Source organism: Pan paniscus, chromosome 1 (genome assembly GCF_029289425.2).
Source record: "Pan paniscus chromosome 1, NHGRI_mPanPan1-v2.0_pri, whole genome shotgun sequence".
NCBI classification, from domain to species: Eukaryota; Metazoa; Chordata; class Mammalia; order Primates; family Hominidae; genus Pan; species Pan paniscus.
In genome coordinates, this window is record NC_073249.2 from 3430948 (window position 1) to 4447437 (window position 1016490).

Below are 1016490 nucleotides of genomic sequence, written 5' to 3' on the forward strand. Positions count from 1 at the left end.
TTCTGGAGGTGAGGCCTGGACAAGGGCCCAAATTCTAGGAAAAGGGGCCCCTGAGGAGGGTTTGCCCTGCATGGAGGGGAGCACGTTTGCGTGTTTGTAGCAGTGTTTCTGTGTGCCGGCCCGGCTCGCCAACCTCACTGAGTTCTGGGAGCCTGGAACCTGTTTCATTCACTGCAGCCAGCACGGTGTCTGGGACGGTGCGAGTGCTGCTCAGTGAGGGTTTGCTCAACGATTGTTTTCTACATGTTGAGAAGGAATCCACGAGCTTGAACACGACTCTTTTTCATCTCTTAGAAACATGCTTTAGGAGGCCTGAAAGCCAAGGCTGCTCCGTGGCTGTGGAGATCAAGGCTGTGTGCCTAAGAAGCCCAGGGCGTGGGTCTGGCCTTGTGTGGGCCTGGTGCTCCTTCTCCACTGGGAATTAGGGATTAATCCCAGTAGGGGTTTGCAAATGCAGACCTTTGGTCCACTTGTCACGGGAGTCTGAAATGCTGCAGGCCCCTGCCCAGGTTTTTGTTGTTGCCTCTTCCCCCAAAGTTGATTAATTGATCGATTCATTCACTCAGCTAATATTGGTTGAGCACCCACTATGTTCCATGTTCTGTTCTAGCCACTGGAGTTACAGAACAAGAGATATCCATGGGTGTTAGGAGCACTGCAGCCACTGGCAGGTCAATGCATTTACACTCCAAGTGCTCTGTAGATTTATAAGGGTTTTCTAGAAACAGCACCTTCAGCTAGAAAAACAAGTGGAAGCATCAGACACTGCAACAGGTCCTGCATAGATGCGGAGGCGTTTTCTCCATCCAGGTGCAGGCATAGCCTGATCTGCCATTGCTGGACAATGACATCACCTTGCTTTGTTTTCTATGACCTTCTAGTCCCAGGGGCGTCTGGCCAAATGCAGCATGGTGCCAAGGTAGGCAGAATGGCCACTGTCCTCCCTGAGACAAAGAGACAGGATCAAAAAGGATGGAAAGAATAAAAGTAAGAACAGTTTGGATAGTTTAATGGTTTGAGGGACAGATCCACCTAAGATTGTATATTTGGATAGTTTTTTCCCCTAATGAAAAGTTACTTCTGATGACCACACAATACATATCCTTCCCAGAGATGAGAGGTGCTGATGTGAATTGGGACAAGATGTATTATAGGCTACGACAGGCCAGCAGAGCACTGAGAAGGTCTTTAATTGGGAGGAGTGAGGGCATTAGAAACAATTCTATGATAGAGGCTGCCTTTCCATCGTCTCCTCCCCAAGGGAATGATCAGTTTGGCACCACCTCCACCTTCTCTTCTAGTTGAAGGCATTATGTTTAGAAAACCCTTACGGCTTCTGCTCGGTTTACCCAAAGGGAGCCCAAGAAGGTCTTGGCTAGGATCTGGGGAGAAGAAAAGCAGGGAGCCTTGGAGGTGTGCATGTCCAGGCAAGCGTGGCGCAGTAGGAGACAGGGACTCAGAGAGGGATCTTGCCAGGAGTGAAGAATATGTATTTGCTTTGAGTGGCCATCCTGCCCTATCTCTTGGGGCTGTGGAGCACTCAGCTGATTGGATGAATGTGGCACCAGCATCTAGGAAAGTCCCTCATTACTGTTCAGAGGGAAATGTCTGCAGTGGAGGGAGACTGTCCTCAAGGGAAGGGGCTACCCTGAGAGACCTTTTTCTAGTTCTGATCTGTTTTTGCCTTCTTGCCTGAATGTGCCCAGTTATAACTGAGACCAAGCACCAGTGTAACAGAGGCCCATGCATCCAGGCCCAAGCAATCTACAGTGACTGCAAATTCCCTTATTTTGTGTGAGCCCCAGAAACACTGGACTGAGGGAGGGCAACAGAACATATCCCATTATCAACACAAGCTTCTCCACACTTTCCCCAGCGTCTGGCTCTCAGGCGTGCAGAACAAGTCCAGGGACTCTGGGACTTAGCTGACACCTCTACTCACTCCTGGCTGAGCTGCTGAACTTGTTGGGGGCCAGCTCCACAGGGCGACTAGACAGGCCTCATCCCATGAGGTCCTGAGAGGCCTGGGGGCTAGACTTGGGCCAAGGTGTTGCTGCAGTGAGAAGCACCCACCCCTAGCTCTTGAACTGCTTTCCCCCAAGGCACAGAAGGAGAAGCTGGATAGAGGAATTCACAACTCTGGGTAGAATAAAAGTGAACATTTAATGCCACCATAGTTTGATTTTTTTTTTTAAACACCAGATTCTTTTTTGACAACATTTTACACCTCATATGCCACAAAAAGTCAGAGATCGTAGCCAGCAAACAATGTCTTTACACTGGAAAATGCCACACAGCTTAATGGATTCATGTCACCAGTTTGTGAGAACTATAACTCTTTTTTTCTGGACTGTTCTCCAGGGAGCCTGCTCATATTTATCATAATCAAGCCGACACCTAACGTTTATATAGCTTGCAAAGGCCCATGCACAAAACTAGCCTGCCAAGGGGCTGCTGGGACCTGCCCAAGTACAGAAGAGTTGAATTTCTGACTTTAACAAATGAGTTTTATTGAAGCATTTTAACAGCAAACACTTGTGAACTAACAATGTTTTAAGTGGCCCCAGAGTCTTCCATCTGGTTAAACAGTGGATTTCGACAATAACATTAAGCACTACCATTGAATTGTAAAACAAGATTTTATGAACTTATTTAGGAATTCGCTGTTTCTGGCACAATAAATGCACTTGGGCAGGCCTTGTCTCCACTTTTCAAATGGGCCCATTTCTACAGATAAGCATATTTACATACACATACATACATTACTAATCATGGAATTAGAGATCCAGAGCTTGAAGGAACCACAAAGATCATCTAGCACAATGTCTTCATTTTATAGGTTAGAAAACTGAGTTCTGGAGGAGTTAGGTAATATATCACGGACGGGACGACTGGCAAAGCCGGAATTAGAACTCAGGTTTTCTGTTCTGTGGAATATATCACGGACGGGACGACTGGCAAAGCTGGAATTAGAACTCAGGTTTTCTGTCCTATGGCCTTTCACCATGTCAGGTACCTCCTGTACACACACATCCGTGTATGTACACACACCTTAGAGGAATGATATGTGTTCATGTCTACACATACCTGGTGCAATATGATCTAATGGGAAGAATCCAATAAGCTGGACTCAAGTCCCTGTTTTGCTATAAAACCACTCTGTGAACTCGGGCCAGTCAATGACTAGACTTCAGTTTCTTCATCTGTAAGTGATTACCCCCAGCTCCTAGACAGACCTTTAATTTCTTCAAAGCACTTTCCATCACTTATACCACTTTCTCTTGATGCTCTCCCAGAAGGGCAGCTGTTCTGACCCCCAGTCTTCCACTCGGGAACCTGAGGCCCAGCAAAGCGAAGAGGCTCGCCCAAGGTTGCACAGCTAGTAACAACCAGGCCTGGCGGCCCAGCGTCCTTGCTCCTAGCTCAAGGCCTAGCCCCTCCCTGCCTCTCAGGACCCAGTGAGGGGACAAAATGCCTTAAGGTTGTAAGACTCACTAAAGTACTTTGGTTTTTCCAGAGAAAAAAAACAGGTACTATATATCCAAGCTAAGGAACTCCAGTTGCTTTCCCAAACCCTCTTCAGTAGCACTAGGGGTTGGATGGGAGTCTTAGGGAAATGGAGGGAACTAATACTATCAGCACTTTCCTCAGGAATTTAATGTTGAACCATTAGGAAGAGGCTGGATCCTCTTCCATGCAAGCCGGTGGGCGTGGATTTCCAAGCCCATTCTCATCAAATTCAAAACGAAGGGATCTTTCCCATTTGGCTGCTTACTACAGAAACAGCTTAGATTTTGAACTAAGCCCTGTGCATTGAGGACTGGACCCTAATCCCTATTCTCTTGATTTATCTGTCCTCTCCCCATCTCCCAGCCCATGTTTCCACTAACAGACTTTGCTTGAGTGAGAAAAACATGGAAAAAAATAGCCACAGACAGATCCAGCAAATCTTCACCTCGACGCACGGCACGTGGATAGCATTTCCAACCGTGATGCATAATAAGTAAATGAGAGAACACGAGCAATGCTGTAAAGCAACATCCTGAGTTCACAAATAAATTAGAACTTCTTCATAAAGCAAATATGACAATGTGGGCTGTTAGCAGGATAGGGAATGAAAGAAGGAACCTTTTTTAGTGTTGAAGGTAATTTCTAGGTACGCATGGAATACATGTGTGAGTGTGGTATTTCAGTACTCGCCTCCACACGTGTGGACCTTGGGAACAACTATGCTTAGAGAATAAGGTTTGTATGCAATGAAGGCTTGATACTGCCCCAAGCCGCACTGTGTCCAGTGTTATGACATTGCTGCAGGTTCTGGGTAGGGCCACCCAAAAGCAGAATGTGTTTGTTTAGGGAGGGATAAATTAGTTTCCAGGAATTTTCAGAAAAAATTTTTTCGAGAAGATGAGCTTAAATGACAGTATCTTCTCCTGGATTAGAATTACGCTTGCATTATGATGGAAATAATGAACAGGTTGTAATTTTAAAATGTGTCATTTTGTCAGGAAGATTGCTAAGTGATGCACTTTATAAGCTGTTACCCACCAATGTTGACAGATACTTGCTGGAGGTGGAAAAAGAGGTATCAGAATCCAAAGAAACACTAAGTGTACCACCTGCCCCCACCAAAATTTGAGACCCATTTACTTGCATCAGTGACACTGAACACCCAGCTTTGTTTCATTTGGTGCAGAGAAAAGTGGGCTGTGTGCCTTTCCTCCCTGCCCAGACTCCCGTGTGGTGGCATTGAAGAGTGTCCTTCATGGGGGGACAGCTGGGCCACACACCCCGGTGGCAGCATGGAGGCCCCAGGGACAGTGGCAGCAGACGGCTTAGCCTCAACTAATAGCAAACAGGACTTCCAACCTCTTTCTCGCTGGCAAGTTTTCAGGGTTTAAGACGTATTGTCTTTAGAAGCGAGGGACTCTGTGTGTGCTCCAAGAATGGGTTACTAGTCCAGCAGGAAAGAACGATGAATACAGGCAGGACTCCTTCCGTTTTTAGTTTGGAAATTAACTCATCTTTAGCCATTTTACAGTCTAAAATCCTTTTTGGAATAAGAAACCTAGAAATCCTAAAAACACTCAATATAATCAGCAGTGGCCAATGATATAGACGGCTGTGTTTGCATTGAACAAATCTGCCGATTTGTCAGCCTTGCCTTCTATCCAAAGAAGGTGGCTGGTTTACAAGGACATGAGATACACACCCAAGTGGGCACAACTGCATTTTTGGTCAATACAAACAGAACTCTGAGATTTTATCAGAAAGTCTGAGCAGCAAGCCTGAGACTTGTAGGTGCGTATAAGACTTTTTGAACCTCCACCCTGGATGGTAGATGCGGCTGGACTGAAGTCACTACCGCCTTATAAGAACATAATAGACTTCAAGTTGAAGGCTAATTTATGACAAACCAGGCCAGATTCCTGCCTGTCTAATTCCCCACGCTGTGATGCCTGGCTGTTTACCCCAGCTTCTCATGCGAGGAGCCCCTTCTCCGGCTCCGGGATTCCCACCTTTGTCAAGACGGGACACATCTCTGCATTTGCATCTTAATGCTCCCCCATGTTAAGAATGGCAACTGGCGAATAAACAACAGGCAGAGTGTTCTGATTTCAAATCCGGAAGAGATGAAAGAGACAGCTTCCTCATGATGTAGAGGGGAATTCAAGGACAACAAGATCAAAGTTTGCAGCTCGCAGGTGGGAACTGAAAGCCCATGATAAAGCAAACTCTCGCTCCTCAGCACCACCATGCAATGCGATGTGGAGTGACTCCCAGCGACACAATAGCACCATCGCCCGTTCTTAGGTCTTAGTTTTGCTCCACTGCTAGTGCTTCCACCTCATATATTTGGAGCAGGGGGTGAGGAGGACAGGTTCACACAAGGAATTAAGACCTATGCATCTAAATGTTAATTTCAAATATTTTTTTCTAGTCCTTTCGCTTGTGGGTAATGAAATAGAAATGGGTTCTTTGACATTCCCCTTGCCTCCTTGGGTTCTCTATTATCAAAACCAAGGGGAGACCTGGAACTATCATGTCCGGCCACTGGGTAAGGCATCCTCCCGTGACTGGGACTGCTTCAGAATGGTCAGCCGGAACTCCTTCCTTCATCATCAATACAGTCAATTTATAGGCAGAGACAGGAACAAGCACATCATAACGTAAAATGCCTGATTTCTTCATGTGGTTTATCAATATTGGTAAATTAACATGTTTGCAGCTTATTTAGGTCAAAAAAAAGCAAAGAGAAGAGAGAGAGAATGGACAACATCAACATAAAGCATTCTCCTTCACTGTGGCCTGCGAGGTCCTGCGAGGTGTTCTGTGATTGGCATCTTGGGAAGGAGTCTGACTTGCTAAGAGAACTCCTGGTTTCATTCAACCTTTTGTTATAGCATAAAGTTGCTACAAATGGATAAAAGCAGATTTAGGCAGGAGGCAAGCCGAATGCCACTCCCCTCGGAAGGATTCCATCGGTTTCAGTCCAGGAAGGGCACCAGGCTCTGTCACTGGCTAAAGGAAGGCAGTGCAGCATGGAAGGAACCTCAGGGGAGGATGTGGCAGGGGCAAAAGCCAAACTCACCGATGACTCATCAGATGAGTTTCTTTCCAACAAAAACAGAATATTCACCTTTGAAAATCTCCAATTAAAGACTTTTCATGAACTATATGTTTGAAACCAGCAACCAGCAGCCCAACGGCAAACTCGAAGGATTGGCTTCCCTTTGGGTCCAGAAGCTTCCAAGGATATTACTGTTAAGCAAGCCCACTTACACAAGTGCTTTGAGGCCAGAGGCGAGCCCAGAGCACGCGACTGTCCTGCAGAATGGGGTCAAGGTTAAGGAGCTCAGGGAGGTCCTGCTTCCCAGGGCAACACACTTGTCAGACTTGGGAGATGCATAGAAGGAAGAACGAGCCATGCCAGAGCAGCCTCTCACTGTAGTTTAGCCTGTTCAGCCAGCAGATTTGGGCATGTCTCCTGTTTGCACCTTTGCATAGAAGCAGACTTTTATGGAAAGTGCAAAGCCAGACTCGTGACCCAGGGAGCTGGCTTCCAAAGCACATGAGCCAACAGGGCCACTTGAACCCTGTTCTGATAACAAAGGATCAGGTCATGTGAAGCTCACAAGACTTCGGTTCCCATTTACCGAGTTCAGCCAGCTGTGTGGGCTGCAGTGTCCAGAGCTACACTGACAAGAAATGTAGTGTTTTTTCCCCCCTTGGGGAGTGGCTGGGGCTGAGTTGTTGGTTAATAAAGACAGCCTAGCTTGGAAATAAATAGGCTCATGAAGATATGCTGCATTTGAGGGCAAAAGGGAAGCGTGCTCTGCACACGCCTAAGTACCATCCTCGATGCGAAGGCTGCAGGGACTCTTAGATTCTGGGCTGCACTATCATCAGCACCACAGCTTTTATCAGGGAAATCCCTTGACCACTCTGTACCCCAGGTTTCTATCAATCACTAAAATGGGTATCATAATTCCTAAGGGAATTGTTATAAGGAGGAACATCTGAATTTGAGGTCCTGAGTTGTTGGGAGCCAAGACCTGGACATCCATAGTCTTCAGCTATGTTCTGCCTATCCAGGGTTGTGTGAGTTATGGAGGGGAAGCTCTCTCTGCCTTTGGGCAGGAGCAAAGACTGAGAGGACAAGCCTGTCCCTTCTTGGCATAGAGGCTTTGGGACATAGGAGAGCTGAAATCCTTGTACTCTGGACAACAGACAAGATGTACAGTCTCAAGAATCCTTGTTCTAATCCAATACAGTTGAAGTCTCTGAACAAGCCTGAGAAGGTCTCTCAGCTGGGGAAAAACCCACTTTAATCAATCTACAACACAACACTAGAAAATACTAAAGAAATATGGCTCTGGTGAATTGGTTCCAGCTTTCCTTCAAGACTTTTTGGAATAAAAATGAATATGAATTTTGAGGGCCATGCAAACTGTGGATTTGTGGGTCAAGGAACCACACATGTGGAGGACTTGAGGGGGGCAAACTGTCTACAGAACATACAGCCCACCTCCCAGGAGCAGGGAGGGCCCAGGTCGCAAAGGACTCCTCCTCCCCTGTGCTGCAGGGTCCATCTCCTCACCTGGTCTCTAAAGCACCTGCCCCACAATCAACCTTCTGGGTCTACCCTGACCGCACTGCTTGTTGGGATGTGGCATCGAGGTCACCTGCTGCTCCAAACCTACTTTGGAAACACACACACTGGCTCGTGCCGAGGAAGTCTCTCTGTTTGAGTGGCCTCACCAGAATAACCATAAAAGACAGGTAACATTTATTCATAAGCAATACTGATTAGGAAATAGCTCTACAAACACAACTTACTTAGAAACAGCAAGTCAGAAATAGGATAAAACACCAAGAGAAAACGAGCTGTGAATACATTTCCAAAATGTTTTTCTTGTTTGTTTTGTTGTTTTCATCTTGACTAGCACCATCTGTACACAAGAAAGTATGAACATAAATGTTTGGATAATAATAAAGATTTGCAAGGCACTTAATCAGTCATTCTGGGTCTTTTTGTTGTTGTTCTGTGTTCGCTTTCCACAGCAATCCTACATCCGCCCCCCTCCTTTCTCACGAAAGCAAGAGAAGAGTGAGGTCTCTTTTGCTAGCAGTTCTTATGTACAAACAAGGTCTTTAAGGTTCCTCAAAGTGCTTTTTCAGTCTCACAGGGCTTGGACACCCCTCGGGCTTCCCATCCTTTTCTCCTTCCACGGTGTTTGACGTTTGCACCTTTCCTACAGAAAACAAAAGAAAACTCGCCTTCCACTCAACGCTCGCTCCAGACTTGCCACCAACCTTCATCCTCATTCATTGTCTTTGATGCCCCAGCACAGAGGGCCTAGGGGCGTGCAACATCTCTGAAGTCCTGGGGAGCGGGGGACCACTAGGACAAGGGTCTGGCGCATCTACCGGCGCCTGGAGGTGATGTCGAAGCAGGTGATCATCATGAGATGGGCCTTGCAGAAGTTGACACGGCTCTCCAGGCGCTCCGTCACACACTCCAGTGCCTCCAGGTACTCCAGGGAATCCAGCTCCCAAACCTGCTCCAAGTCAACTGCAAGAGAGGAAGAGCCTGATGGAGATGCAGAGCAAACAGGGTGAGAAGCAACTCCCGACGGCTCAGCCTGGAGCTGCCACCCCCACATCTACCCCTTGGCCTAAAGGTCTAATTCGCTTGCCTTAGGCCACCGCAGAGCTCCCTCCTGCCTGACTCTCGGCCTCTTTTGGGTTGAATGGAACACTCTTTACCAGTGTTTAGATCCTTAAGGTGTTTTTTGAGAGTCTACTGACCAATAAGGTGACATTCTAGCTCCCCCTACCTCCAGCCATGGAGGATCCAGGATGGATCCCGGGATTTGAGAGATGCTACCACACTATTCACTATCAAGTAAATAGTTCAAGCTGAGGTGGGGAGAGTCCCTCCCTTTTGGGGGTCTCAGTTGAGTGACATTTATACCTCTGCCTCCTTATATGAAAGGACGTTTCTGGATTATAACCCAGATGCCTTTCCTGATGTTCAGGCCTGCACAGAGTAAAGTCTGTATCCTTCCAGGCCTGAAGAGCAGGTATCTGGGATCAACCCCTCTGGCATCAAGTCCCCTGCTTTGTCCAGAGGTGGCCGGGCAGAGGGATGGGCTCCCTGGCCCAGGTCCAGGGGTCCAGCAGGCTCCCGGTACGAGGAGGAGAGGCATGGACAGCAGCCCAAGGTGGTGGGATGGCCCTGGAACCCCAGGCACGAGACAAGCTCTGAAGAGACAAGCTCTGGGACCTCCACCTCTGCTGACAGTGTCTTTAAAGGCATGTGAGAATAGTAACTCCTACGCTGCCTGCCCTGCCTGCCTTGAGTTGCTGTGAAGAATAAAATGTGATAATGAACACGAACTTGATTTGAAAACGATGCCGTGCTATGGAAACAGTGGGGGATTAGAGTGGACGCTGTCTGCAGAGTGTCTTCTTTCTGCAGATGAGGTCCCTGAGAGCTGGACAGTGACGTGACTCACTGAGGCTGACACAGTTAACCAGGACTAGAGCTGGAAGGAGACCGAAGGCCCTGAATACCAGTTTAATATTTAAAAACCAAAACAAAAAAGCAAAAGGAGCCATCATTCTATGACCACCTCAGACTACATTACTGGACAACCTTAAAAGTGGCATCAGAACGAAGAAATAGAACTAAAAATGGATCTTTCCATGCCAGTCCCCTGCCTCATGCCCACAGGGAATAGTCAGCAGGCAGCTCATTGATCCTTTTTTTCATTACTGTTTTCAATTCATCTTCAAGAAACAATCTGTAGTTCCCCTTTCATGTAGCTTTCTGTTCATTTTCTTTCTCAGCATCAAAAACACGTGATTTTTGACATGTACAAAGACTAGAAGGAAGCAATTGTTTCCTAGAAGCATCTAAACACATATGTATTGATGTTTCAGCTTGTTCCCATCCTGGGAAAAATATGACTTTGTAAGATGAAGATAATTTTCAAGTCGGCCTTGGGCATAAACAGTTCTTGAAAATAAAATGTTAATGAAAATAGCAAAAATGAAGGAGAACTGACTGAAAGGAGGCCCCTGGGATCTTGAAGTGGCCAGGGATTCCTGAAACAAGGAAAAGGGTATCTGCAGCGGGGAGGGATAAGCACAGCGCCCCGTGCGCATGTCACGCGCAGACAGTAACCAACGCCCTCGCCCGTCTGCCCTCCCCATTAGCGCCTTCGATGAAAGGCCCTCGCAGGACTAGTTCATGTCTTTGCTCAAATTTCTAACAGAAGATCCAGCTCCTCAGTGCATCATGCAAGCAGACACGAAGGAAGTGCCTCCTGTTTTTTATTTTTATTTTTGAGACAGGGTCTGGCGCAATCTCCGGCTCACTGCAACCTCAGCCTCCTGAGTAGCTGAGATTACAGGTGCCCGCCACCACGCCCGGCTAAGTTTTGTATTTTTGGTAGAGACGGGGTTTCACAGCATGTTGTCAAGGCTGGTCTTGAACTCCTGGGCTCAAGTGATCTGCCCACCTTGGCCTCCCAAGGTGCTGGGATTACAGGCATGAGCCACCATGCCCGGCCAGGAAATGTCTCCTGTTGTTGAACTTTGGGATAATAGTAATAATTACTACCAGATCCTGAGCTCTCATCCTGGGCCAAGCAGTGTAATAAGCACCAAGAGGACCAACGGGAACTGATTTATACCTCACAACTGCCCTATGGTGTAGTCACCATTATTTTCCCCATTTTACAGCTAAGGAAGTCAAGGCTCAGAGTGAAGTGTCTTACCTGAGGTCCCACAGCTAGTATGTGAGAAAGCCAGCAGCCAAAGCAGGTCTGTATGCCTGTGGCCACAGTGGCAAGTGCTGCAACTTAATATTATAGAATGCTCCACAGACTGTCCCAAGAATCCAATGAGAACTTAGGGAAATGTTATCACCTTATCCCTGTGGAGAGGCAGCTGCTGCGAGACTGCAGTTACATGTGGAAGGCACAGCTGGGAGGCTGACAAGTCCTGCCACTTTCTTCCGCACCTTCACCCAGGACCATTTCACACCAATATTTTTTCAACCAGCTGCTTTGGAACATAAACCTAAGCTTCCAGCCTCCACCTGCAGGCCCTCCGCACTGGCCGGGGAAGACTGGAAGAGGGTTGGGGCAGTGCAGGGGAGGGGCTGTACAAAGGAGGCCTGCCGGAGGCTGAGGGCTGGATGGGAAGGGGAGGCAGAGGGAACTTGAATGGCAGGAATGTATTTCACCCCACAGACTGAGTGTTCCAGCATTAGCTCCTATATCCGTGTAATAGCTGGGACCAGACTGAAGTTTTATTTTGTGCTAAATGGAATGGTCAGGAACTAATAAGACAATTGAATCCACCTTTCAAAGAGAGCAAAATTGTCCTGAATTGTTATTAGATGGTTATGGTCATCCTGGGCTTTCTATTAAATGGAAATAACACTGTGGCTGTTTTTTTTTTTTTTTCCCACTCAAAAATGTTTTCCTTGCTTTCTGGGTTCTCTGCGTGGCTTTTCGAGGACTGTACACTCTACCCTATTAAGGGCTCTATAAATTCTTGTCTATTTCAGGCTAGATATGCAGTGTGATTTTGTGGCCTAGGAGATTTGTAATACAGCCTTCATGTCTGGGTGATCTTCTGCCACATGCAGGGGGAAAAATCTCATTTTCAGGTGCTTTGGACTGAGACACGTAGAAATAATCTTGCAAGAGCAATATTCACCACCCCTCTGCTGTCCCTGCCCCTCCCACCCATCCCCAAGGGAGTAGGGCTGCTCGCTCGGTGCGACTTCCTCCATTTGATGGGCATCCTGTGACTGAGGACGAGGACACAGCCTGTGTCACTGTCACCCTGGGCTACACGCCAGCCCGGTTGAGCAGGTGAACCCATTAGTCACAAGGGTGGGAAGGCACCCCGGCCTTACATTCACTGAGCCACTTGTTGGGATCCAGCATCAGATACTGTTTGGTCGCCTCCAGCTCCTTCATCAGCCACTCGTACTTCGCGCGGACCTCGGCGATCCTCTGCTGGCGGTGTTCCAGAATCTTCAGCTTTGCATTGAAGCACATGGCCTCCTAGCACACAGACAGAGAGGAGAAAGGGCCCTTCCGCTCACACCCAGCCCACACCACAGGAGCACCTGTGAGTATCGTTGATGGAAAGCAGGCTGGGCTTGGAGACGTGTGGGAGGGACATGGGTCATCTCTGCCAAATTCTCCCTTGACAGACCTCAATTCAGACACCTCACAAGGTAGGACTATGACAGAACATTCTTGGACTATGACAGACCATTTTTGGACTATGACAGGCCATTCTTAAGTTGAGAAAGCAGGTGGTGGGTGTTCAAGTTGGACAAAGGCTGGTTAAGACGGGGAGCCTCAAGGAGCCAGAAAAGCCCCCAAGATCACCAGCCCCCCACCCCTGGCTTTGAAGCCTTTAAAACATTTCAGGAAGAGAAACATGGGGCTCTCTCCAAGGCCTCTGTCCAAAGGCCCTTTGCTAGGACAGAAGCCCCCTTCCCACCACCCATGCCAGAAGCCCGCTGGGAAGCCCGGGTCTGAGTTGTCTTCCCCAGGGCCCTGCCTGGCGCCTGCTCAGGCTTGGTGGGGAGCTGCCACCACGTGGGCAGGGGGTGGGAAGGAGGCTGCCTCACCTTGCTGGTGCCCCCTCGTCGCCGCTGCAGGCGCTCCACGTCATCGATTTCATAGACTTTAATCTCAAAGGGTTCCCCAAGGCCCCTCGGGCTGCTCCGCAAGGGGCCATCCACCCAGCGGACGCCTGTGCTGTTGGTGGGTTTTCTCACAGGGGAAGAGGTGTCCAGGGATAGTGCTGGGATAAGCCTCCGTCTCTGAGAACCTGAGGAGGGGGATAAGCCCAGAGAGTTAGTCTTTCTGAATTTCAATTTTTTTTTTTTGTTTTTTTGAGACAGGGTCTTGCTCTGTTGCCCAGGCTGGAGTGCAGTGGTGCGATCCATAGCTCACTGCAGCCTTGAATTCCTGGGCTCAAGCAATTCTCTTGTCTCAGCCTCCTAAGTAGTTGGGACAACAGGTGCACACCACCACACCCAGCTAATTAAATTTTTTTTTGAGAGACGACATCTTGCTATATTGCCCAGGCTGGTCTCAAACTCCGGGCCTCAAGTGATCCTCCCACCTTAATCTCCCGAAGTGCTGAGATTACAAGTGTGAGCCACTATACCCTGAAATTCAGTTGAAGCCTGAATTTCAATCTTTTAAATATTTTGTGGATGTAACAGAGGAGGTCATGACAAGCACCCCAGGATCTGAGGTAGGGCTAAACACTCCCACTTCCCACCACCCACCTCCACCTTTACTCCCCTAAACCAACACTTGGGCTTTAGCTCAGCAAACTCCCTGAGGAATCTTTAGAACTGCCTCCTAGTTTCCACCTGTAAAACATGCAGCCTAGGGGGCATCCTCAGCATGGATAGGTCAAAAGGTCCTAGCGTTTGATGTCATTACAGGAGTTCCAGAAAACACTGTTTATTTGCTTATAACAGCAGCAGTAGCACTCACATGCACTGGTTACGTGCCTGGTACTATTTCACACGCTTCACACATTGTGACGAGGACTGCTAGTTCTCTCCCAGTATCTATCCTCTTTCTTTCGCAGCAGAAGAGACCCTGGGTATTTATTAGTGAAGCACATGGCTCCCAGAATGGAGACTAAACTCTTGCATGGTACAGGGGACTGAAGTTTTGATGAACAGATGTCAGTTGAAGCATGTCTCCTCCAGGAGACAACAAGGAACACTCACTGCTGTGTTAATTTTCTCTATGAAGTGAACTCTGGGCTCCGAGCTCCTTTTGCTTCATATTAAACCTCACTTTTTTTGAGGGGGAGTCTCACTCTGTCGCCCAGGCTGGAGTGCAGTGGTGTGATCTCAGGTAACTGCAGCCTCTGCCTGCTGGGTTCAATCAATTCTCCTGCCCCAGCCTCCCTAGTAGCTGGGACTACAGGTGCCCGCTACCACGCACGGCTAATTTTTTGTATTTTTAGTAGAGACAGGGTTTCACGATGTTGGCTAGACTGGTCTCAAACTCCTGATCTCAAGTGATCCGCTTGCCTCAGCCTCCCAAAGTGTTGGGATTATAGGCATGAGCCACTGTGCCCGGCCAAAACCTCACTTTCTAGAGCCCAGATTTGATCTTGTGTATACACATACACAATCGCATTTAGTTTCCAACAAAGTGCAGGCCCCAACTAACGAAACTAACATCAACCACGGGAATAAAGCAAATGTCTGTCTCCTTAGCGTGAGACACCTACCCTGGGGAGTGACCAGATCAGAGGGGTTTTTTTCTTTTAAATCAGTCTGATCAAGCTAGCTGACTGTTGGCAAACTGTTTAGCTTCTGTGTGCCTCAACTCTAGCTTCCAAATGGCTGCTGTGTAACAAATAAACCCCAAACCCAGCGGCTAAAACAGCAAACATTTATCTCACATATCCCTGTGGGTTGGGAATCTGGGAGCAATTTTTGCCAGGTGGTTCTGGCTCAGAGCCTCTTGGAGTCACAGGCAAGCTGTCAGCTAGGGCTGCACTCATCTGAAGGCTTGACTGAGGCTGAAGCTTCCATTTCTAAGCTCACTCATGTCATCATGGCAGGAGGCTTTAGTTCATTGCCATGCAGGCCTCTCCTACACAGGACTATTGATGACATGGCAGCTGGCATCCCCCAGAGGGAATGACCCAAGAAAGCAAGAGGGGCACCCAGCACAGAAGCTGCAGTGTCTTTTATAACCTACTTTTGAAAGTGACATACCATCACTCTGCCTTATCTCACTCGACAGAGACCAACTCTGGTAAATACGGGAGGGGACTACACAAGGGTGTGAATACCAGGAGGCAGAGACCATGGGGGCCATCTTGGAGCCTGGCTACCACGGATGGGATATGATCGGATGGGAAAATGTCTTGGATAAGAGCCACCCTCCATCTCCTGCCAATACCCGTGCCAGGGCACCATGTGAGATGGAAGTAGAGAAAATAAAAACACCTGGAGAGTCCTGCCAATACCCGTGCCAGGGCACCGTGTGAGCTGGGAGTAGAGAAAAACACCTGGAGAGTCCTGCCAATACCCATGCCAGCGCGCCATGTGAGCTGGGAGTAGAGAAGATAAAAACACCTGGAGAGTGACATTTCACTGGGCTACAACAGCTTCACAGAAATATCCTGGCGGGTATCTACTTCCCATTGCCTCCTTTCCATGCCATCTAGCAACCTTGAACTTCCTCACCACGTCGATCCCTCCCAAGGTGAAGTGAGTGCCCACTGTCAGGTTAGGTGTGGTTTGGGGGCTAGGAATACCTTTTTCCTGCACACGAATGAATAAGTGTCTTGGATTTTTGTAAAATTCTGAATTTGGGTACCAGAACATCAATCCCGTGAATGGACTGATACTCAGTTCCTGCACCTCCAACTGAGGCTCCCTCTCCCCGCGCCTGTCTCCCTCCAGAGGTGCATGTGAGCTTCACTGAGGTGATGATGAGGGAAGCCAAGTACTGGGGCAGGGGTAATGTGGGCAGGCTGAGGAAATGGAGTGAAGTGGCCTGAAGGGAGTTCAGGGGCAGAGATGGTGCCCTCACATTACTGGAAAGGGCACAGGAAGTGATGGTACTGCTATGCCATCCCTGGGCAAAGACTGACCCGAGGGTCTTGGTCTGGGGCCCCATATAAATAAGGGTTCTTAGATTTTCTGCATGCTCCAGCATTTCCACCTCTCAAGCAGATGCCCAGTTTTCTGCCAAGCCCGGTCTCTGCCAGGGATCCCCTCCTTCCAGGCTGCGAGTGGGGTCAGGGGACCATCAGCTCTAAGAAAGGTACAGGGGAAGCCCCACCCTGGCGGGAGTCGTGTGGTGCCCCATTGGACGCCGCCTGTCTGATCGGGGAGCCACAGCCAGGGCCAGCCTCCTGCTGATGCCGGTGGCTTGGGCTCCCTTCTGCTTTTCAACCCCTCCCTGCTCATCAGCCTGGCATTTGGTCCAGGCATGTACAAGTGCAGCATGTTCAAAACACTTGGGCTGATACCTGCCAACATGGATTTACCGCATGAAATGGCCCAGATTTGACCTGAGAAAGTCAACACTGATACTTCAGTGAAACTTCCAACCAGGACCTCTCCCACTAACAGAGGCTGAGCCCACCCCCTCGCCCCTCCTGTTCCAGGCCTGGCCGACAGCTGCGTGCAGTCAGAGGGGTCGCTGACCCATCACAGTCCGTCTTCCGGTATCATCTGCGGTGCTGACAGCGCACGTGAGAAGCTGGCGTTGGGCCTTCTACTCTTAGCATCCCTGAGTCCAGACAGAAGTCCTCACACGAGTCTGCAGATGCTGCCGCTGAGGCCAAGTGTTGGGAAACGTGGGTGTTCTGAAGCTCCCCCTGGGGAATATGCTTCTGCCCATTCCCAAACTCCTGCTCCTGAGAGCCCTCCGGCATGGCTCTCGCTCCATCGCCCACTGTCTGCATTCTGACTCAAAGAGTAGGCACTAGGAAGACAGTCAAAAAAGCACAAAGCACTAATGTTGAAAGGAACTGTAGATGATATCAGAGCAGAGAGGGAAAGAGAATGTGAATCAATCCATGCGATTTTGTTGACCAGGAAGGGGCCAGCTCCATGATGAAGAACGATGCTGGCTGTATGGCCTGCTGTCATGTTTTAGCTGAAAAGGCAAGTGCTCCCGTGCTGGGGATGAGAAAGAGGCAGGTTCTCCAGGGCCACAAAGCTCTCCTCGATGCCAAGCCTGGGCTTCCTCCCATGTTCTCCGTGATTCCGAACCCTGCTCCTAGGACCACAGTGCCACCTCACAGCATCAGCGCCACCCACTGTCTTTGGGGTTCTATTCTAAGGAGCTTCCTTGGTGTCTGAGAGAATCAATGACTTTCCTCCTTTTTCCCCAACTGTGTATTCAAAAAGGCTCTCATTCTGAACCTATTCTCACCTGGCTCTAGGTTGGTTCGCTTAGAAACATTCTGGAAATCTGAAGTCTGACAGCAAGCGGCTTGCCTTCCTCTGGTTTTCATTAAGCCAGTGACCACTGTGCTGCTTGAATTTATTAAAACAAAACCAGGATGTGCCTGAGAACCAAATGAATAGGAGAGGTTGGCAGAGCAAACCATGGTGCCCTCGGTGAGGAGCAATTAGTCACAAGTTTTTGTGCAGCGCCCTGGGAACTGAACCTGGTAGCCTGGGAGCTCAATTCACTACAGGTGCAAGTCACAACTCACAAGACAGGCCCATCAGTCAGTAATGTTGACTCAGCACCAAGAGAACGGCACAGGGTCTGATGCTTAGAATGACAAAGTAGCAGACTAGACTCAACACTTAAAGCACTTAGCACCAGCAGGAAAAGATATGAGAAATACACAGAAAATAAACATGAGTAAACTTTTAGGACTGTGCCGCCAACCAAGCAACCAGCCCATCAATGAATCAACCAATAATATCCAACAGTAACCTGCACCAGCCCAGTGCTGGGCACCAAGCAGGCTGGGTCGAGCGCAGAACAGGCCTTGCTCATGTCCAGGCGGGCCAAGGCCTGGAGCATTCCAGAACCTCCATGCTTCCCTGAGGGGCTTCTCTTCAGGCAGACCCTCCCTCACTCCAGGGCTTTTCTGGTGCTGAGCCTCCCTGTGGTGGGAATGAATTTAATTCAGATCAAGGTGCTCATCTAACTGTCAGACTTCCCCATCCAGTCCAAGAAAAGGAAAGCAAGGGAAAGAATCCAAGGAAGTAACACACCAGGATGAGGGTGAAATGTTAAGAGACTGGAGGAAGAAAATAGAATTGACATAACATATAATGGATGATAGGGGACGGGGGAGCGCGAGGACTGGGGGCTCAGGGTAGGGGCTCAGCTGGTGTAATTATGGCATCAACTGTGTATCACGGATTGACATCCTCAGCTGCTGATATGTGCACTGGCCAGGACAGACATTCCCTTCCCTCCTGGGCTCATTCTTGGCTCTGGGCTATACACAATTTCATCTTGCTGACCATAGAGGGGCTGGCAAGGAGCTGTGGATGAAGCAATGAAAATCCATCAATAAAAGCAACATCATTTCTCTCACTTTATCACGTTGTTGGTCAAGAGCCTGTAATGACTCCCCATTGCCAACTACAATAATATATTGATATTCTTTTAGAACTACGTAGAATATAGAATAATGTGTACTGTTCTTGTAGCTCCCAGATGTTCCAGGTGTGACTGTGGCTTGCGTTTGTTCCGGGTGTGACTGTGGCTTGCGTTTGCTAGCGTCTTGCTCTGCTTGCTGGGACGGTCCCTCCTTGAGTTAATCTCGCTGTGTCGCCCACAGGCCAGGCTCTTGCCGCTGGGAGCTTGCGGCCCCATTCCTGCCTCAGCCTCGATGCCCTGCGCCCTCTCTGCCTGTCCCGATGTAAGCACCCTCCTGGACCAAGCTCAATCCCGACGTTTCTCTGCAGCCTTTGCCTTGCAGGATCCTGCTTTGTCTAAATGCGCTCTCCACTTGGGCCTTCACTACCCCACTCAGCATCTGGGAATGCACTCAGTTCACTGTTCTCTATTCCACGCTTTTCACCCTTTCTCTCTGATTAGATTACAAACTTCTTACAGTGGCCTTGTCCCCTGTGCCGGCTGCCTCCACCTCCACCCACACACCAGAAACTATCACCAAGCTCTAAGAGCACAGAAGACACCTGGTCAATGTTGAACAACTGAAAATAAACCCCACTGACTACAGATTGCTCTAAGGAAAAGACATCACATGACCATAACATTATTTAAATTATCTGCATAGTCTCATATGATGTGGGCAGCAGAGAGACCATGGCTATTACCTATCAATCTTCTCGTTTTACTTGCATATGAGAAAATTGAAGCTCAAAGAGGACAGTTATTCCCCAAAGGTCACACAGCTCAAGATTCTAAGCCTCCTCCTGCTTTCTAACTTAATTCACTGCACCCTGCTATGGCCGGTGGAACAAGCCCAATGCTGCGCACTCCTCAGCGACATGGACCTCCAAGAATGAGAAGACAAGAAGGAACCACGGTGATATTTGGTCGTTTCTGCTGTTACATGTACTACCAAGGAATCAGAGAGGTCAAGGTTATTTTCCCAATAATTCTAGTTCATTTTTGCTAAGGAAATAAGCATTAAAATTTTCCAAATTCAAAAGCCATCTCAGACAAAAGATGTCTCCTCTCTGGTTCCAAACACCTCTCATAATTGTAAACTCTAGCCATCTAGTTAGGAATTTCCTTGGAGGAGTTTTATAGCTTCTCTTAAAGAAGTTGCTTTTGATTTATGCTGATCATGTCTGACAGCCACCGTTTCTTTTAATAATCATAAATAAGCAAGACAAGGTCACCTAACCTGAAACCAGCACATCTCCACTGCCACATCCATCATGGAGCCTGGATCTACAGCAGCTCATCACAAAGGTCTTCTGCTCTTGACATTCCACATGAAATCCATTTCTAGCACCTGCCCTGGCATTTTAATTTTACACGTTTTCCTCCAATAGCCTTACCTAACCAGAGGCTCCTAGAGGACAGCATTTACGAAAGCACTTAGCCCAGAGCAAGGGTGTATGCAGAGCCTGCTGCCTGCTCGCCAAGCAGTCACTTCACACGTTTGTTTTTTCATCATTGTTCTTCCTCTTTACTCCAGTGTAACCGCCAAACCAAAAAATAAAAGTCTTGGGAAAAAAAACAAAAACCTGTGAAAGCCACAGAAATAATGAAATGGACTGGTTGACGCAAAGCACTAAATTTGAGTCCATGAAAGCACTGTGGGACACTGAAACACACGTGGCCACGCGGCCGATGCCACACAGTCATCTGGACTTTGAAGACCGAGGCTGCGTGGATTAGAATAACAAGAGTTCATTAACCAGGTACTGGGAAGGCCGGCAGATGCTTTCCTGCTTGTTATTTTTACTCTCATCAATACGTTTCAATGCCCTTGGCCCTAGCCATAAGACACAGCAGCTGCTATGTTACACGGAATGGCTCTTCCTTTTCAACTTGTCTTAAATGGGGTTCTGCTCCAAGTGCTGTCACCGAGATTGAGGGGTGAAGTAAAGCAGAGTCAAAGCGTATCAAAGACTGAAGCATACCCCCCCGGCAAATAAAGATGTCAAGGTACTGACAGCCACGATGATTCCTACCATGCTTAGAGCCTAACATCCCCATGGCCAAGTTCTGTGATCTGTGATGAGGTGAGCGGATGGGGCTGTCTATATCATAAAACTACATCTGCATAACTACACCATCCCTTAAGGTGGATTTCTTTGATTCTAGGAAGAGGAATGGTTTATAATGTTCACTGACCACAGCCCTTACATTTGGAACATTCCAGAGTTTGTGCTCGCCTGTGGTGGGAGAACAGGAAGAAGCCACCCCATGACAGAGAACAAGCCTGTGGGGCAGTTGCTGGAGCAGTAGGAAAGGGGAAGCCCTACGTCTGTGCCTCACCCCATCTTTTACTTCCAGATATGCTGCGGGCACGGATCCCTGCAGGGACCTGGCCTCTGAGAGCATGTGAAGAGCCTAGTGTTGCACAGAAGGGCAGCGGGAGGGGAGAGACAGGCCAGGAGGGCAGGAACCCGGCCGCCCTGGCTTCAACCAAGCCACAGAATTGCACGTGGGGTTCTGCGTAAATTTCATTTATTTTTTTTAAGCCCTTAAAGAATGAGCAGGGGTAATTTCTTTGGAAGCCACTTAAGAGCAGAGATGATTCCAGGCAAAATTCTCAAGTAGCTTCAGTTGTTCTTGGGAACTTTTGCCTCTGTCTGTCTTTTTCTCTCCTTACCATCCTTTCATTTCACCTACCCCAAGACCTCCAGGGCCACCAGCTCTGACCTGGGTCCTCTTCTCCTTGCCCATCATAACTTACTGTCATGTGCCACCCAAGACTCCAATTAACAAGTCTGTGGGCTTTATATATTAATTATTCTGGAGTACGTGCCTTTTGATAGGAGATTCTTAAAAATGGCAAAGACTGACTGGGCGTGGTGGCTCACGCCTGTAATCCCAGCACTTTGCGAGGCTGAGACGGGCGGATCACTTGAGGTCAGGAGTTCGAGACCAGCCTGGTCAACATGGTAAAACCTTGTCTCTACCAAAGATAGAAAAATTAGCCAGGCATGGTGGTGCACGCTTGTAATCCCAGCTACTCAGGAGGCTGAAGCAGGAGAATCATTTGAACATAGGAAGCAGAGGTTGCAGTTTGGCAAGATCACGCCATTGCACTCCAGCCTGGGCGATAGAGTAAGACTGTCTCAAAAAAAGGAAAAAAAGAAATGGCAAAGACTTTCTCCAAAATCATGCATTTCAGGCATCATGGTGTGTGTGGTGGGGGGGCACTGCAGGCCCTGTGGCAGGTGTGCAAACATGACTGTCCACAAATATGTTTGGGGTGGAGGTGGAGGAAGGGCCTCGCCATTCCACTTTCAATGGGACAATCTGTGCGTTATCCCACATCCCTGAGAGAGGTTGCCAGAGTCTTGCAGGCCACCAACCTCACAGGAGGGGCTTCTGAAGCCACCAGGTCATGAGGGTAGGTACCCTCACCTGATCCCTCAACAGGCTGTAAACCGTCCACAGGATCCTTGGTTGTTGAGCAGAGGGGCAGGGGTGAGGGAATGGATGGCGAAGAGCCAGGCTTCCCCCAGAGCGAGCAGGTGTGGGTCATGCTGCCATCTGCATCCGGGCCCTCGCCTTTCCACCCTGCTGAGCACCAAGGGATTCACAGCCCTAAGCCTGATGAGGGCACACAGTAGGGCAGTTTCTCACAGTGGCGGAGCCCTGCGGGGTGCCGGGCCGTGGGAAAGGAGAGGCCAGGCCTGGACGCCCCCTCCCCACGGGCACGGGACACCCTGGCAGTGGGGTTTGGGCACTTCGCCCACCTGCCGCCCTCCTCACCCGCGTCCCTGCGCCCAGCCGCCTACCTGGATTGGAGCGTTTCTTCGGGGTCTTGAGGCTCCGGCACCTGCCGCCCACGGAGCTGCTGTTCTCGCTCGTGGAGTCCTGCGCTGAGGACGCGCTGCCGGTGGCCTCGCTGTCCCGCATCATGCTCTCGTAGCCGCTGCTGCCGCCGCTGTGGTAGAACAGGGCCGTCTTCCCCATGGCCGGCGGGAGCTCCCCGCTCAGCACGCTGCTGTTGTCGCTGCCGTGGCCGCTGCTGCAGCGGTGGGGCCTCCGCGGGGGCGTGACCTTGCTGTAGGGCGACGGGAGCAGGTGCGCGGCCGCGGGCTTGTCCTCGGCCAGGGCCCCCCCGCGCTCCTCCGCCTCGGGCCCGGCCCGCAGCTGCAAGCCCCGGGCGCCCGCGCTACCCTGCAGCAGCTCTGAGATGCGCCCATTGACGGCCCGCAGGGGAAGCTTGGAGGCCAGGCCCGAGCTCCTGTTCCTGCTGAGGGACTGCGTGGACCAGGACATGTGCTTCCCACCGGGGGGCAAGCTGGAGCTCTGGCCCACCGCCTGCGGCAGGGACTTGGTGGAGAAGCTGAGGGTTTTGGTGGTGGAGGTGGACAGGCTGCGCGCTTTGGGGCTGGTCAGGAGGAGTTTGCTCACGGCGGAGATCTTGGACTGGCTGGCCCTGGGCGAGGCCCCGGAGCTGGGGGGCGAGGTCCCGGCGCTGCGGCCCAGGCTCCTCCCCGCGCGGGGCATGGTGCTGTCTTTGCCTGCGTGCAGCCGGGAGCTCACGGAGGACAGGCTCTCGGCCCGCTCCAGGGAGAGGCATTCGTAGTGGCTGACCGTCGCCCTGCCCAGGGAGTTGGTTCTGCTGGCCAGCTGCTCCAGCTTGGCACTGAAGAGCTTGCTGCTGCTGCTGGCGTCCTTCGTCTTGCCGCTAGGCTCGTCTGGGAGGCCCGCCAGGAAGGCGGCTGGTTGGTTCAGGGGGCTGCTGGTGCCGCTGCTGCTGGCACTGTGCTGAGGGCTGGCCCGGTTCTTCTGGTCCAGGCTGGACTTTCGGACAGGGGGCAGAGGGGGAGTCCCTTTGGGCCGAGCCAGAACACAGTGCTTGGGGGAAGCCACCTTCCTCTCCGGGGTAGCCTTGGAGGGCTGGGTGCCCGAGGCTGCACCCACCCCGTTGGTCTCAGCAGCGCAGTAATAGAAGAGGCTGTCCGGCTCCTCCTGCCGGCTGGCCTTCTGAAAGGCCCTGGGAAGGCTGCTGGACTTGACGCTTTTGTTGGGATGCACGGGGCTCTGGGTGGCCAAACCAGGCAGGGCCATCTCACACCCATCCACGACCCTCCTGAAGTTGTCAGTGACCGGGGAGGCCGACACCTCTCCGCTGCTGCTGCTGAGCCTGTCTCCCGGGCTGGGCTTTCCGTCCTGCTCCTGCTCTGCTCTGGTCTCAGCATTCGAGGGGCCCGTGGCAGTCACACACCTCATCGTCCCTTCTTCATTGGGATGAGCAGTCTCTTTTTTCACTTCCTCTTCTCGTTTCAGCCAGGGGTCCTCAAATTTCATCTCTTTCTTTGCACTGTTTTCCTTACTCTCCCGGGACTGGGCTAATGTGGGGCCTGCTTTGGGGGTGGCAGTGGGGGCCTCGGACTCTTGGATGTTCCGGGGGCTCATGGCAATGCAGGGGTAAACTGTGATATTGGTCTTCATGGGGATGTACCCCTCGCAGCTGCTCAGATTGGCCGTGTTGGAGATGGTGACCATGGCCTTGCTCACTGTGGATATTTTGCAGCCTTTGATGGGGGCTGCTTTGTTGAAAGAGTCATCTCCCATCTCAGACAGGATGAGCAAGTTGTCGGGGCTGGCCTTGGGCTTCTCTCTGCACACCACAGTGGTGTTCTGGAGGCTGCTGACAAACTCCGAGGCCACAGGTTCTGCCATTGCCTCCCCGTGCCCAAAACACGTCTGGGCTATGAAACTGTGGCACGACTGCTCACCCTCACTGCCCACGCTCATCTCGCTCAGCCAGGAGCTGATGGAAGAGCGTCTGCTCCCTGCGTCCTGGGCCTTCTCATCCAGGCTCATCTTCGGGAGGGGCAAGAACTGTGTGATGCTGACCTCGGAGACGGGGGCCATGCTGGAGTAGCACTCCAGGTCCTCGCTGATGCTGCTGATGATGCTGACGGGCCGCGAGCCCGAGGCCAGGGCCTGCACAGAGCAGTCGCTGTTGAAGCTGATGATGCTGGTGGGGCGGCCGCTGTCCAGGACCCCGCTGATGGTCAGCTCCTCCACCAGCGTGAACACCAGCTCGTCCTCACCGTTCAGCTCCAGTGGCTGCTGCACCGTCACCATCGTGGTGCTCAGGATCTCCTTCTTGGACTCTGAAGGAGTAGCTGCCTGCTGCTCATCATCGACAGGAGTTTCCGGGAACCCTTCGCTCCCAGCAGACATGGATTTTTTCAAAACCTGGGGGCTCATTCCAACCGGGGGCGTACGCACCTCGGGCTGCAGCAAGGACTCACTAGACGCCACACCGGAATCCTTGCTCGAGGGAGGCAGTGGGGCGGGAGACGGCAGGACCCCCTTCTGGGTGTAGACTTTGCATCTCTGGGAAGGAGAGCTGGGTGGCTTGTACTCCGAGGTCTTGGACAGGCTGGCGATGCCCAGCCGGGGGGAGCCCATGGGCCTGGGCTTCCCTTCCACGAAGCCGCAGGAGTTGAGGCTCTCCCGGCTGCTCTGGAGGCTGGGGCTCTGCACGAGTGGGGAGGCGCTGTGCTGGCTACTGCTGCCCGGGACGCTCCTGGGTGAGGCTGGGCTGGGGCTATGGGCGGGTGCCGCGGCGGGCACAGGTGAGTGACTCCTCTGCATCTTGGAGGCTGGGAGTTCAGGGCCTTCTCTGTTGGTCAGCTGACCTTCGGACCCATTATCTTCCTTATCAGACTCAGAGAGTGGGCTTGCCCCCGCTGCTTGGCTTAACCGGGGGCCTCTGCTTGCCTGCTCTGGCCCGAACTGAGCAGGCAGTTCTTCGAAAGGAAAGCTGCTGGGCTCCTCGCTGCCGTCGATGCAGTCCAGCCTCTCCTGCAGCTCGGCAAACGTGTTGCACTTCAGGCAGTCCCTTTCTGACTTGCTGGCTGCAGCCTCTCCTGCCTCTGTGGGCCGGCTGTCGCCCCGGGTCTTCTGCAGGGCCGGCACGATAGGGACAAAGTCTGGGGGGCCCTCGTTGTCGGTGAGCTCCTTGTCAGAGAGGGCCGTGCCGTTGGGCCCGATGTAGATGACGGTGTCGCAGGACTGCTCGCTGCTGGAGGAGTAGTCGGGGTCGCTGGACAGGTGAGCGATGGGGAAGTCAGGGTCCACCGTGGTCCTGGTGTGGAAGGGTCTCAGCTGGGTGGGCCTGCGCATGCGGCCTTCTTCGCAGGAGCTCTCCCCGCCGGACGAGCTGGATGTGTACTGTGAGTGAGACAGCAGTTAACGTGGTGGCCTTTCCGTGGCAGTTTCCCCGGGAGCCCAGCTGTGCGCGGCAAGTGGTGAAGGCCCCTGACGACACAGGCTACTGACAGCCACCCCCGTTGGCCTCCCGCACGTGGGCCACTCGGGGTGCCATGCCCGCATGCCCGGTGTCACATCACCACTGCATTTGTGAAGGGGAAGCCCCGTGTGGCACGCTGGGGAAACAGCTGCTCAGGAAAGGAGGTGACCATCCAGGCCCTGCCTGACCAGCTAAGGGCTGCTGGCTCACCAATGTTTGGCACCCTGTGCCGCCGAACACTGGCTAAGAAATGCTATTTAAAGATAAAAAAGGTACAAAACAGAGAAGGGGGGAAAAAAGGCCCCCACCTCAGCAGCTGCCCCTGCCACTGAGTGGCCACGATCATGATGGTTTTCTCAAATACTTGCCACCCTGCCACCATCCTGGCTTGGCCTCTGCCTGAGAAAATGAGCCCAGCGATGTCCAGCAGACTCAGTATCATCCAGAAACCACTGAATTGCCAGGACAAAAGCCGCAGCCAGGGAGTGACTCCTGGACATGCAGCAGTGGAGGGGCCCTGAGAGCAGGGAGTTGAGAACCTCTTTGGCGCCAAGCCCCCGAAGGACACAGTCTCCACCTACACAGGACCAAGGCCATGCATGAGAAAAACAATATTTTCCATCCCTCCAACGTTTTTCCTCTTGAGGTAGCAATCCATTTATACTCTCTAAAGCGGACCAAGTGCTTCCGGTCAGGGGTCCAGGCTGGGTGACCAGGGCCAGCACCAGGTGTGGGGAGGTGACATGACTTTGTATCAGCCCCAAGGTTTCCCTGCCCCAAAGTGGACCCTGAGCCACGTGTTGTCAGCTCCAAGTTACATCTCCTGATGCTGGGGGATTGGCAATGTTGATTTAGCTTTTTCTGACTCTGTTCCAGGGCACGGCTCCAAAGGCTCCCTCATCCACCACCCCCCCACCCCGCGAGCTCCTTACCTTCGTCTTCTTTTTCTTCATCCTCAAGACTCTCGATGCAATCTGGATGGTGGACAGGGTCTCCGCGTAGCTCCCGGCCGCGGCCGAGATGTGCGCGATCATGGTGGTACGGCAGTTCATGTTCCCCAGAGACTCCCGCAGCAACATGGCGAGCTTGCTCTCTCTGCCAAACAAAGTGAATTAGGCTGCATTAGCGGCCATGCTTCCCTGTGGCCCTCAGGGCAGGGCTTCAGGCCTGCACACGGCCATTTTGTTGTGGGTGGTGATCCCCCCCCCTTTTTAATGGCATACTAATTAGCATCATTTTCCAGCATGGGGCTATTTGTAGTTGGCAAGCACCGAGCAAGTGCTTCTAACTCCAAGATGGAATTTGTGCAAAGCACCTCCCTTGGCGCTTCTGTCCTGGCTGTGATGGGATGTTCCTGGGCGTGTGTGTCTATGACATTACACATAATGAGGCCTGGGAATAGAAACAAGAGGAGGGGATCAGGAGAAAGGGCTTTGTGACTGGTGACTCGGCATGCTAACTGCATGTGTGGCCTTTCTCTGGGGTTTCCACACACAGACAATCTTGCAACAAAAAGGAGTCCCCCTGCCACGAACCTGGATTGAAGATCTGTGGGTTTTTAATACCTGCACAGTTCCTTTAGCCAGGAAACTGCGGCTACTTTATTGGCATTGTCCCTTAACTCGCGTATTTGCACCTAGTAGCACTGAAGGAAAAGGCATTCATATTCCTGAAGACTAGGGGAAAAACACAGAGAGAGGCCCAGCCAGCCACTCTATCCACAACAGAAAGCAGCACTTCCTATAGAGAGGCCTCCTCTGGCAACTGTGCAGGTGCTGTGCGGGGCCACTGCCCTGAGTGGTGATAATGAGGCCCTGGGGTTTGCAGGGAGCATTGCTAAGTCTTTGAATGGACCTGGAGAAATGGCTGTTTTTCTGTTCCTGTACTCGTCCCAACATTTTTCCTGCCTTGCTTTTAAAGGCCTCTGTTTATTTCATCAACAGCACTCATACTCTCAACTGCTGCCAAATGTCATTGCATCTCTGGCATGTTCCCTGATCCTGAAGGCTGAGGAAGCCTATTTCCCATGCCGCATGCTCATATCTCCATGCTGTGTCTGCGATTCCAGATGAGACGGATTCGTCCCCATGTCCATGTGTCATCATCCATCCCCTGCAAAGCTCCCTGGAGAGGGACTATCCAGCTCAGCAGACACTGTGGGAGACTCAGGCCACTGTCAGCAGAGAGCAGACCATTTTACACGTGACCTGCTTCTGGCCTCAGGGAGGGAAGACTGTGGGGTAAGAGCAATAGTTTTTCCTTCTCATCTGGGACCAATTAAGGTGTAAGTTTGGCGACGCTGGGCTAAGGCTCACTTCCAGAGCAATGTAAGAATATACCAGGGCTTCCCTTCCAGCAAAATGACCAGTGATGAAAGTGGCGAGGTAAGGGATATAGAGGAGGAGGAACAGGAGCTGTGAAAGTTTAACTCCTTCCAAATGCTATCTGTCTAGCAGAAATCCATGGACAGCCGCACTGTCCCATTCCTGGCACACATTCTTAGCAGAGACACTGCACCTGGATGCGTCTTGGGCTCTGTCTTCAATATGGGCAGTAGAGGGTGAGTTCTGCTCAGTTAGGTTGTGATCATATACAGTCAGCTCTTGTTATTCATGGTAGCTGTGTTCTATAAAATATTTGTGAACACTGAATTTGTAAATACTGGGCCATTGTTCTTAGGGGAAATACAGTTTGGTGCAAAAGTAATTACGGTTTCTGTCATTTTTTTGATTACTTTTTTTTTCTTTCTTTTTTTCCTAAGACAGACTCTTGCTCTGTTGCCCAGGCTGGAGTGCAACGGCACGATCTCGGCTCACTGCAATCTCCGCCTCCCAGGTTCAGGGGATTCTCCCGCCTCAGCCTCCGGAGTAGCTGGGACTACAGGCACGCGCCACCACACCCAGCTAATTTTTTGTATTTTTAGTAGAGACGGGGTTTCACCCATGTTGGCCAGGCTAGTTTCGAACTCCTGACCTCAGGCGATCCGCCCGCCTCGGCCTCCCAAAGTGCTGGGATTACAAGTGTGAGCCACTGCATCTGGCCCATTTCAATTACTTTTGCACCAACCTAACATATGGTTTAGGTTTCTGTGAACCTCTGATGACAAAAGTTTCTTCAATTGGTCAATACATAACCTTGTTAATAAGATGCTTTATTTAATATGTTTCTTCAAAATAATGAACTATATTTGGTATTTCTTTAAAATAAAACACTAGCCAAGAAGGGTTTAATACTTTCCTTCCCTTGGGTAACATGATTGTAAATTTCTTTGGTGTCTAGCCTCACACCAATGCTATCTATCACATTAAATGTTCTCATCATCTGATGAATCCACACATTCAGCCACTTTTCATCTCTTCCATGGCTTCCTCATGTACTACAGCTGTTACCTTAGCACTTTCCAGAGTGGCCCCACATACAGATGGGCCGAAGGCGCATCCTTCTGTATCTCCACATGACCCTGTGTAAGTCCCCAAGAAAACATACCAAAGACCGGCCGGGCGCGGTGGCTCATGCCTGTAATCCCAGCACTTTGGGAGGCCGAGGTGGGTGGATCATGAGGTCAGGAGATCGAGACCATCCTGGCTAACACGGTGAAACCCCGTCTCTACCAAAAATACAAAAAATTAGCTGGGCGTGGTGGCGGGCACCTGTAGTCCCAGCTACTCAGGAGGCTGAGGCAGGAGAATGGCGTGAACCCGGGGGGGTGGAGCTTGCAGTGAGCCGAGATCGCGCCGCTGCACTCCAGCCTGGGCGACAGAGCGAGACTCTGTCTCAAAAAAAAAAAAAAAAGAAAAGAAAACTTACCAAAGACCGGATAAAAGGATGTAACATGGTGACATCAAGCTGGCTGCCCTGTGCACTTCCTCTTCCTTTTCCTGGGTGTGTGTATTCCTGATTCATTAACACTAGGCCCCCATGAGCGCTGTAGCTCCTACCTGAAAGAAGTGTATCTAACACACGGATTTTCTCCGTAAGGCACATCACAGCCTTCCTGTGCTTAGGGACCCTAAATAGGACATCAGCACCATTCTTGGGGGCCGTTTACAGCAAAAAAACCATCAGAAAGCACAAAAATATGAAAAACACAGTGCTAAGGAGACTGCAAAAAGGACACATGTGCACGATATGAGAGCCAAACGTGAAGGCAGAGCTTTGCACGCTCCACCTCGGCGGGGAACGTGTGCATCTGGCGACTCAGAATCTTTACCCCTCTGCCCGTGTCGGAGAATGACTGTGAAACCGCTGTATTGATTTTGGGGTTACACATGCATTTCAGAGAGTAGGTGAATGTGCAAATACAGAATCTGCAAAAGATGAGGACTGCCTGCACTCTGAAGTTCCCCGTCGTCTTGTTAACCCACTGCACACAGCTGATGGCAGATCCCCTGGGTCTCCACGTGACATTACCCATGAAGACAGACCAAAGACAGAATTGAGAGAGAACATTGTGATAGCGAACTGCCTGCCCTGTGTATTTCCGTGACTCCCCACCCATGACTCAATCATATGGTAAAATGTTTACTGCGACTCCCCACACCTGACTCAATCATATGGTAAAATGTTTACAGTGATTTTTTTAAGTCTACATTGTGGAAAGAAGCAGCGGCATGTATGCTGCTTAGCAACTGGCATTTTAGCTCTCCTTGTGGAAAGCAAACCGGTACAGCTGCTGGTGAGCCCTTCATGTGGGCCTCTACGGACTCTAAAAGATGTCCTTTGGGGAGTAAAACATGGTGCATAGAAAGCTGCGGCTTTCCCAACCTCATGATGATCATTTAACTTGGAATAAAGACAACCAAGTAAGGGAGGGCAGGGGAGGGAAGGGGCAGGGTACTGAAGGCTGCAAACTGTAGGAGGAACTCGGAATCTTTGGAGGGAAAGAGAAAGGTTCAAAAGAGTTTCCAGGGCAACAGTCAGCACAGACTTAGCCCACTCTTTCCATCAAGTCTGAAGAGAGAGGAAGAGAAAAGAGGAAGAAGCGTGCAGGGCCGCTGGCCACCCCCTCCCCAGAGCCAGGCGGGAGGGATGGAGGGAGGTGGTGCCTGGAGGGGTTTTGGTTGGGGGGCCCTGGCTATGGAGGACAGGTTGGGCAGGCACAGGAAGGGACTGGGGACGGAGCAGAGCTGACGGGAGCCTGAGGAAGGACCGCACCGCTCTTTCAAGTAGCTGTGTTTACACATACATGTTTCGCTCCCTGCCTACACTGACCACACTTGCCTTTGAAAATAAATTTATGCTGGGCACCGTGGCTCACGCCTGTAATCCCCACACTTTGAGAGGCTGAGGCGGGCAGATCACCTGAGATCGGGAGTTTGAGACCAGCCTGGCCAACATGGTGAAACCCCATCTCTACTAAAAATACAAAAATTATCTGGGCATGGTGGCACATGCCTATAATCCCAGCTTCTCAGGAGGCTGAGGCAGGAGAATCACCTGAACCCAGGAGGCAGAGGTTGCAGTGAGCCGAGATTGCACCACTGCACTCCAGCCTGGGTGACAGAGCAAGACCTTGTGTCAAAAAAAACACACACACACACACAAAAAACAAAAAAACCCCCAGATTTTTAGAAAAATGTCTTTTTAAAATCAGTGAACACTTATTAAACAAGAAAAAGGACAAAAAGAACAGGATAATGAACACACTTTAATAATCATTTTTAAAGGCATGAAAGAGCATGTTATCACTCAGGCACAGGGCTGACCAACCAGGGCCCTGCAGGCCCAAGCTGGCACACTGCCTGCTTTTGTAAATAAAGTTTTATTAAAACACAGCCACATCTATTTGTTTACATAGTGTCTGTGGCTACTTTTGTGCTACAATAAGAGTTGAGTGGTTGTAACAAAGCCTGTGTCGCCCACAAAGCCAAAGATGCTCGCTACCTGCTCCTTTGCATAAGAAGTTTGTTGACCTCTGCTCTAGAGTAACTGGGAAACAGTATCATCCCAGACACTGAACCACCAAGCAGAGAATGCAGGTCCTGACTACACACCAATCCATGGCTTTGAGCAGCAAAAATGGAAACAGGCACATGAACTGTAGGCACACAGCCAGCCATACGCACAGGCATGCTCTTTTCTAGAAAAGGGAGAGAGTTTTTGTCTTGCTTTTTTTTTTTTCTTTTCTGAGACGAAGTCTTGCTCTGTCACCCAGGCTGGAGTGCAGTGGTGTGATCTCAGCTCACGGCAACCTCCGCCTCCTGGGTTCAAGCGATTCCCCTGCCTCAGCCTCCTGAGTAGCTGGAACTACAGGCATGCACCACCACGCCCAGCAATTTTTTGTATTTTTTAGTGGAGACAGGATTTCACCATGTTGGCCACGATGGTCTCAATCTCCTGACCTTGTGATCCGCCCTCCTTGGCCTCCCAGAGTGCTGGGATTACAGGCGTGAGCCACCGCGCCAGGCCTGTCTTGCTTTTTTTACAGTAATACCTTGGTTGAATTTAAGGATGGAAACTACACACACAGAATTCTTACACGCATGAGATAGCCAAGATAACAACAACTAATATTTAAATGCCGAGAACACTGACTGGTACCACTCGCACTCTTAAGGACAGCAGCCTGGAACTGCATCGATTCCAGTAACCATCCCATGCTCTACCCACTTCACCTGCAACGTGCCAGAACGCGTCGTAGACAGATGGAGATGCTCGATGAGGATTGCCAGGTATCAAGCCAGCTCCAAGAGTTCTGGTCTCCCAGCCCTAGGCCCCAAACCCCAGGGCCCTGCATTCACCCTCTGACCACCAAGAGGCGGCTGCAGAGTGAAGAGGAGAAGGAAGCAACACCAGAGGGGGACAGAACCACGGCTTTGAAATACATGCTGACTATTCAAATATCCTCCTCGCCACTGACCCTGCCTCCTTCCTATTTACAGCCAACTATCTGTGAAGATCCTTTTCTTTTGTCCCCTGAAAGCTCACCAGTGACCCCTGGAGACCAGCCTGAGATACCAGGGACCAGGTCCCAAGCCATCATCCCTGGCCCAATGCTCCTGGCCAAGGTGAGCAGTATCTCCGCAGTTCCTTATCCCTCATGGGAAAGGCTGTTCTCAAGGGAAACCATCACCAGCTCTGCTGAGGGCAATTCTGCCCCAAAGGGTCTCCTAGGTCTCAAGTAAGTGTCTTTATTTTTTCTGACAGTGTTGAGTTGCGCCAGACCGAAACACATACCTCCAAAAGGGAAAATCACTTTATTTTTATTTTATTTGAGTTTACTTATTCCTAAGGGACTTGATGATCTCGCTGTCCATGACCGCTTCCTGAACATCCCTACGTTTGAGGCAAGACTTTACACGCCTCCCCTCTGGGGAAGGTATCTGCTCTGCAGAAGTGGCCTTGTCTTGGCAACATTCCCTTCAAGGATGCTAATGCCTTAGGGCATGAATTACTTGCTTTGGGGTACTAGAGAAGTACCAGAAGCTTGGTATGGGCTGAGCTATCCTGATGGCATTTTCAGAAGGAGAGGTACGTGAAGTTAAAGCACTTGCTGCTCAATTTCAGATAGATAGTACTTTGTTTGTACTGCAAATGGCATAAGCAGGTCTGTCCTGCAGGATGCTGGGAAGATGACTGCATAACATTCGTGGGATAGAGAAGCCAAGTTCTCAAGTCTTCCGATGAAGGTGACTCTGGCTTGTGTAATAAAGTGTTGGCAGAGATCGCCGAGGCCAGCATGCATGCTAGAGGTTCTGCAAACACTGTCATTCAGCAGTGTACACGATGATTAGTTGTCTCATCAGGGAGAGCTCAGAAGAGGTCCCTGCAGAGAACCACCCACTCTGGCTGAAGGACCAGCCTTTGTGATCCAACCAGCACACCTCCTATTATGAGGTCATATCTTGCTTATCCTAAGACCGCTGGTTGGCAGAGGTCTTGAACCATTAAGAGTACATGAAGTTAATCTATTTATTTGCTCATCGATCTCTTTTATGAAACACTGTAGAACCCTGAGGTGCAAGCAGCATCATTTGAGATGCCTCTGAGGCAGGATAATGCACGGGAGAGACGTGTTCTTCTCCACACCATCCTGGTCATTTGGGGCTGGCACCATGATGGCTCTGGAACGTTGGTGGCTGTGCCCAGTGACAGGCAGGAGAGAAGCGATGGTTCCCCGTGGGGCCTGCGATTCTTGGTGAAGCAGCAGTTGTTTCCAGGAGGAGACGTGTGATGAGCATTCATGAGAGCCCTCAGGGACATCAGAAAATACTGGATGGAAAGAGTTTGCACCGAGTGGAGGTTTTACGTTGCAAGGATGGGCTGGAGCCAACAAGTCTCTGTTATGATTTTAATAGTTGCCACTGTACACAGAGGAAGATGAAGTCTGGATGAAATTTGGGCCACATGAATCTATTGGATCCTAGATACCAGCATTCTATTTATCTGAATAAGATAAAATTCATGGCAATTCAACCTACTTCTGGAGAAAGACCAGCTGTAGACAGCAAACAGTCTCAATAGAATCTTTTAGGAGAAATATATAACTCCAATTTATAAATAACAGAAGGTTTCAAGTCAAAATCCTAACCAATCTGCTTTGATCTCATTGAACAAGACTCGCTTGCAATGACTGAAGTGGATATAAAACATGAGTTCACTTATATGTGTCCCATGAAACTTTTATTACCCATTTATCCTTCTTACCTAGAACAATGAACATCATCGCAGTGACAACCATGCAGAATTAGCAGAATCTGAATTACTCCAGATATTCTCATTCTTAAGTTCTGCTCAGGAAGTGTATATTCATGCCAAGGCCATGGCACTCAGGTACGATATCAGAAATTTTCAAGGTAATTCACATAATGACTTATGAAAGAAATAGTCCACTAATTCCAGAATACAATTCTGTCAAGATTGAAAACTCTTTTTAGAGCCACAGAGTATTAGACTTGAAAGAATTTGGGAGATTATTGCATTTCCTAATAAAAGCACTGCCATGGTAACAGGTGATCTGCTTTCTGCTTGAATATTTTTAACTTGGGAGAACTTACCATCTCCCAGTACAGCCTGTGTAATATTCTGAATAGCCTCAATTATTAGAAAGCTCTTTCTTCTATTAAACTTAAATCTTCTTTTTAATAACTTCTAACCCATGGCCACTAGCTTTGTTCTCTAGGATTATATGGGGTAAAAATAATCCCTGTTGCTCACACGGGCCCCTCACACTTTAAAGACAGTTATCATGTGCTTCTATCATGTTACCAAGACAAGGCCACTTCTGCATGGCAGTGCTCTTATTAAGAAATGCAATAATCTCCCAAATTCTTTCAACTCCAATACTCTATGGTCCTAAAAATGTTCTGTTGTTTAAGAACATTCCATGTTCCTTCCATTGCTCTTCAGATACTTAGTTCATCCAAGCTCACACTAGCCCCTTTCCACCCTCACAATTTAGCACTTCTCAGGTCAGGCTTGGGTAGTAAAAAATTTGACCTTGCCCAAAGATAGATGTGGCCTTTTCCATGAGCTTCTGGGAGGTAAACGACATCATACTCACTGGGAGTGCCTTTGTTATGGTGAGGGTTGGCCACATAAGATCTTAGGGTAGGATGGGCCATACCTGATAGTCATATGGTCCAAGCTGGTTGCAAGAGAAAGATCAACCATGGGATGTAGGGCAGGGGCTTTGGGGTCACACAGTACCAGTCCACCTGAAGACTGAGTTAGACCACATGGGAAATCAATCAATCAATCATGCCAGTGTAATGAAACCACAGTAACAACTCTGGATACAAGGCTCAGATGAGCATCCTGGGTTGGCAGTGCTCCACATGTACCATCACACACGGATGCCGGGAAGGTAATGTAATGTGTCCTGACGACAATGGAAGCGTCCCTTTTGAAACCTTCCTAGATTCTGCCCCATGTGTCTCTTCCTTTGGCTGATTTTAATCTGTCTCCTTTCCAACATAATAAATTGTAGCCATGAGTATTTTCCGTGAATTCTGTGAGTCCCTCTAGAGAATTACGAGCCTGAGGGTGGTTTTGGGAACCCTCCAAACATGCAGTTGTCACACGTGACAGTGGTCTTGGGTGGGCTCTTTCTGCTAACTTTGTAGTTGGACCCTAATTGCTTGCAGTTGGTGTCAGTAGTCTTGGGCAGACTTGGCAGACTGGGGGCCGTGCTCTCCAAGTTTGAAGTTTGGCTGATTCTGAGGAGCTCATCTCAATAAGATCCTAAGAACCTTGACTATAAGAGCTGTGTTTTCATTTTGCCCTTTCTTTGCAGTAACTCAGCCAATATGTACGACTTATTAGCTCTAGGTCAGAAAGGAGAAAATCCTACATTTATTTTTATTCAATGTAGCATAATCAGGAGCTAGGAATGTCATCACTTTGATGAAAACCCAAAACAACAACTTAGAAGGTAAATTAGTGGACTTTATAGACAAATAGAAAATAATAGATCCATAGATTTCTCCTGAATCAATAGACTGCCAAAACTTACATATTCTAATGAAGTTAAAGATGAAACGAAGATGTGCTGAAAGATTCGGTAATAAGACCCTGTGCACTTACTGAGCGTGCAGACTGTTCTTTAATAGATGCGTGCTTATTTGATCCACCTGCAGGATCAGATTAGGAATAATGATGTTTATATCATTACTGCAATTTAGAATGCAAACACGACTCTGACATGTTTCACATTGTCTGAAGTTTCACTTCCTTTTAAATTTTTTTTTGGCCTGAACCATTATCCTGAGTTATCAGTGCTTTGCAGTAGACATTTCCATAGACCTGTCATTTTTTACAGAGCCTTTGCAACAGTCTGTGACCGGCTTTACTGGTGGGGGGGATAAGGAAACATCTCAGTTATGTTGCATTATAACCATTACACATCTTTTGAGTCAAGATGAGCTCACTGTACTATTTAGAAACTTTGATCTCCTTCCACTTTAAATCATCCTCAGGTTTAGGAGCATGTGCTAATCATAATGCCAGAGATCTCTGCAGCAATGCAAAAGGGGCTTAGGCACTGCTGGGTGAGAGAGAAGGGGTCAAGAGTCATGTTGTCATAGTAACCCAGAGGCTCTTCCTTGATTTTTTCTTACTCTTGTCCTTCCCCAGGGACTTTTAAATAATTCTCAGGAAGAAAGAAACTGCAGAGCCCAAGTGGAATTCTGGATATAATGAAATCCTGCCCCAGCCTGGTGGCTTCTCTCAGATCTTTCCTCCCGGCTTGCCGCTTCATGATCTCTGAACCTCCTGTGTCTCCTTCGTGATAAACTTGCATTTTTAGAACATTCCTGTGCTTTTCCATGAGTGTGAGTGTTTGTTTCAGGTAAGAAACATACGTGAAGTTTATATTTGATGTGGCATTTTGACAGCACCCCTTTCTGTAATTCAATCTATGATCTCCCTTCAAGGTTGACATTAGAAGTGTGTAGAATCTGGGCTTTGAAAAATCTGCAGGTGTATTCAGAGTTCTTTCAAAAAGATGTGTTTACTAAATAAGGCCAGGAAATATCTGAAAGGGTTTCATTTACAATTTTCTATCTGCCCCCTAAGCAAAACCCTAAGATGACAGCGCGCAGCGCGGACTGGGCCTAAGATGGCAGCGCCCAGCGGGGACGGGGCCTAAGATGACAGCGCCCAGCGGGGACTGGGCCTAAGGTGGCAGCGCCCAGCGGGGACTGGGCCTAAGGTGGCAGCGCCCAGCGGGGACTGGGCCTAAGGTGGCAGCGCGCAGCGGGGACTGGGCCTAAGGTGGCAGCGCGCAGCGGGGACTGGGCCTAAGGTGGCAGCGCGCAGCGGGGACTGGGCCTAAGGTGGCAGCGCCCAGCGGGGACGGGGCCTAAGGTGGCAGCGCCCAGCGGGGACTGGGCCTAAGGTGGCAGCGCCCAGCGGGGACTGGGCCTCAGGTGGCAGCGCGCAGCGGGGACTGGGCCTCAGGTGGCAGCGCGCAGCGGGGACGGGGCCTAAGGTGGCAGCGCCCAGCGGGGACTGGGCCTAAGGTGGCAGCGCCCAGCGGGGACTGGGCCTCAGGTGGCAGCGCGCAGCGGGGACTGGGCCTAAGGTGGCAGCGCCCAGCGGGGACTGGGCCTAAGGTGGCAGCGCCCAGCGGGGACTGGGCCTCAGGTGGCAGCGCGCAGCGGGGACTGGGCCTCAGGTGGCAGCGCCCAGCGGGGACTGGGCCTAAGGTGGCAGCGCCCAGCGGGGACTGGGCCTCAGGTGGCAGCGCCCAGCGGGGACGGGGCCTAAGGTGGCAGCGCGCAGCGGGGACTGGGCCTAAGGTGGCAGCGCCCAGCGGGGACTGGGCCTAAGGTGGCAGCGCCCAGCGGGGACGGGGCCTAAGGTGGCAGCGCCCAGCGGGGACTGGGCCTAAGATGGCAGCGCCCAGCGGGGACGGGGCCTAAGGTGGCAGCGCCCAGCGGGGACTGGGCCTAAGATGGCAGCGCCCAGCGGGGACTGGGCCTAAGGTGGCAGCGCCCAGCGGGGACTGGGCCTAAGGTGGCAGCGCGCAGCGGGGACTGGGCCTAAGATGACAGCGTGCAGTGGGGACTGGGTACATTATGGGGCTTTTGTTTTCCAGCTCTGGAAACCCAGGTGAGTCCCTCTAATGTTCTCCAAAGCGGTACAAGATGGTGCTTTGGGGAAGAAAATATTGGAATTTATATTTATATTTATTGATCTCATTCTTTAAAAAAAAACAATGGATTTGAGAGATACAATACAGTATTACCAACCAACTTATTCAGTGACTCTCTTATCCCTCCACATTCCTTGGAAAGGTGAAAGGGAGGTTAAATAGGACTAGGTGAAAGGTCTAGGCTTGGTAATTATACTAGATTACAATTATGATTACTTCCAGCCTCCAGACTTTGGTAGAGCCAATTTTATGCTCTCTATCCAAATAAAATAGACTATGCAAGTTTGAGCCCCAAGCAGCTGTTGCATTTGTATTCACTTGACTGTGTTCTGATCTTGTGCACACAAAAGGCAGACAGGTGTAACCTTGCTCCATCAGGCTGCATGTCAGTGGGCACGCCTTGTGTTACAGGGTAACCTTCCAGGAGGGATGACAGAAACCAGCTCATTAGGCCAGGCCAGTTGCGTGGTAACATCACCTTGTCGGGAGGGATTCAGACTGGTTTGGGAGGATGCATTTGTTCGTGAAATGTCTTTCTTCCTGTGATTTCATGCGCACGTCTGTCCCTGTGCCGTGGCCTTTCTGTTTAGTCAGCAGCGTGAAGCTTAAAACAGGATTCTCATTGTCAAGGTCAGGACGAGCCATCTCCTTCCACCCCTGCTCCCTGCTCCTGACCAGTGGTCTTTCCAGCACTCAGTTGGGGATCCCGAATATGGTTCCAGGAGGCCTGGTGAAGCGCCGATGCCACCAAGACAGTTATTCCCCGAGATGGGGTCCTCGGGACTTGCCCAGTGCCACCAAGACTGTTATTCCCCTCAGGGCTCGCCCGATGGGCTCAGACTGGCATGACCGTGGCTGTGTGTGTTACTTCATTGACTGGCAGTCTGGAAGGACTCCCCCTTATCATGTGATGGTGACAAGAAAGATGATATGGTGGCTTTGGACCTGGAGCTGGGCGGCTGAGTGAGGAGGATGAAGGTGCCTTCCTACACAACCCTGCCCGCTCTGCAGGCTCGGGGCACGCACCCCTCTATTCACTACGCCCTGAACACGCCGTGAGCTTTCGTGCCTCTCCTGCATCGGTGCTCATCCCAGGTTTCAAGTCAGAAATGCCCTTTCATCTCTGTCTATGGAAATTCTTTCATGTCCTGCTCAAATCCATGAATCCATTCATTCTTATCCACTACTAATCCTTGTCATTCAGAAAAACAAGGGGAAAAGTCTGACAGAACTAGCAACCCCAAGGGACTTGTGTCCTTAGAAATCACCTGCCTTTTCCTATTTTTATTGTGGTGAAATATACATAAAATGTCCTATTGTAACCTTGCAACTAAGTGCACAGTTTAGTGGCATTGCGCCCGTTCACACTGTTGTGCAACCATCACATCCTTTATCTCCAGAACCTTCCCAAACAAACAAACTCTACCCATTAAGTAACAACTCCCCACTCCCTACTCCCCCGGCAACCACCATTCTACTTTGTGTCTCTATGAATTTGCCTGTGCCAGGTACCTTGTATAAGTGGAATCATACAATATTTGTCCTTTGGGGTGTGGCTTATGTTACTCAACATGCTTGCAAGGTACATCCATGTTATATTAACAGCATGTATCAGAATTTCACACTTTTTATGAGTGAATAATATATTCCATTAGATTTGGAAGCAACCTAAATGTCCATCAACAGGTGAATGGATAAAGAAAATGTGGTACATATACACAATGGAGTACTATTCAGCCATGGAAAAGAATGAGATCCTGTTGTTTGCAACATCATGGATGGAAATGGAGATCATTTTGTGAAATAAGCCAGGCACAGAAAGACAAACATCACATGTTCTCACTTGTTTGTGAGACCTAAAAATCAAAGCAATTGAACTCATGGGCATAGAAAGTAGAAGGATGGTTACCAGAGGCTGAGAAAGGTATTGGGAGAGTATGGGGGATGTGGGGATGGTTAATAGGTTCAACCAATTTTTGAAAGAATAAGATCTCGTATTTGAAAGTACAACAGGGTGACTATAACAACTTAATTGTACGTTTTTAAGTAACTAAAAGAGTGTAATTGAATTGTTTGTAACTCAAAGGATAAATGCTTGAGGGGATGGATACCCCATTCTCCATGACGTGCTTATTTCACATTGCATGTCTGTATCCCAACATCTCATGGATCCCATAAATATATTCACCTACTATGTACCCACAAAAATTAAAAATTGAAAGATACATTCTTTTCAATGAAATATATATTCCATTATATTTACATACCACATTTTCTCTCCTCATTTGTGGATGAACAATTGGGTTGTTCCTACCTCTTGGCTATTATACTTAATGCTACTATGAGCACTGGTGTACAAGTATCTGTTTCATTTCCTGCTTTCAATTCTTTTTTTTTCAAATGAGACATTTATTTCACTACAATACAAAAAAAAAAAAAAACGATAACTAGGACAGGTGACAGGTGTGTCACCTAACTTGTGTTAATAATTTCACAATATATATCAAATCATCACATACTACACTCTGAACTTACATAGCTTTATTTCTCAACTATCTCTCAAAAAGTCTGGTGGAAATATGAGACGTTTAATATTGAAGGAAAGGAAACTAAGTTGGTAACACTAGACATATACATTGTGTGTGTGTGTGCATATATATATATGGATATACACACGCATACGATGGAATATTATTCAGCCTTTTTTCTTCATGCCCAAGTTTATTAAAATGTGTTCTTCTAAAGATAATGTTACTGAATGTTTATATTTATTTATTTTATTTAGTAGCTTTAGGGGTCCAAGTGGTTTTTGGTTACGTGGATGAACCGTATAGTGGTGAGGTCTGAGATTGTGGTGCACCTGTCACCGAAGTAGTATATATTGTACCCAAAATGTAGCGTTTTAATCCTCCATCTCCTTTCCCCTTCGGAGTCTCCAATGTCCATTCCTCTACTCTGCCTTTGTGGACCCTCAGCTTAGCTCCCACTTATACCTGAGAACATAGGAATGTGGCTTTCCCTTCCTGAGTTACTTCACTTAGCATAATGGCCTCCAGCTCCCCTGCTTTCCATTCTTTTGGGTAACCTAGGAATGGAATTGCTGGACCATGTGACAATTCTGTATGCGACTCTTGGAGGAACTGCTACACTCCTTTCCACAATGACTATGCCATTTTACATTCCCACCAGCAACGCACACGGACTGCAATTCCTCCACACCCTTGCCAACACTGATTTTCTGTTGTTTTAATAGCTACATCCTGCTGGCTAGGAAGTGGTACCTTCTTGGGGTTTGCTTTGCATTTCTCTAGCAACTAATGATGCTGAGTATCTTTTTACGTGCTCCTTGGCTGTGCATATATCTCCGCTGGAGAAATGTCCATAAGATTCCTCTGCCCATTTGTGAACTGGGTGTGGTGATGTTTGTTGACTTACAGGAGTTCTTTATATATTCTGGATATTAATCATAGACATATGATTTACAAATATTTTCTCCCATTCTATAGGTTGTTTTTCAACCTCCTGATAGTGTCCTTTGTCATATAAGATTGCCTTTTCATTTGTAGGGAATACTTCATCAGTCTTAAATTTAACTAATTTTTCTTTAGCATCTGTGGTTCAGAAGCCTTCTAACATAGGCTATACCTGTGAAGAGAGCCTAACAATGAGAGTGGCCCAGGATTCCCTGTGCTGTTTTGTGTTAAAGATACTTGTCCAATGTGATACTTATTAGACTGCTAACCAGTCATTGGCTGGGGAAAACTTGAGGGGCTATTGTTAAGTGCATTTTCTGTGTTGTCCAGGGACAAATTTCTTTTGAAATCAAGCATAACCTATGATAAGGAAGATGATGAAGCCAACTCTATTATGATGCCTTCTGGGTATCATGTGTGGTTTAAAGAAACATGATCCTGGCCAGGCACAGTGGCTCATGCCTGTAATCCCAGCACTTTGGGTGATCTGAGGCAGGCGGATCACCTGAGGTCGGGAGTTCGCAACCAGCCTGGCCAACATAGCGAAACCCCATCTCTACTAAAACTACAAAAAATTAGCCAGGCATGGTGGTGCGTGCCTGTAATCCCAGCTACTTGGGAGGCTGAGGCAGAAGAATCACTTGAACCTGGGAGGCAGAGGTTGCGGTAAGCCAAGATTGTGCCACTGCACTCCAGCCTGGTGACAGAGCAAGACGCTGTCTCAAAAAGAAAAGATAAGAAAAGAAACATGATCTCCATGATCCTACAGTTTTCACAAAATGCACCAACTGGATAACTGGACTGGCACTTGGCACAAAGAACAGTGCATAGTAATTGGAAGGAATTAAAAGGAAATTAAGCTGAAGAATGCTTTCCATTACCAATACAAGTCTGAGAAAAGACGTTACACAGAAGCCACAACTCATACATTAAGTAACTTAAGGGAGAATCTACCAAATTTTAAAGGAGAATGATGTGGAGGAATTATCCATTTCTTGAAAAAGAATTAAGATTAGAGTTTTTTAGTGATGTTTATTTTGTTTGAAAAGAAGGTAGCTATTGTTGCACAATTCTTGCATCTTTTAAGTTGGTACGTTTGATAAGCTATTCATTTCTGACATGGGATAAATGTAGTTTGTGTTCAGGCTCTAATCACTGTTATCCCTGCAAGACCCTAACGGAGCCGTTTCTCAAAGTCCTGCTGCTGAAAAGAAGATAAGGAAATAGAGGGCCGGGCTTGGTGGCTCACATCTGTAAACCCAGCACTTTGGGAGGCCGAGGCGGGCTGATCACTTGAGGTCAGGAGTTTAAGACCAGCCTGACCAACATGGTGAAACCCCGTCTCTACTAAAAATACAAAAATTAGCCAAGCGTGGTGGCGTGTGCCTGTAATCCCAGTTACCTGGGAGGCTGAGGCAGGAGAATCGCTTGAACCTGGGAGGTGGAAGTTGCAGTGAGCTGAGATTGCACCACTGCACTGCACTCCAGCCTGGGTGACAAAGTGAGACTCCATCTCAAAAACACAAAACAAAACAAACAAAAAGAAGCAGCTAAGGAATTAGGAATTAATCACATCTGACTCATGCTACTCATGCCACCTCTTTGGTCCCTTTTGTTTGTCTGTTTTAGCTTCAAAACGTCTCAGAGCTTTTCAGGAGTGCTGCGAAGGGACTTGGTGAGTTGCCTGGATGGCCCAAATGCCACTCCTGCCACCTCCTTCCTGGAGAACTGCATAGGATGGGCAGATGCCACTTCTCTTCTTCCTGTATAGCCAGGACCTAACACAGTGTCCGGCATAAAGTTGTCTTTCTATAAGTATTTAAATAAGTATCTACTGGGTGTACCTCTCCATCAGAAGAAGTCTCCAGCTTCCCAACCCTACAGCTTCCAAAGCATCATCTTTTCTTTTTCTTCCTAGGAGCCACAGTCAGAATAAAACCAAAGCAGGCCAGGCACGGTGGCTCACGCCTGTAATCCCAGCACTTTGGGAGGCCGAGGCGGGCAGATTGTCTGAATCCAGGAGTTTGAGACCAGCCTGGGCCACATGGTGAAACCCCATCTCTATTAAAAATATAAAAAAAAGTAGCCGGGCATGGTGGCACACGCCTGTTGTCCCAGCTACTTGGGAGGCTGAGTCAGGAGGATAGCTTGAGCCCAGGAGGTTAAGGCTGCAGTGAGCCGAGATCGTGCCACTGCACTCCAGCCTGGGCAGAGTGTTTCAAAAAAAGAAAGAAAGAAAACCAAAGCAGACGATGCTGCCTTGGGCTGGAAGGAGTGCCTAGCATAAGGCTCACGGTCCCTCCTATGTCACAGCAGAGAGATGCTTTCAGCCTCCCATCACATCCTAGAAGACAAGCCATGACCTGCTTCGTTCTGCACAGCTCACAGTCTTCAAGGGTGGATTACAGCAGAGACATTTTACACCAACGTTACCGTCAGGCCCCTCCTGATGTACAACGTTCCCCGAAGAGGAACAGTCAGAACCACTGCTGTGCCCTCAATTTGAGGCCAAGACTCTGGCCAAGGCACTCAGGCCCCGCTGTTAGCTGTGTCTGGGTTACTACCCCCAGGCTATCCTTATACTGATGCTCCACAGGTACAAAGGTCTCCAGAGCAAAAATGTTTGATCCCAACGGGATATTTGAGTTAAAAGGGCTGATAAAGCCATTTGGTACGGTCAAGTTAAATACCTCTGGCATGTAAAAAAGGTGTTTCAAAAAGGGCCACAAGCGTCATCTCTGCTTGCACAGGAAGCAGCCGCCTGTGTGTTAGCCTTTGGGAGGTCTTGTTACGAAGCCTAAACCTGTCCCATCCTCATTCCTTTGCATTAACACACAGAAAGCCTTATTCAAACAAATAAGCTACCTCCGATTGTTCATTCAACAAGCGTGTATTAAGAACCTAGGGTACAGGAACCCCTCCAAGGGCTTTAATTCGGCTGACCAGATGCTCACTTGCCTAGAAGTCTCAGTGTATGCCTATTACCCTGCATCCTGTCTGGTTTATTTTGTCCTGGATTTTTCATTTCTTTATTCAAAATACAAGTAGTTATTACTAAGACTTATTAAAATGAGATGGAAGAATTGGATAGACTTTCACTTTCTATTTCAGTGGTCTCATCTAGGAACATATGAGGTATGTGCAGTGAACAGAGTTAGCACTTTAAGACATAATGTCAGGAGTTCAAGACCAGCCTGGCCAATATGGTGAAACCCCATCTATACTAAAAACAAAAAAAATTAGCCAAGTGTGGTGGCACCTGCCTGTAATCCCAGCCACTTGGGAGGCTGAGGGAGGAGAATTGCTTAAACCCAGGAGGCAGAGGTGCAGTGAGCTGAGATTGCACCATTGCACTCCAGCCTGGGCAACAGAGAGAGACTCCATCTCAAAAAAAAAAAAAAAAGGACATAATGTTCCAGCCAGGAGCAGTGGCTCATGCCTGTAATGCCAGGACTTTGGGAGGCTGACCGTGGGTGGATCACTGGAGGTCAGGAGTTTGAGACCAGCCTGGGCAACATGGTGAAACCCCAGCTCTACCAAAAATACAAAAATTAGCTGGGCGTGGTGGTGCGTGCCTGTAGTCCCAGCTACTTGGGAGGCTGAGGCAGGAGGATCACTTGAACTTGGGAAGCGGAGGTTGCAGTCCTGGGTGATGGAGAAAGACTCAGTCTCAAAAAAATAAAAAATAAAAAAAGATATAATGTTCCAAGCTGAGAAACTTATTATGCTGAAATGTACCTGTAATTGATGTACCTATGTAATTCATAACTGAGCTCAAACACAGTTCTAATTCTACCCAGAGAAGCACAAGCTATAGTTGTTGAAATGTGTAAAATTTACATAAACTGAGAGTAACTGAACTACAAAAATTTTTTATGAAGTTTAAATTGGATTAAAAACATTTCATCAGTAGAGTGTGCGGTTCTCTCTTTGCTGCCTGTCAACAGTTGGATTTGAGAAATATTTGACACTTGAAATAATGAAATGATAGGAAATTGCTGACATTAGGCAGCTTTTAACTTTAAAACATACTTCATGAGTCAATCCAAATGCTCTACAAAAAAAGTACTCGAGTTTTGGAAACAAGTCATCTAAATTTTGATGGCATGTGGTTCAAAATAAGTTGTAATCCATAATCAAGTGTTCAACCAATGAAACACAAAAAGCTCAGCCTCTGAAGCCTGTAATGAATTGCAATGATTAAAAACAAAATTTGCAAACAGGGGACCCTGAAATATAGATGACAAGAGCTCAAACTGTATAGAAGATTAAAATGTGAAATTCTACAACTATGCTCTGGAAATTGACTTGTGGGAAGATCCTTTGAAACTTTAACACACAATATTCTCACTGAATTGAGAAATGTATTTCACTGAAATAAACTTGTAATTGGTGGTGGTACGAATAAATTCACACTTATTTTTAACCAAACTGTGATATTCTATCAAGAGAAACAGAAGCCACAGTTATCAAAAACAGATGGTTTGATGTGTTAATGCACATAAACATATATGTAAACATATAGGTAAGGCAGTTGGATTATGTGAAGGAGAAAAACGCCCTGACATTAACAATAGAAAAAATAGTGTTAAGAAAAATACTACTGAAGTGGTATTAGAAGAAGATAGTGAAGACAATGATTAAAATACACAAAAGTATATTAAGTGATTATTCTGCTTATTTTTTAATGTCCAGATAAACAATATAAAGCAGTTTTAACCTTTTTCTACTTTGATGTATGTATTTTCTTTTATTAAGAAAGCATTTTATGTTTGAAAGTAATTTTTGAATAGAACTGTTTTATAGGTTCACCAATATAGACGGCTGTGTCAGAAAATATTTCGAAACATGAAATAATAATAATTAAGTGTCCCTTTTCACTCTGAAAAGTGGCTTCGATAATAAGTTATATGATCTCCTTACTTATTTAAAAGAAGGAGAGGTGTGTAACAGGAAAAAAAAGCAAAGGAGCAATATGACAGGCTGGGTTCCTAGGAAAACCTTCTTACCAAGTACAGTTAAATGTTGTGGATTTTTTTTTTTTTTTTTTTGAGATGGAGTTTCACTCTTGTTGCCAAGGCTGGAGTGCAATGGCGTGATCTCGGCTCACTGCAACCTCCACCTCCCGGGTTCAAGCGATTCTCCTGCCTCAGTTGCTGGGATTACAGGTGCCTGCCACCATGCCCGGCTAATTTTGTATTTTTACTCGAGACAGGGTTTCTCCATGTTGGTCAGGCTGGTCTCGAACTCCCGACCTCAGGTGATCTGCCTGCCTCGGCCTCCTAAAATGCTGGGATTACAGGCATAAGCCACCATGCCCGGCCGTGGATATTATTTTTAAGTCTTAGTAAATGCATTCTTGAACCTGCAAAAAGGTAAAGAATCCTCAGGCCAAAAAAAATCAAGTGAAGTTGGGAACTCAAGATAAATAAGCAGAACAGGCAAGCTTTCTTTCACCCCAAAGACATCTGCCCAGCCAGGTAACACCCTGCTGAGTTTTATGTGGCAGCAGTTAAAGCTGGAGGCCTGCTCCACATGTGAATTTTCATAGGAAAATCAACCCCCAACAATTGTCCCTTTTAGGTACTCAAGACATGGCTGTCTTGAAATAAGCACTGAGCAGAGGGGAAAGAAACTGTCCTGAGAATTGTGAACCCTGGTCTGAATTACATGCAGGTTTGCAGGCTTAGTTCTCCATATCTGGGTGGTCAAAAATATTTCAAGCTGAGAATGTAATTTAGACTATCCTCAACTGGCACCTGGTAGAAGTTAACACAAATGCTGTCTGGAGTAAACTATCTTTATCCCAGAGCTTGCAGAATTCTCACAAATAAAATGCCAGTGAAAATGAGTAGCCCCCAGACACAAATAAACAAAGAAACACGGCACCATGAGAAAGAGCCAGCAGAAACCACAGATGGAAGAATGAGATGTTCAAACCTAGATCACAAATAAACAACAAAAAGTTGATTAACATGTTAGAGACAATTAAACTGTTTAAAGAAATAAACAAAAAAAAAATGATCACAAATGATGAAATTTCTGCTTCTGGCCATGTTTGAAAAATAGAAACTGGATTTACCCTCCAACCTTAAGCAACTAGAAAACCAAACAAACTATAAGAAAAAAAAATGGGTTTCTGATACTGGGTAACAAGTAGCGGAGGAAAGTCATGTCTGAGAGAAGGGAAAAAGATGAGCTGAGCCTTGTAAGTGCCCCAGCTTACTGCCAGGAGAGAGGTTCCAGGCCCCCAAACACGACAGGGGACCCAAGCAGAGCCAGGCAGCCACATCCTTCTGAACAAGGAAAAGTCCACACTTTGGGGAGGCCAGGGCAGCTAAAATTTGTAGGACAAAATAGCAGAAGGGAAGAATGGAGAGAGATGCAAAGAAAGAATTGGAGAGATAGAAGAGGGGAGAGAGAATAAGAGAGAGAGAAAAAAAAGACAGAGATGACCTGAGAGCAAGCAAGAGCTCTCTGGAGCCCTCTGGTTGAGCTCTAATCCGCATGTGTACAAAAAAACAAGCAAGGCCACAGAAAGGAGAGTTGGAATAATCCTTGAAGCCAAGAAGGGATTGGAAGTCTGTGTTCAAGCAGACAGAGTGAGGAGATCTGTTTATACCCAGGGCATGCGTGTGTGTATGTATATGTATATCACTGGGGTATATATATATTGGGTGTGTGTGTGTGTGTGTGTATATCATTGGGTGTATATGTATATTGGGAGTGTGTGTATATGTATCATTGGATTTATATATTATATATGTATCATTGGGTATATGTATGTATTGGATGTGTGTGTGTATATATCACTGGGTGTGTATATATATTGGGTGTCTGTGTATATATCATTGGGTGTATATAATATAGGGTGTGTGTGTATATATATTGGGGTGTGTGTGTATATCATTGTGTGTACATATATATATTGGGTGTGTGTGTATATATATGTATCATGGGGTGTATATATATATCAGGTGTGTGTATGTATATATCACTGGGTGTATGTGTGTGTATATATATATGGTGTGTGTGTGTATATATCACTGGGTGTATATATATATAGGGTTTGTGTGTGTATATATCATTAGGTGTGTAAATATATAGGGTGTGTGTATATATATCATTGGGTGTATATATATTGGGTGTGTGTGTATAGATATATCATTGGGTGTATCTATATAGTGTGTGTATATTATATATATCATTGGGTATATATATATTGGGTGTGTGTATTACTTATGTCATTGGGTATATATATATGGGGTGTGTGTATGTATATATCATTGGGTGTATATATATATTGAGTGTGTGTGTGTATGTATATCATTGGGTGTATATATATGGGGGTATGTGTGTATGTATATCATAGGGTGTGTATATATATATATGGTGTGTGTAATATATATCATTGGGTGTATATATATTGGGTGTGTGTATTATTTATGTCATTGAGTATATATATATGGGGTGTGTGTATGTATACATCATTGGGTGTATATATATATTGAGTGTGTGTGTATGTATATCATTGGGTGTATATATATGGGGGTATGTGTGTATGTATATCATAGGGTGTATATATATATGGTGTGTGTAATATATATATCATTGGGTGTATATATATTGAGTGTGTATGTGTATATATATCATTGGGTGTATACATATAGGGTGTGTGTATATATAACATTGGGTGTATATATATTGGCGGTGTGTGTGTGTATATATATAACATTAGGTGTATATATATATAGAGAGAGAGTGTGTGTCTATATATAACATTGGGTGTATATATATTGGGTGTGTGTGTATATATATATCATTGGGTGTATATATATATTGGGGGTGTGTGTATATATATATAACATTGGGTGTATATACATATTGGGTATGTGTGTATATTGTATATATCATTGGGTATATATATATATATGGTGTATATAATGGGTGTACATATATATGTGAGTGTATGTAAATCATTCCTCAGAGTCCTCAGAAGTGTACTGCCTAACAGTGGGATCAAAGCAGCCCTAGGCTCTGCTGCACCTGCCTTTGCAAGGCTTAAAAAGCTCAAAAGGAACAAATTCCAAGTAACTTAACTGTGGTGATTAGTAAATACATTTCTAAATAACCCACAGATCACAAAATAATTAAAATGGGCCAGGCGCAGTGGCTCACACCTGTAATTCCAGCACTTTGGGACGCTGAGGCAGGGAGTGGATCACTGGAGGCCAGGAGTTTGAGACCAGCCTGGCAACATGCAAAACCCCATCTCTACTAAAAATACAAAAATTAGCTGGGCATGGTGGCAGGCGCCAATAATCCTGGCTACTCGGGGAGCTGAGGCAGGAGAATCACTTGAACCCAGAAGACAGAGGTTGCAGTGAGCCAAGATCATGCCACTGCACTCCAGCCCGGACAACAGAGTGAGACTCTGTCTCCAGAAAAAAAAAAAAAAAAAAAAGAAAAGCCAGGGATGGTGGCACATGCCTGTAGTCCCAGCTACAGGAGGTTGAGGCAGGTGGATTGCTTGAGCCCAGCAGGTCAAGGCTGCAGTGAGCCAAGATCGCACCACTACACTCCAGCTTCAGTGACAGAATGAGACCCTGTCTCAAAAAATGATAATTACAATGAGAAATGGAAAATATTTCGAGTGAATGATAGTGAAAATACCTGTCATTACCAGAACTTGAGGATACAGACAAAGCAGTACTTAGAGAGCAACGTAGGTGCTTACAGAACAAGAAGGGGAAACTGCTAAGCTAAGTAGCCACCTTAAGATGAGAAATAAAGAATGGCAAAGTAGGGCTGGGTGCGGTGGTTCATGCTTGTAATCCCAGCACTTTGGGAGGCCAAGATGGGAGGATCACTTGAGCTCAGGAATTCAAGACCAGCCTGGGCAACACAGTGAGACCCTGGCTCTAGAAAAAATTTTTTAAAAATTAACCAGGCATGGTGGTGCACACCTGTAGTCCCAGCTACTCAGGATGCTGAGGTGGGAGGATCGCTATTGAGCCCGGGAGATCAAGGCTGCAGTGAGCTATGACCACATCACTGCACTCCAGCCTGGGTGACAAGACCTTTGTCTCTCCTACCCGCCCCCCCCCAAAAATAGCAAAGAACAGAAATTAATAAATGGCAAATGAACATGCCGTAAAGAAAATTAGCAAAGGGCAATGTTATTAAGACTGTGGTAATGGCGCAGGGCTGGAGAACCCAGAGACAACTCCACACAGAGTCACTTAAATGACTGAAAGATCGATCCTGGTCAGTGGGGTCTCAATGAGTGGTGCCTGCAGAAGGTATCCAGAGTTTACAAAGAATTCCTACGAATCAATTAACAAAAAGCTAAGCAACTGTACAGAAAAGCAGGCAAAAGACATGAACAAGAACTGTACAGAGAATAATAAACATGAAAAGATACTCAACCTTAGCAGTCATCAGGAAAATTGCAAATTAAAATTACAATGACATACCATTAAATATTCACCTAATGGCCAAAAACTTTAAAAATCAAACAATACAAATATTGACAAGGTTGGGAATAGTGGGAACTCTCATATATCTTTAGACTCTTATCAGATACTGGAGTTTTGATTTGACCGAAGACAGCACATGACCTTACCACAGGGCTTCATGGGAAGGAGCACCTGCAGGAAAGATGCCTTTTGGGGTAGGTATAGAGTCAACTGAGGCCCAGGGCGTTGGGGATTTGCAACAAGGTACAGGCAGGAGGATGGGGGTGGAAAGTGGCAGCACGGGGCATTCTTGGAGAGCACAAAGGTACCGGGTACCTGTGGGGTGGGGACACAGCACTGAGTGGGGAGGTGGTGAGGAGGCCCAGAAATCTAACTTTGCTCATTTACAAGTTTGTCCCTTACCAGTTCCACTATCAGTGATGAGTCAGGAGTGGCTGCCGGTATTTCTGTTACGTGCTTCTGCATGCTCCAGGCTGCTGTGACAAAGGAGATTTCGAGGAAACCTCCTTAGACACATTTGTAGTGCTGGTCCCATGAGACTGCCATGAACATGCGATGACTGAGTATATATAAAGAACTGAGTCTAGAGCTTGGCGCTAGCAGGCACTGCACTGCACTACCAAAGTCTGAGTGACGGTGATGATGATGATGATCATGATGATACAGTCAGTGATTTCCTGGCACAGTTTGGCACAGAGAAGTAATGAGGCTGGGACGTACCAAGAGAAAAAAGAATAACCCTCATAACAAATGACACCACCACAAAAAATATCCTCAAAGCATGCGAGTCTGACTTCCAGGCCCCAAGTTAAAGCCATCATCAAGGTGGCTTAGTTGTCACAAGAGGCTCATCTCGTGGCCCTGCGCACCTGGGTGCCCAGGAAACGGGAACAAATCATATCAGCCCAGCGGTGGGTGCTCTACGTTGTCGCCCAGTGAGTACAATCTCAAAAACGATAGAGCCCAATATGGTTTGAATGTTCGTACCCTCCAAAGCTCAGGTTGAAATGTGATTCCCAGTGTTGGAGGTGGGGCCTGGCGGGAGGTGGCTGGATCCTGGGGGAAGATCCCTCCTGAGTGGCTTAGAGCCATCCCCTGTTGATGAGTGAGTTCTCGCTCTATTAGTTCACACGAGATCCGGCTGTTTCAAAGAGTCTGGGACCTCCCCCTTCTCTCTCTTGGACCCTCTGTTGCCATGTAACACACCTGCTCCCCCTTCACCTTCCATCTTGATTAGAAGCTTCCTGAGGCCTCACCAGAAGCAGATGCCGGCACCACGCTTCCCATACAGCCTGTGGAACTGTGAGCCAAAAATAAACCTTTCTCCTTAGAAATTACCCAGCCTCGGGTATTTCTTTACGGCAAGACGAGAACAGCCTACTGCATTCCTTTGGAGCACTGCTTGCGACTGGACTGCCCCAGCCTCAACATGACAGCAGGAGTTTATGCTCTGGATCTCAGGCTTTGGAGCTTCTGGCTCATGTCATTTTCTACTCAAATGTATATAGCAAGAAGGCTTGGTAGGATGGGATTTTGCCATATACACTCACGACTTTAGAGATAGTTTGAAATGCATCAGCAACCCCTTTCCTATTGTGGATCCTGGGCCTGGACACGTGGCTGGCACAGCTGTCCTCCGGATTCCGCAGGGAAACACCGGCCCCCCCATCTGGCCCCGTGCAGTGATGCACTGAGGTTTGTTTCACCTGAATCTCTGATGGCCTATAGGCATTCACGTCCCTTTCCTCATGGAGGAACAAGACGGAGGATAGTGGGTTGAATGTGAGGTTGGCCTGAGACAAAAGCTCAGCTGCCCCTGGACACACAGAGTGTATTTTCAGTGTATCAGAGGATGCTGGCTAGGGTCAAACTTGACAATCAAGAAAGCAATGGGAAGTTCTGGTTTACAAACTTGGGTTCGCTGGTACCATATGCTAAGCAACTTAGCTGTGAGGCTGGTCATATCCTAAGTGTGAACACCCATGTGCCAGGGTCTGTATTACACTACGAAAGGCACACAAAAAGTCCTGGAAGAGACTTGCACTACATTTTCATCATTCTCAGAGCTCTTCAGTATACCAAATACCTTCATCTGCAGGATCTCATTCACTCCTCGTGACGAGCTGTCTGCCACCCCCTCTGCATTTCACAGATGGAGCCTCGGGGCTCTCAGGTCACACAGGCAGCCCGCGAGGAGCTGGGGCTGGAACTCAGGTCCCCCCAGTCTGATCTGTGTGCTTTTCCCCACACCTCAGCCAGAGGCTAATGTGGGGACTGAAAGGGAAGGTGCTGGAGCCCCACTGTGTTTGAATCCTAGCTTGCCAGTATCGTGCATGGGACGTGGGCTCCTTTCATCTGTTTCTTCATCTATAAAATAGGAGTAATCACAGCATCTATCCCTGGATACCTGAAGAAGCTATCCAGAGTTTACACCCAGCCCTATTTTGCTATTCTTTATCTCCCATCTTGACGTGAGGTTGACGTGAGGGTGAAAAGAGAATCTTTGTCCTATGGAGAGCCTGGGCTCACACTGCAAATGCTCACATGCTGGTAAGAGAATCTTCGTCCTGTAGAGAGCCTGGGCTCACACTAGCAAATGCTCACACTCTGGTGAGAGAATCTTCGTCCTGTGGAGAGCCTGGGCTCACACTAGCAAATGCTCACACGCTGGTGAGAGAATCTTCGTCCTGTGGAGAGCCTGGGCTCACACTGCAAATGTTCACATGCTGGTAAGAGAATCTTCGTCCTGTAGAGAGCCTGGGCTCATACTGCAAATGCTCACACTCTGGTGAGAGAATCTTCGTCCTGTGGAGAGCCTGGGCTCACACAGCAAACGCTCACACACTGGTAGCTCTGCTAGGCCTGTTGCTTTTGTACAACACCCATGGCTCCAAGAGCACACGGGAGAGGTCCCTGGAAAGAGAACTCAGTGCTCAAAGGGTGACTCTGACTCCAACCAAAAGGCTTTTAGAGGCATCATCGCTTCTTTCCATTCACAGATTATAGGCTCAAATGAAGGACTTCGGTGAAGAAAAACCCGTGGCTTTTGGAAAGGTCCAACTGAATGGTGTTTCAAGGTGGCTATTACCTTTTTCCCAAAGGCAATTGTCAAGCAGGGGCCGAGCTGGGTTTCATTATTCCAGCAAGAAATCAAGCCAAGAGGTTTGCTTTTTCAGAATGTGACTGTCAAACAGGCCACCATGGGAGAGCTCTGGGCTGTGGATTCCTCCGGTTCCCTAGAGTGGGTCAAGGCTGAATGACTCAGGAGAGGGACACACCAGCAGGCAGGGCCCTGGGCTTGAAAACAGAGAAACTCCCATCTCACTCACAATGGTCTTTTGCAAAACGTTCATGAGAACAGCTGATGAAGCTCCATCCACACATAGTCTAAGTGTCCTTCTTGGCACCAGGCACGTGGTCTTCTAGATGTAGCTCAAAATTAGGGAGCTCGGTATGATACCAAATGGTAGGCTACCAACCCAAACCTGGGGACATTAACCAGCAAAGGCCTCTCCTTAGAGCACTAATGCATGCCCAGAACTTCCCTGTACTTAGATCCTCAGGACACCAGCGCCAAATCCATGTGATAAATGACTATTACTAACAGGCAGTTTCAGTAATTCAAGCTTTGGGGTAAATTCTAAGACCTATTTGCTTCCACCAAATTCTAGACATGTGGAGAGTTGTAGTCATAAATAGGAATCTATACCTGCATCTTGTATTTATTATTATTGCCATAGAAAAAATATTCACAGCTGACTTGCTGGATCTTTTTTTTTCTGAGATGGAGTCTCGCTCTGTTGCCCAGACTGGAGTGCAATGGCGTGATCTCGGCTCACTGCAACCTCCACCTCCCGGGGTTCAAGCGATTCACCTGCCTCAGCCTCCCAAGTAGCTGAGATTACAGGCATGTTCCACACGCCTGGCTTTTTTTTTTTTTCCTTGTATTTTTAGTAGATACTGGGTTTTGCCATGTCGGTCAGTCTGGTCTTAAACTCCTCACCTCAAATGATCTGCCTTCCTTGGGCTCTCAAAGTGCTGGGATTACAGGCGTGAGCCACCGTGCCCGGCCTACTTGCTGGAACTGCTTACCTCTTTCCTTGAATGTACTTGATAATGTGACTTTTAACTGCTTTATGCCTTGTACTCTAATTTGTGTACATTTTTTCCTCTGTCCTACTGGTGCAAAAGCTCTCTGCATTAGCCCTAATGCTTAGACTAGTACTGTATACTTTGAAGATGCTTGATAAATTTGTCAAAATAACCCGGTAGAGCAAATATATGTTTGCTATTTTATCTGGCTCAGAAAATAGGGTTATAGCTTCAGTGCCTCTTCTCATCCTAAACAGGTGACAATACCACAAAACATATACTTTATCCTAGTTTAGATTGGGGATCCGATGGCCACAGGAAGCCTGCGGGCACAAAGGTGTCCTCTGGGAAGCTAGGCAGGCTACCACAAAGTTGAAGGTGGGTGTCAGACTCATATCTATCACTAAAGATGCAGGGTTTAGATCAGGCTGGTTTCATTCAGATTAGTGCAAAATCGTAAGGAAGCTGAAGAACAAGATTCCATCATTATTATTTTTTTGAGACAGGGTCTTGCTCTGTTGCCCAGGCTGGGGTGTAGTGGCATGATCATAGCTGACTGCAGCCTCAACCTCCCAGGCTCACGCAATCCTCCCACCTCAGCCTGCCGGGTAGCTGGGACTACAGGCACGTGCCACTATGCATGGCTACTATACTTTTAAATTTTTTTTTTGTACAGATAGAGTCTCACTATGTTGCCCAGGCTGGTCTTGAACTTGGGCCCAAGTGATCCTCCTGCCTTGGCTTCCTGAAGTGCTGGGATTACAAGTGTGAGCCACTGCATGTGCCCTCTATCATTATCTAGATGAGCTCATATGATAGGAGAGGTATATGTAAACAAATATTTAAAATATAAGTGCCTACATTCAAATACCATTTTAATGCTATTGAGTTGGAAGATGGAAACAACTTTCCTGGAGCAAAGAATTAGGAGGGGGGAAAGGAGATCAGAGAAGGCTTGAGAGGGGAGATGATATTTGAGATAAGCCTCAAAGAATAAGTAGGAAGGAATCCAAGAATTTTTAGCATTATTAATGGAAAACTGATTGGCCGGGTACAGTGGCTCCCACCTGTAATCCCAGCACTTTGGGAGGCCAAGGCAGGAGGATTGCTTGAGCTCAGGATTTCAAAGCCAGCCTGGGCAACATGGTAAAACCCTGTCTCTACAAAATATATAAACTATTAGCCAGGCATGGTGGTGCACACCTGTAGTCCCAGCTACATGGGAGGCTGAGGTGGGAGGATCACTTGAGCCTGGGAGTGCAGCGAGCCTTGTTTGTGTCACTGCGCTCCAGTCTGGGTGACGGAGTGACACCCTGTCTCAAAAAGAAAAGAAAACTCACAATGTAATTGACCATATGAAATGATTAATGGAGGAACCAAGTGAGCATCTCATTAGAGCAGAAATAGGTTGGATTAACTTCAACAATCAGTTTTTAAAAACTTGTTAGAAATCCAGCCACAGAAGAATATTTTGCAATATCCATCTACAATGGAAAAATCGTACAGCAATGAAGATTAAGAACCTGTAGCTGTGCGCATCAAGATGGATCTCAAAAATGAAATACTGATCAAAAGAAGGTATGGAAGGGCATAGAATAGAGTATGATTTCATTTACGTAACGTTCAACAGCAGACAAAACTAAACAGTATGTTTTGGGGGGACACATACTTAGGTGGTAAAACCTATAAGACAAGCAAGGGGATCAAAACCAGAAAATTCAGCACTGTGGTCACCGCTGGAACAGGCAGGAGGGTGACGGAAGGCAGACGATCACACAAGGGCACCTGAGCTAGTGGAATGTTCTATTTCCTAACCTGGGTGGTGGGCACACAGATTTTTTGTCATTCTATAGACTGAGCAGGTGTGTTTCTACATCTGCATATGCAACACATCTTACAATCAAAACATGTCAAAGACATAAGAAGAATCTCACAAATGGGGGAGGAGCTCCAGTACCATACTGGAGTAGGGTATGTTCTTGGTAACTATTGATTGAATGAATGAATGAATGAGTGAGTGAATGAACAGCCACTGGAAGCAGAAGAAACGGCATCGGCAAAGCATGTGACTGTGGGGGTGGGGTGGGGTGTCCAGTCATCTCTATGTAGTTTCTATGGTCAGAAAGGTAGGTGTGGCCCAAATTCGGAAGAGCTCCATAGGCCACAAAAGGGTTTCAACTATCCTGTAGCCAACAGGAAGCCACTGAAGGTTTTAAAGACTGAGAGACATCAGATTTGAATTTTAAAGGGGCCTTCTGGCAGCTATGTGGAATGTAAAGAAAACAAAAATCCCGTCTTCACCAAAAGAGTTCTCGGAAGGAAACAGTGGATATGGCAGGTGCCCTTAACGAAGGGAGCAGTGAACTTTGTTGAGGAAACAATATAAAAATACCTTCAGTGTATGCAGCTACTGCAATTAGTTCTGAGCGCGCGATTTCAGGCTCAGGGATGACAAGGTCTCATGGGAGAAACAACCCTTGATAAGTGGTTTGAAAGACACCAACGTGGTGTTTTAAAGACAGACACATTTGACCCTCAGAAAAATGGGCATGTCAGGGCACAAAACTAAAAAAATGTATGCTTATAAAAGGGAGGCTGCCAAATCTAGAAATGCCCCCAAATTTTCATTGATCTCATCGGTAGGGAGTGAAAAGAAAGAAAAGTGAGGATAAAAACAAACAGCAACTGTGGTCATTGCCCTAAAGAACAGAGTATCATAAAGTCTCTTAAAAGCCGACTATTCCTCAAACCACCTCTACTTCTGTGGTTCTCCTTTTGTTATATCAAAATGAAATTCAGCTCTGTTTTAGTTACAAAATTACTAGGTACATTAGATAATTTGATACAACTTAACTACTCCACAAATGTAACTATTCAAAAATTGTTCAATTACACACGAAATGAATGAAATGAATGAATTACACACAAAACCTCATTTGCATGAACAAAAAAAAAAAATCTGTTAATGCTCAATTGGGCCTGAACCAGTTGTGAAACAGGTGAGAATTTATGGTTGAACACTCTGACTGAAGCTCTATTAAAGCTCAAGACAGATTTTTAATGAGTTAATCCCCAACACATTTGTATGCTCCATCCTGTCCAATGCCTAATTGTGCCTAAATCAAGCCATCCTTGAATAATCACAGCCTCCTGTGGGTGCCCAAGGGCATCTTGTGCTCTCCGCACTGTCCCCAGACCAACCTAAAGCCCTCCTTCTTTGGCTGTTTTCTTTCTGGTGACGACACAACTTGTGATATGAGGATTAGTCGTCATTAAAGATCACACTCAGCTGTGGATTCAGAGTCTTGCATTTGGCTTAGTGGTTTGTCATGATTTGTGTTGGATCATCTCTGTATCAAAGCAGGGAATGACAGAACAGGTGTGAATGACTCAGGCGTTTAGAGGACGGACTGTGGCAAACTTTGGAAGACACAGATGAGCGTGAGTAGAGAATGAGTGGGACTCGAGGAGGAGAGAGCTTGAGAATCACCGCTCTGTGATATTCCTCAGCCCCACCCGACCCCTTCTTCCCTTAGTGCCGATTCAGCGCTCATGTGCGTATATTATCAGTTACTCGGTGCTCAGTGTCTGTATTCCTGCTACACTGTAAGTTGCCCAAGAATGCAGATCATCTATTATATTCCTGGTATTTATTGTAGGGTATTTTTGAGTAAATGAATAAATGGAAAACTTAGATTTCTGCTATACATTTCTCAAATTGTTTTCTCTGTATGTTTGGTGACCTCAGTTAGGCTTAGAACCAGTTCCTTAAATTCCTCCACCAGTTCTTTTGGGCCAGAATCTACCTTGCTGATCAGAACAGCACCGAGTTCTATGGATGACAGAGTTAAATGTTATGAGTCACGAGGGGTGTAAAATGTAAAGTGAAATTTATATCAAAGTTGGCCTTGACAATCTCTGAACGAAAACCATTCTCTCACTAAGTCCAACACAGACAAGTTTTACTCCAGCATTAAAAACATACCACCTCTCCGGCTGTGCAGCAGAAGTACTCGGCTTGCATGTAAAGGCCGCATGAAAAAGGAGTATCTTTAAATATTCAAATCACGCCCCAGTCACTGGGATACACACATACAACTGGGGGTGCAGCAGCATCAGACCCCCACCCCAGGCTCATTCTCAGGCCCACTGGACTGTTTGAGGGCAGAGTCCTTTGCCTCCTTACATCATGACTTCACTTTCGTGCAGAGCCTGTAGAATTCTCTTAAACCAAGTATCTGTATCAGGCAGCCATGCTGTGTGTTAGGCACACAAACTCTCATTGAATAAATGCATGAGGGTTCATTTCGATAGACGGTAATTATCTACTTGGTCAAAAGAAAAGATGCGTACTTTCAAAGTCAAGGAATGCACAGAAGACAGGATGGTGGCAGAACCACATGGGTTACACGATTCTGAAAGATGATAAAACAGTGACCTTTCTGCCTTTGAAGCACGTCTCTTTGTCTACCGCAGACATCGTCTCCATGGAACCTACAATATGTTTCTGAGGTGGACGAGGAGTAAGAATGATTGAGATTTTGCTGATGGAGAAATGAAAAGCTCAGGGAGAGCATCTGAGTGTGTGAGGTTAGCCATGGCAGGGGCGCTAGAATCCATCTCGCCGGGCCTCAGCTCAGCACTAGCTCAACGGCGCAGGTTGCAATCCATCTCTTTAGAAAGCACAGCGATTCCACCACACATGCTTCTCTGGGAGCTCGGTCTGAAGAAACTTCACAAATTCCAGCTGAGAGGCTGATCACCTTAATCTGCCCATTGTGGAATTTCCCAAAGCTTCTATTCTTAGCCAGATGTTTGAGGAAAAGCTCGTGATCTCACTTGCCAGCCCTGCCGTCATTCTCACCTCTCGCTTATCTCTTCCTTACCTTTCTTGTACTCAGCAAAGCTTCAAGGCACAGCCTGGGTGATAACCTCTCCTGCTCTGACCTGAACCTATTCACTCAGGAATGCCTCTGCATACCCAGGAGGGGCGGGAGATGGAAGCTGTCTTATCAAGTGGGCTGTGCCCAGTGTCTGGTTCTCCACTGTGGGAAACGGTCACCCTTCTTATGCAGGAGCTGCCCCAGATAAATCAGGAGGCCTTCATGGGGATCCTGGAGCCAGAGAAAGCCTGGTGGAGTCCTGCAGTTTCTCCCATCAGTGCGGCGTGGGAAGTGGCTCCATGAACTTTCAGGCTCTTTCATGAGAAAGATTATAGACATATTTTATTAAAGGCTCATGAAATAGGGTGAAGCTTTCTGAGAGGATACCCTCCATTGGTGGTGCCCAGAACGTGGGACCCAGACTGTCAGGCCCCACTGACAGCCATTTACTGAGGTTAGGATGCCTTCTAATCTACCTGGAGCCCTGCACACAGGTTCAAAGTCAGGAGCGTCTCATTGCTTGTTACATTCTTTTTAATTTTATTTTTTGCCCCCCCTCCCCACCCCTCATCATTACATTCTTACTTGGTATTTTTTATTTAGCCCTGATAAGTAGCTTGGGTCCTGAAAGGAAGATTTATTTCCCTTTTTTACCTTTCGTATTTCACATTCTTCATTGCCATGGGTATCTAGCCATCAGCCTGGCTTAGCAATCACAGAAACAGGTGAGACCAGGAGACTGACCTGAATGTATGAACTGGCTACCATCAGCCCTGCCCCTCGGGTCTGTGCCTTCATTCATTCACTCACTTAGAGGCAGGGTCTTGCTCTGTTGTCCAGGCTGGAGTGCAGTGATACGATCATAGCTTACTGCAGCCTCAACCTCCTGGGTTCAAGCGATCCTTCCACCTCAGCCTCCCAAGTAGCTTGGACTACAGGTATGAGCCACCATGCCCAGCTAGTGTTTTAATTTTTTTTTGTGGAGACGAGGTCTCCTTATGTTGTTCAGACTGGTCTCAAACTCCTGGGCTCAAGTGATCCTCCTGCTTAGGCCTTCCAAAGTGCTGAGATTATAGGTGTGAGCCACTGTGCCCAGCCTGTGCTTTTACTTATAATCAACTACACATATGCAAGCTTTGCTGGTATGTTTGATCCTCTGTTGTACACCACTTGTTATTGCAACAAATGTTGACCGAGCACAATATTCCAGAAACTGTACTCGGTGGGGGGTGATAAACTGGGAGGCAGTGAGGCCCTGTTGCCTATTAGCTGTGTGAACTTGGACAAGATACTCAACCTTTCTGTGTCTCAGTTTCCCCATCTGTGATACCAGTATGATTACAGTACCTATGTCACAGGTTGTCAGAATGAAATATCCATAAGGCATTTAGCAGAGCTTGTGAGGCACAGTGAGAACAATGCCCGGCTGCGGTGCTCACGATGGGAAATACTCTCACCGGGGGCTCATTTATGCACCGTGCTAAGTACCTTCCATGTAGCTGAAATGCCAGGAAATAAGTACTAGAAATCATTTTCTCCTCCTCCCTGTGGTCCAGCAAGTCCACGAATTAGGAACTTCTACCCCTTTAGCAAGATCAAGACAGAGTTCCCGCTCTCGGTTCTGCTCTTCTATTCACTTCCTCCAAGGGAGGAAGGAAGAAGGTCTGACTGCTGAGGCTGGTGAACGTGAGCCTGGGTGACAGCTGGCACTGTCTGCCTGTCCCTCCCCTGCAGGCCACACCATTCTCTCCTCCACTGAGGCCGTGGGGTTGGGGAAGGGGCTGTCTACCCTTTCCTACTCTGCTAGGATTAGCAGGCTTTTCATTCCCAATCATTCTCTTGTATCTATCTGATCGTTGGTTCAGAATTCAGAAAGCGTTTAATAGTAACACCAGACATTAGACATAAAGGAAGATAAACTTGAAAGGCCAAAAGGGAAAGGAAGATGCCTTCCAATTTCTGCCCAGCCCCGAGACCATTATGTGCCATTACGCCACAGCGGCTGCTGCAGTGGACAGACAAAAACATGAGCCGTGGCTTTGCTGCCAAGAGATGATGACAGAGCTGGGGCCTGATATTCTGTTCCCAATTCAGTGAAGCTCTGAGAGGGGCCAGAATGTGGTCCTCTTGAGAATGAAAAGGACGAGGTGCAGAGATCATGTGTCAAACAAGCGGCAGAACAACCAAAGCTTGAACCCAGTGTTTGCGACCCCGGCCGATCCCCAGACGGTGTCATTTCTCCCTGAGTGACTGGCGTGGTTCTATAATGAGCCTGGCAGAATTAATGTAGTGGCAGCTTCTGCCTCAACTCTTAAGAAAATAATAACAATCTCTCGAGATTTCTATAGCTAAATATGAAGATACCGCTAGCCAAGGAAGCAAACAGAGCTAAGGGGGAAAAAATAAAAGCAAGTGAGAATGCTAAAAATCTCATAGAAAAGGGACTTCGATGTCCCAGCGACATTCTGAACTCACATTCTCTGCATCCTAACCATCATTAAAATGTATAAAAATGAGTATTTCTAAAGCAGCAATACTAAGAATTATCATTGCTGCAGTTGCCTGGCAACCTGAGACTTTGGTTATTTTATTTCTAAATAGGGAACGCTCTAAACTGGTATCTGGAGTTTGTGCAAATAGTTCTAAATTGATATTCTCCCTGTAAATCAGGGGGAGAAAATACAGCATTAATGTACATTTAAAGGAGGTTAAATATGCATATGTCTCTCTCTCCCTCACACACACACACACACACACACACACACACACACACACACACACACAGATTCTTACATGAACCTCTCCGTTTCATGCTATCTTAAATCTGGAGAACTGATACTCCTTTGCATTTTTCCTGGCAAATATCTACTTAATTTCATGGTAGGTCTAAGTAATATACATCCAAGTCCCGAGGAAGAGCCTTTCCTCTCCTGTGTGAGATGGGAATCCAACGCCGTGGCTCCACAGTCCCAAACCTTTTTACCTTTTTGGCACCAGGGACAGGTTTTGTGGAAGGCAATTTCTCCCTATGGAAGACAAACCACTCCATAGGGAATGGTTTGGGGATGAAACTGCTCCACCTCAGATCATCAGGCATTCGATTCTCATAAGGAGCGCACAGGCTAGATCCCTCGCACGCACAGTTCACAATAGCATGAGGTTCCTATGAGAATCCAGTGCCACCGCTGATCAGCCAGCCAACGGCCCTCAGGTGGTCATGCTCCCCCACTGCTCACCTCCTGCTGTGCAGGCCGGTTCCTAACAAGCCAGGGACCTGTACCAATCTGTGGCCTGGGGGTTTGGAACCCCGCTCTAGCTAACAGCAATCTTGAGCCCCTTTCCCCAGCTTCCCAGACCTTGAGTACTGGGTTTCCAGTTCTGAGAAAGGAGAGGCTAACCCCAAATCTCCATGGGCTCTAGGAGGAAACACTTCTCCAGGCAAGGAAGGGAATGTCCGCATCCTTCAGAGAGGCTCGTCCTGAAGTTCCTGCCAATGCTGGGCCTGCTGCCACAAGTGTGACCCGCAGGTGCCAGCACCCCACCCTCTCTTGGACGAGAAGGTGCTTGCGTTTTGAAAAAGCTGCCTCTACTTATGAAGTGTCATTTCCTTTCAAGTCACTGATTTGAACTTGAGCTTCTAGTGCTGCCTGCTGCTTTGAATGAACTGGTGTGTCCCAATGCTACAAGCTTAAAGATGACCTTGGTTCCTGACTCCTCACTAGGGCCTTAGGAGGAAAAGAGTTCCCATTATAGCCCCTGAGCATGGGTGTCCTCATCGCTTTTGTGGAACACAGCCTTCTGGAAGTGGATGCTGCCTGCGGTGTTTGCTCGTGGCCTGCAGCTTGGATCACAGATTGCCTCAGGCTCTACCAGAGAGAGGAGGAGGCGAGCTCAGCACAGCTGCTGAGACCCAAAGTGTCTCAGTGACTGATCTCAACAAACAAGGATTAGGTCTGGGTCTGAACCACAGACCAAACCCGTGAGAGGGAGGTACCGGGCATCATTTCCACGACGGGATCGTTATGTAGCACCATTTTTCAAGATGACTGGGAGAAGCATCTCAGACAGGCATGACATGAGAGGGCCACAGAAGGACTTTCCATGAACTCTTGTTAAAGGGCAGCCAAGACATTAGCAACTAGCTGTTGTTTAGAAACAGTGTTTAGAAACACCGTGTTGGCAAATAAGCAAACAGGTCGTATGACCCATTAAGGAAATTCTTTCTCCATATGGAGCAGCAGTCATCAATGACGGTAAATGCTTCAGGGCTTGAAGGATGCCTGCATGACAGGTGTGTGCTTCCTAAGGGCCTGTGCCCTTTGCAAAGCAACATCTAAGAGAACCAGAAATTCTATTTTGAGATAATCGGGTCGTGGTTAGAATCTGAGTCTCGAAAGGCTGTGGTCCTTCAGATGAGCTGGGACATAACACCCGTTAGCCGAAGCTCAGTTCACCCTGACAGATCCTTGTGGCCGTTCTCCTGGGGCCAACTCCTGTGGGATGGTGCAACACTGGGTTTTGGCCTGAGAAGTCATTTCAACGCTTCTGCCTATTTTTTCTTATCCATTAAATGGGAAGATTCCTAGCACCTTGGTGCCCAAGAGCAGTAAGGAACAGCAAATGAATGTACCGGATAAAGAAAATTTGCAAATGCACTGTCAAAATGATCGAACGAGGGCAGGGTTCCCTGGAGGTGGAGGCTCTCAAAAATTAGAGAGTAATTTGTGCAGCCTGTCAGTGCAGAACTGACGAGGGGTTGGAGCCCTTGGTGGTCTCCCTGCCTTCCCTGCATGCTTTTCTGAATGGTGCCACCGTTTAGAACTGATTTATGGCGCCTGGACTGGCCGGCAAGCCCGTGCCATGTAATGTGCCTGTGCCGTGTAATGGCTGAGATCGGAAACCTGCTCCACGCCTCCTGCATCTTCAAGGGCAATATCATTTGCAAAGTCAGAAGCATTCAGCGTACATGGAGGGTGCCTGTGGGAATGCCTGGGATGGGTAATGAATCCAAACTCACTTTCCAGCTTGCTCACATGACAAATAGCCTGGTAAGATGATGAAGAGGAATGAAGACAGGCTACAGCCCCTCTGTGCACTTTCCAGAGAATTTCCCAGGAGCAAGCACAAGTAACGCGGGTTCCAAGTACAGAGTTGTCTGGGGAGACAAATGAAGAGGTAGTGGGGTGTCTGTGTTTTTTGGGGGGGTGGGGGAAGGAAAGAGAATATGGAATTTGGTTTTCTATTTTTGTTCCCCCCGCCACCCTCCGTAAGTGAGCAGGAGGAGTAAGAGGAAACCTCAAGGTCAGGAAACTTCCCCTTCTCTAAGGAACCCACTGCAAAGACAAGGCTTGACACCCTGAAGGTGTTTAGTATGCTAACAAAATGCTGCATAATGTGGCTTCAGAGCACTGACGGAACTGATCAAAGAAATCGAGGCTTTCCTGCTGCGCTGGGCTCCCCTGCCGTGCGTGCGCAGTGAAGGCAGCTCCGACGTTTCGGGAGCTTGATGAGAAGTAGGCTGGGCCTGCAGCCGAGGGCTGGGAACCGTCGAGGCCTCTGAAGCTGTGAGGAGCGAGGCAGTTTGATCCTGCCACCCACTGGCTGGGTGATTTGAGTAAAGCTTTGCCTTATCCTCCTGTACCTCAAAAGAGGAGTTTCTAGTTGGTGAATCACTTTGTAAATGTACATTTGCAGATGCCAAATATTGCATCTAGGCCGTGGTCCAGACTCGGAGAAAACATTTCGGCAAGGGTCTTTTTAAGATCACATACAATGAAGGGCATTAGGACACTGAGGGGTGACAGAACAAACGCACTGGCCAATGGATGTTTCGGGAAGGACAGCGCCGGCTGGATGGCCAGGGCCACCGTGTTTCCAGCACCAGGCAACCCAGCAAGGTCTCCATGAGGTGTGTTAGGCAGGGCAGGGCAAGGGCAGCTGGTGAGTCTGTACCCACACCATCCACAGCTCAACCAGGCCACGGGACAGCTCCAGGATTGGGTCTTGTGCTGACACTGCATGGAAGCTAGTCTGCTTACTTGAGACACAGAAACACTTTAATGATCACTCTCTTGGTGCCAGAATAGAAGGGGACTCCTGGAATGAAGGCAGGCAGCTGTCTGCAGGGACTGGTGAGTGGAGATGTCTCCCAGGAGGGCAGGTGGCCAGTTGGTAGGGCCAGCATGTTAAAAATATGCTTAATTAACACGAAGCTTGAACGATTAATACAAACTTTCATTTATTTATTTATTTATTTTTGAGACAGGGTCTCACTCTGTTGCCCAGGCTGGTGCAGTAGCACAATCTCAACTCACTGCAGCCTCTGCCTCCTGGACTCAAGCCACCCTTCCACCTCAGTCTCCCAAGTAGCTGGGACTACAACCACACAACACCATGCCTGGCTAATTTTTGTATTTTTTGTAGAGACAGGTTTTTGCCATGCTGCCCAGGCTGGTCTCAAGCAATCCTCCCACCTCAGCCTCCCAAAGTACCAGGAATATAGGTGTGAGCCACCACGCTGGGCCATAAAAACAATTTTTAATGTTTCCCTACTCATTTATAAAAAACCCAACTCTAACTAAAAGGAAGTTACTTTAAATTAAAAATAATTTCATGTTTACATGCATCTATCTTCCCGCCATCAATTCAACAACTATTTATAGAAATCATAAAAGCACGTCGCCCTGCAGAAACAGTGTAAAAGCTATAAGTAAAATATGTAATCAATGACCTCCTAATAAGGTGCAATTTGGAGTTTTATCTATATCATGATCTATGAAGTTATGACATTAACAGACATGATTCTCATTTTATGGAAACCAGTGAGTGCTATAGTAACTCTTCCCTTCATCTCCAACTCCAACGGTTTCCCTCCCCCGCCCTTTCTCCCCACAAGCTGAATTTACTCAACTACAGAAATGACATCGAATGAAACTCTATAATTCTTCAACTCAAAATATTTTCCCATAGAAAAGGGTTGTTACAAGAGCCGGGAAAACCATTTCTGGGTTTATCCAACTAGGATTCCAAATTTCTAGAAATGAGATGGACAGGATTATAATCACCATTTAAGCTCCTAAAGTCAGTCCAGTAATGGTTCTCCTGGTAGGAAATAAACTCACAATGTATTTGGTGGGGGGTCTGGCATCAAATAGGGCTGAGGGGAAGAAAAACTCCAGCGCTCATCGTGAATCTCAGTAATTATAGAATACACTGCCCGGCTTTTTCCTCCTACACAATAGCAACGTAGGTTTTGTAGGGTTTTTACAGATAAAACCATGAATCCACATATATTTAGCTAATCTTCACCTCATGGCAACTCTATAAGGTCGGTGTTTTTTCCCTTTAAATAGGTGAGGATAGGCTTGACTAGATAGGTGTAACCAGACTTTCATCATTGGTTATTGGCCATAGTGTCCTAAATTCTACAATAAATTTTCTTTTTTTTTTTTTTGACAAGGAGTCTCACTCTGTTGCCCAGGCTGGAGTGCAGTGGCGCGATCTCGGCTCACTGCAAGCTCCGCCTCCTGGTTTCATGCCATTCTCCTGCCTCAGCCTCCTGAGTAGCTAGGACTACAGGTGCCCACCACAATGCCCAGCTAATTTTTTGTATTTTTAGTAGAGATGGGGTTTCACCGTGTTAGCCAGGATGGTCTCAATCTCCTGACCTTGTGATCCACCCGCCTTGGCCTCCCAAAGTGCCAGGATTACAGGCATGAGCCACTGCACCCAGCCTACAATAAACTTTTATACATGTTTTATCATTTTGAGCCTTATATTTCTGTGATGTAACATGTATAGCTTTAACCCTCATTTTAGGAAGAATGAAGGTTCATGCAGCTAGTAAGAGGCTCAGCTAGGCCTTGGCAGAAGCCTGGACAGCCAGTCAATGGCCTGCCACCACACGGTCCAATGAGAACGCTTAGTTGGGGTGATGGTGGTGGAGTGGCTTTGTCTCTGCCAGACATAGGAGCGGCTGTAATTTAATTGTCTTGGAGCAGTAGTAAAGAGACGGGAAGGATCCTGGAAGTGACTAAACATTTGCATGGGAAGGCAGGTGCTAACTCCCCTAGCTTTCTGAACTCCTGAGATTGGGTTGCCAGATAAAATACATGTCACCAGGAGTGTCCCATGCAATGTTGGGGTGCATACTTATAATACAACCTTATTTGTTGGTTATCTGAGATTTGAATTTGCCTGGATATCCTATATTTTTTTGGTTAAGTCTGGTGGCCCTACCCCTAAGGATAAGCCAGTCTTCCACCCCTCACTCTCATCACTATGAAACAGGCGCATCTTTATTATGGTGACAATGACCCACCACCTTCATTTGCGAGTGGAGACCTCAACTGAGATAATTTCCTATTTCCTCTAATTTGAGCAGCCTAAAGTTAGAACTGGAATAGATTTAAGTATTTCCAAAAGTTTTGAATTTGGGAGATCATGCATTACACAACTGTTAGCTAAGGCTGGTCTCTGGCACTGAACTTATAATGGGGTCCAGGCTGTCCCTCTGTGGCACACCTCTCCACAGATGGCACTGAACAAAGCGTCCCACACCATGCTTACCCCACCACATTCTTTGAGTAGAAGAGTCACTTACTTGTATGGAATGTGTTTGCTGCCATTGACGAGAGCCAGGATGACATTGCCCAGAGCAGACAGCGAGAGACACAGCCCTGAGCCTCCTTCTCGATTTTTGCTAAGAGCTTTCACACAGCTGCCGAGATCAATGAGATGCAGGCGGCTGCGACCTCCAGACACTACCACAGGGGAGAAGATAAAAGAGAAATGGTTAAGTTCTGACAAACACTCATCTGTTCTTCATGTAGCTCCTTGGGAAATCTGAGGCAAAATGAGAAGGGGAAGTAAAAGGTTGACGTTCATGACCTACTAGGAAACCCTAGAAAAATCACGCTGGGGTTGCAAATAGCATTGGTCCTCTTAAATTCTTTCCACCACGCACCACTGACCTTCTAAAGCCTACGACATTCACACTACAAATAAGTGAATTCAAATAATTCTTGCAGGTTGAACTGAATGAGATTTTGGAGAAAATAAATGTCAAATTAAAGGAGGATATGTTTCTACCTAAATGCCATTTGAATAGCAGAATTCTGAAACTCATCAAGTTAAAATCTGAATGGCTCATGAGTGATTACCTGCTTTGGTTGATCGTTATACAGAAACCAACCTAAAGCTCAGCCAGGAATCAGGTTGCAAACCCAAGACAAAAATCAGGAAGAAATAACGACCAGGTGCAGAGACAGGGAAGACCCAAATATTTGCTGAGTATCTGCCAAGTGCCAGGTGCTGTACAAACATCAGTTTCGTTCAGTTCCCACGATAAAATCATAAGCCAAATACTATTATCCTTTCTGTATTGATGAGAAAATAACTGTTCACAAAACTTAAGTAACTTGCTCATGAATACCTCTGCTGCTGAAGTACAGGGAGACCAAGGTGGCAACAATTTACAAGACAGAGTACTGCAGAGGAGAGAACTCTAGAGATTTGCAGAAGGTCCCTCAAGGGTTCAGCTGAGTACTGATCAGCACACCTGATGTAGTTTGGATGTTTGTGTCCTCCAAATCTCATGTTGAAATGTGATCCTCAATGTTGGAGATGTGTCATCCACCCCCATGACCCAAACACCTCCCAGCAGGTTCCAACACTGAGAATCACAGGCGTCGTGTTGAAGTGTGATCTTCAGTGTTGGAGATGGGGCCTGGTGGGAGGTGTTTGGGTCTTGGGGGTGGATCCCTCATGAACAGCTTAGTGCCCTTCCCATGGTAATGAGTGAGTTCTTGCTCTTTAACTTCATGCAAAAGCTAGTTGTTTAAAAGAGGCTGGCACCTTCCCCCTTCTCTCTCCTGCTCTCTCTTGCCATGTGACACGCCTACTCTCCTTTCACCTTCCGCCATCATCATAAGCTTCCCGAGGCCTCACCAGAAGCAGATGCTGGGTGCCATGCTTCTTGTATAGCTTGCAGAACTATGAGCAGAATAAATCACCCGGCCTCTTTATAAATCACCCAGCCTCAGGTATCTTTTACAGCAATGCAAAAGGGAGGTAACACAACATTCATGTGAGAAAACTATTCAAGGCTCAGAAATTAACTACCTAAAAAGATTGGAGATAATGGTGCACAGCACTCACACAAAGCCAGGAATAGTGCCACTTCCTAACAGCCAGCCTGGAAAACTTCACGATTCACAGGGCATTGGGTTGAATACCCAGAAGTCTTTCCCATACTTAGCCACAGACTGAACACTGACCTGATCCCACCTAACACATATTAAAAGCAAAACAAAAAAATGATCAAACTGTTTCCAAGTAATGCAACTGCATTCTAAAACAAAGCTTAAGAATATTTACAAAGTAAAGACTCGGGAAAATGAAACCCATAATGAAGAGATAACTGAAACCAACCTAGAACTAGCATAGATGTTAGAATTGACAGAAGCAGCTATTTATTAAAACAGTTATTTCAACTGTATTTCAGATGTTCAAAAAGTTAAGTAGAAACATGGTATATTTAAAAAGACACAAAACTGAACCTCTAGAGATAAAAACTACAATATGTGAGATTAAAAAAAGATATACTAGATGAGATGAATGGCAGATTAGATATTGCAGAATGAAAAATCAGCAAATTTGAAGATCTAGCAAAAAAACTATTCAGAATAAAATATATAGTGAAAAAAACAACAAATAAAACACAGAAGAAAAAGAGCTGTAGGACAACTTCAAGTGTCTGCTATGTGTAATTGGAGTCCCTAAAGGAGAAGACACAGAGTGTGGTACAAATAAAATATTTGAGAAAAATAATGGCTAAAACTTCCCCACATGTAATGAAAGTCATAAACCCATGTATCCAAGAAGCTAAGTGAGCCCCAAGCACAAAGGAAGAAACTATATCAAGGCATATCATAACACAACGGCAGATTTCTCATTGGAAATACAGGTGAGAAGACAGTGGAGCAATGTTTTAAAAGTACTAAAAACTGTCAAGTTAGAAATATACACCCAGCAAAAGTATCATTCCAAAACAAAAGGGAAATAAAGATATTTTTTGACTTAAAAATCCTAAAAGAATTCACCATAAGCAAAAACACAAGGAATATAGACAAGGGAATGAAGAGCTTTGGAAATGATAACCACATGGGTAAATATGTAATTTTTATTACTTTAAATCTCTTTAAAAGATTATTATTAAAACAAAAATCATAATGTAACGTGTGAATGATGACATATGTAAAATTAAAATGTTTGATAGCAATAACACAAAAGTCAGAGGGGAGAAATGGAAGTATACTATTGTAAGGTTTTTATTCCTTATATAAGTGGTATAATATCACTTTAAATTAGATTGTGGTAACTTAAACATATATATTACAAACACTAAAGCAATAATTAAACAATAAAAGTAATAGCTAATAAACCCACAGAAGACAGAAATTGGAACCATTTAAATGTTTCATAAATCCAAAAGAAAGCAAAAAAAAAAAAGAGAGAGAACAAAGATCAGATGGGACAAATAGAAAACAGAAAATAATATTTTGAACCAAACCATATCAATAATCATATGAAATTGAAATAGTCTAAAATACCCTTATTAAAAGGCAAAAATCATCAGATTGGATAAAAAAGTGAGGCTCTACTATGTGCTTGAGAAATACATTTCAAATAGAAGTGTATTTCTCCTATGAGAAATACACTTCAAATAGAAATAAACAATCATTTAAACGTGTAAGTGTGGATAAGGCAAACAGTAACCATAAGAGCTGGAGTGGATCTACCAATATTAGACAAAAGAGACTGAAGACAGTCAAAGACCTATCCCATCTGTGCTAAGACCCGCAGAGAGGCATGTACAGCACCTCCTGCTGCAGTCGTGGAACTATCCTATTGATGCAGTGTCCTCCTGGGAAAGACATGCCTTCTGATACAAGACTGGGCTCTCCAGCTTCTATTCCACAGCAGATCCCAAGAGGGCCCAGTCACAGCTCCAGACCCTCTCTCTGTAGTCAGATAACTATTCTATCTCTACAGGAACTTGCTGGGTGACACACACCCCTCTGAGCTGAGACTGACCCCTTCAGTATCTGTCTCACAGCAGATCTTATGAGGGCCCAGATTCTGCTCCAGCTCCTCCTGCTGATAGTTGGGGAACTATCCTGTCTATGCAGGGACTTACTAGAAGATGCATGCCCATTTGAGCCAATGTGGCAGGTATGCCAGCCTCCATCTTTTTTTTTTTTTTTTTTTTTTTTTTTCTGAGACAGAGTCTCGCTCTGTCCCCCAGGCTGGAGTGCAGTGTTGCAATCACGGCTCACTGAAAACTCCGCCTCCCGGGTTCACGCCATTCTCCTGCCTCAGCCTCCCGAGTAGCTAGGACTACAGGCACCCGGCCAGCCTCCATCTTATAGCAGACCCTGAGGAGGCCCAGTCTTGGCTTTAGCTCCTCCTGTTATGGGCAAGAAACTACTCCACTTGTGCAGAGACTTGCTGAGTAACACATGCCTGTCTCAGCCAATGAGAAAGGCCCATCAGCCTCCTTCCCACAGCAGATTCTGAAGGGGTCCAGTCTCAACTTCTGCCCCTCTTGCTATAGTTGGGGACACAACCTACCTGTGCAGAGACCTGCTGGGAAGTATACTTGTCTGGGAAACTAGGACAGTCTTCAGGACTCAGGTCCCTGGTGGCCAGTGTTCCCACATAACACAAGTACCGTCATTGGGTCTTCCCCAGGTCCGTTTGGGCCAGAAAGCCATTGTGAGACTCACAGCAAGCCTGGGAATAGAGTATCCTCTAATGCTGAGATTACTGTGGTGATCACAGGGAACACAATAGTCAGTTGGCTTAGAATCTCTGGAAGACCCTCTGAAGAAGTACAGGCACAAACAAAGCCAGACTAGGAAGACTAAAATATTTAATCTCTCAATGTGTAGATATCATCATACTTCAAGCGTCAAGAACATTCAGGGAAATATGATGTCAAAGGGACAAAGTAAGGCACCAAGACTGGCCCTAAAGTGATGAAAATATGTGATCTCTCAGACAAATAATTCAAAATAGCAGTTTTAAGGAAGCTCAGTGAACTTCAAGAAAGCTCACAGAAATCTCTGAGAGAAAGTTCACAGAAAAGATTTAAAAAATAAAATTAAACAGAAATCCTGGAGGTAAAAAATTCAATAAATGAAATGAAAAATGCAATAGAGCATATCAGAGGAATTGATCAAAAAGAAGAAAGGATCAGTGAGCTCAAAGACAAGACTATTTGAAAACAGACAGTCAGAAGAGAAAAAAAAGAATAAGAAGGAATGAACAAAGCTTATGGGACCTATGGACCAACATCAAAAGAGCAAATATTTGGGTTAGTGGAATTAAAGAGAGAACTGAGAAAGACAAGACGTTGCAAGCTTATTCAAAGAAATAACACAGAACTTTCCAAACCTGGAGAAAAAGATAAATATCCAGGTACACAAAGGTCAAAAGTCACCGATCAGATTCAACCCAAGTGAGAAGACCCCAAGACATATTATAATTAAACTCACAAAGGTCAAAGGCAAAGAGGGTCCTAAAAACAGTGAGCGAGCAAGAAAAAAGCAAATAACACACAACGGACATCAAATACACCTGGCAGCAGACTTCTCAGCAGAAATTTTACAGGTCAGGAGGGAGTGAGATGATATTATTCAAAGTGCTGAAGGAAAAAAAAATGTTCCCCAAGGATACTGCACCAAGCAGTTATTCCTCAGAAATGAAGGAGAGATGAGTTTTCCAGAGAAAACTTATCACTACCAGACCTAGCCTACGATAAATGCTAAAGAAGTTTTTAAAAGCATAGGAAAAATAATGCTAATGTGATTGTTATATTGTAATCATGGCATCTAAACCATTTAAATTTTTATTAAGAAGATTAAAAGACAAAACTATTAAAAATAACAACTATAAAATTTTTGAGGTAGGCAAATTTTGATCTTGTGACATCAAAAATTTTAAATGTAGGAACAGAAGGGAATTAAAATGCATGTGTTTTTTTCTTTTTGATTTGTTTCTTTTCTTCTGCTACAATGAAAAGTTAAATTGGTATCACTTTTAAATAACTTGTTATAATTACAGGATGTTTTTGTAAGCTTCATGGTAACCTAAAGCAAAAATCTATAATTGATAAACAAAAAATAAAAGCAGCAAATTAAAAACATGCTATCAAAGAAAATCACTTAACCACAAAAATAAGAAAGGAAGTAAGGAGGTACACTATATAACAACTAGAAAATAAGTAATAAAATGGCAGTAGGAAGGCCTTACCTATCAATAATAACATGGAATGTATATGGACTAAATTCTCCAAATAAAAGACATGGAGTGGCTGAATGGATTAATAAGTAAGACCCAAGTATATGTTGCCTACAATAAACTAACTTCACCTATAGAGACACACATAGACTAACAGTGAAGGGATGGGAAAAGCATTCCATGCAAATGGAAACCAAAAGCATTCCATACAAATGGAAACCAAAAATGATCAAGACTAGCTATACTTCGATCAGATAAAATAGACTTTAAGTGAAAAACTATATAAAGAAACAAAGGAAATTGTTATATAATAATTCAGCAAGGAGTCAATTCTGAAAGAGGATATAACAATTATGAATATATATAACCAAATAGCAGGGTATATATATATATATATATATATATAGAGAGAGAGAGAGAGAGAGAGAGAGAGAGAGCAAATATTAGTAGATCTAAACAGGAGAGATAGACTACAATACAATAACAGTAAGGGACTTCAACACCTCACTTTTGGCAATGGGTGGATCATTCAGGCAGAAAAATCAACAAAGAAACCTCAGAATTAAACTATACTCTAGACCAAAGGGACCTAACAGATATTCACAGAACATTTTATCCAACTGCTACAAAATACACATTCTTCTCATCAGTACATGGAACATTCTCCAGGACAGACCATATCATAGGCCACAAAACATGTCTCAACAAGTTTTAAAAAGTCAAAATCATATCAAGTATCTTTTCTAACCACAACAGAATAAAACTATAAATTAATAACAAGAAATATTGGAAACTATTCAAATATATGGAAATTGAATAACATGCTCCTGGATGATCAATGGGTCAATGAAGAAATTAAGAATGAAGTTTAAAAAGTTCTTGAAACAAATGAAAATGGAAATACAATATGCCAGAACCCACAGGATACAGAAAAAGTAGCACTAATAGAAAGGTCTATAGCAATAAATACCTACATTAAAAATATAGACTCCAAATATAAACAACCTAATGTTGCACCTCAATGAACTAGAAAAGGAAAAACAAACCAAACCTAAAATTAGTAGGAAAAAAATGAGTAAAGATGGAGCAGAAATAAATGAAATTGAGACTAAAATAACAATACAAAAAACCCCAACAAAATAAAAAGTTTGTTTTTTTGAAAAGCAACAAAATTTTAAAACCTTCAGTTAGACTAAGAAAAAACAGAAGACCCAACTAAATAAAATCAGAGATGAAAAAGATGACATTACAACTGATACTACAGATACACAAAGGATCATTAGCAACCATTATGAATAACTATATGCCAATAAATTGGAAAATCTAGGAAAAAATGGAAAAATTCCTGGAAACATATAACCTACCAAAACTCAACTGTGAAGAAATAAAAACCTGAATAGGCCAATAACAAGTAATAGATTGGAACAGTAATAAAAAGTCTCCCATCAAAGAGAAGCCAGGGAACTGATGGATTTACTGCTGAAATCTACGAAAACATTTAAAGAATAACTAATACCAATTCTACTCAAACTATTTTTAACAATTGAAGAGGAGGAAATACTTCCAAACTCATTCTACAAGGCCACCCTGACCTTATTTCCAAAGCCAAAGATAACAAAAGAAAACTACAGGACAATATTTCTGATAAAAAGAGGGAAAAATCCTCAACAAAATACCAATAAACAGAAGACAGCAATATATTAAAAAGACCATTCACCATAATCAAGTAGGATTCATCCCAGTGATGCAAGGATAGTTCAACATACGTAAGTCAAATAAGTTTAATACATCACACATCAACAGAATCAAGGAAAAAATATGAATTACTTCCATAGATGCTGGAAAGGTAGTCAGTAAAATTCAATATCCCTTCGTGATGAAAATCCTCAACAAATTTATAGAAGGAACATACCTCAACAAGATAAGTGTCATATATTACACACTCACAGCTTATGTCATACTGAATAGGTTAAAATAGAAAACCTTTCACTAGGATCTGGAATAAGAAAAGGATGCTCAGTGGTGAACTATAAACTGTAATTATTCAGTATAGTACTAGAATTCCTAGCCAGCACAATAGGGCAAGAGAAAGAAATAAAGGGCATCCAAATTAGAAAGGAAGAAGTCAAATTATTCTTGTTTGTAGATGACATGATCTTATATTTAGAAAAATCTAAAGATTCCACCAAAAAACTTTTAGAACTGATAAATGAGTTTAATAAAGTTGCAGGATATAAAATAAACATGCAAAATGTGTAACATTTCTATATGCTATCTGTGATCAATCTGAAAGGAAATCAAGAAAGCAATCACAACAGCTACAAAAACATACCTAGTAAAAATTCAACCAAAGAAGTGAAAGATCTCTACAAGAAAAATTATAAAACACCAATGAAAGATATTGAAGAGCACACAAATGGAAAAATATCCCATGCTCAAAGAAGAATATTATTAAAATGTCTATACTACCCAAAGCAATCTACAGATTCAATGCAATCCCTATCAAAATACTCATGACATTCTTCACAGAAATAGAAAAAAGAAATCTTAAAATTCTTATAGAATCACAAAAAACCCGTAGTAGATAAATCAATACTGACCAAAAATAACCAGGCTGGAAACATCATACTATCTGATTTCAAATTATACTACAAGCTATAGTAAGCAAAGAGTATACCACTGGCATAAAAACAGACACATAGAAGACCAATGGAATACAATAGAAAACCCAGAAATAAATCTATGCACTTACAGCCAACTCATTTTTGACAAAGGCGCCAATAACATACATTGGGGAAAAGACAAACTCTTTAATAAATGGTGCTGGGAAAACTGGATATTCATATGCAGAAGAATGAAACTAGAGCTTCATTTTTTATCACATTATGAAAATCAACTCAAAATGGACTTAAATTTAAACCTGAAACTATGAAACTGCTGGGAGAAAACACTGGGGAGATACTACAGGACATTGGCGAATATTTCTGGGGTAAGACCTCAAAAACATAGGCAATAAAAGCAAAAATAGACAAGTGGGATTACATCAAGCTAAAAAGCTTCTACACAGAGCAGGAAACAACAAAGTGAAAAGATAACCTACATATGGAATGGGAGAAAATATTTGCAAATTATTTGACAAGGGATTAATAACCAGAATATATGAGGAATTCGAACAACTCAATGGGCCAAAACCCCCCAGATAATCCAATTTAAAATGAGCAAAAGACCTGAATAGACATTTTTCAGAAGAAGACATACAAGTGGCCAAGAGGTATGTGAAAAAATGTTCAACATCACTAATCATCAGGAAAGTGCAAATCAAAACCATAACGAGCCATCATCTCACCTCAGTTACAATGGCTATTATCAAAAAGACAAAAAACAAATGCTGGAGAGGATGCAGGAAATGGTGAATGCGCATACACAAAAAACAAATGCTGGAGAGGATGCAGGAAATGGTGAATGCTCATACACTTGGTGGGAATGTAAATTAGTACAGCCATCATGGAAAACATTCTGGAGGTTTCTCAAAAAACTTAAAAGTAGAACTACTGTATGATCCAGCAATCCCACTGCTGAGTATATATCCAAAGTAAAAGAAATCAGTATATCAAAGAGGTATCTGTACTACCATGTTTATTGTAGCACTATTCACAATAGCCAAAATATAGAATCAGTCTAAGTGTCCATCAATGGGTAAATTAATAAAGAAAATGTGAGATAGATACACACACACACACACACACACACACACAAATGGAATATTATTCAGCCATAAAAATAATGAAATCCTGTCATTTTAAGCAACATGGATGAAGCTGGAAGTCATTATGTTAAGTGAAATAAGTGAGGTATGGAATGACAAATATCCCATGTTGTCACTCATATGTGGGAGCTACAACAGTGGATCTCATGGAGATGGAGAGTAGAAGAGTGGCTACCAGAGGCTGGGAAGGGAAGGGCAGAGGGTAGGATAGAGAAATTGGTTAGTAGGTACAAACATACAGTTAGATAAAAGGAATGAGTTTTAGTATTCAATAGTACAGTAGAAGAACTATAGTTAATAATAAACATTCCCAACACAAAGCAAAGATAAATGTTTGAGGTGATGCATATCCCAATTTTCCTAATTTGATCACCACACATTGTATACATGCATCAAAATATCATGTGTACTCCAAAAATATGTACAACTATGACACACAATTTAAAAATGCCAAAAAAGACTGAAGATGAAAAATGTTGTTAGAGTCAAAAAAGAACGTTCTATAATGAGAAATGAGATAATTCATCAAGAGGTCATAATAAAAAAATTTATGTGGCTCATGTTCTAATCCATGAAGAACAATCTGATAGAACTGCATGAAGAAACAGACAAGTCTTTAATTATAGTTGGCAATTTCAAATACCCCCATCTCAAAACTGATATGACAAGTAGACAGAAAACCATAAGGATATAAATTTGAACAATACTATCAAATATCTACTTGACACAGAACATTCAACCCAACAATAGCAGAATACACATTCTTTTGAAGTGCACACAAAGCATTTACCAAGATACACAGTATTCTGGTCCACAGAACAAGTCTAAATAAATGTTAAGGATTCATGTCACTCAAAGCATGTTGCCTGATACAATGGAATTAAATTAGAAGTCAATGTAGAACAATATCTGAAAAACCTCCAAATATTCTGAAACTCCACAACTTGGCCCCAAACAGCCTATGGTCAAGGAAAAATTCAAAATGAAAATTTTAAAGTGTTTTTAAGTGAATAGAAATGAAAATGCAACCCATCCAAATTGGTGAATAACCCTGAAGATGTACTTAAAACAAATGTATAGCATTAAATGCCTATATCAGAAAGCAACCATGGCTTCAAATCAATGACCTCAGCTTACACCTTAAGAAATTAGAAAAAAGATGAGCAAATTATAGACAAAATAATAGCAGAAAGGGAAAAAAAAAACAATAGCAGAAAGGAAAAAAAATAGCAGAAATCAACGAAACAGAAAACCAAAAACAATGGAGAAAAGTCGATGAATCGAAAGTTGGTTCTTTGAGAAGATCAACAAAATGTGTAAATCCCTAGCACAAATGATCTGGAAAAAGAAAGACACAAATGATCAATATCAGGAATGAGATGGCCTCATCTAAAGTTCCTACAGATATCAACAAGATAATAAAGAAACATTATGCCAGTAAATTAAACAATGTGTAAGAATGGAAAAATGTCTTGAAAGATGCAAAATTCCAAAGCTCTTTCAAGAAGTAATAGATAATAAAAATGGCCCTAGATTCATTAAAGAAATAGAATCTGTAGTTCACAACCTTTCCACAGGTAAAACTCTAGGACCAGATGGAGGCCCTGGTGAATTCTACCCACCATTTAAGGAAGAAATAATAACAGTTCTACTCAAAGTCTTCCTGAAAATAGGAAGAAATACTTCCCAAGCTATACTATACTAATCTGATACCAAAAGCAAACAAGTATGTTGTTTGAAAAAAAAAAACACAAAAACCTGCAGAACAATATCCCTCATGAACATTGCCAAAAAAATTCTAAATAAAATATTAAAGAGCCATATTAGAAAATTGTATCTAGGGCTAGGCATGGTGGCTTACTCCTACAGTCTCAGTATTATGGGAGGCTGAGGTGCTTCAGGCCCGAAGTTCAAGACCAGCCAGGGCAACATAGCAAGACCTCATCACTACAAAAAAAGTATAAAAAATTAGCTGGGCACAGTGGTGCACACTGTAATCCTAGCTAGTTGGGAGGCTGAGATGGAAGGAAGGATTGCTGGAGCACAGGAGTTTAAAATTGCAGTGAGCTGTGATCACGCCACTACACTCCAGCCTGGGTGACACAGTGAGACCCCAACTCAAAAAAAATTGTATCTAGCAACAAATACAAAGGGTTTTATACCATGAGCAAGTGAGGTTTATTTCAGGAATGCAAGGTTGGTTAACAAAAAAACCTAATCAATATAATTTACCATATTAACAAACTGAAAGGAAAACTATATGATTGTTTCAGTAGATGCAGAAAAAGCATTTACCAAAATTCAGTCATTCCTGATAAAAAATCCTCAGCAATATATAAGTCGAAGGCAATATCCTCAATTTAATAAAAGGTATCTACTAAAAACTAAAGCTAACATCATACTTAATGGTAAAAGACTAAATGCCTTCCCTCTAAGATTAGGAGCAAGACAAGCATGTCCACTCTCACCATTTCCATTTAACATTATACTGGAAGTCCTAGCCAGTACAATAAGGCAAGTACAATAAATGAACGATATCCAGATTGGAAAGAAGGTCAAATGATCTTCATTGGTGATATAGTCACCTATAGAAAAATCTAATGGATGAAATCCACAAAAAAGTTACTAGAACTAATAGGTGAGTTTAGGAAGGTTGCAGGATATGAGGTCAATGGACAAAAATCAATGCATTTCTTTATCATAGTAACAAACAATTAGAAATTAAAACATAAGGCTGGGTGTGGTGCCTCACACCGGTAATTCCAGCATTTTGGGAGGCCAAGGCAGAAGGATCACGTAAGGCCAGGAGTTCAAGACCAGCCTGGTCAACATAGTGAGACCCCATCTCTACAGAAAAATGATACAAAAAGAAATTAGCTGGGTATGATGTCATGTGCCTATAATCCTAGCTACTCAGGAGGCTGAGGTGGCAGGATCACTACAAATTTGAGGCTGCAGTGAGCTATGACTGTGCCTCTACAATCCAGCCTGGGTGTCACTCTGTCACCCCAACTCAAAAAAAATTAAAAATACCATTTACAACAACATCAAACACATGATTTAGAGATATGATTAAAATGTGTACATAAAAACTATAAAATATTGCTGAAAGCTATCCTTAAAAAAAGGTGAAATATTGCTGAAACCTATCCTTAAAAAAATGAATGAAAAATAAAGTCTTTCCCAAACAAGAAAAAATGGAGGGAATTCACCACCACTAGACAGGCCCTGTGAGAAATGCTTAAGGGAGTTCTACATCTGGAAGCAAAAGGACAATAACTACCACCGTGAGAATACGCAAGACTAAAAAACTCACTGGGAGAGCAGATACACGAATGAGAAAGAGAAAGGAGTCAAACATCACTACAATAAACTACCAAATCATCAAGGTAAGCCATACAAGAGGAAGAAAGGAACAAAAGATATACAAAACCATCATAAAACAGTTTACAAAATCACAGAAGTAAGTCCTTACCTATCAATGACATCCTTGAATGTAAACAGTTTAAATTCCTTAAGTTAAAGATATAGATAAGATGAATGGATTTATTTTTTAAAAAAAAAGACCCAACTGTATGCTGTCTCCAACAAATGCATTTCTTTTGTAAAGATGCACATAGAATGAAAATGAAGGGATGGAAAAAATTATTCCATGAAAATAGAAACCAAAAGTGTGCCAGAGTAGCTATACTTACATCAGACAAAATACAATGTTAGCCAAAAAACATAAAAAGTGACAAATAAGGTCATTATATTAATATAATGATAAAGGGATCAATTCAGCAGGAGACTATAACAATTGTAAATATATATGCAGTCAACACTGGAGTACCCAGATATATTATATAAAACAATTATCATTAGAGCTAAAGAGATTGACCCCAATGCAGTAACAGTTGAGGCCTCCACCACTCCATTTTATTATTTATTATTTTTTGGTATGGGGTCTCACTCTGTCACCCAGGCTGGAGAGCAGTGGTGTGATCTTGGCTCACTGCAGCCTCAATCTCCCAGGCTCAAACGATCCTTCCACCTTGGCCTCCGGAGTAGCTGGCACTACAGGTGCATGCCACCACACCCAGCTAGTTTTTGTATTTTTTCTAGAGACAGAGTTTCACCATGTTGCCCAGGCTGGTCTCAAACTCCCGAGCTCAAGTGATTGGCCCGCCTTGGCCTTCCAAAGTGCTGGGATTACAGGTGTGAGCCAGTGTGCCTGGTCCTGGTCCACCACTCCACTTTAGCACTGGACAGATCAACTAGACAGAAAATCAATAAAGAAACATTGAACTTAATCCGCACTACAGACCAAATGGATCTAACAGATATTTAGAGAGCATTTCATTCAAGTGCTGCAAAATACACAACCTTATTATCAGTACATGGAATATTCTCCATGATAGACCATGTGTTAGACCACAAAATAACTCTCAACACATTTTTAAAAGTTGAAATCATATCAAGCATCTTAGATCACAATTCAGTAAAACGAAATCAATAACAAGAACTTTAGAAACTGTACAAATAAATGAAAATTTAAAACCTTGCTCCTACATGAAAACATGCTCCTAAATGAATGAAATAAAATCTTTTTTCTTAAAACAAATGAAAATGGAAAAACACCATTCCTAAACCTACGGGATACAACAAAAGCAGTAGTAAGAGGGGTTTAGAGTAATAAATGTTTTCCTCAAAAAAGGAGAAAGATTTCAAATAGACAACCGAATGATGCATCTCAAGGAACTAAAAAAGCCAAAGCAAACTGAGCCAAAAATCAGAAGAAAGAATAAAGATCAGAGACAAAATAAACACTAAAAAAAAAAAATTACAAAGGATCAAGAAAATAAAAGCTTGATTTTTGAAAGGAACCAAAATTGATTAAACTGTTAGACTAACCAAGAAAAAAGATCCAAATTTTAAAAAATGAGAAATGAAAAAAATACCACAGAAATACAAATGATTAGAGTCTTATGAAGAACTACACACTAACAAATTGGAAAGCTCAGGTGAAATGGATAAACTCTTGGACACATACAGCCTTACAAGATTAAATCAGGAAGAATAAAAAAATCTGAACAAATAATGAGTAACAAGAATTAATCAGTAATAAAAAGTTCCCCAACAAAGAAAAGCCCAGGACTTTAAAAGTTCAGTAGAATTAAGCAGTAAAGTAAAACCAATTCTTCTCAAACTATTCCAAAAAATTGAAGAGGCGAGAAGTCTTCCTAATTCACGCAACCAGGCCAGCATTATCCTAATACCAAAATGAGATACCAATATCCCTGATGAACATAGATGCAAAAATCATCTAAAAAATACTAGCGAACCAAATCCAACAACACACCAATAACATAATACACCATAATCAAGTGGGATTTATCCTAGGGATGCAATGATGGTTCGACGTATGCAAATCAATAAACGTGCACATCACATCAACATATGAGAGACTAAAACAACAAGATCATCTCAATAGACACAGGAAAAATATTTGATAAAATCTAACATCCTTCATGATAAAAACTCTCAATAAGTTAGGCATAGAAAAAACATGCCTCAGCATAGCAAAGGTCATATATGACAAACCCACAGCTAACATCATAATAAGTGGGGAAAAGCTAAAAGCCTTTTTTTTCTAAGAACTGGAACAAGACAAGGATGCCCACTTCCACCACTGTTATTCAACATAGTACTGGAAGTCCTAGCTAGAGCAATTAGGCAAGAGAAAGAAATAAAAGGCATCCAAACTGGAAAAGAGAAAGTCAAATTGTTCCTCTCTGCAGATGGCGTATAATAATTAGAACAACCTAAAGATTCCACCAAAAACTCTGAGAACTGATAAATTTGGTAATGTGGCTGGATACAAAAATCAGTAGTGTTTCTACACACCAGCAACAAATAGTTGAAAAAGAAACCAAGAAAGCTACCCCATCTACTGTAGCTACTAAAAAATACCTAGGAATAAATGTAAGGAGGTGAAATACCTCTATAACAAAAACTTCAAAATACTGATAAAAAAATTGAAGAACATAGAAAAAAATGAAAAGACATCCCATGCTCATGGATCAGAAGAGTTAATATTATTTATTTATTTTTTTACTTTAAGTTCTGGGATACATGTGCAGAACCTGCAGTTTTGTTATATAGTTATACATGTACTATGGTGGTTTGCTGTACCCATCAACCTGTCATCTAGGTTTTAAGCCCCACATGCATTAGGTATTTGTCCTAATGCTCTCACTCCCCTTTCCCTCAACCCCCTGACAGGCCCTGGTGTGTGTTGTTCCCCTCCTTGTGTCCATGTGTTCTCATTGTTCAACTCCCGCTTATGAGTGACAACGTGTGGTGTTTGGTATTCTGTTCCTGTGTTAGTTTGCTGAGGATGACGGCTTCCAGCTTCATCCATGTCCCTGCAAAGGACATGATCTCATTCTTTTTTATGGCTGCATAGTATTCCATGGTGCATATGTATTACATTTTCTTTATGCAGTCTATCATTGATGGACATTTGGGTTGGTTCCATGTCTCTGCTATTGTAAATAGTGCTGCAATAAATATATGTGTGCATGTGTCTTTATAGTAGAATGATTTATATTCCTTTGGGTATATACCCAGTAATGGGATTGCTGGGTCAAATGGCATTTCTGGTTCTAGATCCTTGAAGAATCACCACACTGTCTTCCACAAAAGTTGAACTAATTTACACTCCCACCAACAATGTGAAAGCGTTTCTATTTCTCCACAGCCTTGCCACCATCTATTGTTTCTTGACTTTTTAATAATCACCATTCTGACTGGCATGAGATGGTATCACATTGTCATTTTGATTTGCATTTCTCTAATGATCAGTGATGTTGAGCTTTCTTTCATGTTTATTGGCCACATAAATGTCTTCTTTTGAGAAGTGTCTCTCCATATCCTTTGCCCACTTTTTGATGTTTGTTTTTTTTCTTGTAAATTTAGGTTCCTTGTAGATTCTGGATATTAGACCTTTGTCAGATGGATAGACTGCAAAAACTTTCTCCCGTTTTGTAGGTTGTCTGTTCACTCTGATGCTAGTTTCTTTTGCTGTGCAGGAGCTCTTTAACTTAATTAGATCCCATTTGTCAATTGTGGCTTTTGTTGGCAATTGCTTTTGGTGTTTTCTTCATGAAGTCTTTGCCTCTGCCTATGTCCTGGCTGGTAGTGCCTAGGTTTTCTTCTAGGGTTTTTATGGTTTTGGGTTTTACATTCAAGTCTTTAATCCATCTTGAGTTAATTTTTTATAAGGTGTAAGGAAGGGGTCCAGTTTTAGTTTTCTGCATATGGCTAGCTTTTCCCAGTACCATTTATTAAACAGGGAGTTCTTTCTCCATTGCTTGTTTTTGTCAGGTTTGTCGAAGATCAGATTGTTGTAGATGTGTAGTGTTATTTCTGAGGTCTCTGTTCTGTTCCATTGGTCTATATGTCTGTTTTGGTACCAGTACCATGTTGTTTTGGTTACTGTAGCCTTGTAGTATAGTTTGAAGTCAGGTAGCGTGATGCCTCCAGCTTTGTTCTTTTTGATTAGGATTGTCTTTGCTATATGGGCTCTTTTTTGGTTTCATATGAAATTTAAAGTAGCTTTTTCTAATTCTGTGAAGACTGTCAGTGTAGTTTGATGGGAATAGCACTGGATCTATAAGTTATTTTGGCAGTATGGCCATTTTCACGATATTGATTCTTCCTATCCATGAGGATGAGATGTTTTTCCATTTGTTTGTGTCCTCTCTTATTTCCTTGAGCAGTTGTTTGTAGTTCTCCTTGAAGAGGTCCTTCGCATTCCTTGTAAGGTATTCCTGGGTATTTTATTCTCTTTGTAGCGATGGTGAATGGGAGTTCATTCATGATTTGGCTCTCTGTTTGTCTGTTGTTGGTGTATAGGAATGCTTGTGATTTTTGCATTGATTTTGTATCCTGAGAATTTGCTGAAGTTGCTTATCAGTTCAAGAAGTTTTTGGGCTCCAATGATGTAGTTTTCTAAATATAGAATCAGGTCAACTGCAAACAGAGACAATTTGACTTCCTCTCTTCCTATTTGAATACGCTTTATTTCTTCCTCTTGTCTTATTGCCCTGGCCAGAACTTCTAACACTATGTTGAATAGGAGTGCCGAGAGAGGTCATCCTTGTCTTGTGCTGGTTTTCAAAGGGAATGCTTCCAGCTTTTGCCCATTATGATATTGGCTATGGGTTTGTCATAAATACCTCTTATTATTTTGAGAAACGTTCCATCAATACCTAGTTTATTGAGGCATGAAGGGTGTTGAATTTTATTGAAGGCCTTTTCTGCATCTATTGAGATAATCATGTGGTTTTTGTCATTGGTTCTGTTTATGTGATGGATTATGTTTATTGATTTGCATGTTGAACCAGGGATGAAGCTGACTTCATCTTGGCTAACTGCAATCTCTGCCTCCCAGGTTCAAGTGATTCTCCTGCCTCAGCCTCCCGATTAGCTGGGATTACAGGCACCCGCCACCATGCCCATCTATTTTTGTAATTTTAGTAGAGACAGGGTTTTGCCATGTTGGCAGGCTGGTCTCGAACTCCTGACCTCAAGTGATCCACCTGCCTTGGCTTCCCTAAGTGCTGGGGTTATGGGCATGAGCCACTGTGAGCCACCGTGCCGGGCCGAGTTTCCTTTTTCTTGTTGTGTCTCTGCCAGGTTTTGGTATCAGGATGATGCTGGCCTCATAAAATGAGTTAGGGAGGATTCCCTCTTTTTCTATTGTTTGGAATAGTTTCAGAAGGAATGGTACCAGCTCCTCGTTGTACCTCTGGTAGAATGCGGCTGTGAATCCATCTGGTCCTGGACTTTTTTTGGTTGGTAGGCTATTAATTACTGCCTCAATTTCAGAACTTGTTATTGGTCTATTCAGGGATTTGACTTCTTCCTGGTTTAGTCTTGGGAGGGTGTATGTGTCCAGGAATTTATCCATTTCTTCTAGATTTTCTAGTTATTTTGCACAGAGGTGTTTATAGTATTCTCTGATGGTAGTTTGTATTTCTGTGGGATCAGGGGTGATATCCCCTTTATCATTTTCTATTGTGTCTGTTTGATTCTTCTCCTTTTCTTCTTTATTAGTCTAGTGAAGTGGTCTATTTTCTTAATTTTTTTTTCAAAAAACTGGCTCCTGGATTCATTGATATTTTGAAGGGTTTTTCGCATCTCCAACTCCTTCAGTTCTGCTCTGATCTTATTTATTGTCTTCTGCTAGCTTTTGGATTTGTTTGCTCTTGCTTCTCTAGTTCTTTTAATTGTGATGTTAAGGTGTCGATCTGAGATCTTTCCAGCTCTCTGATGTGGGCATTTAGTGCTATAAATTTCCCTCTAACACTGCTTTAGTGGTGTCCCAGAGCTTCTGGTACATCGTCTTTTTGTTCTTATTGATTTCTCCCTTAATTTTGTTATTTACCCAGGACTCATTCAGGAGCAGGTTGTTCAATTTCCATGTAGTTGTGTGGTTTTGAGTGAGTTTCTGAATCCTGAGTTCAAGTTAACATTGTTAAAATGACCATCCTACTCAAAGCAATGTACAGACTCAATGCAGTCTCTATCGAAATATCCATGACATTCTTCATGGAATTTAAACACACACAGAAAAACCTTGCACACAAAGCAATACTGGAAAACAAAGAAACAAGCTGGAGGCATCACACTAGCTGACTTCAAAATACACTACTAGGAAGCTACTGTAACATAAAACAGGCTGGTATTGACATAAAAAGACACATAGACCAATGGGACACAATAGAGAACCTACAGATAAATCTATCTATTTACAGCCAACTCATTTTTGACAAAGGCACCAAGAACATGCATTGGGGAAAGGACATCCCCTTTAATAAATGGTGCTGGGAAAACTAGATATCCATAAGCAGAAGGATGAAACTAGACCGCTATCTCTTACCATATATAAAAATCCACTCAAAATTGATTAAAGGCTTAAATATTAAGACCAAAAACAATAACTCTACCAGATGAAAACACAGGGGAAATGCTTTGGGACATTGGTCCAGGCAAAGATTTTATGGCTAAGACTTTGAAAGCACAAGTAAGAAAACCAAAATTAGAAAGATTGGAGTATGTTAAACTAAAAACGTTCTGCACAGCTAAGGAAACAATCAACAGAGCGAAGAGACAACCTGCAGAATGGAAAAAAAATATTTGCAAGCTGTTCATTCAACAAGGAATTAATATCCAGGGAACTCAAAACAGCAAAAAACCCAAACAATCCCATTAAAAATTGGGCAAAGGATCTGAATAGACATTTCTCAAAAGAAGTCATACACATGGCAACCAGGTATGTGAAAAAATGTTCAATGTCCCTAATCATCAGGGATGTGCAAATCAAAACCACAATGAGATATAATTTCACCCCATTCAGAATGGCTATTATTAGAAAGACAGAAAAAAAAAACCACCATGAAATCTAGTGAAGATGCATAGTAAAGGGAACTCTTATACACTGTTGGTGGGAATGTAAATTAGTACAGCCAGTATAGAAAACAGTATAGATGCTCCTCAAAAAAAAACTAAAAAGAGAACTACCATATGATCTAGCAATCCCACTACTGGGTGTTTGTCCAAAGGAAAAGAAATCAGTATATCAAAGGGATACCTGTACCCCTATATTTATTACAGCTCTATTCGCAATAGCCAAGATACAGAATCAACCTAAGTGTCCAACAATGGATGGATGAATGGAACGGGACCAAGAAAATGTGCTCTGTATACACAATGGAATACTAGCAGTTATACAAAAACTCAAACCCTATCATTTGTAGCAAAATGTGCTCTATATACACAATGGAATACTAGCAGTTATACAAAAACTCAAATCCTGTCATTTGTAGCAAAATGTGCTCTATATACACAATGGAATACTAGTAGTTATACAAAAACTCAAATCCTGTCATTTGTAGCAAAATGGATGGAACTGGATGTCATTATGTTAAGTCAAATAAGCCACGCACAAAAAGACAAATATTGCATGTTCTCACTCATATGTGGGAGCTTAAAAAGTTGATCTCATGCAGGTAGAGAGTAGAATGGTAGATACCAGAGGCTGGGAAGAATGTGTGTGTGTGGGAAGGGGCGGGGCGTGGGGTGCCGGGGGGAGGGGGATAAAACAGGTGGGTTAACAGTTACAAATACACAGTTACATAAAAGGAGGAAGCGGTAGTGTTTGACAGCACAGTAGGAGACTATAGTTAACAATAATTTATTGTATATTTTCAAATAGCTAGAAGAAAATAATGAAATGTTCCCAACACAAAGAAGTGATAACTGAGGTGATGAATCTCCTAAATTCCCTGATTGATCATCACACATTGTATGCGTGCATCAAAATATCACCCATAAATATGTGTAATTATATATCAATATAAAAGAAATACATTTTTAAATAATAGCTCTTTCCTACTTTAAAAAATTACTGAAGGGAACTAATAAAAACCTAAACTAGAGAGAGATACTGTGCTCCTGGGTCAGAACACTCAATACTGTGAAGAGGTCAATCATCTCCAAGTTGCTATAGCTTCAGTGCAATCCCAATCAGAATCCCGGTAGACTTCTTTGATAGAAATTTTTTCTACGTAATCCATTTAGAAAGCGACTCTAAAATTTGTATGGAAATGCCAAATACACTGAATAGCCAAAACAACTTTAAAAAATAAGAACAAAGTTGGAAGGTTAACATTACCTAATTTCAAGACCTATTATACATCCACCATAATCAAAACAGTGTGGTATTGGTGTAAAGATAGACAAATAGATCAATGGAACAGAACAGAGTCTAGAAATAGTTGCACATAAATATGGCCAACTAATCCTTGACAAAGGTAATTTAGTAGAGAAATAATAGCTTTTTACAACAAATGATACTGGAAATTTTGGATACTATATTCATACACACACACAAAAAAACATCTAACCTCCCTCCCCCTGAAAAAAACTACTTGAGTCCATACATTGCAAAATATACAAAAATTAACTAAAAATTGATCGAAGACCTAAATTTGAAGCCTAAAATTACAAAACTTCTAGAGGAGGCATAAGAAGAAACCTTTTTGGCCTTGGGTTAGGCAAAGATTTCTTAGATGTGACAGCAAAAACATGATTCATAAAAGAACATATAAATTGGACTTCATAAAAAAACAAGTATTTGTTTTTCAAAAGATGCGGTTGAGAATGAAGACAGAAGCCACAGACTGAGAGAAAATATTTGCAAATACTATATCTTATAAAGGATTTGCATCCAGAATATATTAAAAACTTTCAAAACAGTTTTTAAAAGGACAGAAGATTTGAAGGGACATTTCACCAAAGAAGAGGTATGGATGCCGAATGGGCGTGTGGAAGGATGCTTGGCATCATTGGTCATTAGCGAAGTGCAAACTAAAACCACAAGACACTATTACAAACCTACTACGTAAACAGGCAAAACTTAAAAGACTGACCACACCAAATGCTGGTAGGGGTATGGAGGAACGGGAACTCCCCATATAAAATAGTACAAGCACTTTGGGAAACAGCTGAGAAATTTCTTAAAAAGTTAAACATCTACTATATGGTACAGCCATTCCAGTTTTTTTTTTTTTCAAATATTCCCAGACATTGATAAGATTCCAGTTCTATTATAGGTATTTACCCCAAAGTAAAGAAAATATATGTCCATATATATATTAGACTGTTTTCATACTGCTATAAATAACTACCTGAGACTGGGTAATTTATGAGGAAAATATGTTTCATTGACTCACAGTGAAGGAAGACACATCTTCCCATGGCAGAGCAGGAGAGACAGCGAGTGAGCAGGGGGGAGAGTACCACACACTCTTAAACCATCGGATCTCATAACTCACCATGATGAGAACAGCATGGGGGACATCCATCCTCATGATGTAATCACCTCCCACCAGGTCCCTCCCCCAACACTGGGAATTACAATTCAACATGAAATTTGGGCGAGGACAGAGCCAAACCATACAACCATACAAAGACTTGTGCATGTATGCTCACACAAGCTGAATATCCCTTATCTGAAATGCTTGGAACCAGAGATTTTGGAGTATTTGCATATATCTAATGACATATCTTGGAAATAGGACCCAATGTAAACATTAAATTCATTTATGTTTCATATATCTTATATACACAGCTTGAAGATAATCTTAGACAATATTTTTGATAATTTTGTACACAAAAAAGTTTTTCCTGTGACCTGTCACATGCGGTCAGATGTGGAATTTTCTACTTGTGATGTCATTTGGCGCTCACAAAGTTTCAGATTTGGAGCATCTCGGATTTTGAATTTTCAGATTAGGGATGCTCAACCTTTAGTACTTTTATTTGTAATGTCCCCAAACTGGAAACAACACAAATGTCCATCAAGAGATGAATGGATCGGCCAACTGTGGTATATCTGGGCAGTGGACCATTATGCAGAAACATAAATATATGAACTATTGATACAGGCAATGAAATGATTACATCTCAAAATCATTATGCTAAGTGAAAGAAGCCACACACGAGAGTACCGTCTGCAAGATATGTTTCCTTTTATATAAAATTCTAGGAAATCCACACTAATGTCTAGAAACTGAAAGTAGTTCAGTGGTTCCTGGGTCTGGAGACAGGAAGGAAGAGAAGCTGGAGGCAGGGATTGCAAGGCTCCCGAGGAAACTTTTGGGGGTGAAGAATATATTCATTATCTTGATTGAGGATGGTTTCATGGGCATATACATATGATAAAACATCAAGTTATATGATTTAATATGTACAGTTTATTGTAGCTCAGGTATATCTCATTAAAGTTGTTAAAAAACAACAACAAAAACAAAACAAAAAAAACTTGCTCACGATCCTGCAGCCAGTAGTAGAGCTAGGATTCAAACCACAGACTGACTGCAAGACCTGAGCTCTCAACTACATCCTGCAGCCTCCATCAGCTCCACGAGGCAGCCGGAGAAGGCCGCCTTTTTGCCCCAGGCCCCACTCTTCCAGAGAGGCGTGTCTCTGGGTACATCACCCACTCCTTGGCTGTCTCCCTTCCCCCCGCCTCAATCCCAGGCAGCAGCGGAATGCTGCTCCTCCAGGCCTCTGGATCCCTATCTTTCCAGGTGGCCCAGCTTACAGCCTCATACCTGGCCTGCCTCCTGTTACTGCCAGGACAGCAACTCTTCCCTCTGCCTTTCCCTACTCTGCACAGAAGGAAAATGGCAAAGGCAGAGATGGAAACTTCCCAAAGCTGTTGTGGAGGCCAAGTAATTTGGGGCAAGATTGAAAGGTGTTGGTACAAAAAGCGAGCAGAGCGTGTGGGACCCGCGTGTGTCTGGACCGTTGCAGGTGGCACTCGGGGTGCGTGGGAGGGATCTAGGCGTCCACGCGTCTGCAGAAGAGCCCGAAGGACAGGGCTGACGCAGCACTGCTCATGCTGTAGGATGAAAATATTCGGCAACCGCTGTCCTAAGGCTAATCTGCCTCCACCCCTTCCTATCCTCAAATTCCATATCTAGTACTGAGAAAAAAAGGTGAGAAATACTTACAGAAAGCATTGCAATGCCAGCTCTCCAGCTACTGGCACGTCTATGGCAAAGAACTTTTTACATTAAGGATGTTATATTTTCTCTTCAACTATTCCCAGTAAAACCCCTTTAAGGGGAAGATATAATGTGTCACTTCTGTTTTATGCTATTTTGTACCCTGCAAGCTTGGGTCGCAGCAGCGTGCTATGGAAATAGTTATTTTTAAAGCAAAATATCATCTGTTTTGCAGCCTAATTATATAGACAGGAGAAGCTCAGATATTCCACATGCACCACAGATTAAAGGGCAAAGACAGAGACCAATTCTGACTCTAATAGTCCATTTGATGTAATGGAATAAAATGTATAATGTACATGTAGTAAAACAGAACACGAGAACAAAAGGCACAGTTTAGACTGTGCTGAGGATGATAATATAAAATACCTATAATTATACCTGCGTGACTCAAAGTAAGAGTCACATTTAGACAATGGAAAATCTACTCTCTGCTCTGTGCCCATTGGAGTTGCCATAGGCACAGAATTGTGAATTTCACACATGGTGCTTAACTTGAAATAGTACAACGTGAGTCAGCACAGGCCACTTGCTATTATCAAGAATTTCCATCACTTCCAGCGGCTGGGGAGAAAGTGTAGTTACACAGCAAATGAACACAATAGGTGATAATTAACAGCAGGTAAGAAGCAGGTTCCTCACTGACTTTCCAGATTTTGAGGTCAAGACTGCAGGGTTAAAGGAACACAACTCAGTCTGCCTTGAGTAATCCTTTAGTTATATTCTAATACACAATATTTTAAGTCTAGACTTTGACCAAACCAAATTACCCACATGCCTTATTCTACCCACAGGAAACAATATAATAACGTCTCCTACGCCTGAGCCACACTTTATTAAGCACCTGGAAGGTAGCAGGAAATCCTAAATTCTCCTAATATCACTTAATTCCTATAATATCCCACAATGAAGAAATTAGCCCCATTTTACATATAAGGAAACTGAGGCTCATAGAAGTTAAATAAATCACCCAAGATCTCATAGAAAATTAATGCTAAATCTAAGATGAAAATCCGAAGCTAACCAGAAAGCATGCAGAAGCTCTTTCAACTCGCCTTCCCGCACCGTCGTAGTTCCTCCCAAACTTTGCTGCCCGTTGGAATCACCCTGGAATCTTTCAAGAAATATTGACGTCTGGTTCCCACTCCCAGCCTTTCTAATTTAATTGGGCTGGAGGGCAGCACGCACTCTGGGATGCTTTTAAAAGCCCTCCAGGTGAGTCTAATGTGTAGCTAAGTTTGGGAGCCACTGCCTTACCACCTGGCCAGGTTCAGCAATGCTCTAGGTCACCTGCATAAGAAGTTCTGCCTGACGCCCACAGCACGCTGAGGGCTCGTGGTTAGTGGAGGCTGTGGTCTAGTTTGTGCACTTTTGCTCCAAAAAGAATCAGCTGCATAGTTCTTAATAGGTCAGCTGTGTTTCCTCCTAAATCGGTTTCTGCCACTTGTTATTTTAAATAAAAACATAAAATACTGTATAAGCCAATGAAATGATTTTGTAAAGAGAGTTAATGTTTTTATAAAAACTCAACTCAATGCTTTGAAAAGATGTGATAAAAAATGAGGATTTTTTGGGCGGGTACCATGGCTCACACCTGTAATCCCAGCACTTTGGGAGGCCAAGGCAGGTGGATCGCCTGAGCTCAGGAGTTTGAGAGCAGCCTGGGCAAAATGGTGAAACCCCATCTCTACAAAAAAATATAAACTATTAGCCAGGCATGGTCGTGCGCACCTGTTGCCCCAGTTACGTGGGAGGCTGAAGTGGGAGGATCACTTGAGCCTGGGAGGCAGAGGTTGCAGTGAGCCAAGATAGCGCCACTGCACTTCAGCCTGGGTGACAGAGTGAGACCCTGTCTCAAAAACAAAAATTTTTTTTAACCATGTTGAATTTTGTGTGAATGAGGAATTATAGAGTGGAAAATACTGTAAGAATCTAGAAAAAGTCTATACCCAGTTGGTTGTAAAGTGTTTTTTTAAGCTCTTAAATCTCTTTGAAGAAATTCAAAGCAAAAACTGAACTGTTAATACAAATGTGGTTCATGGAAGTCAAATTTTGAATTGAAAACTCAAAGAGAGAGCCTTGGCCCTTTGTGGTTCGTAAGATCAATGAATAAAAATACATTTGTATTATTTAATTTCAGATAACACCTTTATGAATACATCATTTTCTATAATTCCCTAACATACTTGCCCAGTCAGCTGACTGCCTCCTGACTCTGTTGCGTTATGAGGCTTCTCTGACCTAATACCATCTGCTTACGTGAAAGGTAATTGGGTGGTCTTACTCTTCCTGAATCACAGCTCTACTAGATAACACAGAGATTAATTTTTATTTTTCATTTTTTGTTTTTGAGATGGAGTCTTGCCCTGTCACCCAGGCTGGAGTGCAGTGGCGTGATCTCAGCTCACTGCAAGCTCCGCCTCCCAGGTTCAAGTGATTCTCCTGCCTCAGCCTCCCGAGTAGCTGGGACTACAGGCGCCCGCCACCATGCCTGGCTAATTTTTGTATTTTTAGTAGAGACGAGGTTTCACTACGTTGGCCACGCTGGTCTTGAACTCCTGACCTCAAGTGATCCGCCGGCCTCAGCCTCCCAAAGTGCTGGGATTACAGTGTGAGCCACCACGCCCAGCCCAGAGATTCTTTTTTTTTTTTTTTTTTTTGAAACAGAGTTTCCCTCTATTGCCCAGGCTGGAGTGCAGTGGCGCCATCTCGGCTCACTGCAACCCTGTAACCTCTGACTCCTGAGTTCAAGCAATTCTCCTGCCTCAGCCTCCCAAGTAGCTGGGATTACAGGCACCTGCCACCACACCTGACTAATTTTTGTAATTTTAGTAGAGAGGGGGTTTCACCATGTTGGGCAGGCTGGCCGAGGTGGGTGGATCACCTGAGGTCAGGAGTTCGAGAGCAGAGATTCATTTTTAAAACCACAGCACACATTTCATTTGGACAAAGGAGACCTGAGCACTGACGCAGCGGACACAGCCCCAGCACTGTGGCACTCTGTCTCAAGGAACCTATAGTCTAATAGGGCTTGGACAAGCTCACCAACAGCACGCAGCAGACACAGCCCCAGCACTGTGGCACTCTGTCTCAAGGAACCTATAGTCTAATAGGGCTTGGATACTGACGCAGCAGACACAGCCCCAGCACTGTGGCACTCTGTCTCAAGGAACCTATAGTCCAATAGGGCTTGGACTAGCTCACAAACAGCCAAAATATAAGGCAGAGTAAGGCAAAAGCATAACATCCCCCACACTGCTGAAATTCAAAGAAGACATTACAAAGAGGGGAATCTGACGTCTTTGTTGAGGAGGCGATCGGAGAGGAGCGTGGCAGAGGCAAAGTGCCGTTGTGGTTCCTTTCCTTTCCTTTTCCCTCCCTCCCTGCCTCCTTCTCTTCCTTCTGTAACCCTGACTTTGGTGGGAGGAAAGGCTGAAAACATAAGCATGAAAAGACCACTGACGGGGTCCCAATTGGTGAGGTCCCAGAAGAGGCAGAAGGGGCAGGAGGAAGAACGCCAGGAGACGGGAGCAGCAGGCCTGTGGGAAGGAGCAGGGGGGAAACTGAGGTAAAGGGACCAGGAGACTATGAAACCAAAAGAAGAGAAGTTGAGGAATGCACCAGGTCAGCTCTGTCTTCTCATTGACTAAGATGCTAGTTACCTGCTGAGAGTGGCCAGGAGGCTTGAGAAGATTAGAAACAGATGTGGTGATCGGAATTCCAGGCTGCACTCTTCAGAATAGTGTCTCCTGGCCAAGATTTAAAAACATATAGATTACAAAAACCTAAAAAGATGAAACTGCTACTTCATTATTGACCAAGCGGGAGATGAGAGCCCTGTAGTGTGTGGACATCCTTGCTGCACAGGGCTTCGCTGCTGGGGACAGCAGGGGACTGGCTGTGGCTCCATTAGAAGCAAGGTTCTTTCCTAAGCCTCTTTTCCCACATCTGCCACCCAAAGAATGGATCTCCAGAGTCATATCCACCACACAGCCCTAAATACAGCATTAGTTGATTTAAGCCATTCCATGACATGTAAAGAAAACATTTGCATTGTCAAAAGAAAGCAGATTAGGCTAGGTATGGTAATCCCAGCACTTTGGGGAGGCTGAGGTGGGTGGATAACTTGAGGTCAGGAGTTCGAGACCAGCGTGGCCAACATGGTGAAACCCAGTCTCTACTAAAAACACAAAAATTAGCCAGGTGTTGTGGTGGACGCCTGTCATCTCAGCTACTCAGGAGGCTGAGGCAGGAGAATCGCGGGGAACCCAGGAGGTGGAGGTTGAAGTGAGCTGAGATTGCGCCACTGCACTCCAGCCTGGGTGACAGTGCGAGACTCAGTGTTAAAAACAAACAAACAAACAAACAAACAAAAACAGATTAAAGAGTCTGATGAGATGTGTAGACAGATGAGTGTAGCACAGATGTGTGCCCATGTGCACATACATTTGTTTGTGTGCGCACACAGCAGCCCAGCCTACAAAGCCCTCTAATCCTCCCCACAGAGGCAATAAAGTGAATGAACAAATCAGAGACCCGGTGTCATTCTGGACCTTGAGCAACAGTTGCTTGCATGCTTAGATTACACATAAAAGTGGGGCTTTTGAAATTATGTTTGTCAACAGGACAGGTGCGATCTCCGTATCATTAGCGCATTACCCTGAAGTATCACTAGTCCACGCTGAGCATCCCTAACCCAAAAAATCTGAAATCCAAAATACTCCAAGAATCTCAAACTTTTTGAAGGCCGATATGATGCCACAAGGGGAAAATTCCACACCTGACCTCGTGAGGGGTTGCAGTCAAAATGCAGTAAAAACTTTGTTTCATGCACAAAATTATTGAAGATATTGTATAAAGTTACCTTCAGGCTATGTCTATAAGGCATATATGAAACATACATGAAATCTGTATTTAGATTTGGGTCCCATTCCCAAGGGATCATTACATATGCAAATATTCCAAAATCTGAAAACAATCTGAAATCTGAAACACTTCTGGTCCCAAGCACCACCTTGTTTTAGGTGCCCAGTACACGCGTCGTTACGAGAAGCAGCTCTCTGATCAGTAGGGCTTCAGGGTCTGTTTCCCAGTGCTGGGATTCCCGAGGAGGCTCTCAAGCTATTACAGATTTAGCTTCGCAAAGCAGAGGAAGGCCTCCATGAGGCTGAAGGATCAGTCCCACTAATTCCAATGAGCTTTTAAACAGGGAGATATTTTAAGCTTAACCTAGTGCTATCTGCAAAACAGGGATACATCAACAAAGACTTTTCTATTTTGACTGGAAATGTTTAAAACATTTTTCTGTCTGTCTACTTATATGTGTAAAACGCATTTGTGTGTAAAATTATAAATGTAAGATGTATTTGTGTGTAAAATGTATCAAATGCATGTGTGCATATGAGATTCAGAGGCGCACACACAGTCTATTTAGTTCTTGTGGCAGAGATCTCTTTTAATGGCTTCCCTGCAGGGTGACTAATTAATAAACTTTCCCCTAATTGAGTTCTGGCTGCCAGGTCCGCAGGGATTATTACTTATATGTAAGTAAACAAAATTTCCATTTTAAACAACCCTCCAAATCTCCTCATTATATTTTAAACAGTTATAAATTCACTGAAGTCAAGTGAGTCCCAGGCGGGGAGGCCGTGTGCATTCTGGCCGGGATCCTTTCCCCTCGGGAGGAAAGAGATGTCCCCCAGGTCTGCCGATCGCACGACCCCTGGACTCCTTCCCCTTCTTTGTTCTCATCTACTGAAACATTAGGAAGGACCTAACAGAGGTTTTGGAAACCATTCGTGGTATTTGCCCTTTCTTTTAACCTGAATGCATTATTTAAAAGCAATTCTCTTTCACAACTTAAAAATAGGAAGAAGATGAGCTGGTTATTAAATATTTAATAAGGGTGCAGGATTCCTTAGGTACTGATTTGGGGTGGATCACTGGGTTTAGGGAATGTCTTGGCCTAAACTTTTGTGGAATCTGAATTTCAAGTTCTTATATTTGAAGTCATTTAATGAACTGTTTCCTTGTTTTCAAGATTTCTCCCTACTTTCAGATTCCAAATCGAAAGCAGAACTGCAAAAAAGAAAAAAAGTACAAAACCGAAAACAGAGTTGTCCTCAGTTTGGTTTGAAACCTGGAAGGAGGAGAGATAATCCCATCTCCCAAGTTTTTCTGATCAGTGCCATTTGGGAGTCATTTGGCTCAAGGGTTAGATGTTTTGCAAGTCACTCTTTGCTGAAAGTACAAGAAAGTCCTGCAGGCTCTGATGATGATGATTACTGACAGCTGCTTAAAAGAATAAACTAAACATTTGTCAGACTCTTACATTGACAGGGTGAAGACACTACCCAGGAGAAAACGGTGAGGGCAGGGTTCAAGGCCAACTCCCACACAGTCAGGAGAAATGTGGATACAATTGTGCTGTCGATTTTAAAGGTCTGGATCTCCTCATCCCTATCCGAATCCCTGTTTCCTTCTTTAAGAACGTGATTCTAAACGGAAGCGCTCTACATGGTGTGAGCCTGTTACCAAGAATACATCTCCCGAGAGATTCCCGTTCACTATCCTCGGCTCCTCTCCAGTGAGACTTTGCTCACCATCATGAGCTGTCGAGAGAGCTGCCCTCAAGCTAATGGGCCACTTCCCTGGGGCGCCTCGCCCGCTGTAAGTGAGGACCAGAACCTCTGGGTTCTTCACAGCAGCCACTGGAGGCAGCTCAGGGCTGATTTTCAGAGCCATAAAAAGCAGCCCCAGTTAGAGAAACTCCAGCCCCAGCTGTGGATATTTTCATTCTGTCCTGGTGGTAGGGTAGGAACCAAGCCTCCAGGCCCAGTCAAAACTGAAGGAGAGGCCAGGTGCGGTGGCTCACGCCTGTAATCCCAACACTTTGGGAGGCTGAGGCGGGTGGATCACGAGGTCAGGAGTTCAAGACCATCCTGGCCAATATGGTGAAACTCCGTCTCTACTTAACGTACAAAAATTAGCCAGACATGGTGGTGGGCACCTGTATTCCCAGCTACTCAGGAGGCTGAGGCAGGAGAATCGCTTGAACCCGGGAGGCGGAGGTTGCAGTGAGCCGAGATCACGCCACTGTACTCCAGCCTGGGCAACAGAGTGAGTGAGACTTCATCTCAAACAAACAAAAAAACTAAAGGAGCAGGCAGAGCAGGCAGCAGGAACCAGAAGAAACAAGAGACGCGTGCTGCAGCATGGGGGAGTCTCAAATGCATTAGGACACTACGTGAAAGAAGCCAGACACAAAAGGCCACATCTGGGCCACACGAGTCCATTCCCACGATATCCTGGATAAACGCAAAACCAGGACAACAGTCAGATCCGTGGTTGCCAGGGGCTAGAGGTCAGGGGAAGGGACAAACGGCAAGAGGGCACTTTAGCCTTATGCTCTATTTTGATAATGGTGGTGGCTACATGACTGTATAGATTGGCCAAAACTCATCTAAAGACACATCAAAGTGATGTTTTGGTGAATGTACCTTATACTGCAATAAACCTGGATTTTAACAACAGTAACTAAAGAGTAGGAAGAGAGGCACTGAGGTGGGGGAAGGGAGGCGCTTTTGCCTGGGGACAGCAGAAGCCCTCAAGAGCTCTCTCCCCAGGAGTACTGTTGTCCAGGTCTTTTGAGCCACGAGGAGGCTTAGGGGGAAATCAGGGGGAGCCTGTCCATAGATCCCAGCTGGAAGTCTTTTTATTTTTATTTTCTGAGACAGAGCCTTGCTCTGTCACCCAGGCTGGAGTGCAGTGGCACGATCTGGGCTCACTGCAACCTCCGCCTCCTGGGTTCAAGCAATTCTCCTGCCTCAGACCCCCAACTAGCTGGGAGGTGTGTGCCACCACGCCCAGCTAATTTTTTTATTTTTAGTAGAGACGGGGTTTCTCCATGTTGGCCAGGCTGGTCTCAAACTGCTGACCTCAAGTGATCTACCCACCTTGGCCTTCCAAAGTGCTGGGATTACAGGTGTGAGCCACCACGCCTGGTCCTACTTGGATGTCTTAATTCTAGGCTTCATCTACAACAGCTTTGCGGACCGTCTCTGCTTTAGTCAATGAGCTTTACAATTTCCAGTCCAGGGTTAGACTCTTAACTCAGTTTTCTGATTGTTTTTCTGGCATCCAGTGTCTTTGAGACAATCATGCAGAAAGCGCTGGGAGCCAGTTGCCTGTGTATTGAAAGCCCGGCAGAGCGGGACATGGAGGAACCACGGAAGCCACTGCCCGGCCAGCCCAGCAGCCCCGTTACCCACAACCTGCCTTAGGAACCCAGTGAAATCAACAGACCACTTTGCCCCTGGTCCAAGATCCCTGCTGGAGACATTCAGCTGATCTGGTGCTCAACTCTTTTGGGCATAGAGTAAACACTACTTCACAGAAGGCAGAGAATTGCACCCCAGCCCGGGCTGACTTTGGAAACACAGCCAAGAGGTGTCTGTAGGGGCACAGTGTTGGGTTCCTGGCAGGGCAGCTCACTCGAAGAGCAGGCACCGCACCTGGGTTTTGACAGTAAACCTTCACTGACGATTTGAGGGAGGCAGCCGGGGTCTGGGTAGTTATTCAAAAGCCTGATTTCTATGCTATTTTAAAAAACATGGTCCATACAGTGGCCTCGAGCTAATGATAATAACACACTGCCGGAGTGCTTTGGTGGATAAATGTTGGTCTTTCTTGAGGAGCATTTTTGGGGTCTGTGAACAAAAAGATACTGTCAGGCAGTTGTTTTCTTTTTGTAACTTTGACCTCTCACATTCTCATGGCAATGACATTTGTAAATTACCTTTACCAAAGCAAACTCCTTTCCCTGGACAGTTCAAAAGTGAACTTCAGCCCAGATACTATAATTATCTTGAATTACGAATCACTGAACTGCATATTGTAGTCTATTAAGAAAAGTTTGGCTAGGCATGGTGGCTCATACCTTTCATCCCAACACTTTGGGAGACCAAGGCAAGAGGATCTCAAGACCGGGAGTTCTAGACCAGCCTGGGCAACATAGCAAGGTCCCATCTCTACAAAGATAAACAAATAAATAGCTAGGTGTGGTGGCATGAGCCTGTAGTCCCAAGCTACTTGGGAGACTGAGGCAGGAGGATCACTTGAGCCCAGGAGTTTGAGGCTGCAGTGAGCTGTGATCGTGCCACTGCACTGCAGCCTGGGTGACAGAGCAAGACCCTGTCTCACACACACACACACACACACACACACACACAAAGGTCATGGTTGCCCAAGGGGTTTCTGGCTGGGGCCAGAGCCGCTAAGGAGGCAGGAGGGTGGAGTGGCCGACTTACTTCCCCCTTTCCCGCTCTTCTCCATCCGGTACTGGTAGATGTGCAGTGTGAAGAACACGTGTGAGTTGCGGTGGCCGTCCTCATCACAGTCCTGTTGGTGGCTCCTGCGGGAGGCAATGGCGGCATCCAGGAAAAAGGCAGCCTTCTCTGCGGTGGGGGCCCGCAGCTCGCTCTGGTTCTGCAGCTGGAAGACAGAAGCCAAGAGATGAGGCTGCAGGCTGAGGAGGGCTTGCTGTCACTCATGCCTGGGTGTCCCCAGCACCATTCAGCTGGCTGTGTGTTCTGTATAGTAAAGCCACGTGCCCCTCTAAGGCCGAAAACCCTTCTGAAACAAGGTGCTATGCTCATGTGCAATTCTCAGCTTAATTAATTCATTTCTGAAAATTAATATTGAGCATACTTATTGGATGAAACCTATTTTTACCTACTTTACAATCTAAATAGAATCTGGAACTAGTGGGTGTGAAAAGCTGGGAGCAGATGGCTCATCCTTATCTCTGCAGAGGGCGGCAAACCAACACCCCTGGCTATCCATTTACCTAAGAAAACAGGAGCGATGTGACTGCATCTTGAGTCCAAAGATTAGATTGTTTGGAGACAGGTAGGTTGCAAAATGTGATTTGAGGCCTCATAGCAGTGGTGTCCCAAAGATGTAAAAAAACTTGGTTAGCTTTCATTTGACTCCTAGTTTTGCAGTTATTTAATTAAAGCCAATTTTAGGCCATATTTACTAGGATAGTTATAAATAAGAAACCAGTGTAAAGGGCACCCTCAAACACTCACGATACTTGAATGTCTCATCTAAATTTAGGAGATACCTATTTACCTTTAGTTCCTGAATCCATGCTCCCGGCATACTCATTAATTGATGAAAGAAAGCACACGGGGTAATGTGTCTGAATCTTATGAAAACACTTGGCAATTATTTTAAACCTGAATCACAACGATCACATTAACAGAACTGAACCAGCACTCCTCTTTTTGGGGAGAAAAGGCAACTCACGTTTCTGATTTGTTCAAAGAACTAATTTGCAGTACATGTCTTAAGGTTGGTACAAATTCTGACAATTTTCTACTCTAACTATACAAATAATTTTGAACTGTAAGAGCCAATATTTAGAACCTGAGGCCATCAAAATCCTCAGACTTCAAAGAGAGATTCTTTTGTGTTCACAATTTTGTCTCGCTATGGAAAAATAAACCAAAGAATTTAAAAGATTTTTCAACAAGAATTAAAGGGAATATTGGTCTTTTCTTCTTTTTCTTAGCCTTCATTTAACCAGATTTTTCACCCCTTAGTGGAACTTCATCAATGAAGTTCTAAAAACGAATGGGGGTGAAAGCATATTTGAATGTCTAGAAAATGCCTGGAACAGGAGCAGTGGGTCGGGTCCTACTGATTGCATCACAGACACTGTGTAGATACTGTCTCTGCACATTTGATGCCTCAGAACAGTGATTTCCAACTGTGATCCCTGGACCGGCAGCATGATCATCTCATGGGAACTTGTTGGAAATGCACATTTTGGAGCTCTACTCTAGACCTACTGAAGTGGAAACTCTGGGGGGGTGCCCAGCGATCAGTGTTTAAACAAGTCCTCGAGGTGACAGATGCAGACGAAAGAGGACTCAGGGAAATGGAGGGATCTGAGGTGCTTTAAGCAGGGGAAGAGCATGGTCAGGTTTGAGTAATGAGTATAACAGGCCACGGGAGGTATCCTCACCTGTGCAAACAATCCCAGTTGGGAAGAGGCAGGTACTTATCAAACGGAACACCTATCTACAAAAGGAGGCATCTGACAACACGGGAAAATAAAGCCTACTGTTAGAGACTGGAAGGATTGATTATTCTGGATATGAATGAATTGCAGCTCCCGGGTCATTCCTACATCTGTTGTCAAACAGCAAAGGAGAGACCCTCCCAACAGGCTTAGCATCCTGAAACGGTGAACTGGAGCTTCTCTTGGCTTCCATAGTTCTAGCAATTATATCACGGTTCTAATTAGAAAGTGGTTATTAGTTTTTCCTGCAGTACTGCTAATCCGGCTGTAAACCGGTGCCAGAAACACAGTTTATAGAGTCATCAACAGCCCCGTAATGGCTCTAGCTATTTGTGCAGAGCAGTAAATATTCCGGTTTGTTGTCAAACAAAAGAAAGATTGTTACTTTTTTTTTTTTTGAAAGGGGCATAAAGAAAGTGAATTCCATTTCTCCCCCAAATGCTGTAATTGTGGTCCCTGCTCATTGTCAATTAGAGTCAAGGTACAAATATTTAGACTGGGCAAGCCGATGGCCCCACAGCTGCAGGCCATAAAGTTCCAGTGCACTTTAAAGTAAACACCCGTAAGCCTCTGAGTTTACAGGTTCAGTGATTCACGGGTGGAGCTGCCCCAGCCTCTGAGGTGGGGAGGGAGCCACCTTGGGGCGAGCCAGGCTTCAGAAGCAATCACCTGCGTGCCGCAGATGGGGTCCTCACAGAGGTACACGCCCGGGGACTGGCCGTCCTGCAGGCTGCCCGTGGCCACCTCCGACAGCAGATCCCGCAGATTCTCCTCCTTCCCCCACACTTCCACGGCGGAAACCCGGACTGAGAAACGGGCGCCGGTCTTTTCCTTGCGTTCGTTTATGAGCTTGAAGAGCCAAGAGATGGCACAGGGAATGATGCCCAGGTTCTGCATGGAATCATCCTTTCCGATCATGGTGTAGGATTTTCCTGGGAGAACCAGGGAAGGAAGAAAAGCAGGTTCAGTGTCCAGGCATCATTCCACCGAGTCTCCAAAATAGATGCCAAGGATATAGAAGAAGGGCACAGGGAAGGGGGGAAAAGGGAAGAGAAGGGACAAAAAGATGAGAGAAATAGTATTTGACAACAACAGAAGGCATTTTCTGGTATTACTAACTAAATGGCTATAATAAAGAATGCTGGTTGGGCTCAGTGGCTCATGCCTGTAATCTCAGCACTTTGTGGGGGCCAAGACGGGAGGACTGCTTGAGGCCAGGAGTTCCAGGCCAGTCTGGGCAACATACGGAGACCCTGCCTCTATGAAAAATTTTTAAAAATTATCTGGGTGTGGTGGGGCATGCCTGTGGCCCCAGCTACTTGGGAAGCTGAGGCGAGAGGATCACTTGAGCCCAGGAATTGGAGGTTACAGTAATCTATGAGCATGCCACTGTACTCCAGCCCAGGCAACTGAGAGCCATCTCTTAAAAAAAAAAGAAACAAAGCAAGTGCCCAGACACGTGACAAGATTAAATCACCATGTACCTTGAGGAGGACCCCAAATATCACATGCTATCCAGTTCCTGCACTGCTTTACACACAGTGGGAAGGCTGGGCTTTTTCATCATCATTATGGTTCTTTTTATAGTCACCCCCCAGATTAAGTCCACATATTCACACTTTATATCCTGTCTCAAGTTAAATGCTGTGTATATTTTTATGGCATGAGCAAATTCTATTAAAACCCAGATGACTGCTTACATCAAGATCGAGAGGAAGGGCTGGGGAGGACGGAAGTGCAGAGAGAGGCAATGGCTTCCTGTCCTGGCTGAGAACCGGCCTCTGTGAGCTCCAGCAAGGCCTCTGTTGGAATCTCTGCCAAGGGACAGTTTTTGAAGCTCCTCAATTCACTAAACATATCAAGCGTGTAAGGGCAAGGCCTGGGGAGCAGATGACCACAGGTCAGAAGTAAGATGGGACTGTGGGGGGATTTATGAACCCCTTGTTGGGGGGCTCTGCTGCCTCCTTTCCCAGATGCTTCAGCGCTGGAGTGTTCCCGACGGTGTGCACTGCTTTCTCCAGACGCGTCCTGGGCTCTGGGCTTTGCTTGGAGGTTGCTCCTCTGGCTTTTACAGGGGTCCAACCACCAACCCACATCCTCCTGGGTGGGGTGGTGCAAGGGGCCCTATCTGCTTCCCAAACAGCGGCTGCTCAGGAAATGAATATTTTCCTGCCTGCCTGCTGGGCTTGACTCTGACCTGGACCAAGTGGGAACAACTCTGCTACTTCTCTTTCCATCTATTTGGACTTGAAGGCTTTCCTACATGAATGGGTGTCCACCTACAATGAACAACATAGGTTTTCGTCGTATAACTTGTTATTGGTTATTCAGCTCAACACCTAAGAGAAACGCAGCCCTTCCTGTCATCAGAGAACTCTGGGAGGGAGACAGAGGAATGCATGGGATGACAGGCAGCTCAATGAGCCGCATGAGAAAGTGAAACTCTCACGAACCCAGTTTGGCGTGGCCGAAACAGAACACGCAGCCATCTGCTCCGTTGACCACAGACTGGATCACCTCTGCCACGGTGCCTGCACACACTTCAGCCTGTCAGACACAAGAGGAGACACGAGCCGTGAATGGACCTCGCAGCGGAGACACCACTAACAACGAAAGTGAGCCCACCTTCCTGGGGCTTCGGGTCCCAGTGTCACTGTGTTCCCAGGTGGGTTGGCCTCTGTCGTGAAGTTTTGGAGATGCTCAGAACCCCTGGCGACCTTCCGCCCTTTGCAAGCCTGAGCATTATGCACGTGAACTGCAAACCACCCTTCTGCTAATCCGTGGTACGTTTCAGCGAATGCGTCTGTAGAGCAGGCAGGAGCAGGCTGGAATGGGGGCACAGTGTGCTCATGAACCTCATTCCCTTCCCTCATCTGCCATTCTGGGCTCCCGGATAAGGCCTTTAAACTCTCCACTCACCCTCTGCTGAAACACGTATACATAGAGTTTATTAAACAGGCCAGGCTTATGAGAGGGAAAAAGGTGACCCACCATTTCACAAGTGAGACCTTGAGAAACACCGTAGTTCTCACGTAAGCAAGAGGTTTGTGATATATATCTGCTTTCTCTCCTGATCTCTTTCCTCATTTTCAATTCACACCTTCCTCATTTTTTTTTTTTTTTTTTTTGAGACGGAGTTTCAGTCTCGTTGCCCAGGCTGGAGTGCAATGGCGCGATCTCAACTCACTGCAACCGCCGCCTCCTGGGCTCAAGTGATTCTCTTGCCTCAGCCTCCCGAGTAGCTGGGATTACAGGCATGTGCCACCATGCCTGGCTAATTTTTTGCATTTTTTTAGTAGAGAGAGAGTTTCACCATGTTGGTCAGGCTGGTCTCAAACTCCTGACCTCAGGTGATCCACCTGCCTCGGCCTCCCAAAGTGCTGGGATTACAGGCGTGAGCCACTGCGCCCGGCCCATGCTCCTCTTTTCAAAACCTGCCTTTTCTTCCTTTTGCTACAGATACATTCAACATACAGAGTATCAGTCACCACATGGTATGTTATTAGGTGTTCTTTGGCCGGGTGTGTGTGTCTGGTCTCCAATTTGATTATTAAATCCTAGACAGGGACCAGGCTCTCGATGATGTTTTGTATTTCCCCTGAACACCCGCTAATACAGAGCTCTGCGAGCCATCAGAGCTGTCGGTTTTGTGGACTAACTTGGAGATCTGGGAAATGTCCTTCTCTTTGTTTAGCACCTGAGACTTGTCACAGAAGCAGAAAGATAGCATTATTCGCTGTGCCCTGTTGCTTTCATTTCTGTCTCGGGGCCGGAGTCAGGGCTCGTAGGAGCTCCAGGAGGCAGTGCTGACATGGGGCTTTGCAGCCCTCGGGGCAGCGTGCCTCCCGGTGGGCACCCGGGCCGTGAATGTTGTTATTCAGCAGCACAGTGAACCCAAGTATTTGGAAATCAGTTTTCTCTCCTAAACTAAAATTGAAAAACCACACTTCCAACAGCTGTCACTTGTTCCAGGGTGGTCCCCAGCAACTCTGCGGGGGGCGGGGGGCTCCTCCTGGGCCAGAGGGGGTGGCAGGACAGGGCTGCTGTGGGGCACACAGGATCTTTCAACCCCCCCAGGACTTAGGCAAGGAGAGCCCAGTGCTAACCCTGGGACAGAAGCAGTAGCGTCTTGATGGAATTTGCCAGAGGCGTGTCTGCAGAGCAGGCAGAAGGCTGCCCAATGGACTAAGCCTTCTTTGGACATAAAGTGGGATGGGAGGCAGGAGGCTGAGAAATCACCTTGAGCTATACATAAAATAAGCTGTATTTGATTCTTGAGCCACCTGGGAGAATGTTGGCTGTGTGTGGACCACACTGAGTCACCCGTGCAGAGGCCGGGGGCGAGAGGAGACCTGCTGTGCAGAGTTGGGGCGGCATCCCCTGGCACAGTTCCCACCCGGCTCTCCACTGAGAAGAGCGTGGTCAGCGGGCTGTCCATCTGGTGTGTGTTAAGAGCTGGCAGGGGCCCCGGAGGCCCCTTGCTGCTTCCCCTGGGACCTGGAGAGGCATGCAGCCTTCTTGAGCACAGCCCCCATGGGAAGGGCCAGGTCTGCAGGAAGGCTCTGCCTGCCCACAAGTCCAGGTTCTCCAGCAGGGGTGTGTCCCAGCAGAGACGTGTCCCAACAGGGGCAGCCAGCGACTGCCGAAGCCACTGAAGGGTCATATGGCTCTCAAAGGCAACCATGAAACAGGACTGTTCTAATCACTGTTTAGCTTCAGGAAGCTGATTTCCTTAGAAACGAAGAGAAAGCACAATTTCTAACTGCCCGGGTCACCATGGTGGCTGCGGCTTCACAGGCTGAAAATGAGGACTGGAGAGCACAGGCCCACTCCGCACACTCCCTCCTTTCAGGCTTGGGGGCTCCAGGGGTGCCCACCCTGTGGGGCTGAGTTTGCCCTGGCCAGCAGCATGCTGCTAATATTGACAGCGATAACAGTAAAAATACCACAACATTTGTTGAGCACTTGCTGTGTTCCTGGCTCTGCTGTGAGCACTTCCTGTGTGTCAACTGGAGGAATCACATGGCCTGATGAGGAACATTGTGGTCATGTCCTCACCTGACAGATGAGGAAGGACACTGAGGTCCAGAGAGGCTGAGTGACTCGCCTGAGGCCACACTGCTAGGAAATATTAGATAAAATGGCGGGGGGTCAAAGATACACCACCGTACCGGGCAGGATACAGAGGGGTTAATGGGGGAATCCAGGAAGGACGTCTGCTCGGGAAAGGGACTTTGAACAAGTGACTTCATCTTTGAGTCTCGGTTTCCTTGTGTGTCACATGAAAACATCAGTGCCTCTCTTCCTACCCCACTGAATTCCAGGAAGAGTCAAATGTGTTAATGTCTGCGAAATGTCTTGAAAACTGCAAATTTACACAGACATGTAATTTATTATAACATTGGAAATTTGAATGAAAGTAAGGCATTCTGAAATGAGCGAAACTCCAGTATTGAGCATACTGAGCTCTGCAGCCGAGTGTGAAATGTAAACAAAGACTAGCAATTAAAATGGACCCTTTTTCTGGAATAAATCTAAAACGCGTTCATAGTCCATGCTTGATTTAGGGTTTGCTTTGGAATTCTTACAACTTGTGGAGATTTGCTTCTGAAAAGTTTTAACTGTGTTAATGAAATTATTTGTAGGCCATTTGTTAGACCGAATGTCAGGTTTAAATTACTGAGCCCATTGGGTGGTATGCCACACAAAAAATGTAATAAGGAGAGAAACCATAGAACTTATTCATAAAGTACTTTGTCTTCTTGGGTAAAACTCTTTGGGGAAACCACATGCTCAACTTCTTAATGAATGGAGCCTGTAACATGTGCTGTGTGCCCACGGTGTAATATAGGAGCCCGTGAGAACATCGCCACCTCCTCTACTCAGATGCAGCCTGGAGGAAATTCACAGAGGCTGCAAATGGTAACTATTCGCACTGTTATCGTCAGGTTCTGCTATAGGTTATTAGTTATTATCCTATACACTGTTTAATGTAAATCTTGATAAGCACTAGAAACTTACCAGAAAGATGCAAACTCCAGGCAAAGTAGGCTATATTCTATAACCTGAGTTATTCATTTCTGCAATCAGTTCTACACGTATGTCCCTGCTCCCTCCCCTGAAGGAACAGGTGCTGTTTCGTGCCACTTAGAGGCCCATCTTCACCAAAGCTCCAGGGTGAATCCAAAGGAGAACAGATATCTACTAGCAGCTTTAGTTGCAGCATCTGGTGAGGTCTGCAGTTCACTGGCTGCCCATGGCTCAGTAATCTTGGTACCCTGGGCCCCCAAGTAGCCTCCCAATTATGCTCATAGTAGATTAATAAAAATGGCCCCAATTCTCCACCCCAGCCTGGGTGCAACTCCCTTGCAATGTGACTTGGAGCTCGTCCAATCATTAGAAGCAGTCTCTTCTCCATCTCATGAAGCTGGGCCAGTAGAATCCAGCAGAAGTGATATTGGGTCAATTCTGAGCTTAGGCCTCCAGAGACCTGCATGCATGGGTCCTGGATACTGCCTTGAGAACTAGCCCAAGCTAGCCTGCTGGATGATGACAGACAATGTGGAAGAGAGACCAGCTGACCTGGTCAAGGCTATTCTAGACCAGTGTAAAGCCAGCCAACCCCCAAAGACATGTGCCTATGGTGTGATATAGGATGATTTTATTTTGCCTGGCTAATATCCAGCCAAGATCCACAGAGCTGCCTGCCCAACCCACAGCTGATCATAGACATAAAAATGAGCTGAGCTAGGACCAGAAGAGCTGCTCAGCTGACCGATGAGCAATGATAAATGCTTACTGTATTAAGCACTGAATTTTAGGGTGATTTGTAAGGCAGCAATTCAGCGAATACAACACCTGTCCCTGAGCCTCTCTTCTTCCCCTTCACTCCACTGAGCCAGGCCACAGGATGCATGTCAGCCTCGGTTTCCCTGCCTTGCACTCTGGTTCCTTACTAGGGCTACAGGCTTGCCCTCAACCCCAGTGTGCTTATACAGGGCCTAGGAGATGGCCTAATTCTAATCAGCTCCCTGAAACACTTTTTTTTTCCCTTCGTACAATGCCCAGGCAGGAGTAGGGTCCTACTAGATCTGTCACCAGCACCTTGACGCATTGTCCTTGTCCCTTTCTGTTATCTTCCTGCTTCTGTGTGTGATCCACTGACTGGCTCACACTTCCTTCTCCCCAAGGACAGATTTTATTGAAATCCGTGCACACTGATCCTGCCCAAGGTCTGACACCAGTAATTCAAAAGCACTGGACCATTCGATGGAGCTCAGATTGACTCCTGAAGGAACTGGTCCATCAGAATGCTCCAGAAGACACCCTCCCAGCTCAAGGGCCCTTGTGAATGAGTAAACGTTGCCCTTTCATCAACGTTGCCTGAGCCTGAGAGGGGGCCGATACCCACCTGAGAAGCGTCTTGTGGAAAAACTGCATCGAAGGCAAACATCTTTGGAGGAACCTGGTTGCCTCTCTTTTGGAAGGCATTTTGACCTCCACAAGTCAGGGGATCGTACAAGGTGATCTGCTTCTTCCGTGGGTCCACCTTTAAGAAAGAGCTGGATTCTGAAGTATCTCGAGCCAAGGTGGAACAGATGCGAAGCATGACTTTCACCTGTTAAGAAAAGATGGGTGACAGCATGGATGAAGACAGCTGGGTGTTTTACGATGGAGCACCCTTGTATACTCTGCGATATACATGCACATGGCAGCACTGAACTTTCTCAGGATAAATTATGATGAAATGCACAGTGAATTAGCAACATCATCTTTGCTGGGTCACGGGAAAACTGATTTATTTATAATTACCAGGTAGAATATTTTGATATGCCCATTACTTCAATATGGAGCTGGCACATCATGTTCTTTGTCTTCCTATTAATATAAATTGAATATTAACTGCGCCCTCGTGGCCCAATTACACAGATGAAAAGGTAGTCTGGACTGCCAAACTATAGGGGCTGGTGCAGTTTCCTTGAAGCTCACAGATCAATAAACCATGCACATAAAAGTTAGCTCCGTAATTTACTCCTTGGCTCAGCTCATCAGGACTCTGGGAGACAAAAATCCACAGTTATTAGTGTCATCATTAAAGAACCGTGAAATGGCCTGCTTTTAATGGCCAGCATTCGAAATGTGTTCCAAGGGGCAACAGTGATAAAAGACTGGTCTGCGACGTGTTATTTGGGATCCCATTAAGCGAGTGCAGAGAAGTTGTCGTTTCAGAGAATGGAAGTGCATCTCTGGAGGGAGCAGGAGGCGCTGCCCTTTAGCCCACTTTCCGCGTGATTGAACACTGAGCACCTCTGGTGGCCTCCACCAACCCAGCCCCGTCCTGCAGGCGAGCGAGGTGCTTATGGAAATGCACAATCAGCCTTGGGGTCCTAAGGTGAACAGAAATCAGGCTGAGGCCTCACACGGGTCTGGAAGCTACAGTCCTGGGAAAAGGGACAGCATTTGCTCTAACTGACTCTTTGTTACTGTGTTGTGAGTTCAGTCCAACAAATGATGGGCACTTTTTTTGAGCACCTACTATGTGTCGGGCACTGTGCTAGGCATGGGGGATGCAAAGATACGTAATGCATAGAGTAGCAGGATAGACACAGATACAGGTAATTTTAGTAATATGTGGCAACTTCGGAAGGTATGCACAAGGATTATTTCTAAATTCCTCTCTGTGTCTTGTTCTCTTTGTCTCATCAGTTGTCAGGTTTGGTGAAATCTCTGTCATGCAATTTTGAGGAGGAGGGGTGGTTGTAATTTTTAAATAAAATATTTTCAACATATAGAAATGCTCAGAGAATCATAATGTTGTGCAAGACGGAGATCCTCCTGCCAATCTCGACTCTCTCTGCTGAGCCATGAGGACTAATCTGCAGTGAGCAAAGCTGAAGGTAAAGAATTCCAAGGGCACTGGGTCCGCAGGTGTCCTGCACCGTGTCCCCGCTGTGCTTGCCTTCTAACTTAAGAACAGTTCTCCGTGGAGATCCGGAAGCCAGTGTCCCAGTAGAAGGAGCCCGAGTGTGGGACGCGCTCCACCTCTGAGGGTTTAGATCTTGCTTCTCACACTGAGGTCATAGAAAGATCCCTGCCATTTTCTCTCATATGCCAGGACTATGCTGTTATCTAGAAGGAGCCCGAGTGTGGGGCGCGCTCCACCTCTGAGGGTTTAGATCTTGCTTCTCACACTGAGGTCATAGAAAGATCCCTGCCATTTTCTCTCATATGCCAGGACTATGCTGTTATCTAGAAGGAGCCCGAGTGTGGGGCGCGCTCCACCTCTGAGGGTTTAGATCTTGCTTCTCACACTGAGGTCATAGAAAGATCCCTGCCATTTTCTCTCATATGCCAGGACTATGCTGTTATCTAGAAGGAGCCCGAGTGTGGGGCGCGCTCCACCTCTGAGGGTTTAGATCTTGCTTCTCACACTGAGGCCATAGAAAGATCCCTGCCATTTTCTCTCATATGCCAGGACTATGCTGTTATCTACACGATCTCATTTACTCCTCCCAATGCTCCAGGGTGTAGGTGTGCCTGTCCAGATTTTACAGATGAGAAAACTGTGTTATACAACTTGCCCCACATCACTGAACCTGTGGGTGGAAGACTGGACTTGGATCCCACCTCCAATGCCTACACTTTTTCCATCATGCCAGCTGCTGCCCCCCACAAACAGTCACACTTCTCAGAGCCCCCATTTCCTCACCTGTACAGTAGGAATAACAATGCCCGTCATATGGGCGGCTGTGCAAACTCAGTGAATGGGCATGTAAAGTGCTGAACATGGCCCAGGCTTGTCTTGAACTCCCACCTCTGCCTCCCAAAGCACTGGGTTTACAGGCATGGGTGCCACGCCCAGCCTCAAGCCTTACCATTAACGCTGTGATTGGAAAATGATAAGATATCATGATCCGGGAGGAGGCAAGTCAAGAGAGGAGGGAGGAAGAGATCTAGGAATTGAATGCCCAGCATGTGGGCAGAGGTGGGAGTTCAAGACAAGCCTGGGCAACATGGTGAGAGCCCATCTCTACAAAAAGTTAATTAAAAAAAAATAGCCAGGTGTGATGGTGCACACCTACAGGTGCCAGCTACTTGGGAGGTTGAGGTAGCAGGGTCACTTGAGCTCAGGAGTTCAAGGTTACAGTGAGCTATGATCATGCCACTGCACTCCAGCCTGGGTGACAGAGCGAGACCTTGTCTCTCAAAAACAAAACGGCCAGGCGTGGTGGCTCACGCCTGTAATCCCAGAACTTTGGGAGGCCAAGGCGGGCAGATCACAAGGTCAGGAGATAGAAAATATCCTGGCTAACAAGGTGAAACCCTGTCTCTACTAACAATACAAAAAATTAGCCGGGCGTGGTGGCGGGCGCCTGTAGTCCCAGCTACTCAGGAGGCTGAGGCAGAAGAATGGTGTGAACCTGGGAGGCGGAGCTTGCAGTGAGCTGAGATCGCGCCACGGCACTCCAGCCTGGGCGACAGAGTGAGACTCTGTCTCAAAAAAAAAAAAAAAAAAAAAGCCTATAATCCTAGCACTTTGGGAGGCCGAGGCGGGCGATCACCTGAGGTCCGGAGGTCGAGACCAGCCTGATCAACATGGAGAAACCCCTCTATACTAAAAATACAAAATTAGCCAGGCATGGTGGCGCATGCCTGTAATCCCAGCTACTCAGGAGGCTGAGGCAGGAGAATCGGTTGAACCCGGGAAGCGGAGGTTGTGGTGAGCCGAGATCACGCCATTACACTCCAGCCTGGGCAACAAGAGTGAAACTCTGTATCAAAACAAAGCAAAACATGATAAGGTTTTAGAACTCCTTGCCCTGGACTCTGGATAGCATGAATCACAAGCAGGATACCGTGGGGGATTCCTGACAGACAGAGCTAGTTATGAAGCACTGGGCCCAACAAGGCTCCTATTAGTAAAACACAGTCAAATCCCACACAGCTGCTCCATACAGGACAGTAACCAGTAGGTATATCTGCATTCCATTCTGGCAATTTTCTTATTAACTGTGACTTTCTAAGGTCTGATTTCAGTTCCACTCATTCCTACAGATCTGCCCCAGTTACACAGCATGTGTGCTAAGAGCATGCATTCAAATCGCAACTTTGGGAAGGTCCCTGGGACCTTCAGGCTCTCTGTAAGCAAATCTCCTAGCCCAGCCTCTGAGCATTGCAAGTCAAGGATGATGCAACGCCAGGCAGAGCTGATGGAGCCCATGGCCCACTGCTTTTCTATTTCACAATTTTGCATGCAATTTCTGGGTAACTAGAGGTGCTGAATGTAAAATATGAGCTCAGCCAGGCGAGGGCTGACAAGGAGAAGCGGGAAAGAAGGGGCTGAATGAGTGAGTCATTGGTCCAGAAGGAATGCTCCTGCATCTTAACGAAATCCCGAGCCTGCAGCTCATTTTCTGCAGAGAGGCTGAAGATCCCAGTCGCTGGTCTGGCCAAAGAGATACACACAGTTCTTTAAAAACCCACTGAGCTCCGAGCTGGGGGAAAGGCCACACTCCATTCTTTTCTTTGCAATGCGTCTAAATAAATGGACTTTTTTTGTCCCTTAAAGGAAGGAAATTAAGTTTTTCTGCTTCACCTCCTTTGTATCATTATTCCTTTAGTCCAGCACTCCACTTCCTGCTTAATCTGCTATAATTAAAGTGCTTAGGAGATACCACTTGTGATCAAGAAAGTCCCTCGGACTTGTTGCCAGGAGTTCTTGCTTTTGTCACTAACGCCCTTAGGTTCTTGGCAACATCTCCTCCAACCCCGCCTCTCCCTGCTGCTCTCCAGAGAGGGTCCAGGCAGCTGTTAACAGGCACCGCCTTCTCCCCAGCTCTCAGGCTCAAAGGGACGGTCACTATTTCACTCCCAAGGGTAGACCTGCAGGGAATGGGATCCAGAAAGCTAAAGGAACAGCCTGAGTGGTGGCCAGGAAGGCCCCCTGACACCCTGATTCAAGCAAGAAGAGACTGGCATTTCCTGCACCCAAGTCCCCACTGGTCGGGACCTCGCTCTGCCCTGTTTGTTTATTCCACGGATGGATTGGGACAGCTGTTGCTCTGGGCAGCAGTTGTCTTTATGTCCTGCTCATTAATCAGTTCAGCACCTTGTTCTGGACGGCATCATGGGACTGAGGGAGAAAGGAACTGTGAGACACTCACCGAGAGAGGCAGAGCCTCGCTCCCAAACTGCACAGACGCTCCATCAACATGGAGGCGATCGCTGCCACACAGCCTGACTGGAGGCTGAGGAGGAGCAGCCCCGTCATCACTCACCGTGACCACTACACGTGATCACAGCAGACAGATATTCCTGTTTTTCCCTCGTCACGGAGCGCAGCCACATGGTGCACATATAGGAGGCTCTTCATGGCCTGTTTCTCTACCCAGAAGCTGTCCAGCTAGAGGTTTTCTGCAGACTCAAGCGTTCAGGAGGGCTATGGGCAAATGTGACCACTGGAAGGATCCCTCAGCAATAAGAAAAAGACTACAGATGATGAGAAGGTGGCAGGAGCAAGGGAGAACTCCATCAGCGCTTCTCATGCATGAGCTTTGTTTCAACTCACTTTGTGGATACCCACAATGAAGGCCCTCTACGGACACACAGGAACCCGAGTCTTGGCCACAATAAATGCCCAGTAAGAGTGTGTAGGAGATGATAAATAGTTTTTACCCCTACAAGGTTCTAGGCTACAGAGTTAAATTCACCACTGGCCTCTTCTGATCCCTTATCATCTCTCTATCTGAACTAAAGGAGCATGCTCTAACCCAATACAAGGAAGCTAAGAACCTTGAAAAAAGGTTAGAGGAATTGCTAACTAGAATAGCCAGTTTAGAGAAGAACACAAATGACCTGATGGAGTTGAAAAACACAGCATGAGAACTTCATGAAGCACACACAGTATCAATAGCTGAATCGATCAAGTGGAAGAAAGGATAAGAGAGAGTGAAGATCAACTTAGTGAAATAAAGCGTGAAGACAAGATTAGAGAAAAAAGAATGAAAAGGAATGAACAAAGCCTCCAAGAAATATGGAACTATGTGAAAAGACCAAACCTATGTTTGATTGGTGTACCTGAAAGTGATGGGGAGAATGGAACCGAGTTGCAAACCACTCTTCAGGATATTCTCCAGGAGAATTTCCTCAAACTAGCAGGACAGGCCAACATTTAAATTCAGAATATATAAAGAACACCAAAAAGATACTCCTCGAGAAGAGCAACCCCAAGACACAAAATCGTCAGATTCACCAAGGTTGAAATGATGGGAAAATGTTATGGGCACTAGAGAGAAAGGTCAGGTTACCCACAAAGGGAAGCCCATCTTCCCTAGACAAACAGCAGATCTCTCTGCAGAAACCCTACAAGCCAGAAGAGGGTGGGGGCCAATGGTCAACACTCTTAAAGAATTTTCAACCCAGAATTTCATATCCAGCCAAACTAAGCTTCATAAGCAAAGGAGAAATAAAATCCCTTACAGACAGGCAAATGCTGAGAGATTTTGTCACCACCAGGCCTGCCTTACAAGAGCTCCTGAAGGAAGCACTAAACATGGAAAGGATCAACTGGTACCAGCCACTGCACAAAGATACCAAATTGTAAAGACCATTCATGCTATGAAAAAACTGCATCGACTAATGGGAAAAATAACCAGCTAGCATCATAATGACAGGATCAAATTCACACATAACAATATTAACCTTAAATGTAAATGGGCTAAATGCCCCAATTAAAAGATATAGACTGGCAAATTGGATAAAGAGTCAAGACCCATCAGGGTGCTGTATTCAGGAGACCCATCTGAGTCACATATAGGCTCAAAATACAGGGATGGAGGAAGATTTACCAAGCAAATGGAAAACAAACAAAAAAAGCAAGGGTTGCGGTCGTAGTGTCTGATAAAACAGCCTTTAAACCAACAAAGATTAAAAAAAGACAATTAAGGCGTTACATAATGGTAAAGGGGTCAATGCAACAAGCAGAGCTAATGATCCTAAATATATATGCACCCAATACAGGAGCACCCAGATTCGCAAAGCAAATTCTTAGAGACCTACAAAGAGATTTAGACTCCCACACAATAATAGTGGGAGACTTTAACATCCCACTGTCAATATTAGAGCAACGAGACAGAAAATTAATAAGGATATTCAGGGCTTGAACTCAGCTCAGGACTGAGTGAACCTAAAAGACATCTACAGAACTCTCCAACCCAAATCAACAGAATATACATTCTTCTCAGCACCACATATTCTGAAATCGACCACATAATTGGAAGTAAATGCAAAAAAATGAAAATCATAACAAACAGTCTCTCAGACCACACTGCAATCAAATTAGAACTCGGGGTTAAGAAACTCACTCAAAACTGCACAACTACATGGAAACTGAACAACCTGCTTCTGAATGACTATTGGGTAAATAATGAAATGAAGGCAGAAATAAATAATTTCTTTGAAACCAATGAGCACAAAGACACAACATACCAGAATCTCTGGGACACATTTAAAGCAATGTTTAGAGGGAAATTTATTGCACTCAATGTCCACAGGAGAAAGCAGGAAAGATCTAAAATCGACACCCTAACATCACAATTAAAAGAACTAGAGAAGCAAGAGCAAACAGATTCAAAAGCTAGCAGAAGGCAAGAAATAACTAAGATCAGAGCAGAACTGAAGGAAATAGAGACACAAAAAATCCTTCAAAAAATCAATGAATCCAGGAGCTGGTTTTTTGAAAAGATTATCAAAATAGACCGCTAGCCAGACTAACAAAGAAGAGAGAAGAATCAAATAGACACAATAAAAAATGATAAAGGGGATATCACCACTGATCCCACAGAAATACAAACTACCGTCAGAGAATACTATGAACACCTCTATGCAAATAAACTACAAAAACTAGAAGAAATGGATAAATTCCTGGACACATACACCCTCCCAAGCCTAAACCAAGAAGAAGTCGAATCCCTGAATAGACCAATATCTAGTTCTGAAATTGAGGCAGTAATTTCGCAGCCTACCAACCAAAAAAAGCCCAGGACCAGACAGATTCACAGCTGAATTCTACCAGAGGTGCAAAGAAGAGCTGATACCATTCCTTCTGAAACTATTCCAAACTATAGAAAAAGAGGGACTCCTCCCTAACCCATTTTATGAGGCCAGAATCATCCTGATACCAAAACCTGGCAGAGACACAACAAAAAAAGAAAATTTCAGGCCAATATCCCTGATGAACATCGATGCGAAAATCCTCAATAAAATACTGGCAAACTGAATCCAGCAGCACATCAAAAAGCTTATCCACCACGATCAGGTCGGCTTCATCTTTGGGATGCAAGGCTGGTTCAACATACGCAAATCAATAAATGTAAGCCATCACATAAACAGAACGAATGACAAAAACCACATGATTATCTCAATAGATGCAGAAAAGGCCTTCAACAAAATTCAACACCCCTTCATGCTAAAAACTCTCAGTAAATTAGGTATCGATGGAACGTTTCTCAAAATAATAAGAGATATTTATGACAAACCCACAGCCAATATCATACTGAATAGGCAAAAGCTGGAAGCATTCCCTTTGAAAACCGGCACAATACAAGAATGCCCTCTGTCACCACTCCTATTCAATATAGTATTGGAAGTTCTGGCCAGGGCGATCAGGCAAGAGAAAGAAATAAAGGGTATCCAAATAGGAAGAGAGTATGTCAAATTGCCTGTTTGCAGATAACATGATTCTATATTTAGAAAACCCCGTCATCTCAGCCCAAAATCTCCTTAAGCTGATAAGCAAATTCAGGAAAGTCACAGGATACAAAATCATTGTGCAAAAATCACAAGCCTTCCTATACACCAGTAATAGAGAGCCAAATCATGAGTGAACTCCCATTCACAATTGTACAAAGAGAATAAAATACCTAGGAATACAACTTACAAGGGATGGGAAGGACCTCTCCAAGGGGAAATACAAACCACTGCTCAAGAAAATAAGAGAGGACACAAACAAATGGAAAAGCATTCTATGCTTATGGATAGGAAGAATCAATATCGTGAATATGGCCACACTGCCCAAAATAAATTATAGATTCAATGCTATTCCCACCAAGCTACCATTGACTTTCTTCATAGAATTAGAAAAAATTACTTTAAATTTCATTTGGAACCAAAAAAGAGCCCATATAGCCAAGACAATCCTAAGCAAAAAGAACAAAGCTGGAGGCATCACGCTACCTGACCTCAAATTATACTACAAGGCTACACTAACCAAAACAGCATGGTACTGGTACCAAAACAGAGATATAGACAAATGTAACAGAACAGAGGCCTCAGAAATAACACCACACATCTACAACAATCTGATCTTTGACAAACCTGACAAAACAAGCAATGGGGAAAGGATTCCCTATTTAATAAATGGTGTTGGGAAAACTGGCTAGCCATATGCAGAAAACTGAAACTGGACCCCTTCCTTATACCTTATACAAAAAGTAACTCAAGTTGGATTAAAGACTTAAATGTAAGACCTAAAACCATAAAACACCCTAGACAAAAATCTAGGCAATACCATTCAGGACATAGGCAAGGGCAAAGACTTCATGACTAAAACACCAAAAGCAATGGCAACAAAAGCCAAAATTGACAAATGGGATCTAATTAAACTAAGAGCTTCTGCACAGCAAAAGAAACTATCATCAGAGTGAACAGGCAACCTACAGAATGGAAGAAAATTTTTGCAATCTATTCATCTGACATAAGGCTAATATCCAGAATCTACAAAGAACTTAAACAAATTTACAAGGAAAAAACAAACCCATCAAAAAGCGGGAGAAGGATATGAACAGACACTTCTCAAAAGAAAACATTTATGTGGCCAAAAACATATGAAAAAAAGCTCATCATCACTGGTCATTAGGGAAATGCAAAGCAACACCACAATGAGATACCATCTCACACCAGTTAGAATAGTGATCACTAAAAAGTGAGGAAACAACAGATGCTGGAGAGGATGTGGAGAAATAGCAATGCTTTTACACTTTTGGTGGGAGTGTAAATTAGTTCAACCATTGTGGAAGACAGTGTGGTGATTCCTCAAGGATCTAGAACCAGAAATACCATTTGACCCAGTGATCCCATTACTGGGTATATACCCAAAGGATTATAAATCATTCTACTATAAAGACACATGCACACGTATGTTTATTGTGGCACTGTTCACAATAGCAAAGACTTGGAACCAACCCAAATGCCCATCAATGATAGACAGAATAAAGAAAATGTGGCACATATACACCATGGAATACTATGCAGCCATAAAAAAGGATGAGTTCATGTCCTTTGCAGGGACATGGATGAAGCTGGAAACCATCATTCTCAGCAAACTAATACAGGAATAGAAAACCAAACACTGCATGTTCTCACTCATAAGTGGGAGTTGAACAATGAGAATACATGGACACAGGGAGGGGAACATCATACACCGGGGCCTGTTGGGGGCTGGGGAGCTAGGGGAGGGATAGCATTAGGAGAAATACCTAATGTAGATGATGGGTTGATGGGTGCAGCAAACCACCATGGCATGTGTATACCTATGTAACAAACCTGCACATTCTATACATGTATCCCAGAACTGAAAGTATAATTAAAAAACAAAAAACAAACCCAGGTTTTATAAAAGGAAAAGATTTGAATACTTTTCTGGTAAAATTTCCATCAGTGATCTAAAATTGCTTCTTCCAAAGGAAGATCTTTTTGATTCCATATGACTGAAAGACTCCAGAAGTTTTTTGGGGGACCAAAGAGTCATATTCCAGATGGCAATGATCATGGAGGTCTTACATAACTCCAATGCCAGGAAATCCAGGGGACAACTAAGGAGGCCGTGATCCCTCAATTCAGAGGGAGCTTTTAAACATATTTTACAAAGCCATTGCTCCATCAACCCACAGTTACCATTACAGAACCACAGACCCATGCCTGAAAGGACCCCAGAGATTCTGAGCACAGTTCAGTTATGAGTTACAGAACAAAAGTAAATTGGCTTAAATTTCTTTGCCCAAACAAAACACACAATAATAATCCTGCATGACATGTTCAAAGATCAGGGGGCTTTATCCACCTGGAGAAAGTCCAAAGCCATATGATTCCATGCTGAGTTTGGGGGTGGGAGGGCAGATGAGGGGGCTGGGGTGCCCTCCAGGCCTACTTTGGGGCAGCGACTGCTCCGTGTTGACCAAATCAATCAATCATCCATCAGCAACACCACCACAACTTCTTTACAAGTTTTACAAATCTTACAGTTTATACAGACTTTTCTCATATCTTACTTCCATTTGGTTGCCCCATAACTGCTTTGTTAAGGGGATATTATTATAATAATTATTACCATCTTTCCTATTTTGAGGCTGCAGAGATTGACTTGCTCAAAGGCACCTGCCTGGCAAAGGTGGAAGGGCCCTGGCCCTGGACTGCTCTTCCCTCCATGAGCATCTTGGGTCATAGCCAGAGCGGAGCCATCTCTCAGGAGACTGGGGCGGGCAGCGGGGCCTGCGCCTGCACCCTGGGCGGCTGGCTTCTCCGAGGTGCCGCTGGGTGAGCTCCCGTGGTGCCAGACAGCAAATAATGAGCAGCGATGCCATCAGAGAGGGAAGATTTACATTATTAAAAACGGGGCCGGGAAAGGTGACAAGTGGTGGCACAATAAAGCTAAGTGTGAGGGAGCATGTGCAGGACGGGAGAATGGAGCCCGGTAACGAGATGTAGTCCAAGAAGCGCTTCGGGGAGCGGAGGGGGAAGGAAATTCCCTAAAGGTCTTCATCAACACGCGTCTGTCACCAGGCAAGCCTGGCAAGGGACTGCGCGCTGGAGGGAGGGAGTTGAAACCAAGGAAGAAAGCCCTTCCCCGTGAGGCACTGCTAATGGCCGGCAGGCTTGGGGGGCCAGGTCCCCCCACCAATTAGCAGGTGTGGGACAGGGCTGGCCAGGCTGCAAGGATGGAGACAGACACATATCAGGGGCTGGTCTGTCAGAAAGGATTGGGACTCTGACAGTGGCCTAGTTAGAAGAGGCCTCATCCTCAGCTTGTTGTATTAGGGAACTTATTTTAAATGGATGAGCTGGTGTAAAGATGCATCCAGAGACAGGCGTTCTCAGGTGTGAATGAAGTGGGGAACGGGATTCTGAGGCATGCCTGATGACCCACTCCGATCTCAGTGACACACGCTGTCAGAGCGTCCCATCTGCGACTTACAGGGCACATGGCCTAGAGCTTGGGGGCACAGGCTCTGGAGACAGGCGGCCTGGGTTTGAATGCTGGCTGTACGTTGATCAGTATGTGTCCATGCACGAGCGTTTAACCTCCTCTGTCCACATCTATAAATCGGCCATAATAACAGTACTGGCCCAGCAGAGTTACTGTGATCATTAAAAGAGCAAATGCCCATAACATCCCTTTCCACAATGTCAGTGACATAGTGAGTGCTCAGTAAATATTAGCTATTATTACTTTTTACTGAGGCTACTGGAAAGACCATGAACTTTGAAGGCAGACAGATCCTGACTCTCGGTCGCTGTGTGACCAGGAATCTATTATTTTAACATAGTTTCCTCATTAGTAAAATGGCGATAATAATGCCTATCTTGAAGGACTTACGTGACTATTAAGCAAATAATTATCCCAAGCACTTAAAACAAAGTACGTCCTCAATAAATAATAATTGTCATCATATTGAACCCACGTCCATGACAGTGTTGTAAGAGCCCATTCCTCACTGCTTCCCTGGATCTCCCGTTAACCACGTTTGACCTAGGAGTTCACGAGACCTAATCATTAGATTCTGAATCATCCTACACTCACAGAGCTGAGACAGACACCACACTTGCCCAACGTCATCCAATTTTTTTTTTTTTTTTTTGAGACAGGATCTCACTGTCACCCAGGCTGGAGTGCACTGGTGTGAGCTCTGCTCACTGCAACCACTGCCTCCCAGGCTCAAGTGATACTCCCACTTCAGCCTCCCAAGTAGCTGGGATGACGCACACATACAACCACACCCAGCTAATTTTTAAATTTCTTGTACAGACAGGGTTTCTCCATGTTGTCCAGGCTGGTCTTGAACTCCTGGACTCAAGTGATCCTCCTGCCTTGGACTCCCAACGTGCTGGGAATACAGGCGTGAGCCACCGTGCCTGGCCTGGACGCCCAGTTTTTATAGACGCGGGTTACACTAAGGTCTTCCACCTTCCACCACGCTCTTCTGCCTGATTTTTGGTAAACACTGGGTAAGTGACAACTGGAGGTTTTTCTGAATACTTGGTAGAAAAACTACTGTGAGTAGAAATGGTAAATATCCATTTGAAAGAGAAAATATTTAATAGCACAGAAGGAATTTTTGAGAAAGCAGCAGTGGACGCTCCTTTATTAGAATTTTTTTAGATGTGTTCAGTTTGGATTTTGGCACTTATTGTGAATAAAGGGCCTATTTCCGCGTTGGCCGTCCCCTCCCGCGGGGCCCAGCCACCCCGGGGGCACAAACCCGGGACCCCAGGGACCCCGGGACCCTGAGCATGCGCCGCACGGTGCGGCCAGGGGCCCCGACCCCTGCTCTGACTCGCCGGGTGGTTTGTGCTTCCACCGGCGCCTCGGCCTCCCCTTGCAGGCCTCCCTGCCACGTTGGGCACCCCCACCCCCCGACCCCGCGGGGCCCAGCCGCCACGGAGGCGGCTTATTGTTAACAAAAGGCCCACATGAGTAAAGCTCACTCATGTGTTACGACTGTCGTTAAATAGTAAACAGTCAAGAGATGCTGCGTCTGCAGACGCAGACTCGTCTGTCAGCACAGAGATGCTATTTGGCTTGGAGAACAACAGGACCCAGGGAAAGCTGTTTTTCTTCTCTGCAGCTCACTGCATGATCAATATGAAAACTTGAGCTTGCTAACATGGCACCCGATTTAGTGTCTTCTGTACCTCCTTGCCACAGTCTCTCCACTTCTGAGAATTTCAATATCCCACTGCTTCTGGCCTTTCACCTAGATCAGTAACGTCCAGAACTCTGAAAAGAAGTAACTCAGTCTGGTGTCTGCCCAGAAATACCAGCTACCAGATCCACCGTGGAGTTTGGCAAAGCACCGTAATCAACAACCTAGTTATCTAAGACAAAGAGGCAATGACCACACTCGCCTAATAATTAGGTATACTGGATGTCTTTCTGGCGTTGTTCCCCAAAGTCCATTTTCTTTATAAAACTGTCTTTGAGGAAAACGGTCTGTGCTGGCTCCCAAGTTCCATTAAATGTGTGCAGCTCCCATGAGATGATAATTTTGTTCCTGGCAGTGGCACGTACGGAGGAGACCTGCAGAAGGAGCTAGGGGTGACAGCATCAGCCACCTTCTCAGTGCCGCCTGGGGACAGATGGCAGGCACGTAAATACAGACCGCATTCAGTTCATCATTAAGGCCTTGCCAGCCTGCGAGATCACAGCCCGGTGGTGAAAAGAAGCGTCCTTCTCCAGGCCCACAGCGGAAGGTGGGAAGCCCTTTCTAAAATACCCCTGGGCAGTGGGCTATTTCTCCAGCCTGGGACTCTGCAGCCTTAGTTCCAGGAAGGAGAGGAAGGAAGAATCCAAGAAACTAAGGGAATTGCCCTAGTAAGGAAAACCACCGAAGGGATCTTTTGGGGTCAAGAGGTGGAAATCTGGAACAGTCTTATCTAAAATGTAGGATGTTAGGTAAATTTAACTTTCATAGGAGCCCGACGTATACTCAATGGATCACTGCACCAAACGCTACGTTCTCGTAACTTCCCCACACTAAAAGAGGGGAGAAGAGGGAGTCAGAAGGAGGAACAGAGAAATTATGCCAGTATCCCTGGGACTTGGTACATCTTAGATACTTTCATTCTCATTCAACCAATAAATAGGAGCAAGAACGTCCAGTAACTGCCCACAGTTACCCCAATTCTTTCCCCATCAGTTCTTCCAAAAGGCCCCCTTTCCCAGGACTGCATCTGTTCAATTCCACTCAGCATGTGTTGAACACACAGTATGTACAATGCCCTGAGCCAGCGAGGGGCAGGAAGGAGACCCAGAGGATGGGGAACCAGTTGGGTTTATGCATAAAACAAAAGGGAGATGGTGGCATTTCCATGTAAGAGTTCCTTCATTTTCAAGTTTTAGGTTTGGAACAAAAGCAACTTTAATTCTCTGCTTAGCTCCAATGAGTCCCAGTCATCCTGCTGCCATCTTGTTGGAAGGACTGGAGGGGGTCTGAGTGCAGGGGACAGCCTGGGTGAAGTGAAGGACGGGTTGATAAGAAGAGGGGCCCAGTGAAGCCCAGCTGGAGGAAAGGAGCAAACGCTAATGAGACGCTCCGCCACCTCCCGCCAGAGGCAAGCCACTGACTGCCCCTTTAATTCCCTTCACCGCCCCTCCGCCTGGCAGAGAAGTGCTTGCTGGCAGTGGGAGACTCAAAGCAGCAGGAGTTCAAAGCAGAATGGTAAGTTCTAATACGGAGGATCATTAGGAGGATGTGTCTTCTCTTTATTTTCTTCTTAAGATGTGTATATGGAGGATCAGATGGGGGTTAGGGAGGGAAGTACCAACTCAATGTGAAAATTACCTAATCCCAGTCTGTTCCAGTGTGCATATCATAAGCATTAAACAAAAAGCCTCACCAAATTAAAGTATATGCCGTATTCCAACAATGATAATCCCCTCTGCATGAAAGGCTGGGGCTGTGGAGGAGGCTGAGGGGAGCGTTCCCTCTGTAGCCGAGGGGCTTGGAAACCTTTAATGAAAGGCACCTGATCAATAAGGCAGACTCCTGCATTTGAGAACTTAAAAGCCTTCCTAGCACACTGTGTCTGAAGGAAATGTCAGAAGCATTTATCATGTGCTGGGACGGATGCTTTGCAGCTGCTGCTTGCCAAACTATAGATGTTAACTTTGCTTCAGCCCTGCAAATACTCTCACCAGGCCCTTTCTCTTCATATGGAATCAGCTTTCCTCCAAGACCAGAATGCAGTTGGAGGTTTGATCACAGCTCTGTAGAACAGTCCCCACTACCAGGCACTGAGACTGCAAAGTGGTCCCAGCCTGAAGCTTTGTTTCAGAGCTCTGGCTTACATAGAGCTGTCTGATCTTGCCTTCAAGGTGAACCTACAAACTACACTTCTGTATTTCCAAAGCACTCAAGCTGCTGTTCCCTAATTGAGGCACTGTGCACAGTTCATCTTGTTTGGACTTAGAAACCTCAGTCTAGAAGAAACTAGCCCAAGGGATACAGACGGGACGGAACAATGGCCGGCAGCTCTCCCGGACTCCTGGCCACTCCCCAAATGAGTCTAGAAGATAAGCAACCAGGTGAGAAATCCATTCCTTCCTTCATTAAGCATCTGTTAAGCACCCCTTAGTCTGGTCCAGGTACCGTGCAAGGCTCTGGGGCTATAAAGAGCTTAAAAACCAGTTGCTGTCTTCAAGGGGCTTACGGTTTATCAGGTGAGACAATAAAAAAACACCCCAGCATAATAGAGTAGTACAAAAGAGTTGTGTACTGGGGTTCAGTGAGGACCCAAATGAGGGGGCATTTCCACTTGGGGCCAGGAAAGATTTCATAAATATGTTCATGGATGAGGTTCAGAAGAGGACTCAGTGTCAGCTGTGCACTCTAGGTGAGTGGGCAGCATGGCCAAGGTGCAGGGGGGCAGGCTGACCGGTGTCTTGGAACCTGCAAGTAGCCATGGGGCTTGGGGCAAGGTACTTCTATGAGCCTCAGTTTCCTCACCCGGATGATGGGATGGCAATAATGCCTCCACCTGAGAGAAGTTGTGATGAGGATTCAATGAGATAATGCATGAGAAGTTCTCGGCAAATAGCCCGGCACGTGGGAAGGGCTCAGTGAGTATTGTTTGATGTTTGACTGTAGTTTAGGGTGGAGGAGAAGTAAGAAATTTGGCTGGAAGAATAGAGGAATGACAAATTGTGGAGGGACTCCTTTCCTCAAACTAAAAAGTCTGTACTTAACCCAGACAACAGAGGGCCACTGGAGGGACAGAGAAGGAAAATAACTGGGTGATTACCACTGCTCTGTAATCACAAAACTCCAGGTGTTAATTTCTCCATCTGTAAAATAATGCTAATAACACCACCAACTTTCTTCCAATTTGGAGTGTTATGAAGTTAAAGATGGGCCAGGTGGCTCATGCCTGTAATCCTAGCACTTTGGGAGGCCAGGGTAGGATAATTGCTTTAGGCCAGGAGTTTGAAATCAGCAACATAGCAAGACCCCGTCTCTATTAAAACACACACACACACACACACACACACACACACGCTGGTCATGGTGGTGTGTGCTTATAGTGCCAGCTATTTGGGAGGCTGAGGCAGGAGAAGCACTTGAACCTAGAAGTTTGAGGTTATAGTGAGCTATGATCACACAGCACTGCATTCCAGCCTGGGTCACAGCGGCAGACCCTGTCTCTAAAAACATTAAAAAACTAAAAAAATTTATTCTAAGTGAAGCTAAAGATGAAAATGTTTGTGCAACTTGCACTTCCACGGCACAGCATTTTTAAATGTGTCAACTACGTGTTCAATGAGTTTTCTGCAGGGATTGTGTAGATGACACAACTGTGTAGTTAAGAATCGGCTGTATGCATGCTAGTAGCAGCCATGTGATTGGCATGAAGGATAATGAATCAGTCAACCAACAAATGAATATTTATTAAATGCTGATGAGTAATGCAGTCTCCTTTACCTAGGAAACCTAAGGATGACAATGTATTTGAATTCATGGAAAGAATCAGAGACAGATCTGCTTCGGAACTCTCGAGAAGAGAAAGCTTGTTTTACAGTAATATACATAAATCCACAGGATGTAGGCTGCACTCCTCTAGCCATGGAATAGAACATACTGGAGGTAGCTAGGGAGCTGCCTGACAGAGAAACATCTTTTTTTTTTTTCCCTAGTGGAGAAGGAACGGCAGCCCTGGCTCCTCCATCCTCAGGATCACGTATTAATTAGCTCACCGACTAGACAGACATTTCTCTGTCCCGCCTCTGACTCATACTCCAAGTTAGTGATTGGGTTTCTGTCTCCTAACGGAAACAGCACAGACTCTTTACTTTGTAAACTTTTATAAGGCAATTGGCCACCTAATTTGAACTCCCTAGACACGTTTTTGTTTAAAGGACTGTGGGTTGCAGGGAATTGGTTTCACATACGCACACAAAGGAAAACTCTTATTTTCTTACCAAGAACGGTGCATAGTTTAAGTTCTCAGACTTCATGTTGAAACACAAATTGTTGGTTTCCCCTCCCAGAGTTTCTGATTCAGTGGGTCTGGGGTAGGGCCTGACAATTTGCGTTTCTAACAGTTTCCAGCTGATGGGGATCATGCTGGTCTGGGGACCACACTTGAGACCCACTGCTCAGGAGGCATGTTGGCCAAATCCTTGTGGAATCTTTCCCTCAAAATCTATTGCAAATTAAAAACACAGTGGAGGTGAATGTTACATCCTGGGAAAATGCCAATCTTATCAATTTAAAAGATTCTAGTAACTAAAGAAAGAATGTTTCTATGGTGTCAAAATCGAAGTGGCTTCTGACTCTATTCCTCAGTTGTACTTGAAAAAAATTCTTGAGTTCTAAACTGAAATAAAATAAATGTTTGCCTTAGGAAGGATCAATAGGCTAAAGAATTTTTCTTTTAAAAGTTGTACAACTCCTGGATCTATATTTATTTGGTTCTGTAGCTTTTTTCTCTCATTGCTTTTATTACTATTGTAGAAGCATTAACTGCCCGCAATAGAATCCAAACCAACTCTTCCTATAGGTTCTTTTCTTTTTCTCTGTCCTCAAATAAACAATTCATTGGAATTGTACCAAAATGATACTCATTAGGAAGCCAAAATTAAAGGAAACCAGTAATTGCTCTGGGACCATCTTTCCTCCTAGAGGACACTGTTCTGGCACTGAAACTGTGTGTACATGAGTATGGTGGGTGGGTGTGTGCACATGAGTGTGTTTGAGGATAATCTTTAGCACTTCCATTCAACAAGTGCTAGAGTCAAGAAGCATGTATAGTTGGATAAGATGGTCAATGTTTATTTCATGTGGAAAACAGTTATTGTATTAGGCCGTTCTTGCATTGCTATAAAGAAATACCCAAGTCTGGGTATTTATAAAGAAAAGAGGTTTAATTGGCTCATGGTTCTGCAGGCTGTGTACACATGACACTGGCATCTGCTCAGCCTCTAGGGAAGACTCAGGGGGCTCTGACTCAAGTTGGAAGGTGAAGTGGGAGCAGGCACATCACGTGATGAGAATGGGAGCATGAGACGGGGCAGGAAACACACACTTTTAAATGACCGGATCTTGGGAGAACTCACTATCATGAGGATGGCACCGAGTCACGAGGGATCCATGATGCAGTCACCTCCCGCCAGGCCCCACCTCCAGCACTGGGGATTAACAGTGAACATGAGATTTGGGCGGGGACAAATACTTGAACTATATCAGTTATTAAAATCAGAAGACTTAGGATAATTTCCCCAGGGAAAGATCCTCTGCTTCTACAGAGGGTCCTTTTGTGAACTGTGAATGGTGAACTGCTCCACAGTTCATCCAGAATGATGTTTGGATTTGGTGGAAGCATTCCAGAATATGCCAGTCCTTCAAAACAGGGAGCCCTCACTGGGCAGGGTAGAGGAGATGCAAAGTCATGCTTCGTTGGGTGAGCGAACACTGGCCACCTTCCAGCTGTTTTTTCCAGCTTTGACACACTGAAAGTGAGGTGGTGATGTAACCCAGGCCTGCCCTGAAGCCCATTCGGGTACCACGGATCTTATTATGATACCACCCACCTACAATACAGCCCAGACGGCAACAGGTCCTCCGGCAGCATTGGAGAGGGCTCTAGTGAACTCCACCTAGAACCAGCTGATTTAACGAACTCTCATTCATGATAAGAAACATTCATCTATAAAATGGAGTAAACGAGAATATAATGAATTTCCCCCAGCAGGTCAAGGTCAGGCTTGGGTATCTGGGTGGGGAACTGATGGTGGCAGGCAGCTCATGCAGAGAGAGAGAATCTCAGCCAGGCTTGGCCCCGGAGATGGTTTCAAATCTGGAAGTTTCAGGCTCCAGTGAAAAACTCATTTTCAAATGTGTAAGGCTGTGAGTGCCTTGAAAGCAAGCCTGTGTGTTACTCATCTCCACAAGCCCAGCATCGCTCACGTGCCTTTCACACCACTGGAGCTCAGCTCTGCAGGACCAGTAGATCTTTAAGTCCGGGTAGGAAACTGGAGACACGAGTATTCAGCAACGGGATCTTCCCTGGGAATGCTCCGGATATGAAAGGAGATACGAAGGAAGAGAAAGAAAGCTCTACAAATAATAATGACAAATTAGATCGAAGGTTGGAAATGTTTTAAAAGCAATCTGCCCAGACTCTCAATCCTTTCTTCTTCTATTTTCAGGGGGTGGGTAGGGGGTGGTTACGCTGGCTGGGTTGTGTGTGTCTGAATTATGGCCGCTGCCACCTCTGAGAGAGAGTGGGGGGTGGAGTTGTTTTGCGGGGTGCAGGGAGAGAGGAAGGATGCTGGCCACTCTCATGCTCCGTGTCACTCATGCATTGGTTTAAATTCAGCACGCATCTGCTGATGGCTCACCTCTGCCTTGCTCTGTGGCAATCCTGACAGCTGCCCTCTAAGGTGGGCATATTATCGCTAAGTAGGAGACAGCTTCAAAGGAGCAAAAGGCTTCCCTAGGGTCTCATAAAAAGCAGGTGGCAGAAATGGGATTGAAACCCAGCCCTGACTCTAGGTCCTGTGCATTTTCTTTTCTACCACAATTGTCTACCTGGGGAGACAAGGCAAGACGATAAGCACAAATCCTCTCGATCAAGCCCAGCCTATTGCATATAAATTGTGCACAAAACAGACCCCACACTGTATATATTTATGGTTGCTTTGCAAGTTTTATGGAACGAGTTAAAGTCGTTTTTTCCTTGTGCTGCTGTGGTTCAGTAATGCTGAAACATATTTCAGCACTTTAAAAAAAAAAAAGCACAGGCCATGATTAAGTATATTAAGAGACTTTTAAAACTTAGATTAACGGCCTGGTAAGTTGTAAAACAACTCAAAATTGTGCAAATTTGTATTCAGGGATTTTCTAAAATTATAAGTTATTGACTTGATACATTGTAACAAGTCCTTTGAAACTGTTCTGCTCCTATTATCCAAATCTTTACTGTGTGGTTTATTGACAGAGTGAGGAACACAATGACCCCCTTGACGGGCACATGGTAAATTCACAGCTCGTGTAGCTCTCGCTGAAGAGGACCTGCTCATCATTCAGCAAACACAGACATGAAGTTCAGCATCGGGCTCCCTGGTGTGTCTGACGGATGGGACTTCCAAAGGCTGTAAAGGTCCTTGCTCAAGTCTCAGCAGTTGCCTGGATGTAGCAGTTACACCAAGTACTTAAGTACTAGTAAAATGGCAGTTACTCCACACTGTTCACTTGGAGAATAACTGCCACTTCATGCTTATTGCTTATTGCCTGCCTGCCTTCCTGCCTGCCTGCCTTCCTTCCTTCCTTCCTTCCTTCCTTCCTTCCTTCCTTCCTTCCTGACTCTTTCTCTCTTTGACAGGGTCTCTCTCTGTTGCAGAGGCTGGAGTGCAGTGGCCCAATCTCAGCTCACTGTGGCCTCGGCCTTCTGGGCTCAAGCAATCCTCCCACCTCAGCCTCCCAAAGTGCTGGGATTACAGGCATGAGCTACCACAGCCTGCCTTGTTGGGTTTCTAGACAAGGTCCCTGAGACCCAGAAAGGTAAAGTGATACACAAAGTTCAATAATTACATGTGGTGAAGCCAGCGTAGCATCCACACCTCCTCCCTCCCCATTTCATGTCTTTTCACCAGAGAGCATGTGTTAATGAGGCTGTGGTTGTAGACTCTTATAGGAACTGAAGACCTGTAAGACCCATATCCCAGTTAGCCATCTTACAAGCAGAAGCATTCACTGAATATATGTCCAGGCGAGAGAATAGGTGGCTGTAAGAAAACTGACCCCATTCTTTGAAACAAACACACGCAAGCTTCTTTCTCTATCTATCTACCTATCTTCTATTTCTCTATTATCTATCTATCTATCTATCTATCTATCTTTCTTTCTTTCTTCATCACTATAATGCTCAAGAATATATTTGCAGCAAAACCCAATGCTATTCTGATCAAGAGCAAAGCCATCAATAGCTCTTGGTTGGAACTTGGGAAAAAACTGGGCATACAGAGCCTGGTGAATACTTATCCAGGTGATACCAACTGTTGTAGGTCTCTTGAGTGTGGACCATGTATCTGAAGAAACAATTGTTTAAATGTTACTCAAAGGACGAAAAGGATGGATGTCCAAAGGGTGAGCATTTGATTTCTCCTCATGTGTGGAACTTGCCTTTTAGTGACCTGGCTGATGAGTGGCCAACGCTCTTCCTGTGCCATTGTGTCCCACACAGCCAGAATTTAATCATGCAGGAGCTGCTGGAAAGATGCTCTATGCAGAGAGAAATTAATGGAATGAACTCAGGACAAAACCCTTGTCTCGGGTCTGCGTCATTCTAATAGCAGAACAAACTTCATGCTGTCAGCAGCAAAAGAGATAACTGGAAATCACCTTTAGCTTTTCCATCCATTATGACAGCATGGGCAGAACGAGGAAGGAGGGCAGCAAACAGGATGAGAAACCACAGATGAGGTGGCAGGCAGGAGGCATGCGCTGTATCCATCCAAGGACAAAGAGAGGTGGCAGGAGCTAAGGGTAAGTAAGGAGGGCTTTTAAGCTCCAGGAAGCGAAAGACTGTTCTAATCCATGCTGAGCCAATTTTCCTCCGTGCCCTCCAGACTCAGTCTCCACCCTTTTCCACTCTCCTGGTGTCCAGGGAGTGGGCCTGCCTGGACTGCATCAGCAGAACCCCCTTGCCCTCTGGAGGGAGGAGGCGAGTCCGGAGGCTCCGCCACACCTTCCTTTCCTCTGTCCCCCAACATGGTTCCCTCCTTTTGACCCTTCGGACCTAGGCCATCCTGGCGCTCTGCTATGACTAGCCCTGGCCTATCTAATTAGCCCTTTTCATTTTCTACACCCCATCCATACTTTTCTCAATAGTCCCGATCTAAGTGTGGTGTCTTTCTCCTGTCAGACCCCAACGGAAACACCTGCTCACTCAGGTAGTATCTTTTTCTCTGTTTGCATTTGCAAGCAAGGACTGTTCTTGGGGAAGGAGAGGGAGGACAGAGGAGAGTCTCATTCTGATGTCCCACTGGCAAAGGGAAGATCATGCCTGTGGAGTGCAGAAGGGGCAAATGAATAGGAAATATTGGGTGGGCACATTGGGGATTTTAGCCTGTTAGGACGCAGCATTGTTTTGCAAAGGCAGAGTTCTTTCCCAGCTGTTACAGCAGTTGTGCTCAGAGCATTATGGTAATGACAGCTGACACAGTGATTATCGGCACGGTACAGCTGGAAAAACATGGCAGAGGGGAGTGGGCAGAGGTATCCAAACCTCAGGTACCTCAGGGGCAGACCCTAGAGGAAACCCGTGTCTCATGGAATGCTCACGTCTCCTTGACTGAGAGGGCCAGCCCGCCACCACTGTTCCTCCAAGGGGGAAACCTTCAGAAATAGACTGGTATTCATGAAAATCAAAGCTCCTTTTTTTTTTTTCTTTGAGATGAAGTTTCACTCTTGTTGCCCAGGCTGGAGTGCAATGGCGCAATCTCGGCTCACCGCAACCTCCACCTTCCAGGTTCAAGTGATTCTCCTGCCTCAGCCTCCCAAGTAGCTGGAATTACAGGCATGTGCCACCACACCGGGCTAATTTGGTTTGTTTGTTTGTTTGTTTGTTTGTTTTTTGTATTTTTAGTAGAGATGGGGTTTCTCCATGTTGGTTAGGCTGGTCTGGAACTCCCGACCTCAGGTGATCCACCCGCCTCAGCCTCCCAAAGTGCTGGGATTACAGGCGTTGAGCCACCGCACCCAGCCAAGCCTCCTTTTTAAATTTTCTTTTTTTAGAGACAGAGTCTAGCTCTGTCGCTCAGGCTGGAGTGCAGTGGTACAATCATAGCTCACTGCAGCCTTGAACTCCTGGGCTGCAGTGGTCCTCCCACCTCAGCCTCCTGAGTAGCTGGGACTACAGTTGCACCCTACTGCACCTGGCTCTCCTTTTTCAAAACTTAATTTGTTGCTATTTTTTTTTCCTAGAAAATTTCAACTGTAGGGATAAACACTAATTTTTCTTTGTGCAAAGTTTCCAGAATGTTCTTCGTTTAACTGGTGGAAAATAAAGCATTGTGATCCACACACCAATAGCAATGAAATATAGCTCACAGAATCCATCTAATTTGTTTTTCCCTCTGGATTATGACCAGGTGGCTAGGAAGAAAATAACTCAAAGACAGAGAATACCCTACTGTTCATTCATTCAAAATATGAAAAGGAAACAGGACAGGAAAAGTTTAGAAAGGACTTTTTTTTCCTAAAGCAATGATTTATGAGGATAAAAACCACAGTTTCTAGTAGCATAACCAGAAACTATTTTCTCTCAGTTCATTAACTCTGTTCTTAGAGCCTGTTTTTCCAACCCAAAAGTCATTTCATGTAATAGTTCAGTTTCTATTTTGTTATTTCTGGCATCACTAAGACAAAGACCCAGAGAGTTGAATGAAGTTGCTGCTTTGCATGTAGGCACAGCCACTAAATGAAATCCTGTGTCTAGAGGAAAGGCACCTTGGACCAGCCTGGTGGACCTTACGAGCTATAGATGGAGCTCAAAAAACAAATGTTAAAATCGGCTCCATCCACAGCCCCAGTAACAGAATTCTTTTACCTTTATACAAGGGAAACACAGGTTCATACCTGGCTCCAGAATTAGGCCCAGCAGGAAAGCTTCTAATCTCTCAGCTATGAAATCCCTGAAAATTACATTTGTCCTTATCTGTCAGAAAGTGGCAATACCCTGGGGGCATTCATTACTTGCCACACTCCTCATGTTTCCTGCTGTGTGTGTCCTCTACAGCTGTGACCAGGAGAGAAATGTGAGCCGACTTAAAGGGAAAGACAGAAGGGAGCCCTGTGCAGACTGGCTGTTTGTTACAGCTTAAGCAAAAGTGCCAAAGAAACTCTGTGAATCAGGACTTGCACACAAGGATGGGGGTCAGACCCAAGCTGATGTCTACCTGGCTGAGAACGAGTCCCATTCACTGTATGAGGCTCATGGAGTCTTTGCCAAGGGGCTAGTCCCAGGTTCTGGGTATGTGGAGGGTCAGCATTCATGGGGAGACATTCCTCCGCCTCTTCTGTTCTTTCCCCTAAACCTGTTAACTCCTGACACACATCTTATGAATTTCTAAACCATATCGTCTAGTAGAAGATCACAGAAGTTGGGTCAGTGACTCACTGGGCCAAGTTCTATTCGTAGACAGGGAGACTGGGGAGAGGGGACTCATTGCCGCAGTTCCACAAAGCTCTTCCGGTTAGGGGATGCATTGCCTGGAGTTCCACTCTTCCGGTTAGGGGATGCATTGCCCAGAGTTCCACAAAGCTCTTCCGGTGAGGGGATGCATTGCCCAGAGTTCCACAAAGCTCTTCCGGTGAGGGGATGCACTGCCAGGAGTTCCACAAAGCTCTTCCGGTGAGGGGATGCATTGCCGAGTTCCAGAAAGCTCTTCCTTGTAGGGGAAGCATCACCCGGAGTTCCACAAAGCTCTTCCGGTGAGGGGATGCATCGCCCGGAGTTCCACAAAGCTCTTCCGGTGAGGAGATGCATCGCCAGGAGTTCCACAAAGCTCTTCCGGTGAGGGGATGCACTGCCAGGAGTTCCACAAAGCTCTTCCGGTGAGGGGATGCATTGCTGAGTTCCACAAAGCTCTTCCGGTGAGGGGATGCATTGCCGAGTTCCAGAAAGCTCTTCCGTATAGGCGAAGCATCGCCTGGAGTTCCACAAAGCTCTTCCATGTAGGGGATGCAGCGCCCAGAGTTCCACAAAGCTCTTCCATGCTGTTGGCTCCTTTGTCTCCTAAACCCTCTTCTCTCCCTGGAGATTGTGGAAGTGCTCTTGACTAATTCTCTGAGCTCTGTGTGGGTTGAGAGCTTAATTCTGTTGCCCAACCTGGAAAGGGCAGATGGGGGAGTCGGGACACCCGTGTCTTATGCCTGACTCTGTCATGACTTGGCTGTGTGACAGGGGACATTTTTGTTGGTCACAACTTGGAGGGTGCTACTGGCATCCAGAGGATAGAAGCCTGAGATCCCAGGAAATACCCTACAGTGCACCAGGCATCCCCCTACGACACAAACATCTGGTCCATGACATCACTCGTGCCCCTGTGGAAAAACTCTGCCCTAGATTTGTTTTCTCACCTGTAAACTGAGAGGTTTGGATTAGATCATTTTAAAAATCATTTTCAAAGACAAACTTTGAAAAGTCGATGGTGAAGCATAAAATTTTACCTTAAATTTAGATATGAATCATAACATAAATGATGCTGAGAAGCAAAAATGAATCTCCCAAAGTATATAAGTGAAATGACAGTAGCTCTTATCAGTAATAAGGGACTGTGCCTTGTGGCTAAGGTAGCCCCGTAAGCTATAAAGATGTGAGAAATGGCATTTTATCAACAAGGTATCCAACAAGGCATTCATTTAGAGAGAAGGAAAAAAATCCCAATTTCCAAATCCCAGGCTTCCACTTAGGAGAGGCTGGAGGGAAGGGATACACACAAACCCCTCCTGTCTAAACAATGTGCCAGACAGAAAAAGGCCAGAGGTGATTCGTGTGGAAATGGGTTTTTACAGGAGCTGCAATAAAGAACCCCCTTTCCCAAGCCCTACTGAAATGAAATGCTAGCTATATAATCAATGTCATGAAGCAGAAAAGGCCTGGGGAACACCAGGGAAACCTATCTACTGGCCAGGCACACGGAGTGCAGGTCCAGAGCTCGTGAGCAGGCTCTCTCACCAGGACGTGTGACAATCATCTCCTGCTGTGTAGCTTGGGGCCCCCTCCCACTGGGCTGTCACGCTGACAGAGGCTGACCTCACAGGTCTTCTTGGAGGGTCTCAGCATTGGTATTCATCCCTGAAAAATTCACTACACCTCCACAAACACAACTGATGGCAAATATGATTACAGGGAGTTCTGGGGGAGCTGAGGAGACAGGAGATGTGTTATGAAAGGGAAAATAAAACTCCCAAACCACCAACAATGACACTTCACGTATAGATGGCTGCCCAGTGGAATGGGAACGCTGCGTCCCGGTAACTCTGGAGTCTATGTTCAAGGAAGATCTAGATAATTTAGAAATATCAGTCTGGGCTCATGAGGATCACCTGCGCTTGTGATCCTCTGAGGCTTAATTGTTATATTTCATTCTTACAATTTTCAGATTGGGAGAAAATGGGGCACTCAAGAGCCATTTGGACTTTTCAAAGGTCAGGGTCCAAAGAGCCTGATGCTTAGACACTGATAGGGACCCTGACTCTAAAAACCTTTGCAGGAGTGGAGGTGCAGGCATGGTGGGTGGGAGGTGTGATCTCTGGCTTAGACACCAGCATGAAACACCCCCGGGAAGCATCAGGAAATGTCTTAAGTAAATGCCAGGAAGGGGAGGAGGCAAATGAGAGAGTTCAGGCCACAGTTGCCTCATTTTCATAGTTCAAGAAGTCATTCATGAAGAATGTCACACACACACACAAAACAGATAGAAAAGGTAGCCTCTGCCAAGGTCTCCTTTCCTCGTATGGACATTTATGATATTATGATATTGACAGCACTAATAATATTGTGGATTTTAAATCTTCATTTCCCCAACATTCTCACCCACATGGTAATTTGGGTGATTTGGACAAGCCACTCTCTGAGGGGAAAGTTGGAGAATGCAGAAGTTAGTGCAGTCAGCAACTCCAGCAACCTGACATATCTAAGAGTTGGAATATCGAAGGAAAATCTAAAAACAGGTCAGTGAGTGAAATCTGACCTCTACCTAGCCATGAATAGATGATTGTTTTTATTTTTCTACATTTTTTTTTTGAGATGGAGTCCCACACTGTTGCCCAGGCTGGAGTATAGTGGCACGATCTCAGCTTACTGCAACCTCTGCCTCCCGGGTTCAAACAATTCTCCTGCCTCAGCCTCCCGAGTAGCTGAGACTACAGGTGTGCACCACTATGCCTGGCTAATTTTTGTATTTTTAGTAGAGATGAGGTTTCACCATGTTGACCAGGCTGGTCTCGAACTCCTGACATCAGATGATCCACTCGCCTCTGCCTCCCAAAGTGCTGGGATTACAGGTGTGAGCCACCGCCCCCAGCCTACCTTTTTCTTTGAAAAAGATATAAAAGGCCAGGCGCGGTGGCTTGAGCCTGTAATCCCAGTACTTTGGGAGGCCGAGGCGGGCGGATCACGAGGTCAGGAGATGGAGACCATCTTGGCTAACATGGTGAAACCCCGTCTCTACTAAAAATACAAAAAAATTAGCCAGGCATGGTGGCGGGCGCCTGTAGTCCCAGCTACTCAGGAGGCTGAGGCAGGAGAATGGCGTGAACCCGGGAAGTGGAGCTTGCAGTGAGCCGAGATGGCGCCACTGCTCTCCAGCCTGGGCGACAGAGCGAGACTCCGTCTCAAAAAAAAAAAAAAAGAAAAAGATGTAAAAAAGACAATCTTCCCTAAAGAGCACAATTCCTGTTTTCACCATTCTTTGAAAAGGAAGATGGTGATGTGCAGGGCATACTTGGGGCAACAGAGAAGCCACCCTGACTCCCCGTCACACCCACGATGTTAGTCACAACGTTAGGCAGTGCCTTGCCTGGCCTTTGCAACCAGGAGACTCAGGCAAGAGCAGCAGTCAACGGCCCTGCCATGGACTTGAGGGGCAGAAGGTGGCCTCCAACACAGCCTGAACTCCAGAACCTTCCAGGGGAGACACCGGCCCTGGAGCAACCAGCCTGTTCATGGCTCAGCCAGCCTGGCCACACCTTCCTGCTCTCAGATCATCTTGCCTGGCTCAGTCCTTTGCTTCTTGGGCACTTATTCAAATTAAATGGTCTCGGTCAGGCATGGTGGCTCACACCTGTAATCCCAGCACTTTGGGAGGTCGAGGCGGGCAGACCACCTGAGGTCAGGAGTTCGAGACCAGTCTGGCCAACAAGGTGAAACCCCATCTCTACCAAAAATACAAAAATTAGCCTGGCATGGTGGCACATGCCTGTAATCCCAGCTACTCGGAAGGCTGAGGCTCGAGAATCGCTTGAACCCGGGAGGTGGAGTTTGCAGTGAGCCGAGATCACGCCACTCACTCCAGCCTGGACAACAGAGCGAGACTCCATCTCAAAAACAAATTAAATGGTCTCTAGGAACTACTGAGGTTGGAGCTGAAACCACCAGCCAAACCAAAACATGTCAATCCTCATTCTCAGATCTTAAAGCAGTCTTCCCTTACCCACGGTTTTGTTTTCCAAGTTTTGAGTTACCCACAGTCAACCTTAGTCTGAAAATATTAAGTGGAAAATTCCAGAAATAAATAATTCATAAGTTGTAAACTGCACACCATTCTGAGTAGTGTGATGAAATTTCACCCCATCTCATTTCGTCCTGCCTGGGATGTGAGTCTTCCTTTTGCCCAGCACCTCCTGCTGTCTACACTGCCTGCCTGTTAACCACTCAGTAGCCGCCCTGGTTACCAGATCAGAAAAACAGCATATACAGGGCTCGGTACTTTCTGAGGTCTCAGGCATTCACTGGGAGTCTTGGAAGGCTATCTGAGGATAAGGGGGAACTACTCTATAGAGGAAATTGTTCTTTTTTTTTCCTTGGCCAGTTTTCAATGAGCAAAAGCAAATTTCTGCCTCGGGAGGGGTCAGTGAGATATCAAATAAGTTAAAAAATAAGCAATAAGATGATCCACAAGGAACTGACTTCAGAGGAAGCTAATCTTCACTCATTATTATTATTCTTTTTTAATTTTTTTGTGAGACAAAGTCTAGCTCTGTCACCCAGGCTGGATTGCAGTGGCTCGATCTCGGCTCACTGCAGCCTCCACCTCCTGGGTTCAAGCGATTCTTCTGCCTCAGCCTCCTGAGTAGCTGGGACTATAGGCACCCACCACCACGCCCGGCTAATTTTTTGTATTTTTAGTAGAGACGGGGTTTCATCATGTTGGGCAAGCTGGTCTCAAACTCCTGACCTCGTGATCCGCCCGCGTTGGCCTCCGAAAGTGCTGGGATTACAGGCGTGAGCCGCTGCTCCCAGCCTCATTAATTTTTAAAAGCACTGTGACCTCAGTAAACTTTGGGCCTGTAATGTGAAAAATCAGCATTTTAATTTAGATAAAATTTGCCCTGTGAGTCTCATGTGTAACCCTCTTGGGGACAATGACGGAGCATAACCCTTTGTTTCTGGTCTGTTTTCTTGGGATTTCTCTTTTGCTTTTGCTTGTTATTCCGTGTGTGTTTTAGTTGGACAAGAAAGGTTTTATTCTTCCTCAGGTTCTGGGCAAAATGTCAAGAACTCCATTGATATGTGTATGTATAAAGAATTTTACGCTACAGAATCTGTTCAGAGCAGGTGGCAGGAGGAGGTGAGGACGTGTTTCTCCATTTCTGCATGGAACAGGTGCCCTTGCCAACAGAGGACGCCTGACCATTTCCCTGCAAAGACACATCTGAGCCACAAAAGGCCTTATCAGTTGATCTGCTTTTGGTCACACAGGCATTTCATAGGGTCATGCTAAATGAAGCGAACATACACTATACGTAGGTAATACATTATGAAGTAAATGTGGGCATTAGAATGGGATGAATGTAAGAAGTAAGGAATAGTATCATCAGGATGATTCCTTCTAGGAAAGGCAACTGAATATTTCATTTTTAAAATTTCATTTTTAATTTTAATCGTGAGATAAAATTCACATAACATAAAATTTCCCACTGCAGCGAGTAGGAATTTTAACTGAGTGTTCAGGGGAGGGTCCTCTGTGAGGTCAGTGATGGCTACAGTGCTAGCAGCGCAGGACACCATGCCTGAAAATGGGCTGGAGAACAAGAGAAGTGTGTCCTGCCACCTTTCCCGGGGCCACACCCTCAAACCAGCCACCCTACTCCAGTGGCACTTCTGCTCCCAATAAGAGTTGGGAGCTAAGTGATGAATCCCCCAGAACCTCAATGTCCTCAGTGTCGGAAACACAAAAGCACGTCTACCTCCTTCTGTCTCCAAAAGGGATCACAACCCTGACCAGGCATGAAAGGGTGCTCTGAAACATTCCAGGCCAAACGACATTAGGTAAATAAGTCCTGAGCAAGGGCAAACCATTCCTACGGCCACGTAGTAAGAGTCAGCCTGTCTCCGTTGGGGCAGGTACACAGGCCCTTGGTCTTGTAGCCTTTGCAAAGCGAGGTCGTGAGATCTGGACTCTGTGCACAGTTGCCACACTTGTCATACTTAGCAGATAAAAGCTATTCCCTGAGGATATTGTTCTAACAGAATCCCCCATTGCTAAGGCCAGCAGCACGCTCATCTTGTCTCAATCAAGGCAGAGTAAAGAGGGAAGCCAGCCATGCGTGTCTGTCACTCGGACGATTAGCCCCTTTGATGGTAGATACCTCTTTGAAAGGCTGGCTCTTACAAGCGCCTGATTTCTCCAGGAAATAAATTTCCTACGTCTCCCAAGGACAGAGAAGGATGAATGTCCTTACAGGGCGTGAACTAGAGGCTCACAAAGGAATCTGTGTAAATATAGCGAAGGTTCCCTGGTAACCTCTGACCAAACCCAAACCTTTGAGAAACAAAAGCCACAATACAGAATCCACTGTCTACACAGACAGCTTGTCAGGATGACTCCCCTCCTGAGCTACCACTTAGTTTTCTAAAATCGTGAGGAAGGCTTAATTGATTCTGTTACTTAAAGTGTTTAGAGAGCCTGACAAAAGGAAGGCAAAAGCTAACGGACAGGCACCTCTCAAGAAAAGCCAATCAGGCAGGAATTACAGAGCAGTTTATACAACATCAGTTCTGATCACTTTCTCATCAGTGAAGGAATAGTGGAGATGGAATGACAAAGAGGCAGGCTCTATCTTTCTGGAAATCTGCCCCTTGATCTAGGGACCAAATAACTCTTCAGAGCTGGGTAGGTGTCTTTCTATCAACAGCGTTGATTTGGAAGTTGCATGGTATTGTGATTAAAAACATAGGTGGGGCTTGGGAGGGGAGCCCCGGTCAGTCCTAACACCACCCTTAGGTACATCACTAACATCAAGCAACGCAACTCCCATAGGACCAAAGGCAAGTACAGGGCTTTCCACACAAGGGGTACTTACTAGGTGTTTTGCTGAATCACTAAATGTGTGAACGAATCCAGGTCTTTGTCATGGAGGGACTTAGGATCTAACTGGAGAAGAGGACATGATAGAAACAAGACAGGATATGATGCAGCTTTGTTATTTCACATGATGAACACGTGGATTAGAAAGCAGATGCTATTATCATTCTTGCTGATATATTTTCACTCATTATGTTAGATTTTAACATGTTAGATTTGACGATATCTGGAAGGCAATGTGAACACAGAATCAGAAGAAAGAATATGTGGCTCTAACACATAGCACAATAAGACCAATATATCCTCACTCTGGGAAACAAAATAACATAAAACAAAATACAACAGTTTCAGTTTGAGCATCAGCTGACTTTTGTGACCTTATGTTTAATGATGTTTAACACTGAAGGGCTCGTGGACTCACACAAATTGTCTACCATCCACAGAGGTCCACAGTCCAAGAGCAAACACCAAGAGCTGGTGTGAATTAGAATAAGGTGTAAGGGACACAGGTATGCTCAGAAATCTCTGAAAAGCCTTTCCTGGCCCATGCCTCTCAGAGCCTCCCTGCCTCTGTGCCCACAACCCATGGGGGTGCCAAACGAAGGGAACAGACATGAATTCATATTCCCAAGATCCAAAATACTTACGGGAGGCATCAAGGAGGTAAGACCAGCATGTGGAAGGTAATGGAAAAATCCAGTATAATCATCCAGAAAGCCCCAGTTGGTATCAGTGGATGTGATGAGAAAAAGACAGATGCCAGTAACATCACGAGGAAAAGTTTAACAGAATTTGGTGATGTACCGAATGTGGGATGTGCAGAAGAAACACAAAAATGATGCTGAAGTTTCAAGCCTGAGTGGCATCATTAACCTGAATTTCAATTCTCTCATCTATAAAGTGGAAATCAAAAATATTTTTCTCAGGCCAGGCATGGTGGCTCACACCTGTAATCCCAGCACTTTGGGAGGCCAAGACGGGTGGATCACGAGGTCAGGAGATCAAGACCATCCTGGCTAACACGATGAAACCCCGTCTCTACTAAAAATACAAAAAAATTAGCCGGGTGTGGTGGTGGGCGCCTGTAGTCCCAGCTACTCCGGAGGCTGAGGCAGGAGAATGGCGTGAACCCAGGAGGCGGAGCTTGCAGTGAGCTGAGATCGCGCCACTGCACTCCAGCCTGGGCGACAGAGCAAGACTCCGTCTCAAAAAAAAAAAAAAAAAAAAATCTCTATTTACAACGTAGGTTTCCCTCAAGGGAAAGATAAGTGATAATTAAAAAAAAAAAAAAAGAAGGCCCAAAGAACAACAAAAGAACTATATTGGATCATCAATCAAGGTGTTTGTTTGTTTGTTTGTTTGTTTTGTTTGAGACAGGATCTCACTCTGTCACCCAGGCTGTAGTGCAGTGGTGCAATCATGGCTCACTGAAACCTCCACCTCCTGGACTCAAGTGGTCTTCCCACCTCAGCCTCCCGAGTAGCTGGAACTACAGGCATGCACCACCACATCCAGCTAATTTTTGTTTTTTGTTTGTTTGTTTATTTGTTTCTTTGAGATGGAGTCTCGCTGTGTCGCCCAGGCTGGAGTGCAGTGACAGGATCTTGGCTCACTGCAACCTCTGCCTCCCAGGTTCAAGCAATTCTCCTGCCTCAGCCTTCCGAGTAGCTGGGATTACAGGTGCCCGCCACGATGCCCGGCTAATTTTTTTGTACTTTTTGTAGAGACAAGTTTCTGCCATGTTGCCCAGGCTTGTCTTGAACTCCTAAACTTAAATAATCCTCCCATCTCAGCCTCCCAAAGTGCTGGGATTACACGTCCATCCAATCAAAGGCTTCTTGACTAATCAAAAAGCCCCTAGCTGAATCCTCCAGTTCTGTTATCTTTAAGGGGAACTTTTTCTTAAGGCTCGGTGGGATACTTTGGGAGACAGTCAATGTACAATGGAGTAAACAAAGAGAAAGAAAGAGAACAAAGTGGTTACTTGCTTACTTCTCTGGCTTCAAATTCAAACAATTTCCAGCAAAGGGCTCTAGATCCTCCTCTAATGACCTATCACAACATTTATTCATTGACGACAAGGAATATTCTTCTTCACAACCAACCAAACCCTGGATGCACCTTAAAGCTATTTCTCATCTGAGCCCAGTGAGCACGGGGCAAAACCAATCATGTTCATCATCTTAAACCTGGAAATAGTTGTAATCTCCTCCTGCTGAGAGTAGGAAATTCACAGGATTTAATCTCTAGTTTTAGAATCATTTGAACTGTATTCATCTTGTATCCGTTCTGGTTCTGCCCAATTCAAAAGCATAGCTTAGATGAAGCTTTAAGATTCTCAAAGATCATGAAACTCTTGGGATTGTTTATGATTTCCCATATCCTTGACCCTTGCTGTGACACTAAATGAAGAGTCAGAACATGCAAGACACAAAATCAGCTACTTCTCTGTGTTCTGAGTTTCATTTAAGAATCCTCTTAAGGTACCCCCATGAGACCCTGTGACGCCCAGGGCCAGCTGTGACGTTGCTGGTTTGGACCAGCAATAAACCGCTAGCTCCCTGTTCATTTTTATGCCTTTGCATATAGCAAAGGAAATACCTCAAACTATGTAATGTCTCACATGCCTTTCAAGCCATTTTCTTTTTCCTTTTTGAGACAAGGTCTCACTCTGTTGCCCAGGCTGAAGGGCAGGGATATGATCATAGCTCACTGCAGCCTCAACCTCCTAGGCTCAAGCGATCCTCCTGACTTGGCCACCCACCAGGACTACAGGCGTGCACCACCACACCTGGCTAATTTTTAAAAAACATTTTTTGTGGAGATAGAGTCTCACTCTGTTGCCCAGGCTGAACTCCTGAGCTCAAGTGATCCTGCTGCCTTGGCTTCCCAAAGTGTTGGGATTACATGTATGAGCCACGGTGCCTGGCTCAGGCCCTTTGAGAGCTTCTTTTTTTTTTTTTTTTTTTTTTTTGAGACGGAGTTTCACTCTGTTGCCCAGGCTGGAGTGCAGGGACATGATCTCGGCTCACTGCAACCTCACTGCAACCTCCACTGAACCTCCCAAGTTCAAGCAATTCTCCTGCCTCAGCCTCCTGAGTAGCTGGGATTAACCCCGGCTATTTTTTTTTTTTATTTTTAGTAGATACAGGGTTTTGCCATGCTGGCCAGGCTGGTCCTGAACTCCAGACCGCAGGTGATCTGCCTGCCTCCACCTTCCAAAGTGCTGGGATTACAGGCGTGAGCCACCGTGCCCGGCCCCTTTAAGAACTTTTCATTTCCCTTGAATTCAAACCCAAAACTCTTAACTCAGATGAAAATTAGTGGACCAGGAATGAAGACAATGGGATGCTCCACCACGACCCTATTCTACTTGCACTGTTAGTACTGAAAAGAAAGAGTTTTGTCCTGGGATGCAGCTGTACAACACTCTGAAATTTTGCAAAGGCCTGCTCATGGGAGTCATTTGGCAAATAAGTTGGTTTTCCAGAGGTTTTCATGGTGGGCCACTGGGGGAGCAGCATGGTTTGGTGGGAGTGAACCTCTCTGTAAGGCCTGTATTCCTGCCATGGGTCATCCCCCCATGCCTTTGGAGGCCAGAGTAAAATGCCAACATTTGATGGGGTGGGATGGGTCTTCCTTCAAGCTGTCATTTCTCTCCCATGGGACCTACTCAGCGACTCCTGGGGATGGGAGGGGTGAAGGGTGCTCGGAAGGGGACAGGAGGCTGGAGAAAGCAAGTTGCCCACTGTTTGGGAAGGTGGGACTCTAGGGCACAGCTTCGTCCATCACTGGACGCTGAAAGGGTGTCTGAATAAGAAGGCTCGAAACATTTCCTGAAAAATCCAAAGAGTCATTTCTGTGGAAGCTCTTCCACACAATGGAATAAATCAGGAGCAGGAAGAGTGCTGGCATGTCACAGTCCACCCAGCAGCATCTGGAATCTCTCCGGGGAAATATTAATTGCTGGCTTTTGTGGGTCTGCTTATTTCTACAGTCTGGCCTGCAGAGACAATAAACGCTGACTGTCCTAAGACAGGAGCCACTTGATTAATCACCAGTTGCTACTTCTGACCCTTGGCCGCGGCTGGGGTGCAGGGCTCTCCACTCTGGGAACCTGGGATTTGTGAGTGCACACACAGCACTCTGCAGTTTAAGCCCGTGCTTTTGGCTCACATGTGGCTACAGAAAGGAATTTTATTTTTTATTTATTCATGTATTTATTAATTTATTTTAGTTGGAGTCTCACTCTGTCACCCAGGCTGGAGTGCAATGGTGCAATCTCGGCTCTCTGCAACCTCCATCTCCTGGATTCAAGTGATTCTTCTCTCTCAGCCTCCTGAGTAGCTGGGATTAGAGGCACACACCACCATGCCTGGATAATTTTTGTATTTTAGTAGAGATGGGGTTTCACCATGTTGGCCAGGCTGGTCTCGAACTCCTGATCTTCTGATCCGCCTGCCTTGGCCTCCCAAAGTGCTGGGATTACAAGTGTGAGCCACCGCGCCCAGCCCAGAAAGGAATTTTAAAAATCAACATGTTGCGCTTGAAAGCTTTTGTTTGGAGGAAGAAAAGTGATAGCAATGCTGTCCTTAATTTCTTTGTTTTTCTCTTTCTTCTTTAAAACAAAATCTCAGCACAAGCAACTGTATTTGTTTGGCATTTGTGCATTTTTTCATTCATATTTTACCTTATTCCAGAAAGTATTTTATACAGTGAGCACAATTATCATTGAATTTGCCAGTAACTGGCAGGACCCTGAAGGAATGCAAAATCCGTGATGAGCCTGTGATTCTTTTGGGTGAAAGGTAGCACCTGGCAGCAAGCCAAAGGGCATAAAGTGTGAACTGAAAAGAAAAGAGGCATCACAACCAAGAGGAACTCATCTGGCCTCTCTGTCGGGGCTGGCCATGACTGAGAAAAAGGCTCACTGACATCCTGTGGGAAACGCAAAAATCATCTGGCATGCACTAACTATGGTGATATGGCTCAGAGGTTTGCCCCTCCAAATCTCATGTTGAAATGTAATCCCCAGTGCTGGAGGTGGGGCCTGCTGGGAGGTGACTGGATCATGGCCGCAGATCCCTTATGAATGGCTTAGCACCATCCTTTGGTGATCAGTGAGCTCTCGCTCAGTTAGTTCATGTGAGAAATGGTTGTTTTAAAGAGTCTGGGGCCTCCCCCTTCTCTCTCTTGCTCCCACTCTTGCCATGTGACATGCCTGCTCCCTCTGCACCTTCTGCCATGATCGGAAGCTTCCTGAGGCCTCACTAGAAGCCAGGGAGATGCTAGCACCATGCTTCCTGTACAGCTGCAGAACCATGAGCCAATTAAACCTCTTTATAAATTACCCAGCCTTAGGTATTTTTTATAGTAATGCAAAATGGACTAACATATGAATATCTTCAAAGTAAGGCCACATAAGTAAATGAAATTATCTCCTTTGTCCCATGTGCATATATTTCAGAGGTTGAATAATGGTTAGTACTAATGTCACACCCTTAATCCCTGACCTGAAGAACTCACATGCAAGCAACACTGTACAAATGACCGGCAAGAATGCATCAGAGGCTCGGCGCAGTGGCTCATGCCTGTAATCCCAGCACTTTGGGAGGCCCAGGAGGGCAACTTGCTTGAGGCCAGAAGTTTGAGAGCAGCCTGGCCAACGTAGTGAGACCCCGTCTCTACTAAAAATAGGAAAAATTAGCTGGGCGTGGTGGTGCACGCCTGTAGTCCCAGCTACTCAGGAGGCTGAGGCAGGAGAATTGCTTGAACCCGGGAGGTGGAGGTTGCAGTGAGCTGAGATGGTGCCACTGCACTCCAGCCTGGGCAACAGAGTGAGACTCTGTCTCAAAAAAAAACAAACAAACAAAAAAAACAAAAAAAACAACAGAATACATCAGAGCCCTCGAATTCACTGTGCTCTGAGGGCCCACCAATAGCTAGAGCATTCCTGACAGCGCTATAAAATATCACCATAGTAAATTCCCAAAAACGATACAAATTTTACTCTTTAAAAAAAATTTTTATAGAGAGGGTCTCGCTCAGCCAGGCTGAAAAGCAGTGGCACAATCATAGCTCATTGCAGCCTCGAACTCCTGGGCTCAAGTGATCCCTACGTAACAAATTTTGTTCTCTGTAACAGAGCGGGGCTCCCTAACCCCCAGGCCACGGACCAGTGCTAGTCGGTGTCCTGTTAAGAAGCAGGCCACACAGCAGAAGGTAAGCGTTACCACTTGAACTCTGCCTCCCGTCAGATCAGCAGCAGCATTAGATTCTCATGGAAGCACAAACCCTATTGTGAGCTGTGCATGTGGGGGTCTAGGTTGCACGCTCCTTGAGAGAATCTAACGATAAATGGAATGCACTGGAATCTTCCTGAAATCATCGTCCCCCACCACCACCCTTGGTCCGTGGGAAAACTGTCTTCCGTGAAACCAGTCCCTGGTGCCTACAGGCTGGGGGCTGCTGCTTTATAATGTTGTTCCGGAAGGAAAACATTCCCTCGAGTCTGTGCCATTTGCTGTGCTGGGAGGTGACATGTATACACCTTGAGTTTGGATTTCAGTGAAAAAGCCTTTGTTGATGCTTCGTCTAAAGATTCACAGTGAAAGGAGTCCTTCTTATCCCTTTGAATTACTGCAGACAGTGTTTAACCCAAAACTTTCAATGAGGCGATGCTGTCCCTCCCCACCAGTCAGCAACACTTGAACGGGGAGAACAAACCACAGTGGCATCATCCTGGGTTCAGAAAATGCAAACATGGCCGTGGCCCTGTTCCTGCTCCGGGAAAGGTCTCCGTGTCGTAGAAGAGAGTCCAGAACATATAGATCCCGGCAGAGATAGGAACAAACTGAAGAGCATTATACCCAGGTCGAATCTGTTCACAGGGAAAGTGACAGTGTGTATCGCAGAAAATGGGGGGAAGCTCATTCTAAGTGGAGTGAACCCAGGGGCAGAGACTCAGAGTCACAAGAGGGTCTGGAATGTTTAGGGGACACTGAGGCTTCAGTGTGGCTGCAACACAGGGGAGGTGACATTTTGGGATAGGAAGGGACGGTGGGAGCCTGACTGGTATTTGGGATTGGACTGTGTTGAGCTTAGCGTGACCTGCTTAGCTGTTTAAGAGCAATCTAGCTGTGAAATGAAATGATCACATTTGGTGTGGAGGAACCTAATTCTGGTGATTCAGAGGACACACCGAAGAGAGTGCAGAAACAGATGGATGCACGGACAGGGAGAGAAAAAGGAACCTGTAGTGCAGTCCCCATGAAAGATGCTGTGGGCCTGACCCGAGGAGGAGAGCAAGGTCAAGTTCAGCACTGTCTCCCAGGTCCTGCAGGAGCCCGCTTCCTTCAGAGGGTCTGGGGTCCTCTCGGGATTGCTGGTAACACAGTGGTAATTGCGTTACATATTCTAAATCTAAACATATCTAATCTAAATCTAAACATACCTAAACATAGAAAAGGTGTAGTAAAAATATAGTATTATAATCTTATGGGACCACCATTATACATGCAGTCCATTCTTAACGAAAACATCGTTCCCACGGTCTCAAGCAGCCCCACTCCCGAGGCCACTGGCTGCTTCATAGGTCGGAGTTGAAGGCCTCCAGAATCTGTCAGCCATGTGTTTGAGAAGTGGCCATTAAGAAGGCAGAGAAATGGGACACGTGGAGGAGTAAGTGAGAGGGAGAAAGTTTCAAAATATAATTGGAGATACAGCAACATCATCCAATGGGCAGGAGTTCTTAATGATTCAGGAGCAAGAGGGTATATGCGAAAGTTCAGTGATCCTTGAGAAGATAGAACCCACTTGGAAACATTAACCCTTGAAAGAAGGCAAAGACACGTCCCCCACTGCAATAAGAAGGAACAAGAGAAATGGGTGGAAACGGGTTTAGTGAATAAGAGAAATGGGTGGAAACGGGTTGTTCAGTGAATGAGAGAAATGGGTGGAAACGGGTTGTTCAGTGAATGAGAGAAATGGGTGGAAACGTGTTGTCCAGTGAATGAGAGAAATGGGTGGAAACGGGTTGTTCAGTGAATGAGAGAAATGGGTGGAAACGGGTTGTTCAGTGAATAAGGGAAATGGGTGGAAACGGGTTGTCCAGTGAATGAGAGAAATGGGTGGAAACGGGTTGTTCAGTGAATGAGAGAAATGGGTGGAAACGGGTTGTTCAGTGAATGAGAGAAATGGGTGGAAACGGGTTGTCCAGTGAATAAGGGAAATGGGTGGAAACGGGTTGTCCAGTGAATGAGAGAAATGGGTGGAAACGGGTTGTTCAGTGAATGAGAGAAATGGGTGGAAACGGGTTGTTCAGTGAATGAGAGAAATGGGTGGAAACGGGTTGTTCAGTGAATGAGAGAAATGGGTGGAAACGGGTTGTCCAGTGAATGAGAGAAATGGGTGGAAACGGGTTGTTCAGTGAATAAGGGAAATGGGTGGAAATGGGTTGTTCAGTGAATGAGAGAAATGGGTGGAAACGGGTTGTTCAGTGAATGAGAGAAATGGGTGGAAACGGGTTGTTCAGTGATAAAACGGGGGATTTTACATCTGATGGGTTCAGTGGGGGTCTTTGGGAAGAGACACTGACTGGCATTTAATGCAAAGCATTTGAATTGTGCTGGTTTCCACCTTCAATAGACTCATTTCAGAATCATTGACTAGTGACCTCACATTCATTCCCCAAACAAACATGTACTAAGTGCCAGCTCCTATGCTGTGCTGGGGAGGTGGCAGGATGCAAAGATTAAAAGGCAATGATGGACAAGTGTGGTGGCTTACACTTGTAATTCTATCACTTTGGGAGGCTGAGGCAGGAGGATTCCCTTAAAGCCAGGAGTTCGAGACCAGCCTCAGCAACACAGTGAGAGCCCATCTCTTACAAAGAATAACACAATTAGTCAGGCATGGTGACGCATGCCTATAGTCCCAGCTACTCAGGAGGCTGAGGCAGGAGGATCACTTGAGACCTGCCGGAGTTTGAGGCTGCAGTAAGCTATGATTGCACCACTGCCCTCCAGCCTGGGTGACAGAGCAATGAGATCCTGACTCTAAAAAAAAAGGGCAATGATTTTTCAAAATCTATACAAAGGAAGGTAACTCACACTACCCAAGGGTTCTGAAGGACTTTGCCAAGATTGAGGAGTTGGCCAGGCAGAGAGAAGAGCATGGGGGAAGGGGGGGTGGGGCTTGGCCACGTGCGGACAGGTAGATTCAGTAACTGTTAACACATGGGAAGTTGACTGGTTGTGACAGACAGTGGGGAAATCGGCGTGCATACAAACTGGGAACAGAGCCTGGACTCTCGAGGCCGGTCCTGGTTCTCAGAGTGAGGATGTGCCGTCACCACGGAGCCAAGCGTGAAATTTTGGGTAAATTTCTCCCTGAAGACCCCTTTTAAGCAATGTGAGGGTCCTCCTATATTGAAAGTATAATGTAAAATTGCGCTTTGGGCCACTAGGTTATGTTTTTTTGAAGAGTCTGCCTGTCATACTGAGTATAAAATATTAAAGCCACAAACCGAATTTCTGTCCTCTAATCTGCTGTATGATTTGTGACCTTCCCTACCCTCCCCAGGTCCCTCTCTGCCTCAGCATAATTCGTTCTCTGATGGGACCACTAGCACAGCTGAGAAGTGCTTTAAGTCTGAGCACGGTAAAGTCCCACCGCGGAAACAAAGTACGGCTGGAGGACGAGTATCAGTGCTGAGTCTGATCTGCACACACTGAAGTTGCTCTCCAGGTCATCTGGGTATGAAACAGCTGCAATCCACAACAGCCCTGGGAGAAACCACTGAAAAGTGCCCTTCAGCATGCACAGCAAGAAAATCAGGCCACAGAAAGCTGTAAAGAGCCTTGAGATGGAGACTGAGAAGAGGCAGGACCACCTCTGACATCTACGTCAGTAGTGAGAATCAGGTGGACTGATGAAACTTCTAGTAAACCAAAGGCACCCTACACCTACGATAGTTGTTAAGATGTGCACAGACGTAGGACTGACCCACATCAAACCATCAGAGGAAGCATGCAGAGATGCAGCATGCACATGACTCTCTAGGCCTCAGTTTCCTCACTAGTAAAAGAGACAACTTTAATGAGTTGGTATATGCAAATGAGTTATGTACAAATGAAATGAGGTATGCAAATGAGTTGATGTACATAAATGAGTTGATACATGCAAATGATTGATGTATGTAAATGTATTACGTATGTAAATGAGCTGTTGTATGTAATGCACTTAGAACAGTACTCAGCACCCGGCCCTAGGGAAGAATTTTCAAATATCAATGCTGAGTCAGAATTACAGGTAAGAAATGGTTCACACGGTTCTTGTCACAAAGAGTGACCCAACCTGGCCCCTTAGAAAACAGTTTCCTAACCTAGTTTTTGTGTGCAGATGACTGCCGTTCTCATTTCAGGTTTGCTCCTATCCCAGGGAAGAGGGGAGGTACACACACCAAATGGCTTCCCTCTGTATCTGTAGCTGCCCAGGCTGTTCCCCAAATGTCCAACTTGTCTCACCCACCCACCTACTTACTGTTGATTTGTGCCTGCGCTATTGCTGTTTCATTATTAATAAGCCAAGATGAAGCTGGAAATTGCTTTGTGCTGTTGCATTTCAGCACTGCCTCCTGTCTGCCTAATGCCCCTCGTGATAAACAGCCACCCATAGGCTGAAAAGGTTCCCAGCTCCCAGGGCACCTGGTGACTGGCCTCCGGGGTAGCACCTGTCCTGTCTCTGAGGCACTTTGGTTTCTCCTAAGGGGTCTGGGGCCACCTTCTGTTCCTCGCATCTGCACGGGCTGCTATCAGTCAGGTGTCCCATGGGGCTAGAAGGGGCATGGCCTGTATCACGCCTTAGCACGGCTCCCCTTAGGGGCTGCAATTTTGGAGGTGAGACCACCCAAATCGAGAATCTTTTCTCTCCAGAGCACACACATGGGAGTCTGCGGAGGCTGTCCCTGTGCTGTGGGGACAGAGAGTGAGGGGCAGTGATGAGAGTGCGAGGAGCGGAGGGGAGTCTTCAGTGGAGGCAGCTCATTTGACAGCAGGTTTAACAACTTGAGATTTACATGTCAGGCTTCCGTGAGAGGGGAGAGACTGACAGGTTGACAGGTTTGCGTTTCCCACTTTTCCAGAAACTTATGGGGTCCCTGAGAACCTCCGTGAAGTGCGCTGAGATGTTTTCAACCTCCACACTCTGTGAAGGCAACACAAAAGCCAAGTTCCCGCTTTGCTTTTTTTCTAATATAATTAGGAACCGAGAGTATCATAAGGAGATCAACACCCAGTAATCTCTGAATCTTAAAACAACCGCCACAAATGTCATGGCAGAATTAAAATAAAGTAATACCATAAGGTAGATTTTTATCTCACAGGAAAGAAAGAAAATAGCAAGCTGTCAGGCAGCACTCCACGCGTAGCTCAACAAGTCTCTCTCCTCTCTCAGGAGAATGAAAACTCCTGAGAGGCAGGACCTATGTCTGGAGGGTATCTGGGTCTCCTTCCAAAAGGGAAAAAGTCCCTGGCCAGTAGCAGATGTTCAATGAATTGAAGCGAATGAGCATCTATGTATCCACATGAATAAATGCAAAAAGGGGCAAGTAAGATACAGCCCCTTTCATCCACAACTCACAGTCTGGAGTAGGGGACACAGGCACAGTGCCCGGAGAAGGGACAAGAGGAAGGCCTGCAGGTGGCAGGTGACACGGGAGCTGGGCCTGAGGACTGAGCAGCGTGTTTCCAGGCCAAAAAAACGAATGAGAGACGAGCATCCCTGGCAGAGACGACAGCAGATGAACAGACAGGGAGGCACGGGAGGCACGTCGGTAACATGTGATGCACCACTAAAATCTGTCTGGAGCCAAAACATTGAAAATACTGATTGGAAAAAAAAAATAGACCTACAGGAACAAAACAAAAAACCTTGTTAGGCTGGGTGTGGTGGCTCACGCCTGTAATCCCAGCATTTTGGGAGGCTGAGGTGGGAGGATCACTTGAGTCCAGGAGTTCAAAACCAGCCTAGGCAACATAGTAAGACCCCCATCTCTACAAAAACAAAAATAGGCTGGGCACGGTGGCTCACGCCTGTAGTCCCAGCACTTTGGAAGGCCAAGGTGGGTGGATCATGAGCTCAGGAGTTCAAGACCAGCCTGACCAACATGGTGAAACCCTGCCTCTAATAAAATATACAAAAAATTAGCCAGGTGTGGGGGCGTGCGCCTGTCTCCCAGCTACTTGGAAGGCTGAGGCAGGAGAATCGCTTGAACCCGGGAGGTGGGGGTTGCAGTGAGCTGAGATCGCACCACTGCACACCAACGTGGGCGACAGAGCAAGACTCCGTCTCGACAAAAACCCAAAAACCAAACAAACAAACAAACAAACAAAAACCTTGTTACTCACCGTAGTAAAAACAGAATTCCTTAAATTTTAATTAATTAGTATTCTATTTTTGAGACAGGGTCTCGCTCTGTGGCCCAAGCTGGAGTGCAGTGGTACAATCACAGGCTCACTGGAGCTTAGACTTCCCGGGCTCAAGTGATTCTCCTGTCTCAGCCTTAGCTAGGATTACAGGTGTGTGCCACCATGGCTGGCTACTTTTTAAATTTCTGTAGAGATGGGGTCTCCCTACGTTGCCCAGGCTGGTCTCAACTTTGGGCTCAAGCGATCCTTCTGCCTTGGCCTCCTAAAGTGCTGGGATTACAGACATGAGCTACTGTGCCTGGCCAAATTTTAATTTAAATGCCACGTGTCCGCACATACAAAGACTGAGAAAACACACGATGGTGTTCAGTGTGCATCATATAACAATGAGCTGTTTTTCTTACATAACTGACAAGAACTCTGCCTTCACTCTGGTCAAGGATTTGAGAGCATCTCCTGTAATACTAAACTGCCTAGACAGAAAAATGCATTCAGTCACTCTCTCCCCGTCTTTTCACCACTTCTTAAGCCCAAAGGTTGGCGAAATGCTGGGTCTGAGGGGCTTCCGAGTGAAACAGTGTCATGTATTTTGCCTTTTGCAAATAAATGAGTTTTCCCCGACATTATGTTGTCCAGGTAAAGAGTAACTGAAGTAACTCAAAGTGAACGTTCAGAGAGGGCAGGCAGGATGCCCCGTCCCCGCAACCTTCTGAGCTCTGATCCCTGTGGCTAGACAAACATGTATCTAGCACCTTCCTCGTCCAGGAGGGACCTGGTTCAAAGAAGGACAAGCTCTGCACAGAGAAATAAATGCCCACTTAGAGCCCAGCATGGCAAGAGGCCTCAGGGGCAGGAGGGAACTTCCTTGGGGAAGCGGGGTGAAGGGATAACATCCAAATTAAAGCTTGAAGAAGAAGGATGAATTCAGAGCAAAGGAGGAAGATGGGGAGGGCCCTGCCCGGGCAGGTCAAAGGCCCGAAGGTGAGAGAAAGTGTGTCCTCTTTGCAGCACCAAAAACTACTCACTGGAGTCAAGGGGGCAGGCGAGAGAAGCAGGAACTAGAGGCCAGGGAGCCCCCTGCAGCCTTGGGCTGGGGAATTTGGACTTTGGACTAAGGGCAATGGAGAGCAAGGAATGGGGGAGCCATGTGACCAGCTAAACAGGAGTGGAGTGAATAATCTTGTTTGGAATGGAGGCAGGGTGGCCGTGGGCTTCTCCAAGCTCAGTCCCCTACAGAGTCCCCTACTGAGCCTGGGAGTCACTCCAGTCCTCCAAAGAGAAATCTACGAGGCTGTAGTTGATCACCCACTGGCCCTGTGTCTAAGCAGTCATCCGTTCCATACTGCTCCAGCTTTGATGCCAGGACCCTACTTTTCTAAGAATCAAGGGCGTTCGCAGTATCCAGGATGGATTTCTTGCTCCTGAAACCCAAGGTTGCCAGTGACCAGCCTCCTAGTAACAGCTGCTATTCCCCCTCAGTTCTACCCTCTGCCTATTTGAGCTTGGAGGGCTGTTGACTAAATGCCTTACCTCTAGTTAGAGGGACATGCCCTGAGATTGGCCTCAGTTTGGACCTTTAGCCAAAATTACTGTAGCTCACCTGTGCTTCTTCCCCTTATAGGTTTAAATCCTAGCTGGAGACCTAAATATGGACTCACCTCACCTGATACCCGTCTCTTGAACAGGCGTCTAAAGCTTCTGCACCCATAGGTCACCCTGGAATTTTAGTCCCAGCCTCTCCTGGTCTGGAACATCCCACCAAGCGCTGAGCTCCTAGGACCAACAGAAGGAAGAGGTGCTCCCACAGCCCCAAACCGGGCCTCATACCCCACTTTCTCCAGCACAGTTATTGGAGCCTCACAATTACCCTCTGAGGAAGTATGATTCGTTTTCCTGTTTTGCAGATAAAGAAGTTCAGGCCCAGAAAAACTGAATATCTTCCGTAGGGTCACACAGCGATTGAAAGAGGAGAGCTGGGACCTGCCGGCTGCGATGATGGCAGAGGAGGCAAAACCAGGAGGGCTTCATTCCAGCTCCACATCCGCAAAGAGATCTGGATGACCTTAGCCTTCAAATTCAAGTCTACTCAAAATCTACGCACCTGTTCAGACTGTTCTGCCAAGTGAAGGTCAACCTATATGAATACCAACTGCTGATATTATCCAACTTATTTGGAAAGTTCTAGAATTCTACAATATTTTTAAAACTGCACCCATTTTTGCTTACATTGCAGAGCAAGTGTCCCACATACATGGCCTGGCACTTTTGTGGAGGCACTCGGAGGTGTTAGGTGAATGTTCCTGGGCAACACAGGAAGTTAGCACCTGGCACAGATGGAGACAGATGTTCCTTGTCCCCCATTCCCAGTGTGTTACATAATGTAACTCTCAGGTGGGGTTAATTTGGGAGAATGGGCCCTTCTGACTGTGAGTTTCACACTGCTGGGAAAATGGGATGACTGTGGTGAGCCATTGCAAGAGTGGGGAAAGGCAGAAACAAAACATTTTCATAAAGATTAATGTGCTTGGCTGGGGATGGTGGCTTGCACCTGTAAACTCAGCTACTTGAGAGGCTGAGGTGGGAGGATCACTTAAGCCCAGGAGTTTGAGACCATTCTTGATGATACAGAGACCTCCATCTCAAAAAAACAAAAAACAAACAACAACAACAACAACAAAAAAAAACACCAGATGCAGTGGCTCATGCCTGTAATCCCAGCACTTTGGGAGGCCAAGGCCGGCAAATCATTCGAACTCAGGAGTTTGAGACCAGCCTGGGCAACATGGCAAAACCCCATCTCTACCAAAAAAATACAAAAATTACCCAGGCGTGGTGGCGCATGCTGGTAGTCCCAGCTACTTGGGGGCCTAAAGTGAGAGGATCGCTTGAATTTGGAGGTTGAGCCTGCAGTGAGCTGTGTTCGTTCACGCCACTCCACTCCAGCCTGGGTGACAAAGCCAGACCCTTTCTTGAAGAAAGAAGAAAGAAGGAAGAAGAAGAACGAGGAAGAAGGAGAAGAAGGAGGAGGAGGAGGAGGGAGGAAGGAGGAAGAAGGAGGAGGAGGAGGAGGGAGGAGGAAGAAGAAGAAGAGGAGGAGGGAGGAAGGAGGAGGAGGGAGGAAGGAGGAAGAAGAAGGAGGAGGAGGGAGGAAGGAGGAAGAAGAAGAAGAGGAGGAGGAGGAAGAAGAAGGAGGAGGAGGAAGGAGGAAGAAGAAGGAGGAGGGAGGAAGGAGGAAGAAGAAGAAGAGGAGGAGGAGGAGGAAGAAGAAGGAGGAGGAGGAGGAAGGAAGAAGAAGAAGAAGAGGAGGAGGAGGAGGAGGAAGAAGAAGGAGGAGGAGGTGGGAGGAAAGAGGAGTAAGAAGAGGAGGGAGGAAGGAGGAGGAGGAGGAGGGAGGAAGGAGGAGGAAGAAGAAGAAGAGGAGGAGGAGGGAGGAAGGAGGAGGAAGAAGAAGAGGAGGAGGAGGAAGAAGAAGAGGAGGAGGAGGAAGAAGAAGAAGGAGGAGGAAGAAGAAGAAGAGGAGGAGGAGGAGGAGGAAGGAGGAGGAGGAGGAGGAGGGAGGAAGGAGGAGGAAGAAGAGGAGGAGGAGGAGGAGGAAGAGACTGATGTGCTAAAATCTGGGCATTTTTGTTCAGCAGCTGTTTCACAGAGGAAGCAGCTCATAGCACAGCCAGCACAGCCAGCATTGCCAGGCAGACTAAGACTGTCCACCTGGAGCCAGTGTCCCCAGCAAGCCGGAGCGCTATCTCGGGACTGCATCTCCATCTCTTTGGAAACGATGAGCCTGCTAAGGAGAAGTCTCCGATTTTCTTGGTGATGCACCTCTCCCTACTGCACTCCCTGGGCAAATCCCTACACAGTCTCTTCTCTAAGCTCTGTTGAATATGCAGGCCACTTTTCTCCCCCTGGAAACTGCTAAATGATTGTGAAATCAGTGGTCCACAAAATGAACCCCCCCCAAGTCCTCATTTCACAGGCACCCAGTCAATGCTCGGTAAATACGGATTGGGTGAAGGGCTCCCCTCCTCCCTGGCACTGGGTTTGACAGGAGTCATGTCAGGATTTGAGACTCGACATGCTCTGTGTAACCTGGTCTTGGGTTTTTCTCCTAAATGCTCGCTGACGCTTCCTACAAACCATCAAAAAATGCAGGGGGTGACGCTTGTCTGTCTTTCCAGCCTTCTTGTAGGATAGCGTCTTCCACACAGGCAGATGCTCCTGAGCACCCCAACCCCAGCACCCCCTTCATCTGAGCAGCTGCTTCCTGACCCCCAACCGCCCGCTCATCTGAGCCCCCTCCTGGAAGTTTTGAGTTTAGGGCCAGAGAGGACAGGAGTCTGTCCAGTCTGCTGGTGGCAGCTGTAAGAGAGAAAGCTGGCCTGAAATGAAGAATTAAGCCAAAATGTGGGAAGAAGCACACGTAAGAGACGAGGTGAGAAGCGTCCCGGAGCACTGGAGAGATCTTAGTTCCAGGCGCTCATGACCTTCTCATGGTCTGGTTCCATGAGGCATCACAGTTTGAATTTCTATTGCTTGAAACGAAAAGAATTCCCTTCTTTCTCCTTTTCCCCTCCTCCCATCCCCATTCCAGAATACACCACCTTCCAGGACACACGTTATCCAAGAATCTCGCCTACCCCTGGCGCTTCTCACCTATCTTAACAGGGGCATTCTCAAAGAAGACTAGGAAACACTGGAATTTTGAAAGATATGACGTTTCTCCCTCTGCGGCAAAGGCAAAACAAAGAACGCCCAGGTGTTGCCTCCAATGGAACAGCACGGCCTGGAAGGGCAGACGACTTTCTATACGACCTTGAGCAAAGCCCCTCGCTTCAGCCTGGCACAGAGAGGAAAAGCCCAACTTCCTCATCACATACATTCAGGGGAATTCTCTCCAGAAGCAAAGGATGCGTGAGGTCTTTGGAGAGGGGTCTGTATGAGCACACGTTTTACATATGCCATTGTGATTCACGCATATGAACTAATTGCAGGGCAACCGCATGCAGCACATCAAAGCGCTAAAATGGAAACACAGGTGCAGCCTTCCCTGGCTGCTATACTGTCAGCTGTCCTCACCATGCAGTATGAATACTGGAGGAATATTAGCGTATACTCAGTGAAAAAGAAGGAGGGAGAAAGCTCACCAGGAAGCCAATTATCTGGGACAAATTTCAGCCTTATCTGCCATGGTAAGCCGGAGTGATGGCCATAATAACAGGTATTTTTAGTTTGAGCTATCTACCTGAAGAATGATTTTTAACTCTTTCTGATAGCAACTTCTGGAATCCTTAAGGATAGAGACCATGTTTAACTCATCTGGGTATCCCCAAAGTAACTAGCACATAGAAGATACGTAATACCTGTCTTCTGAATGAATCGATGGATGACCAGATGGACTAAGAGGTGACGGATAAATGATAGGGACAAGCAGGGAAAAAGTCATATAAGAACTGTGCTATTCTCCACATCTTTGTGTTTTTCAGTTCAGGGAGTTCTGTCTGTCTGACATACGGCTAAGCATTTTCAGGGATATGAATGCAATAGGAACAAAGATTCCCACCCTCAAGTAGCCTAAAGACTCAGTGAGGAGAAAACCTAGACCCATAAAGCGGTGACAGCAACAGAGTGGTGAATCGTTAATGAGAAAAATCTGGGCAAGGGATGGTACATGATACAAAACACGGAGAAAAGAGGGGGCTCAGTAGGGGACAGGGGTGGGACACTGGAGGAAGAAGGCACTTAGCCAGATCTGGAAAAGTAGGTGGGTTTGGACACAAGAGATAGAGAGGTCCATGAAAAAAGGAAAGTAAAAGCCGAGGCCAGACAAGGAAGAAAGCCACGATGGGTTCCAGAAATGCTCCCTCTCCCAGCAGTGTCCCCACAGACCATGGCTCGATAAATACTCACAGCACATCTCTTTACACAAAAGCTGAAGTTTAAACATCTCTGTGGTCACTGTCTGGTGCTCTAGACACAGAATTCTCAATGAAATGGAATCACCCGGGTGCCTCCATATAATCTGGGATGGGACTAACCAGCCCATCGGCTCCCAGGGTGCTGTCCCCGCCTTGGCTTTGGCTCGCAGTTCTTACTATTCTGGAGTAGGGCTAAAGGATCATGGTTTTTCCTCCCACGGAATTTAGGACTTTTTTTGTTTCTTTTGGTCTTTTCAAAGTCATTTTGGGTATTAATGTACTTTCATCGGTGTGCTTAGGGCAGGGAAACATAAGTCACACGGCAATCCATATATAAAAATCCATTAAAAATATTCATATATAAAACAACACAGTGACAACCACGAAGCTATCTGAGATGATGAGGGAAGAGAGCCTGGGACTGTCAGCGGCAGAGGACGACGACCAGCCTCAGCCTCCACCACAGCCCCCTGCCTGCCACCCCGCCAAGGCAGCTGCAGCACGCCAGCCAGGAACATTTGCTTACTGTACCTCTTCTGAAACCAAAATGACCACATAAGGTGCCTATAGAGAGACAGTCTCATGCAGCCATCCAGAGGACAGGTTCCAGAGTTGGCGTTCATAGGCCAGCTCCACCACAGACCAGGCATGTGATGCTGGGCAGATTCCTTAGATCCGGTCCAGCTTCCTCCAGTGTAAAAGAGGAGTGATGGTGGAAGCTTCCCACAGGGGTGTCATGAGGATGGAGCCTTCTGAACAGTGCTTGGCACAAGATGAATGGCTCATATGTTGTATGATTTGGAAAAGAACAGTAGAAACAAACATATGGTGTCACCCCATCCACTCTGAAAAGCGGTGTCACCTCTAGGAATTATTTTGCCCTCTCTGAATCTCAGTGTTCTCATCTATGGGCAGCATCTAACAAGCCCCTGCCTCCCCGCACTGCCCCACTGCCTACCTCTCAGGGCTGTATTAAGAATCCAGGGAGGCTAGGTGCGGTGGCTCACACCCAGAATCCCAACACTTTGGGAGGCTAAGGCGGGTGGATCACTTGAGGCCAGGAGTTTGAGACTAGCCTGGCCAACGTGGTAAAACCCCATCTCCATAAAAAATACAAAAATTAGCCAGGAGTGGTGGCATGTACCTGTAATCCCAGCTACTCAGGAGGCCGAGGCAGGAGAATCGCTTGAACCCAGCAGGCAGAGGTTGCAGGGAGCCAAGATCACCCCACTGCACTCCAGCCTGGGCGACAGAGTGAGACTGTCTCAAAAAAAAAAAAAAATCCAGGAAGATGACATAGGTGCAAGGGCATGGAAATTGTCAGGCCTTATACGGATGGGAAGGATCATCACAACAGAATGGAAACCAGTGTCATCATTCCATTCATTCCCCTAGTGCGATGGTAATGTGTCAATTTGGCTGGGCCCCAGTATTCAGATATTTGGTCATATTTCTGTGGAGGTATTTTTTTTAGATGAGATTAAACATTTAAATCAGCTGAGTTTGAGTAAATCAGACGACCTTCCATAATGTGGTGGGCTCCATCCAACCAGTTGAAGGCCTGAATAGAACCAAAGCTGACTTTCCCTGAGCAAGAAGGAATTCTGCTTGTCGGCTGCCCGCCTTTGGACTCCAGCTGCACCTCTTCCCTGCGTCTCCAGCCTGCCCGCCAACCTCCACAGTCACAGGAGTCCAGTCCTGAAAATCAGTCAATCCCCCACCCCCACTCCACACACACACACACACACACACACACACACACACACACACACACACATCCTGCTGGTTCTGTTTCTCTGGAGAACTCTGGCTAATACACCTAGTATTTACTGAGCACCTATGACAGTTGGGCACTGTGTAGTGCTCTGGATTCAAAGAGGAACAAGAAGGACATGGCCCTGCCCTCATGGAGCTTACATTCGATAAGGAGACCCACTGAACATGGAATTATGCAGATCAGTCATCCAAAGAGTGATGAATGCAATGAGGAGAAACTTTGGGGGGTTACGGAAGCACACGAGGGGGCACCCAGCCTGGATAACCTGGGGTTGGGGAGGTTGGCAGGGAAAGCCTCCCCAAGGAATTGGCATTTCACTGATATCCACAGGATGGACAGGAATCAGCCAAGGGAAGGCTGTGCAGATCCACCCTGGGAGCCTCCAGACAAGAGCCAACTTCCTTCTGGGCTTCCGGCATCCATTCCTGGCCACACTTTCACCATCTGTACTTGTAACAGAGCGTGACTGCAGGGTCACGTGGCGTGGACATGCAAATGGTGCGTTATTTGTCCTCCAGCACCTCTGAGCCCCCTGTAGGGTGCTACTTTGCTACTTTTTCACTTTTTATAGAATGCGGAACAAGGTAGGGGAAAGGCCAAGCTACAAACCCTGCTCTCTGTTTTTCCGATTTCCTATGATTAGCTTTCCATGGATTTCTATAAAAATACCTCCCAGCGAGTATCTTACTGATTGGATTTTCAAAACATTGTCCTTCACTGAAAATCTTCTTGTGCAAATATGATAAAATATTTTCTTAAAATGTTTAAAACAGGCCATGCGCAGTGGCTCATGTTTGTAATCCCAACACTTTGGGAGGTCAAGGCGGGTGGATCGCTTGAGCCCAAGTGTTTGAGACCAGCCTGGCCAACATGGAGAAATCCTGTCTCTACAAAAAATACAAAAAATTAGCAGGGCATGGTGGCTAATGTGGTCCCAGCTACCTGAGAGGCTGAGGTGGGAGGATCCCCTGAGCTCAGGAAGTTGAGGCAGCAGTGAGCCGTGTCAGGGCCACTGCACTCCAGCCTGGGTGACGAAGTAAGACGCTGTCTAAAATTATATATTTACATAAAACAAGGAGCAAATCAAATGCATGATGACGGGACAAAAATGACTGTCCCTCAGCTCATCATGGGCTAAGGCATTCCCCAGGGCCCTTTGTCCTGCTTCCCAAACTTGAGGGAAAGGGGCACATGGCCAGGCTGCAGAAGGAAATAACCTTTGGGGAAAACAACATTCTCCTTTTTCCTGTAGAAACCTGAGAGTTTCCATTGCTGTAAACTCTTCTGGGCTTCCTGCTTTGAAGCTCACAAAAAAAGAGCTTGTAGCAACTTAGTTACTAATGACAGTCAGTGAGTGAGGAGTTTACAAATTGGTTCCACACTGCCTGATCCCATTCTTGCTTCAGACCCCAGGACATACACGCCACTTTTCCAGCATGTGCCTGGCCCCCAGCAGCTCCTCCACCAATACTGACTGCACCAATCTCACTGCATGGTCTCAGTTCTCTGCCTTTTGCCCCAAGCTGGCCTGAGCTGCTCCAGCCTAACCACTGCGCCGTGGGTTTTCAGGGTACATACAGAAAGGGTCCTAAATGTAGTGCCGACGCTGCTGCTAGGGGAAGGGGCAGCTGAGCGTTTACGGCAGGGTGCTGGTGAGGAGCCAGGGTCGGCCTGGGAGCAGCCAGGATGGAGCAGGCAAGAGCACTCTTTTGTAAGGCATGCCATTGTGATCTCACACTCCAGGAGAAAAGAACTCAGCGGAAACTGAAGAAGCTAGCATTGGAAAACAGACCAATTTTACCATCACCGATTTCAGCAAGAAAATAACTTTATTAGCTACAGCTGGAACAGAGCTCCACTAACGAATCCACCCAGCATTCACTGTTGTTGGTTAACAGACCTCAAATGAGCTACAAGTGGACAAAATTGATATCTGAATCCTTGGTTGTGGCACAGAACACAGAGGCAGACTGAGGGAACTGGAAAAGAGATTTGGCAGGAAATTTGTCTCTAGCACTCGGTGCTACTGTAATTGTTCTATTTTTGGTTGTTTTTCCTGTAATCCCAGCACTTTGAGAAGCCGAGGCGGGTGGATCACCTGAGGTCAGGAGTTCAAGACCAGCCTGGCCAACATGGTGAAACCCCGTCTCTACTAAAAAACAAAATTAGCCGAGCGTGGTGGCGTATGCCTGTAATCCCAGCTACTTGGGAGGCTGAGGCAGGAGAATCGCTTGAATCTGGGAAGCAGAGTTTGCAGTGAGCCAAGATCGTGCCATTGCATTCCAGCCTGGGTGACAGAGCAAGATTCTGTCTCAAAAAAAAAGAATGTATCGGAATTATTCTCCCCCTCCAAAATAATACATTTTGGTTCAATGAAGCATTAGAAAGGGATTCAAATATTTTCTATTTGATACAAACGATTCAGTAGGCAAGAACAGCATTTCCTATTCTGTTTGAGGCACAAAGGAAAACTTTCTAATTAACTCAGCAGTTTGGACTCACCATTTCTTTAACATAAAATATTTCTATCGATCCCATTTTAATGGGATAATTATAACAAATCATGCTTAACTTTCCTTTCATCCATTAACAAGAGAAAGACTATAGAAAGATAAGATGCTGGGAATGTTAGCTTAAAATATACCTACTGTTTCCATTCTCCTGATATCAGTAATGGACTAATTGTGCTGAGCTTAACTAAAATGTGGTTTTTGGACAAAGACTGATCAAAAGCCCTATTCTGGCATTATAATCCATCTTATTGCCCTTTGGTTAATTGAGACAGTGGCATTTATTCCAGAGAGAATTCCCTCATTTTATCTCATGTTTTTATTCCATAAATCAGGATGCTAATTAGGAATTACAGGTATTCCAGGAGGCCCCAAGGCTGTCCACCAATTATGATAAAGGTTGCTAGCTTTTAAAAAGTCCCCTTATAAAAATTATCTTTCTTCTCCTCCTCCTACACACTTACACACACACACGTGCACACACATACACAAGCCTACCATCTCCATTTAATACCTTAAAATAGAGCCAGCAGAATTGAGATCAAAAGTTGCAAAATGGGGCAGGGCGCTGTGGCTCACACCTGTAATCCAAGCACTTTGGGAAGCCAAGGTGGGTGGATCACCTGACGTCAGGAGTTGACCAGCCTGGCCAACGTGGTGAAACCCCGCCTCTACTAAAAATACAAAAAGTTAGCCAGGCATGGTGGCGGGCGCCTGTAATCTCAGCTACTCGGGAGGCTGAGGCAGAAGAATTGCTTGAACCCGAGAGGCGGAGGTTGCAGTGAACTGAGATTGTGCCATTGCACTCTAGCCTGGGCAACAAGAGTGAAACCCTGTTTAAAAAAAAAAAAAAAAGTTGCAAAATGGGAGGAAAAGATTACGAATCTCTTATTCAAATTCTGATTAACAGTTTTCCACAACAAATCATCTTTTACATTCAAAAGTTTAAACTTTTGTCTTCTCCCACATAAGTGGGTTGACAAGTTAGTGCCTCTTGCTGGGCCTCAGCTTCCTTACATGCAAAATGAGAGGACAGGACAAGAAGGTCTTCGAGAAAATTCCTCAGTGAGGAATGTGGACACTGTTTCCTCTTTGCCAGCGTGTGGCATGAAGCGTCACCTTCTTCCTGATGTAAAACCCCGGGACAACTCGCACCCTGGGAAGAGCAGGTGGAGCCAAGGACCACTGGGTTCTGGTCACGTCCATGTTTTCACTGTTTCTGCCTCATTTTTGCAGCTGCCTCTTTCAGGACGGACCCTACACAGTGCTTAGCGCCCCATCAAGACTTCACACGGACTGTATAGAATTTTTTTTTTAAGTTCAACCACATTGTGTATCCTTTCTAGCACTGAGCTGGCACTGAAAGGGTACAGAGATGAAAAGAACATGTTTCCTCCTCCCAAGAAGCTAACAACCTAGTGACGGAAACTGAAATGAACATTCCACTAGAAACATAAGGGGCTGAATTCTAGCTTGCCCATAGATACGTCTTGTGGAGTATATGTACACATATCAGTGCCTGGAAGGCGTCAGGTCCCTGAAACTTAAACAAAAATGTGTTCAGAAGAGCCTGTCCACTCATATGAAGCAGGCAGGGGAAGTTCAGAGAAGTAGGAAATGCAGGATCTCCACGGAGAAAGTGGATGCTAAATTCTGTTTCTCTACTTGCACTCTGAAAGCTCAAGAACAGACCTGGTATATAAGATAGGAGACTCTGGGCTACAGGACCAAACCAGTCCTCCCTGCTCACTCTGGGTCCTTTCATCCATTTTGCTCTGTGTAGACATCTCTGGCCAGGAACGCCAGAAAATGAGTATTTTATATGTAGCGATATGCCATCCTATCATAAATCTGATCTAATTAAACCAAAATGTGCTGCTTACCCCTTCTAGTTCTCCATTTGATAATGAAGACAACAGAAAATGATATCCACACACCCTCATCAGCAGAATTAAAGGTAATCATATTAATAATGAATGAAAATGGCTTCACACTTTTTTTTTTTTTTTAGATGGAGTCTCGCTCTGTCGCCCAGCCTGGAGTGCAGTGGTGGCGATCTTGGCTTACTGCAACTCCGCCTCCCATGTTCAAGTGATCCTCCTGCCTCAGCCTCCCGAGTAGCTGGGATTACAGGTGGCTGCCACCATGCCTGGCTAATTTTTGTATTTTTAGTAGAGACAGGGTTTTCACCATGTTGGCCAGGCTGGTCTCGAACTTCTGACCTCAAGTGATCCACCCGCCTCAGTCTCCCAAAGTGCTGGGATTACAGACGTGAGCCACCATGCCTGGCTCACACTTTCTTTATACACGTCCTTGGGATGACTTTCCTGTCCAGTAACCTCTAACGGAGAATCTTCTAATAGTTCCCACTCTTTGCAAGAATGGGGAGTGCTAAGTTCAACAGTGGCATGGCATAGAAGAAAGCCCCTGTGACTGAGGTCTTTCAGGTTTGCCCCAGAAATAGCATGGCCCTTCTGGCAGCGCCACCTGCGCTTCCTGAGCTCCGGGCGCCTGGGGTGGCGCTAGCAGCATACTGCGCATGTGCGGTCCAGAGGCTGGCGAAATCTACATCCGTGGGAAAAAAGAAACCGCGAAGATTAAGAGTCAGAACATTTTCCCCAAGTCGCCTTTCTCTGGAGGTATCGGTTGAAGGAAGGCTCAAAATAAGAAATAAAGGAAGAAAGGGAAAACAGCCACCACCCTCAACTCTACGTAAGCTTAACTACGGAGTTTAACGTCACATGAGTTAATTTCCCAGAAGAGCTAACAATTTAATTTACAAAGCTATCAGGCTAGCTATAGTGATGAATAGGTATTATTTATGCCGTTCCCGCCCCCTCCAACAGTGAACCAAAATAAAAGAGAACTCACAATTTGCTTTTCCCAACTTTAGTGTTTAAGAATGAAGTTGTGAGTGTAGTGGGATCTAGCGGGATCCAGAATCTACTGGGATCTAGTGGGATCCAGAATTGTCCATCACATTTGAATTCTTTGTGAATACTTGAAGTAAAGATGTTAATTCTGGCTCAGAGCTTTTCTCTTTCGTCATGCTTCAGGATGAGGAAGGACAGCAATAATAATGAGGAATTGGACAATCTGTGTGTAAATAAACTGCACCTTGGTGGGCTGAAAGGCATGAGATTTTCCCCTGGCATCACCTCCTGAACAAGAGAGAGCTATCCCCACTGTTTCTACTTGTTGACTAAGTGAATAACAGCTACCGAGTACCTTTTTTAAAAACAGTATTTTAGGGAGGCTGAGGCCGGAGAATCACTTGAGCCCAGGAGGTGGAGGTTGCAGTGAGCCAAGATCGTGCCATTGCACTCCAGCCTGGGCAACAAGAGTGAAACTCTGTCTCAAAAAAAAACAAAAAAACAAAAAAACAAAAAACAAACAAACAAAAAACCACAGTATTTTAATCTAATTTTAAAAATCTTGTTCTCCTCTTCCTCTAAGAAGAATGTAAACTGAACAGAAATCTTGTCTTTCTCTTCCATACAGTGTCACAAGGAGTTAGTAACTGAATGACTTCTACCCTAAAAGGGTAAAAGGTTGATTGTCATCAATCCAGTATGACTGTCACCATTACCATTCTCACTTTTAAAAATGTTGATGCACCATGGTGTGGCTGCAGAGCCATATACTTAGCAAGTCAAACAGATAACATGCTTTGCTCTGGAAGCTTCTAACCCAAGACAGAAACTCTGACATTAAGCTGTGACATACTAACAAATGAACCTTAAACATGGATGTTAATTAATTGTGCAAACAAATTTCATGAAGAACGTTGACTGACTTAGGAGAAGCAACCGTTTTCAGACAGATTAGAATCATCATTTACATATAAGCCAAATCAGTGAAATATGAATGGGGACTAAGCTGCTTTGATCCACTAGTCATCTTTATCTGCTTATTAAGAATATCTCTATAAGACTACTTAGTAGCATAATTTGTTTATGTAACTTGGAAGTGAGACAGAATCATTTTAAGCCTACAATCCTGACTTTTCCTTAAATCAGATTGTCCTTCATATTGGCCCAAATTGGTGAGCTTTCTAAGACTGACTGGAATAAAGCACTAAGTTATAAGTACCTTAAGGACAGGTGCTCTGCCTTGTCCATTATTTCAAACCTAAGCCTACCGCTCAGCACAGTACCTGACACATAGTAGGTGCTTAATAAATATTTGCTGTGGGCCGGGCATGGTGGCTCATGCCTGTAATCCTAGCACTTTGGGAGGCCAAGGTGGGCAGATCACTGGAGGTCAGGAGTTTGAGACCAGCCTCGCCAAGATGGAGAAACCCCGTCTCTACTAAAAATACAAAAATTAACTGGGTGTGGTGGCGCATGCCTGTAATCCCAGCTACTTGGGAGGCTGAGGCAGGAGAATCACTTGAACCCCGGAGGTGGAGGTTGCAGTGAGCCAAGATTGTACCACTGTACTCCAGCCTGGGGGACGGAGTGAGACCCTGTCTCAAAAAAAAAAAAAAAATTGCTGTGTATCAGGAAATGCTCTAGGGGCAGAGGATCCTGAGATGGTTTGTGTGTGTGTGCGCATGTGCGTGTGCATGCCTCAACTCCAAGTACATGGAAATTACCTCCATTTCTTCCATCACCATGGCCTCCAGAAAAGCTTTTGCCTCAAGAGGTGCTCAGTGGCCAGAAATGACTCCCTGGTGGTGGCTGGGGAGTGGGATTGTTGCTGGAAACAGCAGGGAGTGGGAAGGAGGGAAGGGATGGGATAGCACGCCTCCCTTCTCCCTCATTCTGTGTATCTATTCTTGGCTGTTATTCCCCTTCCTCTCTCAATCCTGACTCTGAAAAGTATGTCTTTCCCCACTGGACAAAGGCAATTGGTTCCCAATGTTATTTTGCTACCACTGCAGTTCCATGACACTCTTGTCTCCACCCCAAATTGGAAGGGTCATGTTTATCTAGTGACAGCCAGTGATACAGTAGGAAATAAAATGGCCGAAAGGTCCTGACTTCTTGCCCTGCTTCTGGAGTCACTGGAAAACCTGTTACCTTCACTGGGCCTCAGTTTTCTTATCTACTAAATAAGAAGTTGCTCTACATAAACCCACGAAATCCATTCCTATGGAGGAGAGTCTCCCAGGTTTCCAGAGGGAGGTGGTGGGTGGCTGAGGCTGAGGGGCAGTGGTCGGGCTGGGTGACAACACTCTCACCTTCAGGGCCATCTCAAGCGCTGGAGATTCCTGCTCCCCTCCTCCACTCTAGGAGACTCCAGGTCAGGTTTAAATAATCAATCAACTTGCTTTTGGGAATTCAATCAAACTTGTCTACCTCAAACCCGCCGATTTATATATAGCGCCAATTATTTATGTTCTATATTAAACTCCACTGTATTTCTTGGTGATATTAAAATATAAATTATGCAACAGATAAATGGATGGAAATTTTTCCACATGGGTATAAAGAACTGCTGTTCCTAATGATGGTGAGATATCAGTGGAGGTGAAGAAAGCAGGAGTCTGGGAGGATGGGCCTTCGCTGAGGTCAGACAGTTTGGCACCATATGGTAGGGCAGAGTAAGAGCCTGCTGAAATGGAAGAACCAGATGCTCTGTGCAGGAAGAGGCAGGGTCTTGGTAACTTCTCGTTTTTCTTTTTCTTTTTCTTTTTTATTGAGACAGAGTCTCGCTCTGTCGCCAAGGCTGGAGTACAGTGGCTCACTGCAGCCTCTGCCTCCCAGGTTCAAGCGATTCTCCTGCCTCAGCCTCCTGAGTAGCTGGGATTACAGGTACGTGCCGCCACGCTTGGCTAATTTTTGTATTTTTAGTAGAGACGGGGTTTCACCATGTTGCTCAGGCTGGTCTCGAACCCCTGACCTCGTGATCCGCCCGCCTCGGCCTCCCAAAGTGCTTGGATTACAGGCGTGAGCCCCCGCGCCCAGCCAACTTCTTGTTCCAATCATGGTACACATTCTCTCCAACTGTCACTTCCTCCCCCTCACTGTTACCCATGCCCCAGAAGCCTGAGCAGATCAGGAGGGTGGCCTCAGCTGCCACGTGGCCACTGGTCAGATGGAAGCCACACCTTCTCTTATGTTCTGTGACCCCAGACCGATGCCCCGCTCCACGACACAGTCTCGTGGGTGAACTCAGGGCTTTGATTACATTTTGGATTGCAAATCAGTGAGAGAGATATCTTTAATTTTTTTTAAAAAAGTGTGAAATGCAAACTTTAGTTTACTAACAAGCATAACTCCTCATTGTAAGGCCCCTTATCTGTGGTCACTACATATGGTACATCATGAAATCAAGATTGGACCAGTGTCCTTTGCCCTCTAAACTATTTTTGTGTCAGTGCTGGGTCATCCCGCTGGCTGGGATACTCTTTCTGCTGTTTTGGTCCCTGGCCTCGGCACCCTGATGTCCTTGTCTCAGAATTCCAGGGAGGTCATTAGGGATAGAGGGGGAGAGGTCGGAGCCACCTGAAGATGCATCCACATCAACCCTTTTAGGAACCACAGACAAGGCCAGTACTGTAGATGCAGGAGGATGGTTTCTGATGTGCTTCATTTTGAGGTGCCCTGGACAGGGCTGTACTGGGGTACGTGAGCACCCCAGGCTGGCTGATCATCTGGCACCTTTTCAAGGAGATACCACTTAAACATTTGCTCACACTTATTCAGAAGAGAACTGGCTTAGAGTACAGGAGGGGAAGGTCACTGCACTGACAGCTTGATTTCACTGTGTCCAGGGCAGTTCAGCTCCGGCACTGAAGTTCCAAATCCCTCTTTGCAAAACAAGAGCCCATGAACACTTAAAAGCAATTCAGATGGTACATTTTATGTTACCTGTATCTTACCACAATTAAAAATAAAAAATGTAAAAAAGAATAGAAGATCCCAGCAGTTACTTGGACCCACCCTCCTTAGAAGGCAGCGAATCAACCATCCACGATCACACCCGTGTGCCCCTGTGGCGTACCATGGCCCCTCCTCAGGGGCTCCCACCCACTGAGTCCTCTCCTGGACAGGAGTCCTGGTCCACACTGTTTTTTCCACCTGCTTCCATGTCCAGTGATGCTGGGGCAGGCCCTGTAGACAGCCCAGGCCGCCGCCCTGCCTCCTTGGGTCTTACTTTGCTGCTGGGCCTGGGAAAGCCCTCAGCTGAAAACTGTCTGCCCTGCCCACCACCAAGGAAAGCTCCAGGACTGGATGCTTCCCCTCAGAGGAAGCACTGCTCTGTTCAATGTAAGTTTTCAAAAAATAGAGACACTCTGTGGCCCAGGCTGGACTGCAGTGGCACGATCATTGCTCACTGCAGCCTCTAACTCCTGGGCTCAAGTGATCCTCCCTCCTTAGCCTCCTGAGTAGCTGGGACTACAGGCATCTGCCACTGTGCCCAGCTGACTTTTAAATTTTTTGTAGAGACAGGGTCTTGCTATGTTACCCAGGCTGGTCTTGAACTCCTAGCCTCAAGTGCTTCTCTTGCTGTGGCCTCCCAAAGCTCTGGGATTACAGGTGTGAGCCACAGTGCCTGACCTATTCCATGTAATCTTGAAATTTAAACTCTTCTTGGGAAAAGTACCACATGAAGTTAATACCTTCCCAACAAGGTGGTGAGATTGAGGGTGGGAGAGCATGGAAGGACACGGGAGAAACTGGGAAAGGTGAAAAGAAGAGAGGGTAGAGTGTGTAAGGGGAGACTCCAGAGAGACAGAGGCCTTCTGAGGCCCAGAAACCCAGGCATGACCGTGTTTGGGTACCCAGGGGACTGGCAGTCTGCGAACTGAACAAGTAAAATCTAAATCCGCACAGTTTAGTAGTTGCTCCGGAGCTTCAGCAAGACTAGCAACACCGGCCAAATGAAGCCCAGGGCCGGAGTCACGTTAAGTCTGTAAAGGAGCAGTGAGGTCGTGTGCACCACTCCTACTTTTGATAAAAATAAAAAATTAAACCGCCACGTCTTTCTTTCACTACATGTTTGTATAAGACCTGGCTTATTCACCAATGATGAGTAAACCGTAAGTTACTTCACCCAAACGCTTTTCTCGGAAGGGAGAAAGAATTTAGAAATGACATTTAAAAATAAAGTGATCCCAAGTGTAGCTGAGCAACAGCTTGTAAGCACGATCCTACATCTCTTCCTGAGCATTTGTAACAATTCGAAATCGCACTTGTTGGCTAGAAAGGCAAGACTGCAGCATTCCTCACAATCCCCTCGGTGGGCTGGTTCAAAGCAGAAGTCAGGATTTCTCTGAAGAGGAGGCAAAAACTCGAAAGTGTCACAGGGAAATTATGAGGCCTCATTACGTCTCATTTCTGTACCTTGTGCTGTGGCCTCCCTCGGTCTCCTGCCCCTGCCTCGATATTTTGTGCCTTTGTGTCTTTTCTTTAAATGGCTACGATTCTGTCAAACAATGCAAAGCTGATTTTTCCCACCAAAAGCAAATCAGATCTCTTACAATCTGAAGGTCTTAGTTTACTACTTAGTGTATGCAACCCATGACAATTTTCAGGACTTTCAAATGAATTTCATCTTGCCTCCTTTTCTCCCTGGCACCGTCTTATTTTAATACATTGGAGGCCTCATTTTCTTCTTCCTGAAACTTGATCCAGAACCTCGCACACTGGGCAAATGGCAGGGACGGCGGATGGTCCTACCTTGCCGAGCCCCGGGGTGTCCTTCACCTTGTTGACAGCCCTCAGCAGACAGGGCGGGGCTGGGGGAGGGGAGGTCTGCAGAATCCCACTGAAGCTGGTTGCAAAGAGCGGTGGTTCGGCAGCGGAAGAAGTGGAAGGCCGATGTTTCTTCTTTTTAGAAGACAGATTTAACTTCTGGGCAGCTCTGGAGGGGAAAAAGGAACAATAAGGGGAAAATGATTATACAATCAGATATGCTAGGCTTACTTCGTTTTCTTTCTCTTAAAAAACCCCTCGTTCTTTCTGAGGCCTAATCATTCCTTCTCTCCTCCTGCTCAGTGTCCTCTGTAGCAGTCCCTTACTATAACAGAGTGAAGTTAACGAGCTACCCAATCATTTATACGGCAAAAGGAAAAACAAAGCCATAAAATAGCAGGATTCTGCAATCACGATTTACAAAGAATTATGTGTTATCCACCAACATTCAGCTTAAGCAGGAACAAAGCTGGGCATCTTTGGGGATAAGGACACCCATTAAGTTCATCACTCCACAACTGCTCTGGCATAAACTCAGGTGCGAGAGACCTCATGAGCTAATTTAAAAACTCTAACACCTTGTAAAATCCAAACCAGTCTGATGAAGAACGATGTGGAGACCAGTCAAGGCATGCTATGTACAGGGCACTGGAAGAAAAACACAAGCCCCAGTGCAACAGGAAAAATCAAACTGGTTTTAGAAATATACCACCAAATCAGAAGGTGAACTCCAACCAGGGTGCAGGGCGCTGAGGCTATGGGCTGCTCACGTAGATAAGAGGATATTGTGCAGGGAGGTCTTTAAATACAAAATGCAATTCATGGTCAAGTGCAAGGAGTAAGGGATCAAAGCACTGAAGGGGGCACAGAGTGTGAAGGCAGGGAAGGGTGGGAGGGGAGGCTGCCGGCATCATTAATGACATAGGCTCTTCCAAGTATCCTGGAACACTTAAAACATGATAATCTTGGCCAGGCGTGGTGGCTCACACCTGTAATCCCAGCACTTTGGGAGGCCGAGGCAGGTGGCTCACCTGAGGTCAGGAGTTCGAGACCAGCCTGGCCAACATGGAGAAACCCCGTCTCTACCAAAAATACAAAAATTAGCCGGGTATGGTGGTGCATGCCTGTAATCCCAGCTACTCGGGAGGCTGAGGCAGGAGAATCGCTTGAACCCAGGAGGCGGAGGTTGCAGTGAGCCCAGATAGCGCCACTGCACTCCAGGCTGGGTGACAGAGTGAGACTCCATCTCAAAAGAAAAACGAAACACATCCATGATAATCTTATCACAGAAAAGAAGAAGAAAACAGGGGAAGGGGCAGTGTGAGGCAAAGGCATTTCACAGACTCTAATATACTCATTTCTGGATTAATTCTTGATGTTTACACACTAAACTCTTATTCTAAGGATTCTAATTTCCTCATCAAATGTTTGAAATGTTTGAGCTGCTGCTTAAAATGAAAGGACCACCCTGACTTTATTCTACTGATTAAAATCTTATAATTCATCCAATGTTCTTACCAGTTGCAGAACACATCACGAGAGAAGCAGGTCGGAAAGACAAAAGCAACACCGTCTGCACCACCTCTCCCTCCCCGACCCCGGTCTCCTTCAATGGTCTGGGATAGTTGGTTTTAATTCTGTATCATTAAGTGTCATGCTTTTGATAAATTCTGAGCTAAAAAATTGCCACTGCACAAATATAGCAAATGGTGTTACCATTTCAAAGCTTAATTGTTCTCATCTGTAAAACTGAAGATCTATTTCACAAGAGTGAAATACAGGGGGAAGAGATATGTGAGGAATTACTGATTTTGATGGGAAGATACCCTAAGTCACCCTATTGTAGGATGATGAGAAAGGGAAGGCACGGGACACTTTCTTTTCAATCAGTGAAAAGAAAAACCTAGGAATACTTTTTTTTTTTTCATCTCATTGCTACCCTTCCTGGCACTTTCCTTCTAAAATCAAGGGTGAAATGGAATTATTCAATGACTAGTCATTCCTTTTGAAATTCTCTCCCTAAATGAACAGTGACTCATCCCAGGTCAGTCATTGGCACAAGGCATCACGTCGCCTTCTAACATCCGCACACACCTCTGCTCAGCGATCCCTCCCTGCTCTCAAGCCAGCCTGCCTATGTCTCAGAGGACTAGAACAAGAAGGAAGACAGTGATCTGCTTGGAACTAAAAGGTAGTGTTTATCCATCTACATTCAAGGTTCCTTTTCACAGTGTAAAAAGGACCAGGCGATGGCTATGGTTCCCACTCCCCTACCTGCTGCGGTTCCCAGTCCACATGGAGAGACAGACAGGGGAAGGGAATGATACTGAAAGGCAGCTTAGAACGGGCAGTAGCCTCATGGCTTTTTCCCTTTTCTTATCTCTGCCACCCAGGCCCACCCCAAACATCCCCTGCTGAGGAGAAAAGCAAGGATCCCTGAAAGTAAAGCACACCCCAGGATATCCCTCCAAGGTTTCCCTCCTCCCTCTCCCTCCTACAAACTTTCACGCTACTAGATCATTCCCAACAGCACATAGACATGTTGTTATTTCTCTCATCTTAAAACATAAAACACAAATCCTTCTCCTGATTCTTCCCCAGCCAGCTACTGTTCTACTTCCTTGCCCATCTTGGCCGCAAAACTCAGGGAAAGTGTTGTCTGTGCTGGCCTTCTGCAGGCCCTCTCCTTCCATTATCTATGAGCTCATTCCATTCAGGCATGTGTCCCATGACTCATCTGAAACTGCTCTTGTCTGGGTTCCCAATGACCACCATGATTGCTCAAGTTAATGGTTCTCGGCCCCATCTTGACCTATCAGAGCAGTGAGTAGGTCCTTCTTCCTTGATACACTTTCTGCTCGGTTTCTAGGACACTCTGGCCATTCCTTTCCAGTTTCCTTTGCTGGTTCCTTCTCTTCTGCCCAGCTTCTTAACGATGGAGGCCTCAGGGCTCAGTCCTTGTCCTCTTTACTGCTTCACTCAATCCCTTGGTGTTTTCTTCCAGGATCATGATTTAAATAACATCCTTAATGCCTATGATTAATCAATTTTTATTTCCAGCTTAGATCCCTCTCTGGAAATCCTTATTTATGTATCTAATTACCTCTTCAACAATTCCACTTGGATATCTAATAAACATCTCAAGCTTGCCAACCCTAAAACTGAAGTCCTCATGTTTTTCCTGCAAAGCTGTTACACATTCAGCATTTCCTGTGTCAGAAAATGGCAATTCCATCCTTCCAATGACTTCTTCGATGCTGACCTGTCTTCTTCTCACACATAATCCGTCAGGAAGTTTTGTTGGCTAAAACTTCAAAGTAGATCTGTGATCCCATCACCTCTCACCACCTTTACTACCATCTTGGTCAGAGCCACAGACTTCTCTTGCTGAATTGCTGCCACAGTCTCCTAACTTGTCTCCTATCTTCTGTACTCGCTCTCCACCTGCCTATTCACACAGGAGCCAGAGTAACTCTTTTAAGATTTAAGTCTGCTCAAGGCCCTCCCTTTGGCTCTCCATATCACTCAGAGTAAAAGCCAAAGTACTTGCAGTGGCCTATAAAGCCTACGTGGTCTGTCCCTTCCCCCCATATCCCTCAGACCACTTTTCCTACTACTCTCTTCTTTGATGATTCTGCTCCAGTCATCCTAGCCTCCAAATATTCTTGGTCCAATCCCCATCTCAGGGCCTTTGCACAGGCTCTTGCGTCAGCCTGGAATGCTCTGCCGAGATGGAGATGGGCATATGGCTCACTCCCTCATCTCCTTTAAATCTTCGCTCAAATGTTACCTTATCCGTGAACCTACCTTGCCCATCATGGGAGACAGTCCTTTCCAAAGATGGCTGCATCCATGTGTCTCCCACAGGCACTTCTTACAACCTGACACTGATACTCTCCCCTTGAGAGGTGGGCGTCTATGTTCCTTCTTGAACCCAAGCAAAACTCTGAAATTGCCCTGGCCAACAGAATGTAATGGAAGTGATGCTGTAGAGCTTCTGAGCTTTGGATACAAAAGGCAATAATGGCCTCTCCCTGGCTTCCTTTCTTGAGACACTCACCCTGGGAATGCAGCTTCCATGCTGTGAGGAAGCCCAGGTCACATGGAGAGGGTCATGTGGAAAAGAACTGAGGACCCCAGAAGACAGCCAGTATCAACTGCCAGACATATGAAGGAATGAGCCTTCAGAGGATTCCAGATGCCATCCTTCAAGTCTTCTGCCTGAGGTCCCAGACATCATGGAACAGAGATAAATCACACCCACTAAGTCTTATCTGAATTTTAGACCCCCAGAAACCTCGAGAGATGATAAATGATCATTGCTGCTTTTAGCCACTAAGTTTTGGGGGTAATTTGTCACACAGCCACAGGAAATAAAACACCACTCACTCCCAGACTCCTAATTTCCATTATCTTGGTTGTTCACAACCATGACACCTATTATCTTGTAACATAGCAGATGCTTTACTTAGTTACCACGTTTATTGCTTACTATCTGTTTCCCCTCTAGAATGTAAATTTTAGCAGGGAAGAGAGCTCATGGTATGTTTTGAATGAATGAACGAAGACTACAGGAGCTGGGGATATTTAGCCTGGAGAAAAGAAACCTGGAGAAAGAGGAAGGAAAGAGTCTTTCAAGAAAGCTCTCTTTAAAGAAATGAATAAATGACATGTGGAAGTAACTTTCAAGCAAGGATGCCAGATACTTTCATAAGCCATTTTTTTGAATCTCAGAAGCCCTCGTGAGGAGAACAATATTACCCCATTTAACAGACAAACAAGTGAAGCTCAAGGCAGTTAAATCCTGAGGCTTTTCTGACTTAGTTTGAACATCCAGCTTCCTAGATGCTAGGTAGATAATCTTAGGGAAGTTACCTAAATTCTGATAATGTTTATAAAGGCCCAAGCACAGTGCCTGGCACACAGTTGGCATATGACAATGCTATCATCATCATCATCACTGTTATAAATATTATTATCAAGCCTCAGTTTCCACATAGGAAGATGAAGCAAAAATAATACCTACTTTTTTAGACTTTTTATGAGAATTTAATGACAGTACATGTAAAGCATTTAGTACACTAATCAATGACCCTTTGAAAGAATATAATAAATAATAAGTAGTAGAGCCAAGGCTGAATCTAGGTCTATGTGTCCTGTATTGTACCGTATTGTATCTGAATAGGGGTTAAACCTATGTAATACAGGTACCAAAGCAGCAGGTGAAATGTAAAAGCATCTTTAGCTTGATAAGTATAAGAGACATTTCTCTCAAAATTGGAGTAACCCACTAGTGATGTGTTGGCTTCATAAAATAGTGAGTGTTTTTTGTCACTGAAAATATCCAAATGGTGGGTAGAAAACTGCTTACCAGGAATACGAGGGAGAGGGATGCGTGCAGTGGGGAACCAGAATGATTTCCAGTATAGAGATTCTGCAATGACTCCTGGACTCTACTCCATTTAGGAAAGCCTCCGTTGGCTTCAATGCAGAAAAACAGTGATAGAGGAAGTCATCTTGAGAATGCATATAAAATTATTTTCTTAAAATGTGTGTATAAAATAAATATATCAGGAAATTTTCAGAATACTAAAAATTAATATAAATTACACTTTTATAGCCATAGATTCTATAATAGCATTTTATCTTTGACATCATTATAAGCAGCTATTTGATCTTTTTTTATATATTCCAATGTCTTAGAGGTCAGCAGCTTCAGTTCTTTTCATACAGCACTTCAATGACACAGAGAAGAGAAGGTTAAGGTTGAGAAATCATTCATGTATAATTGTATTCTTTAGGGACATAAAGGAGAGGCAGTCATGAGAGAATTGAAAAGGTAAAGACGGCCAGGTGCAGTGGCTCACGCCTGTAATCCCAGCACTTTGGGAGGCCGAGGTGGGTGGATCACTTAAGGTCAGGAGTTCGAGACCAGCCTGACCAACATGGTGAGACCCCCATCTCAGCTAAAATCCAAAAACTAGTCGAGCATGGTGGCACATGCCTGTAATGCCAGCTACTCAGGTGGCTGAGGTGGGAGAATCGCTTGAACCTGGGAGGTAGAGGTTGCAGTGAGCCGAGATCGTGCTGCTGCACTCCAGCCTGGGTGACAGAGCAACACTCCATCTCAAAAAAAAAAAAAAAAGAAAAGGTAAAGACATTTTGATTAGAAGTATATTTTATGTAATTAATGCCTGATAAGTTCTTTCTTTCATAGGAAAAAACGAATGGATTGTTTTATAAGATTTCCAGTAGCAGAAAAATTAACTTAAAAACTACCATAAGCAATATTTACTTGTCTTATTCTTACCAAGGATAGTACAATATATTTCCTAAAGCTATTTATCCCAGCATACATCTTTAAACATCCATTAGCTTCATATAATTATCTGTGCCTTATTTCAAGGAAAAAGTCTCTCTAGCAGGATGAAATTAATATTTCCTGAACACCTATAAAAAAACAAAAAGTGGGCCAGGCGCGATGGCTCACACCTGTAATCCCAGCACTCTGGAAGGCCGAGGCAGGCAGATCACGAGGTCAGGAGTTCAAGACCAGCCTGGCTAACATGGTGAAACCCCATCTCTATTGAAAATACAAAAATTAGCTGGGCATGGTGGCGCACACCTGTAATCCTAGCTATTCAGGAGGTTGAGGCAGGAGAATTGCTTGAACCTGGGAGGCAGAGGTTGCAGTGAGCCAAGATCATGCCACTGCACACCAGCCTGGGGGACAGCACAAGACTCTGTCTCAGAAATAAAAAAAAAAAAGGTGCCACACTGAGCATTATCAGGCAGTGAGGAGAAGAGCAGTAGCCTGTCCTTGGCTAGAATGTCCCAGTAAGCTCAGTCTTCCCTCTGAGTGCCAGTCCTTTCTCTCCATAGCCTCACTCATCTCACACCCAAGACAATTCTCCTAATGCATCAATATGACAATATCTGAATTCAAGGATCAGTTTAGAACTGAAATGACCTTCACATAGGATGGTTACTTGGTCTCATTGGCCAGATCTACCCAAACCTAAAAAAATGAGGTCCGTACTCATCTGGTGGATTCAATGGCTTTAAGTGCAGGGAAAGTCTTAGGTCTCAATTATATAGATTAGAGGGGGAACTTGATTTTGACTTTTTTTTTTTGTAATTGTATAATAGACTATTTGTCAGACTATTACCCTGGATTGTGAGAACTGCAGGGTGTTCAAATGGAAAACCCTTCATTCTAAGTGCATCTCATGAGAATTAAATTGAAATCTCCTACCCTTAGTGTCTAAAGATTACTAAAATATTGACCTAGCAATCTTTTAAAAATTATTCGCTTCATGAAGAATAGAACTTTCCTTGGGGCACAGACAGGAAAATCAGGCAATATGGTAATTTTTAAGGACCTCTATATCTTTAAAAGTTTCAGGAATACTGTGTGTTCCTAACCCTATCCTATTTCATCTTGTCTGAGGGGTGCTCAAGTGTGGGATGCTCAAATAGGTGGGTAAAATGTTTATAAAATTTAAGAGGTCATTTGAGCTCTACAAATCCAACCCAGGTAATTGATGGGTGAGATATCAACTGAAAAACTGTGAGACTCTCAGAGCCACTGCACCTGCTGAACAGAAAGGGTCCCGACCCAGGACGGGGGTGGCAGATGGACAGTCTCCCCTGTCAGCATGTAAAGGACAATCCAGGCTGCCATTTCATGTGAAAATGGCCAGTGCTGCTGTGGGCTGCCATGGTTCATGTGCCATTATAGAACTATTTCAGTGTTCTGAGGATTAAGGCTATCTGATAATGAGCAATGACATGACAGATCACAGCAGCCCCTAGAAAAACCATCCGGTCCATGACAGTGGGAGAAGATAATAAAACAGATTATAAACAGCAGGGATAGGGAACAAGATCCTGCGTTCTGAGGCAGAGCTTCCAGACACAGTGAAGATATCCATCCACATGTAACAAACACCATTAATGCTTTATTGTGAAATAACACCTACTTAAAAGTATTTGGGCATAGCCAAGAAGCATGCTAGTCATTCTGGAACTTCTCCGTATCGGGAATAAGAGCATCCACCTTCACCTTTGTATTTTCTAATTGGCTGTCAGGGAGGTCATTTCCATGGCTCTAGAGATTGAAAAGCATAGGGGGTTGGGTTTTTTTTTCCTGATTTTTATGTAAATTATCTATTTCATTAGTGCAGGAAGGTAATTCATGACATGACTTCAAATAACATGTTTACTGCTAGGAGGCAAACATGGTGGCCATTAGCCTCAAAATACTACAGCCAGGCACTGCTATCATTGGGAAATGGATTGACATTTGCATGTTAATGCACAGAGTTAACCAATGGAAATCATCGCTGTGAATTTACCCTTAAAAATCTTCCCCTCACGCCTGTAATCCCAGCACTTTGGGAGGCCGAGGCGGGCGGATCACGAGGTCAGGAGATCGAGACCATCCTGGCTAACACGATGAAACCCCGTCTCTACCAAAAATACAAAAAATTAGCTGGGTGTGGTGGCAGGCGCCTGTAGTCCCAGCTACTCGGGAGGCTGAGGCAGGAGAATGGAATGAACCCAGGAGGCAGAGCTTGCAGTGAGCCAAGATTGTGCCACTGCACTCCAGCCTGGGCGACAGAGCAAGACTCTGTCTCAAAAAAAAAAAAAAGAAAAGAAAAGAAAAGGAAAAAGAATTTTCCTATGCTTCAAGGACTTGTACAAGTCGCCCTCATCAGTGACTTCAGCCCCCATGGATCATTGTGCTTTCCCTTGAAGTCTTATAGCAGTTGTCTTTTTGTTGTTTGCTTTGTTTTGTTTTTTTCTTAAGGACAGGGTCTGGCTCTGTCACCATGCTGGAGTGCTATGGCATGATCATAGCCCACTGCAGCCTCAAACTTCTGGGCTGAAGTGATCCTAGAGAGTAGCGAGGACTACAGGTGTGCACCATCATGCCTGGCTAATTGAAAAAGGTTTTTTATGTAGAGACAGGGACTCACTTTGTTGCCCAGGATGGTCTTGAACTCCTCGCCTCGAGTGATCCTCTCATCTCAGCCTCCCAAAGTGCAGGAATAACAGGTGTGAGCCACTGCACCTGGCCAGCAGTTGGTCTTGAGATGATCTATCTTATGTTTTAATGCTTAATGACATGGTGCTTGACCACGTGGCCTTTTGCTTCTGCCTCGCCACCATCACTGCACTGTTCACTTATACAGGGTCCATGCCATGTGTTTACTTTCTTCTATAGGCGCAGACCTGCCCTATGGCTCTGTGCCCTGCTGGAGGACAGTACTTCTTAGTCAATCCAGCCTTTGGAATTATACTAACAGACTCAGAGTTCCAAGATTAAGTAGCCTGGAATTCTAGACAATGCTTAGACCTTGGATTTTTTTTTTCTTAAAACATTTTCTATACATCATCACATCCATCCTTAACGTGGCCCTGGGAGGCCAGCAGAGAAGGTATTTGTACCACACATTACAGGTTGAAAAAAAAAGAACAAGGCCTGGCAAGTTCCCTGACTTTAGCCATGGCCGCAGGACTGCTGACTCTCAGACCTGGGACTTGCATTCGTGTTTCCAACCTCTCAATCCAAGGCCTTTCTACTACATCATGTTAATTTTGGTAAATGAAAGCAGTTATTTTATTTTATTTGGGCAAAATAAAACCAAATGATAATCATTTATCTAATAATGAAGATAAAAAACCATTTACATATTTTTGTATGTAACTCAAATCAAATCATATTATACATAAGCACTTACCAATTACTGATCTGGTTGCTTAGCAACATACCTCCATATTATAGGGGGAAAATGTCTCAGTACAGTGAGTTAGGTCGTGGCCAGAATTAGGATATAAAAGGGAAATTATAACAACTACTACCACCACAAGACAACATTATTATGGCCACCTTCTACTGCCTCCTGAACCTCCCTCCACATACACAGAAAGAATGCTGGAAGCTGCTTAAAACGAATCTCAGTGTTCCGGGAAACTCAGTCCATCAGTATTTATTGAACGATAATCATAGACAAAGAACTATGCAATCAATAAGCTATAAATATCACTAAAGCCATCTTTGGTTCACCCAGCAGCTGCTCTGTATTAGAGTCTACTCCTAAATTGCACAGATGAGAAGCATCTACACCACCAAATGTTATTGATAACTTTATATTGGCTCCACAGCAGAGATAAAGAACTGGGAGAAGCCTGAAGACACAGAGCAGGTAAACCCACTACAGCTGAAGAGCTTTACTCTCTGGTAGGAGCTGAAAGCTTTTCCTGAATTGTGTCATCTGGGCAGCACACATAAAAACATGTGAAGTTTGTTTTTCTGGGCCTCGCTAATTTCACTTAACATAATGACCTCCAGTTCCATCCATGTTGTTGCAAATGGCAGGATCTCATTCTTCTTTATGGCTGAAGAGTACTCCATTCTGTATATGTACCACCTTTTCTTTATTCATTTGTTTATTGATGGATGCTTAGATTGCTTCCAACTCTTGACTGTTGTGACTAGTGCTGCAATAAACATGGGAGCTTGGCTATCTCTTCGATATACTGACCTCCTATCCTTTGGATAAATACCCAGTACTACTATTGCTAGATTGCGTGGTAGTTCAATTGTTAGTTTTTTGAGGAAGCTCCAAACTGTTCTCTACAGTGGTTGTGCTAATTTACATTCCCATCCACAGTGTATGAGGGTTCCCTTTTCTCCACATCCTCACCAGCATTTGTTATTGCCTGATTTTTGGATAAAAGCCATTTTAACTGGGGTGAGATGATAATCTCATTGTAGTTTTGATTTGCATTTCTATGATGATCGATGAATGATGCTGAGCACCTTTTCATGTACCTGTCTGCCACTTGTATGTCTTCTTTCGAGAAATGTCTATTCAGATCTTTTGCCCATTTTTAAATTGGATTATTAGATTTTTTTTCCATAGAGTTGTTTGAGCTCCTTATATATTCTGGTTATTAATCCCTTGTCAGATGGATAGTTTGCAAATATTTTCTCCCATTCTGTGGGTTGTCTCTTCACCTTGTTGATTATTTCCTGTGCCGTGCAGCAGCTTTTTAACCTGATGTGATCCCATTTGTCCGTTTTTGCTTTGGTTGCCTGTGCTTGTGGGGTGTTCCTCAAGAAATCTGTGCCCAGTCCAAATGCCCTGGGGGGTTTCCTCAATGTTTCCTTTTGATAGTATAAACCAATTTTTAAATAAAAGCTATTCAATGTAAAACCTTCTCCTTTGTTTAAAGCCAAGTAACTATGAATGTTTGCTGAGCCAAGCTCCCTGTGTGAAAATAGACACTTTTGTACACAAAAATAAAGCAGAAAATATTTAATTAAAAAAATAGTCATTGGCATGGAAGGCTAAACAGAAGTACAAAGCAAGAGTTTGTTATTTCCTGGCTGCAGAGATCTGGATTTTAGAAAGACCAAATAAATACTCCGTCGGTGGCAGAATCCACGCCTTGCTGGGGGCTTTTGTCTCAGAAGTTCAAAGGGAAGCACCCTCTGCCTCTGTTTCTGATAAGTGTATTTACTAAGAAACCATCTGATGCTGTGGTTTCTCAGGGCTTGGTGAAGCTGCTGCAATGAATATTGGGATTCTAAGCATGTTAAGAATGACTCTTCTACTTGCCTTGCCAGGGGTTAACCCCTCTCTGCTCATTATATAGCAGCTGCTCAGTACCCCGCTGCCCCACAGTCTCGGCTCACCTCTGGCCAGACGACAGCAGGATAGCAGACACTGCAACCGATCTTCACAGCTTCCTTTAATATTTTGTATGACGGGGACTCTGATGGAGCGGCCTTACTAATGACTAAGACGCCATCTGCAAAAGCTGGGCTTCAGGACCCAAGAGAAGGTTGAGGACTTCTGCACTAATGAATCTAATTTTGTCCAGAACTTGACAAGTTGGTGCCACACTCTGTGGGCACCTAAGAACATATCGATTGTCTCATTGCACTTTTCTATTTCTGTCTGTCCAGCAAACCTAGTAAGTCAGACCCAAATACTGCCTAGACAACAAGTTCTAGGTCAAGATCTAGAGAAGAACACTCATTAAAACAGAGAAGTTCTGTTTCTGAGAGTTGGATGACCTCGGGAAGGTGGCGACTTGCTCTAAGCCACAGCAACCATTCATATTTTTAAGAGAGAGCATGCTCCACATTTTTAAGGACACTGGAAGATGAAATAACCCAAAACTTATTCCCAATTCCTGTGGAATAGAAAAGTTCAAAGGAACATTTTACCAATGTATAAACTGCCTTTGATGCCACGTGACATATGTGTTGACATGTGATTCCATAGCTTAGAGCTGCCTCATTGCCCATGCATGAATATTTATCTCCACCCACACCTACAGAGCTACCCTTCCTTTGCTCCCTGCTGTCCTGGAGGGGTGGGCTCCAACCTGCCAGTACACAGTCACAAGATCTTCATCAGGGAGGAGAAAAGCAGTAGTACGTTGGACAATGAGAGGTAAGAAGTCCCTACTTGAGAAAGCACAGCGGGCAGGATCCTTCACACTATCCTACCTGTGAACAGAGTTTTGCCTGCTGCCTGACCTCCTGACAGCGGCCGTGCACCTGGGTAAGTGATGACCTGGCCACACCTGTACCCCAATTCTACTTGCTCTTCTTCCTGCTGTTTAGCCTGTGCGGAGCCCTGTGTCTCAGTCTTCCCAGATGCCCCAGCTTCCTTATTTTAGCTTCCCGATCTGCATCTCGGCTTCTGCTTGCTTGCCAGACATCCACTTGCAAGCCCCGGCGCCAGTGTGGGTGGATCTGACTTTCTTTTTCATCTGCACTTAGGTGCACATGTACTTTTCCCTGTGCCAGCTGACCTTTTGACCATCAATCCGTTCTTATCAGATGCTCCCTGACTACAGATCTTTATGTTCCTGGCCTGATCTGCCCACCCCCAGGCCTGCTTAGTACCAGGGAAACTTAATAGCTTCTTGCCTTTTCCTAAGTCCCACCTAGTATGCAATTATGGAAACTGGGCTTAATACATAAATTAAAAGAACTGTAAACACCTAAGACACCAGATCCATTTAAACATGCATTAAAAAGCCATCCCGGGCTGGGCGCGGTGGCTGACGTCTGTAATCCCAGCACTTTCGGAGGCCAAGGCGGGTGGATCACGAGGTCAGGAGATCGAGACCATCCTGGCTAATGCGGTGAAACCCCGTTTCTACTAAAAATACAAAAAATTAGCCGGGCGTGGTTGCAGGCGCCTGTAGTCCCAGCTACTCGGGAGGCTGAGGCAGGAGAATGGCATGAACCCAGGAGGTGGAGCTTGCAGTGAGCCGAGATCACGCCACTGCACTCCAGCCTGGGCGACAGAGCAAGACTCCATCTCAAAAAAAAAAAAAAAAAAAAAAAAAGCCATCCCAAAGCCAGATATAAATGATTTTAGTTAACTGACATTATTCCTATCTTTCATGAACATGAATGATAGTGAACTGGCTGGTCTTATTAAACAGAATTGATGAAACCATGTACCTACAACCCAGCTATTTCGGTTGCCTATAAATATAGACAGAGAAAGACAATCACGGGCTAATTAAAGTCCATTCCTCATGGAATGTCAGTGCCTGATTTTTCGGCTGAGAAGCAATTGTCTATAAAATATGTATGTATATCTTTTCTAGTTTAAGGACTATCCAACTAAAATTAAGATTCCTTCAAGGGATAAGCATATCCCAGATAATCTGATTTCAAGAATCGAAGGAATCTAATGTTCTTTTCATCACACCATGCTGCCTTTTAGATGCTAGCTCCAAGTTTCTAGTTAAATCATTTATACATATGCTAATTTAATGGTAAAAGGAAGAAGCTGAATGGTCTACCATAAACAGAGAGCCCACCTAAAAGCCAAGAGTGACCACTCATTCCTTTAGAGTTTTCCTTAGTATTTATCTTCCTTCACCATTTGATAGAAAATTATCTTGAACAGCATGAGAAACCGAAAAGAAGTAGTGTTGTTCACTTTCAATGTCTTTATTTTGAAAGAAATAGAGCTTTATTTTGAAAAGAAGTAGAGCTTTATTTTCATTTTTCCCATATTTCAATTGTGTGAAATTAAAAACGGACATGAAATCACACACTTCAGATGTAATTTGTTGCCCGAAGCAGCAAACCACTATCAAGGCGTGATAGCTAGAAATGGGCAGCCTTCGCAGAGCGAGTAAAGCCTTTAAGCCGTAACTCTTTGCTGGGTACCTGTAGCTCTTTCAGAGCAAAGCTAATTAATTGTCAACACTGGGTGACATGCTCTGTGGTTTGGGGGCGTCTTGGTTAATTAAATTTGAATTCAAGAGTCTCATTTGCTAGAGGAAGTAATTTCTTTTCCCCCCTTTCATTCTAATATTTTTATTTAACAAATTATTTTCTGTAGTTGAAACCTGAAGAAATCATTAAGGTTATTTCAAAGGAAAACAATTTGCATGGGACCTCTGCATTGTACAAATAGGTACCAGACACAGAAGTCGGGCAGAATTTCTGCCCTTGACTCTGCTGAAAAGCTGGACTGCACCAAGACCTGGGCAGATGTTTAGATGGCTGGTACCTTAGCAGCCCCACTAGAGGCAGAGAGGCAGAAATTCACATCCCCTCCTTTCCTGTCTATGCTACCGTCAGGTTACCTGGGCTGGAGTGTTTGCAGATTGCTAAAAACCATGGCAAAATTACACCGGGCAATAAAGGACACTCATCACAGGCAGGTCCAAAAAGCTGTGAAGCAAGGAAAGGAGGCAGCTTTTGTTTTTAATAGAGAAGAAATCTTCAGGAAGATTTAGTTCAAATTTTCTAGTTAATTGTAAAGAAACCAGGCCCTGTTAAGCTGCATATTTAAGTAATGTTTACTTTAATGGACATGTTATTTGTAGGCAGGTGACATTTACAATATGTAAAGGTAATTTTTAATGCTATGGATACTGTTAGTTATTAGAATCCTAGGTTAAATAATTTCCATTTTTTTTGGCAGAATCTGGAGCAAAATTACATTATTTTAAGTACTCAGATAGGTTTAAAATTCTATCTCAACTTTACTAACACATTATTAATTATAACTAATTCTACAACACTGAATCCTTGGCTAAGAATAAAATCACTATGCCTTATATTATTATGAGAAAATAATATTTATGTTTTGATGGCACTTCTAGGAACAGATTGTGTGAAAAGAAGAAAATACTTGTTCTCTAAATCAGAGCCATCCAGCTGCGTCTGTGAATATATTCAGGTGCAACTGGATAGAATGTAACTCATGTTATATAATCAATCAACCAATCAATCGTCTTTTCCTTGTGTGAATTCCCATGTTTACACAACAGCTAGGCTTTGACAAGTTGTCTGTAATTTGAGATTTTATAAATTGAATCTTATTTCACATTGATTTCTATTAAAATTCCACAGACATCTTATCTGTATGTATGCTATGCAATTGAGAAGGGTTACAAACACTTTATCTTTAAATAACTGTGCTTTCTCTCTAGCCTGTCCAACAAATCACTAATAACAACAAACACTGAGTCGTTCAATGCTGTATTTAAAAACACACAGAACTGACTCCTAATACGTGACTGACTACCAAGAAATGGCTTAGAAATATATAAGATTCTTCACTTCCTACATGAGCCTTTGTCTCCATAGACAGAAATAACTTACTTTCAAGATAGACAGTCTTGGCTTAGATCTTCATTTAGAGTATTTGGATATAAAAAATAGTTGATCCTAGTTTTCAGATTTGAGAGTCTTCTGCATGAAGCTGGCAGCTGGAGTTATGAGAGTGGATGAGATGACCCAGGGAGGTGCAGAGTAGAAGGCAAGCAGAACGTAACCCGTGACAGATCCATGAAAATCCTCAATACTTCATGAGTGAATATAAAAGAGAAGATTACAAAGGAGCAGCCAGAGAGGTAAAGAGGAAGATGGAACAAGTGGCTAAGAATGTTAAATGCCCCTGAGAGACCAAAAAATACAGAGAATGCAAAGTGTCCCTTGGATTAGAATTAATGAGTTCATTATTGACCTTGAACAGAATCAGAGGAAACACGGAGCACATTTCAGTGGGTTGAGAAGTAAATGGGGGTGGAAGAAGTAAAGATAAGGGGGCCTCGGCTATTCTTTTGAGAAATTAAACTATGAAAGAAAAAAACATAAAATATTAAATTGTTAAGTATTTACCTAACTGCCTTAGACTGAATTATGAAGCTAAGATATGGCTTTGTTTTTTATAGAGGTTAATAGTTAACATAGAAGCATTTACAAAAAACAGTTATTTAGCTTATAAAATTAAAGAAGATATCCTTCATCTTATTATCCATGCATTTATTTACTCATGTTATTCCATAAACATTGATTGAATACCTACTATTTATAGGTTACTATGATTTTACCCAATGTTCTCTACATAGGGATCCATTTTTTAAAAAATCCTCAAAGGAAGACTAGGTATCTCCAGACAAATCATATGTCACTTTATTGGGTAAGAATAATAAAACCTAAACCTAGTAAAAAAAATACATACAGGCTTTGGAGTCAAATAGGCTTGGTTCAAATCCCGCCTCTGCCACATACTTTGATGTGGGTGAAAATAATGGTAACTACCTCAAGGGTCTGTTGTGAGAATACAGGGCATAAGGTATGGGAAAGTGGCCAATAGAATGATCTGCACACAGTGAGAGCACACTAAATGCTTTTGTTCCCTTCCCCTATCTTTTACTCCTTTGTGATCCATTTGCCTTAGCGTCCATAAAATTCAGAGCCTAAGAAATGTCCAAGTACAATAACCAAGCTGGTCTAGGAACTGGTGTCTTTTTCTCTCTCCTCCTAACTGGTTCCCAATATATATTTTAAGATTTAATTTATTTTACAAATATTTAATGAGTTGTGTTAAATCATTTTGGGGAAATTGGTAAGGTATAAATCTTTAAACAGAAATTATATGTGACTATTCTGTATTTATTAGTCTTCCAGGTAATTTTTTTCTCACACTTTTATCAAGTTTGCTAAGAGGGGCTCACATCTAATGGTATACTGTATGCTGACATTGGATTAATCAATACTTGTTCTTTCAAAGTTAGGTGGCTCAAAATTAGATGTTGCTGTGGTCTGAATGTTTATGTCCCTCTTTAAATTCATAAGTTGAAATCCTAACCCACAAGATAATGGTATTTGGAGATGGGGCATTTAGAAGGTGATTAGGTCATGAGGGTGGAGCCCTGGTGAATGGGATTAGTGCCCTTAAAAAAGGAGCCCAGGGAGCTTGTTTGCCCCTTCTGCCATGTGAAGACACAGCGAGAAGGCACCATCTGTGAACCAGAGTGGGCCCTTACCAGACACTGAACCTGATGGTCTCTTGATCTTTAACTTCTCGGCCTCTAGAACTGTACAAAATAAACTTCCGTTGTTTATAAATTTAGACTATGGTATTTTTGTTATAACAACCCAAAGGAACTAAGACAGGTATTGTCTGTGATTCTAGATTATCTACAAATACTCTGTTTAACTCAATCTAGAGTAGAGAATTGCTCAAGGGCACTTTTAAGCTGATGATTTCAACAGGGCTCATAAAGTCTAAAATGACATGTGACTGGAGAAAAGAATGGTGTAAATTGAGAATATGGGACCAAATAAATGCTTTAGCAAGCATTTATTTAGTAATATAGTACTTTAGTATTTCAGAGTTCTCCCAAGAGAGGCAGAAAAGAGAAATAGTCAAGCGTACAGGATGCGAAGCCAACTGTGTGGTTTCAAATCTTCTTTCTGACACTCAGAGCTCTGTGGCCATGGTCAAGTTCCTTAACTTTCCTGTGCCACAGTCTCCCCAGCTGTAAAACAGGATGGTAAGAGTAGCTAGCCTCATGGAATTGTTGCAAAGTTCAAATAAGATTATCAGAACAGTTCCTGACGCAGAGTAAACACCTGGTAGGTGTTTGCTCCCATTATTGTTAAAATAAAACATTAATATGAAAACTATATCCCAAGTGTCTCCGTTTAGACATTTTTTCTTAGCAGCTTCTTAGAATATGAATCCTAAAGAGCAAGGTGAAAGGGATGCCTTTGCTGTAAGCCCTGCTGCATCACAAGTCAGCTCTGAAGATTTCCCCCAGACACTGTCAACACCACAACTGGCTGTAGAATATTGACTCCCATGTCAGTTTCAGGTCCTGGACATCCTGAATATAAGTTTTGGTTGTGCAGTTGGCTGGGAGGGTCTCGTTTCTAGCCAAAAAAGGACTGAAAAAAGGACATTCTCAATTTGAGCTGATAAACTGGGGTCTTCCACAGCCTTAAATCAGCTGTCAGGGAAATCTCCTGTTAGTGCAGTTGCTTTGCCCTGAAAACCACCAGCTGAAACTAGATTCTTATGTCAACCATGTGTCTGCAGTTTTTGTGTGCTGGAGGCAATCACTTACTTGGTAGTTCCTCCTCTGACAGTGTGTCCTCACGCCAGATGAACAGGGACAGGACAACTGATTGCCAACCTCACCAGGATGCTGTAGGCAGTGTTCTGAGGCACTTAGAGAGCATGTGCGCAAAATCAATACATATGCAAAAACAAAATGCTGTGTTAAGCTAACTAACACAGCTGGCCCACATCTAAATTGGGCATAGGCAGTATCATTTTCTTTGATGCACTGGAAATAAGTTGTGCTGGTCACAAAGGCTGATAGAGCCTGATTGCTATGTCCCTCATGCCCCCCAGGCATCTACCAGCATGGTCCATGGTCAAGATGAAAAATGGACCAGGCTGGGCGTGGTGGCTCACACCTGTAATCTCAGCACTTTAGGAGGCCAAGGCGGGCAGATCATGAGGTCGGGAGATCGAGACCATCCTGGCTAACACGGTGAAACCTTGTCTCTACTAAAAATACAAAAAATTAGCCGGGCATGGTGGCGGGTGCCTGTAGTCCCAGCTACTTGGGAGGCTGAGGCAGGAGAATGGCATGAACATGGGAGGCAGAGCTTGCAGTGAGCCAAGATCGCACCACTGCACTCCAGCCTGGGTGACAGAGCGAGAATCCATCTCAAAAAGAAAAATGGACCAAAAGGGTACAAAAGCACCTTACTGCTTCTTATAATGGGCTGTAATTATTTGTGTCTTCCTCACAAGACTGAACATTTCATAAGGTCAGGAGCCATGTCTATCTTTCCTACAACTGCATTCCCCAAAATTGCCTTGTCTATAGTGAGCACTACACAAATACAGACGGATGAGTGGATGGTCAGAACTGGCTCAAAATCACTGACACCACTGAAGAAGTAAGCCTTGTTGCATGTCTTCCCAACAGGGTCAGCCTGGGTGCCCTTCCAGTCTTCCCAGCCACAGAATGGTTTGGAAAGATTGGTCTAGGTGGAGGTAGACTTATACTCAAGGATTGCGCTAGCTCAGAGGTTTTACAAGGCTATGGTTTGGAATATATCTGGATGTATAAGTATCTAAATATTTTCCAAAACAAGCCTGTCAGATTATATTAACAGACTCTTCATCATCTATAGGGAAGATGGTTATTTTTATTGTATAGAAGCATGAGATTCTGTTTATTACTTTTTTTTTGAGACGGAGTCTCGCTCTGTCACTCAGGCTGGATGGAGTGCAGTGGTGCGATCTCGGCTCACTGCAAGCTCCACCTCCCGGGTTCACGCCATTCTCCTGCCTCAGCCTCCGGGGTAGCTGGGACTACAGGCGCTCGCCACCACACCTGGCTAATTTTTTGTATTTTTAATAAAGACGGGGTTTCACCCTGTTAGCCAGGATGGTCTCGATCTCCTGACCTCGTGATCCGCCTGCCTTGGCCTCCCAAAATGCTGGGATTACAGGCGTGAGCCACCATGCCCAGCCTGTTCATTGCTTTTTAAAGGGTACAGCACAGTCCAACCTCTTAAGCATTCCCCAGGTTCACCAGTATCCTTGCTTTTCTGCCTCCATATCCACACCAACTAAAATACACCCTACAATGTTACAATGACATCATCTTATGGGTTAGGATTTCAGCTTATGAATTTAGAGGGAGACACAAACATTCAGACCACAGGGAACATTCATCCTACAATGTTCCCTAAGGGAAAGGCATGTGGTCCGGGCTGATCATTAATAGGGAAAGGCATGTGGTCAGGGCTGATCATTAATATTGCCCTTTCTGATGTAAGTTCCATGAGAGTGAGGCCTTTTATTTTCTTAACTGCCAGGAATGGTGCGTGCTATGCAGTGGATACTCAATAAACACTTACAGAATGGACGGATGGACGGATGGATGGATGGATGGATGGATGGATGGATGGGTGGATGGATGGATGGATGGATGGATGGGTGGATGGGTGGGTGGGTGGGTGGGTGGATGGATGGGTGGGTGGGTGGGTGGGTGGGTGGATGGGTGGATGGGTGGATGGATGGATGGATGGATGGGTGGATGGGTGGATGGATGGATGGATGGATGAATAGACTGTGTTTGTCTTTAAGGTTTGCTGACTTCTTAATGATGACAACACGTAAAATATTTCTTGGTATGGGTTTCTTCAGGCTATCATGTTCATAAAACAAATACAATTATTGTGTTCATTGTAATAATTGTTCCACATTATCATTAGTCTGTGTCCAACATGTGTTTTCCCAAGCCTCTGGGAGAGGGGTTTTTTGAAGTTGCCAGTCAAAGCAGATATGCTCACTGTGTTCTCTATGAGTTAAAGGTTGTAGACTTGTGCCTCATAAGGACAATTCCAAAAGTCAATTTGATTTGATTATTTTTTTTTTCCTATTTCTGGCCTTTAGAAATCACTTGTTGCCAGACTAGCTGGGGAGGGCTCTCTCTCTCTCTCTCTCTCTCTTTCTCCCTCTCTCTCTCTCTCTCCTGCAGAGGGGGCTCCAAGCCCAGATTTTCTTTGACTTCTTCCTGGGGTAGTTCTCAGCATGATGACAGCGATGCCTTTAGCTATTGCTCACATTTACTGGTAACTGAGTTACCAGTTAGTTGAGTATTTAATTTTAGTTTACACTACGAAAATTTAATTTTTAAAAAATGTAGATATTTTTCAAAATTATATTTTCAGGGTAATTAAATCAATGATATTCTTGTACTTGAACAATATGTTCTTATTAGGCTATCAACTAATGACAACAATTCAACAATTCAATTTTAAACTTGTTCTGCATTTCTTCAAAATAAAAACATGGGCTAAACCAAATACAGTCATGCACCGTATAACGTTTCAGTCAAGGACGAACCACATATATACTGGTGGTCCCATAAGATAATCTTATTTTTACTGTACCTTTTCTGTGTTTAGATATGTTTAGGGACACAAATACTTACCATTGTGTTACAATTGGCTACACTATTCAGTACAGCAACAGTCCTACCCTCTAGCCTCGGTGTGTAGGAGGCTACACCATCTAGATTTGTGGAAGTACACTCCCTGACGTTCAAACAACAACAAAATCACCTAATGATTCATTTCTCAGAACACATCCCCATCATTCAGTGACACATGACTATACTTAAATTTTTCTTTCTTTCTTTTTTTTTTTTTTTTTTTTGAGATGGAGTTCTACTCTGTCACCCAGGCTGGAGTGCAGTGGTACCACCTCGACCCACTGCAGCCTCTGCCTCCTGAGTTAAAGCAATTCTCTTGCCTCAGCCTCCAGAATAGCTGGGATTACAGGCACCCACCATCACACCTGGCTAATTTTTGTATTTTTAGCAGAGATGGGGTTTCACCATGTTGGCCAGGCTGGTCTTGAACTTCTAACCTCAAGTGATCCGCCCGCCTCAGCCTCCCAAAGTGCTGAGATTACAGGTGTGAGTGCACTGTGCCTGGCCTCACTGTACTTAATTTTTACCTAACCTTTTTTCTCTGTTGGATACTCAAACTTCTTAACTAAAACAAATGAGACTGTATAAATCTGTTACTAAATACAGTAAATATTCTATTACAGGACACAGTCATCCATTTCACTAGGAAATAAGTTTCCATCTTCTGAACTCTAATAACTCTCATATTTTTAAAATAACTTCCTATGTGTATTATTTACCTATATGTCTTACCTCCTTTCAAAGCTCTAAGCTTCCGCGGGGTAAAGCCAGTATCTTATTCAAATATTTATCCTCCATGTTACAAGGGCTTTATGAACATTGGTTGAATGACAGAAATCATGCACAAAGGGGTCCGGGAGTGAGTGTGTAAGAGTCTAGCAGTCCTCACTAACTAGCTCATGGACTCTTAGCAGCTTCCTTACCCAGAACATCATTCTTCAAAGATTTGAAAATCTACAAAATACATGATCTCTAAGGTCTCTCCCAGCTCTGAAATGCTATTGCTCTGTAACCACCGCGGCGTTCTGACTCGTGACTAAAAGCATCCAAGATGTTGTTCTACACTTCTTTGGTGTTTTAGAAGGCTCATCAGTATTTTTTCCCACTATTGTGAATTTTGGGAATTTACCTTAATAAAGTAACTGGTACCAGAATGCTGGCAGTCAGTGTTTACTACAATTGTAAAAAAGCCTTTCAGTTGCCTAAAACACGGTATAAAATCCCGTGCTTTTTACTATAGATAGTTTCCCAGTGACGACTTAGGACTTTTCAAGTGAAATCAAGTTGTTTAGACTTTATCTCCTCTTCTTTCTCCTGAATAGTTTTTCCTTGTCAAGCAAGGATTTTTAGAAATGGATATACTAATACCAGCTCAAGATAAATAGATACATTAACAAGTAGCGTAGGTTGACTCAGTAACTAAACCCAGGTGTGGGCTCATTATTGACCCATGATCTACTGTTTCCAGTCAGCTGTGATTGGTCTTCATCACCATTATAACATCCTATTTAAGGTGATCTATTACTAATCATTGCCTGTTTTGAGAATCTGAAAAATACGTTGTCTTAGTCATCATGAAATATGAGTAAAATTACATGACACCTGCTGGGTGCGGTGGCTCACGCCTGTAATCTCAGCATTTTGGGAGGCTGAGGCAGGTGGATCACAAGGTCAGGAGTTCAAGACCAGCCTGGCCAAGATGGTGAAACCTCGTCTCTACTAAAAATACAAAAATTAGCCGATTGTTGTGGCAGGTGTCTGTAATCCCAGCTACTTGGGAGACTGAGGCAGAGGACTGCTTGAACCCAGGAGGCGGAGGTTGCAGTGAGCCGAGATCGTGCCACTGCACTCCGGCCTGCACGATAGAGTGAGACTCATTCTCAAAAAAAAAAAAAAAAAAAAAAAATTACATGACACCATTCACTTTCATGGTCCTGTGCATACACAGAGAATCATGCCAATTCCTCTGCCCAAACGCCCTCCCTTCCCAGCCACCTCCTGCTCATTCTTCTAGACCCAACTCTAATATGACTCCTTCTCTCCGAAGCAGAATTATTCATCTCTTCCATATGTTCTGTGCTAGCAGAGCTACCTTGTGGCTTATCACAGGTATGATAGTTGGGATAATTTGTGTGTTCACTCCTCTCTTTGATTCATTTTTGAATCTCCAAAACTATACACAGCACCTATAATACATTAAGCGCTCAATAAATGTTTGTGTGGCAAATATCTGCTTCCTGCCCTCCATTTGGTCTGCAGGTCTCTATTTTCATATTAAACTGTTGACTGGATTTTTCCTAAACTGCCAATAGAGTTTCAAAAGCATAATGCAACAGAGATTAACATTTGTATTGATTTAGTCATTGTCACCAAAAGCTAAATGCTGGAAACTATTTCTCCCATTTCCTTTTTTTTTTTTTTTTTTGAGACAGAGTCTCACTCTCTCACCCAGGCTAGAGTGCAGTGGTGTAATCTTGGCTCACTGCAACCTCCGCCTTCTGGGTTCAAGCGATTCTCCTGCCTCAGCCTCCCTGCTTCTAGCTGGGGCACGTGTCACCACGCCCGGCTAATGTTTTTGTATTTTAGTAGAGGTAGGGTTTTCGCCATGTTGACCAGGCTGGTCTCGAACTCCTGACCTCAAGTGATCTGCCTGCCTTGGCGGCTGGGATTAAAGGTGTGAGCCACCACACCCGGCCCCATCCCCATTTTTATATTCATGTTCAACTCTTCCTATCCCAGTGCCACAATGCGAATGTTTGCCTACACTTACTAATTAAATACCAAGAGAAAGCCCCCCGCTGCGACCACGGTCAGGCGGGGGTGAAAGCAGCAGCCATGGAGCTGTGGGGAGCAGCCAGGGCAATCAGCCCAGCGCCCCCTCCCCACCCCCAAACCCCCCCAATCACCAGCTTTTAGTCCCCAGTATCCAGGGACAGTCTGCTAACCGGAACTTTTGTGTTCAGCTGAAGAGAATGTGCAAATGACAGTTTTGGCTGTCAAGGAGCGTATTACCTAAGCAAGGAGCTTACAGATTTATGAGCTGACATCTCAGATTTGTGGCTTTGCAGTATTCCTCAACTTCCCTTTAGAGCAGCCAATAGGCACAGACAGGCCTTGCGGGCTCATTACTTCACCCCACATCTCCACCCCCACCAAGACACAGCAGGTGGTTCATTTGTGGAGACACCCAGGGTCAAAGGAAAGTGAAAAACGAGTCTGCACCCACTCCTGGGCTGGACCTGAAGAGGCGAATAATAGACCCACGGTGTATTCACTGTATGGCAAAGGCAGCAGCAGCGGGGCGTTCATATAGACACATGTGGTATCAATACATACAGCCCTACAGAGCTGCCCAGTAGCAAATCACGCTCACGTACATGATTTCATGTCATCCTCTGCGCCATCTTGTGGCTCCACATGAGGACTGGCCATGGGAATGGACAATTCCTGTTACACGTTTTGTTGTTGCTGTTCTGCAAATAACATTTTCTGAAGGAAAAACAGACTCTAACAACATGGAAGAGCTTGCTTCATCACGGACCAGAGTTCAAGCATTGCTATGGGAAATGTATTATTCTGCTGATAAAAAGGATAAATCCAGATATGGCCTGCAAGTCTGGGTTCAGAAAGAGGGAGCAATACGGTGCCATTCTCTTTAGTCCTGGATAGTCCCACCGTGAAAACAAACTCAGGGGAGAAGCAGAATAGAATCCAAATACTCCTCCAGGGAGAGGACTCATGAGATACAACAAAAACCCAAGTATGAGGCTATCGTCCAAACCCAGCTTTGTCAGATGCAACACCCTCTGCCCCTTCCCTGACCATGCTGCCTCCATGATGATTCTTTCTCTTTCCTCCTCTGCTTTTAGAAACCATTTTCCCTTCTCCACCCTCACAGGCAGGGATCTGAACTCCCTCATTCATACCCTGGGCCAAGCCGAGTTACAGAGCGAGCCCTCCCATGCCACTGGCTTTCAGAATCTTACCTGTCATTCTGCAATGAAAAGTTTTGTTGCTCACAGTTTCAACCATCAGAGGTTCTAGCCCACGTAAAGCCTGGCCTGCTTCTACAACAAATAATGGGCCCACACTGCAAGGATGGTATAAAAGAGAATATTGTTTTGTTTCACTAAAATGTGTGAATCTCAGTATCTGAGAAACCAACTAAAATATTGGTATAAAAAATGCTTTGTCCTCATACTAACTTAAAACTGAAGGCAACTGCACAGCACTCTACTCATCAAAGCCTTCCACACACATTATTTCATTTCATCTTCACTCAGGACCTGAGGCAGGGCAGGGACTCTTCATCCATTCCTTCTGTCATTTACGCATCCGTTCGGGAAACACTCATTGAGTGCTGCCCGGTCTTGACACCGAAGGCAGAGCTTCAAGACAGAGATGACAGTTGAGTGGGAAAGGCAGACAGTGATGGCTGCACGGTAAGCGTGGAGAGATGTAGGTGCCATAGGATGGCAGAGGAGAAGCCCTGACCCTCTGGGGCTCAGGGGATCAGGAGAGTCTCATAGAAGGAGAGAAGAAAGGAGCCAGCCAGGAGGAGGACCCGTCGTGCTGAGGGACCGGCATGAGTCAAGGTGAGGAGAGTGGCGGAGTAAGGAGTAACCCATTTAGGGCTGGAGCATGGAAGAGGGGTGATCATTTTCTTAAGATCACTCAAATGGTTATGCACAGAGCTGGGACTCAAACACCCAGGTCTTGACTTCTACTCGAGCATGCTTTCCATTCTGTGACATTGCCTCCCTGTCTTTCCACGTCCCCTGTCATTAAGGATCTGGGTCCTCTGTTGGAAAGTGTCTGAGAGACAGATCTACCACTGACAGGAGAACATGAGGACAGTATTGACATCAAGGCTATGGCCAGACACTAAGCTAAGCACCATGCATTATCTCATTTAATTCTCGAAAAACCTAATGAGGTAAGCTTCGCGTGCATTTTACTGATGGAGAGAATAGAAGTCAAGCAATGATCAGCAGTAGCTCAAATGGAGGTAACAGCTCTGGGTTCTACTACATTCAGATGTTACCTAATCGCCACTCTTCCACTGACTCCTAGAGGAAGATACGAGAAAAAACGTCTAGGAGAGAAGCCAAGTCCTTCTCTGGTCAGGAAAACTTGCAGAGGCATTTTTCACAGGTCATTCTCCGAATTTATTTTAATTTTCTTTTTTAAAAACCTTCATTATATAAATGTCTATTTTTCATTTTTTTGTTATTATTATTATTTTTGAGATGGAGTCTCACTTACTCTGTCGCCCAGGCTGGAATGCAGTGGAGGATCTTGGCTCACTGCAACTTCTTCCTTCTGGGTTCAAGCGATTCTCCTGCCTCAGCCTCCCGAGTAGCTGGGACTACAGACGCCCGCCACCATGCCTGGCTAACATTTTTGTATTTTTAGTAGAGACGGGGTTTTGCCACGTTGGCTAGGCCAGTCTTGAACTCCTGACCTCAAGTGATCCGCCCGCCTCGGACTCCCAAAGTGCTGGGATTACAGGCGTGAGCCACTGCGCCTGGACTTATTTTTTATTTTTTAACTGACAAGTGGAAGTTGTATATATTTATCATGTACAACACATTGTTTTAAAATGTGTACACATTGTGGAATAGCTAGACTGAGCTAATTAACATATGTATTATCTTACATACTTTTTTATGGTGAGAACACTTAAAATCTACTCTCTTAGCAGCAATTTTCAAGGACGCGATGCATTGTTATTAACGATATTTACATGTTTCTCCCCCGCAGTGTCTCCAGTGGAAGAAGTGGGAAGACGAGGTTCGGAAGGGGTGCATTCTTCCAGCGTGCCACAGGCTTTGCAGCAAAACTCAACAGGAGCTTGAGAGTTCTCTGCAGTGTAGATGAAATGAGGGAGGAATGGAGTTTACAGGGAGAAAAATGTGGGCCGATGTAACACTAAGGCCAATTAGCTCAGACAAAGGGCAAAAACGAGAGCCGGCAACCTGTCTAGTAAGAAACGTGAGCAAGGCCCTAATGCAGGCGCTGTTCCTCAGGGTCCAACAGCTGAAGGCCACGCTTGGTTTTTACAGCATTTCTTGGGCTCCCCGCTTTTCAGAACAGCACCCGTTGTTAGAAAGACGGCTGTCCAGAGAGAGAACACACCAGCATAGTGGGATCGTTGAGCAAAGCAAGAACACTGGCGGTGGATCTCAAGCAAAGCTTTCTGGCAGAACATCGGGCCGAAATGAAAGCTCCGTTCCATGTGTAAGGCACTGATCAGTTTAAGACTTTTCTTCACCATCTGCCCTTATCAGTTTTGACCTGCTAGGTGCTTCACAGAACTTTGCTTGAAACTTTAGAGACAACCCACCTGTCTCTCTCTCTGTCTCTTTCTCTCCTTTCACCTTGACTCTAGTATTTTTTTTTAATTGCTCAGCAGTTTTCCCGATGTCAATCAGCTGCCTCTCTCAAAGACCATGTGCAGGTATCAGCATATCTGGTCTCTTTGCTCATTCACTGCTAAAAAGCACTCTCCGTCCTCCACAAAAACACGTGAGATTCTAGAGGGGGCGGCGGGGGTTGGGGGGGGTGCGGGTTGGAGCTGTCCACCAGGGGCACTTGAGAGGCACAGGCTGAGGGGGTGGAGGAGGGGGTGGAGGAGGGTGGGGTTGCTTCCTCTGTTACTGAGCAGAAACTCGAAAGGTGGTTTCTTTTTGCCTTTTCTTTTCTATTTCTGGAGCAAGCTTTCTCCTTTGCTCAAAATCCAGGGGCATGATGAAAGACTGTCTGTCTCCCCTAACCCAGGAAGGCTATAACTGGTATCTGCTTTAACCGGGAACCCAAAACAAGGATGAGAACTGGAATTTGGGTAAGAAAATTATTCTGTTTTCAGTCATTGTTTTTTAATGATTTTCCTTTCCCCGGCATGATTTTTGCTCTAGGTTTTCCACTCTGCTTCAAGCCTCTTCCAGATGCATGAGTCTAACAGAGTCCACATAAACAAGAAACCAAAACAAAACGGCACAAGATCGAAAGCTTTTCCCCTTGTGATACAACCACTTTATGTGCAGAGAGGCGCTCACGTGATGCTGCCAACATGTGTTTTCTGTCTCAGATTTCCCTTGATAACAAAGGACATATTTTAAAAGGCGTGGCCCTAGGTGCATTTGGCCAGCAGGAATCCGAGTGGAGTTTGGGGATTTCATTTGGGTTTAGGCTGATCCCCACGGGTGCCCAGTGCTACAGCCCTTGATGATGTTAAACCCCAATTAATAAAGTTAGGAACACTTTGGGTCAGGTTGGTAAGATATGATCTCATTCTACTGCTCACAGAACTGATTTAATATTCAGGAATCAACTGAGCTCATTCATTTCCAAAATTGGCAGCCCTGCATGTTGCTTCACAGTACTCCCTCTGTCCAAGGCTGGGCAGGGCATGTTAAAAGGAAATCTGCAGAAGAGTCTTTCATGATGTTCCAAGACTCAGAGAGAAGGATGGGGGCTGGGAGACAGGCAGGGTGGACAGGTGGGAGGGGCAGTAGCTCTGCCTGGGGTATGAATGTGATAGAGAGAGAAAGGCAATGATAGCTCAGAAAAACTCACGACTCTTATTGTTAGAAATCTCACTTCCAAATCTATGCAAGTTTTAAGAAGCCAGAAATAGCTGCATTAACATTACCGTATGGACTTTTTTTAAAAAGTTGCAATGACCATAAAAAATATCAGCCATCTCTTTTGATGACCTTACCTAAGTGATTTATGATCTTAAAATCCTCCTCTAAAATACTGCTTTTTAATCAAGAAAGCTTATGTTACTCTTCCTATACAAAATTAACCTCACTTCAGATTTTGAAGAAAAGGCAGATCATATTTTTAAATTTCAATTTCTCATCTTTTAAATAGCCGTTCCTTTCTCTTGTGAAATAAACTGATTTTGGTCTTCAAGTGACTTGTTTTTCCTCCCTGAATACTTAGGAATTGAAGTGCTTAAACCAAGCCCTCACACAGAAAGATGGAAAAGTCTCTGACTGATATAAACTAGCAATGACTAGCTTTCCACCAGACAGTGGCCTGCAACCCAAGAGTGACCAGACATTGTACTCTAGAATAGGGAGATGTCCGACCTCAAGAAAAGTTGAAATGGACAGGAAACATAGTCAACATTTGACATTAGTTAAAAAACAAAACCAACCAACCAACCAAACAAACAAAAACCCTCACATTTACGCAGCCAGAAAGAACCTGCTCTGAAAGCCACAGGCTAACTTCATTTTTATGATCCTGAAAAGAGAATACATTTCAGTTCTTTGATTCTAATATGAGCCAATGTCAAATATTTTAGCAACTCTGAATAAGCCTGATTATAGCAATGACTGTCAGTTCAGAAACCTTCTTCATTTATTACCCATTTCATTCCCATCCTCCAGAGGATGTTTGTAGCTTCTATGTCGGTAGTTTGTGTGTCTCTTCTGATAGAACTAGGTATTCTGCAAGTCCATTGAACAAGAAGAAAGCTTGCACAACCTGGACCCTCCTAACTTCTTTGAAATGCTTTATGCATTTTATTTTTACTTTTCTCAAAAGGAAACTGAAAAAGTTAAAGTAAAAAAAAATAGCAAGAAAACAGACCACCTAACTCCAGCAACATATATAACTGCGTTACTTACACTGCTTTCCAATCCATCATCATTGATAAGTCATGGCTAAATAATCAAGTGCAGAATCCATTTCTTCACGTCTGCTAATAAATAGCTTCTCTCAAATGTCTCTTGCAGATCTGGGGCCATCTCAGGAGAAAGTAAAATTGTGCGAAGGTGAAGGAGGAAAGGCTGGAAAATTCTAAAATCCATGGGGGTCTGAGAACTCTCAGAGCAGACCCTGGTGAAACATTCTTGTGATTCCAGCCTTTGGCTAAACCATGATCCTGGCCTCACTGAGCTCCCAGCCACCTTCCCAGTGCAGCTCAGCCCCTGCTCCAACATTGCATTTCCCTCCAAGAACAGTGCATGGATGGGAGAGGAGCTCACACAATCCTGCCAATCCGCACATGCAAGCACGCTTCTCAAAGGAAGCTGCACCAGTTTCACTCTGGTGTCTGCTATCTCAGAGAGAGAGAGGGAGGGAAGGAGGGAGGGGCAGAGGCAGGCAGGCAGGGAGGGGTGAAACAGGGAGAGAGGGGAAGAGAGAGAGAGAGAGAGAGAGAGAGAGAGAGAGAGAAGCTCTGCTAAAAGAGACAGCCGAGAAAGAAATACTTGCTACAACTCCCATTAACCCACAGTAGCTTAGGGTTCTTGGCACAGCAGCTGCAAAATATACTGTCAAAATCAAGTGTTTAAAATCTTTAATTGTACATCCCTGTACACATTTAGCCACGTATGTGCAGACAAAGCTGATGGAACCCAGGTTTTGTATATGTCTGTGACTCTGCAAGGGAACACTTGTAGACAAACAGAGGCAGACATATATCCCCATGAGAATAACATCTGCATGCACATGTTTCATAGAGGGAATTGTCTAGTCTCACAGTTTGCACACCTTAAAACTATTCCAATGCTCTCAGTAATGAAAGTGCAAACCCGACAAACAGCCCTTTGCCTCTGACCCCATCTCATCTCTGATCGTGTTTTCCTCAGTTTGGTCTGGGTTCCTGTTTCTTTTTCCCTGCCTCAGGAAAGAAACCCCCAAAAGAGAAGAAGGTAGAGAGGCGAGGCAGGAGCTTTCAGTGTGATTGTCAACTTCACATGCCCCACTCCACTGTTCATGGCACTGCAGCCCAGGACCCTCCACAGACCCAGCCAAAGCCCAGATGATGCCCAAGGGAGGGCGTGGCATGGAGCAGAGACATGAGACCCACAGACGGGGCTCTGTAATAGCACAGGAACCGGTGAAGATGTTTAAGGAAGAAGAAGCAACAGAGGAGCTGAAGGCAGGAAGGGAGAAGGGAGAAAGGCACAGGTGAGGCAGGCTGGGAGGGGCAGCCATGGTAGCAGGAAGCACAAGGTCACCTGTGACTGATTCCTGAGTGGTCTCTCCAACCCTCCCTCTCTTTATGAGGGCTCTGTTCACCTGTATTTCTCCATGTGGAGTCCCAGTCATCTGCACTAAAGATACCTGGACCCTACCCCAAAGATTCTGATTGAGCTTGTGGGACCATCTGCATTTTACCAAGCTGCACAGATAGTTCTGCAGGCAGGAGTTTCTGGAGACCCATTGCTTCATTGACATTGAGCAAGTGAATGGATGAAAATTGAATGACGTGAGAAGAGATCCTAATGCAACACCTATGGGAACACCAACATTTATGGAGGGTAGGAGAGTGGAAACGAAACTGAAGGTGAATGGTCAGAATGGTGAGAGGGGAATGAGGAGGGAGAAGAATCACCACACGTGCTATGCTGTTCCCTTTACCTGGAACGCTCATCTTCCTCAGGCAAACCATCCCTTCAAAAGTCTCATCCTCTTGGAAACTTTTCTAACTCTCCCAGGCATAGAGAACGGCTCCAATCCCATCTTGTTTGTATTTCTCATTGTAAGTACCTCTACACACTGCCCTTCCTTATTGGCTGGTTTCTCTCTTTCTCATTCTAGGATGATGAGCTGTTTTATGTAGACTATACGATCTCTCAGTCATCATTACATGTCCCCAAATTCTGGAAAAAGTAGCTACTCCACGTGTATAAATATATCACAAGAGGATTTCTTAACCTGAGGAGTTGGTATATAGACGTTTGCTCTACTATTGGTCTTTAAACTGAACATCTACCTCCATTTCACACACTATTTTCATGCATGATACACTTCACAGTAAAGAAACACTTTAAATGTTTCTTTAATAGGATTTAGTCTAGAGAGTTATGACTTAGTGGAAAATGAAAAGAAAAAGTTTTAAGGAGCTAATCTAACAAGGAGGCGAACAAGACAAAAGGCAAAGAAAGTACCAGACTGAGGCGAACTCAGTACAAGGTGCAGCATTGCAGAGGTGGTTTTTGATAAACCGATACATTTGGGACTCAGAAAGGTGTCACACTTCCATTAATGGTGACAAAGAAATCGCCTAAACAGAGATAAGCTGCTCAAAGTAAGAGCGAACTTACACTCACTCTTCTGGAGAACGACCACCACATTTAGCCCCAATGTATGAAAACGGTCACTAAATTTGGTGAAACAGAGGTGGAATGAAAGATACCAAAATAATTAGCAGAAAACAAAATCACCCATCTACTTGGCTTAAAAAAAAAGAGGAACTGTAGATTAAAAGTTAGGGATCACACAGCACTTGGGGAGGTTGAGGCGGGAGGATCACGAGGTAAGGAGATCGAGACCATCCTGGCTAACACGGTGAAACCCCATCTCTACTAGAAATACAAAAAATTAGCCGGGCGTGGTGGCAGGCGCCAGTAGTCACAGCTACTTGGGAGGCTGAGGCAGGAGAATGGTGTGAACCCAGGAGGCGGAGCTTGCAGTGAGCCGAGATCGCGCCACTGCACTCCAGCCTGGGCGACAGAGCGAGACTCCGTCTCAACAACAACAATAAAAAAGTTAGGGATCACACTAATCATCGAACAGATGAATGAATGAATGAATGAATGGATGGAATGGTGAAGGCTCTAGAACATCTTTGGGGAAACACCAGCACTTGAGGGGCATTTCAAATACTGTTTTCTTAGTTTTTAAAGTGTTTCATCACTTGGTGTGTACACCTGAGGAATCATGGCTCAGAAAAGCTGAACGACTTGCTCTTGGTCACACAGCTACTAACTTCCTGAACGAGATCTGGAACCCGATCTTCCACATTCAATCTGCTACACTTTCCACTGCACCACATTAAGCCCCAATGTATGAAAATGGTCACTAAACTTGGTGAAACAGAGGTGGAAATGAAAGATGCCAACAGGAATCCATCTTGAAACACAGGAGAAAGCCATCGCAAGGACCAAAGGTTGTTGTCAACCTTTGACAACAGATGTTGTCAAAACATCTGTTGGCAAGCAGCTTACGTAGTGCTGTGAAGCTGGGAATCCCTAACCAGAAGTTTGGGGTGGCCTGGCTGGGAAGGCTGCCTCCCGGGACTCTCCTCTCCACTGTCTCTCATGTTCACCAGCAATCCTGGGGCCATGTGGAGGGGACATGGAGATGTGCCTTCTAGATCTTGCTTCAAGGGAGGACTTGTTGCCCCAGCTGTGGGCAATTGGCTTCCAGCTGACAGCTTCTTCAGGATTTGCTTCCACTGAAGAAAGCCACAGAATGCTGCAGAAGGCCAAGGGCCTGCCCTTCCCAGGGTGGTTCACATCCAAAGACTGATAGCAGTGAGGGTATAAAGGCCCAGCCATCAAGTCCAACGCAGGACACAAGGATGGGCCATTTATGCTCCAGCGCTTCCCTGTGGGGCTGGCCAAGGCTTTGTTAGCCTGTGTGGCAGTTTGACTTTTTCTTCGGTACAATCCTGCATCCTCCTGGTTTCTACGGGTGTGGATTTCCAGTAAACATCCTGCATGCCCAGCTCCACCTGAGTGTTGGCTTCCAGGGAAGCCAGGTTCCAACCTGCAATCTTCTGCTCTGTTTCCAGACTTATTACCAGCAATCTCCACGTACACTGATCTCTGCTAATTTCGAAGCTTCTAAGCAACAAAAATGGACTCTTCCTCCCTCACCAAAATGTTGGGCAGCTAATTTTATCTCTAGAGGTGTCAGTTCTCTCATCTAGAGGAAATGAGAGGCAATGGAGCCCTTGGGCCTCCTGGGAGGTATGAGGAAGTCTACCCTCCCTGGACCAATACTGAGGGTCTTAGAAGATTTCACTTCAGGCTGGGCACCGTGGCTCATGCCTGTAATCCCAGCACCTTGGGAGGCCGACGTGTGTGGATCACCTGAGGTCAGGAGTTCAAGACCAGCCTGGTCAACATGGTGAAAGCCAATCTCTACTAAATACAAAAAAAATTAGCCGAGTGTAATTACATGGCTGTAATCCCAGCTACTTGGGAGGCTGAGGCAGGAGAATTGCTTGAACCCAGGAGGTGGAGGTTGCAGTGGGCTGAGATTGTGCCACTGCACTCCAGCCTGGGCAACAAGAGTGAAACTTCGTCACAAAACAAACAAACAAACAAAAATTCACTTCAAATGGGGAGTTTGCAGTTAAAATTTCTTTGAAAAGCACTGGTTCTGATGATCCCATAGACCCCTCCCATCTGTAGTATTCTATGATGCTGTGACTGTCTTCAGAAGACACAAACAAGCAGAATAACAAAATGGTACCTAAGGCCATCCACTCATTTGAAAAACAAATCAACTCATATATAAAGACAAGATCGTAACATAGATTAAGAGAGCGATGGCTTTAAGGCTAAATTCTGGTTTATTGGACAGATAGGCAACTATAAATGATGATGGAATTAAGAATAGTTTCCTGAAGGGGTTTGGACAATTTATTACTTTATAGGGCTATCAGGAGGACTTAAGATGGGTAAAGTAAAATAAAAAGTTTTCAGTTAAATGAATCAAATTCCATGACTGTAGTTTGCAATGATCTCTTCCCTCCTGGCCCCAAAACACAGGAGTGTCTGTGACAAAGGCTAACTGAGGGGACATAAGAAATTAGGCCCCACTGTCTCTGTTAATATACCCAAGAGACAGAAGTAGTTTCTTTATTCCCCACTTATAGGAAAATACCATTCCAAGTAATGGTTAAAAAGAAAATATAAGCAGCTAAAATTCGATGGAAATACTTGATGTAAAAATATATGTATGTATTCACATGCGAGGAAGAATCTCTAATGGTTACTAAATTGTTGTAAATAATGAAAAACTCTAAATGAATCATACCCAAATTACCTTAGAATTTCCCTGTGGGAAATACCTCATGTATGAAAATCCTTAATCATTTAAAGACACCAGGATTAAAATGAATCATCCGTATTCTGAAAATACAACGCAGAGATGGTTAAAAAGAAATTTGTAAAATTTGTGCTCCTTGATGTGCTGCACCACCAAATCTACACATTTTAGTAGTGTTTATATTTGGTAATTATTTCTAAAATCCACATTGTTCAGACAGAAGGAATGAAGGTACATTACAGTATATAATGACAATTGTATATAATGCTTTATGTATGAGCCGCAGTGGCTCATACCTATAATCCCAGAACTTTGGGAGGCTGAGGTGGCTGGATCACCTGAGGTCAGGAGTTCAAGACCAGCCTGGCCAACACGGTGAAACCCCGTCTCTACTACAAATACAAAAATCAGCAGGGCGTGATTGCAGGCACCTGTAAACCCAGCTACTTAGGAGGCTGAGGCAGGAGAATCACTGAACCTGGGAGGTAGAGGTTGCAATGAGCCAAGATTGTGCCACAGCACTCCAGCCTGGGCGACAGAGCAAGACTCCCTCTCAAAAGAATAAATGAATGAATAAATAAATTATTTACATCTTTAAAACTTCAATTGTCTATAAATATAGTTCCCAAGTCTGCTAATAAGAAAACTACACAGCTGACACTATCTGGAATAGTCAGGCCTTGTGTATACCTATTATAGACTTATTAAAAAAAAAAATAGGCCAGGCGCAGTGGCTCATGTCTGTAATCCCAGCACTTTTGGAGGCCAAGGCAGGCGGATCACTTGAGGTCATGAGTTCGAGAACAGCCTGGCCAACATGGAGAAACCCCGTCTCTACTAAAATACAAAAATTAGCCAGGCATGGTGGCACGTGCCTGTAATCCCAACTACTTGGGAGGCTGAGCCAGGAGAATCGCTTGAACCCGGGAGGCAGAGGTTGCAGTGAGCCGAGAGTGTGCCACTGTACTCCAGCCTGGGTGACAGAGCGAGACTCTCTCTCAAAAAATAAAAAAGTACTTTATTGCTTAATTTTCCAACTACAAACCATCATTTAGTTTGTCTTTCCTAGGAAATTACGGATTTATTCATTTAAAATTCATTAAAATGTTACCATTTCTTTTGTAGCCTTGCTCCCTGCTTTCTACGAGGAGATGGAGCCACCTCTGACCACAGCTACAATTTTAACTAAGAGGAGAAGGAAGGGAAAGAGCAGAGAGGCCGGGCGCAGTGGCTCACACCTGTAACCCCAGCACTTCAGGAGGCCAAGATGGGAGGACGCTTGAGGCAAGGAGTTCGAGACCAGCCTGGGCCACATAGTGAGACACTATCCGCACAAAAAAATTAAAAAACTAGCTGGGAGTGGTGGTGTGCACCTGCAGTCCCAGCTACTGAAGCAGGAAGATTGCTTGAGCCCAGGAGGTCGAGACTGCAGTGAGTAGTGTTTGTACCACTAGGCATCACAGGGGTGGCACTTCAGCCTGGGTAACAGAGCAAGACCCTGTATCAAAAAAAAAAAAGAAAGAAAGAAAAGAAAAAGAAAGAAGGAAGAAAGGAAAACATGAAGGGAGGGAGGGAAGGAGGGAAGGAGGGAGGGAGAAAGAGAGGAAGGGAGGGAGGGAGGGAAGGAGGGAAGGAGGGAGGGAGAAAGAGAGGAAGGGAGGGAGGGAAGGAAGGAAGGGCAGAGAAAGAGAGAGAGAGAGAGAGAGACCAAGAAGGAGAGAGGAAAGTGTTTGGGATGGAAGGTGGGAAGGGGTTGGAGGAGAAGCTCTAGAATGGAGCCATCTGGGCCCTGGGGAGATGGAGAGAGCAATGGGTGATGTAAAGCTCCCCAGAGAGAATAGGGCCCAGGGCCTCCTCTCTTCCCACACTGTGGCACTGACCTCCTGGCCTTGCCCTCACCCACTCTACTCCAGAAGTGTGCAGAGAAGATATGACAGAAAGCTTGGGAACTAGTACTTTATTCAGCAGCCCCTAGGGGATACGAAAACGAATGAAGCAGGACCAGGTTCCTTTCCTTAGGAAACCCTTGTGCTGGCTGCATCAGAACACTCAGGAGAGAACAATCTTCTACAGAGAGCCTTTGGATCATATCTCTGACCAACACCTGGGAAAGGCCTACCAGGGTAGCTGGAGTCATGTGGCGTCAAATCCCATAGCACAGATGGGGAATAGCTACCAGATCGTTACAGAAGAGACTCAAAACCTGCATAAGGCAAGACAGCCACCCTGCGGCAACGCCGAGAGCAAAACCAAGTTCTAGCTCCAAGTCCATTGGTCCAGCCGGTGCTTCCAACACACCCATCACCGCCCAGCTCTCCGATACCGACAGTCATTATCCCTCAGATACATGGTGCTGGGATGCCCTTTATCTTTAGTCTCACAGACTTAAGAGAGGGTTTTTATCTCTCTCAAAAGAACCGAGAAATTCTCTCCATACAGGGCATTTGAGAACAGAGGTCTTTTGTTGCAAATAGTCAGAACATCAAACATTTTTTCAAAAAATAAAAGGTCAGATACCTCTAATATTTAGTTAGATCTGTATGGAACAAAGGAAGTACTTTCAAGAATGTAAATGGTGAATTTGGGACATGCCAATATCTTAAAAACTCATTTGGCATGAGGTATATACAGGGTGGTAGGTACTACCCAAAAGGAGCTTGGCACTTCATACAAATAACAGTTTAATTCATGTTATATACATGAAATATGAAAATCCATACATAAAATCTATATATTAATTAGCTATCCTTATGAGAAAGATGATACATGAAAATCTAGATGTAACTTTTAAAAGACAAATCAGGAAATTTTATGTGTCATTTAAAAAGAGTTCACCATGGCCGGGTGCAGTGGCTCACGCTGTAATCCCAGCACTTTGGGAGGCCGAGGCGGGCAGATCACCTGAGGTTGGGAGTTCAAGACCAGCCTGACCAACATGGAGAAACCCCGTCTCTACTAAAAATACAAAATTAGCCGGGGTGGTGGCGCATGTCTGTAATCCCAGCTACTCAGGAGGCTGAGGAAGGAGAATCACTTGAACCCGGGAGGCAGAGATTGCGATGAGCTGAGATCGCGCCATTGCACGCCAGCCTGGGCAACAAGAGCGAAACTCCATCTCGAAAAAAAAAAAAAGTTCACCATAAGCTTCTTTTCCAATTAATACAGAAATTTTTCAGAGCTATCCCCCTGTCATGACAAAACAGTTGGTACCCACTGATCCCACTGATGTTCTTTAACCCTCCTACCATTTTATGTGTCTTTACTTATCCAGAGGCATGTTCTTCATACTTAGATAATGTCTATAATCATAACTATTATTTTCATTCATTCATTCAACAAATACATACAGAGAGTGCCTGAAACAAAACAAGACCAACCTAGTTTTGATCTTCATTGAGCTTGCAGTCTAAACTAGTCATGGTTTGCCAAGACAAGTGTTGCCTCTTCTTCTTCTTCTTTTTTTTTTTTTTTTTTTTTTGGAGACAGAATCTTGCTCGCTCTGTTGCCAGGCTGAAGTGCAGTGGCAGGATCTCGGCTCACTGCAACCTCCCCCTCCTGGGTTCAAGCAATTCTCCTGCCTCAGCCTCCCGAGTAGCTGGGATTACAGGCGTGCGCCAATACACCCAGCTAATTTTTGTATTTTTAGTAGAGACAGGGTTTCACCATGTTGGTTAGGCTGGTCTCGAACTCTTGACCTCATGATCCGCCCACCTCGACCTCCCAAAGTGCTGGGATTACAGGTGTGAGCCACCCTTCCCAGCCAGCCTCTTCTTTTTAAATATAACATCCCCTCACTCCAACTCATTCTCAAAAAGATGTAACAAAGTATGTAATGTTTGATCCAGGCCTCCATTAAATCTCCAGTTGGAAGAACTCATGCTGCACTCACTGTCCATATAAAGTAGTTCTAAAACAACAGACAAGATTCCTTTTTTATCAGAAAAGCAAAATCTAGTTATCTGTCCACCTATACTACGGGTCTGGTGTTTGCTCATCTGAAGTGCACGCCGCCTTCATTGGTTTGTATGAAAACTTTGGATGGTGAATGGCCAAGTTCTCAGATTATTATATAGATGGTACAGCTGGCGTCCCATGAATGTGCGGCAGCGCAGTAGGTACCAAAATATCAGGGTAGCACAATGTGGGCATGATGAAGCAATTGCCTAGTTCTAAAGACGGAAGTGCAGCAGAGCCAAATTTAGCAAAAGGCTCCACAGTCCTCCGTCTGTGTGTTGACAAAGGAATAGAATTATTTCAGACTGCTATATGCCTCTAAATATGTGGCTAGTCTTAGCAAAAATGCATTTGTTTATACTTTCGGTCACAAAGTCTAATTTTGATATGAATTCCTACTACCACACTAGTCCAGTGTAGCAATTATCCTCCAATTAAAAAGTGCTCTGCGGATAAAAACTAATCTCTATGATACCTCTGCAGGCATGATAACTCTTCTAAAGCAGGATTATCATCTCTTTGTAAATGTAGGAGAAAGAAGATATTTATTCCACTGGCTTCTTAAGGACAGATGACAAAGAACTCTGACCCTAGCATCAAACTAAACTGGGTTCAGATCTCTCACAGAGTAAAAACAAATCACCACCACAAATAAGTAGCTAGTCCTTACCATATGCCAGGCCGGGTTCTCAGAGCTGTCTATATATCAACTTACTTAACCCTCATTACGACTCTGTGACATCCGCCACACTATTATCCTTATTCTACAGATAAGGACATTGAAACACAAAGAAGTTAAGACCTTTGCTCAAGGCCACATAGCTCGTGAGTGGCAAGGCCAAGATCTGGACCCAGGTGGCCTGGCTGCAGTGTCCTCTCTCAAACTTTTCACACCAGATCGCCTTGAGTAAATTACTGAAGTTCTCTAAACAACTGTTCTGTCCACGAAATGGGGATAATAATGGTACTGACCTCACAGGATGGCCAGAATGTTTAAAATCATGCATCTGAAAGTGCTTATAACACATCACATACGCATAGTAAGTGGTCTTGATTTTAACGAAGGCTGAGTTCGTCATTAGAACTCAGCCTGCATAGAAAGATTCCTCTTTGATTGTCAGGGGATGGAGGTGGCATTTTAGGCAGCTCTGGCAACGCTGCTGACTGACTTACAAAGAAAGGGGCAGGACCTATGGAAGGAAATGAATTTCACCATCCTCACTGCAGCTCTTGCGTAAGATACAAATCAATTAATTCATCACATTCTTATCCCATTCGGCATCTCGCCATCAGGAGGCCCCTGCCCAGCTCTTCGGAATTCCTCCTCTGATTCAGCTGTGGCTTCTCTAGTTGGCCGGGGCCCAGCCCTCGCCCTGGTGAAGTTCAAGAGCTACATAAGCTGCCTTGCCTTGGATGTTCTTCTGAGAGTTTGGAAGGAACCCTCAGTCAGTTTCTGACAAGTTATTGGCAAAAGGAGATGAAGCGCTTGCCAATTTGCTTCAGGCACCGAGCATGTTAACAGGCATTACACCAGGTGTTATTAATACGTTACTTACAACAAACCCAGTTTTCAACCTATTGTTTGGGTTATATAGAGTTATGGATTTTATACTTTACAAAGTACTGTATTTTTTCTAACTGACAAAACTTGGAATGTGTGTTGAAGAATTCAGTCCTCAAATGTGAGATGTATTTATTACAAATGAGTCTTATTTCAGAATCAGTTTGTGGGTCAAATGACCAATACCATTTCTTCAAATCAATCACTTGCTAAAGCCAAAGACTGGGACAGGTGTCACTCCCAGGGCTCAGCCAGTCAAGCTTACAGGAATGAGGTCAGTGCCCTGATGAAATGGCTTTCTTTTTCCTCTAAGGAAAGTCGACAGCTTTCACCCAAAGAAATTTCAGAGCTGGAAGGAATAGCTTTGAATGCTGTACACTTGGGGGCTTAGACAATGAATATGTAAGACACAGTAGTCCTAAAACCTTCCACTGTTCTTAGCAAGCACAGGGACTGTCTGCAATCTCATTGATGATGTGTAGCTATCCAGCCTAAAACAAAGTGCGCATTGGAAGTCAGAGAACAGGCAGGAAGGAAACGCTTCCACTCAGCCCAACCCTCAGCAAATTCCTGGAAGGGGGAGAATGTCTCCCTTAGAAAAGTGACCGTGTGATACATTCCACACTGTGTACCTCGCACCCATGATTGCTTCAGCACTTTACCAGGCATCAGACCTACCAGCCTGAATACCACAAGCACAAACCGAACCAAACAAAACAAGGCCTCTGTCCGGCTCTATGGCCCTCCAGGCCCAGGACAGCAATTGGCTAACGGAGAGCCATGTGCACTACTGAGCTATTTCCAGACAACGTGATTTCTGAAGAAATGCTGCTCACTTTGCCTCTCTGTCCCCCTCAAATTACTTTAAAGTGGAGGTCTAGAATATATGTAAGTGGAAACTTTTTGGCTTACTCAAATAATACTCTATAAAGTTGTCTATTTATCTATGGGCTAGGGTTCCGAGCTGTGTGTCCTCAGCCAAGTTTACGTGTCCCGGAATAATAAAATCAGATAATAATCTCTTCCTCAATTCCGATAGACTATGGCAGTGCAGGTTAGCTATGAATTAGGGACTCCACCCTGATTCGGCTGTGCCCCTAGACTCACCAGGTAGCCTTGGCTAAATCACCTGCATATCTGGGCTGATTTATTCAACCTCTTCAGACTATCATTATGTTGGATTAATCTAGGTTATATTTGTAAAGGATGACCCTCTCCAGGAAAGGAAACCACACACACACACACACACACACACACACACACACATCACTATTATTCTAGTGTTCTCTTACATTTTTAATATGAGTCAATGCTAAGGACATCGAGAATTGTCCTGAGTTTGAAGCTCCCATACATCTTTCTCTTTGGACGAAGGTAACATGAGCTGCTTGACATCACTGAAATAAAAGAGATTTGGTCTAGATAAAAACTGATTTAAAAAAAAAGGCAATCCAAGTTGTTCCTTCAGGAGTCATACTAGTCTGGCAACCGGCTGCCTCATGAATGTAACTGTGTCTGCTTTTCTTAAAGAACACTTGCTAATTTTCCTCTTCCCATCTAACACACGCACAAAAAAACTTCCCATTTTCCTCACCAGTTCCTTGACTGCATTTACTATCTGATGCAAGAAGAATGTGAACCCGTCAAAGAAACACAGGTAGGGAAGAGAGAGGAGTGAGAGACTAGCCTCGTTACCTCCTCTTTTCCCCAGTACCTCTCAGATTCTGTACCTGGAAGGACAAACCCAGGAGGCAGTGGGTGGAAACTGGCCTTTCTTGCAGGCAGCCTGGAAGAGCAGATGTTGAATTATTGAAAGTTCCTGGCTAAAAGAAAGTGAAATATTAATGACCATATTATGGAGAGGAAGAAAACTTGACAATCCACACAGATTTAAACTATCTTTTCAGGAAGAAAGCTCAGTATACATGATTGCGTGCCCTCAGACACAGCTTGGAAGAAATGATCCCTTTGCTTGTATGCACGCTCTGATTGCCAACTGCTGTGCTCTCTCCCGCCCCTCACTTCTGCTGGTTGCTGTGGATAAACGGTTTTCAGCTATGTTCATAAGCTCTATTTTCAGCATGTTCTTCCTTAACCCAGCTGCCTCTCCAGTGAAGATGTTTGCTGGCGGAGTCAATGATAACATTCCACTAGCTTCTAATCAAACACACGGAGCCAAGACTGATAACCTTCACATCCAGGCTGACTCATCATCTGAGTTGCCCCTGAGGTCTCCGATTCAATTTCCAGCTTCTCTGACCACACTAAAGCAAATTGGGTTAAAAATATTAGGATATAAAGTGTGGCAGTCCAGGCTCTCATCTCACTTACCTCGTCCTGCTCCCAGAAGGAAGACTTCTACACAGAAAGGAGATATGCAGGGAAATGGAACAAGATGGCAATTTGATGGATAATAATAAATGATGTTTGAATGTTGAAAAATCAACTGCAAGTTACTTATGCAGTTTGAGATGAATGATAATACGATAGAATAAATCTCAGCACTTTGGGAGGCCAAGGCAGGCAGATCACGAGGTCAGGAGTTTGAGACTAGCCTGGCCAACAAGGTGAAACCCTGTCTCTACTAAAGATATAAAAATTAGCTGGGTGTGGTGGCACATGCCTGTAATCCCAGCTACTCAGGAGGCTGAGGCAGGAGAATCACTTGAACCCGGGAGGCGGAGGTTGCAGTGAGCTGAGATCACGCCATTGCACTCCAGCCTGGGCAACAGGGCGAGATTCTGTCTTAAAATAAATAAATAAATAACAGTCCTTCAGTATACATAGTATAATAATGTGTGGGTTAGTTATTAATTTACATTATAGGAGTAGTTATTTAATATTTGAAGTACCTTAGGAATAGACACTTCAGAGGTGAATGGTTAGTTAGCACTTGACGTGTAAAATTTTCATCATTTCATTTCAAACTATTGTGTGAAATCCACTGAAATTTATTCTTTAACCTGTTGGTTATTTACAAGTAGAATGCTTAATTTCTAAACATTTGGTGATTTTCTGATTTTCTATTTTTATGGTCATTGATTTACAGCTTAATTTCTCTCTGGTCCAAAAAAAAATACTCTGAATGAATTTAGTCCTTTGAAATTTGTCAAGAATTGCTTTATGAGCCAACATATGGTCAATTTTGGTTAATGTCCCAGTTGTACTTGGAAATGAATTGTGTCATTGTTGAGAGATTCAGATCTTCTCTCCTTACTGATTTTTTGTCTGCCTGTTCTATCAGTTTTTGAGAGAGACATGTTGTTTCTATGATTACAGACTGGTTTCTTCTTTTAATTCTGTATATTTTTGGCTATTTAACATTAATGATAAATTAAAGATACTTATCTTTTTTTTTTTTTGAGATGGAGTTTCACCCTTGTTGCCCAGGCTGGAGTGTAATGGTGCAATCTCAGCTCTCAGCAACCTCCGCCCCCAGGGTTCAAGCAATTCTCCTGCCTCAACCTCCCAAGTAGTTGCGATTACAGACATGCGCCACCACACCCAGCTAATTTTGTATTTTTAGTAGAGATGGGGTTTCTCCATGTTGGTCAGGCTGGTCTTGAACTCCTGACTTCATGATGATTCTTGAAAAGTCTATTTTCTCTGATATTAGAACTATGCCAGCTTATATTGGTTGGCATTTACAAGGTATATCTTTTTTTTCATTCTTTTATCTTCAACTTCTTTTTGTCCTTACATTTATGAAGCGTCTCTTATAAGCAGTATTTAATTAGATTTTGTTGTCTTTAAAATACAGTCTAACAATAATTATCTTTTAATTAGAGTATTTAGTCAATTTTCATGTAACTCAATTACGGATATACTTGAGTTGATAGCTACCATCTTACAGTTGTTTTCTATTAGTTCACCTAGTTTATGTTCTCTTTCCTCTTCTTTCTTGAATTATTTTAGATTAATCAAGTGTTTTTCATTCTATTTTCCCTTTTATGCATTATTTTACTAGTTGCTCTACAGATTACATTATGTGTCCTTGACCTATTGTAGTCTGGTAAAATTCTGAGTTTTAATACTTCCAGATGTTATGATTTTATTACACTTTAACTCCCTTTACCCCCTTTCACTTTTTGTATTGTTTTTGTCATGCATTTAATGCTACATATATTTTAGTGCCCACAAAACCCCATTTTTGTTCTTTCATATGGTCAATGTTCATTTATATTTGCCCTATATTTATTTTCTGAACATTTTACAAAAATAGAATGGTATGGTGAATGCCCATATGCCCCTCATCCAGATTCTTTAATTTTTCCACATTTCTGCATGTGAAAATTTTTTCTACATTTACTTTATCACATATTTATCCATCCCTCTATCCAGCCATCAATACATCTCATATTCTTAATACATTTGAACTTAACCACATGTTGACCCTTTCTGTCAGCTTTCATTCCTTCCTGCATTTCTGGGATCATTTTCTTTCTATCCGTATACTTCCTTTTAGTATTTCTTTTAGTGTTGGTCTACTGGTGATGGATTCTTTCAATTTTTGTCCTGAAATGTCTTTATTTCACTTCTATGTTTGACGAATATCTTTATTAAGTTTGTAAACTTTTAGGTTGACGGTTACATTCTTTCAACCCATGAATATGACGTTCCATTGTCTCTTGGCATCCATTGTTTCTGTTGAGCAATGAGTTACTGTCTTAGTGTTGCTCCTTTAAAAATAATGAATTTTTTTCTCACGGCTTTAATCATTTTTCTCCTTGGCTTTTGTTTTCAACAGTTTTACTACATTGTACCCAGCTGTGGTTTTCTCTGTGTATATCCTGGTTGGGGCAAGCTACGGCTTCTTAAATCACGTTTTGAAGTAGAATTGTAGGAGTTAGGGGCTGAGAAAGGTAGGAAGGAGAGGTGGATGGGGAGAGGTTCGTTAATGGATACCAAACTATAGACCAAATTATAGCTATGTAGGAGGAAGGAGTTCTGGCGTCCTGCAGCACTCTCAGGCGAATATGGTTAACGATGATTTACTATATGTTTCAAAAAGCTAGAAGAAAAGATTTTCAATGTCCACAATCCAAAGACATGATAAATGTTTGAGTTGATAGATATGCTAATTACCATGATTTGATCATTACACATTGTATACCTATACCAAAATCATCACTTTGTATCCTATAAATATGTACCTACAAATATGTACAATTATTATGTGTCAACTAAAAAGAAAAAGAAAAATATATTGCTTCTGCCTCATTCCCTCTTCCCCTCTTCCAGGCCTTCAATTATATGTTACATGTGTTCCATATGTCTCTTCTGCTCTTTTCTGTATTTTGATCCTTTTTGTTCTCCATGCATCTCTCTGGATATTTTCAACTGATTTGCATTCCATTTCACTAATTCTGTCTTGTACTAAATCTAATCTGCTATTAGATCCACTTGTTGTGTTCTTAATATCCATTATTTCATTTTTTAAGTTCCAGAATTTCCTCTTTCTTTTCTTTTCTTTATTTCTTTTCTTTTCTCTTTTGTGAGACAGGATCTCTGTCACTTAGGCTGAAGTGAAGTTGACTCACTGCAACATTGACCTCCCAGGCTCAGGTGATCCTCCCACCTCAGCCTCCCAAGTAGCTGGGACTACAGGTGTGCGCTGCCACGCCTGGCTAATTTTTGTATTTTTTATAGAGATAGAGTTTCACCATGTTGCCTAGGCTGGTCTTGAACTCCTGGGATCAAGTCATCTGCCCAACTCAGCCTCCCAAAATGCTGTGATTACACAGGTGTGAGCCACCACGCCTGGCCCCAGTTTCTTTTTATGAATTCCAATTTTCTGGTGAAATTCTTTATTGTATCATTTATCTTCCTGAACATATGAATCACAGATATTTTGAAATTTATGTCTGATAATGCCAGTAAGTTATGGGTATCACTCCAGTGCCTATTTTTTTTCTTTTAGGCCTATTTCTTGGTATGCTTAATCATTTTTGATTGAAACAACTTATGAGAAAGGTAGAGACTCCTATCTTTCTTCAGTGATCGTTCACCCAGTCCTCTGGTAGGCAGCTGAATGGGAGTGATCAAGCTAAACCAATCCCAGACTGAGCTCACTGAGATTTTGTATCGCTTGTCTACTTCAGGTTCACATCTATTTTTAGGTTATGATTCTTCAAGGATCCCAGTGGGGTATCTCCTAGTGCCTCTTCTCCTGGCTATGCTTTGAATGTGATTGTTTTTTGTTTGTTTGTTTGAGACAGAGTTTTGGTCCTGTTGCCCAGGGTGGAGTGCAATGGCACGATCTTGGCTCACTGCAACCTCCGCCTCCCAGGTTCAAGTGATTCTCCTGCCTCAGTCTCCCGAGTATCTGGGATTACAGCCTCCCACCACCACGCCCAGCTAAGTTTTTGTATTTTTAGTAGAGACGGGGTTTCACCATGTTGGTGATGGCTGGTCTCAAACTCCTGACCTCAGGTGATCCACCCACCTCGGCCTCCCAAAGTGCTGGGATTACAGGCATGAGCCACTGCACCCCGCCATGTGATTTTTTTTTTTCCACTTAGCACTGTGATACTGAGAACTCCACTAAAAATGGGGTTTTTTGCTTAGTCTCTTGCACTATGCAGTCTAATATTTGGCAAATGCTTCAAAGGGGACAACGACTGGAGTATCCAGTTCACTTTTCTGTCTCTTCCTCCCAGGATCTTGATCTCTTAAGTCTTGTCTACCTTGGCAGGTCTGAATCCCAAATTTTGTCTTTTAAGCCTCATTATACTGCCAAAAGTTCTGCTGCCTTCTCAGCAGATGAACAGGGAGAGAAGGGCACCTTCTCCACTCTCTATAGTTCCCTTCTATCTCAGATCTTGGCCACTCAAGACCTGGTTGCCTTGGCAGCTCTCTGAGACAATTCCGGCTCAGTAGGAAGCTTCTGCACAGCATCAGCTGAGGCCAGAATCTGTTCTGATTGCTCAGTGCCTAGGCCAGTCCAAGTTATCATCTGAGAGTCTCATCAGAAGGTTACACTCCAAAGGCCGTTGCCACGCTGCCTTGGCTATCTCTATTACTGGTCAACGGCAGAGTTTAACTGGAATCATGGCAGTTAGAAATTATTTTTCTTTGGTGAAAATGGTTATGTTCAAGATATAGTGATTGGCTAGAAATATTGAGCAGGCATTCTTGCTTTTATAAAATCCAGCAAGCCCAATTAATCAAATTAGGGATTTGAACTGATTGGTCCATTGTTCAGGTCATTCCAGGAGCACTTTTCTCTGCTTGACTAACTGGATGATTATCTGGCTCATGCCATTAGTGCAATAACCACACTTGCCTCTAGGGTACCCTTTATGTAAAATGCTGTAGGATTGCCTAAAAGGATAGGGGCGTGGCTTTTCATCAAGTTTACAAAACGAATTGTAGGACTTTTCCTGTCAGCTTGCTACACGTTTGTAAGTATGGCAGAATTTGGTTTAAGACTTATTTCCTGTCCAGGCACAGTGGCTCACACCTGTAATCCCAGCACTTTGGGAAGCCGAGGCGGGTGGATGACGAGGTCAGGAGATCAAGACAATCCTGGCCAACATGATGAAACCCCGTCTCTACTACAAATATAAAAATTAGCCAGGTGTGGTGGGGCGCACCTGCAGTCCCAGCTACTCAGGAGGCTGAGGCAGGAGAATCGCTTGAACCCGGGAGGCAGAGGTTGCAGTGAGCCAAGATCACGCCACTGCACTCCAGCCTGGGCAACAGAGCAAGACTCCATCTCCAAAAATAAAAATAAAAATAAAAGACTTATTTCCTTTGTAACATGACCTGGAAACAAGGTTTTGTAGGAGAAAACCTATAGCCCCACCTACTTTGAACTATGGGAGGCTAATGATATTGACCAAAAATAACTGCAGATACCAAATTGGCTTAGGTCAGTTTGAAAAATGTCCTTTGGTCACAAATTGATGCAAAACTTCGGTGGCCATGGTAGCCTTATTTAGTCTGGCGTGCCGCCTTTGTTTTTCTTTTAAGAATATCATGTGCACTACTGTAATGTTGGCTTTGTTTTAGCCCAATATACCCACATTCTCTTATTAGCTCTAGTTATACACAAAGAGAAACTGAGGTTATTGAAGGGTCTCCCTAAAGATGACGGTTGACAGTTGAACGCTGTATTTAAGAGAACCTCTTCCCTCTCCCCGTCAGAAGAAAGCTTATAAAGCTTGTAGATATCATCTTCAACAGAAAGAACGTTAGAGAACCTGAGGCTGCTTCAACAAAACACCCAGAGAACCCAGGGAGGCCTCCCAAAGTGGCATTTCTGACCACTGTGACGGGTTTAAATTGTGTTTTGGGAAAGAGCTGACGCGGCTCAGCCCTTGTCTTCAAGCGTTCAGAGGAACAAGCCCCAAGATGCAGAGAGTACAACAGCATTGCTGCTTGACCCGCTGTGAAAGCAGACATCAGGAAGGGCCTGGGCACAGAGTATCATAGAAGCTTCAAACTCTTAAAACTTGGCAGGAACTTAAAGATTTTCTGGCTTGTGTCTCCATTTTACAGTCAGAGAAACTGAGGTGAAGAGGAATTTGGTAACTTAGCCAAGGTTACACAGGAGGTAAGATCTGACCCAGAATTCAGTTTACTAGATTTTTTTTTTCTTTTGAGATTGTCTGCTCTGTTGCCCAGGCTAGAGTGCAGTGGAAGGATCCTGGCTCACTGCAACCTCCACCTCCCAGGTTCAAGTGGTTCTCCCACCTCAGCCCCCTGAGTAGCTGGGATTACAGGCGCCCGCCACCACGCCTGGGTAATTTTTGTATTTTTAGTAGAGATGGGGTTTCACTATGTTGGCCAGGCTGGTGTCAAGCTCCTGACCTCAGTTGATCCACCCACCTTGGCCTCCCGAAGTGCTGAGATGATAGGCGTGAGACACTGCACCCAGCCAGTTTACTAGAGTTTTAATCCATTGTCCAGTTTACAGCTCCTTGTTTTCTCTCCCCCATAAGGAGCTCCCAGAGGCCAGTGTTTCCGGCTCAGGCCACGGGAACATTCCCCAAGGTTTACTTTATGATCCAGGCCAAGTTAGGTCAGGATCATGCTGAATCTGGCACAGGAATTTTAGGCCACCTGTGTCCATCCAGCCATCTGAGATATGGCAGAACATCCCAGGCAAGGAAAACAAAAGATCTTTATATCATCAGCATAACAGGCAACAATGCAGTCAGTAGGGTGGGCTACATGGAATTCTGAAATATTGATATAAAGTTATCTTCTTTTGAGAAGAGAAATACGAAAATACTGATGCCAGCAAGACAAAGCCACTTATATGTAAGCTTTGACCTAAATTTTTTAGGTCCTACATCTCTGGTTGAAATTCATTTCATTCTTTGGATAATATTGGTAGAGAACAAATATGCTGTCTTAAAAAAAAAAGAATAAACAAAATTAAATCTGTTCAGTGATTTCTCATGGGACAAACTCCAATCTCAGCAACAAAATCAAACAGGAAAAAATTCTTCAACACTGAAGAGGTGGGTATGTGTTCAAATTTTCCATAAAAAAATGAAGCATTGTGAGGCTCTGACTTATTCGCTACTATTACGGGTATTTCAAAACACCATTTACCTGCACTGTTTTGATTTCTCCAACCATAAGGAGAGTTAATGTATTTCACACACACGGAAATCACAAAACACCTGGGATTCTTGATAGAAAGGTTCACATATAGCAATAAATGCAACAGAGAACCGTTCTCAGGTATTCTCAAGTATTTTTCAACATACGTATCGTTTTCTAAGAATTCAGTATTGAGGAAGAAAACAAATCCAAGGTAGAATGAATGGAAAACAGGCACTGCTTTCAATGAGACACTAATATGAAACGGCTGCTTTTTATTAACAAGTAGCCCACTGACAGGCTAGACATATGAACATGGACTGCATAATAAAAATGTGTTCTACAGGCCAGGTGCAGTGGCTCACACCTGTAATTCCAGCACTTCGGGTGGCTGAGGTGGGTGGATCACAAGGTCAGGAGATCGAGACCATCCCAGCCAACATGGTGAAACCCTGTCTCTAGTAAAAATACAAAAAATTAGCTGGACGTGGTGGTGTGCACCTGTAGTCCCAACTACTCAAGAGGCTGAGGCAGGAGAATCACTTGAACCCGGGAGGCGGAGGTTGCAGTGAGCCGAGATCGCGCCACTGCACTCCAGCCTGGTGACAGAGCAAGACTCTGTCTCAAAAAAAAAAAAAAAATGTTCTACAGAAGCTTGGTTGGTATTGGGTCCATGGAGAAGTCTCTCGTGGATAGTCTGAGAAGAATCTAATATGGGAATAGTAAGTCTAATTTCAACATTCCTCTGTACTGGATCTACCTATTTCAGACATCACAAATCACTCCCAACACTATTTCCTGCCAAGTTCAATACTCAATGGAGAGGCCAGGCAAGTAAGATGAAACTGACTTACTGCTCTGAGGAGTCGAACAAATCTACAAACAGCAGTGCAGTGGTTACAAGTATGGGCTTTGGACGTGGAAAGAACTAGGTTTACACACAGCTCAGTCATTTATTAGTGAGCAATGCTTGGGCATGTTCCTTACCTGCCCAGAACTCCTGTTTCTTCCTTCTGTCAAATTGGGATATTAACAATATCTACCTTAAAATGTTTCTGTAAAACTCAGATAATTGGTATAAAGTTCTCAGCAAAGTTCCAAGCACACTGTAAGCACTCAGTAAATGTTAGCTATTATTGTGAATGGTAGAAGAATAAGAATAACATTAGCAATGTCTAAAGAGAAAGTGCTCTGGCCCATATTAATCTAAGCCACATCACATGACACCATGACGCCTTCTCCCCAGCAAGTTTACTTCTGCCTTCTCATAACCCTGGACTTTACATATACATAGCCCGACGAGGCCCATATTAATCTAAGCCACATCACATGATACCCTGACGCCTTCTCCCCAACAACTTTATTTCTGCCTTCTCATAACCCTGGACTTTACATGATACCATGACGCCTTGTCCCCAGCAAGTTTACTTCTGCCTTCTCATAACCCTGGACTTTACATGATACCATGACGCCTTCTCCCCAGCAAGTTTACTTCTGCCTTCTCATAACCCTGGACCTTACATATACATAGCCCGACGAGGAATCGGAAATTAAAAATAAATCATTTTTTCTGCATTAAAAAATCACAAACTTAGCTAACACTGAAACTAAATATTTCAAGAAAAAGGCAGTGCTGTGTTTAAAATGTACTATATCTGAATGTCTGGAGAAATGACAGGTTGAGATACTTGCAGACTACCCCAAAGTCACTTTAGCCTCTTGTGTGGCTGACGCCTCTTAGACTTGTACCCCAGGACTTGACTGTGGATTGCATAATTTTAAAAGAAAACGAGCTATAGGAGTTACTTCCAGGAGGTACAAATATCGTTCCTATATTAGCATCAGAAGTCCAGTCCATGTTTATTCATAACTGACATGCAACTGCAATTTAACAAATGAAGCTGCATCCTCTCATCCGCTCCTGAGGGTTGAAAAGGATGTCTGAGTTCTCCTTAGGGTGTTTCAATAAGTTTATTCAAGAAAATGCCAGAAATCCAGAAGGACTGCTTTATGATGAGTGCATTTATAATGATCAGTAAGTGGCCTTTACCTAGATTCTCAGTGAAGAGGTTCAGCTGCCAGACGTGCAGCCGGACTATCCGTTCCATGTCTTGCAGTGATTGGAAGAGATGAGAATTCGCTTTCCTGTCCATGCAAATCCACTGTAAGGGATTCTAGAGTACCGGAGCCTAGAGAGTTCTCTGAGATGGAGGGTGCAGGACATTTGCAAATAAAAGAGCCTGAGGCTTAAGAGTCACTAGAGGAGCTTTAATCTTATCAGCATATTTTGCATCTACCAACTGCAAACCTAGCCTAAGGCATAAAGAATCTAGTCTTGGTCCCTCTGTTATTAAGGACTCACTCACAAAATTAACCTCTTAAAGATCTGCCCTCTGATTTTAGTGTCTGAAATGCAAATGAAGCAGCCCTTCAGTGCCTTGAGATAAGTATAATAATCTTCTTAAAGCTAAAATGCTTCACTCAACTCTAAGTCTCCATTACAACCCGGACCCCAGTCTTCAGTTCATCAAAAGCCAGACAGAGGAGAATGGGGCCACGGCAGAGGAGTGACAGCATCTGTGGCTCCGATCTAATTCCAGGGATGGACGTGGACCAGGAGGTGCCTGTCCCCGAGGCAGGGGGGGTAGTTCATTCCCCGGGGGCTGTTTCTTCAGGAACTGCTCAGATGGGAAGTGACAGGTGTCATGGCTCAGTCCCTTGTCCTTCATATCCTCTGAAACAATCCTACCCAGCAAGGAGTGTACGATCTGGGTAGAGTTTTCAGAGAGCATACCTATTGTTAGGTTCTTTTGGAAAAATTCTGGCCAAATGTCAGGTGGGTACAAAGTTGTTGCTGATTTTTTTTTTTCCCCGTATGGTTAGAGGATTCTTTTTTAAAGATAAGTGAGCCTAAAAGTTGCTATCAAAGCAATGAAGACAGCGTACCAGTGGAAAGTCTGGGTTGGCCAGTGTGGTGGCTCACGCTGGTAATCTCAGTGCTTTGGGAGGCCGAGATGGGCAGATGGCTTGAGTCCAGGAGTTTGAAACCAGCCTGTGCAACATAATGAGACCTCCACCTGTACTTAAAAAGATACATGGCCGGGCGTGGCAGCTCATGCCTGTAATCCCAGCACTTTGGCAGGCTGAGGTGGGTGGATCACCTGAGGTCAGAAGTTCGAGACCAGCATGGCCAACATGGTGAAACCTCATCTCTACTAAAAATGCGAAATTAGCTGGGCATGGTGGTGGGCGCCTATAATCCCAGCTTCTCAGGAGGCTGAGGCAGGAGGATTGCTTGAACCTGGGAGGCAGAGGTTGCAGTGAGCCGATATCGCGCCACTGTACTCCAGCCTGGCGACAGAGCCAGACTCTGTCTCAAAAAAAAAAAAAAAAAAAAATTAGCTGGATGTGGTGACATGTGCCTGTAGTCCTAGCTACTCGGGAGGCGTAGGCAGGAGAATCACCTGAGCCGAGGTCCAGGCTGCAGTGAGCTGAGATTGTGTCACTGCACTCCAGCCTGGGCAAATGGAGTGAGACCCTGTCTCAAAAGAAGAAAAAAAAAATAGGGTTAGAAGAGAGTTCAGGCCTCAAGACTACCTTTCCTTTAACTCTTTGCCCTTGATTGTGTCAAAGGGTAAGTATGTAGCCAGATTGGCAGAAAGCCCAAAAGCAGACCCTGAAGGCACACTGTGAAGCTTCTACCTGCAGAAGGTCTTGCGCTTTTCCAGGCTAGAGTGCTGGCCAGCACGTAGGCCCCGCGCTTGGTTGCCTACTCTGCTGTTGCTACATTGACACTTTTAATCATTTTTGAGCTAGAGTCCCTCTGTTTCATTTTGCACTGAGCCCTGCAAATGATATAGTTGGTCCTGGAGATGACATGTTTCTCTTTTAGATACATACAGGCCACCAATCTGTTTAAATCTGTTAAATGTGAAACTGCAAATTCAGATGCAAAAGACCATGTCAGAAAGATGTGGGCATGATCATACTTACAATGACACAAAGAGGTATCACGACACAAGCTACACTGGCAAAACACTTCAAGGGACTCTAACCACCCCCCCATTCTCAATTCTCCACAATTAGAGACTCATTCCACACATACAGGGAGCCGTGAAGGTTTGCTATCGGGAGCCAGCCCCTTGCGACAAACCCATGCCTCAGGCCCAGGACGTCCGACTTTGGGACAGTTCTGTGGACAGGAAGGAAGCTCTGCAAAAGTTTAGTTCCTCTTACAGGCTGTGAGGCCTTGAGCAAGCCACTTATTAAAGCTGAACCACAGCCTGGGCAACACAGCGAGACCCTGTCTCTGCAAAAAGTGGAAACGTTAGCCAGGCATGATGGCATGTGCCTGTGGTCCCAGCTACTTGGGAGACTGAGGCGAGAGGATGGCTTGAGCCTGGGAGGCCGAGGCTGCAGTGAGCTGTGATTGTTGCTACTACACTCCAGCCTGGGTGACAGAGTGAGACCTCATCTCAAAAAAAATTTTAATTAAAATAAAAAATGTAAAATAAATAATGAAATAAAGCTGAACCTTCATTTCTTCACCTATAAAGTAATAACTACTTTACTGGATTGCTGTGAGCACTAAATGAGATAATATGTATGAAATTATCTTACGTATTTAAAAGCTCTATAATAACTACTGGATTGCCGTGAGCACTAATGAGATAGTATATATGAAATTATTTTACATATTTAAAAGCTCTCTATAGAAACCATTTATATAGCACTGTATGTGATGGTCTCCTCTCTTTTTTCTTTTCCTCCCTTGAATTGCCAACTCTATCTTATACTTTGCTGAAACTTCTTCTTTCCTGAAAATGATTTATCAAATTGACAGATGCTTTTCTTCCCTCCTTTGCTCCAAATACGACCCTCATAAAAAGAGGCAGAAGCCTTTTTCTGGAATTTCTCGCTGATTTCATAAAATGCTTACTGAAGCAGTTTCAGCCCAAATGGACAAAAGGGAACGATTACGAAAGAAGCCTAAAGACTATGTCCTTAAATTAGAACCAACATTGCTTTGCTTTGCCCACATTAACCCTTGAGAAAGCATACTGTTTTCTATTTGTAATCAGGAAATATGGATTTCTTTAAAGCTCCTTTAGGAAAGGTCAGGTCCTGTTTGAAAAGAGGGCTCACTTAAGTAAATGCCAGTATATGTAAGAATAGCAGCTGAGGAAGGGGTTGCCACCAAGAAAAATACTCATATTTAACCAGAAGACAAACTGACTATTGACCAAGATGCAAAGTAGTAAGGAATCTTAACTCCTTCCTTCATTTATTTATTCCTCACAGCTCTGGAGAAAATGTCAGCATCACTCGTGTGAAAGGGCACCACGTGCCCTCTGAAAGCCTTGCCCTGCAGGCTCTGGGATCACAGAAAACGGCTACACAGCATCGCCAGTTTATAAGAAGCAGAAGAGTTTTCTCCTAAGGTTACCTTCACATGCAGCATTTAAAAACTTTTTAAGGCCAGGCACGGTGGCTCACGCCTGTAATCCCAGCACTCTGGGAGGCCGAGGCGGGCAGATCACTTGAGGTCAGGAGTCTGAGACCAGCCTGGCCAACATGGCGAAACCCCGTCTCTACTAAAAATTCAAAAGTTAGCCAGGAGTGGTGGCAGGTGCCTGTAATCCCAGGTACTTGGGAGGCTGGGGCAGGAGAATCACATGAGCCTGGGAGGTGGAGGTTGCAGTGAGCCAAGATCACGCCATTGCACTCCAGCCTGGGTGACAGAGCGAAACTTTGTCTCAAAAAAAAAAAAAAATGATGCTAGGAATATAGCATAAAACTTACCATTTTAACCATCTTTAAGTGTATAATTCAGTGGCATTAAGTGCATTCACAATGTCTTGCAACCATCACCACTATCAAGTTCCACAACTTTTTCATATCCCAAACTGAAACTCTGTACCCATTAAATATTAACTACCCATTCTCCCTCCCCACATCCCCTGGTAATCACTATTTCTGTCTGCATGAATTTGCCTATTCTAGGTCCCCTATTTAAGTGGATTTATATATTATTGGCCTTTTTGTGCCTGGCTTCTTAGTAGAATGTCTTCAAGGTTCATCCATGTTGTAGCATGTGTCAGAATGGCATTCCTTTTTCATTGCTGAATAATATTCTATTCCATGTATACCCCACAGTTTGTTTAGCCATCCCTCTGTTGAATACTTGGTCAGTGTTGTGTTTATTTCTATTTCCATTGGGAAAACACACTTAAAATACCAAGATGCCTGCTTGTCTTTTGTTATCCCAGTTAATTAAAAAAAAAAGCAACTCTCAGGGGCCCAGTCACAGGCCCTCTCACACAAATCGACTCGCTTGGGAGCTTCTCCTTTGAAGAATTAAAAGAATAATAATAATAATAATAATAATATGAAGAAGAAGAAGAAGAACAGGAAGAGGAGGAGGAGGAGGAAAGAAGAAAGAAGAAGAAGGAGAAGGAGAAGAAGGAGAAGCAGCTCCAAATTGTTGGAACAATCTCCACATCTGCAATTTGGAACAAAGTCCAAATCTCCAATCTCCAAACAATGTTCCAAAATCTATTTCATTTTGCTGCAAAATTCCTTTAGCAGTTTAATCTGTGAGGCAGTCTAATATTCCAGAGAGGAATCCATCCCAGAAACTACATGGACGAGTGGAGTGCCTGGTCACCATCAAATGTCTTAGGGAAGTTACAGTGTCCAGGGACAGGGTCAGGAGGGGCCTCTGTCAGGTGACCTAGATGGTGAGTCTGACTCCTCACAATTAGGCCCCTTTACTTGCAGTTCAGGGCTTGATGTGAAAGTCAGTTATGTGGCTGCATTGAATATTTGGCTCTTCATCTGCATTTGTAAGAGAACACAGATACATAATGGTGGGACATTTCATTAGCACTTCCTTTGAAGAGATTAAGATTTAGAATACTGCCCAAAGTGAGTTAAAGTGTAACCCAGCATTATTAACACTTATAAAGAGAGGCAAGGCAGAGAGGTCACAGGTAAAGGGAAAGAGAAGATATGAAGGTAAAAATCTTTGAGGTGTAAGCAGAAATCACACCAGAAGAAATAAAAAAATGGCGTGGGATCAGCCCAGGCCTAACAAAGCGTCATTAAAGCAAAGAACTAACAATTCAAGAGAGGGCATTAGAATGAGGAAAAACATAAATGTGGAATGAGGAAACTAACTTACAGATTTTATAAAGACATAAGGAAAAACATAAAGGTGGAATGAGGAAACTCAGATTTTTATAAACACGTTTTACTAATACATTACTAAGAGTAGAAAAGAACAAGGAGAAGCCTTCGCTACGCTAAGGTAACAGGAAATATGCTTCCCGATTGATTCCCAAGTAGTCGCCCTGTAAGATTAGAGCTTGGAGGTTTCTCCGCCAAACCTGACAAAAATCTGCAAAATGAACGTTCCAGCACTGAGGTGTATTTAGCTTCTCCTTTTAACCTTCTGCTTCCTCTGCTGTTACAAGTTCACTGCCCACGCCCTTCATGCATACGTGTGCATTCAACTGCCCACTGGAATGGTACCGTGGGAACATGCACCTGGGTGGACTTGCTCAATGTGTCCCCCCAAAATTAATTAGCAAAATTTCTTGTTAACAACGCAAACTTCATTTCTGCACTTTCCCCGCTCCCCCAACACCAGCTGTTAAGTAGCTATGGTAACACCAGCTGTGGTGAGACTGTGACACTCACAGGCACTGAAGCCAGGTCAGGAAGCACAGAGGTTCAGAGCTGGGGCTCTGGGGTCAGGCAGACCTGGATTGCAACCCCAGTTGGGTGACCTCGGACAGCTCTTTTGACCTCTCTAAGCTTTGTTTTCCGCATCTATGCATGAAGACACTAGCAGAACCTGTGAGGATGAAAATGGTGCACCCAACACATGCCTTGAGACAAAGCAAATGCCCTATGCATGTTAACTGTGGATCATTATTTTTATTGTGACTGGTTTTGAGACAGCTTCTCCTCACCAGGCTCTTGGATTCCACACTGAACATCAAACACAGGGCACTCATGAAACCCTGTGAGATCTGGAGGGGATGCAAAAGAAGAGGACCCAGAGCTTTGTCCGGCACCTGCTTCCCCAACTTCCAAAATAAATGATGTCCAGGAGTGTGAGTCCTGGCATCTGCTGCCTGGGCCTCCTCACACCTGAAGGGGAAGCTTTTTCCAACAGCTTGGACTCAATGTTCTAACACGGAATTGATGAAATGTATTGCCGGAAACTGTGTGTGGCTGCCCGGGATTCATCACACCACCCTCCCACATCGTGAGGCTTCAACAACACAGACTACCTGGGCGTCTCCACTGGCTTCTTACAACTGGAAACTCACAGCACACATCTTCCTTAGGGAACGCATTTGCCTCGGGGTGAACCATTCACTGGTAGGAACACTAGTCGTGATCATCAGCCCACACCGGGTAGGAGGGAAGCGGGGAATGTATTCATCGAACCTCCACAGCACATCAGTGAGGTGAGTCCTCCATGGGCCCCTTCCCAACCCTCTCCTACCCAGCTGTGCCCTCGCTTCTTATTTCAAAGGAACATTTCAGGCAGATGGAACATATCACATGCACACAAAGCAGGGTACCCTCAGGCAGCTTTTTCCCCAAGCTCTCAGAAGAGCTTGGTTAACGATGTTTGTATTCAGTCCTTTGTGTTATCATATAAAACAACATGCATCTCTGAATACTCATCTAGTTCTAATGTTGATTATAAAGGATTACTCATTGGAAGGTCTTACTTAAAACTCAGTGTCTTGACCAGGCATGGTGGCTCATGCCTGTAATCCCAGCACTTTGGGAGGCTGAGACGGGAGGATCACGAGGTCAGGAGTTCGAGACCACCCTGGACAATATGGTGAAACCCCCTCTCTACTAAAAATGCAAAAATTAGCCAGGCATGGTGGTGCGCACCTGCAGTCCCAGCTACTAGGAAGGCTGAGGCAGGAGAACGGCTTGAACTCAGGAGGCAGAGGTTGCAGTGAGCCAAGATCGTGCCACTGCACTCCAGCCTGGGTGACAGAGCAAGACTCTGTCTCAAAAAATAAGTCAATAAATAAAAAATAAGTGTCTTTCCCCATTGAATTGCCTACCTGACCATCTCCATCTTCAGTCAGATCTCCTAGAATCAAATATGCTCTCTCGTTTGTTATCTTTCTCTTCCTTGGCTCTGGTCTTCATTATCTAGGATGGTAAAAATACACACAGCGCCAAGAAGAGCGCCTATCGGTTAGACGCTGCTGTGCTACCAGTGAAAGGTAAGACTGAAGCGTGCTGTCAGGTACAACCAAGGACTGTTCAAAGTGCCAGGGGCCATAGATAAAGGTCTGTGGGTGAGATTCCCAGCCCAGAGGCACTAGGGGAATTCTGAAGAAATAAACAAAGTTTGCACTCAGTAATGATAACATTTGTATTCATCTCTTACAATAATAATCAACGCTTGGCCACATCTGTCCTCACTTGTTGAAAAAGGAAATCTCTTCCTTGTCTTTATGGCGAGTTGACAGGAGGTTTGACACTCCAGGGAAATAAAGAATTCTCAAATATTAGCTTCACGCAAAAAGATCAAAGATGTGGGAACAGGAATAAGCATTACATCTCTCTGCAGTCTGCAGACCTGAGCACTCAGTGATGCTGGATACACATCGAGTTTCCTTGTTTAATGCTGAGTTCCCAACCACCATGCTCCTTTCCCCAGGGGAGCAGTTCAAACACAGAAGCCTGAAATTTTATATTGTCCTTTTTACGTTACATTTGAGCACGGGAATGGTTCAGGAGTTCCATTGTTCTCTAGACAGATTGACTGAAACATGGGAACAGAACCTGCAACCATTTGTTGCCAGCTGGGCTGGTGGCTACGGGCATTCTCTGAGCCCAGAGAGGGCCACAGAGCTGTTATGAGGCCCTTTGCCAGTTCTTGTTTATGGAGAAATCCACACAGTAGTAAAGATAAGAGAAAAGCCATTTGGTCTCTGCCATTGGTTTGAAGCAGATGCTTCTTTCTAAAGGACAAATATTCCAAAGATGGCACTTATAGGTGGCATTTTAAATAGGAAAATGCACGCACAACGCACGGCCAGCACAGTGCCTGGCATATTACAAGGACTTCTCATATGGTCATTGTTGCCAAATCTTAAATATAATATAATTGTAGATAAAACACTGTAGAGAGAAATAGGAAGGGAAAGTTTGAATCAACCAACTAATCTGGGTGAACTGCTGTCTGGATCTTGCAGACTCCTTTTCTATAAAATGAGGAAATGGGCCCAGATGACCTCTGTGGTCCCTTTCACTGAGAATATTTAATGATTCTAAGGGTTTGTATCCAAACTTTAAACATTTCTCTCTCTCTCTCTTTTTTTTTTTAACATTTTAAAAGTATTAGGATTAAACTACTTAGCACTTGGAACACATAAGATAAATAACATCAAGAATCCCAAGTCCTCTACAGAGTGAGAACAATTCAGGTACAGACAGCAGAGTGTGTTTCTAAAAGGAAAGAGTACAAACTCTGCCTGTATACCCGGTCACTCTGCCAGCTCTGACTCTTGGAAAGCATTAGTGCAACACTTCAACTCTTGATGTACTGGTTACATGGTACCAAGCTGGCCTATAACCCACAGAAGCACAAGGGCCTGTTTATGTCACTGAATGCAGAAACCCTCAAACGCCTGCTGGAAATCTGCTGAGAATCATGGAACCCCTAGGTTGGCAGAGCACTCAGAGGCCCTAGCCCAGTATGGCAGTCCCTCTGACTGACCCCTGACTGCGGGTCACCCGCTTCCACATGTTATGCCAACAGGCTGGCCCAGGTACTATGCCCAATCCCTCCCTGCATGTAGTTTGGCAGTTTGTTTCTTTCCGCCCCCCCCGAGACAGGGTCTTGCTCTGTTGCCCAGGCTGGAGTGCAGTGGCACGGTCATGGCTCACTGCAGCCCTGACTTCCCAGGCTCAAGTGATCCTCCCTCATCGGCCTCCCAAGTAGCTGGGACTACAGGTGCGTGCTACCACATTAGGCTAGTTTTTTGTTTGTTGTTTGTTTGTTTGTTTGGAGAGACAGGGTCACGCCATGTTGCCCAGGCTGGTCCTAAACTCCTGGGCTCAAGCGATCCACCTGCCTCAGCCTCCCAAAGTGTTGGGATTACAAGTGTGAGCCACTGCACCTGGCCAGGCAGCTTTAATTATTTGAAAGTTTTTTCTTATTTAAGTGGAAATTTGTCTATTTGCAATCCTTATCCACGAATCCTAGTTCTATATAGAGCAACAGAAAAGAAGCCTGTGTCCTTTCAAATATTTGAGTATCCTTTCTACTCTCTCCCCTTGGTCTTCTCCAGGCTGAACTCCCTCAGATTTGCAACTGTTGCTACCTGACGGTTTCTGGACCAGTCAGCATCCCATCTGTCTCTTGTTATTTCTTTCTTTAGATTATTCATTTCTTCTTCTTAATCTGTATGAAGAAAGGATTGTTTTCTATCATCCTCTGACTTTCTATCATCCTTGACTGTCAAACTACCTTCTCTGTAGGGAAACAATGCAAATTAGCCAAGTTAGGTAAGGTGACTACTTACTATTTGCAAATGTCTCAACCAAACAACCATTCCTCCTCCTTTACACACTGATCACAAACCAAGGTATACATGGGAGAACAAAAATATAACAACAACAGCAAAACTCTGAAAGCATAATTAGAAAAGAGCTAACAAAAAAGACTTCACACAATATCGACGCATATGCCTCTAAGATATTAATACCTGGCTTCTGTAGATATACCCTGGGTGCCTATAGCTCAACCAGGTTGAAATATGTATTTCTGGAGAAGCTTATCTGCGGTGTGTGTTTTTAGTGATAACAGGAGCTCACTGTTGGAACTCAATAAATAGAAAAGATTATTACTCTCTGTCAACATTTATGTTGTTTTGTCCTTTGAATAAATGGGAGCCTTAGTGATCTTACTCAGTTACAGGGTTCTAAATGCCATCTATATGCCAATGATTCCCAAATTTATATCTGCAGCCCAGGCTGCTTCCTGAACTCCAGACTCATCCATCCAGCCCTCTGCTGGACGTCTCCTCTTGATGTCTAATAGGCATCTCCACCTCGGTGCATTCAGCTGCGCTCCTGATCCCTCATGACCCCTCCCCATCTCATTTAATGGCAGCTCCATCTTTCCAATAGGTTAGGCCAAAATCCTCGGACTGATTCTTACACCCTTACTTTCTCTCACAGTAATCAAGAATTTTATTGGCTATCTTCAAAATACATCCAGAATCTGTCAACCCCTTCACTGCTCCCACCCTGGTCTGATCCATCATCACTCTCACCCACGTCGCTGCCATCACCTCCTGCCTGGTTTCCTTCCTGCTACTCACTGTTCACCCACAGTCGATACCCAACAGGCAGCCAAAGCGACCCTTTTAAAATGTAAGTCAGGGCCGGGCGCGGTGGCTCACGCCTGTAATCCCAGCACTTTGGGAGGCCGATACGGGTGGATCACAAGTCAGGAGATCGAGACCATCCTGGCTAACACGGTGAAACCCCATCTCTACTAAAAATATAAAAAATTAGCCAGACGTGGTGTAGTCCCAGCTACTTGGGAGGCTGAGGCAGGAGAATGGCGTGAACCCAGGAGGCGGAGCTTGCAGTGAGCCGAGATCGCGCCACTGCACACCAGCCTGGGCGACAGAGCGAGACTCCGTCTCAAAAAAAAAAAAAAAAAAAATGCAAGTCAGATCCTGGTGAAAACACTGCGATGGTTCCCATTTCACACAGGAGAAAAGCAATGCTCAAGTCCTTCCACTCCTCGGCAGACACCCAAGAAAGAAAAACACACCCCCACAGAAACGTGGATATGAACGTTCATCACAGCATCACTCACAACAGCCAAAACGTGGGAAAACCCAGATGTCCATCCACTGATGAATGCAGCACCAAAAAGTGGTCTATCCATACCACGGAATACTAGTCAGACACAGAAAGGAATAGGTGCTAATAATGTTTGTTAAAACATGGATGGACTTTGAAACCATTATGTGACGTGAAAGAAAGCAGACACAGAAGTTCACGTATTGTATGATTCCATTAATATGAAATGTCCAGAATAGGCAAGTCCGTAGAGCCAGAATGTTGATGAGTGGGTGCCAGCGGCTGGAAGAGGGACGTGTGTGGGTGTGTGTTTACGGTATAAAGTTTACTTTTGGGGTGAAGAAAATGTTCTGCTTGCACAGTATGATGACTAGACTAAAAACCAGTAAATTATATGCCTCAAAGGGGCAAATATTATGGTATATGAATTACATTTAAATTGTTAAAAAGGCCAAGTACTTACAATGGCCTCCTAGGCCCTATAGACTCTGACCCTCCTGAGACTTCCCCAACTTGCTCTGCTACCACTCGGTCTCTTTTCCAGCCAACCTGGACTCCTTGCTGTTCCTTGAACATGACAGGCCCGCTCTCCCTTCAAACCTTTAACCTTGCTGTTCCCTCTGCTGGGAATGCTTTTCCCTCAGAGATATCCAGACACCTGCTTGGTTCACCTCCCCCACTTCCTCTATGCCTCTGCCCAAATCTCACCATCTTATGGACCCTGGCTACTCACACCACCTGCACCATTCCACTTCTGTACCTGCGCTACCTTGTTCTTTTTCCTCCATAGCGTTTATCACCTTCCAATCTGCCACAGGATTGACTAACCTGCTGTGTTTGTGGTGGATGATCTGTCTCTGCCCCTTCCTATCCCCCACCCCCACCAGGATCTAAGCTGCCTGAAGGCAGGAGTCTTCGTCTTGGTTCCCTAGTGTGTCTCAGGTGCCTGGGACAGTGCCCGGCACACAGTGCATGCTTGAAAAGTATTTGCTGAATGCACAAACAAATGAATTTTGTGTCTTGAGCTTCAAAAATATGCTTTCTAAGCCAGGATTTAGAACCAAGTGTTTTTGATTTAGAAAAGAGAAATGGGGCTGAGCTAAGAGGGAGCATCAAGCACAAATGACTAATCCCACATAATTAAAAAAAAGGGTGAAACCAGCTCCAGTTTTGCAGTTTAATTTTTACAAACTAGTAGCCTGCTAAAGTCTTTATTTTGCCAGAAATGTACTGGCTCACTCTTAGAAATATCATCTCCCACACCTGTTTCAGACTTCCACCCTTGACCTCTCCTCTCAAGGTGTAACAATTCTTTCCATCATTCCAGGGACAAGCATTTTTTCTGTTTTTCTCAGACACATCAACACATATGCTCCATTGTCCCTTTGAACTATGGGGGTGCATGTATTGTTTACACCCTGGCTGTTTATTTACTTCTCCATTAACAAAGTATAAAAGGGGTGGCCAGGTGCGGTGGCTCTCGTCTGTAATCCCAGCACTTTGGGAGGCTAAGGCAGGCGGATCACTTGAGCCCAAGAGTTCAGACCAGCCTGGGCAACATGGTGAAACCCCATGTCTACAAAAATTAGCTGGGCATGATGGCATGTGTCTGTGGTCTCAACTACTCGGGAGGCTGAGGTGTGAGCATCACTTGAGCCCGGGAGGTCAAGGCTGCAGTGAGCCAAGGTCACGCCACTGCACTTCAGCCTGGGTGACAGAGCAAGACCCTGTCTCAAGTAAGTAAGTAAATAAATAAATAAATATATAAATGTGTCTTTTAAGACAGTTTCTTAAAAGCCAAAAACAATATAAATTTGCCCTTCATTGGATTTTAAAATTAATGTTGAGATAAAATTCACATAACATAAAGCTCAGCATAAGTATACAGCTAAGTGATTTTTCATATATTCACAGAGTTGTGCAATCACTATGCATGTAACGATGTAATCATCATGGAACACGGAATATCTTCCTCACTCACACCCTTTAACACTCACTCCTCATCTCACTCAACACCCCCAGTTCTAGGCAACCACAAATGTATTTTCTGTCTCTATAGTTTTTCCTATTTTGGACATTTCATATAAACGCAATTTACTATATGTGGCCTTTTGTATCTGGCTTATCTCAGCTACCAGAACATTTATAAGGTCCATCCATATGGCAGCATGCATCAGCACTTTATTCCTTTTTGTGGCGAATAACTTTCCATTGTGCAAATACACAACATTGTTTATTCATGCATCAGGGATAGACCTTTGGGTTACTTCCTCCATTTTGGCTATTTTGACTAACGCTGCCATGAACATTCGTGTACTAATGTTTGTGTGGATGTATGTTTTCAGTTCTCTTGGGTATATCCCTAAGAATGGAATTGTTACATCATTTGGTAACTCTGTGTTTAAGCTTTTGAGGAACAGCCAGACTGTGCCACAGCGGCTGCCCTGTTTTACATTCCCACAAACAACGTATAGACTGTTCCAGCTTCTCCACATCCTCACCAATGCTCAAAATGCCCCCAATGCACGATCTGTCTTTTTGATGATAGTCATCCCAGACGGTTTGAAGTGGCATCTCATTGTGGTTTTTATTTGCATTTTCCTAATGACTAATGATGTTAAGCATCTTTTCGTGTGCTTATTGGCCACCGGTATATCATTGGAGAAATATCAAATGCATGATTTGTAAATATTTTCTCCCATTCCTCTGATTTATTTGTAAGAGATGGAGTCTGGCTCTGTCGCCCAGGCTGGAATGCATTGGTGCAATCATAACCTTGCAATGATTTTTTTCCCGCCTATCCAATGACCTTCTGACCCCCAACCAGGGCCCGCCTCAGAATGTCTAGTGGTGCCGCAGGCTGTCCCCATTGTAAACAATGGAACCCTACAGTTTCCTCCTCACTTGTTACTCAACCAAGTCTTCGCTCAGTAGAGCTGAGGCCTGAAAACCTTCCAATAAGCATGTACAAGTACGACCTCATTCCCATTCAGTGGCAAGGAGGCAGCCAGTGTTGGGTCAACTGTCTGAGCAGCTCAGTCTAAAAGGCAGAGATGGCCACAGTCTCCACAAAACCCAGCGCCAATCAAAAGATTGTCAGTGAGTGATAAGGATATACGGACAGAGCTGTTTGTCAGAGTTTTTAATTCTGAATGGGCATATTGGTAGCACTCTACTCAATGAAAATATTGCTATTCACAGTAGTTTACAAGTTGTCATTTATATGAGCAGTGAAAACCTTTCATCCCCCCAATTTTTTTTTTGTTTGTTTTACAAAATATATTCCAATGAGAGAAGAGCTGTACAACACGCGTGGAACTAGAGGTCATTATGGGAAGTGAAATGAACCAGGCACAGAAAGACAAATATCACGCGTAATCACTCATATTTGGGAACTAAACAAGTGGAGTTGGTGAAGACAGAGAGTAGATGGGTGGTTACCAGAGGCTGGGATGGGCAGTGGGGATGGGGGATGAAGAGAAGTTGTTTAGTGGGTACAAGTATACAGTGTGCTAGAAGAAATAAGACCCAGTGTTTGAGGCTGCGTGCGGTGGCTCACGTCTGTAATCCCAGCACTTTGGGAGGCCAAGGCAGGCGGATCACCTGAAGTGAGGAGTTCAAGACCAGCCTGGCCAACATGGTGAAACCCCACCTCTACTAAAAATGCAAAAAATTAGCCAGGCATGATGGTGCATGCCTGTAATTCCAGCTACTCAGGAGGCTGAGGCAGGAGAATCACTTGAACCAGGGAGGTGGAGGTTGCAGTGAGCCAAGATCGCACCATTGTACTCCAGCCCAGGCGACAGAGTGAGACTCCAAAAAAAGAAAAACAAAAAAAGCCAGGCGAGTGGCTCACGCCTGTAATCCCAGCACTTTGGGAGGCTGAGGCAGGTGGATCACGAGGTCAGGAGATCAAGACCATCTTGGCTAATGTGGTGAAACCCCATCTCTACTAAAAATACAAAAAATTAGCCAGATGTGGTGGCAGGCACCTGTAGTCCCAGCTACTCGGGAGGGTGAGGCAGGAGAATCACTTGAACCCGGGAGGCAGAGGTTGCAGTGAGCTGAGATCATGCCACTGCACTCCAGACTAGGTGACAGGGCAAGACTCCATCTCAACAACGACAACAACAAAAGGACCTACTGTTTGACAGATCAGTAGGTGACTACAGTTTACAATAATCTATTGTATATTTCAAAATAGCTAGAACAGAAGAACTCAAATGTTTCTAGCATAAAGAAAGGGGAAATATTTAAGGTAATGGGTATCCCAATGACACCAATTGGATCTTTACAATGATATGAATGTATTAAATTATCACATGCACCCCCAAAATATGTACCTCTATTATGTATCAATAAAAAAACCGAGAGAGCAGAGCTGCACTGAGGAGGAGCCACTGACGGGCTCCTGGCCCTTTGCGGGGATTCCTGTTCTCTTGAGCTGGGCAACCCCGGCCCCTCCTTGGAACATAGTCTGAAAAGCAGTTATTGACTTGGAAATTCACTATGATAAAATTGGTTGTATAATCCTATTTGTTGTAAAACCTATGAAAGTATTTCAAGTATATTTTTGAAAGTATTTAGAGCGATATACCAAGATAATAATAACAGTTGCGGGCATTGAGTGGTTTTTTTGCTTGCTTTCGTTTCCTTCTTCTTTTCTCCCCCGACCCCCATTAAGAATGGGATGAATTGTGTCATTTAAAAAGCAAGTGAGTGAAAGAGAAAGGCAGTCCATATAGTGCAGAATATAGAATTCAGCCTCTTTTGTTGATGGGGGCACACTCGCCTAGCTTGCCACACCAGGAATGTCACCAACACATTCAAATGGCAAGGACAGGCATCGGCTGTAAACCTTAATGTCTAATGTGTACCAAGCCAAGATCATGAACATTTAAAGCTTTCAGGTAAATCAGAAACATCAATTAAGAAATTGAAAACCATGAGACCATCTAAAAGACACATCACAAAACCACTGCATACTAGCCCTCCAAAACAAAGGCGTTTGCAGCTAACCTTTGGTCAGAGGGTCTTTATTGAGCAAGTCAAAGGAGACCATGGTGATCCACACCTGCTCCCTCAGCTTATTCTCTTACTCTTGACACCTCTACATTTTCCCACAGGTCTTGACTGTATTGATTTGCCAGTGTTCTCTTATTGTTTACAGATTGTTCATTTTCCCTAAATAAAGGGTAAGTTGCACGAGACAGAGAGCAGAGTCCTAAGTGAACAACACACTGCTGTCTACACAGAAAGCAAATGACCAGGCTTGGTGATTTTCATCTCAACAGAAAACAATTCTTGCACACCTACCTCTTGGCTACATTAGGTAAATAACTTTGTGCCCAGTCTGGAGGAGCCCACTGTTTAGAGAAAGAGACAGACACATAAATGATCATTTCAGTAGCACATTGTAGGTCCATGCAGGGCTGGGGAACCCTCCTGACCCAGCCCAAGGGGCTCAGGGAGGTTGCTTGGAAGAGCCATGGCCTTGAAAAGTAAGAAGGAGTTCACTGGAGTTATCCAAGGGCAACAAGGTGAAGTGAGCCAGAGAAAGACGGCCAACCATGGCAGCCACTTATTTCTCTCTCAAATCTCTTTGGAGGGAAAATACTACATAAGATCACTATTATTAGCATACCGGTTGAAGATCCCTAACCCAAAATGCTCCAGAATCCAAAACTTTTTAAGCACCAACATGATGCTCAAAGAGAATGCTCACCGCAGCATTCAGGACTTCAGATTTTCATTTTAGGGTGCTCACCTGATAAATATAAGTACAGTAGAAATATTTCCAAACCCCCCAAAATTCCAAATCCAAGACACCTCTGGTTTCAAGTGTTCTGAATAAGGGATATTTCAGATATTACTCAACCTGTAATAAAGTTCTAAAAGCCAAGAGTCCACTGGTGAAGGTTTCACAAGCAGGCCAATGAATACATCCATTCACTCATTTATTCCTCAATAAATACGTGGTGAGAACCTCCCACAGGCAAGGCACCGTGTGTTTATGTACGTCTCACATAAGTGGAGACAGGCCTGGGTGCTCTCCCTCTAGATCTTTGCCTGGCTGGTTCCCATCACAGCTTTTTGACTGGCAGGTATTTTCTGGCTTGTTTATTGTCTATATCCCTCTATCAGAACGTAAGATCTGACTGGGCGCAGTGGCTCACGCCTGTAATCCCAGCACTTCGAGAAGCCGAGGTGGGCGGATCATCTGAGGTCAGGAGCTCGAGACCAGCCTGGCCAACATGGTGAAACCCCATCTCTACTAAAAATACAAAAACTAGCTGGGTGTGGTGGCGGGCGCCTGTAATCTCAGCTACTCGGGAGGCTGAGGCAGGAGAATCACTTGAACCCAGGAGGTGGAGGTTGCAGTGAGCCGAGATCATGCCATTGCACTCCAGCCTGGGAGACAAGAGCAAAATTCCATTTCAAAAAAAAAAAAAAGTAAGATCTAAGAGAGCAGGGGGCTTGTCTTTATTGCTCTATTATACTGAAGCACCTGGAATCATGCCAAGCACAGGCTCAATGAATGAATTAATATGTATATTATATATCCAGAGAGAAAACGCCGACATACAGCTCTAAGAGATATAGAGATCTGTATGACAAGAAGTCACTCATGAGTACGTTTTTATTAATTTAATAGAACATATTATTGTGCAGTAAAATAAAACTTTTCTATTGGATAAATATATTGAAAACACTGTAACAGCAGTTGTCAATATAATTGTGACTTTTGTCTTAACTTCTATGTCTTTATAGGTGTCTTTTAGTCATCTAGAGTTAAAAACATAACTATCAGGCCAGGCGTGGTAGCTCACACCTGTAATCCCAGCACTTTGGGAGGCCAAGGTGGGTGGATCACCTGAGGTCAGGAGTTCAAGACCAGCCTGGCCGACATGATGAAACCCCGTCTCTACTAAAAATACAATAAAAATTAGCTGGGCATGGTGGTGCATGCCTGTAATCCCAGCTACTCGGGAGGCCAAGGCAGGAGAACTGCACGAACCTGGGAGGTGGAGGTTGCAGTGAGCCGAGATGGTGCCACTGTACTCCAGTCTAGGTGACAGGGCAAAACTCCTTCTCAAATATATATATATATATATATATATATATATATACACACACACACACACACACATACATACACACACATACTATCAAAATCTAAATAATAGGCTCAACTTTGGTAATCATTTTTACACTGTTCTGCTTGAATATACGACAGTAAATGTAGAAGCCAAAATCACAATGGCTTTGGCTCTCTAGAAAATGCTTCCAGTTAAACAAGATCAGAACCCATCTTAAAATTCTTGAGTCAGTCATCAAGTAAAATATATACTATATACCTATGAGAGGAGAGAGAGAGAGAATATGAAATTGATGGAATTGTACTAGGGAGTCCAGAAGGAAATGAGGATCTGAAAGCTACATAGAGATGATTTCAAATTATGCACGAATAGGCAGGGAATTCCGAAGCCTAGCACGATGGCCTTCTTGTCCTTCAGGAGACACAGAGCAAAGACAGGGGTCAAAGTGGTGGCTGGGCATGGTGGCTCACGCCTGTAATCCCAGCACTTTGGGAGGCCGAGGCGGGAAGATCACAAGGTCAGGAGATCGAGACCATCCTGGCTAACTCGGTGAAACCCCGTCTCTACTAAAAATACAAAAACTTAGCCGGGCGCCGTGGCGGGCGCCTGTAGTCCCAGCTACTCAGGAGGTTGAGGCAGGAGAATGGCGTGAACCCGGGAGGCGGAGCTTGCAGTGAGCCGAGATCGCACCACTGCACTCCAGCCTGGGTGACAGAGTGAGACTCCGTCACAAAAACAAAAACAAAAACAAAGTGGCATTATGCTTCAGAAAAATGGTTTTTCCAAGCAGTGACTGTTTTGCCACCCCTTGCCAATTCTTCCTTTGTAACTTGAATCCACTGCTTTCTTTTCATGTCCACCCGATCCAGATTCTCAGTAACTCCAATCTAGATGATTGTGACAGCCTAGTTTGCCTCCCTTCTGCCTAACACACGAGCACTACCAGGCCCCTGGCACTTAAAATCCTTCAGGGAACTCCCCCTGCCCTTAGAATCTAAGTCTGGGTGTCAACGTCACCTCCAATCAGACCCATCTTCCCAACACGTCCTCTAGCTGAGCAAACCAAACTGAACAATCAGTGTGCGTGGCTCGGAACACCCTCCCGTTACTCAGGTTTGTCTGAATCCTATCGGTTCTTTCAAGGCCTACGTCAAACCCCATTTCTCCCCCAAGACTCCCGCCAACCAACTCTGATCTACTGTGACCTCCGGTTTCTTTGAACTCCCATAGAATTCCCTTCCAGTACCACTCACTTGGCATGAATCCATAGACTGCTTTCTGCACCTGTTCAATTGTGCAATCAGAGACTAGATTGTATCCTCCTTACAGACCACAGGTAGGCAGGAAAAATGTTTTGATTAATGGTTTAAGTGAGCTGGGTTTGGGATGTGTTGCAATAGGGCTCTAAGTTGTCCATTTCTTTAAAATAAATAGTGACAATTCCATTCAATCAAGGATAGACAGAAGTATACGTTTTTACCAGTTTGTGTGACAGTTTTTTAAGGTTTGGGTGATATAAAAGCCACTTGAAGAGGCTACCAGATACTCTTAGCTGTGCTTAGCCCCACCTGGAATTCAGGTAACCACAGAAAGCATGGTTTCGTCCTGGAGTAAAGGATAACTGATTAAGCCAGGGTAGCTCTCACTATAGGTAGGGAACATTAATAATACATATTAAATATTAATAATACATACTAAATGCCTGACAACTATGCCAATCAGTTCCGCTACCTATAACCCCCATCTTTTTTTATAACGGATACCACTGAAGAAAACTGAACCACAAAATCTCCACATTAAAGCCAGTTAATGGCTTGATTTTAATTGAGATGAGAGGCAAGACCATTTCAAGTCAAGGCAGCTCATCCCTGCCTGACATTCTCCCCTGAGTGACGCTGTTTCTCTGGATGCCACAGTGCAGGAGTGCATGACATTCTCCCCAAGTGATGCTGTTTCTCTGGATGCCACAGTGCAGGAGTGCAGTAGGAAGACTCCAGGTAATGTTTGTACGTGAGACTCTGGCGTTGTTGCTCCAGCCATGCTGGTAGGGAACAAGGGAGGTCATTTACGTTGCAGCCAGAGGCCAGTTGAGGAGGGACTCTTAGCAGCGCCACCCTTCTCTTTCTACCCCAGCTGATGTTAAAACACAAAACCACAAAAATACAACATACATACATATACATGAATATATATTGTGTGTAAATATTTAAAAATATATACACACAAGGTATGTGTGTATATATATTTGCATTTAAAAATAATTACTTTAGCAAGTAGTTTCACTTGCTGAAGGAATAAGAAGTATTTCCCATGCAAGAACCCTTAATTTAACAGTCCAGATGCAAACTGCTAAAAGAGCATAGCAAGGGGGAAAGAAAACACTCCAGATCGAGTTTTACTGGCAGTTCTACTGCCGGACGGTATAACTTTATAATAAAGAGAAATGTCACTCAATTCAATAACAAAGCCCCTCCCTCACCTCTCTCTCTCTCTCTCTAAGATATAAGTATTTCAGACAATAATTTCTCAGCCCAAATTCCCTCTTTTGGCTAACAGCTCCCTTCTTCTCAGCAAAGGCTTTCTTATTTTTCTATTCTTTTCTTTAACCTCTTCAGGTTCTCATAAAAATCACAAATGACTCCTGGGACATTGTGCAATGGTTCCATTCTTGGAAGAGTGAAATGCTACTACCGTGATAGGCTGCTGCCTGCTCTATAAAAAGGATGCCTGAAATAAGGTAATTACCTCTTTTGTGATGAGAGTGAAGGGAAGAGAATCCTCAGAGGCAATGAGGTGTCTGGGAAGGGGACAGAGAGGGCGTAGATATTCTCCCTCCCTCTCCTTCTCCAAACCAATGACCCCCTCTGTCTGGTTCCATGTCAGCAATTAAGGAAAAGTGGTTTATGGTAACTCTGCAGTGTTGTGTTTTCCATCTAAGAGTCACTGGAGAATGGGTTCTTATGGAAGATAAAAATCGTCTTATGATGGATAAGCATGGCTGGAAGGTGGAAATGAAGTTGGTTTAAAAGTTTCTGATCATTCCAAATCATCAGAAAGAAATTTAAAGAATTCTGGGTTAGTGTTCCCCACCCCCACCCCCACCCTGCTTTCTGGGAAAGTTCAAAGGAATAGGAGGCCATAGGTCAAAGAGCAAATGCTTCAGGGGTGTTCAACCTGGCTCTCACCAAAGGGCCTAGATCTAACACATGATTTAAACCATTATTAAAGGCAGAGACTGCTGTGTGTGAAGGCCACTGCCAACCCCCCAACCCCCACTTTTTTTTTTTATGACTCTGTTGCCCAGGCTGGAATGCAGTGGCAAGATCTCAGCTCACTGCAACCTCCACCTCCTGGGTTCAAGTGATTCTCCTGCCTCAGCCTCCCTAGTAGCTGGGATTACAGGCACACGCCGCCATGGCCAACTAATTTTTGTATTTTTAGTAGAGATGGGGTTTCACCATGTTGGCCAGGCTGGTCTCAAACTCCTGACCTCAAGTGATCCGCCCACCTCAGCCTCCCAAAGTGCTGAGATTACAGGCGTGAGCCACCGCGCCCGGCCTCCAACCATGTTTAAACCAGACTAATTAAAATATCAGACTGGTGGGGCCCATTAGGAATTCAGATCCAGAGATTTCCATCTACCAGCAGAGAGGGGAAGAGCTGAGACTTGGAGGGCTCTTTTTGTTTGCAGTCACTCCAGAACCAAACACTGACGGGCTTCATTGATAGAAGAAGACCCTTTTCTCCAGGAACCAGATTTTCATCTCATACTCTCAGGGCAACAAAACCAGAGTTTTCAAGAAATGAAGAATATCAGGCACCACTGCCTGGAAATGTTCCATGAAGGAGCATCTGAATGGGATGAGACCGTAACACAGAATAAAGAGCTTGTGTCATCTTGATGCCACTTTTTTCCTCATCCTTTTATCCCACCACATTGGGGGTATAAATGCCTAAGAGTTAACAGAATTTATTTTATTATGGAATGTTCAAAAACGTTAATGTTCTAGGTGAATCCTCAGTTCCAACTGTCCAAAGTCCAAAGCTCCCTGACTTCCAATCTTATAGTGTTGAGCAAAAACAGCCATTTTTAGCATCTGGTTGGACCCAAGATCTTGAGTGACTTTATTATCTAGCTGAATGCAAAAATAAGGCTGAGGTTAGACGGGCCTTCGTCTCGAAGTGAGTGTCATTCATTTAAGGAACCAGAAAGTTTTTGTGTTTTTCTTTTTGTTGGTTTGTCTTTCTTTTTGAGATGGAGTCTGTTGCCCAGGCTGGAGTGCGGTGGCGCCAGCTCAGCTCACGGCAACCTCTGTCTCCTGGGTTCAAGCAATTCTCGTGCCTCAGCCTCCCAAGTAGCTGGGATTACAGGCACTCACCACCACGCCCTGCTAATTTTTGTATTTTTAGTAGAGACAGGGTTTCACCATGTTGGCCAGGCTGGTCTCGAACTCCTGACCTGAAGTGATCCACCTGCTTTGGCCTCCCAAAGTGCTGGGATTACAGGCGTGAGCCACCGCGCCCCGCCGGAACCAGAGTTTTTAAAGCATGCATGTGAAAAGGCAGTCAAGTATTTAAGTCAAGATCCTCACAACTGTCTGCCCACACATTCCCCTTTCTTTCAAAAGAACAAGTAAAAAGGAAAACGTTTGTCATTGAAAATCTTTTCTTTCCTTCCTACAGCTGCTTTGATTTACCTTGTAAATCCCAGCCACACGTTCTGCTTTAAATAGCCCTCATTTTCAACACTCTCTTAAAATAACTTCGGGTTGCAGTCTCCTTCACCAGATCCTTTCTTCTTCTGGACTTACTTGCTCCCTTGAGATAGAGAAACAAGAAAAGAAGCGTCTGTTTGCTGGACATCTGACCTGGGAGCCGGCGTGCAGGCCATTTGTTCACTCAGCTGTTACAGACTTAAAGGAGAGCACAAACCCCAGGATTTTTTATCAGGAGGGAAAAAAACAAACAAACAAACCTTCCCATCGATCTAAATCAGACTCTTACTCTATAGTCTGGTTCAGAGACTGGCTAAAAGGGGTATATGGATCCCCTGAAAACATATGCCACATTTGGTGTGTTTGGGCATGTTTCTGAGCGGAAGGCCCACTGTTTTCATGAGACGCTCGTACTGAGCGCCTTCCATGAATACTTGCCCGTCCAGGTCCACTCTTCAATCTCTCTGCTCTGCTCTGCGCCAGGAGGCAGACGGATGCAAGCTGCCTCGACAGACTTCCTTCTGGCTTCAGGATGGGCTCAGCCCTTGGAGAGCGCAGAAGGAGATGGGAGAGGACAGGGCACTTGTCCTCCTGGCTCCTGTCCCATGAGGCCACTAAGCCGCCGTGCCTCTCAGCTGATGCTCCCGGGTCCTCCCTCTGGGGGTGGTGGTCGTGGCTTCCCCTCCTGCCCTCAGGCCTCCCCAGCGGCTGGCAGGAGCACTGCGCACCACGGCTTGCCTGCACCTGCGACAGCTTTTGTAAACAGTCCTTTCCAAAAACTCTTGGTTAGACGCAGCGCGCCATCCGCTTTCTGCCAGGACCCCAGGGATATTCAAGGAGTTGGTGACTCTAAAGAGCTGTGAATATTTACGTGCTAAAGGCACCTGTAAATGGGAAGGAAACGGAACACAGAGAAAAGCAAAAACCGGAAAGATATTTTCTCCCTGGCTCCTTCCATCCTTTGGTCGATAGAATCTCTCTAAGCCGTGCCTTTAAGTGAACCCCAAGCAGGAGGCATGGGGGCTCCTGCCTGAGCAGTGATGCTTTTCTCCCCCTCCCCTGGTCATGAGCTTAGGTGATGGGGCAACCGCCTCTCACCAGCAGCTCCCTCATCTCTCACCCAGGAGACTGCAGCGGGAACAGTCCCCACCCCACAGGCGGCTGGAGGAAGAAATGAGGCAATGTGTCCGGGCGCAGTGGCTCACGCCTGTAATCCCGGCACTTTGGGAGGCCGAGGCGGGCGGATCACGAGGTCAGGAGTTCGAGACCATCCTGGCCAACATGGGGAAACCCCGTCTCTACTAAAAATACAAAAATTAGCCGGCTGTGGTGGCGGGCGCCTGTAATCCCAGCTACTCGGGAGGCTGAGGCAGGAGAATCGCTTGAACCCGGGAGGCAGAGGTTGCAGTGAGCCGCGGTCGCGCCACTGCACTCCAGCCTGGGCGATAGAGTGAGACTCAGTCTCAAAAAAAACAGGCATGAGGTAATACAGGTAATCTGCGGCTAGGTGCCCGGGCAGCCTGCAGCAGTGTCCACGTGGCTCCTGTGCATTCGAACCCCGGCCTCTGGCTCTGCACATAGCTGCTGCCCTCTGCTCACTGCTCTCTGCTCACAATTGATTAGTGACCTGGTTTGGACATGACTTACCAGATTTCATGTCAGTGTCCCTCCACGACACAACTTCAACTGTCTTTCTGGACTCTGGTACCACAACCTCAGTCCAGTCAAAAACACCGCGTGCCAGACACTTGCACACACATGCACATACTCACACATGCACACACCCACACGCACACCCATACACACCCACACACACCCACACACGGTGCCACACATGCACACACCCACACACCCACATGCACAGCACACACCCACACACGTGCACACACACCCACACACCCACACAGGGACACACCCACGCACACCCACACACACGGTGCCACACATCCACACATGCACACACCCACACACACACACCCACGGGCACACACCCACACACGCGCACGCACACATACACACCCACACACCCAGACATGCACACACCCACACACACCCCCCACATACACGCACGCACACACACACACACCTACACACACCCACACACGCACACACCCACAGATGCACACACATGCTCACTGGGTCGGGGGACTGGAAACACTACCTAGGTCTGGGCCGTCCTCTCCTGAGACATCGACTCACCCCTCACTGCTATTAAAACAATTCAGAATAGTCAGGTCTTTGATGGGTCTTCAATGGGTTAGCAGTAGCCATGTTTGGAATCAGAGACCAGCATATTTTTTGAACATGCATTCATTTTAAGCTCTTGATGTTTATCTCATAGTGTTTGACTTGGGCTCCTCTCAGAAACACAGGAACTGGTAGAAGTTTGAAGAAAGACTAGAAAGGGCGGGGATGGCATGATTAAATGTGGGCAAAGTCTGTGCACGTTTTCCAGAGGAGGAGGAGGTGATGGTTTTGAAAGCTCTGTGGCAAAGCGGCAATAAAATACCACGAATTGAGGAATGAATCATCAGGACAAAATCATTACGGGGAAGCCTTAGGTGAAAAACCTCACAACAAGTATTCCCAAGTAGAAAGTAGCTGAAAGGAACTTGTCTCTGAGATGTTTACATGCAATGAAATCCTACATCCACCCACCAACAGTTTCCTGTAATCAAGTTAAACTAAACTCATACAACACAAATCAGTTCTTTTTCCATGTCCTCTTACACCTTGAATCACAATCCAGACAGGCTTTGGTGGCCCTGGAGATGGACAAACAGCAGCTGCACCACAGGACAGCAGGCAATAGGCGGGACTCACCAGTCGTGGGACAAGTGGGTATTAAGTAACTTCAGTAACCATTGACTGCAAAGTCCCAGGAAGTGTGTGCGGAGCTGACCTCTGCACTTCCCAACGATCCAAATACTTTCATGTCCATAGCTCCATTCTGCCACTCTCTGGAGCATTCTCACCCCCAGCTGCCCTTTCCCACCAGGAAAAAAGAAAACCCGTCATGGTACGGATGTATATCCAGGGGAGACACAAGATGTCATGGGAGGTTCCCATGGGAGGTTCACAGGATTTGAAGGACGGCCACACCATTGCATGAATCCTGGCTCTGCCACTTCTTAGCCATGAGATCTGGCAAGTAGCTTAACCTCCCTGAGCCACAGGTTCCTTGTCTATATAACCGCAGTGATAATCCCTACCTAGTGGGATTGACGTGAGGATTGGCTAAGGTGATGCATGCAGCAGATTGAGCACCACGGCTGAAGGGCGGCTGGGAGCACTCTTACTTACCTGTACTGGCACACAAATGGGTGGTGAGTGCTGTTCCTACCAGGCCGGTCGAAGAAGCAGGTTCTCTTCTGAGAAGGACACCGTTGAGAAAGTGTGGGTGGAGGACAGAGGGAATCTCGGCAGTCATTGGACCCACCTCATACTGTGTGCTATCCACTTACCCATTCTGCCAAATTTCTGTGTGTGCGTCTCGTAGGAAGCCTTGTCTCCACAACCTGAGCACAAACTGGGCAGAAGTTGTCTCTGCGTCTCCCAGAGCCTGCCTGCCTCTTCAGGTCTTATTCATTCATTCATTCATTCATTCATTCATTCACACTGATTTCTTCACAGGAGGTTGTTCAGGGCAAGGATGGAGGGCACAGCCTCTAAAGTCAGTCCACCTGGAGCCCAAATCCCAGCTCTGGCAACTTTTGGCAACTAACTTCATATTCTGTGCCTCATCTCTCTCAATGGTTACTGTGAGCACAAAACAAGAGTGCCTGTAAAGTGCTCAGTAACAGGGGAACGGACACTTGGGAGTACCTGATACAGGTTGGTTGTCATCGCTAACACGGTGGGTACCCGGTGAATACACAGTGAAGATGCTACTAAAGGAATCCACTACTGTGACAGTCACTTCCTCCCAGGACAGTCACTGTCTCCTGCTCCACAAAGGAGTAACCCATTTCTGGCTTTGATTTGCTGGCTGATAAATACTCAGTAATGTAAACTATGCCCAGTCTATATGCGCTAGGAAGTTACTGCAAAACTCGACCTTAGTACATTGTAGATGAACTTTTCAAAAGCCTCCTCTGGGGCAAACACTACGCATGCACATGTAATGGCGGCATTCTTTCCACATGTCTCGAAGCCATCCCCTGTGGTTCGGATTTTCACATAACACCCTCCATTCTCAATGGAATTTCTGAGGAATGAGGTGAACTCATGGAGTTTTGCAAAATCCTTCCACCATTACCAGTCAAAATCTCCTGCCTTCAAGATGCCTAAACTTAAATTTCTTCTTCTTTTTTAAATTTTTTTATTTTTTTTCTTTTTCTGAGACAGGGTCTCTCTCCATTGCCAAGGCTGGAGTGCAGTGGTACAATCATAGCTCACTTGTAACCTCAAACTCCTGGCCTCCTGCCTCAGCCTCCTGAGTACCTGGGACTACAGGCGTGCACCACCATGCCTGGCTAATTTTAATTTCTCCTTCTCCTTCTTTTTTTGGTAAAGACAGGGTCTCACTATGTTGCCAGGGCTGGTCTCAAACTTCTAGCCTCAGGCAGTCCTCCAGGCTCAGCCTCTCTAAAGGCTGGGATTACTGGCACGAGTCACCATGCCCGGCCTAAAATTAAGTGTCAGAGGCAATAGTGGAAACGATATCTGCATTCTGTCTGCAATTAAAATACTATTCTTGTCTGAAGAGAGTGCGCCGCTTAGCCATTCTTGCAGCCAACACTTCGGAGACCACAGGTGCCCTGGAAGATGCAACATAGAGCTCTCAGCTTCCCCGAGAACCACAGGGCAGCATCCCCGGGGAAGCTCTGATGGGTCCTGGTGAAGGATGGTGCAGCTGGAGGTGATGGGAGCAAAGGATGGACATTAATTTATTTCCTCCTCAGTGGGTTTCTCTCAACAAACGACCCTGCCCTGCTGTCAGATGGGCACTGTGACATGCCACTGCATGCTTGCAGGACACGTGATGAGCGGATCTAATTGGTTATAAGATTGGGAAAACCATGGTGGTGTGCAGTCGTAATCCTAGCTACCTGGGAGGCTGAGGTGGGGGCATTGCTTGGGCCTGGGAGGTCAAGGCTGCAGTGAGCCCTGCACTCTTGCTGGGGTGACAGAGAGAGACCCCGAAAAAAAAAAAAGACAAAAATTGGGAAAACTGAGCTGACTTTAAGAGAAAGCAGAAGCAGAATCTGTCTCGATTTTACCACGTCAGGCCTAGGTCACCCAGGCTTCTCAACAGAGTCCCCACATGTTGTTTTGGAATTTGAGGTAAGAATACGTTTTCTTCCCGGACTGCTTCACCTCCAGAGGGAAGGCAACTATCAGAGGCTTCATGTCCTCACTGAAAAGCCAGGCTCTTGGTTTCCACTCAGCTTCTCTCACGAGAATGAAAGGAAGATTACACCCCAGAATGCCTGTGCTGGGTCCTCTGCAGCCCTCCCAGGGACAGTGAGTTATTTCCCCTAGCTCTCCATCAGCCTCACTCCTTACTATTTGTTTTCGGTCACTATTTGCATATCAGGCAGAATCCTTTCCCATCTTTGCACCTCCTGTTCTGAGCATGGCATGTGTGCAGAAGCTTTCCAGAAAAGTCTGTTGATTTGAACCATGATGGCCAAAATAACTCTGGACAGGGTGGCACCGTTTTGAGCTGCGTGTAAGCACACATGTGTGCAGGTGCACATACCCACACCGATACACAGGCATGCACACCACGGCCTGAGGTCCTCTGCCGCTGGAAGAAAAGGCAGGTTGGCATCTGTCATCGTTGCATTTCTTTGACAAAATATCAACCTTCTTCTCACAACTTTTCTTTGCCAAGTGACTTTTCAAGGACCTTCCCAAACTGACATCTCTGAAATCTTTCTTTTTCTGTACTCTAAGGGGTGGGCGAACTTTCTGCAAAGGCTAGGGTGGTAAATATTTTAAACTATATGGTCTCTGTCCAACTTCTCAACTCCTGCATCGTATCACAAAAGCAGCCACAGACAGCTTGTAAAAAATGGGGGTGGCTGTGTTACAAGGAAACATTACAAAAACAGGGGACTCCAGGCTGGATTTGACCCTTGGACCACATTTTGCAATCTCTGATTTAAGAGAAAAATGATCCAGAGAAGAGAAGATGTGCTAATTCTGGAAAAACAAAAACAAAAACAAAACAAAAAGAACAAACCTCTGGGCCAGGCGTGGTGGCTCACGCCTGTAATCCCAGCACTTTGGGAGGCCGAGGTGGGCGGATCACCTGAGGTCAGCAGTTTGAGACAGCCCGACCAACATGGTGAAACCCTGTCTCTACTAAAAATACAAAAATTAGCCAGGCACTCGTAATCTCAGCTGCTAGGAGGCTGAGGCAGGAGAATCACTTGAACCTGGGAGACAGAGGTTATAGTGAGACGATGCCATGCCACTGCACTCCAGCCTAGACGATAGAGCGAGACTGTCTCAAAAAGAAAAAACAAACAACAAAAAACACTCTGAAAGTCATCTAGAGCCTTTCTTGACTTCCTAATTCTATCTTAGACTGCAGGCAGGGAAAAAAAAAAGGTTTACGAGGAGGAGAGATCTTGAATCATGATTTTTCAGTGGGCGGCAACCTGAGTCACAGGTGCACATTTCAGAGACTTTCATCCTTTTCTGTGCCACCACTGAGAGAAGAAGCCTAGCTCCAGGTCTGCACTATTGGGTTTTTATCCACTTTTGTGCCTCTGTTTTTGCTGCTTGAGAGCTTAGTTCTCCCAGTTCAGGTGACCCCAAAGTGCCCATTCACTCCTTCGCTGACACAGCCAACCCTGAGATTCTTCACACCTCGGTCATACCACCCGCACATCCCACCCTGTCTTCCTAGTGACCAACAGCGGCTGGCACACAGGTGGCTATGTAGGCCACACCAGTGCAGTCTTAAGGAAGGTATAAAGGATTTGACTGTGTTGACTGTTTCTTTCAATACAAAATAGATAAGGCTGAACACAGGTAAGATCATGGAAAGCTGGAACTGCAACCCCTGGTCTGCAGGCAGGTTAGAAAGATTCCAAAAAACACAATCGGGTGGGGACAGAAGAGGAGTTACAGGCCCACCCTGAAAAAAATAAAACCAAAAGAGGGGAGACAGGTAGACAGCTGGACCTACCAGAAACAGTAGTGATTAGACTGCTTCATTTTGTGTTTTTCCAGCACACAGGATAGAAATAATGGGCTGTTTGCAAACAAAATGCAGAAACTGGAAATGCTCAACCTAAAGCTATAATTAGTGTGTCAGTGCTGTGTGTCTGTGATATGTGCACAAAGAGAAATGCATTCCTGCTGAAGGGACTTCCTCTTCCACCTCTGTCTTCTCTTTGCAAAATTGGCTTGAATCACAGGAGGCAAGGGGAAGTAAGTCTGCAGTAAGTCCTTTGGTAAGCCTGACTCATGACATGCTCCTATCTACTGAGCTGTAAGACCATGAAACGTTTTATCACCAACTGTTCCAAACATTGATGCAAGTAATAACCCCAACAAAATTATAGCGTGGGGAGATTTAATTCTATGCCCTTATTTGTAGGCTAAGGACGCTAACATCTCTCCTAACTGGGCTCACGTCATATTTGATGAATGTTCAAACATGAATGTACCAGTAGCATTTTCTCTGAAATTGCAGTGATTACTCATTAGTAAATGAGGGCCCTTGGGCAAAGAATCTGGTCAGAAGACTGAGTTCCGTGTTACCAACAGATGCAGGAAATTAATCCGGAAAGCTTGGTACTTAGAATGGGGATTAAAGTGCTGCAATTAACATGTACATGTACAAGATTACATCCATTACTACTCCTAAAAAAATTTATTTGACCTTTCTATTATGAGCGTCTACTCTAGGCTAAAAGAAATTAAAAGCACATGAAGATGTAGCTATATGCCTTCAGGAATACACAGGGAAGGAGGGAGCAAGGGAGGGAGGGAGCAAGAGACAGTGAGACAGCGAGAGCCAGGGAGCAAAGAACCTGGCTGCCATGTGCGTCTAGAGCCTGGAATTTAGTCTTGGATCAGTCACTGACGGGCGGACCTTGGACACATTGAGCAACCATCTGGTTCTTCTTCCTATCTGTACAACAGCAATGCTCTAGGAAGGCTGCTTCGGTTTGTTGGAGCTTTCTTACAGCCTAAATAGCCGCTGCCTTTATATCCCTATAAACTGGCATGGGTAGTGTCTTTCTAGCACCTAGAGCACAGCCTGGGGTTAAGAGAGAGGGCTTGAGAACGACACTGCCGAGGGGTTTGAGTGGGCTCTGGCACTTGCTATAAGACCTTGGCCAAGATCCTCAAGTTCTCTGAATCTCAGTTTCCTCACTTGTCAAGTGAATAGTTGAGGATCAAATGTGTGGAATCATATAAAACCCTTAGGACAGTTCCTGGCCCATAGGAAGCACTCACAAATATTAACTGGCATCATTTACGTAAAATGTCCTTGGGGGAAATGCAGGTATTTATATAATACCTTAAAAACTTGAAAAATGATTTGGCTCTTTCTAGAAAAGAAGGATATCCATACCTATGACTTTGCAATCAATTCCATTTCCACCCTAGAGAAACTTATCTGTGTGCAAAAGGGAGCATGATCAACAATGCTCGTTGTAGCAACATTTGCAAGAGCAAAATACTGGAATAACCATACATGAGAGAGTGAATAAATAAGTTGTGAAATCTCCTATGATGTAATACTATTAAAATGGATCAATCTCAAATATATAATATTGAATGAGAAAAGAAATGTTGCAATAGGAAACAAAGTATGATACCATTTGTACACTTATGTCATCAAAGCATAAAAGCACACACTCAGATAATAAGCACCATATTCAAAATCAAAGTCACCTCTGTTATAGATGAAAGGGGGATGAGATAAAAGGAGAAATGTAGAGGTGTCAACTGTTCTGTCATGTTTTATTTCTTTAAAAACAGCAGGAAAAAGGTGCCGAAACATTAAGATTTGATAAAATCTTTCTAATATCATTCTATTTATATTTTGCATGCATACAATTTCGTTCAATTTGAAAAATACCTCTGAGCTGTCCTTTTGTTCTGATTTGCGATGTTTGTCCTCTGTGATGTTCCGCTAACATTAGGTCATATATGTGGATGTGGAGTATTGTTTTGGGTTTTTTTTCTTCCAGCTCCCCTTTCTGGGACAATTCATTCTAAAAGCTTTTCTTATTATAACTCCTAATGGACTAAAAATTCTCCTATTAGCTCTGCTAACCAACACTGTACATCAATTATGTTTAGATAATAGGTCATTCTCTCATTAAAAAAGCATTTATGGGCTGGGTGAGTGGCTCATGCCTGTAATCCCAGCACTTTGGGAGGCCGAGGCGGGCAGATCACCTGACGTCAGGAGTTCGAGACCAGCCTGGCCAACGTGGTGAAACCCCATCTCTACTAAAAATATAAAAATTAGCTGGGCATGGTAGCATGCAGCTGTGGTCCCAGCTACACAGGAGGCTGAGGCAGGAGAATCACTTGAACCCAGGAGACGAAGGTTGCAGTGAGCCAAGATCATGCCACTGCACTCCAGACTGGGCAACAGAGGGAGATTCTATCTCAATAAATAAGTAAACAAATAAATAAAAATAAAAATAAAAAATGGAAAAGCATTTATGTAGCCCCTTGGGTATGCATAGCTCTATGCCAGGCACAACAGCTGGCAAACTATAACAAGGTTACCTTATAAAAGGAGACCAGCTACAGCAGTTTTGTTAAAATTTAAACTATTTTGGTAACTCAATTTATATTTTAAAATAATAGAATCCTAGAGTTCTTAAAAATCACTAAGAAAAACCCAAATATCCTAATGGAAGGAAGACTAAAAGCCACAGAAAAAATTTAGCAGGATAATTTAAATGGCTGATAGACACATGAAAACATTCAACCAAATGAGCAAGAAAAGGAAACAACTTTTAAAGTGAGGTATAATTTTAAACTATCAAATACGCAAAGATCACATTCAGTATTGGCGTGGGTTCCAGAAACTGGGCATTCATATAGTACTGGTGTAGAATTTGGCATTGTGTATTAAGTGCCTTAAAAATATCAAAACACCTTGACTGCTAGAATTATATACTAAGGAAATAAACGCAGATGTGTACAAAGATTTGTGTGCAAACATTCATGGCAGCATCATTTATCACAGCAAAACACTTAAATATACAACAATAAGGTATTCATTAAATAAAATATAATCCACATAATGTAATGATCTAGAGTCTTCACGGATATTTTTCAGTTTATACTAAATGACACAGGTAAATGTTCAAGAGATAATGTTAGTGAAGAAAATGTTGCATACACACAGGAATCTAATTCTGCAAAATAACTACAGATGTACGAAAAAAGATGAGAAGGAAACACACTAAAAAGCCACTAATGGTTATCCCTGACTCCTGGAATCATGGGTGTCTTTTTTCTTTATACCCTGATACAGTCTCAATTTTTTTAATGGGCCAGATTTGTAATTAGAATAAAACATAAATTATCAGATAATTACAGAAATTTAGATCTAGAAGGGGCTCTTCATTTTGATAGATGGGAATAGGTTAAGGGAAGGTCATACCCAGTGCTGAGTGGCTGAATGTCCTCCACTGGGCAGCCATGTCCTGAGGGAGACGCAGAGAAGACCAGCAAGGCCTCTCTGGCCTCAGGGGTGCTGGCAGAACAGAACTTCCCAACCAAGAGTCTAGCATTGCTCAGGGCAAGGGTCAGCCTCTCTCACTTCTTCACACTCTCTGGCTTCTTGAATATTCATCCATCTGTATCTAATAAGGCTCTTCTCAATGACGGGAGAAGAAGGCAGCTAAAGAGAGATTTTATTTCTCTTGGCATCGTCACCTTAAGCATTTGCTTATACTGCAACTGTAGGTAGAAACTAATGCAGTATGTTTTTTTGTGTGTGTTTTTTGTTGTTGTTGTTGTTTTTCAGACAGATCTCACTCTGTCACCAGGCTGGAGAGCAGTGGCATGATCTCGACTCACTGCAACCTCCGCCTCCCGGGTTCAAGCCACTCTCCTGCCTCAGCCTCCCGAGTAGCTGGGACTATAGGCACGTGTAACCATCCCCAGCTAATTTTTGTATTTTTAGTAGAGATGGGGTTTCACCATGTTGGCCAGGATGGTCTCGATCTCTTGACCTCGTGATCTGCCTGCCTCAGCCTCCCAAAGTGCTAGGATTACAGGCGTGAGCCACCATGCCCGGCCTGTAGTATGGATTTTAAAAAGTGATAGACGCTTAGGGGTTCAGAAATCATTAAATTCAATTAAAATCGAGCAAGGGGTGGTGCAGGGAGAGATCGGATACCAATGCAAACACGACACAGAGCCAGCCTGCAGAGGCGCAAACAACAGACCAGCAAGTGGTAGCAAAGGGCTCGCAAGCAGTAGGCTGATGAACAAGTATTCAATTTTTAGGTGCTTTAGAAAAAGCTATGCACACACCACCTACCATGTGTTTCTCCTTGAGCTCAAACATTTGTCCCAAATAGTTTGTGATCATCCAAAATTGAGACTCCAGCTTTACAGAGGGGATATGAGATATCTGGGCATTTATCCACATTGGGAGACAAAGCTCAGCCTGAGAGTTATTTTCATTTAAAGAGAGTTCCCACAATTCTTACAATAGAAAGGAGAGGAAAAAGGAGAAAGAAAAAAAAATGGGGTAGGAGAGAGGATTTCTCTTCTCCTGCTGGTGGCTCTCCTGCCAGAGAACTAGGGCAGTTTCTGGGGTAGATCAGATCCTTTCCATTGAGGCCTCCTCAATAGTTTTCTCAATGTTTGCCTGAAGCAGGAGTCTGCTGACAAAGTGCTTTCAAATGCATTGTATGAAGGCTCCCAGTGGAAGGTATCAAAGGAAAAGGCTAAGGTTTGGTCGGCCCAGGGCTTTCCTGCTCTGTTACTGATGCCTCTGAGCACCTCAGAGAGAGACAAAGGGAAGAAAACCTGCTAGACCAAAATGTGCTTTTTTTTCTTTCCCATTCACATATCAAGATGTGCAGAGAAGCCGTGAGTGCATTTGGAAGGGGCTGCTCAGGCCACAGCTGAGCCATATTTTATTTCCATCCTTCTTTGCATTTACCTCCCTGGATGCTCAGACATAGAAACAAGAACTACTTAGAAGAAAAGTAAGAAGGCAACGTTAAGTGCTGCTGTATTACGTGAAGGAAGCCAGGCTGATTAAGTTAGAGGCTATAAGGTTATGGCAAGAATGACAAAAGGGAAAGATAAGGAGACTCTGTATAGTGCAGTAAAACAGCTCCCTTCTTCGCTCATAAAACCTCTAGTAGCTCTAAAATGGAGCCCTAGGATCTCATTAAAACCAATATTTCAAATACTGAGTGGGCTGAATCATCCTACTTCAACTGACTGGCCTTCCCTCAGCTTCCACGCTTCTTATTTGTATGAGTGGCATTCAGCCTGAAGGTTATTGAAACCCGCCCTTCCCAGGTCCTTAGGTGGGTTTGTGGCCCATGCCCTGCTTGAACATGATGAGAATATTGACTATAATTTTTATTTATACCATTTCAGAATGACATCATTTCTACATGGAAGTACGCTGGACTGTTACTTTAATATCAGGATTTAGAAGTAATAAACATTTTTAACTTAATGATCATAATTCTTTCAACTGTTGCCAGAGTCCTTGGACCCTGATTTCATCATTGGTAAACTGAAGACTTGTTAGTGTCTTATCTTTTCCCCTATCGTTTGTAATCCTGATAACAGACAAGGCAGAATCCATGCCAAAAAGTATTACGACAAATAACACTGTAATACAAAAAGTCACAATTTACAGCAGAAGTAAAACACTTGTGAATATTTTTATACCAGATACATGGCAACCGCTTTCAAAAATGCAAAACCACATGAGCCTCAAGAAGACATAGACAGAAACACACTCAAATTAGGAGCCTTTACCCCAGGGCTGGGACTATAGTAAGGTGAAAAGGCACTCTTCTTGGTCACACAATTCAAGGTGATGGCAAAAACTCAGGAACAAAAATCAATAATCTTTTAATGCAATACTTTAAAAAATAAAAATAAATGCAAAAAATTGTGATGAATAAAATGTGAAAATTTTATATTTTATACAAAGACAAGATGAAGTATTACTGATTTTTCCTTTTGCCTCAGGCTTCTGTATGGCTCTTCATAATGCTGCTTGAAACTGCCACTCTTAGTCCAAGGTAACTCAGGAAGATTTTTTAAAAAAATAAAGCTATAGAAGATCTAAATAACATGATCAATAAAACAGATCTAGTGTTCTGGGACAACCGGATTTCTACATGCAAAGGAATGAAGTTGGGCCCCTACCTCACACCATACACAAAAAATTAACTCAAAATAGGTAAAGAACCCAAATATGAGAGCTATAACTATAAAACTCTTAGGAGAAAACATACAGGTAAATCTTTGCAACTTAGGATTTGACAACAGATTATTAAACATGACACTAAAAGCACAAGCAACAGAAGAAAAGATAAACTGGACTTCACTAAAATTAAAAGCTTTTGTGCACCAAAGGACATTATCAAAAAAGTGTAAAGACAAACTATAGAATGGAAGAAAATATTTACAAATCATATATATGATAAATGTTTAGTATCCAGAATATATAAAGAACTCCTAAAACTCAACAATATAAAGATAATGGACGAAGGATTTGAATAGACTTTTTTTTCCAAAGAAGATATTCAAATGACCAATAAACACATGAAGAGATGATCAACATCATCTCTTAGTCACTAGGGAAATGCAAATCAAAATCATGACATACCACCTCATATCTAATAGAATGGCCATAACTTTTTCTTTTTTTAAAAAAAAGGAAAATAAATACTGTCGAGAATGTGAAGAAACTGGAACCCTGGTATATTGCTGATGGGTAAAATGGGCAGCCGCTGTGGAAAACAGTTGGACGGTTCCTCAAAAAGCTAAACATACAAGTATTGTATGACTCGGCAATTCCACTCATAGTTATAAACCCAAAAGAACTGAACACAGAGACTCAAAGAGATATTTGAACACCATTGTTCATAGCAGCATTATTCATAATAGCCAAAGATGGAAACAGTCCAAGTGTCTATGAACAGATAAATAAATAAAAAAGTATGGTATATATAATACATACAATGGTAAGCTGTTATTCAGCCATACAATGGAATAAAATTCCGATGCACACTACAACATGGATAAACCTTGAAAATATTATGCTAAGTGAAATAAATCAGACACAAAAGGTTAAATATTGTATGATTCCACTTTTATGAGTAGGCAAATCCACAGAAACAGAAAGTGGATTGGAGGCCACCAGGGGTTGAGGGGAGGAGAGTGGGGAGTTATTACTTAATGGTTACAGAGATTGTTTGGAGGGATGAAAAAGTTTTGAAAACAGGTAATGGTGATAGTTCTACAACAATGTGAATGTAATTAATGCCACTGAATTGTACAATTAAAAATGCTTAGAATCACATATCTTAGGTTAAATGTATTTTGCCACAATAAATAATTTGTTTAAAAAGATAGATCTTAGACAGGCATGGTGGCTCATACCTGTAATCCCAGCACTTTGGGAGGCTGAGGTGGGTGGATCACCTGAGGTCAGGAGTTCAAGACCAGCCTGGCCAACATGGTGAAACCCCATCTCTACAAAAAATACAAAAATTAGTTGGGCATGATGGCGGGTGCCTGTAATCCTAGCTACTCGGGAGGCTGAGGCAGGAGAATTGCTTGAACCCAGGAGGCAGAGGTTGCAGTAAGCCGAGATTGCGCCACTGCACTTGCCTGGGTGAGAGAGCAAGACTCCATCTCAAAAACAAAAACAAAAACAAACAAACAAAAAAGATAGATCTTCTGGATACATATTATACTTTGTACCCAAAGGAGAATATACCTTCTCAAGTGAAATTCATAAAAATTGACTATACATTAACTAACTCAAAGCAAATCTCAATAAATTCATAAATTAAAAAATAAAAACAATATTATCTGATCATAATAGAAGACAAACAGAAATAAATAAATGTAATAAAACAAAGAGGCTGTTACCCTCAGAAATTTAAAAATTTGATATTAAGTAATTATTGGGTAAAGGGAGAACTACAAACCCAAATTGCAGAATTTCTAAAACGAAATGTTAATAAAAACACTATCTATCTGAATACATAAAATACAATTAAAGTACTGAACAGTGGGACATTTATGGCCTAAATACTTATATCGATAAAAATTTTAAAAAGCATTAAATTCCAAATTCTAAAAGTTACAAAAAAGAATAACATAAAGCAGAAGGAAGAAAATAACAAACTAGAAGTAGAAATAAATGAGGTAGCAAATAGAAAAACGGTAGAATAAAAAATAAGTCAAAATGTCTCTTCAAAAAAAACAAAAGTCAAAGTTTCCATTGTAGGAAATGTAATGGCCGTGGGCACAAGGAATTCATTTCCATAGGAAGACACACCCCAAAGCAGTTGAAATCTAGCAAGAAATTACTTAGCAGCATATCTATCTTAAAAATTCATCTTAAAATTCATCTTAAAATATCTTAAAAATTCATCTTAAAATATCTATCTTAAAAATTCATTCACATTTCACATTGTTTTCCATACTATATCTCTTTATGTTTTACTGTTTAAAAAATGGTTCCCCTTCCCCCCACCACCAGATCTTCAAAGAAAAGCTAATGTCCTACGAAGATGTGCCATAGTGTCTTTTAGTATAAAAAACACTTTTGACTCTAAATCCTACCACAGAATACGCCTAACCCAAGAGGCGCAACATCACCAGTCTCATTTTCCCAATGAGAAGATGAAGTCACAATGAAATGGAATTATTTACCAAAGGCACCAACAATGAATGGTAGCAGAAATGGAACAACAGCCCAGTACCCATCATTAGTCTCACACAGCCGCAGGCTGGCTGGACAGTACCCTAAACCTTATAGAAAGGCTCTTTGAGAAAGGATTAGATCATCTTTCCCATCTAATTAACGTGACTCCTTTCTCCCTCTAGCATTAAAACTGAGTGGAAATGATTCATTCCACCTTTCAGAACACCTGAGGCAACAGCGAAAATCTTTTCAAATTCTAATCCCAGTCAATGAATGTCAGTGGCAGGCAAGTCCCTCAACCCTGTGAATCCAGTGATTTGGAAGGAATCATTATGTTGTTTCCAAGCTAGACGGAGAGAGCAACCTACAGATGGAACCACAAGGCCAACAGATAAAAGTAAGAGAAAATGGCCCCCAAAATACTGAGTCCAGGCAACAGTTGGTTGCTGCAAGTGGGTCAATGGAAAGAGAACAAGCAAACTCACCACGGGTACCACATTCCGCCCAGATACACACCAATTGTAGTTCAGACGACAATACTGGTGCTTCCCAAGGCAAAGCACGCACATCTAAAGACCACATTGATCCACTTTCCTCTCCTCATCAATAAATAACACATCTACCACATATGGACATTCCTCATTCCACGTAGGGTAAGTCCACTTGCAATGAATCCGTTAGCAGAACACATTGGCAATAATTGCATAAGATAACAAGCAGACTGTAAAAAGCACACAGTATGATGATGTCCTTGGGACAAACTGTCATTTAAAATTCATGTCTTTGTCTTTTGAGTTTGTCTGTTGTTCCTCTCCAGCAGTGAAGTATCGAGGCTATTTTACCTCCTCATTCAAATGATGGTTTTAAAGTAATCTTGATTACAGAATTCCATAATCTAGACTAAAATAGAAAAGCCATTCTAATTCCTGTCTCCCGCTTTGTCAAATGTAAAGAGCTTCGGGCTAGCCAGGTGTTTGGTGAACACACTTCCCAGCTCATATTCACTTAACTGATTAACAGTACAAAGTGGAAACGCACACGTCAGCCACAGAGAAGGTGACACAAATGGAGCTCTTGAGGTGCACTGAATCATGGAAATCAGGTGTGGGAAGAAAACACAGCCCCTCCTGATCCAGCGACAATGCAAGTGATTACTAGACAATTCATAAACAAATGCAATTCACAGGCCAGCCCTCTAAAGCCTCCTCCAAAAAAAAAAAGTTACTGGGAAAATGCATTTCCTTTGTGGTGTGTCCAGCTTGTTTCTTGGCTCAGGCTTGTAAATTGCTCTCACTGGTTTTTAGAAATGCCCTGGTTCTTTTCACCCCACTGTTCTCAGCCTACGCGAATCACTTCCATATGACAAGGATCTGTCGGGATATAGAGTGCTCAATAAAAGCTAGATCCTTGATGCCGATGGCAGCTGCAGACTCCAGCTCCTTCCCATTATCGTGATAGACTGTCTGTTGCTGTGTTCATTTTGGTTCCAAATCCACATCATGTTATTCTGAACTCGCAGGCCAGAAACCGCAACACAGAATAAATCCTCAAGTACTGACGTGCTAAAGTAAACAGTCTCCTTGTTTCAGGCATTAGAGGTTCTCTACTAAGCATGCTATGGCTGTGAATATTTTGTATTGCTTTAAGGATTTAATAGTTTCTGGGTGCTTCTGGTTTTAAAAATCACAAGGACAGCCAAAGCCTAGTAGACCCCAATATCTGGACTCCATAGATGTTCAAGAAATACATTTTTGAGTAAATGTTTAGTTATCAAAGTTATTAAAATTATTAAAATTCAAAGTAGTTGTGTTATGCAAAAGAGGATTCATCACTTTGACTATAGGTTGTGATGCCAATCCCAAATCTACATGACTATCAAACTCCAGACCAAACTGAGAGGAGTTAAGACAGTGTTTCCAGAACACACCACGTGGAAAGAGCTGCAAGGCGTCCTCCAGGCTTTTGAGCATCAGCCATAACTCACAAGGTCCATGTTAATTCCTTCCTACTAAGATTAGTCCTTATCTTAGTCCAGTCCTGCTGCTATAACAAAATACCTTGGACTGGGTAAGTTAAAAACAACAGAATTCAAGCTGGGCATGGTCGCTCACACCTGTAATCCCAGCACTTTGGGAGGCCCAGGTGGGCAGATCACCTGAGGTCAGGAGTTTGAGACCAGCCTGGCCAACATGATGAAACCCCATCTCTACCAAAAAAACACAAAAATCAGCCAGGTGTGGTGGTGTGCACCTGTAGTCCCAGCTACTTGGGAGGCTGAGGCAGGAGAATCGCTTGCACCTGAGTGGCGGAGGTTGCAGTGAGCCAAGATCATGCCACTGCCCTCCAGCCTGGGCAACAGAGTGAGACCCTGTCTCAAGAAAAAACAACAACAAAAAAAACATACAAATAAAATGGAATTTATTGGTCACAGCTGGAGGCTGGGAAGTCTAAGATCAAAGTGCCAGCAGATTTGGTGTCTGGCAAGGGCCATTACTAATGGATAGTGCTTTCAATGTGTCTTCCTATGGCAAAAGGTGATGCAGGGCATGTGAGCCCCAAAGTGGGGCATAGCCCACAAGAGTTCTTGGCTTCACCCAGTAAAAATTCAAGGGCGAGCTGGTGGTAGGGTAGCAGAAAACAGCTTTATTAAAGAGGCGGTGTTACAGCTCCAGTAGTGTTACAGTTCCATAACCGCTCCTGCAGAGCAGGGCTACCCCATAGGCAGTGTGCTGAGAGTGGCAGCTCAAGGCAGTTTTGCAGTCATATTTATATTTACTTTTAATTACATGTAGATTAAGGGGTAGTTTATGCAGAAATTTCTAGGACAAGGGTAGGAACTTCTGGGTCGTGGGGTCACTGCCACGGAAAGGGGCGGTAACTCCTGAGTGTTGTTGGGACAATAGTAAACTGACATGGCACACTGGTGGGCATGTCTTATGAAAAGCTGCTTTTGCCCCTTCCCTGTTTTATCTAGTCCTCATTTTGGTCTGGTGTCTGAGCCCAACTCCAGAGTCCAGCCCCGCCTCCCACCTCGAAGGGAGGGACAAGTTCCCGCTGGCCTCTTTGATAAGGGCACTAATCCTATTCATGAGGGTGGAGCCCTCGAGACCTGATCCCCTCCTAAAGGCTCCATCTTTTAATACTATAGCATTGAAGATCAAGTTTCCCATATGGGAATTGTAGGGGCACACCAACATTCAGACAATAGCAGTCCTTATTAAGCACTATGAGTTCTCCTCCCAGTACGAAGCATATTCCTACGCACTTTGTAGATATGCAAAACAAAAAAGTTGGATTGGATTGAATCAGAACATTAAGACTAGACCATTACCCATGAGTCCTTAGCACCATCAGTCTCAAGTGAGTTTGTGCAAAGCACCCTAAAGCACCGCAGAAGATGTTAATTCAGACGGGCCACGGGCACCGCAGCAGCAGCAAGCACACCAGGAAGGCACCAGCTTGAGAGGAGCCAGCTCCACCCACCACACAGTGAGGGGAGGAGGCAAAGCCAAAACAGAACCAAGAGCTGCATCTGTAGGCAGGTTCATATGCAATCAATCCTTCACATTATATCCTGAGAGTCTCTAGAGTCCATGGCCCACCTATATTTACAGAAGAGACCACTGGCTGTAATCAGAAACTCTCTCTCCAAATATGAAAGAAAATGAAACTTACTTCCCAAATCATGGAACCTCCTTTTCTCTTTCAGGACCCACAGCAGTGCTGGTGGGAACTCCCTAGTGATCACAGTAACGATTTGTCTCTCTATATAATGAGAGGGGCCAGAGTTCTATTTTGATGCTTTGGGGATTGGGGGAGAGCAGAATTACAATTGTATCAGACCCCTCCACCAGGGACCCTTTTCTATCATGAGAAGAAGAGCTCACATAAGAGTTAACTGCCCTACAATAAAGAGGTTTTGGAGTTATTCTTTCTATTACTCTTAAATCTAAAGGTTACACTCTACGTTCCTTTTAATTAAGCTCCAGAATCTCCATAATGACCAAAAGGAGATGGCCTTGGGGGCTAAAAACACACTTAGGAGTCTGTAGCCTGGGCCCTCAGACACGATGCCTTCCTGAGCCTATTGTAGAGCAGTCACCTACACAGACACTGTTTCCGAGGTCATGATGTCTGGGACAAATCACAGCTTCTTATACTTTGCTTAATTTTCTTATACTTTTTTGACTGACACTATATGAAATTTATCCAAACTCCTTGTATAGAAGCAGCCAAACCCAGTGTGTACCTTAATATGGCCATGCGTCACAGAACAACGTTTTGGTCAATGACAGACCACATGCACAACTGTAGTCCCCAAGATGATAACACTGTATCTTTGCTATACCTTCTTTATGTTCATATATGTTTAGATATGCAAATACTTAGCACTGTATTACAACTGCCTAAAGCGCTCAGTACAGTAACATGCTATACTGTTTATAGCCTAGAATGAATACACTACATCATATAGCTGAGGTGTGCAGTAGGCTACACCATTTAGGCTTATATTAAGTACACTCTATGATGTTCGCACAATGACAGAATCACCTAACAATGCCTCTCTCAGAACGTGTATGTTATTAAGTGACAAATGACTGTATCTTTATGTGAGAAAAAGAAATGTGATGGGGTAAATGAAATAGTAATTTAGATGATGCCACTCAAATGAACACAGTCCCTGGAATTCATGGTAAGAGTAATTTTGCAAGAAATAAGGGAGGGAAGGATGCTAATGGAATTGTTATGCTGGGGGCCCTGTGACTGGAGGAATGGAGTTCTGGGAGGAGAGCAGAGTGATGGGTGTAAAGGTAGCCACAGGCTGGGAGCCAGGCTTCCTCACCAGCCCTGTGGCAGGGGCTTATGGATACCTGGGAGAGCAAGGCGGATACTCGGTGACCAGCGTAGCTGGGCATTTAGATTCTTCTGGAGGGATCTGTGAGTATACACTATGCTTATGATCTATTTTACCTATTATTATGGAAAAATTTAAACATATACAAAAATAGAATAGCCTATGTGTCTGTCACTCAGCTTCAATAATTACCAATCCATAACCAATCTTATTCCATGTGTATCCCCCTCACGTGCGCACATGCGTGCATACACACACACACACACGCACGCACTTCTCTCTGTAGTATTACTGTGACAAAAGTCCCATAATCATAGCATTTCATCTGCCAGTACTTTAGTCTATATCTCTAAAGGATGAGGACACTTCAAAAATTATGATTCCATTAGCATCATATGAACATTTTCATTCATTGCATTTTAAAATTGTTATCCATGACCCTTTGATGGTGCTGCCAAGGCTGGGGTTGCCTGGAAGATGAGAGATTCTAGACCAGCCTGGCTGCGCTATAATTCATGATGACCATGCCCTGGATTTCATTCTATGCTTTCCAAACAGCCCAAGGAGGAGAAAAATGCCTTCTTGTCTCCACTTAGTCACAGGAGTAAAACCATAACATGCTTGCTTCCAGAGTCCGCAGTGTTGATTGATGACAGATACGAAGTGGGCAAAGGACAGATTCTGTGATACATTACTCAGGAATTTGGGGTTCATGTTCAGCTGGGATATATGTGAGGGATCCCCAGACTCCCTAACACAGTTGACATTTCTTTAAAATGGAAGAAACCTGTTTCCACTTAAAATGTTGCTGCTATGGGTTTATATGCTATATAATTTTTTTTACACGTGGCTATTGGTTTTGAAGAAAGACACACGTGGATTTTGGAATCTGTGGCACTTCATGTCACAGCATGGTTTCAGATGGGAAGGATCCCTGTCTTGGGCAACCCCTCACGTCATTTTCCCTTTTTATTTTCCCACCTTGTGAGAGAATGTGGAAGTTTATGTAGGAAAAACTTCCCTTCATTCTCAAGAGACATTAGTCTGCCTTGTCCTATTATACCAAACAACGTGAACTAACCCAAGCTTCTGTTTCATGCTGACTTGGTTTGAAGGTGGCTCATCAATCAAAGGCATCTGAACTCAGTGATGAAAACACCACCTCTAGAATTCAGGAAAATCAACACCCTTTCTGTGGAAATACAGCAGATGGTGTTGCTTGAAAATACCAGGGGTATCTGGTTAATCTTGCGGCTCTTTTCCCATTTCCTCAGCGCCCGCTTCCTCCCGCAAGGTACGGAGGAGGGGCAGGTGTAGGTCACTACGCTGCCGCTTAGCCCAGACCCCTTCTGTGTGCTCCTTCAAGGGCTTCTGCTTCTAACAGTCAGCCTCTTTCTCAAAGGCCTGCCCTCAGGCCACTGGAGCCTGCTTGAGCCTGCAGGCCTGAAGAGCCACTGAAAAGGCCTGGGATTCACCACCCGCCTCCTCCCCATGGCAACCATCCTAGGTGAACAGTGAGGGAGATGACCGCAGGGTGAACAGTGAGGGAGATGACCTCTCCTCTAAGTGAACAGTGAGGGAGATGACCGCTCTAGGTGAACAGTGAGGGAGATGACGGCTCTAGGTGAACAGTGAGGGAGATGACCTCTCCTCTAAGTGAACAGTGAGGGAGATGACCGCTCTAGGTGAACAGTGAGGGAGATGACAGCTCTAGGTGAACAGTGAGGGAGATGACCGCTCTAGGTGAACAGTGAGGGAGATGACGGCTCTAGGTGAACAGTGAGGGAGATGACCTCTCCTCTAAGTGAACAGTGAGGGAGATGACCGCTCTAGGTGAACAGTGAGGGAGATGACGGCTCTAGGTGAACAGTGAGGGAGATGACCACTCTGGGTGAACAGTGAGGGAGATGACCGCAGGGTGAACAGTGAGGGAGATGACAGCTCTAGGTGAACAGTGAGGGAGATGACAGCTCTAGGTGAACAGTGAGGGAGATGACAGCTCTAGGTGAACAGTGAGGGAGATGACCGCTCTAGGTGAACAGTGAGGGAGATGACGGCTCTAGGTGAACAGTGAGGGAGATGACCACTCTGGGTGAACAGTGAGGGAGATGACGGCTCTAGGTGAACAGTGAGGGAGATGACCACTCTAGGTGAACAGTGAGGGAGATGACAGCTCTAGGTGAACAGTGAGGGAGATGACCTCTCCTCTAAGTGAACAGTGAGGGAGATGACCGCTCTAGGTGAACAGTGAGGGAGATGACTGCTCTAGGTGAACAGTGAGGGAGATGACCTCTCCTCTAAGTGAACAGTGAGGGAGATGACCGCTCTAGGTGAACAGTGAGGGAGATGACCGCTCTAGGTGAACAGTGAGGGAGATGACCTCTCCTCTAAGTGAACAGTGAGGGAGATGACCGCTCTAGGTGAACAGTGAGGGAGATGACTGCTCTAGGTGAACAGTGAGGGAGATGACCTCTCCTCTAAGTGAACAGTGAGGGAGATGACCGCTCTAGGTGAACAGTGAGGGAGATGACAGCTCTAGGTGAACAGTGAGGGAGATGACAGCTCTAGGTGAACAGTGAGGGAGATGACCTCTCCTCTAAGTGAACAGTGAGGGAGATGACCTCTCCTCTAAGTGAACAGTGAGGGAGATGACCGCTCTAGGTGAACAGTGAGGGAGATGACAGCTCTAGGTGAACAGTGAGGGAGATGACCTCTCCTCTAAGTGAACAGTGAGGGAGATGACCGCTCTAGGTGAACAGTGAGGGAGATGATGGCTCTAGGTGAACAGTGAGGGAGATGACCACTCTGGGTGAACAGTGAGGGAGATGACCGCTCTGGGTGAACAGTGAGGGAGATGACCTCTCCTCTAAGTGAACAGTGAGGGAGATGACCGCTCTAGGTGAACAGTGAGGGAGATGACCTCTCCTCTAAGTGAACAGTGAGGGAGATGACCGCTCTAGGTGAACAGTGAGGGAGATGACCTCTCCTCTAAGTGAACAGTGAGGGAGATGACAGCTCTAGGTGAACAGTGAGGGAGATGACAGCTCTAGGTGAACAGTGAGGGAGATGACCGCTCTGGGTGAACAGTGAGGGAGATGACAGCTCTAGGTGAACAGTGAGGGAGATGACGGCTCTAGGTGAACAGTGAGGGAGATGACCGCTCTGGGTGAACAGTGAGGGAGATGACCTCTCCTCTAAGTGAACAGTGAGGGAGATGACCGCTCTAGGTAAACAGTGAGGGAGATGACTGCAGGGTGAACAGTGAGGGAGATGACCGCTCTGGGTGAACAGGGAGGGAGATGACGGCTCTAGGTGAACAGTGAGGGAGATGACAGCTCTAGGTGAACAGTGAGGGAGATGACCGCAGGGTGAACAGTGAGGGAGATGACCTCTCCTCTAAGTGAACAGTGAGGGAGATGACCGCTGTAGGTGAACAGTGAGGGAGATGACCGCTCTAGGTGAACAGTGAGGGAGATGACCGCTCTGGGTGAACAGTGAGGGAGATGACCTCTCCTCTAAGTGAACAGTGAGGGAGATGACCGCTCTAGGTGAACAGTGAGGGAGATGACCGCTCTAGGTGAACAGTGAGGGAGATGACGGCTCTAGGTGAACAGTGAGGGAGATGACCGCAGGGTGAACAGTGAGGGAGATGACCTCTCCTCTAAGTGAACAGTGAGGGAGATGACCGCTCTGGGTGAACAGTGAGGGAGATGACAGCTCTAGGTGAACAGTGAGGGAGATGACAGCTCTAGGTGAACAGTGAGGGAGATGACCGCAGGGTGAACAGTGAGGGAGATGACCGCTCTAGGTGAACAGTGAGGGAGATGACGGCTCTAGGTGAACAGTGAGGGAGATGACCGCAGGGTGAACAGTGAGGGAGATGACCTCTCCTCTAAGTGAACAGTGAGGGAGATGACCGCTGTAGGTGAACAGTGAGGGAGATGACCGCTCACCTCTGCTGCTTCCCATCAGGACAAATCCCCAGAGTTCCCCAGTATGGTCAGGCTGAAGCTAAAAGCTGCTCTCCACCGGATTTTGCCTGAGAATGGACTCATCTTTGGCTTGTCTCTTTCCCTTTCCTGCCTCCTTTACTCCCTTCCCAGTTTCCCTGAGGACCACATTCTTAATAAATCACTTGCAGAGAAATCCTCACTTCATCAAGATCTGCTTCTGGGGACCCCGACCTAAAACAGTAAGTCACCTAGGACCCCCATCATTGTTTTTGAGTCTTCTGGAAAACAGCATCCCTTCTCAACACACATGTGCATGAACACCCGGTATAAGAAGATGCACAAGATTTCACACGTACCCAGAGCACGGACAGGAAGCAACTCTCGCCTCTTCCTCCATCTTTGCAGTAACAGAAAAAAGGCCACCAGGCGTGGGGACCTCAGCCTGCCACTTGTCAGCCGCATGCCCTGGGTATGTTTCTTAAGGAGTCTAGGGCTCTGTTTTCCATAGTATTGTTTTTAAAATGGTAATACTGACCTCATAGTTGTCAGGATTAATGAAATACCCTAAGCCAGTGCCTGGCACCTAGCAAGTGCTCACTGGCTACCCACTAAATCTCAGTCTGCATTTTGATACGATGCCCTGTAGATCAGAAGTTACCCAAAAGCCATCAAAGGGCCAGATGCCTCTGCAGTAGGGCTCCTCCCCTGCTTCCGTCTGCCAGCGCCTGTGGATTCTGTGCACTTCCAGGGACAGGAAGCAGATGCTATCATAACCGCATGAGAAGAATGGTCCCTCGCCAAGAAAAAAGGCCCTTGACGGACTTTACTGAGGCTTTATGAACCATCAAATGCAACAGCTGTATAATTCCAGGGAATGTTTCCACCCAACGATTGTTAAGCAGCAGGAGATATTTTATTATCTTTTCCCCTCTGCTTAATGTGTTGTTCACCTTCTGCCGGGGTTGTTAGCCTTGATTATCAATCTCCACATAAAAATATAGGAATGTCCTATTCTTGTTCCTCTTCCCGGGGTCTGCGTTGCTCGTTACTGTCGGAATCACACACGTTAGCCGAGTGAACTGGAACCCTCCCCTCCCAGGAGCCGGCGGATGAAATAGTGGGGGGGACAAAGAAGCAACGATGGCCATGGAGCATCAGAAAATTCTACAATTACAGCAGACTAGATGCCAGCAACAGAGGAAGAGACTCTTTTTTGTAGTTGTGAGTGAGGTACAGATATCTTGGGAAAAAGTCAATCGTTTTTCTAAAGTGTACCCTTCCGTTGTTTTTGTGTGTTTTGTTGTTGTTGTTTGTTTGTTTTAAACAAAATCTGGTGGCCGTTTCTTTTGGGAGCTATCAGGCTTCCTGCATCTTCACTTTCAAATGTGAATTCCACACTCGGCTCCTTCCTGGTGATTGGCAGGGGCGTATAACACCTACATGCTCCACACCCCTCTTAATTACGGTGGTAGACACCAGCTGGATTGCTCTCCAGGTTCCAAGCACGCAGATGGCTGGAGTTCACAATCCCAAAGCAGTAACTTTGAAATTCCACAGGAAGCCAAGGAGAGAACGCCAGGCCGTCACCTGTCCCTTTTCTGAGCAACTGCACCGATCTGGATTTTGTACCTTCCTGTCTTGCCTCCTTTCGGGCATGAAACAATCCAGGTGCTTGGGGGAAATGCCTCTCGCATCTGCTCTGCTGACATTCCCACCCAAAACATGGGACACCTGAGGTCATCCTACAGCAGCCTGCCTGTGAGACTGTCCCTAAAACGAGGTCCCATGACGTGTTTCCAATCTGGACTTGCCCAAGGAGCTTCTAGATCCTCGCCCACTTTCAGCCACCTTCAAGCTTTTATGGCAGCTGATGTGTTACTTGATAAAAGTGCTCGGAATAACGGAGCCGCTTTAAAAAATGATGTAGAAAAGACTATTTCAGAAACAGACTAGAAGGGCTAGTGTATTGGACAGGAGTCCTGTGGCACTCAGCTGAGAATTCCATCTCTTTCTGTGCAAGAGAGGCAGGCTGTGACCCTCTATGGAGTCAGAAGTTGGGGATCTGCTCCCAAACACCCCTGGCTTTGTCTAATAGCTTGCAAGCAGCCTGCCATCTGTGGATTAATCTGGACCTGCAGATTTATATTCTCAGTCGGTACTGTGTCTTAGGATGTGGAATACAGCTTGTTTTGTTGTTCCCTAAGGCTGCTTCTTGCCTGTCTTAAGAGATAGTTCCAAAACTTAATGAATAATCTATCCACGTGCCAAATGAGCTACTCAGATTGCACCCTAGCTCTTGTCATCCGGACTAGGGAGTTCTTCCAAATGCCCGTTCTCAAATGGGAGTCTCTACCCGCCCACCGGGCTTTGCTTCCCTTTTATATTAAGTTGAACTTGTGAGAACTTTTTAGTTTTTTTTTTTTTTTTAGGCAGAGTCTGGCTCTGTCGCCCAGGCTGGAGTGCAGTGGCGCGATCTCGGCTCACTGCAAGCTCCGCCTCCTGGGTTCATGCCATTCTCCTGCCTCAGCCTCCCGAGTAGCTGGGAATACAGGCGCCCGCCACCACGCCTAGCTAATTTTTTGTATTTTTTAGTAGAGACGGGGTTTCACCGTGTTAGCCAGGATGGTCTCGATCTCCTCACCTCGTGATCTGCCCGCCTCGGCCTCCCCAAGTGCTGGGATTACAGGCGTGAGCCACCACACCTGGCCTGTCAGAACTTTATAGGAACTTCTAGGTTGAAAGAAGTGTTCACTTTGCCCAAGGGTAAGATGGTACCTTTCACTTTGTTTCAATATTTTCAATATTCTTTCCGATGATGTCCAACACATTTAGTTACTCCTGGTGATCTTAGGCTGAATCTTCTGGCAACAAAGTCCTTACATCCCCTTCCTCAATTATAAACAGTTTCTCCAAGTCTATCATCTCATAAGAATAATTTGAATTATTTTACCCAAAATGTTTCTCCTTGCTCTCATTAAAGCTCCTCTGCTCATTTCTTCCCATTTATTCTACTTTGATGATTTTTTATTACCTAAAATAATTTAGATTTGTGTACCAATTTGGAGATTTCCCATGGTACTTTCTTATCTTCAGCCCTTGGGGGAAAAAATAGTTAATGAGGCCAATCCAATACATTTCATAGGGGTTGCTATTATTAACACTTTTCCTTCCAGAGGAAAACGACCACTTATTGCAACTCTATTTACTTTTTAAGACAATTCTCGCCCCATCTCAAAACATTTTCTCTAATCCCAACAAAATTCATTTATTACCTTTCTTTTTTCTTTTTTTTTTTTTTGAGACAGGGTCTTGTTCCTTCGCCCAGGCTCGAGTATAGTGGTACAATCATGGCTCACTGTAGCCTCAACTTCCTGGGCTCAATCAATCCTCCCACCTCAGCCTCCAGAGCAGCTAGGACTACAGGCACATGCCACTAAGTCTGGCTAATTTTTTATTTTTTGTAGAGACAGGGTCTTGCCATGTCGCCCAGGCTGGTCTCAAACTCCTGGACCCAAGTGATCCTCCCACCTCGGCCTGCCAAAGTTCTGGGATTACAGGTGTGAGCCACCATGCCTGGCCATCATTTATTGGCTTTAGTGAAATGTAACTGATATATAATAAACTGCACACTTTGATGAGTTTTGTCATATGTATCCACCTGTGAAATCATCACAGTCAAGATCATAAGCAAATCCATTACCCACAAACATTTCCTCACAGCCCTTTGTAATCGGTTCCTCCCTCCCACCCTCACTTCCCATCAACCACTGATATGCTTCCTGTCACTCTATTAGTTTCTATTGTCTATCCTGCACTGAAGGAAATCACAGCATATGTAGCCTTCCATCTGTAGAGGTGGGATCTGGTTTCCTTCGCTTACCATCATTATTTGAGATTCAGTCATGTTGCGTGTAGCAATCGTTTGAGGATTCTGAAGAGTATCTCACTGAACGGACATCCATGTTTTTTTTGTCTATTCATTTGTCAGTTGGTGGATATTTGGGTAGTTTCCATTTTGGGGGCTTTGATGAATAACACTGCCATGAACATTCACGGGCAAGTCTCGACGTGAACAAACGCCTTCGTTTCATTTTTCTTTGGTATATACCTAGAGTGAAAGGTCTGGGTGGTATAAGAGTGAAAACTCAATTCCGCCACTTCTGGCATGACACTTTTAAGGTTCTCTAAAAATCAAAATAAAGTATATCCTCTCTTTCTCCTTTATGCATTTTCTCAAAGAAAGTAAAGGTAGTTCTCAAAGAACAAGATGAAGAAGTAAAATATATGAGGACTTGAAGTTGTGTCTGTACTTCTTTAGAACTTTCTGCGTCCTCCAGGACTGCTCAGTCTTAACCTCTGTAAAGTGGCACACAGCAGCTATATGGCCCAGGTGAAAAGCAATCCGCTGGGGACAGGAGGAAACATAATTTCCTCGCTTTTGGGAGCTCTGTGGTGTACAGGTGCTAAAACATTTAAGAGGCTAACCAAATTCATCCACCAGACCAGCTGGGGTGTATTATTTGAGCACACGAAAGGATTTATGGCTCAGAACATAGTGGAAAGTCAAGAAGACTTTCCTGTGTTTTGGTCTTCTGATGCTGTTAGATTTGTTTTAAAATGTATGTAAAATTAGAAAAAATAAAACAAGAAAGAGAGAGGAGAGAAGAGAGTAATGAGAGAGAAAAGTTTGAGGAAAAAAATAATGGGGCTAAATTCTTAGAGTCTATGTTTCAGACAAGTCACTTCCTTATCTTGAACAAGGTCAAAGACACGAGGTGAATCACTGTTTGGATTTCACGGCTGTGGTGGAGATCTTGTTTGAGTTGTCACCCTCAATGGCTCTTTTGTGAAGGGGGCAATCAAAGAATCAAGGGCATGTAATTTTGAAGCTCCAGGTGTATAGGAAATAGTCTTGTTATTTTTAATTTATGAGCTCCTGTAGCAATGGACTTAAGTTAGGACTTTTCCCCCTTGCATGTGTAAAGAAATACTCGTGATGTTTAAATTTACTGCAGCTTGAACAACACTTTGCTTCCCTCCTCCCATTCCCCAGCCAAGCATGATCTAGGCTCCATAAATCAACGTTCCTCACACACCTGGGTTTAAAGGAAATAAAGAACATGCAAAGTAATAAATCCGCTGCAGATCTTTCAGACTATGGTTGGCAATCAGGACCACAGGAGAAGTGTAAAGATTAATGGTATCTATTTTTATTTTCTCTATCTTTAGTATGAAAGCTAAAACTGAATGCTCAGGATCCTAAGTAATAAATGATATGGGATTCTCTGATTTATCCAAAAGACATGGGGATTACATTCAACACGTTAACAGGTGGGGACACTGAGGAACAAAGGATGGAACATGGGAGCTCGGCAGAGAGAGAGAATGGGTGAGTGCCACCTGAGAGTCTGCAGGTGCAACACCTCAGTAGCCTGAATACTAACAAATAAGTTCCAGGGGCCAGGTGTGGTGGCTCATGCCTGTAATCCCAGCACTTTGGGAGGCCAAGGCTGGCAGATCACTTGAGGCCATCAGTTTGAGACCAGCCTGGGCAACATGGCAAAATCCCATCTCTACTAAAATTACAAAAATTAGCCAGGCATGGTGGCACGTGCCTGTAATCCCAGCTACTTGGGAGGTTGAGGCAGGAGAATCACTTGAACCCAGGAGGTGGAGGTTGCAGTGAGCTGAGATCATGCCACTGCACTCCAACCTGGACAACAGAGCAAGACTCTCTCACAAAAAAAAAAAAAACAAAAGAGAGGGAGAAAGTGAGAGAGAGAAGTAAGTTCCAGGAAGAACCTCAGCCAGTCTCAATATGCACTTGATAAATTGCACTAAATATAAGTTGTTTTCATGTTAAACCTAGTGCTGATTCTTGAGGTGATGAATTTTATGTGTCAACTTGGCTAGGCTACGGTGTCCAGTTGTTTTGTCAAATACTAGTCTAGATGTTGTTGTGAAGGTATTTACTAGATGATATTAACACTTAAAGTCAGTAGACTCTGAGAAAAGCAGATTACCCTCCATTCATGTGGGTGGGCCTCATCCAATAAGTTGAAGGCCTTAAGACTGCCTCTGGACTCCAGGCTGCAACATCAACTCCTGCTGGAATTTCCAGCCATGCCGATTTTGGACTTGCCAACCCCCACGATCACATGAGTCAGCTCTTTAGCTTTGCACACCACAGTGGGGAGGGTGGTGGACAGTTACTTCTCTGAACCTGTTTACAAAATGTCTACATTCCAAATTCAAACTCTCCTTTCCACTGCCACTGCTGACAACCAGGGGGTTGTGTAGGTACCTGGGTGGTTCATCACCCAGCATCAAGCAAGCCCAGGTAGCAGAGGTAGGAGACTGCAAAGAGTGTTTAATTGGCAGAATCTCCCAACTGAGAGTTTAGAATTCAGTGTACAAAGAAAATAGAGAAACTCAGCAAGCTATTTAGAAGAAAACTCTTTTTTTTTTTTTTTTTTTTGAGACAGAGTCTCACTCTGTCGCCCAGGCTGGAGTGCAGCGATGCAATCTCGGCTCACTGAAACCTCCACCTCCCAGGTTCAAGTGATTCTCCTGCCTCAGCCTCCCAAGTCGCTCGGATTGCAGGTGCGTACCACCACGCCTGGCTAATTTTTGTATTTTTAGTAGGGACGGGGTTTTGTCATGTTGGCCAGGCTGGTCTCGAACTCCTGACCTCGTGATCCACCCACCTTGGCCTCCCAAAGTGCTGAGATTTACAGGCGTGAGCCACTGGGTCCGGCCAACTCCTTTCAGTTGAATAATTCTTGATGCTAAAGCGCTCACCTTAGGGACACACTTGGGCAAGTGTCCTTTGTTCCCAAGGAGCAGTGGCTAGCAGGAAGTGGCCACCTCGGACCTAGGGTGGGCAGCACACTTGCTATCCCTCCTGTCCTGAGCAGAGACTTCCACAGTGCACTGGAAACACTGCATCCAGAGTGGAGCTTGGGTATATTTCAACATGGATGAGCTTACTCCGGGAGGAACAGGAGGAAACTGACAAACTTTCCACAGCAGACGCCTTAATGCCTATGAGATGCACTTACCAAATGTTTATCATGCGCCAGCCTGGCCCCTGTTCTAAGAGTTGAGGAAGCAACAATGGAATAAGCTAGACAAGTACCTCTTTCCATGGATCTTACATTCTAGGAAGGGAGACAGGCAATAGACTAGTAAGCAAGTGAACCAATAAGACCATTTCTGATAATAATAGGTGCTGGAAAGCCACCTTTAATTTTTAAACAACCTGAAGACACCGGGGGAGCAAAAGCCATACTGGATGGCTTTATGAATTTTTCTGTCTTGAACCTCCATGTCCTTTCTCACTGTCCTATCCTGGGACTGGCTGCCCTGCTGGACTGAGAGCTCCCTGAGGGTGGTGGCTGTCCTCTTGCTCTCCTCGGTGCCTAACACAATACCTGGCATACAGCATGAGCTTACCAAATGCTTGTTGGATGGTTGGGTGGGTGGATGGATGGATGGATGGATGAATGGATAGATGGAGAGATGGATGGATGGATGGATGGATGGATGGATGGATGGATGGATGGAGAGATGGATGGATGGATGGATGGATGGATGGATGGATGGAGAGATGGATGGATGGATGAATGAGTGGATGGAGAGATGGATGGATGGATGGATGGATGGATGGATGGATGGATGGATGGACAAAAGAGCATATACTTCCAATATCTTATACCAAATTCCCTCAGACATATCCTTGTACAAGGATGAGGGTGCTGGTAGGTTAACTGGGAGGTGACTCTAGGTAACAGCCATAAGACAGTGAGGAAGGGAGAAGGGAAGGAAGGAAGATACCAGAGTCTGTGTTCTCAAGCAGGTTATGGACACAGACAACTGGGGCTCAATCCTACCAGGGAAATATGGGAGACAGGGTAGACCATGCCTCAGAATTATCCCCACCAAGAGACAAGAGAGCTGGGGTGTTTATCCACCAACTCCTGCCAGTCTTACCTGGGCCTGCTCCCAAGTGGCCTGCCCCCTGTGTGGGTGCAGGGGGCTCCCACAGCCAGAGGAAACCCTCGGGCAGAGTCACAGGTGCTGGGCCTTGAGAACCATAAGGTTTTGTGCAAGCAAATGATGAGGTGGCAAGGAGTGGGGGAAGAAGGGGACCAGCAGTATCTGCTATGGCCACTAGGTTCTCCCCATGTATTCCCAAGGGACTTGGAGAGAATGGTGAGTGATGGAGCTGCAGAGACAGGGAGAGAAAGGAGGTTCTTGCAGCCCAGCTGGACCCTGGCCAGGTCAGACTTTCTGAAACACTGGAATCACTGACTCTCTTTCACTACCTCTCTCAATTTTTAACCTGATACTTGGAGTTCCTCAAAGGTAAACACGATGGTATTATTTTTATTGCTAAACACTTTTAGGTGGTAAGAGTATGCCTAAGAACTTCAGACCAGTTTTTTCATCCCTAGTAAGTGCCTCTAAAATTCAGGATAGCCATGTTAAAAAATATTCTGTTTTCTCCACAAATACAACCTTGCCACTTTCATTGAGCACTGAAGAGATGACTATGATAATAAATGGAAACTTATTAGAGAAAAATAAGCCACATTTATATTCTGAAGCACCAAAAAGACTGGAAAGAAATTTTGAGTAATGGTTTATATTTGTTCATTTTTTAAGAAAAATTCAAAGTGGCTTGCCTGGTACTGATTACATCCCTTTTCACTGCAGACCCCCAAGAGAATTTCTCTTTCTTTGTCACTGCCAAGGCCCTTTCTTTCTGTTGCTGGGGTTTAAAAGGACAAACCATGGACTTTTAAGGCTTTGGTTTTGAAGAATGCCAAGAAAACGACATGGGCCATTATTTCTAGGCTTTTGAAATTATATTTCCTGAATCTCAGTGCACTTCATGAACAAGCACACCAGGTGCCAGAAAAAAAAGCATCTAATTACCATGTGATGCTAAGATCATTTTTTGCATATGCTGAGTAAAATGATAGATGATTATCAGAAATGGTGCACTGCTGAGTCTAACTGTGTTGAAATCAACAATGGAAAATATGCCATTTATCCTTCAGAATTATTTTTATCACTAATACTTGGAATGATGAAAACTCTGATGCTACACAATAAACTGTGCTGCTTGCAAGCACAATCCCATAACTTCTTACTTCTTCTTCTTTTTTTTTTTTTTTGAGACAGAGTCTTGCTGTGTCACCCAGGCTGGAGGGCAGTGGCGCAATCTCGGCTCACTGCAACCTCCACCTCCCAGGTTCAAGCGATTCTCCTGCCTCAGCCTTCCAAGTAGCTGGCGCTACAGGTGCCCACCACCACGCCCTGTTAATTTTTTTTTTTGGACTTTTAGTAGAGATGGGGCTTCACTGTGTTGGCCAGGCTGGTTTTGAACTCCTGACCTTGTGATCCACCCGCCTCGGCCTCCCAAAGTGCTGGGATTACAGGCGGGAGCCGCCGCACACAGCTCCACAGCTTCTTTTAAATATTTGAGTCTCTTGAAAAGCAAGAGAGATCTAAGTTTTCAAGCATGGTTGATTCATTCTTTCAACATCCATTTATTAATGGATATGATGCAGGCATGATGCTAAGTATGGTGGAGGGGAGTTAGACTCAGATAAAAATAAGAGAAACATTCATCACAGAGTAATAGGACAGAAGAAATAGAAACATTCATTATTTCCCTTTTAGAGGCAAGAAAATAAAAACCTCACCTTCAGGGACATCTCTCAGTATAAAAAGGAGGGATGTCAACCAGACCTCTGTATGCTCCGGTTTTACCTAATTCTAACCGAAGTATTCCGGCAGTCCCCCTTACATTCCTCCTTCTTGTACCCTCAACAATGAGCCAATTTCTTATACAGCTGATAGACAATGGCCCTGGACAGATTGGTGTTTTCATCGACCGTGTGATTCATAAGCACGCTGAGCCTCTACCCAACACCACATAATATCATACATCTTTAGTTTCTATAATGTCTTCCACATGATTTTACCCCCAAATGCTTTACATACTTCACGAAGACAGCTATAGAATTAAAATAATAAATCAAAGCAGGGGGACAGAAAGCATAGAAGTTTATTCAAGGGAGGAAGAGATGGGTTTTCAACGAGACAGGAAAAAGATGGAGAGCCCTACTTTGTTTGTGCTAGTCCTGTAACTAATAACTCTTTTCTCTGTTTTAAATCTTTCTTTGGTTTATTGTCCCAGGCAGCATCCCTTGTCCCATCCCTTAACAAATCCTCATCTTGAAGTGACAAGCAGGTACTCCCACTGTAATAAGAATCTCAATTTCCCAACACCACTTTTTATCATGCTTTGTTACAATGCTATCCCCCCAAAACATCTGAAAGCTAAAAGAACACTTTAATTCCTGAGCATGTGGTTTGAACTGAGTGGGAAAATTCGCAAACTTCTCCAAGCACTTCAATGCAGGACAATCTGGAGACTTAGCCGCCCGTCTCCCATTTGTCTGAGATTCACTCATTCAGCAAATATTCCTAATGTAGCAGGTACCACGCGAGAGGGAGGGGTGCGCAGGTGGGATTATTGTAATTTTAAACAGGGAGGTCACAGAAGGCTTTACCAAGAAAGTGGCATTTGAGCAAAGATCTGAAGGAAGGTCTGGTTAAGCCAAGCAGAAGAACAAAGCCTAGGGGGAGGGAATGGCCTTGGCACTTTTAGAGGAAAAGCAAGGAGGTCAATATGCCTCGAGCAGAGTAAGCAAGTGGGAACGTGGCAGAGGAAGAGGGCAGGGGACAGACGGTGTGCACAGAGCCTTGTAAGTCACTGAAAAACCTTTTGCTTTTACTGCATGAGACCGAAAGTGATATTTTAGTAACTAACAAAATTAGAAGCATAAACAGTAGTTGGTCAGGCCAGGCGCAGTGGCTCACGCCTGTAATCCCAGGACTTTGGGAGGCCAAGGTAGGTGGAACACAAGGTCAGGAGTTCAAGACCAGCCTGGCCAATATGGTGAAACCCTGTTTCTACTAAAAATATAAAAATTGGCTGGGCGCAGTGGCTCACGCCTGTAATCCCAGCACTTTGGGAGGCTGAGGTGGGTAGATCACAAGGTCAGGAGTTTGAGACCAGCCTGGCCAACATAGTGAAACCCTGTCTCTACTAAAACTACAAAAAATGAGCTGGGCGTGGTGGCAGATGCCTGTAATCCCAGCTACTTGGGAGGCTGAGGCAGGAGAATCACCTGAAGCTGGGAGGCGGAGGTTGCAGTGAGCCGAGATCGCAGCACTGCACCCTAGCCTGGGCAACAATGCGAGACTCTGTCTCAAAAAAAAAAAAAAAAAAAATTAGCTGGGCATGGTGGCAGGCGCCTGCAGTCCTAGCTACTCAGGAGGCTGAGGCAGGAGAATTGCTTGAACCCAGGAAGCAGAGGTTGCAGTGAGCCGAGATCGTGCCACTGCACTCCAGCCTGGGCGACAGAGCAAGACTCTGTCTCAAAAAAAAAAAAAAAAAAAAAAAAGAGCAGTTGTTCCAAAAGCTTCCCCCTATAGCTTCTGTGGTGCACTTTGTACCCATTCTCTACTTTGGTCTCACATTGAGATCGTTGCATTGAGACGCTTATTTAGTGACCCCGTCCATTGTAACCCATCTTGAGTTCGGAGGCAGGAGAACACGGTGGCTAAGACCATCATTGAGTTATTCAACAAACATTTCTTGAGTGTTCTTTTAGGTGCTGGAGCTTCAGCCAAGAACAAAGACACAAATGTCCCCACCTTATATTTGGAGCTTATATTCTGGCTTGTGGCCTCTGGAATCAGACACCTGGCTCGGATCCCTATGCGTTGCCTACTAGCTGTGTGGACTTGGTCAACTTCTGCCCTCTGTGCTTCAGTTTCCACGTCTAAACAATGGGATAAAAACACGGCCAACTCATGGGGGCTTCTGAAGATTAAATGTGTGTCAAGAACTCAGAATAGTGTGTGGCATATAAGAAGCCCTCAAAAATGTAGGCTATTATGATTATTTTTTTTTCTAAGAGAAGGGTCTCACTCTTGTCGCCTAGGCTGGAGTGCCCTGGTGAGATCGTAGCTCACTGCAGCCTCAACCTCCCGGGCTCAAGCGATCCTCCTGCCCCAGCCCCGCAAGTAGCTAGGATTACAGGTATGTGCCACTGCACTTGGTTGTTTTTTTAAATGTTTCTCCAGATACAGGGTCTTGCTATGTTGCCCAGGCTGGTCTTGAACTCCTGGCCTCAAGCTGTCCTCCCACCTCAGCCTCTCAAAGTACTGGGATTACAAGTTGTGAGCCATGGCACCACCTGGCTGGCCAGTATGATTTTTAAATGAGTCAGTGCTGAAGGAAGGAAACATATTATAGCGGTACTGTATTAGGGTGGTGGTAGAAGTGTAGACCAGGAAACAAATTTACACAACATATACTAGATAAAATTGCATCCTCTCCTCATCCATTGCTCCTCTCCTTCAGTTCACAGGTTTCTACTCTGCTTTTCCTGAATCTACTCCATGTCACCCCATCCTCCCTCTTCAGCCCCCAGTTCAGATCACGAGGGTATTCACAAAGAAAGAACATTTCCCCTTTTACTTTTATTCACTGTTTTCATTAATGTCCACTGTGAGTATCATGACAATTCCAGCTTGCTGCCCTTCAGTGAGTCACAAAGTTCTATGGGAACAGAATTCTTAAAGCCCCTCCCCATCTTCTTTTTTCCCTTCAGTCTCTTCCTTATTGTTTGGTACCATTTTTCTAGGGCTATAAAACAACAACAAGGCCGGGTGCAGTGGCTCACGCTTGTAATCCCAGCACTTTGGGAGGCCAAGGCAGGCAGATCACCTGAGGTCAGATGTCCAAGACCAGCCTGGCCAACATGGCAAAACCCCATCTCTACTAAAAAATACAAAAATTAGCCAGGTGTGGTGGCAGGTGCCTGTAATCCCAGCTCCTTGGGAGGCTGAGGTGGAAGAATTGCTTGAACCCAGGAGGTGGAGATTGCAGTGAGCCGAGATTGTGCCAGTGCAATCTGGGCTGGGAGACAGAGCGAGACTGCAACTCAAAACAAAACAAAAACCAACAAAAAAATGAAACCTCTTCAGAAGATTTAGAGGTAAGCAGTGACCTACCTGGAGCTCTGCTAAAATGCAGCTACTTGAGGGCAGGTTTCTCTCTCCATATGGGTCACTGATATTTTGCATCACCAATGGCATCTAGTTCATAACAGGTGAGATTTAAGGGCGAATTGCTCCTCAGCTCCTTCTGTAGGTGGTTTTTGTTCTCAGAGACATGATACCAGATCTTTATAATTGCCACAGAAGGCCTGGACAGTCATTAGACAGATAACAAAGGGCCACCTAAACAGCCTGTAAAGGTCTCAACGAAAAGTCATCTACTCAAAAGGGAACGCAGAGAATTCATTGAGGACAGAACTCCATCCTTTTTACAGCACATGCCACCTTCACATTATCTGCAGGATTTAGATGACGTTTACCAAGGACTATCACATTTTCATTTAAACCTCTCCATAATCCTATAAAGCAGATGTGATGATCTCCATTGAACAGAAGCAACGGAAGCTCAGCAAGGTTAAGTTACTTGCCTCAAGTCAGAATGTCAGCGTCTGGCTGAGAATTCAAGCCTGGGCTTCTCCAGCTTTCTGTTTGCTTATTCAATATCCTTCTCTCCTAACCACTGCCCCCCGCCCCCGCCCCCACCACAGCATCAATTAAAACAAAAAATGCAAAATGTGCAATAAGAACTAGAATCCTTAGCCCTGAGAGTATCTTACAAGAATCCCTGGGATTCTTGAGGCTTGTTGAAATTGCTTTGCCTTCAGACGTTCACATCAAGACATGAACTGAGTTTTCAACCTAGGCAAAGCTGTGGAAATGATTCCCAGATGTTGGGAGCCAATTGCCAACACCCCAACCGGCCGCCAGTCAGACAAAGGACTTGTTTAATCAGAAAATGCTCCATCTGACCACATTCCCTGCAGCAGAAGATGGGAAGGGGCCGCAAACACTGGTCGTTTTCTTCAGTGTAGCTCACCATCTCAGAGTGGTGTGTGCCAAGCTATGAATGCCAGTTCTGTTACGGACTGCACCCCCCACAAAAGAACAGTTGGGGGTTGCTGGGGTTGCATATTGGATGTTAGGGTTATCTATTTGAGGTGTTTTAGGCATGTTTTTAGCACAAGGGAAAACAGTGTAGACGTTAAATTACAACCACTTTTCCTTCTGTGCTTTCGCTGTCTCGTAAGCAACTGAGGAGGTTCGGCTTCACACAGCAAATGCCTGAGACTGTTTTCTAGGGCCCTTGAAATCGGATGGCACTAAATATACCCTTGGTTGCTTCTTAATGTTTTCCTTTCATGAGGTGAGTTAAAGTGAGACCATATTCATAGAACTATGATTCCTAAAAATTCACTTCATCAATATACATGAGCGAGAGTCCCTTCTTTTCCAAGAAATCAACGGAGTATTTTCTAAGCAGAGTAAAGCTACGACCTGTCAGGAATAAATAAATAAATAAGAAACCAGAGGGTAGGGGTTTGCCTTCCAGTTCAGCCCTTCAAAGATCTATGTCCTGACACTGCTTGGCCACCAGTGAAGGAGGCAGGGCCGGCCAGGACAACATGAGCCCAGACATGACCTGCATCCAAGGAGGATTGACAGAGCCCCAGAGGAGGTGGTTCCACCAGGCTGGCACAGTGTTGGCTGGATTTGAGCCCCACTCACTCCTACAATTGGGCGCCCTGGTTCTGTGAATAGATGGCACAATTATGCATGTTGGCCCTGACCACAAGTGTCCCACAGGAAGCTCAATGGTAGCCCTGCTTCCATGGGAAGTCCTGGAATAGGCAGACTGAGATCTGGAATGTGAGAACGAGGGGATACACTGGGGCAAGGAGAAAAGAACAGACACCAAGTCAGAACGGGACCCTGGCAAGTGCAAGGAACTAAGGGTAAGCAAAATATGCTTCAGTGAAAACAAAACAAGAAACAGGAAAAAAAAATAATACAGTGAAGTTCTACAATATGAGCTCCTAAAAGGGCTTTTTGTTTGTTTGTTTGTTTGTTTTGAGACAGAGTTTCACCCTTGTTGTCCAGGCTGGAGTGCAATGGCGTGATCTTGGCTCACCGCAACCTCCACCTCCCGGGTTCAAGTGATTCTCCTGTCTCAGCCTCCCAAGTAGACGGGATTACAGGTGTGCACCACCATGCCTGGCTAATTTTGTATTTTTAGTAGAGACAGGGTTTCTCCATGTTGGTCAAGCTGGTCGCAAACTCCCGACCTCAGGTGATCCTGCCTGCCTCGGCCTCCCGAACTGCTGGGATTACAGGTGTAAGCCACCACACCTGGCCTGTTTGTTTTTGTAAAGGCATCATTCTACCATAATGGAAACAGTGCTGGACATTAACTGTTCCAAGTTGTGAAACTGGAGGCAGAACTCGTGCCCTGTCTCTCCACAGTCAATTGACACCTAGGAGTTGGATCTCAGACACCCAGCTCAATTTTTCCTTCGCCTAGATCACCTGAGACCAATTGTGGTATGTTGAGGGTAGTTTTTCTCTGGTAATATTGTTGATGTATTTCTAAGGGGAAGAAGGGAGCATCCCTGAAGGGAACTGTACCTGACAGAAGAACAAAAGAAGCAGGAACAGTTCCACGCTCCTTCCCATCCTTCTCTGACTTCATCAACTCCAAACATATAACCAAGTACCACTGTTAAGGGCCCAGGGACTAAAGAAAGCCTTCACCATACAAGATCATATATGAAAAGCATTTGCTGAAACCATCACAGCAAGGCGCTATCTGAGTTGCTTCTCAGCGAGAGTGCGGCAATAATGGTCATGAGACCAGTAACAGCTCTCCATACGGTCACGTGAGGATACACAGCAGGAAGAGCAGGCCCCACAGGAAACTAACAAGAGAAGCCACGTGGTCCTGAAGGCAGGGCCTGGGAGCCAGAGGTCAGTCCTCTCTGCTCAGCCTAGCCCTGACCCCAGGGCCTGAGCGGGGCTTGGTTTTAACACTACGGCAACCTCTGGACCCAAGGGGATACTGGTCAAATCAGTCATACAACAGTCAGTGACATGCTCAAGAGGACTGAAGAATGCTGTTCAGGTAACACAGGGAGCCATTCAAAAACAACGATGGAAGATACCACACAAGAGATTGAGATGGACAGAAAAACAATCACGTCCTGAGAAAGGAATGTGTTTGGGCCGATGGCAAGGAGTTAGAGGAGTCAGTGGGAGAAAGTGAGGGACAGCTTGGCAAGTGTGGAAGAGAAAGCAGACAACAGGGATCCCAGAGAAAGGAATGAGAGTGATGCTATATGGAGATGAACACCAACATTTATCCAGAAAATTCCAGACCCAGGAGAGACATATTTTTCGTCAACAGGAAAACACTGTGTAAAGGTAGGAATCTTCAAGAGCAGATGGAAAAACAGGAAGGGAGGAAAGAAGGGAGGGAGGAGGGAGAGAGAGGAAGGGGGAGAGAGGGAAAGAAGCTCTAACTAATGTAACAGAGTCAATAATGAGCAAAAAAACAGAATAAAGGATTTGAAGATAGTGAGTAAGTTCTGATCTGAAGTCATCAGAACCTGTGAAAACAGAATGGAAAGGCATTTGTTTATATTAAGAAAACGGGAAAATTTAAATAAAATCACGGATAATAAAAAAATGCCCTTAATATAATTTTACTTGGAAATCTGATTCGAATTTGGTAGAAAGGCTGTCAACTAAACATAAAAGCTGAACACCAAAAATATGACAATTTAGAAGTGATGTCTGAGGGCAGAACTGGAAGTCTCTGTGCTCACCAACGCCATGGAACTGGCGACACCCGCTCTGCCAAAACTTGACAGTGTCTTTGTGCTCATGTGATCTTTGTCCATTTTCACCATTTTTCAAACTCTTGCTCTGAATGTAGATGAAAATTCTACAGAAGCTAATTTTCTCCATGAATAAAAAAACACAGCTGGCTGCCATGGCTCACGCCTGTAATCCCACCACTTTGGGAGGTGGAGGCGGGCGGATCATGAGGTCAGGAGATCGAGACCATCGTGGCCAACACGGTGAAACCCCGTCTCTACTAAAAATACAAAAATTAGCCGGGTGTGGTGGGGGACGCCTGTAGTCCCAGCTACTGGGGAGGCTGAGCCAGGAAGATTGCTTGAACCTGGGAGGTGGAGCTTGCAGTGAGCCGAGATTGCACCACTGCACTCCAGCCTGGGCGACAGAGTGAGACTCCATCTCAAAAAAAACAAAAACAAAACCCATGAGTTTTAATGGTTATTTGGGAAAGAAAATCAATGCAAAGATATGAGGTCACCCAAAAGATTCATTTTCTGTTTCAGGGTTCAATTCTATGCATAATCCAGAATCCACTAACTGCTCTTCAAACATAAATGAAGGTTCCACTGCCTCAACCTACAAAGCTAGGGTTTCACCCAAGAGTTTTTATTGGGTTTCATGCACTCCATACTTTATAAGGTAAAGTACATCATTAAGTCAACCTTTATTCAAAGTGAACCGTCAGCAAATGGGAAAATCTAATGATACCCTACTTCACCATTTTCTATTAATGTGAAAATCATGCAAAAAAAAAAAAGGCCCTCATTTGAAATGTTCTTGATGTTCAAAGCCAGCACATAATAGTTAACCAACGTGACGATCAATTGTCTCGATCTCTTTTCTGGGTGACTGTTACTATTTTTTCCAGAAACAGTGTCTTTTCTCGAAAAAAAAAGGGAGGGTACTGAAATTCTGAAGCAAAGACAGCTACTAAGATGCTGACCGTTTAAAGACAATCGTGAGCGGAAGAAAAGCACGGAACAGGTGCTTCATGCTCCATCGTTCTCTATAGCAGTGCATCTCAAACTATCCGGGTGAAGGACCAACTTTTTCTTTTACTTCTAGTTACACACAAAATGCAAGCCCCGATTTTTTATTCTTAGATTCAACAGACAGAAAATTATTCCATCAGCAGATGTTTCTAAACGCTTCCTCTCCATTTCTATACTTATCACAGACCAGTAACTGTGTGTGGACCAGCACAGACCACACACTGCTTACTCAAAATTGAAATTCTTATTGTATAGGCATTGAATTTGAAATGTAACAAGGTTCACCCAGACCTCCACCCACAGTTCTAGAAAGTAAGCATTTAACAACACAGGCTAATTCCACAATATGTACATATTTCAAAACATATTTTACTCCGTAAATATATACAATGTTTATTAGTCAATCAAAACAATACTCAGCACTTTGGGGGGCCAAGGCAGGTGGATCACTTGAGGTCAGGAGTTCAAGACCAGCCTGGGCAACATGATGAAACCCCATCTCTACTAAAAATACAAAAATTAGCTGACGTGGTGGTGCACACCTGTAATCTTACTCGGGAGGCTGAGGCAGAATCACTTGAACCTGGGAGGCAGAGGTTGCAGCGAGCGGAGATCGCGCCACTGCACTCCAGCCTGGGAAACAGAGTGAGTGAGACTCCATCTCAAAAATAAATAAATGAATAAATTTTAGGCCAGGTGCAGTGGCTCATGACTATAATCCCAGCACTATGGGAGGCCAAGGTGGAAGGATTGCTTGAGCCTAGGTGTTCAAGACCAGCGTGTGCAACAAACATAGGGAGACCTCATCTCTTCAAAAGATAAAAATAAATTAGCTGGGCACAGTGGTGCATTCCTGTGGTCCCAGCTACTCAGGAGGCTGAAGTGGGAGGATCGCTTGAGCCCGGGAGGCTGAGGCTGCAGTGAGCTGTGATTACGTCACTACACTCCAGCCTGGGTAATAGAGTGAGATTCTGTTTCAAAAAAAAGATTTTAAAATAAAAATAAATACATTTTAAATAAAGGTTAATATCACAAAGAAAAGTGGACATCTGCACGAATGAGAGCGACGCTATATGGAGATGAACACCAACATTTATCCAGAAAATTCCAGACCCAGGATAGACATATTTTTCGTCAACAGGAAAACACCGTGTAAAGGTAGGAATCTTCAAGAGCAACAACAAATGTGTCACCTCTTATCTCTTCCTGCTTCAAATCTTCAACAAATTGGGGGTTTTTCTGTTGTTTTTGTTATTGTTGTTCTACTCATCTTCTCAAACAAATTACAGGGCCTAGTAGTTTCAAACCTGTTTTATAAGCAATCATCAGTTCATGATTACGGTGAAAAAAAAAAACCCCTATAATAAAGTGTCTTCCTGTGTCTGTTTAGCACAGAGAATAGGAACCTGGGGTCTCACGTGAGAGGAAACGAGGATGGATTTCCCACTCCGCCACTCCCGGCTATGTGGCTCTGGGTCAGTAACTCAGGGAACCGTCTTCTTTATCATAAAACAGAGAAAACGGTAGGCTCTGCCTCACAGGGTTACTGTGAAGATGAAGGGGGGCTGCATATGAAGAGGTAGTTAATAGTGAGTGATGCCCACTCAGTGCTCAATATACGTCAGCCACATTGGCCACAAATTTAGCAAATGCCATCCCTCCCATATAAAACGAAATGGCCCCCAGCATATCTGCTGCTTCTTTCTTTCTTTCTTTCTTTCTTTCTTTTTTTTTTGAGACTGAGTACAAACTCTGTCACCCAGGCTGGAGTGCAGTGGCACCATCTTGGCTCACCGAAACCCCACCTTCCTAATTCAAGTGATTCTCATGTCTTAGCCTCCCAAGTAGCTGGGATTATAGACGTGCACCACCATGCCCAGCTAATTTTTGTATTTTTAGTAGAGACGGGGTCTCACCATGTTGGCCAGGCTGGTCTTGAACTCCTGGTCTCAAGTGATCCACCCACCTTGGTCTCCCAAAGTACTGGGATTACAGGCGTGAGCCACCGCGCCCAGCCCAGGACAGCTTCCTGAAAGCAGGCCACCCCTGTGTCTTGACTTGGAGCTATAGGAGAGTTCCAGGGCCCCGCAGACTCAGAGGACTCTCTCTCCATTGCAGTCAAGCAGGAAGAGTGGAAAGTGGTGAGCACAGATTGGAGGTGTAGGAGCTGACTCTGCCCCAAACCCCTATGAGGACAGACACTTATCAAAAGCTGTCATTACCATCCCCTTACACAGCTTTGCTTCAGCTAAAACCAAAAGGCTCTTTGAACTCAGTTGACTGTCTGACAGCATAAGCTGGGCAGATTTTGGCTTATCACATGGACGTTTGGGGACCTAAATGTCAGGTACATCCCTGGTTCTGCCTCTTGACAGGATGAGCCTGGAGCCAGTCAGTCACACTTCTGTTTTGGGTGCCCCTCAGTGACAGGGGGGTTATTAATATGCTGCCTCCCTCGCTGGGAGGTGGGAAAGCCCAGCTAATAATAGTTCTCATCAATAATGATGAGAACAACATGGCAAAATATGGTAATGAGTAAAGGGTGGGGGGAAAATCTATAGAAAGAAGTGTTCTTTTTCACATGGTACTTGTTTCCCACTGTACATTGTAAACCCTTTGAATACAAACCACGTACTTTTAATGCTTATACCATGAAGCTCCAAGTACTATCAGCGTTCACTGCACAGAAAGTAATAGTAAAGATTTGGGGAGCCTTAGGGATCCTTTCCAGCTCTTTGAAAGCTCATACTGCAAGCCCTTGTCGTTCCGAAGTCGTGAGTTTCAAGTCTTTGTTTGCTGCTAGCATCACCTGCAGAGCCTGCCCCAGTTGACATCACTGGCCCATACAGTTTAGGTTTTGCCTCAGTATCTCCCTTCCACCCTAGGCTTTCGCTAGTGATTTGTTATTCCTTTCCCTGCTGTGTATTTGCTTGTTCGTAAATCCTCCTCTGATATCCTGACCTCTGGCCTCAGGCACACCTTGTCCAGTACTATGAGGTTCCCAGGACCCCTCATTTCCACATCCTTTCCCCAGCTCCAAAGACGCTGCTGGTTTCCTTGCACCAAGAATTTAAGGAGAACTCATGTTCTCCTTAAATTCTGCCCATTGGGAACCCTCACCTCTTATTTCTTCCTGCTTCAAATCTTCTGGGTTGCTTTGTGAGTCAGTCAACCTTCTGTAAAATTCTCTGGATGGAACTGAACGGAAGACTTTCCACTTTCAAAGAATTTCAGGTTAGAAAGGCACGTCGGAAGTCAATTCCCATCTGAGCATTGATTGTTCCCTCTAGGATCGAGGCCAGGTAATTACTCAACATAACTTTGATCTCCCTTAGGGACACAAATCTCACTCTCTCCTGAAGCCATCGGAATTGCAAGTTCTTCATTCTGAGCTGGGAGGTCCGTCTCCTCCCTCGTTATTTAGCCTTTGCCTACATACCTGGTTGCTCTACAGAATGAACCAAGTCTCCATTTATACAATAGCCTGAGAGATAGCTGAGGGCATCCATGATGTACCCCAGAGTCCTTCTCTTCTCCAAACTGAACCTGCCATGCCATGGCTTCTTAGTCAGCCTCCTTTGAACATGTTCTAATAACCTCCTAGGAGCTTCTGTGCTTGTGACATTTCCTCATAACTGTTCCCTGTTTTTATTCTCTCCCTAAATGGCATGGACATGACCTCCCAGTGAGCTTGGACTCCCTGCTTAATGGTCTGGGACAACACAGAGATTCATGTCCAGACAGGGCTAACACAATGGTACCCATTGTTGGGTGGCCAGCCTATACATATTTCCTATTACTTCCCACACATTCAAGTTGTCCCAAGTGTTCATAGGACAATAAACACAGCACCAAAATACAATGAGGACCCTCAAAGCCGGTCTTCCAACAAGCCCTGTGTGCTGCCTTTAGGGTCCCATCATCCAGGGTCTTAGCCCTCTGTCCTCCTCTGCCTTGCCGCTGTCCTAATCAGAGCCCCTTCCCCATATTTGTGTTCTGGATGTTACCATTCATAAAGATAACAAGCAAAGCCACACAATATTCCTTCTTACTGACATAGTAGTAACCATTTCTACAGTACTTTATAATTTCTCATCATCTTATTTTAGTCTTTGGAGCGACCCTGCAGAGTAGGTATTATCCTCATTTTATAGATGAAGAAACTGAGGCAGAACTGCAACTTGAACCCAAAAGGTCTTGTGATTTCGTATCTGATGCTATCGCATTTATTCTATGTTCTGTTTACTCAGGAGCTTGCAAATCTTAGGCAGAGAAAGTTTTCCAAGGTTCAGTTCTGAGCATTAAATTAAAACATGAGTTATACAGAAAAATGTAGAGGAATCCGGTTTCTATTTCTGGCTGTGCTATAAACTCACTCCTAGTTGAACCTTCCTGGTCCTCGGTTTCCTCATTCATAAATAAGGAGATGGAACCAGACAATCCCTGAAGTCCTTTCCTGCTCAGCTGTCCTTCGTCTCCCGCCCCGTCTCTGCCATGTTGCTAAAATTAGGCAGAAAACATTATTGAAATACCTTTCTTTTTTGTTTCTTGTATTTTTGAAGTTCCCAAGATTAGCTGGAGAGTATTTGATAACACTCTGGCTAATCTGTCAAGAAGGGGGGGCGGGAAACCTGCCATCTATTTAATAGCTTTTAAGCAGTTCAATTTCTGTAATGAGAAGATAAATCTGGAGACACCCACCAGAGGGATGCCTCTACAAAGTCCTGATGCTGCAAAAGAGCATCTTTGGAGCTACACATCAAGAGAGCAGCGGTTCTCGACCCTGGGGCCTCTCACAATGTCTGCAGACATTTTTGGTAGTCACGACTCGAGGAGGGTACTGCGGGCACACATCGAGGGGTACAGGCCAAGGATGCTGCAGCCCACCCTATAACACACAGGACAGTCCCCACCACAGTTAGCTGGCCCGAGAGGTCACAGTGCCATGGCTGAGAAACTCTGTCTTAATGAATGACATCACAGAACGGCCCCAAACTCTTTCTAGTGTTTCAGCTGAGCTAGTCCACGTGAGGGGCTAACCAGCTGGGCTCATCGGAAAGAACCAAGGATCTGAACAGCTCTCTTACCGTGCAAAGAAGGAGGCGGCCACCGACGTGCCTGTGGAAGTCTCGCTGGCCACGCAGGAGCCCTGCGAGGCTGGGACACTGCAGGCGGAAGGCTTGTCTGCATTGTAGCGGTTCAGCACTGCTTCTGTTAGTCCCTCCCGGCCACTCTCTGTCATCAGCTGGGAGATCTGACAAAGAAAGTGGATACGGAGCTCATTACCTGTGGCTCACTGCTTTTCCTGACCACTGACAGCATCTCTCTATTTGGGGGAGGGAGGCAAGAGGGAACAGGTTTCTATCCCACCTGCATTCAGTTACACGTGGATGCTTAGGGCTACTAGAAGGCTATTTTCCAGCATTTTAGCTAGGATACTTCCCCGTTTTCATTAAAAATAATGGTATAAAATTATCCCCTGACATTGTAAGTTTCAATTATGTCTGTGTCTTCCCTCCATTTGGAGGGGAAAACATGAACCATTATCCATGCACTCTTTGCAGCCCAAGACCAGAACAGTAACATTAACTAATGCTGGCTTCTTACCAGGAATAGCCCCGAATGCTCTGAAATGGAGCAGTGGGGCAAAGGCATAGTTTTATGAAGAGAGAAGTAAGCCTGCTAATAAAGAACATAAGGAATCAAAATACAACAGTATTTGGTGGTGCTGGTGGGGGTGGTGGTTTGCTGTGGAAAGTCAATAAAACAGGCAACATAGAGAAACTAATAAAAATAAATATAGCCACAATGAATTACCAGTTTTTTTTGAAGGGTTCAGATCATTTCAACAGACTTCATTTTCCTGCTGGTTCATTAAGATAAATGGCTTCTGTTTCATTTGAAATGATTGCCTTTATAATGGAAGTTCTAGTGGATGGAGCTCGGTCCATTTTGCCTAAATCTACATAATAAGCTGTGAAGAATCAAACTTTGGGGCAAAACAAGGATCTTGTGTAGAAATATACTTTTGAAAAGTGCTAATCCCCACGGCAAATATAATAATTATGCAGGCAGAGTCTAAGTATTTGGAAAACCTGTTACTTGAAATCTTCAGTCTACTTGCAAAAAGAGAAAAATGTCAGTTTTGTAAAAAAGAGGAAACTTTAGTTGAAAAAAAGTCACCAGTCTATTCAAACCCTTAAATGCTAAGTGGAAAATGTTTCCAATCACCTACTAAATACAAGTGCAATAAAGCAAAGATCCAGAACAGTTTCCACTTTGTAACTGAATAGGCCAGCGAGCCCTAAGAGCAGCTCATTTGTGAACCTTTAAAAGTAAAAACATTTGTACTTTTCATTATTAGCAGAATAGCCATTACTCTGAGTCCCATTGACTGGGAACTTTGCTCCGCTTAAATTCATGCTCTTACTTGGAAAGCCTTGGCATTATTCAACGGAAATTCTGCCAACACACACTTTCTTATTCTCATTCATTCAACGCATTATAAGGAAACTTGACCCAAGTGACACAAACTGGAGAGGAGGCTGCAAAGGCAGCTGCTGGCCCGGAGGACATTCCTGCTGACGGAGCAGAGAGCCCGCAGAGCCTCTCCTCTGGCTTCCTTTGCTGCTGTGGGATGCGGGCTCCCGTCCACTGGCTGCTACTGTCCCCGCGGAACGGGGCAGCTTGGAGGGCGCAGCTGAAACAACTGGAAAGCTGAGGATGTGGCGATGCACACCGTCGTCCCCACTCAACAGCATCGATGAAGCTCCAGGGGGCACATCATGCCTCCCGGACCGTGTCCAAAGACAAAACAAAACCCCCAAATTCATGCGACAACTTTTTTTTTCCCCCAAGAATCTAAGACATACATCTGATTTTGACACACCGTGACATGTGAAACAAGCCACTCTGCCTGGGTTATTTCCTTTCATTACCGTATTTCTCATCTAAAATTTGGAGGGAAGGGATTCCTTATGCACAAACTGTCCTGCAGGTGCCCTGCAAAGCCAGAGAGCAGCCGCTGGAACGCGTGTGGTGAATGGCAGGATGCCTGACACAGAGGCACAGCTTTCTGGGTGGGTCCAGATTCCCACATCTGGTCCAGAAGGGATGTCAGTGACCTGTGGGTTCACAGCTTTTGAAAATGTCTCTGGGCAAATGAATTTCAATGCACGAGCTTCCTGACTAGAGAGCTATTGGCTACCTTGTGCCAAGCAAGATTGTTTCTCTTAATTTTAAAGAATCAGGGATTAGTGAGCATGAGACACCAAATTCCCAAGCCTATAAATAGAACTATTCAATCATCAATTGTTTTTAAAAATCAGGATCACAGAACGTTCTAGAGCTAGAAGGGATTTCCAACGTCATCATCTTCAAAACTCTTCTCCTTAGATAAGACACCTGAAGACCAGAGAAGCAATTTGCCCAAGCCAATTTGTATCTAGGAATAGGACCCTGACTCCTAAACCATTCCTAGCACCTACCTCCTTCCTTTAACTGCCCCTCTTCTAATTTAAGGAAAAAAAAGTCTTCCCCTTCTAATTAAAAAAATGTGATATATAGAAAAAAAATCCAATAATAAAACATACACATGTATCCACTACCACTATTCACAAATGTTAGCATTTTTTATCTTAGAAAATATTTTCTAAAAGAAACCAAATATTATGTAAAATTAAAACTGCACATTTTCCTAGTCACGCTGCCTTTCCTGCTCCATTTTTCAGACACAGCCAGTGTCATGATGGGGCGGGGGCAGGTCCATGTCCTTATTTCTCATGGTGTGCTTTCCATCACACTCCCTCCTTAGAACCTAACAGCTCGTTTTTTGGTTTCTTTTGTGCATTCTTCAGATTTTGTTCTGCTAGTTCCACGATGGGGAGAGGGCATCCCTCCAAATGCCTGCTCTATAGACTCTCACCACCTAAAAGATCATGTTCTCATTTGTATTTATGCCCAGTATCCTCTTCAGAGATGACAGACTTTCAGAAATAACAGACCAGGATTTGGCTACAGGAACTGCTAATTTACCTCCCCCTCAGTTTCACACTCCAGGGCTCCAGCCTCGGGCAAGGTCCTCAAACACACCTCCTGCTCCTTCTGCCATGGGGCCTTTGCTCTCCATATGGAATGCTCCCACTTTTCCTGCAGATGTAAGCTCAAGCCTCACTTCCTCCGAGAAGGCTTCTTCCAGCCTATGCTTCCTCTGCTGGGTGCTTTTACAGAGCCTCAATCTTTTCCCTCAGTATCTCTACTTCAGTTCATATCATGCATTTAATAGTAAGTCATTTTCCCCCACTACACAAAAGCCCCAGGTCTCTAGGTCTACGGCTGGTTTGCTCACCACTGTATACCAAGGTCAATACAATGGCTGGCACATAAAGATGCTCAAAACATGTTTGTGGAATAAATCTGAGCTATTCTTACTTTCTACTGCTCACATGTATCTATGTAAATTTTCTTAAGTCTTTTAAGTAAGAGTGATTTCCTTAAAACATTTCATTGTTTTTCTATTTTGCTTGATTCTTTTTTTTTTTTTTTGAGACAGAGTTTCGCTCTTGTTGCCCAGGCTGGAGTGCAATGGCGTGATCTCAGCTCACTGCAACCTCTGCCTTCCGGGTTCAAGAGATTCTCCTACCTCAGCCTCTGGAGTAGCTGGGATTACAGGCATGCGCCCCTGTGCCTGGCTAATTTTTTTTTTTTTTTTTTTTTTTTTTTTTTTTTACTAGAGACGGGGTTTCTCCATGGTAGCCAGGCTGATCTTGAACTCCCGACCTCAGGTGATCCGCCCACCTCAGCCTCCCAAAGTGCTGGGATTACAGGCGTGAGCCACCGCGCCTGGCCTATTTTGTTTAATTCTTAAGATATGACAGTCTTTTCTCCCATCCTCATCACTGTCAAAGGATAGTGTTTTGGCTCCACAATGTTTGGGGATCAAGAGCTGCCTCTTTTTTAGTCTACTAGTTCATTTGTTCATTCATTCGTATGAACAACCATGTGTTGGGTGCTTGGTATATGTCAGGCAAAAAAAAAAAAAAAAAAGTAGATGCTGAAGATTCAGGAGGCTCTAAGAAACGTGCAGACATTTCCTGTCAATATCTTGTGCAAAGACAGTCTGCAAGATAGCGCTCCAAAAGCAACTTCCATTATCTCTGTTTAGCTCCATTTTTATAATTCTGAAAAACAGAAGAGCGAGGCTTGCTCTCAGTAGAAGCAGCTGTAGCTTCTTCAACAATTACAATCATATCCATTGTAGATGATTCTGAGCGAGAAGGCACCTCCCTGTTAGACCGGCTCTGGTTTTTCCCGCATACACTGGTATGCAGGTCTTTGGAGTGCTGAGTTGGATGGATAACTTCTTACCAAGGTGCCATCTTGCTTGCCACCAAGATACTTGCTAATAGGAATTTACTCTTCCTCAGCCCTGCAAACCCTCTCTAGGGTTGCAGGGTTACAGTACCTTCGGTTGTAGCTGAATTGTCCTATTAATCAAAGAAACAAACTAATGACCTACTACATGAGATCTGGCTATGAAAGAAGCACTCCAATCCAAATGCTTTCTGAAGCTCTCTGAAACGGTGACAGTGTGTCCCTGAGTTGTTTTTATGTCAAGCAAAGAATGGCAGTGATCCATATTCTATGACAATTAAACAGTCATTAACAGCATAAGGGATGCCCTCAGATGTGTCTATCCCTTTGCTGCTGATAAACCTCTCCTTCCTCATAGAAGGCTCATTGGAAACAACATTAAGTTATGTAGACTGGTTGGCTATTGTTTCCACTTCACAGATGAGAAAACAGAGGCGAGGAGAGGAGTCCGATGACTGGTCCAAAGCCACTCAGCCGTCAAGTAGGGAAGTTGAGCTGGAAACACAGGCCTCTGATTCCCTTTTTTCCCCCTTCCTTCTACCATCTGACCTCAGTTACTGAAGTTTACTGAATAACCTGAGCACCAGACAGACTTGGGGGATTACAAAAGGTAAACTTTGCTTAGTCTCTGTCCTCAGGAGATTTGAAAGGAAGGTAGATAAAGAAACTTGTAGTCAGCCAGAGACAAATGTTCTGTCCCTTCTCTAAAATAAGAGCGTGTGTCTGTGTGTGTAGAAATATTATCTGTGACTTGGAAATGTGGAAGCTTCCAAAATGTGTTTCTAGCCAAGTCTTGAGGTCAAAGAGGCCTCTGTGGGGCCTAGAAGGAAGACTCCATATTCCCTTTCTCAGTTCCCATACGTGAGCCCCACAGCACTGGGCCTGGGTGCCAAGGCCTGGGGAGGAGGAGGAGCTGAAGCTTGGTCACTTCCGACTGTTTCTGAAGGAAAGAGGCCCTGGGCCCACGGCTTCAGCCCTGCTCAGACCAACACAAACAAGCCTCACGCACCTCGGGCCCCCACCGTGAACTCCCTCATTCTTCAGCCTTCCCACCTCCAGCCGGTTCTCAGGAGTGGCTGCCACTGAATTCCTTGAGGGACTTGAGGAGTTGACCTCCTGCATCCCACCTCCCATCCCACCTCAACAGCACTTCTCCTCTTGGCTTTGGAATTTCATCTCAAGGCAGCGGCCTTTCCTACAAGTCAGTGGGACTCCCCACACTTCAAAGCAAGTCTTCCCAGGAGAGACTGCTTCTTGCTGCTACCTATAACAAAGATGACTCTGGATGTAAAACTCTGCCGGAAGCCTTGGCTACGCTAACTCCACTGGGCGTGGGGATGAGCTCCCGGAGGAAGCCTGCCCCTTCTCCAGCCCCATCTCTGGCCCCCAGGCCAGGTGGGCAGCCACAAGACAGAGCTAAGGACGGGCTTCAGTGGATGCATACAGATCCCTCACTGCAGTCCTGAGGCAGTCACCTGTGGATTCCAAGACAATTCAACCCTTTCACCAAAGAGGGAACTGAGGGTCAGAGAGGTTGAGCTCCTTCCCCAAGGGAAATCAGCTAGTAGGAGGAGGAGCCACGGTTGGGATGCTGATCCATTCGGCTGAGGTGGCTTCTGTGCAGCATGTCAGGCCTCAGTTCCATCTCCCTCCCTCCACTCTCCCCTTCAGGACCACTTCCTAACTCGAGGCTGCCCTCGGAGCCCCTCCCTGCAGCCCACTATTAGAAGATATTCTCCTGAAACTTGAGCCTCACTGCATAATTCTGAATCAACAGCCTTACTTTTGTTATTTATTTATTTATTTTTGAGATGGAGTCTTGTTCTGTCACCCAGGCTGGAGTGCAGTGGTGCAATCTCGGCTCACTGCCACCTCCGCCTCCCGGGTTCAAGCGATTCTCCCGCCTCAGCCTCCTGAGTAGCTGGGATTACAGGCGGACGCCACCATGCCCAGCTAATTTTTCTATTTTTTTAGTAGAGACAGGGTTTCACCATATTGACTAGGCTGGTCTCAAACTCCTGACCTTGTGATCCATCCACCTCGGCCTCCCAAAGTGCTAGGATTACAGGTGTGAGCCACCGCACCTGGCCAAGAGCCTTATTTTTAAAGGACTATGGCCTACATCTGCATGTTAGACTCTTAGGAATTTATTTCTTCTCCTGCGATACTGTGAAAGATACATGATTCTTCCTGAGAAAACCTCCAAATATCCATCTAACATGTTTGAAAACCCTACAGTGGTGGTGGAAAGGCCTCATTATCTTGGTCACGTGTATGTGTCACTGTCACCGTCTAAAAGCAGTGGCTGAAAACACGCTGAGTGGTCCTAATCACAAGCTTTAGGGGGAACTAAATTTTCACTGCGGGATTTTATTTGGTTTAGTTCTGACTGAAACCTGTTTTTAGCTCTCCATCTTGATTACAGGGGACCATTTCCCTCCTTAAGGATACCTGTTACTTTCCAAACAGCACATCATATCCCTCGGGGTGGTGGGAAAATGAATACAGGTGGCAGCAAAAGGGGCCAGGCTGCAGGGAGAGGGTGCACATGTGTGTCTGCGCACGTGTCGACACGTGTGCACGTGCGTGTACATGTGACATTCTCAACGTCCATGAGAATTCCATGCACCATTAACGAGCAGTGAAAGTCTGCTTTTCACAGGCCACTTCGAAATAAAGCTTCTCCTTCTATTTTAACTTTTAATTCACGTCTTTCAACCACATTTAAATGTCTACACTGATACCTCAGTATGAGGAGCTTGGTACTCATTCCCAAAGAAAGAGAGAATCCCAAAGAAAGAGAGAATCCCAAATGTGGTTACCATCTTGACCACAGAATCAAGATAAAAGACGTGTGGCTCTTCCTAAGGTTGCTTCCACAATGCAAATTGCAATCTGTAAGCTGCTGACCTTTAACTTCTACACTGAAGGAAGGACTCTGAGAGCTACCAGAGTGTGTCAGCATGGGCGTTCATTTTAAACGGCATTATTGACCCAGAAAGCTACCTCCCTCTGACTCTGCCAAGACAGTAGGGAACACCAAACAGTATCCGTTTCCTGTGTAGAGACATCTACGGAGAGCAATTGCTTCCTACTCAGTCTTTAATTAACGACATTTAATGACAGGCTCCCCGTCCTCAAATCCCAGAAAATAACATTTAATAACATTTTCTCTTACACAATTAATATCTCACTGCCTTGGGACATCTTTTATTGCTATCTGCTACTTACATTGTTACTTAATGCTTTTATAGTTTTGTAAACAGTGAGTGCTTGATAAATATTTTTGATCCAGGTTAGCACAAATCAACTCACAATTATCTTGGAAAAGACCATCCACAGCTAATTTGTAAACCCTTAGTATTGTCTTAGGATGTGTCTATGCTGTCAGTCGTTATGCTCTTAGAATATGCCAGAATACATTTCTGTGTATTCTATAAAATATAAATGATGAAAGTCAATCTGCAAAGGAAAAGATCAAACAATGCACGCCCGGATCAAAGTTAAATAATGTAGAGTTGATCACGCCGATGTTCCACTGCAGTCAGACACAGAATAGAAAGCTGACAATGATGGACGGAGGACACCTTACTCCAGTCATCACGATGCAGTGATAGAGTCCACATAAGCCTTATTCAGTCTTTGCTCACAAGAGAGAGAAAGAAAAAAAATTATGTCCCTTTCTATGTATGAGTCTTTGACTGCAGGAATATGTCTCAATCCCCACATCAAGTCACTTCTGGAGCTGACTATAAAAATGTATCTGGCAGAGGGGTCTCCAAGAACAGGCTCCCTCTAAGGAGCAGATGTCACTTTGTCACCCCACCAGACCCTTCCTTCCAGGTCAAGGACAAGCAGCTACAGAGGACTCTTGCTCTGACACCCACAGATGCGTGCCTCTCGCTTCAATGCCACTCCCCCCGCGAGGTGAAATGCTTCATTTTATGAGTTATGTTTATTTCTTCCTTGCAGGCAGAGAAACAGATGAAATGACTCACTGAGGAGGGAAGCACTGCGATGCCTCCTAACCCGGGACGGCTTCCTCTTCTGCAGCGTCTGTGTTTGTCAGTGTCTCCCCTGGATCAGGCAGGCCTCAGACCTCACTAAGCTGTTCCACTCAACTCTTTCTTCCCGTGCTTCCTGACTCCAAGGTATCAGCAAACTTGTTGATCCATTTAGACTTCACTCTCACCCTGCTTGTCTCTTTTCTTCGCGCACACCAGAGCTACCCAGAACCGCGGTGATGCCTTTCCCTGGCAGGGTCAGGCCTACTGTGGCAGTGTCATGAACCTTTCCTAAGCAGGATTTGTGAAGAGGGCAAAAGCTGGCATCAGCAAGACATGTTTTGGTTTAGACGTCTCAGTAGACATTGCAGAAAGTTAACTATTGCTGGGTTCTTGTTTGAATAAAATGTACTAAAAACTAGGGCAATAAAATGGATTTTCTCTGACCTATCTCATCAAAAGAGTTTTTATTTAAAAATAATACAGAAGAGCAAATACTGTATGATTCCACCTATCTGAAGTACCTAAAATAGTCAAATTCATAGAGTTATTGTTAACGGGGGCAGAGTTTCAGTTTGGGAAGATGAAAAAGTTCTTTTGGTGGTGGATGGTGGTGATGGTTGCGTAACAATGTGAATATACTTAATGTCACAGAACTGCATGCTTAAAAATGGTGAAGATGGTAAATTTTAGGTTATATATATTTTACCACAATAAAAAAAGAAAGAAGGCCAGGTGGGGTGGCTCAAGCCTTTGGGGGGCCAAGGCAGACAGATTGCTTGAGCTCAGGAGTTCAAGACCAGGCTGGGTAACATGGTGAAACCCTGTCTCTACCAAAAATACAAAAATTAGGCAGGCATGGTGGCACGCGCCTGTAATTCCAGCTACTCGGGAGGCTGAGGTAGGAGGATCTCTTGAGCTAGGGTGGTTGGGGGCTACAGTGAGCTATGATTGTGCCACTGCACTCCAGCTTGGGTGACAGAGCGAGACCCTGTCTCAAAAAATAAGAGAGAGAGAGAGAATCCCACAACACCAGAGAGTTACTTGTTCTCAACTTGTTCCACGTGGCTACCTACCTGCTGTGCCATTTTAGAGAGTGTGGTCATAAGGACCATCAACGGTGAGGCCCGAGTCAAGAGAAGAGGGCCAAGAACCCAGGGTTTCTGTCTTCCGGTGACTGATATGCCTCTATACATGTCACGAGGTGTGTTCTGCGGGGTGGCCGCAGTGACAAGATCCCACTTTGCCTATGCCCCAGGCCTACAGGAGGAAGAGCTGGGATGGGAAGGAAACTCAGAGAGGAGCCAAGCTCGGAGAAGAGGGAGGAGATGGGCAGGGGAAAGCCCCCACACAAACCCAACTCTTTGGTTAAACGTCATCGGATTTCTTTGAGTAATACTTGCATCCTTCTTTATCTTCCCTCACACCTGGCAGGTCACACGTGAAGGACCAGTTAGCATTCCTTCCATAATGTAGTATTCCAGAGCTGGGGTGGTTCAGATCTTTTCTTAGGCTCACGATTTGCTTTTAGGCATTTAAATAGGATATAGCTTTTTCCTGCTGCTGTTGGCATGCTGTCTGCAGAGAAACAGCAGTTACTGCCCAAGCTGAAGCTTGCCCCAGACCTGGCCTAGTCCTCGCAGCTCATGTGGACACAAATCACCTCTGAGACTCTGAGGCTGGCCTTGAGTCAGACAGATAAACTCCTCTGTGTGCCGTCCAGCACCCCCAGCCAGCACCCCAGGCCAGGATGGGATTCTTATGTCCCAGGGCTGGACGTTTGATTACTCTTATTATCTTAGCTTGCTTTGGCTATAAATTTTATTAGTGGCCATAAAATTATCCATCCACAGCATTTGACTCAGTGACCTCTTGCAAAAGAGAATTCCACAACTGGCGATACACAGGGCCTAGGAGGGCTGCCTTTCCTTCACCCTCAATTTATAGCCCTACCTCCAGCGCTCTGCCTTGCATGATGAGACTCTGCAAACAGAAGAGGCTGCTCATGTTTCAGGATTCCCATTATCGGGGCTCAGATCTGGCCCCTCAGCACCTGATAACTGTTTTCTTTTATCCTTTGTATTGCCAGAAGATAAAGGGGCAGGGCTGCCCGCCTGCTCCAGGAAGGACCGAGATTCAGCAAAGGGCCAACTGCATCTCTATCTGGGGTTCCTCCCTTAGATTTCTAAGTTCCAATATGTGCAGCTTAAGGTAGAGATCAAGCTTTTTAAAAAGAGTCTCCTAGAAGAGGTGATATGGTCCCACCATGAAGCTTGCAGTTTTGCACATATGCATGTGAATTCACCTTGCAGGTAGGCTGGATCTCAATACTTACTCCTCCGTGATGTTTTGAGGGGTGTTTTCAGCGACATAGTCAGGGTGTATAATGAAACAAGGAGTCCAGTTGACATGATGAGATCAGCTTCAGCCTCAGAGGCCTTTGAGGATGTGAAACAGGTGGGCTCATAGATCATCATCATCATCATTGCCACTTTTGAGCACTTACCATGAGCCGGCTTCTGTTCTGAGAGCTTTATATGTATTGCCACATTTAATCCTGACAACAACCCTGTGAAGCAGGCACAACTGAGATCGAGTAAGAGTTTCAATTCCGTCTGCCAGGTGGAAAAGCCCTGGAGCAGATAAGGCCCGTGGGCTTGGTTTCTTGCTATTCTTGAGTTCATATTGGGCAGCTCAGGCCCACATCATCCAGAGAACATATGGCTCAAGTAGAGCCACCCTCTTCAGAAAATGTGCTAACAGCAAAAGATTGTATTTTAAAAAAAAGAATCATTTGGGGCCGGACGTGGTGGCTCACGCTGGTAATCCCAACACTTTGGGAGGCCGAGGCGGGTGGATCACCTGAGGTCAGGAGTTCAAGACCAGCCTGACCAATATGGTGAAACCCCGTCTCTACTAAAAATACAAAAATTAGCCAGGCATGGTGGCGTGTGCCTATAAGCCCAGCTACTCAGGAGGCTGAGACAGGAGGATTGCTTGAACCCAGGAGGCGGAGGTTACAGTGAGCTGAGATCGCACCACTGCACTCCAGCCTAGGTGACAGAGCAAGACTGTGTCTCAAAAAAAAAAAAAAAAAGAGAATCATTTAAGAATCATCTGAATGAGTGATCATAACTAGGATTATTTGAATAACTGAGCACAATAGGCTCTCTCTATCCAGTGTTTTGTGATGTTTATGATCAAACGAAAATAAAATCAAATGGTCTGAATCTGGACGTAATTGATTTCACTTTCAATCTGCAACTCAGCAAATTCAGACTGAGTAGTCAAGATGGAATCACAACCCTAATCAACTCAACCCTGATGTCAGGGTCAGGCCAGAGGCTACTCCTAGGCCAGCTCCTATGTACAGAATCACCTGGGGGTGGCTCTTCTATTGGGCGAAGGCTACCACTGTTTCTCACTCCCAAATAGTCAACCAAGAGCCAGTGCCCCAGGAAGCATGTCTTGACCACTTGTTCCCCGCACTGAATGATCAGCGCCACCCCCTCCACAGGACTCCACTGACAGTGGACACTGTCCGTGCAATCCCAGGGCCTACAGCATGTCTTGCTTTGTAACTGCCTGTTGTCAGTCTCTCTCCCCAAGTAAATAGTCAACCTTAGGACCTTAGGGACTGTGTCTGTTCTCCTTAGTATTACCAGTATAGGATGTGTCTGGATATGGAATTTATCTAATAAATACATTAATTCATACATTAATTAACAGATGTATACAAATAGGAATGGACTTAATTTAGTTGGGTTGGGGTTGTTGGAGTTTTGTTTGTTTTTAAGGGATAAAACTTTGTTTTCACTTGATTTTTAACATGGTGAATAGGGTACAGAAAGCTTTATTGAATGAACTAAGATGCTTCGGCATATACATAATTCAATATAGTGGTAGTAAGACAAATTGCTGGATTCGGGGAAGGAAGGGCAAACGAGGAACAAAGCGAGACAAAAGAACAAAAAGAAAAAGAGAGAAATGGGAAAAGGAAGAAAAAAGAGAAAAACAAAAAGCAATGTACACAAAGAGATGAGAAGCGGGGAGAGAAAACCAGTAATTGTTCATCTCAGTCAGTTTGAGTGTGAGATGCGAGAGCCACAGCTGCAGAGCTGGAATTCTCTGGAATATGGGGCAAGTAATCATAGGAATACAGGTTCCAGGAGAGGAGAAACCAAACCCAGAGGCTAAAGGGCCCCACCCTGCCCCAGTTCTTCCCCATACCAGGCATGAGTTTCAGCTACACTCAGAGCTCTGGGGCACCAGAAGATGAAATGCACAAACTGACAAATTTAAAGACCCTGTCACAAAAGTGAGCCACCCTCTTTCTTTTATCCATTTAAAAAATAGACCTGGGCCGGGCACAGTGGCTTACACCTGTCATCCCAGCACTTTGGGAGGCCAAGGCAGGCAGATCACTTGAGGTCAGGAGTTCGAGACCAGCCTGGCCAACATGGTAAAACCTTGTCTCTACTAAAAATACAAAAATTAGCCAGGCGTGGTGGTGCGCACCTGTAGTCCCAGCTACTCAGGAGGCTGAGGCAGAAGAATCACTTGAACCCGGGAGGCAGAAGCTGCAGTGAGCCAAGATCGCACCACTACACTCCAGCCTGGGTGACAGGGCAAGACTCTGTCTCAAAAAAATAATAATAAATAATAAAATAAAATAAAAAATTGACCTAACCTTTGAAGAAAAGAGCTTGGAATTTTTGACTATTGAATACTTGCTTTATGTAACTGTTGCAGAGTGGCATTGTTTATTAGTTATGCTGCCAAGGGGAAAGACAATGAGATTAAGAGACTGAAATTAGATTAGCTGGAACTGCTGCAGCATTTAATTCTAATACACATCATGCCCTTTTCTATCCATGTTTAATCTGCCATGTCTTTCTTGTCTGTGGAGCCCATGAACATACATCTTTAGGCAGTCCCTTCCCAGGGCCTACGTCACCTCCATGTCCAAGTTCTTCACCTAAGTCTTGGCTAATGCTTGGGAAACTTTCAAGGCAACCAGCAGTGCATTATACCCTGAGCCACTCCATAACACAGCCACGAAGGAGATGCCCAAATTGGAGACAGGCTGGACCAAATTAAATTGTCACTGTAATCCTAGTGCCTAGCAAAGGGTGTGTCAGGCATCAGGCCCCTGGTAAACGTTACATTAAGTGTTAGGAACTAATTCTGGGCCTGGCTTGGTGGGAGCAACAAGGGAGGCTATGGGCAGCTCATCTCCCCTCTCTTTGCCTCAATTTCCCCAGAGTGGGGAACGTGTGAGACTGCACATAGGATGATTGGAGGGCCATGCAGCTGAACGTGCCCTGTGCTTCCTAAAGCCGTAATCCAGTCTAAAGCAGGACCATTTACAGATATTCCCATTACATCTCTAAAAAATGCCCCGACTTAACCTTTGAGTGGCCTTTGTGCAAAAACATACAAACATATCAAAAATGACAAAAAAGAAATTCCCTACCAAACTGGGAAAAAATTCCCAAACTGTCACTGGTGAATGAGAATTGTTTCAGAGTCAGCTGATTGTTCCAGAGTAATGCAATGGCTTACATGGTTCCAGTTTCGACTTGACACCAAACCTTGTATTCTGTTTACCAACTGCAGAAATACCAAATCCTACACAATTCAGTAAGCAATTTTTTAAAATGGAGCTGGAAAAGCCCTTAGATCTATTCCAGGCCAAGTTCCATGTGGAAACATGAAGACACAGAAGCCCAACTTGGTGGGATGAGTGATCCTGATTCACGCCCCTAGTTCATGCCACAGCCCATAAATTGTAGCACTTATTCATGCATACAAAAAAAAAAAACATCAATAGGACAGCAGAACTCTGAAATGACTGAAAATCCTAGAAATACAGAGAGGGAGAGTCTCTGTAGGTTAGCCATAAGCCAGGGGCTCAGTTCTACCCAAATGACCAGCTGTGGGACCTTAATAAAGTCAATTAACCTCTCTGCATCCTAGTTGCAAAATCACAGATTTGCCATAAGGAATATTAACTAAAAACACTCTCAGGCATCTTTCTCCTCAAATAAAAATGGCTTAAGAATCAAAACCAATGCTCTAAAGCCTCTAATTGCAAACCTGCACACGGGTAGGCAAACATTTGTGGGCTGATCTTGTGAAGATATTTGAAATTGTTCTTCTGCCTATTCCCTGTGGAGGTTCGGATCCCTTACTCCATGAGGCTGATCATCTAAACTTTCACATCATTCCTACATGCCCAGAATTCAAAGAACAGCTTGTCACGGTTGCTTCCCGGGAAACTCTTGTTTCATTAATCCTAATTAGGACTGATCCTAATCTCGTCACCAGACCCATGACAGACTTTGCATCTGATGGTTTTCTAAACTGGTTTACCCAGGGCATTTGGAGGATTAATAAAATATGCTTATTTACATGTGTGTGTTTTCATTTTCTATTTCACTAGTAAAAATACCATTAAGAATGCTTTAAGAAGTATAGTAATGTTTTGACTATTCTCCAAGTCCTTCCTTGAACCTGAATTCTCAAATTTAGGGATATGGAAAAATCCTGGACCTCAGAAGATACAAAACTAAACTCCAAATTCTTTTTTTGCTGTTGTTGGATTTCTTGAGGTCTATACAATTTTCTCATCACTTCCCTGCTTTCTGCATCATTAGCACAGAGACAAAGCTCTTCTGTGAAAGTTGACACCAGAGAATTGTATCATCTCATTATGTCTTCACTAAGTAAATATTCTGCTTTTTTCCCCTGTTGTGGCTGTAACATTCCAGCCAGTGTCCTAATTTCTCCAGTTGGTGGTTCTGCTCAAATTTCTCCTCTGTTCATTTAAGACGCTGGTTTTCTCTTCTATTCTGCATGCTATGGCATTTCCCAAAGCTTGGCTACACTTTCCACTTGTTAGAACTTTATAATATGGGTCAGGCAAAGTCAATACCAACTAGCTTATTGTGAGGATATCTAACGAGATTCCCCGAGCTAATAAACCAGAGCCAGCGAGATTGGCATTCCCTGACACCTCAGGGACCCCAGCCCTGAGGGTGCTCTATTCTCAGAGTTGGACCCGGGAGTTCATCTCTTCCATATCTGCCCTTTTGTTACAAACCTTGAGTCCCTGGAGTCTGCTATTTAAAATAGAGCCAATCTTTTGGGATTCTTGTCTTTCATACACATTTGAAAAGCTATTCATCTAATCCTGAGTTAAAAGAGTCTACGCTTTATATAAAAAAAATCAGTCTTGTTGCAATTCCTCAAAAATGAATGATCTCTTAACAACCTTTTGAGAGAAAGCAGCAACAACACCTCAGCTCAGTCTGTCCTCTTCCTTCACTGTCCCCTCAACTATGATTCCACCGCACTTAAAACAAAGGAACTTTGAAGTCTGCAGTGTTTCCATGTGTGTAGGGCAATGGTACAAAACCGTCAGCTTCTCAGATCCAGAGTCTGGAATCAATCAGGCCATCTCCAAAAAGAAGCCAGTGGCCCCAAACTACAATTTTTGATACAAATTGAGAATACATAGCACTTGTAGTAAGCCCTTGTTAGCATGGACAACAAGCTATCTATTATGAAAGGTCAGTTCCATGAGGGCAGGAAATCAATCTTGCCTTTAGAGTAATTTTACTTCCGTAAATAGTACCCTTAGAGTAAGTATTAAAAACTATGCTATTTGCATTTCCACAGGGCTTAACACCAGAAGTCTAAAACGTTGGCGAGAGTGAAACATGCACACATTTTGTAGTTAGCTTAAGATTTAGTAGAGGTTTTTTCCCCCAGAGCCTGAGAGGAGGCCAAAGAAACACACACACATGTGGACACACACAGGCATGCAGACACACACCCCCCATGCACACACACGCATGCACATGGACACACACACATGCGCGCGCACACACACACACCCCAGAACTGCTCTTCCAACAGGGAGGAGGCTCAAGCAGTGTTTTTCAGAAAGAATGGAAACTACTCCTTTGGGGGAAAGAATGCAAAGAAACAGCTTATGAAATATATAAAGGCACATTTGAGGATCAGTAAACATGCCCACTGAGGAAATAGAATAAAGAACCTCAAATTGGATTAGTCCTTAAAGGAACGCATCCGAAAAATGGGGTTGGAGGCTACAGAAACTCCTTCCTTCTATGAACCTTTAAGAACAATACAACTAGTCAAGCTCGGCAGGGTGGTGTGTCCCTGTAATCCCAACTACTTGGGAGGCTGAGGCAGGAGGATCACTTGAGCCTAGGAGTTCGAGTCCAGCCTGGGCAGCATAGCAAGACCCCATCTCTACAAAAAAATTTCTTTAAAAACTAGCCAGACATGGTGGTGCACACCTGTAGTCCCAGCTACTGGGGAGGCTGAGGCAGGAGGATCATTTGAGCCCAGGAGTTCAAGGCCACAGTGAGCTACGATTGCACCTCTGCACTCCAGCATGGGCAACAGAGTGAGACCCCATTTCTAAAAATAAAAATAAATACAACAAGCCAGTGTCTAGAATTCACTCCAGTATAGACTTACAAAATGAGGAGATGTGTCAGATGCTAGGAGGAAAACTCTCCGCAGCCATGAGTTTTTTGATGTGTAAATACTTCTAAAGTCTAGAATCTAAACCACTATAGCCCCTAATCACTAAGTTGTCATTTCATGAATGTCCTAGACCGGCCTTAGCCCAGAATAAACCTAGTGTGTACCAAGCTTGCCCTTTTTTCAGTTGATTTTCCATCCAAGACAGCCTTCAGTATGACGTATCTATAACAATCCTATGTCTTTTATATTTCAGGCTCATTCAGCTTAAAATATTTCTTGCTATTGTCCCCTGCGTACATTTAGACACGTCAAACCCTGTCTCCTGAATTTGGGTTCACGGATCGCACTCACTCTAGTTTACAGACTATCAATTTTTAACTAGTCATTGGGAAGGAAAAGGCAGTATTTATGAAAGATGCTTTATCTTCAAATTCTAGAAAAACTTCCCTCCAATCCAGGTCACCACGGGAATCGTTGGCCACATCCAAGGGTCAAACATAAAAAGGCAGCAGTGAGAATGAGAGGCGTGGGCTCTGTATCCAGCGAGCCTGCCAAACCCTGCAGACAGGAGGGACTCAGATGAAGGCACCCAGTTTAAAGGAACTTTGTTCTGTTTGTGCTTTGTTTAAATCCCAGAGTGGGAGATGACCTACAATAAGCCACTTGAACCTTTTTTCTCTGTAATTCTCCAGCTGAAATACAGTAAGTGGGAGTTCTTTCAATACTAGCTATGCAAGCCTTTTCAGAAGCTAAATTAGAATACTCCACAGCTACCAACGTGGAGAACAGCTGCTCAACAACAGGCTTGCAAGCTGAGGGCAGGCCAGCCCAGCCTCACCCTACTGCAGTCCCATGAGGCCTAGGGGAGCCTCAATCCTCCTTACCCACAGGCCAGGAGCCCCAGCCCTGCAAGCACTGACTCTTCCCTGTTGACTGCTGCTATTTGCAGTGGGGTGTTTTTTTGTTGTTGTTGTTGCTGTTTCGGGGGTTTTTTTTTTGGTGGTGTTTTTTTGCGTGTGTGTTTGTTTGTTTGTTTGTTTTGAGATGGAGTCTTGCTCTGTCTCCCAGGCTGGAGTGCAATGGCTCTATCTAGGCTCACTGCAACCTCCGCCTCCCGAGTTCAAGCAATTCTCATGCCTCAGCCTCCTGAGTAGCCAGGATTATAGGCATGTGCCACCACGCCCAGCTAATTTTTTGTATTTTTACTAGAGATGGGGTTTCACCATGTTGGCCAGGCTGGTCTCAAACTCCTGACCTCAAGCAATCCGCCCACCTCGGCCTCCCAAACTGCTGGGATTACAGGCGTGAGCCACCGCGCCCAGCCTGCTGTTTGCACTGTTGCTTATCTATTGGAAGCTGGAGTAATAAGAACAAACTCAGCTAAACTAAATTGGTCCTTTGTTTGCCATTATCATAAAAATTTTACGTAGGAACTAATAAAAACATGCTTTACGTGTGCAGTTACATGGGTTTACACGGGCAATAATATCCAGCAAGTTACATCCATAAATTCAGTTATAGACACCTAGGAATAAATATTTTATCTTTCCCAGTGTTTTTGCTTATTGGAAGGAAGCTGTGAACACAGACGCTTATGGCTGATCTGTGGCTTCTAAGGGCCCTTATGTCTCCCTGGATGCCTGTGAGATAAGAAAGGTCCTTTCAGAAGTTTCTGGATAATTTTCACACCTCTTTAGCCCCTTCAAAACTCTATATTAATCAGACCTCCAATCCATGTAAATGGAAAGCTTTTTACAAAGATTTCAAAAAACAAGTCGCTTTTGAAGTGAGTTCAGGATTTTCTTAGAATTTTTAAAATTAAACAAAAAGACTCAATTCTCATCTCAACTGGGAACTTGAAGCAGATTTACAATATGTTTAATTAAAGAAGCTTTAATGAACTCCAAACCTAATCAAGAAAAAAAAATGGGATCATTGGCTATTCAGCTTTCCCTTCCGTAATTCACTCTAAAATACACTGAATGAGTTGGGTTTTTTTTGGGTTTTTTTTTTCTGTATTTTCTTTCCTTCTAGAGCTGAGCTTTCCAACAGAAATATAATGGGAGCCACAAATGCAAACCACATATGGAATTTGGGGTTTTCTAGTAGCCACATCAAAAAATTAAAAAGAAACAGGTGAAATTAACTTTAATAACATTTCATTTAACCCTGCATATCCAAAATATTATCATTTCAACATGTAATCAATATAAAAAGTCTACTAATGAGATATTTTACATTCTTTTTAATGTACCAAGTCTTTGAACTCTAATATGTATTTTATACAGACCAGTCACATTCAATTCAGACTAGCCACGTCTCAATGCTCAGTAGCCCCATGTGGCTGGTGGCTCCCATGCTGGATAGCAGGGGTGTAGAGAATCCTCAAGTAGCAAAGGTAATTTCAAAAAAAAAAAAAAAACTCACTATCTATGTGATTGTTTTATGCCCTGTGGGCATACATCCCTCAGGTTATAATTATGAATTTAGAATACTAGAAACTCAGAAAATATTAAAATTATATGCCATTTTAAGAGTCCAATTTTTTCTTGTCTGTAACCCGTGGTAAAATAAGCGAATGTAAAGTAAATCAGGTGAAAAGGATAAATACTTAGGGCAGCCAAAAAGAAAGCCTATGTCAAAATTATCAGAGCCACATTAGAAAATGTTACCAGTCTGACCATCTACCAGCCTTAGGGTCCCCGCAGCTTGTTAAATACAGACCACAGTGAAATATCTTCTATATAAAATTGCACCCTCAGAAAATGAGAAGCCAATTTTCCTTCCATTTAATTTTTTTTCTTCAAAGAAGCCATGTACCAGATTTCTATAGCCTTTAAAAAGCAGTGTCTTCTCTCAGTCTTTCGCCATTACTCTTTTTCTTAGCGTAGATACTAGAAATATCTTGAAAGGGTATTTTGAAAGTAGGGGATTATACTAAGAAAGAAAGGAACTGAACATTGGTATTGTAGCTCTGATTTTTTTTAAAGTAAACTTCGGCAAATTATTCAGCTTCTCTGTGATTAAATGTTACCATCTGAAAAATCATCTCAATAATTCTAAGTCTGTATGATAGCCTGCGAGTGTTAGGCATAGTTTTTACTTGATGTGTTATTATATTTAATAATGCATATTGGTGCATCTTAAGCAAGTTTTTCTGGAGGGCAGGGACCAGAATTGCTGAACATACCCTTTACCAAGCTAACCAAAGCTCTGCATGCATAGAAATGCTTAATTATCATGCGTGTTGCTTCTCATAAGATGCCTGAAAGTGCTGAGATAAGGGCTGTAAGTAAATGTAAAGGTATTTCTGTTTCTAGATTCAGAAGAGTGTGTTGTCTTGATATGAAACGAAGATTCTCAAAATGATCCTTTCTTCCTCCTCAAGGATGAGGGACGATCTCCTTGGCAATAAGTCGGATTGACGACAGCGGAATTTGAAAATGATCTCAAAGGATCTCATCTGTTTTTGTATGATTTAAATCAAACAAAGAAAAGTCAACCATGTACATAATGTACATCCAAAATTTCTCACCCCCATCCCTTCCACCATACACAGGAAAACACTTCACATAGAAGGGGAGTGAGTCTGGACTCCAGAGAACCTAGCCTTCATTTTCAAGTGAACGAAAGGATGATTGTAAATGAGATGTACCCTAAATAAGAAATACCTCTAACAACTTTGAATAAGCTAATAAGATGACAGATAACAATAATAATGGTACAGTTAAAAGAGCCTCAAAAAGAGACATGACAACGAAATGCAATCTGATCCTAGACTGGACCCCTCACTGGAGGGAGACAATGCTGTAAAGGACATTATCAGGTCAACTGAAAACAAATTGGAACATGCAGGATAGATTCCATAAAGGTACTCATCAATGTTAATTTTACTGAAGCTGATAAGTGTACTCTGGCTACGTGATAGCATATCTCATTTCCCAGGAAATACGCATCGAAGAGCTCCAGGATAAAGGCTAATGGTATATGCATCTTACTCACAAATGGTCCAGAAAAAATAGTTAATTGCTAATGGAGTACAGTGAATAAGGGTGTCCTTTGTACTATTTTTATTCTTGCAACTTTTCTGTAAGTTATTTCCAGGAAATTATATATATATATATATATAATTTATAATTTTATAAAAATTTTATTTTAGAATTCTATCATTTTATAAAAATTATAATTTATAATTTTTTGAGGACTTTACAGAGGGCAATTCTTTGTCCTCTTTGCCTAATTTCAATAGCAAGCCCCTGGACTTTTGCGTAGAAAATGCAGAGTGATGACTGGGCTCACATCTGGTAAAGGGCTCGCCTCTCATCAACCACCCCTCCACTGGCTATGAGCTTGGGTCCCTCTGCTTGACTTCCCCATAGAAAGAAGCCTGGGCTTTGGGTGCTGGGTCTCAGGATCATCCCAGGTGTCTGTCACCTGCTCTCATTTCTGTGGACAGACATACAGGAGGAGTCTCTGCCAAAGGTCAAAGCAAGCTTTACGGTGGCTCCACAAGCTGATAAGGCTCTCTGTAAGGAGATAACCACAGGCTCCATGAACCCTGGCTGCCTACACCTCTGTCGCAGGCAGCCGGGATTACTTTATCGGGGGTCAAGGGACCTGTGGGAACCACCTGGATCAAAGAGTAAAGGAACTGGTTTGTGAAGGTATTTTTATTGCTTCCCCCCACCTCACCCCCAGAACTCCCTGAAACAACCTAATCCTTCAGTTTAAGATGGAAACCTACAAATAAAAGAGAAACATGGAAGCAGAGCAGAGCCAAACCCTAGAGGTCAACAAATCCACCTTCTCTCCCGAGGGAGCAGTATTTTTCAGGGTATTCATTCAGCCCTTTTTGAGATTCTCCAAAGATGGAAAGCTCCCTACTTCACAAGCTCCCTACAACACATCCCATGGTTATACAACTCTTCTCATTAGAAAGTTCTTTGCAAGTCCGCCAAAAATTACTTCCCTAAAATGCAAGAAATTTGAGAGCAGGAAACTTGTCCTCATCTGGACCTCGTCCACATGCCCTAGAGAGCAGGTGCATAAGAAATAACTTAGAAATGAACAAATCAATTAATGGATAGTCTATTCATTGGCTCCTATTCTATTCTCAGGAGCAATAAAAATCATGTCCACTGTCTCTTCCAAACTACAGTGTCTCAAACATTTGAAGACACTGGCATGTTCCCCTTCTGTTTTCTCTGTCTGATCTAGCCCCAAATCCCCCAAATCTCATAACTATGCCACTTACTACACAATTTTAAAAACATCATTAGTTATTGCCACTGACTTTCCTTCACTCGTTCATTCATTTATTCATTTTTCTACAAGGAATCTGTAGTTTAAAAAGTGGGAGAGTGTGGTAAATACAATAAAGTTAACAAGCTAGAAATGAACATGTGGGCCAGGCGCAGTGGATCATGCCTGTAATCCCAGCACTTTGGGAGGCGGAGGAGGGTGGATCTCCTGAGGTCGGGAGTTCGATACCAGCCTGACCAACATGGTGAAACACCATTTCTACTAATAATACAAAAATTAGCTGGGTGTGGTGGTGCATGCCTGTAATCCCAGCTACTTGGGAGGCTGAGGCAGGAGAATTGTTTGAACCCAGGAGGCGGAGGATATGGTGAACTGGGATCGTGCCATTGCACCCCAACCTGGGCAATAAGAGTGAAACTCTGTCTCAAAAAAAGAAAAAAAAAATGAACATGTGGAAAACAGGATCAAGAGGAGAAATCTACCAGCCTGGGCAGTGTGGCAAAACTCCCATCTCTACAAAAAATACAAAAATTAGCTGGGCGTGGTGGCACATGCCTATAGTCCCAGCTACTCGGGAGGCTGTGGTGTGAGGATTGCTTGAGCCTAGGGTGGTAGAGGCTACAGTGAGCTGTGATTGTGCCACTGCACTCCAGCCTGGGCAACAAAGCGAAACCCTTTCCAAAAAAAAAAAAGAGTAGAAATGTAGCATGTCAAATGAAAATCTTAGACAGTTCTTATGATTGATAACAAAACTTGATTCTAACATTCCTGGCACGGAGGTGCATAGGGAAACATCATGTATTTCACAACTCCTTACTAAGAGGATAAAAATGACTAATTCCTTAGGAGAGACAAGGTTAGTCCCTGTGTCAAGGACAGATGTCTTGTGTAGGGCAGTGTAAGCCAGGAAAACTGAACCATGTAATGGATAATTGGCATCTATATTCGTGGTTCATAGCAGACGCTAAAGCAAAAGTCAAATAGTTGTTGTTTTTTTTTGTTTTTTTTTGTTTTTTTGAGATGGAGTTTCACTGTTGTCGTTGCCCAGGAATGCAGTGGCGCCATCTCAGCTCAGTGCAACCTCTGTCTCCCGGGTTCAAGCGATTCTCCTGCCTCAGCCTCCTGAGTAGCTGGGATTACAGGCGCCTGTCACCACTCCTGGCTAATTTTTGTACTTTTAGTAGAGACAGCATTTCTTATAATAATTTGCAATAAAGGTTTGAAGGCATACGATTAAGACACAGTTTTGAGTGATTATAAAAATGATTATGTTGATGTTGTTCCAATGCATACATATTTTATTTGGTATTTTAATTTTATTCAAAGGTATAACTTAGAATAGACAGATAACTTGTGAGTCATCCTTTAAATGACTGCCCCTTAACAAAACTGTTCCTCTGGTGGGATTTGGAGCACCGGAGAGAAGTCTGTCTAACATTATATTCCCTTGTAAGAGTCTGAAGTACACTGATCCCATATGTTTGATTAGTGGCTTCATAAATTTTGGAAACCATATAAACAAAAAGTCAGTATTCTGTTATAAAAGTAAGGACCCTAAGCAAAGACGTCACAAGCCTGCTGCCAAACAGAAACAGGCCACAGAGGAATCTACTCCATAAAGCCAGGATTTTCTAGAGGACATGGTTTTGGGAGAGCAGAGGCTGCCACAGTTGTTATTTTTTTACAACACCATCGCTAGGAAGAAATCTCCCCCCCTGTTCTACAGATTAAGAAACTGAAGCCGAGGCTTTCAGAGGTTTGCCAAAGGTCACGGAGCTAGAAGTAGCCAAGGAAGGATGTAAATGTCAGGCTGTCTGGCTCCAAATTTTGCCCTTTGCCTATTCTATCACCTGGACTCCCTGGAGCTCACAGTGCAGTGAATAAATACAATGTCATACGGGTAGGCTGACGTGATTATGACACTTTGGGGGGTATATCAGATTGCCCCAAGAGTAAAGTCAGGTCTAGACAGAAGCATGCTGGTTAAGATCTAAATACCAGCTTGCCAGGAAAAAAGGTTCTGATTTCATAGCATCTGCCAGTTTCTGAAGTGTAAATCCTCCCACCCTGGCACACGCTTGGGCTCAGCACCCCGCCGGGTCTATCCGGGTCTATCCAGCATACCTCCAGGTCTAGAGGGCTGCGTCCAGTAGTGGCATCTGAGAAGGTCTACGTGGCACCTGGTTTGCTCTGCAGCGAACAGGAAAGTTCCCTGTTTTCCTTCACTACCTCCACTACTACCACCTAACTTGTTTTTGAAAGTTATTTCATAATTTGAGCTGTTTCTGGAAAAGGAAAGGGAAAGAAAGAATAGATTATATAAGAACCAAATCAAGCAAATCAAGAACCCAGGAAAAAACCCAGAGCCAACCTACTCCTAAGTAATATCCATCCTGGAAAGCCAGAGCATCCTAAAACACTCCAATAGTGAGTTTATTTTCAACATCGACATGCACTCAAATCTACTCACATTTGAACCTAGTATTACATTATGATTGCTCAATGTTGGAGCCAAAATCAAACTGCTTACTTTTGAACTAGCTCTATAATATTGCAGACATAGGCGAATGAAGAAACAAAACAATGACTTTGTTTAAGAAGGAGTAGGTCCTGAATAAATGCTTCTAACTCAGTAATTTCACCTACTAAGAAAACACCTTGGCTGGGCGTGGTGGCTCAGTCCTGTAATCCTAGCACTTTGGGAGGCCAAGGAGGGTGTGATCACCTGAGGTCAGGAGTTCGAAACCAGCCTGGCCAAGATGGTGAAATCCCATCTCTACTATAAATACAAAAAATTAGCCAGGCGTGGTGGCGAGCACCTGTAATATCAGCTACTCGGGAGGCTGAGGCAGGAGACTCACTTGAACCTGGGAGGTGGAGACTGCGGTGAGCCGAGATCGTGCCATTGCACTCTAGCCCGGGCAACAAGAGTGAAACTCCATCTCAAAAAACAAAACAAAACAAAACAAAAAAACTTGAAGGTACTTTTTAATGCTTTATATTTTTATATTTTTATTTTTTATTTCTTGAGACAGAGTCTTGCTCTGCTGCCCAGGCTGGAGTGCAGTGGTGCAATCTTGGCTCTGTGCAACCTCTGCCTCCCTGGTTCAAGCAATTCTCCTGCCTCAGCCTTCCGAGTAACTGAGACTACAGGCCTGTGCCACCACGCCTGGTTAATTTTTATATTTTTAGTAGAGATGGGATTTCACCATGTTGGCCAGGTTTGTCTTGAACTCCTGACCTCAGGTGATCTGCCTGCCTTGGCCTCCTAAAATGCTAGGATTACAGGCATTAGTCACGGCACGCAGCCTGCTTTCCAAATGTTTAAAAAAATACTTCTGGTTAAAGATAGTGGATTAAATACATGCATGGAGCACTGCTCTCTCCTGAAACCCTAATAAAATGACAATAAAGAATTTTTAAGATGGCAGAAACTCACGACGACAGAGAAAATGGGAGAGGAAGCAACTGCAACAGGATTTTAACAGCTGGAGCCAAGACAGGTGAGCAGTAACTGACTTAGCAGATCCAAAGATGAGTCTCAAGCTAGTGATAGGCAAAGCTGCAAACAACACCGTTCAGACCTCAAAACCCCCAAAAGGCTCAAGAGTTGGTGGCCCCAGATATTGCAGGCAGTGAGGACAACGGTGCAGCTAAGGCCAAGGGGACTGATTGCAGTTCTGTGTAAGAAGCAGTTCGAATCCCTGACCCCTTCCCCTCCCCCAGGTAGCTAGGTAACTGTACCTCCCCACCTGGCAGATTAAAGGTTTGTTCTTGGAGAGAATAACACCCAGGGCATCTAGGCTAGAACACACTAGGTTCAGTTAGAAGCAGGAGACCAAAAACAAGGGGACTGAGTCAAAGTTTACACACTAAATTTGAAATCTCCCTTGTCTTCTTCCTCTTAGCTCCCAAAACCTGGCAGCCAAAATTTACACTCAGCAAGCTGGAAATTAGAAGAGTCTTTCCTGGGAGATCTCAACAACTCAAAAGAAAAGAACTAAAGAAACGGAAGAAAATGGCTTCTTCAAGTCACCACACAGGTAAGACCACACTCACCAATCCCTTCCATGCTCCTCCTTGAGTTATTCTGTGTCTCACTCCCAAATTACAATCAGTCAGCCAAGGATCACCAAATATTTGAGGAAAACATATGATACAAAAGAGAAGAAAACAAAACAACAGAAGCCATCTTTGCGGAAGGAGAAACAATACAGGAAGAATAAAAGTGAAACAGAATGAAACAAAACCAAGTATCAAACATTCTGAGAGATCAATGAAAATATTGCATCCATGAAGCAAGAACAGAATGCCATAAAAAAGGAAGATGCAGAGACAAAGTAACAACAAAGAGAAGCTCTTGGAAATTAAAATTATTACAGCAGAAAAGAACATCTCAACCAATTATTTACAAGATGAAGTTTTTACAAAGTTTGACAAATAGGAAAGAAAAGACAAATTTTTTTTTTCTTTTTTTTAAGACAGAGTTTCACTCTGTTGCCCAGGCTGGAGTGCAGTGGCGTGATCTTGGCTCACTGCAGCCTCTGCCTCCTGGGTTTAAGAGATTCTCCTGCCTCAGCCTCCCGAGTAGCTGGGATTACAGGCGTCTGCCATCACGCCCGGCTAATTTTTGTATTTTTAGTAGAGGCGGGGCTTCACTATGTTGGCCAGGCTGGTCCCAAACTCCTGACCTCAGGTGATCCACCCACTATGACCTCCCAAAGTGCTGGGATTAAAAGCATGAGCTACCGCACCCAGCCCCCCAAAATTTTTAAACTAGACAATAACACCAAATAATAGGAGTTACAAAAACAGTAAAAAAGATAATGAAAGGAAAAACAGTGTTAAGAAATAATTAAAGAATATTTCATAGAACAGGCCAACATGAATTTGTACACCGAAAGGACTGCCAAGTGCCAGCACAAAGGATGCCATTAGCTCCATGCCAAAAGACATCCCTGTGACATTTCTCAACACTAAAGAGACAGGCTTCAGGAGAGGAAGGGGCAGGGAAAGGGGAAGGGAGAGGGAGATGTTTTACATAAATGATCCAGATTCAGACTTTTCAACAGCAACATCAGAAGCTCTAAGACCATAGAGAGATGCCTTCACAATTCTGAGGAAAATGACATCTAACCTAGAACTCTAATATCAAGCCAAAAACCAACCATCAAGTGTTAAGGCAAATTAGAGAGATATTTCAGATCCAAGGTATCAAAACATGTATCCCTTTTGTACATTTAAATGAAAAGCCACATTACACAGCTCAGCTGCAAACAGCCTCTATGTACTCAGAGTAATATTTTTATATAACCTTTACATAAATCATAATATAGAATATTGATCCAACCCAAATCATAACAAATTGTTAGGGCAATGGGAAGACAAGAAGTGAATATTTCTGTGGCGTAGGATTGGGGTGGGTGGTGGCGAAAGAGAACTACCCCTTCATGTTTCGTAATTACGCCGAAGGCCAGTGATTCTCAAACTCTTTCGTTTCAGGAGCTCTTCATAATCTTAAACATTACGGAGAGCCCCAAAGAGCTCTTCCTTCATGGTTCAATTTTTTTATCTTGTTTTTTTTTTTTCAATTTGCTTTGTTTTCTATGTATTTATTGGGAATTCCATCCAAAACTCTCCTTCTTGTTCTGTAACTCTGCTCTCGAAATGTTCCAGCATAGGAGTTATAAGAATCATTCCATCTTTCTGAAGAGTTCTTTCCCAGGGTCTCCTGATCTGCTCCAGTCTGGACTGGTTGCTCTGGCATAAGAGCAACCATAAATACACTATATACCTATTGATAGTCACCATACTAGAAATTAAATGAAAACTTTAAAATATAGATGCATTTATTTATTTTAAATAAACCCATCACATGTTGGCATAAATATTGTATGAAATGTAATTATTTTCTAAACAAAAAATTAGTAAGAAAAGTGGCATTGCTGTTTTACATTTTCACAAATCTCTCTCTTTTTTTTTTTTTTTTTTTGAGTCAGGGTCTTACTTTGTCACTCAGGCTGGAATGCCGTGGCATGATCTTGGAAGGCATGACCGTGAGCCCCTGGCCCCAAGTGATTCTCCCAAATTGGCCTGCCAAAGTGCTGGGATTACAGGTGTGAGCCACCATCCCCAGCCCACAAATCTCTTTAATGAGTTGCTTATATTATTTTGGTTATGTGGCTCATGTCTGGATATGTGGTTTCCGTTGAGATATCTAAAGAAAACCCAGCCTCATAAAGACAAGTAGTTGGAATATGGAGGAGTATTTGAATAGGAGTATTCAGATAACTGTGCACACTGTTCCTAGAAAGTACACTAAAAATCAACAAGTGGTAGTTTCTTAAAATTTCACTGAAATGAGCAATCTGAAACTATTAAATATATTAATAAGCTTTTGGTATCACATTGTACTAAAATCAACTAGGCTACCTTGTACTTTGTATGGATCTTATGTTGCAAGATTTTGTAACATAATGCAAAGGTCATTTGGAAAATACTGGTTTACTGAGTTATCTGTATCTTCCAGACGTTGACCCATTCCATAATATAGTATCAAAAAATCACATTTGTTAATATCACCACAAATCTTACCAGAAAAATATTTTAGTATTGGAAAGCTTTCAAGCCCATGGTAGTAGAATCAAGTTTTCAAAATTTTATCTTTTAATTGAAAGCTCAAAATTTTATGGTTTTTTTTTTTTTTTTTTTTTTGAGACAGGGTCTTGTTATATTGCCCAGGTTGGTCTGGAACTTCCCCAGACTTGAGTGATCCTCCTGCCTCAGCCTCCCAAATGGTTTGGACTAAAGGCATGTACCATCACGCTAGACGAAAATTTTATGATTAATAAACAAACCAAAAGAAAATAACCATTAGTTATTTTCCTTTAAGTGGCAAACTTTAATTCCTTTTGAGAAAACGTCTTCATAATACCTACTTCTCAATAACCATGGTTTGTTGGTTTGTTATTCCTTCAAGTAAAAATGTATTCTACTGGCAGAGGGGGAAAGGTTAGTAGAGCTTGCAACTAATGCAACTGACCATCCTATGCCACCCAAGTACTTCACATGTCAACATACATTTTTTGATTCAATAAAATTATTTTTACTGCCTCATCAAATAAACTCAAGTAGGCTGGGCGCAGTGACTCACACCTGTAATCCTAGCACTTTGGGAGGCCGAGGCCAGTGGATCACGAGACCATCCTGGCCAACATGGTGAAACCCCGTGTCTACAAAAATACAAAGAAATTAGCCAGGCATGGTGGCAGGCACCTGTAGTCACAGCTACTCGGAAGGATGAGGCAGGAGAATCACTTGAACCCGGGAGGCGGAGGTTGCAGTGAGCCGAGACTGCACCACTGCACTCCAGCCTGGCGACAGAGTGAGACTCTGTCTCAAAAATAAAAAATAAAATAAAATAAACTCAAGTAGCACTGTACTTCTTAAAAAAAAAAAAAACCCTCCAAATATCCAAATATATGACAATGAGTAATAGCATGACCAGCATAGCTTGGCGTGACCACCTTGATTCATGCTGAGAAGCCAGCAGTTTTATCCATCATTGCCTTTGCACCATTAGAGCAAATGTCATCACCATAAAAAAGGCAGATAGCGTCGGAGTATTATATGAAAATAGTTTCGATCTCATAAACCCAGTGAAAGGGTCTTAGGGACTCAGATGGTCTGTGGAGCACACTTTGAGAACTGCTGTAATAGGAAACTTTAACTAAGTAAATCAAGAAGGAGCAACCTAAGAATGTTAAAATAGGGAGATGAATATTAATGAGCCTTGGGAAAGGAGGAAACGCCTCACTGCATTTACAGTGCTGGGCTGGCGTCTTTCATATCAAGTCTTATCAAGTGACTTAGATCCTTAAATTATGCGCATGTACCATTTAATTGAAAAACTAACAGAAAAAACCAACATTTAAAAAAATGGATACTTCATAGGTAACTTAAGCATTCCTCCAAAACATAATTTACTGCGTCAAATATTCAAGGGAGGACAATTATCTTTTCAGAGGGTAAACATGGTTATATGCAGTGAGCTCAAAATATAATTTCATTTTTAATGTTGATGCATTATAAGCTATGGATCCCTATTAGCCAATTCTAGTAATAAAAATGGACAAAATTTAACTCATTCCAGTTCTGCCAGGAAGACTGTATACTTGCATGCACATGTGAGTGTGTGTACACGGAAAATGGGCTTTTTTTTTTGGCCAGGAGTGGTGGCTCACGCCTGTAATCCTAGCACTTTGGGAGGCTGAGGTGGGCGGATCACCTGAGGTCAGGAGTTCAAGACCAGCCTGGCCAATGTGGTGAACCCCTGTCTCTACTAAAAATACAAAATTAGCCAGGCATGATGGTGCATGCCTGTAATCCCAGCTACTCAGGAGGCAGAGGCAGGAGAATTGCTTGAACCCAGGAGGTAGAGGTTGCAGTGAGCCGAGGCCATGCCATCGCACTCCAGCCCAGGTGACAAGAGTGAAACTCTGTCTCAAAAAAAAAGAAAATGGGCTTTTTTGAGAGTGGACACAGTGTGAACCCTGAAATCATTAAGCACTAGAGCTAACAAAACGGAACTTTCCTGGCAAGAGACAGAGAGGGAGAGACAGACTGAGAGAATGACATTCTTTGGAATAAGCTTTTACTGCAAGCCTGACTTCCTTCCAACATCAGGGACACTGCTGTCTTCTGCAATGCTTACTGTCCCAGAGTCAATTACAGGAGACTGGCTTCAGGCAAAGGTGCACACAGTTCAAATCTCACCCTGACTTTCCTTGAAATATTCCTTGGGCTGGTCCCGTGTGCAGAAACAACCCACCAATTGGATGTCTTCCACCCAGCAGACTCAGAGCAGCATTGCTAGTAGAAATACAATTGTAGACAAATTGAGTGTAAGGGTCAGATTGATCACAGTGCTGAAAGGGCTATGGGAGAAGGGCTGTTAGCCCTTTCCCCCTTAAGGTACCGTTTAGGCACCACCTTTCCAGCATGACTTAGATTCACTTCTCTCTAGGGAAGGCGGGAAGCAGACGTAGAAGGAACGAGGGACCTACTCAGTCACAGTCCTGTTTATGGTGAAAATATCCTGGGCCAGATTAATTAACATAGTCATTATCTTGGCAGTTTTAAATGCTAACACAAGATGAGAAAGAAAGAGGAAATCTGGCCCAATCAGGACTGGGACGTCAATGTGACTTAGCATTGCAAGTAGCGGCTTTTGCTTCAGGAATTAAAAGTGCATACTGCAAGTGCTACTTTAGTTTCACTTTTCATCAAAGGAAAAATATTTTCCATGTGAGCTATTTTATGTACTTTTCCTATTCCTTCCATCCAGGAAGAAGTATCCATCCAGAAAGAAAGTGGTCATGTAAATCTTCTCCTTAGAACGTTTTTTAAAAAATACTATGATAAAAAAAAAACTGACTTGTTCGTATCATGGTCCTTTCTCCAACGAGATCAATTTTCTCCAAATACTAATGGAAAGTTTCTGACCCAAAACACCTCTGTCACGATAGCTTCCACGTCACTTCTGAGGACAGCGCTCGTCTCCCAGAGATGAGCCACCAGGGAGAGAGGTTGCGACTCTGCCGCTCACTTTCCTAAGGGGGAGGCTGGAACCAGAGGATTCAAAATGGCCTATTCTGGCCTCAAAAATAGAAGCACGCATGAGACCAAAGTTAGTAACCGCAGCCCAGGACTGTGAACGTTTCTTGGTGAATGACCAGAGGTTGGGGGAAGTGGATGAGGGAGTGAGATGGGACCTGTACTTAGCCTTGACACCTTCCTATTCTCCCCAAACTCCATGAGTCTACACAGATGTCCAGTTACACTTTGGGCAGGTGTCAGAGCAGCCCTGTCTGCTGCTGGTATCATGCATATTAGGGAAGCAGAAATATCGGGGATTTTTTTTAGTTTGTTGCGGGTTTTTTTGAGATAGGGTCTCACTCTGTTGTTTAGGCTGGAGGGCAGTGGCGTGATCATAGCTCACTGCAGTCTAGACCTGCAGGCTCAAGCGATCCTCCTGCCCCAGCCTCCCAAAGCACTGGGACCACAGGCATGTGCCACCATGCCTGGCTAATTTGTTTTTGATAGTCGGGTTCTTGCTATGTTGCTCAGTCTGATGAATACTTATAAAGGGGGAATCAAGAGTTAGATTGGAGCCGGGCATAGTGGCTCATGCCTGTAATCCCAGGACTTTGGGAGGCCAAGGCAGGTGGATCACCTGAGGTCAGGAGTTTGAAACCAGCCTGGCCAACATGGTAAAACCGCATCTCTACTAAAAATACAAAAATTTGCCAGGTAGGGTGATGGGCATCTGTAGTCCCAGCTACTCGGGAGGCTGAGGCAGGAGAATCGCTTGAACCTGGGAGGCAGAGGTTGCAGTGAGCAGAGATCACGCCACTGCACTCCAGCTTGGGTGACAAGAGTGAAACTCCATCTCAAAAAAAAAACAAAAAACAAAAAAAAACCTAGGTCAGATAATACAGCCTCTAGTACACCCTACCATACAACATTTAGTATTTGTTTCTGGATTACCATTCGTATAAACAGTTCATCTAATTCAAAGCTATGAAGCATTCTTTCAGATGCCCAGGGGAATTTGTATCTGGCCTTCATCTCTGCTCCCCCAGCTGATATCTGTGCCCCTGCCATGGCATGTCCCCAGTGTGACCTGCGTCACCAAACACTGCACTTGGTGAGATCCCTCAAGAGAAGGACTAAGCCTGTCTCATCTTTACTCCCCCCTGGCACGTAGCGGGCATCCGAAAACACTGAATGAACTAAATACTGAGTAAACCGTTCAATATTTTATGCTGCACTGTTTTTCTCCCCCCAAGATCAGAGAGTGACAAAATAAGTGGTGACATTTGCTGCAGTTTAACCTGATGAAGTTGTTCATTGCATATCTTATCGATGGAGAGTTGTAAATAGGCGGTTGTTTAAGGAGGAAATGATGCTAATGGCAATCTTAAAGCCAGGTTCCTGGAGCCCTCTGAGCCTTGCTGTGTTTACCTACACCATAACCAGGGTGTGACGGGGAGGCAAACACATCCTGTATGGTGGGTGGTCAACGTCTAGCTCTCCTCCATAGTGGCAGCCCAGATGGGCAGCTGGAGCCCTCCAGCCCTGACCCCAGAAGTAGCACGCTCCCTCATCGCTCAGCAAAGCCTGGGTCATAGCCCCCGGCCCCCATCAAGGCACCGGAGTCACTGGGCTCAAAAGGTACAAAGCCTCAGTTAGACAGGAAGAATAAATCTGTCTTTTTTTTTTTTAGATCAATTACACAGCAGACTGAATACAGCTAATAATTGAGTGCTACACATTTAAATATTGCTAAGCTGATACTTTTCTTTTTCTTTCTTTTTTTTGAGACAGAGTCTTGCTCTGTTGCCCAGGCTGGAGTGCAATGGCACAATCTCAACTCACTGCAACCTTCGCCTCCCAGGTTCAAGCAATTGTCCTGCCTCAGCCTCCTGAGTAGCTTGGATTACAGGTGTATGCCACGATGCCTGGCTAATTTTTGTATTTTTAGTAGAGATGGGGTTTCACCATGTTGGCCAGGGTGGTCTTGAACTCCTGACCTCAGATGATCCGCCCACCTCTGCCTCCCAAAGTGCTGGGAATCCCTTACAGGCATGAGCCATTGGGCCCGGCCTAAGTTGATAATTTTCTAATGTTTTTAACACTAAAAAAGTTAAATATCTGAGGTGATGGATACATTAATTAATCATTTCATATAGTATTCAAAAATCATAATACTATATTGTACCCCATAAATATCTATGTAACTATAATGTGTCAATGTATAATAAATAATTAATGAACTTTTTTTTTTTTAAAGGAGCATCCGTAAGCTGCCTCCCTTCTAAGACACACATTAGAGCAGATCAAGAAAAGGCAATTAGAACAGCCATTGCCCCCACTGGTTTCCCTACACCAAGATGCACTGGTAACAGGCAGAGCCCTGCCTCAAGCATCGGACGCATGGTCCTTTGCGTCCTCAGGAATGAGCACGAGGCCTGCTTCATGTTTGCTGAATGAATGAATACTTGTGTGACCTTATACAGTGTGGCCAGAACATAGCAACACAGCTTATGTCTATTACAGTATTGACAAGGCAGTGGTGCTGTGGAGAGGACCCAGAAGAACTTTAAACTTTAGCTTTAGAATCTCTGACCCACGAGGCTCATCTGTACCCACATCCGATGCACAACAAAGCTTTGCCTCTGACCAGATGCCCACTCACATCTGTCCTGCAAGGGAGAGCCCCACAGACACCCCAGAGCCTATGTGTCCAAAACGGACCTCTTCCCTCGTCTGCTCAGTCTTACTCTTTCAGCTTTCTCTGCACCGGTTAATAGCTCACCGTCCATGCAACACCTGGCACAGAAACCAGAGTCTCAGCCTCACCATCCTCTCTCTTTTCCCACATCCAACAATCTCCAAGGACTTTGGGCTTCGTTCTAAATATCTGTGATCCTGCCTTCGCACACGCAACCCTTCTGCTGCTGTCTTCCTCCTAAGCCAGCGGTCTGCCAACCTCCCTGTCTCCATGTGTTGGAGAAGCAGCCTTCCCCACTACCTGCCTGAGTACACGTGGCTTCACGTCGCCTAACTACCAAGGGCCGTATCTGTAGAGCTAACGGATGAAGTCCATGTTTTGCCCTCTTTAAATGTTTTCCCTTCCTTCTCTGCCTCTTCCCCAGCTCCCGAAAATACCACTCTCATGACAGCTCCACGCCACCCCAGGTTTGCTCTTCTTTCCATCTCTTTATAATCCTGTCCCGAGCTGCCCTCCCAGTGATAACAAACAGGCATGTAGATTCAGGGCACTACAATGTAAAGGTACTCCAGACAGCGTTTAAACGCCTGGTTCTAAGCATGATGTGTTTACAGCATCCATGCACTCAGTAGATGATGCCCATACAGAGATTATACTAATAGCATATATACCTTATAAAACATTTAATGACTAGTTACTGTAATCAATATATTTGTACCAACTAACCCCAAATGTTGCACTGGTCTGTTTTCCACTTAGTCTATTAGTTAGCTGTTAGGAGCTAATTAATTTCTACTTAGAAGAGGTAGCAAGATGTGCAATGTTTAAATAAGTGACTTTCTTTTTAATTACTCTATTTTAGTTCCCATTTTCTTTTCTGCCAAACCTGTTGTGTAAGTTGCTAACAAATGACAGAATGAACTTATTTTCACTGTATCCTTTTATCTCTGTTGCCCACCTATTCTCAGAGATGCAGATAAATGGATAAAATCCAAAAGAGAGGAGTGAGGTGAGGGGGAAAAGTATGAATAATTTACAAGCTAGATGATTAGGTCTTAGAGTGATCAAGAGGTGATGCTGTAATTTAATAGCAAAAAGAAGAAAGAAAAAGACATAAGATGTATGGGGAGATGCGAGGTGAATTAAGGCTGAGGACTACGTAACTTAATATGAACAGTCCTAAACCAAATATATATTCTTACCTAAACCTACACATATATCCTTAATATTTCAAGTCAGACAAAACCAGATTTCCTAAACAAGTTTACTATTAACATAAAACTTTTTATTAATTCATGGTATTTACCAGTCTTCTTAATTTCAACCAATAACAAACTAAATGCTCAATAAAACAGTTGTTGATTAAATGTTCAGGACTCCATAAATATGTGATTCCTCCATGCAGGTGGTGAGGTACTGTCTGTTTCTATCAACTTGTACCTCATTTTCTTTATCTTCAAAATGAGAATGGGCCAGGCATGGCGGTTCATGCTTGTAATCCAGCACTGTGGGAGGTAAAAGTGGGAGGACCACTTGAGCCCAGGAGTTTGAGACTGCGGTGAGCTGTCATCGCACCACAGTATCCAGCTGGGCAACAGAAAGAGATCCTGTCTTGATGAATTAATTAACTAACTAATTAAAATGGGAATAATTTATTTCATAGGAATGTTACCAAGCTTGAATGCATTAAGACACACAAAGCCCTCAGCACAGTGCCTGGCATATAGTAAGTACACAAGTGGTAGCTATAATTATTATTTTTGTTACTGTAATGCTAAGTTAGTGATATTCACAGATGGCCCCCAAAGTGGAGAGACAGTGGACTTGGTGACTGTGGAGAGACAGTGGACTTGGTGACTTTGGAGAGAAAAACAGCCTCTTAAAGCCGGAGCACACTTTCAGGGGAACGGGAAGTGGTAGCTGCTCAAAGGCATCTGCTCCAGGCTGAGAAAACCAAGAGCAGCATGCGACTTCAGTTTTTCTCTGTGCAGGTAGAAAACCTGCCCGAGGTCATACTGAAAGTGGCAGAAGAGGGAATGGAATTAAGATTTTCGTGTTTTGTACTCTCTTTGCTGTCTGCACAGTTTTCCCAAAGGAAAGGCCATTTCAACAGCTGATACACGTTCCGCAAGTTTTAGCAACCCAGGCACACGCTCAGGAACAGTCGGCAAATCACCTTCTCAGTGGAGAGCAGATGGGCAGCCCTTTTTCTAGAAGAATAAAGCCTCTAAATGACACTTATTAGTGGACAGCACCCCTTGCCCTCATTTTGTTCAGAAAGCACCAGCAACCACCGTTCATCCTTTCTACTCATTATTTGTGTGCAAGAACTTTCATTTCTCTGCTACCAATCCTTCTCCTACCTCCTAATGGACTCATCAAAGTGGCTGCTGCTTCTAAGTTGCCAGTTTCATAAACTATGATGAAGCACTGGCTGTTTGAACAGGGTGGAGAGAGTGGGCCACCTAGCCTAATAGCAGCAGTTAATCCCTGGAAGCACCTGCATTCTATCAAAAAGGCTATTTACATGAGAAAGTACAATCTGTCTTCAGAGGAAAATAAGACACCGTTGTCTTGAACAGAAACTCCAATATACAGTCTCAGCTGCCTTTGAAGTAGGCTGGGAATGAATCTCTAAGCTGGAGAGTGGACCCTGCACGAAGGCTGTGTTCAGGATATTCATCATGAGATTACTGCTAAAAACACACGGATACCGTGATCAGACATGAGGGATGCCTCGGTTTTCTAAATTCACCAATTCCACCGCTATTTTTCAGGGATACTGTGTTCAGACGTGAGGGATGCCTCAGTTTTCTAAATTCACCAATTCCACCGCTATTTTTCAGGGATACTGTGTTCAGACGTGAGGGATGCCTCGGTTTTCTAAATTCACCAATTCCACTGCTATTTTTCAGGGGCATGTTAATTATTTTAGGTATGTCTGCCTCACCTTTAAATGTGTTGCCTTCGGGCTGCAATAAGCAGAGAGCCATGCTCTGTGAGTAATCTGTGTGGGTTGACTTTATAGAGCTTCTCAGGTCAGAGTTTGCCTCTCTCTCTCTCTCTCTCTCTGTATATATATATACATATACATATATATGTGTGTGTGTATATATATAAAATATATATTTATTCACTAAAAATAATTTATATATAAATTATATATAAATATATGTAAGTATATATTTAGTAAAATTGTGACACACATAAAAATAATTTATATATATACAATATAGAATATACATATATAATTTAAAACCAGTGCTAGCCAGGAGTGGTGGCTCACGCCTGTAATCCCAGCACTTTGGGAGGCTGAGGCGGGTGGATCACCTGAGGTCGGGAGTTCAAGACCAGCCTGACCAACATGGAGAAACCCCGTCTGTACTAAAAATACAAAATTAGCCGGGCGTGGTGGTGCATGCCTGTAATCTCAGCTACTCGGGAGGCTGAGGCAGGAGAATCGCTTGAACCCAGAAGGCGGAGATTGTGATGAGCTGAGATTGTGCCATTGCACTGCAGCCTGGGCAACAAGAATGAAACTCCGCCTCAAAAACAAGACAAAACAAAAAACAACACACACACACACACACACACACAAACCTGTGCTTAGAACAGTGCACAGAACCAAAAACAATTTATTTCTTTTAGAATAATGAACTTAATCTTCACAGCAATCTTAGGCCATAGATGCTATACTAGGGGATAGATACTATCCCCATTCTATGGAAGAGGAAATTGAGGCTTTGAGTGGTCAAGTAATTTACCAAATATTACTCAGCTTACCAATGGCCAAGAGACATGAAAAGATGCTCAACATCACTCATGATGAGGGAAACGCAGATCCACACCACAATGAGATGCCACCTCACACCCATTAGGATGGCTACTGTGAAGAGGAAAAAGGTACTGGGGAGGGTATGGAGAAACTGGAACCCGTATGCACTCTTGTGGGAGTGTAAAATGGGGCCGCTACTATGGAAAACAGTATGGCGGCTCCCCAACAAATTAAAAACAGAACCACCATATGACCAGCCGTTCTACTTCTGCATATATCCAAAAGAATTGAAAGCAAGGTTTCAAAGAAACATGTGTACACCCATGTTCACAGCAGAATTATTCACAAGAACCAAGAGATGGAAGCAACTCAATGTTGATACATTAATGGATAAACAAAATGTTGTATATACATACAGCAGCATACTATTCAGCCTTTAAAAGGAAGGAAATTCTGACATATGACACAATACAGATGAAACTTGAGGACATTATGCCAAGTGCAATAGGCCATTAACCAAAGGAGAAGTTCTGTGTGATCCCACTTATATGAGGTACATAGAGCAGTCAGATTCACGGAAACAAAGTGGAATGGTGGTTGCCAGGAGCTGGTGGGAGGGAGAATGGGCAGTGAGTGTTGAAAGGGTGTGGAGTTGCGGTTTGGGGAGATGCAGAGCATTCTGGAGGTGGATGGATGGTGGTGATGGATGCACATCATGTCAATGTACCTAATGCCATGGAAGAGTCAGGGGTGTCCAATCTTTTGGCTTCCCTGGGCCACATTGGAAGAAGAAGAATTGTCTTAGGCCACACTTAAAAAACACTGACACTAATGATAGCTGATGAGTTAAAAAACAAAAAGAAAACACCAAAAAAATCTCGTAATGTTTTAAGAAAATTTACGAACTAGTGTTGGGCTGCGTTCAAAGCCATCCTGGGCCTCATGTAGCCTGCAGGCTGCGGGTTGGACAAGCTTGATGAACTGTACACTTAAAAATGATTCAGATGACACATTTTTTGTATGAGGCATATTTTACCACAATTAAAACAACAACAACAAACATTCCTCAGCTACTAAGCAGGTGAGCCAGCACTCACATGCAGATCTGTGTGGTCTTTCTACCAGGCCAAAACCCAGCTCCATTCTCACAGAAGATCTGTTCAGGCCACGGGTCCTTTCTGAAGGACAGATGTTGGGACACTGAATTTAACCCTTCACTACTGTGTTAAAGACCATGCTACTGACAGGGAGATGGCCCTGTCTCCTTTGATGAAGCTTAGGACATAGAAATACTTTACGGTGGGATTCTACCAGGACCACTCAGCTTCTTAGGTTGGCTAAAGTATGTCTCACTAGATGGCAGCATTGCCCACACAGCCTTTTTTTTTTTTTTTTCATTTTTTTGGCCCATCAGTGTCTTTTGGTTTTAACTCCACCAACCTCCCCACCTCCCAAGGAGGAGATACAATACAGCGCATTGAGTTCTAAACTGCTATGCAGAGGAATAAGACGAGAAACCTGGCTTGGAAATCCTAGGCACCCCAAATTGCCCCCAAAGAAATCACGTCAGGAGCGTGTGCGGTGGGTGACCCTCCCCAGGAGGCCTGCAAATCTGACCTACCTGAGGAATCGGTCCCCTTCCCTCCAGAGAGGGGCTGGGGCAGGGGCAGGGGCAAATGCATGGGAGACCTGTGTTTGACTCCCATCGCTGTCACTTCCTAGCCGTGTGACCTGGCACAGGTTGCCTGACAGGCCTGGGCCTCAGTTCTGTCATTTGTAATTCTTGAGGGCTGCCTTCTAGTCTTGCTTCCAACCATGTCTGTTGCTTGAACCAAAAGGGAGCACGTCATGAACAAGCGGGTGGGGTCAACCTCCCTGGCGACGCAGCGCCTTGCAACCTAATGGACGGTGGGGAGCAGCCTAGTGAAGGTGACGGAAACCATCAGGCTGGCTCAGATGAGTCATCTAATTAGACAACTCCCAGCCACAGCCTTGAATATAGACATGGCTGCTGCTGTCTTTGCTTTTCATATGGAATCTTTTCTTCTCCCCAGTGTCTCAGTCATTGCCCAGGCTCTCAGATGAGCAATGGAGGGATATGTTAACTCCTTGGGGCCAGTGGTGCTGCAGAAATGGACTAAGTCTCCAGAGTCCCAAAATTAGTGACTAATATGCTTCTAAACACCTAAATGACTCCCTCGGAGTGACTTAAGCATATGAAATATATGACTCATTAACTAATCCTCACAAATACCTCTATAAGATAAAGGCATGCTAATTCATCACACTAAAGACTGTTAGCACAGTAAAATCTCAATTAGAAATGAATTAGGTGTATGTCTGGGGTGGGGTAGGTGAGGACTTTTTTTTTTTTTTTTTTTGAGACGGAGTCTTGCTCTGTCGCCCAGGCTGGAGTGCAATGGCACAATCTCGGCCCACTGCAACCTCTGCCGCCCAGGTTCAAGCGATTCTCCTGCCTCAGCCTCCTGAGGAGCTGGGATTACAGGCACATGCCACCATGCCCGGCTAATTTTTGTGATTTTAGTAGAGACGGGGTTTCAGCATCTTAGCCAGGCTGGTCTTGAACTCCTGACCTCAGGTGGTCCACCTGTCTCGGCCTCCCAAAGTGCTGGGATTACAGGCATGAGCCACCGCGCCCAGCCGAGGACATTTCAATTTTCCAATTTATCGAAACTTGCAAATTATATAATAATTTTAAAAGAAAGGTTTATATTTTATAAATACATAAAAGAATAAGAAAGCAAACATATTAATAATATACCATAAGCATATAAATAAGGAAACCAAGAATGAAAGGGCTGAGTCCTGTGTTTCAAAGAGTTCGGTAAGAATCACAAACCAAAAAAAAAAAAAATCATAAACTAGGCCTGAATTGCTTGATATTTCAAATGAATTCCAAAATAATAACGTTTGACTTGTTTGGGTTATTTTAAATGTGACCTGTCCACTACGCTGTAAAATTTTAAATGATTCGAATCTATTTGCTGCTTTCCCTCCTCCCTTAGAAAGATCCCCAAATATGGGGGAAAGCTGGTCAATGAGCCTTTCAGTATTTTATTAATTCACTAATGATAAGATGAGATCACATCTACTTAAAATATGACATTCTCACACGAGATGTGATGTACATATGGAAAGTTGATTTTTTGGCAATATGTCAAGGAGGGAATGTTTTCAGATTTGCAGGATAACATTTATTTTATGTGCTTGATATTCACTTTATGAAATCGGTGATTGATGTCTTTTCATCTACCACTGGCTCTTACAATGGAAAAGAGGGTCCTGATTCCATTTAACTTGAGTCACATGAACTTGAGTTGAGTAAAAGAAAATGGCGCTCAGGGTTCAATCAACTTCACGGAGAAGTCGCCATGTGTCACACACAGCACTAAGTATGCAAAACACGCCCTCTCACATGATCCCAACAACAGCTCTGGAAGTTTCCACTCTGCAGAGGAGGAAATTCAGGCACATAGCAGTTAAGAAGCCCGCTTGAGGTCACACAGTCAGCAAGGAACCTGGTGTTTTATTTCTGGTGCATGAGCAGCAAATCCAGCATGACCCCAACCTCGCATTGTGTGAGATTTGGATAAAATCATTGATGAGTATCAGCCTCAGACTTTCTAAAACGATCTGTTTTCTTTGTCATTAAAATGAAAAAAAGCAGTAGCTGTTGTTTCCCCCTTGGCCTGCTCACCATGGAGCCTGCATACTCCCTGGCTCTTTTCTTCAACCCATAGGAAAGTGAAAATTCAGCCTGAGGGAACAAGGTCTGGGGAGGGTGGCTGAGTGAGAAAGGATGTGGGCAGACCTCTAACACACAAGATGACTGTGAAAAGCATCTACATCTAGGCAATCTTCTCTCCCACCTGTTTCACCCCCTGTGCAGGGATGCTCAGCTCTGCCCCCAACCCAAGCTTTGCCTGGGAGGGGAAAATAACTCCTCCCTTGCTTGGGTGATAATAGCCACATTCCCACCACCCCCCACCTCCCCACCTAACCCCTCTCACCCACATCAAAAAGGGGGAGGGATGGTAACTATTAATAGTAACTAAGAAATTCCCCTTGAAGGCACACAGCATCTTACCTGCTGTTTCTAGCCTCCATTTAGAGCCTAGAAATGTTACTAAAGATAAAAACAAAAAATACAGACCAAATTATCAGCTTGATCAGTAGAGAAGGAACAAGGCTCCCCCAGCAGCAGTCTGATTAGGCTCGCAACTTAAATTTATCTACTCTCAGGTGGTGGCCCAAGAAGTGCTGTTTACATTTATGTCTGTGGTTGTGAAAGCACAAATGACTTACAAGGTATTCTGTAAGTTCAGAAGAGGAGGCTGTTATTCTATGAAAAACCCATGCATACACGTTGATCGCTGACTTTGTCCCTGAGCATTTTTTCATTTTGTCTGGCTCTTGAGAGGTTCCCCTCCAGTATAAGGATGTATGCAGGTATGACACGTCCCTCCCTCTCTCTACTTGGCCCGTTTTTATCTTTTCCACTTGTTCCTTTTTTTCCTCCAAGCAAAGAACATGAATGAGAATCCTCCACTGCTGACCAGCCGTGGATGCTGCATCTGTTCTTCTTCAGAAGTGGTTCAGCAAGGAAAGAGCCCGCATGTACCTTTTACCTCTGCAACTTCACTTTTCTTCTTTTTATTTATCTATCTTATCTAGCTAGCTAGTTATCTGTCTGTCTGTCTGTCTGTCTATCTATTTAGAATGTGACCTTATTTGGAAATAGGGTCTTTGAAGATGTAATTATTAGATAGGTGCAAAAGTAATTGCAGAGATTGCTATGATTTTTAATGGCAAAACCCACAATTGCTTTTGCACCCATACAGTAGTTAAGGATTGAGATGAGATCCTACTGGATTGGGGTAGACTCTAAACCCAATGGCTTTTGTCCTTATAGAAAAGAAGAGGACACAGCGAGACCCAAGGCAGAGATTGGAGGGATGCCTCAGAAGCCAAGGAATGCCTGGAGCCAACAGAAGGGCGAGGAAGGACTCTTCCCTGGGGCCTTCAGAGGAAGCACAGCACGGCCGACACCTTGATTTCAGACTTGCAGTCTCCAGAACTATGAGAATACATTTTTGTTGCTTTTAAAGCCACAGGCTGGGGGCGGTGGCTCACGCCTGTAATTCCAGCACTTTGGGAGGCTGAGGCGGGTGGATCACCTGAGGTCGGGAGTTCGAGACCAGCCTGACCAACATGGTGAAACCCTGTCTCAACTAAAAATACAAAAATTAGCCAGGCGTGGTGATGCGTGCCTGTAATCTCAGCTACTCAGGAGGCTGAGGCACGAGCATCACTTGAACCCAGGAGGCAGAGGTTGCAGTGAGCCAGGCACAGTGGCTCACGCCTGTAATCCCAGCACTTTGGAAGGCTGAGGCAGGCAGATCACCTGAGGTCAGGAGTTCGAGACCATCCTGGCCAACATGGTGAAACCCTGTCTCTACTAAAAATACAAAAATTAGCTGGGTGTGGTGGTGGGCACCTGTAATCCCAGCTACTCAGGAGGCTGAGGCAGGAGAATCACTTCAACCTGGGAGGCGGAGGTTGCAGTGAGCCAAGATTGTGCCACTGCACTCCAGCCTGGGCGATAGAGCAAGACTCAGTCTCAAAAAAAAATAAATAAAAAATGAAAAAATAAAGCCACACAGTTAGTAGTAAATTGTGATGGCAGCCATAAGAAACAAACACCTGTCTCTCAGCCCATCACTCATCTATCCACACACATTCATTGTTCTCTTCCCTGTACCTATTACGCCAGTGCCAGATAAATTCTTCCTTAACACTGTGGTTCTTGGACCTGGCCAAGTTCAAAGCAAGGCCTGGGTCCCACCTGCAGATATTCTCATTTAATTCGCCTGGGGCATGGCTTAGGCATTAGGATTTTTTTTTTTTTTTAATCTCCCAAGTAATTCTAGTGTGAAGCCAAAATTGAGAATTCCTGCTTTCAGGCAAAGAAATCTTCCCATTCCCCTGCTCCGGAATCCCCATTGACTGTGTCCTGCCTACCAGATAAAACGTGATACCAGCAAACACTCACATGCTGCTCTACAACGTCCAAAGGGCATTCAAGTGCATGCATTATGAAGATCTTTACCAGATGAGGTAAGAATTATTGCTGGGGCAGTTCTGTGAGATCTCCTTCTATCAGATCAAAAGGCCTCTAGCAAAGATGAACTTCCTTCTACATGAAATTCAGTGAAGTCTCTCCTTCCCCTCCCGTTCCTTCCATCCCTCCCACCCCCAGCTTGGAATGATTTCTGCAGTTTCAACAGTATGAGACTTACGTAATTGTAATGACTAGCTACCAATGGGGAGTGGCTGTGGTGTGCTACTTATTATGATTCTATAACAATAGGGAAATCTGAGACAATCGCAAACCAGCGGTGCAGTATGAGTAACCTCTCATTCTGTGGTGGCACCCAGATGAAAGAATCTGACTTGTGCATGGACCAGCCGATCCGCAGGGTAACGGGGTTTGTTGTGTGAGATGAAAAGCCCACGTTCTTGCTGTCCTGCAGGTTTCTGCAGGGACTCCTTGGTCTGTAGACCCCATCCCGCTTCTCCTTACCAAGCTTTTCAGTTAACGGAAAGCTCACCAGTTGTAATAGCTTCCCATTGCTGCTGAAGCAAAATAGCACACATTTAGCAGCTTCAAACAACATAAACTTACCCTCTTAAAGTTCTGGAGACCAGAACTCAAAAATGGCCCTGCAGGGCTGGCTTCTTCTGGAGGCTCTAGGGGAGAATCAGACCCTTGCCGTCCCCAGCTTCTAGAGGTTCCTTCTTCCATCATCAAAGCCAACAGATTTGTATCTCTCTCCTCTCTGACCTCTGCTTCTGTCCTTCCACCTCCTCTCTCTGGTTCTGATCCTCCTGCCTTCCTCTTTAAGGATCCTTGTAATTACATTGAGTCCACCCAGATAGTCTAAAATGATCTCCTTGGCCGGATGTGGTGGTTCATACCTGTAATCCCAGCACTTTGGGAGGCTGACGCAGGCAGATCACCTGAGGTCAGGAGTTTGAGACCAGCCTGGACAACATAGTGAAACCTCATCTCTACTAAAAATACAAAAATTAGCCGGACATGGTGGTCCATGCCTGTAATCCCGAGGTTGAGGCAGGAGAATCGCTTGAACCTGGGAGGTGGAGGTTGCAGTGAGTCGAGCTCGCACCATTGCACTCCAGCCTGGGCGGCAGAGTGAGACTCCGTCTCAAAAAATAATAATAAAATTAAATTAAATGATCCCCCATCTCAAGATCCTTGGCTTAATCACATCTGCAGAGGCCCTTTTACCATGTAAGGTAACACATCCACAGATTGCGGGGATTAGGGTGTGGGCATCGTTGGGGGGCCCCTATTCAGTCTACCACACCAAGCAAACGCCCAGATTGAACGTATTTTTGAATTTTCCTAATGAAGTCTGGGTGTTCCCTTCAGACCACGGCCCCATCCATATTCATAAGCTGTGACTACCCTTTTGGAATTTCACCCTGAACACTCTAGCCTTGAGAAATGTGTGTCCATGACCAAATATACAAATTGATTCTTTTTTCCGTGTTCATAATTTGTCAAAAAGCATAAAGATACATAACCTAATATCCCTTTGACCATCTACAAACAGGAGAAAACAAAACCCATGGTCTTAAGAATCTCTTCCACGTCATCATTTGTCTAATCGTGGCATCTTACACTATTGCCTGATGGGACAGACACGGCAGCAAGTGGGAAGCAGGTGACCCCAGTGCTGGCCCAAGAAGGGGTGTGCTGCATATTTCAGGGCACAAGTGGCTGGATGAGTCCTCAAGAGCTGCGAAGAACGTGGATGAAAATCCTATACTCCTGACCTGCTGGAAACACCCACCCCTGTTCCTTCTTGAAAAGTGGTTCGGCCGGGAAGAGCACGTGTACACCTCATCTCCCGACATCAGCCATACTAGAACACACGCTTCTGCTTTCCCTGAAGCCGCAATCGGCAAAGCCTCTGAGTACAGCAGCACTTGGTGGGCCTCCCAGAGCCTCACCTTCCTCCTGCAGGGACGCTTGGAAGTCCTGTAGCACCAAGATCCCCCAGGGCTTCTGATCTCGGAGGAGCAGGTGTTATGCACCGCAGAGGTCCTGTCATTTAGCAAACCTTGATATATGTTGAGGTTGGTGTTGCTTTTACATCCTTTTGTGCCCATATATATAAATTTTTTTTTTGAGATAGGGTCTCGCGTCTCTGTCACCCAGGTTACAGGCAATGGTACAATCACATCTTCCTGCAGCCTGGAACTCCTGGGCTCAAGGAACCCTCTCGCCTCACCCTCCCGGGTAGCTGGGACTATAGGCATGCCACCACGCCTGGCTGATTTTTTATTTCTGTGTAGAGAAGGGGTTTTACTATGTTGCCTAGGCTGGTCTCTAACTCCCGGCCTCAAGCAGTTCTCACCTTGGCCTCCCAAAGTGCTGAAATTACAGGCACGAGCCACCGTGCCCAGACTGTGCTCATATCTTAAAATGTAAAGTCCAGTAATGGCTGTGCTTCATAGGCGCAATCATTTCTAAAGCTGTAATAGAGACTACCTCATGATGACTTCAGCCAGTGTTCAGTCCAGCATTACCTCTCACATTCATTCCAATGCATGTTTTTAGAGAAAGCAGGAAAAATTGTATCAAGAGCATTTTCCTGCAACTCAAGGAATGCACATGGACGACCTTCATTGCATCAACGGTCCACTACGGATTTATTACTCGTATATTAAGCTAACATCTTCTGAATTTTCTTGGCAAGTTCAATCGAGTGAAACCCTATGAAACAAAGTTCTTCTATCCTTTCAAATGCCCCTGTATTGAGTGTGGCATCGAAATGCCAGCGAGCTTCTTTCCACTGCATCTAAGGATTTATTAAGTGTGATTAAGACACTTCAGGTTAAAGATTAGCTTGGAATCAAATAACTGGTGGTTTCCACCTAAATCCTTGGGTTCTAGATAGGTCTTTGGCCTGGAATACTTTCCTAAACTAGGGCCAGTCATGGAAAGTAATTGTAGTCCATCCCTGAGATAGGAGCTGTCTCTAACAAAGAACAACATTTTCACGTTAGCTGCTGTGAGGGACGTGAGAATAAAATGAGTCCCCGTTGTCCAAGAGTGTGTGATTTAGCAAAAGAGATCAGACTAGGATTTAGAAAACTCTGAACAAAAGAAGCTTCAAATCTCTCAGCCTCAGGTTTCTCCTCTGGTAAATGAAAGGGTTGAAATAGATAATTTATACCGGTATTCCTGCTTTATAGTTCATAAAATATTTTCACACCTTCTTCTTAATTGTTCCCTATAATCACCCCATGAGGTAGGAATTTCATAGGTGAGGAACTAGACTAAGATGTCAAGCTACTAAACTGGTTTAATAGTTGGTGGGACCACAGGCTTGAACTAGGTAAGACTCTGTCTCCAAATTTCCTACCATGATGCAAAAGCCAGTTACCATCCTACAGAGGTGCATTCCAACACCAACATCACCAACATCCTATAATTCCGTGTGTTATGTGTACAGTCTTTCCTGCAGTTATTGACTATAATAAATGTTAATCAGGCAAAAGCAGCTGCCATTCAAAAAGAGGTAACTAATCTGTAGTTGATTACAAGGAACTAATCTAGACACATCCTTTCAAAGTCACAATTTCATGTGGTCAAATGAAGGTTGTAACACATGGCTACAAAGACGAGGAACAATAGACACTGGGCCTACTTGGGGGTGGAGGGTGGGAGGAGGGTGAGGATCGGAAAACCACCTTTTGGGTACTATGCTCACTACCTGGGTGACAAAATCATTTGTACATCAAACCCCAGTGACACACAATTTACCCACATAACAAACCTGCACGTGTACCCCCAAACCAGAAATAAAAGTTGGAAGAAAAAAGATGAAGATTCTAGAGCAGTGATTCCCAACCTTTTTGGCACCAGGGACCAGCTTCATGGAAGACAAATAGGGCGCGGAGGTGGGATGAAACTGCTCCACCTCAGATCATCAGGCATTAGATTCTCGTAAGGAGCATGCAACCTAGATCCCTCACATGCCCAGTTCACAGTAGGGTTTCTGCTCCTAGGAGAACCTAATGGCACTGCTGCTCTGACAGGTGATGGAGCTCAGGAGGTAATGCCCACCCACCCGCCAGTCACCTCCTGCTCTGCGGCTGGCTCCTTAACAGGCCACAGAGTGGTATCAGTCTGTGGCCTGGGGTCTGGGGACCCCTGCGCTAGAGAATTTTCTGCTTTCTCTGTGTGTGTATACATTGTGCTAAATGTCTGCAGATGAACAGAAGAAAGTCTTTCTTTGAAAGCCCGTCTTATAATCTCCTATTAAATCAATTTTCTAAGATATTTAATGAGAATTATCTTTGTGGTTTGTTCAACATTTTTGATGTCATCTCAGTACTTCCTAAATCACTCTTTTTAAAATCTCTCTGGATCGATTCCTATTTATCTGAGATGCTTACAGGTTCCTGGTCTTTCTGAAGGTACTTTAGAAACGTGAAGGATATAGCAAACGAGAATCAAGAATCTTCCTACTGCAACCTTTGGAGATTATTACACAGTGGTGTGGGTCACAGGGATTGAGGGATTCGAGGGACCTTTCTATCACCCACGTGACGCAGATTTCACCAGGCTCACTGCTGGAAAGCCTGTCCGCATCGTTTTCATCCTTGCTACGTCGAAATTGCAGAAAGGCAGAGTCGTCTTCTCCCTCATTTCTAGAGGCTCAGGTCCCGCGGGTGTGGAGCCGCACCCTTGGTAGTGACAAGGTCTAGATGCTTCTCTGCCCGGGGAATGGCTCTGGCACTGATCCAGAGGCCATCTGCTCTGTGGGGAGGGAAGTGGGAGTATGGGTAAGCAGGAAAAATGAGGTCAGCTTTCAGAGCAGTCAACCGTCTCTGACGAGCTGGCTAGACTGCGAACTGTACAATATTTACTGCAGGGAGATGTCCGCAACAGGAGACACTCAGTCTGGCCAGACCCAGAGCCCCCACCCCAGGGCATCAGGACGACACAGTCACAACACAGGGGACGCAGATTCATAGCCAGGCACCAAATCTCTTTATCCCAGAGAGATTTCCTCTGGTCCCTTTATTGCTGAGGGGAAATGCATGAATTGGTCTGTTCTGGAGTTGGAAAGAAGCAACAGAACATACCCAGGATGACCACAAGTTGGTGGCTTGTGTGAATCTTGGTTGTATCTGGCTTTGCCACATCGGGCGGGATTAGGAGCCTGTCTGCATGCCCCCAAAGCACCGCGGCATCTCTTCACCTCTGCACTCACCTGCCTTCTGTCCCACTGCAAGGACCTCAGGACAGGAACCAGGGTTTCCAGTCCAAGGCTGCAGCCCCACCCACCACCTAGCACAGTGCCTGGTACTTGGTTAGAGATTAATAAATACTTGTACAGCAAATTCTCTTTCATCTGAGTTTGGGAAGTAAGAGGAAGAACAGAATCATTGCACAAATAAAAGAAACGCACAAATAATCCCTAATTGGCCGTTTAAGCAGCATCTTCAGTGTTTCCGCCTTACACACAAACTTTCACCTCACTTTGAATATTTTATAGGAAAGCACCAGTTTCATGCTCCTCTGTCCTCGCTCATCAGCGCTGGCGCAGCCGCCGAGTCTTCTAACCGGCCCCTGCCACATGTGACAAGAGCTTCGGAGTCCTGGAAGGTGAAATGTGAGTTGTCTGTGTAACACGAGTATGTGGCTCACACAACCCAGGGATGTGTTGAAACTATGGTCTGGGTAAAAGGATGTTCACCTGAGCATTGTATTTATAGTAGCAAAGACCTAAGTTCTAATTAATTGATGTTTGGTTATATATTAGGTTGGTGCAAAAATCATTGCGGTTTTTGCCATTGAAATGACAAAAACCGCAATGACTTTTGCACCAACCTAATAAATTAGGACATCTCCAGAGCGTGGAAAATATTCATATAATGAAATATCCTACTGCTAAAGATAATATTTTAGGGAAACATATAGTGGCATGGGGAAATGTACCCAATGTATTAAGTGAACTGCAGGTCACAGAATTGAACCTGGTCACAATTTTACAAATTGTGAGTGTATGAAACGCTAGGAGGAAGTATCCCCAAATGTTACATAGTTTATATCCGGGTGACATCGACTTTTAAAGTCTCATTTAAACTTTCTCATGTATTTTAAATTTTATTTTACAACAAATATGTTACTTTTGATAATTTTCTAAATGGTATATTTTAAAACTGCAAACAAAAAAAAGCAAATTATCCCATGATGCAAAGAAGCCCTTCTCTGTTCCTGCCCTAGAAGGTTACTTCCAAGATTAGAACGTGAAGCACCGCACAGGACGCCACTGGTTCCTCATTATATTTATATACACATCCCAGAAGATTCTATCCAAAAGTCTAGGGGCAGTGAGGCCCCTGCAGGTAAAACGAGTTCTTTTCTTTGTGACACCAGGTCTGAAAAGGAACCATATCTGGAAAAGATGTTGGCAGCTTACTTTGGGGTAGCCTAGGAAAGTTGGAAGAAACTGCGGTAGGCAAAGCCATTCCCTGGGCAAGGGGAGAGCTGGTGCTAGTTCTGCCATTGGCTGTGTGGCCACAATCAGTCCATTTCTCTAAGCATCATATTCCTTATCTGTAAAAGGAAGGTCTAACACCTGCCCCACCTACCTCATAGGCCTACTGTGGGGTTAAAGGAAATAATCCATATGTTAGATTTTGTAAATTAGAAAGCACCCAGTTAAGTGAAAATTTCGACCGTCCAAGAATGCTAATATCTTAGGATAATGATCAACGTTTCCCACTTTCTTTCAAGATAGCAAGAGACATGAACACTCTCAAACATTCTAGAGAAAGTCACCCGGCATTTTATCAACCGCATTTAACTCACTTCACGTTTCCCTGTATCTCGTCCGGCGTAACAAAACTATGCTAAGTGTTCACTCGACTTGTTCCTTTTTCTCCTTGGCTCACGGGTAGATTGGCTTCCCCAGCTTCACCAGTGGGAAGGTGAGGTCAAGAGACTAAACTGTCTGTCTGTGTCTCTCTCTCTCTGTCACTCTTCTTTTTTCCCAATTCAGAGTCTTGCTCTGTCACCAGGCTGGAGTGCAGTGCTGCTGGAGTGCAGTGGTGCAATCTCGGCTCACCGCAGCCTCCGCCTCCTGGGCTCAGGCGATCTTCCCGTTTCAGCCTCCCAAGTAGCTGACACTACAGGCACATGCCACCATACTTGGCTAATTTTTGTATTTTTTTTAATAGAGACGGGTATTCGCCAGGATGCCCAGGCTGGTCTTCAACTCCTGTGCTCAAGCAATCCACCCACCTCGGCCTCCCACAGTGCTGGGATTACAAGTGTGAGCCACCATGCCCAGCAAAGACTGGATTCTTGTCACTGGAATATAGATGTAAGCAACATACATCACTTCCAGGCAAAGCTGGGCCCCAAATCCTCCTGTGAGATCCTCCACACACTCTCTCTTCCCTCATTTCCTGGCTGGTTACAGAAGGTCTGGTGAAGGACTCTTGAGGCCCCTGGAAGATGGTGACGCATTTGGTGGAAGAAGTCTGAGTACTCACATCACAGCGGAAGGCCACCTACCAAACACCCCCTATGACAGACCCAAGTGAGAAATAACCTGAGGTCTCTAGTCTGAGTCCTCACATCACAGCAGAAGGCCACCTACCAAACACCCACCATGACAGACCCAAGTGAGAAAAAGCCTGAGGTCTCCAGGATCATTTGCTGTATGTACCAACTATCTTCTCTGAGTAATACACCCTTGACCGTGGCCGCCTCTCCATTCCAGTGACGGTCAATGCTCTCTGCTGCTTCCCACACCCCTGATGCAGGGGATATGGAGGCCACTTACATTAAAAATCCAGTCCTCATCCAACAGAAAACTCGCCCAGGCAAAATTAGAACATCTTTAAAGATTCCCTGGGAGATTTAAGACCTGTGTTTTATTTCTATGGGGAAACTTGGGGGCGTGTTCTAATTTAAATAACTGAAAAGGAAGAAACAGTTTTGGCAGCCCAATCCCAGTAGTTCTTAAGGTGAGTTGCAAATAGAAAAGAATTTGGGTCTGTCAAGGGAGGAGAGGTTAAGAAGGGCGTCTACACCTCTTTTGGAAGGTATAGACAGGGAAGGCAGAGTGCCAACACGGATCACTGTTCCTTCGTATATTTTATTCTCAGCAATGTCCAGCACTTCCACAGGCTGCTTTAAAACCGTGATTCCTGGGACTCACAATATCCTTTGGTTCAAAAGCAACTCACTCATCTCACTCTCACTTAATATCTAAAATCTCTGTTAACAGGCACAACAATGATCCCCTACTATATGGCAGATGTTGGCCTACATGTCATGCAAACACTACCTTATTTAATTCTCGTGACTCACATCCATTTATAAATGAGGGACTTGAGCCTAAGACAGGGCAAACCCCTTGTGCCAAGTCACACTGCTAATAAGTGGACAAGTCGGGGCTTGGACCCCAGTCCAAGTATCTGTGTGGCCTACCTCTTCATGGCTCTGCCATGTGGTAAATCTGCTGGCTGGGAAGCCGCTGGCATCACCTGGACCAGCAAGGACCTCTTACACAAAGAGGGTCTCTCAGGAAGGAGACACTGAAGAGCAGAGAAAGGGCAGGTGTGGAAAGTTTGGAAGATGTAGCAACACCCTCTCAAAGCAGGCAGGCCTGGGTGGGGCACCTTCATGAGAACTCTGTGGGGGCCACATGGAAACACTGGGCTCTGAGTTACAGGGTTCCCGGGAGGAGGCAGCGGAAGGAAGTGCTGCCTACTTCTCCGCTTTGACTCCAGCCAGCCCTGCTCTTCCTGGCTCACACAGGCTACTTACCTGGTATGGGTACAGGGTGACCCCGTTGGTTCTCGACAGGGACCAGGTGCCATCCAGGTACTGGTGAGCCTGGATGGCCACCGAATTGAGGATGTTCCCATTGCTTGGACTGGTGGCCATCTGGAGGCTGACCTTGGCCTGGTGGGTTGGGGACCCGCTCTTCTTTTCCGCCCCATTGCTGACCCCAAGGCTGCTGGGTTTGCTGCCGTGCTTGTTGGCAAAGCCTGTGTAGTTGGAGGTGGCACACGGGGCGGGCACAAAGGCCCAGTCTCTGGGCTGCTGGAGCCCACCCACATGCCGGGACCCCACCAGGGTGGGGATGTTGGAGAGCGGTGGCGGGGAGCAGGGCGAGGCGTCGTAGTGCTCACTGCCGGCTGCCTGCTTCAACGTCAGCACCATCTGGATGGCCTCCTGCTTCAGCTGGTTCAGGTGAGTGGCGCAAATGTCACAGCGGTTGTCCCGGTCATTCCATGCCTTCCGGATGGTGTTGGGGACCTGGAGTTTGTCGTGAATCACAGCCGAGAAAGCAGGGTCCTACAGAACACAGAAGCAGAGGGAAAGGAGATTCTATAACTCCAAGGCTGCTAGTGCAAGTCAGATACCTGGCTTACGAGTCAAGCCCTAGATGTACTCAAAGAGTTTGATAGTTTGATTGGCATTCAAGAGAAATGAGAAGACACACTGGCAGAAAAGCCTCTATTTTTGATAAACACATTAGACAAATGTAAGAATTTTATAGTGAAAACTTTTAAAAAGAAGTTAAAAAAATAAATAAGACTTCTAAGTACCTTCTTCGCCAGGCTGGTCAAGAATATTCTTTTTTTTTTTTTTTTTTTTTTTTTGAGACGGAGTCTCGCCTTGTCACCCAGGCTGGAGTGCAATGGCATGATCTCGGCTCACTGCAACCTCCACCTCTGGATTCAAGTGATTCTCCTGCCTCAGCCTCCCAAATAGCTGGGACTACAGGTGCCCACCACCACGCCCAGCTAATTTTTTGTACTTTTAGTAGAGATGGGGTTTCACTGTGTTAGCCAGGATGGTCTCAATCTCCTGACCTCGTGATCCACCCACCTCGGCCTCTCAAAGTGCTGGGATTATAGGCGTGAACCACCATGCCTGGCAAGAACATTCTTATTCTTACATCCACTGAAGAATTATAGCCATGCCTGGGCTCTCCCAAGGTGTTCAATCAGAAGGAACAAACATTTGTCCAGGCATGATGGGGGGTGAGTGCAATTCTGGACCACTGCACTGAGGCCCCCTGGCCCCCTGTTACCACAGAAAGTTAGTTGCAGATGGAGGTGCAACTTGCAACCTCAAACAGAGGTTCTGTTCTAAGAAAATCTTGGCCTTCTCAGCATTGTGTGCTAAGTACCACTGGAACAGAAGCATTTAATGGATTCAGTGAGAACAATGTCTCTTATTTACTTAGCTTTAGGATTACACAGAGAAACAAGCACCAGGAGTGTTCGTTGAGTATCAGATAGCTTCCAGTTCTGCCACTTGTGACCTTGGAGTTCTGCAGTGACCTCAGACAACTCACTGAACCTCTCGTCTGTCCACAGTGCCATGGCCTCTCCTTATCGTAAGGACCTTCCAGCTCCATGACTCCATTCGTGGGGGAACTGGGATAGGAGAGTGTGGTCTGTGCATATATGAACGGGGCTACTACGCCATTTGGGGGCTCAACAGTTGTTGCAGGTAATTGATAATGCTCATCTCAAGGCTTATTTACCTCTAGGACATTAGGGAGAAAATCTGCCCTTCGGAAATTCACTGTCAGCTTGCGTGGGGTAGAAGCCCCATCAGAGCTGAAGGTGGTTTGCTGAGCTGTAGGCGGGGAGGGAGTTGTGAGGCAGTGACGGGGCAGGAAGATCAGCAGTTGGGGGTGGTTCTTAATTAGGATCCATCTTGATTGCAGGCTCCAGCTTTTTGTTTTCCCTGTTTAACTACCCTGAGCAGCTCCTCAGCGCGCACTGATTAATTGATTAATAAATCAAGAGGCCTCTTTACACTGCAGCAGCAAGGGGGGGCTCAGGAGGGAGACACTCAAGACAGCCAGACACAATGATGGGAAACAATGGGAGGTTCAGGTTGAGCGAGTCTGGTTGAGGAAGTGATGCAAACCATATGAGGCCTGTCTCGAGGCGTCCTCCTCGATGACAGGGCCAGAGAGTCTCTAATCACAACTCAGAGCGTGTAGCAGGACCTGAAACGGCCCCTTAGGGACTGTTCCAGAACAGAGCGTCACCTCAGTTTACAGAAAAACCGGTCCCAGAGGGTTAAAAGCGTGGACTATGCCTAGATTTCTTGACCAAAGAGCCAAAGAGCCATATCCATCAATAGATTCCTATTTTCCCACGGACACAGAAGGGTTCCAGCCCCATGTTTTCACTAGGAAATGTTCATTCATTCAAACGGGATTTATTTGGGCCCCAGTATATGCAAAGATACAGTTTCTTGTTTTTTTTCACATAACCAATGGCTTATGCTCTCAAGGCACCAAACTGTTTGGCTTCAAAAAGCCTCAAATCAATTGCTTATTTAGAATATTTTTGCTAACCCAATCATATGGAAGAGGTGCCACAGAAAGGAGGCAGCTCTAAGAGAAGTCATTTCAGCCGGGCGCGGTGGCTCATGCCTGTAATCCCAGCACTTTGGGAGGCCGAGGCAGGCGGATCACAAGGTCAGGAGATCGAGACCATCCTGGCCAACATGGTGAAACACCATCTCTACTAAAATACAAAAAAATTAGCTGGGCGTGGTGGCGGGCGCCTGTAGTCCCAGCAATTCAGCAGGCTGAGGCAGGAGAATGACTTGAACACGGGAGGCAGAGGTGAGCCAAGATCACGCCACTGCACTCCAGCCTGGCAACAGAGCAAGACTCCATCTCAAAAAAAAAAAAAAAGAGAGAGAGAGAATGGTGAGAAGTCATGTCTGCACATCACAGTTTATTTCCAATGCTAGCCCTTGGAGTCTGGATTTGACTCTGACCTAGGGACACAACCACTCTCCAGAAACCGCATGAGCCATCCCTGGCTCTGAGGGCCCCTCTTCTCTTTTCTTCCTTGTTTTTACTCCTCTCCCTTGAAGCACCACCTTCTTTATTCAGCTTATTGCCATTTGTGGCTCAGCTGCTGACATTTAACAAGCGGAGACTTTGGTTTCCTGCACGCCCGGTGTTGCCCCAGGCTGGGGGTCTGAGGGTGCATGAGAACAACACCCGTTCTCTGAGAGTTCACAGTCCAGAGGGCCTTCTTGGTTCCTGTACTACCTAACGCCACATGCCTCTGCTGCCACCTCTAGCCCAGTCTGTAGTGACTCACAGGACCAATCCATACATACATGGAGCTCAGTGCTCCACCGGGGTTCACAAGACATCAGCACCAACTCCCGCTCCTCACAGCTGTCCTCCACTCACAGCTGTGCCAGCCAAAGCAAGCCCAGCGAGCACCAACAGAGCCATTCAGCACAGCTGGGCCCACCATCGATACGACCGCCACGGACAGCCAGGAAGTAGCCAACAAGCCATTCCTCTCTCGTCCAGGGAAAGGCTGAGATTGAGAGTCTTTAATGAAAATGCGGTTGCTGGCTGATGTCAGAGGTGTTTCTTCAATGAAGCCACCCTTGATCTAAAACCCTTTGTGAGTTCTTATCATCAAAAGGCCTCAGTAAATCAAGTGCTTATCCACACATTATACATAAATATTTTAGTACAACTCACAACTTCAAAAAGGAATTGTCAACAGCCATAGCTTTCTGTAAGTGCTGAAATAAAGAAGATACTGCTTTAAGGGAGGGTAGTCATAAATAGGAAGAAAAGAGAAAAGGAGGCCGGGCGTGATGGCTCATGCCTGTAATCCCAGCGCTTTGGGAGGCTGAGGTGGGTGGATTACCTGAGGTCAGGAGTCTGAGACCAGCCTGCCCAACATGGTGAAACCCTGTTTCTACTAAAAATGCAAAAAGTAGCTGGGTTGGTGGTACATGCCTCTAATCCCAGCTACTCAGGAGACTGAGGCAAGAGAATCTCTTGAGCCTGGGAGGCAGAGGTTGCAGTGAGCTGAGATCACACCACTGCACTCCAGCCTGGACAACAGAGCGAGACTCCATCTCAAAAAGAGAGAGAGAGAGAAAAGAAGTCTTCAGAGCCATAGATGCCTCGAATTATACCATGCTTTCCTGATATGGACACAAAAAGAATGGCAGTGGCCCTAGGAGATGGACTAGAGCCATGTCCTCTGGATCAGCTGGCGCCAAAAGAAGCATCCAGTCTGTCGTGCTGCCTAGCTCGTGGGCTTCAGAGACATCTGTATCACCTAGCTGTGATCCATCCTGGATCAGAGATAGTCTCACGGGAGCAGTGATGGGCCCACCCACAAGGTGAACTTCTATGTTTAAGGTCCCAATTTTTATTGGCACTTGGGCAACATTTTCAACCTAAAGTTTTAAGTTTAAGGATTCGATACTTAGAACACTCTTATCTTTCAGGAATATATACCAAATCATTTTTTCCCTACTTCTCCCATGAAGAGGAATACAAGAAGACACGTAGGTGGCGCGGCACCGTGGCTCACGCCTGTAATCCCAGCACTTTGGGAGGCTGAGGTGGGCGGATCACCCGAGGTCAGGTCCCCTCACTAATTTCAAAAGAAGAGAAATAAAGATAATGTGGCCAAATCTTAATTAGCCATTGTCAGAGAGGAGAGTTTAAGCATCTGAAATTGAAGGATACTCCCAACATGCCAGCTCGGGGATGCTACTTCTTCCTCAGGAAGATTTTTTTTTTTTTTTTTTTGAGATGGAGTCTTGCTCTGTCGCGAGACTGGAGCGCAGTGGTGCGATCTCGGCTCACTGCAACCTCCGCCTCCCTGGTTCAAGTGATTCTCCTGCCTCAGCCTCCTGAGTAGCTGGGACTACAGGCGCCCACAACTACGCCTGGCTAACTTTTTTTTTTTTTTTTTTTTTTTTTTTTTTTTTTAGTAGAGACGGGGTTTCACCATCTTGGCCAGGATGGTCTTGATCTCTTGACCTCGTGATCTGCCCACCTTGGCCTCCCAACGTGCTGGGATTACCGGCATGAGCCACCACGCCCGGCCCTTCCTCAGGAAGATTTTGTTCGTCGATGCTTATCAGCTCCCTGACCTTTACATCTCCTGATCCGCCTGCGCTTGATGGGGTGTGAAGGACCAAGGAGACACACAGGGTCATTCTCACCCAGAGTATTTCTCAGCGCGAGACTCTCTTCGCCCTTGAATCTACACAGCAGGAGTTTGCTGACGGCGAAAGGTCAGTGTCCTTGATTCCTGTTGTTCATGAGCTCCCAGAACCACACACAAGGTATACGACCACCGCAGAGGGAAGCCAGGAACCAATCAGAACGTCTGACAAAGGAATCACGACCCACGGCTCCGGGTGGGGAAGTCACCACCCTCAAGGTTCTATCAGCCGCACTGACACGACATGTGCATGGACTAAAGTCCCCAAGCGGCTCACTCTGATTGGCAAAGAGGACACAAGCACAGCGCATTCTGGAAAGACGGGAAAAGAAGAGGGGAGTGATATCTGAAAGAACACAGGGTGTGTTAGAATTAGGGTTTGCTCCAGGTGAGGCCTGAGACAGCCAAAATAACAACCGCAGTAGTGACAGCAACGAGGCCATGCCCTGAGATCGCAGGTGCACCCCTGCACCCCTGCTTGATAGCCTGCACCCCTACTTGATTAGCATGAAACTCAGGTAGAAACTTCCTTCTGTCCTACCCGGAGTCTGAACCCAAGGTTTGTCACTGTGGTTCCCAGTCTGCTTTGTAAGCCCACAGCCCTTCACCCAGTGATGGTGATCACACAATGGTGCGGGCATGAACACCGCGCCGAGCACGTGCACACGCTGAATGTAAAGGCATGAAGACATGCTGGGTAATAAGTTCACAGAGACAAAAAAAGAAAAAAACACTCTCCAGAGGAGGAAATGTTAAATGTCAGACCGCAGTTGTTCTACATAAGAAACCAAATTACCCTGGGATGTAGCGGCTGTGCTCAGCCTAAGTGATTCTGCTCTGGATTACTGCAGGGAGAGGCGATCCCATGAATGACTTCCGTTTGAACGATCGTGTTCCGCAAGCGAGGCAGCTGGGAGGGCCAAAGGCAGGTGGGAATGCGATTAATAGGGCTGCTTGCTGCAACATGTGAAAAAGGTATTGCAGAAGGTAAAGACTTTTCCACGTCAAAAGAAAAGGGAGATGTTTAATTAGAATGTAACATGATTAAGAACAGTTCATAAATGACTCAAAAGAATGGGTGAGGCATTTCTCATCACAACCCCTGAAAATGCTTTTATTTATTTATTTTTGAGACAGAGTCTTTCTCTCTTGCCCAGGCTGGAGCGCAGTGGTGTGATTTTGGCTCATTGCATCAAGCAATTCTCTTGCCTCAGCCTCCCAAATGGATGGGACTACAGGCGTTCACCCCCACACCCGGCTAATTTTTTTGTATTTTTAGTACCAATGGAGTTTTACTATGTTGGCCAGGCTGGTCTTGAACTCCTGACCTCAGGTGATCTGCCCACCTCAGCCTCCCAAAGTTCTGGGATTACAGGCGTGAGCCACTCCACCTGGCCAGTTTTTATGTCCAGGTCTCATCTTTTCCAACTAGATGGTATGGACAGTGTTGACTATTTTGAAAACTTTTGGTTAAGGGTATGGGAGGTTCGAGTCCTGCTTCTATTACTTAGTAGCTGAGTGACCAGGAGCCATTTTTCACAAATCTATCCAAGCTTCAGTCTCCTTAATGTAAAAATGGGAGTCGATAATCATACTTATTTTATTGAGTTAAGTAAGAATTAAATGTGATAATATGTGCAACATTTTTAGCACAGACCTGGCCCTTGGTAAATGCTGAATAAGTGGTAGTAATTATTATCACCCTTAAATAAATGGTAGTAATTATTATCAATGTAACTAGTCTCAGTATCTAATACAGTAACTTGTATAAATTTAGAACTTCATATAATGTTGGGATGAGGATAAGGAGGATGGTGACAATGATCTTAGGGCTGTCTTATCTAGGAGGATTTGGCGCTTTTGCAATTAAGAACAGAGAGGATGATAAAGAAGGGAACGTATCATATTTACTTAACCACCACATCTGGTCAAGTCAAAGCCTTCTTAAATCAGCCCGGGCGCAGTGGCTCACACCTGTAATCCCAGCACTTTGGGAGGTCAAGGTGGGTGGATCACTTGAGGTCAAGAGTTTGAGACCATCCTGGCCAACGTGGAGAAACCCCATCTCTACTAAAAATTAAAAAATTAGCCGGGCATGGTGGTAGGTGCCTGTAATCCCAGCTACTCAGGAGGCTGAGGCACGAGAATCACTTGAACCTAGGAGGCAGAGGTTGCAGTGAGCTCAGATCTCACCACTGCACTCCAGCCCGGGTGACAAAGTGAGACCCTGTCTCAGAAAAAAAAAAAAAAAAAGAAAGAAAGAAATCACAATAGGCTGGGCCCATTGGCTTACACCTGTAATCCCAGCACTATGGGAGACCAAAGCAAGGCAGGTGGATCAGTTGAGCCAGCAGTTCAAGACCAGCCTGGACAACATGAGGAAAACCCATATCGGAAGGAAGGAAGGAAGGGAGGGAAGGAGGGAAGGGAGGGAGGGAAGTAAGGAAAGGAGGGAAGGAAGGAAGGAAGGAAGGAAGGAAGGAAGGAAGGAAGGAAGGAAGGAAGGAAGGAAGGAATCGAAATAATACTGGGTTCCTGGAGTTCCTGAGCTGACATCTCTGAGCATGGCCTGAATGACTCTCAGCTTCCTTCTCTATTTTAAAAGATGAAACACTCCAAGAGGCGTTCATTTCCATGGAACTAAGAATCTGATGCTTCTCACTCTAACAGCCTACTGAAAACGCTTCCTCATTTCTCCCACAAGAGTGACTAATGCTTCGTAGGGGCTTTGCTAGATGTTCGATTTGAATCACAGACCCATCAACTAACTGGTCAGTATCTCCTAGGAGCTGCCAACCTTTTCCCAGGAGATGTAGAAAGAGAAACCTGGCCCGGACGCGGTGGCTCACTCTTGCAACCCTAGCCCTTTGGGAGGCCGAGGCAGGAGGATCACTTGAGGTCAGGAGTTCGAGACCAGCCTGGCCAACATAGTGAAACCCCGTCTCTACTAAAAATACAAAAATTAACCAGGTGTGGTGGTGCGTGCCTGTAATCCCAGCTACCCAGGAGGCTGAGGCAGGAGAATCACTGGAACACAGGAGGCGGAGGCTGCAGTGAGCCGAGACTGCGCCACTGCACTCCAGCCTGAGCAACAGAGCGTGACTCCATCTCAAGAAAAAAAAAGAGAGAGAGAAACCTGATTTCACATCAGCGTATCTTCAACCCTGAAAATCTTGTTCTCCAATATATCCCTTGGCTGTTGGGAAATAGGATCCCTTCACAAATAGATTCAGAGCTTAAGATGGGAAAGTAGATTCCTACTACGTACTTAAAATGTTTCCCTTAACTTTAAAGTTCATGTTCAACATGACACAAAATAAAGTGCTGAACTATACGCATGTAAGCACTAGTCAAGATTATAGTAGAATGCACTAAAATATTACTTTTAAAGGACTGAAGCCCATCTAGACTACATGTATTTTTTACATGTAGGCTTTAATGCGCCAGCAGGCAGCAAATGGAATTATTTTCAATCTGCAAGTAGTTGTATTAGTATAAGGCTATCAAGGATTCTGTTAATTATCTAATTATAAAATTGCTTAATGTTTCTTTTTCTTTTAATTGATTTCATATGCATGAAATACTGTATAAATGTACTTGGCTGTTTTGTTTTGTTTTGTTTTGAGACAGTCTCGCTCTGTAGCCCAGGCTGGAGTACAGTGGCGCGATCTCGGCTCACTGCAAGCTCGGCCACCCAGGTTCACACCATTCTCCTGCCTCAGCCTCCCGAGTAGCTGGGACTACAGGCACCGATCACCACGCCTGGCTAATATTTTGTATTTTTATTAGAGACAGGGTTTCACTCTGCTAGCCAGGGTGGTCTCGATTTCCTGACCTCATGATCCGCCCTTGGCTGTGTTTTCTTAAACTTACTACAAAAAGATTAAATACCTAAAATTTGGTGGTGTTGCCATTGTTTTTAAAAAGTAAAATGCTGGCAGGGTGTGGTGGCTCACGCCTGTAATCCCCACACTTTGGGAAACTGAGGTGGGCAGATCTGAAGTTCGAGACCAGCCTGGGCAACATGGTGAAATCCCAACTACAAAAAATACAAAAATTAGCCAGGTGCGGTGGTGCATGCCTTTAGTCCCAGCTACTCAGGAGGCTGAGGTGGGAGGATCCCTTGAGCCCAGGAGGCTGAGGATGCAGTGAGCTATGATGACACCACTGCCATCTAACCTGGGCAGCAGAGCGAGACCATGTCTCAACACAAAAAGGAAAAAAGATGGAATTTTAACAAATACATCATTTGACCATGTCCTACAAAAATTTAAGTACTTGCCTCATTCCCCTGTGACCCAGTGTTTTGGGCCCCACACAATTTTCTTCAGGCCACCTTGTCACACGTCCCTCACTTCCCCCAGGAGCACCAGCACCAGCCTCCCTCTGTCTCAGGGAAGCCCCTACATTTCCCAGCCTCTGCACCTTCACTTTGGTTCCTGCCCTGATGATAACTCCCTCTCTCCCTCATCAACCATGAGAAAACTTTTGAGGGTCATGGATATGTGCAGTATTATAATTGTGGGGATAGCATCATGGGTGGATACATATGTCCAAAAATATCAAAGTGTACGCTTTAAATGTGTACCATTCACTGGATGTGCATGGTGAATTATGTATCACACTAAAAAAACCAAAGTCTTGTTCATTCATCCTAAGGCCCCGCTCTTCCGCGAAGTCTGACTCCCAGAAGGGATGTCTCCCTTCACTGACTCGCACAGCACTTCTCTGAGTCATTCATAGCACTTAGCAAGCATTTCCTTACTTAAGCTGTACATGTTCTATCTCCACCATCACAGTAAATTCCTAGGGGGCAGAAACCGTGCCATAATTTGAATAGTAATGATAACTTCTACTCTTGCCCCCCTGGAGTCCACTCTCAAGAAAACAGACAAGGTGATCCTTTTCAATCTTAAATCTGATCCTGGCAGTCCTCGGCTTAAAATCCTCCCCTGGCCCCCGCCCCACTTCCTTCAGAGTCAAAGTCAATGTCCCTGCCATGGGCTCTGCAGGACTCGGCCTCCTAGTCCCTCTCTGCCCTCAGCTCCTACACTTGCTCCCTGACTCAGCCTGCACCAGCCATGAAAGCCTTCTGGCTGTTCCTTGAACACACCAGGAATGTCCACTCCCAGCTCAGTGACATTGTACTTGCTCTTCCTCCTGCCCAGAGAACTCTCACCTGCAGATATCTGCCTGGCCATCTCTTACCACCTTCAAGGTCTCAAGGATCACCTTTTCAGTGAGGCCTTCCTGGATCATCTAATGACAACTGCAAACTAGCCCCAACACTCCCTAACCACCTTTCTCTGCTTTAATTCTCTCTACGGCATGGCCACCTTCTAACTACATTCCGTTCATTGTCTGTCTCCCCCTGCAAAATATAAACTAGGTGACAGCAGGCACATTTGTCTGTGTTGTTCACTGCGGAATGCCTCATGCCTAGAATAATGCCTGAAGTCAAGTAGGCACACAGAAGCCATGTGTCGAATCAATCAATGACTCGATGAATCCATTTTCAGTGAGAGAGGTTCCCACATTGAATAGCTTCATCTTTCTTAGGAATTTTTAAATTTTTTTTTTCTTTTGAGACAGAGTCTCACTCTCTCGCCCAGGCTGGAGTGCAATGGTGCAATCTCGGCTCACTGCAACCTCCGCCTCCTAGGTTCAAGCAATTCTCCTGCCTCAGCCTCCCCAGTACCTTGGGATCACAGGTGCCTGCCACCACGCCCAGCTAATTTTTGTACTTTTAGTAGAGACGGAGTTTCACCATGTTGGCCAGGCTGCTCTCAAACTCCTGACCTCAGATGATCCACCCACCTCAGCCTCCCAAAGTGCTGGGAATACAGGCATGAGCCACTGTGCCTGGCCTTTCTTAGGAATTTTTATCCCTTTTTGCTTTTGTCACGTTTGCTAGTATAGTTGTCTTTTTTGCTTGTTTCTGCTACACTTTAGTGTCCTGGGAGTACTGGGAGGGCTTGTGTGTTCAGAAAAGCCTCTAGGGCCTGTTTCTCAAAGTGTGACCTCACCACGCCCCCTGCGCAGAGTCACTTGGGAAGCTCACAGTGAGGCAGGTTTCCAGGTCCCCTCTCAGACCCCCTGTATCAGAATCTCTGGGGAGCCGGGCTCTGGAATCTGCATGCTGACGAGCACCCAGGTGACGGTGTGGTGCGCTGTCACAGAGGAGGGGATGGGAAGGAAGGCCAAGAGGAGGCAGGGAGAAGGAAGAAGTGGACAAGGACACCTGCCTGTCCCATTCAAGTGCCTCACCCCAGCCGTGGCCTTCAGACAGGAGCCGAGGATTTCATGAGGTGCTCTGCCCTCCACCCAGTGAATTGCAACTCCTCCAAACACCTGAGCGTGGGGGCTGCTGCTTTTTATACAAAATAATTCAAGACGATGATAAATAGCCCTGGAGACATAGCCCAGAGACTAAAGGTAGAATGCAGATGTCTTTTCACCAAATTCTCTCTCTACTCCAATGGTTCTTAACCACTGGTAAGTTTTTTAAATTCTTTCTTCTTCTTCTTTTTTTTTTTTTGAGACAGGGTCTCACTGTGTTGCCCAGGCTGAAGTGCAGTGGTGTGATCACGGCTCACTGCAGCCTCACTCTCCTGGGCTCAAATGATCCTCCCACCTCAGGCTTCCAAATAGCTGGGACTAGAGCTGCACACCACCATGCCTGGCTCATTTTTGTATTTTTTGTAGAGATGGAGTTTCGCCATGTTGCCCAGGCTGGAGATGGTGATTTTGATGCTCAGGGGACATTAGGAAATATCTGGAGACATTTTTGGTTGTCATAACTGGGAGAGGGCTACTGACGTCTAGTGAGTAGAGGCCAGGATGCTGCTAAACATCACACACCGTGCAGAGCACCACCCCCATCCCAGCACCTGAAAAAAGAACCACTGGCCGGGCGCAGTGGCTCACGCCTGTAATCCCAGCACTTTGGGAGGCCGAGATGGGCGGATCACCTGAGGTTAGGAGTTCGAGACCAGCCTGGCCAACATGGTGAGACCCTGTCTCTACTAAACAAAATATAAAAAATTAGCCAGGTGTGGCGGTAGGTGCCTGTAGCCCCAGCCACTCAGGAGGCTGAGGCAGGAGAATCGCTTGAACCTGAAAGGCACAGGTTGCAGTGAGCTAAGATCGCGCCAGTGCACTCTAGCCTGGGTGACAGAGCGAGACTCCGTCTCAAAAATGAATAAATAAAATAAAATAAAAATCATCCAGTCCTAGATGTCCGTGGGGTCAAGGTTGAAACGCGGGCCTAGGTGCTCTCCTCTGATTCCTTCTCACCTGCTCTCACTGGAGATGAATCTCGGTGCAGGACAGCAAGGTGGGTGTTCTAAGCCCAGAAGCGAATGCCGGCTCTCCTCTACCTCAGTTTCCCTTAGTGTGCAGGTACTGAACTCTAAACAGCATGCTCTCTTCCGTTGTAGCTGGCAATGGGGTTAGAAGTGGTGGGTGTGTATGGCCACGCCCAAGGTGGACACAGTGCCCCTGGCTATGAAAACCCCACGGGCTGGTGGAATGCAGATCCTGACCGCCTGGCCCAGCCTCCAACTCCCCCGCCATCTGGCTACACAGGACATTGCCCTTCCTTGTGACAGAGGCACCGCTGACAGTGTCACCAGCTGTTTACGAGAGAGTGTGGTGGAAGAGGCTGATGAGGCCCTGAGGTCCTGGCCATGTGAAACCGTGGATCTGGTTCATGGCTTACGAGGCTGGTCACAGAGCCTGTCATTGGCATCTCTGCCTCTTGGCCTGGGTTTCAGAGGGGACGGCTGAGGTGGCTTTTACTATGAAATCACTTCAAGCCTCTGGCCCGATTTACATCATGGTAACTTTGCAGTTTCCTTCTCGGAGAAGCAAAACAAAAGCCACGATAAGGCAAAGTCATCTTGAAGGTATAATTTGGTACAATTCTAAAGAAAACCAAAACTTGCTTTGTTCCCTCATAAAACCACATTTTTGTAGCTCAGACCTCATGCCAGATTGTGCCAGGATGTGCTTGGTGGGGGAGTCATGAAGCGTTTGACGGGAGGTGCCCCAGGCTGAGGAGACCCTCAGAGGATAAGGACCTCAGCTGTATGTTTTTGTGTTCACTCATAAACATCAGAAATAACAACACAGCCTTAAGCAGAGGATGTAAAATCCTGGCAACATCTGAACTTGGGGGTCTGTATTCACAACTAACAACTCCAAGACCTACCTGTGAGGTCCAGAATTTCACCGTCCATCCTGAGACATCTTGTTTGCTTATTTGGGGACTGATGAATTAATCCTAGGCTACTCAACCACACTTCTTACCCCTCTTTCTTCCATAATGATCCTTAGTGAAAAGGTCTGAACTGAAAATTCGCTGAGATGAGCAAAGCATCACCAAAACAGCTTTAAATAAAGCAGGGTGGTGGTGGGGAGGGCGGGAGGAGCAGGAAGCATTTCTCCAGGAACTTGGCCACACCTCTCTGCCAGCTCCAGTCAGTAACTGTCATTCTTGAGAAGTCAGTTGCAACCAACTATTACACACCCACGAAGTCAGAGAACCGGCCAGCCATTCTCAGCTCAGACCCCCACCTCATGAATCATGACCTGGGTGGCTGCAGGGCAATGAGGATTTCTGGGCCTGACCACAAGGATGTGCCACCATCCGAATCTTCCTCAGTGTGTGCCACCCCTACCGCCCCTCCACCAAATAAAGCTAACCTCTTTAGAGGCTGCCACTTTTACTGGCTTCTCAGAGAACTTTCATGGTAGGGAGAGCCGGCAGAACATCTTGAGCGTCTGAGCAAAGGCTGAGGCTGTCTTTTTTGAATGAACCTTCTAGATGTTCCCACACCACCTCAACCACAACAAGCCCAAGCTAGTATGTGAAAGAGGGAGAGGGGGTGAGTAAACCAGGACCCCTCTCCCTGCTGCCTCTAGTCATTCCAACACACAGGAGCCTAGAATTTGACAGAGCACAGCTGTACTTCTCTGCTATACTGTTAAACTGATTTGTCCTCACATTTTAAAAGACAGCCTTCTGACTATCTTTAACAGACCCTATAAGATACAGATTTGAATCAATCAATTCATGTACATTGTCTACTTATGTAAATTAATTCTACAAGAAACTTAAAACGATAGCCACTACAACTCCAAAACCTCTAACGTGATAATCGTATGAAGAATATGAGCAGACTCAGTGGAAAAGAGTAAAAAGCAAAAGTCTATAGCAAGAGAGCCACTTCTCACCTTCTCCCTACTCTACACACCCACCCACGCCCACCACACACACACACACACACACGTGTACGTCTCTTTAGGAAAAAACCACTAAGATAGTTCTAGTCATGGGGTTGGGGAACCCATACTAGTAAGACAGGCTCAGGAGTTGAGATTCCCAAAAATGCGAAGAAAACTCACTTCCCTGTCCCCACCTGCCTCTATCACTTTTCCTTGAATCGATTCCGAAAAAGTTAAAAAAATGTTCATAAAGTGATTGTTGTGGTCCAAAAAAGGATTAAAATGACAAAACTGTACTCCAAGTATTTCCCAGGTGACTTTAAACTGGAAGTAGGTGGGCCAGGCACAGTGGTTCATGCCTATAATCTCAGCACTTTGCGAGGCCAAGGTTGATGGATTACTTTCAGTTAGGAGTTTGAGACCAACCTGGCCAACATTGTGAAAACCCATCTCTACTGAAAATACAAAAATTAGCCAGGTGTGGTGGCGGGTGCCTGTAATCCCAGCTACTCAGGAGGCTGAGGCAGGAGAATTTCTTGAGCCTGGGAGGCAGAGGTTGCAGTGAGCTGAGATCGCACCATTGCCCTCCAGTCTGAGTGATGGAATGAGACTCTGTCTCAAAAAGGAACACAAACAAACAAACAAACAAACAAAAAACTGGAGGTAGGAATGGTAGAATAAAAACCTAGAAGACACTTTAAAATCAACTTTAACTTTGGTTTTGGTTACAGGTTTCAATACAATTTGAGAATATTTGAGAAACACAGTATGGGTGGGACTTGGACCTTCCCTACTGACAGACAATCAGAAGAAATGAAAGATTGAGGGACGATCTCTCTCACACACACAGCCACATTCTAAAACTTTCAAATCTCATTTTTTCATGTAGTGCTTTCCAATATAAATGCAGACAGGTAGGTTTTTGCCTAGTTAATCTATTCATTCGATATATCCATTCATTCACCTCTTCACTCACTAATTTCACTCATTTATAAAACACTTATTAAGTGTCTAATTGGGCCAGGTCCTTTTGTAAGTGCTAGTAACAAGCATGGTCTCAACCTTTATGGTGTATTACAAAACAAGCTGTAATCAAAGGCTCAAAACAGAAAATAGCTCCTCATCTTCATCTTGGGAGCTGATGAAGGAGTCAACAGACTGGCCAGAGCTCTGGACCTGAATTCTGAACACCTGGGTTTTAGTCCAAGCTTTGCCTTTTCTAGTATCACAGCCTTGGCCAAATCATTCAATCTTCTTGAGCCTTGGTTTCCTCATCAGTAAGACTGGGATAACACTTATACCCTGCTGTTGATGTAAAGATTAAATGGAATCACAGACATCAAAGCACTTTGTGAAGAGCTCTATAAACATAACATGTTATTACAAATGCTGAGTTTTCCCTGTGTAACCATAGTTGGGTTTTCCCTATGTTTAAGACGGGAAAAGGCATAGCTGAGTTTTCCCTATGTTTAAGACGGGAAAAGGCATAGTTGAGTTTTCCCTATGTTTAAGACATGAAAAGGCATAGCTGAGTTTTCCCTTTGTTTAAGACATGAAAAGGCATAGCTGAGTTTTTCCTATGTTTAAGACGGGAAAAGGCATAGCTGAGTTTTCCCTTTGTTTAAGACATGAAAAGGCATAGCTGAGTTTTCCCTATGTTTAAGACGGGAAAAGGCATAGCTGAGTTTTCCCTTTGTTTAAGACGGGAAAAGGCATAGTTGAGTTTTCCCTATGTTTAAGACGAGAAAAGGCATAGCTGAGTTTTCCCTTTGTTTAAGACATGAAAAGGCATAGCTGAGTTTTCCCTATGTTTAACACATGAAAAGGCATAGCCAGGGAAGAAGCCACACACTTCTCATTCAATGCACTTCCCAGTTTGCAACTAGGGAGCTCAAGGCCCAGGCATCAACAGTGATGACAGAAAAACAGGACCAAAAAGGGCCCACCCAGGTAAGCCTTTGTTTGGCTCTAGGGAGAGGCAAAGATCAAAGTATGAAGCTCAATGTCCGGCTCATTTTCCAGACCCTCCATGTGGACAGGGAAACGCACTCAGCTAAGTTTATCCCAATGCATAGGTCAGAAGAGATAAAGCCAGAAGTGGCTCAGTGTCTTCCCCGCTCTACAGTAAGATCCATGTCTTGTGTGCTCTGTTCCATGCTTGTTAGAATACATGTGAGGAGTCAATTCCTTGTCCTCCTCCCCTCAGTGCTTTGGTGACCAGGAAGAGGAGTGGGGTTTTCCAGAAGGACAAACCAACAGAGTCCCACATCATTTGAACTTCCATTATCAGCCTACTTATAAGCCAAGGAAAGAGAATCATTAAATGCTTTGGAGATAGTTACCCATGAAGACTTCACACATATATACACTGGGATCTTGGAATTGTCTCAAAGCAGCAGACCAAAGAGAAGAGATGTCCCCTCTCGGGCAGGTCTGGTGGCTCCTCCTGCACAATCTGTGGTCAGTTTTCCCCAGAGACCACACCTGGGATCCTGGAGCAGGGCCTGAGTGCTCTGCGACCAATAAAATGGAAAGTACCCCCAGGGCATGGCTGGCTAGAGAAACACTTGGGATGCAGCTTAACCTGGGCTTTGATGGTCCCAGGTCATATACATATACAAGAGTCTGCCCATGGTCAAAGATCAGCTGTGGGGACGGCATTCCTGCTCAGGGGACAGCAGCCCAAAGATGAGAAGGACACTTTGCACTGGGATGAGACTGGAATCAACACGTTCTTCAGGACTGGCAGAAGGTTCAGTGGCCCAAGACGTAAGGCAGACTTCAGAAAAGGTCGAAGGGTTTCATGGTGGTCTGTGGAGCTACATAAGGACCTGCCGCTTGGTGAGTCCTTCAGTTATCCAGAGGTGCCTGAACTAACACAGGTAAAGTCACCAGACCTCCAGTAGAAAGAAGGAGAATCTGATATGGCAAGATCTGTGTCTTCATGTGGCCACTGACCAGATGAATGACTCTGCTATGCACAGAAGGTCCTCGGCCCTGTGCACACCTCTGAACAAGCTAAGCTACCCCAGACTCAGGCGGGTCCACCTACCCGGACAACTCCAGCCCAGCAGTCTTTGGAACCGCTGGTTGAATTTCCATAGGGGAAATGTGATGTGCAAGTATTTATGCAAAAAAAAAAAATATATATATATATATATACACTCTCTGCACTTTTTTGTACTCCCAATGATGTGGTCAGGAGGTTACCAACAAGATTTTAAAAACTGCTCTAAGACAAAGCCTTTGGGAGTATGATCTTGTAAATGGGTTTTAGGTGCAATTCCTTACTGATTTTTCACAAAAGCCTGTTCTCAAAGGACTGCAGAATTGTGTTCATTATGCTTCAAACAAAGATATGCTCAATATTAACTCCACTGTGTTCAGAAGCTGAAAACAGAGCTCAGCTGTAGACAGTGGCTTGATTAATACCAGATCTTTCCACATTATTATTTACAAGGAGAGTTTTAGTTGCTTTTTCTGCAAATAGTATAATCTGATTTATTGTTAACTATGCCTGGCCATTTTTCTTAGAACTTAATTCATTAAGCCAGTATTACTGAGGCATTCTGAAAAAACCTTTAAACCCGAGGCAGTTAATATCAGAGTGAGTTTTGTTGGGTTTTTTTTTTTTTTGAAGTTTATTTCTCTTAAACAAATCAACATTAATGAGTGAGTACTGTGTGTTTCATAGGTTTAGGGATGTGGTAAAACAGGATTATTCAAGTTTGTCTTTTAAAATTATTGTGGTCCTGTAGTAAAACAACCTGTTAATGTTATTATTTAAATTATTTCCATCCATTACCATCAACGGAAAACATGCTGTAAAATCCTCTGGGATCTTTTATTACAATTTCAGGTACATTTATAAGTGTCTTAAAACTTAAAGGAAGAGGAAAGAAGACATACCTTTATGATTTTATTCAAGTATCAATGTGAATCTATTTACAATCAAAGAAATTTACTTTTAAAAAGACCAAGCACATGGAGTTTTGAAAGACATATGTCTATGCCTTCCCTGTGGCAACTTCATTGATTCATTCAACAGAATATTTATTGAGCACCTATTATACCCAGTTGTGCAATAGAGCCATGAACAAACCAAGGTCCCTGCTCTCACGGAGGTCTCTTCTGAAGCAAAACCAGTAAACAAGCACACACAGGTCACGTCACGTGTGACCTATGGAGAACAGTAAGGCAGGGCATGGGAAAAAGGACTTTATGTATTGGAATGAGGCCCTTTTCCACAGCATGCTCAGAGTTGGACTCTCTATTCAGGGACACTGGAGCAGAGACCGGAAGGCAGTGAGGCCGTGAGCCACAGCAGGCATCGTGGGGAAGCGACCCAGGCAGGGGAGCAGGCAGACATGAAGGACTGGGTGGGGGCGAGTTGGCGTAACTGGGAACAGCAAGAGGCCGGCGTGGCTGGAGTGGGATGAATGAGGAGGGGAGATGGTTGGACATGAGGTCAGAGAGACCGCTGTAAACTGAACGTGGTGTTCCCCCACAGAATTCATATATTGATACCTAGTCCCCAACATGATGGCTGGAGGTAAAGCCTTTGGAAGGTGATCAGGTCATGAGGGTGGAGTCATTAGGAATGACATTAGTGCTCTTAGAAAGGGGACCCAGAGAGCTTCCTCGCCCCTTCCACTGTGTGAAAACACAATAATGTGCCATCTATGAACAAGAGGGCCCTCCCCAGACACTCAAGTTGCTGGTGCCTTGGTCTTGGACTTCCCAGTCTCCAGAACTGTAAGAAATACATACATTTCTGTCGTTTATAAGCCACCCAGACTGTGGCGTTTTTTTATATCAGCCTGAGCAGACTAAGACCAACAGTCTCAAGTTCAGGGTCAAGGTCCAGGCTAGGGATACAATTTTGCAAATCAATAATATACTGATAGCATTGGAAGTTACGGGACTGGGAGGGATGGCATAGGGAGTCAGTGCAGGCAGAGCAAAGGTCTGATGAATGATCATTCCACGATTTATTTAGAGCAGATGAGAGGAAACCAGCACAAGGTATTGAGAAGGAATAGGTAGTGAGCTAAAAGGAGAAATCAAAAAGTGATGTTCAGAAAACAAGGCAAAGAAAGTCATCCAGGAAGGAGGGAATGATCTACAGGCAAATGCTGCAGATAGATCAAGTAAAATGAGGACTGAGAACTGACCATTTTATACTACTTATGGCATAGAAGGTAAATTCTTCAACCTCTCTGTTTCTCAGTTTCCTCACCCATAACATGGGGAAAATAACGGTACCCGCCTTAGGGCTTAAGCAAGTGAATACACGTAAAACACTTAGAACAGTAACTGGCACATAGTAGGTGCCAGTCAACAAATATTTGTAGAATGAATGAACGTGTTATAATGATCAGATCACAATTATTATCTATTACAAATGTTATTTAGTCTTGATTATCATCAGTGACCTTCATAAGAGCTTTTGATTGAGTGGTGGCAGCTAAAAGATAAATGGAGTGGGTTCAAGAGAGGATAGAGATGAGAAACTGGAAACAGAGAGTATAAACACGCATTTTAAAAATAAATTTGCTGCAAAGATAATCAAAGAAATGGAACAGGCCAAGTGCAGTGGCTCACGCCTGCTATCCGTTTAGGGGGAGACAGGAGGATTGCTTGAGCCCGGGAGTTCAAGACCAGCCTGGAAAATGTAGCAAGACCCCATCTCTCAAAAAAAATTTAAAAATTAGCCGGGTATGATAGCATGCACCTGTAATACCAGCTACTTTGGAGGCTGATGAAGGAGGATGACTTGAGCCCAGGAGTTCAAGGCTACAGGGCTACAGTGAGCTGTGGTTACGCCACTACGCTCCAGCCTGGGTGACAGGTAAGACCCTGCCTCTAAAAAAAAAAAAGAAAGAAAGAAAGAAAAGAAATGGGACAGTAGTTAATGAGACGTGTGAGGTTAAGAGAAATTTATTTTTTAAGTTGGGAGTTATAATAGCATTTTTGTATGCTAAAAGGAGTGATTCAATCAAGAGAGAAGAAATGATGATACAGAAAGAGGAGAACGCTCTGCCAGAGGGTGCTCGAGCCCACTAGAAGTTAATGGTCATAAACTGGAAACAGTCACCATGGCTGTGTTCTGTTCCACCCAGGCTCAGCTGGGCACAGACAGGTACAGAGGACGTGGGCAACTGGATTTTACCAAGGCTGTAGTTTTGCAAGGAGAGTGGGATGAAGAGAGAGATGGGTAAAGAAGTTAATGTTATAAGATAGTAAAGCCAGGTAATGATTAGATAATCAAGGACTCCAAACTAGACAATGAGAGACATGAAGACATGAGGTAGGTGAGAAAGGGGGAAAAGATGATAGGATGGATGGATTTTGCACTTCAGTGATGTGGAAGAATTGTTTTCAGTCAAGGTTTTAGGAGAGAAGAAAGAGGTGGTGATCAGAGAATGGGATGCTTGAAATGAGATGATGGAGCTGGAGCAGTAACAGATAATGACTGCATTATCAGTCTTTACAACCGGTAATAAGCTCTAGGGTATAGTTACGGAAATGGGTGGCTGAGGTTGAGTGAAGAATAAGGTCATCGGAGAAGAGGAGATTAAGGACCTGAGAAGCCAGAGTACCAAAGGATTGTCTACAAGAACACTGAAATCACAGGTGTTACTGTCTGACAAGTAGGGTTGGTGTACTGATAGCACTCCAGGAGCGTCAATCCGCAAGGAACAAGGTGGCATGGATCAGAGATGAATAGATGACTGCAACAATGATCTGGTGGCCGGAGATGCAAAGCCAGGGGTCTCCAGGAGGAGGGAAGGATGATCATGGAGCAGTGATGAGGTGCTAGCACCAAACGTGGTGGTTCAGGGTGTGGGGACAAAGCAGATGTGGCTTGAGAGGACTTCGGGGAGCAGTTAGGAAGATAAGGTAAAGGGACTGTATTAGTCTGTTCTTGCATTGCTATAAAAAAATACCTGAGGGCCAGGTGCGGTGGCTCACGCCTGTTATCCCAGCACTTTGGGAGGCCGAGGCAGGTGGATCACAAGGTCAGGAGTTCAAGACCAGCCCGGCCAAGATGGTGAAACCCTGACTCTACTAAAAATACAAAAAAAAAAAAAAATTAGCCAGGTGTGGTGGCAGGTGCCTGTAATCCCGGCTACTCAGGAGGCTGAGGCAGGAGAATCGCTTGAACCCAGGGGGCAGAAGTTGCAGCGAGCCGAGATCATGCCACTGCACTTCAGCCTGGGAAACAGAGTAAAACTCTGTCTCAAAAAAAAAAAAAAAAAAAGAAAGAAAGAAAAAGAAATACCTGAGACTGGGGAATTTACAAGAAGAGAGGTTTCACTGGCTCACGGTTCTACAGGCTGTCCAGGAAGCATGGTGGCATCTGCTTCCGGGGAGGCCTCAGGCAGCTTCCAATCACGGCAGAAGGCAAAGTGGGAGCAGGCAGTTTACACCGTGAAAGCAGGAGCAAGAAAGAGCAAGGAAGGAGGCGCCACACACTTGTAAACAACCAGATCTCACGAGAACTCACTCACTATCACGAGAACAGCAGCAAGGGGAACGGTGCTTAGCCATTCATGAGAAACCACCCCCGAGATCCAGCCACCTCCCACCAGGCCCCACCTCCCACGCTGGGATCACAGCTGAACATGAGATTTGGGCAGGGACACAGATCCACACCATCACGAGGACCTCTCAGGAAAGGCGCTGAGGGTGTGGGGAATTTTGCTGATAACGTGCTGTGTGTTCCCATGGAAAGGCGTGGTGAGTAGGAGAGAGGTGCGGAGGGGGACAAGGATTTCCCGAGTCTCAGCTTCCTGTTGGGAGAGGCATAAACAGAGACGCAAGGCTCGCGGTGGTTAGATCTGATGTTTCCCAGACAACTATGTGCGAGGCTATGAAGTCGCAGAAGGAGGGAGGGGATGAGGTTTCTACCAGGAGTGGCCTCTGGGGCGCCACCTTCACTCCAGCTGCGGGTAGGGCAGGGGTGGGGTGAGGGCTTGTGGGCTCTTCATTAGAGAAAACAGCTGCAAGGTAACCAGCGTGAACATCTCCTCACTTGCGCCTATGGCCCAAACACGACATTCAGATATGAGTCAATGGTCACAAGGTTGACTGAGCGAGAGAATGCAAGACAAGAAAATTTACCCTTGCTGCTGGGGAATAGCTCAGAATACGAATGTAGCCCTTGCTGCTGGGGAATAGCTCAGAATACGAATGTAGCCCTTGCTGCTGGGGAATAGCTCAGAATATGAATGCAGTGCCATCTCCACGTGTGAAGATACCATGGAACCCTCCATCTCCTGCAGAATTAGCTACAGTGTGTATGCGGAGGCATCGGGTGGGGTATAGAATGAACTCAACTCAAGCCGGGGGATAGAAGGAAAGAAGCGGTATCACCTGTTTTTCCACGAATCAACGTAGATCAGTCCGAAAAATGTAACTGTGAGCTAAAAAGTCAAGTTGTCAAGGGATACGTCCAGCCTGATGCCACTCACACAACACACGGCCGCGGTATGCAGTCTGTCTGTATCCTCAGGCTTCTCACACACTGGTAAAGATTATCTGTGCGTCTAAGCGGAACCTAAGGCTGCCTGGCGGAAGGCCAGCATCCCAGCAGAAGAACCGGGCAATAGAGAAGTGGCGGAGCCCAGGAGTGTGGCAATTACTGAAGCAGAAAAGGACTCCAGGGTCATCCCAGAAGCCAGAGTGATTGCCCTTTTCCAGCCAGGGAAGCTCATTATCCACATTCATGTACAGGATACATTTCCTTTTTTTTTTTTTTTTTTTTTTTTGAGACGGAGTCTAGCTCAGTCACCCAGGCTGGAGTGCAGTGGCGCGATCTCGGCTCACTGCAGGCTCCGCCCCCGGGGTCCACGCCATTCTCCTGCCTCAGCCTCCCGAGCAGCTGGGACTACTAGAGGATACATTTCTATGAACTGTTTTTAAAGGGGGATATGACTCTTTTTTTTCCAAACAAAATCTTACACAGAAGTCTAATGAATGAATGAAATTAAGAGATGGAAGAAAAATAAAGGAGAGAGGGAGGAAGGGAGGAGAGACAGAGAGAGAAACAGGGAGAGAAAAAAGAGAAGGAAAGAAAGAGACAGGGAGGGGGAAGGAGAGACAGAGAAACAGGGAGAGAAAGAAAGGAAAAAAAGAGAAGGAAAGAAAAGAGGGAGGGAGGGAGGGAGGCAGCGAGGCAGGGAGGAAGGAGGGAAGGAAGGAAGGAAGGAAAAAAATCACAGTAGTTCTAGTTAAAGCATAGCAAGGCCAGAGCCCTACCTGCACCCCAAGAAAGCCCAGAGATTCTGCTAAGGAAGCCCTTGGCCCCCCCGAATTGCAGCTACAGAGGACTGGATGTGTACGAAGTATTGTGAATTTCATTATTTTTTAACACTGTTACCTTCATCAGTTGTGACAGCAGAACAAAGGTTTTCTTATTTGTTTTCTGTCTTTCAACACATAAATCAAAACCATACCTCTGCCAATTCTTCTCCTTTACAGGTGGAAGGTTGCAGCTTCATGAATTATAAGTCAACATCTCATGCCCAAATATATCTATTTTACTTGCGATTTTTCTGGCCTGTCAAAACCGTCAAGCACTGACAAGAATAATACACTGGGTTTTGCGGCTGGCACGAATGAAGTCGTTATCAATTATGAGAAGAAAAATTGCGTTTAAATGTCAATTACAAAGATGACTCCTACCTATAACCTACTGCCAAAAATGTAAAAGCTAAAGTTTAAGAATTTAGCATGAACTTTATGAAAATTCTATATTCATTTTCATAGCAGCCTTCGTTATGCTGATTTGAACACAGACCTGAGTGTATACAGGATAATAATTACCCTGGCAGAGCAGAGGCAGAATGGAGATATTCCTCATAAAGACATAAACTGTGGTAGGAAAAAAAAAAAGATTGTATGGAACTTTTTAATGTTTTAAATGGTTTTTATGTATTAAAGGCATTAGGTGGCCCTGATCTGAAATCTCACATGATCCTCCTGTAAATGCATTAACTATCTTCTTCCAACACATCACACCCAAATAACTAATACACTCCACAGACCAAAGGAAGTCATTTTTCAAATTCAACCATAAACAAACTTATAGTGAAGACAGACACCTGAAATATATATTTATGGCTCTCCCTTTCCAAAATAAACACTAATCTAAATTCTTTTTTTTTTTTTTGAGATGGAGTCTCGCTCTGTTGCCCAGGCTGGAGTGCAGTGGTGTGACCTCGGCTCACTGCAAGCTCCGCCTCCCAGCTTAAAGCAATTCTCCTGCCTCAGCCTCCCAAGTAGCTGGAATTACAGGCGCCCACCACCACGCTCGGCTAATTTTTGTATTTTTAGCAGAGACGGGGTTTCACCATGTTGTTCAGGCTGGTCTTGAACTCCTGACCTCAGGCGATCTGCCACCTTAGCCTCCCAAAGTGTTGGGATTACAGGCATGAGCCACGGCGCCTGGCACATTAATCTAAATTCTTAATCTCTGACTCTTCTCCAAATCCTATGTCAGGTTGACGTCTCCATCCTCCCTCCCTCCCCTTCTTCTTGCCAAGGCCTCATTGACCTGCATCATCACCTCCCAGGGTTCTGCAGTACTGAGTTCCAATTCTGGTAAACCGGACTGGATTGCTCAGAAACTGTAGCATGGTCCCTTTACAGGCCTCCAGCCCCGGGTCTTTGGGAAAAATAGGAAAAAAACAAAAACAAAAACAAAAACCAGAACTGACTTCAGAAGAAAGGTAGGGAGCAAAATGACTAGAGGCCATAGACGGAGGAGCCACCGGTGGGTGACGGTCCCATTCTCTCCTTGTCCAGACTGCTCTCCTTAGATGCTTTAGGCAGCATCATTAACACTCTTAATTACACAGCAACATACTTTTTGCAAAAGTGAATTTATATAAAAACACTGAAGACTGTGTGCACTTTTCTTTCTGCACCCCTGGATGGAGAAAACCACGCGGCTCACTTCTTCATCTTGGTGCAATGGTTGCTGGTCTTGAAATAAAAACTCACTGAAGGCAAGAAGCCATTTACTTGGTTAAATGTGTGAAAAATTGGTCAGGGGTACATTCTACCACTAATGTGCGCACAATCTGTATTTAATATCACCATCCATCAAGGACTCAGAATTAAATGTCTACGGCCAAAGACTAACAAGGTTTGGGGATGTTTTCCAGTTAGTCACCTGGTATGGTTTCCCAAGCACAATTTCTGGTTTACGGTTCAAGAGGAAACAAAGGATTGCTTTCAACTTGGTTTGTAGTCTGAGAATTTGAAAATCCAGAACTGAAGTGAAAAGAAAATCAACATCCCTGTGATACAATGTCATGCTAACCCTTAAGGGGGAGGGAGATGGGCGTAGATGGTGCCATGGGAACCAAGTGACAGGAGACGCAGGAGCTTAGACACCGCACAGCCGTGCACCTCCCTCTGAGCTCTACCCCAACTGGTGGCCCTCCCTGCCCACCAGGCTGCTTAGGAAGTGAGACACAAATCATTCAGATGCTTTAAAAAAGATGAAGGAACTTTTCAATGTGGAGAACATAGTCTCCTGTGTTGAATCAAGTTTATAAACAAGCTTTTGTTTCCCTACAAGTTTCTCTAGGTGCCCAGAGAGTTCACCTTCTCTGAAGACTGCACCGTGCTGGGCCCAGTGGCTCACTCCTGGAATCCCAGCACTTTGGGACGCCAAGGGGGGAGGATCACTTGAGCCCAGGAGTTTGACACCAGCCTGGGCAATCTAGTGAGATCTTGTCTCTACAAAAATTTTTTAAAAATTGGCTGAGAGTGGTGGTGTGTGCCTGTAGCCACAGCTACTCTGGAGGCTGAAATGGGAGGATCGCTGGAATCTGGGAGGTTGAGGCTGTGGTGAGCCATACTGTGCCACTGCAGGCTAGCCTGGGTGACAAAGCAAGACAGTGTCTCAAAAAAAAAAAAAAAAAAACTGCATCTTTTTAAGCCCTTGGCTTTTCCAGTTAAAGCTCCCAGGAATAATCTCAGAAACAGACTGAAGAAGCCTTCCCTTTAGAAATCAGGGTCACTAACATTACAGACGCAGCTCCGGAGCTCCCCTAGCGATGACCAGCACTTGACTCTGGAGCACTGAATGGGTTTGAGTGAAACCATCTGGCTTCAGTACAGACTCACCCCAAGGGAAAAATGAGAACATCTGAGGCACTAGGATTGGGAAAGGAGGATAGGAGGATGGACTCAAACTGTAGAAATGAAAAGTATCAATAAAATGATGCTAGTCAATTCCATCTCCTAAATACGTCTCAAATCCACTGTCTGCATCCACTGACGTCCCCACTTTGGGCACTGAGGCCACCATCATTTCTCACCTGGATGACCGCAATGCATTTCCCTGTTCCCTCCCTTAGATCGTGGCTGAAACGTCGCACCCTCAGAGAAGCTGCCCTGCCTCCAGACCAAGTCTGTCTCCACATTGAGCCTTTCTATCCAAAACCCCTGCACATTTCTTTAAGTGCACGTATCACAAGGGTTGCTGTACAACTCATTAGATAAAGAGTTGTTGAATGCCTCTTATCTTCATTGGAATATAAACCCGATGAAAGCAGGACCCTGTCTATCTTACCTCTGTGTTCTCAGGGCCTGGTGCATGGTGCCGTATACATCGTAGGCTCTCAGTAGCGCCTACAAATGAATGAGTGAATAAATGAATGGTCACTTTGCCCAGGGCCACTTAGAATAAGATGTTAGGGATAGGGGCTGCAGAAAAGCAAGGCTAGCCCTATTTATATGTTAGTACATACTCAGCCATCTGTATCCGTGGGTTCCACATTTATGGATTCAAACAACCATGGATTAAAAGTATTCAGAAGAAAAAAAAGGATGGTTGCGTCTGTACTTAACACGTACAGACTTTTTTCCTTGTCATTATTCCTCAAACAATACAAAATAACAACTATTTATATAGCATTTATATTGTATTAAGTATTATAGGTAATCTAGGCATCATTTCAGATATACCGGAGGATGTACATGGGTTATACGCAAATACCATGACATTTTATACCAGGGACTTGAGCATTTGTGGATTTTAGTTTCTGTAGGAGTCCTGGAGGCACTCTTCCACTGATACTCAGAGACAATTGTACCCTCCAATGAGACTCTAGCTCAGCTGGAACATTTTGTCATTTTTCTTATGCTTTCCCTGTTTCCTGTAGTGATAAGGACAGTAAGAAAGACGACTCCTCATACCTTCCAGCCAGTACTGGGGGGAAATGGGTTTCCAGAAGGTAGGGAGGTTGTTCAAACCCCTGGGCCTGGGGTAGGCTAGAGGCTTGGGCCCTGGGCCCTGGTGTTCTCCGACACGGCCCAATGGGGAAGAGCAATTCAATATGTATATAAAATAAAATCAGGGGACCTAGGACTGTCATAATCCACACTCAGTAAATCCTATGGCACACATGCCAACTGGTAAATCTTGACAGAGCATACATGTGTGAATCTCTGCACAACTGCAACAGCTACTTTGATATGGGTCACATAGAATTCTTCAAAATGAACCAATCTTCTTATATTTAAAACAAGGTGAAAATATATATTCATGATTTTGTGACTATACTAAAAATTACTTTAAAACATCAATTTTATGGTATATGAACATCTCAATAATAAAATGGCACTTACTTCCACATCCCAAATCCAAATCACGTTTTAGTACCTATTTTATGATAATATACATATTTTACCCATAGGAATCTACAATCTCAGAAACTTGTCTTCCATAATGAGTTCTGGGCTACTGACACTAGAAAATTAATGGAGTCCAGTGACGTATATTAGCTAGGCTGTGCAAGGAGTCTATCAAAGTGAGCACTAGTGAAAGCTCACACTAATGTGGTATCAGCCACATCCGTACAGAATAATAAACCAACATGGCCGCCTTAGCAGAAGAAACTTTATCCATTAAGTCAGTGACAAGGGCCACAAGAATAGCCTAAAAGGCCAGGTGCAGTGGCTCATGCCTGTAATTCCAGCACTTTGGGAGGCTGAGGCAGGTGGATCACGAGGTAAGGAGCTCGAGACCAGCCTGACCAACATGGTGAAACCTCGTCTCTACTAAAAATACAAAAAAATTAGCCAGGCATGGTGGCACAGGCCTGTAATCCTAGCTACTCAGGAGGCTGAGGCAGGAGAATCACTTGAACCCAGGACACGGAGGTTGCAGTGAGCCGAGATAGCACTACTGCACTCCAACCTGGACAGAGCAAGATTACGTCTCAAAAAAAAAAAAACCCTAAAAGCAAAATTCTACCCTATGAAGCATACCTTTCTTGCCATTGCAGTCAACTTCTAGTACCAGTGAAATATCCCACAAGACCCTATGTAGTCTAGGATACCTAATCACTGAATCCTTCTGACTGCTAGGATCTTATGTAAGCTTTGGGGGTGATTGATGCGCCTCTACTCAAGGAGCTATTTTGGGGATGGTGAATGTACAGGGAGGCTTCTGAGGGGTGTACACTTCCTCCAGAAGGCCTTTGCCCTTTGGGTCAGAGGTTACAACATACTGCTCCATGCCATCAGCTGACTGAAGCAGAAAAGACTCACAGCTAATTTCTTAGAAACTCTCTTCTAGAGCTATGTCTGAGAATGTGGTGCTCACACTTAGTTGTGCTTACTACCACACAGAAATATATATGTGTTCACACTCGTGTATATGGATCACTTGGTAATGCGTGCAAGTGAATCAGATGTATACATAAGCACAAACCAACATTCAAGAGGAACCCAACATCTGGATTGGGGACTGGCAAACTTCTGCTATAAATAACCATTAAGTATTTTTGGCTCTGCAGGCCATATGGGTTCTGTCTCAACTACTCAGTTCTGCTGAGGGGAAGGAGGAAGTTGCCATCAGCAACATGTAAATGAATGAGCATGGTTGTTTCCAATAAAACTTTATTTACAAAAACAAGCAGCAGGCTGGATTTGGCCTGCTGACCACAGTTTTCTGCCTCCTGGTGTACGTAATGGAAGCCTGTACTCTTTAAGAAACAAGTAAAACATTCTGAAGGAATCTTGCTAGAGTAACTTCATCTTCCTACAAAGTTATGAGATATAATTCAAGCTTTTGATGATTCAGCGTCTACTACGAATGTTAATTAATTTCATTCCATGCCGCATGACATAATTTCCACAGGCACGGTAAAGTGCAAAAAGTTGTTTGCCCTAAACCAGACGGCTGTGCTTAGAGACTCTGTGTCTGCTTTCTGTCCCCTCTCTTCCTGTCAAGCTGTTAGCTGTCGCTTTGTTGGTTTTGCCTTTGTGATTGTCTTTATCTTTAGTTTGCCATTTCTGATCTGCTCCCGGCCAAGCACACTATCTAAAGGAGACCTGGCTGCGAAGGGTGATAAGTTTCTTTTAAAGAAACACAAGCATGAGCTTTGTCACCTTTATGCAGCCACTGCATGGTCTTCTGGACTTTCTAATTTGTCATTTATTTTAAATACTTATGGTTGCTCGATAAATGACTTATGGGTGAGATGTTACTCTGTGTGTGTGTGTGTGCACCTATAAACACACACACCATAGTCATTTATTTATTAATTCAATAAATATTTATTGAATTCCTATATGTGAGTCAGTTCTAAGAATATGGATTACATTCATGAACCAAAGATTGGAAAACCAAAACACATATACTCATGCGTGCACACGCACACACACACACACACACATACACACACACATACACACACGCACACTTCCTAAGTACTTCTAGGTCACCAGGCTAAATGAATGGCCAGGCGTGGTGGCTCACACATGTAATCCCAGCACTTTGGGAGGCCGAGGTGGATGGATCACTTGAAGTCAGAAGTTTGAGACCAGCCTGGCCAATGTGGTGAACCCCCCACCCCCGCCACCCCTACTTAAAATACAAAAATTAGCCAGGCATGGTTGGGAGCGCCTGTAATCCCAGCTACTTGGGAGGCTGAAGCAGGAGGATCACTTGAACCCAGGAGGTAGAGGTCGCAGTGAGCCGAGATCACACTACTGTACTCCAGCCTGGGTGACAGGGCAAGACTTTCTCAAAAATAAATAAATAGATAAATAAATAAATAAATAAAACTTCTAAATGCTCTCCACATCCTCCCAAACATACACACAGAATTGCTTCTACTTGATAAACCAAAATGCCCACTCACTCCAATTTTCTCTTTGTACCTCATTTCCCGCCTCCTTTCTTCCCATGGGCCCCCATGGAAGCAAAGGTAAGTCACAAACCTGCAGAAAGACAGGAGGCCCAGCCGACTACCCAGGAATCCAAGTGGTCAGCTTGTTCTTGGATCATTTAAAACTGCTTCTTCAACTGTTAATGAGGCAATACATTCCTGTGATCTGGGAGGTGAACCAAAAATCCTAGCCTAGTTTCATTTCAAATGGACTAATTAGCAAAGAGCCAGTCTTTCCAGTTTAATGAAGTTGCATTTTCAGTTTCTGGCCACTTTGGAAAAACAAAGGTAAGAATTCATAGGGTATCAGATGTATTCAGGTGAGGAAGGCCAAAAAGCATGTTGATACGGAAGGTGAATAGGAAAATGCAGGAAATGACTAAACCTGGAGGCGGCTTCAGGTGCTCTCCCAAGAATGAGTGCTCATAGGGCTCCGCACGAGCCGCCGCGCGAGCCTGCAGAGAAGCAAACCATTATTCCAGAGAGAACCTTTTCCTGCCAATCCAGCTAGTCCTGATTCCACGTGCGTGAAGAAAGGCAAAACAGCATCCCTCCCCAGAGCAGATCAAGGTCACTGCGACCTTCACCAAGTGGTCAGATCCACCACGCAGCCGCCAGTCGGAGGCACCCGCATACCATGACCCCTGTCTTGCACGGTGCCCCTAAATCCTACAAGCGGGTCTCCTGCATCCCCAGAGCAGTCCTTTTTCTGATGGCCCACTCACTCTACGCACTCCTGTCTCCTTCCTCTCTCTTCTTTCTGAGAACAGTGGATGGTGCTTCTTCTAGATGGCATCCGTGCAGCAGAAAACCCAGCGGCTATGCAGAGTGAACAGCAATCCCTGCGTGGGACTCTCCTTTCCCTGCGTGGGACCCTCCTTTCCCTGCGTGGGATCCTCCTTTCCCTGCGTGGGACTCTCCCTCCGTGGGACTCTCCCTGAGTGGGACCCTCCTTTCCCTGCGTGGGACCCTCCTCCTTTCCCTGCGTGGGACCCTCCTTTCCCTGCGTGGGACTCTCCCTGCGTGGGACTCTCCTTTCCCTGAGTGGGACCCTCCTTTCCCTGCGTGGGACCCTCCTTTCCCTGCGTGGGACCCTCCTTTCCCTGCGTGGGACTCTCCTTTCCCTGCGTGGGACCCTCTTTCCCTGCATGGGGCTCTTCCCGCGTGGGACTCTTCTTTCCCTGCGTGGGACCCTCCTTTCCCTTTGTAGGACTCTTCTTTCTCCACGTGGGGCTCTTCTTTCCCTGCGTGAGACCTTCCTTTCCCTGCGTGGGACTCTCCTTTCCCTGGGTGGGACTCCCCTTTCCCTGCGTGGGACTCTCCCTGCGTGGGACTCTCCCTGCATGGGACCCTCCTTTCCCCTCGTGGGACTCTTCTTTCCCCACGTGGGACTCTTCTTTCCCCGCGTGGGACTCTTCTTTCCCTGTGTGGGACCCCCCTTTCCCCTCGTGGGACTCTCCTTTCCCCGCGTGGGACTCTCCTTTCCCCGCGTGGGACTCTCCTTTCCCCACGTGGGACTCTTCTTTCCCTGCAGGCGTTGATGGGCAGCACATCCCATCCTGACTCCTTCCCAAGCTTCCTCCCTCACAGTCCAGACTCCTCCAGATTCTACCTCATTCAGATGATGCAGATTCTCAGGCTAAGAAAACCAACCTCCTGGTCTGTCATGTTTGGCACTAGAGTGCGTATATGTGTCTGTGTGTGTCACACAGGTAAACCACAAGCAGGAGCCTGGGATGCCAGGCCAGGGGAGGACAAGGCAAAGCCAAAAAGGGGAAGAGGCAATCCAAGACTGGATTAGACTGAGACGGGTGCCATGAGGTCAGCTGAGCCTTGCCCCAGGCTGCAGGGCCCATCTGGGGTCCGTGATGCCTCAATTATGCCTTCATTTTTAGCACAGAAGTGCCAGTTGGACCACAGAATCCAGAGAGCAGACAGACAGTCTGAAGTCCCCAGACACAAGCAGGGCAAAAGGAAATCAGAGATGCTGCACTGGTGCTGGGCCTCAGTGGTTTTAGCTGCCTCCTGCTTTCTTACGGATAACTGAAATCACAGCCCCAGCGGAACATGCTGGCCACTCCAGATTACATCCAGTTCTCGCCCAACTTAAGGTCATGAGACCTGGGTTCAAATCCCAACTCCGACACCTAATACATGTGTAGACTCGGTCCAGTTATCTACCCTCTTTACCCTTCGGTCTCATCTATGAAAATGGAACGGCAGTCATACCTACTGTACAGGGTTAGTAGGAGGCTGACATGAGAGCAATTATGGAAAGTACTTGACGGAGGTAGACACAGAGAAAATGCTCAAAACATCTCACCCTTGGCAGAAAATAGACACACACTCTAAGGTGCACTGCAGGCTCACTCCTCATTCTTGATTGTTTCTGTTTCTGTTCCTTTGTCTGCCCCGCACCCATATTCCTCTCCAGAAGATGCCCCTTCTCCTCTGCTGACCCTCCAGGGAGCCCAGGTCTGACCCCAGATGGAGGTCACTCTTCTGAAGGCTCCTGCAGGGCAGCAACCTTCCTGTGCATCCAAATGGCCTCTCACCTACGTGTTTTATGAGGAGGGACTGACTGATCGGAATTTCACTCTTTGCAGAAGACATCTGTTTTGAGGGCAGTAAAGACCTAGGTGGCACTGCTTTGAAGGCAAAGAAATGAAGGGCAATTACCTTGCCATTAATCAACCGGATACAAGGACTGAACAGAGTTAGTTAACACCAGGAACGAACATTTTCATAACATTCCTGCGCATTAGGAATGAGCAAAACACAAATTAAGTTAGTAGGCACCTATGAGATTGCTTGAAACATGTCAGTGTAGATTTTAAAGCTGCATGTAGAATGCAAGACGCTAAAAGGAATTACCACCACTTCCTCTGAAAAATAAAAAGAGAGAGAGGCCATTGCTGCTCCCACACACATTGTTTCTTGTACCTTGCTGTATGGGTAACAGGAGATGACTGAATTTTTCTGCTTCCTTCTAAGCCCCAAATAAATCGCCCACCCCAGCCCACCTCACCCGACATCCACTCATAGAGGAGATTTTTTTTTTTTTGACACGGAGTCTCACTCCGTCGCCCAGGCTGGAGTGCAGTAGTGCGGATCTCAGCTCACTGCAACCTCCGCCTCCCAAGTTCAAGCAATTCTCGTGCCTCAGCCTCCCGAGTAGCTGGCATTACAGGCGCCCACCACCATGCCTGGCTAATTTTTGTATTTTTAGTAGAGATGGGGTTTCAGCATGTTGGCCAGGCTGGTCTCAAACTCCTGACCCCAAGTGATCCGCTGGCATCGGCCTCCCAAAGTGCTGGGATTACAGGTATGAGCCACCACACCCGGCCTGAGGAGATATTTAAGTTAAGGCTCTGGAGAGGTTCAAGGTTAGGATCAAAAGATAAAAAATGGAGAGTTACAAGCATGTGCACACACACGTGTGTGTAAAAATGTAACATAAATTTACCATTTTAATCATTTTTAAGTGTACAGTTCCATGGCATTAAGTACATTCACATGACTGTGTAACCATCACCACCGCCCACCTCCAGAATGCTCTGCATCTTCCCAAACTGAAACTCCGCACCCACTAAACACTCACTGCCCATTCTCCCACCAGCCCCTGGAAACCACCACTCTACTTCGTCTGGTTTGTCTCTATGAATTTGGCTGCTCTAGGTGCCTCACCTAAGTCATACAGTATTTGCGCTTTTGTGACTGGCTGATTTGATTTAGCATCGTGTCTTTGAGGTTCATCCAGGCTGTAGCGTGTGTCCGAATTTCATTCCTTTTTACGGCTGAAACAACATTCTATTGTATGTAGAGACCACATCTCGTTTATCCATTTATACGGTGATGGACCCTGGTGTTGCTTCCCTCTTTTGGCTAATCGTGGCTCATGTGCTGTGAACATGGGTGTGGGACTATCTGTTGGGCCTTCCGGTATTCTATCAATCCAGCCACACTGTCTCTGTTCTGCTTTTCTCTTGCATGCTGACTCTGATTTCTTCTTTCCCACCAGTCCTTTGATTCTTGCTGCCCAATAAATCCTTGGCACCACCATGATGGCTTCATGTTGGCACCCCTTCCCTACATTTTGCCCTTTTTCTGCTGGATTTGGAGAGACCCATTGAAAATACAGTGTCTCCAGGAGATGTTTCTGAGCAGTCCTCTTCCCTTCTGCACTTGCCTTAAGTCTGCCATCGACAGCAAAGCCAGTCCCTGTGCAGAGGAGAGGCAGTGAGATGACATAAAAGCCACAGATACCCCAAAGACTGGAAACTTATGAGCCATGAATGGAAGCCAGGTCATAGTGCTGGGGGCCAGCAAACCAGCCGGCACTCCTCGCTGTCTTGTGCAAAGCATGACACACATAAGGGACCCACCACCCTGAGTGAAAACCAGCAGGGTTGTGGCTTCCAGGAGACGACTCACAACACGTCAGCAGTGGGGGTGGGAGTAAGTGGTAGGGGGGGAAGGCAAGACAAAGGTGGAGGCTGAAACCAACAGGGGAGAGAAAGGTTAGATCAGACAAAAGCTTGCTCACTAAAGAATTTGCTAGGGAAAAATAAAAATTAAAAGGAAGTGCTTACTTCTGGCATTCAGAGGCTAAAGAAAGAACATTTCAGACTGCAAATCCAGATTTGGGGAGCAAACACTGATGAATTGTGAGAACCCCCATTCTGACCTGAAATGCTATACCCGCCTCTCACCTGCCCCCTTGGGAGATGGGTGGGGGTTATGTCATTTTTAGTCATCTGCCTGAATGAATTTACAACAGTTCAAAGAGAAGTTGGCCTACACACTCCTCCAACCACTGATACACAAATGGTCTTAGAAGACGGTCTGCAGCAGCGTAATCCAGTTCATAACCATCTGCTTACTGCATTTCCTGATGAGGACTTCATTTTTTATTGCTATTTATTTATTTTGAGACAGAGTCTTGTTCTGTCACCCCGGCTGGAATGCAGTGCTGCCATCTTGGCTCACTGCAATCTCTACTTCCTGCATTCAAGTGATTCTCCTGCCTCAGCCTCCCGAGTAGCTGGGACTACAGGCACCCACCACCACGCCCGGCTGATTTTTGTATTTATAGTAGAGATGGGGTTTTGCCATGTTGGCCAGGCTAGTCTCGAACTCCTGACCTCAAGTGATCTGCCCACCTCGCCTCCCAAAGTGCTGGGATTACAGGCCTGAGCCACCACGCCTGGCCTCCTGATGAGGACTTCAGACCAAAGTAAATCTCACTTTTTAAAAATCCCTGCATTTTCTACATACGAAAGAAGTGTACGCTATCACATTTTGTACATTGTCTTATTACTATGCACTATATAATAATAGTCCACAGTGAATATTGTACAGGGGCTATCTCTCCATCTATCATCTGTAGCCAGTTGTTGACCTAAAATCTCACAGCCAACCAGAGCTCCATGGAAAATAAATCCTTCCTCAGCAGCCACCAATCCAGGGACAGTCCCACGCTCCCTGGAAATCCTATCTCACTTAGAGATGAAGTGTCACAAAGGTGTCTGCCACAGGTAGCACCTTACTTCAGGGTGGACACGATGTTTTGGCAAATGTGGGTACCTCAAATTTCCTTCACTCATTTTCAGATCCGTGTTTTCGTTTAAAGTCTTGGACGACTGCGGGCTTTCCTTAAGAGCACCTTGAGTTGTTTGGTCCTTTGGTTTAAATATGAAGAAAGAGTGTCGTGAGCTGTCATTTTTCTCAGCTTGTGCCCTGCTTGTAAGGCTCTTCTGAAGCTCCTGGCTCAGCACCTCCACAACTTGGCACCGTGGCGCTGTGAAGCCTCTGGTCCACACGTGCACCCTCCTCCGGCAAGAGCGCGATCCAGGCTCTCGGTCACTCGCGCGGAATGAGAAGCCTGTGCCTCTGCAGCAGGCTCTGCTCTGCCACCCCCAGGCCCTTCGTACCCTACGTCATACCGCAGACTCCCACCACCCCCAGCCGCAGCTGCGTTCCTGCTCTGAGGCTGCTCCCTCCTGGACATCAGCGTCTCAGGATCATGGTTTCTGCTCACCGTGTGTGCATTTTCCATCCATCTTCTCCAGAATCTCTAACCGCCCCCGTTCCTTACTTACTACATGGGCTCTCTCTCTGCGGGGACTTCCCGCACCTCATTGGTGAGCCTGCCTTTTAAAAAAATCACTTCATTTGAAATCATTAAAGGAAGGAGTGAATATATCAGACCTCCTCCGACACCCCCACTCCCTCCCCGACTCTCCCCCGGCTCTTCCCCCATTACCCCCCTATTTCCTCCCCCACTCCCTCCCCGACTCTCCCCCGACTGTCCCCCTATTACCCCCCTACTCCCTCCCCCACTCTCCCTCCCCCACTCCCTCCCTCCTCCCTCCCCCACTCTCCCTCCACTCCCTCCCCCACTCTCCCTCCCCCCTCCCTCCCCCACTCTCCCTCCACTCCCTCCCCCACTCTCCCTCCCCCCTCCCTCCCCCACTCTCCTTCCACTCCCTCCCCCACTCTCCCTCCCCCCTCCCTCCCCCACTCTCCCTCCACTCCCTCCCCCACTCTCCCTCCACTCCCTCTCCCACTTCCGCCAGTCCCCCCACTCCGTCCCCACTCCCTCCCCCACTCTTTCCCCACTCTCCCCCCACTCCCTCTTCCACTTTCCCTAGTCCTCCCACTCCCTCTAGTCCTCCCGCTCCCTCCCCCACTCCCTCCCCCCACCCGCCCGTTGTCCCTGCTGCTCATCTTCACACATGCGGTGCACCAGCCTGCCTGTCCACGGCCTTCTGCCTGGGATTCTTTATGGAGAATTTCACATGAGGCCATGCGACTGCCCCTCACACCCCCTCCCCAAGAGTCTCAGCCCACACGCTCAGCAGCCCCTCCTGGCTAGGAAAAGATGGCATCTCCCACTCCTGAATTTCCTCCTCAGGCCAGCCCAGGTGGGCCTGTGCACTAAAAGCAGACAATTCTACATGGAGCCTTGGGACCAGACAGTGGACTCTGTCTGCTCAGATAACTCAGCGCCTAACATTAAAATCCTTTTTGGGGGCCAGGCACAGTGGCTCACTCCTGTAATCTTTGCACTTCAGATCGGTTGAGCCCAGAGGTTCAAGATCAGCCTGGGCAACATAGCAAGACCCTGTCTTTACCAAAAAATTTCACAATTAGCCAGACACGGTAGCTGTAGTCACAGCTACTTGGGAGGCTAAGGGAGGAGGATAATTTGAGCCTAGGAGTTCAAGGCTGCAGTGAACAGTGATTGTGCCACTGCACTCCAGCCTGTACAACGGAGTGAGGCCTGTCTCTTAAAAAATAAAAATAAAAGATTTTTTTAAACACCTTTTTTGGTCTTATTGATTGTATACATGTCACTCTATTGTTTATTTAACAACGATTTAGTTAGCGGCTACTATGATATCATCTAGCAAACCTTCAAGGTATATATGAGAGAGAGAGTTGGGAGCCTGGGAAGGGGCAGGGGCAGGAGAGTGGGAGTGAATGGTGAGTGAGTGAATGTGTATGAGGGGTGTCATGGCGGCCTCCAGCCATTCAGCCACTGGAGAAGCAGGACGGGAGGGGTCTGGACCCTGTCCTTCCACACATGGAGGGTTGGGCTATACTTCCAGACTCTCTAGGTGCAACTAATTCCTGGGGCCTCATCTGCCTGTGGTTCAAGTCCAAGGAGAGATAGTGGCGATGAGGGTGGAGCTCCAGAGCTGCAGGCAGGAATGCCACGGTGTTTATGTAAGTCCACTCTGCCCTTCCCACTTGCAGCACTGGTGATGGCCGTGGCCCTCTGACTTGTGTTAGTGGCAGATGATGGGCGGACTTCCCTGAAAAGCAGACGCTTCCCTGAGGCCTGGCAATTCTCGAGTTAGAACGCAGCCCAATCCTGAGACCAAGTCAACAAACAATAATTGATCCCAACTGGGAAACACACTTTGGAAATAGTCTCTAGGGACTAGGGTCCACCTCCTATCCTGTCCCCACCTCCAGAAAATAGAAAACCACAGCAATGGCTAAAGCTTTCCAAACATACGGCCGCTTTGCGAGCCTGTGAATTCAGCTGGTGTTTTCTAGCAATATCCAGATGCCCTCATTTTAATCCACAATTTCATGCCTTTTGCACAGAACTACAAAATGACAGAAAATTAGAGAAAAATACCCTCTAATAGATTATAATATACTAATAAGAACACACAATGAATCACAGAATGTGGGTGGACATAAGAACCGCAACAGATACACGGTCTCACTACGTGGATGAAGGGACTCTCCCGGCTGGTTTCCAGGGTCACTGCTCCCCTGTCTGTCTTCACGAGTTCTCGATGAGCGACAGCTGGACCTGTCTCAAACCCTGTGTCCCTCCTTGTAAAAGAACAGCCCTGCCAGTGTGGAGACCAGGTGTTGTGACCAGGAGGCGGTCACAGTGCCAAAATGAGTGTCGTGCCCTTTCCTGCTCATGGGTGCTAGTCCTTTATAAACCAACTAAAGGCATCACCACATCCCCTGGTCTTTGCTAGAAGGAGCCTAGTGTCAGTTGGTGGTCATGGTGCACTGGCCACTCTAGGAATTCCGCAAACCACACCACATCACAGCATGAATTAAGGCAGGCAATGCTTACAGCAAATACACAGGCATTCAGTTTAGCTCTATGCTTGACATATCTGGGTAACTAACAAGTAAAACTAATATAAGGTACCTAAAAGAGAAAGTCTTACAAGGTGAAATTGCAACTACTAATTCTTTCAATATCTTGGCCTATATTAGAGATCTATGTTTATGAGTATGAATAAATAAATAGAAACAGACTGCAGGCCACAACGAACCCTGAGTCCCAGCATATTCCCTAATTTTACAAATGTTAGGCCTGGGACCCCCCCTCCCCCCTGCAAAATAAGTGACTCCCCCATAATGACATGCTCCAAATGGCACAGGAGGCTCAGGCACCCCCACCTCCCAGCCTGGGTCTCTCTCCCGCCCTCTCCTCAGCTAAACACAGAAACACAGCCCTATCAGCAAAGCAGTTCATTCGGAGACCCGCTGCCCACCCTCACCTGTCACTCTCCTGACAGGCCGTGACAGGACTCAGATAGTCCCCTCTCTGCCGCTCTTCCCTTCATGCTGGCTAAGTGCGGACTCTTCCCTTCACACTGGCTAAGTGTGGATTGGCATGTCTAGGATAAAGACATTCTCACGATCCCAGGTCAGAACCATTCTTGTTTTCTGGAAGTCACAAGTTCCTGAGGTCTGATAAAGCTCATTTTGCCACTGAAAATATTACCTTCATAAAAACATAAATGCTCTCTTTTCCCATTGATCTAATGTCTTAAGTCGTTAGAAAATACATTTCATGGAAAAAATAGCTAAAAATATGTCCATGTGTTGCAGTCATTTTAGAAGAAAAGATGTCAGAGGCTAGACTCTTTCCTTCTCAATGCTATAAACAGTGGTTCTTGACTCTTCCAGGGACACAGAGCTCTGGAAGTATCTGGCATGTAGGAAGCATTCAATACATGGGAATTGTCATAATTATGAAAACAAAACCCTCTCTCAGCACACAGTATCAGGGGAGTCAGGACTCATGGATCCCAGAGAAAGAACTTCCGCTGCCTCCTCTGACAGATGTCGAATTCTAGAGATGTTTCATAGCTAAAAGTTTGGGGAGCAGACAGACCAAAATGCAAGGGAGGAAAACAAATGAGAAAGGAAAAACAACTCGAGCAGTCTATGCGAAAACCAGATGGAATAAGTGAGGTCTGCTGCCACTTATTCTGCGCTCTGAGCATCTAAAATGAGACCACTACATCAGGGAAGTCTTTTTGATTCAAACCCTCACATCTGTTTCATTTCATATAGGGCATAAGTAAGGGGGAAATAAAGAAAGAAATCGTAATGGTCCTAACCAGAGACTGAATCACTGTAAAGCTAAAGGAAGCTCGAGATTCAGGGCTCCTCGCCTGCCTGGGTCCCTTCCAAAGCCATAGGAGGGGCGCCAGCAACATGTATACATGGTCATCTGTGTTCCATTTCCTAAAGAAGGTCCCCCAGATTGTAAAAGGCTTAGGTCCATTTACAAAATTTGGTTCCAACATTGCTGAACCTGGAATAATTTTTTCAGTTCTTCAGATGGTAAGGAGTAGGAAAAGAAAAGAGAGAAGTGAAAGACAACTGTAAGCGATAGGAAACGAAGACTGAGAGATGGATGTGAAGGCAAGAAGAAGGGTTCCCACTAATCCCTTGGCCTCTTGGGGCCTGATCCTTGATGTGCAAAAGGAGAAACTGGACTGGCCAGATGACTTGGACATCACCTCCCGGTTCTATGATATTTCACAGTTATAACTAAATACATGAATTTTTAAAATCCCGAGTATGATTCTTAGGAACACAGGAATGACTGCTAAGTCTGCGGAAACCAAAAGCTTGTCCTCCTGACTGCTTCTACGAGAGGCAGGCACCATGGAGGAGGCCGGGCTGTCTCCTGGTCCTTACCAGCTGCTGCTCCTTGTGCCAAGCCTACAACCAAAGCCTTGGCACACATCTGAACCTTTCTTGGCTCTTCGTAGAAGTCAGCATTTCTGAGCATGATGAGGCCACAGAAATGGAAAACAAACAGTGGTCCGGAACCTTTGCCTGGCAGTCCTGGAGTAAACTTGGCAGCCGTTGGCATTTGAATCTCTGGGCTGAGGACAGGGGAACTAGCTGGGTGGGAAGAAATAAAGCCACTTCCCTCAATTTGTGAGAGGCTGAACAAATCTACCACTGTCCAGAAATGCCATTTCTTGGCGGAGTAACCCTAAATAACCCACCTAGTAAATCATGTTAATGCTGTTTCTGTTGGAATATTCTAACAGCTTGTTTTCTTTCTAAACAGAACACCTTGTGACAATAAAAAGGAAGTCAGGAGATAAACTGTGGCTGCCTGAGGCCTTTGGTTTACATTTGAAAAACATCAGTTAGATTGACTGCAACAGGGCTCAATGTGCGCTGTGAAGAACACGCCTTACTTTTAAGAGAGTCACATGCACTCACATCTCGTTGGGTATTTCTCATCTTGACTGTGACATGATTGTCCGTCTGAGTAGGGGGAGTGGAGTTCTGAGTCCCTGCCCACTGCCCTGCATCAAATCCAGTTGACAATGTTGTTGCTTTCACATTCCCCATTGTCTCCCTCGTATTCTCTCCATTTAGCAATAAGCGAGGGAACAGCATCTAGCCTCACATGCAGTAGTGGGAGGTGATGGTCAAGCCTGCAACAGTAGTTCCAATCAGAAAACCTACGTCACAAACAATACCCCCCTACACTCTACCTGGCACACCAAATGCTGTCCCAGGATTCATTGGATCGAATTGACGTTCCTATTCCTAGAATCAGAAGGCTGGATGAAATGGATTCTTTTTTTTTCCTTTTTTTTTTAGATGGAGTCTCACTCTTGTTGCCCAGGCTGGAGTGCAACGACGCGATCTTGGCTCACTGCAACCTCTGCCTCCTGGGTTCAAGCGATTCTCCTGCCTCAGCCTCCTGAGTAGCTGGGATTACAGGCATGCACCACCACGCCCGCTAATTTTGTACTTTTAGCAGAGACGGGGTTTCACCATGTTGGTCAGGCTGGTCTCGAACTCAGACCTCAGATGATCCGCCTGCCTCGGCTTTCCAAAGTGCTGGGATTACTGGCGTGAGCCACCACGCCCAGCTGAAATGGATTCTTAAGCCTGTCTTTATGAATTCTCTGAGGACAAGGTGGCATGCAGTGGAATAAGGTTGGTTTTAAGCTAAAGTCGACAAATGACGCTCACGGTGAAAGTGAGAACAAATGCCACACATAGCAGGTGCAACTACATGAAACTGCCTATTTTTGCAGGTCAAGATCATGAATCCTGGCAATTTCATATGGTTCAACTTAATATATATAAAGAAGCATGGGTACACAGATATGGAAAGGATTCACTCCACTCTGGGTATGTGTGTAAGGAGGTGGGCAATGAATATCATTTTCTTTCTTTTTTCTTTTTTTCTTTTTTCTTTTTTTTTTTTTGAGACAAGGTCTCGCTTTGTCGCCCAGGCTGGAGTGCAGTGGCATGATCTTGACTCACTGCAAGCTCCGCCTCCCGGGTTCAAGCGATTCTCCTGCCTCAGCCTCCTGAGTAGGTGGGATTACAGGTGCATGCCACCACACCTGGCTAATTTTTGTATTTTTAGTAGAGACGGGATTTCACCATGTTGGCCAGGCTGGTCTCGAACTCCTGACCTCCGGTAATCCGCCCACCTCGACCTCCCAGAGTGCTGGGATTACAGGCATGAGCCACCGTGCCCGGCCCCCATTTTCTTTAGGAACATGGCATCTTGGGTTGTCCTGCCGTGTTAACAAGCTTGCCATATCCCAGCAGCCATGTGCCTGAGGGACGGCCGTGTTTCATGCCTGGCCCTGTGATTGGAATCTCAGAACTGGATGCTCCAGAGGCAGTGCAGGGCCCCAAAGCAGGAGGGATCTCAAGGGAAGGAAGATACACAAATGACCTGGGCACAAAGCTAAGGAGAAACAATAAAAGAGGAAAAAGAAGGAATCCCAACCACAAGCACTCAGCTTCATTCTATTCTCGACAGCCTCTGTCATCCTGCAGTACAGAAAATGTTCTCTGCAGAGATTCCCGAGCCTCTGGCAGAGCATTTCTATGAATTTCATAGTAAACATTTTGACTGTTTATTGTTTCCATGGAAAGAATACTTCTTCCTCCAGCTAGGACATCTCAAAATTCCATAAGAAGGGGAATCTATGTCTTGAAGATGAGACGTCCTAAACAATATATTCTGATATTTTTTCCAGCAACTCTGTCCACCATAGGGAGTCTATTCCAGGTCTGAAAATACACTTCCTGCTCAGCCTAAACTGTGCAGAACCCACATCAACTCCACCTCCAACCATGCATGGCAGGGCCCACCCCACCTCCACCTCCAACCACCCACATCAGGGTCCACCCCACCTCCACCTCCAACCACCCCTGGCAGAGTCCACACCAACTCTACCTCTCACCACCTATGGCAGGGCCCACCCCACCTCCACCTCCATCCACCCACGGCAGGACCACCCCACCTCCACCTCCAACCACCCACAGCAGGGTCCACCCCACCTCCACCTCCAACCACCCACATCAGGGTCCACCCCACCTCCACCTCCAACCACCCCTGGCAGAGTCCACACCAACTCTACCTCTCACCACCTATGGCAGGGCCCACCCCACCTCCACCTCCATCCACCCACGGCAGGACCACCCCACCTCCACCTCCAACCACCCACATCAGGGTCCACCCCACCTCCACCTCCAACCACCCACATCAGGGTCCACCCCACCTCCACCTCCAACCACCCCTGGCAGAGTCCACACCAACTCTACCTCTCACCACCCATGGCAGGGCCCACCCCACCTCCACCTCCATCCACCCACGGCAGGACCACCCCACCTCCACCTCCAACCACCCACATCAGGGTCCACCCCACCTCCACCTCCAACCACCCCTGGCAGAGTCCACACCAACTCTACCTCTCACCACCCATGGCAGGGCCCACCCCACCTCCACCTCCATCCACCCACGGCAGGACCACCCCACCTCCACCTCCAACCACCCACATCAGGGTCCACCCCACCTCCACCTCCAACCACCTCTGGCAGAGTCCACACCAACTCTACCTCTCACCACCTATGGCAGGGCCCACCCCACCTCCACCTCCAACCACCCACATCAGGGCCCACCCCACCTCCACCTCCAACCACCCCTGGCAGAGTCCACACCAACTCTACCTCTCACCACCCATGGCAGGACCACCCCACCTCCACCTCCAACCACCCACATCAGGGTCCACCCCAACTCCACCTTCAAGTCCACCATATGCTTCCCCTGTTTATTCCCGTACAGCTGGATGTCCTTGAGGACACACAGTAGGAGCTTGGTAAATGCTTTTGAGTGAATAAGCGAATAAACAGATGGTTCGATTAATTATTTAACAAATTAATGACTACATGAACAGGTGGTACCTTTGAGAGTGGGTCTTTTCAGAGCCTTTCTTAACTAAAAATTGGAGCGGCACTTTCCGGTGGACTGAAGGGCACTGTTCTGAGGAGAACCTTCCCCAGAAATCCAATCCGACATACAAATCTGTGGCTCAGTGAAAGATGCTGCTCGGTCTTTCCATCAAGAGAGACCTTTCTCAAAAGGCTGATCTTCTTAATTTTGTTCAATGAATTTCTTGCAGTTTTTCCAAACTTGTTCATAATTTGGTTACAAAGGCTCTTGAAATTGTGACCTTGTCTACAATGAAGTTATTTTTGCTATATTTCAGAAACTTGGTAATTGTATCAAGTTTCAGGAACCATAACCTCTCTCAACCACATGTATAAAATGAAAGCAAGAACATCCCCCTTCTGAGAGACTGTTGAAAGATCAAATGAGGTAATGTCTGCAAAAGAGCTTTGCAAAACTGTAAGACACAAAATACATATGTCACAACCACACATATCTACACAAATCCACGCGTGTATACACATCCATACATGTGAACATTAATAAGATAATAGGAATAGAGATACTTACATACAAGCTATATAACATAAATATTAATGGCATAATGCTTTTAGTCTAGAAGCGTACTTGAAGTCCAACACAAAACTCTCAGTCTGTGTAACCTCATTTGTCCTAAGTCAAAGCCAACTATCAACAGGACTTGCCCAGGGTCACCCAAATATAGTATCAATAAGAGACTTGGGAGCAAATTGGAGAAACGTTCATCCATGAGCTAGAGGTGTTTTCTACTAGACTATGCTGCCACCTAACTTACAAGGTTAAAAACATCCACATTTTATCACGTTGGCACTAGAAGAATGAGCATTCATCATCAATGAATCATTGGTTATCTGACCCTCGGTTACCTTTTTAACAAGCTTACTCTGCCCTCGTTAAAAAGCAAGAAGTGTTTTAAGATGTTCATGATCCTTCGTCTCTTTGTCACTCGGGGCATCTTTAATAATTATAAACAACCACTACCCAAACAGCAGAAAACACAATAATGTTTAAATATGCCGTACGAACAGGTAATCAGTTGTTAAACATCAGTTACTAGATGCATCATTTGTTCTTCTGTCCGTTATCATGCTGACTTTAGAGTACTGTCTCTTCCATCAACCAACGTTAGTATTCATTTCTTCAATCACAAAAAAATTGTGTGCTGATCTGTAGGACGTGTGTCTGAGTTGTTCTGTTCTTGGATTTGGGGTGAGAGGGAGATGAGATCTAAATGTACTTTCCTTTTTGTGTGTGATTTTTATTTATTGATTTATTATACTGTAAGTTCTCAGATACATGTGCAGAACATGCAGGTTTGTTACATAGGTATACATGTGCCATGGTGGTTTGCTGCACCCATCAACCCGTCATCTAGGTTTTAAGCCCCGCATGCATTAGGTATTTGTCCTAATGCTCTCCCTCCCCTTATCCCCCATCCCCCACCGGCCCCGGTGTGTGATGTTCTCCTCCCTGTGTCCATGTGTTCTCATTGTTCAACTCCTACTTATGAGCGAGAACATGCGGTGTTTGGTTTTTTTGTTCCTGTGTTAGTTTGTTGAGAATGATGGTTTCCAGCTTCATCCATGTCCCTGCAAAGAACATGAACTCATTCTTTTCTATGGCTGCATAGTATTCCATGGTGTATATGTGCCACATTTTCTTTATCCAGTCTATCATTGATGGGCATTTGGGTTGGTTCCAAGATCTCAACGTACTTTCTTGGTTCCTCTCACAGTCTAGTTGTGGCCACGGGGGCCCTGCCAGCCTCCAGGAGTTAAAGGTGAGCTCCAAGGTGATGCTGCTTTCTATGGGAATCAAGTCCATCACCTTGGCTACAATAGTCAGGGCTGCTGGGTTGAATGGCTGAGCAAACTGGCATGGCCTGTCCTTTCCAGGCCTCGGTTTTAGAGCACTGGCCAATTGCGGCTCAATCAGCAGCATATCAAATGGGAATAAGGAAGCCTTGGTGGTTATTTTGTGTTCTCCTAATGATCTTTACTTGGGCAAGCTGTTTCCTCCTTCGAAGCTTCGGTGTTCTCCATCTCAATGGATAAAATTATCTCCTAATAGTCATCATTTACAAAACAGCCTAGCATGGCTAGGCTACACTAGAACTGAAATGAGAGTTTTGCTGATTTTCCTCAGAGAAACAAAATTCTTGGTAGATGACAACCACCAGATTTGTTATATTCAGCAAGGACATTGCTACCATGAGGTGAATCTATTGGCCACATTCTAACCAATAGCAAGAATAGGCCTAGGAGACGGTGACAAAAAGAGACACTTGTTTAAGAGTTTACCTTCATGAAAAAATGTAACTTCGATGGAAAGAAACCTAGTGAATGTTCGTTGTTATTGATAAAACCAACGAAGGAAACACATCAAGGCTCAACATGGTGGTAAAGGCACAGTACATGGTTACAACTATCTGACATTCTAGAAAAGGCACAACTGTGCAGACAGAAAAAGACCACTGGCTGCCAGGGATGAGGGTGGAAGGCGGGAAGGATGAATAGAGAGAGAACAGGACTGGCTGCCAGGGATGAGGGTGGAAGGCGGGAAGGATGAATAGAGAGAGAACAGGGGGCTTTAGGGTAGTGAAACGACTCTGTGTGATACTGCAATGGTGGATATGTGATTTTTTCTTTCTAACCAGAACACTTTTGTGACAATAAAAATGAAGTCAGGAGATGAACTGTCACTGCTTGATGGCCTTTTGTTTACATTTGAAAACACAGGCCAGGTACGGTGGCTCACGCCTGTGATCCCAGCACTTTGGGAGGACGACGCGGGGAGATCACCTGAGGTCAAGAGTTCAAGACCAGCCTGACCGATACAATGAAACCCCATCTCTACTAAAAATACAAATATTAGCCGGGCATGGTGGCGCGTGTCTGTAATCCCAGCTACTCAGAAGGCTGAGGCAGGAGAATTGCTTGTACTTGGGAGGCGGAGGTTGCAGTGAGCCAAGATCACACCATTGCACTCCAGCCTGGGTGACAGAGGAGACTAAGCCACCAAAATAAATAAATAAATAAAACAAAACAAAAACAACAACCAAAAAAACCAGTTAGACTGACCGCCGCTGCACTAAATGTGCCCTGTGAAGGACAACACATCTCACTCTGGGGAAATCACACTTGATCATGATCACTGGGTCATTATTCATTTGTCAAAACCCATACAATGTACAAGACAAAGAGTGAACCCTAAGACAAAGAGTGAACCCTAAGGTAAACTATAAACTTTAGTTAACAATAATGTATCAATATTGGCTCATCAGTTGAAACAAATGCAGCACACTAAGGCAAGATGCTGATAACAGGGGAAACTGAGGAGAAGGAGAGGCGGCACATGGGAATTCTGTACTTTTCATTCACTTTTTTTCTATAAGCTGAAAACTGCTTTTTAAAAAGTCTATTTAAAAAATAATAATAATAAAGTAGTAAAGGGATTTTGAGGAAGTAGCTTTGGATCAGGACTCAGAAGTCCTGGGGTCCTGCCTGCTGCCTCTGCACTGAACAGTGTGTGTGGTGTGCACGGCACATTGCTGCTCCGAGCACTAACTAACTGTGTGAACTGTGTGGAGGTGTGCACGGCACATTGCTGCTCTGAACCTCCAGTCTCTCATCTGGAACAAATATGAACAATAGCTGGCTGACCTCACAGCGTGGACCATCATAATGTCCAAATAAAATAGTATACATAAAATACTTTGTTAACGGCAACATTCTAAATGAATGACACAAATAGATTTTCTAAAGAAAAGGGTAATGGTAGACAAAATGATGACACTGAGTCTGTGTTCTTATACTCCCAAATCATTCACACGTAAGGAATCCACAGCTAAGCTACAACAGAGAAATAGCATGGACTCAGAAATCGTATCCTCAAAATGCTTCCACTCACATAGTCTCCAAGCCACAGGGCTGCACTGTCATGCACAGTCTCTTCTTCCCCAACCTGATTTTAGAAAGAGACCAGAGACTTCATAAGTAGTGCATCACAGTACTAAAGTTATTCACATAAAACCTCCCTGGGAAATGACCTACAATTTTAATCAAGGTTCATCCCCAGTAATTAATGGAGACATTTTTCCAAGAAGGACAGAGATTGTGTGAGATGCACACACACACGAGAGGACAAAGTTTGGAGATCACGGAATACTTTGTAATCCAGATATAGGAAAACATTTAATCAGTGTTTTATTTTGATTAAAAAAAAAAAACTTAGCGTAGTAATTACTTTGCCAAGCACGAAAGATGTAAGAATGAAGTCACCTCAACAATAAGTTTTCAAAATCACTTGGTGACAAGTTGTGTTGATGGCTGTTTGTCAGGCCTGGCACATGGCCAATGGCAGAAGACTCCATGACAAATGCTGAGCAAGAAGTGGCCCAGCAAAATGCCACATTGTCACCCACTCTTCCGCAGGCTGTTATTTATGCTAAATGATGACAGCTGTGAAAAGTCTCAAAGTCAGAGAGCCCGGGAGATAAAAGCACAAGGATGGAGTTCCTAGAAGCGTGAGCAAATAAGTGAATTGGATCTGGACACATTCTACACATATACATGGCTTGTATAATGTTTGTTCAGCTTGTGTTTTGCTTTCCTGGGAGCTGTAACTTAAAGGAAAGGAATACCCATAGCTCTCTACTGAGTTTAACCTCCTTGGGTCTATTTCCTTAGTGGCAGGGTGACTCCATCAAACCCAAAGCCATAGGCACCCAAAACTATTGCCAATTTGCCCCATTCTAAGAGCAAATATCCCTGTGTTCTTTCTGTTTACAAAAGTTTACTTCTTCCTAAATAGGAGTAAAATGCAATAGATTTTGTTTTTTTGGTTTTTTTTCCTCATCAATCTTGGCTCAGGCTGATTTCAAATAGTAAAAGTTTCCCTTGTGACTGAGAAACTCTTTACTCTGTTTAGTTAGATCTTGTCTCATTAGGCCCTGTTGACCTACTCTGGCCTCATGAAATTTCAGGGATGACGGACACACAGCAGCCTGGGGAATTGAGTTATGCACAGTTTGCAAAGTTTTCAGAGCCACCTTTCACCCTGTAACTCTGATGCGTATGCCAGAGTCTCCCGGACTCATCCTTGCTGCTTTCCCTATGAACTTAGGGAGTCGCAGCAAAGTCCCTGCTTGGAAAGGCTAGCATCCAGAGGTCACAACACAGCTCTGGGATAATTCCAGCACTGCTCTACCTGCAGATCCGGAGCCAAGCAGATATTAATGAGCAAGAAGGCAAGTAGCCCTATCAACTTGTATATTCCTCAGGGCAAAGAAGCCCCTCAGAGGAACAATGGAGGCATTTGGCCATGCCCAGAAGGATGATCAGGTTGGTGCTGGCAGAATTCTCCCTTTCCAGAATCTTCTTCTTCCCTCGTCTTGCTGAGGGTAAGTGGAATTCACACCTGTATTTGCCAGTCATTCCTTATATTGCCTTTACCCCCCAAGCAATGACAAGAGTTGACGTTGACTGATTGATTTGTTTTGTCTTACAGTGCCCTGTCTGTTGTGTGTACTTAATAAACATTTGCTGATTTGACCCAGAATGAAAACCTAATATACTTAGGGATCTCCTAGATCTCCTCAGAGTTCTTAGTCCTTGCAACAGAGGCAATCTGAACTGAGAAGAGAAACCATGTTTTTGCATCATCTATGCTTCTAAACGAGGGTGCCTCTGGAGGGAGGTCAGGTGCTGCACTAACCTGGAAATCAGGTGAAGTGTAACCTGCAGTGTTAGAGACATTAGCTTGTTAAGAGTGTGAAATCCCCATGTGCGCCCCATATTTTTCAAGGCCATTGAAGACGGAAAGATAAGACCCAGCGGCCACTCTACGTTAGCAAACTTTTCTTGTTTTAGACCTTAACTCTGCGCATCTGAACATCTGCAAGTTGCTGGGAAGGAAGTCAACCTGCCATCCATGGCAAGTTGAGGCATCCATGACGTACTTTCCCACCCAGCACGCCCACCTCTGCCCAGGCCCCTTGGTCCAGCATCAGGGTGTGCAGGAGCTGGGGGAGAGGGACCGGAAATGTGAAGAAAGGGGTGCAGCTCTGGAATGTGGGTCTTCCCTCTCCGACACTTACAGAAACCAATTCTCTTTGGCGGCCAAGCCAGAGGCATTCAGTAGCTTTGTGCTTTTCATCATCATTCAGCGGCATGCAGCTTCCCAGGTTTGCCTCCTCATTCCGAATAAAAGCCCAGGCTCCATTCAGTTTCTTTTCAAGTAACTTCATTCCCCAAGGTGGTATTTAGGTGATTAGTCTGTTTTTCTCAGCAGTGCCCAAAACAAACGGCCTCCCTTCCAGCTCTGGCCTCAAGCTTAGAATAAACAGATCAATCAACCCTGGGGGATAGCAACAACCCCGCGAAAGCTCACAGACAGTGAGCCCTCTGGGCCTGTCAGACAAGAAAAATGTAAGGGATATTAGGCCCGTGAATACTGTGATTTGTTAGCTAGAATTTTAGAATTTCTAGAGCTAATTTCTAAGAAGGGAACTTAGCGCAACTCCTTCCTTCTACCAGGAAGAGAACTAAATTCTAGCTTTTAAGATCTTTTAATGATAGAGAATTGAATACAGGATGTCTATTTTTAAGCAGGTTTCTAGATTTATTTTCCTCTTGTTGAACAGTAAAGCACAAAACAACACAGCAGGAAAATTCCAGGCAGGGAGTACAGAAAATCCAAATCAACCCTGAAATGTTGAAATCGTATATCACCACCGTGTAACAGATCCAATATGCACTCCTGACTACAGCATCCATCACCAGGCCTCGGGAGTCCCTCCACCCAGGCTGGACAACCCAGACGCCAGGACTCTTAAAGGAAACGCACCAGGAAACACACAAAACGCCGGTTTTTGTCCCTTGAAGGTGATCATGGGGGTCCTTGTTCCCTTGAAGGTGATTGTGGGGGTCCTTGAACTAGTTCTGGTTTGTCAAAAGCCCCACAGAAATCACACTTGTATTCATATTTAAGTATTCTATAAAATGGAGCAATTGTACCAAATCAGTATAGGGAAACTGGCCATCCAAGCCAGTCAAGGACACTACTGGGTGGTGAGATGTGTCTAGGTATTTTAAGCTTGCAGACAGCTGGCAAGGATAAATGAATTGTTACTTTATAAATGCAGGAATAGGAAACAGGCTACAACTGTCTCTTAAAGCACATTCTATCAGAAAAAAAATAAAAGAGGCCGATGATGATTTTAAAAAAATTGAAAATCATTGAGGTGGATTTTCACCTTTGGGACAAGAGGTGAGAGAATTTTTCTACTGAGCCAAAATTAGTCTCATTTGGGGAAGAATTTTCCGAAATAAGAAGCAGCCAGGGGCAGGACGTGGTGGCTCATGCCTGTAATCCCAGAACTTTGGGAGACCGAGGCAGGCGGATCACCTGGGGTCAGGAGTTCAAGACCAACCTGGCCAACATGGTGAGGCCCCATCTCTACTAAAAATACAAAAAAATTAGCCAGGCATGGTGGCGGGTGCCTGTAATCCCATCTACTTGGGAGGCTGAGGCAGGAGAATTGCTTGAACCCGGGAGGCAGAGGTTCACACCACTGCACTCTATCCTGGGCAACAAGAATGAAACTCCATCTAAAAAAAAAAAAAATAGAAGCAGCCAGGGAACCAAAACATGACTCAGTCTCAGCAATTTTCCTTGCAGTGCGGTCATCCACTAAGCCTGGTGACATGAAACAGGCTGTGGTCTAGTTAGGCCCACACTTTACTGTGTAGTCTGTATTCTGAGGACTTACTTTGATTGGTATTCTATTTGCATTTGTGGAATTAATGATATGTACTTTAATAGAAATTTATTTTTATTGTGGCAAAGTATCCATAAAATTTGCCATTTGAACCATTTTTTTCTCTCTCATCTGTTGCCCAGGCTGCAGTGCAGTGGCACCATCACGGCTTACTGCAGCCTCCATCTACGGGGCTCAAGTAATCCTCCCACGTCAGCAGCCTCTTGAGTATCTGGGACCACGACGTGCACCACCACACCCGACTGATATTTTTCTTTTTGCACTCTGTCACCCAGGCTGGAGTGCAGTGGTGCAATCTTGGCTCACTGCAACCTCCGCCTCCTGAGTTCAGGAGAGTCTCCTGCCTTAGCCTCCCAAGTAGCTGGGATTACAGGTGCCCGCCACCATGTCCAGCTAATTTGTGTATTTTTAGCAGAGACGAGGTTTCACCACATTGGCCAGGCTGGTCTTGAAATCCTGACCTCAGGTGATCCGCCTGCCTAGGCCTCCTAAAGTGCTGGGATTACAGGCATGAGCCACTGCACCCGGCCTTTTTTTTTCTTTTAGAGATAAGGTCTCACTCTGTCGCCCAGCCTGGTCTCAAACTCCTAGGCTCAAGCAATCTACCTTGAACCATTTTGAAGTGTGGGTCTCAGTGGCATTAGGTACATTCACATTTTTGTGCAACTGTTGCCACCATCCATCTCCAGAGCGTTTTCATCAACTCAGACTGAAACTCTCTACCCATTAAACAGTAACTCCAATGGGGATTACAGCCAAATAATTTATTTTTATTTTTATTGTGTTTTTGAGATGGAGTTTTGCTCTCGTTGCCCAGGCTGGAGTGCAGTGGCACAATCTCGGCTCACCGCAACCTCCACCTCCTGGGTTCAAGCAATTCTCCTGCCTCAGCCTCCCGAGTAGCTGGGATTACAGGCACCCGCCACCACACCCAGCTAATTTTGTATTTTTAGTAGACACAGGGTTTCTCCATGTTGGTCAGGCCGGTCTCCAACTCCCGACCTCAGGTGATCCACCCGCCTCGGCCTCCCAAAGTGCTGGGATTACAGGTGTGAGCCACCGCGCCTGGCCTTAAAGCCAAATAATTTAAGTACATAATGCTAATAGCATTTTACCATTAATTATGTATTATGTGAATCTATACGTTGCTTGAAAATGATTTCATATGAAAACGTAAGACGTTTCTTCAGCTCTTGAGGAAGCGTGCTGGGATATAAGGCAACTGACGAATGGAGGGCACCATACAGGTAGGCGCTGACACCAAAAGCAAGAGCAATCATGGTCAAAGCTGGAAAATGACCATCCTGACTACAGCTTGCAGCACAGCCAACAGAGGTGAGGGTGAGCCAGGAGACGTCCCCTCACCCAGACAAGCATTCAACTTCACAGACCTCATTTATCCATTCACACGACCATTCATTTGCTTATTGAACACACAGTAGTCAGTTGCTTCCATGTATTAGCTAAGCCCTATGCTGAATGTAAGGGCTGTTTGTTTGTTTGCTTTTTCTTTTTTTCGAGACAGTCTCGCTCTGTCGCCCAGGCTGGAGTACAGTGGCACGATCTCGACTCACTGCAACCTCTCCCTCTGGGGTTCAAGCGATTCTCCTGCCTCGGCCTCCCGAGTAGCTGGGATTCCAGGCGCCCACCACCACGCCTGGCTAATTTTTTTTTGTATTTTTAGTAGAGATGGGGTTTCACCATGTTGGCCAGGCTGGTCTCAAGCTCCTGACCTCAGGCGATCCACCTGCCTAGGCCTCCCAAAGTGCTGGGATTACAAGTGTGAGTCACCGCCCCCCGCCTGAATATAAGTTTTTAAGGGCAAGTGCTGCCAAGAGTCCCTGTCTCTGACCCCAAGGGGTTTGTCATCTAGCTAGGGACTCACATACAAGAGCAGGCCTCCTGAGACCTGGACAAAGAGGGACGTGAGTGAGGAGGAAATACCTGAAAGCGGAGGGAACAGCAGGTGCAGAGAGCGAGAGGGGGAAGAGAGAAACGCTCCTTTGACAGAACTGAAAGGAGCTTCACAAACCCAGATGACAGGAGGAGTGCCGTGAAAGAAGAGACTGGGGAGGGTGTCGGGGCCCAAATCAGGATGGGCCTCAGTCTTGTTAAGGAGCTTTAACAGTTTCAGGACAAGGTGAGTCACTGGGGATTTAATGACAAAAATGGTATGTGCACCACAAGAAGCCCAATCTTCAGCTGATCATGTGCAGAGACTTAGGAAGACCGCGCAGTTTATATCTGTGAAATATCTGCTAAACACTGCGACTTTCTTCCCGATGAATTCCAGGTGGTGTGAATGCTTGCCGCGGGATCTGTGACAGGGACATGGTTAAAGGGGAGCCTGCTCCACAGAACAGATCTTTTGACCGCTCAGACCTGCAGACCATGTGGTGCTCATGGCTAGTGGTCACCAGTATTTCCGGGTCTTCTCCCCTTCTTACACACTCAGAAGACACAGTTTCACAACCGCCCGTGCATCAGGCAGGGCTGCACAATTAGACCCAGCCCACAGGCTGTGACTGGCTATGAACTTCTCTGTCATTTTTGGACTGCCAAACTTAAACGCCCTTTCGACAAAGCTCTTCAGTCTGCTTTCCCTCTTCAGTGCACCCTAAGTCCTGCTGACATGGAAGTCATGAGATCTTCCCTGGAGAGTGACCTGGCCCCACAGGGGACTTTGCATAAACCAGTGAAGCCACAGACATCTGGTGTAGCCACAACTTAACCCAGCTTAGCCTGGCTGAAGCAGGCAGGTGCAGTGTCAATCCATCTTTTTGTTTGTTCGTTTGTTTGTTTGTTTTTTGAGATGGAGTCTCACTCTGTCACCGAGGCTGAAGTGCAGTGTCATGATCTTGGCTCACTGCAACCTCTGCCTCCCAGGTTCAAGCGATTCTCCTGCCTCAGCCTCCCGAGTAGCTGGGACTACAGGTGCGCACCACCACGCCTGGCTAATTTTTGTATTTTTAGTAGAGACGGGGTCTCACCTGGTTGGCCAGGATGGTCTCGATCTCTTGACCTCGTGATCTGCCCGCCTCAGCCTCCCAAAGTGCTGGGATTACAGTCCTGAGCCACGGCGCCCGGCCAGTATCCATCCATCTTCCCTTGAATTTGTTCTCTTGCAGATACTATTATGGTAATGTTTTTGCATTAGTATCTCTAGTATTAATATGAGACAGCTGGTGAGGTAGAAAGAGCATTGATCCAGTTTCCAAAAAGAACTGGGCTCTAGAACTGACTCTGCAACCCACCAGCACATGAACTTGGGCATGTCACGTAACCTCTCTGAGACCTACTTTTTTCCATAAAAAGGGGAAGCAACACTTGCTACCGCCCACCCCCACCTTTAAGAGTTGATGTGAAGTTTAAAGTCCAAAGGGAAAATGTGTGTGAGAATGTTAGGCAAGGTACCACTCCTGTGACCATTTTCCTACCATTGCTAATGAGTGTCCTAGGGGAGAAGAAAAGGAATGAATTAGAATTGTTTTAATCTCCCCTCCTCTCGCATACACACAAAAAGAGAGGCAAACGACTCCCGTATTTATGTAGATTAAAAATCTCATTTTGTTGCTCAAATCATTTCAGGTTTCTTGAAAGCTCATGTGAAAGTTGATTATCACATGCAGGCTCAGATAATTTCCCCAGAGAGCTAAACAAATTAAAATATATTTTTTAACTCCAACAAGCTGACACGGGCCATCAGTTGCATCCTTAGGACAAGTTCCATCATGTGGCTTTAATCAGAAGCTGGGTGTCTAAGCAATATTTACCTGGCGGGAAGGGAGGTGGCACAAGCAAGGGGCCAGGAAGTGGTTCATCAGGATCCTCCAATTCTAGTGCCCATTATTCCCAGATAGCCATCTCCATGCTGTAGGTAGACCCAGCTGTGCAGTCAGACGCTGGGCTCTTTATAGGATGACTAAGTCATCAGCCTACCACTCCCCGGAGGAGGTCTTCAATCTGATATGCATAAAACCTCACCTCAATTCAGCGTGGCTGATTCTGAGTTAAACGGTGATTTTTTTTTTTCTTTTTCTGAGATGGAGTCTTGCTCTGTCGCCCAGGCTGCAGTGCAATGGCATGATCTCGGCTCACTGCAACCTCCGTCTCCTGGGTTCAAGCCGTTCTCCTGCCTCAGCCTCCTGAGTAGCTGGGATTACAGGTGCCTGCCACACCAGGCTAATTTTTGTACTTTTGGTAGAGACGGGGTTTCCCCATGTTGCCCAGGCTGGTCTCGAACTCCTGACCTCAGGCGATCCACCCACCTTGGCCTCCCAAAGTGCTGGGATTACAGGCGTGAGCCACTGCGCCTGGCCAAGGGGTGATTTATTTATTTATTTATTATTTTTATTTTATTTTATTTTAGAGACAGGGTCTCACTCTGTCACCCAAGCTGGAGTGCAGTGGTGTAATCTCTGCTCACTGCAGCCTCGAACTCCTGGCTCAAGCGATCCTCCTGCCTCAGCCTCCCAAGTAGCTAGGACTACAGGAGCAAACCACCATACTCGGCTGCAGTGAGGTGGAACTTCCCCAAAAAAGAGCAGGCGAGTCTAACTTCCCCAAAAAAGCAGCCTGAAAGCTGCGTAACAGGAGACGATGACAAAACAGCGACCAGCCTGAGCTTCAGCAAGCACAGATCTACACATTCATCGCTGTGAGAACGACCCTGCAGACCCAACACGGACCACCCTCCCACAATGCAGAGATAGTGGCCACGGCTCCATGGGCCACAGGCACCCTTGCCGAGCTGAGGTCAGCTCCGAGAGACGCGGGTCATCTGAAAGGAACGATCAGGCGGTGAGAAAAACCAGAGAGAGGCGAGTCTAGCTTCTCTCTTCCGCTTTTGCTTTTTAGGAACATCTGTGTGCTTTGTTGCCCCATTTCCTTTCTCCTTCTTCAGCTTCATGCTGATGTTGACACAGACTCCTGATAGAAATTCCTGAGGGGTACAGTTGGAACTGGCAAGACAGTGAGGCGGGGTGAGGAAATCAGAGTGTAGCGTCAAACAACTTAAGTTTCAATCCCTGCTCTGATACTTGCGAGCTACTCATGACACCAGGAAAGTGCTTTGTAAATTGCAAGCAGAGATGGGAAAATTAGTGGTTCACTTGCAGCTGTGGCTCTGCAGGTCATCTTTCCACAGTGCCGGCCCAGCGGGGCTTCCCATACATCACAGCCGCTCCTGCAGCCGTCCTCCTTCCCCTGGGCTCTCTCCCCATCGTCCCGCGTCCCGCGTTGCTGCTGCTGCCTGCACATGCCACATACACAGCCTTCCCTGCACACGTGCCTGCTGCTTCCTGCCTTCAGAGAGCAAAGCCTTCGAGTGCAAAAGAAGGCAACATCTGAATGAGCTTCCAATACAGATCTCTCCCCCATTTTCACCGCTGAGAGTAAAGGGAAGATAGTTTTATTCAGATGAGGGCCTTGAAAACAGCACATCGTTTCCTAGCTAGGTGACCTTGAACGAGTTTCCTAAGCTCTGAGTGCCTCAGTCCCCTTAGAATATTGTCATGATGCTGAGTGAGAGAATATATGTGAAGTGCTTACAAGTATGCCATAAATGTTATTAGTGATATTGTTATTTTAAGAATAAAGTTAATGGATAAGGGAAAACAAAACCCTCCCACCACTCCATGACATCAGTTAGAAAGCCTATGAACCCAAAGGTTTACCTCTTCAAATGTAAAATAATTGTACAACTAGTACCTAAGACCACGCTATCTCTCTTGGCATATGGAATGTTTGTATTTGCCAGGGTTCTCTGGAGAAACAGAACTAATAGGATATATATATACATATAGTGAGAGAGAGATATTTATTGATTTATATATAGTGAGAGATATATATAGTGAGATATATATTTATTGATTTATTATATATTATATTAAATAAATATAATATACAACATAATTTTACAACTAGTACCTAAGATCACGTGACCTCTCTTTGCATATGGAATGTTTGTATTGGCCAGAGTTCTCTGGAGAAACAGGACTAATAGGATATATATACATATAGTGAGAGAGAGATATTTATTGATTTATATATATAGTAAGAGATATATATAGTGAGACATATGTTTATTGATTTATTATATATTAAATATTAAATATTATATATTATATATATTATTATTTTACAACTAGTACCTAAGACCATGTGGTCTCTCTTTGCATATGGAATGTCTGTATTCGCCAGAGTTCTCTGGAGAAACAGGACTAATAGGATATATATATAAAAAATATACCTAATGTATATATATCACTATATAGTGAGAGATATTTATTAATTTATTTCATGTTATATATTATATATATAATGAGAGAGGTATTTATTGATTTATCATAAGATGGAGAATGCCAGATCCCAAGATCTGCAGTTGGCCAGCTGGCGACCCAAGAGAGACTATCACCACAGTCCCAGTGATAGTCCAAAGGGCTGAGAACCAGGAGACCCGATGGCATCATTCCATCCCAAAGGCTGGCAGCCTTGAGACCCAGGAAGAACTGATGTTTCAGCTGGAGTCCCAAAGCAGCATGTCCCAGATCGAGCAGTCAGGCAAGAGGACTTCCATCTGACTCACGGGAAGGCCAGTTCTACTCAGGCCTTCGACCGATTGGATGAGATTCACCTGCACCAGTGAGGGCTATTTGTTCACAGACACACCCAAGAACAACGTTTGACCAAATATCTGGGCATCCCACGGCCCAGTCAAGTTGACACAGGAAATTAACCATCACAACGTCATTGACAGCATTATTGGCACTAATAATCCCTGGTATTCCAGGCAATCCTGATGCACATGAGCCCCTCCATCCCTCAGCTATGCTCCCTGCACACACCCCTCTAGAGCACGATGCACATTTGCTAGAATGTCCTGATTGTCCATCAAGGGTGAGAACCACATCCTCAGAAAAAATGGCCCTCAGGGCATCTGTGCTGGAAATAGCCATTCTTCCTTGGCCACCTGGTTTGCTTTTATCTTAAAAGCCCTAGATTCTGTCACTGACTCCTTTACCCACTGTCTGTTGAGAAGCTCATGGTGCAGTCTGTAGGGTACTTCCAGCCCGAGCTTCGTGCCTAATGGTATGTATTCCACGTGCGGACCTCATCTTAGAACTGAACCTGTTACTCCCTCTGATCCTCATATTCCCTTAACCTTCATTTCCTCACCTCATGATTCTTTCTTGCTCCACTCATGTTTTTGTTTTGTCTTGTTTTGAGACAGGGTCTTATTCTGTTGCCCAGGCCAGGGTGAAGTGGTGCAATCACAGCTCACTGCAGCCTCAAACTCAACCTCCGGAGCTCAGGTGATCCTCCCACCTCCGCCTCCCATGTAGCTGGGACTACAGGTGCACGCTACCATGCCCGGCTACTTTTTTTATTTTGTATTTTGTAGAAGCAAGATCTCACTATGTTACCCAGGCTGCACACATGCTTTTTTTAAAAACACACTTCAAGTTTATTTTAGAACAAGGCAGGTATCTATGCAAGGAAGACATATGAGCGTGTCTTCACGGGCACATAGACCCAAGTAGGTTATTTAATCTTCCTCTCTCCACTACCTAGCACCTTGTCATTTTCCCCAAAACTGCTATTCAGTTGGCCTGATCTGCACTTTGATAGCCTGTTAAATTTCACCATATTTGTCATGTAAAAAATGTTCCAGGTGTCACCAAACTTCTGTATTTCAAAGACAAGGCCACACAGCCTTCTCATGCCTCTCCCTCTCCCAGAATTCCAGGAGTGTGATGACAAGTATTTCTCTGTAAGGGTCTTTGGGGTCTATACTTCTCCCCTAACCCAGAGGCCGGTTTAAACTCTCTCTGGGAAAAATTCCCATTTAATGGGCTTGAAGGTAGATCACAGAATTCTGAGATTCTATTATTTCAGAGTAATAGAAACGAGTCAGATGGACAGTTTTGAAATAGAAAATGGTCTCAAGAGTTAACAATTGATATCAAAGTTGGACTGAAAGATTAACCAGTTAAAGATTCCTGGTAGGCCTGGCCAACATGGTAAAACCCCGTCTCCACTAAAAATACAAAAAATTAGCCAGGCGTGGTGGCAGGCACCTGTAGTCCCAGCTACTTGGGAGGCTGAGGCAGGAGAATTGCGTGAACCCGGGAGGTGGAGCTTGCAGTGAGCCCAGATCGCGCCACTGCACTCCAGCCTGGGCGACAGAGCGAGACTCCATCTCAAAAAAAAAAAAAGAGAGAGAGAGAGATTCCTGGTAGAGATAATTGTGGCTTCAGAGGAAAGGGAGGGAGGGGCAATGAGATTTGGGAAGGAAAGGAATGATTCAACTATCTTCGAAATGTTTTTCAACTAAAAAAACATCCAAAGCAGATATGACAAAAAGCCAGCATTTGTTAGACACAGGCGGTGGTTTGTTTGTTATATCACTCTCTGTGTATCTGAAATACTTTTAATTTGATAAATATATTTACTGGAAAAATTCTGTTTTTAAACAAAGATTTCTAGAGAAAATGAGCTTTATGCTGAACTTGAATAGATATTAGGGGCTTATCACCCAGGACAAAAAAAAATCTCTGGGGCCCATTCATTAGCAGAGGAGCCAAGGAACAGAGCAGAACACTAATTTATTTACCAGATCACAATTCCTCCTCGCTGAAATGGATTTAAGTGTTTTCACAGAGCTTCTGGCGTCCTAGTCCCTCTTTGTCACGGTCCGGCATATGAGACGGTTTTGTTTACAACTATGAAACGCTGCCAATCTCTTCAAAGACAACTGTACCCAGAAAAAGTGCATTACCTCATCTGACAAACTAATGTAGATGATAAAGAATCTTAAGAGTGCCGCCAAAAGTTAATTGACACTAATTTGAATAGTTACCAGGATTACAGATAATAATAATCCCCAGCACAGAGTTTTGAGAGTTTCAAAAATCTCTTTATAAGTTTGATCCTGCATTGTTCTTGAAAGACCCTTGTGAAAGAGATCAGTAAAAACAGTATCTTATCTGGGATCACATCTAATAGTTTCACAACCCATTCATTCTATCCAGTGATAAAAATGTATCATGTACCAGTCAGATAAGTTTAGGGGTCAGGTGTCCTGAAGGATGCCAATATGAGCAAGCTGACATCCCGGCCTTAAAGAGCTCTCGATCAGATAGAGATCATACGACAGATACAGAAATAAATATAACGCAAGGCAGACAGTGCTAAGGCTTATAAGAGGGATGAAGGAATATCTTTCTGGAAGGAGAAAACATATCCAGTTTGGCGAATTATGGCATTTGAATAACATGTAAGGTTTACAAACGTATAGATGGTGGGGGGTGGGGAGGATTCCATATAAATAAAAGGCTTTAAAAGCCAAGCTGCAGAGTTTAGACTGTATCTAGAAGGCAGTGGATACATTTTAGAGCACAGACAGGTATCTCTGGTTTTCAATATTTTTAAAACAGCTCTATTGAAATATAATTCATCCATTTATATTGTACAATTCTATGCTTTTTAGTATATTTAGAGGGTTGTGCAACCATCATCAAATTTAGAACATTTTCATTATCTCCTAAAATAAATTCCATATGCATTAGCTGCAATGTCCCAATTCAGCCCCTGAGAATGAGGAATCTACATACTGTATCTACAGATTTGCCTCTTCTAGACACTTTATATGAAAGGAATCATACAATATGTCATCTTTTGTGTCTAGGTTCTTTCACTTACCGTAATATTTCAATGAATGAACCACACTTCATTCCTTTTCACTGCCAAGTAATATTCCATTATATAGATCATGCCACATTTTGTTTATCCATTCTTCAGTTGATAGACATTTGGGTTGTTTCTATTTGGGGGCTATTATGAATAATGTTGCAATAAACATTCATGTACAAGGTTTCGTGGATACATATTTTTTCATAACAAGGGTAGAATTGTTGGGTCATATGATAACATTGTGTTTAACTCTCTGAGAAAGTGCCAAGTTCTTTTCCACAGGGGCTATATCGTTTCACATTTTCTCTTTTTTTTTTTTTTTTTTTTTGAGGAGTCATCTCGCTCTGTCACCCAGGCTGGAGTGCAGTGGTGCGATCTCGGCTCACTAAAGCTCTGCCTACCGGGTTCAAGCCATTCTTCTGCCTCAGTCTCCCGAGTAGCTGGGACTACAGGCGCCTGCCACCACACCCGGCTAATTTTTTGTATTTTTAGTAGAGACGGGGTTTCACCATGTTAGCCAGGATGGTCTCGATCTCCTGACCTCGTGATCCACCTGCCTCGGCCTCCCAAAGTGCTGGGACTACAGGCGTGAGCCACTGTGACCGGCCTCATTTCACATTTTCAACAGCAATGTATAAGGATTCAATTTCTCCACATCCTCATCAACACTTCATATTGTTTATCTTTTTTATTCTGGCCATGCGAGTATAAATGAGGGGTATCTCATTGTAGTTTTGACTTGTGTTTCCCTGATAGCTAATGCTGCTGAATTATCTTTTCATGCGTTTATTGGCCATCTGTATATCTTCTTTGGAGAAATGTCTATTCAAATCTTTTACTCATTTTTATAATTGACTTGTCTTTTTATTATTGAGTGGCAAGAGTCTTTCATATATTCTGGGTACAGGTTCTTTATCAAATATGTGATTTGCAAAAATTTTCTCCCATTCTGTGGGTTGCTTTTGTCATTTTCTGGATGGTACCATTTGCAACAAAAAAAGCTTTCCATTTTGATATAGTCCCAAGTCATCTATTTTTTTCGTTTGTCCCTGTGCTTTAGATTTTCCCACATATTTTGTCAGCATACTCTTTGATTTTCTCTTCACATGACAACAATTTTGTTATATCAATTTTAGAGAGAAAATAGAAACCTAATTCAGTCCTCTCTCTAGCATGGAGGTGGTGATTTTTAAAAACATATAGCTTAAAAATGTTTCCATGTCCTGGTTCTGGCTCTGTATCTTTTTCCTCCACTATACCCACACTTCCGGTGCTGGACACCACACAGCACATTCATATCATGACTCAACCTCTGGGCCTGGGCAAGCTGGCACAATGGGCAGGAGGAAACCATTTCTGCACTGAGACCTCTCATAATCATTTTTTTTTTAAAAGATGGGTCTGTCTCGTTCTGTCACTTGGTCTGGAGTCCAGTGGTGCAATCATGAATCACTCAGTTTGGACTGCAGTGGTGTGATCATAGCTCACTGCAGCCTCAAACATCCGGGAGGCTGAGGTAGGCAGGCATGTAGGTAGACGGATGGATGGATGGATGGATGGACGTATGGATGGATGGACAGACAGACAGGCAGACAGGCAGACAGACAGATGGATAGATAGATAAAAGAAAGGCTTGCAGTATTAGGCTACATCTGAATTTTATTTAGACTTGGGTTTGTCTGCAAACTGGTGAAAAATCAATAAAGCAACTTCCCAGAGATACCCAAAGAGAAGGGATACTTCCTCCTGAAAGTTAGTGAAGGCATATATTTCTGAGGATTCGAGAGCCAAATCTAAAATGATACCAACTGCATTTTGTTTCATTGGTCAGACACGCCTTCCTGAATAAAAACATCCTCCTGATTCCCCAATCGCAAGGCAATTAGCAGAAGCACTTGCCATCAACTACTGAGCCTTGCTCCGGTCTTGTTTAGCAATTGGATTGATCAGAGAGGAGAGGAGGTATACCTAGATATCGATGGGTCTCCATGTTTAGAACCATCTCTAGAGGGAATATATCAAAACCTCACTCCCTGCTATCACAAAGGAATGAGACTGGAATCCATCTGAAATCCCATCAGATTTATTTGTTATTAGTACTTTTTCTTTCTCCCAAAGACAGTGTAAGATGTGCCCCCTGGGTCTGTGGCTGGCTTATACTCCTGCAACTGGAATGCTGCTTTATTCTTCCTTAGTGTAAAAAGATCTGCAAATCTGTGAGCTTCCCCCTGGGATCCTCGTTGAAGCAGGGAAGATGGTGGAGTTGGAAAACTTCCCAACATAGTCATTAACTCGAGAAGTATCACATTTACTCTGTGGAGGAGGCTGCACCTGTACTGAGTGTCTTCACAGTCTCACACCTCCTTCCCTCTTCATGTGGTGTCACAGCCAAAGACGATGTCACTTTGTGGCACAAGAGCCAGTAATAATTGTGTGCACCTCAGGCAGGACTTGCTGAAGAGGGCAGAAGGGCCCAGTGCAGCTAGGGTGCCTTATGTATATTTTATCAGTGTTTGCTCTAAAGCAGAAGTTTCTTTTAGTTTTGATTTTGGGGGAATTCCATGTTTCCTTCACAGCACCTTTAGTTAATATAAGAAACTACTACTGTTAGATAGTCTTAGGGTGTGCAGGCAATAATTAGCCAGATGCAAACAATTAACAAATCCAAATTAATTCTGCTAAGATTGTGTGAATAAATCATGTAAGTTGATGTACTGAGTTCAATGTCAGGGCTGGAAAGGATCTTTAAGAACATTTAGTTTAGTTCAACAAATTCATTTTACAGCAGATAAGAGAATTCAGGTGCAGCAAAGTAAAGAAATGTGTTTAAGGTCAGTGGATGTGTTACAAGTAGGACTGAGAACAGAACCCAGATTTCCTGGTGTATTCTAATTTTCTAATCACCATGTAAATGTCCATTTGCCATTTCTTTTTTTTTTTTTTTTTGAGACAGAGTCTTGCTCTATCGCCCAGGCTGGAGTACAATGGCACGATCTTGGCTCACTGCAACCTCCGCCCCCAAGGTTCAAGCGATTCTCCTGCCTCAGCTTCCTGAGTAGCTGAGATTACAGGCACCCGCCACCACGCCCAGCTAATTTTCGTATTTTTAGTAGAGACAGGGTTTCACCATGTTGGGCAGGCTGGTCTCAAACTGCTGACCTCTTGGTCCGCCCACCTTGGCCTCCCAAAGTGCTGGGATTACAGGTGTGAGCCACCGCACCCCGCACATTTGCCATTTATATTGCCAGGTACTTCCTTAGGTTTTAGAAGAAATAACAAATTCCCTGATATTTTGGGAAATTCCTCGATGTTTCTTACTGCTTCTGTGACACAGAAAAAGGAGGGAGGAGGTGAGGACTGTGATGAGAAAGCTATTAAGTTCCTTGCTGCTGAATTGATGGCACCACCTGCCTTCAACACTCTATCCAGGAACCACCCATCTTGAGCACTCTACCCAAACAATATAATGTCCAATTTTGGTTGCATAAAACTGGATGCTATCACATGACTCAATTCATTTGGACATGTATGTGCATGGCACAACTATCACGTTCTAGAAATAATCCCAAAACGGTATCTTCACCACATTATGAGCTTTCTCTCCCAAGACGAGATTATTGAGGCCAGAAAAGGCTGACACTCCTTATGGCATCAGAGTAAATATATATTAGATTTTTCTGACTCGTACTGACAAACATAATCCGATTGCTTTGATTACATATCAACAAACAGGACCTTGACTATGAAGCAGCAAATAGACTGATGTCATATTCATTAGAAATGCGGGAAAGATGATGGGAAAATGCCTGCTTACAGATGTACTCACGAATGTTATGACAACAGAGAAAACCAAATTCTTCATTCCTGACAATCAAGTGCTAGAGTTTATGGACCCTGCTATTCCACTTATTCCAACACTGACAGAAAACAATGGGAATGGGTTAGAAGGACTGAAACAAAAGTGGATTCTGAGGACACAGAAAGTGAACAACAACTGGGGGGTTGATCCTACTTAGCCTTTCAAGGTGCTGGGGATACCGTTTTTACACATCTCAACAATGGCTGAATAATCTGGAGGTTGCAATCTTCACACTTATTGATAAATAATCGGGTACTAGAAGGCACAGGGCTTGACCAGGGATTTCTTTGAGATCCAATTGAGCTTTTGTGGTTCACCCACGGGCTGTTAAGCTTTGAACCAGATTCACTTAGCGGTAAGCATTTGAAATGATAACAGCAATATAACATTTCCTCTCTTCTGAAGAGCTCTCTGATGCGGGCTTCAGAGAACAAAGCCCATCTGACAGATGAAGACGTGCCTACAAGTTAAGATACAGGGCCAATGACAGGGTGATCTGGGACTCCGCGCCAAGTCCAAGAATCCTACTGGGTCCAACCCCCAGAGTACCACTAAGCAGCCCAGCCAGACTTTGGCCAGGCAGCCACTTTCATGCACTGCCGGGCTTCCATTTCTATAAACACGCAGCTGAAGAGACGCCAGGAATATCTCCAAAACAGAAAGCCCTGCTTTTGTCTGAGAAAGCTGCTCTGACCCCAAAGGAATGCACAATAGGAAATGAAAGTTGGACAGAAAATCAATTCCAACAGGAAACAGGAGGATCCCTGCTCAAGCTCAGTTCCAAGATATATCACTGTAATAACCCAGAGCAGCCTGGCCAGGGAGCCTCGGCCTCCACTCCTGCATGCGGCAGGAAGGCGGGAGAAGAAAGTGGCCCAGGGAAACCACAGTAGAGCCATGGCCATCCACTGTCATTTCAATGAGGTTTAAATTCCTTTGTGCCTCGGCCGAGCGTGGTGGCTCACGCCTCTAATCCCAGCACTTCGGGAGGCCGAGGCGGGTGGATCACCTGAGGTCAGGAGTTCGAGACCAGCCTGGTCAACGTGGCAAAACCCCATCTCTACTAAAAATATAAAAATTAGCCAGTTGTGGTGGTGTGCACCTGTAATCCCAGCTACTGGGGGGCTGAGGCAGGAGAATCGCTTGAACCCAGGAGGTAGAGGTTGCAGTGAGCTGAGATCGCGTCACCGCACTCCAGCCTGGGTGACAGAGTGAGACTCCATTTCAATAAAAAAATTAAAAATTCGGCCGAGCGTGGTGGCTCACACCTGTAATCCCAGCACTTTGGGAAGCCGAGGCAGGTGGATCACCGGAGGTCAGGAGCTCGAGACCAGCCTGGTCAATATGGCGAAACCCCGTCTCTACTAAAAATACAAAAATTAGCCAGGTGTGGTGGTGTGCACCTGTAATCCCAGCTACTCAGGAGGCTGAGGCAGGAGAATCACTTGAACCCGGGAGGCAGAGGTTGCAGTGAGCCAAGATCGTGCCACTGTACTATAGCCTGGGCAACAGAGCAAGACTCTGCCTCAAAAAAAAAAAGAAAAAAGAAAAAAAAGAATTCATTTGTGCCTCTATCAATGAAGGGATGATGATTGTGTTTTAAGAGGAACTTGAACCAAAGACAGAAAACCCTTTTTAAAAAGGAGAGGTAGAAGAAGTAATGAGTTGGCTTGACCTGGGACTCCACACCAAGTCCAAGAATTCTACTGGGTCCAATCCCCAGAGTAGAACGAAGCAGCCCAGCCAGACTCTGGCCGGGCAGCCACTTTCATGCACTGCCTGGCTGTCCATTTATATAAACACACAGCTGAAGAAATCTCAATAAAATGAACTTGCATTGAGCAAATCAATAGACTGTAATTCTCCACAAGAAGAAACTGCTATCTTTGGAGGTTCCACTCAACAAATAGTTGCTGTTAGGTCAGATCTGGGCCAAGTACTAGAAATAGAAAGATGATAAGATAAACTTATCCATACCAGGATTTCAGCTAGGCAGCAGGACACTGTGTTTTCACCAAAACGACTAGAAGTCTCTTCACAGAAGGACATTTTGCAATGTCTGCTATCCTCGGTTTCCCTGCTGGAACAATGGGAGCCCAGTTCAAGACATCAACAGAGATGTTCCCAGGAACCTCTCAGCCTCTCCTCGCAATCTCTGACTCACTTTGCCAGCCTATTAAATGGGTCGTCTGCAGACCTTAGTCATGAGAGTTACTACAGTACAAGGAGACTTATTTAGTAAATGGCCTGGTAAGTTGCTTAAAATGGTGGCTATTGCTGATATTATTTACTCGAATGGGATTTTGTTTTCCAGCTGGTACAGCAGAACGGTAGAAAGCATTCTGGATGTGGACCCCGCAGATACGCTCTCCAGATCCAGCTCTGACCAATGTTAGCTGGGCAACCTTGGGCATGCCCCCTAACTTCTCTGAGCCTCCGTTTCCTCATGAGATGGGGACACCTGCTGAACTCTCAGGACTGTTGTAAGAACTGAAAGAAGTTTTTTATGCAAAAGTAATTTGAAAATTCTAAAACATTTTGCAAACTACTTAATTTTCATTACAATCTTCCTAATAATGTTTTTTTTACATTAGATATAAAATTAATTTGCCTTTCCTATGAAAATGCCATCTGATAGTAGAAGGTCAGCTGGGTAAGGAAAAGCTGGCATGACATCAGAAATTATCCTTTATCCTTTTACAAACCACCATGCGGGCGACCCAAACTCAAAAAAAAAAAAAAAAAAAAAAAAACAGAATTGGATATAAATGCAGTGTGACAGCCTTTCATTTGATCACACTTATTGGAAAAAGGATTTCATTTTCTGCACTAGACTCTGGGCAGCAAATAGGGCTGAAGGTAGTAAAGGCTGGCACCAATGCAATAATAATAAGGAACAGAATAAAAACAATGCGCCTGTTCAAACTGAGCTCTGGGAATGAGCGTTAAGCTAAAGGCAGGCGGGAGGCAGCGAGCTGGGTTAGGAACACAAACAGGTTTAGTAATCAATCCAAAATCACAGTTGTGAAAACCACATAAAATGCCATCTGGCCTCCTGGATCGTGTGGAACATTAAGCAAAGGCAGCCTTCCAAGACACATGTTCTCATTTCTCTGAGAACAGCGCTTCTTACCCAATCAACTGTGAAAGAGTTACCCAGATCCCGGTCCAGTGTTTCCACCCTTGCCAGAATTGTTCTGAATGCTAGCGAAACAGCTCGCGGATCATGCGCAGCGGAGCTGTTCGTCCTGATGTTTCCTGGATTTGGAGAGCTAATTGGTGACATGTGGGGTCTCTCCTGCTTTCCACACACTGCTATGACCACTGCCATCTTCCTCCTGCCTTAAAGACATATCTAAACATAGCTTGTCAGCTATTCTGAAAACTAATTTTCTGTGTGGTATATGTAACATGAGATTTATCAGTTTAACCATTTTTAGGTGTACTATTCAAGAGCATGAAGTACATTAATGCAGTGGTTCATACATTGTTTTGCAACCATCACCAATCGCCATGCCCAGAACTTTTTCACTTTCCCAAACTGAAACTCGGCACCCATTCTCCCTCCCTCTAGCTGCTGGCAACCTCTATTCTACTTTCTTTCTCTACGATTTTGCCTGTCACATGAGCAATACCATACAATGTTTGTGCTTTTGTGTTTAGCTTACTTCACTTGGCATAATGTCTTCGAGGTTCATGTTACCGCTATAGCACGTATCTTTCATTCTTTCTCCACGCTGAAGAATATGCCATTGTATGCATAGACCACATTTTGTTTATCTCTTCATCCATCAATGGACTCTAGAAACTAATATTTGTATAGTATAAGCCTACACGTAGTGAATGAAGGTAAAATTTCCTTATGAGTTAGAACATTAGGGCCGGGCGCGGTGGCTCATGCCTGTCATCCCAGCACTTCGGGAGGCTGAGGCAGGCAGATCACCCGAGGTCAGGAGTTTGAGACCAGCCTGGCCAACATGGTGAGAGCCCGTCTCTACTAAAAATACAAAAATCAGCTGGGTGTGATGGTGGGAGCCTGTAATCCCAGCTACTCTGGAGGCTGAGGCAGGAGAATCACTTGAACCTGAGAGGTGGAGGTTGCAGTGAGCCGACATCACACCACTGCACTCCAGCCTGGGCAACAGAGCAAGACTCTGTCTCAAAAACAAACAAACAAACAAACAAACAAACAAAAACTGATGCCCATCAGGCATCAGTCTTTCAGATTCACAAGCACACACAACATCTGCCACCATGGTGTCCCATCTCCAAGCCACGAGGCTATGGGTTCAGGGAGGACAGAAACCATGTCCTCATTTGACCCTAGTCCCACTCCCATCAACTAGCACAGTACAGAGTAAACCCATAAATGTTTGATAAAGGACTAAGTAATACATTTTTTCCTTAGGCAGAGCCTACTCCTTTTCTCTAAGTCCAATTATTTTCTAAAAAATTATAGTTTCTCAGAGGATATCTCCTCCAAAGAAAGGCTTTCAAAAGAAAATTGTGACTCTAATTTTTCAAGGCAAAATTTATTGAATCAGCCAACCAGAAAGACAGTGTATGGAAGTAGAAAGAATAATAGACATGGAATCAGCAAAGACTCAAATCCCACCTCTGCCTTCCACTTGGCTGTGTGACCTTAGTTAAGTCACCTGGCCTCTCTGAATTTCAGTTTCATCATCTGTAAACATGGAAATAATAAAAATTGCTCTTTTTTATTTTTTGAGACAGAATCTCACTCTGTCACTCAGGCTGGAGTGCAGTGACGTGATCTCGGCTCACTGCAACCTCTACCTCCTGAGTTTGAGCGATTCTCCTGCCTCAGCCTCCGAAGTAGCTGGGATTACAGGTGTGTGCCACCATGACCGGCTAATTTTTGTATTTTTAGTAGAGATGGGGTTTCACCATGTTGGCCAGGCTGGTCTTGAACTCCTGACCTCTAGTGATCCACCCACCTTGGCCTCCCAAAGTGTTGGGATTACAGGCGTGAGCCACCGTGCCTGGCCTTCACAGAGTTACTTTGAGAATCAAATAAAATCTCCAGAGCCGACAATTTATATTAACACAGTTCATACTATTAAGTTTGGGTAGGTCAGTTCTGCTTGCTTCAGCATATACACAGAAAAACAAGGCCTGTGTTGCTCTTAAGCGTGCTAGCTAAAAAGTCGGGACATAAATGAAATGATTCAAGGGTGCTTACCAGTTCTGTGTGGAAAAACTACAAAATGAAGTACAGTCCTGAGATGAGGCCAGAAAAAGAATTTTTGAAGAGCTGAATGTTGACTGAGCTCCCTAGGAAAATGGCGGGCATGAATCAGCAGGGAGCAGAGGGGATGGAATTCTAGACACGTGATGGAAAGTTCATACAGACGAGGACGTGGAAGCCAGTAGCTGGGCAGGGAAAAGTGAGGCCGACTTTGTGAGCAAGGATTTTGTTCCTAACATTCTGGGCATCCCATGGCGATGGGAAAGCAGGGGATCTGGAGTCTGAATCCCGCAGGGATGGTCCTTTGGCTGCACGTCCCCCACCCAGGACTGACTTTGGTGCACACTGTGCAGCTCCAAACCCACTTCCAGCAGCTGCCTGGTGGCACCTGTGTTGGAGCCCTTATATCCCCACTCAGATTACGACCCACATCTCTGAACTATTCTGCTTGCCTCTGGTTCTAAACACACTCCAATCTTGCAATCATGGAGATTCAGAATGTCTTATTAAGGGGTGTCAGCCAGTGAGATGGTTCTTCAGCACAGAACCTGTGAGAAGACGACTTCAGTTAACACAGATATTAGTCACTTGCTCCTAAGTGGGGAATGCCATATGTAACACTGTACACCCCTGTTCTCTGAATTCACCTTGGGTAAATTTCCTAGCCCATAAGAAAAAAAAAAAGACAAAACATGAAAGGTTGCTGAACCCTAAAACTTCCTTCCCCAAAGTCATAGGTCCTAGCAGCATGTACAACCCAATTCAATAAACTCTAAGCATTTTAGGCTGGCAAACAACCAGACTCTGAACATCTAATGAACGTCTGTCATGTGTTCAACATTATGCTAGATGCAGGAGGTACAAAGATGAATAATGGAGAGGCAGAGAAGTGTCCACATAAGTTCAAGTGTGAACCAGAGCTGTGTCAGGCCAACTCAAGTTCTAAACACAGTTTCATGCCCATTCAGGCCTCCTTATTCCTCAAGGCCATCAGGTCAAGGCAAATCCACGCAAGCCACCCTCAGAATGCAGCCCAAAGAGTTTCTCAGGCAAATCCAGTGTGCTCAGAACTAGTTGGAAGAATTTTTTCTAAATGGACTTACAGGATATCTTACTTCCAATTAGTTCTAGTCCATGAAAAGTAATATTTCCAGTAAGGACTTAAGAAAATAGTAAACAGAATCATCATCTCTAATGTTCAAATGATCTCTTCCCAGTTCACTCTCATCACCTCCTTCCTGGCTCACCATGTGTGCAAATGCGTCAACATCTCATGTGCTTTTCAACACAGACTGAAAACGCCACTGAATGTGAAATCAAATGAGACCTTGAGAGGCAGGGATTATGATTTCATTCACTAAATGAACTGATGATATGGATGTGAGGACAGGAACCCATGATACGGACCCATGGGTAGAGTTCTCTGTGTCTTCCTTAAACTCGACCTTAGCCATCTGCCACTGCCCAGTTCAACCTTATTCCTCTAGGCCTGCGTCTGTATCACACAAATGACTAGTTGAGTCAAGCAGTCAACTGGTTCCATTTTGTGAAAAATCAATTTAAAAACTGACTGAATTGACCATTTGTTGAACTGAAGTATCAAAATAATTCAGCTAAAATTTTAAACCAATGGTGTGTGTAAACATTTCCCTAGGATGTATAAAGTTATATCGAATGTTTGAAAAGGGTTATTTTCTCTCCATCCCAAATAACAGGTTTTTTAAAAACATGTTTATGCTTCATTATTTATGTCTTGATTGGTGTCACATACTATACGGGCCCTAACTCTCTGCAATTTTCCCCATGAGTTGAAAGAGACTAGGATGTACTTTAGAAAATATGAGAGCAGTCAAAAACAGAAGCATCTGCGGAACTCAGCCTGGCTCCCTCAAGAACCCAGCCGGGCACAGTGGCTCACGCCTGTAATCCCAGCACTTTGGGAGGCCGAGGCAGGTGGATCACTTGAGATCAGGAGTTCGAGACCAGCCTGGCCAACATCGTGAAACCCTATCTCTACTAAAAATACAAAAATTAGCCGGGTCTGTTGGTGGGTGCCTGTAATCCCAGCTACTCGGGAAGCTGAGACAGGAGAATCGCTTGAACCCGGGAGGTGGAGGTTGCAGTGAGCAGAGATCATGCCACTGCACTCCAGAAGCCTGGGTAACAGAGCGGGACTCTGTCTCAGAAAAAAATAAAAATAAAAAAAGAATTAGTCTGAACCCTTTCCTGGTCTCCACTTCCAGAAATTCTCTTCTCTCTATTCCTAATACAGCTAGACCCAAAAGAGAAATCCAACTATTTAGATAAAAAACCAAAAGCCTGCTACATACCTGGTTGAGTTTTACATTGTTCAAGGGTAGTCTTGTTAACTTTGACTCCTTAGGAAGACAAGTCAACTCATAAAGCAATTCAGAAAAAGGAAAGGAATCACTGTAAAATTTTGAAAGGAAAGCTATCCAACTTCTCCAAAGATGTAAGATGGGACTGCGCAGAGGAACCGTGGAAGGATTGTCCTGTATAGTTAGACCCTCATGCTTTGCTTCTTGCCTTGAGAACAGAATAAGAGAGGGAGGGGAGGGGAGAGGGGGAGACTTACCACAGATCCTCTCACTTTATGACTTGGAGGGAAATGAGAGCCTGGAGACCCCGTGGGAGGTTTCCAACACAACTGTGCCACCTTCCATTTCTATAGCTCCTTTCTCTGAAAAACCTCTAAGCGTTTTATGAACCTTGCCATAGACTCCGTGTCCACAGCCCCTCAGGACACAACACAGGCCACCATCCTGGTCTATATTCTTTAAAGGAAGAACTCAAAACAGTCAAACAGACTTATTTCTCACCCGGATTCTGCCCATGGAAAATCAGAGTTTTAACTTGCAAATTCAAAGACTTATTCATATTGATGCTTCTTCCAAGAAGACAAAGCAAAATGACTACATTCCATTTTATGCATTTTCCTAAACAAAAAAATAAAAAGAAATCGGCTGGGTGCAGTGGCTCACGCCTGTAATCCCAGCACTTTGGGAGGCCGAGGTGGGCAGATCACCTGAGGTCGGAAGTTCAAGACCAGCTTGACCAAAATGGAGAAACCCCATGTCTACTAAAAATACAAAATTAGCCGGGCGTGGTGGCACAAGCCTGTAATCCCAGCTACTCAGGAGGCTAAGGCAGGAGAATTGCTTGAACCCGGGAGGTGGAAGTTGCGGTGAGTGGAGATTGCGCCATTGCACTCCAGCCTAGGCAACAAGAGTGAAACTCCATCTCCAAAAAAAAAAAAGGAAAGAAAGAAATCTTCCTTCTTTAATGACCAGGCTTTTGCCCAAGAATCTTTTCACTACCAGGAGCCATCTGCTGTGAGGCTCAATTCTACCTTCAAAGACCTGGAAGCCACCAGGGCTGGGGGAATCAGATCTGGGCACTTTGTTCATTTGTGTCAAGAGCAGAGTCCACGCTGGTCATTTGTTCCCCATACCTGACCAAATCCATGCCCTGCAAGGGTCCAACCCCACAACATCTCCTGTGGCCGTCAACCACCCCCTCCTGCAGCATAGTGTCAATCCCAGTGTCGTCATCTCTGCTGCCAGCTCCCCAGACTCAGCCATCACCAAAACAGACTGATCAGGACATTGCCAAGCAAAAACAAAACAAAAGAGACAAACCAAGTAGAAGACAGAGCGAAAACAAGGTTTTTCTTAGCCTTGGGGATAGGATTAGGAAAGATTAAACACACACACACATACACACACACAAGACTTGAGTCAAAAGCCTCTCTAAATTACATTTCTCAGATTTTATTATATTAGCTTTGTGGCACAGTTATTAAACATTAAAGATAATGACTTCATTCTGTAAGTAACCTAATATTGAACATGATTGATAAGCAGACCTGGGCTTTGAAGAAAACTCTGAATGTTAAAATTCAGGAGCAGGGACGGCACCGAAGCAGTTTGGGCCACGAGGTTAATGAACTGTCAGCCAGAGGGTGGCTGCAGACGTTTCATTAGGAAGAAGCTGTGTTGTTATGACATTGCTTCTGTGACCCAGCGAGAACCGAGGGAAGGTGGAAAGGGAAATGGCCTGGCGGATACACATCTGGTTGACTCCACTGACAGCGATCTGCCAGCCACTTCCAGAATCATTCAGTGAAGTTAGAGAAATGCTGCCTGAAGATGCTCCCCAGAGACAGCGCCAGAAGGAAGGCCTCTGTGTCACACAGAAAACCAGATGCCTAAGGCAGTGAAAGGTGTTGCTGAGTTACCACATTTTTTAAATGACATCCAATGAAAAGGTAAAATAGTACCCAATGGGGGGAATATGGACAAGGGGGAAGTAGAGGCAGGTGAAGCACCTGCTCTGAGATCCCGAGGAAAAGGAGCCGTGCACCATCCCCTCTAAAGTGAGCCACTAGCAAGGACCGTTTGAGGACTTACACGGCGACACTGAGCCCCTCTGCCGCCTTGCCCGCCAGCCAGCCCACATCAGAATGAATGGGGGTTGCACCACCGGGCAGCTGGCAGTGACGGCTCCCTCTCTTCCCCAGTGCACCAGCTTCCGGTACCCCATGTGCACTCAAGGCTGAGAGGACAGTCTGGAACAGAGCTCAGAGGGTTTCGAAGACTGCACACTAAAGATTTGAACAAATACCATGACAAGGTTCTCAGTAACTTTAGTGCGAATTCAATGTCATCGGATTGCTTTCTTCCTCACACCCCGCTGGGTAGAGTGTTTTGATGGTGGAGAATGGAAGGAATTTCATGTGCAGCCTTGCACGCCTCTAAATGTATTATCTATGCAGCCCAGGATGATTTTAAAAAGTAAATTGGGTCACCTCCCCCGTGTCTGTAACCCTTCAACAGCTTTCCAGTCATCTCTTGGGAAAGTGCCTTGGCTCACCCAGCCCCAGGAGACCCGGTCTGGCACACCTCTGCCATCCCTGACCCCTGAGCTCAAGCCATTCTGTCCTCTCCCAGTTTCCTGCACCAGGGCCCTTCTGCACACTCCCTCTCTCTGAAAAGTGCTCCACGGCACCGTCTCTGGGCCCCACACTGTCACCGCCACCTCCTCCATGGCAAGAACACCCCTTCCTACCCACCTCTTAGGTCGCAGCTCAAATGCCAGGTCCTCAACAAGGCAGGTCCCCTCTGTTACCTGTTCTTCAATCCTGCATGTCTTTGTAACTAATAAAACTCGTAGTTTCTAGTCAAACATCCATCTTTCCCAGTGGAGAACAGGAATCTGTCCTTCTTGCTCACTGCTGTGGTCCTGTCGAGTGTGGGGTCTAGTTTATACAAGATGCTCAGGAGAACAGTAGGTGTCCAGGATGTATCACCCATTGAATAGGAGGACCTGGGCGCTGACAGCAACACAACGCCTGCATGCTTGGGTCACAAAGCAGTGGAGGGATCAGGGAAAAGGAGATGGGGAAGGGCAGGGATTCAGAATGCAACCAAAGAGAAATTTTATCTTCTTTTCAGCTAAATCTAATACTTGTTGGACTCAAAGTAGTGAAGTGCTTTAGAGTACCTACACTATGCCAAGAATAATAGATTGTTTGCAAAAATGTCCTCAATTACTCTCCTCCACGTATCCCTGCCTCTTTAAAACCTATCTTTGCAGTTCCTCCTCTCAAAGAAGTCAGTTTTCCTTCCCTTTAAGTCAGGACTGGCTCTGTGACTTCTGCAGCCAAGAAAATGCAGCAGAAGTGATGATGTGCCAGTTGAGCCTGGGCCTCAAGAGGTCATGCATACTTCTGCTCCCTTTCTTACAGCCCTGCCCAGTTGCCACTTGAACAAGCCCAGGCTAGCCTTCTGGAAGATAAAAGATCACAGGGAAAAGAGACAACACCCCCAGCTGAGGCCTACTTAGAACACCCAGCACTCAACGGCCTGGAAGCTGACCACAGACACATGAGGGAGCCCAGCTGAAACCAGCACTGACCAGCTGGGCCAGCCTAAACTGCTAGTCTGCAGAATCATGGCTAAATAGCTGCTGTTTTAAGACACTAAGTTTTGTAGTGGTTTGTTATGCAGCAATAGATAACGGATACACCAAGTAGGGTTAGAGGCATTTGAACCAGAGCAACTCCATCTTGAATAGGAGCTGGGTAAAATGAGGCTGAGACCTACTGGGCTGCATTCTTAATCACAGGATGAGACAGGAGGTTGGCACAAGACACAGGTCATAAACACCTTGCTGATAAAACAGGTTGCAGTAAAGAAGCCGGCCAAATCCTACCAAAACCAAGATGGCCACGAGAGTGACCTCTGGTCGTCCTCACTGCTACACTCCCACCGGCACCATGACAGTTTACAAATGCCATGGCAACATCAGGAAGTTACCCTACATGGTCTAAAAAGGGGAGGCATGAATAATCCACCCCTTGTTTAGCATATCATGAAAAAATAACCATAAAAGTGGGCAACCAGCAGCCCTCGGTTCTGATCTGTCTATGCAGTAGCCATACTTTTGTTTCTTTACTTCTCTAATAAACTTGCTTACACTTTATGGACTCATCTAGAATTCTTTCTTGCATAAGATCCAAGAACCCTCTCATGGAGTCTGGATCGGAACTCCTTTCCAGTGACAGTAGGTACTGAAGATGCAGACATGAGTAAGGTATACCTAGGTGAGACAGACACTACTTCCATTCATTCATTCATTCATTCATTCATTCAATAAAGGTTTGATTAAGCACCTACTGAATGCTAGGCTCTGTATTAGATCCTGGAGATATAGAGGTGACAAGACACAGTGCCTGACCCCAAGTAAAAGAGGATATAGACAATAAATAGGCAATTCTAAAATAAAGTGGATGAAGTGCTAAGACGGGAATAAGGAAGCCTAACAGAGCTGGAGGAAGGATGGAGGGTAGGGTGGTTTGGGAGGGAGGGTATTTTGGGAAGACTTCTCAGAGAAAGTGATGTCTAAGCGGAGACCTAAAGGATGGTTTGCTTAGTCAGGAACAACAGAAAAGGTTTTTCTAAGCAGAGGGTTGCTACTTCAATCTGTACCACGTGCAGGCAAAAGGAGGATAACATGTATTGTTTCCATTACATTTCCTGATGTTGTTCCTCTCTTTGTTGGTCTTTTGAATGAACTGAGAAAACTCAGGAATAAACTCCCAACTCTCCTGCAGAAAAATTGGGAATTTGGAACCTATCACCACATAAAGAGTTTCAATTGAACACACCCCCACCCCCAAAAAAGGAAAGAAATTCAGATGGATGAGAAAGGAAAATCCAGAGGCTCTGATTCTGTTGTTATTCAAGGGGAAAAAAGGCTTCAAGACTTCACTGGAGCCACAAAGCCACAATTTAAGTCAGCAATTTTCACCCTTGATGTTGCATACCACTCCTGATTACACCAATTAATTAAAGTGGGTGCATCTGGTTCCTTCTCATTTTCTGCTATCAGGCAAAGGGTAGCTAATAATAAATGTTTATTAGATGGTTTTTTCAAGTCCATCCACTTGCTGAGTCGAAAATCACAATAATAATAATTGCCTGGGGTAATAGAAGGTTCCACAATGCCTGGATTCCTATAGCATGCCGGTAATTTCTTTGATGATAGTCTTCTCTTCAACGACAGAAGATGCTTTCAAATCCCACCCTGTAACCACATTTACGACTAAATCAAAATTCTAATTTCATTATATTTTATAAAGAGTGTCATCTGAGTTGATCAATCAGCTCTGGTGAAGATTCCAAAATTAATGGCGATGGAGAGAGAAACATTTTGTTACTGAGATACCTACTGTTAGTCATCAAATCTAACAGCCATTGGCTACAAACCAACCCGACTTCCTCTATATGTAAGTCATGCAGAAAAAGGTAGCATTAACTTCAGAAGCATTCAAATACAATGGAACCCATTATGTTAGCTGCCTGTGTCATAGGCATGGAAGGTTATTTAAAAAACAAAAAAAACAGTTGTGGCATTGTTTAGATTGACTTTCTTCTTCCCAATAAAAACTCCCTTCCTTGAACCAGCAATAGTAAACTGAAAACAGGGTATTCAATTGCCATGAAGTCTTTTAGGGAAAAAGAAATATTTTAGGAAAAAAAAATCCAGAGCTTTGGGTTATCCTTGTTTCTGTAATTATAGGGAGGTATTAAGAACTAATTCACAAACCTATGCATGGTATAGCTCTTCTTCCCCAAAACGTAAAGGAACTAGACAAAAGTAGAATCAACCCATTTAGACTTAAGCCATCCGGAATCCCACCATCCATGCACTCTGTGATGCTGTCTCTCCGGGAGTCCTACCGGCCCAGCGGCCCACCACAGTCAGGCAAGACTTCATCGCTGATGGACCCCCAGTCTTCACGACATATGTTCCCATGTCCTTCTTCCACACGAGGGCCACCTTTTCCAGGGACATTTGCTCAATACTCTTTGGCATCAGCTATCATTTCTGGTTGGAAGTATGTTCCGGAGACATTTAGAACTGATCGTTAAATGGGATGCTGCATTATCCTCAATCCATTTATGCTGCCCATTGTCCTGTCTTCTGTTGGTTGCTAAGGAGATTAGTGTGAAATGGGGTCCCTGTCCTAAGGGGTTAATCATTTTACGCTGCTTACTCCCCACAGAAGTCATAATCTGCTGTGTGTGAAATCACGTTTAGTTGCTGTGAAGATGATTACGATGCTCCGAATGGAACATGATGGCCTCAGGTGGGAGGTGAGTACTCAGAGCAGATGGACTCCGAGAAAATACAAAAGTTCTTCCAGGAATAATGCTCGCTCCGAAAGTAGAGTGGGATGAAGAGATACTACAAACAATATGTAAGAAAATATGAAAGAAAATAATTTGGTACATGGAACTTGATTCTGCTGGTGGATTTCCCAGCTGTCTCCTTTTCTGTTCTTTTTTTTTTTTTAAAGCCTATCATAGTACTATTGGAGTACCTAAAAGATAATTATCAAAACCCAGAAGATGGTGGGAAAAATAAGCATGAAAGATGGAAAGGAGTTGTCACTTTTCAATGAAATTCCCAAGTTACTACTGAAGTTAGGAATTCCTTGCTCTCCTGTGGGCACGTGTCAGTAAAGAGATCAGGCCGGGCGCGGTGCTTCACGCCTGTAATCCCAGCACTTTGGGAGGTCAAGGCAGGCGGATCACCTGAGATCGGGAGTTTGAGACCAGCCTGATCAATATGGAGAAACCCCGTCTCTAATAAAAATACAAAATTAGACGGGCGTGGTGACGCATGCCTGTAATCCCAGCTAATTGGAAGGCTGAGGCGGGAGCATCACTTGAACCCAGGAGGTGGCGGTTGCGGTGAGCTGAGATCGTGCCATTGCACTCCAGTCTGGGCAACAAGAGCGAAACTCCGCCACAGGAAAATAAAAAAAAATAGAGAGATGAGACACACAAGGACCCTCAGATCAAAGGCTCTTAATAGTTACACAATCCGACCAATAATTTGGAAGAAAAAAACGCATTTATATACTTTACAAAAAACTAGAAATAACTAAAACAATATGCAAACAGTGTCCAATTGTAAGACTCAAATTCTGCTTTTTAATGGCTTAAAGTAACAAACATTAACCAGTACATGAAATGAACCATATATGAATGCTTAAAAAAAAGTTTAATAAAAATGAAATGAAATCATTAAAAATATATACTGATCACCACAATGGAAAAATAGCCCCAGACCTGCAAATATTTCCTGTTATATGTGATAAACAGGTTTCTGAAAAGTTGTAAGAAAATTTTTTTAAAAATTTTGTTTTTTTTGAGACAGAGTCTTGCTGTGTTGCCCAGGCTAGAGTGCAGTGGCAAGATCTCAGCTCACTGCAACCTCCACCTCCTGGGTTCAAGCGATTCTCCTGTCTCTGCTTCTCGAGCAGCTGGGATTACAGGCACATGCCACCATAGCTGGCTAATTTTTTGTATTTTTAGTAGAGATGGGGTTTCACCATGTTGGCCAAGCTGGTCTCAGACTCCTGACCTCAAGTGATCTGCTTATCTCGGCCTCCCAAAGTGTTGGGATTACAGGCGTGAGCCACCGCACCCAGCCAAAATTTTCAAATTGCATGAAATTTTTAATGTTTTGGAAAAGTTTGCTACTTAAATTTACCTTGCACCAACTCCTTTTATAAAGTGAGGAATCTTTCATTAATTTATGAATAGCCACCACCTAATTTATCTTTCTTGTAAATATAACAAAAGATCTAGATGTCTTGAAAATAGAACAAGTTTGTATCCCATTATTTTTCAGCACAATTAGGATATAGTTCTTCAGTGGCTTAAGAATCAATATTTAAAATGTGTGAGTTTGACATGTTTTATTGTTTTTATTTTTAGACAGGGTCTCACTCTGTCGCACAGGCTAGAGTGTAGTGGTGCCATCTTGGCTCACTGCAACCTCCGCCTCCCAGGTTCAAGCAATTCTCGTGCCTCGCCCAACTGGGTAGCTGGGATTACAGGTGTGCACAATCACACCTGGCTAATTTTTGTATTTTTAGTGGAGATGGGGTTTTGACATGTTGGCCAGGCTGGTCTCAAACCCCTGAACTCAGGTGATCCACCCAAAAGTGGATCTGGCCTCCCAAAGTGCTGAGATTACAGGCATAAGCCACCACACCCACCTGAGTTTGAGTTTTGTTTTACCTTGTCCTACCCATCCCGGCCACAGGTTATCCACAGGTACCCCCAGAGACCAGGTGACATCCTGATGTATGATGAGTAAGTTGTAAGAAATGATTCTCCCACAGGAACTCCTGTTCTCAGGAGCCCTACCCTGCCAAAGTAGCAAAGCTGGGGGAAGCAGTGAACCTCTTGAGTTGGCATTCTCCTGATGTTCTTTTTTCTTTTCCTTTTTCTTTTTTTTTTTTAGAGAGAGGGTCTTGCTCTGTCATCCAGGCTGGAGTGCAGTGGTGCCATATAGCTCACTGCAGCCTTGAAATCCTGGACTCAAGGAATCCTCCCACCTCAGCCTCCCAAGTAGCTGGGATTATAACTACGTACCACCACACCGGGCTAATTTTTATTTTTCATTTTTTAAAATTTTTTGGTAGTGATGGAGTCTTGCTTTGTTGCTTGCACGTGGAGCAGACTGAACCCGACCCACAGTGGGGCACCAGGCTGGTCTCAAACTCCTGGGCTCAAGTGATCCTCCCTCCTCGGCCTCCCAGAGTACTGGGATTACAGGCATGAGCCACTACCACACTTGGCCTTTTTTTTTTTTTTTTTTCAATTTTAGGAAATATCTCATCTGGAATATCCCACCTGAGAGACTTCAGGAGTAGAAATGAACATACTTGAGTAATAAATCAAACCCTCAGGAAATGTAAACGTTTGAGAATGGAATTCAATGAGCACAGATCCACAGCACTAGCAAGCAGAGGTAAAGGAAAGCAATTTCCCTGTGGCAAATTGAATTAATGAGCAAGATTCTCTACCTGTATCTAGACCTTCTGCCATGTGACTTTGCCGCTCCTTCCACTAGAGGCAGAATATGTTTCCTACTGGACTGAGGACCACACGAGTGGCTCTAGCTAACGGAGCATGGGCAGAAAGGAAGTGCATCAGGTCTAGACCTTAGGAGGCATTGCATGTTTCTGCTCATGCATGTTTCTGCTAGGCACTCTTGGAATAAATTCTGCCACTGCCATGAGGAGAACATGCTCTATGGATCTGAGGAGGATGAGAGACGTGTGGAGCAGGCTGAACCCAGCCCACAGCGAGGCACCAAGCTGAGCTGAGCACAGCCTGGACCAGCAGACCCTAACTGACTCCCAGACACAAGAGCAAAAATAAATTATTGTTTTTGTTCGCTTGTTTGTTTGTTTTTTGAGACAGAGTTTCACTCTTGTTGCCCAGGCTGGAGTGCAGTGGCGCGATCTCTGCTCACCGCAACCTCCACCTCCCAGGTTCAAGTGATTCTTGTGCCTCAGCCTCCTGAGCAGCTGGGATTACAGGCATGCGCCACCACGCCCGGCTAATTTTGTATTTTTATTAGAGACGGGGTTTTCTCCATATTGGTCAGGCTGGTCTTGAACTCCCAACCTCAGGTGATCCGCCCGCCTCAGCCTCCCAAAGTGCTGGGATTACAGGCATGACCCACTGCGCCCGGCCAAATTATTATTTTAAATCACTAAGTTTTGTGGTGACTTGTTACACCACATTAGGGCAAAAGATAACCAATATCTGGTATGCTATTTTATTGCTATTTGCTTTACATTTTTAGAAGTGTAGGAATCTAAATGAGAGAACTCTACAAAAACTAGGATTCCCCAAAGGTCAACACACTCAGTGGGTTTACTCAAACAAAAACCTGCCCCACAGAAATGAACTGAGGATACAGGCCCCTCTCAGACTTCGCTCTGGGTGCAATAAATGAAATGAAGAAATGCCTGCCTAAGTTTAGGGCTGGAGTCAGAATTTACACCACCTGCGTTTTCAAAAAAACCCAAAATGTATTTGTAGGAGGCCTTGGGCTGGTAATACTCCAGGTATCTGGAGAAATAAAACCCCAGTCCTTTCTGGAAGAAGATCCTCAAAAATTCCCCAGAGATAAAATTATAAGGAATATGAATCCTAATTTTAAAATTACTGTAGCTAAATCAACACAGATACATCTTTTTAAAAGTAACATTTAGAAAATCAGTATGTTGAGAAAAATACATACTATATACCATTGATAAAAAGTTCAAAAGGAAGCACAACTAAGCAATACATTATTTAAATATTTAATATGTGGTTAAAAAACTACATTAATATCAAGGGGTTGATTGATACTAAATTCAGCACCGTGGTTGCCTCTGATGGGTTAGAGAGGGAAAGGAGGGATGAGGGAAGCCGCATTGTATAGGGACTTCAAAAGTGCTGCTCATATTCTCAAGCTGCGGGGCGCAGTGGCTCACGCCTGTAATCCCAGCACTTTGGGAGGCCAAGGCAGGCAGATCACAAGGTCAGGAGTTCGAGACAAGCCTGGCCAATATGGTGAAACCCAGTCTCTACTAATAATACAAAAATTGCCCAGGCATGGTGGTGGTCACCTGTAGTCCCAGCTACTCCGGAGGCTGAGGCAGGAGAATCGCTTGAACCCAGCGGTCGGAAGTTGCAGTGAACCAAGATTGTGCCAGTGCACTCTAACCTGGGCGACAGAGTGAGAGTCCACCTCAAAAAAAAAAAAAAAAAAAAATTCTCAAGCTTGGTGGAGGGTAAATGGATGTTCTTTTTCACCACTATTCTTTAAACTTTATCTTTACACTACATATACTTTTTTGCACACAGGTTTTACAATAAAAGTAAACAAATAAAAGAGAGGCTGCACAGGTACCAGACTTCCTACAGCCCAAGTCTGAACAGTGTCACAGACCAATAACTCCCCAGAGCCAGCAAGGTTTTCCAGTGGTGACCTTCAGGTGACCTTCCTCTTTTCCAAGAGGATAAAAAGAAAAGACAGATGGTGGAAGGTACTCATCATGAATGGTTTAGGGGGCAACATTCTAAAAAGAAAGCATATGGGGTGTGAAGAACTGATGAGTCGGGGCTTGGGCGGATTGGGCTCACGGTGGGTGGGCTTGGGCGGATGGGGCTCGCGGTGGGTGGGCTTGGGCAGATTGGGCTTGCTGTCGGTGGACTTGGGCGGATTGGGCTTGCTGTAGGTGAGCTTGGGCGGATTGGGCTCACGGTGGGTGGTCTTGGGCGGATTGGGCTTGCTGTCGGTGGACTTGTGCAGATTGGGCTTGCTGTCAGTGGCTGTGTTGCTCTCCGGTAAAGGCGTGTTGTTTTTGACAGTGACCTCTGTGCTGGGATGGTCCATGCTCCAGGTGGTGGCAGGGGGAGCCAGGCTGGAGCCATGGCTAGTAGGTGGTAGCAGCTGGACTCACCATTGTAGCTGTAGAATTTGCAGGCCATTAGGTGTTGCAAGCCATGAAGCACATGGAGCCTCAAGCAGAACAAGTTTTTCAAAGTCTACCAAAATCTGCCTTCGGTGGTGGCTACTACAGAGGTGGGTTTGAACCCAAAATGACAAAATGGGAAGCAGCATTAATACTCCATGTATGCCCGACTGCCAATAAGGGAAAATAATTGCTGCTCACAGACAAATTATGCTCTTTTTCTTTTTTTAAAGGAGCGGAGAGTTTAATAGGCAAGGAGGGGCCAGAAGGGAGAAGGAAGAAGCTCCCCTGTATAGAGACAGAGGGAGGGGGTGCTCCAAAGCAGAGACAGGGAACCCCACCTGCCCCAGATACCAGCTAGGTATATATACAGAGGCTGGAGGAGGCGGTGTCTGATTTGCATAGGGCTTAGGGGATTGGTTTGACTGGGCATGTCATTGATGTAGCCCTGGAAAAAGCTGGCCCTCCCACCCTAGCCTTCTAATATGCAAATGCAGGACACATGATGTTCTACACACGTGGGGATACGTGGGGGCGGCCATGTTGCCAGGAACAGGTGGGGAAAGGCCAAGAAAGCATGGGAATCGCCATGTTTGGGTGGACCCAGTTTCTAACGGCTTCCATTTGCATATCAAAGGTTGCCAGCCTGGCTCTAAGAGACTGGGCTTTATGAGAAACTTTTCCGGAGATGCTTTAAAAAACGAAAACTTCCCAAGGACCCCTTTTCCTCTTTATCTGCCTAAAATAATTTATTTTCTTTCTTTTTTTTTTTTTGAGACAGAGTCTCGCTCTGTTGCCCAGGCTGGAGTGCAGTGGTGCGATCTCGGCATACTGCAAGCTCTGTCTCCCAGGTTCACGCCATTCTCCTGCCTCAGCCTCCCGAGCAACTGGGACTATAGGCGCCCGCCACTATGCCCTGCTAATTTTTTTTTTTATTTGTATTTTTTGTATTTTTTGTATTTTTAGTAGAGACGGGGTTTCACCGTGTTAGCCAGATGGTCTCAATCTCCTGACCTCATGATCCACCCGTCTCGGCCTCCCAAAGTGCTGGGATTACAGGCGTGAGCCACCGCGCCCGGCCAAAATAATTTCTTAATAACTCCTACAACATTCCCCACTGTGGAGATGCCACACTAACTGCTGTTAGGGGGTTCTGGGCGACGACTCCTGGCTACTTCTGCTGAAATGGGGCGCCCAATGGGGAGCAGCAGCTAGGCTCCTCCTGGGGTTGATCTGGACCTCAAGAGGAGAGATCACCCAACTCACAGAAGCACTCAAACTCCAAATGGTACTGTAAACTGAGCCACACATGGACACACCATTCTTCTAAATTATGCTCTTAAATCACTCAACGGAGTGATTTAAGCAGCTAAATCAATGAAGCTTACATAGCAGCCAAATCAATGAAGCTAAAGATTTACGAGGGAGTCAAGCTAAAAAAAAAGAAGCAAAGGTATAATGAGTTTTAAGTTCCTATTTGTTTATGTATATGAGTACTAACTTTGTATAATAAAATGCCTCAGAGCTACAATTTTAAAAAATGATCTAGCACAAGCTAAAAAAAAAAAAGAGTGATTACTTGGGGAGAAATGAGAACAGTCAGCTTTTGATGAAGATCTGTGTGGCCACTGCTTCATACAGATAAAATAAAAGCATCAGGCATTAGCCCCTAAACCTCAAAGTGCAATCAAGAAAGTAAATGTAGTCTGGGCACAGTGACTCATGCCTGTAATCCCAGCATTTTGGGAGGCTGAGGTGGGAGGATCACTTGAGCCCAGGAGTTCAAGACCAGCTTGGGCAAGATGGCAAAACTGCATCTCTACAAAAAATTTACAAAATTAGCCCCGTGTGATAGTGCATGTCTGTAGTCCCAGCTACTCAGCAAGCTGAAGCTGGAGGATTGCTTGAGCCCAGGAATTTCAGGCATTAGTGAGCTATAATTGCACCACTGCACTCCAGCCTGGAGTGACAAAGCAAGACCTCCTCTCTAAAAAAAAAGAAAAAAGAAAAAAAAGGAAAGAAAAGAAAGTGAATGCACTCTGTCTGCTGATGAGCGTGAGTGCCTAAAACAATAAAGAAGGAGTGATAAGAAGACCCCTTCCCTTGACTTCAGCTAATTATGAGTTCTTTTCAGACACATATGGCTCCAAAACTACCTGGGAGCACATTTCTTAGCACAGTTCCACGCATGGGGACAGTGGTTAACATTCCATGATCCTTCCCCATCTCCTTCAAGAGGGTCACGTGCTCCGTAAGCATGACAGAGGCTTCGTAGGGAACTGGCTATCAGACACGTTGCGTGAAAGCTGGGCTGTAAACAGAATGAATCTGAGGAGCGCCTGGGCTGTGGGCTTAGTGTCCAGCTGTTTTGAAATTGATTCATTCATTACTCCTGCATGGGGGCAAGTCCCATAGTGGTTACTTGGTACTTCATCCATCCAAGAGATCAGTGAGTCTCCATTTCATAGGCCAGAAAACAGAAAGATGAGCTAACTTTCTAAAAGCTAAACAGCAAGCGTGTGGCAGAGCTGGGGCTGGAACTAATGAGCCCAATGTACTGGTCCCAGGAAGAAGTTTCCCTTCTTTAGAGAGGAAAAGCAGAATACAAGAGATGCATAAAAAGCAGAGTGTAAACGTGTGAGGGTAGGAGTAGGTAGAATTTATTTTCTAGGGAACTCCCATCACCAATATTTATCTTCATCTTTCCTTCTAACAAATTAAGACTTAGTAAGCATGCTGACTATTCCCCACACTAGACTTCTAGAAAGAAAAATAAATTTCTGTTTCAGGAAAGGAACTGTTCATGCCCAACACAGAAAGCAGAGACCTGCCTTTATGTCAAGGCTATTGATTTAGGCCGGAAATTCTGAATGCAAAGTAATGAAATAAAGGAGTTCTGAAAATGGCAAGTGATATAAAATAAAGGGTATACTTAATAATGTCCATGACTTGAAAAGGGGACTTTGGCAGCAAAATCAGTGCAAAGAAATGAATAGTCAACAGTAGCAGATGAAAATGGATGAAATGAGTCCTGCTGACTGAAACACGAGAAAGAGGACGCTGATGACACATGGTAAACAATACAGGTAAATTGTTCTCCTCAAATTGATGCATGGTGTAGAGTCTGAAGTGCGATTTCTATGGCAATACTTGGGGAAAATTGTAGCACTCTAATGCAGGTACAGTTCTTCCTTTTGTTATTATGCCACCTCCCTTTTCCCCTAACCCTTTTAGAATAATTTTCCTGCCTGCCCACTTTTACTCACTCCCAGTATTTAATAATTTCACCCCACCCCTTCCTAATTTTTTCCCTCCATGCTTTGCCATGAGCCATCAGTGAAATTGAGATACCAGCCTATGATGAAATTATTTGCAAGATGTTGACCATGAAAGGGGACAAGAATCTACAATAGATATTCAGGGACAGGAATGAGGGCAGCATACCTCCTTGTGGTTTTACCTGATGCACCAGGGGTTCTTCCAACCCCCATCCTCCCTGCAGTTCTACTCCAAGCCCCCTTCCCATTTCCCAGTCACCATGACTGCAGACACTGCTGCACCCAAGAAGAGCATTGGCAGAAAATGGTTGCACAAAGAATCACGTTAGAAGACAAAGAAAGCAAGAATGCAACCTGTAGCTTTTAGGATGTTTCTTTTACTTTTTTTTGAAGTGGTTTTTGTTTGTTTGTTTTCAAACAAAATCCTATATTAATCCCCCTAAAAATAACTTATCTAAAACTTGTTTTGGTTAATGAGGCCAGGGGTCTGGAGCCACACAGGCTCAGCCTTCACCTCGCACACTCCCCACAAAGCAGCCCACAGGGCACCTGCAGGGGGCACCAAGAGCACCTTCAGGAAGCCCCAGGGCACTGAGGAAGGCAGTTTGGACCTCACTGAACAGAAATCCCTAGTCAAAACACCTATGTGGATAACAGCCGTAGATACAGGTGGGCTCACAGAGAGTGAAGACATAGATAAGGCTATTGACCAATAAAGGTCTAAAATCCTCCTCCTAGATTTTTGTAGTAAAACTCCCAAACTCACTTCCCATGTCCCTGGGGCTGCTGTAACAAATTACCACAAGCTTGCTGGCTTAGAATAACAGAAATTCATTCTCTCATACTTCTAGAGGCCAAAAGTCCAAAATCAAAGGTGTCAGCAAAGTGAATTCCTTCTGGAGAGCCTAAGAGAGGATCCATTCCACACCTCTCTCGTAGTGTCTGCTGGTGGCCAACAATCTTTGGCATTCCTTGGCCTATAAACATAGTACTCCAGTCTCTGCCTCCACCTTTGCATGGCCTTCTCCTCTGTGTTTGTGTCTCCTCCATCTCTGTCTCTCATGACACTTATCATTGAAATCAGTTTCCACCCTAATCTAAGAAGATCTCATCTCAAGATCCTTACCTTAATTACATCTATAAAGACCTTCATTCCAGGAAGTGACCTCGGCAACATGGCAAAATAGGAAGTGCAAGACCCTCTTTGTCCCTACAGAGACACCAATTCAACAAAAATACATAGACTACTTCCCTTTGTGAGAAATACGGAAACCAGTTAAGAGGCTCCTGCATCTCAGGCTGCTGCAAAACCAGATGATCAAAGCTGGCAGGGAAATTCATGGCATCCATTCACCATAGTCCCTCCCCCAGGTCAGCACAGTGTAAGCAAGAGGAAACTGCCAGCTCCTCGCTTCTCCCGGGAGCGGGGAAGAGTAGACTGGATCATAGTCCAATGTCCGGGCTTTTCAAGGGGACTGCCCAAGGGATGGTTTAGAATAGGAAAGGGCACCAGGTCAAGGGATGCTGAGAATAAAGGAAATGGTTTAGATCAGCATGTACTTATTTGCCATAGTCCATGCCCTCTAGCTCAGCACAAAATAAACAGGAGAAAACCCCTAACTCCTTACTTCTCCCTGGGGAGGAAAAGAGTTGGAGCACGTATTCAAAGTTCTAGCTTTTCAGGGAGAATTTTTTTTTTTTTAAGATGGAAGTCTCTGTTGCCCAGGCTGGAGTGCAGGGGTGCAATCTCAACTCACTGCAACCTCTGCCTCTCGAGTTCAAGTGATTCTCCTGCCTCAGCCTCCTGAGTAGTTGGGATTACAGACACCTGCTACCACGCCTGGCTAATTTTTTAATAGAGTCGAGGTTTTCCCATGTTGGCCAGGCTGGCCTTGAACTCCTGACCTTAGGTGATCCACCCACCTCAGCCTCCCAGAGTGCTGGGATTACAGGCATGAGCCACCGTGCTTGGCCCAGGGAGAATTTTTAAAGCAACAAAAGATAAGCAAATTTTCACATACAATAGAACCCCTAAAAGGCTATCAGTGGACTTCACAGCATAAACCTTGCATGCAAGAAGCAAGTGAGACAATACATTCAAAGTGCTGAAAGAATAAAAACCTGTCAACGAAGGATACTTTCCAAGAATAAAGACTTTCCCAAATAACCAAAAGCAGAGGGAGTTCCTTGCTACTAGACTGACTTTACAAGAATTACTAAAGGGAGTCTTTCAAGATGAAATGAAAGGATGCTAGATAGGAAAATGAAAGCATATAAAAGTATAAAGTTCACTACCAAAGGTAAACATATAGACAAATACAGAATACTATAATACTGTAACGGTCGTGTTTAAATCACTTTTAATTCTGGTATACAGATTAAAAGACAAAAGTATACAACCATCTGATCTTTTGACAAACCTGACAAAAACAAGCAATGGGGAAAGGATTCCCTATTTAATAAATGGTGTTGGGAAAACTGGCTAGCCAGATGCAGAAAATTGAAACTGGACCCCTTCCTTACATCTTATACAAAAATTATCTCAAGATGGATTAAAGACTTAAACGTAAGACCTAAAACCATAAAAACCCTAGAAGAAAACCTAGGCAATACCATTCAGGACCTAGGCATGGGCAAAGACTTCATGACTAAAACACCAAAGCAATGGCATCAAAAGTCAAAATTGACAAATGGGATCGAATTAAACTAAAGAGCTTCTGCACAGCAAAAGAAACTATCATCAGAGTGAACAGGCAGCCTACAGCATGGGAGAAAATTTTTGCACTGTATCTATCTGACAAAGGGCTAATATCCAGAATCTACAATGAACTTAAACAAATTTACAAGAAAAAAATAAACAACTCCATCAAAAAGTGGGCAAAGGATATAAACAGACACTTCTCAAAAGAAGACATTTATGTGGCCAACAAACATATGAAAAAAGCTCATCATCACTGGTCATTAGAGAAATGCAAATCAAAACTACAATGAGATACCATCTCACACCAGTTAGAATGGCGATCATTAAAAAGTCAAGAAACAACAGATGCTGGAGAGGATGTGAAGAAATAGGAATGCTTTTACACTGTTGGTGGGAGTGTAAATTAGTTCAACCATTTTGGAAGACAGTGTGGCGATTCCTCAAGGATCTAGAACCAGAAATACCATTTGACCCAGCAATCCCATTACTGGGTATATACCCAAAGGATTATAAATCATTCTAATATAAAGACACATGCACACGTATGTTTATTGTGGCACTGTTCACAATAGCAAAGACTTGGAACCAACCCAAATGCCCAACAATGATAGACTGGATAAAGAAAATGTGGCACATATACACCATGGAATACTATGCAGCCATAAAAAAGGGTGCATTCATGTCATGTCCTTTGCAGGGACATGGATGAAGCTGGAAACCATCATTCTCAGCAAACTAACACAAGAACAGAAAACCAAACACCGCATGTTCTCACTCATAAGTGGGAGTTGAATAATGAGAATACATGGACACAGGGAGGGGAACATCACACACCGGGGCCTGTTGTGGGGTGGGGGGCTAGGGGAGGGATAGCGTTAGGATAAATACCTAATGTAGATGATGGATTGATGGGTGCAGCAAACCACCATGGCATGTGTATACCTATGAAACAAACCTGCAGGTTCTGCACATGTATCCCAGAACTTAAAGTATAATTTAAAAAAGACAAAAGTATAAAAAATAATTATGTAAAATATGTTAATGGATACACAACATAAAAACACGAATTTGTGACATCAATAACAAAGTGTGCGGAAAAGTATATAGATTTTGTATGTGACTGAAGTTGTTGTCAGCTTAGAACAGATTAATATAACTATAAAATGTTTTATGTAATCCCCATGTTAACCACAAAGAAAATATCTATAGACGATACACAACAGAAAATGAAAAAGTAATCAAAGAACATTGCTAGAAGAAAAATGAGGGAAACAAAAAGGAAGACAGTGAGAGGGACAAAAGAGCTACAAGGTAGATAAAAAACAATGAGCAAAATGGCAATAGTAAGTCCTTGCCTATCAGTAATGACTTTTCATGTAAGTGAATTAAATCCCTCAATCAAAAGACATACAGTAGCTAAATGGATTTTAAAAACAAGCTTCAGCTATATGCTGTCTACAAGGGATTCATTTTGGATTTAAAAACACACATAGGCTGAAAATGAAAGGGTAAAGAGAGGTAGTCTACGTAAATGGTAACCAAAAGACAGCAGGGATGACCATACTTATATCACACAAAATAGACTTTAAGACAAAAACTGCCACAAGAAACCAGAAACAACATTATTTAATGATAAAAGAGTGAATTTACCAGGAAGATACAACAATTATAAATATGCATGTAGCCAACATCAGAGACCCAAAGATATAAAACATGGACAGAATTGAAAAGAGAAATAGGAAGCAACACAACAATAGTAGGAGATTTCAATATCCCACTTTTGTTTTTTGGGGTTTTTTTTATTTTTTATTTTTTTTGAGATAAGTCTCGCTCTGTTCCCCAGGCAGGAGTGCCATGGCACTATCTCGGCTCACTGCAAACTCTGCTGCCTGGGTTCAAGCGATTCTCTGGCCTCAGCCTCCCAAGTAGCTGAGATGACTGGCATGTGCCACAACGCCCAGCTAATTTTTGTATTTTTTTTAAGTAGAGACAAGGTTTCACCATGTTGCCCATGCTGGTCTCAAACTCCTGACCTCAAGTGATCCGCCCACCTCGGCCTCCCAAAGTGCTGGGATTACAGGTGTTAGCCACTGTGCCTGGCTCAATATCCCACTTTCAATAATGTATAGAGTACAGTATGTCAGCCAAACAAAAGGCTAATTAAAAAAACAGAGGACTTGAAGAACACTACAGATCGAGGGACCCAACAGACATTTATAAAACATTTCACCCAAAAGCAGCAGAATACACATTCGTTTCAAGTACACACAGAACATTCTCCAGGATACGTCACATGTTAAGGCACAAAACAAGACTTAACAGATTTAAGAAGTTTAAAATCATACCACATTTTTTTCAACCACAATGGAATGAAACTGAAAATCAATAGCAGAAGAAAACCTGGAAAATTCACAAATATGTGAAAACGAAACAATTCACTCTTAACCACTGAGTCAAAGAAAACAATCACTGGGGAATTTAGAAAATACCTTGAGACAAACAAAAACGAAAATACAACACACCAAAACCTGTGAGCTGTAGCAAAAACAATACTAGGAGAGAAGTTTATAGTAGTAAACACCTATGTTAAAAAAGAATAAAGATCTCAAATAAACAACCCAACTTTATAACTGAAGAAACTAGAAAAAGAAAAAAACAAACTGAGCCAAAGTTAGCAGATGGAAGGAAATTATAATAAAGATTATAATAGAAAGAAATGAAATAGAAAATATAAAAACAATAGAAAAAAGAAACAACCAAACCAAGACTTGATTTTTTAAAAAGAAAAACAAAATTAATGATCTGGTTTTTGTTTGTTTTTTAAAGAGATGAAGGGGGCGGGTCTTGCTATGTTGCCTAGGCTGGTCTTGAACTTCTGAGCTCAAGTGATCCTTCTGCTTCAGCATCCCAAATAGCTGGAACTACAGGCACACACCACTGTACCTGGCAAAAATTGACAAACTCTTAGGCAGACTAACTTAGAAAAAAGGAGAAAAGGTCCAAATAAATAAAATCAGAAATAAAAGAGGGGGCATTACAACTGATGCCACAGAATAAAGTATTAATAAACGACCACAGTGAACAATTATATACCAACAAATTAGATAACCTAGAAGAAATGGATAAATTCCTAGAGATATACAAACTACCAAGACTGAATCATGATGAAACAGAAAATCTGAACAGATCTTTTACTAGAAATGGGATTGAATCAGTAACCAAAAATCTCCCAAAAAGAAAAGTCTAAGACAAGGTGGTTTCACTGGAGAACTCTACCAAATATTTAAAGAATTAATGCCAATCCTTCTCAAACTCTACTTAAAAAATGAAGAGAAGGGAACACTTCCAAACTTGTTTTTTGAGGCTAGCATTATAGTGATAACAAAGTCAAAGACACTACAAGAAAAGAAAACTACATACAGCCCAATATCCCTGATGAATACAGATACACAAATTTTCAACAAAATACAAGAAAACTGAATCAAAAGGACATTAAAAAGATAATATATTATGGTCAAGTGGGATTTATCCCAGAGATGCAAAGATGGTTCAATATACAAAAGTCAATCAATGTGGTACATCACATTAAAAGACTGAAAGATAAAAATAATATGATCATCTCAAAATATGTAAAAAAAAAAAAAGCATTTGACTGAATTCAACATCCTTTCATTATAAAAACTGCAAGAAACCAGGAAAAAAAGGAAATTGCCTCAACATAATAAAGTCCATATATGAAAAGTCAACATCCTATGTACATGGATTACAAGACTTAATAAAGTCCATATATAAAAAGTCAACATAATAAAGTCCATATCTGAAAATTCAACATCCTATGTACATGGATTACAAGACTTAATATTGTTAAAATGTCCATAGTACCTGAAGTGAGTCATAGATTTAATGAAATTCCTAGCAAATTCCCAATGGCATTTTTTGAAGAATAGAAAAAAACAGTCCTAAAATTCATATGGAACCACAAAGAACCCTGAATAGCCAAAACAATCTGAAGAAAAAAGAACAAAGCTAGAATTTTCACACTTTCTGATCTCAAAACATCTTACAAAGCTACTGTAATCAAAACAGTATGACATTGGCATAAAGACAGATACACAGACCAGTGGAGCAGAATAGAGAGATCAGAAGTAAACCCACATATACACAGAGAAATTATCTTCAGCAAGGGTGCCAAGACAACACAGTGGGGAAAGGATTGTCTCAAAAAGTGGTGCTAGGAAAACTAGATACCCACATGCAAAAGAAGCATTGGATCCTTATCTTACACATACATAAACCTCAACTCAAAATGGATTAAAGGACTTAAATGTAGACCTGAAACTACAAACCTCCTAGAAGAAAACATAGGGGGAAAGTTTCAAAACATTGGTCTTGGCAATGATTTCTTGGATATGCCAACAAAAGCAAAAATAGACAAGTGAGATTATATCAAATGAAAAACCTTCTGAATAGCAAAGGAAAGCATCAACAGAGTGAAAAGGTAACCTGTGCAGTGGGAGAAAATACATGCAAACCATCTATCTGAAAAGAGATTGATATCTAAAATATACAAGGAATTCCTACAACTCAATAGCAAAAGCAAATAAACCAACTTTTAAAATACATAAAGGAAAGGACCTAAATAGACCTTTCTGTAAGGAAAACATACAAATGACAAGCAGGTATATGAAAAGATGCTCAATATCACAAATGTCAGAGAAATGCAAATCAAAACCACAATGAAGTATCACCCCATGCCTGTTAGGATGGCCATGATTATAGAAACAAAAGAAGAAAGGAAAGGAAAGGGAAAGGGAAGGAAAAAGGAAAAGGAAGGAAAGGGAAAGAAAAAGGGAAGGGAAGGGAAGGAGGAAGGGAAGGGAAGAAGAAAGGGAAGAAGGAAGGGAAACAAAGAAGGAAGGGAAGAAGGAAGGGAAGGGAAGAAGGAAGGGAAGGGAAAGGAAGAAGGAAGTGAAGGAGGGGAAGGGAAGATGGAAGGGAAGGGAAGGAAAGAAGGAAAGGAAGGGAAAGGAAGAAGGAAGGGAAGGGAAGAAGGAAGGAAGAAAAAAGAACAGCAGAAAACAAGTGTTGATTAGGATGTGGGGAAACTGAAACCCTTGTTCACTGTTGATGAGAATATATAATGCTGCTGCTATGCAAAACAGAATGGAGGTTCCTCAGAAAATTAAAAACAGAACTACCATGTGATCTAGCCACCCCACCTCTGGGTATTTATTCAATAGAATTGAAAATAGAATCTCAAAGAAATATTTGCATTCCCATGTTCGCTGCATCACTGTTCACGATAGTGAAACAGTGGGAACAACCTGAATATCCACTGATGGATGAGTGGATAAAGAAAATGTGGTCTATACAGACAACGGAATATTATTCAGCCTTTAAAAAAAAAGGTGGCGGGGGCGGGGGCAGGTGCGGTGGTTCACGCTTGTAATCCCAGCACTTTGGGAGGCCAAGGTGGATGGATCACTAGATCAGGAGTTCGAGATCAACCTGGCCAACACAGTGAAACCCCATCTCTACTAAAAATACAAAAATGAGCTTGGCGTGGTGGCGGGTGCCTATAATTCCAGCTACTCGGGAGGCTGAAGCAGGAGAATCACTTGAACCCAGGAGGTGGAGGTTGTAGTGAGCCAAGATCACACCACTGCACTCCAGCCTGGGCAACAGAGCTAACCTCCGTCTCAAAAAAACAAAAAACAAAAAAAGGAAATCCTGTCACTACAATATGAATGAACCTTGAGGCCATTATACTAAGTTAAATAAGCCAGTCCCAGAATACAAATACTGTGTGATTCTATTTAGATGAGGTAGCTAATGTAGTCAAAATCAAAGCAGCAGAAAGTAGAATGGTGGCAGCCACAGAGCAGGGAGGAGAGGGAGAGGGGCCGCTCGGTGGGAGGAGGAGGGGGAGAGGGGCCGTTGGGTGGGAGTAGCATTTTGGTTATGGAAGATGAAAAATTTCTAGAGATCTATTGTACAACAGTGTCCATATAATTAACAATATTGTATTGTACACTTTAAAATTAGTTGAAAGGGTAGATTTTGTTGTTGTCATTGTTATAAAAAAGACCTTTATTCCAAATCAGATCACATTCTGAGATTCTAGGTGGACACACCTTTTTTGGTGGGTCCCTATTCAACCCACTACACATGTATACACAGCTGTGGCTCACCTGTACCAGACACACAAAGCAGTTGTCCGCTAGGACCAAGCATCCCAGTTTGCTCAGAACTGTCCCAGTTTTAGCACTGAAAGTCCTGTGTCCCATGCAAACCAAGATGTTTGGTCACCTTAATGTTGGCTCAGAAAGATTTAGAATTATTATACAGTATTAACAAAAGAAATCAAAATATTTAATCGGGATGACTGGAGGATTGGAGGAGATACCTAGACAGAGGGGCTCGGACTGGTTCAAATGTCAGGTCTAATCCTCCCGGGCTCTGCTTCCTGTGTGCCGACTTGTACGTCTGTACTTAAACTGTTCCAGCAGTCCTAACAGTGCACTCTGGAAACATGGCTTCTCAGGGCCATGCTGCTAACTTCCCTCACATTGGTATAAAATCCCAATTTTTTAAGAAAAAACTTTATTATTATTTTATTATTATTATTATTATTTGGAGATGGACTCTCGCTCCGTCACCCAGGCTGGAGTCCAGTGGTGTGATCTCGGCTCACTGCAACCTCTGCCCCCTGGGTTCAAGCAACTCTCCTGCCTCAGCCTCCTGAGTAGCTGGGACTACAGGCATGTGCCACCATGTCCGGCTAATTTTTTTTGTATTTTTTAGTAGAGATGGGGTTTCACTGTGTTAGCCAGGATGGTCTCGATCTCCTGACCTTGTGATCCACCTGGCCCGGCTTCCCAAAGTGCTGGGATTACAGGCATGAGCCACCGCGCCGGGCCTGTTATTATTTCTTTACAGATGGGGTCCTGCTGTGTCACCCAGCCTAGAGGGCAGTGGTGCAATCATGGCTCACTGCAGCCTCAACCTCCTGGGTTCACGTGATCCTTCCACCCCCATGTCCCGAAGTGCTAGGATTATAGGCATGAGGCACTGTGCCTGGCTCCTGAAATTCCTGTCTTTATTGCCAGTCTTTAAGGATCTTCCCGGTGATTAGGACAAGCTTCTAAATCTGTGTTGAGCAATAAAAAGCTTGGCTATAAGAAATGTCCCAAAATACCCAGACAACCACCATCAGGCTGCAAGTCTCCTGAATTCATTCGTTAAAGCTCCCTAAAAATATCACCTACAACCCAGAAATATCTGTCACCCCAAAACGTTTAAGGAGACACATTATATATTCTCACTCGTAAGCCTCAATTTAAGAATTCCTCAGAATGTTCCAAGTCCTTGGAGTTTGTAACTCACTTGGAATTCTTGCTTCTTTATCACTTTTCTCCTTTTGTGTGTGTGTGTGTGTGTGTGTGTGTGTGTGCATTACTCAGCTGTCGCCAGTGGTATCTGTTCTTGGCTGCTTGTGGCTTAATACGTGGCTGAGCAGAGCTATCACATATGCCTGCATTTGCAGGTAACTCCAGTTGAGCTTTTCTGCACACACCAAAATAAGAAATGAGATTTCAGAAAAGAGTAAATTTACCTCTGAGACTGCTGCACTGAGAAAGGGCACTCACAGGGTTGTGCCTCAACTCAATCCACAGGTTAGTCCTCTGCTCTACGGTGTACTTTGCAATGCTGGGCTTGTAACATCCAAGAAGCAATTAAGATGCCCAATAATAAAGAAAAAACACATCCTTTCAGTGTAATAACCTTTGTTATTCTGAATGTATACACTACCAGCTGCACACATTCTTGTGTGTTGATACCACAGCTGACTTTCTTAGTAGAGAAGATGGCCACAGTGAGGTAAAAGCAGTGAGCAAGGGATTTCACACGTGAAGAATATTTGTATCATAGCTTAGATGTGGCAGGCGGCGAGGAGGTTTGTGCAGAATGAAATGCATATAGCAGGAGCTGAGCATTTAGGGGAGACACTGCAAATCCAAATCAAACCTTGCTTTCTTGAATACCTAGTATTAGCATATGCACTGTGGAGAAGAAGTGCATATACTAAAAAGGATAAGGATAAGACCAGGCCCACAGGGGGCCTGCCCTTCAGTCACATGTTAATAAAAGTGTCTGCATTTAGTGAGGTTTACTATATGCCATGAATTTTCAGTTACTAAACACAACATTCTCTCACTGTACAGATAAGGGAACTGAGAAAGTCATAGGCTCAGGGGCACACAATTAGAAAATGGTAAAACAGGCCAGGCGCAGTGGCTCACGCCTGTAATCCCAGCACTTTGGGAGGCCGAGGCAGGTGGATCACAAGGTCAGGAGTTCAAGACCAGGCTGACCAAGATGGTGAAACCCCGTCCCTACTAAAAATACAAAAATTAGCCGGGCATGGTGGTAGGCGCCTGGAGTCCCAGCTAATCGGGAGGCTGAAGCAGGGAATTGCTTGAACCTGGGAAGCGGAGGTTGCAGTGAGCCAAGATTGCGCCACTGCACTCCAGCGTGGGTGACAGAACGAGACTCCATCTCGAAAAAAAAAAAGAAAGAAAGAAAGAAAAGAAAATGGTAAAAGATGGATTCAAATCCTGGACTGACTCCAAAACTTATTCTCTTTCCACCAGGGTCTGTTCCTGGGAGTGGAATGGCAGAACTGTGTGGTAATAGAGGTAAGAATAAATTGCTTTCAAAAGTTGTGCCAACTTACAGTCCTGCCAGCTGTGTATGAGAATTTCCACTGACCAATATCCCTTGTCAGCACTTAATATTATCAGACTCATATTTTCACCAGTCTGGTTGGTGTCAAATGGTGTATCATTATGGCTTTAATTTGGGGTTCCTAAATTCTGATGATTAGGTACCTTTTCATAGGTTTATTAACTATTCCTATTTTCTCTAAAATCCCTGTTCAAGTCCTTTGCCCATTTTCTTTTATCTTTTTCTTATTTAATAGTTCTTTATATACTCTAAATACAAATCCTTTTTCAGTTATATATATTGCAAATAACTTCTCTAAGTTTGTGGATCTCTTTTACTTTATGGTGTCTTTTGATAAACTGATATTCTTTGTTTAATACAGTCAAATTTAGCAATCATTAATTCATGGTTTATGCTTTTTGCTTATGCTTTAAAAAGTCATTCTTGGGTTGGGCAGGGTGGCTCATGCCTGTAATCCTAGCACTTCGGGAGACTAAGGCAGGCAGATGGCTTGAGCTCAGGAGTTCGAAACCAGCTTGAGCAACATGGCAAAACCCCATCTCTGTATAAAACACAAAAGAAATCAGCCAGGTGTGGTGGTGTGTGACTGCAGCCACAGCTAGTCTCAGTCCTAGCTGAGGTGGGAGGATCACTTGGGAGGACCATTTGAGCCTGGGAGGTCATGGCTGCAGTGAGCGCTGATCACGCCACTACACTCCAGCCTGGGTGACAGAGTGAGACCCTGTCTTTAAAAAAAAAAAAGTCATTCTCTACACCACTCATGAAAATATCTTCCTATATTCTTCCCTAAACTGTTTAGAATTTGCTTTTCACATTGATGTATTTGGTCTACTTCTAACTAATTTTTTGTATATAGGATATGTGAGGACCTTCATTGCAATCTCTTGAAAATATGATGTTTAAGTTGTCTCAGCGCTATTTATTGAATCATCCTTCCTTCTCCCACTTGTCCACAATGTCTATCTGCATAACCAAGTTTCCTCACGTAGAGGTCTATTTCTAGCTATCTATTTTGTTCCATCGGTCTATTTGTTTCTCCCAGTGTTAATAACATCGTGTCATAACTATTTATTGCTTCATAATAAGTCTCTCCGTATTTCTCAACTTTCTTTTTTTTTTTTTTTTTGAGATGGAGTCTCACTGTGTCACCCAGGCTGGAGTGCAGTGGCGTGATCGCCACTCACTGCAAGCTCCGCCTCCCGGGTTCATGCCATTCTCCTGCCTCAGCCTCCCGAGTACCTGGGACTACAGGCGCCCGCCACCACGCCTGGCTAATTTTTTTTTGTATTATTAGTAGAGACGGGGTTTCACCATGTTAGCCAGGATGGTCTCGATCTCCTGACCTTGTGATCTGCCTGCCTCGGCCTCCCAAAGTGCTGGGATGACAGGCGTGAGCCACGGCACCCAGCCTGGGGCTCTGTTTTTTTTTTTTTTTTAGAACAATAATCTAGAAAAAGTTGGCATGACACCGAGACCAAAAGTTTCCATTTTCTTTGAATAACACTTAAATAGTGTTAACAGTGAAGAGATCACAGTGAACTCCAGTTCTCTGTTTGCCCGAACAGAAAACAAAGATGTAGTCATTTGGGGCAAGAAGCATATATGTTTAACCACAAATCCAACTATTAGAGATACCAATAAAGACAGTCATCAGCATTAGTGAACATTCACTCTATGCAGCAGTGTTTTATGTACATTGTTACATTTAGGATGTTGCTGAAGATATAAGAAAGGAAAAAAATAGAAGAGACTGAGTATCTTTTTAAAATGTCATTTAACTTAAAAATGTCTTTTTAAAAAGAGCTTAGAATTCTTTGGTGATAGACCTCGTAATATGCATGCCAAGCACTGCTGTTTTATAAAACACAAGTCTATCATGGAACACACTTTGAAGAGAGAAACAATACACTATTGTGTCTAGCAAAGTTTTGGTCAAAATCTCAGTTTTGCATGTGTTTGTATTTAGAGAAATAAGTCTGCCTTAACAATTCTTTAATCAGTGGCATAATAACTTAGAAGCTGCCATCTGTGAGTTGAATCATCTACATACTGGAAAAAACTGCTGAAGATCCTGAGGGAAAAGGCTAAGCGTGAGAAAGCTAAGCAGACACACACAGAACGGACCACAAGATGACAAAAGAACCAGTTAACTCCTCCAATCAGCCAAAGTTATTTCACATTTTGACGTCTGTTAACTAACTGTGTTTCTCTTCTTGTCAAAATGCATTTTTTGGAATCAGCCACACTGGTGAAATGATGGATGCTAGACTCTAGGAGGAGAATCCTCCACAGTGCTTACCTTTTTTGGGGAAATGGGTCTGGCAAGTCCCATGTCTCCCAAGGGGTCTAGGAAGCCTAATAGTCTATAAGCTCCTAGTCCAATTAACCTGAGTCCTGAGGGCAAGATGCAAATGAAATCAACAGCAGGCGCTGCCTTTCATCTTTCTCTCCCTAGTGCCCTCCTAGCACATACTAAGTATTCCATCAGTGTTTGTGAGATGTATCTGCATATCTCTTTGAAAAGCTCATGATAGGTGCCTGCAAACTGCTCACTAGAGCGTGTCAATGCATCAACCGTGCTAACATTATGACTATTGAGTGAGAAGGGAAGCACCGAAGTGCCAAGAACCCAAACCTAGAGCTCGATACAGCACCGATGAAGGAGGCATAGCTTCAGATGCAAGCCCTCTGCCTTCCCTTCCGAGTGGAACAAGCAACCAGGATGTGAACCCCTGCGTAAAGAAACACAAGATTTCAGAGAAATTAACAGCTTGGAAGAAGGAGCACAAGCAGAGGGTGAAGCAGAAGGCATCAGCAATCCACTCTTCAGGGCTAACGAGCGACCCACCTTCCAGTGGATGTTTCTCCTACCGTACTGGGACTACAAAAGCAGTGACCTGTAAGTCTGATGCAGTCTTCTGAAGTTCGCTTGTCATGACACTCCTTGACTGCACCCCGCCATGAATCACTGAATTACAAGGATGATAGTAATAACAAGAACAATGAATACTTACAGAATTTTTCTTATGTGCCAGGTATGGTTCTAAGTGCTTTAACATACACACATATGAACTAATGGGGATGAAGTTCTCTCCCCAACTAAACCCTAAACACTGGTTGGAATGTCACTGGTGTTGAGTTTGCATGTGAATAGAGCAGCCTGCGCTGTGAAATGAACATCTGTCTTTCATCCTTCTAAAAATTCCGTTCTACTTCCAGAGAAAGACTCAAGAGTCTCTCATTAAGAACTCACTCCTGGCCAGACGCAGTGGCTCACGCCTGTAATCCCAGCACTTTGGGAGGCCGAGATGGGAGGATCACTTGAAGTCAGGAGTTTGAGACCAGCCTGGCCAACATGGAGAAACCACGTCCCTCCTGAAAATACAAAAGTTAGCCAGGCGTGGAGGTGCATGCCTGTAATCCCAGCTATTCGGGAGCCTGAGGCAGGAGAATCGCTTGAACCCCAGAAGGTGTGGGTTGCAGTGAGCCAAGATTGCGCCATTGCACTCCAGCCGGAGCAACAATAGCGAAACTCCATCTCAAAAAAAAATAAAAAACAAACAAATAAACAAAAAAAGAACTCATTCCCTCACTGCAGACTCTACCTGGAAAAGAAATTAAAAAGTGACGCACAGGTAGATGTTCAGAAGACCCGCCCCATGTCTTCCAATGTCTCTTAAAAGTCAGCAAGGAAGAAGCAGCTCTCACCAAGGAAATAAAATTGTATGCAAAGCAAAATCACAGGTAATCAAAATGAGCAGCCCCTGAACTTTTCTTCCATCAGCCGGACAGTTGCTTTGATAGTGGCTGTCTCCTATGTTCTGTACAATAATGATTCCTGTGTATTTCGGTGTATATATCACATGAGAAAAATAAGGCTCTCCAAAGACAAACACAAAGACATGCCCGATCTGTGTGTCAGCATGGGAATCAGAGGTAATAATGTGCTCCACCTGGTGTGTGTCACACCCCAGTGCAGACAGGATATTTGAAAAATGTTAACAACACTTATCAGTGACCAAAGGAGCATGAGGCAAACTGCTGTGGAGAGAAATAACTCTAGTGTTGGATCCAGGGGCCATCGGTATCTCCCAGATTTTGGACTTCTGCATGTGAAAACCATCAAGAAATACAAGGGTTGAGCCGGGCATGGTGGCACATGTCTATAACCCCAGTACTTTGAGAGGCCAAGGTGGGTAGATTGCTTGAGCCCAGGAGTCTGAGGCCAGCCTGGGCACATGGCAAAACCCTGTCTCTACAAAAAATACAAAACTAGCCAGGCATGGTGGTGCATGCCTGTAGTCCTAGCTATAGGGAGGCTGAGGTAGGAGGATCACTTGAGCCCAGGAGGCAGAGGCTGCAGTAAGCTATGATCACGCCATTGCATTCCAGCCTGGGCAACACCGCTAGACCCTGTCTTGACAGAAAGAAAGGAGAGAAAGAGAGGGACGGACGGAGGGAGGGAAAGAGGGAGGGAGAGAGGGGGAGAGAGGGAGAGGGAGGGAGGGAGAGAGAGAGAGAAAGAAAGAGAAAGAAAGAAAAAGCAAGCAAGCAAGCAAGCGAGCGCGAACGAGCTGGGAGTGGTGGCTCATGCCTCTAATCCCAGCACTTTGGGAGGCCAAGGTGGGCGGATCACCTGAGGTCGGGAGTTCGAGACCAGCCTGACCAACATGGAGAAACCCTGTCTCTACTAAAAATACAAAATTAGCCGGGCCTGTAATCCCAGCTACTCAGGAGGCTGAGGCAGGAGAACTGCTTGAACCTGAGAGACGGAGGTTGCAGTGAGCCGAGATTGCGCCATCGTACTCCAGCCTGGGCAACAAGCGTGAAATTCCATCAAAAAAAGAAAAGAAAGAAAGAAAGAGAGAAAGAGGAAGGAAGGAAGGAACGGAGGAAGGAAGGAAGCAGGGAGAGAGGGAGGGAAGGAAGGAAGGAGAGAGAGAAAGAAAAGAAAGAAAGAGAGGAAGGAAGGAGGGAAGGAAGGGAAGGAAAGGAAGGAAGGACAGGCAAGAGTTGACATCTGTGGCTCTGTGATTGCATCTGTTAGCCAATCAGTCATCAATAAGCATCTACAGAGAGCTATGTCCAGAGTCCTAGGCTAAAAGACAAGAAGGCTATTGAGTTAATAATCTAATAACAAAGATACTGTGGCTGAAGTCCAGAAACTTAATGATGTGTGTCTGCAGTCGGGAGCTTGGTTCTGTCTGTGTGGGTTGAGCACCCACCCCATCCAGGCCCAGTACAAGGGAATGCCAATACAATGAAGACACAGATGCCAGCATGACATTTACACTTGGCAGAAGGTAACAGATGTGTGAGAAGTACTTCCCTCTTCCTGCCAGTCAAAGGAAGGAAATTCCACCAGGTGGTGTGAGCACTGACCGCAAACTGGTACACATGCCTCCAAAGTTGTTAATCCTTAGGCCTCGTTGAAATGCATGTATTAAACATGTCCTATTTATAAAATGTCAAAGTATTCTTATTTCTTATTCCTTCCAGTTCCCTAGAGGGAGTCCAACACACTCACTTCTCTTCTTACAGGTACCTGAATCCCAGAAAAGGTAAGTGACCTGCACTTGGGCCAGATAGTTAGCAGAAAGGCTAGGATAAACCTCCAAGCACCTGCCGTGGGTGCTGGCCACACTCCATATCTCAGTACTGCACTGGCCTGAATTACATTATGCTCTTCAGTGACAGAAAGGCCCAAGAATGTTGCATACTTACAGATTAACCAGCACTGTTTCCTGATTCTGCAGGCCAAGCTTCTACTGAAGCCTATGGGAAATGAAGGGAGGGGCAGGCAAACAGCCCACTGAGAGAGTCCAGCTTCTCACCATCAACTCCACCAGTGTTCTGTTACCTCCTCTCTTCGCCTGGCTCATCAGGCTCTCCTCCGCCCCCATCCCACCAAAAAAGCAGCAGGAGGTACATCCTTTCACCTCTCAGATAAATAAACAGCATCCTGTCCCACTATGCTATGCCTCAGTTGTGCCACACTTCAAGAAACTCAGTAGAGAAAAGCTCACCTTTTTTTTTTTTTTTTTTTGAGACAGGACCTCACTCTGTCACCCATGCTGGGGTGCAGCAGTGCAATCTTGGCTCACTGCAGCCTTGACCTCCTGGGCCTAAGCAATCCTGCTGCCTCACCCTCCCAAGGAGCTGGAACTACAGGTGCATGCCACCATATCTGGCTAATTTTTTTTGTATTTTTTCCAGAGACAGCATTTTGCCATGTGGCCCAGCCTGGTCTTGAACTCCTGAGCTCAAGCGATCTGCCCACCTTGTCCTCCCAAAGTGCTGGGATTGCAGGCATGAGCCAGCCTCCCTGGCCAAGCTCACCCTGTCCATTTATTATCAACATTCAAGAGGCTTCTGAACGTCATAGGACGTTGATTAGCAGGTTCTCAGCAGGTGAAGTTTGCTTTTAGTGACCAGGCACAACCAAACCCAGTATTCTCTCCCCTGTTCTTTAGTATCAGCATGCTCACTTCCTTGGGCCTTATTCTCTAGAATCATGACAACTGATCTGACAAGGGTATTTATGTTCATTGAACTGGCCCTCACAACCCTGCCTGGTAACATGTGTGCATTTCAGTGATGGAGCCTCAGTCCTCACCGTCCAATGGGAAGGGATGTGGGGGGGGGAGGGGCCACTGAGATAAGACATTGGATGCCATGATTACTCCATCTCTATTCCTCAGTCCACACCACCTAGGCAGGCACTGCTGGGGCTAAGCTCCAACAAATGTACAACAATGAAGAGATAATAATGTACAAAAATGAACAGAAGAACTGAGTGGGGAAACACCTTAAGAAATCACCCATTCCAAAGCCACTTCTTTCAGTGATAAGCAGAATGCAGCCAGGACTGCCATGTAACTTCCCATACCCACCCAGCTAGGGGCACAGCTTGAGGTCTAACATCTCCCAACCCATGGAGCAGGCTCAGCGCCTGGGGGGCTGTTGCAGAAACTGGACTGGCACACATGTTGCACGAAGTGAGGGGCACCTGTGATTTTTATGCGGCCTTGCTTTTACTCTTCATGCCAGAGGCCGATCAGCATGCCGCACACTGCAGAGGGCTCACGCATGGGAAAACCAGAGTGGAGATGGGTTAAGCAACCTGGCAGACACACGGTGAGTCAGCAGCCATCACTTCTGCCTCTGCCTCCCAGCCACTTGCTCTCACCCCCGCCCGTGGGTCCTGCTTGTTCTGATTTCATGCCCCCCCCCACCATGCTGTGCTCCTGTAGCTGCCTTGCTATTGTTATCCTTGGCAAACCCCAGTGTACTGTTACCCCAGGCCCAGGTCAGATGCTGTGAGAAGGCTCTTGGAATGAGACGCCACAGCTCCACGCAGAGCAGGTGGAATTTGGAAAGAGGCCAGTTGCTAATCACAGTAAGACAAACTTTCATTTTAGTCTCTATTTTATGGATCCCATTTGTTTACCTGCTCATTTTTGCAGGTTAGCCAGGAATGAGCTTTGATCCTGCTCCAATACCAACACCACTGTTTGCCCACGGCATTCAGCAAAGGAAGCTTGGTGAGAGAGGCAGGTCAGAAATGAGCTCCTGCTTTGGGTCCCCAGGGCACCCAGGCCTCCTCCCGCATGCACTCTGGTACCTGAAGTTCACATCTCACGGGGCCCCAGAGGCCCAGTATGGTTGTTTGTCTCTTCTGTGTCAGACCTGCCTTTCAGTGGGATGGACAGCAGCTCCTAGAAGGGGCTCTGTCTTACACCTCTGGACGCTGGGGCTTCATGTACAGCGAACTCCATAAACACCGTAGGTGGGGACGAGGAGGAGGAAATCATAATGAAAGCAAGGTGATGACAAACTCAGCACTGTCTAGAACAGTAGCCACGTCAAGCTCCCTAGGACCCCAGGCCCGGGCTGCTCTCAACTCACCAGCGGAGAATGTGTCAAGATCGAGAAGCTTCTGAGCAACATTTTTTTTTTAAAGACAGAGTCTCACTCTGTCACCAGGCTGGAGTGCAGTGGCGTGATCTCAGCTCACTGCAACCTCCGCCTCCCCGGTTCAAGCGATTCTCCAGCCTCAGCCTCCCGAGTAGCTGGGATTACAGGCATGTGCCACCATGCCCAGCTAATTTTTGTATTTTTAGTAAAGATGGGGTTTCACCATGTTGGCCAAGCTGGTCTTGATCTCCTGGCCTCAAGTGATTCGTCCACGTTGGCCTCCCAAAGTGCTGGGATTACAGGTATGAGCCACTGCACCCGGCCTGACCAACTTTCTTGATCACAAATATCTACCCCTGTCCTCTGCCGCCTAAGCAAGGGCACTGTGATGCTTCTAGACACCGGAGGGCTTTGGTGGGAAGCTATTTCTCCTGTCCAGCCTTCCTCCAGGCTGATGTGCAGCAAAACTTTTCACACGACGCGTCCTGAAGAGTAACTCGTTTAAGGACAAAAATTCAGGGACCATGGAGAAAAGTGTTCCAGTCTCTTCCCACTCATTGAGAGGTGAGCTGAGATGACATTTCAGATGCCCACACATGTATTCCCTCGAGGCAGGGGATATCATCTGTCAATCCCATGTAAACAAAAGGAGTCAAACTCTGTAAAATGTTTGAAGAGACTTATTCTGAGCCAAATATGAGTGACCATGGCCTGTGACACCACCCCAGGAGATCCTGAGAACACGTGCCCAAGGTGGTCCGGCTATAGCTTCGTTGTATACATTGTAGGGAAACATAAGAGGTCAATCAATACATGTAAGATGTACATTGCTTTGGTCCTGAAAGGCAGGACAACTCAGAGGATTGCTGAGGGGGGGTTCCTGGTCACAAGTGGATTCAAACACTTTCTGATTGGCAATTGGTTGAGTTTATCTAAAGACCTGGAATCAATAGAAGGGAGTGTCTGGGTTAAGATAAGGGGTTATGGAAACCAAGGTTCTTATTATGCAGATGAAGCCTCCAGGTAGCAGGCTTTGGAGAGAATAGATAGTAAATGTTTCTTATCAGACTTCAAAAAGTGCCAGATTCTCAGTTAATTCTCTACTGGATCAGGAAAAAGACCTGGGAAGGGAAGGAGATGCTCTACAGAATGTAGATTTTCCCCACAAGAGACAGCTTTGCAGGGCCATTTCAAAATATATCAAAGAAATATATTTTGAGGCAAAATACTTTTATTTCTTTTGGGGCCTGCTATCTGTCAAGTTGGTATCTCATTGCTACAAAGAGTCTGCTTTGTCAGTCTGAAGTCTCTATTTTAATGTGAATGCTGGTCAGCTGTGCCTGAATTCCAAGGGGAGGAGGCTGTAACGGAGGCATGTCCCACAGCCCATTCCCATCACCGCCTGGATTAGCATTTCAGGTTGACTTTAGAATGCCCTTCGCTGAGAGGAGAGGTCCATTCAGTTGGTTGGGGAGCTCAGAATGTTATTGTTGGTTTATACCCACCTGGGTTTTACCAAAAGTCAACCAACTCTCCTAAAAGTGGGGAAGGCTGAACAGCACTGGCCAGGGGCAAGGACACAGAACCTCAGCACTGCAGCCCTCAAGGGCTAACCTTGGCCTCAGCTTCCTCATCCGGACGATGGGGCTGTTGGACTCAGGGAAGATGAAGGTCCCTTCTAAATCTAACATTCAACATTTTGCTTCCAGGTGTCCTGAGACAATGTGCACATCAGCTTCTTGTTTGCAACTAGTACATGTCATGGACCCAGGTTACGTAAAGTCAACTCAGGATTTGATGTCAAATCCCAAAATGTTAGCCATATTCCTGGTCTGCAGCAGGGGTGACCTGGGAGCCATTTGAAGAGAAGGATCTTAGATTTTACAGATGAGAAATGTAAGACCTTGAGACATCAAATAGCTTGTTTGAAGTCACACAACTGAGAAGGGCATACCCAAATCCCGGCCCTTTCCAGCACAAGGCAGGTAGGAAGGAGGGAGGGTAAGCAGCAGAACACCAAAGGCAGAAACCAATAAAAGGGAAGGAAAACTTCCTTACAGTGGCTTTAAGTGACTCATTTAATCTCTTCATGCTTCCTCATTTCTACTTCTCAAGGAAGTATTTCAACCATTTACTAACTTTAAGTACCATGAAGGAATGGGTTATGTGAAACCAAAGAAAAACCATGTCTAACAATTTAGAAATTGCTACTCTGTGGGCAAAAAAACAAGAATACATTAGTGGTACCATCTTGTTAAAGGGAAAAAAAGAATTTCCATGTCCCCAGATTTTCTTAAATGGTTTTTATGTGAGATTTTGCATCTATAAAATGCTGCTGCCTTCAAGAGTTTGTTTTAACTCTCAGAACAGGAATATCTCAAAAGAAGACAAACTGATTTTTGTAAGAGAGCCTGACAGCACTGCCTTCTGGATCTGCCTTTACATCACGAAGCCACTGGGTCAGCTCATGTGTGGGCAGTGGGTTGTAAAGGGTTGTGTAATTGTACCAAGCAAAAAACATACAAATGACATGATGTACAAAGTGCTTTTGAGAATGAGCATGTGAAAATAAGGGAGGGCTTTCCAAAAGGAAAACTCACAACCTGACCATGTTTCTGATTTCAATCTAAATGGGTTTCACACAGCTCCAATCAGGAATCTCAACAGGAATGTTCAGAGACTTCTCCTCCAAAGGACACTGGCTGCAATGAAGCTGGACACTTAATTGATTTTGGCCAGTGGAGAGATGGATAGAGGGTGTGTTGGCCCATGTTGTGCTGCTATAACACAATACCTTGGACTGGGTAATTTATAAAGAGCAAAAACTTATTTCTTTGCAGTTCTGGAGACTAGGAAGTCCAGGATCAAGAAGCCAACATCTGGTGAGGGTCTTCTTGCTGGGTCATAACATGGTGGAGGGCGTCACATGAACAAGAGAGAGCAAGAGAAGGAGGCTAACCTCATCTTTCTATCAGAAACCCAAGATAATTCCCAAGATAATGACATTAATCCATTCATGAGGGCGAGTCCTCACCACCTAATCACCTCTTAAAGGTCTCACCTCTTAACACTGTTATGGAGGATGAAGTTTCCAACATGTGAACTTTCAGGGACACATTCAAACCACAGCAGAGGGAATGTTTATTTTAAAGTAAAAATAGGGTTTGTTTTTGTTAAGAAAATGGAATTGCTATGTCATAAGCCATGCTCCTGAAAGGTATACAGTTTCAAACCTGAAACAGGCATGGCAAAAGCCCACACAAGGGCAGCTGCCTGCATAGCCCCCAGGGTACAGCCCTCTTGGAATGCACTGGCAGCAAAGGACACGGGCCTCATGTGGGGCATCAGAACAGCTCCACAAAAAATTACATGTGATGTCATAGCACGTAATTGAGATCAATCAAAGGGGAAGACATATTTCCTCCCCAGTCACTCTTCCCCCAGAACTAAGAACCTGCCATTCTTATATGCACTTTTGGAAATCTCCACAAGTATCTTTCAATAGGAACTGCTCAGACCCAAAAACCTGAGCTCATCATTTCAGCCAGGATGCCTTTCAAAAATAAGTCATCATTCGAAAAGAATGTGTTGTTTTTCCTTTAGCAAAAAGGAAAGCCCTCCTCCCCCAACCCCCTTTGTTAATTTTCATAGAATCGCCTTTACCCTCACCCTGTAAAACATGAGGAAATTCCAATTTTTTGCTCTGGAAAGTTACAACGCCTGAGTAGTTCTGGGTACAACATCCAGCAGAAATTACTATATGTCTACCATGTGCCCAGCACGGCTACTTATGCCACCCTATCCACAGGACATATGCAACCTGATGAAATTCTAGAAATAAAGTTAATCAGAAAGAAAAACTACTACTAAAGTCAATGCGTTACAGGTCATCTTCTCAGTAAATATTGAATGATCTAGAAAATGCCCATAATGTTAAAGAAAAAACCAGCACTTCAGCTGGGTGCAGTGGCTCACGCCTGTAATCCCAGCACTTTGGGAGGCCGAGGCAGGTGGATCACGAGGTCAGGAGATCGAGACCATCCTGGCTAACACAGTGAAACCCCATCTCTACTAAAAATACAAAAAAACCAGCCGGGCGTGGTGGCGGGCGCCTGTAGTCCCAGCTACTCGGGAGGCGGAGGCAGGAGAATGGCGTGAACCCGGAGAATGGCGTGAACCCGGGAGGCGGAGCTTGCTGTGAGCCAAGATCACGCCACCGCACTCCAGCCTGCGTAGCAGAGTGAGACTCTGTCTCAAAAAAAAAAAAAAAAAAAAAAAAACAGGACTTCAAAGTCTATAGACAGGAAAATTTAAAAAAAATTTTTTTAATCTGTATATAATTTAAGAATAAATATAAAAACTGAAAAGTCCTATAACCATTTTAAAAAATTAAGTTAGTAGTTCAAAATTGACACATGAATAATCCCCATGTCCAAATGCCTTTAGAGACAAATCCTACCAAACTGTATTAATCCAATCTTAGGTAAACTCTTCAGAGAGTAGAAAAAGAGGAAACATACCCCAACTTATTTCCTAAAACTAGTATCACTCTGAAACCAAACTAAATGAAGAGAGTACAAGAAAAGAAAATTATAAGCCACATTCACTAGCAAACAGATGTGAAACTTCCAAATGAAATGTTAGCAAGTCAAATCCAGCAATATATTTTAAAATAATAATAATGACCAAAGCATCTTTGATGCAAATAATATAAGAATCATTTAACACTAAAAAAATCTCTTAATGTAACTCCTACATTAACATATTAAGAGGCAGGGCCCAGTAGCTCACACCTGTAATCCCAGCACTTTGGGAGGCCAAGGCCGGCAGATCACCTGAGGTCAGGAGTTTGAGACCAGCCCGACCAATATGATGAAACCCCATCTCTACTAAAAATACAAAATTAGCTGGGCGTGGTGGTGGGTGCCTGTAGTCCCAGCTACTCGGGAGGCTGAGACAGGAGAACTGCTTGAACCTGGGAGGTGGAAGTTGAAGTGAGCCAAGATCATGTCACTGCACTCCAGCCTGAGCGACACAGCAAGACTCCATCTCAAAAAATATATATATATATATATATTAAGAAAAAAATTATCACCTCAATGGATGTAGAGAAAACATTTCATAAAATTCAATTCTGATTTATGAAATTTAAAAAATATTAGCAAACCGGGACAAAAATTTCCTGACCTTGATAAAGCATGTGTACCCATATCACACAGTGAACATCATACTTAATGGCTAAGTGATAGAAGCAGTCCCTTACAAAACTTAGAACTGACAAGGATTCCCACCATCATTACTTCTATTCAACATGGTTCTAGAGACCCTAGCTAGAAGAGTATGACAAGAAAAGTCAATAAGAGGAATTAGGATTGAAAAGAAAGAGACATATTATCTGCAATTATGACAAAAGAGTCATAATTGCAGACATGATAATCTACATGGAATATTCAAGAGGATCCACAAGGTATTAGACTTAATAAAAGAGTTCAGTTTGTTATATATCTCATTAATAGTAAAAAACCATACAGGTCAACAGCAATCAATCAATTAGAAAATGTAAGTTTTAAAAAGAACAATCCATTCACAGTAACAAATAATAACCCTAAAGTACCTAAGAAGAATTCCAACAAAACATGTTAATGTCTTTATGGAGAATATAAACATTTACCAAAAGGCAATAAAGAAAACATAAATGAATGAAGAACTATATAATATGTTCATATATGGGAAGACCAATTTTCTTTTTTTTTCTTTTTTCTTTTTTTTTTTTGAGACAAGGTCTCACTCCTGTTGCCCAGGCTGGAGTACAGAGGTGCAATCTTGGCTCATTGCAGCCTCAAACTCCTGGGCTCAGGTGATTCTCCCACCTCAGCCTCCCTAGTAGCTGGGACTACAGATGCGCACCACCACATCCAGCTAATTTTTTGTATTTTTAGTAGTATTTTTAGCAGAGATGGGTTTTTACCACATTGCCCAGACTGGTCTCAAACTCCTGGGCTCAAGTGATCTGCCTCCCAAAGTGCTGGGATTATAGGCATGAGCCACCAGGCCAAGCCAAGACCAGATATTTGTAAAGATGTAAATTATCCTTATATTAATCTAAAAATTCCAAGCAATTCTGATAGAAAAATTCATATACATTAATCTTAATATATATTAACCATATATATATATTTTTGGCAGAACTTGACAAGCTAGTCATAAGAGCCAAGAATAAATAAGACAAGGCAGGGGACAATTTATGCTATTAAATATTAAGATTTATAAACTGAATTAAATGGTGTGGAATTTAGTTCAGAGATAGATAACACAAACAGGAGAACTTGGTATGCCAGAGGAAGCATCACAAATCCATGAGGATATGATAGACCATTCAATAAACAGTGCAGAAACAACTGGCTACTTTTATGCCAAAAATGAAAAATGAGATTCATATCTTTTACCAGTCACAAAAATAACCTCCAGTTAGGTTACAGTCTTAAATACAAAAAGGAATGTGTTAAAATTATTAGAGAAAGATATAAGGAGCTACCTTTATGAATGGGGTAGGCAAGGATTTTTTTGCATGATATTAAAATTATAAAGCGTTGAAAAAAACAGATATTACTGCTGGATGAGCAAAAGACAATATAAACACAGATTAGGAGAAGATATTTGAAATGAACATAACCGTGCAGAGAAAAGTTAAAATTAGAAAGTTAGAAGACCTGCCTGCAAGGTTGACTCTTGGCTGGCATCTGAGAACTTAAGATTTCAGGAGGGTTCCTACCATTCCTAGAACTGGTAAGAGTGACTCACTGTGCCTAAATATTTGTACAAATAGTGTGGTTTATGCTAAACACCTGCTTACCTTCTGAGAATCTGGAATTTGGGTACAGGCAAGGCAGAGGCTGCCTATATAACCAGCCCCCAACAAAAACCTTGGTCCCTAAGTCTCTAATGAGCTTTCCTGGTAGACAACACTTCACACCTGTTGTCATAATGTGATGCTGGGGAAACGAAGTGTGTCCTATGTGACTGGAGAAGACTCTTGGAAGCTTGCACGTGGTTTCCTCTGGACTCCACCCTCTGTGCCTTTTCCCCTGGCTAATTTTGCTTTATATCTTTTTACTGTAATAAGTCTTTGCTGTGAGTAGGACTATAGGCTGAGCCTCTTGAGCAACCTAGTGAGTTACTGAGCCTAGAAGTGGTCTTGGGAACCCCCAATACGATAACAAAAGATTTACATTCAAATATCCTAAAATTCAATTACAATAATGGACACAAATAAGACAATACAATGAGAAAAAAAATGGGCAAAGAAAATGAATAGGCAATTCTTAAAAGAGAAAACTCCCATGGTCAATAAAACTATGAAAAGATGTTCCATCTCAAAACAAGAAAACATCGTTTTATCCTCATCTGAGGATGGCAGGATTTTAGAATCTGAAAATATGGAATGGTAGTGAGATTTGCAGAGAAGCCATTTTGGAGAACAAACTGGCAACATCTAGTTAAGCTAAAGACTATGTATGTGTCCTGTGAGCCAGCACATTACATGACCAAGACAGGTATGAAGAATTACTTGCACAAGTTTATTATAGCACTGCTTGTAACAGTGTCCATCAAAAGAAGAAAAGCTAAGTAAATCAAGGTACAGTCATTCATCAGAAAGTTATACCACAGTTCAAATAAACCAAATGGATAGATAAATCTTGAAACTGTCAAGTTCTCAACTGATATGTGGAGCATCTTACCATATTAAATAATTTTAAAGCATACAAAATATACGGTATTGTACTTTACTATATATAATACGCCTACCTACAAAGAGATGTAGGTACCCATAAAAGTATGTATGAGGCTAATTTTGGTTATCTCTAAGGAAAAAGAAAGTGCAACAGGATGGAAAGAAGAGGGAAATAAGAAGCCTTCGACAATAATGTTTCTATTAAAAAACACATCTGAAGAAAGTATGTCAACATGCTAAATATGCATGAAAGCTACACGGATCATGTTATATTATTTCCTATAGATTTAAATTTTTTAATATGTTTCATAATTTTTAAAATTTGATAGATATTTGGAGGATAATTTTTAACACAGATATTAAGTGGGAAAATAGGATTTCTTCTGTCTCGTGGTATAACAATTTATAGATAATCTAGGTAAGGTTGCCTTCAGATCAAATGTTAATATTATTCTAACCTGTCCTGGACAAACTCCAAAACAAAGCAATCCTTCCCAGATCAGTTCTGTGCATTCAGTATCCAAAATAAATTGCATTTTGACGCAGTGGCTCACGCCTGTAATCCCAACACTTTGGGAGGCCTAGGAAGGTAGATCACTTGAGCTCAGGAGTTCCAGACCAGCCTGGCCACCATGGTGAAACCTCATCTCTACTAAAAATACAAAAGTTAGCCAGGCGTGGTGGTGGGCACCTGTAGTCCCAGCTACTAGGGAGGCTGAGGCAGGATAATTAACCTGGGAAGTGGAGGTTGCAGTGAGCCAAGATCATGCCATTGCACTCCGGCCTAGGCGACAAGGTGAGACTCAAAAAAAAAAAAAAAATAGATTAACACATATGCACAAACAAGGGAGCCGACACAATGTCAATTGTTGTGAAACAGGAATTCTGTTTGGCCATTAAAACTCATCTTGTGGCTGGGCGCGGTGCCTCACACTTGTAATCCCAGCACTTTGGGAAGCCAAGGCGGGCGGATCACAAGGTCAGAAGATCGAGACCACCCCAGCTAACACAGTGAAACCCTGTCTCTTCTAAAAAATATACAAAAAATTAGCCAGGCATGGTGGCACACACCTGTAATCCCAGCTACTCAGGAGGCGCTTGAACCTGGGAGGTAGAGGTTGCAGTGAGCTGAGATCATGCCACTGCTCTCCAGCCTGGGCAAAAGAGCAAGACTCCATCTCAAAAATAAACCAAAAACAAACAAACAAACAAAAATCACCTTGCTCCACCTGTTATAGACAGCTGCGACATTACCTCCTCTGACACTGCTTCACTTGCCCCCTGCCTTACTCAGCTAAAGCGAACTCACTTTCTTTGTTCTTATTTCAAACCTCTCTCTAAAAAGGCAACCTGCAGGAGTTTCTCCAGAGATATAAAATCTCCATGAAGGCTCCTTCAATACACAAGACAACAGAACATATTAAGTATATTCACATCCCACTGACTGGTTTCCACTCGGAGGTACAGACTGATTTACACTTGATTTCCTCGATCCATCATTTTCTGGCTATTTCCATAGGAGAATATATGTCAGAGATATTGGCAAACATCTCAGATGGAAAAGAAGAAATAAACTCACAAATCAAGTTCAGTTTAAACTACTGTGGGGATAATCATGTATTCGCTTAAAGAGAGATTTTACGAGGAGGTTTAACCATAAAAGCGACAAAGTGTTATCGGAGCCTGCTGTGAAGAGCACGTGAGCTCATTACGATTTAGTTCTTGGCGGCAACAATCGTCATCACAGCAGAGCATGCAAAAGCAAGAGAGTGTCTGTGACCATGATTAATAGTTAGTGGATTCGGTGAGGATTGTTCCCAAGTTCAGGAAGTAACCAGAGTTCAGTCTCTGGCCAAACCTGTGTATCTTCATACAGGAAACGCTGTTCTAGGACAGTTACGGAAGCAGAATGCAACTCTGGAGGAGTGTGAGAAATCTAGAAGGTAAGCGTGTCTTCTCACGGGCAGGCGGAGGCATGCCAGGCGCCCTCAGTGATGCCGTGCTGAACGCTGGCTCTCAGTCCTCTGACGGCAGCTCCCTGCAAAAAGTCCTTCCACTGTCCAGACAGCATTCCAGCTAATACTGCTGAAGTTCCCAAGTAGGTCACCGTGTCTTTCTCAATGTGCTCAGTTATTTTGGGGCATAAAAGTATACTACCAGCATTTTTATCACACCGAGGGGAAAAAAAAAGCAATGCATCTTAGCTGTAAGGCTCAGACTCACCCAGGCTGTTGAGCATAATGAAGCCATTTGGATGTGCATGGCCGTGTTGGCACTGCAGGTGCTGTGACTAATAGAAGTAGTTTTCCCTCATCTTCCCTTATCACCCAGTGAGACTGAGGACCAGAACCAGGGCTAACACGGGCTCTGGTGAGCTGAGGGCATCTGCTGCAACACTTCCCTGCAGAGAAGTTCAGAAAGGTACAGACAGCAAAAGAAAAAATGGCCAGGATTTCTGCAGAATGTCACGATAAAATAGTGGTTGAGGCCAAGAGGCTCCTCTCTGTTCCCTCTTCTCCAAACAGATGACTTAATTGTTCTGGGGCAAGGCCTGCCTTCTAGTTTAAGAAATGGCTGATAGTTCTTCAACATGTCTTAATGATTTTCCTAATACACCCAAAATCTAGTTTCCAGCCTTCAGGACCCTGCAAGTCTGCTCTGCATCCCTCGGGCCCGCTTCCTCTCCTGCAAGTCTGCTCTGCATCCCTCGGGCCCGCTTCCTCTTACTTCCATAAACAAGCTCACTCCAGCGACAGCCCAGAGCTGCCACACCATCGTGCCCTGCTTCTCGGGCAGAAAGTCAGCCTCTTCTCTTCATTAGCACGTCCTGCCTCAAACATTCACCAATTTTCTATTCCTCCAAGCATCTCAAATCTTAATTTTTTTTTTTTTAAGATGCAGTCTCGCTCTGTCGCCCAGGCTGGAGTACATTGGCGGGATCTTGGCTGATTGCCACCTTCCCTGCCCAGGTTCAAGCAATTCTCCTGCCTCAGCCTCCCGAGTAGCTGGGATTATAGGTGAGCACCACCACACCCAGCTTTTTTTTTTTTTTTTTTTTTTTTAGTAGAGATGAGATTTCACCATGTTGGTCAGGCTGGTCTCAAACTCCTGACCTCAAGTGATCCACCCGCCTTGGCCTCCCAAAGTGCTGGGATTACAGGCACGAGCCACCATGCCCAGCCAAAATTTTAAATATTAAAAAAAGAAAAGAAATCCTAAGCAGCCACAGTGGCAGGCACTGTTAAGAACACAGAAAACTAAGTGATTTACACTCTGAACAATCTGTCTAGATCTTTACCCTCTGGCCCCTCTGCACTTACAATCTACATCAGTGTCAATGTGGTGACATGTTGTTTTTTAAGTTTGTGTGTGTGTGTGTGTCTGTGTCTGTGTGTGTGTCTGTGTGTGTGTGTGTGTCTGTGTCTGTGTGTGTGTCTGTGTGTGTGTGTGTCTGTGTGTCTGTGTCTGTGTGTGTGTGTCTGTGTGTGTGTGTCTGTGTCTGTGTGTGTGTCTGTGTGTGTCTGTGTCTGTGTGTGTCTGTGTCTGTGTGTGTGTGTGTGTGTGTGTGTGTTCTGCCCTTACAAGCAAGGCGTTCAGGGCCCATCTATATATATTATAATGTCTCCAAAGAACCCAGCACACAGCTCTGCATACGCTGGAATTCCTTTGTCTTCTAACCAAAGAAAAGAGCCCAGATTTTTGTCTTAGGATGACTTGAAATTCACAATATTTAACAACTTTGTGGCATGGGCATCAATCAGAATGGATTCCTCAATGACTATGGGAGTGGGTGTGTGGGTGTCTGTCTTCCTACCAGAATATAAACCAGCTGGAGTGCTGAGCAGAGCCCTGGAGACCCACTGTGGGGTCAGGTGTCAACGCTTTCATTGCTGATTTGTGGGGAGGTCCCAGAGATCCCAGAGGCAGGGCCTGGGTGGTGGGGAGACTGGGACTCAGAGCAGCAGCTCTTGACCAACACGTGTGGCAGCGTCTCAATATTTTAACAGGTGGTGAGTGGTGTGGCCACCTGTATGTGTACCAGCTAAATATTCACCTTGCTGTTAATGCTGCTGAAGATGAGGATGATGAAGACAACAGCATTGCTCATCCCCAGACAGATCAATGATTCCGAAGAGCAGAGCATTGGCTCAGGGGGCTCCACCTAAAAAGTGGAACTTTCTGAAAGGGGTTCTTTTCAAGAAGGACATTTGAAGAGGCAAAAATTCCAGGGCTGTATTTTTAAGTCCTTTATTCGGCTGTAAATCTTAAGTCCACCCACAGCTGATCAAGAAAACCACACAAAGTTACTCTGCAAACCTTTCTTTTTTTTTTTTTTTTTTTCTTTTTTGAGACGGAGTCTCGCTCTGTCACCCAGGCTGGAGTGCAATGGCACGATCTCGGCTCACGGCAAGCTCCGCCTCCCAGGTTCAAGCGATTCTCCTGCCTCAGCCTCCTGAGTAGCTGGGACTACAGGCATCTGCCATCATGCCTGGCTAATTTTTTTTTTTTTTTTTTTTGAGACGGAGTCTTACTCTGTCACCCAGGCTGGACTGTAGTAGCGTGATCTCGGCTCACTGCAATCTCCGCCTCTTGGGTTCAAGCAATTCTCTGCCTCAGCCTCCTGAATAGCTAGGATTGCAGGCACCCGCCACCACGCCCGGCTTTTTTGTATTTTTAGTAAAGACAGTTTCACCATCTTGGCCAGGTTGGTATTGAACTCCTGACCTCGTGATCCACCCACTTCGGCTTCCCAAAGTGCTGGGGTTACAGGCATGAGCCACCGCACCCAGCAATTTTTGTTGTTGTTGTATTTTTGTAGAGATGGGGTTTCACCATGTTGGCCAGGCTGGTCTTGAACTGCTGACTTCAGGTGATCTGCCTACCTTGGCCTCCCAAAGTGCTGAGATTAGAGGCGTGAGCCACTGCGCCCGGCCGCTCTGCAAACCTTTGAAAGGTCTGCAGTCTAGACTGAGCCAGGTGTGTAAATAAAGCCCTACCCTCTGCTGAGAACCATTAACACATGTTCCAGGAAACTGAAATCTGACCAGGCATCACCCCATTCAGAAAGGGCAACAGCAAGACTCGGCATTCTCAAACTCCCCATCTTGGGACTCAGCCGAGGGGTGACAGCAGGCTGCACCATCGAGGGCTTTGATCATCAGTAGACCACCTGGTGGCTATCTGAGAGAGACAAACAGGCAGATTAGGCGTCAGGGACAAAGGCCAGATCGCTCAGACAGACACCAGGCAAAGCCATGGACAGCTCTGACATCTGCAGACCTTCGGACCTTCCATTCAGATCCCGTCTGCTAAACAGGCAACTGCCTCCATCAAGTTCTTTTTTCTTCTGAGTGTTTCATCAGCCCACCACTGAGGCTCACAGGCTCCCTGCATGGAGTTCTACAGCTTTCAGACAGAAAAGAAACAACGAACCTCAGGACTGTGGTGACTGGAAATTCTTGAGCGTTTAAAACATTTCAACCTCTTTTCAGCCGATTTCACCCTTCTGACTTGTGATCTGGATAAACTGACTGCCATCATGAGCAGTCATGATGATACTCTCTGAATAAAGTAGAAGGGACTTAGAAGAACAGAAGGAATCGTTCATAGGAATAACAGGAGGACTAAGAAGTATCCAAGTCCAAAGCAATTCTGTGTGTGTGTGTGTGTGTGTGTGTGTGTGTGTGAGCGTGCGTGTCTGTGTGTTCCTTCTCACAAACATTTTCAGATAGTTTGAAGTCTGGTTACAAGGAACACCTAAGACAACAGTATGAAGAGAGAGGACAGAGAAGACGGGTGTCATATTGGAAGTCAGGGGAGGGGAGGGTCTCTTGCCATTTCATGAGTCTTCCTCTGTGTTCCATGACGTAAATGTCCCCCTCATTTTCTGGGCCTGGCTCCCTCTAGAACTCGACTAAGTACAATAAAATTGGTCTACAGCAAAAGTCTTTCCCAACTGCAGCTGAAGCTTAGAGTGCCATCCCATAGTCACAGAACTTTAAAAGCAAAATACTCACCCTTTCACGGATTTTACCCACCCCCTACATATCATGACAATATGCAAGACGTCATTCCATATTTCCCAAGAAGAGACTCTGACGTATCTTGGATTGTCTTTCAGAGTAATGGAACAAACGGGCTTTTAGAAGAACACATAGAATGATATTTAGAAAAAAATATAAAAGGAGGCCAGGTACAGTGGCTCACTCCTACAATCCCAGCACTTTGGGAGGCTAAGGTGGGAAGATTGCTTGAGGCCAGGAGTTCGAGATCAGCCTGGGTAACATAGCAAGACCCAATCTCTACAAAAAATAAATAAATAAATAAATAAAAATTAGCCAGGCATGATGGTGCATACCTGTAGTCCTAGCTACTCAAGAGGACAAGAGGCCGAGGCAAGAGGATTGCTTGAGTGAGGAGCTGGAGACTGCAGTGAGCCATGATCACACCACTGTATTCCAACCTGGACATCAGAGTGAGACCCTGTCTCAAAAGTCAAAAAATGGAAAAATTAAAATAGAAGGCTACAGAAAGGGTATATTTCTTTTCCTTTCCTTTCCTTTCTTTCTTTTTCTTCTTTTTTATTTTTACAAGACAGAGTCTCACTCTGTTGCCCAGGCTAGAGTGCGGTGGCATGATCTCGGCCCACTGCAACCTCCACCTCCCAGGTTCAAGCGATTCTCCTGCCTCAGCCTCCCGAGTAACTGGGACTACAGGCGTGTGCCACCATGCCTGGCTAATTTTTTTTTGTATTTTTATTACAGATGGAGTTTGTATTTCTTAGATAAACCACTCAAAAAGCATAAGCAATACAGAAGAATGGGGGTAAATTTGGCTTTATCGAAGTTAAAACTTTTGTTTAAAAAGACTCTTTAAACACCGTGAAAAGACCAACCACAGACTGGGAGGAGAAACACGTTATGCACATAGCCAACAAAAGATCCTTTTATGTATATGTGTGTATATATATATGTGTGTGTGTGTGTGTGTGTATATGTGTGTGTGTGTGTGTATATATATATATAGAATCCATACCCTACATCAGTAGGGACAACATATGCATCGAATGGAAAAATGGGCAAAGGATGTGAACATTTAGGTCATGGAAGGGGAAACACAACTGGCATTTGCAAAGATGGTCAATCTCACCAGGAACCAGGGAGATGCTCGTTAAAACAATGAGATAGCACTTCTCACCCATGTGATTGGCAAATATTTAAAGTTTGATAAAGACAAGTATTGGCAAGGGAGAAACAGGATGGGCATGTCCAACTGGAACAGCCACTTTGGAGAGCAATTTGGTGATAAGCTGTAAAGTTGAAGACGTGTACAACTTACGACTTGACAATTTACCTCCTCCCTCCTCTGAATATATCAGAGAACTTCCATGTAGGTGCAGAAGAATACATATGCAAGAATGCACACAGCAGCACTGTAGGTAACTGAGGGAAAAAACCGAAATGTCCATCCATAGGAGAAGTAAATAAACCACATATGGCTGGGCGCGGTGGCTCATGCCTGTAATCCCAGCACTTTGGGAGGCCAAGGCGGGCAGATCATGATGTCAGGAGTTCGAGACCAGCCTGAGCAACATGGTGAAACACCGTCTCTACTAAAAATACAAAAATTAGCCAGGTGTGGTGGTGCGTGCCTGTAATCCCAGCTACTCAGGAGGCTGAGGCAGGAGAATCACTTGAACCCAGGAGACAGAGGATGATGCAGTGAGCCGAGATCACGCCACTCCACTCCAGCCTGGGCGGCAGAGCAAGACTCCATCTCAAACAAACAAACAAAAAACCACATATATATACAATGGAACACCATGCAGCTGCTAATACTATACCTGTGTCAACTTGAATAAATTTCAAAAGCATCATATTGAGTGAAAAGGCCAATTGCTGGTCATGCACAATATATAATTTACATACAACTTTTTAATAGTCCAATACAATGTATGTGTTTAGGTTTCTTAGGTAGAATATCTAGCTCAAACGAGAACACCATACATGGGCTAGTTAACACAAGGGTAGACATTATCCTTTGCAAAGAAGGGGCCAGGAGTGGGAAAGGGCACCCTGAGCGCCTCAGCTAAATCTTTATTGTTTCATTCTTTAAAATAAAATGAGATTTGAAGTACATACGGCATAGCAGTAAGATCTGATAACGCTAATGCCGGACATTCAATATGTTCCCTATTTTGGGGGGGAAGGCATAGAGACAGGGTCTCGCTATGTAGCCCAGGCTGGTCTCAAACTCCTGGCCTCAAGAGATCCTCCAGCCATGGCCTCCCAAAGCACTGGGATTATATTATTCTCTATTCTTATCTATGTGTTTGAAATATTTAAAAATAACGTGAGCTTTGAGATGCTATTTTAAATCTAACAGTCAGGCATTTTTCTCTTTTGTTTCCCAGGCAAAGACAGACATTCCAGGCAGAGGAAATGGTGTGATGAAAAGCACAGAGGATCTAGAAGGCGTGAGAATTTCAAGGAATGACAACGCCTGCATCTCGAATGGCTGGAGATGAGGCTGGGTGAGTCAGGAATGAGCCTTGAAGGCCACCTGAGAAATGGGGACTGAGCTCATACCACAGGCTAAGGGGATCCACCAGGGCCGAGTCCCCAAAGCAAGCACCTTCCAGACCTTCCAGAGGCTGCGCCCAGTGCTCCCGCTGCCGCTGTGAAGCACTGCCCACAGGAGGGAGCGGGCAGCCAGCTGGGGCTGCCACGGGCCCTGGACGGGGCTGTGTCCGCCGCCACAGCAGCTGTTCCCGTGGACCTCCAGCTGTCCACAGGATGACACAGGTGGACGCAGCGTGAGTCACTGTCTCCTGAGGCCATTGGGCTGCAAGGAAAGGGCAGGTTTGGGCCAGCTTTTAAGAAGGCCCTCGACTGTGACCTGTAAGGCACCTGGGAGCCCTTCTCCCACTTTAGGGGTCCTGGGATTCTGCTGCTGCTGCTTCCTCCCATGCTCTGAACACAGCAGTGCCAGCTGGTGCCCAGCTCCAAGTTCCACCTCTTCTCCTACTTAGAACCAGACCACCACGGACAGCCAACCTCCAGCCAGCAGGCTCTGGAGAAGCCGATCCAGCCGCCTCCCTCTGGCCAAATGAGGATCTAAAACCCACCGGCCGCTTTTCCTCTGTCGGGGCACCCTCTGGCTTCGTGGTCTTCCTCTGGCTCTGGCCATCCTGGTCATTCCACCTTCACTTCACAGATTAGCCCTGCTAATCTCTGGGAATGACCCCTCTAAATCCTTCAGAGCTGCACTCAGGAAATTCCGACATTTACTGAACAGGAAGAAACTGCTCACTACCGATGATTTTCCTGACAGGTGTATTCCGACCCAATAAACAGCTGCTTAATAAGGCTCGGCAATACTCTGTTTCCCAATCCCCAGGCCCTGTGAGACCCAAGAGTAGGAAAAGGTGGAGATCCATGATCCCTGGGCGGGGACTCTGGGGGCAGGGACCTTGGGCCGGGCCAGAGTCCTTTATCTTTGAGCTCAGGGCACAGAGGAAGCAAGTTTCTTTCCACCTCATTCTCCAAGTCACTTCAGGCTCTCTGCCAGGCTGGTTCTGACCTTCCTCCAGCCTCCCTGAGCCACCTGGCCCACAGCCTCCAGCCTCCCTCTGGCAGTCCCTGTAGCCTTCCAGCTCCCTCCCACAGCGGCATCTCCTGCCTCTCCCAGCTTCCCTAAATGTATTGTTGCTTTTCTGATATGGCTATATCTCACTAGAACTTCCCTTGTTGCTCTTCTCTGCTGTCTCCCCTCCAGCCCTAACAGAGCTTTTGGTAGAAATGTTAATATATCACGAGCCCCCTCCTACCTTTTTGAAATTTTCCCTAGAAGGAAAAAGATTAAATATAATCTCACAAGAGTCTGAGGGCAGTGGTATTTCTCCACATTCTATACACACTCGTATGTCTGTACATGTATGCGTATATGCAGCTTCCTCTAAACGAACCAAAAATGCAGGACTTTAAAATTCCAGGACTTATGAAATGGAAAACAAATTCTACAAACCCAAAGTTACGATTTTCAGACATTTCCACACTGAGGTATATACACTAAGGTGCGACTGATCAACGCAACTCTACAAATTACAGCAACTATGCCCTGCCTTCCCCTCCCCTAAGAAGAGAGAAATAAAGCGAATGTGGCCATGGAAGCGGCGAAAGTGGACTCAGGAAGTCGTTAGGCACCAGAATAACCCCTAGGGATGCAGAAAGACCACGTGGTTTTCACGGGAAATGACTCTCTTTTTTTTTTTTTTTTTGAGACAGAGTCTCACTCTGTTGCCCAGGCTGGAAGCACGATCTCGGCTCACTGCAACCTCCGCCTCCCGGGTTCAAGCAGTTCTCATGCCTCAGCCTCCTGAGTAACTGGGACTACAGGTGTGCGCCATGACACTTGGCTAATCTTTGTATTTTTAATAGAGTTTCTCCATGTTTCCCAGGCTGGTCTCAAACTCCTGACCTCAAGTGATCTGCCCGCCTCGGCCTCCCAAAGGGCTGGGATTACAGGCGTGAGTCACCATACCCGGCCGGAAAGTGACTCTTTATATAGTAAAATAAAAATACACTGTCAGGAAAGACAACTTTTGGAAGGAAAAACACTAAAACATTCAGAAAATCATTTTACTGGTCAGGACACAATGGCTCATGCCTGTAATCCCAGCACTCTGGGAGGCCAGATCACCTGAGGTCAGGAGTTTGAGACCAGCCTGGCCAACATAGTGAAAACCCGTCTCTACTAAAAATACAAAAAATTAGCCAGGCATGGTGGCGGGCACCTGTAATCCCAGCTACTATGGAGGCCAAAGCAGAAGAATTGCTTGAACCTAGGAGGCAGAGGTTGCAGTGAGCTGAGATCGCGCCATTGCACTCCAGCCTGGGCGACAGAGAGAGACTCTGTCTAAAACAACAATGAAAACCCAAACAAAAGAAAATCATTTTACTAACCATAATCCTAGTCAATGAATCAGAAATGTGTTCTTCACCTATTAATGGCATTAAGTTTTTGATAAAAATTGATGCAAAGAAAGAATTCGCTTTCTAGTAAATCATTAAAATGTAGCTCTTCTGGAAAGTGAATCAGATGGTCATTTTTATTGGCTCATGACCTGTTTTATTGGCCTCATGTCAATATCTGCTTCTTCGCCTTGTGCAACATCATCGTTTTCTGTGGGACTGCAGCCTGATATCTGCACGGATGACGGAAGAACATGGAGGCGTTCTCTGGAGGACGCGTTAACTCCTGCCCATGTCCATCTTCCACTACATGTCCCGGGCCTCCCACTACACAGGCCATTCTGAGAGGGGAAGTAAAATGAATGGGCTGGGAGAAGGACAGCGACGTGAGGCAGAAAATACAACTCTTGCAGTAGATGGTGGAAAACGAAATTAGACGTAAGAAACCACGTCTCCATATCAAGAGCTCCTCAAAGTCGGGTCTACAGAGAGTTTGCTACCAACACCCAGAAGGAAGTGTAGAAATTGAGACTAAGCATTTAGAATTTTTTGCAGCAATATGTATAATTTTAGATCAATTGGGGTTTTTTTGTTTTGTTTTGTTTTTTGAGACAGTTTTGCTCTTGTCACCCAGGCTGGAGTGCAGTGGCACCATCTCAGCTCACTGCAACCGCCGCCTCCCAGGTTCAAGCAATTCTCCTGCCTCAGCCTCCCGAGTAGCTGAGATTACAGGCGCCTGCCACTACACCCAGCTAAATTTTTGTATTTTTAGTAGAGATGGGGTTTTGCCATGTTGGGCAGGCTGGTCTCGAACTCCTGACCTCAAGTGATCCACCCGTCTCTGCCTCCCAAAGTGCTGGGATTACAGGTGTGAGCCACCATGCCCAGCCCAATTGTTCTGAGTAATAAAAAAAATTGAGGACTTTTTAATGTCTTTTGGGTTTGGGATTTTTTTCCATTTTTCTATTCATTTTTATTGTCTTTGATGGATAGGTTGATCTGCAACACGATATGGAAAATTTGAAAACTGGTCCTTCATCAAATACAGTTTGAGAAGCACTGCTCTATATCACTCTCCTATGTTTAAAAAGATCAGAGTTTTGTGATTCTCAAATGACAATATTCTTTTTTTTAGATGAGATGAAGTTTCTGTCACGCAGGCTGGAGCGCAGTGGTGCGATCTCGGCTCACTGCAACCTCTGCCTCTTGGGTTCAAGTGATTCTTGTGCCTCAGCCTCCTGAGTAGTTGGGATTACATGCGCCTACCACCATGCCCAGCTAATTTTTGTATTTTTTTTAGTAGAGATGGGGTCTCACCATGTTGGTCAGTCTGGTCTTGAACTCCTCACCTCAGGTGATCTGCCTGCCTTGGCCTCCCAAAGTGCTGGGATTACGGGCATGAGCCAGCAGGCCTGGCCAAATAACAACATTCTTTTTTTTTTTTTTTTTTGAGACAGGGTCTTGCTCTGTTGCCCAGGTTGGAGTGCAGTAGTGAAATCATGGCTCACCACAGCCTCGACCTCCGGGGCTCAAGTGATCCTCCCATCTCAGCCTCCCAAGTAGCTGGGACCACAGGCACATGTCACCATGCCTGATTAATTTTTACTTATTTACTTAGCAGAGATGAGGTCTCACTATGTTGCCCAGGCTGGCTCTGAACTCCTGAGCTCAAGCAACCTTCACGTCTTGGCCTCCCAAAGTGCTGGGATTACAGGTGTGGAACACTGCACCCAGCTACAATATTCTTATTTGAACAAAAATTTGCAGACTCCCTGTATTAATCCAAACAAATACAGTCTGTACAAAAGACAGTGTTGCCAGTAAAGAATGGAAGGAAATGTGTGTGTTTCCGAAAGGCTGAAAGTAGTAAACTGGGAGGTCCCATAAAGGCTTTTTTGCCATGATGCTCATAGACCCCCTGGGCTCCGGCTGCAGCATCACCATCCACCAGGGAATGGTTTTGCTAAGCAAGGGAAGCAGGCCTTACCACGGCTGGGTGATCACAGGGACCATCACCCACCCAAGGCTTCCTGGGTGCTGGAGGAGCACTTTCCCGTTACAAAAACTCCATCCAGATGGCTTCCAGGAGCCAACAGTGCCTTGAAATGGGTGGCAGGAGGGCAGACCAGCTAACAGAGAAATAAGATGATGCCATATGTCCAGAGAGAAGGGAGGTTAAACATTCACATCTGCTCTAAGTCGTAGTCTAAGGATGGACTTTAGAGTTGCGTGGTATGAGACAGAGCTGTAAGTTACATCTGTCCAGCCCTCATTTAGCAAAGGACACGCCACCAGGGGCAATGGGCAGGAATGGGAGGAACAAAGAAGGGAAGAAGTAGAAAGAGGGAGCAGAGGACGGAGGAAGAAAGGGAGACAACCAGCCAGAAAGAGGGAGCAGAGGACGGAGGAAGAAAGGGAGACAACCAGCCAGAAAGAGGGAGCAGAGGACGGAGGAAGAAAGGGAGACAACCAGCCAGAAAGAGGGAGCAGAGGACGGAGGAAGAAAGGGAGACAACCAGCCAGCCAGCGTGCTGCTGAAGACACCGCGATCTTCATTGCAGACGAATTCTGCTACGTTGTGAGCCTTAGAAGCATTTGTGATCACACGGACCAGAGACTCAGTCCCAGATCAGCCTTAAGTAATTTCAGACAAGTCACTTTACTTCTCTGTGCCTTATGTTTCCATCTGCAAAATGAAGGTGTTGGGCTATGTGGTCTCATTCATTTATTCAAGCAACACACACTGATTAGGCACCTACTGCATGCCACCCATGGTGTTCTGCCCTGGGGATACAGCAGTGAGCAAATCCCAGCCCCCACGGGGCTCACGGCCACACACACTCAGTATTCCTTTCCCCTAGCATTGGCATTCTCAGATTCCGCATCATGTATTTTTATTTCTACACTCCATTGTTTTGAGGTTCAGACATTCTTACCAAAAATAGGAAAGGACAAGGAAAAATCAAGTCGCATGCATGATAAAATTTGCTTCAAGAAAATACAACATACCAAACTTCAACCTTATAAAACAAATTTAATTCATAGCATTGCTAACATTAGAGGTTTATAAGAAATTCACTTAAAGGTTCTTTTAAATAATAAAAATCCTATAGTTCACATATTAATAATTATAATATTGATTGTCAATTACGTCCCAGGAACTATGCTAAGCCATTTTATATGCAATATCCTTTAACTTTCACAATAAATCTATGATGGAGGCAACATTTATTCCCATTTTAGAGTTGAAGACGTTGAGGCTGAATGAGGTTAAAACTAACTTGCCCAAAGCCCATGGCTGGTAAATGATAGAACCAAGACATGAACTTGGCACTTACATTCTTAACTTTCTTACCTGTATACACCTTGTTCATTAAAACATAAGTGATGCCAGAGGCTCACTCACGCCTGTAATCCCAACATTTTGGGAGACTGAAGCAGGCAGACTACAAGGTCAGGAGTTAGAGACCAGCCTGACCAGCATGGTGAAACCCCGTCTCGACTAAAAATAGAAAAATTAGCCAGGCATGGTGGCGCACACCTGTAGTCCCAGCTACTCGGGAAGCTGGGGCAGGAGAATCACTTGACCCCAGGAGGTGGAGGTTGCAGTGAGCCAAGATGGTGCCACTGCCCTCCAGCCTGGGTGACAGAGCGAGACTCTGTCTCAAAAAAAAAAAAAAAATAAGTGATGCAGTGTGTACAAGCAGCTTATAGTGGTAGGGTGTTTTGGGAAGGCGATAAGCACTGTTTATTCTAACTACTCAAAAACTTATGCAAATGACAAACCCGGTATTTCACTCTCATGTCTTAAAATTGTACACACTGTTCCTGCTTAGCACACTGACTATTATTTCAGGAGCTTCAGACTTTACTCCAGTTTTCTGTGGACTTTTCCTTTCTATCTATATTCTGAACCCTTATTCCCTTCCTCCCTCCCTCCTTTCCTTCCCTCTTTCTATATTCTGAACCCTTCCTTCCTCCCTGCCTCTCTCCCTCCGTCTCTCCCTTTCTTTTCTTTTCTTTGTTTCCAGAGTCTCTGTCACCCAAGCTCGAGTGCAGTGGCGTGATCATAGCTCACTGCAACCTCAAACTCTTAGGCTCAAGCGATCCCCCCACCTCTGCCTCCTGAGTAGCTAGAATTAAAGGTGAATGCCACCATGCCTGGCTAATTTTTCTTTTTTTTTTTAAGGAAAGGATCTTGCTATGTTGCCGAGACTGGTCTGGAACTCCTGGCCTCAAGCCATCCTCCTGCCTCAGCCTCTCAAAGCACTGGAATTACAAGCATGAGCCACCACACCCAACCCGTATGTCTTAACGGAAATTTAAAAGCAAATATTATTGAACTGACATAAATATTCACTTTGAATGACAAAGGACACCTACCTTTCATTAACTATGGCCTTTGAAGTATAACCTTAAAGCAAGAGAGTAATGACCTAGTTTATACAAATCTAACATATTCGAATATTTTCCTGAACACATCAGCTCCACAAAGGAAGGGAAGCGGAGCCCCTCCACAGGCAACTCAACCCAGCGCAGTAGGGACAGAGCAGGAGGCCGAAGGGACAGTGTCAGTTGACACTCTCAGCTCCACCAGGCAGGAGGATGGGGAAGCAGATCTCTCCCACGGACTCTGCCTTCTGAAAGACACAGGGGCAGGAGGCCAGGAGGACCTCCTGCAGAGCCAGCCTGTGTGCCACCGGGTGTCCAACAGATTGGCTAATGGGCCCACTGCTGCTGGTGGAGGGCAAGTCCTTTTAACACAACAGGCTTTTATTCTCTTAGAAACACTTAATAGCCGGCCGGTGTTGCAAGGCCTGGAAACGGCGCTCCCCTGCTGAGCTCACGCAAGTCAAAAGCTTTCAGCCAAACCAAGGAAATTCCCTGCTGAATAAATCAGTGCCCTTCTCCTTGCTTTTCTTCTTTGCAAGCCCCCGGGAAGAACTTCCACCTGCAGACTGGAGCACCCCAAGTCAGGAGGCCAAATTGCTGGCCCATCTCCAACCCAGTCCTTCCCACATGTAACCCAGGAAACACTGCTGTCTCACCAGCACGCCTCACCACACTGGGAAAGTTCTCCCGCCCAGTCCTGTAGCCATCCCTCCCTGCACGCAGAAACGGGAGGTGCACCCAGGGAGCCCTGAGGCCTGGGAGACCCATCTCCATGGAGCACCCCACGAGGCAAGCACAGCACTCAGGCTCACCTGGGGCTGTGCCCCCTGACAGGTGTGCGACGTGTGTGTGTGAGTGCGAGGTACAAGTGTGGGTACCACCCAGCCCGGCAGGGGGGCGTTAGATACCATCTTATTGGGTATTTACTTAGAAGTATCAAACAAAGTTCCAACAACGAGAAAGTTCAGAATTTCCTCCACTGACAACAGGCTACGGTGTTAAAATTTCTTTTTTCTTTTCTTTTTTTTTTTTTTTAAGAGGGAGTCTCGCTCTAAAGGCCAGGCTGAAGTGCAGTGGCGCGATCTTGGCTCACTGCAACCTCCACCTCCCGGGTTCAAGCAATTCTCCTGCCTCAGCCTCCCAAGTAGCTGGGATTACAGGTGCCCGCCACCATGCCCAGCTAATTTTTGTATTTTTAGTAGAGACAGGGTTTTACCACGTTGGCCAGGCTGGAGTCTCAAAACTCCTGACCTCAGGTGATCTGCCCGCCTCAGCCTCCCAAAGTGCTGGGATTACAGGTGTGAGCCACCGCACCCAGCCCGAAACATTATTTCTAAGTCCCAATTTTCCATTAAACTAGTATCATGTATATCATTCACAAATAACATGTATTTATGAAGCTGGGCACTCTACTGACACCACAGATGCATGATCTCAGCAAATGCTCACTCTCATCAGACAGGACAGGTACTAATAGTGTTCCCATGTTAAGTTTACAAATAAGAAAATTATGACAGAGAGAAAATGAGATTTGGAATATGTATCTGTGGTTAGTTAAGAGATTTTTTTTTAAGTGTGTGTAGGGAGAAAGAAAAGTAGCAGGTGGCAAATCAATCTTGTTCTAGCTGGACACTCTAAGAGTCTGCAGTGTTTCTCAAACTTTATGTACATACAAGTCACCTGGGTTTCTTCATACAATGAGAATTGTGTTTCAAGAGATCTGGTATGGGACTGGAATTCTGCATTTTCTAACAAGTACCCAGGTAATGTCTTTCCACTGGTCCTCAGGTCACGCTTTGAGTAGCAAGGTACTAAGGATGAGGACAGAGAAAATCACTTTACGTATGAAATTGTGCATAAAGTTTTGCCATGCCTAAAACTTGGGGTCTATGTGTTTCCAGGATCTTTCTACGAAGTAGAATATTTCTTGATCACTGCAATGTTCAATATAACTTAAGGAGTAACACATTCACAAGGCAAATTCTACAGAATCATTCACTTCCTTCTGGGCCCTGTGAGCCTCTTGGAGGATGGAAATGTGTCCTAATCATTTCATTATGCCCAGAGCCTCATACATTGTTTGTCATTTACTCAGTGACTAATGAACGCTTGCTGAGAAAGTGTGTCTGTAATCCCGTTTCCACAAGTGAGATGAAGATGCCAAGTAATCAGGCTACAGACCCTACAATTAGGGCAGGGATAGCAAATGTATTTCAACTTCCAACAAATGCAGATAGAGTAGTAATGGCTGCCTCGTGTGCTACGTTGAGTAGAATTCTGAGGCTTCACTGGGGCTCAGTGAAAAAGAGAACCATTGCCAAATCACATATTGATGTGCAAAGTGACTTTGGAGGAAAGGAATGAAACCGCCGGGCGCGGTGGCTCATGCCTCTAATCCCAGCACTTTGGGAGGCTGAGGCGGGTGGATCACCTGAGGTCGGGAGTTCGAGACCAGCCTGACCAACATGGAGAAACCCCGTCTCTACTAAAAATATAAAATTAGCCGGGAGTGGTGGCTCATGCCTGTGATCCCAGCTACTCGGGAGGCTAAGACAGGAGAATCGCTTGAACCTGGGAGGCAGAGGTTGCGGTGAGCTGAGATCGTACCACTGTACTCCTGCCTGCGCCACAAGAGCAAAACTCCATCTCAAAAAAAAAAACAAATGAAACCACATGTATTTGCTACCATTTCTAGGTTAGGAACAAAAGGAGGTTAATAGTGCATCTAGATCTTCTCTGTAACATAAATAATGAAGTCATAATTAAGGAGTATTAGCTCTTTAATACAATAAAACATTTTTAATGTTTGTAAGAACTATAAGCCTAAATCTACTCGGGTGCCTTCTCAATAAAATTTACCGAATTCCACATTTCTACTTCTTTTCTTAGAAAACCCTTTCATCTACTCCTGACTGTCCTGCTTCAGGTCTTTTCCAAGCTCCATTAATTACTTGCACTTTTTCCCTTCTCTTGCTTTACAAATTTGGCGTCTAGAGCTGCCAAAGCCATATCCTAATTTCTTCAGAGATTCTGGATTTGGTGAAAACATTGCAATCTAGCTCCATTGTTTTATTATTCAAACTTTCTTGGCAAGGATCTTATGGATGGATACGTCCGATTAATCTCTGAAACATGAAGCCCTCTTTCAAAGTAGTTTTGCATCTTTTGTTCAAACCACCAGTTATTTTGACAAATTTCCTTAGTCTTCTCTCTGTTTGATGGTAACAACCCTCTGGCATATTCTTTAGGAAGGAGTTGTTAGGACAGTAGTCCCTGAGTTCTTGTAGGATTAAAACTTTTTTTTTGATAACTTTGATACTTGAAAGACAGATGGGCTGGATTTAAAATTCTTGATTCAGATGGTCCTTACCTTTCTTGAAAACATTGTTCCATCCTTGTCTTGCTTTGCACGTAGCTGTTGATAAGGCTGATGCCAATCTAATTTTTTTTTTCTTTTTAAGTGACTTGGTATTTTTGACTGGAGGCCCAGAGGTTTGTTTTCTTCCTCCTCCTCCTCCTCCCTCATCCTCCTCTTCCTCCTCATCCTCCTCATCCTCCTCCTCCTCCCTCATCTTTAACCACAAAGTTTATGAGGCTACATCTAGAATTTAATCACGCTGGGTCAATTTTCCCAGATGCATGTAGAAACTTTCAGTATGTAGAGTCACATCTTTTTTTTTCCATAAAGAATTCTTGGATTCTAGTTTTATTTATTTTTTTTTTTTAGACGAAGTCTTGCTCTGTCACCCAGGCTAGAGCGCAGTGGCACGAACTTGGCTCACTGCAACCTCCACCTCCCGGGATCAAGCGATTCTCCTGCCTCAGCCTCCCAGGTAGCTGGGATTACACGTGCCTGTCACCACGCCCGGCTAATTTTTTGTATTTTTAGTACAGACAGGGTTTCACCATGTTGGCCAGGCTGGTCTCAAACTCCTGACCTCAGGTGATCTGCCCCTCTCAGCCTCCCAAAGTGCCGGGATTACGGATGTGAGCCACCGCGCCCAGCCTGGATTGTAGTTTTAAATATTAGTTTTATTCCATCTGCTTGTTCTTCAACTTCAATTTTGTGTGTTGGATTTTCTTTGCCTAGCTTATATGTCACTTTTTCTCTGATTCTTTTCACCTCTCTTTATCTCATTTTTGTTGTCTTGAATGGTTTCGTTCCTCTTCTCAATATCCCTTATAATTTTTTTCAGTAGAATCTGAATGGACACCTTGTAATCTTGTCTTCATGCCTGAGATGATTTTTTTGTCTTTTTCCTCCATTTCTTTCTGGCATGTCATAATCTTTAATTTTACATTTTCCAGCGTTTTGTTTGAGATTTTTCAAATTTCTGGTATTAGGTTTTCTTTCATTTCTTCAAATGCTTGTGCAATGATATTTAGTTCATGTTGGAGGTGGTGTTACAATTTTCATTTTCTTCATGGTTGTTTTCGGGGAGTATTTCCTTCCTTCGTTTTCTTTTTCCTTTCTTTCTTTTCTTTTTTCTTTTTTCTTTTTTTTTAGATGAAGTTTCGCTCTTGTTGCCCAGGCTGGAGTGCAATGGCGCAATCTTGGCTCACCATAACCTCTGCCTCCCGGGTTCAAGCGATTCTCCTGCCTCATCCTCCCGAGTAGCTGAGATTACAGGCACACGCCACCATGCCCGGCTGATTTTTGTATTTTTAGTAGAGATGGGGTTTCTCCATGTTGGTCAGGATAGTCTTGAACTCCCGACCTCAGGTGATCCACCCACCTCGGCCTCCCAAAGTGCTGGGATTACAGGCGTGAGCCACTACGCCCGGCAGTTTTCTTTTTATAGCAAATTTTTATGGATGTTTGCTGCCATTTTCTGGTCATTCTTACATCAATTGGATTTTCTTAGACCAGCAAAAATAGGTCTGAAATCCCTTGGGTGCCTCTAAGTTTCTTATTTCAAGAGCACTCTCTTCAGTTGTTCAAGTGCAGTATCTTCGGAAGTAACATCGTTTTTGGTGGGAGCTGGGGAGTTAGCTCTGCTGCTTCGGGACATTTATTTCCCCAAGTTTGCAGTACACCTCGTCTCTAGTTACACTGTAGGTGTGGGTTCTGAGTGTTTTTTTTTTTTTTTTTTGCTTTTTGTTTTGTTTTGTTTTGTTTTTAGACGGAGTCTCGCTCTATCGCCCAGGCTGGAGTGCAATAACGCAATCTTGGCTCACTGCAACCTCCACCACCCAGGTTCAAGCGATTCTCCTGCCTCAGCCTCCAGAGTAGCTGGGATTACAGGCACGTGCCGCCACACCCAGCTAATTTTTCTATTTTTTGTAGAGATGGGGTTTTACCATGTTGGCCAGGCTGGTCTCGAACTCCTGACCTCGTGATCCGCCCACCTCGGCCTCCCAAAGTGCTGGGATTACAGGCATGAGCCACCGAACCCGGCCTCTGAGTGGTTTTATTTGCTCTCTTTGTTCATCTTCATATACATCAACAAGAGAATGAATAAAGAAATTTGGAAAATAACAGAAATTAAGATTCAGATGACAGTCCCTTTGTTTTAATCCAAAGTATTACTTTGCTTACAGAATAATCAAACACTACTTTTAACCAGTACTTTCAATAGTTACAGTGCCTGTCACTTATAGGAATAGGATGAGGCTAAAAATGTTAGGAAAATAAATGCAAACACAGTAAGTATATATCAGATTAATGAACAACAGGATGGCCAAGACAAAAGGTACCGGGCACATCAGCTGCTGACGGACAGTCTGGATTTTGCTGTAGTGCGTAGCTCCGCTCTTACCTGCGAATGTTTCAAAGTTGAAAGTTAGTAAGTCACGGCTCCTTACCTGCAGGAGTTTGAACTACAATGTACCTCTTTTAGAAACTGTACCCTCATCACTCCAGGCAGAGAATATCCTGCTCTTAGAAGATCATTTGGAAGCAAAATTTGCAACCCCCCTAAAAATACAGTTTGGGAATTTGACAATATATCCTGTCAGAGACACATGGGTAAGATAAATCCGGCAGGGGGCGGTGGCTCACGCTTGTAATCCCAGCACTTTGGGAGACCGAAGTGGGTGGATCACATGAGGTCAGGAGTTCAAGACCAGCCTGGCCAACATGGTAAAACCTCGTCTCTACTAAAAAAAAATTTTAAAAATTAGCCAGATATCGTGGCACGTGCCTGTAGTCTGACCTACTAGGGAGGCTGAGACATGTGAATCGCTTGAACCTGGGAGGCGGAGGCTGCAGTGAGCCATGATTGCATCATTGCACTCCAGCCTGGGCAACAGAACGAGACCCTGTCTCAAAATAAATAAAGAAATATAATAATAATAATAATAATAATAATAAATCCCTCTAGCTGGAAGGTAACCTTATTTTCTCTTGTTAAAGCCATCAGGCTACTATTAGGAGTCAGTATCACACGGTGATTGGAGAATGAACTCTGGAGTCAGGCGATGCGAGGCTTCTGCCTCTGCTCCATCACTACTAGGCGTGCAGCCTCCAGGGGTGAAGCAACCTGCTACATTTCAGCTGCAAAATGAGGGTAACATTATCTCCTCAGATTACTGCAAAGATTAAGTGAGATAATACATGTAAATTACTAAGTGTATCTCCTATATACAGTAAGCACTCAATAATTGTATTTTATTGTTATCAATATTATTATCATTCTTTCCTCTAGTCCTACTTACAACTGCGGAAACTGCCTTTTGTTTCTTTTCTTTTTTTTTTTTTGAGATGGAGTTTTGTTCTTGTTGCCCAGGCTGGAGTGCAATGGCGCGATCTCGGCTCACTGCAACCTCCACCTCCCAGGTTTAAGCAATTCTCCTGCCTCAGCCTCCCGAGTAGCTGGGATTACAGGCATGCGCCTCCAGGCCCAGCTAACTTTGTATTTTTAGTAGAGGTGGGATTTCCCCATGTTGGTCAGGCTGGTCTCGAACTCCCGACCTCAGGTGATCCGCCCACCTGGGCAACTAAGGATACATGGGAAGATACCTGGAGATGCCCCTTGCATGCAAACATCTAGATACAAAGGTGGTGCTAGTTATGGAAATGTACAAGTGCAGGGAATGATCAAAGCTCCTGAAAGAGGGCCCCCTCAGGAGGTGCTGGAACAATAGGGAGAGCAAGGGAGAGTGAATGGAGAAGGCTTCCGGTGTCCCAATGTGCTACAGAATCCATGTTATAAGTGGCACGCGTGGGACCCTATTAATACAGGTGGCCTTTGAAGGCAAGTCTAAGAATGTTATATCATTGTTTCCATGAATAAATATAGCCACAGTGTGTTTGTTTTGTTTTGAGACAGAGTTTCGCTCTTGTTGCCCAGGCTGGAGTGCAGAGGCGCAACCTGAGCTCACTGCAACCTCCACCTCCCGGGTTCAAGCAATTCTCCTGCCTCAGCCTCCTAAGTAGCTGGGATTACAGGTGCCCGCCACCATGCCTGGCTAATTTTTTGTATTTTTAGTAGAGATGGGGTTTCACCATGTTGGCCAGGCTGGTCTCAAACTCCTGACATCAGGTAATCCACCCACCTCAGCCTCCTGAAGTGCTGGAATCACAGGCGTGAGCCACCGCACCCAGCCTCAGAGTGTTTTTTTAATGACTACCAAAAGGTTTTTGGAAAATAACCCAAATATAACAGTCTGATACATTTAGTGGCTCAGGAAACAGTGAGTCTAATACTGTAACTGTGTTCTTCCCTTCTCCTATCATTACAAGTTTTCAATTCCATACTCCAGAGCAAAACAGGGAGCAAGCTCAGAGGGTAGTATCTCTGCCCGTGAGGAATCCACATGACAGACAACCATGGTCAAGGGCTGTGTGACAGGGGTGGGAAGAAACAAGAGAGGCCAATGATGGCGAAGAGGACGGAGGCCGCAGCCTTAGGCCCGGATGCAGAGGTGCCAGTGGGTTTCCATGTTACACTGGCTTACCCCATCAACCTGTGCTACATCACATGGGAAGTTTTGTTACACTGCTAATTTTAGCAACATTATAGACTTGAAATCCTCTGGCTGTGGAAGGAAGGGGAATTTCTTTCTGGACCTTCCAGGTAAGCAAATCCTGGCTTAATCCAGTTTTCCTTCCTTTCTGATCTGCCCACGTTTCAGCTCAACCAGACAGACACACACGCCTCTCCGCAACTGGATCTGGGTAATAATGTCACCTGGTACTGAAAAGGGAGGTGTTCCTCAAAAATGCCAAAAAACAACATAGGACTGGCCCGTGCTAGGGGTGGACTGAGTGAATGGCGCACCATTCCCCGTGGGTCATTCGAAACAAGCTGCCTGTCTTTCAAGAATCTGAAAGATGCTGCCTGACAAAGCAGGACCGTGGCACTGGATGTCCGTGAGGGTGCCTGAAGAAAAGTGGAAATAAGCTGGTTTTACTTAGGCAAAGGGCAAGCCCACTGAGCTTTCTTACAGCAAATTAGAAGCTTAAGCCCAGGAACCAGAATGAACATCATTGTGATCATGACTGGCAGCACATGATTCTGCCATCATACCCTTTTCATTCCCAAACTCAAAGAGATGCACCTGGCCGGGTGCGGTGGCTTATGCCTATAATCCCAGCACTTTGGGAGGCCGAGGCGGGTGGATCACCTGAGGTCAGGAGTTTGAGACCAGCCTGACCAACATGGAGAAACCCCATCTCTACTAAAAATACAAAATTAGCCGGGCATGGTGGTGCATGCCTGTAATCCTAGCTACTCAGGAGGCTGAGGCAGGAGAATCGCTTAGAACCTGGGAAGAGGAGGTTGCAGGGAGCCAAGATCGCACCATTGCACTCTAGCCTGGGCAACTAAGAGCAAAACTGTGTGTACAAAAAAAAAAAAAGAGGTGCAACCTCCACAAGAATACAGACTGAGGGCTGAGATGCCCAACACAAATGCGGCAAAGAGAGAAACCTCATGCCTTGATGGTGGGAAAGACTTAGCATTCAGTCTCCGCTGGGACAAGGGAACAAGACAATGCAGTTGGCTCTCTGCAACCTGAGAAGGTCAGCTGATCCACAGGCCCCAAGTTCACGTCCTCGTTTGCAGTTTCATCTCTTTCACGATCAGGGGACTTTAGGTGGAAGTGCTGTCACTGGTGGACGACTCTTCCCCACTGGATTCCAGATCTTCCCCACTTTGCCCACCTTCCTGCAGGTCATGAGGGCCCTGAGCTCAGCACTGCTGCTGCCCCTTGTGGGGAACGCTGCTGACTGCATGGATCGTTGTGAAGATGAAGTGAGATCATGGACATCGATCACTAACACAATTTCCTGCACACAGTAAGCACTCAACAATTGCTCTATTTTGTTTCTAACACGATGTGCTCAGTGAAACGCAAAACAAATTTGCCAAGAGTTTGTTCCCTTAATCCTGAACCCCGTGTGCATTTTAAGGGAAGCCAGACCATATGGTTCAGATTTCACTCACAAATAAATCAGCATGATGTTTGATCAGTAAAAGCTGTTTTATGCTCTTGTTTTTATGGGCCTTTTTATCCCAAGTCCTAAAATAATAATAATAATAAAACCTAGTTGTGTTTTGCTAAGGGTAAATAAACTCGGGCTCAAACCCTTCCATCCCTACGGACCGAGGAAAGGGGAATGCCTCTGATTATAACCAAATGAGTCCTCTCTGGCCTCCAGCCACCTGCACAGGACTTGGAAGATGGGAGAAGAACCCCTAGCAAGGAAAGCCAGAAATGTGGATGGGTGAGGGTAGCCCCACAGAAAAGGAGTCACTGACTCCCAACAGGAATCATTACACGGCAGGAGCAATAGGCTCATTCCTCTTCTCTGACACGGCCGGTGTAAGCATCCGACGCATGTTTTCTCCATCAGCCCTCCTGCAGAGGGCCATCGACTGCTCTTTGCAGGAATCTGCAGCCTCAGCAGACTTAGATACACAGAGATTGGACAGGAAAATACAGCCGGTGGCCATGTTGTTAGCCACAGATACTGATACTATGGGAAATAGTTTCCTATGGCAAAGGGCACCCCCAGGACCCTTCTCCTTGGTTTAAACAACAGCGCTTTAACTGGCCCTTCACCAGGTACACATCTGGCTATGCAGGACTCTCCCACCCAAGGTTACTGCCACCTCAAGTCCTGCGGGCATCAGTCCCCAGCTTTGCTTTCTACACAGTAGTATCTCATCGCTATGAATTCTGAAATTGTGTGTTTTGCTGTTGTAAATTTGTAAAAAGGCTATTATAGTCTCAGACTTTGTGGTAGAAGTGTAAAATGGTGTAAACTACCTTGGAAACTCATCTGGAAGTTTTTGTGGTTGGAGTATATAGAGAAAACTCAGCCTCACACAGATAATGAAGCAGGAATATGAAGAACTATTTTAATAGCCTTTTCAGATAATTATGGCTATTCATCTTTGATACAAACCAAAACTTTAAAAGTGGTAGTTTCTTAAAGGTTAGTTGCAATGTGGACCCTGAAACTGTATCAGTAAACTTTTTCTACTCCACTGGTCTACGTCACAGTTGGAATGGAACTTTTACCTGTGTATAACTGTATAATATCCTACACAGGTCATTTAGAAAATAATTATTCAGTGAGTTATGCATATCTTGCAAATGTTGACGCATGTCATTATGTTTTTAAATCATATGTCAATATCACCACCAATCTTGTCAGAAAAATTGTTAGTTATTGGGAAGCTCTCAAGTTCATGGTGACAAATACAAGTTTTCAAAAATTCTAATTCTTCCTTGCAAGTTCAAGTGGTATCAATAGCAACAAATGCTGTCAGCTGTTTCCCTTGAAGTGACAGCTTCACTGCCACATACGCAAACCTGAATAACTGTAGTTGGTCAGTTGCTCTTCCAGGTAAAAACAGTGTTCCATGAAAAAAGCAGCTAGCTTGGCTGGCAACTCAAACAACTGCGTATACGCCCTTCCTGAAGACAATCGTGCTACTACGGTGGAGTGGAAGTGCTTTATGAGTACCTTCCATTACATCATACAGAATTTTTTTTTTTTTTTTTTGAGACGGAGTTTTGCTCTTGTTGCCCAGGCTGGAGTGCAATGGGTGCAATCTTGGCTCACCGCAACCTCCGCCTCCCAGGTTCAAGCGATTCTCCTGCCTCAGCCTCCCCAGTAGCTGGGATTACAGGCACGCGCCACCACACCAGGCTAATTTTTGTATTTTTAGTAGAGACAGGGTTTGTCCCTATTGGTCAGGCTGGTCCCGAACTCCCGACCTCAGGTGATCCACCCGCCTCAGCCTCCCAAAGTGCTGGGATTACAGGCGTGAGCCACTGCACCCGGCCATCATACGGAATATTAAAAGCACATGTATTCAGGTGCTGAGATTTAAAAAGATGCACATCTGTTCTGCTTCACCCAGTGCATTTTTAAGTGATGCTGACTCCTTTTTCTGTAAGTTGGTGGTGATGAAGAACACACTGACAAAGGTACAGTTTGGTGCTACTGCCTCAATTTACCCACCGTTACCTTTGCACCATCTATGTACATGTCAGCACAGTGTAGAGGAGAAAAATGTCTCAGAATTATAATGAAAATAGCTGTGACATATGGGACCCCCTGAAGGAGTGTTGGAGAACCTAAGAGGTCTGCAGAACACACTTGCAGAACTGCTGTGCTATGGAGTGAAAGAAGTCTCAGACAAAGCGTGCATCTGTTGTTATCCCATTTATATGCAATTCTAAAACACACAAAACTATGAGAACCACTGTTCTAACTTTTTTCTATGGTGGAAAAAAAATAGAATAATCGTTGCCTCCTGGGGAAAGGAGGCTGAAAGGCTTGACTGGAGATGAGTTAAAGGGGATTTTCTAAGCCAATGGTAAGGTCCTCTGTCCTGACAGGGGTCTGGGTTACACAGGTGCATGCCCTGACCAAAGCTCAGTGAATGTACCCTTAAGACTTCTGCATTTCATTGCATGTACATTTCACATCGAAAGAAAAACACCGTAAATAAATATGGAAATCTAGTTAATGATATACATACTTAAATATGTAGGAGGAAGTATACCAGTGAATCCAGGTTTCTCTGAAATGTATCAGAAAATAAGATGGATTCCAGCAGGGGTTCTCAGCTTCAGCACTGCTGCAATCTGGGGCTAGCTGATTCTCTGTGGTGGGGGCTTGCCATGTGGAATGCAGGCTGTGACCAGCGTCCCTGGCCTCTACCTACACCAGATGTCAGTAGTATCCCATCCCAGCTGTAACAACTAAAACTGTCTCCAAACACTGTCAGATATTCCTGGGGGGCAAAATCACCCCAAGCTGAGGACCGCTGAATTAGAGGGAATAATGAATGAGTACGTGAGAAAGCAAACATAACGAAGCGTGAAAGGGATAAACAAGATGATGGGCATACAGGTACTCACGAGAAAATTCTTTCAGCTTTACTGAATGTTTGAAATTTTTCATATTAAAACATTGGGTTAAGAAATGCTATTGTGTATTAAGTAACGTTTTTTGCACTTAATATTATATTGTAAAGTTTAGCCATAGGATTATATGTCATTACAGTTTGTCGATTTGGGGGTATTGTTTTTAAAAGTTTTGAAAATTTTGTGTGAAAAACTCTACTGTTTATCCACTCTCAATATGCAACATTTGGGTTGTTTCAAGGTTTTGCTGTGGTGCTGCTATGAATATTCTTGTACAAGTAATCTGTAATTCAACCTCAGGCTCATTTATTGATTTTTCTTCCCTTCTGTCATATTTTAATAAGGCTGCTCTATTTTGAGATTAGATAAAAATTCACCTATATTTTCTTCTAGTTCTTTCAGAGTTTCATTTTCTACAATTAATTGTGTAAGCCTCTAGAGTATACGTTAGTGTTTTTGTTTGTTTGTTTGTTTGTTTGTTTTTGAGATGGAGTCTCACTCTAGTCACCCAGGCTGGAGGGCAATGGTACGATCTCGACACACTGCAACCTCCGCCTCCCAGGTTTAAGCGATTCTCCTGCCTCAGCCTCCCAAGTAGCTGAGATTACAGACACCCACCACCACACCTGGCTAATTTTTGTATTTTTAGTAGAGACGGGGTTTTACCATGTTGGCCAGGCTGGTCTCGAACTCCTGACCTCAGGTGATCCGCCTGCCTCAGCCTCCCAAAGTGCTGGATTACAGGCGTGAGCCACCGGGCCCAGCCCAGACCATTTGTTAAGAGGGTCTTTCTCCTGTCACTAAATTGGCATGTGATATTTCTTAACCATGACAACGTGCCTTTTCCTCCACAGATAAAAGAACTGAGAATGTACTCTAGAGTTGCACTCTTCACAGCTCGGGAGAATGACTGTTTCCCTCTCTGTCTCTGCCAAGTGCCACTTTCTGTCATGCATGTCATGCAGTTGAACATGTTTGATTCCACGGATATAAATTCCAATTCACATTATCCATATCCATTATCCATAGAACAGTCAGTCAGACCTAGAAGCCAAGGCTATTGACTTCTCTATACTTTAAAGGATAAAAACAATCATATTTAAAATTTTACTTCAAAACTCAGAACTGAATCTCACAAATACCAAGCTATCTGGTAAGGCTGCCTGAGTTTGTCAAGTTGAATGCAAACACAAAGTTTAAAAAGTAGGAAGAATAGGCCAGGCACGGTGGCCCACACCTGTAATCCCAGCACTTTGGGAGGCCAAGGCAAGCTGATCACCTGAGGTCAGGAGTTCAAGACCAGCCTGGCCAACATGGTGAAACACCATGTCCACTAAAAATACAAAAATTAGCCGGACGTGGTGGTAGGGGCCTGTAATTCCAGCTATTTGGGTGGCTGAGGCAGGAGATGGTTTGAACAGGGGAAGCGAAGGTTACAGTGAGCTGAGATCATGCCATTGCACTCCAGCCTGGGTGAGAACAGTGAAACTCCATCTCAAAAAAAAAAGCAGGAAGAACAGAATTTTTTTTTTTTTTTTACTTCAAACTTCAGAGAAAGGCCACTTCTGACTGAAGGGCCACCACACTTGTTAGAAATATTGCTGAGTGTTTTCAGCATGTGAGAAACTCTTTCCAAAGTTTTGCTCATTTATTCCCTTCTTTCTTTGGGTTGACCTCACAAGTTTTGTTGGTGACATTAGCTCCCCTGTTTGCCGTTACTGTTGATGCTCTTTCAGAAATATTTGGATATAGGCTACACGCTTTCTTAAGATTGGAGAGGGAGAAAAAAAAACTCATTTCCCATTAACAAACTTATTTATACAAATGTCACTTTGGAACTTAACTGACACCATGTGCCTCCTCTGACACCAGCTGAGGGAAGGCAGTCATTAGAGGTCACACCAAATGGGGCTGTCCTGGGTCATTGTTTGGTTTTTAATGGCCACTGTAATCCCTGGGGCCTGCTCCTTCCCGATCCCCTTCTTTCCCAGGCTTCAACTTGAGCATCCTGCAGATAAAACTGAGGACAGTGGAGCCGTGTGAAATTCATTACCCGTGGGGGACAAAACCACTCAGGCTGTGGTCTTCCCTCCCCAAAAGCCTGTCCATACCCACCCCAGCCCCCAAAACCCACACCCCATCCTCTTGGAATTCTCATTGTGTTTGGAAATTCTGTGGCTTTCTGAAACAATGCTGGTGTTTCTGGTAGTTAAAGAAAACCAGCTGCAAAACAGCACAACCTCCTTTTGAAAGAGACAGTATTTAATGCCTTAAAGAATGGATCTCAACCTCGCCCACCCATTCCCACCACCCACATGCTTTATTGGGATATTGTACAGTCACATGCCTTACTCCTTCGGGGTGCCTGACTAGTGAGGCACACTCTCCACCTCACCCTGCGGAGGCTTCCCAAACCCAAAGCAAGAGGAGAAACGGAAGGGGAGGGAGCACAGGCTGTGAAGACCCTGGACCCCAGACCCTGGACCCTGGACCCTGGACTCCATCATCTGGTCACTGAACCTCTCCAAGTCTCAGTTCCCACACTGGTGAAAAGTGGAGTCAGTGATCATTCTTACCTTAAAAGCCCACAGGGTTACCGTGAGAATTAGACGGGAACATCCACGGAAGGCTTCAGACCCCAGTCAGGATGACTTTCCTATCAGTGATTATTGTTACTATCCATCTAAACTGTCAAAGGGGAAACAACAAGTCTCAGGGAAGAAAACACTAGCTGTTCCTCTGATTTTCTGTTCCCACACCCCCCAAATCACCCACTGGTCTTCAACGCCACCTGGAACATGGTGCGGAGAGAGAAGCCGAAGCTCTCCTGGAAACACCCAGCAAGGACCCCTCCTGAAGGCCAGCTGTCCCCCTGGGCTCTCACCTCTGCCCCCCGCATCAAGTCTCCTACGAAGGCAAGGGAAGGAGCCAAGCAGAGTTTGGGCTGTTCGGAGAAGTCAAATAAGGTGGAATTTGCTAGGAACCCCCATGGTCTTTTGAGGCCTAGATAGGGCTGTCCCAGTGGCCTGGGTGGGAGTCAGTGCTCTGTCCCCTGCCGCAGCCAACTCTTCCCTGGAAAGCGGGGAGCTGGCAGGAGAGGCAGTGATCAGGGTGAAAACTCAGGAAGACACACCTGGTGTTCTGGTTTCTTTCTTTGTTTTCTTTTTTTTTGGGGTGGAGGGGACAGGATCTCACTCTGTTGCCCAGGCTACAGTGCAGCGGTACAATCACGGCTCACAGCAGCCTTGACCTCCTAGGCTCAGGTGATCCTCCTGCCTCAGCCTCCTGAGTAGCTGGAACTACATGCATGTGCCACCACACCTGGCTAATTTTTTGTATTTTTTGTAGAGATGGAGTTTCTCCATGTTGCCCAGGCTAGTCTGAAACCCCTGGGCTCAAGCGATCTGCCTGCCTCAGCCTCTCAAAGTGCTGGGATTACAGGCATGAGCTACCGCACCTGGCTGCAAATACCTACTTCTATTAGAAACCAGAGCAGACTGGGCACAGTGGCTCGCGCCTATAATCCCAGCACTTTGGGAGGCCGGAGCAGGCAGATCACAAGGTCAGAAGATGGAGACCATCCTGGCTAACACAGTGAAACTAAAAAATTAGCCATGCGTGGTGGCAGGCGCCTGTAGTTCCAGCTACTTGGGAGGCTGAGGCAAGAGAATTGCTTGAACCTGGGAGGCAGAGCTTGCAGTGAGCTGAGATTGCACCACTGCACTCCAGCCTGGGCAACAGAGCAAGACTCTGTCTCAAAAAAAAAAAAAAACAAAAGAGGTAGGTATTTGCTACCTCCTGTGTGATGACAATGCTTTCCCCTCTCAGACAGACGCAGAGAAGTAACCCACGGTCAGAACAAGACACTCCTGACTCTTGGGAGAGGACATCTTTCCAGAGAGTAGATGGGGGCAGATGCTCCCTCCTGGCATACACAGTCTTGGAAGGGTCAGTGCCAACTGAAATGGCAAAGTCAGAAATGCCAACAAGAACCGGGGAAAGGGTTTCAGGTCTGGCTGAGTCAGCTGCCTGTCAAGCTTCTACAAAAAGCAGGAGTTAAGAGCCAATAACTTTTTAGTGGTTCATTCTGCCCCAAGCTCCCTTTTTTAAAAAGGCTCATCCTGTTTATTAATTCATAGATTTAGAAACATAAAGCCCCCCTACGGCAAGGTACCATGTATATTTGCTTATTAAAATTCTGAGCTACAGCGCACATGTGAAATAGACATTGAAACTGTTTGTTCCAAGGCAGTCCCATCTTAGGCGATTCCACGCGGCACACTGCAGAGCTCCTGGGGTCACCCTGGGCTAGAAATGGGGCAGAAGAGACACCTTGGTTCTTGTTCTTCCATAGAGAGTTGATATTCAGATCTCCCGGCGGATTGAGTGAAAACCATCCGCCCCACACCCAATACCCTCCTGCTTTTTCCTCACTCGCCCTCCTCTGCTCTTCTTTTATCTCTCAGATGGGTGGACAGGTAAACAGGGAGAAGAAAGACAGCCATAGAGTTCCCTTCTGTTTTTCACCTGAGCCCTCCCTTCCCCTTCCCTCCCTCAGGGTGACAACTGCTGCTACTATCCCTGTTTATCTTATGCTAACCAGACCAGGAGATGGGATCCATCTGCTGAGGGGACCCTAAGGCACCCCACTGAGAAGCCACAGGCACAGTCTGCCCCCGAGGGCCCGGATGTCACTGCTCTGGTGACATGAAAGCTGGAGTAGCCCCTGGGATTCCCAGCCTGAGTTCTGGGGCCCCCACCATGGCCTCTGGCCTCTGCCCACTGCACAGGATCCAGACATGCTGGACTGTAGGTGGGCTCTCTTCAGAGTCACCAGGCAAAAAGGACAAAGAAAAATGGCCAAATACTGAGTCACCGCATGGGGGCTTTGGAAAGAATGCAGGACTAAGCCCAGTTCCACCAGCAGTTGATGAATCTCGGGCAGCTCATTTATTCTCTCGGTGCTTCTGTTCCACGTTTGTAAAATTCGGGTGACAGGAAAACCTAACCGGCAGGTTGGTGGTGATCAAATGGGATGGCGCATGTGGGTGTGCAACTGCTGGCAGCTGTGACTGTTCTGCGGACCTGTGCTCTGAACTTTGGTTTCCTCGTCTGAAAGATGGAGATAATCATCTTTACCAGGCCAGCACTCAGGACTCTTGGCGAGCAAGGCGGGTATCGTGAGATTACAAATCAGGAATAATATGTGTGTCGTGATATTAAAATAAAACAACCGACCGGGCGCAGTGGCTCATGCCTATAGTCCTAGCACTTTGGGAGGCTGAGGCGAGCAGATCACCTGAGGTCAGGAGTTCGAGACTAGCCTGGCCAATGTGGTAAAAATCCCCGTCTCTATTAAAAATACAAAAAAAAATAGCTGGGCGTGGTGATGGGCACCTGTAATGCCAGCTACTAGGGAGGCTGAGGCAGGAGAATCGCTTGAACCCCAGCAGCGGAGGTTGCAGCGAGCCGAGATCGTGCCATTGCACTCCAGCCTGGGAAACAGAGCGAGACTCCATCTCAAAAAAAAAAAAAAAAAAATTAATAAAACAATCACCACCAGAAAAGAGAGTAAGAGTCATTTGTTGTCCAAATTCTAAAGAGAAATTTTTTTTCCAACTAAAAGCTTCTCTCCTCAATACGGTGTTTCCTGTTTCACTGCTAAATTGGGTGGAGGTTTTTGTTGTTCTTGTCGTTGTTGTTTTAACCATTGACACTCTTTTCTCCTTTCAAGTTGCATTAGTTTAGGGCAAATGAGACCTCAATCAGAGGGGAATTGGACATCACATTTGTGTCCCCAGATGAGCAGACAGTAATGGGGAACCTCCCTGCTGAGACAAATATCCTTCCCTGTGGGCGGGATGCCTCTGAGGCTGGGTCAGGAAGCAACAAAGGGAGCTCTCTCAGAAGCTCCAGGGACTGCAGTTGGCTCCCTGTGCTCTGTGTTGCCTCTCTAACAGATGCAGTAGCACAGTGATCTCAAATATGAAATAAGGCAAAAGTGAAACGATTGTATATTAAACACTTCAAAAAACTGCAGACGCAGTCGAGGCAGGAACGTGGTCCTCCTCTGAAGATCACTAAACCTAGCTAACTCTTTCAACACACTGATTTAGCCCAGAAAGAACCAATTTGCGAAAGAACCAAGGTCAAATATGACATTCCACATTGCAGAGCCGGGTGATGCCTATTTCCAGGGAGAGCAGCTCCCCATCTGGCTAAACGAGCTCTTCTTCATTTAAAACCCAGAGATGATTCCAGGGAACATAAAGCATACTTTCCGAAAGGCTACAATAAATCAATTTTTCTTGCCTGCGTACCATCTAGATTTAGCCACTTAGTTCATCTTAATAAACAAGTTACTCATTCAAAGGAAAATAAACGAAATGTTTTGCCTTGAGGGACAGTTTTATTTTTAATAGTTTGGTGCTACAGCAACAGAAGTAATATTCTGCCATCTGAATTGCCTTTTGTTCTTCGGGATTTCTTGAGGGTGGGGTGGGGGAGGGCGGGGTAAAGGTTGCCAGTCTCTGAGTTTACCCTGTTCATAAACATAAATGCAAGCTCCTTCTCCTGCCCTTCTTTTTCTTACAGATACATCAGATGTTGCAAGGAGCTTATTTAAAGAAATGGAAGTTTATCGTCATGTCAATGCTGTATCTTTGAAGTTTTTGTGCGTGTTTTTTTTTTTTTAAAGCAAGTAATTCCCATAAAAATGGAACTCAAGGAGAAGGGATATCTCTTAAAGAAATAACAGGTAATATGCACAACTATGATGCTGGGGTCTGATTCCTATTACTTATTTATTTTTTAATTAATTAATTTTTTTTCTAGAGACAAGGTCTCATTATGTTGCCCAGGCTGGACTCGAACTCCTGGGCTCAAGTGATCCTTCTGCCTGAGCCTCCCTAGCAGCTGGGACAACAGGTGCTCACCACTGAACCCAGCTTTGACTTCGTTTAATATAAAGTCAAATTTTCTTTTAATATGTAATCTTGAGAGGAAGATGAGGTCATGCCAACATTATACCACTCTAAACAGTAGAGAATATAGGGGCACATTTTCAAATTATCTAAGGAACTCACATCATTAGTCCAAAAATATTCTGATCATAGAAGCCTCTAAAAAAACACAAAAGCACAGAGACAATACACAGTCACCCAATTTCTTCTATCCCAGCTTTCCAGATCCAGCACACACCCTAAAAGGGGCTGTAAGCCTCTCAGGAGCAGAGACCAGCTTCGATTCCATTTTCCACGCCCCGAGCCCAGCATAAGGCCTGGGGCAGAGCTGACATGGAATGAATCTATGTTGAAGGAATGGATGCGTTAACTAACAAATGAAATGAATCCTCCAGAGGAGGAGAAGCCTCCACTGGCTTTCAGAAATGGAAGAGGGTAGAGTTCTCTCTCCACAGGCCCTGAGGAGCAGCATCTGCTTCATGTCTCAGAGCTGTGGCCTCCCTGGTCTCAGAGAGGCCTGTTCACGCATCAGGCAGCTCTGTCCTTCTCGGGAACTGAATCTACTTCACACCAGTCCTGGAAAACACCCTCCCAATAGCACGGTGAAGGGAGGTTACCTGGACCGTGTCATGCTGGGGCCGCTGGCTGGAGGGCACCTGGCTGGTCACCAAGGAGCCGGGCCCTTAGAGTACTTGGCCACCCTTCCTCCCATGGTGGCTGCCATCTGGCACCCAGAAACCCAGCCTGAGGACGTTTTCCATCATAGCCTGAGCCAAGCAAGAGAGGACAAACAGCAGGGAAAGAGCTTTCGTCTGGGAAGGGAAAGAGAAACTTCCCAGAGAAACTTTGGAAGAGAAGCTTAAGGGAAGGGTTAGGGAGATGTATGCAGAACAAGTAGATAATCCTACCCGTTCTCTGTGGCCCAACTGACATGCCACCTCCTTCATCAAGTTTGCCCTCATTCAGCCGATCTCCCAAGATGCCTCCTTCTTCTTAACTCTGACTACTCTCATTCTGCTGCTCAGCATTTCCCTTTTACCGCCTACCATATTCTGTCTTCTATTTCGTTATTTATTTACTTATTTATTTTTCAGACGGAGTTTTGCTCTTGTAACCCAGGCTGGAGTGCAACAGCACAATCTCGGCTCACTGCAACCTCCACCTCCTGGGTTCAAGCGATTCTCCTGCCTCAGCCTCCCAACTAGTTGGGATTACAGGTGTGCACCACCAAGCCCAGCTAATTTTTTGTATTTTTAGTAGAGACGGGGTTTCACCATGTTGCCCAGGCTGGTCTCAAACTCCTGACCTCAGGTGATCCACTTGCCTCACATGTTCATGTCCTGTACTATCCCATTTTAGGCTTGAGGCTGGGCTCTTCAGCACACCTGCACTGGACGCCCGCTCAAGGACTTGCCCTCTGTCTGGCAAAAAGCCTTCAAATGGGATGGTAATGTGTTATTTGTTAGGCCAGATTGTGGATACAGATTGTTTGTTACATTCTTTATGCTCCTTTGTATTTCTGACGGAGTTTATGATGATATTTAAAAAATGTTTTTAGAGGCAGGATCTCACAGTGTTGCCCAGGCTGGAGTGCAGTGGCCCAATCAGCTTACTGTCACCTTGAACTCCTGGGCTCAAGCAATCCTTCCACCTCAACCTCCCAAGGAGCTGGGATTACAGGCACACACCACTAAGCCTGACTCTTTTTTTTTTACTTTTTGTAGAGATGGGGTCTTGCGATGTTGCCCAGGCTGGTCTCCAATTTCTGGTCACTGAGGTATGTCATGAGCAGCGTTAAATTCAAGGGTATCTGGGACTCCCAGCCACTGAAACATCTGTTTCAAATGGTCTTCCCATTTATCAGGTTTTCACCAAATTATAAACTTCGATGTTTAGGTCCCATCTACACATCCCTCCTTCCTGTGAAACAGATTTCCCTGCTAACAAAATCTCAGCGGCTGGTCCCTTTTGAAGAAACAATAATGTCATGGGAAGGGGTGTGGACAGAACTGTGGGAGTCTTACTGTGTGGCAACTTTAGAAAAATGTACGTTCCAGGTACAACGACTATCCCGTAATTACCTCAAGGTAGCCCCAGGCTCCATCCTCAATCAGGAAATTCTGCGTCAAGTGGAACTTAAAGTTGGGGCACCACATCTTTCATCACCTAAATAAGGAGTAAGGAACGGGCAGAACAAAGGTGCGGCACACGGTCACGTGTGCATCCACACCACGCACAACGCCTTCTGATGATGATGAAAGGCTCCCAGCGCTCTCAGGGTGATTGACTGCCCAGGCTCCGGTGAAGGAAGGCTCTGCTCCTAACACAGAAGGGAGTCTGGCCCTGCCTTCCTGCCCCACGCCCTTCTTTTCTTCTCTGTCCGCCCATCTCTCTTCCATTACCTCTGCTTTAGGTCTGCCTGGATCAGGCACTTCCATCCCTGAACTCCACCAGCGATCTCTGGGAGTTAAGGGTTTGCTGATCCCTCTTCTCAGAAAGAGAGGGAACACAGCTTTGGCTAAAAGACGGAAAGAGCATGAGAAATGGGCAGACCCTTCGTCAGCGTGGTAGCCTGCAGAGTTGATTTAACCAGCCAGCAGGAAAGAAGAGAGGACACTCCCACCAGGGTCTCCATGTGAGCAGATGGCCTGAAGTGGTCATGTGGCCCCTCTCCAGGCCCCCCACCAGCCTGAGAGTCTGTCTTTTGGGGTTAATTGTGGTAACCAAGCCCCCTTAGGGCCTAGTTAATTTCCTTTCCCTCCAGAGGTTCATTCTTAAAAATCTAAGATTGACCTAAATTGTTCTGAACCGAAAGGAAATCAAAACGAACAAGGTTAATTGGAAAAAACAGCGCTCTGGCTACCTTGGGGTTTTATTTGCTCCCCCCTTGGAAAGCCACACTGATTTAAAGGATATTGGTCAACAGGCCTAGAAATGTGTGAATGCTGTTTATTAACTTGAGCTTTAATCTAACTGGGTCAACTTCTCACTCAGTGTTAGCGCCAGGGAGAACCCCCATCAATGACGTCTAGAATCCTTTGTAATTACAGTCATGAAAAATGCCATATGCTGTAAAATAATTTTACTCAATTCATGGGTATGAAGTGCTCCTTAAGTGGACGGGACTCTACTAAAGAGTGACCGGTGATGAACGGGAATGGTCAAGTGGGGCGGTTCGAGCACACGGCTGACTCGGGGCCCGACGGTGCCGCCTCTCAGGGCGACAGCACGCAAAGTTACACCAAGTGCGCAGGCTTTGGCTCTAAAACCAAGGGGAAACTCGCTGAACTCACGCCGGCAGGAAAACGGAAGTTAGCTGACTGGGCTGCTGCTCTCGATGGTAGCAAAAGAGAGATGCAAGCCTCATTCACCCGTAGGATTGGGGGCAAAGAGGAGAGAGAAAACCTGCATTCGCTTTTCACCCCTAACTGCCCGGAGGCATCACATCCCTTGTGTCAATGTGGGGGATCTGGAGAGGGAAACACAACAGCTGAGAATGGAGCAAGAGCTGAAAAGGGACCTCTCAGGGGTTTGCGCCCGTCACATGGGAGAGAACAGGTGGCACGGGCGGCAGGGTGTCCTGCAGGAACGCAGAATTCCAAATCGCAGCCCCACCGCTTCCTGTTTTATCATGAGCAAGACTCCTAATCTCTTGAGGCCCCCAATTACCCACCTTTAAAATGGGGATGAGCAATAAAGACACTTCTCTCCCAAGTGGAATTATGGGAAATTGCTTCTAAGACGGAGACCCCAACCGTAAAATTACCAAGCACTGAAATGGAGGCCAGCCCCACCGCCCACTTCTGCCTAGAGCATCCCAAGCAGGCAGTGTTGTCGGGAAGGGTCTGGGGGTGGGGAGGGGCAGTGTCCCTGGGCCACGGCTAAGGGGGGACCCTTCCTCAAGACTCCAAACCGCCATGCTGGAGGGAGTACCACTTCCCACCAGCCCCAGGCTTTTCAGCCCCCTCCCAGGCCCCCCATGAGGAGCAGTCGGGCAGAGCCCACTGCCGTGGGTGCAGGCCGAATGGAAATCACAAGCATTTGATACGGTGCGGTGCCAGCAAGCAGACTCTGCACTTTCTAAGAAACTGAGAAGGAAACAAGCGCTCCCAAGACAGAACTAAATGGTTCCTGCTAGAAAGTTCTTCCCCTGTTTGTGGGTAAAGTAAGGGAAGATGAGGAAGAGAAGAAACAGAGGATTTAAATTTTTTTCTTTATAAAAAGTTATCATGAGGCCAGGCACAGTGGCTCACATCTCTAATCCCAGAGCTCTTAGAGGCTGAGGCAGGAGGATCACTTGAGGCCAGGAATTGAGGACCAGCCTGGGCAACACAGCAAGACCCCATCTCTACAAAAAGTAAAGAAATGAGTCAGGCTTAGTGGTGCATGCCTGTAATCCCAGCTCCTTGAGAGCTTGAGGCAGGAGGATTGCTTGAGTCTAGGAGTTCAAGGTTACAGTGAGCTGATTGGGCCACCGCACTCCAGCCTGGGCAACACAGTGAGACCCTGCCTTGGGTTTGCAAAGCCGGCCTCCAACGCTGGATCATTTTGGGCCCTGTCAAGGGGCAGACAGCTAGACAGTCACAGTGGGCAGGGGATGGCCCAACTCTTTGGATGGTGAGTCTTTTGCATCTCGAGCAGGGAGAGACTTTCTACTGCCATGACTAACTGGGAGAGCCTCAGGCCACACAGGGGCTCAGACACATGTCTGGGGATCTTGCGGTGACTGCTCCCGTCCCACACCCAGCCAAGCCAGATCCCGGTTTGGCTGGAATCAGGGCCTTTTTATTCACAAAAGAATATTGCGTTCAGCAACAGTTGGCTAGCCTCTCCCGTTCAGGCCCATCGCTGGGAAACATCACAAGAAGACACAAGGCCTATACAAGCATTCCCTTGGTGTGAGCTTAAAAACCGCCATACTCCTGAGGGATATATTTTTGGTCTGGAAAGACAAATAACGCTGTGGTGTCCCAAGAAGAACAGAACATCGCCAGTGGTAAAGGATAATGGGTGGAGCTGTGGAGAGGCAAATGTGTCTTCTGAAAGGGCTTCCTATGTCTAGGAGGTTTGTCTGGGGAAGAAAAAATGACAGAAGACCTGAATGCTCCGAACAGCCCTGCAGGACTAGCTGGCTGAGGACGGGCTTGGGAATGTCCTTGGTCCCTGCACTTGGAACTGGCTGATCTCCCCACGCAAGGACAGGGCCTGCCACAGGCTCTGGGACTCCCTGGCTCTGAGTCCAGCTTCTCCTCCTGTGGTGATGGCCTCCTCTGGAAACACTCACCCTCCAGCTTCAATTCTTTTATTTGCATTAAGCAAATTTTTTCACTCACTTCATGTTGTATTTTAAAATACATTTTTTCCTCCTTGGGGAAAAAAATCCAACAATATAATCCAAATACAGTAAAAAAAAAAAAAAAAAAAAAAAAAAAAGTTTAGGATATTGGGTTCCAGACAGTTCAAAAACTCTGCCAAAAGATTATATTTACCACCAGAATACCACATGGCAGAACAACTTCAGGATTAGGATATTAAAGTGAAAAATACTGAGTAATCCAGCAGCCGCAAGCCTGTCGGTCCTTCCCTCACTGCAGAGTGGGCCTGTGCGGGGTGGTCCCAGCAGCTGCCCTGGCTGGTCGGAGCCCATGGTGCCACCTAGGCAGAGAGGCTGAGGCCAGAGGCTGCGGGTGGCCTGATGTCACCCTGCCCATCCCTGGAATGAAAGCACAGCAGAAGCTGCAGCTGCGGGGCCTTGGGGGTGGGCTGACTGGTAGAGAGTCAGGCTGTGAGGCTGCAAACACCCTGGGAGCTGATGGTCCCAGAGGGGTGGAGCCTGTATCTGCACCTCTGTTCCAACCAGCTGCATGGCACAGAGCTAGGCTTACATCCTTCCTGGCCTCTGGATTTTGATCTGGGCTAAGGCTGGAGAGCTTGATCATTCTGGCCAACACTCACACTGTAAGCTGACCCCCACAGGTTAACAGTCACCTTCCTTCCCAAGACCCCAGTATCTGCTTACGGCTGTAGTTTCCAGTAAGCAAATGCCACCCGCAGCTGAGTCCCCTGGGTCGGGCAGTGCCCAGGGAAAGCATGGCCACCCACAAGCTGCCACAAGACCCCCAGGCCCTGTTTCCAATCTGCATTTCCCCTTTGATCTCCAGTCACGTCCTTGCACTTACCAAATGCTCAAGTCAAAGCCATAGGCACCTTGCATTATTTCTTATGTGTGTACAATGTTCTCGGAATTTACCCCTGAAATGCTCAACCTCCACCGTCCACCGATGAGAATCTCTCATGCTCCAGGCCAGCCTTTCCATGAAGGCTTCCCGGCTCACCCCAGGCAAAAGAAACACCTCTCTCTATGTCCCACAGCTCTTTCTGTAAGCTTTTAGAGCTCCCTTTATGTTTTTGTTTTTTCTTTTCCACTTCTACACGTGTTTCTGTATTTGTCTCTTCTTCTCCATTTGATTCATCCATTTGTTAATGTTTTCTCTTTTTATTTTTTTTCTTTTTTTATTTTTTTTAGATGTAGTCTCGCTCTGTCAGCCAGGCTGGAGGGCAGTGGCATGATCTCAGCTCACTGCAACCTCCGCCTCCCGGGTTCAAGCGATTCTCCTGCCTCAGCCTCCTGAGTAGCTGGGATTATAGGTGTGCACCACCATGCCCAACTAATTTTTTGTATTTTTAGTAGAAATTGGGTTTCACCATGTTAGCCAGGCTGGTCTCAGACTCCTGACCTCAGATGATCCACCCGTCTCAGCCTCCAAAAGTGCTGGGATTACAAGCGTGAGCCACTGCGCCTGGCCTGTTAATGTTTTTCTAAGTGTCCACTCTGTTCTCAGTTCTATAGAGGATACTAAGAACAGAGGAGACAAGATCCTTGACCTCAAGGGACTTACAGTCCGGTGAAGAACTAAATAGCAATGGCATCTAATAAATACCCAAGGATGAGCAGTTGGTTTCATCTTCATACTCCCTAAGTGCCCAACACAGAGCCGATGGCCACACATGAAAGCAGTGACAGCGTTTTTGCTGTAAACACACAAAGAAGGTAGGAGCTGGGCTAGCTGAGCTCACTGGGACCTATAGTGGCGACTCACACATGCTACATTTTGAGATGAGATGCTGAAGGAGGTGGTGGCCTATATCCCCTCCTGGAAACCCTCCCCTGAATCTTACCTCTACTGCCCCCAAAGCCTGGCTGCGCACACTAAAAATCAGCTCCACCTGGAGATGTTGGGTCCTGGGTGGCAAGAAGCAAAGGAAAGGGAAAGAAGTCTCGTTTTCTCACTATCGACATCCGCTTGCCTCCCCAGGCCTCCACCTCAACATCTTTAACCTGAGGACTTTCTGTGCATGTACCCACGGCTGTGCCACCTCTCCTGAGGAAGGAAAATGAGCGTCAAGCAGCAGCAGCCAATTGGCTCTGTGGATGAGGCTAAATCAATCCCACTCGCCAGCAAGCCTGTTTATTTTATGTCCTTAGAGAGAGAAACACCCCTGAAAATGACCAACTTGTGTCAATTACAGAACACAAGGGCCTGGTGTTATCAATGGGGGAAGATAGATGTAAATTACAGCACAATGAACTCCGGTGAATTGGCTGTTAAGTGGGACAATGGGCTAAAAGATGTTGTTTGGAGCACCTCATTAATAAAATTCAAAATTGTTTTCTGCAATTATGTGCAATCATTGCTTATTTTACCCCCAGCCAAGTAGAGTCCCACTGCCAGCCTACTGCTTTGGTTTCAATTGCCAAGAAAATTTCCCTGGCACAGAGGTGAGAATAGAAGAGGGAGCTCAGATTCGGATTTGAGGAGCCCTCGATTAACAGAGAATTATCTGTCAGGAAAAGAAATCTGCTGGAAAAGGGAACCAAGTGTCTCTCCAAGGTAGGGCTCGGGCACACAGCCCACCTCCGCAGGGGCTTCCAGATGGTTTTGCAGCCAGACAGCAAAAGGAAGGCTACTCTCTTCTCTGATACTCCCTCCTGCTACAGCTCTTTTATGAGATACATTTTTCAGGAGATCTAACAGTGTTTGCACCTGGTAAGGAACTCACTAATGCAGGACAGAAATGGACACATCTCTTTACCAAAAAGATGATGGTGTGAAAAACGATGTGTACGTGTGTTTGGGGGGAGCTGTGGGAAGTGGGCGGTAGAAAGTGGAAACTACCAACCTAGCACGGAGGAGGGAAAAGCTCCTCAGGCCTTCAGTGTAGACCATCCCATGGTTTCCTCCAAAGTGAATGCCCCAGAAATTCTATCATGTTTCTTCCAGGTCCAGTAAACAACTCTCCCACCGGTCCTTAGGGAGTACGAAGATGAAACCAACTGCTCATCCTTGGGTATTTATCAGATGCCATTGCTGTTTAGTTCTTCACCGGACTGTAAGTCCCTTGTAAGTCCTTATCTACAGAGCCCACGTCTGCTACTCACTCTGTAATTTACCCCTCCTGCTGTGGCAGCTCTTCCCGCCAAAGCTGTCTTTCAAGTTAGCCAATCGGGTTCAGTTTAGATTGTGCGGTCCAACTCCAGCCAATGGAGGCAGGACACAGCAGTAAGGACAAGCTGCGTTAGGAATGAAAAAAACCCTTTCCCTCCTGTGTTCGGTGTGCTCTCGTGGCAACCAGTCCTGTGAGAAGCACCCTTCTGCAGAAGTAAATTTGCCTTGCTGAGAAATCTCTTTTTTGAGTGCTCGTTTTCCTTGTGACTCCTAGCTTTGCTTCCAACACAGGGAGTCCTGCCTTAATTCCATGCATCCTATTCTATTTATTCATCCATTTGTTCATTCAGGAATGCCCCACTCTGCCCTTCTCTGCCAAGTACCTTGCTAGGCTTAAGGGACACAGGCTTCTCTCTCTGAGGACCCTAAGCCGAAATCGTCAAAGCAAAACACATCCCATTTAAATATCATCATGCTAATTCAGACTTGATAATTCTAGCTGGTCAAAATCATTTGGATTCTTAATTCTGTGATCTCTGAATCTTTCTGTATTTTCCACATTCTCTACAATGGCATATATTACTTTTAAAAACAGAAAAACATTTTCACTTCCTGTTTAAAGTATAATGTTTTATAAACTAACTTAAGATATTTAATTCTTTTAGGAGCAAAGAAGCAAAATGGAACAGAAGTGGCCTACGGTCAGAGAGTTCATGGAAATTTGCTGGTCCTGCCTTGAACACTCAGACCTGAAGCACACATTCCTTTGCATGGCTGCAGTAAACAGCAGCATCCAGATCCAGGGTTGGAGACCACTCTCCAGTATTCTCCCGGCCTCCTTCAATAGTGATGCATCTTATTCCTCAAAGCAGCCATGACGGTTCATTCTTCAGATCAATAACTGCCTGCATAGCTATGTGCAACTGTGTCTTAGGCTACTCCACAGCCTACAGTTGTTCTCTTAATGTCAAGAACACATTCTTGCATGATTATTGGATTAAACAATTGTCTTCTATCCCCACTCCCTTTCCCTACTCATAAGGAAAATCAATTTAAGGCATATCACATGAAATGCATAATCCTTTGTGCAAAGATAAAGGAGGGTGCCCAGGACAGATGCAAAGAGTGGAAGAAGTGGGGACCACTCTGGGTGCAGGTGCAGTGACAGCTGAGGCTTCACATCCCACATCTGTACCCAAATATACCATTTCTGCCCACCCAAGCAAAACACTTTCCCAGAGTTATGCTTTAAGCCTTTACAGGGAGCTGGAGAATAAGAAGGGACTACTGATAACTTCAGGACATTATGTTTGAGTAAATATAAGAGAACCCAAGGTATGAGTCAACAAAGAGGGACCCTGGGTGCCCCGCCTGGTTCTCTGAGGATGGCAAAGACCAGCAATCAGAAAAGTCTCCTTGGGGGCTGGGCTCAGTGACTCACTCCTATAATTCCTGCACTTTGGGAGGGTGAGGTGGGAGGATTGCTTGAGGCCAGGAGTTCCAGACCACCCTGGGCAACATAACAAGACCCCATCTCTTTTTAAAAAAAGTTTTTTAAATTAGCCAGATGTGGTCACCTGTAGTCCCAGCTACTTGGTGGGGGTGTGGGTGGGGGTGGGGGAGAGTGCTGAGTCAGGAGGGTCACTTGAGCCCAGAAGGTGTTCAGTGAGCCATAATCCTGCCACTGCACTCCAGCCTAGGCAACAGAACGAGACTCTATGTCTAAAAAAAAAAAAAAGAAAAGAAAAGAAAAGATAGAAAGAAAAAGAAAACGTTCCTCAGGAAACTGTTCTGTTCTGTCAGCCCAGCACGAAATCCTGTGGCAGGAACATCATGGAAGTAGTTTTACACAGGAAGATTTGGTTGCTAGCATACCAGCCATATCATAAGGTTGCCAAGTGAGTGTAGCAATTGTGTAATTATTGTGGAAATGTAGTTCTCAACCACATCTTTCTTATGGTAATTAGTGTTGCTGGTTGAGCATATTATTATTATTATTATTATTGTACACTTCAAGTATTATTCCCCCTATATTCTTATAAGATTCAATAAGGCAGTAGTATTGCTGTGCTCCAGTTGTTTTTGCCTATAGAATAGGAATTAGTATACTTTCCATACACCTTAATGATAATACCACTATGAACTCTAGAAATAATTCCGGCATATAGTGTGCTTAGCATAAACTGCATTTACAAAAACAATACACTACACTAACGGTCTTTTTAACACAGTGTCATACCCTGGTATGCACAAAAGCCAGTGGATCAGAAAGGCTGTGTTTAGAATGTACTCTACGGCCATATTTACAGGGGATGCAAAATACACACATGGACTCCATTTCACACCCCAACCAGGCCTGTTAAATGAACAATTAAGAAACAAGGCCCAGCACGGTGGCTCTCTCCAGTCATCCCAACACTTTGGGAGTCCAAGGCAGCAAGATCACTCAAAGGCAGGAGTTCAAGACCAGCCTGGGCAACATAGCAAGACTCCATTTCTACAAAAAGAAATTGTTAAAAATTAGCCAGGAATGGTGGTGTGCATCTGAGGTCCCAGCTACTTGGGAGGCTGAGGTGGGAGGATCACTTGAGCTGAGGAGTTCGAGGCTACAGTGAGCTATGATTCTGCCACCGCACTCCAGGCTGCGTGACAGAGTGAGACCTCATCTCTTAAAGAAAAAAAAAATCACACAAAGTAAAGCCCTGGAAAAACTAAAAACTTAAGATTTTTAAGGGGATTATTTGCTTTGTGGTTGAGACGAAGCCATAAGAAAAATTTAAGAGATCTTTACAACAGCCAGGCGTGGTGGCTCACGCCTGTAATCCCAGCACTTTAGGAGGCCAAGGCAGGTGGATCACCTGAGGTCAGGAGCTCGAGACCAGCCTGGCCAACATGGCGAAACCCCGCCTCTACTAAAAATACAAAAATTAGCTGGGCATGGTGGCGGGCGCTTGTAATCCCAGCTACTCAGGAGGCTAAGGTAGGAGAATTGCTTGAACCTGGGAGATGGACGTTGCGGTGAGCCGAGATCGCACCACTGCATGCCAGCCTGGGTGGCAGAGCAAGACTCCATCTCAAAAAAAAAAAAAAAAGAGATCTTACAACAGAGAAGACGCATTTCATTATCGTTTGAAATGAGTACAGTTTGGAGCGATGCTCCAAATAGTGTTAATACTTAGTGCTCTAACTGGAAAGTCTCCTGTATGAATTATTACCATCCATGAAGCCCCAGTGCGGTTTTCATTTGTTCCTCTCTCCTAGGCCTGATGTACCTTCCAGATCCCTTGTGAGAGCTCCTCTCCATGTCCCTAGCCAGTATGTCACTGCCACCTGAGCCGTGCAGGACAATGACTGCAGAAGGACATATGAAGTAAACCTACAGCATCTGCATGTGAAGATGTAAGCTCATTGCTGACTCAGAGCTAACTGGCTTGGGGACAGCCTATGGATTTATCCTCCTCTGGAGCATGATTAGGAACTGGACCTAGTTCCTAATTATATTCAAGTAGCTTTGGTTGATAGCAGGTCCTCTGAAAACTTTATCCTGAAGCTCTTTCAACACCAAAGTTCACGTGGCAGCACCCGCTCCCCTCTGCTCTAGCAACTGGAATACGAATGTAGCCACAAAACATACAGGAAGTTTTCAGATTCACAGGAATAAATGTCACGGGGGGAGATGCCAAGATGCAGGATGCACAGAGACAAGGAGTGGAGAGGGAGCTGAACGTCCAGGGAAAAGCGCTTTCATGCGGCACCTCCAGGGAGCAGGGAGAGGAAGCGCATCAAAAACTGCATGCACCATGTAAAAGTCCACTTCCTGATTCAACAAGGAAGACAAGTAAGAAAATCTTTACAAGTGGACAAATGCTAGCGGTGTGGCAATTGGGGGTCCCAGTAACGCAACCCACACACACTTTAAGAAGTATCTGTCCCATGGTGGGTTGTGACAGCTTGAAATCTATGCTGTTTGGGCATATGCCCAGCTAAAATGCAGATGGACACATCTTGAAACACCACAAGATAATCAACAGATATCTGTTGAATGAAAACCTATGGGAAAAGCAGGAGAAGGAGAAAGTGATGTGTAGTATTAAACATCTGTGAATCCAAAAACATTCTTGTGGCAATCCATGCAAAAAGCAACGATCGTTGTGCCCATTTTTCTTATGGATGCCAAAATCAGCTTCCTTGTAACTTTAACTCATTTTCTTTTCTTTTTTTTTTTTTTGAGACAGAGTCGCGCTCTGTCACCCAGGCTGGAGTGCAATGACACAGTCTCGGCTCACTGAAACCTCTGCCTCCCAGGTTCAAGCTATTCTCCTGCCTCAGCCTCCCAAGTAGATGGGACTATAGGCGCACACCACCATGCCTGGCTAATTTTTGTATTTTTAGTAGAGACTAAAAATGTTGTCCAGGCTGGTCTCAAACTCCTGACCTCATGATCCACCCTCCTCGGCCTCCCAAAGTGCTGGGATTACAGGCATGAGCCACCGCGCCCGGCCTTTTTTGTTTTTGTTTGTTTTTGTTTTGTTTTGTTTTCTTTTCTTTTCTTTTTTGAGATAGAGTCTTGCTCTAGTCACCCAGGCTGGAGTGCAGTAGTGGGATCTCGGCTCACTGCAACCTCTGCCTCCTGGGTGCAAGTGATTCTCATGCCTCAGCCTCCTGAGTAGCTGGGGTTATAGGTATGCGCCACCATGCCCGGCTGTTTTTGTGTGTATTTTTTTTTTTTTTTTTTTTGAGATGGAGTCTCGCTCTGTCACCCAGGCTGGAGTGCAGCAGCGCGATCTCAGCTCACTGCAAGCTCCGCCTCCCGGGTTCACGGCATTCTCCTGCCTCAGCCTCCTGAGTAGCTAGGACTACAGGCGCCCGCCACCACGTCCGGCTAATTTTTTGTATTTTTAGTAAAGACGCGGTTTCACCATGTTGGCCAGGTTGGTCTCGAACTCCTGGCCTCAAAGAATCCTCCCGCCTCGGCCCCCCAAAGTGCTGGGATTATAGGCGTGAGCCACTGCGCCCGGCCACTTCAACCCATTTTCAAACAGAGAAACTGAGGTTCAGAAAAATGAAGTAATGTTTTCCAAGCTCAGACGGGTAGATCAGGATGTGAACCTGGATCTGCCACACTTTAGAGGCCACGCTCTTCCCACTAAACCTGATTAGTCTGTGTATGCCAGCGTAAAAGAATTTCTCATCATTTTCTTGGGACAAACTTAGTTAAGGTAGAGGGTACACAAGGAGTGCTCTGCAGTGAGGGCAGTGAGTAACGTTGCGAGAGATGGCGAGGTAAATGAGAGCTTTCCTGGCTAATAATATTTCTCAGGTCTTACTGAATGTGAATAATAATAGTGGCTCTCATGAAAGGGCTTGCGGGGAGATGTGGTACAAACGGCCAAGTCCTCGAAAATGGGATAATTGAGTACATATGGCCTGCCTCGCAATCCTAAATAAAGCTGCTCTGTCATTCTAATGCCCCAAGGCCAACATAACATAGACCAACAGGCCTCCTGCCTTTAAATATTCAGGCTGACTTATAAAATAGCAACAACCTAAGCAAGGGCAACTTTAAAACCCCAACAGGAAATAAAAGACTTCTCCCTGGAGCATGAAGTCAAGCTGCCTCCTCAGATACAGTCGTACTCCTGTGCTGCAGAGTAGCTGGGGGTAAAAAGGATCCCTATTAAAAACATTCCTGCAGAAACATGGCAAAATGAGAAATGGATCCCCTTCCCCCCGCCCCCACGCCTCCTAAAAAGGGGGCTTGTCTCCCGCTTAGAACAGGCTTTAAATAGTAGATAATGACTTCTGGTAATGCTTAGCTTTGATTTCTTCAGGTGGTGAACCTAAGGAAGTGGAAAGCTGGTTTTATGTGAAAGCAGAGATCTAAGACCTGAAATTACAAGTCATTTATTGTAGTTATCCTCTGCCTCTAGGTTGTTGTCTTAAAAGTTACAAAGGTGCAATTATCCAGGTGGCTAACAAGCTTTCTGAATTTAGAATTCCAGTGGTCACAGAAAAAAACCATGGCAGGGCTGAAGGTTAGAAGCGATTGGAGGAATCTAAAAATACTAAGCATTCAGAACGCAGTCACAACCCCTTACTAGCATTTAAATGATCTCTGTGTCCTCTCTACTAACATCTAACTGTTAAGGCAGGTCACTGTGCTTGCTCCATGATCAGGATTATTTTATTTCAAGCATAATATCATCCACATTATAAGTGCTATGTTATTTCAAAATGAAACTGATCTAGACTATTTGTTGCGTGTTTAACTTGTAATACCTTAAAAATCAGGAGGTGAGGCAGTGTGTGTACTGAGACAGGACTATATTTAACCCAGGGAGGTGGTCCAGACCCAAGAGCCAGCTCTGAGGCTCAACTCTAATTCTTAGCTGTGTGGCCTTGGGCAAGCCCCTTAGCTGCTGTCGTCTTCAGCTGTCTTGGGTGTAAAGTGAAGATAATCCTGTCTCCTTTTTAGGGTTGTTCTAAAGAAATACTGGGCACAGGGTGTGGGCTTAATACGCTTTTTAAGAAATCAGTTACTTTTTCTACAAAACAAGAATAAAGAGGCATCAACGTGGGTCACACAATGACTTTCACGCCCTTTGGAAAACGTCCTGTACTGTGGTCCCATCAGTATTATGCCTTTACTCATACATTGTGATTTTAAGAACGTTTGAAAAACCCTATACCCTCAATCAGCCCTGCCTGTATTTGAAATTCAACAATTAGACGGTCAATCCTTTCGATTAAAGCTGCGTTCTCTATGAAAAGGCAGGTTTCCACTCCGGAAGAGATAACAATAAAAATTCAAGCCTCTATCAATCATTTATGGTAACAATTTTTTACCCCTTTCTGAAAACAAAGAGGAAAAAATGTATATTAAAGTAAGCAGGGGCTAAAGAAGGGAAGTAAAAGTCAGTCTCAAAGGGGAAAGAGATACAGAATTGGGAGGCTGGAGAAATTTATGAGTATACATGTACATTTCCATATACAAAGATATTGACACATTCTCTTGGGATGGAGATTGTGCTGAACAGCATCTGCTGTATAACCCTTGCATTAATGATATTCCAAAATATTTAGGATTTTAGCCACAATATTCCTTCCTCAAAGTCCCTAGAGCTGCAGAAGATTTAAATATTTTGTCTCGGAGATTATCAGAGCTCTAGACAAGATGAACCAGACTCAAGAGACCAGAAGGGAAATAAAGAGCAGTTCATGAAATTCCATTCCTGGTTGAATGCTGTGTGCTGCTGCAGTAGTCGCCCTACATCCTTTGCTGAGCATCTGTGAAAACGAGATTTAGGAGAGAAATGGGATTTGGGAATATCACTGCCCCTATCTTGGAAATTAAAGACAAATAAGCCACTAAAGAAATAGTCGTGTGGGATTAACGAGAGTGTGCATTCCTTGTGGGTGTTAGAACAATCTCGTGAATTTTTAAAAATCCCATCGCACAATGATAGCACGGAAGTGTAGACACGGGATATGTTCCTTTCGATTTGCTGCTGACAGACTGTAAACTGCATGAGGGCAAAGGCCGGGTTTGTTTGGCTGACCATCAAAAATACCTAACACAAATTTGTGACACATATCTGCCCTTCAATAAATATTTGTGGATTGCATGAATAAATGAATGAACAAGTGGATGGATGGATGGATGGATGGATGGATGGATGGATGGATGGATGGACAGATGGACGAGTAGATATGTGGATACATGGGCCAGGCACAGTGGCTCACTCCTGTAATCCCAGCACTTTGGAAGGCTGAAGCAGACAGATTTCTTAAGGCCAGGAGTTTGCGACCAAGCCTGGCCAACATGGTGAAACCCCATCTCTATTTAAACATACCAAAGGAATTGGCCAGGCATGGTGGCGCATGCCTGTAATCACAGCTGCTTGGGAGGCTGAGGCAGAAGAATCACTTGAACCTGGGAGGCGGAGGTTGCAGTGAGCCAAGATTACACCACTGCACTCCAGCCTGGGCAACAGAGAGGCCATCTCAAAAAAAAAAAAACCAAAGATATGTGGATATATGAACAGGTGGGTGGATGAATAAAGAGACACATGGGTCAGATTATTTAAAACTGGAAACAAAGAAGCAACCTGAATTCTCCCCTAATCAACTACGCACTACCATCCAACATACACCCTGAGCACCACCACCCCAAAGAAGGGAGGAGGGAGGGAGGAGGGAGGGGAGTATATATGTGCACACTTGCGTGTATTTGCCCTCTGTTGGTACGAGGGCACCCTACCGGGAACAAGTGTAAGGACATTTAGATTTGCATCTGATAGAGACAGAAAATGATGAAAGTTTGAGGGTAAAAGGTTTCCTCACCAGTGCACCAGGAGTAAGGAGACCTGTGTTTTGCCTTAGCTCTGTCACCAGCCTGTGATCTGGACAAAGCAATTATCTTTCTGGACCTTAGTTTCTTCATCTGTAAAATGAATGAAGTGAACTTAGATGCCCTGAGGCCCCACCTAGTCTGCCCCCTGCTTGGGACTCCAGCCTCAGCTCAGCTCAGCTCAGCGGCCACACTCTCCCGCCTCCCCCCACCCCCCCACCCGCCCACCCCCCCACCCCCCCAACCCCCCACCCCCCCACCACCCCCCACCCCCCCACCACCCCCCACCCCCCCACCACCCCCCACCCCCGCTTGGGACTCCAGCCTCAGCTCAGCTCAGCTCAGCAACCACACCCTCCCGCCTCCCCCGACGCTGCCGCAGGGGCTTCCTTTCCACCACCAGCTGCACACCACGCCTTCCTGACCCCCCGGTCTACATTAGAACCCCCGTTACACTCTCCAGAGCATCATCTTTCCTTTATCTCAGTTAGAACCTCCTAGTTATTTATTATTATTTGTTAAATGTCTGCCCGCACCCTGACTGTAAATAACAACATTTACTGAGCACTCACAATTTTTTTTTTTTTTTGAGACGGAGTCTCTATTGCCCAGGCTAAAGTGCAATGGTGCGACCTCGATCTCGACTCACGCAACCTCCGCCTCCCAAGTTCAAGCGATTCTCCTGCCTCAGCCTCCCAACTAGCCGGAATTACAGGCCCCCACCACCATGCCCAGCTAATTTTTGTAGTTTTAGTAGAGACGGGGTTTCGCCATGTTGGCCAGGCTGGTCTTGCACTCCTGACCTCAGGTGATCCTCCCACCTTGGCCTCCCAAAGTGCTGGGATTACAGGCGTGAGCCACCGCACCCAGCCAAGCACTTACCAAATATTACACTCTGTTTTAATCACTTTACATGCATTATTTATTTTAATCCCTATATTAAATAACTTTGAGGTAGATGCTTTTATCATTCCCATTTTACAGATGAGGAAATTGAGGCCAGAGACACAAGTAACTTGTCTGAGGGCACATAGCATAGTAAGTACTGATCTGGAATTTGAACTCAGGCTGTCTGCTCCAGAGACTGCATGGACTCTGGTATCCTGATTTGAATCTCCCAAAACACAAGTACTGGAGGTCTATTTTGCTCACCACTGTATTCCTGACACCTGGCACAATGCCTCAGTGAGGCAGCATAGTAAGCCCTCAACGAGTATCTGCTGCAAAAGGGAAGGATGTGTGGGTGGTAGGAGGAAGGGAGGGAGCAGGGGAGGAAGAGACAAGACAGGATCTCATTCCTTAGCTTTTTCTGCCCTCAGCTTGGCTAAAGTCATCTGCTTAAGAGAGAGCTGAGGCTGGAAACCACTGAGAAATGCTCAAATGTGAAAGTGAAATCCATCTGTGAAACTCCAGTACGCATGGGAGTGCTAATAATTTTGAGGACACCAGAAAAATCACACATTAATTATCCTGGGTGGTGAAACTGTGCCTAGTTGTCGTCTATATGGTGAACATCATTTACTTTACTTTTGGGCATTAAAATTTCAAAATATCTCCTGTGTCACTTTATATAAATACACTTCCCCGGGGGCACTTTAACTTTTGACTCTATCTTCTTTTGTCCTATTTTCATTCTTTATAATGAGCATGTATTACTCATACATTTTTATATCAAATACTAAAAATAAATCCTCAAAAATATATACCTTTTCTCCATTGCTTGACCCTGCTTCTCAAATCTTCCTAATGAATAACTTACACAGCCCCATCGTTAGCCATGAGACTTCTGAAGTGTGTGAGCACGTGTGTGTGTATGATGTGTGTAAAAAAAACAAAGTTATAATTATATTGAATTAAAATAAAAGATCAGTCTCCACTGTCCTCTTCAAAGTGCTTTTCACTGGAAAAGCAATAACCTGGGAACGAAGCCTGCCCTGCCCCTCCTCAGATCTTCCTGGCTGACGAATCCTATTCAAAGCTAAGTGCCGAAGGATAATAAATAGGTTTAAGCTATGCCACACACCAGTTCATTAAAAATAATAATTGTTCTCCTAGAAGGCCCATGGTTTATAAGAGGATTACAAGAATAGAAGCAGGAAGACTATGCAGCGCTTTCTTCTTACTTCTCAGGCCTGCAACATCTTGAGTGTGGAAGGTTGTTATTCAATCACCAAATATTTATGATGGGCCTACTGTGGGCAAATAATTGGTCGGGTGATGCAGAGGATTCTAATATGAATAAAATCTAATCCGTGCCCTCTGAGTGGCTCGACGCACTTGCCAACATCTCCAAATGCAGAACACAATCAATGAGGAGTAGGATTTCTTATCTCAAAATTGTTCTTCCGCCCAACACCGAAGGAGCTATATTTTGTTCCTCTTAAAGAGTTACCATCCAGATGGGAAAAATAAGATAGAAAATAAATAACTACAGCACACAGTACCTCTGAGGATAGGGGTAACAGGACCGTGGTCAAAGCAGGGTGTGCTCGGAACCATTTGAGGTGACCGGCAATCATTTCCTTAAAAGAGTAGCCTTGAGAAAAGCTCTAATAGATGGGTAAGATTTTGATGGGATTTTGGTAGGAGCCAAGGAGAGTAATCAAAGTGAAGGAAGATGCACTTAAAAAAATATCCGAGGGAGAATTCTGAGGTCCGTTAAGCCACACCTGTCTGGCTTGGCTATGGCAGGTTCTCGGAATCACCTGGAAACCCGTTAGAAATGCGAGTTCTGAGGCCCACCCCAGGTCTACTCTGGAGGTGGTGCCTGGAGCACAGTCAATGAAGGGGATATGGCTTGGAAACGTGGGAGGAGACCGAGAGGTCTGAAGCATTTACACCCAGGTCACCATTCAACAGGAGAGCCAGGGAAGGGCTTTGAGCAGATCAGTGGTATCATAAGAGCTGTGCTTGACAATCAACTCGGAAATATGCTGGAGGAAACACAGTGAAAGGTTGTTTTCAGAGCTATTAGGAATGGGAAGAAAATGGACTTAGGGAGCCCAGGTAGAAGCTTAGAGACAGGGGCTGACATCCTAATCATTGCAAAGGGAAGTTCACAGGATGCATCCACAGAGTAGCTGCTGGGAGGAAACAAAAGACTATACATCTTATATCTCATTTACCAGGAAAATAGTGGTCTTGTTAAACGGGGTCTTCCTACAGGGACACCATCAAATCATTGTGTCCTTGGATCTGTCGCCATAATATATAAGGCTCTAAAACCATACAAAACACTAGAAACAAATCGTTCTATCATCCTCCTGCCACAGAAGGACATCCTGAAGGACCTCGAGGATAACCTCAAGCCCCAGGCAAGGGCTCCAGTCCCTCCTTTTTCCACTTTGATTACTCTCCTTGGCTCCTACCAAAATCCCATCAAAATCTTACCCATCTATTAGAGCTTTTCTCAAGGCTACTCTTTTAAGGAAATGATTGCCAGTCGCCTCAAATGGTTCCGAGCACACCCTGCTTTGACCACAATCCTGTTACCCCTATCCTCAGAGGTACTGTGTGCTGTAGCTATTTATTTTCTATCTTATTTTTCCCTTCTGGATGGTAAACTCTTTAAGAGGAACAAAATACAGCTCTTTCGGTGTTTGGCGGAAAAACAACACCTGACAGGCAGATGGGCCTTTCCAGGGCACTCGACATGCTCAGCCTCTTTCCCCCGGCCCTGAAGTGGAGCCCCAGGGGCAAAGAAGAGCCAGCTGTTGCTTAAGTGACCTCCGCTGAGGAGATCAAAGGAAGGATTTAGGAAAGGAAGATGCCCCTCCCCGTCAATCCTGAAAAATCACAGGCTCCTGTTTATGTGACCCACGTCTCCCAAGGAATTCAAGCAATGTGTAGTTCAAAGACCATAATCCACCTAGCGCATCTCACAAGGTCAGGTGGGAACAAGGTTGCCCACCATCACGACACGCCTCCTATTTAAATGACGGTGGAACTGAGGCGCAACAAAAAATGATGTTATTCCCATCTCAGAAACACTACGACTCCCCAAAGTCAGTGCCAAATAAGCACTAAGAAAATATATGCATAACTGGAAAACACTACTAGCAGAGATTTTACTCACTTCAGTAAAAGTGACATGCAGCAGTGGTGATCTACCTAGGTGGCAGGTGGAGAAAAGAAACCTACTAGGGATATTCATCAAATGCAACAGGAATACAATGGTGGCTTTCTGAAGGATGTGTGTAAAGGAATCCCTCCTCCCCAGATCACACTGGTTCCTACATAAAATCCTAGCAGAGCCCATAAAAAGTAACAATGATTGAGGCCTCCCAACTAGTTGCCTTTATAAAATAGCCACTATTTAATTTTCCCCATAAGCTAAATGCCTTGGAGCCTTATATATGTTTAGATTATATAGTAACCTTGGGCAAACAACTGTTAAAATCTTCAACCCTCTCCTACACACACACACACCCCCATACACATGTACTTCACAGAGTGAAGAAATTACCAGTATTTCTATTACAACAGATTTTGGCTTTTTGAAGAAATGCCAATACTTGATTACCAGCATTCTTATTCTTCTGGCTATATGGGAGCCAGGGCCAGCATTTCATTTGAGTCACTTAAACATGGTTAACACTAACAGGCTAAAATATCAGATTTGAAAGTAAAAACCAGGCCAGGCGCAGTGGCTCGCACCTGTAATCCCAGCACTTTGGGAGGCCAAGGTGGGTGGATTGCCTGAGGTCAGATGTTCGAGACCAGCCTGGGCAACATGGCAAAACCCCATCTCTACTAAAAATACAAAAAACTAGCCAGGCATGGTGGCACATGCCTGTAGTCCCAGCTACTTGGGGGCCTGAGGCAGGACAATCGCTTGAACCCAAGGGGTTGCAGTGAGCCGAGTTTGCACCGCTGCATGAGGAAGACTCTCTGTCTCCAAAAAAGAAAAAAAATTATTTTGTTTCCATAGAGTTTTGTTTGCAGTGTCACTATGTTACCAAAATCTAGGCAACTCTAACCCCATGCACCGTGCTCAGAGAGGGCCTCCCTTTCCATAACTGCCTCCTGCATCAAGCAGTCTATGTAAACGGAAACTCTAAATCAATTCCAAATGAGGGACAAATTTTAAAACTGTGCCACCACGATGAATTAGGCCTCTCCAAACCTGAACTGCAGTAGAAATTAGGTTCAAAGACGAGATAATGGCCTTATATGGAAGAAACTACCATACACCTTCCTACAAAATCACATTTTCCTACAGAAATCAAATGACCCAGTGTCCTACGTGGAATGCTTTAACAATTCTAGTGGTATTATTTTGATATTATTTTCAAAAGTCCATGGAAAGTTCATAAATGATCAGTCAGCAGCAAAAAGAAACTTTCTGGCGTCCATGTCATTTTCTAGCGCCCCATGGTCCAGGTCCTAACACAATCAATGGACGCAGCCCTGTCTCTGCTCTGAATCTTTCTCTGCCATTAATTTGCCAGTTGTTTCATCAGATGGCAGCCTTGGCCTACTGTGCCTGAGTTGCTGCCTTCATAAAGAACAAGTAAGTTGTCATAAATCTGGCGCAGTGGAGGGACGCTCTGGCGACAGATGACTCAGGTTTGAACATGGGCTTCTCCACTTACTTGACTTCTCTGTGCTTCAGTTTTCTCATCTGTAAAACTGGGATGATAACAGTACCTACATCTCAGAGGATTGCTGTGAACATTAAATGATGTAACACATATAAAGTGTTTAGAACAGGATCTGGTTCTTTGAAAGCTCTTAACGCATGATGACTATTATTACATTCCTAAAATGAGAAAAAAATATGAAATTTTGAAAAAAGGTTATTTAAAAAGTAAAGCCTAAGCTTTCTGGTTTATTTAAAAAGTAAAGCCTAAGCTTTCAAACCAATTGAAACAGACTGAGTCATATGATTGTCTTTGGTGAACACAATGGCAATAAGAAGTCAAGTACCAAAGGAACATAAATCATTCTACCATAAAGGCATATGCACACGTATGTTCATTGCAGCACTATTCACAATAGTGAAAACATGGAATCAAGCTAGATGCCAATCAACAGTAGACTGGATAAAGAAAATGTGGTTCATATACACCATGGAATACTATGCAGCCAAGATCATGTCTTTTGCAGCAACATGGATGGGGCTGGAGGCCATCATCCTAAGCAAACTAACACAGGAACAGAAAACCAAATACCATGTGTTCTCAATTATAAGTGGGAGCTAAACAATGAGCACACATGGATACTAGGAGGGGAACAACAGACACCAAGACCTACTTTGAGGGTGGAGGGTAAGAGAAGGGTGAGTCTCAAAAACTACCTATTGGGTACTATGCTTACTACCTAGGTGATGAAATCATCTGTACAGCAAATCCCATGACACACAACTTACCTGTATCACAAACCTGCACAGTGCCCTGAGACTAAAAGTAAAAAAAAAATTATCTATTGGGTGTAATGTTCTCTATTGGGGTGATGGGTACACTAGAAACCCAATCCCCACCACTACAGAACGGGACACGTGCACCTGCACACGTACCCCCCAAATCTATGATACGACACAATCAATAAATACATAGAAGAAGTCAAGTATACTACAGGTGAGAGTTCACAAACTCAGGCCTGTTATCTTTAGACTCCTCTCCCCAAGAAGGAAGAGTTACTGTGGGCTCTGGAGGCACCTAAAATAAACATACCTCTTTCCTCCCTCCTGGAAGTTTATATTATTTTAAAAAGTCATCGGTATAGATGATCCTTTAGCAGGATACAGAGTTTGAAAACTATGTAACTTAGTTTATTCAAGGATGATTTATATAATAAATTCTTAAGACAGATATATGAGAATCAAATTTTTACAAAATATCTCAAAATTAAAAATGTTTTCAAAGTAATGTATGCCCTTTTAGGAAACACAGTTTACTAGGGGAGACCAGCAGCCATCAATATTATTCTCTGCTAATATTGTAGCAAGCATCCATTTTTTTTCCTGTGAAGTTTTAAACTGTCTAGACCAGAAAATACTTACATTTGAGGTTATATCCTGCTTTTTTATCACTTAGCATTTATTATATCATGAGTATGTTCCCTGAAACATGGGAAACATTTTACAAATGTTATTTTAAGAGACCACACAGCATTTGATCAAATAGACTGATCATAATTTCTGTAACCATTTCCCTAATGCTGAACATGCAGCTTCTTTCTAATTCTTTATAATTATTTTTTTTTTTAATGCTTCAGGAAATACTTTTGTGCATTAATCCTGGTAGTTAGCATTACCCCCTTAAGATAGACTCCCAGAACTAGAACTACCAGGTCAAGGAGTAAGAATAATTTTAAGGTTCATCACACTGCTTTCCAAAATGGTATTAATTTATCCTTCATTATATGAAAGAATATCACATTTTACAAAATTTTTGTTAAGCTGCATCAAAAATGGTAGCTTACTGTTGTTTCGATTTGCATTTATTTGATTACTAATGAAGTTGAACAATTTTTCTTGCGTTTGGTAGCCATGTGTGTTTGTTTCCCCTTTTGCAAAGTCAGTTCAACTGCCTTTGTCCCTTAAACTACTGCGGTCTTAATGTTGACATTAGCAATTTGTATTAAAAATTCTATATTAAAGATATTCATGCTTCATTGTAATTTTTTACATTCTTTGCAGATTGTCACCTGCCCTTTGATTTTGTCAACGTACAAATGTTTTCTGATATACAGAGTTTAATTTTTATGTAGTCAAACCCGTCTATATTTTCTCTTGTGATACCTTCTATCAAGCTTAGAAACTTCTTTATCCATATATTTCCTTCTAGATTTTTTAAATATATATTTAATCCTTTTTGTTTGCTTGTTTTGAGACAAGAGTTTCACTCTTATTGCCCAGGTGGGTGTGTAGTGGTGTGATCTCGGCTCACTGCACCCTCTGTCTCCTGGGTTTAAATGATTCTCCTGCCTCAGCCTCCCGAGTAGCTGGGATTACAGGCATCTGCCATCACGCCCAGCTAAGTTTTGGGTTTTTAGTAGAGATGGGGTTTCACCATGTTGGCCAGGCTGGTCTCGAACTCCTGACCTCAGGTAATCCGCCCGCCTCAGCCTCCCAAAGTGCTGGGATTTTACTCTTTTCAATGTTGGGAGGTAACTTCTCCCCAACATTCTACCCAAATATTGGTGGCATCTTATCACAGGAAGAGCCAGATTACAAATGAACAAATATTCATATTTATGCATATCTGGTTCTTATCTCTTTTTTTCTCTTTTTTTTTTTTTTTTGAGACGGAGTCTTGCTCTTGTCACCCAGGCTGGAGTGCAGTGGCACGATCTTGGCTCATTGCAACCTCCACCTCCCAGGTTCAAGCGATTCTCCGGCCTCAGCCTCCCGAGTAGCTGGGACTACAGGCACCTGCCACCACACCAGCTAATTTTTGTATTTTTAGTAGAGATGGTGTTTCACCATCTTGGTCAGGCTGGTCTCGAACTCCTGACCTCAGGTGATCCACCCACCTTGGCTTCCCAAAGTGCTGGGATTATAGGCATGAGCCACCACGCCCAGCCTGGTTCTTATCTCTTATAGGGAGACTGAGGCATCATAAGCCTAAGGGAAAATGACTACTTTCTTCAAATCAAAGAGTATTTTATAAGGGTGCTGAGATTTTAATAGACATCTGTAAGAAATGTAAAAAAAAAAAAAAAAAAAAACATTCAGGGAAAACTTATAGGAAAAGATGTCCTATGTATAAAACCAAAGTGGATACTGGAACAGGAATTAGGAATTGGTGTTCTCAAAGTTGGCAGAAGGTACTCCCGGGAAAATGAGAAGCTGTTTCCAATGCAGGTGCAGTGCCATGACTGCTTGTGGGATGTGCTAATGGGCACCTGTGAGGCTGCTGCCCTGTACCCTCCAATCTAGAATCCAGGCTAAAGACCCTGCAGCCAGTGTTACAGGAAAGATTACAAACCAAATGGCTTAGTTCTGATAAGACCTAGGCAAAAAAGCAGGAAGAAGTCCTGACAAGAGAGTCCCAGCAATCTGAGCACCCGGCTGTGGAGCCCTCGGGGGAACACCCCATAGGCTGCTGATATGGTTTGGCTGTGTCCCCTCCCAAATTTCATCGTGAATTGTAGCTCCCCTAATTCCCACATGCTGTGGGAGGGACCCGGGGGAGATGACTGAATCATGGGGGCAGTTTCCCCATACTGTTCTCATGGTAGTAAGTCTCACGAGATCTGATGGTTTCATAGGAGGTTAATTTCATCTTGAATTGTAGCTCCCATAATTCCCACGTGTTGTGGGAGGGACCCGGGAGGAGATAATTGAATCACGGGGGTGGTTTCCCCCATACTGTTCTCACGGTAGTGAGTAAGTCTCACGAGATCTGATGGTTTCATAGGAGGTTAATTTCATCTTGAATTGTAGCTCCCATAATTCCCACGTGTTGTGGGAGGGACCGGGGAGGAGATAATTGAATCATGGGGGTGGTTTCCCCCATACTGTTCTCACGGTAGTAAGTCTCACGAGATCTGATGGTCTCACAGGAGTTCTCCTCTTTCACTTCACTCTCTTTCTCTCTTGTCTGCCACCATGTAAGACGTGACTTTCACCTTCCACCATGATTGTGAGGCCTCCCCAGCCACATGGAACTGTGAGTCCATTAAACCTCTTTGTCTTTATAAATTACCCAGTCCCGTGTGTGTCTTTATCAGCAAAGTGAAAACAGACTAATATGACTGCCTTCAACTTTGTTAACACACACCCTTCCAGCTCTAGAGAGGACAGGTCTCTTCCCTGCCACAGAGAAAGTGCAAAGTTCTAACTTCTGGGGGATCACACAGGTGGTAGGGGGCTTACCTCTAATTTAGGAGCTCCTTGAGGAAGAAAACTCTCAGCGGACATCTAGAACAAGAACACTCCACAGCCTGAGGTTCACGAACCCTGAGATCACCCAAATACCCATTTCCAGCACATCCAATTGTTAGTGTAAAATCGTCTGTAAACATTGCTTCTTTGTGGCTCAAGAATAACAGTGAGATAAACTTTAAATTACAGTTTGCTGTTTTGTTATGGAAATGTTAACAAGGTGTGTTTGGCCTAGGAAACATCATTATCTTTTGTTTTCCTGGGGAAAATGATATTGAAAAGTTAACCAGAGTTCACTTTCCAGACCTGGAATAATGTAAGAAGAGATTTATTATATCATATTTCCCAGGATTTGAACAAAAGCATCAACAATGCAAGATAATGACAGTTCACCATTTTTATTATGGTAAAATACACGTAAACTTGACTATATTAGCCACTTTCAAGTGTGCAGTGGCATTCAGTACGTTCACATTGCTACGCAACCATCACCACCATCATCTCCAGAACTTTTTCATCTTCCCGAATTGAAACTCTGTATGTTAAACAATAACTCTCCATTCCCCTTAACTCCAGCCCCTGACAACCACCATTCTACTTCCTGTCTGAGTTTGATTACTTTATGTACCTCGTGTAAGCAAAGCCATACAACATTTGTCCTTTGTGACTGGCTTATTTCACTTGGCATCATGTCTCCAAGGTTCATCCATGTTGTAGCCTGTTTCAGAATTTCATTCCTTTTCTGAACAATATTCCATTGTAAATACATAGACCACATTTTGCTCATCCATCCATGATGGTCACTGGGCTGTTCCCACCTTTTGGCTACTGTGAATAATGTTGCTACGAACATGGCTGTACAGATATTTGTTTGAGTCCCTGCTTTCAATTCAATTGGGTTTATACCAGAAGTGGAACTGCTGAATCATATGTAATTCCTTGTTTAATTTTTTGAAAAACTGTCGTATCATTTTCCAAAGCAGCTGCATGATTTTACATTCTCAGCAGCAACACACACACATTCAGTTTTAAAATCTGTACATCTTTGTAAGAGGAACTAACTTGGGAGCTAGTTCCTTAAAACATATCTTCGTCATCAGTTTGCAAAGCACAGAGGGAAAGTTGAAATGTCTCTCTAAATTGAGCTATTCAGTCAAAACCAAACATGATGGTAGGAAAGTAAGATCTTGGGACAAATAGGGGCTATTCGAGAGAGAGGTGGGCTTTGCTGGTTCCCACACTGGCCTCACTTCCTGCCTACTCTCCCGGCTTCACCGACCACACCCCTGTTCTACCGTGTCTTGAATTTGACTCTTTTTTTTTTTTTTTTTTTTTTTGGAGATGGAGTTTCACTCTTCTTGCCCAGACTGGAGTGCAATGGTGCGATCCAGGCTCACTGCAACCTCCACCTCCCGGGATCAAGTGATTCTCCTGCCTTAGCCTCCCAAGTAGCTGGGATTACAAGGGTGTGCCACCACACCTGGCTAATTTTTGTATTTTTAGTAGAGATGGGGTTTTGCCATGTTGGCTAAGCAGGTCTCGAATTCCTGACCTCAGGTGATTCGCCCACCTCGGCCTCCCAAAGTGCTGGGATTACAGGCATGAGCCACCGCGCCCGGCCTTGAATTTGCCTCTGATTCCAATTTCAGTGTTGATTAACCTCATTCATCCTCATCATTCAAACTTGAATTTCCTCAAGATCAGAAAAATAATCCTCAACCACAATTTTCATCATATCATCTAGAGCTCAAAAACATGAATTCCACATCCTTTGCCTGTTCTTCAAGGCCCTTAACCAACTTTCCCTATCATGTGTCTAATAAATGTTCTAATAACTCTTTATTATCACCTCTTATAGCCACGAAAAGTGTGTTACACTCTCATCACCCTCCCCCTCTCCAACATAATTACTCAAACCCACTCAGAAAACTGAAACACCAAGAGCCTTCCAATCCACATTCTCCTAAAGTACAGGTAGGTGTACTGAGACTTCTGTCAAGACAAGAACCTGAATCATCTCTTGTACTGTCTCTCAGGCTGGTTAAAAGAAAGCGACCACAGCAATACTCCTCTGCATTAACCAAACCACTAGTTATGCCTAGTGTCAAAGGTCTTTTTTTGTATAAATGTATGGGGTCCAAGTGTAATTTTGTTACATGGACATATTCCATATTGGTGAAGTCAGAGCTTTGAATGCATCCATCACTGGAATAAACTACATGGTGTCCATTCAGTAATTTCTCATTCCTCATCAACCTCCCCCATCTTTGCAATCTCCACTGTCTGTCTTTCTCTATTGTCCATGTGTACACATTATTTAGCTCCCACTTATAAGTGAGAACACGCAGTATTTGTCTTTTTGTGTCTGACTTGTTCCACTTAAGATAATGGCCTCCAGTTCCAGGCAAAGATCTTATCATCTTTTATTCTAGAGAATTAAATTACTTAGAAAAGTATCTGGCTTGGCTGAGTGCGGTGGCTTACACCTGTAATCCCAGCACTTTGGGAGGCCAAGGCGGACAGATCATGAGGTCAAGAGATCGAGACCATCCTGGCCAACATGGTGAAACCCTGTCTCTACTAAAAATACAAAAATGAGCTGAGCGTGGTGGCGCGCACCTGTAGTCCCAGCTACTCTGGAGGCTGAGGCAGGAGAATCACTTGAATCCAGGAGGTGGAAGTTGCAGTGAGCCGAGATCGCGCCATTGCACTCCAGCCTGGGCTACAGAGCGAGACTCTGTCTCAGAAAAAAAAAAGAAAGAAAGAAAGAAAAAAAAAGTATTTGGCTTTTTATCCAACATTACCATAGTTCCTTTGGTGATGATGATGATGATGATATAATAATACTCTTTGCATCTGATGTCACTTTAATTTACAAAACACTTCTGCTATTTCATTTGATTCTGTCTGAAAGATAAGCAGGGCAAGTACTAAGATTCCCACTTTACAGAAGGCCAAGTTAGAGATACATAACTTACTGCCCGGCTAAGTAACAAGAAAGGAAGTTAGACTAAAACCTCCAGGTGTTTGGACTACTGACGTCATGACCTCTCACCTTTGACTCCTACACCCCCTTTCAAGCTCACTTTCTCAGAACAGCTACTGTCGACAGGATTCACTGGGCTGCCTTTCACCTCACAGATGCAGGGAGCTTATTGTATCCCAGGGAGTAACTTATTAAGGCTGTTTAGCTGGTTTAGCGGCACCCAAATAAAGCAAAAAATGAAGAAACTCAGTAAGGTGCTCGCAGACAACATTTAACCCAAGGTTACGGAAGCAGGGTCCATTCTTTGCGAAAGTGGCTTTTCCTTAACTGTCGAGGCTGCAGCCGGCATCGCTAGAACCCAGCTCAGCCCGTGACTCATCGAAGGGGGCATTCTGTTGATGTGGCTGTTATTTGGAAAATTAGCACACGTGGGAGAAGGGACCATCTTAAGAAAATATAGGGCCAGGCGCAGTGGCCCACGCCTGTAATCCCAGCACTTTGGGAGACCAAGGTGGGTGGATCACGAGGTAAGGGGTTCGAGACCAGCCTGACCAACATGGTGAAACCCCGTCTCTACTAAAAATACAAAAATTAGCTGGACGTGGTGGCGGGCACCTGTAATCCCAGCTACTCAGGAGGCTGAGGCAGGAGAATTGCTTGAACCCGGGAGGCGGAGGTTGCAGTGAGCTGAGATCACGCCACCGCACTCCAGCTTGGGCGACAGAGTGAGACTCCGTCTCAAAATAAAATAAAATAAAATAATAAAAAGAAAATATAAATAGCTTTTCTTTAACTCTCAAGGTTGTAGCCGGCATCACTAGAACCCAGCTCAGCCCATGACTCATCAAAGGGAGCATTTTGTCGATGTGGCTGTTATTCAGAAAATTAGCACACGTGGGAGAGGGGACCATCTTAAGAAAATATAAATATTAGAAATACAAGTGAATAAACTGGTGGTAAATGGAATCCTTGAAGCTGGTCTGTAAATTGCCAGATGACAGCTCATTCCTGTGACACACAGTTGGAGTGTCCCACTCCTTCAGACTTTGCTGAGAGAAAAGACAGACCACAGTGTTTGTTGATTGACACAAAGCTGACTTTCGGGGTAATGACAGCCTCAGAAAGCATGTTTAGATCCACTTAGTCCCAACACAACTTGTATCTTTTGATTTTATCCAGACCCCCCTCCCTTCCTTGTGCTATTCTTGAAGGTTGGAACCAGGTTTCATTAAGTATCTCCGCCACCTGATTACCTGAGGTCAGGAGTTCGAGACCAGCCTGGCCAACATGGCGAAACCCCGTCTCTATTAAAAATACAAAAATTAGCCAGGTGTGGTGGCGGGTGCCTGTAATCCCAGCTACCCGGGAGGCTGAGGCAGGAGAATCGCTGGAACCCGGGGGACAGAGGCTGCAGTGAACCAAGATTGCACCACTGCACTCCAGCCTAGGCGACAGAGCAAGACTCTGTCTAAAAAAAAAAAAAAAGTATTTCCACCACCTTAGCACACCGCAGAATGTCAAAAATGTGAGTTGAATAAATTTGAATTGAATGATTAGCATAATCCCAGAGAAGCAATAAAAAATTTGGCTCTGAACACTAACTATGGATTTGGATGTCTAGGATTCCAATCTGGAATCCCCTGATCTCCCATTGTACTGGGCTGCAAATAGCCACAGAAATGTCTAATTAAGTGCTCTGGGCAGACTTCTGCAGTGCAAGCAAGACGCTCTCTATCTGCTACAGCAATAATAAACCTCTGTCTACCATCTCAGATTTAGGAGGAAGCAACCTGGCAGCCACACTCGCCAAAAACAATTCACCACTCATCACACAGCCACTGTTTTCTCAGAGATATAAGGTTTGGGTGCACCTCCGTTTATAGTAAAAGAATCCCTGAGAAGTTCATTTTAATTGCATCAATGAGAAACTGCTCTCTTGAAGGTAACAATGGCTAAATTATTTTGTGATGAGAAGTAACACTCCATATTTAATTTGTTGCATAAATTCAGATTTTAAAAATTTGACTCCTATTTTTACACAGGACAGATGAGTACATTTGATTTTCAATACTTTACCTCAAGATTTTAAAATCAAATAGCAGATGAAAGAACATTAAAAGTGAACCTGCTTCCCCAGAGATTATAAAGACACATTTGTGTACCTGTGTGCACAGATGACGACGCACATGTGTACACACAAACGCCAAGGCCAGAGTCTAAAGCCAACCCAGGATCCACTCTCCATTCTCATTCAATGTGCTATAGGGCTGAGTTATTTCTTGCAATATGTCCAAGATGTTTTAAGACCTGGCCTGGAGCTCATGTTACAAAGTATTGAAGTTCACCTTGACACTCTACCATTCAATTTGCCTTTGTGATTAGTGCCCCAAAAGGGAATATCCTACAAGTTCATTCCATCCACTGACTTCTACCTTGTGTCACTAGTCTTGGATTTTGGTAAAAATAAGTCTAGCATCTCACCTCCCCCCACTTTCGCAGAGCTATAACTGATCCTTGGGGGACTTGGAGGAAAACCACAGGTATACTTAAGAAAGCTCAAAAAAAAAAAAAAAAAAAAAAACAACTCCCACCCATACCTGTTGCAGGAGGTTAGGGGTCAAGATATAGGAAAAAATCCAATGAAAGCAAGAATGTAGTCAAAAACAGAGAGATGGCTTCATCAAATAACTATATGACAGTACCCCAACAAAAAACTCCATCACTCTGTCTGCCCTTCTGACAACCTGCTTGGCAGCTGTGCCCTGGTGCCATTATGGCTTAATCGTGTCATACCGCCAGGTCTTTCTCTGATGCTTAATTTGCTTTGTTCCCCAACCCCATGCAGGTGAGGAGGTCAAGCTTCCTTCTGATGAGTGCCAAGGCCCTGGAGTCCATCTCACACCTGCAGGTTGCTTCTGTGACAGTTCTCCCACCCTCAGAAGATGTGTTAGAGATTCTGGCAGGATCTCCAACTCCAGCTTGCTCATGTGCCAAATTCTTACGTCAGTCTTTGCAATCTTGATTCTACCCAGCATGTGATGGCCACTACATATGCTTTGTTAGAAAATAAAGGACAGAAAAGAAAATCCACAGTGGTCATTCTAAGTCTATTTTCTTGAAACCTGAATGAGTCTGGAAAATTTCTTTATGCAAGAAAAATGAATGATCTTAACTCGAAATGGACCATAGACCTAAATGTTGGAACCAGAACTACAAACTCTTAAGACAAAAATCTAGAAGTAAATCTTCATGATCTTGGATTAGACAACTTCTTAGATACCAAAAGCAATAAAAGAATAAAAGAAAAATTGATCAACTGGATCTCATCAAACATAAAACTATTGTGCTTCAAACAACACCATCAAGAAAGTGAAAAGATAACTCACAGACCAGGAGAAAATACTGGCTAATCATATATCTGATAAGAGACTTATACCCCAGGATATATTAAAGACTTACAACTCAATAACAACAACAAAAATAGCCCAATTAAAAAACACCAAAAGGTTGAATAAATGTTTTTTTCCAAAGAAAATATATGAATGGTCAATAAGCACATGAAAAGATGCTCAACCTCATTGGTCATTAGTGAAATGCAAATCAAAGCTACAGGGTGATACTAGCATCGAAAGCCTCATCTGTTGCTGGGAGGAATATAAAATGGTGCTGCCATTTGGGAAAAGAGTTTGGAAGTTTCTCAATGGGGCTGGGCGTGGTGGCTCATGCCTATAATCCCAGTACTTTGGGAGGCCGAGGTGGGTGGATCACGAGGGTCAGAGGTTCAAGACCATCCTGGCTAACACGGTGAAACCCTGTTTCTACTAAAAATACAAAAAATTAGCCAGGCATGGTGGCACGTGCCTGTAATCCCAGCTACTCGGGAGGCTGGGGCAGGAGAATCACTTGAACCCAGGAGGTGGAGGTTGCAGTGAGCCCAGATGGCGCCACTGCACTCCAGCCTGGGCGACAGAGTGAGACTCTATCTCAAAAAAAAGTTTCTCAAAATGTTAAACATAGAATTGCCATATCAGCTACCAATTCCACACCTAGGCATCTATCCATAAGAAATGAAACCATATGTCCACACAAATTGACACACAAATGTTCATAACAGCATTATTCATAATAGCCAAAAACTAGAAATAGCCCACATAGCCATCGACTGGTAAATGGATATACAGCATGTGGTATGTTTATACAGTGGAGTATTACCAGGCAATAAAGAGAAATGAAGTGCTGATACATGCTACAACAGGGTGAACCTTGAAAACACTGTACCAACTCAAAGAAGCGATCTGCAAAAGGCCTCAGACTGTATGACTTTGTTTATGTAAAATGCTACAAAAGGAAAATCTACAGAGACAGAAAGCAGATTAGTCTTTTCCTGTGCCTGGGAGTGGAGTAGGGTGAAGACTGACTGATAATGGGCCATTTCCTTGTGGAGTGACAGAAATGTTCTAAAATTAGATAGTGATGATGGCTGCAGACCTGGCAATAAATGGAAATGCACCGAGCTGGACATTTAAAACAAGTGAATTTCACGGCACATAAATTGTCTCAATAAAGCCATTTTTTATAGAAGAATGATCTGATTCCTAATTGGCCAAGAGTTAGGCCCGCACACGTTTAAAACAGGTGAATTTAATGGCACATAAATTGTATCTCAACAAAGCCACTTTTTGGAAGGGAATGATCTCAGATTCCTAACTGAACAACAGTTAGGCCTGCACCCAAACTATCTGGTCCTCAAAATTAGCATTAGCTAGCATTAGCAGGGTCGCCAGCATCTCCTCCTCTGCCATCTCACTGTCCCTGCCTCCTTCTTCTGTCTCACAAAGCTGAGACTAGAGGGCTCTTGCCATAAAAAAATAGACCCAACAGTCTGCAGTTTCCCTAAAAATCACCATTTCCCAAGAAAATCAGTCCTAAAAGAAATCAAAGGAATAAACCAAAAACATGAAGTGCTTTGAAACCTGTCGCTAGGTTTTCCTACACCTCATAACCAACCCAGCCACACACACACCGCAGGTCCTTTCCGAACATGGTCAGGTGTAGCCATGTTTATTTTTGCCTGGGCTATAATATAATGGAAGAAATTTTTTTTTGGCTTTTTTTTTAACTTTACTACGTTTTTCTCTCCTGAATTCTCCTGAGCTAATGTGATACAATCTTGAAAATTTACACCACAATGAGATCAAGAGGCATTGGCAACAGCCTCTGTAGTAAATTGGCATCCGTGCTAATCGATAACCTACTTTCAAATGAAAAGACGCAGACCCAATCCATCCTCTACACCAAGGCTGCCAAGCAACAGAACACGCCGCCTTCTCAGGGTGAGAGCTAATTGCTGCTCTCACAAAGACAGGGGCAATCTTATCCAGGTGATCCATTAGCTGGAAACTACTAGAAAAGGAGCAAGAAAGAAAGGGGGGGGGGGGGAATCAGGGTAAAGAGGTTAAACAGCACAAAAGTGATTTCAAGGAAAAAAAAAGGGCTTGAATTTGTATGTGAAAGAGATAATGACAAGAAACTTTAATGCAGAAAGATCGCTGAGAGCTTTGGCAAATTCCTCTCTGGCACAATCACTGTTGCAGCTCTCAGGCCTCTCAATGTCTGACAGGGTCTGTCACAGACTGGGACAGAGAAGAAGGGGGTGCACAATGTCCCCCACCCTATCTTGCCCACAAAAGAGAATAGGAATCCTGCAGTTGGTGTTCAAGGTTACAGTGGACTGTGATCGTTTCACAGCACTCTAGCCAGGGTGATAGAGCAAGGCCCCACCTCTAAAAAAGAAAAAAACAAAAAGAATCCTGCAGCAGTGACTCTAGAAGGACCCCAAATCCTGCTGTGGTCACGAACAAGTGTATGAATGTCTCTGTAGCTCGGCTTCTTTCTCTTCCCCCACCCCTACCCCCACCACCACCATTTCCATGGGGACCACTGGCCCGTGAGCCACAGGCAGGAAAACTAACACAGTACTCCGGACCACATGAGCACAGCTGAAGATTTTTTTCAAGTGACCACAAATCCCCTCTCTTAAAGGACTGGGCCACATTTAGTCAAGGTCGCAGTTCAGGAAATAGAAACTGGAGATGATAGCTAGCACGTACTGAGCATTTACTTGGGCTAAGTATTTTAAAAGAGATTATTACCTCACTTGCCTGTAACCCTGAAAGGAAGGTGTTCTTCCCATTTTACAGATGTGGCAGTTGAGGAAGGACACAGTTGAGTAAGTTGCCCAAGCTGCAGGACTATTTAAGAGGAGAGCCAGAAGTAGAACGCAGACTCCCTGGACTCCAATGGCCACACTCTTAACCACTCCTCTCTCTCTCTCTCTCTCTCTGCTACCTGCAGGATCTGAAGCTGAATGTTTACCCCAAAGAGAAAGATACATGAGTCTCTCCTACTCTTAGAAATGGAGGAGGATCTGACATCCTCCAATATTTCATAGGAAGACGAAAGTTCCAGTGAAGCCAAATGTTTCAAAAGCAAAATATCTCTGATACTTCTTTAAAAGCATGGCGACAGCCTCTTGCCTGTCTCCAGCTGAGATCTTGCTTCGAAATTCCCTTGCTGCTGCCAGCGATTATCCAGGCACACAGACATGGTCCTCTTACAGTTCTTCATCAGGATGCAGGGGGTGGGGTCCCTGGCCAGGCCCCCCAGGCGCTGCCTCCTCTGCTCACTGTCTTTGCCCTCACCACCCAGGCCCGCACAGGCCATGCGCCAGGTGCTTCATGCCTCACTGCCTCTGCCCCGCAACTGCAGCTCTCCAGAACATCCTGTGCACCCTCTGTCTCCAAAGCAAACACCTGCTTGTCCTCGTGGCTCAGATGAAAGGTCCACCCCTGGTCTTTCTGACACCTCCTGGATTACCCGAATTCTACCCACCCACTCTTGTGCCACAGCCTTTATGACACTTGTTTGTCTGTTTACACACTTATCTCCCCTCCTGGTTGGTAAACTTCTCATGACCAATGTTGGGGTCTCCTTTGTTTTTTGTTTTGTTTTTGAGTCGGAGTCTCGCTCTGTCGCCCAGGCTGGAGTGCAGTGGCGCGATCTCGGCTCACTGCAACCTCCACCTCCTGGGGTTCAAGTGATTCTCCTGCCTCAGCCTCCCGAGTAGCTGGAGTCCCAGCTACAGGCGCCCGCCACCACGCCCGGCTAATTTTTGTTATTTTTAATAGAGACAGGGTTTCGCCATGTTGGCCAGGATGGTCTCAAACTCCTGACCTCAGGTGATCCACGCGCCTCGGCCTCCCAAAGAGCTAGGATTACAGGCGTGAGCCACTGCGCCCGGCCTCCTTTGTTTTCAAATCCATAGCATTTAACACAGAGAAAGTGGCACATATTGGGAGCCTGATAAATGTGTGATAAATGAATACGTGAATGAATGACCTAATGACGTCACGTGGATCTTTCTCTTTAACGCATTCTCTGGAGAATTTCAAACGCTATTTTATTTAAAAATATTTTAGAGTGGAGAGGGGGAAATGGGAGCCAAGAGGACTATTTGCTGCTTTCACAAAGACAGGGGCAGTCTTTTTAAATGTCGTTTTGCCTATTTACAAGTTTTCATTAAATGTCTCTAATGTTAGAATATCTGTCAAATATGAATATTTGTATACAGCTTAAAGTACAAATGTCAGTAACTATTTAAAAAAAAAAAACATGGTTAAGAATTGTTCCAAGTAAATGCTTGATAAGAATTATTTACCCAGAGGCAAGTCCAACGCCAGGTGCCTGAGGAGTAAGGGACAGAGCCCCCGTCTGCTCGGATGGCTGTAGAGCCGGCCCCACGTGCCCTCCACTCAGACACTGCATGTGGCAAGCCCACGTCGCAGGCGGTACCACCAGCCTTTATCCCCAAAACCTAAGGTGACACCAGGCTTGACACGGGCAGTCTTACTCAGGTGATCTATTAGTAGAAACAACTAGAAAAGGAGCAAGAAAGGGGGAGGAAATCAGGGTAAAGAGGTTAAACAGCACCAAAGTGATTATTAAACACTTTAATAACAAAAGTTATTGCTTAATGCATTTGGAGTTTTGGTTTGAGATGACGGAAGTGGGTGGATGGTGGCGATGGCCGTGCAATGATATGAAGGTACTTAAAGTCACTGAACCATACGCTTAAAAAGGAATAACATGGGAAATTTTATGCTATACATATTTTACTACAATCAAAAAGGAAAAAAACTTAGAATAAAGACTACCAAGAGACTGATGACTGAAGAGACAGCTCAAGAATGGATCACTGAAAGGACTAGGAAAAAAACATTTGAAAAAAAAGCAAAGCCCAAAAGACACCGCTCCTCTTATTTTAAAATACAGCCCCAAACCCACGATGACAGCTCCAAAGTCAACCTCGGACATACGGTTGTGCTTGAAAGCTCTAGAACTCCTAGCACAGCACAAACACATAGTAGGTTATCTGTTTTCTGAACATGACTAGCATCACTTGCTTAAGTGGCTCAAAGCGTAGGAATTATTCTGATGAACAGGTCTTTCTCCTGTAACAAAGCAGTGACAGTCAGATGTGACCTCTGTGATTTGATACAGTCCTAAGGGACAAAATATCTCTGCCCAGAAACATCCCAATCTAGCTGCCAAAGATAGCTCTGCTCGCCTGCACAACCTGGCCTCATTCTCGATCTTCAGACCTTTCCTACGTGGAGGCTAACCCCAGTCTAAACCCACACCGAATCTTCATGTAACCTTTTTACCTTCTCTCTAAACAAAAAACCCTAATCCCCGCTGACTGAGTCTTTCATTTTCTCGGCTAAAAACATAGGACCTGAAGCCATTAAACTTGTGATAGGAAAAACCAGGGTTCCAGAAGTTCAGGAGAGCATTTTTCTCCTAGTCTCATTTGAAGGGTCATTTTACTAATCAGAAACAGGCCTAAACTGCCATCACCATTATCCGTCACCAGAAGGCCAGGGGGAAACACACACACACATACACACACACCCCTAAGGACAAGTAAAATCAAAACCAAAAGGCAATGAATCCTACCCCTTCATTGCATATACAGTGAGGTAAATAACGGCGCTACAGCAACTTCATTTGCAGAGATCCAGGATGCCAGGAAGTCACCTCTCCTGCCCTCTGCTTCACTGGCTTGCTCAGCCGAGCCATTCGTCAGTGTGAGCCGTGTGCACTGCCACCGTAAATGCCCCCAACATAGTCCAGGTTCTTCAGAAGTTTGAAACTCCAAAACCATTCCCACAAAAATATCTCTAAATAGGGTTTCCTCTTTAAAATACAGTATAGAATTTTTTAAAATGGGGTTTCTTGGCAACACTCTTTTAAGAGATAGTGTTATCCTAGGGGGAAGTAGGAATCAATAAAGGCAGGGGGAATGGGACAGGTGCAGTGACTCATGGGCCAGATGTAGTGACTCATACCTATAATCCCAGCACTTTGAGAGGCCAAGGCAGGAGGCGTGAGGCCAGGCATTTGAGGCCAGCCTGGGCAACACAGCAAGACCCCATCTTTACATGCAATTTAAAAAATAGCTAGGCACGATGGCACACACCTGTAGTCCCAGCTACTCAGGGGGCTGAGGCAAGCAGATCGCTTGAGCCAGAGAGTTGAGGCTGCAGTGAGCTAGGATCATGCTGCTGCACTCCAGTCCAGGCGACAGAACGAAACCCTCTCTCTAGAAACTACTTAATTAATTAAAAATAAAGGGAATGGCCATACCCCTGTGTGTCTATGCTTAAAGACTTTATGGCAAAGAGCTGGCCAAGGCTACCAGCAAGCCCTCTGTAAACGACCAATTCACAAAAGTACCAGAGGCTGTTAAATGCTTCATCCCAGGTTATATTCAAAAGTAAACATGACCGTTAGAAGTCGCAGGAAGACTAATCTGAAAGTCAAAGACCCCATCGCCTGCTAGCCCAACCTGTGAGCCATGTTCCTTCCACTACAGATGAAGGCATGGTTAATAGGAGTGGGCCAGCTGACCCACAGTTTCCTGGAAGCCTTTAGACTGGGTATGAAAGTGCTGAACTAGGTTCCCTGCCTAGTTGGCGTCTTGTGGGGAGTGGCTCACACGTGGCATCTTATATAACACCCATCAGGGCCTTTGGTAGCTTTCATCCCTCCAACTCCAGGCTTACCAGCAAGTATGCACCTCCAGGAAGATCTGGGATGCAGAAAAAGAAGGAACTAAACCCCATGATAGACCCTGTGGGAAGGATGCTTCCTGAACTCTGGTCTCCTTCCATGAAATATGGCATTCTACTTATTAGCAAGTTCCAGTATGACCTTCATAGATCTGACACTACTTTTCCCTAAACAAATATGTTTTGAAGGCCAGGCGCCTTCAAGGCACCTGTAATTACAAGGCTCACGCCTGTAATCCCAACACTTTGGGAGGCTGAGGCAGGCGGATCACCTGAGATCAGAAGTTCAAGACCAGCCTGATCAACATGGAGAAACCCCGTCTCTACTAAAAATACAAAATTAGCTGGGCGTGGTGACTCATGCATGTAATCCCAGCTACTCGGGAGGCTGAGGCAGGAGAAACGCTCGAACCCGGGAGGCAGAGGTTGCAGTGAGCTGAGCTCGTTCCCCAGCCTGGGCAACAAGAGTGAGACTCTGTCTCAAAAAAAAAAAATATATATATATATATATACATATATATATATATGTATATATATACATATATATACATATACATATATATATGTTTTGAGAAGAAAATGTCAGTGTCTCACAGGGAATAAACATTGAGGCAAAATTTCTGAGAATAAAATTTCTCCACCCTTCAATAAAGCCCGTGACTCTTTTAACTCTACACAAGAAGAGAAAACAATTAGAAATGGAACAAACAAAGAGGCTTTTGAGTAAATATGATTACAATAAAAGAGATCATATGACTTGAATTATGGTCTCTTCACTATTTTTAATCATGGATGGACTTAGTGACTTTCTACGCTTTGCCACAAAACTGCATCTTCTCATCTTTTATACTTGCTTTTTAAAAAATCTTGCATTGACAGAATCTCAAAGAATCTCAACCAACAGAAATTTGCCCTTAGCTGGCATTTGTAGGGCTAATAGCCACCCGAAACCTCAAAATAAACAGGCAACCATGCCTATTTACTTTGCCTCTTCCAAGTTCCCTATTCTGATTCTCTGTGTTCTCGTCTCCACCTTACCTGAATAATCCATCATAATCACGTTCACAGCACATAAGTAATGCACTTTACAAAAGCATCTCTAGAAATTGAAGCTCCATTCTTAGATTTTCCCAGACTTACTTCCAGCTGCTATCTAGTGTGTATGTCACCCTATCCTCCTTCCTTTCTCTACTGAAATGCACTAGAGTCTGGAGGCAGATTGGCTAGGGGTTGTAATGGAATATGTAGCCTTTCACCTCTGGGTCACTATGCTGAATCTGGGCCACATCAGCAGCATCTGAAAGCAGTTACTGTACCATCTAATGGCCTTGCTTAAGACAAAAGCCACTGTTCTAGCTTTTCACCCTGGTGGGAAGTCTCAACCGGGAGAGACAGCAAGGAATGAGCAATGGGCCCCCAGGAGAAACTCCCAGTTAGCCACCGTCCACGAGAGTGGTTTGAAGGAGTCCTCTGCAAGAGAAGCTTGGAGGCTTCATAATCTGATGACTGTGGTACTTCATCTGTGGCCAGACACCATGGTATACATTATGATAATTCCCATTCCTTAACCGAGGAAGCATGAGACACCTGCAAAAAGGTAAATAAATTTCAATAAACCCTGAAATCCCACAAGCTCCAAAGGGCCCTTCTCCAGAAAAGCCCTAGGGGGAGTAAAGCCAAAGAATAGGCAGAAGACGTCAGCTCTGTCCTAAGCTCACTGGTGACACTCATCAAGGGTCCAGAGCCTAGAACAGCGCCTGACACAGAGTCGATACTGTAAAAATAGTTGCTGAGGGGCCAGGTGTGGTGGCACATGCCTGCAGTCCCAGCTACTTGGGAGGCTGTAGCGGGAGGATCGTTTGAGCCCAGGAGTTCGAGGTTACAGCGAGCTATGATTGCACCACTGCACTCTAGCCCGGATGACAGAGCAAGGTTCTGTCTCAGTAAATAAATAAATAAATGAGTACATACATAGTTGCTGAATAGGAGTAAAAAAAGAGTTTCTTGGTCTCTCTGTCCTTCTCTCTCTTTTTTTTTTTCTTATATTACTGTTAGAGATGTCCTTCTCTTTTGTCTATTAAGTGAATTTAAGAGAGACCACGCCACATCTGGCCATGATACTCCTTAAAGGGGTGTAAAGAGAAAGATGGGAAAATAGTGGCAATGACCCAGTACAGTGTGGCCTGAAGAACGCAGCCATATAAATATAAGGTGGTGTTAACTCAGCAGGTCTTTAAAAGGGTCCATTTAGTCTAATTCCAAAAGAGTCATACACATAAAATGTGTGGGCAAATTTGGAAAAGTTATGCTGCCATTGAGCATATTGCTGTCAAGCACCCAAGAGATAATAAATCATTTTTTTGCAGTTTACTGCAAAATGTGCGATGTAATTATAGTAATGTATCAGTAACTACTATGCAGGGAACCATTTAATGTGCTGCTCTCACAAAGATTGATTTGCCGGCTCAATGTGTTTACTTAGTGATGATGACTGCCCTGCCCGTGTAAAACTTTTCTAACGACCACAGGCACAAATAAAAGAGCCGTCTTGCACTGAGTCCTGCAGAACAGAGCAGCGTGGGTCTGGCCCGTGTCTCACATCGTACCACGGCAAATGCAGAGGGAGGAGCTAAGGGGCTCTTGGCTGCCAGGGCCAGCCCTATTCTCAGAAGGTCCGTGGAAGTAAGAGAAAGGAGAGAAAAAGGTGGGGGGGACTCCTGCATCCCTCTATAGCCATTCACCTGGCCCCAATTCTCAATAGCATCCCCTTTCCCTCCAAGGGACTGCAGTGAGCCTCACAGGGAGGCAGGGGAGCAGGGGGGCAGCGGGGCAGGAAGGGCTGTGCAGTGAGTGCAGGATCACAGCCTCCCCGGCCCGCGTCTCCAGGCATCTAACCTCACTGAGCTTCTTTACCCATAAAGTGGCCTGTCTCATAGGGTGGATCAAATGTGAGACTGCTTGTAATGTGCTTGGGAGTCTCTGGTGGTCAGATTGTAAGTATTACCATGATTACCCTCATGAGCCGTCACTGGACGACCAGTGCACAGGGACATCACTTCCGTCAAATACAATTTTGTGACACAACTTATACTACTTTCCGTGTGTGTGCGCTCAGTAAAACAATATAACATTGACCTCTCGTAATAATTTTTCAGCGTGCAGCTCAGTGACATTATGTACGCCCCCACCATTGTGCAACCACCACCACCTTCCATACGCAGAATTCTTTTCATCTTCCCCAATTCTTGGTAACCACAATCCTACTTTCTATGTCTATGAATCTCACTACACCAAGTATCTCATATAACCAGAATCATATAATATTTGTCTTTGTGACTGGCTTATTTCACTTGGCATAATGTCCTCAAGGTTCATCCAGGTCATAGCCTGTGCCTGAATCTCCTTTTTTAGGGCTGGATACTATTCCATTGCATGGATATACCACATTTTGCTTAGTCATTCATGTGTCAGCAGACACTTGGGTAGCTTCTACATTTTAGCTATTGTGAATAAGGCTGCTATGAACATGGCTATCGTACTGCTATACTGATGTATTACACAGTATCATCACTTGTTAAAACTGACATATAAATCTTACATTGCTATTTCACTTCTTGTGAAATTGATGTGGTGGGCCACCCTCTTTGTTTTGTTTTTGTTTTTGTTTTTTGAGATGGAGTCTCGCTCTGTCACCCAGGCTGGAGCACAGGGACGCAATATCGGCTCCCTGCAACCTCCGCCTCCTGGGTTCAAGAAATTCTCCTGCCTCGGCCTCCCAAGTAGCAGGAATTACAGGCGCATACAACCACGTCTGGCTAATTTTTGTATTTTTAGTAGAGGCGGGGTTTCACCATGTTGGCCAGGCTGGTCTTGAACTCCTGACCTCAGGTGATCTGCCCGCCTCGGCCTCCTAAATTGCTGGCATTACAGGTGTGAGCCACCGTGCCCAGCTGGGCCACCCACTTTGGACACCTCCTGTCTGTCAATGCTGCATTTCTTTGGGTTCCTGCAGCCCCTCAAGGCCGTTTCTGGTCTCTAGCTATGAGATTCCTCACCTTCCTCAGTCTTCTCTCACTAACTCCTCTCCATCATCACCCCTTCTAGGAAGCTACCCCTTCCGACTCCCTCCCAGCCATGACACTTCTTAGGCGGGGCCTGTAAGAAAAGAAAGATGCAATGTTCCAGCAGCCCGGAGCCATGCTGGCTGCTCCCCAAGTGTCGTAACTCTGCACTTACCACGTGGCTTCTGTACCCACCCCACCCACCAGACTGGGAGGGACTTGAGGGCAAGGGCTGTGTCTTAGTCATCTTTACATCCCCACCACCAAGTCTAGACACACGAATGTACGGTGAAGGCCAAAGAAATGCTGGACAGGTAGATGAGTGGATAAACAAACAGGTGGATGGATAAGGAAATGAAAAATGAATGAACTGACTGTTAATGAGATGGAATGAACCCTGGAGTCAGGAGGTCGCTGTCTAAAAGTGTAAGTTTTACTTTTCCCTTCTGGCAGTTTGGGATGGGAGCTTGGATACTCACATTTAATGAATGACTACCATGCAGCAGACAAAACACACCTGTGAAGCAGTTATTATGATTAACACCATCGTGCAAGCGAGGAAACCAACATGGAAAATGGTTAAGGCCTTCTCTAGGTTCCCAGAGCTGGTATGCGGCAGAGCAAAAGATACAAATCCTGATGGGATGGCCAGACCCCAAGAACCATGCTCTTCATCAGGGAACTGTAATGCAATGCTGGACACCCTGTAGGTTCCTTCTATGCCATCGTTCTATGATTATAAAATGCTAATAATTTAAAAGAATATGCTGAAGTTCCCAGGAGAAAAGGCAATTTATACAGTGTTAAAAATTAATGGCCTTTATTTCAATTGACATAGGATAGTGATTTTTGTCCCATGTAAGAATTTTTTTTTTTGAGATGGAGTCTCACTCTGTCGCCTAGGTTGGAGTGCAATGGCGCGATCTCAGCTCACTGCAACCTCCACCTCCCGGGTTCAAGCAATTCTTCTGCCTTAGCTTCCTGAGTAGCTGGGATTACAGGCATGTGCCACCACACCCAGCTAACTTTTTTGTATTTTTAGTAGAGACAGGGTTTCACCATGTTGGTCAGGCTGGTGTCGAACTCCTGACATCGTGATCCGCCCGCCTTGGCCTCCCAAAGTGCTGGTATTACAGGCGTGAGCCACCGTGCAGGCCCCATGTAAGAATTATTAAAGACGATGCTCTTAAACAATGTGCTGAAGAGATATAATGTGCTTAAGAGGTGCTCTTAACTAATGTGATGAACTCTACTCTATTTCTCTTTGGGAGAACCAGCACGACCCTGTCAATGTCTGTGGAAAAACCATCCTGCCTCCTTGTCACTTTCACCAAAAGATCAAAACCAGCTCACTGCATTCCTCCGCTCTCTTCAAACTCTAAGGTAGTCCAAAGCCTTTGAAGGGAGATTTCTTTATTATTCCCATGCCCAACTCCATTGGGATGTAATCACATGTTACCATCTCACCAAATAATGGAGACAGTGCAGAATCAATTACCAGATAAAGGGAAAAATTAAACCAAACATGAACACTGCCTGAGGGGTCAGTGTCTGGACAAGTGACCTCATGCTTGCTGCAACAGACTGAACGCTTATGTTCTCCCCAAAATCATGTTGAAACCTAACCCCCAAAGTGATGGTAGTAGGAGGTGGGCCTTTGGGAGCAAACTGGGTCATGAAGGCAGAGCTCTCATAATTGGGATTCCTGCCCTTACAAAACAGACCCTGGAGAGCTAGCCAGTCCCTTCCACTATGTGAGGACACAGCAAGACAGTGCCATCTATGAATCAAAAAGCAGACCTCACAAGACACTCAATCTGATGGGGCCTTGATCTCAGAATTCCCAGCCTCCAGAATCGTGAGAAATCAGTATTTCTGTTGTTTATAAGCCACCCAGTTCGTGGTATTTTGTTATAGCAGCATGAATTGGCTAAGACATTTGCCCTCTATGTTTGGTTCTGATAAGTTTCCTCCCTGGAACACCTGGAACCAATTGTAAGCATCCAGTGAGCATTCCCACATGTCTTTATTCTGCAAGGGTAGAAGTGGATATGAGGGCATGAGACTTAGCCAAAACAAGGACGTATTGACTGACAAGAAATGCAAGGACCCTCAAACCAGCCGACCCATAAATGCCTAGACTAAGCTCCACCGAGGTGAAGGCGCTGCTCTTAGTCTGTGCTCCCTGTGAATTTCACTCTTTGCTGGAATACAGGAGGCCATGTCAGTGGGATGGCATCATGGCACTTTCCAGGACTCACCCAGGCATCATCTCCCATCCCGCCATTTGTCACCACCGTCCCACCCTCTACCATCCTCTTCCTTCACACCAGTGACGTTTTGGTTATGCAGCAGTGGACAGGTGATTTTTTTTTCAAAACACCAGAAATCTACTTGGTACACAGGCACCAAACAAAAAACAAAGTGAACAAGACAGGACATTAACTACACTCACGGAGTGTAGTGCCAAGGAGATCCACATGGGCAAGAGAGCAGCATAAATAAATCCTCTTAAATCTCTGATGGAGATTCAGAATCCAGAGGTTTTCTGGGTGACCCTGGGGAAGCCTCCTAAACCTCTGCATCATTTTGTTATCTCCTTCCTGACCACCATAAAGGGGCATTATGGAGGATCCCTAATAATTATGAGCCCTCTATAAAAAAGGTAAATTAGCAGAAACCACCACCACAAAAAGCCCACAGCCGGGCAACTTCCTTCCCCCAAGTGGATGCCTCACACAGGAAGCAGAGTGCCTGACTGGATATATTGAAACCATGCCTTTGTATCGCATTTACCACCCCGGCTGCAAAAAATGCTCGTAAAGCCATCACGGGAGGACTAGGAGCTGCCAACCGCTTCCTCTGCTCTCAGCCTGCCGAGAGTCAGCCATCCTTCTCTGCTGAATGCTCTTGTAATTGCACGGCCCACTTTATTAGCTGCCTTGACCTCCAATACAAGCTTCAGCCTAACAATGTCTGAAACCTGGGGCAGAATGTCTACCGTGTTACCACCTTACCTGCTGCCTTCAGGGCCTCCACAAAGTGCTTGTGCACACACACACACACACACACACACACCATGGCCCGTTAGAAAGTCGAGTGCATGGACAAACTTAGGGGCAAAGAACAAGAGGAGAAATAAAGGGTAGAATGTCTGAGGACACAGGCAAGCTTGCATGGAGGGTTTGCTGTGGGTTGGATGTGTCTGGCTGCAGAATGCTCCATTCATGCCCTGGTAAGATACGTGCAGAGAGCTCAGTGGAAGGACGAGGGAGGGGCACCAAGTGGTGTTCCTGGGGCTTGTGCTCCTCTGTGCCTGTTCTCCACTCTGCTCCAAAGCCATCACGCGCTCTGGACTAGTTAAACAAAATCAAGTTCTGCTTTTAATAGCTATATTCCCTGAATTGTGTTTAGACTCAAATACAAAGTATTAGATTTGAAATAAGAGTCAGGGAAACATTCCCCAGGAAGTAGATATTTTAAAGAGGCAACCTTGGCTAAATGATTAAAGAGAAAAATAAAATCGATGATAACTGCATGGGCCTCGTTGACTCAGCGGGCAGCTACCTGTTCCATTCTTTCCCAGACCACAGCATCAAACACTACGGGGCATTAAACCCACGTCAGGGGCATGTGATATGTAAATACTGGCCTAATCAATATGGCTCTGTCTAGGCATTTGAAAGGGCAGAAAAAAAGAGAGAAATCAAAGGGAGCAAAAAGATTTTGGAAAAAAATCAGATGAAGAATGATGAATAAAATGTTTATAGAGTTCTGGTGTTCCTATACTGCTGCTCAGGAAGAACTCTTCCTATGTTATTTCTAAATCCTAATCAATATGGCAGAACTTTTAATGTAAAATTAACTACAAGACATCCTTATTTCTAAGGCAATACTTTTCTTCAAATATTCCATACTAAATCGCTCTTCTAGAATCAATTGTCCTTTTGTTTGTCTAAGTTTATTTCTGCTTACAAACACATTAGACAGTAAAACAAATAGCTTGATTAAGAAACAGGAAGAACCCCGTCAGTTTATGATCCGAATTCCAAAAGCAGAAGCATCAGCAACGACGGCGCTACCGGCCCCTCCGCTTGGCTTCCGGTCCCTCCGCTTGGCTTCCGGTCCCTCCCCTTGGCTTCCGGTCCCTCCCCTTGGCTTCCGGTCCCTCCCCTTGGCTTCCGGTCCCTCCCCTTGGCTTCCGGTCCCTCCCCTTGGCTTCCGGTCCCTCCCCTTGGCTGGACGAACAAGGAGGTCGCTGCGGCCGGCTGCAGATGAGATGTCCCACAAACATGGCAGCCCACAGAACAGCTTCAGCCAGAAACCCATCTTGGATTTTGCCAAGCACATCCCTGTGGAATCTGGGTTCACGGAGTGGACTCCCAAAGCCTCAGCTTCACAGAGACTCAGGCTTGGGAGAAGCTTAGAGCCCACCGACTACCATAGTCTTAGATTACAAAAGAAAAATCAAGCACAGGCCAGCTACGTGATTCTCCCAAGATCATAATGCTTATCAGTGCTGGAAGCAGGACTGCACCTCTGTCCCCAGGTCCAAGGACAGTCCTTTTTCACCTAAATATCTGGGATTGTAGGCAACCTTGGATGCGTATACCACCCATTTCTTTGTTTTCTCGCCCTCTCTCTCATCCGTCCTCCTCCTCCTCCCCTCTTATTCCTCTCCTTTCTACCCTCCTCCCATCTATCCCTCAGCCCCCATCACCACGCTGCCTGTCTTGGTAAAGGACACCTGATGCTCTAATTCCCAGCCATGGTACCATGGGGAAGACACTCTGCCACCTGCTCAGGACTGAGACTCCCTGCTGTGCAAAGTTACACAACTGAACTGGGCAGGTGATTATTTTTTTTAAACAATGGTGGCTGCTTCCAGTTGTTTGCCTGAATTCAGCTGTTTATTTTCTGTACAACCATTTGGTTAGATAACTCGACAGCCTTTGGTGCTGGTTGTTATTGCTGGCTTCTAATCAGTTAATAGGTGAGTCTCCCATTGTTGTGTGAAGCCACCAGTTAGGTGGAGGAAGGGTTGGGAAGTAGTGATTATAACACCAAAGAAAGCAACCACTCTAAATACGATGATAGAGTTTCATGGGGAAGTGTAGCTGCTCATCACTGCCAACTCAAAGACGAAATTACACTGCAGAAAAATCTCAAGTTCTATCGGTTCCTAGGTTAGCTCAGAAAAAAAAATCCTGAATTAGCATATACAGACCTCAGACATCACTTAGATAAGGACATATCAAAATAAAAGTTTCTATTTGTCACCCCTGTGATAGAAAAGCGGACTTTAATTTATTATTTGCAGCTCATGCTTTCAAGCAAAAAAAAAATTATATAAAAAGAAAGTTTACACGTAAGAACCATCACAGATTTTAGAACCATGCTGTGTGGAGAGCTAAAATTTGTTCCAATAACTTTTTGTGGTTGGCAACAGTATTGAACTTAAACTCCAATAAGTAGAAAAGGAAAATCAAAATAGTCCCTCAGCTGTAACCTGGTCTATAACACTTAAGACATATTTATCATTCTGCGTATTTAAAAAAATAATAATACTTACTCTACCCTCAGAGCCTTCTGCTTTGCTAACCTCTATAGCAACGTTCAGAATGTCTCGTTTTTTTGTATTAGAGCTCACAGGATCCCTCTCCTCCACGGTCAACTCCAGCCCTGAGAGCTGATGTATGTGCAGGATATCCTGCTTGGTGGGGGAGGGTGACTTCTTTATTTGCAGACTTCCCATGGGGTCTGGTTGGAATCGATGTGATAGGATCAGCAAAGTACAACTGCAAAGAAAACCGTCTGAAACAGATAAAGCTGGATTGGAAGGCAGATAAGCCCAAATTCCTGGTGCGGCTCAGATCTGCACATCGCATGCGCAGTCACTGGAGGAAATCTGCTCTCCCTCATTCCCCGGAGCCGAAATGCCAAATGCCACATCTGCAAGTCTCCCTGGAGGGGCTACGAGAGGGGCCGGGCTTAAAGAAGGGATTTCCATCTGTGACAAAAAACTCTCAATCCATATTCATGGCACCTCAACCCAAAGGAGTCGCTATTTACATCCACTGAGCTCCCTTAAACTTTCTGTGGTGACAACTCCACAAATGAATAAATAAGTATGAGACGCTTTATCCACTTGGAGGTGAAGAAACAAAGACGCACTGAATGCTTTCATTTTCTCTGACTGCTGTTTCTCCATTTTGGTGTCAGATGGAAGGAAGGAAGGAAAGAGGGAAGGAAGGAGGGTAGCAATCTTATATAAAATTCAACTTCCTGTGGAAAGTCACCGGAATAATAACAGAAAGCGATGGTTGACTATCAACTCACAATTTCACCTAATCCTCACGATCCTCCTGGTGGGGCTCTGTCAGGACTCCCACTGTAGAGATGAGAATAACCAAGTTTAGAAAGACCAAGGCTTGCCCAAGGTCACACCCTAAGTGACGGAGCCTGGTTTTGCACGCAAGTCTGTTGATTGTAGTTCTTCATTTTAAGATAATAAGAGCCTCAAGAAGTGGATCTCTTGTAACTCAGTGTCCTCAGCAACTCAAATGCTGCCTGAGATGTCCTCACCTCTCAATCTATTCCTGGACACGATGCCATTGGCTTTCTCCAGGGCACCAGAAATTCTTCCAACAAAGACATCCATGACCTCCGCCTTGCCAGTTCAAAGAAAACCTCAGTCCTTACTTCCTTGACCTCTCCAGGGCATCAGACCTTTTGTCACCCCTATGCCCTGAAGCTCACTCCTTCCTCAGTTCCCATGACACTGCCTTCTCCTGGTTTTTCATCCCTCTTTTCTGGTCCCTCCTTCTTGGTCTGTCTTCTTAGCTCCTCAGGCCACTGGTCCCTTCGATGTCAATGGTCTCCACCACTTCATGTTCAGCTGTCTGTCGTCTCACCCCACACATCTGTGGAGAGCTCATGCCGTCTGTGGATTCCATCACCTTCTCTATGCTGACATCCCCCAGATCCACATCTCCACCTCAGAAGCCGCTCTAGAGCGCCAACAGGAGCCCATTGGACCATTCCACCTCAAGCTCTAGAGACCCCAATCAATTTAACATCCACAGCCATCCTCGAACACTGGGCTCACAATAACAAAACCCCTTCTCTGCCTGTATTCTTCATCTCCATAACTGGCAGCACCACCCACACACTTTCCCTGGCCAGAAACCTGGGAGAATGCATCATCTTTTCTCCCTCTGGCCCCGTATCTCAGCAGCTCCCCATGGCGGGTTTTCTACATATGATATGTGTCAGGCTGGAGCTGCCTCTCCCTTCCCTCTGTACTGCCCTAGTTCAGTCTATGTCATTCTTCACTCGAGCCACTGCAAGGGGCCTCCCAACTGGTCTCGGTGACACCACTCTTCCAACCCATCTTCTTGCTCATTCTCACAGCAATCTTTATTTTTTTTTTTTAAAGATGGAGTCTCGCACCGTCACCCACGCTGGAGTGCAGTGGCACGATCTTGGCTCACTACAACCTCCGCCTCCCGGGCTCAAGTGATTCTCCTGCCTCAGCCCCCTGAGTAGCTGAGATTAACAGGTGTGGGCCACCACACCCGGCTAATTTTTGTATTTTTAGTAGAGACGGGGTTTTACCATGTTGGCCAGGCTGGTCTCGAACTCCTGACCTCAGGTGATCCAGCCGTCTTGGCCTCCCAAAGTTCTGGGATTACAGGCGTGAGCCACTGTGCCTGGCCAGCAATCTTTCTTAAATGCATATCTGATCATTTCACTCCCTTCATGAGTGCCCTCCAATGGCTGACCACGTCCTACAGGATAAAGTCCAGCCTATAGGCTACAAGGCCTTTCATCCTCCATCTGCCTCCTTTCCAGCCTGTCACGCACTCATGCAAATACTGTGTATGATGACCATGTGCGACTTCAGTTCCCCATATGTAGGGGGCACGCATCACCCCTTCCTGGCCTATGCCTGCCATTTCCTGTGGCTGGAACGCTTACGCTTCGCCACGTTCCTTGCCTGTCTCTGACACTAGACTGTGAGTTGCTCCAGGGCAGGAATTTTAGTATTTTTCCTATTTGGATTATAATGTGGCATAGTACTAGAACTGGCACATAAACAGGAATCAAAAATGTTCATTGGCATATGAATATCAAAGCAAAAACAATAAATGAAATATTAGCAAATTGGATCCAGAAGCATATTTTTCAAAATGCACTGTGGCCAAGTGGGGTTTATTATGGGAATACAAGGATGGTTCACTATTAGAAAATCAATAATAATAACTCACAATATTAACAAATCTAAGGAGAAAAATTGCATGATTTTCTCTGTAAATACTGAGAAGACATTTGGCAAAATATAATACCCATTCCTAATAAAACACTAAAGTAGGAATTGATGGATATTTACTTAACTTTAAAAAATATAGACAGATCTCAGTCCAAAAGCCAACATCTTAATAGAAAAAAATATATACACATGCCCACTATATCGCTATTATGTAACACTGTATCAGGAGTACCAGCCAATGTAACAAAAAAGAGAAAACAATTAGAGGCATAAAAATAGCAAAGGAAGAGAGTAATGATATCCATATTTGAAGAAGACAAAATTTTTTGAAAATCCAAGAGTACCAATTTTTTAAAAATCAGTGAATATAGTAGAATTTAATAAGGCAACGGGATATAAAACATGTAGATCAATATCCTTCACATAAATAATTATCAATTAAAAGAGATAATGGAAGTGAAGACTCCATTTACAATAGCAACAAAAGCTATAATACCTAAGAAAAAGTTTAACAAGAAATGTGCAAAGCCTATATGAAGAAACTCTTAAAAATTGCTAAAAAGTAGACTTGTTCAAATGAAAAGGTATTCCATGTTCTTGGGAAAGATTCAACACCACAAAGATGCCAACTATTCCCCCACGTTAATGTATACATTCAACACGGTCCTAACAAAAAAAAAAAAATTGGAGTTAGGCAAGGAAACTCCTAGAAAAGAAAGGCACTATTTGAGGGAGAGAGAGCTAGCCCTGCCAAACATGAAAACATGCTACAGAGCTTCCATAATTAAAATAGTGTGGGCCAAGCACAGTGGCTCACACCTGGAATCCCAGCACTTTGGGAGGCCAAGGCAGGCAGATCACTTGAGGTCAGGAGTTCAAGACCAGCCTGGACAACATGGTGAAACCCCATTTCTACTAAAAATACAAAAATTAGCTGGGCATAGTGGTCTGTGCCTGTATTTCCAGCTACTTGTGAGACCGAGGCGGGAGAACTGCTTGAACCTGGGAGGCGGAGGTTGCAGTGAGCTGAGATTGTGCCACTGTAATCCAGCCTGGACAACAGAGTGAGAACATTCTAGAAGATCCTGTAATAGGTCCAGATACAACTGAAAATTTGATTTATGACAATGGTGGTATCTTCAATTAATGTAAGAAAGATAAATTCTTTTTTTCACAAGAAAAAGTCTGCAAGTAAGAAGAATGTTTTAATAAAGTGGGGACAACTGGATAGACATTTAGAGAAAGATGAAATTTGATCTATATCTTTCATTTTGCACCAAAATAATCTCTCAATGGATTAGAGATCTAAATATTAAAAAGGACACTATTTAAATCCTAGAAGAAAACACAGGTGAGTTCTTTGAGACCTGGAGGTGGACAAACATCTTTTTAACAATGACTCATTTCCAATTTTCTTAGACAGGCTCTGGAGCAGCTCCAAAGGCAATGGTAAGCCAATGATGGATACAAACTGAGTTGATATCTTGACAAATATTTCACAAGTACATTAGGAATACAGGTGTATCCCCAGTCCTTTTGCATCTACACAGATATACTTTAAAATAAGATATTTCTGCCTGTAATCCCAGCACTTTGGGAGGCCAAGGCGGGTGGATCACAAGGTCAAGAGATCGAGATCAGCCTGAACAATATGGTGAAACCCCATCTCTACTAAAAATACAAAAATTAGCTGGGCATGGTGGCGGGCGCCTGTAGTCCCAGCTACTCGGGAGGCTGAGGCAGGAGAATTGCTTGAATCCAGGAGGCAGAGGTTGCAGTGAGCCAAGATCACACCACTGTACTCCAGCCTGGGCGACAGAGCGAGACTCCGTCTCAAAAAAAAAAAAAAAAAAAAAAGGATATTTCTGATGGGTGCATATATAGGTATAAAAGAGCGATTGGGAGCGCATTCTCAACAGTGCTCCTTCGCCACAATGACACCATAGACGAGAAACAGGAAGGATGCTGATGAATAGCTTGTGACTGGAGAGAGTGGTAAAAAGGAAATTTGTCTTGTATTCCTGCAAAATGACCAAGAACCCTCATAGACACCAGCCAATTTGCAATCTTTCTGAGGACAAAATAGAGCAGAGGTCTGGCCGCCCTGCCGATGGGGCACTGAAATGGCCGGCTGAAGAACTCTTCCTCCCAGAAGGTCAGGACGGGGCCCTTGGGCAGGGTTTTCTGTTCAGGAAGGGACGACAACAGGGTCTCCAGTGGGTGCATGGAAATATAAGGAGGTTCCTTCCCCCCGCCCCTTGCATTCCAGCCAAGACAATTACTCAACTCAGAACCTGACAGTCTCACATACTTTCCCCCAACCTCCCCACTCACCGCAAGTAAAATTCCCATCTGTGAGCCCAGGAAAAATAATAACCATCTCGAGCCGGTGCCTCTCACTCAGTCAGTTCTACTCATAGGGACCCTTAACAGCTTCTGGGGGAAAGTGTGATTGGATTTCTCTGTTCCTTGCATATTTTTTCCTCATGCTTCCTTCTATGATCTTAACCACATCAAGCACTTGGAATTCCAGGGTAAAAAAGAAAAAATCACGTTCATCTTCACTTTAATATATGAGATTATGTGTGTGTGTAGTTCGTGGTATGTAGGACAATAGTTGTTAGCCATTTATTACACATTATTATTATTACTATCATCGCTATTGTTGGCCCACTAATGGTACAATCTGTGATATAATGCCAAATAACAAATGGCAACTGATGTTGCCTCCATTTTAATTGACTTAATCCTTCCAAATGCTGACAAACTACCAGTCTCAGCCATTTAAAAATCACATTTCTAATGTAGTAATCCTATCTGCAATGGGTGTGGAAGGAATTATTGCAGGCCAGGGATTTTTGCAAAGTGAATTAAGTCACTATAAAAACTGACCATGTTGCTTCACAATTAATAGTCTGGTAGAATGAACTGCCATTATTCCACAGCTTGCTAAGCCTTAAAAAGAGATTACTGCTCACATGTCTCTCCTGGGAATGTTTTTATAAACTCCCAAAATGTTTCAGAAATTTTCAAATGATAAATGCTGCAGGACTTTTTCATGACTGCTATTATCTACTAACTGCTCCTTTATCTAAAATACTTCTGATATGAGAAAGACTCAAATGAAGCTTTCTGAAAATAGCCACATGTTCTTAGAAGAAAGAGAAGATTTCAGCTAGAAGTCCCTTATAATTAATAAGTACTTGAAGTGCAATGTCTGTTTTATCCTATCTATAAAATGTTTTATGATGGCTTTTGGGGGACTTTTTGCGTCTAGTTATTTTTCCATACCCCTCTTTTGGAGGTGGCAAAATACAGAAATATGCATGTGGGGATATCTATATCTCCTCAAGTCTAGACTTACTTGGTCTCCGGCTATTTAGAGTCCACGTTTGGCATTTTTAACCCCTATGACGCATTCCTTTCTTTCATCTCTGTGATTCCTGGCCACCCTTCTCAGTATGTCTGGCTAATCTTCCTGATATTTCTGGGGCATAAATGGACTCAGAATATCTGACTGAGAAACAATCAGATAGGAACATAGTTCTGCACTTTTTTTTTTACATAAAAGATTTTCTTTTATTGATATGGAAATGAACAGATGTCTGATAACCTTTTGCCAACCTGGAGCTTTACTGCTTACTCCAGGGAATTTCGTTGGGCTGTTGTTTCGTAGGACTTGCCCAGTCCATTCAAAAGTTCTGTCACAGATATCAGAATGATCTAGGCTAGCCCAAAATTGAGCAATTCGTTCCTTGGCCCCTATTTCTGGCTCAGTGCCCTGACTGTGTATAAAGCAGGAAAGATGCTCTTGCCATTGGACATGAAATGGTTTTGTATTCACACACTGGAACGCTACAATGGGTAAAAGGGCCATTCTCACTTAAAATCCCAACACTTTACACGTCCACATTCTTTTATCCGACCACTTCCACTCACCGGCACCAAAAGAGAAATGATATAAACCCAGTAAGTACTTTTTGTACTGATCAAGGTAATAAAAGTCAATCTGAGTGTTTTACAATCTGCCACCAAGCACAAACGTCTACTCACCAGGTAAGTTGCTATCGGAAAGGATGAATACAGAGTATCAACAGCAGAGCTATGTGAGCTCACAGCTGTCACTTCTACACACCAGTCTTGAGATAGCCAAAAACAAAGTGTTTTATTATTAAATCTGCCTCCATCTCTTTCCAGAAAGCTCAGACTCGCTGCATGGAAAACCAAACTCATGATCATCCTTCCCTCTGAGCTCCATCCAATTCCATGTCTCCTCCTATTTCCTACCTCAGCCAACACTATCACCCACTCCGTTACGTTCAAATAATGTCATCTTCTACCATGAAGCCCTATCCTCCATTGGAGCGCTCAGAATAAGATGGTTCTTCTCAGGCCACCAGAGCCAGGCACTAGCTCCTGGAACCAACCAGATACCCGGAATGGGCTCTCTACTACTTCACCTCCCCTCCTTAAGCAACTGTTCCAAAGACAGAACGGGGGATTCAATAGGGCTTGCTACCTACCAACAGGCACAGTGTGAGAACTCATATGGCAGCATGTTTAGAAAACATACAGATGAAATTAGAAACTGACAGGAGTAATATAAGAAAAACCTTAAATTCTGTAAAACATAGATCTAACAGAATCTGAGCTCATTAATAATCATCAACCCTCATATCTTTCTCTAAAGAATGAAAGCACTTTTCAGACCTTACCTTGGATCATTTTAATGACGTTTTAACAGTCTCATTCATTTTTTTCCTTAGGATATTAATAGGAAAGTTAAAAAGTAGAGAGGAAAACTAATTTACCCAATGTCACAAAGTAAATCAGTGGTGAAGGAAGAACCAGAACCAAATCCATCCTAAAATGTGAAGCTTCCTGGATGTGCTATTCTGCTTTTGACTTTTAAGTATCTACCTAGGAGACGTTTAATACCACCTAGTAGAATTTAACACTCTATTTAAGACAATATTTCCCAAATGCAGGGAAGCATCTTAAGCAAATTACACAGATGATTTTTGTTAATTACGCCTCAAAAACATGTCTTTATCTTCCAGACTCTCACTCTTCAGAGCGAACTGAGCGAACTGCATGTTGGAGTCACAGTGACACCTCTTGTTCTAATGAAACTTAACTCCTTCTGTGCCTGAGGGCTGCAGTGGTCCACAGTTTGTTCATTAATATTGCTCCGGGAAGAAGAAAAGTCTTATCCAAGTTACATGGCCTCCATCCATGGTACACCAGAGAACATGGCAACTGTTTGGCTATAAGGTTGCAAATGCTAAAGGTATAATGGAAATTGTACCTAAATGCAAGGTACAAATGCTTAAAACACACACACCACACACACACACACACACACACAATTATTATTCACAAAGGCTTGCAGAAATTTTGTAGTTAAAATTGAGGCCCCACATCTCATTACTAACAACGAGCTGATGCAAAGCATCCTTCTTCCTGGCTGAGCCCTGTCTATGCCCTTGCACCAAATGTCACGCTTTACTGTGCTGCTTCACATATAAAACTCCGGCGACTGTGGTACTGTGTGACATTTGCGTATGCACTTAAAGTAATCCCCTGTGACTGCCCCCATGACTACCAGGTCTTCTCTAGATGTCCTTGGATCACTCTAAGGCATTGTAGAGCATGGGGGTTCAGCAAATCCAGTGTTTCTTCTGGGGCCATCACCTCACTCTGACAATACAATCAGTTTACCAACAAGAGTTTTACCTTATCACACACATAAAATTGGCAAATATATTGAGCTGCCTCCCGTAACACTGTGAGTGAATGTTACAGGCTGTTTCTATAAAAACAAGATTCCAGCTGGTCACAGGACTCCATAAAACATGATGGATGCGTATGAGTTTCAACATTTGTTTCTTCTGTAGATTTTCCTTCCCCTCCTCTTTTTTTAAATGAGAAGAGTGTATTTTGATCTGCCTTTGCATATAGGAACACCCAATGCCACAAGAAGCCTATTATAAGAATAGGTCCTCAAGAAAGGTCTAAAATAATTTGGTAGGCTGTAACGTATTAGGACTGCCAAATATCAGCTATTAGATCTTTAAGAACCAAGGCCCTTCCATCTTTATCAGATGCTCCCATCCAGTTCAACAACCTCACAGCACCCTACATTCCCTCCACAAATGTGAAGACATTGTGAACTGTGCGTTTTGTGGTTGTTATCTGTATCCTCCACTAGAATCTAAGCTCCACGTGGACAAGGACTGCATGAATGGACCTGGTATTTTCATTGCTGTGCCTGGCACAGTGCCTCGGATGGAGTAGAAAATCAATGAATATTGATGAAGGATCACGAGAGCAAATAAATCTGTGAGTGAAGAAACGGTGTTAAATCGGAAGGTCTAGCACGCAAGAGCGAAATAAGCTTTTTGATTCCTTGAGATTTATCCTTGGGATGTCATGGCAGATGTATCAAACTACAAAAACGGTACACTGACAACAATCCACGAGTTCTACAAAAACGGTACACTGACAACAATCCACGAGTTCATTATTCTTGAGATAAGTTCTGCATTCATAAAACCAATTCTCCTGGTGGTCATTTTCCCCATTTTAAGTTTCACAGCGTCTGTGGGCATTTGTTGAATTTAACCCTTGCCTATGAAAACATCAACGTGTGTATCTGCATACGCAGGTTGGGCCAGCAGACGCAGTCATTCCTAAACGCCTACTCGAAATCACAGTATTTCATTTCTAAAGTCACGGAAATAATAAACCAGAAATTGACGTTGAACCAACAGTGTCAAAAACCTCTACAGCAATCCACTCTATTTCCTTGATATTGCTCTCTAACCACTGATAAAAACTCTTTTGAAGTGGCAGAGTAAATATTATCATTTGATAGTACTTGGACCCAACAGTGCAAATACAATCGCATTGTTATCCCCTGGGGGCTCCGGCCAGTCACACACTGCGGGCAGGGTTGCTATGGAGGAACCAGTGTGCTTGGCGCAGGAGCAGGCCAGCTGGGAGCACTGCTCCGAAGAGCCACCCGCCTCCGGATCTTCCTCAGACACACACACAGACTGAGAAGGGGAAAATGCTGGCTTTCGAGTATGTTTCTGTTTCTGCAACCGCGGAAAGGATGGACCACAAACAGGCAGTGGGAAATGCCAGCTCCCAGCATCAGCTTGCTTTTACAGCTCCCGCTGACATTTTTGCAAAGGATCACAGGTGGGGGTGGGGAGAAACATCGGAAGCGCAGCCTGCAGCCGCCAGGGAGAGCTGGGAGGAGGCGGCAGGAGGGACCACCCGGGGGCCTCCCCCGTGGGCCGTGAGGCCTGTGGCCACGGGCGCCCCTTCGCGCTCGGGACTCGGTCCTCCTGCCCCCCGGGCGGCCTGGCTGAGGAAGGGGCATGGGTCGCCCCGCGTGCTAGAGCCCCGTGAGGTGTGGAGCATCCCCAGCGCCGCCGGGGGCCCTCGCGTGGAGCCGGCGCGCAAGGTCGCGGCGGGCTGAGCAGCTGCTGTGGGGGGCGGCCCGGCCCCGCCCTCCCGGCGCCTCCCCAGCCAGCCCCGCGCGGCGCTCACCTTGCCCGGGAAGGGCCCCGGGAGGAGCAACTTCAGGGCCTGCCTCTTGAGCTCCACCAGGCGGGCGTTGCAGTTCTCGCACCAGACGCCGCGGTCCGAGCCGGGGGAGGAGCCGCCGCCGCTGCCGGAGCCCGGAGAGCCTGTGCCGAAGCCCGGAGAGCCGCCCAGGGAGCCCGGCGAACTAGTGCCGATGCCGGGGGAGGCGGGTCCCGGGGAGCCGGTGAACGAGCTCGGGGACGAGGTGCCCGAGCCGGGAGACGGGGTCCCCGAGGAGCCGAGCGCTGAGCCCGCGCCCTCAGGAGTGGGCCGGCTGCCGGCGCGCGACTCCTCGTATGCTTTCCGGTACCAGCTTTCCGGGGAGAAGGGCGCGGCGGGCTTGGTGGGCGAGCAGACTTCATTCACCTGCGGGGAAGACACGCCGGTGTCAGGGGCCGCAAGGCGGCGGGCCGCAGCGCCCAGGAGCTGGGTCATACGAGCGCCACCAAGTACCCGCTCGAACCGCCCACGGGAGTCGGTTGGGGACCTCTCCAAGCCCTGCGGCCAAATTGCCCTCCATCTGTCTCGTTAATTGTCCTTAAGTGAGTCCCCACCGCCCAGGTGACCCCTGGCGCTGGTCCCCGGTGGCCTCCTCCTGGGGTCAGGAAGGGGACTCGCTCGGGGCCGTTTCCACGGCTTCTGCAAGGCGGGGGGGATCCATAGGTTCAGCGCCCCCCGCTTTTGAAGCCGGCACCTATCCCAGCAAGATCCCGGGAACAAAATCCTGGAAGACCCTATGGGGGGGTAGGGGGAGGGCTGTGATTTCAGGATTTTTATTCATACGGGGTCCAACTCTCCGGATCCTGCAGGTAAACGAGAGGCTCTCACGGCTCCAGCTAAACGATCCGAGGTACTGCCAAGCATTCATGGGAAACCCTCCCCTTCGGCTTCACTCTGCCTAGAAGTGCAGAATGCTGCAAAAGTTACGGGTGCGGGGAAAGGAAGGAACGAGAGGGCTGAAAAAATTCCGAGAGCGAGGCGAGTGTGCGGGCGTCCCCGCGGCCGACCCGCCTCCGCGCACTCACAACCCCGCCAGCCCCGGGGGCGCCTCTGCAGCCGGGGAGAGCTCGGGGCCGGGGCCGCACGATCCCGGGGAAAGGGGGACCCCCGCCGAGATGGGTCTGGTAACGCGTCTCCGCGTCGTACCGTCACAACTTACCCCGTATTTCTTGCCCCTGGTGGAGACCGCAAGCCTCTCTTTATTCCCAGCTACCGAATTCATGGTGGCTTTTCCAGAGGAGAGTATCTGAAGGTTCCACCGACGCTACATCCACAAGGTCCTCCAACCCAGAAGCGTCCCCCGGCTGTAGGGGGCTGGCTCTCAGCCCTCAGGGCAAGGTTTCTTCAGCGGTGGGGTGGGAGGGAATGAAAGCAAATGGATCCCACAAGTAATAGCACCAATTTGCAGAAAGGGTTGGGGTCGCTGGTTTATTCTTCTCTTCCAAGCGTGCTTTTCCTCATCCCCTTCTGCCTCTTCCAGCCGCACGTCCTCTTGTCACGGCCACATCCACAGAACTGGCATCTTCTTCAGCCAAGTCAGTCCGTGCTCCCCCACGAGGAAAGGGAGGGATACAATCAGGGCTCGCGGCCGCTGCCGGGAAGGTGGGAGAGCCGAGCCGAGTCAGCTGTGGGAACTCGTCTCCTTCACCGAGCTTGGTAACTGAGTTCAAAGAAATTCTCCCAAAATATAAAGATCCAGACTCGGGGAGGAGCCTCGGCGTGTCGCCGAGCCAATATCCGCCGGCCCGTTTCGCCTGACAGTTGCGCGAGGGCCGGGAGAGGGGCGGCTCCGCGTGGCCCGGGAGCGGTCGGCGGTCACAGCGCGCGTGTGCGTCCGGGCGCAGCGCGGAGGAGCCTCGGGAACCTGCCGCCCTCGCCGCGCCGGCCGGGATCCATTTTATGTGGCGGCGCTCGTGCCTGACATTGCGAGGCCTGGAGCCGGGCCGGGGCTGGGGGCGGGGGATCGTCGATCTCGCTGCGTGCGGGGAAGTTCCTGGCGCGCGGCCCGGGCCCGGGGCTCTAATGAAACGCCGCTGCGCGAGCCTGGAGCTCAGGGGCCGCGCGAGCGAGCGAGCGTGGCTGGACGGAAATGCGGTGCCCCAGCCTCCCCCGCCCCCAAGTTCTTTCTCTTCCTGACAAGGCTTGCAGGTCTGTCTTTGAAACGCCGTGCAAAAGGGATTGAGTCACAAACAAGTCCACAAACATGCCGGGTCCTCCCCCCGCCCTTTGTTCTCGGAGACCTGCCCGGCAAACCTTTTCTGGAATTGCCCTACCGACCCCGGGCCGGCCGGGGGGCCACCCTCCCCGACCGCAGCCGCAGGAGTAGGGCCCTTGGTCCCCCGGCCGCCCGAGCCCCGGTCTGTGATGGACTAAGCCGCCCGGGGCTGGGACAGGTGAGCCTGGTGACCCAGCGGGCCGCTGCCGGGCAGGGGAAACTGAGGGCTTCGCCGCGCTGCACGCGGACGACTCTGGCCTGGAGAGGGGGTGTGGCGCGAGCTGGCCTTGGCCTCTCCTTGCGTGGGATCGGCCCCCTCGCCCCCCGCCGCCCGTTTCTTCCTGCGCCTGGGCCCCGCGGGGTCTCCGGAGCACCCCGTCATCGCTCCCTCTCCGATCGCCCCCCCCGCCCCCAGTCCCCCGGCGCAGCGCCCAGGAGCGCAGGAAGCCGGCGTATGCCAGGCTGCACACGTGGCTGCTCTGGGGTGTCATTTTTCATTTCACGGGAGGACATTTCTTCTGGTGAGCCAGCAGGTCTGTTTTGTTGTGACCTTTAATTAACACCCCGCGAGACGCCTCTGGAAGGCCTGGCCGGGCGCAGGGATCACGTGGGGTGTAATGGCATCTCCGCGCCCGCGGGGAGACCCAGCCCGGGGGTGGGCGAGGGCGCGAGGGACGCTCAGGGCTTTCTGGTCGCTGACTTCCTTCTGAGCTGTGGACGACGCAGGAGGGGGCAAGAAGACAAAGGTTCGGGGTTCTGGAAGCCTGGGGCCACGCCCCCACTCTGCCTTCCTCGGGGACAATTTCTTCTGTGCCTCCCGTGCTCTGCCCCACTCCTCCCCGCTCCAGCTCCTGCGTGGGAATATTTCACAGCCACCAAAGCGAGGTAAAAAGGTCAAAAGGAAGATGGCAAGAACAGAGTGGACGTTTCCATTACGTTTCCACTTCCAATTTAAAAGCGATCCTATCAATAGGGGACCTTAGGGGGCAGGTACACCTGCAGGCAGCACGCGCCAGCTCCCACCCGCATCTGTATTTCGCGTAGGTGCCGCGAAACACATCATCGCCATTGGCCACGAGCCGCTTATCAGCCAAAAAGCAGCGTGTGGTGAAACGAGCCGGCGAGGCCGCGGGTGGGGAAGGTGGGGTGTCGAGGGGGAGTGTTGGGGAGCTGCGCGATCCACCTTGGAGACGGGGGAGCCCAGAGCTGCTCTGATTTGCATTTCTAAGTAGCTGGGGGCCCAAAGCGTGTTTGGTGGGCTCCGAGCGCCCTCTGTTGATTAAAGTTTATAACCGGAGGCTCTGCAAGAGTTTTTAAGAAGCTTTCAAAAATTGATGTTTATGTAAAATGTATATACATAAGATGAAATGCACACATTTTAATTGTTAAGTTCTATGAATTTTGACAAACGTGTACTCTGCGTAGGCCACCACCTCAATCAACATCTATAAATTCCTGTCCCTCTTGAAGGTTATCTACCTTTTCCCAGGCAATCCCCACCTCTCATAAGAAACTACTGTTCTGATTTCTATCAGCATGGGTTAGTGTGGACTGATCTGGAAGGGTTTTTAATTCATAGAATCCGTACAGCATGTACTCTTTTGGGTTTGGCTTTTTTCACTTAACACAGGTTTTTGAGTTTCATGTTGTTGCTAGTATCGGTCTGTTTTCTATCTCTATTTCATTCTTCTGTCTCTCATGCCTTTTTTTGTTAATTGAATAACTTTTCAGTATTCCAGTTTCATCTCTCTGTTGACTTTTTAGCTCTGATGATTATAATATGGATTTTTTTTTTTTTGAGGCAGGGGCTCACTCTGTTGCCTGGGCTAGAGTGCAGTGGCGCTATTATGGCACACGGCAGCCTCCATCTCCCAGGCTCAAATGATCCTCTCTCCTCAGCCTCCCTAGTAGCTGGGACTACAGGTGCACACCACCACACCTGGCTAATTTTTTTTTTTTTTAAGTAGACACAAGGTTTCCCTGTGTTGCCCAGGCTGGTCTCAAACTCCTGAGCTCAAGCTGTCTTCCCGCCTCCGCCTTCCAAAGTGCTGGGATTATGGCATGAAACCACCATATCCGGCCTATGATATGAATCTTTAACATTTCATAGGCTACTTAGAATTAACATTGTGCCGCTTCACCTAAAATGTAGACTTGCAACCACTCCATCTTACCTTCCTCCTTTATGCTACTAATTTGATATATTTTACATCTACATGCATTATAAAATCCACAAAACAATTTCATCAATTTTACTTTAAACAATCTGTTGTCTTTCAGTGAAAATGTTAAGTTTTTTATATTTACCCAGTTTTGTCATGTCTGGGGCTCTTTATTTTTTTTCCTTTAGAGGCAAGTTTCTAACTGGGTCATTTCTTTTAGTGTTTCTTATAGTGAGGGTCTCCTGGCAACAAAGTCTCTCAGATTCTGCTTATCTGAAAATGTCTTTGTTTCACTTTTGTGTTTGAAGAATCGTTTAGCTAGACGTAGAATTCCTGATTGACAGTTATTTTTCTTTCAGCCCTTTGAGGATGTCATTCATTGCTTTTTGGCCTTCCTTGTTTCTGATGAGAGGTCAGCAGTAATTCACATGGACAGTCTCCTGTATGTAATGTGTCTTTTTTTTCTCTGAGTTCTTTGAAGATTTTTTCTTTGCCTCTGGTTTTCAGTAATTTGACTATAATATTTCTATATGTGTTACTTTTTGTATTTATCCTGGTTAGGGTTTGCTGAATTTCTAGGATCTGTAAATTGATCTGTAAGTTTTTTACCAAATTTGGGGGATTCTCAGCCACTACTTAGTCAAATATTTTTTTCTGCCCTGTTCTCTCTTTTTCCTCTCCTTCTGGGATACCAATTACATGTTTGTTATTACAGTGCTTGATATTGTCTTATAGGTTATTGAAACTCTGTTCATTATTTACATTTTTACCTCTTTACAGACGGAATCATTTCTATTGCTCCTTTATTAAGTTTGCCAACCTTTGCTTCAGCTGCCTCCAATCTGCTGTTAAGCTGATGCAGCTGATCCAAAAATTGCATATGTGTGTGCGTGTGTGTGTGTTTCCATTTCTCTGTTTTTTCCCCCCTTTAAATCCTTAAACATATTTACAGTAGCGTATTTAAAGTTCTTGTCTGAATTCCAACCTCTGACTCATTTGGGGGTCACTTTGTATTAACTGATTTTTCTACTGACTCTGAATCACATTTTCCTGTTTCTTTTCATATTCAATAAATTTTAACTGTATATTGAATATTGTAGATGCTACATCATAGAGATGCTAGATTCTATTCCCTTCCTTGAGGAGTATTGATTTTTGTTCTAGCAGGCAGTTAAGTTACTGATGGGTCACCTCAAACTTGAGGAGGCTTGGTTTCATGCTTTCTTTGAGTGGTTCTAACTAGCTTTTGCCCTGAGATCTAAGGAAAATCCCTTAGTCCTGGGACTGTTCTTTATCCCCGAGGCGCAGCCCTTCTGCAGCTTCAATGGAAAGCCTAACCGCTTTGCCAGTCCCCTCTAACTTGGAACTCAGACTCCATCTCTGCTCCGTGCACTCGACAGGACTTGCAGTCTCTGCTCAACTCCTTCACCATGCAGTTCCTGCCTTCTCTCGACTTCCTGCAGCTCTTCTGGGTGTTCAGAGTTCAACTCATCAGCCAGATTTGAGGGAAATTTTAGTGGATTTCAGGGCTGCCTCAAGGCGGCTCTCTCCTTTCCTGGATTCTCCTTCCCCCTCTCCAGCTACTCTTCACAGCCCTGAACTTCACCATGGAACGCCTCAAACCCTACGACTGGCTTTCTTCTTGTGCTCTAGTCACAGTGCTCAGCAGACTGGAAGAAGGGCCCTAGAACCCTTCTTTTAAGGATTAGATCTTCGAACCCCTTCCAGTCTCTGCCTGCTTCTGGCCATTCTCCAGGGCCCTTAAATGGGTTGGTCATTGTTGTCAGTTTATGAGAGTTTTCTTTGGGAAATTCAACGTTGTACATAAGATAGTCCCTAATTCTAGTTTTAACGGTGGCTTTTTCAGATCTACCTTGGGCTTTTGGAATTCTTGTTGTTTCAAGGGTTTTCTTTCTATGAATTAGCAGCCTGTAGCTATAATTTGATTCTCTATTAGACTGAGGAATTTCAGTGTTGCAACTGAAACCTTTACTCATTACTCATAGATAGATAAATGATATAGATTATAAACATGCATTTTTCTTCTTCACATTTGAGGATGTTAACAGTATTACTTCAAGATTTAGGTGGGAAAAGACACTCATTTTAAGAATGAAAAAATTATATACTGGCTTATAAAAGCCAAGAGCTTTTTTTTTTTTTTTTTTTTTTTAAGACGGAGCCTCACTCTGTTCCCCAGGCTGGAGTGCAGTGGTAAGATCTCAGCTTATTGCAACCTTCACCTCTCAGGTTCAAGTGATTCTCGTCCCTCAGCCTCCCAAGTAGCTGGGACTACAGGCATGCACCACCACGCCTGACTAATTTTTGTATTTTTAGTAGAGACGGGGTTTCACCATGTTGGCCAGACCGGTCTTGAACTCCTGACCTCAAGTGATCTGCCCACCTCGGCCTCCCAAAGTGCTGGGATTACAGGTGTGAGCCACCGCACCCGGCCACCAAGAGCTTCTATGAACATGAATTTATTGATTCCGTTGATATCCCTGGGTGAAAAACATATCTTTCTGGTGTATCCATGAGTACAAAGTGCAAAGAAAGCTAAAGTCCATTACCTGGCTAAGAATGAAATTTTTATTCCATATTCCTTGTTGCTTAATTATTAAATGGACATAACTTCTTTGGGAATGCCTCACGGGACTTTTATATTTCAGAGAATGCAGTTTAGCTTTCCCATTATTTATAACTCAGGGGTGAATAGATCATAAATTTTATAGCTAAAATATATTATATCATTGTGTTTTTGAAAGTCTGAAAGTATAAATCAGAAATAAAAAACCAGCCAGGTGCGGTGGCTCACAACTATAATCCCAGCACTTTGGAAGGCCGAGGTGGGTGGACTGTTTGAGCCCAGGAGTTGAAGACCAGCCCAGGCAATATAACGAGACCTCATCTTTATAAAAAATACCAAAAAAAAAAAAGCTAGATGTGGTGGTGCATGCTTGTAGTCCCAGCTACTTGGGAGGCTGAGGGGAGGATCATTTGAACCCAGGAGGCAGAGGTTGCAGTGAGCCAACATTGCATCATTGAACTCCAGCCTGGGCGACAGAGCAAGACTGTTCAAAAAAAAAAAAAAAGGCTGGCAACTTCTAATTGCTAAGTTGACTGTACAGTACAGCAGATTTCACTCCTCTTCAATATTTTGCTTTTGAAATAATTTCCATATCAGTTCAGGCACCAACATGCCGACAGAGCCACCGAAGTGCGTGTGCTAGAGACGGCTGTGTTTCTCCTTGAAGAATAATTAAAGCAGCTTACACTGGCCACGTGGTATCTTGATGAATATGCAGACAATATTTGCATATGATCTTCTGGTGTTCTGAGGACCGTATGATCATGCGGGGGCCACCAGAGAGTCATCGGCAAGCTGGTAACATGAATCTGTGTGCCTGGTCATTATTGTGGTATAAGAGGAGGGTTGTTATCCTGCAAGCTGAGAAAGGGTTTCCACTCTTGAAATATCATTTCAATCATTAATCATTTTAGCCTTATAAATTCCTTCCACGCTAAATTCCAAGGCTTGATTTCAGTCTGAAATTAAAAGTTCAGATGATAAAGGTATATAGAGAGAAAAGATATGAACCAAATTTGTGTAGTCAGAGTGATACATTTTTTTTTGGTTGTTAATTTTATTTTGTTTTGGGGTTGGGGGAGAAAACTTAAAAAAGATTTTAAAAGACTTTAAAAAGATTAAAAAGAGCAAGGAGGATCAGACAATGTGTCCTCAGCCCACTGACCTTGGGTTCCAGATGCTCACAACCTTGGGCTGTGCTGCCCCTTCCACAGAAGTAACCTGCTTTGAAAAGGGATCACAGCATCCAGTGTAGCTCTGTTTATAATAGCGAAGGGGAGAAAAACAGCCTAAACGCACAAGAGTGGGGATGGGTTTAATAACTCACAGTCTAAGCCAGGCACAGTGGCACACACCTGTGGTCCCAGCTACTCAGGAGGCTGAGGCTGGAGGATGTTTTGAACCCAGGGGTTCGAGGCTGCAGTGAGCTATCATGGTGCCACTGCACTCCAGTCTGGCCAACATAGTGAGACCCCATTTCTTAAAAAAAGTAAATAAACAACTTACAGTCTAGTCAGACAGTGGAATACCCTGCAGCCCTTACAAATGCTCATAAAAGAATAATGGAATGCAAAGATATTGATCATATATTAGTGTTAAGTTAAAAAGTAAAGTATGTGCAATATGATAATAATTCAGTAAAACCAAAAGAAAAGTATATATGTATCAGGAAAAAAAGATTAGATTTTAACACCAAAATATTAAAAAGCATAACAATTCTTTGGGGGGAGTTGCTAATTCTAATTCTGTTTTCTTTTTACTTTTGTTTGAGACAGGATCTCACTCTGTTGCCCAGGCTGGAGTACAGTGGCACAAGCATAACTCACTATAGCCTTGAACTCCTGGGCTCAAGTGATCCTCCTGCTTCAGCCTCCCAAGCAGCTGGCAACCTCTAATTGCTGGGCTTCAGGCACGCACCACCATACCTGGCTAATTATTTTACATTTTTTTATACAGACAGCATCTTGCTATGTTGCCCAGGATAGTCTCAAACACTTGGCCTCAAGTGATCCTCCCCCCACCTCAGCCTCCCAAAGTGCTGGGATTACAGGCATCAGCCACCATGACCAGCCTCTAATTCTGTTTTCTAAGACAGAATTTAATATTAATATTTAATATTCTTAATTTAATATTCTTATGAGAAAAAGATTACTTTAAAAGGAACTTAAAGCAAGTTTCAGTGTCAGAAAGGAATCACAAGAAGCTAGAGGGTAAACGATGTGTGTGCCCACAAAGCATCCAGACACACACACACACACAATGTGAGCAACATGCACACATTGCACACACACACAGCTGCATGCCTAGCCAAAGCCAGGGTACAACAAAGCAGGCTGGGCACAGTGGCTCACGCCTGTAATCCCGACACTTTGGAAGGCTGAGGTAGGAGGATCACTTGAGGTCAGGAGTTCAAGACCAGCCTGGCCAACATGGTGAAACTCTGTCTCTACTAAAAATGCAAAAATTGGCCTGGCGCGGTGGCTCACGCCTGTAATCCCAACACTTTGGGAGGCTGAGGCGGGTGGATCACGAGGCCAGGAGATCGAGACCGTCCTGGCTAACATGGTGAAACCCCATCTCTACTAAAATAAAATAAAAAAAATTAGCCCAGCGTGGTGGCAGGCACCTGTAGTCCCAGCTGCTCGGGAGGCTGAGGCAGAAGAATGGCGTGAACCTGGGAGGTGGAGCTTGCAGTGAGCCAAGATCGTGCCACTGCACTCCAGCCTGGGTGACAGAGTGAGACACTGTCTCAAAAAAAAAAAGAAAAATACAAAAATTCACCAGGTGTGGTGCGCACCTGTAGTCCCAGTTACTTGGGAGGATGAGGCAGGAGAATCACTTGAACCCCAGAGGCAGAGGTTGCAGTGAGCCGAGATCATGCCACTGCACTCCAGCCTGGGCAACAGAGTGAGAGGGAGCCAGGAGTTCAAGGCTGCAGTGAGCTGTGTTTGCACCACTGTGCTCCCTGGGCAACAGATAGAAGCCTCATCTCTCTCTCTCTCTCTTTTTTTTTTTTAAGGCAAAGCCAAGGAGAGTGCCAGGGAAAAACATAAACCCTTCCTTGGTCCCCAAGCAAGAACCACACACAGCTTAGGATCTGAGGTGGAAGACGTGGGTAGCAGGTGGGGCATAAAAAGCTAAAAAGCTGCAGAAGTCCAGAACTTAGAATAAAACACAACTGGGCCTAATTGAGGGTAGAGGGTGGGAGGAGGGAGAAGATCAGAAAAAATAAGTATTGGGTACTAGGCTTAGTACCTGGGTGACAAGATTATCGGTACAACAAACCCTCATGACACAAGGTTACCTATATAACAAACCTGCACATGTACCCCGAACCAAAAATAAAAGTTAAAATAACGAATAAAAAAACCCACTACCTATATGATTGATGACTGTTCCAATGAATTCAAAAGAGAACCAGACTAGAATATCATTTTCTTGCTTGGGGGGGGGGTGTTCCTGGAAACATTTTTATTTAAAATTTTTTAAACAGCACTCAAATTACAGGTAGGAGAATTGCTTGAGCCCAGAAGTTCGAGACCAGCCTGGACAACATAGTGAGAACCCTGTCTCCACAAAACTAAAAAATTAGCCAGGTGTGGTGGCATGCACCTGTAGTCCCAACTACTTGAGAGGTTGAGGTAGGAGGATCACTTGAGCCCAGGAGGTCGAGGCCGCAGTGAGCCATGCTGGGGCCACTGCACTCCAGCCTGGATGAGAGAGTGAGACCCTCTCTCAAAAAAAAAAAAAAAAGTGATGGGACGGGAGGGCCTTACAATTCCATAATTAGAAAACAAACAACCTCATCAAAAAATGGGTGAGAGACATGGACAGATATTTCATCAAAGAAGCTCTGTGTGTGGCTAATAAGCACCTGAAATGAGGCTCCACATCATTCGTCATTAGAGAAATGAAAATTAAAAATACAAAGGACACCACTTCATACCCACTAGAACGACTATCATCAAAAAGACAGGCAATGACAACATTGTTGAGGATGTGGAGAAACGGGAACCCTCATGCGTTGCTGGTGGGAATGTAATATGGTGCGCTGTGTTGGAAAACAGTTTGGCAGTTTCTCAAAAAGTTAAACATAAAATCACTGTACCGTCATCAACTTCATTCCTTAGTATCTATCCCAAGAGAAATAAAAGCATATGTTCACATTCACACAAAGACTTGCACACAAAAGTTCATAGTGGCATTATTTATAAATAGCCAAAAAGGGGTGAAATGTGCCTCAGCTGATGGATGGACAAAATGTGGTGTATCCAAAAATGGAGTATTACTGGGCAATAAAAAGGGATGAAATACTGATATACTGATAGACATCACAACACAAATGAATCTCAAAAGCATCATGCTAACTGAAAGAAACCAGACATGACAGATCACGTGGTGTGTGATTTCATCTGTATGAAATGCTCAGAAGGCAAATCTGTAGACAGAAAGTAGCTTAGTGGTTGCCTGAAACTGGGGATAGGAACAGGGATTAATTATAAATGGGACCTTCATTGGGATGATGAAAACGTTCTGAAACTGATTTATGGTGATGGCTGCACCACTCAGTAAATTTACCAAAAAATATTGAACTGTGCACTTGAATAGGGTGGGTTTTATCATATGTAAAATATGTCAATAATGCTGTTTTTAGAAAGTGATGGGAGAGGTAAAGGAGGGGATGGAAATTGGGGATCAATTTCAGAGCTGTTGGCACTCAATTGGCTAGGCTTGGAGACTAAACTGATGTGCAGAGATGGCAAGGATGATTTTCAGGCATATGAGCTGGGCAAGAGAGATGAAATACCATTTCCAACAACAAGAAAAGTGGGAGGAAGATGATGCACTTGATTTTAGAAAAGATACGGCCACAATACACATATACACCATGGAATACTATGCAGCCATAAAAAAGAATGAGCTCATGTCCTTTGCAGGGACATGGATGAAGCTGGAAGCCGTAATTCTCAGCAAACTCACACAGGAACAGAAAACCAAACACTGCATGTCCTCACTCATAAGTGGGAGTTGAACAATGAGAACACATGGACCCAGGGAGTGGAACATCACACACCAGGGCCTGTCAAGGAGGGATAGCATTAGGTCAAATACCGAATGCATGTGGGGCTTAAAACCCAGATGACAGGTTGATGGGTGCAGCAAACCACCATGGCACATGTATACCTATGTAACAAACCCGCATGCTCTGCACATGTATCCCAGAACTTACATTAAAAAAGAGAAAAGATATGGCCACAATAATCCAATTGTCTTTTCCCTCTGAAGCAAAAGTCCCAGAGAGAGAGTTAGCCTGTGTGCCCACTTCAGGAATCCCAGCATGTCCAGCTAGAGTCCCCATGGGGTCTAGCTTCATGTTGTCTTGGGAGAGGGGACCCCAGCACTGGGAAGATCATCAAAAGACACTGGCTGATTGCTTTGGGAATAGAAGAGCCATTAAAGAAAATGAACTGAGAATGTGTGCTTAATTTAAAAAAAAAAAAAGTTGTGATACTAAGAACTCTGCAAAGAACTGCCAGAACAAAGTTGCCGTGGCCAGGAGTAAGGCACGGGCTGTCTCCACCTAAGCCATACGAGCCGCAGCAGGTGCAGCAGGTTCAGCTGTGGGAGTGATGGCCACCAGAGTCAGCCGTAAGGGTGGTGGGCAGAGAAGCACACATAGCCCAGAGAAGGGCTTCAAAGACCGTGGTGGAGACACGGAAGCAACCTGAGGACCTGCTCAGGGAAGAGAGGGACTTGCTGGGGTGTGGGATTCCAGGATTCCTTCAATGAGGGCTTAGAATCAAGACCCATTTTTCTAAGCAGTGCTGTTGTTGCCCCCTGGCTTGACTGTCATCTCACAGCTGTGTGCTGCCTGAGGCTGGGGACCAGCACGGAATTGCTAAAGCCTCCACCATCACTGCTGCAAATGTTCCCTTTGCCACTTCCCCCTTCACCTCATCAGCTGCACAGAATCTGCCATCACGTCTCCATCCTCTCAATTCTAAAGGTTCACTAGAAAATCAACAGTTCTGATCTACTCACATGGGGCCCATTCAACTCATGAGTTGGAAATGCAGTGTATCTGGATGGAGGAACAGACAGGTGGACAGATGGGTGGGTGGACAGATGGGTGGGTGGACAGATGGATGGACAGGTGGATGAGTGAACAGACAGGTGGACAGAGTGGGTGGACAGATGGACGGATGGGTGGATGGGTGGACGGACAGACAGGTGGGCAGATGGGGGAGTGGACAGATGGACAGACAGGTGGATGGACAGACGGGTGGGTGGACAGATGGACGGATGGGTGGATGGACAGACAGGTGGACAAAGTGGGTGGACAAATGGACAGACGGGTAGATGGGTGGACGGACAGACAGGTGGACAGAGTGGATGGACAGATGGACGGACGGGTGGGCAGGTGGACGGAGAGACACGTGGGTGGACAGACAGGTGGGCAGATGGGTGGGTGGACAGATGGATGCACGGGTGGGTGGACAGACGGGTGGGTGGACAGATGGACGGGTGGACAGGTGGACAGACAGGTGGACAGATGGACAGATGGGTGGGCAGACAGACGGGTGGGTGGACAGATGGACAGATGGGTGGGCGGACAGACAGGTGGGTGGACAGATGGACGGATGGGTGGACGGGTGGATGGATAGATGGAAGACATATGACCTTGGGTGAAGAGAGGGATCAGGTGAGAGTAACTGGTCAGTAGATGCTCCTAGGTGGGGACTGTAGCAGCTCACAGTTTCCTATGAAAAGGCTGAGATGGAGAGCAAGCTGTGATCCTTCCTGCTACTTTTCTAATATTAAAAAAAATCACAAGATTTAAGTGTAAAGCTTCATTTAAAAACAACAGCATAGGTAAGTGTCGGGGAATTCAGGAGTTATGGTTTCCACAGCAACATTCACGTGGCCACCCAACTACTAGCAAATAAATGAAATTAAGCATTTCTATTGCCCTTCACATTCAACCATATGCTAAGCAGTCACTTTATTGGTTTATAATTCCTCACAGCCACCCGTGAGGGAGGCAGCCTCCTCGCTCCCACAGGAAGGATGAGGACACCAAGTCCCAGGAGAAGAATGATGACCAGAGAATCCCGTCGTGGGACGAGCTGGGACAAGCCGTGATGAGCCGTGACTAGCCGTGACTAGCCGTGACTAGCCACAAGGAGCCGTGATGAGCCGTGACTAGCTGTAACTAGCTGTGACTAGCCATGACCAGCTGTGACTAGCCACAAGGAGCCGTGATGAGCCGTGACTAGCTGTAACTAGCTGTGACTAGCCATGACCAGCTGTGACTAGCCGTGACTAGCCGTGACCAGCCATGACCAGCCGTGACTAGCCGTGACCAGCCGTGACCAGCCATGACTAGCCATGACCAGCCGTGACTAGCCGTGACTAGCCATAACTAGCCATAACTAGCCGTGACTAGCCATAGCTAATCTGACTCTGTGTGTAACAGCAGGCTGCAGGGTGCAATGCCACTCACAAGGTTGCAGAGACAGCCGAAGACCAATCATTATTAAATGCCTACTGTGCACTAGGTCCTGCTAGTGAGTTCTTTTCAAGCTCCTCCCAATGAAGACTGCATCTCAGGCAACTAAAGAAGCAGTAATAAAAGCCAGGGGCCACAATGCTCTGAGTGGGCAAGAACAGGTGAAGAACAGGTGAGAGGAAACACCCCACAGCCCCAGTTTGGCTGTGCTCTCTTATGTCCAGCTTCACTGCTGCACACAACTGTGACCATGTCCTAAGAGAAAGAAGAAAAAAACCCCAGTAATGGTTCATGAGAATGAGGAGCGAGGAAGATCCGGGTCCTCAAGAGAGGAGGCCGTCTTGCGTACTTGATCACCTTTGGACCGTTTCACTCATTCCACAGATGAAAAGTCCCCAAAAGAGGTGAGAGATGTTTACTTAGATAAAACTTTCACTGTAGCGAATCTTAGCAAATCTCAGCTCCCAGAAGAACACAGGTGCATGGATTGAAAACACAACCAAAGGCTCTAGGCCACAAATTGTGACATGTGGCCCACAGTCCCCAGGAAGGGAGGCCTGACACCAGCACTGGCTCTGGCCTTAGCTCTCATCTTAATGTTCTTTAAGGGGGAATAAAAAGCAACAGATAAAATGCAGGGATGAGCTAAATCGAGAGGTGTTGCCAACACTCCTGCAGAAGGGAAAATAAAGTGTGAAAATACGGAGTCTCAAAAGTATGAGAAAATCAAAGGCACGAAGGCAAGCCAAAACATCAAACTTCCTACTCACGGAGACAATGACCCCGACTCTGCATGGTAGCCATTTGGAAAGCAGTTCTTGGCTAGGTGCAGTGGATCACACCTGTAATCCCAACACTTCGGGAGGCTGAAGCAGGAGGATTGCTTGCGGCCAGAAATTTGAGACCAGCCTGGGTGGCATCGTAAAACCACATTGCTATTTTTTTTTTTTTTTTTGAGACAGTCTTGCTCTGTCACCCAGGCTGGATTGCAGTGGACCAATCTCAGCTCACTGCAACCTCCACCTCCCGGGTTCAAGCGATTCTCTTGCCTCAGCCTCCCAAGTAGCCAGGACTACAGGCGCCCGCCACCATGCCCAGCTAATTTTTGTATTTTTAGTAGAGACGGGGTTTCACCGTGTTAGCCAGGATGGTCTTGATCTCCTGACCTCATGATCCACCCGCCTCGGCCTCCCAAAGTGCTGGGATTACAGGCGTGAGCCACTGCGCACAGCCAATTTTTTTTTTTTTAATTAGCCAGTTGTGGTGTACATCTATCATCCCAGCTACTCAGGAGGCTAAGGTGGGATGATCTTTTGAGCCCAGGAATTCGAGGCTGCAGTGAGCTATGATCGTGCCGCTGCACTTCATCCTCATCGACATAGTGAGACTATCTTTTCAAAAAAAAAAACAAAAAACAAAAAACAGCCATACAAAAGCATGAGATCATGTCCTTTGCAGTGACATGGATGGAGCTGGAGGCCATTATCCTAAGGAACTAGCTCAGAGACAGAAACTCTACTTGTAAGTGGAGGCAAAACAGTGAGTCCACATGGACATGAAGATGGAAACAGTGGACACGTGGCCTCCAGAGTGGGTGGGCAGGGATGTGCAGGGAGCAAGGGTTGAAAATTTACCCATCAGGTATGATGTTCACTCTCTGGGTAATGTGTACACTAGAAGCCCAGTATATAATGTACCCACGTAACAAGCATGCCCATGTACCCCTTCCATTTGAAATAAAATAAAATTTTAATAAATAAATAAAGCAGTTCTCCCTAAAGACAGGCAAGAGATAATGGAATTAATGTAAACTTTAATTTACATTAATTAAATGTAGTTAATGTAAACTTTAATTTACATTAGTTATGTAAATGAATAATTTACATTAATGAAATTAATTACATAATTAATGTTCAGAAATAATGTAAACTTTTGCTACATTAAGGGAGGCCTACTTCCTGCAGGAAGCGTCTCTCGATGAGTCCCACTGATCCATGACACTCTTCACAGTCCCTCTGGGACTGCAATCTGATCTTCCCTAATCACTAACAATATAGCTATGCACGTGCTATCCATTTGTGTTTTTATTTGCCCTCTTTTCTCTATTAAATTGATTACTCCTGAAGAGTTCTAAACCCACTGTGCAAAGCTAAGGTGCAAAATGATTGCTAATTACAGAGCTCTGACTCAAGATTTGAGACACCCATTTAAGGGTTCAAAAATCTGTGCATTATAACCATTCGACTCTAAGCTCCTTGAGGCTGGTAGCCAGGTCCTTAATCTTTGTGTCCCTAACACTCAGCACAGCACTGGGTGTGGCTCTGGTTACAGGTATATGGAGGAACTCAGTATGTATCATGAATCTAGTGCGTTGCTTTCATGTGAAATAGCTCAGTTGAAACTTTTTCTTTTTTTTTTTTTGAGACAGAGTCTCCCTGTGTTGCCCAGGCTGGAGTGCAGTGGCGCAATCTCAGCTCACTGTAACCTCTGCCGCCCAGATTCAAGCAATTCTTCTGCCTCAGCCTCCCAAGTAGCTGGGGCTGCAGGCACCCACCACCACGCCTGGCTAATTTTTGTATTTTTAGTAGAGATGAGGTTTTGCCATCTTGGCCAGGCTGGTCTCAAACTCCTGACCTCACATGATCCATCCACCTCGGCTTCCCAAAGTGCTGAGATTACAGGCGTGAGCCACCGCACCCAGCCTGAAACTTAATCTAAAATATTGCATTCTGTTCTGAACATCTTATTGCCCGAAAGATAAATGTAGTGTATGATCACAGTAATTAAACAACTTAGAAGGGATGGTTTCAAAGTGAAGACTGAAGCAACTAGAATATGTATAAAATCTAAAAATAACTGGTAAAACAAGACTGTTTTCAGGAAGTCCATGTCTAGGGGTGAGAACAAAGAGAAACACACCTAGTTTAGGAGGTTTCAAAGGAGGGATGGATTTAAATTAAAATTAAGAAAGTGTAGGCAAGCTTTCAAGGTAAAAACAATGACCGTAAAATCTAGCAGACTGTGAAGTCATCTTCCTTAGTTACTGGAGGCAAGCCCATCACTGTTGAATTTTAAATGACACCTGGAAGATTCTCTAGTGCAATATTCACTTCTCTGCCAGCATAGAGCATTACGCTTTAGCAGTTTGGTTTTCAGAATAATTTATACTAAGTGATTAGGACTTCCCCCATATTCTTCTCTGGATAAAGTTAACATCGTTATTTCACTTAGAACTGTGAGAAGCCCCAAAATACAAAAAGCCTAAATGATATGCCAACACCACCAAAGAAGTTAGTGTGGCAAGGAAAGGGTTCGAATTCCAAGTTGCAAGCCACGCTTCTCTCTACTTACCCCTCTCCGTGCCACAGTGAGCAAGCGACTTTGCTGTTGCAGGATTCCCTGACCCAGAGCGACATACTCCTTGAGACCTACTCATGGCTTCTGTTTTGACCTCCCAAGCGCTACATTCAGGTCATCTTTATTTTTATGTTATTGACAAATTTTACATAGATGTTTAAAGCCTTTCCTTCATGTATGCTCTTGTAGCTGAGATGCCCAGAACTGGTGTTTCCACCCCTTTATGGGGGAGGGGGAATGTAATCTAATGTTTAGAAGCTCAGGCTCCAAAGTCAGAAAGCCAGGGTTGAAAATGTGGCCCCACAGCTTTCTAGCTATGCAACCTTGGGCAAGATACTTAGCCTCCACTTTCTCTTTCCTCATCTATAAAATGAGGATGAAGACTGGGCACAGTGGCTCACTCCTGTAATCCCAGCACTTTAGGAGGCTGAGGCAGGTGGATCACCTGAGGTCAGGAGTTCCAGACCAGTCTGGCCAACACGACGAAACCTGATCTCTACTAAAAATACAAAAATTAACTGGGTGTGGTGGCGTGCACCTGTAGTCTCAGCTACTTGGGAGGCTGAGGCACAAGAATCGCTTGAACCCAGGAGGCAGAGGTTGCAGTGAGCTGAGATTGCACCACTGCATGCCAGCGTGGGTGACAGAGTGAGACTCTGTCTCAGAAAAAAAGAAATGAAATAAAATAAAATAAAATGAGGATGAATAATAATGCTTGCCTCATGAGGACTAAATTCGGTAATTTATATGAAAGGCTTAGAATAGTACTGGACACATAGTACAGCTCAATACACTTAAGCTATAATCATTACCTTTTGGAAATTTAAGGTAGACATTCCCTCCACATGTGGACTCTGAAATCTGACAGACCTCAATCCTTGAAATTCATCTGCATCATTGATCTCTTTCTTGGAGAGTCTCTTCCCACAAAAAGGATAACTGGGGGGGAAGCAAGAAGAGAACACAGGGTGGCATTTTCTGCCTCTGTTGGGTCGTCAGCTGGTTCTCCACTCTGGTGTGCCACCTCTGTACTGGGGAATAGAAAGCCTGGGGACTATATTTCCCCGTATACCAACTAGGAGCATTCCAACTTAGATTGGGCCACTGAGAGGCACTCGAGTGAAATTTGGAAGATAGAAGAGAGGCAAGCCGGCTTGCTGCTCCCCCTTCAACAGGTGGCAAACACGGCAAGCATGAGTTTGCCTTGGCATTGGAGCATTTCCCCAGTGAGTCCCACCTTGGTACTGCAGGCAAATGTGACCCTGGCAATGGTTTCTGCAGGTTCTGAAACTTGTTGTTTTTCCTGTAACTGGTGGTGGGCCTGAGTGCAGTGAATGGCTTTCCTGAACCTTTGCACCTCTAGCCTTCCAGTGATTTTGCAAGCCCTAATTCCTAGATCCCTAAATCTCTTCTTGCTTGAAAAAAGAAGAACACTAGAGAAGTCACATTACGTGACTTCAAATTATACTACAGAGCTAAAGTAACCAAAACAGCATGTTACTGGCATTAAAAAGGACACATAGACCCCTGGAACAGAATAGAGAACCCAGAAGCAAATCCACACACCTAAAGTGAACTCATTTTTGACAAAGGTGCCAAGAACATACACTAGGGAAAAGACAGTCTCAATAGATGGTGCTGGGAAAACTGGATATCCATACACAGAAGAATGAAACTAGACCCCTATCTCTCACCATATGCAAAATTCAAATCAAAATGGATTAAAGACTTAAATCTAAGACCTCAAACTGTTACAAGAAAGGAGTCTTGATCCAGACCCCAAGAGAGGGTTCTTGGATTTCGTGCAAGAAAGAATTCAGGGAGAGTCCAGAGAGTAAAGTGGAGGCAAGTTTATGAAGAAAGTGAAGAAATAAAAGAAAGGCTACTCCACACACAGAGCCCTTGGGGCTGCAGGTCACCCATTTTTATGGTTATTTCTTGATGATATGCTAAACAAGGGGTGGATTATTCATGCCTCCCCTTTTTAGACCATATAGGGTAACTTCCCGACATTGCCGTGGCATTTGTAAGCTGTTACGGTGTTGGTGGGAGTGTAGCAGTGAGGATGACCAGAAGTCACTCTCGTCACCATCTTGGTTTTGGTAGGATTTGGCCGGCTCCTTTACTGCAACCTGTTTTATCAGCAAGGTCTTTATGACCTGTATCTTGTGCTGACCTCCTATCTCATCCTGTGACTTAGAATGCCTTAACTGTCTGGGAATGCAGCCCAGTAGGTCTCAGCCTCGTGTTACCAAGATCCTATTCAAGATGGAGTTGCTCTGATTCAAACGCCTCTGACAAAACTGTGAAACTACTGCAAGAAAACATTGGGGAAAATCTCCAGGACATTGGTCTGGGCAAAAATTTCTTAAGCAATACTTTGCAAGCACAGGCAACCAAAACAAAAATGGACAAATGGGAACACATCAAGTAAAAAAGCTTCTGCATAGCAAAGGATGCAATCAACAAAGAGATGAGACAACCCACAGAATGGGAGAAAATATTTACAAACCACCCATCTGACACGGGATTAGTAACCAGAATATATAAGGAGCTCAAACAACTCTATAGGAAAAAGTCTAACAATCTGATCAAAAAATGAGCAAAAGATTTGAATAGCCATTTCTCAAAAGAAGACATAGAAATGGCAAACAGGCACATGAAAAGGTGCTCAACACCATGATCATTAGATAAAGCAAATCAAAACTGCAATGAGGGCCGGGCGTGGTGGCTCACGTCTGTAATCCCAGCACTTTGGGAGGCCGAGGCAGGTGGATTGCCTGAGCTCAGGAGTTTGAGACCAGCCTGGGTAACACGGTGAAACCCCGTCTCTACTAAAATACAAAAAATTAGCTGTGTGTGGCAGTATGCACCTGTAATCCCAGCCACTCAGGAAGCTGAGACAGGAGAATCACTTGAACCCAGGGGCGGAGGTTGCAATGAGCCGAGATTGCACCACTGCACTCCAGCCTGGGCAACAGAGCAAGACTCCATCTCCAAAAAAAACAAAAACAAAAACAAAAAAAAAACTACAATGAGATATCATGTCAGCCCAGTTAAAATGGCTTACATCCAAAAGACAGGCAATAAGAAATGCTGGTAAGGATGCAGAGAAAAGGGAACCCTTGTGGGTGGGAAGGTAAATTAGTAAATCACTGTAGAGAACAGTTTGGAGCTTCCTCAAAAAACTAACAATTGAGCTACCGTATGATCCAGCAATCCCACGGCTGGGTAGATACCCAAAAGAAAGGAACTCAGTATATTGAAGAGATGTCTGCACTGCTGCTTGTTACAGCACTATTTCACAAGAGCCAAGATTTGGAAGTAACCTAAGTGTTCATGAACAGATGAGTGGATAAAGAAAACGTGGTGGATATGCACAATGGAGTACTATTCAGCCATAAAAAAGAATGGGATCCAGTCATTTGCAACAACATGAATGGAACTGGAGATCATTGTATTTAGTGAAATAAGCCAGGCACAGAAAAACAAACATCACATATTCTCAGAATTAAAATAATAGGACTCATGGACATAGAGAGTAGGAGGATGGTGACCAGAGGCTGGGAAGGGGAGTAGGGGGGTGGGGATGGTAATGGGTAAAAAAAAATAAAAAAAAAATAAAAATGAAAAAGGCCTACTATTTGATAGCACAACAGGGAGACTGTAGTCAATAATAACTGTACGTTTTAAAAGAACTTAAAGAGTGTAATTGGGTTGTTTGTAACTCAAAGGACAAATGCCTGAGGGGATGGACACCGCATTTTCCATGATGTGCTCCTTTCACATGGCGTGCCCGAACCAAACATCTCATGGACCCCACAAATACACACACATACGATGTACCCACAAAAATTCACAAGAAAAAAGACAAAAATTTCTTCTTGCTTGAAATACCTAGAGTGGCCTCTGTCTTTCTGATCGATTTATTGCCTGAAGGAATGGAAGTCTCAATATACTCATTCAACAACTATATTGAGTGCCTAAAAGCAAGGCCCTGCTCTGGGTGTTAGGAATACAGCAGCCAACCAAACGGAAAGAGACCTGCCCTCCTGGAACTTACATTCTAGCGGAAATAAATAGGAATTGATAAGGGCAGGGCAGGTAGGACAGACAGTGTGGGGTGGGGCAAGGGGCATCCTTATTTCCTAGGGTATTTGGGGAAGGTTCATTGCTAACAGGAGATCTGGGCTGGGACCTGCAGGAAGTGAGAGCCCTGGGCAGGAGGCTGTGTGGAAGGGCATTTAGAGCAGAGGGGATGCCAGGAACAAAGGCCCCGAGGCAGGAGCGCGCTCGGCGTGGTCTACATGAGGAACAGCAAAGTCAACGGGCCTCTGCGGCTGCCAAGTCAGGGGAGAGCAGTACGAGGTGATGGCAGAGGGATACTGACAGCCAGCCTGGACAGCCCATGGGGGCCGTGGTAAGCCCTTTGGCTTTTACTCCAAGAAAGATAAGAGGCCAAATGGAGGCTTCAGAGCAGAACAGCGACACGTCTGTTTTATGTTTTATTCAGATCACTGTGACTACACGTTGAGAACATAGTTACAGAGGCAAAGACCAGGAAGGACGTCATTGCAATCATCTAGATGACAAATAAAGGCAGCTTGGACGAGGCCAGTAGCCATGCAGGAGGAGCACTGGAGATAGATGATATAGATCTAGGTGTAGATATAGGTAGATATCGATGATAGATATCGATGATATAGATAGATATAGATGATAGAGGTAAATCTATATATGGGTGTATTTTTAAAATTGTGATAAAGTCCATATAACATACTTCCCTGGCAGGTAAGGTGCCATGATCATGAAGATGGTTTTCCCAGAGTGAGGCTCACCCACTGCACTCCAGTTAGGCTGACCCCTGCCATTTCTCCAAATGCAGGAAACTCAACTGCATAATTTGTGGTAGTGGGGGACTTTGTTCACGCTTCTCCTGTGTCACTCTTGTCCAATGAGAGATCATAACTTGAAGTCGGTGGTCTTTATTGTATAATTTATTTATTATAAAAATGCATACAACATAAAAGCATCTTCAGCGTTTTGGAGTGTACACTGAGTGGTATTACATGCATTCACATTGTCGCCCACCCATCACCCCCATCCATCTCCAGAGCTCATTTCATCTTGCAGAACTGAAACTTGGTACCCATTGAGCAGTAACCCCCCATTTTCCCCTCCCCAGAGCCCCTGGCATCCACATTCCACTCTCTGTCTCTAGGAATCTGACTCCCCGAGGTACTTGAGATAAGTGGAATCACAGTGTTGGTCCTTTGGGAACTGCCTTATTCCCTTACCATAATGCCCTCAAGGTTCACCCATGCTGACTGGCCATATTGTGAAGGTAGGATTTGGTGGATTGGATGAGGAGGGAGAGGGAGAAAGAAGGGAGGCAAGGATGATTCTGAGACTTGGGGCCTGAGCAGAGGAATGGAATGCTTGGTAGCAGTTGAGCTGATACACGAGTCCACAGGATGTCCAGCTTCCCGTCTCTTCTGTCTCTGCCACACCCCACACATTGCCCCAGCTCTCGGAGGGCAGAGGATTCTTCAGGCCTTACTGCAGCTCACATGTCAACAAGAGATGCTGAACATTTTCATCTTTCCGTCATCCAAATGAAGGAAATGAGGGGCCGTGGATATTCATCCTCCCCTCTGCCAGTGTAGGGAAAACAGAGAACAGATGAGGGAGGAGCATCAGAGAACAGACGGGTGTCTCAGGCACGGATGTGCACACCCTCGGGATCAGCAGTGCACTAGGAACTCCTGTGAGATGAGAGGCTGAGACAATCGCACACACATTATCTTAACCCAAACAAGGAGTGAACGTCCAGCCAGAAAAGCTTCTCCCCGTGCCCGGCCCCACAGGCACCAGACAGCTCAGTCCCTGCTTCACGAGCAAGCGCTCAGAGCCCACGGCTTGCTTCTTTCCTCTTCCCTGACAGCCGCCCCGCTTGGTCAGCCCTCAGTTCCACATAACTGGGGAGATGGCAGTAGTGCCCCATGAAATTTGTCCCATCCCCATTAAGTGGTTTTCTTGTTTGTTTGTTTTTGAGATGGAGTCTTGCTCTGTCACCAAGGCTGGAGAGTGCAGTGGCGTGATCTCAGCTTGCTGCAAGCTCTGCCTCCCGGGTTCAAGCGATTCTCCTGCCTCAGCCTCCCGAGTAGCTGGGATTACAGGTGTGCACCACCGCACCTGGCTAATTTTTGTATTTTTAGCAGAAACAGGGTTTCGCCATATTGGTCAGGCTGGTCTCGAACTCCTGACCTCAGGTGACCCGCCCGCCTTGGCCTCCCAAAGTGCTGGGATTCCAGGCATGAGCCACCATGCCTGGCCTCCTGTTAAGTCTTAAAAGGAGCTACAGATGAATCTTTCCTGGAGCACAGCTTGGCGGTGCCATTCCCTGCTCAGAGAGAGTTAGCGGATCTCATTGTCTAGAGCATCAGTTCCAGGGTAGGAGGGATGTCCCGGGGCACATCAGGCGTTTTGGAGGCGCTCTCTCTGACTTCTCCAGCCCCTGGAGCTTCTCTGTGAGCTGGACCTTCTCTCCCAACCTCAGAATCATGGGTCTGCGGCATCAACTCTGCATGGCCTTCAAGGCCGTCCTGGAGCCGGCCCCGGAATAACCCCACTATGCTTCACCTCCACTACTCTTGTCCACAGACTCTAAGGTCCAACCAAACTGAACGACTAATTACTCCCTGACGAGCTCGCCCCCTCCCACCACTGTTTTGCCTTCGCCCAGAATGGCCTTCCTCCTCTCACCACATATTCATTCAGATCCTTCCTCCTACCATGCCCAGCTCCAGTGCTACCTCCTCCAGGAAGCCCTCTCTGATATCTGCAACTGGGTGCACTATCTTCTTCCCCAAACCTCCACAGCCATCTCGTGTGGGGTGTGGGCTCCTTTCTTGTGGCTGTGATTTCCTATAAAATCTTTCTCTCCTATCAGACCGTGAACTCTCCAAGGACGCCATTCGCCCACATTCCTATTGGTTCCCCTCACAGGGCCTCACACGTGTCTTTTAGGCTTCACAGTTGGTTAAATCAACAAAGAAATGTGACAATTATTTATTTTAGTCAGATATTCAACTTAAAAATCATTCAGCGGGGGCACTCCTGAGACTGTCAGGATCATGTTCGTTTCCTCGCTGTTTGCCGGCTATTGGCATTTGTGTCATCACACACAGTCCGATGAGGTGACAACAGAAAAGCATATCTCACTTCTGTTGTAGGTTTCCATTCACTTTCGGATTCTCAATCGCCCTCTATTTCCTCAGTGATACTCCAGACTTTTCAGATGTTCTCATTGACCCATTCATCTTTCTTTTTTTTTTTTTTTTGCAAAACCAAAAAGCAAGAAAAGAACTTTACATTTTGTCCAATAGTCCTAAGAAATTTTCCCTGTAGAGAATGTCATCTAAGTCAAAACAAGGGTTGAATGGGGGCACCCAAATCAGTTATCACTTAGGGCTGTTATAAGAAATGCCAAGACTGGGCGGCTTAAACAGCAGACAGTCGTCTCTCACCGTCTGGAGGCTGCAAATCCAAGATCAAGGTGCTAGCATGGTCAGTTCTGGCGAGGACCTGCTTCAGGGCTCAAGAGCACTACCTTCCCCCCCGTATCCTCACATGGTCGGTCTCCAGCCTCTTCTCATAAAGGCGCTGATCCCATTCATGACGGCTCCACTCTCACAGCGTAATCACCTCCCAAAGGCCCTGCCTCCAAATACTGTCACACAGGGATTAGGATTTCAGCATAGGAATTCTGGGGGGACACATTCAGTCCATGGCCTCCCGTACCTGTGAATGTGATCTTATTTGGAAATAGGGTTTTGTGGATGAAATTAAGGATCTTGAGATAAGATCATCCTGGACTTAGGGTGGACCCTAGATCCAGTGACTAATGTCCTTATAAGAGAAAGAAGAGGGAGATTGGAGACACACAGACACCGTGGAGAAGCGCGGGAGAAAAGGTCCTGTGAAGGCAGAGAGGCAGGGACGGGAGTGACGCAGCTGCAAGACGAAGAACGCCTGGGGCCAGCAGTAGCTGGAGAGGCAGGGGCGGGGGCGATCCTCCCCTAGGACCTAGCGGGAGAGCGTGGCCCTGCTGCCGCCTGGATTCTGGATTTCTGTTTTGAGCCATCACATTTGTGGCAACTCACCCTGACAGGCTTAGGAAGCTAGTGCGTTAACCCATTGCATCAGTGCACAGAATAACACCCCGACTCGTTCCTGGGCCAGCCTCCTACCTATTAGACCCTACCTCTCATTCCTTTTGTTTGTTTGTTTTGTTTTGTTTTGAGGCAGGGTTTCACTCTGTTGCTCAGCCTAGAGGTGCAATGGCGTGATCATGGCTCACTCAGCCTTGACCTCCTGGGCTTAAGTGACCCTCCCCTCAGCCTCCCAAGTAGCTTGAACTACAGGTGCATGCCGCCCTGCCCAGCTAATTTATATATATATATATATACACACACATATATATATACACACACACACATATATATACACATACATATATACACATACACATATATATACACACACACATATATATACACACACATATATACACACACATATACACACACACATACACACACACATATATACACACACACATATATATACACACATATATACACACACATATATACACACACACATATATATACACACATATATACACACACATATATACACACACACACACACATATATATATATATATATATTTTTTTTTTTTTGTAAAGATGGGGTTTCACCATGTTGCCCATGCTGGTCTCAAACTTCTGGGCTCAAGCAGTCCTCCTGCATCAGCCTTCTGAAGTGCCAGGATTACAGGTGTGAGCCCCCGCGCCCGGCTTCTCCCTCCTTTTTATCATTCCCTCTCCCCTCGTCTTCCTTGGCTTTCCTCCTCACACCTCCTGCATTTGGCCCCCTTCCATTTTCTTTCTGCTTCTCTTTCCCAACTTCCCCCTCATCATGCCACAGGGACTCCTGGGCTCTGTGCCACCCCCCTGGAAGTCCCCCATAATGAAGCAGGATTTATGCCTCACACTTCACCGTGGGAGAGCAGAAACCTCTCATTTGAAGCAAAAGGCACTGAAAATAAGCAAATAGTTATGCATTTGTCACTATCAGGTCCTAGCTGGCTTCCGCCCTACCCCCCGGCCCCCACCATCTTCTTACTCATTCAGGTCATCGTGTCCTCTGATACCCAGTGATTTCCATCATTTTCTACATGCATTTCTGTTGGTCTTCTGAGAACTGTGATTTTCCCAAGCAGAAAGGGCACATCGTCTTTCCGGAGCCTGGAAGGTGCAGGCACTGATGCGTTGGGGGAGATCACAGTGTGACAAGGATGGGGTGGGAGTGTGTCACCCCCCTTTGTACCGACCCTCAGCAGTGGGGAGTGAGCAGAGGAGATAGAACCTGGGAGGAAGAGAGATTTCCAACTACTTCCTTCCCGGTCCCGTCTCCACTGGAGCCTGTTATTCCTCTGCTGCTGGGGCCTCTGAATGTTCTCTCACTGAGCCAGGAAAGAGCTTAGTGAATAAACAACGAGGTGTCCTAGCAGTGCAGGGAAGATGTCCAGGACAGTCAGTGTGAACGAGGGGTCCTGGAGAATGTGCACGCCAGCCCTGCCGCCTGGTGGGCTCTGCAATCAGCCCCCCAAAACCATTCACCAATCACCTTAGACAACTGCGTGTGCAAAAGCCCTCTTTTTGTGTCCTTTGAAGCTTTTTTTTTTTTTTTATCAGGCTGGGGGCATGGCTCATGCCTGTAATCCCAGCACTTTGGGAGGCCGAGGCGGGAGAATCACTTGAGCCCAGGAGGTCGAGGCTGCGATGAGCTATGATCATGCCACTGCACTCCAGCCTGGGTGACAGAGTGAGGGCCCATCTCTACAAAAATTTAAAAATTAAAAAAAAATTCTTTATCAAAGAAATACATGTGCAAATAATATCAAAAGGCTTATTTTTTAAAATCCCCAGTCCTGGCTGCCCCTCCCCTCCACACCTGTCCTCCTCCCCTCTGAGGTGACCATTTTGAGGTTTTTGAGGTATTCACCTCTGCTTTTCTAAATGCGCTTGCTCTGCTGTTTCTTGATTTATCCATTTGAGACATCGGCTCTTTACTCTGTGCTGTGGTGCATGACAATTTAGCTCTTACCATACTCACTGCTCGCTCCTCCTCTCAACAAGACATTAATAAAAATAGGAATGGGCTCTTATTTCTGGAGCTCTCACTAGGTATCAGGCACTGTTATATTCTGGCAGGGTGGCCCCCTTCCCTCCCTGATACACTCTCCACGCGGCTCCCAGGACTCCCCACTCCCTCCCTCTGGTTCCTTCCACCGAGTCACCTTCTCAGATCCGTCCCTTCTCCGTGCCCTCTGAAGGATGGGCACCCAGGGCTCGGTACTCCGACCCCTCTTCTCCATCTGCGCTCCCCGCCGCTCATTGGTGGTCTCGCCAGTCTCATGGTTCCGAAAATCTTCCCTGTGCTGATGCCTCCCAGAGCCCCATCGCCAGCCCTGTCCCCAGGCCCCTCAACACTGGCCCGATTTTGAGGCTGTGCCTCCAGAAGACAGAAGCAGCGTGGTGTCATGCAGTCAGGATGGGGCTGGCAGATGGAAGTCCTCGTCTAGAACTGGCCCTACCACCTCCCAGGAGTGTGGCCTCTGGTGACAGACTTCACTTCTCCACCATAAATGTTATTGCTTTCTCTGTACAAATGCTCTTTCTTACCCTGTGGATTGACTATAAGAATCAAGTCATGGCGAGGGTTTTGTAAGTGGAAAAGCCTTACGTTGGTGGAATTGGTTATTATTTCTCTTTTTTATTTTTTATTTTATTTTCAAGATGTGGTCTTGCTCTTTAGCCCAAAGCTGGAGTGCAGTGGTGCGATCATAGCTCACTGCAGCCTCGAACTCCTGGGCTCAAGTGATCCTCCCACCTCATCCTCCCAAGTGCAGGCTACAGGTGTGTCACTACCCTGGCTAATTTTTTTTTTTTTTTTTTTTTGACTTTTTGGTAGAGACAAGGTCTTGCTTTGTTACCCAGGCTGGTCTCAAACTCCTGGCCTCAATGATCTTTTCACCTCAGCCTCCCAAAGTGCTGGGATTACAGGCATGAGCCACTGTGCCCAGGCTGTTATTTCTGCTTGTACTCCTCCACACTTCCTTTTCTCTCTCTTAATCTTTCCCATTCTGTCCTTTGTGATCAGCATTTATTTCACAGCCATTTATTGAGCAGCTAGTATGTGGCAGGCACCGTGGGAGCCACACACAGGGCTCTTGCTTGCACGGGGTCACAGCCTCACTTTCAAAAGGCCTGGGTGCGCCTCGGTCTTTGTTTTCCTCTCCATTTTCTTTTTCTTTTCTTTTTTTTTTTTTTTTCCTAGATGGAGGTATGCTCTTGTTGCCCAGGCTGGAGTGCAGTGGTGTGATCTCGGCTCACTGCAACTTCTGTCTCCTGGGTTCAAGCGATTCTCCTGCCTCAGCCTTCTGAGTAGCTGGGATTACTGGCACCTGCCACCATGCCCGGCTAAATATTGTATTTTTAGTAGAGATGGGGTTTCAACATGTTGGCCAGGCTGGTCTCGAACTCCTGACCTCAGCTGATCTGCCCGCCTCAGCCTCCCAAAGTGCTGTGCTTACAGGCGTGAGCCACCGTGCCTAGCCTTCCTTCCATTTTCTTTCCCTGTCACTCTCATCCTACCTTAACCCTCAATGATTCTGCTCTTTAATAGGTCTAATTTCATAAATGAAACAGATGCTTTACTCATTATATTATTGTTGAAATCCATGTTCCTTTTTAAAAACACGAGTGAATACTGCTTCTTTAAAAAAACAAAAAACTTCCCTAGAGTAAGTTTCTTTTTACTGAAGGGTCTCATATTTATCTTTTTTTTTTTCTAGAATCATTGACCCTTTCCAGAAATAAGCTCCTTGACAAGTTTGTTTTCACAAATGCAGGCAGATATAAATATGCCATCATATTTGTGCAATTTACAAAGTTGTACAATCCTCAAAGTAGTTGATCCTCACTTTCATCTCTTCCTAAACAAAACTGCAATCCAGAAAATAAAAATATCCCTTAGAAAACCTCCATACCTGTCTGAAGAGCTTGTGGTGATAATGATCTCCGTGGAGTTGGATGAGCCTCTGAGTCTGACAAGTGTCTTCTAATCTGAAGTTTTGCACCCCTGGTATTTGTGACTATGACCCGTAATCTTCTTTTCACAGTATTAAGTGTGTGGTAGAGCCAGAGTCTGGTTGGCTGAGGGCCTGTTTCTCAAATCTGCGTGGTCATGTCAGAGGCATTTGAATCAGAGCGATGAGGGGCTGAGTAAAATAAGGCTGAGATCTGCTGGGCTGTGTCCCCAGCCTGTTAGGCATTCTAAGCCACAGGATGAGACAGGAGGTCACCACAAGATACAGGTCATAAAGACCTTACTGATAAAACAGGTTGCAGTAGAGAAGTGGCCAAAACCCACCAAACCCAAAATGGTGATGAGAGTGGCCTCTGGTCGACCTCACTGCTCATTATATGCTAATTATAATGCATTAGCATGCTAAGAGACACTCCCACCTGCGCCATGACAGTTTACAAATGCCAGGGCAATGTCAAGAAGTTACCCTACACAGTCTAAAAGGGGGAGGAACCCTCCGTTCCAGGAATTGCCCACCCCTTTCCCTCATGAATAATCCAGCCCTTGTTTAGCATATAATCAAGAAATAATCATAAAAACGGGCAACCGGCCCGACGTGGTGACTCACGCCTGTAATCCCAGCACTTTGGGAGGCCGAGGCGGGTGGATCACGAGGTCAGGAGATCGAGACCATCCTGGCTAACATGTGAAACCTCATCTCTACTAAAAATACAAAAAATTAGACGGGCATGGTGGCGGGCACCTGTATGTAGTCCCAGCTACTCGGGAGGCTGAGGCAGGAGAATGGCGTGAACCCGGGAGGCGGAGCTTGCAGTGAGCCGAGATTGTGCCACTGCACTCCAGCCTGGGCGACAGAGTGAGACTCCGTCTCAAAAAAAAAAAAAAAAAAAAAAGGGCAACCAGCAGCCCTCGGAGCTGCTCTGTCTATGGAGTAGCCATTCTTTACTGCTTTGTTTTCTTAACAAACTTGCTTTCACTTCAGTCTGTGGACTCCCCCTGAATTCTTTCTTGGGCGATATCCAAGAACCCTCTCTCGGCGTCTGGATCGAGACTTCTTTCTGATAACAGTCCTACTATCTGTGGAAGCCCTAGGGTCCTGCTGAACTTGTGAGGACAATCTGGCTTCCTGGGAAAACCCTCAGCCCCAGCCACTAACAGGGAAGGACATATGGGGAGGAAAGAGCCTTGATATCATCCCACATGCTGAAAAACAATTGCTATTCCAACTATAGTTGCTTCTGCCTTCTAAGGCAGGTGTCATGATTCATGTGATGTGAAGATCAAGTCCTTGCCTTCCCTTTGGCTTAAAAAGATTGCTGATGGAAAACTGAGAGAATTTGATTGAGTTGAAGCATATGATAACCACCAAGTTTGTGCAGGTGCTTGCAGCCCTAAGGGGAGAGGTGCAGAATGGGTGGTCCCTTGCTAAGCAGAGGCTTTGGAAATGCCGCAGCAGGAGGTGCGAGAGTGGAATTGCTCTAGGAGGTGAGACAAGGAGCTGACATTGAGCCAGAGAGGGAGAGCCAAAGCCTGGGGGAAGGCTGGGCTACAAAGAAAGGACAGAGCCAGGGAGAAATTTCCCACAGCAGTAATGGTGAAAAACACTTTTTTAAATGGGCGAATATCACGGCTGCTCATAGCAACATTTTCGTAATAGCCAAAAAGTGAAAACAGCACAAATGCTCATCAGCTGATGCAGGGATAAGCAAACATGGCATCTCCAAACAGTGGAACGAAGTGGTGTGATCCTGAGTGGGGTCTGTGAGGCACAGCGGGCTTGGCCAGCCACGGTGACCACGATGGGTCCATCGCTGGATGGGACCAGAAAGTGAACACGCCGAGGCATAGGGTTGGAGCAGAGAAAGAGGTTTCATCGTAGGGTCACTGAAGGAGGAAATGGGAGGAAACGTCAAATCCGTCTCCCTGAGGAGTTTGGGGCTGGGGTTTTTAAGGGTTTGGGAGTGGAGACTGGAGTGTGCAGATGGTTGATTGGTCGAAGTGTGCAGGGTGGAGTCATGGGAGAGGGAGATGAAGCTGTATTTTCATGCTGATCACATTCCTCTGTGGGGGTCTTCAAACTGGTTGGTGTCGGCTGTTTTGCTGGAATTCAGGATCTGAAAAACATCTTAAGCAAGTCTTAAACAAAAATCTTATGATTCTAATGTCAGAGATCCCATCTATTTTAAACAAAAGCCTTGTGATTCTAAGGTCAGAAATCGTATCTATAGGAACAACGGGGATGCAAATGTTACCTGGTGCTACGTCACTGTTGGTTACAAGGAAGTGGGTCAAAGTGCAGGCTGACTGATGCTTAATTACAACTATATTTCTGTCCAGAATTCTTCTTAATCCTGTGAGGATGGCTCACCATATCGTGTTCAATCATGGTGCCAAAATGCCTGTCCTGGGGCTGGACACCTAGAATTCCCCTCCAGGCCAAGTGATGGAGTCTGTGAAGCTTGAGAACGTTGCCACTGTCAGCAAGCTGCGGTGCTCATACCATGAGAAGAGCCTGGTAAAGGAGCCTGCCAGAAGACCCTCAGGGGACCACCTGGAGCCCTACCTTATTCACTGGCCAACAGGCTATTTTTCCTGTTGGATGGGACAGACAACGTGGTACCTACTGACACCAACTTCATGTCACATGGGTGGCCACATGGAGGAGCTGGTGGATGAAGGGCTATGAAAGCTTTTGGTATCTCCAACTGCAGCCATCTCCAAGAGATGGTAAAGAAACCTGGCTTAAGACCAGGTGTGGTGTCTCAGCCTGTAATCCCAGCACTTTGGGAGGCCAAGGCGGGAGGATCACTTGAGCCCAGGAACTCGAGGCTGCAGTGAGTTATGATTATGCCACTACACTCCAGGCCTGAGTGATAGAGTGAGACCCTGTCTCTAAAAAAAAAAAAAAAAAAAAAAAAATATATATATATATATATATATATATATATATATGACAGACAGAAAAAAAGAAACCTGGCTTAAAAACAGTGGTTAACCAGAGTGAGTGCCACCTGCACCCACGTCAGGAGAAGTTAATCCAGGGCTGCCAATCCAAAGGCAAGGTGGTGACTGCCTATAGTCCCCTCAGCTCTCGTGACAGGTCTGGGGGATCCCAGCACCAAAGCAATCACAGCCAAGCACAGTAAAAAAAATAAACAAATAAAAACGCAGCCCAGGTTCTGATCTGGTTTCCCATGCATAGGAATTTGGTGGTAATTCCTATCATCATTTAGGTGGTGATGCTGGAACGCACTGCTGAAAACTTGGAGGACTTTGACTTTCAGCTGAGCAGCCTGATGTGACCACCGTAGTCAGCTACAACAGAAACGGGAGGGTCTGTGTCTTGGTGAGCTGTGCCTCCTGCAAGGATTACCCCTTCAACGATTACCCCTTCAACACTGAGCTTTAAAGCTACAGGTACCTGCTCTTCCCCCAGTGCCTTGCACCTCTTTTTCCCGCCTCAGTTTTTCTAGCAAGTGTAGTATGGCCTGTGTCCCTTAACGGCGGGTCAGCAACCTGCAGACTGGCCAGCACGGGTGTGGTCAGGTTGATGCTGTGTCCAAAGAGCAGTTTGTGTAGACGAGGCGTCTCTTCCAGTTTTCTTTGCCCTTTTTCTTGTCCAGCTGGGAGAAGTACATCCTGAATACCCTTTTCCAGCCAAAATGAAGCAAAATCTACGGTCCAAATAGTGCCACTTGGAGTTGCATTTTGGCTGCTGGAACTGTAATCCCTGTAGCCAGTCTCCTTGCCTCAAATAAAAAGTGAGGCTTTTTATTTGTGAGCTTAACAAAAAAGAATGAACTAAGGATATACATTACAACATGGATGAACCTCAAAAGCCTTACACTAAATGAAAGAAGCCAGACACAGAAGGCCACATATTGTATGATTGTGTTTATGTGAAATGCCCTGAAGAGGCAAATCCACAGACACACAGGAAGATTAGCGGTTGCCCGAGGATGACGGTGGGGGAAGGGGAACTGCTGTTGGACATGGGGATTCTTTTTAAGATGATGGAAATGCTTTGTAGGTAGATAGGAGTGATAGTTGCACAGCACTGTGAAGATACTAGAATCCATTGAATTGCACACTTGAATGGGGTGAATTTTGGCTGGGCACAGCGGCTCACATCTGTAATCCTAACACTTTGGGAGGCTGAGGTGGCAGGATCGCTTGAACCCAGGAGTTTGAGACCAGCCTAAGCAACATAGCCAGACCCTGTCTCTACAAAAAATATAAAAAAAAAAAATTAGCTGGGCGTGCTGGCATGCACCTGTGGTCCCAGCTACTCAGGAGGCTGAGGCGCGAGGACCCCTTGAGTCCAGGAGGTCGATGCTACAGTGAGCTGTGATCATGCCACCTGCATTCCAGCTGGGGTGACAGTGAAACCCTGTCTCCAGAAAAAAAGTGGGGAGGGGATGGTGAGTGTTGAGGTATGTGAATGACTATTATATAAGCTGTTGTTTGTAAATGGGCTAATATTAAAATTTAAACTGTGTGCTGTCACGTGCTACTAAGTCACTCTGCCTCGTTTCTTCACCCTTCGTTCAAGGTATACCACATTCAACGCCATGCTTCTGGGTACTTCTAAGCAAATGTTTGGATGAATATGGAGAGAAGAGAACAGCGAGACAAAGCAAGATACAGAGAGGAGATCAAGAGTTAAGGAAGCAGCCGGGCGCGGTGGCTCATGCCTGTAATCCCAGCACTTTGGGAGGCTGAGGCGGGAGGATCACTTGAGGTCAGGAGTTCGAGACCAGCCTGGCCAACATGGTGAAACCCCGTCTCTACTAAAAATACAGAAATTAGCCAGACGTGGTGGTGTGTGCCTGTCATCCCAGCTGCTCAGGAGGCTGAGGCAGGAGAATCGCTTGAACCCGGGAGGTGGAGGTTGCAACGAGCCAAGATCACGCCACTGCACTTCAGCCTGGGCGACGGAGCGAAACTCCATCTAAAATAAAATAAAAAAAGAAAAAAGAAAAGAAAAATAATTAAGAAAGCAAAAAAGTAGATGAAGAAGTAGCTAAGACAAGCCTAAGGCCTGTGAGGCTGCTGAGGGAATTTTCAGTAGAGGAGCCAGACGGAGGGGTTGATGCTTTGCCTCCTGCTGGAGGCACTGGGACTGCGGGAGATATTTGCTGACGCTGGACAGCCCTCGTTTTGGTTCAGATCCGTACCTCTCCCCCACGCAGCACATATACTTTAGGGAAGGCCAGCCCGGCCTTTAGTAGCAGCACTGTCTCAGGCCTAAGCTAGGCAGTGATGGTTCCAACAGGGACTTGGCTGATCAAGTCAGAATAAAGTTCAAGACTGTTTCATGGCTAGGGATAGAAGTATTGTTTCCTGGTGATCTGTCTCTGCAAGAGAAAGACCATGGGCTGTGTCTGCCATCTTGAGGATATGAGGAAAGGGGCTGCCTGAAAATGAAGCCAACCCAAAGAAACAGATCCAAGAATTGGATTCTGATGATGGCATCTGAGCCCTGGATCAAGCTGCATCTGAAGCTATGTCTGCTTTTGGACTCTTCCGTTACATATAAGCCAGTTAATTCCTTTTATGGGTTGAGCTTTCTGTTACTTGGAACAGCAACGATCACATCTATGGTCAAATGACAATTTTGTAAAATACAAAGACTGCAAATACACCTCCATATTTCCCTATTATATCACTTATTTCTTTGTTACAGGTTTATAAAAAGGGGCATAAAACTTCCTGAAAATTCTGCCTACATAACATTTGTATGAGTTTCATAATTAATAAAAATATACAAAGGTTTCAAAACTAAAGAAACTTAAGAAAAATGTAGTTGACCAAATTAATTTTGAACTGTATTTGCCCTAAATATTTTAAAAATAGAAGTCTATGCTTGACAAACCCAGACGAACCTGGCTTAACACCATTCCTGTCAACACCTCCACTGTCCGGTTTTTGTAAAAGGCCAGGTGTCATATTGTTTGAGGCTTTAGCGGCCTGCAAGGCAAAGTGGGCCAAACCTAACATTGCTCTTAACTGGTAATCTGCCCAAATTGCATTATTCCACGTTATTCATGTATCACCCCCGAGGTGCCTTCCCATTGAAGAAATTAGCTCAGAAGCTCTTCATTTAAGGTGCGAAGTGACAGGTGTCTCTGTATCTAAAATGGAAATTATAGCAGTTGCTGAAAATGTTGCAATCACCGCTTGGGTATACAAGAGACACACCCAAAATAAAATGTTTGAAAAATGCTGAAAATAAAAGGATAAGCAAAAATCTACCAGGCAAAAGAAAATGAGGAAAAGGCTGGAGTCTAGTTCTACATGAACCAGAACAGCCACTGCAATTTAAACTCGAATTTCTGTTCTGAAGAGCATTTTTGTCAGGAAAAAAATACGAATAATAAACAAATAAATCAGAGTTTCTGAAAGATGGAAAACTGCTTCCATATTCTTGAGAAGGGAACTGGTTAAATAAAATATGGCACATTCACGCAATAGAATACTACACAGACATTGAGATCGATGAGGTGGGTATTTATACAATTAGGAACTGAGCGTATGGGACCTGTTGCTTAGTGAGAAAAGTGTGATGTGTAGAGATGCGTGAAGGGCGCATAAGGATGCTACCTGCCTGTTGACACAAGGATTCCCTGGAATCGGTGCACTCAGGGGAGAGGGATCCGAGTGGTTTTGGGACACATTTATAAAAAAAAATTAGTTTTTACTCTATGAGCCTTCATACCTTTTGAATTTTGTACCACATATATTTTATTCATTCAAAAAAATAAATTAGGTCAGTTTCTTTTTTTACATCTTTCAGATTATGGTCATCCATCTTATTTTAACTAAATGGCCAACAGCCTCTATCTGATGCCCCAGCATTATCCACTGTGTTCAGTTCCTTGCTCTTTTATTTATTTATTTACTTATTTATTATTTATTTTTTTTTTGAGACGGGGTCTCGCTCTGTTGCCCAGGCTGGAGTGCAGTTGCACGATCTAGGCTCACTGCAAGCTCCACCTCCTGGGTTCACGCCATTCTCCTGCCTCAGCCTCCCGAGTAGCTGGGACTACAGGCGCCTGCCACCACGTGTGGCTAATTCGTTGTATTTTTAGTAGAGACGGGGCTTCACCATGTTAGCCAGGATGGTCTTGATCTCCTGACCTTGTGATCCGCATGCCTCGGCCTCCCAAAGTGCTGGGATTACAGGCGTGAGCCACCGTGCCCAGCCTCCTTTTTTTTTTTAGACAGGGTCTTGCTCTGTTGCCCAGGCTGGAGCACAGTGGCGTGATCATGGCTCACTTCAGCCTCCTGCCTTAGCCTCCCATGTAGCTGGGGCTACAGGCATGCATCACCATGCCCAGTTACTTTTAAATTTTTTTTGTAGAGACAGGGCCTCGCTTTGTTGCCGAGACTGGTCTCCAACTCCTGGCCTCCTGCCTCGGCCTCCCAAAATGCTGAGATTACAGGCATGAGCCACTGTGCCAGGCTCAGTTCTTTACCCTTAATGGTTACTTTTAGTATGAAAAAAAAAAAACTCTCCAATTTCTTGTATATTGCTCTTTGATGAAAGAATTTGGGGTTAACCAACCCTTAATGTTGCATTTCACTTCATATTCGCACTTCATTATTATTTCGATCACTAGAAGTGAGAAATTATTTTACTGAAAATCATGAATATGCCTTGGTCAAGAGTTTACACTCTTTTTTTCTGTTTAATTAGAAGTACTTGCTTGAATAAACTGTAAACTTACCCATGATTTCCACTTGTGTTATTAATGGTTCTAGCAAACTGGAATTTTCCCACCCTCGCATAACAGCCAGAGGCATGGGTTGGGCTCCGCCAGCATCTCATACCACCAGCAACCAGACAATGCCCAATTCCCTACAGCCTTGGCCCTGCCCCATCATCAAGAATGAGTCAATCCCTCCCCTCTCCCTAGCTGAGGAGCTCATCAGCTGTCCCATGCAAGTAAAGTTCTCTCTTTATATAATGTCTTCTGGAAATCAAAGCATTTCATCAACTGTTATTATCATTATTTTTTTCTTTTCTTTTCTTTTTTTGAGATGGCGTTTTGCTCTTGTTGCCCAGGCTGGAGTGCAGTGGTGCGATCTTGGCTTACCACAACCTCCGCCTCCTGGGGCTCAAGCGATTCTCCTGCCTCAGCCTCCTGAGTAGCTGGGATTACAGGCATGCACCACCACGCCAGGCTAATTTTGTATTTTTAGTAGAGATGGGGTTTCTCCCTGTTGGTCAGGCTGATCTCGTACTCCCGACCTTAGGCAGTCTGCCTGCCTCAGCCTCCCAAAGTGCTGGGATTACAGGCATGAGCCACTGCACCCGGCTTACTGTCATTGTTTTACAGCACGTAGCATCTTCCCGATAAAGGTTTCTCACTCGTTTTTAAAATGCTCCACAAGGTGACACATGGTGTTCTCCCAGTTCTCCGAAGAAAGCTGCAGGGGCAAACTTCGAGGGCATTCAGGAAGCCACACCCTCACCTGGCTCCCTCCCCAGCCAAGCCCAGCGCACCTGTCCCTGTGTTGTTCTCGGCTACTCTTCGGTCCTTCAAGATTTACTGATGGTGTAATGGAAGAGACTAGGCTGCGATTTCAATCTCAAAATGCACCCTAGGGCCAGGGTTTGCTCTAATTCTCCCTCATCTATTTCTCATGGCAGATCTTAAATATTTTTGACACTAGGGTCTTTCAGTTCTCGGTCTAAGTGTGCAGGAGGTCAGACAGGGCAGGCCCATCACGTAGTTTTGTAATTATTCAAACTTGAGTAATGTAATTCTCAGGTAGCGTAACGGAGGTTTTCACTTAAGTAAACATTCCACAGCCTGGAAGTCATCATTTCCCATTTTAAGTGTATTTATTATTTATTGGAGACAGAGTCTCACTCTGTCACCCAGGCTGGAGTGCAGTGGCACAATCTTGGCTCACTGCAACCTCCACCTCTGGGTTCAAGCAAGTCTCATGCCTCAGCCTCCCAAGCAGCTGGGACTACAGGTGCGCACCACCACACTCAGCTAATTTGTGTATTTTTAGTAGAGATGAGGTTTTGCCATGTTGGCCAGGCTGGTCTTGAACTCCTGGCCTCAAGCGATCCGCTTGCCTTGGCCTCCCAAAGTGCTGGGATTATAGACATGAGCCACCGTGCCTGCCCTGAAGCATATTTAAAACTAAGTGGATGTGTGAGGTCAGGAGTTAGAGACCAGCCTGACCAACATGGTGAAACTTCATCTCTACTAAAAATACAGAATTAGCTGGGCATGGTGGTGCACACCTGTAATCCCAGCTCCTTGGGAGGCTGAGGAAAGAGAATCGCTTGAACCCGGGAGGCAAAGTTGCACTGAGTCAAGATTGCGCCATTGCAGTCCAGCCTGGGCAACAAGAGGGAAACTTCATCTCAAAAATAAATAAATAAAATAAAATAAAAATAAAAATAAGTGGATGTGCTTTATTTTCTCTGTTATCATTTATCAAAAGAAGGAAACCAGGCTGGGCACGGTGGCTCATGCCTGTAATCCTAGCACTTTGGGAGGCTGAGGCAGGTGGATCACTTGAGGTCAGGAGTTCGAGACCAGCCTGGCCAACATGGTGAAACCCTGTCTCTACTAAAATACAAAGAAATTAGCCGGGTGTGGTGGTGAGTGCCTGTCATCCCAGCTACTCGGGAGGCTGAGGCAGGAGAATCACTGGAACCCGGGAAGCAGAGGTTGCAGTGAGCAGAGATTGTACCACTGCCCTCCAGCCTGGCAACAGAGCAAGACTCTGTCTCACAAAAAAGAGAAGGAAACCAGACTTAATAACAACAATCTGAATGCAAATTGCTTAACCTTGGATATCTTTGGGAGCTTCCCAGTATTGGTGAAAAGAATGAAGAAAAACAATTTTCTTTGCAGGGCTTATAGGCTTTTACATTGATATTTCTGAATGTCAGATAAAATCGTTGCTGGCTTTATAAGTATTAACCACAGAAGGGAGATAAAAACAAAATATTTTGTACTACACAGCACACAAGAAAAAGCTAAGGAGACAGGATTTTATTATACAGCTCTTCCGTGTATTTAGTTGATAAAATATTTCTACAAGACCAGCTTTTATGCTACTTTGACAACATTAATCTTTGTGTCTATAGTTTAAGATAAAAAATAGGTTTTAGCCAGATACTCAAGGTGACTGAAAGCCTTACAAAAAACAAATAACAATTTTATCTATATGGTATAAAATACAAACAAGAAATCTAGGCACTTTCCTCTTGCCCTGGAGAGTTTCTTGTTCTGACGCCACCTCTGTTTGACGAGGTGGACGCTAGCTAGCTCTTGAGGCTTTGTGCTCTTGCAGGTGCCAGCTCCACCCGAAACTTCCTATTTGTCCTTTAAGACACAGCTCAGATGTCACCTCCTAATTTCTAGACTCCTCAAGCCAGAGTTTGTTTTGTTTTGTTTTGTTTTGTTTTTAAGAGGCAAGGTCTCACTCCATTGCCCAGGCTGGAGTGCAGTGACTCAGTCAAGGCTCACTGCAGCCTCTAACTCTTGGCCTCAAGTGATCCTCCCAAGCAGCCTTCACTTCAGCCTCCCAAGTAGTTGGGATATAGGTGTGAGTAACCACACCTGGCTAATTTTCTTTCTTTTTTTTTTCCTGATACAGATAGGATCTTTAGGCCAGGCACAGTGGCTCATGTCTATAATCCTAGCACTTTGAGAGACTGAGGCAGGCGGATCACTTGAGGCCAGGAGTTCGAGACCAGCCTGGCCAACATGGTAAAGCCCCGTCTCTACTAAAAATACAAAAACACTAGCCAGGCATGGCGATGGTACCTGTAATCCCAGCTACTCAGGAGGCTGAGGCAAGAGAATCGCTTGAACCCGGGAGGCAGAGGCTGCAGTGACCTGAGATCACGCCACTGCACTCCAGCCTGGGCGACAGAGTGAGATCCTGTCTCAAAAAAAAAAAAAAAAGAGATAGGATCTCACTCTGTTGCCCAAGCTGGTCTCAAACTCCTGGCCTCAAAGAATCCTCCTGCCGAGCCACGGCACCAGGCCCAGGTCGTCATTTTGTTTTCTGTGCTCTTTGCCCATCAGCAGTGCTTTGTCCATCATTCTGCCCTGGTGTTGGCCACTGGTGTGTGATTTGCCTGTTCACACGCCCACCTCCCTCACTAGACAGCCAGCCCTATGAGGGCAGGCACTGTGCACGATGGTTCTTTGAGCCCTGCTACATAGTTTGGTGTGCCATGCTCAAGGAAGGCACTTACTGATGAATAAATCAATGAATGACAGTGATTGAAAGAATGAATGAGTCCTACATGTCAGAGTTGGCAAAAAGAGGTAAGTTGAGAAACTATTAACCCACTGTCACCAGGTTCCCTGAACTTCACTTCTCAACTGAAAAGTGCACCTTCCCAGAAGGGACAGCCACTCCTGAAGATCCAGGAAGAAACACTATTCCCTCCCCATTGCTAAAGAGTGGGCAATAATTTTTTTAAATAAGTAACTTAAAGCCAGGCAGGGTGGCTCACGCCTGTAATCCCAACACTTTGGGAGGCTGAGGCAGGCAGCTTGCTTGAACTCAGGAGTTTGAGACCAGTCTAGGCAACATGGTGAAACCCCATCTCTACAAAAAATACAAAAATTAGCCAGGCGAAGTGGCGTGCCTATAGTCTTAGCTACTTGGGAGGCTGAGGCAGGAGAACTGCTTGAACTGGGGAGGTCGAGGCTGCATGAGCCGAGATCGTGCCACTGCACTCCAGCCTGGATGACAGAGCGAGACCCTGTCTCAAAATAAATAAATGAATAAATAATAAAATAAATAATTTAAATCTCGGCTGGGCATGGTGGCTCACGCCTGTAATCCCAGCACTTTGGGAGGCTGAGGCGGGTGGATCACAAGGTCACGAGATCGAGACCATCCTGACCAACATGGCAGAACCCCATCTCTACTAAAAATACAAAAATTAGTTGGGCATGGTGGCATGTGCCTCTAGTCCCAGCTACTCGGGAGGCTGAGGCAAGAGAATCGCTTAAACCCAGAAGGCAGAGGTTGCACCGAGCCAAGATCACTGTGCCCTCCAGCTTGGGCAACAGAGCAAGACTCTGTCTCAAAAATAATAAATAATAATGATCATAATTTAAATCCTTGATTAATAGCATCTCCCTTTACTACATTTTTATGAAATAAAAAATCTGCCCTATTTCACCAAACGAACAGGCAGGCTGTTCACGCATCAGTGAATTTCCTCTTGAACGAGTCCTCAGCCCGACAGGAAGACTGGCAGGAACCGGCTGCTGGCCAACCACTTGGCTTTGCATGGTGGTGTCCCCATGGATGTCGTACATGAAGGAATCTAGGGACATCTTAGGAAGACAATTTTTTTTTTTTTTTAGGTGGAGTCTCACTCTGTCGCCCAGGCTGGAGTGCAGTGGCGTGACCGCAGCTCACTGCAACCTCTGCCTCCGGGGTTCAAGCAATTCTTCTGCCTCAGCCTCCCAAGCAGCTGGGATTACAGGCACCTGCCACCACACCTGGCTAATTTTTTTGTATTTTTAGCAGAAACAGGGTTTCACCATATCGGCCAGGCTGCTCTTGAACTCCTGACCTTGTGACCCGCCTGCCTCGGCCTCCCAAAGTGCTGGGATTACAGGTGTGAGCCACCACACCCGGCCCAGGAAGACAATTTTTTTAAAAAAGAATCCCAACCAGTGAGGCCTAAGCTACCAGTAAGGGACTTGGTAGCAGACCCCAAGCAATGGCGTGACAGAAACAACATCCTGCTTTTGGATGCTTTTAAAATGAATTGCTTCCTTTTCCTTTTCACTTCTGTGAAAAATAAAATGTAACAGAACAAAATCCACTCTCTTTTATTTCCAGACTGGACATCACAGTGTACCAATGGTTGTCCCAACAATGACAAACACCAGCCTTGGACCGTGGAGTCGGGCAGGTCCGAGTTGGGAGCCCCACGTCATCACTTGCTAGTACCACGCCCTTAATCTCTGTGTGTGTCACAGCTTTTCTAACTAAACTGGGGACAAGAGCCATCACTGTAAGCTTCTTGTTCTTGGGGGGATTAAATGAGATAATGCGCGTAAAGTGTCGAGTGTGGCGTTTGGCACATGACAGATGCTTAGTGACTGTTAGGTGTTAATATTATTATTGTTATTACTTTAATATATTTCCAGCATTCGTTCCTGTTCTCATATTTGAACACGTTAATGTTCGTATTGTATGATCATAAGTGGCATATTAATTTTAGGTTAGAAATTACCATATTTTCTATAGCCAGCTCCTCTTTCTACGGCACTTTTTCCCAGGAGCTGCCATTTCAGACAATAACCACGTCTTCAACTTTTCTATTTCTCGCAGTACTTAGCACAGTGCAGAGCACACAGCGGGCCTTCTAAAATGCTGCTGAATTGAACAATGAGAAGACAACAGAGTAACGTGACGATATAGTCTGTGCTCTAGACATGGCCTGTGGTCAGCAACCTCCACTAATTGAGTTAAGATCCCTGAAAGCAACTCTTAGATACATTCTTAAAAGCTTTTCTCAAAATCTTTATGAAGGAGCGCCTGGGAACCTCGTAACACTGGCATTTTCATCATGTCTTACTTGGCTGACTCGCCTGTAAGACACGGTGATAAGCTCTTAGGGGGGAAACTTTATAGGAAAAATAATCTTGGAACCACAGCAGAATAAGCAAACATATTCTTTAAGGACCAAGGTAAGGTGTATCCTGTTTTTTAAAATATAAGATATTACTGTAAGAATCACACTCAAAATAGTATCAGGGGCCAGGTGCGGTGGCTCACGCCTGTAATCCCAACACTATGGGAGGCCGAGGCAGGTGGATCACTTGAGGTCAGGAGTTCGAGACCAACCTGGCCAACATGGTGAAACCACTGTCTCTACCAAAATTTAAAAATTAGCTGAGCGTGGTGGCAGACACCTGTAATCCCAGCTACTTGGGAGGCTGAGGCAGGAGAACTGCTTGAACTCAGGAGGTGGAGGCTGCAGTGAGCCAAGACCGTGCCACTGCACTCCAGCCTGGGCGACAGAGAGAGACTCCATCTCAAAAAAAAAAAAAAAAAAAAAAGTAACATGAAGGAAGAACGGGAGTTACTGTTTGTTTGAGGAGTATGGAATTTCCATTTGGAATGAGAAAGTTCTAGAGAAGGATCAGGGTGATGGCTGCACGACAGTGTGAATTTATTTAATCCCCCTGGACTATATGCATGGAAGTGGTTAAAATGGTAAACTTGATGTTATGTATATTCCACCACAGTTAAGTATAAAGAGGTTTAAAAGTTACCGGCTTTCACAATGTCTCTAAGCATATGAACACACATATATAGTAAAATTTTCAATAACCTTTTCTCACTCAGCTGCATATTTCTTTTTTAAGCTCCAATAATCTTAAAGGTAACCTTAAATGAAATAAGTAAAGGAATAAGGATCATCCATAAAAACAAATAAGGCCGGGTGCAGTAGCTCACACCTGTAATCCCAGCACTTTGGGAGGCCGAGGCAGGCAGATCACCTGAGGTCGGCAGTTCAAGACCAGCCTGACCAACATGGAGAAACCCCATCTCTAGTAAAAATACAAAATTAGCCGGGTGTGGTGGCGTGCGCCTGTAATCCCAGCTACTCGAGAGGCTGAGGCAGGAGCATCCCTTGAACCCGGGAGGCGGAGGTTGCAGTGAGCGGAAATTGTGCCATTGCACGCCAGCCTGGGCAACAAGAGCGAAACTCTGTCTAAAAAACAAACAAACAAACAAAAACAAATAATAACGTCTTCCAGATTATCTTTTTTCCTGAGACAGGATCTTGCTCTGTCACCCAGGCTGGAGTGCAGTGGCGCAAACACTTCCCACTGCAGCCTCAACTTCCTAGGCTCAAGCAATCCTCTGGCCTCAGCCTGCAGAGTAGCTGGTACTACAGGTGCGTGCCACACCCAGCTAATTTTTTTTTATTTGTATAGACACGGAGTCTCACTACATTTCCCAGGCTGGTCTTGAACTCTTGGGCTCAAGTCATCCTCCTGCCTCAGCCTCCCAAAATGCTGGGATTACAGACATGAGCTACTATGTCCCACCCCAGTTATCTGATGTTGGCCATAGGACAGCAGGGTTTTCTAAAAGTCCCCTTACCTCTGGACCCCTTAAACTTTAGGTGGGTTCAGGTGCCAACAGGCATGATGTTTACACAAGAAATTTCAAGGTCAGAAGGAACAGGCTGCCTTTGATGAAAGTGAAGAGAAGACAGACAAAGAAAGGAGGCACTGTGAATACGTTCAAGAGGAAACGAAGAAGCCAAAATCTATAAATATGAGTCAAAGACATTCATGTCACCTTCATTGGTCTATTCATTTTGCACCAACTGCATTGTAAACAAAGTGTTCTTCGCTCTGTGCAGTCAATATTCTGCAAATGACTTTGGAAGATTCAGCCGGGTTGAGGAGAGAAGGAGCCATACTTTCCTTTTACAACCAGACACTTTGCCCTGCGGTCAGCAGGTGGGCAGAGGCTGGGAGTGCTGCTGTCCCTGCAGGTCACCGGGTATCAGACCCACCCACATGCATTTGGTGGTCTCGACTCGGTGCCCGCGAGTGCAGACCTGGGTGAAGAAAGGAGGAGGTCTGACTCCCTGCTGCCTTTTGAAGATATCTTTGCTGCTCTTTCTCATTATCCCCTATTGCCAAAAAGTAAATTATAAAGTTAATTTTTAACAGCAAAGCATGCATGCTTTTCTGGTATAAATTTATTAGTAGGTTCAGTATTCTGATTGTGAAACCAGGTTTTCATAAACATGCACATGTAGTTTTTTTTTAATTAAAAAATTTATTTTTTCTTAGCACTCTGTGAGCTGGTATACTATAGCTGACATAGGTAGAAGTTTCTTCCCAAAAAGGAGCTTGCTTTCCTCCCATTTTATAGTGTCTAAGTCCACACTATAACCACACTAAAAGCTAGCAAACCCTTCTGGCTGTTGGTGTCAATGCAGAAGCCCTTTAAGGAACAAAGGGTGAGGAGGCCACTAACATTTCCTCTTAATGCCTTCTGTGGCCACAGAGCCACTGACCACTGTGACTCACGCATGCCCTATAAACATGTCCCAAATTGCAGAGCCTGAAGAGCTTTCAAAGAATTTTTGTTTGTTTATATGTTTTTGCCTTCCATACACAAACTGGAAGAAACAATAGGCTCCTCCTTGATTTGGGCAAAGGCCCTGCTCTGGCCCTCAGCGGGGCGCTGTCTGGCTGGCAGGCCATCTGTCTGTGGTCCATTAGAGTTAATGTTCTTATTTCTTTCCTGCCCAGCAGAATATGCCCAGAAAAGTCAAAACTAGGTCCTGTCTTATTTAAGAAGTCTCATTCTTCAGTATTTGTGTGCATGGTATTGAAACAAAGTCAACATTCATTCAGCTTAATTCTTTGTTTTCTTTTGTTTTGTTTTTTGAGAAGGAACCTCATTCTGTCGCCCAGGTTAGAATGCAGTGGTGCAATCTCGGCTCACAGCAACCTCCACCTCCTGGGTTCAAGTGATTCTCCTGCCTCAGCTCTCTGAGTAGCTGGGACTACAGGCGTGCATCACCATGCCCGACTGATTTTTTGTATTTTAAATAGAGATGAGGTTTCACCATGTTGGCCAGGCTGGTCTCGAACTCCTGACCTCAAGTGATCCGCCTGCCTCGGCCTCCCAAAGTGCTGGGATTACAAGCGTGAGCCACTGTGCCCAGCAGAATTCAACTTAATGCTCTTTTAAAAGTTAATGAAGGCTTTACTCGAGTTACACAATTGGCCAAGCATTGAAGATTAAAATGGGAGGGACTTATGGTTTAAAAGGGAAGTCAGATGATAAATACTTACACTACAAGATAACACACGCTTAATAAAGACATCCACATAAAAAAAGTACCATAGGCTATGGGAAGACAGCGCTGACAGCACATCTATTTAGGTGAGAAGGAGCAAGGACAGGCCACCGCCGAGCTGAGGCAGGAAGTCTGAGGTAGTTCAGCCCAGTGGTTAGTGCCTCGCACAGGCTTTGTAGCAGAGAGCCGGGTCTCCCAACATGGCACTGCCACTTGCTAGCTTTGTGCCAGAGGCATCGAGATAACCTCTCCGAGCTGTGATTTCCTTACCTGTAGAAGGGAAGTGATCATTCTTTTTAGCTAGTCAACTCATATGCTATTATAGGGGTTACATTAAATCAACTAACATACATAAATGACTGTGCAGGTAGCAGGTGCCCAGTACGTGTGGCCAGTATTATCAGTTAACCTAAAAGCGAAGGGTGATGTGGAGGAAAGAGCGATGCACACCCAGGCGTGCCGGCATGAGAGTGCTTGTCTTCTTCAGGAAAGACCTCAGAACCCTTGTGTGAATGGAGGGAAGCAGTGCAGGGGAGGAGGCCAGAAAGGCCAGCTGTGGGCAGTGGGGACCTCTGGGGATTATTAAGCAGGAGGGTAATGAGACAGATACTGTCCCTGTCCTTCTATCTGTGCCCCTCTCTAGCCCTTTGAGCCTTTCCATTGCAATAGCTGGCTTGACTTCTACTGCCTAGCTTGACTTCTACTGCCTAAGGGGTTCATGAGCCCCCTGCCTCCAAGTACATGCAGGAGGGGAATGAACTGCTACAGAATTGACACCTCTCATTGCCTGATGAGAGTCGGAGTATAAATAACCCAGCTCTCTCGCCCCTTAGGCAGGATATCTCTGAGGCATGTATTCTACGAGACTCCTAGAGTTGCCCAGCAAGATTCAGCTCCAGTTACGTGCCGAGGTAACTGGCTTGACAACACACCCTTTACTGGCCTGCTTCCCTTTCCTGTCTTCCTTCCCTACTCACATACTATTGTTTCCTCCCAAATACAACAACTACACCAGAATCCTCGTTTCAGGTTCTGCTTTTGACAAAACCCATACTGAGGTACAAGCCATGGCCATATCTATTTAGAAAAATACTTCTAAAAGCAGAGGAATAATGGATCGGACTGGGCTGAGCCTAGAGGCAGAGTTAGGAGGCTATGGCAACTGTCAAGGAAGGAGGGGATGAGGGCTGGAATCATCTCGTATTATAGGAGTAGAGTGGAAGGAGGGACCCCAGAGACGCTGAGGCAAGTCCTAGAGACTGATGCCTGTGGTCTGGGTTGGACAGAAAAGAATGCTGAGAGGAGGAGGAATAGACTCTGCTGCATATGAGAGACCAGCACAACATTCAGCTGGAGAATGTCTTAGTGAAAGGCTGGATCAAGGGTTTGGATCTGGGAGTCCTTGCAAGTGTAGCTGGGGTCACGGGGATGAATGAGGCCACTGGGAGAGATGAAAGAAGTTGAGCTGAGGCTAGAATCCTGGGAACACTAATGGTTAAGGGTGGAAATAGAAAGAGGCCTCAGTAAGACATAGAAGCAATAGTCAAAGAGAAAAGGGATAACCCGGAAAGAATGTGTCTTTTCATCCAAGGAAGAATTTCAGCAAGGAGGCATCACTGGCAAGCATTCAATGTTGCAGTGAATTCAAAAAACGTGAAGAACTGGACACAGGCTGCTGGGATTGGCAATGGGCATGTCGCTGAGGACCTCAGCAGTCTCAGTAAGTGCTGGAGACAAAGTGAGACTGCAGGAAGCTGGGAAATGGAAGGGAGTGGCAGCAAGCTCAGAGCGAGGGGAACATTTCTTCAGAATGCTTGGCGGTGGAGGGAGGGAAAGAGAGACTGGGTGACGGGTGGGTGACGGGGAGAGACTTCTAAAGGAAAGGAAGGTGTTCTTTGAAAAGACGGGGTGGACTTGACTAAGACTGTGGTCTGAAAGCGATAAGCACAGGGATGGTGACAAAGTCAAGGGGAGAGCATGGAGGGAATCTCTGGTGGAGAAAGGGCAGTGAGGAGGCAGCCCGGAGTGGGAACAACAGCAGAGGAGGAGTTAGCCTCCAGGAGGATGTGGGGCTTCTGAGAGTGGAGGTGACGAGGTGAGGATGGATGAAATCACAGGTGAGCTTAGAGATGATGATTACTGTGCCCAGCACAATTGGGCTTGGAGGGAATCTGGGCTGGGCTGGGGTTGGTAGTGGAGAGTGTCACCAACTAAAGGGTAGCTCTGAAAAAGGGGCTGCTTTAGGAGCCCGGTGCCTGGAGTGGTGCACAGGGGGCTGTGACTGCCTGGAAACCAAGCAGGACTGAGAACCAGGAGAGGGCAGCGTGGAGGAGGAGCCCCTGCCAAATGCAAGCAGCCCTGGGAGCCTGCGTCAGACAGCAAAGGCAGGAGGTGACCTGCGCCACAGTCCCTGCCCCATCAGTGCCCCACAGCGGCACTTCTGCCCCTAGAGCTCTTAGATGCCAGTTGGTCTGTGAAAGGGAGATTTGGCGGTGTTAGAGGCCAAAGGTTCTACGCTCTCTGCTGAATAAGAGGCGAGGTCCCCCAATCAGAACAGAAGGACCAGGGGTGCACGGCCTTGCTGAAGAGTTGTAAAGATTAACTTAGTGTTTATTAAGGGAAGTTAGTGTTGGGTGCGATGTGCAGTCCCATAGTGCCTGGGCCGGTGACCCCACCCCCGTCCCCCACTTGCCTCCTTTCCGCTTTCTGGGTGCAGAGTCTTCATTTCTGCCCCTGTGCTCGGCTCTCACGCCTGCCCACACGACCTCGCTCCTGCCTCGCTGCTCTCAGGACCGACTCCTTGACGTAGCCATATATGTGGGTGACATCATCAGGAAACCAGAAGTGCAGCGTTTCTTTGGAATTGGATTACAACTGTTTGGAAATAGTTCTAGTTCCCATGTCATATGAATTCCTTTTTGTTTGTTTTTTGTTTTGTTTGTGTTGAGACAGAGTTTCACTCTTGTCACCCAGGCTGGAGTGCAATGGCGCAATCTTGGCTCACTGCAACCTCCGCCTCCCGGGTTCCAGCGATTCTCCTGCCTCAGCCTCCCGAGTGGCTGGGATTACAGGCACCTGCCACCACACCCAGCTAATTTTTGTATTTTTAGTAGAGACGGGGTTTTGCCATGTTGGCCAGCCAGGCTGGTCTCAAACACCTCAGGTGATCCGCCAGCCTCAGCCTCCCAAAGTGCTGAGATTACAGGGGTGAACCACTGCACCAGGCCACCATATCATATGAATTCTTAATTCCTAGGTCAAGAAAATCTTGAAATTATCTGGTTAATCCTGGTTATTCCTGCAGAAATTTCCCCAACTTTCTACCTAGCTTACAAATCCAAATTTATTGGTAACCAGTTCATATCGATGAATGACAAAATTTAGAATGGAAGAAACATAGATATAACAAGGTGCAAGTTTGAGTTGTGTGAACATTTTTCTTATTTTTAAATATACATTATTTTAAATATACAATTTAAATATATTAAATATTGAAATATATTTAAATGGTTGTAAATGTTAATTATTTAACATAGGGAAGAGTTATATTCAGAATTATTATGGAATTCATGGTGTACTGTTATCATTTATCTAAATAATTATTCTAAATCATCTTTTTCCTTATAACCCTATGATATTTGAAACCTGTTTTATCAGTCTGTGATAGCTTCATTAAATCAAGTCCAAACACTTCACTTCCTCCCAGAGAGATTCACTGTGACAGAAAGAGCAGTGTAACTGCTAATGCAAACACTGTAAATCACCAGAAACTAATAAGGGAAGAAGAATGTTACCAAGTGTGGTTTGGCTAGCACACAAGCCAAAGGGAGGCTTATACGTCTCATAAGGGATACAGGCAATTTTAAGGCCCACCTATGACACACACACACTTACGAAAGTAAAATGCATATTTCTGTTTGTTTTCCAGAGACAGGGTCTTGCTCTGTTGTCCAGGCTGGAGTGCAATACTGCAGCCTCGAACTCCTGGGCTCAAGTGATCCTCCTGCCTCGGCCTCCTCAGTAGCTGGGACTACAGGCATGTGCCACCATACCCAGCTAATTTTTAAAAAAATTTTGTAGAGATGGGGTCTCACTTTGTTGCCCAGGCGTCTCTCAAACTCCTGGCCTCAGGTGAACTTCCTGCCTTGGCCTCCCAAAGTGTTGGGATTATGGGTGTGAGCCACAGCATCCAGCCAAAAATGCATGTTTTCAAGAGAAATCAAGAAATATTTTGCTTGAAAAATTAAAGAAAAGAAGCAAACTGCTGTGCCTTTTCTGAACAAACAGTATTTCAAAGAAGCCAAATAGTTGATGGCAGAATATTATCTTGGGTTTTTGTTTTTGCTTTTTGTTTTTTTTTTTTTTGAGATGGGGTCTTGCTCTGTGGCCCAGGCTGAAGCACAATGGTGTGATCATGGCTCACTGCAACCGCCATGTCCTGGGCTCAGGTTATACTCCCTGAGCCCTGAGCCCCCTGAGTAGCTGGGACTACAGGCACACACCACCATGACTGGCTAATTTTTCTATTTTTAGTAGAGATGGGCTTTCTCCATGTTGCCCAGGCTGGTCTTCAGAAAATTATCTTTAATAGAGGAATTCCACTGCATAAATGAAGAAGGAATGATGAATCTTTTTTTAAAAAAATCACCATTTTGCAACTCCTACTAAAATAATGTCAATGGCAACCATTAGGTGACAGGTTGATGGAGAGCTTCATACAGCCTAGATCAGGCTGACAGCTAGTGAGTCTGAGGAGTGACAAAAAGAGACAATCCAGACATTATGTTACCTCCTGAAGGAAGGCAATAAAAATTCACCACTTCCAATGAAGTTGATTTGCAAGGAAAGAAAAAACAAAAACAAAACTGAACTTGACGTTGATCGAGCCGCTAGATATAAAAATTGGTCTACAGGAAGTACAGGGAATAGAGGGACGTGTTAAACACAACCACAGAAATGCAATCGGACAAGTCCAACGTGCGGACAATTCTACAGGACCAAAGACCAGGCTCTTCAACAAATGAAAGACAAGAACAAAAGGGGAGGGAAAGTTAAAGATTTAGATACGCATCAACCAAATGCAACACGAGGACCTTGTTTGGATCCTGATTGGAATAAACCAATGGTAAAAGCATATTTATGAGACAAGAGCGGAAATTTGAAAATATTGCGTATCGGACATTACAGAATTATTGTTAGCTTTTTAAGATATGATCATGGTTTAATGGTTGTGTGGGGAAAAGGGGAAGGAGGTCCTTATCTCTACCTTATCTGGTAAAGATAACATCAAAGCATTTATAGGTGAAATGATGTGATGTCTAGAATTTGTTTTGAAATAACGAGCAGGGGTGAGGATGAAGGTGAGGGAAACTGTTGAGGGAGAATAGGTGAAGCAAGATTGGTCATATGTTAATGGCAATGCCTAATAAATACATGGGGGTCCATTTAGCCTATTCTTTTTTCTTTTTTCTTTTTTATGACGGAGTCTCGATCTGTCCCCCAGGCTGGAGTGCAGTGGCGCAATCTCCGCTCACTGGAACCTCCGCCTCCCAGGTTCAAGTGATTCTCCTGCCTCAGCTGCCCGAGTAGCTGGGATTACAGGCATGCGCCACCACACCCGGCTGATTTTTGTATTTTTAGTAGAGACGAGGTTTTGCCATGTTGGTCAGGCTGTTCTCAAACTCCTAACCTCAGGTGATCTGCCCGCCTGGGCCTCCCAAGGTGCTGGGATTACAGGCCTGAGCCACCACACCCGGCCCATTTATCCTACTCTTTAAGGGTTAACATTTCTTAATAGAAAGTCCTTTTTTAATCACCTATGCTGGTGATCAGTGTCTTGCAAAACCAGCTGCACAATAACTTCAGTTTGGTTGTGCTCCATCCACAGGCTCTTCTCCTATATCCCCACATCCCCATCAAAGTGAGTACCTCTTCTTATTTCCACTGTCCCAGGAAAGAAAGTTTGAACCATCCAGTCATTGTCGCTGGCTCGGCGTATTCCGTCTGCAACTTCCCCGCCTCTTTTTACTCTGTCTTATCCCTAAGCCCACTCTCCCTTCTTAGGATCTTGTTTACAGATTTTAGACCGAGAATGGGCCTTCTTTTGTCATCACCTTCTCACCAGTTTCCAGCCATAGCCCACTCCACAAGCAGCCACTCTTCCTCTCCCCACCTTTTCTTTAGTGGATCCAGTGCTTGGTACTAGGAAGCTCTGAGTCAAGCAGTGCTTCCCAGACCACCCTCCTCTGGTCCCCTCTCCTGACCATAGAGGACCACCTCTGATCCTCGTCAGCCTCACAGGGTGGAGGACTGAAATAAACAATGCTTGGCCTCTCTGGTCTCCCTCCTGACCATAGAGGACCACCTCTGATCCTCGTCAGCCTCACAGGGTGGAGGACTGAAATAAACAATGCTTGGCCTCTCTGGTCCCCCCTCCTGACCATAGAGGACCACCTCTGATCCTCGTCAGCCTCACAGGGTGGAGGACTGAAATAAACAATGCTTGGCCTCTCTGGCCCCCCTCCTGACCATAGAGGACCACCTCTCATCCTCGTCAGCCTCACAGGGTGGAGGACTGAAATAATGCTTGGCCTCTCTGGTCCTCCCTCCTGACCATAGAGGACCACCTCTCATCCTCCTCAGCCCCACAGGGTGGAGGACTGAAATAAACAATGCTTGGCCTCTCTGGCCCCCCTCCTGACCATAGAGGACCACCTCTCATCCTCCTCAGCCCCACAGGGTGGAGGACTGAAATAAACAATGCTTGGCCTCTCTGGCCCCCCTCCTGACCATAGAGGACCACCTCTCATCCTCCTCAGCCCCACAGGGTGGAGGACTGAAATAAACAATGCTTGGCCTCTCTGGCCCCCCTCCTGACCATAGAGGACCACCTCTCATCCTCGTCAGCCTCACAGGGTGGAGGACTGAAATAATGCTTGGCCTCTCTGGTCCTCCCTCCTGACCATAGAGGACCACCTCTCATCCTCCTCAGCCTCACAGGGTGGAGGACTGAAATAAACAATGCTTGGCCTCTCTGGTCCCCACTCCTGACCATAGAGGACCACCTCTCATCCTCGTCAGCCCCACAGGGTGGAGGACTGAAATAAACAATGCTTGGCCTCTCTGGCCCCCCTCCTGACCATAGAGGACCACCTCTCATCCTCCTCAGCCTCACAGGGTGGAGGACTGAAATAAACAATGCTTGGCCTCTCTGGTCCCCCCTCCTGACCATAGAGGACCACCTCTCATCCTCCTCAGCCCCACAGGGTGGAGGACTGAAATAAACAATGCTTGGCCTCTCTGGCCCCCCTCCTGACCATAGAGGACCACCTCTGATCCTCGTCAGCCCCACAGGGTGGAGGACTGAAATAAACAATGCTTGGCCTCTCTGGCCCCCCTCCTGACCATAGAGGACCACCTCTCATCCTCCTCAGCCCCACAGGGTGGAGGACTGAAATAAACAATGCTTGGCCTCTCTGGCCCCCCTCCTGACCATAGAGGACCACCTCTCATCCTCCTCAGCCCCACAGGGTGGAGGACTGAAATAAACAATGCTTGGCCTCTCTGGCCCCCCTCCTGACCATAGAGGACCACCTCTCATCCTCCTCAGCCCCACAGGGTGGAGGACTGAAATAAACAATGCTTGGCCTCTCTGGCCCCCCTCCTGACCATAGAGGACCACCTCTCATCCTCAGCCTCACAGGGTGGAGGACTGAAATAAACAATGCTGGGCCTCTCCAGCTGGTTACTTGTTCTTTCCCTTATGAGGAAGACATCTGATTGGATGTGTGAAGCTTTGCTTTTACCACATTTTATCACTTTTCGGAAGTCTGTATTGGACCTGCCTCCTACTCTGTTTTGTATGTTTTTTGTTCTCCCAACGAATGGGAATTTAAGGCAAATCTATAAGTACTCCTGCCACTGGGATTTAAAAGTGGCCGGGTGCAGTGGCTGACGCCTATAATCCCAGCACTTTGGGAGGCCAAGACGGGTGGATCACCTGAGGTCAGGAGTTTGAGACCAGCCTGGCCATCATGGCGAAACCCCGTCTCTACTAAAAATACAGAAACTAGCCAGGAGTGGTAGTGCATGCCTGGAGTCCCAACTACTTGGGAGGCTGAGGCAGGAGGATCGCTTGAACCTAGGAGGTGGAGGCTGCAGTGAGCTGAGATCACATAACTCCACTCCAGCCTGGGCGACAGAATGAGACTCCATCTCATAAATAAATAAATAAAGTTCCTAATGACACTGATTATTACAATGGATTCAGAGGTTCTGTACACATCGTTTTCCCCACAGGTGAATCCTGTCTTGATTTGAGAACTAGTAGGACCACAGTTTGGCCTCAGGCTCCAGACGCATTCTCCAATCTAGCTTGTAGAATCAGGAGATATTAGGCTGCTCATAAAGTGTCCCAGAGATTTCTGTGGTCTCCATTTAACCAGTGAGTTGTGTGTCTGTGCACTATTGTGTAGAAGCATGGTGCAAAAACAAGTAAAATGATCTGTAAATCTCTAACACAAACCAAACTCTTCCTCTACTTCTTGCCTAATAACACATCGTTAGCAAAAACCCACTGTTGGCCCTGATCTCGTGTCACAAAAGATTGATAACGTCATTGGAAACCAATAGGTACAAGATGAACCTAAATCGTCTTATGCCATATATCCAGGAAGCTTTTAGAATCCAACCTGAAGCAGCTCCCACTATTCAAAAATGGGATACTGTGAACATCAATAAGAATAATGACGACAATGGATTGAAATATACCAAATATTCATGACTTTATAATACTAAAAAGCAAAAAATACTTGATATAAATATATTAAATTATCACATGTACCCTGAAAGCATGTACATCTATTATGTATCAATTTTAAAAAATAATTTTAAAAACTACTTGGTTGCTGTTAAGGAATATTGAGAAACCAAATCATTATTTTGAAAACTGATAAAGGAAAATACTTATAAATCAAGGAAATACTAGTAAATGAAGAATGATAGAATTAGATTATCACCATTTTGCAGTCCCTAATGTATTAATATAGACCTAGTGTTCATCAACAATAGTACTGACGTCATACAGAGACAATCAGATATCATGTACTTCCTGATAGAAGGATACAACACCTGTAAAGTAATCTGGTCCCGCCAAATCAAACCTGAATTTGCTCTAGATCCAATTGCCAATTTATCAAGTAGAGAAGACAGACAAATACATTAATTATATACACCATGATGATGCAACCAGCAAAACCAGGATGTGGGAAATTCTACAGGACAAACAAGTTGGTTCCTCCAATAATTAAACTGCAAGGATAAAAGAAAGGTTGGGAGTAAAAACTACACATTAAAAGAAACTTTAAAAACATGTTAGCCAGGCCAGGCGCGGTGGCTCACGCCTGTAATCCCAGCGCTTTGGGAGGCCGAGGCAGGTGGATCACCTGAGGTCAGGAGTTCGAGACCAGCCTGGCCAACATGGTGAAACCCCATCTCTGCTAAAAATACAAAAGTTAGTCGGGCGTGGTGGTGGGTGCCTGTAATCCCAGCGACTTGGGAGGCTGAGGCAGGAGAATCGCTGGAACCCGGGAGGCGGAGGTTGCAGTGAGCCAAGATTGCGCCATTGCACTCCAGCCTGGGTGACAGAGCAAAATTCCATCTCAAAAAACAAACAAACAAAAAACCCATGTTAGCCAATCACAAGATTCACAGTTTGAATCTTGACTCCTAATTCAAACTGTGACGTATTTATTATTATTATTATTATTTTTTGTTGTTGTTGTTGTTGAGACAGGGTCTCACTCTATTGCCCAGGCTGGAGTGCAGTAGACCGATCACTGTTCACTGCAGCCTCAACCTCCCAAGGATCAGGTGATCCTCCTGACTCAGCCCCCTGAGTAGCTGGGACTACAGGCGGGCACCACCACACCTGGCTAATTTTTGTATTTTTGGTAGAGACAGGGTTTCACCATGTTGCCCAGGCTGGTCTCGAACTCCTGAGCTGAGGCAATCCACCAGCCTCAGCCTCTCAAAGTGCTGAGATTACAGGCATAAGCCACTGTGCCAGGCCTCTGTATAGTATTTTTTTAAGGTCATTTATTCATTTACGGGAAAACTGATCTTTTCGACACTGGATATATGATAACATTAAACAATTATTATTATTATTATTACTACTACTTTTGAGATGGAGTCTCACTCTGTCGCCCAGGCTGGAGTGCAGTGGCATGATCTTGGCTCACTGCAACCTCCGCCTCCGGGGTTCAAGCAATTCTCCTGTCTCAGCATCCCGAGTAGCTGGGACCACAGGCACATGCCGCTATGCCCAGCTAATTTTTGTATTTTTAGTAGAGACTGGGTTTCACCATATTGGTCAGGCTGGTCTCGAACTCCTGACCTCAGGTGATCCACCCGCCTCGGCCTCCCAAAGTGCTGGGATTACAGGCGTGAGCCACCGTGCCCGGCCAAACCATCATTATTTTAAAGGGATGATTATGGTATTATAGGTAATTTTTAAGAGCCTTTATTTTTAAGTATCTTTTAAATATACCTACTGAAAAAAATTATGAATAAAATAAAATAATGCCTTACATTTGCTTCAAAATTATGAGGGAGGTGACCTCTGGAGATGGGGACAGGATTGGCCTCGAGTTGATGGCCGACGGGGAGGGTGATGTTACACGGAGATACACTGTACCATTGCCTACTAACTCTCTATAGTAAAACATTTTACAAAAACATGTGTATTGTAGCTTAAAAATGGGAGATTCCTCTCTGCCTGGCAGGATGATTTATGGAGTTACTATTTTTTGTTTTTTCTTTCTGCTGTTAAAAGAGAAAAAAATAAGCCATCCTTCCTCACATCCTCTTCTCACCACCCCCTCAAGAGATCAGCATGTGCTTTGAGTCCCACAGAACTGGGGCTTCACTTGCAAACGGGGCAGAATTAATAGGCCTTTGTTTTCAGAAAGGCTTTGCATGAACAAACAGCTGAACTGTCCTGGAGAGAGCAGGTAGGGTCTCTGGGCCGGGAATGGGAAGGCTGTTGACAGGGCCTGTGGCCTGTGGCCTGGTGTCGGGGCAGGGCGGGGCTGCATCCCAGCATCAGAAGGGTGGGCAGGGCTGGTGGCTGTGCTGTTGGTTGGCGGGCAAACCGGAGGGAAGAACTTCCCTTGTCCTAGGGTCTGGCTGTCACTCAGCTTTCTCTCCTCTAGTCTCACTATGGGCTTTTGCCAAACGTCGTGTCGATATAGTCCCTTCAACAATCTGTTGAAAAAGCCCCCCCTTGAGAGAACTGCTCAAGCTTCTCACTGGTTTCCTCACAAGGGTCATTCCAGTTTCGGGAGCAGTGGACTGGGGAGGGGACAGGGCTGCTCAGGCGATGATGTAGGTGACGGAGCCAGTTTTGGTGTTCAACAATTGTCATGTTCTTGGTCCGTATTGTTAGGTTTCAGAGGCACCACATAAACCCCCAGGCCTCCTCTTACTATGACTGGCCAGTAAGGGACTGGAGTCACGCTTGATTTAGAAAAAATGAAACGGTGTTTCTGGGACAAGGGTGTGATGGTTGCATTTCACACCTGAGAATCACATATTGCCCGCTCATTCTTTTCTGATAGTTTAAAATTAAGAACCCAGTGTCTCTGCAGTTACCTTTAAGCACAGCATTTTTGTGAAGGGCTTACTTTCGACAGCCGCCACACGGGCTCCACTGGATCGAACTCCGTTCGGTTCTGCAGTCAGAACAATGGCAGTCAGGCCCGGCCTTGACCCCCGGCCTCCCTACTCAGAGAAGAATGGTCCTCAGGACTGAAAGTCACAAGAATTTCAGAGACACTGAGAAACCACAGCATCAGGACAGTTCACTCGGACTGTGATGAGAAGGGATATTCGTAGATTTCAAAGCAACTGAAAAACGCGGCGCTACCACTGGGTTGCACACAAAATACACTAGTATTTTCTAGTCTATGTGAGTCCAGCTTGCCTCAGGGACTCTGAAGGACACTGAAGAGAAACAACTGGGTGATGGAGGCCCTGGGGACACAGGATGGGGGACGGAATGGGACCTGGGATTGCCCTGATACTATGTTTGCCTTGTATCTTTTGCTGATCTTTCTCCTTCCCTATCTCTAACTTTGGGTTGCCCCCAGGTTCAGCCCTCGGAGCCCTTCTCTTCCCTACTCACCCTCCCTCTTTAGGGGATCCCATCCAGCCCCACGGCTTTAAACATCTTCTGTGCACTGACCACTCCAACCCCAGGCTCTCCGGAGCTCATATAGACAGCCTGGATGTCTGGTTGGCTTCTCAGTGGGAACACGTCTCAAACCACACTCTCGATCTTCCCCCTGAACCTTAACGAATAGTATGTAGCTGCTGAGACCTAAACCTTGTGGTCATTCTTGGTGTCTTTTTCTCTACTTCCATCCCATCCACTGGGAAATCCTGTTGCTTCTACCTTCCAAATAGATCCCAAATCCAACCGCCTTTCACTATCCACCATTATCTCCCCGGCCTGAGATGCCATCTCCCTTGTAATGTCCCCTAACTGGCTCAGCACCATTCAATGGCATCTCTTCTTCTCTCCACATTTAGCTCCAAATCCTTTCCTGGCCCACAAGGCCCTTCATGCTCAGGGCCCTGCCCACCTCTCGGTCCTCATCTGCTTCTCTCTCTTCACTCAGGCTACCAAGGCCTGGGGTGCTCCTTGCTGATCCTGCTGGCTGCCAAACACGTGGTGCTTGATGTTCCTCTACAAGGAATGCCCTTTCCCCATGCCCCTTCATTTCCTTCAGGCCACTGCTCAAGATTCCCTCCTTAGAGGGGACTTCCATGTCATTCTAGATAGGACAGTACCCCATCACTCTCACCCCTTATCCTGCTTCATTTTTCTTCATAGTGTTAATCCCAACATGACATATGTTTATTGATGTATTATCTGCCTCCTACTGTCAACCTCACAGCCAGAATTCAAGTTCCTTAAGGACAGGGACTTTGTTTTGTTTGCTTGCTAGCGCTGTTTCTTTTCTTTTTTTTTTTTTTTTTTTTTTTTTTTTTTTTTTTTTTTGAGATGGAATCTTGCTTTGTCTCCCAGGCTGGAGGACAGTGGCACAATCTCAGCTCACTGCAGCCTCTGCCTCCTGGGTTGAAGCAATTCTCCTGACTCAGCCTTCCAAGTAGCTGGGACTACAGGTGCCTGCCACCATGCCCAGCTAATTTTTGCATTTTTAGTAGAGATGGGGTTTTGCCATGTTGCCCAAGCTGGTCTCGAACTCCTGACCTCAATTGATCCACCCGCCTTGGCCTCCCAAAGTGCTAGGATTACAGGCGTGAGCTACCACACCTGACCAGTTTACTAGAACTGTTTCTAGCATAGAATATCACTAATTAAATATTTTATTGAATGAATGAAGTTAAAATGACATGTACACCCTTTCCATGAAGTCCCTGAGGTCACAAGTTTAGGAAAATGGACTTCCCTACTCCCGGACATCCTATAAATACCTGTACCCAACCTCGTTATATAATTGAAGATATTAACTATATGGAGAAAATATTTATATTCATTCATTCAGCAGATATTTACTGAACACTTTGTAATGATAGATACCACTTACTAAGCCTTGTGTGCAGACAGCCCATCATGCTCAGAGTAATCCTACAAGGTAGCTATGATTTCTGTCACTTACAGATGGGCAACAGAGGACAGACACATCACATGACTTTCCCCAGGTCACATATCCTATACCTGGCACAGCTGGAATTCAGCACTCTTTTCCCTAAGCCATGCTATTAAAAAGCTACTTCAGCATTAGCCTCAAGCCATCTCGTTCTAGAACATTCTCACCCCCCAGTATTGGCAGCAGAATTGCCAACGTGAGCACATAAAACATTTGCAGTTCATCCTGCCACTTCCTCTGTGAAGTCCTCTGTGAGTCCCACAGGCAGAGCCAGCTGCTGTCATTGACCCCAATGCACTTTGCTAACATTGCTGAACAACTCTTGCTCAGTGTCATTATCGGTCTTCCTGTCTCTCCCATGAGGCTGAAATCTCTCAAGGACAAGGGCTATGTCTCATACTCATTTTGGCATCTCTGGTGCCCAGCACAGTGTCTCTGGCACATGGTAGGAATTCAATGAATGCTGGCTGAATGAGCAAATGAATTGCATTAGGAAACACTGTCACAGCCTAAGAAGCTGGCATTTTGGTGTGAGCGCGGGCGGCCAGTTGGCCCCTCGTCCTGCCTGTGTTGGACATTCTTCACTTCTTTTGCAGGCTTATTTCCCCAGTTCTTATTTTGTTGCTTGAATATTTGTGACATTTCCTGCTAAGTCTACTGTTCAATAGTGGCTCATTCTAATTGCCTCCTGCAAATAATATTTGTTCTGAAAGAAACTGTGTCTCTGGAATTCAGATTCTGTCTGTCACGTTGTGCTTTGTGGGCTCCATTTCATAGCAGCTGAGGGGTTTGTTGTTTCTATCTGAAGAAACAATCTGTGAGGCTCCAATTTGGTGCTTCCTGGAGCTAATCCAGTTGAATCTTTCAGTACATTGCTGTGGGCCTTTAGAAAGCTCCACTTATCAATGGAATGCAAATTTTTAAAAGATCAATGAGATACTATTTTTCCCTATCTAATTGCAAAATAAAAAGCAAAAATATGCTGAGGAGGGTTTAGAATATGGGAACAATCTTTCTGCAGGACAGATTGAAAACACATTAGCAAAAGACTTAAAAATAGGTCCCCATCACTTTAAAGGTGACCCAACAGTTCTGCTTTTCAGAATGTATTCTAAGTGAACAATTAAATTAAGATTTAACTACTAGGATGTTGGTCATAATTTATTATAATAGTGAAAACTGAAAATTATTTAAATTATGAAGTATGAGGAACTAATTGAATAGGCCAGGTGTGGTGGCTCTAATCCTGGTTCTTTGGGAGGCCAAGGTGGGAGGATTGCTTGAGGCCAGGAGTTCGAGGCTGGAGTGAGCTATGATCGTGCGTCTGCACTCCAGCCGGGGTGACACAGCGAGACCTGTCTCTAAATTAATTAATTAATTAAGGTATCTCCAAACAATAAGATACTATCCAGTCACTCAAAGTTATGTTTTAGGTGAGTACACACTATCATGGAAAGATTGTTCCTTATGTATTCATTTAAAATAGCAGATTATATAATAGCATATACGGTCTGATCCTGTAGTATTGTCGTGTTTATTATTTATTTCTCTTCCCCAGTAGTACCCTGATGGCTCACCAGAGTATTTTCTCCCTCCAGCGGGGTGTAGCTGGTGGTTGGAGGATTCCTGCCTTCCACATGGCTGCCTAGAAGCAAGGTCCTTCCTTACCTGCCCAGGCCAGACTGAGCTCAGCTCAGTGGGCTGTGTCTTGCAGGCCTTGAACCTGAGCCAGTGCAAAGCCATCCCCTGCAGCAGCGGCCCTGCACGGGCTGTTCCGGTTGTGTGATGTTTGCTATCCTCTTGCACCATGCTTCCTTGCCCTCAGATGCCCCCTTGGCTCCTGTTGGCCTGAGCCTGGTGCCCCAGTCTCCAGTAGGCTCTGTGAGCACTCTTTCCTCAGCCCAGGTGCCTTCCAGTGAGTCCTGCTTTCTGTCCTTATGGTCAAGGACCCTAACTGATAGGTTCCACAGTGATATTTTAAAGAAGTTCTATAGAGAGACACATCCTTGGAAAAAGCTTTCAGAAGAGATGAAGCAAAGCATTAGTAATGGTGGTTAACTTCTGTGGAATTAAGGGGTTTTCCTCTTCTTTTTTTGTTTACTGGCATTTTCCAATTTCTCTTTATTGCTTGGGAGCCACTCTAGTAATTTTTAGAGTATTTTACACTTTACATTGTTTTTCCAAAGGAGCCTTTCCTGAGAAGATTCTCTAACGTAGCCATCTCACAGTGAGGTGCCCCTGCAGGGAACGCAAGATAACTCCTCAGAGTGCAGGAAGAAAACCAGGATTTGTTTTAATTTATATTTATGTTCTGTGTTAGAGTTAAATCTCATTGACATCTTCCCGGGGTCCATACAGCAGAAATGCATGTACCAGGAATGCACGTATCAGGAAGGCAGGCGGCCATCCTGAAGGCAGCTCGGGGAGCCTTCGCTCGTGTACTCATTCCACCTTGCTTATTTCCGTGCAATCACTAACCGTACAGGTGGCCAACTGAGTGAAGGATTTGCAGATGTTATTTGGTTTTAATGACACCAGCCCTCAAAAACTGATAAGAGGCTTAAAAAGTTCCTAAAAAGTAACCTCGAATTGAAGATATCCCAACACCTAAGCACAGGGGGTTTTTCCGAGAACGGTGGGGCCGACAATTCCACCAGGATGAGCTCTTCATCATGTTGTGTAAGAACAAAGACAGGCTAATCGGATTTGATAAAGAAGAACTAAGAAAACTTAAACATTATCAAGACTAGTTGGAAAATAGACTTACCTCTATTCTCATTAACAATGAGCTTTGCCTAAGTGCGGATCATACCTTGAGTTAGTAACCAGGAATGGTTACCAGCCAGCAAGACAGTTTAAAACTAGGCATTCAGAGCATGGAAACACATCTTGACATGTTTAAAAGCTGTATTTAAAGTCACGCAATACTCACCTATACTTCAGTACATTTCCTAAGTTTGGTGATAAATGCTTAGAAGCCTCTTTTGAGATTTCTTACTAATAGCTGAAAACTTAATGCGGGGGCGTGTGGGGGGAGCCAGCAAGATATATTTGGCATTTTGACCTGCCACACATATAAAACCATGGCCCGATTTTCATAGTGTGCTATTTTATCTTATCTCCTTCTCCACAGAACTAGGTTTGGCCTCAATTTTTCAACTTGTGATTTTTCTTTTCTTTTCTTTTTCTTTCTTTTTTTTTTTTTTTTTTTTTTTGTGAGATGGAGTCTTGCTCTGTCGCCCAGGCTGGAGTGCAGTGGCGCCATCTCAGCTCACTGCAACCTCTGTCTCCAGGGTTCAAGCAATTCTCCTGCCTCAGCCTCCCGAGTAGCTGGGATTATAAGTGCGCCACCACGCCTGGCTAATTTTTGTACTTTTGTGGAGACGGGGTTTCACCATGTTGCCTGGGCTGGTCTCATACTCCTGACCTTAAGTGAACCGCTCACCTCAGCCTCCCAAAGTGCTGGGATTACAGGCATGAGCCACTGTGCTTGGCCTGATTTTTCTTTTTTAAGAAAAATAACAGTTTCTTCAAATGATTAAGAGTGTTTTCTCCACTAGATGAGGTAAATAATTCCTGCTGCTCTAAAAGTACCATGACTGATAGCACATTTTTAAAAGGAGAAAAAAAGAAACCTCTTAAGGCCTCCTGTTTTCACATTCTAGAAATAAACTTAATGCCTTACAATTAATAGCACCATGACAGCAAACCTGGGCTATCTCCCCACCAGCAGCCCAGGTATGCACACGTTCTCTCCAATTAGTTTTCTATTACTTACCGACTTCCCCACCTCCCTGTCCACACCCAGGCAGCAGATCTCCATCCCTGCCCCTCCCTCTCTCTTTTTCTCTCTCCCTCTCTGCCTAGCTGGCTTTCTGTAAATAATAATTTGTGTCATAGCTTACAGCTTTTTAAACATTTTCACTTTTATTATTTCATTTAATCTTCACACCAGCCCCGAAAAGTGTTTTTTCCACTTTACAAATTAAGATGCAGAAGCTCAGCAATATTTTTTTATTTTTTTGAGACAAGGTCTCTCTCTGTCACCCAGGCTGAGTGCAGTGGTACAATCATGGCTCACTGCAGCCTCGACCTCCGGGGAAGCTCAGCAATATTAAATGTCTGGGCCAATTACGTAATCAGTAAGCAGCAGAGCCTAACTCCAAATCCCACACTTTCATTCAATATCAGAGCCCCAGGTAGTGCTTTTTACACACAAGCGTGCATAAGGATCCCCTGAGAATATTAAAAACATAAGTTTCCTGGACCCTACCTCCAGAGATTCTGTTTCAGGGGTCTGGAATGGGGCACACCTCCCATTTCTAACACCCTCCTTCCAGATGCTCCTGAAGCAGATGATTGGCAACCACGCTTTCAGAAATAGGCAGGCCTAGGAGGCAGCCACCATGCCTGGCACCCATGAGGCTCTCCGTTTATTTAAGCAGCCCAGGAGGGTAAGGTAGTAACACTGATCTTCAAGGAACTGCCTGTATAAACAGGGTACTTTCTTATATGGAAGGATTTAGAAAAGCGAAAGGAAGGAAGACAGGAAGCTAGGAGAGAAAGATCTAAACACATTCCATCCCACAGAAAATACTCCTGCCCTTAACAAACAGTCGTAATCCCAACTAGCCTGCTATGTTGGACTCTTTTTTGTCTCTTGGGCATTTGGTACTTAGACACTGGGTGACTGCAAAGGGGACTAAATCTCTGCACTGCTTCTCAGGAGGGAGAAGGACTAGAGCTGGGCTCTCTATTTTACAGACAGAGGTGCACAGGAGGTGAAGCACCTGATCCAGAGTGAGTCACACATGAAGCTGGGATCAGAGCACAAGATCGCCAGACTCTCAGGCCTGTGTGTCAGGCCCTGAGTCATGCACCTTCCCCAGCAGTGTGAGAATAGAGATGGCTTTCCACAGGGCCCGGCCAAGCTGTGGGGCATGGCAGGCTCTGCAGAAGCCAGGAGTCATGAGGGTAAGCAAACTTCCTGCACAAGAGGCCAAGCACTCTCCTAGTCGGGAAATGGCATATGGTGACTTACATCAGATGCTGCGGGCGAGGTCAGTGAGCTGAAGAGGCAAAATACACATTGAAGTGATTTGAGTGTAAAGAAAAATGTTCCCTTTGCAAACAAGGTACGTTTATTCTGCAACTTAGGAGATAAAATGAGATTTCTGTGGGGAGTCTATGTTGTGCTTTCTGGTGGCCTTAAAAGAAACAGACAAATTTGTGCTAAAGATAAAAATGAATTACATTCCACAAAGCCAACTCTATGAGACTAAACAGAGAGGACTGCCTTGAGACAAGATGTGAAGTTGAACATCAGTCCGAACTTTTGAAAGAATCCTCGAAGGTGGGGCTGGGGAGGTAGGCAATCTCGACGCAAGCTTCCTCTACTGCCTTCTGTGCACGAGGGTGTCTCCTCGGAGACAGAATATGATGTCATCACTTGATCATCAAGAGATTAGGGTTCATTCACCAGACTGTACTTCTTTAATGGCTTACAGGACTTAACTCAGAGCTGTCCTGTATGCTCCAAACAAGTCCGTGCCTGGGTCGATGCATTAGGCGCGAGCACACGCCTCAGTGCTGCATGTCCGTGCTGGCCCCTGCCACCGAATGACATGCCCCTGGGTATGCGTCCACCTTGAAGGGTATTTCATATCTCGGCCATCCTCCTTCCCCGCTGCAATGTGTTCCTATCATCAACAGCCTGTCTGCTGATGTTCTGAGGGTCACCACACTCCTTTCCTCCTCCGTCTCCGCCCTGTCCTGAAGGCACGTGCTCATCCTCATCTCTGGCTGGTGATTCTAGCATGCACGGCCAAGCCAGTGGCACATCAGGTCTCTATTTGGATTTTACCTTGGGAAAATCTCAGGTTATCCTGGGGGAAAAAATGATCTTGGGAAACTAGAGAAGGAAGAAATGCCTTCCATTCTTACCACTGCTGGAATTATCTGTCAGGAAGCCTTCCAGAAGTGACGATTCCTCACCACCGTTTTACTCACTATTTTTGGAATGGGATGACCACATATTAATCATCTAAACTGGAACATTTCTAAGAGTACAAAGGAGACCTATTAATAATTACACTGGGACAGGTATAGTCTGGAACTACCACGGGCAAAGCAGGACAGATGGTCATCCTACTTCTCTAGGCCATGAGTAGGACAAAGACACGTAGGCCAGAGTCCAGGATGACCCCAGCTGACCAAAAAAAAAAAACGTAAACAGAAATAAGCTTCATTCTTGCAAACCTCTAACACGTGGGAGTTTTGTTATCACAACATAACCTAGAAAAAGCTGATACAGCCACTTACTGCTGTGTAACTTCTTGATTGTCACCTTTCTAAAATGGGGATAACTTAATAGCACCTGCACCGATGGGTGGATGTGAGGATGAAATGAGTTCATGTACGTCAAGCACTTAGGACAGTGCCTGCAACACAGAGAACAGTCAACAAACGTCAGCCACTCTTACTATTTATTCACATAATAACACAGGAGAAGAAAAGAAACACTCTAAGAACACAGCGAAGCGAAATTTCAAGGGAAACATATTATCACTCAGGAATTATCACCCAGGCAGGAAAGACCACCCCTTGCTACCAACACCAGCCACTTGCCCTTTTAGGGCCCCGAGCCCTCTAACCCCCTCCCATCTGTTACCCACTCCTCCTACCTGTTACCCACTCCTCCTACTTGGGTCTTTCCCTCATGCGTTAGCCCCACGGACACCATCGGAACTGCTTTCTCCCAGATTCCTCGGCCTTTGATTCCTTCCACCTCACCCACATGACAAAACCTTAACCCTGGTACAACAGTCTACCTTTTTCTTTTCTTTTTTGCTCCTGAGCACAAAATCTTCCAGGGTTTCTTGAAAATCCTTACATGGGCTCTTTCTCAACTCTTTCTCCCATTTCCCACAAGAGATATTCCAAAATTACACCATTCTCTTGAAACTCTATAACCTACTACCTTCCTCTCCAAAAGGCAGTAGAGGCCATGAGGTAGGGACCACAAGCGTTGGTTCATTGGTCCTAAATCTCTTTATTGCTCTGGAAGCTGGCCCCTCCCTTTACCTTCTCTGCGGGCTCTCAGCCCTTGGACTAGAAATGAACTTGCTACATCCACCCATCTTCCAAAAATCACTCCCTGAGCCTGTTGTCCATTTCCTTCTCTTCACTGCCGAATAACTTGTCCTCCAGGCTGCAACCTTCTCACATCCATTCCTTCCTCCATCCACTCAACTCCATACCCTGTTGCTTCCCCACATCTGCTGTGGGAGAGGCCCTCAATGAACTCTCCATTGCTAACACCAATGGACGTTTTTTCTGTCTTTAACTTCCCTCTCCTCTCCACTACATCTGGCATGGCCACTGCCTCCTCCTTGCAATTCTCTCCGATCTTGGCATCCAAGATGCTTCTTTCCAGCTTTCCCTCTTCTCAGGCTTCTCCTTCCCAGTCTCTTTTGTGGGCTCTTCTTCCTCTGCCTTCCCGTAAATGCTGATATCCCCCATGGTTTTGTTCTAGACTGTCTTCTCTTTTACTTTCAAGGCATTAATACTACTTACATGCTGACAGCTCCAAAATCCAGGTCTCCAGCCAGATCTCCCTCCTATATCCAATTGATTATTGAATGTCACCCTCTGGGTGTCCCAAGGTGTCTGGACCCAACCTCATCATTTTGTTTACCAAATGCCCCACTTCTTGGACTTCTTATCTGAATGAATGGCACTTTTACCCATCGTCCGAGCCAGAAACCTGGGATTCATGCTTGACTTTTCCCAGTCTATCCCCTCCCACCAACCAAATAGCCTACAAACTGGTCTCACTTCTAGTCTTGACCTATCAAATCTATTTTCCATGCTGCTTACAAATGATCTTTCTCTGTGATCTTCAGAATAAAGTCCAAACTCTCACACTGAAACCTTAACTCAGCACCTAACACGATATTCTTAATGATACCGCTCCTGTTTACCGCTCCAATTTCACCTCTCATCATGACCCCCAAATCTCCCACATTCCAAATAAACTGAGCTGCTTTCAATTCCCAGGTGGTTCCATGTTTCATGACACCTCTAGGGTTTCTGGACTTGCTGCTCACCTGCTGAAATGCCCTGTGCCCCGCTGCCCACTTATTAAACTACTCGTTTTAAAGTCAGGAGCTTCCTGTCCTGGGAAGCCTTCTCCGCTCACTAGCACCTTTCATCTTCCAGAAAGCTCTCTCCCTGCAAGGCTGAGTAGCTGCCTCTCTTCGGCACTTGCACGGTACCCTGAACGTGCCCCTATCTGAAATGTGGCTGCTGACTGCCTTGCAGGCTTCCCTCACTAAACTGTGACCTGGATTCGTTAGGGACTCCAGTTCCCAGCACATCATCTCATGGTACTCCTTCAGTGTTTCATGAATGAATCAACAGCGACAGTCTCTTGGATAGCAGCCGCCTCTTTTGGGGGCAAGACTACATGCCTGAGGAAGGCTCACAGCAACTCTAAATGTTCACATCTATGTAGATACACACATATAGTGGTAAAGCCATCTTTAAATAGAGACGTGTGTGTGTGTGTGTGCGTCTTGTCATAAAAGAATATCTAAGTTTGGAAAATTGTTCACTTCCCTTTACTTTATCTTCCCCTTTGCTTGTAAGTTGCCATATAGTTGCCATATAAGATGTCAAGATCGGAGAGAATTGCAAGGAGGAGGCAGTGGCCATGCCATATATTTTTCCATTGTGACTGCTTGTACTTCATTCTGCTCTTTCAGGAGCTGTACATTTGCACACCATAACATTTCTCAGTATTCTTACTCAGTATTCAGGACAATGCTCCCATGACAGCTATGCCGAGTGGGTGAGAATTCTAAAGACAAAGGGAGAATTGCCACTACCTTACACTATCAACTTCCACTCAGCCTTCTTTTCTCTAGTTCCAATGATCTCAACTCCTTTAGCTACTCCATAAATGGTGACACGCTGGATCAGCAAATATAAATGTTTACACTAAGTTATTATTATCCCAAATGATATTTGTAATTGGCACTCATAAAAAATCAATTAGTAATATTTATTTCGATAAATCTCCTTCCACACTAAGATTGATGAAGCGTTTGTTATTGTTTAAAAAAGAAGCCTTCATTACATTGCTACCCATTTTCGAGTGGTTCATTCTGCCCCCTCTTAAGATCTCTAGATGCCAAACCTTGGGTAATTAAGTCATTTTCATTTTGTCAGCTTAATTAATTCGAAGGTAACCTGAGTTTTATTGTAGAAAATAAACAACAATCCACTCTAATGTTAAAATGTTTTAAGAATAGTTTTTTTTTTTTTTTCTTTTTTTTTTTTTTTTGAGACGGAGTCTCGCTCTGTCACCCAGGCTGGAGTGCAGTGGCGCCATCTCCGCTCACTGCAAGCTCCGCCTCCCGGGTTCACGCCATTCTCCTGCCTCAGCCTCCCAAGTAGCTGGGACTACAGGCGCCCACTACCACGCCCGGCTAATTTTTTGTATTTTTAGTAGAGACGGGGTTTCACCGTGTTAGCCAGGATGGTCTCGATCTCCTGACCTCGTGATCCGCCCGCCTCGGCCTCCCAAAGTGCTGGGATTACAGGCGTGAGCCACCGCGCCCGGCCAAGAATAGTTTTTAAATAAATAGTAATTTATCATTCTGTAAGGCTAGACATACTAAATTTGGTTTAAAGTGTTACGATCATCTTTAAAAACAAAGTGTCTTAAAATAGTTATGTCACAAGGTATTAAATATCACATATAGGAATCCTAAGATAAGATGTGAAATTAACAAGAACAAGCAATTTCTAAAATTGTTCTTTCAATCAGAAATTATCTTTAGAACATTTAATTTTCATCTATCACCATCATTGTTATATAGTCCTTGTAATTAATTGAATTTGATTCTGGATCAATTGCAGCAGACAACATTTCTTCCATTTCCTCTTGAGAAAAAGGCTCACCTCAGAGAGACAAAAAGGAAAATTTATCATTTATGATCATCTGATTTTTTTCTTTCTCTTTCCACTAGCCAGCTTAATAGCCATGGAGCCCCACAAGCTCCCACAACGCCACTAGTTACGCTCCCTGGAGCTGTAGAGCCAGGACATCACGACAGTCCAGAGGTTCAAAGACAAGGCTATTGTACACGCTGGTAGATTCTGGACTTCTTTTAGCCTGCAGATGTCACAGATCAAGCAACCTCTAGAACACGTCATTTCGGGCAAAACAGTAGGAAGACATACAGACATCATGAACAAGGTTATTTATTTAGATTAAAATTTTTGAAATTACCAGAGGATTAACTTGAAGCCCTGGTATTTGATGAAAGATGGAAGGCAAATAACCGAGTGGTTAAAGCACAAGTTTGGACTCACATGCTGGCTGCCTCTTACGAGCTCTAAGATCTTGAGCAAGTCACTGAACAGCTCCGCACCTTAGTTTACCTGTCTCTAGAATGGAGGTGATAATGACACCACCTGTCACATAGGGTTGTCATGAGAATGAAACGTGTTATGATTTGAATGGGACTTAGAACAGTACCTGGCATATAAGCAGCAACATGCAAGTGTTTGTTTAAAAAATTGTTCTGAGATCTTCCCGGCTGCTAAACACTGTCTGATGCAATACACATTCCTGGACACTTAGGGACTTCTGTCTTGTAGGAACTTGATTCAGTGTGATTTATTTTATCATATGACATCCTGGGCTGTAGGAATGCATATTCTCAAACTAGTGTGTTTGATACTTTGTGGATATTAGGATGAGTGTGCAAGTAGCTTGAATCCATATTGTTATATAGCATAAATGTACTTAAAAACAATTTGTAGAATTCTGAGACTCTCAAAGCAGCAATTCTTAAGCTCCTATTTTACCAAACTAGTCAACTGCTATTACACTTAGCTGATGGGTCTGTTATATTAAATCGTAACTTAGATTTGTATAGATTTACATCTTACATATTACTTCCAAACATATTGGTTCATATATGTGGAAGGTTTGTAATAATACTTGCTGAGTGAATAATTGAAAACATATGTATTCTTATTTGACCATACCTGTCCTATGATTAGTCCGCTGAGATACTCAATAGTTGATCTTTAAGTACCATGAACTCTCTGTAAACATACCATTTTCGAAATTATCACACAGCACCTCCAAGTAAACCACGTGGTCGCACTGTCTCTGTATACACTGCAGTCTGTTCTGACCTTTCTGTTTGAGTCAGTCTCATTACCATCATACTCGCCATCGACGGCAAAGCCTTGGTGGTACTTTGGATTCAGCTCTCACCTTTGTCGCCTACACTCTGTTACTCATCATGACCCATGGATCCTGCCGCAGACAGTCCTACTGTACCAATCCCTTCTTCCCATTGCCATTCCCACTGCCAGGTCAGGCCCTTATTTGGGTGCCCTCAAAATGCTGAAATAACCTTCTAAGTGGCCTCCCTAGTCCAACCTCTTTCTTATGCATCTAACAAACCGACCAGCACCAGAAAAACCTTCTCAGAATCACTCATACACCATGTGAGTCATCTGCTCAGAAGCCTGTAATACTTCTCCATTGCCCACAGGATGAATTCCAAACTCCTGAGCCTGGGACTCCACAATTTAGTCGCAGTAAGTCTACCGAAGTTAATTTCCTGCTGTTTGCCAACATTAGCCTCTGGGCCAGCTAGGCTTATCTTCTCTCTGAAATAGCATGTTCATTCCTACCTCCCCATTTTTGTTCAGACTGTTTTACACATCGATAACGTCTCCCTCTCATTAGCCCCTTCACCTGGTCTCCATCATCTACTCATTCACTCATTCATTCAACAAACATTTGTTGATATCTACCATGTGTGACAGAATTACAATGCACAAGAGTTTACCTTTGCCCTCAACAATTTAACCATATACATTCTACCATCTCAAAAAACCTATTTTCTCTTTAAGTCTTCCCAGACCAAGTTTTCCAGGCTGGGCCGGCCCCAGTTGATCTTCTGATATTTAGCTTTCTATTGTCTTGTATTGTGAATTATTTTATGTTAGTTTTATTTCCCCAATAAGAGTGTAATATCCTTGAGAGAGGAAGCAGATTTAAGTATCATTATACCTTACTACACTTACTAAATATGAAACATATAGTAGGCACACAACAGTAGGAAAATCTAACTGTTTTGGCCATTTTGACTAAATTCATGTTGCCTAATATATAACCTAGGATTTACTTTCTTTAAACGAATCCTCAGGATTAAGAAGCTGAAGCTTTCAAAGTCATAACATCCCCATCAAAATTAATCCCTAAGGTAATTTTAACAATGGCATTAGAGTTCTTGGGTGGCAGGTGTGACGGCCGTGCCATTCTGACCCTCACTCTCTGTATTCCGCCTAAAGGTGGATCAAGCTGGAATGGTCAAACCAGTTGTGCGTGTAGATGCAGTCTTAGTCTTCCCTACTCAAAATCACTTGCGCTTTTCATTCTGCCTCAAGTGATTAGCAACTCTGAGTCATTCAGGACTCAGTCTGTGAACCAGAGAGCTCTAGCTCTGTATGGGAGAAGGCAAGGGGACCAATATGAGGATGGTTTCAGGAGACTGTCCATCAGGCTACTGACCTTCAGCATAAACCAATTTACACATCAGCCTAGCGAGAGAATTCCTAAAGGAAATATGTTGGCATATATATAAGTGTGCAGGTTTTATGTGTGTGTATGCATATATGTATGATGGGCCATGTTCAAAACAAATATATATGGTTCAATTAACATTAAAAAAGGATATTTTCAGTGTTAAAAATGACCTCAGTATTCAATTGAGGCTATATTATCTGTAACTTCACTGACAGAAAAGCTCTTTAAAAGGGAATTTTTACCAGCACTGTGGGAAGCCAAGATGGGTGGATCACCTGAGGTCAGAAGTTCGAGACCAGCCTGGCCAACATGGTGAAACCCATCTCTACTAAAAATACAAAAAATTAGCTGGGCGCGGTGGCCTGTGCCTGTAATCCCAGCTACTCGGGAGGCTGAGGCAGGAGAATCACTTGAACCCAGGAGGCGGAGGTTGCAGTGAGCTAAGATCGCGCCACTGCACTCCAGCCTGGGTGACAGAGCAAGACTCCGTCTCAAAAAAAAAAAAGCTGGGGCGCCGGGGGGGGGGAATTTTTATATTCTTTATTCAAATCTTCAATCTAGGAAGAGGCCTTCATTTACAGTGATCGATAGTTCATGTTTTCCAGATGGCATATCTTTTATTCTGGAAATGCTCTGAATGCAATGCCTGAAATTATAGAAGTAATCACTGTGCTTCACAAAATTCTACGAGACAACAACCCATCTCCCCTTTCCCTACTCTTTGTCCTCTTAACCCCCACAGAACAGAAACCATCCCCAAGCCAAAATAGCAGGAACAGTAAATAACTTTCACCAGAATGACTGATTTTAAAGTATCCCCTATAACTTTCGCATAACTGTTAACAAATTATTAATTCCTCACATAAGTCATTGTGATAAGTAATAAATCACACTTACCTTCTTCAGTCATATACTTGATCAGCTCGTCCTTAGTAAGAAACCCACGTTTAGCTGAATCTAAAACCTAGGGGAAAAGAAAAGATAGATATTATATTTTTCATTTGGTGAATAAGTTCTACACGATAAATTTTTCATATATGTGTGTATGTAAATAAATGTATTTATATATATGTATATGCATATAAGCTGGAGTTTACATACCTCAAAAGCTCGAAGAAGGACATCTTCTGGAATTGGTCTGTATCTATAATTATGCAATAAAACGAGTAAATGCCATGGTATTTACCGCAGTCTTTACATAATAAATCAGCAGTCTCCAACCCTTTTGGCACCAGGGACCAGTTTCATGGAAGACAATTCTTCCACAGACCAGGGTAGGGGAGGGATGGTTTGGGGATGAAACTGCTCCACCTCAGATCATCAGGCATTAGATTCTCATAAGGAGCATGCAACTTAGATCCCTAACACACACAGTTCACAATAGGGTTCGCATTCCTATGATAATCTAATGCCAATGCTTCTCAGACAGGAGGCGGAGTTCGGGCAGTAATGCTCACTCTCTTGCTGCTCACCTCCTGCTGTGTGGCCCAGGGGTCCTAACAGGCCAGGGACTGGCACCAGTACCTGGCCTGGTGGTTGGGGATCCCTGTAATAAATGACGACATAAAACAAAATAGGGCTGGGTATGGTGGCTCATGCCTGTAATCCTAGCACTTTGGGAGGCTGAGGTGGGCAGATCATCTGAGGTCAGGAGTTCGAGACCAGCCTGGCCAACATAGTGAAACTCTGTCTCTACTAAAAATACAAAAATTAGCCAGGCATGGTGGCATGCACGCACCTGTAATCCCAGCTACTCGGGAGGCTGAGGCAGGAGAATCGCTTGAACCCAGGAGGTGGAGGTTGCAGTGAGCCAAGATGGTGCCACTGCACTCCAGCCTGGGTGACAAGAGCGAAACTCCATCTCAAAAATAAAATAAAATAAAATAAAATAAAAGCTGCTAACATACTGGGATGATAATACTTGCCTCATTGAAATCTTTTTGGATTTCTGGATATGAAAGTTGAAAATACCTCAGCCCCACAGGAAATATTTAGTGCAAAATCACTGACATGTTTGAGGTTATCTATTAGCTTTTTGGACATCAATTTATCTGGGCACAAGACTTCTATGATGAACCAACTATGGTAAGCTAATGCTATATTTTTGCTAGAAAAATATTACGATTCTTATTTATCATTGATAATTCAAAACAGAAGATATTAAGAATGTTGATTTATGATCTTTATAGCTTATTTACCCTCTAATTATGCTTTGCTTAGGATAACACTAGTGTGGTTGATATTTCTAAGCAGGTACCAACTGGCAGTTCAGAAGTAGCTTGAAAGGTTAGAGGGAGGCCACCTTAGGATACACTGGTTGAGTATAATACACAAAGTGAAAAAGCCAAGCGTCCTGAAATGAATGGATTCATAATTCTGACCATTACTTTGCCTTAACAATTGCATTTACTTACTTACTTTCTTTCTAGTAGTATTTCTGTCATCACCGGAAGAAATTTTTCGAATCGAATGTATCCAGTGGGTTCTTCTTCCTCTACCTAAACATTCAATAAGTAAATAGCCATTTAGTCATTCAACAAATGTATTCAGCAACTAGTTGTTCCAAGCACTGTGCCAAGTGCTAGAGACTCTGGATGGTAAGCACACTTGGGCATGACCCCTGCTCACGGAGATGGTACTTTATTTTATTTTTTTAAGATTTATCTTCATCATTCTACTGGAACACAGCTGATACTCTGATCAGGGAGACAGACATTAATCAAGAAACAGCAACCAAAGACACTGTGAATTGATGTAAGTACAGTGAGGGGAAGGAGCATGGGTCTGTAAGAACAGCCAATAAAGAACACTCAGCCGGGCGTGGTGGCTCACGCCTGTAATCCCAGCACTTGAGGAGGCCAAGGCAGGCAGATTACTTGAGGTCAGGAGTTCGAGATCAGCTTGGCCAACATGGTGAAACCCCGTCTCTACTAAAAATACAAAAATTATATGGGCGTAGTGGCGCACACCTGTAATCCCAGCTACACGCGAAGCTGAAGCAGGAGAACCACTTGAACCCGGGAGATGGAGGTTGCAGTGAGCCGAGATCGCACCACTGTACTCCAGTATGGGCAACAGAGCGAGACTCCATCTCAATAAAAAAATAAAAAATAAAAAAATTGCTGGGTGCGATGGCTCACGCCTGTAATCCCAGCACTTTGGGAGGCCGAGGTGGGTGGATCACGAGGTCAGCAGATCGAGACCATCCTGGCTAACACGGTGAAACCCTGTCTCTACTAAAACTACAAAAAGCTAGCCAGGCATGGTGGTGGGCGCCTGTAGTCCCAGCTACTCAGGAGGCTGAGGCAGGAGAATCGCGTGAACCCAGGAGGCAGAGCTTACAGTGAGCCGAGATCGGGCCACTGCATTCCAGCCTGGGCGACAGAGCGAGACGCCGTCTCAAAAAAAAAAAAAAAAAAAAAAAAAGATAAACAAAAAAATAAAAAATAAATAAAATAATAAAATAAAATAAAAATAAAAAAATAAAGAACACTTCTTAGACCAGGAGACCAGGGAAGTCATCCACGAGGAAATAACACCCCAGCTGATTTAGAAAGTATGAGTAGAAGGTAATGAGACAGAGACAGCAGGGGAGAGACAGTCACCTAGAGGAAACTGAATACGCTAAGACTCTCTGCTGACACATTGGAGGCTAGGAGGCTGGAGTACAAGGAGCAGGGAGAAGGCTTCAAGATGAGGCTAGAAAGAGAGACAGGGGCCCGACGGCAGGGCCTTCTTGTCCATGACAGTGATAAGGTTGCTAGCCTAAGAACAATGGGAAATCAGTGACGGTCTCCTAGATGCATGTTTTGGAAGAGCACACTGGTTGAGGGGGAGGCAGCTTCTTCAGTAGTCTAAGCAGATATGACAAGGGCTTAGATTGGAGTGGCGGCCATGGAGAGAGAAATGGATGGCTTCAAAAAATATTTAAGAAGTGAAATTGGTAGGACCTGGTCCTGCATTCATTATGAGTAAGGATGGAAAAAAACAGAGGATTCAAGGATGACTCCCAAGATTCTGACTTATACCACTGGGATAAGGTGATGCTTTTCCCTGAGATAAGGAATCCTGAGTGAGGGACCAGCTGAGGGGACCAATCACGATCTCAAGGACCAACTACATCTTAAATCATCATAATGAGTATTAAGTACCTATATGGTAAATAGAACTTTGTCACACCACCACTAAATTAGAAGACTATACCTGAGAAAGAGAATGTTTGTCACTTAGCACTAGTAAATGAGAACAAAACAGATCCCTGCCCGTGGGTTCGACTTGGATGGAGTGGCTGAACAAAACACCATTGACCTTAACTTTCATGTCGGGCTATCTATAAGGAGCTGTACATTTTCCACTCCCTCTCAAGACTCCTACTAAAAGGCTCAAAGATCCCAATTCAGCAGATGAGCTTTGGATAGATTTATTCTTTGAGCAAAAACAAACAAACAAAAACTATAGGTTGCTGCTAAGTGGAACACACCGTCATCCAAATGACTCCTATTTTTTAATGTTTATACTAGATTCACACCTAGCATGGTAGAACCCTCAGACTCCACTCTCGGCAGAAAATTGAGCGCATTCAATGACAGAATTGTGTGTTTCAGAATTTCTGAGCCCATCCATTCATGAACAATTGTCTTCAGCTGCCTCTAAGTCCAAGGCGAGCAGTTTGCAGATGAATGTTCATATGGCTCTGACGCACTTCAGCGGCACTCTGCAACTCCCCACCTCAGAAGCCCCGGGCAAATACAATGGCAATCTCACGAGGTTATCTCCGGAGGAGGAATTTTAAAATTAAAATGTTGAGTTGCTATTCTGATTACTCCAGAAATTTGCTCCAGAAGCAAGAGCAATGGTTTTTTTCCTTTCCTCCCACCACCAACAAACCACTGTAGAGCAGGCAGTCTCAACCTTTAAAAGATCAAAACCCCTCTTTAGCTTACATGCACCCTGATCAAGCTACGAACCGTGGTTTGTTTTTCCAAAGGAAGTTCAACTCTATAATTCCGTCTCCATCGTGGAAGAACTCACAAATGACACATAATATACGCCTCATATCGCTTCCCCGGGTTCCCTCACAACTTTCACAAACCCTCAGGGATGTGAACATTATGGTGCCAACTCCGCAGATCTTTCTTGCCTAATGGATGTTTGTGGAACCAAAATTATACGAAAATAAGTTAAAACAAAACAGCCAACTAGTCAGAATAGCAGAGGGGTCATAAGTGTTCTTTGTTATTGTTGTTTTTACAGAGGGACAACGAATAAACAGGACTTGTGGTTAGAAAAGAAGTAGAAAAATGGTTATGACCATCTTCAACTTGGGCAGAAATTGTAAAATCTTTCTATGACCCAACACTGTCCTCTAGAGGCCGTATCCAATTTGTTCTTGAGTACAAAAACATGTATAAACAATGGCATTAAAAACAATAAAATTATACAATAATTCTAAGTACAGCATTCATGGAATGTTTAATATAGACACTATTTTATATTATAAAAGGATTTTATATTTGAATAACCTTTTGATTTTAGAATAGTTTTAGATATACAGAAAAGTTCCAAATATAATACAGAGTTCCCATATACCTCTCTCACTCAGTTTCCTCTATTTTTTTTCCAGTCTTACTGAGGTATGATGGACAAATAAAAATTGCATATATTTAAAGTGTGCCACACGATGTTTTGATATACATATACCTTGTGGAACGATTACCACACAGGCTAATTAACATATCCACCGACTCACTAGTTACCTTTTTTGTATGTGTGGTGAGAATACTTGAGATCTACTCTCTTAGTAAATTTCAAGTATAGAATAATTATTAACCATAGTTACCACGCTGTGCATCAGAAATTGTTTTTCTTATCACTAAAAGTTTGTACCCTTTGACCAACATTTTCCCATTTCCTCTACCCCCACCCCCGGTTAACTACCCATCTACTCTCTGTTTCCATGAGTCTGACTTTTGAAAATGTAACAGAGATCATGCAGTATTTGTCTTTCTGTGTCTGGCTTATTTCACTCAGCATAATGTCCTCCAAGTTCATCCATGTTGTTGCAAATAGCAGGACCTCCTTTTTTAAGGCTGAATAATATTCCATTACATACGTGTGTGTGTGTGTGTGTGTGTGTGTGTGTATACACACACCTTTTGTTTATCCACTCATTTGCTTATAGACACGTTGTTTCCATATCTTAGCTACTGTGAATAATGCTGCAATAAACATGGCAATACAGATAGCTCTTAGAGATTCTGATTTTATTTCTTTTGGGACTTATACCCATAAGTGGGATTGTTGGATGATATGGTAATTCTATTTTTAGTTTCTTGAGAAACTCCGTACTGTTTTCCGTAGTGGCTGTGCCAATTTACATTCCCACAAACAGGTTCCTTTTTCTCCACACCCTCACCAACACTTTTGTCTTTTTGATAGTAGCCATTACAATAGGTGTGAGGTGACATCCCATTGTGGTTTTGGTTTGCATTTCCTTGATAAACAATGATGTTCATATACCTGTTGGACATCTGTACATCATCTTTGAAAAAATGTCAGGTCCTTTTTTCCGTTTTTTTAAATTAGGTCATTTTTGTTTTTGCAATTGAGTTGTCTGAGTTCCTTATATGTATTGGAATATTAATCCCTTGTCAAATGTATGGTTTGCAACATTTTCTCCCATTCCATAGGTTGCTCTTTGTTTCTTTTGCATGCAGAAACTTTTTAGTTTGATGTAGTGCCACTTGTTTATTTTTGCTTTTGTTGCCTGTGCTTTTGGTATCATATCCAAAAAATCATTGCCCAGACCAATGTCAAAGAGCATTTTCCCTATGTTTTCTTCTAGTTTTACGGCTCCAAGTCTCACATTTAAATCTTTAATCCAGCTTGAGTTGATTTCTGTGTATGGTAGGAGATAAGGATCCAATTTCATTCTTCTCCATGTAAATAACAGTTTTCCCATCATCATTTATTGAAGACACTATCCTTTCCCTATCGTGTATTCTTGGCACTCTTGCTGAGGATTAGCTGACCATTTATGCATGGCTTCATTTATAGGCTTTCTATTCTGTTCCAATAGTCTATATGACTGTTTTTGTGCCAGTACCACACTGTTTTGATTACTTTTGCTTTGTAACATAATTTGTAATTTCATTTGTGATACAATTCCTCTATTGTTAACTCTTACATTATTATGGTACACTTGTCATAACTAATGAATCAATATTAATACATTATTAGTCACTAAATTCCAAACTTTATTTGGATTCCATTAGTTTTTCTAAAATGCATTTTTCAAATATGGTATATTCCAATGTCATAAAAAAGAACAAGAATAGGGTAGATGTTTAATCATGCTGATACCTTGATCTTAAACTTTCAGCCTATAGAACTGTGAGACAATAAATTTCTATTGTTTAAGCCACTCTGTGTGGTGCACTATCAAAGCGGCTCTGGCAAACATAACTAACATATATTCTAAGTGTATATGACATATTTTTAGCCAAAGACTTTGAATCACTATCATCAAGCAGAAGTCTGATCAAGTTGGAATCACTATCATCAAGCAGAGCAGATATTCAGAATTCAGAACTGTATTTCACGCCTGTAATCCCAGCACTTTGGGAGGCTAAGGTGGGCGGATCACGAGGTCAGGAGATCGTGACCATCCTGGCCAACACGGCGAAACCCCATCTCTACTAAAAATACAAAAATTAGCTGGACATGGTGGTGTGCACCTGTAGTCCCAGCTACTCGGGAGGCTGAGGCAAGAGGATCTCTTGAACCCAGGAGATGGAGGGTGCAGTGAACCAAGATTGCACCACTACACTCCAGAGCAAGATTCTGTCTCCAAAAACAAACAAACCAAAAAAAAAAAAACTGTATTTCACAGAGTTGATGCAGAAATGCAGAGAAAATGGTGCAATCGGGACCTATTTTCTCCAGGAGAAAACTCAATTATACTGAAATGAATTCAAGAAAGATTCCATATATTATATCAGACATGTTTGAAAAGACTACAAAGTCATTGCATTTCTTCACTTAAAGCAAAGTCGTGTTGGGAAAATCCACTTGACTTCTTTCTGTATTGGTCAGAGTCTTTTTTGAAAAACAGATGTTCTACAGTACTAGGTATGAAAAGTATATAAAAAAGACATTACCTTTCTTATAGAGAAAAATCACAATATATTCCCCATGTTAGACCAATAATAGTTAAGAAAGTTATTAAAATTCATCCTCTAGCTTCAGCATGCTCATGTCTAACAGGGGGACCAGTAACCTACAGGATGGTTGTGAAGGTTCCATGAGATATGAAGGTGCTTTGTGAACTGCGAGAGTCAATGATGACGATGATGATGATGATTTGTACCAGCAGTGTACACACTTCTGGTTCTATGACATGCAATGGCACTTTTTCCTAAAAGACTCAATCGCTGGTGCTGAAATTTCAGGCACATCCTCCCTGACCCACCGTGTAGACCCACCTGTTTATACAGAAGTTTGCCTCTGCCACCTATCCGTAAAATGCCACGTGGAATGTGGCAATTAAATAAGATAATGTATGGAATTGCTAGGCGCATTTAACACCTTCTCCCTCACCCCTTGTTGCCTCGCCCCATGTCTAGAGGACAGGGTATGAGGGTTAGCAGTGATGCCTCCACCTCTGCTGTTTCCCCACATGGCCTCTTTGGACTGAAAAAAAGGCGAGAGTAACAAATATCCACCAAACTCCACATCCCTCCCTTCAAAAGACAGAAGAAACTCACAAAACAAATACATCTTGTTACTGCAAACATGAACGAGGCAAAGTAAGTTAAGTCTACTTTGTTTCTTCTATGAGAAGGGCTAACGTGGAGTAATAATCTAAAAGTAACCCAGGCAGCGTTTATGAATGTACAGGAAAAACGTCTTTGCCAGAAGACCCCTCGAGCGTAGCCTGCTAAAAGTACCATTTGCAGGGAATTCATCTTAACAGTGTGCCAGCAGATGCTCACCTGGAAATCCAAGGCCCTGATACGCCTGGCTTCTCCTCCTGCAAAGAATTGAGGTGGAGTAGGTGACCTGAAGAAAATATACTGCCTTCATTGCCACACAAAGGGGCCCAAATTCTGGAGGCTAACACAGTGCCTTCCGGCACTCCACAGTCTCTCTCCTCCTCTTCCCCAATATGGAGCCATCTCAATAAATACTGTGGGACTTTTTAATAATATCAACATTTATCTCAGCCTCAAAGCGTGTGGCAAATACTGTGCTTCTCACTCTACTTTGGTCTAAATCAATTTTCTTAATCCATTTTGGATTTGAGGAAATACAGGCACAGAGAGGTTAAGTGCCTATCTGAGGGCGTCAGAGTCCGTCAGGTGTTTTGATGGGATCACAGCCTGGAGTTCTTAACTTCCACTTGCATCAAGAAATCATCAGGCCATCTCTTTTCTCATAAAAGCATTATTTATTTTAATGCTGAACCCACTAAATAGGCACAATAAAACACACCGTGAAAATTCCTTTCTCCCCAGTGACATAACAATCAGTCAATAAACTGAACCATTTCATGCTTCACAAAAAACAAGATAATGTCAGTAGTTAAGATGGTTTATAAAGCATCTGCATTTCAGCTAGTTCCAGGTCACCAAATCAGATACACATGTGAATGTTTAAAAACTGTAGTAAAAAATATAAAAACCATGAGATAGTTCACATTAGGCTCTAAATAGTATAGATACAAATTTTGACATAAACTATGTTTCAAAACCAAAACATAAACACAATTTAGAAAATATTTCTCTACCTTGAATAGAATAAAATCACAATAATTAATTGGCATCTACCAAAAATGTTGTCTTTACAAAGAAAAAATTTTAAAGCCACTTACTTTAGAAAACTTATTTATTCTAAAGATTCCAGAGGCTGCTGTGCACCCACGAGGCTACACGAGTCTTCTGGGTTATAAATTCCTTTCCTATTTAAGTGCAAGTGTTAAAAATAGATGAATCACCAGAGAGTCTAAGAATCAACAGGTGGCTAAATCCGGTACTTAGTAAGATCACTTCCAACTGAGAGTTTCTCCAATTTGAAGAGATGGGGGAAAGGTTGCAGCAGTGCCTGTCAGACCGTTAATTTCCCTGTTTTAATCCTCTGAGGGTGGGGCTTCAGGAGCACCAGCTACACTAATTGTTTCATCCTCTCCAGCTCCAGTTTCTCTACTTAAGGGTGAGTGCCGCTCCCACGCCATGTAGTTTTATTGTATTTGATAGAGATGATGATTGCAGCAAGTGTTGCAGCAATCATCTCACTAAGGTACTCTTCAACCCCACTCAGACCAAAAACAATGATTTAAAGTTGTGTTGCAATATGATTGGAGGAAAAGCTTTATTCTGGGTTGTGATTAAGCAAAGGAGCAGTGGTTAACACAATAAATATCTGAATATAGTGATGAACAAAAAGTGACCCTCCTTTCCCTAATAAGAAAATCCCCTAAAGGAGTTTTGGTCAAGTTAAATATATAAACTTTACTACGTCCACAGATATATTTCAGATCATGTATGTAACGACGTTAATTTAAAAATATCGCTCTTTATTTTTGCATTTTAAAAAGCAACTTTATTCAAACTTTCAACATGCATCTTCAATAGTGTCTTTGTGACCACTAGACAACTTTTTGAATGATATAATGCAGTTTTCTTTTCTTCTTTTTCTTGTTACAGAGATAATACATGTTCTTTGTGGAACAGTGAAAAATAGAAACGAGCACAAAGAATACAAATCACTCTGGGATTTGATCCTGTCATCTACAGATCACTTCTGTATATACAGTGCTGGAGAGCTTTGTTTTAGTTTTATATTTATTGGATACAATGCTATATCCACATATTATATTTGTGTATGTATTATATATATATGTATATATATTTTAGCAAGAAATAGAATTCTAGTGTCTTTTTTTTTTTACTTAACACACTGTGAACATCTTATCAAGCCATTAGTCTTTTTTTAAGTAATAAATTTGAGTTTGTTAAGAGTAGTTTTACGTCACAGCAAAATTAAGTGGAACGTCCAGACAGTTCCCATATGCCACGCCCCCTCCCGCGGATTGCTCTCCCCAACCTCAGCGTCCCCTACAATCAGCATCCCCACAGGAGTGGTATATGTGTTAAAAATTAATGAAGCTGGCCGGGCGCAGTAGCTCATGCCTGTAATCCCAGCACTTTGGGAGGCCGAGGTGGCCAGATCACCTGAGGCCAGGAGTTTGAGACCAGCCTGGCCAATATGGTGAAACCACACCTCTACTAAAACTACAAAAATAGCTGGGTGTGGTGGTGCATGCCTGTAGTCCCAGCTACTCGGGAGGCTGAGGCAGAAGAAACGCTTGAACCTGGGAGGCAGAGGTTACAGTGAACCAAGATCATGCCACTGCACTCCAGCCTGGGCAACAGAGGGAGACCTCTGTCTCAAAAACAAACAAACAAAAAAAATTAATAGAGCTACATTGATACCTCTTTATTACCCAAAGTTCATAGTTTTCATTAGGTTTAATTCTTTGTATTAGGCTGTTCTTGTATTGCTATAAACACTTGAGACTGGGTAATTTATAAAGAAAAGAGGTTGAATTGGCTCACAGTTCTGCAGGCTGTACAGGAAGCATGGTGCTGACATCTGCTTGGTTTCTTGGGAGGCCTCCGGGAGCTTCCAATCATGGTGGAAGGTGAAGGGGCAACAGGCACATCACATGGCCAGAACAGGAGCAAGAGAGAGTGCGGAGGGAGGAGCCACGCAGTTTTAAATGACCAGAGCTTGTGTGAACTCAGAGCTTGTGTGAAGTCATTTATCACCAAGGGGACGACCCGAGCCATGCCTGAGGGATCTTCCCCCATGATTCAAACGCCTCCCACCAGGTCCCATCTCTGACACCGAGGATTACATTTTAACATGAGATTTGGGCAGGGACAAATATTCAAACTATATCGTTTTTGGTGTTGTACATTCAATGGGTGTGGACAAATGCAAAACAACAAGTCTTCACCATGATAGTATCACACAGAGTAGTTTCACTGCCCTCAAACTCCTCTGAGGCCAGGCGTGGTGGCTCATGCCTGTAATCCCACACTTTGGGAGGGCAAGGTGGGTGGATCACTTGAGGCCAGGAGTTTGAGCTCAGCTTGGGCAACATGGCGAAACCCCATCTCTACAAAAATTTTTAAAAATTAGCTGGGCATGGCATGTGCCTGTAACCCCAGCTGCTTGGGAAGCTGAGGTGGGAGAACTGGCACTCCAGCCTGGGTGACAGAGTGAGACCCTGTCTCAAAAAAAGAAAAAAAAGAAAAAAGCTTTCTTCAATGAATTTTCATGGCTTGATAACTCATTTTAGTGCTGAATAATATTCCATTGTCTGGATGTACCACATTTATTTATCCATTCACCTACTAAAGGACATCTTGGTTGCTTCCAAGTTTTGCCAATTATGAATGAAGCTGCTATAAGCATCTGTGTGCAGGTTTCTGTGTGGCCATAAGTTTTCAATTCCTTTGCATAAATAAAAGGAGAAGACGCTGGGTTATGTGGTAAGAGGATGTTTAGTTTTCTAAGAAAGTGCCGCACTGTCCTCACCAATGGTGAAGGAGAGTTCCTGCTGCTCCACTTTCTTGTCAGCATTTGTTGTTGGTGCTTTGGATTTTATCCACTCTCATAGGTGTGTGGTGGCATCAGTCTTTTACGACATACTTGTAATGACTGCACAGCATTCCATTCCACAGACAGACCAAGATTTGTTGAACCATTTTTGTGTTAATGGACACTCAGGTTGTTTCCAGTTGTTGTTACAAACAACCGTGACTAACATCTTTGAAGTAAAATCTTTCTGTTTGTTCTCCATACAGTATCTCCTCCAGAAACTGATCAATGAGCTTGTACATTTTTTTTAGCTTATTGATAAGTATTGCTAAAATGCCGTCCAGGAAGGGAGTATGAATACCACCATTTTTTACTGCTATTAGCAATGTGCAAAAGTGTCAATGCCAGGAACTTACCACTTTTAGAAACTCTTTGCCAATTTCAATATCCAAGGTTCATTATTTCTAAGTTCTGCCTTCCATAAAGCATGGACACGGACACAATGCAGACAAGTTCCTTGCCATGTTATAGCAACGACGTCCTTTCCTCCGGATTCCAATACCTCATCCCTCATTTATGTCTGTGACCTCAACAGAATTGCCTTTACCATCCACATTTCTACGAACATTCTGTTCTTGTCTACTTAGATAATCTCTAAGAAGATTGAGGCTCTCTCTACAGATCTCTTCTCTGAGCCCTCATCAGAATCACCATTAGTGCTCTGTTCGCAGCAATCCAGGCTTTTCTAGCATACATCTCAAAGTCTTCCAGCCTTGACCCATTATCCAGTTCCAAAGCCACCTCCACATTGTCAGGTATTTGTTATAGAAATAGTCCCACGAAGATCAATTTCGGTCTTAGTGCAATTGTGCTGCTATGACGAAGTACCTTAGACTGGGTAATGTATAAACAGCATACCTAACAGCTTGCAGTTATGGAGGTTGGGAAGTCCCAGATCAGGGTACCAGCAGCCTTGGTGTCTGGTGAAGGCCTGGTCTCTGCTTCCAAGATGGGGCCTTGAATGCTGTGGCCTCCAGAGGGGATGAGCACTGTGTCCTAACATGGCAGAAGGGATGCAAGGGCAAAAAGGGGCCTAGCTAATTCTCTCCAGCCCTTTTATAACATTGCTAATCCCGTTCGTGAGGGATCTACTCTCTCGACTTAATCGCCCCCTGAAGACTCCACCTCTTAATACTATCTCATTGGGGTTTAAGCTCCAACATATGAATTTTGAAGGGGCACATACATTCTGACCACAGCATCATAGAAACATGGCAATTAAGTTTTACTGAATAAAAGGGATAAATAAAACCATTTAGGAAAAAATTACCCAAATGTACAAAGGGCTCCAAGCTGTCAGATATGACCCAGGGAAAGGATGACTATAAATTATTCCAATCTAACTGCTTACTCCCATCAGACTGGTTTGTCTAAAGTACAATCTCCTTCAATAAAAACAAATATGAATTAAAATAAAATAAAATGCAAATCTTGTCATGTTATTCTCATTTAAAACCCTTCAGTAACCCATCACTGCCTTGGCTTGCTTCACAAGGCCCTCTGACATCTGAAAAGGGCCTATACTTTATTCAAATAATGTTTATCATGCAGTATCCATGATATTAAAAATTGTTAGCAACCTTTACCAATAGATGAATGGATATGTAATATGGAATATTCATTTAATGGAATATTATGTTTCTATTTATTAATATGGTTATTGCCATATAATTAAATATTAGGAGGCGATTGCACTCCTATTATAGTAGAATATTGCCATGGAAAATATTAATGATATTAGTATAGGTGTCCCTCCGTATCCATGGTGGATTGGTTCCCAGACTCCTCATGGATACCAAAATCTGCAAATACTCAACTTCCTTATATAAAATGGCACATTATTTGCATAGAACCTATGCACATCCTTCTGTATACTTTATTGGTTTATTTTTTATTTAGAGACAGGGTCTTACTCTGTTGCCCAGGCTGGAGTGCGGTGGTGCCACGATAGCTCACTACAGCCTTGAATTCCTGGGCAAAAGTGACGCTCCTGTCTCAGCTTCCCAAGTAGCTGGGACTATAGGCACACACCACCAAGCCTGGCTAATTTTTAAAAATTTTTTTGTAGAGACAGGGTCTCACAATGTTGCCCAGGCTGGTCCCGAACTCCTGGCTTCAAGCAATCCTCAAGCCTCAGCCTCCCGAGTAGCTGAAACTATTGGGGTGCACCCCCATGCCCAGCCCATCTTAACCATTTTTAAGTGTACAGCACAGCAGTGTTAACTACATGTACACTGTTGTGTAACAGATCTCTAGAACGTTTTCATCTTGCAAAACTGAAATTCTAGACTCATTGAACAGCAGCTCCCCTTTTCCCCTCCGCCATTCCCTGGCCACTACTGCTCTATTTTCTGTTTCTAGGAGTTGGGCTATTTTGGATACCTCACATGCTGTATTTGTGCATTAATATTTATAACTACAGGTGACCCTCAAACATGGGTTTGAAAGCCATGGGTCCACTTCTCCATGGATTTTCTTCTGCCTCTGTTACCCTGGAACAGCAAGACCAAACCCCTCCTCTCCTCGTCCTCCCCAGCCTACTCAGTGTGAAGACAATGAGGACGAGACCTTTATCATGACCCACTTCCACTTGTTGGATAGTAACTATATTTTCGCTTCCTTATGATTTTCTTAATAGTATTTTCTTTACTCTGGCTTACTTTATTGTAAGAATTCAGTAAATAATACATAGGACATACAAAATCTTTGTTAATTGATTGTGTATGTTATTGATATGGCTTCCAGTCAATGGTAGACTATTAGTTTAAGTTTTGGGGGAGGCAAAATTATACTTGGATTTTCAACTGCACGGGGGTCGGTGCCTTGAACCCCCATGTTGTTTAAGGGCCAACCGTAGCTTGTTTTGCTTAGCATAATATCCTTAAGTTTCATCCATGTTATAGTAGAACAGGATTTCTTTCTTAAAGTGTTGGTTTCTAAAAACTAGATAACAGAAGGGAAAAATCATTTTGATGTAATAGAGAGTGAAAAAGGTAAAATATTCTGGTTGTGTCTGAGTGATGCACAGAAGAGAGATCATTCCCTTCCTTTTTTTTCTTGTGCAATTTAATCAGCATGCATTTTTATAATGAAAGCTTTGTAATAACATGGAGATATAATTTGTGATATAATTAGGTGGAAAAAAGCAAGATTCAGAATTTTACCTACTGAATTATACTATAAGATTATAGTTCTGCCAGGTATGGTGGCTCACATGCTCACACCTGTAATCCCTGCACTTTGGGAGGCTGAGGTGGGAGGATCACTTGAGGCCAGGAGTTCAAGACCAGCCTAGTCAACATTTCAAGGCCCCATCTCTAAAAAAAAAAAAAAAATTAGCTGGGAGTGGTGGCATATACCTGTAGTACCAGCTATTTGGAAGGCTTAGATGGGAGGATCACTTTAGTCCAGGAGTTCAAGGCTGCAGTGAGCTATGATCTTGCCATAGTACTCCAGCCTGGGTAACAGAGTGAGACCCAGTCTCCAAAAAAAAGAATACGATAGCAACAAAAAAAATTACAGTCCAGTTAAAAACCTACACAGAAAAATAATATGTAAGGAAGTGTACCAAAATATTAACAATGATTATATTAAGGTGATGGCATTGTTGGAAAGGAAATTCCTATTTATTTAAAATTTTTTGTAATCTGGATATTACCTATACAATAAGAAATCTGGAATAAAACCGTATTTATTAGTCTATTGCCGTGATTGTTTCTGTTCTATATAAAAACATATTTTATTTATCTAATAAAGAAAAAACCACTTTTGCAGATTTCCCTGGGTCACGTTTTCCCGCTGCTGATCATGGCTTTAGCATCGTTAAATGTTTTCCTACCAATTACAAGTAAGCAATACTCTCAGCATACGCTTTTTACAATGTATTCTCCTCATTGCCCCAAATGTACCTGATTCTACTCAGAAGTAACGGCTGGATGGTAGCCATTACTAACTAATCTGCAAAGTACCATCAGCTCTATAATTAAATTCCAGCATCTAACATAAACAAAAATTAGAGCAGATCAATTCCATTCTCCCCCATCTCCCAAAGGCAGGATGTGTTGGAACAATAACAGATAAAACATTTCATATCACCAACTACTTCAAAATAAGAACATAATTACTCCCACCCTTTCTCATTCTCTGAGAAACTTGATACAGTCAAATTCCAAACAATGTAAAGTCCCAGGGCTCTTCCAGAAGCTCAGTGATAGAGTCCAGGTACAGGCTGATAGGAATTCCCACTTCACCAGGGTGTAGATTACGTGGATCTTGTTCTACTAACTCAAAAGCCAATTCCGAAGTTTCAAAGAAAAAAAATCCAAGGATACTTAACCAATTAAGAATAATGAAAGATGGAGATTTGGGACCTCTGGGGCTTGTGGTATGCCTGGAGTAGTATGATACTTTCCATCCAAGATGAAAAGTGTAGGAAATGATTCAGTAGTGTCATTACATTATTTTAACTGGTTACTGGGGAGTATTTATCACACTTTGACATCATAGTTGTCTCAACACTATAAATGTAACATTAAACCACTGACCACAGATATAAAAAAAACTGTAACATTTGTTTATGGGTTTCCTCACTTAGCGAAATGAGTAGGGACTGAATACCATCTCAAATATTTAAAAATGCATGTATTGGGCCAGGCGTGGTCATGTTGGCCGGCGCCTGTAATCCCAGCTACTCAGGTGGCTGAGGCAAGAGAATCACTTGAACCTGGGAGGTGGAGGTTGCAGTGAGCCGAGATCGTGCCACTGCACTCCAACCTGGGCGACAAAGTGAGACTCTGTCTGAAAAATAAGTAAATAAGTAAATAAATGCCATTGCAGTCATTCATGGAGAAATGACAAGGCTTGGACTAAGGTGATGGATGTGGAAATGATGAGAAAGAGTTAAATTTATAATGTGAAGGTAGAGATGGCAGAAATGTGTTGATGTATTATAATACCGGATTTTTCCAGAAGTCCAATTTCAATTTCTTGTCACTGGTGAGTTTAATCCAGTTGCATTTATTATGATTTTTTTTCTTTTTGAGATGGAGTCTCACTCTGTCACCCAGGCTGGAGTGCACTGGTGCAATCTCGGCTCACTGCAAGCTCCGCCTCCTGGGTTCACGCCATTCTCCTGCCTCAGCCTCCCGAGTAGCAGGGACTACAGGTGCCCGCCACCAAGCCCGGCTAATTTTTTCTACTTTTAGTAGAGATGGGGTTTCACCATATTAGCCAGGATGGTCTCAGTCTCCTGACCTTATGATCCGCCCACCTCGGCCTCCCAAAGTGCTGGGATTACAGGTGTGAGCCACCATGCCTGGCCTATTATGATTATAAGTACCATTATCTTGTGTTTTCTAGATACTCTGATTATTCTATGCTTCTTTTCTGTCTTTTTGGACTGACGGAATGCCCTCTAATTCTTTTATCCTCTATATCAGTTTGGAAGTTATGCATTCCCTTTATACTCTTTTGTAGTTACACTTAATATTTAAACATGCATACTTAATTCACTCCAATGTATTACATCTTATATGCTATAATTATCCGTGCTTTAGTCCCAACATTTACTAATGCTCTCTTTCTAAAGACTATTACAATGTCTCATCTAGATTTATATTATTAATACTTTTCTCAGGAGTACTGTTGCTATTTTCTGACTAATCAAATATCAATGAAACTTCTGTGTTAAGGAGGCAAACTGTATATCTGCATCTAACTTTACTCTCTCTCAAACCTTATTAAAATTGCAGTAAAGAAACATTTGTTAAAATAATCATACACCTACTTAGGAAGAATAGGAAAAAATATAATGGGAAAAAAATTTTGGAAGCTGAGAAATAGATGGATGAGTGGCAATAATCTAGCAGATGTAGAAAACTGAACCCAAGACAGTAGTGAGTAAAGAATCCTCAAAAAGCATTGGTTGCTTCTGGAAATGAGGATGAGGGACTAGGAACTAAAATTAGGGGAACTAGGGTAAAATATGTTTGAAAAGCTGTAAATTCCCTCTCAGCTTTCCCCACTAAGTGACTGCCTCCCTCCATCCCTGCAGGAGTTTAGAGATTTACCTTCTAAAGAGTGTAAACAGAAGGTGTCTGAACTGGCAGCTAGACGCTTTTGCCTCCCAAGCAGAAGACTGAACACTCTATTCCAAAGAATCAAGCCTGCACGAGAGAAAAATCCCCAACACTCCGATGCAGGTGATTCCCAGATTACCCAGTGATGAAGTTTAAAGTTGACAAGTTCCATGCATGTGTTTGTTAGGAACTGACAGCCAAGGTTTATCAGACACGGAGGAAAGCTACTAACAAAAACAAAGACCAGAACAGACACAGGTATCAACTTGGAGAAAACAGATTATGCAAAGAGAAGAAAACTTCAAATAAAGTAACACTATTATCTTCAGAGATCTGAAACAAGAACAGGATGCTATTTAGAAAAGAACATTCAAAGAACAAAAACAAGCTACTGGAAATTTAAAACACAACAGAAATGAGAAACTCAATAAAAATATTGGAAGAGAAAGTTCAACAAATCTACCAGAGAGAACACAGAGACAGAGATGGAAAATAAGTGAAAAATAAGAATATTAGGCTGGGCGCGGTGGGTGGCTCATACCTATAATCCGAGCACTTTGGGAGGCCGAGGCGGGCGGATCACTTGAGGTCAGGCGTTCAAGACCAGCCTGGCCAACATGATGAAATGCCATCTCTACTGAAAATACAAAAATTAGCCGGGCGTGGTGGCATGCGCCTGTAATCCCAGCATTTTGGGAGGCCAAGGCAGGTAGATCATTTGAGGTCAGGTGTTCAAGACCAGCCTGGCAAACATGGTAAAAACCCTGTCTCTACTAAAAATACAAAAAAAGGAAAAAAAAAAAAAGAAGAATGTTAAAGACTAGTCCAGTCCAGAAACACAAAAATGAATAATAGGAGTTCCAAAAGACAGAAAAAAGAAAACAAAATAATTGCAAGAAAACTTCCTGGAACCAAAAAATACAAGTCACTAGTTTGAAAAGGCCCACCAGGTACCTAACACATTAGACATGTGTTTACACCAACGTAAATCATTGTGAAATTTCAAACTCTGGGGAAAAAAGACTGTCCAGAGTTTCAGGAAAAAAAAAATTAATGTTTATATACAAAGGATTGGGAACCAGAATGGATTTGCACTATCTCAATAGCATTACCAGGAACATGAAGATGAGCAGTGCCTTCAGAACTCTTACTGAAGACCTGAAAAATCCAAATCCATTTAATGAAGAAAAATCTGTTGAATGTAGAATTCTATATCCAGCCAAAGATTAGCATAATCACTTTCAAACATACAAATCTCAAAAATTTTACCCCCAAGGCACTATTTCCCAAGAAGTTATCAGATAATATGTTAAAATGCTAGAGGAAGTAGAAAGAGGAAAACTTGGGATAGAAAGAAGTCCAACCCAGAAGGAAAACAGTGACTCCCAGAAATATCACAAAGATCCCAGAATGATGGCTGTGCACAGATGTCGAGGTCAACCATCATATGTAAAGGGACAGTTTTGTTAAGAACTATCATTACCATGGTCTCCCTGCCATGGTATCCTCTTTTGATCCAAGAACAGAATTCCAGGATAAGCCTGGCCCAGTTCTTATCTATCACTGACCTATCTTTACTATGTGCTGGTCAAGTTTCTGCTCACTCTTGCCCCACTCCTTGGATCTGATGAGGACCTTCATTTCATTCCTAAGTAGTTTTATGCTTTGATCTAATCCTGAAAGCCAGGGGTAGGCCCTAGTGAGTTTAGAAATAAAATATATAGAGCAGCCAACTCCTTTTGGTCATATTCTACTGGACACTGAACACCTGATTCACATTACGGCTCTTCCAGACGACAACTATGGCAGCCATGAAAATTCAATTTTCTTTCTCTTTTTTTTTAAAAAAAAAGTTGAGATCTGGGCTGGGCGCGGTTGGTCACGCCTGTAATCCCAGCACTTTGGGAGGCCGAGGTGGGCGGATCACCTGAGGTCAGGAGTTCGAGACCAGCCTGGCCGACATGGTGAAACCCCGTCTTTACTAAAAATATAAAAATTAGCCGGGTGTGGTGGTGCGTGCCTGTAACCCCAGCTACTCAGGAGGCTGAGGCAGGAGAATCACTTGAAGCCAGGAGGCAGAGGTTGCAGTGAGCCGAGATTGTGCCACTGCACTCCAGCCCGGGCGACAGAGTGAGACTCCACCTCAAAAAAAAGAGTTGAGATCTGGCTCTGTTACCCAGGCTGCAGAGCAGTGGGCCACGATTGTGCCTCATTCCTGAGCTCAAGCAATCCTCTCACCTCAGCCACCCGATGAAATGCACCTCTTAAATCTACAGTTGCAGGAAATGTAATTGAATCATGATCCTAGCCATCATATTTGAGCCAAGGCCATCCATCCAATGGGCTGCTCCAGGCAATAATGAAGTGTTAAATCCCAGCATAATCTGGCTGAGGAAGTGCTGGGCCTAATAAGGAAAGAAAAAGACTATACACTAAAATCGCAAAAGGAATTAGATATGAATTGGCTCCTGAACTAGGAGCTAGGGGAGTACCCCTGAGATTGGATGAGAGTGCTTGACCAAGAGGTCTGGAATATAAAACTGGATAAGCAAGAATTCATCGACTTCAGGCACTTTCTCAGGATACAGACTTAACACTCTGGCAAGGACCCTAGGAGATGGGGCACCCTTGCTGCGAGGGTGAGACCTGGAACAAGTGACACCAAACCCTGAGTGAAGTGGAGACCTGGAACGAGCGACACCAACCCCTGAGTGAAGTGGCAAACCAAGCTGACGGAAGTGGGAGGACAGAATGGGCATCTAACGAGTCAGAAGACTCACTGGAGGATTCTGTTCCATGCGAGGGCTCAGATGCACTGCTCACCAAGGGTATCAGGCTGGTGAGAAAGGCACTGGTGTCACTAAGTTCTGTGATGGTGTCTTCTGCAAGCCAGGGTTGACTAGATTAGGTAATTGTAGACCTGGGTTTGTTAAACCCATGTAATGATTTGCTAGCCAGCTCTCCTACACCCAGGTAACAGAGGCCAAGCAGAGTTGTTTGAGCACAGAAGTTAAGAGGCCTCATATAATGAGCAGACAGATTGAAGAGGGAGTCAAGGGGAAAGGTGGAGATGGTTAATAGAACATAGCATGCTTAGGAGCAAAACAGATGTGGAGCCAACAAAGGTGCTGCCTAACATCTACAACCAAAAAAGGGCAAGGATGGGGAAGGGGAGGATGCAGATGGTCACCCCAATAAAAAGTCATAATCCGTGCTTAGTGCCTAAGCCTGAGTCAATAATCTGACGAACATAGGTCTTACTTTTCAATCATCTTTTAGTTTTCCTTTGTAATTAGTTGAAGTTCTCCATAATTCCACTTAGGTTGGAACTTCAGAAGACATAGACCTCTAAATAACCTTTCCATTTGTATGAAAATGCCATTATCTCCTCCCAGCTCCCATACCCTGAAGATCCTAGAAGGCTCTAACTTAATATTAAAAGAAGGATTATTTGGTAGCCTATATGTCGGTAAGATTTTTCACTAATCCTTCTCACAGTTGCCAGTTTTTGTGATATTCCAAAAGGCAGAAAGTATTTGCAGGAAGTTGCTATTTATAGAATATAAACTGCATGGATCAAAGTTAAATGATTTTTAAAATGATCTATTTCAAGAGAAACACCAGATTTGAAATTGATCTTCAGGAAGCAAAGGGCTGAAAGTTATAAAAATTAAAGAGAAAAGAATGTGTCTACACTAAAGTTCAAGTACATGACAACCAGAGAATTTTACAAAGGTTTCAACTTTTTATAGGACTATTTTTTGTTTGTTCGTTTTTTTGAGACAGAGTCTTGCTCTGTCACGCAGGCTGGAGTGTAGTGGTACGACCTCAGCTCATTGCAACCTCTGCCTCCCAGGTTCAAGTGAACCTCCTCCCTCAGCCTCCCAAGTAGCTGGGATTACAAGTATGTACCACCACACCCAGCTATTTTTTCTATTTTTAGTAGAGACAGGACTTCACCATGTTGGCCAGGCTGGTCTCAAACTCCTGACCTCGAGTGATCCACCTGCTTCAGCCTCCCCAAGTGCTGGGATTACAGGCGTGAGCTGCTGTGCCCAGCCTTATAGAACAATTTTAAAGCATATACACACATACATTTAAATAATTTGATCTCTGAAACTATTATAGAACATTTAGCAATATGACATTTACCCCTAGATGTTGACTTTTATGGGGCTTTGATTTTCTAAATGTGTTTACATGTATTCACTATTAAATGTATTTAAATATGTACAAATACATACTTGTATTTATCAATTCAAATTTCTGCGTTTTTTCATGTGCTTTTTTCCCACCCATTTATTTGGAAAACTTCTTAAAAGGTAGTTATACCCAAAGCTGTTTATCAGTAGAATTTAATTAGAGTAAATTGTGTTGATATACAAATATAGAAAAATATTTACAGAGCTTAATAGCTCAGTGACCCCTACTGGTACATAAGTATTCTAAAAATCTGTAATTTTCAAAGGTTGTGTCATGTCCCTAAAAAAGGGTAAAAATAAAATAAAACTTTAGGACCTAAGCACCCACTGTGGCTAACTGCCCAAACCAGTGGAGATTATTATCCTAGAGAGCCACCTGCAGTGCAGGCAAACTCAAGTATGTACTGCATGCCCACCAAGTAACAGTTGATTCCTCGGTTATTAAATTTAATCCTCATAAAAACATTTTCATATTATTATACTCCTTTTGCAGATGTGAAACGAAGCTTTGAAGGATTAAGTGGCTCATTGAAGGCCACATGGCTGTAAGTGGTAGCTGTGGAGTTTGAACTCAGATCTTCTAGTACTAGATGTGGTATTTGTTCTACTTTGGCACAGAAGCCCATAGATCAGGAGTTGGCAACCTTTTTCTGCAAAGGCCAGATGGTAAATATCTTAAGCTTTCCAAGCTGTAGGTCTCTGTGGCAACTACTGAACTCTGCCCTTGTAGTCAGGAAACAACCATAGATAATATACAAATAAATGAGTTTAGCTGTGTTTCAGTGAAACTTTATTTACATGCACAGGCGGTGGGCAGGATTTGGCCAGGGGCCATGATTTGCTAACTCCTGACAGAGATTAAAACATACAAACAAACCATAAAGGGACTAGACTCCAGAGATCCTCCTTTTCTGACCTTCGGAGGTATTTTTCATTATTGCTTCACTTACTATCCTGAGCATGTGATGGTGATGATTTCGCTGTAAATTCGTCCTCTAGTTCTTACCTCTTCCACACTGCCAGCTTGCTTTTCCCTAACACTAATTCCAGCTTTGTGCAGAAACACTTTAAGGCAGTAATCAGTATCTTTTTTTAATGTGAGCATCAATTCAGGAAAAACAAGCTTTTCCTCTTACTCTTGGTAAAAACAGCTTTATTGAATCCCAAAAGGTAAAAACAATGTGTTCTTACAACTTAGATTCCTTTACTGAATATTTCCAAATGCTTCAAAAAATTGCTACTGCTTTTTGGTCACCAAGGTGCTAATATCTGTACAGCAGAATCATCTTTCTAATCTTCCCTTCCTTAACTTTACATAATGCTTTAGGATTCAAAACATGCATTCTTGTACCTTCTTTCTTATCTTTGAAGCAAACTTTGAAGTAGTTATTATTATGGAGAAACTGATACTCAACAGGGGTTAAGTGACTCACCACGGTCACAATTCCTTCTTTCCAACTTAATATTGAACAAGCAGGTACTGTGCTAGGTGCGAAATAAAGAGATAAAATTCCACTTCCTTACCTGTCTCTGTTACCCCTTTGCCATCCCCAGACTCCACTAACATCTTTGTGCCTAGATAAGCAATTCTGAAAAGATTCTTCTCCTGGCCAGGTAGCTTTTTCCCCTTAAAGTCTCTGTTGTTGAACCGAATGCTGCATTTGAAATGAGATCAGAGACCTTTCTGGAAAGTCAAACAGAGCATGAAGCACTCTCATCTTGGGCTGCTCATCCACTGCCTTATGGGATCATTCTCTTCACAGACTCATCTCCACTATTACACTGACTCCTTTTTAAACTTCTTAGACTCTCTGGTCAATGTAAAGTTCATTCTTGATATTTTATTCTGTTTACTACTTGTTCTAAAAGTTAGTTTTATTTCCCCAAATAAATAAAAATTCCTTACTGTCTCTGTCAATAGCCTTTCTGTATACGGTCAGCCCCTTGCATCTACTGGCCTCTTTTCAACTAATTTTACAGAGAGGATCATTTCTACAGTGGGTTCTTTATTTGATCAGTTGTGTTACTTGTTCATAGTCATTTCTTCAAGATCTGCTCAATTCTTTCAGATTTTGTTGGTTGGCTAATATGAATAGTTATCCTAATATTTCCACTGAGCACATTCAGTAGTTTGGGGCACTTTTTTTTAGTTTCAGGCAAGGATTGTTTTTAATTACAAGGAGTAGCTGTCACACAGAGAGCTGGCTGAATGAAACCTTTTCGCCGTACTCACCTCTGCAATCAGATCATGCAGCTCTCCTTCTGTAGGGCAGCATCCTAATGACCTGATAATTGTTCCAATCTCTCTGGAAAAAAAAAAAGTTTTCAATGGTTTTAGAATATAAACTCTGAAAAGGCCATGTTTCTCCAAATTATCTCAGAGCATATTTTGTAATGTAGGAAACCAAATCACTCCGACATTGCCTCATGATTATAAAAGATGTTTTCTGGGGAAAGAAAAAGGAGGATAAGTGAACCAAAGAAAGATGAAAGAAATGGTTTCATTGACTGGCAAATGCCTTGCCTGGGCCAATATAAAAAAGTTCTAGAAAGAAAAAGAAACGTTGGCCATGTACCAACTGACTTTAAGTGTTACTTAACTCTTTTGAGCCTCAGTTTCCACACCTGTAAAATGTGGATGATAATGTCTACCACAGAGTTTTGTGGTGAAGCTGACATTAGTATCAGAGTGTTAAAAGCATGGCCTCTAGCGCCAAACCACTAGGGTTCAAATCCCAGCTCTGTGACTTACTAGATTGGAGAGATCACCTACCTAATCAATGTGTGCATAAGCCTACCTGGTAGGTAAAACACAGTGACTTCCTTCAAACACTAAGAACCAGGAAGGGGGATACACTAAGGGTTAAATAAGAAGAGCTATCATAATACAAAGCACATCTCCTGGCAGAGCAGCGCCTCAATAAATATGAGTTATTCACCTCTCCCTGCCCCCATCATAACGTAGTTCAATTCCACAAATAACCTAAGAAAAGTATAAATGCTATTCAATACTCTCTGAATATTAAGACAGGGATGTATAATTGATTACGAAATACTTCCATTCAAAACTATCAAAATTAAAGTTGTAATGTTTGAATGTTAATTTAATTTCACAAATATTCACTTAACTAGAGTAGTTAATTTCTTTACCACTCTGGATAATTTTAGTGGTATTATATTTACTCCCTATTTACAAAGAAAACATTTTAAATAAGAATTTTAAATTTCTTCACTGAAAGAGGTTGCAGAATAAGTATCAACTTAAAAGTGAAACCTAAAGTCAGTAACTGTGGAATATAGGATTCTTTTCACTTACTGATCTTCCTTCTTAATAAATGAAGGGCCAATAAAACATGTACTATCCTCATGTCAAGTATATTTCCTTTTTTCCCATTTTCTTGTTTTTTTTTCTTTCATATAGCAAAGATATTATTATTATTATTATTATTTTTAGAAAGGGTCTTGCTTTCGTTGCCCAGGCTGGAGTGCAGTGATGCAATCTCAGCTCACTGCAGCCTTGACTTCCCAAAACTCAGGTGATCCTCCCACCTCAGCCTCCCAAGTAGCTGGGACTACAGATGTGCACCACCATGCATGGCTAATCGCACATTCTCACTCTTATTACAGGCAAGAGTTTTGAAGGAGGGCAACACAAATCGCACATTCTCACACTTACTGGAGCTAAATAAGTTGGTCTCAGGGAGGTAGAGAGTAGAATGATGGTTACCAGAGGCTGGGAAGGGAAGAGGAGAAGGAGGACAAAGAGAAATTGGGTTAATAGGAACAAATATATAGTTAGATAGAAGGAGTAAGTTCCAGTATTTGATAGTACAGTAGGAAAATTAGAGTGAACAATTTATTCTATTTTCAAAATAGCAAGAAGAGAAGAATTATAATGTTCCCAACACAAAGATAAACGTTTGAGGTGATGGATATCCCAATTGCCCTGACTTGATCATTACACATTGTATGCAGGTATCAAAATAGCACACGGACCTCATAAATATGTACAACCATGGTATATCGATTTTTTAATTACCAAAAAAAAAAAAAAGATTTTTGAAGGAGACAAGATTGGGAAAAGACAAATTCTAGGCCCGTGCTAGACCAAACAGCAGCCACCAACTACATCTGGCTATTATGCATTTGAAATGTGACTACTGCAAATGGAAATGTACTGTCAGTGTAAAATACACACTGATTCCAAAAGCTTAGTATGAAAAAGAAAATGCAAAATAGCTCATTAATAATTTTTATTATTGGTTACATGTTGAAATGATAACACTTTAGACACATTGGGTTAAATAAGATACGTTGTTAAAATTAATTTTACTTGTGTTAAATTATTAGGCTCGTGCAAAATTGTGGGTTTTGCCATTAAAGGGGCAAAAACTGCAATTACTTTTGCACCAACCTATAAGTTTCGCCTAAAGCTGCCTCCTTACATGTTTTAAGCTTGACCTAGAGGTTTCCGCATATATAGTGAACTGCAACCTAACTGGATGTTACAACAGACATAACCTACTCATGCCCCAATCACAGAGTTTCGGCCAATCACAGCCAACGGTTCAAACCTTGTTCAAAGGAGGCCAACTTCGAGCTGTAACTACGCCAGCTGTTTCTGCACCCCACTTCCATTTTCCGTACATCACTTCCCTTTTTTTGGAGGGGTGAGCTGATTCTCAGATGGTTCTTTGCTCAATTAAATTCTGTTAAATTCAATTTGTCTAAAGTTTTCCTTTTTCTTTTTTTCTTTTTTTTTTTTTTTTTGAGATGGAGTCTTGCTCTATCTCCAGGCTGGAGTGCAGTGGCACAATCTCGGCTCACTGCAACCTCCACCTCCCGGGTTCAAGCAATTCTCCTGCCTCAGCCTCCTGAGTAGCTGGGACTACAGGCACGGGCCGCCACGCCCAGCTAATTTTTTGTATTTTTAGTAGAGATGGGGTTTCACCATGTTGGCCAGGATGGTCTTGATTTCTTGACCTCGTGATCCACCCACCTCAGCCTCCCAAAGTGCTGGGATTACAGGCGTGAGCCACCACGCCCGGCCTTGTCTAAAGTTTTTCTTCCAACACCTGTTTCTTTTTTACTTGAAAAAATGTGGCTAACAGAAAATGGAAAATGATAGACTATGCAAACTCCTTCTGGACAGGGCTTTTCTAGGGAAGAGCTTCCATCCGAAGTCAGACTGAGAAGAGAGCAGATAAGGAGAAAGTGAGAATTCCACTGTGCTGTGTCAGCAACAGAAGCCTCCGTGTTCCTCTCTGGGACACTCCCAGCTACTCAGGAGGCTGAGGCAGGAGAATCGCTTGAACGTAGGAGGCGGAGGTTGCAGTGAGCCGAGATGGCACCACTGCTCTCCAGCCTGGGCAACAGAGTGAGAATCTATCTCAAAAAAAAAGTATTAAACAAATGTAAGGTATGGAAATTTGTGTCACAATCTCACATACGGTACTTGAGTAACCTGAGTATAAAATGTCTACCTTGGGTACAGTATTAACAGGATACAGGAGGAGCTGGTAACATTAACTGGAGGGTGGAGAATGCCTTGGAGAAGAGTGGGTGGCAGGGGCAAAGGCTGGAGGAAGTCTTTTCAGCATCTACCTTTTGAATCTTTTGAATTACAAACAAATGAATACATACATTTTAAATTAAGTAACTTAGTCTCAGCTACTAGGAAGGCTGGGGCAGGAGGACGGCTGGAGGCCAGGGGTTCAAGGCTGCAGTGAGCTATTACACAGCTGTAAATGGCCACTGCACTCCAGCCTGGGCAGCACAGCAAGACCCTGTCTCTAAAAACATTTTGTAATAAAACAACTTACAACTTCATAAAATAAATATTCTAGCTGGATGATAAAAGGCTGTAATTGTCTTAAACACATAAGAGAAGCACAGTCTGACCCAGGGATAGGCAGCGAGGGGCAAGAAGAGTAAATAAACCTAAGAGAGAGTTCGAAGGAGTCATCAGACTTCATGAGGGAGAGGAAAGTCAAAAGAGTTAAGAATTTCTTATTGGTTGGTAATGAGTTACCAATATCGAGGACTGCATCAATCACTGAGTTCAGAAAATAGAAGGAGAAACATGCCAGGCGCGGTGGCTCACATCTGTAATCCCAGCACTCTGGGAGGCTGTGGGTGGGAGGATCACTTGAGGCCAGGATTTCGAGACCAGCCTGGGCAACACAGCAAGACTGCCATGTCTACAAAAAATTTTAAAAATTAGTCGAGTGTGGTGGCACGTGCCTGTAGTCCCAGCTACTCAGGAGACAGAGATGGCAGGATCGGTTGAGCCGAGGAGTTCAAGGCTGCAGTGGACTATGATCCTGCAATTGTACTCCAGCCTGGGTGACAGAGTGAGATCCTGTCTCTAAAAGAAATACCAATAAATGTGCAAAATAAATAAAAATAAATTTTTAAAAAGGAAGTAAAAAAGTTTGGGTGGAGGGAAATGAAGAGTTCAATCTGGGACATGCTGAATTTTCAACATGCTTGTTCTTGCTGGTTATGCCATGAAAACCCTGACCATCTCTCAGGGTTACGCCACAGTGAGCAGCCTTGAGAGATGATGTAATGTCTCCCTCCAGGCCAAAGAGCAGGCTTGCTTCCTGCTTGCTATAAAAGCAGTAGATATCCCCTGTTCTGTTCCCTGAAATTCTCTGTTCTGAAAGCTCTGTTCCCTTTCTGTGATGCCACCCATTTCCTGTGCAGGCATCCAGCTGGGCCCATCACCAGGAAAAGGTGAGGGCAGGAGTAACTGTCACCCACAAGCTGATGCTCATGTTGCCTGCTGTGCCAAGAGGAATGAAGTCCTTTGTCACTGACCCAGGAGTCTCAAGTCTTGTGGCAACATCCATGAAACAGTAACAAGCTAACTTGCTAGCTTACAAGTGGGATAAAATCAAACCACAGACTTGCTACTCATAAGAGTGTGAAGTGCAGAAGGATCTGGCTGGAGACGTGGATCCGGTCATGAAGCCACAGCAGCAGAAGAGCTCCTCTACGTAGAATGTATTGGCTGGGAAAGAGAAGGAAGAGGTCTGAGGAGTACCCACATTCAAGGAACGATCCAAGAAAGAGGAACCCGCATGAGACATGGAGCAGAGCAGCCAGAGAGGGAAGTGAACATCCAGGAGAGGGCCGGGGCATGGAGGCTAAGGAAAAAGAAAATGGAAAGTCATCCTTGGCTTTCCGATGCTGCTGAGAGGTCGAGGGAGGTAAATTCTGAGAAACAGCCACTGGAGTTAGTAAAAAAGGAGATCAGCTATGATTTTGACAAGGGCACCCTCCGTTGAAGGTGGAGGAGAAATTAGATTGCAGTGGGTCAAGGAGGAACTAAGAAGTGAAAGGGAGAAGTCAGGCGTGGTGACAGATGCCTGTAGTCCCAGCTACTCATGAGGCTGAGGCGTGAGGATCACTTGAGCCCAGAGGAAGTGGGGGCGAAAGTTGCAGTGAGCAGAGATCGTGAGGTGAACAGCCACTGACTCGGCACTCCAGCGTGGGCAACATACACAGACCCCCACATCAAAAAACAAACAAACAAAAACCCCAAAAAACAAACAGAAGTAAAGGGGAGGGAAGGGGTGTCTGGAGAGGAACATGGTGTTAAAGAGGATGTTTTTTCTTTTTTGATACTGAAGACCTGAATGATGTGAGCATATTTTAATGCTACTGGGGAAGAGCCCGTGCAAAGAAGAAGGCTGATGCGGGCGTTGTTCACTGGGTGGGTGGGTTTCCTGAGAGGGTGGGAGGGCCTGGGCCAGGCACTTAGCGCTCAGTGTTCTTCCAGCCACCCCCATCCTAGGTCCTGCCGCCTGCAAGGTGCTACATGTGAGAGAATGGCAAGTTCTTCCCTATCATAGGAAATTTCCCTCTCCCTCTTTCACATCCCCTGGAGGAACCCATCACCATCCTCTTCTCTGCTGAGCGAATCTGCTATGGTCTCACCTTCCCGGGTAGACCCCAGAAAACAAAGCCCACGTGATTGACATCTTGCAGGCATTAAGCAACTTTTTTCTCTCTAGTCTCGAATCACAAAGGCCTGATGATATAAGAAAAAAAGGCAAAGATTCTTTTGCTGATGAGGCCACAGTGGCCTGAAGAACAATGCCACGGCTTCCTCAAGAACTCTCCCTGTACACCTACAAACTGCTCCACTAGCCCACCTATATCTCACCTATCTTCTTCTCTTCTCCTCTACTCCTTCCTCTTAGGGAAAGCTAATCTCTCCATTGAGCTCTGGGGCCCTGGAAGCTGTGCTAAGGCTCCCTGTGGCTAAGCCTGGTGCAGACGACACGGATGCTGTCCCTGTCTCAGGCCTAGACGGCTCACGAGCACAATGCTTTTCCTCTCTCCAGTCTCCCCCAGAGACTGCACTAAGCCTTGGAGTCGCAGAACAGTAAGTGTTCTCTGAGTATCATTGATGGGTTCTTGGAAACTACAACCGTAAGCAAAAGGACATATAACAAAACCATTTTTTTTCTCATCAACTTTGTAACAACATTATTCAAAGACTTGCTGTACATCATTTCATTTAAAGTCACAGTTTCCAGCAACTGATTGAAAGGTTAAGAGAAGACTTACTGTACAATATAAGAGACAAAAAGAAGCCACGAAAACTACTAACTTTTTATTGGTCTTGACAAGTAGGGGTACAAGATTTAATCAGACTTAGAAAGTAATGTGACTTATCTGTTATCTCAAGTTTCATCATACAATTCATATCTGTATCCCTAGTTTGTCTTTGGAAATGGGATGATGAAGAAACTCGCATAAAAAGACTTCTCTGTCCTCTGTGTAGTACAAGGCAAGGTCCTCTGCTGAGAGTGAATGGCACGGAAGAAAAGAGACAGTCTGAGCTGTGGCTGCGCTCCCTCGAGCACTTACCATCACCACAACTTGACACCAGGTGTGTGTATCTCAAGATGGCAAGCCTCCTTCTCTCTCTCACATTCTAAAACCTGCACTTCTCCAGAGCTGCTGGGTATTTCTGGGTGCTCCCCAGAGGCCCCCTCTCTTCTTCTCCACCTGCCCAGCTTCTCCAGCCGACTGACCTCTGCTTCTGTGCCAGGCTCCCTTGCCTCAGGCTCCCTGCTGTGCGCAGTCAACACGAGGCATGGCGTGCATCTTCCACTGCTGTGTAACAAGCTGCCTGCTGCAGAGTGACGGAATCAACCACGGCTTATTCTTTTCCGCCATCCTGCGGGTTGGCTGCCTGGTTCCTCCGCTAGCTTGGCCTAGGCTCACTCATGGAGCTGTGCTTGGCAGTTAATCTACACACGGCTGCTCAGTCCTCTACATTCAGCCACTCAAAATGGCCACTGTCACCACCCTGAACTCTGGGCCCTTCACCCTCCATCCTGCCTGCTGTTAGTCCATAATCCTGAACCTCTCAGTTTTCACTTTCTTTGTTCCTGCAAAGCACTGCTGCAATAAATAATAAAATAAAAAGCCGTGGCCTATGACAAATTCACCCCCATCCAACATCGAATCTGTCCTGGGTGTTGCCTAACAATCCGCTCAGTCGTCTGTTGACTTCCTGGCAAACTCCCTCAAAACAGCTATTCTGGAGCATCTCTTGCCTCAAGCTCCAAAGTACTCCCTCCCTTCATCTCAGAAACCGTCCTTATCACCCACTTCCCTCCCTTCATCTCAGAAAACGTCCTTATCACCCACTGCACTCAACAGATGTGAACTGCACGATCACTGGGTGCTTTGATTAATCCTCGCGTCACCTTTACAGTCGCTGACTTTGTACCACCTTAGAGGAACGTCCTATAGCTCTTGCCTCGTGCTCGCAGCCTTGGAGAAATAAAAAGTGCTCCTCCTCGAAGAAGCAAATCTCCCTCTTAGTTTTTCGTTTCCACACTCAGCTCTTGTTCTTCACACAATTACCTCTCCCTCTCAGCATCTTCATTCTTTTCTTTATTAGCTGTTTCCTCTTTTGCCTTAAAATATTCAGGTATCTTCCTTATCTTGAAAAAACTTGATAGGTGCTTCGCCACTCTATTCTATTTCCCGGCTTCCTTTCACTAATCACAGCACTTCTTCTAAATGGCTTATCTTGTAACTGCCAGCTTCATTTCGCACCATCCACCCCATGCCTCACCGCGCTGCAGAATCCTGTCATCAGTAGCTCTCCACTGCTCAGCCAATCAGCCAGTGTCTCCCTCCCACTCCCTCCCTTCCCTCCTCATCTCCACTTCCCTTTCTCCAATACCCTCCTTACTGTCTCCTACCCCCAAGCTTCTGGCTGCAAAATAATATCAATGGTTTTGTCTTCCTTTTGGGCGGGGGGGATTGAGGGGATGGGGTCTGCTCTGTTACCCAGGCTGGAGAAGTGGCACGATCACACTCACTACCTACTCAAACTCCTGGGCTCAAGCGATTCTCCTGCTTCGGCCTTCCAAGCAACTGAGACTACAAGTACACACCATCATGCCCAGCTGATTTTTTTTTTTTTCTTAATAGAGACAGAGTCTTGCTATGTTGCCCAGGCTGGTCTTGAACTCCTGGGATCAAGTGATCCTCCTACCTCAGCCTCCCAAAGTAGTGGGATTACAGGCATGAGCCTGGCCAGGTTGCTACAGTTTAAAGTATTACAGAAGGTGGCCTGGACAACATGGCAAGTCCCCATCTCTACCAAAAATTTTAAAAAAATTATTGGGGTATGGTGGCGCATGCCTGTAGTCCCAGCTACTTGGGGGAGGATTGCTTGAGCCCAGGAGGTTGAGGCTGCAGTGAACCGAGATCGTGGCACTGCACTCCAGCCTAGGCAACAGAGTGAAACCCTGTCTCAAAGTAAAAAAATAAAATATTTCAGAAGGCTAAGAGAATAAGCAGAATCTTAGATCTGGACAAAAAGAAGAGGACTGACCTCAATAAGAGCACTTGCAGAGGAGAAAAAGAGGAAGAAAAAACTCCAAAAGAGAGCCAGCAAAAAGAAAATTGAGATCACAAGTATAGAGTACACCGTGGAGGAATATGGCTATTAAAGAGAATGATGCACATCCTACCCAATAGCTGAGAGTTCCACAGCACTTACTGTGTGCCAGGGACTGTCCTGACACAGTAATCCCTACATTAACTCACTGAACCCTCACAACAACTAGGAGGTAGGTACTATTATTGTCCCCACTTTACAGATAGAAAACTAAAGCTCAAAGACATTAAATAACTTGTCAGGGATCACGTAGAGTTAATATTCAAGCAGTGACCCCCTCAGCACTAGGGAAATATAGGAAAGAGCTGGGGAGAAGTCTGACAAGAAGGATGAGTAGAAAACGGGGATGAGGGCCGGGCGCGGTGGGTCACGCCTGTAATCCCAGGAGTTTGGGAAGCCAAGGTGGGCAGATCACCTGAGGTCAGGAGTTCGAGACCAGCCTGGCCAACATGGTGAAACCCCATCTCTACTAACAAGAGCGAAAATCCGTCTAATAAAAAAAGGGAAAAGAAAAAAGAAAAAAAAGAAAACGGGGATAAGAACAAAAGAAAGTCACTCACAGTGGGAGAAAAGTAGATTAAGTAGCTTTCTGGCTCAAGAATGAACATCTTCTCTGGGTCTTCCAGGAGGAACAGTCCTCACATCCCTCTCCCCTTATACCAGGATCATGATCTGCATGGATGTGAGAAAAAATAGCCTCTAGCCATCAGGTTCGTCTTCGCAGAATCCAGTTCTACAGTGACTTATTACACGTGCCAGACTCTGGTGTAAGGTGCTTTAAATATTCTTCCTCACTTCTTCCTCATGACAGCTTTGTGTGAAAGGTACTATTTTACAGATGAGGAAAAGTGAACCACAGAAAGGTTAAGACATTTTCCCAAGATCACACGGGTAGCAAATGGTGGAAACGGGATTCACACACACAGCCTAGCTCTCATGCTACCTGCCACTGCAACTGCTGCCTCTCACAAATCTCAGTCAAGCATTCAGACTTGAAGGAGAACTTCTGAACTATAACACAGTGCTTCCAAAGAAAGCTGTGGATATTCCACCCCACGGGAGCTTTGGCCGTAGGTCCAGGGCCGCAAATTGTTGACCCAAGTGACAAATTTGGCCATCGGATATTTTTGTTGTTGTTGTTGTTGTTTATTTTTTCTTATTACAGTTTTTTTTTAGTCTAGGATTGGCGTGTTTATTTGTTTAGGTGGGGCATACATACATGTCATGAGTACAGTATGAACTCTGTCGGACTCTCACTTTTATATCACAGGCTGGCCCCCATAAGAATTTCGGTCTATCACTCCCAGAAAATATCAGTTTTGTACTGTTTAGAAATGCACCTGCAAGAAGCAGAGGAATGAGCCGAATGACACCTTAACCCAAGTGATCTGACTCTAAGATGATTTTTAAGAGCACACACAGACACTGTGGCTTATGTCAGAGAATGTTCTTGTCTCAGAAGCCCACACTGAGGCTGGGCACAGGGGCTCACGCCTGTAATCCCAGCACTCTGGGAGGCCGAGGTGGGTGGATCACTTGAAGCCAGGAGTTGGAGACCAGCCTGGCCCACATGGCAAAACTTTGTCTCTACTAGAAATACAAAAATTAGCCAGCTGTAGTGGTACACACCTGTTAAGTCCAGCTACTCGAGAGGCTGAGGCATGAGAATCACTTGAACCTGGGAGGTGGAGGTTGCGTGAGTCGAGATTGAGCTACTGCACTCCCATCTGGGTGATGGAGTGGGACTCTGTCTCAAAAAAAAAAAAAAAAGAAAAAGAAAGAAAGGAAGACCCCAGCAGTGCACACCTATGGTCCCAGCTACTTGGGAAACTGGGGTGGGAGGACCACTTGAGCCCAGGAGTTCATGTCCATTTCCCACCTGGACAATATAGCAAGACACCTTTCTCCAAAAAAAAAAGAAAGAAAGAAGATCCACAGTGAAGCATTTCAGGGAAAGGTTACAATGTTTACAATTTACTCTCAAATAGTCTAGCAAAATGGTGATGATGAAAATAATAATAATAAAATGTATAAATAGGTATGTGTGTTTGTGCATATATAGAGAGAAACAGGGGAGAGAGGGAGAAGGAGAAAGAGGAGGCGAAAACAAATGTGGCAGATCATGAGGGATTGGCGAATCTAAGTAAAAGTGCGCAGGAGTTCAGGGCAACACTCTTACCGTTTAGAAGTTTGAAATTTTTTAAATAAAAAGATTTTATTTAAAAAAAAACAAGATAAGCACATTTCACTCTCATCCATCAAAACCACAGTAATAACAAAGGATAACAGAAACCCTGCCTCATATACATAAACTACTTATACAACAATTTACTCTTGTGTTATACTATCTGTATCACTTTGGCTTGACAAGCTGGTTATGAAGGATGTCTTAATCCTCAGTTTCATAACAAAATATATTAGTTACAACATTTTCACTCAGTACTTCAGAAACTTGGCGACCCTGGATAGACCTAAAATATTGTTTCCTGAAGTAAAAGTTGAGATGAGGCTGTGTATCAGCCTACCATTCCTTGCAGGTAAAAGAAAGGCACAGTGGACCCTTCAACAACATGGTGTGAACAACACAAGCCCACTTAGATGTGGATTTTCTTCTGCCTCTGCCACTCGAAACAACAAGACCAACCCCTCTTCCTCCACCTCCTCCTCCTCAGCCTCCTCCACGTGAAGATGAGAATCAAGACCTTTATGATGATCCACCTCCTCTTAAGGAGGAGTAAATATATTTTCTCTTCCTTTTTTTTTTTTTTTTTGAGACAGAGTCCCGCTCTGTCACCCAGGCTGGAGTGCAGTGGCACCATCTCAGCTCACTGCAACCTCCACCTCTGGGGTTCAAGCGATTCCCCTGCCGCAGCCTCTCAAATAACAGAGATTACAGGTACGTGTCACCATGTTCAGCTAAGTTTATTTTTTTATTTTTAGTAGAGACGAGGTTTCACCATGTTGGCCAGGCTAGTCTCAAACTCCTGACCTCAAGTGATCCACCTGCTTTGGCCTCCCAAAGTGCTAGTGCTGGGATTGCAGGCATGAGCCACTGCACCAGCCCCTTATGATTTTCTTAATAACATTTTCTGTTTTGTTTTGTTTTGTTTTGTTTTGTTTGGAGATGGAGTCTAGCTCTCTCGACCAGGCTGGAGTGCCGTGGCACCATCTCAGCTCTCTACAACCTCCACCTCCCAGGTTCAAGCGATTCTCCTGCCTCAGCCTCCTAAGTAGCTGGGATTACAGGCACCCGCCACCACGCCTGGCTAATTTTTGTATTTTTAGTGGAGATGGGGTTTTACCATGTTGGCCAGGCTGGTCTTGAACTCTTGGCCTCAAGTGATCCACCTGCCTCAGCCTCCCAAAGTGCTAGGATTACAGGCGTGAGCCACTGCACCTGGCCTAATGTTCTCTCTTATTAAAGTAACATTAGTTTACTTTAGTGTAAGAATACAGTAGATAATCCATATAACATATAAAATATGTTAATTGATGTTTATGTTATCAGTAAGGTTTTCAGTCCACAGCAGGCTGTTAGTTGTGTTTTGGGAGGGTCAAAAGTTACATGTGGATTTTCAACGGTAGGGGAGATCAGTGCTCCAAACCCCCACGCTGCTCGAGTCAAGTGTGTGTGGAAAAGACGAAGCCCTTTTCATCCTTCACGAAGGCTGATGAAAGCAGCACTGCAGGCGGCTCCCTGCTGCTGGAAGAGAGATGGCTTTTCAGATGGACTCGTTGAGCCCCAGGCTCAGCTCATCAGCGGTAGCAATGGCTCGCCCTCTAAAACGGAGCAGCGGCTCCCAGCTGAAGGATCACACTGACCTCAGCTCAAGGCAGCTCACCAGTCAGGTGCCTTTCAGTGGCAATTTGTTGATGTAGTTGCCCAGTAAAGGCAATATAAGACAGCGAGTGAGAAGAAAAAAATACAAGGGCAAATGAGGTAGGGGAAGGGAGGTGGTGTTTAAATATTAATCGCCCTTTCCTCTCAAATGTCTCTTTCCTCAAATGATAATGGAATGAGATGCATTTATTTCAAAAGGCCTTCCAAATTCCTTGAGATGAGAATAAAAACAAATTACAGCAGAAGCAAAAACGACTCGGAGCTTCTCTTGTCCTCCCATGTTCTGAAATACGGGGCTAGAGGCACAAATGACCGAATGATCCTATGCACTATCCTCGCATCGTATTTCTGGTGCCAAAGACATGGGAAAACAGCAGAAGGGGCCAGGTGGGCCCTGCACATGTCCAGATGGTATCCGGATGGAGCTGGGATCCTGGCCACAGTGGAGGAAACTGTATTGCTAACAGTTCAGCCTCAGGAGTAGTGAGGATCCTAAAGGTGAGCTAAGAATAAAAGAGACGGCGAGAAGGAGCACAGGTCAGGAAAAGATCAGGCCATTCATTCTGAGAAAGAGATCAAGGTCTGTCTGCAAAGGGAGACAGCTGAAGAAAAAAATGTAAAAACACTGAAATAAGTGAAAAGAAAGTTACAGGAGATAGGAAAAAAAATTCATAGCTTAATGATGAAAATAAAAGAAGTTTAGAAATAAGAAAACAATACATTAGACAGGAACTAGAAAATGAAACAAAAATATAACATAATTGATAAAATCATATATAATATTAAGGTTGGTTAACCTATTTCTACTAAATGAAACTTTGAATTAAGTGAATTGATTGAAGATTAAAGTAAAGCTTTTAGGCCAGGCTGAGGCAGGGCAATAGGGTCTGGAGGCAGGGATCCTAAGGCTATTTCACACTGACTTCCTAGAACTAAATTGAAAGGAAAACCCTAACTTTCCAGCCTAAGTAACAAAAGGACCAGAGGCTACTCCCTTTGCAAACTCACTACCTTTTCTGGTAGGCAGATGGGAAATTGGCTGTCTGCAACAAACCAGACTGACTGCGGGTTGAGTCTTCGTTTGCATCTTTGCTCACTCCGGCCTCTGAATGGTTGCTGTCCACAACCAGTGAGACTGATGGCTGCTGTCCACAACCAGTCAGACTGATGGCTGCTGTCCACAACCAGTCAGACTGATGGCCTGCCAAGTCTTTGTTTGCATAGAGGTATAACTTTGTAACTTCACCCTAGCCTCTGATTGGCTGCGAAAACCAACTCCTGTTTGCACAGGGGTGTGACCTTTGTAACTTCACTTCAGCCTCTGGTTGGCTGCTTTCTGCAACCATTCAGACGGACTGTGGGCTAGCACTTCATTTACATGAGATGGACATGAAGTAGCCAATGGAAAACTGCTAGCGGGTATTTGGACCCAAGAAGATTCTGCATCTGGGCCCTGGAGCTGCTGCTCTGGCCCACTCCCACACTGTGGAGTGTACTTTCATTTTCAGTGAATCCCTGCTTTTGTTCTTTTGTTGCTTCATACTTTGCTTTGCTTTGCTGGGCATTTTGTCCAATTCTTTGTTCAAAATGCCAAGAACCTGGACAACTTGCAGTCACAACCCTCGACCAGTGACAAGGCAAGGTGGCTCACACCTGTGATCCCAGCACTGTGGAAGGCTGAGGCGGGAGGACCACCTGTGTCCAGGAGTTCAAGACCACCCTGAGCAACACAGTAAGACCCTGTTTCTACAAAAAAATGTAAAATTAGCCAGGCATGGTGGTGTGTGGCTGTAGTTCCAGCTACCCCGGAGGCTGAGATGAGAGGATGACTTGAGCAGGCGAGGTTGAAGCTGCAGTGAGCTCTGGGATGCTGCCATCACACCGCAGCCTGGGTGACAGAACAAGACTCTGTCTCAACATAAATAAATTCAATTAAATTAAAGCAACCTTTTAAAACCATTTTTAACATTATTAAAATTATTAAAGAATTTAAAATTATTGAAGTTATCTTTTCAAAAAACTATTTAAAAAACTGAAACCAAGCCAGGCATGGTGGCTCACACCTGTAATCCCAGCACTTTGTTGGGGCTGGGTCGGGGGAGGGGGTACCGAGGCAGGTGGATCACTTGGGGTCAGGAGTTCAAGACCAGCCTGACCAACATGGTGAAATGCCGTCTCTACTAAAAATACACAAACACACACACACAAATAGCCAGGCGTGGTGGCAGGTGCCTGTAATCCCACCTACTAAGGAGGCTGAGGCAGGAGAATCCCTTGAACCCGGGAGGGGGAGCCGAGATGGCGCCACTGCACTCCAGCCTGGGCAACAGAACGAGACTCCGTCTCAAAAAAAGTAAATCAATAAATACATAAATACATAAATAAATAAATAAATCCAGCCTGGGTGACAGAGTGAGACTCCGTCTCAAAAATAAATAAATAAATGATAAAATAAAATAAAAAACTGAAACCAATGTAGTAAAATAAAATTAAAATCGTTTTTTAAAGTTTAATAATTCCTTCTTTTGTTAAGCTTTTGGAGTAGAGAAAAAAGATATAAACTCGTTTTGCATATAGTAATGGGCTGGTTATCACTGGCTCCTCATAGGCAAAAAGTCCTGATTTGGATCCTTTTTTATTTCCATTGTGGTTTTATTTCCATTGTTCCAAGATCGATTTCAAGCTGCCAATTACAAACATGAAATCACTAAAGGTGGAGTCTGGAAGAAATGACAATAGCATACCATTATATGGTACAGCCACCACACATACACTAGACACAAATAACCTCAAAGCATAAGTATGAGTAAAATATAGGAAAGTAATTACGAAGTGGTAAATTGTAAGCATTTATTACAATTACCTTTCTTTTTGTCATTGTTAATAAAAGCATTTATTTTGCATGTTATACAGAATAACCTGAAAAAATATGGAACGCTTCACAAATGTGTGTGCCAGCCTGTGTAGGTGCCATGCTCATCTTCTCGATGTTGCTCTGATCTTAGATAAGTGCTGCTGAAGAAAGCACCCTTGCTTTTTAATATAACTGAATTAAGTCTATATAATTTATTTTTAATATGAACTAGCTTTAACAATACTTTGCAGAATTCCTGAAAGTTAACCATTAGCTCTTGTGAGCTGGGATAAGTCGGCACGGTCTGGATCCAGCACACCACTGACGGTGAGAGTCAAAATCACTTCATTCAGACAGCTAAAGAGGCCTTCCTGGGGCCGTCCCTGCACGGGTTCATCTCCTCAACAGCGAGAGTGGCCAGGAGCAACTCACTCAGTATTCTACCATGTACACAAAACAGAAATCGAATACTACTCTTGAAAAAAACATTTTGTCCCTTTGAAAAATAATTTTCTTCCTTTTAAATCGATTTCATGGGATTAAAAAAACGCTAACTCCTCAATTTTGGTAGGCTTTTGAAAGAAAGTGAAAATCAACTGTTCCATATAAAGTATTTAAAATATGCTGAGACATTTGATTTCTTTTTCTTTCTTTCTTTCTTTCTTTTTTTTTTTCCTTCGAGACAGAGTCTCGCTCCGTCGCCCAGGCTGGAGTGCAGTGGCGTAATCTCGGCTCACTGCAACCTCCGCTTCCCAGGTTCAAGCAATTCTCCTGCCTCAGCCTCCCAAGTAGCTGGGATTACAGGTGCCCACCACCATGCCCAGCTAATTTTTTGTGTTTTTAGTAGAGACAGGGTTTCACCATGCTGGCCAGACTGATCTCAAACTCCTGACTTCAAGTGATCCGCCCGCCTCGGCCTCCCAAAGTGCTGGTATTGCAGGCGTGAGCCACCGCGCTCAGTCAACATTCGATTTCTTTTGTCAACGTAGATGTCTTATACTGATAAGAAGTACAAACTAACTCCAAAAGCCTTTATGGTTACAAGTATTAAAAATGTTTTTCTGTACCTGTGCTATATATATAGTAGTGGGCATAGGAGTAAGACTATTTGGAGCAAATGAGCCCCAATAAGGTGGCCCAATCGTGGTGTCATCATTTAATTATGTATAGCATTTGGACCACTTAAAATGTTTGACCCGGGGAAGCTTGGTTCTTGGCAGGCTGGCATTTAGTGGGTGTAGTATCACGTTCCTGACACAAGGGGGAGCCAGTGCCATTGAGCTAGGCTGTGACTTCAGTTTAAGGGCAGCCTAAGGTCAAAAACACCAAAGTGAAGACCAGATTCAGAATATTTCACACAATTATAAGAGACAAAAAAAATAGGCAAAACATTTTACCTGCTCTATTAAATAGCTAATATTATGCTAAGGATAAGAGAACATTTAAAGCAATCCAAAAATGTCTAAGGACAAAGCAGGATCTGAAAATGGTTTTCATTCATTTAACAAATATTTGAACCCTATGATGTGCTGGTATCGTTTACAGAACAGCAGAGAACAAAATAAAGACCTCGCCCTTACAGAGGGCATTTTTCACACATGTACCTTATTTTGGAAAAGCCATGAAATGAAGGTAAAATAATGACGAAATCTCTTTATTCAGCAGAGCTATTCTGTTCAAAAAAGGCCTCTTTTATCCAAGGTCCCTCTAATCAAGAGATCATGTCTCCACTGCTAAGATATGCTTCCTGAACACCTGGTTCTAACTTGCTGCAGTGTTATTTCTTATATAGTCCTATGTGCTGGAGTTTGCAGCCCCCTAAAAAACTCTGGATCTTCTGTATATCATTAAAAACAAAAGCTCTATAAAATACTGGATATTACAGAGTGACTGAGAAATAATTTAACCACACAGTCACTTTTCATGTGCCATGGTGCAGGCACTCCGTCGGCACTGTGATTACTATGAATTAGACAAAATCCCTGCTGTAATGGAACTTACAATCAAGGGAGTGAAAGAATAAACATAAATAAATCTAAGCGAATTTTAGGTAGTGATAAATACAATGAAGAAATCAGCACCATACCCATGATTTTCATAGCTCTATCAGTTTGCTAGGGCTGCCATAACAAATTACCATAGACTGTGTGACTTAAACCACAGAAATTGATTTTCTCAGTTCCGGAGGCCAGAGGTCCCAGATCAAGGTGTCAGCAGGTTGGCTGCTTCTGAGGCCTTCCTCAATTTGTAGGCGCCACTTTTTCTCCCTGTGCCTCACCTGGTCACCCCTCTGTGCATGAGCATCCCAGTTTCTCTCTGGGTGTCCAAACTTCCTCTTCTTAGGAGGACACAAGTCAGATTGGATTAGGGCCCACCACAATGGCCTCATTTTAACTTAATCACCTCCCTTTTGTTTGGGCTTTTTAACTTAATCACCTCTTTAAAGACCTTATCTCCAACTAAGGTTTCATTCTGAGGTACACTGGAGGTTAAGACTTTAAAACACGAATTTGGAGGGGACGTAATTCAGCCCATAACAATAACAATAATGACATCTTACAACTTACTGCCACCACCAAGCTTGCCTGGCCACCATTCCCTCTTGCCTGCACCACTGCAATAGACCACAGGCTGTCATTCTGCTTCTGCTCTTGATGGCCATCTCAATCCATTCTCACAGCAGCCAGAACAATCTTTTTAAAATGAAAATCATAACATGTAATGCCCTGCTTAAAACCCTTCAATGGCTTTCTGGTCAACTTCTTCCTGATCAACTGCACCGAGAAACTTCTTTTTCACAGCATGTAATGCTCTACGTCATTTGGCCCTGCCAACGTTTTTGGCTTGATCTTACACAACTCTCTAGCGACCTCACAGGTACACTATCCTCTTTGCTTTTCTCCAGCATCCTAATCCTTTCCCCTTCAAAGGGCCTTTATATTTGCTCTCCCCTACCTCACACAGCTGACTCCTAAAGTTCTTATCTCAAAAATTACTTCCAGAGACGCACTCCCTGACCAGAACGTCTAAACTATTCCATCCCACCTAACCACACCCCAATTCTCTAATGTATTATCCTACTTTATTTTCTTTATAGCACATTTTGTTACATCATCCTGTTTTATTTACAGTGTAGCATTTATTACTATTGGAAATTGTATTTATTACTTGTTTACTTTTCTATTATCCACCTTTTTCCTCTAAAATATAAGTTCCTGGAGGGCAGAGGCTTTGGCTTTCATTGCTATATTCTAACACCTAGAAAAAGCTCACACTTAATAAGAAATCAAATACTTGTTCAATAATTCATGTTTGTGTGTTTGTTTTTTATAGACAGGGTCTCACTATGTTGGCCAGGCTGGTCTTGAACTCCTGGGCTCAATCGATCCTCCTGCCTCAACCTCCCAAAGTGCTGGGATTACAGGCATGAGCCACCGTGCCCAGACAATAATTAATTTGTAGAACACTTTATAGCTTGAAAAATGCCTTTCACTTAAACAGTACTTTCATATATATCCACTCATTTAATTCTAATGTCAATCTATATTATATTCCCTATTTTAAAAATAAGGAGACTAGAACTTTGAGACCATATCTGACTCGCCCTGCTAGTAACATAGCTAGTCTGGGGCAAAATTGGAAATTGGTCCCATCCTCTGACTCCTGGACTTGTCTCTCAGCACTTTTTGCAATAACATCTTAGAACAAATCTTGATGGCGAGTGTGATTCAAGGTGAAAAGCAGTGGCAGAGAAAAAGACTCAGGTGCAGACCAGATCCTATGCTGTCTGCATATTTCACCAAGAGGCCTTGGTCATAACAAGCGTTTCATAAATGTTTACTGAATTAATAGACTACGGCATTTTGTTGTGTTGGGAAAGGCCTAAGTAATTCTAAATTCCACATTGCCCAGTGGCTGCCGACCACCCAACAAAATGAGAACAAGCCCACTGTCCTGGAATTTCCTTTTTAAAAATAACACCAAAACGCCGCTTGGGAAAAACCACAGTAATAACAGTCACAGGCAAGATTGACCAACAGATGCTACTTGTGGGCCAGAGTTTGAGGGGAATCAATATTTGCACAGTCTTAAAGTATCTCCTCCAAGATATTTACCAAATACAAAAGGAAAATTCATAACTTTGCTGTGGGGAAACCTGGCAGACACTATCTTAAGCAAGCAATTAAGGTTAACATCATCAGTACTAAAGCATAGCAGCATCATGTATTCCCTGACATGATGCTCTGAGAAGGGCACAAACTCACTTGTGTGTAGTATTCTCGCCAAAAATATACTGCTTCAATCTAATCACAGGAAAATATCTGGCAAACCCAAACTGAGGGACATTCTAAAAAAGAATTCAGCAGGATTTTTCAAAAGTATCAAGGTGATGAAAGAGGAACTGTCACAGACTGGAGGGCTAAAGAGACAAGACAACAGCGCAGGACAGTGTTCTGCACGGATCCTGGGAGAGAGGAGGGAATTCGTGGGAAATTGGTGACTCCAGTACATCTCTAGTTCAGTTGATGGTACTGAACCAACGTTAATTTATTGGTTTTGATCATTGTAGTGTAGTTATGTAAGATGTGAATGGGGTGAAGGATACACAAACTCTCTTGTGCAATTTTTTTTTTTTTTAAGAGGCAGTGTCTCACTCTGTTGCACTCTGGAGTGCAGTGATGCCATCATAGCTCACTGCAGCCTCGAACTCCTGGGTTCAAGCAATCCAACCACCTCAACCTCCTGAGTAGCTGGAACCACAGGCATGTGCCACCACACTTGGATTTTTTTTTTTTTTTTTTTTTTTGGTAGAGAAAAGGTTTCATTATGTTGCCCATCCTGGGTACTATGTTTTTGCATTTATATAACTCTAAAATTATTTCAAAATAAAATGTTTTTTAAAATACTGGATAGTATTTCACTGTGTAAACATATCACATTTTCCTTATCCATTCATTTGTTTGGACACTTAGGTTAATTCCCTATATTGGCTATTGTGAATAATGCAGTAAATAAGGGGGTGCACTGAAAAGATTAAATTTCAAAATAATGGCATAGTAGATTCCTTTTTTCTCTGTGGTCAAGGAATGGAAATTTCTGGTTAATCAAATATTTTTAAAAGACTTACCACTTTTACACAATATCAGGGATATTAGCCATTTACAATGTAAGATTTTTCTCAAGGTGTTATTTATCTCTTGATTTTATAATTCTTTTTTGGCTTGCAATTTTATTATGTAAAATTTTATTAAATTTTAAAATCTTTTTACTTCTGGCTTTTGTTTTGAGTTATTTTTCCTACTCCAAGTTTATAATGGAATTCATTCATATTTTTAAATACTTAACAAGGTTTTGTTTTAAACCTAGATACTTGTTGCACACAAACTTTATCTTACTATACAGCATGAAGTACAGATCCAATTTTATATTTTTCCAAATAGCTATCCAGTTAAATCTATGTTTTCCTCACACATCAGAGATGCTATTTATATCCTATATTAACTTTCCATATGCACTTGGAACAATTTCTGGATTTTCTGTTTCATTGATCCATTATGCCATACTGTTTTAACAATAGAGGATTTGTAGTATGTTTTAATATCAAACAAAGCTAAACTCACCAACCTACTTTTTTTTTTGAGACGTAGTCTCACTCTGTCACCCAGGCTGGAGTGCAGTGGCACGGTCTCAGCTCACTGCAAGCTCCACCTCCCAGGTTCATGCCTTTCTCCTGCCTCAGCCTCCTGAGTAGCTGGGACTACAGGCGCCTGCCACCACACCCAGCTAATTTTTTGTATTTTTCGTAGAGACAGGGTTTCACCATGATAGCCAGGGTGGTCTCGATCTCCTGACCTCGTGATCTGCCTGCCTCAGCCTCCCAAAGTGCTGGGATTACAGGCGTGAGCCACTGCGCTGGGCCACCTTACTCTTTATCAGAGTTTTCTTGCCTATTCTTGCTAACTTATTTCTCATATGAAAATTAAAATTCACTTATCCAGGTCCAGAAAAGATCTGGTGATATTTTAATTGAGACTGTGTTAACTTAATAAGTTAATTTAGAATTATTTGGCATCTTTATAATTTCAAGTCCTCTTATCCAAAAACATGGTATGTCTATTTGTTCATCTATTTTTGTATATTTCAAGTTATCTGAATTATGTAGCATTTATATGGTTTTTGTTATATTTTTGTCTATAAATTTTAGCTTTTTTGTTGCTATTGTAAATGAGTCTTATTTTCCATTACATCATCCAACTGGGCATTGTTTGTATAGTTGAACACTCTTGATTTCTATGTATTAATTTTATTCCCTACTATACTTTAGCAAATATTATTTTTCTTTGTAGTTTTTCCATTTATTTTCTCGAGGTTTCCAGATATTTAATCATATATCTGTGAATAAAGATAGTTCTTTCTTCTATCTTTTCTACCTTCTACCATTTAACGTCAAATACTTACGTGTCTGTTATCACCTATATAATTATATTGGTTAATACCTCTAGTCAATACTAAATAACAACAGCAAATGTGGATATCGTTCTTATTTCTGACATTAATGAAAATGCTGTTTGTGCCTTCTTTATTAAGTAAGAAACTAGATTTTGGGCAGAAACACACATATTTTATGCTAAGAAATCATGTCCTTAATTTCTACTTTATCGAGTCTTCAAAATTATGAATGTGTGAATTCTGTCAAATGCCTCTATAGAGATGATCCTATGATTTTTCTTCACAGATCTGTTTATATGATGAATTACATTAATAAACTTCCCAACACAGAACTATTTTTACATTTCTGGAATAAACTCCATTTGCTTATGTGTGCCACTGAATTTTGTTGCTAACATTTTATCTACAATTTTTGTACAGATATTCATAAGATTGTTTTGTAAGATTTTTTAATGCAGTCTTTTTTAAGTTTTTGGTGTCAACATTATACTTACTTTGTATTCTCTGAAAGAGATGAAGTAGCACTAGAGCTAAAATGTTCTTCTTTGATAGAATTATCCTGTGAAACTATCTGGATTGAAGCCTTTTGGTGAGAGAACTCTGAAAACTTGCCTAATGATTCTACGTAAATTAGTGTGTTTAGATTTTCTATCGTTATGAGATCAGTTTGTTTTGCTTTCTTCATCAATTGATTTTTTAAGTGTGTAATCCAGTGGCTTTAGTATATTCACAAGGTTGAGCTACCATCACCACTATCTAATCCTAGAACATTTTAATCACCCCATAAAGAATCCCCATACCTGTTAGCAGTTATGTCCATCCCTCCCTCCCCTTACCTCCTCACAACCACTGATCTGTGTGTCTACAGATTTGCCTGCTCTAGACATTTCATATAAATGTCATACACATGTGGCCTTCTGTGTCCAGCTTCTTTCACTTAGCAGAATGTTTCCTAGGTTCATCCGCGTTGTAACACGCATCAGTACTTCATTCCTTTTATAGCTGAACAATATTCTATTTTATAAATACATCACGTTTCATTTATCCATTCATCACCTGATTGACATGTGAGTTGTTTCTATTTTTTGGCTAGTATAAATAATGCTACTATGATCATTCATCCACAGGTTTTTGTATGGACATATTTTTTCATTTCTCGTCAGTATACGCCTAGGAATGAATTTGCTGGGTCATATGGTAACTCTACATTTAACTTTCCCAGGAACTACTAAACTGTTTTCTAAAGTGGCTGCACCATTTTATATTTCCACCAACATTTGCTATCTTTCATTTTTAAAATTACAGCCATCCTAGTGGATCTAAAGTAGTATTTCACTATGGTTTTGATTTGCATTTCCCTGATGACTAATTATGCTTAGCATATTTTCATGTGATTTTTTGGCCATTAAATAATCTTCCTTGGAGAAATGTCTATTCAAATACTTTGTCCACATTTTAATTGGGTTGTCTTTTTATTGTTGTCAGATTTTTATATATTACAGGTACTAGACCCTTTATCAGATATATGATTTGCAAATATTTTCTCCCACTCTGTGGCTTGTCTCTTTATCTTCCTGACAGTGTCCTTTGAAGCACAAAAGTTTTTAATTTTGGTGAAATTCAATTTATCTATTTTTGTCTTGGGTTGCTTGTTTTAGGTATCATAGCTAAGAAACCACTGCCTAATCCAAAGTCACAAACATTCACATCAATGTTTTCTTCTAAGGGTCTTACAATTTTAGCTCTTTATTGAGATCTTTTATCTTCTTCTTCTTTTTTTTTTTTTTTTTTTTTTTGAGACAGAGTCTCGCTCTGTTGCCCAGACTGGAGTGCAGTAGTGGTGTGATCTCGGCTCACTGCAACCCCCGCCTTCCAGGTTCCAGTGATTCTCCTGCCTCAGCCTCCCAAGTAGCTGGGATTACAGGTGTGTGCCACCGTGCCCGGCTAATTTTTGTATGTTTAGTAGAGATGGGGTTTCGCCACGTTGGCCAGGCTGGTCTTGAACTCCTGACCTCAGGTGATCTGCCTGCCTTGGCCTCCCAAAGTGCTGGAATTACAGGCATGAGCCACTGTGCCCAGCCCTTTTATCCATTTTGAGTTAATTTTCATATATGGTGTGTGGTAGGGTCCAACTTCATTCATTTGCATGTGGATATTCAGTCATCCTAGCATCATGTGTTGTAAAGACTATTCTTTTTTCTATTGAATTGTCTTGCCGCCTTTATTGAAGATCAATTGACCATAAGTGTAAGGGTTTATTTCCAGACTCTCAATTCTATTCCACTGATGCATGTGTCTAGCCTTACGTCATCATGCCAGTATCACAGTCTTAATTACTGTAGCTTTTCAGTAAATTTTGAGATCGGGAAATGGGAGTCCAACTTTGTTATCCTTTTTCAAGATTGTTTTGGCTATTCTAGGTCCCTTACATTTCTATATGAATTTTAGAATTAACTGTCAATTTGTTTAAAAAAAAAAAAAGGCAACCAGGATTTTGATAGAGATTGCAATGAATCTGTTAATCAATTTGGGGAGTGTTGCCATCATAACAATATTAACTCTTCCAATCTACATACATATGACTAGGACTGGTTTTGGCAAATTGTATTTTACTAGAAAGTTGACCATTTTAGCTAGGTGTTCAAATTCACTTGTATAGAGTTGTACAAATGACTCACATTAGATTTGAAATTTTCCTATGTTTTAATCGTTCTGTCTCCCAAGTTATCTTGCATTTGTACTTTCCCAAATAAGACACTGCTAGTGATTTATCTTTCTATTAAACTTTTGCAAAAAAAAAAAAAAAAAAACTTTCATTTATTGGTTCCTACTGTTACACTGTTTCCCAACCCCATTAATTCTGTTTTTATCTTCATTAATTTCTCCTTTCTGCTTTCTTTCAGTTTACCTATTTTCCCTAGCTTTTTTGAGTTGGATGTTCTGTTCATTTTTTTCATGCTTTCATTTTTCTTTATATAGGCATTTAATGAGTCTTAATTTGGTTGTATCTCATAGATTCTAACATCATTTCCATTTTCTTTTCTTTCTTTTTTTTTTGAGATGGAGTCTCATTCTGTTACCCAGGCTGGAGTGGAATGGCACAATGATGGCTCACTGCAACCTCTGCCTCCTAGGTTCAAGCAATTCTCCTGCCTCAGCCTCCCAAGTAGATGGGATTACAGGTGCATGCCACCATGCCTGGCTAATTTTGGTATTTTTATTAGAGATGGGGTTTTGCCATGTTGGCCAGGCTGGTCTTGAACTCCTGACCTCAAAAGATTCGCCTGCCTTGGCCTCCCAAAGTGCTGGGATTACAGGCATAAGCCACTGCGCCCAGCCTGTCATTTCCGTTTTCAAATCTAGTTTCCATTATTGTTATTTTCTTATAAGTTTTCAATTTAATTTTCCTAAAATTTTACCTTTGAACTAAGAAGGGCTTTTTTTATATAGACTTTAAAAATGTTTTCCAGGTTAAGATATAGATTTAGGTATGGAAGAGATTTCCCAGAAAGGGTGTAAATGAAAAGAAGGATGGAGATGAAACTCTAGCAGACATTAATAGTCCAGATAGAAAGATAATCATCCCAAAGCAGAGGCTGAGAAAAAAGAGTCAGAGGTGTTGGATGAAAACAAAAGATGCTGGGTGTGGTGGCTCATGCCTGTAATCCCAGCACTTTGGGAGGCTGAGGCAGGTGGATCATTTGAGGTCAGGAATTCAAGACCGGCCTGGCCAACATGGTGAAACCCCATCTCTACTAAAAATAAAAAATTAGCCGGGCATGGTGGTGCACGCCTGTAATTCCAGCTACTTGGGAAGCTGAGGCAGGAGAATCACCTGAACCCGGGAAGCAGAGGCTACAGTGAGCCGAGATTGCGCCACTGCACTCCAGCCTGGGCAACAGTGAGACTCTGTCAAAAAAAAGAAAAAAGAAAGAAAGAAAGGAAAGGAAAGGAAGAGAGAAAAGAAAAGAAAACAAAAGACAATGGTATGAAAAATAAAGTAAGAGACAACAACCTCAGGAAAAACAGTTTGAACAGGATGGGATGGAGAGATAGAAGTGAAATTACAAATTGCACATTGAAGAAGGAACAGAGTGCTCAATAAAGAGCAAACTCTTTTTTAAGATTCTTAGCTGTAAAGAGAAAGATAATCATAGGGCATTAGCCAGGGGTTTTAGTGGGTGGAAATTTTTTGGTTTTGTTTTATATAGAAGGCGTTTGTGGGAAGGTATTTCATCCATAATCCTTTATATCCTTTTCCCAACGCAGACAAGGGCATTCCACGCTCACTGCCTCCGGGAGAGGAGAACTCGGCAGAATACAGTTGGCAGGGTGAGTGCCCAGGAAAGCTTTGTTATGAAAAGGGATAGTTACTTGCCAGGGTGTGGCTAAGGCCCATAAGCTACCCACACCGGCACCTTGGAGACATCCTTGATTCTGCCTGGCTTTGGGCTGCGGGTTCATAAAGGTCACCAGGTCCAGTTGGGTTGGAGAGCCCGCCATGTGCCAGCTCTGTGCTGCTCCTTCGCATGCAGTACCGGACTAGCCGCGCTGTGAGGCCACTCTGAAGCTCACCCAAGATTAAGAACTACTGCTCTGGTCCACACGCCAATGGATCTACCATCCTAAAGCTAGAGTTTGCTTTCTTTTTTGGGTTTTTGTTTTTTTTTTTAAATCCTGAAATGTTGCTCAGGCTGGTCTCGAACTCCCAAGCTCAAGCAATCTTCCGTCTCAGCCTCCTGGGTAGCTGGGACAGCAGGCGTGCACCACCACACCTGGCTAGGGTTTTCTTTCTAAAAGCCCAAATCTCATCTTATCCCTTCTCAGCATTTATGGATTTGTATGGCTTACACAATGAAATCCAGGATCCTAGAGCAACAGACAAGATCATTCACCGAATGGCCCCAGCCCACCTTTACAGATTCATTTCCTAATAACACCACACGACTAGTTACATACCCTCAGCTAATATTATCACACTGTATATAGAAAAAAGGCAATGTTGTATGCGTTACAGAACTCAAATAATAAATACATTTTGTCATCAGTAAGTTTATAACTTAGGAGAGACAGAAATACAAGCTTTCAGTAAAAAACAGAAGTACTCTTAGAGTTACGTGAGCAAAGGAAATATGGCATAAATGAGCCTCAGTAGAAACTGGAGCTGTTATAAAATGTACTCAGTAGTTTTAAGAAAAAATAAACATTTGAGTGTCACTTCTCAGTAATCAAAAACATGAAACAGAAGATGGCGATGGGTTAGGAGCTGGTGTAACTACCATCCCTTTAAATTAACCAAAAGTTTACTTGAATTACAGCCTGGCTCCTGGGCTGGTTTCATTACTGCATGGCACCTCTGAACACTTGTTTCTAACCCCTTTAAAGATAAAAGTAATGAATTCCCATGCTACCTGGGCCCTGCTACTATAAGCAAATCTCCCTTTCACAGCCATTTCAATACCATGCATACCAGTCTTGTCTTTCTCACCTCTGCCTCTCAGACACCTCGCCTTACTATATATGAAGATGAAATGGATGAAGTTTTGTTACTTCTTCTATCTGTGATATAGAAAACACTGAATTCTACCGCTACAGTTAGTCATGGTAAAGACGGAGTTTACTTGCTCTGTGTATAAAGTGGTACCACTAGTTACTAACCCCTACCTTCCTGCAAATAAAGTCAGAGGCAATTTCAGAAAACTCTGGAACTCTCGCATGAATCTATACAAATGTATTGATATCCACAGCTTGGGATTCGGGGAGGAAGGCTTAAAGAGAGACATTCTTTATGTCATGCTTATCAGGAGTAGCAAAGCGATGGTCGCTCTCCCATACCCAATGAGCCCTCCCTGAAGGGGGCCATCCTGTTAACCAACTTCCGCCTGGGACAGTGCTCACCAAGATACCTAAGGAACCCAAACCCTTCCTTGGGTCCCTGTGGAGCAAAATCAATAATGCCACTATGTGAGGATAACAGCCACTGCTGTAACAAACTCCAGCCTCCAGTGGATTAACACAATAGTCATGGAGACGGCTCACATAAAATCCAAAATGGATTTTCCTGATTGGTGGATGGCTTTCCTCCGAAAACTCATTCAGGGACCCAGCTCCTTCTATCTTGTGGTTCCATAATTTTCAACATATGGCTTCCAATGTCACTCTACTGTATATATCAAGCTGTAAAGGGAAAAGCACCTCCCACGTGGGAGGTTTCCATGGACCGGGCCTAGAAGTAGCACCCATTACCTCCATCCACATTTCTTTGGTAAAAACTAGGTCACACGGTCTAGCTAGACCATAATTCCCAGCTCCCCTCTATCTGCAAGAGAATCTGGGAATTACAGTGTAGCTATGTGCTCAGAAGGAGAGGAAACAGAACTAGACTATGCAATCTCCACCACAGCCGACCGCCATGACATGAATCACTAGCACTACCAGGGAGGGGGATGGTAATAAACCGGTGAGTTTACCACAGATTCCAACTGTTGGCCTAGAAACTGGGTTGGAATGGCCTAACACTAGGCTCAAACAACCTCATTAGGATTTGGGGTAACTATATCAGATGAGCAGTAAGGTCCCTGCCAAATCCACACTTGCCTCCCCAGAGTTTCTGAATGTATAGGTTGCTATGCTTTGTACCATTGGACCTGCCTCCCTAGGCACAGATGCTTGAACCAGAGATGGCTACTTAACCAAAACAAGGCGTCCCTCTATAGGTCTGCAAGAGAGGGGCTGATGCAGTTGAGCTCTGCTCAACAAAGGCATACACTACCGAATATTGACAAATGACCAAAGCCGACTTTTCTTCTTTTTTCCTTGGGAGTTTTAAAGCAAGACATACAGATGGAAGAGAGAGGGAAGAGGAACGGCACAGAGAGAGAAGGCAGGTGCAGAATCACAAAGCATCTGAACCCATGAGGAGGTAGACGCAAAGGAGTGGGAGACACACAGCAGGATCAAATCAGTCGGGAGCAAAATAGGAAGAATCTGGAAAAGAAGAAATAAAAGCAGGCGAGTAGAGTCACCAGCATGTTAGATTACCAGGTGATGTGGAGTCACCAGAGTGACTTGAAATACGAGAGCCCCTGTGTTACCCTAATGGCAATAAATGTCCTTCCAGTACACTGAGAGGCTGGAATGCTGCTGAGGGGACTTTTTGCTATTCCTTATATAAATAAATTCCTTGTATTAAATGGCATAGTATTTGCACATAACCTAAGCACATCCTTCCATATACTTTAAATCCTCTCTGGATTACTTATAACACCTTCTATCACTTATACTTATTTCCAAATACGTCCTTACAAGAAACTTGCTCAAACTGAGAAAACTTAAAGAATATTTGGTCCCATCCAACCTGACAGAGCATGACCAACAGAATGATAAAAAGGAGCCCCGTTTCCAAACAAGTGTGGGGCCACAGGAATACACAGTAACACTTTCTTGGTTTGTGTCCATTCTATATTTCAAAGCTAATAAAGAAACTACCATGAGCTGTTCTTTGCGGTGCATTTGCATTAAGTCTTCCACACTTTTCGAGTGAATCTAATATTAGATTTCCTCTGTTAAGGAGAATAGGTTGAGGCTGCAGGACGAATGAATCTGGAAGCCACAGAGGGTACACACCCAGAGGCCACAGGAATTTTATACCCAGAGGCCTCAGGAAGTACACTCTCTGAAACCACCAATCCTCAGACAGCCTCTGGCTCCCCACTTTTGAAATCATACAGCAACATTTGCACTTGATCAAGACAGTCCAATAAGAACAATAGGCTGGGCACAGTGGCTCATGCTTGTGATCCCAGCATTTTGGGAGGCTGAGGCAGGCGGATCACTTGAGGCCAGGAGTTCGAGACCAGCCTGGCCAACATGGTGAAACCCCATCTCTACTAAAAATACAAAAATCGGCCAGGCGTGGTGGCTCCTGCCTGTAATGCCAGCTACTTGGGAGGCTGAGGGAGAATCACTTGAACCCAGGAGATGAAGGTTGCAGTGAGCTGAGATCACATCATTGCACTCCAGTCCGGGTGACAGAGCGAGATTCCTTTTCCAAAAAAAAAAAAACAGGGCTGGGCACAGTGGCTCACACCTGTAATCCCAACACTTTGGGAGGGCTGAGATGGGCAGATGACCTGAGGTCAGGAGTTCCAGACCAGCCTGGCCAACATAGTGAAACCCCTTCTCTACTAAAAACACAAAAATTAGCTGAGCATGGTGGCGGGTGCCTGTAATCCCAGCTACTTGGGAGGCTGAGGCAAGAGAATTGCTTGAACCAGGGAGGTGGAGGTTGCAGTGAGCTGAGATCAGGCCACTGCACTCCAGCCTGGGTGACAGAGTGAGGCTCCATCTCAGAAACAAAAACAGACAGATACCTGTAATCCACAGTCAACCAAAGTTGGCCTCCAAAGATACAGAAATGGTCTTCTTTATTAAAACAGCCAGTAATGGGCCCTGAAGAGGGAAGCCTGAATCCAAATGTTATTTTTCTTGTCACAATGCCATTCCTATTAACTTCCATCTGTAAAGCCTGGAACATAGCCTACTGGGATATCTAGGACCGACCCCATGCCCTTTGTGATGTCCTCCAATACATTAACCCTTATGGCATTTATGCCACTTAGCCTAAGCTTGAACTGGAGAGCTACCTCCATTCCAGATCCCCGAACGCTACGGAAAAGCCATAAAAGCAAGCTTCATCACAGATATGACCCCACTCCATGGGAATCATACCATAGTATGAAAGTAAGTAACCATTTCAATAAAAACAGGGTATAAGAAAATAATATACATGCATTTCCTTGTGTATGGCTAGAATCTGGAGTGATCCCTAGAAACTAGTATTCTGGTTGCCAGTATTTTAGAGGGAACTGGGTGACTGGTGGAAAAGAGTTACAGGGACTTTTCTTTGAATTTTATTCTCTTTGGATTTAAACATGTGAACATATTATCTATTCAAAAACTTTTAAGCTGTAATCCCCTTTCCTGATTGCTCCTTCATATTCTGTAACTGCTCAAGTTCCACTCCTCTCTCTCAAATCTTACTTCCCCCACGTCTTTAACAAACTCCTCTTCCAATCTCGGTCAGAGTGGGTTTCTTCTTTATCCTGCACACCATCCCACTCTCAGAAAGTAACTATAATGATTGACATATCTCTTCTCCCAACAAGAAAAAAAAAATTCCTCTTTAAGAAAAGGTAAATATAAAATAAATTGGGCATCCAGGGTTTATTTTTTGGCAGTGCAGGAAAGAAAGAAGATCTTTGAAAAGTTCCACACTAATAATTCTAGCCCAGTCACAATTACAGCAGCATCATATTACAAACAACCTACATTTCTAAAATTAGGAAATATGTTAAATTCTAGTATAGTTACACATTGGAACACTTCTTAGCCATGAGAAATGATTGTGTAAATTTAGAAGATGTCATTCAAGTAAAAAGTATTCAAGTACAAAAAAAAATGTAAAAGATAAAAGAGGCTCAGCATGGTGGCTGACGCCTCTAATCCCAACACTTTGGGAGGCTGAGCAGGCAGATCGCTTGAGCCTGGAAGTTCAAGCCCAGCCTGGGCAACATAGGGAGACCCTGTCTCTACAAAAACTAAAATTTAGCTGGGTGTGGTAGCGTGTACCTGTGGTCCCAGCTACTCAGGAGGCTGAGGCAGGAGGATCGTGTGAGCCCAGGAGGTCGAGGCTGCAGTTAGCCGTGATGGCACCACTGCATTCCTGCCTGGGTGACAGACGGAGACCCAGTCTCAAAACATCCATGAGCACTTCCTGAAAAAAAAAAAAAAACTGACAAGAGAATCAACACACAAAAATAAATCAAAGAATTCAAGGATGGAGAAAAAAATGAGAAAATGTGGTTAGTGGTAATTTCATTGAAATATCCAAAACTACTAAAACATGTGCGAATACTAAACAAAGTATGAACATTCTACCTTGTCAGTGTAAAAATAAAAATATACCTAAGATCAATTGGGGGTTGGGAGAGAAAATGTAGACAGAATTTTGGAAGTGCTAATGTCCTTATCTTTCACAGCAAGGAATCAACTGACACTTTTTATATTCGAAATAGATAGTTTAAAAAAACACACAAGGACTACAGTCTCTTAATGTTTTTCTCAAAATCTTTTCTGAACTTAAAATAAATATCATCTCTTATGGCTAACAAACATTTGAGATTCCACAATTCCTTCAATTTAATTTTTTTTCTTTTGTCCCATTCAAGTAAAATTAAAGTAAGTCCTTCCCACATGAAGATTATATCCTAGATTTTTTCTTCAATATCTTTTTCCTTCCTTTCCTTTTCTCCTTCTTCCTTTCTCATTAATTTCCCACCCTTCTATCCATTTATTTTATTACACAGGGATAGAAAGAGCTCTAGAATAATAGTAGTCTAACATTAAAAATTATTATTTCAGGAAGTAGAATTTGGAATGACTTTAAAAAATTCTCTTTGACTCTTTTCTTTAATCCCAGTTCATCAAAAGGCCCATGATAAGAAACCAATTTTTAACAAAGCAACTACAAAGTGAGATAGTAAAGAGATAAGATATAAATCACTCCTTTAAAAATATTTATTTTTATGTGTAGTTGTACAGTATTTCAGAGAAACGTACAGGAGAAAATATGACAGCCAATACCAAGATTTAACAGATGTTAACATCTTGCCACATTTTCTTCAGAATTTTTTTCCTGACAAGAAAGCATTGCAGAAACAGCTAACATTCCACTCCTCATCCCTTCTCCTTTCATCTTCAGATGCAATCACACCACTATTCTGAGGATAATGCTTATCATTTCCATGCATATCTTTGTATTCATAAACAATATTTACTATTATTTTGTGTATTTAAAGTGTATATATATGGTACTATGTTTCTGTCCTTTTGTAATTTTTTAAATTCAACGTTGTTTTTTGAGATTTATCCAAGTTACACATGTAGTCTTAGTTCATCATTCACTTCATTCATACATGTGAACAATCACTGCATGAATAAACCTGTTTTTACAATTCATTTCTTATTGAGGGGTGTGTGGACCCAGCAATCCCCATTCCTCTTCCATGTTTTTCCATTGCACAAATGCAGACCCAGTATCGATAACAGTTTCTATAAAGCTCTCTGAGTAGCTTCCAGCTTTCTCAGATAATAACTGTCTTGGGGGAACTGTCCATGCAATCTCTCCACACTGCTCACACTTTCTACTACCTGATAAACATGAATTGCGAAATGTTGTTTTAATATCTCTTCAAAAACAGCACTATATGTGAAGAAGTAAAAGTAATATTTATGGTACCTCCAGTGCTCCTAGGAAAAGTTATTTCTAATCCATTACAAATAAGTTCTTGTTACTATTTCTTACAGAATTTTAGACAGGACCTAGTACACTCAAGGTTCCTGCCAATTGCTAACGAAGCTGAAGTCTCCCTATCAGTAAAAGAAATAAATATTGGATACCAAGAGCCTCAGAGACTTATACTGAGTTGAAGATGGAAGCAATGAAAAAAGAGACTCACTGTATTAGCAAGTGGATACTTGGTGCTGCTGGACTGCAAAATTTGTCTAAAGATTAAGAAAATATTAGGGAAAATCTCCTATAGATAGGGCAGGTATAAAGTAAACACAGTGTACTAGTCCATTCTCATACCACTAATACTGCTATGAAGAAATACCCGAGACTGGGTAATTTATAAAGAAAAAGAGGCTTCATGGATTCACAGTTCCACGTGGCTGGGGAGGCCTCACAATCATGGTGGAAGGCGAAGGAGGAGCAGAGGCACATCTTACATGGCGGCAGGAAAGAGACCGTCTGCAGAGGAGCTGCCCTTTATAAAATCATCTGATTCACTACAAGAACAGCATGGGAAAAACCTGCCCCTATGATTCAATTACCTCTTACTGGGTCCCTCCCACAACATGTGGGGATAATGGCAGCCACAATTCAAGATGAGATCTGGGTGGGGACACAGTGAAACCATATCACACAGAATAGTCTGGAATACTAAAAATAAGGTCGTACTGTAAAGGCATTGAAGCATAGGAACAGGACAGATGGGTGTGGCTTGGGAAAAGGGAAAGATTGGCACTTTTATTCCAGGATTGGGCCCCATCTCATTTTAGCTCACCAAATTCTTGAGTATCAACCTGTTCTGAAATTGATTAGAATGGAGTGTTAAAAAAAGTAAGTTGATATTTTTTATTTGATATTCTTATACTCTTGTGGCTTAAGTGGTGCTGGCATTTTTATTTCAATTTTATAGATAAGGAAAATGAAATAAAAAGAGGGTGACACATAGAAAATGCATGATAGAGCCAGCAACTGTCTCTACTGACTTGTGGTGTACTTTTATTCCATTAGATCACAAAAAACTGGATTTGTTTGTGAATAAGATTAGAGTCATTTTCAAATTAAATTTATCAGCTACATGGAAAAATTATCTTCTTTACCTTAGAGGCACTCCTTGTGGGTGTATTTTGTCCCCAACAAATTAGCTTTATTTAGGGGAACCTAAATTTATTCTACTAAAACTACTCGAAATGACATTTGTTTCTTTCCAAAAATTAAATCCATACTCCAAAGGTGTGTAATTTGACTAAATTAAAAAAAAATCTGCATGCCAGAAAAGTAAAAGTAGAGTGAAAAGATAGATGACATACACATCATGACTAAGGCTGAGATCTTTCAGATAGAAAAAGATCAATAATTCAGTGGGAAAAAATGGGGAAAAATCATAAACTGTCAGGTCAAACAAAAGGAAATACAAATAGTTTTAAGAGATATGAAAGATGTTCTAATTTAGAAAGTGAAAATTAGGCTGGGCATGGTGGCTCACGTCTGTAATCCCAGCACTTTGGGAGGCCAAGGTGGGTGGATCACCTGAGGTCAGGGGTTCGAGACCAGCTTGACCAATATGGTGAAACCCCGTCTCTACTAAAAATCCAAAAATTAGCCAGGTGGACACAAGCCTGTGATCCCAGCTTCTCAGGAGGCTGAGACAGGAGAATGGCGTGAACCCAGGAGGCAGAGGTTGCAGTGAGCTGAGATCGTGCCATTGCACTCCAGCCTGGGCGACAGAGCGAGACTCTGTCTCAAAAAAAAAAAAAGAAAAGAAAAGAAAAAGAAAATTAACACTGAGTTTCTATTTTTCACATATTAGATTGGAAAAAAAATCCCAATGCTTGATAATTAAAGCTTGTTTCAGAAGGACTGAAGAAACTGGTACTCTCACACAAGATGAGAGACTCTATCATCAAGATAGCAACATCTACCAAAAATTGTCAAGCCCTTTGACATATTTCCAATAATTTACCAAGAAAAAGTTCTCACTTTTGTGAGATGATATGCATGCTAAGATATTCTCTGCAGCATGAGCTATTATAGCAAAAGCCTGGAAGCAACTTAAACGTCCATTAGTAAGGAGATTAATTCAATATATTATGATTCATCCATACAATGAAATAAGGATAATTTTTTTTTTTTTGAGATAAGAGTCTCGCTCAGCCGCGCAGGCTGGAGTGCAGTGGCGCAATCTCGGCTCACTGCAACCACCGTCTCCCGGGTTCAAACGATTCTCCTGTCTCAGCCTCCCAAGTAGCTGGGATTACAGGCACCCGCCATCATGCCTGGCTAATTTTTGTATTTTTAGTAGAGATGGGGTTTCACCATGTTGGCCAGGGTGGTCTTGAACTCCTGACCTCAGGTGATCTGCTCACCTCGGCCTCCCAAAGTGCTGGGATTACAGGTTTGAGCCACTGCGCCCAGCCAATTTTTATATATTAATAAATAGTCAAGATATATTGATAAGTAAAAAAAGCAGAGTGCAGAATGGTTTATATAGTATCATACCATTCACGTTAAAAATAAACACATATCCTACAACTCAAAAACCAACAAAATAAAACAACCTGGTTTAAAAATGGGCAAAGACTAGACACTTCTCCAAAGAAGATGTACAAATGGCCAATAAGTACATGAAAAGATGTTCAATATTACTAATCATTAGGAAAATGCAAATCAAAGCCCCAGTGAGATACCATTTCACACCCAGTAGGATGGTTATTATAGAAACAACAATAACAACAACACCCCCCTCCAAAAAACCAACAGAAATGACAAGTGCTGGCAAAGATGTGGAGAAAACAGAACCTCTGGGCATTGCTGGTGGGAATGCAGCATGGCGCAGCCGCTGTGGAAAACAGCACAGTGGTTCCTCAAATATCAAACACAGAACTACCACATGATCCAGCAATTCCACTCCTGGATATGCGCCCAAAAGGATTAAAAGCAGAGACTGGAACAGATATCCATACACCAGTATCCACAGCAGCATTATTCACAACAGTCAGAAGATGAAAACAACCCAAATGTCCATCAACAGACAGATGGATGAACAAAATGTGGGATATAAATACAATGGAATATTATTCAAAAAAGGAATAAAATTCCGACGCATGCAACAAGATGGATGAACCTTGAGAACATTACGCTACGTGAAATAAACCAGACACAAGACAAATATTGTTTGTTTGTATTTTAAAAATGGAATGCTTCACAAATTTGCATGTCATCCTCGTGCAGGGGCCATGCTAATCTTCTCTGTAGCGTTCCAATTTTAGTATATGTGCTGCCGAAGCAAGCACAGGAAGGGCAAATATTGTACTCTTCCATTGATATATGAGGCACCTAAGATAATGGAACTCATAGACACAGAAAGCAGAACGGTGGTTGCCACAGGCTGCGAGAGGGTGGGATGTGGAATTATTGTTAAATGGGTACAGAGTTTCACTTTGGGAAGATGAAAAAGCCTAAAATGGATAGCGGTGATGGTTGTAATGTTAATGCCACTGCATTCTGTACTTAAAATGATAAATTTTAGGTTATCTATATTTTACCACAGTAAAAAATACACACATGCACACACACACACACGCACACGCACATGCACACGCATACTCATACATATTTGCATGGAGAATCTCTGGAAGAATTAGAGAAAACTGTAACAAACTTTGCCTTTAGAAAGAGGAACTGGATAGGTAAAAAAGAGATTTATTTATCACTATATATTATTTCTACCTTTAGAATTTTATCCCATGTACATATATCATCTATTCAAAAATTTAATTTTCAATCAGTCTTCTTAACTTCTAAACACAGAGCAGGAAAATATATATAAATGAAAATGTGGCTGGGTGCGGTGGCTCATGCCTGTAATTCCAGTACTTTGGGAGGCTGAGGCGGGCGGGTCACTTGAGGCCAGGAATTCGAGACCAGCCTAGCTATCATGGCAAAACCCTGTCTCTACTAAAAGTATGGAAGAAAAAAAAAAAATTAGCCGGGGGTGGTGGCACACACCTGTAATCTCACTATTCCTGGTACTTGGGAGGCTGAGGCAGGAGAATCGCTTGAACCCAGGAGGGGGAGGTTGCAGTGAGCCGAGATCACTCCACTGCGCTCCTGCCTGGGCAATAGAGTGAGACTGTCCGGAAAAAAAAAAAAAAAAAAAAGTCTGTGTTTTATATGAAGCAAAATCAGAATGTCCCTAATTAGTGATATTGAAAACCTGCCCAATGTTTTTCAAGGCGCTAGCTTTAAAAAACTATTTAACAAGGAAATGAAAAAGGAAAATAAAATGCTTTAGATCTTAAGAGATCGATATGGAACATACGGAAATAGGTAAAAAGTTCTAGCCAGGTGTGGTACGTGCTTATAGTCCCAGCTCAGGAGGCTGAGACAGGAGGATTGCTTGAGCTCAGGGTTTCAAGGTCAGCCTGGGCAACATAAAGAGAGCTTGTCTCTAAAACAAAATATGTATTTTAAAGTTCTTATGAGAGTTTTGTTACATATAGCATAACATTGCTCATCCAGATTAAACAGGGGCAAAACAAGTCTGAGTTATTTACTTTAAGAACATAAAATGGGGCCAGGCACAGTGGCTCACGTCTGTAATCCCAGCACTTTGGGAGGCTGAGGCAGGCGGATGACTTGAGGCCAGGAGTTTGAGAACAGCCTGGGCAACATAGCAAGACCCTGTCTCTACTAAAAATACAAAAATTAGATGGGTGTGGTGGTGGGCACCTGTAATCCCAGCTACTTGGGAGGCCAATGCAGGAGAATTGCTTGAACTCAGGAGGCAGAGGTTACAATGAGCCGAGATTGGGCCACTACAATCCAGCTTGAGCCACACAGTGAGATGCCATCTCAAAATAATAATAATAAAAACTATATATATATAAAGTAGAATAATTATAATAGCTAATACTGTTCTTAGCTTTAAATCCCAAGCTAATATTGTTCTAAGAGCTTTAAAAATGTCCACTCACAATAGTGGTTCTCAAACTTTTTGGTCTGATAACTCCTTTTACAAACTATCAAAAATTATCAAGGCGCTCAAAGCGTTTATGTTTGTGTGAGTTATATGCATCTATATTTACTATCATATTAGAAATTAAAGCTTACATTTTAAAAATATGTATTTATTAATTCATTTAAAAATCATAAATCAACCCAAATGTTTACATAAATAGTTTTTAATTTTTTAAACTATATTTTCCAAAACAAAAAGTATATTTAGAAGAATGGCATTGTTTTCCATTGTTTTACATACGTTCAATGTAAATATGTAACACTTGGCTTCACAGAGGACAGCTGCATTCTCATATCTAGTTCTGCGTTCAGTCTGTTGTAAAACTGCACGTCATGTAGCCTTTGAAAAACTCCAGTATAAGGCTGGGTGTGGTGGCTCACGCCTGTAATCCCAGCACTTTGGGAGGCCAAGGTGGGTGGATCACCTGAGGCCAGGAGTTCATGACCAGCCTGGACAACATGGTGAAACCCCGTCTCTACTAAAAAAAAAATATATACAAAAATTAGCCGGGCGTGGTGGCGGGCACCTGTAATCCCAGCTACTTGGGAGGCTGAGGCAGGAGAATTGCTGGAACCCGGAAGGTGGAGGTTGCAGTGAGCCGAGATTGCACCATTGCACTCCAGCCTGGGTGACAGAGCAAGACCCTGTCTAAAAAAAAAAAAAAAAAAAGAAAAGAAAGAAAAACTCCAGTATATACTCGTGGAAAAAGTGAGAATGAAAAGAACAAATACTGTCTTAAATTTATTATGAAAATAGTTCTGACTTCACAGACCCCGGAAAGGGTCTTGGAGGCACTCTGAGAACTAATTACTTATACTATGAAACCTAGGAGGCAAAGGTACATGGAGGCACAAAGAGAATAACAAAGTGACTCGCAGTCACGGAGCTGGGATGGGAACCCAGGAAGTCTGATTCCAGACCTCAGGACTGCCCCTCAGAGGTGGAAGGGCAGTAGCAGGAGCCCAGCTCATAATGCTTTTGACAGTGGGCTGGTGGCTGCCCAGCATTTGCAATACCAGACTTTCCCTTTATCTAATGCAATACAATTTCAAATCAAATATTTCAATTTGTGCAAAGCAGAGATAAGGGAAAGGGAAAGTAGCCACCACAAAATTCTAAGACCTAGACCTCTCAGGGGGCCTAGATCAGCCCTACACAGGAAGTAACACCAAACCTCCACCTGAGGGATAAAGCAGTTAGGGGAGGAACAGCCAGTGCCTGGGTGGGGCTCTCCAGGAACAGCTCTCTCTGTCCTGCCCCCACTGAGCCATTACATATCTCTCCCTCCGTTCAAAGACACTTCTTTCTTTTTTATTTTTAGACAAAGCCTCACTTAGTCGCCCAGGCTGGAGTGCAGTGGTGCAATCTCAGCTCACTGCAATCTCCACCTCCTGGGTTCAAGAGATTCTAATGCCTCAGCCTCCCAAGCAGCTGGGACTACAGGTGCACACCACCTTGCCCAGCTAATTATTTTTATTTTTTAGTTTTTAGTTTTTATTTTTAGGAGAGATGAGGTTTCACCAAGTTGGCCAGGCTGATCTTGAATTCCTGACCTCAGGTGAGCCACCCACCTTGGCCTCCCAAAGCTTAATTTCCAATTTATAAAGAGTGGCCGAGTGCAGTGGCTCACACCTGTAATACCAACACTTTGGGAGGCTAAGGAGGGTCTATCACTTGAGGCCAGGAGTTCAAGACCAGCCTGGGCAACGTAGCAACACCCCTGTCACTACAAGAAATAATAATTAGCTGGGCGTGGTAGTCCTAGCTGCTTGGGAGGCTGAGGCAGGAGGATCACTTCAGGAGTTCAAGGTTACATACAGTGAGTTATGATCAAGCCACTATAATCTAGCCTGGAGGACAGAGTAAGACCCTATCTTTAAACGAATTTTTTAAAAAGAGTGGATGGTAATGATACCAGCAGCATGAGAACATTCATTATAAACTTTAAAGTGATACACAAATTAACACAGGAAAAATGATTATAAAGCTACATTCATCCATGTTGTTACTCCTCAAATATACTCAGCAGCAATATTTTAATGCTAAAAACAATAACAATTTTCTTAGTAACCATCTTTAATTAATAAAGCAGACTCTTTAGGTTGTAAGAACATCCACTTTCCCTCAGGGCCTCGGTAAAGTTATTTTAACTTTCAATGGAAAAAAAGATTCAGCCCATAAACATGTTTTCTTTTACTGAATTGGCCCTTTTACCAAAAAAGGCCTGGCATCATTGCTCTCAGTGATCGGGAGATTTTCTTTTCACTGCTACTGTCAGGAAGCCTGAAGGCAGAAGAGAAGCCCCTGATGTCTTTAAAGAGTAGGAGTGGGAGTGTGGGCAGTGTGGCATGCCCACAGTGTAGCAAGAGACTCGGCGTTAGAGAAACCTGGTGTGACATGGAGCAAACGATTTACCTTCTCCTTGTCTCCGGAAACCGGAGATGCCAACCCTTAACCCACAAATAAAAAGATTAAAATGAGGTAATCCACGTGAAGCCTCTGGCACCCAACTACACGTAGTGTGTTAGATGATAAGCCTCAAGCAGATGCTGGTTTCTTTTCTCTCTTTTCCCTCTCTCTCATAAAGCCATACTTTCCCTGACTTCTCTAACAATACCTCTGTCCCCCGCCCCCAGGAGGAGAACCCTTCAAGGAGAGGTCTGAGGTCAAGGCACTTGTCATTCATGTAGTTAGTTATTCAAATTGCAGGCCGGGCTGCCTGCTGCACCCCCTCCCTAACCCTACCACCACCACCAGCACCCCGCCCACTCATTTCCTACTGGGATACCCACAGGAAGGCCTGGTGTTCCACAGTGTCATTCCCACAGAATGCAATGTGACCACAGCCACCGGAGCTGTATGGTACTGCAGCTCTGATGGCGCTGGTTTATGAGCATCAAACAGTTCCTTTCCAGAACGATTTTCAAACCACTTCCCACTGCTTTGCTGGCCTCTCTACTAGGTTCTGGTCTTGAGATTGCAATCTCATCAAATAACCCTCATTTAGCCCGGCCTCCTGAAAGGATGGTTTCATTGCCTTTTTTTTTTTTTTTTTTTTTTTTTTTGAGACAGAGTCTCGCTCTGTCGCCCAGGCTGGAGTGCAGTGGCATGATCTCGGCTCACTGCAAGCTCTGCCTCCTGGGTACAAGTGATTCTTCTGCCTCAGCCTCCAAAGTAGCTGGGATTACAGGTGCCTGCCATCATGCCCGGCTAGTTTTTGTATTTTTAGTAGAGACAGAGTTTCACCATGTTGGTCAGGCTGGTCCTGAACTCCTGACCTTAGGTGATCTGTCCACCTTGACCTCCCAAAGTACTTGGATTACAGGTGTCAGCCACCACACCTGGCTTCATTGCTCTTCTTTGATGTGTGTGGCACAAACCCTACAATTCTTATTAGCGTCTAATCTCTTCTCTTAAGGGGTTTTTTGTTTGTTTTGTTTCAGTCCCAAGCTGTGTCCTCCATTTCAGACCTACCAGTATTCATGTCTTCTCTTGTCTTTTTATGTTCTTCTGTTTGGGTTCTTTTTGCTATTTTACAGGGGGAGTGTGTCATCGCATAAGCATTACTGTTTCCTTGCAATATCCTATTTGTGGCCTTATAATACATATTTATGTGTTTTACAAAGCAAATGCTGTTCCTTCACTCAACGACTATTTCCTGAGTACCAACTACGTGCCAAGCACTAAAGCTAAAATAGAGTTCATCTCACTCACAGAGTTTACAATTTATAGGTTGGAACAGGCAATGAGAATACAGTATATTGTTTCTACCAGAGTATGAAGAATAAGAAACAGTACTTATCAAAGCAATAGCTAGCAAAGACCTTTTACAGAGCATGGAAAATAAATACTTAAAACAGCATAATAAATCCAAGGTACAGTGTAAAAAGAGAAAATAGCTCTCTTGTATCTTATGACTTGTATCAGTAATTTAAAAGTGTAACAAAAAAAAAATATTTCCAAACCTCACATCCACTGTATTATTCGACTCATGGTCAAAGACTTCAAATGCCTCTTTGATTTTTTTGTGAAATTCTGCTACTATTATCTCTGCAAAAGACAAAATAAATAAAAATTAGTTTACTTTAGCTTTGAATTCAAAACAAAAATTCTAATAACCAGACTAGCAATCTTAATAAGTAAGCATATGAAGAACCCTCTCCTTATATTTATGTATCATTTAGCATGTTTAACTTCCTCTGGAGATGTCAAAGGATACACTGTATTTGTAAACATTTTTTCTGAGGCAAAATATACATATGGTAAAGGTGCACTGATCTTAAATACACAGCTTAATTAAGTGTTTACATACGCATATACTCATGGAACCACTCAACCACTCCAATCACGGTGACAGAATATTTCCAGCAGCGGCCTCTCTATCTCAAGTCCTTTGGGTAGAGTCGTAGCCTGAGAGGCACAGTGAAACCAATAAAAACAGATACTGTTTGCTTATCAACAGTGTTCCCTGCCTACCTTGCCTTATTCTATGCTTGCGGAGTTGGGGGAAGAAAGGCATAAAAACCAACATGACATTTTCTCAAAAAGCTTTCAAACTAGTTTTGGACTATGACTTACATATATGAAACACTCATATATATATTCAATAAATAGTTACCTAGTACTTACAGTGTGCTAAGGTTATGGCAAGGAACAAAATAGAAAAAAATTCCTGCCTCCATAGAGCTACTTTTATTGGGAAAGAAATATAAGCTCGTAATATTCGATAAAATACATAGTAAGGCAAATGGTGTGAAAAATAGAGGAAGGAATAAACAGGGTAGGGACACGAGGAGTGCTGGGCGTGGGTGGGGGAGAATGGGTTGATACGGTGGTCTTAGAGAGGCCTGCCTCTGTGGTAAGGCAACCCTTGGGCAGACACCTGAAGGAGTGGAAGAAGCCAGCCTTATGAACAACTGCAGAGTTTTCAGGCAGAGAGAACAGTAAGTGCAGAAGAGTAAGAAATAAGATCAGAAAGGTATGAGTTTGAGGGTGATTGTAAAGAGGCCTTGGCTAGGTGCGGTGGCTCACACCTGTATTCCCAGCACTTCGGGAGGCCGAGGAGGGTGGTTCACCTGAGGTCAGGAGTTTGAGACCAGCCTGGCCAACAGGGTGAAACCCTGTCTCTACTAAGAATACAAAATTAGCCAGGCATGGTGGCGCATAACTGTAATCCCAGCAAGTTGGGAGGCTGAGGCAGGAGAATTGCTTGAACCTGGGAGGCGGAGGTTGCAGTGAGCCGAGATTGCGCCATTGCACTCCAGCCTGGGCAACAAGAACAAAACTCCATCTCAAAAAAAAAAAAAGAAAAAAAGCCCTGTAGGCTACTTTAAGGATTTCGGCTTTCACTCTGAATGAGATGAGAAGCCGCTGAAGGGTTTTTCCAGGCAGCAAAGTGATGCAGTCTGCTGATCACTTTAGCTATTATGAAAAGGGTGGAAGCAGAGAGACCAGTCAGGAGGCCTCTGCAATACTCCAGGTGAGAGATGTGGGCCAGAATGGTAGCAGTGAAGGTGGTGAGAAATGTCAGCATTCTGGATATATTCCTTTTTTTTTTTTTTTGAGACAGAGTCTCTCTCTGTTGCCCAGGTTGGAGTGCAGTGGCTTGATCTCGGCTCACTGCAACCTCCACCTCCTGGTTCAAGCGATTCTCTTGCCTCTGCCTCCTGAGTAGCTGGGACTACAGGCGCACACCACCACGCCCAGCTAATTTTTTGTATTTTTAGTAGAGACAAGGTTTCACCATGTTGGACAGGATGGTCTCGATCTCCTAACCTCATTATCCACCCGCCTCGGCCTCCCAAAGTGCTGGGATTACAGGCGTGAGCCACCGCGCCCGGCAGATTCTGGATATATTCTAAAGAGCAGAGCCAACAAGATTTGCTGATAAATTTGATGTTAGGTGCAGAGAGAAAGAAAAGGGTCAAGGCCAACTCCAAGGTGTTTGGCTGAGTGAAAGAATAAAGGACAATAATGTAATTAAGTCTCTAAATTGTGCTAAGCATGGGAGCTCATGCCTATAGCAGTTTGGTAGCCCCAGGCAGGAGGATTGCTTGAGCTCAGGAGGTCGAGGCTGCAGTGAGCCATGATCACACTACTGCACGCCAGCCTGGCGACAGAACTAGACCTTGTCTCAAAGAAAAGAAAAAGGTGTCAAAATGTATCAAACAGTAAATACAGTAGGACACCCAGAAAGAAAGAGATTAGGCATGAGTTTAGGTAATTATTTCAATTAGAAATATAATACCACCCAATAGTAGAAAATAGGAAATTTTAAAATCAGTCACATTCTCTTCCCCCTAACATAACTACTCATCATTTTGCTGTATTTTCTTCCAATCTTTCTTCATACATATTCTTTTATATATGGCATTGAATAACTACCATTCACTCACTCAACAAATATATACTGAATAAACACTATGCACCAGGTTCTATGTCAGGTACTGTATATACTTTTACAACCGTAGAGAAAAAAAGAAACCAAAGCTCAGAGAGGCTAAGCACCTTGCCCAAGATCACAGAGTTATTGAGTGGCAGAGCTGGACTGAACTCAGATCTTCCTCATTTGAACAATCCTGCTCTTCTCCCCCTACACCCCACCCCACCTCACCTCACCCCACCCCACCTCACCTCACTCCACCCTACCCCACCTCACCTCACTCCACCCCACCCCACCTGTTAGTACTTACAGTATAAAATCTTAACTCCTTAATTACTTCACGTCAATGTTATATTTTTCCAGGTTGCAACATAATTTACACAACCTTCCATTTTTAACGGTACCAAAATAATACACCACAATTTATTGATATTATTTTTTCTTTATTATAACACAGCAATAAACTTTTGCTAATTTAACAACAAATAAATATTACCTCATTATTTAAATTTACACTGCTTTGATTACAAGTGAATCTGAATAATGATCCATATGTTTGTTTACCATCTCTGTTTTCTATGTTATGAATTGTCTATTCATGTTCTCTGCTCAACCCTACTGGGATCTTCAATTATTTCTTAACAATTTGCATGACCTGTTTGAATAATAAAGACTGAACCCTATGTCGAAGTTACTGCAAACAATTTTCCAGGTCAGTTGTTTGCACTTGTTTTTCTAAAATGAAAACAGCTCCATTTCCTTTCTGATGATCAAAATCATACACAATTACTGGAGGAAAAAAAAAGACACAGATGAAAGTTTAAGTTAAAATCACTTCAAATTCTACCCAGAGTTAACTACTCTTTTCTTTTTTTCTTTTTTTTGTCTTTTTTTTTTTTTTTTTTTTTTTGAGATGGAGTCTTGCCATGTCGCCCAGGCTGGAGTGCAGTGGCATGATCTCGACTCACCACAACCTCCACCTCCCAGGCTCAAGAGATTTTCCTGCCTCAGTCTCTGGAGTAGCTGGGATTACAGGTGTGCACCACTACCGCCAAGCTTACTTTCGTATTTTTAGTGGAGACGGGGTTTCACCATATTGGTCAGACTGGTCTCAAACTCCTGACCTCAAATGATCCAACTGCCTCAGCCTCCCAAAGTGCTGGGATTACAGGTGTGAGCCTCCACACCCGGCCCAGAGTTAACTACTTTTAATGTTGTTCTCTAATCTAATTTCTCATGCAGCAATAAATTGGATCTTTCATTCTCAATAAATATTCATTACCTTATTATTTTTAGTGACTGCCTGATATTCCATTATAGAGCTTTATCAAAATGTATTTAATCAACCCTCCAATTGTGGATGTTTAGGTTGTTTCTGATTTTTCATTATTATAATCAATAATCAATTCTTTATTGAACAATCCTGCCCAATTCACCTTTGTACATTTGCCTTATCTCACTGAAATTCAACGAGTTGAACACAGTTGAACTAGCAAGGTTCTTATTAGCCATAACAGTATCTTGGGAAAATCTCTCTGGTTACGACACTGCCACTGCACAAAGCTGATGTTTGGTTTTTAAATTTAAGGTCATTTTAAAAGTACATTATCCTTTATTTTTAGGTAGGCACATCTGTTGAGATTTCTTCTCATACTTTAAAGTTGAGAGACTTATCCTTTGAAAGGCCCAAGAGGGAGACAAAGAAAAATCACCCTTTTTCTCGAGGTCTGGCAAATACTTAATTCTATTTTCTTCAACAACTTACAGATAGACTTACTGTGGGTTTTTTGTTTGTTTGTTCTTTGTTTTTTGTTTTTGACACTGGACAACACACTGAGTAATTCATCTGAAGTTTATTTTGATGTGATTCAAAGTGAAAGATTAGCTTTTCCTAATTTACTAGCTGCTTGATTCCTTGCACTTTATCGTGTATTATCATCTTTTATGTGATTGAGATTAATTCTATCAATTGTCCATTCTGTTTATTCTATTCTGATTTGCATTTCTAGTCTTGTGCCATTACCACAGTATTTTATTTATTGCCACTCTATTAGCCTCTTTTTAGGAATGTTCATCAATACCAATTTATTATTCCAAAGGAAATACAGAAATCCGTATACAATTTAGAAATTCCAAATGAAATACCATTGAAAGTTTTATTGCTATTGCAATCAGCTATACATTGAGAATTAACATTTTAGAATAGTTTTCACATCTAAGAGGTGTATATTTAGATATATATATCCCTTATAGATCTCTAAATTAAATATTACATATTTTGAGGTTCGTCATGTAAGTCACACACAATCCTCCAAGAAGATGATGCCTGAGTATTTTATGGGTTTTGTAGATATTGTGATGAAATATTTTTTTGAGCCCTGTAATTTCAAGTGTTTGAGGTAAAAATTGAATTTTTGCTATTGATTATATATTTCCTGAAAAATTTATTAATTAAAATCTTTCAGTTGATTATTTTATATTTTCTAATAATACTTTTTGTATTATCTTCTTATTGTATCTTATTTCTCTGTCATGACTCATGGCACTGGCCAGCACTACCAAAGCAATATTAATGCATAAAGTGATAATAATCCATTTTATAAAAATATAATAATTATTATTAATAATCTGGAACACTAGTCTTTTACCAATAAGTATAATGCTGACTTTTGTTTTGAAATAGGTAAAACTTATAATTTATTAATTTTATCCTTCCATCTCTAAAGAACAGGCACTAACTTTATTTTTTAGTTTTCAAACTTTTTATTTGCATATTTTAAAAAGTGTGCATTCCAATAATTTAAAACATTTGAACAAAACAAATGGCACTCTGATTAAAGTGCATTTACAGCCTGCAAGGCATGAATTTTTAATAACTTCTTATCAACATATTTTCTAAACTGTGTTCTGTTTAACACTCATTCCTCAAGGTGCTTCTCTTGAACTCCTGACCTCGTGATCCACCTCCCTTAGCCTCCCAAAGTGCTGGGATTACAGGCATGAGCCACTGTGCCCAGCCAGAGCTTCTCAATAAAAGGCTTCAGTGATCAAAAATGTCTGGAAAACTCTGAATATTATGGTTTATATATAATATTTATATGTAGTTCTATATGGTCATTTATAGTGTGTATTAGTATATTAAAGTCTTTGGAATGTTCTACAATCATGAAACTTAACTTTGTTCAACACAGCATTTTCCAAAGTCACTGGATCATCGAGTCTCTTTTTTCGAATTATCATCTATCAGGAATAATCAATGCCTTAACTGAAATCTAGGACTGCCCTAACTCAGGAATCCTCACCCACTGGACACTGCAATACAAGTTAACCATCCCTAACCTGAAAATGCTAAATCCAAAATGCTCCAAAACCCAAAACATTTGGAGGTCCCAGGCATTTCAGATAAGGGTCACTCAACCTGTACAGTATACAGTAACCTAATCAAAACACAGCATTGCAGGCAGAGACTGAAAGTCCGGCGTTTGCTGTTGCTAACAGCTGACACAGGTATTCTGGTGATGCGACTGTGCTGCTTCATTACCTTGAACACATTATTTTTTCACTTCATGAATGGTACCTCATATTTTTTACTGGTAAGTACTTCCGTGTGAATAAATGTAAGAAGATGATTGCTTATCAATATCAATTCCTATCAATTTAGGGTCAGGAATGATGCTGATGCCAAACAACCAGCTTGTCCTCATTGGTGGCTGACGTAGTGATATTTTTGCTTTCTGATGGTTCTATGTAGAGAAACTTTGTTTCATCTACAAATTATTTAAAATACTACATAAAATTACCTTCAGGCTATGTCTATAGGGTTTATATGAAAAATAAATGAGTTTTGTGTTTAGACTTGAATCCCTTTCCCAAGATATCTCATTATGTATATGCAAAGATTTCAAAATCCAAAAAAATTAGAAATCCAAAATACTTCTGGTACCAAGCATTTTGAAAAAGGGATACTCAAGGCTGGGCGCGGTGGCTCACACCTGTAATCCCAGCACGCTGGGAGGCCAAGGCAGGCCGATCAAGAGGTTAGAAGATCGAGACAATCCTGGCTAACACGGTGAAACCTCATCTCTACTAAAAATGCAAAAAATTACCCAAGTGTGGTGGCGGGTGCCTGTAGTCCCAGCTACTCGGGAGGCTGAGGCAGGAGAATGGCGTGAACCCGGAAGGCAGAGCTTGCAGCGAGCCGAGATCGCACCACTGCACTCCAGCCTGGGCAACAGAGTGAGACTCCGTCTCAAAAAAAAAGAAAGAAAGAAAAAGGGATACTCAGCCTGTAAAGTGGATGGATTAAAGGGGTACCCCAAAATACTGATCCTCTTATCTCTCATCTCTCAGTGTGGCCAGATGAAGTCAGGCCCCAGAAAGCAGTCTATTCCAGAGCTTCCCACAGGGGGACCAGGGCAGGACAGGCTCCGATGGCAGGCCCCCTGTTCTGCAAGGCGACAACCACAACAAATGCCATCAGGCACCCACTGCTCCCCATTGCCAAGTGTGTGACATATCATGTGGTCCTCTCCTTCAGAGGCCAGATACAGAATGCACCATTACCCAGTAGAGAGCTCCTGGAGAAGTTTCTGTTCCAGGTGCCCAAAGAGCATAGTGTTCATTCCAGTGTGCAACTACTTCAAACTGACAGGGCTCATGGCTCTAGGAAGCAGTCCCAAATCTTTATCTTCACATACTATGGGCTACTTCCATGCCTCTGTAACTGATATGTCCTTTCAGTAGCAGCCAAGCTTGTTGTGTGGCCCTAAACACACATGCATGAGAGGCCGGGAGCGGTGGCTCATGCTTGTAATCCCAGCACTTTGGGAGGCCGAGGTGGTCAGATCACTTGAGGTCAGAAGTGTGAGACCAGCCTGGCCAACATGGTGAAACCCCGTCTCTACTAAAAATACCAAAATTAGCTGGATGTGGTGGCGCACGCCTGTAGTCCCGGCTACTTAGGAAGCTGAGGCAGGAGAATCACTTGAACCTGGGAGGCAGAGGTTGCAGCGAGCCTGAGCCAAGATTGTGCCACTGCACTCCAGCCTGGGCGACAGAGAGAGACTCCATCTCAAAAACAAACAAACAAAAAACACATGCATCATATATAAATTAAATCTTCATTACTTTGAAATAATTGATATGAGACAGTTCAACTGGATTAAAAAATCATTTGGGGGGCTGGGCACAGTGGCTCACGCCTGTAATCCCAGCACTTTGGGAGGCCGAGGAGGGTGGATCAGGAGGTCAGGAGATCGAGACCACCCTGGCTAACAAGGTGAAACCCCATCTCTACTAAATGTACAAAAAATTAGCCGGGCGTGATGGCGGGCGCCTGTAGTCCCAGCTACTTGGGAGGCTGAGGCAGGAGAATGGTGTAAACCCAGGAGACAGACCTTGCAGTGAGCAGAGATCGTGCCACCGCACTCCAGCCTGGGTGACAGAGCGAGACTCCGTCTCAAAAAAAAAAAAAAAATCATTTGGATTATTAGAAAATTTTCTAAGTTATATTGGTTAATTAAAGGAAAAGTTTTTAGATGATATAATTTCAACTGGTTTGAAATATTCCAGGCAGGAGTATCAGTCACAAAGGCACTGTGAAAAAGCACAATCCAGCCAGGCACAGTGGCTTATGCCTGTAATCCCAGCACTTTGGGAGGCCGAGGCAGGCAGATCACAAGGTCAGGAGTTCGAGACCAGCCTGACCAACATGGTGAAACCCGTCTCTACTAAAAATACAAAAATTAGCCGGGCGTGGTGGTGCGCGCCTGTAATCCCAGCTACTCAGGAGGCTGAGGCAGGAGAATCACTTGAATTTGGGAGGTGGAGGTTGCAGTGAGCTGAGGTGGTGCCACTGCACTCCAGCCCGGGTGACAGAGCGAGACTCCGTCTCAAAAATAAATAAATAAACAAAAAAGCATAATCCTTGGGAAACTACAAAAATTTGTGCGAGGGCCAGGTGCAGTGACTCATGCCTCTAATCCTAGCACTTTGAGAGGCCAGGCTGGGGGCACTGCTTGAGCCCAGGAGTTTGGGGCCAGCCTGAGCAACATAGCGAGACCTCACTTCTACATACACACACACACAAAATTTTTTAAAAAGCAATTAGCCAGGCATGGTGGCACATGCTTATAGTCCCAACTACTCGGGAGGCTGACATGGGAGGATCCCTTAAGCCCAGGAGTTCAAGGTTGCAGTGAGCTATGATAGCACCACTGCACTGCAGCCTGAAGGATCTTGCTCTGAAAATTTAAAAAAAAAAAAAAAAAAAAGTGTGAGAACGTGTTAAGAGATCACATGTTTGAGATAGGTAGGGGCCTAGTTCATATTTTGATTTTTTAATGGTTGGGAAAAATGCTTTTACATTTCTGCATGAACGGTTACTCATTGGTAGTAAATGATCAAAAATTGAAGAGCTCATATTAAAGATTTTTTAAAATCAGGAATTGAGTACAACTATTTCAAGCAAAAAGTTTGATATTAAAAAGTAACACGTTGGGAAGCAAGCTCAAGTTCCACCTTTAACATTGTAAATACATTTGGAACTTTTAAAAAAGGGTCATCATTTTAAAATTTCCTAATGCTCTGTTTTATTTTCTTATAAATTTTTTTACATAATGAAATACATAAAAAAATTTTTAACATAATGATTTTTTTAATAATCAAGCCTCATATAGAGTCCCAAAGCTAATCTAGTTTTACTAGATATTGTGTGACACACAAATATTATTTTCCATGCTCAGGGTTTTTGTTTGTTTCTTTGTTTTTGAGACAGAGTCGTGCTCTGTCACCCAGGCTGAAGTGCCGTGGTGAGACCATGGCTCACCGTAGCATCAAACTCCCAGGCTCAAGCAATCCTCCCACCTCAGCCACCTGAGTAGCTGGAACTACAGGCACAGACCACCATGCCTGGCTAATTTTTTTTAATTTTTGTTTTTATTTGTAGAGACAAGGTCACTCTGTGCTGACCAGGCTGGTTTTGAACTCCTGGCCTCAAGCAATCCTCCCACATTGGCCTCTCAAAGTCCTGGGATTACACACGTGAGCCACTGAGCCTGGCCAATATTTAGGTTTTAAAGTGATAAAAGCTGAGAAGCACTACCCCAAAGTCACTACCCATCTTGAAGTCCCTTTCAGAACTGGCTGCTCATTCTCCTGTGGCTTACCTATCTCAGGGACTTGGGGAAGGTTAGCAATAGAGAGCTCCCCATTGCTGCTCATAGCCCCATACTCCTAATCTGCCATATTTTTTGCCAGCTTCTCTAATGAAGGAAATTTTCAAACACACAGAAAAGTTGAAAGCTTAGTGTTACAAACAACTCTGTACCCACCACCTAAACTACTGTTAACATTTTGCCATTTTTTGATTCCTCTTTCCATGTCTGTCTGTCTCTAAGTCAATTGCAGACATCAGAATAATTCATCCCTAAATACTTCAGCATATCTCATAAAAATAAAGACATTCTCCTGCATAATCCCAATGCTATTATGACATCTTTAAAAATTAACAAAAATTCACTAAGATCATCTAATATCTATTCCATATTCAAATGTCTCCATCTGTCCCTAAATGTCTCATAGGTATTTTTTTCATACTAAAATCCAATCAAAGATTATGTACTGCATTTGGCTGTTACATATTATTTTGTTCTCTTTGAAACTAAAACAGTCCTCCATCCTTCCCCACCCCTCCCTACACACATGAAATTAGCTTGTTGAAGAGACCAGGCTATATAGCATCATACAGAATGGCCCACATCCTGGACTTGTCTGGGAGCATCCTTGTTTCAACTTCATATTAAACACTACTACTCTATTAAGGTTCATCACTTGAGGACACATACTCTACTATTCCTTCTCACTGCTATCTTCTACTGATTCCCTGATCACAGTCCTCCAAATTTCTCATTCTAACAAATTCATCTTCCTAATTCTATTTGATCATCAACACCTTTCAACCTTTCTGGGTTTCTTGTTGTTGTTGTTATTGTTTGTTTGTTTTTGAGATAGAGTCTTGCTCTGTTGCCCAGGCTGGAATTGGCGCAATCCCAGATCACTGCAACCTCCACCTCCTGGGTTCAAGCAATCCTCCCACCTCAGCTCCCCAAGTAGCTAGGACTGCAGGCCTGTGCCACCATGCCCAGCTAATTTTTGTGTTTTTAGTAGAGACAGGTTTTTGCCATGCTGCCCAGGCTGGTCTCAAACTTCTGAGTTCAAGCAATCCACACATCTCAGCCTCCCAAAGTGCTGGGATTACAGGCGTGAGCCAGTGCACCTGGCCATCTACTTATAAACCCTTCTGAACTCTGTTCTTTCCCTTCCATTTCCATTGTCATTGCTTACGATTAGATTACAATCCCAGCACTTTGGGAGGCCTAGGTGGGTGGATCACTTGAGGTCAGAAGTTTGAAACCAGCCTGGCCAACATGATAAAACCCCACCTCTACTAAAAATACAAAAAAAAATTAGCTGGGTGTGGTGGCATGCACCTGTAATCACAGGCTGAGGCAGGAGGATCACTTGAACATGGGAGGTGGAGGTTGCAGTAAGTGGAGATCGCACCATTGCACTCCAGGCTGGGAGGCAGAGCGAGACTCTGTCTCAAAAATAAATAAATAAATAAATAAATAAACACTCATCACTTCCAGCTAAATTAATGTAGTCACTTCCTGCCTTTTTGCCTTTAGTCTCCTTTCTCTCACTTCCCATTCCACCCATCAAACCATAATCCACATTTTGCTAGGATGATCTAAAATGCAAATTTAGTAATTTGACCGTCTGGTTTAAAATCCTCCAATGGTTCGCAAGGCCTTTCAAACTAACATTCAGACTCCTTAACCAGGCGCACAAAGCCCTTTATGAACTTAGGCTCCTACCTATCTCAAAAATGTGATCTCTTCACACTTTTCCACACAGATGCGCTAGGCAGGAAGTCTCTGTAGTGTCCCAGTGATAATGCTTTTTCCCAGTGCCTTTGTGATGGACACTCCTGCCTGGAATATTGCCCTCCGCTTTTGTGACGGACACTCCTGCCTGGAATATTGCTCTCCTCCTTCCTGGCTATCTCCCATTCGTCACTCATGTTTAAGAGTAACTGACCTTTTGAAGGCTTCCCTTCTCTTTTTTGTTAAGTACCCTCCTATGTAATCATGTAGCATACATGCTCTCTCTATCATAATAGTCTATCAAACCATATTATAATTAGCAGTTTACTTATTTGTCTCCCTTTCCATACTATAAACACCTTGAGAATAACTCTGATAGTACCTGTAAACCTACTAAAAACTCAATAAGGCCGGGCGCCAGTGGCTCACGCCTGTAATCCCAGCACTTTGGGAGGCCGAGGCAGGCAGATCACTCGAGGCCAGGAGTTCAAGGCCAGCCTGACCAACACGTTGAAATCCCGTCTCTAACAAAAATTAGCCAGGTGTGGTGGTGTGTGCCTGTAATCCCAGCTACTCAGGAGGCTGAGGCATGAGAATAACTTGAACCTGGGAGGCAGAGGTTACAGTGAGCCGAGATCACACCACCGCACTCCAGCCTGGGTGACAGAGTGAGGCTCTGTCTAAAAAAAAAAAAAAATTAATACCAATCTACTAATCCTTCACAAAATCTTCCCAAAAATTGAAGAGACGGAAGCACTGCCCAACTCATTCTATAAGGCCAGTATTAACATGATTTAAAAAACAAAACAAAACTGAGACATAAAAAGAAAACTACAAACCAACATCCATTATAAATATAAATGCAAAATCCTCAACCAAACACTTGCAAAACAGAATCCAGCCACCTTATGGGGGATTATCCACTATGACCAAATGGGATTTCTCCCAAGAATGCAACATATGAAAACCAATCACCATAATACACCACATTAATAGAACGAAGAGGAGCAAAAAAACCACGTCATCTCAATAGACACAGAACAAGTATTTGACAATACATAACATCTTTTCATTATAAAAACACTCGGAAAACTAGGAATAGTGATTTGATCATAGCACATTATGTGCACATATCAAAATGTCACACTGTGCTCCATAAATATGTACAATTATTATGTGTCAATTAAAAAATACTTCTTAAGGTTATTGTTTAAAAGAAAACTAGGAATAGAAGTGAACTTCCTCATCAGGACAAAAGGTATTTACGAAAAACTCACAACTAACATCATACTTAATGAATGGCAAAAGGTATTCTGCGTGCCCTTAGAATAAGCATGTCTTAGAAAGGAAATGTCTATTTTATGTTAATCTGGCACACATGTTAAGGGGAGCTTCTACTGTATTTCTGAAGCTACTTTGGTCTAAGTGTACAGCACAGATGCCAAAAGCATGCAGTTTTGGGAAATGTTAGAGAAATGGCCAATATACAAAATATCCTTTTAAAACATATAATTCACTGAGTGTGGTGGTACATGCCTATAGTCCCCGCTACTCAGGAGGCTGAGGTGGGAAGATCACTTGAGCCCAGGAGTTTGAGACTGGGTAACATACCATCTTTAAAAAAAAAAAAAAAAGTATCATTCTAAGTTTTGTAATGAGAGTACTTTGAGAGTCAGGCTATTTGTTACTGATACACTGTGTCAGTATACTTTTGTTTTTCATTTTGTTTTGTAGAATACAAATTCCTAAAGAGTTTCCTGTATACTTATCTCGAACTATTCTAAAAAATATTTAAGAGTAAGAACTATAACAATTTTGTCATGTAAAAAAAAAAAAAATCAATCCAAAGCTGGGCACCATGGCTCATACCTATAGTCCCAGCTGCTCCAGAGGCTAAGGCAGGAGGATCACTTAAGCCCAGGAGTTTGAGACTAGCCAGGACCACACAGTGAGACCCCATCTCAGAAACCAACAAACAAAAAAATCAATCCAAGAAGGAAATACTCTAGGAGTAAAATATTGTTTGATTTAGTCCAATTCTCAAAACTCCAAGCCACCAATGGTGGCACATGCCTATAGTCCCAGCTACTCAGCAAGCTAATAGCTTGGGCCCAGGAGTTCAAGTCTAGCCTGACAACATAGGGAGACCCTGCCTCTAAAAACAAAACAAAACAGGCGGTAGTTCACACCTGTAATCCCAGCACTTTGGGAGGCTGAGGGGGGAGGATTGCTTGAGGCCAGGAGTTCAAGACTAGCCTGGGCAACATAGTGAGATCCTGTCTCTACAAAAAAGTTAAAATTCTACAATTTAAATTCGGCTGGGCATGGTGGCACATGCCTGTAGTCCCAGCCACTTGGGAGGCTGAGGTGGAAGGATCACTTGAGCCCAGGAGGTCAAGGCTGCAGTAAGCCATAATTCCACCACTGCACCCTAGCCTGCTCAACAGAGCAAAACCCCATCTCAAAAAAAACCTCCAAATGATGTCAATCTTCCCCAAATAGGAAAACATAATTATAACAGAGATTACAAAAGAGGCCAGTAAGTATGTATATATTGCTGGTTAGGAGCACTGACCTGGAGCCAGCCACCACTGGCTTTACCATGTACTAGCTGTGAGACCTTGGGCAAGTTACTTAACCTCTCTGTGCCCAAGTCTCCCCACTTGCCACATGGTGATAATAATAGTATCTTCTTTGGAAACCAGTATCGTAGTTCCCCATAGAGTTACACATCAAATTACCATATGATCTAGCAATTCCACTTCTGAGTAAATAACTAAAAGTATTGTAAGTGGGAACTCGAACAGATACTTACACACCAGTGTTCACAGTAGCATTATTCACAATAGACAGAAGGTGGAAACAGCCCAAATGTCCATCAACAGATGGATAAACAAAATGCGGCATACACATACAATGGTATATTACTTAGCCTTGAAAAGGAAGGAAATTCTGACACATTCTTATAGGGTAGATGAACCTTGAAGACATTATACTAAGTGAAATAAGTCAGACACAAGACAAATTATTGTATGACTCCACTTATCTGAAGTACCTAGAGTGCTCAAACTCATTGAGGCAGAAAGCAGAACGGTAGTTTCCAGGAGGGGGAGATGTGAAGTTATTGATTAGTGGGCACAGAGCTTTAGTTTGGGGTGACAGAAAGGTTCTGAAGTTGGATGGTGGTGGCGGCTACACAACAATTTGAGATACTAATTCTTAGGTGTGCTTTTTAAGTGATTACCCTTTATATTAACAAGGTTGATTTTTTTTTCTCTTACTTAAAAATAATTCAAAATACTAAAAAAAAAAAAAAAAATCTTTCAGAAAAGAAACTAAGGCCTGAGCAACATGGCAAAACCCTATCTCTACAAAAAAATACAAAAATTAGCTGGGCGTGCTGGTGTGCACCTGTAGTCCCAGCTACTCAGGAAACTGAGGCAGGAGGATGGCTTGAGCCTGGGAAGTCAAAGTGAGCCGAGATCACACCACTGTACTTCAGCTCGGGCAACAGAACAAGAACATGTTGGAAAGAAAGAAAAGAAACTAAAGAAACATGAGGAAAAGTTCAAATTCTTGCTCCTTAACTTCCCTATAATGAAACAGAATGAGAGAACGCAAGGTGGGGATAGGCTCAAGTTTTTTTAATAAGACACAATGAAGGAGTTTGGATTTTATTTTAAGGACAATAGCTATCAAATGAAGATTTATAGAGTAGGGAGTATCTGGCTAGATGTATAATCAATGAGGATAACTTAACTGGAAGGAAGCAAGGCTGGAGGCAGAGAAATGGTTAAGCGATTGACACAGTGATGGGGAGGAGGTATGAATGCACTGTACCCTGTGTTCCCCATAACACCATCATTGTGTGATGGTCTCTTCTTCCACCTTCCATTAGATGTTTGTTCAGTAAAGTCCGAGGCCTCATCTCATCACTGTTGTATCCCAGGCCCTAGCATAAAGGAGACACATGAAGAGTACTTGGTGATCAATAAAAATTGTCATATGAGTGATTACGTGATGAAAAAATAAATCATCCCTGGTATTTTCACTTCAAAGCAAAATCTGAGAAAGGATCATGCTTTCAAATAACATTCAATAAACATTTATTGATGGAAGACGACCTCAAAGAAGAGTGAGTCAGTAAGGAACATTTCTTGAACTGACTGAAACCTAACATTGAGTATAACTATTTCTTTCAAGAAATTAGCTAGGGAAAAGAGAACTGAAGGGTTGGCAGAACCAAGAGAAAAAAAATTTAGAAAACTTGAGAATGTGAGGAAAAAGGACGAACTCAGTCAAGACAGCAGTCTAAAGATGTAAGTTCTTATTGCCTGTAACCTGTGCCTTCAACTTCATCCTTCACACTGTTGCTAAAGTGGTGGGCACAATATGCGTATCTGATGACACTTCTCAGCTTCAGTGCCCCACCATCTACGGGGGAAAGTCAAGGATCAGGAGCAAGACACAGGAAAACCTCCCTGGCTAGTCAGCTATTCCTGCCTTGCTCTTGACACCAGCTGCAATAACTCCCCAGGGTGAGAGAACCAGTACCAGGCCAGTTACATGTGAACCACCCAAAAATATAGATCTATAAGCTCTGCCCCTGGAAACTCTGACTCAACAGGTCTGGGGTATGGCCAGGAATTTGTATTTTTACAAAGGTCCTCAGGGGACTCTGATGAGCCGCCGAGTTTGGGAACCACACTATATTAGTATAACATGGCATTTATAAAGAGCACCAAGTTTTGCATCCAGAAAGACCCCAAAACAAATCCCTCCTTGATCCTTTATAGGCTAAATGGTCTTGGGCAAGTTAACTATTTTCCCTATGTATTGCAGAGATTTTTCTATTCTAAAATGGGAATAATACCTTAATCAAAGAATATTGTAAGTATTAAATGAGAAAATATATGTAAAGTACTTAACAAGTATACATAAACATATACTATGTATGTATGTAAACTCAATAAATGTTAACTGTTAATAACTCTATTTAACACCTAACTGTTCAAACCATCTCCACCTCCTCACCATTCTCAACTTTTGTTCATGCCGCTCTCTCTGCCTGGTACTCTCCCCTGATTTTTTTTCCCCTGCTGGCTGCTGCAATCTCCTCCACCAAGCCTCCACTGACATAAGCCCAATCTTCCTTCCCTCCTAGGGGAGGGCCAAGTACCTATCCTCTATGATTCCACAGTACCCTGTGCTTACCCCTCTTCATTCATTCAATAATATTTATTGAGCACCTCTTAGGTATTAGACACTGAAGACACTTTTTTTTTTTTTTTTTGAGATGGAGTCTCGCTCTGTCGCCCAGACTAGAATGCAGTGGCACAATCTCTGGTCACAGCAAGCTCCGCCTCCAGGGTTCAGGCCATTCTCCTGCCTCAGCCTCCAGAGTAGCTGGGACTATAGGCACCTGCAACCATGCCCAGCTAATTGTTTTGTATTTTTAGTAGAGACGGGGTTTCACCGTGTTAGCTGGGATAGTCTCAATCTCCTGACCTCATGATCCGCCTGCCTTGGCCTCCCAAAGTGCTGGTATTACAGGCTTGAACCACTGTGCCTGGCCACTGAAGACACATTCTAATAGAAAATCATGTATCAAACAAATTACACAAATGCAGTAGTCTCCCCTTGTCCACAGTTTCACTTTCCACAGTTTCAGTTAGCACAGTCAACCGTGGTCCAAATATATTAAATGGAAAATTCCAGAGATATACAATTCTTAAGTTTTAAGTTGCACGCAGTTGAGCAGTATGATGAAATCTCACGTCATTCCACTCCATCCCTTCTTCATCACAAGAAGGGTGAGTACAGTACAATAAGATATTTTGAGAGAGAGACCAGTCACATAACTTTTATTACAGTATATTGTTAAAACTAATCTATTTTATCATTAGTTATTAGTATTCAGCTCTTGCTGTACCTAATTTAAAAATTAAACTTTATTGGCCGGGTGTGGTGGCTCACGCCTGTAATCCCAGCACTCTGGGAGGCTGAGGCAGGTGGATCACCTGAGGTCAAGAGTTCAAGACCAGCCTGGCCAACATGGTGAAACCCCATGTCTACTAAAAATACAAAAATTAGCTGAGTGTGGTGGCACATGCCTGTAGTCCCAGCTACTCAGGAGGCTGAGGGAGGAGAATTGCTTGAACCCGGGAGGCAGAGGTTGCAGTGGGTGGAGATCCAAGATTGCACCACTGCACTCCAGCCTGGGTGACACAGAAAGACTCCGCCTCAAAAAACAAACAAAACAAAAAAACAAAAAAACTTTATCATGGGTATGTATGTATAGGAAAAACCATGGTATATATAGGGTTCAGTACTATCCATTGTTTCAGGCATCCACTGGGGGTCTTGGTGTAGTATTCCCCATGGATAAAGTAAGGGACTACTATAATTATGATCATGATTAAATTACTGCACAGCAATTATTTGTGTCTGTCTTTTCCCCACTAAATAATAAATACTTCAAAGCTATATCAAATTCATCTTTATATCTCCTGTATTCAGCAATGTCTGACAAAAAAGGAATATTAATAAATAATCTTAAGTAAGAAGGAAGGCTTAATTAATGATGAGGGGTCCTGGAGAAGACAAGTGTGGATGACATCATGAATATAAATGGGAAAAATGAGCCTTGAACAAGAGCAGGAAGAGCTCTTCTACTAAGATAACTAAAGGGAGACGGGAAAAGACAATGTTGACTAGGTACGTTTACAGACAGAGGCAACAAGTGAAGGGATTCCAGGCCTAATGGCTCCTATTTTTGAAATAAGAAGCAAGATCATCTAGTGAGAATTTGGAGGTTGAAGTTGGATCAGGAGGCTTTTTTTTTTCTTTTCGGGAGGCTTAGAGGCGACTTCTCCCCATTCCCAAGCCAGTAGTGGGCTAAAGTAGACATTTGTCAATATTGCCGCCTCCTCCTCCGCTTCCTCCTTTTTCTCCTCCTTCTATTCTTCCCCTCCCCTTCCTCTCCTTTTCTTTTTTTTTGGACCCAGGATCCAAACATTCGTTGTCTTTTGAGGGAATCCTATTGTATATAATATTGGCAGAAAAGTGTCTACCTTCTCACTAAGTAAGCCAAAGAAGGCAGATCTTTCCTCTCCCAGCTCCCTGGTAGCAAAGGAATAGGCATGTGACCTATACTCAGCCAATCAGATGTTCTTGTGCAAGATTTTGAATCCTAAGCAGGTAATATAAAAATGGAGAGACAGTATTAAAATTATTTATGGGAATGGCAGAAGAAATAACAGCAAGAATGGAGGAGCAATAGCACATTAACCACTGTCCTAGTGCCATGGCATTAGCTGGGGTACATGCTGCTGGGCCTCTTTGCTTCCTGCCCATTTTCCAAGCTGGTTCTCCAGCTTCCCTGTTGATTTTGTGAGCTACCTACTATCTTCTAATAAATTCCTTTTCTACTTCATTAGCCAGACTCGTTTGATATTAGCCATTTGTTTGACTGATAAGCCAGTTGGGGGAAGGGGGACAGCCTAGACATCTTGGTAAGATCCAACACTGGTATTATATATGTAAGGGAGCTGGGCGCAGTGGCTTACGCCTGGAATCCCAGCACTTCAGGAGGCCAAGGTGGAAGGATTGCTTGAGCTCAGGAGTTCAAGACCAGCCCGGGCAAGATAGCAAGACCTCATCTCTACTAATAATAAAATTTTAAAATTAGCCAAATGCAGTGGTGCACACCTATAGTCCCAGCTACTCAGGAGGCTGAGGTGGGATGATTGCTTGAGCCCAGCCATTCGAGGCTGCAGTGAGCTGTGATCGCATCACTGTACTCCAGCCTGGAGAACAAAGCAAGACCTGGTCTCAAAAGAAAAAAGAAAAATAAAATAAATATATATGTAAGGGAGCAGAGCACCTCTGGAAATTAGGAGATGGTGGTCAGTCAATAGAATGAAGGAGTCAAGATTTCAGAGTGTCTTACAGTCTAAAAGTCATGAGAGTAAAATGTTGGAAAGAAGTGGAAGTGAAGGTCACTGGAGTTGAAAAGAACAAGGATGATGAAACTAGCATGTTGCATGGTAGTCCACCTGGCTACTGAAGCCACCCAGAATGATAGTGGAATTTGAGATGGACAGAAAACTGAGAAAAGAGTGCCAAAGTCTTTGATAAACAAGGGATAAGCTACAGGCAGACTAATAAATGGCAGTGACAAAGAATGACAGAAAATGATTACGATGACACGAATTTCAGGGCCAGACACAGTGGCTCACACCTGTAACCCCAGCACTTTGGGAGGCCGAGGTGGGTGGATCACCTGAGGTCAAGAAGTCAAGATCAGCCTGGCCAACATGGTGAAACCTCGTTTCTACTAAAAATACAAAAAATTAGCTGGGTGTCGTGGAGGGCGCCTGTAATCCCAGCTAGTCAGGAGGCTGAGGCAGGAGAATTGCTTGAACCCAGGAGGCAGAGGTTGTGGTGAGCCGAGATCACACCATTGCACTCCAGCCTGGGCAACAAGAGCGAAACTCCATCTCAAAAAATAAAAATAAACCAAAAAAAAAAAAAAAAGATGGCACGAATTTCAAAGGAAGAAGAATTTTTATATGAGGGTGAAAGAACAATGATTTGGAATTGGAAGTAGACTGATTCAGCTTACTGGCTTGAAGACAAAATGGTATGGAAGAATGAACAGCTTTCATTCAAGATGGTCCCCGAAGAGTGGCATTCTAGCAGGAAAGCCAGGATTTAGTTAAGACAAAGAGATGAGAGGGGTAGTCTATAAAAAGAGTATTTGTAAAGAAGTTTATTCACGTTAGAGTAAGTCTGACGCTCCAAAGGACTCTATGGAAAGTGTTGGAAGGAAAGTCAGTAGAAGAACGAGATAGGATAGGTTAAAAAAAAATAAAAAGGTCAGAGCTACACAATCAGCCCTCTGTACACCCATGGATTCAACTGTATATTGAAAATATTTGGGGAAAAAACTGCGTCTGTACTGAACATGTACAGTCTTTTTTCCTTATCATTATTCCCTAAACAATACAGTATAAAAACTATTTATACAGCATTTACATTGTATTAGGTATTATAACTGATCTAGAGATGATTTAAAGTATACAAGAAGATGTGCATAGGTTATATGCAAATGTTCTGCCATTTTATGTAAGGGACTTCAGCATCTGTAGATTTTGGTATCCACAGGAGGTCCTGGAGCCTATCCCCGCCACATGCCAAGGGATGACTGCATGGAGAAGGGAATACAAGAAAAAACAGTTGAGCAGAGGTGTCCACATACAAAATAGACATTAAATGGCTGCTGCTAAACATAAGTATAATGAAGAAAATTCATATTTAAATACAAAGGCAATGATGCTATAGAATATTTATCCACTCCTTTACCTAAGGCCTAGGCTCCAAGCGTTTATTCCCAGGCTAGATTCGAATCTGTCGCGAACAAGTTACTTGATCTCTTTAAACTTCAACTGGGGGTAGCAGTTCCTTTCTGGATTGTAAATGCCAAATCAACAACATGTGACAGTCTAACACAATGCTTAGAACATGTAGGCACTCGTGCCCAGTAGGCTACGAAATTCTTTAAGACAGGGTTGTAGAAGACAACGTCCAGATAGCTTCCAGTGATTCCTGCCTCCTGGTAACGTCCATATGGCTTCCAGTGATTCCCGCCTCCTGGCTTTCACACATTCGTGTAGTCCCCTTTCACAATACACCAGGGCTGACCCATGGGACCAACAGAATATGGCAGAAGTAACAGCACATCACTTTCATACTAGATTTTCATGTTGGCCCCCCCACACCCCTCTTATCACGAGTCCTGCGGGAAACCAGCTGCCTACGGGTAACCCCCCACTCAAGCAACACTCAAGCAGCCTATGGGTAACCCCAGGAAAGCAGAGTCTCTGCCCAAACAATCCATCAGATTACGGCAGCCCCAGCCAACATCTTGACTACAACCTCATGAGAGACTCGGAGCCAGAACCACCCAATTAAACAACTTCTAGATTCCTGACCCTAAGAAACTGTGTGAAAAAATAAATGTTTATTGTCTTAAGCCACTAAGTTTTGGGGGTAATTTGTTACCACAAAATAGATGACTAATAGGTAATAGTACTGGATAACATCTAGAGGTATGGTACGGGAAAACGGGGTGCTGCCATAACACATGCCTAAAAATGTGGGAGAGGCTTTGCAGCCAAGCAGTACTGGCCCTTCCATAGGCTCTAGGTTAGAGCTTAAAGGAAAGTGAGGAAAATCACATTGGAAACTGCAAGGAGAGATCCTTTTTATGCAATAGCAGAAATTTTGCAACATTGTCACCTGTATCAACATGGAAAGTAGAAAATAAACTGGGTAATCTAGATAAGGGGATTTCCAGGAAAAGCACTGAAGGTGCTTCCTGGTTCCCTCCAGTTGCACATAATAAAATACAAGAGATGGGTGGGCTCGGTGACTCATGCCTGTCATCCACACTTTGGGAGACTGAGGTGGTAGGATCACAATCACTTAAGGCCAGCCTGAGCAACACAGAGAGACCTCATCTCTACAAAAAAATTTAAAAGTAGTGAGGCACGGTGGCACGCACCTGTAGTTCTTGCTACTCGAGAAGGTGAGGTGGGAGAATCGCTTGAGCCCAAGGAGTTCAAGGTTACAGTGAGCTATGATCGCACCACTGCAATCCAGCCTGGGGGATAGAGTGAGAACCTGTCCCTCTTTTTTTTTTTGAGATGGAGTCTTGCTCTTGTCACTCAGGCTGGAGTGCAGTGGCACAATCTCAGCTCACTGCAACCTCCACCTCCCGGATTCAAGCAATTCTCCTGACTTAGCCTCCCAAGTAGCTGGGGTTACAGGCACCTGCCACCACGCCCGGCTAATTTTTGTATTTTTAGTAGAGACGGGGTTTCACCATGTTGGCCAGGATGGTCTGGATCTCCTGACCTCACGATCTGCCCGCCTTGGCCTCCCAAAGTGCTGGGATGACAGGTGTGAGCCACCGCGCCCAGCCGAGAACCTGTCTCTTTTAAACAAACAAACAAAAAATAAAATACAAGAGGAGAGATAACCTAAAGGAAAGCCTGTTAAACAAAAAGGAGACAGGAATTGCTAGTTGTGAAAATTCCCTAGATCTCCAGATGGCAAGAAGACGCTAAGAAGTGGCTTCTTAAAGATCAAATTTAGGGCACTGCCAGGAAAACATAATAGAGTATATGGTTCTAGAGTCCTTTCTTAAGACTTCAGAATTATCAAATGTGGTGCATCAAGGCAACATTCAGACTAGCAAAGAATCTCTAGAAAGTTTAAGGGTGAGTCTTACAGATCCTTTCACTCAAACAACAGGGTTTAAAAAGAAGTTTAATGTCCCAGGCGCAGGGGCTCACACCTGTAATCCCAGCACTTTGGGAGGCTGAGGCCGGCAGATCACGAGGTCAGGAGTTTGAGACCAGCCTGGCCAATATGGTGAAACCCCATCACTACTAAAAATACAAAAATTAGCCAGGCATGGTGGCGTGCACCTATAGACCCAGCTACTTGGGAGGCTGAGGCAGGAGACTCACTTGAGCCCAGGAGGCGGAGGTTACAATGAGCCGAGATTGTGCCACTGCACTCCAGCCTGGGTAACAGAGTGAGACTCCATCTAAGAAAAAAAAAAAAGAAGTTTAATGTCTCTTAGCTATCTTAGTAGGAGCCAAAGACAGAGAACAGCTTATCTCAAACAAATTTGTGTATATGGCTTTTGTCTAATGGACAATAAGATTCGTGGGAGACCTATGAAAAATTTTTAAAGGAAGCTATTTGCAGAAACACCTTCAGCCTCAACTAAAAAGGACAAAGAGATCACAAAAGGAAAAACGTTCTTTGGACTCCCAAAACTTCTATTGACAGGAATCAGGCTTAGAAAACTGCTTAGCTGTAAACATGTACTACTTCTCGTAAAAGAAAAGATAACAAAGAGTCGAACCAAGAGCTCAGGGGACAGAGCTAAAGGCCACCTAGAATCACTTCTGGACAGTAAGACTGAGTCCTAATCAATAAATGTCCAATACTTGCCAGGCTCAGTTTTATGAACCAACGACTCCTGTGTTCCTCCCATTTCCTCCTTACTATGGAGGAATACCAAAAAGTATACCAAAAAAAAAATGTATCCTCAAAGTTCTTGTGTTGGAAACTGAATCCCCCATGCAAGTTTTGGGAGGTGGAAGCTTAAGAGGTGATTAGGCCATGAGGCCTCTGCCCTCATGAATGGATTAATGCTGTTATCTTAGGAGCAGGTATGTTATAGCAGGAGTGGGTTCCTTAACAAGAATGAGTTCAGCCTCCTTCCCCATCCCCATATGATGCCTTCTACCACGTTATGATGCAGCAAGAAGGCCCTCACCAGATGCAGACCCTCAATCTCGGACTTTCCAGCCTCCAGAAATGTGAGAAATAAATTTATGTTCTTCATAAGTTACCTAGTCTGTGGTATCCTGTTACAGCAGCACAAATACACGAAGACATCCTCTTTTTTGATAGAAGTGTCTGTGGATGTTACCTTTTCCCATTGTATGTTGAGTGGTAAGGGGCAAGTAACATCTCTCTAGTTCACAGGTCTATAGATCAAGAGAAACCACTCAAGAAGTCATACATAAGTAGCTACAGCCAAGGAACCTCATTACCACCTGGGCTTGATTTAGATCTGATATTCTGGACTTTGAGCTGATGCTGTAATGGCTGTAATGGGACGGAAGGCCCATTCTAGTGGGCCTTTGGAGAGAGTGAGTGCATTCTACATGTGCGAGAAACGTGAATCACTGGAGGCCAGAAGGCAGACTGTGGTAGCCAGCCTCCGAGATGGTTCCCGATGACCCTCACCTCTTGCTATTTACACCACTGTGCAGTCACCACTGATATTATATAGGGTTAGTTTATGTCACCAATAGAATAGAGCAAAAGTAATGATTGGTTACTTCTGAGATTATGTTATAAAAGATATTGTGGCTTCTGTCTCATCTCTTTCTGTCTCTTGAATGACTCACTCTATGGGATACCAGATGCAATGTTGCATGTACAGTCAAGTGGCCTATAGAGAGTCTCATGTGTCAAGAAACTGAGGCCTCCAGCCAACAACCAATAAGGAACCAAGGCTTCCTGCCAAAAGTCACGTGAGTGAGCCCCAGACTATGAGAGACCCTTAGGCACAATCACCCAGTAAAGCTACAGCCAGAAATTATGAGAGATAATAAATATTTGTGGGTTTTAGCTGCTAGATTTGGGAGTAATTGGTTACAGAGCGATAGCTAACTGACACAGGCACTACGTCAAATGCATTCTTTTTGTTTTTTGTTTTTTTGGGGGCTTTTTTTGAGACACAGTCTCACTCTGTTGCCCAGGCTGCGGTGCAGTGGCACAATCTCGGCTCACTGCAACCTTCGCCTCCCAGGTTCAAGTGATTCTCCAGCCTCAGCCTCCAGAGTAGCTGGGATTACTGATGGGTACCACCATGCCTGGCTAATTTTTTGTATTTTTAGTAGAGACAGGGTTTCAGCATGTTGGCCAAGCTGGTCTCAAACTCCTGGCCTCCTGTAATCTGCCCGCCTGAGCCTCCCAAAATACTGGGATTACAGGCGTGAGCCACTGCGCCCAGCCTTCAAATTCATTCTTTTACTTCTGTAATCCTAGTTGTTTGAGAAATTTTGCAAATGCAATTAATTTTCTTTTCCCTTTCCCTCTCTCACTGATTTGTCACTTTCTCAATAAAGAATTCAAGGTTTGAAAAATTATTGTGGCGGTAGTATTCAAAAAACTTTCCTTCACTAAACACACACTTAACTGTGTTCCACTGCTGCCGTTGTCTATACTTTGAAGGAAATGTGGCCCAATTTAGCTTTAGAATGAGCAGGATGGCTTTCTGTCTTCTCATACTTTGCCATTTTACTGTAAACAGCTTTTTCAAATTGAAGAAAAGTTTTTCCTTGTTGAAAAAATTATCAAGCCTAAAAACAGCGTGCAATCACAGATACGTCTATAAAAAGATGTCTGTCAACTGCGTTTGCTAGTTAGAAGAAAGCTTATTGCAGTTTCCAGCTCCCTGTCGGCTCTTCCTATCTATGGGTTTTGGTTTAAAACATATACTCACAAAATGTTAAAGGCCTTCTATAAACCAAGTGATTTTCTCTTGAATAAATCAGTCCAGACAGTCAATTGTAACAGCTTTCTTTACTTTCTACACTATGAAAACCAGAAAAACCTTTACAAGGCTCGAACCACATGAAAATTACTTAAAACATACTGAATGTCAAGAAAAAAAGTTTCCTTGTGAATATTTGTTTACTGATTTTAAATAAATATCAAGATCTTTACATGACTTTCTAGAGATTCAGAGCCACTCCTATAAAAGTTTAAAAAGGTGGTAATAGCAAAATGCTGACCAAACAGGCCCTGACTCCTACTGCTCTATTTCTCTACCTCACAGGGCTGTTACGAGGATTAAAAGTCATAATGTATACAAAGGGCATAAAGCTGGACCATAGTAAACAAGTTACAATAATGGAATCAGAATAATCCAGAAAGCTAATACAAAATAGAAATTATCTGCCAAAAATTCCGACTCATTCCCCCACCCTGACCCCACCCTGTGACCTCCAGAGAGGGAAGAGGCTGGGGATTGAGCAAATCTCGAATGGCCAGTGATCGAACCAACCATGCCTACATAATGGAACCCCCACAAAAACCCTAAACAAAGGGGTTCCAAGAGCTCTGGAATGGCAAGCACATCCACATGCCGGGAGAATAGTGCACCCAACTCCACAGAACAGAAGCTCCTCAGCTGGGGTACCTGGCAGATCTCACCTCACCCTTTATGTCACTCCATCTGTTTCTTCATTTGCATCCTTTATGATAAACCAGTAAATGTTAAACAAAGTGTTTCCTTGAGTTCTGTGAACCTTTATAGCAAATTATGGAACTAAGAAGGGGGTTGTGGAAACCCCCAATTTGTAGCCACATCTAACTGAAGTGTGAGTAACTTAAGGATCCACTACCTTTAATCAGCAGTTAGCCTACTTTCCTGGGGAACGGTCTTGTGGGACCAAATCCTTAACCTGTGGGATCTGTAGTAACTCTGGGTAGTTGGTATTAAATTGAGTTGAATTGTAGGACTCCCAGTTGGTGTCCACAGGGAACTGGAGAATTGTTTGGTGTGGAAAACCCACACATTTGGTGCCAGAAGTACTGAGTAGAACTAGATCCTAGCAGTAGTAGTAGTAGTAGTAGTAGTAGTAGTAGTAGTAGAAGTACAAAAAAAAAAACACCACCCACATTAGGCCAGGCGCAGTGGCTCATGCCTGTAGTCCCAGCTGCTAGGAAGGCTGAGGTGGGAAGACTGCTTGAGCCTGGGAGGCGGAGGTTGCAGTAAATCAAGATTCCAGCTTGGGCAACAGAGCAAGACACTGTCTCAATAGAACCCCCCAAAAACGCCACACCTTGATGGGGCTATGTCATAGTGACATAGGAGCCAGCGAAAAGAGCTTCCAATGGCTAAAGCTGAAACAATTTGAGCAACAAAATGAATAAAGTAGTACTGGCTCATAACCCAAAGTATAAAATAAACATCCAATGTGTCCATACTGACAGGAATGAATGATCAAGTGCAGTAGTCTCCCCTTATCCACGCGGGATAAGTCCCAAGACCTGCAGTGGGTGCCTAAAACCTCAGATAACACCAAGCCCTATATATACTATGTTTTCCCCTATTCATACATGCCTGTGATGAATTAAGCACATTAAGAAATTAACAACAATAACCAATAATAAAATAGAATAATCATAACAACATACTGTAATGGAAGCTATATGAATGGCCTCTCTCAAAATATCTTATTGTACTGTACTCATGCATCTTGTCATATGTGAGACGATAAAATGCCCACGTGATGAGATGAAGTGAGGTGAATGACACAGAGCACCATGATGTAGTGTCAGGCTACTGTTGACCTGATGATACACCAAAAGGAAGAGCACCTGCCTTGGGAGATCCCGGGTCATCCCGAGCCATGACGATGTTCATGGTTAAATGTCAGAAGCAGAAGATGTCAATGATTAAAGGCAGGTAGCATATACAGTGTGGATAAACTGGGCAAAGCGATGATTCACATCCTGGTAGGACAGAGAGAGATTTCGTCATGATACTCAAAATAGCATGCAATTTAAAATGAATGGTTTATTTCTGGAATTTTCCATTTAATATTTTCAGATCTTGGTTGACCTTAGTTAACTAAAACCACGGAAAGCCAAACCGTGAATAGAGGAAACTGTAAACAAATATATAGGAGAAAAGATACAAATCTTCTGTTCAGAAGAATTTCAAATAATTCATGTAGATTCTCTGCCCTCAAGGAGGGAAGCATAACTCCATACTCCTTGAGTGTGGGCTGCACATATGACTTCCTTCCAAAGACTATGGAATGGGGAGACAGACTTACCACAGTGGAGAAACCAGACAAACACTACCTCAGCCAGGCGATCGAGGCTAACATCAACAGTGATCAATTGTATTGATATTAATAGTACATACCCTTGATGTTATGTGATGAAAATGGTACTTTAACTCTGTGGTCTCCCTCCTAAAATCCCATTCCACCAGTCTAATCAGGACACAAACATCAAATTCTAATAGAGGGGCATTCTGACCCATTCTGAAAACTGTCAAGGAGGTCATTAAAGACAAGGAAAACCTGAGAAACGATCACAGCCAAGAGGAGCCGAAGGAGCCATAGCAACTAAATGGTAACCTGGTGTCCTTGATGGGACTCCGGAGCAGAAAAGGACATTAGGTAAAAATTAAGAAAATCTGAGTAAAGTATGGACTTTAGTTAATTTTTAAAATTACTTTATTGGCCTGGTGTGGTTGCTCATGCCTGTAATCCCAACACTTCGGGAGGCCAAGGTGGGAGAATCGCTTGTGCCCAGGAATTCAAGACCAGCCTGGACAACAAAGTGGGTCCTTGTCTCTACAAAAAATAAATAAATCATAACTAAATAAATCAAAATTACTTTATTAACATTGTACTTTGAACAAATTTTGCCACCATTTCTAGGTTGCAATACAGTGTCATGGTTAAGATCACAGACTCTAGAACCAGACCACCTGGTTTAAAGATCATATTCATACATATTCATACATACATAGCTCTGTAATCTTTAGGACAAATAACTGCTCAAATATTCAGTTTTTCTCATCTGTGAAAAGCACAATATCGAGTATCTAGCTGACAAGGTTGTTTTGAGGGTTACCACCTGAACTATAGGAATATTCAATCAAAGTTACCCATTATCATTACTAATTTTTTGTAACGTAGGGAAGTTGCCTAGTATCTCAGGAAAGTAAGTTATACAGATTTGGTTGAGAGAAAATAAGTTTTCTATTAGTCATTCACAGGAGGCATATATGGAAAGAGAGAAAACAGGCAAAGGTCTAATGTCACACTCAGTGTTATTAGCGTTACTTTTCATGAAGATATAAGCCTTATAGGAATCTGATGACAGTTCACTAACAATATTTTGGAACTAGCAATTACTATAATTTTTGCAATGGGTTGGATACGCATATCATCTTTCCTAAATATTAAATAAATTTTTTTATTTCATGCTCCTTTAAAAATATATTATTTACCTTATTTTTAGTTGTTCCTACTCTAATAGGCCACAAAATATAAACGGCAGTGTTGCTTATTATAAAATAAATATAACTAAATTAGTATGTCAATATAATAACAAAATGCCACTTAATTGATAAAAATCCCAGTTGAGGCAAGTTATACCATTATATAATAATTCTCTAGCTACCCAGGAGGCTAAGGCAGGAGGATCGCTTGAGCCCAAGAGTTCAAGGCCAGCCTAGGCAACATAGTGGGACCCGATCTCATTTAAAAAAATAATTAATTAAATAGTTCCCTTTTCACTTTAATTCCATATTGGGTATATGAAAGCCAACAATTTCACACTGTATTTGTTTTCCATCAATGGAAATGCTGCAAAGACTAAAAAACTACATATTGCACTAAGTTAAAATCTAAACCATAGGAGAAAAACAACAAAAAAAGTTAAACTTAATTTCGAAAGAACAAATTAATGATAATAAATACAAAAGGAGCAGTCATAACAAAACACAAGTCAAATCACCTAAGGATATAAGAGAAGTTTTTTAAACAAATAGCGCAGCTGAGTTTTTTCTAACATGGAGATGTCTGTTTACATATTTAAATATCTAATTAGATACTCAAAATCCCACCTACAGAAATTAAGATAAAATAATAAGCCCCAAGAGGAATACTTACCATGGGAACTGTTTCAAGCATACAAAAAAGAAGGTAAAGAAATGCCCTCAAGGTTAATTAACTGAAAGTACAGATAATGTTATTGTTCTATTTGACCCAATTAATACCAATACATATTCCAGACATATGCTGTCAAAAAAAAAAAAAATCAAGAATACGATTCTTGGCCTTTGGCTGGGTGGGGGGGTCAGGGGAGGGAGGTGGTAGGAATAGTTCTTTGAGAATTCTTTTTTCATAAACAACTTGATCCAAAGACAATATACCACCAAAACACTAGGCTTAAAATGAAATACCGTAGCTGTGGCTCACACCTGTAATCCCAGCACTTTGGCAGGCTGAGGTGGGCGGATCACTTGAGGTCAGGAGTTCGAAACCAGCCTGGCCAACATGGTGAAACCCCATGTCTACTAAAAATACAAAAAAAAATTAGCCAGGTGTGGTGATGCACGCCCGTAATCCCAGCTACTCGGAAAGCGGAGGAATGAGAATTGCTTGAACCCGGGAGGTGGAGGTTGTAGTGAGCTGAGAACGCGCCATTGCACTCCAGCCAGAGCGACAGAGTAAGACTCCATCTCAAAAAAAAAAAAAAAAAAAAAAGAAATACTGTACTCAATCATCATCTAGTTTTATGTTAATCTGTGCTTTCATTTATCAAATGTTTGTTGATCAGCTACCATCTACTATAAATACATTCTAACTTAAAAGGAAAACAGACCAGCTATAGTAAATCACAACAGATCAGTGCTAAAACTCAGTGACGTACACAGACAGCCCTATGGAGGCACAAGAGTGGCACCCACCTCAGACTTGAGGATGGACCTTAGATAAAGATGAGAAGCAAGAGTCAGAAGTTGGACTGAAAGGTGTTCATTCATCCCTGTCTCCTCCAGTCCCCACATCCAGTCACAAAAACGTTTAGACTCTCTTGACTCTCAAACCTTCTCTGCCATTTCCTCCGCTGCTGTCTAATCCAAGACACCACCATCATTATCTGCTCTTGCCGTGCTCCACCCTTCCACAGTGCAAGCAAGTGATCTTTTTTTTTTGTTTTGAGACAGGGTCTCACTACGTTGCCCAGGCTGGAGTGCAGTGGCTATTCACAGGTGTGATCATAGCTCACTGCATCCTCGAACTTCTAGGCTCAAGCAATCCTCCCACCTCAGCCTCCCAAGCAGCTGGGACTCCAGGCTCATGCCATCACATCTGGCCAAGTGACCTCTTAAAAACATAATGAATTGTATCATTTCCCTGTTTAAAAAGCTCCAATGGCTCCCTCTTGCTCTTGTATAGAAGTCAGCCTCCCTGACCTGGTCTTCACAAAGACCTGGCCTCTGCCTACTTTCAAACTTCATTTCACACCATTCTTCCCACCCTCATGTCTCCATTCCAGCCACAATGGAGCCTCGTGCAACTCCTCTAATAAGCTATGCTCCTTTCTTACTTCAGGCTTGTAAATTCGCAGTTCCATCTGTGACTAGTAGTAGTTTTTGGTAGAGGAAATGTCACATTCAAAGCCACTGAAGTAAGAAAAATTTAAATCAGAACAGGCATGGTGGCTCATGCCTGTAATCCCAGCACTTTGGGAGGCCGAGGTGGGCAGGTCACCTGAGGTCAGGAGTTCGAGACCAGCCTGACCAACATGGAGAAACCCCGTCTCTACTAAAAATACAAAATTAGCCAGGCATGGTGGCACACACCTGTAATCCCAGCTACTCGGGAGGCTGAGGCATAAGAATCACTTGAACCTGGGAGGTGGAGGTTGTGGTGAGCTGAGATCATGCCACTGCACTTCAGCCTGGGCAACAAGAGTGAAACTCTGTCTGAAAAAAAAATAAAAGAAAGAAAAAAGAAAATTTTAAATCAGATGTCCCTCTTGTGGAACCCTGAACTTTTTTGAACTGCTTATAACAATTATGTATTTTTTTTTTTTTTTTTGAGATGGAGTCTCCCTCTGTTGCCCAGGCTGGAGTTCAGTGGCACGATCTCGGCTCACTGCAACCTCTGCCTCCCGGGTTCAAGCAATTCTCATGCCTCCGCCTCCCAAGTAGCTCGGATTACAGGTGTGTGCCACCATGCCTGGCTAATTTTTGTATTTTAGTAGAGACGGGGGTTTCACCACATTAGCCAGGCTGGTCCTGAACTCCTGGCCTCGAGTGATCTGCCCACCTCGGCCTCCCAAAGTATTGGGATTACAGGTGTGTGCCACCACACCTGGCCCAATAATTATGTAACTCTTTAATGGTTCTCTCCTCTACAGCAATATCTAAGAGGACAGGGCCCAAATCTGTTTTATTCCCCAACATCTAGCACCAGGCCTAACACGGTAAGTAAGGACTCATAACATTTCTAGAGCTCTTACGGCGTGTGAAGTTCTCCACAACATCCTTTACCACCACATGGGACAGGCTCTGCTATGCTCCTCATTTGACATGTGAAGAAATTAGAACACCTAAGTACCTTGCCTAAAGTTATCCAGCTCTGAAGTGGCAAAGCCAGAATTTGAGCCCATAAGGATTAACTACAGACTTCATGTTCTTAACCACTAAGCAATGCTATTTACTAAATGAAGTCTGGGATAAGGAAACAATATGTGCGCAGGCTAGCACTTTCATTACGGGAACAACAAAGAAATTGTTCTCTATGATGAAGCGTATAATAAAGTGTAGAATGCGTGAATGGTGATACCAAACATGTAATCAGAAAAAAGAAAAAAAAAAAAAAACCCTGGAGAAAGAAGACATCCTTGTCTGTTTTGTTAGAATTCAGACTATCCTAAGGGTAATGGGAAGACATTAAGGATTTTAGGCAGAGAATTCGTTAACCAATAACCGGATTTACAGCATAAGAAATGAAAAGTAAACCAGGTAAGAGGTTTTTGTAAGGAGCCAGTAAGTACAGATAAACATGTATGTGTCAGGAAATTGAGGAGTTTTTTTTTTTTTTGAAGGGGGGGTGTTTTTTGACAGAGTCTTGCTCTGTCGCCCAGGCTGGAGTGTAGTGGCATGATCTTGGCTCACTGCAACCTCCACCTCCGAGGTTCAAGCGATTCTCCTGCCTCAGCCTCCCGAGTAGTTGGGACTACAGGCGTGTGCCACCACACCTGGCTCATTTTTATGCTTTTAGTAGAGACAGGGTTTCTCTGTGTTGGCCAGGCTGGTCTCAAACTCCTGACCTCAAGTGATCTGCCCACCTTGACCTCCCAAAGTGCTGGGATTACCAGCATGAGCCACCGCGCCTGGCCAAGGAGCTTATACTTTATGGTTTGCATTTTCTCTGCCATATAATAAGTGAAGAAGTTTGCAGAGTGAATGGAGAAATGAGAGGATTATCGGTATGAGATCATGAATTTGTATAGGAGATCAAAACCTTTTCTGAATCAATCTGTGCTCAATGTCACGACAGACAAAGACTGAGGTTCTGCTCTAGATTAAAGACAACTAGGGACACATGACAACTATTAATAAATGCAGTATGTGATGCTGGACTGAAACCTGTCCTAGAGGCGGAAATGCTATACAAAGCTATTGACAATTGAGACAACTGATAAAATCAGAATATGGACTATAGAATTAAAAATAGCTGGCGGGGCACGGTGGCTCACGCTTGTAATCCCAGCACTTTGGGGGGCTGAGGTGGGCAGATCACTTGAGGTCAGGAGTTCGAGACTAGCCTGGTCAACACGGCAAAACCCCATCTCTACTAAAAACACAAAAATTAGCCAGGCGTGGTGGTGCATGCCTGTAATCCCAGCTACTCAGGAGGCTGAGGCAGGAGACTCACTTGAACCCAGGAGCTGGAGGTTGCAGTGAGCTGAGATCGCGCCACTGCATTCCAGCATGGGCAACAAAGCAAGACTCCGTCTCAAAAAAAAAAAAAAAAAAATCTATGTTAAAGTTCATAGAGACTTTACACAAGAAACTATCTTTGTTCTTGGAAAATACACACCAAAATATTAAGGGATAAAGTGGCATGATTGTGTAACATACTCTCAAATAGTTGAAGGGAAAAAAATTTTAAATATATGTAGAAACAGAAAGAAAGAATGATAAAAAAACGCAAAATGTTAAGATAAAATAATTTGGACAAAGGAAATGTGGGAATTCTCTGTGTATAGTATTCTTACAATTGTCCTGTAAATTTGAAATTACTTCACAAAGTTTATTTCACAAAATTCTTTCGAAATAGTCAGCATTGAATAAGGTTATGTTCCAAGAATGGACTATCTGAATTCAGGATTTCAGAGGTGGCACGATCCTGAATATTGGCAATATCCATGGTTTGGCCATGGAAGTGGGTGGCTGAAGTGTAATAGAGATAAAAAGTCACCAAAATTGAGGTCAGATTTTAATTTTCCTCTCATTTCATCATATAGCATCATTTCATATGAAATTTCATTGCATTTACTGATTTCACCTGAAGATTTTTAATCTCTACATTCGTTTTCACTTTTGAGGCTTTTCGTGTTTATAACTATTGTGTAATTTAGCTACTAATGCAAATCAACTAACCATTTAAAGAGGTACATAGCTCTTCTTCCTCGTAGCTAATGAAGATTTTAAATAAGAGAATCTCAAATCCCCATTGCTCTGACATATATTAGACATATTACCATTTTTCAGGTTTATTGTCTTGGGTCCTACTCAGAATATTTAACCTCTGTGATAATATTGAATTTCATATAAATTTGAACAATATATCAGCTACTACCTGAAAGATGGTAATAATAATAATGGCATATCATCTCTACCATCTCTGGTAGGTACCATCATCCCTAAGTCCTGAGCATCTCTGATTTAAATTATTCAAAGTAAACCACCAGCCTTCTGCATGGTCACCTGGTTACTCCAGGGGATGAGAGATTTAATCATTTGTTTTTTGACTTTCATCCAAATCTCCTCTATTTAGCCTGACTCCACACACATGCCTTCTGAGATGGCTGCTGTGTCTAATCCTGAGCCTTTCAAGGCTTTTAAGCTCAAATTGGTTTGTTTCTTTTTGGCTCCCTCTTCTACAGGCTTGTATTTTCTTTGTTTATGCTAGGTAAACTGCACCTGGTCCAACCGTTTCATAGTGCATTATCTCCTCACTTTCTATCTTTTTACATACCACCATTATCTCCTTTTCTATGGTCTTCATCCCTGTATATTTGTGCCTTTTTTACTTCTTTACTGTCATTATAGGGGGGTTTCAGGAGTAAAAATAAATATGTGGGCCAGGTGCAGTGGCTCACACCTGTAATCCCAGCACTTTGGGAGGCCAAGGTGGGCGGATCACCTGAGGTCAGGAGTTTGAGACCAGCCTGGCCAACATGGTGAAACCCCATCCCTACTCAAAATATAAAACTTAGCCAGGCATGGTGTCGGGTGCCTGTAACCCAGCTACTTGGGAGGCTGGGATAGGAGAATCACTTGAACCCGGGAGGTGGAGGTTGTGGTGAGCCAAGATTGCGCCATTGCACTCCAGCCTGGGCAACAAGAGAGAAACTCCGTCTTGAAAAACTAAACTAAACTAAAATAAAATAAATACGTGTGCCCAATCACTATGTTGAAGTGGAGGTGCTATTCCAGTCTTTTAAATGACGAGGTTAGATTAAATATGTGATTTGCAATCTGAGTGCCTCGGCAAATGTAGTGGTAACTCCGAGCTATTTTCAGTATTTCAGTATTTTCTTTTTTTTCTTTTTTCTTTTCTTTTCTTTTTTTTTTTTTTTTTTTTTTTTTGAGACAGAGTCTCACTCTGTTGCCCAGGCTGGAGTGCAATGGTGCAATCTCGGCTCACTGCAACCTCCACCTCCTAGGTTCAAGCGATTCTCCTGTCTCAGCCTCCCGAGTAGCTGGGATTACAGGCATGCGCCACCACGACCGGCTAAATTTTTGCATTTTTAGTAGAGACGGAGTTTCACCGTGTTGGCTAGGCTGGTCTTGAACTCCTGACCTCAGGTGATCCACCTGCCTCAGTTTCCCAAAGTGCTGGGATTACAGGTGTGAGCCACCACACATAGCCTATTTTCAGTATTTTAAAAGGATTCACAGAAAAATACATTTACTCTTAATAAGAAGATGCAAGGTGCCATCAATGTGCTACTCCTGGTTCCTGCATTCTTGCAACAAATATTTACAGTGATTAGTATATCCTACACATTTTCTAAATCCAGGGATTTAGTAACAAAAGAAACAAAATATCTGGTTTCCTATCATTTCCACTGTAACAGGATAGAGAGACAATAAGCAAATCTGTATTTTATCCTGATCATAAGCTCTGAATGGCAATATGTGGGTCTATGATTGATTTCTTTAAAATTGGAAAGAAATAATGTAATTAGTACAAAAGGATCACAAGGTACTCACAGAATTTGGAAATTGGGTTATCCTCTGTAACTAGTAAGACCCAACAGAGATGAGATTCAACAAAATTATTTCCCCCCCCCAAAAAAATTAGCCAGATATGGTGGCATACACCTGTAGTCCCAGCTACTCAGGAGTCTGAGGTGGGAGGACCGCTTGAGCACAGGAGTTTGAGGCTGCAGTGAGCTAAGATTGGGCCACTGCACTCCAGCCTGGATGACAGAGAGAAACCCTGTCTCTCCAGAAAAAAAAGAAATTTTTCCAAAGTGGGTAGAGGATGAGGATCAAAGCTGGGTCAAAAAAAAAAAAAATCCTTGTATAAGAACATTTTTAAACAATTTAAATATCTAACAGTTAGGGAAACCTTAAATAAATCATAGTGACCATAAGTACTAATGTTAGGTTAAGCTGGTGCAAAAGTAATTGCGGTATTTCCTGTTACTTTTTTTTTCTTTTTTTTTTTTTTTTTTTGAGATGGAGTCTCGCTCTACTGCCCAGGCTGGAGTACAATGGCACGACCTTGGCTCACTGCAACCTCCGCCTCCTGGGTATAAGTGATTCTCCTGCCTCGGCCTCCCGAGTAGCTGGGATTACAAGCATGCGCCACCACAGCTGGCTAATTTTTGTATTTTTAGTAGAGACAGGGTTTCACCATGATGGCCAGGCTGGTCTCAAACTCCTGACCTCAAGTGGTCCACCCACCTCAGCCTCCCAAAGTGCTGGAATTACAGGTGTGAGCTACCACGCCAGGCCCAATTACTTTTAATAGCAAAAACCACAATTACTTTTGCACCAACCTAATATAATGAATGCAACTCCTTTATATGTTTTTAAGAAATACTTGTGACATGAAAAAATGTTTCTAATAGTAAGTGAAAAAAGCTGGACATAAAACCATATTCAATATCATCTCAAGTTTGTAAAACAAAACAAAATACAAATCTGCCTAGAAAAAACCTAGAAGGAAATACACTGAAATGGCAAAATTCACTTTAAATTTTAGATCAATGTTTCTTAACAGCATGCTCATCCTATGGTAACTTGTTAGAAATGCAAATTTCCAGACCCCCTCACTCTAGATTACTGAGGGTGAGACCCAACAATCTATGTTTTAACAAGCTTTCCAGATGATTTTCTTTTTTTTTTTTCCCTAGGAGATTGGAGTCTCACTCTGTTGCAATGGCGCGATATCAGCTCACTGCAACCTCTGCCTCCTGGATTCAAGAAATTCTTCTGCCTCAGGCTCCCAAGTAGCTAAGATTACAGGCACCCACCACCACACCTGGCTAATTTTTTGTATTTTTATTTTTAGTACAGACAGGGTTTCACCATGTTGGCCAGGCTGGTCCCGATCTCCTGACCTCAGGTGATCCACCCGCCTCAGCCTCCCAAAGTGCTGGGCCCGTTCAGCCCATTTTTTCAAATATTTCTTCTGCTCTATTCTTTCTTTTCCTTCTGGCATTAAATTACATGTTATTTCACACCTTTTAAATTATCCCATGGTTCTTGGGTGTTGTTTTTTCATTCTTTTCTCTCTTTGCAATTCAGTTTGGAAAGTTTCTAGTGACATACCTTCAAGCTCAATGATTCTTTCCTCAGCCACATTGAGTCTATGGACTCCAGGGTCCGAGTGATTCTCCTGCCTCAGCCTCACAAGTAGCTGGGACTACAGGCACACGCCACCACACCTGGCTAATCTTTGTCTTTTTGTAGAGATGGGGTTTTGCCATGTTGGCTAGGCTGGTCTCACACTCCTAACCTCAAGTGACCCACCCTCCTTGGCCTCCCAAAGTGCTGGGATTACAGGCATGCGTCACCAAGCCCGGCCTGAACCTTTAACATATTAATCACAGTTCTTTAAATTCCTTGATAATTACAAAACACCCATTATCATATATCTAAGTCTGGTTCTGATGCTTGCTTTGTCTCTTCGGGCTGTTTTTCTTGCCTATTAGCATGTCTTGTCATTTTTTGCTGGAAGCCAGACGTGATAGTAATCAGCTACTAGTGTGAGGCTTTACCTCAATCTGGCTAGGAGTAGGGCTGTGTTTAATGTTTGCTGTAGCTGTAGGTGCCAGATTCCTCTTCAGGCTTCCCTAAGAACTTGTCCTTAAATAGAGTCTCCATCTTGTAGGTCTTCCAGCTGCAAGCCGCTGTCAGTTGGTCTGAGTTGTATTCCTGTTGATGTGGTGGTAAGGGATGGGTGAGGAGAATTCTATCAACTTACGATTAAATCTCAGTCTTTTAGTGGACCTGTGTCAATGGGCTGTGACCTTCACAAGTGTTTTTCAGCTTTTTCCCATCCGTTGAGATAAGACCAGACTAGCGGCCACTGAAATTGGCCTTTTTATGAAGAATGCACTGGCATATTTCAAAAGCGTTGCTTTCCCCTTCCCCTGTGAAACCAACCTTGCTTGGCTCTTCACCAGAATAACCCCATGGGGTTCCTAGGAGTAAAACCGGAGGAAGCGTGAGGGACCTCCTAAGACTGCAGGCCTCCAGGAGTTTCTCACTCTCATGACAGTCCACATGCAGCCTCCAGCAATTTGTCAAAATTAACAAATATTTCTTGCAGTTTATGGCTCCAGGAGCAACCGGAGTGATGACTTCCAAGCGCTTACCTTTTGAGCTGAAACTGGAAGGCTGCTTTACCTATCTAAGCCTCCATTTCCTTACTTGTGGAAAGCGGGTAACAGAGGCACCTACCACATAGATTTATTGTAAGGATTAAAGGACATAATACACGTAAAACATTCAGCCTGGTGCCTACTTCAGAGTAAGTGCTCTATAAATGTTAACCATTGGGGAGTTTTTCCCAACATTTTTAAGTGCTTCCTTCATGAAATTCTTCCTACTTGGCTTTTGTGACACTATTTGCTCATTTTCCCATGATTTTGCAATTGTGCTTTCAATCTTATTCACAAGTTATTTTTCTCTGTTCAATTACTGATTTTTACCCAGAGTTCTGATCCTAGTCACTTCTCCTTTCAGTCAACATTTTTTTTTGGCGGTGGGGTGGTGGGGTGGGGACAGAGAGTCTCACTCTGTCATCCAGGCTGGAGTGCAATGGCGTGATCTCGGCTCACTGCAACCTCTGCCTCCCCAGGTTCAAGCGATTCTCCTGCCTCAGCCTCTCAAGTAGCTGGGATTACAGACGCCTGCCACCACACCTGGCTAATTTTTGTGTTTTGGGTAGAGAGGGGGTTTTGCCATGTTGGTCAGGCTGGTCTCGAACTCCCTACCTCAGGTAATCCACCCGCCTGGGCCTCCCAAAGTGCTGGGATTACAGGCGTGAACCACCACGCCTGGCCTCAGTCAACATTATTTTTTATTGTATCCATTTTTTCTGGACATTCTCAACCATTCCCAAGACTACAACCACTTATAGAGGAATACGTTCAAGCAATCCAACACACATCATTGTCATTTTTCATTCAACAGATATTTAGGTACCAAGCACACAGTGCTGCCTATGTTATATCTCAACCTGAATGCTTCACAGGCACCCAAACTCAACATGTGCAAGACTAGAACTATTATTTACATAACTCTACTATTCCTCTTTATTCTTTGTTACCCAATCAGAAACCGTGTCCCTGACCTGACTCAATATTCATATCTGTCCTATTACAAAATCTATCCATTTCCTCTAGCCTATCTCCTTGTTTCATTCCTGACTTCCATTACTTTGGTTCAGGGTCTTATCCTTCTGGACTACTATATTGGGACAAACCTGGAGTCCCAAACCTGGAGTCCATCTAATCCACTGAGCACACTTGCTCAAGTGATTTTTCTAGACAACAAATATGATTGTCTCTTGCTAAAAAAACTTATTTTTTATTTTTTCATTTTTATTTTTTAGACAGAGTCTCATTCTGTCACCCACGCTGGAGTTCAGTGGTGCAATCCTGGCTCACTGCAGCCTCCACCTCCCGGGTTCAAGTGATTATCCTGCCTCAGCCTCCCATCTTGTTAAAAACTTTTTTTTTTTTTTTTGAGATGGAGTCTCACTGTGTTGCCCTTGCTGGAGTGCAGTGGCGTGATCTCGGCTCACTGCAACCTCCGCCTCCCGGGTCCACGCCATTCTCCTGCCTCAGCCTCCCAAGTACCTGGGACTACAGGCACCTACCACCACGCCCGGCTAATTTTTTTTTTTTTTTAATTTTTGGTAGAGACGGGGTTTCACCATGTTAGCCAGAATGGTCTCGATCTCCTGACCTCGTGATCCGCCTGCCTCGGCCTCCCAAAGTGCTGGGATTACAGGCGTGAGCCACTGCACCCGGCTTTGTTAAAAACTTCTAATCACTCACCAATGCTTTAAGAATAAAAATTCCCACATCTCCTAACCCATCCTAAATTTCGGCCATATTGAGTCTTCACAATTTCAAGTATGTTATTTCTTCTCTTCCTGAAATATCCATCCCCTACTTGTTCTCTGTGCTATTACACCTTCAAGATAAGCCTGGGGCTGGGAGTCGTGGCTCACACCTGTAATACCAACACTTTGGGAGACCGAGGTGGGCGGATCACTTGAGGTCAGGAGTTCCAGACCAGCCTGGCCAACATGGTGAAACCCCGTCTCTACTAAAAATAGAAAAATTAGGCCAGGCGCAGTGGCTCACACCTGTAATCCTAGTACTTTGGGAGGCCGAGGCAGGCGGATCATTTGAGGTCAGGAGTTCGAGACCAGCCTGGCCAATACGGTGAAACCCCGTCTACTAAAAATATAAAAAAATGAGCCCAGCATGGTGGCACATGTCTGTAATCCCACCTACTTGGGAGGCTGAGACATAAGAATCGCTTGAACCCAGGAGGCAGAGGTTGCAGTGCGCCGAGATCACGCCACTGCATTCCAACCTGGGTGACAAGAGCAAGACTACGTCTCAAAAAAAATAAAAAATAAAAAGATAAGCTTCAGTTATCTCCTTCAGAAAGCCAACTTTTATTCAACATTCAGCAAATACTGAGCTATATGCCATGCTCTGGGTATATGCATGAGCATGACCCCTATCCTTTTGGAAGTTAAGAGTCTAGGAGAAGCAGACATCAAACAACACATCTACAGGTAATTACAAAACATAGTATGAAAGAGGAAAAAAACAAACAGCTATGAGAGGGAATAAAAAGGGGCTATAATTTAAAGAGGGTGTGTGTGAATCAGGTGACTCTCCCCGGGCACCCAATCATCATACATGTGCAACTATCATAGCACTTATCACATTATTGTATCATTGTCTCCTTAGCCGCCTATCTTCCTCATTAGATGGAAATTCTTCAAACGAAAGGTCAGATAAATTGACACTAACAAGCAAAATCTTAAAAAGAATAAAAAAAAGGCAAAGTCCAAATTCTAGTCCAGGTTTTTAAACTCCCAATTTTACTAGTGCATTTAAAAAAATAAAATTATGGGCCAGAGGTGGTGGCTCAAGCCTGTAATCCCAGCACTTTGGGAGGCCAAGGTGGTAGGATTGCCTGAGGCCAGGAGTTTGAGACTAGCCTGGGCAACAAAGCAAGATCTTATCTCTACCAAAAATTAAAATGTTAGCTGGGCACAGTGGCACGCCCCTGCAGTCCCAGCTACTTGGGAGGCCAAAGTGGGAAGATCACTTGAGCCCAGAAAGTAGAGGCTACAGTGAGCTGTGATCGAGCCACTGCACCCCAGCCAGGGTGACAGAGTGAGACCTCGTCTCTTTTTTTTTTTTTTTTTTTGAGACGGAGTTTCGCTCTTGTTGCCTAGGCTGGAGTAAAATGGCGCTCTCAGCTCATCACAACCTCCGCTTCCCGGGTTCAAGTGATTCTCCTACCTCAGCCTCCCGAGTAGCTGGGATAACAGGCATGCGCCACCATGCCCAGCTAATTTTGTATTTTGAATAGAGATGGGGTTTTCCCATGTTGGTCAGGCTGGTCTTGAATTTCCAACCTCAGGCGATCCGCCAGCCTCAGCCTCCCAAAGTGCTGAGATTACAGGCGTGAGCCACTGCGCCCGGCCTAGATCTCATCTCTTAAAAAATAAAAATAAAAACTAAAATTACTTTTTTACAGTCTTAATATCTATAAAATCCATACTAGAGGTTTACAAAGGATTGTCAAGTACAGGATCTGGTAAACACACTTTCACAAGTGGGTAAGAATAATTTTTAATTAGCATATTTAAGTGGGTTTTTAAAGTTTTGTAGAACTGACATTAAAATGAGATTGTGAAAATAAGTGCCCCTAAAAGTCTAATCACCCTGCTATCATCATCATCTCCTGGGCTCCCCCACGTGTCCTTACCCATTTACACATATAATTTTTATATATTTGGCTGCAACCCAACAAGTGGACATACAACAATTTATTTTGTATGCCCGATTAGTTGGACATGCAAATTTTATCTATGTTTTCAAATTTATAGATAACTTTACGTTGATCATTTTTGTGCTTAGAGCTTTTATTCTTTTCAGAATATATTTCTAAGGATAAATATCCAGAAGTATATTAAAGCGCAAAGCATGTGGACATTACTTTTTATTTTTTTTTTTTACTTTTTTGGTTTTAAGAAATGGAGAGTTTAATAGGCAAGAAGGAGCAAGAAAGGAGAAGGAAGAAGCTTCCCTGTACAGAGACAGAGGGATGGGGGCTCCAAAGCCGAGAGAGGGAACCCCCGACTTCTTTATTATTATTTATTTTATTTTTAGCAAAGATGACGTCTCAGCATGTTGCCCAGGCTAGTCTTGAACTCCTGGTCTCAAGTAATCCTCCTACCTCAGCCTCCCAAAGTGCTGAGTTTACAGATGTGAGCCACCTTGCCTAGCCATCATTTATTCTTCAATACAAATTTCCAAATTGCCTTTGAAAAACAATGTACCATTTCTTTCATTCTGAATGTACTCAACATTTTCTATTTACTAAAATGTGGTAAAATACACATAATGTAAAACTTACTGTATTAACCACTTTTAACCATATAGTTCAATAGTGTTAAGTACATTCACACTGCCGGGCAACCAATCTCCAGAACTTTCTTCACCTTGCAGAACTGGAACTCTACACTCCTTAAACAACTTCCCATTCTCCCCTCCCCACAGCCCCTGGCAACCAGCAATCTACTTTCTGTCTCCATGAATTTGACTTCTCTAGGTACCTCATGTAAGTGGAATCAGAGAGTATTTGTCTTTTTGACTGGCTGATTTCACTTAGCATGATGTCTTTCAGGTTCATTCAAGCGGTAGCATGTGTCAGAATTTCCTCCTTTGAAGGCTGAATAATATTTCACTGCATGTATATACCACATTTGGTTTGTTCATTCATCCGCTGATGGACACTTGGCTTGCTTCCACCTTTTACCTACTGTGAACAATGTGCTATGAACATGGCTGTGCAAATATCTCTTCGAGACCTTGCTTTCAATTACCGTGGCTATATACCCATACGTGGAACTGCTGCGTCAAATGGTAACTCAACTTCTAACTTTCTGAGGAACCGCCACGCCACTTTCCACAGCAGCTGCACCACTTCTCATTGCCACCAACAGTCCACCAGGGTTCCAGTTTCTCCACATCCTCACCAATACTTATTATTTGGGGGACTTTAGGTGATAATAGCCTTCCTAACAGGCGTGAGGTAGTCTCTCACTGTCCATTTGATCTTTAAAATTATGACTATTCTTGAGACATTTCTGTAAATTTTATATATCAGAGCAAAAACAAATTTCAGTCCAGTTTTTCTTCAAATTTTTTTTTATTCTGAATAAGAGGAAACAAATTAGGCTTCAAAAAGCTAGTCTTCTTCTTTGCTTAGTCTTAACCGGATATTTATATTGGTCTAAAACAGGAAGAAAACTTATTAAATTACCCCAGAAATATGCAGGAATGCATTATGTATAATCCCAATTGGTAAGACTTAAAGTTTTCTTAACTCTTATGTTTTATTTGTTTTTTTGTTTTGAGACGGAGTCTTGCTCTGTTGCCTGGGCTGGAGTGCAATGCTGCGATCTAGGCTCACTGCAACCTCCATCCCCCAGGTTCAAGCAATTCTCCTGCCTCAGCCTCTAGAGTAGCTGGGATAACAGGCACCCACCACCACACCCAACTAATTTTTGTATTTTTCGTAGAGACAGCGTTTCACCATGTTGGTCAGGCTGGTCTCAAACTCCTGACCTCAGGTGATCTCCCCACCTCGGCCTCCCAAAGTGCTGGAATGACAAGCAGGAGCCACCACGCCTGGCCAACTCTTATGTTTTATGTTAAGCAGATACTAATACTTACTAATTCACTAGATATGTACCAAACACTTTCCTTCCCATTTATTCAGCATTCCTTTATTGTATTTTTTATTTATTTATTTATTTATTTTGAGACAGAGTCTCACCCTGTTACTCAGGCTGGAGTGCAGGAGTGCGATCTCAGCTCACTGCAACCTCCACCTCCTGGGTTCAAGCGATTCTCCTGCCTCAGCCTCCTGAGTAGTTGGGATTACAGGCACGCGCCACCACACTCAGCTAATTTTTTGTATTTTTAGTAGAGACAAGGTTTCACCATGTTGGCCAGGCTGGTTTTGAACTCCCGACCTCAAGTGATCCACCTGCCTGGGCCTCCCAAAGTGCTAGGATTACAGGCGTGAGCCGGCCTCAGCATTCCTTTGATGCCAGGCACTGTGGCAGGTGCTGGGGATGTAAAAATGAATAAGAAAACATTGTCCCCACTACAACATTATGAAATATTGGGGGTATAATTATCCCCACTTTACATCTGAGGAACTTGAAGCTACTTATGTTTAGCATCTCGGCTAAGATCAGATAATTAGAGCTTGGGGAAGACGGAATTCAAATTCAAGTCTTACTTCAAAGCTCAACCTTTGTACTGTCCCACAGGCTACACTCTATACTATCAACAGTTACTATGAGGCCAGGCAGGGTGGCTCATGCCTGTAATCCCAGCACTTTGGGAGGCCAAGGCAGGCAGATCACTTGAGCTCAAGAGTTCGAGCCAGGCGCGGTGGCTCACGCCTGTAATCCCAGCACTTTGGGAGGCCGAGGTGGGCGGATCACAAGGTCAGGAGATCGAGACCATCCTGGCTAACACGGTGAAACCCCATCACTACTAAAAATACAAAAAATTAGCCGGGCGTGGTGGTGTGCACCTGTAGTCCCAGCTACTCGGGAGGCTGAGGCAGGAGAATGGTGTGAACCTGGGAGGCAGAGCTTGCAGTGAGCCAAGATCGTGCCACTGCACTCCAGCCTGGGCGACAGAGCGAGACTCCGTCTCAAAAAAAAAACAAAAATAAAAAAAATAAAGAGTTCGAGACCAGCCTAGCCAACACGGTGAAACCCTGTCTCTACAAATTAAAAAAATTAATCGGGCATGGTGGCTTGCGCCTGTAGTCCCAGCTACTTGGGAGGCTGAGGTGGGGGGAATCGCTTGAACCCAGGAGGTCAAGGCTGTAGTGAGCCGTGATGGCGCCACTGCATTCCAGCTTAGGCAACAGAGGTTGCACCACCACATTCCAGCCTGGGCAACAGAGCAAGACCCTGTCTCAAAATAAAAGAAGAAAAAAAAAAAAGACGTTATTTAAGAGAACCCTTTTTATAAAGTAATAGGCACCTGAAATTTCTGTTTTTTACTTTATTTTTCCAAATGTTGGGTTTTCAAAAGAGTGGCACAATGAAGGAAATCAGAAACAAAACAACAAACCTTGTAAAACCTCTTCCATTTAGGAGTCGATAATTGAATTAGAGGCACTTTATCAAGCAATGTTATCAAAGCACGCAAAGTAACAAAGAATATTTTAATAGAAACAAAAATAGTAAATCCTAGAGTCAGCTTTTAATATCTGCAGCTTACTAAAAAGTTCTTACTTTCCAAAGCTCACTGGCTGCCAAAAGTTCGAATTTTATAACTAAGCAGTTTGTTTCCTAGACGTGAGTCTAATTACAAACAGAAGATCCTTCCAGTCCTATATAAAATTCTCTGAGACAGAAACAATAAGATTTAAGGAGCCAAAGAATCAACAATTGCATTGACTCTCCATTTAAACAGACAAAACAAAACAGAAGGAAAAGAAAGAACAAAACAAAAAATGTTCTGGCTGAGGAAACTTTGGAAAAATAATAAAAGTTCAAAAATATTTTTTCTTATCCCGTTTCAAACATTCTTCTTTCAGTTAAAAAAGTGGTTTTAAAAATAATTTGGTTCTAAAGGTTAAACTTTTAGCTAATATAATTCTGTATAATTTTTAATCTATGAAAAAATAAATTATACTGTATGAAAGCAAAAAATGCAACAAATAAGTATAACAACTTCAACGTACATAATCTTAGAAAAAAATTTTATGAGCACAATAGCCCCTTCTAATTTAGGTAATTTTTCTTATCAATATTCTCAATACTTCTATCAAAGTTAATCTCTAAATATTGAAGAAGAGTGGATAGGATGGGTACCCTGAAACTTATTCCCCCTTTAGAACTTTTAGAAATCTCAATATTAAGGATGAACTATTTAAAACATATGTGTATTTCTACAATGAGGTTTTTTGTAGTTGTTTTTTAAAGACATGCTAGTGAATACCGTGGCACTGTGAAATAAAACGTTTTGTTGAGCCAGATGGAATAGAAGAATGTATTTTACCAGTAAAGCAGAGGGGAAAAGAGACCTAAAACAAGTTTTGTGTACTTTTAGGTATAGAATAAGTTTGGGGAAAATAGCTAGGAATGCTTTGGTTAAAATCTCATAAGCTGTCTTTGATTAATTCAAATGTTCTGAATTCAACAAATACTTATTGATTACCTACCACGTTCCAAGCACTCTGCACAACACTCAGTATTAACAGATCAGAAATGGTCCCAGATCTTTTGGAACTTAGAGGGTAATGAACACATCCTTCAAAATTATCCTTTCTTTTGTGTGATTCCATGGTCATCAAATGACTTCTGAAATACAAATTCACACTACTCGAAGCTTAGTACCCATAAAACAGTATATTATTATATTAGTATATTGCCAAAATTATTATATTAGTATATTGGCAAAATCAGCCTTCAAGTCAATGTATATACCCCTATTTAAATTAATAAATCATTCAGGTTTGCACATCAGTCTTTTATGAGTTTAGTTGAGTGAATCCTCAAAACTTAATCAATTCTGATTAATTGGTTAGACGTAATTTCTGAAAATTCAAAATACAGTAGCTGACAATCAAATATAGTAATGGACTATTTCCATAAAAAGATCTTACCACCAAAATGAGTCTCTACTTAGTTTATCCTCTGACAAAATGCCTTTGTTTCATAATACCCTTCACAAACTGCAATTAGTTAATCCATAAAACTGTTAACAATAAATGAGATACAGCACATGAGTGCTTCTCGAACTTTATTTTGGTTTTTTTTGTTGTTTTTTTTTTTTTTTTTTTGAGACGGAGTCTTACTCTGTCGCCAGACTGGAGTGCAGTGGTGTGATCTTGGCTCACTGCAGCCTCCGCCTCCCTGGTTCAAGCGATTCTCCTGTCTCAGCCTCCTGAGTAGCTGGGACTACAAGGGCGTGCCACCACGCTCAGCTAATTTTTGTATTTTTAGTAGAAACGGGGTTCACCATGTTGGCCAGGATGGTCTCGATCTCTTGACCTCGTGATCCGCCCGCCTCGGCCTCCCAAAGTGCTGGGATTGCAGGCGTGAGCCACCGCGCCCGGCCTTCTCGAACGTTAATGTACATACAAATCACCTACAAACATGTTAAAATGAAGACTGATTCATTAGGTCGGTGGCAGCCAGTGATGTCCAGGCTGCTGTCCACGGACTACAAGGATACACACCTAGCACAGTGGTTGGCACCCAGACTACTCAGCCCAGTTAACTATTTCCTCCCATTTGCATATATCTCATCTCCCTTACTCATCTCACCTTCCTTGGAAGCAAAGACAATGTCTTTCATTTTCGTATCTTTCAAAGTTCTAAGTAGAATGCCTTATCTACATAATGGCATTGAATATATGTATTCTGAATGAATGGCATCCAGCTTTTAACAGTCATTACTTCTATGAGTTATCGACAAAATTGTTTCTCTGAATTTACTTTAAATGGAAAAATATTGTTCAAAAGCTGAAAAATCAGGAAAGCTCTCAATTTTTAAAAAACGAGAAATATTGTATTTGTACCATACTCCAGTGCGTTTTTTCTCATGCTGACCTAACCAAGTCTTTTTTAAGAAAATAAATATCCATAATTACCTTGCTAGTTTATCTCCTAATGGTTTTTTTTTTTTTTTTTTTTTTTGGTAAATAAAGAACAAAAATAAGCCATCCATTTTTCTGGGAAAGTTTTAAAATTACCCTTTTCTTTGTATGTAAGGGCATCTTCGTAAAGGTAATACCTACAAAATAATCCTGGCTTCTCAGATTAATATTATATAAAAATCACGGTATCCTTGTTATCAATAGGGAGATCGTTGGCAGTTTCATGTGTTTCTTCGCCGATTTTCTGTGATCACCGGAACAAGTGACTAAATATTTCAGGGTTCGTTTCTTCCCTTGTAAATATTAGCTGTTAACTTGACCACACTTGGTTCTATGCTGAGAAAAATGGTTTGAGAGGGTGTTTTGAGCACTCCAGAAAGAAAACAAAGGAGGAATATTATTTTCACTTCCTACTTGTTTACCTTTACTGTTTCATGGTTTTTGGATATTTGTGGGTGACTGCCAACTATCAAACACAATTATTTTTTAGTACCTAAGGGCATGGTAATAAAGGATCGGGTTTTCATCATACCATGAACTGAAAACAACATGAACAGTCTTGCAAACAAACGTAATCACTTTTTGGCTTCTCCGCACAGGCGGAGATCGATGCCTCGGATCTGGCGACCTTAAGCCTCGAAGCGCAGTCCCGCCTCTGCAGGCGGCCACCGCGCCGGGCTGGGTGGTCCCCTGGGAGAGGCCCGGCCGGCGCACAGCGGTTCCAAGATCTCCGCCAGGTTTTGGTTTTTCGTCGTTATTAAAATTGCTGTTTGGGTGTGTGTCTTTTTTTTTTTTTAAGACAAGACACTAGGCCAATTGCGCGGCGCTAGCCGGCGGCGGGGCAGGCATTTCGGAGGACCGGGAAGCTCGGAGGCAGCGGCCGTGACCTCCAGACCGTCCTCCTGCCTCCTCATTAAGGAGGCAAAATGGTGGCCGCGAACGCCATCAGGCTGCGCCAGGGCGGGGTTTCGGCGCAAACAGAGGATCCCGTCAGATTCAGGCGGCCAGAACTCCTCCTCACCCAGGCCACCCCCCGGGGCCCACAGCCTGGACAGCTACGGGCGTGGCGCCTGCGGCACCGAGACCCCAGGCGAGGGTGTGGAGGCGGCGGCGGCTTCCCCGCGACCGTGAACAACGACGCCATTATCAGCACCCCCTGCCGGCGCCTCCGGCGCAGCCCGCGCAGGAGGCAAGGCCCGGCCTCCGAGGGAGGGGGAAGGAGGACGGGGCGGGACGAGGGGAAGAGGGTGAAGAGGGCGGGAGGAGAAAGAAGACGGCGGGAGGAGGGCAGAGAGAAGAGGGAGGGAGGAGGGGAGAGAGGCGGGGCGGGGCGGAGCGGCGGGCCGGGCGGGCTACGGGGACGGGGGCAGGGCGACTGCTGCTGCCGGGTGGCCCTCTCCTCAGGCCGCCCTTTCCCTGCGGGTGGGAACTCCAGATGGACGAGGGCCCACCCCACCCGGCGCTTCCCCGTGCAGCCCGGGGTCGCGGCGGGCGGCGAGGGCAGCGGCTCCCCGGCTCCCCTACCTCACCTTCCCTGTCTTTCTCGTCCGCCATCTTGCTGCGGGGCCGGTCGCCTGGGAGATGCCTAACGATAACCTCGGCCGCGGTGTCCCGGCCTGCTCAGCGCCCCGCGGCGAGCCTGGCCTGGAGGAGGGGCCGCTCTGAATCCCGGGGGAGGAAGACCCTTGGGCGGGGCGGGGAGGAGGCTCTGAGCGCGCGCCCTGTCCCCGCTTCCCGCCACGACCCTCGCGCTGGGGGAAGACCAGAGGGCCCGTCTGCCAGCCGGGACCCGGGCGCCGCGCCACCCGGCCCCCAGCCTTGTCCCTCCAGACCCGAGGCCGGAGCCGGACTTGTCCCGGGCCTAGCATGTTGCTTCATCACACGGTCCCCAACCCCTCCTTTCCCTTATTTCTCATCCATTTGGGGACAGCACGCGCGCGCACACACCCCTCGCCCCCTCCTGTCCTGTTTGTGCGACGTGGCGTTGCTCGATTTTTGTTGTTAACTGCAGATTTTGAAAAGCGCCGGAGAGCCAGGTGAAGAGCTGGGCTCCTAAGGGGGTGATAGAACCAGCCCGCGGCCCAGCCTCCTCCTCCCGCTTCCCATTCACAGCCCGGCTGCTGCAGAACGGCCGCGCCTGCCCTCCCGGTTTCTCCCGTCCAGTCTTCACCGTCCTTTCCCAGAGAAAGCGACAGCACGGCCTATGACAACCGAAGCTAAAACGGAAAAACTGGGCCGGGCGCAAGAGGAAACCAGAGCCATTCGACTATTGCTAGAGGAGAGGAATAGCTGCAGAAAAACATGCGCAAAATAGGCACAAACATTGCGTCGTCAAGGCTGCAATGTCTAATACAAAATAGAAGGTTCTCATAGCAACAAAAACGTGCCCATGTTGTGCTCAGTATTACATGCGTTAAAATGTTCTTAGTTGTGAAATTTGACATGACCGCTGGTTAAAGTTACAATGGAAGTTTTAAATCCCGCTTTCCAGAAACTTTGCAGCTATAGCATGAAGTTAAATTTTTGTCTTATTTTCTGGATAAGTTTACTATACTGGAACATAGTAAAGCTCTTTTTATAAAGAGCTTTGAATAAAATACCTAATGATGTGGTTGAAACGAACACCTATTTTCAAAACTAATCTTAAATGGTATTTCAGTGCATATGTTGTGTAAAAGCAATTTATAAACTAAATTTTAAGAGCCTTCAAAATACAAGGTACTCGTATTTAATGACTTAACAGTTTTAATGCTTTTATTGTTTCTATAATCTCAGGAAATCCTAAAACTGACTATATTTTTCTTTATTAAAATAACTTTTTCTGTAGAAGATACCCATTTGGCGCTGTGATCAGCATTCTACTTGAAATTGAATATAAACAACTGAATCATTACAAAATGGCTCATGTTAGAAGATACTTAAAACGAATACAATCTTGTACAGTAAATTTTTAACACCCCAAAAAACGAAAAGTAATTATTAGCATTCATTTATATCTAAATCTCAGTCAATATGATCTAAATATTTGTGTTTAAAGACTCCCCCTTTCCATATAGATAATGAAGGGCTTTGAAATAAGTGTAGGAAACCCTAAGTTTGGTCTCAGGCTTCCTATTCATTCACTATGCTTTTTCGTGTGCTGTTTACAGTTTCCTTTTTCTGGAATGCCTTTCCCTGCTTTTTTCCCCCGCCAACATTTCAGCTTCCCACAGACAAACATTTGTGCCCTCCTGGTTGTCCTGCAGGATGACCTTTGTTTTTGTTTTTGTCTTTTGTTTTTCGAGACAGGGTCTCGCTCTGTCGTCCAGGATGGAGTGCAGTGGTACGATCTCTGCTCACTGCAACTTCCGCCTCCCGGTCTCAAGTGACCCTCCCACCGCAACCTCCCAAGTAGCTGGGAGGAGAGGCGCGCGCCACCATGTCTGGCTAGTTTTTGGATTTTTTGTAGAGACAGAGTTTCCCCATGTTGCCCAGGCTGCTCTCAAACTCCTGAGCTCAAGCGATCTGCCGCCTGCCTCGCCCTCCCAAAGTTCTGGGATTACAGGTGTGAGCCACTGTGCCTGGCCAGGATGACCTTCTTGAAGTCACCTACTCATTGAAGCTTTCCCTCTCAGCCTTTTCCTCTGTGGCCCCATGCTTATAGAGCCTCCCACATTGATTTGCAGTGCCTTCGTTCGTTCACTTTATTTCCACCTACCAAACAGTAAGATCTTGAAGACAGAAAACGGCATTATTCGTTCATATATCCCCGGTATCTAGTACAATTTTTCTGTTTGCAATAATAAATGTCTTTAAAATTAAGAAAGGAGTAAGTCTTCTCAATGACTTTTTTTTTTAAAAAGACCCAGATTCAGCACTTATTGTATGTAAGACAGACCTTCCTTTTACATTACATTTTTCATCAGTAAAAGTACTGGGCCAGGCGCGGTGGCTCACGCATAATCTCAGCACTTTGGGAGGCCGAAGCGGGTGGATCACTTCAGGTCATGAGTTAAAGACCCACCTGGCCAACATGGTAAAACCCCATCTCTACTAAAAATAGAAAAATTAGCCGGGTGTGGTGGCTCACGCCTGTAATCCCAGCTACTCGGGAGGCTGAGGCAGAAGAATCGCTTGAACCCGGGAGGCAGAGGTTGCAGTGAACCGAGATCCGCCACTGCACTCCAGCCCAGATGACAGAGCAAGACTCCATCCCAAAAAAAAAGTACTAGTATTTCATGTTAATAAAATGGAATTCTTATATAAACATATATAAATTAAAAATTATTTTAAGAGTTGAACAGATTTCTCTGCAAATCCCCCTATATTTTTATATTTTTTAAACTAACTGTATTCAGCAAAGCTTTTTATTATTTAATTTATTCCAAACCACATTAATCAGTATTTCTCTGAACTCCTACAGCACATTTAAAACAGTACTGTTTCTCTAGGTGTGGGTGAGTAAAAAAATATTTAATATATGTTAATTAACTTCCCCATCTCCTGACCCCACTAAGGTTTGAATAGGAGCCTCCCCCTTTATAAACCCTTTTTATATACCCACACTACCTAGCCTAATTGGGGCACATATTAGCTGCTTCATACATACTTTTCAACTGCCTAATTTGCTGATTAGGCATAAAAGTATATAATTCTGGAAAAGTCTCCACAAGGTGAAAATGATTATCCAAATAATAAAGGCCCACAATGCCAGTGAGTACATTATCTGCATTATGCTGATATTTGACTCCTTTCAACTCTCTTTGGTTGTAGAAACATGACCGATGATTATATTACACTTTTAACTCTTTAAATATTATTAGCTTGCTTTGGACTGTGGAAAACTAACTACAATCATTTTTATTCCTCAGAATATATTTTGCGGCCGGGCACGGTGGCTCATGCCTGTATACCCAGCACTTTGGGAGGCCAAGGTGGGCAGATCACGAGGCCAGGAGTTTGAGACCAACCTGGCCAATATGGTGTAACCCCGTCTCTACTAAAAGTACAAACATTAGGTGGGCATAGTGCTGCAAGCCTGTAGTCCTAGCTACTCAGGAGGCTGAAGCAGAAGAATCACTTGAACCCAGGAGGCAGAGGTTGCAGTGAGCCAAGATCATGGCATTGCACTCCAGCCTGGGCGACAGAGCAAGACTCCATCTTAAAATATATAGATAGATAGATAGATAGATGTATATATACATATACATGTATATGTATACATATATGTATACATATATGTAGAGTATATATACATATACATCTACATATATGTATATATACATATATACATCTACATATACGTGTATATACATATATACATCTACATATACGTGTATATGCATATATACATCTACATATACGTGTATATGCATATATACATCCACATATACGTGTATATACATATATACATCCACATATACGTGTATATACATATATACATCCACATATACGTGTGTATATACATATATACATCCACATATACGTGTGTATATACATATACACATCCACATATACGTGTGTATATACATATACACATCCACATATACGTGTGTATATACATATACACATCCACATATACGTGTGTATATACATATACATCCACATATACGTATATACATACATATATACATCCACATATACGTATATACATACATATATACATCCATATACGTATATACATACATATATACATCCATATACGTATATACATACATATATACATCCATATACGTGTATACATACATATATACATCCATATACGTGTATACATACATATATACATCCATATACGTATATATACACATATATACATCCATATACGTATATATACATATATACATCCATATACGTATATATACATATATACATCCATATACGTATATATACATATATACATCCATATACGTATATATACATATATACATCCATATACGTATATATATACATATATACATCTACATATGTATATGGCTTCTGAGCTATAGCTTGAGTAACTTGTAATACTTGAGTAACTTGTAATATTGTATGCCGCCAAAGCATTTTTTCACTTAAACATCTCATAGTGATTTTCAGAAATTTAGAATCGGAAAATCATTTCTGATCCCACTCATGGATATATAAACTTAGGGCTAAATCAGAAAAGCAAGCACATAGTTTTAGACAATGACACTTATTTGATTACTCTATGGAGCCAGGTGGATATGTACAGGTTATGTCCTTTTGCGTGCTTGAATTTATAGTGAGTTGAATCTGTTCAGACAGCCATCAGTGATGTGTCCGTGAGGAACACAGAAAATGTTTCTTTTTTTTTAAAGGAATTTATTTATTTACTTATTTTTACTTTTTTTATCGTACTTTAAGTTCTAGGATGCATGTGCACAACGTGCAGGTTTGTTACGTATGTATATATGTGCCATGTTGGTGTGCTGGACCCATTAACTCGTCATTTACATTCGGTATATCTCCTAATGCTATCCCTCCCCCCTCCCCCCGAAAATGTTTCTTTTGAATGCAGTTGACTCAGTTACCTAAGATGTGAGTGAAGTGGAAAGGGTAAGTGGTGTGAATAATGCAAAATGATAGTTTAAAAATCCTTCATGCCCTGTTTACTTTCCTAATATGGAGATAATTGAAATCTGGACTGGGAATAATTTTTTTTTTTTAAACTGGATTTTCCTTGGGCATTGCCATTTACTAATCTCATGATCCTGGGCGAGTCATGTAATCTCTTTAAAACTTAGTTAACTCATAAAAATAGAAGTAACAATGTCCAAACTTCCTATTTTAGAGTTTTCACGAGGCGCAATAGATGTAACTGAAAGCTTCGAAAAGTTTAAAGGACTTGCAAGGAAATCTACTGAAATAAGCCCCATTCCACCTGGGCAGAAGCACTCAGACGCCAAACCCCACCTTCTGTCCTGAAATTCACCTTCCACTAGGGGAGTTTGCTTTTCTAATGCTTCAAATGCACAACGGGAGATGTTCTGACTTCAGGGTTTCTACCCTTCACTGCTGTAATCTGCTGCCTGTATGACATGCGATCTGGTTTACACCGTACAGCTTATCATCTTCAGCTTGTGGCCCCTTCCTTGTTTCCACCTTGCTATTCAGGAGGGCCCGTAAGGGTATCTGGATTCCTTGAGCTGTAGATGCAGGACAATGAGAGGGAGGGAGGTAGTTCTCTGGTCTAATTTCAGTTTCCTAACTGAGGGTACATGCCTTCCCTGAATGATCAACATCAAAAATATCCAGCCCTTCATGGAAGACACCACCCCTCCTCATAGATGAGTCCCTGAGCTTATGATCTCAAAAGGAAATCCTTATCAGAATACAACAGAATAAGGACATAGTTTCATTACAGTTATAATAATAAAAGTAGTTCTTCTTTATTAAGCTGCATGAGGTACTTTGTATTGTATTAGTATTCCCGTTTCACGGATAAAAATACCACATCTTCACATAAATGGCTTGGTTAAAGCTCACAGCCAGTAAATAAGAGAGCTGGTTAGGAATCTAGTTCTGATTTCAGAGTCACTGTTTTGTCTGTTTGTTTGTTTGTTTGTTTGAGACAAAGTCTCGCTCTGTTGCCCAAGCTGGAGTGCAGTGGTGGGCTCACTGCAGCCTTGACCTCCCAGACTCAAGTCATTCTCCCACTTCAGCCTCCCAAGTAGCTGGGACTACAGGTGTGCTAACCAGGTTTAACCATGCCCGGCTAATTTTTTATTTTTTGTAAAGATGGAGTCTCCCTATGTTGTCCTGACTGGTCTTGAACTCCTGACCTCAAGCAATCCTACCTCAGCCTCCTAAAGTGCTGAGATTACAGGCATGAGCCACTGGGCCCAGCCATCACTGTTTTTCTGCTTCTTTATAAAATAAGATATTGTTAGATCCTTTCAATAACCCAAATATTTAGAGAAGAATGTTAAGAGCAAACATTCTCCACAGAATTAGTCACCTCTCTCTCTGCTTTTCTTTCTTTTTTACTGCTTCAAAGTATCAACCCAAGCATCTGGCAGAGACTCTTAGAGACTTTAAAGAACCAGATAGTGGCATGCACTTTGTCCTCATCTGGAAAGACAAAGAGGGAAACTAAACGTCTGGCCGGATGCTGGCTCTTGGAAGGCAGGAGTGGAGGCGAAATTTACTCCTCTACCATGAGCTAGTAGTGGGCTCTCGCCTTCATACTTCTCTTTCCTTCCCGCCTTTCTGCAGCTTTAGGTTTCAGGCCTCTCAGTCAAGAGGGAGAAATTTAATTGTGTTAAATTCTTGGCCCTGGACAAGATCATTTTCAGTGCCAAAGCTCATTCAGGCTTTCCAGGGAGACCCGGCGCAGGAAGCCCGGGTGGCAGCATTTGTGGGCAGCTTGCGAGTAACACTTACATGAAACCACAGCTCTTAAAGCATTTGGAAAAATCACACCCTGGCCCTGTTTCTCTCAAAAGCACATGTTCCTTTCTGTTTCTCTTTAATACAGACCTTGACACAGCAAGTCACGATTTAATTCATTACTTAAACACTTCCTATCCCAACCAGCATTTTTCAGGCACACTTATTGCCAGGCTAAGTCTCTGTTCTTTATTTATTGAAAATAAAACCTTAAAGGTGAAGGATGGTAGCTGATCCAAAGATTCAATACGTGTTTATGATTGCTCACACAACCTCTTCCTCCTCATGTGTGAAAATAGAGGAAAAGTGTAAAAATATGCTGCTAATTGATTTTGGAATGTTTTGTTAGTTCCAGCTCCAAAAATAAATCTTTGAAATTAGGTTTCATTTATGTTAACATTTACATCAGGAGATAATGCTGTATAGAAGAACAAGGAAATGGTCTTAGGAGGTAAAGGGGTCCAGGATTGAATCTCAGTCCACTACTCATTAGCTAGAAGACTTTGGACATGTTACTTCCCCTCTGTAACATCAGTTTCCCCATCTGTAAAATGGAGATAAGAAGATGAGTCACCATTTTTGTTTTTGTTTTTTTGAGGCAGTCTCACTCTGTCACTCAGGCTAGAGTGTAGTGGTGCAATCTCGGCTCACTGAAACCTCTGCCTCCTGGGTTCAAGCAATTCTTGTGCCTCAGCCTCCTGCGTAGCAGAAATTACAAGCGTGTGCCGCCATGCTCTGGCTGGTCTCAAATTCCTGACCTCAAGTGATCCATCCAACTCAGCCTCCCACAGTGCTGGGATTACAGGCGTGAGCCACTGTGTCCGGCCTTGATTCACCATTGTGGACATGGAGGCAATCTATAGTTCTCTCTTACTTGTGGCTTGATTTGATTTTAATTTTAATTTATTTATTAATTTTGTGAGACACAGTCTCACTCTGTCACCCAGGCTGGAGTGCACTGGCACCATCTCGGCTCACTGCAAACTCTGCCTCCTGGGTTCAAGCAATTCTCATACCTCAGGCTCCCAAGTAGCTGGGATTACAGGCATGCAGCCACCACGCCCAGATAATATTTGTATTTTCAGTAGAGATGGAGGTTTCACCATGTTGGCCAGGCTGGTCTTGAACTCCTGGCCTCAAATGATCCACCCACCTTGGCCTTCCAAAGTGCTGGGATTACAGGTGTGAGCCACCGCACCAGGCCTTGATTTACTTTTTCTGGACTATGTCCGTGTCACCCTCCAGTGACTCGAGGGCCAATAGTGGTAATGTTTGGAGCATTTACTGTGTTCTAGGAAGTATGTCAAGCATTTTACATGGACTATCTTATGTAATCATCACAATACCCCTGTAAGAAATATACTAATATTTCCATATGAAACATGAGGAAACCAAGAGTTAAGATCCCCAAATTGCTTCTCTGAAAGGCAAAGCCTCTCTACTGCTCAGCCCCAAGAGTCTCTTCCAGGTTGTGCCTCAGAATCTTACTCTGGATTTTTTCTTTTCCTCCGTGTATCAAGCCCCAGGGGCTTAGCCTGCTTTTCTCCCCCGGAGGGAGGCATACACCATCCAATGGGGTGACAGACGAGGGGCACTGTGAAGGGGGCTAGAGTCCCCCAATCATTCTAGCTTCCACCCTCCTTGTTACCCTTGAATGTAAACATGTACTTTTTTAAAAAAAATTTATTTGAAGAGTTTTACTGCTGAGCTATGGGGAAAGAGATAGGATAATAAAATTAGCAAGCAGAAATATTATAAAGGTTCTGGAATGTTAGAAAATTTTTACAAACATGGCTCCTGATTCAGAAAGTTCGTGAGTCCCTCTGAGATGGTAAGAGGATATGCCTGACACATGGCACACGTGGCTCCTCTGTCACCTGACCATTCCAATGCTGCCAGCACTATAATTAATTTTCCTTCCCAGAGTTTCCCCAGATGAATGGTAGTCCATGAGGCTCTGACAGGACAAAGGAAAAATATCCTGGGTCTGAATAAACAGTTATATGTATACAGTATGTGGATTTTAATTTTTATTTTATTATTGTTATTATTATTATTATTATTATGAGACAGAGTCTCTCTCTTTCGCCCAGGCTGGAGTGCAGTAGCATGATCTCGGCTCACTGCAACCTCTGCCTCCTGGGTTCAAGTGATTCTCCTGCCTCAGCCTCCCAAGTAGCTGGGATTACAGGCATGCGCCACCATGCCTGGCTAATTTTTGTATTTTTAGTAGAGACGGGGTTTTGCTATGTTGGCCAGGCTGGTCTCAAACTCCTGACCTCAAGTGATCCACCCTCTTCAGCCTCCCAAAGTGTTAGGACTGCAGACATGAGCCACTGTGCCCGGCAGTATGTGGATTTTTAAATTGCAATATGCATTCAACAAGCAGATAAGTAGTAAAAAGTGAATTTGTACTATGTTTTATATTATGAGCAATTACAATACTATTTTGAGCCTTAAAATTGAGCAGAAAATTGAGCCAGACACGGTGGCTCATGCCTCCTTTGGGAGGCTGAGAGGCAGGAGGATTGCTTGAGGCCAGGAGTTTGAGGTTAATGATCTTGCCACTGTACTGCATACCTGTGTGACAGAGTGAAACCTTGTATCTTATTTTTTTAAAAGGTTACAGTAGAGGTGGGGCAAGGAAAAAAATTGAGCAGAAAATGACTCAATGCAGTACCTGACCTTGACTGTGCAGGCCTGGGTTATGGACACTTACACTTAATAAGATGCTTAAGAATAAAAATCAGTTGAGACTAAATATTCTTGTGAGTTGGAAGCTAACTCCTTACTAAAGTCCCACATTACCTAGTAACTACCCTAGAACAAGCATCTGCAGCCCCATTTTCAACAGAGAACGTCACTACGCAATGCAGTGCAAACACATAACAGTAAAACATCTTCACAGTTTGGCTGGGTTTTTCTCTATACTCTTCCCCCACCCTTACCCCCCCGCCCCGCCTTTTTTTTTCAGGTCAACTATATTTTCAAGGAGGTAAGGGAAGGTGTGAGATTTGGAAATGAATAGTGGTGACAGGAGTGAGAGGTTAGAAAAGGAAGTTATTTTTAGGAAGGCTTGGATGGAAGGGAAAAGTGAGTTGCATTTGGGGCATGGAGCTAGGGGAAGTCAGGCCAAGGGACAGCTGGGTAACTGTTGAAGGGTTTGCTTCATTCTCTAGTGCCTCTCATTTCTTACATATTCGTAATCCTTCCTCACCAAGTAGTAAAAGGAAGGCAGGCACAAACTCCTGGGGGGGCTCTTGTTCATTTTAGCCTCCCTCTCCAGTCTTGGAGGGGGACGATTCACTCGGCATTCAGAAAATGCTTCTGGAGCACCTAGTAGGTGCAGGACTGTCTTCTAGGTCCAACAGGGAGTACACAAACATGATAGCTGCTCTGCAGTTGCTGAGGTCCTTTTACAGCTGGTAACAATGACCCACAAACTTGAGATACTCACCCACCAAAACTACATTCTCCTTCAAATAGTATACAGCATGTATACTATGCCCTCACCATGGCCACAGCATACCCAGCAATGGTTCGTATCTGCCTTTTTTGAAAATTATCAACTGGCAATCCAAAATGCCATAGAAGTGTCATCAGAATAGACTAATAGTATCTTTCCCAGGAGACAAGTGGTGAGTTATTCCTATTTGTAAAAAGCAAGGGATTAGGGATTTAAGTAATTTGGCTAAGTTTATTCACTAAGTTATTTTATTTCGGTGCCTTAAGTGGGTCTCAAGGCCTTTGAATTTGTAGACCTTTAAGTAGAATATTAACTAGAAATTTCATACTAGTTGTGGCTTATTTGAAACCAAATAACTAAACCTAGCACTTTATTTTTTTTGCGTTGATCGTATGTTTTTCATGTTATATGATTAGGGCAAATACAATTTTTTAAAAAAAGGATATAACCAAGAATTTAATACTTTTAAAACTAATGGCAACAAACACAAAACCTTCCGTAAATGATCTTAAAAAACCATGCCTATGCAGAATTGAGGCTCCTGTATAGCTTCTTTTTAACGCCTTTCTCTTTAAAATATGAGTGCTCACAAGACTATGACCCTGTCTTTCTTTGTATTGTTATTTTTTAATGATCACTTTAACAGTGAACAGCAATGATGGGAAAGCCAGGGCCCTAGACACCTGGATTTTATTTCTATTTTTGCTCCAGTGTCATTTAGGAATGTTAGACCTCTACGCCTCCCTTTCTTTAAAATGGGTATGACACTTTTACCACTTAATACTTATGCTTTGAAATCTTAGGATAATCATTGTCTATTTTCCATAAGTATCACCTAGTAATAACACTAATAGAATTTGGGGATCAGCCAGGCGTGGTGGCTCACGCCTGTAATCCCAGCACTTTGGGAGGCCGAGGCAGGCGGATCATGAGGTCAGGAGATTGAGACCATCCTGGCTAACACGGTGGAACTCCGTCTCTACTAAAAATACAAAAAATTAGCCGGGTGTGGTGGTGGGCGCCTGTAGTCCCAGCTACTCAGGAGGCTGAGGCAGGAGAATGGCGTGAACCCGGGAGGCGGAGCTTACAGTGAGCCGAGATCGTGCCACTGCACTCCAGCCTGGGCGACAGAGGGAGACTCCGTCTCAAAAAAAAAAAAAAAAGAATTTGGGGATCAAAAATGTGAAATAGGATCACTGTGTTGATAACGTTAAGGGCAAATTTCACTTCCAGTCCAGGGCCTAGACACCTACATGCCCTCCATATCTGTACTAAACCATAAATGGGCCAAACTGTCCAACCTTGACCGCTCCTGGCCCTTAATGCTTCATCATAGTCCGTAGCAAAACACTATTGCTAAGATAAAGTAGAAGAGAGTGATCTCAGCTAGACACAATCCTATTTTTAAAGAGGACTATGCTTCAATATCATTCTATCTTTGCTTTTACTATTAGACTTTATTTTTAGAGCAGATTTAGGTTTACAAAATAATTAAGCAAAATGTAGAGTTCCCCTATACCTCCTTTCTGCCTGCCTCCCCACCGGTCTCCCCTATTAGTAACATTTTAAATTAGTGTAGGCCGGGCACGGTGGCTTTTGCCTGTAATCCCAACACTTTGGGAGGCCGAGGTGGGCCGATCCCGAGGTCAGGAGTTTGAGATCGGCCAGGCCAACATGGCAAAACCCCGTCTCTACTAAAAATACAAAAAATTAGCTGGGCGTGGTGGTGTGCACTTGTAATCCCAGCTACTCCAGAGGCTGAAGCAAGAGAATCACTTGAACCCGGGAGATGGAGGTTGCAGTGAGCTGAGATCACACCATTGCACTCCAGCCTCAGTGACAGAGCAAGAATCCCCTCTCAAAAAAATAAATAAATGAATGAATTAGTGTAACCCATTCTTTTTATTCTATAACATGCACCCGTGCACGCACGTATGTGTGGGTGTGGTCTTGGACTTCAGGCCTCAGGCAATCCTCCCACTTCAGCCTCCTGAGTAGGTGGGACTACAGGCACACACCACTGAATCCAGTTTATTTGATAATTTTTAAATAATTAGAGACAGCTATTGCTTCTGCAAATAAGAAAATAAGTATTTTAGTGAGCTTAAGCAGTCAGACCTATTAGCTACCAACAGAAGAATTACTTTGGCACCATTTATACCCAAACTAAAATCATTGTATTTGATAGGAATGCTTATATTTAAACAGCTGTTCAGCTAGTTGGGGGCATAATTTGCAACAAACATGGTAAAGAAAGTCCTAAACTTTTCACACTAAACTGTAGACTGAGGCTCTACTCCCAACTCTTCCCTCAGCTGGTGACTTTGGCTGAATCTCTGTGGAACTCTGAGTTGGATTAGAAAATCTAAAAGAGACCTTTCCAGTTCAAAATTTTATTAATTGATTAATACTTTGTTTTCCAAAGTGAGTGGAAGGCTATTTTATGTGGCTCATGATTTTAATTTATTTATATAGTTGTTTTTATTTTAAGGTATATTTAAAAATCTGCCTCAAACTCAGATTTCACAAATATCATTGCTTAAGATGAGACTATGTTTTAAAAATTGGACAATTTATGTCAAATTAAAGAAAATGTTGGTATCTAATAGTACAAGTAACATGGACCTGTCAAAAATCAGAAGTAAAGGGTGACTAGGTACAGTGGCTTACACATGTAATCTCAGCGCTTTGGGAGGCCAAAGGCAGTAGGGTGGCTTGAGTCCAGGAGTTCGAGGCTGCAGTAAGCTATGATCATGCCACCGCACTCCAGCCTGGGAGGAGACAGAGAGAGAGAAAAAAGAAGTAAAGTGTATTAGTTCGTTCTCGAATTGCTGTAAAGAACTACCCAAGACTGGATAATGTATAAAGAAAAGAGGTTTAACTGACTCACAGTCCAACAGGCTGTACAGGAAGCATGGCTGGGGAGGCCTCAGGAAATTTACAATCACGGCAGAGGGTGAAGGGGAAGCAGCACCTGTGATGAGGCTGGAGAAAGGGGAAGAGGGAGCAGGGGGAGGGACTACACACCTTTAAACAACCAGATCGCGAGAGAACTCACTCACTATCACGAGAACAGCAAGGGGGAAATCCACCTCCATGATCCCATCACCTCCCACCAGGACCCTCCTCCAACATGGGGGATTACAATTCGACATGAGATTTGGGCGGGGACAGAAATCCAAACCATATCATAATGTATAACTGAAAAAATTCAGGAAATACTGGATTAATTAATTTATTCATCCATCCAAGACATCCATCTCCACGTCGAAGAGAGCTGTGTCCCAGAACTCTTGTTTTAAACCTAAACAATTTGGCTCAATTAATGAACAAGTACCTTGGACTCTACAGGTGAAAGAAAGCACAATAAGAAAAGTATTCGGTTGGTGCAAAAGTAATTGTTGTTTTGCCATTAAAAGTAATGGCAAAAACCGCAATTAATTTTGCACCAACCTAATACTATATCAGAGAAATGCTTGCAAGTTAAGTAGCACAGACCAGGAGCGATTAAATCTGATTCCAAAATCCCTCCAACATTTCCTGAAACTAGACAAAGTCTACAGGGCCAACTTGCAAATAAAGAGAAGGGCTGAATTAACCGGTCTTAACGTTTTTCAGGGTATAACAATTTCCTTATATTATGTGGCATATGTAATCTGACATATTAACCATGAACTTATCCAAGTATTCAAGTTCATCCATAGCTCTTTCCTAAGTAAAATGCTGTCATGATTCTATCTTTAGGCAACCTTATACCCTGCAGCACCAACTGGCCTTCCATCTGGGAGGACAGCAGAAATTTCTTTTTACATTTTTTTCATTATTTATTTATTTATTTTATTGAGACAGGAGTTTCACTCTGTTGCCCTGGCTGGTCTCGAACTCCTGGGCTCAAGCGATCCTCCTGCCTTAGCCTCCCAAAGTGCTGGGATTACAGGTGTGCTCCGCCGTGCCCAGCTTAGAAATTTGACTCATTTCCATTTGAGATTTCCTTCCCTTACCTCAAGTATCTAAAGCATGTTTTGTTTGTTTGTTTGTTTGTTTGTTTGTTCTTTTTTCAGAGACAGAGTTTCACTCTGGTTGCCCAGGCTGGAGTGCAATGGCACGATCTTGACTCACTGCAACCTCCACCTCCCAGATTCAAGCGATTCTCCTGCTTCAGCCTCCCCAGTAGCTGGGATTACAGGCATGCGCCACCACACCCGGATAATTTTTGTATTATTAGTAGAGATGGGGTTTCTCCATGTTGGTCAGGCTGGTCTCAAACTCCCAACCTCAGGTGATCAGCCCATCTCGGCCTCTCAAAGTGCTGAGATTACAGGCGTGAGCCACCGCGCCTGACCAGCATGTGGTGTTTCTTTAATCCTCATGTGGACCATATAAGGGCAAAAAGAATAATGCGTCTTACTCATCCTTATAAGCCATATACCTTTGTTCAATGTCGGAAACAAATACTTGTTGAGCCAAAAATTTAGATAACTTAATTATGAATAAAGCATGATCCGCTTCTGCCAAACATACACTTAAGATATCAGTCATTTGCAAGTTTTATATGTTCAGTTTTCTGGATTTTTCCGTGTCCTAACCATAAGAAGTCAGAAGGCAAAGAATTTGGAGCATATGTCTCAGTTCCTCTACATGAGTTACAATATAGTGCTCTACCCCCTCAGCTCTTTTAGAGAGTGGACAGCAGGCACTACACGTAAACAATTATTTCTGCGGTGTGCAAAGCTGTCATTGCGATACCTGCTATTTGATGCAATGTCCTGTATTCAAAGATTCCTTTACTAATCTCCTATTTAAGTTTGGGCAGTCTTCATTGATGTATGCTGATTGTTTCTTTGTCAGAAAGTAAAACCTTTTTTTTTCTTTAGCTTCTAGGAAAATCAGTCCTCAATTACAGTAATCCGCTTATCTCAAGTATTTAGTAATCTCTTGCCTCTGTTACTTCTAGAAAATGGTAATAGCTAATGTTTAGAATCCTGTGTGCTAGGATCATGGCTAGCATATAGGACTTTAACAGCCACAATGACTCTATGAAGTGTATGCTAGGACATTTTAGGACACCATGACCTAGAGAAGCGAGACTTCTTGTCCAAAGACCTGCAGTTAGTATTGACCAAACACAAGTAGCCTGACTCCAACACCTGCGCTGCTAACCACTCTCCTGTGTTTTTATCCTCAATTATTCTATTTCACATGGTGTTTTACAAATAAATATATTTCAAGCTTTTTTTTTAAAAAAAGGAGAAAGTTATTGATCCTAAATTATCAATTGTGTCATAAGTCTTTCTGTAGGTTTTTTTTTTGTTGTTATTTTAGTGTTTTGTTTTGTTTTTTTAAGACAGAATCAGTCTCGCTTTGTCGACCAGGCTGGAGTGCAGTGGCGCGATCTCGGCTCACTGCAATCTCTGCTTCCCGGGTTCAAGCAATTCTCCTGCCTCACCCTCCCGAATAGCTAGGATTACAGGCACGTGCCACCACGCCCAGCTAATTTTTTGTATTTTTAGTAGAGACAGGGTTTCACCATGTTGGCCAGAATGGTCTCGAACCCCTGAAGTCAGATGATCCGCCTGCCTCACCCTCCCAAAGTGCTGAGATTACAGGCGTGAGCCACCGCACCTGGCTCATTTTTCGTATTTTTAGTAGAGAGGGGATTTCACCATGTTGACCAGGATGGTCTCGAACTCCTGACCTCAGATGATCCACCCTCCTCGGCCTCCCAAAGTGCTGGGATCACAGGCGTGAGCCACCGCCCCGGCCTGTTTTGGTGTTTTTAAAAATATGGAAAGCTTCATGAATTCATGTATCATCCTTGCTCAGGGACCATGCTGATCTTCTCTGTATCATTCTTCTTTTATATTTGTAATGGATCTGCTTTTATGTTAGTATCCCATGGAAAGTTTGTTTGGTGTGATGTGCCATTACTCCAGTTCATAATAGACATTCCTCAGTCATTCTCTTCTTGACGTACATGGAACAAGACGATGTGATTTAAGGATATACATTTCATGGCTTCCTCCCTAAATAGTCACACCCACAGCTGAAGCACCCACCCTAGCAACTGAGAGAAAGTAATTGTGTGCTCCAAACAACAGTTTAAAAGTAGGAGGCTGAGGGAGAACCTAAGCTCCACGCCTTTTCCTGAGTCCTTGGCACAGTGATTGGAGTTTTATCTGGCATACCAGTTCCCGGGGTTTCAAATGACAGAATGGCAGCATTAACCCAACTCTCTAAGGCTGCCACTGTACATTGACTGAGCACAGAGGGTATATAGCTTCTGTCCCCATCCTTTCTAGTTATCTACCAGATATCTTTGGGGTGCAGTTATCTGTGTATCTGCACCCCAAATATTTTAAATATTAACCATCCTCTCTCTTACACCTAAAAATGTTGAGGAACTATATATTGTTGTAGTGTATCTAGTACGTGCTAATAAGTACCAAAATCTCAAAATTAATAGGTTTGTAAATGGTGCTATTGCAGATAAATAGAATGTGTCATCTTAGTTTATTTATTTGCATGCATATGTATATGCATGTATGCATATATATGTGTGCATGTTTTCTGCTATAGAGAATAGAACAAACCTGAAATGGAGGTTGGAGAATTTTATCCACATGTAGAATCAGTGTGTGCCTGCGCTTCCTTTTCTCTGTTGCAACCACTGTCAACTGCTTTCCATGACTTAATATCTTAGACTGAATTTCTGCTCTTGCTATGTTTAGAATCTATTTTTAACTTGGCCAACTGATTTACTACGGAGCATGTGAGCGTTGCTATTTTAAAATATATAATAGTTGTCCCCAGAACCCGCTAAAAACTCTGTAGAAAAACCATTGTGGGCCCGTCCCATTCCATGGCACATTTTCCAGAATGTAGGGTAATGATTTTAAAAGAAAATAAGCATTTACTTAGTTCCTAACGTGTATCAGGCAACAGGCTGTGTGCTTATTTATGTTTTCTTAGTTAATCCTCAAAAAAATCCTGTGTTGGTAGAGATTTCTTGCCTTACCAAGCACATTGTAACCCTGCATGTAAGTATGAAGCTGTGTACTGAGAGTAAAGATCGTGGGTATTCATGCCAATCCATCCTGAATTCACACCCTATCTTTGCCACTTGTTAGCTACGTGAACTTCAGCAAATTACCAAACCTCTCTGAGACTCAGGTTTTTCATTTGTAAAATAACAGCAATAATACTTCCTTGCAAATTGTTGTGAAGAAACATTGATGGAGTTGACGTAGCATATTATGCACTTCTACAGGGTCTGGCACAAGCAGTAACACAGGAAAAAGAAGTTACTGCTATTCTTTTTTTTTATGATTCTGAATTTTTTTCGTGTCCTGGAAAAGAAAAAAAATTCAAAGAGTTTGGAAGATGCAGGTTAAAGTAGCATGTAGTTAAAGGGTTGCTACACTGCTCCTAGAACTCTTCGACCTGGGCAGTTTCAATTTGAGCAGCTGGAAGCTGTAGTAATCCAGTGTGGCTTTTGAACAACTGCCAGGCCTTTCCGTTGGGGCCTTTCGCCCCTGGGAGTCTTCTGACATCTGGAGGAATTTCATGAGTAGTCGCTGGTTATTGTTTAACAGGATATTAGCTTTGAACAGGTGTGTCTTTGCCTGCTGGGTCTCAACACAACTTACGAAGAAGCAACTCGTCATACACCTACAGGGCAAATTCTTGGTTCTTATATCTACATCCAACTGGGGCTGGGTTAAAAACCACGTGTAATGATTTCAGAATCCCTACAGCGCCTCTAGGAGACCAACTGGGTGTTTTCTGGATCAAGGGCCCAAGGAGCTTTTCCGGATGGTCTTGAGGTGATGCCTTGTGACTTTGAGTTTTCCCTGAATGCCAACCAGTACAACAGATTTGGTCTATCTCCTCTGCTCAAGTGGCTCTTTAAGTTTGGTTTTCTTTACTGCCAGCTATGGAACTATTACATTACGAGACATTGATACAGTTTCTTCAGTTTAAAGGCAGGAGTTAGGAAACCTTGGCTACTGAGGTTGATGTGGAAGCAGGAAGGGGTCTTATTTTGGCTGGGTACCTACTATAGTGCCAGGAACTTCACAAGGGAGGTAACACCATTGCACCAGGCAAGTTGGGGGAAGTTTTCTCCCAACACAACTATATTTGCTTAGCATCAAATCTCATATTTAGCTTATTTCTGTTTTCTTTTCTCTTTCTCTTTCTTTTCCTTCCTTCCTTCCTTCCTCCCTCCTTCCTTCCCTCCCTCCTTCCTTCCTTCCTTCCTTTCTCTCTTTCTTTTTTCTTTCTTTCTTCTTTCCTTTTTAAGGCAAGGTCTCACACTGTCACCCAGGCTGGAATGCAGTGGCATGATCATGGCTCACTGCAGCCTCTACCTCCCACGCTCAAGTGACCCTCCCACCTCAGCCTCCCAAGTAACTGGGACTACAGGCTCATTCCACCACACCCAGCTAACTTTATGTTTATTTTTTGTAGGATGAGGACTCACTATGTTGTCCAGGCTGGTCTCAAACCCCTGGACTCAAGCGATCCACCCACCTCAGCCTGTCAATGTGCTGGGATTACAGGCCTGAGTCACCATGCCAGGCCTTTCATAGTAGTTTAAAAGCAAATTGTTTTATATGACTACGGCAAGAAATAAATCATTTTCTTCTGGTTAACTAAACAAAGTGAAAAGAAATTCTGAGCCATTATCCATTGAGTGTCTACTGATAATTTATGTCCCCTGGCTGGCGTGCAATGGCTCAGGCCTATAATCCCAACAATTTTGGAGGCTGAGGCAGGCAGATTGTTTGAGCCGGAGTTCAAGACCAGCCTGGGCAACGTGGCGAAACCCGTCTCTACTAAACATACAAAAAATTAGCCGGATGTGGTGGCACACACCTGCAGTCCCAGCTACTTAGGGGGCTGAGATGGGAGGGTCGCTTTTTTTTCTTTTTAGACAAGGTCTCACTCTGTCTCTCAAGCTGGAGTGCAGTGGCACAATTATAGCTCACTGCAACATCAAACTCCTGGGCTCAAGCGATCCTCTTGCCTCAGCCTCCTGAGTAACTAGGACTACAGGTGTGTGCCAACACGTCTGGCTAATTTTTGTATTTTTAGTAGAGACAGGGTCTCCCTGTGTTGCCCAGGTTGGTCTCAAACTGCTGGCCTCAAGTGATCCTCCCACCTCAGCCTCCCAAAGTGTTGGCATTATAGGCATGAGCCACTGTGCCCGGCCAAAATTTTTAATATCTCTCTCTTGTGCACAATCCTGTTTAGAAAACTCTTGTTTTATTTGCCTTAAATAGGCAGTCAGGGTTTATGTAAATTGTTGATTGTTCATATACAATTTTATCAGCAACAATCAAATATACAATCACAAAGCTTATACAGTTGCCCAAACTATTCTGAAAAAATAGATTTTGAATTTTAATGTCTAAATCTAGCTTACTAGCCAGGCATGGTGGCTCATGCCTGTAATCTCAGCACTTTGGGAGGCCAAGGCAGGCAGGTCACCTGAGGTCAGGAGTTCGAGACCACCCTGGCCAACATGGTGAAACCCCATCTCTACTAAAAATATAAAAATTAGCTGGGTGTGGTAGTGGGCATCTGTAATCCCAGCTATTCAGGAGGCAGAGTCAGGAGAATCGCTTAAACTCAGGAGGCGGAGGTAGCAGTGAGCAGAGGCTGTGCCACTGCACTCCAGTCTGTGCAACAGAGCAAGACTCTGTCTCAAAGTCAGTCAATCAATCAATCAATCAATATAGCTTACTATCCTGTTCATTGTATCTAAAAAGTGTCCGTGTTTAAAATTTTGGTGTTCTTGGTAAAGTATTTGCAATGAATTGGGCATCTTTGTAGAAACAGTTTAGTTTTCATTTGAATGTCCAGCAGGCAGAGATTAGAAATTGTTATAAAGTCGATCTATTTTAATGTGGTTCATTTAACTGATTTAATCCATATATTATCAGACTTGAATGGGACTTTTCAGGGAATTTAGTTTGCCTTCTTTGTATTTAAGGCTTTCAGATTTTATAGAAGTAAACTCAGTGAAAAGGATAGTGTTATTTAAAATTATTTTGCCACGATTTAGAAAGATTAACTATTTTTTCAATCAGTGGCTCACGCCTGTAATCCCAGCACTTTGGGAGGCAAAGGTGGGCGGATCACAAGATCAGGAATTCGAGACCAGACTGGCCAATATGGTGAAACCCCGTCTCTACTAAAAATACAAAAATTAGTTGAGCATGGTGGCAGGCACCTGTAATCCCAGCTACTCGGGAGGCTGAGGCAGGAGAATCACTTGAACCCGAGAGGCAGAGTTGCAGTGGGCAGAGATCGCACCACTGCACTCCAGCCTGGGTGACAGAGCGAGACTCCATCTCAAAAAATAAATAAATAAATAAATAAATAAATAAATAAATAAAATAATAATAATATATGCACATGGTACAAAATTCAAAAGTTACAACAGCTATATAGTGAAAAAGCAGCCTGCCTCCCTTCTTTCCCCTGACCTGATATCCCTCTCTAGATATAGTTGTCAGCTTTTTGTTTCTCTCTACTTTTTAAAAACCAGATGCAAATATTTAAGTTCTTCGAGCAGTGTCTGGTTACCTTCCTTTTAGAATAACAACAAAAAAAAAAATGGCATAGCATAGCATCTTTCCAGAATCCTGTACAAGGTGTTTATTTTACATATGAAACACAGAGAAAATAAAATTTGCTTAGTTTTCACTGAGCCTTGGGAAAGTCTTTTATTGCACGTTAATACAATAATGATAGTAAGCTATCATTATATATAACTACAATGACCATATATTGTATATTTTAAATAAATACAAAACTCATTGAAATTAAAGATAATAGTCTTAATAGTTGATAATCATTTTTGTATATACTATTTCTCTGATTTGTAAATTCTTGAATTAAAACTTCTCATGAATTTATATAGGAATTGAAAAAAATCTAATTTCCCCTAACTGGAAATCAATGCTGCTTTTCTAATTTTTTTTATATGCAAGTTCAAAAAGTAGTATGTACGATCTGTGCTCCCAGAAACTGACCTGAAATAAGGGGGAAAAACAAGTAGTATGTACTGGACATTTTAAGTATATTATGTCTAATTCTCATAACAGCCTTGCAAGATTGGGTTTGTTGCCCTCTTTGGAGATGAGGAACCTGAGGCTCTGAGAATTGAAGTGACTTGCCACAGGTTCACAGCAAGAAGTGCAAAGCTGAGGTGTACACCTAGTTCACACCCACATCCTGGTCCACAGTGTTGTTAGAAACACAGAATCTACTAGTCTGGAAAAAGGTGGGATGCTTGACAGTGTGGATCTCCCTTCATTAAGGCACGTGCCAAAAGCCTGAAGACATGTTCCTAAACAAAATGGAGTCAGGGATGCTAGAGGAAATAGGTTAGGTGAAGTGATAACAGATAAAATAACCATGTTCTCTGAAGACCTGATTCGCAGCCAACGTATTTCTGGGAGTAGGTACAATAGGGCTCTGTCATTGGCCCTGTTCTAATCAACGTCTTATTAATGCTTGAGACCAGAGCAGTAAGTAAAATATGGTAGAACTTATAAATAACTATTGAACAAATTAATGAATGAATAAGGATATTTGTGTTGTGCTGATCATAGCTTTATTTTATTTTATTTTATTTTATTTTATTTTATTTTATTTTGAAACAAAGTCTCGCTCTGTCACCCAGGCTGGAGTGCAGTGGCACGATCTCAGCTCACTGCAACCTCTGCCTCCTGAGTTCAAGCGATTCTCATGCCTCAACCTCCTGAGTGGCTGGGATTACGGGCGCGTGCCACCATGCCAGGCTAATTTTTGTATTTTTAGTAGAAATGGGGTTTCACCATGTTGGCCAGGCTGGTCTCAAACTCTTAACCTCAGGTGATCCGCCCGCCTTGGCCTCCCAAAATGCTGGGATTACAGGTGTGCACCACCACACCCGGCCAGATTTTTCACTGCTGAGTTGAGTTTCTTGTATATTCTGCATATTAGTCTCTTGTCAGATGAATAGTTTGTAAATATTTTCTCCCATTCAACAGGTTATCTCTTCATTCTGTTGATTTTCTGTGCTGTGCAGAAGCCTTTTAGTTTAATATAGTCCCATTTGTCTATTTGTTTTAGTTGCCTCTGTTTTTGAGGTCTTAGCCATAAAATATTTGCCTAGACCAATGTCCTGGAGTGTTTCCTTCTAGTAGTTCTACAGTTTGGGGCCTTACATTTAAGTCTTTAATCCATCTTGAGTTGATTGTTGTATATGGTGAGAGACAACTTTCATTCTTTCTCCTATGACTGTCCAGTTTTCCCAGCACCATTTATTGAAGAGGGTGTCCTTTCCTCAGTGTATGTTATTGGCACCTTTGTCATAAATCAGTTGGCTATAAATATGTGGATTTATTTCTGGGTTCTCTATTCTGTTCCACTGGTCTATGTGTCTATTTTTATACCAGTACAATGCTGTTTGGGTTATTGTAGCCTTGTAATATGTTCAGAAGTCAGATGGAAAAATGCCTCCAGCTTTGTTCTTTTTGCTCAAGATTGCTTTGGCTATTCAGGCTCCTTTTTGGTTTCATGTGAATTTTAGGGTTGTTTTTCTTTCTATGAAGAATGTCACTGGTATTTTGGTAGATTCATTAATCTGTCGATTGCTTTGGGTAGTATGGCCATTTTAACAATTCTAATTCTTCCAATCCATGAGCCTAGGGTGTCTTTCCTTTTGTTTGTGTCCTCGACAATTTCTTTCATCAGTGCTTTGTAGTTTTCCCTGTAGAGAGCTTTCACCTTCTTGGTTAAATTTGTGTGCAGGGTTTTTGTGTGTGCATAGTTATTGTACACGGGATTGCCTTCTTGATTTACATTTCAGCCAGTTCTTCATTGGTGTATAGAAACACTACTGATTTTTGTATGTTGATTTTGCATCCTGATACTTTACTTAATTTGTCTATTAGTTCTAAGAGTTTTGTGGTGGAGTCTAGGTTTTTCTATTTTTTTTTCTTTGTATAAGGAGTCTGACACCATATAGATTTTTCTAAATATAAGCATGTCATCTGCAAAGAGGGACAATTTGACTCCTTCTTTTCCCATTTGGATGCCTTTTATTCCTTTCTCTTGCCTGATTTCTCTTGCTAGGATTTCCAGTACTATGTTGAATACGGGTGGTGAAAGCGTAAATCCATCTTACAACTTTTTAATACAGTACTTTTAATGTTAGGCACAGTTTGTTTCTGTCGCTTGTGATAAAACACAAGAAAGATATATATCTACTTGTTCTTCAGTGCACATTGTATATTCAGCGAGGTTCTTGGCTTATGATATCTGCTTGGACAATGACAAAAATAGGTAATCAATGCTGGCTAACATTAGCAAGGAGGAGAGAAAAGTTGAAGCTAGTGGCTGGACACTAGGGCTATTTTTATTCCCCATTATTGTGAGTTTTTGAGAGCGATTCCAAATGCTTCCTGGAATAATCCAACATTGCTTGCATTTTGTAGGGAGTTCTGTACTAATGTCTATATGACCTACGAACTATTCTTGCCAAAGAAATTGAACCTGAATCTACTCAAGCTTCCAAAGCTTTCATTTACAGAAAATGCTGGGGAATGTAAAGTTAAATGACACCAGGAGGGAGCAAACAAGCAAATCCAGGATGTGAGATATTTTATACATCAATTAAACAAGTATCTTCTATAAGTCAATGACATGTTTTAAATAAGTAGGACACCATGAATGTATATACCTAATATGTATCCACAAAAATTAAAAATAAAAAAAATTTTAGATGCGTTGGAAGAAAAGGACTCAAAATCAAAAGCAACTTGAGATATTGTAACAGCCAAATGTAATGTGTACATTCTGATTCAAACATACCAACTGTGACATACAAAGAAGAGTACGTTTACAAGTAACAATCCAAAAAGAAAATTTCTCCAAAACCCATTATTGATATAGTGCCATAGAAAACTTTGATGTTAAATAATATGATTTTCATGTAATAGTAATAAAAATATACCCTGCAAAATAGAAAACAGTAGTCTGAGATGTATGAGTTCTAATTATGATTATTGTTCTGTGAACTTGAACACATTACATAATACAGTCAGCTGTAAAATGGAAAGACCAATACCTCATGAAATGGTTATTCAAAGCACCTAATAAAAGTTATGGTAAAAACATGCTAAGCGTAAGTGCTACAGCTACAGCTTTCAAATAATAGTCCTATAGCGTGGTGGGCAACCTCTGGGGTGGCCCTCAGTGATCTTCTCCTGCTGAGATTCCCACCCTTATGTAACTCCCTTCCCTTGAGTATGATGTCACTTCACAAATTAGGTTACAAAAAGGGGCCAGGCCTGTAATCCTGTAATCCCAGCACTTCGGGAGGCCGAGGCAGGTGGATCACCTGAGGTCAGGAGTTTGAGACCAGCCTGGCCAGCATGGTGAGACCCGGTCTCTACTAAAAATACCAAAATTGGCCAAGCGTGGTGGCGGGCACCTGTAATCCCAGCTACTCAGGAGGCTGAGGCATGAGAATCTCCTGAACCTGGGAGGTGGAGGTTGCAGTGAGCTGAGATCATGCCACTGCACTCCAGCCTGGGTGACAGAGCAAGACTCTGTCTCAAAAAATAAAATAAAATAAAATAAAAATACAAAAATTAGCCGGGTGAGTTGTGGCCAGGCACGGTGGCTCATGCCTGTAATCCCAATGCATTGGGAGGCCAAGGCAGGTGACCACAAGGTCAAGAGTTCATGACCAGCCTGGCCAACAGGGTGAAACCCCGTCTCTACTAAAAATACAAAAAATTAGCCGGGCGTGGTGGTGGGCACCTGTAATCCCCGCTACTCAGGAGGCTGAGGCATGAGAATCTCTTGAACCCAGGAGGCAGAGGTTGCAGTGAGCCGAGATCAGGCCACTGCACTCCAACCTGGGTGACAGAGCAAGACTCTGTCTAAAAAGAAACAAAAAAGAAGAACAAAGAAATTAGGTTACAAAAAGATTAGGATTCGAGGTTAAGTTACCAGCAGAAGGATAATGAATGAAAAAAGTCATCACTCTATCCCTACCTCTACACAGATTTTGCCTAAAGTAATCTCAGATCGTGACCTTGAACTGTTGATTTTGGGAGCTGGGTGATGGATAACAGAAAGGATCATTGTATGTTTCACTGGACTGTTTTTAAAATCTTAACCATGTTTTTTTTTTTTTTTGAGACGGAGTTTCACTCTTGTTGTGAAACAGACCTCCAGAACTCTTTCACCTTGCAGAACTGAAACTCAATACCCATTAACCAACAGCTCTCCTTTTCCCTTCCCCATAGCTCTAGGTAACCACCATTCCACTTTCTGTTTCTATGAGTTTGACTCCTCCAGGAACCTCATGTAGGTGGAATCTACAGTATTTGTCCTCAAGGTTCATCTATGTTATAGCTTGTGACAGGATTTTCTTCCTTTTTGAGGCTGCATAGTATTCCATCATGTATATATACCAAATTTTGTTTATCTATTCATTCATTGATGGACATTTGGGTTGCTTCCACCTCTTGGCTATTGTGGATAATGCTGTCATGAACATTGGTTTGCAAATATCTCTTCGAGAGCCTTCTTTTATTTCTTTTGGATATGTACTCAGAAGTGAGGTTGCTGGGTCATATGGTAACGGTATTTTTAAATTTGTGAGAAACCATCATGCTGTTTTTCATGGTAATCACACCATTTTGCTATCCCGCCAGCCATTCACAGGGTTTCCAATGCCTCCACATCCCCACCAACATTTGCCATCTTCTGGGGTTTTTTTGGGTGGGGGATTGGGGGGAATAGTAGCTATCCTAATGGGTGTTAGGTGGTATCTCATTGAGGTTTTGATTTGTATTTTTCTAATGATCAGTGATGTTGGGTATCTTTTCATGTACCTGCTGGCCACGTGTATGTCATCTTTGGAAAAATGTCTATATAACTCCCTTGCCCATTTTTTATAGTTTTTTTCTTTTTTTCATTAAACTTTTTATTATTTTTATTTTATTTATTTATTTATTTTACAGAGACAGGGTCTTGCAGTATTCCTCAGGCTCACCTTGAATTCCTGGACTTAAGTGATCCTCCCAATTCAACCTCTTGAGGAGCTTTTGACTACAGGCGTGCACCACTGTGCCTAGGTTTTTGCCCATTTTTAAATAGGATTATTTGATATTCTGTTGTTGAGTTGTAGAAATTACTTATATATTAAATAATTGTGAATATTTTGGATGTTAACCTCTTACCAAATATATGATTTACAAACGTTTTCTTCCATTTTGTAGGTTGCCTTTTTACTCTGTTGATTGTGTCTTTTGATGCACACAAGTTTTTAAGTTTGAGGTAGTCTCATTTGTCTTTCTTTCTTTCTTTCTTTTTCTTTCTTTTTCTTTCTTTCTTCCTTTTTTAAGAAAGGCAGAGTGCCACATGCAGCACCTCATTTGGATGTGTCTGGAGTCTTGGAAGCTTGACTACCCTACATTCTCCTACAAATGGACCTTGAGAGCTTGTTTGAAGGTTCTAGCGGGGGAGTGCAGCTACTCTTATACCCTTGATCGGAGACCAGTCCTCCTCTATCTGGGATGGTTGTCCTCTTAAACCAAGCGCACAGCTTCGGGAGGGAGGCACATGGAGCAGCGAGGGAGGAAGGGGACACGTGCCTAGTCAGCCAGGTCAGCCAAATCAACCCTGGCAATCAATGGGGTGACAGGTGCCACAGCCAGATCACCCTCACATCCATATTTTTTTAACTGTGCTTTTGGTGTTGTATATGAGAAATTATTGTATATGGGAAATTCAATGCCATAACGTTTTTATCCTATGTTTTCTTGAAGGTATTTTAGAGTTCGAGGTTAATTTTTAACTAATGTAATGTGGTGTAAAATAAGGGTCTAACTTCATTCTTTTACATGTGGATATCCAGTTTTTCTAGCACCATTTGTTGAACAAACTGTCCTTTCCTTATCAAGTGGTCTTCGCCCCCTTGTTGAAGAATATTTGGCTATGCAAGAATTTATCTCTGGGCTCTCTGTGCTACTCCATTGGTCTATATGTTTCTCTCTATACCAATAGCACACTGTTTAAATTACTGTAGATTCGTAATGTGTTTTGAAATCAGGATGCTTTCGTCTTACAAATTTGTTCTTTTTCAAAATTGTTTTGGCTCTTTGGGGTCTCTTGAGATTCCATATGAATTTTAGGATCTATTTTTCTATTTCTGCCACAAACACCATTGATATTTTGATAGGGATTGTATTCAATCTGCAAATGGCTTTGTGTAGTATTGACATCTTAACAATATTAAATCTTCCAATTCACGAATGCAGAATGTCTTTCTATTTATTTGTGTCTTCTTTGATTTCCTTCAACAGTGTTTTATACTTTTTAGTGTACAAGTCATTCACCTCCTTGGTTAGGTAAATTCCTAAGTATTTATTTTTTTATTTTTAGAAGGAGTTTTGCTCTTGTTGCCCAGGCTGGAGTGCAGTGGGGCGATCTCGGCTCACTGCAACCTCTGCCTCCTGGGTTCAAGCAATTCACCTGCCTCAGCCTCCCTAGTAGCTTGGATTACAGGCATGTGCCACCACGCCTGGCTAATTTTTGTATAGAAGGGGTTTCACCATGTTGGTCACGCTGGTCTCGAACTCCTGACCTCAGGTGATCTGCCTGCCTTGGCATCCCAAAGTGCTGGGATTACAGGTGTGAGCCACCACGCCCGGCCAATTCCTATTTTATTCTTTTTGGTGCCATCCTAAATGGAATTGTTTTCTTAATTTCTTTTCCTGACTGTTCATTGTTCATGCATAGAAACATCCCATTAACAACAGCAAAAAAAAAAAAAAAAAAAAAAACAGGAATACAACTTTTCTGTTCAGAAATTTTCATATTCCTGCTATTTTGTTCTTTACTGATGCTCCAGAGGAATTGTTTTATGGACTTGATGTCCATTTGGAATAAATGGAGAATTCCGTGGAAATCAGAATGTCAGTAATATACACATTTGCTTAAAAGGCTGAACAGACTTGCAAGTACCCCATATATATACAATTAGAAACACGAATAGGATCATTCATAATTCAAAAGAAACTTGTTTGCATAGCACCAACAGCAGAGAAATTTGGGGGCCAGAGGAGGGGGCCTCTGTGATTACCCAGATCCTTGAAAGAAAATATTAGGCCCCTACATCAGTTGAGACTCTTTTACTTACACTTGGCAGAAAACCCTTCATAAACTGCCTCAAGGGGAAAAGAGGATGCACATAATGGCAATGTCCTGAGGAACTGGATTTGGGCTTGGCTTGATCCAGAGTTGAAATAATGTTACCACCTCCAACATCATCCTTAGACCAGAGCAAGGGGGCCCGCGCTGAACCCTGCACTGGAGGGCCCTGATATCACAAATCTGAAAATGGAGAAACATTTATCTGTCAGTTTAGGAAATATTTTTTTCGAGACAAATTCTGACTCTGTCACTCAAGTTGGAGTGCAGTGGTGTGATCTCAGCTCACTGCAACATCCACCTCCCCAGTTCAAGTGCTTCTGCTGCCTCAGCCTCCTGAGTAGCTGGGATTAAGGGTGCCCACCACCACTAATTTTTTTTTTTTTTTTTGAGACGAGTCCCACTCTGTCTCCCAGGCTGGAGTGCAGTGGCGCGATCTTGGCTCACTGCAACCTCCACCTCCCGGGTTCAAGCAATTCTCCTGCCTCAGCCTCCCTAGTAGCTGGGACTACAGGTGTCTGCCACCACGCCCGGCTAATTTTTTGTATTTGTTTTTAGGAGAGATGGGGTTTCACAGTGTTAGCCAGGATGGTCTCGATCTCCTGACCTCATGATCTGCCTGCCTCAGCCTCCCAAAGTGCTGGGATTACAGGCGTGAGCCAACGCACCCAGCCTTAATTTTTGTATTTTTATTTTGTATTTTTGTATTTTTAGAATTTTAACCCCAACAGGGTTTCACCATGTTGGCTAGGCTGGTCTCAAACTCCTGACCTCAGGTGATGTACCCACCTCGGCCTCCCAAAGTGCTGGGATTACAGGCGTGAGCCACCGTACCCGGCCAGGAAAGATTTTAGATTTTTTTTTTTTTTTTTTTTGAGACAGAGTTTTGCTCTTGTTGCCCAGGCTGGAATGCAATGGCACGATCTCAGCTCACCACAACCTCCGCCTCCCAGGTTCAAGCAATTCTCCTGCCTCATCCTCCCGAGTAGCTGGGATTACAGGCATGCGCCACCATGCCTGGCTAATTTTGTATTTTTAGTAGAGATGGGGTTTCACCACGTTGGTCAGGCTGGTCTTGAACTCCCGACCTCAGGTGATCTGCCTGCCTTGGCCTCCCAAAGTGCTGGGATTACAGGCGTGAGCCACCGTGCCCAGTCAGATTTTAGAATTTGATGACTACTGAGTGGAGGGGAATTACAGGAGAGAGATGCAGGTACATCCCCAGTGCAGAAGTGAAAGTCTTTTGGTTGTTTCATTTGGCTGCACCAAGCGTAGGCCTGTAGGCCTGCGTCGTCCAACGTCTACACACGGCTGTTGAACACTTAACATTCAGCTATTCGAAATTGAGATGTAAGCGTAGAATACACACTGGATCTTGAAGATTAGTACAAAAGAAATAAGTAAAATGCCTCATTAATAATTTTTTATATTGGCGACATATGTGTGTGTCTGTGTGTGTGTGTGTGTGTGTTTTGAGACAGGATCTCATTCTGTCACCCAGGATGGAACACGATGGCACGATCACAGCTCACTGCAGCCTCTGCCCTCCTGACTCAAGCCTTCCTCCCACCTCAGCCTCACAAGTAGCTGGAACTATAGGAGCACACCACCATGCCCAGCTTATTTTTGTATTTTTTGTAGAGACAGGGTCTCTCCATGTTGGCCAGGATGGTCTTGAACTCCTGGCCTCAGATGATCTGCCCCCTTGCCCTCCCAAAGTGCTGGGATTTCAGGCGTAGACCTCCACGCCTGGTCAGCTATATGTTGAAATGATAATATTTTCATCTCTTTCTTTTAACTTTTTATAATGTCACTGCCAATATTGGTTTCATTACGTATGTGACTTGCATTCTATCCCTATCAGGCAGCACTTTGTCTGGGCCGACTGAGTTTCCCAGAAAACCCCACTCTCCCTCTCCTCTGCTCTGGCAGTTTGGGGAGGTGCTTAGAACTGCTTGAAATGTGTGGGGAGAGGGGAACCTGCCTACCCCAGCTCTCTGGGTGATTGATAGGTCAGTCCCCTTCCCGGGAGTTTGCCCAGATGACCTGGAGTCAATCCCCTTCCTGCCCAGCTCCTGCCATGCCTGACTGGCGCCCTTCAGCTGCTGTTGCATGGGGCGTCACAGAGCAGGCGTCCCTAGAAGCTCCCTCGGGACCCACAGGGGCAACCCCAGGACAGGAACCTGTTCAGAGTGGTAGAGAATGGCACCATCCTACTGCCCCAAGGGGGAGGTGGAGGAAAGGCTCTCTAGTTTTAATGAGGGGCCAGCTGTGGCTGCCAGGGTGATAGGATGGAATTTGATTTATTTATTTATTTATTTATTTATTTATTTATTTATTTATTTATTACTTTGGGGTTTTTTTGAGATGGAGTCTCACTCTGTCACCCAGGCTGGAGTGCAGTCGTGCAATCTCGGCTCATTGCAACCTCCGCCTCCCGGGTTCACACCATTCTTCTGCCTCAGCCTGCCAAGTGGCTGGGACTACAGGCGCCCGCTACTAAGCCCGGCTCTTTTTTTTTGTATTTTTAGCAGAGGCGGGGTTTCGCCATGTTGGCCAGGCTGGTCTCAAACTCCTGACCTCAGGTGATCCACCTGCCTCGGCCTCCCAAAGTGTTGGGATTACAGGCGTGAGCCACCGCGCCCAGCCTACAATGGAATTTAATGAATACTGTCATAGGACAGTAAATACTATACTCCCAAATTCACACATTTCTAGAGAGATTTTCTTCCCCTCTCCCCACCCCCACCTTTTTGGCCACGGGTATTTGGAATATGAGGATTGGACCAGACCTTAAGATGACTGTCAGGAATCCGCTTTAGGCCAGGTGCGGTGGCTTGAGTCTGTGATCCCAGCTACTTGGGAGGCTCAGGCAGAGGCCAGGAGTTCGAGACCAGCCTGGGCAACATAGCAAGACTCCTATCTCCAAAATAAAAAATAAGTTAAAAAAAAAAAAAAGGGATCTGCTTTAGCCCAAATCTACCCCTGCACCAACCTCCCTGGGATATCCAGTGCTTCCACAAAGACCACTCGGCTTCCATCCAGCTTAAGACAACCAGAGTGCATACTATATTTTCTATGCTTGCTTTATACCACGTTATTCATTTTTCGTTTAATCGTTTGATATGCTATTTAAGGTACTTTTCTAGGTATTTGGATTCTGACCTCCCATCTGACTAAGGAGCTTACTGTCTTCCTTACTCTTAGACTGTTCCTGAGTGTTCTGGCGCAGTGGACACTCGATTGCTATTGACTATCAGTGGAACCTATTATCGGAGTCCCCTGGAAACAGGTCTTGGCCACCAGTATAGGCCATTCCACTCTATAACTTCCAGGTCATTTACTAGGCACAAGACCATCACGACCACTCTAGCTAGCATGCAAAACACAGGAGGCAATATCTGGTCATGACTGGATCATTGCTCTGCATATCTGATAAAAACAACAACAATCTGGCCGCGCACAGTGGCTCACGCCTGTAATCCCAGCACTTTGGGAGGCCGAGGCAGGCAGATCACGAGGTCAGGAGATCGAGGCCATCCTGGCCAACATGGTGAAACCCCATCTCTACTAAAAATACAAAAATTAGCTGGACGTGGTGGTACATACGTGCCTGTAATCCCAACTACTCAGGAGGCTGAGGCAGGAGAATTGCTTGAACCCGGGAGGCGGAGATTGCAGTGAGCCGAGATTGTGCCACTGCACTCCAGCCTGGCGACATAGCAAGACTCAGTCTCAATAATAATAATAATAATAATAATAATAATAATAATATAAATAAAATAAAATAAAATAAAAATCTCTATGAGAATGTCATGATGAACAAGGCAAGTTTACCTGGCAGTACATGGATGTCAGATCCCTGCCCTGGACTCCAGTACTGTGTGGTTGACCTGCCCTCTGATGATACGTTTCTATGCCTCACATGAGCTGTTGGAGGAGAGGTGCTTTTGCTTTCATCTAAGTTGGCTTGGATTTCTATCTAAAATGTCTTTCACATACAAGCAACCAACAAATATATGGAAAAATGCTCACCATCATCAGGGAAATGCAAATCAAAACCATAATGAAATACCCTCCTATACCAGTCAGAATGGCTATTACTATTATTATTATTGTTTTGTTTTGTTTTTTGAGACGGAGTCTTGCTCTGTCACCAGGCTGGAGTGCAGTGGTGCAATCTTGGCTCACTGAAACCTCCGCCTCCCTGTTCAAGTGATTCTCCTGCCTCAGCGTCCCGAATAGCTGGGACTATAGGTGCGCGCCACCATGCCCAGCTAATTTTTGTATTTTTAGTAGAGATAGGGTTTCACCATGTTGGCCAGGATGGTCTCGATCTCTTGATCTCGTGATCTGCCTGCCTTGGCCTCCCGAAGTGCTGGGATTACAAGCATGAGCCACCATGCCAGCCCAGAATGGCTATTATTAAAAAGTAAAAACATCAACAACAACAACAAACAGATACTGGCAAGGCTGCAAAGAAAAAGGAACACTTCTACACTGTTGGTGGGAATGTAAATTAGTTCAGCCACTGTGGAAAGCAGTTTGGAGATAGCTCAAAGATTTTAACAAGATTGGCCAGGTGTGGTGGCTCATGCCTGTAATCCCAGCAATGTGGGAGGCCGAGGTGGGAGGATCACCTGAGGTAAGGAGTTCGAGACCAGCCTGGCCAACATGGTGAAACCCCTCTCTACTGAAAATACAAAAATTAGCTGGGTGTGGTGGCACATGCCTGTAATCCCAGCTACTTGGGAGGCTGAGGCAGGAGAATCGTTTGAACCTGGGAGGCGGGGGTTGCAGTGAGCTGAGATTGCACCACTGCACGCCAGCCTGGGTGACAGAGTGAGACTCCATATCAAAAAAAAAAAAAAAAAGAAAATAGAAAAAAAGAAAGCGAGAAAATTCGGTTAATGCCAGATTGCAAAATGCTGTATATCTCATATTGAATTTCAAATGTTATCTATAGATTATAGACAACATCTATAGATTCTAGAACTGGGGAGTGACTCAATCACACCTGTGATTCAGAAAGATGATAGGAGGCAGTGGAGAAGCTGGATTCAAGTGGGCAAGACTAAAGGTAGGGTGACCAGTGGGAGGCTGGCTCTTTAGTGCAGGCCAGACAGTGGAGGGCTGCAGTGGTAAGGATGAAGAATAGGGGATTTATATTTGAAAGACATTTTATTTGATTTGATTATAATTTCAACATTTATTTTAGCTTCAGGGGTACATGTGTAAGTTTTTTACCTGGGCATATTGTGTGATACTGAGGTTTGGGGTATGGCTGATCTTGTCACTTGGGTACTGAGCATAGTTCCCTATAGGTGGTTTTCTAACCCTTGCCCCAATCACTCCATCCCTCCCAATTCTAGTGGTCCTCAGTGTCTAGTGTTGCCATCTTTATGTCCATATGTACCCAACATTTAGCTCCCACTTTTAAGTGAGAACATGTGGTTTTTGGATTTCTATTCCTGCATTAATTTGCCTAGGAACTAATGGCCTCCAGCTGCATCTATGTTGCTCCAAAAGACATGATTTCGTTCTTTTTTTATGGCTGCGTAGTAGTCCATGGTGTATATATACCACATTTTCTTTAACCAATCTGCCTCTGATGCCCATCAGGTTGATTTTGTGTCTTTGCTATTGGGAAAAGTTCTGCAATTAACATGTGAGTGCAGGTGTCTTTATGGTAGAACAATTTATTTTCTTTTGGATATATACCCAGTAATGGGATTGCTGGGTTGAATGGTGGTTCTATCTTAAGTTCTTTTTTTTTTTTTTTTTTGAGACAGAGTCTCACTCTGTTACCCAGGCTGGAGCGCAGTGGCATAATTTCAGCTGACCACAACCTCTGTCCCCTGTAATCACAGCTACACAGGAGGCTGAGGCAGGAGAATTGCTTGAGCCTGGGAGGCGGAGGTTGCAGTGAGCCGAGATCACACCAATGCACTTCAGCCTGGGTGACAGAGTAGGACTGTCTCAAAAAAAAAAGAAAAAACATGTTGTTGATTGTTGATTGTTGATTTTGTAGCAGGATCACACGCAGGTGAAGAGAGACTCATAGAGAAAGTGATTCTTGAGCTTGGGTCTCTGAAGAATGAGTAGGATTCTTGCTGGATAGAAAAGCAATGTGCTATGGTGGAATCCATCTCTTATAAGCCCAGAACCTAAACCCTAAATTCAGAGACTTTGGACTGTTTGCTGCTTAACAGTGAGCATGCTGCAAAGACAAATAACAATGAACACTTATTTCATGTAAACTGCACGTCTGGCAATGTATTAACTCATTTAAACTTCACAACAACCTTGGGAAATAAGATACTATTATTATCCCCATTTTAAAGGTGAGGAACCTGTAGAAGTTGAATTAATTGCCCTTGGTTACATAGCAAGTAAGTGGTAAATTAAAACCCAGGGGTGTGGCTACAGCTCTTAACTGCTGACATGAAGCCTCTAAAATGAGCGTTTGTAAGAAAGCCTCCCTTTGTGAGTTGCAATGCACTGCACAAGTGTTAGTTATTATATTATGCAAGGAAAAAGCCTTTTCAGGTTAAGAGGGCAGTATGAGAAAATCTACAAGATTTTAAAGCATTCAGGAATTCCTTTTTGCTAAAGATTTTTGGGGGAAGGAGGGTTGAGGCAGAGCAGGCGTATCACTAGCCAGAAAGCTAGAAAAGTGGGCTGGGCATGGTGGCTCATGCCTGTAATCCCAGCACTTCGGGAGGCCAAAGTGTGCACCACCACACCTGGCTAATTTTCGTATTTTCAGTAGAGACGGGGTTTCACCATGTTGGCCATGCTGGTCTCAAACTCCTAACCTCAAGTGATGCACCTGCCTCAGCCTCCCAAAATGCTGGGATTACAGGCGTGTGCCATTGCGCCCAGCCTCAACATGCTTAATTGAAGATGTCATTGATTGTGGGGTGAACCATTGTTTTGTGCATCATTAAGGAAAAAACCTGTCAATAATAATTGTGAGACCTGGCACAATGGCTCACGCCTGTAATCCCAGCACTGTGAGTGACTGAGACAGGCAGAACGCTTGAGCCAAAGAGTTTGAGACCAGCCTGGGCAACATGGCGAAACCTCATCTCTACTAAAAATACAAAAAAATCAGCTGAGCATGGTGGCATGCACCTGTAGTCCCAGCTACTTGGGAGGCTGAGGTGAGAGGATTGCCTGAGTCCTGGAGGCAGAGGTTGCAGTGGGCCGAAATCGTGCCACTGCACTCCAGCCTGGGTGACAGTGAGACCCTGTCTCAAAATTAATAATAATAATAATAATTGTGAGACACCATCTATTGTAAGATGCATCTGGACTTCAGAGACAATAATGTACATCTTAGAATAGGTGAAACAAGGTCATCCTTCCCTTAACTGGGTGAAGGTGGCAGGCTGTGAATATCTCTAACAAGCACACCTTGTACTACATCATAGTTGGTTGTTATTGGGGCTGCTTTCTCTGGTAGATATGAGTAACTTTAGGTTAGGGAATATATCTAACTTACTTTGCTATTTCAGTGCTTACCACTGTGCTTGGCACAAGATAGATATTCAATCCCAATTTGTTTCATGTAAATTGAAATCCTAGTACATAGCATCATATTAGACACTGTGAGGGGGTACACCGAAATTGAAAGATCTGGGACTGACTTTGCATAGTAAGAACACTTCAGTGACCCAACAGCTTAAGCAACATACATTGGCAAATTGGTCAGCTTGCTTTGAGGCATAGAAAAATAAACGATGTCGTCCAGGCGCGGTGGCTCATGCCTGTAATCCCAGCACTTTGGGCGGCCGAGGCGGGTGGATCATGAGGTCAGGAGTTCAAGACCAGCCTGGCCAAGATGGTGAAACCCCCGTTTCTACTAAAAGTACAAAAATTAGCCAGGCGCGATGGCAGGTGCCTGTAATCCCAGCTATTCAGGAGGCTAAGACAGGAGAATCACTTGAACCCTGGAGGCGAAGCTTGCAGTGAGCCAAGATTGCACCACTGCACTCCAGCCTGGGCGACAGAGCCAGATTCCATCTCAAAAACAAAAAGAAAAAAAAAATTAGCCAGGTGTGGTGGCGTGCGCTTGTAGTCCCAGCTACTCAGGAGGCTGAGGCAGGAGAATCGCTTGAACCCGGGAGGCAGAGGTTGCAGTGAGCCAAGACCACGCCACTGCACTCTAGCCTGGTGACAGGGTGAGACTCTGACTCAAAAAAAAGAAGGAAAGAAAAAGAAACCATGTCACAGGCTGCCTTCCATATTGGTACTACTTTCCACAGGAAATAAGGGCCTTACCTTGCTTGGAATTGTTGCAAATACACATACGTCTTATGGAGGTTTTCAGAGACAGATGGACATTTTGCCAGCAATGACGATAAACGATATTCCTAGAGGCTTGAAGATATCTGCTTTTGAATTAAACATAGCGAAAGGCCTGTTCCTCCTACAGCACTTTTGGATACACCTATTCTCTGGCTTCCTTTCCCTCCTTCTGAAGGGCTTCGATGAACTGCCTTTTAAAGTTTAAAAATAGGTGCCCAGACTAGGCTCTGAAACAGTTCAAGAACACAGCATCACAGGAATCCCAGATTCTATAAAAATTTTGGCCGCATTTTCTTTTTTCTTTTCTTTTCTTTTTTTTTTTTTTTGAGATGGAGTCTCGCTCTGTCGCCCAGGCTGGAGCGCAGTGGTGTGATCTCGGTTCACTGCAACCTCCAGCTTCCGGGTTCCAGCGATTCTCCTGCCTCAGCCTCCCGAGTAGCTGGGATTGCAGGCACCTGCCACCACACCCAGCTAATTTTTGTGTTTTTAGTAGAGACGAAGTTTCACCATGTTGGCACAGCTGGTCTTGAACTCCTGACCTCAGGTGATCCGTCTGCCTCAGCCTCCCAAAGTGCTGGGATTACAGGAGTGAGCCACTGCCCCCAGCTCGCCACAGTTTCATTCCTGTAAATACGATGACCTTTGTCATCGTCTTAAAAGCAAAAGCAATACCACTGTTTTTTATTTTGTTTTGCTTGTTTTTGCTTACCTTTCATCCAGCAACTAATCTTTTTTTTTTTTTTTTTTTTTTTTGAGACAGAATCTCACTCTGTCACCCAGGCTGGACTGTAGTGGCGTGATCTTGGCTCACTGCAACCTCTGCCTTCCAGGTTCAAGCAATTCTCCTGCCTCAGCTTCCCAAGTAGCTGAGGTTACAGGCATGCACCACAACACCCGGCTAATTTTTGTACTTTTAGTAGACACAGGGTTTCACCATGTTGGCCAGGCTGATCTCAAACTCCTGACCTCAAGTGATCTGCCCACCTCGGCCTCCCAAAGTGCTGGGATTACAGGCATCAGCCACCATGCCCGACCTCAATTAATCATTTTATTTCTATTTTTATGTTTTCGTAGAGACAGGGTTTTCCTATGTTGCCCATGCTGGTCTTGAACTCCTGGGCTCAAGAGATCCTCCCACTTACTCCCACTTTAGGAGTAAAGTGCTGGGATTACAAGCATGAGCACTGCATCCAACCAAACAATTCATCTTTAAATGAAAAGAAAGCTTCAAGTAGTGCAGAAAAGCTGCTTCTAGAACCTTCTCTGTTGTCCTTGAGCATGCACAAGTGCAAACCTGGTGGTCTGAGGAACACCGACTGATCCACCTGGAAAATGTGAAGATGAACTTCCTCTCCACTGACAAGGACATCTTTAAAGGAAGTTCTTGTCTGGATTTCTTAATGACTGCAGGTGAATGTTTATCCTGCTTTCCCTCTTTCTCTTTAGGTGTATAAAACCAAAGAGAGGCCAGGCACAGTGGCTTGTGCCTCTAATCCCAGCAGTTTGGGAGGCCGGGGCAGGTGGATCCCTTGAGGTCTGCAGTTCAAGACCAGCCTGGCCAACATGGTGAAACCCCGTCTCTACTAAAAGTATAAAAATTAGTGGTGGTAAGTGCCTGTAATCCCAGCTACTCGGGAGACTGAGCCAGGAGAATCGCTGGAAGCGGAGGTTGCAGTGAGCCAAGATTGCACCACTGCACTCCAGCCTTGGCGACAGAGTGACACTCCATCCCAAAGAGAAAAATAAATAAATAAATAAATGAAACCGAGGAGAGTGGATGGTCCATGGAATGCTACGTATATGCCTTGCCCATATTTTCCTTCTAAGACATGAGCATGCTTCGTGCATATCACCTTACTTTGCATCATATAATGCTGTAACCTTGGCCACACCAGACTGTACTCTGAAACAGCTCCACCAAAGCCAGTGGGCTATAAAAGCAGACCTCCGTCCATGAGGTGGCCTGGTACACGCATCTGCCCACACAGCAGGAGTAATCCATATTGAATGGTGATGAACTGACCTAATCAGATCCTTTATCTTCAGGACTTTTGAATGTGAACCAGAGAGAAAGCATAGAAATGGAATCTGAGGGCCGGGAGCGATGTCTCACACCGGCAATCCCAACAGTTTGGGAGGCTGGGGCAGGCAGATCATTTGAGGTCAGGAGTTCGAGACCAGCCTGACCAACATGGTGAAACCCCGTCTCTACTAAAAATACAAAATTAGATGGGCGTGGTGGCAGGTGCCTGTAGTCCCAGCTACTCTGGATGCTGAGGCAGGAGAATTGCTTGAACCCGGGAGGTGGAGATGGCAGTAAGCAGAGATGACACCATTGCACTCCAGCCTGGGTAACAAGAGAGAAATTCTGTCTCAAAAAAAAAAGAAAAAAAAAAGAAGAAGAAAGGAAGGAAGGAAGAAAGAAAGAGAAAGAGAGAAAGAGAAAGAGAAAGAAAAGAAAAGAAAGAAATGGAATGGAATAGAATCTGAGGAAACGAGTTAGCTGCATGGGCATGACACCAAAGCAAGCGCAAAAAGCTTCAGCTCTGGAGAGGAGGCCACTTACCTGCCATTGCTTTTACAAAACATTGGTTGGACTGTTGGCCTGACCATTTTGGCCAGGCTGATCTTGAACTCCTGACCTCATGATCCACCCACCTCGGCCTCCCAAAGTGCTGGGATTACAGGCGTGAGCCACCGGGCCTGGCTGATCTTTGTATTCTTGGTTGTTATTTTGAAAACTTGAAATAGGCTGGGTGTGGTGGCTCACGCCTGTAATCCCAGCACTTTGGGAGGCCGAGGTGGGTGGATCATGAGGTCAGGAGTTCGAGATCAGCCTGTCCAAAATGGTGAAACCCCGTCTCTACTAAAAATACAAAAATTAGCTGGGCATGGAGCTGCATGCCTGTAATTCCCAGCTACTCAGGAGGCCAAGACAGGAGAATCGCTTGAACCTGGGAGGCAGAGGTTGCAGTGAGCCAAGGTCTTCCCATTGCACTACAGCAGGGGCGACAAGAGCAAGACTCCATCTCAAAAACAAAAAAAAAACAAGGATCATTCTTTTCTTCATAAATTTATGTCTTTATGCAAATATTCCACACAGTAGCTTCCTAAAAGTGGAATTTGGAGGGCCAAAGGGAATCTGCACTTGACCTTTTAATTGATGTTGCCAAATACCTTTCTACCACTTGAGATCATCTAAGCCTCCTTTCCTTTCTTCCCATCTAGAGCATGTGACCAAGGTGGATTCAGCTACACTGAAGATCAGTTGCCCCATCCCCATGAAGTTAATTGTGCCCAAGTTAAGAATACCTAGTGGAATGTGTTCCTTGTTACCTGAGGAGTGAAGGTGCATCTGTTCGGGCTGTCAGTCTGTTTTGCAGCACCTCGCTCAGGTAAGCTACCCTGGAATGAATACCTCCTATATTTTGAAAAATCCTTGTGGTTGTCATTCAAGTACTGCTGTATGCTGGTGTCTATCCTCATAAAAGACAACAGTCAAAAAGACACACACATTAATTTCAAATGTGTGACGCAGGGCAGCAGTATGCACTGATATCGAACCTAAAGAAGATGAATGTTTTACATAAGCCTGCACCACGGAAATTTTATGTATGGAGCTTAAAGTTAGAAGCCAGCCTCGAAGTCTGCTATTTAGAAGGGCCATGTCCAATGATATTCAAGTTAATAAAGCAAAAATTGAATTAAGGAGGCCAAGCATATCCTTTTAAAATGTAGCTGACTAAAGTGCTGATAGAGAAGCTATCAGCTGGCTTTTGTATTTTTTGGCTTTTTTTGTATTTTTAGTAGAGATGAGGTTTCGCCATGTTGCCCAGGCTGGTCTCAAACTCTTGGGCTCAAGCGTTCTGCCTGTCTCAGCCACTCACAGTGCTGGGATTACAGGCGTGAGCCATTGTGCTGGGTCTCACAATTATTACTGACAGGTTTTTTCCTTAATGATGCACAAAACAGTGGTTCACCTTACAATCAATGACATCTTCAATTAAGCGTGCTGAGGCTGGGCGCAATGGCACAAGCCTGTAATCCCAGTATTTTGGGAGGCTGAGGCAGGTGCATCACTTGAGGTTAGGAGTTTGAGACCAGCCTGGCCAACATGGTGAAACCCCATCTCTACTGAAAATACAAAAATTAGCCAGGTGTGGTTAAACGGAAGGTCTTCTTCATTCAATAACGATTCTTATAAGTCTGCATGCCATGTACCAAGGACTCAGAGACAATCAAGACATAGTCCTCGACCTCAAGGACATGACGGATCTATGAGACATGAAATAGGAACACAGTGTTAAGGGCAACTAGCCTGTCCTGATGGACCTGGGGTGGATTTCACAGAGATGATATTTAAATGGAGACTGGAAAGGTAAGTTGACATTTTCCAGGTGCAAAAAGAAGGGGAAAAGCATTTCAGGCAAAGGCACAGGCGTGTAAAAGGATCTGGCAAATCTAAGGGATGTGGGAAATGAGAGAATTTCCATGCTTTTGGAAGACAATGATAATACAGGTTTCGTCAGAAGTGTTCCATCTGAGGAGCATCCTTTATGAGCCATATCTCAAACTGGGCCCTTTATTTCTGTCTTCTTTCCCTGTCTGGAACGTGCTATCCAATATGGAAGTCACTGGCCACATGTGGCTATTGAGTGCTTGAAACATGGTCAGTATGACTGAAGAACTGAATTTTTAATTTCATTTTAACTTAAATGTAAAAATGCATACACTTGATTTAGTTGTTGGAAAATTTTTTAGTTTGTGAAGAATAACTTGGTTATGTGAATCTACTTTTTCAACTATAAATTGTATGCACTCTAAATACAGATCAGGCCGGGCACAGTGGCTCATGCCTATAATCCCAGCACTTTGGGAGGCCGAGGTGGGAGGATCACTAAAGGTCAGGAGTTCGAGACCAGCCTGGCCAACATGTTGAAACCCCATCTCTACTAAAAATATCAAAAAAAATTTAGCTGGGCATGGTGATGCATGCCTGTGTAATCCCAGCTACTCAGGCAGCTGAGGTGGGAGGGTCCCTTGAGCCCAGGAGGTGAAGGTTGCAGTGAGCCGAGATTGTGCCACTGCACTCCAGCCTGGGTGACAGAGTGAGAACCTGTCTCAAAACAAAAACTAAAACAAAAAAAAACAAAGAATGTAACACATCTCATTGATGACTTTTTATATTGATTACATGTTGAAATGATATTTCAGCTATATTGGGTAAATAAAATATATTATTAAAATTAATTTCATCTGTTTTCCTTTTTAAAATGTGGCTACTAAAATTTTTTGAATGACATACATGGCTCATACTATATTTCTATTGACATTGCTGGTCTGGACCCTCCTCACTCATGCTTGGAGCTCTTTAATAAGTCCCTAACTATTCTTTGTGCCTTCTCTTGTTATACATACTCTCTACTAGTTTAATCCTCTCAAAACACTATTTTAGTTTCTTGGGATGGGGTCTCACTTTGTTGTCCAGGCTGGAGTGCAGTGGTACAATCATGGCTCACTGCAACCTCCACCTCCTGGGCTCAAGCGATCCTCTCACCTCAGCCTCTTGAGTAGCTGGGACCACAGGTATGCACCACCACACCCCACTAATCTTTTTAAATTTTTTGTAGGGATGGGATCTTGCTGTGGTGCTCAGGCTGGTCTCGAACTCCTGGGCTCAAGCAATCCTCCTACCTTGGCTTCCCAACGTGCTGGAATTACAGTTGTGAGCCCCTGTACCCAGCCTTCAAAGCACTACTTCTACCAAACGAGGGATGCAAATTCCTAAATCACTTCTCAAGTCCTAGAACATCAGCTCCCTTCTCCCTCGCCAGTCTGTTTCATGGGCCTTCTCCATTTCATCCAGCCCTCCCTTCAAAATCCAGCTCCTTGTTTCCTTCTCTCTGGCCCCAAACCTCAGCTCCGTCTTCTGATTCTTCAAGAAAAGCTAAAAAAATCCAGATTTCTATTTGGAAATTTCTGATTTGCAAAATGTTGACAACTCTGACAGAGACGGCCTACCCAATAGCCATTCCCCCTTTTCCTTAGAACACTGCTTTGAATCTGGGCAGCAAGCTTCCTGGATAAAATAATACATTTCCCAGTCTCTCTTGCACCATGGGTGGATAATAAGATAAATGGAGAAATTAAAGGCAGCCACCTCAGCTGGGAAATGTCCCCTTTTGCTCTCTCCGTCTTTCTCCTTCCTGATAGAATGAATGCAGATGGCTGGAACCCTGGCAGCCTCTTTGTATCATAAGACAGTACTGAGAGTGAAAGCCATATGGCAAGAATGGTGGAGCAGAAAGATGGCTGCCTAGGTTCTGGCTGACTCTGGAGCCACCATCTTGAATTGCCTATCTTTGGTTTGTCTTTTACATGGGAGAGGAATAAACCTCCATCTTATATAAGCCACTAATTTGGCTTTTCTATTCATATGTGGCCAAACCTAATTTGACAATTACTTCAGTGGTTTAAAAAGCACTGTGGGCCAGGTGCGGTGGCTGACGCTTGTAATCCCAGCACTTTGGGAGGCCGAGGCAGGCAGATCACAAGGTCAGGAGTTTGAGACCACCCTGGCCAACATAGTGAAACCCTGTCTCTACTAAAAATGCAAAAAATTAGCTGAGCATGGTGGCAGGTGCCTGTAATCCTAGGCAATTGCTTGAACCCGGGAAGTGGAGGTTCCAGTGAGCAGAGATTGTACCACTACACTCCAGCCTGGGCAGCAGTGGGAGATCCATCTCAAAAAAAAGCACTGTGAAGATGCAAAGAAACAAAACAAACAAACACAAAACATGCCTAAAGCAAGGCATCTGGGCCTCAGTTTACCAATTTGAAAAACTGGTTCATTTCATTAAATGATCTATGAAGCCATTTCCAGGATTAAAACTTTTTGTACATGTTAATTTATTAATCACATATACGAGTGCCTGTTATTTACCAGATACTATTTTAGGTGCTGGGATACAGCAGTGAGCAAGAACATAAATTAAACTCCTCTAACATTTGCACTGTGAATCATTCAGTGCCAATCTTTAAGCCAAGATCAGCCACTCGCACAACTATGTGAACAAGTCATTTAATTTCTGTGTTCTGATGAGTCTAATCACCAAGTAGGGTTAATAATGCTTTAGCTTGGCTGGGTGCGGTGGCTCACGCCTGTAATCCCAGCACTTTGAGAGGCCAAGGCGGGTGGATCACCTGAGGTCAGGAGCTCAAGACCAGCCTGGCCAAGATGGTGAAACCCTGTCTCTACTAAAAATACAAAAAAATTAGCTGGGTGTGGTGGCAGGCCCCTGTAGTCCCAGCTACTTGAGAGGCTGAGGCAGAGAATTGCTTGAACCCAGGAGGTGGAGGCTGTAGTGAACCAAGATCACACCACTGCACTCCAGCCTGGGTGACAGAGCGAGACTCCGTCTCAAAATAAATAAGTAAAATAATAATGCTTTAGCTAGGCTGGGTGTGGTGGCTCACATCTGTAATCCCAGCACTTTGGGAGGCCAAGGCGGGGGTGTCACTTGAGGCCAGGAGTTTGAGACCAGCCTGGCCAACATGGCGAAACCCTGTCTCAACTAAAAATACAAAAGGTAGCCGGGTGTGGTGGTGCATGCCCGTAATCCCAGCTACTCCAGAGGCTGAGACAGGAGAATCACTTGAACCTGGAGGCGGAGGTTGCAGTGAGCCAAGATCACACCACTGCACTCCAGCCTGGGAGACAGAGTGAGACTCTGTCTAAATAATAATAATAATAATAATACTTTACCTCACTGGCAATAGCTAATATATGCATTGAGTGCTTGACATAGATGATCTAATTTAATCCTCACATGAGGTGATCCCCAATGTCTTGAGAAAAATAAGAAGAAATTAGGTAACTTGTTCACAGCTAGTAAGCACTAGAGCCATCTTCAAAACTCAGTTTAATTCTTTGGACACTTTGAGGATCAAATGAAAATCATGAATGCAAATATATATGGGGAAATTAGCAATTGTATACAAATTCTTTCTCTAAGGTCACGAGAAAGGTCACTTGAAAGAGAACTAAAACAAAGTTTCTAAGTAGATGATGTGTGTTACATATATAAAGAGCTAATAGGTACTGCTTACTTCCTGTCAGAGACATTGCCAAGGGCTTTGTATCTACTGCCTACCAGGAATCAAATAGTGGCCTATGTGCTGAGGACATAGAGATGAATAATTATGAACAGGTATACTGTAGAAATGAACCCACTATATCTGGGGAACATGATTTAATGTTAGCATTAAGCCTCAGCAGACAGTAACATCCTGCTTTCTTTCTATATATCCTAACGTGTTTACCAACTTATTATAATTAGCTGGGTCACTGCCCTGATCAATATCCCTGAGTAATAGTTCCTTAAGTCATTTCATCTTTTGGTTATTTTTTCAGTCTATGCTATGAGGAAAATTTAAAAATGTTAACTTCTGCAATCCCTGTTACATATGACAAGTTGAACATAAGTCTTTATATCACCTCTCCCAAAATTCTACTAAAATGAGCACATTTAAAATTAACCATGGATTAATTTAAATGTGCTGATAACAAGCACATTTAAAATTAACCATGGGTCAGAGACCATTCTAAAGGCTTTTGATATATTAATTGGTTTAATCCTCACAATTAAGGTACTAATCCAGTGAGGTAGGTACTCATATTATCCTCATTTTACAGAGAAGATTCTAAAACTTTCTAGAAAGATAAAACAGGTCACACATAAAAGATCAGGAATTGGAATAACGCCATATTGCTCTATGTCAACATAAAATCAGCATTCGTTTTCTCAACAGAAGAAATTGAGAGATGCCTTCAAAATTCAGAGGAAATGTGCTTTTCAAACTAAAATCATAATCCCAGCCTGTAGAAGAAAGTAAAATAAAAACATTTTCTACCGTGCTCTTGCACAGCAAAAATTTTATTTGTCCCATGCTTTTTCTCAGCAAGTTACGGGCAGATGTACACCCCTCCCCACCACAACGCACACGTGGCAAATCAAGAAAGATGAGCACATGAGATCCAAGAAACAGGAAATCCCACACAGCAAGGAGTTCAAGAAAATTTCCAAGTTGTTGGTGAAGAAAAATCCCAGGTGTGTGGTGAGCTCAGAGAGCAGTCAGTCCTGGTTAAAATAGGCAGAGAAGGTTCTGGTAAGAAAGTATTCAAGAAAAGAATAAAACTAAAGGGTTATTTCATGTATTTGATCAGTTTACATCTTTATTGGAACATTTAGGGTTGATTTAGTAGTAAGTACACAAAAAATGAAGTAAATAAAAAAGTGAGGCTGGGAGTTTGAGACTAGCCTTGGCAACGTAGCGAGACCTCATCTCCAAAAAAACAGAAAAACTGGCTGGGTGTGGTGGTGCATACCTATAGTTCTAGCTGCTTTGGAGGCTGAGGCAGGAGAGTCGCTTGAGCCCAGGAGTTTGAGGCTCCAGGGAGCTATGACGGTACCACTGCACTCCAGCCTGGGCAACAAAGCAAGACCTTGTCTCTAAAAAAATGTTTTAAATGATTTAAAGCAAGACAATTATTAACCAGGAAAAACACATTTAAAACTTTAAATTAAAAATCATTAAAAAGTAAAAGTTAACAAACATTAGGAAAACCAAAAAGAGTGTACAAGAAAAATGTAATTAGCTGTGAACTATATAAAGATGGAAATGCTATTTATTTAACAAAAACAAGGATATGACTACACTGGAAAAATGAGGGGAAGGTAATGGAGCAAGAGTTGGGAATTACCCTTCTCAAAAAGAAACAAATACATTCGGCCAGGCATGTGGCTCACACCTGTAATCCTAGTACTCTGGGAGGCCGAGGCGGGCGGATTACCTGAGGTCAGGAGTTTGAGACCAGCCTGGTCAACACGGTGAAACTCTGTCTGTACTAAAAATACAAAAAACAATTAGCCAGGCATGGTGGCATGTGCCTGTAATTCCAGCTACCCGGGAGCCTGAGGCAGGAGAATCGCTGGACCCCCGGGAGGCGGAGGCTGCAGTGAGCTGAGATTGCACCACTGCCACTCCAGCCTGGGCGACAGAGCAAGACTTCATCTCAAAAAAAAAAAAGAAAGAAAGAAAGAAAGAAACAATTACATTCAAATAATCAATAGGTTGAGTTGATCATGGTTGCCTCTGGGCAGTGGGTTGGGAAGGTGGGACAGGAAATGTGTTTTTTCATTATAAATGTAATGACTCCCATGTCCTAACTTCAATTCTTTAACCTCACGTACACAAATTAAATTTAAAAATTACTATAACTTGTGTAAACTATCCCCTGACTTTTCCAATTGCCTGATGTATCAAGTCAAATTCTTCAGCCTGACCTTAAAGTTTCTCTACAATCTGTCTCCACCCTCCCTGTATAATCTTATCTCTGATTTTTTCTCCCATCTTGTACTCTTAGTTTCAGTCAAGAACTATTCACTTGGCCTTCCTTAACCCTTTCCAAACATTATGCACCCAGCCTGGGATGTTCTCCCTTTTATCTGCTCCAAACCCCTACCAGTGGATGGAAGAAGCCAGCACTAGAGTGAAAGTTATTCTCTGAGAACATTAAGAAGCACCAAAATGTTGTGAATGAGCTCAGCAGATTGGTAGTTTGATACACTGAGAAAGAATGAGTTAATAGAAGAGGGATAGTCTGTATGTATCTATAAAAGTAAGTTGCTGAATTATTCAACATAAATTCATTAAGTGCCTACCATGTGCCAGAGGCATATTACCCTGGGTGCATATAACAGGAGGAGGTATAGTTAAATACCAAGAATTCAGAGGGACAAAGGTATTACAATGAGTCTCTAGAGGACTAGAACTTTCTAGAAAAAAAGGAGTCAATGAACAACCACAAATGTCTCATCTACTAAGCAGACATGGTCTCTGTAGAGAGGGACGCTATGGGCTTGATGATATTTAGAGAATGGTTTATCAAAGTTCCATTTTGTGTCAGGCTAGGTGCTTTATATTCATTAAATCTGGCCCGCACGATAGCTCAATGGGATATATCTGTTATTATTTGCAGTTTGCAAATGAACAAACTGAAGCTCATGAAAGCCAAGGTCTCACAGCCAGAGTCAGAGGTGAGATTTTAATGCCCATTCTTGCTCCGCTACAGTCCACGGCCTCCACAGCCAACCAAATCATGCTCACCAAATCATGCTCACCGAATCATGCTCATCAAGCAAACCTCTGATTTAATTTGACGTCACATGTAGGAGAAATGCTCTGGTTAGTCAATCTAATCTTACTTTACTAGGCAGTTGTAGTAATAATAAAAATATTGATTCATAGCATATATTGAACATTTGTTGGGCGCCAGGCTAAGAATTCCATGTGCGTGGATTAGAAACTATTATCCCTCCTTTACAGATAAGAAAACTAAGGCATAAAGGATGTTAATAACTTGCCTGGTGGCACACAACTATGAAGAGAGAGAGTCTGTGCTCTTGATCATTCTATGTATTGTCATCTAACATACACAATATTATTAAAATATGATTTATTCATTTAAATAATATTTAGTGAGCACCTACTCCATGGCTTGGGGCTTGCTGGGAGAATATCAATGAAGTATAAGACCTAGTCTCTGTCTTGTAAATATGTACAGTTTAAGTGAGGAGGCAAGACATACGTAGTAAAATTATTGGATAACAATCAAGCTTTGTATATAATTAAGTATTGAATTGATTAGTGCAACCAACAAGGGCATTGAGATTTCAGAGAAGAGGAGCTCATTGAGCTCCAAAGCAGAGAAGAAGTTGGGGTTGAACAGAACCCAGCAGAAGAGAGAGAGGATTCTAGGAAAGAAATGAGAATGGTGTCTAGCGGAAAGGGACCTACCAGACCCAGTGGGTAGAGCAGTAGGATCCACAGGCAACTTCCTTCACAGCCTTACCTCTGACATTTTCAAGTCCAGAAGCGCCCTTCTTGGGCTGCTGATCCAATGCTCTTTCCAATTCAACTTTTTTTTTTTTTTTTTTTTTGAGACAGAGTCTCGCCCTGTTGCCCAGGCTGGTCTGGAACTCCTGCGTGATCCTCCCTCCTGAGTAGCTGGGATTACAGGCATGCATCACCCTCTGGCCAATTCAGCTTAAAACAAGAAAGTGCCAACACGGTAGCCTGAGCTTCTGAGTTTAACCCCTTCATCTCCTAAATTAGCTCCTAAGAGATTCAGGGACTGGGAGACTGTATGTCACCGGAAGGTAAAGCAAGATGTGTCTTGTTCATCACCATATCCCAGCGCCTCTAACAAAGACTGCCTCTTGCAGGTGCTCAATAAATGTTTATTAAGGAAGGAAAGAGTCTGCATAGCTAGCTGTCACTGTAGCTCAGTGGTTAATAATGTGAGGGGCAGCAGGGTGGGGTGGAGCCCAAACTCCCAGCTTAATATCTGGCTCTGCCGTGTGCCAGCTGTGTGATCTTACACAGTCACTTCACCTGCCTGTATCTCAACTTTCTCATCTGTAAAATGGGTCCTATGAGAGTATCTTCCTCATAGGGTTATTGTGAGTATTAAATGAATTAATAGACAGAAAACACTTAAAACAGGGCTGGCATCTATTAAGAGCTACTTATGTTGCTCTTATCAATAGACTGGCTCCAAAGCCAGACCACATGGTTTGAAGCCTATCTTTGCTGTTTATGAAGAGAATGGCTTCTCTGAACTTCAGTTTTTCCATTTGTAGTGTGGATATTATACTAACATAATAGTATCTATCTCATAAGACTATTGTAAGGATTAAATGAGTTAAAAGCATACAAAGCACCTAGCACCGGCCCGGAGCATCCCTCGATAATATAAGACAGTTACTCTCCTTGCTTAGTCACTGGGCTTTCCTCTTACTCCACTACTGCAGCTGGCAGGTGGTAGCACATTTCTGAATTAGGCAAGACTTTATTTATGGAGTTTGTGTAGTTCTACCACTATCAGTTCCTCTTCGGCTTCCTTCTAGGGTAATCTGTACTTTAAAATAAATTTTAGACTTTTTATTATGCAATTTCGAAACATATATAAAACCAGACAGATGAACACAGTGAACCCCCAGGTACCCGTCTCCCAGCCTCAATGATGATCCATCATACCACAATTACTTTCTCTCCTTACTGCCACTAGGTTATTTTGAAACAAATTCGAGATATGATTTCGTCTATAATATTTCACTATGCATCTTTAAAATAGAAAGAATATTTTTTAACATAACCACAATCATATTACCACTCCTACGCATTTTTATAGTAATTCCTGCATATCATCAAAAAGCCAGCCAGCATTCAAGTTTCCTTGATTTTCTCATAAATTATTTTATTTTACTTTTGCTTTTTTTTTTTTTTTTTGAGATAGGGTCTTGCTCTGTCATTCAGAGTGCAGTGGTGTGATCCTGGCTCACTGCAGCCTCAACCTCCCAGGCTCAAGCAATCCCCCCATCTCAGCCTCCCAAAAAGGTGGGACCACAGGCATGTGCCACCACGCCTGGCTAATTTTTTAATTATTTGTAGAGACAGGGTCTCACTATGTTGCCCAGGCTGGTCCTGAACTCCTGGCCCTCAAGCAATCCTTCTGCCCCAGCCTCCCCAAATGCTGGGATTACAGGCATGAATCACTGTGCCCAGCCAAATTATTATTTTTTTAATTTATTATTTTTATCTTGGTAAAATACACATAACATAAAATTTACCATCTTATTCATTTTTAAGTAAACAGTGGTATTAAATCCATTCATAATGTGCAACCATTACCATCATCCATCTCCTTAACTCTTTTTTTTACAATCTAAAAAAAAAAACCCAAAAAAAAACCAGTATCCAAACAAAGTCCGGACGTTGCTTTTGTCTGAAGTTTCTTGGTCTCTTCTGACCCTAGAGGAGTTTCACGCCCTCCTTCTCTACCCCCTTGCAATCTATTGTTGAAGAAACTGAATGATGCGTGCTGTAGAGTTTCTCACTTTCTAAATTTTGCTGATTTTGCTTCCCCATGATGTCATTTAATATCTTCCTCTGACCCCTGGAATATTACATAGTCTTTCATAATACATCAAAGACTTCTATGGTTGTGTCAGAAGGCTACAGGAGCCCTGGCTGAAAGTGGGGTATTTGGGCCATCAGATAAATAAGTAAATAAATACTGTAGCATATTAAGACACATCAAGTATGGTAACATCCACCGGTTGAGAGTAATGCTCCAAAAATAGATGGATTGGTCACCTTTGGAGAGTGCTAAGGAAACAACTCTTTATTCCAAAAATAAAGAGTAAGGATCAAGTATTTATTTTGCCTTTCCTGTATGAACTGTATTTAGGGTAACCAAATAATTGATGGGAAAAGATCCTGCTGATACATAAAAGAAATGATAAATTAAAATATTGCCATTTTGCAACCCCTAATGAAATGAAGTATCTAAGCAATGATTATCAATGGCTGCTGAAACCAGAGGTGAAGAGCTGAAGGGGAACTTTATAGTGGACATATCGGGTTGACAGGATCTGAGCCCACTGATCAATCTTAACATCCCTGAGAGACACCCCAGCAGGTATGATGCGCACTGGATGTGACACAGTAGGAAGTCTGCAGCCTATGAAACAGACATACCAAAACAAATCTGAATCTGAGCAAGCCTCTCTGTGTAGCTCCCAGCTTGAAGGTAGTTTGTACTTTTTTTCCAAAATGAGCAAATACTAAATAAAAAGCCAACAAAAATCCTTAGGCACATGTCAAACTGAACACCTCCTCATGGTGAGTGCGGGAAAACAGTCCTAGTCAGTACATTTGGGCCCCCACAGTTATAAAACCATCACATTCCCGAGGTGAGAATAGTTCTGCATATAACAAGTGGAAATTGCAGAGCGGAGGGGGCTTTGGACTTTTGGATGAGCACGGAGAATCTTTGTTTATCCTAATCTACAAGGTAAACTCGTTTCACACATGACACGGCTTTCAAATACATGGTTACTGCGTTCAGGAAAACGGTGTGACAGAGGCAAGCTGGCATCTGACAGCGGAATCATCCGTCAAGAATCCCTGGCGACGTGAGAGAGAGTGGAGGTGGCTCTGACGCGCCCACGCGGCTCGGGTAGTCTCCGCAGCCCCCGCGCGCACGTGACGCGGTGTGGGTGTGCGCGCCCCGGAGCTGCCGGCTGCGCCGGTGCGCGCAGTTGTCAAGTGGGCTGGTGCCTGTCCCCGCCTGCCTCCCCGGGTCCCCGCCTGCCTCCGCGGGTCCCCGCCTGCCTCCCCGGGTCCCCGCCTGCCTCCCCGGGTCCCCGCCTGCCTCCCCGGGTCCCCGCCTGCCTCCGCGGGTCCCCGCCTGCCTCCCCGGGTCCCCGCCTGCCTCCGCGGGTCCCCGCCTGCCTCTCCGGGTCCCCGCCTGCCTCCCCGGGTCCCCGCCTGCCTCCCCGGGTCCCCGCCTGCCTCCGCGGGTCCCCGCCTGCCTCCCCGGGTCCCCGCCTGCCTCCCCGGGTCCCCGCCTGCCTCCGCGGGTCCCCGCCTGCCTCCGCGGGTCCCCGCCTGCCTCCGCGGGTCCCCGCCTGCCTCCCCGGGTCCCCGCCTGCCTCCGCGGGTCCCCGCCTGCCTCTCCGGGTCCCCGCCTGCCTCCCCGGGTCCCCGCCTGCCTCCCCGGGTCCCCGCCTGCCTCCGCGGGTCCCCGCCTGCCTCCCCGGGTCCCCGCCTGCCTCCCCGGGTCCCCGCCTGCCTCCCCGGGTCCCCGCCTGCCTCCGCGGGTCCCGCCGCGTGGTGCCCAGGAAGCGCGGGGCTCCTCGCACACTGCCGACCTCATTATTTCTTTAAACCTGTTCGTATTTATAATCCAATTCCGGAAAACCCAAGACCCATAGGCTTCTCCCTACGCTCCAGTCTCAAATTCTGCATTCCTGGGTAAAGCCATGTAGATGCGGATCTCATTTTGACAGATAACTAAATTACATATATTTCGAAAATCCGCAACTCTCATAAGATTTTTACCAGCTGGCCACCAGTGCCCAACATATTGCACATTTTGGAGTCGTTTAGTTCTCCACTTTCTACTTACGAACACTGGTACCTTTTTTTTTCTTTTTAAATTTATTTCAGGGATCACATGAAAAAATATGAATTACAAGGAATGAAATTTCAATACAAAAATGAGTCCTAGATTCTTACCTTAGGTGGACTCTAATTATTATTATTATTTTATTTATTTATTTATTTATTTATTTATTTTTGCGACGGAGTCTCGCTCTGTCGCCCAGGCTGGAGCGCAGTGGCGCGATCTCGGCTCACTGCAAGCTCTGCCTCCCGGGTTCACGCCATTCTCCTGCCTCAGCCTCCCGAGTAGCTGGGACTACAGGCGCCCGCCACCACGCCCGGCTAATTTTTTGTATTTTTAGTAGAGACGGGGTTTCACCGTGTTAGCCAGGATGGTCTTGATCTCCTGACCTCGTGATCTGCCCGCCTTGGCCTCCCAAAGTGCTGGGATTACAGGCGTGAGCCACCGCGCCCGGCCTATTTTTTAACATATAGGAAGATTTCAAAGTCCACTGGATTCTTACTATTTTGCTTTTGAATGCATAAAAGAAACAGCCAAATAACACTTTTCAATAATTTGTTTTTAAAAATTATTTTATTCCTAAACAGTAGAGTTCACATCTTTTTCTGCTAAGTTCTTCCACAAGCTGGCAAAGGATGCAAGATGTAGCCTGGCATTTATCTTTGTTCTCTTTGCCACTCTCATGGAAATATGGTGAACGCAGTCCGTTCTTAACGGTCGTATTTAGCCTCGGTTCTGTGAATTCGATTTTCTTTTCCTTTTTAAAGGCGACAGAGTGGGATCCAATAGACGTTGGAGCTGACTCTGAGCTTTTTTGACTTGTACGTGTCACATCTGAAGGCAAGTTCCCTCGTGCTGGATGAAAGCTAAAAGGCTGGGTGCCCAGTTTACCATCAGCTCAGGGCAGAATAATGATGCGAGGCCTGACATTTAATACGCCAGTGATCCCAGATATTGCTGCTGAAAGCTTTCTCCACAAAGCAGGAACCAGAAGAACCTTACGGCAGTGTCTGACTTTAATTCACAAGTGAGGGAGCCGTGAGGTGAGGGTCAACTATCAACTGTCTCTTCAACACAAGGGAAAGAACTGCCCAGCAAAGAGAACCCTATTATGTCATAAATATGAGCTCACAGAGTGCGTGGAGCCTTTCAACGCAATGTCAGAGTCTGCCTCTGCAGAATTGCTTTAGATAGGTTTTTTTACCCAACCCTGTGGGACCCTGCCTCATGGGAACAGTGTCTATGCTGCAGTCTCTAAGCAAAGAATAGACTGGGATGCCTTTTGTAGGTTATATCTGCATGTTTTTTTCTCCCTCTAAGTCGCCTTACCCCAGAAGCTCTCTTTTTATAAGATATCCTACTAGGATTCTTTAGGAGGGGAAGGGAAATGTGATTCTTATGTACGGCAGCTGTCATTTCATGTACTTGTCTTTACTTCTTTGTTAGTGGTGCTTATCACAAAATATTATTAATTACTTCAATTCACTAATTATCTTGTTTTTCAGTTGGTTTCGACAACCACTAAGGGACATTACTAAGGCTCTGATTCAAACCAATACCGTGATTGTTAAAGTTTCAAATGTGTATTTCATAAGCAATTGTTGCTAAGGATTTTTTGTTGAAAAGATAAAAAGTATTATTTGTTAAGTATCATCCTTATCATGACATCAATATACTGAATATGGCTTCCACTTTTTCCAGGGCATTGAGAAGGCCTGAGCTTCTCAAGGTCATGGCCACCCCATTCCCTTCCAGTGTTCTAACACTGCTAGGACTATAGGCTGTGCACAGAGAGTATTTGCTAAATAGACAAGAGGCTCCTATTTCAACTTAGTTCATTTTTTTTTGTTATAAGAAGTGGGCACTGGTGAGAAATCATGGAGCACAACTAAAAAGAAAAAAGAAAGCTTTGAAAATTTCAGCTCTGCAGAGACCGTGGGAGGAGAGGAAGTCCTGCCTGTAAAATAAAAACTTGTCTTAAAAAATAAATATAAGGAGAAACTAAAACCTAAAGAGGAGAAATGAGATACTGGGCTTGATTTCATATGCCATCCTTGCCCGCAATGAACTGGTTATCTTAATGGAACACAAGAAGTTAATTTATCATGCTGATATTCAAAACACAAACACGATGATTAGCTCAGGTTCCCTTAAAATAATTTCCTTTTAATTACACATAAGCAGATACTTATTATGCTGAATTAATTAATCTTAGAATAAATTAATCTTAATGTATATTGATATGGAGCATTATTCCATGTCTGAAAATTGGCCAGAACTTTTTCTTGGTTATGAGAGAGAGCCTGCCGTAATCTAAGTCTATGTGGGATTCTTTGACGTACAAAGAAGTTATCAACTTGTAGAGCTGGGAAGAATCTTGGAAATCTCATGCTCCAACTGGTTCAGTTTATCCAAGAAGGAACTGGAGCCCAGCGTGGTGAGAGGACGAGCACCAAAACAAACAGGTGACCGGAGCGTGAGCGTCAGAAGCTCCAGCTGCTGCCCTAGTCATTGATGCAGGTTCTGTCCCATTGAAGGGGGGAACATAAGCTCCCTTCACTGGGACAGAACTACATCAATTACCCCTTCAGTATTTCATCTGGAGTTTTTCTCCCTTTCCAAAACTTTTAAAACACAATATTAGAGAATTTCCAAATAATAATAATAATAATAGTCATAGAATGCCCTCAAATTCACAGAAGCATTACGTATTATATGCAAAATTATGATATAGAAGATATTTCATCTTTTGAGAGAGATGTATAAGAAAAGAAAAATGTAAAACAGATTTTGTCAAATTTGTTCAAATCAATTTTTTTTGAGGTTTTGTTTTGTTTTGCTTTTGAGATGGAGTCTCACTCTGTTGCCCAGGCTGGAGTGCAGTGGCTCGCTCATGGCTCACTGCAACCTCTGCTTCCCAGGTTCAAGTGATTCTCGTGCCTCAGCCTCCCGAGTACCTGGGACTACAGGTGCGCACCACCACGCCCAGCTAATTTTTGTATTTTTTAGTGGAGACAGGGTTGGTCTCTACTAAAGGCTATTGGTCAGGCTGGTCTTGAACTCCTGGCCTTGAGTGATCTACCCACCTCGGCCTCCCAAAGTTCTGGGATTACAGGTGTGAGTCACCGCGCCCGGCCATGAACTTCTTGAGTTTTAATCATGTGTACCAACATAAAGGATCAAACTCGATAGTAAGACAGGGGTGCAATCTTACTAAATGTAATCTAAACAATTTAAAGAGTGTCAATCGATAATTTTCAAACTTTTATTCTTAAAAATATTGCTCAGAACCCTAAAACACCGTAACAGATGTAAGTGGAGCTGCTCTGGTTAAAGTTGAAAAAAAAGAGTCCCAGTGACTTGGCCTCCTTTCTTTTCCTTCATTGGAGGCTGTATGGCTCAGCTGGAAAACCCAGTGATTGAAGGGAATTCCTAGAAGCAGTCAGAACTAAGCCTAGACAAACAGTGGTGCGTGAGCGTGGCTGAGCTGTTTTATTATGTTCACAACCAGTTTAATCACTATCTCATGATGAATTTAGCTTTGCCTCTCTGATGGTAAGTTCAAATATACTCTTCTCTCTCTTTAAAAAAAATTTTTTTTGAGACTTGCTCTGTCGCCCAGGCTGAAGTGCAGTGTTGCGATCTCTGCTCACTGCAGCCTCTGCCTCCTGGGTTCAAGTGATTTGCCACCATGCCCGGCTAATTTTTGTATTTCTAGTAGAGGCAGGGTTTCACCATGTTGGCCAGGCTGGTCTCGAACTCCTGACCTCAAGTGATCTGCCCACCTTGGCCCCCCAAAGTGCTGGGATTACAGGCATGAGCCACCGCACCAGGCCTCTGTCTCTCTCTCTCTTTTTTTTAAGTTCTGTATGTTTTACTTGATCTTTCATTCTCTGTGGCAGAGTTTTAAACTATAAGGTGTGTAAGAATCACCTGGGAATCTCCTTGAAAATGCAGCTTCCCAGCCTCTATTCTTTTTTTTTTTTTTTTTTTGAGACAGAGTCTGGCTCTGTTGCCCAGGCTAGAGTGCAATGGTGTGATCTTTGGCTCACTGCAACTTCCATCTCCCGGGTTCAAATGATCCTCTCACCTCAGCCTCTCAAGAAGCTGGGACTATAGGCATGCGCCACCACGCCCAGCTAATTTTTGTATTTTTAGTAGAGTCGGGGTTTCACCATCTCTCCAACTGGTCTTGAACTCCTGACATCAAGTGCTCCACCTGCCTTGGCCTCCGGAAGTGCTGGGATTACAGGCGTGAGCCACGGCGCCCGGCCACCGGTCTCTATTCTGCAAGTTCCGTCTCAGGAAGTCCGGAGGGCAGCCCATCAGTCTGTATTCTAACAGAGACACTTCAAGTGAGCTGCAGGCCCCTCAGTGAGCAACACTGTTCAGGAGCGTCTCATAAAATGCCTTACACGAGGCGCTTATGTATCACGCTTATTTCCTGAATTTAATTTTCATCATATTAATTAAAGAGGGGCTTCATATTTTCAGGTCCTAATGATTATGCAAATTATGACAGTACTAACTGATAATCTAATAATTATATATTAAATTGGAATGGGTGCATAGGTTTTTGACAAAAATGAGTCCTGTGGGGCTTTATGGAAAGTACTTTGAGTAAGCAGGGACCTTAATACAGTAAAGTAATAAATTGAAAAACCACTAATGAGGCTGGGCACGGTGGCTGGTGCCTGTAATCCCAACACTTTGGGAGGCCAAGATGGGAGGATTGCTTGAGGCCAGGAGTTCAAGACCAGCCTGGTCAACATAGGGAGACCCCATCTCCAAAAAGGGAAAAAAAAGAAAAAAGAAAAACCACTAGTAAAGAAAATGTAGAAGGAATCTTCTTTCATGTGATAGCATTTTTCTAACTGAAATCAGCAACTAACATTATACTTAGGGATAAAATCCCATAGACATTCATTTACAAATCTGAAACAAAAGCACAAAGTGTGTCCCCTCATCGCCACCACTATTCAATGTTGTTGTGGTAGTTTTAGCCCATGTAAAAAGATGATGAAGAAATGAGCCTATTGGGAAAATGAGATTAAATGATTCCCTTTTTTTTGCAGTTGCTATGTCTGTGTAGTCAGAAACCCCAAGAGAATCAACGAAACACTGATGGAAAGAATAAGAGAATTCATAAAGTAGCTGGTTATAAGACCGATATTAAAAAATAGCTTTCCTATAAACCAGTTACAAAATAGAGTGGGAGAAGTCAAAATATCAACCAAAGAGGATATAAGTCTAAATACAAACAAAATGAGAAGTGTAAGAAAACTTTAGGAAGAAAACTAAGAATCTCTCCTGAAGCACTCGAAGCCTTCAGTCAATGGAGAGGCATGTCCTGTTCCCAGCAGGAAAGATTTCATATTAAAACACTGTCTCCAAATTAATCTACACTTTAACTCAATTTCAAACAAAAAATCCAAAAGGATTTTGCTGGAAATTAGCAAAGTGACTCCAAAGTTAATCTGGAAGAGTAAATGCATGGCAGTATCCAAATACAATGTTAAATTTCGCAAAGGTCTCTCTTAAAAAGGAACATTCACATTTACTCCTTCGGTCTTCTAACTTTGTAGAGTAAAATTGCCTCCATTTAATTTTCATTTGATAGTTGAGAAACTGAGGCACAGTATGGCTACCTTTAAAAGGCCATTTCTGGCCAGGTGGGGCGGCTCACGCCTGTAATCCCAACATTTTGGGAAGCCGAGGCAGGCAGATCGCTTGAGCCCAGGAGTTTGAGACCAGCCTGGGCAACATGGCAAAACCCCGTCTCCACTAAAAATACAAAAAAATTAACCAGGTGTGGTGGTGTGCATCTTTAGTGCCAGCTACTTGTGAGGCTGAGGTGGGAGGATTGCTTGAGCCTGGGAGGCAGAGGCTGCAGTGAGCCGAGATCGTGCCACTGCACTCCAGCCTGGGCGACGGAGTGAGACCCAGTCTCTAAATAAATAAATAAATAAATGGCCATTTCCATGAACACTCATGGGATTGCCGTGCTCTCTATACTAGACCAGTGCTGTTGTCAATTATATTAGGTTTTTCCCCTGTCATTATTTTTATTTTTTTATCTCAACAAATTTTTGACTCAGTACCTGACTATCCCATGGAAATAACAAAGCTCAGCCCCAATATCACTTCTTGTATCTGTCACGATGATGCAGACTCTCATCTCTATCTCTCAGAGTAATTGCATGAATCCCAGTGACTGTGATTTCTACATGGCTCAAATTGTAACCTATTTTTATAGTTCTCTGCAGACCCACCACGGTTTCCATTCTTCCTTCATGTTCTCCTTGATCTAGAGTAAAATACAGCTTTCCCATCAGAAGTTATTCTTTCAAGGATTCTGTGTGCTTTGCCTATATTTAGTCACCTGAACCCTCTTATCTGTTTCAGTTTTCACCATGAAAATTGAACTCATTGAAATATCCAAATTTCTATTTCTAGCCAAAGAATCTGGTAATCTCCGGGCCAGGCACAGTTGCTCACGCCTCTGATCTCAGCACTTTGGGAGGCCGAGGCGGCTGGATCACAAGGTCAAGAGATCGAGACCATTCTGGCCAACATGGTGAAACCCCGTCTCTACTAAAAATACAAAAATTAGCTGGGCATAGTGGCACATGCCTGTAGTCCCAGCTACTCGGGAGGCCGAGGCAGGACAATCAGTTGAACCTGAGAGGCGGAGGTTGCAGTGAGCTGAGACTGCACCATTGCACTCCAGCCTGGCGACAGAGGGAGACTCCGTCTCAAAAAAAAAAAAAAAAAAAAAAAAAAAAAAAAAAAATCTGGTAATCCCCAAGAAAATAGTGATTACCAAATCATCACACTATAATTTTTAAAATAACATACTGAAAGCACTAAAAGATTCTTGGTAGACCTGAATTAAGTGTGACTTTGTATGTATTTTACTACTAATAATAACCATAATAGCAGTTAACATGTGTTAAGTGTTCACTGCGTACCAGCTGCTGCTCTTTCTGAGCACTTTACATGCATTAACTCATAATCTCAACAACCCGATTCTTCAGTTACATTTATAATTTCCATATTACAGATACAGAAATTGAGGGACAGAGAGATAAAAGCCACTTGCTTATAGTAAAAAGCAAACAAATAAATAAGAACAACCATAGCAAAACAATTGCTAAACGACTGCACATTTAAGGCCGCAATTTTCAGATTGCATAGTTTCTTTAGACCTGTTACTCACCCAAAGTACTTGTACTAATTTTGTATTTTAAAAACCCATCATTGGAAATTAAGACCCTACTCCATTTGAAAAATATATCCGTGTATTATGTGGGGCAGAGGTCACCCACCCAGGAGTTTGCAGATTTCCCCAAATTGCCTTTCTAGTATTAGAAGAGCTTGACACAAATATAAAAAGTTTGTCAGGCTTCCTTTTCTCTCCTGGAGAATGATCTTTCCAAATAATTAACAGTGGAGACCTCTGTTCCCACCTCATGCGAGTGGTTGCTTTTTGTTTCTTTCTTTTTTGAGATGGAGTCTCGTTCCGTTGCCAGGCTGGAGTGCAGTGGCATGATCTCGGCTCACTGCAACCTCTCCCTCCCGGGTTCAAGCGATTCTCCTGCCTCAGCCTCCAGAGTAGCTAGGACTGCAGGTGCGCGCCACCACGTCCAACTAATTTTTGTTTTTTTAGTAGAGATGGGGTTTCGCCATGTTGGCCAGGATGGTCTCAATCTCTTGACCTCATGATCCCCCCGCCTCAGCCTCCCAAAGTGCTGGGATTACAGGTGTGAGCCACTGCACCCGACCACAAGTGGTTGCTTTTTAAAGTCTTCCTGCCTGGCCGTGGTATTGAATTTCCACACAGGTGCTGCTGTTGCAACTCTTCAACCTAGCAGTCAACCTAGCCATTTTAAAACATTTATTAAAATGATACTATGCACCTTCTCTATAGTTGTTGCTCAGTAATACTTTCCTGTCTGGATGGCCGGTTGGAATGAATGGATGGAAGGATGTATAAATAACCTCATTCTTCTTTGTGTACCTTGTGATTTGAGGAGAGGGTCAATTATCAGAATATAAAAGACGAGTGGTCTCTAGGTGCAAAGAAGTAGACTTAATTAGGAGACTGTCCTGGGAAATGTAGTATTGGAAATGTTGAAACTATTAAGAAAAGAGAAAATACACAGCAGTATCAATATCGATATACATGCACCAGTGAATTCTGGTGTTTGGTGGGCTCTGTTCCTTGCTTGTGTCTTGTTCTCCTGCATCACCTGTTTTTTGTTGTTGTTGTTGTTGTGTGTGTGTATTTTTAGTAGAGACAGGGTTTCACCATGTTGGCCAGGCTGGCCTTGAACTCCTGGCCTCAAGTGATTTGCCCATCTCGGCCTCCTAAGTGCTGGGATTACAGGTGTGAGCCACCACACCCAGCCCTGCATCACCCGTTCTCAGCTCAGCTGTGGTGATGAGGATCTCGTCACTCTGGACTCCCCGTACTGTTTCCTTCCCTCCTTCCTTCCGGGTCTCCCTCGGTTGCCCAGGCTGGTCTCCAACTCCTGTGCTTAAGCTTTCCTCTCACCTTGGCTTCCCAATGTGCTGGGATTATAGGCGTGAGCCACCGTGCCTGGCCTGTGCTGTTTATGATTGATGGTGACTGTCCCCCCTGCTTTCGGTATCTAAAAGATCATACACTTCATAACTGTATAAAATCACTAAAAAGGGATTGATTTTGTGGTGTCACAATTTTTGTCCATGTAATCGAAATGAAAATTCTGGCAGTAATTTTTCTTAATACCTTTCCTTGGAAGGTTATTTTTAAGTTAGTAAAATAGTAACTGGAAGACTGACATCCTTTCCACATATTACTTTTTTTTTTTTTTTAAGACAGTCTCACTCTATGGCCCAGGCTGGAGTGCAGTGGCACAATCTCAGCTCACTGCAACCTCTGCCTCCAGAGTTCAAGAGATTCTCCTGTCTCAGCCTCCCTAGTAGCTGGGACTACAGGCACGTGCCCCCACGCCCGGCTATTTTTTTTTTTTTTTTTGTATTTTTGGTAGAGACAGTTTTATCATGTTGGCCATGCTGGTCTCAGACCCTGGCCTCAAGTGATCCGCCTGCCTCGGCCTCCCAAAGTGCTGGGATAATAACAGGCATGAGCGTGCCCAGTCCGCATATTACATTTAAGTGTAGTTTTTTTTTTTTTCACATTCCTGTGGATATACTAAATGCCACTAAACTGCACCCTTAGAAATGGTTAATTTTGGCCGGGTGCGGTGGCTCACACCTGTAATCCCAGCACTTTGGGAGGTCGAGGTGGGCGGATCACCTGAGGTCAGGAGTTCGAGACCAGCCTCAACATGGAGAAACCCCGTCTCTACTAAAAATACAAAATTAGCTGGGCATGGTGGCGCATGCTTGTAATCCTAGCTACTCAGGAGGCTGAGGCAGGAGAATTGCTTGAACCTGAGAGGCAGAGGTTGCTGTGAGCTGAGATCGCACCATTGCACTCCAGCCTGGGCAACAAGAGCAACACTCTGTCTCAAAAAAAAAAAAAAAAGAAAAAGAAATGTTTACTTTTATGTCATGTGATTGCATCTCAATACAAAATAATTCACGGCCAGGTGCGGTAGCTCACACCTGTAATCCCAGCACGTTGGGAGGCCAAGGTGGGCAGATCGCCTGAGGTCAGGAGTTCGAGACCAGTCTGACCAACATGGTGAAACCCTGTCTCTACTAAAAATACAAAATTAGCCAGGCATGATGGCAGATGCCTGTAATCCCAGCTACTCGGGAGGCTGAGGCAGGAGAATCGCTTGAACCTGGGAGGCAGAGGTTGCAGTGAGCCGAGATTGCGCCATTGCATTCCAGCCTGGGCAACAAGAGTGAAACTCCATCTCAAAAATAATAATAATAATAATTCACATAACAAATTCACCATTTTAACCATCTTAGAGTGTACAATTCAGTGGTTATTGTTTTTTAGAGCATATTCACAATGATGTGCAACCATCACCACTATTTTTTTTTCCTGCATCCAGTCATCCACTAACGTCACCACTATTAATTCCAAAATATTTTCATCACCCGGCTCCCAAAACCCCATACTCATTAAAAGCAGTCACTCTCTGTTTTCCCCTCCTGCAACCTATACAAATACTAATCTGCTTCTAGGCCTGGCGCGATGGCTCACGCCTGTAATCCCAGCACTTTGGGAGGCCAAGGCGGGCATGTCATTTGAGGCGAGGAGTTTGAGACCAGCCTGGCCAACATGGCGAAACCCTGTCTCTACTAATAATACAAAAATTAGCCGGGGCGTGGTAGCGCACGCCTGTAATCCCAGCTACTACAGAGGCTAAGGCAGGAGAATTGCTTGAACCCGAGGCAGAGGTTGCGGTGAGCCGAGATCGCACCACTGTACTCCAGCCTGGGCGACAGAGTGAGACTCTGTCACAAAACAAACAAACAAACAAAACTTACTAATCTACTTCTATCTTTACAGATTCGTCCCTTTTGGACATTTCGTATAAATAGAATCCCAGTATGTGCCCTTTTATTTCTGGCAACTTTCACTTAGCATAATGTTGTAGGTTCACCTGTGTCGTAGCATGGATTAGCACATCATTCCTTTTTATGGCTGAAGAATATTCTATTGTATGACTTTATCATTTTCTTTATCAGTTGATGGACATTTGAGTAGTTTCCACATTTTGACTTTTATGAATAATTCCTTTTTTTTTTTGGAGATGGAGTCTCACTCTGTTCCCCAGCCTGGAATGCAGTGGCGTGATCTCGGCTCACTGCAACCTCCGTCTCCTGGGTTCAAGAGATTCTCCTGCCTCAGCCTCCTGAGTAGCTGGGATTACAGGTTCCTGCCACCACACTCAGCTAATTTGTTTGTATTTTTAGTAGAGGTGGGGTTTCATCACGTTGGCCAGGGTCGTCTTGAACTCCTGACCTCAAGTGATCCAACCGCCTTGGCCTCCCAAAGTGATGGGATTACAGGCGTGAGCCACTGCACCTGACCTTTTATGAATAATTCTCTCGTGAACATTTGTTTATAACTTTTTGTGTGAATATGTGTTTTCAATTCTCTTGGATACATACCTAGGAGTTGAATTGCTGGGCCACGTGGTAACTCTAGGTTTAACTTTTTGAGGAAATGCTCAACTACTTTCCCACAGCAGCTGCACCAATCTGTATCCCCATAAGTACTGTACAAGGGCTCCTATTTCTCCACATCCTTGCCAACACTTGTTATTCCTCCTCCCCCTTTTCTTTTAATTATAGCCATCCTAGTGGGTGTTATGAGTGCTATCTCATTGTGGTTTCGATTGGCATTTTCCTAATGACCAATGATGATGAGCATCTTTTCATGTGCCTGCTCATTGGCCAGTTGGTTCCTTCTTATTCTTCAGGTTTCATCTTCTCAGAAAGAACTTTTCACGGAGCATGGTGGTGCACGCCTGTAATCCCAGCTACCCAGGAGGCTGAGGCAGGAGGATTGCGTGAGTCCAGGAGTTCAAGGACAGCCTGGGCAACATAGTGAGACCCCTGTCTCAAAAGTAAATAAGTAAAAATAAAAAATAACTTTCCTAACAAACTTTCGGAAGTAAACCTTTCCGATATAATTATTTCCTAGGGTTATGTTAGTGTCCATAGAGTACTGAGCACATTCTGTTATGATTTGATCATCTTGTTGACTGCACTTAGCCAAGCACAAGTGCTGGCACAGCACAGGGGCTCTGCACTTATTTAATGAACAAGTCAATGCGAAGATTAATGAGACATAAGAATCAAGCAGTGTTAGGACTGCCATGGTGGCTCACTCCTGTAATCCCAGCATTTGGGGAGGCTGAGGCAGGCGGATCACTTGAGGCCAGGAATTTTAGAACAGCCTGGGCAACATGGTGAAACCCTGTCTCTACTAAAAATACAAAAATTAGCCAGGCCTGGTGGCAGGAGCCTGTAATCCCAGCTACTCAGGAGGCTGAGGCATGAGAATCACTTGAACCCAGGAGGCTGCAGTGAACTGAGATCGCACCACTGCACTCCAGCCTGAGCAGCAGAGCGACGCTCCATCTCAAAAAAGAAAAAGGAATACAGGAAATCAGACAGATGAAACCGGATAAGAAGCTGACACAGAAAAAGTAAATAGTGGGAGGAGAGTTGGTAGGAAAACTCTCGTGACCACTGAGTTAAGTGTCAAAAGCAAGCCTAATGTAATGGGACAAAACGGACAAAATATGCCTTTAGCCTTAAAAAATGTTCTTACCCTTTAACTTAGTAGGTTTTTTTGTTTGTTTTGTTTTTTGTTTTTTTAAGACAGGGTCTCACTCTGTCCCCCAGGCTGGAGTACAGTAGTGCGATCTCCACTCACTGTAACCTCCACCTCCTGGGCGCAAGCAATTCTCCCACCTCAGCCTCTCGAGTAGCTAGGACTGTAGTCACGTGCCACCATGCCTGGCTAATTTTTGTATTTTTTGTAAAGATGGGGTTTTGCATGTTGCCCAGGCTGGTCCTGAACTCCTGGGCTCAAGCAATCCACCTGCCTCGGCCTCCCAAAGTGCTGGGACTACAGGCGTGAGCCACTGTGCCCAGCCTAGCAGTTCTTTTTAGAAATTTATCCTGAGAAAATAATCAGACATGTGGGAAAATTTAGGTTACAAGTATCCCCACTGTGGCATTTCACCATAATATCAGAAAGTTGGAAACAACATAAATGCCCCTCAACAGGGAACGAATGGTTCTATAAACCCACAGTGGCATTGTCACATGATAAAATACTATGCTGCCAGAACCAGTGAAAATATTTACTGAAATATTAGAATTTAGCTTTGGGCAGAAAGAACACAGAAACTGGGAAATGAAATGTTCAGAACTACTGATTATTGAAAAAAAAAAAAAAACAAAACCTCAAGGGCTAGGGCCAGAAACACAGCCCTCAGTCTGAAGGAAGATCTTGAGAAAAGTTGAAAGGCAACTGGGCGCGGTGGCTTACGCCTGTAATCCCAGCACTTTGGGAGGCCGAAGTGGGTGAATCACCTGAGGTCAGGAGTTCGAGACCACCCTGACCAACATGGCGAAACTCTGTCTCTACTAAAAATACAAAAAGTAGCCGGGCGTTTGGGAGGCCGAGGCGGGCGGATCACGAGGTCAGGAGATCGTGACCATCCTGGCTAACACGGTGAAACCCCGTCTCTACTAAAACAAAGACCAAAAAATTAGATGGGCGTGGTGGCGGGCGCCTGTAGTCGCAGCTACTCGGGAGGCGGAGGCAGGAGAATGGCGTGACCCGGGAGGCGGAGCTTGTAGTGAGCCAAGATCGCGCCACTGTCACTCCAGCCTGGGCGACAGAGCGAAATTCTGTCAAAAAAAGAAAAAAAAAAAAAAAAATTAGCCAGGCGTGGTGGCAGGCGCCTGTAGTCCCAGCTACTCGAGAGGCTGAGGCAGGAGAATCGCTTGAACCGGGGAGGCGGAGGTTGCAGCGCGCCGAGATCGCGCCGTTGAACTCCAGCCTGGACAAAAAGAGCGAAATTCCGTCTCAAAAAAAAAAAAAAAAAAAAAAAAAAAAGTCCCTGCGAGTCCCCAGTCCCCTCCACCGTGAGGACACAGTGAGAAGGTGCCGTCTCCGAACCGGAAGTGTGCACTCACCAGACACGGAATTTGCCAGCGCCTTCATCTTGGACTTTTCTGTTTTCAGCATTCTGAGACAATACATTTCTGTTGTTTGCAAGCGGCCAGTTATGGTATTTTGTTATAGCACCTCGAATGGACTAAGACTGAATAGGCTGAGACAGGATAAGGATGAGAGGAAGAAATGGTGCCAGGCAGTGGAAATCGCAGAGGTAAAAACCCTGCGGTGGCAAGAAGTCCAATCTGACTGAGAAGTGGGGTGGGGCTGGGAGGAGTCACGTGAGAGAGACTGTCTGGGTGGGCAGGGATCACACCATGCAGGGCTTTGCTGGCCACGTTCAATAAAAACTAGGGATTTGGGACTAAAATCAAAAGCATGTCACTAAAAAATTGCTGTTGGTCTATTCTGGTAAGTGACATTGTAAGAGTTCCCCCTCTTCTCAAACTGCCTTTTGGGATGTTTGCTCCTTCCTTTCTTCCTTCCTTTCTTCCTTTCTTCCTTCCTTTCTTGAGATGGGGTATCCCTGTTCTGTTGCCTACGCTGGCATGATCATAGCTCACTGCAGCCTCAAACTCCTGATCGCAGCCATCCTCCTGCCTCAGCCTCTGGACTAGCTGGGACTACAGGCATGCACCACCACACCTGGCTAATTTTTAATTTAATTTTTTTTTTTTTTTTTAGAGACAGGGTTTCCCCATGTTACTCAGGTCGGTCTCGAACTCCTGAACTCAAGCGATCCTCCCACCTCAGCCTTTCAAAGCACTGGGATTATAGGCATGAGTCACCGTGTCTGGCCTGGCCTGTTTTTAGTATGTGGTCTCACACGCTTGGGCCACAGTTTATTGGAGCAGAAGTATCTCACTCTAAATTTCTAACCCTTTTTTTTTTTTTGAGACGGTCTTGCTCTGTCACCCAGGCTGTAGTGCAGTGGCATGATCTTGGCTCACTGCAACCTCTGCCTCCCGGGTTCAAGTGATTCTCCTGCCTCAGTCTCTCGAGCAGTTGGAACTACAGACATGCACAACCATGTCGAGTGAATTTTTTGTATTTTTAGTAGAGACGAGGTTTCGCTATGTTGGCCAGGCTGGTCTTGAACTCCTGGCCTCAAGTGATCTGCCCACCTTGGCCTCCCAGAGTGCTGGGATTGCAGGCATGAAACTCGCACCCGGCCTCTAACGCTTTTTTTTTTTTTGAGACAGAGTTTCACTCTTGTTGCCCAGGCTGGAGTACAATGGTGTGATCTTGGCTCACCGCAATCTCCACCTCCCGGGTTCAGCAATTCTCCTGCCTCAGCCTCCCAAGCAGCTGGGATTACAGGAATGTGCCACCATGCCTAGGCCTACCAAAGTCCTGGGATTACAGGCATGAGCCACCACACCCAGCAAATGCTTTTTTTAAAGTAGACTTTTATCAGATGTATTTTATAGTCTAAGATGGTTATGTCAAGTATTAGCTTTTAATTCTTAAAGAGAGCAAGAATTTACCTTCTATGAACATTTAAAGAACATCTGAACAGGATCAAACTCTTTTCAGATCTAGAGACGACATGAAAACAACCCCAAAACGAGGGTTCAAATATTTTCCTTTAACAAGGTTTCAAGGAGAAAACCTCTTAAAAAAAAACAAAAAACTTTTATTATCTGATTTACTTATGTGCTGTTCTGATTAAAGAATAATACAGTTTGTTGTGTGAGATTAAAAGTCCATATTCATGGTCATCCTGTAGATTTCGGCTGCAACTCCTTGATCCCTATACCTCATTTTCCTACTCCTTACCATGGCTTTTTTTTTGAGATGGAGTCTCCCTCTGTTGCCCAGGCTGGAGTGCAGTGACACGATCTCCACTCACAGCAACCTCTGCCTCCTGGGTTCAAGCGATTCTCCTGCCTCAGCCTCCTGAATAGCTGGGATTACAGGCACCTGCTACCATGCCCAGCTAACTTTTGTATTTTTAGTAGAGACGGGGTTTCACCACATTGGCCAGGCTGGTCTTGAACTCCTGATCTCAGGTGATCTGCCCACCTCGGCCTCCCAAAGTGCTGGGATTACAGGCGTGAGCCACTGTGCCCAACCCTTACCAAACATTTTAGGTGGCCAAATGCTTACCAGAGGTAAATGACTACATATAAAATATTTGTGAGATTTTCTGATGAAGTTTGAATGTCTCCTTTAGACCAGTGGTTCTCAGTCCGAATGATTTCGCTTCCAGGGGACATCTGGTAATGCCTGAGATGTTTTTGATGGTCACAACTTGGGAAGGGTGGTCCTTCCTATATAGTAGATAGAGGCTGGGGATGCCACTGAACATCCTATAAAATACACAAAACAGGCCGGGCGCGGTGGCTCACACCTGTAATCCCAGCACTTTGGGAGGCTGAGGCGGGTGAATCACGAAGTCAGGACTTCGAGACCAGCCTGGCCAACATGGTGAAACCCCATCTCTACTAAAGATACAAATAATTAGCCGGGCATGGTGGTGGGTGCCTATAATCCCAGCTACTCGAGAGACTGAGGCTGGAGAATCACTTGAACCCGGGAGGTGGAGGTTGCAGTGAGCCGACTTCTCTCCATTGCACCCCAGCCTGGGAGACAGAGCGAGACTCCATCTCAAAAAAATAAATAAATAAACCACACATGACAGCACTCCCTTCCCTGCCCAACACCAAAGAATTATCTGGTCCAAAATACCAATAGTGCTAAGGTTGAGAAACCCTGTTATAAAGTAAAGAATGAGCCAGTGATCTTCCATGGAAGGGGTGTTATTTCTCTCTCTCTCTCTCTCTAATTTCCTTTTACACAGAAATACCATAAGATTTAACAAAAACAAAAACATTATAAGGATTCCAATTATATGATATTCTAGAAAAGGCAAAACTATGATGACAGTAAAAAGTTCGGTGGTTGCCAGGGGTTAGGGGGAGGGAGGGATGAACAGGCAGAACACAGAGGATTTTTAGGGCAGTGAAACGACTCTATATTATTGCACTGGTGGATACGTGTCATCATATACTTGTCAAGACTCATAGAATGCACAGTACCAAGAGTGAACCCCAATGTGAACTACGGACTTTGGGTGATAATGACGTGTCTGTGCAGGTTCATTGATTGTTCGTAAGAATGTGCCACTGTGGGGCACTCTATGTGTTGATATGGGGGAGTCTGAAGGGGAGGGGTGGGGAGGAGGCATCTGGGAACAATTGCTTTCTGCTCAGTTTTGCCCAAACAGTGCTAAACAAATTGAGTCTATATAAAAAAAAGTTAATTGGAAAAACAAAACAACATTTCAGAAACATGGTGGATTTTCCGCTGTGAGATGTTATTTGAGAAAAAAGGATTTAAAAATTCACAACTAATGTTTATAACAAAACGTATCTTTCACTACAAAATTCTGAAAGTTATGTCATTGCTAAAGACAAGCTTCAACTGTCAAGGCTGGGTAGAACAGCAGTTACCATTTTATGGTCCCTGGAACACTAGTTCTGCAGGATGTTAACAGGCCTTGCTTGAAGGAAAGTGGGAAATCCAGGTGTCATTTTTTCTGTTTTTGTCTTTTTCCTTTCTTGAAGAACTGCTCAGGGCCTTCCAGAGGTTACTGTTCATTGTAAATCCCTATGGGGGTTTATTGCAGGCAGCATTTCCCAAATTTCTGTGACCATAGAACCCTTTCTTTTTAATTTAAAAAAAAAAAAATTAGGACTGGGTGCAGTGGCTCACGCCTGTAATCCCAGCACTTTGGGAGCCCAAGGCGGACGGATCACGAGGTCAGGAGATCGAGACCATCCTGGCCAACATGGTGAAACCCCGTCTCTACTAAAAAAAATACAAAAAATTAGCTGGGCGTGGTGGCACGCGCCTGTAGTCCCAGCTACTCTGGAGACTGAGGCAGGAGAATCGCTTGAACCCGGGAGGCAGAGGTTGCAGTGAGCCGAGATTGTGCCACTGCACTCCAACCTGGTGACAGAGTGCGACTCCATCAAAAAAAAAAAAAAAAAGGTAGATTCAAGGGGTATATGTCCAGATTTGTTACATGGATATACTCATAATGCCGAGGTTTGGGCTCCTATTGAACCTGTCTCCCAACTGTGGACACAGGGCCCCCAGGAAGCAGTTTTTAACCCTGTCTGCCTCCCCACTCCCTCTTTCTGGAGTGCCCAGTGTCCATTGTTTCCATCTTTATGTCTGTACAGACCCAGTGTTTAGCTCCCACTTACAAGTGAAAACATGTGGTATTGATTTTCTGGTAGAACTCTTCTCTCTCTGTCTTTTTTTTTTTGGTAGAGATGGGGGACTCCTTATTTTCCCTGGGCTGGTCTCGAACTCCTGGGGTCAAGTGATCCTCCTGCCTCAGCCTCCCAAAGTGCTGGGTTTGCAGGTGTGAGCCACTGTGCCGGGCCCATGAACGCTTTTCTTAAGGAACATCTCAAAGGGCTATTTTGGACACATGATGTTGAAGATACAAGAGGGTCATCCTCGCGGGTTAATACCGTGGTCTTCATGGCTCAGGCCTTCCCTGTCCCCTTGTTTCCTGATTTGTAGGCCTCCTTGCTTGCTTATTTTGGTTGCTGCCCTCAGTGTTCTCAATACTGTTATCTCCAAATCTTGCCCCATTCCCCCAGAACTCTGAGTGCAATGCCCACTGTGGGGTACCCCCAGCAGAGGGGATGGCATGTTCCTCAGCAATTTCCTCACAGTGTGGCCGAGGGAGCCTCCCCCAGGGGCGATTCTGGCCCCAGGCCTCATTCGTGTGTGGCTAGTCCTGGCTGAGTCAAGCTTCCGGCAAGCTTGCAACCTTGTGGGCTCTGATCAGGCCTAGCGGCCTCTAAGAAAGAAAGGTGTTGAATTTCATTCTCTTCTCATTCTGAAGGAAATTCAAGTCCTTTTTAAGAGTATAGGGTACATTTTCCAGGTAAGCTTCACTAGGCCTGTCTCCTGATGCTCCCCAGCCCCTCTTGCCTACATACAGGGGAGTTCCTGTGTTTTCGTGAGTGGGTGAGCCTGTGCTATTCTGGTCTTTCTCTCCTGGCTGCCAACAGAGCAGGTGTTTTTCATGGAACACGAGAGCTGCCAGGATCCATGCTGCCTCTCCTTTTGTGCTTAACACTTGTGTCTGGGCTGTCTGGTGCTGCCAGAACTGGAGTTTTATTTCTCTATCCTTCTTCTCCCATTGCATGAAAAGATGAAGCAAGCTGTCAGACAGATCCAAAATGTTCTCCTTTGTCTTTTTTTTTTTTTTTTGAGATGGAGTCTCGCTCTGTTGCCCAGGCTGGAGTGCAGTGGTGCAATCTCAGCTCACTGCAAACTCTGCCTCCCGGGTTCAAGCAATTCTCCTGTCTCAGCCTCCTGAGTAGCTGGGATTACAGGTGCCCACCACCACGCCCAGCTGATTTTTGTATTTTTAGTAGAGATGGAGTTTCACCATATTGGTCAGGCTGGTCTCAAACTCCTGACCTCAGGTGATCCACCTGCCTTGGCCACCCAAAGTGTTGGGATGACAGATGTGAGCCACCAAGCCCAGCTTCCTTTGTCTTTATAAGGGAGAAAGAAGGCTGGGCACGGTGGCTCACGCCTGTAATCCCAGCACTTTGGGAGGCCGAAGCAGGCGGATTGCCTGAGGTGCAGAGTTTGAGACCAGCCTGACCAACATAGAGAAACCCCGTCTCTACTAAAAATACAAAATTAGCCAGGCATGGTGGAGCATGCCCGTAATCCCAGCTACTCTGGAGGCTGAGGCAGGAGAATGGCTTGAACCCGGGAGGCGGAGGTTGCCGTGACCTGAGATCACACCACTGCACTCCAGCCTGAGCAACAAAAGGGAAACTCTGTCTCAAAAAAAAAAAAAAGAAGGAGAAAGAATTTCCAATTTTTGTTTTCTTAACATTTCAAGTGGAATATCTGGTCATCCCCTTTAGAAGCATTTTCCCAAAAAAACGGGATACTATTTGAATGTGGTTGTCTGCAGTTTTTCGAATCATTAAATATTGAGGAGCTACTGTATTCCAGGCACTCTACTAGGTGCTGGGGATAAAGAGATGAGTAAGACATAACCCATAACCAGAGGGTGCAACCAACAAGAAGTAAACAATTTCCACAGAGTGGGCAGTGGTGTAAGAGTTCTGTGCACAGGGTCTGTGGAGCACAGGGGCAAGTAGCACACTTACCTGGGGGTTTTGTGGGTGAGCGGAGCAGAAAGATTTTTTTTTTTTTTTAGAGATGGGGTCTTGCTATGTTTCCCAGGCTGGTCTTGAACTCCTGGACCCTAAATGATCCTCCCACCTCAATCTCCCAAGTAGCTTAGACTACAGGAATACATGACTGCACCCAGCTTTTAAGAGACTTTTGCTGGAAATTCTAGCATGGTACATTTCATTTAGCCTACCATTCAGTATTGCATTTTCAACTTCTTTTGTATAACACATACAATTGTGAGCGTTTTAGTCATTTTCATCTTGTTTGGGACCTTAAAGATTATTGCTAGATGGACAGCTGCCAGCACTGAAGTGCTCGTTTTGTCAAAAGTAGCAAGAGAAAAGTCACAGCAGAAAAAAATCTCTCGAGGTGTCTTAGGGATCAAATGATAGTAAATCACACGTGGATGACATTTTAGAGCTTGCAAAGCACTTGCATATATTGTCCAATTTGATACTGACGATAATCTTACCAAGTAGGTAGGGAGATGGCTGATTAAACACAGCAGAGTCAGCACAATGTTTGTCTCCATGGCTTCCTGGGGTCTACTAAAATGACAGAAAAGAAATAAAATGAGTCTAAACCCACAGCATCGAAGAGAACAGAAGAGAATACTACAGCGAATGACAGCAGTATATTTGGAGACTATGGAAGTCATAAGAAGCGAGTAACTCAGATAGCAGGGAAGCGGCACCAGATCAGAGGAGGACGCTGATGTACACAAAAAACCGTTAAAGGCTCGGGACTGCGAGAGACAGGTTCTGCCAAGTGGGGCTGGAAACAGGGAAACTGGTTCCAACCCTGTGGAAGAGTGCCCATCATGTTCCCTCCACCTCTCCACATAGCCAGGTGAACGCTCCTCCCCTCCACCCTGCCCCCGCCCTGCCGGCACGAGTCCAGAAGCTAATTTTTGGGGAAATGGAACTGCAGGGGTCCAGATTCGGGAACAGCTGACATTCTGGAAGGCAGGGACGAGGCACTGGGCTGAAAGCAAGAGGGGTCACATGAAATGCAGCCAGGCCCTATCCCTGCTTGTCCTCAGAGTGCATGGTAGCACCACCCCTGTTCTCAGGTAGAAGAATGAGTTTTTCTTGGAAAAACTGTTGCGTTAAAATATTAAATAGCTGGGCCACGCGTGGTGGCTGACGCCTGTAACCCCAGCATTTTGCGAGGCCAAAGTGGGAGGATTGAGTGAGGCCAAGAGATGGAGGCTGCAGTGAGAGCCTAGGTGACAGAGTGAGACACTGTCTCTAAAATAAATAAATAAATAAATAAATAAATAAATACCTGGGCGCGGTGGCTCATGCCTGTAATCCCAGCACTTTGGGAGGCCGAGGTGGGAAGATCATTTAAGGTCAGGAGTTCGAGACTAGCCTAGCCAACATGGTGAAACCCCGTCTCTACTAAAAATACAAATAATTAGCTGGGTGTGGTGACCAACGCCTGCAATCCCAGCTACTCGGGAGGCTGAGGCAGGAGAATTGCTTGAACCAGGGAAGCAGAGGTTGCAGTGAACTGAGATCGCACCATTGCACTCCAGCCTGGTGACAGAGTGAGATTCCATCAAAAAAAAAAAGAAAGAAAGAAAGAAAGAAAGAAAGAAAGGAAAGAAAAAGAAAATAACTCTCTGAACAGGCATGACCCTATCACCCTGGAGTGAAGTTCAACATTACCAAGCCTTGCTCATGTTTCCTCTCAGCTTTGTAGTGAGTCACTGTTTAATGTGAATGGTCCTGCAAGGATTGCTGGGCATTCCATGATCCCGTATGAAAGACAAGGACTAAAATAAACAAACGAATGATGGGGAAAATTTTGAAGAAAAAGGCAATGCAGGAAATGGACAAACACTTCCAGAAATAGATGAAATTGCTGTTCTCAGAGAGAGAGATAAGATAAAGTGACAGCAAATTTTATGGGAAATGAGGCAATTTCCCATAATATAGAAATAAATGGACGACAAGCAAGAAAATAATTTAAAATAAAGGATTATCCAGATAGTCTAATAGCCAACTAATAGGAATTAATTAATTCATTCATTTTTTGAGATAGAGTTTCACTCTTGTTGCCCCAGGCTGGAATGCAATGGCGCGATCTCGGCTCACTGCAACCTCTGCCTCCCGGGTTCAAGCAATTCTCCTGACTCAGCCTCCTGAGTAGCTGGGACTACAGGCACCCACCACCATACCCGACTAATTTTGTATTTTTAATAGAGAAAGGGTTTTACCATGTTGGCCAGGCTGGTCTTGAACTCCTGACCTCAGGTAATCTGCCCTCCTCTGCCTCCCAGAGTGCTGGGATTACAGGCATGAGCCACCACACCCGGCCAGGAATTTAATAAGTAGAATATAGAGAAGAGAAAATTATCAAAGAAAAAAAAACTCAGGAGAGCGGGCCTCTAGATTCAAAGGGCCTATCCAGAAAAATTAATGAAAAGATCTACACTAAGTCATATCTTCATAATATTTCAGAAGAGGCCGGGCACGGTGGTTCACGCCTGTAATCCAAGCACTTTGGGAGGCTATGGTGGGAGGATCACTTGAGCCCAGGAGTTCGAGAGCAGCTTGGGCAAGATGTTGAGACCTCATCTATACAAAAAATCAAAAAGTTAGTCTAGTGTGGTGGTGCAGGCCAGTGGTCCCACCTTCTCAGGAGGCTGAGGCGGAGGATTGCTCGAGCCTGGGAGGTGGAGGTTCCAGTGAGCTATGATCGTGCCACTGCACTCCAGTCTGGGCGGCAGAGTGAGACCCTGTCTCAAAAACAAACAACAAAAAAAATTCGGAACACTGGAGATGAAGAGAAAACATTAATCCATAGAAGGGAAAAAATAAGTATTACACATAAAGATTCTGGAATCAGAATGGCAGTGGAACTCTCAAGAACAGCATTGGAAACTGGCAGACAACAAAACAATGCTTTCAATATTTTGAGGAAAAAATAATTTTTTGAATTAGAATTCTCTGCCTCACCAGACCATTAATCAAATGAGAGAGTTAAATAAAGACATTTTCACTTCCTGGCCCGGCATGGTGGCTCACGCCTGCAATCCCAGCACTTGGGGAGGCCGAGGTGGGCGGATCACAAGGTCAGGAGTTCGAGACGAGCCTGACCAACATGCTGAAACCCCGTCTCTACTAAAAACAAAAAACATTAGCCAGGCATGGTGGCACGCACCTGTAATCCCAGCTACTCAGGAGGCTGAGGCAGGAGAACTGCTTGAACCCAAGAAGTGGAGGTTGCAGTGAGCAGAGTTGGAGCCACTGCACTCCAGCCTGGGTGACAGAGGGAGACCCCATCTCAAAAAAAAAAAAAAAAGACATTTTCACTTCCTGGGCACCTTCTTCCAGAGCCACCAGAGACTACACTCCACCAGAATGAGGGGATAACCCACTGAAGAGTAGGACCACAGTCAGGACAAAGGGATCTGACCCAGGAGAGAGGTGAAAGGGGCCTCCAGACGGCAGCTACACCCAGAGGGAGCCAGTCCAGAAAGGAACTGGGGCCCTGAAGTCCAGGGGAAAATGGACACTGATAGCTACATTATTTCATGTGTGTTTGACCACGTAGAAAATCTTATGCGGGGGTTTTGCAATTCAGTTGGAGAATGTGGAAAGAAATAGTAATAATGACATGGGAAATTGAGCAAATGGGAAATTAAATAGTATAAGAAAGAGAATGTAATGCTAATGCATTACTTAGCTCAACAGTGAACAACACTCACATAGAAATAATAGGGTCAATAATAAATATTGGCTTAACCAATGTCTTGATATAATTATGTTTGCAGGGTTGAGGAAGTAGAAGTGGCAGGCTGGGATAATATGAGAGTAGAGGCCGGGCGCGGTGGCTCACACCTGTAATCTCAGCACTTTGGGAGGCCGAGGCGGGTGGATCACCTGAGGTCAGGAGTTTGACACCAGCCTGGCCAACATAGTGAAACTTCGTCTCTCCTAAAAATATAAAAAATTAGCTGGGCATGGTGGCAGGCGCCTGTAATCCCAGCTACTCAGGAGGCTAAAGCAGGAGAATCGCTTGAACCTGGGAGGCGGAGGTTGCAGTGAGCCAAGATTGTGCCATTGCACTCCAGCCTGGGCGACAAGAGTGAAACTATGTCTCAAAAAAAAAAAAAAGAAAGAGAAAGAGAGTAGAATACCTTCATCCTGGCTGGCGTGGTGGCTCACGCCTATAATCCCAGCAATTTGAGAGGCCGAGGCAGGTGGATTCCTTGGGTTCAGGAGTTCAGAGATCAGCCTGAGCAACAGGGCTAAACCCTGTCTGCAAAAAAAAAGAAAAAAGAAAAAAAAATAGCCAGGCATGGTGGCGTGTGTCTGTAGTCCCAGCTACTAAGGAGGCTGAGATGGGAGGATCGCTTGAGCCCTGGAAGTTGAGGCTGCAGGGAAGCATGGTCGTGCCACTGCGCTCCAGCTTGTGTGACAGAGTGAGACACTGTCTCAAAATAAATACGTAGAGAGATGTAGCTATCTCCTATTGGTTGTGTTTCTTTGGAGAACCCTGATGAATACAGCATCGCTTCCGCCATGCTCTATCGGTCAAAGCAGTCACCAAGATCCACCCAGGTTAGAGGGGAGGAAACACAGAGCCCCCTACTCCATTCTGTGGGAGAAATGTCATGGTCTCATTGGAAGAAAAGCATTGTGAGCTGGGAGATATTGTAGCCATCTTTGGAAAATACAATCTGTCACAGGCAGGGAATTGCTGTTTTTTGTAATAAACCTTATAGTACTATCTCACTATTTAAACAGTGTATGTGTATCATTTTTATAAAATGATAAAAAAATCTTAAATACAAGTTTAGTGCATATAGAAGCTATTCTTATGATCCTTTGGCAAAAGAGGAGAATGTTGTCAGAGAGGTTAAGAGAATGTTTGAGTTAGGGCTGGGATTTGAATCAGATCCATTGATCTTCATTCAGAGCTCTTTTCTTTATTACTAACCAGATGACCAAGGGGAGTCACTGTCATTTATATTAATGACCACAGCCTATCTCAATTATAATAGTTAACAAGTGGGCTGGCTCTCCAAACTCAGCATGCTAGCTTTACCTGTTAGCCTGAATATTAATATGAACTTTGAATGCAAATGATCAATCTCAACTAACCAAGATCAAAGCAGACACTGTTGCTGTCTAATATGATGCTTCGTGTGTCTGAAAATGGAATTTGTATTTTTAGACAGCAGATCCTGGAATTGGAGTTGCACTTAGCATCCTTCAGGGTGATTCTGCCTTAGGCTTGGAATTTTTTTTTATTTTGAGACGGAGTCTCGCTCTGTCGCCCAGGCTGGAGTGCAGTGGCACGATCCTGGCTCACTGCAAGCTCCGCCTCCCGGGTTCACGCCATTCTCCTCCCTCAGCCTCCCGAGTAGCTGGGACTACAGGCGCCCGCCACCACGCCCGGCTAATTTTTTGTATTTTTAGTAGAGACGGGGTTTCACTGTGTTAGCCAGGATGGTCTTGATCTCCTGACCTCGTGATCCGCCCGCCTCGGCCTCCCAAAGTGCTGGGATTACAGGCATGAGTCACCGTGCCCGGCCCAGCCAGGCTTGGAATTTTTAATGTCCACTTAAAACACACACACACACACACACACACACATATACACACCCACCCACCCACACACACACTCCAAACTAAAATAAAACAAAAATGAAAACAGAAGTCTTTCAAATAAGGCTCTGCCTAGATCAGGAATGCTACCCTTGCCTACTCTCAACATACACAGGCACAAACCACCAAGTTTCCCAGGAGAGGACACTGAACTTGGGCCTGTGATAGCTCAAGGCATGAGCCACTGGTCTTCAAATGCATCCCCATTGCCAGCACATCGCATCACTCTGCCACTGACTCACTCCTTCCGAGGAGCTACCGCTATTCCCAGACCACAGCCGAGGACTAGGACACAGCTTCTGGGTGGTCAGGTATATTGGTCAAGTTTGAACCTGGTCCATGAAGCAAGAATGCCTCATGCAAAAAAACATAAACTGCAAATAGAAACAGGAGGAAGAAGAGGAAGAGCCTCCCCACATTACATACTTGAAATGTTTAATGAAAGGTGTTCCTGCTGGCTTCGTTGAAAATGATCTTTACAACTTTCTAATTGGACAGATAATGCACCTGAGAATCTGGACTCAAGTTATGTGACCATTAGTGGAATCTACATAACTGTGCCTAGCAGGAGTTGAGTAATTCTAAAAGTTACTTTTGGCCGGGCGCAGTGGCTTATACCTATAATCCCAGCACTTTGGGAGGCCGAGGTGGGCGGATCACCTGAGGTCAGCAGTTCGAGGTCAGCAGTTCAAGGCCAGCCTGGCCAACATGGCGAAACCCCATCTCTACTAAAAATACAAAAATTAGCTGGGCATGGTGGTACACACCTGTAATCCCAGTTACTGAGGAGGCTGAGGCAGGAGAATCACTTGAACCCGGGAGACAGAGGCTGCAGTGAGCCGAGGTTACACCACTGCACTCAAGCCTGGGTAACAGTGAGACACCATCTCAAAAAAAATAATAATATTAATAACATTAAAGTTACTTTTTTTTTTTTTTTTGAGACAGAGTCTCGCTCTGTCGCCCAGGCTGGAGTGCAGTGGCGCTATCTCAGCTCACTGCAAACTCCGCCTCCCAGGTTCACGCCATTCTCCTGCCTCAGCCTCCCGAGTAGCTGGGACTGCAGGCGCCCACCACCTTGCCCAGCTAATTTTTTGTATTTTTTAGTAGAGACGGGGTTTCACCATGTTAGCCAGGATGGTCTTGATCTCCAGACCTCGTGATCCGCCCGCCTCGGCCTCCCAAAGTGCTGGGATTACAGGCATGAGCCACCGCGCCCGGCCTAAAGTTACTTATTTAAAAATGCAGGGCATAGAGGGAAGAAAGGGGAAGCAAGAGTGGAACACGATCTCTCAGAAATTCCATTGCAAGGCCGGGCATGGTGGCTCACACCTGTAATCCCAGCATTTTGAGAGGCTGAGGCAGGTGGATCACTTGAGGTCAGGAGTTTGAGACCAGCCTAGGCAACAGGGCAAAACCTTGTCTCTACTAAAAATACAAAAATTAGCTGGGTGTGGTGGCAGGTGCCTGTAATCCCAGCTACTCAGGAGGCTGAGGCAGGAGAATCACTTGAACCTGGGAGACAGAGGTTGCAGTGAGCTGAGATCGCGCCACTGCACTCCAGCCTCAGCGACAGAGCAAGATTCTGTCTCAAAAAAAAAAGAAAAAAGAAAAAAGAAAAAAAATTCCATTGCAAATATAAGGGCTCAGGATAGTTTTCAAAAGAATCCAAGTCCGAAATGTCAGAAAGAAGGGGAAAAATTTTTTGGCAGTGCTAGGCAAGCTGAGTTGGTGGTGACGCTGTGGCAGGTGGAGGGGTTATAACCAAAGAACAAGGGATGGGTGTGTGAGGGACCATAGGAAAAGACGGAATTCCTTTTGAGCCCAAATTAGGGCTGCAGGGTAGAACTCAGCCTTGAGATAGGAAAATGGAAATGTAGTACCCAAATAGGAGGATCGTAACAGGGGCTTGAAGATGCACCTAGAAGAGATTTGTTAGAACTCTGTGTATGCGCAAAGCTGAGTTAGGAGGTGATATCCTCACTATTCATTATGGGCTGAATTATGTCTCTCCAAAATTCATATATTGACATCCCAACACCAAGAACCTAAGAATGTGACTCTATCTGGAGATAGTGCCTTTAAAGAAGTAATTTTTTTTTTTTTTTTGAGACGGAGTCTCACTCTGTCGCTCAGACTAGAGTGCAGCGGCACGATCTTGGCTCACTGTAACCTCTGCCTCCTGGGTTCAAGTGATTCTCCTGCCTCAGCCTCCTGAGTAGCTGAGATTACAGGTAAGCGCCACCACACCCGGCTAATTTTTTTATTTTTGGTAGGGACGGGGTTTCACCATGTTGACCTGGCTGGTGTCAAACTCCTGGCCTGAAGCGATCTGCCTGCCTTGGCCTTCCAAAGTGCTGGGATTACAGGCATGAGCCACTGTGCCCGGCTCCTTCATGCATTTATCATCCACGTTTTGATGTTAGGTCTAGCAAGACCGTTCAAATGCATAGGTTGATACAAATTTTTGATGAGATTTATTAAAATAAAAGATGCAGATAAAAAATGCACTCCTGATTGATTTATTTATTTTGCTCAAGTATGGAAAAGAGAGTTCTCTTGGCCACTAACGCCCTAATTAAAAAATAAAGCACATTGTGATTGGAGAGCCATACTCTATATACATAATAAATGAGGCCTTAGACGGGCACACAGGTGGAGCTGACTGACTGGCAGGCAGGGCATGTTCTTTGTGGCTTCTTTGGCCCTGAGGAAGCACATTTTTTAAAACCAAAAAAATAGATAACCAACTATAATAAAGTGACATGGAAAACTAACTTTATAAATATAATACTCTGAGAGGCCAGAATGGGGAAAATGGCAGCAGAGAAATGTGTCCTCATAGATTTGAACTGGGTCATCTGCGAAGCTTTGGCGATTGCTCTGAAGACTTCAGATTTTATTCTGGAAGCATGTTGAGGCATCAGAAGTGCCAAGAGCTGGGCGTGGAGGCTCAGACGTGTAGTCCTAGCACTTTGGGAGAATGGTTTGAGGTTAAGAGTTCGAGACCAGCCTGGGCGACATAGCAAGGTGCCCCCATCCCCAATCTCTTAAAAAAAATAAAGTGCCTGGCCAGGCGCGGTGGCTCGCGCCTGTAATCCCAGCACTTTGGGAGGCTGAGGCGGGTGGATCACAAGGTCAGGAGTTCAAGGCCAGCCTGGCCAATATTGTGAAACCCCGTCTCTACTAAAAATACAAAAATTAGCCAGGCATGGTGATGCGTGCCTGTAATCCCAGCTACTTCGGAGGCTGAGGTAAGAGAATCGCTTGAGCCTGGGAGGTGGAGGTTGCAGTGAGCCGAGATCACGCCACTGTACTCCAGTGTGGGCGACCAGAGCAAGACTCCATCTCCCCCAACCCCCTAAAAAAAGTGCCAAGAGGTAATCATATTGGTAGTTTATTAACTTAACTCTGAAGCCAGAAGGAAGAGGATGTAGGACAGATAGGGGCCCAGAAGTAGGAATAATTCAAGATAGAGATAAATAGGAACTGAATGAGGGCAAGAGCCATGAAATTGGGGAAACATATGGATTTTTTCAGAGATATTCAAAGATAGAAGCAAGAGGACTAGGTGGCATTAAATTTAATGACATTAAAGACCATTAAATTAAAGGTCTAGGCCAGTGCATTGGCTCATACCTTTAATCCCAGCACTTTGGGAGGCTGAGGCAGGTGGATCACCTGAGGTCAGAAGTTTAAGACCAGCCTGACCAACATGGTGAAACCCTGTCTCTACTAAAAATACAAAAATTAGCTGGGCACGCTGGTGCATGCCTGTAATCCCAGCTCCACCGGAGGCTGATGTGGGAGAATCGCTTGAACCTGGGAGGTGGAGGTTGCAGTGAGCTGAGATTGTGCCATTGCACTCCAGACTGGGCAACAGAGCAAGATTCTGTCTCAAAAAAAATAAAATAAAATAAATAAAAGAAAAAAGAAAAGTCTAGGGAAACAGTAAAGTCAAGGCTTCTGGCTTACATAATATATTAGTTTTCTATTGCTACTGGGACAAATTATCACAAATCTAGGGTCTTAACATAAATTTATTATCTAACAATTGTGGTGGTCAGAAGTCTGAGAGGGGTCTCACTGGGCTAAAATTAAGGTGTTGCAGGGCTGTGTTTCTTTCTAGGGGCTCTCAGAAGGAATCTGTCTTCCTGCTTTTTCCATTTTCTGCAGCTATCCACATTCCTTGGCTTGTGGCCCCCTTCCTCCACGTTCAAAGCCAGCAATGGCCGACTGAGTCCTTTTCCTTCTGCATCTCTGACCCTTCTTTCATGGTGACCTCTCTATCTGATCACAGCCAGAAAAGGTTCTCCACTTTTAAGGACTCACGTTGACAGACTAGGCCCAGCTGGATAATCCAGGAGAATCACCACATCTCAAGGTTTGTAACCTTAATCACATGTGCAAAGTCCCTTTTGCAGGAATTAGGACATGGACATCTCAAGGGGTCATTATTCAGCCTAGTGAATAGCCTATCAAAGAGCCCGGTTTTTCTAACTGACCCATTATCGGGTCGTGAAATCAATTTAATAATGCACCACCATTTTTAAAAGGGGAATAGAAATTAAGACAGTACAATGTATTAGTAAGAGTATTCATGTTTTGTGAAACTTCAATCTAGTTTTTTTATGTGTGTATGTAGTGGATTATGATGTAAATATATTTCTTTCTTTTTTTTTTTGAGACAGAGTCTTGCTCTATTGCCAGGCTGCAGTGCAGTGGCACGATCTCGGCTCACTGCAACCTCTGCCTCCCAGGTTCAAATGATTCTCCTGCCTCAGCCTCCCAAGTAGCTGGGACTACAGGCGCATGCCACCACGCCCAGCTAATTTTTGTATTTTTGGTAGAGACGGGGTTTCACTATGTTGGCCAGGATGGTCTCAATCTCTTGATCTTGTGATCCGCCGGCCTCAGCCTCCCCAAGTGCTGGGATTACAGGCATGAGCCGCCGTGCATGGCCAAAATATATTTCTTACTGGAAATCACGGGCAAAAATGTTTGAAAGCTATTGACTTAGACGACAGGATGATGAGTGTGTTAAGCAAAATAGGACATAATACTAATAGATAACGTTTACGGAATGTTTGTATGAGCCAGCTGGGCCTAGTGTTCTAAGGGCTTCACTGGCATTAACCACGTAATCTTCCCAATAATCCAATAAGGTAGATACTGTCAATATCTCCACGTCGTAAATGAGGAAATGGAGAGAGAATGATTGTCTTGCTGAAAGTCACACAGCTAGAAAATTGTACGGCTGGAATTCAATCCCAGACAGTTCAGCTCCTCATTCCCAAACCTGTGTGCTTGACACCACTCTGCAGTGTCTAGGAGCACCCAAGACCTGAGGAGGAAGGCAATCCTGCCTCTCCGGTTTGTCCAGCTACCCTGAGAACCTTTGCCCATGCATAGTATCCTGTTTAAAATAGGAAATACTGGCTGGATGCAGTGGCTCATGCCTGTAATTCCAGCACTTTGGGAGGCTGAGGTGAGAGAGGATTGCTTGAGGCCAGGAGTTGGAGACCAGCCTGGGCAACATAACAAGACTCTGTCTCTATTGAAAACAAAAAAAAAGAAAGAAAAGAAAAGAAAAGGGGGCCGGGCATGGTAGCTCACGCCTGTAATCCCAGCACTTTGGGAGGCAGAGGCAGGTGAATCACTTGAGGTCAGGAGCTCGAGACGAGCCTAACCAACATGGAGAAACCCTGTCTCTACTAAAAATACAAAAATTAGCTGGGCATGGTGGCGCGTGCCTGTATTCCCAGCTACTCAGGAGGGTGAGGCAGGAGAATCACTTGAACCTGGGAGGTGGAGGTTGCAGTGAGCCAACATCGCACCACTGCAGTCCAGCCTAGGCGACAGAGTTAGACTTTGTCTCCAGATAAAAATAAAAAAAAAAGAAAAGAAAAGAAAAAAAGGGAAAGAGGAAATACCAATACTGCAGAGCAGAAAACAAACTTCTTCCATAACTCTGGTGTGTGTTGGAGAAGAGGAAGACTCAGTCCAGAGTCTACAGTGAGCTTCCCTCTACAGGCAAAGACTGAACTTCAGCCGAGAAGTTGAGCATAAGTGTAACACTCACCATTAAAACTAATATGTATGAAATTACTGTTGTTCCCCAAAGGTCCTTAGTAATAAAGGACTTAGTGATAGGAAAACTTTCTTGGAAGAGATACATGCAATATGTCACATATCACAGATACACATATACAAACTATGTTTCAATGGAAGGTATTCTACTTATTATCATAGTAACTGTATTAATCCATTTTCATACTGCTATGAAGAAATACCTGAGACTGGGTCATTTATAAAGAAAAAGAGGTTTAATGGACTAACAGTTCCACATGGCTGGGGAGGCCTCACAATCATGGCAGGGGGTGAAGGAGGAGCAAAGGCACATCTTACATGGCAGCAGCCAAGAGAGAGCATGTGCGGGGGAACTGCCCTTTATGAAACCATCAGATCCCATGAGACTTATTCATTATCATGAGAACAGCACGGGAAAGACCCGCCCCCATGAGTCAATTACCTCCCTTTAGGTCCCTCCCATTACACGTGGGGATTATGGGCGCTACACTTGAAGATGAGATTTGAGTGGAAACACAGCCAAACCATATCGGTAACGAAAGAAAAAGTAAGTGATTAACCACCGTGCTCTCTGCTATGAAAATAGGAGAAAAGGTGCTGACCCTTTTCCCTTGAACTAAGCATAGAAATAAAATAGATGAAATTATTTTTCTTTCTGGTCAACTTTGTCCCAAATCATTAACCTCACAAAACACTTAGGAAACTTTATTTCTTGATCCACACATCAAGGTAATAATACCTTCCTCGGAATTGCGAGAATTTGATGAGGCTAGTATACCAAAATTAATTTGTAAACTATAGGGTGCTAAGATGTGAGATAACTATATTTGTAATGTAATTTACTTATCAAACATTGATACAATGCCAGGAACTTGGTATCGTTTTAAGTGCTTTGCGAATATTAATTTATTTAATGCTCACAAAAACTCTATGGTATATCTTGTTGTTTTCATTTTTTGAATGAGGAGAAAACTGAGGCATAGACAGGCTAGGAAACTTGCCTGAGTTCACAAAGCTAGTAAGTAAAAGAAAAAGGTTTCTTCCTCTGGCAGCCCAGCGCCAGAGTCTGGTACTAACTGGGATTACAGGCATCTGCCACCACACCCAGTTATTATTATTATTTTTGGTATTTTTAGTAGAAACTGGGTTTCACCATGTTGGCCAGGCTGATCTCGAACTCCTGACCTCAGGTGATCTGCCCACCTTCGGCCTCGAAAAGTGCTGGGATTATAAGTGTGAGCCACCCCGCCCGGCCAAGTCTGTGCTCTTAACTGCTGTGCTGTGTCAAATCTACTAGGGATATTAGAATGAGACCTTTGCCTAGATGTCAAAGGCATCAGGCATATGGAAGCCAAATGAGACTCCCAGCTTCTTATGAAACTATTGTCTCCTCTCTACTTGTTTCTATTTTGTCTATGTCCATTTTGTGTTCTGTAACAGATATCAAGACTGGGTATAGTTTCTGGAGGCTGGGAAGTCCAAGGTTGAAGGGCATCTGGTGAGGTCTACATCTGGTGAGGTACTTCTTGCCACATTATCACAGAAGGGCAAGAGAGAATGAGAGAAAGAGAAGAGAGAAGAGAGGGGGCAGAGAGTGAGTGTGTGTGAGAGAGAGAGAGAAGACAGAGGCTGAACTCATCCTTTTAACGGAACCCAGTCCTGAGATCATAGCATTAATCCATTCATGAACGCAGATGACCTAATCACCTTTTAAAGTTCCCTCCACTCAGCACTGTTGCTTTGGGGATTCTGCTTGCAACACATGAACTTTGGGGGCCATATTCACACTATAGCCTGGTCTATCATTGAAAATCTGGGTTTAAAGGGGTCCTTCCTCCTGATAGTAGCTACCATATGACATCAGACCTTGAAAATAAGGAACATTATTTCCTTTCTTTCTTTCTTTCTTTTTCTCTCTCTCGCTTTTTCTTTTTTTTTTTTTTTTTTTTGACAGTCTTGCTCTACCGCCCAGGCTGGAGTGCAGCGGTACCATCTCAGCTCATTGTGACCTCCACCTCCCAGGTTCAAGCGATTCTCCTGCCTCAGCCTCCCCAGTAGCTGGAACTACAGGCCTGTGCCACCATGCCCAGATAATTTTTGTATTTTTAATAGAGATGAGGTTTCACTATATTGGCCAGGCAGGTCTCGAACTCCTGACCTCAAGTGATCCACCCGCCTCAGCCTCCCAAAGTGCTGGGATTACAAGCGTGAGCCACCACACCTGCCCAGAAATATTATTTATCACTCTGATTAACCTCACACTTTTGGTGTTCCCTTCTTTTTATAATGCCTCCTAATTTTTTATTATACAGTAAGTTGCTTATCTAAACTATACTTCCTTTCTTTATAAAAAGCCTGAAGTTGATTACAAAGGAAGAAACATGATCACCATTTAAACTACAGGTAGTAGACAAGCAGTGTGCAATTCCTTTTTGAAACTGGATGAGTGATACTTGCTGTCAAGGATGCCCAGAAGGTTTTGCGACAGGTGGGCGATGGCTCTCAGGATTCTCAGGCATGTGACCTAATTGGCTTCCGCCAAACTGACCTTTCCGCTAGTAATGTGCCTTCCACCTCCGAGTCAAATGTAACTGTTTGGGTATAAAATAGAAACATTTGCTGAGATGTGAGGGAATGAGAGCCAGAAATGGGCAGTTGAAAATAGTAACACAAGGATAAAGAAATTGAAGAAGATGTGTTGATTCAGGCAACAGAAAGTCAGGAAGACGAGGCTGATAACATGAAGGCCGGGCGCGGTGTCTCACACCTGTAATAGCAGCACTTTGGGAGGCCGAGGCGGGTGGATCACCTGAGGTCAGGAGTTTGAGACTAGCCTGGCCAACGTGGTGAAACCCCCTGTCTCCACTTAAAAAACTACGAAAATTAGCCAGGCGTGGTGGCACGTGCCTGTAATCCCAGCTACTCAGGAGCCTGAGGCACGAGAATCGCTTGAACTCGGGAGGTGGTGGTTGCAGTGAGCCAAGATTGCACCACTACACTCCAGCATGGGTGACAGAGCGAGACTCCATCTCAAAAAAAACAAAAAAACAAACAAAAAAAACAAATAAAAAAAAAACACGAAAGTAAGGGGAAAGAGAAGAAAGGGTGAAAGTCAAAGAATCTTAATGGTAACAGGAAATGTTGTATTGTTTGTGGGAGCATTTTGTAATGGGGAAAGGCCTGAACAAATACTGAATTTTTGTCTGTGCACTATTTTCGATTTAGCAAATATTAAGCACATATTAAGTGCTGGCTGCTCGGGGTATAAAGATAAATAAGACCTGGCTATCTAGTTAAAACATGTTTTACACACGAAGGGCAATCGGATTTCAAATTTTAGTCTATTTTATATACTATTAAATAAGTCCAAGAGTGGACTTTATGTCTTACCAAGAGCAGGCACCCTATGAATGTTTATTGAATTGAAATATTAGAGTCGGATAGGAGCTGGTTCAAATTTATTTATACATTTATTTAGCACTTTTTTTTTTTTTTGGAGTGCAATGGTGCTATCTCAGCTCACTGCAACCTCCGCCTCCCGGGTTCAAGTGATTCTCCTGCCTCAGCCTCCTGAGTAGCTGGGACTACAGGCACACACCACCACACCCAGCTAAGTTTTGTATTTTTAGTAGAGACGGGGTTTCACCGTGTTAGCCAGGATGGTCTCAATCTCCTGACCTCGTGATCTGCCCACCTCGGCCTCCCAAAGTGTTGGGATTATAGGCATGAGCCACTTTTTTATTATGGTGAAATACACATAATATGAAATTTGCCATTTGAACCATTTAAAAATTTTTTTAATTCTTTTTTTTTTACACCAATCTCTTGTCCAATAGATATTTTAACCCGTTTTAGGTGTACAGTTCCATGGCATTAAAGACATTCACACTCTTCTGCAACTATCACCACCTTCCATCTCCAAAACTTTTTTTATCTTCCCAGATGGAAACTCTGTACCATTGCATATTAACTCCCCACTCCCCATTCAACCAATTTTTTTTTTTTTTTAGACAGAGTTTCACTCTTGAAGCCCAGGCTGGAGTACAATCGCACGATCTTGGCTCACTGCAACCTCCGCCTCCCGGGTTCAAGCAATTCTCCTGCCTCAGCCTCCTGAGTAGCTGGGACTACAGGCACACACCACCACACCCAGCTAAGTTTTGTATTTTTAGTAGAGATGGGGTTTCACCATGTTAGCCAGGATGGTCTCAATCTCCTGACCTCGTGATCTGCCCACCTCGGCCTCCCAAAGTGTTGGGATTACAGGCATGAGCCACTTTTTTATTACGGTGAAATACACATAATATGAAATTTGCCATTTGAACCATTTAAAAATTTTTTTAATTCTTTTTTTTTTTACACCAATCTCTTGTCCAATAGATATTTTAACCCGTTTTAGGTGTACAGTTCCATGGCATTAAAGACATTCACACTCTTCTGCAACTATCACCACCTTCCATCTCCAAAACTTTTTTTATCTTCCCAGATGGAAACTCTGTACCATTGCATATTAACTCCCCACTCCCCATTCAACCAATTTTTTTTTTTTTTTAGACAGAGTTTCACTCTTGAAGCCCAGGCTGGAGTACAATCGCACGATCTTGGCTCACTGCAACCTCCGCCTCCCGGGTTCAAGCAATTCTCCTGCCTCAGCCTCCTGAGTAGCTGGGACTACAGGCACACACCACCACACCCAGCTAAGTTTTGTATTTTTAGTAGAGATGGGGTTTCACCATGTTAGCCAGGATGGTCTCAATCTCCTGACCTCGTGATCTGCCCACCTCGGCCTCCCAAAGTGTTGGGATTACAGGCATGAGCCACTTTTTTATTACGGTGAAATACACATAATATGAAATTTGCCATTTGAACCATTTAAAAATTTTTTTAATTCTTTTTTTTTTTACACCAATCTCTTGTCCAATAGATATTTTAACCCGTTTTAGGTGTACAGTTCCATGGCATTAAAGACATTCACACTCTTCTGCAACTATCACCACCTTCCATCTCCAAAACTTTTTTTATCTTCCCAGATGGAAACTCTGTACCATTGCATAATAACTCCCCACTCCCCATTCAACCAATTTTTTTTTTTTTTTTTTTTTTTTTGAGAGAGAGTTTCACTCTTGAAGCCCAGGCTGGAGTACAATCGCACGATCTTGGCTCACTGCAACCTCCGCCTCCTGGGTTCAAGCGATTCTCCTGCCTCAGCCTCCTGAGTAGCTACAGGTGTGCACCACCACACCTGGCTAATTTTTGTATTTTTAGTAGAAATGGGGGGGGGGGTTTCACCAAGTTGGCCAGGTTGGTCTCGAACTCCTGACCTCAGGTGATCTGCCCGCCTTGGCCTTCCAAGGTGCTGGGATTACAGGCATGAGCCACTGTGCCCGGCCAACCAATTTTTATATAGTCCTTCATTCAACAAGTACTTATTGAGCACCTGCGATTCAGCCCAGTTCTCACTGTGGGAGGTCTGGGTTATAGAATAAATGAGAGGGTACAATCTAGGGAGAAAGACAAACATAACCAATGGGTGCGGTGGCTCATGCCTGTAAATCCCGGCACTTTGAGAGGCCAAGGCGGATGGATCGCTTGAGCCCAGGAGTTCAAAACCAGCCTGGGAAACATAGTGAGACCCCTGCTCTACAAAAACAATAACAAATATTAGCGGGCTGGGGAATGCCTGTAGTCCTAGCTACTTGGAAGGCTGATGTGGGAGGATCACCTGAGTCTGCGAGGTTGAGGCTGTGAGCTGTGATTGCGCCATGCAATCAACTGCACTCCAGCAGAGTGAGATCCTGTCTCAAACAAACAAACAAACGGTGAAGAGCTAATGTTTGCAGAATGCTCCCATGAGCAGGCCCTTTGCACTGATGCACTCCTTTGAGGTAGGTGTGCGTTCCCAACAGTTCCCAGTATAACAAGCACGACGGAAAGGGAGCTGTGGGCTGTGACTGGGGAGGAAAGCTCAGTCTGGAGGACATTAGTTGGTCTGGGCCGTCAGGGTTATGCTGAGAGCTAAAGGCTGAGTCAGGGTTAGGAGGCCAAGAGTATTTCCATGGCAGGCAGGACACCAACGCAGGCTCTGGGAACAAATGGGTCCCTTCATCCCTTCCCCGATGAAGCTCAGAGAAGCCTGGGATAAGGCTGGAGAGGTAGCAGGAGACACCTCCCTCCAGGAGGGCCCAGGGAAGGGTTCCTGCTCTACCTCCAGGGCCGTGGGAAGCCGCGGCAGAGCGTGAAGCAGAGCCTTTAAAAGATCAATCACTCTGCCCCTAGTTAACAAATGATTCATTTCTCTGCCATTCTTTATTATCATGCTGCTGGCATGTACACTAACTTTGAACCACCTGTGATAGAAAAATCACTAGTAGTTACGTTGTAAAATCTTTGGTTTTATGTCTGAAGTTCCTGTTCTGGGAATTCACATTTCTCTTAAGTAAATGATATAACCAGGCTGGGCGCAGTGGCTCACAGCTACAGCTGTAATCCTAGCACTTTGGGAGGTAGAGGCGGGAGGATCGCTTGAGCCCAGGAGTTTGAGACCACGACCACCACAACAGTATAACCAGATTCTGAAGATCTGACAAATGGAAAAAACTGGAAATCAGTCCCGTTTTGCCGCCCACCAAACCTCCCCTGTGCTGGGAAGAAATCATAGCACTTCTCTGATAGATACAATGTATAAGCCTAAAATATAACTGGCCTCCCTCCCTCAACTTGTCAATTCAAGTCTTCCCTGGGGGAAGGGAGATAAATTCCTGCCGTTCCTTCTGGACTAAGCGTAAATTAAGATTCTGTTTACCAAGCGCTTATTAGGCAATATTATCCATCATAACTTGAGAGAGAGTTTGCTTCAAGCTCGTTTGTTATAGAAGTGTGGGGCTGCCTGAGGATGTGTGATAAAGTCCAAGTTTGGAAGTTCCGTTTCTGGAGTTCAAAATATAGATCCCTTAAGCACTTCCAAAGTGCACCCTGAGACTGCCCTGCTTTTTAGCTAATAGTGTCTTCATGTCAAATCATGGATCACTGAGGAGTCCTAGGTGAGAGTGGGATGCACAGGTGTATCCCCATTACCAGAAGAAAACCTGTCCCACTTGATGGGCAGTCAGTGACTTTATCTTCATATTTTAAAGCACTACACTCTTCTTCTTCTTCTTTTTTTTTTTTTTGAGATGGATCCTCGCTCTGTCACCCAGGCTGGAGTGCAGTGGCACCATCTCGGCTCACTGCAACCTCCGCCTCCCAGATTCAAGCAATTCTCCTGCATCAGCCTCTGAAGTAGCTGTGATTATAGGTGTGCACCATCACGCCCGGCTAATTTTTGTATTTTTAGTAGAGACAGGGGTTTCTCCAAATTGGCCAGGCTGGTCTCGAACTCCTGACCTCAGTGATCCGCCTGCCTCGGCCTCCCAAAGTGCTGGGATTACAGGCGTGAGCCACCACGCTTGGCAATAAAAGAACTTTCTAGGCCGGGCACAGTGGCTTGTGGCTGTAATCCCAGCGCTTTAGGAGGCTGAGGCAGGCGGATCACCTGAGGTCGGGAGTTCGAGACCAGCCTGACCAACTCGGAGAAACCCCGTCTCTACTAAAAATACAAAATTAGCCGGGTGTGGTGGCGGGCACCTGTAATCCCAGCTACTCGGGAGACTGAGGCAGGAGAATCGCTTGAACCTGGGAGGCGGAGGTTGCAGTAAGCCAAGATCGTGCCATTGCATTCCAGCCTGGGCAACAAGAGCGAAACTCTGTCTCAAAAACAAAAAACAAAAAAACTTCCTAAACCAGACATGGTGGTTCACACCTGTAATCCCAGCACTTTGGGAGGCCGAAGCAGGTGGACCTCATGAACCCAGGAGTTTGAGACCAGCAGCAAGGCAAAACCCCATCTCTACTTAAAAAATACAAAAAATCAGACAGACATGGTAGTGCGTGCTTATAGTCTCAGCTACTTAGGAAGCCAAGGTGGGAGAATCACCCGAGCCCAGGAAGCCAAGGCTGCAGTGAGCCAAGATTGTGCCACTGCATTCCAGCCTGGGCGATGGGGATGAGACCCTGACACAAACAAACAAACAAACAAACAAACAAAAACCAAAAAAATCTTCTGCCTCCCTTTTCTCCAAAAGTATATGTTTATAAGTAGGTAGTAATCACATAGCATTCACAGGTTAGAATTTTTATATATGTGATTCTTACACCCCCAGGGTAGACAGGACAGTGGTAATTATCATTTTACAGGTTAAAAGACTGAGACTGAGAGAAACGAGCAACTTTGCCTGGCTGGTAAGGGGTATAGTTATTTACTAAGCAATGTCGGATCTACACAGGCTCATTCATTCCATATGTTTCATGTCCTGAGTGCTTACCCTCCAGAAAACGATAAGGATACAAAACAAACTAGACATCTAGCTTGAGCCCCCATTAGAAGGTCAGTCAGTAGGAGAAATAGAAACAGAGACAGAAAATAATGAAACCACAGGGCAAGAATAACTTTGGAGATTTTGGCCAGGCATGGTGGCTCATGCCTGTAATCTCAGTACTTTGGGAGGCCGAGGTGGGTGGATCACCTGAGGTTAGGAGTCGAGACCAGCCTGGCTAAACTGGTGAAACCCCATCTCTACTAAAAATACAAAATTAGCTGGGTGTGGTGGCAGACGCCTGTAATCCCAGCTACTTGGGAGGCTGAGGCAGGAGAATCACTTGAACGTGGGAGGCGGAGGTTGCAGTGAGCCGAGACCATGCCATTGCACTCCAGCCTGGGCAAAAAGAGTGAAACTGTCTAAAAAAAAAAAAAAAAATTCTGAGATTTTAGGAGCTCAGAAAGGGCACACCTAATCCACTCAGCGGCGGTGAGGATGCGTGGGGGTAATTCGGAAAATCTTCCTAGAGGAGGTGACACCTAAACAAAATCTTTTTTTAGAAGTTTTTTTTTTTTAGTTTTTTTAGAGACAGGGTCTTGCTGTGTCACCCAGGCTAGAGTGCAATGATGTAATCAGAGCTCACTGCAGCCTCGAACTCCCGGGCTCAAGCAATCCTTCCGCTTTAGCCTCCTGAGTAGCTAAACTGAATATTAAAACAGAATAGAATAAGCAAGGCCTATCCTCATACAATCTCAGAATCACTGTGGGATCAGATAATGAGATATTTCTATGTTTAATAAAGGATAAATGGCCCAAGGTGGCTCACACCTGTAACCTTGGCACTTCGGGAGGCAGAGGTGGGAGGATCACTGGAGGCCAGGAGCTCAAGACCAGTCTGGGCAATGTAGCAAGACCTTGTCTCTACAAAAAAAAAAAAAAAAAAAGATGTTAATTATCTGGGTGTGGTAGCTCACGCCTCTAATCCCAGCTACTTGGGAAGCTGAGGCAGAAGGATGGCTTAAGCCTAGGAGTTCAAGGCTGCTGTGAACTATGATTGTGCCACTGCACTCCAGCCTGGGTGACAGAGCAAGACCCTGTCTCAAAATAATAATAATAATAAATTATACATATGACAATTAATTAACACATGATACAGCTGGGCAGTGACTCGGGGAGATGGTGAGTGGAGAATATGGCATCATTACTTCTTGCTTACAACCAAAAAAGTTGTAAAATTCTCTTTCTCTCTCTCCAGATCCACCTAATGGGACTGTGCCTTCCTTCCACACATCATCTCCTCTGGACTAACGTTTCCCTTTGTGACTACACTCTGTTTCAGAACACTCCTTGGCGTTCCGTTCAATCTTATTTCAATGGTATAAAGATGCAGGGGAGAAGAAACAATTTCCTAAGCCTCACGTGTTGCTAAGGTTTGCTTTGGTTCTGTGACTTAATTCATGTGCCTTTTCATCTGAATCAGCCACTTTTTGGTTGAGGGGGATGAAAGGAACTGCTTCATGGTTCAATACCTTCATATACATTTGTCCAAAAAGCTGAAAAATCTGCACATTGTACATCCTTTTTCTTCTTAGTAAGCACGGTGCCCACAACCACAAAACATTCCCTTTCCTTTCTTTTTTTTTGAGACGGAGTTTCACTCTTGTTGCCCAGGCTGGAGTGCAATGGTGTGATCTCGGCTCACTGGAACCTCCGCCTCCCGGGTTCAAGCAGTTCTGCCTCAGCCTCCCGAGTAGCTGGGATTACCGGCATGTGCCACCACACCCGGCTAATTTTGTATTTTTAGTAGAGATGGGGTTTCTCCATGTTGGTCAGGCTGGTCGTGAACTCCCGACCTCTTCAGATAATCCGCCCGCCTCGGCCTCCCAAAGTGCCAGGATTACAGGCATGAGCCACCGTGCTGGGCCTCCCTTTCCTTTCTAATGGCAGCACTGTTTAGAGAATTAACCCAAATGGTTATAGTTGCCAAGATTGGGTGGTCATGTGAGGGTCCAAAACACCACTGGAATTTAAGAAAACCCTAGCAATCTTAAGTAATCTTTCTTCACAGCCCTCTTTACTCTTCTCAGGATTAATTGATCCATTTGACATGAGTCAGAGTGGCCTTTAGTACTTCTCACCTGTTTTGTATTTTTGTTTTTTTTGAGACACAGTCTCACTCTGTCACCCAGGCTGGAGTGCAGTGGCGTGATCTCAGCTCACTACAACCTCTGCCTCCTGGGTTCAAGAGATTCTCCTGTCTCAGCCTCCCAAGTAGCTGGGATTACAGGTGTGTGCCACCACGCCTGGCTAATTTTTGTATTTTTAGTAGAGATGGGGTTTCACCACGTTGGCCAGGCTGGTCTCGAGGTCCCGACCTCAGGTGATCCGCCTGCTTTGGCCTCCCAAAAATGCTGGGATTACAGGCATGAGCCACCATGCCCGGCCCTCACCTGTTTAAATAACTTCCTAACTGGTCTTCCGGCCCGTGCCCCCTTCAAGATTCTTTAACCCAAGGCTTACAAACATATCACCAAAGGTGGTTTTTTGTTTTTGGCCTACATAAGGTTGGTCATCTCTAAAATTCAGTAGATATGATATAAAAATAAAGATTTTCCCACTTCCCTTAAACAAAAAACCGACAATCCTGGGTCCCATTTGCAGATGGTCCTAGGCGACTGCTCCTTTTCCATAGAGGCCCTCACTCCAGCTCACAATCTCCATCACTCCCTCTGGCACCACTGACCTGGAGCCAATGCATGACCTTGTCATGTATTATTAGATGGCAGCTATTACACCTGTTGCTATTTATTTATGTTTCCTGCTTACAACATATGTGAACATGTGCGTTTTCAACACTCTGATGCCTACATGATCTTCCTAAAATTCAGACCTGATCGAGCTACTTCTCAGCTTAACATTCTTTAATCCCCTCACTACCCGCCTCTTTATTAGTGGATGAAGCTCCAACTTCTTAGCTTGGCTGGGTTCTTCTTAATCGACCTCTTTGTCCACTATAATAATTTCCTAGCCCTGCTCCTGCAAGCATGTCCATTCATACTGAATTATAGCCACAGGAATGCGCCTCGCCTCTATGCATTTGTAAAGGTGGTTCCTCCTACCTGGAATGCCCTTCCCTCTCTCTCAGCCCTGCTCACTCTTTGAAGACTCAACTTAAGTCCCTTTGCCCCCAATAAGCCCCTTGCTCCATCTCCTGTACTGAATATGTACCTCTATCACGTATGACTCTTGTAATTTAATCATTGATTTGCCTGTCTCTTTCTTCAGGACTCTATAGTATAAAATTTGGCTGGAACAGAGTATGCCATTTATAACTCTGAAATTCTAAATTCTAATGATTTCTTTCTTTCTTTCTTTCTTTTTTTTTTTTTTGAGATCGAGTCTCGCTTTGTCGCCCAGGCTGGAGTGCAGTGGTGCGATCTTGGTTCACTGCAAGCTCTGCCTCCCGGGTTCACGCCATTCTCCTGCCTCAGCCTCCCAAGTAGCTGGGACTACAGGCACCCGCCACTGCGCCCAGGTAATTTTTTGTATTTTTAGTACAGATGGGGTTTCACTGTGTTAGCCAGGATGGTCTCGATCTCCTGACCTCGTGATCCGCCCGCCTTGGCCTTCCAAAGTGCTGGGATTACAGGCGTGAGCCACCCTGCCTGGCTGGGAAATTCTAATGATTCCAACTTTTTGGTGCAGGAGAAAGAGCTCGGGCACGAAAGTCAGGCAGCCCTGATTTGATATCTCAGTTTACCATTTATCTATCTTGACCAAGTTCCTTAAGCCCTCTGATTCCGTTTCCATATCTATAAATTGAGAATAATAATTCCTACCTCACATAATTGCTATGAGGATTAGAGGTATTTTGTATAAATGCCTGGTACAGTGGCACAGGCACTTAATAACTGGCAGTTAATAGCACAAATAAACAGATCAGGAAAAAACACACCAGACTTAAAAAATAGCCTATTTAATGTGTGTTTAGATGGAGCAAAGTGAAAGCAGGAAAAAGGCGGAAAAGTTATGAGTATGCAGTGTCTTGGCAATTAGGACGATGCAGGAGACACTTTTAGTTTGATTTTTTTCCCCTTAACCTGACAGCTTTTGATGGAAGACTTGCTTAATTATCAGCTGGCAGAAGTCTGCAAATGATAGGCAGCTCTGTGTATAGAATAATGAATATGATATAAGATAATCTTAGCTAATTACTGTTTACTTGCAAATGTCGTACAACTGGCTTCTTGAGTGTGTGTGTGAAGTTTTGTCTTGTTTTGTTTTTGCACATGTGAATGTTTGTGTGGGGGGAGGCGTGCCTACAAACCTACACCATGGGAGTCCTGCAGACAATAGCTCAGCAGGTGGTCAGGACGGCTAGCTCCCCTTGCAGCCATGCTAGTGTTCCACGGCATCTAGCTAAGGCTTGTCCTTCTCTGCAAACTGCAAACTCCTGGAGGCCCGGGACTGGTCATTCACATCTGCTTTCCTTGCACGTAGTATAATACTTGGTACATAGCAGATGTTCAATAAATATTTTTTATATAGATAAATGGGTGAATTGGGAGTTGACTATGTACGTATCTATGAATACATGATATTTATAGATATTTATGTTGTTCCATATATATAAGTTCCATATATATTATATATTTATGTTGTGTTTTATATATATGTATATACACACACACATACAATCTCACACACTTTTACTCCCATTCTCTCATTTCTCGGGCCAACTTTCCATTTAGTCTGGCTACTGAGTCACATATAGACTATATAGTTCCATCCTTGGTGTAAATTAGACCTTTGAAACAGTCTATAACAGTGCTATCCCAAAGAACTTTCTGTGATGATGAAAATATTCATTATCCAATATGAGACCAATGGCCATGGAGGCCCTTGAAATGTTGCTAGTCTAAATGAGGAACTGAATTTTGGATTTTATTTCATTTTAATTAATTTAAATTCAAATAGCTACATGTGACTACTGTATTGGTCAGTGCCAGTCTAGAATCTCTGACATTTCTATGTGCTTGTCCAGATAACAGTCATCTGCTAGATCACAGATAACACTTTTTGATGGCGCTTATATCTGGAGTTGGAAGACTTTTTTTTTTTGAGATGGAATCTTGCTCTGTCGCCCAGGCTGGAGTGTAGTGGTACAATCCTGGCTCACTGCAACCTCCACCTCCTGGGTTCAGGCGATTCTCCTGCCTCAGCCTCCCAAGTAGCTGGGATTACAGGCACCCGCCACTACCCCCTGCTAATTTTTGTATTTTTAGTAGAGATGTGGTTTTGCCATGTTGGCCAGGCTGGTGTCGAACTCCTGACCTCAAGTGATCCGCCCACCTCGGCCTCTCAAAAGTGTTGGGATTACACGCGTGAGCCACCACACCCAGCCTACATGCACTATTCTTAACACAATAAAATTGTTTTGAGGAAAAAATCCTTTATGTGCTTGCAAAGCTTTTTAGTTCAGCAAAGCCCAGTTTATCAAGTTGCGAAGGTGCTGGTTCATTCAGGAATTTAAATTCTTCCTCATGGTAATCTGAACCGAAGTTTCTTATGAATAGGTAGCACTTTTTCCTCAGTGACTGGTGCTTTATGGAAACTTCCTGCTTGTTCACATTGGGCTAAGCATTATGTCAGATAGGATCAAAGTCAGAAGAAAGAAAAGTGGTTCATTTGGGCTTAAGAAATATAAATTGGCGGGGTGCGGTGGCTCATCCCTGTGATCCCAACATTTTGGGAGGCCAAAGTGGGAGGATCACTTCAGCCCAGGAGTTCGAGATCAGCCTGAGCAACATGGCGAAAACCCATATCTACAAAAGTAATAAAAAATATTATCAGGGTGTGGTGGCATGCATGCCTATGGACCCAGCTACTTGGGAGGCTGAGGTGGGAGGATCACCCAAGCCTGGGAGGTTGAGGCTGCAGTGAGCCCTGATCACACCATTGCACTCCAGTCTGGATGACAGAGCAAGAAGAGCAAGACCCTGTCTCCAAAAAAAAAAAAAGAAAAAGAAAGAAATATAAACTGAGTAGTGGCTGGGCGCGGTGGCTCATGCCTGTAATCCCAGCACTTTGAGAGGCCAATGCAGGCGGATCACCTGAGGTCAGGAGTTCAAGACCAGCCTGGCCACCATGGTGAAACCCCATCTCTACTAAAAATACAAAAATTAGCTGGGTGTGGTGGCGTGCATCTGTAATCCCAGCTACTTCGGAGGCTGAGGCAGGAGAATCACTTGAACCCAGGAGGCAGAAGTTGCAGTGGGCCGAGATGGCGCCACTGTACTCCAACCTGGGTGACAGAGTGAAACTCCGTCTCAAAATAAAATAAATAAAATAAAATAAAATAAAATAAAATAAAATAAATAAACTGAGTAGTTGTGAGTCGGTGCTAGGAGCCAGGAGTTTATCACCTAATGGGGGAGATAGTAACATCAACAGTTTGAAAACGGTACAGTAGGTGCAAAGGGAGCAGTGTCACAGTGTTTAGTTCTTCCACGGAAGCATCTGTCACAAGTAGGTCAACAGTTTGTCATGTATGAATGTATAATGGTGAATGTACTGGATGCCTGTGAATTTGATAATCCGAAGATAGAATGGTTATTTCCTTTGTGGAAGTTGAGTTTTGGTGAACGTTAGCAGTCTTCACCTGGTAAATATTTTAATTATCAGGAAAGCCCTGACATCTTACTATTAACCACATGATTCCAGTTTTCCTACCACTTTCTTTTCTAATTGGCACATCTTATTTTAGAGAATTACATAATTTACACGAAGACAGAGATTCACAACATCAAAGATAAGATGACTCAAATAAATGCCATTTACTTTAAAACTTTTAACCTATTAAGCCGGGTGCAGTGTGCGCCTGTAAATCTCAGCTACTTGGGAGGCTCAAGTGGGAGGATCACTTGAGCCCAGGAATTCAAGTCCAGCCTGGACAAAATTGCAAGACACTGTCTCTAAAAAAACCTAAAACTTTTAGCCTATTGTGGTACACAAATCTCATGTAAATAGGAATATTTTGTACCATTTAAAATTCAAAGCCTATAGTACTGAACTATGGCACAGTAGTTCAAATTTCATGTCTGCTGGCCGGGCGCGGTGGCTCACGCTTGTAATCCCAGCACTTTGGGAGGCCGAAGCGGGCGGATCACGAGGTCAGGAGCTCGAGACCATCCTGGCTAACATGGTGGAACCGTCTCTACTAAAAAAAAAATACAAAAAGTTAGCCGGGCGTGGTGGCAGGCGCCTGCAGTCCCAGCTACTCGGGAGGCTGAGGCAGGAGAATGGCGTGAACCCAGGAGGCGGAGCTTCTAGTGAGCTGAGATTGCGCCACTGCACTCCAGCCTGGGCGACAGAGCAAGACTCCGTCTCAAAAAAAAAAAAAAAATTTCATGTCTGCTAATTAATTATAAAATACTGTGAGACTCTAGAGCAAAGTTTTAACAAGTAAAAGCTAAATATGAATAAACTATTATTTCAAAGTTTAACGAAGCTTGCCCATTTATAGTCTTCAAGTCAGCAAAAACGAAACTCATGGAAGTTTCCCCTTGAGGGGGCCTCTACAAATCTAGTTTACTCCGCTTTTTTTTTTTTTTTTTTTTTTTTTTTTCCTGATACAGGGTCTTGCTCTGTTGCCAGGGCTGGAGTGCTGGTGTAATAACAGCTCACTGTAGCCTCAATCTCCTGGGCTCAAGCGATCTTCCCACCTCCCTGCTCCCAGGTAGCTAAGACTACAGGCATGTGCCACCACACCTGGCTAATTTTTTTTTTTTCCAGTAGAGGCAAGGTCTTGCTATATTGCCCAAGCTGACCTCGAACTCCTGAGCTCAAGCCATTCTCCCACCTAAGCCTCCCGAAGTGCTGGGATTACAGGTATGAGCCACCATGCCTGGCCTGATCTGCTTCATTTATAGACAAGAAAACTAATATCCAGAGAAGTCATGCAATTCGCTCAAGGTCACACAGTTGGTTATCATAACAGCGCTGGGCCTAGAAGTCAAGTCTGATACTTGTGTTTTATTTTTTAAATGTATTTTTGAAGACAGGGTCTTGCTCTGCTGCCCAGGCCGGAGTGCAGTGGCATGATCATTGCTCACTGTAACCTTTTTTTTTTTTAAGACAGAGTGTCACTCTGTGGCCCAGGCTGGAGTACGGTGGCGAGATCTTGGCTCACTGCAACCTCTGCCTCCAGGGTTCAAGCGATTCTCCTGCCTGAGTCCCCCTAGTAGCTGGAATTACAGGTGCCTGCTACCGAACCCAGCTAATTATTTTGTATTTTTAGTAGACAGGGGGTTTCACCATGTTGGCCAGGCTGGTCTCAAACTCCTGACCTCAGGTGATCCACCCACCTTGATCTCCCAAAGTGCTGGGATTACAGGCGTGAGCCACCGCACCCGGCCTGCTCACTGTAACCTTCTAGGCTCAAGTCATCCTCCCACCTTGGCCTCCCCAGTAGCTAGGACTACAGGCACTCACCATAATGCCTGGCTAATTAAAAAATAATTTTTATTTTTATTTATTTATTTATTTTTAGAGACAGGGTCTTGCTATGTTGCCCAGGCCGGTCTTGACCTCCTGGACCCAAGAGATCCTCCCACCTCTAGCCTCTCAGAATAGTGAGATCACAGGTGTGGGTCACTGTACCCAACCTACATACTTATGTTTAGACTTTGCTTCACTTATTCCCAGATTGACATCTTACCACAAACAATTCATTGATAACTTACAAAATACATGTAGTTATAATTTCCTTGATAAGATTTAGTATTAATCACTCAATCGTAGAATTTTTTTTAACTAATTAATTTATTTAGATGGAGTCTCGCTCTGCTGCCCAGGCTGGAGTGCAGTGGTGCAATCTCGGCTCACTGCAACCTCCACCTCTCGGGTTCAAGCAATTCCCCTGTCTCAGCCTCCGGAGTAGCTGGGACTACAGGCACTGGCTAATTTTTGTATTTTTAGTAGAGGCGGGGTTTCACCATGTTGGCTAGGCTGTTCTAGATCTCCTGACCTCAGGTGATCCGCTCGCCTTGGCCTCCCCAAGTGCTGGGATTACAGGCGTGAGTCACCGCGCCCAGCCAATCATAGATTTTTAACTGCCTAAAATTGTTCAGTGTGTCTGATGAAGACTACTATTTTTTGAGCTTTTACTGTGTGCCAAGCACTGTATTCAGTTATTTGTTGAATTTCCCCAACAACTTCAGGTGGCAAGTATTATTTTTATACGTGAGTAAACTCAGGCATGGAGAGAAAAATAGCTTGTGCAAAATCACGCAGCGACTATGTGGTACAGCTTCGACTTTCTGAGTTGAAAGTTTGCACTTCTAACCAGAACTTGGTACCTCCTCCCTTGCAGCTGAGCTTTCCTGTTTGTCTATGTGAAAATGTCTACTTTTAGTACAGAATACTTTGGAGGTGTTTCTGACTCTTACATCTTTTGTAAAATACATTGGAAAATGTATCTCAGTATATTTTATGCGTCTTTGATTAATTTAAATTGGGCTTGATCGTGCTGTACAAAAAACACAAAAACAAAAAAAGGGGTTAAGGCCGGGCATGGTGGCTCACGCTTGTAATCTCAGCACTTTGGGAGGCCAAGGTGGGTGGATCAGTTGAGGTCAGGAGTTCAAGACTAGCCTGGCCAACATGGCAAACCCCTGTCTCTACTAAAAATGCAAAAATTAGCTGGAGGTGGCGCACACCTGTAATCCCAGCACTTTGAGAGGCCAAGGCGGGTGGATCCCTTGAGGTCGGGAGTTCAATACCAGTCTGACCAACATGGTGAAACCCCGTCTCTACTAAAAATACAAATAATTAGCTGGGCGCGGTGGCCAACGCCTGTAACCCCACCTACTAGAGAGGCTGAGGCAGGAGAATTGCTTGAACCCGTAAGGCAGAGGTTGCAGTGAACCGAAATTGCGCCACTGCACTCCAGATCAAAACAAACAAACAAAAACCAAGTTAAATAGAACAGCCTCTCGAGTCCTTTTAATTTAGCATTCTTGTCCCCTCATGTCACTCTGCTAACAACGTTCTATGTCTTCCCTCCTCCTGGAGGTGTTTTAGTCCATTTGGGCTGTTCTAACAAACATCATAAGCCGAGTAGCTTATAAACAACAGACACTTATTGGTCGCAGTTCTGGAAGCTAAGAAGCCCAGCGCCTCAGTGACTGGTGAGGGCCCGCCTCCCCACCCAGGGCACCTTCTTGCCGTGTCCTCACAGGGCAGAAGACGCGAACGCTGGTCTCTTCAGCTCTGTATAAATTTTCTAATCCCATTGATGAGGGCTCCACGCTCATGACCTCGTTGCCTCCAAAGGCCTCAGCTCCTAATATCATGGGGGATTAGGTTTCAACACAGGACTTTTGTGGGGACACAAACGTTCAGTCCATAGCAGAAAGCAAAAGCCAAAGTCCGTTACAAAACCACCCACGAGGCTGCTGGTGATCTGTGTTTTCCTCTCTCCCCTCTCTCCTCTCCTACCCACTCCCATCATTCCCCGCAGGCCTGAATTCTTTTGTCTTCCTCCCCCAACCTCCCCAGCTTTATGGAGGTATAACTGGTATACAATAACTGCATATAGGCCGGGCTCGGTGGCTCACGCCTGTAATCCTAGCACTTTGGGAGGCCGAGATGGGTGGATTGCCTGAGCTCAGTAGTTCACGACCAGCCTGGGCAACATGGTGAAACCCTGTCTCTACAAAAATACAAAAAAAAAAAAAAAAATCAGCCGAGGGTGGTGGTGAACGCCTGTGATCCCAGCTACGAGGGAGGCTGAGGCACAAGAATTGCTTGAACCCGGGAGGCGGGGGTTGTAGTGAGCTGAGACGGTTCCACTGCACTCCAGCCTGGGCAACAAAGTGAAACTTTGTCTCAAAAAAAAAGAAAACCCTGTATATAACTAATAAATCTATACATATTTGGTGAGTTCGGACAGACATACACACTCATGCTACCATCACCACATTCAGGAAAATGAACATATCCATTACCTCCAACAGTTTCCTTGTGTACCTTTGTCCTTTTTTTTCTTTTTCATTTTCCCTTTTGTTTTTGGAGGCCGAGTTTTGCTCTTGTTGCCCAGGCTGGAGTGCAATGGCGCAATCTCGGCTCACCGCAACCTCTGCCTCCAAGGTTCAAGCGATTCTCCCGCCTGAGCCCCTCTAGTAGCTGGGATTACAGGCGCCTGCCACCGAACCCGGCTAATCTTGTATTTTCAGTAGAGACCATGTTGGTCAGGCTGGTCTCAAACTCCCGACCTCAGGTGATCCGCCCGCCTTGGCCTCCCAAGGTGCTGGGATTACAGGCTTGAGCCACACTGCGCCCGGCTCTTTTTCTTTTCTTTTTTTTTTTGTTAGATGGAGTCTCGCTCTGTCGCCCGGGCTGGAGTGCAGTGGCGCGATCTCAGCTCACTGCAAGCTCCGCCTCCAGGGTTCATGCCATTCTCCTGCCTCAGCCTCCCGAGTAGCTGGTATTACAGGCGCACGCTGCCACGCCCAGCTAATTTTTTGTGTTTTTAGTAGAGACGGGGTTTCACCGTGTTAACCAAGATGGTCTTGATCTCCTGACCTCATGATCCGCCCGCCTCGGCCTCCCAAAGTGCTGGGATTACAGGCGTGAGCCACCACGCCTGGCCTTTTTTTTTTTTTTTTTTTGAGACGAAGTTTTGCTTTGTCCCCCAGGCTGGAGTTCAGTGGCTCAGTCTCAGCTCACTGCAACCTCCGCCTCCCAGGTTCAAGTGATTCTCCTGCCTCAGGCTCCTGAGTAGCTGGGATTACAGGCATGCACCACCACGCCTGGCTATTTTTTGTGTTTTTAGTAGAGATGGGGTTTCAACATGTTGGCCAGGCTGGTCTCGAACTCCTGACCTCAGGTGATCTGCCCACCTCAGCCTCCCAAAGTGCTGGGATTACAGGTGTGAGCCACCACTCCCGATCTTGTTTTTTTTTTTTTTTTGTTTTTTTTGGGGGGGGCGGGGGGGGGGAAATAAGAATATTTAACATAAGATCTTAACAGGTTTTTTCTTTCTTTCTTTCTTTCTTTTTTTTTTTGAGACAGGGTCTCCCTCTGTTGTCCAGGTTAGAGTGCAGTGGTACAATCACGGCTCACTGCAGCCTTGACTGCCGGGGTCAAGTGATCCTGCTACCTCAGCCCCTTGAGTAGCTCAGACTACAGGCGTACCACCACAGCCACCTAATTTTAATTTTTTATGGAGATGGAGTCTCACTGTGTTGCTCAGGCTGGTTTCGAACTCCTGGCCTCAAGCCATCTTCCCATCTCAGCCTCTCGAAGTGCTGGGATTACAGACATGAGCCGCTGGGCCTGGCCAGCAAATTTTTAAGTGCAGGATGCTTTGTTAACTGTAGATCTCTGGAACTGCCTCATCTTTATGACTATAAAATGTTTTTGAGAAGGTATTGAAAAAATATTTGCTGAATAAATTGTGTGACAAAGTATAGCATTTCCTTTGCTTAAACCTCAAAAATGTAAGCTAGATATGCAGAGCACCAAAACTTTGTAGTTACCTCTCACAGATCAATTATTCATAGGTCATTCTTGAATCATTTTTTGTTATTGAGAATTAACTTGTCTCCTCCGGCACGCGGTATTCTTGGTAGCCTCTAGGATTTCACACAGGGGAAATTTAAATTGCCTTAGAGGTCCTTCAGAGATTTACAGGAAGTGACTTGCACTTTAACAGGTCTCTGTAGAGCAGGACTATCATGATAGCATTAAAAATATAAGAAGCAAAAATGATCAATAAGATGTCACCATTTGTACTTTGAAGTGGTAGCATAAGACTATGGAATGGCATATTTCCTCTGTTTGTGAAAAGGATAGTATGATGATGGTTCTTTGAGCAGAAATTGTTTTTCTTTCAAATGCTAAGGCAGCACAATGTAATAGAAAGCCCATTGGTGTGGGGGGTGAGGGTCCCAGCTTCCTGGGCAGTAAAATGAACAGGACTGCAGATCGATCTCCAGGCCCCATCCAGCTCTCAAGTTCTCCAAAACTTTTGGAGATAAAGCCATAGAACTTTCTTGTGAGCATCAAAAGTTGTATTTCATGTTTATTATTGCAACTGACTTAATGTTCCAAGAGTGACTGTTACAGATCTACTATATGTAGATATACAAACTTTGTTTTCATAGTTTAGTGTTTTCCAGTAAATGAAATTTGTTTTCATATAACTAATATTTAAAGGTGTAAATAATATCTAGGACACATAAATTTAAGGAACCATCATAATTGTATTTAACTCTGATTCATTAAGGGATTATCTAGTTTGTGAACATGTAAACCCCCTGTAGCTCTCTTCCCATTTCTGAACGAAGACAAAATTTCAAATTCCAGTTTGTGGCTTATTCATACCTTCAAAATTATAACCAAAGGCTAAAATGAGTTTCTGGTACTGTTTGGAAGTTTCTATTTTGGGGGCTATCCTCACCACTGAACTTGAACTGGGGATTATCAGTAGTACTGTACATAGTCCATTAATTTCAAGTCAAATCATTTCACAAGTGTTAATATTTCACGTATACATGACTGCAAGGTATGGTAGAATGCTTCATAAAAGCTACTGAAAATAAACTTCAAAAATAAAATGTATCAATTAGTTAAATCATATTAGCCTATGGGAGAAATTTCAATGTGTTTACTTCCAAATTTCAAATTAATAATGGGGCAATATTATTGTGCCACCTAGAGCACCAAACAGTGGGTATAAACCATCTCCTTAGTCAGATGGAACACTGGCTGGACACTGCAGATTATCTAGGGTTTAAGATGTTAACCTCTATCACGAATCTAAATTCTGACTTCCCTATCTAAAACTTGGAGAACATCACATCTTTTATTTAAAGAGAAAAAGTAAACTTCTAACATATAAAATAACGGATTTCTTTTCAAGAGCGATAGTCCATTTTTCTTTTTACAAAATCACAGCCCTTGATTTTTCATAAACTTTAAGTTTCAGAATAATTTGGTCAAGAGTATTTCTACAGGAATAGGAAGAGAATCAAGTGGGCCTATAATCAAAGACCTAGCTGGGTCTCACCCTCACGGTTAGCTACTGGGACTTCGTAGCTGATGACCAGGTCCTAAAGTGGACAGAACAAGTGTTACTGGAGGTCCGTCTTCGTGGTAGGTACAGAAAACTTGGAAATGCAATTCTGAGGTTTATTCAGGGCTACTAAGAGCATGAGAACAGCTGCCCTGCAAAGGCAGGTAAACTAAGGTTTGCAGTACGGAGTAGTAAGCAAAGCCTCTACTTCCCAGGCCCCGCACCCGGGGTGTGGAACAGACAAAAGAACGGTTCTGCCCTTGCCCTTCTCGAACTTAAAATCCAATTCGCAAGGCAGGACTCACACAAATTAAACCAAATACAGTATTATGAGGAAAAGAGCCGCTGCGTGTTAACAGTTGCCAATGTATGCTATACCAGTCAAAAGTGAGATACGATTTGAAGGAGTTTTAAACGAAGAGCTGGAGAAACACATAAGAAGGCAGATCTAAGATGGAAGAAAAGGCGGATTCGGGTTGAAACGCCAAGTTGAGGACTGAAGAAAGCATTTGGATAAAGCAGCCTCCAAGCTGGGAAGGAGAAAAGCCAAACGAGTATAGCCACCAAAGACCCAGAAAGGCCAATATATCATGCAGTGAGTCGGTTGAACTGAAAGGCGGTTTCCTTTTCCTCCATTTGCTCAGTCCCAACTGGAAGCGCACTGCGCGGCCTCCACCGCGCTCTCCGCCCGGGTTCGGCGTGGGGGCGGGGAGGTAAGTACGGTAATGGGCGGGGCCGAGCGCGGGCGCGCTCCGGCTTTCCTCCTGCGCAGCGCTCCCGTCAGCGCAGGGGGCGGGGCGCCTATATTACGTGAGCGGCGCCGCTCCTGCGAGAGGACGTTGCGTGCTCGCTCGCGCCAGGCGAGTCTCCGCGTCTCCCTCGCGAACTCGGTGAAAGGAATTGGCGCCGTTCGACAGCAGGCGGATCCGCTCTGCAGCACGAACCCATCTCCAGCCGCAGCCGCAGCCGCCGCCCGGGCCGAGGAGCAGCCGCAGCAGCCGCCACCAGTGGCCGAGTGAGCGGAGCCGAGTTTGAGGCAGCGCCTAGCGGTGAATCGGGGCCCTCACCATGAGTTCCTCGCCTGTTAATGTAAAAAAGCTGAAGGTGTCGGAGCTGAAAGAGGAGCTCAAGAAGCGACGCCTTTCTGACAAGGGTCTCAAGGCCGAGCTCATGGAGCGACTCCAGGCTGCGCTGGACGACGAGGAGGCCGGGGGCCGCCCCGCCATGGAGCCCGGGAACGGCAGCCTAGACCTGGGCGGGGATTCCGCTGGGCGCTCGGGAGCAGGCCTCGAGCAGGAGGCCGCGGCCGGCGGCGATGAAGAGGAGGAGGAAGAGGAAGAGGAGGAGGAAGGAATCTCCGCTCTGGACGGCGACCAGATGGAGCTAGGAGAGGAGAACGGGGCCGCGGGGGCGGCCGACTCGGGCCCGATGGAGGAGGAGGAGGCCGCCTCGGAAGACGAGAACGGCGACGATCAGGGTTTCCAGGAAGGGGAAGATGAGCTCGGGGACGAAGAGGAAGGCGCGGGCGACGAGAACGGGCACGGGGAGCAGCAGCCTCAACCGCCGGCGACGCAGCAGCAACAGCCCCAACAGCAGCGCGGGGCCGCCAAGGAGGCCGCGGGGAAGAGCAGCGGCCCCACCTCGCTGTTCGCGGTGACGGTGGCGCCGCCCGGGGCGAGGCAGGGCCAGCAGCAGGCGGGAGGTAAGAAGAAGGCGGAAGGCGGCGGAGGCGGCGGTCGCCCCGGGGCTCCGGCGGCGGGTGAGTGCTGCGTTGTACGTTGCGCGCGGCGGGAGGCCCGCGCGGGGTGGGGACCGTGCCCCAGGCCTGCCGGAGCCCCGCAGGGGGAGGGAGCCCCGGGCGGGAGGGCGCCGCGGTGAGGGTGGGGGAGGGGGCGCGGGGAATCCCAGATTAGCCGAGAGGCCTCGGGCTCGGGGCGTGTGTGTGCGCGCGCGCGCGTGTGTGTGTGTGTGTCGGCGGTGGCAGCGCCTCCATTATGTGGCTCGAGAGCCGGGGGGAGCTGCAGCTGCCGCTGTAGGGGGAGGAGCCGCGGGCGGGCGGCGGGAGGGAGCCCGGTCGGCCCGCGGTGGCGCCGTCGCGCTGCGTGCGCGCGGTGCGGGCACATGTCTCGGGGGGAGGGGAGAGGCCCCAGGTCCCGGGGCGGGCGCGCTTTGGCGGCTCCTCGCCGCTGTATTGTGCAAGGAGCGCAGGGGCTCGGCGTGACGTCACTTCCGGCGGGAGGAGCCGGGCGGGGCGGGGGGCGGAAGATCAGTACAATGCGGCCGCGGGGAGCGCGGGCCCGCGGGGGAGGGGAGCGCCGCCGCGCCGGGCTCGGCCCCTCCCCCTCCCCGCGCCCTCTTCGGGATACACGTGGGCTTCGGGCCTGGGCCGCGCAGTTTTTCTTTGGCTTTCTCGAATCATCGAGGAGACTGGCAAAATTAGTAACGTCTTTAGACTGCGTCACTAGCGCCAATCGAATTCGTAGTTGATTGTTCTTTGAATTCACATTTGAGTCCTCGGTTAAAACCTCAGTTAAAAAGCAGGATAAAGTCGAGCTGCTTTGGTTCTCGGAACGGAAAAGCGTTTTTTTTTTGTTTAGAGGCTTGGCCTTTTATGGGGCTCGTGTGTGTTTCAGGGGACGGCAAAACAGAACAGAAAGGCGGAGATAAAAAGAGGGGTGTTAAAAGACCACGAGAAGATCATGGCCGTGGATATTTTGAGTACATTGAAGAGAACAAGTATAGCAGGTATAGGATGCTCACCTTGTTTTACTCATCCCTTACTCGTTCGTTGATCGGAAAGCTGTATCAGGAGACAATTCTGTCTTTCAGAGCCAAATCTCCTCAGCCACCTGTTGAAGAAGAAGATGAACACTTCGATGACACAGTGGTTTGTCTTGACACTTGTAAGTGAAGCTGTTTCTCCCCAATTATGAAATGCGGTGATGGTGGTTTTTTTTTTTTTTTTGGTTCCAGAATGTTAGAAAACTTAATGCTTAAGTGCAGCAAAACTTGGGTTAGTTTTTTTAAAAGCAGGAAGATAATGGTTTACATTCAGAACCTAGTAGTTTAATATTTAGCACGTCATCAGTTGTATTAAGTGGATTATTTTACAGGCTCTAGGAGTTTCGTATTTTTATGACTTGAAAGTTCTCATTCTTAGGAAATGTAAAATTAATGCCAGTTTTTGACTAGCTAACGGAAACTTGTAACACTACCTATAATTTAGCCTTACAGGCTTCTACAATAAAGTAATTCATTTTTTTGTGGAATTATATTAAGTGAGCTATTTGGGCTAGTTAAATATTTACTAATGACTTCTCCCATTAGCACACAAGTATATTCCCTATTTTAAAAGATTGTAATATTACTTTTTCAATAACTGCTCTTTTGTTCTCAATTCCAGTTCAGTAGCTGCTGCTTTAAACATAAGTTGATTTCTTCCAAAGACCTGAGGCAGCAGCAGTGGGCTATCACTGGGCCACTAGCTTTCTTCAGCAGCGAATGGTATCAATGGCAGTGCAGCACTGTAAATACTGCTACTTTACCCAGTTGGGTTGCAATTGAGTGAGAAAGTATTGCAAACCTCTAAGTGGGCTTTGACTGTCAGACTTGTATTTTTTTTTGTTGTTGTTACAAAAAAACGTAGTTGGTTTAGTGATGAGAATGTACAACTCTGGGTGTGATAAATAGACCAAAGGATAAAAATAACTGTTTCAAAAGTATCAGCTATGGTGTCAGCCTGCTGTGTTAGATGGAAGGCATTGGAGCTTAGCTTCTCATGTTTTCTTGTACAAATTGGCTTTATTCAGTTTTGTAAGAGTGTCAATGTAAAAGTCTTTCTTACTGGAATATCCTTTACAGAAGGTTGAGATAGTCATCTGAGCCTTTTTAAAAGAAAAAACTGCAGGTGAAAAAGGAGTTAGTTGATTTGAAAGTTTTAGTGAAATTCTGGGTTGTATAAATAAGAAGTTGCTAGGAATTGGCAAGGTAGTGAAGTGGTGACTCACACAGGTAATGTAATTGTTAGATTTTTTAGCAAATCAGGAATATGTCAATATATAAGTACAATGTTGAATTCAAACAATCTGTTGAATTAAATTCTGTTAATTAGAATAATTCTAATTTAAGAAAAATTCCAAACTGTAGATTTATTTTTCTCTGATCAGTAAAAAGAAAATGAGTTCCAGCTTGACTTTAGCTGTTCAAGTGAGAAGTCTGAGGAAGTGCATGTTAATGAGCCAGTGACCCATAGGTAGCTGGGTTAAAGACACTTTGGATTTGGATAATCCGGGAAGCAATTAATCCCTAATTGTTGAACAGGCAGTCCTGGGTAAAGAGGACCTAAAATGCTGCACTATTAACAGCATTAGACGGCCAGGTTTGTACTTCATAGATTTAGGCTGTCTTCTTCACAAGTTTTAGAAAAAGAATTTAGGAGCTAGAGCCCTGGTGCAGGATCAACAGCAGCTCATACTCCTATTTTAAAATAATTTGATCGTGGCCTCCCTTCAGTTTTAATGTGGCACTGGTAAATCTACCTGGTTCTGGCATGCTTCACTTTGATTTCCTGCTATCCTCTACTGCTTGCCTCTAAATCAAGGTAAAGAGCAGAGCAGGTATGTATTAATGTCACATTGTCTTGATTATTTTAAATACTTAAAATATACATGTTAAACCTTGGTATTAGTTTCACAGGCAGTTTACTTTTCAGTACATAATTTAACAGGAGTGACTTGGTGGGAGTGGGGCTTTAAACTGAAAATTGGAACAACAGCATGATGTGGAGAAAAGTTGTGCAGCATTAAGTACATGCAAAAATTAAGTAACCAAGTTTTGTCTATATAGCAGATATGTTTACATTGGATGTCAAAAGTAACACAGTATTTGATATAATTACAGATAATTGTGATCTACATTTTAAAATATCAAGAGATCGTCTCAGTGCTTCTTCCCTTACAATGGAGAGTTTTGCTTTTCTTTGGGCTGGAGGAAGAGCATCCTATGGTGTGTCAAAAGGCAAAGTGTGTTTTGAGATGAAGGTAAATGCAATTTTATGATTTGTTTGTTTGTTTGTGGAGACAGTCTCACTCTGTTCCCTAGGCTGGATTGCCGTGGTGCAACCTAGGCTCACTGCAACCTCCGCGTCCTGGGTTCAAGCGATTCTCCTTGCTTCAGTCTCTCAAGTAGCTCAGACTAGAGGCACACACTACCACACCTGGCTAATTTTTGTATTTTTAATAGAGATGGGGTTTCACCATGTAGGCCAGGCTGGTCGCCAACTCCTGACCTCAGGTGATACACTGTCTCGGCGTCCCAAAGTGCTGGGATTACAGGCATGAGCCACCGTGCCCAGCCTTTTTTTTCTTTTTAAAATAGTGACAAGGTCTCACCATGTTTCCCAGGCTGGTCTTGAACTCCTAAGCTCAAGTGATCTGCCCGCCTGAGCCTCTCAAAATGCTGGAATTACAGGTGCTTCATACTGCTAAGTTATCAAAGGTACTTATTTTTGAAGCTTCCTGTAAATTAAAAGAGGAGCTTGGAACCTTCATTTTGTTGTGACAGTTAATCACGGTTGTTATGTTAGAACTTGCCATGCAGAGCTAGGCGATTTTTTATTTAGGGTACTTCATTTTTATCAAGCATTTGAAAGGGCCACCAAAGAGTTAAAAATAAAATTTGGTTAGATTACTGCTTTTGTTGGTGAGAAAAACATTAATTGTATCCTTTAATTGGCTTTAAGTTAAAGACTGACAACATGAACTTTAAAAATATTAAGTATTCTTTTAAATATGGGTCAAAAAAGTATTTAACTTTAAATTTCAAGTTATAAGCACATCAGTTTAAAGTTCTTACAAATATTGGGGGTGGGCTAGAGTGTGCCTTCTTTGTATTTATAGCTAGAGGAAGATTAGCCCGTGGCGCAATGAAATATGCGAGAGTTAAGGGGTTACCTCCTTGGTGTATTATTTTAATTATTTAATGATTTGACTTTCAGGTTACAGAGAAGATCCCAGTAAGGCATTTATATACAAAAGATATTGACATACATGAAGTTCGTATTGGCTGGTCACTAACTACAAGTGGAATGTTACTTGGTAAAGCTTCTTTTTGACTGATGTGGGCTCATGAATGTTCAGGAGGGTCTGATTTCAGTGTTTTTTAACTAGAGGGCATTCTAAGCCTTTTGTCTGTTTTTATCTATTCTGTTAATACTTCAGACAGGTTATATTAGCACATAGTAGGCACAGGCTACATTTTAGTTTTTGTTCCTTTATTAGAAGTTTATGACCAGTGGTTGAAATAAAATCTTACCCATGATATGCAAATCGTCAACTAATTTGGTCTCTGCGTATATATCCCTCCTAACTTCCATCAATTCTGGTACAGAGATAGAAAAGTAATAGTGTCAGTGACAGGTGATTAGGTTATATGCTTATTTCTCTTGTAGCCTACATCTTAAGTAGTAAAATAGATGAGTCTTTGGACTATTTTAAACATCTACTTCATGAAGATTAATTATTTTCTTAGGTGAAGAAGAATTTTCTTATGGGTATTCTCTAAAAGGAATAAAAACATGCAACTGTGAGACTGAAGATTATGGAGAAAAGTTTGATGAAAATGATGTGATTACATGTTTTGCTGTAAGTTAAAGCTAACTTTCTATGTATAAATGGCAAAGTTAGTAGCTATATCTAGGAACTTTAAAGAAGCTTTACTGAGGTCAGTTTTCAATATGAGCAACAAAATACACCAGTCCCTGGATTAGTGTAAAGACTTCATTCAGCAGTTGAATTGGGAAAACACAGGACATTTTTGAGGAACTCACTAATTCATTTTGACTGAAAACAGTGAACATGAAATTGACCTAGAAAATTTAGTCTAGCTTCTAGATCAGTATTGTTTCTGGTTCTGGAGATACGTGCTTCATGGTTTACAACCATCAGATTTCTTAACTGTGTAGCCCTTAAAGGCCACCTAATAGTTCTTTAACCTGTAGCTTCCACAGGATAAGCTTTGCTCCTAATTTTAATTCTTAGTTTTTTAGAAAGTTTAAGGAAGCAGATTTTAACTGTTGAATTTTTTTCTGTGTAACAGAACTTTGAAAGTGATGAAGTAGAACTCTCGTATGCTAAGAATGGACAAGATCTTGGCGTTGCCTTCAAAATCAGTAAGGAAGTTCTTGCTGGACGGCCACTGTTCCCGCATGTTCTCTGCCACAACTGTGCAGTTGAATTTAATTTTGGTCAGAAGGAAAAGCCATATTTTCCAATACCTGAAGAGTATACTTTCATCCAGAACGTCCCCTTAGAGGATCGAGTTAGAGGACCAAAGGGGCCTGAAGAGAAGAAAGATTGTGAAGTAAGGGATTTTTTTTTTTAAACTGTGGCATTTGAATATTGCTTGCCTGGCACAAAATGACATTTAGAAGAACTAGATGATTAGTCTGTTTCATTTACTTTGTGCTGTGCATATTGCTCTTAAGTAACTGTTTCCCCCTTATGTTGACTGTTAATCTTTCCATAAACAAGTTTTTGTCCCTTAGTGTAAGGGCTATGAAAACTTAGATATTTAAATTGGCCTTAAAAAACAATATTTAAAGAATTATTAGGTGGTGTCTACTGACAGTGAAATGACATTTCTTTTCTTTTCACTAGGTTGTGATGATGATTGGCTTGCCAGGAGCTGGAAAAACTACCTGGGTTACTAAACATGCAGCAGAAAATCCAGGGAAATATAACATTCTTGGCACAAATACTATTATGGATAAGATGATGGTAAGTAAAATGTTTAGGGCCTGATCTCAGTGTTTAAAATAGACTGGGAGAGGCTGGGCATGGTGGTTCACGCCTGTAATCTCAGCACTTTGGGAGGCTGAGGTGGATGGATCACCTGAGGTCAGGAGTTTGAGACCCACCTGGCCAACATGGCGAAGCCCCGTTCCTACTAAAAATTTAAAAATTAGCTGGGTGTGGTAGTGGGTTCCTGTAGTCCCAGCTGCTCGGGAGGTTGAGGCAGGGACAATTACTTGAACCTGGGAGGCAGAGGTTGCAGTGAGTTGAGATCGTGCCATTGTACTCCAGTCTGGGCGACAGAGCAACACTCCGTCTCAGAAAAAGAAAAGAAAAGAAAAGAAAAATTATAGACCGGGAGGTATTCTAGGTAAACTTTTTGCCTTTGTCTCTATCCATTTTGTTAATATCTTAAAGAGATGGGAGGAAAGGCAAGATTAAGTTGGTTCTTTCAACTCTGAGGGTAAACTGCCTTCCAGTGGCTAGGCTTCTGTTTTTTTCCGTAGTGTTTTTGAGCTCTTAACATCTAGCAGCTAAAAAGAATTAAGTGTAAGGTCTTGTTACATAGTTTAAGTGACCTGTTTTTGTAGCAGTAATGGACAAAGGTAATACTTAAATTATAAAATGTTGCCTGCTTTACATATAGATATGAGTTGAATTTTAAAAAGCATAACTTATTAAAATTCACAAGTTCAAGGGGAAATTTTAACTTTTGAATATAGGTGGCAGGTTTTAAGAAGCAAATGGCAGATACTGGAAAACTGAACACACTGTTGCAGAGAGCCCCCCAGTGTCTTGGGAAATTTATTGAGATTGCTGCCCGAAAGAAGCGAAATTTTATTCTGGATCAGGTACGCTGTAGCTTTGAAATTGAAAAATATTAACTGATAATTTAGATAGATTGGTGTAGAATTAATGTTTGGGGTTGTAAACATAAATTTCTTTTTTTAAAGACAAATGTGTCTGCTGCTGCCCAGAGGAGAAAAATGTGCCTGTTTGCAGGCTTCCAGCGAAAAGCTGTTGTAGTTTGCCCAAAAGATGAAGACTATAAGCAAAGAACACAGAAGAAAGCAGAAGTAGAGGGGAAAGACCTACCAGAACATGCGGTCCTCAAAATGAAAGGCATGGAATTTTAATTCTGTTACTGTGTGAAATCTTTTTTTTAAAAGAATGTTTTTCCTACATATTCTGCTTGTGTAACTATGTTAAATCTATTAGGACTTAAGCCTCCTGAAAGTTAACATTTTTTCCAGCAATACTGCTTCAGGAATTAAAATTGCAGTTGTTACATATGCATATATGTTTGGTCTGTTTTTATTTTTAGGAAAATATGTTACTAAACCTCAAGAATTGTCAGCTTTAGGATTGTGAGGATTCGTGGTGGGTTTCTAAGTTACTAATATGACTTTGTTTCCTGCAGGAAACTTTACCCTCCCAGAGGTAGCTGAGTGCTTTGATGAAATAACCTATGTTGAACTTCAGAAGGAAGAAGCCCAAAAACTCTTGGAGCAATATAAGGAAGAAAGCAAAAAGGCTCTTCCACCAGAAAAGAAACAGAACACTGGCTCAAAGAAAAGCAATAAAAATAAGAGTGGCAAGAACCAGTTTAACAGAGGTGGTGGCCATAGAGGACGTGGAGGATTCAATATGCGTGGTGGAAATTTCAGAGGAGGAGGCAAGTTAATTTTGAGTGTTCTGTATTTAGTTCAGGATCGAAACAAGTGATAATTTTATAGTTTGGATGTAGCTGAAGTTTCTTCCTCATTAATGGTATACAATTTTATAGTTTGGATGTAGCTGAAGTTTCTTCCTCATTAATGGTATACTGTCACAGTAACTAAAGTATTCATGTGATTTGATGTTAAATACACCTAGGTTATGTTAATGGTTAGAATTAAACATTTCTTTTGTCTTTAAACAATTATTTTTGGAGAAAAAGGAACAATCTAGAGGAATCCTAAGTCTTCTGTATAAGTAGGGTACAATATACAATGAAACTAAAACAGCTCTTGTTTTTTAGCCCCTGGGAATCGTGGCGGATATAATAGGAGGGGCAACATGCCACAGAGAGGTGGTGGCGGTGGAGGAAGTGGTGGAATCGGCTATCCATACCCTCGTGCCCCTGTTTTTCCTGGCCGTGGTAGTTACTCAAACAGAGGGAACTACAACAGAGGTGGAATGCCCAACAGAGGGAACTACAACCAGGTAATGATTCAAGATCCCTGGAAACATGATTGATAACTGTAGCTTAGTCTGGAAAGGTGTGAGCTTTATGTTGGGGTGTCTTAGTAATCCGTAAGGAACGTGATAGGCATTGACATAAGGAAAATTGAACCTAGTAATGGTGAAATAAGTCTACTTACTTTTGAGTTTTTTCAGGTGTACTAAACAAGTCAGATGCATTTCTCATAATGAATAAAAAATTAAAACATTAAGAAACCAGCAGAGGGTATCCAGAATTTGTGTATTGTCCCCTAAGATTAGGGGCTAGCAACCTGTCCATTTCTGCTCCTCTCTCCCACCCCCACAAACCTAACAAGCAATTGGGCTCAGAGCTCTTAGAGAGTATTTCCTTTTTGTAGAACTTCAGAGGACGAGGAAACAATCGTGGCTACAAAAATCAATCTCAGGGCTACAACCAGTGGCAGCAGGGTGTAAGTAATTTCTTATGTGCTTTATGTACATTAATTGTATTTTGAGTTCCTAAGATTTATCAGTCTTGAAAAAGATCTTGTCCAGGGATTGAAGTGTTTATAAGTGTTAATAGGGTAAAGTGTGAATCGTCTTGCAGTAGTAGCCATAATCTACCTTTTGAAGGCAAAATAGGTTGAAGATTTCTATAAGTTAAATTTTTTTAATAAAGTAATATTATTTAATATATACAGTTCTTTTACTGCTAGCTTTAATTGTGTAAACTAACAAAGTCATGATGTTTCATTTTGTAATGTGTATTGATAATTATGGGATATTAAAACTAAATGGTTTGGTAGAAATCAGAGGTATGACAGGTATAAATTTGTTTCCAGCAAATTACTCTGAATTAGATTCATTGTCATTTCCTAAAAACAGTTTGAGTGGCTTATTGATGTTTTTTCTTTAAAAACAAAATTTTCTCTTACAGCAATTCTGGGGTCAGAAGCCATGGAGTCAGCATTATCACCAAGGATATTATTGAATACCCAAATAAAACGAACTGATACATATTTCTCCAAAACCTTCACAAGAAGTCGACTGTTTTCTTTAGTAGGCTAACTTTTTAAACATTCCACAAGAGGAAGTGCCTGCGGGTTCCTTTTTTAGAAGCTTTGTGGGTTGATTTTTTTTCTTTTCTTTTTTGTACATTTTTAATTGCAGTTTAAAAGTGAATCGTAAGAGAACCTCAGCATTGTGCACGATAAGAGAATGTGTCAGTATTTCAGGGTTCTACATTTTATCTGTAAAATGTGACTTTTTTTTTTTTTTTTATCACAACAGAAGTAAAATGTTGCTTTGTACCTGGTGTCTTTTATTAAGAATTTACTCCCCCCATTTCTCACAGAGAATAACAGTCGGGAGTCATTGTCACAATATAATAGAAATGTTAGCAACCAGATTCATGTAAGGACTAAGTGGTCCTCATGAATTGCATTAAGACTCTGTACTGCTCATATTACACTCCATCCTCTCTGTAGTTTGCTGGGTAGTGGAGGGGTTAAGCTAAATCATAGTTTCTGACAATAACTGGGAAGGTTTTTTCTTAAAATAACAATGGAATTGGTATAATTGGGATTGAAAACTAAAACTTGGAACTAAGATAGAGAAGATGGAGTGTATGTAGAAGGGCTGTTAAAAATGTAAAACTTGGTTGCATTATTTGTGGAGGCTCAAACTTGTGAAGGTTAATACCATAATTTTTCCATTTGTTCTGCATTTTGATTCTGAAAAGAAAGCTGGCTTTGCCCATTTCTTATTAAAAAAACTTGTTGTAAATCCAGTTGTCTAATGGGATCTATATGAAGTTAGCCATGTCTGTATGCCCTTCTCCCACAAAATACTGTATAACTAGTGTGCTTGTAGTAGTTAACTCCACCATCTTTGTAAGCTAATGAAATTGTGAGTCACCCATTTATATCTTAATTTTTAATCATGTCAGTTCTTGAATGGGTATCTCCTTAGCCTGCTGATTTCTTTTTCTTTCTAAAGAAAGTGGGTGGAGAAATTAATTTAGACGTTTGTTTGCAATAAAAAGAATTCATTTTACTCTTGTTTTGGGATTCTCGCCATCAAGGTTCAAAATCCCTTTATATAACTCCCAAGAGGAGAAATTTATTAAGTGTGTGCTTTCTGGACAGCTTATTCTTTACTCTGCATAGAACATTTAGGTTTTAAAAACTTAAATGTATACTGACAATTGATACATAATTATGAAGTAAAGTTGAATTCTTCCCTTCCCCTCCCCCCCAGACAACTTTTAACATATTTAATGAGGGGAAAAGGTACTGGCTGGGAGAAGTTAACACTGAGTTTATCATCTTTACAGAATGCTAATGCTGTCCTCAACTGATTATTTTATATATATATATATGATACATGAAACTCTGGGAACAGATGCTTTTAGAAGCCATCATGCAAGCCAGTCATTGATGTCACTGCTACACAACACTGCTAACTTGACTGTAGCTATGTAATAACATTAGATCCCCTAATTGTAATTATATTGGGTTTGCACAGAACACTTTAATCTTCCCCTCACCAATGTGAAGTGAGGAATCAGGAGTCAAACTGTAGAACTAAAATTTGACTTCAGTCTAGCGTTTCCTTGGTGTTTTTAGGTTGCTTTGGTAAGTTTAGGTTTGCTATATTTCTGATTGCTTAGAATTTTGTTTTAGCCCTTTAAAATCAGATCATAAATATGAATTCATACTTCTAAGGAATTTTCTTGCTATAAGCTGGAGTTTAGGTGATGTATAGGTTCAGTTGAGACATTTTTGGAACAGGCAAATCCTTAGTTAACATAAGATATTTAACAGTTGAAGATAGTGTCATGGATTTTTATCTTTTTTAGCAAGTAATGCTAAGAACCACTGGCCTGAGCTACTACTCTTCAGTATACATTATTAGGATTGCATAGACTTACTAGAGGAACAGTTTCAGGTTTTGATGCTAATCAGTGTTGTGTCCTAAAGTTGTCCTTTGTGCCTTTAAAAAGTTTTGGATATACCCTCTAGTTTAAAATTGCTTATTAAGGAATTCATTTTGTAATTGCAGTGGGAAAGTAATGGTCAAGTAACACTAGGTAGACTATCATGCCTGTTTAGCCCAGAGAATTTGGGGGGAGAGAGAATAGATAAAAATGGCACCCAGAAAAATGTTAAAATGTTTAGTCAAGACTAGAATTAATACAACTGTCTACACTTGTATGGCAGAAATAACCTTATAAAGTGTTTAAGGAATTCAGAGAAGGGAATGTACCAAATAGCAAGCAACAGGGAGAAAATTAGGTAAGAAGTAAGATACGAACGAGAAACCTGATTTATTGCTCATCCTTCCCTTGCCTCCCTAATGGCAAGCAAAAATCTGAACAACTGAAAAGGATGTAGTTCTGGACAAATCCTGACTACCCAGAGGAAACTCACTGTGAGATTGCTGTTGATTTGAAGGGTGCTTTCACTAAGAGGTTATATTTTAAAGTAGAATAACATGCTGAGTGTAAACTGGCTTTGGATTGGTCAGCTGCAGTAGTACAAAAACAGCATAGAATTTGAGAAAACTAAAACTGCTATGAGATAGCTATGAGAAAACTAAAACGGCTATGAGATAGAAATGATGTAAAATTATGTGGAAAGTTTTCCCTCATATACTCACATACAGCCTTTGAAGGGCTCTGGCTCTGACCGGTTGATGGCCTTGAGCGAGATGAAATCATGAAATTGAGTCAAATCAATTTGATATTGAAATGACAAGAGGAAACTCTTAAATATATAAAAACAAGCTCTCATTTGCCTAGGATAGATACTGTCTTAAAAATAAAGACTGAACCTAGATGTTCTGAGCACTAGCAACAAGGTATTTTAACAAGTTTAAAGGAATTATCTGAAAAAGTTATAAAATTATTCTAGGAAACATAACCATAATAGTGTTTTAAGGGACTTTCATCTGGGGATTTTATATTCATGAACAGAGTGTATTCTGTATTTAAAATGTCTCATTTGTGGGAATTGAATGACATGTTTTTTGATAAATTTATTCACAATATAAATTGACTTTTTATTCTAGGACCATGTGAATAATGGGTTCCATTGCACAAATACAAATATTTTAATAGCTTCTTAGGCAGTGGTGTAGACATCTTGGATATAAATAATTGTAGATCTTGTATATTTGATTTTTTAAGAACTAGAATAAACAGAGAGGCATAAACATATCTTAGAGTCCAAGTGGTAGTGTTTAGCATTGGATATAATAAATGGATGTTTTACAAAGTGTTTCCATAATTCTCTTCCTATACATAAATATAAAATGTCTTGTTTTCAAAAGTGGATGGAACTTGGCTGGGTGTGGTAGCTCACGCCTGTAATCCTAGCACTTTGGGAGGCCAAGGCGGGAGGATCACTTGAGCTCAGGAGTTTGAGACCATCCTGGGCAACATAGTGAGACCTGGTCTCTTAAAAAAGAAAAAAAAAAGTGGATGGAACTTGTAGCAGAGAATTTTATCTACTTCTCAACCTGCTTCAGAATACTCATTTGAGATGTTCCCCTGGAAAGATGAACACAATACTGCATCTGAAGCCATTTCTTCCCACCTAACATTCTTAAAATGATTAGAGTCTAAACTTTGTCATTCATTCCTAATTCTGGAGCTCTGAGATTGAGGTGTTCAGAGTTTGGTGAATAATTGGGTTTAAGTTTTAACATTTTAGTAATAAAAGCAAACATATATATGTTAAGGCCTGACAATAGGTTGCAATACCCATGCATTGGGACTCATACCCAGCATAAATGGTGAGGGACTGAACATTAGTGCTTTGAGCAAGAATTGGTTAACTACCTGAGATCTCTAAAACAGTAATTTGAATTACTAATATATAAACCACAAGTCTCTTCGAATTGTTAATTGCCTAAATTTACCCTAAAATTTAGTTAACGCTGCAGTGCCTTTATTAAAGCTTTTTTTTGGGGGGGGGGGCACAGCTACTCCATAACTTTAAATTTTAAAGCATGAAGGTGATCTAGCTAGTGTTAGTGCTTGAGTTGGTAGTTACATAGGCTGCTCTTGAATCGTCCTGTTTTCTTTGCCTAGTATTAGCACTACAGGTACATATTTGTAAAATAAGCATTAAAAGTACTTTGTCCAGCTAACTCATGTTGGAGTGACCTTTGTCTTATTAACCTTTGTTACTAAACTTGTTAATTAGAATAAGCCCTTGAGAATTTGGAAGTGAGCTATACTACTAATGTAGTATATATCTCTTGAGTGTGTTGGAGTAGATGAAAAACCAGGGGTCCCCAAGAGTATATTTTTGAAATTGAACAGAAACAATTCATCTTAATATTTAGTTTTCATTATGTTTAGCTTAATATGTGTGCTAATTTGGCGTCACACTTATGTCAATCTCAAGTCATGCAGAAATAGCACAGTCTCAGAAAAGAGGTTAGGTGGGAAATAGATGATATGCTTACATTATTGAGCAGGACTATGCTTTCACATCCTAACCAATTGACTAAAAATATAAATGATTGAAGTAATTTTCATTAGTTGCCCCAGGAGTCTTTAATAATAGTTTTAAGGGATAGTAGATTGGACATAGGTAGATGGGTTATTCATAATGGATATTCATAATGGATATTCATAATGTTAACCTAGAATTATTCAGAAAATATAACACCTATGTAGTAGAATCTATTGATTGTAAGCCTAGCGTTGGTAGGCAAACATGTTGATGATGGGCCAGGACATCAGTAATCACTACTTGGTTAGGCAAGTAATTAGGACAGGGATTGTAATCATGTCAATTTGTAGCTACCTAATTTTTATTGATTAGGATACTTTATTTTTCATGCCAGGATTCAGCATATACTTAGGTCTTGAGCAGGGGGCTTTGCTTTTAAAGCTGAATCCTGGGCATAAGAAGCTATGTACTGTAGTTGAAAGTGAAGTAAATGTCAATGTAGGCTAGTCTCTAGAGAAATGTCTTCTATAAAGATTCAGGGTTTTTTTTTGCACCATTATGATCACCATACTGTGCCAATGACATAGTTACTCATGAGCATGTCCAGTCTGTCTACATTAATGAAGGATAATGCAGAGATCACAGGCTGGAGAGTTACATCTGACAGAGAAGTGCTGCACTATTGGGGCATATTCTTTCCTGCTATTCCTTTAACAGTTCCATTCTGAACCTTACAGGAAGTAAAATAAGTTATGTCTGGTAAAATATACGTTGCAAACACTTAAAGCATTGCCACAAATTGGTGACAGCCAAGACATTTTTAAAAATTTTAAAACACCAAGAATAGACGTGGCTAGTACAGACACCAGTTTATAAGTGTGACATTAATGCTATAAAAGTTAAAGCATATATAGAGATACCTAAAGAGTTATTGGGGCTTATTTAAATGTCAACTAACAAAGAAATTTTTTGAGGCAGCTTGTATCCTGTATCAGTTGTTTGTAGTTAAAGATTGGGAGAGTCATGGTCACGTACAAGAAAAAAAGATTCCAACATAACTTTTTTTTTTTTCTTGAAAAGTAAAGCAAACAAATGTGTTGATTTACATTTCATCTCCTTTTCCTTAGTCTGTCCATGTGAATGTGCTGTGTGGAAGAGTTAAAGGGCCCAACTAAATGTTCCAGTGATTCCAATAGGTATTCCAAATTAATTGCTGCTTGTACATTTAATAGTTATGTTAGGCTTCCAGAATCACTTTAAATAGGACTCTTTTTAAAAGATGGGGGAAGAGAGTAATTGGTAACCAGATGGACAGAGTCTCTATAACAGAAAAAAAAGGGTGTTTTCTCTTGCATATCTGAGGTGAAGTGTGTATTCTGTATGCTCTTAGCAATTGGCAGTCCTCTTGCTTAGGTTTACAGGTGTATGTGAAAATAGTCTTTTCAAAGTTAGATCATTTTTCTGATTTCATCTTTAACTTTTGGCAATACATTTATTTTGATATCCACCCTACTTGGTAGAGTGTTAAGTACTTCCTTACAATGTTCTAATGTAAAACAGTGCATAGGAGACCTTTCTGTCCTTGGTTGCCCAAAATCTTTTTCATTTCTACTAAATTCAGAAATACATATTTTTACTAGCTTATGAAAGTTTGGAAAATAGCTTGACATCCTTTTGGATAATGAAGTGATTAGTTCATATATTGAAGTATATAAAATCAACTAGGAAGTAAATTCAAGACTGAAGGAATGGGAGAGCTTGTGTGAGTTTTGGTTGTATCAGTCCAGAATATGTAATTTTCCATTTCCCTGAAAAAGACTTCAGAGGAAATTTATTTTCCCCACTATACGCTCCAGAATGTCTTTAGGTGAAATGAGAGGGCTTGGGCTCTTCTGATTCTAGACGTAGCTATCAGAGTTTGCTTAATGAAATATGGGTCTACTCACAAATAAAGCAATTTAATGGTTTCGAAAGAGTAGGCAACTTGTGGTTTCATTACCATTTCTGTTCATTTGAGAAAAATCATAAAATTACAGAAAAGGAAACATTCATTTCAAAAATAAGCTTTGAATTTAGATGGTAAGGCATATATGTTTTATTTCACATGACTTCAGGGTAGAAGTCAAATGAAACATTTCTATGGAAACTTACCCTTTAAGAAACCAGTATATGCAAAGAATGATTGATACCCCCTGAGGGTGTGCCATATAATAGGTGACTAATAACATACAGGATTTAATTCTTAGAAGAATTAAGAACAGATATCACCCATTACATTGACCTACATTTTAAAGTGAACAATAGAAACCTCTCTCAGAATTAGTATTTGCCTATTAATGTAATCAGTGTAGCCTTCTCAACATAAAAATGTCCTTATTCTAGAACATGTCCTTTTTCTAGAAAATGTCCTTATTCTAGAACATGGAAGCGTACGGCAAATGCAACGGTTGAAAGCACTGAAAAATATTTGTAAAACATCTGTAGTGCTCACATTATGAACTTTAAATGTAATACTTTGAAAACCATCTTCATAATTTTTTTGTTCTAACAGCTTCCTTTTTAAGAAAACATTTTAAAACATTTTAAAATGGAACTTAATGTGCAAAATAAGTTGTGTAAAATACCAGTATTTGGGTGGTGGAGGATATTGGTATATTATATTGACCTGGGTTGATGACTACTGGACTATTTTAAGATACCTACTTCCAAAACTTATTTTATTCTAGAGGACCACTAAAAATCAGAATTACAGCAATCATTTTAATTTTTCTACTTTCCTTGTTAAGGTCTTCTGCTTACCCAAAGAATAGTGTATATCTTAACATGACTTTTAAAGGGGTATCTTGATCCCCATCACAGATTTTTATCTATGAATAGAAGGATTGAAACCCTATTTGATCCCTAGCTCTTTGCTGAAAAGTGCATAAACAGGAATCCTGAATTTATTATATAGACCTCCTCGCATTATATAATCGAAGCAAAGGGAAACCAGCGATGGAGTAGAGGTACGTAGACTAAAGAGATGCTTGCAAATGATGGTACCTAGGGATAGTCACATTTTCTTGTTGCCAAACTCAGACAATATAATCACAAGTCCAGAGAAGAGCTAGTTAATTTTAAATTCCCCGAGGTCCTTTTACTGAGATGGAAAAGCACAAACAGTCAAGGAAAACCAAAGAGGGAGGGGTGAGGGAAGGGGAAAGTGCATAAAGCACTTAAAGATTTTTTAAAAGTAGATATGATAGATAAGCCACAAGAAGTTTTTAAGACTACTAATAACCATAATTCTATTTTAATCAGCTATTTAGCTGGTACCTACTGCTATATCACCTAGTGTGACATTTCGGAATTAATGGAACAATGAAGGAAGCTGTACACTGGAGGTTCCAGGTGGTCATGGAAGGTAGGTTACTCTTAAAGTTTGAAATTGTAAAGTGTGAAAGTCTGGATGAGAGGGGAAGGGGAACCTGGACTATTTTTAATTTTTTTTGAGACGAGTCTGGCTCTGTCGCCGAGGCTGGAGTGTAGTGACGTGATCTTGGCTCACTGCAACCTCCACCTCTCGGGTTCAAGCAATTCTCCTGCTTCAGCCTCCTGAGTAGCTGGGATTACAGTTGCACACCACCATGCCAGGCTAATTTTTGTATTTTTTTTTTTTTAGTACAGGCGGGGTTTCACCATGGTTGGCCAGGCTGGTCTCGAACTTCTAACCGTGTGATCTGCCTGCCTTGGCCTCCCAAAGTGCTGGGATTGCAGGCGTGAGCCACCGCGCCCGGCCAGGAACCTGGACTATTTCTTTTTGTCTAGCATTTATTGACTATCTTGTGCCAGATACTTGGATGAGAATGTAAAGATAAAAATGGCCAAGGTTTTTGCCAATGAGAAACTTAGGCTGTATGTGATTGTACCAAATACTGGTGACCAAGAAAAGCACCAACTATTATAAGACACAAAATAGTGAGAACTTAAATGAAAAGGTGATTGTAATTCCCAGAAGCTAGTGAGCAAAAGAATGGAAAGTTACAGAGAGGAGGTAAAAAAGGCATTCCAAGTGAAATGAAAAAGTTGGGAGTGGCAGCATGGATACGGTATAAAGGTCATAGTGCACTGGGCATGGTGGCTCACGCCTGTAATCCCAGCATTTTGGGAGGCCGAGGCAGGCCGATCACCTGAGGTCAGGAGTTCGAGACCAGCCTGGCCAACATGGTGAAACCCTCTCTACTAAAAATACAAAAATTAGCCAGACGTGGTGGCACGCACCTGCAATCCCAGCTACTTGGGGGGCTGAGGCAGGAGAATCGCTTGAACCTGGGAGGTGGAGGTTGCAGTGAGCCGAGATCACGCCATTGTACTCCAGCCTGGGCGACGAGAGTGAAACTCCATCTCAAGAGAGAAAAAAAAAGGTCATAGTGCATTGAAGGTTTGGCAAAAAACTAAATAGTTTGGACGTGAAGTTGGATGGTAGGGTAGACATTGATAGGAGAGACTGGAAGTTCTACCAGTCTCTCCTTATTGAGGGTGGGTGTTACAGACTTTGGTAATTTATTAATACACTTGTAAAATCTTAATAGCATAAGAATAAAAATTATTAGTGATCATGCAGATACATGAAACATTTAAAAAATAATCCAACCAAATATGTTACAACTTTGTTTTTATCCAGGTTTCCAGTTTATGCAAACTTCTGTGAAAATGAGCTTTGTTATTGGTGAAGACATTGGAAATTTTACCAGCCAAGACAGAGTTTCTCTCTTATTCAGGGTAAGATGTAATTGCAGTGTGCTAGCGCTGGAAGGGACCTGTTTTACATGTTATGTATGTTACACGTCAGCCCTCCATGTCCTCCAGTTCTGCATCCTTGGATTCAACCAACTGTGGGTTGAAAATACTGGAGGTAAAAAGACAAAAAATAACAATGAAGCAACAACAACAAAAATACACAGTATAATAATTATATTTACATAGCATTTATTTTGTATTAGACATTATAAGTAATCTAGAGATGATTTAAAGTATATGGGAGAATGTATGTAGATTATATGGAAATATGAGGGTATTTTATTTAAAGGGACTTGGGCCTGTGGATACCAAGGAATAACTAAGGTAAAACTGAGCATAAGTGGCCTGTCCACATTTTGTTAAATATCAGATTATTGATTAGTGATCATCAACATTTTCCCGCATTCATGCAGTGCGGCCTCTGAAAACATGGTTGAACATCCTATGGAATTTTTTTTTTTTTTGGAGATGGAGTCTCACTCTGTCACCTAGGCTAGAGTGCAATGGCGCGATCTTGGCTTACTGCAACCTCCGCCTGCCCCACCTCAGGTTCAAGTGATTGTCCTGCCTCAGCCTCCTGAGTAATTTTTGTATTTTTAGACGAGACAGGGTTTCACCCTGTTGGCCAGGCTGGTCTCAAACTCCTAACCTCAGGTGATCCAACTGCCTCGGCCTCCCAAAGTGCTGGGATTACAGGTATGAGCCACCGTGCCCGGCAGAATTTTTTAACTATTTGGTTACGACTAATTTGAATAATGTAGACTGCATGCAGCTTTGATTTGTGCCACTAAGAGTGGGCAAACTGTCTTCCTTTTTGTGAATCAGTAAAAATTTTCCCTCAACATGTGTTTGACAGTTGTCATTCACTGCTAAGTTAAGGCATTTGGTAAACCACACAGCCTCTGAATCCTTCCTAGCGACAGCCACAAGAAAAGGTGGGCATGGGAGGGAAAATGCTCTTGTGAATTGAACTGGAGGCAAGCTCCACTTTTCTTTAGAAAAAGATGTAGATCAAAATAACTAATATTTCCTTCCTTGCTCGATTTCCGTGCCTTCCATGGTACATCAAAATAATAGGACCAGTAATGGCCACAATCCTGTTGACTGCTGGTATCTTCCCCCCAATATTTCTTTAAGCATTTCTTAAGCATCTAGCTTGTGTTTTGTTATATTTAACAGATTTTCTTAAAGTATTGTACGAATTAAAACCAGAAATAACTTCATTTTCCTAGAAAGGGATAATTTCTCCCGGAGAATAAATCCTGAGGATTTAGTTAGATGCTGTGGGTATTGTATTTTAAATAATATTTTAATGGGAGCAGCTGATTGACTTTCAAATGGATTGTTTACATTAATAGTAATTCTGCAGTTGTTTTTCTATTGCATCAGTCTGCCAGACAAGTTCCATGTGCATATTTAAATTCAGAACTAATTATACTTAAAAATTTAAACCCTGCACACTTCCCCAAAAATGTTTAGGGCAGTTAAAAACAACTCTTTTGGAAGATGACTCACATTTTAAGAAATGAGAGAACACTGTCAAATGATGAATGCATTTAAAAAATAATTTGCAAAGTGATAAAATCCCTTAGTTTTAAATCTTACAATGACATTAACTCTTACAAGAACTCAGTAAGTATTTGCTGTTTTTTAATGGGATAGTAATAAGGTTGAGGTTTTTGTTAAGGGACGTTTACTTATCATTAAACTCTATACTTATTACTACAAGGAAACTCTTTCCAAGTACATTAAACACTAGGTTTTATAATTCTTTGCCATACTGCCAATAAATTCTGTTCACACTTTAAGGATGACAAGTCCACTATATGTAACACGTAAGAATGCTATCCTGGCAGTAGACACAGGGCCAGAATAAACTGGCAAGTTTTCATTCCATACAAGTGTGGGAAAAAAATGACTACAACTTAAACTTTATTTACTTGATTGAGAGCTTATTGCACATGAAATGTTTTATGTGGTTGATCTTAACTTCGTTTACATTGACTTCTTTTCTATGCTCAAGATTATTCAATTGCTGCTGCTGCCGTTGTGTTTTCTTTCAGGATCGAGGTGGGTACCTTCATATAATATCTTCTTTTTAATTTCTTCTCTGGCAATTCTTTCCTGGATTCTTTGCTTTGCATAATTATACCTACAATGAAACCTTGGAAGAAAAGAATATGAATAAATTGTTAATATAAAGTCCTACAGAAATTAATTTATGAAATTTCTCTAAATCACACAAAACTTAAATACAGATGACTACTACCCTGAGACTGAAAAATATGTTCTAATTTATAGTGCTATTTTTGGGCAATTTTGGTGTCAGAATACCTATCAACACATTCTTTTTTTATTAGGAAAAAAAGGATGTCTACATAACAATTTGTAAAGTGATAAAATCCATTAGTTTTTAAGTCTTCTGATAGCATTGGCTATTATAAGAAACAAGTATTTGCTCTCGTTTTTAACGGGATAATAATGCTATGTCTACATAAAATGATTTCTATCACCTTAAATAGCTCACTGTAGAAATAGCTCATGTATAAATGGAACCATATAGTACATACATATCATACTCTTAGGTCTGGCAAATATTTGAGGTTCATCCATATTTTATATTCACTCATCAGTAGTTGTAAACACATTCTTAAAGTAGCATTTTCAGATATGAATAAGCAGGGATGAAATAAGTATTAGGGTAAGGGAAATGGTTGAGGCTTTCCTAAGTGAAGTGTAAAAACCACAGCTTTCTTTTTAATGGGATGTCTAATATGCATTTATCTGTTCAAGCATTTTAAGACAGATTTCCATGAAAATGTCCTGAAAAATCAAGATTCTTCATTGAGGGTGAGGATCTCCCAATGGGAGACTGCTCTGAAAAGAGCATGTGCTTTTTGAATTAGATAACCTACTATAATCATGGATGTTCTTGAATACTTAGCAAACATACCAGCATCCCAAAGTCACCAAGATAAACCCTCCTACTCCAACATCACATGATCTTCTAATTCTACCTGTCAAAAATAAGCATAACAATCAATTAGAATATAATTACATGTTATATACATTACTCCATCTAGAAAAAAATAGTTCATTAGGTAGAGAAATGCTTTTTTAGTACATAGAGAAATAAAAAACAGATACTCACTAGTGAACAAAAAATGTCCGAAGCCAGCCACAACAGATCCTAATGAACCATACAATATTGAATGCCGGGCGCAGGGAGTATTTTCAACATCTAAAAATCCTAGGAGCTTAAGGGACTAGAATGAAAAAAAAGAACCTAGATTGAGTAAGAAAAGTATTTCATTTTGGGGTGCTTTGGCAAAAATGACAATACACCATTTCTTTTGTTGTAGTTGAGGGTTTAAACTAGAGTATGTGCCACATGACAACCTAAATCAGCTTGCATTGTCTTTGTCCAGCTTTGGTATGCAGTCTGAATCTTTAAATCCGAAAACCTTACAAATTGGACCGGAAAACCCTTAAGCAGTAGGGTAACTTGGAGCTGTATCTTAATTTGCTAATCAACTGACTTGGAAATAGGAGAATTCATTTTATGAGCTCTTTAAATGAGTTTATTTGGGAATATGCCTATCATTGGAATTGAAAGCAGCATAGCTTGCTTCAGTAACTCCAACAATTTGGGAAGCAGAAATGGAAAAAGTAATTTGAGTCATGTTTGCTTATGTAGTGCCGTTTAAAATTCCCCTAGTAATTACCTTTCATATTTTATTAACTAGGTTAACATCAACTGTGGTTGTAAGAGTAAATGTTTCACCTTAAGATAAACATGGGCAATATATTAAACTCTAGTCTGTTTTCTTGCCTGTGAAGTGAGGCTGCACTTGATTATATTTGATTCTTTGTTCGTAATACATGGGAACGACAGCTAAGTGTGGTGAAAAACGCGGGGATCCAAAGAGCTGGATTTTTATCTCAGATCTGCCGCTAACTTTTGTATCCTATAGGCTACTTTTATTTCTATGGTCTCAATCTATAACGTGAATGGGTTGGGTTAAATGACTGAAGTTCCTTCAAGTGCTAAAATTCCTTTTCTACAGTCTTCATTGGATTTATGTATTTCTTATTCCTAATATGTTAAACTGGGATGTCTGTCACTCTAGGGCGGCAAGACAGACATTTAAAAGTAACAGTCACACTGCTGAACTGGCATTTCTGTTAACACAAAAGTTTAGAAAACTCACGGTAACTGTTACTTGATTTAAGTGTATATAAAATTTTCAGTAAGGCTGCTTTTAAAAGGAACCACTGTCCATTTAAAGGTTTCATAGTTATCTTCAATGGGTTAGTATTGTTTGGGGCAGGACATTAAACTAGAAGGGATTCTATAGGATGAGGTGATACCTAGAAGGTAATATATTGTAAGGCAAAAGAGATTAGAAGAAATGGGGAAAGGATAGTAAAAGGCAAGTCAGATTAAAGGTTGAAACATGAAGATATTCTCAATTGTATTTCTGCCTATGTTTGCTTTTTTGGCTCAAGCATCTGTTGGAAGAGACAAAATGTGACTTGGTTCATAATAAAGCAAAAATTATTTACTCTCGGATCATTCTATTCCATTTTTTCCCTCTCCCTGTCTGGCCCCGTTCCCACCCGCATGCCTAACATAGGATTGCTTCAAAGCTTTGCAGTACAGTTCTTCACATTACCAAGAGGTTGGGGGATTTCATTTAGCAAGATGACTTTTTCCTATCAGCTTGAGAGCCCAGGGGACATATGATCATGTGGGTAGTGTTATGCAGGTGAGGAATGCTGGACCTAGCGCTCCAGTCCAGGACTACCTCTAAACTAGACTATTTCCCCAAGGATGGGATGCTGGGGTCAGAGGATTAGTACCAGTTTGATCTAGTCTTAGGTGCAAAGATGCAAGTGTGAGACCAGCTTGTACCACAGGATAGAATTAAGTATTTTCTAGTCCCACTCTCAGATTCTGATTTAGAATCACTGGAATCTATGTTTAGAAAACTCTAGGTGGTTTTTTCTGATGACTGTCATATTGGGGAAACACTGCTTTAGGAAATTTTATTTTTTTTAATAAAAGTAAATTTGCAAACAATAGGAAAATAGCTCAGCTGACTTTAAAGGCAAATATCTAAATAGAAGCTACACATCTTATTTAAAATAGTGCCTTCTGAAACAAACCCAATCCCCAACAAAACTCTGGTCTAAAATAATAGTGGTTGATCTCATAATTAAGAGCTGCTGGTGGGGGAGGTAGGTATTAGTGCCAGGCTCTCTACATGTTTTGTAATTCTCTAGCCTCTGTGTGAGATTACCTCTGAAACAGGCTCGGGGACTTAAGAGGCTAATAATAAGTGTTGGCAGGAGTGGAGGCAGAAGTCAGTTTCACCGCAAAGCCTATGACATTTCCATTGTGCCAAACCACATCATTAAGAAGTAACCAAGGCTGGAGGGTTTGGTGGGGAGCTTTCCAGTTGTCACATATCTAAGGAGTAATACGATTCAGTACATAAATCCCTGCAATTTCTATCAAAACAGGAAGAATACGCAACGACTTGAGCCTGTATACCTTTACAGTTAAGTACACTGAACTGTAAAATGCTCAGAAGTGGAGATGAATAAAGGATCCCGGGCATAACTCCCTTTGAAGTATTCTATTTATATACAGAAATATTCTGTTCATAATATACATGCCTTTAACATTTCTCTTCTATTCCTTAAGTAGCCTGCATACTTAAGATTTAACTCTTTGCCACTAACAAACGGGAACCCTTAAAAATAAATTAAGGAAATGTCAGACATTTTTTAAGCTTAGATTTAGAAAAGCAGCTTTACCAGCTCACCCTGATCAATCTAAGGAAAGCTCAAGAGATTTCCAAGCCAGAATGTCAATAATGTATAGAAATAGATCTGATCAAATCAGAGACAGTTGATTTTCCACCACTAAATCTGCTTCAGTGCCCCTATTTGTCTTTCCTCTGGTTGCAAAGGATGAATTGGCCCTATTCCTATCTAATGCTAGTCTTCCCACTTGGGCACTTGATTCCCCTCTTGCATACTCAAGGGCTTGGCTTCTATAGCTACCCCTTTCATTTGCATCGTTAGTTTTTTCACTTGCAATAATTTACTATCAGCCCTCTTGGCCAGGTGCAGTGGCTCACCCGTCATCCCAGCACTTTGGGAGGCCAAAGTGGGTGGATCACCTGAGGTTGGAAGTTCGAGACCAGCCTGGCCAACATGGCAAAACCCTGTCTCTACTAAAAATACAAAAATTAGCCAGGAATGGTAGCACATGCCTGTAATCCCAGCTACTCGGGAGGCTGAGGCAGAATCGCTTGAGCCCAGGAGGCGGAGGTTGCAGTGAGCCAAGATGGCACCACTGCACTCCAGCCTGGGCAACAGAGCAAGAAGACTCCATCTCAAAAAAAAAAAAACCAAAAATCCTCTATACACCCCTCTCCTCTCATCAGCCGCCTAAACCACCATCCTTTTGGGGCAAAACTTCCTGAGTGTAGGTGTGCTTTTCTACTTAAAACCTCCCATTCTCCCTTTAACTCACTTGAGTGAGGCATCTATCCGCTGAACTTCACTTGACACCAGTCAAGACCTCTAAAAGACATCCACTGCAGTCTAAATCCGCATCTCAGCATATGTGGCACAAATTATCATTTGTTTTTGAAACTTTTTTACTTTTACTTGGCTTCAAATACCTCTCCTGGTTTTCTATTTCATTGACATTTTTGTTGCTGTTCCCTCCTCTACAGACCTGATTCTGAAGTGCCACTCTTAACTCCTTTGGAATCTAGTCTCTTCCTAGGTATCTCAAGGCTTTCAATTAAATGCCATTATATGATGACTCCAGATTTCTAAATCAAACCCTAATCTCTCCCAAGCTTCAGCGTCATTCATCTGCTTAGTGAATGACACTTTTATGTATAAAAAGCACCTGGAACCTCGTATTTGCAAAATATATTTTCACCTCCAAACCTTCCTCTTAATGGCACACTACTCAACCAATTTTCAGACCCAAAAACTAAGAGTCATCCTTGATTCCTTCATCAAATCCACGTCAAATATATTAGCAAGTCTGGAAGGATCCACATTCTAAATACATCCTGAGCCAGACCACTGCCCACCAACTTCATTGCTAATACAGGTTGAGCATCCCAAATCTGAAACTGATACATCAAAAGACAAGGTTTTTTTTTGAATTGGGAAGCTCAACCTGTCCTATCAAATTACCATCTATCAACAGTACCTTTCAGATCTTGATTCTACTCATAAAAATGTGTATCAGATGACTATGATAAGTCCTCTGTAGCCTCCGATTATGCTCAGAATCCTTACCATTGCTCCAAAGGCTCTACATGATCCCATGCTCTTTCATATCCCACTCTTGTCCACTAGTCCAGGTACAGTGGCCTTGCCATTCTAACAAGCCGAGATGGTTATTACCGAACGAACACATGCTGCCTTTCTCCTGGATCTTTGCATGACTGGCTCAGTAGAAGTCTTGCTTATTGATTCCCCCAGTAGAATGTCAGCTCCTTAAAGGGATTTTTCCTGTCTTGATCAGTCTAGTACCTCGTTCAGTGTCTAATACTCAGTAGGTACTCTGTAAATATTTTTGGAATGGGTGAATTAAGAATTTACCTGAATGTGAATTTACCTGTATGTACCAAATTTCACATTTTAAAGTTTCTTAAAGGACAAGAATGTGGCAGAGGACAGTTTTCAGGGGCTAGTTCTATCCAGGTATGCCAGCTTGGTAACTCCCATTTTTACTTTAGGTTTGCTAATTCTTATAATAAAATAATCCTCCCTGGGTTGTGCTGGAATGATCACTGACAAATTCTTTAAAAAAAATAACCACAGGCTTCCTTTCTGACAGCACCCTGGGCTGTTAATTCGTCATAGCTTCTATTAATTTAATTAGCTTTTTGATGGGCTCTGACAGGTACTACTGTTTCATGAGCAATTTTTGTTTTTTTGGCCTCCCACCTCTGACTGTGCTCGGTTTGAGGCTTATAACTATCTTCATTTCAACAACTACAGTATTGTTTTGCTACTTACTGATGGGCCAGTTAAATAGGTCAATGTTGATCCTCTTTTAAGTTTTTTTTTTTTAATTTCCAATGGATTAAACCACCTTTATGACCTTTAAAAACAGCAGTTATCTCCTACCAAAAGTCCCATTCAGGATTCCAGTGTTTATCACAAAACTGAATCTAGGATTTACTGTGTGTATGCAAAGATCTTTTTTTTTTTTAAACACTAAGCTTATTCCAGATGGGCAGTGTATGGGACAGTAAAAACAGATAAGGCACCAGTAGTACATAAATTGACAACCTGTTGGATATTAAGTATGAAAACAATTTATGTAATATTTGTTAATATTAACCATATGATCTGATGTCATGGCCAAATTTGGATGGAAGCCCACCAGAGAAGCAAGCAAGAGCAAGAAGTGAGCAGAATTTCCAAGCTGGGAGAATATCTTAAGTATATATTAGGAGCCATTTAGCACACAGTGGGTCTTCTATAAATATTTGCTCGTGATTAGCCAATGTTACGATCTCCCTAGTTTATATTAAACTTTTTTCCTCTTGCATTATTCTTTTCTGAATACCTGTTCTGCCCTGAGGATATAAATTAGGTTCCCTGCTCTTAATAAGGAGCCCAGGAAAAGAGGAAGACAAGATCATTTATTACCTTCCAATATGATAAATGTAACGACGTACAAGATGCCTGGGAAGATGGGGAAAGTACGTAAGTCAGCTTTGGTGAAACACAGGAGCCCTTCCAGGGAGAGCGCTTGGTTTAGCTTTACTATACCAAGAATTTGGGTTTTATCCTTAAAGAGATAGGATGGGCTGCTACGACTGGATGTTAGGCAGAGGAATGAAAACTGTCCAGTTTACAGGCTGGAAAGGGCCAGCGGACAATAGTGGAAGGTGGATTCAGGAGAGTATGGAGACAGGGACACCAGCTAGGGAGGCTACTGATGATGGGGAAGAAATCTTAACCCTTCATCTCATCGTAGTACAATCAAGTCATCCCTCAGCAATTACTCCTATGTTAAATGTGATGAATACAACGTGTTAAAGACAAGGCACCTGTCCTCAACGGAGCTTTAATCTCTACTATTAGCCTTTACTAACAAATTACAGTGCAGTGCCCTTAGCAGCAAAATTTTCTCGCCAAAGATTCAGTATTGTTAGCTTATTTCATAATGACCTGTAGTAAGTCATTAGTACTACTGGTCCCCTCCTCCCCCTAGTTTTGGTCAATTTTGTCCCGGCCACTTACATTAAAATGTTGGAGGCTTGGGATAAGGACTAGGAACAGTTAAAATAGTTTCAAGCCCATGGGTGGCAGAGAAGCCAGTGACACGTGCTCCGGGCCTAGGAGCTCCGCGGAGAACGTCCTTACCCACCGCCCACCCGCGGCGCGCGCCTCGCCGACCCCCAGGTTACCTTCCTCTCCTCGGGCTCACCGGGCTCCGGCGCGGCGGCCATGAGGACTACTCCGCGACTCCACCCGCCCTGCACCGCCGGGGTCGCGGAAACAGAAGCCCGGCTGGCCCCGCCCCTCCCCGTCCCGCCCCCACGCGCCGCCGCCTCCCGCCCTGTCCCGACGCGCCGGCCGCCATTTTAGGGAACGTTCCTAACGCTCCGCAGTGGCCGCACGGGGCCGGGCTGTCATGTCCTTTGTTCCGTCGAACGGGTCACACTTTCTTCCCAGCTTGGCACACAGCCTGCAGGGGCGGGAGAGCGGAAGGAGAAGGGTTCGGAAAACAAACCGGCTCCTAGATTCCTGGCGAGGTGGGGGCGTAACCGAGCCAGACAGCCCCGCTTCCCGCGCCAGCCCCCTGCTCCGCCCCAACCGCCATTTCTAACCGTCTCCGGCGCGCGTGCTCACATGCACGAGCCTCGGGCGCGCGCCGAGGGGCGGGGCCGCGGTGGTGAGGGCGGGCGCGGAGCCGCTGCTTTGTCCTGCGGGGTGGGCCCCACCGCGGGGGTCGGCCCGGCCCCAGCCCACCGACCCGGAAGGCGCTCCGCGCTGGCTCGGCGGCCCTCGTCCCCTAAGTGTCCTTTGTCCTTCCGGCCACGGGACGAGCCCTTGGTGCCGGGGCAGCCCCACTCTGCACCAGCAGCCATTTAGTCCCCCGCGCCTGCCTTGCGCAAACGGGGCTCCCACGCCCACCCCACTTCCTCCCTTTTATAGTTTCATTACTAAGTGGCTTTAACATAGAACCGCGCAGTTCGCCTAAAGGAGACTGGGGACAAAATGGAGGGAGCAGCTCGCTAATGAACATGCGTCAGCACGTTGGTGTCCGCGGAGAGGGCGCGCGTGTGGCGAAGTCTTCCGGCGTCCCCGAAGGAAAAATGCCTCTGCAACGTGCATTTTTGATGTGAAGTCGTGTTCCACGTTTCACTCCTCCCTAAGACTGCGACATAACGTGAAACAAAATACTGCATATTGTCGAGCTCAATGGAGAACGCGTGCATGCAGGGTCGAGCCCATTTTTCAGCCATCAAAATAATACAATGCAATTTTTTCTGGTATTTATAATTTTTCCCCTTTAACCTTATACCTCCTTTATGTACTTTTACATTTCACGTTTAGGTTATATGTAACCTAAGGGCACTCCTTAGGAAACTGGACTTGTAGAATATGTCATTGTGCAAAGTCATGCTGCTTCGAATTATGCTGCGCGCTGGCACACAGCAAGCGCTCAGTGTTAACGATGTCGAATTCATATTAAGTACTGTTCATTGGGCGTTTTCTTACTCCGTAACGACCTTACTTGCATGCCCATTCGATACCTTTCTACAATCCCAGTAAAATACACAGTTAAGGTTGTGTATTTATGTGTCACAGTTTTTTTTTTTTTGAGGTTTTTTTTGCGGGGGGGGGGGCGGTTTTGTTTTTGTTTTTGAAATTGTAGTTAGAAACTACATACTGTGCCGGGCGCGGAGGCTCACGCCTGTAATCCCAACACTTCGGGAGGCTGAGGCGGGCGGATCACGAGGTCAGGAGTTCGGGACCAGCCTGGTCAACATGGTGAAACCTCGTCTCTACTAAAAATACAAAAATTAGCCTGGCGTGGTGGGGGGCGCCTGTAATCCCAGCTACTCGGCAGCCTGAGGAAGGAGAATAGCTTGAAAACGGAAGGCGGAGGTTGCAGGGAGCCGAGATCGTGCCACTGTACTCCAGCCTGGGAGAAAGAGCGAAACTCCGTCTGGGCCGGGGGAGAAACTACATACTGCTTTACTGTTGCTAGGGAAAAGAAAAAAAGTCACCCTACTGGTGATATCCTGCCAATCCTGGATTCTTTGCTGAAATTCTAATTCTAACTATGCTTTGAACTCCAGATCTGAAAGGCCGTGTCGAAGGTAGTAATATTCCATGAAGGAGTGGGGAATTCTTTTGAAGTCATTGTTGATTATGTTGTAAAAGGAAAACTGGAAAAGTACCAGGTAAAACACCACCGAGTCATCCTATTTTATTTTTATTGTGACTTTGAAAATTTGCTAGAGTAGACATTGTTGGGGTCTATTTCATTTGTCTTTGAAAAGTATTTTCATAAGGATGATTTAATTTTTTTTTTTTTTTTTTTTTGAGACAGAGTCTCACTTTGTCGCTCAGTCTGGAGTGCAGTGGCGCAATCTCAGCTCACTGCAACCTCTGCCTCCCGGGTTCAAGTGATTCTCCTGCCTCAGCTTCCTGAGTAGCAGCTGGGATTACAGGCGCCTGCCACCACACCCGGCTAATTTTTGTATTTTTAGTAGAGAAAGGGTTTCACTATGTTGGCCAGGCTGGCCTCAAACTCCTGACCTCAGGTGATACGCCTGCCTCTGGTTTCCAGAGTGCTGGGATTACAGGCGTGAGCCACTGCGCCTGGCCTATTTTAAAATTTTTATTTTCACAAAATTGCATATAATATTTCCATTTTTAATTGTTTAACAGTTATAGAATGGAAAGTAAAAATCTCAGTTCTTTCTCTCCTTTTTAAGGTAAATATAACTCACAGTTTGATGTCTCTCTTTCTAAACTCTTCTTTATCCTTCTTAAAAACAATTATTTGTAGAGACGGGAGGTGGGGGATGGTGTGTCACTATGTTGCCCAGGCTGGTCTCAAACTCCTGGACTAAAGTGATCCTCCTGTCTCACCCTCCCAAAGTGCTGGGATTACAGACATGAGCTATGGCACCCGGCTTTTTCTTAATTAAATATTATTACATGAGGCCGGGCACGGTGGCTCATGCCTGTAATCCTAGCACTTTGGGGGGCCCAGGTGGGTGGATCAGCTGAGGTCAGGAGTTCAAGACCAGCCTGGCCAGCATGGCGAAACCCTGTCTCTACTGAAAATACAAAAATTAGCTGGGCATGGTGGCACACACCTGTAATCCCATCTTGGGAGGCTGAGGCAGGAGAATCGCTTGAACCCAAGAGGTGGAGGTTGTGGTGAGCCGAGATCGTGCCATTGCACTCCAGCCTGGGCAGCAAGAGCGAAACTTCGTCTCAAAAACAAAAAAAATTATCCCACGAATACCTATATTTTGTCTTAATTAAAACAACACTGGAATATATGGGGTAAATAATGAAAGGCTCTATGTCACACTTGCCTCCACGCCTATGTATACATGTATCTGTATGTGATACATGCTGAAATGACACTGTACCACATCATTTGCATTCAGTAATTTACTTTTTGCCATATATCTGGGAACTTGTTTGATTTATGTACTACAGATTTACTCATTCATTTTAATGACTGCTTAGTAATCCTTTCTTTTCTTTCTGATTGACATTTCTTTTTTTTTTTTTTTTTTTTTTGAGACAGCGTCTCGCTCTGTCGCTCAGGCTGGAGTGCAATGGCGTGATCTCGGCTCACTGCAACCTCCGCCTCCCGGGTTCAAGCGATTCTCCTGCCTCAGCCTCCTGAGTAGCTGGGACTACAGGCGCCCGCCACCACGCCCAGCTAATTTTTATATTTTTAATGGAGACGGGGTTTCACCATGTTGGCCAGGAATGTGTCGATCTCTTGACCTCGTGAGCCGCCCACCTCGGCCTCCCAAACTGCTGGGATTACAGGCGTGAGCCACCGCGCCCGGCCTCTGATTGACATTTCTGAAAGTTTCCATTTTTTACTAATCCCCAAAAATGCTTCAATCAGCATCTTTATGCATACATATATATCTGTGTACATGTTCAAGTATTTCTGTAGGGTAAATATCTGGAAGTGGAATAACTGATTTAAAGTGGTATACACAATTTAAAATGTAATACATACTGCTAATTTGTCCTCCAAAAATACTATCAATCTACATTCCCCATCAACTGTATGGGAGAGTTACCTGTTTCCTCACCTTTTCAACACTGCATATGTTCACATTTTTTAATTTGGGGGAGGGTGGGCGTGATGGCTCAGGCCTGCGATCCCCTTACAATTTGAGAGGCCAAAGCAAGAGGATCTCTTCAGGCCAGGAGTTCGAGACCAGCCTGGGCAACAAAGCGAGACTCCTCCCAACACCCATCTCTGTCAAAAAAAACAAAAAAAAAAAACAAAAAAAAAAACAAAATTAGCTGGGCTCAGTGGCATGTCCCTGTAATCCCAGCTTTTGGGGGGTTTTGGGGGTAGCTGAGGCAAGAGGAAGCATCGCTTGAGTCCAGGAGCTTGAGGATGCAGTGAGCTATGATTGTGCCACTGCACTCCAGCTTGGGCGACAGAGCAAGACCCTGTCTCTAAGCTGAATCTCATGGGGGGGGAAATGGTATCTTATTGCTTTAAACTTTTCCTGATTGCTACTGTGGTTGAGCATTCTTCCAAATGTTTATTGACCATTCTTTTTCTAAGAATTAACTTTGTATAGCTTTTGTGTGTTTAAAAATTTGGGGACAGCACTTTGGGAAGCCAACGTGGGCAGATCACATGAGGTCAGGAGTTTGAGACCAGCCTGGCCAACATGGCGAAACACCGTCTCTACTAAAAATACAAAAATTAGCCAGGTATGGTAGTGTGCACCTGCAGTCCCAGCTACTCGGGAGGCTGAGGCAAGAGAATTGCTTGAACCCAGGAGGCGAAGGTTGCAGTAAGTTGAGATTGTGCCATTACACTCCAGCATGGGTGACAGAGTGAGACCCTGTCTCAAAATAAAGAAATAAATAAAATTGGTTGTGTATGTGATTTTCTTGTTAAAGTAGCTCTTTACAAGTATAGTTTTTAGTCCTTATATATGTAACGAATATTTTCTGCATGTTCACTTATTTGTTGTTTTTGTTTATGGGGTCTTTTATTTCTCAAACGTTTTAACTCTTTTTTTCTTGCAGAGTCAAATATGTCAATATTTCCTTTTATGGTGCTTGATCTTGTGTCTTGCCTAAGTAGGCATTCTTGACTCATAATGAAAACATACTTTCATGATTTTGAAAATAATTCTATACTCCCTTTCTCATTCATAATTTTGAATATTTTTTCTTCTAAAAAGACCAACTTTTGGTTTTACTATTTTTTATTTCATTTTCTATTTTACATTTTAAAAAATTTACCTGATATATTCTATTGTCTTTTTTTAGCTTTTTGAATTGACTACTTCCTTCACTTTTTCTCCGTCTTTTTTGGTTTCTAATGAATGTCATTATGACTATAAAATTCCCTCTGAGAATCATTTTATTGTTCATTATATCAGATTATCATAGAGGTAATGTTCCTGTTAATCTTTCCTAAATTTTGTATAATTTCAGCTTTTATTTCACAAGTGAATATGATTGGATATGTTTTGTTGTTCATTTCTATTTTTTGTCTTATTATGTCTTATACTGTGGCCTGTTTATTTCTACTTTTGGGGGTTTATTGATTGTATGTGGGGTGTGTGTGTGTGGTCTTACCTAAGAGATATCATTTCTGGCCTGGCATGGTGGCTCATGCCTGTAATCCTAGCACTTTGGGAGGCTGAGGCAGGTGGATCACTTGAGATCAGGAGTTTGAAACCAGCATGGCCAACATGGTGAAACCCCGTCTCTACTAAAAATACAAAAAAATTAGCCGGGCATGGTGGCGCATGCCTGTAGTCCCAGCTACTCGGGAGGCTGAGGCAGGAGACTTGCTTGAACCCGTGAGGTGGAGGTTGCAGTGAGCCAAGATCGCACCACTGCACTCCAGCCTGGGCAACAGAGTGAGACTCCGTATCAAAAAAAAAAAAAAAGATATCGTTTTGTTCCTGTTACATGGGGATTTGGAAAGAATGTGCATTCTCTATAATAGCATTAAACCAAGCTTATTAATTGTAATATGTTGTATATTATCGTTATATATAAGTATGTAAAATATAATAGCATTCGGTCAAGCTTATCATTCAGCCATCTTTGTATTGTAATGGTTTTTCATTGCAAGCAACAGACTCTGACTCTAGTTATCACGAACAAGAAAAAAAGGTCTTCCCTCTGTTGTGAAGATGTGGAGAAACTTATCGAATTGAAGAGAAAGCTGAAGAACCAGGTCTGGAAAGGGACAGCATTCAGGACACGTCTGGCAAGAACAAAATGAGTGGCTCTTCAGGATTCCCTGCTAGGAATCATGGCCGTGGCCTCTCCAGTCTGACGCCTTATATTGTGCTTTGTGTTTTTATCATGTTGTCTTGTGAGACTGACTCCCTGTGTGTCTGGCGGTCGATACAAGTTATGATTCCAGGCCGGGCGCGGTGGCTTACGCCAGTAATCCCAGCCCTTTGGGAGGCCGAGGTGGGCGGATCGCCTGAGGTCAGGAGTTCAAGACCAGCTTGGCCAGCATGGTAAAACCCTGTCTCTACTAAAAGTACAAAAATTAGCCAGGCATGGTGGCGCGTTTGTAATCGCAGCTGCTCGGGAGGCCGAGACAGGAGAATCGCTTGAACTTGGGAGGTGGAGGTTGCAGTGAGCAGAGATCACGCCACTGCATTCCAGCCTGGGCGACAGAGTGAGATTCTGTCTCAAAAAAGAAAAGTAATGATTCTAGAAGCCGGGAATGAGGTGGCCATTTAGCTTAGTGGCAGAGCAGAACCTCTGATTTATTGATTGATTTATTTATTTATTTATTTAGGCAGAGCTTCACTCTTGTTGCCCAGGCTGGAGTTCAGCAGCGCAATCTCGGCTCGTGATCTCAGCTCACTGCAACCTCCACCTCCCAGGTTCAAGGGATTCTCTTGCCGCAGCCTCCCAAGTAGCTGGGATTACAGGCATGTGCCACCACGCCTGGCTAATTTTTGTATTTTTAGTCCAGATGGGGTTTTACCACGTTAGTCAAGCTGGTGTCGAACTCCTGACCTCAGGCAATCCACAGGGCCCGGCCTCCCAAAGTGCTGGGATCGCAGGTGTGAGTCACTGCGCCCAGTAAAAACTCTTCTCTTAAAGGGGTGCCTTCCTTCCGGTGGCTGTCAGTCCCCTGGGACCCCGCCCGGAGTTTCCGCTTTCATTCCCTCCTGTGGGAGGAAGTGCAGTGTCAGGAATCGCATCCTAGGGGTGTGGTTATCTGCAGGCTACAGGATGGGCTGAAGGGAAACAGGGACGTCACTTTAGGGGTTTGGGATGGGGGCTTTGCTGGCAAAACTTACTTTTTGAGGTTCTTTCTTTGGCTTGTCTGGGGTTGTTTTTAATATGTTGGGATTAGAAATCAATGTGATTCCAAGTGTCTTGTACTCAGAAAATTTTAACTGTCTTGGTTTGCTGCTGCTGCATTCTCCTGGCTTCCCAGCAGTTACCAGCTTATTTATATATATAAATTTATATAAATAATAAATATATACATATACAAGTTTATATATAATAAATAACAAATATATATGTTTATATATATTTTTTCTTTTTTTCTTTTTGAGACAGGTCTTACTCTGTTGCCCAGGCTGGAGTGCAGTGGTGGGATCTCGGCTCACTGCAAACTTTGTCTCCCGGGCTCAGGTGATCCTCCCACCTCAGCCTTCTGAGTAGCTGGGACTACAGGTGCCTGCCACCATGCCCAGCCTAGAGAAGGGTTTTGTCATGTTGCCCAGACTGGTCTCGAACTGCTGAGCTCAAGTGATCCACATGCCTCGCCTTCCTAAAGTGCTAGGATTATAGACGTCAGTCACCGTGCCAGGCCTTTTATATTCTTTCTGTCATTTCAATAGGTTTTGGAGGAAAGAGTGATAAAAGTTTGTGTTCAGTCTTCTATAACCAGAAGTCTGCCTCAGTAGTATTTGTGTATGTGAGTACTCACATGAGTGTGTGCATATGTGTAAGTCTAATAGTACTACAGGGCTCGTAAAGAAAACCAGCTGGCCGGGCATGGTGGCTCATACCTGTAACTCCAGCACTTTGGGAGGCCAAGGAGGGTGGATTACTTAAGGCCAGGAGTGCGAGACCAGCTTGGCCAACATGGTGAAACCCTGTCTCTACTAAAAATACAAAAATTAGCCAGGCGTGGTGGCATATGCCTGTAGTCCCAGCTACTCGGGAGGCTGAGGCAGGAGACTCACTTGAACCTGGGAGGTGGAGGTTATAGTGAGCCAAGATCACGCCACTGCACTCCAGCCTGGATGACAGAGCGAGACTCCGTCTCAAAAAAAAAAAAAAAAAGCCAGCTCTTTTCTATCCGCACATTTCTCTCTACGCTGGAGTTCTGCACCCTGCAGGTAATAACTTTGGTCTCTTTTGGCCCTTTCTTCTGCCAGTTTACCTTCTTATTTCTAAATAAAATGTTCATTCTGCTATTTCTTGATTTTTTTCATTTGAGGTGTTATCTATTGATAATGAATATTTAGCTCCATTTTCTGCACCCTTCTCTACTCTCATCCTCTCAGTGTGGTTACATCACATTTTAAAAAAGTTAAAACCGCCGGGCGCAGTGGCTAGTGCCTGTCATCCCAGCACTTTGGGAGGCCGAGGTGGGCGGATCACGAGGTTAGGAGTTTGAGACCGGCCTGGCCAATATGGTGAAACCCTGTCTCTACTGAAAATACAAAAATTAGCCGGTCGTGGTGGCAGGCACCTGTAATCCCAGCTACTTGGGAGGCTGAGGCAGGAGAATCGCTTGAGCCTGGGAGGCAGAGGTTGCAGTGAGCCAAGATTGTGCCACTGCACTCCAGCCTGGGCAACAAGAGCAAGACTCCATCTCAAAAATAAATAAATAAATAAATAAAATAAATTAAAAAAAAAGTTAAACCAGCATTCAGTGTGTGGATTGTCGTGATGGTGTAAATATTGCTCATAGCTGAGCCATGCACAGTACTATGATTTCATTGCTTATAAAACTTTTTATTGTTCCTGGAGTTAATAACTGTTTTGTTTATTTGCTGAATTTTGTTGAAGCCAACTCTTACTGGCCCTTGAGAGCCGATGGTGGACATCCTTTGCCAACTCTGCGTGCAAATGTTGGTAGTTTGAAATCAGCTACGGTGGAAGTATTTATGCCACAGAAATCAAACAATGCTACAAATCAGGGCCTCTTGTTTTTTGGGCTTTTTGTTGTTATTTTTCAGAGAGGTGGTTTACCAATACACCACTGAACATACCTATCCATTTTTCCCTGGAAATTCTCCTACAGTTATAAAACTCTCCACAATATGGCCAAATGTATCACATGATCCACCTGTCAGTACTTTTTTTCTTGGAAACATCTCCCCTGGAGTTTTTTTTGTTTTGTTTTGTTTTTTTTCGAGACAGAGTCTCTCTGTGTCGTCCAGGCTGGAGTGCAATGGCATGATCTCAGGCCACTTCAACCTCCACCTCCCGGGCTCAAGAGATTCTCCTGCCTCAGCCTCCCGAGTAGCTGGGATTATAGGCGTGAGCCACCACGACTGGCCTCCCCTGGAGTTTTTGTCTTCCTGCTCCAGTCAATGATGGCTGCTTTCTAAGACTAGTTCCCACTTGTTGTCCTGGAGGTTCTTGTAACCTCATGCTGAACCACCTGCTCCTCCATTCCACAGCTTTCTTTTCTTGGCTTACTCCTTCATTTTGGAGAAGAGTATCCTTCAGCAACTTCCTGGAAGTTACTGAAGAGAACTTTTTGCAGAGAAGGTATATATTTTAAGATCTCATATGCCCCACAATATTTTTGCTCCTTTCAACTTCAATACCTGGTTAAAATTGCATTTCTACAATTATTCTCCACCAGAATGATTATCCCTCCTAGATATAAAGCAGTCTCCTACATAACCATAATGCTGTTATCACAACTAAGAAAACTAGCAATAATTCCAGAATACCATCTAGCATGTAGTACATATTCAGAGTTCCCCAAGTGTTCAAAGAAATTTCCCCAATTGTCTAAGCTTTTGTTGTTTTCAGACATGCTGCTGCCTATGGTTGCTATATCTCTGGGTTTCCTTAGTCTAGGACAATCTCCCCATCTTATTTTTTTTATGACATTGATTTTTTAGGAAGTCTAAGGCAATTGTTTTGTAAAATGTCCCACATTCTGGATTGTCTCTTGGTGTCATTTAACTTGTCTGTCTACTATCCCTTTCTTTCCTCTAAACTGGAAGTTCAGTCTAGGGCTGCCTAATCCAGTATCATAGCCACAAGCCTCATGTAGCTCTGGAGCCCTTGCAATGTGGTGAATACAGCTGAGGAACTGAATTTAAATTTCATTTCATCTTTGTTAAGTTGAATTTAAACTGAAAAACTGATACTCAATTCAGTGATAGGAAAAATGTAAGTATGTGTGGAACAACTTGGAGCTAGTTTTTCAATTGCAAATTTTATGAAATCTAAATACAGATCAAGTATTTCCAATGAAGATTTAGCATCTGAATTGAAATGTACTTAAAGTGTAAAAACACATGCTGAAAATACATGACTCAGTACAGAAAAGAATATAAAATATTAATTTTAAAATATGGATTACATGTTGAAATCCTAATATTTTGGATATACTGGGTTAGCTAAAGTATGTTTTTAAACTAATTTCACCCCGGGTTTTTCTGTTTTGTTTTTACTTTCCAAATGCAGTTACCAGAAAATTTTGAATTACATAAGTGGCTCACATATATTTGTATTGATGTGCTGGTCTAGGAGCCTGATTCAATTTAGGTTAAACATTTTGGGCAAAAATACTTCTAGATGATGTGGATTTCAAATTGCATCACATTGGAAGGCACAGACGTCAGATTGTGCTACCATTAGCGACGCTAACTTTGATCACTGGGTTAAGATGGAGACTGCCAGAACTTGCCATTGTAAAGATACGCTTCTCGCTTTCAATTAAAAACCCATGCAAATATCCTGTTACCAAAAATCTGTTCACCTAATGGTTTTAGCACTTTGTGAGGATCCTTGACGGAATCAGCGATTACACTGGAGTTAGCAAATGGTGACCTTATTCTGTCAATCCATTTATTAGCTAGCATTCGTCTATGAAGCACTCCCGCCTCCCTTTTCATATACATGTATCTTTATATGAAATATTTATTTAATGGGTTTCAATTAATTATGGTTATTCTTTTTGAAGCCCACATCCTTTCCTTGAACATTCCCTGGCCATTTCTTCAAGGAACTCTTGTTTGTTTCAGTGGGGATTAAGTTGCTTCTTAAAGCCACTTGAGATGAATTTTTTTTAAGTATGAGAAGAACACTGAGGCCGGGCACGGTGGCTCACACCTGTAATCCCAGCACTTTGGAAGGCTGAGGCCGGTGGATCACTGGAGGTCAGGAGTTCAAGACTGGCCTGGCCAACATGGTAAAACCCTGTCTCCGCTAAAAATACAAAAATTAGCCAGGCATGGTGGTGGGCACTTGTAATCCCAGCTACTTGGGAGCCTGAGGTAGGAGAATTGCTTGAACCTGAGAGGCGGATGCTGTAGTAAGCCAAGATCATGCCACTGCATTCCAGCCTGGGTGACAGAGCGAGACTCCATCTCAAAAACAAACAAAACAAAAGAAAAAACCATTGATACAATTTTATTAAAGATAGTCACTAATGCTTTGTATATACATGTCAGTTCCATCTACATTGCTGATCATAGAATGAAAGCATTGCACCTTATTTTTGAGCCATTATTTTCTTTAAATGCATATTAAAGCTATATCTTGGCTGGCAGGTTTCATATCTGCAAAACTGAGATTATAATACATCTCTGAAAATGAGGACAAGAAATAGAATATGCAGAGTTCTGGGCTCATTCTTGTTGCTGTGTCCCTGGAGACCCAAGCTGGGCAAGCCTCTGCTCCTCATCATTATCATCATCATCATTATCTCCCCAATTCCCAGCTCTTTATTATTATTATTATTTTAAAATTTCAGTTGTCTCTGACAGAAAGACCCTGTCTCCAAAAAAAAAAAAAAAAAAAGTGGTACGTTCCATGGCTGTATGAGGGTCCTTAGAGTCAATCTTTTCTGAAATATATCCATATGAATTTGAGATTAGTTATCTCAAAGTGCATAGAAATTACTCATATTCCTAATACATTTATTAAGCACCGATGAAGGGATACTTATTACCCTTTTTTTTTTTTTTTTGAGGCAGTGTCTTGCTCTGTTGCCCAGGCTGGAGTGCAGTGGTGTGATCTCGGCTCACTGCAATCTCCACCTCCTGGGCTCAAGTGATCCTCCCACCTCAGCCTCCCGAGTAGCTGGGATTACAGGCATGCACCACCACACCCAGCTAATTTTTGTATTTTTAGTAGAGATGGGGTTTCACTATGTTGGCCAGGCTGGTCTCAAACTCCTGACCTCAGGTGATCTGCCCGCCTTGGCCTCCAAAGTGCTGGGATTGCAGGCTGAGACACCTCACCCAGCCCAGAATACTTACTAACTTTTTAACGTATCAATATTTAAAGGACTTTGACATAACTCCTTTTGCAAATTTTAGAATTATTTTTTCCCACCTAAACCAATATACATTTACATTTGGTTTGTACGTGCATATAAAAACATGCACATTTTACTGGGCTTTATACCACTGTTTGAGATGGCAGGTAGTGAGTGACACGGAGGGGCTGGGGGACCTCTTGCCAGCACCTTGAACCCACAGTTGCACCTCAACTCTCTCCAGGTCTGCCACCTTGAGCCAGTCACTGGACCTCAGTTTCCTCCTCTATAAAAGGAGGTATTAGTGTCTCTCCCTCACAGTGTGACGTTGAATCAAAGATGTTAAGAGATTTGCTTAAGGTTATGCAATTATGCAATTAGTATGGATATCAGACTGTTTTTTGTTTGTTTGTTTCTTTTCATTTGAGAAAGAGTCTCGCTGTATCACCCAGGCTGCAGCGCAGTGGCGTGATCTCGGCTCACTGCAACCTCCGCGTCCGGGTTCAAGTGATTCTCCTGCCTCAGCCTCCCGAGTAGCTGGGATTACAGGCGCCCGCTACCACGCCTGGCTAATTTTTTTTTTTTTTTTAATTGATCATTCTTGGGTGTTTCTCGCAGAGGGGGTTTGGCAGGATCATAGGACAATAGTGAAGGGAAGGTCAGCAGATAAACAAGTGAACAAAGGTCTCTGGTTTTCCTAGGCAGAGGACCCTGCGGCCTTCCGCAGTGTTTGTGTCCCTGGGTACTTGAGATTAGGGAGTGGTGATGACTCTTAACGAGCACGCTGCCTTCAAGCATCTGTTTAACAAAGCACATCTTGCACCGCCCTTAATCCATTTAACCCTGAGTGGACACAGCACATGTTTCAGAGAGCACAGGGTTGGGGGTAAGGTCATAGGTCAACAGGATCCCAAGGCAGAATAATTTTTCTTAGTACAGAACAAAGTGAAAAGTCTCCCATGTCTACTTCTTTCTACACAGACACAGCAACCATCCGATTTCTCAATCTTTTCCCCACCTTTCCCCCTCCACTATTCCACAAAACCACCATTGTCATCATGGCCCGTTCTCAATGAGCTGTTGGGTACACCTCCCAGACGGGGTGGTGGCCGGGCAGAGGGGCTCCTCACTTCCCAGCAGGGGCGGCCGGGCAGAGGCGCCCCTCACCTCCCGGACCGGGCGGCTGGCCGGGCGGGGGGCTGAACCCCCCACCTCCCTCCCGGACGGGGTGGCTGCCGGGCGGAGATGCTCCTCACTTCCCAGACGGGGTGGCTGCCGGGCTGAGGGGCTCCTCACTTCTCAGACGGGGCGGCTGCCGGGCGGAGGGTCTCCTCACTTCTTAGAAGGGGCGGCCGGGCAGAGACGCTCCTCACCTCCCAGACGGGGTCGCGGCCGGGCAGAGACGCTCCTCACTTCCTAGATGGGATGGCGGCCGGGCAGAGACGCTCCTCACTTTCCAGACTGGGCAGCCAGGCAGAGGGGCTCCTCACATCCCAGATGATGGGCGGCCAGACAGAGACGCTCCTCACTTCCCAGATGGGGTGGCGGCCGGGCGGAGGCTGCAATCTCGGCACTTTGGGAGGCCAAGGCAGGCGGCTGGGAGGTGGAGGTTGTAGCGAGCCGAGATCATGCCACTGCACTCCAGCCTGGGCACCATTGAGCACTGAGTGAACGAGACTCCGTCTGCAATCCCGGCACCTCGGGAGTCCGAGGCTGGCGGATCACTCGCGGTTAGGAGCTGGAGACCAGCCCGGCCAACACAGCGAGACCCCGTCTCCACCAAAAAAATACGAAAAACAGTCAGCAATGGCGGCACGCGCCTGCAATCGCAGGCACTAGGCAGGCTGAGGCAGGAGAATCAGGCAGGGAGGTTGCAGTGAGCCGAGATGGCGGCAGGCAGCACAGTCCAGCTTCGGCTCGGCATCAGAGGGAGACCGTGGAAAGAGAGGGAGAGGGAGACCGTGGAAAGAGAGGGAGACCGTGGAAAGAGAGGGAGACCGTGGAAAGAGAGGGAGACCGTGGAAAGAGAGGGAGAGGGAGACCGTGGGGAGAGGGAGGAGGAGAGGGAGAGGGAGCTAATTTTTGTATATTTAGTAGAGACGGGCTTCACCATGTTGACCAGGCTGGTCTTGAACTTCTGACCTCAGGTGATCTACCCTCCTCGGCCTCCCAAAGTGCTGGGATTACAGGCGTGAGCCACCGCGCCTGGCCCTAAGTGGACACTTTCTTTCCAGCAATCCTTTGTGGAACTTCTGTTTTGCATTTAGAATGGGAAAATTGTGTTTGTATTTGAAGGCGAATTTTCAAAGGCACAAGATGTTAAGTCCTAACCCTGAGAACTGTTTCATGGGCAGCAATATCAGCTAATTAAATTTGAAAAAAGGAAAGACAAAAGGAGAAAAAAGTTAAAAATAATAGCATACAGTTAGGGAGCCATTGAACTTCTGTGCAAACTTATTTGGATTTTGTTTGGTTAGTTGGTTGTTTTTGTTTTTGTTTTTTAGACAGAGTCTCACTCTGTCACCAGGCTGGAGTGCAGTGGTGTGATCTCAGCTCACTGCAACCTCCGCCTCCTGAGTTCAAGCGATTCTCCTGCCTCAGCCTCCCAAGTAGCTGGGATTACGGGCGCCTGCCACCATGCCCAGCTAATTTTTGTATATTTAGTAGAGACAGGGTTTCACCATGTTGGCCAGGGTGGTCTCGATCTCTTGACCTCATGATCCGCCCGCCTCGACCTCCCAAAGTGTTGGAATTACAGGTGTCAGCCACCGCACATGGCCTGTTTGTTTGTGTTTTGAGACGGAGTCTCGCTCTGTCGCCCAGCCTAGAGTGCAGTGGCATGATCTCAGCTCACTGCAATCTCCACCTCCCAGGTTCAGGCAATTCTTTTGTCTCGGACTCCCAGGTTGCTGGTATTACAGGCACCCACCACCACGCCTGGCTCATTTTTATATTTTTAGTAGAGACGGGGTTTCACCATGTTGGCCAGGCTGGTCTCAAACTCCTGACCTCAAACGATCCGCCTGCCTTGGCCTCCCAAAGTGCTGGGATTACAGACATGAGCCACCACGCTCAGCCCCTTAATTAATTTTATTTATTTTTATTTTTTAAGACAGAGTCTTGCTCTGTTGCCCAGGCTGGAGTGCAGTGGTGCGATCTCGGCTCACTGCAACCTCTGCCTCCGGGGTTCAAGAGATTCTCCCACTGTTACTGGAAAGGGGTCCCAATCCAGACCCCAAGAGAGGGTTCTTGGATCTTGGGCAAGAAGTAATTTAGGGCGAGTCCATAGAGTAAAGTGAAAGCAAGTTTATTAGGAAAGTAGAGGAACAAAAGAACGGCTGCTCCGCAGACAGAGCCGCCCGAGGGTTGCGGGTCGCCCATTTTTATGGTTATTCCTGATGATATGCTAAACGAGGGGTGGAGTATTCATGCCTCTCCTTTTTAGACCATATAGGGTAACTTCCTGACGTTGCCATGGCATTTGTAAACTGTCTTGGTGCTGGTGGGAGTGTAGCAGTGAGGAGGACCAGAGGTCACTTTCGTCACTACCTTGGTTTTGGTAGGATTTGGCCGGCTCCTTTACTGCAACCTGTTTTATCAGCAAGGTCTTTATCAGCTGTATCTTGTGCTGACCTCCTACTTCATCCTGTGACTCAGGATGCCTAACTACCTGGGAATGTAGCCCAGTACATTTCAGTCTTACTTTACCCAGCCCCTACTCAAGAGGGAATTGCTCTGGTTCAAATGCCTCTGACATTTCCCCCCTCCCTTTTATAAGAGAATCCTTAATCCTAAGAGTTGCAGAGGGACAAAGATCCATCTTCTGCAACTTCTTCAGGCTGAATAGGGGCAATTATATTACTGCCCAACTACTGGGTCTTTTGCATTCAGGGTAGAGAGGAGCTCAGTCAGAAAGCATCCATATGGTGAGGGCCATCCATAACTCTTGAATTCCGACAAAAGGTGATATCGTAAGTGTTAAATTTAAGAAAACGTTGAGTAAACTTATCCTCATTTTTACACAAAGAGTACAACAACAATATATTCCACAAGAGTAAAGCAAAATAAGTAAAATTGTTCCAAGTAAACTAAATTAGAAGGCTTCCCATCAACTGGGCAACTGTTGGAACTAAGCTGATACAGGGTTGTTAGCAATTCCAATGCATGCCCAGAATTAGAATACTGATCCAGATTTTTACATTACCCATCCCTTTTTTTTTTTTTTTTTGAGCTGCAGCCAGAGATCACTGGTTGGTTCACAGGAATAAGCAGGGTTAGCCTAAATTACAGAAACAAACTTAAAAACAACTCATGAGACTAGAATCTAATAACAAGTGTATTATAGTTCTTGAAATATAATTTTTCTCTCTCCAGTTTCTCATTTTTACTAAATACAAATCATGGTAAGGCCGATTTACTTTATTGTATTTGGCCTGATTATTTGTATAGAATGCAGCAAGAATGATTATTTTTCACAAAAGGTGTTTTTAAATTGGCCTTGATGGAACTCTGTTCCACAGAAGGAATCTTAGATAAGACTTTTTCAGAGCCGAGCCCTGCCATGGGTTTGTATCCTCAAATAGCTGTGGGATGAGTACATTCCTCCCATCTTGGGGTCCCAGATAACTTGGGGCTCCTGGGCCTGTTGGAAAGTGACATTCTTTACTTCCCAAGGGTCAGAAACCCTGTACAGGGACTGTGTGGGCAAGGTATGAGGCCCGTTCTCCCAAGGGGCTTTTATTGGCTCTGTAAGTCAAGTTTAATTCCTTAAAGGAAAAACACACCATTCCGGTTAAAGCCTTGGTAAAATAACCAGCTTTTCCAGTTGTGTCCTGTTACAAAAGAAAAATTATTGTTGCAATTAGGCAAATAACTATATTGCCATAAGTTAAGAATACTCTCTAGTTTGCAAATTCTGGAGAAAGCAGGTACAGAGAAACAAATATGATTCAAAGTTTGTTCATAGGAGTATATTTTACTCAATTGTTAAAAAATGCAGGCGAGACGCGGTGGCTCACACCTGTAATCCCAGCACTTTGGGAGGCCGAGGCGGGCAGATCACGAGGTCAGGAGATCGAGACCATCCTGGCTAACACAGTGAAACCCCGTCTCTACTAAAAATACAAAAAATTAGCCAGGCATGGTGGCGGGTGCCTGTAGTCCCAGCTACTCGGGAGGCTGAGGCAGGAGAATGGCGTGAACCCCAGGAGGTGGAGTTTGCAGTGAGCCGAGATCGTGCCACTGCACTCCAGCTGGGGCGACAGAGCAAGACTCCGTCTCAAAAAAAAAAAAAAGAAAAAAATGCAAATAGCTCAAAAGAAAAGTTTTCTTGACTCTGAAAAGCAAAACAAAGGATCAATAATATTTTAAGCAAAGTCAAAAAGATTACTTCAGAATTACTGAGTTGAGCTGTTGCAGTTATCTCCTGCTGTGTTTGATATTCATGGACATTCCAGTTCTCCGTGAGAATTCTGAAAGTTTTTTCCTCATTTTAATATCACAATTTCCAAAGTTATCAGAAACCTGCATTTAAGAATACCTGTTAGAGTTCTCTAGTTGATTATAAACCACCTTTTGAAGAGTATTAAGACAACAATTGTCTGTGGATGGCAAAATGTCTTAGGACAGCCACAGTCAAAAACATGATTGACAAAGGATGTTTTTCTTTGGCCTGATTGTTTGTATAAAGTGCAGCAAGAATAACTATTTTTCACATAAGCTTTTTTTTTTTTTGCTTTTTTTTTTGAGATGGAGTCTCACTCTGTCGCCCTGGCTGGAGTGCAGTGGTGCTATCTCAGCTCACTGCAAGCTTTGCCTCCCGGGTTGATGCCATTCTCCCGCCTCAGCCTCCCAAGTAGCTGGGACTACAGGCGCCTGCCACCACGTCTGGCTAATTTTATTGTATTTTTAGTACAGATGGGGTTTCACTGTGTTAGCCAGGATGGTCTCGATCTCCTGACCTTACAATCTGCCTGCCTCGGCCTCCCAAAGTGCTGGGATTACAGGTGTGTGCCACCACACCTGGCCCATATAAGCTGTTTTTAAATTGGCTTTGATGGAACTCTGTTCCATAGAAGAAATCTTAGATAAGACTTTGGTTTTTTGGTTACCTCTGTGGCATACAATGATTTTCTGTAACAATTATAATTATTAATAACATATACTAAGTCATATCAGAATTATAGGAATTTCCTATTATTTTGGAACATATGCCAATAACACATTTATACAAATACAGCCCAAAGAAAAGCAAACACCGTTTCATATTTGACAATGTTTCCTGTATGAGTTTTGTACCAAATAAGCCAAATTTCACCTTTACATTAGTGTACTATTAATGTTAAACCCAATTCTTTTTTTTTTTTCTTTTTGAGACAGAGTCTGGCTCTGTTGCCCAGGCTGGAGTGCAGTGGTGCAATCTTGGCTCACTGCAACCTCCACCTCCTAGGTTCAAGTGTTTCTCTTGCCTCAGCCTCTCGAGTAGCTGGGATTACAGGGGTGTGCCCCCATGCCTGGCTAATTTTTTTTTTTTCAGATGGAGTCTCACTCTGTTGTCCAGGCTGAAGTGCAGTGGCATGATCTTGGCTCACTGCAACCTCTGCCTCCCAGGCTCAAGCGATTTTCCGGCCTCAGCCTCCCGAGTAACTGGGATTACAGGCATGTGCCACCATGCCCAGCTAATTTTTTGTATTTTTAGTAGAGATGGGGTTTCACCATGTTGGCCAGGCTGGTCTTGAACTCCTGACCTCAAGTGATCCTCCCACCTTGGCTTCTCAAAGTGTTGGGATTACAGGCGTGATTCACTGCACCCAGCCAAACCCAATTCTTAATAAAACCTTATAGACACATTTACCCAATTTTAATGTTTGACCCTAAGGTAAGATTCTCATAAACTTTTTATAACCCTTTACAATTTTTGTTAAAGAGCAGATCATAAGCAGATTTTTGCTTTAGGAAAAACCTGTTGTGTTTTTTTCCAATGTTTAATTTATGCAAAAACTGAATAATACCCAACTTTAGCCAATATGTTCATACACAGCAAGGTAGGTAAACTGAACAATTTCCAAAAGTCAAAGAAGCAGTTTATAACCTCAAAGCATTTAGCAAACATCTGACCTGCATAAGTTAGACCAAATATTTACATTTTTGAAGATATTTTTATTTTACCAATAATCTTTAAAACTATTTCCCAAAGATTACTTAAGTCACATGAACTAAAAGGCATTATACTTTATACTTTTCTGTCAAAATATTTGATTTAAGCACTTGTTTTTAAGCCAATCAACCCAAGCTCTTTTATATGTAAACATCACACACACGACACACATAAATATGCAGACAGACAGAAGATAAAGGACTCATTCCCCAAGCCAGGAATTGGACTCTGAACCCAGGCTGCCATTGTGAAAAGAGAAAGCACAGCCACATGATTACAAGGTCAAGCTCCCAAGGACATACAAGACAAGAAGGGAACCTCATCCAGCTTTTTTCAGGGACCTGCAGCAAAGTTTTTGTTTGTTTGTTTGTTTTGAGACGGAATCTCACTCTGTCGCCCAGGCTGGAGTGCAGCGGCGTGATCTCGGCTCACTGCGACCTCCGTCTCCTGAGTTCAAGCGGTTCTCCTGCCTCAGCCTCCTGAGTAGCTGGGATTACAGGCGCTCACCACCACGCCCAGCTAATTTTTGTATTTTTAGTAGAGACGGAGTTTCACCACGTTGGTCAGGCTGGTCTCGAACTCCTGACCTTGTGATTTGCCCGCCTCAGCCTGCCAAAGTGCTGGGATTACAGGCGTGAGCCACCGCACCCGGCCGAAGTTTTTAACTGACCAGTGTGCTGGGCCGTCTCTGAACAGCGGGCTTACAGGTGTCCTAGGCCCTCATTCTGTCCTAAGATACTCCTCTCCATCACAGAACACAGAAAGACAGGCAAAGCACACGAGATTCACTACAGTGTAAGATTAGCCTCGCAAATCCTTTCTTCCATTCATCAAAACTTTATAGAGGAGATAAACAGTGATTTTTACCATTTAACCCATTTGCACAGAGAGAGAGGAATGCATTGCCTGAGGCAGGGTGGGGAAGGTGAGGAAGGTGAGGAAGGTGAGGAAGGTGAGGTGCTCGGGGAGGCCAGAGAAAGACCCACCCATTGCAGTGACACTGAAAAGTCCAGGCGGCTGTTTGTTGGTCGTGAAGGGATCTTTTCCAGAAGTCCCATCAGCTCTCAAGTTTCCCCTTTTAGGGAGAAAAAAGCTCCCTATGTCCCACGATCCTGTACACGCTTAATCCTGTCACCCACAGCCATCAGCAAAGAGTGCAAGGCAGATTAATCTAAAGAGAACAGCAGTTAACATCCCATAGTGCCAAACCCGTTCTTAGCTGAAAGGGACTTTACTGAGAGGGGCCTCTAACCCCCTAAATCTTGGAAGGGACTCTGACCCTCCTAAGTTGGGCTTCTAACCCAAGGTTGGTCAAGCGTCCTTGCCTTTTTTGTTTTGTTTTGTTTTGTTTTGTTTTGTTTTTGGAGGCCGAGTTTTGCTTTTGTTGCCCAGGCTGGAGTGCAGTGGTGCAATGTCGGCTCACTGCAACTTCTGCCTCCTGGGTTCAAGCGATTCTCCTGCCTCCTGAGTAGCTGGAATTACAGGCACCTGCCACCACGCCCGGCTAATGTTTTGTATTTTTAGTAGAGACGGGGTTTCACCGTGTCCTTGCCTTTTATTAAGAGGGGCCTCTATCCCACTCTGTCTTAGGAGGACTCTAATTCCCCTAAGTTGGCCTCTAATCCCATCCCAGCCTGTACCAGAGTACCCCACCGCTTACCCAAAGTCAGCCAATCAGTGCTCCAGTCTATTTCCTTTGGGTCGGGGGTTTCTTCAGTATCGTCCCTTCCATGATTTGCCAGAAAGATGTTACTGAACCCCATCACTTACCCAAAGTTAGCCTTTGGTTTTTGTTGTTGTTGTTGTTGTTGTTGTTGTTGTTTGAGACAGAGTCTTGCTCTGTCGCTCAGGCTGGAGTGCAGTGGTGCGATCTCAGCTCACTGCAACCTCTGTCGCTGGGGTTCAAGCGATTCTCCTGCCTCAGCCTCCTGAGTAGCTGGGATTACAGGTGCGTGCCACCACACCGGGCTCAAAGTTAGCCTTTGGGTCGGGTGTTTCCACACTATAGTCTCTTCCGTGATCACCAGAAAGATGTTACTGAAAAGCGGTCCCGACCCAGACCCCAGGAGAGGGTTCTTGGATCTCGTGCAACAAATAATTCAGGGCAAGTCCGTAAAGTGAAAGCAAGTTTATCAGGAAAAGTAAAGGAATAAAAGAATGGCTACTCCACAGACAGAGCAGCCGCGAGGGCTGCGGGTCGCCCATTGTCATGGTTATTTCTTGATGTTATGCTAAACGAGGGGTGGATTATTCATGCCTCCCCTTTTTAGACCATAGAGGGTAACTTCCTGATGTTGCCGTGGCATTTGTAAACTGTCTTGGAGCTAACAGGAGTGTAGCAGTGAGGACGACCAGAGGCCACTCTCATGGCCGTCTGGGGTTTGGTGGGATTTGGCCGGCTTCTTACTGCAACCTGTTTTATCAGCAAGCTCTTTATGACCTGTGTCTTTTTTTTTTTTTTTTGAGACAGAGTCTTGCTCTGTCACCCAGGCTGGAGTGCAGTGGTGGGATGTGGGCTCACTGCAACCTCCGCCTCCAGGGTTCAAGCAATTATCCTGCCTCAGCCTCCCGAGTAGCTGGGACTACAGGTGCGACCACCACACCCAGCTAATTTTTTGTATTTTAGCAAAGACAGTGTTTCACCATGTTGGTCAGGCTGGTCTCGAACTCCCAACCTCAGGTGATCCGCTTGCCTTGGCCTCCCAAAGTGCTGGGATTACAGGTGTGAACCACTGCGCCCGGCCAACATATGACTTGCATTTTTTGCCAACCTCCTATCTCATCCTGTGACTTACAATGCCTAATAGGCTGGGGGTGCAGCCCAGTAGGTCTCAGCCTCATTTTACGCAGCCCCTATTCAAGATGCAGTTGCTCTGGTTCAAACACCTCTGACACCGCCTCCGCCTCCTGGGTAGCTGGGACCACAGGCGCGCCACCACGCATGGCTAATTTTTGTATTTTTAGTAGAGACAGGGTTTCCCCATGTTGTCCAGGCTGGTCTCAAACTCCTGGCCTCAAGTGAAATGCCTGTGTCGGCCTCACAAACTGCCAGGATTACAGATGTGAGCCACTGCACCCGGTCACCTATAAAAATTTATAATCCAGCCCATGGAAGATCTGCCCCTCCCTCAAAAAGAAAGTTTTTCACTGAGTGTAGCTACAGTTTTCTCCGGTGGGTTTCACTCACTCATTTCATTCATTTACTTAAAGATGTATTTTAGAGCTGGGCACACTGGCTCATGCCTGTGTGAAGGGAAAATACATCTCGTGGCCCCAAAATGACTAAGCTAAAGGGAAAAGTCAAGCAGGGAACTGCTTAGGGCAACCTGCCCCCTATTCTATTCAAAGTCACCCCTCTGCTCACTGAGATAGATGCATATCTGATTGCCTCCTTTGGAGAGGCTCATCAGAAACTCAGAAGAATGCAACTGTTTGTCTCTCATCTACTGTGACTTGGAAGCCCCTCCTCGCTTGGAGTTGTCCCGCTTTGTCCAGCCTTTCCAGACTGAACCGATGTTCATCTTACACATATTGATTGAGGTCTCATGTCTCCTAAAATGTGGAAAACCAAACTCTCCCCCTACCACCTTGACCACACGGTGTCAGGAACTCCCAAGGTTCAATTTAAGAGGCTGTGTCACGGGTGTGCATCCTCAACCTTGGCAAAATAAACTTTCTAAGTTTACTGGAACCTGTCTCAGATTTTCAGGGTTCACACCTGTAATCCCAGCTACTCAGGAGGCTAAGGTGGGAGGATCGCTTGAGCCAGGAGTTTGAGGCTGCAGTGAGCTATGATCATGCCTCTGCACTCCAGCCTGGGCAACAGAGTGAGACCCTGTCTCAAAAAAAAAAAAAAAAAAAAAAAAACCAACAACAACAAGGCCCAGTGGCTCACGCCTATAATCCCAACACTTTGGGAGGCCGAGGCAGGTGGATCACAAGGTCAGGAGTTTGAGACCAGCCTGGCCAACATGGTGAAACCCCGTCTCTACTAAAAATACAAAAATTAGCTGGGCGTGGTGGTATGCACCTGTATTCCCAGCTACTTACGAGGCTGAGGCAGGAGAATCACTTGAACCCAGGACGTAGAGGTTGCAGTGAGCCGAGATTAAAAAAAAAAAAAAAACTCGATCGTCTGCTATGTGCCTAGCACTCCTCTAAGGGTACAGCAGTGGACAAGACAGACACACTCAGTCCCCCCTTTCAGGAAGCTGATGGGCGATGGGCAAAGGCAAGTAAAAATTTGAGATGATGGGTTGCGCTATGAAATGCCACCATCTTAGGCTGGCGCTCTCTCTTTTTCTCCGTTAGATTTTCACTCTGGGAGAAGCTCGGTACCATGTTGTAAGCAGTCCTATGGAGAGCCCAGTGGCAAGGCCTCCTGCCAGTAATCAGCGATAAACCTGAGCCTGCCGACAACCATGCCAGTGAGCTTGGGAGCAGGTCCTGCACCCCGGCAAGGCTGAAGAGGACCCTATCCCCGTGAGAGACCTTGAGCAGGAGCTGTCCAGCTTAGCTGCTCCAGGATTCCCGACCCTCAGAGACTGTGTGCGATGATAAATGCTTGTTGTTTTAAGCTGCTAAATTTGGATGTAATTTGTTCGGCAACATTGAAGAACTACAGTTCTCGACTCTCTTGTTCAATTGTCCTATCCACATCCTTGGTAACCTTCCAGCAGTGGAATGAGGCTGGACCTTCTTGTGAGCTCAGAACCAGGCTGCTGAGTATTGCTGGAAAATTTCACAAAACGGGGCATGTCGTTTTCATGTCCACCCATGTCATTTGGATCCTCGACACTGCTTCACAGTGTTTTCTAGTGAACTCTCTCATTTTCAAATATTCTCCTTTTTTTTCTTAATTTAAAAAATTTTTCTTTTTGAGTCAGAGTCTTGCTCTATCACTCAGGATGGAGTGCAATGGTGCGATCTTGGCTCACTGCAGCCTCCACCTCCTGGGTTCAAGCGATTCTCCTGCCTCAGCTTCCCGAGGAGCTGGAATTACAGGTGTGTGCCACCATACCTGGCCTCAAGTGAGCCTCCCATCTCAGCCTCCCGAAGTGTTGGGATTACAGGCGTGAGCCACCATGCCTGGGCTGTTTTTGTTTGTTTGTTTGTTTTTTGTTTTTTGTTTTTTTGACAAGGTCTTGTTCTGTTGCCTAGGCTGGAGTGTGCAGTAACCCGATCATAGCTCACTGAAACCTTGAATTCCTGGGCTCAAGCAATCCTCTCACCTCAGCTTCCTGACTGGCTGGGACCACAGGTATGCACCACCACACCTGGTAGTTTAAAAAAATTTCTTGGCCAGGCGTGGTGGCTCACGCCTGTAATCGCAGCATTTTGGGAGGCCGCGGTGGGCGGATCATGAGGTTGGGAGTTTGAGACCAGCCTGGTCAACATGGTGAAACCCCATCTCTACTAAAAATACAAAAATTGGCTGGGCGTGGTGGCGGGTGCCTGTAATCTCAGCTACTCGGGAAGCTGAGGCAGGAAAATCTCTTGAACCTGGGAGGCGGAGGTTGCAGTGAGCCAAGATCGTGCCATTACACTCCAGCCTGGGCGACAGAGCAAGACTCCATCTAAAAAAAAAAAAAATTTGTGGAGACAGTCTCATCATGTTGCTCAGGCTGGTTGCAAACTCCTGGGCTCAAGTGATCCTCTCACGTTGGCCTCCTGAGTCACTAGGACTACAGGCCTGTGCCACCACACCTGGCTCCACTGTTTCTGGCCACAGGCCTCTTTGCCTCTACTCCATTTTTTTTTTTTTTTTTTTTTTTTGAGATGGAGTCTCCCTCCGTCACCCAGGCTGGAGTGCAGTGGTGTGATCTCGGTTCGCTGCAACCTCCACCTCCTGGGTCTAAGCGATTCTCATGCCTCAGCCTCCCAAGTAGCTGGGATTACAGGCATGTGCCACCACACCCAGCTAATTTTTGTATTTTTAGTAGAGATGAGGTTTCACTATGCTGGCTAGGCTGGTCTCGAACTCCTGACCTCAAGTGATTCGTCTGCCTCGGCCTCCCAAAGTGTTGGGATTACAGGCATGAGCCACCATGCCAGGTCTCAATTCCACTCTTAGTGGATGTCCTCACCATCCAGTCAAGAGGGAGAAGAAAAGCCATCTGCCAGGAGTACGCCCCATCACTCACCTTTGACTACCTGTGCCCTCACTCACTTTCTTTCTTTTTTTTTTTGAGACAGGGTCTCCCTCTTTCACCCAGGCTGGAGTGCAGTGGTGCAATCATAGCTCACTGCAGCCTCAAACTCCTGGGCTCAAGGAATCCTCCCACCTCAGCCTCCCAAGTAGCTGGAACTACATCACGCAAAACCAGTTTTTATTTTGCTTGTGTAGAGACAGTGTCTTGCTATGGTGCAGGCTGGTCTCAAACTCCTGGTCTCAACCTATCCTTCCGCCTCGGCCTCCTTGCCCACTTTCTTCTGTACCAGAGGAAGAGCTGTTATCAAATTTAAGGCCAGTTTCTTCTTCTGGAACCTCCCTCCCATCGCTTCCTACTTTCTCGGGCTCCCTCCTTTTTCAAAAACTTTCCTGTCTGCTGGCTCGCCTTATCAGGCTATAACCAAGTTCTAGTCTCTCCAGTGTGAAAAATAAAATACCATCTTTCAACTTCACATCCTCCCCTGTCTACTCCCTTGCCCCTTCTCCCCTCCGGAGTTAAATTTCTTGAACAAGTTGTCTGTTGCCTTCCTCACTGTCTTGAGAACCTGACCTCTACTTACTCCTTCATCCGTTCAGCCTGGCCTCTGCCTTCATAGGCCACCCAAACTACCCACGCAGAGGTTACTGGTGGTCTCCATGATGAGAAATCCACAGGCTACTGATTGTTATAGAAACATAAAAAAAAAAACTTCATTATGGGAAATTTCAAACATACGTCTAGGTGGAAGGAACAGTGCAGTGAATTCCCACGTGTTCCATGCCCGGTGTCCACAGTCACAACTCACGGCCAAACTCGTTGCCACCATCTCCACCTGCTCCCTCTCACCTCACCCTGGATAAGTTTAATGAAAACTCCAGATAGCATATCATTTATCCCAAAATATTTCAGTATGTGTTTCAAAAACAGAAGAATTCTCCAAGGCCCATTTCAAGTCTTTATTTTGACCAACCCTATCTGACATTGTGGGTTTATTTCTTTCTTGAAACACTCACGTCCCTAAACTTTGATGACACCATTTTTTCTTACTCTTCTTGGTTGCTCTCCAGGCTGTAGCCAACTTTTTTTAAAAATTTTTTTGAGACAACGTCTCGCTCTGTCGTCCAGGCAGGAGGGCGGTGGTGCCATCTCGGCTCACTGCAACCTCCACCTCCTGGGTTCAAGCGATTCTCCTGCCTCAGCCTCCTGAGTAGCTGGGATTACAGGCGTGCGCCACCACACCCGGCTAATTTTTGTATTTTTAGTAGAGCAACAGGGTTTCCCCATTTTGGGCAGGCTGGTCTCAAACTCTGGACCTTAGGTGATCCACCCGCCTCGGCCTCCCAAAGGGCTGGGATTACAGTCGTGAGGCTCCATGCCCGGCCCTTAGTTGAGCTTTTCTTTGTCAGCTTTTGCTCCTTGAGGCTTTGCCAGGGCTCTGACCTTCCTTTTCACACTGCCCACCCTTCCCAAAGCTGCAGCCGCCATCCACAGGCCTGTGGCTTCCGGCGTCAGCCTGTGGCCTCATCCCCTTTCCTGAACGCCAGACGCTGCTGCCAAACTCCCTGCCTGGCGACTCTCCCCGCGTCTCTCACAGGCGCTTCAACTTGACATCTTTCAAACTCAGCGCATCCATCGTCTTTGCCACCAAACCGCCCTCTCTGCTGTGTTCCTCCTACTCTGGCCTCATTTCCATTCGTCAAAATTCCTGAGATTTTAATGTAGTTTCCACCAGTTGCATACATTTAAATGTGGGATAAAATTTAATTTTTTTTTATTTTGGAAAATTTCAAAAATGCCTCTGATAAAGGAAATAACATAGTGAGTGCTCAAACATTCTTGATCCAGCCTCAACACCCAATGTTTGGCTCACCTTATTTCATCTGTTCCCCTCCACTCTTTTTTTTGCTAGAATATTTTAAAGCAAATAATATACATTGTATTACTTTACCATAAATACTTTAGTAGCTATCTCTGAGATATATGGGCATGAAAAACAATAACTTAAGCCTGGGCACTGTTGCTCCTGCCTGTAATCCCAAATCCCAGCGCTTTGCGAGGCTGAGAAGGGAGGGTTGCCTGAGGCCACGAGTTTGAGACCAGCCTGGCCAACATAGAGAGATGAGATCCTGTCTCTACAAAAAAATAATTTAAAAAGAGAGAGAGAGGCCAGGCGTGGTGGCTGATGCCTGTAATCCCAGCACTTTGGGAGGCCGAGGCTGGTGGATGAGGTCAGGAGTTCGAGACCAGCCTGACCAACATGGTGAAACCCCGTCTCTACTAAAAATACAAAAATTAGGCCGGGTGCGGTGGCTCATGCCTGTAATCCCAGCGCTTTGGGAGACTGAGGCAGCCGGATCATGAGGTCAGGAGATCGAGACCATCCTGGCTAACAAGGTGAAACCCCGTCTCTACTAAAAATACAGAAAATTAGACAGGCGTGGTAGCTGGCGCCTGTAGTACTAGCTACTTGAGAGGCTGAGGCAGGAGAATGGTGTGAACCTGGGAGGCGGAGCTTGCAGTGAGCTGAGATCGCGCCACTGCACTCCAGCTGGGGCGACAGACCGAGACTCCGTCTCAAAAAAAAAAAAAAAAAAAATTAGCCGGGCGTGGTGGTGGGCACCTGTAATCCCAGCTACTCAGGAGGCTGAGGCAGGAGAATCGCTTGAACCCAGGAGGCAGAGGTTGCAGTGAGTGGAGATCATGCCATTGCACTCCAGCCTGGGCAACAAGAGCAAGGCTCTGTCTCAAAAAAAAAAAAAGAGAGAGAAATAACTTCGATGTTATTATTATATCTAATAAAATTACCAATATGTTCACATTTCCCTGTACATCTCTAAAATGTCTTTTTATAATTGCTTCATTCAAATTAGGACCCAGATAAGTGCCACAAAGTGTCTTTGGTTGCAGCCTCTTTTAAGTCTATTTTATTTTATTTTAATTTGAGATGAAGTCTCTGTTGCCCAGGTTGGAGTGCAGTGGCACGATCTCGGCTCACTGCAACCTCTGCCTCCTGGGTTCAAGTGATTCTCCTTCCTCAGCCTCCTGAGTAGCTGGGATTATAGGCATGTGCTACCACACCCTGCTGATTTTTGTATTTTTAGTAGAGATGGGGTTTTACCATGTTGGCCAGGCTGGTCTCCAACTCCTGACCTCAGGTGATCCACCCACCTCAGCCTCCCAAAGTGCTGGGATTACAGGTGCGAGCCACTGCACCCAGCCTTTTAAGCCTATTTTAATCACTCCTCTTACCTGCCATTCCCCAATGTTATTTATTTATTTATTTATTTTTGAGACAGAGTCTTGCTCTGTTGTCCAGGCTGGAGAGCAGTGGCACAATCTCGGCTCACTGCAACCTCCATCTCCCGGGTTCAAGTGATTCTCCTGCCTCAGCCTCCTGAGTAGCTGGAATTACAGGTGCCCATCACGCCTGGCTAATTTTTGTATTTTTAGTAGAGATGGGGTTTCACCATGTTGGCTAGACTGGTCTCGAACTCCTGACCTCAGGTTATTCGCCCACCTCGCCTCCCAAAGTGCTGGGATTATAGGCGTGAGCCACCATGCCTGGCCCCATGTCATTTATTTTTGAAGAAACCAGGTCATGCCTGTAGAATTTCCCTACGTCGGATTCAGCTGACTGATTTCTGTTGTGTCATTGTGTTTTTCCTCTATTGTCCATATTTCCAATAAACTGGCAGGCAGCGCTAGAAGCTTGATTCCATTCAGATCTAATTTTGTTGGTAAGCATATGTCATAGAGGTGTCATCTGCTTCCTGTTCCTCACTCTCAAAAACTGGTCAGTGGGTTGAGGTGGTGTCAGCCTGATCCCCCATTACAGTTTCTCTGTAACCTTTTGCCTGATGTTTTAGTAGCTGTTGATGATTGTTGCCTAAATACATTATTTCATTAGTTGCTACCATTACTTCTGGATTTACTAACTGGATTTTCATTTAAAAAGAGCTTTCCTGGCTGGGCACGGTGGCTCATGCCTGTAACCCCAGCACTTTGGGAGGCTGAGGCGGGTGGATCACCTGAGGTTGGGAGTTCAAGACCAGCCTGACCAACATGGAGAAACCTCGTCTGTACTAAAAATACAAGATTAGCTGGGCATGGTGGTGCATGCCTGTAATCCCAGCTACTTGGGAAGCTGAGGCAGGAGAATCACTTGAACCCAGGAGGCGGAGGTTGCAGTGAGCCAAGATCGCACCATTGCACTCCAGCCTGGACAACAAAGTGAGACTCCGTCTCAAAATAAATAAATAAATAAAAATAAAGAACTTTCCTTCATTAACTCTTTGGTTACTTTGAAACACAGACTCCTGGGCATGTGGCTCATGCCTGTAATCCCAGTGTTTTGGAGGCTGAGGTGGGAGAATCACTTGAAGCCAGGAGCTTGAGACCAGCCTGGGCAACATAATAAGACGCCATCTCTCTAAAAAGAGGAAAGAAAGAAAAAGAGAGAAAGAAGGAAGGAAGGGAGGAAGGAAGGGGAGCAAGCAAGGGAGAGAAAGAAAAAGAAGAAAGAAAGAAAAAGAAAGAAGAAAGAAAGAAGAAAAGAACTTAGAAAGAAAAGAAAAGAAAACAAAGAAAGATGCAGAGTATATAGGAAGACACAGGATAAATGCTTGACTCACTCCTTTCATTTGCCAGTTTTCAGCATAATGTGTTGGTCCCTCAGCAACCTCCAAAGACAACAATGAGGGATTTTTCGTGGGGGTGGAGAGGACTTGATATAATGATATATCATTACATTTTACATAAATTTAATATAAATTTTTATGTATATTTTATATAAATTTTATAATTTTGTTGTTTTCCATCCATTATAGTGATTATTCTTTTTGATGCTGAAATTATTCCATTTTTTACTTCATCCAATTAATTCCTGTATCTTTGATAAGATTCAAGAGGTCTTTAATAGTTTCCTTCCTTCCTTTTTTTTTCTATTTATTTAAATTTTAAAAACTTGTTGTTTCCCCCCAGTGGCTCCTTATGGACCCAAGCTGTCTTACTTTCTGACACAAAGGCTATCCCTGGAACATCTTGTACATTTTCTTTTCTTTTTTTTTTTTTTTTTTGAGATGGAGTCTCGCCCGGTCACCCAGGCTGGAGTGTGATCTCGGCTCACTGCAACCTCTGCCTCCCGCATTCAAGTGATTCTCCTGCCTCAGTCTCCCAAGTAGCTGGGATTACAGGCCTGCACCGCCATGCCTCGCCAATTTTTTGTATCTTTAGTAGAGACGGAGTTTCACCATGTTGGCCAGGTTGGTCTCAAACTCCTGACTTCGTGATCTGCCCACCTCAGCCTCCCGCAGTGCTGGGATTACAGGCGTGAGCCACTGCACCTGGCCTCTCCTAGTGGATACAGTATTTGGAACCCAAGAACCAGGCCCCAGGAGAGCTCACTGCTACTGAGAGCCATTTCGTCTAGGCTCTTTCAGTGGGCAGAGGTAGAAAAAAGTTTCAAAAATCATGAATTCATATTAATATTCAAATTAGGATATTTACAATCTAGGCACTAAGAATAGTCATTGCTAGTAGGTGTCATTGCTTTTTTTTTCTTGAGATGGAGTCTCACTCTGTCACCCAGGCTGGAGTGCTGTGGCGCAATCTCAGCTCACTGCAAACTCCTGGCCTCCCAGGTTCAAGAGATTCTCTTGCCTCTGCCTCCCGAGTAGCTGGGATTACAGCTGCCCTCCACCACTCCCGGCTAATTTTTGTATTTTTTGGTAGAGATGGAGTTTCACCATGTTGGCCAGGCTGGTCTTGAACTCCTGACCTCAAGTGATCTGCTCGCCTTAACCTCCCAAAGTGCTGAGATTACAGGTGTGAGCCACCGCGCCCGGCCAGGTGTCATTGCTTCTTGTTCTTTTTCGGTAGAGTTACCGTCATTAAATGAAACACACATTAATGGGTTGCAGAGGTCTCACTTTCATGTTCTTTTCCATTCTGCTGTGTTATTTGTCCATAATAACCCTACAACACATATAATATTTAAGTCTAGAACTTAATGGGACAACTTGGGTGAATGTCAGAAATAGAAGGTTGAATGAAAAGAAAGGAGACAGAAAAATGTGTACACTGTAGGTTACCATTTATCCAAAGTTAAAAAACAGGCCGGGCGAGGTGGCTTACGCCTGTAATCCCAGCACTTTGGGAGGTTGTGGCAGGCGGATCCCTTGAGGTTAGGAGTTGGAGACCAGCCTGGCTAACATGGTGAAACCCCGACTCTACTAAAAACACAAAAATTAGCCGGGCATGGTGGCGGGTACCTGTAATCCCAGCTACTTGGGAGGCTGAGGCAGGAGAATCGCTTGAACCTGGGAGGCCAGGAGGTTGCAGTGAGCCGAGATTGCGCCACTGCACTCCAGCCTGGGCGACAGAGTGAGACTTCATCTTAAGAAAAAAAAAAAAGCAATGACACCTACTAGCAATGCCTATCCTTAGTGCCTAGATTGTAAATGTCCTAATTTGAATATTAATGAATTCATGATTTTTGAAACTTTTTTTCTACCTCTGCCCAGGAAGCAGGAGAATCGCTTGAATCTGGGAGGCAGAGGTTGCAGTGAGCCAAGATTACACCATTGCACTCTAGCCTGGGAGACAGAATGAGACTCTGTCTCAGGAAAAAAAAAAAAAGAAAACCTCAAAAAACAAAAACAAAAACAAGTCCGAAATTCAAAAACAAAAATCTATGCCCCGGAAGTTGGAAGGCGGGGTCAGTGAACGGGAGGGCCACAGTGCTGGTCGCCGGGAATGTTCTTTCTGTGGGTGTTGATCGCAGATGCGTGCTCACTTTGTAAAAGGTCATCTAGCTGTACACTTATGCTTTGGGCACTGTTCCCTGTGTATACTTTATTAAAGATGTACTCTAGGAAGATTGAACCTGTGTTAAATCCCAGTCCCTAATCTAAGCGTAGTCTCTTCATAATTTTGTTCTGTTTTGTTTTGGAGATGGAGTCTCACCCTGTTGCCCAGGCTGGAGTGCAGCGGCACGATCTTGTCTCACTGCAACCTCCACCTCCTGGGTTCAAGCAGTTCTCCTGCCTCAGCCTCCCGAGTCACTGGGATTACAGGCGAGCACCGACCATGCCCGGCTAATTTTTGTATTTTTGGTAGAGATGGGGTTTTGCTGTGTTGGCCAGATTGGTCTTGAACTCCTGACCTCAAGTGATCTGCCCACCTTGGCCTCCCAAAGTATTGGGATTACAGGCGTGAGCCACCACGTGCGGCCTCATAATCTATTTTTTGGGAGTCATCTTTTTGCTTTATTTTGGTTCGAAGAGCTATACAGTCATATGCCACATAGCAATGTTCCTGTCAAGGATGGACCAAATATACAAGATTATATTATTATAAGATTATAATCTTAGAATCCCATAAGATTATAATACTGTATTTTTACTGTACCTTCTCTATGTTCAGATATATTTAGATACACAGATACTTACCATCGTGTTACGATTGCCTACAGTATTCGGTAAAGTAACATGCTGTACAGGTTTGTAGCCTAGGAGCAATAGGCTATACCATACAGACTAGGTGTGTAGTAGGAGGCTGTACCATCTAGGTGTGTGTAAGTACAGTCTGTGATGTTCACACAACTATGAAATCGCTGAATGATGCATTTTCCAGAATGTATCTCCATTCTTAAGTGACACATGACTGTACAGTTTGGGAGGCCAAGGCAGGAGGATTGCTTGAGCCCAAGAGTTGGAGACCAGCCTGGGCAACATGGCAAAAGCCCATCTCTTAAAAAAAATAGAAAAATTAGCTAAGTGTGGTGGCATGCACCTGTAGTCCCAGCTACTGAGGAGGCTGATGTGGGAAGATCACCTGAGCCTGGGGAGGTTGAGGGTGCCGTGAGTTGTAACCACGCCACTGCACTCCAGCCTGGACAATGAGTAAGACTCTGTCTTAAAGAAAAAAATAAAAAGAATTAAATCATGGGTTCTATCTTGTAGGAGCTTAAAATCAATTTTTGCCACAATCTTCATCCTTGGGAAGTGATCACTACATTCTCTCATCCATCCATGGGAAGTGATCACTACGTTCTCTCATCCATCCATGGGAAGTGATCACTACATTCTCTCATCCATCCATGGGAAGTGATCACTACATTCTCTCATCCATCCATGGGAAGTGGTCACTACATTCTCTCATCCATCCATTCATTCCTCAGCATTTATCGAGAATCCACTACATCTCTGTTGAAAGGAGCAGTGTTTCTAAAATCTGGAGTAAAGGTGAGAGCTACATTTTACTTACCATTTACAGGCTAGGAATGACACTAAGTTTTATACATCTTTTTTTTTTTTTTTTTTTTTGAGACAGAGTTTCGCTCTTGTTGCCCAGGCTGCAGTGCAATAATGCAATCTCGGCTCACTGCAACCTCTGCCTCCCAGGTTCAAAAGATTCTCTTGCCTCAGCCCCCCTAGTAGCTGGGATTACAGGCATGCGCCGCCACTCCTGGCTAATTTTGTATTTTTAGTAGAGACGGGGTTTCACCATGGTTGGGCTGGTCTCGAACTCCCGACCTCAGTGATCTGCCCGCCTCAGACTCCCCAAGTGCTGGGATTACAAGCGTGAGCCACTGCACCCGGCCTACGTTTTATATATCTTTTCTCATTTAACTCTCACAACAACCTTATGAGGTTAATATTTATTATCCTTATCATCCATATTGAATGGAAGAGAGAATGGAAGCTTAGGGAGGTTAAATAATTTGTCCACACTCACATGAGAGTGGCTGAACTAGGAGGCTGCCTTGGTGCTGCAGAGGCCAGGGCCCCTTTGCTTAACTGCTGCATAAGCTTTGGGAGAGCACGTGTCGGAGGAGGCGTCCTGGACGCAGCAGTGGGCCTCTGGGACCTGAGGCTGGCAGGGGCAAGAAGCAGCCTGGACTTTCCGGACCCTATGGGGGTACTTAACAGACCCAGAATGAAATGTGTTCCCAAAGCTCTGGGGAGTGTCCTTGAATGAGAAAGGCTGGGTTTTGGCTCTGGAGATGAGGCATGGGGTCCATAGAGAGAACCAGAGCTTAGCAAAAAGCCACGGTGTCCACCGAGCGAGGATTCTTTCGCTGCAGCTCTCCACGTGTGGTCCTGGCGGGTCCTCTTGTCCTCTTTTCTTTCTTCACCATCAAGCAGCAGTCCACCTTGGCGCCACCCACACGCTATCACCGCAGCAGGAAGCATCTGTGATTCCAGGGCACCACTAATGAACTAGTACGCGAAATCTCACAAAATAGTCATGTATATACACACATACACACATACTGTGTGTATCACAGCATCACACTTTTGGGCCGGCTGGAAAGGCACCAAAATGAAATAATACCAATCAGAGCTAAAGGTTAGGATTTACTGCTGTATTATTTATTGCAGCCTTGTAGAAAAAACCAAAAACTCAAAGCATCTTATTTTCTCAGCCTGTGAACAATTCATAAACGTTTTGTTTCCTCAGAAATACAAAGCATCTGAGGTCTGTGATTTATTAACAGGAAGAAGTTGTACCACCTATTCTTCCCCTTTGAGAAAAGATAACGATTACAGGAGAGCTGCTTTCTCACCTGAGAGGTAGTGCTGTTGAGCCTCGCCTAAGCTCATATCACTAAGATTCTGTGACCCGCAGCCCTTTCCACACCACAGGTAAGGAAAGATGGCTCTTGGATTACTTGTCGTGACTGGCCTCACCACCCCTCCCCAGCCTGGGCCCTGCAGAGGCCGTCTCTCACTCTGTTGGCCCTCGAAGGCTGGCCCATCGCTGTGTGGTTCTCAGTCCATCCATAGCCCAATGACACCTTTCAGGGAGGCTCCAAATAGCTCTCACGTGTTTCTCTCCCTCCGCCAGTGGGCTATCGTCTCATTAGAACACCACCACGAAAACTTTTCACCTCCATTCTCCACACACTAAGTCTTGAGGTTTTTGGGCTGAGCGCCGTGGCTCATGCCTGTAATCCTAGCACTTTGGGAGGCCAAGGCAGGCAGATCACTTGAAGTCAGGGGTTCGAGACCAGCCTGACCAACATGGTGAAACCCCTGTCTCTATTAAAAATACAAAAATCAGCTGGACATGGTGGCGGGCACCTGTAATCCCAGCTACTCAGGAGGCTGAGGCAGGAGAATTGCTTGAACCCAGGAGATGGAGCTTGCAGTGAGCCAAGATCGTGCCATTGCACTCCAGCCTGGGCAACACAGCAAGACTTCCTCAAAAAAAAAAAAAAGTTTTAAGGTTCTTTTTACCGTGGTTTATGAGGTTTTGTTCTAATAACTCAAATAAATTGAGGCTTATCTTAAAAGAGGATAAAACTACAGTATTTTCAGTGTATACCCTGTATGTACACATTACATGTTGGACCCGACTTTCCAAATACGATTGGCCAGCATTGGCACTCACATGTGTAGCTCATGATCAAAGGCCGATGAATAATGTTGCTTCCTTCCGAGACTCAGGTGGCGTTACTGAAGCATTTAGCATCCCCCTTTCATCAGTGCCAGTGCCGCAGATGCTGCGGGCAACAAATTGTGCACCCTAGTGGCCCACACGAGTATTTCTCATTACAATATTAATTGTAAAGTGTAAAAACCGAGTTACAAAAACCCACCGCGTTTTTATGTTGCTGGGGGAAGATTCCACAAATTTCTGCCATCTACTTTCTTTATACTCTTTTAAAACTTTTTTTGGAAAATAAAACATAAATACAGAAAATCATACAAAAATGCATGTATAGCGTAGTGAAGGCAAACACCCTTGTAACTACCATCCAGGTCAAGGAATAGAATTTTGCAAGCCACTGAGAAGACCATCCACGGGCCCCACCCCTATCACGTCCCAACCACCACCGCCGCCAAGAAACCACGAAGACAATCACTTGGTTGTATTTCTTTATAGCGAACACCTGGGACTCTATGGTTGTCCAGTTAAAAAAGTCGTGGCTGGGTGTGGTGGCTCATGCCTGTAATCTCAGCACTTTGGGAGGCTGAGGCAGAGGTTGGAGACCAGCCTGGGCACCATAACAAGACCCCATCTCTATTTTTTGAAAATTAGTTATGATTTTAAGTCTCCGAAGCTACAAGTTTCCCCTCTCTTTCTTATTCTGACAATTTATCTGTTGAAAAACCTGAATCCTTTGACCTGTGACATTTCCCACAATCTGGATGTTGCTGATGAAGTATTCTCGGTGGAATTCAATGTGTTCTGGATTTCCTACGATGTAGCAGCTGGATCCCAAGGTATGATGAGACTTAGGTTCAGACTCTATGGCAAGACTAAGTCACGACTGGATCTTGAATCAGGAAGCGCAAAACGTAGGTCAACTCTGTTGCTATGTTAATAGTCATTGATGCCTGATGCCTAAAGCCATTAATCCACTGACAATTACAAAACTGTAATACTCTAATTCTACTGCTTTTTTTTTTCGTTTGTTAGTTGCAATACCTTTTTTTTTTTTTTTTTGAGATGGAGTCTCGCTCTGTTGCTAGGCTGGAGTGCAGTGGCATGATCTCGGCTCACTGCAACCTCCGACTCCCGGGTTCAAGCGATTCTCCTGCCTCAGCCTCCCAAGTACCTGGGACTACAGGTGTGTGCCACCAAACCTGGCTAATTTTTGTATATTTAGTAGAGACGGGGTTTCACCATGTTGGCTAGGATGGTCTCGATCTCCTGACCTCGTGATCCACCCACCTCAGCCTCCCAAAGTGCTGGGATTACAGGCTTGAGCCAATGCGCCCGCCGGTCTATTAGTTGCAATACTTTCATAAAGAGATGCCTCCTCTCATCTACCATTAGGTTACCCAGTGGTACAATCCATGTAGGAAAGTTGGGAAAAGTACTGGATTCTTTTCTCTCGTAAGTTTTCTAAGATAAGGAATGGGTCCCCCACCCTCCTCTCCCGGGAGGAGAATTGGTTCCCTAACATCCTCCAAATGTGATGATTAAAAATGTTTGAATGTAATTAAGAACTTAGGGATTTAAACATATTTGATCATTTTCAGTCCCTTGGAATTATTGAAGCATAAATTGTCTCATCTTCAGTAAGTGGATGCCTTTTCCAACTGGCTCCTGAATCCTTCTTACATGGCCCTAGTAGTCTTCGGTAGTTTTGTTGCTATCTGATGTGACTAGATGATATGACAAAGGTCAAAATGTGTATTTTCTGCCCCAAACCGGGAATCAGTCATTTCTTCATGAAGCATTTGTTTCTTTTAGTGGGAAATGGTATTTGAAGACAATACTCTGGGCATAAAGATGCTGGCTGCTACTGTGCTGGTCGTTGCTTTGCCTTTGGGCCTTCTCAGTGAAGATTTTGCATATATAGACACATGAAGAGAATAGAATAGAAAATACCTCATGCATTCACACTGATACTTTACATTCAGATTCAGAACAGCAAGGAATTTTACTTAACCTCTACATCTTGAGAATCCTGTATACACATTCTTCCACGTTGAAAATATGATTCTCAAAACCAAAATCTAGAATGGAATCAGAATACCTCATCTTGCGCATTTGATTTGTCCGCATTACTCATAACAGTGTCGGAGCTGCAATACTAATATTACCATCGCTAATATAATTACTAAAAAGTTTCTTAAAAAGCTTTTTTCTGTGTGCTTGCTCACACATTTTTAAATGTGTGTGCTTGTTTTTTTGTTTTTTGTTTTTTTTGAGAGGGGGTCTCACTCTGTCACCCAGGCTGGAGTGCAGTGGTGCCATCTCGGCTCACCGCAACTTCGGTCTCCTGGGTTCAAGCGATCCTCCCACCTCAGCCTCCCGAGTAGCTGGGATTACAGGCATGCACCACCACACCGGTTAATTTTTGTATTTTTAGTAGAGACATGGTTTCACCATGTTGGCCAGGCTGATCTCAAACTCCTGACTTCAAGGCGATCCACCCACCTGGGCCTCCCAAAGTGCTGGGATTACAGGTGTGAGCCACCACACCCAGCCTTTAAATGTATTTGTAAACGTTCTTGTCCCATTTTTAAAAATGGCAATACTCAGCTGGGTGCAGTGGCTTACACCTGTAATCCCAGGACTTTGGGAGGCTGAGGTGGGTGGACTGCTTGAGTGCAGGAATTCAAGACCAGCTGGATAACATAATGGCATTCCATCTTAAAAAAAAAAATCGCCGGGCATGGTGGCATGCACTTGTAGTCCCAGCTACTTGGGAGGCTGAGGTGGGAGGATTGTTTGAGCCTGGAAGGTTGAGGCTACAGTGAACTGTGATTGTGCCACTGCACTCCAGCCTTGATGACAAAGTGAGACCTTGTCTGAAAAATATTAAATGAAAAGTGAAAAAATGGCACTACTATACACTATCAGAGCATGTGGTCATTACAAAGTATACTCACTCCCTTTTAACTCTTAGTCTTAATTCCACAAGTAACTACACATTTAATAGTTACCGCTAGTTTTTATTTTGATGTCTGAATAGAGCAAAAGTTCTATTCAGGTCAGGTTCATTTTCTTTGTAAAAAGAGGAGGGAAAAACAAGACCAGTTGTGCCCATGTTGAGACGGTTTACACATAGTAGATAACAATGGCATTGTATGATGCTACTTAATACATTTCTTGAGCTCTTTTGCACATATATGTTGGAGAATTTCACATTGATGACCCACCATCCCATCTTTGTGGTTGCTGTTAATGGTGGTTAGGACAGTAGGGAAAAAGGTCTACTTCCTCCCTTCTGTTACGCTAGACCGGTTCCTCAACCTCAGCACTTTTGGTATGTGGGGCCGGATAATTCTTTGTGGTGGGGGTGCTGTCTGTGCCTTGTAGGATGTGTAGCAGCGTCCCTGGACTGTACTCACTAGATGCCAGTAGCACTCTTCCCCCTAGTCGTGACAACCAAAAATATCTCCAGACATTTCTAAATGTCCCCTGGGGACAAAATTGCCCCTGGCTGAGAACCCTGCACCCGGTTGCTGTTTTGACCCTCATAGATTGGACACGTTGCAGTTTTAAGCAGTTATCCCTGAGTAAAAGGGACTATTACAAGGTTCAAAGTCCAGACTAATGCTGTCTCATCTTCAAGCAATATTAACATTCCTTGACAGGAAATTTGTAGCAGAGAGCTAACTTTGTAACAATTATCTTTTTTTTTTTTTTTTTTTTTGGGATGGAGTCTTGCTCTGTCATCCAGGCTGGAGTGCAGTGGTGTGATCTCGGCTCACTGCAACCTCGGCCTCCTGGGTTCAAATGATTCTCCTGCCTCAGCCTCCGAGTAGCTGGGATTACAGGCTCGCACCACCATGCCTGGCTAATTTTTGTATTTTTAGTAGAGACAGGGTTTCATCATGTTGGCCAGGCTGGTCTCGAACTCTTGACCTCAACTGATCCGGCTGCCTTGGCCTCCCAAAGTGCTGGTATTACAGGGATGAGCCACTGTGTCCTGCCACAATGATCTTTATTATAATAATAGCTAATAGTATAATAATTAACGTAGTATAACATATTCACGCAATTCACAAAACACTTTTCACTTATACTATTTATTGAACTAAGTGGGGATTCTTAAATCTTCCTACTCTAAAGATGAGAAAGCCAAAGCCCAAAGCAGTGAAGTGCCTTGCACAAGGTCAGCATAACAGTAAGCAGCAGAGTGAACGACAGGTTCTTGATCAGGCTCTCATCTTCATTAACTGTGTCTTGGATCATTGTCTGTCCTTAATGCACAAGAATAGACACACACACATGCAAGTTCATGCAGACAACCTTTTTCTTGTTGTTGCTAACCTTTTAGAATGGCTCTTACAATTTCCATGTAATTACATTTTATTCCAACAATAAGCCAGGAATCCACCATTAAGGGAGGTTCACGATGTTATTGCATATCCTACCACCAGGTGTCGCCATCGTATACTTACACGTGTTTCTTCCATTGGTGAATTCCTAATTCACTAAATGCGCCAAGGAGTGATCAGCTAATTTATTTATTTTTTGGAGACAGGGTCCCGCTATGTTGCCCATGCTGGAGTGCAGTGCATATTCACAGGTGTGACCACAGCGCACTACAGCCTTGAACTCCTCGGCTCAACGGATCCTCCTGCCTCGGCCATCCTGGTAGCTGGGACTACAGGTGTGCACCACTGTGGCCAGCCAGCTGATTTTAAGTAAGTGTATCCTACAGCAGGAAACAGTCCAAAGAAAAGAATGAGGATTAAAAGGTGAAGAGGACCAGGTGCAGTGACTTATGCCTGTAATCCCAGAACTTTGGGAGGCCAAGGCAGGTGGATCACATGAGACCAGGAGTTCAAGACCAGCCTGGCCAACATGGTGAAACCTCATCTCTACAGTCTAAGAGCAGTGTCTAGGCTGGGTGCAGTGGCTCATGTCTGTAATCCCAGAACTTTGGGAGGCTGAGGTGGGTGGATCACGAGGTTAAGAGATCGAGACCATGCTGGCCAACATGGTGAAACCCCGTCTCTACTAAAAATACAAAAATTAGCTGAGTGTGGTGGCACATGCCTGTAGTCCCAGCTACTCGGGAGGCTGAGGCAGGAGAATCACTTGAACGCGGGAGGGGGAGGTTGCAGTGAGCTGAGATTGCACCACTGCACTCCAGCCTGGGGACAGAGCAAGACTCCATCTCAAAAAAAAAAAAGAAAAAGAAAAAGAAAAAGAGCACTGTCTAACCCTTTGAATGTGAGGACATTTTTGCTTCTCTATGGTGGCGGATATCATGAAAATTATAATTATGCATGGACCTTTTTTTTTTTTTTTGGAGACAGAGTCTCACTCTGTCGCCCAGTCTGGAGTAGAGTGGGGTGATCTCGGCTCACTGTAGCCTCCGCCTCCCGGGTTCCAGCAATCTTCCCACCTCAGCCTCCTGAGTAGCTGGGACTACAGGCATGTACCACCATGCCCAGCTAATTTTCATATTTATTTTTTAGTAGAGACAGGGTTTCACCATGTTGGCCAGGCTGGTCTTGAACTCCTGACCTCAGGTGATCCACCTGCCTCGGCCTCCCAAAGTGCTGGGATTATGCGTGAGCCACTGCACCCAACAGCATTAGTGTATTTTATGTGTGGCTCAAGACAATTCTTCTTCCAATGTGGCCCAGGGAAGCCAAAAGGCTGGACACCTGTGGAAGGCATCTTAGCATCAAGGCCAAATGACTTTTCAGATAGTAAGGGTTGTGCTGCAGGCTCTGAGATGGAGTTTGATGGGCAGGATGTTTATTAAGGAGTGCCCTTGCGATCAGCACCTATAGAAGAGAGGAGGCAGAAACAGGAGAGGGCAGAGGGAGAAGCTAAGCTGTGATGTTGGCCAATGACAGCCTTGGCCAACCCCCGAGGAGCTCTGCCACAAATATGGCCCTTCAGAGTCTTCTTGAGTTGGGCTGAGATGGCTAGACCTTTATACTCCTGCATTTATGGGCAGTGGCTGTAGGCCACCCTAGACAAGGTGTGAATATTTGAAAGTGAATATTGAGGGCCGGGTGCAGTGGCTCATGGGGATCATGCAGTGCACATCTGTAATCCCAGCACTTTGAGAGGCCAAGTTGAGAGGATTGCTTGAGGCCGGGAGTTTGAGACCAGCCTGGGGAACATAGCAAGACACTGTCTTTACAAAAAAAATTTAAAAATTAGCCAGGTGTGATGGCAGGTGCCCGTAGTCCCAGCTACTTGGGAGGCTGAGGCAGAAGAATCCCTTGAGCTAAGGAAGTTGAGGTTGCAGTGGGCTATGATGGCCTCATTGCGCTCCAGTCTGGGTAACAGGGTGAGATCCTGTCTCAAAAAAAGAAAAAAAAAGGAAGTGAATATTGAAATATTAATACTAAATCAAAATGGCATGCTTTGAGTATTACTGACTTTTTAAATGTTTTTATTTTTTTTTGAGATGGAGTCTCGCTCTGTCACCCAGCCTGGAGTGCAGTGGTGCAATCTTGGCTCACTGCAACCTCTGCCTCCCAGGTTCAAGCAATTCTCTTTTCTCAGCCTCCTGAGTAGCTGGGATTACAGGCATGTGCCACCATGCCCAGCTAATGTTTGTATTTTTAGTAGAGACGGGGTTTCACCAAGTTGGTCAGGCTGATCTTTAACTCCTGACCTCAGGTGATCCACCCATCTCGGCCTCCCAAAGTGATGGGATTACAGGAATGAGTCACCGTGCCTGGCCAACATTTTTATGCTAGTAAGAGAGAAGAGTGATCACAGAATCATTGATCAGTCACAGTTCGTGGAGGCCATAAACATAAATAACATGGAAGTAGGCTCTTTGGCCTTCCAAAGGTCAAGACTAAACCAAGCCCAGTTAGCAGACTGGGGCCAAATGCTGAAACTAAAGTCTGATTTCCATGCATATCTAACCATTTGACCGGAAATCCCATGTCTAGGAGTTGATTCTAACTGGTGGACATATGGTGACCGTGTCCAGCATCCATCCTTCCCTTGGGGAATTTTCACCTTGGGCTGGCAGAACCCAGAGTTCCATGGTTCTCAAGCAGCTGGGACGACAAATCCTCCTTTGAAGGGTGGTCAGGTGGGGGCATCGCAGTGTCACCCATTGGATACAAGAAGTTGTCATCATCGCGGGAAGGGAGATATGTGGGTGGATTGGAGTGACAGCAACAGAGGGCCGGGGAAAAGAAGGGGCACCACAGGGGAAGGGGAAGGGGTTGGGTGTGGAGGGACGGGAGGAAGGCGAGGGCAGGGTGTGTGAGAGGAGGCTACGGAAGAGGAACAGTCACGTTCTCATTCTGTCTCCCTCCTGTCTTGCTAATTCATGTGGAGGGCGGAGGGTGAACTGAGTTGGGAAGAAGGAGGGAAGAGGGGGAAATTGTCACACAGTTTGTCTCCAAGGCTGTCATGTCCTCAATGGCACCAGCTGTTGCTACCCCTCGATGAAATCTGACTTTGTCACTGGCTAGTCACCAGAAACCAGACCTCCAGGTGGCTCCCTGGCTTCTCCCCTGCTTCCCCAGGTCCCATCTCTCGCTGCTCAACACCGTGAGTAAATGCTATCGTGTTTTGTTGCGTCTTCCCCACTTGAGTTGATTGTATTGAATCAGTCATGTCTTGGAGCTCGTACTGATCTTAGAAGTAGCCATGGTTTCTGCTGTGTTGTTTTAGGTTGTACATAGTCATATATATCCCTCTTGGGGTTCAAAGATAAATGTACACGTTGGAGAAAATGAAAATGAACTGTAAGCATTTATTGCTGTTTTGAAAAGAACTTGTTTGTTTTAAAATTTGTTGTGAAGATAACATAGGCCGGGCACAGTGGCTCATGCCTGTAATCCCAGCACTTTGGGAGGCTGAGGTGGGGAGTCACCTGAGGCCAGGAGATCGAGACCAGCCTGGCTAACACGGTGAAACCCCGTCTCTACTAAAAATACAAAAAATTAGCCGGGCGTGGTGGTGAGTGCCTGTGGTCCCAGCTACTCGGGAGGCTGAGGCAGGAGAATGGCGTGAACCCGGGAGGCGGAGCTTGCAGTGAGCCAAGATCACACCACTGCACTCCAGCCTGAGCGAGACTCCGTCTCAAAACAAAAACAAAAACAAAACAAAAATTAGCTGGGCATGGTTGCAGGCACCTGTAATCCCAGCTACCCCGGAGGCTGAGGCAGGAGAATCGCTTGAACCTGGGAGGCAGAGGTTGCGGTGAGCTGATACGCGCCGTTGCACTGCAGCCTGGATGACAGAGTGAGATTCCATCTCAAAAAAAAATTTTTATATCTATCTCTCTATCTAAATTAACATTTAAAAATTATGACCAGACAGAAAAGTATGAAGAATAAAATGAGGCCAGACATGGTGCTTCAAGCCTGTAATCCCAGCATTTTGGGAGGTTGAGGCAGGAGGACCGTTTGAGGCTGGGAGTTGAGCATGGGCAACAAAGTGAGACCCTGTCTCTACAAAAAATTTTTAAAATGGGCAGGGCGCGGTGGCTTACGCCTGTAATCCCAGCACTTTGGGAGGCTGAGGCGGGTGGATCACCTGAGGTCAGGAGTTTGAGACCAGCCTGACCAACAAGGTGAAACCCCGTCTCTACTAAAAGTACAAAAATTAGCTGGCGTAGTGGTGTGCACCTGTAATCCCAGCTACTCGGGAGGCTCAGGCAGGAGAATTGCTCGAACCCGGGAGGCGGAGGTTGCAGTGAGCCAAGATGGCACCATCTTGATGGATACATCACTCAACACAAAAACCAGGTCCCTATTTGCTTACTACTATCTAGCAATCCTTCCCCTCTTCGCTCTCCCCACTCCCTGCTTCCTACCACCTTAGGAGAAACAGCTGCTTCAAATCATACTCATCATTCACTTACTTTCCTTTTATATAGTTTTGTCACATGTGCATGTATTCCTAGAAGGTACATTTTTTGTTGTTGTTGTTCTGGTTGTTTCCAATTTTATATAAAGGGCAGCCTGTGTGAACACTCTTTATTATTATTATTAATATTATTGTTCTGAGACTGAGTCTTGCTCTGTCACCCAGGTTGGAGTGCAGTGGTACAATCTCGGCTCGCTGCAACCTTCGCTTCCTGGATGCAAGCAATTCTCATGCCTCAGCCTCCCAACTAGCTGAGACTACAGGTGTGCACCACCACGCCCAGATAATTTTTGTATTTTTAGTAGAGACGGGGTTTTGCCATGTTGGCCAGGCTGGTCTTGAACTCCTAACCTCAAGTGATCCGCCTGCCTCAGCCTCCCAAAGTGCTAAAATTACAGGCGTCAGCCACCGTGCCTGGCCCTGTGTGGATAATCTTTTTGTGCTTATTTTTTTTACTCAAAGTTAGAGATTTACCTGTATTTGCAGAAGATTCAAGATGGTCACTAATTGCCCAGTTGAGCCCCGCCTGAATTCCTGACCCACAAATTAGAAAATATAATAAAATGACAGTTTTAAGCAATTACATTTTAATCTAGTTAAATTTTGGGGTGGTTTGTTACACAGCAATAAATAGCTGGAAAATATGACTGCATGAAGTTGGTATATACTGTTCCATTCTGTGACTATAGCAGAAGTTATTTATTCAGTCTCCTGTCAATGAGCTTTTTTTGGGGTTGTTTCCATGATTTTGCTATTCTAAATATGTTTTGGTACGTATCTTGGGTGTACAAATGCAAGAGCTCCCTTGGGTATACACCTAAAAGTGGAATGCCTGATTGCAGGATATTGCTTAGCTGGCCAGGTGCAGTGGCTCACGCCTGTAATCCCAGCACTTTAGGAGGCTGAGGCGGGCGGATCACGAGGTCAGGAGTTTTAGACCAGCCTGGCCAACATGGCAAAACTCCGTCTCTACTAAAAATACAAAAATCAGATGGGTGCGGTGGCAGGCGCCTGAAATCCCAACTACTGGGAAGGCTGAGGCAGGAGAATCGCTTGAACCAGGGAGGCGGAGCTTGCAGTGAGCCGAGATCGCACGACTGCACTCCAGCCTGGGTGACAGAGCGAGACTCCGTCTCAAAAAAAAAAAAAAAAGATTATCTGAAAGGGTTTCCCAAAATGGTTCTGTGTGGACCCTCTAGTGATGTATTACCGAGCCTGTTGATCCACATCCTCTCTAGCACTTAGCATTGTCAATCATAATTTTTGTCCTTTGGTTGCAGTTACCATGTGATCACATTGTGGTCTTGATTTGCATTTCCCTGATTGCTAATGAGATTGAATATTTCTCTGTATGTTTATCAGCCGTATGTGTTTTCTCTTCTCTGAAATGCCTACTCTTGTCTTTTGCCTATTTTTTAAAAAACGGAGTTATTTGTCCTTCTTATTGTTGTTTTGTTGCTGTTTATTATTTTTTTGGAGTTCTTTTTTTTTTTTTGAGATGGAGTTTTCACTTTTGTTGCCCAGGCTGGAGTACAGTGATGCAATCTCAGCTCACTGCAACCTCCACCTTCTGGGTTCCAGTGATTCCCCTGCCTCAGCCTCCCAAGTAGCTGGGATTACAGGCACCTGCCACCACACCCGGCTAATTTTTTGTATTTAGTAGAGATGGGGTTTCACCATGTTGGTCAGTCTGGTCTTGAACTTCTGACCTCAGGTGATCCACCCACCTCGGCCTCCCAAAGTGCTGGGATTACAGGCGTGAGCCACCACGCCTGGCCCGTATATTCTTAATACTAATCCATAATATGCTATTTGTTGCAAATATCTTCTCCCAATTAGTAACATGTCTTTTCACCTTCTTTAAGATGTCTTTGGTGAATAGATATTATTAATTTTAATATGGTCATATCTATTAATCTTTTTTTTAATAGTTGTATTATTTACACCTTAAGAAATCCTTCCCTGGCCAGGCGTGGTGGCTCATGCTTATAATCCCAGCACTTTGGGAAGCTGAGGTAGGAGATTGCTGGAGCCCAGGAGTTCAAGACCAGCCTGGGCAACATAGTGAGACTCTGTCTGTTTAAATTCCCACTTTGACTTCATTCACTCACCAATCATCGATGCTGGTCACATTGAGAAGAGGGCTTCTATTGTAGTTGTACTTACTTTAAAAGAGATCCTGGCTGGGTGCCGTGGCTGACGCCTGTAATCCAGCACTTTGGGAGGCCAAGGCAGGCAGATAACCCGAGGTCTGGAGTTCAAGACCAGCCTTATTAGGTTAGAATATCAAATTAGCCATTAGATATTAAAACCTATTAGCCATATTAGGTTAGAATATTTGATATTCTAAAACATAAAGTGAATATTGTTTTTGCTGATCTCTGAATGCAAGGCCAAGGTCTTCTCTTTGAGTATGGATCAGTTGAGTGGAATTCTGTGTCCTTTCTTGTGTAAACACACTGATATTTCATCATGGACAGTATCCAGTCTTGGTTATGTAAGTGGAACAAGAATTTAGACAGATGCTAAACAATCTGAGTGCCAAATCCTTTTAGGTTATCACAATTTTTTCTTTTTTAATTTTTTAAATCAAGATGGTGTCTCATTCTGTCGACCAGGCTGGAGTGCAGTGGCACCATCTCGGTTCACTGCAACCTCCCCCTCCAGGGTTCAAGTGATTCTCCTGTCTCAGCCTCCTGAATAGCTGGGATTATAGGCGCCCGCCACCATGCCTGGCTAATTTTTGTATTTTTAGTAGAGAAGGGGTTTCACCATGTTGGCCACGCTGGTCTCGAACTCCTGACCTCAGGTGATCTGCCCACCTCGGCCTCCCAAAGTGCTGGGATTACAGGTGTGAGCCACTACGCCCGGCCTATTTGTGTTTTTGATTATACTTTTTGAGTGAATGTGAACTGATATCTCATGGTAGTTTTAATTTGCATTTTCCTAATGGGGCATTTTTCAGTATCTTTTTTTTTAAGATGGAGTCTCATTATGTTGTCCAGGCTGATCTCAAATTCCCAGGCTCAAGCGATCCTCCCACCTCAGCTTCCTGAGTAGCTGAGATTGCAGGTGCACCACTGTGGCCGCTGCGCGTCTTTTCATGTGCTTATTGGCCGCTTGTATATTTCTCTGAAGAAATGTCTCTTCAGATTTTTGACTACTTTAAGATTCTGCTATTTGTCTTTCTTTTTCTTTTTTTTTCAGGTCTGGTGAACAGAAAGTAGTATTGTTTTTCTTTTTGAGTTGTAATAGTTCTTTACGTTTTGGATACAAGTCCTTTATCAGCTATATGATGTGCCAATATATTCTCCCAGTCTGTGGATTGGCTTTTACACTTTCTTTTTAATTTATTTTAATATATTTTTTATTTTTTTTGAGACAGGGTCTCTCTCTGTTGTCCAGGCTGGAGTGCAGTGGCACGATCATAGCTCACCGCAGCCTTGACTTCCAGGGCTCAAGTCATCCTCCCCTGCCTCAGCCTCCAGTGTAGCTGGGACCATAGGTGTATGACATCACGCTCTGCTGCTTTTTGTATTTTTTTTGGAAGAGATAGGGTTTCACCATATGGCCCAGGCTGGTCTTGAACTCCTGGGCTCCAGCAATCCACCACTTTGGCCTCCCAAAGTGTTGGCATTACAGGCGTGAGTCACCCCACCCAGTCTTTTATTTTTAAATTTTTTTGAGTCGGGGTCTTGCTCTGTTACCCAGGCTGGAGTGCAGTGGCACCATCACGGCCCACTGCAGCCTTAACCTCCTGGTCTCAAGCAATCCTCCTGCGTCGACCTCCGGAAGAGCTGGGATTACTTGAGCATTGTAATGAGCCACCGTGCCCAGCCCTTTTCACTTTCTTGATGGCATCTTTTGAAGCAGAAAAGTTTCTAACTTTGATGAAGTCCAATTTATCTACTGTTTTCTTTGTCACTTGTGCTTTTGGTGTCATAGCTAAGAAGGCTTTGCCCAACCTAAAGGCATGAAGATTTCTCCTGTGTTTTCTCCTATACGTTTTGTAGGTTGTGCTTTTATATTTAGGCCTATGATCCATTTGGAGTTTTTTGTGTATGGTGTAAGGAAGAGGACGTCCAGTTGTCTTTGTACAATTTGTTGGAAGGATTATTCTTTCCCATTGAAAGGTCTTAGCACTCTTGTCAAAAAACAATTGACCATAAAAGTGAGGATTTATTTCTGAGCACTCCATTCAACTCCATTCAACTCCATTCATCTGTATGTCTGTCCTTCTGTCCATTCCACGCTGTCTTGATTTCTGAACTCTGTACTCTTTTGAAATTGAGAAGTGTGAATCCTCCAACTTTGTTCTTCTTTTTCAAGATTGTTTTGGCTATTCTGGGTCCCTTGCATTTCTGTATGAATTCTAAGATCAGCTTGTCAAAAAAGTCAGCTGGGATTTTTTTTTTCTTCACAATCTCAGCTGAGATTTTGATAGGAATTGTATTGAATCTGTAGGTTAATGTGGGGAGTATCGCCATGTTAACAATATTGATTCTTCCCATCCATAATGTGGGATGTCTATTTATTTAGTTCATCTTTGATTTCTTCCAACAATATGTTGTAATTTTCAGAGTGCAAGTTTTGTATTTATTTTGTTACATTCACTCCTGAGTATTTTATTCTTTTCAATGCAATTATAAATAGAACTGTTTTCTTAAGTTTACATTTGTACTGTTCATTGCTAGTATATAGAAATACAATTGATTTTTATATATTAACCTTGTGCCCTACAACTGAACCTATTTATTAATTCCAATAATAATTTAGTAGCTTCGTGAGGATTTTCTATACATAAGACTATGTCATTTCAAATATAGTATTGCTTGCTCCTTGCCAGCCAGACGCCTTTCATCATTGTCTTGCCTAATTGTCCTCCCATCAGATATTTAGGGCTGTTGTAATCATCTGGATTGGCTGAGTCCTTGACATTCCGAATGTTACACATCTAGAGCTGTGGTTAGAGGTTTGGGCTTCTGGGCTAAGCAGAGCTTTCCTTTTGACAAGCTGACAGCCCCTACCAGAGTGAGGATATCAGCTCTTCTCCCAGGCTCTGCTAATTAACGTTTCAGTGGAGGCGTGATATGTGGTCAGTTTCCTCCACAGTCAAAGCAGGTCTCACGCCTTTGAATCCCCAAAGCCACATACACCCTGCAGCTCACGCGTGAGGGTCTCTCCACCTCTGCCATTGCCTTCAGCCGCCTCAGTCTTCTTTTTCAATACCCTCTGCTAATCCCCGCCACTCAACAGTTCTCCCAGGACCAAGCTCCTTTTCTCTGAATACTTAACAACACACTTGAACAGTTCTAAAACTTTTGACAGTAGAGAAATGTGGGTGTATTCTCATTTTGAACTCACAGGAAAGATGCAGGATCGGCGAGGTGCTGAGGCAGCGAAGTGTCAATCATGCATGTGAACACACACACACACACACACACACACACACACACAGAGTCGGATTTCCTGACAGAGGGTAGAAACTCTCCATGACTGTCATGGGAGGGAGCAGAGACTTTTCTCTTCTCTCATGTCACTTTTTGCACAGAACCCACTGCTGTGACATGTGTAGGCAGCAGGTCTCATCCCGGGAACAGCCCGACGGCCTGGGAGCCGGCATTTCTGAGCCACTGGCAAGCAGAGCAGGCAGGCAGGCCGGCCCAGAGGTGCGGGGCCCACCCGAGGAAGCAGGAAGGGCAGGATGGCCGCCTTCCCCTTCACTACTTGGGAATCCTGCCATCCGTCCAGCAGAGTGGCCGGGAATACACCAACGGTGGTGACTTTTCCAGCGCTGACAATTGTTGGGGTGAGCCGTGGGCTGCTCTGAATTCAGCTCTCCTGCCGAATGGATTCAATCGAGGTCTCCGAAGTGCCGACGCTCAGCGCAGAGCAGCTCCGTTCCACGTCAGTCACCCACACCGCTCTGGGCTCTTTCTCAGTGACGGGGAGGAATGAGTGGAGAGTCTGCTGATGCACTTGGCTCCTTGCTGCCCACGGTGAGAGTTGATTTTCCCGGCCAATCTTTGCAGTGAAACTGATCACACTGCAATCTGTAGTTTGGCAGGGTGTAGGCTTTGCATCCAATTTGTACATAAAATGATAATATTACGAGCACTAGGTGAGGGTGCTTAACAGTTCAGAAAGAAAGGACTTTCACTTCCCTCCTCAAATGTTTACCCCTCAGGCCCTGAGAGGTTGATTCTTCTCACAGGGAGTAAGCAGAGGAGTCACCCCCACCTCCCCCAAACCACCTCCTTCCACCATAAGTGGAATGGCACTTCCTGCCCCCTTGGCATAGGATCTGCTGCAGGTTATGGTGGGCCTCCATTTTCCATTAAAGTCCAGGAGTAAAACCATATATGGTTGCATAAATTAAAAGTCACTCTTGAATTCAGTGCTAATAAAGCTTTCTGCAATGATGGAAATATTCTGTAGCTGCATCGTCTAATATGGTGGTCACCAGCCATATGTGGCTACTGAGCACTTGAAATGTGGCCAGTCATTCTGAAGAACTGAATTTTAAATTTTATTTCTTTTTTCTTTTGGTGGGTGGGGGGCGGTTTGAGACGGAGCCTCGCTCTGTCACCCAGGCTGGAGTGCAGTGGTGCAATTTCGGCTCACTGCAACCTCTGCCTCCCGGGTTCAAGCGATTCTCCTGCCTCAGCTTCCCGAGTAGCTGGGATTATAGGTGCCTGCCACCATGCCCGGCTAATCTTAGTATTTTTAGTAGAGACGGGGTTTCACCATGCTGGCCAGGCTGGTCTCGAACTCCCGACCTCAGGCACTTCACCCACCTCGGCCTCCCAAAGTGCTGGGATTACAGGCGTGAGCCACCGCACCCAGCCTCTAATTTTATTTCATTTAAACTTCATTTATTTAGAGACAGGGCCTGCTGTGTCGCCCAGGCTGGAGTGCAGTGGCATGATCACAGCTCACTGCAGCCTCAATCTCCCGGGCTCAGGTGATCCTCTCACCTCAGCCCCTGGAGTAGCTGGGACCACAGGTGTGCACCACCACACTCACCTAATTAAAAAAAAATTTTTTTTTGTGGAGATAGGGGTCTCACTATGTTGCATAGGCTGGTCTTGAACTCCTGAGCTCAAGCAATCCTCCTGCCTAGGCCTCCCAAAGTGCTGGGATTACAGGTGTGAGCTGCCACCTCAGCCATTTAATTTTTTTTTTTTTTTGAGACGGAGTCTTGCTCTGTTGCCCAGGCTGGAATTTAGTGGCGTGATCGATCTCAGCTCACTGCAACCTCTATCTCCCGGGTTCAAGCAATTCTGCTGCCTCAGCCTCCCGAGTAGCTGGGACTACAGGTATGCACCACCATGTCCGGCTAATTTTTGTATTTTTACCAGAGGTGGGGCTTCGCCATGTTGCCCAGGCTTGTCTTTAACTCCTAAACTCAAGTGACCCTCTTGCCTCAGGCCCCCAAAGTGTTGGGATTACAGGTGTGAGCCGCCGTGCCTGGCCCCCAGACATTTAAATTTAAGGAGTCCCATATTGGCTGGGCACGGTGGCTTATGCCTATAATCCCAGAACTTTGGAAGGCTGAGGCAGGAGGATCACTTGAGTTCAGGAGTTCAAGACGAGCCTGGGCAATGTGGTGAAACCCCGTCTCTACCAAAAATACAAAAACAGCCTGGTGTGGTGGCCTGAGTCTGTGGTCCCAGCTACTCAGGAGGCTGGGGTGGAAGAATCGCTTGAGCCTGGTAGGTGGGGGTTGCAGTAAGCTGAGATGGCACCACTGTACTTCATCCTGGGTGACAGAGTGAGACTCCAGAATCACATATGGCTAGTGGCTATGGTATCAGACAGTACAGCTCTATATAGAAAACATAGAGACACCAGAGGTCTCCCATGTCAAAGACATGTCTACTCTTGGGACAGTGTTGCAATAAAAAAGGTATCATCTTTAAAAGTTTGAGAGATCTAAATAAATTTAAGTCTTTTTTTTTTTTTTTTTTTTGCTAATGAGGTGAAAGAGTATCAATTCCCTTAAAAAATTTAACCACCAGGCAGAGGTCTTTTTGCAAAGAAAAATTTGGAGTGTTTTAAAAATAATGAGTTTTTTTTTCTAAAAATTGTATCCTATTAAATAAAAATTTAATGACAAAAATAAAAAGGTTTTGGGGATTGTGGAAATAATATATTAAGAGGGATTATAGTTATAAATGACATAAGAATTTGGATTGATCTGAATACTCTCTTTCTTGCTAAATCAAGCCTTCTTTCATCTGTCAGGGTTTTCCTGAGAAATGAAGCGGTAAAACTCTGCAGCAATAACTTGGATATATGTTAGTTGGGCTACACCAGTGGTTCTTGGCCTTAGTGGTACATTGGAATAACCTGGGCTATTCCAGTGGTTCTCGGCCTTAGTGGTACATTGGAATCATCCAGGCTATTCCAGTGGTTCTCGGCCTTAGTGGTACATTGGAATCATCCGGGCTATACCAGTGGTTCTTAGCCTTAGTGGTACATTAGAATAATCTGGGCTATTCCAGTGGTTCTCAGCTTTAGTGGTACATTGGAATCATCCAGGCTATACCAGTGGTTCTCAGCCTTAGTGGTACATTAGAATAATCTGGGCTATATCAGTGGTTCTCGGCCTTAGTGGTACATTGGAATCATCCAGGCTATTCCAGTGGTTCTCGGCCTTAGTGGTACATTGGAATCATCTGGGCTACACCAGTGGTTCTCGGCCTTAGTGGTACATTGGAATCATCTGGGCATCTTTACTAAAACACTGGTGCCTGGGCCCCGTCCCCAGAAATTCTCATTGAATTCTATCCATGCTGAGCCCAGACCAAACTTTCTAGGTGACTTTACTCACTAATTACTGATGTAACTCATCACCACCAGGTGATTCTAATATCCAGCCAGGGCTGACAGCCACCAGGCCAGGCTAGTTTTTGTATTTTTTGTAGAGAGGGGGTTTCGTCATGTTGCCCAGGTTGGTCTCAAACTCCTGAGCTCAAGCGATCCTCCTACCTTGCCCTCCCAAAGTGCTGGGATTCCAGGCATGAGCCACAGCACCCGGCCTCTGTTTTTCTTTTGTAAATTACCCAGTCTGTGGTATTCTGTCACCGCAACAGAAAGCAAACTAAGACAGGTGGTTGATGATGCAGAAGAGCATCTACTTTTTCTAGCTTCAGGAAAAGAGAGCGTACGTCCCTCCTTCTCATCTTTAAGATTCTTTCACCAGGCATCAGAAGAGCAGGGCCTGCAGTTTTCAGGGGTGAGTGCTTGAATCCCATCAACAAGCACTGAGGAGGGGGATGGAAGCAAGCTGAGAAGCGGAAGACTTTAAATATATATATATTTAAAGGGCAGAGAGGAGTATTAACAAGTGCAGTACGGGGCCTGCAATATTTTGCATTTGCAGTGTAGACCAGTTAGTTCACAGCTGTCTGGTCAGCTGCCCCATTTATCCATGGAGTTTGAGGCTTCCATGCTGTTTCCATCACAGACTTCTCACCCAGAAAGCTGCAGGGACTCTATGACTAGACACACCAGGATACGCCAGTCTTTTTTTTTTTTTTTTTTTTTTTGAGACAGAGTCTCGCTCTGTCATCCAGGCTGGAGTGCAGTGGCATGATCTTGGCTCACTGCAACCTCTACCTCCTGGGTTCCAGCGATTCTCCTGCCTCAGCCTCCCAAGTAGCTGGGATTACAGGCATGCACCACCATGCTCGGCTAATTTTTGTATTTTTAGTAGAGATGACTGGCCTGGCTGGTCTCGAACTCCTGACCTCAGGCGATCCGCCCGCCTCAGCATCCCAAAGTGCTGGGATTACAGGCCTGAGCCACCACGCCCAGCCTAGGGTATGCCACTCTTTAGGGATCTGTCCTGATGAGCTGTCACAGCTTCTTTGGATAAGCCTGCTTCTGTGGCTTCAACCTCTTATGATCAGACAAGACCTCCGTAGGTTGACTTGGCCCCTTCCTGTTGTAGCTCAAGCACATTTCTTCCCGTCAGCTTCTATGGAGACAGTGAGCAACCATTTGGGTCCTTGCAATCGTAAACAAGCTGTTTTTAAATCATCAGTGAATGAAGGGGGACATCACACACCGGGGCCTGTTGTGTGGTGGGGGGAGGGGGGAGGGATAGCATTAGGAGATAGACCTAATGTAAATGACGAGTTAATGGGTGCAGCACACCAACATGGCACATGTGTACATATGTAACAAACCTGCACGTTGTGCACATGTACCCTAGAACTTAAAGTATAATAATAAAATAAAACAATACTAGGCAATAAAGTTTCCAACGATTGATATAGCCATGAATGTGGAGGAATTTAAAATCTTTTTCTCAATGAAAGAAGAACTTACACAGCTAGATGAATCTCTAAATGGGCAAAACTAATTTATGTTCAAAGAAATCTGAACCTTGATCATCTGAGGGGTTGTGGTGTATAAGATTTGACTGTAAGGGGGCCCCAGTGAACTTAATGGTATATTGGAAACCTCATTTTTTTTTTAGAAATATGAGTTTCAGCCATGTACATATTTTTCAAAACACGTCAAACTGTAACATTTAAGATCTCTGCGTTTAATCTAAACATATCTCAATTTCAAAAATGAAAAAAAAAAAAAGAACAAAAAGGAGACTAAAAATTAAACTCCAGGACAACCAATAAGTTATAGAAGAGGAGAAATGTGATCATTGTTCTCAACACTGCTTTGTTGTGAATAATACTAACAAAGGTAAAATAATGAAAATACAAAATATCAACTTAAAAAAAATTATCAGTGAAATTCTTCCCAAGTCAAGAGCCAAGAACCTACAGCTGCTGTAACTTTTTTTCTTTTTTTCTTTTTTTGAAGAGATGAGGTCTTACTCTGTCATCCAGCCTGGAGTGCAGTGGGGTGATTATAGCTCACTGCAGCCTCAAACTCCTGAACTCAAGCCATTTTCCTGCCCCAGCTTCTCTGGTAGCTGGGACTACAGGCATGTGTCACCATCTCCAGCTAATTTTTAATCGATTTTCAGAGTTGGGGGATAGTTATGTGGTCCAGGCTGGTCTCAAACTCCTGGGCCGAAGCGAGCCTCCAACCTCGGCCTTAGGAGCAGCTGGGATTACAGGTGTGAGCCCTCACACCCACCTTCCTATAACTTTTCTTACTACTAATAAAAATAATCTCCATTCTCCAAGTGGCTGCTCTGTGTCAGGCACTGTACTAAGTACTTTACACACACTGTTTCATTTCAGCCTTCAGTAGTCCTATGAAGTAGGTAGCATTATTCTCATTTTACTGGTTAAGAAACTGAGGTGTAGGCCAGGCACGGCGGCTCACACCTGTAATCCCAGCACTTTGGAAGGCTGAGGCGGGTGGATCACTTGAGGTCAGGAGTTTGAGACCAGCCCCGCCAACAAGGTGAAACCACATCTCTACTAAAAATACAAAAATTAGCCGGGTGTGGTGGCACACGCCTGTAATCCCAGCTACTTGAAAGGCTGAGGCAGGAGAATAGCTTGAACCCGGGAGGTGGAGGTTGCAGTGAGCCAAGATCACGCCACCGTGCTCCAGCCTGGACAACAGAGTGGGCTAGGTCTCAAAAAAAAAAAAAAAAAAAAAAAAAAAAAAAAAAAAAAAAAGACAAAAAAAACAAACTGAGGTTTAGAGAGATGAAATGTTTTTCCCAGCATGAAAATCTGAAGTGTCAGCGGCTGAGGTCAGCCCGGGCCCTGCTGGCTCTCTCGTTACGCTCTTCACGGCCTTGCTGTTTCTGCGGTGGCTTGAAGGAAGGGAAGTCGGAGAGGGGCCGGGCTGCAGTCGTTTCTCTGCGGTACATGAGGGTGAGGGCTCTGAAAACCATCCTCATGGGTGACTACTAAGATAGTCAGGCTGTGGGATCATCCCACTTGCTTCAGCCTAGACCTTCCTGTCCACGAAACTGCACACATTTGTGAGTACTCGCCACGTGGCTGCCGTGAACGCCTGTGGACATTGGGACATGGCAGTGACCCAAACAGAAAAAACCCCCACTCCCAATGGCATTTTAGAGGGGAGACAGACAGTTAACAAAGTTAGTAAGTACAGCATATGTTATTTACTTGTTTATTTATTTAGAGGCAAAATCTTGCTCTGTTGCCCAGGCTGGAGTGCAATGGCATGATCTCGGCTCACTGCAACCTCCACCTCCCAGGTTCAAGTGATTCTCTTGCCTCAGCCTCCCAAATAGTTGGGATTACAGGCACCTGCCACCATGCCTGGCTAATTTTTGTATTTTTAGTAGAGACGGGATTTCACTATGTTGGCCAGGCCGGTCTTGAACTCCTGACCTGAAGTGATCTGCGTGTCTTGGCCTCCCAAAGTGCTAGGATCACAAGTGTGAGCCACTGCACCCAGCCGCATATAGTATGTTTGATGGCAGTAGTGCTAAGGAGAAAAAAATAGCAGGCAGGGTGAGTAAGAAAGGCTGGAGAAGGGTGAGCCTTTTTAGAGCAGCCTGTCTGGGGGCAGAGCAGCCCAGGCAGACAGAGTGGAAAGGACCAGCCCTAAAGCCTGGCGTGTGCTCAAGGGGGTCAGTGTGGCTGCAGCAGAGGGGATGGGGGTCAGCAGGGAAGAGCGCGGAGAGATAAGAGGCAGAGTCAGCTAGGGGCTGCAGGCCCACGCTAAGGTCTACGGCTTTTCTCTAACTGAAAATGCATTTAGAGAAGGCTTTTAAGGAGGGGAGTGACAGAATTGAATCAGATCTTTCTGAAAACTGCTGAGAGTAGGTTGCAACGGGGTGAAGACAGAGCCGTGGGGCCTGTTAGGACACTACTGAAGTAACCCAGGTGAGGAATGATGGTGGCAGTGGGGGAGATGGAAAGGAATTGGGTTTGGATGTATTTTGAAGGTATTGCCAACAAGACTTCCTAATGAGCTGGCTGCGTGGGGTGAGAGAATGCAAACTGAGGAATGTCTTTGGTCTGAGCAACTAGAAGAATAAAGTTGCCTTGAACTGAAATGGGGAGACTGCCAAAAGGCCGGCTGAGTGGAGAACTGGGAGCTCCGTGAGGCTGGAGATGCCCATCGTCTAATGGCAGTGGGTAGGTGCGTGTGGAGCTCAGGGGAAAGGGTCTTCCTGATGATAAAAATTAGAGAATCAGGCCGGGAGCAGTGGCTCATGCCTGTAATCCCAGCACTTTGGGAGGTCGAGGCAGGCAAATCACTTGAGGTCAGGAGTTCGAGACCAGCCTGGCTAACATGTTGAAACCCCATCTCTACAAAAATACAAAAATTAGCCGGGCATGGTGGCAGGTGCCTGTAATCCCAGCTACTTGAGCTACTTGGCAGGCTGAGGCAGGAGAATCACTTGAACCTGGGAGGCGGAGGTTGCAGTGAGCTGAGATCACGCCACTGCACTCCAGCTTGGGCGACAGAGCGAGACTCCGTCTGCAAAAAAAATTAGAGAATCATCATTATATCCATCATATCCATCTACACCTATCAGATATGCAGTATTTAAAGCCATAAGACAAGCTGAGATTTCCTCAGCATTGAGTATAGGTATGCAAGAGAACGTCCGAGGATTGAGCCCTGGAGCACACTGACAGTTAGAGGTCAAGGATAGGAAAAAGACAAACAAGGCCGGGCGCGGCGGCTCATGCCTGTAATCCCAGCACTTTAGTCAAGGATAGGAGGATAGGAAAAAAACCAACAAGGCCAGGCGCGGCGGCTCACACTTGTAATCCCAGCACTTTAGTCAAGGTTAGGAAAAAGAACCAACAAGGCCAGGCGCGGCGGCTCACGCCTGTAATCCTAGCACATTAGGAGGCTGAGGTGGGCGGATGGCTTGAGGCCAGCTTGGGCAACGTAGTGAGACCTCATCTCTATTAAACATTTAAAAATTAGCCAGGTGTGGTGGTGGGCACCTGTGGTCCCAGCTACTCGGGAGGCCGAAGTGGGAGGATCACTTGAGCCCGGGAGGTCAAGGGTGCAGTGAGCTTTGATTGGGCCACTGCTCTCCATCCTGGGTGACAAGGCAAGATCTTGTCTCAAAACCACCACCACCACCACCACCAAAACCAACAAAAGTGCTTGAGAGACGGTGTCTAGAAAGGCAGGAGGAGAACCAGGAGTGGGCAGCATCCTGGAAACCGAGAGAAGAAGGCGGTTCAAGGAGGAGACAGCGTCAGTTGCATGTCATGTCACCAACGGGTCAAGCAAGAAGAGGGCCGACAGGTGACCGTGGAATTCACCAGTGACCTGAACACCGATTTAGTGGCATGGTGGGGGCAAAAGCCCAGCTGTGGTGAATTCGAGGAGAGAAATCAGAGGCAGAGAGAAGAAGAGCGTCCTCCATTCTTTCAAGGAGTTTTGTTGTGAAAGAAGGTAGAGGAGCGGAGTGGAAGCTGGAGGGGGAAGGGAAGTGAAGAGAGCTGTTTTTTCTTTTCTTCTTAAGATGGGAGAAATACAGTATGTTTATGAGCTGATGGGATTAATTCAATCGAGAAGGAAAATGCGGAGGTGCAGGAGAGAGAAGACAGATTGGCAGGAGAGATGTCCGCGAGTGGGCCGCAGGGGCTGGGATCCCATCCCACGGAGGGGCAGGTGGGGGCAGGGCAGCTCACCCACGCTGCGGGGAGAAGGCTGAGTGCTCAGACACAGACCCGGGGGGTGGGTGGGCGCGCTGGTGAGAGCGCGTGGGAGCTCTTTTCTGGTGGCTGCCATGTTCTTGGTGGCATAGGAAGCAAAGTTGCTGAGAGGGAGGAGGGGGAGGAGTTGTTGAAGGTGTAGGGAGAGAGGAGAAGGTATGAAATCATCACCTGGGAGAGTGGGAGACAGGAGACGAGAGAAGTGTGATACGTTTGTGGAGCATCAGTCAGGGCCCACTGGATTTTGTCAGCAATGCAAAGGGTGAACAGAGACTGACTGAGTTTGTTCTCCAGCCATGGGGCGACGCAGGCCCAGAGCGGCTGGAGAGTTCCATTTAACCAGGGGTGTGGTTTCATCAGAGAGAACCTCAAAGCGAGAAAGAGGTGAAGAAGTTGGAGGGTATAAGCAGATGAATGACCGTCGTGATTGGATCAGGAGGGAGGGCAGGACGTGGGGGCTGGGGGACAGTGAGAAGGTGGTGAGGTCTCTATAGGGTAGGACTGTAGGTCTTGGTGGCTCACAGGATTGCTGGAACTGGGGGGCCGAGGGAGTAAGCTGGACAGATAGAGGACATGGTCAGGAGTGGTTGGAGAGCGGGTGTAGGCGCTGTAGGTCTGGATAATGATGAGGTTAAGGGTATGACTCTGGGTGGCTGAGAGCGGAGGGGTGGAGGTTCTGGGCCTGGGCAGCCTCAGGCTACACTGACTGGTACTTCTGTGGGCACTTCTGTCCTCCTGGAGAGCCTCTATGAGCGTCATGCTCTGTGTGTGTAGGTGCCAGCAGCTTTGCTTGGGGAAGGGACCCCACAGGTGCCATTGGGGCATAAAGGAAAAGACAGATGAGAGAAAGGGGAGAGGGGCAAAACAAACAATCTGGTTTACATTGAGCACCCCATTTATAATTCCCCCTGCTTCACTGTGTCTTCCACTCTGTAACCACAGGCCATCGATGGCTGGTTCTTGAGTGAACGAGTCACCTACTCAATGAGACATTTTGTGTGAGTGTGCAGCCCTGAAGCACAGCCAGGCTGGAAGCCCGGCCCCACTGCAGGACCCTATGCCTAGAAAACGAGCTTTCCCTTTCCTTGAATTCACAGGAGTTCGCTGGCTTTGTTTCATGCTAGTAACTTGTGGGTGGGGAGCCAAGAGGGTGTGTCATGTCCCAGGATAGGCGGCTGAGGAGGGTGTGTTTTGGGGGGCAGGATAGATAGGTTTAACCCCGCTGGCCACCACCCCATTAGAGCAGCTGAGGTGAGCTTCTTGTGTCTGCTGGAATCCTCAGTTTGCCTGGGTGTCCTCCAAAGCTATCCCTCCCTGGGGACCTGCAGACCTGGGCAGCTCCTAACTCCACCTGGGAGTCAGCCATGCTGTCTCCTGCATGGTACAAACATCTCTGTAAGTGACTGTGCTCTTTGCCATAAAAGAAAGTCTAGTGCTCTCACTGTGTTAGCATTTGACCACCCACCCTCCATCTTCCTGCTGTGATAACCATGCGGGGTGGTGTCCACCTAGCTGAAGAGGGATTTGATTTACTTGACTTGATATCAAGAGGCACTGACTGTACTTTGGGAAGTCACTTACCTCTCTTGGGCCTAGGTTTCCCGATCTGTAGAAATGAGTAATAATTTATGTTTTTCTATAAAGCTGCTAAGAAGCTCAAATGAGATATTTATGAAAGTGCTTTGTAAACTGTACGCTGTAAAAACAAGTCACCTGTTATTGTCTTATCTTTGTAGAAATAACAGCAAATAAGTACAAGAAAGATGAGAGCGAGAGAGAGAGAGACCGTGAGCGCGAGAATTACACCCGGTATGGAAGACGACTCTAAATCATGTAAGTCTTAGAGAGGAGCCAGCCATCCTAGAGCAGATTCCCATAAAAATCAAACCAGGAAAAAATAAAGAGGAGAAGTTAAAGTTCATTGCTGGAAAACCATGTTTTTCTTTGAGCCCCTGTGGGAGGAGGTTATTCTTTTAGTGCAGGAAGAGGACTATAATTCAGTTTTCCCAATCAGAGCCTTCTGATGCGTTACCATGATTCACAGGCTATGACTCACACATCAGAATTCTCACTAGTATATTACCAATAGTTTATATTCCTTAAAAAGGAGATAAGATGAAGAAGAGCGATTACATAATTGTTTTTATTTCAGCTTATACCTTGGGTTTATCTGACATGAAATTTCACAAAGAGGAAGTTTCTCTCCACTTGCAAAGAAAAAAAACTCATTACTTTATTCAGAAATCACATTTCCAAAATGCTTCTTAACCTCAGTACTTTTGCTGTCACACTTGGTAAACTACTGTGAAGGAAATTAATTTCTTTTGTTATTATTATTATTTTATTTGAGACAGAGTCTTGCTCTGTTGCCCAGGCTGGAGTGCAGTGGCACAATCTCTGCTCACTGCAACCTCCACCTCCCAGGTTCAAGTGATTCTCCTGTCTCAGCCTCCCAAGTAGCTGGGATTACAGGCGCCTGCCACCACGCTTGGCTAATTTTTTGTATTTTTAGTAGAGACAGGGTTTCACTATGTAGGCCAGGCCGGTCTTGAACTCCTGACCTTGTGATCCACCTGCCTTGGCCTCCCAAAGTGTTGGGATTACAGGTGTGAGCCACCGTGCCCAGCTGTTATTATTTTTTTTTTTAAAGAAACTGGGTCTTACTCTGTCACCTAGGCTGGAGTGCAGTGTTGTGATCGTAGCTGACTGTAACCTCAAACTCCCAGGCTCAAGCAATCTCCTGCCTTAGCCTCCTGAGTAGCTGGGACTGCAGGCACACACCACCCCAGCTGGCTGATTTATTTATTTATTTATTTATTTATATTTTTGTGGAGACAGAGGTGTCGCTTTGTTGCCCAGGCTGGTCTTGAACTCTTGGCTTCAAGCAATCCTCTTGCCTCAGCCTCCAAAAGCGCTGGGATTACAGGGGTAAGCCACTGCACCTAGCCAGAAATTAATTTTTTTTCTTTTTTTTTTTTTGAGATGGAGTCTTGCTCTGTTGCCCAGGCTGGAGTGCAGTGGCACGCAATCTCGGCTCACTGCAACCTCCACTTCCCAGGTTCAAGCGATTCTCCTGCTTCAGCCTCCCGAGTAGCTGAACTTACAGGCACGCGCCACCATACCCAGCTAATTTTTGTATTTTTAGTAGAGACAGCATTTCACCACGTTGGCCAGGCTAGCCTCAAGTGATCCACCTGCATGGTACTCCCTAAGTGCTGGGATTATAGGCGTGAGACACCACTCCTGGTCCAGAAATTAATTTTTCTAAGGTCAGCAATACAAATAAATCAGTGTGAAACACCCTAACCCATAAGATTTCTTCACTATCAATAGCCATTCTAAAACACATTTATTAGATATTTTTGAATTATGTTATTGTGAATTATATTTTTCAAAATTAAAAAAATCCACCAGTTCATCAAAACACAAGTAAATACTCTCTTTTCTACCACCCACTCATGTCATCAAAAAGATCAATCAAATCTAATATAAACATCAAGCCATATACACCAAAGTTATTAGAATGGCTGGGGGTGGTGGCTTATGCCTGTGCTTTGGGAGGCTGAGGTGGGAGGATCACTTGAGCCCAGGAATTTGAGACCAGCCTGGGCAACAGAGCAAGACCCCATCTCTACAAAATACACAAAAATTAGCTGGGCATGGTGGTGCATGCCTGTGGTCCCAGATACTCAGGAGGCTGAGGTAGGAGGATCACTTGAGACTGAGAGGTCGAGGCTGCAGTGAGCTGTAATTGTGCCATTGCACTCCAGCCTGGGCAACAGAGCAATGAACATTTTATTTATTCAATTTCATTGATGTCAAGCTCACATAATCACAAATATTCTGATCTGGGAGATTCAAAACCTGTTGATGATCTGAACGTTGTCTAGATTTTATTTAAATGTCTCCTGCGGGCTGTAAAGCTACACACTTCCCATGGAATAAAGACGTTTATGTGCTTTTTGAGTTAAACCACTTTGACTGCATTAGGCCAGGTCTACACTGACTTCACAGGATATTGAAATGATGATGATGATGAATGTTTATTACTTACCTGAGTAACTAAAGTGGTTTAGGCACTTTGCATGTATGTTATTTATTTATTTATTTATGTTTTTGAGACATAGTCTCACTCTGTCACTCAGGCTAGAGTGCCATGGTGCAAACCTGGCTCACTGCCACCTCAACCTCCTGGGCTAAAGCAATCTTCCCACCTTACGCTCCCAAGTAGCTGACACTACTGGTGTGCACCACCACGCCCAGCTAATTATTATTATTATTATTATTATTTTTTGAGACGAAGTCTCGCTCTGTTGCCCAGGCTGAAGTGCAGTGGCATGATCTCGGCTCACTGTAACCTCCACCTCTCAGGTTCCAGCGATTCTCCTGCCTCAGCCTCCCAAGTAGCTGGGATTACAGGTGTGCCCCATCATGTCTGCTAATTTTTGTATTTTTTAGTAGAGATGGGGTTTCACCATATTGGCCAGGCTGGTCTCAAACTCCTGACTTCATGATCCGCCCACCTTGGCCTCCCACAGTGCTGGGATTACAGGTGTGAGCCATCACACATGGCCCCGGCTAATTTTTTATTAATAATTTTTTGTAGAGATTGTGTCTCACTATGTTGCCTAGGCTGGTTTTGAAATCCTGGGCTCAAGAAATCCTTTCGCCTTAGCCTTCCAAAGTGCAGATTACAGTCATGAGCTACCATGCCCAGCCTCATATACACATTTTAATTCATCCCTCAATACTGAGTTTGAGAAAACAGCCTCAAAGAGGTTAAATCATCTACCATTGGTTACTCAGCAAGTGGGTGGCTGAGCCGGAATCCTAAACCATGTCAACCTTTTCCCATCATATGACACAATGCCTAAATAAACGTTCTACCGAATGCAAGGCGAAGCGCAATGTGAAGAATTTTAACAAGGCACTGGATTCAGATCAAAATTTTAATTTGGAGCCCAAATCATTTAGATCCGTTCTCTGCCTTGGCTAACCTAATCGGTGGATCTCTACTTCACTGGGTGCCAGAGGATTGGGTCTCAACGAATATGCACTTGAAAAAACTAGGAGGAAAAAAAATCCTTTGGGAACATGTCTTCAAAAAAATCAACCAAAACTCCCTTTGGGGCTGTGGTTTTCCCACAGAATCAGAGAGGAATCAGGTCTTATATCAGTTTCTTGCTGCCCAGAAATGTCAAAGCAACGATGTTCAGAAGGAGACTCTGAGAAAGCACGACAGCAACAAAAATGGAAGGAACCAATGGCTGCAAGGTTCTTGCGTGATGTGACCTCGGCTAGGTCATCTTTTCCTAGATCGATAGGTTCGGCACCTGCTGTGATTGGACTGGGCTCCTGTGCTTTTGGCAGTAAGGGTCCCATAGCCAGAGCTCACTGTTGTCCTTCCTTTCAGGAACTTCTCTTGAGGCAAAAGAGATGCCCCTCGAACTAACTGAGCTTTAACTTAATGGAACCCAGACAGGAGCTGCATGATCCAACTTCCTATCCAGGGATTCTGAGAGGCTGAAGAATTCTAGCCAAGAAAACGTAAGCTTGTTGGAAGGAATTTATAGCAGTGTTATCTCCTAAGACATTCCACATGCCCACTCCCATCACCCCAGTGAAATATGTTGAATTGCCGGGTACGGTGGCTCATGCCTGTAATCCCAGCACTTTGGGAGGCTGAGGCAGGCAGATTGCTTGAGGCCACGAGTTTGAGACCAGCCTGGGAAACACAGAGAAACCCGTCTGCCGAGACCAGCTCGGTTGTGGATACCCTAACCCAGTGGCACTAGAGGAATTAAAGACACACACACAGAAATATAGGGTGTGGAGTGGGAAATCAGGGGTCTCACAGCCTCCAGAGCTGAGAGCCCCAGAGAGAGATTTACCCACATATTTATTGACAGCAAGCCAGTGATAAGCATTGTTTCTATAGATTATAGATTAACTAAAAGTATTCCTTATGGGAAACAAAGGGATGGGCCGAAACGAAGGGATGGGTCTGGCTAGTTATCTGCAGCAGGAGCATGTCCTTAAGGCACAGATCACTCATGCTATTGTTTGTGGCTTAAGAATGCCTTTAAGCAGTTTTCTGCCCTGGGTGGGCCGGGTGTTCCTCGCCCTCATTCCGGTAAACCCATAACCTTCAGCATGGGCGTCATGGCCATCACGAATATGTCACAGTGCTGCAGAGATTTTGTTTATGCCCAGTTTTGGGGCCAGTTTATGGCCAGATTTGGGGGCCTGTTCCTAACACCCATCTCTACTAAAATTACAAAAAGTAGCCAGGCATTGTAGTACACACCTGTAATCCCAGATACTTGGGAGGCTGAGGCAGGAGAATCACTTGAACTCAGGAGGTGGAGGTTGCAGTGAGCCGAGATCGCACCACTGCACTCCAGCCTGGGTGACAGAGCAAGACTCTGTCTCAATAAACAAACAAACAAACAAATAAATAATGTTGAATTGAAGCATAGTATACATTGAGAAAAGGGCATAAATCCCTAGTGGATAGCTCAATAAATTTTCACAAGGTGAACATACCTGTAAAACTAACATCAGATCAGGAAATAAGACATTACCAATAACCAGAAGCCATTCAAGCCCCTTCTCTTTCTCTCCAGAGCAGACACTCTCCTGACTTTGTTACAGAATATATTAATTTTGCCTGAGTTTATATTTTATATAATTGGAATTCAATGTTGTACCTTGTGATGGTTAATTTTATGTGTCAATTTGACTGGGCCACAGGGAGCCCAGACATTTGGTTAAACCTTATTCCGTGTGTCTGTAAGGGTGTTTGTGGATGTGATTAACATTTGAATTGGTGGACTGAATAAAGCAGATTGCCCTTCCTAATGTTGGTGGGCCTCATCCAATCAGCTGAAGGCCTAAATATAACAAAAGGCTGCTCCTCCCAAGAGTCAAACAATTCCTCCTGCCTGATTGACTGTTTGTCCTGCCTTTGGACTCAGACTAAAACATCAGCTCTTCCTGGGTCTTGAGCCTACCAAACATTGGATCAAATCTTCATCATTGGCTGGGTATGGTGGCTCATGCCTGTAATCTCAGCACTTTGAGAGGCTGAGGTGGGTGGATCACCTGAGTTCATGAGTTCAAGACCAGCCTGGCCAACAAGGTGAAACCCCATCTCTACTAAAAATACAAAAATTAGCCAGGTGTGGTGGCATATGCCTGTAGTCCCAGATACTTGAGAGGCTGAGGCAGGAGAATCTCAGCCTCAGGAGGCGGAGCTTGCAGTGAGCTGAGATCATGCCACTGCACTCCAGCCTGGGCGACAGAGCGAGACTCTGTCTCAAAAAAACCCCCCAAAAACCAAAAACAAAAAACTTCACTAACAACTCTCCTGAGTCTCCAGCTTGCCAACTGCAGATCTTGGGACTTCTTGACCTCCATAATTGTGTGAGCCAATTCCTTATAAAAAATCTCTTTATACATCTATTGCTATGGTTTGAATATTTGTCCCCTTCTGAAACTTACATTGAAATTTAACCCCCAATGTGGCAGTATTGAGAAGTGGGGACTTTAAGAGGTGATTGGGTCATGAGAACTCTGCCTTCATGAATGGATTAGCCAGGCGTGGTGGTGGGTGCCTGTAGTCCCAGCTACTTGGGAGGCTGAGGCAGGAGAATTGCTTGAACCCAGGAGGCGGAGGTTGCAGTGAGCCGAGATCGCACCACTGCACTCCAGTCTGGGCGACAAGAGCAAAACTTTGTCTCAAAAATAAATAAATACAAATAAAAAAATAAATTACCCAGTTTTAGGTATTCTGTTCTAAGCAACAAAAAAATGGACTGAAACATCTATACCTATATCCATTCCCTATTCTGTTTCTCTGCAGAACACTAATACATACCCTGCTTGCTTTTACATTTTTACTTAATGTAATGAACAAAGTCTGCATTTATTAACAGACTTGAACTGAGCACCTACAGTATCTGGAGTACTTACCAAGCATCTGTCATGTCTTATAAATGAAATGTTTATTTTCTCCAGGATTATAATATTGATGAAATCAAAGCATCTAGAAGACCATGCATTCCATTTTTAATCTAGCTGAGATGGCATAATTCATACCTCCTCAAATTTGGACAATTATAAATGACTCAACCAGTGAGTGCCAAATTCCACCTACACCCTGAGTACACCTGAAGCAACCACCGAAACCCAAGCTAATAGCCAGATGTATGCTCACTGAGTGGATAACTTACCTAACCTTGAGGTGAGCTAAGAACCAAACACACTCACAGTTTAAAAAGAATGTTTTGGAAGTGGATTTTATTTTATTTATTTTTAGTTTTAGTTTTTTTGAGATGGAGTCTCACTCTGTCACCCAGGCTGGAGCTCAATGGCGTGGTCTCGGCTCACTGCAACCTCCGCCTCCTGAGTTCAAGCGATTCTCCTGCCTCAGCCTCCTGAGTAGCTAGGACTACAGGCGCGTGCTACCACGCCTGGCTAATTTTTGTATTTTCAGTAGAGACTAGGTTTTACTATGTTGGCCAAGCTGGTCTCGAACTCCTGACCTCATGATTCGCCAGCTTCGGCCTCCCAGAGTGCTGGGATTACAAGCATGAGCCACCACGCCCGGCCTGAAGTGGATTTTATGAATAAAGACTTTGTGGCTGCGGGTGGCTGCGCTGGGAGGCGGCGATGAGAGGCTCGCACGCCTCCAGCCCGGCCCCGGCCCCCCGGGACGGAGAGCCGAGCAGCCCCGGCTCTGGGCTACGGACTATGGGCGAATAGCTCTGACCACCCGGCGAAGCATGCCGCCTGCCTTGGCCTCCCAAAGTGCCGAGATTGCAGCCTCTGCCGGGCCGCCACCCCGTCTGGGAAGTGAGGAGCGTCTCTGCCTGGCCGCCCATCATCTGGGACATGAGGAGCCCCTCTGCCCGGCCAGCCGCCCCGTCCGGGAGGGAGGTGGGGGGGTCAGCCCCCTGCCCGGCCAGCCGCCCCGTCTGGGAAGGAGGTGGGGGGGTCAGCCCCCCGCCCGGCCAGCCGCCCCATCCGGGAGGGAGGTGGGGGAGTCAGCCCCCCGCCCGGCCAGCCGCCCCATCCGGGAGGGAGGTGGAGGGGTCAGCCCCCCGCCCGGCCAGCCGCCCCGTCCGGGAGGTGAGGGGCGCCTCTGCCCGGCCGCCCCTACTGGGAAGTGAGGAGCCCCTCTGCCCGGCCACCGCCCCGTCTGGGAGGTGTACCCGGCAGCTCATTGGGAATGGGCCATGATGACAATGGCGGTTTTGTGGAATAGAAGCGGGGGAAAGGCGGGGAAGGGATTGAGAGATCGGATGGTTGCCATGTCTGTGTAGAGGGAGGTAGACACGGGAGACTTTTAATTTTGTTCTGTACTAGGAAAAATTCTTCTGCCTTGTGATCCTGTTGATCGGTGACCTTACCCCCAACTCTGTGCTCTCTGAAACATGTGCTGTGTCCACTCAGGGTTAAATGGATTAAGGGTGGTGCAAGATGTGCTTTGTTATACAGATGCTTGAAGGCAGCATGCTCCTTAAGAGTCATCACCACTCCCTAATCTCAAATCCAGGGACACAAACACTACGGAAGGCCGCAGGGTCCTCTGCATAGGAAAACCAGAGACCTTTGTTCACTTGTTTATCTGCTGACCCTCCCTCCACTATTGTCCTATGACCCTGCCAAATCCCCCTCTGTGAGAAACACCCAAGAATGATCAATAAAAATAAATAAATTAAAAAAAAAAAAAAAGACTTTGTGGCTACCTGTTATCCTACAGAGTCTGATGTGGCCTTCACTTTAATACTTCCTCAAATAGATAGTAGTGAGATGGAAGAGGCAGGAGAAATATACATCTGGGGTCAGTGAGCCACCACACGCATTTCCATGATAATTCTCCATACTGGCCAATGGATCAATCATATACTGGAATATAATCCAAATGCTAGTCAAGGCCTCCGTGTCCACCTGGCTCCTGTTTGCATCTATCTCAAAACCTCACATTACCCTCCATAGAAATCTTGGCCCCTTCACTGGTTTCCACCAGAAATCCACCTAGACAGCTGTTTTTTGAGTTTTAATAGAATTTTACTCAGGGTTTGGGGGTACAGGCATCTCATTTTAATACAATGTACAGCATCCCTGTCTCATTTCTTATTCTCTTTTTGCTTTTCCTTTTTCTCACAAGCGCCATAAAGTACTCTCCTGATCTTCTGGCGAATAATTCAGCAAATGTCTTTCGTTGCTTGAGAATGCCCTGGGAGGCCTCCTTCTTATCCTCAGTAAGCTTGTCAGCGTGTTTCTTCCAAGCACATATAGCGCTTCCCTAAAGAGATCTAACAAAATAAAAAGTTTCCTCTTCTCATTATAACTTGAGTGATAACATGATTTCTATTGCTCAGCGTTAGTCTAGGCCCAGGGAGATATATAGGAGAATAGAAGATGATTCCTATCCTCAAGGCATTTAGAGTCCATGGAGAGATAATTACTAAGCATGAAATAGTTGGAAAATGCTTCAGTGCCAGGCTATGTGGTAATGTCCATGCACTGGGCATTGAGAATAGTGCCAGGTCAGCTCAGCTCAGCCAGGGGAAAACCATCTCCAGGTGGGTGTGTGGGATGGGTTGAATTTGGTTTGGCTGCATGGTGGGAGGAGAACAGTTCCGGGTAAGGGCACAGCATCAACAAAGTCATGAGTGTGGCAAGAAGGAGTGTGAGTGTGAGTACTGATGAGAAATAAACCTGGTTGAGAGAATGGAGTGAAATTATGAAGGGCCCTGAAAGCCAGACAGAGACGTGGACTGTGGGACCAGTGATAATGGAGATTCCCCAGCAAGTTCCTTGAGCAGAAAGTGACACACAGAAAAATTGTCTGACAGCTGCGTACAGGATAAACTGGAGGGGAAAAGGGAGACCATCTGCTACAACCAAGCACTCAGACTGACATGTGGGTGTTTGGGATTAGGAGGGGCAATGGGAAGGGAGATTGAAAGGTAAATCTGCTGGCCGGGCATGGTGGCTCATGCCTATAATCCCAGCACTTTGGGAGGCGGAGGTGGGTGGATCACCTGAGGTCAAGAGTTCAAGACCAGCCTGACCAACATGAAGAAACCCTGTCTCTACTAAAAATACAAAAATTAACCGGGCATGGTGGCGCATGCCTGTAATCCCAGCTACTTAGGAGGCTGAGGCAGGAGAATCACTTCAATCCGGGAAGTCCACCTTATTGGTTGCAGTGAGCCAAGATCGCACCATTGCCCTCCAGCCTGGGCAACAAGAGCAAAACTTTATTTCAAAAAAAAAAAAAAAAAAAAAGGGTGAATGCAAAAAACTTAAGCATCACTGATCTCTAATTGGTCACAGGAATAAAGGAAAGGGGGAATGACTTGAGGGAGGCAGCCCCTCTCTGGATTCCAAGCCCTGCTTGGGATCAGAGGGCAGTGGCAGGAGATGAAGGCTAAAGGTGCTTTTTAGTCTGGATGTTTGTGTTTCCCTCTGCATCCCTCCCTTCCTCTCCCGCTGTCATTCTCTCATCTTCTGTGTTCATTCTTACCGGGACATCTATACATGCCTCCCAGGTACAGCCCCCTGAGGTTCTGCTTAGACAAGGGATGAAGGGCTACCAATGACCCAGCAATAAATAGTAAGTGAATTTGTCTTGCATCGTGCCTGCAGGGGAATCTTTTCTAAGTTATTTAGAACCTTGAATTGTTCACTCTAAGGAAGGGCTTCTTAACCTGAGGACTATGGATAGACTGCAAGAGATCCATGGAGTTAGATAGGAAATTTACTAACCTTGAACTGAAACTGAGCATTATTATAAATCCAGGCAACAAACCACAGTAGCATTATCAGTCCCAGTGACTTGGTCACCATCAATGGAAATCACAGACATTTTTATATCATGTTACGGTTGTTTCAGAGAGCATGAACTATCTTCTGCACTTATTACTACTTTGCAATTTTAACAGTGAAACGAGACCTCCCACTTTATCTTGTTATTGAATGTGGTAATTTCTCACAAATATATGATTGATCAGAAATTTTAAAAATACTTTGGCCAGGTGGGGTGGCTCACATCTGTAATCCCAGCACATTGGGAGGGCAAGGTGGGAGGATCACTTGAGGCCAGGAGTTTGAGACCAGACTGAACAACACAGTGAGACCCCATTTCTACGAGAACTGAAAAGATTAGCTGGGTGTGATGGCACATGCCTGTAATCCTAGCTACTTGGGAGGCTGAGGTGGAAGGACTGCTGAAGCGATGATCGCACCACTGCACTCCAGCCTGGACAAGAGTGAGACCCTGTCTCAAAAAAAGAAAAAAAAAGAAGGAAGGAAGGAAGGAAAAGAAAGGAGGAAAGAAAACGGGAAGGAGGCAGAGCAAGATGGCTGAATAGAAGCCTCCCAATTGTCCTCCACACAGGAACGTCAAATTTGACAACTATCTACACACACACACACACACACACACACCCCTTCATAAGAATCAAAAATAAGGTGAGCAATCACAGTACCTGGTTTTAACTTCACATTGCTGAAGGAGATACTGAAGAGGGTAGGAAAGATAGTCTTGAACTGCGGACTCCACCCCTCCCCAGTCTCCTAACAGTGGCCGCGTGGCACAGAAAGAGAGCCTGTGTGTTGGGGGAGGGAGAGTGCAGTGACTGGGGGACTTCGCATTGGAACTCAGTGCAGCCCCATCACAGCACAAAGTAAAATCAGGCAGAACTCAGCCAGCAACGGAGGCAGCATTTAGATCAGCCCTAGCCACAGGGGACTTGCCCATCCCAACGGTGGAAAGCCGATTTTTGGCAAATCTCGCCACCATGGGCTAAAGTGCTCTGGGATCCTAAATAAATGTGAAAGGCAGTCTAGGCCACAAGGACTACGACTCCTAGGCAAGTCCTAGTGCTGTGCTGGGCTTGGAACCGGTGGACTTGGGGGCACATGGCCTACAGAGACACAAGCCTGGGCAGCTAAGGGAGAGCTTGTGCCACTTATCCCCCGACCTCAGGCAGCACAGTTCACAGCTCTGAAAGAGACTTCTTCCTCCTGCTTGAGGAGAGGAGAGGGAACTTGGAAACCAGCTCAGCCACAGTAGCACAGGGCACAAGGTAGAGTCATGAGGCCTCCATTCCAGGCCCTAGCTCCTGGACTACATTTCTAGACATACCCTGGGCCAGAAGGGAACCTGCTGCCTTGATGGGAAGGACACAGTCCTGGCAGAATGCATCACCTGCTGACTAAAGAGCCCTTAGGCCCTGAATAATCAGCAGCAATACCCAGGGAGTACGTCGTGGGCCTTGGGTAAGACTCTGAGACGTGCTGGCTTCAGGCATGACCCAGCACATTTCTAACTGTGGTGGCTATAAAGAGGGACTACTTTTGCTTGAGAAAAGGAGAGGGAAGGGTAAAGGGGACTTTGTCAAAACCAGGCAGAACTCAGCCTAGGTACCAGCTCAGCCACAGTGGGGTGCAGCACCAAGTGGGCTCTTGGGGTCCCTAATTCTAGGCCTTGGCATTTGGATGGCATTGCTGGACCTACCCTAGGCCAGAGGGGAGCCCACTTCCATGAAGGATGAGTCCTAGGCCTGGCAGCATTCACTACCAGCTGACTGAAGAGCCCTAGGCTTTAAGCGAGCATTGGTGGTAGCCAGGCTGTACTCCCCCGGGTCCACGGTGGTGGTGGCCATGAGGAGAGAATCCTCTGCCTATGGAGAGGGGAGAGAAGACTGGGAAGGACTTTGTCTTGTAGTGCGAGTGCCAGCACAGCTACAATAGGATAGAACACCAGGTAGGTTCCTAAAGTTTCTGACTCCAGGTCCTGGCTCCCAGGTAGCATCTCTGGACCCACCTAGCGCCTGGGGGAACTTGCCACTCTGAAGGGAAGGGCACAAGCCTGGCTTCACCACCCACTGACTGTAGAGCCTTAGGGCCTTGAGCAAACACAGGTTGTAGCCAGGCGGTGGTTATAGCAGGCCACGGGTGGGACCCAGTGCTGCGCTGGCTTCAGGTCTGACCCGGTGCAGTCACAGTGGTGGTGGCCACAGGGGTGCTTGTGTCACCACTTCCCCAGCTCCAGGCAGCTCAGCACAGAGAGAGACTCTGTTTGTTTGGGAGAAAAGTAAGGAAAGAGAACAAGAGTCTCTGCATGGTAATCTAGATAATTCTTCCAGATCTTATATCCAGTACCACCAAGGCAGTACCTCTAAGAGTCTGTGGTTACCTCTAAGAGTAACCACAGTGTTACTGGGCTTGGGGGGCCCCTAAGGCAGATATGGCTGTAGTGACCGAAAGCTTAGATCACAACACTCAAGTCCCATCTGATAGGCACAAAGCCTTCCTAAGAAGGACAGGTACAAACAAGCCCAGACTGGGAAGATTATAATAAATACTAACTCTTCAATGCCCAGATACCAATGAACATCCACAGGCATCACGACCCTGCAGGAAAACATGCCCTCACCAAATGAGCTACATAAGGAACCAGAGACCCATCCTGAAGAAGCAGAGATATTTGACTTTTTGGACACAGAATTCAAAACAGCTGTTTTGAGGAAACTCAAAGAAATTCAAGAGAACACAGAAAAGGGATTCAGAATTCTATCAGATAAATTTAACAAAGAATTGAAGTAATTAAAAAGAATCAAGCAGAGATTCTGGACCGGAAAAAATGCAACTGGCAAACTAAAGAATGCATTAGAGTCCTTTAATAGCAGAATTAATCAAGCAGAAGAAAGGAATAGTGAGCTCGAACACAGGCTATTTGAAAATATACAGACAGAGGAAACAAAAGAAAAAAAGACTGAAAAACAATGAAGCACACTTAAAAGGACCTAGAAAATAGCTCTGAAAGGACAAGTCTAAGACTTATTGGCCTTAAAGAGGAGGCAGAGAGAGAGATGGGGTAGAAAGTTAATTCAAAGGGATAAAAACAGAGAACTTCCTAAACCTAGAGAAAGATATTGATATCCAAGTACAAGAAGGTTATAGAACACCAAAGAAGACGACCTCAAGGCATTGAATCATCAAACTCCCAAAGGTCAAGGAAAAAGAAAGGATCCTAAAAGCAGCAAGAGAAAAGAAACAAATAACATACAATGGAGCTCCAATACATCTGGCAGCAGACTTTTTAGTGGAAACCTTACAGGCCAGGAGAGAGTGGCATGACATATTTAAAGTGCTGAATAGGCTGGATGCAGTGGCTCACGCCTGTAATCCCAGCACTTTGAAAGGCTGAGGAGGGCAGATCACCTGAGGTCAGGAGTTCAAGACTAGCCTGCTCAACATGGTGAAACCCTGTCTCTACTAAAAATACAAAAATTAGCTGGGTGTGATGGTACACGACTGTAATCCCAGCTACTCGGGAGGCTGAGACAGGAGAATCGCTTGAACCCGGGAGGCAGAGGCTGCAGTGAGCCAAGATCTGAGATTGCACCACTGCACTCCAGCCTGGGTGACAGAGCAAGACTCTGCACCACCCCCCTCAAAAAAAAATACTAGCAAACTGAATTCAATAACACATTTTTAAAAATTAGCCAGGTGTGGTAGCATGCACCTGTAGTCCCAGCTACTTAGGAGGCTAAGGCAGGAGGATCACTTGGGCCCAGGAAGTGGAGGATGCAGTGAGCCAAGATTGCGCCACTGCACTCCAGCCTGGGTGACAGAGCGATACTCTGTTTCTAAAAGAAAAAGAAACAAAATGGATTAAATATTTACATTTTAGACCTCAAACTATGAAACCGCTGCAAGAAAACAATGGGGAAACTCTCTAGGACATTGAACTGGGCAAAGAAAACAGTCAACAAAGTGAAAAGACACTCCACCAAATGGGAGAAAATGTTCGCAGATTTTCCATCTAACAAGGGATTAATAACAGCAAAAATTAGCTCGGAGTGGTAGTGGGCGCCTGTAGTCCCAATTACTCAGGAGGCTGAGGCAGGAGAATCACTTGAACCTAGGAGGTAGAGGTTGCAGTGAGCGGAGATCGTGCCACTGCACTCCAGCCTGGGCAACAGAGCAAGACTCCATCTCAAATAATAATAATAATAATAATAATAATAATAATAATAATAACCAGAATATATAACGAGCTCAAACAACCCTGTAGGAAAGGCTGGGTGTGGTGGCTCATACTTGTAATCTCAGCACTTTGGGAGGCTGAGGTGGGTGGATGGCTTGAGTCGAGGAGGTTGAGACCAGTCTGAGCAGCATGACAAAATCCCATCTCTACAAAAAATACAAAAATTAGCAAGGCATGGTCATGTACCTGTAGTCCCAGCTACTCAGGAGGCTGAGGTGGGAGGATTGCTTGAGCCTGGGAGGCGGAGGTTGCAGTGAGCAGAGATTGTACCACTGCACTCCAGTCTGCGTGACAGAGAGATCTTGCCTTGAAACCGAACAAAATAAAACAACCCCCCCCCAAAACAAAGAAACAAAAAACCTCATAGGAAAATATCTAGTGATCCAATTTTGAAAATGGGTAAAAGATCTGAATAGACATTTCTCAAAAGAAGACATACAAATGGCAAACAGGCATATGAAAAGGTGCTCAACACCATTGTTCTTCAGAGAAATCCAAATTAGAACGACAGTAAGATATCTCACCCCAGTTAAAGTGGCGTTTATCCAAAAGATAGGCAATAACACATGCTGGCAAGCATGTGGAGAAAAGGGAACCCTCAAACACTATTGGTGGGAACGTAAATTAGTACAACCACTATGGAGAATGGTTTGGAGGTTCCTCAAAAAACCAAAATAGAGCTGCCATACAAGTGTTGGCAAGAGTGTATACAAGAGTGTAAAAAAGAAAGGAATTCAGTATATCGAAGAAATACCCACTCCCATGTTTGTTGCAGCACTATTCACAATTGCCAAGATTTAGAAGCAACCAAAGTGTCCATCAACAGATGAATGGGTAAAGAAAATGTGGTACATATACTCAATGGAGTATTATTCAGCCATGAAAAAGAATGAGATCCTGTCATTTGCAACAGCATGGATGGAGCTGGAGGTAATTATGTTCAGTGAAACAAGACAGGGACAGAAAGACAAACTTCACTTATTCTCAGTCATTTCTGAGAGATAAAAATTAAAACAATTGAATTCATGGAGATAGAGGGTAGAAGGATGGTTACCAGAGGCTGGGAAAGGTACTGGGGGGCTGGTGGAAAAGTGGGGATGGTTAATGGGTACAAAAAAAATAGAAAGAATGAATAAGATCTAGTATTTGATAGCACAACAGGGTGATTATAGTCAACAATAATTTAATTGTACATTTAAAAATAACTAAAAGGGTATCTAATCCCAGCAGTTTGGGAGGCTGAGGCAGGTGGATCACTTGAGGCCAAGAGTTTGAGACCAGCCTGGCCAACATGGTGAAACCCCATCTCTACTAAAAATATAAAAATTAGCCAGTTATGGTGGCATGCACCTGTAATCCCAGCTATTTGGGAGGCTGAGGCATGAGAATTGCTTGAACCCAGGAGGTGGAGGTTGCAGTGAACTGAGATCACGCCACTGCACTCCAGCCTGGGTGACAGAGTGAGACTGTCTCAAGAGAGAAAGAGAGAGAGGAAGGAAGGAAGGGAGGGTATAATTAGATTGTTTTTAACACAAAGGGATACCCCATTTACCCCGATGTAATTATTATGCATTGCATGACTGTCCCAAAATATCTCATGCATTCCACAAATATATACACATACTATGTGCCCACAAAAAATGTTTTAATTAAAAATGAAAATAAAAAATTAGCCAGGCATGGCGTTGGACACCTGCAGTGTTACCTACTCAAGGGGCTGAGGCAGGAGGATTCTTTGAGCCCAAGAATTTGAGGTTACGGTACGCTAGGCTTGTGCCGCTATCTTCCAGCCTGGGTGACAGAGCAAGACCCTGTCTCAAAAAATAAAAACAAAATAATAAAAATAAAATATTTGATATGATTTGTTTCCTTTATAATTCTATACATTTTACTTTTAACGTGTCTAGAAACATTATTCTTAGAAGAGGTTCATAAACTTCAGCAGACTGGCAAAGGGGTCCGTGGCACAGAAAAGGTTAAGAAACCCGCTAAGGTCTCAGTGCGGGTCTGAGCCGTGTTCCTGGGCATGGAGTTGCCGCTGTTCACCGTAAATATGGCTCATGCGTGGAAGACCTGCCACCACGTGGGGCTCATGCAACACGGTTGCCTGGAAACTAAAGCCCGATCCGATTGTTACTTTTTTTTTTTTTTTTTTTTTTTTAAGGAAAGAAAGCATGCGATGCCCGTAGAAGGCTGACCATGGTCTCCTTGCTCCTACATTCCTCAAAAGACCACCCCCAGGAATTTCCAGCTCCCAGCAGGGAGCACCCTCTTTCCTCCCCTGCACATCGTGGTCTGCCGCTGCGGGGTGGCGGGACGGGGGATCAGCACACTTAGAAATAATTATAATAGGGCCAGGCGCAGTGGCTCACCCCTGTAATCCCGGCACTCTGGAAGGCCGAGGCGGGTGGATCACCTGAGGTCAGGAGTTCGAGACTAGCCTGGCTAACGTGGTGAAACCCCCGTCTCTACTACAAAAAAAAAAAATGCAAAAATTAGCTGGACATGGTGGCACATGCCTGTAGTCCCAGCTGCTCGGGAGGCTGAGGCAGGAGAATCACTTGAACCCCGGGGGGTGGAGGTTGCAGTGAGCTGAGATCGCACCACTGCACTCCAGCCTGGGCAATAAGAGCAAAACTCCATCTCAAAAAAAAAAAAAAAAAAAAAAAAAAAAAGAAAAAGAAAAAGAAAGAAATAATCATAATAATTCTCCCTTTTATCCCATATTTATTAAGCCTTTCCTTTATGTAGGGCTATGTGCTGGGTGCTAGTACATTATGATGAGCCTCAGTTTCCTCAGGAACTCATAATAATATCTCACTTCTCATTGCACTTCACAAAGTACTTTCATACCTCCCATTTAATTCTCACTCCTTGAAGTTGATATCATAACCATCTTTGCTTTACAAATGAAGATACTGAGAATCAGTAAGGGAAGAAACATCCCCCTAGCAAGTGTCAGAGCCTGGGCGTGAAAACAAGCCCTCCGCTGCTACTTCTGTGGTGTGGGGACGCCCCCTCTGAGCCACTGCTGGAGCCAGTTTCTCTGCCGGATGCCCGCTGTGACCCGTGGCATGCCCTGACATGGAGGCTGGCTGGATGGGTGTGGCTTGTGGCCTCACCAGGGCCCTGGCTTCCCTAGTTAGCCCCATGACACCAGCCCCAGGGTCAGACGTAACGGTAACAATCGACATCTGGCAAATTGGAACAGCTTGTGGAGTGTGTCCTCACCTGTGCTCCGGAGACTGGCTCTCTTCATAAGCTATGTGGAAAGAAATCCTCAAGACGCAATGTGAAGCCACTCTCTGAGAGCAGCGCACATGGGCACCTGAGGGTCTGGGAGGCAGCCCGGGGCTCTGGAAGGTGCACCATGGTGGACGGTGGACGGGGCACCTTTCTTAGGCCCTATACCAGTCAGAGGCAAATGTCCTACAGGACCCCCCAGTTCCTTTTGCTTCTCAGGTTACCTTTTTTTTGAGACTGAGTTCCGCTCTTGTTGTCCAGGCTGGAGTGCAGTGGCATGATCTCAGCTCACCGCAGCCTCTGCCTCCCAGGTTCAAGCGATTCTCCTGCCTCATCCTCCCGAGTAGCTGGGATTACAGGTGCCACCATGCCCGGCTAATTTTGTATTTTTAGTAGAGATGAGGTTTCACCTTGTTGGCCAGGCTGGTCTCAAACTCCTGACCTGAAGTGATTGGCCCGCCTTGCCTCCCAAAGTGCTGGGATTTCAGGTGTGAGCCACCGCGCCCAGCCTGCATCTCAGGAGTTTCTCACTCTTGTTGCCCAGGCTGGAGTGCGGGGCGCAATCTTGGCTCACCGCAACCTCCGCCTTCTGGGTTTGAGCGATTCTCCTGCCTCAGCCTCCTGAGTAGCTGGGATTACAGGCCCCACCTCCAGTCCTGGTTAATTTTTTGTATTTTTAGTAGAGATGTGGTTTCACCATGTTGGCCAGGCTGGTCTTGAACTCCTGACCTGAGTGAACCACCCGCCTTGGCCTCCCAAAGTGCTGGGATTACAGGTGTGAGCCGCCATGCCTGGCCCTCAGGGAACCTTCTAATTGCAGTTTATTTCCCTGAATCCTGACCTCTCAGTGGTTGACTTCTGTGGATGGATTATCTGTGTCAATGTTGCTGGAGTGGAAGATAACAAATTCAGCCTGGGCCATGTTGCGTTTCCTTAAACTCTCAGGTGAAGTGCCCGGCTGTGAGATGGATGCCGTCACGTCACATGGAAATACGAACGCTGTGCATTCCTTACAGAAATTCCAGACACCAACCCCATACTTTGTTGTGGAAACAATTCTTACGGTAGTTTTAAAATCTGGATGTCAAGGAAAACGAAATCCTATTTTTTCAGCTTCTCAGCAGCTTCACGCCTGAAAAGACGCAGTGCTAATGATTTAATTTGCAGACCTTAAGGAATGTTCTAATTACAAAGGGTGTTAAGTATTCTATGAAGAGGTAAAAATCTAAAAATCTATTTGCGTTACTTTCCAGAATTTTTTTTAAAAGTGCAACCTGAGAACTTGTACTGTTTCTCTCTGAGATACCAAGTGAGCAATTCACACTTAATAGATTTTGTCACAGAGATTTTCTCTGTTCTTGCAAATGCTTTTGTAGGCTGGGGAAGCTAAAAATAGAGCTGAATTCATCACCTAAAATATACATAATTCTAAAGGTCTGCTGCGTACAGTGATTTCAGGGCTGGCAATTCTCTGCCGAATGCCGGCTGTTTTGCTAAGCCTCTAGATGGTTCAGGTTACAATACTGCTTAGCATTTAGCACTGTCGGACGTTTAAATTCACATTATCTGGTGACTGAAGTGATGTATTTGTGGCACTCCAAGGGAGGAAGTGGTTCTCATTCATAGGGTATAAGCAACTTTGGATTGGAGAAATCCAAGTTCCAGTTGGATTTTCTGGTGAGTTCCTAAATGACCTTGAGAAACTGGTTCACATGTGAGCTGAAAAATCTTAGTCTCAGCAGGGCATAGTGGCTCACGCCTGTAACCCCAAGCACTCTGCAGGGCTGAGATGGGAGGACCACTTGAGCCCAGGAGTTCCAGACCAGCCTGGGCAACATCGTGAGACCTCGTCTCTACAAAAAACAATTTTTTTTTTTAAATTAGCAGGGCATAGTAGTATGCATCTGTAGTCCCGGCTACTTGGGCAGCTGAGGTGGAAGGACTGCATGAGCCCAGGAGTTAGAGATTTCAGTGAGCTATGATTATGCCACTGCGCTCCAGCCTAGGAGACAGAATGAGATCTTGTCTCAGAAAAAACCCAAAAAAAACAAAAAAAAATCATAGTCTGTTGTATTCAATAAAATGAATATGTCATATTTCTTGCTTGAAAGAGTGTGAGTGTATTGAAGGGACAGACACCCTGCATTTTACATATAATGCTGCACATCCCTAAAGCTTGGGGACAGTGGCGTGTACAACGGTGGGTATGATGGTTTCTTCACCCCTGAATCAACATCACTTTCCAGCTCCTGCACCCACACCTACCTAGCCAGAATCTCTGTCCCAATTACAAGCTCCTGGGTGACAGATTTTTTCTTTTTTTTAAATTTTTTTTTTTTTAAAAATAGAGACAGGTTCTCACGATGTTGCCCAGGCTGGTCTCAAACTCCTGGCCTCAAGCAATCCTCCCATCTCGACCTCCCAAAGTGCTGGGATTACAGGCAGAAGCTACCAAGCCTGGCCCTGGGGACAGAATTTCTCTGACCCAGTTTGGGTTCTATCCTCTGGCCTGAGAGGAGGGGGGTCATTTAATAGGGAGGCTGAAGGCCTGGGGCAGTTCTGAGGGGATGAACAGACGCCGAGCTGCAAAAGAAAGCCATGACTAGGCTGCCTCTTCCAAAATCCACCATCTAGCCCCATCTCCACTGGTGGGAAAGTTCTGAAAACCTGGTTCTGACATTTTAGCAGCTGTTATGGAAACCACAGAGATTGAAGCTTTTCTTTCCTGTCAGATACAACATTAATTACTTACTCATATTTTTTTCTGAGGCTGTGTTGACTGTTCAGTGTTCAATAAGGAATGTGTTGACTGAAATAAATGTGTTGGGCTTTCTTAAATAAAACATTTGCCAAGATAAATGCAGCCTTTGGCCCAAGTCCCTTTTGAACAAAGCAGAGACTGGAGCATACCACTTATCCTAGCCATTGAGGGCTCAGCCCCAGTTTATTTGAATCACCTGGATTTTCTGCCCAACAACCTCAGGGTGGGAGGGCCTCTTCGGTGCACACCTCGAGAACTTGGAGATTGCTGACACACTCACACGGTGCATTGCCCGAACTCTGCACTTGACTTCGACAGAAAAGGCTCTGGCCTAGCCGTCCACAAAAGGCACCAAGGGCCTCGGGGTCGCGTGGGCTGCATCGCCGCCTGGTTTGCTGTGCCGTAGTCACAGCTACACCAAGAGCTTCACAGCTGTCCTTGGACTAGACTGGCCTAGACTCGCAGTGGACACCTTTCTCCCAGGCTGGATGCTTCCTGCCCTTGAACATCAGACTCCAAGTTCTTCAGTTTTGTGACTCAGACTGGCTCCCTTGCTCCTCAGCCTGCAGACGGCCTATGGTGGGACCTTGTGATCACGTGAGTTAGTACTTAATAAGCTCCCCTTTATTTATATATATATGTATATATATTTTAATATATATTTATATATGGTGTATATATATTTATATATGGTGTATATTTATATATTTATATATGGTGTATGTGTGTGTGTGTATATATATATATATATATATCCTATTAGTTCTGTCCCTCTAGAGAACCCTAATACAGTGGCATCTAATACCAAGTCCGTATTCAGACTTCCCATTTCACAGCCAATTTATCTAAATCAGGAAGCTTACAGAGCCCACTTGTATTGGTTGTTATGACTTCAAAGTTCTAGGAGGAGAACTCAGGGCAAAGGGCAGAGGCAGTGGAGGGTGGCTGTGTCTTCCCAGCCTCCTCCCCTCTGAATTCTCCTTCTTTCAGAAACTCTCTCTAGATTTGCTCTCCCATTACCTTATCTGGATGCAAGCTGTACAGTTTGCCTTTAAAACTTTGTCCCTATAAGGAACTTTGGGGACTTGGGGAAGTGGGAGGTGAGGAGGGGGATGAGGGATAAGAGAATACACGTTGGGTTCAGGGTACACTGCTCAGGTGCAGATGCACCAGCATCTCAGAATTCACACTGTAGAACTCGTCCATGTACCCCCAAAACCACCTGTACCCCCAAAACTATTGAAATTTTCAAAATAATTATAATGTTAAAAAGATGGCCGGGCACAGTGGCTCACGCCTGTAATCCCAGCATTTTGGGAGGCCAAAGCAGGCAGATCACCATGGATCAGGAGTTCAAGGCCCAGCCTCATCAATATGGTGAAACCCTGTCTCTACTAAAGATACAAAATTAGCCAGGCGTGGTGGTAGACACTTGTAATCCCAGCTACTCAAGAGGCCGAGGCAGGAGAATCGCTTGAAACTGGGAGGTGGAGGTTGCAGTGAGCTGAGATCGCGCCACTGCACTCCAGCCTGGGAGACAGAGCAAGACTCTGTCTCAAAAAAAAAAAAAAAAGAAAGAAAAAACTGTCCCAGTGACTATAAAAAAATCCCTTTGTATATCTTCTTAATCACAAAGGAAGTAGGCTGCCATCATCTAAGAGGATTACAAAGGCAGCAAAAACATTGAATAAGCCACAGAAAGAACTCAGAATATACAACACTATGTTTACGAGCTGGAGGTTCATGATCTACAATAGCTAATGTGATTAACAAGCAAACAGAGCCGGTCCCTTTGCATCCCTGGTTTAAGGGAACTATTTTCTATTCCCAGGAACCTGGTGCAGCTTTGTCTGGGTCCTTCCTTTCCAGCGCCCTGTCTCCACATGGCCAGGGCCTTCCTATTTCCCAACACAAGACAGCATCTAATTGTGCATCTAATCCTTCCGTAAGAACAGTAGCAAAGCCTTCTCTCATAAAAATCCCATATCTGGCCGGGTGTGGTGGCTCACGCCTGTAATCCCAGCACTTTGGGAGGCCGAGGCAGGCGAATCACGAGGTCAGCAGTTTGAGACCAGCCTGCCCAACATGGTGAAAGCCCATCTCTACCAAAAATACAAAAAATTAGCTGGGGGTAGTGGTGGACGCCTATAGTCCCAGCTACTCAGGAGGCCGAGGCAGGAGAATCACTTGAACGCAGGAGGCGGAGGTTGCAGTGAGCTGAGATGGCGCCACTGCACTCCAGCCTGGGTGACACAGTGAGACGCCGTCTAAAAAATAAATAAATAAAAATAAAATAAAATAAAATAAATACACAAAAAGATAAACAAACAAACAAAAAAACCCATATCTGTGCCTGATTGAAATCTTCCAGACCTCCCTCTACCCCTGCCTGGTAGTTTCTAGTTGTCCATCCGGGAGGCCACGTCAAATTCCCAGCTGATCCACAAGGCAGGGTTCTATCCACAAGCCTTTCCTAGCCAGCCTGTCATCTCTGCTCAGCTGCAGAGCATTCAGTGGCAATTTGTTGTTTAGTGTCCTCACTTGTGAAATGGGAGTCTCTTTCTACCTATCTCATAGGCCTGTTGTGAGGCTGAAATGAGATCCTATATGCAATGCCCTTACATTACTTAAAACAGCAAGAGTTGGCCGGGCGTGATGGCTCACGCCTATAATCCTAGCACTTTGGGAGGCAAAGGTGGGTGGATCATGAGGTCAGGAGATTAAGACCATCCTGGCCAACATGGTGAAACCCCATCTCTGCTAAAATACAAAAAATTAGCAAGGCATGGTGGCGTGCGCCTGTAATCCCCGCTACTCCGGAGGCTGAGGCAGGGGAATCGCTTGAACCTGGGAGGCGGAGGTTGCAGTGAGCCGAGATCACGCCACTGCACTGCAGCCTGGGTGACAGAGTGAGACTCCGTCTCAAAACAAAGCAAAGCAAAGCAAACAAACAAAAAAACACCAGCAAGAGTTAATGAATGGAAGTGATGATGGTGGTTGTGGTGGTGTTAGTTCAAACGATGCTGACTCAAGAATATTTCTCCCCCTTCCTCATTCATCCACCCACCACCTGTGATCTTACAGGGAGGTAATCCTGCAAAGGTCTACATTATAACAATAGAAACATCCTTAACGTAAGGAGGTGCAAAAGAATCCTTCTTAGGTAGAAATATGTATCTCTAGGAAAATATCAAGCATACTTCAGGGAGGTAAAATCCTGAAGTCAGCCTACAAGTGTCAAAAAAAAAAATCAGTAGAAAGGAGAAACTCCTTTGCCATGAACAAGGGAAAAGGACTAATTTTATTTTTCTTCCTGAAAAGAGGAGAAAAGAGAAGTAGCAGGATTAAAAGAAGCTGGTGGCCAGTTGCAGTGGCTCACGCCTTCAATCCCAATGCTTTGGGAGCCTGAGGGAGGAGGATCACTTGAGCCCAGGAGTTTGAGACCAGCCTGGGCAACATAGTGAGCCCTGTTTCTACAAAACATAAAAAATAAACCAGCCTGGGCAACATAGTGAGACCCCTTCTCTACAAAAAATAAAAAATAAAAACATTGGCTGGGCACGGTAGCTCATGCCTGTAATCCCAGCACTTTGGGAGGCCGAGGTGGGCAGATCACAAGGTCAGGAGTTTGAGACTAGCCTGGCCAACATGGTGAAACCCCATCTCTACTAAAAATACAAAAATTAGCCAGGTGTGGTGGTGTGTGCCTGTAGTCCCAGCTACTTGGGAGGCTGAGGCAGGAGAATCGCTTGAACCTGGGAGGCAGAAGTTGTAGTGAGTCAAGACTGCACCGTTGCACTCCAGCCTGGGTGACAGAGTGAGACCCTGTCTCAAAAAAAAAAAAAAAATTAGCCAGGTGTGGTGGTATGCACCTGCAGTCCTAGCTACTTGGGAGGCTGAGGCAGGAGGATCACTTGAGCCCAGGAGTTAGAGGCTGCAGTGAGCTATGATTGCACCACTGCACTCCAGCATGGGTGACAGAGCATGACCTCATCTCTTAAAAAAAATGGAGAGAGGAGGCCAGGAGCAGTGGCTCACGCCTGTAATCCCAGCACTTTGGGAGGCTGAGGCAGGCAGATCACAAGGTCAGCAGTTCGAGACCAGCATGGCCAACATGGTGAAACCCCATCTCTACTAAAAATACAAAAAATTAGCCGGGCGTGGTAGCGGGCGCCTGTAGTCCCAGCTACTCGGGAGGCTGAGGCAGGAGAATGGCGTGAACCCGGGAGGCGGAGCTTGCAGTGAGCCGAGATCGCGCCACTGCACTCCAGCCTGGGCGACAGAGCGAGACTCCGTCTCAAAAAAAAAAAAAAAAAAAAAAAAAAAAAAAAAATTAGCCAGGCATGGTGGCAGGCCCCTGTAATCCCTGCTACTCATGAGGCTGAGGCAGGAGACTCGCTTGAACTCGGGAGGTGGAGGTTGCAGTGAGCTGAGACCATGCCATTGCACTCCAGCCTGGGCAATAGAGGGAGACTCGGTCTCAAAAAAAAAAAAAAAAAAAAAAATGGAGATAGGAAGAGTGAGAGAGGCTAGAGTTTGGCCTCCACGGCTCCACAGAGGTAGAGAATACCTTGGGAACCATGATGTTTGTCATTCTTTGGGAAATTGTTTACATTTTTGTGGTGTGAGCCCCTTATCCATTCCCACTTCCAAAATCCTTTTTTTAAAAAATAGAGACAGGGTCTTGCTATGTTGCCCAGGCTGGCCTCAAACTCCTAGGCTCAAGTGATCCTCTTGCCTTGGCCTCTCAAAATGTTGGGATTATAGGCATGAGCCAGCCACTGCCCGGCTACTCCCTCCAAAATCTTGATGACAGCCTGTGAATTTCAAACTGTTTCATGCTTGCTGTGGGAGAGGGTTCTGTGAAAGTCAGAGAGGGGGTGGAGAGATCACATAGGAAGGAGAATTAGGGCCAGGAGCGGTGGCTCATGCCTGTAAACCCAGTACTTTGGGAGGCTGAGGCAGGGGGATCATTTGAGGTCAGGTGTTCGAGGCCAGCCTAGCCTCGAACATGGTGAAACCTCATCTCTAGTAAATATACAAAAAAATTAGCCAGTTGTGGTGGCGTGCCTATAATCTCAGCTACTCAAGAGGCTGAGGCAGGAGGATCGCTTGAACTTGGGAGGTGGAGATTGCAGTGAGCCAAGATTGCCCCTTGCTCTCCAGCCTGGGTGACAGAGTGAGACTCCATCTCAAAACAAAACAAAACAAAACAAAAGAAAAAAGAGGCTAGGCGTGGTGGCTCATGCCTGTAATCCCAGCACTTTGGGAGGCAGAGGCAGGAGGATCACCTGAGGTCGGGAGTTGGAGACCAGCCTGACCAACATGGTGAAACCCCGTCTCTACTAAAAATACAAACTTAGCCGGGCATGGTGGTGCATGCCTGCAATCCCAGCTACCTGGGAGGCTGAGGCAGGAGAATCATTTGAACCTGGGAGGCGGAGGTTGTGGTGAGCCGAGATTGAGCCATTGCACTCCAGCCTGGGCAACAAGAGCGAAACTCCGCCTAAAAAAAAAAAAACAAAAAACTAGAAAAAGAAAAAAGAAAGGGGAATTAGGAGACAAAAGATTCGCCGCAATCTCGGAGGGAATGCTTTGGCTTTCCACAGGCCCTAGATTTGGGAGGCTTCCAAGCAAAGACCCTGTCCCCTGTCTGACATCAAGATTACACTAACATTTCAGTAGCCTTGACATACTGATGAAAGGATCTACCCAAACACAGTAAAGGAGAGAGAATCTGGTTCCCTCATAATCGTCGTTATTGTAGCCCATGAACATTCAAGGCTGTAGTTACCCAGTGTCCTTGGATATAGAATTTACTTTCCTAATATGGGAGCAAGGCCTTTCCTAGGATGCATTTATTTCGTCAAAAATTTATATCAAAATATCTGGAGAAAACATTTGGTTCTCATAGTAAAGAGCAATTTTGAAATGTTTACCTTGCAAAGTCTATATATTAGAATGGAGCCAATATCTAAATACAATCTGTTGTATTTTGTTCCAATTCCACAGCCCACTTTTGGCCCAGTCACCTGGGTAGTGGCAGATGTCGCTGTGGGTGATCTCATTCTCTCACTTCATGTCTCTGCTTACAAATGTGTCCCCATTCACATATAGGGATGTCACTGACCCCGCCTTGCTGGGGCTGAGCACCAGCTTGATCTCCTCATCCCAGGGCGTGGCTGGCACTGCTCCATCTGCACCTGGTCATATGTCAGCAGGTGTCTGAGACAGAGGCAGAGGTGAGGAAGGTGACACGGGTCCCCTTGGCACCGTGCTGTCTCCTACAGAGCTCACTGACCTTTTGCCATCCATTCCATACCACACACAAAAACAGAAGCCATCTGTTCCCTTCTAGGGTACATCTTCGCATCCCGAGTTTTCCTGGGAGAGTTTCCAGGAGTTTGAGCTCGCCGAGCATGTCATTACCTCTAGGCTTTCAGAAGCAAAGGCACTGATGGGGCTCATGTATGAGAACCCACACAGGCTGGGGAGTGTTTGGAGCAGATGTGAGCAGGGCAAAAATGGAGGGCATTCCACGGCCGCAGCAGCCACAATGACGGAGCACTTGCTTCGTGCCAGGCGCGGTCTTCAGCCCTTATGTGCCTCATCTTTTTGTTTGTTTGTTTGTTTGTTTGAGACAGAGTCTGGCTCTGTCGCCCAGGCTGGAGTGCGGTGGCGCGATCTCGGCTCACTGCAAGCTCCGCCTCTCGGGTTCAGGCCATTCTCCCGCCTCAGCCTCCCGAGTAGCTGGGACCACAGGCGCCCACGACCACGCCTGGCTAATTTTTTTTTGTTGTATTTTTGGTAGAGACGGGGTTTCACCATGTTAGCAAGGATGGTCTCGATCTCCTGACCTCGTGATCCACCCGCCTCGGCCTCCCAAAGTGCTGGGATTACAGGCGTGAGCCACCGCGCCGGGCGTGCCTTGTCTCATTTACTCCTCATTATGACACCATAAGAAAGGTAGGAATAGGAATCCCGTGTTCTGATGGGACAAGTGGGGTTTAGAGTGGGCCCATCACTCACACAACGCCATACTGCTAATTCAGAATCAGGTCTGTATGACCCAAAGCTTAGTTCTTAGTTGTTCTAGTCTGCCTTTTTTTTTTTCCCTGGATTTGGGGTACCATGAGCTATGGCCAAATCTGCTGTCATTTCTTTAGAATCCTGGGGAGGAGGGATGGAAGTTCTCACAGCTTTTTATTTTATAAGGTGAGCTCTTCTCAGTTTTGGAGACTCCGGGTCTCTGGTGCTAGGTAGAGTTCCTGATCCAGGACTGGGTGGCCTGAGAAGAGTCCGCCGCTGCTTGCAGTCAGGGCATGTGGCATGTGGCGAGCTCTCCAGCTTCTGGGCAGCTTTTGGTCCGGGAGATCTTCCCAGGTATGTGCAGGAAAACCCCGCCGGAAGTGCCTTATTGAGGAGGGGCTCTCCTCACGGCCCCAGTAGGGTAACAAATAAAAATACAGGATGCTCAGTTAAATCTGAATTTCAGGTAAACAAATACTTTTTAAGTATGTTGGCCGGGAGCAATGGCTCACGCCTGTAATCCCAGCACTCGGGAGGCCAAGGCAGGCGGATCACTTGAAGCCAGGGATTCAAGATCAGCCTGGCCAACGTGGTAAAACCCCAACTCTACCCAAAATACAAAAGGTAGCCAGTTGTGGTGGCAAACGCCTGTAGCCTCAGCTATACGGAGGCTGAGGCACAAGAATCACTTGAACCCAGGAGGTAGAGGTTGCAGTGAGTCAAGATGTTGCCACTGAACTCTAGCCTGGGCAACAGAGTGAGCCTTTGTCTCAAAAAAAAAATTATATATATATATATATATGCAACATCATTTAGGACTTACTTACATTAGGACATTATTTCTTGCTTATCTGACACTGAACTTCAGCAGGGCGTCCTGTATTTTACCTGCAAGCCCAGACCCAGGGTCCTCTGAGACTAGCCTGAGCAGCTGTGGATGGCGACAGGTGTCTGAAAATTCACATCTCTAGGCCAGGCCTGAGGATCTGTCTGCGGCTGCCCAAACCTTTGCTAGGGGCCCTGGGTGGCCTGAGAGCATCTGCAGATGCACAGGCCTGGCAGGAGCCGCACAGAGATAATCATAGAAGGGCATCTTTGCATGAAGGAGCCTGGGTGCTGGGCTGCTGAGGAGGTGCCTCTTGGTGCCGTGAGGATGGAACGACCTAGGAATAAGAGGGGCAAAATAAAATGCAGTTAAATGCCAGTCTGTCAGTGTATTAATTTGCAGAAGCCCCCATAACAAAGTACCACGAATAGGTGCCTTAAACAACTGACATTTATTTTCTCATAATTCTGGAGGCTGGAAGTCCAGTGTCAGGATGTCAGCAGGGTTCTTTTTTTCTGAAGCTTCTCTCGTTGGCTTGTAGAGGGCTGCCTTCTTGCTACGTCCTCACCTGGTCGTCCCTCTGTGAGTGCTCTCTGTTGCCCAGGCTGGAGTGCAGTGGTGTGATCTTGGCTCACTGCAACTTCTGCCTCCCAGGTTCAAGCGATCCTCCTGCCTCAGCCTCCAGAGTAGCTGGGACTACAGGCATACATGTCTGGCTAATTTTGTATTTTTAGTACAGATAGGGTTTCACCATGTTGGCCAGGCTGGTCTCCAATTCCTGACCTCAAGTGATCCACCAGCCTCAGCCTCCCAAAGTGCTGGGCTTACAGGTGTGGGCCCCTGTGCCTGGCCCTAATCCCCTCTTCTTATAAGGACAGCACTAGTATTTGATTAGGGAACACTCTTACGACCTCATTTTAACTTAATTATCTCTTTAAAGGCCCTATCTCAAAATATAGTCCCATTCTGAGGCTTTAGGGGTTACTATTTCAATATATGAATTGGGGAAGGAGGTGCACAGTTCAGCCCATTACAGCCAGAGAAAAGTTCGGGAAATGTGTGGAGTGGTTTGTGCAGGGGAATAGTGCCCTGGGGACCTGGTTCATACCCACAGAGGCCACAGAGGCCAGGCTTGAATTGCAGTGGAAGGTGAGTCTGGATTTAATTTGATTAGCCTGTGATACTCCGGGAGCATGGAGTCATGGGAGGCTTGTGAGACGCTGCAAGACCGTTTTCAACCCGACTCCTACCTTCCTGAGAGGATGGCACGAGATCATTTCCCATCACTTCTCAGGTTTGAGAAAGAAAAAGAAAACTTTTAATCTGAGGAATGTGAGCACTTTTAAAAGATCAGGCCCAGAGAAACATTTAAAATGTGACAGAAGCTGCCTCTCACTCCCCCTTGAGCTAAATAATTTCCTCTTGAAGCCACTTGCTATGTGGGCTCTAGACACACTGATGCCAAGTAGCCATAAAATGCCCTGCACTGGCATCAAATGCTATAGCTCAGCAACGTAGAGCCAATCAGCATCCAGTGTTCTCTCCGTCCTCCAGTGAGGAGTCCTGGCAGACAACCTTGTATCAGCCCACTCCTTGTTCCTTTTGCCTTTAAAAACCTACTTGTGAGGCTGGACGCGGTGGCTCATGCCTTTAATCCCAGCACTTTGGGAGGCCGAGGTGGGTGGATCACAAGGTCAGGAGATCGAGACCATCCTGGCTAACACGGTGAAACCCCGTCTCTACTAAAAATATAAAAAATTAGCCGGGCGTGGTGGCACCTGTAGTCCCAGCTACCTGGGAGGCTGAGGCAGGAGAGTGGTGTGAGCCCGGGAGGTGGAGCTTGCAGTTGAGCTGAGATCATGCCACTGCACTCCAGCCTGGGCAACAGAGCGAGACTCCATCTCAAAAAAACAAAACAAAACAAAACAAAACCTACTTGTGAAAAAAAACACTAAAATAAAGAAATAAAACTAAAAGAGAAAAAGAAGAAAGAAAAATAAAAAATAAGAAAAAGAAAAAACAAAAATAAAAAAATTGAAAAGATAAAAACCACCACAAAAAAATTTAGGCTGTGCACGGTGGCTCACCCCTGTAATCCCAGCACTTTGGAAGCCCGTGGCGGGCAGATCTCTTGAGGTCAGGAGTTCCAGACCAACTTGGTCCACGTGGTGAAACCCCATCTCTACTAAAAATACAAAAATTAGCCGGGCATGGGGGCGTGCGCCTGTAATCCCAGCTCCTTGGGAGGCTGAGGCATGATAATCACTTGAACTGAACCCGGGAGATGGAGGTTGCAGTGAGCAGAGATCGTGCTGCTGCATTCCAGCCAGGGCAACAGAGTGAGACTCTGTCTCAAAACAACAACAACATAAAAGCCTGCTTGTAACAAAGGCCTAATGGCGCACTCCCCAAGGCAGCCTGGAAGTGTGTCCCGGGCTGCTCTCCTCACTTCGGCTCATGTAACCTCTTTACGTTCTATTTTATGCCTCAGCCCTTTCCTTTTAGTTCAACAGGTTCTGGTGATGTATGGGCCCTCCTCCCTTGCCCTCCCTCATGTAGGGCACAGTTGCAGGTGGTAAACTAGTGGCCGCATGGCAGTAGCTCTTCAGCGACAGCATGTCCCAACATTGGCACTGCAGTCACCTGACCCCTTTTGCTTCAGCATTGCCTGGTGTGAGGGCGATGGGGAGCTAGCATCTTTGCCTACTTTTCCTTTCACCATCTACGTAAGTAATAACCTGAGTTATGGCTTGTTGTTTCTACCCTCTGAATCTGTCTGTAGGCCTGGCCTTGTGCCTTATACCACAGGAGGCTGGAAGCGTTGACAGCCTACATACAAGGAGGAAGCACCCAGTGGAGAAGAGAGAAGGAGCAAATAAAACATACAGCAATTCTTTTTCTTTTTAGACGGAGTCTCGCTCTTGTTGCCCAGGCTGGAGTGCAATGGTGCGATCTTGGCTCACCGCAACCTCTGCCTCCCAGGTTCAAGTGATTCTCCTGCCTCAGCCTCCCTAGTAGCTGGGATTACAGGCACCTGCCACCACGCCCAGCTAATTTTGTATTTTTAGTAGAGACGGGGTTTCTCCATGTTGGTCAGGCTGGTCTCAAACTCCTGACCTCAGGTGATCTGCCCGCCTCAGCTTCCCAAAGTGCTGGGATTACAGGCATGAGCCACCGCACCCAGTCCACATACAGCAATTCTTAAAGGGCAATGAATGGGGTAGGGGAAGGACCAGCTCCTATGCAGTCATGCCAAGGTGAGGGGACAAGCGAAAGACAGTTCGGGTGTGATCAGAGGTGATGGAAACTGAACACACTCCTGCCCGGATGATTGTGCAGACCAGAATATGCCACCCCAAAATATGCCACCCCAAAATATGTCTCTTTGGCATGGTGACCTAAAAGGAAGAAACTGAGGCAAAATTAATAGAAGTAGAGAGATTGTTTGGGCCAAGCTTGGGGGTGGCAGCTGGGCAGCATAGATTCAAGTTGCCCTGAATATACAGTCTGATGAGCAGCGGTTACAAGTGGAGTTTTAAAGACAAAGAAGAGGCAGTTTCTGAGTTGTTTCTCAAGAATTAACATTAAAACAACATAAACTATTCATTGATTATACCTTGTTCTTTGTGTCACAAATTCCAGGAACATGAAGATAAAGGGTAAAGCAGCTAGTTAGGAACAAAATGGCTTTAAACAACTACCCCTAGGCGTGGATGTGTGGGCAGCAGGACTGGTCCGTACTCACGTCTTTGTGGGCCTGCATACCTGACATAGCTCAGACTGCTCTGAGCTACTTTTCTTTTCTCATTTCCCCACTGTTGATCAAAAAGCTTCCCATGAAAGCATCGGTGACCCATCTCTGCTCAGGTGAGAGTGATAGACATCCTTCATAACTCGGCCCTGGGAAGGCTTATTCCGAAATAGTTCTCAGTCAAGCCTCTAATTTATACAACTGATGTTGCTTGTTGAATCATCTCTAGTCTTCAGAATTTCACGCTTTTGGTTTTCTCAGAAGAAGTAAAACAACGAGAAATACATAGTAAAAAAACCTATTCAATTGGAGACTCAGTCCAAATTGTAGGAAAATAATAAAAACTCCTAACAATAGGCAGGGTTAGAATAGAATAACAGGTGTACTATGGTTTTCTTCTGAAACATAACTTTTCCCTCCCTGCAGTCCCCGTTTTTACCAAAATAAATCTTACTAGGACTGATGTACTTGCAAATAAGTTTTAGTATTATATTTGGGCTGATTATTTGCATAAAGTACAAGAATAGTGATCAGCCATATAGACGCCTTTGGGTCGGCTTCGCTGAACCTTTCATACAGAATTTCAAACTAGACTCTTAAAAGCCTCAAGGCTAAGAAGCCAAGCCAAGGATTCACTATTAGACTGTACCTGTAATACCTGTGCAAAATGGGTGAGTTCCTCTCTTCTCAAGGTCTCCAAAACATCTTGATGTTTTTGGGCCCATCAGAAAGTGACTTTTTTTTTTTTTTTTTTGAGACAGAGTCTCGGTCTGTTACCCAGGCTGGAGTGCAGTGGTGTAATCTTAGCTCACTGCAACCTCCACCTCCTAGGTTCAAGCAATTCTCGTGCCTCAGCCTTCTGAGTAGCTGGCATCACAGGCATGTGCTACCACACCCGGCTAATTTTTGTATTTTTAGTAGAGACAGGGTTTTGCCATGTTGGCCAGGCTGGTCTCGAACTCCTGACTTCAAGTGATCTGCCTGCCTCAGCCTCCCAAAGTGCTGGGATTACAGGCATGAGTCACTGCACCAGGCCAGAAAGTAACATTCTTTACTTACTGCAAGATCAGAAACCTTCAAAGGGAACTGTGTACACAAGGTACCAGGCCACTTTTTCGAAGGGGATTTTAATTGACTTTGTAAAGTCAAAATCTCAGTTCCTCAAAGCAGTCTCAAGATATCTGAAAATATGCTATGAGAGTGAAGGCCTTGGTAAAATACCTAGTGTCTTGACTGGGTCCTGTTACATAAAACAGATTCTTATTGAATTTCTACAAATAACTAGATTGCCATAAAATACAATACTCATAGTTTCCAAAGTTTAGAGAAATGAGGTAGAGAGAAAGACAATTGTTTCAATTTTGTTCCTAAAGTTATATTTTACCTAGTTGCTATAAGTTATAAGGAGCTCAAAAGAAAAAAGTTTTATTGACTCTAGGAAACAAATATGAAAAGATTCAGCAATACTTCTAACAAAAAGTCATAAAAATCATTCCAGTCCTCTATCAGGTCAGTCCCATGCAATGAATTCTTGTTCTGCTTGATGTTGGGTTAGCAATCTTCATGAATGCATCAGTTTATCAGAGTTCTAAAAGTTTTTACTTAGTCCAATGATATGATCTCCAAAGTTATCAGAAACCCATATCCGGCCGGGCGCAGTGGCTTACGCCTGTAATGCCAGCACTTTGGGAGGCCGAGACAGGCAGATCACAAGGTCAAGAGATCAAGACCATCCTAGCCAACATGGAGAAACCCTGTCTCCACTAAAAATACAAAAATTAGCCAAGCATGGTAGTGCGTGCCTGTAGTCCCAGCTACTCAGGAGGCTGAGGCAGGAGAATCGCTTGAACCCGGGAGGCAGAGGCTGCAGTGAGCCAAGATCGTGTCACTGCACTCCAGCCTGGTGATAGAGCGAGACTCCGTGTAAAAAAAACAAAACAAAACACACCATATCCAAGAGTACTTGTCAGGGCCCTTTTAATGAATTTAAACTGCTTTTTGAGAATAATCAAAGTAAAATAATAATTGTATGTGGTTGACAAAAGACAGAGAAGTCATGGTTAAAGATGCAATTGACAAGGAATGTGGTTATTTCTATGACATACAACAATTTAGGCCGGGTGCCTAAACTGAATTATCACTTGGGCTAAATGACCTACTATTATTTTACAGGCTCATGCCTATAATCCCAGCACTTTGGGAGGCCAAGGTGGGCAGATCACCTGAGGTCAGGAGTTCGAGACCAGCCTAGCCAACATGGTGAAACCCCGTCTGTACTAAAAATACAAAACTTAGCTGGGCATGGTGGCGGGCGCCTGTAATCCCAGCTACTTGGGAGACTGAGGCAGGAGAATCACTTGAACTCAGGAGGCAGAGGTTGCAGTGAACCGAGACCACACCACTACACTCCAGCCTGGGCAACAAGAGCAAAACTCCATCTCAAAAAAAAAACAAAAAAAAACCATAATTATGTCTGACAATATCAAGACATATCAGAATTTTAGGAATCTCATATAATTTTGGGACACATATTAATAATGTATTCATACAAATATAACTCAAAGAAAGTTGAACACCATTTTTTATTTGACAATGTTTTCTGTATGATTTTAACATAACAAATAGCCTAACATGTACCTCTTAGCCTTCCAGGGCCTCCATTTGCAAAAGACTTGATTTTAGAATTTGAAGTTTGATTTGGAAAGCATGTCAAATATTTAAGATTAAAAATACTTGATCAAAATAGAATCATAGGGCTGGGTGCGGTGGCTCACGCGTGTAATCCCAGCACTTTGGGAGGCTGAGGCGGGTGGATCACTTGCGGTCAGGAGTTTGAGACCAGCCTGGCCAACATGTTGAAACTCCATCTCCACTTAAAAAAACACAAAAATTAGCTGGGCATGGTGGCACTTGCCTGGAATCCCAGCTACTTGGGAGACTGAGGCACAAGAATCGCTTGAACCCGGGAGACGGAGCTTGCAGTGAATCGAGACCGTGCCACTGCACTCCAGTCTAAAAAAAAAAAAAATCATAAGTCACTGTAAAATAATAGTAGGTCATTTAGCCCAAGTGATAATTCAAAGATTTCAGAAAGCAAAAACCTTTGTTTTTTGATAGGAGACTCAGTTTTCCAAACAATCAAAAGACCTGGGGGACAGGATGGGAAGGGGGTGAGGGATAAAGGACTACAAATTGGGTTCTGTGTATGCTGCTTGGGTATGCGTGCATCAAGAGCTCACAAATCACCACTAAAGAACTTACTCATGTAACCAAATACCATCTGTTCCCCAATAACCTATGGAAATAAAAAAAATTTAATTAAAAAAATCAATCAATGTTTATTTAAAACAACAATAAAAATTGTTGATTTAAACAGCAACAACAAAAACCTAATAAAGATAGCATAAGACTACTAGAATCTGTCTTTCCCTCCTTTTTTTTTTTTTGGCAATTTACTCAAAAGATGAACAAAAATCTTTTATTACCAACCCCCCCCTTTTTTTTTTGAGACAGAGTCTCACTCTGTCACCCAGGCTGGAGTTCAGTGGCATGATCTCGGCCCACTGCAAACTCCACCTCCCAGGTTCAAGAGATTCTCCTGCCTCAGCCTCCCGAGTAGCCAGGATTATAGGCACATGCCACCACTCCTGGCTACTTTTTGTATTTTTAGTAGAGACGGGGTTTTGCCATGTTGGCCAGGCAGGTCTCGAACTCCTGACCTCAGGTGATCCACCTGCCTCGGCCTCCCAAAGTGCTAGGATTACAGGTGTGAGCCCCACATCCGGCCTATTTTCTCTCTCTCTCTCTTTTTTTTTTTTTTTTTTTGAGATAGAGTCTCTCTCTGTCACCCATGCTGGAGTGCAGTGGCAGGATCTTGGCTCACTGCAACCCCACCTCCCAGGTTCAAGTGATTCTCCTGCCTCAGCCTCCCAAGTAGCTGAAATTACAGGCGCCCACCACCATGCCTGGCTAATTTTTGTATTTTTAATAGAGACAGGGTCTCACCAAGTTGGCCAGGCTGGTCTCGAACTCCTAACTTCAAGTGATCTGCATGCCTCAGCCTCCCAAAACGCTGGGATTACAGGCGTGCGCAACCGCACCGGCCTGTCTCTTATTAATACCGTATGAAAATCATGTTCAAAGAGAAAACCAAATTCTATCTTTGTGTCAGTATATTATTCATGCTAAAGCTAATTATTTTTTTGAGAAAGGGTCTCACTCTGTGGCCCAGGCTGGAGTGCAGTGGCATGAATTTGGCTCACTGAAGCCGTGACCTCCTAGGCTCAGGTGATCCTCCAATATCATCAGCCTTTGGAGCAGCTGGGACATAGTTGTGCATCACCATGCTTGGCTAATTTTTTTTATTTTTTTATTTTTAGTAGAGACAAGGGCTCACTATGTTGCCCAGGCTGGTCTCGAACTCCTGGGCTCAAGGGAGCCTCCCATCTTGGCCTCCCAAAGTGCTGGAATTACAGGTGTGAGCTACTGAGTTCAACCCTAAAGCTAATGTTAATAAAACCTAATAAACAAATTAATTCATCTAATCTCAGTCAGCATTGACCACACAGGATAAGATTTCCGTAAACCTTTTTTTTTTTTTTTTTTAGACAGAGTCTCCATCTGTCACCCAGGCTGAAGTGCAGCAGTGCAATCTTGGCTCACTGCAACTTCTGCCTCCCGGGTTCAAGCAATTCTCCTGCCTCAGCCTTCTGAGTAGCTAGGACTACAGGTGTGCGCCACCACGCCAGGGTAATTTTTGTGTTTTTAGTAGAGATGGGATTTCACCATGTTGGTCAGGCTGGTCTCAAACTCCTGACCTCAGGTGATTCACCCGCCTTGGCCTCCCAAAGTGCTGGGATTACAGGTGTGAGCCACCGCGCCCGGCCATACAAAATTCTTTTCATGAGATTAATCTTTCATAAGCCTTCAACAACTTGGAAACCTTCAGCTTTGTCCTACACTTCCTTTCTTATATTGGCATTCCACCTTAAGATAAGAATTTACCACTGGGGACAGTGGCTCACTCCTGTAATCCCAGCACTTTGGATCACCTGAGGCCAGGAGTTCGAGACTACCCTGGCCAACATTGTGAAACCCCCATCTCTACTAAAAATACAAAAAAAAAGAAAGAAAAAAAAAAGAAAGAAAGAAATTAAAAAAAAAAAAAAATTAGCCGGGTGTGGTAGCGGGCACCTGTAATCCCAGCTACTCTACTCGGGAGGCTGAAGTAGGAGAATTGCTTGAACCCAGGAGGCGGAAGTTGCAGTGAACCAAGATTGCGCCACTGCACTCCAGCCTGGGCAACAAGAGTCAAACTCCATCTCAAAAATAATAATAATAATAATAATAAAGGGGAAAGGGAAGTACCTTTTGTTGTTGTTGTTGTTGTTTGTTTTTTGGTTTTTGAGACAGAGTTTCGCTCTTGTTGCCCAGGCTGGAGTGCAATGGTGCGATCTCAGCTCATTGCAATCTCCACCTCCCGGGTTCAAGTGATTCTCCTGCCTCGGCCCCCGAGTAGCTGGGATTATAGGCATGCACCACCACACCCAGCTAATTTTGTATTTTTAGTAGAGACGGGGTTTCTCTATGTTGGTCAGGTTAGTCTGGAACTCCCGACGTCAGGTGATCTGCCTGCCTGGGCCTCCCATGGTGCTGGGATTACAGGCGTAAGCCACGGCGCCCGGCCTGGAGTTTTATTATTACTCAAATCAGTCTCCCTGAGAATTCGGGGATCAGAGTTTTTAAGGATAATTTGGTGGGCGGAGGCGGGCAGTGAGTCGGGAGTGCTGCCTGGTTGGGCCGGAGATGAAATCATACGGAGTTGAATCTTGCATTGAGTCAGTTTCTGGTTGGGGGACACAAGCTCAGATGAGCCAGTTTATTAAACTGGGTGGTGCCAGGTGAGTCATAAATGCAGGGTCTGCAAAATACCTCAAGCACTGATCTTAGGTTTCATAATAGTGATGTTATCTCCAGGAACAATTTGGGGAGGTTCAAAATCTTGCGGCCTCTAGCTGCATGACTCCTAAACTATAATTTCTAATCTTTTGGCTAATTTGTTAGTCCTACAAAGGCAGTCTAGTCCCCAGGCAAGAAGGGAGTTTGTTCTGGGAAAGGGCTGTTATTGTCTTTGTTTCAAAGTTAAACTACAAACTAAGTTCCTCCAAAGTTAGTTCCGTCTACACCCAGGAATGAACAAGGACAGTTTGGAGGTCAGAAGCGAGATGGAGTTGGCAAAGCTAGATTTCTTTCACTGTCTCAGTTATAATTTTGCAGTGCTGGTTTCAAGTGGAAGAAAATAGAAGAACAAGTGTTAAAAGAGGCAATTTGGGGAGATTCTAAGCTTTCTAAAAGGCCAACAAATTTTACACTTTTTTCAGCAGAAATTATGCCAACAAGGTAGGAAGCAAACAGAGGAATCAAACACATTTAAAAAGGGGTTTCAGTCAACTAAGAAAATTCCCAGAAAGAAGATCCAAAAGAGGAAAAAAGCAGGAGGGACTTTTTGTCTTTGTCTAAAAAATGATAGCCCAAGTGTCAGCTTTTAATTATGCTGAGTTCCAATCCTAAAGCTCTAAAAGCCATGGGTGGTGGCTCATGCCTACAATCCCAGGACTTTGGGAGGCTGAGGTGGGAGGATCATTTGAGGCCAGGAGTTCAAGACCAGCCTGGGCAACATAGTGAGACCCAGTCTCTACAAAAAATCAAAAAATTAGCTGAGTGAGTGGTGCACACCTGTAGTCCCAGCTACTCAGGAGGCTGAGGTAGGAGGATCGCTTGAGCTCAAGAGTTCAGGCTGCAGTGAGCTGAGAATGGCCCACTGCACTCCAGCCTGGGCAACAGAGCAAGACTCTGTCTCAAAGAAAGAAAAAAATAACCCAAAAAATAATATTTTCAAATCTCTTATCAGATTTCAGGAAGGACAAACATAAAGGACGTCTTCCACTTGGTTGGTTTGGGTCTAAAACTAGTATTTTTTTTTCCCCAATTGTGTGTGCAGATGAATTATTTTAGACATTTCAGAGAATCTCTCTTTTGGCTACTGCTGCTTGTGGCTCTCCTGGGTTAGATGGTTTCACTTACCTAGACATTTACAAGAGAATTTCCATCAGCGCTATACATAAATCCAGCCGGTGTCTCTAAGAAGAGCACTTAGATTTTGAAGCTTAATTTCCCATAATTGATGAACTATTGTTTTGTTTGTTTGTTTGTTTTCCCGAGACACAGTCCCGCTCTGTCGCCTAGGCTGGAGTGCAGTGGTGCGATCTCAGCTCACTGCAAGCTCCACCTCCTGGGTTCACGCCATTCTCCTGCCTCAGCCTCCCCAGTAGCTGAGACTACAGGTGCCCGCCACCACGCCTGGCTAATTTTTTGTATTTTTAGTAGAGACGGGGTTTCACCATGTTAGCCAGGATGGTCTCGATCTCCTGACCTTGTGATCCGCCTGCCTTAGCCTCCCAAAGTGCTGGGATTACAGGCGTGAGCCACCACACCCAACCTAGAATTGGTTGTTGTTCTAAGCAATTAGGTTTCGAGGTGGTTTGTTATACTACAATAGACAACAGAAGTCATGAAACTTTTTCCACATTGCTAGAGTATTCTTTTTCTTTTTTGAGATGGTGTCTCTCTCTGTTGCCCAGGCTGGAGTGCAGTGGTGCGATATCGGCTCACTGCAAGCTCCGCCTCCCAGGTTCACGCCATTCTCCTGCCTCAGCCTCCCGAGTAGCTGGGACTACAGGCGCCCGCCACCATGCCTGGCTAATTTTTTTTGTATTTTTAGTAGAGACGGGGTTTCACCATGTTAGGCAGGATGGTCTCGATCTCCTGACCTCATGATCCGCCCACCTCGGCCTCCCGAAGTGCTGGGACTACGGGTGTGTGCCACCACGCCTGGCCAATGAACTTCTCAAAAGTGACCAAGGTCAGGGATGTGGTTAGGGTCAAAATGTGACTACACCTGCCAGGTGGCAGCAGAGTGCTCAAGTTATGGGGGATTGGACCCTCATACCTGTTTGGGAGAGCAAAAAGTGGGTATACTTTCAGTTAGGAATAACTGGTCAGAAATGAAAGGCTAAGTCAGAATTTTCTTTTTTCTTTTTTTTTTTTTGAGACGGAGTCTCGCTCTGTCTCCCAGGCTGGAGTGCAGTGGCGCAATCTTGGCTCATTGCAGGCTCCGCCCCCCAGTTCACGCTATTCTCCTGCCTCAGCCTCCGAGTAGCTGGGACTACAGGTGCCCGCCACCACACCTGGCTAATTTTTTGTATTTTTAGTAGAGACGGGGTTTCACCATGTTAGCCAGAATGGTCTTGATCTTCTGACCTTGTGATCCACCCGCCTCGGCCTCCTGAAGTGCTGGGATTACAGGCGTGAGCCACCGCGCCCAGCCCTAAGTCAGAATTTTCAAATGATAGAAAACAGCTGTAATCTTAAAATCATGCTATGTAGGCCGGACGTGGTGGCTCATGCCTGTAATCCCAGCATTTTGGGAGGCTGAGGCAGGCAGATCACTTGAGGTCAGGAGCTTAAGACCAGCCTAACCAACATGGCAAAACACTGTCTCTACTAAAAATACAAAAATTAGTTGGACATGGTAGTACTACTTGGGAGGCTGAGGAATGATAATCGTTTGAACCCAGGAGGTGGAGGTTGCAGTGAGCCAAGATCGCACCACTGCACTCCAGCCTGGATGACACAGTGAGACTCTGTCTCAAAAAGAAAGAAAGAAAGAAAGAAAGAAAGAAAGAAAGAAAGAAAGAGAGAGAGAGAGAGAGAGAAAGAAAGAAAGAAAGAAAGAAAAAGAAAGAAAGAAAAAAGCATATTGTATAAAACAAAACCACTGGTGCCTAACTGCCAATCCTTTGACTTGAACCTCTGCTGTGAGGCAGAGGTAGAATAAAGACAGTTGTCTGCATAGCTCTTTACACAAATTTCCTGTGTAAAGACAGAGACTAAGGCCCTCATGCTCAAAGACAAGAAAGCATTTGCAAAACGGCTCAGATAGTCTAGACCTTCAACCAAAGAGTGAGAGGTCTGAATTTAGGAGAACTCACCAGAAACACCCAATAGTGAAACCACCATTGCGAAATTGTAACTGAGATGGTGAAAGAGATGTCACCTAACCAACTCCAACTCCATCTTGTTTCTAACCTCCAAGCTGTCCTTGTCCATTCCCGGGTGAAGGCTGAAAGGCTGAACTAACTTTGAGTGGAACTTTTTTTTTTTTTTTTGAGACACTGTGTCGCTCTTGTCACCCAGGCTGGAGTGCAATGGCACGATCTTGGCTCACTACAACTTCTGCCTCCTGGGTTCAAGCGATTCTCCTGCCTCAGCCTCCCAAGTAGCTGGGATTACAGGTGTTAGCCACCATGCCCAGCTAATTTTTATATTTTTAGTAGAGACAGGGTTTCACCATGTTGGTCAGGCTAGTCTCAAACTCCTGACCTTAGGCAATCTGCCTGCCTTGGCCTCCCAAAGTGCTGAGATTACAGGTGTGAGCCACCGTGCCCAGCCAAGTGGAACTTAGTTTATAATTTGAAAGGAAGATGATAGCCCTTTCTGGAAAAACCCCCTTCTTCCCTGGGGACTAGACTGCCTTTGTAGGACCAATAAATTAATCAAAAGATTGGAAATTATGGTCTAGGAGTCATGCAGCTGAAGACTACAAGATTCTGACCCTCCCCAGATTCCTCCTGGAGGTAACATCACTGTTGTAAAATCTAAGAACAGTGCTTGAGATATCTTGCAGACACCACCCAGCTGGTACCACCCAGCTCAATAGACTGGCTCATCTGATCTTGTGGCCCCACCCCCGACCCAGGAACTGACTCAGCACAAGAGGACAGCTTCGACTCCTGACGGTTTCATCTCCGACCCAAACAATCAGCACTCCTGACTCACTGGCTCCCCTCAACCCACCAAATTATCCTTAAAAACTCTGATCCCCAAACGCTCGGGGAGACTGATTTGAGTAATAATAAAACTCCAGTCTCCGGCACAGCTGGCTTTGCTTGAATAACTCTTTCTCTATTGTAATTCCCCTGATTTGATAAATCGGTTCTGTCTAGGCAGCAGGCAAGGTGAACCCATTGGGCATTTGCAATAGGACTCCTGAAGACAGAGAGTTCATGCTAGTATCAAGGCCATTTTCAGAAACAGTGGTGGTGTTAGTCTCGCCAATGCACCACAATGTAGCAGTCTCTTGTTGTGAGGTATCACTTGGAGTTCTTTGTCTCAGGACCAAGAAATTAAGGAGTGTGGATACAAAGGAAAGGGTGAGGTTGGAGCTAATGTTTAATAAGTGGAAGAAGAAAGCTCTCCGCTGCAGAGATGGGAACCAGAGGAGGGTTGCTGTTTTTACAATTGAATGCAAAGGCTTTTATAGGAAACCGATGAGGGCTGGGCATCTCATTTGCATATGGTGCCAATTTCTGGTAGCTTCGCCCCATCCTCTTAATGTGAATGTGGGCCCTTAGCTTGAGTTCATCCATATTGCTTTGTTCCCCTTACTGCACATGTGTCAGGGGATGGAAATTTCCATTGCGGGCATGTCTGGGCAAGTCACCCATGTAGGCTTTCTTGTCTGTGCAGCTGTGGGCATGTCTTAGACAAGCCCCGCTGTGCAAGTTCCCTTATCTGTGCCTTCAGGCTGTTCTTTGAAAGGATTCAACTGAGGACCCACCCTAACTGCCTGCCTGACCGGATTTTTTCCTTTCTCCTTTCTCAGTGGGGATGAGGTGGGGGGACAGTCACTCTGAATCCTGCCAACTACACTGGATATGTCAACTTAAAAGGAAAAAGCAGAGGCAAAACTAATATAAGTAGAGAGTTGATTTGGGCCCAAGCTTGAGAACTGCAATCTGTGAGCATAGATTCAAGTTGTCCTGAAGATACGCTCCAATTAGCAGCAGTTGCAAGTGGGTTTTTAAATGGAAAGAAGGCCAGACGCAGTGGCTCACACCTGTAATCTTAACACTTTGGGAGGCCGAGGTGGGTGGATCATTTGAGGTCAGGCTTCCATGGCCACCAGTTTGGCCTCCATGGTGAAAACTGCCTCTACTAAAAATACAAAAATTAGCCAAGTGTGGTGGCGGCCGCCTGTATTCCCACCTACTTGGGAGGCTGAGGCAGGAGAATGGCTTGAGCCCAGGAGGCAGAGGTTGCAGTGAGCCAAGGTCACGCCACTGTACTCCAGCCTAGGCGACAGAGCAAGACTGTCTCCACAGAAAGAATAAAAAATAAAGGGAAAGAAGAGGCAGTTCCTAAATTGTTACCAAGAATTTGCACTGCAGTTGGCTGGGTGCCGTGGCTCATGCCTGTAATCCTAGCACTTTGGGAGGCCAAGGCAGGCGGATCACCTGAGGTCAGGAGTTCAAGACCAGCCTGGCCAACATGGTGAAACCCCGTCTCTACTAAAAATACAAAAAAAAAAAAAAAAAATTAGCCTGGCATAGTGGTGGGCGCCTGTAGTCCCAGCTACTCAGGAGGCTGAGGCAGGAGAATTGCATGAACCCAGGAGGTAGAGATTGTAGTGAGCCGAGATCGTACCACTCCAGCCTGGGCAACAAGAACAAAACTCCTCCGTCTCAAGAATAAATAAATAAATAAATAAATAAATACAATAACATTAAGCTATTGGTTGGCCATACATTGTTCTTTGTATCACAAATTCCAAGAACATGAAGATGAAGGGTGAGGCTAGTCAGGAACAAAGTTAAATAATTGCCCCCAGGCATGTGTAGGAGCCTGGGATGATGCAAAGGGTCCACAACTGAAGTCCTGTAGCCTTGTGGATCTGGGCCTGCACACCTCACATAGCCCAGACATCTCTGAGCTACATTTCTTTTCTTAGGTATAAGGATTATTTTGAGCTGGTTGTTTTGAGAAACAGCAGAGACAAGAGAAGCTCTGAAAACAGGAGTGGTTACCCTTTTGTAAGAGAAATTTACATTTGTAAAAAAAAAAATACAGGTGGGCCTGGTGCCTCCCGCCTGTCATCTCAGCACTTTGGGAGGCTGAGGCGGGTGGATCACCTGAGGTCAGGAGTTCCAGACCAGCCTAGCCAATATGGTGAAATCCCGTTTCTACTAAAAATACAAAAATTAGCTGGGCATGGTGGTGCGTGCCTGTAATTCCAGTTACTCGGGAGGCTGAGGCAGGAGAATGGCTTGAACCTAGGAGGCAGAGGTTGCAGTGAGCCGAGATTGCGACACTGCACTCCAGCCTGGGCAACAGTGCGAGACCATGTCTATAAACAAATAAATAAAGAATCTCCATTTGTAAGAGTGTCTTCCTCCTGGTACTAGAAAGAGGAGGATGATTCTGCATCACTGGAGACTCTGATTATTGGAGAAGGCACTGATTTAATCTGTATAACAAATCTTGCCCTCTTTTACCCTTTTCATCCCAGGCACTTTCTCTTTCCTGGCCTCAGCTCTACCCTTCTATCTTTGGTTCAGCTGAAGATGGTAAGGCTGGATGTGGTGGTTCACGCCTGTAGTCGCAGCACTTTGGGAGGCCGAGGTGGGTGGATCACTAGAGATCAGGAGTTTGAGACTATCCTGGCCAACATGGTGAAACCCCATCTCTACTAAAAAAACAAAAATTAGCCTGGCGTGGTGGCGTGTGCCTGTAATCTCAGCTACTCAGGAGGCTGAGGCAGGAGAATCACCTGAACCCAGAGGTGGAGGTTGCAGTGAGCTGAGATTGGTGCGCTCCAGCCTGGGTGATAGAGCAGGGGGCAAAAAAAAGTATTGGAGCAGGAACTAAAGGAAGTAAAGCACAGTTGAAGAGGGCCAAATGGGCGACTTGAGCGATCCAAGTGCACTGTTCAGCCTTTGACTTGGGGCTTTATACGTTGGCATGCTTCTGGAGGGCTGTGTTCCTTCTCCCAGTTCCTCCCGTGGGGTGGGCTGTCTGCGCGTGTGGTGGGCTGCATGTCGCGCTTGAGAGCAGGGGCTGCATGCGCAATGCGTTTACTGAAGTTGTGTGCATACTCATTTGAGTCAGCTGAGTGTTCCTAGAAGGTCAAATACCAGTTAAACTCCGCCGCTTTGCCTCTTAGTGCACATACTTGAGCCTACTCGCCCAGCTCCTGAGAACTTACTCGCAGGCTGCTAATCACCAGCATCAGGTGTTTTCTACCTATTGGGAGACCGCCTTTTCCTGGTGCCTGCTGTGACCAATTATTATTTTAGAAAGAAAGTATAACAACCACCTGACCATCACCTGGTGGTTGTCTCACGTTCCTGGCAGGGGCGGTCTCCTGCTCTGCTCATGTCTGCCTAGCTGCCTATTCTAACAAGCAGAGGTTGATCCCTACTACTGGGAGTGGAGTCTGTCAGGAGAAAGACGGGAGACACATGTGGGGATGACCATGGAGGACCCAAGATTTCCAGAACCCATTTCAGGTCTTGGGCATCCTCAGTAGAGTTCACTTGTGGGGGATCCCAGAGCAGACACTCAGAGCAAGGTGGAAGGACCAGGCCCAGATGGTCTTGGGAGGGTGCTGAGTACACGGAAGAGCTGATGAAAACAGGCACCTTTAAGGCTGGGTTAGGTCATCCAGACCCTCCCTCTGGGCCTCTGCCTCTTGATTTGCCCTCCTCAGGGGCCCTGCCCATCCGGAACAGGGCCAGCAGCAGAGCCCCTCAGCACCACTGCTCTGTGCATGAGTTGTTAAGGAGAAAATAAGACACGTAGGGGCAAACCTAGGAGCGTGAAGTCATTTTCATTCTTGTGAAGAAGGAACCATGGGCACAGGCTTGTCCCCAAATCTTCTACCTTGCTCAGGGCACAGCGTGTTGGTCTGGACTAGATGATGTAGTCACTTAAGGACCATGAAAGGGAATACAGAACGGACACAGCTAAGTAGATGTGTTCCTCCCAGGGCTGGCCCAGGGTCTGCTGCAGGGCCTCTCCCGAAGGACAGGGACAGGGCTCACAGTTGGGCCTCACTGGTTGGCCTCATGAACAGTCCTGCATACGTCCTACAAGCTTGTCAGCGTCTGGAGATACTCTGTCAGCTCTTCTTTTCCAAGCAATCCCCAGTCTTGTAGGAAATGCTGGATTTCCTGGTCTTCGCAAGGAATGGCTCAATTTCATGCTTTTCTGCCAGAATACTGGGATGGACAAACTTGAAGTCCAGTTTCTTCATAAGTGTCTATCCAGTGATAAAATTAATTTCCCATTTGGTAGGAGGGCAACAATTTCATTAAAAAAAATTATTTGCATCAATATTTGCATTGTATTTTAGTGCATAGCATGAACCCTTCATCCCACTCACTCTCCATGGGGAGGGGGCCCCACGGAGTCAGCTGCCAGAAGAGCTTTGGATACTGCCCTGCCCCTCCCTCCAGGGCTGTGCCCAGAGTAGCATTTTTTTTTTCTATGCCGTGACATTTTTTTGTGTTTTTTGTAGAGACAGGGTTTCTCCATGTTGCCCAGGGTGGTCTCAAACTCCTGGCCTCAAGTGATCTGCCCACCTTGGCCTCCCAAATTGCGGAGATTACAGGCATAAGCCACCACAACCAGTCCCCATAGCAGCTATTATTATTTAACTTTGCTTTGAATTGGAGAAAATTAATAAGCACGAAAATATATATAAAAAAGCAGAAAAAAGGAGTATTTCTTTTTTGTATTAGTTTTACAACATTTCTTCAAAAATCTTATGTTTGCAATCAGAAAAAAAATTATTTAAAAAAAAAATCATAGTCTTACAAGAAAGAGGCCTTTGAGTGAGGCGAGATGAAGAAAATTAGGTTTTGAGATCTTTCCTGAAACTCTGGTTCCCTGTTAACAGAAAAGTGCTGAGACCACCTGAAACCAGTTCACAAAATATAAATCTCCAGCGCAACACACGCCTGAGGCTGAAACCCACGCCTTGACCCAGGGAAGGCTGCGCAGCCCCCTGCTCGTGGACGCTGTGTGTCTTCGTGAACCAGGAGTTGGGCCCCAGGAACTTCCAAGATTCCTTCTTGTCCAGGTGAGGCCATATGTGTAAATCAGTTCGCAGCGAAATGTGGCCGACTTATTTGAGGGATTCCTTGGGTCGCTGGATTCTGGTGACCCCGTCCTTGGCAGAGGGCGAGGGCTCTGCTGGGCATTGTGGGGTCACCGTTGGGGTTTCCTGGGCAACCCAAGCGCGTAGAGGGGGCCTGTGGGTACATTCCCGGGAGAGGACGCGAGGGGCCCTTTGGAGTCCTGGAGGCGGCAGCGTTGTTGTCCAGCCCGACGGTTCCCGAGATGTGGGCCCCGCGCTCCGAGAAGAGGCCTGCGCGGGCCATGGCGGCCCCCCGGGTTGGTGGCCCCCGGCGCGGCGGCGCGCAGCACGAGCTGCTGGAGAAGGCGGCGCGCCTGAAGCGGGGCCCCCCTCCGCGCGGGGATCCGGAGGCGGTCGGGCGGCGCGCGGTGGCCGGCGACGGCGGCTCCTGCTCTGGGTGCTGGTGCTGGCGGCGGCTGTTCCGCGGCCCGCGCAGGAAGCAGCTCAGGCAAGCTCACGCGCGCGCAGGCAAGGACGCCCCGGAGCGCGGTCTGTGGGGCCCCTCGAGCCTGCAGAGGCTGCTTCAGAGGCTGGCGACGTGGAGGCGGCGCTACCTGCGGCGCAAGGAGCGGCCGGACCGGCTGGAGGAGATCCCGCTGCTGGTGCTGGACCGCGCGCAGGGCGGCCACGAGGCCGCGGCCGGACCCCAGAGCAGCGTCCCCGGGCGGCCCGCGCAGGCCGCTCCCGCGCGCCAGCCCCGCCGCCGGTCAGCCACGAGGAGCCGGCCCCGCTTTGCGCCCCCTGTGCACGCTCAGGATTGTTTTTTTTTTTTTGGTCAACAAAAGCAATAAATGAAAGTAAACCCAGCACCGTAGGAATGAAAGCACATGCAATGTTGGGGGGATGTGCATGGAAACCAAGGGTTATCTTGAGGTTCGCAGCGAGCTAAACGAGCCGCGTCCTCCTCGCAGCCTCTCTTTGGTCCGAGGGCCTCGGAGCAGTAACTAAAGCCTGCGGGTGCCGCGGAGCCCTGGGTTCCCCCCGCTGCGCAGTTGCTGCGGGCTGGGAAGCGCTGAATCGGGGGCGGATTGTCTCCTCCTAAACACTGCAGGGGAGAAGGTGGGAAACGGTTTTCAATCTCTGCAATGCCTTTTTTTTGAGACAGGAAAAAAAAAAAGACCGTGTTGCCCGGGCTGGACTCAAACTCCTGGCGTCAAGCGATCCTAGGCCTCCCAAGCGCTGGGATTGCAGGCGTGAGCTACCACGCCCCGTCAAAAAAAAAAAAATCGTTTAAAGCAGGATGCTGAGCTTCACATCCCACTTTGAAGTGAGCGAACTCTACTTTTATGCTTTTGTTGACAGGCATTTAGGAAGGGTGGCTTGGGGTGGGGGTGGGACAGGGGAGTTTGGAAACCAGGGCTAGACTTAGAAGAACAAAGGGAAAGGACTCCTGGAGGCTCCCAGATGGGTCTTGAACGTCTTCCTTTTCCTCATCAATAAAAACCTGCTAATGATACTCTGGCTCTACAGACTCGTGAGGATGAAAGTAAAATAGTAGAAGTGAAAGTGCTGTGGGGACTCTGAAAGCGCGACACACCTTACAGGTAGTTACTAAACTGTGATAATGGTCTCTCCGCAGGCTGTTCCCAGACTAGCATCCACACCTCCCTCTCCCCTCACTGCCTCATGCGCCAAAGCTGGCAAGCTTTTCACTAGCTCACCCTTTTCTTCTTTTTCTTTCCTTTCCGTCTTTCTTGAGACAGAGTCTTGCTCTGTCGCCCAGGCTGGAGTGCAATGGCGCGATCTCGGCTCACCGCAACCTCCGCCTCCCGGGTTCAAGCGATTCTCCTGCCTCAGCCTCCCAAGTAGCTGGAATTACAGGCATGTGCCACTATGCCCGGCTAATTTTGTAGTTTTAGTAGAGACGGGGGTTTCTCCAGGTTGGTCAGGCTGGTCTCGAACTGGCGACCTCAGGTGATTCACCTGCCTCGGCCTCCCAAAGTGCTGGGATTACAGGCATGAGCTACCGCTCCCTGCCCAGTTTACCCTTTTCACTAGCAAGCTAAAAACGCCAAACTGCGAGCCTGGACGCTCTCCACTCGATGGTGCAGCTGTTGAAGCGGCTTTGGAGTCCCTGGCGCCTTCCAGGCTGGGATTTCCCCTCCCCGTTGACCTAGAGAGTCAACGCTGGGGAAGGGGCCAGCGTTTAGGGAGGTAAAGGTGGGAAGATTGTTGGAGGCCAGGCGTTCAAGACCAGCCTGACAACATGGGGAGGCTTCCTCTCTACAGAGAAATTTAAAAATTGAGCTGGGTGTGGTGGTGCGCGCCTGTAGTCCCAGCTACTTGGGAAGCTGAGGTGGGAGGATCGCTTAGGCCCCAGTGTTCAGCTGCTGTGAGCTGTAATTGTACCACTGCACTCCAGCCTGGGCAACAGAGCCAGACCCTGTCTTAAAAAAAAAAAAAATCACTGGGGGAAGGGTGGGAGGTGGAGGATCATGATGCCTGATACTTGAACAGTGAACCTAGGAAGATGAAAAACAGAAAAACCAAGGTATACACTAGAAAGCTGAGGCCAGGAGCCGGCGCCCCATAGGGAAGAATTCTCTGTAATTCTGTGACTTGGGGTTGGTTAGGTGCATTTTGTATTTCTCCTAGCTTCTTTATTCTTGTCATTGCCCAGATAGATGAAATTGCTTTGTAGGTCTGTGATAGAGGAAGGCGTTTTTACCAGAAAAGCCAGTAAACCTCATAGCCCCATCCTTAGGAGGAAGGCCATCCTCTTATCCTGTCTATAGCTGACTGGGCGGGGGGGGGGTCCCGTGATGCCTGAATTAAAAGCTGTTCTATAGGTAGCAGCCCAGTTGAACCCTCTCTGCTTCGAGGGGTTGAAGCTAAGAGGCCGGTAAAGAAAAGACTGCTGGAAGAATGCCCAATTGCTGAATTCTCAAATCCTGGAATAGAGGTGCTGTTGAATAATGTGTAAGAAATTCCACCTATTTAATGTTTTCTGGGTTTGTTTGTTTCCGAAAGGAAAGAGACAAACTACAGTTAATTCTCTGACCCTTAATTTATTTGAATGTAGCCGTGCCTTTTTGTTTCGACTGTCTTGTGGCCCTCCGCGGTACTTCCTCTTCACTAGGCTGAGGAAATTGGCCTAGATTGTGTCTCGGCCTGTGGGGACCCCTCTCTACTCACACACACACACACCCAGGCTTGGTGTATAAGCCCGTAGCATAATGTAAATGCTCAACTTATTTAGAGAATTTATTAGGGTGGTTTCACGTGTGTCCTCTGTCTTCCTAGTTTCACTCTTAGGTATCCACACAAAGCCTTACCTTTTTGGCACTGTGCTGTCGGCCTTCAATTGGCTCCTCCTGGCTGTTGATTAGAATGGCTCTCTCCCAGGGCAAGAGCAGAGTGGTAGCTTCTACCAGATTTGCTGGGTTGATACACCAACAGATGTCTCCCACTAAGGCCCCAGTTCAGCAGAAGCGTGGTCCTTGGATGCAGAGAGAGCACCCAGGCTGCATTGCATCGCTGGGGTTGAGTACCTGCAGGTGGTCCCTTCTGCCACTGCCCCCTCCCTGCCCCACCTCCACCCCCAAGCTTAGGAATTTGCAGTATTTCACGGTGACAACTTTGATCTCTGATCTTGCAGAGCTGCATTAGGACCAGCATGGGACTTTTTCTTACTCCCATATCCATCTTCTTTCTAGCTGAAAACCGGTTTAAAAAACCAAGAAAAATGTAGTGCCTCATTATTCAGCCATCTGGGGTTGAGTGTTTTCTGGTGTAGATATTCCAGAAACATGTCTCTTGGCCACAGGAGGTAAGTCAGGTTGAGTTTTTGTGTTAGTCAAGCTCTTTTAGTTTCCTCTTTTAGAGACTTTTCTATCTAGCCTCAGATTCCTTTAAGGTAAAGTTACCTTAAAGGGGGGCCAAGCGTGGTGGCTCACACCTGTAATCCCAGCACTTTGGGAGGCCGAGGCAGGTGGATCACGAGGTCAGGAGTTTGAGACCGGCCTGGCCAACATAGTGAAACCCCATCTCTAGTAAAAATACAGAAATTAGCCAGGCGTGGTGGCCTGTGGTCCCAACTACTCGGGAGGCTGAGACAGGAGAATTCGCTTGAACCCAGGTGGCGGAGGTTGCAGTGAGCCGAGACCACACCATTGCACTCCAGCCTGGGTGACAGCGTGAGACTCCATCTCAAAAAAAAAAAAAAAAAGGAATCTAGGGGAAATGTGTTTATTATAAGGAAACACTGTGCTGAAAATGGGGCTAGATCACAGCCCTGAGGCGTGCTGGAGCTGAGTCCTCCTGTGGGCTGAGCCTCCCTCCCTGCTCCCCGTGCAGGCCTGTCCTCTTTCTCTCTTCCCATTGATAATCGATCACTCTGTATCCTCCCAGACAGATCTGTCTGAGGGATGTGGTCTGATTGACTTTGGTAATTACCACCATTGCTGTTGGTGAAGCCAGGCTACTTTCGTGGCTGTCTTCCTGGGGTCTAGCTGCCTTTGGATCAGGGGTCCTACCCTTGGTCCAAACCCCTAGTTAAGAGAAGCCTAGTACTGCTTTCCTGAAAAGGCAGTGGGGGCTGTGCTGGGTGCTGCAGAGTTTTCATTAGAATAGACTGTTGGGTAAGACAGGCCCCGTGATTGACATGTTCAATGTGAGTTAGTAAAACTCATGGCTATCATTGTGTTTAAGCCCTGAGAGGTGCCCAGCCAGAAAGAAGGAGGATGCCTTCAGCAGTTCTGCACCCTGAACTCTATGAGATGGGGTTTCTAGAACTGCTTCTGCCGTAACAGGTGGCTTGGCCCTTCCATCTTGCTTCCCCTCTTTCTAATTAACAATAAATTTTGGCCAGGCGTGGTGGCTCACACCTGCAATCTCAGCATTTTGGGAGGCCAAGGTGGGAGGATTGCTTGAGGCCAGGAGTTTAAGACCAGCCTGGGCAACATGGCAAGACCCCATCTCATTTTAAAATAATCAACCAATCTTTAACTATAACAATGACAGCATGACTCCCGTGTCCACTGGCTGTTCTTAGGTGATCTGCATATAGTTTTGTGAGTTTGACAGGACAAGGAGTCTTACTATGTATATATATATTTTTGAGACAGAGTCTCACTCTGTTGTCCAGGCTGGAGTGCAATGGCGCCATCTTGGCTCACTGCAACCTCCGCCTCCAGGGTTCAAGTGATTCTCCTGCCTCGGCCTCCCGGGTAGCTGGGACTACAGGTGTGCACCATTATGCCTGTCTGATTTTTGTATTAGTAGAGACGGGGTTTCACCATGTTGGCCAGGCTGATCTTGAACTCCTGACCTCAGGTGATCTGCCCTTCTCAGCCTCCCAAAGTGCTGGGCTTACAGGTAGGAGCACCGGCTCTTACTATATTTTAAAATAAGAATACAAGGCTCAGAGAGGTTGTACTAACTTCTAATGACCAAACAGCGATTTGGAAATATTTCTTATTTCAAGTCCAGTGCAATTTGTGGATCAGAAAAGCTGTGATGCCAGAAGGCCTTTGCAAATAGGAAATCATGTTTATAAATTTCTGGTACATGGTTGGTGTGCTTATTGAGTGAATGAGCCAATGAAAGTACCTCAGGGAAATTGGGAAACCTTCCTTCCTTTGAAAACTCTTTTTTCCCCAAAGGGAGAATGTCATCAACTTCAGAGCTTGAAGGCAATTCTTTTTCTATTCCACATACAGCAGGAAAGACACCAAAGGCTATGTCACACAATTCTGAGAACCCATTAACTCCACAAAGTGAGACAACTTGGTACATGAGAGTTTCTTTCTTTTCTCAATATGGTTTATTTAGACTTCTGATCTTGAAGGAAAAGAAAAAGTACTATCTGTGCTGAATTAAATGGATCTAGCCAGCTTGTGGCTGGGGATGAATGAAGGGCCTCGGACTAGCAGGACTGGGGCTCCCCACTGACTATGGGACCCAGGGCCTGGTGGGCCTGAGCAGTCTTGCGTGGTGGTCTTGGGGACCTGAAGGAAGGGGCTTGTGGGGGACAGGGAGCCCCATCTCACCTCACCCCCCAGTGTCTTCGTGAAGAGGGATGTCAGCCTCTAGCAGACCAGTATCCTAAGTATCTGGGTGGTAGTGGCCGGCAGAGGGGGTCACTCATGTGGGAATGATGGGGCCAATCTACGATGCTGGGGTTCCTTGGAGAAAAGAATTCAGGAGACACTTTGAACTGTAGCGTCTGAAGGAAAAGGGGAGGTTGGTGGTACGCTGGGTTATCACTGATGAGCTCAAGAGGAGAAGCCTCATCTCTGCCAATAACTGGTCAGAGTGCTTGCTCTGCCACGGTCCTCCAAGGTACATACATACCTAGGGCTAAGTCCTGGTGGTGAGGCAGGCTTCTGCCCCTGGGGAGAGAGGTAAGATTTAAGGCAGCCCAACATTTTTATTTATACAGGTACTGGTAGACCTTAGTTTACACAGCACTAGGTTCCTAAGAATTACTATGTGACTTGAATTCTTCTTTTTTCTTTTCTGTTTTTTTTTTTTCTTTTTTGAGTCACTTTCTTTTTTTGTCACTCAGGCTGGAGTGCAGTGTTGTGATCTCAGCTCACTGCAACCTCTGCCTCCTGGGCTCAAGCGATTCTCCTGCCTCAGCCTCCCGAGTAGCTGGGATTACAGGCGCATGCCACCACGCCTGGCTAATTTTTATATTTTTAGTAGAGACAGGGTTTCACCATGTTGGGAAGGCTGGTCTCAAACTCCTGGCCTTAGGTGATCCACCTGCCTTGGCCTCCCAAAGTGTTGGGATTACAGGCATGAGCCACCATGCCCGGCTGGTCCATTCCTTCTTCAATGGACATTTGGGTGGTTGCTTCTACCTTTTGGCTATTGTGGATAATGCTGCTATGAACATGGGTAGACACAGATCTCTTCGAGGCCCTGCACTGAGGAACTGCTGGGTCCTATGGTGATGCTGGGTTTAATTTTTTGAGAAATCGTCCTACTGTTTTCCACAGCAGCTGGACCATTTTACATTCCCACCAACAGTGAACAAGGGTTCCGTTATCTTCACATCCTTGCCAGCACTTTTTGTTTTTAGCACTTTTTTTTTTCTGTATTTTTGGTAGAGACGAGGTTTCACTATGTTGGCCAGGCTGGTCTTGAACTCCTGGCCTCAAGCAATCCACCTGCCTCGGCCTCCCAGAGTGCTGGGATTACAGGCATGAGCCACTGCACCCGGCCCCAGTCTTCTCTGGAAACCTCTCTGAGAGTCCCTCCAGTGGACTCCACTCATGTCTCAGTGGCCAGAACACACTCACCTCTAAACCAGACACAGCAGGGGGAATGGGATTAGCACTAATGGCCTAGCAACACTGACCTCTTCCCCTGGCCTGGAGAGAAGGTCAACTTCCCAGTCAGAGGAACAGCAGAGTAAGATTGGGGTTTGAGAGAATTCCAGTTCTTGCAGCTTGTGAGCGGTTTGACTTTGGAGGAGTGATTCAGCCACGCTGAGTCTCAATTCTGCAGCTCTAAAATGTGGATAATATCTATATAGACTAGTATGAGGACTACATGAAGAAAATGCACATGAGAGGGCCTGGCTCACAGAAGGTGCTCACTTTTCCATTTCTTACAAGGTACCCAAGATGTGAAAAAGACCACAGGCTTCAAAGTAAGACTTGAGTTCATCTCCAGGCTCTTTGCCTTACCCAAGGCCAGTTATTTTCACTTCTGAGTGAGGTTTATATGAGATGACGTAAAGGTGGGAAAGGTTCTCAACAAATCCTGTTTTCCCTCCTTTGAGGCTCATAGGCTTTACCAGAGAATTTGAGATGAAACGACCAAACAGGGAGATGTAGACGGGTCTGGGAAGAAGCTTCCCATGTCTGCTAACACAACTCCCCTCCCTCTCCAGCCTTCCTTATGTTCCTTTAAGCATGGGTGGCAGGTATCTGAGTCAGAAGCACCCAGGAAGTTGCTTGGCCTGGCCTGGTGGCTCATGCCTGTAATCCCAGCACTTTGGGAGGCCAAGACAGGAGGATTACCTTGAGGCCAAGAGTTTGAGATCAGCCTGAGCAACAGTGAGACCCTGTCTCAAAAAATAATAATAATTAGCTGGGCACGGTAGTGCACACTTGTAGTCTCAGCTACTCAGGAGGCTGAGTTGGGAAGATTGCTTGAGTCAAGCAGGTTGAGGTTATAGTGAGCTATGATCATGCCATTGCACTCCAGCAGCCTGGGAGATGCAGCAAGCCCCCGTTTCCAAGAAAAGCATATTCCTGGGCTCCCTCCAGGCCTATTGACTCAGACTATTGGGGAGATAATGCCTATTGGAACCTGTGTTTTAAGAAGCTTCCCAGATGATTCTTAGGGATACAGTTTGGGGAACAGTGTGGAAGGGGTAGGAATTGTAGGGGAATAGCCTCAGTGGACCACTGGCTAATTCTCTTCCGTCCCCAAGGCCCACCTCCTGGGAAAAGCAGGCCTTTTCCCAAGGCTATGCCAAAAGTCTGCAAGCTGCCTGGGCACCTCTAGGCAGAACCAGTAGAAAGCGACTGTGGGGACCAGCAACATAGCAGGAAACTCAGATTCACAGAGGGGAAGTGTACTTGTTCACCTGTCAGGACTGGGACTATATCAGAAATTTCCTGTCTTCTATAACACCAGTAAATGGGGTTCTCCATGAAGCTAATGAAGTGCGAGCTCCACGGCCCTCACTGGCCAGGGCCCTAGAGTTCCAGGTGGGGAAGAGAAGCCTGGTGGCCATCAGGAAGGCTTTCCATGTGCACATTTCTGGTAAACTGCTTAAAGAGGTCCTAAAAACAAAACAAAGGGCGGGGCATGTTGGCTCGTGCTTATAGTCCCAGCACTTTGGGAGGCTGAGGTGGGTGGATTGCTTGAGCCCAAGAGTTCAAGACCAGCCTGGGCAACATGGTAAAACTTTGCTTCTACAAAAAAATGCAAAAGTTAGCTGGGTGTGGTGGCACACACCTGTAGTCCCAGCTACTTGGGAGGCTGAGGTGAGAGAATCACCTCTGAGCCTGGGAAGTCGAGGCTGCTATGAGCTGTGATTGTGCCACTGTGCTCCAGCGTGGGTGAGGGAGTGAGACCCTGTCTCAAAACAAAAGAACCTGAATGTCTGAGACTCCAGAAATTTGTTTTAATTTCTTTTCTCATTCTTAGACATGTATTGACTTTCATGTTGTGTGAACTGCAGACCATTCATCCTGCACACCAGTGATCTACGATGATTATAAACTTAAGGCTGTTCCTTGCTCCCAAAATGCCCTTTTCTGAAGCAGCAAAGTGGGGAAGGGAAAGGCAACTCTGACACAGTGGCAGCTTCTAAGCATACTACCAAGCAAACCATCCCCAAAACAATCACCAATTATTGTGTGGTTTATAACAAGTAGAAGCAAAATATATGACAACAATTACACTATGAATGGGAGAGAGGAAACTGAAGTATACCATTTTAAGGCTCTAAAAATACACATGAAATATTAATAGTAAAATATTTGAATGTAGATAGTGGTAAACTAAACATGCATACTGTAAACTGTAAGCAACCACTAAAAAAACCCAACAAAGATACATAACCAATAAAGTAGATATAATAGAATACTAGAACATACTAAATCTAAAAGAAGGCAAGAAAAGAGGAACAAAAAACATAGAGGAAAAATTGTTAAAAAATAGTTGGTAGATTTAGACTCAATTGTATTGATAATCGCAGTCAACGTAAATGTCTAAGAACTCTAACTAAGAGGCAGAGATTGGGCCAGGCGTGGTGGCTCATGCCTGTAATCCCAGCACTTTGGGAGGCCGAGGTGGGCGGATCACTTGAGGTCAAGAGTTTGAGACCATCCTGGCCAACATGGTGAAACCACGTCTCTACTAAAAATACAAAAAATTAGCTGGGCCTAGTGGACCGCATCTGTAGTCCCAGCTTGGGAGGCCGAGGTGTGAGAATTGCTTGAACTCGGGAGGTGGAGGTTGCAGCGAGCCAAGATTACACCACTATGTGTCAGGCTGGGTAACAGAGTAAAACTGTATCTCAAAAAAAAAAAAAAAAAAAAATTGTAGAGATTGTCAGATTGAAATAAAAATGTAAGATCAAAATATGCTGTATTTAAAAAATGCACTTTATAATGATGTCACAGATTAAAAATGAAAGAATGGAAAAAACTGAAAAAACACTAATCATAAGAAAGTTGTGTCAGTACAGAAATATCAAAGTTGAGTTCAGAACAAGAAATATAGGCTAGGCGCGGTGGCTCACGCCTGTAATCCCAGCACTTTGGGAGGCCAGGGCGGGCAGAATATTTGAGGTCAGTAGTTTGAGTCCAGGCTAGACAACATGGTGAAACCTCGTCTTTACTAAAATACAAAAATTAGCCAGGCATGGTGGTGCATGCCTGTAATCCCAGCTACTTAGGAGGCTGAGGCAGAAGAATCGCTTGAACCCGGGCCTCAGAGGTTGCAGTGAGCCAAGATCACGCCGCTGTACTCTAGCCTGGGCGACAGAGCAAGACTCCCTCTCAAAAAAAACAAATGAACAAAAAAACAAGAAATATAACCAAGGATAAAGTAGAATTTCATAATAAGTAAATGGTGAATTTGTCAAGAAGACGTAATTCTAAATGTGTAGGCACCCAATAACAGAGATTCAAAACACATGAGGCAAAATTTGACAAAAACTCAAAATGCTGAAAATACTCCTTTTAAGATCAAAGTAGGCTGGGCGCGGCGGCTCATGCCTGTAATCCCAGCACTTTGGGAGGCCAAGGCGGGCGGATCAACTGAGATCAGGAGTTTGAGAATAGCCTAGCCAACGTGGTGAAACTCTGTCTCTACTAAAAATACAAAAATTAGCCAGGCTTGGGGGTGGTGGTGTGTGACTGTAATCCCAGTTACTCAGTTACTCAAGCAGGAGAATCGCTTGAACTTGGGAGGTGGAGGTTGCAGTGAACCAAGATTGTGCCGCTGTACTCCATCCTGGGCGACAGAGGGAAACGCCGTCCCAAACCTCCCCCTGGCCGCCTACCAAAAAATAAAAAATCTAGGCAACATTGTTTGGGAGGTCTTGGTCAAAGGTGTACACAAATTCTTTTTAAAGTTATATGGATTTGGGAGGAAGAAACAGAATTGTCATTTGCAGATGATACAACTAAGTAGAAAACGGCAAAGAATCTCAGATATGCTACTAGAACTAACAAGACAGCTTAGCAAGATCGTTAGATAAAACTCTGTCTATAAATTCAATTGCAACCACAGACTGGGAGAAAATATTTGCAAAACACATATCTGATAAAGGACTTGTGCCAAAATATACAAAGAACTCTTGAAACTCAAGAAAACAAACAGCCCAATTAAAAAGTAGGCGAAAGATCTGAATAGACACCTTGTTAAAGAAGATAACACAGATGGCAAATAAGCATATAAAAAGATGCTTAGTATCATATGTCCTTAGGGAATTGCAAAATAAACCCACTACTCACTTATTAGAATGAATAAAGTCCAAAACATTGAGAACACCAAATGCTGGCAAGGCTGCCAAGCAACAGGAACTGTCATTCGTTGATTTTGCATTTTGGGAATGCAAAATGGTATAGCTACTTTGGAAGACATTCTGGCAGTTTCTTATAAAACATGTTTAGTTTAATATGGTAAATTTATGTTTAAATTTTACTATACGATCCATCAATCATGCTCCTTGGTATTTACCCAAATGAGATGAAAACTTAAGTTCACACAACAATCTGCACATGAATTTTTTTTTTTTTTTTTGAGATGGAGTCTTGCTCTGTCACACAGGCTGGAGTGAAGTGGCACAATCTCGCCTCTTGGGTTCAAGCAATTCTCCTGCCTCAGCCTACTGTGTAGCTGGGATTTTAGGTGTCCGGCAACCACACGTGGCTAATTTTTTTGTATTTCTCGTGGAGATGGGGTTTCACCATGTTGGCCAGGCTGGTCTTGAACTTCTGACTTCAAGTGATCTGCCCGCCTCAGCCTCCCAAAATGTTGGGATTACAGGCATGACCCCCCCACTACCCAGTCCTGCACATAAATATTTACAGCAGTTTTATTCATAGCTGCAAAAACTGGGAAGCAACCAAGATGATGTTCTTCAGCAGGTGAATTGATAAACAAAATGTGGTCCACAGCCATATAATGGAATATCATCCAGTGACAAGAGAAATGAGCTGTCAAGCCACAAGACAAAGAGGAGCCTTAAATGCATATTGTTGAGTGAAAGAAGCTAGTTCGAAAAGGCTACATACTCTTTGATTCTAACAATATGACATTCTGGAAACGGCAAACCTATAACAGTAAAAAGATCAGTAGTTGCCGGGGTTGAAAATTGGGAAGGGATGAATGGGTGGAGCACAGGTGGTTTTTGGGGCAGTGAAACTACTCTATCATTTGTCATGTAGATATATGAACTATGCATTTGGCAAAATCCACAGAACTGTACAGCACAGTGAACCCTAATGTAAACAATGGACTTTAGTGAATAATAATGTGTGTGTGTGTGTATATGTGTATATGTGTGTGTGTGTGTGTGCGTGTATATATATATATATATATATATATATATATATATATATTTGAGATGGAGTCTGGCTCTGTCGCCAGGCTGGAGTGCAATGGCACGATCTTGGCTCACTGCAACCTCTGCCTCCCGGGCTCAAGTGATTCTCCTGCCTCAGCCTCCCGAGTAGCTGGGACTAGAGGTGCGCACCACCATGCCCAGCTAATTTTTGTATTTTTAGTAGAGATGGGGTTTCACCATGTTGGCCAGGATGGTCTCGATCTCTTGACCTTGTGATCCGCCCTCCTCGGCCTCCCAGAGTGTTGGGATTACAGGCATGAGCCACCGCGCCAAGCCATAATAATGTATTAATATTGATTCATCAATTAACAAATGTACTGCACTAATGCAAGATGTTAATAATAGGGAAACTGTGGGGAAGAGTGGTACGTGGGAACTCTCTGTATTATGTGCCCAATTTTTCTGTAAACCTAAATCTGCTCTAAAAAGTAGTATATTATTTTAAAAAGTCAATTGCATTTTTACATATGAGAAACAATGGATCAGAAAATATAAGAAATAAAAGATACTATTTATATTAGCAACAACAAAAAATGTAAGGATCCTAGGAATAAATCTAACAAAATACATGAAAACCCTTTATGGAGAAAGCTATAAAACTTTATTGAAAAACATTAAATATCAGTTCACATGGAGTGATATATATCTTTTTTTTTTTGAGATGGAATTTCGCTCTTGTCACCCAGGCTGGAGTGCAATGGTGCTATCTCGGCTCACTGCAACCTCTGCCTCCTGGTTACAAGCGATTCTCCTGTCTCAGCCTCCTGAGTAGCTGGGACCGCAGGTGCCCACCACCATGCTGGGCTAATTTTTGTATTTTTAGTAGAGACAGGGTTTCACCATGTAGGCCAGGCTGGTCTTAAACTGCTGACCTCAAGTGATCCACCCACCTCGGCCTCCCAAACTGCTGGGATTACATGCGTGAGCCACCGTGCCTGGCCAGAGTGATATATATCATGATCTTGGTAAAGACTCAATATCAGGCTGGGTGTGGTGGCTTATGCTTGTAATCCCAGCACTTTGGGAGGCTGAGGTGGGAGGATAGTTTGAGCCTGGGAATTCCTTCAAGACCAGCCTGGGCAAAAGAGTGAGACTCTGCCTCTACCATAATTAAAAACTGAAAAATATCATAAGGATGTTGATTCACTACAAGTTGATACATATATTCTTGGCCAGGCATGGTGGCTCATGTCTGTAATCCCAGCACTTTGTGAGCCTGAGGCAGGCAGATGACTTGAGGTCAGGAGTTTGAGACCAGCTTGGCCAACATAGTGAAATCCCATCTCTACTAAAAATACAAAAATTAGCCCGGCATGGTGGCAGGCGCCTGTAATCCCAGCTACTTGGGAGGCTGAGGCAGTAGAATCACTTGAGCCCAGGATGTGGAGGTTGCAGAAAGCCGTGATCGCACCACTGCATTCCAGCTTGGGTGACAGAGTGAAACTTCATCTCAAACAAGCAAACAAACAGAAAAACCAAAGTTGATATATATATGTATATATGTGTGTGTATATATATACATATATATATACACACACACACCAGAATTCCAATATGTGTACACATGTGGGTGTTTTACTTGAAAAGCTGATTCTAAATTTATATGGAAGAGTAAAAGATCAAAAAATAGCACGTAATAACTCCTGAATAAGTTAGGAGAACTTGCTCTACCACATAGTAAAACTTATAAACCTTCAGTAATTAAGATAGTGTGTCATTGGTCTGGAGAGAGTATTTAAATAGACTGATGGACCTACAGAGTCCAGAAACAGAGTCAAATATATATGGAAACTTGACTAATGGAAAAGTAGGAATTGTAGAACAGTGGCTAAAGGACAGACTATCCAGTGTATTGCGTTAGGACAAATAGTTATTCATACGAAAAAATTACATTGGCTCCCTACTTCACACACACACACAATCATTTGTGGTTGAATTAAAGACCAATGCAAAAGACAAAATACTTAGAAAAAAATATAGGAGGGTCAGGCACCATCGCTCATGCCTGTAATCCTAGCACTTTGGGAGGCCAAGGCAGGAGGATTGCTTTGAGGCCAAGAGTTCAAGACCAACCTGGCTAACAGAGCAAGACCCTGTCTCTTAAAATAAAAAAAAAAAAGAATATCTTTATGATTTAGAGGGAGAAACATCTCTTAAGATACAAAAATTATTTACTATAGAGAAAACTATTTATATATATATATTTTTTAAATTTTATTTTAAGTTCTGGGATACATGTGCAGAATGTGCAGGTTTGTTACATAGGTATACATGTGCCATGGTGGTTTGCTGCACCTATTAACCCATCATCTAGGTTTTAAGCCCTGCATGCATTAGGTATTTGTCCTAATGCTCTCCCTCCCCTTGCCCCCAACAGGCGCTGGTGTGTGATGTTCCCCTCCCTGTGTCCATGTGTTCTCATTGTTCAATTCCCACTTATGAGTGAGAACATGTGGTGTTTGGTTTTCTGCTCCTGTGTTAGTTTGCTGAGAATGATGGTTTCCAGCTTCATCCATGTTCCTGCAAAGGACATGAACTCATTCTTTTTTATGGCTGCAAAACTATTGATATTTTTGACTGCATTAAAATGGGCTTCTGTTTCTCAAAACACCTTAAAGACAGTGAACAGACAAGTTTCAAACTGGGAGAAAATATTTGCAACTACAGAACTGTCAAAGATTAGTAGTCAAGATATGTGAAGAGACCCTACAAATAAGAAGTAATAAGTAATCCAGTAGAAAAAGGGACAAAAGCCTGGGTGAGGAGGCTTACGCCTGTAATCCCAGCACTTTGGGAAGCTGAGGCAGGTGGATCACTTGAGGTCAGGAGTTGGAGACCAGCCTGGCCAACATGGCGAAACCCCGTCTGTACTAAAAACACAAAAATTAGCCAGGTGTGGTGGCGGGCGCATGTAGTCCCAGCTACTCAGGAGGCTGAAGCAGGAGAATTGCTTGAACACGGGAGGCAGAGATTGCAGTGAGCCGAGATTGTACCACTGCACTCCAGTCTTGGCGACAGAGTGAGACTCTGTCTCAAAAATAAATAAATAAATAAAATAAATAAATAAATAAATGGGCAAAAGATAAGACAAACGTTTCACAGAAAAAGAAAACTTAAATGGCCCAGAAACATATAAAGAGTCTAAACCTTATTAATAATCAGGAAAATGTAAATCAGAAGCACAGCTAGATGCCAATTTAATACCTACCAGATTGGCAAACATTAAAGACTTGGTCAGCATCAAGTGGCAAGGATATGGAGTAATGGAGACTAAAAGTTTCTGCTGGTAGCAGTGTCAAGTGTTACAGCCACTTTGGAAAATAGTTTTGATTGATGCTATGAAGCGGGAACTGTCAGATGATCTTTTAAATAATATATCTGGCAGGGTGTCAAGGGCTTTGATTTTTTCATCATGCACGTAGAAGAAAAGTGCACAGTCTTCTGATCTTATCTTTTCTTTCCTTCCTGTCTCCCTCCCTCCCTCCCTTTCTTTCTTTTTTCTTTTTTCTTTTTTCTGGAGATGGAGTCTCACTCTATTGCCCAGGCTGGAGTGCAGTAGAGCGATCTCGGCTCACTGCAACCTCCACCTTGTGGGTTCAAGCAATTCTCCAGCCTCAGCCTCCTGAGTAGCTGGGACTACAGGTGTGTGCCACCATGCCCGGCTGTTTTTTGTATTTTTTGGTAGACATGGGGTTTCACCATGTTGGCCAGGCTGGTCTCAAACTCCTGACCTCGTGATTCATCCTCCTCGGCCTCCCAAAGTGCTGGGATTACAGGTGCGACCCACCGTGCCTGGCCTCATCTGTCTTTCAAGTGTGTGTAACTTTTAGGAATATGAAGATGTCATTTACAACATTATAACCAAGACAGCAAATTATCAAGACAAGCAGGCAGATAGAGGTTCTTTTTGGAGGTTATTTTCGCATGGTTATTTGCACAAATATTTTTATTTATCAATTTATTTCCTAGAGTTGTAGGAGTCTAACAAGACCCTATTGCTCAGAGTTGCAAAGAGTGATGAATGTACACATACATATCCACTCTTCATAGAACAAGATGGTTTTTATTTGAAAGTTCTTAACCAAATCAATCAGATTCTTTAAACCACTTTTGTGATGCCGAGTGTCATCTTTCCCAGTGGCCGCGTGGGTGTTGAGCACCAGTTTTGATCTCTTTGACTCTTTTAGTTAATTGTAAAAAATATTTTGAAGGCCAGGCTCTAGAATTTCATCATACAACATTAGAAAAGAATAACTAGCTTGTGGAGCTGTTTGATTAGAAGATGGAGAGAGGGCTGAGTAAGACTTCATTTAATAAAAGTATAATGTCTTTTTTTCTACTTTAATAAAATTAAACCTGCACTTTCCTTACCATCTACCAATCCCATGTCTAGAGAAATCATTACATCTGCAGCAGGAGATATGCATGATAATGTTCATAGGAGCATTGGTCATAATAGCAGTAAAAACTGGCAATAGTCCAAATATCCGTTAGAGGTAGAATGTATGCATAAAATTGTGGCATATTAGTCCAACAGAATACCATACAGGCCGGGCGCAGTGGCTCACGCCTGTAATCCCAGCACTTTGGGAGGCCGAGGCAGATGGATTAGCTGAGTTCAGGAGTTCAGGACCAGCCTGACGAAAATGGTGAAATCCCGTCTCTACTAAAACTACAGAAATTAGCCAGGCGTGGTAGCGTGCACCTATAATCCCAGCTACTCGGGAGGCTGAGACGGGAGAATCGCTTGAACCTGGGAGGCGGAGGTTGCAGTGAGCTGAGGTCGAGCCACTGCACTCCATCCAGCCTGGGCAACGAGAGCGAAACTCTGTCTCAAAAAAACAAACAAACAAACAAACAAAAAACAAGAAAAACCCCACTATGTAGCAGTGAAAATGAATGAACTACAACTATACATATAATATGCATGAATTATAAAAATAATGTAAAAATTTAAAAAATAACTGAAATTTATGATTCCATTTCTATAAAGTTCAAAATAGGCAAAACCAAATCATATAGTATTGTCCAGGGATGCATATGTAGGCAGCAAAGGAACGATTACACAAAACTAGGATTGTGGTAACCCTTCCAGTGGGGGGAAGAGGAAGTGGCTGGGGAAGCCTACATGTGCTGCTGATGTTCTAGTTTGTACGCTGAATGGTTGTTCAGGGAGGTGTTCGTTTTATCACTTTTTAAATTCTACATATACTGGCCGGGCACAGCGGCTCATTCCTGTAATCCCAGCGCTTTGGGAGGCTGAGGCGGGCGGATCACCTGAGGTCAGGAGTTCGAGACCAGTTTGGCCAATATGGTGAAGCCCCGTCTCTACTAAAAAAAACAAAATTAGCTGGGTGTGGTAGCACGCGCCTGTAATCCCAGCCACCCGGGAGGCTGAGGCTGAGGAGAATTGCTTGAACCCAGGGGGCGAGGGTTGCAGTGAGCCAAGATTGTGCCATTGCACTCCAGACTGGGCAACAGAGTGAGACTCCGTCTTAAATAAATAAACCAACCAACCAACATATACATTCTCTTGCATACATATTTCACAAGGCGTTATTTATTTATTTATAGAGACGGGCACAAATTCAGGTGAGCTTGTAGACTGGGAGATTGCCTAAATTGTCTCTGTATTTTCACTGAAGCGTAAAGCGAGGTTCTCAGCAGAAATGTGCGGGGAACGTGTGGGAGAGGTGAAGACGGAAGCTATGAGTGTCATCCAGGAGAGCAGAAGAGCAGGCTGACAAGGGACTATAGTAAACCATGGCGTGGTGTCATGTGCCCATGTGAGGTTTGTGGACAGGATCAGTAAACTGTAATCAGTCAGCCTAGTTGTGTGGTTTTTCTTCAGCAGCATTCAGCTCATCAGGCGCAGATGCAGAGAGGTCTCAGAACAGTACAGGGTTTGCCAGGCTATTAAAATGGAGAAAGGGGCATAGATCTAGAGGGTACTGAGAAGGAAATGATTGAATCATTGGCCATGGAATTTAGGCTGAGTGAAAAGAGAAACGAAGATGGGAGGGAGGCGATGTTAGGATTGATGGATTTGGGATCTTGATAAGTCGAAGACTTTTGGAATGTAGGGTACTAGCATGAGCTGGGAAGTTCATGGTTAGTGATGCTTAAAATTAAGATTTTTAGAAGTGGTTTAGAATGTTACTAGTGATGGGCCGGGTGCGGTGGCTCACGCCTGTAATCCCAGCATTTTGGGAGGCCGAGGCGGGTGGATAACCTGAGGTCAGGAGTTCAATACCAGCCTGACTAACATGGTGAAACCCTGTCTCTACTAAAAATACAAAAATTAGCCGGGCATAGTGGCGGGTGCCTGTAATCCCAGCTACTAGGTAGGCTGAGGCAGGGGAATTGCTTCAACCTTGGAGGCGGAGGTTGCAGTGAGCTGAGATTGCACCATTGCACTCCAGCCTGGGCAACAGAGCAAGACTCTGTCTCAAAAAAAAAAAAAAAAAAAAAGAATGTTACTAATGATGAAAAGTTGAAGCCTTCAAAGAATGGCTGACATGAGATCAAGACATTGAATGGTTCTCAACTGAGGTCAGGCCTGCCAATCCCCTGCGGGATGAAATGTGGGGGATGCACAAGGACACGGGATGTTGCAGACTGTGGAGGGGGTAAAAGGCTGGTAACGTGCAGGGAGGGTGCAGAGATGCCATTAGGCTCATATTGCGGAGGATTGCCTAGCACGAGAATTGTCTTGCCCCAAATGACAGAGCCCCAGTTAAGAAACACCGGGCTAGGGTATTGGACAGATCACCTACATGAACGTAAGTGGAGAGTGAGGGCAGGGAAATGCTGGAGACAAAGACAGTATGAGCAGGAAGAGGGACAATGAAGGGGAGTACCTGGTAGAACTGGCTAGCACAGGTTTCACTGGAGCTGGAGGTTTTGAAGGGAAGAGGAGAAATTATTTCGAAGCAGCAATTGGGAGATGGAGGGTACACTTAAGGAGAGAGATTCTCAAGGGACAGCCAGGTTTCGGGTAAAGCAGAAAGGTCAAGAAACATTTGAAAAAATGGAGTCTTGGGTCATTTGCCTGTCACAGATTGAGAGTTCCAGAGGGCACATTGGAAAGGGGGGACAGTAAGGATGAATAGGGGTGCCGGCCAGATAAGGGCATGTAGAGTTGTTGGGGATGAGTCTGGGGATGAATGGCCTGGGGGGCTTGAGCTTTCAGTGATGACTCAAGTGAACAGGATGGCCGCCTGAAGCGCCTGGCCTTGGCGGTCTCTCACAGGAGGTTGGATCTCATTTGGACAATAGTCCAGAATCCTTAGTGCCTGGACCAGGGGCTTCTAGGTAACTACTCCCTGCAGCAACACCAGAGGGTTTAAGTTCATGGTTCATGTTTATTGGGGTGGGTAGTCCTCGAATAATTTATATAGCTTGAGTCAAACCCAGTAAAAATTTAGAAAGTCTTACTGCACCTCTACTGAATTTTGGAGGGGAGTCACCTAGCAGGTCCTTCAGATATTCACACGTCCAGGCTGCCTGACATTAACTCATCCGGGAACCACGCAGAACTGAGTCTTATGAAATTCAGCAGTGCTTCTTAAACATGGATGTACTCATAAATCACCTGGGGATTTTGCTAAAATGCCAATTCTCATTTAGTAGACCCGGGGTGGGCAGATTTGCCGTTTCAGAGAAGTATATGCTCGCATGGAAAGAAGAGATGCTTTAGAATTGGCTGAGTTCAGATATGGGCCTTCCCTATGCCATCTGTGTGGTCTTGGGCTAAACATCTCTCAACTGTCTTTATGTAAAGCAGGAATGATGTCATAGGCTGTTGTGAGAATTAAATGAAATAATGTGTGTAGTACTCAGCATGGGCCCAAGCACAAAGCAGAGGTAAAGATTTTCTTTTTTCTCTTTTGTCTTGTCCTCAAAACCCACAAAGTGACCTTCTGTGGATTATCAACTGCTTGCCAGGGGGTAATGCCAGGGTATTTCTGTGACACCCACTCACTGATCCTGGCAGAGGGAGAGGAAGGCATGAAAGTTTTCCTCAGTCTTTTTTTATACCTGAGTCTTGTGGCCTGGCTCCCATACATCTTATTCTGGTTTTTTGATCTGAAAATCCCAGCCCCACTGAAGTGGATATTCACTGGCCACATAGACTGAGAGTGCTAGGTAGACCAAATTGCTTTTCTTAGTCTGATTTATTCTTTACTCCCCTATCAAATGCATATTCTTCCGGTGGAGTAAAGCAGGCCTCATTCACTCCACTCCACTTTGAGGAGCCTCATGGGTGGGGCTTCAGACGTACCTGAAGGCTGCCCAGGTATAAATCCCACAGATCACCTAGAAGTTTGGGGTGTGAAGGAAACAGTCTGGTAGCCAGTGGCTTTGGTAGAACCAGGCAACTGTAACTAAGGGAGGGGGTCAGGTGTCAGGGAAGTGCTCAAAGATGGGGGTTCTACTCCAGCCCTCACCACTATGGGACTGATTCATTCTCTGTTGGGACCATGACACCTTCCCAGATCAGGGCAGGGCCCCAGAACACAGATGGGCTCATCTACTCTCAGGAGAATGAATGCCTTCCTGAGCATGGTGAGACGAGGCTCTTCTCTCCTTCCCCTCTTGGCTTTGACAGGAAGGAACGACCAAGGGGCAGGTATGAGAGGCCTCAGCAATGCTCTGGGCTTTGAATCCATAAGGAAGTAAGTAGCTGTCTGCCACTGATTTACTTCCTGGAAAGTATAGCAAGAAGCTGTTAACCTTTATTAGCACTGACTTCTGCACAGTTATTATAGAACAAGGTCAATATCTGGGTGATCAGAACTTCAGGAGCAGGTAATGAAAAACACACAACAAAAGACCACTGTCCTCCAGATACTTGGCC

At 44.5% G+C, this 1016490-nt stretch overlaps 7 protein-coding genes, 2 long non-coding RNA genes and 4 other non-coding genes across 18 annotated transcripts; 7 read left to right on the forward strand and 6 right to left on the reverse strand.

The window, feature by feature from the left end:
- Nucleotides 1-2144: 2144 nt before the first annotated feature.
- Nucleotides 2145-562328, reverse strand: KIF26B (kinesin family member 26B). 2 transcript variants are annotated; one of them, XM_034950150.3, is made up of 15 exons: nt 561351-562328; nt 560156-560557; nt 350399-350932; nt 297350-297516; nt 174871-175054; nt 111661-111867; nt 106703-106796; nt 104919-105181; nt 102469-102652; nt 69072-69231; nt 26880-27042; nt 22466-25868; nt 13169-13371; nt 12440-12590; nt 2145-9076 (listed from the first exon to the last, which is right to left on the reverse strand). In XM_034950150.3, the coding sequence occupies exons 1-15, from the start codon at nt 561411-561413 to the stop codon at nt 8928-8930; spliced, it is 6327 nt and encodes a 2108-aa protein (XP_034806041.2). In that variant the 5' UTR covers nt 561414-562328; the 3' UTR covers nt 2145-8927. The 2 variants fall into 2 exon arrangements, with proteins under 2 accessions (XP_034806041.2, XP_034806043.2); XM_034950152.3 differs by lacking the exons at nt 297350-297516; nt 350399-350932; nt 560156-560557; nt 561351-562328 and adding an exon at nt 204840-205247.
- Nucleotides 491750-509979, forward strand: LOC134731265 (uncharacterized). Its single transcript, XR_010113508.1, has 2 exons — nt 491750-507422; nt 508938-509979. It is a non-coding gene; the product is annotated as an uncharacterized LOC134731265 (long non-coding RNA).
- Nucleotides 561567-605057, forward strand: LOC134729015 (uncharacterized). Its single transcript, XM_063596440.1, has 3 exons — nt 561567-561793; nt 561885-563291; nt 594755-605057. The coding sequence occupies exons 1-2, from the start codon at nt 561567-561569 to the stop codon at nt 562960-562962; spliced, it is 1305 nt and encodes a 434-aa protein (XP_063452510.1). The 3' UTR covers nt 562963-563291; nt 594755-605057.
- Nucleotides 582799-582961, forward strand: LOC112438752 (U1 spliceosomal RNA). The gene has a single exon (XR_003027114.2). It is a non-coding gene; the product is annotated as a U1 spliceosomal RNA (small nuclear RNA).
- EFCAB2 (EF-hand calcium binding domain 2) lies at nt 594082-750755 on the reverse strand. Of its 3 annotated transcripts, XM_034950126.3 has the most exons (8): nt 750395-750689; nt 715859-715970; nt 700717-700801; nt 658531-658603; nt 635771-635850; nt 634454-634496; nt 634250-634316; nt 620073-630699 (listed from the first exon to the last, which is right to left on the reverse strand). In XM_034950126.3, the coding sequence occupies exons 2-8, from the start codon at nt 715944-715946 to the stop codon at nt 630584-630586; spliced, it is 552 nt and encodes a 183-aa protein (XP_034806017.2). In that variant the 5' UTR covers nt 715947-715970; nt 750395-750689; the 3' UTR covers nt 620073-630583. The 3 variants fall into 3 exon arrangements, with proteins under 3 accessions (XP_054950598.1, XP_034806017.2, XP_054950569.1); XM_055094623.2 differs by lacking the exons at nt 620073-630699; nt 715859-715970 and adding an exon at nt 594082-595153 and having other exon boundaries at nt 750395-750746; XM_055094594.1 differs by lacking the exon at nt 715859-715970 and having other exon boundaries at nt 750395-750755.
- Nucleotides 674001-674104, reverse strand: LOC112438372 (U6 spliceosomal RNA). The gene has a single exon (XR_003026808.1). It is a non-coding gene; the product is annotated as a U6 spliceosomal RNA (small nuclear RNA).
- On the reverse strand, nt 694918-695024 carry LOC112438269 (U6 spliceosomal RNA). The gene has a single exon (XR_003026724.1). It is a non-coding gene; the product is annotated as a U6 spliceosomal RNA (small nuclear RNA).
- Nucleotides 750069-750870, forward strand: LOC134731258 (uncharacterized). Its single transcript, XM_063608821.1, is given in 3 exon segments — nt 750069-750512; nt 750514-750643; nt 750646-750870. Coding segments are annotated over 3 exon segments (567 nt in total). The 5' UTR covers nt 750069-750300.
- Nucleotides 750871-766476: 15606 nt separating this feature from the next.
- LOC112438327 (U6 spliceosomal RNA) lies at nt 766477-766580 on the reverse strand. Its single transcript, XR_003026779.1, has one exon. It is a non-coding gene; the product is annotated as a U6 spliceosomal RNA (small nuclear RNA).
- An 88542-nt stretch (nt 766581-855122) lies between these two features.
- On the forward strand, nt 855123-869244 carry HNRNPU (heterogeneous nuclear ribonucleoprotein U). Of its 2 annotated transcripts, none has more exons than XM_024930994.4 (14): nt 855123-858974; nt 859849-859960; nt 860045-860118; nt 862115-862254; nt 863211-863310; nt 863744-863856; nt 864311-864574; nt 864871-864990; nt 865728-865856; nt 865959-866127; nt 866426-866680; nt 867026-867210; nt 867588-867659; nt 868127-869244. In XM_024930994.4, exons 1-14 carry the CDS (start codon nt 858284-858286, stop codon nt 868178-868180), a joined length of 2478 nt encoding a protein of 825 aa, XP_024786762.1. In that variant the 5' UTR covers nt 855123-858283; the 3' UTR covers nt 868181-869244. The 2 variants fall into 2 exon arrangements, with proteins under 2 accessions (XP_024786762.1, XP_003808035.1); XM_003807987.6 differs by having other exon boundaries at nt 855123-858917.
- Nucleotides 869245-877605: 8361 nt separating this feature from the next.
- LOC100992118 (cytochrome c oxidase assembly protein COX20, mitochondrial) lies at nt 877606-887211 on the reverse strand. Its single transcript, XM_003807989.6, has 4 exons — nt 886898-887211; nt 880585-880699; nt 880387-880450; nt 877606-879597 (listed from the first exon to the last, which is right to left on the reverse strand). The coding sequence occupies exons 1-4, from the start codon at nt 886937-886939 to the stop codon at nt 879462-879464; spliced, it is 357 nt and encodes a 118-aa protein (XP_003808037.1). The 5' UTR covers nt 886940-887211; the 3' UTR covers nt 877606-879461.
- A 50018-nt stretch (nt 887212-937229) lies between these two features.
- LOC117977669 (uncharacterized) lies at nt 937230-956685 on the forward strand. Of its 2 annotated transcripts, none has more exons than XR_004668845.3 (3): nt 937230-937772; nt 948104-948200; nt 954387-956685. It is a non-coding gene; the product is annotated as an uncharacterized LOC117977669 (long non-coding RNA). The 2 variants fall into 2 exon arrangements; XR_004668847.3 differs by lacking the exon at nt 954387-956685 and adding an exon at nt 951781-954360.
- A 34229-nt stretch (nt 956686-990914) lies between these two features.
- C1H1orf202 (chromosome 1 C1orf202 homolog) lies at nt 990915-997889 on the forward strand. The gene has a single exon (XM_063608880.1). It carries the CDS (start codon nt 995290-995292, stop codon nt 995875-995877), a length of 588 nt encoding a protein of 195 aa, XP_063464950.1. The 5' UTR covers nt 990915-995289; the 3' UTR covers nt 995878-997889.
- Nucleotides 997890-1016490: the final 18601 nt, after the last annotated feature.

Bases quoted from the DNA above. Each gene is read 5' to 3' on its own strand.
- KIF26B (XM_034950150.3), bottom strand. From the start codon at position 561,413: ATGAATTCGGTAGCTGGGAATAAAGAGAGGCTTGCGGTCTCCACCAGG. The intron at 111,868-174,870 runs GTAGGACCATCC...TTTTCTTAACAG, and splicing joins ACACCCCGGGGCTCGGCAAG to GTGAAAGTCATGCTTCGCAT. The intron at 69,232-102,468 runs GTAAGTCGGCCA...CCCCTGTGGTAG, and splicing joins GAAGAGCGGGAAAGGGGGAA to TGTCTGGAGGTCGCAGCCGC.
- LOC134729015 (XM_063596440.1), top strand. From the start codon at position 561,567: ATGGATCCCACAAGTAATAGCACCAATTTGCAGAAAGGGTTGGGGTCG. The intron at 561,794-561,884 runs GTGGGAGAGCCG...CAAAATATAAAG, and splicing joins TCGCGGCCGCTGCCGGGAAG to ATCCAGACTCGGGGAGGAGC.
- EFCAB2 (XM_034950126.3), bottom strand. From the start codon at position 715,946: ATGAGGCCTCGGACTTTACTGAACAAACATCTAATGGAAGGTGGAAGA. The intron at 700,802-715,858 runs GTACAGTGCATT...TGTCTTTTGCAG, and splicing joins GGTGTTATGGGGAACACAGG to AGATAATAGTAGCAGAATTT. The intron at 658,604-700,716 runs GTTTGGAAATAT...TTTTTTTTCCAG, and splicing joins AATAATACAGTGGATGTGAG to AGAGATTGGAACAATTATCA.
- HNRNPU (XM_024930994.4), top strand. From the start codon at position 858,284: ATGAGTTCCTCGCCTGTTAATGTAAAAAAGCTGAAGGTGTCGGAGCTG. The intron at 866,681-867,025 runs GCAAGTTAATTT...CTTGTTTTTTAG, and splicing joins TGGAAATTTCAGAGGAGGAG to CCCCTGGGAATCGTGGCGGA. The intron at 867,211-867,587 runs GTAATGATTCAA...TCCTTTTTGTAG, and splicing joins ACAGAGGGAACTACAACCAG to AACTTCAGAGGACGAGGAAA.
- LOC100992118 (XM_003807989.6), bottom strand. From the start codon at position 886,939: ATGGCCGCCGCGCCGGAGCCCGGTGAGCCCGAGGAGAGGAAG. The intron at 880,700-886,897 runs GTAACCTGGGGG...TTTTCATTCTAG, and splicing joins GTGAGCCCGAGGAGAGGAAG to TCCCTTAAGCTCCTAGGATT. The intron at 880,451-880,584 runs GTGAGTATCTGT...TATTTTTGACAG, and splicing joins CGGACATTTTTTGTTCACTA to GTAGAATTAGAAGATCATGT.
- C1H1orf202 (XM_063608880.1), top strand. From the start codon at position 995,290: ATGTGGGCCCCGCGCTCCGAGAAGAGGCCTGCGCGGGCCATGGCGGCC.